The 1,115,577-nt window shown below is 37.4% G+C and overlaps 27 protein-coding genes, 1 non-coding gene and 16 pseudogenes across 39 annotated transcripts; 37 read left to right on the top strand and 7 right to left on the bottom strand.

The window, feature by feature from the left end:
• The first annotated feature begins 5,021 nt into the window (after window positions 1-5,021).
• CRYBG3 (crystallin beta-gamma domain containing 3) lies at window positions 5,022-116,473 on the top strand. 6 transcript variants are annotated; one of them, XR_009047666.1, is made up of 23 exons: window positions 5,022-5,356; window positions 22,079-22,145; window positions 36,628-37,058; window positions 44,829-51,039; window positions 52,412-52,456; window positions 52,700-52,815; window positions 53,788-53,935; window positions 58,609-58,745; window positions 60,008-60,122; window positions 62,010-62,045; window positions 64,170-64,303; window positions 67,122-67,248; window positions 75,566-75,708; window positions 75,814-75,940; window positions 76,860-76,892; window positions 82,390-82,502; window positions 85,847-85,973; window positions 100,897-101,036; window positions 103,778-103,901; window positions 112,561-112,719; window positions 113,771-113,930; window positions 114,712-115,043; window positions 116,358-116,473. XR_009047666.1 is itself a non-coding variant. In XM_057696373.1 (22 exons), exons 1-22 carry the CDS (start codon window positions 5,208-5,210, stop codon window positions 114,798-114,800), a joined length of 8,931 nt encoding a protein of 2,976 aa, XP_057552356.1. In that variant the 5' UTR covers window positions 5,022-5,207; the 3' UTR covers window positions 114,801-116,372. The 6 variants fall into 6 exon arrangements, 2 of the variants coding, with proteins under 2 accessions (XP_057552356.1, XP_057552357.1); XR_009047665.1 differs by having other exon boundaries at window positions 116,132-116,372; XM_057696373.1 differs by having other exon boundaries at window positions 114,712-116,372.
• Window positions 116,423-140,528, bottom strand: RIOX2 (ribosomal oxygenase 2). Of its 5 annotated transcripts, none has more exons than XM_057696376.1 (10): window positions 140,339-140,445; window positions 136,007-136,470; window positions 131,501-131,620; window positions 130,261-130,389; window positions 125,050-125,153; window positions 121,633-121,735; window positions 120,736-120,904; window positions 118,915-119,003; window positions 117,335-117,421; window positions 116,423-116,874 (listed from the first exon to the last, which is right to left on the bottom strand). In XM_057696376.1, the coding sequence occupies exons 2-10, from the start codon at window positions 136,436-136,438 to the stop codon at window positions 116,716-116,718; spliced, it is 1,392 nt and encodes a 463-aa protein (XP_057552359.1). In that variant the 5' UTR covers window positions 136,439-136,470; window positions 140,339-140,445; the 3' UTR covers window positions 116,423-116,715. The 5 variants fall into 5 exon arrangements, 4 of the variants coding, with proteins under 4 accessions (XP_057552359.1, XP_057552358.1, XP_057552361.1 ...); XM_057696375.1 differs by having other exon boundaries at window positions 120,736-120,907; window positions 140,339-140,433; XM_057696378.1 differs by lacking the exon at window positions 131,501-131,620 and having other exon boundaries at window positions 120,736-120,907; window positions 140,339-140,451.
• Window positions 140,529-152,006: 11,478 nt separating this feature from the next.
• On the bottom strand, window positions 152,007-877,968 carry GABRR3 (gamma-aminobutyric acid type A receptor subunit rho3). Its single transcript, XM_057697588.1, has 14 exons — window positions 877,835-877,968; window positions 556,702-556,764; window positions 546,653-546,767; window positions 545,882-545,936; window positions 201,399-201,491; window positions 194,573-194,699; window positions 185,310-185,422; window positions 178,689-178,756; window positions 174,409-174,632; window positions 169,307-169,389; window positions 167,800-167,940; window positions 164,192-164,344; window positions 157,489-157,685; window positions 152,007-152,309 (listed from the first exon to the last, which is right to left on the bottom strand). Exons 6-14 carry the CDS (start codon window positions 194,695-194,697, stop codon window positions 152,007-152,009), a joined length of 1,407 nt encoding a protein of 468 aa, XP_057553571.1. The 5' UTR covers window positions 194,698-194,699; window positions 201,399-201,491; window positions 545,882-545,936; window positions 546,653-546,767; window positions 556,702-556,764; window positions 877,835-877,968.
• On the top strand, window positions 213,210-214,133 carry LOC130830391 (olfactory receptor 5AC1). The gene has a single exon (XM_057697598.1). The coding sequence runs from the start codon at window positions 213,210-213,212 to the stop codon at window positions 214,131-214,133; it is 924 nt and encodes a 307-aa protein (XP_057553581.1).
• On the top strand, window positions 225,687-226,610 carry LOC130830390 (olfactory receptor 5AC1-like). The gene is given in 1 exon segment (XM_057697596.1): window positions 225,687-226,610. A coding segment is annotated over 1 exon segment (924 nt).
• LOC130830389 (olfactory receptor 5AC1-like) lies at window positions 242,548-243,471 on the top strand. The gene has a single exon (XM_057697595.1). The coding sequence runs from the start codon at window positions 242,548-242,550 to the stop codon at window positions 243,469-243,471; it is 924 nt and encodes a 307-aa protein (XP_057553578.1).
• On the top strand, window positions 275,008-275,926 carry LOC130830392 (olfactory receptor 5AC2-like; annotated as a pseudogene).
• Window positions 290,075-290,998, top strand: LOC130830403 (olfactory receptor 5AC1-like). Its single transcript, XM_057697610.1, has one exon. The coding sequence runs from the start codon at window positions 290,078-290,080 to the stop codon at window positions 290,996-290,998; it is 921 nt and encodes a 306-aa protein (XP_057553593.1). The 5' UTR covers window positions 290,075-290,077.
• On the top strand, window positions 292,761-296,313 carry LOC130829857 (POU domain, class 5, transcription factor 1-like; annotated as a pseudogene).
• LOC130830399 (olfactory receptor 5H2-like) lies at window positions 315,202-316,152 on the top strand. The gene has a single exon (XM_057697607.1). It carries the CDS (start codon window positions 315,223-315,225, stop codon window positions 316,150-316,152), a length of 930 nt encoding a protein of 309 aa, XP_057553590.1. The 5' UTR covers window positions 315,202-315,222.
• Window positions 329,860-336,055, top strand: LOC130830393 (olfactory receptor 5H2-like). The gene is made up of 2 exons (XM_057697599.1): window positions 329,860-330,698; window positions 335,956-336,055. Exons 1-2 carry the CDS (start codon window positions 329,860-329,862, stop codon window positions 336,053-336,055), a joined length of 939 nt encoding a protein of 312 aa, XP_057553582.1.
• On the top strand, window positions 354,106-355,046 carry LOC130830381 (olfactory receptor 5H8-like; annotated as a pseudogene).
• On the top strand, window positions 367,696-368,646 carry LOC130830400 (olfactory receptor 5H8-like). The gene has a single exon (XM_057697608.1). The coding sequence runs from the start codon at window positions 367,717-367,719 to the stop codon at window positions 368,644-368,646; it is 930 nt and encodes a 309-aa protein (XP_057553591.1). The 5' UTR covers window positions 367,696-367,716.
• On the top strand, window positions 382,790-383,725 carry LOC130829856 (olfactory receptor 5H2-like). The gene has a single exon (XM_057696422.1). It carries the CDS (start codon window positions 382,790-382,792, stop codon window positions 383,723-383,725), a length of 936 nt encoding a protein of 311 aa, XP_057552405.1.
• Window positions 389,798-392,265, top strand: LOC130829855 (olfactory receptor 5H2-like). Its single transcript, XM_057696421.1, has 3 exons — window positions 389,798-389,942; window positions 390,061-390,065; window positions 391,318-392,265. The coding sequence occupies exons 1-3, from the start codon at window positions 389,798-389,800 to the stop codon at window positions 392,263-392,265; spliced, it is 1,098 nt and encodes a 365-aa protein (XP_057552404.1).
• Window positions 402,687-403,630, top strand: LOC130829854 (olfactory receptor 5H2-like; annotated as a pseudogene).
• On the top strand, window positions 424,369-425,298 carry LOC130830384 (olfactory receptor 5H2-like). The gene has a single exon (XM_057697592.1). It carries the CDS (start codon window positions 424,369-424,371, stop codon window positions 425,296-425,298), a length of 930 nt encoding a protein of 309 aa, XP_057553575.1.
• Window positions 438,962-439,890, top strand: LOC130830385 (olfactory receptor 5H2-like; annotated as a pseudogene).
• Window positions 443,937-450,212, top strand: LOC130829853 (olfactory receptor 5H8-like; annotated as a pseudogene).
• Window positions 466,209-467,146, top strand: LOC130830382 (olfactory receptor 5H2-like; annotated as a pseudogene).
• LOC130830401 (olfactory receptor 5H2-like) lies at window positions 479,707-480,650 on the top strand (annotated as a pseudogene).
• On the top strand, window positions 492,497-493,435 carry LOC130830402 (olfactory receptor 5H2-like; annotated as a pseudogene).
• On the top strand, window positions 506,863-507,843 carry LOC130830379 (olfactory receptor 5H2-like). The gene has a single exon (XM_057697589.1). The coding sequence runs from the start codon at window positions 506,863-506,865 to the stop codon at window positions 507,841-507,843; it is 981 nt and encodes a 326-aa protein (XP_057553572.1).
• LOC130830383 (olfactory receptor 5H2-like) lies at window positions 535,254-536,279 on the top strand. The gene has a single exon (XM_057697591.1). It carries the CDS (start codon window positions 535,350-535,352, stop codon window positions 536,277-536,279), a length of 930 nt encoding a protein of 309 aa, XP_057553574.1. The 5' UTR covers window positions 535,254-535,349.
• Window positions 591,080-592,045, top strand: LOC130829852 (olfactory receptor 5K4-like). The gene has a single exon (XM_057696419.1). The coding sequence runs from the start codon at window positions 591,080-591,082 to the stop codon at window positions 592,043-592,045; it is 966 nt and encodes a 321-aa protein (XP_057552402.1).
• On the top strand, window positions 609,638-610,486 carry LOC130830397 (olfactory receptor 5K1-like). The gene has a single exon (XM_057697603.1). The coding sequence runs from the start codon at window positions 609,638-609,640 to the stop codon at window positions 610,484-610,486; it is 849 nt and encodes a 282-aa protein (XP_057553586.1).
• LOC130829851 (ras-related C3 botulinum toxin substrate 1-like) lies at window positions 639,355-645,371 on the bottom strand (annotated as a pseudogene).
• On the top strand, window positions 645,551-646,480 carry LOC130829850 (olfactory receptor 5K1-like). Its single transcript, XM_057696418.1, has one exon. The coding sequence runs from the start codon at window positions 645,551-645,553 to the stop codon at window positions 646,478-646,480; it is 930 nt and encodes a 309-aa protein (XP_057552401.1).
• On the top strand, window positions 678,539-679,465 carry LOC130830386 (olfactory receptor 5K1-like). The gene has a single exon (XM_057697593.1). It carries the CDS (start codon window positions 678,539-678,541, stop codon window positions 679,463-679,465), a length of 927 nt encoding a protein of 308 aa, XP_057553576.1.
• On the top strand, window positions 699,282-700,136 carry LOC130830396 (olfactory receptor 5K3-like). The gene has a single exon (XM_057697601.1). It carries the CDS (start codon window positions 699,282-699,284, stop codon window positions 700,134-700,136), a length of 855 nt encoding a protein of 284 aa, XP_057553584.1.
• On the top strand, window positions 713,275-714,288 carry LOC130830378 (3-hydroxyisobutyrate dehydrogenase, mitochondrial-like; annotated as a pseudogene).
• LOC130830395 (olfactory receptor 5K3-like) lies at window positions 743,561-744,476 on the top strand (annotated as a pseudogene).
• On the top strand, window positions 755,137-756,113 carry LOC130829849 (olfactory receptor 5K1-like; annotated as a pseudogene).
• On the top strand, window positions 789,590-790,516 carry LOC130830388 (olfactory receptor 5K3-like). Its single transcript, XM_057697594.1, has one exon. It carries the CDS (start codon window positions 789,590-789,592, stop codon window positions 790,514-790,516), a length of 927 nt encoding a protein of 308 aa, XP_057553577.1.
• LOC130830394 (olfactory receptor 5K3-like) lies at window positions 816,031-816,948 on the top strand (the record flags this gene model as incomplete). The annotated part of the gene is made up of 1 exon (XM_057697600.1): window positions 816,031-816,948. A coding segment is annotated over exon 1 (918 nt), but the record flags the coding sequence as incomplete, so codon positions are not given.
• On the top strand, window positions 840,359-841,288 carry LOC130829848 (olfactory receptor 5K3-like). The gene has a single exon (XM_057696417.1). It carries the CDS (start codon window positions 840,359-840,361, stop codon window positions 841,286-841,288), a length of 930 nt encoding a protein of 309 aa, XP_057552400.1.
• A 16,389-nt stretch (window positions 877,969-894,357) lies between the features above and the next one.
• On the top strand, window positions 894,358-895,299 carry LOC130830380 (olfactory receptor 5K1). Its single transcript, XM_057697590.1, has one exon. It carries the CDS (start codon window positions 894,358-894,360, stop codon window positions 895,297-895,299), a length of 942 nt encoding a protein of 313 aa, XP_057553573.1.
• Window positions 895,300-927,373: 32,074 nt separating this feature from the next.
• CLDND1 (claudin domain containing 1) lies at window positions 927,374-936,418 on the bottom strand. Of its 3 annotated transcripts, none has more exons than XM_057697606.1 (6): window positions 936,320-936,418; window positions 935,158-935,208; window positions 934,618-934,927; window positions 932,367-932,477; window positions 930,830-930,967; window positions 927,374-930,677 (listed from the first exon to the last, which is right to left on the bottom strand). In XM_057697606.1, exons 3-6 carry the CDS (start codon window positions 934,907-934,909, stop codon window positions 930,457-930,459), a joined length of 762 nt encoding a protein of 253 aa, XP_057553589.1. In that variant the 5' UTR covers window positions 934,910-934,927; window positions 935,158-935,208; window positions 936,320-936,418; the 3' UTR covers window positions 927,374-930,456. The 3 variants fall into 3 exon arrangements, with proteins under 3 accessions (XP_057553589.1, XP_057553587.1, XP_057553588.1); XM_057697604.1 differs by having other exon boundaries at window positions 935,158-935,201; window positions 936,320-936,384; XM_057697605.1 differs by lacking the exon at window positions 935,158-935,208 and having other exon boundaries at window positions 927,376-930,677; window positions 936,320-936,408.
• An 8,708-nt stretch (window positions 936,419-945,126) lies between these two features.
• GPR15 (G protein-coupled receptor 15) lies at window positions 945,127-947,807 on the top strand. Its single transcript, XM_057697613.1, has one exon. The coding sequence runs from the start codon at window positions 945,179-945,181 to the stop codon at window positions 946,256-946,258; it is 1,080 nt and encodes a 359-aa protein (XP_057553596.1). The 5' UTR covers window positions 945,127-945,178; the 3' UTR covers window positions 946,259-947,807.
• A 40,269-nt stretch (window positions 947,808-988,076) lies between these two features.
• Window positions 988,077-1,001,046, bottom strand: CPOX (coproporphyrinogen oxidase). The gene is made up of 7 exons (XM_057697496.1): window positions 1,000,371-1,001,046; window positions 998,172-998,315; window positions 997,796-997,906; window positions 997,025-997,166; window positions 994,795-995,013; window positions 991,194-991,298; window positions 988,077-989,392 (listed from the first exon to the last, which is right to left on the bottom strand). Exons 1-7 carry the CDS (start codon window positions 1,000,891-1,000,893, stop codon window positions 989,305-989,307), a joined length of 1,332 nt encoding a protein of 443 aa, XP_057553479.1. The 5' UTR covers window positions 1,000,894-1,001,046; the 3' UTR covers window positions 988,077-989,304.
• A 12,374-nt stretch (window positions 1,001,047-1,013,420) lies between these two features.
• Window positions 1,013,421-1,013,553, bottom strand: LOC130830657 (small nucleolar RNA SNORA68). The gene has a single exon (XR_009047830.1). It is a non-coding gene; the product is annotated as a small nucleolar RNA SNORA68 (small nucleolar RNA).
• An 18,993-nt stretch (window positions 1,013,554-1,032,546) lies between these two features.
• Window positions 1,032,547-1,053,162, top strand: LOC130829847 (60S ribosomal protein L19-like; annotated as a pseudogene).
• Window positions 1,053,163-1,053,237: 75 nt separating this feature from the next.
• On the bottom strand, window positions 1,053,238-1,067,212 carry LOC130829846 (60S ribosomal protein L12-like; annotated as a pseudogene).
• A 65-nt stretch (window positions 1,067,213-1,067,277) lies between these two features.
• LOC130829845 (nuclear transcription factor Y subunit alpha-like) lies at window positions 1,067,278-1,068,883 on the top strand (annotated as a pseudogene).
• Window positions 1,068,884-1,115,577: the final 46,694 nt, after the last annotated feature.

Genomic DNA, 1,115,577 nt, shown 5'->3' with positions numbered 1-1,115,577 from the left:
TCATGTGTATGAAGCGGCATGACTAAAAGTTAATATTCTACATATGGCTTTATATTATAGATAGCATTTGACTCAACAAAAGACAGATCAGACTGAATTGGTATGAATAACTATTTTGGAATATATTTTACAATCTGTGTTTGCCAAAGAAATCCTTCTTCTATTTATATACTCTTTAGAATACAATGGCTTGGTATTAGCAAATTTTGCACTGTTTTAGAAGAAAATATTTGGCTGTTAATATAATTTTGTGAAGCATTCATTTCTCTTCATAAGTATCATCATCATATCAAGGGAAGAAAAGAGTAAATGTAATTTAGGTCAAACTAACACATCTTAATTTAAGCATTAAAAGGTGTGTGTTTGAAAGATGTCAATCTCCACATGTTCTGAAAGTAAAAACCAGACAAACAATACTATAGAACTTCATGCATCCCATAGAAGTCTGAATAACCAATTACTTAAAATTTCACCATCTGCTCTCATTGAAGCAGCAAGATTGAGGCATTTTCCCGTGTTACAAACCATGATAATCAGAATGTAACAGAATGAGAAATGCTAACATCATTTTTCCCCCTTTTTTATTTGTTGCTGTGGTTCTTAATGAAAACCTGGGCTATACAATGGAAAGGGGAGGATGTTCCCCCGCCCCATCTCCTAATTGAGTGCTTATACCCAGTAATAGCTTTTTGCTGCCCTGGGCAGCATGACATTGCCTCATTTGGCCACGCACAGCTATTATTCTAGGAGGCAGCTAGTGAAGTGCACCAATCCATCTGCTTGCTTTTCATGGACTGGTGCTTTCCTTGATGTTGACAGCTGTCTCAATATTCCTGGGCCACCTGCCACATAGTAAATACTGTGCTCTAACCCAGTATTTATATACAAAAGTTTATCCCTCTGGTGGACTTTTTAGAACAAAAAGCTTAGCATTTATAAACTACACTTGCATCTTTGTTGAAATGCTTTGGGGTTAGCACTTTGTCTTTTCTCATACTTTTGAGGAGTACAGTGCTTATGCTTTGGGAATGGTAGTTCAGTTACAATGTGATGAACTTAGCTTTTCTCACATATCAAATAAGCTATTGAATTGCAGACTTTTTGTGGAAGTCATGGTGGTCACAGGAGGCAGAGAGGAAGAAAGCATACTGAGTTATCTCCTCTAGTGAGCCTTCCTGGAACCTTCTAGAGTAAGTGTGATCCATCCTATTTATGCCCATGGAAAGATTTTCCCTGTCCTACCTGCTTTGCTCATCTGCTTATCCCATCAAACTTGGTCCTTGAGGGAAAGCACTTGGTCTTATTCTTTACTATATCTCTAAGAATGAGTATGTATCTGACACGTAGTCGGCACTCAAGGACAGATCTGGGTTTTGAGGTATCTGAAGATTTTTACAATTTCTCTTTAAAGAAAAAGATTTAAAATTAAAAATAAAAATTAGATATAAAAGTGAATGAAAAATAAATCTTACAAATTAACAATTTTAAAAGGCTGACATATTACAAATATCACAAAGTCTAGAAAAACAATATTTTTTTCATTAACTGCCTGGTGTGCCTGTATAATATTTTTTTTCTTATACTTTTGTTGGTATTCTCTTTGACAGCATTTCATATGAGAATCATTTTCTAATTTCATTTTCTGTACATATAATGGAAAGATAATTCAGTCTTTCCTCAAGTTTGGTTGAGCATATTTATTATTGATAGAAGGGCTAGTAAACATACAACACTATACACTCACATACACACTCATTGTTTGTGGTACTGCTACAGGTTTGTGCCCTACAAACAAAAATTCTGAAAAATTCCATTTTACATGATTTTCATTAAAAAAAAAGTGCTGCATTTATAATTATAAAAATTATATACACTACATTATTGAACATATTACTGTTATCAGAGAAATTATATCAATTAGAAGTGATTCTCTCTGTTTTAGTTGTGTCTTCTGATGCCTGAAATAGTTTTCCACAACTCACCTTTTGCTATTGTACATTTTGAATCTTGTTGCACCTCTGTTACCCACATATTTTCAGTGTAAGGGGGCTTCGGATATGTTTATGTCATGATAGTGCCTCTGGTCCTGTGTCTTGGGTGTAATGCTTGATGAGTTGCACAATGGACAAATTTGAATTTAAGCAATAGCAACTATTTGGAGACACTGAGAACCACATAAATATATCCCACTAAATTCAAACTAAATGTATCCCTAACACCAAGATCCTTACAACTCTAAAAGTCAACCTTTTTTACAGACTTCCTAATGTAATCTTAGAACTTAGTATTCAGAACTTTGTTATTATGAACTCAGAATATAAGGATGGAGGACATCTAGGAACTGATAAGTATTTGAAAAGTAAATAAATGAAAATTCAGGAATCATCAATTTATGGCTTTAAGTTTATTTTCCATAGACAAAGTTTGCCTTAGTGGAGGCAGGACATCATGTATACTTAAAATTCATTCAATTGCTTTGTTCTACCACAGGCTGGAGATTAGAATATCATTAGATGTTATTTCCTTCATGAAGTAGTTGCTTTGGAGAGGGGAAAAAAAAAAAAAAAAAAAAAAATATATATATATATATATATATATATATATATATATATATATTTATCTATCTCATGGGCCTGTATTGGCCCAACTGTTCATTTTAGGGGCCTCTAATAACATGTATATTATCTTATACCTTTGCAAGGTGTTTATTAATAGAAGGGATTCTAGCTGGATGAACATTAGCATTATTTCTACTGCTTATACTGTCACCACCAATACTATAGAAATTTTCTGTATGAATGAAGGACTTTACCCATCATGATTCTGATGCCTTCTCATTTACTGAAGTTAGTGGTTACTGAAAAAATATGACTATCACAGCATTCTCCTTAACAGCTATTTTTTTAGTGAAATTCTTTTACTTAAAGAAATAGCATTATTAGATAAAACTATAACTCAATAATAAATCTTACTGGCCCCAATAGGATTTTATCCCCAGAAAGACTTCCTACCCTCTGGGTAGGTACTAGGGTGTAGGGTCTGCTTTGGTCACAGTACAGGTGGTGGACACATCTGGTAGTTATTTAACATTCCTTTGGGGAGATTAATTCTCAAGGCCTTCTAGCTGGAGGGAACAGTTTACTTCATGCTCTCTTTGCTTTCATATTTTCTGGGCTTTCTGGTAAGCTGGCCTTTAATGGAGATTCTTCCCTAAAACAATAAGGCTCGAAATGGGAACTTTACTTGTCTTATTCCAGTGTATTATTCTAGCCTTTCCCTTTTTTCTCACACTCATGGAGAAGGAGGAAACATTTGCAAGAGAGAAATCACTGGCAGTCTTGAGGGATAGTCTGGGATGAACTTAGCAGAAGGAAACTGGACTGATTTAACTTTGGTAGGTTAAATTGAGCCAGAACAAATTAGGGTGAGTGGACTTGGGCTTTGCTGCAGTTCGTAGGGGCTGGAGTGCTTCTAGGAGGCAGCTGTGGTTTGGCAGGGAGGAGGCTCAATAGCCATCAGCTGCTGAAATGACCTGGGGCGTATAGCCATTGAATCTACTCATAAACAACCTTCTTCTCCTCCAGGACTCCAAAGCCAGAGCAGGGATGACCCTAGGGTACCTTCCTTCCCCTCCCCCACATCAAAACTGCCTGGACATTTCATTTTTCTCTCATTTACTTGATTTCTACACCTTCTCAGGGGCAGCTTAGCTTTAAAACAAAACACCTGGGGTGAATGGGCCCCTTGATGTTTTCTCTACTAGCCGCTAGGGTACAAAAACCTAAAAACAAACAAATAAATGCTACTGTATTAGTGAAATAAGTTCAGACACAGAAGGACAAATACTACACTAAATGGATTATATTATATTGACTATTATATTATATTATATTTGACTGTTTTAGATTCCTCAAACACATAGAAGCAGAGAGTGGAAAGGCTGTCGCCAGGGGCTGGAGAAAGGGAAGCAGGGTAATATCATGCAAAGGGTACAAAGTTGAAATTACGCAAGATGAGTAAGTCCTAGAGTTCTACTTACAGCATAGTGCCTATAGTTCACAATACTGAATTGTATACTTAAAACTTAGCTAAGAGGGCAGATCTTATATCATAAGTGTTTATAATAATAAATAAGAGGGTGGGAGGAAACTTCTGGAGGTGATGGATGGTTTTCTGACATAGATTGAGATGATGGTTTCATGATGTATATTTATCTTAAAACTCATCAAGTTGCATGCATTAATTATTACAGCTTTTTGTATGTAAAATTTTTAAAAAACTAAGAAAATTCAAACTACTGTATTTAGACATATTTAAAACCAAGTATTCAGGGCCTTTTGGTTTCCAGATTTCAGTGAGGTCTGTGTAATGACTATAGAATATTTGCTGCAGCATTGACAAGTTTGAATTATACTTGTTCTTGATCAGTGTCGTTTTTGCAAGAGGGTTCGCAGGGGAGTAGTGTGTAACACGGAGTGTGAGAAATATCGAAGCACATCTAGGTTAGGGTAAGTTACTCCACACGTAGTAAGCCAGCCGAACAGACCTAGACAGGCACCTATGGCCTCCTCCACTTCTAAGACTCGGCCACCGGGTAACCTCATCTTTTGCAGCCCTGGGGAACTGTTTTAGGAATAGCTGTTCGTTAGCTGAAGGGCAGCCCAGGGCACTCTGGTACCGCAGTTTACCAGGTGTGTTCACAAACTTTAGTTCATGAACTTCTTTCAAAAGCCTGAAAACTGTTCCGTGCACTGGCTGGAGGATAGAAAAACAAATCAGTAATAGAAAGGAAAAACTGAGCGAAAAGACAAACGGGCTGGCAGCCCGAGCTCGGTTGGGCGGGAAGCCTGGAGCCCGGCGTAGCGGGGTTGCGCTTCCCCCCCGGCTCTCAGGCGGGCGCTGGCAGCGGGGACCCGGCGGACAGCGGCGGACGGCGGCGGGCCCGGGCTCGGGGCGGTGCCGCGGCCTCTGGCTCCTCCTGGGGGCGGGCAGGCGGGCTGGGGGCGGGAGGAGGAGCCGCCGCACAGCGCGAGAAGGAGCCGCGCGGGGAGCGCACCGTCCGGGATGGACTGAGCCACGCCGGCCGCCTAGCGCCGAGTCTGTCCTGCCCTCGCCGGGTCCCGCGGCGCAGGGCCGAGCTGCGAGCTGAGGACACCGCCTCCCGCGTTCCCCGAGGACGGCCGCGGACCAGCTACCGCGCCGGGGAGATGTCTGGTGGCCGGAGGAGGGGCGGCGCCCCCTGGCACAGCTTCTCCCGGTTCTTCGCTCCCCGAAGCCCTTCCCGGGACAAGGAAGAGGAAGAGGAGGAGAGGCCGGGGACGAGTCAGCCGCCCGCGCCGGGCCGGGGCGCTGCCAGGTGGGAGCCGCGGGGGGCGTCGGGCTGCCCTGCGCCGACTCGCGGGACGCGGGCTCCTGGTCCCGCTTGCCCGCAGCCGGCCGCCCTTGGCCGGGCTGCGCTCGCCACTCTGTTCTCCTTCCTCCATTGCTCAAGTTTCGTGCTCCCAGCCCAGTTCCCGTGCCGCATCACTTGGTTTGGTAAATCCGGGTGAAGTTGGTGACCCGCGGCCGCGCGGGCGTCCCTGCCTCCCCTCCCCGGACGTGATTCGGTTCCTGTCCCACACTAGTCCGCGCTCCAAGTTCTGCGGGAAGAGCGAGTCCCCCGGCGCCCTGCCGGCGGTAATAGGAAACAGTTGTGAGCCGAGCCGTCCGCCGGGGCAGAGAGGGCGCGATCCGAAAACCACTCCTGTGGGGAAGGTAACGCTTGGGAGCGCCACCCTCTCGGCTGGGATTTTGCCGTCTTATTCATAGTGTCTCAGAATGCATTTTTTTTTTTTTTTTAAAGAATGGTGATTTTGAGTTCCCAAGGCTCCATTAAAACATAAAACCGTCGCTAGGCTTAGTTACCATTGCCTGACATTTAAATGATGCCGCGCTTCTTTCCGATATCCCTTCGGAAACAGCTGCCTCAAGTTCCCAGACAGATTCCAGACACCTGGACTCGAGCTGTCTTGGTGTCAGTACCCCTTCTCTTCAGTCTTTTCTCCTTCCTCCACCTGCTGCTGTAAAATCAAAAATCCAAAAAATTCATGTCTAATAAAAATACCTGTTCCGGAATCTTTTAATCTGTTCCGAGGGAGGAAGAGCGGTTAAGTGATACACATACTCGCTGGTTTTAAGCTTTTGATGGCAAGAAAGGCTCACCGCTCCCTCTTCTCCCAAATTGCACTAGCAGATCACTCCTGTGATTGGAAGGACGCTCTCCAGAAAGCTGTGTTTTACTTCAGATGTTAAAGGCCTCGTGGAGGGCTTCAAAGAAAAATGGATAGGAAACAGAACTGTAACTGTGGCAGCTGATTCCATCAGTTTTCATTCAGGTCTTGTGAATTGATTCGAGTCGTTTATGTGTTCCTCAGTTTCCCTACTCGTGAAACATTTCCATTTTGACCATATGTTAATAAAATGCCACAATTTTCCAAGAAAGCTCCTATTATAAATGGAAAACTTCTCCTGGGAGGTTTCAGCTATTATTGCCCTGTTAAGAGAGAATTTAAAATTCAGAGTTACACAGTAGTTAAAAATAGTTTTGAAGTCTGACAGGGTTCAACCAAAATGTCAGAATGCTGGTGTGGGCAGACAGCCTGCGGTAACAGCTCTAGCATCCTTGGATAATATGGAAGCAGTGTTTAAAAGAAATCCCAACTAGACTCAGCAAAAGTTGGAAACTTGAGTCAGTGTTAGAAGAGAATAGGCAGGCCAATTTCAGGTTCATGTCAGAATTGTCCGGAAACCCTGCCTGCCTCCCTGCCCTGTTTTGGCTTTTTAGACACTTCTCAAATCTAATCTCTTTTCTCTCTGGCACTAACCACTCTAGTAGCTTGTCTCTTGCTGGCTTACCACTTCTCCATTCGCATCTCCAAAGAGGCAGAGACTGGCTTTTTGACAATGAGAATTTTAATTGTGTTTGTATGAACATGAATTTTGTCCTCATCTTTTTAAGAATTTGCCAGATGTTAAGGGGATAGCAGATAATCCTTTGTGTGGGTGTTTTACCTTTTAAATGAGCTTAAATCTTTCTTTTCAAGGATATAAACAAACACAAAGCCTTTTGTTGAAAGTTTAATGAAACAAATGGAAACCCTTAGTAGTACCCAATGTCCTAGTAACACAACACCCTGGTGTTAACAAGATTGGAAACAGAATTGCGATTTGTCACTGTGATCTTATTTCAAAATGAAAGGGTATTTTGGCTGTTTCTTTCAGAGCCAGTAAAAACTATTGGCTTCAGTGGGAGCCTGGTTTACCTTTTGTACTGGTGATTTTAGATGCAGGGGAGTCCTTTTCAGACACTAGGGGCTTTGTGTGGTAGGGATGTAAAGATGACTGAGAAAAGGGTACTTTCTCTCAAGGAACTGGGAGAAGCTGAGAAGACCACTTGAAAACAGTCATCCTACCATCTATGGTGTGTCTGGCACAGTACAATTGACAGAGTACTTTTAATAATATTACACTTGAGGTTGGACAGACCTGTACCATCAGTATTCTCATTTTAGTGTAAAAACACACACTTGCCCAAAGTTGCATAGCTGCTTTTCAGTTAATGAACAAGTATTAAGTCCTGTGCAGTGTTTGCAACTCTGAGGCCCCTTAGCATATACTACATTAAGGATTAATCTCTGCATGCTGACTTTTCTGTGTACGCAAAATGAAATGCATTTTCTTGGGGTTGTACGGTCTCCTTTTCTGCACTCCCAGCGTTGACTTAACGTGAATTTTGTGATATAACCTGTGCATATACAAATACAAATGGGACATAAATTCCTTAAGAACAGAATTCCTTAACAATTTCTTTAGAACAGAATTAAAGATCAAACGCAAACGTAACCACAAGACCAATAAAAGTAAAATTTACAGCATTATCCTGTTTTTGGTAGCTATTTCTTGGCTACTCACAAAATGCATCTGATACCAACTGGGACAAACACAAGGTTTTGGGGGGTTGATATGACTGTAGCACTGTGTACCGTGCCATGATTCAGGTTTCCCAATATTTCCCTATTTGAACCATAGGAAAACTTTTGCTTTTATGGTGTGCTGTAAGTTATTTGGGCATCATTTGCTGTGAACACATCGTTTATATATTGTGTTCGCCGCTGTTCTCATTAACCTGCAACAGTTAAAGAAGGACTATTTGCATCAGCACTGTTGTATGTGGGAATTCAGGTGTTGGCAATTGAAGTGCTTGTCAGGACTTATATCTTGGGTGGTTGACCAGATCCAGGAAGTGCTAATATTAATTTGTTTTAGATTATATAGAAATGAAAACTGCAATTGAATTCAATTCACTGGTGTTATGTTTAACCCTGTTTACGAGCATGCAATGAACAGACTCATTAGAAATGACAGGGGAGATCAGGGAGGGTTTCATAGTGGAAGTGGTTTTACCTGGGTGTTATTTTCACAGGTAGAGAACTTAGCCGGGAAGATAGAGAGAAATGGGGATTGGGTCCTCTAGGCTGAGCAAAGGCCTTCAGAAGTTATGATCTCTTGGGAGCTATGTTCATTAGTGGGGCAGAGTGAAAGAGACGTTAAGAAAATTAGATTAGCGCTGGGCCTAAAGAGTGTTTGGCTCTCAGTTGTAAACTTTAGAGAATTTTTGTGAAATGGTATTAAACGGATACTGCTAAACTGTGATCTGAAGGATACCTGCCTTCTAATTTTCCCCGCTTTGAGAAAATGATCGCTCAGTTTTGTTTCTTTGCTGTATCACACCCGATGGACGTGTTTAAAATGAGCTGCATACAACATTTGTAAACTCGGGAGGGGGATAGTAAAGCGAGAAGAGCTTTCATAAAGGGCTAACTGCACTTCCTTCTGTGCTGGGTGCTTTTACTTGCATCCTCTCATTTAGCCTGAAAGGTTGAAAGGTTGGTATGCTTCTCAACATTCTGACAATTGAGGAAACTGAGGGCGATAGGGGTGGACACTGTTGGAGACTTGGGTGGAACAATTCTTTGTTGAACTGGACTCTCCTGTCCTTTGCAAGACATTTGGCATCTGTGGCCCCACCCACTAATTGCCGGTATCATCCTCCAGTTGGGATAATGCCAAACACCTCCACCCAGGTGGGTGGGAAGGAGAGTGATAGCACTCCCAGTGGAGAACGATTTACCCCAAATCATGACAGGAGTAAGTTTCAGGAGTGAGATTTGAGATTGAGTCTCTGTGACTCAGAAGCTCTGATTCTTTTGCCACACCATCCCTGAACACCACCCTTCTGAACTGTGCTCCTTCAAAATACATCTGAATGTGTAAGTCAGTCGGACCTTTCCTTCCTTTGTTCCAGGATGGATAACAGTGTGGCCCATTTCACACATACTCTTTTTGGCTGTTCCTTTGAGCGTCCCCATATAGTGCTGGTGATAGAAGGTAAGACAGGATCACTAGACACAAGGCAGGGCTGTGTCTCATCTTGGTGTCCCCTTTACTTAGCTCAGGTGAGGGAGTGACTCTGTTGATGGAACGTTAGAGCACTTATTAGTGGGTTTAAGCTAAGGGTAGTACACTCCTACCCTTGAAGTGGGCATTTTGAAACATGGGGTGGGGGGACCATAAAGGTCTCTAGACAGTGTTTGGCTCTTGATTTAAAGTTCAGAGAATATTTGCTTTTCGCCATGGCTGAGTGTGATTGATAAGTCAGTGGAGCCAGCATGCTAATGGGGTGTACTGCAGGAGATAGTCTCATAAAAAATGTCAATAATGCCCCTGACACCAACATGAGAACTATTGACCTTCAAGTTAAATGTTGACCGCAACATTAGTTATGTAAGGAAAAGGAGCTTTGTTCTCTGAATTTTTATGATGGTTGCATTTTCATTGATTTGAAAGCACTGTGGAAAATAATTGGTAACTAGTGGAATAAAAGATACCTATGTAGTGTTGAAGGACCACATCTGTAGTTCATGCCTGCAGCAATAAAGATGACTGGAAAATTTCAGAAGTCCTCAGCCATGTGTATTTTGTGAGAATCTTGAGCTTCCAGGTTAATGAAAAGCACAGAAACTACTTTTGGCAGTGGAGTAGAAGTATAGTTTGTTTTAGTTGAAATAGTACTTTTTTTTTCAAGTGAGATTTCTGACTTTTGGGCTTAACAGGGTGTCTGCCAGATGTCTACCTTGGGGATTCTGTTTCTTGTTGAGGAAATTCCTTGAAAGCTAACTCAATTGTACACTAAATGTGTTCAAGTTGCAAGTTTACTTCAAATTGGCCTGCAGTAAATTTAATCACAACTTCTAACTTTGAAAGTTCTGATTAAAGAAACATTTTTGGGTTCCTTTTTTTAATCTCAGCAGAAAATATGTAAAAGGGATAATGGCAAATTTTGTAAAATAAGAATAAAATAATACTCCCTCAATAAAATATTTTATTTCCTAACCAGAGTTCTGATGAAATACACTGATGTGCAGATATACCAGAAATGCCAATACAGCCATGGTAGCAAGAAAACATAGGTTGATGTAAATTGAAACTCAGGAAAGTAATCCAGGCTATCTACTGAAAAGAGAGGATCAGGGATTTCCCTGGCAGTCCAGTGGTTAGGATTCTGTGCTTCCGCTGCAGGGGGCACAGGTTCGATCCCTGGTGGGGGATCTAAGATCCCGCATGCTGCATGGCCAAATAAATAAACAAAGAGAGGATCAGCATGAAATAAAAGTTAAAGAAGCCATATTTAATTTTAGTCTACTCATTCCATGAATTTGAGTGACTGCTACCTGTTGAGTATGTTGCTAAGGAGTGGGGTACAAAGATGAATGAAAGATGCAAACTGCCCTCAAAGGTTTCCTAAATTAATGGAGGAGATAAACATGTATGTCTGTTTTGCAGATGAGCTCATTATAAGCCAAACATGTTTGGTTCAGAACACACTTACTGTTTCATGAGTGTCAAACGTTGTATGAGGACTTTCATTGGACTTTCAAAGTATCTTCTCACATTTTTAACTTCTCTCTGAGCATGATTTGAAGAGCATCCTTTGCCAAGGCAGACTGGTGGGGAGATGTGGTAGTAACTGTACCAGCAGCTTGAATGGAAGTGCTTTCCCTCAGTCCCTCCTGCTCCTCCTTGACTCAGCAAGTCTTAGATGGAGTCAGAAAAGCACATCCTTGCAAAAATCAATATTCCAAGTGAGTGGACATCCTTATACAGAATGGCTTGACATTGATAGAGAAACAAGTTGAAGTTTTGTGACCAGAAATAACTCATTGTTTATTTGGCAGTTGTGAAGGCCAAGTACTGGTACAACTCCAGCAGGATTATCCCTCAGTGCTTAACCCCGGGGGGTATTTAACTGGAGATATCCCAAAGCAGCGAAGCAACTGTTTGCTTAGTCAAGTGTTTCTTTTTGCCTGACAGATGAGTGATGACAAAACTAAACCACTCTTAACTGGGGCCCTAATAAGATCCAAGCCCTATGCTTGGGGGTTTAAACATGTACATTGACTTAATCCTCAAAGCAGCCTTATGAGAAAGGAATCTTCACTCCATTTTACTGACACATAATTTAAGGCTTGGAGAGGTCCAATAGCTAATCAAAAGTCTCACAGCATCTTGTGGTAGAGTGAGGAGTCAGATTCTCCTTCCTGAATTCAAAGCCTACAGCATTATGTGACTGCTTCCTCTGCTTAACTTGGGAAGACCCAAACAGAAGCAGGCCTTAGAAAATGGTTTTGAATGGAAATAAAAGACAATGGCATGCAGCTGGATGTTTGCCCAGATGGCCTGGATCAGTGCTCTATGCAATAAAGAATTTATAGTCCTGGCAGTTGAAAGAGGAAAATATATATACTTATAGTACATTTTGGCCAGCCCAGTGCAATTTATAAATTTATATTTAAGCACATGAAAAGGGCAATCTCCTTTGAAAAAGGTACAAATTAAGACTATAGCAAGATACCATATTCCACCTGTTTGATAATCAAAGCTTGAGTTTGATGTGGGGAAACAGGAATTCTCATACACTACTACCAGGAGTGTAAATTGATACACCATTTTGGAGGGCAATTTTACAAGTTCTATCAACATTATATATTCACATACTCTGATTTAACAGTTCCCTTCTATAAATTCCATTGGATGACAAGTTTGGTCATTGCAGTTTAGTCATTGCAGTCATTTCATTTCTCAAGAGATGAAAAATAGTGGACTAATTGGTAAAGCATGGTATATCCATGCTGTGGAGTATTACACAGCTGTCAAAAAAGACAATAAAGCTTTTTGTGTAATGATAAGAAAATATCTCTTAAATAAATTAAGTAAAAAGCAAGATACAAGCCATTGTGTATATTATGCTCTGATTTGCATATGAAAATGGAGGAGTATCAAAAAAGTCTGTTACTAGCATTGTGTTAACTTTTTGGGGAGGATAAGAGACTGGGTGAAGGAATGAGGAACAGGAGGGAGACTTTTTTTGTGTGAACAGCACTTTTTTTTTTTGTTTTTTTTTTTTTAAGAACTTTTATTGAGATACAGTTAACAGACAATAAACTGCATATATTTAGAGTGTACAATTTGGTATTCTTTTCTTATTATTAATGTATATATGGCAATCATCTCCCAATTCATCCCCGCTCCAACCCTCCCCACTTTCCCCACTTGGTGTCCATATGTTTGTTCTCTACATCTGTGTCTCTGTTTCTGAGGAGGGAGACTTTTCATTTTAGACATTTTTATATTTAAAAAATTATGTGGATTACCTATTTCAGAAAAAAAAAAAAAAAGACTGGTTATGACCTAGTGACTATCTTTGTATAAAAAGGAAAAAAGTGCGAATTTATGATCCTGAGTTGGCAAAATTCTGCAAAGGAAGAAATCAAGAAAGAACAGTAAATAGTAACAGTAACTCCATTAACTTGTTCAAGTGAGAAAAGTTATGATTCAGGCTATAAATAAATGTAGTATTTATAATGCAGAATAATTGGACATTTTGATAACTTCCTGCAGGTGTGAGAGAGGTTTATGTATTATTAATCTGAAATGTGAAACTGGGTGGAGTTAATAGAGCCTCAAAAATATCAACTCACTTTTGTGAAATCACCTAAATCACCCACTTTGAATAGCAATGTGACTCTGGGTAGTTGATTAGCTCTCTCAGTCTTTGATTATAAAGTGGGGGAGATGGCCCCCATCACTAAGGTCTCTTCCAGCTTTAGCATGCCAGTCAAAACTCTGTAGGGCCATAAGTATGTACAAAATAAAGAAGTATGCCTCATGGATTAGGAAGACTTTTGTTTTACTGGAAAGGTCACATATGAAAATACACTGGGTATTTCCTATATGTGGTCCTAATGTTTTCATCATTTGATTTGAAAACCTCACCAGTGTTTTTAATGAGAATTCATTTGGTACCACTTATGCCAGGCACTGTGCTAGCCTCGGGAATCCAGTGCCGCATGGTCGTTGGTTCAAAACACTCCTGCAGTTTTGTGGGGAAGGCAGACATAGCACAGATCTTTCTTCCCCTCTTAAAATAAGTACCAAGGTGTCTCATGGGGCTGTGGAGCATTTAACAGGTGTGGGCCCATTCTTGAAACTCTCTTCTCAAAGGAAATTGTTTTAATCTCATTTAAGCTGTTTCTTCTGGTCTTTCTGTACATGTGTCTATTTACTGTTCTTTCTTGATTTGTAAACTTTAGACAATCTGTATTGATTTCTGGTGATGGTAGATAAGGACTTAGCTATTTCACACCTCTTCCCAATTCCCTTTACTCATTCAGCCAAAGTACGTGTTGTAATTTGGGAATTAAATCAAAAGTCAACCTTTCCATGTATATAAAATACAGTTTTGTTTAGAGTAGTACAACATGCTTTTGAAGGCGCACATCTTTTATATGATCTTTATGACAAGTAGCACAAATGGCAGTGCCAGAAATGACTTGAAAATGGTATTTGAATGCTCTCACGAATACTAATTTTGTGTGATTTCTACATGATATGTTAGAAATTTCTGCTTTACTCTTTGTATTAAAATTTATATAAAACATGGATAGTACCTTCGTGGCAGATCATAATTTTTTATAACTGCATGCTTCTTATGACAAGGAATGAAATACTTTGAATTTTAAATTTTGATAACTGGGAACAGGTTGGGTGAGACGTAAACCCTCAGCCTCTTATTGTCTTTGTTGTCAAAGCACCAAGGAGAATACCCTGGCTGGAGGGGTGGCATTGTGCTATATTCGTCAAAGCTGAAAATGTATGTGGTAATAATTTCGATTGTTCCATTGTTCTAGGTAAGCAGATAAGGATCTCATTTGGCAATGCTATGTTTATTATGATACAAAGAAATTGCCATTATGAAATATTTGTACTATTAGTATTTAGTTGTCTACTTTAAATTCATTGCTTGCATTTTTTTCACCAACTTGTTTTTATTTGCTTTTTAAAATCAACTACAATACTTGTTTTTTTTCCCTTTTAATAGTAATATAGGCTTTTCTAAAACAGGTATGCAATTATAAGGAGATCAGAAAGAGAAAAGCACAACTCATACATAACCCTATCCACCCAGAGACAAGTACTGTTTTTCTAGATCATTTCCTATGTGCATGTCTACATGTATACGTATTTTTAGAAAAAGTAAAAGTTCTCGTCAGGATTTTGAAATTTGAAATTTTGTTTTTCACTTAACAATGGTGCTTGTCATTTTCTACAGTAGTATATATACTTTTACAAATTATAAAAATAATTTTAAATTTAATCTGTTAAAAAATCTTAGGCAGGTCATCACATTTCAGAATCTAGTTTGACTATCTAAATGTGTCTCTGCTGTATTACAGAGGGTTTGTATTCTGATGGGAAAGTTATATAGATTTATATATAATATGCTTTGAAGTAAAATAAAGTCAGGTGAGGGAAGAGGACATGATGAAAGCAGTGAGTCTGGAGTAAGGTGTAGAGAGGATGGTCATGAGGCCTCCCTATTGGGTATCATGTGACCCAAAACCTGCACGATATTGGGGAGTAAGGACATTAGCAAATCAGAGGAAAGGACTTTCCAGGCAGAGGGAAGAGCCAGTTTCAAGGTTCTGGGGCAGGATCATGTTGGCACAGATGCCAGAATAGGCAGAGACAACAGAATGGAAGGGAGCCAGGGTCCAGATGAGGTAGGTAAGGAGTTGATGAGATTGCTTTAAAAAAAAAAAAAAAAGTATCACTTGGGCATGGATTTCTGTGTGCATGTGTATTTATATATTCTCATGTAGCTTATCAGCTTATTGATATCTGGAAGTATTGACATAAGAGGAAGGATTTGAGTTGGAGGTGAGGTCACCCTTGGTCAGGCTCTGAGGAGCTCTGGGAAGGTCCTGTCTCACCTGTCCTTGGATCTCCAGTGTTCCTCTCTCAGGACAGTTTGTTGAATGGTACACAAACGAGTGTCCCATTTTAGACGGCTAGTATACTGCTTTGAGTTCATGCCACAGCAAAAGTTCAGGGTATTGATTCTTGTGAGGTGGGTCACAAATGTTCAGAAGCTGAAGGGTATGAGGAAGAGGACTTTGAGAGAATAGAGCACTTGCTGATGTCATGTGTAGATGAACAGCTCAGATCACAACAAACAGACTGAGATTCTCACTCTGTAGCCTGTGATTAAACTGTAATTATGCGTCTCATTTTGGGAGCATGTGAGGGGAACAGGAAGTAAATCAGCTTCAGGGTAGATACATAAATTATAGGGCAGGGTTGACATTATGGGGAAAGGACTGTCAGAAGCTCTAGAAGTATGGCTTCTGTGCAAAGCCATGAAGCTTCATAATCATGTCTATTACCTCTCCTCCCTACTCCCAGTTTCTCTCCAAAGAGTTCTGAAATTCAGATGCCAGATGTTTGGGCTAAAATACATGCTGTTTGACTGTGTTAAAAGTGCAGCTTTTAGTTACCTTTTTATTTGAAACCCAGCAATAGCTATAACCACCTGTCTTATATTCCGTTAATGGTCATTTAAAAAAAAATACAGTACTGCTCTACTACTGGCAGTCACTGTTTATGAATGGACAGTCTTTCAGATGGTTGTTTGGAAATTGTCGGTGTGGAACTCTGTCTTTATCCCCACAGAAGCAGGGTTGCAGATGCTGGGTGGGGCTCCAGGCCAGTGCACAAAAGGCAGTTTAATCTGTAATGTCCTTGCAGTATAGCAGCTAACAAAGGGAACTCTAGAGCTTGTCACGTGAAGTGTGTTTCTAAGAAAAGATCCCCAAGGTAGTGTAGATGCCCCAAGGCATGAGCAGACCCTCTGGAGAGGGATCAGAGGGAGGAGTCCAAAGGAATAGAGGATAGGCCTGGTGGTGGCCTCAGACACTTTGAAATAAGGGACAGTAGAAGTTTCTGCCTCCTTGTTGTAACGTCCTGGTATTAATTTTGACTGAGTTGGTTTCTTGGTCACAGTCTTTCTCTTCCTTTACCGCAAAAGTCTCAAGGTTAGTCTGCCTGTTCCTTTTTCTACTCATTGTGCTTACTGGAGGATCATATGGGATTTTAGATCTGGCAGAGTGCTGACCCTTTCAATGGCAGAGTCTGACCCTTTCAATGTACATATGTGAAAAAAATCAGATATAGAAAGGGGTATTTTGACTGAAGTGCCTTTTGTCCCTAAGGTGCCTTCCCTAAAACAAACTTGTGTCCATTTTGAGTTTTTGCAAAGCATCTTGCTGCTTGTAACGGTGGGAAAGGGAGTGGGTAGGGAAGAGACCCCTCCTTGTTCCATTTTTTTTTTTTTTTTCATTTAGTCCTCCAAGGCTTTACTGAAGTATGATTTGGACCAGGCTTCTGGGACCAGCAGGGTTTTATGTTAATGAGGGAAGAGAAAAACAGAGAGAGATTTACCTGAATTCTCTTTCCCTGTCCTAAGCTATATTGCTGGCTCCTATACTGCAGACTGTACCTTTTATGAAGGATGTGAAAATTTAGAGAGGGACGATACCTTAAGGCAGCATCAGGCTGCCTGAGTGGGATGCAAAGGAGGCAGAGAAGGGAAACCTTTAGCAAAGGCCCCTGGGAATGATGGAGAGTTCTTGGGGGCAGTAGATTGGGGGTACTGCTTAGAAGTAAGGCCATGCCCAAATCAGGCACTACCTTCTATGAAGCGACCTTGTGTTTAGGGATGCTCAGAACTATAGCCAGTGATGTTGTCAGTACCAAAGATTGCCTCCTGTCTGGAAATGGCAAGAAATCATAGACTCAGGGATCCGTTGAGAAGTGGGCAAGCCTCCAGAAGACAGTTATGGAAGCTGTATTCAGTTCTTAAATACTTCCAGATTTTTCTGATGCAGCCACAGTAACGGTGTGTGAGAGAAAAGGCAGAGTAAGAGGCAGTACCCAGCAGCTGTGTTCCAGGAGGCGGAGGAGTGAAGAGTTTTATCTTCCTCACTCTGCTTCCACCCACATCCCCTCCTGCGTGACTATCCATTGACCATCTAGGAAGTTGCCTTCTTACCACTTGAGGAACTGGCTCTGGAAGAGGCCCAGCAGCATCCCTTATGCTTCAGTCTGTGGTACACACCGAAAGAAGGGGATTTTTTCTTGTTGGTCCCACTGGACACGTGATGCTCTGTATGCTCGTTAGGGCAACAGCTCTTCCACGGGGCCAGCTCTGCTGGACATCAGTGTTGGAAAATGGGTAATGTTTCACATGAGTGAGTTTTCTAAATAATTGCTACCTACCCTTTAATTATCACCACATAACACATTTAAATAATGTTAAGTGGATATCCCTCCAACCAGATTATTCTCTTCCCTATGCAACTCTCAGTTGCTGGTTTCAGCTCAATAGGGAGAGGCTCTCGGACCAGTGTTTATCAAGAATGTGGTCAGAGGGCGACCTGCATCTGAAAAGCCCAGGAAAGGGGGAGACGATTGTTGAAAATACGGATTCCTGGGCTTCAGTCCAACTGGAATCCTTGACTATCAGGCCCCGAAATCTGCTTTCTGAACACAATTGCCCAGGTAATTATGGTGCCTCTAGATAGGGATTCCCAAGGAAAGAGGGCAAGGATTTTTGTCTGTTCACTGCTCAGTCCCTACAACCAAGAATAGTGCCTGGCACCTAAAAAATGTGTAGCACATATCTGATGAGTGGGTTCTTGGGCTTAGTTTTCTCCTCCTTACTTTCTGTGAGTTGGGGAATCTTGTTAGAATTTAATAAAAAGTAATAGTATGAGATACCTTAAGTGACAGGATAGAGACTCCCTGTGTACATTCTTTGAGCTTTAGAATGTAAATATGCCCCGTTTTTTTTTTTTTAATGGCCCAGGAGGTTTATTTTAGTTTACATCTGGTGTGAAGCAAGTGGATGCTTAATGGCTGTAAGTTAGATTCCTGGTTTTCAACTATGGTCTAAATAAGGTTGCTTAGAAAATGAGGAGCTTCTGTGTCACTTTGACCTTGATATTTATCTGGACCATTTTGAAAGATTAATTTTCAGAGTTCTGTTAGCTAAGTAAGATGAGGCTATTAAAATTCAAGGTAGTCTTATTTGTGCCTACGTGTGATTAAGATTCCTGCCCCCACCCCCTGCCATGAGCAGAATGTGTGCTTTCTAAAAATACTGCTATTGAAATACTCCCAGGCCCCAAAGGGGGTAAAATTGTGAGAGAACAATAGGAAAGGCTTGTCGTCTTTCTTAACATTTGAGATCATCTGAATTCCAAATGTTTCTCTTGTATTTTTGAGAGTCTGAGAGTACCACTCCAAGCCTTTCGGGACTTTTCTGTTAACTTTTCTTTTTTTTTTTTTCCCACTAAGCTGACATCTAAGTATTCAGTGTTTTGACTATCTTTATGGATTCTTTTCTAATTTTTTTGTTTTGTTTGTAAATCAATTGAAAATACCCTTATTCCTATTGAGTAATTTTCTTCTTCCAGCCCTACTGCCCTCTTTATACATTTACAGAAAGATCATGCGGGATGAGAGTGTGTGGTACGTGTTCTCAGGAGATTTATGTACTAATATTTCATTAAGGAAAGAAAGACTCGTGTATTATTACATTGTCCCCAGTGGAACAGTGTTTTCTGATTAAGCACGCACAAATGAAGACTGTTTAGTATCAGTTATTTAAAAAATTCACTTAACAAACAATATTTGAGTGCCTTCACACAGTCAGCATGATGCTAGGCTCTGGGATATAGCCATGATTGTTCCTGAGTTAAGTGAGTTCAAGTTCTAGTGAGACAAACGGACAACCAGCCAGCCATTACCAGCAGAAATGTATGAGGGGTATCACTGGGTGCAGTGGGAGCACAAGAAATACAGGTTAAGCGAGAGCTAAATTGTAAAGGATTGAGAGTTGGACAGGGTGGGAAAGGATGTTACAGGCAGGAGAAGAAAGTGGTTTGCTGGCTTGTGAACCAGGTGCATTCTGAGAATGAGAATTCTATGTGACAGGTGCACCTGCAGCCAGGTCATGAAAAACTTTGTGTATCTATACGAAGGACTCTTCATTTTTTTAGTCATCAGCTGATGGAGATTTACTGAAGGAGTTTTTGAACATGAGAGTGTCATGGTCAGATTAACGATCGCTTTGCCCAAGAAGAATGGATTGAAGCAGAGTGATCCTGAAGAGGTCAGAGACAAATGAAGAAGGGACTCTAATAATCTAGGAAGGAAGTGGGGAAGGCTTATCTGAAGCAGTGAGTTTTGTACTTAACCCCAAATTTTAAAATGTTGTTTGTTTTAAAATTCAACACATTTTAAAATTTTAATTTAGCAGTAAGAGTCACGAAACATAAACATAGGATATAAGTTTCAGAAAGTTTTACGATGTGTCAGCTACTACTTCATTTGGTGATTGCAGCTTTAAATTCTTCAGTTGTTTGCACAAGACAAAATACTTATGTGCTGACTTACAACTGTGTTTTTCTGGTCTTTTGGGTGTGTTTATAGTGTCCAAATAATAATAGCTACTTGAAAATACCGAGTTCTGCCTTGAATCCCATGGACCCCCGAGCTGCATTTTCTGCAGAGTTTTTGTATTGAAAAGACACTTTTACCATTTTCATTTACAATTTCACCAAGGCAGTAAGTTTACAGAAGACCGTGTAAACACTACATTAAGTATACTTTCAGAAATCTTGAAGCAAGAACTAGGATACTAAAATGGCTATTGTATGTTTAGACAGTTTTTAGGTCATTCAAAATAGATTGTGGTTAGAGAACACACTTATAAAATCGCCAAGGTCAGTAGTATCCATGATTATACCCCAGATTTTTATATCATGCTCTTTTTACGTGCATTTTGCCAGTCTCTTTTCCTTGATTTGAGCTTAGACAAGTATTAATTGACATTTAACTTAAAAAACTGAACTGTAAATAACCTTGTGGCAAAAGGTAAATCTAGTAAAATAGGAAAAAAGAGATAAGAACCCACTCACATTTAAGATATTAACCATTTGAGACATTTTCACTTTATAGACATGTACATGTATATAGGTTACAATTCTGTGTCGTACAGTATTTTTTTCTACTTTTGTTTCTGTTTTCCCCTATGGAATTTCCATGTGTTAAACACATAGCTCACATATTTACTCATTTACGTGCTTGCTTTTCCCTCTTGGCATTTAAAAGGCCTAAGAGCATGGCTGTATCTCGTTGGTCCTTATATTCCTGCATAGAATCTGAGACTAAATGAATTTTTAATCCATTATGTTTTCCAGGAGTTCATGATCTTTCTGTTTTTTTCCTTCTATTTATCATCATTTGTTGCCCGGATAGTCTGCTCACATGCACTGGATTGTATGGAGAGAAAATCTAAGTGGCACAAATCGGGTCCTCTCTTTGCATCCTGATGTGACCTACTGGCCCCTCCTCCTTTCCATTCCCTCTGCCGCCAGTCACCATGATTCCATGTTTTTCCCCACTCAGTCATTCTCCCGCTTGAAGGCTTCCCAGTGCTAGTAGGACAAACATCGCATTCTGTAACAACGGGTCAGGCAGGTTCTTCATGGTCTGACATCCACTAACCTCTGGTCTCATTCTCATCTCTAGCAGGATTGCCTCTGCCTGTCACAAGATCCTGTGCTCCAGTCTTATATTAAAAACAAACAGACAGAACATGGTTTCCCCAAAATGCTGTATTCTCTATCACCCCTTGCGTTTGTTCCTCTTCTCTGGGCACTTGACTGAGCAGGCAGAATCTCTGCCTCTTGTTTCCTCTGTGCTTCATGGCACTTCATTCGTTCAGCAGTTATAACTTGTACCAAACTGTATTATTAGTTTGTTTGTGTATCAGTCTCCCCTACTAGCCTGAGTTTTACAAAGACCCCCTGACCTACTCATTCTTAAATGCTCAAGGCCAAGCGCAATCCCCAGCACATGGTAGAGTGTCATGATAATCTTTAGAGTGGAGCTACTCAATTTGCCTAGGATTATGAAAGTATGAAAAGAAAATAATGTGTAAACATAGAGACATAAATATTTAAATCTAAACTGTGTATGTGCCTAATAGGCAAAGTAGATTATTATGACATCTCACAAGGCATCTGTAAAGGTATTCCAGACAGGACAATTAGAAGTGACTATCTGGAAAATCAGATTTTTAAGGGACCATCTGGGACACATTTGGGGTTTGATAAACCTGCATCTAGAATTCACTGGAAGACCCTATATGTTTATAAAAATTTGCTGAGTAGAAATATATTCCGAATAGCACTCAGCATAGGCATTAAAAAAAAGCTTAGGCAGTGGAGAACCTTAATATAAATAAAATCAAAGAGTGCTAACCCTTTCCAAGATGATGACAGTCATACACTGGTGCTCCTGTGCCTAGGTGCACCATTGGTGTGATCCTGGGCGTGGACAGAAGAAAATATACCGCAGAGTGGACTCACAAAAATGTCTGGAGCCTGGATGAGCAGTTCTGAACGTGTATTTCAAGCGTGGGGACCCAAATCAACATCTTCTGAGTGTAACACTTTGTATATGAATCTTTTGAGTATTGCAGAAAGGACCTTTCAGTTTTTGCATTATACAGAAACTGTATGATTTTAGTAATTCTCTTTTAATTTCAAAAGAAACTGTGGTTTTTATTTTTCAGTGTTGAAAATGAGGCCATGGGCACACGTCAGAAAAAGGAACATGTACTTTCATCAGAAGCAGTAAAGGTATAGTTTTAAATTAATATTATTTTATATCAAGCAAATATATTTCTTAGTTTCTGCTCTTTCTTATACTTCTAGATTCTGTCATCTCATTTTACATTTCAAAGAGAGCATAAAGTCTTATTAATTTATGTGGAACTCCAGCCCTCACTCTAGCATTTTGGGGTGGGGCTGGGGGAGAGCACTGAGGAGAGACTTGAGGCCGTGGTGCTCTTACCCCAGCGTAGCCACTGACCAGCTGTGAGGGCTTCAGCGGAGGCATTTAACTTCTTTGTGCCTTGGGTTTCTAATCTGTAAATTGGATCATCTGACCTCCTATTTTTCCCTAGGAAGTTCTTTGATTTATGTTGTGTCTTCTCAAATGCCGCTGACAACTAAGAGTGCTTTTGAGGGCATTGGAAGTTAATGACGTGTTCATACATGTCATTAGTATGTGAGGATATGTTTGTCAGCTCACATATGAACTGGCTTTCCCTGCATCTATAGGACAAGCATGAAAAGAGTATAAGCTACACTTCTACGCAAAGAGTTATTGATAAGTGTGATTAAAAATCCTGGAAAACCACTAGATCTTATAACATTTCTTGTTAGTCATAAGTGGTTTTATAGAAATTGGACGTTTGTGTTGTTTGGGGATGTGAGGCCAGGTATGTGATCAAGTTTTGGTAGCTGTCCTAGATTCATGGAGTTTGTTTTGGTCCCAGTAATTTTTTTAAAAAATGATTTGTGACAGTCAGTCAAGGAGAAAGCTTGTGCTTTCCAGGGATTTCCAGGTACATTAGCTTGGTCAGTGGAAGGACCAGAAAGTCATCTGAATTCTTCATTACTGACATGGGGACTCTTAAACATTATATGAGATCCTAAGGCCTTAAATATGGTAAAGATAAAGCTATTTTTATTCTTTATTCCCACCTTCCCCATCATAGTTAACAATATAAATGTTTTTTTGAAAGGAAAAAAATCAGAATCTGATTTTTTTTTAAACTTTATCAAAAGAAAAAAAATCAGGATCGCCTTACTTCCCTTCCCCTTCTGCTTCCTTTGTGAATTTGGATACTAAATCCTGCTCCCAGGTTTTATAATACTTCCTACCTACTCTTTTGCAGCCAGTCATTAGCTGGCTTGCTGGTTTACCACTGCATGGGCTCTGTAGCTTTCTCTCTCTCGTTCAGTTTTTACATGTCCTGAGTTGCCCCACTTCAAGATTTTTACTTCTGATTCTATGCATGCAACCTTGCCCTTGAGTTGTTTCGTAGCAAGTACATATGTTATTTCTGAGATCTCCAACTTTGAAGTTTCTTTGGCTGCCAGCTCCTGTCTTTCCCTCTCTCAATCCCTCATTGCCTCTGCCCCCACCCTTGACCTTCAGCAACCTTCCTGCTTTTCCTGCTCTCTTCTCCTCTCCTGGTCTCTGCTTGTGTTGTCTACTCAGCCTGGAACTGATATGTAACACTTCAGCTATTAATCCCACTGAAAAAAACCTTTAGTCTTCAAACTTGGCCCTCAGACTTTAATTTCCAACAGTCCTGCGTTCCACGTGCAGAGTTTTGCTCCAGAAAGTTACATCTTTGTGGCTTCAATGTCTATGTGGTGGCAGATATAGTGGTTGGGCCTCTATGATTACGATCTCTTCTATCCATTCTTAATATCTTGGTTTGCGTGCCCAGGATAATTTCAGTTTGGGATTTGGGCCCCCAAGTAAACAGGGCTCATGTCATGAAACTGTTTCTCTTATGGTTTGAGGCCTATAGGATTACTTATACATGGGCTGTTTTGTTAGCCTATAATAGAAAGGGCACCATGGCACTCTCACTGGGGTAGTATAAGCATTTTGGGCTATGTAATTGTTTTTTGGGTTGTTTTGTTTTGTTTTGTTTTTTTACTTTCTGGAAATTATTGGTAGGATTTCTTCAACCTTGCTACACAGACCTAGCTGTTCTGGGACCTGCTGCTGCCAGGCATCAAAAATACTTATATTTTGCAGATTATATTCCATTATAGGTTATTACAAGATATTGGGTATAATTCTCTGCGCTATATAGTAAATCTCTGTTGCTTCAATTGAAAAGGAAAAAAGTACATATTTTGCTAATATCAATAGTCAGCCCCATACCTAGGGTGGAAAAAAAGGTTAGCAACAATATTTATGATCTTGTTATTTTAAATAGTCTCATTTAAAGTTTTTTTCATTTAGCAATTGGCATGAAACACACATTTGTTTTCTTTCTAACGAACAGTTTTCTGAAACATAGCACTCCATGGTAATGTGACATTTCTTGCCTTGTTTCCATCTTCTTAACCTGAATTTTATGATAATGCCTTCCGTGATAAGGAAAAATGTGTACTATTTTTCCTCTCTAGTGTAAAATGTAACAGATTTATGTATAATAAATGTTTTTATGCATTTCTTATTGTGATTATTTGACCTTGAGATACCAGATCAAGATGTTGAAGATTGTTTTGTTATAAATTTAAGCTACAAAAAATTAATTGTATTTGTCAAACACCTAGTGACTGTAGAAGCTTTGTATTGTCTTTGGGCATAATTAGAGTCTTAGTTCTTAAAATATCACTTATATGCTATACAAATTTTGCTGTTTTGCTAGCATTGGCATCTATTTCTCACATGTGCATCAATCCACTGAAATATTTATTTCTTCTGTATTAATCAGTTTTTATATCTAAGTTGCAAAACTTCCAGATATTTAGTGCATATTCTGTGTTTACTATAGCGAATGTAGATTCCTGTCTTCTAGCCTTAGATTCTTGCTGCATTGACTTCTGTTATTTAAAAGAGATGGAAGGCGTGTTACAATGCCCTGCTCCCCTCTGCCTGCTTCAGTGAACTATTCATCCCTGCCTGCCTTCCAAGGCTAAACTCCCTGCATCCCCCTGCTAGTGGTATTGGCCTCTAATTTCCCGCCTCCTCTTGGACCTCTCCTTGCCACGGCATCCGTCACTCCATCTTCACTGGCTTCTTCTATTTCTCTCTAAATATATAAAATTAAAAAAAATTTTTTTTCTTTTCATGGATCTGGTTTCCTTCCAGCCTATCATTTCATTTTACCGCTACCTTTTACCCAAAGATTTCTTATGAAAGTGTGTCATAATCGCTGTTTAATTCTTAATGCTTTCTAATCTGACTCTGGTCTCCCTCCTAGTTCCCATAGACATGGGAAAACTAGTACTGTGCCTGGCACACCTTACAGCTGTTAAATGAGAGTCATTCTGTGAAACCCTGACCTCTTGCTAACCATCAATGGCCTTTTCTTAGTTCTTATTGTATTTAACCAGTTGAGACACTTAATTTTCCAAGTCTTGTCTCTTTTCCAGAAATTTTCTTTGTTATATTTGCTCTTATGACATTGTACATTCTTGTTTCAATTCCTGCCTCTGGCCCTTCCCTTCTGTTTCCTTCACTGATTCTCTTCTGGTTAAATTAATTTTCATGTAGATGTTTCTCAAACTCCTCAACCCTCCTCAATGTCAGTCTTTAAAAGTAGTATCTTCCAATCTTTTTACTTCATCTTTTGGCTCTCAGATCTCTACCCGACATCCCTCTTGAGCTCTAGACTTGATTATCAGAGTTTCAGACATTTCTACATGGATGGCCTTTCATACCAGAAATTCAGTCTGCCCAAAAGTCTCAATATTTTCAGAGATGTTCTCTCTATATAAATTTGTTTGGGAGGTAGAGGTGTTGGGAGCTAGGGAGGATTGTTTAACTGCTTGGGATGGGGGAAGAGTTCCAGGGGTCAAGTACTCCATTTGGAGATTTTCAAGCAAACTCTGCTTTTAATCCCATGTCTTGTATTGCCCTAAGTAGTACCTAATATCATCAAATCCTGAACTTTTCCAGGTGGTCTGTTGACAATCTGTAGGTTGTTTCCTCTTATGGTCAGAGTTCCTCGTTGCAGACACTTGGGTGCAAGCTTCTTCTGGTCAGTTACCATGCCTTCATCTGCTTTTGTCTTGTAAACCTTTTCTGAAATCTCTTATCTGCTAATAGCTACTCCCTTTCTCTCTTTGTATTTATAACTTAAAAAAAAAAAAAGCAACCCTTTACTGTCATTTTAGAGTGTTTTGTACAAGAGAAAAAATCAATGTGTGTGGTTTATCTCTAGTGTTAATCAGAATTTTTATCTCTTAATAGTTGAGGAAAGTGAATCTCAGAGAGATTGTCACTTGACAAACTCACATTGTCATTGAGAAGAGGCAGGAGAGTTCAGATGCAGTTCTATACCATAATGCTTCCCATTTGTGAACTTAATTTGTAAGGTATCCATATAAACTTAATTTACCAAAGAGAAATGCTATTAAAAATTAAAAGAGCTATGGCAGTAAGTCTCTTTGCAAAATGAGTCATGAGCTAAATAAAATGAATTCAGTCTGAACCGTAGGTTATAGATTCTCTAAACCAGGCCTAAATAAATTGATGATATTAGGCTTGTTCTCAATAGCTTGGCTTCTGCTTTATATAAAATTTAACTCTCACCCTGTTTTAGAATTTTTGCTCATGACTGCTCATACAACTTTGGTGAAGGCTCTAGCATCTTTTAGGAGATATATGGTTGATATATGCCTATGATGTTTCTAGGGACAACCAAGAAGTATCAATCTAGTGCATGTTACTGTTAGTTAATAATTCATAACCTTTATTTTTAATGTTATCATAAGTAATTTATTAAAAAGAACCACGCTTTTTTTTTATTGTTGCCACTATTCACTGACGTGTAAAAATGGAAGAATTGTAGCTCAAGAATATCTCACTGAATAAAAATAGTCACAAAGTGTTCTTTACATCAATGGCTATGTTGAGGGTACTGTATTGTTTAGTAAGATGAATATATTAAATTATGCATTTGTTTGTATTTCGATTTGTGTAACTCTTCTTTCCTTATTGGTCTTTTTCAATTCTTTTTTGGCCAGAGGTGAAATGGTAGTCAAATTTAAATATATTAAATATTTGCATGGCTAGGAGAAATTTAATTGCTGAACTAATTTTTAAAATAAATTATGGCCTTAATACATGCCTGCTACCTTTTTTCCTTAGTGATACAAGTAGCAATATGACATCAATTTAATATCAAGATTTAAATATTTTTCTTTTTCAAACACAGGAACTCTCTTTTTAAAAATTTCAACTATATTTGGACTTGGAACCCCATATACAAGCAGATTAAAGCAATGCTCCCCTGTTGATGTTGGAAATGAGTAGCCTGGAGCCTCATAGCCACTGTCCCCTGCCTCTGCCAGCCACGGCGCCTCCTTGGAACAGTTTTGAAATTACACATGCAGCGACGGAAAGAACACAGTCTTTGGAATCAGACAGATCTGGGCTTAAATCCCAGGTCTCCATGTGGTAGCTTTCAAACCTTGGAAAATTGATCCAGCCTCTCTGAACTTTGGTTTGCTGCTCTGTAGTGAGGGGTGTCAGTCTTTACTTTGTAAAAGTGTTTTAGAATTAGCTGAGATATTGTGCTGCACTGCACAACACATGACACAGAGTAGGTGCTCAGGAAAAGAGCTGCCTTCTTGCCATGTAAAATCTGACTACAGCTTAGAATCTAACTCTTTTTTTTAATAAATTTATTCATTTATTTATTTATTTATTTATTGGCTGCATTGGGTCTTCGTTGCTGCGCACGGGCTTTCTCCAGCTGTCGTGCTTGGGCCTATCGTTGCAGTGGCTTCTCTTGTTGTGGAGCACCGGCTCTAGGCTCGCAGGCTTCAGTAGTTGTGGCACATGGGCTCAGTAGTTGTGGCTCGTGAGCTCCAGATCACAGTCTCAGTAGCTGTGGCACAAGGCTCAGTAGTTGTGGCACATGGGCTTAGTTGCTCCGTGGTATGCAGGATCTTCCCGGACCAGAGATTGAACCCGTGATCCCTGTGTTGGCAGGCAGATTCCTAACCACTGAGCCACAGGGAAGTCTCTAGAATCTAACTGCTTAAGAATGGTGCTGACTTTTTCTGGGTGAATAGTATGGCAATCAGCTACTAGAAACATGGATTCTCTCTAACGCTTGAAAAGAAGGCATACATGAATGTATGTATACACACTGAACTTTAGCTAGAAGTCAAAAACTCTTACCTTTGATTGCTCCTGTGAAGACTGGGTGCCATCAGGGTGCCTGAAGTGGAGGTTGCACTGTGTGTCACTGCGCCATTCACACGACCAAAGGGGCTTCCAGGGCTTGAGCCTGTCAGGGTGGCTGGCGCTGGTCTGAGGCCTTGATATCTCAGCGTTCTTGGATGCTGAATGTATTGCATGGTTTCATTTGCAGCAACTCCAACCTCTCGTAGACCTCAATAGTCCTACTTTGTGGTGTGGTGGAGTGCCTTATCAAAATGGAAACTGTGGGTGAAGGGTCATGTACGTACTCTAGATTTTTGTGAGTAAATTTGCCTCCACAGGTACTAGATACTGATTGGAGAGCTCCAAAAAGCTCTCATAGAATTAAAAACATTTTTTATTCTGGCCCAGTGTTTTCATTGGAGGAGTCTTTTTTTTTTTTGGCGGAGGGGCTGCGTCGGATCTTAGTTGTGGTGTGCAGGGTCTTCACTGAGGCATGCAGGATCTTTCATTGCAGTGCATGGCCTTCTTTCTAGTTGTGCCTGCAGGTTTTCTCCTCTCTAGTTGAGACATGCAGATTCCAGAGCGCCTGGGCTCTGTAGTTTGCGGCACACAGGCTCTCTAGTTAAGGCGTGTGAGCTCCGTAGCTGTGGCTGGCAGGCTTAGTTGCCCCGTGGCATGTGGGATCTTAGTTCCCAGGCCAGGGATAGAACTCATGTCCCCTGCACTGGAAGGCAAATTCTTTACTACTGGACCACCAGGGAAGTCCCAGGAGAAGTCTTTATACCATAAAAGGAAGGAATGGCTTTCCCCCATATTATGTCATCTTGTTCTTTTCTCACCTTACACACCTGCCCTGGGTGATTTGATTTTTACCTACATCTTAGCCTAAAACAAAGATCACATCTGTCCCTCCAGCCCAATGTGTTCTCCTGAACTTCAGGGTGATGGAGCCAGTTCTTCGGTGGACCTTTCCTGTGAATGTCACTGAGTATGAGATTTGACTTACTCAAATTCAGTGTATTTTATCCTGATTTCCCTCTGTTTCTATATTCCGTGTCCTGCTAAAAGGTGCCGTCCGTTATCCAGTCTTGACATCAGGGAAAGACTCTGCCAAGTAATGTATTGTGGCCAGATTTCTTAGGAGAAGACTAACTAGAATTCTCTAGTAAGCAGCTGGTTTTGGTTGCCGGATTTTGGTAACTGTTAGTAATCTAGGTAATAGTCTTACTCATGATGAAAGCATAAAGTAGTTTGCCTTCACCTTGTGGTGTTAGGGAAAAATAGGATGTTAGAGTTGTTTATTGGAAGAACACACACACATACACATACACACACACACACGTATATATGTAGGCAATTTCCATTCTGAAAAACTTGAGTTGTAGTAGGAATTTCCCAGGCAGAGAGGGCAAGGGATAAGTGGTCTCAGCAGTGATAACAACATTGTTCAAAGACATACCTGTAGTAAGAGAAAGAGGAAGCAAGGGCAGGGGGAAGAAAATAGGCTCCTGTGAATGTCTGAGAATGTATATGGTGACATTAGGCACTGTAAGCATTGTGAGTGACAAGAGATGGAATCAAAGAGGGCCACAGGGGCCAGATCCACCAAGACCTTACATGCCATGCTGGGGAGTTTGGATTTTATCCTGACAGGGGTGCACAGCCATTGCAGGCCTTTAAGGATGATCAGATTTGAAATCTAAAAGATTGCTGTGGCTTTTGTCTGGAGAGTAGGCTGGGGAACTTTAGGAATGGATGCAAGGAAATAGGTTAAGTCACTGCTAGCAATATTCTAGAGGAGAGGTTATGGTGTCCTGATGTTTCATCTGATTTTTTAACAAGTGGGAATGTTATCGTTTGCAGAAAATGAAAGAATGGAGACACAGCATGGTTAAGTTCAGTTTTGGGTGTATTGAGTTTTTGGATGTTTGCGTTTCCAGTGAAGCATCCAGGTGGGTATGGATGTCTGGCTGATTGTTGGATATACAGTCTGAGTTGAGAATACAAATCTGAGATTCATCTGATTAATCTTTGAGAAACGAGACCTCATAAGAAGATCGTGAAGGTAAAGCAGCCCCAGGCTGAAAGTTGGAGAAACATGATATGTAAGGGTTGGCTAGGAGGATGTGAACTTGAAGGAGATGGAGAGAGTATTCAGAGAGGAAGAATGGAAACCTCAGGGTGATGTCATGGAAGCCAAAGGAAGATTGGTTTTCAGGATCAGATTCAGTCTCACCTCCTGTAGACACATCACATGAGACCGGGGCAGAAAAAAAAAGTACGTTTAATTAGCAGTTAGGGCATTGTCTCTGAGAGATCATGGTCAGAGCACAGCTGGGGAAGAAGCCGGATTACAGGGGCTGAAGGACTCATTGAGAGGAAATGGAAAGAAGATGGTGAAGGTTGGTGACTCCTTTTAAGGAGGTTGGTAGTGACGAGAGAGGAGAAGGCTGTCCCTGGACTTAGACTTTTGAATGATGGGCTTACAGAGGGGGCAGGTGAGGAAGTGAGGTTCCTTAGGAGACATCAAGCATTATGAAGTGGTGCCCTGGTGGATCCTTGGAGGAGGAGTCCTTCCTCCCTTCATCGTGAGGATGCGTGAGTGAAGGAAGTGGGACACATGCAGCTGCTGTGATGCAGGTAGAAGAGAGGTGGAGGCAGGACTGTGAGAGAGCCTCTCCGTGAAGCAGAAGGTAGGGGCCTCTGCTGAGCAAGGGATGGGATGGTGGAGAGGGCATGGCTTAAGCGGTGTGGGAAAGGTTTGAAATAGCTGCTGTGGAAAATGGGGATGGTTGCAGACTGATTTCCAGCAAAGGCTGTAAATCGTGAATTGGTGGCAGCCTACATCTGCACAGGTGTGCATATCCCTGTGGATTTTTAAAGCAAGACACATTCACTTATGTGGAAAAGATAAAACTGGAATTTTTCTGGGTGGGGATAACCGAAGAACAAACAAAAGAGGCTTTGAGGGTGTTAGCTGTATTTGATGTCTGGATAGAAAAGATATGAAAATTTGTGGGAGCTGAAAGGGACAGAGTGAGAGAGGCCAGAAGCTGTGATGAGGCGGAAGGACTGGGGTGGTGGGTGCACCTGGGACAGTGCGGTGAGCGAGCTGGAAAGATGACAGGGTGTGAACACTCGGGAATACCCGAGATTGAAGTTCACAGGCTGGGTGCTTATGGGCAAAGACAAGGGTCAGGGTTAGCCAGATGGTGAAGTCCAGCGGAAGTGGAAGTCATCAGAGTTGAGGGTGCTGAGGAACTGGAGGTAAGGGTGTTGTGGGGATTATCCCTGCTGTGCACAATGAGAGCAAAGCCTGAGGGAGAGAGGATGACCAAGCCAGGTGCTTGAGACACTAAAGGAAGAGTGATCTGGCCCTTCACTGTTTCTAACTCGACAGACTCTTTGTTTGGTGACACTCTTTACCCCTTGGCCTTCTTGACCTTGTTCCTTGTGCCAATCACCATGTTGGGACAGCACCTGCCACCTGTTAGAGGCCACCAAAAGAGGTGACAGACTATTGACAATTAGACCTGCAAATGAGTTCTTACATCACTAGAATGTAGGCTCTGTGAAAGCAGGGCTATTGGTATATTTTTTTTTCCACTGTTGCATCAAAGCACATAAAGTAGTATTTTGCTGTTCATCACTTATAGAAGAATGAATACCTTAAAGTTTGCCTTGACCCTGACTGCTCCTTGGTACTGCCGGTCTCAGCCTACTGCTGCATTCCCCCAAACGCTCTTTCAAGTCTTCTCTATTTTGGGAGCTCAGATCCCAGCTCCACCTCTGCGTCCCTCCTTCAGCTAAGCATCTCTCCTGTCACTTGACTGAGGTCAGAGCCGCTTGTTGGACCCTGCTCAACCTCTTCTCCCCCTTACAGAGTTGCTCAGGCTTTAGCCACTTCCTTATCACTGTAGTTGGAACAGGAAGTGCCCCGACTCCGCTCCAAGGCTCATGCTTCCTCATTATTAGAAGTATTGAACTGAACTGGTCTCTTAGTCTCATTACCTTCTGCTTTTCTTTCTCAAACCCGTCATCCCTCTCTTGTATCACAGTTACTCCCTTCCCACCAGGTATAAAGCTGGGCCACAAAACAGGAACAAAAAGCCATTTCTTCTGTCTTGGAACTTGAAGTGTCACCTTTTTTCCTTTTCTCTAGTTAAAAAAAAAAAAAACTCCCAAAAATGTTGCCTTCTATTGAATATTTATCGAGTGTTCCTGTTTCCTTGCTATGTGTTCAGTGTTTAACACCTTGTGTGTGGGGCTGTACTCACAAATTGCTGAGCTGTTATGACTATTTCTCCTGCATCCCTAGGGCTTTTCTGCGGTCTTCATTCCTTCGTTTATTAGTCCAACAAGTATTTAAGCACCTCTTATTTTCAGGCACATTTCAAGGTGCTAGAGATAACAAGCAATGCATAAAACAGACAAAAAGCCCTGTCCTTGTGGCTTTTACTTTCTAGAGGAAGAAACAGATGTTAAATAATAGTGTGTGTGTGTGTGTGTGCGCGCGCGCGTGTGCGATGTGTGTGTTTGATGCTAGCAGGTACAAAGGAGAAAAATAAGGCAGAGCAGGGGTACAGGCAGTTTCTGAGGGAAGAGTTTACTATTTTAGATAGAGTGACTGGGGAAACTTCCCATGAAGAGATGACAGGTAAGTAAAGGTCTGAAGGTGGTGAGGGGGTGTAAGTCCTATAGCTGTGTGGGGAAAGAACATTTTAGGCAGAGAGAAGAGTGAATGCACAGTTTCCGAGGGATGAGTGGGCCTCGTGTTTCTGGAGAACAGTGAGGAGGATAGTCCTCATCTTTCTTGACCTTACAGTGGCATTTGGCATTTGCTCCCTTTTGCTTCTGGAAATATCCTTTGTCCTTTGCCTTCAGAGACCAGTATTCTGGTGGGATGACTGTTCCGGTTTTGGCCTTCCCCATCTCTTACGCTGATTTTTTTCTTCTTTGTGCCTGCCTTTTAATCTTTTTTCCCCAAGGCTCTTTCATTGCCCCCCCTCTCCCCCTGCACACTCTGTGTATCGCCGCATTGCGTTCTTAACTGTGCTCTGCCTGCTTCACCAGGGGACCACAGATTCAACGTTGGACGTCTGGTGTGTTGCCTCACCTCCCCCAACCCCCACGAAGGCTCTAATCTCAGCTTTCCTTCTGTTTCCCATATCCATGTTTGGCTTAACTACTTAGGTGGTTTCCCAATTTAGAAAACTTAGTCATCTGTGACTTTGTTATCCCTCACCCTCCACTTCTAATTGGTCATCTTACTGACCTCATTCTCGGTCCTCTGTGCCCCAGTCTTCTTCAGCCACACTCCTGCCATAATAAACATACTTCACACTTCCGCGTGCTTGACCCTTGTGTCTTGAATGCTCTTCTCACCCTTCAGGAGCAAGCTCAAATGTGACCTCCTCTCTGCAGTGGATTCTCCCCATCCCCAGCGAAATTAGTTTTGTCCTCCATTGTGTACATCTCTCTCCTTCCCTCCCACAATGATAGAATGATGAATATCCTGCTGGACTGTAAGTTCCTTGAAGCCACAGCTAAGTCTTATTAATCCTTGTACCTAATGCTTTCCTGTGTTTCCCTGTATTGAGCACGTAGCAAAGAGAATAGACAGATGGACGGGTGAATTTGGACTAAGGACACTGCATTACGATATATTGAGTATGAAGGAAAAAAATTAAATTCGCAAGATACATATGCCTTATTAAGTAGCCTTTATATGCAGAATACCAGCGTCTTTGAGGGCAACTGGAATTGATGTTTTGTTAGTGTTTGCTTGAATCTTGAGTGCTTTCATTCTACAACTCACTTGTTGGAACAGTGGCAGACAGCCCTGTCGGCAGGTGACATTGGCCCTAGCTTGTGGCAGGCTGAACTTCATTGTTGTCTAGGCTGAGGGTAAAGAGCAGCTTCTTTATATCAGACTTTAAAATGTAGTTATATAAATATAGGGTTTGTTGTGTTAACTTTGAATACCAGTGCTCTTTCCTGCTAATTTTCGTCTCTAAATTTAAATAGGATTTTGTTGTTGTTGAAGGTATTTTAATTACTGATACAAATTTCTCATAAGATTATTAAGCAAAAATTAAGCAACTAAGACATTAAAGGAAACTGAAAAAATGCTCTGTGGTACATTTAAGACACAGGGATTCTGGAATAGCAAAGAAGTGATAGTTGAGGGGAAGGAGAAACAAGTGATTTTTTAAAAATTTATATATATTACTCTAAAAAGGTTAAATGTGAAGGCTTTCACTAGTTTAGCAAAATGCATTTTTCTCATTTAGAAAGCAGTCCATTATATTTTGAAAGGAGTTGTCAAGTAAAAATAATTGAGACAGTGAGATAAATAGTATTTTTGACAGAAATTGTTTGTCTTGAGATCTTATGGATGTCAAAAAATGTAATCTCCGTGTTCTCTTAGTTTTCCTTTTTTTAAAACCATTGCCCCAATTTTATAAAATGCCTTTGTGGATCTGTAAAGCATTTCAAGAATATTTGCATTATTTTAGTGAGTAGCCTGTAGTTCACTTTCCTTGTGTAGCCTGCCAGGATGAGCAGTCATTCATACTAGTTGCAGGAAAGAAATCACTGTTCTCTTCATGTTACACACACAGTTCATTTTGAAGCAGGAAGAAATATTGTGGATTGTCATCCTAACAAATTAAATGGAGTAGTTAAAAGCAAAAAATGTGTCTTTCATACACATGATCACTTTCAAAATGTCAACTTGCGTATTTTCTACTGCTGTCCTGGGAAGCTATTTATGCTGTTGACGTGAGGAGAGGGCACAGTTAATTTATAGCACAGGCTCCCATAAGGAACAGGAGGCTTGGTGGGTACGGTGGAGACATGTGGGATCGAGTTGCAATTGAAACCAGTAAAAGGTGAGACTTGGAGTGACTCTAGAAGGCTGGCGATATTCTAAATGTAGAGACTCACAAGTTATATTAAGGACCTAACACACAGAAAAATGCTTTGCTGTGTGTTTACTCAAAAATATTCCTGACTCCTAAGGTGGGAACAAACAAAAAATATTGTTTGCTTGAAATTAATTTCCTGGGCTAATAGGTTCTAAACATTTTCTCAACTGTTCATATGCCAAATATTATTAGTGGTTAGTGGAACAGTCCTTTAAACTGTTTTGAATTTGAATTAAAACAGGGAAAGGAAGTGAACAGATGACATTATAGTTATGATGTTCTTGCCTTCTTGAAGATCAACTTCTTACAAAACTTTATCCTGTGAACCTGCCGTGGCCTAAGGTGGTTTCACCTTGGTGTCCTGATATTTTTCTGACTCGCACTTGAGCTTTCCTTCTATAAGGACTAGTGAGCATGACATCTGACAGATATTATCAGGCCGCATTCCTTCTACAAGTAGGTGAGTGAGCCTGTTGGGAGGGTGGGCTGAGCTGGCCCTTGGCCTGAAGCTAAGGCAGCTTTGGGGAGGAGTGTGCTCGGGGACGCCAGCGCGCGCCGTGACGGAGCAGCTCCAGCTCCTCTCAGAGTACACGGGACGGGGAGCTTGCCTCACTACTCGGTTGGTTATGAGCAGGTAAAACGTGCCCCTGCACGTTCTCAACCTCTGCAGGAATTCCCGGTGCTGCCCACCGTTTGCATGAACGCCCATATCAGGGCTTTGTGTTTTACCTTCAAGAGTTTATGGTGGGCTTTTCCTCTAAATTGATACACCATGTTGCTGTCTTTCCTCATCTTCTTGAGGAACAGTTTTCCACCCTGTGGCAGCTTCAGGGGTTAACACAATGCTGAAGTGATGAAGTCTATTTATGTGTTGTCTGATGTACTGAGTGTGTGAAAATACTGTCCATTAGCTCTGTAATAATAAAGGCTAACCTTAAATACAGGCAAGGTCTGCTATGAGCTGTCCCTGTACGTATCTCTCCATACTTACCTTTTGCTCTCCTCATTTCATACTCTCACCTCCAGTCATTTTAAACTCCTTAGAAGCCGACACCTCACTAAATGCAAAGAGAGCAGGGAGAAGAAGGAGCAGGGAGGGGAGAGCAGAGAGGGAGGGAGATGCACAAGCATCACATAGGCACTTTTTAGGTCTCCTTCAGAGGGCACTTCCTCTAGGAAGCATCCCCTGAGTTACCTCCTCTGCTCTCACCACCAGCAAATCTGGACTAGTTACTCCTGGGTCCCCAGGTGGGCTGTACTTCTCCCTTTGTGACATTTACTGTATAGCTTTGTTAAAGTTATGCTGACTGTGCCCTTCAGTAGGTTGTAAACTGCTAGGCAACAGAAGCCATCTGTCTTATTCATGGATGTATCCCTGGCATCTAGCACAGAGTGTGTCATGTAATAGGTGATCAGTCAGTCAGTGTCATTTTTTTTTTTTAAATAATGTTGCTTAATATTCTCTATTTTGTTTTCAAAGATTCCTCAAAGTGAAGACAAAAGGAACCATTCTGAGAGGCTAATCAGTCTTCCAACACAGGATGATTCCAAAAAGCCAAATGACCTTTCTGGTTCCACTTCAGACGCCAAAATAGGAGAAAGCGATAAACAGCCAAAAGAAAGCTTTTTTCAGTTTCTTGGTAGCTTATTCAATATCTCAGGAAAATCATCTCCTGGTGAAGCCAAGCAGTCTTCTTTCAAAGATGGACATGACAAAACCGAGAAAGACTTACGAAATCCCAGTGACCATCGTGAGGAAGGGGTCCAGAAGAAGAGGGCCGTTGTCAGTGGCTCCCTGGGAACCGAGGCACTTCCAGCAGAAGAAGAAGAGTCCAACTCAGCTGAACTCTCAGATGCCTTTTCTTTGGATACAACACAAGAAAGTGAACAGGAAACCAGTGATTTGCCAAAGTAAGTTTAAAATTTACTTAGCTAAAAAATTGAGCTTTTGGACCTAGCTTCTGAGCCTTAGTTCTACTACTATTAATTAAGGGGATTAGAAGAAGTATTCTGTAATGCCCCTGCTACTAGGTGAAAAATTATATGATTATATGTACCATGCATGCATCCAGGGCCTTTTGAGCTATTTTAGAGGGTGGTCATTTTAGGTGCCATAGTACAAGATTTCTTTCTTCTTTTTTTTTTTTTTTTGGTTGCACTGTATCAGGTACTTTATTTTTTTTTAATTTTTTTAAGCTCTTTATTGGAATATAATTGCTTTACACTTTTGTGCCAGTTTTTGCTGTACAGCAAAGTGAATCAGCTGTATTTATACATATATCTCCACGTCATTTAAGGAAGTCTCAGAAATAAAGCTTGATTGAGACTTCCTTAAATGCAAGTGTTTTCTGTTGTCTGGATTCTTCTGTAGTAGGACAGGCAGTGTGTTCAGTATCTGCATTTTGGGAACAAAAATAGTCCTAAGGTTTGTGTTCACATTCTCTCAATATCTTTTCTTTGTGGAATCCAATTAAAGAGGTTAAGAAAAGAAATTAAATTGCCTTTATTCATAAAATTAGCCCTTTGAACCTTTCCCACAGCTCCAAGAAACAAATCTTGCACAAGGTTAGGAGCATTTCACCACCCCTTTTCTCTTTCTTTGATTTACGAATGGGCACTAACTTGTTTTTCTTTTACTCAAATAAGTTAGAAGGAACATTTTCTATCCAGAAAATGTTGAGTCCATTAGACATTTTGTGTAACATAAAAGTATTCATTTGTAACTAATAAGGATCTGTTTTATTGATTTTAATTTAACCTCTACTTGAGAATTATTTTTAGTCTTCGAAGAGGTCATCAATATCATAGTCAGATATGGATGACAACTTAGAACTATGTGACTCTTTATAGTTTCAAAGTATCTTCATGTGTGTGCTTTCTGTCAGTTCCTCATAGTAAGCTTTTGAGGTGGGTGTAGGCACAGACCCATCTTACAGTTCTGAGAACTGAGACCCCAGATGGATTTGGGTTTGCCCATCAAGAGTGATGAGGTTCAGCTTGTCCTACCAGTTGCTAAAATGTACTGATAAAGCTACATTAATTGAAATGATGTCATACTGGTGTAAAATTTGCTAGACACTTAAATGGAACAGAATAGACAGTCTAGAAATAGACCCTCGTATATTTTGTGATTTGAGACCTTGAATGTGATGGCATTATATATTCTTGTAAAAAGGGAGACTTGGGGAAATGGGAAAACAATTTGGAGAAAAAAATAAAAGCTAGATACTCATCTTATTTTTATATTAAAATTAGATGGAATAAAAATGTTTAAGAAACACAAAACTAAAAGCAGCTAAGTGTGAATTATTTTGCTGAGAAACAGTTTTCTAAGCATGATAGCAATGGAAAGTATCAAGAAAGAGAAGATCAGTAGATAGGATTGCTTCCAGTGTTCAGACTCCCTTATGTCAAAAACTGTGAACAATGATATATTAAATTGGCAAATGAGAAAATTATATACAAAAAATATCAGAATGCTTTAACTGATAAGCATTTTAGACAACTCACCAGTAGAATTAAATGAGCAGACAATATAAACAGACCATTCAGGTAAGTGGGGAAGAGGTTTATTCTCACTAGCAATCAAGGAAATGAAAAGTAAAATGAGAACTTTTCTCCTTTTAACTTGATAACAGTAATAAGTGATAACACTCTGTGAGCTGGAGTTGATACAGCTGATGCTCATCATGTAAGTGCTGTGAGTGGAGGGCACCTTCCAGGGCAGTATGCATAAAGAACCTTGAAAAGCTTGTAGGTTGTTTCTAATGATATACAAAGCTGTTTATTGAAACATTGTTTGTAGGAACATGTAATTGGAGACAAATGTCCAGCAGAAGAAAAATGATTAAATTTGGGTACATCATGATAAAGGATTGTCTAAAGCAGTGCTATTCAAAGTGTGGTCCTTGCATCAGCATCACGGGGGAGTTTCTAATGAGGAATTCAAATTATATAATTCAGAACCACTAAATCAGAATCTCTGGGAGTGAGGCCCAGCAACCTTCTAACAACCTCCCCAGGTGACTTTTTGGTTCCAAAGCAATTTAAAATGGTGGGGATTTTGAGCTTACATGGGAATTGGGTAGAGTCAAGTTTGTGCTTTTTCTTTCTTCTCCTTTGGTTTTGATTAGTAGGGCAGATTTATTTCCTTTGGTACTGGACAATAGAAAATGGAAGCGGATACTGTGCCTCATTTGTTGTTAGTAAAGCCCTCCTTGTTGATAGAATAATTAATTAAGGCAACTCACCAGAATCACCTCAGCAAGAAATAGTGGTTCTTAACCTAGAGGAAAGGAAAAGACCATTGGGCTCCCAGTTTGACTGAGATATAGGATTTCTCTGGCCCAGCTTCAGAAATCCTGCGGGTTATCAGATTTAGAATTATAATGTTAGTACTTTCAGTTAAGAATTGTCTATTTGTTTAGCAATTATATAAATGTTGAATACTATTTTGGTTAATAGTTTATTTTGACAGTATTATTAAGGGCTTCTTATAACTGATTTTAGATGTTATTTCAATAATATATCTGGAGAATATATCTCAAAATAATAATTTTGAGAATTTTCATTTTAAGTATTAAAGTTTTGTTTCTGTGATATGAATTTACTAAAAGCAAGGATATATTTAATATTTATTGAGATCATGAGCACATTTCAAGTGTAAAATTTTACTTAAGAGCCTATATTTTTGAAATTACTAGATTTCAGGTTCACATAAAAATTACAATTTTTTAAATATAAGGAAGAGTGAATTAACTAAATATTTTGCATTGTCTTTCTCATGTAAAAATGCCCTGGCTTTTTTTTTCCTCATAGGTCTTTTTGTAATCAGGGTTAATAGCTTTTGTAAAATGGGTTAATAGCTTAATGTAAACAAGTTAATAAAATAACGTGTGCTGTATAATGCTGTCCACTACTATAGCATCAAACATATTTTTGATTTACTATTGTCACTATTAATACAATTTTCAAAATTTAGACAAGTTATTACCTATAATTTGCAGTGTGTTTAAAAAAATCCTCATCAAAAAGTATTGTACGAGGGTGAGTCAAAAATCATCCACACTCTGGTTATATTAAAACTTCTGTTGGCCACAGTGTCTTATCAGCGATTTCCATTCAAGGCTACTGTCTCCCCAGTGACTGCTATGCAGGCATGAACGTATTACATCAGTTTATTTGTAACTGTGGTGCGAGCAAAAATGGATGCCCCGCTTGTGATTTGCGTGAAAGAAGAGCAGCTTGCAGTGATTTGTTTTTTGTGGTCTGAGGGTGTACCTGGTGCAGTTATTTATCTAAGGCTTTTTGCGCAGTATGGAGAAAGTGTTTTGTCGCGAAGAAGTGTGTATGAATGGTTAGAGATGCTTATTGAAGAGCTGAAGCCTAAACTTCGGATTAAATGCAGAGGACTGCTTTCCAAGGGCGTTGTGATCTTGCATGACAATGCACGTCTACACACTTCTGCCCACACTGTCAACACTGCAAAAATTTCGTTTTGAGGTGTTAAAGCCTCCTCCCTGTAGTCCTGATCTTGCTCCATCGGACTTTCACCTGTTTGGCCCCCTGAAAGTGGCCCTAAGAGGACAAAGATTCACTTCTGATGAAGAAGTAAAGACAGCGGTGCATTTGTGGCTCGGAACTCAGCCTAAAACATTTTTTAATGAGGGAATATGAAAGCTTGTTGACAGATGGACAAAGTGTATTGAAAAGCAAGGCGATTGTATTTGTCTTTACTAAAAGTTAATTAAAATAAATTCTACAGCTAGAGTGTGGATAATTTTTGACTCACTCTCATAAATGATTTCATCTTGATTAAAAATAATAAACAGCTTTGTAATTGTTTTTGTGTATAGTTGACTATGCAAATTTCATTTTTAATATCCATAAAGCCTTTAAGTAAACCTGTTTGGTAACATTTTTTAGATTGCTTTCCATATATTAACTCATGCTTCTGGTGTAATTTATATAGAAAACTACTTCATTGTTGTGTTGAAATTCTCTAAAAAGTTCTATAATTCTTACATTTTCAGCAGATTAACTTTTATCATGAGAAACTCTTCTGTCAAAACTTTATTGTGATTTTTTAAAAAATTCCTGGTTTTGCAGCTTTTCTTTACATAGAAAAGTTAAAAGCCTTCCCTATTGTGAGAGAAGATAGTCTTAACTATGTAATTTGAAAGAAAGTAAATCTTAGTGCTAAAAAAGTAGCTTAATCATACTTACTAAAAGCGAATTGGATATACTTTTGCTCTAACGCTATTATTTTCAGGCTGCTTTCATAGAATTTTCTTTGAAGAATAACGTATGTCTTTGGTTGACCTTTGTAGTATCAGATGTATCAAATTTATCCAGGGTAGAGTACAGCCATATGTAGTACCTGGAGGCTTAATAAACCTTCATATGATAGTTATGTTTGGGCTGAAATGCATAAAAACCTTTTCAGACTTTTCAGTATGTATGTCTATTCCCTTAAATATTTGAAATTTCTAGATATTTTACTTTTTTCTTAGTATTGTTTGGATCACATAACTCTACTTATATTGGATAAGTTACAAATCCCATGCACAATTACATAACCTGAAATTAATACATTCTTTATTCAGTTTGTGAAAATAAACCTTTTTAATTTTCCATCTTTGTAAAGTTTTATATTTTTGACATTTCCATTTTCTTTCTATTTTCTTTATTAGGGAAGAACTTAACAATTACAGGACAGTTTTATGTTCTTAATATTTTCAATTATGAAGACTCAACTGCAACCTGTGAAATAATGTTGTAGAAAATAGACTATCTTGGCATGACTAACCTTTTATAAAGTGTGAGTGTAACTCATCAGTACCTGAAGGAACTAATTATAATACATGACGCTAAGCTTGAAACTTTGATGTTCAGTGCTTTAAACATGATAATATAGTTGTTTAGTATAAAGAGTGTATATTTTAGTTACAAGCATATAACATTTTCACCTAGGGTGCTGCAGTACATTACCTCATTGGAAATTTAAACTAGTTCCTATAAATCAATGTAATCTTTCTAGTTGAAAATACCCAGAAAGCTCCTAAGATGGAAATCAGTTATTCCCCACCCCCACCCCCAAAGGACCTTTATCTGTGGTTTATTTTAATAGAAGTTTGTTTAGATCAAAAGTTGCATTATTGGATCGATGTAGAATAAAATGCCTTGACGTCTTGTTAGGATAGAGTTGGTAGTAAGAGAACCTAAACTCTACTTGAAGAATAAATTTCTGATCCTTATCTCTCACGTCCTATTTCTTTGGACATCATGTACATTTTGGTGATCTTTTGGGGAAGAAAAAAAAATCACACCCTTGAAAGTAGGTTTTACTGAAAAATGTAGACGCTTTGAAAGAAAAATCAAACAATGAAACTTATTGTTCATACTTCTGGATCTTCATGTATTGTTCTGAAAGGCTCGTGTATTTTCTGAATAATTTATGCATTTTGATATAGGAGTTTACCAATAACATTAATTTACCTATATGCATTTTTCTCTTCTTATATGTTTTCTTAGGTTCCCTTATCCAGCTTTTTAACTTTGTTTCATAACTGTCTTTGATCTAGCCTGAAACTCCTGCTGCAGCTAAAATCACTTCTCCAAGGCAAAGCTTTTCTCTGTACATCTCCTGTAGCTGTTTTAAAATGGACAGTAAAACAAATGAATGTAACTAATACAAATTTTTTACAGTAGTGGTGTGATAGGATTTTAAAGGCCAGCAATTATATAGATTGAAATAAATTATTTCAGCTGAAATTCAAGAACTATGTAAGGAGCACAGTTGATGCAATTTTGCATATCAGTGGTTTACTTTGTATTTAATCATGTTGATAGATCTAACATTCTTCATGGTGTTGCTTTAAAATTAGGGAGAAAAAACATTTTTAGATATTGGAATACTAATAATTGGATTTCTTAGTATTCATATGGGTTCTATAATGTTTTATTAATTATATGTTTAACCTGAAAAAGTTAGAACATACATCAGGTTTTTCTACCATTTTTGTAGTTGGGACACTAAAATGTAGCTAGAGTGCAGAATTGAAAACACTTTTGTATCATCTATAAGGATTAAGACAGAAACAAATTACTTAGCGTTAAGTATCATTGCTTTACTTAGCCATTCATTTGTTCACACAAAGTTATTAAACATACACCATTTGTCAAATCTTATGTAGGGCACTTAAAAATATGAAGACAATGAAGATATAGTGCCTGCCTTCAAATAGCCACTAGGTTAATGGGGAAATAAATCAGTGCCTAGATCTTTATAATTTAATATTGCAAGTGATGTACTCAGGGTCCTTTGTACACAAAGATCAGAGGCTAACTGCCCATTCTAGCAGTAAAGGGGTCCTGGGGTAGGTTTGCGTTGGAGATAACTTGAGAGCTGAGTCTTAGAGGACACTGGAGTTTCTGTCTGGGGCTGGAATTGATGGGGAGAGAATGGTGTGTGTGAAGGGCTGTAAGGCAGCATAGCATAGCGTCAGAGCTCCCAGATGTAGATTCTCCAAAAGAAGATGGATGCTGAGAACATCAGGAACTTTATGCCAGGGTTGAGAAAAAGTAGGGAACTTGTGGTAGAAATCTTTCTTGATTTCTGCATTCACCCAGCCAGTTTAATACCCACTATGCTAATTGAATCTCTGAAGAACTTAACAGGAGAGGATTTTTAAGGCAATTCTGTCATTTATTGACTTAAGTATATACTGAGTGCTTACTGCAGGCCAGACATCTTGCCAGGTGTTTTTTTTAAACAAGGTTTAATTAAACAGCACAGCATCCAGAGGAAAGAAATGTACCAAAGACTCTAACCTGAGACCAGATTATACATTGTAGAAGGGGATTAAGAAAAAATCAGTGCTAATTGGGAGAAGGAGCACTGTAATCAGAAACAACTTGAAAATAAATCATATAAATTATTTTTTAAAAGAAAAGAAACCGATCCACATGTAGACAAAGATGGACGCACACATACACACACACACTCTTCACACACATCACTCTAGTCTTTTATTCAGTGTTGATGACAGCTCCCATACTGGTCGCTGTGGTAAAGGACAAGGGTTAGACATGAGAAAAGAATGCTCGGCCCCTCTGCCACCCGTGGAATGAGATTTAAGATAATCAGAGAGGGAACCCACTAAATCGTCAAAAAGAAGGAAACTTGCCAGGTGTTTTCTTTACAGCTTCTCTACCTCGGTGCTAAAAGTTACTGTTCCAAATTCACATCTAAGTAAAGGAAGAGAAACTCGCTATGATGCTCTGATATGGTGGGAAATCAGTGATGCAGCCATGAGGTACCAGTATGAGGCACAAAGGCAATGTGGTTCCTTCTAGTCAAACAGTCCTTGGAGATCAGAACTAGAACTCAAGCCTCAGGCTTGTCAGCCCACATTCTCTCCATTAACCACCATGAGAGAGACGGACATAATCAGGTGAGAGGGACAGTTCCAAGCAGCTCAGACATTCATGTGCTGCTAGTCACATCTGTATTATGCTTCATAAAGATAAACTGAAATGACGCATTCTAGGATGTCCTTCCCAAGTTTGGACATATTAAGAATAGGAGTATTTGAAAGATATACTTCACCACGATTTCTGGAATTACTGTTGTGTTACTAATTATATTTCCTGATACTCTCATGCTGTTTCTTTTTGCAGACAAATGGATGGTAAACCAGAGAGGCCCTTAGTAACATATGCAACGTACCGAGGCTCCAGACAAATGAGGAAGTATTTGAAGCAGCAGACTGTGTCGGAAACTGTGAATCCCTTAGACAGAGAGAATGAAAGTTCCGACTCTAGTTCGAGCACACATGTTGGCCCTGGAAGTGAGATGGAGGCTGGGATGGTGTCATTGTCATCAGCTAGCACAGATGTATCTGTGCAAGGACAAGTGCTCAAAGGCCTGTTAGAAGACTCTGATTATAATAAAGTAAATCTCCCCACAGAAAGCCATTCAACAAACAACCAAGAACTGTTGAACACTGCTTCTTCTAGGGATGTTTCAAATAGAAACAATCATGGGGGACCTGAGAGAAATAGGTCATCCCATTCTGTGACTAATTCCAGCTCCACTGCTGGAGAATCTGACTCACAACACCATGTAAGTTGTGCACCAGTTTCTCAGACTGACAGAAATCTGGTATGTTCAGCATTGTTAACAGAAAGTAACAGCAGCAAAATTCCTTGCAGTACAGACTTGCAGAGGACAGCAACACCAGCAACGATGGTAAAAGAAAACAGCTCGGTGATGAGTGATGGAACGCTGGTGCAAAGAGAGGAGCACGTTGAGCCTGAGAGCCCTGCTATTTCCGACTTCTCTTGTAGTAAATCTGCTGGGAGTGACACTACCAAACATGGAAATACAGATTTGCCAAGTCCAAATAAATCAATTAGGTGTGAAGCTCAGCAGTTGCCAGAGAGTAAGTGTTCTGACAAGCAAACTGTAGATAACTCATCAAAGCATGCTGCCAGTCACACCAGCACCACTGCTCTCCAGAGACATGCTATAACAGACACAGAACTTGTAAGTGAAGAAAACAGATTGTCTGCCCAAGACACACAGAAAAATTTGGCTCCTTCAGAGATCAAGCAAGAAACAGAAAGCACCTCAGTTGGTGAACCCACAACTCCAGGTCATGTAAAAGCTCCAGAAGATAGAATCAAGTCATTAGCCAAAGACACTGACCAGTTGTTGGTACCAGAAGCCAAAAAGCTTGTTCGGCCACATGGCAAAATGCCTCCCATTGTTAGAATGAATCGAAAGGACTCTGCCTCTGTAAAACACACCAGTGAATCAGTAGTTGTGGCATGCTTAGAAAATAAAATAGCACCTGAACTGGATTTTGAACTTAATAGAAATCACATTTCAGCATCTCTTCTTGACTCTGAGAGTCCTCAGCAAGCCAAAGCATCACTAGATGCCAGGACATCTCTTAACCTTGACCACAAAAAATTCGATTTCAGTACTTCATCTCCTACCTTTGTTTCTGGAGTTGGCATGCTGAGCAAGTTGGATATTCCCGTTTTAAAGAATGAAGCTTCTTCTGTGCTCATTGAAACTATGGATGTCAACATTGTTGGTATTTCCAGTCAGCCTAGTGAGTGTCAAGAAGAAAATGTGGCAAATCATGTTGAGGCCAGAGACAAGAAGAGTTTCCCTGCTTGCCTTCACCCTAAGCATGCATCTGCAATTCTTGAATCCAAGGGAGTTCTTCCTGATAGTGAAAAATGCCAGTTTCCACTAGATCTTGAAGCCAGTGACACCCACTTAACTGTAGTGGGCTTGAGGTTTGAGTCTGAAAGCCTCTCTGAGGACCACAGTTCCACTTCATCTCAAGGCTGCGATAAAGCAGAGTTAATGCTGTCAAACGCCAAAGCAAGTAAGAGCACTATGGACAAGTCTGATTCTTCTTTCTCCTTGGAAACCAAAACTGATAACACTGCAGAAATGTTATCAAAAGCTGAAGTTGATGGTCAGAACAGTGTTCCTGCTGAGTCACATTCTGGAAAAGGAAAAACTCTAGGTATCTCCAAGATATCTGTTTCTGAAACAGAGCCCAGAGACACTTCTCAGGATAAAATTTCTTTTCCACTTGAAATTACAGATGTGCCAGCAAATCCTATTTTATCAGAATTGACTCCCCTAGAAGTTGAACAGGACAAAAGTTTTCAGTTAGTGGATCATAAAGAGATTAAAGAGAAATATTCAGATGCCGGCCTTAAAGAGAATTACCAAACTGAGATTTCTCCTTCTGCCTCCAAGTGTCAAGGTCTACAGGAAACAGAGGTGGAAGCCTCAGGTCATCCTCCTGCTCTTCTCCAAAGTAATATACTTGGGACTTTACCTCCTGTTCATGATGGAAAACTTACTAGGCAAATGGCACAGAATTGTGAAGCCAACTCTTCTGTGATTCATCAACCTTCAGTTATTTGTGAGACCAAGATGGTTTCTGTTTTTTCAGAAATGGCAGAACTCAGCTTAACTAATACTTCGCCAAAATTCCAAGAAACCGACAGCACAGAAGTAAATGCACCTTTTCTGGGTACTGCTATCAGTTTGGGAAAAAATGCTTTTGCATCTGAGGAGTCAAGTTTTCTTACTAAGCCTTCTGTTCTGAGATCAGAAAAGAGAGCCTCATCTCACAGAAAGAAAGAGGATGCTCATTTCCTAAGTGGTGGTATGGACAGCATGGCTTCTTCCTCAAGTAACTCTGAAAAAGTTAGCATGGTTACAAGTTCACATAATCCCCCAAATAATTTTAGTTCTGGAAAAGTTCCCATAAATGTCCCCCGTGATGGTGCCTCTTTAACTAACCTGCTGTCCCCTAATAGCTCTTATTTGGAATTTGCGACAACTATCCCAACAGGGGCAGAAGTTACCCCACTTCAGGACCATTTTGGGAATCATACTGGGACACTTGATTTCCCGACTGCTGCCCAATTTGACAATGCCATGGAAGCAGAGACTGGAGCCGTTGCTGGGGCCCCAGCGTCAGTTAACAGCTCAAGCCAGCAGTGTTCTGAAGCATCTGCTGAGCACACAGAAGCCAGGAGGAGAGCACATGACCAACGTTTGGACCTTGAAAGTGGTTTATGTAAAAAGGATGATACATTGATTGGTGAGCTCTTTAATTCTGTCAGGGAAGAACTAAAATCCAAACACACAGCTGGTACCTGCCAGGAGCACATAGCCATAGACGGCATAATGAATCCAGGTACCCTGGAAGAAGACATCCCTGAGAAAAACCCATCAGAAATGGCACTCACAGGGATCCAGCTGACAGAGCGTTTGGAAGAGCAGGCCATGGAAAACATGTCTGAAGTTCAAGGGGAAGAAAAGGCCTGTGTTTCACCTATGGTTGGTGAGAAGAGTCTCCTTCTTGATTCTGATAGAATGAATATGTCTTGGTTGTTAGAAGATCAAGCTAGGGAATTAGTCAACGAGATTATTTATTCAGCCCAGGAAACCTTAGCAAATGATGCTGAGGAAACCTGGGATTCTGAACTTCAGGCTAATAGTTCAAAAATTCTGAACAGTGACCGTGTTAAGCCGCATGCTATGGTAAGGGAGTTCTTGGTGTCAGAACAGGCAGTAAATCAAAGCACAAGTGAAATTAGTGAAAAAGTATTAAGCAGATTCTTGGCTGTAGGTAACTTAGTTAGTGCCACAGAGTCAATGAAAGGTAGAGAAATTGCTCTCTACCACCCAAGACCCCCTTTTTCAGGAAATAGAGGTGGACAGTCTGATAGTATAAATTTGCAGGAATCAGATACTGTTTCACTAGCTGAAGACATGCCCCATACAGGGTTAGATGATAAAGCAAAAACACATTCATTTCTCAACGAGGACTCTAAAGAGAGAATGGAAATAGTGTGTGTTGATAATCACAAAACTGAGACAGAGGATACAAGAACTCTTGTATTAAATTTCAAGTGGCCTCCACTTGTGAATGATGACATCCATGTACCTGGGACATCTAAAAGCAGTTTGTCTGATACTCTTATATGTATATCTGAAAAAAGCTTGCCAGGACACAGTAATAAAAGCACACCCCTTGCAATGTCAGAAGTAGGGAAAGTACACAAGAAGGATACTGAAGCAAATATAGGAAAAATTGAGCTTATACCTTCCATGTTAGAAATGGGAAAACCAAATAAGAAGGATGCTGGGTTGAATATTATGAAATATGAGGCAGTCCCCCCTATGTCAGAAGTGGGAAGAGCACATAAAAAGGATGCTGAATTGAGTACCTTAAAAACTGAGCCAACAACTGGAATTCTTAAAATGAGAGAAGCATGCCAAATGGATGCTGAGAGGTATATTGAAAACACTGAGGGATTCCCTGCCATTTTAGAAACGGAAAAAGCTTATAAAATGAGGGATACTGAAGGGGATATTGGCAAAACTGACATGATGCCTGTTATGTCAGAATTGAAAACTGTCTACCAAAAAGATTCTGAAGGAATAACTGGAAAGACTGAAGTGATACCTGCTACATTAGAAATGGAAAATATTTACCAAAAAGATGCTGAAGGGGATATTGCCAAGACTGAGGTGACACCTGTTACATTAGAAATGGAAAATATTTTCCAAAAGCATGCTGAAGGGGATGTTGGTAAGACCGGGATGACATCAGTTATGTCAGAAATGGACAATGTCTACCAAAAAGATGTTGAGGGTACTGATGAAAAGGCTGAAATGATACCTGCTACACTAGAAATGGAAGATATTTACCAAAAAGATGCCAAAGGAAAGATGGGCAAAACTGAGGTGATGCCCATTACATTAGAAGTGGTAAATATCTATCAAAAAGATGGTGAGGGGATCACTGGAAAGACTGAAAGACCTATGTTGGACATGGAAAACACTTACCAAAAGGATGCTGAAGGGGTTATTAGGAAAACCGAAATGGCGCCTGCTTTTGTGTTAGAAGTGAAAGAATCAGGCAAGAAGGCAGTACCTTCCTTAGAAATGGAAAAAGCATATAAGAGAGATGCAAAAGAGACAATTGGGACGATTGTGTCCATGCCCTGTAAGATAGAAATGGAAAGAACATCCCCAGAAGATTCTGATGGGACTATCAGGAAACACAAAGTCTTGTCCACAGTGGTAAACATTGAGAAAATATATGGAACGGGTCTGGAATTGCCCACTATACAAGCGGGGGCCACGCCTCCCGCATTTGAAGCTGAGAAAGCCCTCCAAGAGGATGCTGAAGTGAGTAGTGGAGAAATGGAGAAAGAGCCTACTGAAATGAAGATGGGCTTGATAGCATGTGACACTAGACTTGCCTCATATTTCAGGGGTTATGAATCACCTACCTTAAGTAAGGATTATGAAGGCTACCCAGCCTTAGCAATGCCAGATTTTCAACCCGAGGATACCACAGGAAGGCTAGACAGAAGAACATCTGTTACTGCAGTACATAAGAAAAGAAGAGATCTAGATTATGGAGATGAAAAGGAAGAACCTAACTTAGCCTTCATTTCTCAGGATGAACAAGAAAATTCCTCCTTTACTATATTATATGAAGAGCCCCTTCAAGATGAGGACACGTATGCTACTGCAGAAGTAAGAAGGACACACTCCCTCCTGATTCCTGCCACATCTGCTGACAGCATGCCTGTTTTCGCATGTGAAAGGTCTGAGAGTAGAACTGACCTTGTCCATTTTGAAAAGGAGACTAAATTAGGTGAGACATTCGATGGTGATAGTTCAGAAATGTTCTTATCAGTAGAGGCCAAAAGGTACAAGATTTATCCCTTAGCTTTGTCTCCCATTTATGAGGATGACAGCTCTCAGGAGGACATTCTGTCTAGTGAGGTCTCACCTGGTCATCATGGCTCCACAAAATCAAGAGAGAGTACAAACCAGCCCTCTTCTGTTCTATCGCTTCTCCAGTCAGTATCGGAGCGTTTAAAGATGAACTTTGATGAAGGTGACAGACAGGAGGGAGGGGAAGAGGAGGAAGAGGAGGAAGGGGAAGAGCCGTTGTGTAAAGGAAGTCTGAGAGCTGGAAGGCAGGAAACTGTTACTTTCAAACGGCCAGATACTTCTATCACATTTTACCCTGATGATGATCAGGAAAGTACTGGAATTTCTAAGATTTCTTATGTGACGTCAAATGAGCCTACTACCTCTAATCTGCAGATTGGTCTGTGGCCAGAAAAGGCTTCATTGCTACAAAAATCCGACCTTACTTCCAAACTGCATTCTTCTTTAAAGAGCGCTTTTCATCAGTATTTGCAGACTTCCAAAACCCACTCCTCAGAAAAAGGAGCCAGATTTGGTGGAGTTTTTCAGGAACCAGTGTCAAAATACTTCCCTGCTCAAGACACCCCAGGCCGATTAAGTCCATTCACAGAGGTAAGTTATTTTATTAACTAGTGAAGTAGTGCTTTGAGTCATGAAATGGTCTAAAAGCTTATTAAGAAAATCAGTGTTTTGAGGCTGTGTGAAGATTGTTTTAAAAAATACCAGAGGTTACTTTGTTCTTTGGTGGAATTATAGCATAACTCATACATTTTAGCTGGGCTGTTATGTTTGAGAAGACGAAATTGCTTCATCAGAATTTAAAAGACATAAGAGAGAAAGAAGCAGGTTGTATCCCAGTTCTTTGCTAGTTTTTAGCTTCAAACTAAGTGACAACACTATGAGTTTCTCAAGATACTATGTGTAGAAAAATTGTCCCTTTCTGCTGAGCTTATGTCTCATGAAAAAAATTTCACAATGTTTAAAAATATTTTAAATACTTAAAATATTTTCGGTGTTTGCCTGACAACATTCTCTCGCTGTAGTTGGTCTTATTCTTGTTCATGCATAGCAGGGCAGTGAACAGACTAACTCAGAGAAAGGGAGATGAAAACATTAAAGCTGGAAAATGTCTTAAAATTCAGTTACGCTTTTCAAGTTAGAAATATTTAAATGTTTCCTATAGAATAATCACTGAACATGGGACATTCCTTTCTGACATTTCCAAGATCATGGAACTTTCTCTAGCATTCCCAAGGGCTGTATCTTTACTTTGAATACCCTTCGTAGCAAGTACTAACACTTGAATACCAACCAATAGCTTGCAAGGCAAGTCCTTTTAAAAGAAAGGTTGGGATTTGAAGAAATGTTTCTTTAATGGTTCCCTGTTGCCTACTAAGTCAAGTGCAACCTCTTCACTCAGTATTACAAGGTCCCTGAGTTTTTTTTGTTTAACCTTGTCTCTTTGTGCTCTGGTTACACACCCTGTAAGATGTCTGTACTTTTTCTCAAGATGTTCTTTTCCTGGAATTTTTTTCTTTACTACCCCCCACACCAGCCCGCCACATGTCTTCACTTATTCAAATCCCGTTTTTCAAGGTCTTCTCCATACCACTTCCTCAGACAAGTCTCTTGGAAACTTCCCTCTGCCATCACCTCACCTCCATGCTGGTGACATTTCTCTTGACTTCCATAACTTGGCATTTTGATTGTATTTTACCTGAGGGTTTAACTGAATCCCCGACCTAGAAGAGTCACGGGAATGTGATCATCTGTTTCCCCTTTCTAAGCTATAAGCTTCTCGAGGGCAGAGACAAAGCTTTATTTTCCTTTGTATTTACCTTTATATCCCTTGTAGTACCTAAGAGGTGCACTTTGTAATGATGGTCACTAAGTAAATATGTGATAAGTTGATTTTGTAACTGCTAAGAAAGTGAACTATATATCTGTTTCTTAAGGCTTACTTCTTCCACTTTTATTATTTCAGAATGTTGACAAACAAACTCTGAAGTGTAACCCAAGACCTGGGAAGGTAAGCACAAGTTTCTTAGGTAGACTAAAATAAAATATGAGAAGTAAGGTTACTTTTAGGTTTGGGGAGTTTAAATACTTTTAACTGACTTGGAAAATTGTTGTCTTACTCAAGGATTCAGCACCTAAAGGAATATTTACTTTTATATATTTAGGATATTTTATTTTCTACATTCTAGGACATTTTGGAATTTTAAATGCATTCTTAAAATTAGTTATTGTGCCTCCTTACTCTGTGTTACAGATGGTTATCTATGATCTCCGTGGAAGTAAACATAAACAAGAGATCTACTGTAACATTCCTGATGCTACATCTTCGTCCTTTCCGAATGGGGTACTGATAAAAGTTGTAAGGGGCTGGTAAGAGATCTCTTAACATTTTATAGCATTTCCCCCCTAAATTGTTTTCTTGCTGTTCATGCTTTATGGTTTTTTTCTGTATTAAGGCCACATTCGTTTTCCTCTAGAATAATTTTTTGAAACATTATTAGTGTTTTAGAACTTAATTGTTCTTTATTTCCTGTGGCAGAAAATATAGGTTGTTTCTAGTACTTACAGCCTTCAGTAAGTAGTAAGTCCTAATATATACAATATATATAATCAGTACCCTTTTGTAACTGCATTATTAGCAGGAAAGATATGGCAAGCTGAGTTGAAGGCTTCAGTTGAATGAAGCATAGCTTTGAAAATGAGTTCAAAACTTGTGGGATGCTAAGGAATGTGAAGGCCACATGCTTAAAATCATTTGTATCACTGACCTGCTCAAGAAGTGAAGGATTCTTTGTTGTAAAAATGACAGAAAACCTCATTTGTTATTATGGGCTACATCCCATGGACGTGCGGGGGCCAGAATCTCTTTGTCCTGTGTCTGCGTTACCCACTGGTCAGTAGTCATGTTATAAGCGGTGTGGTGTAGTGTGTCCTCATGTAATGAAATGAGATACATGTGTTCTGTTATCCAACGACAGGAAAATTAGGGTAGAAGTGGAATTTGGAATTGTTAAGCTATTGTTTTTAATGTAAATGTGTATATAGCATTTGTAAAGTGTATGTATATATAAATATAGGCACAGGCATAGAGTGTGGTGCTGTGTTCAGGAAGTATTACTTCCAAGTTCTGTGCACTTGTATTCTTTCTTATACTCTTTGCTTATACTTACATTAGCATATATATCATTGTTTCAAAATAGGATTATATGCTATCAGTGGAAAATAGCCCAGAGTTTAAAATTTAAGTAGAGAAGATGGTCTGTGACTTCTAAGTATCATTTGTTTTATGCCTCATTTCTTAGAAAATTAATTATAACTGATCATGCTTTCATATTTGTTCAGCTGGATTTTATATGAGAAACCACATTTCCAAGGTCAGAAATGTGTCCTAGAAGAAGGGGAAAAGGTGTTAAATCGTGACTGGACCCTTCAGAATAGAAAGCATCCACAAAGAAACTTTGTGTTGGGATCTATCAAACGTGTTTTAAAGGTAACAGAACAGTTGATTTTTTCCCTGTTTTTTATTTTGTTTTGTTTGTCATGTAATAAAGCTCTACTTTGGCCCAACAATGCTTAGAAATGGTTGCTAATATTTGTGCTAATTTTATTAATCTTTATTATCATATTGATAATTTGTGACCAGATATGTATAAACTATTAAGTGAAGGAAAATTTAAAATATTACATGTAATCTGGCATGTAAAATATTACATGTTGCAATATATATATCTATTTTTATAATAGTAGCCAGGAGTATGCCATCCAGACATCTTTAGGATAAGATATTTCCAAATACATCTTTTTCTAGTGTAGATTTCTACTCCTCAGTGCAGCTGTGTGTGTGTGTGTGTGTGTGCGCATGTGTGTGTTTGTGTATGTATGTGTGTGGTGTTTATGAGAGAGAGAGAAAGAGGAGTGTTAGAAGAAATTAAGGAAGGATGGGAAGAGGAAGGGAAAAAGTGTTGCTTTTTTATTTTCTGTTTAGAAAATATTATTTAATACTAAGATGTGGAAGGTCTTGCCATATAATAATAAAACATTCTGTGGGAAGCGCCTCGGTGGTTTAGAGAAGGGGTGAGTTAGTGATAAGGACAGAATTCTCCCGTGTATTCTTAAGAGTTCCTTCAGCAGTAATGTAGTACATGATTTAGTGCGGTTACTCCTGTGACAGTCGTGGACATAATATATTTTTCAAATTATGCAGATTCTATTTTTGTGCTGAAAATGTCTACATTGAAGTCGACCCTGTCAATGATTTGGATCAGTGTTATTAAACCCTTGATAGTTGCAGATAGCATACAGAAAAAGAAGAGAGCACACAGAAAAGCTCATATTATTATAAAGCAGTGTCTGCATGCATTCATACCTTCTGCAGAACTGTTCAACCAACCTGTGTCTAACAAATATTTGTGTCTGCTTTTGGACCCAGTACTGTGATAGGCACTGGGAACAGAAACACAAGTGATATATGGTCTTTTACTTCAGATTGCTCAGAGTCCAGGGCAGAGACAGCTGAATCACATGACTGTATGAGGTGAGAAGTACTGTGCAGGGCCCTCCAGGTGCCCGAAGAAGGGGCACCTCACCTGGAGGAGGTGGCACCTGATTGGCATCTTGAGCGAGTAAACAGGGGTTCGGCAGCACGGGAGATGTGAGAGAGTCCCTAGCAGAGCCACTTGCGTCAGATACTGAGGTGCATGTCGGTGGCTTGCAGGTACTTCAGGGAGATTGATGGCTACAACACGGAGGGCAGTGTTCGTTTTCATTGAAGAATTTAACCGCAGGCAGTTCAGCTCACCAACAGCATGTGCGTGCTCACTTAATTAGCTAACTCACTAGAAATTCCGTGAAATGGATAATTAGTTTGTAGGTGGAATCTTCTAAGATTTAAATAACGTGTGGTTTTGTGCCTGCCTGTGAATGTCAGGCACCGTGCCAGGCCTTGTGGGGAAAAAAAAAAAAAAGATGAATAAAGTATTGTAAGCAGCAGCCGCCACACCCCCGCCCCAAATCAAACCACAGTAAAATCCAACAACAAATTCAGTCTGTTGAGCATGGGTATATAAATGGGTATTTGCACATCCGCCATTTGCTTCAAATATATTATAAGAAAGAATAAGTCATACTTGCATTTTTCCTTCTTCCATTGTTTGTTCGTGGAGTCATTTTTTAAATTGCAGTGTTAGTACCCACTTGTCTTGGACATGGTCGCAGCTTTTAGTGAGGAAGGAAAATAAAACTATTGAGCATTGAATGGAAAAGGCATTAGCATTGTTCTAAATATTTTACAAAGCAAGAATCAGGCATCAAACTGTTTCCTTTCTCCCACCTTGTCAAATTCTGCCTATCGATAGCTTCATTTTCTTGGCGGTCATTCCAGATTCACCTAGGCCTACGCCAGCTTTATCTTGTTTCATCACCTTTTAGTGGCTCTAATCTGAGTAGTCAAAACTTTAGTGTTCTTTAAAGATAGTACTTTCATGATGTCTTTGCTTTGCTGTGACTAGATAGAGCAAGTAAAGGAAGATACCAATAAGTGCTTTCTTTTCTCAAATAGAAAAAAATGAATCTTGCCCATTACTCTGTTTATCATGCATTCAATATTTTTTTAAAGGGTTGACATTTCCTTCCTTCAGAAGTTGCTTAGGTTTTCCCCTCATTAATAAGCCGAGAAGAGAGGGAGATGATGTCAGATCACGGGCTGAAGGTATTTCATGTAAGGTGGAGGCAAGTAGTTTTTCTTACTGTTTTTGTATTTCATTCCTACCCTGTTTCTCTCCTATAGCTTTGTCTCCATTCCTGCTAGTTGCTTTAATAGTCTAAGCTTGTAGATTTCACCAAGATGTATTTATGAAGTACATCGTGACTAGAAAAGTCTGCGAAGAAGCCATATAAACTTCTCTTTACTAAGAGTAAACTGCTTATTGTTGCTAGGTTACTATAAAGCACCATTCAGTTGCTGGTGTTTACTGCCTTTGGCCATCAAGAATTATACAAATCTTACAAAAGACATTATTTCTGTGGATGGCCATCATGGAGAAAATAGAACTTATCAGTGAAATCTTTTTCAGTCAACTAGAGAAAAAAAATGGTCCTCTAATAAAGATAGTTGAGAACATAAGCATTTTTGTTTTTATTTTCAATTTCTTAGCCATCATTATGCTTTTTCCATAATGCTGTTTCCTTCTCTGTTATGGTAGACTCATGCCTTTTAGCTTTTTCCCTTTTAAAATACACCACCCAAACATTGTTTGTATAACACAATGAAGAGGAAACTTATTTGTGTGAGACACTTGGTTATGTATTCCGTTACTGTACCTCAGATCCCTGGGGGAACATTAATATGGCAGCATTTTAAATAATGTTACTAGAACTCTATTTTTAATAGCAAACAAAAGAGACTAGAAGATTGACAGGTGACTCTTCTGGACATTTCTGGCTATTTTTTAAATGAAACTTTAGAAGGAAATATACTTTTTATACTATAAAGGGTATTTTAGGTTATGCCTTTTTACCGTATAGCATTTTAGAACTAACTTTCTGAAAACAAGGTATATCAATTTGCTTGATTTTGCATATTAATAAGAATGATTAATAATAAGAGAACTCAGTTTGGAGAAAGATTAAAATAATCAGAAAATTTCAGTTTTAAAATTGCAAAACAGATTATAATAAAAATATGATTGTTCAGTCTGTCACCTTGAATTGTTACTGCATTTACCTTTTTCATTAAAGCACAATCATTTGAATTTCACAATGTCCTAGATGAGAATTATGCTACTGAAACTTGAGTCGTGTAATTAAACACTCATGATTCCTGAGATATATTGTGTGTTCAGACAGAAGCACATCTGTAGTTTCAGAGAAGAGAAAAATAATTGTGGTTTTGATTCTTTAAGAAATGATAAGGTCTTTTTTGAGTTAGGATTTGACTATCAAAAACAAACCTGTGGTTTGCAAAGGGGAAACGTGGGAGGGAGGGCTGAGTTAGGAGTTTGGGATTAGCAGAAACACACTGCTATATACAAAACAGATAACCAAAAAGGACATACCGTACAGCACAGGGAACTCTACTCAGTATTCTGTAATAACCTATATGGGAAAAGAATCTGAAAAAAGAATGAATGTATATGTCTATATATCTACACATATATATGTATAATTGAATCACTATGCTGTACACCTGAAACTAACACAAGATTGTAAGTCAACTATATTCCAATAAAATTAAAAAAATATTTTCATAAGTAATAATACCGAAAATTCTTTAGTTACAGTAAAGGAAACATTTACAAAGCTTAGAGAGGACAAAAGCAGAGGTAGCATGGATACTGAAGAGTTGTGTAGAGTTAGTGTGGATCACTGGGTGGTTGTCATATTGTAGAAAGGAAAACAGAAATATAAGTGTGAAGTGCTTAGGTCTCGAGGAGTATGATGAGGGAAGTGGTGTTCTCACGAGCCCAGCTGTATAAAGACTAAGCTTACTCGACTGGTGGTCTAGGCCCATATTCAAAGTCTTGGCTTTGATGAAGGACCTTGACAGTGGAAATTTTAAAGGAAAGTTTGACAGGACGTGGTGACAGTGGGTGTGTGATGGAGTATAGGATCAAATTTCATAATGCCTTTCTTCTTCAAACCAACTTGTACTAAAGAAAATAAATACCACAAGTAGGAAAACAGATTTCCTTTACCCTCACATCTAATTCCTATTTCTTTTGTCAATGTAAATTAGATAACACGCTGAGGGAGTAGTGCCTCGCTGTTATTTATTTTTTATGTTCCCCATGAGATCAGCTTTTATTTAACTCCCTTCCTCCCTATGGCTTTGTTATGCTTCTAAGAAGGAAGGCTTACAGACTCTTGGCACTCAGATAGTTTGGTAACTCTGAACCTTGCTTAATGGAGCAAGACTTTTAAAAACAAAACAGAAAGAATTGGGGTAGTACTTTTTCAATCAATAATACTTATAATTTTCATGTAATCAATGTAACTCCTTAAAAAATTTATTTTAGACTGCTAAGGAGAAACAGTATTTCCTTTATACTGTTTTTGGATGGAAATTCAATTGAACAATGAGAATAATTGTAACTGCATGTCCAGGGTGTTGAGAATACTGGATTGTGTGTCTCTAGATATTTCAAAGCCAATTTTTTTTTTTTTCAGGATTGCAGCATTCCAGAGATAGAACTTTGCCCAAAGTCTGATCCAGCATGTTGTCCTATCTGCATACAGCGAGCAGTCCCCAATTTGGAAGAGCTGAATATTCCCAAATCTGTGTCTTTCACTGTGAAGTCAGGAGTGTATGTATCCGTTTCTGTTTATTACAGTGATTGATGGCTACGAAAGTTAACTTTTTGTTTCATATTTCAACTGGTGACATACACATTTCTGACGTTTTAATTAATTTTACTGTGTATACTTCTGGATACCCAAGAAATGATTTTTGCAGGGATTAAAACAAATTCTATCTTTTTTCGGATCCAATTAAGTCTTTGATATATGACTCACAAATATAGATTCTCAGACGTAGTTCTTGATAGATGCATCCGTTGTCTTTTCATCTACCAGACAGTGGGACTGAAAAATAAATACATGTCCCTGGCCTAAAATTCTGGAGCCTGAGCTATTTGTAGAATGTCTCAGTGCTGATAGTTATTGTGGGCCTTTGTAGTACCAGGGACGTGGCAATTTTTTATTACTGCTCTATTCCTGGAAGACAGGTAGAGCTACTCTCATGTCATAAATGAGGGAATTAAGTGGCTTGTCGCAAGCTACCAGCTGGTAAGCGTGGATTTGTCACTAGGCCTTTCTGATTCCCAAGGTACCTTCAGGATGGTGGGTCTGAATTCAGTTCAGTTCAGTCCCAGATTGGCTTGAATCATAGATTTTGTGTTGCCTTCTTCAACATGGATCCCTCTTCTCTCTTTCACCATTTTCATCTGCTCTGACGATGGTTAGTGTCGAATTTGGGGGTCACAGTTCAGCATCTTTCTTCATCTCCCCCAAAAGTAGATCAGAACACTTGGGCAGACGCAGTAATTGACATGATCCTGAGAAATGTCTGTAATTACTGAGTTTAGCTGATTGCTAAATAGGTCTTTTAGGAATCTTATTTCAAATGCTATTCCCGAGTCAGCCCAAGAACTGATATTGATTCTAAAACTGTGGGTCAAAGATGTAAAATGCTTAGTGGAATCCCTACCTCTGTTTGTCCTAGTTTAAAAAAGAATGGAATATAGTGGAATGGTTTTTATTTTTCAGTTACATCCTAATTGAATTAAAGGTTTCACACCTTTTAAATGTTGGAAAATTCTAAGGAAAGTAATGCCAGTGCTTGGAAAACATATGATAAACTTAGGATAGAGTCTGAATGTAAGTACTTAACAACATGTTAACTCGTTATATGCTGCCTGACAATGTCACTTTGAATGTGTTTTACTAGTGTAATTCTGTGACAGAGGTTTCTTTTTCTTTTTGCAGTTTTTTTTTCACTTTTAACTCTTACAGAACCAGATTAAAGTATTCCTATTATACTTTAACCAACCATTCATTTCTTATTTAGTTGGCTTGCCTACCCGGATATTAATTTCAAGGGGCAAGCTACAGTTTTGGAGGAAGACCATGGACTCTTTGAGATTTCTGCAGCGGAAATGAAATCATTGCGTCCACTTCAAATGGTAAGAAGATTTTATTTATTTATTTATTTTTATTGGCTGCACTGGGTCTTTGTTGCTGCACGTGGGCTTTCTCTAGTTGTGGAGAGCTGGGGCCACGTTCATTGCAGTGCGTGGGCTTCTTATTTTGGTGGCTCCTCTTGTTGTGGAGCATGGGCTCTAGGTATGCGGGCTTCAGTAGTTGCAGTGTGTGGGTTCAATAGTTATGGCTTGCAGGCTCTAGAGCGCAGGCTCAGTAGTTGTGGCACAGGGGCTTAGTTGCTCTGCAGCACGTGGGATCTTCCCAGACCAGGGCTCGAACCCATTTCCCCCGCATTGGCAGGTAGATTCCTAACCACTGTGCCACCAGGAAAGCCCCAGTAAGCAGATTTTAAAAGAAGCATTGTCTTAAGAATCCATGAATTCAAAATTAAGATAGCTCTGATGATTGGTCATGCATTTCAGTCTTGAGAAATGTATATGTATACTACTACTACTAAATAGGCAAACTATTCATACATTGTTTTTCTGCTTCTCTCAGTCTGTGTGAAAATATTTTAATGTTTTCTAGAAGACAGGTGTCTGAATTTACTTTATGCCAAATTTATCACAATACATGCAGTTTCCTTATAAGTAATATTCTGTGAAAATTTTGCATACTTTAAAAAGTTCTGAATTTGTTTTTTTTTGATGCTTATTGGAAAGTTGCTTGTTGTAAATTCCACTCTTCCATTGCAGTAATGAATGATAAGTTCAGTATTAATAATAAATGGGCAATTCTGTCAATGGTTGCTTTCTTAAAAGTAATTAGTGCCCGCATTAATGATTTATTTTGTTACATTTTTATTTGAGGGGAAAACTTTAATTAAATGGTGGCTATGTGATAAACCGTATTCGATTGTACTGTGCCTTTAAAAAAATAAAAACCAGGAAAAACAGAAATTTTAAGGAATATCACAGTGTGGAGTAGCATTGGAAACAAGGAAGTTATAAGCTAGAGCTTTTGTGAGGAGCGGGTTACCTTTTATGCTCTACATCCATGTGGTCACAAAGACAGCAAGTGTGATATGTGTTCATAGAACTTGGAAGAGGAAGTGCTTTCTCTAATATAGAATGCCCAGGGACTTCCCTGGTGGTACAGCAGTTAAGAATCCACCTGCCAATGCAGGGGACACGGGTTCGAGCCCTGATCTGGAAAGATCCCACATGCCGCGGAGCAACTAAGCCCGTGCACCACAACTATTGAGCTGGCACTTAGAGCCCATGAGCCACAACTAATGAGCCCATGCTCCACAACTACTGAAGCCCACATTCCTAGAGCCCATGCTCTGCAACACGAGAAGCCACCTCAGTGAGAAGCCTGCGCACTGCAACAAAGAGCAGCCCCTCTCTCCACAACTACAGAAAGCCCGTGCACAACAATGAAGACCCAACACAGCCAATAAATAAAAATAAATAAATTTATTTAAAAAAAAAGAAAAACAAGAAAGCCCAAGCAATTGTAGAGAAGAAATTTAGTATTAAGTGGTTTAGGAATCTACTCTGCCAAATGAAAGCTTTAAATCTACTAATAACTCCGGTGTTCTGAGACACTCTGCCATAGGATTAAATCTTTAATTGGTCACATGTACTTAAGCACTAGAGCTTGGTTTCCTTCCTGGTAGTGGTTATACTCTGGAAAGTATCTTTTTAAGATTTCTTACCCCATATACACTGATGTAGAGTTGTCTGACTTGATTTTGACTACTGTAGAGTTCTGTACTTAAATTTTTAAATTTTAAAATACCACAACTTAAATTTGACTGGTATGTAATTGTCACTAATCATATTTTTATATAACCTACATATGTCAGTTACTTTTGAACATTTTAAATATGTATATGTCTAATTAAAATTTCTTGTCATCTTAAGGGTGGACTGAAAGTGGAAATGCCTATGAACTTAAAGGTGAGTCTTGAACAGACTTCGATAGCAGGCTAAAAAATTTGAGTATTAATCTTTAACCATTTTGGACTATTAAAAAAAGGTTACTGGAATGTATGCTAATAATAGCTGGCTAATGCATATTGGGGTGGTGGGAAGTGACTGCACGCAGTGGTTGCTGAGGGCCAGGGCTTGAATGGGTAGAGGGCTCAGTATGCAAAGGTGGAGGTCTGTACTGACAACCCAGTCAGACCCAATAAGCACCTCCTAACAGGGTGGAAAGATGATAGGTTTGATATTTGTTTTGCGGCGTGGGCGGGGGTTGGGGGGCTTGAGGTGATAGCTAGACATTCAAGTGGAAATACCTGTCAGGTACTGGGGAGTGATGCTGAGATCAAGGACGATCAAAAGGAGATGTAGGTGATGTCGGTTTGAAAGTATGAGTATCCGAAGGGAACAGTAGAGGCACTGAAAACTGGGGTGGTAGTAGTGCTAGGATTAAGTATGCTTTGGGAGAGGAAAAGAAATGCAATTATAGAGTGACTGTAAAGATAGGAAGAAAAACCTGTGTTTAAGTTACAGCACTTCCAGAGGCAGGCAGGGAGGCAGGGATTCATCCATCCTCTTCTCCAAAACAAAGCACAGCTCCTCCAGCTCTCCCATTTCTGGGCTTCCTAATTTGTGGAATTGACTACCATTCTCTCAGTCATGTAAATAAAGTTTTTTAAAACTTAGTATCTGAGTGTATCTAATACACCTTGGCTATATATTGGAATCATACATATGTGAGTTTTTAAAAAAAAAATACTTATTCCTGGATTCCACTGCTTCTGAAGAGAGACTTTTTTGGTCTGGGATGTGGTTAAAGTTTTTCAAAGCTCCCTGGGTGATTCTAACATGCAGCCAAGGTTTTGAACCAGCGACCTAATAGACCAGAGTTAGTTGTGGCACTCCCTGAGTGACTTGTCTCCGTCTCCTTGTCTGCTGAATCAGAACTTCAGGAGTAGCAGGCTGGGAGTCTGACAGGTTGTAGAGCTGTGTGAAGGGAATGGCTATCCTAGATAGTCACAATTTCCAAGTTGTTAGATGGTGGCTTATGACTTACTCATCAAAGAATTATTGCTTTTTACTTAGGGTGAATATGTTCAGCATATGTAGCATGTATTAAACCCATCTCTTCCAATAAGCACTCTGAAAATTTAATACGTAGAAAATAGCAGGAGCAGTACTACATATTTTTTTCAGTCTGTGTAATGTTCTCAGTTTTTTTTTTTTTAAATAAAGAAGCTATAACTTGCTGGTTCAGTGTCCCTAAGCATGAGGTCTTACTTGCCAGCTGTGCACAGATTATGCCCTTAGCCATAAATAGGACCAGGTGATAAGAGTGTGGATGGATTACTGCTGTTATCACTGTTATCGCTTCCCTCTACTAAGGGCAGCTTGTATTTGGGAAGTAAAGGGCATGGAAGTGGTAGAAGAGAAGTGCTTGTACCAGTCCAAGTTTGGAGTAAATGAAATGCTAGAAATCTGTTTTCTGCTACATGCCCTCCTCCTCCATTTGAACCAAATATCCAATAAAAATACCAACATTTTTTCAATCATCTCTAACTTTTAGGAAGTTTTGTATTTAAATTCAGGAATTTGCATATCTAATTCTTCTCAATGACTAGTAGTGACCATACAAGCAATGTTACAAGAAACAGCATGTTTTCTCAAATCAGTAGATAATTTATGTTTATGCCCTGGAACCTCAAGAGAGTTTTTATTTTTTATAGGGGAAATTCAATAAAATATAAGGCAGATCTATATCAAATTTTGAACAGAGAAATAAATGTAGAAAGATAATTCAAGAATCAGTTATAAGACAGTTTATGAGATGGTCTTAGGATTTGGGTAATTAGAACAAGTAATCATCCTTGAGTGTACTGATATGAGGGAAACATGTTATCAAGATGTTTTACCTTTATGATGATAAAGACTCACATATTGCTTGTAAATGTCAGATAATGTGCTATATTTTGAGTATATATTAATGAAGAAAATGGACAATGATCCTTAATTCAGGTTGTGGCCTTAGTGTCATTTAAGTAAATCAGTATGTATTCTAAGATGTGACCATACTGAATAATTTTCTTTCCTATTTTTCAGGTTATTATTTATGAAAAACCTCACTTCCATGGACAGGCCAAAGAGTTTAGTGAACATGTAGATTCTGTCCCTAATTTTTTAAAAAATGATGTAGACTTTCATGGAATTGGATCAATTCGTGTCATCGGTGGAGTGTGAGTGTTATATTTCCACTATGTGATTCAGTTGTCTACTTTTGAAGATCAGCACAAAAACTGTGCTAAGCAGAGCAAAAACAACCTACCTTAATCTAAAAATATACATCCCTCTGAAATGGGGGAAATAAAAAAATATTAGTTACTGACAGCTTTCTGCGAACTCTTATTAGTAGTAGAGATTTTTGAGATGGATTAAATGAAGAAAATAGTTTCTAAAACTTAAACATGTAGTATTTCTAAACACATTATAGAAGATAAGAGTTGCAAGATGAAATTATTTTTGGACACATTATGCACGTGAATGAGAGAGCACCCCAATTTTTACCCTCTGTTCTACCTTAGTTGACTTTCTGTGCTGAGGGTCTTGGCAGTGAGTCCTCTCTCATTGAAGAAGTAGCCTGGGTTGTGTGTTTACAAAGTTAAGGATTCTTGACATTGGTTACCCTCTGGCCCTGCACTGTTTTTAAGAAAGCTCCCTAAGAACTTCTAAGTTCAAACCCAAGTGTAACCATCATGCTGCTATCCCAGTCTCAATCAGCAGTTACTGGGGCAAGAACCCCAGAAAATCTATGACTGGACTGGCATGTGCCTTTGTATTTGTATCCTGGCAGGTAAAACCATAGAGAAGAAGCCTTCCTCATCGCTTATTTGCTATCGTCAACTTAGTGCTATGGTCTCTTTGTATCTTTCATCCAGAATTGCCCCCAACTGCACATGCACGCAGTTATTTTTAGTTCCTTACAGATTCTTTATATTTTGTTCTTCCAGGAGAGGTTTGTTCAGGTGCAGGCACTGCAGCAAAGGGTTCCAGGTCAAAGCCTGTCTCAGTCTCACATATTAGTAATCATCTAATTCCTTATCTTTGAATTTTAAAAATTTATTAGAGGCTTAAAAAACAAATCTGTTTTGGATAAACAAAATTTTATTGTGTTGTATTTAGTTGCATTGTTCTCTGATCTGTGGACACACATGCTTCTTGTTAATCCTGCTATAAAGTGTTTTTTGCCTTTTCTTTCCCTTAGGATCTGAATGGTTTTATCATTAACTAGATTGTGATTTGCATTGTTGTTTTCTAAGTATATTTACAATTATTTTATAAAAAATCTCAAAATTCTTATGCCTGGTAATAAAACAGTATACACACTTTCATTTTTTATATGACACCTATAGGAGAAAAATGTGACGTCCCCATTTAAAGATGAACAGCTGACTTCGTTATTTTTTCACTATTGTTTTTAAACTGCTTTACTATTTCATTATTTTTCACTTTTAACATTTGAACTTTATCTGTAAGTAATAGGAACTCTTCCTCACCTCTGCTCCGTCTTGAGGAATCTAGGGAAAGTGAAGTTGATGTTTCTTAATTTTTCTCAGATAACATCTATTTTTAAATATCCCAGATAGGTATATAAATTGAATCTTAATCAAAACTTAATTTATTGAGAAAAGCTAGGCAGAAGATTTTTGAGCTGTCATTATGTAACAATTTAGTGATGTGTCCTTTAATGTTAGATCTTCTATATCTTATATGATTTTTCCCATTCAGGTGTATTAAAAGCATGTTTTGAATAGCCACATTTATATAAACTTAGAATATGAAAGTTCTGTTGTGAAATTTATTTCCACATAATAGTTTGAGAATAAAATATTAGTTTATTTATATATTACAAATATACTAAGATGTATAAAATGTTTATCGCAACTCCTGTGGACCTTCACCCCTTTCCCTGTCATATGCACACTTATAGAAATTAGAGATGGGTCCATGATTACTGAGTGGCTGCTATTATTTTGTACCCTATAAAAACAATTCTTTGGAATATTTTTTGTGTGTTCCCAAAATAACAGTAGTCAGCCCTACCTGGCTTCATTTTGTCAAGCTCCAGAATTCAGAAGTCTCCAACCCAGGAGCCCAAAATAGTCACCCTTGGAATCTGCCTCATTGGAGGGGGTCCCGCTGTAGTTACACAGTGCCAGCTGAAGGCAGATTTAAGCAGGTCACCATGTGTTTTGAACCGTCTATGCCCACATTGCGTTAGCTACTGGGGATTACTCCAAATAAAGGTAAGTTTCATGAAGGACTAATGACTAACAGTGTTTACCAGTGTTCTGCACTGATAATTTTAGATTAGAAGTCAAGAAACCTGTGTCCCTGGAAAGACTGCAACAGTGCTTCCTGTTTCCATTATCACCACTGATAAAATGTTGGCAGCAACATTTCCTACCCATAAATATTTACAGAAGTCTTTGTATATATTTAGGCCACCAGGGCTAATACCAGCCCAGTCTCATTTCTCAGTTCCTCCTCGCTAAACCCACTGGTAATGTGTTTCAGATCTGAAGCTGGTGACAGGTTCCTTTGATTTAAACCCTAAATAAATGTTTAATAGAATAAGCATCCTGTGATTCCAGCAGGGCTTAATCAGAAAAATTAGACTGATTATCTTTGGATCTCAATATGGACTTGCAATATTTCTCTTTGGCTACTTGTGCTTTCCATTATTTTTTACTTGGCAAACTGTTCTCCCACCACGTTGAGATGTGTTATCCGGTCACGTCACAAACATTTAATGAGTGTTGCTCTGTTGCAATTCTACAACAGTTAACCTTTTGTTGGGAAAAGCCTCCAAACTATAAAAATTATTGATCCATGAAGCGTATACCATTTGTTTGTCTTTGTAAATGATAGCACAATAAATGTGTTGCTTTTTAAAATACTGTGATGTGCAACTAGGTGCTTTATCATGATTTTCTCTCTTGCTTTCTTGACTGCAGTTTCATTAATGACTCAGTTGGCTGTCCTCTGTATTTGTAGGTGGGTTGCCTATGAAAAAGAACACTTTAAAGGCCAGCAATTCTTGCTTGAAGAAGGAGATTTTGAAGACAGTAGTGCCTGTGGGGCGTTGAGTGGTTCCATCTTGTCTTTCCGGTACTTACAAGCTGTGAGTTAGCCTCCTTATTCTTAATTTTCTATTTTTTTTTTTTTTTTTTTTGGCTTTCCATGAAAACTGGACCTCTGGTAGAATATAAGAATATAAAATGTTTCTAATACCTGCGAGCATTAAACTGAATGGCTCATGTGACTTGCCTGCCTTTCTTAACTGCCATGATTATTATAGAATATTTATGTTTACTTTTCATCCATTGAGTCCACAATCATTTTTGACCACCTGCGTTGTTCGATGTATTGTGTCAGGTGCTGGAGATATGGTGGCCAGAGACTCAGTCCCTACCTTCACAGAGCAGGCAGTCTGGTAGGGTAGATAGCACCTATATAAATGTTTGATATTGTTTGACTATGATTGGGGTTAAGCACAGAGTACTCAGGATGCTGAGTAGTGGAAGGTCAAGTACTTCCACTTGGACGTAGAGAGGAAAAGAGGGCAACTGAGTTAAAATTTCAAGTTTGAGAGTTAGCCAAGTAGAGAAATTTAGGGACAGGGTGAAGAGGAAAGACAGATGTTTTAGCTGGAGATTACCATATTAAAAAGGCAAGGATGTGAGCCAGGGGTTCTCAGTGGGGGGTGATTTTACCTAGGGGACACTTGGCAGTGTCTGGAGACATTTTGGATTGTTATGACTTTGGAGTGGGGGGGTGGTATGGTGTGCCCCTGACATCTAGTGGGTCGAGGCCAGGGAGGCTGCTAAACCCCTACAATTCACTGGACAGCTTCCCACAACAAAGAATCATGAGCCTAAAACATTAATAGTGCTGAGGTTGAGAAACCATCACGTAAGTGAAACTGGTGTGTTTTGGAAATGCATTAAAAACAAGATATTAGGCAGAACTTTGGGAAGACAAACCCAGAGGCAGATAAGGAAGGGCCTTATATGCCACGTTGAAGAGTTCACATGATTTTTCTTGACTTGGCCGTAAGCCACTGATGGATTTTTGGCCGAATGAGCACGATTAGATTAGCAGTTTAGGAGGATCTTTTTGGTGAATGTATCAAGAAATGGCATGAGGTAAAGGAGGTAAGCCTGGAGGCAGGAGGTCTAGAATGTTCCAGGACTCCAGGCGGAAGCTGATGAAGGCATGGGGAAGAGGAGATAGACGTTAAGAGTTCTGCAGGATATCAGGGCTTATCAAATGTCACTCATTTTTCTGACCAGCTCTGAAGGCTTTTTTTAGTGTGTTCAGAGGGGCATGTTTTCTCATAATTCAGGAGTTATACCGCTGCAGTGTATTTCCAAAATAATCTTTACCCATATAAACTCTAAACTATCTGGCATGGCCTCCAAAGCCCCCTTTTGAAGGAACTGATAGTGAAGTGAAGGTGATTAGTGGGTCCGCGTGGGCTTTGGATGCATACAGGGGTTGTGTGCTTTGTTCCTTAAGCTTCTGTCTGTTGGGGGCCTCCAGCACCACTGTTGTGAACCCTCACCTGGGCAGGCACGAGGAGCCCGAAGGGGAGAGAAGAAGTACAGGGGATAAGAGAGCATTTTTTTTTTTGTCATGAGTGATCCTTGTTAGCAAGAAAGTGAGTTGGAAACCAGTTCTACCGAAAAGAAATGTAGCACAGTCCGCTGAAGACTGGGCACTGAGCTTGCTTGAGCAACAGAGAGATAGCTTTTGAGGTATTTAGTCCACAATTCTAATGTACAGGGGCCATGGGCTTTCTCTACGTAGCCACTTCTTACTTGAGCCACTCCTTACTAAAAGGCAAGCCAGACAAAACACGATAGAGCCTTCATCTTTTTTTCTTTTAAGTCATTGTGACCACATGCATTGAGGAAGCTAAAGGTCGTGATTCAAAGCATCTTCCACCTAGTATTGAGTAATTAAAAAAAATTTCCCTTCTGATTTAAAAAAAGAGTTGAGTGGAAATTTTGCTCCTAGAAATGTTTAACAGTGAATATGATGGTATCTTCCAAAGATGATTGTGACTAAAACACGCAAAACGAAACCCCAAACCCCAAGATTTCACTAGTTGAAATCTCCCAATAATAGAAAATGTGAAAAGAAAAAAATACTGTATAACTATGTAGCTAAAAAATTAGGAGATATTTGATATAGATAGTCTATGAAAAAATACATCGGAAAAAAATCGGCAGAAATTGGCATGTTAATTACCTCTGCAAACGAAAGTTTTGCGTATTTACAAAAAATGATGACACATAGTTTTTATACAAACAAGTAAGAATTTCCTTCAAAGGAAATCTCTTTTTAAATTAGATTTTTAAAAAATTAGGACTTGTTTACCTTGTAAAGATATCATAATCCTCATATAATAATCCTAACATGTTCAGGTACTTAATGGATTTACATGCATGCTTGCATTTAATCTTCACAAAAATGATGAGACAGAGACTTGTGATTCTCATATTACAGATACAGAAACTGAGGATCTAAGAGGTTAGGTACTGTGCCCGAGTGTAGAGCTGTGATTTGAGGGGCAAGTCTGTCCTACTCTAGAGCCCATGTCATACTACCCATTTTCCTTTGTTACAGAATGATTAGACTAAAAAATTTAAGCATTTCAAGAGTGGAAAACTGGAATGTCATTTAACCAAAGGCTTCTTAGCGTTTCATTTGTAGCTATAAATATATATTTACTCTGTGGACTAATACATAAGTATAATAAATAATTATTTACATAATTTTCAGACTATTTATGATTTAAATTTATGGTCATGAAAATATTTTCAAGTGAAAATTTTATTTATGTATTTATTTATTTGTTTATTTATTGGCTGTGTTGGGTCTTTGTTGCTGTGTGTGCACTTTCTCTAGTTGCAGAGAGAGGCCTACTCTTCTTTGCGGTGTGCGGGCTTCTCATTGCTGTGGCTTCTCTTGTTGTGGAGCACGGGCTCTAGGTGTGAGGGCTTCAGTAGTTGTGGTACGTGGGCTCAATAGTTGTGGCTTGTGGGCTCTAGAGCACAGGCCTAGTAGTCATGGTGCATGGGGTTAGTTGCTCTGTGACATGTGGGATCTTCCCGAAGCAGGGCTGAAACTCGTGTCCCCTGCATTGGCAGGCGGATTCCTAACCACTGTGCCACCAGGGAAGCCCCCAGGTGAAAAAAAAAATTTTTTTATTTAACTGGCTACGTTGGATCTTCATTGCTGCTCATGGGCTTTTGGCAGTTGCGGAGAGCAGGGGCTACTCTTCATTGTGGTGCGGGGGCTTCTTATTGCGGTGGCTTCTCTTGTTATGGAGCACGGGCGCTAGGCACGTGGGCTTCAGTAGTTGTGGCTTGAGGGCTCTAGAGTGCAGGCTCAGTAGTTGTGGCGCACAGGCTAAGTTGCTCCATGGGCATGTGGGATCTTTCTGGGCCAGGGCATCAACCTGTGTCCACTGCACTGGCTGGCAGATTCTTAACCACTGCGCCACCAGGGAAGCCCCTCAGGTGAACTATTTTATACTCACCAGACATAGCATATAATTGGGGAGGAGTTCTCTTTTTAAAAACCACTTGATGGAGGTGTGATTGACATGTAAAAAGCTGTACATATTTTTTATATACAAATGAGGAGTTTGGGGATAAGTATACACCCATGAAACCATCACCACCATCAAGGCCACAGACATATCCATCTCCTCTTAGAGTTTCTTCCTGCCCTCTTCATAATTATTATTATTTTTGTGTGTGTAATAAGACACAACATAAGATCTATCCTCTTTGAAAATTTTAAGTATATGATACAGTATTGTTAGACATAGGATTTAAAGCTCTTGGGGTTGTCACCTATGTCAGCCTATGTGATTAGCAGGCAGAGTTGATGTGAGACATCTTTTCCCCATATAGACTCTCAGAGGTCTTTAACCTGGGAAGAGTGAAGCGCTGCATTTAAAATCTAAGCTGAAATAATATAAAATAAACAGAGGACAGATAGAGAAGTTGCATAATACAATGCAGTCGTCTAATGTCCTGGCTTTAGTATGTGGAACACTCTGGATCTACGAAGGTCAGATCCTGGCCATGTTCCTTAGGGATAATGTGATCTGTGTCACGGAGTGCTTTGGAGAAGACAACCAGAAATATGTTTCTAATTCCAAATGAGTCAGGCAGATATATGGACGTGGAGTTGATTATTTGTAAAGAGAAAAGGACCAGAAGGAATATAGCAGTATTTATACTACAGGGATTAAAGAAGGAATTTTTATTCCTTGCCTTCCTCTATAAGACTTTCTTGGTGTGCTTGTTTTTTCTCAGTTTCATACTAGCCTGACTTTTGAATTTGCTGCTGTTGTGATTTTCAGACTCGGGGCCTCTTTTCAGATCTCTGAAACTAGGTGGTATGCAGCAGACACCGTTATGTCTCCTAAATTAGTGGATCTACCAGATCTCTGCTGGTGTCTCATATCACACTGCCCATCCCAGGGGAGTGTAGCACAGCAGTTCCCGGGCCCAATGAGCTGAGGGATTTTATGGAATTAAAAAAATAATCAAATTACCGATCCTTAAGATCCTTATTTTTGGTCCTGAAGCATCTGCTCATGAGTTTGCTCTGATGGTGGGGGGTGGTACCTAAGACTCTATTAGAGTATCCAGAGTTTCCACTGGATTTAAGCGCTTTAAAAATATAAAATGGAGTACAGATTTGAGGTCATTCCATCATTATCCATCCTTCTGGAGCAACAGAGCTCCACTTAAATCCATGGGACTTTCAAAGCTATTTAGTAAGTTTAAGTTATTTAATTGTGCTTATACTTGGAATGATAGTAACCTAGTAGCCTCACAGGACTTGTGTCCTGTTGCAGTCACCTTGTGAACAAGGCAATTAGAAGTTTTGGTTTTTTGTTTTTGTGTTTTCTTGCATATTTCCTCTCATACTTTGCACATGTGACCCTTGAGAGCCCCAGATGATTGGATTTGGCTTAGAGTTAGAGCTCTATCCAACAGGGACACCATATTGATGGCAACTAGTCAACTGGATCAGATATTGTGTATTTGGTAGGTTTGAGTGAAAAATGCAGAGAGGGTCAAAGCCAGGAGCCGGGCTCAGAAACATACTTAGAAAAAGATGGAAGGCAAACGCTGCAAGGCATGAATAAACAAAAGCAGATTAAAAAACTGAATGATGTCACTTAGGAGACTCCTGTGGCCCTTGGCCACGTCTCGGGGGATGGTAGCCAGAGTAGAAGGACACAAACTCAAGCCATGTGAGCAAACTTATTTGTGAACCCCCATGCTGCCAGCACTTGTACTTGGCACTGGGTCCTGTGACAGTGGGTCCCTCCTTCTCTGCTCAGCTCCAGGCTGCATCGTTGCCCGGTGGCCTGTGCCTCCAGCCTGCTTCTCACCTCACCCTCCTCACTGCTGCCACTCTCCCGTGACCCACACAGTAGGATTTGTGCAAATCCATGCTCAAGTAAAGTCCATCACGCCATAATACAAGTGATTTCTCACTGAAAAGGCAGGATCACAGCACATGTGCACATATTCCTATTTTACCCCAGCGTGACACAATGACACATGGTATATGTCAGTTTATCCCCACTCTATTCCTACAGCCCTAACAGGGAGTAGAGAACAACTGTAGGGGCTGAGGAGGTAAAAGCAGAGAGAGAGCATTCCGGAGTTGCCAGAATAGGGGAGGAGATGTCTGTGTGTGAGAGCTGCTGAAGACATGCCCATTGTGGTGGGGCCTGACCTGGTTGGCGGCTGTTGATACCAGTTCCTGACCAGACCCCGGACGGGCACCTTCCGTTGTCATCGCCACATTGTATCCTCACAGCCGCCTGGAGCTAGTTACGGACTTCCAGGTTGCAAGAAACAGAGGCATGTTCATGTTCCTTGGATGATGGAAGTTTATGTTGTCAGTATATCCAGGTTTGTTGATGTGGCACCCAGGCTGTAAGATTTCACTGGGGAGGCTTGTCCTGGGGACTTTAAGGCAGATTTCTTATAGGATGTTAAAGCCTTGTTGTAATATATGTATATTCTAGATTCATGTCTGGAAAAAGGTAGATCTGTATCTGTAATGAGATAGAGACACATATGTGGATATGCCATGCATATGTATATATATGTGTGTGTATACATGCGTACATATATACACACATATATGTAAAATCAGGGTTTAAGGAAGCTCAAAAGAGATTACAAGTGCAAGTGCTGTGAAAAGTGTTCTATTAATAAAATGGGGGATGGTGGCAGTCATGAAGAATAAATCCACCCCAGCTCCCATTTTTCAAGAACCATGCTAAAGTAATGAAGGTGACAGGTGTTCTCAGGTTCTACATGTTTACTCTCAAGGAGGAATTGAAAACACGAATATGGATTAGAAATTACTTTATAATAAGAATTTCTGGTAAAAAACCATTATCTTTTAAAGTTTCAAATGAAATTTGACCCAGCCGTGTCAGCAGATTTTAAATCCTTCAAAGTTGACAAGTAAGTTGTAAGTGCAAGAGAATTTTTTTAAATGTATTTTCTTTCTCTCCTCATAGATGCTTTGTTTTTATTGGATACTGTTGCACTTGTTCATGTAAAATGAATGTTTATCCCAGAAATCTTAGATTATGTTTATAATAATAATCACAATAATAATGAGAAATTTGATAGCGTTTGAGATATATAGAAGCTGATAACATTTTTCCACAGGTCTAAGACTCAAGTTACAAACAATGAAATAGTAGGCAGAAAGGAAGAGTCTTTGTGTTTTGCTGTTTGTTTTTTGTTTAGTTTTGTCTTTAATCTTTATTTACTTATTTATTTGGCTGCACTGGGTCTTAGTTGTGGTGTGCAGGATCTTCATTGTGGCATGTGGGATCTTTAGTTGCAGCATGTGGGATATTTAGTTGCAGCATATGGGATCTTTACTTGTGGCATGCGGGATCTAGTTCCCGGACCAGGGATCGAACTGGGGCCTCCTGCATCAGAAGCACAGAGTCTTAGCCACTGGACCACCAGGGAAGTCCTTTGTGTTTTTTTTGTTTGCTTGTTTGTTTTTTAATGCAGTCTCTATTTTCCAATTAAAAATATACCTATTATAAAGTTTTGAAAAAAATATAGGGTAAAATTGTTCAACTTATGGACCCAAAGATAACCACTCTTGGTGTTTTTTTTTTTTTTCTTCTAGTCTTTTTTTTAATGAAAAGTTGGGGTTTTTTTTTTTAAGAATTTGTAATCTTACCAAGTTTATAAGTTTTAGTTTTTGTCCTACATTTATATCTGACAGTGATTAAGAGTTTAGAGTAGACAAATAGATTTGGACTCAAATTCAATCTCTACCACTCAGTAGCTGTGTTATATGAGACAAATTATTCAATTTTGTTAGCTGTAAAATGGGAGTGATAGTAATATAATCACGGAAATAAGGCATGTAAAGCTCCCGGCCAGTAATAAGTATGTGATATAATTTTTAGCTGTTAGCCTGTTAAAAACTCTCCTTAATTGTATTTATTCCATCAAGCAGTGGATGCATAAAGGTTTATGTTTATAAATCTTTTGGATGTTTACACTTTTTATAGCTTTTCATGATGATAAATGATTCATCTCTGCATATAAATTTGCTGTTATTTAGTTTTAGGAAACAAGAAAAAATGAACTTCAGACTCAAAGAGTATAAACAATTTAAGTCGTTTAAATAGATATCTCAATTATTTTCTAAAATAGCTGTAAAATTTATATTTCCACGAGAAACATTCCCTGATAAAACTGGGTTTTTAGATCTTTCTTAACTTAAAAAGTGAAATGGTATCTGTTTTAATTTGAATTTCTTTATTTTTACTAGTGAAATTAGACATTTGTTTGCTTTTAACATTAATCTTTTCTGTGAATTATGTGTGTCTTTTGCTGATTGTCCATTGGGTCTTAGAATTTTTGTTATTTTTGTTTTAAATATGCTATCTGACTATATGGAGATGTCCTCTCATTTTAATTTTTAAAAAACAATTTTTTTGTCAAGCAAATTTTATTTTTTCCTGTTACACTTAAGCTCATAAAATCCTCTTCCACAATGCCCTCAGTACATTGTATGCTTATTTTTTGTTTCACATGGCTTTTGCTTTTTTAGGCACAAATGAGACTTTAGTTTCCTTTACAATTAGTGTTATATATGATAGTCTGTAAATCCCAGCAATTCACTAACTGTTGACTAATTTCCACTTTCATTAAAATGTGTTTTCCTGATAAATTCAGACTTTTTTTTCTTTAAAGTATTTAAGAGTAGTGACTATTAAAATTGTTTTCAGTGCCATTTAAAATTATTCTTGGAGTTATTTACGTGAAAATTATCCCACAGCTTTGTGAAAATTGCTAAGATACAGCAATTGCCTGTGTTCTCCTAAATTTTCCTCTCCCTTCTTTTAGAATTTCATAGAATCTTCTATCACACTGTTTGAATCTGATCTAGAAAGTGGGAAGTTTATTGACATTTCAAATCAGGAAATTTCTGACTTGGAAGAAATTGGCTTTGGCAGCGAAACAAGATCCGTTCACGTTAAAAGTGGCGTGTAAGTTGTCTCCTAACCTGAAAACCTAGAGCTTCTTTGGTGTTTAAAATTATCAGTTGCTTGATTCTGTGTCACCTCTGTTCTTTTTCCTTTTTATCCTGCTAGATGGGTTGCCTACCAGCAGAAGTTCTTCTGTGGAGAACAATATATTTTAGAAAAAGGGAAATACAAATGCTTTTTTGACTGGGGAGGATCGAATAACATCATCATGTCAATACGACCTATCCAACTGGTGAGTTAAATATGAATGTAACCAGTGCCAGTGGCATGTGATGGCATACAACTGAACACATGGAACAGGCTTTTAAAGCATGGAACTGTTGGGTTATGCCATATGTACCTATAGAGAAAATGAAACAGCATACAAATTTCTGTAGATGCCATAAAGACCTGGTGGATGGTATCAGCACCTCGTTGATTGGGAACTCTGTAATTTGATCAGTTCATTCATCCAGGAGCATTTATTTAGTGCCTTAGATATGTCAGACAGAACTGATCAGGGAAATAAAAAAAAAAAGATGAATAAGACTGCGCTGATGGGTCTCAGTCTCTTAGAGGGGACAGATGTTTGCACAATTACTCACAGTATGACTAGAGAGGAAAGAAGTGTGTAGGCAGTGCTGAGGGACCAGGGGAAGGGCACATGGAGAGCCTCCTCGGGAGTTGGGAACCATGCCCCTCCTCAAGAGGAGGATGCGTTGAGTCATGTCTTCGAGGATAAAAGCAATTTTGCCAGGAAGGGAAGTGGAGAAAAGGCAGTTCACAGAGAGGGAATCATCTCCTGATGTGCAAAGTTATGAAGTTATGAAAGACTGTGGCCAGTGCGGATAATAACAAACACTGCAGAACAATAAGGGTACCCAGGAGATAGTGATGGGAAAGAGAATGGCGGGAAGTGCAGACTCTTTCTAATGGACATTGGGGCACATTTTTCTTCTAGCTATAATATTACTCAAAATGAATTAGTAATAAACATTAAAATTACTATATACTAATTTAGTAGGTTATTTGAGGGTCCTAACCAGTTCAAGGAATCTAGTAAATTGCTCAGACCATATATTTTTTATTTTTCAAAGGGTATTTTCAGCACTTTCAAAGACAACTAAGAATATGTGATTATAATTTTTTAACTGTCTTAATATATGTTTCAGGAACCACTTGGGATAAATGAGCCTCCACATTTGGTATGTTTAAAAATATTCTTAATTTGTAATTGTTAAACTGTTTATTAAAAATGTATGCCCTTTCTCTCAAGTCTGTCTCTTTTCCTCAGTTAACTTTTATATTTCTGTTTGGTAGGGGAGTTTATATTGTCCTAGGAACCTGTGAGCACAAGTGGGCCCATCTTTGTTACTGGTCATATTGGCCTGGATTTGTCATGGTTCCTTTCTTTGTCTCCTACTGGAGCTTGAGCACTGACCACTTTGGGTTTACTTTGAACCTACTCCTCCTTTCCTGTTGTCCATCCATTCTGCAGTGTCACATTCATATTCAGCACAGTTTGTTATGCTGTCTGTGGAGGAACAGACTTACCATGGAGAAACGGCAAGCTTGTTATGTAAATATATTTCTAATATGTAAATCGCATATCTCTTAAAAGCACTTATAAAATTGCAGCCCTGCTTCTTTATTTATAGTATGTTAATGGTTTGAAGGATTGGGTAATACTCTGGAGCCTAATGTTTGTTTATTGTCCATTGGGGGCTAGAAATTGTGCTTATTTAGTGCTTCTAATAACTCTGTGGGGTCAAGATTTATCCCATTTATTAATGAGAAAACCAAGATTTAGAATTTAAGTAAGTGTCATTTCACACAGCTAAAAGTGGCAAAAGAGGCATTTTTTTAGTATCTAATTCCAAGATTTTACATCAAAGAAAGATATCAAGATATGAGCAGTACAACCATAAAAGAAAGGGGATGAGTTACAGTGCTTCCTCTGTCTCATTTTAAATAACAAATTTAGAAAAATTTCTTCAAAAAACCAAATACAATGATTAATTTTAAATATTTGACATTTACTGGTTTTACATAGCACTGAATCTTTTTCTCTTAGTGTGTATGTTTTTCGTGTTCATGTCAGTGTTTATATATTTCAAATCAGCTTAGTTTAACTGTGTTTCTCTTCATAGTGCTTTCAGGTTTTATTATTTTCCGATTAGCTCAGGCCTATTGGGAACATTTCCTCTCTGAATATAACTCAGTTGCTGTTCTGGACTTCTGGCACTTCCTGCCAGATCTTTATTTTGAATCTTAGAAAACTCCAACTGTGAACTTTCAAAGCATTTTTTTCACATGAATCAACATAACATGAGTAGATAAAGAGGTAAACAAGGATAATTCCAAACTGCACATTCTCTGAGTTTTAACTGCAGATAAAAAGTCACATTCTTTTAAGCTCTATTTCTCCCCCTCCTACATCCCTGTTCTTCCTTATGAACTTCCTTGTTTGGGGCAGATTGCGCAGAGGATTTTCTTTATAGTATATCCAGTCCAACTTGAAGCAAAAGGAAGCAGTAGCAAACACCCAGTGAAATCAGCCCGACTTATTTTTCCGGATACGGCTCAGCCATTGGCTTGTGAAATAAAGGTCTCTGACAAGTGTATGACAGCTGGATATTTGGTAACATGCAGACAAAGCCTCCTTAGTTTATCCAGTATCAAATGTCATATTATTTCCATTGGACAAAATTTTCAGAAAGTTTTGCTTGTTTTCACTTACCCAAATAAAAACAAACGGGTCTTGGTTGATAGTCTGGTTCCATTTAGTAACCGGAAAGTATTTTCTCTTTCAGAAGTAGTTGTGATAGTCAGGTTGACCATGCAGAGGCTGTGTTCATATGGGGTAGCTATTTTCCCTGAGGACTAAGGAGGAAGTTACATCTCAAGTTCAAGTCAGAGAGGGAATTCTTGTGTGCTGGTGATTTGAAGGGAAACCTCAAGCAACCTAGGAAGGAAAAAGCCAGAAAATGTGTGTGTAGAGATTAATATATATCATGAGAGTGATGCTAATAAAAATATTGCTGGTGTGTAAGCATATTATGAGGATATATGTCTTGCTTGGGACACAGAACACCATCTTTTAATGAGAAGATTGTTTTTTCCCTGTGGCTGAAGACTGGTCAAGTCTGATTACCAACTCACAATATTTGATACAATGACAGGGTCATTAGATAGAGTTCTTCCTAGTTAGCACATGGCATTTTATTTTCTTTTAAATTTTTTCCCAAACAAAACAAAAAACAAACAGAATGTGGATTATATTCATAATGTCCTCATCTCTCTCTTTCAGCAAGTCCTGAATATCAGAAGTCTCACTAGATTAAATCTTATAAAAGTGAGTTTTATTTCCAGAGAGGCTATAGTCAGGCATTCATTCTCTGGAAATTCTAACCAGTTCCCCTCTTTGACCCAACCAAGGACCTTTCTTTCCTAGAATCTTTTTCAAGTCCATTTGCAAATATAATTAGAAGTTTGGATTTCTTTAAATATTGACCCTCCGTTCCATTTTATACATGATTCTAGCTGAGAAAAAGCAACTGAATATTTTCTTCTGTTGGATAATTCGGCCAAATTGAATTTTAAAGAGATCACAGGACCTTTAACAGTCATGGTTACTGTTATCATATATGGAGGATGAGAAAACAACAGTTTTAGTCAAATATCAGTAAGATTCAAGAACAATAGAGGAAGATTTTTTTTTTTTGGTGGTACTATGACCAGATCATTTTCATAGAATCCAGAGGCCAGAAATACTCAGGAAGTAGTATTTATCTAAGTAAAGAAAGCCTTCTATGAATAAACAAGGAAGTAAAATTATTACAGAATATGTAATTGATGTGAAAAGTACATAGCATTGCAATATGAGACAATGTGATGTAATGGAAGAGTGGAAACAAAACTATTCTTTGTTTAACAATCCAACAATGTTTAACAATGTTTATTTGAGGGAAGTCTTGTTTAGATAGGATAGAATGTTTCTCAGAGAAATTATTTTAGTATTGGAATAAATAAAGTTACATTCAGAAGTTATTCTGATATTGTGGAATAAATTAAGAAAGCATAGCTTCTGTTGTTCAGTAATTAAGTTCTCGAGGTTTTAGTTTGTCATATTGAAGAACTAATTACATTTATTTGTGTATATCATTCATGAAAAGTATATAGTAAAAAAAGGATTTCTACAAAATTTTCATCATAAAGGGGTGATAATATCTGCTTCAAAGGGTAGTTCTAAAGAAGACAAAAGATAGTATATGTGAAAAGGTACCTTGGAAACCAGTGATACACTGTTGTTGTTGTTTTTCTTCCGTGCAGTTCCATTTGGGGCTGATAAGGGTTGAGCCATGCTCATGGTATAGAGGGATGGGTGTAGTTCAAATACACTGAGTTCTTGTTTATCTGACTATTCGTCTGTGTCCTAAGCCACCTCTCTGCATTGTTTTGTACATTTTTTCTCCATTAACCTGTAAAGGAAACCAAAATAGCGAGTCACCCAGCTAGCTTTTCACAGAACTTATTTCCACCAAGGCACTGCCACTTAATTTCACCAAGTGCAGTGTAGAAAACAGAGATTAATTATTATTATTATTAATTCTAATTATTATTAATTGGAAAGCACAGAGTTGGTTTCTGTGTGGTCCATCCTCAGAACATTATTATGAGAATTATTCTATTCTGAGGCATTTGTAAGGTACTCAAAATGAGGTGTTACTTTTCTGGGGTTGGACAAATCTTGAGTGAGCTATATACCGTATCTCATTTGGAGGGTAAAAATAAACTCAAGTCAGTATTAAGTCCTTTTTTTTTTTTTTTTTTTTTTTTTTAGTTTGGGTAAAGAGTATTTTAAATCATCAAATCAAAACAGTACTTTCTGGCAGAGTGAGTGTGTGTCTGAATTTTAATGCTTCTGGGTATGAAGATTGAAACTAAAAAGTAGAGGTGGCTGTTACATACTCCATCTGAAGTATGATTAACTTACATTGTCATTTGTCCAGGATTTGACATTTCATGACTTCATGGTGAACTATTGAAGTATAAATCTTAAGCTCAGCAATATGAATGTAATTAATTCATCAGACTGGGAATACATATAGTGAATCAGACAGCCGTGATCTCTGTTCTCATGTGCCTTTTTTTTTTGGTTCTTATTGTGAATAAAGATAACATTTGCCTGTAGGAGAAATTACTCCCCAATTTTGGGAGTTAAATGTGATTTACTTTTTTTAGCCTCATGTTTCATAAACCTTTAAGTTGAAGAACAGTCTGAAAAACCAATAACTGAAATATATGGTTTTATCAAGGAATCCATGGCAGTTTGCCTGGACATGTAAGATTGTTCTTGTACAGGGAATCGTTCCAGAGGTCTGTATTGTTTTGGGCTTGCTTTTTTTTCTCTTTTTTTCTTTTTTTTTGCTATCTCCTGCATCCACCAAAGGACCATAGTAGGAACTTATCATGCCTCCTTAAGGCAGGAAGGCCCTTAGCGTTTTAATGCTCCAAACACAGCCTCGTTTCACAGTGGGAAATCGTATTGTGCAAGCCCCGGTGGGTCAAGGGGAGTGGGTTCTCTCAGCTTTCTGGTTTTGGTTTCTCTTTGATATCAGACCAAGCAAGGTCAGAGCAGAATGACATAGCCAAGAACTCAGAGACCATACATCTCTGAGAGGACCCTTGGGACGATGAAGGAGGTGAATATCAGCTGCTCAAAGAAGCCTTGTTCTCGATGACAGCAGTGGTGGGAGAGGGCGGTGCTGCAGGTGGTTATTGTGAGGCATTCTTAGCTACAATGCAGGCCTGTTGGTGCCGGGTGGATCTGTGGGCCACGTTCTTTCAAGGCACCAGCGTATTACGAAATATTTATAGGCCTCATTAATTTTTCCTTACCTATTAGAGATCCAAGGCCACTAGCGTTCCAGATTATTATATCTCTGGTCTAAAGGGAATTACAGTTGAGATTTCGTGAATTTTCCTTGACAAAAAGGACTAAAGCAGAAATGCAGTTGTGTAAAGCTGTAAGCTGTGCATTTAAGGTATTCTTATCGGTAAACTGAAGCCCATAAGCTGAAATACACGGCACAGGCATCATTCTTTCTTCACCATAAATCTTCCACTACTCCCATCGTTATTATCTTCTCCGCCATCTGCGCCTGTGGTCTTACAGACACCCTCATGCTCGTTTCTGGGCATGTGCTTGTGCTTTCTGCTTCTCCCTTTTATTAACTGTGGATCAAGAAGGCCTGGGCAGAGAAAAGGCATAGCCACCACACCTCATTCCAATCCAAACCGCCTTCGTGTTTAGCACTAAATTGCTTCTTATTTTATACACATAGTCTCACCACAGGGGATAATAATTGCTTGGTGCAGTGGATGAGGACCAAATTTAGAAGAGGAGGGATTCTGATTTACTCTTACATGCAGAGTTTTCTGGGCCCCCGTGCCCAGAATCTGATGCAAGAGATGGATGGAAATAACTGAATCATGACTTTTCTAGCAAATACGTAAGGGAAAAAAAGTGAGTTTAAGGAGAATGTCATCCTTAACATGGATTCCTTGTTAATAAATAAAACATGAGTCTAGTATTTTGCTGAATTTTTATAAGTAAACGAAACTAGAGGTTTTCATTTGCTTTTGTGATGATGTCAAACAATTGTTTTCTGTTTAAGTGTTGTGTTGTTGCCCTCGTAGGTCAAAGCATTCAGTAAACCAGGGTTCCAAGGTCAATGTATAGATTTTACAAAAGAGATTTCGGATTTGACTTCATCATTCACTCCATGTTCTTTTAAAGTTCTTCGGGGTTGGTAAGTATGCTTACTGAATGATTTCTGCTGCTGTTTAATAACTAAATTTCTATTAAATTTACAGAGATTTGACCTTTTTTTTTTTTTTTGCATACGTAGTGAAATAAGCATTATTAATCATAAGTCATTGCTAATTAGCCTACATGAACTTTGCCCAGCTTGTATTGTGAGCCGTTGTGAAAGGGAATGCTGATTAGCTGACTTTGGGAGCAGTTTGGTGATTTTTTTCTTCTTCTCATTGTTATCTTAGATTATTTCCTAAATATTTTGAATGTTTATATTATGTGTTTACTGTGTAGAATAATAGAATACTCTAAAAAATTAGCATTTTGTCCAGATAAGACATATTACTCCTAAATTAAACAACTTTTTGTTTAAAGTATTTGTTGTCCCCATTTTACAGATGGGGATCCCTGATTCGAAGTTAGTTTTCCAAGGTCACACACCAAATGTCAGACCCAGGATTGTTTGGCCGTTGGCCTTTTTTGTTTGTTTGTTTGTTTTGTTTTAATTCTATGTTCTTCCAACTGTGGCAATATACTAGACCTTTCTCACATGTATATGAGACTGTGTGTGAGTCTCAATTTATATTCTAACATATATTCTCTCTATGTATCATTTTTTATTGTGGTACAATATATATAAAACATGAAATTTACCTTTTAGCCATTTTAAAGTGTATGTATCTTTACAGTGGCATCTCTGTCTGTCAAGTATCCTACACCTAATAACTCATCAGAGTCTCTTTCTTCCTTCAGAATATCTTGAATTTGTCAATTCTCCTCCTTTTCCCTTGAACCAGTAGAGACAGGGTCCTATTTTTTTAACCATATTACTTTTTTTGTTGGAGTATAATTGCAGTGCTGTGTTAGCTTCTGCTGTGCAGTGAAGTGAATCAGCTGTATGTACACATATACCCCCTCCCTCGGGGACCTCCCTCCCCCCTGCTGTTTTCCACTTGAGGAATTTCAGTCTCCTAAGGAGTCCCACTCCAGCGTCGTCTTATTGCCAGTGTTTGCTGCAAACCAATCATAGCCCAATTATTTGCCCCACATCCAGTTTAATATGTTTACTAATCTTCTTTAAATCCCACAGTCCTTCTCTAATATCAGTCAGATTAAGTTCAAACTCTTCCTTTTCCAGGATTTACCATCAACGAGTCTCATTTTCCATATCCGTGCTCCATTTTATGCTCGAACTATCCCCCATCCTCTCCTCTTCAGGCATTTACTCAGACATGAGTTTTCCTCCTTACCCTCTTTACCAGGCGTCAGCAAAGTTTTTCTGCAGAGGGCCAGGTAGTAGTTATTTTCAGCTTTGTGGGCCAAACAGGCTCTGTCCCAGCTGCTCAGCACTGCCACTGTGGCACCAAAGCAGCCGTAGGCAATACACAAACGAGCAGGCATGGCTCTGTTCCAGTGAAACTCTGTTCATGGATGTTGAGATTTGAGTTGTACATAATATTCACGTCACAAAAATCTTCTTTTAATTTTTTAAAGCCATTTAAAACTGCAAAAAACCAGCCTTAGCTTGTGAGCTGTTGGAAAACTGGCAGTGGGCTGGATTGGCTAGCCCTCTGCTCTGGATCAAAGGTTGTAGGTTTCAGGTAAATCTAGCCAGCAGATGTTACTTGGTCAGCCTACACATTTTGTATCAATATTTAAGTTTAGGATATTTTTCAGAAGAACCTGTTTTCACCTTCTCTTTAAAAATTTGGAAACTGGGGGAACATTCACCTTTGGCGATGATTAGCTGGTGTTGTGTAGAGGCGCATGTGCTCCCTGGTGTACCACAGGCTATACTGCCAATTTTTTTAATCTGGTGCACTACTCGTTTATATTACCTGCCTGGCCTCCTGCAGGTATATAAGTTTGTGAACCCTGCTTAATACTAATCTGCATGTATGTTTTTAAGGTTCAGTCCAACCTCATTCCCTCTTAAGCTTCTTGATTAACCCTAAATCAAGCAGCCTTTTCCTATGACTCTTACTGCTTTGAACCTCTCTGTGTCTGTTATTGTCTTTATACTTTCAAGAAGGATATGAAAGTTGTACAATATGAAGACACATAAAGTAGGACACAGTTAGTTAAATAGATTATCTGCATCTCTTTAGTGAGAAATAGATATACCAAGAGCCTGTACATTTTATTTACACATTTTATATTTATGTGTAATTTACTAAACCATAGTTTTAATAAAAGAATACAGGAACCATAGTGATTGCTTAAGGTCAGGAGATCTGGATTTGAGCCCAGTTTACCACTTCCTAGCTATGTAATCTTAAGCAAATTGTTCCATCTCTCTGAACTTCAGTTTACTCCTCTGTAAATGTGGGGTAATAACAGTACTTACCTCAAAGGATTCTTATAAGGACTAAATAAATAATGTACATAAGGGCTTAGCTGCATGCCCAACACATTGAAAACCTTTCATAAATATTGGCCATAAAATGCTTATTACATAGGAGACACGACAGTAAATTATGTCACGGAGCATTTCTGTGGTTATCTAAAGTTAACCTTGTCTAGCTAGAGTACAGTTCTGGTGATCTTAAAATATAGGGCTGGAACTTAAACACACCAAAGGTAAAGTAGTAATAGTCAGTTAACTTCTCTCTTGGGCTCCTTCTTTCCAAAATAGCATGTCTTCAAAAAGCTTTTGATGAGTGCCGTATTGAAGATAATTTGCTATGGAAGATTCTAAAAGGTCCATTTCTTTTTAAAAATCTCTGCTAGCTATTAGCTATGCAGGTAACAGGTTTTAAATACTGTTGTGTGATTTTAGGAGTCTAGCTTCCAACTGAGCCTAGACTGAAAGCAAGCTCATCATTAAATAAAGATACAAATTTTTGTTTTTCTCAAAAAGAACTTCTAATCTGTTGTAGTACTTAATAATTATGATAATTTGATCCCAGGTTTTTATTCTTGTAAGCATTGAATGAAGTTAATGTCTTAGCTTACAGTAGATGTCTTATTTCAGATTTCAGCTCTGTCATTTAATAGTTGGGGGAATCTTGGGCAAATCATCTAACTTTTCTAATCCTTAGTTGTTTTGCCTATAAAAATAAGGACATGTTTCTACCTCATAAATTAATGAGTACACAGTGAAATAATACATGCAGAGTACCTAGTCTGGCACATGGTAAACAGTCAATAGGTGATAGTGGTAGCTTTTTTTTTTTTTTTTTTTTTTTAAATCAACTCTGGGTATTTGCTGCTGACCAGCACCAGGAGGGAGTTTTACGTCCTACTCCTACCCTGGTGCCCTGGTTCCCACTGTACGATGATGAGTCAAACTGCCGACCAGTGCACTTTGAGTGAATGTTTCACTGTTTGTTTTTTCAGCTGGCTCCTGTATTACCAAGAGGGTATTTCTGATCATCATTGTGTGTTAGAAGAAGGCCTCTATGCTGACCTTACTTCCTGTGGTTGCCCAGCATCTAGAGTCAGATCCCTCAAGCCCATTGACTATGTGAGTACTTTGCTGAGTGAATATTTATGAGACTTTTTCTTGTCCAATTTAATTATCATGACTGATAATGTGAAGTTGGAAGAAATAGTACAAGGGAAATATAAAAATTTAAGTAACTTGCTTGTAGATTGTAAAATTGAGATTCACATATGAAATCCAACTAATGTAAGATTGATTTTTCTGTTTTCTTTCTTTTTCTTTTTTTTTTTTTTGGTGGGGGGCTGCACCTCACTGCTGGTGGGATCTTTGTTCCCGGACCAGGGACTGAACCCAGGCCTTCAGCAGTTAAAGTGCTCAGTCCTAACCACTGGACTGCCAGGGAATTCTCAAGATTGATATTTTTCTTCTTTCTTTTCCTTTCTTTCCCTTTCTTTCTTTTCTTTTCTTTTCTTTTCTTTTCTCTTCCTTCCTTCCTTCCTTCCTTCCTTCCTTCTTTCTTTCTTTCTCTTTCTTTCTTTCCTCCCTTCTTTCTTTCTTTCTTTCTTTTCTTTTTCTTTCTTTTTCTCTTTCTTTCTTTCTCTCTCTTTTTTCTTTCTCTCTCTTTCTTTCTCTCTCTCTCTCTTCCTTCCTTCCTTCCTTCCTTCCTTTCTTTCTTTCTTCAGAATGCAAAACTTAGGAAGTAGAGTAATATAGCCCTGAGCTTAAATTAATATTTTAACCACTTTGAGTGACATTGACAAAGTTACTTAGTTTCCTCATCTATAAAAGAAAGTAGTATTTATAAGGCCACTGGGATATTAAATGTGATGCCTAGCACATGGTGAGTGCTCAATGACTGTTAGCTATTAGTATCATGGTTGTAATTGTTATAGCTGCTTAATAAAAATAATAACCTGATCATTGTATTATTCTGTTAGATAAGTCACACAACAGCTTGTCTAATGCTTAGGTTTACAGTGTTACTTTAAGGCATGGACCACCATTGGTATTGATTTCAAAACTTGTTTTGGGGGAACTAGGGCTTTGCAGCCTAGTGTGTGCAGAATTATCTGGGTCACTGCGGAGGGCTACATTTATAGAGTAAGTAGTTTCTCCTTTCAGTCACATTTACTCAGAATTTTAAGTATGAGAAAAACAGGGATAGCTACTCTGGGACATTCATTCCAGGTTCCTAGCTAGTGATGTCTTTGCAGAGAAAGTAATAAGGATCTGGACTATTTCCAAGATGTCTAGCTATGATGATTCCCTAGGAGCACCTGGTCAAAGCTGAGATTTACACAATGATGACTCAAAGCCCTACATGGTGATAGGAGCGACTCAGACCTTTCAACCAGAGCTGACTCCAGGAGTGATGATCATACTCAGGATCTTTGATCCCAACCTCAGCAATGTGGTCTTATTTCAAGGCATTCCTGGAGAGAGTATTCTTGGTATCAGGCTAAGAACAGAGTCTTGGCTGAAGAACAAGAGTGAAAATAGAGTCTCGATCTCTCTCAGTGGCCCTTAGACACAAATTTCGAAAGACTAAGTGGCTACTGATGCTTCCTGTCTATTGGAGGAAAACTAGTTTTAAGGGAGAAAAAAAAAAAAAAGAGTGTGTTTTGGTCAGTCTCTCCAAGTATTGATAAGGCTGAAAAAGGCGTTGGAAAGTAGTTTGCATTTACCGGGAAAGGAACTTTTTAGCAGTTTTTAGTGGTGAAACCAGCAGACAGATACTTAGATGCTCCAGCTGAATAGTATACTACTTTTCCTTGAGGAGTTACATTTCTTCCACATTCATGAAGTCAAAAATGAATAATTAAGATTAGGAGCAGAAATACAGACAGAGAAAAGAAATATCTTTACATGTCCCTGGTTTGGTCCCATGGAATCCAGGCAGTGTAGGTAAAGGTGCCTCTTGGAAAGATCTTGAAATCTATAGCCTTTTCACTCCAAGAACTGATTAAAGAGTGTATTCAGTTTCTCTAAGCAGAGCACATAGGTTTTCTTAATTCCTTTACCAGGTATGCTTTGAATCTTCGAAAGGTCTTTGTTGAAAACATGTTTAGGCAATAGGTTTGGTGGTGAAATGGAAGGAATATGAGGTGAGGTTGAGCATCCCAGCAAAGACCTGCAAATTGACCAGGAGGCAGCCTCAGCAGGTAATATTTCCTTGGTGAAGTCAACCATGCTTTACCCTGGTGGCCCGGAAACCCTGAGTTGATCAGACCTAGGAAACGGATTGGTAAATCAGAAGGCCAGCCTGGTAATTTGTAGTAGGTGGATTCTAGTGACTGGAAATACTTGAGAATTCTGTCCTGGGTATTTTTCTGCCTCTCTGGAAGAACCCAGGAAATGGAATTAGTCATCAGAAAATTTAAGATTTAGGTAAAATGAGGTAGATGTCTTGAGAGTGGTTTCTAGGCCAACATTCCCCACAAGAGAGACTCTCTGCCTCCGCAGTTGCTTGCGTTCTCCAGATTCTGTGTCTTCTTTCCTTGGAAAATTCTAGGCGCACTATACCTATCCTGTTTCTCTGATTACTTTCACAACCCCTCTCCCCCTACCGTGTTCCTACTTAGGAACTGATATGCCTTTTTCTATCGGATTGGTTAATACTACTACCTGTGCCACAACCAGTGTGATTCTGGACTCATTTTGGGAAATGTTACATCCAGTTGAGTTGATTTTACATATATATTGACTATGAGCTATTTTTTTATTTTTTGCTTTTATTAGTTAAAACTGCAGAATTATGAGGGTGTTGTTTATAGTTGGCATTCCCAGACATGCTGTGACTTAGTGCTACGGTGTCATTATGGTATGATATTGAGGAATCCTAACACTTCATCTTCATACAAGATCAATATGTCTTGCAAATGATAGTTTGCTCCATGCTGATTCCTGTCTGTGCAGATATATGTCACATTCTAGAGGTCCATGGATGCATAATTTGCAGTCATTTTACAGTGAAAGGAGCTGGAACATAGTTTATAGTTCTGCTTTTCACTAATGTGACCTTGTACAAATCACTTAATTTATTTTGACCTCAGTTAACTCATCTGGAAAGAAACTGTTAGAACGGGTATTTTTAAATCTTTGACAGCCTCCAGTTCAAGAGAATAAATATCCTGGGCATATTTCTAACTGGACATGAAAAACAATGTGTCCAGCCTTAGGACTCACATGGTCTGAGGGAATAAGAGGGTATCTTAGCTTTCAATAAGGTTATGCCATATAAGAGTCCCCAAAACAGTTGGTGGAGAACCTAAGTAAAATGTTTCAAGTGTTGGTCTAGTAGTGTGTGGGGTAACCTGCTTTGGCTGCGTTTCTATGGGAGCAGCGGTCTTCTCATTACTTCTTTAGTGTCTCCATGGCTTGGCATGGAAGTTGGCCTCCTTTGAAGTATAATCCAATCCTGGCAGCTATAAGCAGGCAAAGCAAAAGAAACATTGTAACAAGAGGTTATAGAAAAAGTTCAAATGAAATTTATGACCATGATGACATAAATGATCTTAAAAGGTAGAATAAGGATTGGTGAGACAGTAATTCATTCTGTGCAAAAGTAATGAATAAGGGTTACAGCTATAAATAGAAGAAGACTGTAAATCCAGCCACAGATGAAAGGAAGCAATGACTTTATAAAGTGTAGAAGAGTTTGGTTACTATTACATTTTCAGATGAACTCATATGTAGTTAATAGCAGTAATTACTGTATACATTTTGAACATGAAGGCCAAACCTACAGTCAACATCCAAGTGAGATATTTGAAGCATTTCCTTTTAAATTCAGGCAGAAGACAATGGTCTCTACTACCACCACTTCTATTCAATATTATCTTGGAGTCTTAGACACTTCAGTAAGATTAAAACCAGAAAAGATATAAAAGAAGAAACAAAATTGTCGAGAATATCCACAGAGAAGTTATTCGGATTAATATGAATTCTTTAAAAGTTGCTGAATTAAAAAAAAAGTTGCTGGGTACAAGATAGATAGCAATTAAAATATAGGATACTTTGGAATAAATCTAACATAATGCAGGTAAGTCCTTTATGAGGAAAATTATAAAAACTTTCTTGAAGTACATAAAAGATGGAGATTTTATAGATGAAAAAATTCAATATTGTAAATATTTTGGTCTTCTCCAAATTAATAAAATTTCAGGCAAATGCTTACAGAATCTTTTGTCTTTTGCAGGGAGTGGTGGTAAAACATGACAAGCTCATTCTCTAATTAATTTGGAAAGGATAGGAGTTCAGAATCTCCAAGATTATTTTTAAGAACAATAGGCAGGATCACTTGTCCTACCAAATATATTTATTGCATTAAAATTCATCAGTAATAATTGACAGTATTGGTGTAAGGAGAGACCAACAGAAGAGTGGAATAGGAGAGCACAGAAACTGACCTACATAAATAATGAAATTTGGAAGGTGACAGAAATAGCATTTCAGTGGGGCTGTCATGAAAGACAGTTGGCCCTTTACATGGAAAAAGATACAGTTAGAATTTTGTTTTATTCCAAACACAGAAGATAAGTTCCAGATGGATTAGTGGCAGCCTAAATGTGAAAAACAAACGTGAATTTAATGTACAGTGCGGGGAATATAGTCAGTAATTACATAATATCTTCGTATGGTGACAGATGACAATTCGACTTAACAGTGATCATTTTGAAATGTATAGAAATATTGAACTACTGTATTGTGCCCCAGGAACTAGCATAGTGTTGTGGGTCAATTATGCTTCAAAAACAAACAAACAAGCTCATGGGAAAAAAGATGAGATTTGTGGTTACCGGAGGAGGGGGAAGGGGAATTGGATGGAGTTTAGCCAAGACAACTTCTAGTTATAAGGTAAATAAGAACTAAGGATATAATGTATAATCTACTAAATTTGATTAACCCTGCTATATGTTATATATGAAAATTGTTAAGAGAGTAAATCCTAAGAGTTCTCATCACAAGGAAAAACAATTTTTTCCTATTTTATTTTGTATCTGTATGAGATGATGAGTGTTCACTAAACTTATAGCAGTAATCTTTTCACAATGCATGTGGGTCAGATCATTATGCTGTATACCTTAAACCTCTACAGTGCTGTATGTCAATTATATCTCAATAAAACTGGAAGAAAAAAACTTAGAAGAAAATATAGGAAGCTATGCTAATGATATTGGAGTTGGATGGATTTAAACACAAAACATACAAGTCAGTAAGAGAGGTAAAAGGCAAGTGTGTCGTTTTTTCTGTTACTGCCTTAACAAATCACCACAAATTTAGTGGCCTGAAACAACAGAAATGATCTTATAGTTCTGGACGTCAGAAGTCTAAAATAGGTCTTACTGGGGTAAAATTAAGGAGTCGGCAGGACTGTGTTTCTTCTGGGAGACACTGGGGAGAATCTGTTTCCTTCCCTTTTCCGGCTTCTAGAGGCCCCCAGCGTTCCTTGACTCATGGCCCTCTTCCATCTTCAAAGTTTATCACTTCAACTTGTGCTCTCCGTACTCTGTCTCTGAACCTTATACCTTCCTTCCTCTTATAAGGACCCATGTGATTATATTAGATCCAGACAAATATCCCCATCTTTAGATTCTTAACTCTTAATCACATTTGCAAAGTCCCTTTTACAATATCAGGTAACATATTCACAGGTTCCAGGATTAGGATGTAGACATTTTTTTGGATGAAGATTGGGGGATATTAATTATTGAGCCTACCACAGCAAGCCACAGATGGGAGAATATATTTTCAGCCCTTATAAGCTGCAAAGGTTTAATGTATAGAATATAAAAAGAACTCTTCCAAATCAGTGGGGAAAAAAAAAAACCTACTTTAAAAATCAGCAGAGATTATGAGTAGACAGTTCATAGATGTGAGAAAAATGGCTAAGGACATACAAAGGATGTTCAACCTCACTAGTGATCAAGTAAATGCAAGTTAATTACCTTACTTTAGATACAAACATTGGAAGATCTGACGACACCAAAGTTTCGTTCAGTGGCAGAGAAGTGGGATTATTCATACACAGCTAGTGCAAGGAGTATCAGTTGCTATGAGGGAAAAATAAGGATGTTTGTTGCAGCGTTGATGGATGAAACAAATTACAGTACAGCACAGTCATAGAAGGAAATACCATATAGTAAGTGAGGTTCATGTGTTACTAAGGATGTTACAGTAAGATACATTTCTGTGAAATTTAAAAACAATTTATAAGAAAGATTCACAACTTCAGCATAGTGCTTACCTCTAGGGAGAGGGGAAAATTAAAATTCAACTGTACATGTTATATTTTACTTGTTTATGCAATGTGATATAAATGTAGTAAAATTAAAATGTATTACTTCTGGATGCTGGGTACATGATCATCTAGGTATTATTTATTCTTTTTGAAATATAACTTTTTTTTTTTTAAAGAAAGAAGACCCATTAGAAAGGTGGGCCTGTGATGAAACTGATTTTCTAAGCCAAATGCAAGAGGCTTTTATGAGGGGCGTTGGAGTTCACTGGAGAGGAGTTTGGTTCGAGAGCCTGACAGATCATTGCTTGTTAGCTGAGTGACCCTGGGCATGTTTCTGACCACTCTAAGCCTCAACTTTCTCATCTAATAAAATGCAGATTAAATGAGTTAGTGCACGTGAAGCCTTTAGCACGTGAAAACACTCAATAATAGTTCATAGACAAGAATTAATATTTGTTGTGCAACATCAAAGTTTGATAAGACAAAGTATTTATATGATTTTGTTTTAAATAGGCCAAATTTAGAAGATTCTGGATTAGAGTCTCATTAGAGATTTATGAGCCTTCTATTAAATTTTCATCACTGCAGATACCTTTTTGCCAGCGCTGTTTGGTATTTCTCTAGATTGGATGGTATTTGAGGTGCATACTATGGTTACGTTCCTTGAATTCAGTCCAGTCATTCTTAGTTTTTTAGCCATGGTTCATTTAGCAAAGATTAGGGTGAAGTGATATTGTCAGGCTATACAGATATGGCTGTTTTTAGAGGCTGTTTGCTAGATATTTTTAAAATAAAATAACAGGTTATGTTTAGAGTCTAACCAATTAACATAATCCTGAGGTAGTATCAACACCTTTTCCATACAAGCAGTAATTTGAAACTCAAAGAACTCTACGGTGCCAATGTACAAGTGTGTACTTGTTGTTTCTTTCTTTCTTTTTTTCTTTTTTTTCTTTTTTTGTATGTAGATAAAGTGAGCATGTTTATTGCCCAAAGGGAAAGAGCCAGGAAAAAGTGGAACATGGAAATGTCAGAGACAGGTGATAAGGGACAAAAGAATTCCCCTGGACTTGGCAACTGGAAATACCTGGAAGAGTGAAGATCTGGTAAAGGCAGATAAGGATGTAAAGTGCTGAAAAGCAGTAGAGATGATAGCTAACTTTGTTACTCTGGCAGATGAGGCTGTAAAGACCTTTGGAGATCAGAACGTGAAGGGCTTTGTATAGCATGAAAGGAAGTTTTGGACACTTCCTGCTAGAGATCAGAGCTCAAGAGCTTCCTTCCAGCTTAGAAATTGAATTTAAGTATCCCGGGCTCTTGGCAGATTATCTGGCATGCAACAGGAATTCAGAAACGTTTGCTAAATTGAATAATTTTTTCTTCATTCTAAGCAATGAGAAGTTAAGATTTGATCAGTTGCTTTATTTTTAGTATTAATAGTCAACTGTCCAAGTAATTTTCATCTCTGTTCTCACTTCCAGGATGGCCTCTTTTTCTCCAATAAATGGGGTCTTTGAGTGGGACGTTCCCTTTCATTATGTTTTTGTTAGAGGTCTCTCTCACTCTCCCCTGCCCCACCCCCACCCCCCGCCCCCCTTAGTCTAACACAGACTCTAACTTGAGATATTCTGTGTGGTTACACAAACCATGCTTCTAGGACCCCAACATATTTCCATTTCAAAAACCTTTTGATTATGTGCTTTCAAGTTAAAATTATGTACTCCATGGAATGAAAGATTAAAGTCTTGGTCTCATATTGACACTGAACTAACTAATATAATTTAATATTTGCTTCGTCTTTAAAATTAGGAAAAGACCATTTGATAGACTTCATTCTACCTCAAAGACTTGCTATATGGAGAAAAATGAATGAAAAAATATATAAACTACATATATTCTCTTTACCATCTTGAAAACTCATGCAGTTGATAAATAGGGAAACTAATTCATCCCCATTGTTTTTTGATTTTGGGGGTTTTTTTTGTTTGTTTTTTTGGCTGCATTGGGTCTTTGTTGCTGCGTACGAGCCTTCTCTAGTTGTGGCGAGTGGGGGCTACGCTTCCTTGTGGTGCGCGGGCTTCTTGTGGTGGCTTCTCTTGTTGTGGAGCATGGGCTGTAGGCGCATGGGCTTCAGTAGTTGCGGTGCATGGGCTCAGTAGTTGTGGCTTGTGGTCTCTAGAGCACAGGCTCAATAGTTGTGGTGCACCGGCTTAGTTGCTCCGAGGCATGTGGGATCTTCCCGGACCAAGGCTCGAACCCATGTCCCCTGCATTGGTAGGCGGATTCTTAACCACTGCGCCACCAGGGATGTCCCATCCCCATTGTGAAATACTAGTTCAAGCTCATATTCAAGTCTGTGTCATTTTAAAAAATGTCAAAAATTAGTAGTTAGATTTAAACATTTTATCTAATATATATTGAAGGTGTGTTGATATAAATGTAATCCTTCTAGCAGAGTATTTGTACCCAGGGTCTCAGAGCTTCAAATTTAGATGGTGGACATACTTGTTAAGTTGATGGGATAGGTAAGAATGGGGTCATAGATATTACTGAGCTGAGCAAGACAAAGTCAACTGCTTCAGATAATATCACACCTGCCAATCAAAAATAGTCTACATGATAAAATTGCTTAGAACACTTTAGAACTATAGTGGAGGGTTAAGAACACAGCTTCTGAGGCCATTCTATCTAGTTTCAAATGCCAGCTCTTTTATTTACTGTATGTCACCTGTGCCTTCATTCTTCATCTGTAAAATGGGGATGGTAGTGGTACCCATGTCAAAAGAAAGTTGCATGGATTAAAGGAGTGAATACAATTCTACAATTCCTAACATGAATGCATTTTGGGATTTGGAATTTTTCACATTTTAAACAGTAATATAGTTCATAGATAGCATGTAAGACAATACCCCTAGAAAGATTCTGGGCAATATGCCATAATTAAACACATTTCTATTTCTGTAGCAAAAGAAATCATAGCTACACAAGTTGGATATATATTATAAATACTCTTCTACTTATTCAGGTTAAAATTTGGCGCCAGTGCTCGCTTCGGCAGCACATATACTAAAATTTGGCGCCAGATGAATTAGGTTAAAAAAGTTGGGAGATACACACACACACACACACACACACACACACACACACGTGTGTGTATATATATGTATATACACACATATATATACATATATATATCTACATCCATCCATTCACAATCCCTTATATATATGTGTGTGTGTGTGTACATATGATGCCTAACATATATTGTGTCATGTATGTTAGTTACTACTATTATTGTCATTTTAAATATTATTTTAATTGATGGAGTGAGGATTTCTTTTTTTTCATTTACACAGTTTAAGTATGTGTCTTCTTTCTTAACCACATCCTCCTTTTAGAAGCTGTATCCTCTTTGCATAGCTTAGACTTCACCCAGCAGGAATGTCCTGTTCCTGCTGACACCTAAGAAGAGCCTTTGGCCCCACATGGTTGGCTGTCTTCTAAGTTAGCAGGGACTGAGGCCAAGAGAGTTGTAGAGCTCAAATTGTCATTAAATTCTGGTGGTTTCTGTTGTCCTTGGAAAGTTCAGATTACTCTGTCATCTTCAGTTTTAAAGACTGCTAATAGTTTATATATATTCTTCCTACTTTCATATTTGGAAAGTGTATCAGAAAAATAAGATTTTAAACAGTTCTTCAGTGCTCTTTATTTCTGAATGATTGCCTTCCTAATCTTCCTAACCTTTAAGTACATTTATACATGAATACATTTGTAACGTTAAGTACCGTTGACCATTGAACAACGCAGGGGGTTCGGGGTGCTCACCTCCGCCTCCCCATCCCCTGCAAGCAGTGGAAAATCTATGTGCTGCTATTTCTGCCTGAAAACAAAGGAGCTGATAAATGTCTCACCCAAGGGCAGGAAGATGAAACAATTTGGATAGAATCAGGACTCAAACCCAGTTTTTCTGATTCCATGTATTGTGATCTCTAATGAACACACACTTTTCCCCACCCTTAGTTAATTTTAAAGAACTGTAAAATGAAAATACAGATACTATATTTATGGGAAAAAAATCCACATTCAAGTGGATCGGCACAGTTCAAACCCATGTTCAAGGATCAACTGTGTATTTATAAAGACCATTTAAGTGAAAATAATTTAAATAGAGAAAAGTCAAGTTAAATATATATCAAACCTCTAAAGAGGGAATGACTTTAAGCTTAGAAACAATAGATGTTCTCAAATGAAAAGTCTGATAGGTGGGACCACATGATGATATCCGTTGTTGTTAGTGGAAAAGAGGGAGGTTTGTCCATGTCTGTTACGCATATTTCCTCCTTGGTTAATGCTGTTGGTTTGTGTTATTTGCCCATTCACGTATTGGGTCCCTCAGAGGATCCTTACTGATTTATGTAAATTCGTAAAAATATCCTCAGTCATTTTCTGCAATCTTTTTCTCAATCTTCCTGCGTCATCATTTTTGAAACAATTTTTGAGATCCCCTCCATCAAAATTTGCGTTGTTATCTTAAGATAAATTTCTAGGTATAGAATTGCTAGATTGTCTTCAAACTGGAGAGTGAACTTGATGCAATTTCAATGAGAATGACAGCCTTTTAAAAAAAAAATCTTTGTGGACATTCCACAAAAGGAAGGTTAAAAATGTACACAGGACCTTTTTTCTTAGACTGTCACTTAGCATTTAAGTTAAATCCTCACATAAGCTTTTAATTTTACCCTGTGGAATATAAAAGTTACATCATATCAGCATTGAATGCCTTTAATGTAAGTATCTGTCACTCTTGCCACAGCAAACTCTTTATTGGGGAGAGTGTTGCTGATGGTTGATCGTGAGCTCGGTCCAGGCTCCTTGCCTGTCTGTCCTTCCTTAGTAATTAATAACTCAACATGTAGAGGTAAGCTGAAATGCTTTTTTTTTTTTTATTAGCTTAAGGGTGAGGATGTTGGGGAAAGTCCAGCGATAAAGTCAGGGGCTTATCTGTGGATTTTGATTGTCCATTAATTTTCGGTCACCAGTTTTAGTGGGTAATTTAGAGCCTAGTATTGGCTGCATTTCTAACCTACTGCTGTTCTGGACCCTCCTATAAGGACATTTCTTCTATCAATTGTTGAGATGCTTCCAGTTTTTATTTTGCAGATAGCAGAAGAGAAGCCTGGTCTTGTCTGCCGTCACTTAGGAACTCAGTGACTTGAGATGAATTTCCATTCCTGACCCGGTTTATGGTGTTCACTGAAGGGAAATCAGTGCTCCTGGGCAGCCTTTTCATGCTTAGCGTCGTGTCTCCCCGCACACAGTGACATGCTTGCCTTCTTCTCCAGCATCCTCTAGCCCCTCAGTGTGCACTATCTGGTACCATAGCACTAGCCACGTGAAGTTTTTTAAGTTAAAATTAAACACAACAAATTTAGTCCCTTGGTCATGTGAGCCACACTTCAAATGCTCAGTGGCCACATATGGCTCGTAGCTACCATCCTGAACATACAGAGATACAACATTGCTGTCACTGCAGAAGTTCTGTTGGACCGTGCTTCACGCCTTCCCTGATCCACAGGCAACCTTTGCCACGAAACAAAGATAAAATTTTAACACAGTTACCTATTTTAGAAACCTGGACGTTTCTCGGTGTCTTTATCTTTCCTTGTATCTCAGGGGAAGCATAGTTCATCCTTTTCAAAGCGATCCTTTCCCTCATGGACTGATTCCAGTCAGAGGTTCTGAACGGATGGGACAGTGGGTTGGACCTCTGCCTTCTTCCCTAGAACCACCCTCTTGTCTTGCCTCATTGAGATTCTTCCTGTCACGCTGCCACCTTCCACCATGCCTTCAGGCATTCACGTGGACCAGCAGCCATTTCCCTCCTTCTCTTTACCAAACTTCTCTAAAAAATAGCCTGTACACCCTGTCTACAATCTTTCCCTATTCACTCCTCATCCCTTACAGCCTAGATTCCACCCCTTATCTCCTGCACGTGGTGGCTCAGTGAGTCCTCTCATCAGTTACCAGCTGTCGCCTGATGGCCGAACCCAAACGGCCTCACCACAGTCACCCTCTTCCTTGACATCACAAAGGTTTTTGATACTGTGGCCAACTCTCCCTTGTAGTTTTCTTTCTCCGTTACTTCTATGATATGTCCTCCTTTGGCTCCTCTCTCCTAGTTCGTTCTTCAGTCACCTCCACAGGCCTGTCTTTCATCCCCACCCCTCTTCGTGTGTCAGCACAGTTCTGTCCTTCCATTTTCATTTTCTTATCCATAACTGGCTCCAGTTATGACTCAGATTCTGAGAGTTCCCAGATTATCATCCTTACCTTCAGTCTTCTCCCCGAACCCCAGATCAAAAGGTCCAGTGTTCACCGGACATTTCTGTTAGGATGATCCTGCCTCTATCTCAGTGTTAAAACCTCCAGTTCTGAATATAAGTTCTTAGCTGCTGGGAATATTTCCTCTCCACATTTTCTTATATATGACAAATCACAATGACTCTTGAACAACACAGGGGTTAGGGGTGCCGACCCTCCACGCAGTTGAAAACCTGCATGTGATTTCACTGTTGGCCCTCCATTTCCATGGTTCCGCATCCAAGCATTCAGCCACCCTCAGATTGCGTAGCACATATTTATCAGAAAAAAAAAAAAAAATCCCTGTGTAAGTGGACCCGTGCAGTCCCAATCCTTGTTGTTCAGTGGTTGACTGTGTACCACTATGCGCTCAGCCACACTCACATGTTTTTTCTCACTTTCTTATTCCATCTATTTGTCTCTTTGTCTCTTTTATCACTGTGATAGTTTTTCTAGCTATCCCTTATTCACCGATCCTAACCTTCCAACCTCAACCCGCCTGTTTTAGGTCTAGCTCTTTTTCTTTGGCTTGGAGGATGCTTCCCCTGTAATGATACTTCCATTTTTTCTTTTCTTCACTCATGTTGTTGCCAGATAAGTTTTCTAAAGTCCCTTTAAAGAGGAATACGTGCAAACACATTTACATGCAAACATATGCATAATAATTACCAATTTAAATCTTTGAATAAATATTTCCACGGTTCAAAAATCAAAGTACCAAAAGGCATGCAGTGGAAAACTTTGCTCCCACGTGTGCCTTTTATCTTCTCAGATCCTAGTTCCCTGACACATTAGTCATGGAGTTGTTTTATATTGAATTTTTTAGAAAAACTTTTGTGTATAAAGCACATATTACACGCGTGTGTGTGTACCTAAATTTTCCCTTCTCTACACAAATGGTAGCATAAGAAGTATGCTCTTCTGCACTATTCTTAACTTTGTATTTGCCACTAAAGAACATATCTTGGAGATCTTTCATAACGATCTCATTCTTTTGCACAGCTGTATAGACTTCCTCCATGAATGTACCATAATATACTTAACCCATGCCCACTTGATGAACCGTTAAGTCATTCTCCATCCTTTGCTATTCCAAACACTTCTGCCAGGAATAACACTTTTATAGGTCATTTTGCTCTTAGGCAAGTGTATCTGCAGGTCACTTGTGAGAGCCGGTTGCTGGACTGTTTATTTACTGTTCTCTGAACATCCACAGTCCCTGCCCCTAGTGCTCTGCTTCTCATGTACCAACTTACACATAGTTCAGCCTGTTCCTACTCCTCTGCCCAGAAGCCTTCAAGGACTCCTCAATGGGAATAAATCTGTCTCTGCCCTGTCAGCGTCAAGGAGAAGCAGGCAACTCAATACACAGTAGCAAACTGGGAGCATTTCGCACTGTTTCTTGTTGGACTCTGTGTTGTAGCTATGGAGCTCTGCTTGCCATTTCCCTAACATGACCCATGCGTTTCTGTCTCTCTTCTTTGCACAGAGTGCCTTCCCTCTATTCTCCATAGGCCTTTCCAGATCCATGGCCTCTTTTGAGACTGAGCTCATACACTACCATGTCTGTGAAGTTTCCTTGATTCCTGCACCCTTCTGTGAAAAGGAATCTGGGCTTCCACTGGGTACTTTCATAGGGCATATCCTTCTCTACCCTGGATTACATTACAATGTCTATGCATTTCTCCTAGTTTAGCTTCTAGTTAGTAAGATCCCAAACATAAGGATGGTGACTTGTTTTGTTTTCTCATTCCCCAAAAGCCTCCAAACGTGGTGTCTTGTATATACCAATGAATGAAAAAGACCAAAATTGATTCTATTCTTGTCTGACATAAAGGGTTGGGGGAATACTTACTTTTAATGTAGAAATCACTCCTGTCCTTGTGCATTCTGGCTTCTTGTTGTTGTTGTTAAATTTAAAATGCCTTTTCCTCCCTCCTAGGGATATTTTTAAGAGCCTGGAGCCATCAAGTCTCATATTCTCAGTGACTGCTCCTGTGACCTCCTGGGAAATGAGGGTGCCGTTCCGTTCTGTGTTTATTCTACAGCCAGCTAAAAGCGTTGGCAGGACCAAAAATGTGGTCTGTGTTACAGCACAAAGTGTGTCTGCATTACAGCACAACCAGACCTTAATATGTGATTGGAACCAGGTCTCTATTTTTATTAAGAGATTAAGACTGCTTTTCTAAAACTTCAATTTTAATTTATCAAAAAATTAATAAAAATTATTAATGGAATCTAGTCTCACCCCTGCAGCTTTGACTATAATGTCATTCGAGGGTAGAGCAGTAAACTACATGCATTTGAGAAACAGTGGATCCAGGGTACCCTGTGTTCTGACTGGGATGTCACTGAGGTATGGCTACCCTGTATGGTGATGCTTTCTTTTTTCTGTGCTATTAGGTTTTTGAAGAACCCTCCATTAGCCTTTTTGCTCTGGAACATTGTGAGGGGAGAGAGTTACACCTAGAAGAGGCTGTGAATTCTGTTCTGAACAAGGACCTGCACTTCTACACCCAGTCCGTGTGGGTAAAAAGTGGACTGTAAGTATGGGACAAGGGCTTGGCCTGCTTCAGTCACTGTTGTCAGACAGAGCTGCACATTTGCTTTTGATTCCCCCGCCACTGCTGTTATTTGGTCCGATGGTACTCTTGCTCCTTTTCTCTCTCCATGTAATAATCATAGCTTCTCTCACTGTGGACTGTGTCCAGTATGTACTAGCAGGCAGTTGTCTGGGAGAAGAACCCTTTGGAAGAGAAGGGCTGCCATGTGTGCAAAGCATGTGTCCTAGAGTAGGTGGACCAGATGACCCATAACCATTTGAGCCCACTTTCCTTTCAGAATAAACCTAATTAAATCAGCAACCTTGACTGGTTGAGACTATTGCCTGCTTAAGACAATGACTAAGACTAATAGGGTTTTTGGGTTTTTTTTTGTACTTTCATTTGACACCTTATTTATTCTAGAGCTGTTTGCCGCGGGGCACTTATTTTCATGCTCGGTGTCCCGGCTGAGCCAGCCTGCCACCAGTGTTGCTGTTCATTCAGAATGTCAGGGTGGACCCAGGTCGTGTGGGACCTGTGCTTGTACGGTCTGGGGAGATGACTCTAAGAAGAGAAATGAAAAATGATGGGTACATACATTAGGTATGAACTTGCATATTTATTCAGAACAAAAATGGTAAGTGGCCTGCAAGTGAGGGGCCCTGGAGTTGAAGCTCTAATGCTTCCTAGAAAATCTACATCTCAGGCCATTTCTGAGAGAGGCTATCAGCCTGCCCCTCCTCCTGCACCTTTGGTGTTTTGGTACCAAAAGTCATCTGAAAGAACACACGTTGCTCTCAATGATTAATACAAAGATGCCTGTTTTTATGTCTTACGACTTTGAAATTGTGTGATAATCAACTCTCTTTGTTAAACTATCTGGGGATAATGAAAGAAAAAGCTGAGACTGTAAATAGATTTGAAAACTAAGTTAACTATTATAATAAGTGGTTTCTGTGTCACTCACTGTACAGCAGTTTAAATTTTCTTCTGCAAAGCATTTCACATGGTTTGATATTTATTAAACATAAGTTGATTTACTCTCCTTAAGCATAATTATCCCTATATTATATTCCAGTACATTATTTACCACTTAACTAACTCTGAACTGAATTCTACATCCCTGTGATATAGGAATTTCACAGCATTTTTATACATTGCTTTTCTTTACATTTCTAAGTGGAACTGATAGTTATTGACTCACTTCTGGAAATTTACCAGAAGCTTATTTCACTCTTTTGTAGAAAACTGGTGCCATTTTACCTTAACATTCTTATTACTTCTCTTTAGTTTATTATGTACCTCTTTTCACTGTTCTGGGTTCTCTGTAAGAGAACTGGTATGTGGAATAAGGACTAGCGAAGGCTGTCTGAAGGTTTTCCTAGGCTGCAGATGGCTCTCAGAGTACAGCTTAATGCACAGCCAGCTGCCCTCAGTGACAAGTTTTGTTTTGTTCTGTTTAATCCCCGTGTTATCCCATATCTCTGAGCTGTGGTGGGAATGGGGGCCAAGCTTTCATGCTTTTCAAACTGTGAAGTTCATTAGATTAATGTATAATGAGGTATAGTTTATTGAAACCTTGCCTAGGTTTTATAACTGAGACTTCCCTGCCTACCTAAAGAATCTGCAAAGCTGGAGAGGTAGCCCCGCCTCTCCATGGTCATGCTGTCCTGACTCTGCGCCAGTCTGAAGGTTTAGATTGTATTGGCAAGAAGGGGTAGCGGGAAGGTCATCTGTTGTGTTCATCCATCCGTAACTTGGCCACACCTGATCTCAGATTTGGAGAGCAGGGTGCTTTGTCTGAATCAAACAAGGCAGCCACCTCATCTACGTACATATTTTCCGAAAGCACCATTTGCCACTACCTGGAGCCCTGCAGAGAGTTTCAGATCCTCTCGACAGTCCCAGCTTATTCTCTTTAACTGTCTGTCCAGGTTGATGACCACCTCAAGCGGGGCCTGGCAGACCTTTTCAGTAAGGGGCCAGGTGGTCTTTTCAGTTTGTCCTGCCTCCATCACAAGTATTCAGCCTGTCCTTGTGGTGCAGAAGCAGCCGAGGCCAATCCAGAAAGGGATGGGTGTGACCACGTGCCACTGAATGAGTCTCCAGGCTCCAGACACTCACCTCAAGGCCCTGCACACTTTGACACGCTTTAACTTGGCCCAATTTGAAGGCCTCTCGGGTCCTGACAAGTATTTTCAAAGGAGCCAGACCTTGAATTAAGAGTTCAGACTGGATTTCTGTGGATAAATTTAAGTAGTCCTCGCTGGGAGATGTTGTAGAAGGAGGTGTGTCTGCAGAGGTCACTGGAGATGCCCAGAGAGACGGTGAAGGATGTGGGACAGTGAGCCTAAGAGTGGAGAGGAAATGGGTGTTTTTTAACAGGGTAATGAGGGAGGAATTATGGTCTATCTCTTAACATTAAAATGTCAGGAAAAAAAGACTGGTGTTATCAAAGGAACAAATAATTCTAGACCTGGAGGGAACCTTGTTTTGGAAGTAAGGTAACCAGATTTCTGATGACTGTGAATCTTCTGAGCCACAGTCCAGTGGGCTTTCTCCGAGTCCTCCTTGCTTTTTCCATTAAAATATACAATTACACAATGTTTTTTCTTAAATGCAATCTACAAACCTAGAGGTTTTAAAGAATGCACCCTATGCGGTATAGTAAGAGGTACTTTTGATAAGAGATTGCTTTCTGTTTTAAGCATCCCATTTTTTTCTTTCCTGTTCTCGTATAGGTGGGTAGCTTATGAAGGATCCAATTTCTTAGGAAGACAAATCCTACTCGAACCTAATGAGATCCCAAACTGGACAGCATTCAGTGGATGGAAAACAATTGGTTCCCTCCGTCCTATGAAGCAGGTAAGGAGAAAAGAACTATACAATCTAAAATAGCTCAGTTTCTTAGTAGAAATGTCAGAAACCACAGCATCTGAACTATGGATCATTTAATTTAATTTGCCATTTATGTTACAGGAGGATCTGATTAGAATGGGGATCTTACTGATTTTAACTAATTCATGAAATTGTACCTAAGGTCAGCAGCATTGGGTTTTAGCTTTGAGTCCAAAATCTTACTTGACCTCGTTGTCTTTTCATGGGAAAATAAGTATCATAAGCTCTGTGGCAAGCAATGGAAACAAGAATGAACTCTGAGAGTGCACCAGCTTTACTTCCTAAGTACTTGGCTCCCCCCTCCCCCACCTTACGTAATACTCAGGATGGATCCTGGCAATTTAATTAACACAGTATTTATTGCACACCTACTGCTTGTCAGTCTTCTATTCAAAAGCTTCCCACTGCACTTGGGGTACAGTCTAATCTCTTCAACGTGCCCTGTGTGATCGAGCTCCCCCTGGCTTCTCCAGCCTCATCTGTCATCATCTCCCCCTCATGGCTGTCACATGCACCAGCACACAGAGTGCTTTCCCATGCTTAACTCAGGCTCTGCCCTCTATCTGGAAGTTTCTTCCCTCATTCTTTGCCTGGCTGGTTCTTACTCCTCCCTCTTAGTTCATCTGTAACGTCAGGTCCTCCAGGAAGCCTCTTTCACTCTCTTTCTCTAAATCTAAATTACATCCTTAAAGACCTGGTCCTTTTTCTACAAGACTGCCTGCGGTTTGTAATGACAAGTGAACCTGTAGTTGCTGTTGGACTGGGCACTTTCTTACTCTACCACAAGCCCCACGAAGGCAGGGGCTGTGCATATTTTGTTTATTACTCCACCCCTGTGCCTGTCACAATGTCTGGCACATTGTAGGAACACAGGGACTATTTGCTTAATGAAGGAATGAATGTATAAATGGATAAGTGAATGTTTGACATTATGCAGAAACATTATAGAGGATATATAAGGGTAGACAAGACTTTGGCCTTATTGGAGCTACATTTTTGTTGGATAAAACATGTCCAACTCAAAGCAGTAATATAAAATGCAAAATAGGGAGAGGCCAAGATGGTGGACTTGGAAAGACCCTGAGCTCACCTCCTCTCACAAGCACACCAAAATCATAACTATCTGCAGAATAACCATCGATGAAAAAGACTGGAACGTACCAGAAAAGATATTCCACAACTGAAGACATATAGAAGGAACCACAGTGAGTAGGAGGGACAGATTTGCAGTATAATCAAATCACATACCCCTGAGTGGGTGACCCAAAAGCTGGAGAATAATTATATTGCAGAGGTTCTCCCAAAGGAGTGAGAGTTCTGAGCCCTATGTTGGGCTCCCCAGCCTGGGGGGTCCTGCACTGGGAAGATGATCCCCTAGAGCATTTAGTTTTGAAGGCCCGTGGGGCTTAATTTCAGGAGCCTCGCAATACTGGGGAAAATAGAGACTTCACTCTTAAAGGGCACAAACAAAATCTCATACACACTGTCCAGGGCAGAAGCAGTAATTTGATAAGAACCTGGGCCAGACCTGCCTGCTGGTCTTGGAGAGCCTCCCAGAGAGGTGGGTGGTGGCTACAGAGCACCGTGGGGACACAGGCACTGGTGGCAGCCATATTTGGGGACATCCTGCCTCATGAACACTGTTGTTGGTGCCTGCCACCTTGGCTCACTGGCACCAAGACCTGGCCCCATGAAACAGACTGTAGGCACCAGTGCTGGGATGCCTCAAGCCAGACAACTAACTGGGTGGGGACACAGCCGCCCCCATTAGCAGACAAGCTGCCTAAAGACTTCTTGAGCCCACAGCTGCCTCTAGACACCCCTAGATGCAATCCTGCCTACCAGAGGGTCAAGACCCAGCTCCACGCACCAGTGGGCAGGCCACAGCCCTTTCTTCCAGGAAGCCTGCGTTAGCCTATAGACCAGACTGACCCACCAGGGGGCAGACACCACACGCAAGAAAACTACGATCCCACAGCCTGTAGACCCAGCCCATCCACAACAGGCCAGACCCTACGCTGGGACCAGCTGGGCCCTGACCCTGTCCGCTAAGAGGCCAACACAAGCTTTGGGACAACCTGAACTCCACACACAACTGTGTCAGGAACCAACCCACCCCACCAACAATCTGAAATGAGCTGTGGGATCCCTGGGCCCTGCATCCAGACTCCAGGAATGAGCTCTGCCTGCCAGTAGTCCAGCAGTAACCCCAGGGCCTGGCTTCTCCTGCCAGTGGGTGGGCAACAGCCCTGGAGTCTTTGGAACCCTGACTCTGCCCACCAGAGGGCTAGCAGTGGCTCTGGGACCCACTGGGGTTCTGTAGCCAGCTGCCTCATGACCAGGCCCCACTAAACAGCAGGCAGCAGCATCTGCACAAGGGAAAGCCTGGCAACCAACCAGGTTAGGGCCCAACCAAGCCTACCAGACCAGCCACATAGCCACCCTGCCACAACACAAGGACCCACACAGCCAACTTAAGGGGAATCCCTAAAATGTATAGCTTGGGTGATAGGAGGAGAGCGAACTGCTGAGATGCACAGGACATCTCCTAGAGAAGGCCACTTCTCCAAAGTAGAGAAACGTAACTACATACATAAAAATACAAATAGCAGCTTAGACAAAATGAGGTGGCAGACGAACACGTTCCAGATGAAGGAACAAAATAAAAGCGCAGAAGAAGTGAGGTGGAGATAGGCAAATCACCTGAAAAAGAATTTAATGGTCATAAAGATGATCAAAGAACTCAGGAGAAGAATGGATGCACAGAGTGAGAAGTTGGAAGTTTTTAACAAAGCGTTAGAAAAACAGAGAATGATCAAACTGAGATGAAGAATACAGCAACTGAAATGAAAAATACATTAAAGGGAATTAATAGTGGACTAAATGATAGAGGAACAGATCAGTGAGCTGGAAGACAGAGTAGTGGAAACCACTGAAGCTGAACAAAAAAAGAAAAGAGAATGGAAAAAAAATGAGGACAGTATAAGAGAGCTCTGGGACAACATCAAGTACACTAATATTTGCATTGTAGGGGTCCCAGAAGGATAAGAGCAGGAGAAAGCACCTGAGAAAATATTTGAGGCATGGTTGCTGAAAACTTCACAAACCTGGAGAAAGAAACACACTCCAGTCCAGGAAGTTCAGAGAGTCCAATACGGAATTAACCCAAAGAGGAATGTACCAAGATACATTGTAATTAAAATGACAAAAATTAAGGATAAAGAGAGAATATTAAAAGCAATGAGGGGAAAGCAACAAATAACATACTAGGGAACTCCTATAAAGCTATCAGCTGATTTTTCAGCAGAAACTCTGCAGGCCAGAAGGGAGTGGAATGATATATTTAAAGTGATGAAAGGGAAAAACCTATAACCAACAATACTCTACCATTGCATCAAAAAGAATAAAACACCTAGGAATAAACTTACGTGAGGAGGCAAAAGACCTGTACTTGGAAAACTATAAGACACTGATGAAAGAAATTGAAGACAACAAAAATAGCTGGAGAGATTTACCGTGTTGTTGGATTGGATGAATCAGTATTGTTAAAATGATCATACTTCTTAAGACAGTCAACATATTCAATGTAATCCCTATCAAAATACCAATGGCATTTTTCAAAGAACTAGAACAAATAATTTTAACATGTATATAGAAACACATAGATCCGTGAATAGACAAAACAATCTTGAGAAAGAACTGAGCTGGAGGCATCACATTCCCTGACTTCAGACTATACTATTGTGCAACGTTATAGTAATCAAAGCATTATGGGATAGGGACCCCAGAAATAAACCCACCCACCTACAGTCATTCTACAACAAAGGAGGCAAAAATATACAATGGAGAAAAGACAGTTTCTTCCATACGTGGTCCTGGGAAAACTGGACAGCTACCTGTAAGAAAAATAGAACATTCTCTAACACTGTACACAAAAATAAACTCAAAATGCATTAAAGATCTAAATGTAAGACCAGATAGTACAAAACTGCTAGAGGAAAACATAGAACACTCTTTGACATAAATCATAGCAATCTTTTTGGATGTCTCCTAGGCTAATGAAAATAAAAACAAAAATAAATGGGACCTAATTAAACGTAAAATCTTTTGCAAAACAAAGGAAATCATCAACAAAATGAAAAGGCAACCTCCTGAATGGAAGATGTTTGCAAATGATATGACTGATAAGGGATTAATATCCAACATAAATAGTTCATATAACTCAACACAAAAACATACAACCTGATTAAAAAATGGGCAGAAAAACTGAATAGACATCTTTACAAAGAGGGAGTGCAGATGGCCAACAGGCACATGAAAAGATGTTCAACACTGCTAATCATCAGAGAAATGCAAGTTAAAACCACAATGGGATATCACTTCACAACTGTCAGAATGGCTATTATCAAAAAGGACACGAAAAAGAAATGTTGACGAGGATGTGGAGAAAAGGGAACCCTTGTACACTGTTGGTGGGAATGTAAATTGGTGTAGCCACTGTGGAAAACAGTATAGAGGTTTTTCAAAAAACTAAAAATAGAACTACCACATAGACTCAGCAATTCCACTCCTGGGTATATGTCCAAAAAAACCAAAAACACTAATTCAAAAAGATACGCCCCGTGTTCATATAGCAGCATTATTTACAACTGCCAAGATATGGAAGCAACCTAAGTGTCCATCAGTGAATGAATGGATAAAGAAGACATGTTGCATGTGTGTATACACACACAAACACACAAAATACTATTCAGCCATAAAAGAGAACGAAACGTTGCCATTTGCAAAATGGCAAACATGGTTGGACTTGGAGGGCATTGTGCTTAGCGAAATAAAGTCAGAGAAAGACAAATACTGTATGATAGCATTTACAGGTGGAATCTAAAAAATACAACAAAGTAGTGAATATAACAAGAAAGAAGCATAGAGAACAAACTAGTGATTACCAGTGGGGAGACTGGAAAGAGGCAACATAGGGGTAGGGAGTAGGAAGTAGAGACTATTGGATGTAAGGTAGGCCCAAGGATGTATTATACAACATGGGGAGTACAGCCAATGTTTTGTAATAACTGTAAATGGAAAGTAACCTTTAAAAATTGTACTAAAATTTTTTTAAAAAATTAAAAGCTAACAAAAATGCAAAACGATGTGTAGTCATGTAAAAGGCACAGGCACTGCCTGCTGCAGAGGAAGAAAGCATGAATGTGTGTGGGAGTGGTGGAGGTTTCATGGAAGGTAGGAACCCATGCTAGGCTTTAGGGGTACTGTTGCCAACGGATATGCCATTTGTACTTCTCTAAACCCTTTAGAAACACTTTCACACTTGATTCCAACAATAGTCCTTTAGGGTAGGAGTTATTACAGTTGAGCCTTGAACAACATGGGTTTGAAATACGTGGGTTTGAAATACACCAATTTTTCCAGTAAATACTACAGCACTACAATACTACAACGATCTGAGGTTGGCTGAATCCACGGATGCAGAAGCTAGGATACACAGGGTTAGATTTTCAACTATGCAGAGGGTTGGTGCCCCTCACCCCTGCATTGTCCAAGGGTCAGCTGCACTCCTGTTTTCTAGAAGGAAAAAATAACGCTCAGAGAGAGAAAACAAATTGGCAAAAGTCATCCAAGTGTCAGACGCAGGATTTGAACCCAAGCCTATTATGCTGTAAAACTGCGCTCTTCAACAACCACACCCCACTTTCCTCCAAAATAAGACAAACACTTGCAGAGTGGCACCAAACACCTCAGGCACTGAGCTGAGTGTGGCACAGTGGGTATAAATGCTGACGCTCTGATGTTCAGATCTGACATATAAATGGTAAATAGGTGGTAGCCAATAAAATAAGTATTGGTCTTGCTGTCCCCTTCTCTCTCTCTCTCTCTCTCTCTCACACACACACACACAGGCATGCATGCACACACACAGGCATGCACACACACACACAGGCATGCACGCACACACACAGGCATGCACACACGTGCACACCATGCTCATCCCTACCACTCTGGTTCTGTTGGTTCAAATCCTAGTCACTCCGAAGCGGTGTGACTTTGGGTGAGTCACTTCATTTCTCGGCACCTCAGAGTCCTCGCTGATGACACAGTGATCGCGTCACATACCTCTCAGTATCACTGTGAGGATTAAACAAGAGACTGACACAACATCTGGCTCACACTGCTGTGTTAACACATTTGTTCTGAAAGGTTGTTATTCACGCTGTCCTTTGAGAGAACCAGAGATGCCTGACTGAGGGATACTAACCATCAGTGCACTTTCTTGGCAGAGTGTGTGGTACAGGATTTCCTGACCCTCACATCTTGCTTATTCCTCAGTCCTGTCACATGGGATGATGGGTACCCGCCTGAAAAGCTGTGGGGAAAAGGCAGGGCAGCAATGGGATTTCATTTTAGCTTTTACCAGCTATATAATAACGCTTAATCCCATGTTGTTAGAAACTTTAGAAGCCAAATTGGATGCTGAGAATACTTCCCTCACTTTTGAAAGGGGGTTCCTTGCTGGGGAAGGATGTCCTTGCCTATTGTTCAGGGCCCTGAGATAAAGGATAGCTAGAGCAGCAACCTCTGATTTTACATAGAAGTTTTTTTGATGATTAACATTATATGTTATTGTCATTGCATTGTGCTTTGGGAAATTATTCCTGGTTAAACATTTAATTTCAAAATAATATTTTAATAGATTATTTTCCCTTTGCTTATTTAGGCCACAGCTTTGAAACCCAGCAAAGGAATTCTAGGTTTCTAAAACAGTATTATGGGCCATATTTCCTTTTCGGTAAAGCTCTTGGCACTGCTTTAGTTCATATTCTTATTTAGAAATTCAGGAACCATTAAAATGTGACTCTTTGAGGTTGGGAATTAGGAAGTCACTGAGGCACTTATAATAACGCATATCAGTGTTTTAATGTATAATTATACAGGAGTCAGACTACACGTGTGTAATAAGGGTAATTAGTACCTTGCTTGAGTTAATTGATTAAAACTGATGTTTGGTCCTAACCTAATTGGAACTCTGTCTTCTGTGAAGGTCACACCTGTTTTCTTATATGTATAAGGTAAGGAAACAATAGTAAAGAATGTATTGAAGCATCTAGAATTAATAATTGCAGTGGAAGACTTACAGAATTATGATTTATAGACTTTTGAATTATAGGATTTAAGTACCTAATGTTGCATTATGAATGTGGAAGTAGTGGTTTGAAACACTTAAAACATTTTGCCAAGTAGAGGTCTTTTTCACCTGCTTTACATCACCAGATTTTTTTTTTTTTGTTAATGTCTTTCTGTTTGCTTATTTAAGTGTTCAGAATGTTTATTTCCTTAGGAAGGCAAACTTTAACTGGCCTCATGTTGATCCATCTTAAGTTTCAAAATAGAATATTCACCGGTGGGTTTACCATGATACCTTGTTGAATTTACCTAGCACTTAGGTTTCTCAGAGCAAAAGTGCTCTTTTGTTAAATAACAGATCGTGTGTTACTATTATTTAACAATGTTCTAATTGGGATGCCAACACCTGACCCAAGGCAGGGATATTGGGTGTCCTGTATTTTATTACATTAAGACTGGAGACCTAAGTCCTGGGGCTGAAAGAATAGTTTCTGCAGAGCTTCAGTTATGTGCTGTGTCCTCTGGTCATCTTATTTCAGTGCCACTTTTGGAATCAGTCTCTTATTCCCTGAGTCTAAGAGTAACCAGTGCATTTCTGCACAGGCCTTAAAGCATCAGTGTGAAGAGGGAGGATTTTGGTGTGGACAAACCTGGCTCTTCCATGTCTGTGTTACCCTTATTTATAAAAATGTGGGTCATAATTGTACTCTCTGTTCTGATCATTAATTCTGACAGATGATACTGTGGCCCAGAAAGCATTTAGGACTAAGTCTCAATAAATAATAACTGTTATCCATAGAGGCAAGTCCTAGATTTAATACTTTATTTGAAAACTTCCTGTATATATCCCAGGCCCGGGAGCTGAAGTCCTTTGTTACCCAATTTTTGAATACCTACATAGTGATCACCTACGTGCCTGGTCTCTTTCTCTGAAATACTGAGGTCAACAAAGTATAAATATACACAAAGAAATTACCAGTGCTACTAGGGCCCTCAGCTACCTGGGTTTTTCAAGACCTCCCGTAGCAGTCGTTTGGCACTTCATCACAGCTAAGCCGGTTCAAGTCTGATTATTGTACTGTCTGTGCTAAGTTGTCCATCCGTGTAGGCAGTACCTTGCCCTTATTCCTGCTCCCCTGCCTTCCCCAGGGCAACTAGGACATAGCAGTGAATGAACCTCACTAAGTCCCTAATTCTGCGCTGCCCCTTGCCACAATGGAGTGCGAGTGAATGAAACGATTACCTCTCACCCTTCCAAAAGTGTATTTCAGCAAAATCATTACAACAGAGACTGTACAATTTAAGCTGTGTGCTCAGTAGTCTAAGGATCTGTTGATAGAGACTATTAATTTATTCACATTTGCTGAAGCAAAGCAGGTATAAATAAGCTACATTCTGTTACCCCTCACATCCCCCTCAAGCTCTTCTTTGGAAGGACTGTTTTCCAGATTCAAAAGGTTTTTTCTCAACATCTCTGTTCCTCCCATCCCAGCCTGCAGTGTACATCAGAATAAAGAACCGAGCCCAGGATGAGTATCTGACAGTCACTGGAAATATAGCTGACACGAGGGCGACGTCTGTGTGCATTTCTCCCTACAGTGGGAAGAATACTCAGATCTGGCACTACTGTCGGGGACTCTTTAAATCCAAGGTAACAGCCCCACTGCTAGTATACCCCGCTTTTTGGTCTTTGGCCTTTTTCTTTTGGAAACCAGAACCCTGCCAAATCAAATGGCATGATAAAATAATGCAACTTCCTATAAACAGTTTGTTGCATGATTATAAGAACACTGACATACATATTACGGAAGCATTTAGGTGAAATGGACTTAGACACTAGACTTTCTACATCAAAATATTCTCTATTTTAAAGTAAAAAACAAGGGGGGGGGAGTCAGGAAGGGAGGGAATACGGGGATATGTGTATAAAAACAGATGATTGAACCTGGTGTACCCCCAAAAAATAAAAAAAATAAAAAAAAAATAAAGTAAAAAACAAGACTAACACATACTGTGGATATTCCTAAATGATTTTTTTAAACCAACGATAAAAGTCACTCTACCCAAATGGACAGGGTGCTTTTGTGAGACGCTGCTTACACTCTGTGTGATTCCACGCATGCTGACACCTCCTCATCTTCAAAATATACAATGAAGATAGATGAAGGCTGATGTTTTTGGAGGAAGCTCAGAAAATAAAATTTAGGTTTCTTTGTTTTCTGCAACCCTTCCATTATGTTTGATGTTGTAGGGAATAAGACACCAGTTTTATTATATCACCAGCAGATTACTGACCTTTTTCTTATGCTTCAACAAAGATGAAAAGCACTTAAAAGTAATTATTGTCTGGATACTAGTACATCACCCAATATCTTTGTAAGAAAAACAGGCTTGACCTTATACATTTAATCTAACAGGGATTCAACATTTAATTCTAATTGAACAAAACTTTGACCACCTGTTGTCAGATCCAGACATCCTTTTAAACTCGAGTGTCTCTAGTTCAGTAGGCTTATTTCCATACCATCTCCTTCCCTCAGCCATAAAGAAGACTTAAAATGTTAACTGAATTTATAATTATGCTAATTTTCATTTTAGATTAGACAGTCATCTCTCTGATTTGTTCTTTTTAGATTAGACAGTCATGTCTCTGATTTGTTCACAGCAAACAGTACTGCCAATTTACATCTTGACCCTTTTAGGCCAGTGACACATGTCTTGATGTGATTGGCGGTCGAGACACACCTGGAGCTAAAGTCGCCCTGTGGACTGAACATGGGCAGTTCAGGCAGAAGTGGAGACTGAACAAAAACGGAACCATCAGCTCCTACCTCAGTGACCAACTTGTCCTTGATGTTAAAGGTAGGCCTGTGATGAAACCCAGTGTTTTGTGTCTTTGGATATTTATTTTAAATTCCAAACCTCCTCTTTCTGGGTAAAACAAGTCCTTATGTATAAGGGAAATATTAAGTCATTTTTAATTACGCTTGAAAAAGCCAAGATATGCCATTTTAACAAAACAGTTAGCTATACATGGATCAAGAAATAGCCCAAGGACCAAGCCTGCAAAGGTTTTTGTTTATTAGTACAGCTGTAAAATTTTCATTTGCTATATGATCTTTGAGAACATTTCTAAATTTATAGCATCATCAACCATAAAATGTCATCTACTTCCTAAAGAAACATCTCTAACTTTGGTGTGAATTGCGGTGATCCTTAAAATTTATGGTAGGTATCATTTAAACTTGTTTTTGAATTCAACAACGTCAGGGCCACTATTACTCAGTGCTGTTGCTTTAATTGGGCTAGTCATAGCCGCTCTTGGTGTAGAAACAAAAACCCAGGACCTGACACTCAGCTAGAGCGCTCTCAACACTGTGTTCCTAAGAACCCCATTGTTAGGGCATACCGCTTATGCAACCATCTACTATACCTCTTAACTTTCCTATCAGTCATAATGAGGTTGAATCCGAGGTGAAGAATAGCTACGCCTGTTTAACCTCAGTTTCCCATTTCAGACCACTTTATAAATGACATATTAATCTACCCCAGCAGCGAGTGGGAAGAGCAAAAGCTTGTGAAAACTGTGAAACTGTTAAGCACCTGTGTGAACAAATCTTTTCTTTTGGAATTTCTATTTTAGGAGGAAATTATTATGACAAAACTCATGTAATTGTAAATCAGCCCCTGGAGGGAGAAGAAACACAGAAGTGGGACATTGAAATATTATGAGAGAATCTGCAGCATCCCTGAGACAGAGCAAAGGGAAAAGACCCTCACGCCCCATGGAAAGGAAGCTACCTGTTGTCATGCTTCTGGATCACTGAGCAGAATGAACTTCTTCCCCAACCTTGAAGACTATTGCTCTTAACCGCGGAAGAGCTCAAAATGTTCTTGCCAGTTATGCAGTGGTCTTATGACGAACGCGTGATGATTTCTGGGAAAGGTTCTACTCCTGCTCAATCTCCAGCTTTGGTGAGCAAGTTTCTTGACGTCTGTTTTCCCTCCTTTCCACCAAACACGAATCCTATTCCTGATAGCCCTTACAGGACACTGGTGATGCTGTCATCCTGTGTCAGTTATGAATCTCCTAGTAGATGTGTCTGAGTGCAAGGCACAGGGAAGCAGAGTCCTATAGGTCAAGTCATACTTTTAAAAAGATGAATAATTTTTTAAGCAATATCTGAAAACATATTTAATAAACCTTACTATTAAGCTGCTGTATTAGATAAACATTAAAGGTTTTCTATCGAAGCTTTTATAACTGAAGCACAGTAAGTATTCACACTTGTAACTGACCCCAGGGAGGGACCTCAGCTTTGTAAGGAAAAGGCACACTCCTCAAGTACAGGAGTGTTTTCTGTGGCTGTTCTTTGCTCAGTCCTTCAAACTAAAAAAGCACAAAGAGCCTGTGGCTGTCCTTGTACTCTTAGTATTAACAGAGACACCCTTCTGGGTGACAAGACTGTAACCAGGAGTTACCTATCCTGGTTCTGAGACCTACCTGCTTTACCCTCGAGAAGTGTTTATAAAGACTCTGTCACCTACAAATAAGAAGGGTCAAATTTTTCTTTGCCTGAAGTAAAGGGAATTTCAAATGTTCTAATTAAGACCAAGTAGATTTGAACCTTGACTATATCATTTTACTTTATAAAATGTGACAGAAAACTCAGTTTTTCACTCCCATTTTAAATAGCTTTCATTCAAGCAAAATCAGGTAGGATATTGTCTTTGGCTTGGTTTCAAGTAATCATTACCACCATCACTATATGATTCTCAAGCCTTTTCCCTCCTGAGCTGGTTTTAAACTTACATTGAGACAACTGTTCCCATCATCCCCAACTTTTGCCAGAAAGCAGAAAAAGGTCTGCTCTATTTTTGTAAATGCAAAGGTTAAATTCTTCAGTGATATTTTTAAAAACATCAACCTATATGCACTTTAGAATATAAAGTAACAGTGAACTGTTTAAACTCAAAGACCCACAATTTTGAGTATTTTTTATAGAGACTTGGTCTTTCCATGTAAATATTATTGGCTTTTTTGTTTTTTCCTTCAATCTCAGGCTCTTTTGTCATCTTTCAAGCAACATCTGTAAAACTCCCGTATGCCCGTAGATGTGAGTGCCTCTTATTAGTGTGGCAGTATTATTTAATGAAATTTATGTTACAGAGTAACTTTATTTTAAAGGGGGGGGGCCTTGTGTATACACAAAGGTATGTATATTTTCACTGTAAAAATCCAAGTTAAAAAATTCTTTTCTTCATGTTATTTGTTTAAAATTTTTCTAGAGCCAATGAGGCTCTTTAAAGAAGTTATTTCTTCCAAAGAACAAAGACAAAGCCAGGTAACGACATTTAAATTTAAATGATACATTTATTGAGCTGTGCCTTTTCTACCACACTGGATTAAATAAACTTGTCAAGAAGTATGGTTTTTGTCACCTTCTGGGATATTTAGTAATGTGCTTTTCTTTCTTCTTTGTACCTCTGTTAGTACATATGGCCAACTGATCAGCTGTAACAGGTAGGTTTCATGGGATTAGATACACAGGTAAGGAAAGTTACATTCATTGTGTCCTTGGCTCAAAGCAACAGGGACTCCCTATATATATATATAAAAAAGTAGACATTTGATTCTGCAAAGGCACTAGATTACTTGGATTAAACATTCTGTCCAGAGGGATAATACCAGGCTTTGCTTTTCCTCATCTGTAGGAAGTTTCAGGTCTTTGACAGCAATAGCTGAACTGTTCCAAACCTGCTTCAGTGCATCCATATGTGATAAAGGAAAGCGAAGTCCATGAGGCTGAAAAGATAAATGGCGTTTTCCATGATTCTTGATACATCATTATTGATATCCTTCGCAAGTATGAAACATGTTTCAGATAAGCTATTTACAAAAAATATAATCAGATACTTTATAAAAGTTGCCAATTCCCATATGAAAACTCAGACTTCACGTAAGGCATTCTAATTTATAGAGTAAGACATATTAGTCATTTGAAATGATTCACATTTGTCACATTACACCTTTCCTGCAAGGCCACAGATCCCAGCTAGTATCTTTTAAAGCGGGTATATGTGTGTGTGTGTGTATATCACAAATGTCTGACTTAATCATCCCTGTGCAAGGGCTGTCAATTTGTGAAATGTTAAGTCCACACTACAGTCATAAAAAAGCTCATTACCCATAAATCAAAGGTAACAGATTCTTCCCAACCACCACCAAATCACAGGAAAGACATGCATTTTAGGCTGGAACAAACCTCTGTTTCCTCGTTTCCCATCATGTGTGTTTCTCTCTTATTCTTTAAGGAATGATAGATGTACACCATCTTTTCTTGAGTTTCATCCTTAAAAAAAAAAAAACCACAGTAAGTCATCAACACCAACACATTGAGCACCTGTATACTAGGAGGGTTTTCCAATAATATAGGTCAACACCAAGAAAAATCTTGATGCTTCAGTGCTTAAGTGAAACTTATTGAACACTAAAGAATCCTGGCAAAAAGTTATGAGATGCAGATAAATATATAGGTGTGTATATATATATATATATATATATGCACAAAATGTATAATGAATCTATTTCCTTATAGTGCTCACATATAACTATTTGTACACAGCAAATAACCACTCTTATTTTTTTAAAAAGATAATAGTATCGTCAGAAACTTGATGTAATGAAAAAGCAACCATTTATATGTCAACTTACCAATGAAACATTCAAGTTTTTCATTTCATCACACCTGCACTGTCTTTTTGCATCAGAAAAAAATTTGACATTCCTAGGCATACATAAATTGTTATGAACACCACAGAGTCAATATTAATTCCTGAGAAATACCAGCTATGTGATCTGACTCCCAATTGCTCTCTACTTCCCGTCCCTCTCCATCCACCCCACACAGTGCAGTTTAGTCTCTTCCAGACCCTTCAGTCATTCCTTGTCACCTCTTAGATGAGGATCAAATACCTTAGCCTGAAATAGAATGCCTCAAATTGACTGGTTATCAGAACAACTAGCATTTTCTTATTTTTAATGAGGATGTGGGAGTACATACTTTTGAGGTTTTATATATATGTTATAAACCAGTCTTCTCCAGGTCTGGCCCTGATGGCTGAAACAACCTGCTTATGGAGACATTCAGATGCCCCCCGACTCCCATCCCCTCCAGACAGTCACTGGGCACCTCCCAAGAAAGCTGATTAGGAGGAGCAGGGTGAAGCCACAGGGCACGGGAGCGTTCCCAAGGGCTTTAGGGGTGTGTAGGGCTCTCCTAATAAATGCAGAGGCTCCACACCAGATGAAGCCCTGGGACTCATTTCTAAAAATTTTCCAGTTGATGTAATCAGCCAGTTTGGGGAACCACTGGGCTAGGTGGCGAGGTTATGGAATATAGGTTTTCCTCTCCATCATGTACCAAATAGAGACTTTTTTGAGAAGAACCATCAACAAAACCACATGTAAAGACAGATCTGTGCCGTATACAGGATGGGAGAGGGACAGAGACAGGGAGAAACATCAACAGGGTCTGTAGCCGTCTATGCAAAGGCACCCTGGCCTGAATTAGGAGGCAGAGACTAGACATTAATCACTAATTAGGGGAAAGAAGGAGGGTTCTGTGAGGCTGAGGACAAGCCCTCAAGTGCCCAACAGGCCGGAAACTCTGGAACCGGAACAGTGAGATCTGGGCATAATCTGATCTAAAGTGGTGGCATTAAGCTGTGTGGAGGAGGATTCCCCAAGGAGGAGGCCAGGGCCATTGGTCAGTCTGATAAATCTGAGGCCTGCGATGGAGATGCCCTGAGAAGAAAGGAACCCTCCTTCCCTCTGGATACTCACTGATGGGTCCTGATCGGGTTCTAGAGTGAGGACAATGTGCTCTCTAAACTGCAGTTTCACTGTGCTGTCCAACCGTGGAAACTGTCCACCTAGAAAATCCAGAGAGAGAGAGAGAGAGAGAAAGCCAGCCTTCAGAGAGGAAAGCAATAGGCTCAAACCTGCCTGCAGGAACAACTATTCAGGAAATACACTTAGTAACAATTTGCAGGTGAATCCAAACATGGGGCGCCCTCTCGAAGTATTTGCTCTCCCCGACATGTACAGTGATATTAAAAGTATAGCTTACATCCTAATGGAGCTCATTCTTACACTGAAGACAGACGTACAATTAGGTAAATAACAGAAGTCTTAGTTCCTGCAACAGTTGTCACCAGTACCTGGGCAGCACATACTACCACAGTACAGACAGGGCCGCCTGCCTCTACACGGAGTGCTCTCACGTCTCTGGTTGCTATCCCCTGCTTGCTCCACATGTGGACTCTGAAAGGACGTCCCGAGCGCAGAGTGCACCACCCCTCCAACTACAAGCTGCCCGACCACGGCACATTATTCAGCCCATGTAGGTCAAGCGCCGTGTCACAAAAAAGCCAACTGATAAAATCCACAGAAAAAACTACTCTTTCCTAAATTGGATTTAACTTAACGTAGCGAAAAAGCAGCGCTACAAACAAACCAGCCTTACAGGGTCTTCTAGTTGGAGAAAGAGCTGAGGGATCATAACTTTACTGACTACAAGGACTAAGAGAAGGAACACTTTAGATAAAATATCCTAGGCCATAAGCTGATACTCAGAACACTGTTCTGCTAAAGATTAAAATATGTGCTGGAGAAACGTGTGCTATTTTGAGCAGATGCTATCAAAAACAAATGTTAAACTCCACCCCCAGAGACTATAATGAAAATGTACACAGAATGAATGTCAGAAGGGACCTTGCAGATTGTGTATCTCGGTGATTTTCCACTGGTAATAAGGCTTTTACAAACGCTAGTGAAAATGAAACTCTCCCTCTACCCGACTAAGAGAGAAGCAGCCCCAGAGCCGGCCTGGCACTCACAGCTGTGTCCCCCTGTTCTCCTGGTGAACACAGGCCACACCACAGAACCCCGACATTAAACAAGACCACACTGTGACTATGAGAGACCGAGACAACAGGAGACCCAATCTGAGAATCCCTCCTATTTTCCGACAGCATGCAATCCAGAGCAAAGCCCTGCTTCCTTGAACTCTCCTGAAAATCACCTATCTCAAACCCCAATCCTATAAATCCTTTCCAACATCCTTTTACTGAGATGCCCACAGTCCCCAACGGTGTGCTAGCTTCCCTGTTACAAGTCAATAAATCCAGCTTTGTTTGACTACAGGAGCGTGGTGTGGTCTCTGCTCCAGAACAGATATCACCATCCACCCAGAAGTCTATCAATGTCATCTGTAGCTTAAACTTGTCACAAAATGGTCACCTGGGACTTGGGGAAGGTCTGTGATAATCTGGGGTATTCTTGTAGTTCACCTGCTGATGGTAACATTTTACTCAACCCCAAGTTAATTCCAATAAGATTATGTCAATGTTCACGTTCTTAAAACTTCCTAAAGATGATGACTTCCAGAGGGGCCATAAATACATGTATGCCTCACCTCAAATCACAGGGCTCTCATTCCCCCTCAAGCTGCATGTCTTGTCCAACCTCACACGAACGATAGGCCCACATTAATCCTAAAATACTTATACTTTTTCCATTGGCTCAGAGAGGTTTCCACCCAGAAAAGCCTCAAAATATCCCACATTAGCCCCTGACCACCTAGAAGAAGACAGCAAGCTCTACCTGGTGCTGAAAGCTCTGCTCCATCTCCCATATAGTAAGGTGGGAGCCTGTTCACAGCAAAATCCTTCTTCATGTCTGCTGAAAGCAGTTCTTTGGTACCCTCCAGCTGGTCGGCAAGCATCCTCAGAAAGCCACTTAATCTTCTTGTTGCAACAGCTGGGGTTTCCACCTGCTAGAAACACAGACGTGAGTCCTGGCCCAGACTGCAGAGACCTTACTGCCCAGGTCCCAGTCTCTAGAGTAGTCCACTGAGCTCCACCACCCAGCAGAGATGCAGATCCATGCCACTCCCTTAAGGACAGTATCCCTTAATTTCCTCATAACCACTGTTTATCTTAAACTACCTATTGTTTGCAAAAAAAGATCAATTTTCAGGATTTTGCCTGGAAAGAGGGATCCCCTGGGAATATGGTGCAGTCTTGGCTTTGCCTTTTGAAAAGCAAATCACTGTCTAAGGTGACTGCTTCAGACCATGAAAGCACCCTTTGCTCAACTCGGCACCAATGGACTCATCATCTCAAAACTAGCCAACAGGGCTGCGGTTTCAAAAGTAAAACCAGGACGGACAGGAAAGCCAGGGAATACACCAAAGCTAGGCTCTCCAGTGGGTCTCTCACATGTGCTGAGGCTACAGTTCCCAAGCCACATTAGTTATTTATCCAACAATTCATTCAGCCAGCGTTCCCAAAGTGCCTGCTGCTGTGAAATACAGGAAGCGGGCCATCTGTACAACACTGTTGGCCCTTTGGGCCGCATGTAATGTGCAGCACTCCATTTGTTCCACAAACCACCCAGCCCAGGAGGAGATGAGCCTGGCTCATACAGGGAGGAGGATTCTGGGGTCCTGAGGAGGGAGCCGCCGCTACCTCTCCTCTCCCACCTGCCTTTACTCCTTACCAGGAGCAGCTGCCGGGGTATACCGGCCCGGAGCGCCACATCTGCCTTCGCGGTATCAAACACGAGCCCCGAAATGGTGTCCAAAAGGAAATCTCCCCATGAACTGGAACAGGTACCAAGAAAAAAAAAAAAAAGAGTGAACACATAAGAAATGTGCATAAAACACCGATTATTAAAACCCTAAAGCTACAAATTGTCACACCAATTCCCCTACCCTAACATCCTGAGTTCCATTAATTTCACATTACTCAGCATAAAAACTTAAGACCTTCATCAATCATAGGCTTCCCTTCCTCCCCATCCCAGACACTCCGGTGCAGAATTAAAGGTGGGAAGCTAGGTTTTATTCATAAATTATCTTAAATGTAAAGAAACCAGAGAATTAATTATAGACTGTCAAAAAGTATGAAGTTCAAGGGACCAATTTTTTTTTAATGTTTTCAACTATATAAGACAGTACCTTGAGAAGAAAAGCTTTGCAAGAAACTTTAATCTTCAATCATTATAGGACCTAAAAAAATTTTTATGTGCAAAAAAATCCAAAAGCAATACATTTAGGGTAACAGCAAGATCCCCGGACTTGTAATTATCTGAACAGTTAAACGATACATTTTCCTTTGTTCCTTATAAAAAAAGAGGGGCACTGTTCTTCAGTAAAATATCCAACATCAGCAATTTCAAAACCACTGATTTTGCAACTTGTTAAACTCTACCAATGGTTTCACTGGGGTAGCAGATAGAAGCCAGAGACCAAAAATACCATCTCAGGACGAGCACCAGTGTTCAGTTGCCTTTTCCTACTCTGGGGCATTTAGAATTGCTCGCTCCTACATGTGTGCCAGTGTGAGAAGCACACACTGTGGGGATGCTCTCTTTAAACATCTCTGAGCTGTTTAAAATTTCCCTCTGTGTCACCAGCAGATTTCAAATTGCTGGCTACATGCAAAATGGAAATTCACAGTATGACTTTTGCCTCTCACTCAGTAAGCAAAATTAACACTTTTATGCTTCCCTCCTGGAAAAGTGGCAAAAGAGGACAAAAGCCACATGAGAGACACTTTCCCTAAGACATCCACTCCTACCTGGTGGCCTCACCGCTTTGTGACATAATGCTATATCCAACCTCACACCTTTGATTGAACTTCGACCTGGAGAACAAATGCAGGCCTTTCAGCAGCGTGAAATAATATCGCCCTTCAAAGGGTCCCAGGTACAAGTCACGCAGCAGTAGCTCACAAAGGAGTTTAAGTGCAGTTAAGTTGAGCTCTGTGCTCTTCTAGGAGAATGGATTTTGGGCCTTTCCAAAGTTTAGAAATAACACCTCTGGAGGGGTTTACTTTGGTAAAGCAGCCAAATCCATAGGCCACTGTCTCATACAGCTGGCCCTAAATATTCCAACAACGCTACCCTTGAGAGGGGTTAGGAAAAGACCCAAATCCTTACCCTGCCACAGTGCTTTAAGGAGCACCAGGACCAAAGCACAGGGACATCTCTGGGGAGCAATGGTCCTTGCATTACATCTGTCCCATTCTAGCACCTGCCCCACTGACAAAGGCACAGGTAGGCGTCCGGCTTAGACACACAGGTCCCGGTGCCCACCCACAGCCCCTGGTAGGCATTCTCTGTAACTCAGATGGCTCTTCCCCAGCCCTGCTGACTGCAGATGGGGTGGGTGGGACCAGGGAAAGCTACTAGTTCTTCATCCTTGAGATTGGGAAATAGCAAGTCAGGCACTCAGTGGAAGCAGAAGGTAACAGGTTCAACGAGCTGGAGTGAGGTCAGAGAAGTAACTGCGGATGCCCTGTGATGAGCCAATATTGTGAGTAAATAGACACCGAGGAAGGAAGACAAGGGAGCGAAAACCAACGGAGCTAGAAAACTAGTTGGTGGCAGCAAAAGAAATGAAAAAGGGAGAATTAGGGACGGAGAGAGCAGCTAAGCCACATCAATGGTGTGACGCCAGAAGATGGACGTTCACAGGGCCAAGCTACGTGGCTGCCAGCACCCAGAGCTGCTCTGGTCCCGAACGAGCTTCTGGTCCAGCCTCCCCGCGGCCTGCCTTTCCCCAGCTCCTAGGACCCGCCCCCTCAGTCACCCCTTCTCTTCTGGAGCTGCCCTCAGAGACTTTCTGTTTCTCTCTATGAAAGACCTAAGGAGCCACAGTGACCAGGGCATTTCACGCAAAGGAAGCCCCACACAAGCTTTGGCTTCTACTTGTGGGCAAAGAGAGCCTAAGCTCAGGCCAGACTCCAGCGAGTTCCTCCTCTTAAACACAGGGGTTCACCTCTCGCTGAAAAGCCAGATGAAGAGGCAGAGGAATGCTTACTCACTTGTTTTGCAAGAGACAGCTCTGACGTTAGGCGGGGACTTGCTGTCCCTCAGGCCTGGAATGTCCTCTCCTACTCTGACCTCCTGACCCACCTCTACCTACTCATCCTCTAAGTCTCCCTCAGCCTGGGGGTCAAGTCATTTCTGAAGCCTTCCCTGATGCCCCAGCTTAGCTAAGTGCATCTCTCTGTGCTCCCGGAGTCTCCTCTGCAAACCTATGATGGGGGGTATCACACTGCTTGGTAACTACACACCTATCTCCCCTCCTTCCCCCACTTCCAGAATGTAAGTCTCAAAGCCCCTTCGGTCCAACGCCTACTATCCCAGTAACTAACAGAAGGTCTAGTGCTGCGTGATGAATAAATTAATGACCGGCGTTTTTAATGGGACCTGGACCAGGAGGTCGCTGCTATCAGGAAATCGCTCACAGGGCACTGCTGCCAGGTCCTGTCACGACGAGGTGCTCGCTGAACGGGAACATGGTTTTAATTAGAACTGTCTTCGGCACATGTGCTTTTAGGACTCAGTTTCAGACTTCCTTTCTGACTTACTTTCATGAACGATAAAAAATGGAGACCTTAAACGAGACTTAGAGGTTTCAATGGATACAGAGCTTCTGTTCAGGGTGATGAAAATGTTTTGGAAACAGACAGTGGTAATGGCTGCACAACAGTGTGAATGTAATTAATGTCACCGAACTGGACATTTTAAAATGGTTACAATGGCATATTCTGTGTTGTAAATATTTTACAATAAAAAAATTTTTTAAAGGAGACAGAAAGAGGTGGGGGCTGAGGGTGGGGAGAGATTACAAGCCCAGCCAGGCAGCAGGAACACAACACCACACCCACAGCTATGCTTCTCTCTTCCCAAACCACGGGAGCCTTTACGTGGGCAACTCCCAGTGTTCTGTAGTGTCAGGTTCATGATGGTCCCAGAGGAAGCCTAGACGAGTGGGCCAATGGCACACATAGGACGCTGGCACGGGAAGTCAGCAGGGGAGCTGGAAACCCCAGGGCTGGATACGCAGGAGAAAAGCGGCCACAGCTTGGTGCTGTCGGGGACGCGAGGCCAGAGGCGAGCGCTCACCTGCTCTGGTAGGTGCTGATGGTCAGGTGCGTGGAGTGGGCCAGCCCCACGGGAGTGTCCGCCTGATGAATGGTCCCTCTGGGAAAGTACAGCAAGTCTCCCGGCTAAAGGAAGAAAAGGGGGAAGGAGTTAGGAAGGAGGATATCTTCTCGGTCCTCCACACAGGCTGTGAGCTTCAGTTTTGCATTCTAGAAACCTCTGTGGTAGCTGAAGCAGTGGTCTGCATGCTGGACTCTGTGGTGTCCACTAGTCTAGCTCTGCTGTGTCTCTGAGCCTGTCACCATGAACCCCAATCCTGAAGAGGCTTCCAGCGCCTGCAGTCACTTTATTTATAAGCTGAGACCAGATACACCTGAAACCACCCTGGGATCAGGGTGGCAGCCTGTGCCTGGGAAGCCTGCTGCCTCCCTCTGCACCCTTCAAAGGGGGCAGTGAGGAGCAGGAGGCTGAGAGCCACACAGAGGCTGCACTCACTGGCTGGTGACCTAGGCAAATTACTTAACCTCCCGAGGCCCCGGTTCCTCTACGTGTAAAATGCAGGCAATTGCCCCAAATATCACAGAACTATTTTGAGGATTAAAGGGAAAAGGTTTTTAGAGTGGGCTTCCCTGGTGGTCCACTGGTTAGGTCTCCACGCTTCCAGTGCAAGGGACGTGGGTTTGATCCCTGGCCGGGGAACTAAGATCCCACATGTCTCATGGCACAGCCAAAAAAAAACCCAAAACCAAACAGCTCTTGGAGCAGTGCTGGGCATGTGGCTGTGTCATAATTCTTTTACCTGCCAGTCCCTGATCGTCTGTGAGCTCTTCCAAGCGGGGTCCACATCCAGCTTGTATCCCCTCAACCACCCAAGCACCCGGCACACACCAGAGGCTCAACCGACGCCTGGAAGAATGGATGAAAAATGCCATAACCCTTCATCTGAACCTAAACACTAGAGGTAACTAAAGATCAGTCAAACTTTCTCAGGCAGGTGAGCCTCCTCCACCCTGTCCTATTTCTTTCCCAAACCAGCGAACAGAAATATATTTTCCCCAAATCACTGCTGCCCTGGAGCTACCTCCTCCCTAACCCCACCCAGATAAAGAGCACTCTGTGTAGCAGGTGCCTGGGGAGAGGAGAGGGAATCTGGAGAGTCACTTATCTCCTTTCTGTGACCCTGATTCTCACTGGTTAAGAGCACAGGCCCTGAAGGAAGAGCTCAAGAAATATCAGATTAAAAAAAATTCCTTTTATAATGCAAAGATTTGCCTTAAAGCAATAAACGATATGCAATTATATGCATATTCATAAGAACTATCTTGCCCTGAATAACACCAATCTGACAGGGAAACTAGTACTTCAAGTAAATAAATGCATTACTCATAATTATAGCTATCATTTGTGAGATTCTGTGTGCCAGCCCTGTGACCAAGGCCCTCATGTATATATTTCACCCATTCATTCATCCCACAAACACCTGATTAACCCTTCCCCGCCCATGCCAGGCACCATGCTAGGCACTGGGAGAGAGCACTGAACAAAACAAAGACCTGCCCTGATGCAGCACATTCCAGAGGAGAAAACAAACATTTGAGAAGGGAGAAGAGACACCAGACAATGAAGACATTCTAGTGGGGCAAGAGGGATAAAATAAAGCAGCAAATGTCAAGTGGCAGTGAATGCGAAGAAGACAAAATAAGCACAGGAAGGAGGAGGGGAAAGATGCTGATGGAGGTGCGGGGCAGGGTGCGTCTGGGGTAAGAGGTGGCATTGCACCCAAGATGGTCCATTAAACCTCACTCTGCTAGGGTGACAGTTCAGCAGAGACTTTAGGAAATGAGCAAGCCAGCCACGCAACAACCTGGGGAGAAAGGATTCCAGGCGGAGGGAAGAGCAAGTGCCAAGGTCCTGAGGCCGGAACGTGCCTGGCAGGTTGAGGGGCATTGGTTAGGCCTGTGTGGCGTGAAGGTGGGAATGATGGGAGGTGAGGTGAGCACGTAGCAGAGGGACCAGATTACAGGGTCTTCTGGACCATATTAAGGACTTCGGATTTTATTCCGGGTTTAACAGAAAGTCACTAGAGGTCTGGGCAAAAGGTTCATGGGATCATGAAAGGATCATCATGGTTATGTCAGAGAAGTCTGCAAAGGGAACACTAGATAGAAGGCTTTTGTATAAATCTGTATCCAAGGATTTTGCCCTGAACGAGGAGAAGAATGGTGACACATCTGCAGGGAGGAGGTTGGGGACAGGGTGGGACATAGCGTTTTGGTTTGGGGAATATTAGATTTGCCATATCTTTTACGTTTTCAGGGGAGACATTAAGTGGACAGCTGGATTATGAGTCTGTTTAGAGATGTGGGCTAGAGAACTAACACATCATTTAAAATACATCAGTGTGATAAGAAAAACATATCAAATTGTACACTTTAAATATATGCAGTTTATTGTATGTCAATTATATCTCAATAAAAGTCCTTAAAAAAAAGAATTATATGCAATTATATGAAAAATAAAATAAAATAAAATAAAATATCAGTGTGGAGGCTACTTGAAAACTTGTGAGGGGATGCTGACTGATCAAAGAAGTCCAGGAAACAAGCCCTGCACCCCAACTTACAGAAGTGGGAAGACGGAGGACAAAACAGCAAAGGAGAATGAACAGGACAGTCAGCAAGGTGAAGAGAGAACAGAGAGAGGGCTGCATCCCGGAAGCCAGTGGAGAACGTGGGAGTGACCCACTGAGCCAAATGCTAACGACAGGCACACTGAGATGGGGACCAGGAGTTGGCCGCTGTACTTGACAATGTGGAGGTAACCTTGAGAGTAGTTCTAGAGGAACAATGGGGAAGAAATCCTGCTGGAAATGGTGCCTAAGAGTGGGAGAGAAGAGGAATCGAAGACAGGGCATTGTGGCAGGCTCTCCAGAAATGTCTAACATCCTAATCCCTGGCATCTGTGAATATTCAGGTTACATGGACAAGGTGAATTTAGGTTGCTGACAGGGGGATTATTTTGGATTATCCAGGCAGGCCCAATGTAATCACAAGGATCCTTAAAAGTGGAAGAGGGTATTGGAAGAGAGAACCAGAGAGAGGGCAGCATGAGAAAGACCAAGCTCCGCGCCACTGGCTTTGGAGTTGGAGGACAGGGCCATGAGCCAAGGCATGTAAGCAGCCTCCAGAAGCAGGAAAAGGCAAGGGCGTAAATTTCCCCCTAGAGTCTCTGGCACAAACACAGTCCTGCTGACACCTTGATTTCAGCCAAGTGACACCCCTTTGGACCTCTGAACTGCAGAACTACAAGATAATAAACTTGTGTTGTTTCAAGCCACTGAGTTTGTGGTAATTTGATAGGTAGCAATATATTGACATAGAGCCACCACTTCCAAGGACTTTCGCTGTAAAGGAAGCATCAAAGTAATATTTTAAAATTTTTACATCCTACATGACAAACATGATCTCCATTTTAATAAAGAAGCTGAGACAGAGATCAAGGACAAGTAGCTCATAAGTGACAGCAGCTAAATTCAAACCTAGGTTTGTCAGATCCCCAAGCCACAGAGACATGTTTCCATTATAGGGGTGGTCTTCACCCCAAGACCTCAGGTTTGGCAATCAGAGGTACCAGTCAGGCTGCCACCTGGGTAGGAAGGAGGAGGGGTGAGGAGGACTCCCAAGCCCACCCTGAGCAACTCAGCTCCTTGATTTCATATTCTGGGCATTTATGCAAGATTTCACTTGAAGAATTCCACTCAACAGACATACAACTTGAAAATCCCTGCAGGACACAACGCTGTCCTTCTCTTCCCAGGAGACTTGGGCTTCTAGTAATGAGCTGTGATCAGGATGGGTGTAATTAGTGGGCACTGCTCCATCTCCTCCAAGCCCCACACCCTCTGTGACCACCATGAAGCCTGACCTTCTTGGGCAGGGCAAGTAGCCAGATGTCAGTCTGAGTAACTCAGCCCTGGCTTCAGAGACCATGGATGGCTTAGTCTTTGGCTTAAAAATAATCAGCCAAGAACAGGGTTGGCAACCTCTTTCTGTAAAGGGCCAGACAGTAAATATCTGTGGTTTGTAGGCCACACGGTCCCTGTGGCAACTAGTTGACTCTGCCAGTATAAGGTGAATGCAGCCCTAGACAGTACATAAGGAATGCGTGGGGCTGTGTTCCCATCAACCTTATATACAAAACCAGGCAGCAGGCCAGATTTTTGGCCCATGGGCCAGTCTGCTGACTGCTGACCAAGAGCATAAAAAAATGAAGGTATCTTTCTTGTGTTTATTCAAGTCCCCTATAACACAGGCATCCATCCTAAAAGGGGAGATTATTTCTTCCAGTTATGGCAGGCAGGCAAAGATTTTAAAATTAAGAAAAAGCCACAAGGCACTGAGGAAGAATCAGATACTAATTAAAACTTCAAGACACAAGATATACAAAAACAGCAACCATATGCGAGTCAGTTTAGTTAGAATGTTTGATATGGTTTAAATTAACTATTATTACCACTGAAGGAAATTAAAGTTTTGTAAGAAGAGGTATAAAGTTGAATTATGCAGCTATTCTTATCCCAGATTTTCTTCTCAACAACTTCACCTGCCGGGGATTGGCTATCATCCCATCCAGCTAACTTCTCAAAGACACACTTTCTCAGCAGCAAGATGCCAGCGAACCAACACATGCTCGAGCCACCTGGCTTCCTGGGGAAGGTCTCCTCAAGGGCTTTCCTGGTGACTATTCTTCTGGTGACTATACGCAGGGGGAAGGGAGTGCAGAGAGTCTACTGCACAATCAGGAGGAAAAGGGATCAGGCTGGAATTTTAGCAACAGCAAAAAAAACCAAGGGGTCCGTGGCCGTGCTCTACTCATGCAATCAATCTACAACCCAGTGGTGACCACTGTCTTAGATTTGGCAAAGCTGCCCAAGGTACTGCCTTCCACTTTTACTCTAGAGAAGTCAGTGGTTACTGAATTCATAATTCATTCCTGTTGCACTTGGATTATATTTGGAGACAGGTGATTGGGAAATTAACTTAACATTGCCTCAGCTCACTTGGGCAAGTACAAACTACCAAGTCTCCTTTAGAAGCCCACTGTGCTGGCTAGCTGGAATGAGAGCTACCTGCCCCCAGTCTCTGGGATACATTCGCAGGGGACCATTACACAAAAACTAAACCTCAAACCAAACTTGTCTCAGGAGAGGCGCCTACAAAGACAGGCTCATACCTTCAATGTGAACTCGTGTGCTGGCCTCCCGATCCTGTCCTCGGCCTCCACGCTGTACTCTCGCGCCAGGGGCACCGTAGGGTGGTACAGGCGCCAGTGTTTCTCCCCTTCCAGCTGTAGGATGAAAACCTACAGACAGCAAAGGACCCCGGAGTGTCAGAGAACCTCCAGACAGCTCATGAGGTGAAGTGCTTCTAGAATGTCAGCACTCCCAAGGCTTAGACGAATTACAAATTTCAGATAAAAAAAACAAAAATAAAAGATCACAGATGCATTCCGCTTTACACTCAAAGTTGCCACTACTGGTATTCACTTTTAAAAACAGGTAATCGTGAAGTCTGACACTGGAAGGCTAGTCACTCTTTTCACTTTTTTAAAAGCCTTGCTGTGTTCTTTATATCCCAGTATCTATCCCACTATCTCATTCCCTTAAATCTTCCATCAGACAGCTGAAAGCCCATAATCTCTGAAGGAAAAGCCAAGCTTCAGATATTACTGAGTGTCTAAAATCCTGAATATAATCCTTGGCACATAGGAAAATGTCAAGTTTTTTATTTTTCACTCAACGAAAGATAAAGTTCTATTAGAAATATTAAAGAAAAAATTTTTTTGGAAAATGTATTGATATCAAATTGCTCTCAAAGGAAGAAAAAAAGTTTTTTTTTAATAACTGTGTTCACACATTGTATTAGTACCAAAATAAATCTATGAAATACCTAAGCCAAGAGTTAATTTTTTCTGGCAGCCACATGAGAGTGAAATCAGCAACTGTCAAGACGCCAGTGCTTAAGTGAAACCATGACCTTTATTCAAGCTGCCCCAAGATCTTCACACATGGAAAATATAGATACTTTTTGGCAGCTACAGAAAGAGGACAAAATGAGAGCAGATGTAATGATTACGCGTGACCTCACCTTATTAAAGACCATACATTATGAAATTAGAGAAAAAAAAGACAGTCACTTTTCTGTAGAAAATTCAATAAATATCCGTTTCAGAAGAATACGTGGCTTTTTATATTCGTGAATAAACAATCTCTCCCCTTTCCAAAGGAGCAGGAAACCAGTCTGATGAGATTCATTTTGGCCCAACCTCCTGGCGAGGGAGGTCAAGCTCTGCAGAGCCCGCACAGGAAGAGGGGGCCGGACCGGCCTGAGCTGCACTGAACCCTGCCGGCCCACCCACCCGGCCTGGCAGCAGCTCCCTCCTCCAGGAGCCCCGCAGCCTCCTCCCCTCTCACCTCCACCTCGTCATAATGGGGCGGCAGGCCCTGAGCTCCCGCGGGGGTTATGTACACGTTCGAGCCAACCAAGGAGCCGAAGTAGCACTCCAGCTTCTCCTGGATCCTCCAAAGCTCATCCTTGAAAGAAAGGTGGAGAGGGAAGAGGTAAAAAATACATGAGAAATAAGGAATATGTTCTTATTCGCTCAGCACGTCTTTCTCGCACAGCTGTGACGTTCCAGACACCGGGAATGCGGCGGCGACCGAGCCAGCGCCTCTGCCCTCAGGATCCCTCTGTTCTCCTGCAGAACAGGGCAGAGGAGAGGCGAGGCAGGCCACAGGGAGTCGTGAAGGATTTTAAGCAGGACAATGACACGATCCAATGCACACTTACAAAAGCTCATCCTGGCGACGGCGGGGAGAATGGATTGTAGGAGAGCAAGAGAGAGCAGCGGGGAAGCTACGAAGGCAGCATCACAGGCAGCGCAGGACCAGGGTGGTGGGGAGGGGCAGGGAGAAGGAGAAAAGTTGAGACGCGCTCAAGAAGCAGCACCCACAGGACCAGGACCTGCCGATGGCAGGGGTAGGGGAGTGGGCAGAAAAAAAAAGAAACATTCTTGGGCTTTTGACAGAGGCAGTTACTTAGCTCCCAGTTCCACTAAAATGGGAAAGATATGCTAAAGAACAAGCTTTCAGTGGGAAAAAGGAAAAGTCGTACGTGAGAAATGTTAAGTGTGAGCTGCTAAGACCCCCGAGTGCTGGCTGGCTAAGTCCGAAGTTCCGGTAAGTTGGGGGGCTAGGGATTTACATTTGGGAACTGCCTGTACTCAAGGCAGCTTAGAGCAATGGGAGCAGACACGACAACCTAGGAAGGGGATACAGACAGTGAAGTGGGAACGGGGTCAAGGAATGCTCCCTCTCTCCAGCCACTAACTGGCTCTGCAGGGCCTAAGTCAGACTCAGGGGCCTAGAGAGGAGCCACGTATTCCTGCAAGAGAGAAAGAAACCTGATTGTCCCAAGGCAGGTGAGGAGAGGAGAGGCAGCAGTTAGGCCACGTAGGTATCGGCACTGCCTGTGTGCCAGGCACTGTTTCCAAGTGCTTTACCTACTTTTGTTACACAACCCTCCCAGCCACCCTGTCTCATAGGGTGGGTACCATCAATATCTTCAGTTTGCTGATGAGGAAACAGACACGAGAACACACAGCCAATGAATGATGGAGCCGAGATTCAAATCCCTGCAGCCTGGCTCCAGAGCCCACACCTTTAACCATGACTCTCTATTGCCTCTCTAAGGGACTATCTTAAAGAAATATCACAAAGAACACTGCAGAGCCTCAAGTTTCAAGCATATGAATATACAGTGCCTGGCACACAGAAGACATTGCAAAGTATCTACTGAGTAAATCAATGACTGCAGCTTGGGAGTCAATCCTACCACTGGCATGAAAAGGAATAAAAAAATTAACAAAAACCTCTAGTATTAAAAATAGCAAGTGGGAAAGAATTGGGTCAGCATTAAAAAAGCTTTGGGAGATATCTTCATACAGACCACTCAGCTGTTCTACTTATAGATCTCAGGGTTTCTATTTAACACAGGAAGAATAAATTAATGGCATCTCAGTAGCTCCAAAGAGGTAGCAGACCTCCCAAGCAGCCTAATTTATAGCCAGGAAGGGCCAGCAGGACCTGCCTGTGTAGTTACATTTATACAATAACTGGAACCAGTTTCTCTCAGTCTCTGTCTCTGTCTCTCTCTCTGTCTCTGATGGCCTGAGAGGTGTCTCAGGACCGTATGGGTGACTTCACGGCTCCCAACCCAAGCTTCCGGGTCTGTAATTGAGAAGTACGTGTCTCTTTTTCTTCTTAAAGGTTACTGAAAACCCTATCATTTGTACAATTTTTTCATTTCTCCTGGACTTTTAGATTCTCAACCTGCCAAGTGTGGCCTACTACAGAGGGATCTGGACTCAAACCACCTCAGTCCAAGATGTAGTTACAAGCTAGGTGACGTCAACTTCTTCATGGGTAAAAGGAAGACTGCCACCCTAAGACTGTGGAAAACAGCGTAAAACGTATCTCAACTCCTATTTAAATTGCAAAGCAGTGTACAAGTGGTATGGCCCAGGCACAAACAAGGCTCCTGAAATCTGTCTCCTCTGACTCATGGCTCCCAGCTACATGTGGAAATGCCAAGGAGGACCCCAGAACAATGGAGAAGGGAAGGGAGAGGCTCCTCCTCTCTCCACCGGCCTACCTGCAGGATCAGCGGAATACAACAGCTAAGACCGGAAGCCCTCATTCACACCTAAAGAAAGGCAAAAACAAGCATGCCAAAAGACCTCCGACATTTCAGTTACTATCTTTAGATGTATGGTTAGGAAAATGCTTTAATTTTGGAGTCAGAAGTCCTTACTTAGCAGCTATGCAAAAGACACACCTGTGAACTTGCTTTTTTCCGCATAAAATGGAGACCACCGTGGTGGCCCCAATCATTTCAAATGTCTTGGAAGGTTCAAAAGTGAACATGTGTGAGTACTTGGTAAGCTCACCTGGACTCCTGATATACAGATTACCCAAAGCAGATGGGGAACAACCTACTACTGCTCTCTGGTTACCTCCTTACTCATTTCCAGACAAACTAGAATAATAAGCTGTGCACACTGCGTTTCCTGATAAAGAAAGGGCTGACTGTTTACTCTGATAGTCTCTCCATCTGGCCAATGAGGAGCTGCTTCCAGGCTTTCTCTGGCCTGATATCGATATGTCCATTAGTAAACACACCCACAACACTAAATCTGCTCATAATAAATACTTAGAATCCAGCTTCTAGGGTAAGAGGGTGAGCTCCTTCCTTCAGCGTATGGGTTTCTCAAGTCCTGGTGGTGGACAGAGAAAAAAAGAAAACAAAGAGAATGCATCCTAGTCTAGCCTGGGGGCTGAGGTTGAGACTGGGAAAGCTCATCCTTTCTGCTTTAATAAACATGGCTCAAGAGCTGAGTCAACTGGGCAAAGGAAATACTGTTCTCGGCCACTTGAAACTGGGGAAGAGGAACGTGCAGCATTTAAGTAGATGAGCAGAGAAAAGCCCAAGATGATTCTAAAGCGCAGAGGACACCACACACATGCCAAACAATAACTTCCTGCTGCTCTGTGAACAAATCACATGTAATCAACATCTCTGATCTTTTCTATTCATAGTTCTTAGGTGTCTAAAAACCACTCTTTAAAAAAAAAAGTGCTGCTTCTAGCCAAGTAAAGAGTCAAGGACTAGCTCAGAGGGAAGTACCATGGTGTCCAATTTTCTGAATGCAAATCGTGACTTGGTCTGCAAGTGATTTATAAATCCTTTTGGGTGGCAGGACCAAAACGCTGGCATTCCAGGGAGATTTCAACTGCTCATGATTGCCTGAGATGGAACATCTGGAATGAGGACTTGTACTGAACTTCTAAGAGTACTTTAATTTGTCCAGAGTACACACAAGTTCAGGATCCTGTAGACAAGAAAGGGAAAGGCATTCACCAGACGAGGGAGGCCTAATGGATCTACCAAGGCAACTCGAGTTCAGTCAGAAGAAGCATTGCTGGTAACTGATGACAAAGTCCCAGGAGCCATCGCACAGCCAGAAGCCACCCCCTCAGTGTGGAACTTCACGCGTGGCTCTCCTCCTCCTCCCAAGCTGACATTTCGATTCAGCCATGGGTCACAGAAGGGCATTTCCGAATGGGGATAAAACTTCATCTAAAACTTAGAATAGGCCCTCAATTGTTCTGGGCCACCTGTCATATAAAGATCTCAATCCTTTAAGAGCAGATTAGCTCATCCTAGGTTTACATCTTATAAATACAGAAACTGAGCACAGAGGAGGCAAGTTATTTCTCAAATGTCAACCACTGACGTAGAATAAATAAAAGGTTAGCCAGTCTTCCCTACTTGCAAATTCAAGCTACCCTCCGCCTACGGCTGCCCACCAGCAGCAGTTCCAGGACCCTGCCCCTCAGTGCCAGCCTGGCTGCTACGGATAAAGGGTGAAGTCTCTTTCTTAAACGTGCATCTGGAATGTGGTCTGGTCACTGCTCAGAAGCCTCTGCTTAAGTAGACGTAGGCAACTTCAAGAAGAAAATGATCACCTTGAGGTTATCATGCCTTAAGCTACAGTGAAGCGACAAGCCAAGCAGAAATGTCTACTATGTATCAAAACATACACCAGCCCACGGAAATGCTCCTGGAGGTGTAATGTCATTCTAACAAACTTTATAAACTTGCAGTATAACTTAATTTTTGCAGCTCAGTGACACCTAAACAAGTCCACCCTGAGTTGTTAGAGATTCTAACGGTTCAGACAAAAGGGAACATAAAATCACTGAAGTCGGAATGCATTTGAAGACCAAACAGGCGCTCTCTCTTCTCAAACTGGCAGGAGCCTAATCATGATCAAAACAGATTTACCCCTGAGTTGCTCTGTGGCCAAATGTTAGCACTTTAATACACATGAGGATTCTGCACCAAGGGGAACCTGTTACCTTAAATCTCTGAGGTTGGTGAAACTGAATTGTTGCCCTTTTCTGATCAAAATCTTTTCTCAGCTGAAGAAAGTGCACTTTGCCATCTTTGTTTAAAACCTTCTTCTTTCCACTGACACACCGGCAGACATTTATATCTCTCCCATAGTACATACCCCGGCTGCACAGACTCTTCAGATCTGAGAGCCTGAACAGGCACCGGTAATATGTGGCCAGCGAAGGGTCATCCCTCTGGATGAGAAGGGGCTTCTGCTCCCAGAATTCCTTGAAAAAAACCTCCGTCTTGATGGGTGAGATTAAACTTTCAAAGAGGCCACTGGGGCTGTCAAAGTTCAAAGGGGAAGGCCCACCAGCTGCCTCCACCTTCACCTGCTTACAGGGGACAGGCCCCTCTTCCTTCCCATCCCCTGCAGGCTTCGCTTTCTTTGGCATCGTTATCTTCAAGACAAGGCAGTGAGGAAAACCTGCCAAAAGAACAAACACACGTGTTTAGGTTTCCCAGTGCTGGTGTGAGAGGATCACATACACACCACTTGCATGACTATTAGGCCTTCATGTGAACTCTTCCTAAGCCAAGGCAGTTTCCTCCAGGATAAGATACAGCCTGAAGCCAACGCCATGTCTTCCAAGGTATGATTCAGCCTCAAACACCAGGCGGATTACATATTCATAGAAAGGAAAGCATGTTTTTCTTGTACACAAGCACTAAGTCATGGAATTCATTACTTATTAGGGGTATAATGATCCCAAATTAAATGATTCAACTATCTCAGCAGTTCCTAGTCACAGTTTTAGCCTGTGGCCATTGACAGAGCAAAGCTGAAATCTTAAATTTGGCTTTAATCAGCATCAGGTCCCAAATCTAATTAGATGCACTCAGAGTTATGAATACTTGACTCAAGAACCACCAAGAGCTGCCCATGACCAGGTGCTCCTCACCACAGCATCCCCAGCTGCTGTCCTGGAGGCCACCTGGGCCAGTGGTGCCACCTGGTGGCCAGAGCAAGAAGCTGCCTGCTCCCAAGTCTCCCTCAAGCCCCTGGCCTGCCTCACTTCCAAACCTAAGCTTACTTCTAAAAATTACCACTTTATCAGAAATCTCCCATTAAAAAATAAAACAAAAAACTAATTAGGGGCTGAAAGTGAAGGTTAAAGATAGTTATATCCCAAGGCTTTTAAAAGCTGTAACTTTTTAACTAAAATAAGACATAGTAAAATGGCAACATCATTAACTTCTAACACAGCCCTCCACCCTCCAGCTTTCACGTGCACATACATCCCCTGGGTGCCTAGATCTCAGATGGGGCTTGAGATCCTGCATCTCTAACAAGCCCACAGGTAAGGACGCTGCTGCTGGACCACAGACCACTCCTGAGTAGCAACAGAATCGACCCTCTTGAGTATTGCCAAAGGTATCTCAGAACTGCCCCAAACCACAACTGTTGTCACATTTACAATGCAGGTGTCCTTCATCTGGAGTTCAAGAATAATACTTCAATTATATGAATTTCCTGAAATTGCAAAATTCTATTTTAAAGTACATGTCTTTTCTGGGGTCCATAGCTTTTATCAATTCTTAAAGGAGTTCCCATCCCCAAAAAAGGTTAAGAACCACTTTGCTTATAAAAACCAATTTTTCCCAGAGATTTATTTATAAATGTTATGCTTTTCTATTTTGTTGGGCTATCAGCATTGTAAACACACTTTTTTCTGCTCTTTCGTCATTATAACTAAGCTGTATTTCAGCTAGACTGTGGACTGAGTAGAATTAATGGTCTGGCCTGGGAAGTAGGCACCCGAACAACGTGTTACGCATTGCAGCAACTTACAAATTTATAATTGATAAATTCAGAATAAGCCTAAAATATAAATTTAGAATTCCTTTGCCTAGTGTATCCAATTAGTCACTTAGTGGCTGTCTTGGTGACCAGATTGACTGTCCCAGTATCACAGAGCTTGTGCTCCACTAACCCCTACTTTACCTGATAATAGCCCCAAAGTGCAAGAGTAATGATGCTGGCAATTTGGGTATTCTCTTACTGTGCCTAATTTATAAATTAACCTTTATTATAGCTATTTGTGAATAGGGAAAGAGCACAGTATATATAGACTTCAATACCATCCACAGTATTAGGCATCCACTGAGGGTCTTGGAACATTATCAGCTTCGGATAAGGGCGTGCTACTGTGAAAACTCTCTAGTGGCCTTATTTTAGCTTCTAAATTTTGTACCCACAAATAGCTCAGTTCCTTCAAAGGATGAAGTGCTTTTGGTAGGAAACACAGGACCATGGTGGGAAACTAATACAAATTGATACTAAAAGCTTCACTGAAGGGGTAAAGGCTTAAGCTTTTTTTCCTTACATTTAGGGGAAAAAAAAAAACTTTAGTGTCTTAGGATATATTATTCATTAAACACATTTTCTGAAAATGTTTCCTATTCAAGTTAGACAGACCAACTTGCTTTCTCAACTGAAGAATCAAAGCTTCAGTGACACAAAGTAATGCTAGCACTTGGAGCCCAGAAGTGATGTAGGAATACAACGAGATAGGAAAGCAGATTCAATAAAGAGCAGAAAAGAGCTACCTGCTATCCTATGAAAAGTCAGCATGCGGCCAATGTCTGGCCTGGGAACTTAGATTTTTCAGAAGTGTCCCCATGACCATTAACTGAAAAGCAGGACTCACTGAGCCTAAGCTGTTTGATTTTGGTTTTGTTTTATCCAGATCTTTATTGGAGTATAACTACTTTACACTGTTATGCTAGTTTCCGCTGTACAACAAAGTGAATCAGCTGTATTTATACATATATCCCCATGTATAGGGGGAGGGTCCCCTCCCTCTTGAGCCTCCCTTCCACCCTCCCCTATCCCACCCCTCTAGGTCATACCTAATCTGTTTGGACAAATAATTCGGGTTATATACTGACACCTGCATTCCTTCTAGGAGTCTGGAATCTTGATATATGCCAGGCAGAAGGTCCTACATGATGAGCCCCAACAAAAATCCTGGGCACTGAGTGTCTAATGAGTTTCCCTGGTTGGCAGCATTTCACACATGTTGTCACAACTAGCTGCTGCAGCAATGAAGCACTTGGCATCCATCTGCTGTAATAAATCAGTTGTGAGTCCTAGCAAATCACTCACCCTGGGGATGGTGTTGGGGACCCCTGACACACTGCTCACATTTAACTGTTAAAAACTGTTAGGTTGACTCAGAAGGTTTGCAACTTTTTCATTACCCAATAATGAAAAAAGTAATTTCACATTCAGCTACATATTTCTAATCCCTCACAACTGATCAATTTAAAATTTATTTAAGGGATGTCAGCAGGAAGATGCAAACAAAAGGCTTATTTTCTTTGAGCATGATATATGAATTCAGTATAAGCATATTCACCAGGATATGTGGTGAAACAAAGTGTGCAAAATAGTTAAGCCAAAAATAAAATCACTTGAAACACTTTTCCCATCTACAATCAATAACAAAATAAATCCCAACGGTGCGGTGCGTAACAAATGCTTTTGTTAGAATATGAATTTCACTACTTCTACTGCGAAAAGTTACATCATTCATTGTTTCTCTGGGTTCATACTGAAATGATTTGAAGCTCAGTTAATTGGAACCTAGCTTAGGGGTTACCAGGCAAACATACTACTTCTGATTCTCACACTATCTGCATTGTAAGACAACCATTCTTTTTAACAGCTTTTGGGAGGTAGAGAAAGAATAGATGACATACATAAAAAGTTTAAAAAAAAAGTGTGTCTTGTAAGAAATATAGTAATTAAACAAGAGAATGCTTTGTCTGGAAAAGTACAGCCAACACAAGCCTGCCTCTAAACCTTACAGATCACCCAAATAGAAGTTAGAGTAAATATTTTTGTAAAGCTACAGGGGAAAAAAAAGCAAGCTTTTAAATAGCAATTGTTTCCAATCTGAGTTGACTATAGCGCTAAAATGTAAAAAGATTAAGTCAAAAGAAAAGATCCAAGATTCATATTTTACTAACTGTCCACAGAGGAAAAAGAGCAACTAATCTAAACAACTTTGATGGATTAAACTCCACAGGAAAATCAATATTGATACCCATTCTACAGCCAACAAATACAAACAAAGCCTTTATATTTTTAAGTGTCCCAACTTTCTCCTCTATGGTAATATTCACTGACCAGAAGTCTTAACACAGGACAGCAATGTGCGCATTCCCAGAGCCTAGTACAGAGCAGGGCACACAGGAGGTCCTCAATAAACATTTGCTGAATGAATGTTTTCCCCCTTTTTTGTCTTTTGTATACAATTTTAGAGGAAAAAAAACCTCAAAAGTCTTACACAAAACAGAGTTGGGGGAAAACAGATGGTTTGTCCAGTGGGGATTCTTCTTTTGACGGCAGCAGAGCTGAAAGGCACCTTAGCCATCAGAGGTCACTACCAACCAGAAGAAGGAGGTGTGTCTTTATATGCTGCAGAGCTGTGTTCCAGAGTGTAGTCAAATCACCAGAAAAGCTTGTTAGTATGCAAATTTCTCGGCCCCATATCAAGCCTACTGGATTAGCACTTCTGGTAGCCCTGGCCCAGCAATCTGCAGTAACACTGAAAAAAGGTAAATATAGTTCTCCGCAGCAATTTTAGATCCACTAACATAGAGGAGGATCATAGGCAAACTCAGCTCAGTTAAACACACGCATACAAACTGACAGCAATCAAATACCGCCTGTAACAAGGTTGCCTAGGCCGATCTAAAACATTTCTTTGGGGCCCTCGTGATGTTTATCGATTCAGAGGGGGAAAAGTGGTTCTCCTGTTGACTTGAAGCTGTTATTGGCACTCATCTTTTTAGTGCTGTTTTAGAAATAATGGATTCAACCTCATGAATGTATTTCAGTAACCATGAGGTTACAAAGGATGAGGGCAGCGGGGCAAAACTCGCCCAGCGATGGTGGAAGAAGCTGGATAAGTCAGGCTTTTCCACTTAAAGATGAGCCCAGAGAAATCAAAGCCCTGGCGCGGAATTTACAGCTGCTTATTGGAGTAATCAGAGCCTGCGATTCCCAGGCCAATGCTTCCTGAAAACACAGTAAACAACCATTAACCCGACAGACGACCCAATAGTCGAGCAGCCAAGCAGCCGTTCTAGAAATACTCGGTGACGAATGAATGGGAGGGCAGGCTGTCATTTGAAAGTCAGGGTGGGGCGAGAAAGACGCAGCTCTCCCCGCCGGCACTTCAGGTTCCCCTTCGGTGAAGTCCGCCTCCTAGGCCCGCCCGGCCGCCCGGGAACACAGCGCACGTGGTGGCCGCGCTCGGAGATCGCCCGCCACGCGGGGGAGAAGGCGGGCCTCTCCCTCTCTCCCAAACCTGCCAACCTTCCCTGTGTTCTTCCCGTCCCAAGACCACGGGCCAACCACGTGGCTACTCTTGGTGCCGAGGCCATTCGCGACCGGGGGCGGCCCCAGACTCGGCGTGTCCACTGTCCGCGCGCCCGGGATCACAGAGCGCGTCGGCGCGCGCTCCCCGGCCCGCAGCCAGCAGGGCCCGCCGGCCCGGCCCTGCGGCACCTAAGCTCCCGGCCCGAGCCCCCGACCCCGACCTTGCTCCACCCGCACTGGCGCCTGGACGCCCGGTGGAGGGGCACCACCCCACACAGCAGCTGTGCGGCCACGGGGCCGCCACCGCTCCACTCACCCGGCTGGGCCTGCTGCGCGCCGCCCAGAGCCAAGCGGGCGGCGGCGTGGGCCGCGGGCGGGGCGGCGCGGCGCTGCGTGCGCACGTCCCGGCCCCTCCTGCTCCGCGCCCGCCTGGCCCACCCACAGTGGGTGGGAGCAGGGGGTGGGGAGGAGCGGGGGAGGGGGGAGGGGGGAGGGGAGGGGGGGAGGGGGGTTGCTGCTAGCGCCGGATGCCAAGATCGGTCTTCAGAGTTCAAGCCTGTAGGTTTCTTTCTTTGGTGTTAAATGAAATACATAAGTGATTTTCTTTAATTGGGGCGGTATGAGACTCAGGATTTGGGAATCTGTCGTAGTGCAACCCTGTTCCTTTAATGAATGGAGAAACTGAGGCCTGGAGAGGGGAAGTGAGCTACCTGTGTATGGGGAGCTAGTGGTCCAGGTTCTCCATTGCTTTCTTTGGGGCTCTCTGCTGCTCTGTACTAGATTAACTATGATTTGTTTATAATTATTATACCTTCTTGGATTGGTCCCTTGAATCGTTATGTAGTGTCCTTCCTTGTCTTTTTAATAATCTTTATTTTAAAGTCTATTTTGTCTGATATGAGTATTCCTTTCTTTTGATTTCCATTTGCATGGAATATCTTTTTCCTTCCCCTTACTTTCAGTCTGTATGTGTCCCTAGGTCTGAAGTGGGTCTCTTGTAGGCAGCATATATATGGATCTTGTTTTTGTCATTCAATCAGAACAGACTGATCACAAGTAATGAAATTAAAACTGTGATTAAAAATCTTCCAACAAACAAAAGTCCAGGACCAGATGGGTTCACAGGTGAATTCTAGCAAACATTTAGAGAAGAGTTAACTTCTTCCAAAAAGTTAAAGAGGAAGGAACATTCCACTCCCAACCTCTTTCTACAAGGTCATCATCATCCTGATACCAAAACCAGACAAAGATAACATTAAGAGAAAAAAAAAAGAAAGAAAATTACAGGCCAATATCACTGATGAACATAGACACAGAAATCCTCAACAAATTACTAGCAAACCGAATCCAACAACACTTTAAAAGGATCATACACCACGATCAGGTGGGATTTATTCTTCAACATATGCAAATCAATGTAATACACCACATTAACAAATTGAAGAATAAAAACCATATGCTCATCTCAGTACATGCATAAAAAGTGGCAAAATTGAAAACATTTATGATAAAAACTCTCCAGAAAGTGGGTGTAGAAGGAAGCTACCTCAACATAATAAAGGCCACATACAACAAACCCACAGCAAACATCATCCTCAGTGGTGAAAAACTGAAAGCATTTTGTCTAAGATCAGGAACAAGAAAAGGATGCCCACTCTTGCCACTATTATTCAACATAGATTTGGAAGTCCTAGCCATGGATATCAGAGAAGGAAAAGAAATGAAAGGAATCTAAACTGGAAATAAAGAAGTTAAACTGTCACTGTTTGCAGATGACAAGATACTATACACAGAAAATCCTAAAGATGCTACCAGAAAACTACTAGAGCCCATCAATGAATTTAGTAAAGTTGCAGAATATAAAATTAATACACAGAAAGTATAATTTATATCGTGTTGCTCCCAGAGAAAGAATCAATCCTGATTTTAAAGGATAATGGAAATGCTTGCAACTGTGGCCGTGGAAGCAAAGAACAAAAACAATTATTTGCGTAATTTCAGCCTAACACTCTCTCCTTTTAACTCATTATCAGGGCTTTTGGGTGGGGAAGCTGGAACAAGGAGTCAGGGACTCAGTTGCTCAGCTTTGCTCTGGCCTGTGCATTTCTTTGCTCTGTAGACAGCCAAAGGGGACACAAAGGAAGTCCTTATTTCATTTTGTTAAGATGATTGAAACCAGGAGCTGTTTCTGACGGTCAAGTGACACATGAGCAAATGCAAAGTATACCCTTATCTAATACTTGTCCAAACTAATAATAATCACAACAATAACAAATATTTCTAAAGATGAATGCATAAACGGTGATGAAATAACTTGTATAGGAATATACCTAATGGGATTTTTACTTGAAATTTCAGTTAAAGCTCTAAAACAGGAGACAATCATAATACTTTTTTGTTGAGCACCTACCATTTTTCAGGCACTTTTTAAAACTTTGTACTCCAACTTACTAATCCATACAAAAATCTTTTAGAAGGATGCTACAGTTATCCTCATTTTGCATGTGAGGAAAATGAGGCACCAAGAGAGGCAAAGGTCACAGAGTAATAAGAGGTAGAACCAAGATTTTACTCCGGTCAGTCTGGCTTTAGAGCAGGCTTTCTTAACCTGGGCATTACTGACCTTTGGGGCCAATGATTCTTTCTTGTATGGGGCTGACCTATGCATTGTAGCAGCTTCCCTAGCCTCTACCCATTAGATGTCAGTAGTGCTCAAGCTGTGACAGCCTAAAATGTCTCTAGACCTTATATAATTTCTCTGTGGGGAACCACTGCTTTAGTAGTAATCCCCACCCAACTTTTAACCTCCGCTATGCTGCACTTACATACCACAATTCTCAAGAGGCGGTGCTCAACATTGCCCTGTAGGACTCATGAAAAGGGCCTGAACAGATTCCATGACCCACATTCAGAGGATATGAAGAGAAGACTGGTAATTGAAGGGCCATCTGTGCAAGTAGGGAATAAATGGTAATAACAGATCATCAGCCTAGTGGAGATTGCTGTAGCATTTCCCTTCCTCCCCCAAGCCAAGAGACAGGGACTCCAGGGCCCAGCAGAGAGACTGGGGGCATCTGCAGGGGAGTACCTGACCCGCGGCTTGCTGAGCTGTGGGATCTGCTGGTCTGTTCCAGGGCTGCTATCAGAGAGGATCCCAGTGTAGCTACAAAGTTTTTGGATCCCTGAGACATGGCTGTGGGAGTTGGGGGATGGTTTGTGAACAGAGACGAGTGGTAGCTTCTTGCCTGAAGGATCCTGAAGTAGGAGGTGGCACTCTGAGGCAAAAAGACAGCATGGGGCAACTGCTCTAACTCCCTTTGTCTTGTCAAGGGCTCTTAAGTATCCTCTGGGCTGAGTGGGTGCTGTGGAATGTACGTGGGCTCGGCCCATCCAGAAGGTACCCTGCCAAAGACAGGGACAAAGCAGGTGATGAAGGCCAAGCATTAGGAGGCAGTGGGCTCCACCTGGCATGGACAGGAAAGGAGGCGTGGGGCCACAGGAGGTCAGTCAGAGATCTCAAGGTTAATTTCAATGCATCCCAGTGTGTAGACCTCCAAAAGAACCTTCACCTGCATCCCTTGAAAGCGTCAACATTTGAACACCTGTTATAAGGCAGCTACATAATTGGTGGGGCTCTGTGCGAAAGGAAAACACGGAGCCCTTTGTTCCAAAAGTAGGGGAAAAGGGTCATTAAAGATACTAAGATATAAAATGGTTCCTTTCTTTTGCAGCCTCTCTCCACTATGATGATGGTGTTTTTAATTTGCTATTTAATGTCATGCTCTAAGGAGCATAGGAATACTGGAAAGGTAAGTGCAGACATTCAGGAGCACCGGAGGCCCTTCAGTGCCACTTGGACCCACATATGTGCAGGAGCACCCACCCCACAGGCTGTTGAGTTCCCCACCTGCTAAACACCGGTCCAGCACCACTGTGCGCTGGCCAGCACTGGGGAAACCAATCCCTGATGCACTGGTCATGGCCCCCATCCACCGCAAACCAGCAAACCTCAGGAGATCGCAACCTTCCCCCCCAGGGAACACTCCTTACCTGGATGGGGTAGTGAGAGGCTTGCTCCTGTCCAGTCACCCTCCAAACACACCAAGGTGCTGCCAGCCCAGGGCAGTCACAGGGCATGGGATGTGTGCCCTGTCCCAACCCACCCTGCATCTATGTACCTGCCTCTGCCACAGGCAGAGGGCAGCCAGGGGCGTCAGGTGGAGTGGGGAGAGGGAGGCAGGAAAGTGAGGTCCAGAACCCATCTCACAGCGGGGGAGGCAGATCTGCATGTGCCAAGCCCAGGTACACGCTCCTTGTTCCAAAAGACTTCACTTAAAAAACAAATTCAAAGGTTACATTATTAACAATTACAAGATAACAACTGCAGAGCATTAAACTCCAAGGCTGAGGCCCTGCGTGAGGGCGCTGATTACATGCCCAGGAACAGGCCCTACCTGCCACTCAGAGGACATCAACAAACTAAGCTAAAATGCATGTCATTTCAGTAAAAGACCTGCCAACTCTTCCCCTAACCCTCCTCATCCATTCCTTGCCCCTAAACCTGGTGGAATGGAGGAGGGTGGGAGAGAGGTGTTGTTTTAAAGAGCAGATTCTACATTCTTCTTTGGACAGCTTCCTCAGTTCAGGGTGCAGGCCTGAGCTGGGAGGAGGGAAAACAGACTTGAATCAGTCTAGGTCTTATAACTGAAAATCATTATCCCTGTTTTCAAAGTGACTGTTTTGTATGGATGTATGTACTTGTTGATTGATTGACTAATAATTCAAAGTATCCCAAAAGCAATGGGATTCACCTGAGAAGTCAGCAAGGGGCAGAGAAGGAATAGCCAATAAAGCATGTTTGACAATGATTGATGAAAAATACAGCCATTTTCTGCCTGTACCTCCAACAAGTTCCAACTGTTTCACATAAAACTATGGTTCAACAATATGATAAATGGGGAACCAAGCAGAACTCACTGGAAATTCTCCACCAGTAAATTCACCACATAAAGGGAGTAAATGATAAAGTCATGAGAGAGTAATTTGAAATGGGTTATTTGCATCAAGATGGCATATTATATTGATTACTTAGTGGCCAACATGCAATTTAATTGCTTTGATTACAAAGACACATCATCTTTTGTACAAATGAGCACTAATCATCTGATCGCATTAATCCAGACCAGGATATTATCCAAAACAATCAAAGGTAATTAACTCTACATTCAAATCCAAATCTTTCCCCAAGATATATGTGACTTTAAGGAGTTCTTTTGTGGATCAATCACATCCTTAGCTTCCACCTTGGCCTTTCCTTTGCCTTATTTTTCTCTCCTACTTCAAATTTATATTATCTTTATAAGTCATATTAAATTATTTGAGCTCATCTTCACAAAGCCTTTTCTTTCTTTTCTGTCTACCTGAATTGCATATTTATTTAAAAGCTGTTTATCAGATCCTGAGCAAGCCTCCTTTCACCTTGACTCACTATTTAATTTACATATGACCTCATCCAAGATACAACCTAATTAACAAAACATATTTTAAGTTATTTTGGGGTGGTGTGATAGCTCTAAAAACGTATTTGGTGAGTGGGTTTGTGTTTATAACACTTCTTTAAAGTGCAAAATGCTTGAAACACCTGCTTTAATGTCCTCTGAAGAAGAGAAGAAATGAACGTGAGTACAAGCACTTCCTTTCTTCAGATGCCTTGTTCAGCTAGTCTTCTTGGAAATATTAGAACCTATATGTCACTTTTAAAGGACACAGGCATGTATATTAAACCTCAGAAAGTCTTATTACTTCACACTAGGCTTAAAAATTGTTGGTAATGACATTATAACTTCATCTACTTTTGATTGCCTAAGGCAAGAACTGATCAACTAGCATAATTTTGTAGAAAGCCTTTGAAGCACTCTTGTAGAAATAAGTTTCTATAATGAATTGTATCGATCCTAGGTTTAAAAGTAATAGCTCATCCTTCAAATGACCTAATTGATAATAAAACACAGTTCAGTTTTTCCTACAACAAATTAAGTATCGATATATTGAAAAGAAAACTATAGTAATTTTCCCCAGTGACTGTGAAATCTGTTGTCACTTGGTTCCGTCATCGACCAAAAAGCATTATGATTCAGCAGTGGATTAAAATGGAAGAACAACTGACAATGTTGAACTTTTTCTGAAGCCCCTGTGTTCCTGTGAAGTATAGTAAAGGTTGAAAATACCCCTGCCATTTTTTTTTTTTTTTTTTCTGAGAAATGGCCACCTTGCACTCATATATTCTGAGCTAAGACCCACCACTACGCTTCCTCAGTGGATGTGACTCCTGAGTTTATCTACCTCTTTGGATTTCTCAGTCCTCTTCCTGTACTTGGAGATGTTCCTCATTACAAACATCCTTCCTGTTGTAATAGCCTGAAACAATCATCTCCTGAATTATCCTATGCACTCTCTCTTTCATAACTTCTCTACAAGAGGAAAAAAATGTTCAAGTTCTTTGTTAAATCCAGGGAAGTCAAACTGCAGTTGGAAAGTGATATAACATTGAAATTAGGCAGGACTTTACAGGTTGATGGAGTGTTTAAAATAACGTTTACAAGGACAGAGTGGTTGGCTCTATTCACAAATGAGGTAGTTGGAGTGTGACACTCACTGCTTTGCCTAAGGCCCTGCCAGGAAATAACAGTAGCACCAGGTATTGTAGTTGAAATAGCAATTTCCTTACCACCTCTTTCGCGTGCTTCTTTGAGGATGCTTAATCTCATCAGAATTTTGACCTTCAGCATGACAATAGAATTAGATATAATTATTTTCCTCATTAATCTTCATGTTAAAAATTATATGTATATATGTATACACACACACATATGATTTGAACAGGCTTATGAGAGGCACAAAACTAAATGAGAGCCCTTACTCATGAAAACTAACCCACCTGCAAGGATTAAGACAAGGTAACCATAAATTATGCTTTTGTAGTAACTCATATGCAACTATTTGCAATCTGAGTTATCCTCCTACTTACAAAGATGGTTTGTGGGGCCATAACAATCATGGAAGGAAGCAGGATTTCAACGAATAGGACTGCTTTAATATAAGTATTTTATACAATGCTGAAACTTCTTTTATATAAAGGAAATGCCAGTGGATATATATTCATATACATACATATATGGGGGGAAAATGAACAAAAAATAAAAAGCTCCTTCAGTTACAATAATCTACTCCAGAGCTTCTGGACAAAAAGATGAGTCTGACATGGCAGATTCTAGCAGCAAACAGGGATTCTTATAGAAAGAATAAATGCTGAAACTTGGATATGGCTAGAAATTTCATTTGTTTCTAAAATAATTTTACTTATAAGTATTCTTTATGTTGCTTACTGCAACCCATTATAATAGCACACAATGGGAGGGGACGTCCCTGGCAGTCCAGTGGTCAAGACTCTGAGCGCCCAATGCAGGTGGCATAGGTTTGATCCTAGTGGGGAACTAAGATCCCACATGCCGCATGACGCAGCACAAGAAAAAAAAAAAAGCACACAATGGGAAATAAAGCAAATGTCCCACAGGAGGAGATGGGTTAAGGAAAGTACGGTGCACTCATTCAATGGACTGCTCTGCACGTATAAAAATTAGTTTGCAGGAAACAAATGGCATAGTTGTCTGTGAAAAAAACTTAAACAAATTGAAAAAAATGTTGTTGATGATCCAAGGAAGAAAATCTGGCTACAAATGGCACAATAGAATGTATGTTCAATAAGTCATGGAGTGTCCATCTTCAGTTACTGTATCCCCAGCAGGGGCTGGTATGACATAAGTGTTTACATTAATAAATGAAAATATACACAAAATGATTTCATTACAAAAATATATGTTATGCGTAAACTCTGGGAATATTCATTAAAATGTGAACTGTTTAATTCTGAGTGGATTTTTTTTTTTGCCAAATGGTATTTTTAATTTTTATAATGAAATTGTATTTCTTTTGTAATCAGAACAAAAACAAACTTGTTAAAATATATCTTTTCATAGGTTTTTCCGAGTAGTCCTTATAAAATAGTCCTGATAAAATAGCCCATTTCTATATTTAGGCAGTTTATCGAGCTGTCTGGCTTTTTCTTAATCTTGGAAAGCAACTTATTTTCTGAAATCCTCGCAGTTTATCCAAGCTTATCCCTCAGTGAACAATCACACACAATCTGTTCCAGATTGTAATCAGTAAATGAAGTGAAAATCACAATGAGGTAACCACTATCTGCTGTCTGTCACTCACAGATCTCCCAGGTTACTGTGATTTCATTCTTCATGAACTAAGAACCAAATCAGGAACCTTGTTGCTCCCCAGCAGAAATGAAGCTCACAGGAACAGCTTTGTCCCCACTGTCTTCAACAAGCCACCGATTTGAGAAGAAAATGAGCTAAAATTCTAGGAGCTTATTGTGAACACTCCAATAATTCTCTTGAGCAGTAAATACATTTTAGACATTTATTACTGAAGAAAGCAATGACTGTGCTTCTAGACATTAACAAAAGTTACGTTTGATTGGCCAACAACTGTGCATTGATGCCCCTCAAGAGGAATGCCGAGTGTATACGTAGTGTGATAGAGACCCATTTTTCTAGTCTAGATCGCCAAATGTATTCAATGATGCACTTGATTTAAAACTGTGAAATGAATATGCCCAAGGGAAGCATTAGCTGTCCTGGATGTTATAGTTCAAATAGTCTGAAAAACCAGAAACTCGGAAGAAGGGAACTGTGTAGATTTGTTATGTTCATTTGTAGATTTGTCCCCTCCTTTTTTTTTGCATCAATTATATACAAAATGTATCAGAAGAGGAAATGTTAATCCAACTGTAGTATTTTGCTTAAATAATAGCTACAAATTCCCAAAGAACCATCTAGGATATTAATCTGTTCTATATTTTAAAAATATAATCCTAGAAAATATTATCCTCAAGATACATAAATAGTTTTAGAATTTATTTATGGTCTATCTCCAATTAAATAGAGAAAGTTTTAAAATAAATTATATTAGCTCAATTTTGGACAGTTTCCTAGAAAAATATAATCCTTGGAAAGTTTTGAAAGAATTGGAAAAGTTGTATTAAGAAAATAGAATGAAGTATTCCAGAATTAGCCTGTCCAAGAGGGAAGTCATAATAGAGAAAGAATTTGCCTTTAAATCTTTTGCAACCAAGAGGAAAATAAGTTTCTAGAACATTATGTCATTCACAGTAGAGAACCAAAACCAATGTTATTGGAAAACAGCAGGATCTTATTTGTCTCTTCACCTGGCATGAAATAATTCAAATCATTTTAGTTCACTTTATGGTAAAATAAATAGCAAGACACTGAAAGTAATACACCATTTAATTTATTTCCCTTAATTCAATCCCATAAATCAAAATAGGTTGGGAAATACTTCATACTTCCTCTCAAGGGCTTATCTCTAAATGGAATCTTTTCCACAAATACTTAACACAAAACACGCGCACTGTCAATCTACAAAATGAATGCTGATCATTTTGGAGGTTTTTCTACTTACCAAACATTTATTTAATACCACTTGACCTGATTTACTTGGTGCAGCCAAAGTTACCAAAGATTGCTACGGGATACATACATTTCATTCAATGTTTTTCACTCAATACCATGTCTGGAAGCATCTTCAGTTGCTTATAAATTGAGAGTCCACATTCCTTCGTGGATGTCCTTTTCCTTCTTTTGGTATCCCCATTTCAGAACCCAGGTAGCATAGTGTATATGCCTCTATTTTTAACATCCATTACATTTATTATATATTGTAGCTGCCATTTCACTGTTCCTACTATGCTACGTACTCACTGATGGCAGGAATGTCATTTTGTATTCATTTTTTAGTATACAACACCTAATAAAGTACCTGGTACAGGTATGAGGTCAATAAACATTTGGTGGACAAAGGTAGCTAATTAATTAAATACCTCCAAAAAGCTATGAAAGCTATAAACTAAGCACAAGATGCTATTATTGAAGATTCATGTATTTATTTAACATTAGCATGGGAAGACTGAGTGATGTTTAGATTTTTTGTCCCCCTTGGTGTCAACAATATATGCAACTTAATAGTAAAATAAAAGACTTGATCGGAGATGGAAGAAGGAGGCTCTTCCTGGGAATCTCAGCTGTGAGTATCCATGGTGCTGCCTTGATGCTGATATTCTTCCTTAGAAGGGTTCAGCACTGTTAGGTAATCTGGCAGTTGGCTAGCACTAGGGAACAGACTCTTCTTGAATTATTGTCATAGTCCAGATTTATTCCTCAGTTAAATGCAGAAAATTTACATTTAGAAAGCAAGGAGACTCCAGTTGAAGCAGTTACAAAGCCCTTCCCTAGGGAAAGTGTTTTTCCATTCTATGCATGCCTGTGACTCTTACTGATGGAGCCAAATTCTCCTAAGACCTTAAACTTTTCCCTAGATGTAAATCAGTTAACTTTCAAATCTTCCTTAGGCCAGAAGAGGTGACTGGCTGACTTCAGTTTAAGCTGATACCATCCAACTTATAGTTTAGAGTTGGTGATTTCTGTTGTTGTTTTTAGCATAATCTGACTCCAGAACAAATTTTATCAATTGGGGTTTCCTCTTCATACATAAATACTCCAGTAAAACAAATTAAATGTAATGTACACAATGGGAAATAAAATCCTTGAATAGGTGTCAATGACACGGTTGTTCCCCAGAATGATTCTACCAACCTGCCCTCCTAGCGATTTTCTTCTCTTTATCCGAGGTGAATCTGTGCTGAGGCTGCCTGTGCATCTTCCCTGCATGGAGTCCTCTTCTGAGTGTAGAGAAAAGGAAGTCTGGTCCACGTCACTGTTACTTTCATGGTAACAACCATCAAAGGCCATGGCTTGAGCTGCATCAATACTGTACATTTCAGAAATCTGACAAAAAAGGCTTTTGTTATTAAGTCATGAATATGGTTTTAGGAATAGGAATTATAGTAAAAATCTAAACAATCAGATTTTTAAAAGTTTCAATAAATACTAAGACTTTTTCTTATTTTAAAGAATAGAACTCTGGTTTTGCTTTTGGTGTCTGATTAAAAGTCATTTTCATAATAAATGGAAAACATCTTAGACATCCATTTTTAATAGGGAGTGAGAGAGATATTTGAGCATTATACAAATAAATGTATCACAAGTATAATTGTGAATTTTTTCTAATTTAGTCCTCGCCTGATAGACTGTTACACTCAGTGTTTGTTTCCACAAAAGGGACCGTTGTTTCCAGCTTTCCTCTTAGAGAAGTATGAATTGTTTGCCCTAAGTTTGTGAGTTGAAATTGAATACGACTTATCAGAAGAGCAATATAAGCCAACTGGACTTGTTTTTCAATGTATTTTTCCTCTTTAGAGAAAACATAGCAATATGCTAATCAGTGGTTTGTCTTGTTTTGTTTTGTTGTTGTTGTTTTTGTTTGTTTCTTGTCCCGAAACAGAACAATATCATCTGGTGATCCATTTATGCTTGAATTTGGGGTGGAGATAGGGAATGATTTTAGCTGCTCTTTTAAAATGAAAATTGACCAAGCTTTCCCACTTTGCCCAAAAGTACCTATAAATGATACTAACATAGCTCAATTAAACAACTTGAAATTGGCTTATATTTTTGAAGGAGTGAGTTATCAGCGCTTTCTGGTTTTGTTGCCTGACTGAATGTAAACTACCATTTTTCTTTAAGGTTTTGCTCTGAGGGAGATAGTGGTTCTCCCTGGTACAAAGCTGTGTCTAGGAAGCAGCTGTTACTGATTACTTTCTGGGAAAACAAAATGCCTTCTTGATCTTTAGGGACGTTAAAAAATGAACAAATATGGACAAGGCTACTATTGGATGAAAGTATTCAGAATTCAAATTGGATGCTGCCGAGTAAATTCTGCCAAAACATGTATTTGGTTCATACTGACTCAAAAACTTAGTATTTTACTGAATTCAAGAGACATAGTGACTATTTCGTGCAGTCAGTAAACTAACCAGGGACCTACACTCAAATTATGTTGTCCCTTTTTGTTTTACTTGTAGAAACTTTCCATAGTAAAATGAAAATGGGTAAAATAAATGTGAAATGACATCAAGACTGAATTACTGACTAGTAGCCAATATTAACATTAATAACATATTCAATTCTGGACCTGAGGGTAGAATGGCTATGTACAGTCTCCTTGGTGGTTTTTATATTATTATTATTAGGCCGTGCCACGCGGCATGCGGGATCTCAGTTCTCTGACCAGGGATCAAACCCATGCCGCCTGCACTGGGAGCATAGAGTCTTAACCACTGGGCAACCAGGGACGTCCCTCCTGGGTGGTTTTGCTAGCCACTCAGAACACTGCTGAGTCATCCCACTGGACATCCACATTTTTATCTTAATAAAAATGCCATTAGAATGTTAAAAAAGACAATCTTCTTTGAAAAACAAGGGTACCATTTTTTCTCTATTGTGATAATTTAGATCTATAAAATTGATTAAATTTTGCAGTGCACAATGTATCATTAGGCTGCTAACTTCCACAAGTTTGTAAGTTGGTTGTTCCAATAGAAACAGTTTTACAACTGGTCTTTAATTTTTCACTCCAGCTTATAAATAAGTACACAGCTAAGGCATACTATATCTAAAGTATAGATTTGACTGTTTTAGACTAAGTCCTAGAATTAGGAAAACATTGGGATGAAGGAATAAGAAAGAAAATAGCTTCCTTCCTCCTTTCTGGGCAAAGGGTAATGCTAGGGACAAATTTTCCACGGCCCTTGCTATTCTCCCAGCTCTTGGTATCTGGGGGGGGTTGGGATACATGTGCGATGGTGGTGATGATGGTGGAGGTAGGAAATGAACTTTGCTTAACTTCATGATTTCATGGGGAGGAACTCCACAGCCTAAAAATATTCCTGGTCTTTCTTATCATCCCTCAATCACTCCACCCTGGGGGTTTGGAGGAAGGAACTGGCATGTGTTGCTTTAGTCCCTTTGGAGTCACTGCTTTGGTGTCCAGGTTTGTTCTCTGAAATGAGGTAAAGAAGACTGTCCTTACAGGGGAATCCTGAATTGTCTAGCTTTGCCAGTGACCAAGAGAGAAAGTACATTGTGTACAGCGATGAAATATTAGTGGGACCCCCTGCTCACAGATCTAAGGCCCTTTCTCCAAACTGCTTTACCAATAACAAAGGTAACATTATCACATCCATCTGTCTGGCTCCTACATCTTTCTCTCTCTCAGACTGGTTTCTGAACTCAAGTGTAGAGGGGAGAGGTATCATTGATTAGCCCCCAAACCTACAGACAGCTCTTTCTTCCCTGCATTTCACCAGAGCATCCCACCCCTTTAAAGATCTCTCATCTCAAACAGCCTGTTCCCACTATCCCTATCAGAACTGCTACTCCTTCAGAGCATCTGCTCTGGGCACTAATCACAATAAGAACTTCACATTTGTGTAGCGCTTTATAGTTTGTAAAAATGTCAAATTCATTATTATAACATTTGATCTTCACAACAGCCCTGTGAAGTAACAGGGAAGAAATCCCAACATTTTGCAAATGCAGAATGAGTTTTAGGAGACAGCCCAGGATACAGAGCTAGGATGTTAGGTTTGGCATCACTTCTGACTCCAAATCTGTGCTCCTTCATTTGTCCCACAAATATATGGCAAGTAGGGCATTTCTTTGAGATAACTGAAGGAGGATGCTTAGAATGGTGGTTTCCAGAGGGTAGGTGGGGGGAGTGGGGAAACGGGGAGTTGTTTAATGGGTACGGAGTTTCAGTTCTGCAAGGTGAACACTTTCTGGAGATTGGTTGTATGACAATGTGAATATTCTTCATACTATCGAACTGTACACGTAAAAACAATTAAGATGGCAAATTCTATGTGATATGTATCTTACTACAATTAAAAATAAAAAAAAACTTTAAAGTAAACAATGCTTATTAATGCAAAAGAATATCTTCTGTGGTACACAGAAGATTGTGTACAACCCGATCAAGTGAAAAAAAAAAAAATTCAGGTAGTGTGAGCACGTGTGCTTTGTGGTGGGGAGTCAAAGGACCAGACAGTGGTGGCCAAAGTTACAAAGTTACTGCCTCTTTCTTGGGTTAACCACTCCCTACATGAAAACAAAACAAAACAAAATAAAACAAGAACAAAATTCCTTTCCTCATCACACGTTTCTCTCTTTCACTTCACAGCTTATCTAATCATTGCTATTCACAGTTGGCAGTGGATGGGCAGCATCTGGGGCTTGTTAGAAATGCAGACTCAGCTCCCACCCCAGACCTACTGAATGAAAATCTCAACAAATCCCAGGTGACGCGTACATCTGATTACTGCATACTTGTCTAAAAGCTCCTGATTTTCTCACACCTGCATAGCAGTCACTGTGGGCTTGTATGTCCCAGAGACGCATACTTGCATGCTGTCAACAGAAGAAACTAAAGCATCTGCAATGAAGCAAAATCAGTTTCTTTGACTCAAAGGATATGAAATAAAAGACTGAAGTAACGTTACAGGAGATCCAAATTGCGATTGCAGCCTTGTTGGCTGTGGATCTTTTGGCAAATCACTTTACTTCACTAAAACTCTGCTGCTTCAGTTTAAAAATAGAGATAATAGGGCTTCCTAAGTGGCGCAGTGGTTAAGAATCCGCCTGCCAATGTAGGGGACATGGGTTCAATCCCTGCTCCAGGAAGATCCCACATGCCGCGGAGCAACGAAGCCCATGTGCCACAACTATTGAGCCTGCACTTTAGAGCCCGTGAGCCACAACTATTGAGCCCATGTGCTGCAACTACTGAGGCCCACGTGCCTAGAGCCCGTGCTCCACAACAAGAGAACCCTCGGCAATGAGGAGCCCACACACCACAATGAAGAGTAGCCCCCACTCACCGCAACTAAAAGAAAGCCCACGCACAGCAAAAAAGACCCAACACAGCCAATAAAATAAATAAATTTATATAAAAAAATAGAGATAATAACCTCTGCAAGGCCTACATCATGGAGCTGATATGAAGGTTCAGTTCGAGAAAAGGATATAAAACTGCTCTGAAAAGTATGAAATGCTCTCACTAAAAGTGTAAAAAATATTAAATAATGTTTTGGGTTTGTATAAATACTCATATAAGAATTTCTTAAACCAATGTGAATATATCATTAAAATTATGCATATATATACATACACACACACACACACACACATATATATATTGCAAACAAATTAATTTGATCAGTAAGGTTCCTGAAGTAAAATATCATATGTCAGTTCTCATAATAACAGGAAACTGGTGCCCCAATCCTTTATGAAATGAAGCGGGGAGAGATCACTCTATCCAGACTGATAAAGCAAAGTCATAAGAAGCCTGTGATAACATTTAGGGCCCAGAAGGCACCTTATTCCCAGCATACTGGGAAGAGAAGTACCCTCCTTTATGCTCTACCACTCTCTTGAATGACAAGGAAAGAAAAATAAATCCTAGCTCTTGGTGGAGAGCTATCATTTATTGATTGAGAGCACAGCCTTTGGAGTCAGGGAGCTCCAGAAGCAGATCCTGGTTCCTCTCAAGCTGTATGACACCTTAGTCAAGTTACTCCCCATCTGCTCCTTTTTTCACCTCTTTAAAATGAAGGTGATAAAGTACCGACCTCTGGGGGTTACTTTGAGAATTAAATCACACAATATGTTGGGTGGTTAGCACAAAGCCAATAAATAAGAAACACTCATTAAATGTTAGCTACTGTTATCACCACCATCATCACCATCATCATCTACTTGAAAGGATGGGATTGGTACATCAACCCCTTCCTTTCAAGGGTTAGAGTCAGTGGAAGGGAGCACACTGAGAAAAATTCCTCACACAGAAAATCTCCTGGCAAAGGTGAATGAGGATGCTGAGGAAACCAGCCAGCACAGAGCAGAAGGAATAAATTTCAATACTAAATTGTTATCAGCCCTTAAACTAGCATCTTGCCAAGGCACGTGGACTTCATACAAGGGTTGCAATGCTGTCAGAAGAGGGCACAGATGAGGACAGTCTTTTTTATATTCCATAAAGGATCCAATAGTCAAAGCAAGGCAGTACCTTTCCTGTCTTCTTGAATTGTTTCCGCTCTCTCACTGTGGTGAGGTAGTTCACGGCTGCGTGCTCAACGACTGACAGGAAGACAAAGAGGGAGCTGACCCACAGGTACACGTCCACGGCTTTGATGTAGGACACTTGGGGCGTGGCGGCACTCACCCCGGAGAGGATCATGGACATGGTCAGCACTGTGGTGATCCCTGCTGTTTGAGAACAGTGGTGAGCTCGGTGACATAAGCCATCCGGCTCCAGGTGCTGCTGCTGGATGACACCAGGGGAGACATTTCCAGATCGATATCTGGTGATCAAAGGTGTGTGGGGGGGTGGAACCTCAGGATGTTAATCTAGTACACAGCTTGGACCTAAGCAAGAAACTCTCCTTGGATTTCTCTTCCCATATCTTTTTCTCACCCTCACCCACCGTCGTCCATGACGTTTCTCTCCCTCCAGTTAAAGTCTCCACAGAGCCAGACTTGTCTTAAGGGTCCACTGCTTCCCACCTTCAGTTGGGCCTCTTTTAACCATCCCAGGAAAGTAAAAATGTATACAATTTTAAAAAATTCTTCTGAGAAAGAAACTCTAAAACCATTTCCGTTACCCTTCCCCATCGTTTCACAACTTTTCTTAAGAAAGTGTCTTCACGTCAATCTTTAATCTCTGCTTTGTCAGGGAGGGATCGTTAGCAGCATTAAAGATTGCTTTCTCTGTATTTTGCTTTCACAGAGAACACGTACAGGCCATCGTTATTGCTATCACTTTGTCCCTGGGTACTGCAACAACGGCTCGACTGAGATTCAGGACGGAAGTGTGCAGGTGGAGGCTTGGTTCAGTAAGAATATATACCCAGCAGCTGCTAAATGCCCGTCGCGTTTTGCCCCTCTCTGCCCTTTCCCTTGTCTCCCATCACTCCCACCCCTTTCCTTCTCGTCCCTCTTCTCCCTTACCACTGCCTTCCCCTTCCCTTCCCTTTTCTTCTCCTCCCTTCCCTTCCGTAATCCCTGCCTTGGGCATCAGAGGCAATGAGATCAAAGTTCTAGGGGACAATGGTGAAAGAAGTGACTCTGAGAGTTCCTTAATAAAATTCCAGCCTTGGAGAGACTATGTTGTGCCCACACTCATTTCTCCGAGGGATACTGCAAGAATACTGCCTGGAGAGAAAGTACAGGATGGTAAATATTTGAAATGTACACTGGCTGGCTTGGTTTTATTTCTTAACTTCCCACCAGGGAGGTGCAAATGGAATCCTTAATGATTTTTATAAGTTGTGAGGACATTTTAATGTCAACATAGAGTCCCGAACAGCAGGAAGAGCAATGTGATTTACTCCTAAATGTACAGACACAGCATGTGGACAGCTTTCACCCACACATTTCTACCTTTTCAACAAATTCTGTAGTTCTGCAAGGTCCTCATCTGAGGAGAAACCCCTATCAAAGACAATGGCAGTGCTACAGAGCTATTCAATTTCAAATTAAGTTTTTCCTTTGGACGATTAAAACCCATGCAGTTTGGCAATTTGACACTCACCATAGGAGGGCCTGGAATCTCACCTTCACACTGATTTGAACTCCAGAATAAGCATTTACCATTAAATTCAGGACACTGACTCACTGAGTCTCAGGTTTCCCCAACAATGGTAATATCAACAATCTGCATATTGGTGGACGGTGTTTGCATTCCTTGCTGCATAAACATGTGAGACTTTTATTAATGGTATGGGTGTATGAGCAGCTGAAGCTGAGATTATTAAATAAAACTTTCTTACCTTGATTGAATATTTACCCACCACAAACCTAGGTAAATATTAGCCACACATTGCAGAAAAGAATCATGAGTGGAGAGTGGCTAATCAGCCTGAGTTTTGTCAGGAGCAGGATTGAAACCTTCCTGAGTGTAGAACCCATGTTTTTTTCATGCAAACCTGTGGCCTCTCATTGTGAAGCAATAAAGGAAATCTCTGTTTGTTTTTAAGATTATAAACCAATCTCTATATATGGAGCATCTAAGATACAAGATGCTGTAAACTTGAGTGTAGAATTATGTCAGGAAGCATGAAGCTACTTTGTGCTTTTCAAGAGGCTGAAAGTCTTATTCCTGTAAGGATTTCACTGGTAAAACTGTGAAAACTGTGAAAATCCTAAATGAACATTCCTATTTAGTAGCTTACCTCATTTGTTCAAAAATTTAAAAATGCTTTCTCTTACTGGTTTTCTAAGACATGGAAGATAGAACTTGAATTTTTTTCAATGAACTGTAACGGGGCATCATGGACAAAATAAGAGTTTAGAAAAACGCACAAATACATGCTTTTGTCATGTATTTTATTTTATTTTATTTTTTTGGCACACGGGCTTAGTTGCTCCAAGGCATGTGGGATCTTCCTGGAGCAGGGATCGAACCTGTGTCCCCTGCATTGGCAGGTGGATTCTTAACCACTGCGCCACCTAGGAAGCCCCTTGTCATGTATTTTAAATTGATGATTGTTGGGTCAATAAAGGGGAATCGCATTATCTGTATTTGCCAGACAGCAATAAACTAGCAGTCATTTTCTTTAGAAGGGTGCTTAGTCCAACAAATTTATGGTAACTTTATTTTTAAACTAGCAGTCTAGATTTTCCTGTTTAAAAGCAGCAAACAAACAAAAGAGAGAGAGAGACTAGGGATAAGGGATTGTTGAGTACAGGTAGTAAAGGACGAGAAACCTGATACATAAATTTCTAAAGCAATAGAACTTGGAGTGAGGAGTATTACAGCTACATTAACCACACTTACTATGTCTTGAGCCATCCCTTACAAATACATTAATCTTGACAAATCGTATTCCTTCCAAGCTCATTAAAGTTGACATTGCAGTAAAGGAGTTTTGAATTATATGAAGTGACCATTTAGTCAAAGAAAGATCCTCTGTTGGAATTAGAGAATTTTCTTTCCACCTACTGAAACTGCAATGCATATTTAGGAAAGAGTTAAGAGACAGTATTTAGTCTGGCCCCTGGACTCAACTTCCCTGAGCCTAGCAGTTTCACCCACCATATTAATTCTTAAGGACACATATGAGATCCAAAAAGCCCTTCAGTTAGGGGAGAATTATCTATCTTTGTGTTTCATTGGCTATTTTTTACCATATATGATGGAGAGTTTCATTGACCCATGTGAGAGCAGTAGAGCCTGCAGGCATCACTTAGAACTACTGAGTCAGTTCTCCCCTTCAGTAGCTGTGCTGTGGGGAGCTCTTTTGAAGGGAAAGGTGCCCACATTCTTCTTTAAATAACTAAAAGCATTCTCCCTGTAGGCCTAGGCAGAAAGAGATATGAGGGAGACATGAGGGAAAGGAGGATAGGCTGGATACCCCAATATAGCTCTATGGCAGGAAAGTACCAACCATTATCCCACAAAGGTGGTGGCAGAGTCCAACGCATGGAAGGTCTGGTTACTTCTTTAATGGTCAAATGAACAGCTCCTAAGTATTTACTTTTCCAAGTATAAGGCATATCATCTGTTAGACATTTTTCTTTATGAATGACTACCTGCCTGAAAGCTTTAACTGCCTTTCTCTGCCACGTCTATTTCCTGATAAATGACCCCATTATTTCATACATTGCACATGAATGGCATGCCCCACGCAGAGGGGCCAAATAGGAATGATGGAGGCAAGGAGAGAGGGAGGGAGATAGAAGGGAGAGGAGAACCATCCACGAGGGCTAAAACATCCTTGATCAGCTTGTAATAAATAGTCTCACTCTTTCTCCACAGCAAATCGAATGGAAACATAAAACGGTATTCTAACCCATCACACATTCCAGGTTATGATGGCTATTATCTCTTACGAGAAATGCCTAATCACAATCGATACTTTCGTGCTGTTCAGCCTCTATTGTTCTTTATCTGAAACACAGCAAACGTGGAAGGGTCTTAACCAGGAAATGATTCATCCTCAACCAGCAAATGAACCCAAATGTGGAAGCGTCTTAACAAGCAATAAATCATCATTGTTTTCAGTTAGTAACTAAAATACAGTGATTAAAAACATGGTGGGCTAAATACTGGAAGTTTAACTACTATGTGTTGAGCACAAAATATGTGCAGGGCACACCGTTAGTCACTGTCGGGACAGGAAAGAGGGCACTAATGATCCTTGTCCTTAAATAACTCATATTGTAATAGAGGAGACAAGATGAGCTACCAACCCATCCCATAGCTGAACATGAAACAGAGGAAGTAGCTACCTTAGGAGAGATACAAAGTGCTATACGGTCCAAAGATGGGAGAGACCATATCTGCCTGGAACCATCAAGAAAGGCTTATTTTAGGCAGAATGAGAGCCAGAACAAAGGTACAGAGGTGAGATAAACAGAGAGGCATAAGGGCCTGTCTGAGAATACTGAATATTCAAACTGGTTGAAGCTTATTAGGGCTAGTATGTTGGGGCAGGAGTATGGTTGAAAATTTAGCAAATAAAAACACAGAATACGCAGTTATATTTCAACTTCAGATAAACAATGAACAATGTTTTATTATCAGTATGTCCCATGCAATATTTAGGATATACTTATACTAAAACATTATTTGGTGCTACAATAATACTAAAACAAATTTAACTGAATGTCCTGTATTTTATCTGGCAGCCCTCAAGGGACACCTTGGATTCCAAGTGGCGTGTATTTACTCCAATAGCATTTGAGATGAGAGTATTGTGGTCACATTTGCGTTTTAGAGATATCACTTTGGTTGTAGGATTGAACTGGGGCAAGAAGAACAGCAGGTGAAATAAGCAATGACAAGGCCTCTGCGAGCCCAAATTGTGTCCTGTGCAAATTAGTAAGAGGGGCCCCTTCCTCTGGAGGATGTCACCCCAAACCATGTCCCATGGAGCTTAGGCTGGATTTCTGCTCCCTACTCCCCACTGGGTACACAGATAAATTAGGAATTGGGGATTAACAGATACGCACTACTATATATAAACAGCAAGGACCTACTATACAGCACAGGTTACTATATTTTATATCTTGCAATAACCCATAATGGGAAGGAATCTGAAATACTTTGCGATACACCTGAAACTGACACAACATTGTAAATCAACTACACTTCAATAAAAATAATAATAATAATAAAAAAAAAACAGAGGGCAAAGTATCTTTGAAAGAACTTGAGGGCAGTAGGAAGCAAAAGCCTGAGAGGATAGTAGTGTTCTAGGAATACTGCAGTTCTCTCTATTAAAAAGGAGAGGGACACCTCTGATCTGATATTATGTTACATAAATCTGCATAGCAATTTCCTCACCCTGAGGAATTAGATGTAGACGCAAGAAGCACAGAATTTAGGGGCGACTTAAAAGCATTTCAGTGTTTTCCATTCACCCCAATCTGCCCTGGAACCAGCTTTTATTGCTGTCATTTTCAAAGTATAAGAGCTGAGCAGTCAGCTTCAGGGATCCCATTGAAAATCATGTCCATAAACCTTTAGAGACTGAATGCCTTTCTCATTCTGTCTCGAGGGCTGGAAAGGGGCCTTTAGTCTCCTCTTTGGGTCTCCACTGTCCCACTGCTGTTCTGAGATCAGGGTCAGGCTGCTCTGATGTGAAGGAACCGCCACAGTGATTTAATTACTCATTCAGGTGGTATTTTTCCCCTTGAAGACATTCAAGCCTCAAATGCTTGTAAATTGAAGCTTTTAATAGGGGAAAGAGGTGAACAAATTATTAATGACAATTTATGTCTTTCAAATGATCTTTTGAAGTATGCATATAATTTGTGAACATTAACTTAGAAATCACCCTTTCTGGAATGAATTGTGTGATAATTACGATTGTGAACCACTTATAACAATCCTCTCTCCAGATAGAGCATTACAGGTGAAAGAACAAAATCAGCCAAAATGACACAGTTCTGCCCTGAACCAGCTTAAGAAGGCAAGTGGGATTGATTCTTGGGTTCCTATTGAGTAACATGTTATCTAAGTGCTTGGCTTGGCAAGTCCACTTTGTAAGGGCTCAGTAACTGCTAGGTTGCTGAGTAACTTAAGTAACTGCTAGGTGGGTCTGAAATGGCTCCCATAAATCTGTATGTGTGACAGTGGCATATAACATATCTGGATGGAGTAGACAACCATACGAGTTAATGAGGCCGGCAACGTTTTTCCACCTGAAATCTCTTGCCCACTAAAGTGTCACAATACCTAAAATTCCACTGCGGCTGATTCTGATTTTGGCATTTAGGTTATGCCCTAATTTCTAACTAGCGCTCATGTTTCCAATTCAAGCATCCCCCTCTCCAAGAAGCAATTTGTTAAGGTACCAACAGTATAGGGTGAATTCATTTGAATTGAAACGTTCTGTGATGTTAAGGGTGTGTCAGGCAAAGTGAAATGAACTTGGGCAGGGGATAGGGAGGTTTTCCTGAAAGGGAGAAGAGAGACATTTATAAAGGGAGGCTGTTTATGCTTCTGAATGTCACCCTCTCTCCTTTCTATCATCCAGCTTTGGTCAGTTAGTGCAGCCTTCATACCCAACATCTGGGTTCCCGAGGAAAGGGTCCAAATGCAATCTGCCTTCGTGGCTTTCAGGCCAAATGTAACCTGAGTGCACATCTGTAACCATCCCCACTAAACCACCACTCCCTTTCCCCCTCCACTTATCACCCTTTTTATTGACCTTCCTCGGCATTTCTCCCATAGTAGCATTTCACAAAGCTGAGGAAAGACTTACCCAAAGAAACTCTTGCAGGAACAGCTCTTCGGTCAATCCAAAATGAAACCCAGGAAAGCATTACCATCAACATAGCCGGGAAATAGGTTTGCAGCAGGAAGAAGAAAATATGCCTCCTTAGCACAAAGTTGATGCAAAGCCTGTTATACCAACCTATGAGGAAAAGCCAAAGGTTTCATCATAACAGGCTTCTTCGTGGAAACCCCACCCTTAGTGAAACAACCTGCTTCTTCAGACTCCAAGCTGTTACGGAACATGGAACTGAACACCCTCACCCTTGTTTGCCCAGCACTGGCACAGGACCTGGACCTGGCACGCCATCCAATGTTTGTTGAACTAACTGAACCACAGACTGTTTAATTATCTGACTCAAAGATTCTCCTTTAAATTTCATACCCGCTGTTCAGGGATGCATGGTAATTACATTTTGTGGGCTGGCCTTTAAAGACCTTTCTCCAAAACATATTGTGTTTGCAGTGTTTCTACAGGTGAAAAAGTCTTCAATACATGGCTAATGACTGATGCAATAGCCAATACACCATTTATTAGCCAAAACAAATAAAACATTTTATCTGAAGGAGAAGATTCACAGTAGCTCCTAGATCATTGGATTCCAGGTTAGGTCCCAGACAGCCAGGGATTCAGAAAGGAGCTGGGGGAGGGAGTATTTGTAAACCATTTTTATTGTCTCAAAGTTTCATGGGCACCATTAATTTATCTATGATAAATCTGCCAAAAAGTAACCAAATGATGTTTCTTTGCTTCTTGTTGGAATAGTACAAACTCATGTTGGTAATACTGATTAACTGGTGCTGCTCAAAAGTACCAGTCGTGGTCATATGCACACGCATTTTTGTTCAGGTTTCCCTTTTCACATTGGCTGCAAAGAAGTTTAAAGCCATACTTTTAGACCATCTATAGGACTTCTCTGAGTGCCATTCTCTAAAAACCACATATTAGATTCTATATGATAACTTACCCTTGTTTTATGTTTTTCTTTCTCACATTTCTAATTCATATCATCTTGCTTTATTTCACAATAACTGTGATGCCAATCTTATTAAATCATTTCTAAAGTAAGGCAGTGAATAATGAAATGAATAAAAACGAAAATATACCTTTTATAAATAAATGCTAAGATTAATTTTTCTATGATAAATGCAGCTTACTTTGAGACAAAATAGTTCAAATCACAGAGACTATAGGTTAAAAATAAAACAATCATAGATATTGCAAAGTTGGAGAATGCTTCTACTCCCTCAGTAGTAATTTCTTAGGTAACGCAAGAAATTTCTTTGATCAGGTAAATATTTAGGCACTTAGTCTAAGACATACATCTAATCAATCCACACTGAATTGGCAGACTATATACCTCGTATTCTATTCTTAATTAACTGCTGGTTACCCTTCTCTTTCCTACTTGTTCTGAGTTTCTTACCATCAGCTGATATGTTTCAGGAACACCAATTTCACTACCAAGTGTAATAAAAGATATACTACATAGTGCATTGTAAAGTCAAAATATACATTTTTAAGCTACTCGTTTTCTTGTATTACCCATGTTACAGCCCACTTCATTATGGTTTGCAATTGAGAGTTTTGATTATAGTTGTAGAGGAGAATAATAGCATCTCTGATGTTATAGCTTCATATAATTATTGTGAGATTAAAAGAGAAGGAAAGCTGTGAAAGTACTTCATAAAGAAAGACACATTAATGCATATGTTTTAAGTCTTGAAATATATTTAGGTAATGAGGTCCTTTCTTTACTCACAATTTTCTGAATAATTTTTTTTGGCAACCAAGCAGGAGAAGTGTTGCTCTGTCTTGTGGTTCCTCTGGGAAGGGGAGACTCGGGCCAGTTTTGTTGTTGAAGCTACAGCTAGGAAGAGCTGCCTTTACCAACCAGGAAAGGTGGTGCTGCTTTGGACAGATGTGGCGCGCTCGTTTCGGATAGTGTAATAAATAGAGTGCGACTCTATTTTTGATATTTGACTGCTAAGAGCTCTCTCGCCCCACTTCCCCTTCTGCTCCACTCCCGGGCAAGCTGGGAAGAACGCCAGGTGTTCCTTCTTTGACACTGGTGGGAAGATCAGCACATGCTAATACAGCCCCATGCAAGGAGCCCTCACCTGAGTCCCATTTTCTAACCTCAAGAACCCCAAGTCAGGTACCCCTTCCTGTTCTCCCAAGACATTTTCAGACCTGCTTGTGAACCTGCCCTGCTTTCTCTAGAAAATTGCATTATGTAAGTAATAAATTCCTTTATACCCTTTTGGCATGTGTGTGGCATCACAATGACACACTTGATTGATTGATTGATTGATTGATTCAGCTGCTATTTATTGAGCACCTATCACATGCCAGGCACATTTGAGGTGCTGGGGAAGAGATGGTAAACAGGGCAGATGGATCCCTGCACTCTTTCTAGTCAGGCACTCAGACAATAAAGCAGTCAAACAGAGATGTATTGCAGGAAGTGGTTAGTGCTGTGAAGACAAACACGCATGGGGAACGGTGAGGAGGGAGGTCTGTTCTAGATAGGATGGCTAGGAAAGCACTCTTTGAGGAGATGATATTTGAACAAAGCTCTGAGCAAAATGAGGAAGCTGGTCATGAAAAGGTCAGGGGAAAACATTCCAGGCAGAGAGAGAAAAGGCCAAAGCAGAAGCCCTGCAGATGGAACAATTCTTGTGTTTGAAGACAAGCCAGAAGTAGGGAGGGGGGCAGGTGTGGTTGGTGAGGTCAGAGACTTAGGCACAGAGAGATCATGTAGGGCCTTGTAGGCCACGGCGAAAAGATTAAATTCTGTTGTAAGTTTGGTAGAGAAACACTGGAGGGTTTTGAAGAGGAAAGCATTGTGCTCTTCACGTTTTCAGAAGAACACTCTGCCGTACTACGAGTAGACTGCAGGGGCCGACAGGAAGCAAGGCATCTAGTTAGAGGTGGTTATGTGATGAAGACAGAAATGTGTACAGACGGTCCCTGACTTAAGAGGATTTGAGTTACAATTTTTCGACTTTATGATGACATGAAAGCAATACACATTCAGTGGAAAGTGTACTTCCAGGTTTGAATTTTGATCTTTCTCCTGGGCTGGCAGTATGCGCTCCTGCGATGCGCGGCAGGGGCAGCCAACCAGCGCCCGGTCGGCCCCAGCTCAGGAGGGCAAACAACCGACACCTGACAACCATTCTGCACCCAGGCAACCAGTCTGTGTTTCACTTTCAGTGCAGTATTCAATTAAACTACAGAAGATAGTCAACACTTTATTATAAAATAGGATTTGTGTTAGATGAATTTGCCCAACTGTGGGCTAATGTAAGTGTTCGGAGCATGTTTAATTTAAGGTAGGCTAGGCTACTTACGCTGTTTGGGAGGGTAGGTGTATTAAACACATTTCAACTTATGATGGGTTTATTGGGAGGTAACCCCATGGTCAGTTGAGGAAGACCTGTATTGGAAAGGTAGACATGGCTGCCTAGAAAAGAAGGATGATGTTATTGGCCAAATGGGATGCTTGTTTGGACTCAGGTCTTTCCACACGTGCTTTGCAAGTAGTAGACGCTTAATAAATGCTGATAGATTGTCCACACAAAATACTGTACCTGTGCTGCTATAGAAGGCAAGTCCACTGGATGCACTGAACTCCTCAATGAAGAAAGGAGAAAGTGAAATATGTTCGTCAGTATTTAGGGACTTGTTTCCATGTTTCCAGTACAGCATTCGATCCTCCTCATTGTAGGCATCTAAGACAAGAAAATAACATTCTTATAATTAGAATGAGCTCTTGTAAGTTCCATGAGGTCTATGACCATGTTTTATATAGTTCTGTATCCTCAGGGTCTGTTCCAATGTAATGGCTCTGACATGGCTCTATATTTGCCAATAGACTACTAATACCCATACCTTCAAAAAGAAAAAAAAATTAAAAAACCTCCAAAAATTAGATCCTGATTACTGACGTAGTATGGTGGTTTTTCTTGTGCCCACATGATGCATTAAAACTCTCCTATAATAGCTGCTCCCCTCTCTGTGTGCACTGTGGTCATCACAGTGCACACAGGCCTAATGCAAAGTCTTTTTTTCTCCTAATGAATTTATTTATTTATTTTATTTTTGGTTGTGTTGGGTCTTTGTTGCTGCTCAGAGCTTTTCCTAGTTGCAGCGAGCCGGGGCTACTCTTCGTTGCAGTGCATGGGCTTCTCATTGTGATGCCTTCTCTTGTGGAGCGTGGGCTCTAGGCGTGCAGGCTTCAGTAGTTGAGGCACACAGGCTCAGTACCTGTGGTGCACAGACTTAGTTGCTCCGTGGCATGTGGGATCCTACTGGTCAAGGGCTTGAACCTGTGTCCCCTGCACTGGCAGGTAGATTCTTAACCATTGCACCACCAGGGAAGTCCTGTGATGCCAAATCTTTAGGCCCCTTTAGTTTTGTAGCTCTCTTGGATGAAATTTCAAAGTGAGCTGGGCTTGTACAGAATTTTCTTCTAAAATCAGACACCTTTATACAGAGTTTCTAATGGATTTGGGAAGGAGCGTCTCTGTAGGAGACATCCATTGAGAGTCTCAGCATTTTACCCACATTTTGAAAAGTTGCAGTCAGCTTTTAAGATGTCATGTCAAAAATAGCTGGTGGGTCAAAGTAACTGACAGGAAGCTGGCCCAGATGCCCTCTGACGGGGCTTTGATTAGGGGGGTCTAAGTGTAGAGCTAGGTTTTTCTGGGGAAGTGAAGTATACTTAATGGAAGATTGAGATTCATACAGGAACATAAATGGCAGAGCTTTCTAAATTTTCCAGTCTATATTAACAACATTAGCAAGAATACACCTTTTCAGGGAGTTATTCCTTTAAAATCATTGTGGAAACTGCAGAATATGTAGTTATCAAGGCATTTTTTCCCTTGAATCTTCTATCTTCTCATTTCAGAGACAATTTACCATCATCATTCTTACCAGAAAACCAACCAACCAACCAACAAGCTGTTTTAGATAAATATATTGAACTTATATCAAGATGTTTACATGCCAGTTAAGAGTGTGCTTATTTATATGCAAGTATGTGATGATGTGTTCAGACCATGTGTACTCACTCCATTGGGAAGTAACACTTACAGCTTTCCAGCTCAAGGGAACAGTTCTGAGTGTCAAGAGGAAACCTGCTGAAATCCATAAAACACATTGCCGAAACAGTTATCCTATAGAAAGAATGAGAAAAAGAAAACTGCAGATCATTTAACCACATGGTCAAATAAGCAATGCAGCATTGAAGATCTCTGACACTTAGCCTGTTTTGTGTGCAAACCCAGGAAGGTGGATGATTTGCTTAAGACATAGAGTTAATGAGTGAATTCCTGCTCTAATAATTGTTTCTGATCTAACCATTTCCGGGTCAGCTTCCTCTGTATTTTCTGGCTCTGGTGTTTTCAGAAAAACACAATCCAAAGTGAGAAGACTTTTAAATAGATTTAAATATTTTCTGCTTTTTGGAAGATCAAAACTTAAATAGTTTCCAGTAATAAAGAGCTGGAATGGTAGTAATAAAAACCTATGAGTAAAGGTTTCTTTCACAAAGCAAGTTTACCTGTGGAAATGATCTTTCCAGGAGTGAGGGGAAAGCCTGGAGCATTTTCACTTCTAGATCTATGTGCACAATGCATAATTCAGGTGCTATTAAGTTGAAAGGCTTGCATACAGATGAGGACTGTTTTTTTAAATTTTATGACCTCCTAAATTTTCCTGGCTTCAGGCAGAGGCTACTGAACTTTGGTACCCACAATAGCAGACCAGAGGTTCATAAAGGGCCCTTGAGCAAGTCTGCAAAGAGCAAAGGCAACAGCTGTTCCTATCTATGGTGCCCCCAAGTTAATTAGAGGAGTGGAACCATTTTATCCTCTGAGGGTTGAATTCTTTTTTTTTTTTTTAAATAAATTTTGATTTTATTGAGGGTTAAGTGTTTATATTTTTATACATCAAACAATATACTACATTGACAATGACATGTTTTTTTTTAATTCTTATGAAGACAATGTCAAGTATATGTCCATCTCAGCAGCTCAATTTTTTTTTTTTATTATTTTTTGGGGGGTACACCAAGTTCAATCATCTGTTTTTATACACATATCCCCGTATTCCCTCCCTTCCTTGACTCCCCCCCCTCGAGTCCCCCCCACCCTCCCCGCCCCAGTCCTCTAAGGCATCTTCCATCCTCGAGTTGGACTCCCTTTGTTATACAACAACTTCCCACTGACTATCTATTTTACAGTTGGTAGTATATACATGTTTGTGCTACTCTCTCGCTTCGTCTCATTTTCCCCTTCACCCCCCGCCCCCTCCCATACCTCGAGTTCTCCAGTCCATTCTCTGTATCTGCGTCCTTGTTCTTGTCACTGAGTTCATCAGTACCATTTTTAGATTCCGTATATGTGAGTTAGCATACAATATTTGTCTTTCTCTTTCTGACTTACTTCACTCTGTATGACAGATTGTAGTTCTATCCACCTCATTACATATAGCTCCATCTCATCCCTTTTTATAGCTGAGTAATATTCCATTGTGTATATATGCCACATCTTCTGTATCCATTCATTTGTTGATGGGCATTTAGGTTGCTTCCATGTCCTGGCTATTGTAAATAGTGCTGCAATAAACATTATGGTACAAGTTTCTTTTGGGATTATGGGTTTCTTTGGGTATATGCCCAGGAGTGGGATGACTGGATCATATGGTAGTTCTATTTGTAGTTTTTGAAGGAACCTCCAAATTGTTTTCCATAGTGGCTGTACCAACTTACATTCCCACCAACAGTGCAGGAGAGTTCCCTTTTCTCCACACCCTCTCCAACATTTGTTGTTTCCAGATTTTGTGATGATGGCCATTCTGATTGGTGTGAGGTGATACCTCATTGTGGCTTTGACTTGCATTTCTCTGATGATTAGTGATGTTGAGCATCTTTTCATGTGTGTGTTGGCCATCTGTATGTCTTCTTTGGAGAAATGTCTATTTAGGTCTTCTGCCCATTTGTGGATTGGGTTATTTGCTTTTTTGTTATTAAGCTTCATGAGCTGCTTGTATATTTTGGAGGTTAATCCTTTGTCCATTGTTTCATAGGCAATTATTTTTTCCCATTCTGAGGGTTGCCTTTTAGTCTTGTTTATGGTTTCTTTCACTGTGCCAAAGCTTTTAAGTTTCATGAGGTCCCATTTGTTTATTCTTGATTTTATTTCCATGATTCTAGGAGGTGGGTCCAAAAGGATCTTGCTTTGATGGGTGTCATAGAGTGTTCTGCCTATGTTGAGGGTTGAATTCTACTGTTAATAGTCATGCAGCAAAACACCAAGCCGGGGAAGTGTCTGGATGACTTTGTGTCACAAAACATACTCATTTTGGCATCTTCCTGACACTTTAAAGCTGGAAAGGACTTCTGAAGTCTTTGAGTCTACTTCCTTCGGAGTACAGATGAATAAATTAACAACTACGGAGATTAGGTAGGCAGTGTTAAAAAAAAAATTATTGCTTACACTTGTCAGAGAATGGTAAGGCAGACTCTATTTAGGAGGGCTACTATAATTTTTTTTAATAGGGAAGAAAGATTGGGCTCAACTCCAAATATAACAAGTGGGAATTTGCAGAGAAGGAAGGAGTAGCGGGTGGTCAGTGGAAGGAAAATTACTAAGAGGAAACATCAAGGGTGGGGGATTCTGGCTAAATGGACCTAACAGGATTCTTGCTGAAGGCGGGCCAGGGTGGCCAGATGTCAGCTGGGGGTTGGGGGGCGGATGAGGAACCTTATCAGATATGGAGGGTGATCAGATATTGAGAATGGGGGATCAGGGCCTAGGTGAGAAGAGTTCATAGGAAACTGAGTAGGATTTGGTCAAGGAAAGAATCTTTGTCAGTAGATGGTGTCAGAACCAAGCCTTAAACCAGGTGACCTGGCTCTGGACTTAGACTGGCTCTGCTGTCAGCTGAAATAGCTGTGCAGAGAACAATTTTGAGTCCTTCTGTGTGGGTAGATCTCCAAGACCAACCTCAGGTTCAATGTTTCCCTAGAAGGACTCACAGAACTCATCAAAGCTGTTATACTAACAGCTAATGGTTTAATGCAATGAAAGGATACCAGTTAAAATCAGCAATGAAATAAGGGGCATAGGGCAGGTTCCAGAAGAGACCAGGAGCAACTTTCCAGTTGTCCTGTTCTAGTGGAGGTATGTGGACAGTGCTTACTTCTCCCAGAGATGATGTGTGACAACATGCACGGAGTACTGCCACCCAGGGAAGCTATGTGAGCTTTGGGGTCCAAAGTATTAATTGACGGTTGGTCACATAGCTATGGCTGACCTTAGTCTTTAGCTCCTCCAGAGGTCAAGTTGATACCATGTGGCTCAAGGCCTTCGGGTAAACAAAGACATACTTATCAGGCAGGATGTTCTGAGGGCTTGTAGGTTATTTTCCAGGATCCAGGCAAGAGCCCGATCTTTCTTTGGAATGTGCAGGGTAAGGGAAATCCACTGAGTTAATTCTCTAGTGATATCCCCGCATCAGAATCATTAATTTAAATCAGCTGATTCCTTGGCCAGATGCTGCCATCTGGCTTCTGATTCTTACCTAGCAAGGCTTGATTCCAGTGCTTATTAGAGTCCTATGTTACTTCTGATTTAAAAGTCCTGTGGAAAGTAGTACTTTCCTTTAATTTCATGTTTTATTTAAATTTTTTTTTATTTTTTATTTTAAAAATTTTTTATTGAAGTATAGTTGATTTACAATGTTGTGTTAGGTTCGGGTGTACAGCAAAGAGACTCAGTTTTATATATATAAATAATTTTTTCAGATTCTTTTCCATTATAGGTTATTACAAGGTATTGAGTATAGTTCTCTGTGTTATACTGTAGGTCCTTCTCACCTGTCATTTTTAATTTCATGTTTTAAAAAACACTGACAGCTTTTACGAAACGTCTGGTCATGGCACCTTTGCACTAAAGTGAGCAATGTGTTTTTTAATGAACAAAAGGAATCTGTATTGGTTTCCTATTTCCAATTAACAAATTACCATAAACTTAGTGGCTTAGAACAACAGCAATTTATTCTCTCACAGTTCTGGAGGGCAGAGGTCTGAAATTAGTATCACTGGACTAAATAAAGGTGTCAGAAAGGCCCTGCTCCCTCCAGAGGCTCTAGGGGGGAAATTCATTCCTCGCCTCTTATGACTCCTGGTAGTTGCCTGCATTCCTGGGCTGGTGGTTGGGTCACTCCAATTTCTGTCTTCATGGTTACACTGCTTTCTCCTCTTCCATGTGCGTCAAATCCTTCCTCTGCATTTCTCTTACAAGGATACTGATGATTGCATCTAGGTCCCATCCAGACAATCCAGAATAATTCCTCTATCTCAAGACCCTTTATTTAATCACATGTGCAGATATATATATATGTGTGTGTGTGTATATATATATATATATATATTTTTTTTTTGCCACATAAAGTAACCTGCACAGCTTCCAGGGATTAGGACGTGGACATCTTTTGGGAAGCTAATCTTTTTTTCAGTTTACTACTGAATCTTTCCGGGATTTCTAAGACATTAAAAAAAATGAATTGCTTGGATTTACCAAACATTTTTAAGATTACTTATGGTAAGCCACTCAATAAGCACAAGACTCATTAGGCTAAAAAACATACGGTGTATTAAAGATGGAGGAATATTTTAGCATAGTGTCAGAACAAATATTTTAAATTAAAAAATTTTTTCCATTTTCAAAATTTTTTCAATGAAGAAAGTACAGGTAACTTGGATGATGACTATATCTTCCTGTGAAAAATGAAAGAGCTACTTAACAAAATTATTTAGTGAATCCAGATTCCAAGACTGCTTGGTGGGGTGCAGGGTAGGGTAGAGTTGGTGAGGAGGAAAAGAAGTTTTGCATACTTATAAAATTTTGGGCCAGACTCCTAAAGATTTCCATTATTCAGCTCCACATGTCCAACCTTATTTCCTATCATTCTCCAATATATGTCCGGAGTGGGTACAGTTATACTAGGAAACATTCTTTAAAACCTGGAAATTAGAAGCAGGAAAAATCATATTTTCTGCTTGTGTCCCAAGCTCCCGGATTACTAAATACAGCAATATTGGGAGTTGTTTAGCCTGAAGTGAGACCCACCAGCTCTGGTGTGGATGGTGTGGTATAAGGAAGCCAATTGCAGTAGACAGCCCTCCTCACCTGACACTGAAGAGGACGTTTCCATCAGGGTGTACACGCAGCATGATGTTCTCCACAGTTGTACCATGGATGAAGGATCTTTTAGAATGGACAAAAAAGATGTCAGGCACCCAAATCTTTTTGATTAATCTATGATCAAAGGTCATGCTTTTGTTGGTTTTGCTGGGAAAGGCAAGCCTTTCATCTTTCCAGTAATGCTGGAGATAAAAAGTCATCGTAAAGTCCTAGGCAGAGAGAAAAAGAGACAAGTCAAGGCCAGTAGGAACATGGTTCAGGACGACCAGTCAATATTATCCGTCTCGACTGGTTTCTCTGGGTGTTAATGACCTGTACCTGAATGGCTTGTAGTATTATATTTTCAGGTAGATTTAGGATGAAGCTACTGAGCTTCAGTCACAGAGCCTCCCCCTCACCTGGACTCTGGTGAATGTTGTGAGTTTCTGAAAACCATCAAGCATTCAAGTTGGTGAAGGGAAACAGGTTATAACTGGGAAGCATTTGAGCCTAAGTACTCTGGTAAATCACCTAAAGAGATCTCAGAAGAAACGAACCTGAAACTCCATGGCCCAGTATTTTATTTTGATTTTTTTCTCATTATAAGTACATATTCACTTTTCTGGTTGCTTTTGTATCCATAAATGTATATGGTTTTTGTTAATGAAGTCCTCCCCAAGCTGAATAAACTGCAGCCCCACGAAAACCTGGACACAGAATTTACCGGAGCTGTTAGTGGAAAGCATGTTGTCAGAGGTCCTGAGAAAGAGACAATGGTCTTCCTCAGCTTGAGAGACAGCAAGAATGCCAGGAAATGGTGGTGTTGGAATCTAGCATGCAGAAGAGTCACCTGTGAATTTGTTAAAACGGCACATTCCCCAGAAGCTAGTTCTCAGAGATTCTGGTCCAGTATGGCTCAGGGATTTGAACTGTTAATGTGCATTCCAGTTGTAAGGAGGCATGGACGAGGGGAAAAAGCTATATTAACATTATTGTAGCAGAAAAAAATCTGGTTAGTCAATAATTTGAGTCTTATTTGGCTCTCAGATAATACATTAAATATTTTGTTTGAATAGAAATTCTCCTATCTTCATCCAAGTCATGAGGTGCGAGCAATGACAACGTATTTCACCTTCCCCAATTGCTCACTTCTTACTATCATTTATTTTCCAACAACACTCATATTTTGTCTTGAAATAATACATATGCGAGAACGACATTTATTACACAAGCAAAGAACAAATCTCAGTAAACCACAAATGAGTCATCAAGTAATGATGAGCTTGTTTGTCTTTCTCAGGATCAGAGTAGAAGTACATTGTATTATCGCTCACATGTAATTTTGGATTAGGGTGAGGGTGAGTATAGAATGGTTCATTCATTACCCTAACACTACTCCACAGGGAACCCTGTGCATTATTGCATGGACTGCTTTAATAAGCATATATTTAGATTTAGATGCTCAGTCTGATCTGAAGGGCACTGGGCAAATACTGAGCTGATGAAGTCCAAGGGCAGATGTTGGTACATGTCAGTGATACATCAGCATCACCACTAGCTGGCATTATCATGAGAAGCAGTTCAAACAGCCTGTCAGGAGGCGAGCAGGTCAAAACTAAAAGGGATTGCAAGTGAATTCAGGGTTGGACAAGGGAGGGTGGGGGTATGATAAATGAGTAGCAAAAGAAGCCCACACTGGGAGGCACTGATAATTTTTTCAAATTGGGCATGGAGAATGCAGACCCATTTTTGCTGACCCTGGGTACCAAGGCTGACCTTGTTCAGGAGAGAAGGATGTGGTCCAGTTTTGGGGGCTGAGGGGTAGAGACAAGGAGATCTTTAGATACAGACTGGGTCATTCAGGGATGACTTAGAGATTATGCCAGGAGAGCGGAAATGAGAGCCTGCTTCTGGAGCACAACAGGCTCAAAGAAATGTCAGTAGAAGCCACTTTTGGTCAGGGAAGAGCCAACACTTTCTAGTCAAGGCATTTTTGAGTAGTGGGTACTGCTGATGCTATTCCCTCTAGGAGTAGGGTGCTTAAAATGAAAGAAGTTTCATTTAAGACTTGATATTGAACTGAAATAAATATCGAATTAGATAATGACAAGGACTACAAGGACATTAACTGAAGATTGAAACCAGATGTCGGGCCACAGAAGATTTTGTTTATAGACTTTTCTGGAACTTTTATGTGTCCTATAATTTTTCGTTTAGTTAGCATTTGGATGGCAATGACTAGCTGGAGGAATCACTGTAAATAAAAATATTAAGTTTACATATGAAAAGATTATCTGATCTTTCAATTTTATGTAATTTATATTTTCTAGGTCCTGCTTCCTTAAGAGATCCCTACTTTATTCTCTCGCTCACTCATTCTCTTTTTTAATTATCTTTGTGGTATTTGCATATTAAAAATAATATATACAATACAAATTTCAATACTTAATTCTTTGGAAAATACTATATATCAATATAAGCTACAATTAAGATATCAAAAACACTTTTATTCCAAAAAGTATCCCAAAGCAACTTTTGAAAATTTCACAAGAACACACATGTAAAAGATTCCAGAAAAGGGCATGAAATACAAGGATTAATGTACATAACAATATACATGAAATGACTAGCTTAGACAGAAAACAAACTAAATCTTTCCAGATGGAGAATGGAGTTTGAAATGAAAGCAATTCATATCCTCTCTATTCATGGAGAAGGTATTCCCAGGTTTTATTTTTAACACTCTCCCCAACCCCCCCATAAAAACCAAGCTTTCATATGCAAAGTAGAAAATGAAAGACAATAAGCATCTGGCTACGAGTTGCAACCTCAAATGACTCCCAGCACCAGCACCAGGCAGGAAAGCTGGATGAATCTAAGAGGGAAGCCAGGCATGGGTTCTAGGGCAAACTGGAGGACACAAGCCCCATCTGACGGCATTCACAAACTGTCCAATACTTTGGGGGGGCGGGGGGGGCGGGGTAGGAACAAATCCAAAGTTGAAACCACAACCAAAACCAAAACATATTCAAAGCTGCGTCCTACCAATGAGCACCTATTAGGGCCCTTGCTATTAACAGTTGCACGTAGCATAGCACTGATAGGAAACAAAAGATACAACTACAGGAGATGATGGAAAAGACAACACAATTGAAGAGAACAAAATTAGATGAAAAGAGTGATTCAAACATAAGAATATACATCAATTAGGTAAGAACAAGGAAACGGACAGTGAAAATTTGAAACCATAAATCACTTTTTATTCGGCATAGAAAAACATACTAAAATGGGCTACACAAAGTTCTGAGACATTAACAAATTAATGGAATAGTAGTCGGTAAAAAGGAATTACATCTATAATGTACGTGCTTGCGCATGTAAATTAGCTGTGGTATTAGCCATTATTTCTTAAAGTACCTGAAAGAAACTTAAAATTGCTTAAATGAAACACAACTCTGGTAATTATGTAGACATGGTAGTTCTAAAGTGGGAGTAGAGAAAATAAAATAGAAAAATTATGGTAGGGGATATTAAAACATAAAAATAGCTAAAACGGTAAAACTGGGTTGGGGGAGTGTGGAAGAGGAAACAAGAAAGCAAAGCATACAAAATGGCAAAGAAAACGGGAAAAGGCTTAAAAAGAAGATTGAAGGTGATAACCATCCATCAGTTTAAAGTTTTAAGGGACAATAATTTGCAAGCACCACTCCATGAAAATGGCAAATCTTCCACTGCAAAATAATATAAGGGCAGTCTCCTCTGGATTTCTAGAAAATATAAGGGAATGGACAAACTTTTCTTAATTTAAATTTTTAGACCTACAAGTTAAAAAAATCCTTTGTCCTCTGCTATTGTTTGTCTACTGATAAGCAAAGTTAGTATCAACTGAAAAATCTGGACTCATTCTATCAACCCAGGTTCAGCTGTCTATCATTTTGTGGGTAAGGACTCATGGTTGTGATTTCACACTTCAGATATATTATGATCATCCTTTCTTCTTGTACAGTTGTTTCTGGTTCATGTCACATAGCTAAATATATCACGTCCTTCAGTGCTCTAGCACTGTAAAGCCAACAGAAGGAAAAGAGAAGAGGAGGAAAGGAATGAGAATTTTAATCAGAGGCAGAAAGAAATGGATAGAAGAGAGTAAAACAGCTTCAACTTTATTAAGCAAAGTAGGAAAAATAAATAACACACATAATTAAGATGATTTATTAAAACACAGGTGCTTTCTACACTATTGAGATTCTATCCTTTCAGAAAAAGTATATCATGGATAAACTCACCATGTTAACCTCTGAAATGCTGTCAATGCTTTCAACCTGGACATCTATACCCACTGGCACTGGAGACCCTTCAGAAAGAAGAATGGATAACATGTATGAAGAATCAGGATTATTTTGGAAACATTTAAAGCGGAGAGAGATCAATGTTGCAAATGAATTACTTTTCAAGTTTTAACAATAAATCTTCCATTGTCTACTGATATATTATTATACATCCAGGGAGTGGAATAGTCATGGAATTCATGACTTTGGTAAATGCCTTTCCTCTCTTGCCAAAAATCACATGGGCAGTGCACACAGGCTAGAGGAACACACTGCTAGTACAGTGCTACACAGGGACGCTGCACGTTCAGAAATGTCCCTTCCCAGATCATCAGTAACCACAACCTGCATTTTGGGTGAAGCAAACATCCTTAGAAATGTGTTTGCTGAGAGTATTCTGAAAGTCAGAATTGGAGCAACTTCAGACAGACACGTGCAGAGATTTGTACGCAGATGGTTCTCACAAAATCAGGCTCACATGCCCAGAGAACAGACTGAGACCAAGACATTTCCTTGTTACACCTTATGAAGGGTTTCACCTGTTCCTGTGTGAGGCGATGCTGATGTTATAACTTCATTATTTAGTATTGTGTATGAAATTTGATGCATATATATGTTCAAATAATTTGTATATTTATACACACAGTCTTCATATGTTTTCTTTCCACGGTGACCAATTCTCAAACTTTATAGTCCCGAGTTAAAAAAATGCTCTCAACTATTGTTGAAAAAACAAATCTTGCCTAGATGGATCCCAGGTGGCTGTTTCAGTCACGATTCTGGGATTTAGAAGGGACAGGCAAGTAAAGCTTCCTTCGTTGTTATCTGGATGTGCTACATGTGACGTATACATGTGTATATAATTTAATAAAACAGCGGACTATCGTGCTTTAAATGTACATTAAGAACAAGATATGCCTCACCAGTCCCTGTGCACCATCTATGACTGCCCCCATTAATTGGCTGTTACCTTCACTTTTTCGACACAGATTCCCCCTTCTATTCCATAAGTCTAAGCCCTCAGTATCATTCTTTACTTACAAGGGTATCAGCTGGCCAGGCACTGACTGGGCCTGTCACTAGAATATAATTCTGTTGCAGGCTTCAGGAATACCTTACTTACCTCTCAACCACCAATTACTTCCTGCCATGTTGGACCCATTACTTCCTACAACATTAATAATGACAATTCTATTAAAATTTTGTGTAATGACAATTGTGATTAAGCATTAACTTGGGAACAGCTCAGTAATATTCCTTTATCAGGTTCAGCTCTGATGCTTTTATTTTGTTTGATTGTCCTCTTTCTTTAATTGGTAGAGCTATGAAAATAAAAATTCATGGGACAATCTCATCCCTGGCCCTATCTGGCCTTTCAGGATGAGTAAATCTTTCCAGTAACTCCAATACTCGAAGGGACTGAAGGGGTTGGAGAGGTCTTGGAAAGGGAGCACAATGTCCTGGAGAAAACTCTGGCATTAGAGTCCAGACCAGACTTTGAATCCAGCTCCACGACTCACGTGTGATCTAGGGTCAGTAACATCTCTCAGCTTAGTGTCCTCAGCTATAAGATCCAGTAGCAGTACTCGCCTTGGAGACTTAAAGACTAGAAATAATACACAGTTAGTAAACTTAATTGATACTCAATACAATAAATGGCACAGAATAAATGTTACTGCTTTTGCAATTCAGCAACAATGTGAATCTGTTCCTAGGACTGCAAACCACAATTCCCAATCTTAGACTCAAACATTTAGACAATTAGTCCACTCTTCACTAAAAAGTGATCCATTGCTTTTCAGAGAGCGCTTATTTTATGACGAAACCTTAACACAACTTGGATTCAGGATCTCACGACTTGTAAGTAGGACCTAGTTACTGATGAGTTTCTCTGCAAGCTGGGGACAGTCTTATAAAGCCACCATACAAGGACATTCACGTCACCACTGGACAAGCACTGGGCCCTAGGGGTTGTCTGAAGGCTGCACTGACAGCGAGGCAATAACATGGCTTGTCCATTAGGAATGGGTTCCTGGAAACATCTTAGATTTCTTCTTTATTCCCTCCCATTTATTCTTGTGGGGATGAGCTCTTCCAGCTCAAAGGAAAGTGTTTGTCCTCAGCTGCCGTCTGACCTCATTTTTGTCTCTTTTGCATTTGCTGCTTAAGTGCACCTTCTCCTGGGTCTAAGACTCTATACTCTGCTCTGACATTCTGAGGACAGAATGGAGGGTGAGGGCCTGTAAAGGCAAGATGCAGAATCATACCATTTTGGAGCTGGATAAAAGCTCCACAGATCATTCTTTTTGCAAAATAGGAGCTGAGTTCCAGAGAGAAGGTGGCAATAAAGCAAAAAAAAAAAAAAACAACACCAAAAAACAAAAAAATAACCCCCAAAAAACCCCATGAAATTTGTAACCACATAAACCGGAGTTAAAACTAAACTTCTGTAAATCCTTAACTCCTCTAAGCCACAGTTTGCTTATCTGTAAAACAGGGGAAATGTAGGGTATGTGCCTAATGGGGTTGCTGTGAAACAAAATGAAAAAAATGCATGTCAAGTCTTTAGCCTAACCTCACATTCCAATGTCTTAACCAACTTATTCAATATCTATTGGATGTGTAATACATAGAACATGAATAATAACAATTTCATAAATACTCTTATGAATTCTCTGTATAAAGCATTTGGAATATAGTAAAAATTAAATGACTATTAACTATTATGATTAGTTGTTAATTTTCTAGGATAACTAAATAGGCGGTAGCATGGACATTTATACTGCTTTCTCTCTGTGTGTAAACACACACACGTAAATACATACACACATATATAAAGATAGATAATCAATCTGGTTTTTATGCATGCTGGACTAAGGAGAGCTAAATAAAAGTTACTCATCTTATTTGTGTAGTGCATTTAAAAACACTTGATACAATTATCTCATGTTATCACTACCGCCACTTTGTTAGTTAGGTGGGTAGAACCAATTTTAGCTCCATTTGACATATGAGGGAACTCATGCTCAGCAAGGTTGAAGAACTTACCTGAAACCCAGAGCTGGTTAATGCAGGAATATAGCCAGGTCCCTCTGGCTCCCAATCTGGTCCTCCTGTTTGACAAGCAAAGACTACACAAGCGTCTTTTACAACTTTAGCTTTTGTTTTGACTCAGTAGCCAGTATCTGGATGCTGAATTGATTTCACTTTAAATAAACAAAGAAATCATCATCTATAAAAGTAAAACAAAAAAGCCCTTAGTTATGGGAGATGTAAAGGGTAGGGAAAGCATAAATAAAGAAAATGAGCTGCAATTTATAACCCAAGTTAAACAAAAAGCTCCTTTAAATTTATATCCTCCTGTTTCCACATAATGAGTCAATTCATCTTCTAATGCTTTATAAAAGTAAAACACACTGCAGTAGCAGCTGGTTTTAATGTTAAAGCTAATTAGGAAAACATTAAGGCAAGAGAAGTGCTGAAGTTACATGTAGCTCAAGAGAAAAGAAGTATGTGTGTGTGTTTGTGTTATGGACAAGTATAAAGAAAGAGAAGATAAATTTAAGCCTGTCTTTTATATCCTGTAGAATGATTTTCCCACGAAGACAGGCTTGAGAGAACAGAGAATGGGTCACTGGTACAAAAAGCAGCTCTGACCAAGACAAGAGACGGTTAAGGACTATATTTCACAGAGCTACCAGACTGACACTTCTGACGAAATTTATGGATTTTTTTGCCTGAACTGACTGAACACACAAGCCATTTGGATACCACTTAGCCCCAGTTCCTGATTATCAGAAAAATTTCTTAATCGTGGGATGATTTTCCACCTGCCACTAAGTTGTACTTTTCAATTGCATTTTTAATGACCCTACAAAGTAGCCTCAGGGAAAAAAAAATTGTTTTAAACATTCTTAACATGTATCCCTAACAGATCAAGAGAAGTGGAAATTTAAGGTCCATTTTATGTTTTTCTGGGCAATGGGGATGATATAGAGGAGAGAATGAAGGCATAAATGTTTTAAGATAAAAACAGAGGGTCGGCTCTTGGTAATCTATGACAGTGCTTCTCAAAGTGTAAAGTGTATTCAAATCACCTGGGGATCTTTTTAAAATGCAGATTTTGATTCAGAAAGGCTGGGGTGGGGCCTGATCTGCATTTCTAACTAACATGGAGGTGATTCTGCAGCTGGTCCTTGGACCACTTTGAGCTACAAAGTGTAGAGTGCTTGTTTCAAGGTCCAAATTCAAGGACAGTAATTTTTCTCTTAATCTTTCTGGCTTTCAATGGTCTAAAATAGGGCCATAAAACCTTTTCCTCTAGGATAGGAATTCACTTAAATGAGGAACCTAACCTGACAGGAATTAGGGCAGCTTTTTGAATTGGTATTGAAGAGAGTACATCAAACCGCTACTGTGGAGAGGCGCATTTCAAGCCATTCCTGTGCATCTGTAGCCCCCTAGTGGCTCAAGGGACCCACAGCCGGGCAAGTTTAACGTCATAAGATTTTCCCCAACTAAACTGTGAGAGGGGAAAGATTTTAGAAACTCTTTATAGAATCACAGAGGCCAAGGTTCGGAATGCCTGAGTAATAGTTTTAGAGAATATTACCAAACTTTGGGAAAATTTTGTTGAGGAAATAAATGGTCTACTGGGAATAGTAGAGCTCGGGCACCTTTAGGAGGATTGTGGTAAGGATGACACATCTGAGAAGTAGTGATGTAAAAAAAAAAAAAACAAAGCAGGGAAGTCCCTGGTGGTGCAGTGGTTAAGATTCTGCCTGCCAATTTAGGGAACACGGGTTCGATCCCTGGTCCAGGAAGATCCCACAGGCCGCGGAGCAGCTAAGCCCCTGTGCGCCGCAACTACTGAGCCTGTGCGTCTAGAGCCCGTGCTCCACAACAAGAGAAGCCACCGGCACTGAAAAGCCTGCCCATAACAACAGGGAACAGCCCCTGCTTGCCACAACTAGAGAAAGCCCGTGCACAGCAATGAAGACCCAACACAGCCAATAAAGAAATAAATCTATGAAGAAACAAAAACACCCAAAAGAAGATAAAAAATAGACCTGTAAGTTAAAAAAAAAAAAGTACACATCTTTAAACCTGATTGATTTTGAGGCTTCTAAAAGTCTTAAATTAGGTCCAATAAGTATGAGAAATACTCTGGAGAAACAAAAACAATTATACTCACCATGATTTAATCTGATTCAAATGTGATTCTCAGACCAGCAGCATCAGCACTACTAAGACATTTATAAGACATGAAAATTGGTGACCCCGCTCAAATCTACTGAACCAAAACCTCTGTGGGTGGGGCCCTGTCATCTGGGTGTTAAGGAGGCCCCAGGTGACCCTGATGCTTGCTGAAGTTTGCATCATTAACCTAATAAAATCAAAACCAGACCCTTAGAATTGCAACCTAATGGATTCCAGGAAATTAAAGAACAAAACCCAAACAACCCTCAACATAGCTATCTGATGTACTTTTAAATTTTACCTGTTAACACATTAGTTTTCTATGGTACCTACATGCCTGTTGCGCTTCCCTTTGTCATAACCACAATATGATAAGTATCAAGTTCTCCCCAACCCATGCCGAGTACCTGAAGTGTTAGTTATTTATCGAAACACGGTGCCTTGTTCTACTGCTGAGGGATCCTGCCTCCTCGCCCCCACACTCACTTCTCTTACCTCCATGTCTCTAGCGTGAAAAGTTGTCGGTTCACGAACTGTGGGTGTGGGAGACCCTAGGTAATGACAGGAGAGTCAGGATGGATTCAGCAGTAAGGCGGGGAGTTCAGTTTAACGCGTTGATTTTGCCACATCCTGTCTATCTCTGGAAAGCTTGGTACCCTCAATGATGCAACTATGTGCACATTAAACAATCTGACAGGAGGAAAGGCTTTCTTACAAGTGTATCCTTCTAATGTGGTAGGCTTCTGTTCTCCTTATCAGCCATCGCATCTTGGTTCTACCACTTACTGCTTTTTTCATGGCCCTGAGGAAATTTCTTAACTTCTCTAAGTCCCAGTTTCCATACTGGAATATTAGGGATCATAACACCTCATAGGGTCACTGTGAGCGTGGAATGAGACAGTGCATTAAAGGGCTTAGCATAGTGCCTGGCATTCCAACATTTCAATCAATTTTTTTTGCTAGGTGTGATTGAAAAAAAAAAACCTCAACAGAGGTGATTCCTAGGGAGCCACGGCATTTGGCAGACTAGCTCTTCAACAAAAGCCAGGCATTCCAGCTCATAAGCATGTTCAGCAAGATTTTATGAATATTATCAGATAACCCAACTTAAATTTTAATTAAAACAATATGTTGCTGTATGGGCAAGATATACACATTCACTATTTTTGAACACACTTTATGATAATGTATATAGTAAAAAATGAGTCTTTTTGGTTAATTTAAAATGCATAAATTATCAATTGTTCTTACTCAAGAGATCACTGTAAAATTTTTTTTTTTTTAAATTGATGGTCTTGTATTTTCGTCTTAATTGCTTCAAATTTTCAGTTTTGACAGTGCAATGGATTATGACACGAGTTTTGTAAAGATAGAACTCACCTCCAAATCCAGGTCTCATTGCAAAATCATGGTCCTGTATATGGAGAAGTTGCTTACATTTCAGGGGCCACACTTTGGTACTGTCGTCTTTCCTCATTCTAGTTTCTTGTTTGCTATACCTGCAAGGGAGAAAAATGCTTTTGAGATACATGTGCTTCTGGATATTTTTGATTTAGGTTAGCTTCCTATGCTCAACATGTACGCTCTAAAATGTACACCATAGAAGCTCATTTTCTCAGTTCATATTACATATAGCCGAAGATCTGCCAACATTTGCTCTTCCTTATACAAGGGTGGGGCAGGTGAGGAAAAGCAAATCTTGGAGCACCTTAGATGATAAACTGAATTTGGATGTGATCCCGACAGGCAATGTTTCTCAGAATGTTTAGAGTAGGAAAACCTGGTCACTAGCACCTGGGTGGAGGTGATCAAGATTCAGAACCACAGACCCCACCCAAGATCAACTAAATCAGAAACAGAGGAAACAGGGCCTAGGAATCTGCATTCAATATGCTACCTAAGTGATTCTTGGAGTCGCTGACATTAAACTACCTCTTGTACTAAGACAGAAAAAAAAAAAGCCCTGCAAAATTGTAAACTGGTGAAAATAGTGTTTTACAAACACAAAATGTGCAAAAAGTTCCCTCTGGAACCTGAGGGAAGGCGATGGGCGTGGAGAGGACTCTCAGGAAGTGGGTGGCCCCCCCCGTGTGTGGAGTCCTGATCTGGGAGTGAAGCCCGTAACTCCTTGGGTCTTTGAACTAAGACGAGTTGCTGGGTCTCCCGGACTCATTTCCTGTGCTGTGACACACACTCCCCTAAGGATGGTGGCACAATGTCTGTGGAAGCACACACAGCTCCTCGGTGAGTGACATGCAGCAGTCTTCTCGTCCCAGGTCTCCGGCCAAGACCTTGCTCAGCGCCTCTTCCAGAAGAACATTCCTGTCACCATCCCTGTCCTCGCTGTCAGCAGCAGCAATAACAAGATGCCGAGGGGTCTACCAGGTAAATTCTGTGAGGGTGAGTCAAAAATTATCCGCACTCTGGCTGTAGAATTTATTTTAATTACCTTTTAGAAAATATAAATACATCATTTTTTGACACAGTCTCCTTGCTTTTCAATACACTTTGTCCATCTGTCAACAAGCTTTTGTATTCCCTCGTTAAAAAATGTTTTAGGCTGAGCTGCGAGCCATGAATGCACCACTGTCTTCACTTCTTCATCAGACGTGAATCCCGCTCCTTCTTGATGGTGAACACTTGCGCAAACTTCCTTGAACTTCTCTGTCCATTCATACACATTTCTTTGTGACAAGACACTTTCTCCATACTGCGCACAAAGTCTTTGATAAATAACGGCACCAGGTACACCCTCAGACCACAAAAAACAAATCACTGCACACTGCTCTTCTTTCATGCAGATCACACGTGGGGCATCCATTTTTGCTCACACCGCAGTTACAAATGAACTGACATAACCCGTTCACACCTGCACAGCAGTGACCGGGGAGACAGTAGCCTTGAACGGAAAGTGCTGATAAGACAGTGCGGCCAACAGAAGTTTTAATATAACTGGAGTGCGTATAATTTTTGACTCACCCTCATAGTTACTCTGAATTCCTGATTGGCTTTTGCATTGATATGTGTCTTTTTCAGGAAACATACGTAAAATTTTAACATAATACTTGTGGACTTAATTTCTTAACTGAATAAAGTGACTTTGATGGTGGAAATTTCACATTCTGAAGCAGCTGGTTTAAGAAATATGTCCAGGTTTATGGGCACCGGAGACCATCCACTATGGTCTTTAAATAGAGAAGTTTCTGGCTGAAACCCTCAGAGACTTATGTATGTGTTTTTGCCACTGATGGAAATTGGGAAATTGGAGGAATAAATCTGTTTTGAGTAGAAGACAAATGAGTTTGATTTTAAACATAAGTCATTTTATCCTATGAATAATTGAACAGATAGAATTATTTCTTCCAAGGATCTTTTAACTAGAAATCTTCTCTCAAGGAGCTAGAATGAACCATTTATTGAAAAAGTAATAGCTAGTTTTTATTAAATGCCTACTGTGTTCAAGGCCCTTACCAGATGTTTTGTAAATACTGTCTTCTTTGGCATGCATCTGAATCACTGGGTTTGCTGGGCCCCATGCCCAGAGTTTTTGATTCCACAGTTTTAGGGTATGAGAATTTGCATTTATAACAATTTCTCAGGAGAACTACTGGTCTGGAAAATAGTAGACATTTTATAAAAGCTAGCTAGTTGTTATTTTAAGAAAAGTGGAATGTAACCTTGGGTGAAAACTCATGGAAATTTGTGAACATCTTTAGTAATATAACACACCAAAATGGCAATCTCTAATACTCTTTTGAAAAGCATACCTCTCCATGATACTGGAAGGAATAAAGCTTAATTAAGAATCCCCAGGACAATGAACATGCAGACTCCTATGAAAGGCACACCTGGCAGTACTTGAAACCATACATACTTTTTCTTACCTGCGGGCTCTTCTGATGCACAGTGAGATATCCCATCTTTATTTATTTTTGACTTTATACATCATCTATTTCTCAAAAAGGTTTATGTGGCTCAGATACCCTCTAAAAGAATTTTGAAAACCTCACACGTATTTAAATAGATACCTACAATTTTTTCATCATAATTTTTTTTTCTTTTTTAGGTGCACTGGCTTAGTTGCTCTGCGGCAAGTGGGATCTTCTCGAATCACGGCTTGAACCCGTGTCCCCTGCATTGGCAGGCAGATTCTTAACCACTGTGCCACCAGGGAAGTCCCATCATAAAATTTAAAATTACTTAAATAGTGATCATTTAAAATAAAACTTATATTCCTTCTACAATGTATCCAGTGAACCTAAAATGCCCACTTTATGCATTTTAAAATACACGAAAGCTCCTCTTTAAAAACCAGAAGTTTTATCTCATTCCTCATTTTCTTGGAACTTGCATTTTATTTTATTTCCATTTTATTTCCTTCATTGAATTTTATCACCTCATCATACTTCTTTGCAAGAATATATGTATACACATTGAAATACATTTTTTTAGCCTCTGCGACTATTACAAATGGAGCAAAACATAATGCATATAAATGTTGATACTTATTAAAATTATGAGTTAAATTTTATTGGAACAGTATTTCTTAATAAAGCAATGGTACATTTTCCCTATTTTGTTATCTGTATATGGATATTACTCATTGCACTTGTTATTTCTTGTCTTTTTGATAAAGCCTGCTAATAGGTGTGAGGTGATATCTCATTGTGGTTTTGATTTACATTTCCCTGATCCTATTTTTCACTTCTATAGATGAAAATATTGAAAAACTTTGTTCATATATAAGTACATGGAATTTGAATACATTTCGTTTCGGGAATGTAACTTATTTAAATTCCTTATTTTCCAAAATTCACATTGTGATCTATCATCAACAATTATTTCTAATGATTTGTAAACTGACAAATTAATTAGGTTCTTACTTCAATATTGTTAAAAGAAAAAAAAAAGAAAAGAAATCACCCAGTTTGGAAAAGGACGTGTTATTCAAGCTAAAGTCACCCAATACCTCAACAACAATATCTGTGAAGGTTTCTTTGTACCGGGGAGGATTTTATACACTGGTGTAATGACACAGTTAAGATTCAGGAAGAGGGAGAGGTATGCCTTTATTTTGCCAAATGGGACAGAACAATCATTAAAGGGAGGCTATAGAGGGGACTGCAGGCAAGTTTTCAGCAGGATCAGTCTTAGGAAAGAGGTCAGAGGGAGGCAGAGATCCAGAAATAATTACTTTAAAACTATCCGTGCCCATATGCCCCTCTGATAGCTTGCATGAACCTTTAGGGGAACATTATACTCTAGAAGTGTAAGTGCCCTATTTGAAGACCCCTGGCTTAAAAAAAAAAAAGACATATATAGAAAGGTTAATAAAATGAAGACTGAAATAGAAGAGACAAAAGCAAAAGAAGCAAATAAGGGGGTTAATTTATGACAGAGAATCAGATTTAGCTCAGAGCTCTCTGGTCTGATTCCATACTAATTCCATATGTGTATCATTTTAAGCCCCATTTGTGTCTTCTGCCCTCTTCCCTTTCCTAGAAAAATTGATTTTGTTTTTAGTAGTTACTGAAAGAAAGCTTTTGGATGACTTCTGTCTGAGGAGAGGGCCTTCTAGATCCCAGTGGGATAGAGCAAAGAAATCTCAACTCATGGAAGAGTCTTACACCAGCATTCTTAATCTTTCCCCACAAAGTATTATGAACATTATTTGAGAAACAGTAGGTAAAGTCTTGGTAACAGTTATCACTTTTTTCTTTGAATTAGAAACTTTTTCTTTCTGGATGAAACAAAGGAACCATATTTTTATGTTCCCCTCTCTTGTCAGTATCAAAAGCTCTACTATAATTTTGTGACCAAGATAGTGGGGGTCCAGGGGGAAGGAAGGGCTGGATTTTGAGTGGTTTCAGGGGAATAAAGGGGTCTTTGAAGAGGCTGTACTAGGCAGAGAATTAAAAAGTACTAGAACTGGTTGAGGAAAAGCAAATACATCTAACTCATTCTGATACATTGCTGTTTAATAAGTGGAAAGATGAAAACTCATTCTTTACTGTGTCACACTCAGCTGGTTGCTTTACCAAATTGCTTTTCCAAGGGTCTATATACTTGATTAATTTACTAGGATCAGGACTTGAAAACAACCAGGCCTAACTGAATAGACTGTTTACCCAGGGGAGGATATAATTAACAAACATTAAAAAATATTTAATCTAGAGGGTTAACAGTGAGATACCAATTAAAAGTATAAATACCATTTTATGCCTGTTAAATGAGCAGAAAACAAAAAAATTTAGTACCCAATGCTGCTAAGAATATGATGAAATGGAAATGTTTATCTTGGTAAAACTGCTTTAGAAGTGGATTTTAAGAGCTATGAAGATAATTTATAAGCTTTGAGTCAGTAATTTAATTCCAGGAATATTTTAATTTTTATTGGTAAATGAAAAATTATACGCATGAAAATATTTATTGCTGTTATTCATAATAGTGAAAACTTGAAAATAAATGTTCAATAATAAAGTAGGTAATTCTGGTCCTTTAGTTCAAAGAAATAATATGGAGTGATTAAAAATAGCATTATGGTGTCTATGAAACATTGTGGAAAATGCTTAAAAAAATACAAAATAGTTTCTATACTGTAATTTTAAACACACAAAAAATCATGTAGATATATGAGTAAGGATGAGATGTAAACTTGGAAAAGGGAAAGTGTAATTGAGATTCTCTGTATTTTTTTCAGTGTAGAAATCATTATTGGATTTGTGTAATAAATGCTTTATAAATTATCTAGACCAGATTGGACTTGCCATCTACAATCTTTTCCAAATAAAGATCCAGCCAAGGCTTACCACCTTATCACTGCATTCTCCTTGTCATTCTAGAAGTAGACCCTGCTGCTAACAGGGATGTTTTTCTCCTCACTGAAGCTTTGCTGTGAAACACTGCACCCCAAAGTCCATCTTGCAGTTTCAAATAAGGTGGATGCAAAATTTCAAATACCTTTTGTAGACTTCTTATTTTTCTTTAGAAAAATACAAAATGTAGCAAAAATGTTCTACTAGGCTACATTGATGCCAAGCCAAGGAATGCAATAAAGTAGTAGGAAGGAAAATCAGTTGATCCAATTTTTGATCCCAAAGGACACCTTGTTAATTCTGGATCCAATGTTTCTTTCTAGGCCCCTGATGCTTTTGCAGCTTCTTAGAGAGGACATTGTGCATTATATGGAGTGAATCTTGTGCTTCAGCTGAACTGCCCTTGAACCCATGACTCTGGGAATACACACCTGACTTTAGTCAATAGCCCGATTCTTATAAAGCAAAAATCTATGCGGATGAGCATTTCTGTGGAAGAACCAGCCAGAGAGAGTGCCCCGCTGGAGATATGACAGTTTCTGTGACTTACTTGTGTCTCTATCAGATCATGAGCTCAGTGAGGTTTCAGTTTCCTCATCAGTGAAATGAGGAAATCGGACCGGATTAGGAGCTGGTCTGCAGGCATTTTTTGGGTAGCCCATATGGTGTATTAAATTGGAAAATTCCACATGAAAATCTGAAGTTTTCTTTTGAAAAATCAGAAAATCTGGCAACACCGGGCTCAAGTTCTCTCATAAGAAGTCTTGACTTGAGCAGCCTCTGCGCCCAAAGGAACAGACAGCCTATAGTTTGCCACAGCCTCTGCCACTCCCTCTCTTACTTGCGGTCGCAGTGGAACTGGCAACCTCTAGGACCCTCTTGGCTTCTACATTAGGTTCCTGGATGTGCTGGTAAATGTTTAACAAGTGGCTCCCCAGGAGAAAAAAGCTGTATTTGTAGCGTTTTGTCGGTTTCCATGACATAAATACTGCCACCATAGCTGATTTCAAGCTATAGATATGACAAACACGTGTGTAGTGTGGTATAATATAATATAGTATAGTGTTGTATATTATAGTATACTACAGTTTATAGGATAATATTGTATAGCATAGTGTAGTATTTCTACCAGACATAAATAGATGTAAATAATGGAGAACAAGAGACAATAGTAACATGTAGTAAAGTAGTTAGGAAGTGGTGAGTTTTACATATTTATTACCTTCATTTAAAAAATAATTTACTTAATAGTATGTTTATATACTTCAACGTTTAATAATGCTTTTTTTTAACAGCCGTAAAATTTAACAATTGGCTCTTGCAAGCTGATTTGCACAGACACTGGCACGCTGCTGGTTATTCTTAAAGCCAGAGACAGTGTGTTGTTCTTCTTAACCCCCAACCCAATACCTGTCGTACAAAAGGCACTCAATACAACTGTTGGAGGAGTGAATAAATAGTCAATGAGTCTGGATGCCTAATCCTCGTTGCATCCCTAGGGAGCCCAATCTCTCCCCAGGCAAAACAGGAATATTCCTCCCCCCCCCCACCCCCGCCATACTTAATTTATTCACTGACTTCTCTCCCCCATTTTAGATGAAAGATTTTTAAAACATTTGGATAAAAATGGGAATCTTTGGGCAAAAAGTAAGGTTATACTCTGAGTGAAAAAGGTTAGTAGCAAAGGATTTAAGGGCCTGATTGTAGAAACACTGGCCTAAAATAATGTACATAAATGTGAGCTAATATTTAAAAATATACATCCTAATTTTCAAAGAAAGATCAGGCCTTTCTTCCATGTTCATTCTATTAGTTCTCTTGCATTATGACAGAGTGGATTGTTCATTCATTAATTCATTACTTATTTAATTACCAATAATTAGATCTTCTGTGGGGCAAAGAACCTCACAGCATTTATGCACATACTAAGGTCTAAAGTATCCTGGGCTCCTTACTCTAGAAACTATCTCATACAGTAATTGCAGTATTTTTGGCAAAATGCCTTAAAATTTTCATGAGAGAGTGCTGAGTGACAGTTCAGAAATAGGCTGGCTGAATTACTCTGTTCCCTGGGGAAAATGCCTGACTTTCATCCTAAGTGGCTGCTTCTGAACTACGGTCTATGTTTTATGCAATCCCTAGTGTCCTAGAGGAGTCTTCTTTGAAGAACAAAAGAAGGAGATATAAATTTTAATGAATCATATTGTAGCTTATCGCTGAAAGGGGAACCTCATTTAGGATATAGAGAAGTGAAAACAAACATGCTTGGCCCCATGGAGTAGAAAGCCCCGGGGTTCCCTCTTCATTTAAATAGATTCTAAAAATGAGACACCTAACATAAGAGGGAAATTCCCACTCCACCACAAAGAACAGATGTTCTCCTCTTGTCCCTTAAATGGCACCTAAAAAATATACATGGTAGATTTTTCTGCAGCAGCTCTTCCACTAATAGTGGGCTGGTGAGATTGATGGGCTCCTATCACCATCTCCCTTCTTACCTACACATCCACCAAACTGGACAAAATTCCTATTGTTTGAGTTGTAGATGATATTTTAAGCAGTCTCTATTTGTTTCAAAATTAAAGTATAGTACTAAAATATACTATATATTATAAGCAACCTGAAAAAACATACAGTTTGGTTGTATAGTCCCACATGTCCCAAATATTACTTGCCTAATTGCCTTGAAGAAGACTCAGAAAGTGTTTAAACCGGACAAGACTTCATAGCATCTCTGATCTGGGTGTGGGAGAGAAGCCTGCAAGGGAAGTGTGGGTGGTGGTCCTCGATTTTTAAGAGCAGGCAGGAGTCAGGAATCTAGTGACCTCTCCACCCCTCCCCCCCACACCTTTTTTGTTTTTTGGTCATTAGACCTGAGGCTTCAGAAGGATTTATTAAATTTTTATGTTCTCTTTCCTGATCTTATAGTGAGGGCTTCATAAATATTCAAGATGTGAGGGCAATCTGGCGGAAACACACGTCACCTCAATGATTGCTAAGGTTGGCTGGGTGATATTACTTACCTTCATTCCTCAATTTCTCCTACTGGGTCTTTTTTGCTAATCTTGTGCTTGGTGAAAAGCAAAGACTTTCCCTGTGACAGGAGGTCACTTCTTGGTTATTAAAGGTACCTGGGAAGTAGGGTGACTAATCGTTCTAGTTTGTCTGGGACTGAGAGGGTTCCTGGGAATTCAAGTGCTAAAAACCATGGAACCCCAGGCAAATCAAGATGAACTGGTCATTCTAGAAGAGAGCTATGCCCCTTCACTGGCAGGTCCAAGCATACTTCTATTATTGATGAGAAGATAATAATGACAATGTATTGACATCAGGATGATATTTCAAAGATGATTTTCAAAATGGAAAATGAATCTTAAAAAACAACAAATGCTACTCTCTCACTTTGTCTCAGCTTTGCTCTAATGTCTTTCAGTACTGTCTCATCGATATATAGAATTATACACCCTGCAAGTACTTGATATTAGAAATTGGTGCGTAGACTAATTTCTACTCAAAAAATTTTGAAGGAACATTAAACTCATGTCGTTTTCTGTAATAAATTCATTACTCACTGGAGAAATACAATCCTTGAAAGAAGATTCGTACATGAGCCCTTTAACTGTTTTCTCCAAAATTAAGCATGCAAATGCCAGCAGAGACCCCAGATTCTGTTCTTCCTATGCTAACCAGAGGTGACTTATTTTGATGGGTGAATGTTATCTCTAGAGACTATCACTGCCACAAATACGTGCTACCATTAAAGGCATATTTCCCATAGTTCTGAGGCAGCTGGTGAGAGAAACTAGGACCACACTATGGATGTCTTACCGGGTCCGTTTCATTGAAGAGGCGCAGCGCTGGTGGGGCTTCTTGATTTCAGCAGCAGCAAAAGCATTTGGCATCAGTGTCATCCAGATGCAGGTGAAGAAGACCAACTGGGAAGCCGGGATCATCTCTTGCAAAAGAAAGGAATATAGATGGATGCAATCAATGCTGTTACCAATATTGCTTCTTCATGTGTCTTTTAAAAAGTAATTAGAGTGCCAGGTAAAAAGGTATCAAGGGAAAAAGAGAGACACTGCCTTCAATGCTGTGTCTTTTGTTTTAGTAGGTTAAATGGATTGACATCATTTACAGGCAAACATCTGTCTGGATCATCAGCAATTTAAGAAAAAGCAGATTTTTTCATTTTCAGTTTCCATCCTTTAGTCCCTCTTTCCAGGGAAGGTTCTTAGTGGGATGCTTGATCCCCTACTCAATAAACTCTCAGCTGCAGTCCTTGGCAGACAAAGAAGTGAGGTTAGGCATTAAATCCCCTTAATCCAACACAATAGCATTTGAACATATTTAATGACTCAGCAAAATAATATGCTTAATGAGAACAAAGTTGATTATTTTAATTTTAGTTATAGTTTTAAAAATCCTGCCTTTTATCTCATGGTTGTTTTCTAATCTGGAAAGGAATCTTTCCCTCTCTAAATGTGTACAGATTGCCAGAGTACAAACAAAATTGAACTATTATTTTGTCAAATAAATAATCATATTTTGAGATGATGGTTTATTCCATTGATATCAAAAGTAGTTCAATTTAAGGTTTAATATGGTGAGCAGCCAGATTAAAAAAAAAAGAAATTAGTCTTGGGCAGTGGGTAGGAATTATGTTAAATTATGGCCACATAGGCTTCTAAAAGTACTTTGCCCACATTGAGAAGAAATATTCCCTCTCTGTATGCAAAGTACCAATGAATGGGCACGTTAGTGAAATTCAACTGGGAAATCACAGGGAGAGCAATCCAGCGACAGCTGACCTGTTTACTAGGACTTAAGAAGAATGCTTTCTGCCCAGGAATATGCTGTGAAGGAATTCTTAAATTTCCTTGAATTGATTTGTCTCCTTGACACCTCATATCCTGTGTTACTGCTTGATGGTGTTAATTTATTTGGACTTGGGTTACCTCTTCTCTTAGCCCATGCATCTCCTCCTATGTTTCTTTGGCATATCTTTCTTCTTTTTAAAAATATGTGTTTAATATAAAATATTACAAATATTATAATATTACAAACATACAGAATGATGTAATACATCCTTACCTCTCCCTCGATCCCCTGTGTAGTGTCTATCATTGTATACAGTTGTACTATTAGGTATATTATGTACACATTTTTTGCATATTTCAGAAAACCTTATAAAAATGGTGTTAAGTTTTACTTTTTCTGCCACATAGTTTTCCTCTCCACATTATGCTTAGATTTATTGCGTTGATAGACGTAGTCTTAGTTAATTCATTTTTACGTGCCATACAGTATCTCAGTGTGTGGATAACTAACATTCTTTTTATTCTTTTGCTGATGGGCATTATTTCTTGTTTCTCAACGATAAACAAGCTATTATAAGCAATCCCGCAGTGGATTTTTGTCAATATTTTCTTGTGCTTATGTGTAAGAGTTTCTCTAGGGTAAATACCTAGGAGTAAAACTTCCAGGCTGAACAATTTTCGCATCTTCTCATTTGTAGGAGACAACCATAATGAGCATTAACAGGACTGCACCAGTTTACAGCCCCACTAGCAGTGAATGACAGCCCTCGTTTCTTAAAATCCTTTTTTTTTTTTTCACTTACTTTTTTTTTTTATTTATTATTTTTTTGGGGGTACACCAAGCTCAATCATCCGCCTTCATACACATATCCCCGTATTCCCTCCCTTCCTTGACTCCCCCTTTTTTAACATGAATATTATCAGGCTTTTAAATCTTACCCAATCCAATCAATGTTGTAGTTTTAATTTTAATGTCCCTAGTGGTTAGAGAAGTTTGAGCATTTTTTTTTTTTCAAGTATTTCTGGGCCAATAAGCTTTCCTCTTCTGCAAAGAGCCAGTCAACAGAAGAAATGTGAGGAAAGTTGCTGGTCTTAAGCTACTGTCACTTTGGCTGCTGGAGGACATGACTGTGCTCAAAATTTGTTTTCTACCCTCGTGATCTCATGAGATCCAGGGCCCTGACACTTGACCTTAGCACTGTCTGCTACCTGGGCCTGTTCTCTTCATTAAGTACCGTGATCTACACTAACATTTCCCAAAGTAGTTCCTGGCTACACTGGAGATATTTTGTGAACAAACATTCTGTGCCAAGTGAGTTTGGGAAACACTAAAGATTTTTTTTGGGGGGGGCCGTGTACCAATAAAATTTGATTGTTGACATTGATATTTGAATTTCATAGAGTTTTCATGTATCATGAAATCTTCTTCTGTTCCCCCCCCCCCCCCCAATTAAACTCTGTAAAAACCATTTGGTGGGATGAATACAGCCCACGGGGCATAATTTGCCAATCCCAAGTCTGGGGATTCACAGTTCACATCACATGGTTCAGAGAAAATTCTCTTGTCCTTCAGCAATGAGGAGGATGTGAGTTCAGTGGTCTACCCTCAGTGCTTATCTTACTAGATCTGTTGGAAACAGTGAGACACCTGAGCTCTCCCTGCTACTTGAAATATTTTCTTCACCTGCCCTCTGGGATACTGGACTCGCCTGTTTTCCTCTTACATCTTGGTCATTCCTCCTCGGTTCTATTATCTGATCCCCTTCTTCTATCAGATTTTACAGCACTCGAGCAACTCTGTGCTCAGTACTTCAGTACTTTAGTACTTGTCTTTCCTACCAACTCACTCCTTTCGTGATCTCAGCCAGTCTCAAGGTTTTAAGAACTGTACATACCCCAAACACTCCAAAATTATATAATCAGTCCAGGCTTTTCTCTCAGAATTCCATCTCATATTCCTATGGTCTCAATGTTTGTGTCCCCCATATACAAATGTTGAAATCCCAACCCCCAAGGGTGATGGTTTTACTAGGTGGAGTCTTTTGGAGGTGATTAGGATGAAGCCCTCAAAAATGGGATGAATGGTCTCATAAAAGAGGCTCCAGGAAGATTTCTCACCCCTTCCACCACATGAGGACACAACAAGAAGTCTGCAACCTGGAAGACAGCTCTCATCTAATCAAGCTGGCACCCTGATCTTGGACTTGAACTGTGAGAAATAAATTCTGTGGTTTATAAACTGCCCAGCATGTGCTATAGTGTGATAGTGGCCCAAACAGACTAAGACGCACATCCAACTGCCTGCTTAATATTTCTACTTGGATGTCTGATAAGCATCTCAAGCGCAACATGTCCAAAAGTAAGCTTGTTAATATCCCTTCCCCCAGCCCACCTACAGCTTTCTCTATCTTAACTGATTACAACACTGTTCTTGACTCCTCTCTCTGACATTCCTTGTCCAATCCACCTTGAAAATACATCCAGGATACAAGTGTTTCCCACCAGCAGCTCAGCGACTATCCTGGCCTTTTAGTCATCGCCATCTGTTGTCTGAATTATTGCAGTGGTGCCCTGTCTCCCTGCTTCTTTCCTTGCCTTGTTTCCGTTAATTCTCAACACAGCAACCAGTGATCCTTTACAAATACAAGTCAGATCAAGTTACTTCTCTCTTCAAAACTCTGCAATGGCTTTTCCTTTTCTTCATTTTGAAGTCTTTACAAGGGCTAGGAAAGCCCTACATAATCCACAGCTCTCTCCTCCTCCTTGCCTCCTGGCCTCGCCTCTATTCCCCCCACTCCCACTGGCTGTTCCACAAACACTGGCCTCTTTGCTGTTCCTCGAACGCACCAAACACATCCCACAGCAGGGTCTTTGCACTGGTTGTCACCCTTGCCTGACCCACACTTCACCCAAGGATCTAGATGACTAACTCCTTTAACATATTTAAATCTTTGCTCAAATGTCATTTATTCAATGATGTATGTCCCCATCCCCCTTTAAAAATGCAGTATGCTCCCTTTCCTCCAAAAACCTGTTACCAATCTACCATATACCACACTTAGCATGTTTTATACAATTTACTTATTATATTTATTACTCATTGCCTGCCTAACCATGCTAGAATGTAAGCTTTACAAGCAAGCATTCTTTGTCTGTTTTGTTCCCTGGGGTATCATAAACACTTCTAACCATTTTTGGCATATAATCAGTGTTTAATAAATATTTGTTACATTAAAAACATCAGTAAAAAGCCTGTTTAGTTCTGCTGAATTCTGTGTTTCCCGAACTTGGTTGACCTCAGATCTCCATTAAAAAAAAAATCCACCAGACTTATAATATTCCTCAAAAAAAAAGTGCTCCTCCAGAGTACTCAGTTTGGGAGATTCTGATTTATCAATAAATCTGTGCATTATACATCCTCCTTATCAAAATTCTAGGTCCTAGCATCTTGAGACCACTTTTGATTACTACTAAATTTTTAAGTTCGTAATGAAATATTGGTAGTCGGCGAAGGGTAAAGAGGGGATTTCTTGAAGCAATACTTTGACCTAAAGGAATGAAGTACTAAAGTAGAACTTGTCCACCTGCTGGGCGAGCAGTGGAGCTTTTGGGGGCCACATGTTCTTCAGAAATATCTGGCAGGTCACATGCCTCCTCACCACCACCTAATCATATCAGGGTGCCCTGGGTGCCCCATCCACATTGTAGAAATGATGCAAATCCACCCGCCCTTTTTGTTGAATAATCTTTGCTAGAACAACTACCCATATCAACATTAAGGGAGGAATAAAAGCAGTTTTAATTGTCAGTTATGAATTTTGTTTGCATAAAAATAAAAATAAGGCAATGGCCTAGGCTACAAAGAGTTGGCCCATAGAAGGTCTTAGGGTTTCAATTCAATTACAGTAAGACATCTGTCTCTGTTGTTGCTGAATCTGCTCCTTATCCCTTTAATGCTTTCTTTGCAAACCCAGTAAGCTTCTTAAGAAAAAAGTAGAAAATCACATCTGTCAAAATTAGACAGTGGTAACTACCAGGAAACCTGCATTAATCACAGGGTCACTGGAGACTTTCATAAAGGTTTAAGTTCTCTCTCACACAAACGGCCTCCTGTTCACTCTCCTTCCACACTGACGATGTCAGCCAGTTTCTATCCGTTTGGCAGGGAGACAAAGAGAACATCTTGGGATGTGCAGTTATTTTGCTTACAGAGAGAAAACACAAGGAAAGTGGAGGCCTTATTTACACTGGGTCAAGAATATCTGACAACAATAACAAACTCCAAGCCTCCAGAAATTTCCCACCATGTCTGCCTGATGCCAAGGAGGCAAAATATCTTGAGTGGGAAATTGCAGAGTCATAGAATGTTGATACGGAAAGACCTTTGGAGATTATTTAGGCTATCTACATCTGTTTTTTTATACATAAGGAAACTAAGACTAGAGAGATTAAGTACACAATTCGTTTGCTTTTTGTTTTCTTATTTATTTTCCTTCGGTACATTGGAAATATAATAGAACCTGGCCAAGAGTGGCCACTAGGGGGCATTATGCTGTCCCTCCAAAAAACCTTGCTCTCACTCAGAAATGGTTTTTTCTCTTCCGTTTCTCAGAATTCCCAGAGCCCCAATAGAGCATCTTTACTTCAACCCCCCTCTTGCATTCCCCTCCCATTTCTTTCCTGAGATAAAGAATCAACAGTGATGTGAACGAGGACTCCACATCAGTGGAAACTGGGTGACAGGAAAGCAGTCTTCACCATAGTGTAATAATACAATGTAACCACGAGATGGCAGCACAGACGACACAATATTGCTTAAGCATTCTCTTCCTTATGAAATGAAAATCACAAACTAAATGATGAGCACTTATGATACTGCAAAATTAAATGAAAAGATTAATAATATAATGCCAAATGATTCAGGCAAAAAGAAAATTCCTGTTATTGAGGAAAACTCATTTTTTCACCTTGCATGAAGATTGAACACTGAGCCCATTTTTTTTTTTAAGCTCTTTCTTGGAATATAATTGCTTTACACTCTTGTACCAGTTTTTGAGGTACACCAAAGTGAATAAGCTGTATTTATACATATATCCCCATTTCCCCTCCCTCCCGCGACTCCCTCCCACCCTCCCTGTGCTGGCCCTCTAAGACGTCACCCATCATCGAGTTGATCTCGCTTTGTTATATGGCAACTTCCCACTAGCTATCTATTTTACAGTTGGTAGTGTGTATATGTCTATGCTACTCTCTCACTTCATCCCAGAATCTTTTATAGATATAAGAATGGCATTTTGTTTTATCTCTGGGAACCACTATAGCTAGGCTATAGAGGTGAACACTGTAAAAAGAAACTTTCCAGAGAAAGACAAATATAATATGATATCACTTATTTGTGGACTCTAAAAAGATGATACAAATGAACTTATCTGCAAAATAGAAATAGACTCAGAGACATAGAAAACAAACTCAGGCCAAATGGGAAAGGTGGGGGTGAGAGTGGGGGTGGGCAGGAGTTTGCGACTAGCAGGTACAAATTACTATATGTAAAATACATAAAAAACAAGTTCCTACCATACCATATAGTAAAGGGAACTATATTCAATATCTTGTAATAAACTATAATGGAAAAGAATCTGAAAAAAAAAAAGAGCCTATGTATATACGCTGAATCACTTTGCTGTACACCAGAAACTAACATAACATTGTAAATCAACCATATTTCAATAAAAAAGAAACTTTCCATCAAAATAAAGTACCCGTCATGAGTAATGTATTGAAAAGACATGGGATAAGGAACTAGGAGACTTGGGTCTGGGATGGGATGTGGCATTCACTGTATGATTTTTAGAAAGCTTCTTAACCTCTCTGGGCTTCCATTTCCTCTTCTGTATTCATTAGGCGGATGGATTTAGAAGATTTTTGAAATCCTTGAGGAGACAATCAAATATAGCAGTTAAGAATATGATCTTTGGCAACAGATTTCCTAGGTGCAAATCCTAATGCTTCCACTTACTGGATGTGAGAACACTGGCAATGGCTTAATATTTTTCTCTGAGTCAGTTACATCATATGTCAATTAGGGATGACATCACTAGGACCTATCTCTTAGGATTATAGTAAGAATTGATGGAATAATACCATGTGTTTAGTACAATGTCTGGTACATTGAAAATATAATAATTAACATTTTTAATGTTAACTGCCAATCTTATTCATCTCTATTAATGTAGTTTTTGCATTTCCAACATCATGACTTTGATTAAAACTACCACCATTCTCCAGTCTTCCAGTCTTGAAATTTTGAAGTCATCTTTGACCCCTATTTTTTCAAGGCTTAAATTTTTTTGATTCATTAAAAAATTTCTTTTCCCTTCAAAACTTCTTCTCCTTCTGCTTCTCCTAAATGCCCATCAACAGATGAATGGATACAGAAGATGTGGCACATATATACAATGGAATATTACTCAGCCATAAAAAGGAACGAAATTGAATTATTTGTAGTAAAGTGGATGTACCTAGAGTCTGTCATAAAGAGTGAAGTAATCCAGAAAGAGAAAAACAAATACTGTATGCTAATGCATATATATGGAATCTGAAAAAATGGTACTGATGAACCCAGTGGCAGGGTAAGAATAAAGATGCAGATGTAGAGAACGGACTTGAGGACATGGAGCTGGGGAAGGGGAAGCTGGGATGAAGTAAGAGAGTCACATTGACATATATAAACTACCAAATGTAAAATAGATAGCTAATGGGAAGCTGCTGCATAACACAGGGAGATCAACTCGATGATTGGTGATGACCTGGAGGGGTGGACAGGACTTGTGGGAGGGAGGTTCAAGAGGGAGGGGATATGAGGATATATGCATAAATACAGCTGATTCACTTTGTTGTACAGCAAAAACTGGCACAACAGTGTAAAGCAATTATACTAAAATGAAGATCTGGAAAAAACAAACAAAAAAACTTCTCCTTCTCCTTCTTTTTTTAGTTCCCTTGTCTTCCCAATGCCACTAGACTATTTTGCCTCTAACATAGGTGAATACTTCAATCAGCCTCCTTGCCCCAAGCCTTTCTACTTTCTTCTATATGCAGTTGCCAAATTTCTCTTAGTGATACTTCTTTTCTCTGGCTAAAATGTTTTCCCATTGCCTATAGGAGAAAGCCTATTCTGTTACATTGGCCTATGTTACTACACCCTTGCAAATACCGTGTTATCAGTGTAGCTTTATAGTAAGTAAATCTTAAAATTCTCCAACTTCATTTTTCTTATTCAATCTGTTTTAGTTTTCTAGTTCCTTTCCTCTTCTGTATAAGTCTTAGAGTCAGTTTTCTACATCTACAAAATTCTGCTAGGATTTTGATTGGCATTGTATTAAATATGTGGGTCAGTTTGGTGAGAATACACATCTTATGTTGAATCTTCCAATCACACAGCATGGTATGCCTCTACTTAGGGCTTTTATGGCTTCTTTCAGTAGTGTTTTATAGTTTTCAGTATCTAAATCTTGTACATATTTTATTATATTTAATACCTAAGTGTTGCATGTTTTTGGAGTCATTATAAATGGCATTGTCTTTTTAAAAAAATTTTGGTTTCCAATTATACATTGCTAGTTTATAGAAATATAATTATCTTTTTCTTCAGTTAAGAAATTTGGTACAGAACTAGAACAAGAAATTTTACAATTTGTATGGAAATGCAAAAGACCCTGAGTAGCCAAAGCAATCTTGAGAAAGAAAAATGGAGCTGAAGGAATCAGGCTCCCTGACTTCAGACTATACTATAAAGCTACAGTAATCAAGACAGTATGGTACTGGCACAAAAACAGAAATATAGACCAATGGAACAGGATAGAAAGCCCAGAGATAAACCAATGCAAATGTCACCTTATCTTTGACAAAGGAGGGAAGAATATACAATGGAGAAAAGACAGCCCCTTTGATAAGCGGTGCTGGGAAAATTGGACAGCTACATGTAAAAGAATGAAATTAGAACACTTCCTGACACCATACACAAAAATAAACTTAAAATAGATTAAAGACCCCAAATTTAAGGCCAAACACTATAAAACATAGGCAGAACATTCTATGACATAAATCACAGTAAGATCCTTTTTGACCCACCTCCTGGAGTCATGGAAATAAAAACAAAAATGAACAAATGGGACCTAATGAAACTTAAAAGCTTTTGCACAGCGAAAGAAACCATAAACAAGACAAGAAGGCAACCCTCAGAATGGGAGAAAATATTTGCCAATGAAACAAATGACAAAGGATTAATTTGCAAAACATACAAGCAGCCCATGCAGCTCAATATCAAAAAACAAACAACGCAATCCAAAAATAGGCAGAAGACCTAAATAGACATTTCTCTAAAGAAGACATATGGATGGCTAACAAACACATGAAAAGATGCTCAACATCACTAATCATTAGAGAAATGAAAATCAAAGCCACAATGAGGTATCACATCACATTGGTCAGAATGGCCAATGTGAACCATTGGCCACCATCAAAAAATCTAGGAACAATAAATGCTAGAGAGGCTTTGGAGAAAATTGAACCCTCCTGCACTGTTGGCAGGAATGTAAATTGATACAGCCACTATGGAGAAGAGTACAGAAGTTCCTTAAAAAATGAAAAATAGAACTACCATGTGACCCAGCAATCCCACTCCTGGGCATATACCCTTAGAAAACCATAATTCAAAAAGATACATGTATCACAATGTTCACTGCAGCACAGGACATGGAAGCAACCTAAATGTTCATTGACAGATGAATGGATAAAGAAGACATGGCACATATATACAATGGAATATTACTCAGCCATGAGAAGGAATGAAATTCAGTTCTTTGTAGTGAGGTGGATGGACCTAGAGCCTGTCATACAGAGTGAAGTAAGTCAGAAAGAGAAAAATACCATATGCTAATGCATATATATGGAGTCTGAAAAAACAGCACTGATGGACCTAGTGGCAGGGCAAGAATAGGAATGCAGATGTAGAGAATGAACTTGAGGATACAGGTTGGGGGAAGGGGAAGCTGGGACAAAGTGAAAGAGCAGCACTGACATATATACACTACCAAATGTAAAATAGAAGGCTAGTGGGAAGGTGATGCATAACACAGGGAAATCAACTCAATGCTTGTTGATGACCTAGAGGGGTGGGATAGGGAGGGTGGGAGGGAGGCTTAAGAGGGAGAGGATATGGGGATATATGTATAAATAGAGCTGTTCCACTTTGTTGTACAACAGAAACTAACACAGCATTGTAAAGCAATTATACTCCAATAAAGGTCTTAAGGAAAAAAGAAGATGGTGAAAATGGTCACCCTGGGCAAGTATAATGTTCATAAAGCCTATCATAATAAAGTTGCTAAAGAATCAATAAAAAAAGAAATTGTGGTAAAATACACAACATAAAATTGACCATCTCAATTATTTTTCAGTAAACAGGTATGTATTAAGTGCATTCAAATTATTGTGCAACCATCAATATCATTCATCTCCAGAACCCTCTCCTCTTTTGCTTTTAATTAAGACAATTTTTAAAGAGCAGTTAATGGTTCACAGCAAAGTTGAAAGGAAGGTACAGAGAATTTCCATTTACCCTCTTCCCCTACACACGTATAACATGTATAGGCCCCTCCCCCATTATCAACATCCTACACCAAAGTGGTACATTTGTTACAACTGATGAACCTACACTCATACATCATAATCACCCAAAGTCTGTTTATATTATGCTTCACTTTTTATGTTGTACACTCTATGGGTTTGGACAAATGTATAATGACATGTATCCATCATTATGGTATCACACAGAATATTTTCACTGCCCTAAAAATCCTGCTCACCACCAGTTCATCCCTCTGCCGTCAACCCCTGGCAACCTCTGATCTTTTTACTGTGTCCGTAGTTTTGCCTTTTCCAGAATATCATATAGTTGGAATCAGAGAGTATGTAGCCTTTTCAGATTGGCTTCTTTCACTTAATAATATGCATTTAAGTTTCCTCCATATCTTTCTATGGATTGATAGCTCATTTCCTTTTAGCCACAGAATAATATTCCATTGTCTGGATGTACTACAGTTTATTTATCCATTTACCTACAGTAAAGGACATCTCGGTTGCTTGCCAGTTTTTGGCAGTAATGAGTAAATTTGCTGAAAACATCTATGTGCAGGTTTTTATATAGGCATAAGTTTTCAACTCCATTGGGTAAATACCAAGGAGTGTAATTGCTGGATCATATGATAAGAATATGTTTAGTTTTGTAAGAGACCACCAAACTGTCTTCAAAAGTGGCTGTACCAGTTCATAGTCCCACCAGCAATGAATGAGAGCTGCTGTTGCTCCACATCCTTGTCAGCATTTGGTGTTGTCAGTGTTCTAGATTTTGGCCATTCTAGTAGATGTGTAGTGGTGCCTCATTTTAATTTTCATTTCCCTGAAGACATATGATGTGGAGCATACTTTTATATGCTTATTTGCCATCTGTATAACTTCTTTGGTGAGGTGTCTGTTAAGGTCTTTGTCCCATTTAAAGTTGGGTTGTTTGTTTTCTTATTGTTGAGTTTTAAGACTTCTTTGTATATTTTGGAACAACAGTCTTTTATCAGATGTGTCTTTAGCAAATATTTTTTCCCATACTGTAACTTGTATTCCCATTCTCTTGACATTGTCTTTTGCAGAGCAGAACTTTTTAATTCTAATGACATCTAGCTTGTCAGTTTTTTTTTTTTTCTCCATGGATTGTGCCTTTGGTATGGTATCTAAAATGGCATCACCATAGGCAAGTCATCTAGGTTTTCTCCTTTTTTATTTCTTAGGAGATTTATAGTTTTGCATTTTATATTTAGGTGTGTGACCCTTTTTGAGTTAATTTTTGTGAAGGGTGTAAGGTCTGCATTCTGCTCTTTTTGGATGGCATGTCCTATAAACATCTATTAAGTCTATCTGGTCTAATGTGTCACTTAAGGTCACTTTCTTTATTAATTTTCCATGTACATGATATATCCATTGATGTAAGTGGGGTATTAAAGTCTCCTACTATTTTGTGTTACTGTCAATTTCTCCCTTTACCTCTAATATATGCTTTTTATATTTAGGTGCTCTTATATTAAGTGCATGTATTTTTTTTATGTTATATCTTCTACTTGGATCGACCCCTTTATCAGTATATAAAGCAGTTCTTTCTCTTTTATTACAGACTTTGTTTTAAAGTCTATTTTGTCTGATATGGGTATTGCTACTGCAGCTTTTTTTTTGTTTCCATTCACATGGAATGGCTTTTTTCATTCCTTCACTTTCAGTCTACGTATGTCTTTAGCTCTGAAGTGAGTCTTTTGTAGGCAACATATAGATGGGTCTTGATTTTTTTTTTAATCCAATCAACTACCCTATGTTTTTTGATTGGAGAATTTACTCCATCGACATTTAAAGTAATTATTGATAAGTACATACTCATTTTCATTTTGTTACTTGTTTTCTGGGTGTTTTTATGGTTCTCTGTTCTTTTCTTCTGCTTTTAGTCTATTCCCTTGTGGTTTGATGATTTTCTTTAATATTATGCTTGTGTTCCTGTCTATTTTTCGTGTATCTATTGCAGGTTTTTAATTTGTGTTTACCGTGATGTTCATATATACTGACCTATAACTATATCTACTTGTTTTAAACTGATAGTCATTTAAGTTCAAACACACTCAGGGTCTTTCTACTCCACAATCTTGACTCTGCCTCTCAAGCCTCCTTTTTATTATTGTTATTTGTTAGCAGTTCTAAGTGATACCAGTGATAAAATGCTTCTCCATGAAAAAAATATTTTGTTAGTCAGTTTGAAACAACCACTGCCTTTCCTGTTAAGTATTACTAATATATACATATGTTTAAATTAGCATGTGTTATTAAGGAAGTATTAATAAAGAGTACATTCTGTTTAGAAGTTTATTCAGAGAACTTCTATTTAACAGTTGCCCTAGACCCATGGGAATTCAGCTATTTGTACTCATTTTAAGAATAAGCTCAAAAAAGTCTGGAATTACTCAGATTGAACCTTTTTATATAGTTGGAGTAAATACCCTCTATGTAACATTTATAACAGGTCACTAAGGCAGAAGAGAAGCCAATGTTTCAGAGATTTTTTTCACTTGAGATTGTCATTCTCAAACTTCAGTAAGCATGAGCCCACAGGTATTGAATTCAGTAGATCATTGCTGGGCTTGGGGTTCTGCATTATCCAGAAGCATCCTGGGTGATTCTGATGCAGGTGGCCCTTGGAGCACATTTTGAGAGTTGAGTCACCAAAATTGCCCAAGCATTATGACCCCACTTTAGATTTTTAATTCTTATTTCTTTTTAATAGGAAAGCCTACCTCATATTTAAACATTAATTCAAGGCTTTTAAAGTGTTCATCAATTATCTTACTTGATACTTTCAGCTATTTTGGAAAAATAGAAAAGTGGTATTTCTTCCATTTCCAAGTTAGGCAGACTGGAGTAGTAGGAAAAACACAAGAATATACAATGGGGAAAAGACAGTCTCTTCAATAAGCAGTGCTGGGAAAGCTGGACAGCTATATGTAAAAAAATAAAGTTAGAACATTTTCTCACACCCTATATGAAAATAAACTAAAAATGGCATAAATACCTAAATGTTAGACTGGAAATCATAAAACTTCTGGAAGAAAACATAGGAAGAACACCCTTTGACATAAATTATAGCAATATATTTTTGAATCTTGTCTCCTATGGCAAAGGAAATAAAAGCAAAAATTAACAAATGGGATGTAATCAAACTTGAAAGCTTTCACACAGCAAAGGAAACCACAGATAAAATGAAAAGACAGATTAATGAATGGGAGAAAATATTTGCAAATAATATTCTTGATTAGGGGTTAATATCCAAAATATATAAAAACCTCATACAACTCAATATAAACAAACAAACAACCTGACTAAAAAGTGGTTAGAAGACCTAATAGACATTTTTTCAACGAAAGCATACATATGGCCAACAGGCAGATGAAAAGGTGCTAATAATCAGAGAAATTCAAATCAAAACCATAATGAGATATCACCACGCACTGACAGAATGGCTATCATCAAGAAGGACACAGATAACAAATGGTGATGATGTGGAGAAAAGGGAAGCCTTGTACACTGTTTGTAGGAATATAAATTGGTGGAGCCACTGTGGAAAAGAGTGTGGAGGTTCCTTAAAAAACTAAAAATAGAGTTACCATATGATTCAGGGTACATATCTGGAAAAAAGGAAAAAAAGTGAGTCGAAAAGATACATAAACCCCAATGTTCATAGCAGCACTATTTAAGTAGCCAAGATATGGAAGAAAACTTAGAGTCCATCGACAGATGCATGGATAAAGAAGATATGGTATATATACACAATGGAATACTACTCAGTCACAAAAAATGAAATTTTGCCTTTTGGAACAACATAGATAGACCTGGAGGGTATTACGTTTAGTGAAATAAATCAGACAGAGAAATACAAATACTGTATATTTTCACTTACATGTGGAACCTAAACAATGAAACAAATTAATAAATATAGCAAAACAGAAGCAGACACAGATATAGAGAACAAACTAGTGGTCACTGGAGGGTGGGGGGAGAGGGAAGGGCAGAGGGTCAATATAGAGTTACAAACTACTATGCATAATATACATAAGCTACAAGGAGATATTGTACAGCACAGAGACTAGAGGTAATACTTACTATACACATATATTTATACACAGTTGACCCCTGAACAATGTTGAGGTTAGATGTGATGACCCTCCGCTCCCTGAAAACTGGTATAACATTTAGCTGGCCCTCTGAATACATGGTTCCTCCATAACCATGGTTCTGCATCCATGGATTTGACCAACAGTGGGTTATGTAGTAATGTAGAATTTAATGCTGAAAAAAATCTGAGTATAAGTGGACCTGTGCAGTCAAACTGTGTTGTTCAAGGGTCAACTGCATCATAAATTTCTTTTTGGAAGTATAAAGTTTGGGAAGTTAGTAATTTCAAAATTTGTAGTGTAAATCAGTACAATTTCCCAAGAGGCCCATTGAAGATTTGTTGAAAGAAAATCCTTAACATCATGCATGTTTTGGACAAATTAGCTTCAACTCTATAACTTTATAATTATAGATTTTTATAAAATTGATGTAGCTGGAGAAACAACTCACATGTTTTTCAAACTAAGAACATAGGAAAATATAAATGATATATTATTCAATTGAAAATAATTTGTGAAAAGTATGTGGAGCAGTAGCATAATCACATATATAAAATTTTTAATAACACATATAAATGTATGTATAACATATATGTAAATATACCAATAGAGCTACATGCATTGGTTAAAAATGAAAGAAAAGATACCCTAAAAGTTAACTGTATTTTCCAGTGATTAGTGAGATTACAGCAATTACTTTGTGCTTTTCTACATTTTCAATTTTTTCTACAATTAAGCTGCAATTTTTCTAATATTAAACTGAAATTGCTTTTAGAAGAAAGAAAAGCTATGAAAATAATAGTTGCAAAAAAGCATGTTCAAAATAATACGTTGATTAACCTGTAATGCCCAGTAGACTGACTTTATTCTACAGGGACTCTTTTGGTGACACTGAGGAGTTTCAATATTATCTTCACAAACAGATTTGAAGATGGGAGAATATAAATACCTTTCCTTTTAAACTGCATTTCTCAAAGAAGATTATTATGAGATGAATAATTGTTTTTGACATTTTTGTTCTTGTACTTTGAGTCTTTATGAAAATTTGTATTTTATGGCATGTCTGCATCTTCTTATTGGGACTGGGTAAGAATGCAGTGCTTTATTTTATTGTCATTATCCTTTCCATGAAAAGTGATAGAACATATCGTTTTAGTATCAAGAGTTTCTCAGGAGCTGTCAAAATATCTGAAAAAATTTTGAAATGATTTATCTACCAAATGGAACAGAGAGCGTTCCTGAACTGAACAGTCAAGTAAACATGATGTTCAATCCTCTGAACCCTTACGGATAGAAGCTATATACTTGTAGAATGAAGATTTGAATTGGTGCTATTACGTGTAGAGTCTGTGTGCTTAACTGTTATACTCTGCTACTTAACTAAATAGCAAAGAGGAGTCATAGACCCATAGACGGTGGGCAGATGTTCCTTAGAAAATCCAGGGCACTGCAGATGAAATCTTAGAACAAAGTCATAAAGTGGTTTAGGCATAGTCACTTAGTAATTTAGAGGTGGAATTGAGATACAAAGCTTCAGAAATTATGTTACATTTTTGTGAACATTTTATTTGCCAGGATAAAGAGTTATGGAACCAATCTATTTACTCGTTCATGTCTGTAAATGTGGAATTCACTCTAGCCCTTACTGTGCTGTCACAGAATCCAGAAGATTTTCCAGCAGTGAAGAATCATAGGGTTATGGAGCTTTTAAGGGCAGTCTATGCCTTTGCCTTTAGCCTGGTTCTTGTTTAGATTGTACTTCTCTGGAGACAGGCAGAAAGAAGGAATTCATTGCATGGGGCCCAAGCCATACCTCATTATCATATTCTAAGCAGAATGTAAAATGAAGATAACCTGCTACTTTCAGTGATATGACAGCAGTGTGCTTACTCAATGACTACTGCCAATGTTACCAGACTCTCTTTTTGTACTTTTTAAAGTCTAATATTAATCTCAAATTTTCTCTTTTCCTATTCCTTATGAAGTTGCAGAACTGTTTTCCTCAACATAGCATCTCCTTTTAAAGGAAAAAACAAACAAAACAAAAAACACCCCCACCCCCAAAACCTCTATGTGCATTTCTGTAGAAAATACCCCAATTCTTCTATATATTTACTGTTCAAAGATTATTCTTGTCAGACTGCTTTCAGAAACCCCATCTTCCTCAAATTTTCTACACTGTTTCCTTTTTTTGAATTACAGTACAGGCATTTTGAAAAAATGTTTGAGGCTAGCATAGACTTGGCAGTGAAATCTTCAGCTACATTCTGCAGAATTGGTGACTAGGTTATAGAAATAAAAATTTGTGCTGGAATGACTCCCATGTGGCTGGACATGTCCTAAAAGCCAGGGAACTGTGAACCCAAGTCTTATAAATAGTTCCTTGCACGGTTGTATACTTAAATCAGCCGTTTCTAATTGGCTAGATCCTTCTTTAGATAACTGAGGCAGGAATTTGGATGCACAAAACACATTTCATGTTCAGAAATGTATACAATTTGTCACTGATAAAATGCATTATGATAATGTGGACTTAGGTTTATTCCCCTAGGTTTCCACAGGATCTAGGCTTCTCATTTGCTTCCCACAACTATATAATTAACAGGTACATTTGTAATTTGGGGCTCTTTTCTGCCTTGCCTATTTTCATGTTAGCCATTGCCTACCAATGTGTTTCATTTTCCCCTCCTCATTATATTTGGGTGTAAAAAAAGTTTAAATTTTTTACTATTTAAATTGAATCCAGATATTCAAAACACTAAACACTGGCTAGTCTTTCCGCTGTGATGTCTTTTGTAATGTTACATTCTACCCTGACTTTGATAGTCTCACTTGTAATCTCAAAAAGGCAGGGAAGGAAAATCCTTATAATTGTTTTAGAATTATGTGCTTCTGACAGATTAAAGCATTCTTGGTTAACTGCGTGATAATTGTCTACATTGGCACGCAGAGTCCTAGCTCTTAGATTCTTCCCAAATCTGCAGATAAGCCGGCTAATATCTGTTTTTTTCTCTCTTCTTAAAGGAGGAGTTATTTTAGCATCACTGGTAAAATACAGAGTTAGAGTTTCTGTGGGTGACTGAGCTAGGAACGACAGTGTTCTAGCTTAGGAGACACTAAATAAATATTTTATGATTGAATGAATGATGTTCATATATGAGAATTTATTGAGTAAAATTAAAAAGAGCCTATTTGAAATTTGGTGGTTTTTTTGAGGAATGTATAACCAAAAGAGTCTATTAGGAATTTGGGGTAATTTTTGTTGAATATGTAATCAAACAACATAATAATAATGGATAGGAAACAGCAAAAATGAAATTTTAACTTATTGTCCTACTACTCTACCCATTAATGTCTTAGCAGGAAATAATGATACATGTTAGTAGTACAAAGATATAGGCTATTTTTTGGTTCAATAGAAAAGTTACAATTGAGTTCTTGAGAAATGGTGAGAACACTTCTATTTTCACCATTTGAATGGTGAACCCGAACCAGTTTCACTTTTTAGAGATTGTAAAATAAAACGTATAATATATTTTCTATTCTTAATTTTGTACAACATTTCACCATTAGTACATTCAATTTAAGGTATTTATGAGTGACAAGTTATGGGCTAAGTCAAATGGTGTCCACAGCCTCCTCCATGAAACTTTAAGGTAAATACATATTTTGAAACCTTTAAAAAACTCCTTCCTCCTTAAAATTCTTTATAATATACTCTTAAGTGTGTTTTAAAAAAGAGAGACCCTGTACCTTCATATTTGTTCAGTAAGGAGCATCTGAAATACAGTAACGTGACATTGCAATTCAATAATTTTTCAATTCACCTTGATTAATTTTTTTCACTTTTGTCATTTCATGTCTCCATTGCAGTGATCAGCCTGAGTGAATATGATAGAAGCAAACAAGACGCTGGTGACTGAGTTTGTTCTCACAGGACTTACAGATCTTCCAGGGCTGCAGGTCCCCCTGTTCCTGGTGTTCTTGGTCATCTACCTCACCACCATGGTGGGCAATCTGGGACTGACTTTTCTCATCTGGAAGGACCCCCATCTTCACACCCCCATGTACTTATTCCTGGGCAGTTTAGCCTTTGCAGATGCTTGTTCTTCATCCTCTGTGACACCCCGGATGCTTGTCAACACCTTAGACAAGAGTCAAATGATATCCCTCTTTGAATGCATGACCCAATACTATTTTTTTGGGTCCAGTGCCACCACAGAATGTTTCCTCCTGGTAGTGATGGCCTATGACCGCTACGTAGCCATATGCAACCCCTTGCTTTACCCAGTAGTGATGTCCAATAGACTCTGCACTTGGTTGATAAGTGTGTCATATGCAGTTGGTTTTCTGCATCCTATAATTCATGTAGGATTATTATTTAGATTAACTTTCTGCAAGTCCAATATAATCCATCATTTCTATTGTGAAATCTTGCCACTTTTTACAATTTCTTGCACTGACCCATCTGTTAATGCTTTGGTGATTTTTATTTTTGCCTCTTTTATACAAGCTTTTACTTTGATGACCATCATAGTCTCTTACACGTGTGTGCTCTTTGCCATCCTGAAAAAGAAGTCTGAAAAGGGCAGGAGCAAAGCCTTGTCCACGTGCAGTGCCCACCTGCTCTCTGTTTCCTTGTTCTATGGCACTCTCTTCTTCATGTATGTGCGTCCTGGGTCTGGCCCAGATCAATATCAGGATAAAATGTACTCACTGTTCTACACGATTATAATTCCCCTGCTAAACCCCTTTATCTATAGCCTAAGAAACAAGGAAGTTTTAGGTGCACTTAGCAAAATCATAAAGAAATAAATAGTTATCAGGAATACTTTCAATAGTCTTTTCTTTTTACTCTTTGTTTAAATAAAGTATACTAACTGGCCCTGGGTTTTGCACATACTAGGGACTGAGTAAGTAGTTGTTAAATGAATGAATAATAATATTTAGACTAGACATGCTTGTCTTAGCTATTAGTGAACCTGGTCCTCAAAATAATTGATAAACAGGGTAAGACATCACTGACTTTTTGTTGGTTTAAATCCATCCTTATAAATGAAACTGAAATCCCAAATTACTAAGCTTGAAATACATATAAACTCTTCTGTTCCCATATATACACATTTAAAAATGCTTTCAAATTTACATTCTTTTAAAGGAAGACGCAAGTCTATGTCAATCCTCTGTTTAAGAAGTACTCATGCCCTCCGAAATAATTCTTGAGCATGTAATTTTTCAAAACCTTCTCTTTAGTTAATATCTATGAGTCAAATAATTGTACAACAAAGAATATTGTTAGACTGAATATGACAAAATATATCCCTCTTGAGGCATTTAAATGAACATTTCTATGAGTTTTAATAGTAATTTTGCAAATTAACTTGTATTTGTATTACATTCATAAAAAGGTAAAAAATTAACAAATGCTCAAAATAATTAATTTTCCTGTAATATAATTAAAAGTTCTGAGTTTTTAAAAACTTCTCATTCTTAGCTTATTAAGTAATCTTACTGAGCCCCTATTCCTGACACATATACACACATATAACAATTGAATATATATATATATATATATTTTTTTTTTCTGGAATTGGCAACTACCCAAATAGCAGGCATGCCTGATCAAATCATAATTACATACCTTAAATGGATTTTTCCTTACAAAAGCTATTCATGTTTTCCATCTGGCCCTTTTGCCCTTTGCCTCCTGAATTTATAGCATCTGCCTTTGTGAATATCCTAGTGAAAACTAAAGATAACCCCTGTACATGACACATTCTCCTGACCCCCAGCCTATTAACTGATTTGAGGAAATAATTTGTGGGTCAGATAACCCCAAAGCCCCTGGTGGGCAGACTGCCTTCAGCACAGTGTATTTAGGTCTAGTTTCCTCAGACCCTGGATCCTGTCACGAATCTGAGCTCTGCCTCTGCTGTGAGGACTCGTTCTAAGCAGATTGCTCCCTGTGGGTACAGAAGCTCTGCAGGAGTTCCTGTCTCCATCTCTCCACAGTCAAAGCCAGTGGCAAAGCTTTCTTTCTTTTATGTACCATACAGATGGCTTAGGCTTAGCTATTATACAATAGCTATATATCAATATATAGTCATTCTCCATCTCTTTTATATCTTTATTATTTCAGGCAATGTGGTGCCTGAGTCCATGCTTTTAATCACTATACTGTGCACCTTCTATATTACTGTAATGTCTTATGTGAGGGGGGAGGAAAATACCAGATGGGAGAGGAAAAAATAGCCAAGTGTGAATAAGGACAAGTAAGTGTGTGCATAATGGAGTGACAGCGCTGATGGTTGAAGAGGCACACGGAAGGAGACGGCCGGCCAAATCCTCACCTGCTCCATCTCTCGCAGCACTTGCCCTGGGACTAGGAGTGGAAGTAAGCCTCTGGATGTGCTTCCTAACTTCATCTTTCTTTGTGAAAGTTCAGGTCACTGTGCTAGGCTTTCCATAGGATCTTGTGAGCTCTTTGCAGAAACATTTTTCATGGTTTTCTATTTTATGTGAAAGATGGTTTAGAATCCATCTAATAGTTACAGAATCCATGCAGGCATTTCCGGTGCTCCTCAATCCAGTTTACAGAATATTATAAAAAGGAATACTTTTTTGATACATCAGACCCTATTGATAACAAGTAACAGAATTAATGAATAAATGTCATCAAGCAGGTCTTGCATATTTTTTTCTTCCTCACCCAGAGGGTACAGATAGTGGTTCTTACTCTTGGTTATCAACCCAAACCAAGCAAATTAGAATCCGTAGGAGGTGGGGGAGGGGGTCTCAGGCTTTGGTAGTTTTAAAAACCCCTCCAAGTGATTCTAATGTGTAGCCAGTGTTGCTAACCACTGGAGACAACTGTGAAACTTAGGAAGTCTTCCATGAAGATAGATGATTAGCATTGAGAAAAGAAACTTGTTTGTGAGACTGCCACAATGATTCATCTATCAAAAGGCTACTTTATGACAGTTTATCCATTTTTCTATCAAGTCTTTTATTTCCCAATGTTTTTGAAGGGGCAAGAGAATAGTGATATATAAATGATATGTATATTGGATAGTATGCACTTTTATTTGAGTCAGTGGTTCTCAATCCTAGTGGCTTGTAGGAATCACCCAAGGTGCTTTAAAAATAATGACTCTTTGACACAACCTCAGACCAGTGGAATCAGGCTGTCTGGAGATGTGACAGTTTTTGTGTATCTTTAACAACCCAGGTGATGCCAATGTACAGCCCAGTCTAGAAATTCTTGGTTTAAGAGGAAAGTAAAATTTTCAGAAGGTTCTTCATTCTTCTATTGTTTTTGGAAGTCCAACACAACTATCTTTATGACAGTGACAATGGACCTGCAGTTTGTTGTCTGACAACAAATGCATTCCTGAAAACTTTGTAGATGACACCAATTTCTTACAAATTGCTATCAGATAGTAAGTGTGAGGAGACAGGTCATGCATATCCAGACAGTTCACAAAAAGCTAACTGCAATTATTTCCTAAAAAATACTTTTCTTGCCTTCTTAGAGTCTCTTATTTAGGCAGGTATTTTATTTTTGTTGGATAATTCTCCATTTTGGTCCGTATTTTAGGGTATTATAATCAATCCACTGAATATCAGTTGAACTATTACACAATGTCTACTAGGTATTTAATTTATATAGTTGGAGTGTACAGCCTCCACGTAATATTTAATTTGGTCACTTAAGCAGAAGAGGAGCCAGAAATATGGAGATTTTTCACTTCGGTTTGGTGTTCTCAAACGTCAATGAGTGTGAACCCACAGGTGTTGGACTCAGCAGATCATTGCTGGGCCTCAGGTTCTCCACTATTCAGGTGATTCTGAGGCAGGTGGGTGTTGGACCACATTTTGAGAGTCAAAGCACTGATATTGCTCAAATATCCATGGCCACCACGTTAGAGTCTGAATTCTGATTCCTTCTTAACAGAAAAGCCTACCTGATATGGTCTGAATGTGTGTGTCACCTCAGCATTCATACTGTGAAATATCAAGCCTCAGAGATGATGGTATTAAGATGTAGGGCCTTTGGGCGTGGCTTAAGTCATGCAATGGAGTCCTATAATCTAATTCAAGGGATTAGAGCCTTATAAAAAGAGGCTTCAGAGAGATTCCTAGCTTCGTACTCTATGTGAGGACACAGTGACATGATGTAGAGTATGAACCAGGAAAAGGGCCTTCACCAGAATTTGATCATTCTGGTACCTTGATTTGGATTTCCAAGCCTCCAGAAATGTGAGAAATAAATTTCTGTTGTTCATAAGCTATCCAGTATATATGGTATGCTTTTATAGCAGCCCAAAGGGACTAAGACACTACCTCATATTTAATTCTTACCTCAAGACTTTCAAAGTGTGTTCATCTGGAGCAAGAAATCTTACGATTTGTATGGAAACGCAAAAGACCCTGAATAGCCAAAGCAATCTTGAGAAGCAAAAATGGAGTTGGTGGAATCAGGCTTCCTGACTTCAAACTATATTACAAGGCTACAGTGATCAAGACAGTATGGTACTGGCACAAAAATAGAAAGGAAGATCAATGGAATAGAATAGAGAACTCAGAAGTAAGCCCAAACACATATGGGCACCTTATCTTTGACAAAGGAGGCACGAGTATACAATGGACAAAAGACAGCCTCTTCAATAAGTGGTGCTGGGAACATTGGACAGCAACATGTAAAAGAATGAAATTAGAACACTTCCTAACACCATACACAAAAATAAACTCCAAATGGATTAAAGACCTCAATGTAAGGCCAGACACTATAAAACTCCTAGAGGAAAACATAGGCAGAACACTCTATGATATCCATCAAAGCAAGATCCTTTTGGACCCACCTCCTAGAATCATGGAACTAAAATCAAGAATAAACAAATGGGACCTCATGAAACTTAAAAGCTTTGGCACAGCGAAAGAAACCATAAACAAGACTAGAAGGCAACCCTCAGAATGGGAAAAAATGGTTGCCAATGAAAAAATGGACAAAGGATTAACCTCCAAAATATACAAGCAGCTCATGCAGCTTAATACCAAAAAAGCAAATAACCCAATCCACAAATGGGCAGAAGACCTAAATAGACATTTCTCCAAAGAAGACATACAGATGGCCAACAAATACATGAAAAGATGCTCAACATCACTAATCATTAGAGAAATGCAAGTCAAAGCCACACTGAGGTATCACCTCACAACGATCCGAATGGCCATCATCACAAAATCTGCAAACAACAAATGTTGGAGAGGGTGTGGAGAAAAGGGAACTCTCCTGCACTGTTGGTGGGACTGTAAGTTGGTACAGCCACTATGGAAAACAATTTGGAGGTTCCTTAAAAAACTACAAATAGAACTACCCTATGATCCAGTAATCCCACTCCTGGGCATATACCCAAAGAAAACCATAATCCCAAAAGAAACTAGTACCATAATGTTTATTGCAGCACTATTTACAATAGCCAGGACATGGAAGCAACCTAAATGCCCATCAACAAATGAATGGATAAAGAAGATGTGGCATATATATACAATGGAATATTACTCAGCTATAAAAAGGGATGAGATGGAGCTATATGTAATGAGGTGGCTAGACCTACAGTCTGTCATACAGAGTGAAGTAAGTCAGAAAGAGAAAGACAAATATTGTATGCTAACTCACATATACGGAATCTAAAAATGGTACTGATGAACTCAGTGGCAAGAACAAGGACGCAGATACAGAGAATGGACTGGAGAACTCAAGGTATGGGAGGGGGCGGGGGGTGAAGGGGAAACTGAGACGAAGTGAGAGAGTAGCACAGACATATATATACTACCAACTGTAAAATAGATAGTCAGTGGGAAGTTGTTGTATAACAAAGGGAGTCCAACTCGAGGATGGAAGATGCCTTAGAGGACTGGGGTGGGGAGGGTGGGGGAGACTCGAGGCGGGGGGAGTCAAGGAAGGGAGGGAATATGGAGATATGTGTACAAAAACAGATGATTGAACTTGGTGTACCCCCAAAATAATAAAAAAATTTAAAAAAAAAAGAAAGAGAAAGACAAATATTGTATGCTAACTCATATACGGAATCTAAAAATGGTACTGATGAACTCAGTGACAAGACAAGAACAAGGACGCAGATGCAGAGAATGGACTGGAGAACTCAAAGTTTGGGGGGGCGGGGGGTGAAGGGGAAGCTGAGACGAAATGATAGAGTAGCATAGACATATATATACTACCAAGTGTAAAATAGATAGCCAGTGGGAAGTTGCTGTATAACAAAGGGAGTTCAACTCAAGGATGGATGATGCCTTAGAGGACTGTGACCGGGAGCGTGGGGGGGAGTTGAGGGAGGGAGGGAATACGGGAATATGTGTATAAATACAGATGATTGAACTTGGTGTACCTCAAAAAAAAAATAATAAATATATAAAAATTTAATAAAAAAAAAAACAATAGCCTGGGCAGAAGACTCGAATAGGCATTTTTCCAAACAAGACATGCAGATGGCTAACAGGCACATAAAAGATGCTCAACATTGCTAATTATCAGAGAATTGCAAATCAAAACCACAACAAGATATCACCTCACACCCGTCAGAATGTCTATTATTTTTAAAATGTTTACAAATAACAAATGTTTGAGAATGTCAAAAAAAAAAAAAAGAACCCTTGTACATTGCTGGTGGGAATGTAAACTGGTACAGCTTGTATGGAAAACAGTATGGAGTTTCCTTAAAAAACTAAAAATTGAACTTCCCTATGACCCAGAAATTCCACTCCTGGATATATATTCTGAAAAAACAAAGACACTAATTCAAAAAGATGCATGCATCCAATGTTCATAACAGCACTATCTACAATAGCCAAAACATGGAAGCAACAAAAATGCCCATCAATGATGACTAAATTAAGAAGATGTGGTATATATATATACAACAATTATTCAGTCATAAAAAAAGAATGGAATATTACCATTTACAGCAACATGGATACACCTAGACAATATTATGCTTAGTGAAATGTCAGACAGAGAAAGACAAGTCCTGTGTGATATCATGTATATGTGGAATGTAAAAAATAATACAAATGAACATATATACAAAACAGAAGCAGACTCACATAGGAAACCAACTTATGGTTACCAAGTGGGAAAGTGAAGGGGGCAGGGACAAATTAGGGATATGGGATTAACAGATACAAATTACCGTACATAAAACAGATAAACAACCAGGATTTAGCATATACACAGGGAATTACACCCAATATCTTATAATAACCTATAATAGACTATAGTCTGCAAAAATACTGAATCACTATGCTGTATACCCAAAACCTACACAATGTTGTAAATCAACTGAAAAAGTTACCACTTTAAAATTCCTGATGACATAAGTGATTCTGGCAAGGATAATCAAAGGATGCTATAAACCTTAGCTAAAATGTGGTTGGGGGCTGGGAGTATTTGCAAAGTGCTAAAGGATCATATCATTAGTTACTTGCTAAATGTAAGGGAAAACACATAATTTCACAGTGAAGGGATCTGACTGTTACCACCTTAATCGGTGGATCACAATGAGCCTCAGTAATAGTGAGACAGATTTTCTGTGCTCCCTGATATGAGGCAATATGAAGTTCATAACATCATCTATGAAATATTCTTGCCAAAAAATGTTTAATCAAGGCTTTAGATACAATTCGCACTGGGAATAGAAACATACAGGAAATAGAAAAACAAGTCAAACAGAGCCAGTTAGACAAACATAAAACGTGGAACCTTTGACAAGACAATTGAACAACTGGTCCATCTCTCCAACAAATCAAAGGCATTAGGTGGAAAAAAAAGATTAACAACAGCAACAAAAACAAGTGAAGGAAGGGGAAAGAAAGGAGATGGCTTTGGTTTAAAAGTCTTGATAGTTACAATAAATAAATGCAATGCAGTGCTGTAAACGACAGTTTGAGAACAGCTGGAGAAATGTAAATATAGACGGATTACTAGATGGTATTGGGAAATTAGTATTAATTTTTCTGATTTCCAAATAATATTGTGGTTGGAAGGAAAATGTCTCTTTTTGTTAAAGATGCAGACTGAAGTGTTTTGTTGTGAAATGTCATGATGTCTGTAATTTTCATGAAAATATCTGTGTTCCTCTTTAAAACATTATGCCTATAAGTTTTTTCCTCCCAGATGATGTGTCTCATGTACCCTGCAAAGATCACTATTTTCTGGTCTCTGTGCCAACTTGCAGATGGCTTGAGCTAGGTGGAGAAGTTGTCTTATGTACGAAGTTAAACTGCCCTTGTCACAAATTGGATAACGAATATGTCAGTTTTGTTCATCCAAAACACCATGCCCTCACAAAAGAGCTTAGCTGCTTTACTTACGAGTAACTAAAATAATGAACACAAATACTTAATGAGCCCTTGTTATCTGTCAAGTGCAGGGTTAATGTTTGACATTCATCCTCTTATTCGATTCTCGCAGCGACCTTGTAGGTGCATGTTATTAACTTTCTCTCAAAAATGAGGAAATCAAGGCTTAGAGAATTAAAGTTACTGACCAAAGTCTTAGAAGCAAAGCCAAATTTGAACCCAAGGCTGTCGTTCCAAATTCTATGCTCATAATCAACTTTGCTACTCTTCCTCCCCATTACTATCAAATTTTAGTGAATTCCTACCCAGAGTGAACCTTGAGGACATCAAGCATAGTTTCAGTTGTTACAGCCAACTTTATATGATAAATTGCAATATCAGGCATAGAACATCTTTATTTCTTCTTGAAAAATCTTTTGACTTAAATAAAAATACATGTGCTCTTCCAGGTGAATTAGAATTTACTAGTCAAACTTTCTTGCAATGATTTTTCTTGTGAGTGTATAAAATTTATATATTAATTTGAGAAATTTAGCAGCTTTACGAGATCAAGTCTTTCTGTTTAGAAAAAACTATGGATTTCATACGTTAAACAAATTTTCATACCTCTCGGTAGTTTTACATTTTTGTCAAATGCCTATAAGTCAGGCATATATCTTGCCAAGCTTAATACAGATAAATATGTATATGTGGTTATGTGTATATACATAATTACAGGTTTTTATGATAATGATGTAGCAGTAGAGACAACTCAAAAGTTTTTCAAACTAATAACATAAGAAAATATGAATATTATTCAATTGAAATTATTTGTGAAAAATTATAAGCAGTACTACCCTAATATTATTTATATATAGAAATGTTTATATAAATTATGTGTATATAATGTTTATATAAATCCAGAAAGTTAATTGTAATAATCAGTGATTAGTGAGATAAGAACAATTTTTCTTTGTGCCTTCACATTTTCAATTTTTCATACAATGAAACTGCAATTCTTTTGTTTTTAAAAGAATCTATAAAAGTAATAGTTGCAAAATGATATGTTCGAAATGATTTGTTGATTAGTATATAATGCCCAGTAGGTTGACTTTATTCTGCAGGGAATCTTTTGGTGACATTGAGGGAATTTCAATATTATCCTCACAAGCAGATTTAAAGATGGGAAGATATAAATACCTTTTCTTCAAAGTGCATTTTCCAAGAAAACTAATTTGAGATGAATAATTGTTTTAACATTTTCATTCTTGTACATTGAACTCTTCATGAAAATCTATGTTTTATGGCATCTCTGCATCTTCTTATAAGAATTAGGTAAGAATGCAGTGCTTTATTTTATTGTTGTTATTTTTTTCCATGAAAAGTGATAGAACATATTTACTTTTAGTACCAAGAGTCTCTCATGAGCTGTCAAAATGTTTGAAATTTTTTTTCAGATGATTTATCTACCATATAGAACAGAAAGCAATCCTAAACTGAATAGTTAAATAAACATTGTGGTCAATTCTCTGAACCATTATGGATACAAAGCTATATATTTGTAAAATGAAGACTTTGAATTCATGCTATTACATACAGAGTCTGTGTGCTTAACCACTATGTTATGCTACTTACTAAACAGCAAAGAGGAATGATGGTCTCATAGGCTGGGGGCAGATGTTCCTTAGCAAATCCAGTGCATTACAGATGAGAATCTTAAAACGAGGTCATAAAGTGATTTAGGCATATGCATTTAGTAATTTAGAAGTGGAAAATTAGCTTCACAAAATTTGTTACATTTTTGGGAAAATTTTCTTTGCCAGCATAATGAATTACAGAACTGATTTATTACCTGTAAAAGTGGAATTCATTCTGGCCTTTACTGTACTTTCACAGAATCCAGAAGATTTTCCAACAGTGAAGAATCGCAGGGTTATGTAACTTTTATAGGCGGTCTATGCCTTTGCTTTCATCCTGGTTCTTGTTTAGTTTGTACTTCTCTGGAAACAGGCACCTCTACCCAGAGCCACACCTTATATTCTAGGCAGAGTGTAAAACAGGATAATGTGATCCTTTCAGTGAATTGACCGCAGTGTGCTTACACACTGACTACTGCCAATGTTACCAGCTCTCCGTTTGTACTTTTAAAAGTCTAATATTAATCTCAAACAAATTATCTCCTTTCCTATTCCCTATGAAGATGCAGAATTTTTTCTCAACAGAGCTTCTCTTTTCAAAGGGAGAAAATCCTCTAGGTGGCTTTCTGTAGAAAATATCCCACTTCTATATACTTACTGTTCAAAGATTAATCTTGTCAGAACTGAATTTTTCACAAACCCTATAATCCTTAAAATTTCCACATTGTTTCCTCTCTTTGAATTATAAAGTTGGCACTTTGAAAAAAATGTTTCAGGCCAGCAGAGACTTGGCAGTGAGGTCTTCAACAATGTTGTATAGAATTGGTGACTAGATTATGGAAATAAAAACGTGTGTTGGAATGACTCCCACTTGGCTGGACATGTCATGAAAGCAGGGAGCTGTGAATCCAATGCTTGTAAGTATTCCATTGCAGGATTATATACTTAAATCAGCTGCTTCTAAATAGCCAGACCCTGCTTTAGATAACCGAGGCAGGGATTTAGGTGCACAAAACACATTTATGATCAGAATTTGTCATTGATGAAATGCATTGTGATGATGTGGACTTAGGTTTACCACCCTGCGTTTCCACAGGATCTAGCCTTCTCATTTGCTTCCCAGGATTGTAAAACTCACAGACACATTTTTAGTTTGGGGCTCTTTTCTGCCTTCCCTATCTTTTATGTTAGTTATTGCCTATTAATGTAGTTGATCTTTTAACTTATTTGATTTGGATTTTAACAACATTTATAATTTTTATTATTTAAATTGAAACAGCTCCAAAACACTGCCTTTTCTTTCCACTGTGGTGTCTTTTGTAATGTTTTAATCCATTCTGACCTTGAAAGTCCCAGTTCTAACCTCAAAAACAGCAGGAAAAAAATGTTACAATTGTTTTAATATTATGTGCCTCTGATATATTAAAAGCATTCTTGGTTAACTGCGTGATAATCATTTACTTGGCATGTTTAAAATCTCTTAGATCCTTCCCAGATCTGCAGATGAGCTAGCTAGTTTCAGCTTTTTTCTTTCTTCTTAAAAGAGGGGCTATTTTAGCATCTCAGTATAACACCTGAATTAGAGGTTCTATATTTGACTGAGCTAGGAATGACAGCTTAGGAGGCACTAACAATGTTTTATGACTGAATGAATGATTATAATCACATATGAGAGCTTATTGGATAAAATTAACAGGAGTCTATTTGAATTTTGGAGTGGTTTTGATCAATGTATAATCAAAAGAGTCTATTAGGAATTTGGGGTAATTTTGATGTATATAATCAAACAACATAATAATTACAGATAGAAATCAGCAGAAATGGGATTTTAATTTACTGTCATTTATTACTCTATGCATTAATGTCTTAGGAAGAAAAAAATTATATATATCAGTAGTATAAAGGTATTAGCCTATTTTTTGGTTCAATAGAAAATATATGAAACAGTTCCTTTGAAACAGTGAGGAATTTTTGATCCTGAACCAGAGTCTCACTTATTAGAGATTTTAGTATAAAATGCATTATGTATTTTTTACCCTTAATTCTGTACAAATTTTCAGTATTAATACATTCCATTTAAGGTATTTATGAATGATGAGTTATGGACTAAGTCAACTGGTGCCTACAGCATCCTCCATAACCTTTTGAGTAATTATATATATGCCTTTAAAAATGTTTACTTCTGAAAATTATTTATAATATGCTTACAAAACTCTTAAGTGTGTTTTAAAAAAGAGAAACCCGATACCTTCACATTTGTTTAGTAAGGGCATCCAAAATAGAGACATGTGATATTGCCATCCAATATACATTTTCATGAACCTTGATTAACTATTCAATTTCAAATCTTCCATTGCAGTGATCAGCCTGAGCGGATATGATGGAGGCAAACAAGACGCTGGTGACTGAATTTGTTCTCACAGGACTTACAGGTCTTCCAAGGCTGTAGGTGCCCCTGTTCCTGGTGTTCTTGGTCATCTACCTCACCACCATGGTGGGCAACCTTGGACTGATTTTTCTCATCTGGAAGGACCCCCATCTTCACACCCCCATGTACTTATTCCTGGGCAGTTTAGCCTTTGCAGATGCTTGTTCTTCATCCTCTTTGACTCCTAAGATGCTTATGATTTTTTTATCTAAGGATCATATCATATCCCTTGTTGAATGTATCACCCAGTTTTATACTTTTGCTTTTAGTGCCACCACAGAATGTTTCCTCCTGGTAGTGATGGCCTATGACCGCTACATAGCCATATGCAACCCCTTGCTTTACTCAGTAGTGATGTCCAATAGATTCTGCACTTGGTTGATAAGTGTGTCATATGCAGTTGGTTTTCTGCATCCTATAATTCATGTAGGATTATTATTTAGATTAACTTTCTGCAGGTCCAATATAATCCATCATTTCTACTGTGAAATCTTGCCACTTTTTACAATTTCTTGCACTGACCCATCTATTAATGCTTTGGTGATTTTTATTTTTGCCTCTTTTATACAAGCTTTTACTTTGATGATCATCATAGTCTCTTACACATGTGTGCTCTTTGCCATCCTGAAAAAGAAGTCTGAAAAGGGCAGGAGCAAAGCCTTGTCCACGTGCAGTGCCCACCTGCTCTCTGTTTCCTTGTTCTATGGCACTCTCTTCTTCATGTATGTGCGTCCTGGGTCTGGCCCAGATCAATATCAGGATAAAATGTACTCACAGTTCTACACGATTACAATTCCCCTGCTAAACCCCTTTATCTATAGCCTAAGAAACAAGGACGTTTTAGGTGCACTTAGAAAAATAACAAAGAAATAAATATTTTTCAGGAAACCTGTCATTAATTTTTACTTTTTCCTCTTTTTACATAAAGCATAATGACCGGCCCTGGGTTTTGCACATACTAGGGACTAAGTAGTTGTTTAATGAATGAATAATAATATTTAAACTAGATACACTTGTCTTAGTTATAAGTTAATGTGATCATCAAAATAATTAATGAATACAGTAAGAACCATCATCACTGACTTTTTCTTATTGTTTTAAATTCATCTTCAAGGATGAAACTGAAACCGAATTTCCCAAATTACTGTTTTTGTAACACGAACTAGCTCTTGCGTTTCCAGATACACATATTTAAAACTCTTTTGAACTTATATTCTTTTAAAGGGAGACAGTCCGTGTAAATCCTCTGTTGAAAAGGTACTCATGGCCTCTGAAATAATCTTTGAGCAAGTAATTTTTCAAAACCTTATCTTTGGGCTTCCTAGGTGGCGCAGTGGCTGAGAATCCGCCTGCCAATGCGGGGGACACGGTTTTGATCCCTGCTCCAGGAAGATCCCACATGCCTCGGAGCAACTAAGCCCGTGTGCCAAAACAAAACAAAAAATAAAAAACAAAACAAACAAAAAAACCTTATCTTTAGTGGCTACCTATAATGATCCAAACAATGTGTATATCAAATTAATATTGTTAGACTAAATATGACAACATATATTCCTCTTGAGGGATTTGAAATGAGTATTTCTAGGTTTAAAAGTAATTTGACTTCTACGTGATCAGCAAATGGATTGGCCACATTTGAGAAAAACAGATTCCACTTAGAATGAATTGGTTATTAAACAATTGAATATTACTCTGTTTTAATAAATACTTCACATAAGAAAAAAAGTAATTTGAAAATTAATGTATCTGTACTGCATTCATTGAAAGATATTAAATTAGCAAATAGTTAAAACAATGTATTTTCCTGCAATATAATAAAATGTTGAGTCTTTAAAATGTTTTCCTTTCAATTTATTAAGTAACCTTATTGAGTACCTTGTTTCCAACGTACATATACCAACTGAATACACTTCCCCATCCCAGAATTGACAACAACTTGAAATATCAGGTTTCTTGTTCAACTCATAATTATGTAACCTAAACTATTTTTTTCCTTACAAAAGCTTTTTATGTTTTCTGTCTTTCCCTTTTGCTTTTGGGGTTTCTTATTACCTGTGGCCTTGTGGATATCCTAGTGAACAGTAAAGGAAAAGATGGTTCAGTATACATGACACATCCTCCTCATCCCTAACCTATTTTTTTTTTTATTTGAAGAAATAAACTATTGAATCATAGAACCCAAAAGCCCAAGGTAGGGAAACCTGTATTTAGGACATCGACAGGGCTCTTTTTCCTTAGACCCTGATTCCTCTCAATGCATCTGAATTCTGCCTTCTGCCTTCTGTTCCCTGTTTGCTGAGTCTCGTAGGAGTTCCTGTCTCCAACTCTCTGCAGTCAAGGCCAGTGGCAAAAGTTTCTTTCTCTTTTTTTTTAATGTGCCATACCCTGTTTAGTCTTGGCTATACCATGGCTATATGTTAATATATAGACTTTCTCTGTTACCTTATATCTTTATTACTTCTGAAAAACTGTTAGTAACTTGGGGTATAATCTAGAGGCAGATAATTACATTCTACATTCTTCTGCCAGCATATGGTGTTATATAGCAGGACTGCCATCTTCACAGTCCCACTGGAGCAAAACAATCACAGAAAGTTCCAGAGTCAATAGGATTTTTTTTGGTAAATTGAACAATAAAACTTTAATTTTCATTTTTAACATATTTCTTTCATGGTGAAAAAAGCTAGCAATTCCTTTTTAGCAATTTTTAAGGGTAGACTTTCTAAATTTACTTATTTCCTTCTTTGGTGTATCCTGATATACCAAGTTTGGTGAACTCACCTTTCTTGTTTTTTCTGTAGATGACTAGAGGATTTATACTTGCCACCCTGTTAAAAGGACATGTCATAATAGGGGAAAAAGTCTACTTCTTCTGGCCCTTGGAGATTATGAAGGAAAAACACACAAGATGGCAATGGTAGGGGAAGACTCAGACATGCAGGTTTTAATTCCCCTTCTGGAGATGCTGGGGATTTGGAAAGGAAAAAAGCAAATTAGATGGATATGAGTAGTGTGTTTTCTACTACTGTTTAAACAAATGACCACAAACTTAGTGGCTTAAAACAATACAAATTTATTATACTACTTTTCTGTAATGCAGAAATCTGACAGATCTCACTGGGGTAAAATCAAGGTGTCAATAGGGCTGAATCCCTTTCTGTATGCTCTGGGAGAGAATTGTTTCCTTTCCTTTTCCAGCTTCTAGAGCCTGCCCACATTCTTTGGCTCAGGGGCCCCTTTTTCTATCACCAAAGCCAGCACCGTTGCATCTCTCTATGCCTGACTTTTGTAGTCACAGCTTCCTTTGACCCCGACTCTTCTGTTTCCCTCTTCTATTTTAAGCACCCTTGTGATTACATTGGACCCACCAAGATAAACAAGGATAATCTCCCTATTTTAAGGTCAGCTGCAATACTAACTCCCCTTTTGCTATGTAACATAACATTTTTACAGGGTCACATCTTTGGGGGGTGGGATTATTTTGCTCATTACAAGAAGCTTTAGAAAAGAGTTACTTTTGCCTAGATTCCAATTTAGGGACTGGAAAGGAATCATTTCTGGCTCTAATCCTTCCTTTTCTGGGTACATCAGAGTAAACTTGGTTCCTTACAATGTGCAGGCAGGAGGACCTTCAAGTTTATCTGTGTAGGCTGCTCCCCTTCACTGCATTGCATGGTCAAGTCCTAGAGCTTCCTGAAGTGTCTGAGAGTAGCCAGGGGACCCACTCCTGCAAGGGATGAGGTGACTGTAGAGGGTGGGTTGGGATGTATAGGTGGAGGCATAACATAAACCCTGAGAGCTTGCCAAGCCAAAGAGAACTGGGGGAGGCAGAAAGACTTGGGAGGACAGCCAGGGCCTATTCCATTCAAGAGAGACCAGGTCACAGGTTCCGATAGGCATTGACTTTGGCTGCAAAAGCTGACAAAATGGCCAGTCCAGGAGAGTCTGAGGATATTAGTAGGACAGAGAGCAGTCTAAGGGACCTTCATTCCACTCCCAACAGGTCATATGTTACTCCCCAATCCCCATATTCTCATATCATCTCAGAGACAAAGATGAAAACAATTAAAATTAATTTATATTCTGCCATTTAGGATGTAGTAGATCTTGCTACACCTATTCCATGGACTACTAGAATTATAGACCTAGGTCATCTCCAGGCTGAGGGCATGACCTCATGAGAGAAAGTATGGGATGCAGCAGGACAGGGACAAGCAAGTAACTCCCCTTCTTGGACCCTGAGTTTTTGAGAGTCATTATTCCTTGACAGCCCAATTCCAACAGTGATAACTCAGTTCTTAAGAGGTGGCCTTGGGACATATTCGTGGAGACAAGATGTGGGAGGAGATGTTCAGAGTCTCTAGTCAAATCTGAAAGAGTATCTGAAGCTTGTCAAGCAGAAGCCAAGGCCAGTGTGATAAATCCTGGAAAATCAGAGGGTAAAGTCACATTATCTTCCAAGAAGCATCTGTTTCCACTCAAACCAGACAGGTGAGGTAGAGATGGGGCTGCAACTTGATGGTGGGAATGAGCATGTGGGAGAAGAGAACTCAAAGAGAAATTGGAGTTGGAGCAAAATCCTACACTTTCTGACACCCGTCTCCAGTTATTTATACCCACCCTATGTTTAGGCCCACACAAGGAAAGCCCTGCTCACCATGTCGCTGAGTTTTCTGAGATAGGGATAAACTATATACTTGGGTGGGGAAAGATTCCTAAGAAGAGGAAAGACTTTAATCCAATATCCAGTTTTACACAGCCAAACTTTGGTGGTCTGTACCACACTCAGAAAATTAAATTCAAGGCAGAGGTCTTCTTGGAAGTGGATAGGCCCTTAAAAGAGTATGACTACTTTGAGTGTACTGAAGTTTACTTAAAAGATAATGTAATGGGGCTAGGAGGACAAAAAGTATTTATTTTCTTTCCTCTGTTGCCTCTTTGAGTATACAGCTGGTTGCATAGCTTGTGCAAGGTTTCTACCTGCCTGGAGGTATATTTGAGTTTTCTATAGAAGCAATGCAAAGAGAAAGAAGGGATTCACCTGCTTTAAAAAAAAAAACAGGAATTTATCTTGAAAGAATATATATTAAATTCCTTTATCTAGCTCTTTAGTATGTTAAGAACTAAGCTTAGAAGACTTAAATTTCAGATTTCTACTGTACATATAGATAGCTATATCTGCTGGGCTTAGGCTTGCTTCATTATGGGACAAGGAAGATACAAAGTAGAAAAAGTAAAAAATAAAACTATTTTCTCACCTAAGTGATAGGGAGAATTAGAACAAGAAGACAGATAGTAAAGAGAAGCAATCAGATGACTGTGTCCCAATTCTGCCTTGTCAGATTTCATCTTAGTTGGGAAGGTGTGCAGATAGTTTTGATGAAGCCTGAGGAGAGTCTTCCCAAAGTCTTGTTTCAGAATACGGAAAGGAACTACCTCTTGGTCTTCTCTGAACTCTGGGTCATGGCCTTTAACATAGTTAGGCAGAGAACAGCCTTGAAGTTTGACCTCTCTCAGTTCTCATATTTTGTGATGACACCAGGAATCCCTGTGGTACTGCCAAAGGGAGGACCTAGGCTACATGTGACTTTCTACTTGGGTGATTTACTGAATTCCCTGAATTGTCAAGTAATTTACTTTGCTCTTATTTATTGAACCCAGGTGTTTATTTCTTACATAACACCTCAACGTTCTTAAAATGACTTTAAAAAAGTGAAAGAGCCTAGAATCTCTTGGAGGGAGATCAAGGTAGTGGAGTAGGAGGACATGGAGTTCTCCCCCTTTGAAACATCAAAAATATGTCTAAATGTGGAATAATTCTTACAGAAAATCAACTGGAAACTGGCAGAAGTTCTCCTATACAACCAAAGCTGTAAGAAAGATCTCCACGTAACTGTGTAGGATGAAAAATAAAGAAAAGGCATCAGGACAGGACTGTCCCCCGCTTCCCCCAGAGGAATCTGTAAAGGAGAGAAGGTCCACATGGGCCAACCCTCTTCCTGAGGAGCCCTCTTGCCTGCTGGGAAACTCACTGGGACACACAGAGGGGCTGGAAAAGTCTAGACTCTACTTATAAGAAGTGCACTTGTGCTGGCTTACTAGCAGTCAGGGCAGAGAGACCTGGTCTAGCAGATGCTGCCTCACTGCACTTTTAAATCTGAAGCATGAACCAGGTAGGGCCACAAATACGCACAGAGGCTAAACAGTGAATCTTGGGGAGACATGCCCTGGGAGAGGACTTGATCTAGCTGCACAGAGACAGCATGGAGGACCTGGGATGTGGTTCAGGCCAAACCATGGAGCCCATAATCAGCCTTCTCATAGCAGTGCAGGCTTTGAATACAGAGCCCATTGTCAGCACTTGCATGGCAGGAGGCAGTCTGGCTATGGTGGACTTTGTCAGCAAGTGCAACGTGTGGTGCCACAGAAATGCACAGCAGTTGGGTACTGAATCTTGAGGGGACAGGCTTTAAAAGATTTAAAATGACAATAAGTACATACCTATTAACAATTATTTTAAATGTCAATGGACTAAGTGCTCTGATCAAAAGATGCAGAGTGGCAGATTGGGTAAAAAAACAAGAACCTACAATATGCTGCCTAAAATAGACTCACTTCAGGGCAAAAGACACAAACAGATTGAAAGTGTGGAGATGGGAAAAGATATTTTATGCAAATGGAAATGACAAGAAAGCGGGGGTAGCAATACTCCTATAGAATTTAAAACAAAGTCCATAAAGAAAGACAAAGAAAGACATCATATAATGTTAAAGGAATCAATACAAAAAGGGAATATTACACTTGTTAACATATACGCACCCCAAATAGAAGCACCAAAATATATAAAACAAGTACAAACAGACATACAGGGAGAAATTAACAGGAATATATTAATAGTAGGAGATTTTAATACCCCATTGGCATCAATGGACAGATCTTTCAGACAGAAAATCAGTAAGGCAACAAAGCCCTAAATGACACAATAGATCAGTTGGACTTAATTGATATGTACAGGACACTACATCCAAAAAACCCAGAATACACATTCTTTTCAAGTGTGCATGAAGTATTTTCTAAGATAGACCACATATCAGGTCACAGAAGAAGCCTGAACAAATTTAAGGATATAGAAATTATTTCAATCTGCTTTTCTGAACACAATGGCATGAAACTAGAAATAAACCACACAAAGAAAAATGGGAAAAGAGTGAATATATGGAGACTAAACAACATGCTACTGAAAATACTAATGTGAGAAAGTAGCATAGACATATACACACTACCAACTGTAAAATAGGTAGCTAGTGAGAAGTTGCTGTATAACAAAGGTAGATCAACTTGATGATGGGTTATGCCTTAGAGGGCCAGGACAGGGAGAATGGAAGGGAGTTGCAGGAGGGAGTTGTGGGAGGGAGAGGATATGGGGATATATGTATAAATATAGCTGATTCACTTTGGTGTACCTCAAAAGCTGGTACAAGAATGTAAAACAATTATTTTCCAATAAAGAGCTTGAAAAAAAAATACTAATGTGTCAACAATAAAATCAGAGAAGAAATCATAGACTACCTTGAGACAAATGACAGTAAAAACACAATCTTACAAAATCAGCAAAAGCAGTTCTAAGAGGTAAGTTCATAACAATACAGGCCTTCCTCAAGAAACAAGAAAAATCTCAAACAACCTAACCTACCATCTAAATAATCAGAAAAAGAACAAGCAAAACTCGAAGTCAGCAGAAGAAGGGAAATAAAAAAGACAAGACAGGAAATAAAATAGAGATAAAAAATAATAGGAAAGATCAATAAAACCAACTGCTGATTTTTGTAAAAAAGATAGACAAAATTTACATACCTCTAGCCAGGCTCACCAAGAAGAAAAGAAAGAGAACTCAAATAAACAAATAAGAAATAAAAGAGGAGAAACAACAACTAATACAACAGAAATACAAAAATTATAAGAGAGTACTATGAGCAGTTATATGCCATCAAATTGGACAACCTAGTTGAAATGGACACGTTTATAGAAACATACAGCCTGCCAAAATTGAGTCAAGAAGAAACAGATAATTTGAAAAGAGCAATCACTAGAAGTGAAGTATAATATGTAATAATAAAAAATAAACTCCCTGCAAACAAAAGTTCACAACTGAACACGGCTTCATTGGAGAATTCTACCAAACATATTGTACAAGGAATAACTTATAGCTATACTTTGCAAACTCTTAAAAGACTGAAGAGGAGGAAGCACTACCAAATTCATTCTATGAAGCCACCATCACCCTGATACCAAAACCCGACAAAGACACTACCAAAAAAGAAAACTATAGGCCAATATATTTGATGAATATAGATGCAAAAATCCTCAACAAACCAAATCCAATGACACATAAAAAGGATCATGCACAATGATCAAGTTGGATTCATTCCAGGTTAGAAGGATGGTTCAACACATGCAAACCAATGTGATACATCACATTAACAAAAGGACAGACAAAAACCACATGATCATCTCAATAGACAAAGGAAAAGCATTTGACATAATTCAACTTCCATTCCTGATAAAAAAATTTCACCAACGTGGGTACAGAGGGAACATATCTCAATATAATAACAGCTATTACGACAAACACACAGCCAACATAATAGTCAAAGGTGGAAAGCTGAAATCCTTTAAATTCAGCAGTAAGACAAGGACGACCCACTTTTACTGCTTCTATTCAATATAGTATTAGAAGTCCTAGCCACAGCAATCAGACAAGAAAAAGAAATAAAAGGTATCCAAATTAGAAAAGTTAAAATTGTCACTATTTGCATATGACATGATATGCTATAGAGAGAACCCTAAAATTTCCACACAAAAACTATTAGAACTAATAAATTAATTCAGCAAAGTAGCAGGATTCAAGATTAATACACAGAAATTTGTTGCATTTCTTTACACTAACATTAAAATATCAGAAAGAGAAATTTAAAAAGAAATCCCACTTAAAAAAGTATTAAAAAACCCCTTAGGAATAAAGCTGAACAAGATAGTGAAAGACCTATCTGCTGAAAACTATAAAACATTGATAAAGAAGACTGAAGATATTCAAAGAAATGGAAAGATATCCCATGCTCTTGGATTGGAAGAATTAATATTGTTAAAATGGCCATACTGGGACTTCCCTGGTATTCCAGTGGTTAAGACTTCTCCTTCCAATGCAAAGGGTGTGGGTTCGATCCCTGGTTGGGGAGCTAAGATCCCACATGCCTCATGGCCAAGAAACATAAACAACAGAAGCAATACTGTAACTAATTCAATAAAGACTTTAAATATGGTCCACATCAAAAAATCTTTTAAAAAAATGCCCATATTATCCAAAGCCATAAAAAAATGGCCATACTACCCAGATTTAACATGATCCTTATTGAAATACCCATGACATTTTCACAGAACTAGAACAAATAATCCTAAAGTTTATGTGAAACCACAAAAGACCCAGAATTGCCAAAGCAACCCTGAGAAAAAAGAACAAAGCTAGAGACACAACCCTCCAGTCTTCACACTATAGTACAAATCTACAAAACAGCACGGTATTGGCATAAACATAGACATATAGATCAATGGTACACAATAGGGAGCCCAGAAACAAACCCACATGCCTATGGTCAATTAATCTTTGACAAAGGAGGCTAAAATATACAATGGGGAAAAGACAATTTCTTCAAGATACAGTGTTGGAAAAGCTAGACAGATACATGTAAATCATGAAATTAGACAGTCTCTCACACCATATACAAAAGCAAACTCAAAATGGTTTAAAGATCTAAATATAAGACATGAAACCATAAAACTCCTAGAAGAGAACATAGGCAATATTTTCTTAGATTAGTCTCCCAAGGCAAAAGAAACAAAAGCAAAACTAAACAAATGGGACCTAATTAAACTTCAAAGTTTTTGTACAGCAAAGGAAACCATCAACAAATTGAAAGGACAATCTACAGAATGGGAGAAAATATTTGCAAATGATACAACTGACATGAGCTGTTTGTATATAAAATCCAAATATACAAACAGCTCATACAACTCAAGATTGAAAAAACAACCCAACCAAAAATGGGTGGAACTCCTGAATGGACACTTCTCCAAAGAAAACATACAGATGGCCAACAGGCATATGAAAAGATGCACAATATCATTAATTATTAGAGAAATGCAAATCAAAACCACAATGTGATATCACCTCACACTGGTTAGAATGGCTATCATCAAAAAGTCTACAAATAGCAAATGTTGGAGAGGATGGGGAGAAAAGGAATCCCTTGTACACTGTTGGATAGAATGTAAATTGGTGCAGCCACTATGAAAAACAGTATGGTGTTTCCTTAAAAAAAAAACTAAAAATAGAGGTAACATATGATCCAGCAATCCCACTCCTGGGTAAATATCTGCAAAAGATGAAAACTCTAATTCAAAACCTTACATGCATCCCAATGTTCACAGCAGTGCAATTTACAATAGCCAAGACATGGAAACAAGAACTCAAGTGCCCATCAACATATGATTGGCTTAAGAAAATGTGGTTTGTCTGTCTGTCTATCTGTCTATCTCTCTATCTATTAATAACCATAAAAAAGAGTGAAATATTGCCATTTGCAGCAACATGGATCGACCTAGAGAATATTTATGAAGTGAAGTGGGTCAGACAAAGACAAATATTATATATCACTTACATGTGGAATCTAAAACATAATATGAATGAATTTCTGTACAAAACAGAAACAGACTTTAGACGTAGAAAACCAATTTATGGTTACCAAATGGGAAAGTGAGGTGGGGGAAGGGAAAAATTAGAAGTATGGGATTAATAGATACAAACTACTATACATAAAATAGATATAAGCAACAAGGATTTACTGTACAGGAACTAACCATATTCAATATCCTCTAATAACCTGCAATGGAAAATAATCTGAAAAAAATAACTGAATCACTCTGCTGCACACCAGAAACTAACACAATAATGTAAATCAAATATACTTCAATAAAAAAGAAAAACCCTAGTCCTAGATTTCACTATTGCAAAGCAAAATAAAACACTGCATAAAATTTCCTCCATACCCATGAGTGGTATCTTTGGAGATGATTTTCAAGTTACTGCTATGCTAAGGAGCTGGACCATCCTTTGGCTTGAAAGGCATGAACAAACCATAATAGTCCACAGAGAATGAAATTTGCCCCTTTCCTGAGGGAACCTCATGCAAGATTTCCGTATCCTAAATGTTTGTCAGAGGCAATCTTTGCAACTCAAGAAGGCTGTTATGTACATATGTACTTTTCTTCCCCCAGAGATTCTGTGATTTAACATTTTTTAAGTAGTTCAATTCTTGCAGGCATTTAAAGCACCTCAGGTAAAGACAGTGCTAGACCATGGTTTCCTCTAGTATTTAAAGGACTTGTAAATGCCTGTGACCTTCTTTAGAACAGATTTCCTTAGAACAAGCATTTCCATTCAACTAGTCCTTTAGGGGCTTCCCCATGCAAACTGTGGGGTCTGCTAGCTTTACCCAGAGGAAAGGTTTGCATCTCAGAAAGGTATATCAGGCATTTTTGGTGCAACTAGTGTGATTCTCAGAAACTAAAAGGCTACGATGATGATGATCTTCATTACATTCATATTTATTTTACCATCCTAGTCTTTGCAAAAACTGTATACGGCATGGCTGATAATGGTAGAAACCAGAAACTTAGCCATGTTGTAGCACCTATCACTGTTTTGCAAATATGCTGCTCTTACCAGAACCTTTCAGTACACTATCTGGTATGAGATATATGGCTGTTGATGTGTAGAAAATGTATGCTTCCAATAACAATCATGAATGAAGATTAAAAGTATTTAACATTCATCTGGGATGGGTAACAGTATAAGCTGATGGTCTTGCCCCAGGGATATGTTAACTCTTCTGCTTTACATTTGAAGAAACCTTTATTTTCTGGACATTTTGTAGAACAACAGGTTAGTTCATTGTATTGATGATAATATGTTAATTGAACCTGATAAGTACTATGGATAGTAAAGTTCATGTGCTCCATAGGATGACAGAAAAATCCTACAAAAATTGCATTTTTGGGGCGTATGATTATAATATGTGGCAAGATAATGTGTTAAACAATTATTTGCACCTAAACAAAGAACAGCGATTGCTGGGTTTGCTAGAGAGAACAGAGTATCACCTTGAAATTCTAGCTTTTTGTTGAGATAAGGACTAGATGGAAATTGGGTTTGACTCCCTTGGGGAGAGGCTGAGCGTGTCCTATACATGGGAAGAATGGTAAAACAGGTAAATGATAATCAGAAGCAGCACAGTAGAAGAAACTATTAGCTCATAACCAAATCCATTTTCTTTTCTTCCTAGATACACAGCCTCCCTTTACAGTTGATTGCAATATTCTGCTTGAGTTTAGGATTGAAAGTGTTACACATCACTTACATTTCTAGCTCATAAGCACCTCACAGTCGAAATGCCCTGTGAATTTTCCCCTTTGAGCTTGATCCAGATGAGAACACAAACACTGAAGAAAGTTATGTATGAAAAATGCTTGAATGACAAGATGGAGCCTAGGACTCTGAATCATCAGCTGGGGTAGAAAAGTCTAGCAATTAGGAACATGTGAGTTATACTTATCTTGAAGGAGACATTAACATATTTTGTTAATCTACTTAGATATTGAGATTTATCGGTAAGTTCAGTTGGTGTTAATGTAAACAATACACACACACAATGCAAGAAAACTCCTCAACTGCAGACAGTTAATTACTGGGTCTATTTCTCAGTATATGACATGGATATTAGGCTTAAGAATTTTAGTTGTTATTCTATGTGCAATGAAAAATTATTAACAAATTTTAAACGGGGCAAGTGTGTGTTATGGGGTGGTGGTGAAATGGTATATGTTTTATAAAAATCAGTCTGATGGCAGTGTGGAAAATAGATTGGATGACTGTGTTAGGAGATGTGGATAGTATAGTTAGATTATTTAGTAAGCCAGGCAAGAGATGAATGCATCTTGGATTTTAGTACAGACTGCACAGATAAAAAGAAATAGTTGTATTTCAGACATCTGTAGTAGATAAACATTTTCTTTGTGCCCCTATTCCCTGAGGCAGGAAACACTGGAAGAATACCAGGTTTGGGGGTGGAATAGAGGAAGATCATAATTTCAGATTTGGACATGTTAATTCTAAGGTACTTTTGGGATTTCTGAGTGGGCAAGTCAAGTAGGTAGTTGGCTAGTGGCAGCATTAAAAGAAATAAGAGGAAGGAAAACAAGCTTATTCTAAACTCAGTTTAGTGATATTTTATAGATATGCCCCTATAGTGAACCTTGAGGATACAAAGTGTAGTTTTAATTGCTCTAACTAGATGTGTATGGATGATTTGATGATTAGCTTCCAATGCCCAGTAGAACAACTTTGACTTCATCCTACTGGGAATACTTTGGAAGCATTAAGGGAATTTAAAATCTTTTTAAAGAATGGGTTTGCAAATAGGAGAAAGAAATGCTACATCCTTCTAGTTTGGCATTTCTAAGAAAAATCAATATATAAATAATTCTGCTTCATTTCTGTACCTTTTATGTTACTTTGAGAAAACCAGCACATTTTCAGTTTCCCATATTTTACAGGAACTGGGTGAGGATGCAGACAATTTAAGTAATTTTCATTATTATAGCTTTGTAATTTGTCTGTATGATAAGAAAATATCTAAATAAAATAAAATCCTAGACAGGCCTTTTCCTTTTTTAAATCAGCAAACAAAACCTGGGCAAGCAAATAAATGTTTGTCTGAACAAGCATATTTCAGCTAGAACTTTTACTGTGTAGATAACACATTTGTTGAGCTGTTTTTAAATAATAAACTTTGATTAATAGAAGAATGAAAAGGAAAAATAGTGATAAGAAAAAAATCAGAGTTTATTTTATAATATGAAGTTTTGAAAACTGAGACATAAGCTAGGCAACTCAAATTTAAATTATTTGTAATTTTTCAGAATTGGGAAATTCTGGTTTCGGGTTTATTGTATATAACAAAAATTCTTTAATTTTATGGAACCATGAGAATATGTGCTAACGTCACTGAAGGTAACTTCAAAAGACTTCTTGTGTTATCTATCATAACTCTTAAGAAAAAATTCACAAAGTTTACTATTCTTGTCTAAATTATACATTACAGGAACCACAAGTAAAGATAGCAATAATTTGGTTATTTGAGGTTCTAAAGAGAGTTGGGACAATTTACGCAGGGTATTTCTTAATTTTCAATTAATATTTTTGTCTTTTTGTACACATTAGGGCTCTCTATGGGTATATATTTAAAAGTAAAAATTCTAAAACTCTTTAATTCTTCACTTATTTTTAGTGAAGATGGGACAGTATCTCATGATCCTCCCTTCTGTGATCATTGATTCTTAGGGAAAAAACCTTTATTCATATTTTTAAATTACACAATCCCAGTTTTTCTACCACATTATCATAGTAAACATTTTTATATTCCATAAGTATTGAGAGGTCTGATTATAAAATTATGAAAATGTTTTTTTCAAACATGGAAATAACATAGTTTGTATACCTAAGGGTATGTATTTTTCTTTTCAAGGTAATTCAAAAGTATCTCTACTCACCAGAAAACTTTTTGGAGTTCTTTCATGCAAACACCAAATGTTGTGTTCACAACGGTGACAGAACAGTAAGCATGCATGAATTTATTTAATAACTAAATTACTGAAATTACAAGATAACTGAAAAAACCCTTTGCTGCTATATTTGAATCCTTGCCTTAGATGATTATAGATAACTTTGAAAAATGAACAAATTGTATCTATGGTCAAAATGTGGGATCCTACTGATAATATCCAAAAGAAAATGCTAATTTCCCTAAGGCCATTTCTGCATTTAACTAATATTTACGTACAAAAGTTTAAACATGAACACATCCTAATTTTACATTGGAATTTTTAGTGCCACAACACCTCCTTAAAAAGGTGACAATAGGATTTCAGTGTTTTTGTTTCTTTTCTTCACTATTAACACGTTGAGGACCATTGCTTCAAACATTCTTTATGTGTGTATATATAGATACATATATACATATATAAATCAGTCACACAATTTTATATGGTAGGGAATCATGATATATATATACACTGCTTTTCTCCTGGAACTGTTATTTTGACTTTCACTCTCCTCCACTTCTGTCATTCCTATCTCTACTCTCACTCCAGAAAAACCAGTGATATAAACGTAGTGTCTATTCTTCACATCTTTCTCCATGTAAAAGAGATTTAAAAACACACTGCTTGTTTTACAATGATGAAATCATAGTTTTTACAGTTCTTTGGATCTTGCTCTTCTCAGATAACTATACATTGTGGAAATTCCAAAATTAAAATCAGGTAGAATATCTTTTTTTTTTTCATAGCTGAATTATATTCTATATTATGAATGTTCTGTGGTTTATTTAACCATTTCACTCTTGATGCATCTGGTCTTGGCTACCTTGAAGAATAATGCACTGAATATTCTTCGTATATTTATCTTTGTGTAGTGGTGCTTTTATTTCTAGGATATGTATAAAAGAGAATGATAGGTGAAAGGATATATGTATTTAAAAAACTTAAATGGGGTCATATAAAACTGCTTTTCAAAAAGGCTGCTGCAATTCACAATTCCACAAATAACATGTGAAAGTACCACTTTCCTCTTCTCAATCAGCAGTGAGTATTTTCATTCATTTTAATTTCCGTTATTCTGATACATGAGAAAGGAAGTATCTATGTGTTTGTGTGTGTCTGTGCATGTGCACATGTGTGTACTTATGAATAGAAATTTGGGCATCTTTTCATTTTATTTATTGGTTATTTTGATTTCTTCATCCATAAACTTGCTTATTCTTATCCTTTACTCATTCACCTTTTAGGTTGTTTGCCTTTTTCTTGTCTATACTTATTTTATTAAGTTATTTTATATTACAGACATAAATTTGTCTTTCATATACATGCAAAATATATTTCCAAACTTATTATACACCACTTGGCTCTGTTAGATATTATTTTGCTATGCATTCAAACTATTTTACTGGCTTTCTTCTCTTGGACAAAGATTTCTCTATTCCCTATGTTACATCATTGTCTCCTAAATTTCTTAGACAATATCTATGGTGTAGGGTAGGAACCTAACCTTATTTACTTTCAGACAGATAGCCAACAGTGTCAGCATAATCTATTAAATCAATCATCCTTTTCCTACTGAACTGAAATGTCATATTTGTCTCATGCCACATTTCTGTGTGTACTGGAATCTATTTCTGAGCTCTCTATTCTGTTGCACTGACTCTCTGGCTTCTTCTTATGACACTGTCTTAATGTTTTGATTATTATGTCTCTACGTTATTGTTCAACATCAGTTAAGGTATTCTTGACTACTCAATATTTATATTTTTCTTGGGCAGAATGGGAAATTATTTTCTCCTGTATGAATTTTAAGATGAGCTCATGCAATTCTAAAAACTGTAAGTAACTCATGTTAGATTGCAGAGGATTTGCATTAAATTTACTTGTCACTTCAGGTGAATATCATTTTAAAACTTTTTATTATGGGTAATTTTGAATGTATATAAAAATAGATAAGTGAAGGTAAAAATTAAGAGCTACTAATTGCATGGGAAGCACCTCGTGAATATGTCAGTAACATAAAAACTCACTGTTTTTATGGTTCTTTTATGAATCTTTCCTTACTTATTCTTTCATTTTAGTGATTAGCCAGTCAGATATGGCAGAAGAAAATATGACACTGACGACGGATTTTGTTCTCACAGGACTTACAGACCTTCCAGAGCTGCAGGTGCCCCTGTTCCTGGTGTTCTTGGTCATCTACCTCACCACCATGGTGGGCAACCTTGGACTGATTTTTCTCATCTGGAAGGACCCCCATCTTCACACCCCCATGTACTCATTCCTTGGCAGTTTAGCCTTTGCAGATGCTTGCTCTTCATCTTCTGTGACTCCCAAGATGTTTATAAATTTTTTATCAAAAAATCATGTGATACCTCTCTTTGACTGTATGGCCCAATTTTATTTTTTTGGGTCCAGTGCCACCACAGAATGTTTCCTCCTGGTGGTGATGGCCTATGATCGCTATAGAGCCATATGCAACCCCTTGCTTTATCCAGTGGTGATGTCCAACAGACTCTGTATTCAGTTTATAGGTGTTTCATATTTCATTGGTTTTCTGCATTCAGCAATTCATGTGGGCTTGTTATTTAGATTAACTTTCTGCAGGTCCAATGTAATACATTATTTCTACTGTGAAATTTTACGACTGTTCAAAATTTCTTGCACTGATCCTACAGTTAATACACTTCTGGTTTTTATCTTTTCAGCTTTTATACAAGTCTTCACTTTTATGACCATCATGGTCTCTTACACGTGTGTCCTCTTTGCCATCCTGAAAAAGAAGTCTGAAAAGGGCAGGAGCAAAGCCTTGTCCACGTGCAGTGCCCACCTGCTCTCTGTTTTCTTGTTCTATGGCACTCTCTTCTTCATGTATGTGCGTCCTGGGTCGGGCCCCTCCAGAGATCATGACAAAATGTATTCTTTATTTTATACAATAATAATTCCTCTACTAAATCCTTTCATTTACAGCCTGAGGAATAAAGAGGTTATATGTGCCTTGAGAAGAATAATGAAGAAATGAATAGTTGTTAGACAATTTTCAAACTGTTTCTTCTTTACTGTCTGTTGAAAAAAGCCCACAGTTCTAAAGATTAGCCATGACTCTGCCATTTCATCAGAGCCCTAGTGGTCACTGTGGTCCGTGGCTCTGTGTGAGGAAAACCAGCTACCTGTTATGTTTACTTGGATATGGAGTCAGTGAAAATTAGGTAATCTTTCCCATAACTAGCTCATTTAGAAACACTGTGCTCCATTTTTGTCTAAGCATTTAGCTTTTGCAAATTAGCTATTTTCCTGGGACTTTAAAAGTTCCAGATAGCAATTGACAGTTTTACTGAGAAATAGCTGTAATATAGGGTTAGTCACTTAGTTCCTGAATGAGCCCAGCTCACTGCTCTGGACCTGCAAATTAATAAGGCTTCACCATTCTCTGCCATACACAGCAACTCCAGTAGATTGATAAAAATAAAAGTCTGCTTCTTGACAGAATATATTCCTGAGAAGAAATGTACTGTTTAGTGATAAAAGGAAAAAGTAAAAAGTTATAAAAATTTGGTGGACCTTGGGAAGACAAACAGAAGCTGGCATGGATTAAAGAATGGAGCACCAAAATTAACCACAGTTCATATTTATAACTCCACATACTGTTTTTTTTTTTATCAGGGATATTGCGTGTAGCATGATATTCAAAAACTTATAAGTTTAGGAATATTTGAGGGTAAGAAAAAGCAATTTCAGAGATCAGCCTTGATTGCATTACTATTCCAATCAGTTTTAGCAGAAGCTGACTGGGAAGAAGACAAGGAACCTAGATCAGAGGCAAGAACCTGGTTTAGTATGTAAAGATAGGGATGAAAACTTGTGTCAATGAATTCTCTACTACTAATGCACTTCAGTTTGGGATGTGATCACTTAAAAATATATATCATATATATATCTCAATTTATTTTAGAAGTATTAAATAGACATAAATGTTCCGCTCTTCTGTTAGCAAAACAATATGTTCCTTGGACAATCTGGTTTTTCTTAGCACATTCACTTAGGAAAAAGAATTATACAAAATGAGAATGTAGTTTAAATTGTTTAAGAATAAAAATATGCTTGTTGTTCAAGTATTTTAAAAACACTTTAGATCTCAGTAGTTCCAACAAATACTAAAAGTATTATCTAAAAATGTAGGAATATGGTAAATTTATTTTATTACTTTATTTATCATATAATCATTATTGGAAAAAGTCAACATGTTTGTATGGTCTCAAGATTAATTCCAATTGGTCCCCAATAATAAAATGTATTTTAAAAATACCCCACATGATTAAAAACTTTAAAACCTATCTGTAACTTGTAGGTGGTTTTCAGCAATTTCAGTCTGTACAACTCATTTTGTAAACTAAATTGGTTTCACTTTTTTAAAAATTTTATTTATTTATTTTTTTGGGGGGTACACCAAGTTCAATCATCTGTTTTTACACACATATCCCCGTACTCCCTCCCTTCCTTGACTCCGCCCCCCCTCGAGTCCCCCCCACCCTCCCCGCCCCAGTCCTCTAAGGCATCTTCCATCCTCGAGTTGGACTCCCGTTGTTATACAACAACTTCCCACTGACTATCTATTTTACAGTTGGTAGTATATATATGTCTGTGCTACTCTCTCGCTTCGTCTCAGTTTCCCCTTCACCCCCCGCCCCATCCCAAACCTCGAGTTCTCCAGTCCATTCTCTGTATCTGCGTCCTTGTTCTTGCCACTGAGTTCATCAGTACCATTTTTAGATTCCGTATATGTGAGTTAGCATACAATATTTGTCTTTCTCTTTCTGACTTACTTCACTCTGTATGACAGACTGTAGTTCTATCTACCTCATGACATATAGCTCCATCTCATCCCTTTTTATAGCTGAGTAATTTTCCATTGTATATATATGCCACATCTTCTTTATCCATTCATTTGTTGATGGGCACTTAGGTTGCTTCCATGTCCTGGCTATTGTAAATAGTGCTGCAATAAACATTATGGTACAAGTTTCTTTTGGGATTATGGTTTTCTTTGGGTATATGCCCAGGAGTGGGATGACTGGATCATATGGTAGTTCTATTTGTAGTTTTTGAAGGAACCTCCAAATTGTTTTCCATAGTGGCTGTACCAACTTACATTCCCACCAACAGTGCAGGAGAGTTCCCTTTTCTCCACACCCTCTCCAACATTTGTTGTTTCCAGATTTTGTGATGATGGCCATTCTGATTGGTGTGAGGTGATACCTCATTGTGGCTTTGACTTGCATTTCTCTGATGATGAGTGATGTTGAGCATCTTTTCATGTGTTTGTTGGCCATCTGTATGTCTTCTTTGGAGAAGTGTCTATTTAGGTCTTCTGCCCATTTGTGGATTGGGTTATTTGCTTTTTTGGTATTAAGCTTCATGAGCTGCTTGTATATTTTGGAGGTTAATCCTTTGTCCGTTGTTTCATAGGCAACTATTTTTTCCCATTCTGAGGGTTGCCTTCTAGTCTTGTTTATGGTTTCTTTCACTGTGCAAAAGCTTTTAAGTTTCATGAGGTCCCATTCGTTTGTTCTTGATTTTATTTCCATGATTCTAGGAGGTGGGTCCAAAAGGATCTTGCTTTGATGGATGTCATAGAGTGTTCTGCCTATGTTTTCCTCTAGGAGTTTTATAGTGTCTGGCCTTACATTTAGCTCTTTAATCCATTTGGAGTTTATTTCTGTGTATGGTGTTAGGAAGTGTTCTAATTTCATTCTTTTACATGTTGCTGCCCAATTTTCCCAGCACCATTTATTGAAGAGGCTGTCTTTTTTCCATTGTATACTCGTGCCTCCTTTGTCAAAGATAAGGTGCCCATATGTGTTTGGGCTTACTTCTGAGTTCTCTATTCTATTCCATTGATCTTCCTTTCTATTTTTGTGCCAGTACCATACTGTCTTGATCACTATGGCCTTGTAGTATAGTTTGAAGTCAGGAAGCCTGATTCCACCAACTCCATTTTTCCTTCTCAAGATCGCTTTGGCTATTCGGGGTCTTTTGTGTTTCTATACAAATCGTAAGATTTCTTGCTCTAGTTCTGTGAAAAATGCCATTGGTAATTTGATCAGGATTGCACTGAATCTGTAAATTGCTTTGGGTAGTACAGTCATTTTCACGATGTTGATTCTTCCAATCCAGGAACATGGTACGTCTCTCCATCTCTTTGTGTCGTCTTTGATTTCTTTCATCAATGTCTTAAAGTTTTCTGCATACAGATCTTTTGCCTCCTTGGGCAGGTTTATTCCTAGGTATTTTATTCTTTTGGTTGCAATGGTGAATGGGAGAGTTTCCTTCATTTCTCTTTCTGCTCTTCCGTTGTTAGTGTATAGGAATGCAAGAGATTTCTGTGCATTAATTTTGTATCCTGCTACTTTACTAAACTCATCAATGAGTGCTAGCAGTTTTCTGGTAGAGTCTTTAGGGTTTTCTATATATAATATCATGTCATCTGCAAAGAGTGACACTTTTGCTTCTTCTTTTCCAGTTTGGATTCCTTTTATTCCTCTTTCTTCTCTGATTGCTGTGGCTAAAACTTCCAAAACTATGTTGAATAATAGTGGTGAGAGTGGACACCCTTGTCTTGTTCCTGTTCTTAGAGGGAATTCTTTCAGTTTTTCCCCATTTAGAACGATGTTGGCTTTTGGTTTCTCATATATGGCTTTTATTATGTTGAGGTAATTTCCTTCTATGCCCATTTTCTGGAGAGCCTGTATCATAAATGGATGTTGAACTTTCTCAAAAGGTTTTCCTGTATCTATTGAGATGATCATATGGTTTTTATCCTTCCATTTGTTGATATGATGTATCACATTGATTGATTTGCGTATATTGAAGAATCCTTGCATCCCAGGGATAAACCCCACTTGATCATGGTGTATGATCTTTTTAATGTGCTGTTGGAGTCTGTTAGCTAGCATTTTGTTGAGGATTTTTGCATCTATATTCATCAGTGATATTGGTCTGTAATTTTCTTTTTTTGTGACATCTTTGCCTGGTTTTGGTATCAGGGTGATGGTGGCCTCATAGAATGAGTTTCGGAGTGTTCCGCTTTCTGCAATATTGTGGAAGAGTTTGAGAAGGATAGGTGTTAGCTCTTCTCTAAATGTTTGATAGAATTCGCCCATGAATCCATCTGGTCCTGTGCTTTTGTGTTTTGGGAGATTTTTAATCACTGCCTCAATTTCCGTACTTGTGATTGGTCTGTTCATAGTTTCTATTTCTTCCTGGTTCAGTCTTGGAAGATTGTATTTTTCTAAGAATGTATCCATTTCTTCCAGGTTATCCAATTTATTGGCATATAGTTGCTTGTAGTAGTCTCTCATGATGTTTTGTATTTCTGAGGTGTCCGTTCTTACGTCTCCTTTTTCATTTCTAATTCTGTTGATTTGCATCTTCTCCCTTTTTTTCTTGATGAGTCTGACTAATGGTTTATCAATTTTGTTAATCTTCTCAAAGAACCAGCTTTTAGTTTTATTTATTTTTGCTATGGCTTCCTTCCTTTCTTTTTCATTTATTTCTGCTCTGATCTTTATGATTTCTTTCCTTCTGCTCACTTTGGGATTTCTTTCTTCTTCTTTCTCTAGTTGTTTTAGGTGTAAGGTTAGGTTGTTTATTTGATAATTTTCTTGTTTCTTAAGGTAGGACTGTATTGCTATAAACTTCCCTGTTAGGACTGCTTTTGCTGTGTCCCATAGGTTTTGGGTTGTTGTGTTTTCGTTGTCATTTGATTCTAGATATTTTTTGATTTCCTCTTTGATTTCTTTAGTGATTTCTTGGTTGTTTAAGAGTGAATTGTTTAGCCTCCATGTGTTTGTATTTTTTGCAGTTTTTTTTCCTGTAATCGATATCTAGTCTCATGGTGTTGTGGTCTGAGAAGATGCTTGATAGGATTTCAATTTTCTTGAATTTGCTGAGGTTTGATTTGTGACCCAAGATGTGATCTATCCTGGAAAATGTTCCGTGTGCACTTGAGAAGAAAGTGTAGTCTGTCGTTCTTGGATGGAATGTCCTATAAATATCAATTAAGTCGAGATGGTCTAATGTGTCATTTAAAGCTTGTGTGTCCTTATTTATTTTGTGTTTGGATGATCTGTCCATTGATGTAAGTGAGGTGTTCAAGTCTCCCACTATTATTGTGTTACTGTCGATGTCCCCTTTTATGGCTGTTAGCATTTGCCTTATGTATTGAGGTGCTCCTATATTGGGGGCATAGATATTTACCATTGTGATATGTTCTTCTTGAATGGATCCCTTGATCATTATGTAGTGTCCTTCCTTGTCTCTTTTAATAGTCTTTACTTTCAAGTCTAATTTGCCTGATATGAGTATTGCTACTCCAGCTTTCTTTTGACTTCCATTTGCATGGAATATCTTTTCCCATCCTTTTACTTTCAGTCTATATATGTATCCCTTGGTCTGAAGTGAGTTTCTTGTAGGCAGCATATAGAAGGGTCTTGTTTTTGTATCCATTCAGCCAGTCTGTGTCTTTTGGTTGGAGCATTTAATCCATTTACATTAAAGTGATTATTGACATGTGTGTTCCAATTACCATTTTCTTAATTGTTTTGGGTTTGTATTTGTAGGTGTTTTCCTTTTCTTGTGTTTCCTACTTAGAGAAGTTCTTTTAGCACTTGTTGTAAAGCTGGTTTGGTGGTGCTGAATTCTCTTCACTTTTGCTTGTCTGTAAAGTTTTTGATTTCTCTGTCGTATCTGAATGAGATTCTTGCTGGGTAGAGTATTCTTGGCTGTAGGTTTCTCTCTTTCAGGACTTTCAGGATATCCTGCCATTCCCTTCTGGCCTGCAGAGTTTCTGTAGAAAGGTCTGCTGTTATCCTTATGGGTTTTCCTTTATATGTTGTTTGTTGCTTTTCTCTTGCTGCTTTTAATATTTTTTCTTTGTGTTTAATTGTCATTAGTTTGATTAATATGTGCCTTGGTGTATTTCTCCTTGGGTTTATTCTGTATGGGACTCTCTGTGCTTCTTGGACTTGGTGAATTATTTCCTTTCCCATGTTGGGGAAATTTTCCACTATAACCTCTTCAAATATTTTCTCAGACCCTTTCTTGTTTTATTCTTCTTCTGGGATGCCTATAATTCGAATGTTGGTACACTTAATGTTATCACTGAGGTCTCTGAGACTGTCTTCTATTCTTTTTAATCTTTTATCTTTTTCCTGCTCTGTGGCGTTTATTTCTCCCATTCTATCTTCCAACTCACTTATTCGTTCTTCTGCCTCAGTCATTCTGCTGGTTATAGCATCTAGAGTATTTTTAATTTCAGTTATTTTGTTATCCATTGCTGTTTGTTTTTCTGAGTTCTTATGAACTGTTTCTTGTACTTTCTCTATTTTGTTATCGAGATTTTGTATCATTTTTACTATCATTACTCTGAATTCTTTTACAGGCATTTTTCCTATTTCCTCCTCATTTATTTGGTCTTGTGGGTTTTTTTCCTGCTCCTTTGCCTGCATGGTGTTTCTTTGTTTCCTCATAGTTGTCCAAACTTTTGGGGTTGCTTGTCCTGCCGATAGTGGTGTTTAAAGAAGACTGTCCAAGCCTCAGACTAATGTCCAAGTATTGGATTAAACAAATATTAAGTCTAGGAAACACATACTTGTATAAGACAGACCATTACTGAATCCATTAGGACATAAGGCTCTAGAAAGACCTGACAGAACCCCAGTGTGCTATCAGATATTCAAAGAGAAACCCAACAGAAATTGACAACTGAAAGAGAACAAATCAGAGACAAAAGCAAAAGCAAACAAACAAACAAATAACACCTTACACATACAAACACTAATCCAGGGAGATTTTGTAAGCTAGGATCAAATATAGAAAAGAGCCAGAGTACCACCAGAGAGAATGGAGATTCTCAGAATGAAATTAGACAACTGTATGAAGAACTAAGATAAAGACAAAAAGCTAATATTAAATACCAAGGCAGTGCGTCATCTGGAGAATAGATCAAGGAGTCTGAGCAGATTGATAGTGTTGCTTATAAGTATGTTAAGATAAAATAAACTTAAAAAGGCTGGAAGAACGGGAAGAGAAGAGTGTAGTGTGGTTGGAAATATGCAAATAAAAAGAAAGGAATAGAAATGTATAAAAGATAGGGATGAAAGGAAGGTATGAGAGATATATTGTCTGTACTACCAAAAACTTAGCTAGATATAGAAGTATATAAAAAGGGAAAAAAAAAAAAAAAGAATAAAAAAATCATTAAAAAATTATGTTGTAAAACTTGTAGATCCCTTAGGGCTAAGATCGTATTTAATAAAGAAAAAGAAAAAAAAGTGGGGGGAGAGAGAAAAAGAAAAAAAAAAATCCAGAACTGATCCCAGAATGGATCAGTTCAATAGGAATTGATACTAATATTTCTGTTTCCTTAGAGTCTCAGCTGTAAGTGTCCTTCTACTCGCCTTGGGTTTTTTTGCATTATTCTGTGACCAGCAGAGGTTCCTTTATTGTTTGTCTGTAAGCATCGGTGTGTGGGGAGGGAGAGGGTACAATAGTGGCTCCTTCCCCTGGGAGTGAGTGAGCAGTGGCGCACTGTTGTTTCAGTCAGGCTTGGAGGTGCCTGTTGCAGAGGGACGCTGGTGGCTCAGGCGTAAACAGAAAGTCTTAGAGTTGGGCCTCTCTCGGGTTTTTGTTGTTGTTGTTGTTGTTTTTTCTCAGCAGCCTCCCTGGGGTTTTAATCTAGCCCCACCCGAGTGCCTGAGGGTGCTTGTTATCCCTGAGCGCTTTAGGTGGCCCGCAGGGCGTCTCTCCACTGCCTGTTGCAGAGGTGCTGAAAGAGAGAGAGAAGCTATGTGTGTGGCTCCTCCCCCCTGCCCGTGAGCCTGCAGACTCCAGCCGCCATCATGGCCGGGCAGCTCTCAGGGGCAGGCACTCCTCGCCGCGGACCTCTTCCCTCCTGTCCTCTCAGTCCGTCACCTTACTGGCAACAATGTTTCTCACCCTGAACCAGCTCTCTGGTTCCCACGCTCCTTCTCCCGGACCCTCTGTTCAGCTGTGGATCGACGTCTCGGTCCGGGAACACTAAGCTGAGTTGCGGACACTCCGTATGTTTCTCACTCCCTCCCGTCTGCCACAGCTCTGCCGCTTCACCCTCTTTGAGTCCTTGTAGATGCCTCCCTACTGGTTATGTCGGGCTCCTTGCGGTCCTTTCTGGTGTCCGAGGCCGTCTGCTGGTGTTCAGCTGGTTCTCTGTGGGAATTATTGAGTCCTTCGGTGCATTCCCAATGCATCTGTAGAGAGGGATGCATTCCACGTCCCTCTACTTCGCCGCCATCTTTTTCCTCTCTTGGTTTCACATTTTAATTTTCTTTTTGAGTAAAATCTTTTTTCTATAATTTACTATTGGTCTTTTAAAAGTAAATACTAAGAACTTTTTATTATTTATGTACATGTAAATACATTTATTTCTTAATGTACATGGTATAACATGTTTTATTTGAATTATTTTTAAAAACAACTACAGTAGTCTCCCCTTATCTGTGGGGAAATACGTTCCAAGACCTCCCATGGACGCTGAAACTGCTGATAGTACTGAACCCTGTTTTCTGTTCATGTTTTATACCCACAACTTTAATGTCTTTTCCATCTTAACTAAGTACTTACACACTGTGGCTGTAACTTTTGCAGTTTGAGGTGCAACAGCAAAACTAGCAAGAATTTCCTTTTCCTTCTTCACAATTTCACGAAAAGAAGATTTATTCTTATTACCATCGATGTTAGCAACCTCAGCATGTGATTGTTTCTCTTTCCTATTAAGTTGAGAACTTTCATGTTTTCACTTAAAGGAAGCACTTTATGGCTTTTCTTTGGCAAATCCAAATTATCAACATCTCTACCCTTGTGCTTTAGGGCCATCATTAAGCAAAATGAGGGTTACTTGAAAACAACCACTATGGAACTGAAACAGTCAATCTGATAACCCAGACAGCTACTAAGTGACTAAGGGCAGGTAGTATATATAACGTATATTCTAGAAAGGGATGGTCCACATCACAGGCAGGATGGAGCAGGATGGTGTGAAATTTCATCATACTACTCAGAATTGGTGAATGATTTCAAACTTATGAATTGTTTATTTCTGGAGCCATTTAATATTTTCAGACCAATATTTCAGACTTGGGTAATGAAAACTGTGGAAAGCAAAACCGTGGATAAGGGGAAACTACTGCATATGTTATGATATCTTTTAATATCTTTACAATTGCACAAGTAATAAATGGTTTTATCAGGATTATTTTGAACAAAATTCTAGCTATTATACACATTAAGTTGAACTTTAGTATTTTCCTCCAGTTTGTTGGCCCCCTGATGAATTGACATTTACACAATCTTATAACATCAACTTAAGAGATGCATCAACTTGGGATAAACTAGATCCTAGCTGGGGTTGGTATGAACTGATTGGTGATCTGAAATGTTCCTAAGTATGTTGAATGTTAAGTATCTCAACATAGTTTATTGTACAGCCTGTATTTTATGGAATGCAGCTGCATTAAAAAGTGGATGTGAGGCAAACATCCTTCTAAGTGGTGGGAGACAAGCAACTTACTTAAGCTGAGAGACCGCGGACCCTCCCTGCACCTTCCTTGTGCTGAGTGATCTGTACTTAGATCAATTTGCATTCAGTGAATGACTCTGGATGAAAAGTATACAAAAAATAAATGCTGGAGAGAGTGTGAAGAAAAGAGAATCCTCCTACACTGTTAGTGGGAATGCAAATTGGTGCAGCAACTATGGAAAACAGTATGGAGGTTCCCTAAAAAGCTAAAAATAGTGTTATGATATGATCCAGCCATCCCATTCCTGTTCATATATCTGGAAAAGACAAAAGCTGTAATTCCAAAACATACATGCATCCCAATGTTCATAGCAGCATTCTCTTTCTTTCCCTTTCTTTCTTTTTCTCCCTTCCTTCCTTCCTTCCTTCCTTCCTTCCTTCCTTCCTTCCTTTCTTTCTTCCTTCCTTTCTTTCTTTCTTTCTTTCTTTCTTTCTTTCTTTCTTTCTTTCTTTCTTTCTTTCTTTCTTTCTTTCTTTCTTTCTTTCTTTCTTTCTTTCTTTCTTTCTTTCTTCCTTTCTTCTTTCGAGTTCTTTTTTGGAATATAATTGCTTTACACTCTTGTACCAGTTTTTGAGGTACACCAAAGTGAATCGGCTGTATTTATACATATATCCCCTCTCTCCTACAATTCCCTCCCACCCTCCCTATCCCAGCCCCCTAAGGCATCACCCATCATCGAGTTGATCTCCCTTTGTTATACAGCAACTTCCCACTAGCTATCTATTTTACATGTGGTAGTGTATATATGTCTATGCTACTCTCTCACTTCGTCCCAACTTCTCCTTTGCCGCACCCCCAACCCCGTGTCCTCAAGTCCATTCTGTACATCTGCATCTTTATTCTTGCCCTGTCACTGGTTTCATCAGTACCATTTTTTTAGCTTCCATATATATGAGTTGGCATACGGTATTTGTTTTTCTCTTTCTGGCTTACTTGACTCTGTATGACAGTCTCTAGGTCTATCCACCTCATTACAAATAGCTCCATTTCATTCCTCTTTATGGCTGAGTAATATTCCATTGTATATATGTGCCACATCTTCTTTATCCATTCATCTGTTGATGGACATTTAGATTGCTTCCACATCCTGGCTATTGTAAACAGTGCTGCAATGAATATTGTGGTACATGTTTCTTTTTGGATTATGGTTTTCTATGGGTATATGCCCAGGAGTGGGATTACTGGGTCATATGATAGTTCTATTTGTAGTTTTTTAAGGAACCTCCATATTGTTTTCCATAGTGGCTGTACCAACTTGCATTCCCACCAACAGTGCAAGAGGGTTCCCTTTTCTCCACACCCTCTCCAACATTTATTGTTTCTAGATTTTTTGATGATGGCCATTCTGACCAGTGTGAGGTGATACCTCATTGTGGCTTTGACTTGCATTTCTCTGATGATTAGTGATGTGGAGCATCTTTTCATGTGTTTGTTATCCATCTGCATGTCTTCTTTGAAGAAATGTCTATTTAGGTCTTTGCCCATTTGTGGACTGGGTTATTTGCTTTTTTGGTATGAAGCTGCATGAGCTGCTTGTATATTTTGGAGGTTAATCCTTTGTCAGTTGCTTCCTTGGCAAATATTTTCTCCCATTCTGAGGGTTGTCATCTTGTCTTGTTTGGTTTCTTTCACTGTGCAAATGTTTTTAGGTTTCATTAGGTCCCATTTGTTTATTCTTGATTTTATTTCCATGATTCTTGGAGGTGGGTCACAAAGGATCTTGCTTTGACTTATGTCATAGAGTGTTCTGCCTATGTTTTCCTCTAAGAGTATTATAGTGTCTGGCCTTACATTTAGGTCTTTCATCCGTTTTGAGTTTATTTTTGTGTATGGTGTTAGGAAGTGTTCTAATTTCATTCTTTTATGTGTTGCTGTCCAATGTTCCCAGCACCACTTATTGAAGAGGCTGTCTTTTTTCCATTGTGTATTCTTGCCTCCTTTGTCAAAGATAAGGTGCCCATATGTGTTTGGGCTTACTTCTGAGTTCTCTATTCTGTTCCATTGATCTTCCTTTCTATTTTTGTGCCAGTACCATACTGTCTTGATCACTGTAGCCTTGTAATATAGTTTGAAGTCAGGAAGCCTAATTCCACCAACTCTGTCTTTCCTTCTCAAGATTGCTTTGGCTATTCGGGGTCTTTTGCGTTTCCATACAAATCTTAAGATTTCTTGCTCTAGTTCTGTGAAAAATGCCATTGGTAATTTGATCAGGATTGCACTGAATCTGTAAATTGTCTTGGGTAGTATAGTCATTTTCATGATGTTGATTCTTCCAATCCAAGAACATAGTATGTCTCTCCATCTGTTTGTATCTTCTTTGATTTCTTTCATCAGTGTCTTATAGTTTTCTGCATACAGGTCTTTTGTCTCTTTAGGCAGTTTATTCCTAGGTATTTTATTCTTTTTGTTGCAATGGTGAATGGGAGAGTTTCCTTCATTTCTCTTTCTGCTCTTCCGTTGTTAGTGTATAGGAATGCAAGAGATTTCTGTGCATTAATTTTGTATCCTGCTACTTTACTAAACTCATCAATGAGTGCTAGCAGTTTTCTGGTAGAGTCTTTAGGGTTTTCTATATATAATATCATGTCATCTGCAAAGAGTGACACTTTTGCTTCTTCTTTTCCAATTTGGATTCCTTTTATTTCATTTTCTTCTCTGATTGCTGTGGCAAGGACTTCCAAAACTAGGTTGAATAATAATGGTGAGAGTGGACACCCTTGTCTTGTTCCTGTTCTTAGAGGGAATGCTTTCAGTTTTTCACTGTTGAGAGTGATGTTGGCTGCTGGTTTGTCATATATGGCTTTATTATGTTGGGTAATTTCCTTCTATGCCTATTTTCTGGAGAGTTTTTATCATAAATGGATGTTGAATTTTGTCAAAGGTTTTTCTGTGTCTATTGAGATGATCATATGGTTTTTATCCTTCCATTTGTTGATATGATGTATCACATTGATTGACTTGCGTATATTGAGGAATCCTTGCATCCTAGGGATAAACCACACTTGATCATGGTATATGATCTTTTTAATGTGCTGTTGAATTCTGTTTGCTAATTTTGTTGAGGAATCTACATTCATCAGTGATATTGGCCTGTAATATTCTTTTCTGGTGACATCTTTGCCTGGTTTTTGTATCAGGGTGATGGTGGCCTCCTAGAATGAATTTGGGAGTGTTCCTCCTTCTGCTATATTTTGGAAGAGTTTGAGAAGGATAGGTGTTAGCTCTTCTCGAAATGTTTGATAGAATTCACCTGTGAAGCCATCTGGCCCTGGGCTTTTGTTTGTTGGGAGATTTTTAATCACAGTTGCAATTTCCACACTTGTGATTGGTCTGTTTATACTTCCTATTTCTTCCTGGTTCAGTCTTGGAAGATTGTACTTTTCTAGGAATTTATCCATTTCTTTCAGGTTATCCAATTTATTGGCATATAGTTGCTTGTAGTAGTCTCTCATGATCTTTTGTATTTCTTCCTGTCAGTTGTTATTTCTTTTTTATTTCTAATTCTGTTGATTTGCGTCTTCTCCCTTTTTTTCCTGATGAGTCTGGCTAATGGTTTATCAATTTTGTTTATCTTCTCAAAGAATCAGCTTTTAGCTTTATTGATCTTTGCTATTGTTTCTTTCATTTCTTTTTCATTTATTTCTGATCTGATTTTTATGATTTCTTCCCTTCTGCTCACTTTGGTTTTTTTTGTTTGTTTGTTTTTCTTTCTCTAATTGTTTTAAGTGTAAGGTTAGGTTGTTTTTTTTTTTGTTTTTTTTTTTTGATATTTTTCTTGTTTCTTGAGGTAGGATTGTATTGCTATATACTTCCCTCTTAGAACTGCTTTTGCTCATAGCAGCATTCTTTACAATAGCCTAGACATGGAAGCAATCTAAGTGTTCCTCAACAGATGAATGGATAAAGAAGATGTGGGATATCTATCTATCTATCTATCTATCTAAAACTCAGCCATAAAAAAGACTGAAATAATTTTGCAGGTATATGGATGGACCTGGAGATTATCATATTAAGTGAAGCAAGTCAGACAGAGAAAGACACATATTGTATAACATATGTGGAATCTAAAAAATAGTATGAATAAACTTATTTACAACACAGAAAGGGATTCATAGACATCCTTATGGTTACCAAAGGGGAAGTGGATGGGAAGGGATAAGTTGGGAGTATGGGATTAACTGATGTACACTACCATGTATAATATAGATAACTGGTTACAGCTATGGCAAGATGGTGAAGTACAAGTATTTGGAACTCACCTCCTTCCACAAATATATCACAAATACATCTACCAATGGAACAATTCTCACAGAACACCTACTGAACATTAGCAGAAGACCTCAAACACCTGAAAGGACATGAAAGATCTCCATATAAATGGGTAGGATGGAAGGAAAAATAAAAAGTTAGTGTGTCCCCGGGACGAAATTGAAAAAGAGGAAATTTCCCACTTCCTAGGAAGCCCCTCACTAGCAGGGAGATCAGCCAGGACAGAAATGGAGCTTCAGAAGCTCAGAGGAGAGTGCAACAACTGGGTTGTGGCAGGAAGAAAAGAGAGAGACATACACAGACAGTTGTGCTACCACCCTGAGCACCCCAGTCTGAGACGTGTGTCAGCTTGTATGCGGTGGGGGGGGGGGGTGGTTCTGAAGCTTGGGGTTTAGAGGACAGATCTGGGGAGAGGACTGCTGTTGGCTGTGAGAAGCAGCCTGAATGAGCTGGAGTGTGGTACTGCTGCACCCGGGGGTGTTTGTGGAAGAAGCCTGGGCCCACCATAGAAGTGAGGTTCCATTGTTAAGTGGTACATGAAAGGAGTGGAGGGGCTACCATAATAGCCTCTTTCTTCACATGCTGGCTCCTGCCTTTGTGGACTCCTGTGCCCCAGCCACTGCCTCAGAGGCTCTCACCTTGCTGAGCTCCTGCAGCACAGCTGCCATCTTATCAGGCTCCTGCACCCCAGCCCCTACCTTAGTAGGCTCTTGTGCCCCAGCCACCACCTTGCGGGCTCTTGTGCCCCCACTGCTGCCTCCGCAGGCTACCCCAGCCACTGCCTCAGCAGACTCCAGGAGCAGATGTGAGTGCACAGGTGGGGCTGAAACCACAGCTGAGCCCCAGGGGTCATATGACTTAGGAAGCAAGGCTGAAATCTCTCCACATAGGTGTGTGAGCCACAAATTTACACCTTTGCCACCAGCTTTATAAACTCGGTGCCTGCAGGACATCTGAGTGGATAAAGGGTGCTCCCGCAGCTGGGTAGGGTCTGGCCTTAGCAGCTATGGGTTTTGTGGGCACATGCACATGGGGACTGGGCTGGGCCAGGGTCTAATCTGCCTCCACAGCTCCCACAGTGGGTCCAGGTGCCTGACTACATAGTCCTGGGACCTGACTTCAGTGGACCTGTGCTGTGGCTTCCTGAAAACAGCACCTGAGGGACACCAGGGCCAATTGCTTGGCATTCCCAAGGTTGAGATGGGGCCAAGGGCAGTGCCAATAACAGAGTGCTTTGTGAGTCCACAAAACTGGTAACAGGTGATACAACAGAGCACACTTACCAGTGAACAGCTCTGGCAGAGGAATACTCAGTGGCTCCTCTCCCAGTGGGAGCACTCCAAGCCCACCTATCTTGCATTGCAGCTCAGAAACATAGCCCAGAAACAAAACTCCGGGCTTCTACTCCAACAACTAGGGAGCAGACCTAGCCCCTGACAGGGCAGTGACAATCGCAGAACAAAGAGGAGGACTCGCACAATATCCAGCGCAGGCTCTGGTCACCACACCAGTTACACCTCCTATTAAGAGGAAAACGGCCAGCATACAGTGAGGAAAGAGGTGGCAGGAATTCACACTAAAAACAGCCCTTGCAGCAAAAAAATTTAACCCATTCAGGCTACACAGGGATGCTCCCACATAAAAACAGCCCTCCAATCCAAGACCAGAGTAGATAATTGTTTCTCCTAAACTCATAGATCAAGGGAAATACAATGAAGAAGCAGAGGAACCACTCTCAGTTAAAAGATCAAGAGATTTCCCCTGAAAGAACAATCAATGAAACAGACCTCTTCAGTCTAATAGACACCAAGTTCAAAAAGAGATAATGAAAATAGTGAAGGAATTAAGAAGGACTATTGATAGTAATGCAGATTATTATAATAAAAAGGAATTAGAAACTATAAACAGGGACCAAGAAAAATTAGAGAACTCATTCACTGAGATGAAAGCTGAACTAAAGAGAATGAATAGCAGAATGAATAATGCAGAGGAATGAATAAGTGATGTGGAAGACAGAAATAATGGATATTACACAATCAGAACAGCAAACAGAAAGACAAATGAAAACAAATAAAAGCAATAAAAGAGACCTATGGGATAATAGATAGCATGCTAGTCTATAACAGGGATTCCAGAAGGATAAGAAAGAGAAAAGGGGATTGAAAATGTATTTGAAGAAATTATGGCCAAAAACTTCCCAAATCTAAAGAAGGAAACAAATATCCTAGTCCAGGAAGCACAGAGGGTCCCAAACAATATAAACCCAAACAGACTTACACCAAGACATATCATAATAAAAATGGCAAAACTTAAAGATAAAGAGAGGATTCTAAAGGGAGCAAGAGAAAAACAAAGAGTTAACTACAAAGAACCCCCATAAGGCTCTCAGCTGATTTCTCTACAGAAATGTTGCAGGCCAGAGGGAATGGCAAGATATATTTGAAATCCCGAAAGGGAAAAATCTGCAACCTAGGGTACTCTACCCAGCAAGATTATCATTTAGAACACATGGAGAGATAAGGAATTTCCCAGACAAGCAAAAACTAAAAGAATACAGCAATACTAAACCTATCCTAAAGGAAATATTCAAAGGTCTTTTCTAAATAGAAAAGAAGTAAGAAGCTATAGGAAAGAGAAAATCATAATTGGAAAGTAAATCACTTAAGCCAGTACACAGATTAAAAAAAAATAAAAAAGTTTCTGTGAAAGTGATGATAACTACAATGAACAGTACAAGCATGAACATGAAGATGTAAAAAAGGATGTCAAAATCATAAAATATAGGAAAAGAGAGTAAGGAAACATAGATTTTTTCCCCCTAGAATGTGTTTGAGACTATATGACTACTAGTTTAAGCAAGCAGATATAAGATGGGGTTAATATATTTGCAAACAGAGTAACTGCAAATCAAAAACATACAATAGATTCACAAAAACCAAAAAGAAGAGAACATAGGCATAATACAAAACAAAGTCATCATACCACAAAAGGAAAAACAAAAAGAAAGAGACAAAGGAGAAATATAAAATCAATGGGAAAAAGAACAAGGTTTAAAATTGCAATAAATACATATGTATCAATAATCACCTTAAATGTCAATGGACTACATGGTCCAATCAAAAGACACAGAAATGAAAAGAATAAAGTAATTCCATTTACAGCAACGTGGATGGACTTAGAGATTATCATACTAAGAGAAGCAAGTCAGAAAGAGAAAGCCAAATAGCATATATATCACTTACATGTGAAATCTAAAATACAACACAAATGAACATATCTATGAAACAGAAATAGACTTACAGACCTAGAGAATAGACTTGTGGTTGCCAAGGGGGAGGAGGCTGGGTGAAGGAAGGATTGGGAGTTTGGGATTAGCAGATGCAAACTAGTATGTATAGGATGGGTAAACAACAAGGTCCTCCCGTATAGCACCAAGAACTATATTCTATATTCTGTAATAAACCGTAATGGAAAAGAATATGAAAAAGAATATATATGTGTATAACTGAATCACTTTTCTGTACAGCAGAAATTAATACAACATTGTAAATCAACTATACTTCAATAAAATTAAAAAAAATAAAATAGATAACCATCAAGGATTTACTGTATAATACAAGGAACTACATTCAATATTTTGTAATAAAGTGTAATGGAAAAGAATAAAAATGACTCTATATATCACTGAATCACTTTGCGGTACACAGGAAACTAACACAATACTGTAAATCAACTATATCACAATAAAAAAAAAGAAAAAAGAAGTAGGTACAACATATAGAACATTGGGTGGATGGGAAATATTGCCCAACTCTGTAGTAATAACGGAGGAGAATCAAAGATAACTTTCTATAAGAGATGGCACTGATGCAAGATTAGATGTATAAAGGAGAGTTAGCAGGAGTCACAAGGCACTCATTCCAGAATAAGGGAGCATAATACATAATCATAAAGCTCTACGTTACTAGGTAATAAGGGGGTGAGTGTATTATAGATAAGACTGGAGATGTAAACAGCAATTAAACAATGGAAAATCATTTATATCATGCTAATGAATCAGACTTTATTATAGATAAATAGGTAACAATGAAAGATGAACAAGATAAAAGATAATTTTGAATGTTCAATTTTTGTGAGAGCGTGAGAAATAGAGTGAAAACAGGGAAAGATTAGAGACAGAGAGACAAGGTTATAATAACAAACCACTGAAAATTCCTTTCTCTGAGTTTCTAGAAATATTACTCTACTGAATATGTCTGGATGTATGTCGTCATTGAAAAAATCAGATGCCAACCTATTTTTCTTCCCTTTGTCTGGATGCCCAGAGAGTATTTTCTTTATTTTAAATTTTAATAGTTTTAATATACTATGTCTGAAGTTAATTATTTCCCTTAATTTTCCAAAGTATGTAATGGACTTATTAACATATAGATTAATATATTTTTATTTTGGAAAGTTTTCTCAGGTTGTAATTTCAATAATTCTATTAATTGATTTATTTTTCTTCTTCAGGGATTCATTATACATATGTTGGATTTTATTTGTGTATCAGCTATATCAATATTTTTTCTTTGATCATTCTCAAATCTATTTTTGTTTTTTTCACCCGGCTGTTTTCATGACTTTTCTTAATGTTTCTTTTTTAATTTATGCATAAAAAGTGACCAAAATTTAGTGACTTACTTAGAGATAATAATCTAATTATTATCTCACAATTCTGTGGTTTGGCCAGGCTCAAAGGGGCAATTATTTTGCTCCATGTACTGTCAGCTGGTCTGCAGGCATCTGCAGAGACAATTGGATTGGATTTTCCAATATGACTTATTCACAAATCTGGTCCCTTTGTGAAAATGACTGAAACACTGAGCTCAGCTGAGATACTAGAGTCTTTGGACCCACTTCTTCTCTATATGATTTTAGGTCCTCTTGTGATCTCTTTGGATCTAAAAGTGGAAGCAAATTCATAACCCTGAACTGGGACAGCATTACTTTTGCCACATCCTATTGTTTAAAGAGAGTCATTGGTCCAGACCAGATTCAGTGTAGGTGGGGACTACACTAGAGCATGAATACCAGGAGATGTGGTTCTTTAGGGTCTATCTTTGGAAAATGGCTGCCACATTCAAATGTCATTCAATGTTTTAAATAAAATCTATTTCCCTTGGCACCTTAGAGTTAAATCTATTCCTAAGACTATTTGGTCTTCTTTGATTCTTTTCTGAGTATGGTCACTTCTTGTCCCACACCTTAATTTTAGTCCCTATCTGTTCTTAGTCTTAGAATTTTTAATTTTTTTAATATATATGCTATTTAAAAATGTTTAATTTGAGTTAGTGTCCTGTGATACTGTTACAATTATGTCCTCCTCTCTGAATGTTTTTAGGGGGAAAATGTAGAAATGCATTGGTTTTCATTTGTTTTATTCTTACAATAGCTTACTATAGATGTTTGCAATTGCTTTCTGGTCATTTGAAATGTCAAATTTTCCAGGACCATCAATTACAGCTATAAAAAGACAGACAGCAGGAGTATGAATAGTTTACTAGATTTTTTTTTTGTTCACCATGTCCTTCTTCTATTGGCCTATAGTGAAATGAAAGTTTCAAATTTCTAGGACCTTCCTTGGAGGAGAGTTTGAAGTGTTTTCTGATTCTCTTTTGGTTCTTTAAGACCCTAATTTCCTTCTCTTTACTACCTTTCTTTTCTTTTTATACTGCCAAGTTTGCTAGGAGTTCCTTTTTCTTCCATGTCTCTCCTTCCACAGAGGAGATGCTTTCACTGAGACTACTTATTGTACTCCTGCATACTTCCAGTTCCCTTCCTTTCAATACTTCATAGCCTTTGCTCTTACCTACCAAGTTTCAGGCTTGTTTTCAGTATTTCTTTCATTCAGAATTGAATTTTATACTTCTGGGATTGATTTTTATCTGTGTTCTGCTACTCTGAGGCCTCAGTTCTTCTCTTTCCCTCTCTCTCTTTCTGTGGTCTCCATTTTCTCTTTAGTTTGGTCCAGTCTCCAGAGTGAGTGGATATAATTTGCTGCTTACCTTTAAATTAAAGTTCATAGCATTTTCTGTTTCCTACATATACTGAAGGTATGTTTTATGAATGCTTTTGTTCTCCTTGTTCATCTGTAGTTTTTTCAAATTTTTTTCAAATTTTTATTTTAGAAGGTGTGGAGAGATTTGGATTTTTCCAGTTTACATTCCCTTATAGAAACCATATGGATAAAAAGGATTAAATTAACGTTTATGAGCCAACATTAATTACTTCTGTATGACACAGGGTACAAATAAATAAATATCAACCCAATCTATTGCATACGTTTTTCAAAAATTCTCTGGATGAGGTAGTATAGCATGGAAGTGAGTCAGATTCATTTTAAGGTCTCAGGATAGAAACCACTATATTCTTCTGAAAGATAATGATGGTTGGGACATTTTGACCATCACAGATCTCCATAGTTTAATATATATTCCTTATAGCCATTTAAGGACCTCTTTGCATGCTTGATTATCTGAACAGAAATGATATTAAGCCCTGATTTTACTATTTCTCACATCTGTGTCAACTATGATGTTCCATTCACAAAGGCAATGGCCAGGCCATAGTATATTTACTTTATCCTTATAGAACATTTCTCTTATCAATGGGAGCTGGATTAAGATGTTGAAATTCTGTTGCTATTTTGAGAAAATTCTGTACACTTGTCAACTATTTCTGAATCTAGCTTTAAAATCCACAGTGATTATATTTATGCAGTGCTATGTTAAACCCTCAGGTACCATTAACTGAGAAGCAGAGCACCAAATCAATATGGTTATCTTGTTATTGGAGTATATAATGGTAGATAAACAGAACTTGGTATCAGTATGACATTAAAGTTCAAGCTAAGGCCAAAGAAGTCAAACATGATAATCTCTACAATCATAAACATCAAATTTTCAAACAATATAATACTTGGATTCTGCAGCAAGTTTGATCCATGTCATTTGTAAGTTCTACAAATAGTTATTCACACTAAACAACACATAGGGGTATCATTAGCTTGCCAGCATTTTTGTGTTTGTCGCCATTTTGCAACCACAGAGGACTGGTCACCATGAAAGAATAAAAAAACCACCACTCCTATTTAGGATAACCTGAAGAGGGCATTAAACAAAGTCAGGAAGGACAGATGAAATATTTGAAAATTTGTAAATGTAAATACTTCTTTAGGACAAATTAACTACTACCAGATTTCAGGGTTACCTGTTTAGTTGTCAATACTGTATGTAGTCTTATTTTTTTAATGAATTCTCGAAGTATTTAAGACTATAAATTACCATGCTCCCAATAAAGAGAATCAAAATGAAGAAGGTAAAAACTTTTTGTCTCCTAGTCTAGTGGGCTATAAAGGTGGAGTTTTAAGCCTGTTTTTAAATGGCTCAGAGAATTTTGGAGCAAGTCTTTTGGGATAGTTAGCTCTCCTCTTAAGAGGCAGTTTTAGATCAATATCCAAGGTGGGTAATTAAGTGAGAAGAGACTGGCCCAGGGAAAAGTCTCTTGGCACTTGACCAAGGAGATGCTGGCGCAAGGGAACTCTACTTTCAGTGTAAACTCATTTAGGACTTTTAGAAAGCAAGGATGATGCCAACTATGATGACTGAAATTCACCCTGTATCAAACCCTGTGTTACACCAGACCTGAGAGGGATCATCTTTGCTCCTATAGGGGAAAAAAAAAAAACCTAACAAGGTGTCATGAGAATGGTAATTACTTGAGATAATGAGAAATTGCCCAAGGGAAATTAGCAAAAGTTTGGTTTGGTGACAGGAAATTAGAGAACAGTTTCACTAAGTAACTTTTCAACTCTCATACAGGGAGCAATGGGCATTATTAGTAGACATTTCTATCACTCCCTGAAAGATCTCCTCCTAAGTGAGTGCTGGGCTGATAATGAGCGACTTCAAGTCAAGATTCAAATTATATACAGTATTGATTAATTCAACCCTTATTAAATCTGGTTCAAATCAGGGCTTTGTCAGCTGGGGATTCTCATTTTCTTCTTCCTTTCTGAGTTCCATCAATGCTGGGATTCCTGGCTCTTTACAATTCAATTATAATATGAATCGGTGGCAATAGTTGACTGATCCAAAAACATATTTGGAAACAACCAGTTCTCAATCTGCGGTACGTACATACTGTTGAACTCTTATTTATTAAAGGCCTAAATGTAAGACCTGAAACCATAAAACTCCTAGAAGAATATTCAGGCGGAACACTCTTTGACACAAATTGTAGCAATATTTTTTGATCTCTTTCCTAATGCAAAGGAAACAAAACCAAAAATAAACAAATGGGACCTAATTAAACTTAAAAGCTTTTGCACAGCAAAGGAAACCATTGACAAAATGAAAAGACAACCTACTGAATGGGAAAAAATATTTGCAAATGATATAACTGATAAGGGGTAAATATCCAAAATATATAAACAGCTCATACATCTCACTATAAAAAAAAAAAAACAATGAAAAAATAGGCAGAAGACTTGAATAAACATTTTTCTGAAGAAGGTACACAGATGGTCATCAGGCATGTGAAAAGAGCTCAACATTGCTAATCATCAGAGAAACACAAATCAAAAGCACAGTCACCTCACACTGTCAGAATGGCTAGCACCAAAAGTTTACAAAATAATGAAGAAGATGTAGAGAAAAGGAACCCTAGTACACTGTTGGTGGAAATGTAAATTGGCTGCCACTATGAAAAATAGTACGGAGGCTCCTCAAAAAACTGAAAATAGAACTACCATATGATACAGCAACTCCACTCCTGGGTATGTAGCTGAAGAAAATTAAAAAGCTAATTTAAAAAGATAAATGCACACCAATGTTCATAGCAGCACCATTTACAACAGCCAAGACATGGAAGCAACCTAAGTGTCCACCAACAGATGAGTGAAGAAGAGGTGATATGTATATATATGTATACATATATAAAATGGAACACTACTCAGCCATAAAAAATAATAAAATTTTGCCATGTGCCACAACATGGATGGACCTAGAGGGTACTATGCTTAGTGAAATAAGTCAGAGAAAGACAAATACTGTATGTTATCAGTCATGTGTGGAATCTAAAAAAATGAAAGGAATGAATGAATGAATATAGCAAAACAGAAACAGACTCATAGATATAGAGAACAAAGTAGTGGTTACCAGTGGGGAGAGGGAAGGGGGAGGGGCAAGATAGGGATAGGGGATTAAGAGGTGCAAACTATTATGTGTAACATAAATATGCTACAAGGATATATTGTACAACACAGGGAATATAGCCAATATTTTATAACTTTATTTTTTAAATTTAATTTTGATTTTTATTGGAGAATAGTTGATTTACAATGTTGTGTTAGTTTCAAGTGTATAGCTAAGTGGTTCAGTTATACATATACATATATTCATTCCTTTTCAGATTATTTTCTGATACAGGTTATTAGAGAATATTGAGTAGAGTTCCTATGCTATAAGTAGGTCCTTGTTGATTATCTATTTTATCTATAGTAGTGTGTATATGTTAATCCCAATCTCCCAATTTATCCCCCCCCGCCACATTTCCCCTTTGGTAACCATAAGTTTGTTTTCGAAGTCTGTGAGTTAAGTTTAAGTTAATAACTTAAAATGGAGTAAAATCTATAAAAGTATTGAATTGCTATGTTGTATACCTTAAACTAATATAATATCATTGTCAACTATATTTTAATTAAAAAAAAAGAAAATTACACCACATGGCAACTGAACATAACCAGAAATGGTAACTAAGAAGGTTAATATAACAAATTCTATAAATATGTATATTTTCTTCTTTTTTATTTCTAAGCTAATTTAAGAGCCATAAGATTATATTAATTAATCATTGTAACAATGATTCTGTAAGGTATATAGATATAACAGTACAAGTCTTACTTATTTTACTAGTGTTAAGTTAGTATATGTCAAGTAAATTATGATAAGAGAAGATGTGTATTATAAACCCTAGAAAAATCACTAAGAAAATAACTCAAGGTATATTTTAAAACCATCAAAAGTATTAAAATAACAGACTAGAAAATGTTTACTTAGTATCAAAAATGTAACAAAGGAGGAATAAAGAGAAAACATGATGACATGCAGAAAACAAAAATCAAATGGCAGAAGTAAATCCAACTATATCAATAATAACATTAAATGTGAATGGATTAAACAGTACAATAATAAGGCAAAAATTGTCAGACATAATAAAAATAAGGTACAACCACATGCTGTCTATGGAAGATACACTAGATTCAAAGATACAACTGGCTTTCATTCTTCTAAATGGAAAATATTATACCATATAAACAGCAACAATAAGAAAACTGTAGTGGCTATACTAATAATAGACTAAATGGACTTCAAGACAAAAGGTAAATTAGAAAACATTTGAAATGAATGGAAATAAAAACAAAACACATCAAAATTATGAAAGGTAGCTAAAGCTGTACTTAAAAGGAAATTTATAGTTGTAAAAGAGAAAAAAAGATCTGAAATAAACAGCCTAAACTTCCACTGTAAGAAACCAGAGAAAAGAATATCAAGCTAAATCCAAAGCAAGCATAAGGAGAGAAATAATAGAGAGAAGAGCATTAATGAGAAAGAGAGACTAGAAAAGCAATAGAGAAAAGCAGCAAAACCAAAAGTTGGTTCTTCGAAAAAAATTGGCATTCCTTTAGCTAGACTGACCAAGAATAAAAGAGAGAAGACTTCAAGAGCTAAAATTAGGAATCAAGCAGGGGACATCACTATTTGACCACATAGAAATAAAAAGAATTATAGGGGAACACTATGAACAACCCTATACCAATAAATTAGAGGAAACAGATAAAGTTCTAGGAAGCAAACTACCAAACAAACTCCAGAAAAAATAGAATATCTGGATAAACCTATAATAAGAGAATAATAAATCAGTAACTTTACAACTTTCCACAAAGGAAAGCCCTATCTCATATGGCGTCATTGGTGGATTCTATCATATAATTAAAGAAAAATTAATACCAAATTTTCAAAAACTCTTCCAAAAATAGAAGAGGAGGGAAACTTTCCCAACTCATTCTATAGGGCCAGTGCTACAGACTGAATGTTCACATCTCCCAATATTCATACATTGATATCTAACCCCAAGGTGATAATATTTAGAGGTGGGGCCTTTGGGAGGTGATGAGGGTGGAATCTTCATGAATGGGATTAGTACCCTCCTAAAAGTAAAAAACAGCTTGCGTTCTCTCTGCTCTCTACCATGTGAGGATACAGCTAGAAATTGACAGTCAGTAACCCAAAAGAGGGCTCTCATCAGAACTCAGTCATGCTTGCACCCTGAGCTTGGACTTCACAGAAATGTGAGAGATACATTTCTGTTGTTTGCAATCCATCCAGTTTGGTGTTCTGTTATGGCAGTCCAAACTGACTATGACAACCAGTATTATCCTAATAACAAATGCAAAGACATCACAAGAACAGAAAATTGAAAAATATACCCTTGATTTTTAAGTTAGGCAAGTCAAAGAAATAAAGGCCATCTAAATGGGAAAGAACGAAGTAAAATTATATTTGCAGATGATATGATCTTTTATGTAGAAAATTCTAAGGTATCTACTAAAGAACAAATAAAACTTATGAACAAATTCAGCATGCTTGCAGGATAAAAGATCAATATACATATCAATTGCATTTCTATGCACTAGTAATTAGCAATCAAAAATGATATTAATAAAACAACTCTATTTACAACAGCATCAAAAGAAATTAAAATATATGTCCAAACAAAAAAATCTTATAGTGAATGTTTATAGTAGCATTATTTGTAAGAGCCAAAAAGTGGAAACAACCCATGCCCATTCACTGATGAATAAATAAACAAATGTGGTTTGGTCATGCAATGGAATATTACTCAGCAATATAAAGGGAAGACGTGCTGCTTCATGCTACAATGTAAATGAAACTTAAAAACATTATGCTAGTGAAAGAAGTCATTAAAACCACATATTATAGGATACCATTTGTATGAAATATCCACAATAGGCAAATACATAGAGACAGAAAGTAGATTAGTATTGTCCCATGACTGAGGGAGGGAGAAATATGCCTTGACTGTTAATAAGCATCTTTGGGGATGATGGAAATGCTCTAAATTTAGATTGACTTTGATGGTTTCACAACTCTATAGAAATACTAACACTGTTGAATTGTACACTTAAGAAATCATGCCTGTTTCGTTCTTTAGATTATTATTTGATAAACAATATTGGAAGTACATTGTTAAGTATAGCTCAGTATACAAATACAAGTTTACCCATTATGAAGCAAAACAAGACAAATCCAGACTGTGGGACATTCTAGTCTGTTCTCTTCAGCAAGCTAATATTTTAAATATCATTGATCCAGATGAGCACAGCAAACAGAGAAGTCATGTGTTGAAGTGGTAGAGAGACAAAATGGGGGGATCTGATTAGAGCAGAACCAACTAAGAAACATTTAGTTTTTATTTGAGGGATAAATTAAAGTACTAACTCACTAAGATATTGAGGTACATTTCTTTTTTTTTTTTAATTTTTTTTTGGGGGGGTACACCAGGTTCAATCATCTGTTTTTACACACATATCCCCGTATTCCCTCCCTTCCTTGACTCCCCCACCTCGAGTCCCCCCCACCCTCCCCGCCCCAGTCCTCTAAGGCATCTTCCATCCTCGAGTTGGACTCCCTTTGTTATACAACAACTTCCCACTGACTATTTTACAGTTGGTAGTATATATATGTCTGTGCTACTCTCTCGCTTCGTCTCAGTTTCCCCTTCACCCCCCGCCCCCTCCCATACCTCGAGTTCTCCAGTCCATTCTCTGTATCTGCATCCTTGTTCTTGTCACTGAGTTCATCAGTACCATTTTTAGATTCCGTATATGTGAGTTAGCATACAATATTTGTCTTTCTCTTTCTGACTTACTTCACTCTGTATGACAGATTGTAGTTCTATCCACTGAGGTACATTTCTTAAAGCAGCTAGGGTTGCTACAACAAATACATCTACTCAATGCAAATGAAAAAAAAAGTGTATGTAGTTAAATATTGTGTCTGTTTTATGACATGGGATAAAAGATAACTAGGCTTAAAATTTTGGGATGTTGGCCTAGGTGCAGTGGAAAAAAATTGACAAGTTTTAAGTGGAGATGGGAATGGATGGATGTATTAGTTTACTATGGCTGCTATAGGTAATAACACACAAGATGGCTCCAACAACAGAAACTTATCTTTTTACAGTTCTAGAGGCTGGAAGTCCAAGATCAAGATGTCAACAGAGATTGATTTCTGCTGGTGGCTCTCTCCTTGGTTTGCCATGCTGCCATCTCACAATCCTCACGTGGTCTTTCCCCTGTATACGGGCAGAGCTGGTATCTCTTTGTGTCTTCAAATTTTCTCTTCTTATGAAGATACCAGTCAGACTGGACTTGGACTCACCCTAATGGCCTTATTTAACTCAACCACTTCTTGACAAGCCCTGTCTCTAAATGGAGTCATATTCTGAGGTACTAGAGGCTAGGGCTTTTATTTATGATTTTTTGGAGACAGAATTCAGGACAAGACAGTGGTAGGAGTGAGTGTGGGTAGTGACATAACAAAAATGCTACATTTTATAAGACTGATGTTGGGTCAGTGTGGAGAATGAATTGGATGGGTGTATTAGTGGATACAGATGGATTAGTTAAAAGGTTACCTTAGTAACCCATGCAAAATTTGGTTGCCCCTATAGAGAATGTGAGAAGTGGATGGGTATGAGAGACTTTAGGTGATGAAATTTACAACTTGACAATGGCTGATGCATGCAATCAGAGGGAGAGTTCAGGGTCAAGGATTTCTCTGTTATATGGTTTGCATAACTGATTGCTTAGTGGTGTTATTCCTCAAGATATAGAACACTGGAGGGTAACTATATCTGAGGGTGGGATTATGAAAGATCCTAATTTCAAATTTGGACATGGTTACTCTAAAGTAACTTTGAGACTTTCAAAGAAATGTGTAAAGTAGGGTTTTAGATGATGATATTATTAAAAGAAAAAAGAGAAAGGAAAACAAATATTTCCTAAGGCCTGTTCATTAATGTTCTGTATAGATGTTCCACAGTAATCCCTGTGGATTATACAGTTTTTAATCGTGACAGCTACTTGTGGTGGTGAACTGATGGTTAGCTCATAATGCCCAGTAGAATGAATTTGACTTCATCCTACAGGGAATCCTTTGGAAGTGTTGAGGGAATATCTTCCTTTCCTTTGTTTTTTTAAAGAACAAGTTTGGAAATAGAAGTAATAAATATTACCTCCATTCATTTTTGAGTCGCTGATGAAAAACAGTGTGTCAGTAATCACTGTCTCATTTCTGCATATTCTACCTTACTTCCGGAAAACTAACACTTTCCAATTTCCTGTTTTGCGGGAACCGGGTGAGAGTTCAGTGATTTCTACATTTTCCATTACTTAGAGTTCTGCAATTTGTCTTTAGATAACAAAACATCTGTGTAAAATATTTATGTAGGAAATTAGAATTCCAGTGAGGCACTGAGATTTTTCTCAACAGTCACCAAAATCTGTACAGATGGGAGAGGATGAGACATATTTACCACAAAATTTTTCTAAATAATAAACCTTAATAGAAGAATAAATTAAATGGAAAAAATTAAAGAAACCACAATAAAAATAATTCAATAGCTTTAAGTTTTATTTTATAATATAGAGAGTTTAGAATTGAGACACAGCCATGAAGCTTGTATATATTGTATTTGTAATTTTGCAGAATGAAGATAACGTTAGCCTTTAAATTTGGTGGCTGTCTATAATACATAGCTTTTAAATTTCCTGGAATCATGAGGATAAGGGCTTAAGTAAGTAATATAGCCCTTATAACATATAATAGAAAATATATAATAAATATATAATATATAGCTAGCACTGTCTCCTTTAATCTGGAGATGTTTCTTTCATGTTACTCTTAAGGAAACAAAAATCACCAAAGCTTGCTACTTCTTGGCTTAATTATGCTGAATTCATGAAGTGGAATTAAAAATGTCTATTATTTGGTGATTTGGGTTGCAAAGAAAGCAAGGCCACTTTTTTTTTAGGACAAAATCTCTATTTTGGAAAGAAAATGACATTTCCTTAACATTCATATAGTCCATTTTTAGCAAGTAAACTACAGTGAATCTTTTCAGGTGTATATATTATAATAGGGCTCCCTGTGGCTATGTGTTTAGTAATTCAAATGTATTAAATCTTTTTTTTTTTTAGCTTTGTGAGAATGGAGAATAACAACTCATTGTTCTCACCACTGGTTAAACAAACCGAGTTGTTTTAATGCATTTTCATTCAATCTCTCTATGTATTATGTGTCAAGAAGTATGGCTATAAAATTATGAAATTTATTTTTAAATGTTATTTTTTATTTTAACCGTTATTATTGTAGTAAGTGTATTTTTCTTTCCTTTTCAAAGAGCATAGGAAGTTACACATTCATTGCAAAATATTTGGGAAATTCTATCCTGGATTTTCTTTCAGATATAGTTTATAAGTAATATAAGAAAATTAACCTTATTACTTCATAAAAATACCTGATATTATAGTCATAATAGCAGTAAAACCTGTACATCCCTTAGGAATAAATAAGAAAAGTATTGAAACTATATGAAGAAAAATATAAAAATAATTACTATACTTGGACACAATCTTAAACAATTCCAAATGTCTTTTGACTGCTTCAAAAAATAATTCCTGCTTACAATAGTCTATTATTGAGGGATTCCCTGGTGGCACAGTGGTTCAGAATCCACCTGCTAATACAGGGGACACGGGTTTGAGCCCTGGTCTGGGAAGATCCCACATGTTGCGAAGCAACTAAGCCCATGAACCACAACTACTGAGCCCATGTGCTGCAACTACTGAAGTCCACTTGCCTAGAGCCCATGCCCCGCAACAAGAGAAGCTACTGCATTAAGAAGCCTGCCCACCGCAATGAAGAGTAGCCCCTACTTGCCACAACTAAAGTCCTCCAGCAGCAGTGAAGACCCAATGCAGTCAAAAATAAAAAATCATTTAAAAAAAGTCTATTATTGAATATTTAAATGGAAAGTATCACTAAGAATTAAAGGCTGTTAATAGATATTTTCATAGAAAAATTTACAGATTTTTTGTTCTTAATTTTAGTTTCCAGTGTCAAATACTTCTTGTTAAAAGTAACTATAACATTTTTTTTTCTATTTCTATTATATATATACTTTTTACATATCTTTTCCCTTTATATATCTTTCTAGGCATACACATGCATACAAACAGACACACAGGCATAAACAGACATACACACATATATATATAATAAAAATATATACTAAAGTGTGTATGATATATGTTTTTATCATATCTTTTGTGTGTTTGTGTGTGGGGCCAAACTATCTCTTCTCTGCTATCACTATTCCTACCACTACATGTACTTCTGCACCAGAAAACCAGTGTTAGCAACTTGGTATATTAATCACCATTTATTTACATTCATATCATCATATTTATATTTACAAACAAAAATTTTGAAAAGTATAAAAATGGGACCATAAAATTTTAAATTTATATTTTGATTACTTAATAATACATTGAGAAAGTTAATTGATACAGTTCAAATACATTTCTTTTATGTCTGAATAATAATCCACAGTAAGACTGTACCATAATTTATTCAACCAATTCACATTTGTGAGTGTTCTTCCTGTTTCCAGGCTTTGCCCTCATGAACAATGCCTTATTAAATATCCTTGTACTTTATTCTTGTATATGAGTGATATTATTTATAGAATATATACCCAGGAGTAAGACCGGTTGATCAAAGTTTATATAAATTTCTCATTTTGACAGATAATGTCAGATTCAAAGGTTGTTACAATTTATATTTTCACCTGTTACAACAGAAAATGCTTCCTTTTTACTTTCCTGTCATTGGCAAATATTAGTTCTCATTTTGCTTTTTTGCTTATCTGACAGGTGAAAATAATATATCAATTTAAAAAATATTCCTAATTATTAAGGAGGATGAGTATTGTTTAATATATTTATTGGTCACATTGACTTGCTCTTCCATAAACATGTGTATTCATATTTCCTGTCCATTTGTTTCATTGGGTCATTTAACTTGGTCTCATCTAGTTTGTAAGGGGTTGTGCGTTATAGTTATTAACCCTACAGATGCAAAACATAGATTCTTTCCCAACATAATTTTGTCCTTTCTCTTTGCTTATGGATTTGTCTCTGCAATGTCTCTGTTGCGTGATTATGCCTATACTAAATTATTTCTCTTCCACATGCAATGGTTTTGCATTTGCATCTCTTGCTCATGCAATCGTCTTCCACATGGTTTTAGTACTGCCTCACATATTTGCATTTATTTCAGTTTTTTTCCAATGTTAGAGTCAGATACTTAAACACAGAATTTGAAAACAGACTTACTGCAGGATGAAAGTTAACCTTTAAAAACTAATTAAATGGAAAACAACAGTAAGATATAATTTAATTCAGTTAATAAAATGCCATGACTTTGTGTAAACTTTAGTGATTGTCCTTGTCACATAATTTCTCATTACAGTGATCAAGTGTGAGTATGTCAGAAAGAAACAAGACTTTGGTGACTGAGTTTGTTCTTACAGGACTCACAGAGCGACCATGGCTGCAGGTCCTTCTCTTCCTCGTGTTCTTGGTCATCTACCTCACCACCATTGTGGGCAATCTTGGACTGATGGCTCTGATTTGGAAGGATGCCCACCTTCACACACCCATGTACTTGTTCCTTGGTGGTTTAGCCTTTGCAGATGTTTGCACTTCAACCTCAGTAACACCCAGGATGCTGGCCAATTTCTTAGGCAAGCCTGCCATAATATCCCTAGCTGAGTGTATCACCCAATTTTATTTTTTTGCTTCCAGTGCAACTACAGAATGTTTCCTCCTGGTAGCGGTGGCCTATGACCACTATGTAGCCATATGTAATCCCTTGCTTTATCCAGTGGTGATGTCCAACAGACTCTGCACTCATTTGATAAGTATCTCTTATGCAACTGGTTTTCTGCATCCCCTGATTCATGTGAGTTTATTATTAAGATTAATTTCTGCAGGTCTAACATAATACATTATTTCTATTGTGAAATTTTGCAACTGTTCAAAATTTCATGCAATGACCCATCCATTAATGCACTAATTGTAATTATTTTTGTGGTTTTATACAAATATCCACTTTAATGACCATCAATCTCTTATACTTATGTGCTCTTTGATGTTCTGAAAAAAAAAAGTCTGAAAAGGGCAGAAGCAGCCTTCTCCACATGTGTGCCCACCTGCTCTCTGCCTCATTGTACCATGGCACTCTCATTTTCATGTATGTGCACCCTGTATGGGGTCTAGCTGAAGATCAGGACAAAATGTATTCCCTATTTTACATGATTATAATTCCCCTGCTAAACCCATTTATTTACAGCTTGAGAGATAAAGAGATTATAGGTGCCTTGAGAAGAGTTTCAAAGAAGTAAACATTTCCCTAGGGAAATTCTGAATTGTTTCTCTTTTCACTCTTTGCCTAAACAAGTCCTCAAATCTTTAGCCATAGTTCTGACCTTTCATGAAAGCGGTGGAGGTCAGGGTGGTCACTGAGCACTGGGTGAAGGAACCCAGATTCACACAATGTTTACTTGGATGTGAGTCCAGTTGAAGTTATTACTTCAGTTGAAATGACTCACATCATCCACAATTGATTTATTTAAAAATATTGTAATTCCTTTTTATCTGAATGTTTAGACTTTGAATATTTGCTGTCTTCAGAGGACTCCTCTCCAAAATTTCATTAATTTCATTTAATAATTGACAGTAACTGAGGCTGATGTATAAGTGAGCGTTTTAGTTCACGACTATACTAACTCACTAGGCTAGACCTGCATGTTAAGAAGGCTCTGTGATAAAAACTTAGATTCATGGCAGAAGAATGTTTCTGAAATAAAAATGAGGATAATGAAGAAAATTGAAAGGTTTAAAAAATTGTGGCATCTCAACAATAACTAAAGAAAAAAAGAGGTTGGCTTGAATTGAATAATAGAACATCAAAATATAAAACTTCCCATGTATAAACATGCATACACTAACTTTCATATAGGACATCACATGATACAGTGGTATTCAGGAATTTGCAGATTTGGAAATATCTCAAGATATAGCCTTCTCAAATATTATAGATTTCCTGTACTCTATTTACATGAGTATTTTGTTTGCAACAGTAATCCTGGTCAAATATTTGCATAGAGATTGCATTGCTAAACTACAAGAGACAGAAGGCAAGGATGACAAATTGGTTAGGAGTATACAGATGTGGATACAAAATTGAGGTAGTGACCTCTCAAAGATGAGACTAGGTTCTTGGGATCTCAGCTACAAATTTACTTACAATTCAGTGACAGGACTACATTAATAGATACATATATAATTGTATATATTATTATATATATACCAATTTGTTTTAGTATAATAGAATTGGCATGGATCTCTATTTTTGCAAAGACTTGATTACATTCCTTGAACAATCTGTTTAAGCATTGTGTTTAGGAAAAAAGAAATCACAGGAAATGAAAATTAAATTCAGATTGTTGAAGCAGGAGTGAAATGCTTCTCTCATTGAAGTATTTTAAAAATTATTTTTAGTTTTTCTTTGCTATAATTCCAACAAATACACCAAAATACTTATCTAGAATGAAGACACAGTACATATCTTACATTTGTTGATTATTTGACTTATGAACATAAATGAAAAAACTCTGTTTGTATGGGTCTACCATTTATTCCTACAGGACCCCACTGACATTTTAAAAAAATTAGACAGGTAAGGTTTATTCTTTTTAGAAATAGTATTGGGACTTCCTAGGTGGTGCAGTGGGTAAGAATCCACCTGCCAATGCAGGGGACATGGGTTCGATCCCTGCCCCAGGAAGATACCACATGCCACGGAGCAACTAAGCCTGTGCGCCACAACTATTGAGCCTGTGCTCTAGAGCCTGTGAGCCACAACTACTGAAGCCCACGTGCCTAGAGCCCGTGCTCTACAACGAGAGCCCACTGCAATGAGAACCCGCGCACCACAACGAAGAGTAGCCCCTGCTCGCCACAACTAGAGAAAGCCCGTGTGCGGGAACGAAGACCCAACACAGCCAATAAAATAAAAATAAATTAATTAATAAAAAAAAAGAAATAGTATTGACATCCAGGAGATTTTGATTAACTTTACTGTCTTGGTAGCTAACAGTAATTCAGGATATTTGTATTTTATATGTTAGGATTGATTTTTACTATTACATTTTCTTTATTTTTGATGAGGGCCCTATTCATATAACTTGCCCTTTATGTTCTGTTATAATCTATTAAACTATTGCTATTTTGAAAAATATAAATTTATTCCCATGTGTACATGTTTCAACATGTACATCTCTTTTTTTAGTTTGAGTGTATGGCACTACATAATGTTTCTAATTTCTGCAATGATAATTTTATGACTGAATTGTTAAAGCTGCAACTGATTATTAAATTTTTATTACCCATTTAGTGCATGTAATGCTAACAAATACTTTGCATTAATCTAACCACAGGACAATTATTATATGCAGCAAAATTAATAACAGTTGTTTAATATTTAATATCCATAGGTGTTTAGTATTTCCAATATATCTCAAAAATTTTTCTGTGTCTTTCTTTGAGTCAGGATTTAAACAAAGTATAGCCACTGCATTTTGATGATGGTTTCTAAGTCTCTTTTAATCTAAAAAGGTTTTCTTGTCCTCCCTTTCTCATGTCATTTATTTGTTGAAGAAACTGTCTCATTTGTCCTACAGAATTCTTCACATTCTAGACCTGGCTGAAAATATCTTTGTGATGAAAATAATGTATTCCTGGTAATTGGTGAGAGAATTAGATTTAGAAGCTTGATTAAATTCAGAATATTTTTATTTTAGTTCATTAGCTGTGGACTTCCTACTGTGTTCCATTAAGGACAAAATTTTTATTATATTGTTTCACAGATTAACCATTTCCTCAAAGTTTTCAAATTCATTTGTCTAGAATTGGACAATGACTCATATGTTTTTAAAATGAATTGGGTTTAGAAAGTTATTTCCCTCTTTTCATTTTACTTTTTGGGTTTTCTCAGTTTAAAAAATTTAGGTTAGTTAGAAATTTTTCTATTTTGTAGTTATTTTAAAAGAGCAAGCTTATAATTTTTTGACTACATCTAACTTTTTCTACTATTATCAAATTCATTAATTTCTCTTATTTAAAAATGTTTTCCATCTGCTTTCTTTTCTTGTAATATTTTCCTTCTAGCTTTTATATTTATAGTTGAATTCATTTATTTTTAGTTTCCATTTATTATTGATACTGTGTATATTCATATTTTGTGATATTATGGATAGTCTTCTGAATTGAATTTAGTTGTTGAATGTTTCACATGTTTTTGGCCTTCTGCCTCTCACTGTTCATGTGGGATTTCTATCTATGTTAATATTCTGTGGGTCCAACATAAAACATCAGTACTATCTTGAAATCTTGTTGCCATATAAAATTTTCTAACAGATGACTTTATTAATGCACTGATTCTTTTTATTTTCTCAGTCTTTACTCAAACTTCACTCTTATCAATAACATTGTTCCTTACACTCCTGTCATCTTTGCCATACTGGAAAAGAATTATGAAAAAGGCAAAAGCAATGCTTCTCTACCACAATACTTAAATGCTCACTGTCCTCTTGTTCTATTACAATGTTTTTTTTTCAGATGGGTGAGTCCTAAATGAATAAGACAAAGTCTTTGTTGAAATAAATAAGCAATATTTCTCTGTTTCTGCTGTATTTTCCCCTGATGTATGATTATGATAATATCTAGTCTTTCTATATTGATTAACATGCAATTTTGCAGAAAATAAGTTCATGTTTGTACTGGAGAATAGTTTATGAAACTCTAGGTGCCCCTTGTACCTGCTGCCCCCGCTGAGACTAAAGCAGGTCTATCTATCCAGGTTTACAGTTTAAAAACTGTAAATAAATTTCATAAGTTTATCACATTTGGGACAGCTGATTGGATGAGATCCTAAGACCTTATGATCTGCAGGACTCTCCTCTTTTCTCTATTATTTGTTTTTGTGAATGCCATCTTCATATACATCTACCTATGCCCATCCAGCCTATGGGTTAGGCCATATGCACATTTTTTCTTTTCCTTTTGTTTCATGATGAAAATTGACAGTTCAGCATGACATCATTCACATGTTCTTTTCATTTCTTTCTTTTTTTAAAAATAAATTTATTTATTTATTTATGTATTTATTTTATTTATTGGCTGTGTTGGGTCTGCATTGCTGCATGTGGCTTTCTCTAGTTGTGGCAAGCGGGGGTTACTCTTTGTTGTGATGCGTGGGCTTCTTGTTGCGGTGGCTTCTCTTGCTGCTGAGCATGGACTCTAGGCACATGGGCTTCCGTAATTGTGGCACACGGGCTCAACAGTTGTGGCTCACGGGCTCTAGAGTGTAGGCTCAGTAGTTGTGGCACACAGGCTTAGTTGCTCTGCAGCATATGGGATCTTCCCAGCCCAGGGATCGAACCCGTGTTCCCTGCATTGGTAGGCGGATTCTTAGCCACTGTGCCACCAGGGAAGTGAACATGGTTTTATATCACCATGAGTGTCATGTTCAGTTAAAACTATCTGAGAGTAGGTTACTTTATGTCATCACATTCAAGTGGGGATTAGGAGCAGGAAGACTGCCTTGCTGGAGCTGTGTGGTCTTCTCCAAGGGAGAGCTGTGGGCAAGAGAATTACTTTGCTTTTGGAAGAAGAAGAGAAATTCATTTGCTGCAGCCACAAGAAAAGCAGTTTTTTCAGGTGCTAATGGATAGCTACCATCAACTGAAGAAGGTGAATTTGGCAAATTACATGCAGGTTCTCCAAGAGAGAATAATTGCAGAAAATCTTCAAAGGATAGTCTGGAAAATCAGCCAAGATGGCAAAGTAGAAAATCCCTGAGCTCACCTCTTTTCACAAGTGTACCAAAATAACAACCACTGATGAAAAAGATTGGAACCTACCAGAAACAATCTTCTACAACTAAAGACATGAAGAAGGAACCACAATGAGATAGGTAGGAGAGGCAGACCTGCTATATAGTCAAGTCCCACACTTCCACAGGAATAAGAGTTCTGAGCCTCATGTCAGGCCCCCCCAGCCCAGGGCTCCTGCACCAAGAAAATGAGCCCCCAGAGTATCTGGCTTTGAAGGCCAGTGGGGCTTAATTTCAGGAGCCCCATAGGATTGGGGAAAATAGAGACTTTACTCTTAAAAGGCACACACAAAATCTCACAGGCTCTGGGATGCATTGCAAAAACAGTAATGAGTAGGAGCATGGGCTAGACCTACCTGATGGTATTGGAAAGTCTCCCAGAGGCAGTAGCTCACCCTGGAGATATAGACACTGGTGGCAGGCATTCTTGAGAGCTCCTTCTACCATGTTGACAATTGTACTAGCAGGTTTCATTGCAGAATCCTCTTGCTAGCTCATTAGTACCAAGACCTGGCCCCAACCAACAGCCTATAGGTGCTAGTGGTGGGACACCTCAGGCCAAGCAACTTACTGGGTGAGGACACATTCCCACCCATCAGCTGACAGGTTTCCTAAAGACTTCCTGTGTCCATAGCCCCTCTAGACACACCTCTAGACACAGCCCTGCCCACAAGAGAGCCAAAATCCAGCTCTACCCATGGCGGGGAGGCACTAGCCTGGCCCTCCAAGAAGCCTATACTAGCCTTTAGACCAGCCTCACCCACCAGGGGGTAGACACCAGAGGCAAGAAAACCACAATCCTGCAACCTGTTGAACCAGCCTACCTTCAGCAGGCCAGACCATACTCTGGGACCACCTGGGCCCCATCCATGCCCCATAGCAGGCCAACACAAGCTTTGAGACACTCTGGACCCCATACCCAACAATGTCAGGAATTGTCCACCCTGTCCTCCCTGCCCACCATCAGTGATCTGAGACCAGCTCTGGGATCTCCGGGCCCTGCAGCCAGACTCTAGTACTCAACTCTGCCTGCCAGTAGCCTAGCACTAACCCCAGGATCTGGCTTCACCCACCAGTGGGGGCCAATTGTCCGAGTCTTCTGAACCCTGACTGTGCCCACCAGCAAGTCAGTACTAGCCCTGGGGCCCTCTGGGGTTCTGCAATCTGCTGCCTCATGACCAGGCCCTGCTAACCAGCAGCCAGCAGAGAACACACAAGGCAAAGCCTGGCAATCAACCAGATTAGAGGCCAGCCAAGCCTATCAGCCCATTCACATAGTCAGCCTGCCACAACAGAAGGACCCACACAGGCATTTTAGGGGGAACTCCCAGAGCATATAGCTTGGGCAACGAGAAGGGAGAGCATTGTTGGGATGCATAGTATGTCTCCTACAGAAGGCCACTTCTCCAAGGTCAAGAAATGTAACTAATGAATCACACATAAAAATACAAATAGCATTGTCTAAATACTTAGACAAAATGAGGTGGCAGAGGGACACATTCCAGATGAAGGAATGAGATAAAATCCCAGAAGAACTAAGTGAAGTGGAGATAGGCAATCTACCCAAGAAACAGTTCAGGGTAAAGATTGCAAAGATGATTAAAGTACTTGGTAGAAGAATGGATGCACAGAGTGAGAAGTTAGAAGTTTTAGCAAAGAAATAGAAAATACAAAGAATGACCAAACAGAGATGAAGAAGACAATAACTGAAATGAAAAATGCACTAGAAGGAATCCATAGTAGAGTAAATGATACAGAGGAATGGATCAGTGATCTGGAAGATAAAGTAGTGGAAATCACTGATGCTGAACAAAAAAAAGAATGAAAAGAAATGAGCACAGTTTAAGAGACCTCTGGGGCAACACCAAGCACACAATATTCACCTTATAGGGGTCCCAGAAGGTGAAGAGCAAGAGAATGGGGCTCAGAATGTATTTGAAAACATAATAGCTGACAACTTCCCTAATCTGGGAAAAGAAACAATCACCTGAGTCCAGAATGCACAGAATCCCAACAGATTGAACCCAAAGAGAAACACACCAAGACACATTGTCATTAAAATGACAAAAATTAAAGATAAAGAGAATATTAAAAACAGTAACAAATAACATAACATATAAGGTAACATCCATAAGACTATCAGCTGGCTTTTTAGCAGAAACTCTGCAGGCCAGAAGGCAGTGGTATGATATATTTCAAGTGATAAAAGGGAAAAACCTATAACCAAGAATATTCTACCCAGCAAGGCTCTCATTCAGATTTGATGGAGAGATCACAAGTTTTATAGACAAGCAAAAGATAAAAGACTTCAGCACCACTAAACTAGCTTTACAACAAATGTTAAAGAAACTTTTCTAGGTGAAAAAGAAAAGGCCACAACTAGAAACAAGAAAATTACTAAATGAAGACCTCAAAAGTAAAGGTAAACATACAGTAAGGGTAGGAAATCATCCACATACAAAGGTAGTAGGGAGGTTAAAAGACAAAAATAGTAAAATTACCTACATTCACAATAAGCAGTTAAGGGATACACAAAACAATTACATGTAAAATATATCAAAAACAGTAATCATGAGGGGAGGAGTGTACAAATGCAGGGTTTTAAAAATGCATTTGAAATTAAGAGATCAGGAACTTAAAATAATTTTATATACATATTTATATATGTGTATATATATAGACTGCTATTTAAAAACCTCATGGTAACCATAAACCAAAAATCTACAATAGATATACACACAAAAAAGAAAAAGGAGTCCAAATATACCACTAAAGATAGTCATCAAATGACAACAGAAGGGAACAAGAGAAAAAGAAAGGGAAAAAAAAGCTAAAAAACTCAAACCCAAAACAAGGAACAAAATGTCAATAAGAACATACATGTTGATAATTATTTTAAATGTAAATGGACTAAATGCTCCAACCTAAGACAGAGAGTGGCTGAATGGATACAAAAACAAGACCTGTATACATGTTACCTACAAGAGAACTCACTTCAGATCTAGAGATACACACAGACTAAAAGTGAGGGGATAGAAAAAGGTATTCTATGCAAATGGAAGTCAAAAGAAAGCCAGAGTACCAATACTTATGTCAGACAAAATAGACCTTAAAATATAGACTATTATAAGAGATAAAGAAGGACACCACATAATGATCAAGGGATCAACCCATTAAGAAGATATAACAATTGTAAATATATATGCACCTAACATAGGAGCACCTAAATATATAGAGCAAATATTAATGTACATGGAAGAAGAAATAGACAGTAACACAATAATAGCAGGGGACTTTAATATGCCTCTTATATCAATGGACATCTAGACAAAAAATAAAGAAGGAAGCACTGGCCTTAGATGTTACACAGATTTAGATGAACTTAATTGCTTTATATACAACATTCCATTCAAAAGCAGCAGAATATACATTCTTTTCAGGAGCACATGGAATATTCTCCAGGATAGATCATATGCTAGGCCACAAAACAAGCCTTGGTAAATTTAAGAAAATTGAAATCATACCAAGCCTCTTTTCTGACCACAATGAAATGAGACTAGAAATCAATAACAATAATAAAAACTCCAAAAACCAGAAACATGTGGAGGCTAAACAGTGTAATACTAAACAACCAATGGATCAACAAAGAATCAAAGAAGAAATAAAAAAAATACCTAGAGACAAACAAAAATGAAAACTAAACAATCCAAAACCTATGCAACACAGCAAAAGCAATTCTAGAGGGAAGCTGAAAGCAGTAGAAGCTTATGCAGGAAACAAGAAAAATCTCAAATTAACAACATAACCATATACCTAAAGGAAGAAGGAAGAAGAACAAACAAAACCCAAAGTGAAAAGAAGGAAATAAATCATAAAGTTCGGAGCAGAAATGAAAGAAATAGAGAATAAAAAACAATAAAAAAGATCAATGAAACTAAAAGCTGGTTCTCTGAAAAGATAAACAGATTGATAAAGCTTTAGCCAGACTCATCAAGAACAAAAGGGACAGGGCCAAAATCAATAAAATCAGATGCGAAAAAGAAGTTACAATGGATACCACAGAAATATGAAGGATCATAAGAGACTATTATGGTAACTATATGCCAGTAAAATGGACAACCTAGAAGAAATGGAAAAATTCTTAAAAAGGTACAATCTCCCAGGACTGAACCAGGAAGAAAGAGAGAAAATGAACAGACTAATTACCAGTAATGAAATTGTATCAGTATTAAAAATCTCTCAGCAAACAAAAGGATAAGTTCATAATTCTTTGTCCTTTTCAGACTTGAAAACTTTAATGGCCTGCTTACATTACTGAAGACAGCATAGTGCCAATGATTGACCCTTTTGAGCTTCTACCTGTGTTCATGAGCTCTGTCAGGCTCACTCACAAGCATGTGTGTTCCTCCTCTCACAGGGGCAGCATGTCAGGCAGAAATCTAATGGGTCTCCAGAGACAGTCACTTTTCAAGAACTCTTTCCACTCTCATGATAAGATTAGAAAAATAAAGGGATAGACTCAGAATTTTATTTCTCAGATATATCACATACAGAAGTCACAAATGAAATTCTGATTTTTAACTTCCACTCCCAGTTTGATTTTGTTATCAGCAACATCAAAATCATTCACCTGAAGAATCTATGAACTACACTGAACAAAAACTTTATATAAAGGAGTACTGGATATGTTTTAGGATGAGGAAAGGGATATATGGACTTAAGAGTTTTGATTTTTCTTCTAAGAGCTATTGGAAGTTATTTAAGGGTTAAGGTGGAGCTGCACCATGGGTGTGAAAACATGTGGTGATCTCAGTAGTTTGGTTTTTTATAAAGATGATGCTGGCCCAAATGTAGGGAATGGTATGAGATAAAATGTTAGAAAATACACATTGAATATTAAAAGATTATGTCAGTATTCCCAGGTAGGAGATGCAGTTTTCTTAAATTTGGAGAGAAGTGGATGGTTTCAAGAGACATTGAATAGAAACAAGCTGTGGGTTTGACAATGGTTTTGACATGGCTTTGAGGGATGACTCTCAAGTTTGTTTCTTTAAAAAATGTGGTAAGTGGTAATGCTCTTAATTGAGAATGAGAAGGCTGGTTGAGGTCCATGTTTAGTGAAAAGTCTGAAAAGACTCTAAATTTGGATTTGGACATGCTGAGTCTGATGGATCACTGAGATATTTGAAGAAATTATCAGGTCATTGGAATGTGGCAACATCAAGAGAAATAGGTTTGAGGAAATTAATATGTCCTAAAGAGTGCTCAGAAGCAGTTTATCACGTTGCCTGCACTCTAATGACACAAAGTGTGTTCTAATTGTTACAGCTGGGTATGTCTGGGGTGATTTGCTTACTGATTAGCTCATAATGCCCAATGTAGAATGACTTTGCCTTTCATCCTACAGGGAATCCATCAGTAACTTTCATTGAGGGAATTCCAAATTCTTTTTACTTTTTCATGAATAGATTTGAAAGAGTACAAATAAATATGTCCCTGCAATTGAGGCTTCCAAGGAAAATCTTCACACAAGTAAACACTGCTTCATTCTACACCTTCTACTTTCCTTCCTTTAAGGTTTGTAAATGCGACCATACATGTGAGAACAGTGGTGGCCTAATCAGTTTGGCAATTGGTAAAGATGACTCTGGCCCTAATGTAGAGTATGGTAGAGGGAAATATACATTTTTTCTTTATTTTCTTTGAAAAATCATCATCTTTCCTTCAAGAAAACAACCATTTTCTCATTCTCCTGAAGACTTACAGAAACTGAGTGAGGACACCAGGATCTAAATTTAATTATTTGTAGTTTTTCAATTTGCCTCTCTGATAATGAAATATCCAGGTAAGCAATAAAAATCCTGGTAATTAAATGGGATTTTTTTTTCTCTTCAGGACAAACAATTCCATATTTCTGTCAAAAATACTAGATGTTTTACTGTTGAGGAGACAAGCATAATAAGATTTCTTTTTAACAGTAAACTTGGAGTAATAGAAGAATAAATGAATGGGAAAATAATGATAATGACTCAAAAGTTTCAGAGATTATTTCATAATCTATAGAAAATTTTCTTGTCAGGGTACAGACAACTAAATTATGCTGCTCAAACTTCGTTAAGTTACTCATGGATGAGATAAAATCACCAATTATAACTTTTGTGGGCCCCTTAATTCCAAATGGATGAGGATTATCTATCTATCTATCTATCTATCTATCTATCTATCTATCTATCTATCTACCTACCTATCTACCTACTTACCTATCATCTATATCTTATGGTGAAAGATCCAAAATTCTTAATAGCTCTTGACCTAATTGTGAATTTGGAAATATCAATTATAGGTTGAGAGTTGGCAAGAAAGCTAGATAAGCTTACTCAGGACAAAACGTCCACTTTGGAAACTAAATGATCTGTACTCATTGTTCACAAGGCCAGTTTTCAGTGGAGACATATCAGTCAATCTTGCTATTTGTATTGTGTTTCCAGGTTTCCTTGCAGGTATATACTTTAAAAGATATATTCTTAAAGCTAATTTTTTTCTTGTTCTATACTCAGTGAAGATGAAAAATAAAAACTAAGACATTTTAAGGTTAAACTAATATAATTTTGGTAAATAGATAAATTTTTGTATGTATTTTAATCAGCAAAAAGTATGTGTATAAAATTGTGTCATTCATTTTGAGTAATAGCTGAATTTACACACTAAATTATAGGTGGATTTTCCCCTTCTAGGTAATCTAAGAATCTCTGTGTTCATCTCCAAATATCTTAGGATCTCTTCTTTTGGATTTACTTTTACATGTCACAGAAGAAAGTCAAATTACTTAAAGATCACATCAAATATTTCATTTGCATTATTGACAAAAATTATAAAACATTTATCAATATATCCAAAAAGAAATGTACTTAGTTATAAAAACAAACAAAAAACCTTACTGTATTTGTGTACCTAATTTTACTCATTTACAAAATATTTTTTGAGTATTCAAAAAAAAAGAAAGAGAAAGAAATCACTCTCAATGGCTGAAGTCAGATATCACTGAAAATATTCAAAAGTGTATCTACTTGACCCCCAAAATTACTGAACTGAAGATATATTTTTACAAAGAATTTTACTTGCAATGAATTCCTATTTTTTTAATTAAAATTTTTATTGCTACCTACTAAATACAATAATAGCATATTTATTGTTTCTCTTTTTCTCATCTTAATTATTAACATGCTTATGACTATCATTAAAAATATCTTTGTACATATATTAATATATATAGTTGTATAAATAGGATAACATATATTGTGTTTTTTATTGCAAACACTTTTTTGGGGGGAATGTTTATCTCTCTTTTCCTCTCTTTTATTCTCTCACCTACACATAAGACCATACATATCAACAACTTGGAGTCTATCAATTCACACAATATTTATGTTCAGATGGTTATATACAAATATACATGTGTGCATGTGTTCAAAGATATACAAAGAGTGAGAATTTTTACTTTATTGTCTGTTTAATGTGATCACCTCATATACAGTTCTCTGTGTCTTACTTTTCTCACTTCCATATTAACTGTGAAGTTTTCCTTGAGTCAATTGGGGGATCAATAACTCATTTTGAAATGACTGACATGATGTTGATTAGTGTGATTACACCAGGATTTATTCAACCACTGCTTCATCCTGATTGGTTTTCATGTTAGTTCCAGGCTTCTGCCACGATGAACAATGCTGCAGTAGACTTTTCTTCCTATGAAATGATATGCTATTGCTATAGAATGGGTTACAGACATGGATTGCTGGGTTGAAGAGTATGTGTATTTTTTTTTAAATGCCAAATTGTTTTTAAAAGGCTTAATAATTTATATTCTCACCAGTAAATGTGAGGGTGGCCATTTCCAAATTTCATTAAGCAATAAATTTTGCTCATTTGAGGAGTGAAAGTGATGTCTTACTGCTATTTTATTTGCACATCTTGAGTATTGAGGAAAGAGAGTAACTTTTCCTACATTTTTTGAATACATGCTGACATTTTTCTATGACTTGCCCATTCAATTACATTTTCATTTTTCTATTGAATTATTTGACTTTTATCAATTTGTAATATTTTTGTATGTGATAGGTACTGATATTTTAATATTATACATATTTCTTCCCAAATTTATTAATCTTTTACCTTTTTATAGGTTTGATATATACTCCATTTTCATGAAGTATTAGATTAAATATACCTAAATATTTCTTTATAATTTATGGGTTTCTTATGTTAGTCAAAAATTTTTGTAATGTATTTAAATTATATATATTTTATGAATTTTCTTAGAGTATTTAATTGTTCTTGTTTTGTTATTTTTTAACTTTTAAGTCCTTTATCTGGCAGCAGCTTTAAAACAGGCATAAGAGAGGGAGTCATTCTTACTTTTTTCCTGATAGGCGAATATAATCATACTATTTATTGAATCATCATTTTTCTCAATTGAAAAATCACCCATGTAATATATTAAATTCTAATATATACTTGAATCTGCTTTGGAGTCTTTGTTTTGTTTTCCTATTATATTTTCCTGCTTCCATGCCATATCATATTTTATGGAATGGCTTTACATTTTAACACTAGTGCTGCACACTTGATTTTTTTACTGTTCATATTTTTCTTGTCTCTTCAAAATAACTTTATTTCTTATGAATTTTATGCTTGTGCTATTACATTAAAAAGTGATTAGGATTCTAACTGAAACTAATTTCAATTATACTGACATATTTATAATACTAAGCCTCTTATTTAAGAACATATGTTGGTTATTTCTTCAGAAACTGTATAATGCCCTTTGGTAAGTTTTTGTAATTTTCTTCACATAGGTCTTACATATTAAAAGTTATTTCAATGAATTTAAAACTTTTATGACTATTATAACTGAAATATTGCCCTTTCATTTCTCTTTCTTATTGGTTATTGTTTATATAGCAAAAAATCTAGTGATTATTTATGTATTCATCCTGCATCTGGTACTTACTAAAGCTATTATTTATTTAATTATAACAATACAAAAACAGCAAAACATATTAATTTATCTCACAACTTTTATGATATTTTATCTTTATTATTTTATTTAATTTTAGTATCTTTGATCTATTACAATTTCTAAGATAATGCTGCATAATAATTGCAATCTATTCTTAATCTGAAGGGAGATGCTGTATTATTTAGAAGGTGTGCTATTAGTTTTGATAACTATTCTTTAGCATATTTAAATAGCTAGACTCTATTCCTATTTTAAAGATTTTTATATTAGAAGATGATTATTAAATTGCAATCATGCCAAATTACAAAATAAGCTCACTTTTACATAAGTCATGAAATAATTACTATATGTATATATATATATCCCCCCCCCCGCCCCAGTTTATGGGACCAGTTTCCCAAATGCTTATTGTTTTTAAAGAATATTTAATCAAGGATAAAAGGTAAATGTCCTGATTAAAGGGAATACAGAAATAAGGAAGATGTATTTTTTTCAAATACAATGTGATTAGTTTCATGGTCTTTCATGACTGTGTTCTTCACCTACTCTTTTACTGCAGTGATAGCCTGAGTGAGTATAATGGAGACAAACAAGACACTGGTGACAGAGTTTGTTCTCATAGGACTTACAGATCTTCCAAGGCTGCAGGTCCCCTTGTTCCTGGTGTTCTTGGTCATCTACCTCACCACCATGGTGGGCAATCTGGGACTGATTTTTCTCATCTGGAAGGACCCCCATCTTCACACCCCCATGTACTTATTTCTGGGCAGTTTAGCCTTTGCAGATACTTGCTCTTCATCCTCTGTGACTCCCAAAATGCTAATGAATTTCTTATCTATGAATCATATGATATCCCTGGTTGAGTGCATCTCCCAATTTTATATTTTTGCTTCCAGTGCAAACACAGAATGTTTCCTCCTGGTGGTCATGGCCTATGATCGCTATGTGGCCATATGCAACCCCTTGCTTTATCCAGTGGTGATGTCTGATATCTTCTGCACTCAATTATTAGGTGTTTCTTACATTATCGGGTTTCTTCATCCCATGATGCATGTAGGTTTGTTATGTAGATTAACTTTCTGCAAGTCCAATGTAATACATTATTTCTACTGTGAAATTTTACAACTATTTAAGATTTCCTGTACTGACCCTAGAGTTAATATGCTCCTGATTTTTATATTTTCAGTCTTTATACAGTCCTTCACTTTTATGACCATCATGGTCTCTTACACATGTGTCCTCTTTGCCATTCTGAAAAAGAAGTCTGAAAAGGGCAGGAGCAAAGCCTTGTCCACGTGCAGTGCCCACCTGCTCTCTGTTTCCTTGTTCTACAGCACTCTCTTCTTCATGTATGTGCATCCTAGGTCCGGACCAGCTGAAAATCAGGATAAACTATATTCTTTATTTTATACAATCATAATTCCTCTGCTAAATCCTTTTATTTATAGTCTGAGGAACAAAGAGGTTATAGGTGCCTTGAGGAGAATAATGAAAAAATAAATTGTTCTTAAGGCAAAACTCAAACTTGTTCTTTTCAAATTTTGCAAAATACAAGGGGACTGTAGTTACGCAGTTAGCCTTGGCTTTATAATTTTAACAGAAGGCAGTGTCTAGGGCAGTTTCTGAGAGCTGTATGATGAAAGTCAGCTTCAATGGATATTTGTTACAGTGGCAGGAGGTCTTCATACCACTGAAAACTGAATTCTTACTGAAAAATAGAACATCCTTTTTAAAATTAAGGATTTTGAATTTGCAATGTTTCACTCTGTAAATTCCTTCTAAATTAGATATAGCTGTTTGTAATTTTACTATGGCAGACATTTGCATGTTTCTTTGTTCGAGGTTGGTGTGACTGAGTGAAGATAATTGTCTAGAGCTTGCATATCAAAATTCTTGCTGCTTCTCAACTGTTCAGAGACTCAGATGAAGTGACTTCTTGGAGGAGATTGTCCCTGAAGAGGAGAATTTCTTTGTAATGAAGAAAATGTGTAAAACACACAGAATATAAGAGATTGCTGGATTTTACTTGAGAATAATGGAAGGTGGGATAAAATCAAAGGTGAACTATTGAATATGGCTCAAATATATGCGAGTACATAGTGCATTTTATCAGGGAAATTATAGGCAATTGTGGTATTCAAGAATTTACAGATATTAAAAGATTTCAGTATGTATTTCCTCAGATATTAGCAGTCTACTCTACTATATTAATCTTTGTTTAATACAGCAGAAATATAAATTTACATAATTTTCACACTTATAATCTCTTGCATGTTTGCTATTTAAGTAAAAATAATTTATTTCTGTAATTACATGATGCAACATTTCTTAATTTGGATACATGCCAGTAATGGAATAGTTCTCATTTCTGAAGTGATTGTAAAAATCTACAATGTAATATTTATTGTTCTTTCATTGACTGCTCTGTATGGAATGTGTAGAGACTTTCTCTGTTGGCAATCTTCTAAATTTAAAGGAATCCTAAAGTAGTAAATGTAAAATTTGTTTGAATTTATAATATCGTTGGCTACCCATTGCTGTTGCAAAATCCTCAGGTGACAACTGGATACGGTTGATCAGTAAGAAAGAATTAAGAGGAAGAATTACATACACAGAAAATATGATGTATGGACACAACAGGTATATAAGGTAGGAGGATGCAAGGCTGAGAACTGAAGCCAGCAATGCAGCTCCACTGCCCTGTCTTATACTATCTTCAACTTTTTACAGGACATAGAGAGTATGTAAACTTAAAATGATTATATAAATGTAATCGGCCATCTAAACAGGAAGTGGCAAGAGAAATGAACACATTGAAGCCAAATGAATTAAAAAATTCTAGAAATCAAATCAGGACTGGGAGAAAATGGTCCTTCTCATATAAATGGAAGAACTTAATAGGGTCATCTTTAGTGCTGATAGAAATCAAAGTATCTAATCCATCCATGCTTCTGCAAGGCATCCTGTCCTCTCTTCAACCAGGCAGGGGGAAAGGGTTTAGATTTGTGAAAAAGGACACTATTATTTCAAAGCAAAAGTGCTGTGAAGCCTTATAATATTCAAACTCTTCAGAAAAATATCTCATATACCTCATTTATTTTTGAGAGTATTTTTGGAGAGAACTGACCACTGGAGGGAGTCTATTTTGCATTTATGCCTTCTAAGCTGGAGATTCTAGAATTGGCAAGTTCTAAAATATAGCTCATCAAGCCATTTCCTAGAAGCAAAGGAAATCTTGGATTCCTAAACTAAATAATCCGCAATGGATAGCAATGGTAGTATAACAGCCACAAGAAGTCTGTGTTCCTGGCAAACAGTCCCAGATTTCAGGGTAAAGAGAAGATCTACAACCTTCTGGATAGAGAGACTGGGTTACTAACAAAGTAAAGATATGTACAGTAATATCTGACTTCCCATTTTTTGCACCAAAAGTACAGAGACAGTGGAAGAACATTTATAAACTATTGAGAGAATAACAACGGGTTTCATGAATAGTGTTGTAGCAAAGTGTAAGAGGGATTGTGAATGGCCGTGCAAACTGTGTACACTGCTTAACTCGGGGGCACTATTTACAACACAATATAGTATTGCTGGCTGCCCTGTGTATTAGACACCGTAAGCAATGACCCAATGGATGATGATGATATGACTGGGAACAGTATTATAAGTATTTAGTTAGATTTTTAAAGACTATAAAACAAATTAAATAACATTCCATCACTTTTTTAGGGGAATTTTGGCAAATATCAGAGGAGACTTTATTCCAATTAAGATGCCCTATGTTGTGTTATGTAGTGTAAATTGTATGCCATGACTCACTTTGAAACACTGTTTTCCACTTTTCTAAGCCTATAAGAGCAATTTTCATCATCTTTTGTTATTTGTGGACAAACCTCAATTTAAGGTTTTTGAGAATGTGTTGCTTGAGGGATAGCCTGATTCACTATAATACCTGGTGTTGAATGATTCACTCAGTGTCCATTGATTCCTATATATTCCCTGTCACAGACACTGTTGGTGCTTGCCCATGTCTATTCTAACTATACATTTGCATCTGAGGGCTTTCTCTGAAGGCCAGAGACATTTTACCTTCATTTAAGTCAGATTGCAGGAACTGGGAAATTACTATTCATAGACTCTCGCCCAGGCCATTTATCAACCAACGACTCACATGAGTTGGTGAATAAATACCTAAATCCTTTGCCCTTTGGTTGATATAAATTTGATGTTCATGCTCTATACTGGCTCATGGTGTTTCCAAAAAAGATTAAGCTCGATTGCCCACAGTCGTAACTTGTTTGGTAAATTACCCTTTATTAGCTGCATTCTCTTTCCTGTTTCACTTCATCACTTTCTCACTCATCAATACTTCTCAAATAAATTACTGCATTCAAATAATGTCTCACTCTCTGGCAGAACACAAACTAAGATACATACCCCTTTTCCCCTAAGGTAGAATTAAATGTTCTATACAGGAACCAGGCATACCTGTACTATCTTATTTCTTATGAAGCAATTATTATTTCTACAGAAATCTCAATGGTTGGGGGTCCTCTCACTACTTTGGATATGCCCCATCTATCCAGATGTTATTCAAATCTAAGCAGAATCTTAACGTGGTTCTTCTTCCTTTTACCTCATATCTTTAAGAGGTTGCATCCCATCACACACATATACAATATACTCTACCAAATTTAATAGTCGATGTCCATTTTAACTTTGTATCTGAAATATACACTTCAGCTAATAAAAAGTATTTTAACTTTTTATAATTCAGGATATTTCATTTGTCCTTTAAGTACTGTTTACTTCCATTTTTACCATCCTACAATGAAGACCAGACTTCAGTTAGAAATTGTGAGGCAAACAAAAATAAGCAAACAAACAAACAGCAAAAAAAAAAACCCAAGAAAGAGCCCAATATCAAAATGAAAAACAATCAAAAGAACCAGTGTCAGATATGATTCAGAAGTTGGGATTATCAGTCAATTTATCAGAAATTTAAAATGGTCATGATTAATATGTTAAAGTTTTCATGCATGAACAGATTGAGAGAGAATTTAAAGAGAGAAAGATAGAAAGTTTTTTTTTAAAAGTCAAGTGAAAATGCTGGAAATAATTTTTTTAAAAACATGAGAACAAACATAAAGGATGCCTTTGGTGAGCTCATCAGTAAATTATACACAGTAGAGGGAACAACAGTGATGTTGAATACATGTCAATAGGTATTATCAAAAGTGAACACAAAGAAAGAAAAGAGTAAAAAAAAAAACCCCAGAATATTCAAGTACTGTGAAGGACTATCAAGTTATCTCACATATGTGTAACTGGAAACTTAGAGGAAAATAATGAGAGCTGGGCAGAAGAAATATTTGAAAATATAATGGTCAGGAATTTTTAAAAATAATGAAAGTCATCAAACCAAAGATTCGAGAAGCACATAGAACCTGAGGCAGAATAAATAAAACAGCAGAAACCAAATCATAAGAAAATAAAAACACAAAAACACCTGGACACATTATATTGAAGTGGCTAAAAACCAAAAGATAAAAAGAAAAGTCTGAAGGTAGCCAGAGAGGAGGAAAAAGTACAAAGCCAGAAGATAACTGACTAATTGAGTGACATATTTCAAACTGTGGGGGAAAGAGACCTGCCAACTTAGAATTTTACCTAAAAAAATAACTTCCCAAAATTAATGTGGTCCAGGTCCCCCACTTGCGGGACTTTCTTCCTCATTGTGGGAAACCTACTTGCTTTTGAACTTTGCCTTTTTTACTCCCACAGATGTAGGGGTAGGTGTAGGTGATGGGTCAGGAGGGTTGGAGCTGGGCTAGGTTGACCTTCTCATCTGGCTGGGCTTCTAACACCCCTCTTCTGTGCCCTCTCCAATATGGTCCAGGAATTGGGCAGGGTTTGGACAGTAGCTGAAGTTTTTGGGGTCCTGGGTAAGCAGTGCTATGTGAGTTCTGTAGAGGGATGGTGTAGTGGGTCCTTTAGGTTGGAATGGGGCTGGACCCTCAAAGCAGCTGGAAACCTCTCAGCCTGAGGGCTAGTCTGGGGCCAGGGTTGAAAGCAACTCCAAAAGGGCCTCCCTCAAGCCTTGTGCTGTCTTCCTGGTACCATGAAGCAGGACAAGGTGAAGCTAGAGCAAAACCTGGAGGGGTCTTGGGACATCAGAACTTTACAATAAAGCTCCAAAGCAGAAGAGCATCAGCCTGTGGGAAGGTGTTTAGCCAAAGGAGCATCTGCTGTTTTGAGACTCTGCAGCTCAGAGTCAGTAATGTGTGTAAGCTGTGTCCCCTGCTGCAGAAGTAGGTGGAGGAAGCTGACAACAAGGAGAATCTTCAGGGGAAAGGCAAAGAGGAGTTCCTCCTGCAGCAGGCTCAAAGGGAGAGCAGGTGTCCATTAAGAACTAAGTAGCTTGGCACTGACAAGCACATAGTCTGAGTGTGGCTCTGTACCTGGTGCCAGAAGGGCAGTCAATCAAGCAGGAACTATTCCCAAGGAGAGGATTTTGAGGCTGCTGAGTCTCCTTTCATGGGGGCACCAGTGTGCTTTCCTCTGGCACCGGAGCCCATTTCAGTAGCCTAGACTATGGGAGCTCTCACTTTACTACTCTGTACTCCTTGGCCCCTTTGACCTTTGAGGGTGAAGTGTTCGCCTTTGTCCAGGTCACTACTCTGGGTTTTCCCATGCATTCAAACTTAGGGGTGGGGGCTGGAGTAGGGGAAGAGGAAAGGGGGAGAAACTGGGGAAAAAGGACCCTGGGATTTATGCCAGGGCTTTTGGAGTTAGGTTTTTCATTCAATAAATAGGAAACATTCAATAAATTGGGAACATGAAGAATCGGGGCAGGGAGTTTTGAGGAAAATAGTTGGAAGGAAGGTAAAATTCATTGATGTTCTTGATTTTAAACCCGATGTCAGTCATCACTTTGTTCTGAAATAAAGAAGCCTGGGACAAAGTGAAAAAAAAATTGTAAAATAAGAACTTTCAAGGTAAGAACAAACAAAGAAATCATTACCCAAAGTCCTAGAGGCAAAAAATATGAAAGGAAGTGCTTCAGGAAGAAAGAATACGATATCAGAGAGAAACTTGGTGCTACACAAACATCTATGAAAATAGTTAAAAATTAAGATTCATACAAAAACGGTCTTTCTTTCTTATTTTGAATTAATCTAAGAGGTAACTGAATGCCAAAAGAGTAACAATATATTGAACCTTTACAGATAAAAGTAAAGTATATGACAATATATCAGAAAAGGTTGGAGGGAGAAATCGCAATTTGTTGGATTATTACCCTACAAATGTAGTGGTATAATATTATTTGAAGGTAGATGTAATTAATTAAAGTAATATATTGTTTACTCTAAGAGAATCACCAAAAGATAGACAATGCATAAATAATAAGCCAAATGTAGATATAAAGTGAAGTCATAAAAAAGTTTCTATACTCCAAAAGCAGGCAGAAAAAGAGGAAAGAAGAACAAAGAACAATGGAATGTATAGAAAAACATCTATCAAAATGATAGCTTTTAATCCAGTCACATCAATAACTTAATTCATTGAATATAAATGGCATAATATACCAAATAAAAGACTGATTCATAATTGGATTCAAAAGCAAGATCTAACTATATGCTATAACTATACACTGTTGAGAAGAACACACATTAAACACAAAGACACAGATGAATTAGAAGTAAAAAGTATGAAAAACAGACATACTAATCAAAGGAAGCTGGAGTAGCTAGCAAACAAAAAAGGAATATTACCAGAGATAAATAGGGACATTGCAGAATGATAAAGGATTCAATTTATCAAAAAAGACAAAATAATACTAAGTCTGTAAGCACTGAACAATGAAGCTTTAAAATACTTGAAGCAAAAACTGATAGAATGGAAAGGAGAAACAGACAAAAAGAAAGAGACAATTATAGATTAAGACTTCAATACCCCTCTTTCAATAATTGATAGAAAAAATAGAGAGAAAATTAATGAGTTGAGAAGACCTGAAGAACATTATCAACCAATTTGATAGTTATAGAATACTATATCAAACAACAGTAGAATAAATATTATTTTTTATATGCATGTTGAAAAGTCACCAAAATAATCTCTATTCTGTGTAATATTTAAAATAATTGAGTTAGGGGAGGCACCAAGATCATGAAGTAGAAAGACCGTGAGCTCATCTCCTCTCAGGAGCATGCCAAATTTACAACCATTTACAGAACAACCATCAGTGAAAAAGACTGTAACCTACTTGAAAGATCTTCTACAGCTAAAGATATAAAGAAGGAACCACAACAAGATGGGTAGGAGGGACCGAGTCGGGATATAGCCAATTCTCATACCTCTGGACCCACAAATGGGAGAATAATTATAATTGCAGAGGTTTTCCCAAAGGAGTGAGGGGTCTGAGCCCTACATCAGGCTCCCTAGACCAGGGGTCCATCCTGGAAAGATGAATCCCCAAAATGTTTGGCTTTGAAGGTCAGTGGGGCTTATTTTGGGAGTCCCAGAGGGCTGTGGGAAATAGAGACTTCACTTTTAAAGGGTGTGCACAAAATCTCACATGCTCTGGGACCCAGGGCAGAAGCAGTAATTTGAAAGGAGTCTGAGTCAGACATATCTGCTGATCTGGAGAGTCTCCCAGAGAGGCAGGAGGCAACTGCAACTCACCCTGGGAACATAGACACTGGCAGAAGCCATTTTGGGAAACTTGTTCTACCATGTGGACACTGGTGCTGGCATTCACCATTTAGGAATCCTCCTTCTAGCTTATTAGCCTCAGGACCCAGCCTCACCCATGCCCACCAGCCCATTAGCACTAGTACTGGAACATCTCAGGCCAAGCAATTAACTGGGCAGGGACACAGCCCCACCCACCAGCAGACAGGCTGCCTTAAGATCCCCTGAGCCCACAGCCTGAATAGACATGGTTTCCAAAGAAGACATGCAGATGGCTAACAAGCACATGAAAAGATGCTCAGCATCATTAATCATCAGAGAAGAGCAAATCAAAACCACAATAAAATATCACCTCATACTTGCCAGTATGGCTGTCATCAAAAAGAACACATGTAACAAATATTGGCAAGAATATGGAGAAAAGAGAGCCCTCATAAACTGTTGGTGGGAATGTAAACTGGTGCAGCCACTGTGGAACACAGTATGGAGGTTCCTCAAGAAACTTAAAATAGAACTACTGCACAATGCAGGAACTTCACTTTTGGGTCTATATCTGAAGAAAATGAAAACATTAATTCAAAAAGATGTATGTACCCCCAAGGTTTATAGCAACATTATTTACAATTGGCAAGATATGGAAGCAACCTAAGTGTCCATCAACAAAGAAGATATGGTTTATATATACAATGGAATACTACTCAGCCATAAGAAAGAATAAAACTTTGCCATTTGTACCAACATGGATAGACTTGGAGGGCATTATGGTAAGTGTAATAAGTCAGGCAGAGAAAGACAAATACTGTATGATATCACTTATATGTGGAATCTAAAAAATAAAACAGACTAGTGAATTTAACAAAACAGAAACAGGCTCACAGATATAGAGAACAAACTGGTGGTTACTGATGGGGAGAGGGAATGGGGGAGGGACAATATACGGGTAGAGGATTAAGAGGTACAAACTACTATGAATAAAATAAATAAGCTACAATGATATATTGTACAGCACAGGGAAAATAGCCAATATTTTATAATAACTATAAATGGAGTATAAACTTTAAAACTTGTGAATCACACCTAGGTTATACACCTGAAACATATAATACTGTATATCAACTATACCTCAGCTTTAAAAAAAAGGAAAACAAACAAACAAAAATTTAAGGTATTTTGTATTGATACCAAGTTTTTGAATAAATAGCAAAACACACTTTGATAATTTTTCCATTTAAACTTCAATAATGGGCTTTAAATAAAATTTTAAAGATTAAAAAATTAAAATAATTGAATTAATACAAAATATAAACCCATAACATAATTAAATTAGATAGCAATAAAAGAAAGATATCTATAAAATATCCATGCATTTGGCAATTAAAAACCATCTTTCTAAATATCCATGGATCAAGGAAATAGTCATAAGGAAAATAAGAATATATTTTAAATTCAATGAAAATGAAAATACAAATACTTAAATATGTGGAGTATAGCTAAAAGAATTTTTAAAGAGAAATCTATAGCATTAAATACTTACATTAGAAAAGAAGAAAGGATTGAATCAATGTTCTAAGCTTCCACATTAACATACAATAAAAAGAAGAGTAAATTAAACCCAAAGCAAGCAGAAATAAATAATAAATATAAGAGCAGAAATCAATTAAATTGAAACAAAAGTAATAGAGAAAATGAATATAATGAAAAGCTGGTTATTTGAAAAGATGAATAAAATTGATAATCTTCTAGCCAAACTGGCCAAGATGAGAAAAAACTTAAATTACTAAATGACAGAAAATGCAAACATCAGAAGAGAAAGAGGAACATTATTACAGATGCTATAATGCTTAAAGGACAGAAAAAAAAAATCTTGAACAATTTTATGTCTGAAAATTTGTCAATCTAGATGAAGTGAGCAAATTCCCAAGCAAAATATAAGATATCAAAGCTTATTTAAAAATAAATAGAGAAAAATCAAGATGGCAGAGTAGGAGGACATGAGCTCATTCCCTCTTGCAAGAGCACTGGAATTACAACTAACTGCTGAACAATCATCAACAGGAAGACACCGGAACTCAGCAAAAAAAACAACCCACATCCAGAGACAAAGGAGAAGCCACAGTGAGATGGTAGGAGCGGAGCAATCACGTTGAAATCAAATCCCATAAATGCTGGTTGGGTGACTCACACGTTGGAAAACAGTTATACTGCATAAGTCTTGAGGGTTCTGAGCCCCACGTCAGGCTTCCTAACCTGGGGGTCCAGCAACAGGAGGAGGAATCCCCAGAAAATCAGACTTTGAAAGCCAGCGGGATTTGATTGCAGGACCTCCAAAGGACTGGGGGAAATGGAGTCTCTACTCTTGGAGGGCACAGAAAAAAGTGTGCTCACAGGACCCAGGGGGAAGGAGCAGTGACCCCATAGGAGACTGAAGCAGACCTACCTGCTGGTGTTGGAGGGCTGCCTGAAGAGGTGGGGGGCAGCTGTGGCACACTGAGGAGACAGGGACACTGGTGGCAGGGGTTCTGAGAAGTGCTCATTGGTGTGAGCCCTCCCAGAGTTCACCATTAGCCCCACCAAAAAGCCTGTAAGCTCCAGTGCTGGGTAGCCTCAGGCCCAAAGACCACCAGGGTCAGAACACAGCCCCACCCACTGGCAGACAAGCAGACTGAAGTGTCACTGAGCTCCACCCACCAAATCAGATTAAACTTTTACTGAGCTCTGCCCACCCAGCCCAACCCACCAGCAGTCCCTCCCGTCAGGAAGCACTCATAAGCCTCCAAGAAAGCTTCCTCCACAAGAGGGCAGACAGCAGAATCAAGCAGTATCAGCACTATTTCATCTTGTGGAACTGAAAATCACAGCCACAGAAAGACAGAGAAAATGAAAAGGCAAAAGACTTTGTACCAGATGAAGGAACAAGATAAAACACCAGAAAAACAACTAAATGAAGAGGAGATAGGCACTCCTCTGGAAAAGAATTTGGAATAGTGATGGTGAAGATGATCCAGAACTTTGAAAAAAGATTGGATGCAAAGACCAAAAAGTTGCAAGAAAAGTTTACCAAAGACCTAGAAGAATTAAAGAACAAACAAACAGAGATATGCAACACAATAACTGAAATGAAAAATACACTGGAACCAAGAGCAGATTAACTGAGGCAGAAGGGTGAATAAGTGACCTGGAAGACAGAATGGTGATAATCACTGATGCAGAAAAGAATAAAGAAAAAAGAATGAAAAGAACAGAAGACAGCCTAAGAGACCTCTGGGACAATGTTAAACACACCAACATTCACATTATAGGGGTCCCAGAAGGAGAAGAGAGAGAGAAAGGACCTGAGAAAATATTAGAAGAGATTCTAGTTGAAAACTTCCCTAACATGGGAAAGGAAATAGCTGCCCAAGTCCAGGAAGTGCAGAGAGTCCCAGGCAGGATACACCCAAGGAGAAACATGCCAAGACATATAGTAGTGAAACTGACAAAAATTAAGGACAGAGACAAGTTATTAAAAGCAACAAGGGAAAAATGACAAATAACATACAAGGGACCTCCTATCAGGTTAACAGCTGATTTCTCAGCAGAAACTCTGCAAGCCAGAAGGGAGTGGCATGATATATTTCAAGTGATGAAAGGGAATTACCTACAAGCAAGAATACTCTACCCAGCAAGGATCTCATTCAGATTCGATGGAGAAATCAAAAGCTTTACAGAGAAGCAACAGCTAAGAGAATTCAGCATCACCAAACCAGCCCTACAACAAATGCTAAAGGAACTTCTCTAGGCAGGAAACATAAGAGAAGAAAAGGACCTACAGAAACAAAAACAAAACAATTAAGAAAATGGTAATAGGAGCATACATACCGATAATTACCTTGAATGGAAATGGATTAAATGCACCAACCAAAAGACACAGACTGGCTGAATGGATACAAAAACAAGACCCATATATATGCTGTCTACAAGAGACCCACTTCAGACCTAGGGACACATACAGACGGAAAGTGAGGGGATGGAAAAAGATATTCCATGCAAATGGAAATCTTTAAAAGAAAGCTGGAGTAGCAATACTCATATCAGATAAAGTAGACTTTAAAATAAAAATTGTTACAGGAGACAAGAAAGGACACTACATAAAGATTGAGGGATCAATTCAAGAAGAAGATATAACAATTATAAATATATATGCACCCAATATAGGAGTACCTCAATATATAAGGCAAATGCTAACAACTATGAAAGAAGAAATCGACAGTAACACAATCATAGTGGGGGACTTTAACACCCCACTTACACCATTGGACAGATCATCCACACAGAAAATTAATAAGGAAACACAAGCTTTAAATGACACAATAAATCAGCTGGATTTAATAGATATCTATAGGACATTACATCCAAAAACAGCAGATTAAACTTCTCAAGTGCACATGGAACATTCTCCAGGATAGATCACATTTTGGGTCATAAATCAAGCCTTGGTAAATTCAAGAAAATTGAAATCATATCAAGCATCTTTTCTGACCACAACACTATGAGATTATATATCAATTACAGGAAGAAAACTGTAAAAAACACAAACACTTGGAGGCTAAACAATATGCTACTAAATAACCAAGAGATCACTGAAGAAATCAAAGAGGAAATCAAAAAATACCTAGAGACAAATGACAATGGAAACACCACGATCCAAAACCTATGGGATGCAGCAAAGGCAGTTCTAAGAGGGAAGTTTATAGCAATACAATCCTACCTCAAGAAACAAGAAAAATCCCAAACAAACAATCTAACCTTACACCTAAAGAAACTAGAGAAAGAAGAGCAAACAAAACCCAAAGTGAGTAGATGGAGAGAAATCATAAAGATCAGAGCAGAAATAAATGAAATAGACACAAAGAAAACAATAGCAAAAATCAGTAAAACTAAAAGCTGGTTCTTGGAGAAGATAAATAAAATCGATAAACCTCTAGCAAGACTCATCAAGAAAAAGAGGGAGAGGACTCAAATCAATAAAATTAGAAATGAAACAGAAGAAGTTACAATGGACACTGCAGAAATAAAAAGCACCATAAGAGATTACTACAAGCAACTATATGCCAATAAAATGGACAACCTGGATGAAATGGACAGATTCTTAGAAAGGTATAACCTTCTAAGACTGAATCAGGAAGACATAGAAAATATGAACAGACCAATCACGAGCAATGAAATTGAAACTGTGATTAAAAATTTCCCAACAAACAAAAGTCCAGGACCAGATGGATTCACAGTTTAATTTTATCAAACATTGAGAGAAGAGCTAACACCCATCCTTCTCAACCTCTTCTAAAAAAATTGCAGAGGAAGGAACACTCCCAAACTCATTTTATGCAACCAACATCACCCTGATACCAAAACCAGACAAAGATACTACAAAAAAAGAAATCTACAGACCAATATCACTGATGAATTTAGATGTAAAAATCCTCAACAAAATACTAGCCAACAGAATCCAACAACACATTAAAAGGATCATACACCATGATCAAATGGGGTTTATCCTTGGAATGCAAGGATTCTTCAATATACACAAATCAATCAATGTGATACACCATATTAACAAATTGAAGGATCAAAACCACATGATCATCTCAATAGATGCAGAAAAAGCTTTTGACAAAATTCAGCACCGATTTATGATAAAAACTCTCCAGAAGGTGGGCATAGAGTGAAACTACCTCAACATAATAAAGGCCATATATGACAAAGCCACAGCAAACATCATTCTCAATGGTGAAAAGCTGCAAGCATTCCCTTTAAGATCAGAAACAAGACAAGGATGTCCACTCTTGTCACTACTATTCAACATAGTTTTGGAAATCCTTACCATAGCAATCAGAGAAGAAAAACAAATAAAAGGAATCCAAATTGGAAAAGAAGAAGTCAAACTGTCACTGTTTGCACATGACATGATACTATACATAGAAAATCCTAAAGATGCCACCAGAAAACTACTTGAGCTAATCAATGAATTTGGTAAATTTGCAGGATACAAAATTAACATACAGAAATCTCTTGCATTTCTATATGCTAACAATGAATGATCAGAAAGAGAAATTAAGGAAACAATCCCATTCACCATTGCAACAAAAACAATAAAATACCTAGGAATAAGTCTAACCAAGGAGGTAAAAGACCTGTACTCAGAAAACTATGACACTAACGAAAGAAATCAAAGAAAACACAAACAGATGGAGGGACATACCATCTTCTTGGATTGGAAGAATCAACATTGTGATAATGACTATATTACCAAAAGCAATTTATAGATTCAATGCAATCTCCATCAAATTACCAATGGCATTTTTCACAGAACTAGAACAAGAAACTACGATTTGTATGGAAATGCAAAAGACCCCTAAGAGCCAAAGCAATCTTGAGAAGGAAAGATGGAGTTGGTGGAATCAGGCTTCCTGACTTCAGGCTATACTACAAGGCTACAGTGATCAAGACAGTATGGTACTGGCACAAAAACAGAAATATAGATCAATGGAACAGGATAGAAAGCCCAGAGATAAACTACAGTCAACTAATCTATGACAAAGGAGGCAAGGATTATACAGTGGAGAAAAGGCAGCCTCTTCAATACGTGGTGCTGGGAAAACTGGACAGCTACATGGAAAAGAATGAAATTAGAACACTTCCTAACACCATACACAAAAATAAACTCAAAATGGATTAAAGACCTAAATGTAAGCCCAGACACCATAAAACCCCTAGAGGAAAACATAGGAAGAACACTCTTAGATGTAAATAACAGCAAGATCTTTTTTGATCCACTCCCTAGAATAATGGAAATAAAAACAAAAATTAATAAGTGGGACCTAATGAAACTTCAAAGCTTCTGCACAGCAAAGGAAGCTATAAGCAAGACAAAAAGACAACCCTCAGAATGGGAGAAAATATTTGCAAATGAATCAACAGACAAAGGATTAATCTCCAAAATATATGAACAGTTTATCCAGCTCAATATCAATACAACAAACAACCCAATCAAAAAATGGGCAGAAGACATAAATAGGCATTTCTCCGAAGAAGACATACAGATGGCCAAGAGGCACATGAAAAGCTGCTCAACATCACTAATTATTAGAGAAATGCAAATCAAAACTACAATGAGGTATCACCTCACACTGGTCAGAATGGGCATCATCAGAAAATCTACAAATACTAAATACTGGAGAGGGTGTGGAGAAAAGGGAACGCTCTTGCACTGCTGGTGGGAATGCAAATGGATACAGCCACTATGGAGAACAGTATGGAGGTTCCTTGCAAAAGTAAAAACAGAACTACCATATGACCCAGCAATGACACTATTGGGCACATACCCAGAGAACACCATAATTCAAAGACACATGCACTCCAATGTTCATTGCAGCACTATTTACAATAGCCAGGACATGGAAGCAACCTAAATGTCCATCAACAGATGAATGGATAAAGAAGATGTGGTATATATATACAATGGAATATTACTCAGCTATAAAAAGCAATGAAACTGGGACATTTGTAGAGACATGGATGGACCTAGAGACTGTCATACAGAGTGAAGAGAGTCAGAAAGAGAAAAACAAATATCGTATATTAACGCATATATGTGGACTATAGCAAAATGGTACAAATCATCCATTTTGCAAGTCAGAAATAGAGACACAGATGTAGAGAACAAACATATGGACACCAAGTGGGGAAAGCAGGGAGGGTTGGGGGCGGAACGAATTCGGGGATTGGGATACCAAATTGTACACCTTAAATATATGCAGTTTATTGTAAAAAATAAAAAATAAAAAATAAAAAATAATGTGAATACTCATAACACTTTTTTAAAATTTGGATTTTTAGTTAAAGTTCAAACAAAAAAAACGTCCAAGTCCATATATTTTATATAAAACAGATAAGCAGAAATAGCTAACTCATCTTCTATGAGTTTTGGGGAGAAGTACCTAAATATTCTTTTTACGTCCTGGAGAAAGATATAAATGCAAGGAAAAGAATGCAAAGTAAAATGTATTGCTACCTGAGCCTTGGTCAAACTAAGACAGAATATTGTGGCCTAGACTAGAAGTCCAAGGAAGTTTTTGTTAAGCCTAATCTAAATCTTGATTACTAGCACTGGAAGAAATGGAACCAAACGTGTACAAGTTAACCTTTGGTGCACAAAGCTGGCCTGCACTGTCCAGACCAAAGCCTGGTGGCCAGCTTGGAAAAGAAAGAGTGAAGTGGAGCTGGCCATGTTTGGACGGAAAAGTCCAGGGTGAGCTTATTTCTCTAGTCAGGTAGAAGAGATGATGGAGAAAAGGGAACCCTCCTACACTGTTGGAGGGAATATAAATTGGTACAGCCACTATGGAGAACGGTATGGAGGTTCCTTAAAAAACTAAAAATAGAGCTACCGTGTGACCCAGCAATCGCACTCCTGGGCATATATTTGGAGAAAACCGTAATTGGAAAAGATACATGCAATCCAATGTTCATTGTAGCACTGTTTACAATAACCAAGACATGCAAGCAATTTAAATGTCCATCGACAGATGAATGGATAAAGAAGGTGTGGTACATATATACAAATGAATTTTACTCAGCCATTAAAAAGAATGAAATTCTGCCATTTGCTACAACATGCATGGACCTGGAGATTATCATACTAAGTGAAGTAAGTCAGACAGAGAAAGACAAATATCATACAATACCATTTTTATGCGGAATCTAAAAAAATATGATATAAATGAACTTATTTGCAAAGCAGAAACAGACTCACAGACTTTGAGAACAAACATGATTACTGGGGGAAAGGTGGGAGGGAGGGATAGATTGGGAGTTTGGGATTGACATGTATACACCACTGTTTTTTAAAATAGATAACCAACAAGCACCTACTGTATAGTACAGGGAACTCTGCTCAATATTCTGTAATAATCTAAATTGGAAAATAATTTGAAAAAGAATAGATTCATGTACATGTATAACTGAATCACTTTGCCATACACCTGAAACTAACACAACATTGTTAATCAACTATGCTCCAATATAAAATAAAAATTAAAAAAATAAAGTGAGGTGTTACTAGGGATGTAATGTACATAACTATATATAATTAACACTGCTGTATGTTATATATGAAAGTTAACAGAGTAAATCTAAGAGTTCTAATCATAAGGAAAATTTTTTTTCCTATTTAACTTTTATCCATACGAGATGATGGATGTTCACTAAACCTATTGTAGTAATCATTTCATGATGTATTGAGTCAAATCGTTATGCTGTACACCTTAAACTTATACAGTGTTGTATGTCCATTGTATCTCAATAAAACTGGAAGAAAAAGAAAACTGAAATAAATAAATAAAAAAAGAAGAGATGACTGGCCTGTTTCAAGGGAGCATGCCTGAGGACTATTAGTACTTCTGTTAAAAGAAGAGACAAGCTATGGTAAATCAAAGCCGCAGTTTGAATTTTGGATGCCCCTTAAGCCCACCCATGTGGTCCCACCAGAATCTTGTCACTTCACACATCACATTAATATCTTCTTACTTTGGGAGAAGGAGTAAGGGAAGTGCAAACGGGATCAGAGTAGGAACTTGAATTCCTTTCTCTAGAGTTCTCTCTCCAAATATATTAAGCAAGAATAGCAAGTTGCAAAACAGTATATATTTGCATAGTTTCTTTATTTGCAAACATGCGTTTGTATAATATATGACAGAAAAATTTAAAAGATTCATACTAAAATATTAACAGTATATTTCTAGATGATTATAAAATATTTTTATTTTCTTACTGTTTATCAATATTTTCAAATATTTCTGTAATGGACAGTTTTATTTGTGAAATAAAATAATTTTAGAATGAATGGAAGATATTGACAAAGATTCTGTCATTGATCAAACTCTACTCAGTTTCCTTTGAGCTCTTTTTCAACCAGGCCTGATTATCAGACTTCCATATTCATCCCTGAATTGTCCAATTTTAGCAAGAATCCTGCTAAGTCAGTTTGACCAATACCCCTGCCTTTGATATCTGACTATCCTTGATACATAGATTCCTTATCCTCCACCATCCCCTAGGTGATGTCTGATCACCCTAGCCTGCCTTCAGCAACACTGTGAGGTGGGTTTAGCCAGAATCCCCTTACTTCTGTTGTTTCTTCTTGGTAATTTTCTATCTACTGTTCCCCTGCCTGCTCCTTGGCTACAAGTACTTGCTTATGCTATATTCAGAGTTGAGCTTAACATCTCTCCCCCATTGCAAGATCCCATTGAAGTGGTCCCTACACCTGGTAAAATAGCCTACCCTTGAATAGAGTCTTCCTTACTATCTTCAACAAGTGTCAATGAATGATTTTTTTTTCCTTAATAGCATCCAAATTGGATGAGAAGAGAGAATTATATTTTAAACAGATAATATAATCATCTATGTAGAAAAATCAAATGGAATCCACAAAGAGCTACTAAAACTATTAGATGAGTTTAGTAAGTTTCCAGAATACAAGATCAATATTTAAAAATAGACTGCACTTCTGTATAGTAGCAATAAACATTCAGAAACTGAAGTTTAAAATACTGTGTACAGTTATAATAAACATGAAAACAGTATTAAATCTGACAAATAATGTGCAGGACCTATAATTTGAAAAAGAACAAAAGCTTTTCTGAGGGCAGTTAAAGAATACCTAAATAAAAGGAAAAATGGGTTAGAAGATTCAATACTGAAAAAATGTCAATTCTCCCCAAATGCATTTATAGACTTAATAAAGTTCCAATCAAAATACTAGCAGGATTTCTTATAGAAATTGACAAGCTGATGCTAATATTCACATGGGAAGGCAAAGAATATAGAATAGGTAAGACAACTTTGAAAAAGAAGAGCAAAATTACAGATCTAACCCTGATTCTAAGATTTAATACAGAACTTCATTATCAAGACAGTGTAGAATTGTAGATAGCCAAGCAGATGAGTAGAATGGAACAGTCTAGAAATAAACTCATAAATATATGGACAGCTGATTTTGAACAAAGCTGAGAAGGTAATTCAGTGGAGAAAGGATAGTCTTGTCAACAAATAATGCTGGAACATTTGGATACTTTTTTGCAAAAGAACGAACTTTAATCCAGATATGATACAAACGTTAACTCAAAATGGATCATAGACCTAAATGCACAACCAAAAAATATGACATCAAAAGCACAACCTATAAAAGAAAAAATATTGATAAATTAACTATTAAATAAAGAATTAAATCAAATATATTGCTGTTAAAATTGCTAAAATGAAATGACAAATCATAGAATTTCAAGAAATATGTGTAAAACAGATATCTGATAAAATACTCATATGTAGAATATATGAAGAACTCTCAAAGCTCAAAAATTAGAGGACTTCCCTGGTGGCACAGTGGTTAAGAATCTGCCTGCCAATGCAGGGGACACGGGTTCGAGCCCTGGTCTGGGAGGATCCCACATGCCGTGAAGCAACTAAGCCCATGTGCCACAACTACTGAACCTGTGCTCTGAAGCCCAAGAGCCACAACTATTGAGCCCATGTGCTGCAGCTACTGAAGCCCGCATGCCTAGAGCCCGTGCTCTGCAAAAAGAGAAGCCACCACAATGAGAAGCCCACACACTGCAATGAAGAGTAGCCCCCCCGCTCACCACATCTAGAGAAAACCCATGCGCAGCAACAAAGACCCAATGCAGCCAATAAATAAAAATAAATTTAAAAAAAAGCTCAAAGATTAGAAAACAAATAACAATTAAAAATGGGAAAAAAATTTTGAACAGACACTTCACTGAAGACGGCCTACAATGTCAATAAGGGCAGAAAAAGACGTAATCATCATTAGCCATCAGGGAAATGCAAATTAAAACCGCAATGAGATACCATAACCCACCTATTGAAATAAATGAACGTGAAAGGACAATCATTCCAGAAGTGGCAATACAGACTTTTGTACTCACTGATAGGCAACACAATAAATTAGAAGATAATTACACAAAATTGAAGGGGGAAGTAAATTTATGTCGTTTTCATTATATTGAAAGTTCCCTCCACGCATTCTAGTTATCTCTTCACATCCTACTGCTTACTCAACCCTTCTGCAATTTTCACAGTGAATCCTATTTTATTTATGTTATATTCTCCACTTCTTTGGCTTTCATTAGCAAAATTCTGAGGAAGCAGGAAAAGGGTTACTGCATCTATCAAACAATATGCCCCTTTTCACCCTTTGTTGCCACATTTCAATCAGAAGTTACTTTTTTTAAACTTTTTAGATATAAAATCAAAATGCCACAGGTAAGTAAATTAAGGCTTATTTTATGAATGTTCATGGATAATTTTCTCTGTTAATGCACAAAAACCAAATCTGAACATTACTATCAGGTTCACAATCATATTCAATAATTTTCCTTTAAGTTGGGGTAAAGAACCAAGTCCCTGACCTGGCCTCTGAGGTCCCATGTTACCTACATATGCTGGCCTCTCTGACCCCATCTGGCTCCTCCCTGCTTCTCTTTTTGCAAGCTGCATTTACCATGTTGTGCTTCTCCAATTATCTCGGCTCCCTGATAATCTGATATTCTCTCCAATGATGAAAGCCCTGTGGACGGCACCTGTCCATAGGCAACAGTCACCTTGTTAGAGGTGAAGACCGCTGGACTCCACACAGACCTACTGAAACAAAATCTACATTTTAATAAGATTTCCAGGAGATTCACAGGCAATAAAGTTTGAGAAGCACTGATCTAGGTGACTTCCCACTGTGATCTTTTTTTTGTTTTTCCTTTACTCCTCCCCTGACCTTTGCTTACTAAGATTTCTCATCAGATTTCAGCTTAAAGTTGGGAGTTAGGTGTGAGTTTGGAATATGAGCTACAGCTTGCACGAGGAGGACAACTTTACTTGGGGTTCGCTCCTGAAGGGAATCTAGAACTTTGGCCTCATTAAAATCATGTATGTTTAGTTCAGACCTTAGGATACTAAGCAGAGCATCAAAATTTATAGACAAATTGAAGTTTTCATAAACATACCAGAAGTGTCATTTGTGGTGGGAAGTAATGGCATAAAGTGTGGTTTCTATTATTAAAACTGGAACTATCTACAATGATTGATGTTTATAATTTTAGAGCCTATGATGTCCCATGGGACAACCTGAATTTCTCATACATGTCCAAGTCAACAATGCCCAATAAATGCTCAGCTTTGTCCTAAAGGGAATCCTTGGATGGTATCAGGGGAATTTTAGTTCTTCATTCCTCCTTCTTCTGGCAAAAGCGCACAATTGTGTAATTGGGTGACTCTTCTGTTCAAAGAAAGTTAATATAAACTATAATTTCCTTAGCTTGGGAAGTGAAGTCTCCAAAATGAATCAGTGTGCAAAGAACTGCTACCTGTGTTATTGCCGTTTCTGTGCTGTTGTAGATTTTTCTACTCTAAAAAGCCTAATGTATTGAAAGGATATCCACAATTTCTCATAAGATATGGGTAAGAGAGAAATGATTTGTATAATATTCATTATTCTTTATATAAAAATTTAAAACACTGTAATTTATAATAATTTTAGATTGAGTTCATAAGATGTCAAAATAGCCAGGTGGAAATGAAAAAAATAGTAAACTAATTGTGTATTTTATTTTTGTGACTAAAATTTAGATATGTAAAATAGCTGTAAGACAGAATTATTCCCTTTAATTTAATGATGTTTATTATTTTGTAAACCCAAATATAAAGATTTTATAAGGTAAATTTTGGTGAACCAGAAAGTTAAATAAGTTAAAATTGGGTTTATTGTTTCAGGTCATATGATTCTTATATAAGAAATTATTTTGATGATTCTGACAAAAAGACCTACTCTGATTAATTAAATACTGATTACAACTCTTAAGGTAAAGCACTTAAATATTAAGTCCTCTATTCCTTCATCTACTTATGCAAATAATTTTATTGAATATTTTGTATATATAGAATAGAAATATATATATATTAGAAAATATAAAGGAAAAAATACAAATCATATATATTTAGGAAATATATAGACAATGTCCAGTATGCTTTCCAGCATTTATGAATTAATAAGTACCCACACATAAAGTAAATTTGAGAATTTTCAATTAGTGATTGGGAGTGAAGAGAAGGAAAGAAATTTCATACAAAAATCTACTTAACAACTGAAAATATTGATGTTTATTATTTATATCACCTGTATTCAAGATCCAGCTTGGGCTCAGTTTTTGATTCCCCCCCCAAAACTAAAAAGCCCAAATTGGTGGAGAGTAAAGTGCTCTCAAGGTAAATGACCTGGATTTCTAGATAAGGTCAGTTCTAATTACTCTAATAACAAAGAGAAAGTAATTTTAAATATGGAAAGAACTTTCTGGCAGTGCCAATACATTTATGAACAACACAAGACTTGTAAAATAAAATTTAAAATCGAAGTCTCTTTCATACAGAAATTCTATAGGAAAATAAACTTTGAATAAAAAAAATTCAAGACAGAAAATCTTAGGGATCAGATATTGGCTGTCTAATATATACCATGTATCCACTGTGTAACCTCTTTTTTTTTTTAAAGCTCTTTATTAGAATATAATTGCTTTAGACTGTTGTGCCAGTTATTGCTGTACAACAAAGTGAATCAGCTGTATTTATACATATATCCCCATATCTCCTCCCTCCCATGTCTCCCTCCCACCCTCCCGATCCCAGCCTTGTAGTCATCACCCATGTTAGAGTTGATCTCCCTGTGTTACACAGCAGCTTCCCACTAGCTATCCATTTTACATTTGGTAGTATATATATGTCAATGCTACTCACTCACTTCGCACCAGCTTCCCCTTGGCCACCCCCCACCCCATCCCGTGTCCTCAAGTCCGTTCTCTATATCTGCATCTTTATTCTTGCCCTGTCACTGGGTTCATCAGTACCATTTTTTTAGCTTCCATATATATGAATTAGCATATGGTATTTGTTTTGCTCTTTCTGACTTACTTCACTGTGTATGATAGACACTAGGTCCATCCACCTCACTACAAATAACTCAATTTCATTCCTTTTTATGGCTGAGTCATATTCCATTGTATATATGTGCCACATCTTCTTTATCCATTCATCTGTCAATGAACATTTAGGTTGCTTCCATGTCCTGGCTATTGTAAATAGTGCTGCAATGAAAATTGTGGTACATGTTTCTTTTTGGATTATGGTTTTCTCTGGGTATATGCCCAGGAGTGGGATTACTGGATCATATGGTAGCTTCATTTTTAGTTTTTTAAGGAACCTCCATACTGTTTTCCATAGTGGCTGTACCAGCTTACATTCCCACCAACAGTACAGGAGAGTTCCCTTTTCTCCACACCCTCTCCAACATTTATTGTTTCTAGAATTTTTGATGATGGCCATTCTGACCGGTGTGAGGTGATACCTCATTGTGGCTTTGACTTGCATTTCTCTAATGATTAGTGATGTTAAGCATCTTTTCATGTGTTTGTTGGCCATCTGTATGTCTTCTTTGCAGAAATGTCTATTTAGGTCTTCCGCCCATTTTTGGATTGGGTTATTTGCTTTTTTGGTATTAAGCTGTGTGAGCTGCTTATATATTTTGGAGATTAATCCTTTGTCAATTGCTTCCTTGGCAAATATTTTCTCCCATTCTGAGGGTTGTCTTCTTGTCTTGTTTATGGTTTCCTTCGCTGTGCAAAAGGTTTTAAGTTTCCTTAGGTACCATTTGTTTATTTTTTATTTTATTTCCATTATTCTAGGAGGTGGGTCAAAAAGGATTGCTTTGATGTATGTCACAGAGTACTCTGCCTATGTTTTCCTCTAAGAGTTTTATAGTGTCTGGCCTTACATTTAGCTCTTTAATCCATCTTTGAGTTTAAGTAACCTCTTTAATATAACTTCCTCAAGTTTCTTTCCATGCCCTTCTCCTCTTTATGCACACTCTTCAGTGGATAGGTTATCAATAAATATGCCTTCAGCTACCCCCAAAACTCCTAAGACATTATTTCTATTAAGCTATATACTAGATTCATATTACTAAGTACATCTCATCTTGATGTTCAGAGGATGCTCTTTCCACAAACTGGCCACTGCAGCTGAGATCTTGATTTCGATTTTTGGTGACCATGTAGCCAGTCACCAAGTGACTCCTCCCTCCTTCACTGACCATCCATTTTACATCTAATGTCACCAGGTCCTAGGGACTCTGTATTTTTAATTCTTTTGCATCTTTCTCTCTGTCCTCTTCGTGACTATCAAAGTTATATCACCAATGGACTAGGCATTAAACATGCATTTGTGGAGCATTTTTAAAAATACACATTCCTAGACTCAATCTTGACTGACTGAATTAATTTCTACAGTAATGTCTCACAATGTGTATTCTGCACAAAAAGCTCCACAAATAACCATATTCTGACGTGTAATATGGTTAGAAAACCATTGGGTAATAGCAACATCTCCTGAATAGTATTCCTGACTCCAGCTTCCCCTCCATGACACCTATCTTACACACTAACAAAAAATTAAAATACTTTCAGAGGCCTCTCCCTGTCTTGAAAAATTTCAGTACATACATATCATCTGTAGCAAAGAGTTCAAGATCCTTCACATGGCATTCAATTAATTTTATAATCTATATGCTTTAAACATCTATTCTCTTGACTAATAATCCATGTCCCAGACTCAGAATTTCCCTACCACACTCTATCAAGTCCCCACAAATTTAGCAAATGGTAAGAATGTCTCTTTTATATAAATCTATTAATTTCTACATTATTGTATTGTTCAAATAATTTTGACATTGAACTGAAATTATTGTATTGTCTGGCATTTCTTCAAATCCCTCAAATAGTTTATTATAGTGATATTTTATAAAATTAAAAGGGCATTCTGATAGAAGTATGATTTACTTCAACTCAGCTTTCCAAGTTTTCAATTCACAAATCCATAGTGAATGTTCTTTTTACATTTATTGCATTTTATTTCAGGGGACATCCAGTGAAGATATGGAAAAGGAAAATGCAACATTGCTGACAGAGTTTGTTCTCACAGGACTCTCATATCAACAGGAGTGGCAAATCCCCCCGTTCCTGGTATTCCTGGTAATATACCTCATGACCATTGTGGGGAACCTTGGTCTTATTGCTCTCATCTGGAATGACTCTCATCTTCACATCCCCATGTACTTATTCCTTGGGAGTTTGGCTTTTGTGGATACTTCAATATCATCCATAGTGACCCCCAAAATGCTGGTCAACATCCTCGCCAAGAGTAAGATGATCTCTCTCTCTGAATGCATGGTACAATTTTTTTCCTTTACAGTCAGTGCAACCACGGAATGTTTTCTCTTAGCAAGTATGGCATATGATCGCTACATGGCCATATGCAACCCTTTACTTTATCCAGTGATCATGACCAATAGACTATGCATGAGGCTGTTAGTCTCATCATTTGTAGGTGGTGTTCTTCATGCCTTTATTCATATAGGCTTTTTATTCAGATTAACCTTCTGTAATTACAACATAATACATAACTTTTACTGTGACATCATGCCATTGTTTAAAATTTCTTGTACTGACCCTTCTATTAATATTCTGATGGTTTTTATTTTCTCTGGTTCAATTCAGGTGTTCACCATTCTGATAGTTCTTATTTCTTATACACTAGTTCTCTTTACAATATTAAAAAAGAAGTCTGTACAAGGCATAAGGAAAGCCTTCTCCACCTGTGGGGCCCACCTCCTATCTGTCTCTTTATACTATGGGCCTCTTCTCTTCATGTATATTCGTCCTGGATCTGCACAAGGAGATGATCAAGATATGATGGACTCTCTATTTTACACTGTCATAATCCCTCTGTTAAATCCAATTATCTATAGCCTGAGAAATAAGAAAGTCATAGATTCACTGACAAAAATGATAAAGAGAAATGTTTAGATCTCATAGTAATATCTGTTCTCTTTCCATTAAAACAGTCCTAAAACTGTGCCGATTAGATATTGCTATGTGTTGACTAGTGTTCAAAGTTTTTTGCATGTATAACTGTCCTATTATTTTAATGAGTTAAGATGTTAGTTTCTAATAAATTTCTTAAAATATGTGTATATCTTTTTCAAAAATACAAAGGAATTTTAATCAAGTGTTCATATCATGCTAAAGTAACTAAAGGAGAAAATAAATGAAAATATTTTACATGCTTGTATATTCTTCAGTGTGGCTTTATAAGTGAATTTGTTAAGCATTTATTAAGCACTAAAATAGTGTTGTAGCTCTGAAAATTACTTGAGCACAGATTCTTTGATAGTAATATAGCTGTGTAGCCTGGAGACATATATCACATTTAACTCCACGGTGGAGAGGTGGGTTTGTGTTTGAGTGAACAGAGGTAAATCCCAGGAATTCTGCTAGCCAACAAAAGGTCTTTTATTCCACTTTATTTGGAATATGTTGAATCTCACTTCTTATAGGGACTCAACTGTCATGTCCCACAGAGAAAGAAACACAATGGGAAAGCAATAAGGAAAGACATGAGAAGGGAGTTAAGACAGTGAACATCAGGCCAAACCATAAGAGGACACTCTTAACTCAGAGTGTTTTTATGAGAAACTAGAAGGAGTGAGTTGCCTCCCACATTCTATGATGTTTTCTAAGGCCCTTTCTACCTGTGCTTATTTGTTGTTGGGTAATCTAAACAGTTTCACTAATTCAGAAAGCTAAGAGTTCAGACTGAATAACTAAGTTGGGATAGGTGTGGGAAGGAGAGAAGTGACAGAATAGGAAGGAAATGGTCTCAATCTTCCTAAAATTAAAAAAAAAAGTTTGTAAGATAAAGAAATCACTAGCATGCAAAAGTTATTGAAATGTGTTGTTGACAACAAGGGGCTTTAAATGCATATTATCAAACTTCAAATAATGTTAAGATGATATGATGCCATAGTTCCCTGGGTAGCTGAGAAATACATGAAAATGAGCAAGAATTGGGCTGTTTCATGCTCTAAAAGTCCTTGAAAGTTTGCTCTCCTTCATTCCATACTATTTAAGTATAATAAGTGACCCATTTTCAGAACCATCTTTGCCTTTCCTCTCCTGACACTTAGCTTCCATACATAGTCCCTACCGCTCAGGTCCTCACCCTCAAAATTACCGACCTCTGTTATTTATCCCTTCCATTCTGCTGATATCCTTTTCCTTTCCAAACATACCTGCCAGATTAACCTTTATAAACAGGACTGATTAAATAATATCTTTCTTCAATAACTTTCAATAGATTGTCATTGCTGCCAGATTTTATACATATATGGGAAATATATCTAGAGCTGTACACATACATATGTATTACGACTAGTTATTCATTTGTAAGTTAAGATTATATGATAGGGGTTCCCTGGGCTTTTACTCTGAAAGGTGGCATGGAGCATGGAGAACCATTAATCATCTCTAAGGCACTTCCTGGGTCTGCAAGAGGACAGAGCCTTCCAAAAGACAACTGTTTGTCCGAAAAAAGATGGCAGAGGAGTAAGACGTGGGGGTCACCTTCCTCCCCACAAAGGCATCAAGAATATATCTACTTGTGGAAGAGCTCCTAGGGGACATCTTCTGAATGCTAACTTGGAACCTTGGACCTCCAGAAAGGTAAGAAAGTTCCCATGTAACTGGGTAGTGCAAAAGAAAAAAGGTAAGAAAAGAGATAAAGGAATCCCGAGGAGACATGCCCCTCTGGGAGGGAGCTGTGAAGCGGGGAAAGATTCCACATACTGGGAAGTTCCCCTGCTGGCGGGGACGGACAGGGGGAGCTTCGGAGCCCCCAGAGGAGAGAGCAGCAACAGGTGTGCAAAGGACAGAGTGGAAAGATTCCCGCACTGAGGGCTCGGGCAGCACTCCCCAGCCAGAGATGCTGGTCTGCTCACCCGCAGTGGCGGGGGGCGGGGGGGGGGGGCGGTGCTGGGCACCGATGCTTGGGCTTCAGAGAACAGACACAAGGGAGAGAACTGGGGCTGGCTGCCAGAAAACAGCCTGCAGGGAAAGGGCGCCACAGCTAGCTGGGAGGAGGTTTGGGGGAAAGCCTGGGCCTGATGGAGAGGAAGGACACCTTTGTTTCTGGGTGCTTGAGAGGAGCTTGCTGCTCTGCTACTTCATAGGCTGTAGAGCGGCACATGTGCCAGCACTACGAGCGACCCTGGCTGCTAAATCGAAACATAGAGGCTGTCGCCCGCCACCATGGCTGCCAAGGGTCCTGTGAGCAAGGCGGGTCATTGGCCACACCCTCCCAGTGCAGGGAGTCCTGCGTTTGGGACCAGCTTCCCTGGGAGAGTGAATGGTACACCTCAGGCTCACGCTGACCTCTGCTGCTGCAAGCACTCTCGCAGATTTCAGTTAGACTGCCATATCCCTCCCTCCTTCCAACCTGAATTTGCAAATTAGCCCCAATCACCCCCTCTCACTCCCTCTTGCCTGGGTGGGGAACCGACTCCTGAGAGCAGCCCACATGCAAACAAGGGCCCCAATCCAAAACTGATCCCTGAGGACTGCAGGACCAAAGAAGAGAAAGGGAAACAGCTGCAGGAGGAGCAGATTTAATACCCACAGTAGGCTTGATAGACTCTGCATCTGTGGATCACCTGAATAGATGAGTGTTTGCACAACAGAGGCTGTAGACTTAGGGGGCAACTGTGGACTGTGGGGGCAAACACATGCACGACTAACACCAGACTACAGTCTAAGCTCTCCACAGTCCTCCCCACAGCAGGTGCAGAGATCTACCTAGAAGTGTTGGAGGACTTCCTGGTATGTTTGACTCATTCCTGGTTTTACATATTTGTCAGTTTAATTTTTACTGTATACATTTCTAAGTGGGTTTGCAAATGGGTTTGATTACTCCCTTCTTTGTAGTCTCTCTTTCTCATTTCTTAGTTTTCTCTTCTCCTCTTTTCTTCTCTTTTTGCAAGTGCAAGTGTGCACATCTCTTTGTGTGATTTTCACTGTTTAGAGTTGCTTTTACCACCTGTCTTGGGAATTTGTCTGTCCTTTCCCTTTCTTCCTTTTTTTCTTTCTTTCTTTTTTTCTTTTCTCTCTTTCTACCTCCTTTTTCTACGTGCTGTGCAGCTTCAAGGGGCTTGGTGCCCCGGCTGGGGGTCAGACCTGGACCTCTGAGACAGTAGAGCGGAGTCCAGGATGCTGGACAATCAGAGAACTCCCGACCCCATGGAATATTAATCAGCAAGTGCTCTCCCAGAGGTCTCATTCTCAACACTAAGATCCAAATCCAACCAAAGGCCAGCAAGCACCAGTGCTGGATACCTCAAGCCAAACAACTAGCAAGACAGGAACATAACCCCACCCATTAGCAGACAGACAGCCTACAGTCATATTAAGCCCACAGACACACCCAAACACACCAACAGACATTGCTCTGCACACCAGAAGGATAAGATCCAGCTCCACACACAAGAACTCAGGCACCAGACCCCAGACCAAGATGCCTACACAACCCACTGGACAAATCTCCTTACTGGGGACAGACAACAGAGCTAAAAAGAACTACGACCCTGCAGCCTAAGGAACGAAGACCCCAAACACAGTAAGTTAAACAAAATGAGAAAACAGAGAAAGATGTGGCTGATGAAAGAACAAGATAAAACCCTGCAGGACCAGGCAAATGAAGACGAGACAGTCAGTCTACCTGAAAAAGAATTCACAATAATGATGTAAAAATGATCCAAGATTTCAGGAATAGTATTGAGGCACAAATGGAGCAAATGAAAGAAATGTTTAATAGGGGGCTAGAAGAACTAAAGAGCAAACAAACAGTGATGAACAACAAAATAACTGAACTTAAAAATACTCTAGAAGGAACGCAGAGCCGAATAACAGACAAAAGAACGGATAAGTTACCTGGAAGATAGAATGGTGGAAATTACTGACACAGACATAAAAGAAAAAAGAATGAAAAGAATTGAGGACAGTATCAGAGACTTCTGGGACAACATTAAATGTACCAACGTTCAAATTATAGGGGTCCCAGAAGAAGAAGAGAAAAAGAAAGTGTCTGAGAAAATATTTGAAGAGATAATAGTGGAAAACTTCTCCACCATGGGAAAGGAAATAGCAAATCAAGTACAAGAAGCACAGAGGGTCACACACAGAATAAACCCAAGGAGAAACACACCATGGCACATATTAATCAAACTAATGAAAATTAAACACAAAGACAAAATATTGAAAGCAGCAAGAGAAAAGCAACAAATAACATATAAGGGAAAACCCGTAAGTTTAACAGCTGCTCTTTCTGCAGAAACTCTGTAGGCCAGAAGGGAGTGGCAGGATATACTGAAAGTCCTGAAAGAGAAAAACCTACAGCCAAGAATACTCTACCCAGCAAGAATCTCATTCAGATTCGATGGAGAAATCAAAAGGTTTACAGACAAGCAGAAGTTCACAGAATTCAGCACCACCAAACCAGCCTTACAACAATTGCTTAAGGAACTTTTATAAGCAGGATACACAAGAGAAGGAAAAGACCTAAAAAAACAAACCCAAAACAATTAAGAAAATGGTAATAGGAACACACATGTCAATAATCACCTTAAATGTCAATGGAATAAATGCTCCAACCAAAAGACACAGACTGGCTGAATGGATACAAAAACAAGACCCTTAATATATGCTATCTAAAAGAAACCCATTTTACACCTAGGGACACATACAAACTGAAAGTAAGGGGATAGAAAAAGATATTCCATGCATATGGAAGTCAAAAGAAAGCTGGAGTAGCAATACTCATATCAGACAAATTAGACTTGAAAGTAAAGACTATTAAAAGAGACAAGGAAGGACACTACATAATGATCAATGGAACAAGGCAAGAAGAACACATAACAACTGTAAATATCTATGCACCCAACATAGGAGCACCTCAATACATAAGGCGAATGCTAAAAGATATAAAAGGGGGAATCAACAGTAACACAATAATAGTAGGAGACTTTAACACTCCACTTACATCAATGGACAGATCATCCAAACAGAAAATAAATAAGACAACACAAGCTTTAAATGACACATTAGACCATCTCGACATAATTGATATTTATAGGATATTCCATCCAAAAATGACAGAATACACTTTCTTATCAAGTGAACACAGAACATTCTCCAGGATAGATCACATCTTGGATCACAAGTCAAGCCTTGGTAAATTCAAGAAAATTGATATCATGTCAAGCATCTTCTCTGACCACAACGCCATGAGACTAGATATCAATTACAGGAAAAAAACTGTAAAAAATACAAACACATGGAGGCTAAACAATACGCTATTAAACAACCAAGAAGTCACTGAAGAAATCAAAGAGGAAACCAAAAATACCTAGAAACAAATGACAATGAAAACACAACAACCCAAAACCTATGGGACGCAGCAAAAGCAATTCTAAGAGGGAAGTTTATAGCAATACAGTCCAACCTCAAGAAACAAGAAAAATATCAAATAAACAACCTAACCTTACACCTAAAACAATTAGAGAAAGAAGAACAAAGAAACCCCAAAGTGAGCAGAAGGAAAGAAATCATAAAGATCAGAGCAGAAATAAATGAAAAAGAAAGGAAGGAAGCAATAGCAAAGATCAATGAAAGTAAAAGCTGGTTCTTTGAGAAGATTAACAAAATTGATAAACCATTAGCCAGACTCATCAGGAAATAAAGGGAGAAGATGCAAATCAACAGAATTAGAAATGAAAAAGGAGAAGTCACAACGGACACCACAGAAATACAAAACATCATGAGAGACTACTACAAGCAACTATATGCCAATCAATTGGATAACCTGGAAGAAATGGATACATTCTTAGAAAAATACAATCTTCCAAGACTGAACCAGGAAGAAATAGAAACTATGAACAGACCAATTACAAGTACGGAAATTGAGACTGTGATTAAAAATATGCAACAAACAAAAGCCCAGGGCCAGATGGCTTCACAGGTGAATTCTATCAAACATTTAGAGAAGAGCTAACACCTATCCTTCTCAAACTCTTCCAAAATGTAGCAGAAGGAGGAACACTCCCAAACTCATTCTATGAGGCCATCATCACCCTGATACCAAAACCAGGCAAAGATGTCACACAAAAAGAAAATTACAGGCCAATATCACTGAAGAATATAGAGGCAAAAATCCTCCACAAAATACTAGCAAACCGAATCCAACAGCACATTAAAAAGATCATACACCGTGAGCAAGTGGCGTTTATCCCTGGAATGCAAGGATTCTTCAATATATGTAAATCAATCAATGTGGTACATCATATTAACAAACAAGGATAAAAACCATACGATCATCTCAATAGATGTGAAAAAAGCTTTTGACAAAATTCAACATCCATTTATGATAAAAATTCTCCAGAAAGTGGGCATAGAAGGAAATCACCTCAACATAATAAAAGCCATATATGACAAACCAAAAGCCAACATCATTCTAAATGGGGAAAAACTGAAAGCATTCCCTCTAAGAACGGGAACAAGACAAGGGTGCCCACTCTCACCATTATTATTCAACATAGTTTTGGAAGTCCTTGCCACAGCAATCAGAAAAGAAAATGAAATAAAAGGAATTCAAATTGGAAAAGAAGAAATAAAATGGTCGCTCTTTGCAGATGACATGATATTATACATAGAAAACCCAAAAGAAGCTACTAGAAAACTGCTAGCACTAATTGATGAATTTAGTAAAGTAGCAGGATATAATATTAATGCACAGAAATCTCTTGCATTCCTATACACTAACAATGAAAAAGCAGAAAGAGAAATTAAGGAAACTCTCCCATTTGCCATTGCAACAAAAAGAATAAAATACCTAGGAATAAACCTGCCTAAAGAGACAAAAGACCTGCATGTAGAAAAGTATAAGACACTGATGAAAGAAATCAAAGATGATATAAACAGATGGAGGGACATACCATGTTCTTGGATTGGAAGAATCAACATTGTGAAAATGACTATACTACGCAAAGCAATTTAGAGATTCAATGCAATCCCTATCAAATTACCAATGGCATTTTTCACAGAACTAGAACAAGAAATCTTACAATTTGTATGGAAATGCAAAAGACCCCAAATAGCCAAAGCAATCTTGAGAAGGAAAGACAGAGCTGGAGGAATCAGACTCCCTGACTTTAAACGATATTACAAGGCTACAGTGATCAAGACAGTACCATACTGGCACAAAAAGAGAAATATAGATCAAGAGAGAGCCCAGAGGTAAATCCATGCACATATGGGCACCTTATCTTTAACAAAGGAGGGAAGAATACACAATGAAAAAAAGACAGCCTCTTCAATAAGTGGTGCTGGGAACATTGGACAGCAACATTTAAAAGAATGATATTAGAACACTTCCTAACACCATACACAAAAATAAACTCAAAATGGATTAAAGACCTCAATGTAAGGCCAGACACTATAAAACTCCTAGAGGAAAACATAGGCAGAACACTATGACATACATCAGAGTAAGATCCTTTTTGACCCACCTCCTAGAATAATGGAAATAAAATCAAGAATAACAAATGAGACCTCATGAAACTTAAAAGCTTTTGCACAGCGAAAGAAACCATAAACAAGACTAGAAGGCAACCCTCAGAATGGGAGAAAATACTTGCCAATGAAGCAATGGACAAGGGATTAATCTCCAAAATATACAAGCAGCTCATGCAGCTGAATACCAAAAAAGCAAATAACCCAATCCAAAAATGGGCGGAAGACCTAAATAGACATTTCTCCAAAGAAGACATACAGATGGCCAACAAACACATGAAAAGATGCTCAACATCACTAATCATTAGAGAAATGCAAGTCAAAGCCACAATGAGGTATCACCTCACACCAGTCACTATGTCCAACATCAAAAAATCTAGAAACAATAAATGTTGGAGAGGGTGTGGAGAAAAGGGAACTCTCCTGCACTGTTGTTGGGAATGTAAGCTGATACAGCCACTATGGAAAACAGTTTGGAGGTTCCTTAAAAAACTACAAATAGAACTACCATATGATCTAGTAATCCCACTCCTGGGCATATACCCAGAGAAAACCATAATCCAAAAAGAAACATACCATAATATTCATTGCAGCACTATTTACAGTAGCTGGGACGTGGAAGCAACCTAAATACCCATCAACAGATGAATGGATAAAGAAGATGTGGCATATATATACAATGGAATATTACTCAGCCATCAAAAGGAATGAGATGGAGCTATATGTAATGAGGTGGATAGACCTAGAGTCTGTCATACAGAGTGAAGTAAGCCAGAAAGAGAAAAACAAATATTGCATGTTAACTCATATATACAGAATCAAAAAAAAAAATGGTGCTGATGAACCCAGTGACAGGGCAAGAATAAGGATGCAGATTCAGAGAATGGACTGGAGGACACGGGGTTGAGGGGGCGGTGGCGAAGGGGAAGCTGAGACGAAGCGAGAGAGTAGCATAGACATATATACACTACCAACCGTAAAATAGATAGCTAGTGGGAAATTGTTGTATAACAAAGGTAGATCAACTCTATGATAGGTGATGCCTTAGAGGGTGAGGACAGGGAGAGCGGGAGGGAGTGGTGGAAGGGAGGAGATATGGGGATATATGTATAAATACAGCTGATTCACTTTGATGTACCTCAAAAGGTGGTACAAGAGTGTAAAGCAATTCTATTCCAATAAAGAGCTTAAAAAAAATCAAGATATTAGAAATCACTCAAAATGGAGTTTCTGCACCTACTCTATCCCTTACCTAAACTGCACCAAACAGATATTCTAAACATTTCCACTCTCTGGTTTACACTGTCCTCCTTATTTTGTGCAGCTAGAGAGAGACTTTAACAGAACATCTTTTGCAAAGGATGAAGTGCTGTGCAGCTTTTATAACTTTTTCTTGGGAAACATCACTGACAGTGATGATAACCAACTGAAATCCCATTGCCTCAAGTCTAAAAGGTTATGGGAGATATATTTGTTAGAAAAATTAATTGTCTGGATCAACTTTTGGACCACCATTCTCAAAGAAAATTCATGCAGAAGTTATTCCTTGTGCAGTAATAATATAACTATTCTTTGCTTGAGAAGGTACCTTCTAAGCCAGCGTCATTGAGGGTAACAGCTCAAAACTGCATCATGATATTTCCCTCTGTTTTTCAATATAAGGAAATGTGTTCACTGAATATACAGTAAGTGTTTCTATTAGTCAGGATTGTCCAGAGTAACAGAGCCAATACAATGGAGATACAGACACACACACACACACACACACACACACACACACATATACACACCCACATACAGAGACATATAGATCAATCTATCTACATCTACATCTACACCTACATCTACATCTACAATTTCTCATACATGTCTAAATCCATAATTCCCAGTAGAATAGCTTAGGTTGTCATAAAGGAAATCAAGGGCGCTATCAGGGGAATTTTAGCTCATCATGCCGTCCTCTTCTAGCAAAAGTACACAAAGTGTATATAAACAACACTTTGCTGAACTTGGAAAATGAAGCTTCCAAATTACAACAGTGTGTAAAGAATTGTCACCTGTGTCGTCTGTTAGTGCAGTGCTTCTGCATTGTTTTCTGCTTCACAAAGCCGAACACTGAAAGGACCTCAAGAATTTCTTAACAGATATAGGTATGAGCGAATGACTTTGATAATATTTATTTTTTAATAGAAATTTAAAATGATGTTGATTTATAATAATTTTGATTTGGTTTACAAGATGCCTGAATAGCCAGTTGAAAATTGGAAGTATATAGTGACTAAGCTGTTTATTATTTTATTTTATCTATTACTAATATGGATAAGCAAAGTGGCTCCAAGACTATATTTTACTCTTTAATGATATTTAATTATCTGGTTAGTATAATTATAAGGCCCCACAGGATAGGATTTGGTAAGCTAGGATGTTAAACAAATTAAAATTTTTTTTTAAATAACTCTCAAGGATTATTTTTTATGTTTTTTTTGACATACAATAAACTGCATATATTTAAAGTGTACAAGTTTTTTTTTCTTGTTAGTAATGTATATATGGCAATCCAAATCTCCAATTCATCCCCCCCCCAAACAAATTGAAATTTGATTTAAGTATTTAGGTAATAATGTTTTCTGTGTAAGAAATCTTTCTGATAATTGTGTTCAAAATATTTATTCCATTTAATTAACCACACTGTCAGATTAAACTTTTAAGTTAAATCACTTAAATGATAACCTCTCTGTCCTTTCACCCACTTCTTAATAACTTCATTGAGTATATATATGCACATATACATCTGCAAAAATGCTGAAAATGTCCCTCCAGACTCTTTTGACCTTTATGACTTAATAAGTACCCGTACATTGAATTCGAGTTTTTGATTATTTACTGATTTTGGATTGCATGGAAGGAAAGCCCATTCCAAATAAATACACATTTAACAGCTGCAATTATTGGCATTGGTTATTTATATTGCCTTTATTCAGTTTCAGTCTTTGGCTCATTTTTATTGTGGAGATGCAAATGCTGTGAAGGAAAACCTGAAGTATTTCTAGAGAAGGTCAACTCTCATCTCAGTAATAAGAAAGGTAAAGCATCTTTTAAATATGAAAAGAACTTGGAGGCAATGCTAGTATATTTATGAACATACAAATTTCTCAAGTAAATCTAAAACTAAAGACTCTATTTCATACACAAATTCCACAGGAATAAAAACTTGGAATTTTGAAGAAAGAACAGAGAAAGTTTTCCCACTGTTGACAATTTTTAATGAAAAGCAGGGTTAATATTAACATTTATCTGCCAAATTCTGAGACTTTCCCCTTATTTCATCTTCAGCCTTTCTGTGATACTTCCTCTCTCTCTTCATTTCCTTGTCTTTCCCACAATTGTCCATCTATGTTCCTTAGTTTCTTTCTGCTTTTTGTTGCTTCTTGTTTTCTTTTCACCCACCTAGATTTCCCATTCCACTTCTCTAACCACTTTCATCTCAATGCTCTCTTCTGAAAATTTTCATGGCATAGTTCTACAAGAAAAAAAATTCGCATCTGTCTTTGGGTGGTAAACAAATGTCAACTGTTATCCATATCTTAAATACTTTATTTCATTCTCACTGCAATGCCACTTGCTTCCCATTCACTTCTCATTATTCTCTGACCTCAACTCTACGACAAAATGGAAACTGCTCTTTCAAGTCACTAAAAGTCTATTAATTCTCACTCACAGCAGTCTCTGTTCATTCCTTATCCTATCAGAGAATTTATTTTGCTTTAGGCTGTGTACTTTCCTTTGTCCTTCTTGAGTATTTGCCTCTCTTTAAGTTCCCAGTGCTCAGCTTTCCAATTCTCTCTCTCTTCTCTGGTCACTCTGTCTAGTAGCCTTTTCTGGTCTTTTGTTTTCTCCTTTTGTTTGAGTCAGAGTTCTTGGTTGCAAGAGGAAATGAGTTAATTGAATGGAAATTGGCTCCCAATACAGAAATGCTAGAGAATTTTAAGAAATCCACCGGAGAAATGGGAAGGTACACAAAGAAAGAAGTCAGACAGCCGACACCCCAAATCACAATCAGCTCTAGTTCAATAAGACCTGTTGTCTTTGCTGCTGAACTTAAATGCCACAGCTCATACTGACAACGCCATTGTTGTGGGCACAGGATTCATTTTCTGGGTTCATGATACTTTTCCCTTGGTTGAGTTGGCACCCAAAATTCTTTTTGTACACATATGATCTTTTTCTGTCTCTCTGTATATTCCAATTCAGTGTAGGTGAGTTTGAGTGGCTAACCCTAGATCAAGCCACCCCCACCCCCATCCTATGTTCAAGGGAGATGACAAAGTAACTTTCTAGAATTTTGGCTTCTAGAGTGGATGACAGTTTTTGTCTGCCACTGAGACTCATGTGGTAAAAAAGAGGATAAATGTTTCCATCTAATAAATGATATACATCCATTTTTAAATCTCTTTAATATAACTTACTCAAGTTTATTTTCATGCCTTCTTTCCTTTTACCTTACTCACATTTTCTAATGGATAGGTCATACATACTATATTTTAGCCACCTCAATGACTCCAAATTCTTTATTTCTATCAATATTTTCTAGAATCATACTGTGAAGTTTATCTCACCTGGAAATTCAGAGGATGCTCCTTGCAAAAACTAGCTACTGCATCTGAGTTTTCAATATCAATTTTTGATGGCCATCTACCCATCACCTAGTTACTCTCTCTCCTTTACAAATCACTCCTTCACATCTCACCTGTCACCAGGTCCCAGTGAAATTGAGCAGGACCATGTGGGGCCATCACAAGTACAAAAGACTTTCACTATTTCCCATTTCCTTGGAGAAAAAAGGCTTTAGCTCCTAGACCTTCCCTGAGTTCCAAAGGTCAGATTCAAACAGTTAATAATTTGGGAAAGGAGGGAATGCAGAAGCAAAGAGGAACAGTCAACAAATGATACTGCAGAGACAAAGCAGTGTCCTGGTTCTCCCTCAAGGAATATACATAACATATCTTTGAGTTTTTCTGCAGGAACTAAGGCCTCTATCCAGGTGGAGGATGGTAACTTCAGGCTAAGCACAAGATTCCTGGAACATCGCTGTTACCTCACCACCAATCAATCAGAAGAGAGTCATACACCCTGCAGCGCTCACCCCAAATTTTGCCTTTAAAAACGCTTCCTCAAAAAACATGGGTGAGTTAGGGTTTTTGAACATAAGCCACTTGTTCTCCTTGCTTGGACCTGAAGTAAACATTTCTCTGTTCCAAACTCCTCAAAACACATTTTGGTTTCTTTGGCCTCACAGTGCATCAGGGACACAAGCTTGAGTTCAGAAATACAAGTGACTCTTCATTCCGATTCATTTTGATCTATATCTTTGTCTTTCTCATCACTCATAATGTCATATCACACATGGACTAAGAACTTCACATACATTTAAATCACCTGGGGAGAATTTATATAAGGCATCTTATTATACTCCATTCATGATCTACTGAATCAATTTCTTCAGTAATACTTCAGAATCTATATTTTGCACAAAACCTCCCCCAGACAATTGTGATGTGTAGTCTCATTTGGAAATCACTGGACAATAGCCACAGCTTCCTGATTAGTATTTAAGACAGAAGTTTCTTCTCCCTGCAGCCTATTATCTACAGCCAAATATTTAATTTCAAAAATAAGTGATGTTGCCTCTCCTTGTCTAATAAGTGTGCATTTCTTGCCAATTGCATGTAGAATAAAGTTCAAGATCTTCACATGGCATTTAATTCATTTTATAAGTGAGACCCTACTATCTTAATTTTGTTGCTATATCCATGTTCTACACACAGAATATCTTAATCTTATTCTATAGTATCCCCTAAATTTGCTCATCTTCAGAATGCCTCTGTCTTCTAAATCTGCTAATTTCTGTAAAAATTTTTAAATAATGTAATTGTATTGTTCTACTGTAACTTTTTCCACAAATAATTTTCTTTCATCATAATAAAATAAAATAAAGAGTATTCAGGCTAGTCTATGGTTTTATTTCAATTACTCTCAACAGACTCACTTTTTAAAATTTATAATGAATGTTCTCTTTCCATGTACCACATTGCATTTCAGAGGCCATCTATTAAGGATATGGGAACAAAAAATACAACAGAGCTGACAGAGTTTGTTCTCACAGGACTTACACATCAACCAGAGTGGCAAATCCCCCGGTTTCTGCTGTTCTTGATGATATACTTCATGACCATCACGGGAAACACTGGTTTGATTGCTCTTATCTGCAATGACCCTCAACTTCACATTCCCATGTACTTTTTTCTTGGGAGTTTGGCCTTTGTGGATACTTGGTTATCATCCACAGTGACCCCCAAGATGCTAATCAACTTCCTAGGGAATAGTAAGATGATCTCTGTCTCTGAATGCATGGTACAGTTTTTTTCCTTTGCAATCAGTGTAACCACAGAATGTTTTTTACTGGCAACAATGGCATATGATCGCTATGTAGCCATTTGCAACCCGTTACTTTACCCAGTGATTATGACCAATAGACTATGCATGCGACTATTAGTCTTGTCATTTGTAGGTGGCCTCCTTCATGCCTTAATTCATACAGGTTTCTTATTCAGATTAACCTTTTGTAATTCTAACATAATACACCACTTTTATTGTGATGTCATGCCACTGATTAAAATTTCTTGTACTGATCCTTCTATTAATGTTCTGATGGTATTTATTTTCTCTGGTTCAATTCAGGTGTTCACCATTCTGACAGTTCTTGTCTCTTATACACTTGTTCTCTTTACAATATTAAAAAAGAAGTCTGTACAAGGCATAAGGAAGGCCTTCTCCACCTGTGGGGCCCACCTCCTATCTGTCTCTTTATACTATGGGCCTCTTCTCTTCATGTATGTGCGCCCTGGATCCGCACAAGGAGATGATCAAGATATGATGGACTCTCTATTTTACACTGTCATAATTCCTTTCTTTTTTTTTTTTTTTTTTTTTTTTCTTTTTTCTATTAATATAATGAAAATTTCCCCTTCACCCCCCGCCCCCTCCCATACCTCGAGTTCTCCAGTCCATTCCCTGTATCTGCTTCCCTTTTCTTGTCACTGAGTTCATCAGTACCATTTTTAGATTCCGTATATGTGAGTTAGCATGCAATATTTGTCTTTCTCTTTCTGACTTACTTCACTCTGTATGACAGATTGTAGTTCTATCCACCTCATTACATATAGCTCCATCTCATCCCTTTTTATAGCTGAGTAATATTCCATTGTATATATATGCCACATCTTTTGTATCCATTCATTTGTTGATGGGCATTTAGGTTGCTTCCATGTCCTGGCTATTGTAAAGAGTGCTGCAATAAACATTATGGTACAAGTTTCTTTTGGGATTATGGTTTTCTTTGGGTATATGCCCAGGAGTGGGATTACTGGATCATATGGTAGTTCTATTTGTAGTTTTTGAAGGAACCTCCAAATTGTTTTCCATAGTGGCTGTACCAACTTACATTCCCACCAACAGTGCAGGAGAGTTCCCTTTTCTCCACACCCTCTCCAACATTTGTTGTTTCCAGACTTTGTGATGATGGCCATTCTGATTGGTGTGAGGTGATACCTCATTGTGGCTTTGACTTGCATTTCTCTGATGATGAGTGATGTTGAGCATCTTTTCATGTGTTTGTTGGCCATCTGTATGTCTTCTTTGGAGAAATGTCTATTTAGGTCTTCTGCCCATTTGTGGATTGGGTTATTTGCTTTTTTGGTATGAAGCTGCATGAGCTGCTTGTATATTTTGGAGGTTAATCCTTTGTCTGTTGTTTCATAGGCAATTATTTTTTCCCATTCTGAAGGTTGCCTTTTAGTCTTGTTTATGGTTTCCTTTGCTGTGCAAAAGCTTTTAAGTTTCATGAGGTCCCATTCGTTTATTCTTGATTTTATTTCCATGATTCTAGGAGGTGGGTCAAAAAGGATGTTGCTTTGATGTATGTCAAAGAGTGTTCTGCCTATGTTTTCCTCTAGGAGTTTTATAGTGTCTGGCCTTATATGTAGGTCTTTAACCCATTTGGAGTTTATTTTTGTGTATGGTGTTAGGAAGTGTTCTAATTTCATTCTTTTACATGTTGCTGTCCAATTTTCCCAGCACCACTTATTGAAGAGGCTGTCTTTTTTCCATTGTATACTCGTGCCTCCTTTGTCAAAGATAAGGTGCCCATATGTGTTTGGGCTTACTTCTGAGTTCTCTATTCTGTTCCATTGATCTTCCTTTCTATTTTTGTGCCAGTACCATACTGTCTTGATCACTATGGCCTTGTAGTATAGTTTGAAGTCAGGAAGCCTGATTCCACCAACTCCATTTTTCCTTCTCAAGATTGCTTTGGCTATTCGGGGTCTTTTGCGTTTCCATACAAATCGTAAGATTTCTTGCTCTAGTTCTGTGAAAAATGCCATTGGCAATCTGATCGGGATTGCATTAAATCTGTAAATTGCTTTGGGTAGTACAGTCATTTTCACGATGTTGATTCTTCCAAACCAGGAACATGGTATATCCCTCCATCTGTTTATGTCATCTTTGATTTCTTTCATCAATGTCTTAAAGTTTTCTGCATACAGATCTTTTGCCTCCTTAGGCAGGTTTATTCCTAGGTATTTTATTCTTTTGGTTGCAATGGTGAATGGGAGAGTTTCCTTAATTTCTCTTTCTGCTCTTCCGTTGTTAGTGTATAGGAATGCAAGAGATTTCTGTGCATTAATTTTGTATCCTGCTACTTTACTAAACTCATCAATGAGTGCTAGCAGTTTTCTGGTAGAGTCTTTAGGGTTTTCTATATATAGTATCATGTCATCTGCAAAGAGTGATAATTTTACTTCTTCTTTTCCAATTTGGATTCCTTTAATTTCTTTTTCTTCTCTGATTGCTGTGGCTAACACTTCCAAAACTATGTTGAATAACAGTGGTGAGAGTGGACACCCTTGTCTTGTTCCTGTTCTAAGAGGGAATTCTTCCAGTTTTTCTCCATTGAGAACAATGTTGGCTTTTGGTTTGTCATATATGGCTTTTATGATGTTGAGGTAATTTCCTTCTATGCCCATTTTCTGGAGAGCTTTTATCATAAATGGATGTTGAACTTTGTCAAAAGCTTTTTCTGCATCTATTGAAATGATCATATGGTTTTTATCCTTCAATTTGTTGATATGATGTATCACGTTGATTGATTTGCGTATATTGAAGAATCCTTGCATCCCAGGGATAAACCCCACTTGATCGTGGTGTATGATTTTTTTAATGTGCTGTTGCAGTCTGTTAGCTAGTATTTTGTTGAGGATTTTTGCATCTATATTCATCAGTGATATTGGTCTGTAGTTTTCTTTTTTTGTGACATCTTTGCCTGGTTTTGGTATCAGGGTGATGGTAGCCTCGTAGAATGAGTTTGGGAGTGCTCCGCCTTCTGCAATATTTTGGAAGAGTTTGAGAAGGATAGGTGTTAACTCTTCTCGAAATGTTTGATAGAATTCGCCTGTGAATCCATCTGGTCCTGGGCTTTTGTGTGTTGGGAGATTTTTAATCACTGCCTCAATTTCTGTACTTGTGATTGGTCTGTTCATGGTTTCTATTTCTTCCTGGTTCAGTCTTGGAAGATTGTATTTTTCTAAGAATGTATCCATTTCTTCCAGGTTATCCAATTGATTGGCATATAGTTGCTTGTAGTAGTCTCTCATGATGTTTTGTATTTCTGAGGTGTCCGTTGTGACTTCTCCTTTTTCATTTCTAATTCTGTTGATTTGCATCTTCTCCCTTTTTTTCTTGATGAGTCTGGCTAATGGTTTATCAATTTTGTTAATCTTCTCAAAGAACCAGCTTTTAGTTTTATTTATTTTTCTTATGGTTTCTTTCCTTTCTTTTTCATTTATTTCTGCTCTGATCTTTACGATTTCTTTCCTTCTGCTCACTTTGGGGTTTCTTTGTTCTTCTTTCTCTAGTTGTTTGAGGTGTAAGGTTAGGTTGTTTATTCGATCATTTTCTTGTTTCTTAAGGTAGGACTGTATTGCTATAAACTTCCCTCTTAGAACTGCTTTTGCTGCGTCCCATAGGTTTTGGGTTGTTGTTTTTTCGTTGTCATTTGTTTCTAGATACTTTTTGATTTCCTCTTTGATTTCTGTAGTGATTCCTTGGTTGTTTAATAGTGAATTGTTTAGCCTCCATGTGTTTGTATTTTTTGCAGTTTTTTTCCTGTAATTGATATCTAGTCTCATGGCGTTGTGGTCTGAGAAGATGCTTGATATGATTTCAATTTTCTTGAATTTGCTGAGGTTTGATTTGTGACCCAAGATGTGATCTATCCTGGAAAATGTTCCGTGTGCACTTGAGAAGAAAGTGTAGTCTGTCGTTTTTGGATGGAATGTCCTATAAATATCAATTAAGTCGAGATGGTCTAATGTGTCATTTAAAGCTTGTGTGTCTTTATTTATTTTCTGTTTGGATGATCTGTCCATTGATGTAAGTGGGGTGTTCAAGTCTCCCACTATTATTGTGTTCCTGTCGATGTCCCCTTTTATAGCTGTTAGCATTTGCCTTATGTATTGAGGTGCTCCTATATTGGGGGCATAGATATTTACCATTGTGATATGTTCTTCTTGGATGGATCCCTTGATCATTATGTAGTGCCCTTCCTTGTCTCTTTTAATAGTCTTTACTTTCAAGTCTAATTTGTCTGATATGAGTATTGCTACTCCAGCTTTCTTTTGACTTCCATTTGCATGGAGTATCTTTTTCCATCCCTTCACTTTCAGTCTATATGTATCCCTTGGTCTGAAGTGGGTTTCTTGTAGGCAGCATATAGAAGGGTCTTGTTTTTGTATCCATTCAGCCAGTCTGTGTCTTTTGGTTGGAGCATTTAATCCATTGACATTTAAAGTGATTATTGACATGTGTGTTCCAATTACTATTTTCTTAATTGTTTTGGGTTTGTATTTGTAGGTGTTTTCCTTTTCTTGTGTTTCCTACTTAGAGAAGTTCCTTTAGCACTTGTTGTAAGGCTGGTTTGGTGGTGCTGAATTCTCTTAACTTTTGCTTGTCTGGAAAGCTTTTGATTTCTCCCTCAAATCTGAATGAGATTCTTGCTGGGTAAAGTATTCTTGGCTGTAGGTTTCTCTCTTTCAGGACTTTCAGTATATCCTGCCATTCCCTTCTGGCCTGCAGAGTTTCTGTAGAAAGGTCAGCTGTTATCCTGATGGGTTTTCCCTTATATGTTGTTTGTTGCTTTTCTCTTGCTGCTTTTAATATTTTTTCTTTGTGTTGAATTGTCGTTAGTTTGATTAATATGTGTCTTGGTGTATTTCTCCTTGGGTTTATTCTGTATGGGACTCTCTGTGCTTCTTGGACTTGGTTAATTATTTCCTTTCCCATGTTGGGGAAGTTTTCCACTAGAACCTCTTCAAATATTTTCACAGACCCTTTCTTGTTTTCTTCTTCTTCTGGGATGCCTATAATTCGAATGTTGGTACGTTTAAGGTTATCACTGAGGTCTCTGAGGCTGTCTTCTAGTCTTTTTATTTTTTTATCTTTTTCCTGCTCTGTGGCATTTATTTCTTCCATTCTATCTTCCAACTCACTTATTCGTTCTTCTGCCTCAGTCATTCTGCTGGTTAGAGCATCTAGAGTATTTTTAATTTCAGTTATTTTGTTATCCATTGCTGTTTGTTTTTCTGAGTTCTTATGAACTGTTTCTTGTACTTTCTCTAATTTGTTATTGAGATTTTGTATCATTTTTACTATCATTACTCTAAATTCTTTTTCAGGCATTTTTCCTATTTCCTCCTCATTTATTTGGTCTTGTGGGTTTTTTTCCTGCTCCTTTGCCTGCATGGTGTTTCTTTGTTTCCTCATGGTTGTCCAAGCTTTTGGGGTTGCTTGTCCTGGTGATAGAGGTGTTTATAGAAGACTGTCCAAGCCTCAGACTAATGTCCAAGTATTGGAGTAGACGAATATTCAGTAGTTCTGTAGTTCAGAAGTCCAACCAGGGTCTCACTAGGCTAAAAGAAGATCATGGCGTCAGAAGAGCTATATTCCTTCCTGGAGTCTCTAGAGCACAGCATAACCTGTTTCCTTGTCTTCCCAGCTTTGAGGTGATCCCACAGTCCTTAACTCATGGCTCCACTCCTCCATCTTGAATAACAAGTTACCTCTCTCTGTGCCTTTCTTCAGTGGTCTTCCTTTGACTCCCATAATTCCTTTCTTAAATCCAATTATCTACAGCCTGAGAAATAAGCAAGTCATAGAAACAGTCACAAAACTGTTAAAGAGAGATGGTTATATCTCATAGTAATATCCGTTCTCTTTTCAATAAAACATTAACAAAATTGTATAGTTTAGATATTGCTATGTGATGATTAATGTTCAAAATGCTTCACATTTATAATTGTCCTATTATTTTAGTTACTTAAGATATTAGTGCCTAATAAATTCCTTAAGATATTTTTATATTGTATTCACAAACATACAAAAATTTTAAACAACTCTTTATAGAATACTAAAATAAAGCAAAAGAAAAATCCAAAACATTTTATATGCTTGTATGTTCTTCAATGTGGCTTTAAAAATGCATTAAATACTAAAATAGTGCAGTTCCTCTGAAGGGTACTTGTTGATGATATCTTTGATACTTATAAGCCATATTGCTAGAGAATCATATCACATTTAAGTCCAAAGTGGAGGCAGGTTGGTATTTGAGTGACCAGATGCAAACCCCAGGAATTCTGGTAGCCATCAAAGGTCTTACATTCCACCTTATTTGGGGCATGGTAAATTTCACTTCTCATGGGAATCAACTCTCATATCACAGAGAGCAATGGGGAAGCAATGAGAAAAAAAATGACAAAGAAGCTAAGATAATGAAGACAGAGTTACACTGTGAGAGATTGTCTTAGCTTAGTGTAGTTCAAAGAAAGGCAAAGAGGCAAGTTGCCTTTCATTGCCTATGATCCCTCCTGCAGTTCTTTCTAACTGTGTCTATATGATGTTGATCAATCTGAAAAGCTTCACTAACTAGAAACCTAATGGATTAGATTGAAGATTTAAGCTGGATAAGGAAGAAGTAGCAGAATAGGAAAAAATGGTCAATATTCCTAGAATTGAAAAAAGTGAAACTGGTTAGAGAAAGAAATAGTAACATTTTAACATTATTGGAATGTGTGGTTGACAATGAAGAGTTTTAGATGCATATCATCAACATTCAAAAAATGTTAAGACATATCACATTGCCCAGTGAGTGGCTGGGAAAGACTTGAAAATGAACAAGCGTTTGGTTGTTTGTGCCGCAAAATCCTTAAATGTTCATTTTCATCACACTCCATACTCCAGGAGTACTGAGTGATTCACCTTCAAAGCCATCCTTCTCTTCCTCTCACCACTGATTCTAGGTACATTCTTGCTGATACCGCTGTGAGCCTCACCTTCATAACCACCTACCTCTGTGATCTGCAAAACTCTAATTATTTATCCCCTCTATTCTTCTGATTCTCTCTTACTTCCCAAACATATCCGCCAGATTTTTCTTTGTAAAAAGAACTGAGATGAAATCATATTGCTCTTCAAGGACTTTTAATGCATTGTCATTATGATCAGGTTTTATTTATGTATGTATATATAATTGTGTGTATATAGGTAAATATATATATACACACATACATATGTATATATGTAGTATACACACTTTGGCATGTATTTACTCATTCATGTATATGTTCAGATTATATGACATATACATCTATATATCTATATTTATAGATCTATCTCTATCTTCCTCACTCTGCATTTGTTCACTCTGGCATAATTTGAGGTCCTTTCAATTATACCATGGTTGAACTCTGAAGTCCCTTTCTTCATATCCCTCCTGTGGACACTGTGTTATATTGAAAATAAGTTACTGAAAGACTCTGGCTATACCTCACTGCTTAGGTATGTCCTTTTGCCTTTCCAGGTCTCTCCACAGAGAATCCACCTCCCCAGCCCCAACGGCTCCTTCATAATTTCAGTGGTGTTCTTTCTTCAAGGTCTATATTATACATTAGAGTGTCAATGATGCATTTCCAGATTATCCTAAAGAAGATGGGAATGTGCACTACCATCCCATAGAAGTACAAATAATACAACTGAAACAATCTTACTTCTGATGATGTATTCATTTCCTTAACTTGGAGACTTAAACAAATTCCTAGTTTCTATCTCTTTATATACATGTATATATATTTTATTCTCACCACTCTACAATACTTTCTACTGTTTAGAAGATTACTGACAAATTTATCTTACATGTGTTCAAAGAAACAACATAATTAGGATTAGGCAAAACCAAACAAATGCCAATTAAAACTAGGACAGTATTTCTCAAAGGCTGACCTGTGGAATAGCTATGACAAAATCTTATTAATATATGTATTAGGTATATGTCAAAACCTCTCTGGTCCAGGCTTTCATTTTTATTCTTCTTGTTCTTATTGTTGCTATTCTTTTAAAATTGTGTTCTCAAACTTAAGTGGGCATCAAGATCACTGGATACTTGTGAAAATATAAATTGATAACTTCATCTTCAGAGTTTCTGATTCAGCAATATTGATGCTGTTGAGTTGGGAGCACACTTAGAAAACTAACATTCTAAAATAATCACTGAAACAAATTTTTGTAATATGTAGATATTTAGAGACCAGACAAATTGAGTTTTTACACAACCTCTGTCCCCTACTTAAACAGTACTATGCAAATATTCTAAAAGTTTCCACCCTCTGTTTTGTCCTTTCCTCTGTATTTTGGGCAGCTGGATGTACTTTTCAAAGGGGGCATCTGTTTCAAAGACTGAAGAACTTCAGACTTTCTTTTTAAGACTTTCTCTTGGAAACTGAGATTGAAAGTAATGGTAGTCAATCAATTCCATTGTCTCATCTGAGTAAGGCGAATGGATGGGACCTCAGTTTTTTTAAAAAAGTGTCAACCTATATCAACTTTTAGACCATTATTCTCAATGAAATTTCATACAGCAGATGTGCCAAATACTGTAATAATGGGATGTTAACTTCTCCTGAGAAGGTAACTTCTAAATGAGGCTTAATTGAGAGAAATAGCTAACTGTAGCATCATGACATTTCCCTCTGGTTTTCAAAATAAGGTAAAAACTCATTAAAGGTACAGTGAGTTTTTATGTTAGCATAGGGTTGTCCAGAGTAACAGAACCAATTATACATACATACATACATGTACATGAGGAGAGATCTATAAAAATAAATTTATATCTATATAATGTTTTTATTATAAGATATCAGCTCACACAAGTATGAAGCTGAGAATCTGCCCTCTGCAAGCAGGAGACCCAGGGAAATAGACATCATAGTTAAAAGGCCTGAGACAGTAGAGACAATAGTATAGATTCCTACCTGAGTCTGAACTCCTGAGAACCAAAATCACTGTGGGCATGAGAAGGGCATGTCTACCAATCAAGCAGAAAGCAAATTCAGCCACCCACTGCCTGTTTCGTTCATTTCAGCCCCTCAGCACATTGGACAATGCCAACCCACACTGAAGAGAGCCATGTCCTTTACTGGGTCTACCAATTCCATACTAACCACTTCTGGAAACATCTTCACAGACACACCCAGAAATACTTTTTCAAGATATCTGGACATTCCATTTCCTAGACAAAGTTGACACATAAAATGAACCATCATAAATCCAATATTGTCAGCTTGGTACCCCTGTATAATTCCTTATCCGTATTTAATCTCCAAATAATGACAATAGCAAGTACATAATTCTATCTAACATGATACAACTATGTAAGAAAATGCATTAAACTTTTCCCCAGAGGAGGAGGTAAAATCTCTGAATGATGTTTACTCTTCTCCTTGATATCTTTTTTTTCCATTTTATTTATTTATTATTTTTTGGGGGGTACACCAAGTTCAATCATCTGTTTTTATACACATATCCCCGTATTCCCTCCCTACCTCGACTCCCCACCACCCTCCCCATCCCAGTCCTCTAAGGCATCATCCATCCTTGAGTTGAACTCCCCTTGTTATACAACAACTTCCCACTGGCTATCTATTTTACAGTTGGTAGTATATATATGTCTATGCTACTCTCTCACTTCGTCTCAGCTTCCCCTTCACCCCCCGCCCCCCCAAACCTTGAGTCCTCCAGTCCATTCTCTGCATCTGCATCCTTGTTCTTGTCTTGTCACTGAGCTCATCAGCACCATTTTTAGATTCCGTATATATGAGTTAGCATAAAATATTTGTTTTTCTGACTTACTTCACTCTGTATGACAGACTCTAGGTCTATCCACCTCATTACATATAGCTCCATTTCATTCCTTTTTATAGCTGAGTAATATCCCATTGTATATATATACCACATCTTCTTTATCCATTCATTTGTTGATGGGCATTTAGGTTGCTTCCATGTCCTGGCTATTGTAAATAGTGCTGCAATAAACATGATGGTACATGTTTCTTTTGGGATTATGGTTTTCTCTGGGTATATGCCCAGTAGTGGGATTACTGGGTCATATGGTAGTTCATTTTTAGTTTTTGAAAGAACCTCCAAACTGTTTTCCATAGTGGCTGTACCAACTTACATTCCCACCAACAGTGCAGGAGAGTTCCCTTTTCTCCACACCCTCTCCAACATTTGTTGTTTCCAGATTTTGTGATGATGGCCATTCTGATTGGTGTGAGGTGATACCTCATTGTGGCTTTGACTAGCATTTTCTCTGATGATGAGTGATGTTGAACATCTTTTCATGTGTTTGTTGGCCATCTGTATGTCTTCTTTGGAGAAATGTCTATTTAGGTCTTCTGCCCATTTGTGGATTGGGTTATTTGCTTTTTTGGTATTAAGCTGCATGAGCTGCTTGTATATTTTGGAGGTTAATCCTTTGTTCGTTGTTTCATAGGCAACTATTTTTTCCCATTCTGAGGGTTGCCTTCTAGTCTTGTTTATGGTTTCTTTTGCTGTGCAAAAGCTTTGAAGTTTCATTGGGTCCCATTTGTTTATTCTTGATTTTATTTCCATTATTCTAGGAGGTGGGTCAAAAAGGATCTTGCTTTGATGGATGTCATAGAGTGTTCTGCCTATGTTTTCCTCTAGGAGTTTTATAGTGTCTGGCCTTACATGTAGGTCTTTCATCCATTTGGAGTTTATTTTTGTGTATGATAGGAAGTGTTCTAATTTCATTCTTTTAAATGTTGCTGTCCAATGTTCCCAGCACCACTTATTGAAGAGGCTGTCTTTTTTCCATTGTATATCCATGCCTCCTTTGTCAAAGATAAGGTGCCCACATGTGTTTGGGCTTACTTCTGAGTTCTCTATTCTGCTCCATTGATCTTCCTTTCTATTTTTGTGCCAGTACCATACTGTCTTGATCACTATGGCCTTGTAGTACAGTTTGAAGTCAGGAAGCCTGATTCCACCAACTGCATTTTTGCTTCTCAAGATTGCTTTGGCTATTCGGGGTCTTTTGCGTTTCCATACAAATCCTAAGATTTCTTGCTCTAGTTCTGGGAAAAATGCCATTGGTAATTTGATGGGGATTGCATTGAATTTGTAAATTGCTTTGGGTAGTACAGTCATTTTCACTATGTTGATTCTTCCAATCCAGGAACATGGAATGTCCCTCCATAAGTTTGTGTCGTATTTGAGTTCTTTCAGCAATGTCTTAAAGTTTTCTGCATACAGATCTTTTGCCTCCTTAGGCAGGTTTATTCCTAGGTATTTTATTCTTTTGGTTGCAATGGTGAATGGGAGAGTTTCCTTCATTTCTCTTTCTGCTCTTCCGTTGTTCATGTATAGGAATGCAAGAGATTTCTGTGCATTAATTTTGTATCCTGCTACTGTACTAAACTCATCAATTAGTGCTAGCAGTTTTCTGGTAGAGTCTTTAGGGTTTTCTATATATAATATCATGTCATCTGCAAAGAGTGACAATTTTACTTCTTCTTTTCCAGTTTGGATTCCTTTTATTCCTCTTTCTTCTCTGATTGCTGTGGCTAAAACTTCCAAAACTATGTTGAATAATAATGGTGAGAGTGGACACCCTTGTCTTGTTCCTGTTCTTAGAGGGAATTCTTTCAGTTTTTCCCCATTGAGAACGATGTTGGCTTTTGATTTGTCATATATGGCTTTCACTATGTTGAGGTAATTTCCTTCTATGCCCATTTTCTGGAGAGCTTTTATCATAAATGGATGTTGAATTTTGTCAAAAGCTTTTTCTGCATCTATTGAGATGATCATATGGTTTTTATCCTTCACTTTGTTGATATGATGTATCACATTGATTGATTTGCGTATATTGAAGAATCCTTGCATCCCAGGGATAAACCCCACTTGATCATGGTGTATGATTTTTTTAATGGGCTGTTGGATTCTGTTAGCTGGAATTTTGCTGAGGAGTTTTACATCTAAATTCATCAGTGATATTGGTCTGTAATTTTCTTTTTTTATGACATCTTTGCCTGGTTTTGGTATCAGGGTGATGGTGGCCTCGTAGAATGAGTTTGGGAGTGTTCCTCCTTCTGCTACATTTTGGAAGAGTTTGAGAAGGATAGGTGTTAGCTCTTCCCTAAATGTTTGATAGAATTCGCCCGTGAATCCATCTGGTCCTGGGCTTTTGTGTGTTGGGAGATTTTTAATCACTGCCTCAATTCCCGTACTTGCGATTGGTCTGTTCATAGTTTCTATTTCTTCCTGGTTCAGTCTTGGAAGATTGTATGTTTCTAAGAATGTATCCATTTCTTCCAGGTTATCCAATTGATTGGCATATAGTTGCTTGTAGTAGTCTCTCATGATGTTTTGTATTTCTGTGGTGTCCGTTGTGACTTCTCCTTTTTCATTTCTAATTCTGTTGATTTGCATCTTCTCCCTTTATTTCCTGATGAGTCTGGCTAATGGTTTATCAATTTTGTTAATCTTCTCAAAGAACCAGCTTTTAGTTTTATTAATTTTTGCTATGGCTTCCTTCCTTTCTTTTTCATTTATTTCTGTTCTGATCTTTATGATTCCTTTCCTTCTGCTCACTTTGGGGTTTCTTTGTTCTTCTTTCTCTAATTGTTTTAGGTGTAAGGTTAGGTTGTTTATTCGATATTTTTCTTGTTTCTTAAGGTAGGACTGTATTGCTATAAACTTCCCTCTTAGAATTGCTTTTGCTGCATCCCATAGGTTTTGGGTTGTTTTGTTTTCATTGTTGTTTGTTTCTAGATATTTTTTGATTTCCTCTTTGATTTCTTTAATGATTTCTTGGATGTTTAATAGTGAATTGTTTAACCTCCATGTGTTTGTATTTTTTGCAGTTTTTTTTCCTGTAATTGATATCTAGTCTCATGGTGTTGTGGTCTGAGAAGAAGCTTGATATGATTTCAATTTTCTTGAATTTGCGGAGGTTTTATTTGTGACCCAAGTTCCTTGATATCTGATAACTTAAATACTATGATATAAATTAACAATTCTAAATTACTATAATATATAGTCAATGCATCTTATGTTATATAGTAATGATATAATGGTGGAAAGAAAACAAATATATCACCTACATAGACACACACACAAACACACACACACACACAATGTATTCTTACCAAAGAGGGAAATACTCATGGCAATTACTGTCCTCACATCTGTAACTGATCATATGGTATTCATAACTAGCTACCTCTACTACACAATCCATATTCACTTTATCGTCAGGAAGCACTGTTACCAGTGTTACCATGCTTTACCTGCTGGGGTGAGACAAAATTCTTTCCCAAAGCATCTGGCCAGTAGAAGTCCTGCCCAATTGGTTTCTTAAAATTTGCCATTAACCTTAATCATCGGGAATGGCACTCATGAGAAAAGTCCCAAATAAGCTCTATTTTAGATAGACTGATCCTTCTCTCCATTGTGTTGTAGTATTCCAACTTCTCCTTGGTACTCAGTATCAATCACCACAGAATACACAGTAAATCCCTTCTTTCCATATGATTCAGAGGGATAAGGAGACCAAAGAGGCCCAGTGGCAGTCTTAACATTCATCTCAATAGAATCTGTGTGTGCTGTGGAAATATTTCACCCTCTGGCTTGAAGACTTCTAGGTATTCAAAGCATAAGATCAAGGGAACATGAAGTAAAAAGTATGCTAGAGTTTTCCCTAGAGGCAATGGTGAGTAGGACTACTCGCCCATTTCCATCTCTTGATTCCTAGACCCATGGAACCTGGCTATATGAGGAAAAGAACCCTAAATTAAATGCTGATTCAGAAAATATAAAGCCTTCTGAAGAACCCTGCCCAAACTCTGCAAGGTATTGCCATCTAGTTCTTCTGTAAATGAGTCTACAAGGAGGTCATTCCCTCATCTTACCAAACAAGTTGCCTCAGAATGGTGGGGAACATGGTAACGCTACTGAATCATAAGATCATAGGCCCACTACTGCACTTCTTTGGCTATAAAGTGAATTCCTTGATCAGTGCAATGCTGTGTGAAATACTGTAACAGTGGATAAGAAATTCAGTTAAGCCCAAGGATGATTGTTTTAGCAAAAGCATTGACTGCAGGAGAGGCAAATCTTAATTGAGGACAAGAATCTATTCATATAAGAACCAAATACTTCCCTTTTATGACAGAAACTGTCCAATGTATTCAACCTGCCACCAGGGAGGTGGTGGCTGATTATTCTAATGGACAGTGTTATATGCGGGACTAAGGCTTATCTCTTCTCTGGCAAACTGAGCACTCAGCAATGGCTGCAGGAAGTTGGCCATTAAGGAAGCCCATGTTGTGAGGTGATACGTAACATCCTTCCCTGGCTTCATGGCTACTTCACTCACAAGCCCATTGGGAGATTGCAAAAGTGGCTAGAGAAAGAAGCTGACTGGTGACCAGGAACAGATCATTCTGTCCACTTGATTATTTAAATATTTTTTGCTTAGGTCTCTCTTTGATCAAAATTTTTATGGGACATAAATAACTTTACATTTTTTTGCTTATTCAGAGAGATCTACTCAGATATCTCTTCAATATTGTCATCATATACCTTCAAAGTCCCTAACCACCCAACCAGACTATCGGCCATATCCCATGAATTGGATACAATCTCACATCTGGTCATTTCTCCTTTAAAACAAAGCAAGAACCAGATGCACTGCCGGAAGTTCTGCTACTTGGAAGATATCCCTTCCCACTGGTCCTGTAGGAATGTCATAGAGAGGGGTCATAGTGCTATAGCTATCCACTTTTGGATGCTGTCTGCATTTTGTGGAGAACCAGCTGTAAACCAGGCCCTAGTCTTCCTCCATCAACTGGTGATAGAGAATTCTCAAGGAGGCCATAGGTGTAGGCCGGGAGAGAGAAGCCACTGTAGCAGAACTGAGGACTTGGGCATTTAGACCACGTCTTCATGTTACTACTTGTGCCTTCAGGGACTATTCTGCTTGGACTATGCTTTCACCAGTTCCATTTCACAACGGAATTCTGCTGTGCATTCCCAAACTATGGCTTGGTGGATCAAGAACACCAGTTTATAAAGGCAGCTCTTGGCCCATTAGAAATTGGTGGGCCATGGTAAAGCATTCAATCTTAACTAAGAGCCAGTAGCAGGCCAAGAGGTGTTTCTCAAAAGGAGAATATTTATCCACAGAGGTGGTCTGGCTGCTCCAAAATTCTAAGGGCCTGACTGTGATCCACCGATAGTAGCCTACTATTGTCTCTAGTTAGCCTCCCGATGTGCCCCTGCCACTTTGAACACCATTGGGATTGTTAAATCACATGGTCCAAGTGTCAGAACAGCTTGCACAACAGCCTAGACTTATCACAAAGCCTTCTCTTGTTTGAGCCCTAGTCAAAAGTAGCAGTTCATGTGATCATTCGTTAAATGAGCTGGAGTAACACACCCAAATGATGATGATGGTGCGCTAAAATCCACAGGGACACACTAGGTTCTGTGCCTCTTTTAGGTTGCAGATGGGGCCATGTCCAACAACTTACTCTTCACCTTGGAAGAGTTATCTAGACACATCCTGTATCACTGGCCCCCTCGGAATTTCACTGAAACAGGAGCCCCTGAAATTTTGCTGTATTTATTTCCCACCCTGTGTCATGCAAATGTCTTAGCAATAAGTACTGAAATCTTGCTAGTTCTTGCTCACTGGCACCAAACATCATAATGTTGTCTTCATAATGGATTAGTGGGATATCTTGTGGGAAGGAAAGACAATTAAATATTTTCCTGAGAAATATTTGCACATCATATTTCTGATAAATTCTTGGACCCAGGATAAATGAAGAATTCACAAAACATACTAATCAAAAAATGAGCAAAAGACTGAACAGATACTTCACCAAAAGTGATATACAGATATCAAAAAAGGATGCAAAATGATGCTTTACATAATGTGTCTTCAGGGAAAAGAAAGTGAAAACCACAATGAGACATCACAACCCACTTGCATAAATGACTAAAATTGAAAAGACTACCTTTACTGGAATCAGCAATATAGACCTTTGTACTGACAGAAAGTCAACAATAGCTAGGGGATAATTACACAAAATTGAAGCTGGCAGTACATATATCAAGTTTGGATATCTTGAAGCTACTTCTCAACTGCTCACTCCATTCTTCTGATAAATTCTCACAGTGACTTCAGTTTCATCTTTATTTTTTTTTCTCCCCTACTTTGGCTTTCACCAGTGAAATTATAAGGAAGAGGGAGTCAATTAATTAGTCTACTGAAAAAGATGCTATTTGATTTCCTCCTATCTTGCCAATCAAACCTCAAGTATAGGTTAAACATTTTTTGTCCTCTTCAGGTATCAAATCAAAATGTCACAAATAAGCTAATTTTTACTTTCTGAAACAAAGCTCACTGACAATTATCTATCTTAATGCAGAAAAGTAAATGTAATTATGTTAGAACCATTTCAAAATCCCTCAATACTTTCAAAGTGGGGCAAGGAACAAAGTCTCTTGACAGAGGCTCCAATGCCCCTTGTGATCCCACCCATGGTGGCCTCCTTGACCCCATCTGGTTGCTCCTTGATTCTTCTTTTGCAAACTAGCTACATTTACCATTTTATGGTCCTCCAATGATCTAGGCATTCTGACAGTCTAGGCCCTCCAGTGATAAAGGCCTTGAGGATGTCAAGTTCCAGAAGCATCACTTTCCAGAAATGAAGACTCCCTCAGGCCTCATTCAGACCTACTGAAATGGAATCTGCATTTTAACAACATCTCCAGGAGAATCACAGGCATTAAAGTTTGGAAAGCACTCATCTGGGCCACCTTCCATTGATGTTCCTTGCCTTTTCTACCTTTGCACACCACTGATCTTTGTCTAGTAAGATTTCTCATCAGTTTTCAGCTTAAAGTGGGAAGTTTGCTATAGGATGTGTGGAATGTGAGGAGGACAGTGTGCATGAGGAGGACAACTTTTCTTGGGATTGGCTTCTGAAGAGAATCTAGAACTTTGGGCTCATAAAAATCATGTATGATTTGCTCAGATAAGACCATACTCATCAAAGCACTCAGATTAATGTTCTATAGATAAACAGGTGTTTGCGTAAACATGTCAGAAGTGTCATCCATGGTGGAAAGTACAATTTCCATTGTTAAAACTAGAATTGTCTACAATGACATGATGTTTATGATGTCAGTGTCTGTAAGTCCTATGGGGCAATTTGGACTTTCCTTTTTGTCCAAGTTTACAATGCCCAGTAGAACAGCTTAGTTTTTTCCTGAAAGGAATATTTCTACTACTATTAGGGGAATTTTAGTTCTTTACTCCTTCCACTTTAGGCAAAAGCAGAGTTTTTCAACTCACAGCAAATTCATATAAACAGCATTTTCCTGACTTTGGGAAATGAATCCTGCAAAATGGCATCAGTGTGCAAAGTATTGCTACCTGTGTTATTGTCATTTCTGTGCTATTGTATTTTTTCTACTTTAGAAAGCCTAACTCTTTGTAGGATTTTCTCAACTTCTTACAAGTTATAGGTAGGGGGAATTATTTCTATAGTATTTATTATTTTTAGTATATATAGATAAAATACTAGATCATTCATAATAATTTTAGATTGAGTTAAAAAGATTCAAGTAAAGCCAGGTGAGAAAGAAATTGTGAATAATCTATATGTTTATTTCAATGACTATAATCTTGATAAGCAAAATAGTTTTAACACTGAATTTTCATCACTGCCGTTGCAACATGAAATAATTTTTTGAATGTAAATTTTCTCTAACACAGAAATGCTAGTGAGAATGGAGAAATCCACTGTAAAATGGAAAGCAGCAGAAGGAAGCAAGGAAGTCAATCAACAGTCAAAATGATGTCCCAACATTAGCTCCAAGAGGGCTGCTGTCACGCCTGCTGTCTTGGATGTCACTACTCATACTGTAATGTCATTAGTGTACATGAAGGATGGACCAGCTGAATTTTTCCTATTGGTGACTTGCCTACCCTAGCAACTAAAATTCTCTTTTGTGCTGGTAACTTTGTCACCCTTTCTCCAAATTCCAGATCTACTGTGGGTAGTTTTGATATACCAAATCCATATTAAGCCCCCTTACTCTAGGCGCAAAGGGAATGGGAAAATGAGTTTCTAGTTTTTTGGCTTCCAGAGTAGGTGGTAGACTGCCTGCCTCCAAGATTATGTGGTAGAAAAGACAATCAGATGTTGGCTATACAAAAAATGACATATATCCTTTACAACAACTTTAAAATACTTTCTCAAGTTTTGGTCTTCATTATTCTCTTTACTACTTTGTGCACACTCTACAATGGATAGGTCATAAGTAAGTATGCCTTAAGCTACCCCCAATGACTCCCAAGTCATCAGTTCTATTAAGTTCTAGTAGACTGGCACCACAAAGTATATCACTTGGATGTTCAGAGGACACTATCTCCACAAACTAGCCACTGCATCTGAGTTCTCAATCAACTTTTGATGAAAATTTATTCAGCCACCAAGTCACTCCTCTTTCACTGTTCACCCCCTCCAATGTGTCATCAAGGTAGTGACTCTAATACTGAATTCTTTTGTATATATCTCTTCATCCTTCTCACTACTCTCAATGTCATTCACCCTTTGATTGGATACTTCCTATGTGTCTGTATTACTTGGGGAGCCCTCATTAGTCTACAGATCATGAATCTTCATTCTTGACCCACTAAATCAATCTCTAACAGTAAAATACAGATGTATTGATTTTCTGAACCTGGAGATTTAAAAGAATTCATAGTTCCTTTCTTTTTACATACACGCATAAGTATTTTTTTCTCATCCTTTCACAATACCTTGTGCTGTTGAGAAATTGCTGATAACATTATCCTATATTGGGTTTCAATTAATTAACACACTTAGGAAATAGGTAAAAACAAACACCATCAAATCTAGAGCAGTAATTCTCATTCCGAGTTTGAACTAGCTATGGCAGAATCTTTTTTTTTTTTTTTAACCTATGTATTAGGTATGTGTGAATATATACACTTCTATATTCTAAGCTTTCTTTTTAATCATTGTGTTTCTTTTAACATAGTAGTTTCAAACTTTAGTGGCCTCACAATCACCTGGAAGGCTTGCAGAAACACAGAGTGATGAGTTCTATCAAGATACTTTCTGTTTCAAATGCTAGTGCTGCTTATTTGTTACCATACAAGATAACTACACTTTTAAGTAATCAGGGAAGTAAACATTTTAAAATCAAATTATTAGAAATCAGTCAAAATGGAGTTTCTGCACCTACTTTAGTCTTTACTTAAACAACACTCAACAGATATTCTAAACATTTCCACTCTCTGGTTTAAACTTTCCTCCTTATTTTGTGCAGCTAGAGAGACTTTAACAGAACATCTTTTGCAAAGGATGAAGTGCTGTGCAGCTTTTATAACTTTTTCTGGGGAACATCACTGACAGTGATGATAATCAACCAAAATCCCATTGCCTCAAGTCTAAAAAGCTATGGGAGATGTATTTGTTAGAAAAATTAATTGTCAGGATCAACTTTTGGACCACCATTCTCAAAGAAATTTCATGCAGAAGTTTTTCCTTGTGCTGTAATAATATAACTATTTTTTGTTTGAGAAGGTACCTTCTAAGCCAGCCTCACTGAGGGTAACAGCTCACAACTTCATCATGATATTTCTCTCTGTTTTTCAATATAAGGAAAGGTGTTCACTGAATGCATACTGAATGTTTCTACTAGTCAGGATTGTCCAGAGTAACAGAACCAATAGAATGGAGATACACACACAGATATATACATCAACCTATCTCTATCTACATCTACATCTCTTCCTTATACATGTCCAAATCCCTAATGCCCAGTAGAACAGCTTAGGTTGTCATAACGGAAATCAATGGGCGCTATCAGGGGAATTTTAGTTCGTCATTCTTTGCTCTTCTAGCAAAAGCATACAGTTAAAATGTATATAAACAACACTTTCCTGAGCTTGGAACATGAAGCCTCCAAAGTCCATTAGTCTGTAAAGAATTGTCACCTGTGTTATTGTTTGTTAGCCCAGAGCTCTTACATTGTTTTCTACTTCAGAAAGCTGAATATTGAAAGGATCTCAAAAATTTCTTAACAGATATAGGTAAGAGAGAATGACATCTATTTTTATTTTTAATAGAAGTTTAAAATGCTGTTAAATTTATAATAATTTTGATTTGGTTTACAAGATGGCCAAATAGCCAGGTGAAAAACAAATAGTGAATACCCTGTTTATTTTATTATTGTGAGTAAATATGGATAAGCAAAATAGCTCTAAGACTACATTTTAATCTTTAATGATGTTTAATTATCTGGTTAGCATAATTATAAGACCCCACAGGATAAGATTTGGTAAAATTTAAAAGTTGATTTAAGTATTTAGGTCATAATATTCTCTGTGTAAGAAATCTTTCTGATAATTGTGTTCAAAATATTTATTCCATTTAATTAACCACTGTCAGATTAAACTTTAAGTTAAATCACTTAAATAGTAACCTCTCTATCCTTTCACCCACTTCTTAATTACTTCGTTGAGTATACATATGCACATATACATCTGTAAAAATGCTGAAAATGTCCCTCCAAGCTCTTCTGACCTTTATGACTTAATGACTTAATAAGTACCCATACACTGAATTGAGAATTTTTGATTTTTTTACTGATTGGGATTGAGTGGAAGGAAAGCCCATTCCAAATAATTACACATTTAACAGCTGCAATTATTGGCATGGGTTATGTATATTTCCTTTATTCAGTTTCAGTCTTTGGCTCATTTTTATTCTGCTAATAAAACTTATGGAGAAGCAAATGCTGTGAAGGAAAACCTGAAGTATTTCTAGAGGTCAGCTCTAATCTCAGTAATAACAAAGGTAAACCATCTTTTAACTGTGAAAAGAACTTGGAGGCAGTGCTAGCATATTTATGAACAATCCAAATTTCTCAAGTAAATCTAAAACTAAAGACTATTTCATACACAAATTCCATAGGAATAAAACCTTGGAATTTTGAAGAAAAGACAAAGAAATGTTTCCCAGTGTTGACAACTTTTAATGAAAACTGGGCTTAATATTAACATTTATCTGCCAAATTCTGAGACTTTCCCCTTATTTCATCTTCAGACTTTCTGTGATACTTCCTCTCTCTCTTCATTTCCTTGTCTTTCCTACACTTGTCCATCTCTGTTCCTTAGTCTCTTCCTGCTTTTTGTTGCTTCTTGTTTTCTTTTCATCCACCTAGATTTCCCATTCCACTTCTCTACCCACTTTCATCTCAAAGCCCACCTGTCTCTCTTTAGAAAACTTCATGACATTTTTCTACAAGAAAAAAATTAGCATCTGTTGTCCACATTGTAGACACTCTTTCATTTTCCTCACTGCTGTGCCACTTGCTTCACTTTCACTTATTATACTCTGACTCAAGTCTATGACAAAGTGGAGACCACTCTCAGTAGAGCCATTGAAAAATCTCTTATTTCCCACCCTTGATTATCTCTGTTCACTCCTTATCTTATCAGGGTATTTATTCTGCTTTAGGCTCTGTACTTTCCTTTGTCTTTCTTGAGGATTTTCCTCTAAGTTCCCAACACTCAGCTTTCAAATTACCTCCTGATTCTCTGATCATGCTTCACAGTAGCCTTTTCTGGGCTTTCCTTCTCTCCTTTTGTGTGAGCCAGTACTCTTGCTTCCAAGAGGAAATGAGTTAACTGAATGAAAACTGGCTCCAACAAAGAAATGCTAGGAAAGTTGGAGAAACACACTGGAGAAATAGGCAGGAACACATGGAAGGGAGTCTGACAGCCAACACCCAAAATCATGTAGCAGCTCTAGCTCAGTAAGATCTGCTGTCATTGCTGCTGAACTTAAATGCCACAACTCACACTGACAATGCCACTGATGTGGGCACAGGATTCATTTTCTCGGTTCATGATACTGCTCCCTTGGTTGAGTTGGCACCTAAAATTCTCTTTCACACACATTTGCTTGTTTTTCTCTCTGTATATTCCAAATCCAGTGTATGTGCATTTTGAGTTACTAGCAGTAGGTCAAACCCTCTTACCCTAGGTTCAAGGAGGATGGGAAAGTCAGTTTCTAGAATTTGGGTATCTAGAGTGGATGACAGTTTTTGTCTGGCACCAACACACATGAAGTATAAAAGAGGATCAGGTATTACTATCTGATAAGTGATATATATCCATTTTTAATCTCTTTAATATGTTATTAATATAAGTTATTCAAGTTTATTTTCATGCCTTCTTTCCTTTTACCTTACTTTATGTAGGTCATACGTACTATATTTCAGCCACCTCAATGACTCCAAATTCATTATTTCTATTAAGCTTTTATGGAATTATATTGTGAAGTTTATCTCACCTGGTTGCTCAGATGATACTCCCTGTAAAAAGTGGCCACTGCATCTGAGCTTCCAATTTCAATTTTTGATGATCAACTACACAATTACCAAGTGACTCTCTCTCCTTTACTAATCACTTCTTCACATCTCATATGTCAGCAAGTCCTGGTGAAACTGAACAGCACCCTATGTGGCCCCTGAGCTTTTCAGTATTTGCTGTTGCCTTGTATGAAAAAGGCTTTAGCTCCTAAACTTTCCTGAGTTCCAAAAGGCAGATTCAAGCAGTTATTTTACTAATTAGGGAAAGGAAGGAATGCAGACGCAAAGAAGAGCAGTCAACAAACAATAGTTCAGTGATAAAGCAGGGTGTCTCCTCAAGGGATATACATAACAACATATCTTTGAGTTCTTCTGCTGGAACTAAGGTCCCTACCCAAGCAGAGGATGGTAACTTCAGGCTGAGCACAAGATTAATGGAACATTGCTGTTACCTCACCACCAACCAATCAGAAGAAAGTCACACACCCTGCAACCCTCACCCCAAATTTTGCCTTTAAAAATTCTTCCTCAAAAACCATTGATGAGTTCAGGTTTTTGAATTTAAGCCTTCCATTCTCCTTGCTCATCCCAGCAATAAAGTTTTCTCTGCTACAAACTCAGACTTTTTGGTTTGTTCACCTCTCTGTGCATTGGGAACATGAACTTGTGATCCACAACACAAGTGACTCTTCATTCTGATTTATTTTGATCTCTCCATTTGTCTTCCTCATCACTCCTAATGTCATATCACACATGGACTAAGAACTTCATATACATTTTAATCACCTGGGGAATAGTTATAAACTGCAAATTATTACACCCCTTTCATGAACTACAGAATCAATTTCTTCAGTAATACTTCAGAATCAATATTTTGCACAAACACTCCCCCAGACAAATCTGATTGTACAATCTGGTTTGGGAATCCCTGGACAATAGCCACAGTTTCTAGATTAGTATCTATGATATGGGTTTCTTCTCCCTGCACCCTATATTCTACAGCCAAATATTTAATTTCAAAAATAACTGACATTGACAATTCTGTTTTACACATTTTCATTTCTTGCTTATTGCTTGAAGAATATAGCTCAAGATAATTCACAATGGCACTCAACTCATTTTATAAACTGGGCCCTTCTAACATCTGTACTTTGATGCTGCATCCATGTCCTACACAAAGAATGTCTTGACCTCATTCTATAGTACCCCTAATTTTGCTCATCTTCAGAATGTCTTTCCTCTCTTCTAAATCTGCTCATTTTTGTACAAATTTTTAAATGATGTAATTGAATTGTTCTAATATAACAATTTCCACAAATAACTTTTATATATTATAGTAAGACTGACTAAATAAAGAGCATTTAGTCTAGGGTATGGTTTTATTTCAATTACCCTCAATATATTTTACGTTTAAAATTCCTGATAAATGTTTTTTACCATTTACTGAATTTATTTCAGAGTCCATCTATGAAGGATATGGAAACAAAAAATGTAACAGGGCTGACAGAGTTTGTCCTCACAGGACTTATACATCAACCAGAGTGGCAAATCCCCTTGTTCTTGCTGTTCTTGATGATATACCTCATCACCATCACAGGAAACCTTGGTCTGATTGCTCTCATCTGCAATGACTCTCAACTTCACATTCCCATGTACTTTTTTCTTGGGAGTTTAGCCTTTGTGGATGCCTGGATATCATCCACAGTGACCCCCAAGATGCTGGCCAACTTCCTAGGCAAGAGTAAGATGATCTCTCTCTCTCTGAATGCATGGTACAATTCTTTTCCTTTGTAATCAGTGTAACCACAGAATGTTTTTTGCTGGCAACAATGGCATATGATCGCTATGTAGCCATTTGCAAACCATTACTTTATCCAGTGATTGTGACCAACAGACTAAGTGTACAACTGTTAGTATCATCATTTGTCGGCGGTCTTATTCATTCCATAATTCATACAGGTTTTTTATTCAGATTAACCTTTTGTAATTCTAACATAATACATCACTTTTATTGTGACATCATGCCATTGATTAAAATTTCTTGTACTGATCCTTCTATTAATGTTCTGATGGTATTTATTTTCTCTGGTTCAATTCAGGTGTTCACCATTCTGACAGTTCTTGTCTCTTACACACTTATTCTCTTTACAATATTAAAAAAGAAGTCTGCACAAGACATAAGGAAGGCCTTCTCCACCTGTGGAGCCCACCTCCTATCCGTCTCTTTATACTATGGACCTCTTCTCTTCATGTATGTGCACCCTGGATCCACACAAGGAGATGATCAAGATATGATGGACGCTTTATTTTACATGGTCATAATTCCTTTTTTGAATCCAATTATCTATAGCCTGAGAAATAAAAAAGTCATAGATTCATTGACAAAAGTGTTAAGGAGATATACATATATCTCCTAGTAATATCTGTTCTCTTTGCATTAAAACATGAACAAAATTGTGTAGTTTAGATGTTGCTATGTGATGATTAGTGTTCAAAATATTTTCCATTTATAATTGTCCTATTATTTTAGTGAGTTAAGATGTTAGTACCTAGTAAATTTCTTAAATTATTTTATCTCATTCAAAAACATATAAAATTTTTAATTAACTGTTAATGGAATACTAAAATAAAAAAAAATTGAAATCATTTTATATGCTTATATGTTCTTCAATGTGACTTTAAAAATGTAATAAGTACTAAAATAGTGTAGATCCTCTGAAGGGGATTTCTTTACGATGTCTTTGATACATACAAGCCATATAGCTAGAGACCCTTATCACATTGAGCTGCATGGTGGAGGCAGGTTGGTGTTTAAATGAACAGAGGTAAATCCTAGGAATTTTGTCTGCCATCAAAGGTCATACATTCCATTTTATTTAGGCCATTGTAACTCTCACTTCTTGTGGGGATCAACTATCATATCTCACAGAGAAAAGGGAAAACCACGAGAAAGGGTGACATGGGAGCTAAGACAGTGAAAACAGAGCTCACTGTAAGAGATGCTCTTAGCTTAGTGTGCTTTGCAGAGAAAGGAAAGAGGCATGTTCCTTCTCACTGTTGATGCCTTCTACAGTCCTTTCCTACTGTGTCTGTGTGCTGTTGCTCAATGTGAAGAGTTTCACTGAGAAAGCTAACAGATTAGACTGAAGATTTAAGTTGGATAGACATAAAGAAGAAGAAAGAAATGGTAGAATAGTAAAAAATGGTCAATATTCCTAGAATTTTTTAAAAAGTAAAACTAGTTTGAGAAAAATAGTAACATGTAAAGGTTATTGGTTGACAATGAGGAGATTTAAATACATATCACTAAAGTTTAAATAATGTTAAGATGTGATATCATATTGCCCAGTGGGTGGCTGGGAAAGAAATGAAAATGAACAAGAGTTTGGATGTTTGTGCCCCCAAAGTCCTTAAATGTTCATTTTAATCACAGTCCATACTCTAAGAATCATGAGTGATTCATTGTTAGGTCCACACCTTCTCTTCCTTTCACCACTGATTCGAAGTACATTCTTACTGATACCACTGTGACCCTCATCTTTATAACCACCTACCTCTGTGATTTGTAAAAGTCTAGTTACTTATCTGCTTCATTCCATTGATTCTCTCTTACTTCCCAAACATACCTGCCAGATTCTTTTTTTTTTGTATAAAGAACTCTGGTTAAATTATGTCGCTCTTCAAGGATTTTTACTGGATTCTTATCATTACCAGGTTTTATTTTTGGGTGTGTGTTTCTGTGTATATATACACACAAAATATACATACTTTAGCATATATGTATTTATTCATGTGGATGTATATACATCTACATCTAAATCCATATTTATATACCTTTCTATCTCTATCTTCCTCACTCTGCATTTGTTCACTCTGGTATAATTTGAGGTCCTTTCAATAATAACATGGTTGAACTCTGAGGTCCCTTCCTTCACAACTCTCCTGTGGACTCTGTGTTATATCTTATATGTTGGACTGTTGATGGTGCATTTCCAGATTACCCAAAGAGGATGGGAATATGCACTACCATCGCATAGAAATAAAAATAATACACCTGAAACAATCTTGCTTATGATGGTGTATTCATTTTCTTATCTTGGAGACTTAAACAAATTCCTAGTTTCTATCTCTTTATATACATGTATATATATTTTATTCTCACCACTCTACAATACTTTCTACTGTTTAGAAGATTGCTGACAAATTTATCTTACATTGTGTTGAAAGAAACAACATAATTAGGATTAGACAAAAACAAACAAATGCCAATTAATTAAAACTAGATCAGTATTTCTCAAAGGCTGACTTGTGGAATAGGTATGATAAAATCTTATCAATACATGTATGTGTCAAAACCTCTCTGGTCCAGGATTTCTTTTGTTGCTCTTCTTGTTCTTGTTGTTGCTATTCCTTTAAAATTGTGTTCTCAGACTTAAGTGGGCATCAAGATCACTGGATGCTTGGGAAAATACACATTGATAACTCCATTTCAGAGTTTCTGATTCAGCAATATTGATGCTGTTGAGTTGGGACCACACTTAGAAAACTAACATTCTAAAATAATTACTGAAACAAATTTTATAATATCCAGATATTTAGAGACCAGTCAAATGAAGTTTTTACACATCCTCTATCCCCTACTTAAACAGTACTATGCAAATATTCTAAAGATTTCCACCCTCTGTTTTGTCCTTTCCTCTCTATCTTGGGCAGCTGGATGTAGATTTTAAATGGGGCATCTGTTTTGAAGACTGAAAAATTGTAGACCTTTTTAAGACTTTCTCTTGGAAACAAGCATTGAAATTAATGGTAGCCAGTCAATTCCATCATCTCATTTGAGTAAGGTTAAAGGATGGGACCTCAGTTCATTAAAAAAATGTCAACCTCTATCAACTTTTAGACCATTATTCTCAATGAAATTTCATATAACAGATGTTCTAAATACTGTAATAATGGGATGTTTACTTCTTCTGAGAAGGTAACTTCTAAATGAGACTTAATTGAGAGAAATAGGTAACTGTAGCATCATGATATTTCCCTCTAGTTTTCAAAATAAAGTAAAAACTCATTAAAGGCACACTGAGTTTTTATATCAGCATAGGGTTGTCCAGAGTAACAGGACCAATTATACATAGAAATAGTATGTAGAAAGGGAGATCTATAAAATAAAGGGAGATCTACAAAAATAAATCTATAGGCATATAATGATTTTTATAATAAGATATTGGCTCATATAATTATGAGGCTGAGAATCTGCCCTCTGCAAGAAAGAGACCCAGGGAAGTAGATGTCATAGTTCAAAGGCCTGAGACACTAGAGAAAAATTAGATTAGACAATAGGATAGATTCCTGTTTGAGTCTGAAGTCCTGAGAACCAAAATCACCATGGGCATGAGAAGGGCATGTCTACCAGTCAAGCAGAAAGCAAATTCAGCCACCCACTGCCTTTTTTGCCCAGTTTACCCTCCAGCACACTGGATGATGCCCACACACATTGAAGGGAGCCATGTCCTTTACTCACTCTGCTAACTCCATACTAATCATTTCTGGAAACATCTTCACAGAAACACCCAGAAATAGTTTTTCAAGATATCTGGACATCCCGTTTCCCAGGCAAAGCTGACACATAAAATGAACCATCAGAAATCTAACATTGTCAACTTGGTACCCCTATAGAATTCCTTATCCATATTCAATCTCCAATTAATGACAATAGCAAGCTCATAATTCCATCTAACATGATACAACTATGCTGTGTACACAAGAAAATGCATTAAACTTTTCCCCAGAGGAGGAGGTAAAACCATTGAATGATATTTATTCTTCTCCATGGTATCTGCTAACTTAAACACTATGATGTAAATTAACACTGCTTAATTACTATATCATCAGTACATCTTATGTTATATGATAAGGATATAATGGTGGAAGGAAAACAAATACACACACACACACACACACACAAACAAAATGTATTCTTACCAAAGAAGGAAATACTCATGGCAGTTACTATCCTCACATCTGTAACTGATCACGTGGTATTTATAACTGCCTACTTTTACTACACAATACATATTTCCTTTGCCTTCAGGTAGCACTGTTATTAGTCACTGTGCTTTACCTTCTGGGTAAAGCACATTCCCAAAATTCATCCCCAAAACATCTGGCGAGTATTTTAGACAAACTAATCCTTCCCTCCATTGTGTTGTAGTACTCCATTTTCTCCTTGGTAGTCAGGATCAATCACCACAGAATACACAGTAATTGCATTCTTTCTGTATGATTCAGCAGAATGAGGAGCCCAAAGTGGCCCAGTGGCAGTCAATGGAATTGTTGTGTGTGCTGATGGAAATATTTTGCCCTCTGGTTCTAAGACCTTTAGGCATTCAAAGCATAAGATCAAGGGAACATAAAGTAAAAAGTATGCCAGAGTTTTCCCTAGAGGCAATGGTGAGTAGGACTACTGGCCCATTTCCATCTCTTGATTCCTAGACCCATGGAACCTGGCTATAGAAGGAAAAGTACTCTATATTAAATGCTGATTCAGAAAATATAAAGCCTTCTGGAGAACCTTGTCCTAGCTCTGCAAGGTATTGCCATCTGGTTCTGTAAATGAGTCTACAAGGAGGTTATTCCTCTATCTTACCACACAAGTTTCCTCAGAATGATGGGGAACAGGGTAAGACTAGTGAATCATAAGATCATAGGCCCACTACTGCACTTCTTCGGCTATGAAGTGAGTTCTTTGATCAGATACAATGCTGTGTGGGATACTATGACAGTGGATAAGAAATTCAGTTAAGTTCAAGGATGACTGTTTTAGCAGAAGCATTGACAAATAGGGAAGGCAAATCTATATTTAGGACAAAGAATCTATTCTAATAAGAACAAGACACTTCCCCTCCATTATCAAAACTGTCCAATGTAATCAACCTGTCCCCAGGTAGGTGGCTGATTACTCCGATGAATGGTGCTATATGGGGAACTTAGGGTCATCTTTGCTCCTGACAGATTGAGCCCTCAGCAATGGCTGTAGGCAAGTTGACTCAGTTAGTGGAAGTCAGTGTTGTGAGGTGATACATAACATCCTTCCCTGCCTTCATGGCTATTTTATTCATGAACCCATTGGGTGATTGCAAAAGTGGCTAGAGAAAGAAGCTGACTCGTGTTCAAGAACAGATCATTTTGTCCACTTGATTCTTTAAATCTTTTTTTGCTTAGGTCACTTTTCGATCAAAATTTTCATAGGACACAAATACATTTACATTTTTTTTTGCTCATTCAGAGAGATCTACTCAGATACCTCTTCAATTTTCTAACCATGTTCCTTCAAATTCCCTTGACCTCCCAACCAAACTATCAGCCATACCCCATGAATTGGATATAATCTCACATCTGGCCATTTTTCCTTTTAAACAAAGTAACAACCAGGTGCACCACTCAAAGTTCTGCCACTTGGAAGATATCCCTTCCCATTGGTTCCATAGGAATGTCATAGAGAGGGGTCATAGTGCTGCAGCTGTCCACTTTTGGATGATGTCTGCATTTCGTGGAGAACCAGCTGTAAACCAGGCCCCAGTCTCTTCTTCCTCCATCAACTGATCAGAGAGAATTCTCAAGGAGACCATAGGTGTAGGCTGGGAGAGAGGAGCCATTGCAGTAGGACTGGGGACTTAGCATTTAGACCACTTCTTCATGTAACTACTCTTGCCTTCAGGGACTGTTCTGGCTGGACCATGCTTACAACAGTTCCAGTTCACAAAGGAATTCTGCTGTGCATTCTCAAATTATGGCTTGGTGGATTAAAAACACTCAGTTTATAAAGGCAGTTCTGGGCCTATTGGAAATTGGTGTCCCATGGTAAAGCATTCAGTCTTAACCAAGAACTAGTAGCAGGCCAACAGGTGTTTCTCAGAATGAGAATATTTATCTACAGAGGTGGTCTGGCTTTGCTCCAATATTCTAAGGGCCTGCACTGTGATCCACTTATAGAAGTCTACCATTGGCTCTAATCAGCCTCCTTAGGTGCCCCTGTCACTTCAAGCACCATTGGAGCTGTTAAATCACATGGTTGAAGTGTCAGAACAGTTTGCACAATAGCCAAGACTTGTCACAAAGGCCTTCTTTTGTATGAGCACTAGTCAAAACTATCAGTTTACCTGCTTATTTGTTAAATGATCTAGAGTAACACACCAAAATGAGGATTACATTGCCTCTAAAATCCACAGGGGCCCACTAAGTTCTGTGTCTCATTTTGGTTGCAAGTGGGGCCATATCGAAAAACTTATCCTTCACCCTGGAAGGGATATCTAGACACATCCTATATCACTGGCCCCCTAGGAATTTCACTGAAGTAGAAGCCCCTGAATTTTTATTGTATTTATTCCCCACTCTCTGCTGTGCAAATATCTTATCAATAAATAGAGAATTTTTTCTAGTTCTTGCTCACTGGCACCAAACATCATAATGTTGTCTTCATAATGGATTAGTGGGATATCTTGTGGGAAGGAAAGACAATAAAATATTTGCCTGAGAAATATTTGCACATCATATTTCTGATAAATACTAGGAACCCAGGATAAATGAAGAAGTCACAATACTAATTAAAAGTGACTCAATTGACCCAGTGACAGGGCAAGAATAAGGATGCAGATGCAGAGAATGGACTGGAGGATACGGAGTTTGGGGGAGTGGCGAAGGGGAAGCTGGGATGGAGTGAGAGAGTAGCATAGACATATATACACTACCACATGTAAAATAGATAGCTAGTGGGAAGTTGCTGTATAACAAAGGGAGATCAACTCAATGATGGGTGATGCCTTAGAGGGCCAGGACAGGGAGGGTGGGAGGGAGTTGTGGGAGGGAGGGGATATGGGGATATATGCATAAATACAGCTGATTCACTTTGGTGTACCTCAAAAGATGGTACAAGAGGGTAAAGCAATTATATTCCAATAAAGAACTTAAAAAAATGACTCAGTTGAAAAATGGGCAAAAGATTTGAATCAATACTTCACCAAAAGTGATATACGGATATTAAAAAAAGGATGCAAAAAGATGCTTTATATAATGTGTCTTCAGGGAAAAGAAAGTGCAAACCACAGTGAGATGTCACAGCCCACTTGTATAAATGACTAAAATTGAAAATACTACCCATAGCGGAATCAGCAATGCAGACCTTTTTACTCATAAATAAGCAACAAACCTAGGGGATAATTACACAAACATGAAGCTGGCTGTAGATTTGTCAAGTTTGGATATCTTGAAGCTACCTCTGCACAGCACACTGTTTACTCTGCTCTTCTGACAGATTTTCACAGTGACTTCAGTTTCATCTATGTTGTTTTTTCTTCTCTACTTTGGCTTTCAGCAGCAAAATCAATTAACCAGATATCAAAAAAGATGCTACTTGCTTTCCTCCTATCTTTTTTTTGTACCATACGGAGTGATAGTAGAAGTTTGTAATCTTAATTTTAACTGTATGTCTACATTTAAAATAATTTTTGAGAATACTGATATAAAACTTTTAAAATAATGTCAAATGGTAAATTTTACAGGAAAAAAACCAATTGCTTAACTGACATTTGGTCGACAGATTTTCATTATGTGAAAACCAATACTGTGGAGAAGACAATTCTATACATCTACTACCAAGTATAATTTAATCCTGATTATTTAGGTGTAAATACTCATGTAATGGGTTATCGATCCAAGGCAACCTTCAATTCTTCCCAACTCAACAACACATAGTTTCTTTCCCATTTGCTGATTCTCTTGTTACTGGTCACCAATATCATTATCATCATCATACCTAAACTCTTAACTTTTATATTATGAGCTTCTTCTTTTTAATTTTTAATTTTATATTGGGGTATAGCCAATTAACAATGTTGTCAATTTCAGGTGCACAGCAAAGTGACTCAGGCATACATACGCATGTATCTATTCTCGCCCACACTCCCCTCCTATCCAGGCTGCCACATAACATTGAGCAGAATTCCCTGTGCTATACAGTAGGTCCCAATCTCCCTAACAATCCCTTCCCCACCCCCAACCCCCAACCAGAAGTTCGTTCTCTAAGTCTATGAGTCTGTTTCTGTTTTGTAAATGACTTTTGAGAATCATTTCTTTTCAGATTCTGCATGTAAGGGATATCATACAAAATTTCTTTCTCTGTCTGAATTTATTTCACTCAGTATGACAATCTCTATAAGGCAAATGCTAACAGCTTTCCTCCTATCTTGTGAATCAAGCCTCAAGTGTAGGTTAAACATTTTTTGTACTCTTTAGATATCAAATCAAAATGTCACAAATAAGCTAATTTTTACATTCTGAAACAAAGCTCACTGACACATTACTTTCTTGATGCAGAAAGGTAAATGTAATCATGTTACCACCATGTTCAAAATTCCTTAATACCTTCAGATCAGGGCAAAGAGCAAGGTCCCTGGATTAGCCTCCAAGGCCCCTTGTGATCCCACCCATCTGGTTGCTGCCCCCTGATCCCTGACCCCATCTAGTTGCTCCTTGCTTCTTCCTTTGCAAACGAGCTACATTTACCATTTTATGGTCCTCCAGTGATATAGGCACTCCAAGTGAGGAGTCTAGGCCCTCCAGTGACGAAGGCCTTGTGGACGTCAAGTGTCCAGAGGTATCACTTTTTAGAAATAAAGACCCTCGGGCCTCATTTAAACCTATTGAAATGGAATCTGCATTTTAACAAGATCTCCAGGAGATTCCCAGGCATTAAGGTTTGGAAAGCACTCATCTGGGCCACCTCCCATTGATGCTCTTTGTCTTTTTCCCCTTTATTCCACTGCTGACTTTTGCCTAGTAAGATTTCTCATCAGCTTTCGGCTTGAAGTGGCGAGTTTGGCATAGGTCTGGAATGTGGGCTGCAGTTTGCATAGGAGGACAATTTTCTTGGGATTGGCTCCTGGAGAGAATCTAGAACTTTGATCTCATTAAAATCATGTATGATTAGCTCAGAGAAGACTGCACTAATCAAAGCACTCAGAGTAACCTTTCACAGACGAAGAGGTGTTTGCATAAACATTTCAGAAGTGTCATCTGTGGTGGAAAATGGAAGCATAAAATGCAATTTAAATTGTTAAAACTGTAACTGTCTACAATGACTTGATGTTTATGATTTTCAGAGTCTGTAATGCCCTGTGGGACATTCTGTAGTTTTCCTACATGTCCAAGTTTATAATGCCCAGTAGAAGAACTCATGTTTATCCTAAAGGGAATACTTGGGTGCTATTAGGGGAATTTTCATCCTTCACTCCTTCCTCTTTGGGCAAAAGCAGAGTTGTTCAACTCTCTGACTCTCGGTTTCAAGACATATGTATATAAATATTTTTCTGATCTTGGGAACTGAACCCTCCAACATGAATCTGTGTGCAAAGAATTGCTACCTGTATTATTGTCATCCCTGTGGTATTGTATATTTTCTACTTTAGAAACCATTACACTTTGACGGATTTTCTCATTTTCTTGCAAGTTCTGGGTGAGAGAAATTAATTCCGTAATATTTATCATTTTATATATATAAAGTTAAAATACTGTGTAATTTGTAATAATTTCAGATTTGGTTTACGAGATTCTAGAAAAGCCAGGTGAATAAGGAATCAAATACAGAATAATCTGTATATTTTAATTTAATGCCTATAATCTAGATAAGCAAATAGCTGTATGACTGAATTTTTCCATTTCACAATGTTTTATTACCTGTTCTCCCTTTTTTTTTAATCTCTGCATTGGAATATAATTGCTTTACACTGTTGTGCCAGTTTTTATTATCTGTTTTCTTAACTATAATGACTTTATAAGATAAATTTTGGTGAATTAAATATTAAACAAGTTAAACTGTAGTAAAATCAGTTCATAATGAGTTCTAGGTACAAAATTTCTCTGGTTATTCTTATTAAAGCATCTATTCTATTTAACTGATCACATTCTCTGACTAAAACATCTAAGGTAAATCACTTTAATATTAACTCTTCTGTCTTTTCCCCACTTCTGACAATAATTTCATTCAGTATTTTATATACATTTAGTAGGAAATATGCATAAAATGTCCCTCCACTGCTCTTTCCAGCATTTAAGACTTAAGTGCCCACACACACATTTGAATTTGAGAATTTTTGCTTACTTAGTTATTTGGGATTACATATCAGGAAGCCCATTCTAAATAGAAAATGCACTTAACAACTGTGGTTATTGTTCTGTGTTTATGGAACCTGAGTTATGTTCTAGTATTTGGCTCAATTTTATTCTGTTAAATAAAATCTGGTGGAGAAAAAGTGCTCTCAAGTAAAACCAGCAGGATTTCTAGAGAAATTCAGTTCTAACCAAGGTAATAACAAAGATGAAGCAACTCTTAAATAAGGAAAGAGCTTTTCACAGTTATAGTATATTTATGATCACTATGAAGTTTCAAAGGTAAAATTTAAAATGAAAACCTTTTTCATATATAAATTCCCTAGGAAAATAAACTTCAAAGTTTGAATGAAAGACAAAGAAAGGATTCCCAGTGTTGACCTCTTTTAAAGAAAACCAGAATTAAGATAAACATTTAACTCCTATATCTGAGCTTTCCCTTTTTACCATCTTGTCTTCCTCTAACATATCCTTACTCTTCTGTGGTTTGTCTTTCCTACACATATTCACCTATGTTCTGTTAACTTCTGCCTATTTCTCTTCCTCCATCTTGTGCTCTTTCCACCACCCAAATGTCTTTCCACGTCTCCTGCCTCCTTTCTGTTCTTGATGGCTTTCTTTCTTCTCTCTTTTGAAAAATTTTCTTAAAATGACTTACAGGAAAAAAATTTATATCTGTCTACAGGCAGTGGACATTAACAATGGTCCTCCACACCTTGGATTCTCTATTTCATTCTCCTCACTGTTGTGCCACTTGTTTCCCATGCACTTCTCATTATTTTCTGGTCTCAACTCTATCATATAAGGCAAATTTCTGTCAGTAAAGCCACTGAAAAATCCCTTAAGTTCTATGCTCAGTGAGATCTGGTCACTCCTTGTCCTAGCAGAGCATTTATTTTGGCAGTTGGCACTGTACTTTTCTTTGTTTTTCTTGAGTATCTTTGCTCTCTTTATGTTCATAACACTCAGCTCTCCAGGTTCCCCTGCTTCTCTGATCACTCTGCTCAATATCCTTTTCTGGTCTCTACTATTTCTGTCTTTCATTGCTGCCAGCCATGGCTACTGTTTGCAATGTGAAATCCTTTTATTTTTAATAGAAATTTTCTCTAATATAGAAATACTACTGAGATTGGAAGAATTAACTGGAAAAATGGGCAGCCACAAAAAAATCAAGGAAGTCAATCAACAATCCAAATCATGTCCCAACATTAGCTCCATGAGGTCACTGCTACTGTCTTGGAGGCCACTACTGATACTGACAATGTCATTAGTGTGGATGAAGGATAGATCTGCTAAATTTTTTTTATAACTTTCTTTTCTTTATTTTAAATTTATTTATTTATTTATTTATTTACTGCTTTGGGTCTTCATTGCTGCACAGGGGTTTTCTCTAGTTGAGGCAAGTGGGGCTACTCTTCATTGTGGTGTGCAGGCTTCTTATTGTGGTGGCTTCTCTTGTTGCAAAGAACAGGCTCTAGACACCTGCGCTTCAGTAGTTGTGGCACATGGGCTCAGAGTTGTGGCTTGCGGGCTCTAGGCGCATGAGCTTAGTAGCTCTGCGGCATGTGGGATCTTCCCGGACAAGGGCTTGAAACCGTGTCCTCTGCATTGGCAGGTGGATTCTTAACCACTGCGCCATCAGGGAAGCCTGATCTGCTGAATTTTTCCTAGGCAACCTTAGCAACCAAAATTCTCTGTCTAGTACCTTTGTCACCCACCCTCCAAATTTCAAATTTAGTATGGGTGGGTTTGATTTTACAAACCTACATCAAGTTCTCTCACCCTAGGTGTAAGGGGAATGGGAAAATGAATTTCTAGCTTTTTTGGCTTCCAGAATAGGTGATAGACTGCCCGTCTCCAAGATTATGTGGTAGAAAAGAGGACCAAATGTTCGCTATCTAAAATAAGACATACATCCTCTATAACCACTTTAATATACTTTCTCAAGTTTTGTTCCTCACTATGTTCTTTACTTTGTGTACACTCTCCAATGGATAGGTCATATGTAAGCCTGCCTTAAGCTACCTTAATTGATCCCAAGTCATTATTTCTATTAAGCTCTAGTAGACCCACACCACAAAGCATGTATCACCTGGATGTTCAGAGGTCACTTTCTCCACAAACTGGCCCCTGCATCTGAATTCTCAATCAATTTTTGATGAAAATCTATTCAGTCACCAAGTGCCTCATCTATCCTTCACTGACCACCCCTTTCACATTCAATATATCACCAAGGTAGTGACTTTACATCCTGAATTGTTTTGCGTATCTCTTCACCTACCTCATCACTCTCAACACCATTTGGCCTACTGAATAGCCAATTCATAAGTATCTGATTTACTTGGGGAAATTTTAAAGTACAGGTTATTAGACTTCAATCCCGACCCACTAAATCAATCTACAGTAAAACCTCACAGTCTATATTTTGCACAAAAAGTTCCTTAGCCAATTCTAATGTGTAACCTGGTTTGGAAAGTACTGGACCAGAGTAACAGCCCCTTGACTAGTATTCTTGACTACATTGTCTAATCCCTGCAGCCTATTTTCTACACTACCTTATAAATATTAAAAAAAAAAAAAACTTACAGTGCCACTCATATCTCTTGTTTTCAGTGCATACTTACTAGCTAATAAATAATGTTCACGATACTTTGAATGCCATTCAATTCCTTTTAGTACCCAAGCCTTTCAAACTTCTTTTCCCTAGACCGTATATCCATGTCCCAGACACAGAATTCCCTATCACACTCCATCTTATTCTGATGAATTTGGCACATGTTTAGAATGTCTTTCATTTTTCTAACTCTGTTCATCATTTTATTTTTTTATTTAAATAAGCATTTATTTCCATTCCCCCAAATAAATCCACATTAAGTAGGTTATAAACATTTACTCCATTTATTTCAGGAAACACCCAGTGAGGACATGGAAAAGGAAAATGTAACGTTGCTGACAGAATTTATTCTCACAGGACTTACATACCAACTAGAGTGGCAAATCCCCCTGTTCCTGCTGTTCTTGGTGATATATCTCATCACCATTATGGGGAACCTTGGTTTGATTGTTCTCATATGGAATGACCCTCACCTTCATATACCCATGTACTTATTCCTTGGGAATATGGCCTTTGTGGATGCCTGGGTAGCATCCACAGTGACCCCCAAGATGCTGGTCAACTTCTTTGCCAAGAGCAAAATGATCTCTTTCACTGAATGCAAGATACAATTTTTTTCCTTGGCAATCTGTGTAACCATAGAATGTTTTTTGCTGGCAACAATGGCATATGATCGCTATGTGGCCATATGCAAACCACTACTATATTCAGTGATCATGACCAATAGACTATGCATCTGGCTATTAGTTTTGTCATTTTTAGGTGGCCTTTTCCATGCCATAATTCATGATGCCTTTTTATTCAGATTAACCTTCTGTAATTCTATCATAGTACATCACTTTTACTGTGATATTATGCCACTGTTTAAGATTTCCTGTACTGACCCTTCCATTAATATTCTGATGTTATTTATTTTCGCTGGGTCAATACAGGTGCTCACCATTTCCATTGTTCTTGTCTCTTATACACTTGTTCTCTTTACAATTTTAAAAAAGAAGTCTGTACAAGGCATAAGGAAGGCCTTCTCCACTTGTGGGGCCCACCTTCTATCTGTCTCTTTATACTATGGGCCGCTTCTCTTCATGTATGTGCGCCCTAGATCCGCACAAGGAGATGATGAAGATATGATGGACTCTCTGTTTTACACTGTCATAATCCCTCTGTTAAATCCAATAATCTACAGCCTGAGAAATAAGAAAGTCATAGATTCACTGGCAAAAATGTTAAAGAGAAATGCTTAGATCTCATACTAATATCTGTCCTCCTTCGTTAACACAGTTATATAATCGCACAGATTAGATGCTGCTATATGTTGATTAGTGTTCAAAATTTTTTGCACTTATAATTGCCCCAGAGTTTTAATGACTTAAGTTGGGAGAACTAGTAAACATCTTAAAATATGTGCATGTTATTCAAAAACTTAGAAAACAGAATAATTTTTAATCAAGAGTTCCTATCATACTAGAATAATTAAAGAGGAAAACAAATTAAAACATTTTACACATATGTTCTCAATGTGGCTTCATAAATGCATTTAGCACTATAATAATGTAATCACTCTGAAAAAAATAAGAATATGGTGTAGTTGCTAGGAGTAGAGCTGTGTAGCCTGGAGACTCATATTACACTTTACAGTGGAGGCAGTTGTGTTTGAGTGAACAGAGGCCAATCCCAAGACAGTGAGAGGGAACTTGCCCTCTCAGTAATTCAGAAAGCTGAGAGGACACAGCAGATTTAATTGGGATGGGCATAGGGAGGAAAAGAGAAGCTGCAGAATAGGAAGACGATGGTTTCAACCATCCAACAATTTTAAAATAATGAAACTAATAAGAAAAAAAAGGAGTAATATGTACAATTTACTGTACTGTGCTGATGAAAGCAGGAGTTTTCAAATGTGTATTACCGAAGTTCAAATAATGCTAAGCTGATATGATATCAGAGTGTTCAGTGGCTAGCTGGGAAAAGACATGAAAATGAGCAAAAGTTTGCATGTTTTGTGCCCTCACAGTCCTTAAATGTTAGCTTTTGTCCCACCCTATACTCTATAAATAATAAGTGAATCTTCAGGTTTATCCCTGACTGTCCAATCTTCCCACTGTTCTACAATTAGGGTGAGACCCGCACCCTAAAACTACTCACATCTGTCATTTGCAATACTCTTGCTACTTCTGTATCCTACTGATATTCTTATTTCCCAAATAATACTGTGAAATTATTTTTATGAACAGAACTCTGATTAAATAATAACCCCCTTCAATAACTTTTAATGAATTCTATTTTCTACCTGATTATGTGTATATATGGTATACATTTGTACAATATAATATAGGTAAATGCATATGTAATTTGCTCACATGTATTTACAGGTTACATGATATATAAACACATCTACATCTCTCTCTATATACTACCCTGCACTTGCTCACAATGGCATTATTTGAGGCCTCCCCTCTGCCCCACCTTGATTTAACTCTGAAATCTCTTCTTCTACAACCATCCTAATAGACCCGATGTTATATCCAAAATGAATTACTAAAACCTTTCTGGACAACCCTCCTCTCAGGTACATAGCTTTGTTCATACAGGTCTCTCCACTCAGAATGCCCCTCCCAGGTGCATACGCCTTCATTTGCAATCGTAATGTTCCTTTCTTCAAGGTCTATCTTGAACGTTACAGCTTCCAGGATGCATTTCCAGATTACATCAAAGAGAACAGGGATGCTCCCTTATTTGAACTATTGAGTAATTTATTTATTCTTTTAGGCCACAAATGAACTTGCATAATACTTATTTTTGGCCTACAAGCTTTTTTAGATTAGAATTTAGAATACTTAGTATTCTCTCAACCTTTTGTAATTCTTAGCACAGTTGCTTATGTACATGAAGTCCTAAATAAATATTTATTAAATAGATATAAAAATGAAATGAATATGACAGCATCAAATGAAATAAGAATTCATCACCTGAAAACAAGTGATGAGACCAGGGAGATGACTAGGCTTGGGATGGCTGCTAGGTGCCAGATCACCTTCCTAAGTTTCTTTCAGGACAATTGCAAGGATCATACACCTTAAGTGAATTAATCTTGTTCTTCTTATCATGAAGATTCCCTCCTGGGATACATCAAGGGAAGACCTTTGATTAGATGTTTGTATTAAAGATACAAACAATATAAGTATTTACAGAAAATATCATTATTACATATTTCTGGAGGCGCAGGTCACAAAATTAGGTCATCTGCTCTCTTTCTATATCCTGGGGGATATTCCTAAGCCCCAGGAAGAAAGTAAATTAATCACAGTCCAGAAGCTTTTATTATTTTTCACTAGCGAATCTATGTAACTGTATACGTTTTCATGTGTCAATTTTTGTTACTGTATAATATTCCCATTGTTCTGATTTTTCCTGTAAGTTGTCTAAATATTTGTTTGTTCAAACACTGTTATGACTCAAAGACTATGTTGCTAATATAAGCAACTGGTGTGTATTTCTTGGAAATAATAAAGAATTGTTTCCCTAAATGGCCTTTTTTTTTAAGCTCTTTATTGGAATATAATTGCTTTACACTCTTGTACCAGTTTTTGAGGTACACCAAAGTGAATCAGCTGTATTTATACATACATCCCCATATTCCTACCCTCCTGGCCTTTTGTTTTCATGAAAAGGTTGACATCAAAGTATGAGTATATGAGTATGTTGTGCAAGGTGCCAAGTCCTTCTTTAATAGGTTGGGTGGCTATGAAGTAGGCCCTGGGGATCTCTCAGAAACTCAGATTTCCTGTGTAGCCTTCTCTTGAACATGTTTAATCTAGAGATTCTACTGCTTTTATATGTCTTTCAGAAAAATCCCAAGTACTTTATGCCTTCCAGAAATTTACCAAAAATCTCCTATTCATTGATGTGTTCCCATTTATACTTTGGTTATAGATTTGTTTTCATTTTTGTGTATCATATATGTCATTTCAGTGGCATATTGGGAAAGATGTAAAATATAAACCTGTATAAAGCCCACATTTTGAAGATATTTTGCAGGTTTCTTTAAAAAGAAACTATAAAATGATATATATGTATTACTTAATGGTATTTAGATGTAAAATATAACATCACAATGGTCAGTTCATCCACTGTTTGGAACCCTTCTGATATTGGATGAAACCATCCCTTAAAAATACTGATAATATTGATATAATAGAAATACTCTTTATTATCAAGGTATGTATATTTTTTTAAATCTAGAGATTTAAAAGAATTCATAGTTCCTATCTCTTTAGGTACATGTACAAACATTTTTTCTTATCATTTTATAACATCTTCTGCTGCTGACAAGTTGCTAACAACATTATCCTATACTGTGTTCAAAGAATCAACACACTTAAAAGTTAGGTAAAAACAAACACCATCAAACCTAGAACAGTATTTCTTATTATGAATTGTGAACTACTTTTGGGAAAATTTCCATACACACACACACACACATACATCTGTATTAGGTATGTGTTAACACTTCTGTAGTCCAGGTTTTTTTTTTTTTTTAATTGTTGTTTCTCTCTAATATAGTGGTTGCCAAATTACAGTGGCCTCAGAATCACTGGAAGGCTTGTGGAAACACAGATTAATAGGCTCTGTCAGGAGAATTTCTGTTTCAAATGCTATTGCTCCTGGTTTGGGACCATATGAGATAACCACTCTTTTAAATAATCAGAGAAGCAAACATTTTAAAATCAAGATATTAGAGACAAATCAAAATGGAGTTTCTACACCTACTCTAGTCCCTACTTAAATAGCACTATGTAAATATTCTAAAGATTTCCATTCTAGGTTTTATATTTTCCTTCCAATTTTGGGCAGCTTGATGCAGATTTTAATGTGACATCTTTTCCAAAGGATGAAGTATTGTGGAAATTTTAATAAATTTTTCTTGGGAAACATAACTGACAGTGTTGATATCCAACCAAAATCCCATTGCATCATGTCAGTGAGGTTAATGGGAGACACATCTGTTAATTAGAAAAATTAGTTGTCAGGCTGGATCAACTTTTGGACCTTTATTCTCAAAGAAATTTCATGTACAAGTTATTCCTTGTGATACAATATGATGTTACCTTGTTTGAGAAGGTACCTTCTTAGTCAGCCTTATTCGAGGGTAACAGCTAATAACTGCATCATTGATATGAGATATTTCTCTCTGTTTTTAAATATAAAGACGTTCACTAAATGTACAGTGAGTGATTGTATTAGTCAAGATTTTCTAGAGTAAAAGAACCAATAGGATGGATAAATAAATATATATCTACCTACACAATATATAGATCAATGTAGATCATTGTATATCTAAATATATCTATATCTATATCTTTCTACATATATAACTAAAGACATTAGTTATATGATATTGACTTACATGTTTATTGATGCTAAGGAGTCCCATCATCTGCTATCTGCAAAGTAGAGACCCAGGAAAGCTGATGGTAGTTCCAAGGCCTTAGAATACAAGAGCTGAAGGTATAGATTCTATCCCACAAAGGGTTGACATCAACTTTATTCAGTTCACTAATTCAAAAATACTAATCTTTTCCAGAAACACCCTCAAAGGCACAAACAAAAATGTTTAACCAGATATCTGGGCTATCCTAAGTTGTATCAACTTAACACATAAAATGAACCATTACAAGCCCACCCACTGTCAACTTAGTGCCCACACACAATTCCTTAAACTCTGTTTAAACTAAATGAAGACAACAGCATCCCTGAGTAGGAAGACTGTGAGCAAACCTCCTCTCACAGGCACACTAACATTACAATTATTTACAGAACAACTATTGACGAGAAAGACCAGAATCAATCAGAATAGATCTTCTACAGCTAAAGATATAGAGAAGGAACCACAATGAGACAGGTAGGAGGTGGGCCAAGTTGTAGTACAGTCAAGACACACATCCATGGGTGAGTGATCCACAAATGGGAGAATAACTACAATCGCAGAGATTCTCTCCAAGGAGGGAGGGGTGAGCCCCACATCAGGCTCCCCACCCCGAGGGTCCTTCACCAGGAAGATGAACTCCCAGAACGTGTGGCTTTGAAGACCACCAGGACTTACATTTGGATGATCCAGAAAACTGGATATAGAGACTCCACTCTTTTTTTTTTTAAGAACTTTTATTGAGATACAGTTAACAGACAATAAACAGCATACATTTAGAGTGTACAATTTGGTATCCCAATCTCCCAATTCATTCCCCCCCAACCCTCCCCACTTTCCCCACTTGGTGTCCATGTGTTTGTTCTCTACACCTGTGTCTCTATTTCTGCCTCGCATTTCCTCTTTCATAGTTCTTAGCATTTGCCTTATGTATTGAGGTGCTCCTGTATTGGGTGCATATGTATTTATAATTGTTATCTCCTCTTCTTGGATGGATCCCTTGATCTTTATGTAATGTCCTTTCTTGTCTCTTGTAGCATTTTTTATTTTAAAGTCTATTTTATCTGATGTGACTATTGCTACTCCAGCTTTCTTTTGATTTTCATTTGCATGGAATATCTTTTTCCATCCCCTCACTTTCCATCTGTGTGTGTCCCTAGGTCTGAAGTGGGTCTCTTGTAGACAGCATATATATGGGTCTTGCTTTTGTATCCATTCAGCCAGTCTGTGTCTTTTGGTTGGTGCATTTAATCCATTTACATTCAAGGTAATTATTGATATGTATGTTCCTGTTACCATTTTCTTAACTGTTTTGTTGTTGTTTTTGTAGGTCCTTTTCTTTTATGTTTCCCGCTTAGAGAAGTTCCTTTAGCATTTGTTGTTGGGCTGGTTTGGTGGTGCTGAATTCTCTTAGCTGTTGCTTGTCTGGAAAGCTTTTGATTTCTCCATCAAATCTGAATGAGATCCTTGCTGTGTAGAGTATTCTTGGTTGTAGGTTCTTCCCTTTCATCACTTGAAATATATCATGCCACTCCCTTCTGGCTTGCAGAGTTTCTGCTGAGAAATCAGCTGTTAACCTGATGGGAGTTCCCTTGTATGTTATTTTTCGTTTTTCCCTTGTTGCTTTTAATAACTTTTCTCTGTCTTTAATTTTTGTCACTTTGACTACTATATGTCTTGGCGTGTTTCTCCTTGGGTGTATCCTGCCTGGGACTCTCTGCACTTCCTGGACTTGGGTAGCTATTTCCTTTCCCATGTTAGGGAAGTTTTCAACTAGAATCTCTTCCAGTATTTTCTCAAGTCCTTTCTCTCTCTCTTCTCCTTCTGGGACCCCTATAATGCTAATGTTGGCGTGTTTAACATTGTCCCAGAGGTCTCTTAGGCTGTCTTCAGTTCTTTTCATTCTTTTTTCCTTATTCTTTTCTGCATCATTGATTATCACCATTCTGTCTTCCAGGTCACTTATTCGCCCTTCTGCCTCAGTTAATCTGCTATTGGTTCCTTCTAGTGTATTTTTCATTTCAGTTATTGTGTTGCATATCTCTGTTTGTTTTTTAATTCTTCTAGGTCTTTGGTAAACTTTTCTTGCAACTTTTCGATCTTTGCATCCAATTTTTTTTTCAAAGTCCTGGATCATCTTCACCATCATTATTCTGAATTCTTTTTCTGGAAGAGTGCTTATCTCCTCTTCATTTATTTGTTTTTCTGGGGCTTTATCCTGTCCCTTCATCTGGTACAAAGTGCTCTGCTTTTTCATTTTCTCTATCTTTCTGTGGCTGTGGTTTTCAGGTCCACAAAATGAAATACTGCTGATAATGCTTTATACTGCTGTCTGCCCTCTTGTGGAGGAAGCTATCTAGGAGGCTCCTGCTTGCTTCCTGATGGGAGGGACTGCTGGTGGGTAGGGCTGGGTGGGGGGAGCTCAGTAAGACTTTAATCCAATTTTGTGGGCGGAGCTCAGTGAACCTTCAATCTGCTTGTCTGCTAATGGGTGGGGCTGTGTTCACACCCTGGTGGTTGTTTTGTCTGAGGCTACTTAGCACTGGAGCCTATGGGCTCTTTGGTGGGGCTAATGATGGACTCTGGGAGGGTTCACGCCAATGAGCACTTCTCAGAACCCCTGCTGCCAGTGCCCCTGTCTCCTGGGTGAGCCACAGCTGCCCCCCACCTTTGCAGGCAACCCTCCAATACCAGCAGGTAGGTCTGGTTCAGTCTGCTATATGGTCACTGCTCCTTCCCCCTGGGTCCTGGAGAGCACACTGTTTTGTGTGCCCACCAAGAGTGGAGCCTCTGTTTCCCCCAGCCCTGTGGAGGTCCTGCAATCAAATCCCACTGGCTTTCAAAGTCTGATTCTCTGGGGATTCCTCCTCCCATTGCTGGACCCCCAGGTTGGGAAGCCTAATGTGGGGCTCAGAACCCTCACTTTAGTGGGTGGACTTCTGCAGTATAACTGTTCTCCAGTCTGTGAGTCACCTACCCAGCATTTATGGGATTTGATTTTAACACGATTGTGCTCCTCCTACCATCTCATTGAGGCTTCTCCTTTGTCCCTGGATGTGGGGTGTCTTCTTTGTTGAATTCCAGTGTCTTTCTGTCGATGATTGTTCAGCAGTTAGTTGTATTTCCGGTGTTCTTGCAAGAGGGAGTGAGTGCACATCCTCCTACTCTGCCATCTTAATCTTTTCTCTGAGACTCCACTCTTAAATGTCCCCCACAAAATATCACAGAGGCCTGTTCACCAGAGGGCTCAAGACCTGGCACAGCATGCCAGAGTACAGACTAATGAATGGTAGAAAATATTTGCAAATGATATGATAGTTAAGGGGTCAATAGCTGAAATATATAAACAGCTCAAACAACTCAATATCAAAAAATCAAACAACATGATTAAAAAATACGCAGAGGATATGAATACATATTTTTTCAAAGAACACATACAAATGACCAACAGGCTTGTGAAAAGATGCACCACATCACTAATCATCAGAAAAATGCACATCAAAAGCACAATGAAATATCACCTCACACCTGTCAGAAGGACTATTATCAAAAAGAGCACAAATAACAAATGTTGGTGAAAATGTGAAGAAAAGGGAACCCTTTTACACTCTTGGTGGGAATGTAAATTGATGAAGCCACTGTGGAAAATAGTATGGAGGTTCCTCAAAAAACTAAAAATAGAGTACTATATAAACCAGCAAGTCCACTTCTGGGTATATATCTGAGGAAAATAAAAACACTAATTTGAAAAGAAATATGCACCTCAATAGTCATAGCAGCATTATTTACAATAACAAACATACAAAAGCATCCTAAGAGTCTTCAACAGATGAATGGATAAAGATAAGGTATGTATGTGTATACATATACATAGAATCAAACATACAATGGAATACTACTCAGCCATGAAAAGCAATACAAATTTTTTATCTGAATGAAGTGGATGGACCTGAAGGTATTATGGTAAGTGAAATAAGTCAGATAAGGAAAGACAAATACTGTATGTTATTGCTTATGTGGAATCTAAAAAATAAAACAAAGGAATGCATATAACAAAACAGAAACAGAATTAGAGATATAGAGAACAAGCCAGTGCTTACCAGCCGGGAAAGGGAAGAGAGGAGCGGCAAGATGAGGTTAGGGACTTAAGAGGTACAAACTACAGTGTATAAAATAAGTAAGCTACAAGGAGGTATTGTCTAGCACAGGAAATATAATAAATATTTTATAATAACTTTACATGAAGCATAATCTATAAGAATTTTGAATCACTAGGTTGTATACCTAAAACTAATATATTATTGTAAATCAAATATACCTCGACAAAAAGGATGATATTAAGGTAATAATTCCACCTAACATGATACAGCAATGCTCTGTAAGATAAAATGCACAAACCCCTTCCCCAGAGGAGGAGGCAAAATGTTTACACTTCTCCTTAATACCTGGTAACTTAATACTATGAAGTCAAATTAACGATGGTTAATTATATGATATTTAGTAAATACATCTCTTGATAAGGGAAGAGTACTGTAAAGAAACAACGATATTTGCTACACACACACAATATATTCTTACCAAACTAAGTAAGAAATACTCGAGGTACTTCTGTAACTGATCACATGATGTTTATAACTTTCTTCTTCCCCTACCCAGTCCAAATTCCCTTTGACTTCAGCAATCATTACAGTGGTCGTTCTTTACCTGGTGGGGTGACCCAAACCTTTAGTCCCAACAAGTCTGAGCCATTAGAAGTTCAGCCCAATTAGTTTGGTAAAGTTTGCCATTGACCTTAATTACAGGGAATAGGACCAATAATATCAAGACATGTCCTAAGGGGTCTTCTTTTTTCCAGATATGCTTTTCCTCACTCCACTGTGGAGTAGTACTCCTATATCCCTTGGTTCAGGATCAGTCACCTCAGCCAGTAAAGTTATTTCCTTCTTTGCCTGGTGATTCAGAGGAAGGAGGAGCCCAAATTGGCCCAGTGGCAGCCTTAACTTCCAGATTCATGGAAGCATTGCTGTGTGTGCTGTGGAGTCATTCCTCCCTCTGGCTCTAAGTCCTCCAGGCCATCAGAGTAAAATATCTGGGAACATGAAGCTAAAATCATGCTCAGGAGTCACTAGGAGTAATAGTGAGTGGTGCCACTTCCATTTCCACCCCTTGATTCCTGGACCTGTGAATCCCAGCTATCTGAGAAACAGTACTATGTACTGGATGCTGATTAAGAATACATACAGAACCTTGACTCTTCATGGTTCTGTCAGGAAGTATTGTAACAGTTCTAAAAGTTCATCCTATCATTCTCTCAAACTAGCTACTTCACAATTTTAGGAAAGTAAATTTCATAATAATTGGACCATTACCACAGTTCATTGCTTGAATTCCTTGATCAGAAGCAATCTATGTGGAATACCATGACAGTGGATAAAACATTCTGTAAGTCCACAGATAGTTATTTTGGCAGAAGCACTGCCTGCAGGGAAAGAAAATCAGTATGTAGAGTAAGTGCCTATTCTAGGAAAAACAAAACACTGATCCTCTCACAATGGAAAATTGTGCAAAGTAATCAACCTGCCACCAGATAGCTGGATAATCACCCTAATGAATGGTGCAATATCGGGCACTCAGTCAGTCTCTGTGCTGGCAGACTGGGGACACAGAAATGGCCTAACTATGCTGGCCATGGTGAGTAGAAGTTCATGATGCTGGGCTCATGCATAACCTCCATTCCTGCCACCATGGACCATTTTTCAGTGAGCCTATTTTGGGATGAGGGGGTGGTTGGAGAAAGAGATTGACTGATATCCATAGAATGGGTCATTCTATCCAATTGATGATTAAAGTCCTCCAATGCTGAAATCATGCTTTAGTGAGCATTCACATGGGATACACATATCTTCATCTTTTTGTGCATTTAGAGGGATCTAGCCACATATTTCTTCTACAGACTTCCTGGCGTCAATTTTCGAATATTATTACTTCAGAGTCCCCTACCATCCAGCCAAACCACTGGCTAAAGCCCATGATCATTATATCATCATAAATCTGGCCATTTCTCCTTCCAGACAAATGAAGAACCAGGTGGACTGCTCAAAGTTTTGCCCAGCGGGAGGATATTCCATCACCACTGTCCTACAGGGCTGTCACAGAGAGTGGCAGTACTGCTGTAGTTGTCCACTCTCAGATGGTGTCTGCATGTGGTACAGAGTCATTGGTAAATCAGGTCCAGGTAATTTCTTCCTCTGTCTACTGACTATAGAGAACCCCTCCTATGAGGCACAGTGCAGGCTGGGAGAGAGAAGCCAGTGTAGCAGGCATGGGGATCACGGGCATGGACCACTTCTTCAAGAAACTTACTGCTGCCCTCAGGGCTTGCTCAGGACAGAGCATGTACACAACTCTTCCATATGATAAAGGTGTGGTAGTATAGTGCCTATTTTATGGCATGGTAGGTCATGTAACACCAAGTTCATGAAAAGCAGCTCTGGTCCACACTGAAAGCAGTAATGCAAACCTTTGTACTCATATATAGGCAACAAAATGAGTTAAAATTAATTACAGAAAATGGAAGGGGCAGTAAATTTGAGTCAAGTTTGGGTTATGCTGAAGCTACTAATGCATATTATACTGCTTACTCCATCTGTCTGCTGAGTTTTCACACTCACTTCTATTTGGTCTATGGTGGGGTTTTTTTTCATTCCTTTTTCAGCTTTCGCTAGCACAATTCTAAGAACACAGGATAATTGATTAATGAGTCTACCAAAGTCTATGCCCTTTGCTTTCCACCAAGCTACCCATCTAGTCCCAAGTGGAGGTAAACATTTTTCTATTTCTCAGATATAAAACAGAATCTTACCATTTTCATATTATACTATTTTGACATAAATAATGTCATTATATTTCTCAATAAATGTTCAATGGCAACTTGTCTGTTAATAATTAAAGACAACTCTGAACATGAAACCACCATGTTCAAAATCCATCAACAGATTTCCTTTCCTAGCCTCCAGACCCTCTGTGGTCCCACCCATGCTGGCCTTCCTCTTTGCTTCTCTCTTTCCATGCCAGCTCCACTTGCCAGTTTTTTTCCCCTTTCTTTAATGGTCTAGCTCTCTGATGAGCTAGGCCTGGAAATGAAGGAAGACGTTGAGGATGGCAAATGTCCAGAGGTATCGCCTTGTTAGAAAAGAAGTACTCAGGACCCATCCCTGACCTACTGAAACACAATGTGCATTTTAACAAAATCACCAGGAGTTTCACAGGAACTTACAGTCTGAGGAACACTGATCTAGGCTACCTCCCACTGTGGTCTTTCCTTTTGTTTTTCCTTTGCTCCTCCCTCCTGACCCATGCCTAGTAAGATTTCCTATCAAATTTCAGTGGAAAGTGGGAAGTTAGGTGTAGGTGTGGAATGTGAGCTACAGTTTTCATGAGGTGAAACTTGGGGTGGACTCCTGAAGGGATTGGAACTTCGATCAGATGAAAATCGAGTGTGATTAGCCAAACCAGACCATACTGATCAAAGCACTCAGAGTATCAAAATTCATAAACTGGAGTTTGCATAAACACATTGGAAACGTCATCTGTGATGAAAAATAGTGTAACTTCAATTGTAAAAACTGGAACTGTCAACAGTGATTTGATTTTTATAATTTCAGAGTCTGTAATGCCCTGTGGAACTGCCTGGATTCCTCATATATATCCAAGTCCATAATGCCCAGTGGAAAAGCTTAGGTTTGTCCCAAAGAGAATCCTTGGGTGCTATCAGAGGAATTTGAGTTCTTCACTGCTTCCTCTGGCAAAAGCACACAGTTATGTAATTTGTTGATTCTTGTGTTCAAAATACATTCATATAAACGGTTTCTGGAGCTTGGAGATTAAACTTCCAAAACAAATCAGTGTGCAAAGTGATGCTGCCTGTGTTACTGTCATTACAGTGCACTTGTACTATTTTCTACTTCAGAAAGCTGAACACTGAAAGGATCTCCACAATTTCTGAACAGATACTGGTGAGAGAGAATGATTTCTATAATAGTCATTGATTTTTAAAGAATGTTTAAATACTATTAAATTTATAAAAATTTTGATTTGGTGTATAAGATATCAAAATAGCCACTTGAAAATGGAAAACAAATACTAAATAATCTGTATATTTTACTATTGTGAGTAAAATCTGGATGAACAGAGACTACATTGTACTCTTTAATGATATATAATTATCTGGTTAGAATAATTATAACAACTCCATAGGATAAGTTTTGGTGAACTAGAATGTCAAAAAAGTTAAAAGTGAGTTTAGACATTTAGGTCATTAATGTTTCCTATATAAGAAATCTTTCCAATAATTGTGTTCAAAACATTTATTCCATTTAATTAACTACATTCTCTGATTAAATTTTAAGTTAATTCACTCAAATATTAACTCTCTATCCTTGTACCAGGAACACAAAAAAAGAAGTTAAACATTCAGCTGCCAAAATCCTGTCTCATCTCCAGCTCAATAAGAGCTGCTGTAATGGCTGCTGAACTTGAATGCCCGACTCACACTGACAATGCCATTGTTTATAGGCACAGGATGCATGTTGGTGCCATGATACTGCAACTTGGTTGACCTGGAACCACAAATCTCTTTTCTTCATATCTGATCTCTTTCTCTCATCTTCATATCCAGATCTAGTGTGGGTGAGTTTGAGTGCTAACCCTAGATCTAGCCCCCTCACTCGAGGTGCAGGGGGAATGGAAAAGTTAGTTTTTAGAATTTTGACTTCTAGAGTGAAAAGGATAGTTTTTGTCTACCACTAAGAGTCACGTGGCAGAAAAGAGGATCAGAGGTTATCCAACTAATAAATCATGGATATGCATTCTACTTTAACTCCCTCATGTTTATTTTCATTACTTCCTTCTTTTTACCTGTGCACACTGTCCACTGTTTTCTGGATAGGTCATACATACTATGTGTACAGCCACCTCAATGTCTCAAGTCATTATTTCTATTAAGCTCTCACAGAATCATATTGCTAAATTTATGTCACTTTGATGTTCAGAGGATGTGCCTCGAAAAACTGGCCACTGCATCTGAATTTTCCTTAAATTTTCATGATCACCTACCCAGACACTAAGTGACTTTCACCTTTACTAGCCAGCTCTTCACATCTCATATGTCCCATAGACCTAGTGACTCTACATTCTGATTTATTTTGATCTGTCTCTTTGGCTTGCTCAAAACTCCCAATATCACAGTACACATGAACTAAGAACTTCACATACACTTTAATCACCTGGGGAGCATTTATAAAATGCATATTTCTAGATGTCATTTATGAATCAATTTGTATAGTAATACCTCGGAATCTATATTTTTGTCCCCAAACTCCCCAGACTATTCTGATGTGTAATGTGGTTTGGGAATCACTGGATAATAGTCATAGCTACTTGATTAGTATTTCTGACACAAGGTTTTTCACCTGCAGACTATTTTCTACAAACAAATATTTATTTAAAAAATAGGTTGTGATGCCACTCGCTATTTTAAAAGTTTTCACTGTTTGTCTATTGCTTGAAGAAGAAATTCAAGAGCTTTCACATGGCACTCAATTCATTTTATAACCCAGGCCCTCCTAACATCTTTACTTTCAATGCTGCATCCGTGACCTAAACATAGGATTTCTCTACCTTTGTCAGTAATTTCCTCATAAATTTGCTCATGTTCAGAATGTCTTTTTTCTATGCTACCTCTGTACATTCCTGTACACGTTTTGAAATAAAAAAATCACATTTTTCAAATGTAACAATTTCGCCAAATATTTTCATGTATTTTAGTAAGAGTAAATAAAATGAAGGGCATTCAGGCTAGTGTATGGTTTATTTCAATTATCTTCACCAATTTTCTTTCTTAAATGATTGATGACACTCCTTTTTATATTTACTGCATTGCAATTCAGAGGCCATCTATTGAGAATATGGAAACAAAAAATGCAACAGAGACGACAGAGTTTGTTCTCACAGGACTTACACATCAAGCAGCTTGGCAAATCCCCTTGTTCCTGCTGTTCCTGATGATATACTTCACCACCATCGTGGGAAATCTCGGTCTGATTGCTCTCATCTGCAATGACCCTCAACTTCACATTCCCATGTACTTATTTCTTGGGAACTTGGCCTTTGTGGATACTTGGTTATCTTCCACAGTGACTCCCAAGATGTTGGTCAACATCTTCACCAAGAATAAGATGATCTCTCTCTCTGAATGCATGGTACAATTTTTTTCCTTTGTAGTCAGTGCAACCACAGAATGTTTTCTGCTGGCAACAATGTCATATGATCGTTATGTAGCCATATGCAACCCGCTGCTTTATCCAGTGATTATGACTAACAGATTATGCATGAGAATGTTAGTTTTATCATTTGTTGGTGGCCTTTTTCATGCCTTAATTCATACAGGTTTTTTATTCAGATTAACCTTTTGTAATTCTAACATAATACATCACTTTTATTGTGATGTCATGCCATTGATTAAAATTTCTTGTACTGGCCCTTCTATTAATGTTCTGATGTTATTTATTTTCTCTGGTTCAATTCAGGTGTTCACCATTCTCATTGTTCTTGTCTCTTATGCACTAGTTCTCTTTACAATTTTAAAAAAGAAGTCTCTACAAGGCATAAGGAAGGCCTTCTCCACCTGTGGAGCCCACCTCCTATCTGTCTCTTTATACTATGGGCCTCTTCTCTTCATGTATGTGCGCCCTGGATCCACACACACAGATGACCAAGATATGATGGACTCTCTATTTTACACTATCATAATTCCTTTCTTAAATCCAATTATCTACAGCCTGAGAAATAAGAAAGTCATAAATTCACTGGTAAAAATGTTGAAGAGAAATATTTCAATCTAATACTAATATGTGTTCTTTTGCATGAAAAGAACACAAAATTATGCAGATTAGTTGTTTAATGTGTTGATTACTATTCAAAAATTTTTTTTGATTTATAATTGGTCTATTATTTTAATGACTTAAGATTTCAGTGCCTAATAAATGCTTTAAAATATTTGTATATCTTATTGAAAACCACACACAAGGAATTTTAATCAAGTGTTCACATCATACTAAAATAACTAATGCAGAAATTTAAATGAAAATATTTTACATCCTTGCATATTCTTCAATGTGGTTTTATAAGTACACTTATTAAATATATATTAAGCAGTGAAATAGGGCTGTACCTCCAGAAAGAATTTGATTATGAGGTCTTTGAAAGTAATAAAGCCATACAGCCTGGAGACTCATATCACATTTAACTCCACATAGTAGGCATGTTTGTGTCTGAGTGAACAGAGGCAAATCCCAGGAATACAGCTAGCTACCAAAAGGTCTTTTATTCTATTTCAGTTAGGACATGATGAATCTCACTTCTTGTGGAGTCAACTCTCATGTGACACAGAGAAATAAACACAATGGGAAAGCAATGAAGAAAACATGAGAAGGGATTTAACATAGTGACGGTCAGGCCAAAGCATAAGAGGATGCTCTTAACTCAGCATGCTTCTATGAGGAGCAAGGAGTGAGTTGCCTCTCACTGTCTATAATGCTTTCTAAGGCCCTTTCTAGCTGTGTTTGCTTGTTGTTGGGTAATCTGAAAAGCTTCACTATGTCAGAAAGCTAACAGTTTAGACTGAAGAACTAATTTGAGATGGGCACGGGGAAGAGACAAGTGGCAGAATAGGAAGGAAATGGTCTCAATCTACTGAGAATTAAAAAAGAAATCTGTAAGATAATGAAATTCATTCTGTATTGTTTAGCAGTCAACAACATTTAACTACTAAACTATGAAGTCAGTACATCTTATGTTACATGATAAGGGAATAAAGTAGAAAGAAAACAAAGACATTTGGTATATACACACATACAGCACTCAGCAGTGGCCAGAGTCAAATTGATCTTAGGAAGTGGAATTCAATGTTGTTGAGATAATCAATAACTTCTATCCCTGCTACTATAGTCTCTTTGTTTGAAACCTGTTGAGTGGTGACAGAGGTTGCTTGAGAAAGAGTGACTAGTGTACATAGACTTGGTCATCTTAGTCACTTAATTATAAAATCCTTTTCTGCTGATATCACTTTTTTTTTTTGATGAACATTCACATGTGACACAAATATCTCCATTCAGAGCGGTCTATTAATATAACTCTTCTATGGATTTCCTCATCATCAACTTCCAGTCGTATTTCTTCAAAGTCTCTGAACATCCCATCAAACCATTGGCCACAGCCAATGAACTGGTATATAAACCCACATCTGTCCATTTCTCCTCCCAAATGAAGTGAACAACCAGGTGCAATGCTCAAAGTTCTGGCCACTGGAAGGTTTTTCCACCACCAGTGTCCCTTAGGAATGTCACAGAGAGGTGCTGTAGTGCAGGAGCTGTCCACTTTCTGATGCTGCTTGCATACCATGCAGAACCATCTGTAAAACAGGCCACAGTCTTCTGTTCTCTTTGTTGACTAACCATAGAGAACTCCCCCATAGGACCACAGATCCAGGCTAGGAAAGAGAAGCCATTGTAGCAGGAGTGGACATCAATAGAGTTTGGATCACTTCTACATGTAACTTACTTGTGCCTTCAGGGCCTGTTCCTGCTTGATCAAGTGCCTTCTACTTCCATTTGATGATGGAATGCTTCTGTGCACAGCCAACTTTATGGATAGTGAGAGAGATAACATTCAGCTTAGCAAGGGCAGCTCTGGTATCACAGCAAATTTGTTGCCATCGTTAAACGTTCCTTTTCTACCAAGGCTCACTAGCAGGCCAATGGCAGTTTCTTTACAGTAGAGCAGTAATTATTCAGAGGATGATAGTGCTTTGTCCAAAATTCTAAGGGCATGTACTATGATCTACTTCTAGAAGCCTATTAAAGGTGCCAAGCATCTTCCACTGCTGCTTTAAGCACCAGCAGTTCTGCTGGATATGGACCAAGAGCAGAACAGCTTGCACAGTAGCCTTGACATGTTGCAAAGCCTTCTCTCCTCCTGAGCCTCACTTAAAACTAGCTGCCCTTCCAGTCACTTGGTAAATGGCCTGGAGGAACACACCCAAGTGAGGATAATATTGCCTCCAAAATCCACAGAGGAGTTATTACTGCCTATGACCCTTTTTTGGTTTCAGGAAAGGCTAGATGTAACAACTTATCCTTCACCTTAGAAGGGTTTTCTTGACATGTCCCATATCACTGGACACCTAGAAATTTCACAAAGTTGGAGACCCTTGAATTTTTGTCAGATTTCTTTTTATCTCTGTCTGGCTAATGTCTTACCAATAAACGTTATTTCTTACTCACGAGGTCCAATCATTGTCATCATTGTAACAAATTAGTGTGATATGTTATAATATTTACAAATCATATATTTGATAAAAACTTTTATCCAGGGTATATGAAACATTCCCAAAACTCATAATAAAAAGACAAATAACCCAATTAAATATTGGGCAAAATATTTGAACAAACATTCACCAAAATAGATATACAGATGTCAAAGAAGGATGCAAAAAGATGCTCTACATAGTTAGTCACTAGGGAAATGCAGATGAAGCACAATGCAATATTACCTATTAAAATGACTAAAATTGAAATGATTACCCATATTGGAAGCAGCAATACAGGTCTTTGTGTTCACAGATAACCAACCAAATGATTTAGGGGATAATTACCCAAAATTGAAAGGGAAGGGAGAGTATATTGAAGTCAAATGTGGGTTATGTTGAAGCTACCTTAGCACATCACATTCTCCACTCCACACTCCTGTGTACTTTTCACAGGATCTCCCCTCTTCTATGTTACTTTTCTCTTGTAGTTTGGCCTTCACCAGCAACGTTGTAAGGAAGCAGGATGACAGATTAATCAGTCTACCAAAATGATGTTGTTTGCTCTATTCCTATCTAGCCAAATGGAGGTTTTCTATTCAGATGTGACATCAAAATGTCAAAAATAAAATAATTAAATTTCATAATTTCTGAACAAGTGTTCATTGACAACGTTCTCTGTTATTGCACGTAAGGCAAATCTGAATTTACTATCACCATGTTCAAAATCACTCAATAGTTTTCCTCTAAATTGGGGTAAAGAACAAACTCCACGACCTAGCCTCCAGACCTTGTGTTACCCACATATGCTGGCCTCCCTGACCCCATCTGACTCCTGCTGCTTCTCTCTTTGCAAGCCACATTTACCATGTTATGCTTTTCCATGATCTAGGCTCTCTGATGGTGTAGGTTTGGAATGTTCCCTGGGAAGGTCAACGTTCTTGGGGTTGGTTCTTGAAGGGAATCAAGAACATTGGTCTCCTTAAAATTATGTGTGATTAGCTCAGACAAGATCGTACTGATCAAAGTTCTCAGAGTACCAAAATTTATAGATACACTGGAGTTTGCATAAAATGCCACAAGTATCATCTCTGATAGAAAGCAGTGGCATAAAGTCCAATTTGAATTGTTAAAACTGGAACTATTTATAATGACTGCTGTTTATGATTTCAGAGTTTGTAATGCCCTGTGGAACAAGCTGGATTTCTCGTAAATGTCCAAGTCCATAATGCCCAGGAGAATATCTTAGGTTTGTCCTAATGGGAGTCCATGGGCCCTATGAGGGGATTTTTAGTTCTTTAATCATTTCTTTTCTGGCAAAAGCACATAGTTGTACAATTGGTTGAGTCTTGTGTTATAAAAAATTATATAAATAACATTTTCTTGAGCTTGAATAATGAAACCTCTGAAATAAATCAATGTATAAAATATTGCTGCCAGTGTTACTGTCAGTGCAGTACTCTTGTACTATTTTCTTCTTCAGAAAATTGAACACTAAAAGGATCTCAATAATATAGTAGCTATTGGTAAGTGAGGATGATTTCTATAACAAATCATTTTTTAATATAATATTAAAATACATTTAAATTTATAATAATTTTGATTTGGTTAACAAAATGCCAATACGTGGCTGAAAATGGAAAACAAATAGTAAATAATCTGTATATTTTATTATTATGAATAAAATCTGGATAAGCAAAATAGTTCTAAGACTATATTGTACTCCTTAAAGATATATAATTATATGATTAATCATAACGACTCCATAGGATATGTTTTGGTAACTTTTAAACAAATTAAAAGTTAGTTTAGAGAGTTATGCCATAACTGTAAGAAATCTATCTGATAATTTTGCTCAAAATATATATGCCATTAAATTAAGCACATTCTCTGATTAAATTTTGAGTTAAATCACTTAAATAGTATCCTCTCTAACCTCTAACACAATTCTGACAATAACTTCTAGGGAAATTAAAATAATTTCATATGTATTTATGAAAATATGTATATATATACGTACACACACAAAGGTTGTATTTGTGTGTGTGTGTATGTGTATGTGTGTATATATATGCATATAAAACTGTATGCAGAAAGTGTTTCTCAAGTGATCTTTCTCAGCTTTGTGACTTAATAAGTACCCACACATTAAACTGAATATTTGGTTTATTGAACTCTTTGGCATCTCATAGAAGGAAGCCCATTCAAACAAATGTACATTTAACAACTGTAGCTATTGCCATTGTATGTTTATATGGCCTGTATTAATATTCCAGGCTTGGGCTCAACTTTTTTCTTCTATAAAACTGGTAGGGAGGCAAAAGCTGTCAAGTAAACCCAGCAGGATTTCTGGAGGAAGACACTCTATTCACAGTAATAACAAAGAAGCTAGGCAGTGGTGGCATATTTATTCACAATAGATATGTATAAAGTAAATTTTTATTGTCAAATAAGTGAATTAATATATTTCTCATTTGACATGTTCATAACTAGCTACATTATTTGGTGCAAATGATTGTGAAATAAATTAATATTTATTATTACTATTCTTCAGTAATAAAGACAATAAAATTATTAATATTAATTTATTTTAAATTAATTTTACAAATTAAGGTTTTGATTAAAATTAATATTAAGTAATTTTGTGTGACATGAGGGATAACAGAATAAGTAATTTAATTTACCTAAATATATATGTGGCCTTCCTCCCTGAAACTGCTCCATCACAAAGACAGAGCATCAGACACTCCCACCTCTGTTCCAATATAAAGTAAAATGAAAATTAAATTAATGAAAGTCTCTATTCCTTACACAAAGTCCATTAGAAAATAAACTTGGGATTTCTTTTTTAAGCTCTTTATGGGAGTACAATTGCTTTACACTGTTGTGCCAGTTAAGCTTGGGATTTTGAATGAAAGATAAAGGATTCCCTGTGATGACAACTTTTCATGAAATTCAGAGGTAAGACAAATACTTAAGCCCTACCTCTAAGCCCTTCCTCTTAGTTTATCTAAGCCTTTCTCTGATACCTCCTCTCTGCCTCTTCATTGCCTTGTCTTTGCTACACTTATCCATCGATGTCCCTTCTTCTCTCCTCGCTTTGTGTTTCCTTTTCACCCCCAAATTTCTATTCTCCTCCTTTATCCTCTCTCCTCTCAATGCCCTTCTCTCTCTCTTTTGAAAGCTTGCATGACATTGTTCCTCAAGACAAGAAATTCTCATCTCCACATCCTAGATACTCCCTTTCATTCTCCTCACTGCTGTGCCACTTGCTTCCCTTTCACTTCTCATTATTCACTGACCTCAACCATATCACAAAATGGAAGTTGCTCTCATCAAAGCCTCTTTAATTTCCACATGAAAAGAAATCTTCTCACTCTATCCTATCAGAATATTCATTTTGCTTGCAGCACTGTATTTGACTTTGTTCCTCCTGAGTATTTTCCGCTGTTACATTCCCAACACTCAGATTTCCAATTCCCTCCTGCTTCTCTATTCACTTTGCTCAGTAGCCTTTTCTGTTCTTTCCTTTTCTCCTTTTGTGTGAGCCAGAGCTCTTGTCTGCAAGACACAATGAGTTAATTGAATGAAAATTGGCTAGAATATAGACATGTCAGGGAAGTTGAAGAAATCCACTGGTGAACTGGGCAGGACACAAAGACAGAAGTCAGACAGCCAGCACCCAAAATCACATTCCAACTCTAGGTCAAGAAGAGTTGAACTTGATGGCACAACTCAGACTGACAATGCCACTGGTGAGGGTGCAGGATGCATTTTCTGGGTCATAATATTGCTCCCTTGGTTAACTTTGAACCAAAAACCTCTTCGGTCCTCATTTGACCTCTGTTTCCCCTCTGTATATTCCAAATGCAGTCCAGGTGAGCTTGAGTTGCTAACCCTAGATCTAGACCCCTCACTCTAGGTGCAAGAGTAAAGTTTGTTTGTAGAACTTTTGGCATCTAGAATGGATGACAGCTTTTGTCTGCCACCAAGATTCATGTAGAAGAAAGGACAATCAGATACTATCCATCTAATAAGTGATGCATATCCAATATTTAATATTTTAAATATAACTCCCTCAAGTTTATGGTCATGTCTTTTTTCTCTTTACCTTATGCACTTGTCCAAGGGAGCAGTTGCACATACTACACTTTTAGCCACCTCATTGATTCCTAAATCATTATTTTTATTGACCTTTGTGGAATCATAACACTACGTATATAACACCTGGATGTTCAGAGATTGCTCCTTTGAAAACTCAGATGCAGTGGCCAGTTTTGGAATCTCAATATTTGATGACTTTCTGCCCAGCAATCAAGTGACTCTTTTACTAATCACTCCTTCACATCTAAGATGTCCCCAAGTGCTAGTGAGTCTACATTCTGATTTATTTTGAACTGCCTGTTTGAATTTCTCATCAACCCAATGTCAAATCACACATGGAACAAGAATTCCACATACATTTTAATCACCTAGGAAGCATTTATAAAATGCATACTACTAAGATAACATTCATGACCTATAGAATCAATTTTTAACATAATGCCTGAGAATCTATATTTTGTACCACCTCCACCCCCAGATAATTCTGATGTGTAATCTGATTTGGGAATCACTGGGCAATATTCACAGCTTCCTGATTAGTGTTTCTGACACCAGGTTATGTTTCCTGCAGGTATTTTCTACAACCAAATATTTAATTTCAAAAATAACTGATGATGTCACTTGCTGTTTCAAAAGTTTTCAGTGTCTGTGTATCACTTAAAGAATAAAATTCAATAAAGTTTCATATAGCGTTCAATACTTTTTATAAATCAGGTTCTTCTAACGTCTTTCTTTTCATGCTACACCCATTTCTTAAACACATGATTTTCCACTTCATTCAATAATTCCCTACAAATGTGTTCATGTCTTTCTTCGACATCTGTTCATGCCTGTACATATTTTGAACTGAAATAATTACATTTTTTCAACATAATTTCTGCAAATACTTTTCATGTATTTTGGTTGGAGTAAATAAAGTAAAGGGCATTCAGGCTAGTGTACGGTCCTATTTATATTACCCTCACCAAATTTTCCTTTTAAAATTCTTGAGAAATGTTTTTCTCCACTTACTGCATTGTATTTTAGAGGTCGTCTGTTGAGAATACGGAAACAAAAAACGCAACAGAACTGATAGAGTTTGTTCTCACAGGACTTACGCATCAACCAGCTTGGCAAATCCCCTTGTTCCTGCTGTTCCTCACAATGTACCTCATCACCATTGTGGGAAACCTTGGTCTGATTGCTCTCATCTGCAATGACCCTCACCTGCACATTCCCATGTATTTCTTCCTTGGGAACTTGGCCTTTGTGGATACTTGGTTATCCTCCACAGTGACCCCCAAGATGCTGGTCAACTTCTTTGCCAAGAGCAAAATGATCTCTCTCTCTGAATGTAAGATACAATTTTTTTCCCTTACAATCTGTGTAACCACAGAATGCTTTCTGTTGGCAACAATGGCATATGACCGCTATGTGGCCATATGCAAACCATTACTTTATCCAGTGATCATGACCAAAAGACTATGTATCCAGCTATTAGTTTTATCATTCTTAGGTAGCCTTTTTCATGCCATACTTCACAATGCTTTTTTACTCAGATTAACCTTCTGCAATTCCATCATAATACATCACTTTTATTGTGACATTATACCACTGTTTAAGATTTCCTGTACTGATCCTTCCATTAACTTTATGATGGTATTTATTTTCGCTGGGTCAATACAGGCATTCACCATTTCCATTGTTCTTGTCTCTTATGCACTAGTTCTCTGTACAATTTTTAAAAAGAAGTCTGTACAAGGTATTCGGAAGGCCTTCTCCACCTGTGGGGCCCACCTCCTGTCTGTCTCTTTATACTATGGGCCTCTTCTCTTCATGTATGTGCTCCCTGGATCTGTACAAGAAAATGATCAAGATATGATGGACTCTCTATTTTACACTGTCATAATTCCTTTCTTAAATCCAATTATCTACAGCCTGAGAAATAAGAATGTCATAGATTCACTGACAAAAATGTTAAAGAGAAATGTTTAGATCTCATACTAATATGTGTACTCTTTTCATTAAAACAACACAAAATTGTGTAGATTAGATACTTGCTATGTGTTTATTATCGTTCACAGTTTTTTTCATTTATCATTGTCCTATTCTTTTATGGACTTAAGCTGTTAGTACCTAATAAATTCCTTAAAATATTTGTATATCTTGGGACTTCCTAGGTGGCACAGTGGTTAAGAATCCTCCTGCCAATACAGGGGATATGGGTTCGATCACTGCTCCAGGAAAATCCCAAATGCCATGGAGCAACTAAGCCCGTGTGCCACAACTATTCAGCCCATGTGCTGCAACTATTGAAGCCTGTGCGCCTAGAGCCCATGCTCTGCAACAAGTGAAGCCGCTACACTGAGAAGCCCATGTATTGCAAGGAAGAGTGGCTCCTACTTGCCGAAACTGGAGAAAGCCCTTGTGCAGCAACAAAGACCCAACGTAGCCAATAAGTAAATAAATAAATAAATAAATTTATTAAAAAAAATTTGTGTATCAATTATTTGTGTCATACTAAAATAATTAGAGCAGAAAACAAGAACAAAAACATTTTACAAGCTTGGATGTTGTTCAACGTAGCTTTATAAATGCATTTAAGTATGAAAATAGTGCAGTTCCTCTGAATTGGACTTGTTTATGATATCTTTGATATTACTAAAGCCATGCAGCCTGGAGACTCATAGCTCATTTAACTCTACATGGAGGTAAGTTTGTGTTTGAGTGAATAGAGGCAAATCCCGGGAATCCTGGTAGCCATCAAATAGTCTTAATTTCCAACTTATTTGGGGCATGATAAATTTCACTTCTTGTGGGAATCAACTCCATACCACATAGAGAAATAAACAGAAGTAGTAAAGCAATGAGGAAAATAATGACATGGGAGTTAAGGCAATGAAGACACAGCTACACTGTAAGAGATGCTCTTACCTTAGTGTGTTTCTTAGAGAAAGGGAAAGAGGTGAGTTGCCTCTCACTGTTTATGATTTTTCTAATGACTTTTCTAGCAGTGTTGTATGTTGTAGGTCAATCTGAAAAACTTCACTAATTCGGAAAGCGAACAGATGAGATTGAAGATTTGATTTGGATAAGCATAGAGAAGAAGAAAGAAATGGCAGAATAGGAAGAAAATGGTCAATCGTCCCAGAATTAAAAAAAAATGAAGATAGTAAGATAAAGATATCAGTAAGAGGTAAATGTTATTGGAACGTGTGGTTGAAAATGAGGAGCTTTAAAAGAATATTACCGAAATTCAAGTAATGTTAAGATGGTATAATGTCATAGAGCTCATTGGGTGGATGGGAAAGACATGAAAATGAAGAAGAGTTTGGAGGTTTGTACCCCCAAATCCTTAAATGTTCATCTTCATCACACTCTATAAATAGTGAGTGAGTCACCTTAAAGTCCACTCCTTCTCTTGCTCTCACCAGTGATCCTATGTACATTCTTACGGTTAACCCCTGAGACTCTCACCTTCATAACTACCTACATAACTGTGATTTGCAAAACTCTAGTTACTTATTTCCTCCATTTGGTTGATTCCTACTTCCCAAAGCTGCTGCCAGTGTATTCTTTATAAAAAGACCAAATCAAATCACTCTTAAGTAACTTTTAATGGTTTGTCATTGCTACTGTGTCATGTGCATATATTGATATATGTCTATCTCTCTATACATATTTAAGCATGTTTATTTGTCCATGTGTATATTCAGATTATATGATATATATTTTCATCTATATCTATATTTATATATCTCTCTCTCTCTGTCTAGCTCTATCTTCTTCACCCTGCATTTGTTTATTCTGGCATATTTTGAGGTCCTTTCAAATAAACAGTGTTTTAACTCTGAAGTCTCTTCCTTCACATTTCTCCTAATAAACTCTCTCTCACATTCAAAACGAATTATTGAAAGCATTTGGGCACACCTTGCTTCTCAGGCTCAGCCTATTTCTCATACAGTTCTCTCCATAGAGAATCAACCCACCCTCTGCAAATGTCCCCTATCCACACGCAACTGAAATGATGTCCTTTCTTCAAAGTCTGTTTTATACGTTAGAACTTCAATGATGCATATTCAGATTACCCTTAAAGAAGCTCAAAACGTGCACTCATTTGAAACATCGTTAGTTTATTTATTCTTCCTAGATCACATGTGGACTTGTATAATACTTATTTCAGTCTACAAGCTCTTTTAGATTACAATTTAGAAGTCCTAGCACTCTTTCTATTTTTTGTAGTGCCCAACAGAGTGGCTTATGCACATGAGGTTTTGAATAAGTATTTGTGAAATATTTATGAAATTGAAAAAAAATCCAACAGTTGAAATACATAGAATGCAGTAAGAGTACATAACCCTTTCTCAATCTTGTAATGAGCTCAAGGAGATTTCTGGGCCTGGGATGGCTGCCAAATGGAGCTCAGCTTCTCATGGTTCTTTTAAGACAATTAAAAGTATCATACACTTAAAGTAAATAATTCTTGTTGTTCTGATCACTAGGATTCGTTCTTGGGATAGAGCATGACAAAATATTAAGGAGAAGTCATTTAATTTGATGTTTGTTTTAAAGATACAAAATACATAGGTATATAAACAAATATCATTACTGTATATTTATGAAGGAGCGGGTCCTAAGAATAGACCAGGCCATCTGCCCTCTTTTTGTTTCTCGGGGGGATACACCCAAGCTCTGAGAAAGGGAGTGACTGGATAACAGTCCAGTAACTTTTACTCTTTCAACGCAGAGAATTCATGTTATTGCATACGTCCATAGTTTGTTGATTCTTATTGCTATTACATAGTCCTATTGTTCTGATGGTTTCCTGTCAATTATATATATATTTCTTGCTAATTTATTATGACTTAAAATCTACACTGTATTGATAATATAAGCGACTAGTGTGTATTTATTTATTCTGCCATCATAAAGTCTATATACTTAATTGGCTTTTTCTTTGAATGATAACTGACATCAAGCTATAAGTGTATGAGCATGGTCTGTTACTTGTCAAGTCTTACTTTAGGGTGGGTGATATTAGAGCAGACAGTTGGGTGCCTCTCAAACTCTCAGAATTTCTCTTCAGCCTACTCTTTTGCATCTCTGATTCCTCTGCTCTGATTTTTCCTTCAGTACAACCCCAACTACTTAACACTTTACAGAAATTCACCAAAATACATAGTCCATTGATGTTATCCTAGTCTCAATTCTGCCATAAATTTATTAATAATGTATATTATTTTTGTCAGTTTCATCCATGTTGGGGAAGAGGTAAAATACATCAGTGCAAAGCCCATATTTTAGATGAGATAAATTCTGCCTACTGCTTAAAAAAGAAGCTATGAAAATGTGTATGTTTTATTTAATGGATATATAGATGTAAAAGATGCTATCACCTTGCTAGGTTCACCCAGTTGTCTGGAAGACTGGTGATTTGGGATTAAACCATCCCTGAGAAATACAAATAATATACCTGAAACAATCCTTCTTATAATGGTGTATTCATTTTCTTAACTTGGAGATTTAAAAAAATTCATGGTTTCTATTTCTTTGTATACACGAATATGGAGTTTTTCTTATCTCTCTGCAAAAGTTTCTACTGTTCAGAAGATTACTGACAAATTTATCTTAGATTGTATTCAAAGAAACAATATAATTAGGATTAGGCAAAAACAAACAAATGCCAATAAAACTAGAACAGTATCTGTCCAAGTATGACTTGCGGAATAGCCATGGCAAAATTTTTTTCAGTATGTGTATTAGGTATATATTAGGTATACGTCAAAATCTCTCTGGGCTTGGCTTTCTTTTGTTGCTTCTCTTCAAAAATCATGATTCTCAAACAACTGGGCATCAAGATCACTGGATGCTTGTGAACATATACATTGATAGCTCCCTCTTTAGAGTTTCTGATTTAGCAATGTTGATAATGTTGAGTTGGGACCACATGTAGAAAACTCACATTCTAAAATAATCAATGAAACAAATTTTTATAACATCTAGATATTTAGAGACCAGTCAAATGGACTTTTTACACGTCCTCTATCCCCTACTAAATACTACTATGCAAATATTCTAAAGCTTTTCACCTTCTGTTTTGTCCTTTTCTTCCTATTTTGAGCAGCTAGATGTATATTTAATTGGGGGTATCTGTTTCAAAGACTGAAGAACTGTAGACCTTTTTAAGACTTTCTCTTGGAAACTAAGATTGAAAGTAATGGTAGCCAATGAATTCCACTGTTTCGTTTAAGTAAGGTGAATCAATGGGACTTCAGTTCATTAAAAAAAAAAGTCAATCTGTATTATTTTTTAGACCACTATTCTCAATGAAATTTCATATAGCAGATGTTCCAAATACTATAATAATGTGATGTTTACTTCTTCTGAGAACTTACCCTCTAAATGAGACTTATTTGAAGGAAATAACTAAAATTAGCATCATGATATTTTTCTCTGATTTTCAATATAAGGCAAGAAACTCACTAAATGTATAATGATTATATGTATTAGTACAGAGTTGGCCACAACCAATATGATATATTATATAAATACAGATATAAAAAATAAACCTATACTAAATGAAGGTTTTTATTATAAGATATTGGCTCATAAAATTATGGAAGCTGAGAATCTGCCCTTTGAAAGTAGGACACCTAGCACAGTAGCTGTCATAGTTCCAACACCTGAGACTGTACAGCCAAAAGTATAGTTTCCTGTCTGAGTCTGAAGTTGAGAACCAACATCACCCAAGTCATGAGAAGAGCATATCTACCAGCCAAGCAGAAAGCAAATTCAGTCATCCACTTCCCTTTTTGTTCAGTTCAGCCCCTCAGTATATTAGATGATGCCCACTGCCACTGAAGAGAGCCACATGCTTTACTTAGTCTGTAAATTCCATACTAATCACTTCTGGAAACACCCTCATAGACACACCCAGAAATGATGTTTTTCAAGATATCTGGCCATCCCATGGCCCAACAAGTTGACACATAAAGTGAACCACCACAAATCTACCATTGTCAAATTTGTGCCCATACCTAATTCCTCATCCATATTTAATCTCCAAAGAATGACAATAGCAAGCTCATAATTTCACTAAACATGATACAACTATGCTCTGAATGCAAGAAAATGCATTAAACCTTCCCCCAGAGGAAGAGGCAAAATCCTTGAGTGATGTTTACTCTTATTCTCGATATTTGGTAACATATATTATGATATCAAATAAAAAGTGCTTAATTACTGTCATATGTAGTCAATACAACTTAAGTCACATGAGAAGGGAAGGGAATAATACTGGAAAGAAAACAAATATAATAGTTGTATACACCCACACACAGAGTCATATAAAAAATCTATTCTTACTAAAGAAAGAAGAAAATACATAAGGAGGCACTGTCCTCACATCTGTAACTGATCACATGGTATTTATAACTACCTTCTTCCATGACCAGTCCATATTCCTATTGCTTTCAGGAAGTACTGCAGCTAGTCATTGTTCTCTATCAGACAAAGTGACACAAATCTTCATTCCTAAATAGTCTAGCCATTAAAGTCCTGCTCTATTGGTTTGCTAAAGTTTGCCACTGACCTCAGTCATAGGGAACAGCACTACTAAGAGATGTGGAAAGTAATTTGTATTTTAGACCCTTTGATCCTTACCTCCATTGTGCTGTAATATTCCAATTTCCCCTAGGAAGTATGGATCAATCATCCCAGCCAACACAATAACTCCCTTTTTTTTTTCCTGGATGATTCAGAGGAATGAGGAGCCCAAGTGGCCCATAGGCAGTCTTAACTTCCAGCTCAAAGAAATCAATGTTGTGTGTTCTCATGGAAGTATTTCTACATCTGGCTCAAAGACCTCTAGGCCTTCAAAGCATCAGATCAAGGGAACAAAAAGTAAAAATTATACTAGTAGGTCACTGGGGATAAAAGTGAGTGGTGCCACTCACATTTCCACCTCTTGATTCCTGGACCCTTGAAACTTGGCTATGAAGAAAAAGTAAGCTATATTAAACACTGATTCAGAAATTAAAATGCCTCCTGGAGAACGTTGTCCTATCTCTGCAAGGTATTGCCATCTCATTCTTCTGTAAATGGGTCTACAAGAAAGTCTATCTCCCATGTCTTCAAACAAGTTGCCTAGAATTTTGGGGAACAGAAAAAGCCTAGTCAATTCTATGATCATGGGCCCACTGCTGTATTTCTTTGGTTGTGAAGTGAATTCCCTGATCACAGCAATGCTGTATGGAATAGTATGACAGTGGATAAGGCATTCTGTTAAGTCCAAGCATGATTGTTCTGTCAGAGCACTGACTACAGGGAAGGCAAATCTATATGTGGGACAAGTATCTATTCCAGTAAGAACAAAATACTTGCCTTCTACTATCAAAACTGTCCAATGTAATCAACTTGCCACCAGGTACGTGGCAGATTACTCTACTGAATGGTGCTATATGAGGGACTAAGGCTTATCTTTGCTCCTAGTCAACTGAGCACTCAGCAATGGCTGAAGCCAAGTTGGCCATAGTTAATGGAAGTCCGTGTTATGACACCATACATAACATTCTTCCTTGCTTTCATGGCTGCTTTATTCATGAGCCCATTGAGTGATGAGAAAAGTGGCTACAGAAAGAGGCTTGTTTTCAAGTATAGGTCATTCTATCCTCGTTTATTTAAATCTTTTTTTTTTGTTTGGTCATCCTTTGATGAGCATTTTCATGGGATACAAATATCTTCACTTTTTTTGGCCCATTCAGAGAGATTTGTTCAGATATCTCTTCAATTTTCTAGTCATATTCCTTCAGTGTCACTGAGCACCCTACCAAAAGGTTGGTGTCATATTTCATGAATTATTATATAATCTCTTATCTGGCCACTTTAATGACTATACTCTAGATAAGCAAAATAACTAAGAGAATTATTTTATCAATGTTTTATTACCTGTTAACAAACCTATAATGACTTTGTAAAATAAATTTTGGTGAATTGCACATTAAAAAGCTTCAACTGCATTTAAATATCAGTTCACAATAATTTCTAGCTAAGAAATCTCTCTGGTTATTCATTTGTTTGTTTATTTTTTGGAGTTAGAGAATCATTTATTTATTTATTTAAAAGAAATTTATTTATTTATTTATTTACTTACTTATTTATTTATTGGCTGTTTGGCTCTTTGTTGCTATGCACGTGCTTTCTCTAGTTGTGGTGAGTGGGGGCTACTCTTCGTTGTGGTACATGGGCTTCTCATTGAGGTGGCTTCTCTTGTGGAGCATGGGCTCTGGGCCTGCGGGCTTCAGTAGTTGTGGCATGTGGGCTCAATAGTTGTGGCTTGTGGTGTGTAGAGCGCAGGCTCAGTGGTTGTGGAGAACGGCTTAGTTTCTCCATGGCATGTGGGAACTGCCTGGACCAGGGCTGGAACCCATGTACCCTGCTGGTGTTGAAAGTTCACCTGCAGAGGTGGGGGAGGCTGTGGCTCACCGCAGGGACAGGGATGCTGGTGGCAGGGATTCTGGGAAGTGCTCATTGGCATGAACCCTCCCGGAGTCTGCCATTAGCCCCGCCAAAGAGCCCTCTCTGGTTATTTTTAATGAAAGATCCATTCTATTTACTTTTTCACATTCTCTAAACAAAATTTCTAAGGTAAATTATTTAATATTAACTACTTTATTTTTTGCATATGCCTGAAAGTTCACTGAATATTTTACATACACATAGCAAGAAATATACTGAAAAGGTCTCTCCACTGCTCTTTCCAGTACTTCTGACTTATGGAAAAACATACTTATTGAGTATGAGAATTTTCAATTTTTTATTGATTTGGGATTGGATGGAAGAAAGCCTATTCCAAATAAAAATACACTTAATAACTGCAATTAATATTGGTTATTTTTATTGCCTGAATTAGGATCCAGAGTTTGGCTCAATTTCATTTTTCTAAAACAACTACTGGAAAAAAATTGGTCTCAAGTAAAACTAGGAGGGTTTCTGGAGAAAATTCTAATCACTGTAATAATGACAATACAGCAACTTTTAAACATGGAAAGAACTTTTCAGCAGTGATAGTATATTTATGAATGGTACAAAGTTCAACTGTAAAATTTAATATGAAACAGCTTTCATATTCAAATTCCATAGGAAAATGAACTTGGTGTTTTGAATAAAAAAAAAAAGAAAGGATTCCCAGAGTTGACAACTTTTAATGAAAACTGGAATAAAGATAAACATTTAACCCCTAAATCTGAGCCTTTCCCTTTTTACCATCTTCAGTCTCTCTCTGACATATCCTTACTCCTGTTCTGTGGCTTGTCTTTCCTACACGTATCCATCTATGTTCTGTTATTTTCTGCCTATTTCTCTTCCTCCATCTTGTGATGTTTTCACTTACCCAAATTTCTCTCTCCATGTCTCCTGCCTCCTTTCTCCTCTTGATGACTTCCTCTTCTCTCCTCTCATTTGAAAACTTTTATTAAAATGATCTACAGAAAAAATATTATATTTGTCTACAGGCATTAGACATTTACAACGGTCCTCCACACCTTGGATTCTCTATTTCATTCTCCTCACTGTTGTGCCACTTGTTTCCTATGCACTTCTCATTGTTTTCTGGCCTCAACTCTATCACATAATGGAAATTGCTCCCACTAAAGCCATTGAAAAATCTCTTAAGTTCCACACTCAGTGACATCCGTTTACTCCCTGTCCTACCAGAGCATTTATTTTGGCAATTGGCACTATACTTTTCTTTGCTTTTCTTGAGTATCTTTCTTCTCTTTATGTTCATAACACTCAGCTCTCCAGTTTCCCCTGCTTCTTGGATCATTCTGTCTTTTTGGTCTTCCCCTATCTTTCATCACTGCCAGCCAGGGATACTAGTTGCTGCATGAAATGATTTTTTTAAAAGAAATTTTCTCTAACAAAAAAATGCTAGTTATATTAGAAGAATCAGCTGGGAAAATGGGCAGCAAGAGATTAAAGCAAGGAAGTCAGTCATCAGTCAAAATTATGTCCCAATATTAGTTCCATTAGTTCCACCTTAGCAACCAATATCTCTTTGGTCCTTGATCCTTTGTCACCTTCTTTCCAAATTCCAAATCCTGTGTGGTTAAGTTTGATTTTTACCAACCTATGTCAAATTCCATCACTCTAGGTGCAAGGGGAATGGAAAAGTGAGTTTCCATTTCTTTTCACTTCCAGAGTAGGTGGTGGACTGCCTGCCTCCAAGATTATGCGGTAGAAAAGAGGATCAGATGTTGACTACCTTCAAAACGGCATATATCCTTTATAACAACTTTAATATACACTTTTAAGTTTCATTCTTCATCTTTCTTCTCTATACTTGGTGCACACTCTCCAATGGATAGGTCTTACTTAGGTACGCCTTAAGCTACCCTCAATGACTCCCAAGCAATTATTTCTAATATGCTCTAGTAGACTCATACACAATGTATGTATTACCTGGATGTTTAGAGTACACTGTCTCCAAAACTGGCCCCTGCATTTGAGTTCTCAATCAATTTTTGATGAAAATCTATCCATTTACCAAGTGACTCCTCTGTTCTTCGCTGAATATCCCCTTCACATCCAATATGTCACCATGGTAGTTACTCTATGTTCTTATTTCTTTTGCACCAATCTCTTCATCCTCCTTATCACTCTTAATGCCATTTCACCTATGGACTAAGTAATCCATATGTATTTTAATTACTTGGGGGAACAATTTAATAATGCAGATTATTAGACTTCATTCTTGACCCTGTAGATCAATCTCTACAATAACACCTCACAGTCTATTATTTTCCACAAAAGTTCCTTAGACAATTCTGATGTGTAATTTGGTTTGGAAATAACTGGACAATAGTAAAAGCTCAATGACTAGTATTCCTTACTAAAACTACTCTCTGCAGCCTATTTTCCACTCTACCTTACATATACATATATAACATATATTAAATTATGTATAAAGATACATATTAAATCTTACAGTGTTACTTCTATCTCTTATTTCCAGTACACAGTTATTACCTGATGAATACTGTTCAAGATCCTTCTCATCCCATTCATTGTATTAACTAAACCCTTCAAACTTCTTTTCCCTACACACTATATCCATGTCCCAGACACAATTTCCCTATTAAACTGCCATATCTTATTCCCATAAATTTAGCACATATTTAGAATGCCTTTTATTTTTAAAAAATCTCTTCATTGTTTCACATTTTTTAGATTTAAATAATTGTGTTTATTTCCATTCCCACAAATAAATCTCATACAAAGTAGGTAATAAACATAATTAAGAGATAATTCTGATGTAAATGTTTCCAACTCTCTTTCCTCATATTTTCATGTTATACTTTCTTAGTAACTTTTGCTTTCTTTTACTCTATGTATTTCAGGCAACACCCAGTGAGAACATGGAAAAGAAAAATGTAACATTGCTGATAGAATTTTTTCTCACAGGACATACATATCAACCAGAGTGGTAAATCCCCCTGTTCTTGGTGATATTTCTTATCACTGTTGGGAACTTTGGTTTGACTGCTGTGATATGGAATGACCTTCACCTTCACATTCCTATGTACTTATTATTTGGGAATATGGTCTTTGTGGATGCCTGGAAATCATTCACAGTGACACTAATGATGCTGGTTAACTTCTTTGCCAAGAGCAAAATGGTCTCTTTCTCAGAATGCAAGATACATTTTCGTTTTCCTCTGCAATCAGTGTAACCGTGGAATTTTTATTTTTTTAATTTTTCCTGCTGGCAACAATGGCATATGATTGCTATGTAGCCATATGCAAACTATTACTTTATCCAATAACTATAACCATTTGACTTTGAAATCCACTGTTAGTTTGCCAGTCTTAGGTGATCTTTTCCACACGATAATTCATAATGTTTTTTTACAAATTAACTTTCTGCAATTCCATCACAGTACATCACCCTTAGTACATCACCTGTACTAAGGGTGACATTCTACCATTGTTTAAGGTTTCCTCTACTGACCCTTCCATTAATTTCTCTGATGGTATTGATTTTCTCTGAGTCAATGTAGGTGTTCACCATTCTTTTCTTTTCTCCTATACTCTTATTCTCTTTACAATCTTAAAAAAAGAAGTCCGTACAATGCATAAGGAAAGCCATCTCCACCTGTGGAGTCCATCTGTTGTCTCTTTGTACTATGGGCCTCTTTTCTTCATGTACGTGCACCCTGGATCTGCATGAGTAGATGCTCAAGATATGATGGATTCTCTATTTTATACTGTCATAATTCCTTTGTTAAATCTAATTATCTACAATCCAATAAATAAGAAAGTCATAGATTCACTGACAAAAACATTAAAGAGAAATGCTTAGAACTCATACTAATATCTGTCCTTTCTCATTAAAACAGTCATATAATTGTGGAGATCAGATCTGCTATTTGTAGATTAGTGTTTAAGGTTTTTTTCCTCTTATAATTGCCCTAGAGTTTAATGACTCCCCCTAAGATGGGTGTTCTAGTAAACACCTTAAAAATGTGTATGTTACTAAAAAACATGAAAACACAGAAAAATTTAATCATTTTCATGTCATATTAGAATAATTAGAGGAAAACAAATTAAAATATTTTACACATGTATTCTCAATGTGGCTTCATAAATGCATTAAGCAATATAATAGTGTAATTAAAAAATTGAATATGATGTCTTTGATAGTAATAGAGCTGTGCAGCCTAGAGACTTATATTACATTTAACTCTGTAGTGAAGGCAGGACTGTGTTTGAATGAACAGAGGCCAATCCCAGGAATTTGTGTCTATGAGTAAATAGAAGAGAGAATTGAAATGAATCTAACAGCACAAATACGTCAAATGAAGTAAAAGTGCATGGCTTGTTATCAGTCTTGTGATGAGCCCAGGGAGATTACTAGGCCTATGATGGCTACTGAATGTCAGATCAGCTTCCTAAATTTCTTTCAAGACAATCGCAAGTATCATATACCTAAAGTGGATTAATCTTGTTCTACTTAGCAGGAGGATTAGCTCTTGTGATATATTGGGAGAACCCCTTTAGGTAGATGTTTGGATTAATGATACAAACAATATAAGTATTTACACAAAATATCACTATTATTTCCAAAGGTGCAGGTCACAAGATTAGCTCAGGTCATCTGCCCTGTTTTTGTTTCTGAGGGACATCCCCAAGCCTCAGAAATGGAGTGAATAAATCACTGTCTAGGTCTTTTTAATATTTGTCACTAGATTTTCCATGTTATTGCATACTGCCCTAGTTTGTTATTTTCTGTTGCTCTATAATATTCCCACTGTTCTGATTTTTTCCTGTAAGTTGTGTAAATTTCTGTTTGTTCACAAACTGTTATGATCCAAAGCCTGTATTTCTAACATAAGCAACTGGTGTATATTTCTTTGACAATCACAAAGGTTTGCTTCCCTAACTGGCCTTTTGTTTGAATGAAATGGTTAGCATCAAGCTAAGTATACAAGTATGGTGTGTTACCTGCCAAGTCACTTTTTAGGTTGGATGGGTATGAAATAGGCACTGGGGGTCAGAAATCAGACTTCTTATGTAGCCTTCTCTTGAAGGCCATGTGCCTAATCTACAGATTCTACTGCTCTGATGTATGTTTCAGAAAAACCCACACTAATTTATGCCTTCCAAAATTCACCAAAAACTCCCCTTCACTGATGTGTTCCCATTCTCATTTCTGTTAATATTTATTTTTCATTTTTGTATATCATATATGTCATTGCAGTGGAATGTTGTGAAAGATGTAAAATATAACCCCATACAAAGCCTACATTTTAGAAGATACTGTCCAGATATCTTTAACAAAAGAAACTATGAAATGACATGTATTATTTAATGTTACTGAGATGTAAAGGATGATATCACAATTCTACATTCATCCAGTTTTCTGAAACTCTGCTGATATTGGATGAAACCACTCCTTGGAAATACTAATAATACAATAGAAATACTCTTTATTACGAAGCTGTATCAATTTGTAAATCTTGAGATTTAAGAGAATTCATAGTTCCTCTCTCTTTATGTACATGGATAAACATTTTTTTCTCCTCATTTTACATACCTTTTTACAATACCTTGTGTGGTTGGGAAGTTGATGACAACATTATCCTGTACTGTGTTGAAAGAATCAACACCCTCAGAAGTTAAGTAAAAACAAACACTAGCAAACCTAGAACAGTATTTCTCAGTCTGAGTTGTGAACTAGGTAGGGTAGGATCTATTAGTATATATATTAGGTATGTGTGACTCCTCTATAATCTAGGTTTTTAAAAAAATTTTTTTTCCTCTAATATAGGAACTTGAGTGGGGTTCTCAAACTTTAGTTTGCCTCAGAATCATCTGGAGGGCTTGTGGAAAGCAGACTAATAGGGTCTGTCGTGAGGATTTCTGTTTCAAATGCTACTGCTGTAGGTTTTGGACCACACTAGATAACCTCTCTTTAAAATAATCAATGAAGATAGAGACACCAGTCAAAATCGAGTTTCTATACCTTCTCTACTAGTCTTTCTCATCAAGCACTACTTGGACAGCACTATGCAAATATTTTAAAGGTTTTTACTCTTGGTTATACTTCTCTCCATATTTGGGGCAGCTGGATACAGATTTTGATGCGGCATTGTTTCTAAAGGATAAAGAATTGTGGACTTTTTAATAAAATTTTATGGGGAAATATAACTGACAGTGATGATAGCCAATCAAAATTCAATGTCAAAAAAGATAACGGGAAATACATATGTTAATTGGAAAAACTAGTGTCAGGCAAGATCAACTTTTGGACCATCATTTCTTTTTTTTTTTTTTTTAATTAATTAATTAATTTATTATTTTTGGGGCATACACCAAGTTCGATCAACTGTTTTTATATACATATCCCCAAATTCCCTCCCTTCCTTGACTCCCCCCCCTAGAGTCCCCCCACCCTCCCTGCCCCAGTCCTCTAAGGCATCTTCCATCCTCGAGTTGGACTCCCTTTGTTATACAACAACTTCCCACTGGCTTTCTATTTTACAGTTGGTACTATATATATGTCTGTGCTACTCTCTCGCTTCGTCTCAGCTTCCCCTTCACCCCCCGCCCCATCCCAAACCTCGAGTTCTCCAGTCCATTCTCTGCATCTGCTTCCTTGCTCTTGTCACTGAGTTCATCAGTACCATTTTTAGATTCCATATATGTGAGTTAGCATACAATATTTGTCTTTCTCTTTCTGAAATACTTCGCTCTGTATGACAGACTGTAGTTCTATCCACCTCATTACATATAGCTCCATCTCATCCCTTTTTATAGCTGAGTAATATTCCATTGTATATATATGCCACATCTTCTTTATCCATTCATTTGTTGATGGGCATTTCGGTTGCTTCCATGTCCTGGCTATTGTAAATAGTGCTGCAATAAACATTATAGTACAAGTTTCTTTTGGGATTATGGCTTTCTTTGGGTATATGCCCAGTAGTGGGATTACTGGATCATATGGTAGTTCTATTTGTAGTTTTTTAAGGAACCTCCAAATTGTTTTCCATAGTGGCTGTACCAACTTACATACCCACAAACAGTACAAGAGAGTTCCCTTTTCTCCACACACTCTCCAGCATTTGTTGTTTGCAGATTTTGTGATGATGGCCATTCTGATTGGTGTGAGGTGATACCTCATTGTGGCTTTGACTTGCATTTCTCTGATGATGAGTGATGTTGAACATCTTTTCATGTGTTTGTTGGCCATCTGTATGTCTTCTTTGGAGAAATGTCTATTTAAGTCTTCTGCCCATTTGTGGATTGGGTTATTTGCTTTTTTGGTATTCAGCTGCATGAGCTGCTTGTATATTTTGGAGATTAATCCTTTGTCCGTTGTTTCATAGGCAATTATTTTTTCCCATTCTGAGGGTTGCCTTCTAGTCTTGTTTATGGTTTCTTTTGCTGTGCAAAAGCTTTTAAGTTTCATGAGGTCCCATTTGTTTATTCTTGATTTTATTTCCATGATTCTAGGAGGTGGGTCAAAAAGGATCTTGCTTTGATGGATGTCATAGAGTGTTCTTCCTATGTTTTCCTCGAGGAGCTTTATAGTGTCTGGCCTTACATGTAGGTCTTTCATCCATTTGGAGTTTATTTTTGTGTATGGTGTTAGGAAGTGTTCTAATTTCATTCTTTTAAATGTTGCTGTCCAATTTTCCCAGCATCACTTATTGAAGAGGCTGTCTTTTTTCCATTGTATATTTGTGCCTCCTTTGTCAAAGATAAGGTGCCCATATGTGTTTGGGCTTACTTCTGAGTTCTCTATTCTATTCCATTGATCTTCCTTTCTATTTTTGTGCCAGTACCATACTGTCTTGATCACTATGGCCTTGTAGTATAGTTTGAAGTCAGGAAGCCTGATTCCACCAACTCCATTTTTCCTTCTCAAGATTGCTTTGGCTATTCAGGGTCTTTTGTGTTTCCATACAAATTGTAAGATTTCTTGATCTAGTTCTGCGAAAAATGCCATTGGTAATTTGATCGGGATTTCATTGAATCTGTAAATTGCTCTGGGTAGTACAGTCATTTTCATGATGTTGATTCTTCCAATCCAGGAACATGGTATGTCCCTCCATCTGTTTGTGTCGTCTTTGATTTCTTTCATCAATGTCTTAAAGTTTTCTGTATACAGTTCTTTTGCCTCCTTAGGCAGATTTATTCCTAGGTATTTTATTCTTTTTGTTGCAATGGTGAATGGGAGAGTTTCCTTAATTTCTCTTTCTGCTCTTCCGTTGTTCGTGTATAGGAATGCAAGAGATTTCTGCACATTAATTTTGTATCCTGCTACTTTACAAAACTCATCAATTAGTGCTAGCAGTTTTCTGGTAGAGTCTTTAGGGTTTTCTTTATATAATATCATGTCATCTGCAAAGAGGGACAATTTTACTTCTTCTTTTCCAATTTGGATTCCTTTGATTTCTTTTTCTTTTCTGATTGCTGTGGCTAAAACTTCCAAAACTATGTTGAATAATAATGGTGGGAGTGGACACCCTTGTCTTGTTCCTGTTCTTAGAGGGAATTCTTCCAGTTTTTCCCCATTGAGAACGATGTTGGCTTTTGGTTTGTCATATATGGCTTTTATTATGTTGAGGTAATTTCCTTCTATGCCCATTTTCTGGAGAGCTTTTATCATAAATGGATGTTGAAATTTGTCAAAAGCTTTTTCTGCATCTATTGAGATGATCATATGGTTTTTATCCTTCAAGTTGTTGATATGATGTATCACGTTGATTGATTTGCGTATATTGAAGAATCCTTGCATCCCAGGGATAAACCCCACTTGATTATGGTGTATGATTTTTTTAATGTGCTGTTGGAGTCTGTTAGGTAGTATTTTGTTGAGGATTTTTGCATCTATATTCATCAGTGATATTGGTCTGTAGTTTTCTTTTTTTGTGACATCTTTGCCTGGTTTTGGTATTAGGGTGATGGTAGCCTCGCAGAATGAACTTGGGAGTGTTCCGCCTTCTGCAATATTTTGGAAGAGTTTGAGAAGGATAGGTGTTAGCTCTTCTCGAAGTGTTTGATAGAATTCGCCCATGAACCAATCTGGTCCTGGGCTTTTGTGTGTTGGGAGATTTTTAATCATTGCCTCAATTTCCGTACTTGTGATTGGTCTGTTCATGGTTTCTATTTCTTCCTGGTTCAGTCTTGGAAGATTGTATTTTTCTAAGAATGTATCCATTTCTTCCAGGTTATCCAATTGATTGGCATATAGTTGCTTGTAGTAGTCTCTCATGATCTTTTGTATTTCTGAGGTGTCCGTTGTGACTTCTCCTTTTTCATTTCTAATTCTGTTGATTTGCATCTTCTCCCTTTTTTTCTTGATGAGTCTGGCTAATGGTTTATCAATTTTGTTAATCTTCTTAAAGAACCAGCTTTTAATTTTATTTATCTTTGCTATGGTTTCCTTCCTTTCTTTTTCATTTATTTCTGCTCTGAACTTTATGATTTCTTTCCTTCTGCTCACTTTGGGGTTTATTTGTGCTTCTTTCTCTAGTTGTTTTAGGTGTAAGATTAGGTTGTTTATTCGATAATTTTCTTGTTTCTTAAGGCAGGACTGTATTGCTATAAACTTCCCTCTTAGAACTGCTTTTGCTGTGTCCCATCGGTTTTGGGTTGTTGTGTTTTCATTGTCGTTTGTTTCTAGATATTTTTTGATTTCCTCTTTGATTTCTTTAGTGATTTCTTGGTTGTTTAAGAGTGACTTGTTTAGCCTCCATGTGTTTGTATTTTTTGCAGTTTTTTTCCTGTAATTGATATCTAGTCTCACGGCGTTGTGGTCTGAGAAGAAGCTTGATATGATTTCAATTTTCTTGAATTTGCTGAGGTTTGATTTGTGACCCAAGATGTGATCTATCCTGGAAAATGTTCCATGTGCACTTGAGAAGAAAGTGTAGTCTGTCGTTTTTGGATGGAATGTCCTCTAAATATCAATTAAGTCGAGATGGTCTAATGTGTCATTTAAAGCTTGTGTGTCTTTATTTATTTTCTGTTTGGATGATCTGTCTATTGATGTAAGTGGGGTGTTCAAATCTCCCACTATTATTGTGTTACTGTTGATGTCCCATTTTATAACTCTTATCATTTGCCTTATGTATTGAGATGCTCCTGTATTGGGGGCATAGATATTTACCATTGTGATATGTTCTTCTTGAATGGATCCCTTGATCATTATGGAGTGTCCTTCCTTGTCTCTTGTAATAGTCTTTACTTTCAAGTCTAATTTGTCTGATATGAGTATTGCTACTCCAGCTTTCTTTTGACTTCCATTTGCATGGAATATCTTTTCCCATCCCTTTACTTTCAGTCTATATGTATCCCTTGGTCTGAAGTGGGTTTCTTGTAGGCAGCATATAGAAGGGTCTTGTTTTTGTATCCAGTCAGCCAATCTGTGTCTTTTGGTTGGAGCATTTAATCCATTTACATTTAAGGTGATTATTGACATGTGTGTTCCAATTACCATTTTCTTAATTGTTTTGGGTTTGTATTTGTAGGTGTTTTCCTTTTCTTGTGTTTCCTACTTAGAGAAGTTCCTTTAGCACTTGTTGTAAGGCTGGTTTAGTGGTGCTGAATTCTGTTAACTTTTGCTTGTCTGGAAAGCTTTTGATTTCTCCCTCAAATCTGAATGAGATTCTTGCTGGGTAGAGTATTCTTGGCTGTAGGTTTCTCTCTTTCAGGACTTTCAGGATATCCTGCCATTCCTTTCTGGCCTGCAGAGTTTCTGTAGAAAGGTCAGCTGTTATCCTGATGGGTTTTCCCTTATATGTTGTTTGTTGCTTTTCTCTTGCTGCTTTTAATATTTTGTCTTTGTGTTTAATTGTCGTTAGCTTGATTAATATTTGCCTCGGTGTATTTCTCCTTGGATTTATTTTGTATGGGACTCTCTGTGCTTCTTGGACTTGGTGAATTATTTCCTTTCCCATGTTGGGGAAGTTTTCCAATATAACCTCTTCAAATATTTTCTCAGACCCTTTCTTGCTTTCTTCTTCTTCTGGGATGCCTATAATTCGAATGTTGGTACGCTTAATGTTATCACTGAGGTCTCTGAGACTGTCTTCTAGTCTTTTTATTTTTTTTTCTTTTTCCTGCTCTGTGGCGTTTATTTCCCCCATTCTATCTTCCAACTCACTTATCCGTTCTTCTGCCTCCGTCATTCTGCTGGTTATAGCATCTAGAGTATTTTTAATTTCAGTTATTTTGTTATCCATTGCTGTTTGTTTTTCTGAGTTCTTATGAACTGTTTCTTGTACTTTATTTTGTTATCGAGATTTTGTATCATTTTTACTATCATTACTCTAAATTCTTTTTCAGGCATTTTTCCTATTTCCTCCTCATTTATTTGGTCTTGTGGGGTTTTTTCCTGCTCCTTTGCCTGCATGGTGTTTCTTTGTTTCCTCATAGTTGTCCAAACTTTTGGGGTTGCTTGTCCTGGTGATAGAGGTGTTTATAGAAGACTGTCCAAGCCTCAGACTAATGTCCAAGTATTGCATTAAACAAATATTAAGTCTAGGAAACACATACATGTATAAGACACACGATTACTGCATCCATTAGGACATAAGGCTCTAGAAAGACCTGACAGAACCCCAGTGTGCTATCAGATATTCAAAGAGAAACCCAGCAGAAATTGACAACTGAAACAGAACAAATCAGAGACAAAAGCAAAAGCAAACAAACAAACAAATAACACCTTACACATACAAACATTAATCCAGGGAGATTTTGTAAGCTAGAATCAAATATAGAAAAGAGCCAGAGTACCACCAGACAGAATGGAGATTCTCAGAATGTAATTAGACAACTGTACTAAGAACTAAGATAAAGAGAAAAACCTAATATTAAATACCAAGGCGGTGCGTCATCTGTAGAATAGAGCAAGGAGTCTGAGCAGATCGATAGTGTTGCTTTTAAGTATGTTAAGATAAAATAAACTAAAAATGGCTGGAAGAAAGGGGAACAGAAGAGCGTAATGTGGTTGGAAATATGCAAATAAAAAGAAAGGAATAGAAATGTATAAAAGATAGGGATGAAAGGAAAGTATGAGAGATATATTGTTCGTACTACCAAAAACTTAGCTAGATATAGAAGTACATAAAAAGGCAGAAAAAAAAAAAAAGAATAAAAAATATCATTAAAAAATTATGTTATAAAACTTGTAGATCTCTTAGGGCTAAGATCATATTTAATAAAGAAAAAAAAGAGAGAGAAAAAGAAGAGGGAAAGAAAAAGAAAATCCAGAACTGATCCCAGAATGGACCAGTCAATAGGAATTGATACTAGTATTTCTGTTTCCTTAGAGTCTCAGCTTTAAGTGTCCTTCTATTCGCCTTGGGTTTTTTTGCATTATTCTGTTACCAGCAAAGGTTCCTTTATTGTTCAACTGTAAGCGTCGGTGTGTGGGGAGGGAGAGGGTACAATAGTGGCTCCTTCCCCTGGGAGTGAGTGAGCAGTGGTGCACTGTTGTTTCAGTCGGGCTTGGAGGTGCCTGTTGCAGAGGGATGCTGGTGGCTCAGGCGTAAACAGAAAGTCTTAGAGTTGGGCCTCTCTCAGGTTTTTTGTTGCTGTTGTTGTTGTTTTTTCTCAACAGCCTCCCTCCTGCATTCCAAGGGGTTTTAATCTAGCCCCGCCCGAGTGCCTGAGGGTACTTGTTATCCCTGAGCGCCTTAGGTGGCCCACAGGGCGTCTTTCCACTGCCTGCTCCAGGCCCCAAAAGAGAGAGAGAGGCTATGCGCGCGGCTCCTCCCCACCGCCTGTGAGCCTGCAGCCTCCAGCCACCATCATGGCCGGGCAGCTCTCAGGGGCAGGCACTCCTCACCGTGGACCTCTTCCCTCCTGTCCTCTCGGTCCGTCACCTTACTGGCAACAATGTTTCTCACCCTGAACCGGCTCTCCGTTTCCCACGCTCCTGCTCCCGGACCCTCTGTTCAGCTGTGGATCGACGTCCCGGTCTGGGAAAGCTAAGCTGCGCTGTGGACCATCCGTATGCTTCTCACTCCCTCCCGTCTGCCACAGCTCCGCCGCTTCACCCTCTTTGAGCCGTCGTAGATGCCTCCTTACCGGTCATGTCAGGCTCCTTGCGGTCCATTCCGGCATCTGAGGCCATCTGCTGGTGTTCAGCTGGTTCTCTGTGGGAATTATTGCGTCCTTCAGTGTATTCCCAATGCATCTGTGGAGAGGGAGGCATTCCATGTCCCTCTACTTCGCCGCCATCTTTTTCCTCCAAGCTATACTTTTATAAGCACCTCAGCTGATCCTGAGGCTCTGCCCAGTTTTGGACCATCATTTCAAAGGAATTTCATGTACAAGAAATTACTTCAGCTATTAGTATGGAGAAAAATTGTTTGAGAAGCCATCTTCTAAACCTTATTTGAGGGTAATAGATCACAACTGCCTCATATTTCCCTCTACTTTTCAGTATAAAGAAAGAAGTTCACTAAATGTACAGCAAGTATTTGTATTACTTAGGAGTCAGAATTGTCCAGCGTAAAAGAACCAGTAGGATATACTGTGTGTGTGTGTGTGTCTATCTATCTATGTATTTATACAGATCAATCTAGATCAATGTATATATAAATCTGTATCTATCGGCACCTACATCTATATGTAAAGACATTTATTATAAGACATTGGCTTACATGATTATGGAGGCTGAGAAGATACACAATCTGCTATCTGCAAAGTAGAGATGCAGAAAAGCTGATGATACTTCTAAGCCTTGAGAATAGGGAAGCTGATGGTGTAGATATCAACCAAAGTCTGAAAACCTGAGAACCACAAAAACTGAGGGCAAAATAACATTGATGTTCCTATCAATCAGTCTTCCTCTGACTTTTTGTTCCATGAAGGCCCACAATGGATTGGATAATGGCCACGCACAAAGTGTCTGGCCATCACCTTGACTCTGCTCACTACTTCAATATTAATAACTTCCATAAACACCCTCAAAGACACAAACAAAATAATGTCTAACCAGATATCTGGGCATCCCTAGGCCACATCAAACTGACACATAAAATGAACCATCACAATGCCACCTGTTATCAACTTGGCACCCATATACAATTCCTTAAACTCTACTTAAACTTCAAATGAAGACAACAGCACCCTTGGGCCAAGACGGCAAAGTAGGAAGATCGTGAGTTCACTTCTTCTCCTAGGCACAACAACATTATAACTATTTAGAGAACAACTATTGATGAGAAAGAGTAGAATTACCCGAACGGATCTACTACGACTAGAGATATAAATAACAAATCACAAGATGGGTAGCAGGGGCAGAGTCATGGTGTAATTAAGCCCCAGGTGGGCAACACACAAACAGGAGAATAATTACAATTATCAAGGTTCTCTCCAAGGAGCAAGGGGTCTCAGCCCCACATCAGGCTCATCAGCCCAGGGGTCCTGCATCATCAATCAAGGCCCCAGAACAATTGGCTTTGTAGGTCAGTGGAGCTTACTTTCCTGAAACCCGGAGCACTGTGGGAGATAGAGACTTTACTCTTAAAGAGCACATACTAAATCTCACATACTCTGGGCCCAGGGCAGAAGCCATAATTTGAAAGGAGGCTGTGTCAGACACATCTGCTGATCCTGAAACCTCTCCCAGAGAGGCAGGAGGGAAGTGGAGCTCACGCTGGGGATGTAGACACTGGTGGTAGCCATTATTGCAAGCTCATTCTACCACATGGAAAATATCACATGGCTCTGCCTGCCAGAGGAGCCAGGACTTGGCCTGGTATGCCAGTGTGCAGGCACCAGACCCATAAAACCTGGGGCCTTACAGCCAGACAGCCCCAAAGCCAGCAAAACCCACTAGTGAATAGGTACCAGCCCTAGAACCACACATGCCAGCAGGACAAGCATTAATATTATTAAAATGACCATGCTATCCAAGGCAATCTACAGATTCAAGGCAATCCCAATCAAAATACCAATAACATTTTTCATAAAACTAGAACCAATAAAGTTTAAATATGTATGGAAATACAAAACACCTTTACTAGCCAAAACAATGTTGAGAAAGAAGAACAAAGCTTAGAGGTATTATGCTTCCTGCCTTCAGACTATACTATAAACCTACAGTCATCAAAACAGTATGGTTCCAGCACAAAAACAGAAACGCTAGATCAACAGAACAGAATAGAGCATCCAGCAATAAGCTCATGCACTTATGGTCATTCATCTATTACAAAGGAGGCAAGAATATACAATGGAGAAAAAGTCTCTTCAATAAGTGGTGCTGGGAAAACTGGACAGCGACATGTAAAAGAATGAAATCAGAACATTTTCTTATACCATTATAAAAATAAATGCAAAATGTATTAATGGCCTAAATAAAAGACTGAAAATCAGAAAATTTTTAGAATAAATCATAAGTAGAAAACTCTTTGACATAAATCATAGCAATATTTTTTCTGGTCTATCTCTTAATGCAGAAGAAACAAAAGCAAAAATAAACAAATTGTCCTAATTAAACTTAAAAGATTTTGCACAACAACAACAACAAAAAATGATCAACCATATTAAAAAAAATGTCAGAAGACCTGAATAGATACTTTTTTAAAGTGGACAGAAAATGGCCAACAGGCATATGAAAAGATGCTCAACATCTTTAAAGATCAGAGAAATGAAAATCAAAACCACCTCACACATTTCAGAATTACTATTATCAAAAAGGCCACAAATAACAAATGTTTGTGAGGATGTGGAGAAAAGGGAACCCTTTTTGTGGGAACATATATTAGTGCAGCATTGTGGAAAACAGTGTGGATGTACCTCAAAAAAACTAAAAATAGACAGCTATACGACCCAGCAATTCCACTCCTGGGTATATATTTGAAGAAAAGGAAAACACTAATTTGAAAGAAACATGCACATCAACAGTCATAGCAGCATGATTTACAATGGTACAATGGCCGAGATATGGAAGAAATCTAAGTCCATCCACAGATGAATGAATAAAGAAGATACACACACACACACACACACACACACACACACAGAGGAATGAAATTCTGCCATTTACAACACCATGGATGGATCTGAAGGGTATTATGCTTAGAGAAATAAGTCAGAAAAAGACAAATACTTTGTTATCACTTATATGCGGAATCTGAAAAATAAACAAATGAAGGAAATATAATAAAACAAAAACAGACTCACAGATACAGAGAGCAAACTAGAGGTTACTCATCAGAAGAGGCAAAGGTGGAGGGGTGAGGTGGGGCTAGGGTGTTAAGAGGTATAGATGATGATGTATAAAATAAATAAGCTATAAGGATATATTGTACAGTCTAGGAAATATAGCCAATATTTTATAACTTTAAAAGGAGCATAATTTATAAAAATTTTGAATCGTTGTTCACCTGAAACTAATATAATATTATAAGTAAATCAAATATACCTCAATAAAAAGGACAATTGCAAGGTTATAATTCCACCTAACATGATACACATATGCTGTGTACAATAAAATCTCTCATAGAGTAGGAGGCAAAAGGTTTATGCTTCTCAATATCTCATGCTTAAACACTATAATGTCAATTAACGATGCTCAATTATGTGATATTTAGTCAAAATATATTATGGTAAGGGAATAGTTTTATATAAAATACAAAGATACTTGCTACACACACACACATAAACACACACACACACACACACACACACAAAAACACAAATTCTTACCAAACAAAACAAGAAATACTTGGGGCTTTTCTCTGCCAGATCACATGGTATTTATAACTTCCTTCTTCCCCTACCCAGTCTACATTCCCTTTGACTTCAGCAAGTACTGAAGTAGCCATTGTTTTTTATCTGGTAGGGTGACCCAAATCTTCATTCCAAAGAGTCTGGGCTGGTAGAAGTCCTGCCCAATTGGTGTTGAAGTTTTCCATTGACCTTAATCACAGGAACTAATTGTACTAAGACATGCCCTAAGGGATCTTCTTTTTACTGCGTTTCCTCACCCCATTGTGGAATAGTAGTCCTACATCCCTTGGTTCAGAATCAGCCAGCTCAGCCAGCACAGTTATTCCCTACTTTCCTGCTGGTTCAGAGGAATGAGGAGCCCAAAACGACCCAGTGGCAGCCTTAACTTTCAGACCAACGGACACACTGTTTTGTGTGCTAGTGGAACATTCCTACCTCTATCGCTAAGACCTCTTGACCATCAGAGCATAACATCTGGGAGCATGAAGCTAAAATAATGCTAGTGAGTCATTAGGAGTAATAGTGAGTGGTACCACGTCCATTTCCACCCCTTGATTCCTGAACCTGTGAATCCTAGCTATCTGAGAAACAGTACTATGTATTCGATGCTGATTTAAAAAATGTACAGCTCTCTGAAGAACTTTGATCCCGCGTGGTATAGCATACAGGAAGTTCTGTAACTGAGTTCTAAAAATCCATTCCATTGTCCTCTCAAATTAGCTGCTTCAGAATATTAGGGAACAGGATAAAACAAGTGAATTTCATAATCATGGGACCATTACCACATTGCATCAGCTATGAAGTGAATTCCTTGATCACAGGCAATGCGATGTGGAATACCGTGACAGTGGATCAGGAATCTTGTAAGTCCACAGGTGGTTGTTTTGGCAAGAGAATTGCCTACAGGGGAGACAAATCTGTATCTAGAGTAAGTATCTATTCTAGTAAGGGCAAAACACTGACCCTTCCGTGATGAGAAATTGTCAAAGTAATCAACCTGCCACCAGCTTGCTGGCTAATCACTCCCATGAATGGCTCAATACTGGAGACTCAGTGTTGGTCTCTGTGCTGGCAGAATGGGCACTCAGAAATGCCCTTAGCCAAGCTGGCCATGGTAAGTGGAAGTCTACGATGCGGAACTCTTGCATAACCTCCATTCCAACCACCACTGTCTCTTTTTCATGCCATTTGGTTATGACAGGGATGGTTAGAGAAAGATGTTGACTGGCGTCCATAGAATGGGTCATTCTATCCACTTGATTATTAAAGTCCTCCACTGCTGAAGTCATCCTTTAGTGAGTATTCACATGGGATACACATGCCTTCATAGTTTTTGTGCATTTACAGAGATCCATCCACATACTTCCTCCACAGATTTCCTTGTATCAGTTTTCCAATAATATTGCTTCAAAGTCTCTTACTACCCAGCCAAACCACTGACTAAAGCACATGATCATTATATCATAAATCTGGCCATTTTTTCTTCCAGACAAATGAACAACCAGGTGGACTACTGAAAGTTTTGCCCAAAGGGGGGCTATTCCAGCATCACTGTCCTACAGGGATGTCACAGAGAGTGGCAGTATTGCTTAGTTGTCTACTCTCAGATGCTGTCTGCATATGGTACATAATCATTGGTAAATCAGGTCCAGGTAACATCTTCCTCTGTCTACTGAGTATAGAGAACTGTTCCCAATGAGGCCACAGTGCAGGCTGGGATAGAGAAGCCAGAGTAGCAGGCATGGGGATCATGGACACTGGACCACTTGTTCAAGTAACTAACTGGTACCCTCAGGGGTTGCTCAGGACAGAGCATGTACATACCTCTTCCATTTGTTAAAGATGTGTCCTTGTACTGCCAGTTTTGTCTTGGTGCATTATGTAACAGCCTCTAATAAGACCCAGTAGCAAGCCAACAAGTGTTTGTCACATGGAGAGAGGTTATCTGCAGTGGATGGCATGGCTTTGCTCCAGAACCAAGTCTGCCTATTTTTTAACTAGAGAGGCCTGCCAAAGGCTCCCAACAGCATCCTCCCTGTCTGCCACCACCACTCCAAGCACCATGGGTTCTGTGGGATCATGTGGCTCAAGTAGCTGAGCAGTTTCATAGTAGCCTTGTCCTTTTGTAAAACCTTCTCCTGTTCTGAGCCCCACTCAAAACTAGCAGCTTTTCTGGACACTGGGTAAATGTGCTGGAATAACACACCCAAATGAGGATGGTGCTGCTTCTAAAATGCGCAGGGGCCACTAGGTGCTGTGCCTTTTTTTGTAGGAGGTGCCAGATGCAACCTCCTTCACCTTAGAAGGTATATCTCCACATGACCCACACGACTGAACCCCTAGAAATTTCATGCAGTTAAATGGGACCTGAATTTTCATTGGATTTATTTCTCACCTTCTAGCACACACATATCTATGAATAAGTCTCCAGTAGTTGCTATTTCTTGCTCACTAGGTCCAATTAGCATAGTGCACAAGTGTGATATCTTGCGTGAGGGAAAGAAATTTCTCAAGATCCCAGAGAAAATATTTATAAATCATATATCTGATAAAAGCTTTGTAACCAGGATATATGGAAAATTCTCAAAACTTAACAATAAGAAATTATAATAATAAATAAATAAATAGAAAAAAAAGAAAGAAATTATACAATTTAATGAAAAAATGGGCATAAATTTGAACAGGTACTCAACTAAACAAGGTATACGTATGTCAAATATGAACACAAAAATATGCTCAATATAATTGTTATTGGGGAAATGCAAAGGAAGACCACAATAAGATACCACGATCCATCTATTAAGATGACCCAAACTGAAAAGATTACTCATACTGAAAGCAACAATGCAGACCTCTGTACTCATCCATAGGCAACAAAATGAGCTAAAAGGTAATTTCACAAAATTTAAGGGGCAGTAATAGTCAAGTTGGGTTATGTTGAAGCTACTAATGTACATCCTACTCCTTACTCCATCCATCTGCTGCGTTTTCACACTGAATTCTATTTGGTCTATGGTGGGTCTTTTTTTCAGGTCTTTTTCAGCTTTCACTATCACAGTTCTAAGGAAGAGGACAAATGATTAATGAGTCTATCAAAACCTATGTCCTTTGCTTTCCCCCGAGCTGCCAATCTAGAGCAAGAGCAGATTAAACATTTTTCTATTTTTCAGACAGCAAAACAAAATATTACCATTTTCATATTATACTATTTTGACATAAAGAACGTCATTATTTTTCTCCATAAATGTTCACTGGCAACTTGACTGTTAATAATTAAAGGCAAATCTGAACATGTAACCACGATGTTCAAAATCCATCAATAGTTTTCGTTTCAGTCGGGGTACAGGACAAAGTCCCTGACCTAGCCTCCAGACCTTCTGTGATCCCACCCAAGCTGGCCTCCCTTTTCCCTTCTGGCCCCTCTTTGCTTCTCTGTTTGCATCCAGCTCCATCTGCAATTTTTTGGTTTGTTTCTATACTGTTTCTGTAATGATCCAGTTCTCTGAGGTAGGTCTGCAAATGAAGGAAGACTCTGAGGATTGCAAATGGGCAGATACATCACCTTGTGAGACCAACCCTGACCTACTGAAACAGAATCTGTATTCTAAGAAAATCACCAGGAGATTCACAGGAATTAAAGTTTGAGAAGCACTGATCTAGTCTACATCCCTGTGGTCTTGCCTTTTGTTTTTCCCTGCTCCTCTCCCTGATCTATGCCTGGTAAGATTTCTTATCAATTTTCAGTTTGGGGAGTTAGGTGTAGATCTGGATGTGAGCTACAGTTTCTATGAGGAGGACAACTTTCTTGTGGTTGGTTTTGAAGGGAATCTAGAACTTTGACCTCATTAAATTCATGTGTAATTAGCTAAGCCAGGCCATACTGATAAATCATCTAAATTCATAGATAAACTGGAGTGTGCCATAAACATGTCGGAAATGTCACCTGTGGTGGAAAGAAGTGAAATTTCAATTGTTAAAACTAGAACTGCCAAAATACTTAATGTTTATGATTTCAGAGTCTGCAATGCCCTGTGGGACAGCCTGGGTTCCTCATAAACGGCCAAGTACATAATGCCCCGTGGAAAGGCTTCGGTTTGTCATAAAGGGAACCTGTGGGTACTATCAGGGGAATTTTAGTTCTTCACTCATTCCTTTTCTGGCAAAAGCATACAGTTTTACAATTGGTTGACTCGTGTTCAAAACAAATTCATATAAACTGCATTTCACTGAGCATGGAAAATAAAGCTTCCAAAATGAATCAGTGTGCAAAATACTACTGCCTGTGTTATTGCTATTGCAGTGCCCTTGTTCTATTTTCTACGTCAGAAAGCTGAATATCGGTGAGAGAGAATGATTTCTATAACATTCATTCTTTTTTATAGAAAATTAAAATATGAAATGTATAATAACTTTGATTTGGTTTATAAGATATCAAAATATCCAGTTTGAAAATGGAAAACAAATCGCAAATAATCTGTATATTCTATTATTGTGAGTAAAATCTGAATGAGCAAAATAGCTCTGAGACCACATTTTACTCTCTAATGAAATATAATTATCTGCTTAGAATAATTATAATGACTCCGTAGCATAAGTTTTGGTGTCTAGATTGTTAAAGAATTTAAAAGTGAGTTTTCAGATTTAGGTCATAATGATTCTTGTCAAAGAAATATTTCTGATAATTGTGTTCAAAATACTTATTCCATTGAAGTAACCAGGCTATCTAGTTAAATTTTAGTTAAATCACTTAAATAGTAACCTCTATTTTGTGACTCACTTCTGACAATAATTTCACTGAAAAAAATATGTACGGAAAATGCAGAAAATGTTTCTGTGGTGCTCTTTTCAGCTTTATGACTTAATAAGTGTTCACACATTGAATTGAAAATTTTGATTAATTTTGGGACTGCATGGAAGAAAGCCCATTCCAGATAAATGTACATTTAACAACTTCAATTATTGTCATTGGTTATTTATATTGCCTGTATTAAATTCCAGTCTGTGGCTCTATTTTTTTTTTTTTATTTTCAGTGTTTACTGCTTTTATTTTATTTTATTTTATTTTTTTAAATTTTATTTATTTATTTATTATTTTTTGGGGGGTACACCAAGTTCAATCATCTGTTTTTATACACATATCCCAGTATTCCCTCCCTCCCTCGACTCCCCCCCCCCCACCCTCCCTCGATGTGGCTCTCTTTTTTTCTGCTTCAAACTGGTAGAAAAGCAAAAGCTGTCAAGTAAACCCAGGAGGAATTCTAGGGAAAGTCACCTCTAATCACAGAAATAACAATGAAACTTGGCAGCGGTAGAATATTTATTAACAAAACAAATTTATACAGTAAAATTAAAATGAAAGCCTCTATTCCATACGCAAATTCCACACAAAAATAAACTTGGGATTCTGAATAAAAGAAAGATAAAGGATTCCCAGTGCTAACTTTAAATGAAAATCTGATTTAAGACAAATATTTAAGCCCTATTTATGTCTTTCCCCTCATTTCATCAAAGACTTTCTCTGATACTTGCTCTCTCCTTCTTTATTGCTTTGTCTTTCCTACACTTATCCATCTGTGCCCCCTCTTCTCTTCTCGCTTCTTCTTTCCTTCTCAGCCCCCAGTTTCCCATTCTGCTCATTTATCCTCTCTCCTCTCAACACCCTCCTCTCTATCTTTTGAAAACATTCATGACATTGTTCCTCATGACAAGAAATTCGTATCTGTTCTCCACATCCTGGATACTTTCTTTTACTCTCCTCACTGCTGTGCTACTTGCTTCCCTTTCATTTCTGACCTCAATTCTATCATGAATGGAAACTGTTTTTACTAAAGCCACTAAAAATCTCCCACACCCAATGATTTCTGTTCACTCCTTACCCTATCAGAGCATTTATTTTGCTTTAAGCACTGTACTTTCCTTTGTCCTTCTTGAGTATTTTCCTCTCTTTAAGTTCCCAACACGCAGCTTTCCAATTCCCTTCTGCTTCTCTGATCACTTTGCTCAGTAGCCTTTTCTGGTCTTCTCTTTTTGTCTGAGCAAGTGTTCCTAGTTGCAAGACAACTCACATTGACAATGCCACTGTTGTGGACACAGGATGAATTCTGGTGTCCTGGTATTGTGCTCTTGGTTGACTTGCAACTAAAAATCTCTTTTGTCCACATGACCTCTTTCTCCCGTCTTCATGCTACAAATATAGTGTAGGTGAGTTTGAGAGGCTAAACCTAGATCTAGTCCCCTCACTCTAGGTTCAAGGAAAAAGTCAGGTTTTAGAATTTTGGATTTTAAAGTGAATGACAGTTTTTGTCTACCACCAAGAATCATGTGGCAGAAAAGAGGATCGGGTATTATCCATCTAATAAACATTATCTGTCTAATAAAATCCATCTAATAAATAAAAATCCATTTATTTTAATATAACTCCCTCACAGTTATTTTCATTACTTCCTTCTTTTTACCTTATGCACACTGCCCACTGTCTTCCGGATAGGTTATACATACTATGCGTTCAGCCACCTCAATATCTCCTAAGTCGTTATTTCTAATAAGCTCTTGTAGTATCATGCTGCTAAGTTTATGTCACTTTGATGCTCAGAGGATGTTCTTAGCAAAAATTGGCCACTGTTTTTGAGTTTTCAATCACAATTTTTGATCATCTACCCAAATACCAAGTGACTGTTTCCCTTTATTAACCAACTCTTCACATCTAACACGTGACCAAGTCCTAGTGACTCTACATTCTGATTTATTTTGATCCCTTTGCCTTCCTCAAAACTTCCGATGTCATATCACACATGGAATAAAAATTTCACATACATTTTAATCACTTTGGGGAGCATTTATAAAATATATATTACTAGATGTCATTTATGACCTACTGAATCAGTTTCTATAGTAATACCTCACAATCTATATTTTGTACCAAAACTCCTCCTGACTATTCTGATGTGTAATCTGGTTTGGAAATCCCTGGACAAATGTCCCAGCTTCCTGATTAGTATTTCTGACACCAGGTTCCTCCCCTTGCGGCCTACAACCAAATATTTACATAAAAAATAAATGGCTAAGGGCCTTCCCTGACAGTCCAGTGGTAAAGAATCTGTCCTGCAATGCAGGGGACTCGGGTTCGATTCCTGGTCGGGACACTAAAATCCCACGTGCCACAGGGCAACTACGGAGCCCATGTGCATCAACTAGAGAGGAGAAAACTCTTACGCCGCTACTAGAAAGAAGCTCATATGCCACAACTAGAGAAATGTCCACATGCCACAGTGAAAGAGCCTGCACACCACAAGGAAAGATCCCACATGCTGCAACGAAGACCAGATGCAGCCAAAAAAAAAAAGTAAAAATAAATAAGTAAAATAAAATAAAATATTTAAAACAATAAAATAAATGGTGAAGCCACTCCTTAAAATTTCTCAATGTTTGCCTACTGCTTGAAAAATAAAATTCAGCATCTTTCACGTGGCATACAATTCATTTTATAATCCAGGCCTTTCTAACATCTTTACTTTTGATGCTAAATTCATGACCTAAACACAGGATTTCTCTACCACACTGCATAGTTTCCCCATAAATTTGTTCATGTTTATAATGTCTATTTTCTCTTCTGCATCTGTCCATTCCTGTAAATACATTGAAATAAAATAACTGCATTTTTCCAATATAAAAATTTTTCCAAATACCTTTCAAATGTTTTAGGAAGAGTAAATAAAATAGAGGACATTCAGGAAAGTATAGAGTTTAATTTCAATTATCTTCACCAATTTTCTTTCTTAAATGATTGATGACTGTCCTTTTTACATTTACTGCATTGCATTTCAGAGGCCATCTATTGAGAATATGGAAACAAAAAATGCAACAGAGCTGACAGAGTTTGTTCTCACAGGACTTACACATCAAGCAGCTTGGCAAATCCCCTTGTTCCTGCTGTTCCTGATGATATACCTCACCACCATCGTGGGCAATCTCGGTCTGATTGCTCTCATCTGCAATGACCCTCAACTTCACATTCCCATGTACTTATTCCTTGGGAGTTTGGCCTTTGTAGATACTTGGTTATCTTCCACAGTGACCCCCAAGATGTTGGTCAACATCTTCACCAAGAATAAGATAATCTCTCTCTCTGAATGCATGGTACAATTTTTTTCCTTTGTAGTCAGTGCAACCACAGAATGTTTTCTGCTGGCAACAATGGCATATGATCGTTATGTAGCCATATGCAACCCGCTACTTTATCCAGTGATTATGACTAACAGATTATGCATGAGAATGTTAGTTTCATCATTTATAGGTGGCTTTTTTCATGCCTTAATTCACACAGGTTTTTTATTCAGATTAACCTTTTGTAATTCTAACATAATACATCACTTTTATTGTGACGTCATGCCACTGATTAAAATTTCTTGTACTGATCCTTCTATAAATGTTCTGGTGGCATTTATTTTCTCTGGTTCAATTCAGGTGTTCACCATTCTCATTGTTCTTATCTCTTATGCACTAGTTCTCTTTACACTTTTAAGGAAGAAGTCTCTACAAGGCATAAGGAAGGCCTTCTCCACCTGTGGGGCCCACCTCCTCTCTGTCTCTTTATACTATGGGTCTCTTCTCTTCATGTACGCACACCCTGGATCTGCCCAAGCGGATGATCAGGGTATGATGGACTCTCTATTTTACACTGTCATAATCCCTCTGTTAAATCCAATTATCTACAGCCTGAGAAATAAGAAAGTCATAGATTCAATTCTAAAACTGTTAAAGAGAAATATTTAGATCTAATACTAATACATGTTCTCTTACATGAAAACAATATAAAATTATGCAGATTAGATGTTGCTATATGTTGATTAGTGTTCAAAGTGTTTTTGTATTCATAACTGTCCTATGATTTTAATGACCTAAGATTTCAATACCCAATATGTTCTTTAAGATATTTGTATATCTTATTAAAAAATAGACATGGAATTTTAATCAAATGTTTATATCATATAAAATAAATAAAGCAGAAATTAAAATGAAAAAACTTTACACATTTGTGTATTCATCAGTGTGGTTTTTAAAGTACATTTATTAAAGGTGAATTAAGCACTAAAATAGTGCTGTACCTCTGTAAGATACTTGATATGGGATCTTTGATAGTAATACATCCTTACAGCCTGGAGCCTCACATCACTTTTAACTCCATACAGTAGGCAACTTTGTGATTGTGTGAACAGAGGCTGATTCTAGGAATACTGCTAGCCGTGGTTAAAAGTCTTTTATCCCACTTTATTTGGTCCCTGGTGATCCTACTTCTTGTGGATTCAATTCTTCTGTGACACAGAGAAATAAAACACAATGGGAAAGCAATGACAAAAATGTGGGAAGGGAGTTAAGACATTGAAGGTCAGGCCAAACCATAAGAGATACTCTTAACTCAGTGTGCTTCTAGGAGGGACTAGAAGAAGTGAGCTGCCTCTCATTGTCTATAATGCCTCTCAAGGCCTTTCTAGCTGTCTGTTTGTTGTTGGGTAATCTGAAAAGCTTTACTAATTCGGGAAGCTAAGAGTGCAGACTGAATAACTAAGTTGGGATGGGTGTGGGAAGGAGAGAAGTGACAGAATAGGAAGGAAACGGGCTCAATCTTCCAAGAATTAAAAGCGAAAAGAAATTTGTAAGATAAAGAAATCAGTAATATGTAAAAGTTATTGGAATGTGTTATTGACAACAAGGGTCTTTAAGAGTGTATTACCAAAATGCAAATAATGTTAGCGGTATGATGTCATAGTTCCCAGTGGGTAGGTGGCACAGACATGAAAACAAGTGAGCAAGAATTTGGATGTTTTCTGCCTTAAAAGTCCCTGAAAGGTGACTTTCCTCATATTCCATACTATTTAAGAATAATAAGTGACTCATTTCCAGGTCCATCTCTGCCTTTCTGCTCTCAACACTGAAATTCCACACACATTCCTACTGATTTCACTAAGGCCTGCACTCTCTAAATTATCAGCCTCTGTGTTTGGTAAGACTCTAGTAGTTTATCCTTCCATCCTGCAGATATTCCCTTCCTTTTCAAACATAATTGCCAGATTAACCTACATAAACAGCACTCTGATTAAATCATACCATTCTTCAATAACTGTTAAAGGATTGTCATATGCTACTAGATTGTAGGCATACATGGTAAATGTATATAGACCTGTACATATACATATGCATAATTATTTATTCATGTGTATATAGATGATATGATATATAAATAAAAGAACAAATATTTGTATATAGATACACATCTATACACAACAGATTTTATAATGTATAAATATTCCTATTTATTTATTTATACTCCACCCTGCATTTGTTCACTCTGACATGATCTGAGGTCCTTTCAAATAAAACCTTAGTTTAACTTAGTTTAACTTGGGAGGCTCTTCTTCCACATCCTCCTCTGATATACTCAAACTGAGTTACTGAAAGCCTTATAGACAAAACACTCTCTCCTTGTTTCATGCTTTTGCTCACACAGGTCTCTTCACAGAGAATCCTCCCCACTCAAATATTCCATCTTCCTTTAAAATTGAAATAGTGGGCTACCCTGGTGGCCCAGCAGTTAAGAATCTGCCTGCCAGTGCAGGGGGCACGCGTTCGATCCCTGGCCTGGAAAGATCCCACATGCCATGGAACAACTAAGCCTGTGTGCCACAACTACTAAGCCTTCGCTCTAGTGCCTGTGAGCCACAACTACTGAGCCCACATGCCACACTACTGAAGACTGCACGCCTAAAGCCTGTGCTCCACAACAAGAGAAGCCACAACACTGAGAAGCCTGCGCACTGCAACAAAGAGTAGCTCCCGCTCACCACAACTAGAGAAAGCCTGTGCACAGCAAAAAAGTAAAGAAATAAATAAAATAAAATAAAACAGAAAATAAAATAAAATAATAAAATTAAAAAAAATTGAAATGGTATCATTTCCTCAAGTTTCCTTTCAAATGTTACAACTTCCAAGATGCATTTCCAGATTATCTCAAAGAAAATAGGAATGCTGACTCACTTCGAGTTTTTAGCAGTTTATTTATTCTTCTTGGCCACACTTGACCTTACATGGTAATATTTTTTATCTGTAAGCTCTTTTAGACTACAATTTATGTCTTTCTGTCTATGGTGTAGGTAGCATAGTAGCTTATATATCTGAGGTCCTAAATGGGAATTAGTGAAATATTTGTAACATTAGAAGGATTGACAGCACAAATACACAGAATGTGTAAGTGTGTATCTCTCCTTTTGCAGCCTGGTAATGAGCCCAGAAATTACTAGGCCTGCATGGGTGCTGCATGCCAGCTCACTTTTTAAATTTCTTTCATGACAATTGCAAATATCACACACCTAAAGTGAATTATTCTTGTCCTTCTTATAAGGAGGATTGAACCCTGGGACACAGTATGACAAAATATCAGGAAGAAGCCCCCTAATTAAGAAGTTTGGCTTAAAGATACAGGTATTTGAAACAAATATCATTACTCTATATTCCCAGAGGTGCAGGTCACAAGATTAGACCAGGTCATCTGTCTTATTTTTGTTCCTCTGAGGGACGACCCCCGAGTCCTAGGACAAAGGGGTGGACTGATTACATTCCAGTTGCTTTTACTCTTCTCCCTGAAGAATCATTGCTACTGTGTATGTCCATAGCTTGGTGATTATTATTGCTGTATAATATTTCCATTGTTCGGGTGTTTTCCTGTCAATTACTTAGGTTTTTGCTTTTTCATACATTATAATGACCCAAAGTCTCACTGAAAGTACAGGCAAAATCTGTTTATTTCTTCTACCATCATTAAGGACATTTCCTAGTGGATTTTTCTTTTAATGAGTAAGTTTGGTGTCAAGCTATGGGTATATGAGTGGGGTGTATAACCTGTCCAGTCTTAATTTAGGTTGGTGACTATGGAACAGATAGTTGGAGGCCTCCACGAAACTCAGACCTCCTTGTAGCCTTCTTTTGTAGATGTCTGATCTACAGATTCCTCTGATCTCTTTTGACCTTCAGTACAATCCCACTACTTTATGCCTTCCGGAAATTACCAAAATCCCTAGTCAACTGATGTGATCCCACTCACTTCTGTTACAGATGTATTCATTTTGTAGATTATTTCTGTCATTTCAGTGGCATGTTGGGAAAGAGGTCAAACATACACCAGTGAAAAATCCACATTTTGAACAAGATATTCTGCTGATTCCTTTAAAAAGAAATTATGACGCTAACTCTGTATTGTTGAATGGTTATTTAGGTATATAGGATGATATCATTTTGCTAAGTGCACCCACTTGTGTGGAACACTGCTGACGCTGGATTAAATAATTCCTTGGAAATGCAAATAATGTACTTGAAATACTCTTTATTATGAAGGTGTGCTCATTTCCTTAACCTGGAGACTAAAAGGAATGCAAAATGCCTCTCTCTTTATACACATGTATATATGATTTTTCTCATCGCTTTACATCACCTTAGAATACCTTCTACTAAGTGAGACATACTGTTCAGGAGATTGGGATAAAAATATCCTAGAGTGTGTTCAAAGAAACAATACGATTAGGAGTCAACAAAAACAAACACCAATCAAAACTAGAACTATGTAACTAAAGTCTGGTCATTGAGTAACTTTGGCAAAATATTATTTAGTGCATGCATCAGGATTATGTCAAAACCTCTCTGGTATAGGCTTTCTCTTCCATTGTTGTTCTTCTTTTAAAACAATGGTTCTCAAAATTCAGTGGGCAGCAGAATCAAAATTTGGTGGCCTTAAAAGAATATAGATTGATGGGTGTCATCAGTAGAGTTTCTGATTCAATCGTGTTAATGCTGTTGTTTTGGACTACACAGTGCAAACCACTGTTGGGGACTGAATGTTGGTTTCCCCAAAATTCATACGTGGAAGCACTAAGCCCCACGTGTGGCTGTATTTAGAGTGAGGCCTTTGGAAGGTAATTAGGCTTACATTAGGTGATAAGGGTAAAGCTTTCATGAAGGGATTTGTCCCCTCACAATAATCGGAAGAGACAAGACAGCTATCTTTCTCTCCAAGAGTACTCAAATAGGAAAGTCCATGTGAGATGCCAGCCTGCTACTAGACAGGAAGGAGGCTCTCACCATGCACAATATTTGCTGGCCCATTGTTCTTGAACTTTTCATCCTCCAGAAGGTAAAAAATAAATGTCTCTGATATATGGCAAAAAAAATCTATAATATTCTATTTTCCAGCCTGAGCTAGGAGAATCGTTGCTTTAAATTAACTAGTGAAGCAAAACTGGTATAATATTAAGATATTTATAGAGCTGACAGATTGGAGTTTCTATATATCCTGTATTCCCTACTTAAACAGCACTATGAAAACATTCTGAAAGTTTCTATCCTCTGTTTATACTTTCCTCCCAGTTTTGAATAGGAGGACACAGATATGGCGTATGTTTCAAGGATGAAGTATCATAGACTTTTAACAAATTACTTTTTCTTGGAAACCATGATTGACAGTAGTGATAGCCAATCCAAACCTTATGCCTGATTTCAGGAAGGTTAATGGGAGATATCTCTGTCCTTTTTTTAAAAAAACAATTAATTATCAAATGAGATTTTCTTTTATTCCTTAGTTCTCAAAAGAAATTTCATATACGGATGTTCCTCATGCTGTAATGCTGTGATGTTTACTACTTCTGAGAAGGTGGTGAGACTTTTAGAGAAATAGCTAACAGTTGCATCATGATATTTTTCATAATTTGCAGGATAAAACAAGAATTTGACTAAAGATACAGTGAATGTTTATTCTAGTCATGCTTGTTGACAGGAACAGAACCAAGAGGACCTACGTATCTCTCTCTATCAACTACCTATCATCTTCAGTCATTTTTATAAGATGTTGACTTACACAATTACGGAGGCTTAGAGGTTCCATAAAATGCCCTCTTCAAGCTGGAGACTGAGGATAGCAAGTGTCACGATTCCAAGGCCTGAGGCAGGAGGGCCAATGGCTTAGATTCCTGTCCGTGGATGAAGTCCAGAGAACCAGGATCACCAAGAGCAGCTGAAGATCAATGTCAGCCACACAAGCAGAAACTAAATTCAACCTTCCTCTGCCCATTGTTTCATTCAGACCCGCAGCAGACTGGATGATGCCCAGATACATTAGGGAGGGCCATGTGCTTTACTGAGTCCACCAATTCCATATTAACCACTAACCACTCCTGGAAACAGTCTCACAAACACACCACCAAATAATATTTAATCAGATATCTGGACAGCCAATGGCCCAACCAAGTTCACACTATAGTCAACTCGGCACCCATACACATCTCCTAAAATCATATTTTATCTTCACATAAAGACAACAACAAAGTCATATTCCAACTAACATGATACACCTATGTGTATCTAACAGAAAATGTACTATCTCCTTCCCCAGAAGAGCAGGTAAAGTCTTTGAGTGATTCTCCTTGATATCTGCTAACTGAAATAATATGATGTCAAATTAACAATACTCGACTACTATAATATGAAGGCAGTACATCTTATGTAATATCATAAGGCAATAAGAGTGAAAACAAAGACATTTGCTCTACACATACACAAATATATTTATATCACACTAAGAGGGAAATCTCTTGGCAATTACAGTCCTCATATCTGTAGCTGATCACATGATTGTAGCTGATAATTTAACCAACTTATTTCTGTACCCATTCTGTATTCCCTTGCCTTAAGCAAGGACCTCAGGTGGACACTGTTCTTTACCTGGTGGAGTAATCCAAACTTTCATTCCTGAAGAGTCTGGGCCATTAGAACTACTGTCTGCATTGGTTTGTTCTATAGATTTCCTTGTCATCAATTTCCAGTCATATTCCTTCAAAGTCTCTGAACATCCAGCCAAACCGTTGCTCACAGCCAATGAACTAGTATATAATCACACATCTGTGCATTTCTCCTCCCAAATGAAGTGAACAGCCAAGAGCAATGCTCAAAGTTCTGCCCACTGGCAGGTTTTCCCATCATCAATGTCCTTCAGGAATGTCACAGAGAGGAGCTGTGGTGCTGTCAAATTTCTGATGGTGCTTGCATACCATGCAGAAACATCTGTAAATCAGGCCATGGTCTTCTCTTCTCTTTGTCAACTAATCATAGAGAATTCCCCCATAGGACCACAGATCCAGGCTGGGAGAGAGAAGTCATTGTAGCAGGAGTGGACACCAATAGAGTTTGGACCACTTCTTCACGTAACTTACTTGTGCCTTCAGGGCCTGTTCCTGCTTGATCAAGTGTCTTCTACTTCCATTTGATGATGGAATGCTTCTGTGCACAGCCAACTTTATGGATAGTGAGAGAGATAACATTCAGCTTAGCAAGGGCAGCTCTAGTATCATGGCAAATAGGTGGCCATCGGTAAAGATTTTTTTCTACTAAGGCTCGCTAGCTGGCCTATGGCTGTTTCTCTAAAGTAGAGTAGTTATCCACAGGATAGCAGTGCTTTGCTCAAAATCCTAAGGGCGTACACTCTCATCCGCTTCTAGAAGCCTATTAAAGGTGTCAAGCTCTGCCAGTGCCACTTCAAGCATCAGTGGTTCTGCTGGATATGGACCAAGAGCAGAACAGCTTGCACAGTAGCCTTGACATGTTGCAAAGCCTTCTCTCCTCCTGAGCCTCACTTAAAACTAGCTGCCCTTCCAGTCACTTGGTAAATGGGCTGGAGGAACACACCCAAATGAGGATATACTGCCTCCAAAATCCACAGAGGCATTATTACTGGCTATGCCTCTTTTCTGGTTTCAGGAAAGGCTAGATGTAACAACTTATCCTTCACCTTAGCAGGGTTTTCTTGATATGCCCTATATCATTGGACAACTTGACATTTCCCTAAAGTTGAAGGCCCTGAACTTTTGTCAGATTTCCTTTCTACCTCTGTGTGGCTAATGTCTTACCAGTAAATATTACCTCTTGCTCACAGTTCCAGTCAGCATATTGTCATCAACGTAACAGACTAGTGAGATATATTGATATTATAATATTTACACATCATATATCTGATATTATATTTACACACTTTATCCAGGATATATGAAGCACTCCCAAAACTCATAATAAAAAGACAAATAACCCAATTAAATATTGGGCAAAATATTTGAACAAACACTTCACCAAAAGAGATATACAGATGTCAAAGAAGGACGCAAAAATATGCTTTCATATAGTTAGTCACTAGGGAAATGCAGATGAAACACAATGCAATATACCTATTAAAATGACTAAAATTGAAATGATTACCCATATTGGAAGCAGAAATACAGGCCTTTGCGTTCACAGAGAAGCATCAAATGATTTAGGAGATAATCACCGAAAATTTTAGGGGAGGGGAGAGTATATTGAAGTCAAGTGTGGGTTATCCTGAAGCTACCTTAGCACATCAGATTGCCCACCCTGCAATTCTGTGTACTTTTCATAGGATCTCCTCACTTCTATGTTACTTTTCTTTTTTTTTTAAGAACTTTTATTGAGATACAGTTAACATACAATTAGCTGCATATATTTAGAGTGTACAATTTGGTATCCCAATCTCCCAATTCATTCTCCCCCAACCTCCCCACTTTCCCCACTTGGTGTCCGTATGTTTGTTCTCTACATCTGTGTCACTATTTCTGCCTTGCAAACTGGTTGATTTGTATCATTTTTCTATGTTCCACATATATGTGTTAATATACGATATTTGTTTTTCCCTTTCTGACTCACTTCACTCTGTATGACAGTCTCTGGGTCCATCCGTGTCTCTACAAATGTCCCAGTTTCATTGCTTTTTACAGCTGAGTCATAGTCCATTGTATATATGTGCCACATGTTCTTTATCCATTCATCTGTTGATGTACATTTAGGTTGCTTCCATGTGCTGGCTATTGTAAATAGTGCTGCAATGAACATTGGGGTGCATGTGTCTTTTTGAATTATGGTGTTTTCTGGGTATATGCCCAGTAGTGGGATTGCTGGGTCATATGATAACTCTACTTTTAGTTTTGCAAGGAACCTCTTTACTGTTCTCCACAGTGGCTGTATCAATTTACATTCCCACCAACAGTGCAACAGTGTTCCCTTTTCCACACCCTCTCCAGCATTTACTGTTTGTCGATTTTCTGATGATGCCCATTCTAACCTGTGTGAGGTGCTACCTCATTGTAGTTTTGATTTGCATTTCTCTAATAATTAGTGATGTTGAGCAGCTTTTCATGTGCCTCTTGCCCATCCATATGTCTTCTTTGGAGAAACGCCTGTTTAGGTCTTCTGCCCATTGTTTGATTGGGTTGTTTGCTGTTTTGATACTGAGCTGGATGAACTGTTTATATATTTTGGAGATTAATCCTTTGTCTGTTGATTTGTTTGCAAATATTTTCTCCCATTCTGAGGGTTGTCTTTTTGTCTTGTTTATAGCTTCCTTTGCTGTGCAGAAGCTTTGAAGTTTCATTAGGTCCCACTTATTTATTTTTGTTTTTATTTCCATGACTCTAGGGGGTGGATCAAAAAAGATCTTGCTGTGGTTTATGTCGAAGAGTGTTCTTCCCATGTTTTCCTCTAGGAGTTTTATAGTGTCTGGCCTTACATTTAGGTCTTTAATCCATTTTGAGTTTATTTTTATGTGTGGTGTACGGAGTGTTCTAATTTCATTCTTTTACATGTAGCTGTCCGGTTTTCCCAGCATGTGTTACTTTTCTCCTGTAGTTTGGCCTTCACCAGCAACACTGTAAGGAATCAGGATGACCAATTATTTAGTTTACCAAAATGATGCTGTTTGCTCTACTATTATCTAGCCAAGGAAGTCCCAAGTGGAGGTTAAACATTTTTTTCTATTCAGATATGACATCAAAATGCCAAAAATAAAATAATTAAATTTCATATTTCTGAACAAGTGTTCATTGACAACGTTCTCTCTTATTGAAGAAAAGGCAAATCTGAATATATTACCACCATGTTCAAAATCACTCAATAGTTTTCCTCTAAATTGGGGTAAAGAACAAACTCCATGACTTAGCCTCCAGAGCTTGTGTTACCCACATATGCTGGCCTTCCCTGACTCTGTCTGGTTTCTGCTGTTTCTCTCTTTGCAAGCCACATTTACCATGTTATGCTTTTCCATGATCTAGGCTCTCTGAGGTGCAGGTCTGGAATGTTACATGGGAAGGTCAACGTTCTTGGAGTTGGTTCTTGAAGGGAATCAAGAACATTGGTCTCATTAAAATCACATGTGATTAGCTCAGACAAGATCACACTGATCAAAGTCCTCAGAGTACCAAAATTTATAGATACACTGGAGTTTGCATAAACATGCCAGAAGTATCATCTCTGATAGAAAGTAGTGGCATAAAGTCCAATATCAATTGTTAAAACTGGAACTGTCTACAATGACTGCTGCTTATGATTTCAGACTCCGTAATGCCCTAAGGAATAACCTGGATTTCTTGTAAATGTCCAAGTCCATAATGCCCAGAAGGACATCTTAGTTTGTCCTATTGGGAGTCCATGGGCTCTCTCAGGGGAATTTTGGTTCTTCAATCATTCATGTTTCTGGCAAAAGCACATAATTGTACAATTGGTTGAGCCTTGTGTTAAAAAAATTATATAAACAACATTTTCCTGAGCTGAATAATAAAACCTCAGAAATGAATCAATGTCCAAAATATTGCTACCTGAGTTACTGTCAGTGTAGTACTCTTGTATTATTTTTGACTTCAGAAAGTCAAACACTAAACAGATCTCAACAATTTAGTAGCTATTGGTAAGTGAGAATGATTTCTTTAACATTCATTTTTTTAATATAAGGTTAAAATACTGTTAAATTTACATTAATTTTGGTTTGGCTTACAAATACTAAAATAGGTAGTTGAAGATGGAACACAAATAGTGTATAATCTGTATATTTTATTATTATGAGTAAAATCTGGTTAAACAATATAGCTCTAAGATTATATAGTACTCTTTAATGATATATAATTATATGATTAATCATAATGACTCCATAGGATATGTTTTGGTAAACTAGAACATTAAACAAATTAAAAGTTAGTTTAGAGAGTTATGTCGTAATGTTTTCTCTGTAAGAAATCCGATAATTTTGCTCAAAATATATACGTCATTAAATTAAGCATTCTCTGATTAAATTTTGAGTTAAATCACTTAAATAGTATCCTCTCTAACCTCTAACACAATTCTGACAATAACTTCTGGCAATTAAAACTTCTCTGGAAATTAAAATAATTGCATAGACATAACAATTTCATACATATTTATGAAAATATGTATATATATATACACAAAGATTGTATATATGTGTGTCTGTGTATATATATATGTGTATGTGTGCATATATATGTATATGAAACTGTATGCAGAAAGTGTCTCTCAAGTGATCTTTCTCAGCTTTGTGACTTAATAAGTACCCACACATTAAATTGAATATTTGGTTTATTGAACTCTTTGGCATTTCATAGAAGGAAGCCCATTTAAACAAATGTACATTTAACAACTGTAGCTACTGCCATTGTATATTTATATGGCCTGTATTAATATTCCAGGCTTGGGCTCAACTTTTTTCTTTTATAAAACTGGTAGGGAGGCAAAAGCTGTCAAGTAAACCCAGCAGGATTTCTGGAGGAAGACACTCTATTCACAGTAATAACAAAGATACTAGGCTGGTGGTAGCATATTTATTCACAATAGATATGTATAAAGTAAAAATTTTTTGTCAAATAAATGAATTAATATATTTCTCATTTGACATGTTCATAACTAGCTACATTATCTGGTGCAAATGATTGTGAAATAAATTAATATTTATTATAACTATTCAGTAGTACTAAAGAATTAATAAAATTATTAATATTAATTTATTTTAAATTAAGTTTATAAATTAAGGTTTTGATTAAAATTAATATTAAGTAATTTTGTGTAACATGAGGGATAACAGAATAAGTAACTTAATTTACCTAAATGTGTATATGGCCTTCCAACCTGAAACAGCTCTAACACAAAGAGCCTCAGACACAACCACCTCTGTTCCAGTAATAAAGTAAAATGAAAATTAAACGAAAGTCTCTATTCCCTACACAAAATCCATTAGAAAATAAACTTGGGATTTCTTTTTTAAGCTCTTTATAGGAGTACAATTGCTTTACACTGTTGTGCCAGTTAAGCTTGGGATTTTGAATGAAAGATAAAGGATTCCCTGTGATGACAACTTTTCATGAAATTCAGAGGTAAGACAAATACTTAAGCCCTACCTCTAAGCCTTTCCTCTTAGTTTATCTAAGCCTTTCTCTGATACCTCCTCTCTGCCTCTTCATTGCCTTGTCTTTGCTACACTTATCCATTGATGTCCCTTCTTCTCTCCTCGCTTCGTGTTTCCTTTTCACCCCCAAATTTCTATTCTCCTCCTTTATCCTCTCTCCTCTCAATGCCCTTCTCTCTCTCTTTTGAAAGCTTGCATGACATTGTTCCTCAAGACAAGAAATTCTCATCTCCACATCCTAGATACTCCCTTTCATTCTCCTCACTGCTGTGCCACTTGCTTCCCTTTCATTTCTCATTATTCACTGACCTCAACTCTATCACAAAATGGAAGCTGCTCTCATCAAAGCCTCTAATTTCCACATGCAAAGAAATCTTCTCACTCTATCCTATCAGAATATTCATTTTGCTTTCGACACTGTATTTGACTTTGTTCCTCCTGAGTATTTTCCTCTGTTACATTCCCAACACTCAGATTTCCAATTCCCTCCTGCTTCTCTATTCACTTTGCTCAGTAGCCTTTTCTGTTCTTTCCTTTTCTCCTTTTGTGTGAGCCAGAGCTCTTGTCTGCAAGACACAATGAGTTAATTGAATGAAAATTGGCTAGAATATAGACATGTCAGGGAAGTTGAAGAAATCCATTGGTGAACTGGGCAGGACACAAAGAAAGAAGTCAGACAGCCAACACCCAAAATCACGTTCCAACTCTAGGTCAAGAAGAGTTGAACTTGATGCCACAACTCAGACTGACAATGCCACTGGTGAGGGTGCAGGATGCATTTTCTGGGTCATAATATTGCTCCCTTGGTTAACTTTGAACCAAAAACCTCTTCAGTCCTCATTTGACCTCTGTTTCCCCTCTGCATATTCCAAATGCAGTGTAGGTAAGTTTGAGTTGCTAACCCTAGATCTAGACCCCTCAATCTAGGTGCAAGTGTAAAGTTTGTTTGTAGAACTTTTGGCATCTAGAATGGATGACAGCTTTTGTCTGCCCCCAAGATTCATGTAGAAGAAAGGACAATCAGATACTATCCATCTAATAAGTGATGCATATCCAATATTTAATATTTTAAATATAACTTCCTCAAGTTTATGGTCATGCCTTTTTTCTCTTTACCTTATGCACTTTGTCCAAGCGAGAAGTTGCACATACTATATTTTTAGCCACCTCAATGATTCTTAAATCATCATTTCTATTGAGCTCTTGTGGAATCATAACACTATGTATATATCATCTGGATGTTCAGTGTTTGCTCCTTTCAAAAGCTGGCCACTGCGTCTGAGTTTTCAACCTTAATATTTGATGACTTTCTACCCAGTAATCAAGTGGCTATCTTTTAATAATCACTGCTTCACATCTAAGATGTCCCCAAGTGCTAGTGATTCTACATTCTGATTCATTTTGAACTGTCTGTTTGAATTTCTCATCAACCCAATGTCAAATCACACATGGAATAAGAACTCCAAATACATTTTAATCACCTAGGAAGCATTTATAAAATGCATACTACTAAGATAACATTCATGACCTACAGAATCAATGTTTATAATAAAACCTCAGAATCTATATTTTGTACCACTCCCCGCACCCCATCCCAGATAATTCTGATGTGTAATCTGACTTGGGAATCACTGGGCAATAGTCACAGCTTCCTGATTAGTATTTCTGACACCAGGTTATTTTCCCTGCAGTCTATTTTGGACAACCAAATATTTAATTTCAAAAATAACTAATGATGCCCCTGGCTGTTTCAAAAGTTTTCAGTGTTTGTCTATTCCTTAAAGAATAAATTTCAATAAAGTTTCATGTAGCATTCAATTCATTTCTTTTGACACTACATCCATGTCTTAAACATATGATTTCTCCACCTCACTCAATAATTCCCTATAAATGCGTTCATGTTCAGAATGTCTTTCTTCGACATCTGTTCATGCCTGTACATATTTTGAACTGAAATAATTGCATTTTTCCCACATAAAAATTCCCTCAAATACTTTTTATGTATTTCGGTAAGGGTAAAAAAAAAGGGCATTCAGGCTAGTGTACGGTCCTATTTATATTACCCTCACCAAATTTTCCTTTTAAAATTCTTGAGAAATGTTTTTCTCCATTTACTGCATTGTATTTTAGGGGTCATCTGTTGAGAATATGGAAACAAAAAACGCAACAGAGCTGACAGAGTTTGTTCTCACAGGACTTACACATCAACCAGCTTGGCAAATCCCCTTGTTCCTGCTGTTCCTCACAATGTACCTCATCACCATTGTGGGAAACCTTGGTCTGATTGCTCTCATCTGCAATGACCCTCACCTGCACATTCCCATGTATTTCTTCCTTGGGAACTTGGCCTTTGTGGATACTTGGTTATCCTCCACAGTGACCCCCAAGATGCTGGTCAACTTCTTTGCCAAGAGCAAAATGATCTCTCTCTCTGAATGTAAGATACAATTTTTTTCCTTTGCAATCTGTGTAACCACGGAATGTTTTTTGCTGGCAACAATGGCATATGACCGCTATGTGGCCATATGCAAACCATTACTTTATCCAGTGATCATGACTAAGAGACTATGCATCCAGCTGTTAGTTTTGTCATTCCTAGGTGGCCTTTGCCATGCCATACTTCATAATGCTTTTTTACTCAGATTAACCTTCTGCAATTCCATCATAGTACATCACTTTTACTGTGACATTATACCACTGTTTAAGATTTCTGTACTGATCCTTCCATTAACTTTATGATGGTATTTATTTTTGCTGGGTCAATACAGGCATTCACCATTTCCATTGTTCTTGTCTCTTATGTACTAGTTCTCTGTACAATTTTTAAAAAGAAGTCTGTACAAGGCATAAGGAAGGCCTTCTCCACCTGTGGGGCCCACCTCCTGTCTGTCTCTTTATACTATGGGCCTCTTCTCTTCATGTACGTGCTCCCTGGATCTGTACAAGAAAATGATCAAGATATGATGGGCTCTCTATTTTACACTGTCATAATTCCTTTCTTAAATCCAATTATCTACAGCCTGAGAAATAAGAATGTCATAGATTCACTGACAAAAATGTTAAAGAGAAATGTTTAGATCTCATACTAATATGTGTACTCTTTTCATGAAAGCAATACAAAATTGTGCAAATTAGATAACCTCTATGTGTCCATTTTTGTTCATAGTTTTTTCATTTATCACTGTTCTATTCTTTTATGGACTTAAGCTGTTAGTACCTAATAGATTCCTTAAAATATTTGTATATCTTAATTGTTTGTATCATACTAAAATAATTAGGGCATAAAACAAGAATGAAAACATTTTACAAGCTTGTATATTGTTCAATGTGGCTATATAAATGTATTAAGTACTAAAATAGTGCAGTTCCTCTGAATTGGACTTGTTTATGATGTCTTTGATATTTCTAAATCCATGCAGCTTAGAGACTCACATCTCATTTAACTCAACACGGAGGCAGGTTTGTGTCTGAGTGAATCGGGGTAAATGTACAAAATTCTGGTAGCCATCAAATGGTCTTAATTTTCATGTTATGTGGGGCATGGTACATTTCACTTCTTATGGGGATCAACTCCATACCACACAGAGAAATAAACAGAAGTGGTAAAGCAATGAGGAAAATAATGACATGGGAGTTAAGACAATGAAGACATAACTACGCTGTAAGAGATGCTCTTACCTTAGTGTGTTTCTCAGTGAAAGTAAAAGAGGTGAGCTGCCTCTCACTGTTTATGATTTTTCTAATGAACTTTCTAGCAGTGTTTGTATGTTGTAGGTCAATCTGAAAAAACTTCACTAATCCCGAAAGCCAATAGATAAGATTGAAGATTTAATTTGTATAGGCACAGAGAAGAAAGAAATGGCAGAATAGGAAGAAAATGGTCAATTGCCCAAGAATTTTTAAAAAAATGAAGCTAGTAAGATAAAGAAATCAGTAACAGGTAAAGGTTATTGGAATGTGTGACCGACAATGAGGAGCTTCAAATGAATATTACCAAAATTCAAATAATGTTAAGATGGTATGATGTCATAGGGCTCAGTGGGTAGATGGGAAGGACATGAAAATGGACAAGAGTTTGGAGGTTCATACCCCCAAATCCTTAAATGTTCATTTACATCACACTCCATACTCTAAGAATAGTGAGTGATTCATCTTCATGTCTCCCCCTTCTCTTCTTACCAATGATGCTACATACATTCTTACTGCTACCTCTGAGACTCTCACCCTCCTCACTACCTACTTCTGTGATTTGCAAAACTCTAGTTACTTATACCCTCCATTTGGTTGATTCTTACTTTCCAACACAGCTGTCAGAGAGAGGTTCAACATGTGCACTCATTTGAAACATTGTTAGTTTATTTATTCTTCCTAGATCACACCTGGACTTGTATAATACTTATTTCAGTCTACAAGCTCTTTTAGATTTCAACTTAGAAGTCCTAGAACTTTGTTTTCTGAAATGCATAGCACAGTGTCTTATGCACATCAGGTTCTAAATAAGTATTTGTGAAGTATTTATGAAATTGAAAAAACTCCAACAGTAAAAATACATAGAATGCTTTTTCAATCTTGTAATGAGCTCAGGGAGATTTCTGGGCCTGGGATGGCTGCCAGATGGAGCTCAGCTTCTCGTGGTTCTTTTAAGACAATAAAAGTATCATACACTTAGGGCTTCCCAGGTGGTGCAGTAGTTAAGAATCTGCCTGCCAATGCAGGGCACACGGGTTTGATCCCTGGTCTGGGAAGATCCCACATGCCTCAGAGCAACTAAGCCCGTGCACCACAACTACTGACCCTCTGCTCTAGGGCCCTTGAGCCACAACTACTGAGCCCATGTGCTGCAACTACTGAAGCCCACATTCTCTGCAACAAGAGAAGCCACTGCAATGAGAAGACCATGCACCACAAGGAAGAGCAGCCCCTGCGCACCGCAGCTAGAGAAAGCCCAAGCGCAGAAATGAAGACCCAACACAGCCAATTAATTAATTAATTTTTAAAAAAGTATTATACCCTTAAAGTAAATAATTCTTGTTGTTCTGATCACTAGAATTCATTCTGGGGATAGAATATGACAAAATATTAAGGAGAAGCCCTTTAATTTGATGTTTGATTTAAAGATACAAAATACATAAGTATTTAAACAAATATCATATATATTTATGAAGGAGCCGGTCATAAGAATAGACCAGGCCATCTGGCCTCTTTGTTTCTTAGAGGGATACACCCAAGCTCTGAGAAAGGGAATGATTAGGTAACAGTCCAGCTACTTTTCTTCTTTTAACCCAGAGAATTCATGTTATTGCATATGTCCATAGTTTGTTGATTATTGTAGCTGTTTCATAGTCCCATTGTTCTGATGGTTTCCTATCAATTATCTATAGATTTCTTGCCAATTTATTATGCCTAAAATCTATAGTTTATTGATAATATAAGCAGCTAGTGTGTATTTATTCTGCCATCATTTAATTGGCTTTTTCTTTGAATGACAACATTGACATCAAGCTCTGAGTGTATGAGTATAGTTTCTTACTTGTCAAGTCTTAGTTTAGGGTGGGTGACATTAGAGGGACAATCGGGTGCCTTTCAAACACTCAGAATTCCTCTTCAGCCTACTCTTTTGCATGTCTGATTCCTCTGCTCTGATTTTTCCTTCAGTACAACCCCAACCACGTTATGCTTTCTAGAAATTCACCAAAATCCCTAGTTCATTGATATTATCCTTTTCTCCCATCTGCTACAAATTTATTCATTTTCTACATTATTTTTGTCAGTTTCATCCATCAGGCGATGAAAAAGGGAAGAGCTAAAATACATCAGTTAAAGCCCACATTTTAGATGAGATAAATTCTGCCTATTGCTAAAAAAAGAAGCTCTGAAAATACATATGTATTATTTAATGGATATATAGATGTAAAAGATGATACCATCTGCAAGGTTCACCCACTCATCTGGAAGACTGGTGTTGTTGGATTAAACCATCCCTTAAAAATACAAATAATATACCTGAAACAATCCTTCTTAAGATGGTGTATTCATTTTCTTAATTGGAGATTTAAAAAAATTCATACTTTCTATTTCTTTGCATACATGTATATACATTTTTTCCTATCTCTCTGCAAAATTTTCTACTGTTCAGAAGATTCTTGACAAATTTGTCTTAGATTGTGTTCAAAGAAACCACATAGTTAGGATTAGGCAAAAACAAATACCAATAACACTAGAACAGTATTTCTCTAAATATGACCTGTGCAATAGCCATGGTGAAATCTTTTTCAGTATATTTACTAGGTACATGTTAAGTATATGTCAAAATCTCTCTGGTCTTGGCTTTCTTTCATTGTTGTTCTTCAAAATCATGGTTCTCAATCAACTGGGCATCAAGATCACTAGACACTTGTGAAAACATGTTGATAGCTCCTCTTTAGCGTTTTGGATTCAGAAATGTTGATGCTGTTGTGTTGGGATCATAGTTAGAAAACTAACATTCTAAAATAACCAGTGAAACAAATTTTTATAATATCCAGATATTTAGAGACCAGTCAAATGGACTTTTTACACATCCTCTATCCCCTACTAAACACTACCATGCAAATATTCTAAAGGTTTTCACCCTGTGTTTTGTCCTTTTCTTCCTATTTGGCAGCTAGATATATATTTCAGTGGGAGCATCTGTTTCAAAGATGAAGAACTGTAGACCTTTTTAAGACCTTCTCTTGGAAACTAGGATTGAAAGTAATGGTAGTCAATCAATTTCATTGTCTCACTTGAGTAAGGTGAATGTTAGGACCTCAGCTCATCAAAAAAATGTTAATCTGTATTATCTTTTAGACCATTATTCTAAATTAAATTTCATATAGCAGATGTTCCAAATACTGTAATAATGTGATGTTTACTTCTTCTGAGAAGTTACTGTCTGAGACTAATTTGAAGGAAATAACCTTAGCATCATGATATTTTCCTGTGGTTATCAATATAAGGCAAGAAACTCACTAAATGTACAAGGATTATATGTACTAGTACAGGGCTGGCCAGAACCAATATGACATATTATATAAATACAGATATAAAAAATAAACCTATACTAAATGAAGGTTTTTTTTATAAGATATTGGCTCTTAAAGTTATGGAGGCTGAGAATCTGCCCTCTGAACGTAGGACACCTAGCACAGTAGCTATCATAGTTCCAAGGCCTGAGACTGTACAGCCAATGGTATAGTTTCCTGAGTCTGAAGTCTTGAGAACCAAGATCACCCAGGTCATGAGAAGAGCATACCTACCAGCCAAGCAGAAAGCAAATTCAACCATCCACTGCCCTTTTTGTTCAGTTCAGTCCCTTAGCATATTGGATGATGCCCACCCACGATGAAGGAAGCCACATGCTTTAATCAGTCTACAAATCCTATAGTAATCACTCTGGAAACACCCTCACAGACACACCCAGAAATGATGTTTTTCAAGATATCTGGCCATCCCATGGCTCAACAAATTGAGACATAAAACGAACCATCACAAATCTACCATTGTCAAATTTGTGCCCATACCTAATTCCTTATCCAAACATGATACAACTATGCTCTGTATGCAAGAAAATGCATTAAACCTTTCCCCAGAGAAGGAGACAAAATCCTTTAGTGATGTTTACTCTCATTTTTGATATCCGGTAACTTAAATATTATGATGTCAAATTAAAAGTGCTTAAATACTGTGATATGTATCAATACATCTTAAGTTATGTGATAAGGGAAAGAAATAATACTGGAAAGAAAACAAATATAATAGCTGGACACACACACACAGAGTCATATAAAAATATGTATTCTTACTGAAGTAAGAAGAAAATACGTGTGGAAGCACTGTCTTCACATCTGTAACTGATCACATGGTATTTATAGCTACCTTCTTCCACGACCAGTCCATATTCCTATTACCTTCAAGAGTACTGCAGCTAGTCATTGTTCTCTACAAGGTGGGATAACACAAAACTCATTCCCAAAGAGTCTAGCCATTAAAGTCTTGCTCTATTGGTTTGCTAAAGTTTGCCATTGACCTCAGGGAACAGCACTACTAAGTGTTGTGGAAAGTGTTCTGTATTTTAGAAACACTGATCCTGACCTCCATTGTGTTGTAATATTCTAATTTCCCCTTGGTAGTATGGATCAATCATCTCAGCCAACACAATAACTCTTTTTTTTTCTGGATGATTCAGAGGAATGAGGAGCCCAAAGTGGCCCATAGGCAGTCTTAACTTCCAGCTCAAAAGAATCAATGTTGTGTGCACTCCTGGAAGTAATTTTACATTTGGCTCAAAGACCTCTAGGCCTTCAAAGCATAAGATCAAGGGAACAAAAAGTAAAAATCATGCTAGTATGTTACTGGGGTAAAAGTGAGTGGTGCCACTTACATTTCCACCTCTTGATTCCTAGAGCGTTGAAACTTGGCTAAGGGAGAAAAAGTAAGCTATATTAAACACTGATTCGGAAAATAAAAAAGCCTTCTGGAGAACACTGCCCTAGCTCTGCAAGGTATCGCCATCTCATTCTTCTGTAAATGTGTCTACAAGAAGGTCTATCTCCCATAACTTCAAACAGGTTGCGTAGAATTTGAGGGAACAGAAAAAGCCTAGTAAATTGTATGATCACGGGCTCACTGCTGCATTTCTTTGGCTGTGAAGTGAATTCCTTGATCACAGCAATGCTGTGTGGAATACCATGACAGCGGATAAGGCATTCTGTCAAGTCCAGGGATGATGGTTCTGTTAGAGCATTGACTACAGGGAAGGTAAATCTATATGTAGGAAAAGTATCTATTCCAGTAAGAACAAAATACTTGCCTTCTATTATCAAAACTGTCCAATGTAATTAAACTGCCACCAGGTAGGTGGCAGATTACTCTACTGAATGGTGCTATATGAGGGACTAAGGCTTATTTTTGCTCCTAGCCAACTGAACATTCAGCAATGGCTGAAGCTAAGTTGGCCATAGTTAATGGAAGTCCATGTTATGACAGCATACATAACATTCTTCCTTGCCTTCATGGCGACTTTATTTATGAGCCCATCGAGCAATGACCAAAGTGGCTACAGAAAGAAGCTTACTTGTTTCCAAGTATAGGTCATTCTATCCACTTGACTATTTAAATCTTTTTTGTTGTTGTTTAGATCACCCTTTGATGAGCACTTTCATAGGACACAAATATCTTCACTTTTTTTTTTGCCCATTCAGAGAGTTTGTTCAGATAGCTCTTCAATTTTCTGGTCATATTCCTTCAATGTCACTGACCACCCAGCCAAATTGTTGGTCTTATTTCATGAATTATTATATAATTTCTTATCTGGCCACTTTCATGAGTATACTCTAGATAAGCAAAATAGCTGTAAGACAGAATTATTTTCCTTATCAATGTGTTAATACCTGTTAACATACCTCTAATGACCTTGTAAAATAAATTTTGGTGAATTGAACATTAAAAACCCTCGATTGCATTTAAATATCAGTTCACAGTGATTTCTAGCTAAGGAATCTCTCTGGTTATTCTTAATGAAAGATCCATTCTATTTATTTTTTCACATTCCTTAAATAAAATTTCTAAAGTAAGTCATTTAATATTAACTACTCTATTTTGTGTATATATCTCAAAAGTTCACTGAATATTTTGTATACACATAGCAAGAAATATACTGAAAAGGTCTCTCCACTGCTCTTTCCAGTACTTCTGACTTAAGGAACAATATACTTATTGAATATGAGAATTTTCAATTTTTTATTGATTTGGGATTGGATGGAAGAAAGCCTATTCCAAATAAAAATACACTTAATAATTGTAATTAATGTTGGTTATTTTTAATTCCCTGAATTGGGATCCAGGGTTTGGCTCAATTCCATTTTTATAAAACAGCTAATGAATAAAAAATTGTCTCAAGTAAAACCAGGAGGATTTATAGAGATTAACTTCTAATCACTGTAATAATGACAATACAGCAACTTTTAAACATGGAAAGAACTTTTCAGCAGTGATAGTATATTTATGAATGGTACAAAGTTTCAACTGTAAAATTTAATATAAAGCAGCTTTCATATTCAAATTCCATAGGAGAATGAACTTGATGTTTTGAATAAAAGGAAAGAAAGGATTCCCAGTGTTGACAACTTTTAATGAAAACCAGAATAAAGATAAAAATTTAACCCCTAGATCTGAGCCTTTCCCTTTTTACCATCTTCATTTGCTCTCTGCCATATCCTTACTCCTGTTCTGTGGCTTGTCTTTCCTACACGTATCCATCTATGTTCTGTTATTTTCTGCCTATTTCTCTTCTTCCATCTTGTGATCTTTTCATTTACCCAAATTTCTCTTTCCATGTCTCCTGCCTCCTTTCTCCTTTTGATGACTTCCTCTCCTCTCGTTTGAAAGCTTTTACGAAAATGATCTACAGCAAAAATATTTATATCTTTCTACAGGCAGTGGACATTAACAATGGTCCTCCACGCCTTGGATTCTCTGTTTCACTCTCCTCATTGTTGTGCCACTTGTTTCCCGTGCACTTCTCATTATTATCTGGCTTTAACTCTATCATATAATGTAAATTGCTGTCAGTAAAGCCACTATAAAATCTTTTAAGTTCCACGCTCTATGATATCTGTTCACTCCTTATCCCACCAGAGCATTTATTTTGGCAATTGGCACTGTACTTTTTTTTTTTTTCTTGAGTATCTTTCCTCTCTTTATGTTCATAACACTCAGCTCTCCAGTTTCCCCTGCTTCTCAGATCATTCTGTTCTTCTGGTCTTTCCCTGTCTTTCATCACTGCCAGCCAGGGATACTGGTTGCAACATGAAATGATTTTTTGAATAGAAATTTTCTCTAACAGAAAATGTTAGTGATATTAGAAGAATCAGCTGGGAAAATGGGCAGCAAGAGACTATAGCATGGAAGTCAGTCTTCAGCCAAAATTATGTCCCAATATTAGTTCCATGAGGGCTGATGTCACCGCTGCTGTTTTTGAGGCCACTGCTTATTTTGACAATGTCATTGGTGTGGGTGAAGGATGCATTTGCTAATTCATCCTATTGCTGCCTTGGCTACCTTAGCAAACAATATCTGTTTTGTCATAGTCCCTTTGTCACCTTCTTTCCAAATTCCAAATCTGGTTTGATTAAGTTCGATTTTACCAAGTTATGTCAAATTCCGTCACTTTTGGTGCAAGGGGAATGGGAACATGAGTTTCTAGCTCTTTTGGCTTCCAGAGTAGGTGATAGACTGCCTCTCAGCAAGATTATGCGGTAGAAAAGAGGATCAGATGTTGGCTACCTTCAAAATGGCATATATCCTTTATAACAACTTTAATATACATTTTCAAGTTTTGTTCCTCATCCTTCTTCTATATATTTTGCGCACACTATCCAGTGGATAGGTCTTACTTAAGTATGCCTTAAGCTACCCTCAGTGACACCCAAGTAATAATTTCTAACGTGCTCTAGTAGACTCATACACAGTGTATATATTACCTGGATGTTCAGAGTACACTGTCTCCAAAACTGGCCCCTGCATCTGAGTTCTCAATGAATTTTTGATGAAAAACTGCCCAGTCACCGAGTGACTCCTCTGTTCTTCACTGACCACCCCCTTCACATCCTATATGTCACCAAGGTAATGACTCTATATTCTTATTTCTTTGGCATCTATCTCTTCATCCTCCTCATCACTCTCAAAGACATTTCACCTATGGACTAAGTAATTTATACCTTTTTTAAATTACTTGGGGAATAACTTAATAATGAAGATTATTAGACTTCATTCTTGACCCACTAGATCAATATCTACAACAACAGCTCACAATCTATATTTTCCACAAAAAGTTCCTTAGACAATTGTCTTGTGTAACTTGGTTTGGAAACAACTGGATAATAGTAAAAGCTCAATGACTAGTATTCCTGACTACAATTTCCACTCTCTGCAGCCTATTTTCCACTATTTTATATATATATATATACACACACATATATATACATACATAGAAAATCTTACAGCGTTACTCCTATCTCTTATTTCCAGTACATACTTTTACCTGATGAATACTGTTCAAGGTCCTTCTCATGCCATTCATTTATTATCTGAGCCTTTCAAACTTCTTTCCCCTAGACCCTATATGCATGTCCCAGACACAATTTCCCTATCACACTCTCATATCCTATTCCCGTAAAGTTAGCATATAAAGCACATATATAACTATATGTGCTAAATTTTATTTTATTTTTATTTTAAAAAATTTCTTCATTGTTTCACATTTTTTGGACTTAAATAATTATATTTATTTCTGTTCCCCCTAATAAATCTCATATTAAGAATGTAATAAACATAATTAAGAGAGAATTCTGATGTGAATTGTTTTCAACTCTTTTCCCTCAAATTTCATGTTATAATTTCTTAGTGACTTTTGCTTTCTTTGACTCCATGTATTTCAGGCAACACCCAGTGAGGACATTGAAAAGAGAAATACAGTGTTGTTGACAGAATTTATTCTCACAGGACTTTTATATCAACCAGAGTGGCAAACCCCCTTGTTCTTGCTGTTCTTGGTGATATAGTTTATCACTGTTGGCAACTTTGGTCTGACTGATCTCATATGGAATGACCCTCACCTTCATATTCCCATATCCTTATTCCTTGGGAATATGGTCTTTGTAGATGCCTGGAAATCATTCACAGTGGCACTAAAGATGCTGGTTAACTTCTTTGCCAAGAGCAAAATGGTCTTTTTCTCTGAATGCAAGATACATTTTCCTTTGCAATCAGTGCAACCATGGAATGTGTTGTTTTTGTTTTGTTTTGTTTTTTTGCTGGCAACAATGACATATGGTTGCTATGTGGCCATATGCAAAACATTACTTTATCCAATGATTATAACCATTAGACTTTGCAACCGACTGTTAGTTTGCCCATTTTAGGTGATCTTTTCAACACCGTAATTCATAATGTTTTCTATTCAGATAAACTTTCTGCATTTCCATCACAGTACGTCACCCTTAGTACATCTCCTGTACTGTGACATTATACCATTGTTTAAGATTTCCTCCACTAACCTGTCCTTTAATTCTCTGATGGTATTGATTTTCTCTGAGTCATTTTAGGTGTTCACCATTCTCTTCTTGTCTATTCTTTACAATCTTATAAAAGAAGTCTGTACAAGGTATAGGAAAGCCATCTCCACATCTGGAGCCCATTGTACTATGGGCCTCTTCTCTTCATGTATGTGCACCCTGGATCTGCACAAATAGATGCTCAAGATATGATGGACTTTTTATTTTACACTGTCATAATTCCTTTATTAAATCCAATTACCTACAGCCTGAGAAACAAAAAGGTCATAGATTCACTGACAAAAACATTAAAGAGAAATGCTTAGAACTCATACTAATATTTGTCCTCTGATTAAAATGATCATATAATTGTGGAGATCAGATTTGCTAGATTAGTGTTTAAAGTTTTTTTCCTCTTATAATTTCTCTAGAGTTTAAATGACTCCCACTCAGGTGGAAGTTCTAGTAAGCACCTTAAAATATGTGCATATGTTACTCAAAAACATGAAAACAAAGAAAAATTTTAATCAGGTGCTTATGTCATATTAGCATAATTAAAGAGAAAAATAAACTAAAATATTACAATTTATATTCTCAACGTGGTTTTATAAATGCATTAAAATATAATAGTGTAATCACTCTGAAAAATTGAATATAATGCCTTTGATAGTAATAGAGTTGTGTAGTCTAGAGACTTATATTACATTTAACTCTGTAGCGGAGGCAGGACTGTGTTTGAGTGAACCAAGGCCAATCCCAAGAATTTGTGTCTATGTGTAAACAGGAGAACCGAAATGAATCTGACAGCACAAATACTTCAAATGAAGTAAAAGGCATGGCTTGTTATCAATCCTGTGATGAGCCCAGGGAGATTACTAGGCCTATGATGGCTACTGAATGTCAGATCATCTTCTAAATTTCTTTCAAGACAATCGCAAGTATCATATACCTAAAGTGAATTAATCTTGCTCTACTTAGCAGGAGGATTAGCTCTTGTCATATATCAGGAGAAGCCCTTTAGGTAGATGTTTGGATTAATGATACAAACAATATAATTATTTATAGAAAATATCATTATTACTTATTTCCAGAGGTACAGGTCACTAGATCAGATCATCTGCCCTGTTTTTGTTTCCTGAGGGACATCCCCAAGCCTCAGAAATGGAGTGAAGGAATTCACTGTCTAGGTCTTTTTATTATTTGTCACTAGAAAAATCCATGCTATTACATGCTGCCCTGGTTTGATATTTTTTTGTTGCTGTATAATATTCACATTGTTCTGAGTTTTTCCTGTAAGTTGTCTAAATTTCTGTTTGTTCACAAACTGTTATGATCCAAAGCCTATATTTCTAATATAACCAACTGGCATATATTTCTTTGGCAATTACAAAGGTTTGCTTCCCTAACTGGCCTTTTGTTTGAATGAAAAGGTTGACATCAAGCTGAGCATATAAGCATGGTGTACTACCTGCTAAGTCCTGCTTTAGGTTGAGTGAGTATGAAATAGGCACTGGCAGGTCAGAAATCAGACTTTCTGTGTAGCCTTCTCTGAATATTTCTAATCTACAGATTCTACTGCTCTGATGTATGTTTCATAAAAAACCCACTCTAATTTATGCTATCCAAAATTCACCAAAATCTCCTCTTCACTGATCTGTTCCCGTTCTCATTTATATTAAAGATTTTTTTTCATTTTTGTATATCATATATGACATTGCAGTGGAATGTTGCAAAAAATGTAAAATATAATCCCATACAAAGCCTACATTTTAGAAGACACTGTCCAAATATCTTTAATAAAAGAAACTAAAACATGACATATGTATTATTTAATATTACTGAGATGTAAAGGAAATCACAATTCTACATTCATCCAGTTTTCTGAAACCCTGCTGATATTGGATGAAACCACTCCTTAGAAATACTAATAATACAATAGAAATATTCTTTATTATGAAGTTGCATCACTTTTAAAATCTTGATATTTAAGAGAATTCATAGTTCCTCTCTCTTTATGTACATGGATAAATATTTTTTCTCAACATTTTACAATACCTTGTGCTGTTGAGAATTTGCTGACAACATCATCCTATACTGTGTTTAAAGAATCAACACACTTAGGAGTTATGTAAAAACAAACACTAGAAAATCTAGAACACTATTTTTCAGTCTGAGTTGTGAACTAGGTAGGGTAGAATCTTATCCGTATATATATATTAGGTATGTGTGACTCCTCTATTATCTAGGCCTTTTTTTAATTGCTTTTTTTCTCTAATACAGAGAACTTGAGTGGAGTTCTCAAACTTTAGTGTGCCTCAGAATTACCTGGAGGGATTGTGGAAGGCAGATTAATAGGGTCTGTCAGGAGAATTTCTGTTTCAAATGCTAATGCTATAGGTTTTGGACCATACTAGATAACCTCTCTTTTAAAGAATCAGTGAAGATACAGAAACCAGTCAAAACAGAGTTTCTATACCTTCTCTACTAGTCTTTCCCATCAAGCACTACTTGGACAGCACTATGCAAATATTTTAAAGGTTTTTACTCTTGGTTATACTTCCCTCCATATTTTTGGCAGCTGGATACAGATTTTAATGGGGCATCTTTTCGAAAGTATAAAGTATTGTTGACCTTTTAATAAACTTTTATTGGCAAACATAACTGCCAGTGATGACAGCCAATCAAAACCCCATGTCAATAAAGTTAATGGGAATACATATGTTAATTAGAAAAACTATTGTCAGGCCAGATCAACTTTTGAATCATCATTTCAAAGAAATTTCATATACAAGAAATTCCTTGATCTATAATTCTATGATGATAACTTCCTTGAGAAGGCATCTTCCAAGTCAGCCTTATTTGAAGGTAACAGCTCACAAATGCATCATGATATTTTCCTCTATTATTCAATATAAAGAAAGAAGTTGACTAAAAGTACAGTGAGTGTTTGTACTAGTCAGGAGTCAGAATTGTCCAGAGTAGAAGAACCAGTAGGATGTACTGTATGTATGTGTATGTGTGTGTGTGTGTATCTCTATCTACCTATCATCTATCAATCTATTTATGTATATATATAGATCAATCTAGATTAATGCACATATAAATTCATATCTATCTATACCTACATCTATATATAAAGACATTTATTGTAAGACATTGGCTCACATGATTATGGAGGCTGAGAAGATGCACAATCTGTTATCTGCAAAGTAGAGATGCAGAAAAGCTGATGATACTTCTAAGCCTTGAGAATAGGGAAGCTGATGGTATAGATTTCAGCCCAAGTCTGAAAACCTGAGAACCAAGAAAACTGAGGGCAAAATAAGATTCATGTTTCTGATCAATCAGTCCTCCTCTGACTTTTTGTTCCACGAAGGCCCTCCATGGATTGGATAGTGGCCATGCACAAAGTGTCTGGACATCACCTTGGCTCTGCTCACTACTTCTATACTAATAACTCCCAGAAACACCCTCAAAGACACAAACAAAATAATGTCTAACCAGATATCTGGGCATCCCTAGGCCACATCAAACTGACACATAAAATGAACCATCACAATGCCACCTGTTGTCAACTTGGCACCCATACACAATTCCTTAAACTCTACTTAAACTTCAAATGAAGACAACAGCACCCTTGGCCCAAGGTGGCAAAGTAGGAACATCATAAGTTCACTTTCTCTCATAGACACACCAACATCATAACTATTTAGAGAACAACTATTCATGAGAAAGAGTAGAATTACCAGAAAAGATCTACTATGACTAGTGATATAAATAACAAATCACAAGATGGGTAGCAGGGGCAAAGTCATGGTATAATCAAGCCCATACCCCAATGTGGGCAACCCACAAACAGAAAAATAATTACAATTACAGAGGTTCTCCCCAAGGAGCAAGGGGTCTGAGCCCCACATCAGGTTCATCAGCCTAGGGGTCCTGCATCAGGAATCAAGGCCCCAGATCAATTGGTTTTGTAGGTCAGTGGAGCTTACTTTCATGAGACCCAGAGTACTGTGGGAGATAGAGACTTCACTCTTAAAGGGCATGTACTAAATCTCACATGCTCTGAGACCCAGGGCAGAAGCTTGAAGGCAGGCTGTGTCAGACCCACCTGATGATCCTGAAGCCTCTCCCAGAGAAGCAGGAGGGAACTGGAGTTCATGCTGGGGATGTAGACACTGGTGGCAGCCATTATTGCGAGCTCATTCTACCATGTGGAAAATATCATTTGGCTCTGCCTGCCAGAGGGCCCAGGACCTGGCCCTGCATACCAGTGTTCAAGCACTAGACCGAAAACACCTGGGGTATTGCAATCAAATACCCCAAGACCCAGCTACACCTGCTAGTGAGCAGGTACCAGTCATAGAATATACCGGGCCCTGGCCACACACAGCAGCAGGACAAGCATTAATATTATTAAAATGACCATGCTATCCAAGGCAATCTACAGATTCAAGGCAATCCCAATCAAAATACCAGTGACATTTTTCATAGAACTAGAACCAATAAAGTTTAAATCTGTATGGAAATACAAAAGGACTTGAACAGCAATAACAATCTTGAGAAATAAGAACAAAGCTTGGAGGTATTATCCGTCCTGATTCAGACCATATTACAAAGCTACAATCATCAAAACAGTATGGTAACCCCCCAAAAATTATAAATAAATAAATAAAATTAAAAAAAAAAAAACAGTATGGTACAGGCAGATAAACAGACACATAGAACAACAGAACAAAACAGAGAGTCCAGCAATAAGCTCATCCACTTATGGTCATTCATCTACTACAAAGGAGGCAAGAATATACAATAGGGAAAAGACAGTCTCTTCAATAAGCTGTGCTCTGAAAACTGGACAGCTACATGTAAAAGAATGAAATTAGAACATCTTCTAACACCATATATAAAAATAAACTCAAAATGGATTAAAGGCCTAAATAAAAGATTACAAACCATAAAATTCTTAGAATAAATCATAGGTAGAAAACTCTTTGACATAAATCTTGTTAGTCTTATGTTGGTCTGTCTCTTAAGGCAAAAGAAACAAAAGCAAAAATAAACAAATTGTACCTAATTAAACTTAAAATATTTTGCATAACAAAGGAAATCATGAACTATATTTAAAAATGGCAGAGGCCCTGAATAGATAATTTTTAAAGAAGACAAAAAATGGCCAACAGGCATATGAAAAGATGCTCAACATCTTTAATCATCAGAGAAATGAAATCAAAACCACATCACATGTGTCAGAATTACTATCATCAAAAAGACCACAAATAACAAATATTCGTGAGTATGTGAAGAAATGGAAACCCTTTTACACTGTTGGTAGGAAAATAAATTGGTGCAGCTAGTGTGGAAAACAGTGCAGATGTTCCTCAAAAAAGTGAAAACAGACAACTATATGACCCAGCAATTCCACTCCTGGGTATGTAGCCACAGAAAAGGAAAACATAATTTAAAAGACACATTCATGTCAATGTTCATAGCAGCATGATTTACACTTGTACAATTGCCAAGATTTGGAAGAAATCTAAGGAATCACCTCTTAGATTGAATGAATAAAGAAGACACACACACACACATAATGGAATACTATTCAGCCATAAACAAAGAATGAAATTTTGCCATGTGCGACAACATGGATTGATCTGAAGGGTATTATGCTTAGAGAAATAAATCAGACGGAATATGACAAATACTGTATGTTATCACCTATATGTGGAATCTGAAAAATAAACAAGTGAATGAATATCACAAAACAGAAACAGACTCACAGATACAGAGAACAAACTAGTGGTTACCAGTCAGAAGAGGCAAAGGGGGAGGGACAGGTGGGGGTGGGGGATTAAGAGGTACAGATGATGATGTACAAAATAAATAAGCTACAAAGACATATTGTACAGTATAGGAAATATAGCCAATATTTTATAATAACTTTAAAAGGAGCATAATCTATAAAAATTTTGAATTTCTATTGTTCACCTGAAACTAATATTATAAGTAAATCAAATATACCTCAATAAAAAGGATAATTGCAAGGTTATAATTCCAGCTAACATGATACACATCTGCTGTGTACAATAAAATGTCTCATAGAGGAGGAGGCAAAAGGTTTATGCCTTTCAGTATCTGGTACTTAAACACTATAGTGTCAATTAACGATACTTAACTATATGATATTTAGTTCAACTATCTTATGATAAGGGAAGAGTTTTGTATAGAAAACAAAGACATTTGATACACACACACACACACACACAAACATTCACACACACAAATTCTTACCAACCAAAGGAAGAAATACTTGGGGCCTTTCTCTGCCTGATCACATGGTATTTATATAACTTCCTTCTTCCCCTTCCAGTCCACATTCTCTTTGACTTCAGCAAGTCATTGTTCATTATCTGGTGGGGTCACCGAAATCTTCATTCCAAAGAGTCTGGGCCCTTAGAAGTCCTGCCCAAATGGTGTTGAAATTTTCCATTGACTTTAATCACAGGAACTAGTCTTACTAAGACATGCCCTAAGGGATCTTCTTTTTACTGCGTTTCCTCACCCCATTGTGGAATAGTAGTCCTACATCCCTTGGTTCAGAATCAGTCAGCTCAGCCTGCACAGTTATTCCCTTCTTTCCTGTGGATTCAGAGGAATGAGGAGCCCAAAATGACCCAGTGGCAGCCTTAACTTTCAGACCAATGGACACACTGTTTTGTGTGCTAGTGGAACATTCCTACCTCTATCGCTAAGACCTCTTGACCATCAGAGCATAACATCTGGGAGTACGAAGCTAAAATAATGCTAGTGAGTCATTAGGAGTAATAGTGAGTGGTACCACGTCCATTTCCACCCTTTGATGCCTGGACCTGCGAATCCTAGCTATCTGAGAAACAGTACTATGTATTCGATGCTGATTTAAAAAATGTACAGCCCTCTGAAGAACTTTGATCCTGTGTGGTATTAGCATACAGCAAGTTCTGTAACTGAGTTCTAAAAATCCATTCTATCAGCCTCTCAAATTAGCTACTCCAGAATTTTAGGGAACAGGATAAAACAAGTGAATTTCATAATCATGGGACCATTGCCATATTTCATTTGCTATGAAGTGAATTCCTTGATCAGAGGCAATGCAATGTGGAATACCATGACAGTGGACAAGGAATCCTGTATGTCCACAGATGGTTGTTTGGCATGAGAACTGCCTGCAGGGGAGACAAATATGTATCTAGAGTAAGCATGTATTCCAGGAAGGACAAAACACTGACCCTTCCATGATGGTAAATTGTCAAAGTAATCAATCTTCCACCAGGTAGCTGGCTTATCAGCCCCATGAATGGTGCAATATTGGGGACTCAGTGTTGGTCTCTATGCTGGCAGAATGGGCACTCAGAAATAGCGTTAGCCAAGCTGGTCATGGTCAGTGGAAGTCCATAATGCAGGGCTCATGCAAAACCTCCATTCCTGCCATCACTGTCCCTTTTTCATTGAGCCTATTTGGGGATGAGAGGGGTGGTTGAAGAAAGAGGTTGACTGGTATCCATAGAAGGGGTCATTCTATCTTCCTGATTATTAAAGTGCTCCCCTGATGAAGTAATTCTTTAGTGAGTATTCACATGGGATACACATATCTTCATGTTTTTTGTGCATTTAGAGGGATCCATCCATATATTTCCTCCACAGGTTTCCTTGTATCAATTTCCCAATAATATTGCTTCAAAGTCTCTTACCATCTAGCCAAACCACTGGCTAAAGCCCATGATCATTATATCATCATAAATCTGGCCATTTCTCCTTCCAGACAAATGAGCAACTGGGTGGACTGCTCAAAGTTTTGCCCAAGAGGAGAATATTCTATCACTACTGTCCTATAGGGATGTCACAGAGAGTGGCAGTATTGCTTAGTTGTCTACTCTCAAATGCTCTCTGCATATGGTACATAATCATTGGTAAATCAGGTCCAGGTAATATCTTTCTCTGTCTATTGATTACAGAACTGTACCCATGAACCCACAGTGCAGGCTGGGATAGAGAAGCCAGAATAGCAGGCATGGGGATCATGGATAATGGACCCCTTGTTCAAGTAACTTACAGGTACCCTCAGGGGTTGCTCAGGACAGAGCATGTACATACCACTTCTAGTTGATAAGGTGTGCTCTTATACAGCCAATTTTATGCTTGTTTGGTCACGTAACACCAAGTTCATGAAATGCAGCTCTGATCCTATGAAAAATTGGTGGCTATGTTTAAGCATTCAGCCCTTAATAAGGCCCAGTAGTAAGCCAACAGGTATTTGTCACATGGAGAGAGGTTATCTGCAGTGGATGGCATGGCTTTGCTCCAGAACCAAGTCTGCCTATTTTTTAACTAGAGAGGCCTGCCAAAGGCTCCCAACAGCATCCTCCCTGTCTGCCACCACCACTCCAAGCACCATGGGTTCTGTGGGATCATGTGGCTCAAGTAGCTGAGCAGTTTCATAGTAGCCTTGTCCTTTTGTAAAACCTTCTCCTGTTCTGAGCCCCACTCAAAACTAGCAGCTTTTCTGGACACTGGGTAAATGTGCTGGAATAACACACCCAAATGAGGATGGTGCTGCTTCTAAAATGCGCAGGGGCCACTAGGTGCTGTGCCTTTTTTTGTAGGAGGTGCCAGATGCAACCTCCTTCACCTTAGAAGGTATATCTCCACATGACCCACACGACTGAACCCCTAGAAATTTCATGCAGTTAAATGGGACCTGAATTTTCATTGGATTTATTTCTCACCTTCTAGCACACACATATCTATGAATAAGTCTCCAGTAGTTGCTATTTCTTGCTCACTAGGTCCAATCAGCATAGTGCACAAGTGTGATATCTTGTGTGAGGGAAAGAAATTTCTCAAGATCCCAGAGAAAATATTTATAAATCATATATCTGATAAAAGCTTTGTAACCAGGATATATGGAAAATTCTCAAAACTTAACAATAAGAAATTATACAATTTAAAGAAAAAATGGGCAAAAGATTTGAACAGATAATCCACTAAACAAGATATACGTATATCAAATATGAACACAAAAATATGCTCAATATAGTTGTTATTGGGGAAATGCAAAGGAAGACCACAATAAGATACTACGATCCATCTATTAAGATGACCCAAACTGAAAAGATTACTCATACTGAAAGCAACAATGCAGACCTCTGTACTCATCCATAGGCAACAAAATGAGCTAAAAGGTAATTTCACAAAATTGAAGGGGGCAGTAAATGTAAGTCAAGTTTGGGTTATGTTGAAGCTACTAATGCACATCACACTCCTTACTTCATCTGTCTGCTGAGTTTTCACACTTCTATTTGGTCTATGGTGTTTTTTTTTCAGGTCTTTTTTAGCTTTTACTATCACAACTCTAAAGAACAGGACAATTGATTAGTGAGTCTACCAAAGTCTGTGTCCTTTGCTTTCCCCCAAGCTGCCAATCTAGAGCAAGAGGAGATTAAACATTTTTGTATTTTTCAGACATCAAAACAAAATATTACCATTTTCATATTATACTATTTTGACATAAAGAACATCACTATTTTTCTCCATAAATGTTCAATGGCAACTTGACTGTTAATAATTAAAGGCAGATCTGAACATGTGACCACCATGTTCAAAATGCATCAGTAGTTTTCCTTTCAGTTGGGGTAAAGAACAAAGTTCTTAACCTAGCCTCCAGACCCTGTGTGACCCAACCCATGTTGGGCCTCCCTCGTCCCTTCTAGCTCCTTTTTGCTTCTCTCTTTGCACGCTGGCTCCGTTAGCTGTTTTTCTTTTGTTTTGTTTTGTTTTGTTATGTTTTCTATATTGTTTCTGTAATGATCCAGCTCTCTGATGAGCTAGGTCTTCAAATGAAGCCTCTGAGGATTGCAAATGGGCAGATACATCACCTTATGAGAAATGAAGACCCTCATGACCTAACTGGACCTACTGAAATAGACTCTTTACTGTAAGAAAATCACTAGGCTATCACAGGAATTAAAGTTTGAGAAGCGCTGATCTAGGTTACCTCCACGTGGTATTTCCTTTTGTTTTTTCTCTGCTCCTCTCCCTGATCTATGCCTAGTAAGATTTCTTATCAATTTTCACTGTAAAGTGGGGAGTTATGGGTAGGTTGGGATGTGAGCAACAGTTTCTATAAGGAGGACACCTTCCTTGTGGTTGGTTTTGAAGGGAATCTAGAACTTTGACCTCATTAATTCATGTGTAATTAGCTAAGCCAGGCCATACTGATAAATCATCTAAATTCATAGATAAACTGGAGTGTGCCATAAACATGTCAGAAATGTCACCTGTGGTGGAAAGAAGTGAAATTTCAATTGTTAAAACTAGAACTGCCAAAATACTTAATGTTTATGATTTCAGAGTCTGCAGTGCCCTGTGGGACAGCCTGGATTCCTCATAAATGTCCAAGTACATAATGCCCCATGGAAAAGCTTAGATTTGTCCTAAAGGGAATCCTTGGGTGCTATCAGGGGAATTTTAGTTCTTCACTCATTTCTTTTCTGGCAAAAGCACACAGTTTTACAATTGGTTGGCTTGTGTTCAAAACAAATTCATATAAACTGCATTTCACTGAGCGTGGAAAATAAAGCTTCCAAAATGAATCAGTGTACAAATATTGTTGCCTGTGTTACTGTCACTGCAGTGCCCTTATTCTATTTTCAACTTCAGAAAGCCGACGCTGAGGGGATTTCCACAGTTGCTCAACAGATATCGGTGAGAAAGAATAATTTCTATAACATTCATTATTTTTTATAGAGAGCTAAAATATTATGAAATTTATAATAATTTTGATTTGGTTTACAAGATATCAAAATATCCAGTAGAAAATGGAAAACAAATCATGAATAATCTGTATATACTATTATTGTGAGTAAAATCTGAATGAGCACACTAGCTCTAAGACTACATTGTACTCTTTAATGAAATATAACTATCTGCTCAGAATAATTACAATGACTCCGTAGCATAAGTTTTGGTGTCTAGATTGTTAAACATATTAAAAGTGAGTTTGGGGATTTAGGTCATACAGTTTCTTGTAAAAAATTTTTTTATAATTGTGTTCAAAATACTTATTCCATTGAAGTAACCAGACTATCAAGTTAAACTTTAAGTTAAATCACTTAAATAGTAACCTCTATTTTGTAACTCACTTCTGACAATAATTTCACTGAAAAAAATATATAAGGAAAATGCAGAAAATGTTTCTGTGATGATCATTTTAGCTTTATGACTTAAAAAATACTAACACATTGAATTGAAAATTTTGATTATTTATTTTTGGGACTGCATGGAAAAAAGCCCACTCCAAATAAATGCACATTTAACAACTGCAATTATTTTTTAAGCTCTTTATTGGAATATAATTGCTTTACATTCTTGTACCGGTTTTTGAGGTACACCAAAGTGAATCAGCTGTATTTATACATATATCCTCATATCCCCTCCCTCCCTCCCACGACTCCCTCCCGCTCTCCCTGTTCTGGCCCTCTAAGGCATCAGCCATCATTGAGTTGATCCCTCTTGTTACACAGCAACTTTCCACTAGCCATCTATTTTACAGTTAGTACTGTGCATATGTCTATGCTTTCTCACTTCGTCCCAGCTTCACATTTGCCCCTGCCCCCCCAACCCCGTGTCCTACAGTCCATTCTCTGCATCTGCATCCTTATTCTTGCCCTGTCACTGGGTTCAACAGTACCCTTTTTTTTTTTAAGATTCCGTATACATGAGTTAGCATACAGTATTTGTTTTTATCTTTCTGGCTTACTTCACTCTGTATGACAGACTTTAGGTCTAGTCACCTCATTACATATAGCTCCATTTCATTCCTTTTTATGGCTGAGTAATTTTCCATTGTATATATATGCCACATCTTCTTTATCCATTCATCTGTTGATGGGCATTTAGGTTGCTTCCATGTCCTGGCTATTGTAAATAGTGCTGCAATAAACATTATGGTACGTGTTTCCTTTGGATTATGGTTTTCTCTGGGTATATGCCCAGCAGTGGGATTAATGGATCATATGGTAGTTCTATTTTTAGTTTTTTAAGGAATCTCCAAACTGTTTTCCATAGTGGCTGTACCAGCTTACATTCCCACCAACAGTGCAGGAGAGTTCCCTTTTCTCCACAACCTCTCCAACATTTCTTGTTTCTAGATTTTTTGATGATAGCCATTCTGACTGGTGTGAGGTGATATCTCATTGTGGCTTTGACTTGAATTTCTCTAATGATGAGTGATGTTGAGCATCTTTTCATGTGTTTGTTGGCCATCTGTATGTCTTCTTTGGAGAAAGTCTATTTAGCTCTTCCGCCCATTTGTGGATTGGGTTATTTGTTTCTTTGGTATTAAGCTGCATGTGCTGCTAGTATATTTGGGAGATTAATCCTTTGTCCATTGTTTAATTGGCAAGAATTTTCTCCCATTCTGAGGGTTGTCTTCTTGTCTTGTTTATGGTTGCTTTCACTGTGCAAAAGCTTTTAAGTTTCATTAGGTCCCATTTGTTTATTCTTGATTTTATTTCCATGATTCTAGGAGGTGGGTCAAAAAGGATCTTGCTTTGATGGATGTCATAGACAGTTCTGCCTCTGTTTTCCTCTAGGAGTTTTATAGTGTCTGGCCTTACATTGAGGTCTTTAATGCATTTTGAGTTTATTTTTGTGTATGGTGTTAGGAAGTGTTCTAACTTCATTCTTTTACATGTTGCTGTCCAATTTTCCCAGCACCACTTATTGAAGAGGCTGTCTTTTTTCCATTGTATATTCTTGCCTCCTTTGTCAAAGATAAGGTGCCCACATGTGCTTGGGCTTACCTCCGGGTTCTCTATTCTGTTCCACTGATCTTCCTTTCTATTTTTGTTCCAGTACTGTACTGTCTTGATCACTGTGACCTTGTAGTATAGTTTGAAGTCAGGAAGCCTAATTCCACCAACTCCATCTTTCCTTCTCAAGATTGCTTTGGCTATTCGGGGTCTTTTGCATTTCCATACAAATCGTAAGATTTCTTGTTCTAGTTCTCTGAAAAATGCCATTGGTAATTTGATAGGGATTGTGTTGAATCTGTAAATTGCTTTGGGTAGTATAGTCATTTTCACTATGTTGATTCTTCCAATCCAGGAACATGGTATGTCTCTCTGTTTGTATCATCTTTGATTTCTTTCATCAGTGTCTTATAGTTTTCTGCATACAGGTCTTTTGCCTCCTGAGGTAGGTTTATTCCTAGGTGTTTTATTCTTTTTGTTGCAATGGTGAATGGGAGAGTTTCCTTAATTTCTCTTTCTGCTTTTTCATTGTTAGTGTATGCAAGAGATTTCTGCACATTTATTTTGTATCCTGCTACCTTACTAAATTCATTGATTAGTGCTAGCAGTTTTCTGGTAGAGTCTTTAGGGTTTTCTATGTATAATATCCTGTCATCTGCAAAGAGTGACAGTTTTACTTCTTCTTTTCCAATTTGGATTCCTTTTATTTCATTTTCTTCTCTGATTGCTGTGGCTAAAACTTCCAAAACTATTTTGAATAATAATGGTAAGAGTGGGCACACTTGCCTTGTTCCTGTTAGAGTTCTTTCAGTTTTTCCCCATTGAGAACGATGTTGGCTTTTGATTTCTCATATATGGCTTTTATTATGTTGAGGTAATTTCCTTCTATGCCCATTTTCCGGAGAGTTTTATCATAAATGGATGCTTGATTTTGTCAAAAGCTTTTTCCGCATCTATTGAACAACTACAATTATTGTCATTGGTTGTTTACATTGTCTGTATTAAATTCCAGTCTTTGGCTCTATTTTTTCTGCTATCAATCTGGTGTAAAAGCAAAAGCTGTCAAGTAAACTCAGCAGGAATTCTAGGGAAAGTCAGCTTTAATCACAGTAATATCAATGATAGTAGGCAGTGGTAGTATATTTATTAACAATATAAATATATGAAGTAAAATTAAAATGAAAGTCTCTATTCTATAAACAAATTCCAGAGGAAAATAAACTTGGGACTCTGAATCAAAGAAAGATAAAGGATTCCCAGTGCTGACAACTTTATTTTATTTTAATTTCTTTTTTACAATTTGATATTTTTTTCTTATTAGTAATGTATATATGGCAATCCCAATCTCCCAAATCATCCCACCCCAATCCCCCTTGCTTTCCCCCACTTGGTGTCCATATGTTTGTTCTCCACATCTGTGTCTCTATTTCTGCCTTAAAAACCAGTTGATTTGAACCATTTTTCTATATTCCGCATATATGTGTTAATATATGATATTTGACAACTTTAAGTGAAAATCAGATTTAAGAAATATTTAAGCCCTACCTCTAAGCCTTCCCCCATATTTCATCTATGGCTTTCTCTGATACTTCCTCTCTCCCCCGTCATTGCTTTGTCTTTCCTACACTTATCCTTCTATGCCCTCTCTTCGCTTCTTGCTTCTTCTTTCCTTTTCAGCCCCCAGTTTCCCATTCTGCTCATTTATCCTCTCTCCTCTCAATGCCCTCCTCTCTATCTTTTGAAAACATTCATGACATTGTTCCTCAAACAAGGAATTCTCATCTGTTCTCCACATCCTGGATACTTTCTTTTACTCTCCTCACTGCTGTGCTACTTGCTTCCCTTTCATTTCTGACCTCAACTCTATCACGAATGGAAACTGTTTTTACTAAAGCCACTAAAAATCTCCCACACCCAATGATTTCTGTTCACTCCTTATCCTATCAGAGCATTTATTTTGCTTTAGACACTGTACTTTCCTTTGTCCTTCTTGAGCATTTTCCTCTCTTTAATTTCCCAACACTCAGTTTTCCAATTCCCTCCTGCTTCTGATCACTTTGCTCAGTAACATTTTCTGGCCTTTTCTTTTTGTCTGAGCAAGTGTTCCTGGTTGCAAGACAACTCACATTGACAATGCCACTGTTGTGGACACAGGATGAATTCTGGTGTCCTGGTATTGTGCTCTTGGTTGACTTGCAACTAAAAATCTCTTTTGTCCACATTTCTCCAGTCTTCATACTGCAAATCTAGTGTAGGCGAGTTTGAGCAGCTAAACCTAGATCTAGTCCCCTCACTCTAGGTTCAAGGGGAAAGTCAGTTTTTAGAATTTTGGGTTCTAAAGTGAATGACAGTTTTTGTCTACCACCAAGAATCATGTGATACAAAAGAGGTGTTATCCATCCAATAAATGATGTATATCCATTTTAATTTAACTCCCTCATGGTTATTTTCATTACTTCCTTCTTTTTACCTTATGCACACTGCCCACTGTCTTCCGGATAGGCCATACATACTATGCGTTCAGCCACCTCAATGTCTCCTAAGTCATTATTTCTAATAAGCTCTTGCAGAATCATGCTGCTAAGTTTATGTCACTTTGATGCTCAGAGGATGTTGTTAGCAAAAATTCGCTACTGTTTCTGAATTTCCAACCTCAATTTTTGATAATCATCTTGATACCCAGATACCAAGTGACTGTTTCACCTTTACTAACCAGCTCTTCACATCTAACACGTCACCAAGTCCTAGTGACTCTACATTCTGGTTTATTTTGATCCCTTTGCCTTCCTCAAAACTTCCAATGTCATATCACATGTGGAGTAAGAATTTCACATACATTTTAATCACTTTGGGGAGCATTTATAAAATACATATTACTAGATGTCATTTATGACCTACTGAATCAATTGCTGTAGTAATACCTCACACTCTATATTTTGTACCAAAACTCCTCCAGACAATTCTGATGTGTAATCTGGTTTGAAATCCCTGAACAAAAGTCCCAGCTTCCTGATTAGTATTTCTGACACCAGGTTCTTCCCCTTGCGGCCTATTTTCTACAACCAAATATTTACACAAAAAATAAATGGTGAAGCCACGCCTTAAAATTTTTTAATGTTTGCCTATTGCTTGAAGAATAAAATTCAAGATCTTTCACATGGCATTCAATTCATTTTATAATCCAGACCCTTCTAACATCTTTACTTTTGATGTTATAAACATGACCTAAACACAGAATTTCTCTACCACATTCACTAGTTCCTCCATAAATTTGCTCATGTTTATGTCTTTCTTCTCTTCTATACCTGTTAAATTCCTGTACATACTTTAAAATAAAATAATTGCATTTTTCCAATATAACAGTTTTCCAGATACTTTTCATATGTTTTAGTAAGAGTAAATAAAATAATGGGCATTCAGGCTAGTGGATGGTTTATTTCAATTATCTTCACCACTTTTCTTTCTTAAATGATTGATGACTGTCCTTTTTATATTCAATGCACTTTATTTCAGAGGGCATCTATTGAGGATATGGAAACAAAAAATGCAACAGAGCTGACAGAGTTCGTTCTCACAGGACTTACATATCAACCAGAGTGGCAAATCCCCCTTTTCTTGCACTTTTTGGTTATATATATTTTTACCATTGTGGGGAACCTTGGTCTGATTGCTCTCATCTGCAATGACCCTCAACTTCACATTCCCATGTACTTATTCCTTGGGAGTTTGGCCTTTGTGGATACTTGCTTATCATCTACAGTGATTCCCAAAATGCTGGTCAACATCTTCACCAAGAATAAGATGCTCTCTCACTCTGAATGCATGGCACAATTTTTTTTCTTTGGAGTCAGTGCAACCACAGAGTGTTTTCTGCTGGCAACAATGTCATATGATCGTTATGTAGCCATATGCAACCCGCTACTTTATCCAGTGATTATGACTAATAGGTTATGCATGAGAATGTTAGTCTTGTCATTTGTAGGTGGCCTTCTTCATTCCTTAATTCATTCCTTAATTCAGGTTTTTTATTCAGATTAACCTTTTGTAATTCTAACATAATACATCACTTTTATTGTGACATCATGCCATTGATTAAAATTTCTTGTACTGATCCTTCTATTAATATTCTGATGTTATTTATCATCTCTGGTTCAATTCAGGTGTTCACCATTCTCATTGTTCTTATCTCTTATGCACTAGTTCTCTTTACAATTTTAAAAAAGAAGTCTCTACAAGGCATAAGGAAGGCCTTCTCCACCTGTGGGGCCCACCTCCTATCCGTCTCTTTATACTATGGGTCTCTTCTCTTCATGTACGTGCGCCCCAGATCCGCACAAGCAGATGACCAAGATATGATGGACTCTCTCTTTTACACTGTCATAATCCCTTTGTTAAATCCAATTATCTACAGCCTGAGAAATAAGAAAGTCATAGATTCAATTCTAAAAATGTTAAAGAGAAATATTTAGATCTAATACTAATATGTGTTCTCTTACATGAAAACATACATAAAATTACACAAAATTATGCAGATTAGATGTTGCTATGTGTTGATGCGTGTTCGAAGAGTTTTTCCATTCATACCTGTCCTATGATTTTAATGACCTAAGATTTCAATACCCAATAAGTTCTTTAAGATATTTGTATATCTTATTAAAAAATAGACATGGAATTTTAATCAAATGTTTATATCACACTAAAATAACAAGCAGAAATTAAAATGAAAAAACTTTACATACTTGTGTATTCATCAATGTGGTTTTTAAAATACATTTATTGAAGATGTATTAAGCACTAAAATAGTGCTGTACCTCTGAAAAGTACTTGATATGGGGTCTTTGATAGTAATACATCCTTACAGCCTGGAGTCTCACATCACTTTTAACTCCATATAGTAGGCATCTTTGTGACTGCGTGAACAGAGGCTGATCCCAGGAATACTGCTAGCCGTCATTAAAAGTCTTTTATCCCACTTTATTTGGTCCCTGGTGATCCTACTTCTTGTGGATTCAATTCTTCTGTGACACAGAGAAATAAAACACAATGGGAAAGCAATGACAAAAATGTGGGAAGGGAGTTAAGACATTGAAGGTCAGGCCAAACCATAAGAGATACTCTTAACTCAGTGTGCTTCTAGGAGGGACTAGAAGAAGTGAGCTGCCTCTCATTGTCTATAATGCCTCTCAAGGCCTTTCTAGCTGTCTGTTTGTTGTTGGGTAATCTGAAAAGCTTTACTAATTCGGGAAGCTAAGAGTGCAGACTGAATAACTAAGTTGGGATGGGTGTGGGAAGGAGAGAAGTGACAGAATAGGAAGGAAACGGGCTCAATCTTCCAAGAATTAAAAGCAAAAAGAAATTTGTAAGATAAAGAAATCAGTAATATGTAAAAGTTATTGGAATGTGTTATTGACAACAAGGGTCTTTAAGAGTGTATTACCAAAATGCAAATAATGTTAGCGGTATGATGTCATAGTTCCCAGTGGGTAGGTGGCACAGACATGAAAACAAGTGAGCAAGAATTTGGATGTTTTCTGCCTTAAAAGTCCCTGAAAGGTGACTTTCCTCATATTCCATACTATTTAAGAATAATAAGTGACTCATTTCCAGGTCCATCTCTGCCTTTCTGCTCTCAACACTGAAATTCCACACACATTCCTACTGATTTCACTAAGGCCCGCACCCTCTAAATTATCAGCCTCTGTGTTTGGTAAGACTCTAGTAGTTTATCCTTCCATCCAGCTGATATTCCCTTCCTTTTCAAACATAGTTGCCAGATTAACCTACATAAACAGCACTCTGATTAAATCATACCATTCTTCAATAACTGTTAAAGGATTGTCATATGCTACTAGATTGTAGGCACACATGGTAAATATATAGAGAGCTGTACATACACATATGCATAATGATTATTTATTTGTGTATGTAGATGTGATATATATATATAAAAGTACAAGTATTTGTATATAGATACATATCTATATATGAGTTATATAATAGATAAATATACCTATGTATTTATTTATACTCCACTCTGCACTTGTTCAATCTGACATTGTCTGAGGTCCTTTCAAATAAGACCTTAATTTAACTTGCGTTAACTTGGAAGCCTCTTCCTCCACAATTCTCCTATGTTATACCCAAACTGAGTTACTGAAAGCCTTCTGGACAAACCTCTCTCCCAGGTTCATGCTTTTGCTCATGCAGGTCTTTCCACAGAGAATCCTACCCACACAAATGTTCCATCTTCATTTAAAATTGAAATGGCATAATTTCCTCAAGGTTTCTCTCAAATGTTACAACTTCCAAGATGCATTTCCAGATTATCTCAAGAAAACAGGAATGCTGACTCATTGTGAGTTTTTTGCAGTTTATTTTCTTCTTGGCCACACTTGACCTTCCATCATAATATTTTTGGTCTATAAGTGCTTTTAGACTATAATTTATAAGTCTTCCTATCTTCTGTACTGGGTAACACAGTAGCTTACACATATGAGATCCTAACTTGGAATCTGTGAAATATTTGTAATATTAGAAGAATTGACAGCACAAATACTTAGAATGTATAGTGTGTATCTCTCCTTTTCAAGCTGCTAATAAACCCAGAGAAATTACTGAGCCTGGATGGCTGTTGGATGACAGCTCACTTTTTAAATTTCTTTCATGACAATTACAAATATCACACACCTAAAGTGAATTATTCTTGTTCTTATAAGGAGGATTGGATCCTGGGACAGAATATGACAAAATACAGAGAGAAGTGCCCTAATTAAGAAGTTTGGTTTAAAGATACAAGTATCTAAAACAAATATCATTACTCTATATTCCCAGAGGTGCAGGTCTCAAGATTAGACCAGGTCATCTATCTTAATTTTGTTCCTCTGAGGGATGGCCCCCGAGTCCTAGGACAAAGGAGTGGATTGATTACATTCCAGTTGCTTTTACTCTTCTCCTAAAGAATCATTATTACTGTGTACGTACAGAGTTTGTTGATTATTGTTGCTGTATAATATTTCTATTGTTCGGATGTTTTCCTGTCAATTATTTAGGTTTTTGCTTTTTCATACATTATAATGACCCAAAGATTAACTGAAAGTACAGGCAACGTCTGTGTATTTCTTCTACCATCATTAAGGACACTTCCTAGTGGATTTTTCTTTTAACGAGAAGTTTGGTGTCAAGCTATGAGTATGTGAGTGGGGTGTATAACCTGTTCAGTCTTAATTTAGGTTGTCTATGGAACAGACAGTTGGAGGCCTCCACGAATCTCAGACCTCCTTGTAGCCTTGTCTCATAGATGTCTGGTCTACGGATACCTCTGCTCTGATTTGAACCTTCAGTACAATCCCAACTACTTTATGCCTTCCAGAAATTACCAAAATTCCCAGTCAACTGATGTGATCCCACTCACTTCTGTTACAGATTTATTCATTTTGTACACTGTTTTTATCATTTCAGTGACATGTTGGGAAAAAGGTAAAACACACACCAGTGAAAAATCCACATTTTGAACAAGATATTCTGCTGATTCCTTTAAAAAGAAACCATGAAACTAATTCTGTATTGTTGAATGGTTATTTAGGTATATAGGATGATATCATTTTGCTAAGTGCACCCACTTGTGTGGAACACTGCTGATGCTGGATTAAATAATTCCTTGGAAATGCAAATAATATACTTGAAATACTCTTTATTATGAAGGTGTGTTCATTTCCTTAACCTGGAGACTAAAAAGAATGCAAAATGCCTCTCTCTTTATACACATGTATATATGATTTTTCTCATCACCTTACATCACCTTAAAATACCTTCTACTAAGTGAGACTTACTCTGTTCAGGATTTTGTGGATAAAAATATCCTAGAGTGTGTTCAAAGAAACAACACGATTAGGATTCAACAAAAACAAATACCAATCAAAACTAGAACTATGTAACTAAAGTCTGGTCATTGAGTAACTTTGGCAAAATATTATTAGCGCATGCATCAGGACTATGTCAAAACCTCTCTGATAGAGGCTTTCTCTTCCGTTGTTGTTCTTCCTCTTTTTTTTTTTTTTAAGCTCTTTATTGGAATATAATTGCTTTACACTCTTGTACCACCTTTTGAGGTACACCAAAGTGAATCAGCTGTGTTTATTCACATATCCCCATATCCCCTCCCTCCCTCGACTCCCCCCACCCTCCGTGTCCCGGCCCTCCAAGGCATCACCCATCATTGAGTTGGTCTCCCTTTGTTATACAGCAACTTCCCACTAGCTGTCTATTTTACTGTTGGTAGTATATATATGTCTATGCTATTCTCTGACTTCATCCCAGCTTCCCCTTCACCCCCCGCCCCGCCAACCCCATGTCCTCCAGCCCATTCTTTGCATCTGCATTCTTATTCTTGTCCTGTCACTGGGTTCATCAGTACCATTTTTTTTTTTCTTTTTTTAGATTCCGTATATATGAGTTAGCATACAATACTTGTTTTTCTCTTTCTGGCTTACTTCACTCTGGATGACAGACTCTAGGTCTATCCACCTCATTACACATAGCTCCATTTCATTCCTTTTTATAGCTGAGTAATATTCCATTGTGTGTGTGTGTATATATATATATATATATATATATATATATATATATATATATATATATGTTGTTCTTCTTTTAAAACAATGGTTCTCAAAATTCAGTGGGCATCAGAATTAAAACTTGGTGGGCTTAAGAAAGAAAACACAGATTGATGGGTGTCATCAGTAGAGTTTCTGATTCAATCCTGTTAATGCTGTTGTTTTGGACTACACAATGCAAACCACTGTTGGGGACTGAATGTTGGTTTCCCCAAAATTCATATGTGGAAGCAGTAAGCCCCACATTTGGCTGTATTTTAAGTGAGGACTTTGGAAGGTAATTAGGTTTAGATTAGGTGATAAGGGTAAAGCTTTCATGAAGGGATTCGTCCCCTTACAATAAGAGGAAGAGAGAAGACAGCTATCTTTCTCTCCAAGAGTACTCAACTAGGAAAGTCCATGTGAGATGCCAGCCTGCTACTAGACAGGAAGGAGGCTCTCACCATGCACAATATTTGCTGGCCCATTTTTCTTGAACTTATCCTCCAGAATGTAAAAAATAAATGCCTGTGATATAAGGCCAAAAAATCTATGATATTCTATTTTGCAGTCTGAGCTAGGAGAATCGTTGCTTTAAAATAACTAGTGAAGCAAAACTGGTATAATATTAAGATATTTATAGAGTTGACAGAATGGAGTTTCTACATATCCTGTATTCCCTACTTAAACAGCACTATGAAAACATTCTGAAAGTTTCTATCCTCTGTTTATACTTTCCTCCCAGTTTTGAATAGGAGGACACAGATATGGCATATGTTTCAAGGATGAAGTATCACAGACTTTTAACAAATTTCTTTTTCATGGAAACCATGATTGACAGTAGTGATAGCCAATCCAAACCTCATGCCTGATTTCAGGAAGGTTAATGGGAGACATCTCTGTTCTTCTTGAAAAACAATTAATTATCAAGCTAGAAATGCTTTTATTCCTTACTTTTCAAAAGAAATTTCACATACGGATGTTCCTTATGCTGTAATGATGTAATGTTTACTACTTCTGAGAAGGTGGTGAGACTTTTAGAGAAATAGCTAACAGTTGCATCATGATGTTTTCCATAATTTGCAAGATAAAACAAGAAGTTCACTAAAAATACAGTAAGTTTTATTCTAGTCATGCTTATCTACAGAACCAAGAGGACCTACGTATCTCTCTCTATCATCTACCTATCATCTCCAGTCATTTTTATAAGATGTTGACTTACACAATTACAGAGGCCTCGAGGCTCCATGAAATGCCCTCTTCAAGCTGGAGACTGAGGATAGCAAGTGTCACGATTCCAAGGCCTGAGGCAGGAGGGCCAATGGCTTAGATTCCTGTCCATGGATGAAGTCCAGAGAATCAGGATCACCAAGAGCAGCTGAAGATCAATGTCAGCCACACAAGCAGAAACTAAATTCAACCTTCCTCTGCCCATTGTTTCATTCAGACCCGCAGCAGACTGGATGATGCCCAGATACATTAGGGAGGGCCATGTGCTTTACTGAGTCCACCAATTCCATATTAACCACTAACCACTCCTGGAAACAGTCTCACAAACACACCACCAAATAATATTTAATCAGATATCTGGACAGCCAATGGCCCAACCAAGTTCACACTATAGTCAACTCGGCACCCATACACATCTCCTAAAATCATATTTTATCTTCACATAAAGACAACAACAAAGTCATATTCCAACTAACACGATACACCTATGTGTATCTAACAGAAAATGTACTATCTCCTTCCCCAGAAGAGGAGGTAAAGTCTTTGAGTGATTCTCCTTGATATCTGGTAACTGAAATAATATGATGTCAAATTAACAACACTTGACTACTATAATATGAAGGCAGTACATCTTATGTAATATGATAAGGTGATAAGAGTCAAAAGAAAACAAAGACATTTGCTCAAATATATTTATATCACACTAAGAGGGAAATCTCTTGGCAATTACAGTCCTCATATCTGTAGCTGATCACATGATTGTAGCTGATAATTTAACCAACTTATTTCTGTACCCATTCTGTATTCCCTTGTGTTAAGCATGGACCTCAGGTGGACACTGTTCTTTACCTGGTGGAGTAACCCAAACTTTCATTCCAGAAGAGTCTGGGCCATTAGAACTACTGTCTGGATTGGTTTGTTGAAGTTCTTCATTGACCTTAATTGTGGGAATGAAGATACTAAGAGACACCCTAGGGGATCTTAAGTATTCCAGACATACTCTTCTTTACTCCCTTTGTGGAATAGTCCAGTTTCCCCTTGGTAGTTGCCATCAATCACCTCAGTCAGCACTGAGGATTCAAAGGAAGGTAGAGCTAAAGGGACTGAAGGGGGCAGTCTACTTTCAGCTCAGTGGAATCATTCTTGTGTTTCCTAATGGAAGCATTCGTCCCCCTAGAAGTGAAACTGGAAGGCCAGTAGAGGAAAAAATCATAAGAACAGGAAAAAAATATTTTGTAGTGGTCATTAGGGGTAATAGAGACTGATGCCATTCCCATTTCTGCCTCCTGATTTCTGGACTCAGGAATCCTTGCTATGAGAGAAACAGTATCATATGCTGGAGGTTGGTTCAGAAATATTCAGCCTTCTGAAGATCCCTGCCCTAGCCTTGCAAGGTATTGCCATCTAGTTCTGCTATAATTGAAGGTTTACAAGGGCCATTCACTGTTCTGTCAAACTACAGGCTTCAGAATGGTGGGGAGTAGGGTAAGACCAGTGAATTTCACAAGCATGGGCACATTGCCACACATCTTTCACTGTGATGTGAGTTCCTTGATCAGAAGCAGTGCTGTTAGGAATACTATCACAGTTGATAAGGAATACTATAGAGATGAAGGATGATAATTTTGGCAGAAGCATTGACTGCAGGGAATTCCATACATCTAGATATATCTGTATCTAGAGTAAGAGTCTATTCTAATAAGAACAAAACACTTCCGCTTCCATGATAGAAGTTGTCCAATGTAACGAAGCTGCCACCAGATACCTGACTGATCATTCCAATGAATGGTGCCACCTCAGGGACTCAATGATTATCTCTGCTGCTGGCTGATTGGGCACTCAGCAGTGGCCACAGTCAAGTGGCCTTAGGAAGTGGAAGTCAAAGTTGTTGAGCCCATGCATAACTTCTATCCCTGACACCACAGTCATTTTGTTTATGAGCCCATTGAGTGGTGACAGAGATTGCTTGAGAAAGAGTGACTAGTGTCCATACATTGGGTATTTTAATTACTTAATGATAAATCCTATTCTGCTAAGATCACTTTTTTTTTGGGTGAGCATTCACATGGGACACAAATATCTCCATGTTTTTTGCCCATTCAGAGAGATAAAATAACATACTCTTCTACAGATTTCCTTGTCATTAATTTCTAGTCATATTCCTTCAAAGTCCCTGAACATCCCACGAAATGATTGGCCACAGCCAATGTACTGATATATAATCACACATGTGCCCACTTCTTCCAAATAAAGTGAACAACCAGATGCGATGCACGAAGTTCTGCCCACTGGAAGGTTTTCCCACTACCAATGTCCATTAAGAACGTCACAGAGAGATGCTGTAGTGCTGTCCACTTTCTGATTCTGCCTGCATAGCATGCAGAACCATCTGTAAATCAGGCCCTCTTCTCTTCTCTGTCAACTGATCATAGAGAAGTCCCCCATAGGACCATAGATCCAGGCTAGGAGAAAGAAAATATTGCACTAGCAGTGGAGGCCAATAGTATTTGAACTACTTCTTCAGGTAACTTACTTGTGCCTTCAGGGCCTGTTCTTGCTTGATCAAGTGTCTACTACTTCCATTTGATGAAGGAATGTTTCTGTGCACATACAACTTTTAGATAGTGGGTCAGATAACATTCTGGTATCATGGCAAATTGGAGGCTCATGATTAAACATTCCTTTCCTACTAAGGCTCACTAGCAGGCCAAAGGCTGTTTCTCTAAAATAGAGTGGTTATCCACGGAGGATGGAAGTGCTCCACTTAAAATTCCAAGGGTCTGCACGTGTTCTACCTCTAAAGGTCTATTAAAGTCTCCAAGCATCTGTCACTGCTGAATCAGGCTCCACCAGATCTGCTGGATATGGCCTAAGTGACTGAGCAGCTTGCTCAAAAGCCTAGACATGTTCCAAAGCCTTCTCTTGTTCTGCGCCCCAATCAAAACCAACAGCCCTTCCCGTCACTCAGTAAATGGGCTGAAGTAACATATCCAAATAAGGATAATATTGCCTCCGAAATTCACAGAGGCACATACGTGCTGTGCCTCTCTTTTACTTTCAGCAAGGGCCAGAGGTAATATCTTATCCTTCAATTTATAAGAGTAATCTTGACATGCCCTATATTACTGGACACCTAGAAATTTCACTTAAGTAGAAAGCCCCCAAATTTTTGTGAGATTTGTTTTCTACCTCCCTTGCAAATATCTTATGAATGAGTATTACTTCTTGCTCACTATGACCAATCAGCATAATGTCATCAACATAACAGACTAGTGTGGTATATTACAATATTTACAAATTATATATTTGATAAAAGGCTTGTATCCAGGATATATGAAGCACTCCTAAAACTCATAATAAAAAGACAAATAACGCAATTAAAAATTGGGCAAACTATCTGAACACTTCACCAAAAAAGATATACAGATGTCAAGGAATGATGCAAAAAAAGATGCTCTATATTATTAGTCACTAGAGATATGCAAATGAGAGCACAATGAGATATTAGCAATTAAAATGATTATAGATGAAAAGAACTAACCATATTGGAAGCAGTAATACAGGACTCTGTGCTCACAGATAGGCAACCAAATAAGTTAGGAGATAGTTACACAAAATTGAAGAGGGCAGTAAATTTTAGCCAAGTGTTGGTTGTTGAAACTGCCTCTGTTCATCACATTCCCCACTCCACTCTTCTGTGTGCTTTTCACAGGAACCCCTCTCTTCTATGTTACTTTTCTCCTCAGCTTTGGCTTTCACCAGCAACATTGTAAGGAAGCAGGATGACTGATTAATCATCTACCAAAATGATGCTGTTTGCTATCCTCCCATCTAACCAGAAAGTCCAGGGTGGAAGTGAAACATTTGTTTTATTCATATATCACACCAAAATGTCACAAATAAGTAAATTAAGTTCTATTTTTCTGAATGAAAGTTCATTGACAACGTTCTCTGTTATTGCACAAAAGGCAAATCTGAATTTGTTACTATGTTCAAAACCCCTCAATAATTTTCCTCTCAATTGAAGTAAATAACAAACTCCATGACCTAGCCTCCAGACGCTGTGTTACCCGTATATGCTCACTTCTCTGACCCCATCTGGCTCCTGCTGCTTCTCTGTTTGAAAGCCACATTTACCATTTTGTGCTCTTCCAATGATCTAGGCCCTCTGATGGTAGAGAACTGGAATGGGAGTCCAAGTTACATGGAAAGGTCAACTTTCTTGCAGTTGGAGTTTGGAGGGACTCTAAAACATTGGCTTCATTAAAATCATGTGTGATTAGCTCAGACAAGATCATACTAAGCAAAGTCCTCAGAGTACCACAATTTATAGATACACTGGAGTTGGCATAAACCTGTCAGATGTGTCATCTGTGGTGGAAAGTTGTGGCATAAAGTACAATTTCAATTGTTAAAACTGGAACTGTCTACAATGACTGCTGCTTATAATTTCAGAGTCTGTAATGCCCTATGCAACAACATGGATTTCTCATACATGCCCACGTCTTCAATGCCCAGAAGAACAGTTAAGCTTTGTCCTAATGGGATTCCATGGACACTATCAGGGGAATTTTAGTTCTTCACTCCTTCCTTTTCTGGCAAAAGCACACAGTCCTACAATTGGTTGAGTCTTGTGTTCAAAACAAATTTAAATAAACAACATTTTTCTGAGCCTCGATAATGAAGCCTCCAAAATGAATCAGCATATAAAATATTGCTGCCTGTGTTACTGTTATTCCAGTGCTCCTGTATTATTTTCTACTTCAGAAAACCAAACGCTGAAAGGATCTCGACAATTTCCTCACAGATATTGGTAAGAGAGAATGATTCTTATAACATTCATTATTTTTTATGGAAATTTAAAATACTATTAAATTTATAATAATTTTGATTTGGTTGACAGCCACTTGACAACAGAAAACAAATATTGAAAAATCTGTATATTTTATTATTATAAGTAAAATCTGGATGAGCAAATAGCTCTAAGACTAACGTACTCTTTAATGATTATATAATTATCTGATTAGATTAATCATATTGACTCCATAGGATATGTTTTGGTGAACTAGAACATTAATCAAATTAAAAGTGGGTTTAGGGATTTAAGTGATAATATTTTCTGTGCAAGAAATATATATCCATCTATGTCCCTACCTCTTTTCCTGCTTTTTTTCTTTTTAATCACTCAAATTTGCCTTTGCACTTCTTTATCCTCTTTGCGCTCAATGCCTGCCTTCTCTCTCTTTTGACCAGTTTCATGACACTGTTCTGCAAGAAAGGAAATCCTCATCTGTTCTCCACATCTTATATACTCTGCTTCATTTTCCTCACTGCTGTGCCACTTGCTTCCCTTTCATTTCTCATTATTCTCTGCCTCAACTCTACCACAAAATGGAAACTGCTCTCACTAAAACCACTAAAAGACTCAATTCTCACACTCAGTAATCTCTGTTCACTCCTTATCGCACTAGAACATTTATTTTGCTTTAGGCATTGTACTTTCATTTGTCCTTCTTGCATATTTTCCTCTATAAGTTCCTCAGTCTCAGCTTTTCATTTCCCTTCTGTTTCTCTGATCACTCTGCTCAGTAGCCTTTTCTGGTCTTTCCTTTTTTCTCTCTGTGTGAGGCAGAGCTCTTGGTTGCAAGACAAATGAGTTAACTGAATGGAAATTGGCTCTAACAAATAAATGCTAGGGAAGTTGGAGAAACCCACTGGAGAAATGGGCAGGGACACAAAGTAAGAAGTTAAATAGTCAACCACTGAAATCACATCCCAGCTCCAGCTCAGTAAGGGCTGCTGTCATTGCTGCTGAACTTGAATGCTACAACTCACAACGAAATGCCAGGTTATGGGTGCAGGATGCATTTTCTGGGGTTATGATATAGCCCCCTTCATTGACTTTGAACCATCTTTCTCCCCTCTACATATTCCAAATCTGGTATAGATGAATTTTAGTGGCTAACCATAGATCTACTCCCCTCACTATGGAAAGTCAGTTTCCAGAACTTTTGGCTTCTAGAGTGGACAACAACTTTTGTCTGCCACCAAGACACTTGTGGTAGGAAAGACAGTCAGATGTTATCCATCTAATAAATGATGTATATACATTTTCAATCTCTTTAACATAGCTTCTTCACAGTTATTTTCATGCCTTCTTATTTTAACATTATGAACATTGCCACTGGGTTAGTCATACGTACTATATTTCAGCCACCTCAATGACTTCCAAGTCATTATTTCTATTAAGCCCTTATTGAATGATACTGCGAAGTTTATGTCACCTGGATATTCAGAGGATGCTCCTTGCAAAAACTGGCCACTGCATCCGAGTTCTCAATCTTAATTTTTGATTACTCTTCCCAGCTACCATGTGACACTCTCTCCTTTACTAACCACCCTTCATATCTACCATGTCACCAAATCCTAGTGACTTCATATTCTAATTTATTTTGATCTATATCTTTGTCTTCCTCAAAATTCCCAATGTCATACTACACAAGGACTAAGAATTTCAAATGCATTTTCATCACTTGAGGAGCATTTATAAAATGCATATTGCCAGATGATATTCATGAGCTACTGAACCAATTTCTATGATAATACTTCAGAATTTATTTTTGTACCAAAACTCCCCCAGAAAATTCTGATGTGTAATCTGCTTTGGGAATCACTGGACAATAGTCATATATTCCTGATTAGTATTTCTCACAACGCGTCCTTCACCCTGCAGCCTATTTTCTACAACCAAATGTTTAATTTTAAAAATAACTGATGATACCACTCCCTGTTTCAAAGTTTTCAGTGAATGCCTCTTCTTAAAGAGTAAAGTTCAAGATCTTTCACATGGCATTCAATTAAGTTTATAATCCGGGCCCTTCTAACATCTTTTGTGACACTATATCCATCTCTTAAACATAGGGTTTTCTCCACCTCATTCAATAGTTTCTCCATAAATTTGCCCATGGTCAGAGTGCCTTTCTTCAGAAACTTCTACATCTGTTCATGACTGTACAAATCTTGAGATGAAATAATTGTGTTTTTCCACTACAGCAACTTCTACAAATACTTTTTATGTTTTCAGTAAGAGAAAATAAAGGGCATTCAGGCTAGTATATGGATCTATTTATATTAACCTCGCCAAATTTTCTCTTTAAAATTCTTGAGAAATGTTTTTCTCCATTTACTGCATTGCATTTTAGAGGTCATCTACTAAGGATATGGAAACAAAAAATGCAACAGAGCTGACAGAGTTTGTTCTCACAGGACTTACACATCAACCAGCTTGGCAAATCCCCTTGTTCCTGCTGTTCCTCACAACATACCTCATTACCATCGTGGGAAACCTTGGTCTGATTGCTCTCATCTGCAATGACCCTCACCTGCACATTCCCATGTATTTCTTCCTTGGGAACTTGGCCTTTGTGGATACTTGGTTATCCTCCACAGTGATCCCCAAGATGCTGGTCAACTTCTTTGCCAAGAGCAAAATGATCTCTCTCTCTCTGAATGTAAGATACAATTTTTTTCCTTTGCAATCTGTGTAACCATGGAATGTTTTTTGCTGGCAACAATGGCGTATGATCGCTATGTGGCCATATGCAAACCACTACTATATTCAGTGATCATGACTAAGAGACTATGCATCCAGCTGTTAGTTTTGTCATTCCTAGGTGGCCTTTGCCATGCCATACTTCACAGTGGTTTTTTACTCAGATTAACCTTCTGCAATTCCATCATAGTACATCACTTTTACTGTGATATTATACCACTGTTTAAGATTTCCTGTACTGACCCTTCCATTAAATTTCTGGTGCTATTCATTTTCGCTGGGTCAATACAGGCATTCACCATTTCCATTGTTCTTGTCTCTTATACACTTGTTCTCTTCACAGTCTTAAAAAAGAAGTCTGTACAAGGTATAAGGAAGGCCTTCTCTACCTGTGGGGCCCACCTCCTCTCTGTCTCTTTATACTATGGGCCTCTTCTCTTCATGTACGTGCTCCCTGGATCTGTACAAGAAAATGATCAAGATATGATGGACTCTCTATTTTACACTGTCATAATTCCTTTCTTAAATCCAATTATCTGTAGCTTGAGAAACAAGAAAGTCATAGACTCACTGACAAAAATGTTAAAGAGAAATGTTTAGATCTCAGACTAATATGTATACTGTTTTCATTAAAACGACACAAAGTTGTGCAGATTATATGTGTCTATGTGTTGATTAGTGTTCAAAGTTTTTGCATTTACAGTTGTCCTATTCTTTTATTGATTTAGGATGTTAGTACCTTATAAATTCCTTAAATCAACTGCATATCTTCATTGTTTAAATCATACCTAAATAATTAGATCAGAAAACAAGAATAAAACAGGCTTTTATGTTGTTCAATGTGGCTTTATAAATGCATTAACTTCTAAAATAGTGTAGTTCCTCTGAACGGGACTTGATTATTATGTCTTTGATATTTCTACAGCCATACATCTTAGAGACTCATATCAAATTTAACATCACGTGGAGGCAGGTTTGTGTTTGAGTCAACAGAGGCAAATCCCAGGAATTCTGGTTGCCATCAAAAGTTCTCATATTCCATGTTATTTGGGACATGGTAAATTTCACTTCTTGTGGCAATCAGTTCCATACTACACAGAGAAATAAACAGAAATGAGAAAGCAATGAGAAAAAAAAGCGACGTGGGACTTGAGACAATGCAGACAGAACTACACTGTAAGAGGTGCTCTTACCTTAGTGCGTCTCATAGAGAAAAGGAAAGAGGTGAGTCACCTCTCACTGTGTATGATTTTTCTAATGTCATTTCTAGCAGTGTTAGTATGATGTAGGTCAATCTGAAAAACTTCACTAATTCAGAAAGTTAACAGATTAGATTGAAGATTTAAATTGGATAGGCATAGAGAATAAGAAAGAAATGAGAGAATAGGAGGAAAATGCTCAATCTTCCTAGAATTAGCAAAATGAAGCTGGTAAGACAAAGAAATCAGTAATGGGTAAAGGTTATTGGAATGTGTGGTTGACAACAAGGAGCTTTAAATACACAATGACAAAGTTCAAATTATGTTAAGATGATATGATATCATATTCCTCGGTGGGTGGCTGGGACATACATGAAAATAAAGAAGAGTTGGGAGGTTTGTGCCCCAAAGTCCTTAAATGTTCATTTCCATCACATTGTATGCTCTAAGAATAATGAGTGATTCATCTCAGGTCTACTCCTTCTCTTCCTCTCACCAATGATTCTGTATATATTTTTACTGTTACCACCGTGACACTCAACCTCATAACTACCTACCTATCTCTGTGATTTGCAAAACTCTAGTTACTTATCCCCTCCATTTGGTAGATTCTTACTTCCCAACACAACTGCCAGAATACTCTGTAAAAAGAACTCAAGTTAAATCAAATTACCCTTAAATAACTTCTAATGGATTGTCATTGCTATTGTGTTATGTGGACATACGGTACACACATATCCAGCTCTGTATACATACTTAGGCATATATTTATTTGTTCATGTTCACGTTCAGATTATATGATATAATCTATATATCTGTATCTATATCTAGCTCTATCTCTATCTCATCTCTATCTCTGCCTTCCTCACCCTGCTTTTGTCCACTGTCACATAATATGAGGTCCTTTCAAACAAACTGTGTCTTAACTCTGAAATCTCTTCCTTCATATTTCTCTTAGTGAATTCTGTGCTATATTCAAAATGAGTTACTGAAAGCCTTCTGGGCACACCTCACTCCTCAGCTACATCCTTTTGCTCATATGCCTCTCTCCACTGAGAATCTATCCACCACTCCCTTGTCCCCTGCAAATGTCCCATATCCACTTACAACTCAAATAATGTCCTTTCATCAAAGTCTATCTTATATTTTAAAACTTGAATAATGCATTTCCAGATTACACTAAAGAATGGGAATGTGCACTTAAATGAAATATTGTCAGTTTATTCTTCTTAGAGATCACACATGGGCTTATATAATACTTATTTCTGTCTATAAACTCTTTTAGATTATGATTTAGAAGTCCGAGTACTATTATTTTTTGCTATACATAGCAGAGTGGCTTTAACACATTAGGTTCTAAATAAGTGTTTGTGAAATATTTATGAAATTTTTAAAATCTCACAGTACAAATACATAGAATGCAGTAAGACTGCATCATCCTTTTACAATATTTTAATGAGCCCAGGGAGGTTCCTGGGCCTGGGATGGCTGCTGCATGCAGCTCACCCTCTTAAGATTCTTTTATGACAATTACAAGTATCATACACTTAAAGTGAATAATTCTTATGTTCTGATCACTAGGTTTAGATCCTGAAGAGAATATGACAAAATATTTCCAAGTTCTGGGAAAAGAGTTGATTGGATGAGTCTACTTCTTTTTATTCTTTCATCCTAGAGAATTTCTGTTATTCCATATGTCTATAGTTTGTTGATTCTTGTTGTTATGTAACAGTACCATTTTTCTAATGGTTTCCTGTCAATTATACAGATTTTTCTTGCTTATTTATTGTTATGACCTAAAATCTAGATTGATAATATAATCTATTAGTGTGTATTTATTCTGCCATCATAAAGCCTGTATCCCTAATTGGCTTTTTCTTTGAATGATAATGCTGACATCAAGCTCTGAGTGTATGAGCATGATTTGTTACTTGTCAAGTCTTACTTTAGGGTAGGTGACATTAGAGCAGACAGTTGGGTGCCTCTCAGAAACTCAGAATTCCTCTTTACCCTGCTCTTTTGCAAGTCTGATTCCTCTGCTCTGATTTGTCCTTCAGTACAACCCCACCTACTTCATGCTTTTCAGAAATTCACCAAAATCCCTAGATTTATTCATTTTGTACATTATTTTGCCATTTTAGTCCATACTGAGTAAAAGGTAAAATATACACCTGTGCAAAGTCCACCTTTTGGATAAGATAAATTCTGTCTATTCCTTTAAAAAGAAACTATAAAAATATATATGTATTATTCAATGGATATATGGATATAAAGATGATATCATAATGCTAGGTATACTCATTTGTCTGGAAGACTGGTAATATTGGATTAAACCATCCTGTGGAAATACAAATAATATACCTGAAACACTCTTAAGATGGTGTATTCATTTTCTTTACTTCAAGATTTTTTAAAAATTCATAGTTCCTATTTCCTTATGTACATGTATATATATACTTATTTTCTCATCACTCTACAATACTTTCTACTGTTCAAAAGTGTCAGATTGTGTTAAAAAAATTAGGTTTAGGGAAAAAAATGCCAATAAAACTAGAACTGTATTTCTCAAAGTCTGACTTCTGGAATAGTCATGGCAAAATCTTTTTCAGTATGTGTATTAGGTATGTGTTAGGAATATGTCAAAATCTCCCTGATCCAGGATTTCTGTTGTTGTTGTTTTAAAATTGTGGTTCTCAAACTTAAGTGGGCATCAGGATGACTGGAGAGCTTGTGAAAACATATACTGATAGCTCCCTCTTAGAGTTTCTGATTCAGCAGTCTTGATACTGTTGAGTTGGGACAATACTTAGAGAGCCGACATTCTAAAATAAGCAGTCAAACACAATTTTTATAATATCAAGATATATAGCAATCAGTCAAATGGAGTTTTTAATATCCTCTATCCCCTACTTTAATAGTACTATGAAAATATTCTAAAGATTTACACCCTCTATTTTGTCTTTCCTCCTTGTCTGGGCAGCTGGATGCAGATTTCAATGAGAACTCTGTTTCAAAGGATGAAGAATTGTACATCTTTTTATAACGTTCTCTTGGGAATCATGATTGAAAGTAATGATAGCCAATCAATTCCATTGTCTTATTTGAGTAAGTTGAATGGATGGGACCTCAGTTTATGAAAAAACTGTCAACCTGGATCAACTTTTGGAATATCTTTCTCAGCGAAATTTCACATACTAGATGTTCAAAATTCTGTAATAAAGTGATGTTTACTTCTGAGAAGGTACCTTCCAAATGAGACTTACTTAAGGGAAATAGCTAACAGTAGCGTCATGATATTCACTATAATTTTCAACATAAAGCAAGTAAATCACTAAATGTAGAGTATATTTGTATTACTACAGAGTTGTCCAGTGTAGAACAACCAATATGATATATATAGATACAGATCTATAAAATAAATCTATATCTATATAAAGATTTTTATTATAAGATCTTGGCTCACACAGTTATGAGGCTGAGAATCTGCCCTCTGCAAGCAGAAGACCCAGGACAGTAGGTGTCATAGACTACAGAGCTAATAGTATAGATTCCTGCCTGAGTCTGAAATCTTGAGAACCAAGATCACTAAGGGCAGGGGAGGAGTACTATCTACGAGTCAAGCAGGGTAAGTTCAATTATCCACTGCCTTTTCCATTAATTTCAAGCCCTCATCATGTGGATGATGCCCACCCACACTGGGGAGAGCCATCTGCTACCCAGACTCACTGAGAAAAAAAGAGAGATGACCCAAATAAACAAAATGAGAAATGAAAGAGGAGAAATAACAACTTATACCTCAGAAATAGAAAAAATCATAAGAATATTATGAACTATTATATGCCAACAAATTGGACAACCTAGAAGAAATGGACAAGTTTCTAGAAACATACAGCCTGCCAAAATTGAGTCAAGAAGAACAGATAATTTGAACAGACCAATTACTAGAAGTAAAATAGAATCTGTAATACAAAAACTCCTGTAGATAAAAGTCCAGGATTGAACAGCTTCACTGGGGAGTTCTACAAAACATACAAAGAACTTGTACCTATCCTTCTCAAACTATTTCAAAAGACTAAAGATGAGAAAACATTCCCAAATTTATTCTGTGACACCACTATCACTCTGATACCAAAACTAGACACAGACACTACAAAAAAATTATTACAGTGCAATAACTTTGATGAATATAGATGCAAAAATCCTCAACAAAATATTAGCAAACCAAATTCAATGACACCTAAAGGGTCATACACCATTAGCAAGCTGGATTTATTCCAGCGTCAAGGATGGTTCAACATGGGCAAATCAATAAACCCTACATTAAAAAAAGGAAAGGAAAAAAAACACATGATCTTCTCAATAGAAGTGGAAAAAAGCATTTGATAAAATTCAACACCTATTCATGAATAAAACTATCACCAAAGTGGATATAGAGGGACCATATCTTGACATGATAAAAGCCACTTACAACAAACCCACAGCCAACATAATACTCAATGGTGAAAAGTTGAAAGCCTCCCCACTAAATTCAGGAAAAAGACAAAGATGCCCACTCTCACCATTTCTATTCCATATAGTATTGGAAGTCCTAGCCACAGCAATCAGACAAGAAAAAGAAGTAAAAGGTATCCAAATTAGAAAAGAAAAGGTGAAACTGTTACTATTTGCAGATGACATGATATACTATATAGAGAAGTCCCAAGACTCCACACAAAACCTATTAGAACTAATAAATGAATTCAGCAAAGTAGTAGGACACAAGTTTAATATACAGAAATCTGTTGTATTTCTTCACACTAACTATGAAATATCAAAAAGAGAACATAGAAAACAATTCCATTTAAAATTGCATTAAAAATAAAATAACTAGGAATAAACTTAACCAAGGAGGTGAAAGATCTATATACTGAAAACTATAAAACACTGATAGAGTAAACTGAAGATGATTCAAAGAAATGGAAAGATATCTCATGCTCTTGGATTGGAAGAATTAATTATGTTACTGTGGCCATACTACACAAAGCAATCTATGCATTTAATGCAATCCCTATCAAAATACCCAGGACACTTTTCACAGAACTAGAACAAATAATCCTAACATTTATATGGAACCACAAGAGACCCAGGATTTCTAAAGCTATCCTGAGGAAAAATAACAAAGGTGGAGACATAACCCTTCTATACTTCAGACAATACAACAAAGCTACAGTAAGTAATTAAAACATCATGGTATTGGCACAAAAACAGACATATAGAACAATGGAACAGAATAGAGAGCCCAGAAATAAACCCACCACCTATGTCTGATTAACCTACCACAAAGGAGGCAGGAAAAGACAATGGAGAAAACACAGTTTCTTCAGCAAGCGGTACTAGAAAAGCTAGATAGCTACATACAAATCAATGAAATTAGAACACTCCCTCACACTGTACACAAAAAATAAACTCAAAATGGTTTAAAGACCTAAATATAAAACATGATACCATAAAAGTCCTAGAAAAGAATATAGACAAAACATTCTTGGACAAAAATTTTGCATGATTTGCAAATATTTTCTCCCATTCCATAGCTTGTCTTTTTGTTTTCTTCTTGCAATCAACAAGGGATTAATATCCAAAATATAAAAACAGCTCATACAACTCAATATCAAAAAACAAACAACTGAATCAAAAAATGGACAAAAGACCTAAATAGACATTTCTCCAAGAAGACATAGAGATGGCTAACAGGCTCCACGGCATGTGGGATCTTCCTGGACCAGGGATTGAATCCGTATTCCCTGCATTGGCAGGTGGGTTCTTAACCACTGTGCTACCAGTGAAGCCCTTTAGGTCACCCTTTGATGAGCATTTTCATGGGACACAAATATCTCCAGGGTTGTGTATATGTGTGTGTGCACACATTCAGATAGATCTGTTCAGATATCTCTTCAATTTTCTCGTCATATTCTTTCAAGGTCCCTGATCACCCAGCCATACCACTGGCCATAGCCTATGAATTGGTACATAATATCACATCTGGCCATTTCTCCTTCTAAACAAAATGAACAACCAAGTGCACTGCTCAAAGTTCTGCCACTTGGAAGATGTATCTTCCCCTATGACCTTCATGAATGTCACAAAGAGGGGTTGTAGTGTTGCAGCTGTCCACCTTTTGCTGCTGCCGTATTTTGTGGATAACCATCTATAAACCAGATAGCAACCTTTCTTCCTCTTTCAGCTGATCATAGAGAATTCTCAAAGAGGCCATAGCTGTAAGCTGGGAGAGAGAAGCCCTCGTAGTGGAAGTGGGGACCTTGAGTATAACATTTCCTTATGTTACTACTTATGCCTTCAGGGCCTCCTCTAGCTGGATCATGCTTATATCAGTTTCACTTGACAAAGGAATGCTTCTGTGCATGCCCAACTTTATGACTTGATAGATCAAAAAAAAACCCAGTTTATAAAGGCACCTCTGGTTCCTTGGGAAACTGGTGGCCCATGATTTTGCATTCAGTCTAAACTAAAGGCCAGTAGCAGGCTAACGGCTATTTCTCAAAAGGAGACTATTTTATCCACAGAAGCAGCAAGGCTTTGCTCTACAACTGTAAAGGCTTGCACTGTGATCCATCTGTAGGGATCTACTAATGGCTCCAAACAGCCTCCCTACGTGCAACTGCCTTTCAAGCACCATTTGATCAATTAGGTCATATGGCCCAAGTGGCAGAACAGATTGCACAACAGCCTAGACTTCTCCCAAAGCCTTCTCTTGTTTGAGCCCCATTCAAATCTAGCAGTTTATCTGGTTACTTGGTAAATGAGATGGAGTAATACACCAAAATGAAGATGACGTTGCCTCTAAAATCCACAGGGCCCAAGGTGTTGTGCCTCTTTTTGGCTGCAGGTGGGACCATACCCACAACTTATCCTTCACCTTGAAGAGATACCTAGACATATCCTATGTCACTGCCCTCCCCTAGGAATTTCACTGAAATAAAAGCCTTTGAATTTCTGTTGGATTTATTTCCCACTCACTGCCTTACAGATATCTTAACAGTTTAAGTATGGAATGATTACTACTTCTTGCTTACTGGAACCAAATATAATGTCAACAGACTAATGGACAAGTGTGATATCATATGAGGAGCAAAGAGAATTAAGACTCCTGAGAAATATTTCCACATCATATATCAGATACAGACTTGTGTCTAGGACAAGTGAAGAATGCACAAAGCACACTATAGTTTTGAATAACCCAAGTTAAAAAATGGGCAAAAACTTTAAGAGAAACTTCACCAAAGTGATATACAGATATCAAAAAAGGATGCAAAGAGATGCTTTGTATCAGGGAAATACAAGTGAAAATCACAATGAAGTATCACAACCCAGTTGGATAAAGACTAAAATTGAAGAGGCTACCCGTACCAGAAGCAGCAATGCTGGCCTTTGTACTTATCGATAGTCAACAATAGCCAGGGGATAATTACACAAAGTTGAAGTAGGCAATAAATTTGTCAGGTTTGGGTATGTTGAAGCTACCTCTACACATCATACTGCTTACTCCACTCTTCTGATAAGTTATCACAGTGACTTCTATTTTAACGTTTTTTTTTTTTTTCTATATTTTGTCTTTCACTAGGAAATTTACAAGGAAGTGGGAATCAACCAACCAGTCTACCAAAAATGATGCTGTGTGCTTTCCTTATATCTCACCAATCAAGCCTCAAGTGGAGGTTAAACATTTTTTTTACTCCTTAGATATCAAGTCAAAATTTTACAAGTAAGTTAATTACGTTTTATTTTTCTGAATGAAAGGTCATTGACAAATTACTTTGTTACTGCATAAAAGGGAAATGTGAATACATTACCACCATGTTCAAAATTCCTCAATTCCTTTATGTTGGGGTAAAGAACAAAGTTCCTGACTTAGCCTCCAAGACCCCTTGTGTGACCCCACCCATGGTAGCCTCCCTGGCCCCATGTGGTTGCTCTTTGCTTCCTGCTTTGAATGCCAGCTACATCTACCATTTTCTAAATTCATTTTTTAAATAAATCGGCATTTTAATTTTTTATTGAAGTATAGTTGACTTAAAAGACCACATTAGATTCAGTTGTACAACACTGTAATTCCTTATTTTTACAGATTATACTCCATATAAAATTATAATAAAATGTTAGCTATATTACCTGTGTTGTACGTTACATCCTTGTATGTTATATTTCCTTGTAGTAGTTTGTACTTCTTAAATTCCATTTTATGTTATTCCAATAACCTATGCCCTTTGATATTCTAGGCCTGCCAGTGATGAAGGCCCTGTATGTGGCAAGTGTTCACAAGCATCACCTTATTAGAAATGAAACCCAGATGCCTCATCCAGTCCTATCGAAACAGAATCTACATTTAAACAAGATTTCCAGGAGATTCACAGGCATTAAAGTTTTTGAAGTTCTGATCTAGGCACCTCCCATTGAAGTTCTTTGTCTTTGTTTTTCCTTTGCTCTTTCCCTGGCTTTTACTTAGTAAGATTTTTCATCAGATTTCAGGTTAAAGTGGGAAGTTTGGTACAGGTTTGGAATGTAAGCTGCACTTTGCATGAGAAAGACAACTTTCTTGAGATTGGCTCTTGAAGGGAATCTAGAACTTTGTTCTCATTAAAATCATGATTAGCTCAGACACGACCATACTAATTAAAGCACTCAAAGCAACATTTTACAGTTAAAATGGAGCTTGCATAAACATGACAGAAGCATCACACATGGTGGAAAGTACAGACATAAAATGCGATTTCAACTGTTAAAACCAGAACTGTCTACAATGACTTGATGTTTATGATTTCACAGGCTTTAATTCCCTGTGGGACAACTTGGACTTCTACATGCTCAAATCTACAACGCCCAGAGGAACAGCTCAGTTTTGTCCTAAAGGGAATTCTAGGGTGCTATTAGAGGAATCTTAGTTCTTCAATCCTTCCTCTTCAGGCAAAAGCACACAGTTATACAACTGGTTGACTCTTGGTTTTGAAGCAAATTTATATAAACAGCATTTTCCTATGCTCATAAAAATAAAGCCTCCAAAATGAATCAGTGTGTAAACAATTGCATCTGTGTTGTCATTCCTGCACTATTGTATTTTTCTACTTTAGAAAGCTTAACACTTTGAAGAATTGTCTCAATTTCTTACAAGATGGGTAAGATAAAATACTTCTATAATATTTACTATTCTTTATATGTAAAGTTAAAATAATATATATTTAATAATCATTTTGGGTTGGATTTACAAGATACTAATAACATCAGGTGAAAATGGAAAACAAATAGTGAATAATCTACGCATTTTATTTTAATGACTATACTCTAGATAAGCAAAATAGCTGTAAGACTGAATTATTCTTTTTATCAATATTTTATTATCTGTTAACACACCTATAATGATTTATAAGATAAGTTTTGGTGAACTGGACATTAAACAACTCAAACTGCATTTAAATATCACTTCATTATGATTTCTAGCTAAGAAATCTCTCTGGTTATTCTTAACGAAAGATGCATTCTATTTACTTGATGACATTCTCTGAATAATACTTCTAAGTTAAGTTGCATTAATATTAACACCTCTACTTTTAACATCTTCTGACAATAATTTCACTGAGTATATTATGTATGTGTAGTAGGAACTATGCAGAAAATATCGCTCTACTGCTCTTTCCAGCATTTCTGACTTAAGGACACACATACTTATTGAATTTGAGAATTTTCAATTATTTAATGATTGGGGATTGCATGGAAGAAAGCCCATTTCAAATGAAAATAAATGTAAGAACTGCAGTTATTGTTGGTTATTTATAGTGCCTGAATTAGGACCCAGTGTTTGGCTCAATTTTATTCTGTTAAAAAAATTAATATAGAGAAGTTCTCTCAAGTAAAAGCAGGAGAATTTCTAGAAAAAGTCAGCTCTAATCACTACTAATAAAGATAAAGCAACTTTTAAATATGGAAAGAACTTCAGAAGTAATAGTATATTTATGTCAGTACAAATTTTCTAAGGTAGAATTTAAAATGAAAATCTGTTTCATACACAAATTTCATAGGAAAATAAACTTGGAACTTTGAATAAAAGAAAAAAAAAAAGGGTTCTCAGCATTGACGACTTTTAATGAAAACCAGAATTAAGATAAACATTTAACACCTACATCTGAGCCTTTCCCTTTTTACCATCTTCAGTTATCCTTACTCCTCTTCTGTGACTTATCTTTCCTACACTTATCCATCTATACTCTATTATTTTCTGCCTATTTCTATTCCTCCATCTTGTGATCTTTTCACCCACCCAAATTCCTCTTTCCACTTCTCCTGCCTCCTTTCTTGTCTCGATTCCTTCCTCCCCTCTTTTGAAATCGTTTGTTAAAATAACTTAGACAAAAAAATTTATATCTGTCTACAGGCAGTGAACATTAACAACCGTCTTCCACACCTTGGATTCTCTATTTCACTGTTTTCATGGCTGCGTCCTTTTTTTCCCACTCACTTTTCATTATTCTCTGGCCTCAACTCTATCACATAATGGAAACTGCTCTCACTAAAGTCACTAAAAGAAAATTGCTTAACTTCCATGCTCAGTGACATCTGTTCACTCCTTGTGCTACCACAGCATTTATTTTAGCAATTGACACTGTGCTTTGCTTTGTTCTTCTTGGGTATCTTTCCTCTCTTTATGGTCATAACACTCAACTCTACAGTTTCCCCTGCTCTTCTGGTCTTTTCCTTTCATCACTGCCAACCAGGGATACTGGTTGCAACATGAAATTATTTTTTTGAATGGAAATTTTCTCTAACATAGAAATGCTAGTGAGATTAGAAGAATCAGCTGGAAAAAAGGGCAGCAACGGAAGGAAGCAAGGCAGTCAGTCAACAGGCAAAATCATGTCCCAACATTAGCTCTATGGGGGTTGCTGTCACCACTGCTGTCGTGGATGCCACTGCTCATACTGACAATGTCATTGGTGTGGGTTCAAGATGCATTTGCTGTACTCTTCCATTGCTGCCCTGGCCACCTTAGCAACCAAAATTCTTTTTTGTCTTTGTCCCTTTGTCACTCTCTCTCCAAATTCCAAATCCAGTGTGCGTGGGTTTGATTTGCCAAACTACATCAAACCCCCTCACTTTCATTCTGAAATGCATGGTTTATTTCAACCCTCTTTCCCATATATTCATGTAAATTCTTTTGACTTTATTTTTTTCACTTACTTCATTTCATGTCAGGTAATACCCAGTGAGGACATGGAAAAGGAAAATGCAATGCTGCTTACAGAATTTATTCTCACAGGACTTACATATCAACCAGAGTGGCAAATTCCCCTGTTCCTGGTGTTCTTGGTGATATATCTCCTCACCATTGTGGGGAACCTTGGTCTGACTGCTCTCATATGGAATGACCCTCACCTTCACATTCCCATGTACTTATTCCTTGGGAATCTGGCCTTTGTGGATGCCTGGATATCATCCACAGTGACGCCCCAGTTGCTGATGAATTTCTTTTCCAAGAGCAAAATGATCTCTCTCATTGAATGCAAGATACAATTTTTTTCCTTTGCAACCAGTATAACCACGGAATGTTTTTTGCTGGCAACAATGGCATATGATCGCTATGTGGCCATATGCAAACCATTACTTTATCCAGTAATTATGACCAATCGGCTATGCATACGGCTATTAGTTTTATCATTTTTAGGTGGCCTTGTCCATGCCATACTTCATAATGTTTTTTTATTGAGATTAACCTTCTGTAATTCTAACATAATACATCAATTTTACTGTGACATTGTACCATTGTTTAAGATTTCCTGTACTGACCCTTCCATTAATTTTCTGATGGTATATATTTTCTCTGGGTCAATACAGGTATTCAGTATTCTTATTGTTCTTGTCTCTTATACCCTTGTTCTCTATACAATCTTAAAAAAGAAGTCTGCCCAAGGCATAAGGAAGGCCTTCTCTACCTGTGGGGCCCACCTCCTGTCTGTCTCTTTATAGTATGGGCCTCTTCTCTTCATGTACGTGCACCCCGGCTCTGCACAAGCAGATGATCAGGATATGACGTACTCTCTGTTTTACATGATCATAATTCCTTTGTTAAATCCAATTATCTATAGCTTGAGAAATAGGAAAGTTATAGATTCACTGGCAAAAATGTTAAAGAGAAATGCTTAGATCTCATAATCATATCAGTTCTCTTTTTATTGAAAAAGTCATAAAATTGTGCAGATTAGATGTTGCTACTGTTGATTAGTGTCCAAAGTTTTTGCAGTTATAACTACCCTAGAATTTTAATGACTTAAGCTGACGGTACTAATAAGCATCTTAAACTATGTGTATATGTTACGCAAAAACATACATAAGATTCTAATCAAGTGTTCATGTTATATTAAAATAAAGAGGAAAACAAATTACAATCTTCTATTCATAACTTCTCAGTGTGGCTTCATAAATGCATTAAGCACTTTAATAGTGTATTCACTCTGAAAAGAATTGAAATATGATGTCTTTGATAGTAAGAAAGCAGCACAGCCTGAAGAGTCACATTACATTTAACTCCGTAGTGGAGGCAGGTTTGTGTTTGAATGAACAGAGGAAAATTCCAGGAATTCTGCTAGCCATCAGAAGTTCTTTCATTCCACACTATTTGGGATATGGTGATTTCACTGTTTGTAGGGTTTCAACTTCCTTATCACACAGAAAAATTAACAGAAATGAGTAGTCAATGAAAAAAAAATATGAGAAAGGAGTTAAAGCAGAGAAAGTCATGCCAAACTGTAAAAGCATGCTTTTAGCTCAAGGTGTGGTTGTGAGTAACAAGAAGGAAGATGTCTCTCACTGTCTATGATGCCTTGAACAGTCCTGTCCAGTTTTTTGGTATGTTGTATGGTAATCTGAAAATTTATTTTCTCTGGGTTACTAATCGAGAAAGCTAAGCAATGAGATTGCAGATTTAATTGGGATGGGCATAGAAAGGAAAAAAAGAAGAGGCAGAAGAGAAAGGAAATGGTATCAACTTTAATACAATTTTAAAACAATTAAACTGATCAGAAAGAAATAAATCATATGTATAGATTATTAGAATGTGCTGTTGACCAGAGGCTTCAAATGCATATTACCAAAGTTCAAATAATGTTAGAGTGATATAACAGTGTGTCCAGTGAGTAGCTGGGAAAGACATAAAAATGAGCAAAAGTTTGCATGATTTGTGCCCCTACAATCTTTAAACGCTAGCTTTTGTCACACTCCATACTCTAAGAATAATAAGTGATTCGTCTTCAGGTCCATCCCTAACCTTCCAGTCTCACCACTGAGGCCCTCACCCTAAAACTACTCACCTCTGTCACTTTCAATAGTCTTGTTACTTCTCCCACACCCTGTTGAAACTCAGTTACTTCCCAAACATTGCTGTCATATTACTTGCATGAAAAGAACGCTAATATTCCTCTTCATTGACTTTTGATGGATTGTCATCGCTACCAGATTATGTGTATATATGGCAGACACACCTACAAATCTCTATATGCACACGCATGCGTTTATTTTTTCACGTGTGTGTGCAGATTGCATGATTTATAAACACATCTACATATCTATCTACGTCTGTCTGTCTGTCTGCCTATCTGTCTGTCTGTCTGTCTGTCTGTCTTACCCTGCATTTCTTTACGTTGGCAAAATCTTGATTTAACTCCAAATTCTCTTCTTCCACAATTCTCTTAATAGACCCCATGGTATGCCCAAAATGAATTAGTGACTCCCTTCCGGACAAATCCTCTTCTCAAGTACATGGTTTTGTTCACACAGGTCTCTCCACTGGGAATGTTCTTCCCAGGTGCATCTATCTTCTTTTGAAATTATAACAGTCCTTTCTTCAAAGTCTACCTTAAAATGTTATAGCTTCCACAATGTATTTCCAGAACACCTCAGAAAGAATAAGAATGCTTCCTCATTTCAAACATGGAGTAATTTATTTATTCTTCTAGGCCACGGATGACATTGTGTGTCATTTTGGCCTATGAGCTTTTTTTAGATTACAGTTTAGAAGTCTCACTATTCTTTCAGTCATTCTTCTGGGGTGCTTAGCACACTTGCTTACACACGTGAGGTCCTAAATAAATCGTTATGAAATATATATAAACTTGAAATAATTCTGACAGCACAAATACTTCAAATGAAGTTTGAGTGCATCACTTATTTTCAATCTGGTAATGAGCCCACAGAGATTACTGGGCCTGGGATGGCTAGTCTATGCTAGTTCACCTTCATATTTTTCTTTCAAGACTATCGCAAGTATCATACACCTAAAGCGAATTAATCTTGTCCTTCTTAGCAGGAGGATTAGCTCCAGCGATAGAGTATGACAAAACATCAGGGTGAAGCTCTTTAGTTAGATACAGTTAGTCCCCTACATAGGAACGAGTTCTGTTCCGAGAGTGCATTTGTAAGTCCAGTTTGTCTGTAAGTCCAACAAAGTTAGCGTAGGTACCCAACTAACACAACTGGCTATATAGTACTTCACTGTAATAGGTTTATAATACTTTCACACAAATAATACATAAAGACAAACACAAAAAATAAACATTTTTAACTTTACAGTACAGTACCTTGAAAAGTACAGTAGTACAGTACAACAGCTGGCAAACGGGCTGGCATCAAGTGAACCGGCAAGAAGAGTTACTGATTGGAGGAGGGAGAGGAGATGGGAGATGGTAGAGCTCTAGGACCATCAGCAATAGGAGATGGAGGACAAGCTGCAATTTCACTCATGCCTGACGTTGATGGAAATGTTCTGGTCCCTTGCTGGATCCAATTCTATCTACTGTCTTGAAAAAAATGATCCAGTGATACCTGGGTGGTAGCTTTTTTTTTTGTCATAGATGACACAGTAGCACTTCTTTACATTCTGAATGGCTGCTACAACCTTTCTGTACTGTTCTACATTTGGGTCCTGTGCCTCAAAAACTAACAGTGCCTCCTCAAATAAAGAAAATCCCCTTGCCATTTCCTATGTCGTGAATCTCTTTGGTTCTTCAGTTACTTCTTCTTCCTCTTGTCTCTGTTCATCCTTTCTCTGGGCCTCCAATTCCATCAGGTCTTCATTAGCAAGCCTCTCATGTTGCACAGCAAGGAGTTCAATGAAGTTGTCCTCTTGCAGATCTAGCTTGAAATAAAGATACTGTACTAATGTACTCTATAGAGTACTGTACAGTAAAGTATACGACAGCACAACCACTTGTAGAGGATGCACGCACAGGACAATGTACACAAGACACGTGAACAACTTACGTGATTGGACATGCGAACGCATGTTCACATCTTTGAAAGTTCACAACTTGAAGGTTTGTCTGTAGGGGACTTACTGTATTTGGATTAAAGATACAAACCATATAAATATTTGCAACAAATATCTGGAGGTGCAGGTCACAAGATTAGAACAGGTGATCTGCCCTCTTTTTGTTTACTGAGGGATATCCCCAGGACCAAAAAGGGGTGAAAGGATCATAGTCCAGATGTTTATTTATTATTTTTCATTAGAGAATTCATATTATTGTATATGTCCATAGTTTGTTAATTTTTGTTGTTGTATAATATTCCCGTTCTGATTTTCCAATAATTTATTTAAATTACTGTTTAAACATAATCACTATTATGACCCAAAGACTATATTGCTAATATAAGCAAATGGTGTATATCTGTTTTGCAATAATAAAGGTTTGTTTCCCTAATTGGCCTTTTGCTTGAATGAAAAGGTTGACAGCAAGCTATGAGTATATGAGCCTGTGTGTTACCTGTCAAGTCTTTAGGTTCGGTGTGTATGAAGTAGGCACTGGGAGTCTCTCAGAAACTCAGGCTTTCTGTATAGCATCTCTTGAACATGTCTAACCTAGAGATTCTACTGCTCTGATGTGTTTTTCAAAAAATCCCGATTATTTTATGACTTCCAGAAATTCACAAAATTTCCTCCTCACTGATGTCTTCCCATTCTCGCTTCTGTTAAAGATTTTTTTCATTTTTGCATATCATATATGACATTTCAGTCACGTTTTGGGAAACATATAAAATGTAAACCTGTACAAACCCCACATTTTAGAAGATATTCTGCAGATTTCTTTAAAAAGAAACTGTGAAATTACACGTATTATTTAATGGTATTTAGATGCAACAAATGATATCACAATGCTAAGTTCATTCAGTTGTCTGGAACAGTGTTTACACTGGATTAAACTACCCCTTGGAAATGCTAATAATATAACATAAATACTCTTTATTATGAAGGTGTATTGATTTTGTTAACCTAGAGATTTAAAAGAATTCATAGTTCCTCTCTCTTTATGTGCATTTACAAGCATTTTTTCTCATCATTTTATAATATCTTATGCTGTTGAAAAGTAGTTGACATTATCTTATAATGTATTCAAAGAATCAACACAATTAGGTTAAAAAAGACACCATGAAATCTAGTACAGTGTTTCTCATTATGAGTTTACAACTAGATAGGGCAGATTCCTACTAGTCTATATATTTGGTATGTGGAAGCACCTCTGTAATCTAGGCTTTCTTCTTTATTATTGTTTTTTCTTTTAACATAGTGGTTCTCAAACTTTAGTGTCCCACAGGATCACGTGGAGGGCTTGTAGAAACACAGGTTGATGAGCTTGATCATGAGAGTTTGTTTCAAATGCTAATACTGTTGATGGGACCACAGTAGATAACCACTCTTTTATAATCAGTAAACATTTTAAAATCAAGACAGGAGAGACCAGTCAAAATGGATTTTCTACACCTTCTCTACTCCCCACTTAAACAGCACTATCCAAATATTTTAAAGATGTTCAGTCATGGTTTTGTACTTTTGTCCCTGTTTTGGGCAGGTTTCAATGGGGCATCGTTTCCAAAGGATTATATAGATATATAAATGTGTGTGTGTGTATATATATATATATACACACACAAACACACATCTCAATCTCGATAAATGTATATATATATAAATCTATATCTGTCTATATCTATATTTATATCTATATACCTACATACATATCTAAAGCTATGTGTTATAAGATATAGGTTCATATGATTATAAGAATGAGAAATCCCACAATCTGCTATCTGCAGTGCAGAGACCCAGAAAAACTGTTAGTAGATCTAAGGCTTGAGAATACAAGAGCTGAAGGTAGAGATTTCAATCCATGTCTGAAAACCAGAGAAGCAAGAGCACTGAGGGCAAAATAAAATTCACGTTCTTCATAGGTCAGTCAGCAAGAGAGCAAATTCAACCCTCTTCTGCCTTCCTGTTCCATTCAGGCCTACAACGGATTACATGATGCCCCACCAAAAGGGTACAGCCATCAGCTTTACCCAGTCTACTAATTTATACTTATCTCTTCTAGAAACAGCCTCACAGACACAAACAAAAGTAATGTTTAACCAGACATCTGTGCTGAGTCAAGTTGACACATAAAATGAACCGTAACAAGTGCGCCCACTGTCAACTTGGAACCCATACACACTTCCTTAAACTGTACTTAAACTTCAAGTAAAGATAATAGGAAGGCCATAATTCTACCAATCATGATACAATTACGCTGTATACAATCGAAAATGCACTAACACCTCCCCCAGAGGAAGACGGAAAATGTTTACTCTTCTCCTTAATATCTGGTAACTTAAATACTATGATGTCAAATTGAAATCTTTAATCATAAGATATTTAGTCAACACATCTTATGATAAGGGAGTAACAGTGTAAAGAAAAGTAAGACATTTGTTCTATGCAAATGCACACGCACACACACACAATGTACTCTTACCAAAGTAAGAAAGAAACACTCAGGGCATTTTGTAACTGATCACATGGTATTTATAGCTACCTTCTTCTACTACCCAATCCATTTTCCCTTCACTTTCATCAAGTGCTGCAGTTAGTCATTATTCTTTACCTGGTGGGGTGACCCAAATCATCATTCCCAAAGAGTCTAGACCATTAGAAGTCCTGCCCAATTCATTTGTTGAAGTTTGCCATTGACATAGATCATAGACACTAGTACTTCTAAGAGATGCCCTGAGGGATCTTCTTTTTCCAGATATGATTTTCCTTTTTTCCCATTATGGAGCAGTAGTCCATTTTCCCTTGGTAGTCAGGATCAGTCACTTCAGCTGATTCAGTCTTCTCTGCCTCTGATTATTCAGAGGAATGAGTAGCTCAAAGTGGCCCGGTAGCAATCTTAACATCCAGCTCAGTGGAATTATTGCTGTGTGTGCTGCTAGAAGCATTCTTCCCTCTGTCTCTGAGGCCTGGCCTCTCAGCCATCAGAGCATAACATCTGGGAAAATGAAGCTAATTTATGCTAGTGGATCACTAGGTATAATAGTGAGTGGTGTCACTTCCATTTCTACCCCTTGATTTTTGACCCTTGAATCCTAGTTATCTGAGAAACACTACTATGCATTAGATGCTGACTCAAAACACATACAGCCTTCTGAAGAACTTTGATCAAACATGGTATTCTTATCCAGGGAGTGCTGTAACTGAGTTCTAAAAGGCCATTCTATTATTCTCTCAATCTAACAGCTTCATAATGGAGGGGAACAGGGTAAAACAAGCGAATTCCATAGTAATGGGGCCATTACCACATTTCATTTGCTGTGAAGTGAGTTCCTAGATAAGAAGCAATGCAATGTGGAATACCATGACAGTGGATAAGGAATCTTGTAAGTCCACAGATGGTTGTTTCGGCAGAATCACTGCCTGCAGGGAAGAAAAATCAGTATCTAGAGTAAGTATCTATTATAGTAATACCAAAACACTGACCCATCCATGATGGAAAATTGTCCAGTGTAATAAACCTGCCACCAGGTAGCTGGCTGATCACCCCAATGAATGGTGCATGATTGGGGACTCAGTGTTGGTCTCTGTGCTGGACTGGACACTCAGATATGGCCTTAGCTCTGTTGGCCATTGTGAGTGGAAGTCCATTTGCTGATCCCACACATAACCTTTATTCCTGCCACCATGGACCCCTTTATCATGAGCCTATTTGGCAATCACAGGGGTGGCTGAAGAAAGGTTGACTGGTATCCAAGAATGGGTCATCATATCCACTTAGTTATTAAAGTCCTCCAGTGTTGAAGTCATTCTTTAGTGAGCATGTACATGGGACTCAAATATCTTAATGATTTTTCCCATTTAGCGGGATCTGTCCACATACTTCTTCCTCAGATATCCTTGTCATCAATTTTCCAATTTTATTGCTTCAAAGTCTCTTACCATCTAGCCAAACCGTTGGTTAAAGCCCATGAATCATTATATAATCACATATCTGGCCATTTCTCTTTCCAGGAAAATCAACAATCAGGTGGACTGCTCAAAGTTCTGCCCAGCAGGAGGATGTTCCATCACCACTGTCCTCCAGGGATGTCACAGAGTGGCAGTAGAGCTGTAGTTGTCCACTTGGATGGTGTCTGCATATGGTGCAGAACCATTGGTAAACCAGATTCATGGCTTCCCTTCCTCTATTAATTATAGAGAACTCCACCGCCTCCTATTAGGCCATAAGTGCAGGCTGGGATACAGAATCCAGGGTAGCAGGTATGGGGACCATGGGCATTTGGGCCACTTCTCCATGTAGATTACTGGTGACTTCAAGGCTCGCTCAGCTAGAGCATGTACATAACACTTCCATTTAATGACAGTGTGACAGTGTACTCCCAATTTTATGGCTTCATGATCATACAACACCCAGTTCATGAAAGGCAGCTCAGATGCCATGGAAAGTTGATGCCCCGTAGTTAAGCATTTAGTCTCTAATAAGGCTCAGTAGCAGGCTGACAGCTGTTCCTCACATGGAGACTAGTTATCTGCAACAGATCTCAGGGTTTTGTTCCAAACCTAAGGGTCAGTACTTTATCTGACCAACAGAGGCCTGCCAAAGTCTCCACACAGCATCCGTGTCTGCAATGACCACTTCAAGCACCATTGTTTCTGCTGGATCATATTGCCCAAGTGGCACCACAGCTTGCACAAAAGGCGAGACCTTTTCCAAATCTTCCACTTGTTCTGAGCCACACTCAAAACTAGCAGCTTCTCTGGTCCTTTGGTAAAGTGGTTGGCTTAATACACCCAAATGATGATGACGGTGCCTCCAAAATTCATAGTGGCCTAAACTAGGTGCTCTCTTTGTTGGCTGCAGGAGGTGCCAGATGCAACAACTTATTCATCACCTATGAAGATGTACCTTAACATGACCCACCTGAACCCCTAGGAATTTCATTAAGATAAATGGACCCTGAAATTTGTTGGATTTATTTTTCATCTTCTAGCATTCAAATATCTGCCAATAAGTCTAAAGTAGTTGCTATTTCTTGCTAACTAGGTCCAGTCAGCATAATGGACCAGTGTAATATCTTGTGGGAGGGAAAGAAATCAAGATCCTAGAGAAAATGTTTTTAAATCATATATTTGATAAAAACCTTCTATTAAGGATAATGGAAAATTCTCAAAACTCAATAATAAGAAAATGTATAACTCCATTAAAAATGGGCCAAACATTTAAACAGACACTTCACTAAACTAGGTATACTTATGTCAAATAAGAACACAAAAACATGCTCAACATAATTGTCTTTGGGAAAATGCAAATGGAGACCACAATGAGATATCATGACCCACCTATTAAAATAACTAAAATTGAAAAGACTTCTCATATTGTAAGCAGCAATGCAGACATTCATACTCATAGACAGGCAACAAAATGGGCTAAAAGATAATTACATGAAACTGAAGAGGGCAGCATATTTAAGTGAAGTGTGGGTTATGTTGAAGCTATCATTATAGTGCTCACTCATTCTTCTTATACTGCTGAGTTCTCATGGTGACTTCTCTTTTAGCTATGGTTTTTTCACCTCTTTTAAGCTTTCACTAACACAATTCTAAGAAATAGTATAATTGATTAATGACTCTACCAAAAAATATGCCCGTTTTTCCCCCAGCTGCCAATCAAGTTCTAAGTGCAGGTTAAACATTTTTCTACCCTTCAGATATCAAAACACAATATTATTATTTTCATATCATGCTCTTTTGACATAAATAATGTTATTTTTCTCAATGAATGTTCAAAGGCAAGTTCTCTGTTAATGATTAGAGGCAAATCTGAACACGTGACCACCATGTTCAAAATCCCTCAATAGCTTTCCTTTCAGTTGACATAAAGAATGAAGTCCCTGACCTAGCCTCCAGACCCTCTGTGCTATCACCCATGCTGGCCTCCCATGTCCATTCTGGCTCCTCTTTGCCTCCCACTTTGCATGCCAGCTACATTTGCCTTTTTTTCCCCACTTCACTAACGATCTAGCTCTCTGATAAGCTAGGCCTGCTGATGATGGAAAACCTTGAAGATGGTACATGTCTAGAGGCATTACCTTGGTAGAATGAAGACCCTCAGGACCCACCCTTGACATATTGAAATAGAATGTGCATTTTCAGAAAATTACCAGGAAATTCACAGGGATTAAAGTTTCAGAAGCACTGATCTAGGCTACCTCCTGCTCTGCTCTTTTGTTTTGTTTTTCCTCTGCTCCTCCCCCTGACCTATACCTACTAAGATTTTTCTGATCAGTTTTCAGCTTAAAGTGGGAAGTTACTTGTAGGTCTGGAATGTGAGCTACAGTTTCCATGAGGAGGACAACTTTCTTCTAGTAGGCTCCTGAAGGGAATCTAGAATTTTGGCCTCATTAAAATCACATATGATTAGCTCACACAAGACCATACTATTCAAAGTACTCAGAGCATCACAATTTGTGGATAAACTGAAGTTTGCATAAACATGCCAGAAGTGTAATCTGTTGTGGAAGGTAGTGACATAAAATACAATTTTGGTTGTTAAAACTAGAATTGTCTTCAGTGACTTAATGTTTATGATTTTAGAGTCTGTATTGCCCTGTGGGACAACCTGGAGTTCTCCTACATGTTCAAATCTACAAAGCCCAGAGGAACAGCTTGGTTTTGTCCTAAAGGGAATCAATGCGTGATATTAGGGAATTTTAGTCCTTCACTCCTTCCTCTTTTGGTAAAAAAATTTTGTATAATTACTTGACTCTTCTGTTCAAAGCTAATTTATATAAACAAACTTTTCCTGATCTTGGGAAATGAAACCTCTAAAATGAATCAGTGTGCAAGGAATTGTGGCCTGTGTTATTATCATTCCAGTGATGTTGCATTGTTTTCTACTGAAAAAGCCTAATTCTTAGAAAGGATCTCCATTATTTATTACAAAATATGGGTAAGAGAGAAAGGAATTTTATCATTCATTAGTCTTTATGTAAAATAATCAAAATACTGTAAAAAATATAATTTTCGGTTGATTTACAAGATATGAGACACATGAAAAATGTTAACAATTAATGAATTATCTGTGTATCTTATTTTTGTGACTAAATCTCTATAAACAAAATGCCTGTAAGACTAAAACGTACCTCTTAATGATAATTCATTATTTCTTTTTTTATTTTTAATGGTGGAGAAGGCAGATGCTACTTTTTTTTAAAGTGTACAATTTGATATTTTTTTTCTTATTAGTAATGTATATATGGCAATCCCAATCTCCCAGTTCTTTCCTCCCCCATCATTATCTTTCTAACATAACTATAATGACTTTATCGGTTTTAATGAAATAGAATGTTAAACAATTTAACCTGGATTTAAATATTATGTCATATGTTCCCTACATAAGAAATCTTTCTGGTTATTCTGATTAAAAGTTTAATTCTTTTTAATTAATCACAGTCTCTGATTAAGCTTTTAAGGTAAGGCATTTATATATTAACTCCTCTATTCTCTCACCTACTTCTGACAATAATTTTATTATGTGTTTAAAAATATATATATACATATTGATAGTACAAGAAATATGCAGAAAATGTCCCTCTGTGGCTCTTTCCAGCTTTATGATTTAATAAAGACCCACACACATATTGAATTTGAGCATTTTCAATTATCTCGTAATTTAGGATTGCATGGAAGGGAGCCTATTCCAAATAAAAATATATTTAACAACTGGAATTATTGGCATCGATTATTTATATCACCTGAATTAGGCTCCAGTCTTTGGCTCAATTTTATTCTACTAGAAAAACTGGTGGAGAAGAAAGTGCTCTCAAGTAAACCCAGCAGGATTTCTACAGAAAGTCCATCCTAATTACTGTAATAACAAAGATAAAGCAACTTTTAATTATAAAAAGAACTCTCCAGCAACGCTAGGAAACTTATGAACAAAGTTTCTAAGGTAAAATTTAAAATTAAATTCTCTCTGTCACACAAATTCCCTAGGAAGAGAAACTTGGAATTTTGAAGAAAAGTGTAAGAACAGATTCTCAGTGTTGACAAGTTTTAATGAAAACCAGGGTTAAGACAAACATTTACCTACAAACCTTCCCCTCATTTCCTTCTCAGTGTTTATCTGATACTACCTCTGTCTTCATTGGCTTGTCTTTCCTACACTTATCTCTCCACATCTCTGCTATGCTTTTTCTAGTTCTCTCCATTTTCTTTTAATCCACCGAAATTTTTCCTTTCTACTTCTCCTGCCATCTTTCTCTTCTTGATGCCTACCTTTCCTCTCTTTTGAAAATTTGTATTTAAATGCTCTACAGGAAAAAAAATTTGTCTGTCTATAGGCAGTAGACAAATTCCAACTGTTCTCCATTTTTTTCTTATAGTACTCAAAAACATTCCCCTCTCTGTGCACCATGCTTCCCCCTCATTTCACACTATTCTCTGGCATTGACTCTATTACAAAATGGAAACCACACTCACTAAGCACACTAGGAATCTCTTATTTCCCACACTCAGTGATCTCTGTTCACCCCTTGTTCTACCACAGCATTCATTCTGCCAACGGTGGTGCACTTCATAATGTGCTTGGGTCTTTTCTCTCTTTATGTCCACATCACTCAACTTTCCAGGTTCCCTTCTGCTTCTCTGATCATTCTGCTCAGTATCTTTCTGAGGTCTCCCTTATTTCTCTTTGGGTAGAGCCAGTGTATGTGTTTGTAACAGAAAATTAGTAGGCTGAATGGAAAGCTACTATAACATGGAAAGTCCAGGGAGGGATCAGCTGAAAAATGGGCAGGAATAGAAGAAAGCAATATAGTGAGACAACAGCCACAATCAAATCTCTACACTTGCTCAATAGGGACTCCTATCACTGCTGCTGAACTTTGGATGCCACAGCTCCCACTGACAATGCAGCTGGTGCAGATGCAGGAGGCATTTCCTAGGGTCTTGGTATGGCTGCCTTGACTGACTTTGTAACCAAAATTCCTGGCTCCCTGTCCCTTTGTTTCCCATTCCCCATGTTACAGATTCAGTGCTGGTGTATTTGATTATTCAAACCTAGATCAAGTCCCCTCACTCTAGGTGTGAAGGGGATGGGAAAGTGAGTTTCTAGCTTTTTTGATTTCTAGAGTAAGTGGTAGCCTTTCCTGATACCAAGAGTCAAGTAGTAGCAAAGAGGATCATTTTAGCTATCTAAAATGACATGTATCTACTTCAAAACTTCTTTAATAAAATTTCCTCAAAATTTCCTTCATGCCCTCCTTCTTTTTACCTTATGCACAGTTTCCATGGTTAGTTTATTCATAGTTATGCCTTTGGCTACCCAAATACTCCCAAGTCATTGTTTACATTAAGCAGCTCTCACAAATTCATTCTACTAAGCTATCCCACTTGGATATTCAGAGGAGGCTCTTTATATTAAGTGGCCAAAGCATCTGAATTCTCAAATTCAATTTGTGATGGCCGTCCACCCTTCACTAAGTGTCTCCTCTCTCCTTCACTGACCATCCCCTTCACATCTAAGTCCCTGAGTCTTAGTGACTCTGCCTTCTGATTTCTTTTGATCTATTTCTTTTTCCTCCTCATCACTCCCAATAACAATCACTCAAGGACTAGAGCGTCACATGAATTTGAATTAATTGGAGGGCATTTTTGAAATGCAGATTTTTTGGCTTCATTCTTACCCCCTGTACTTATATATACAATAATACTAAATAATCTACATTTTGTACAAATAACTTCCCCAGACAATTCTGATCTGTATTCTGATTTGAGAACCAATGGGTGAGAGTATCAGCTTCCTAATTAGCATTCCTGAATCTAGTTTCCTGTTCCTGCAGAGTATTTTCTACCCCACCAAATATTTACTTAAAAAAAAATTTTATGTTGCCATTCCCTGTCCTAAAATTTTTTAGTGCATGCCTGTTGTTAGAGGAATAAAGTTCAAGATCTTTCACATGGCATTCAAATCATTTCATAATAATTCAAGCCTCTTTTCCCTAGACCCTCATCTATTTGCCAGACACATAATGTCCTTAATACTTTCAATAATCTCCATAAATTAAGCTAATGTTTAGAGTCATACCTATTTTCTAAATCTTTTAATTTTTTCACATTTGTAGACTAAAATAATTGCATTTGCCATTACATCAATTTCCAAAATTAGTTTCCATTGTTATAGTAGTAGTAAATAAATTTAAGGGCACTCAGATGTGTGTATGCTTTTGTTTCAACTACTTTCTTCCAATATTCTTTTTATACAGCTTAGAAAATGTTCTCTTATATTTACCACATCTCATTTCAGAGGCCATCCAGTAACAACATGGATACTAAAAATGCAACAATGCTGTCAACGTTTGTTCTCACAGGACTTCCATGTCAACTGGAGTGGCAAACCACCCTGTTCCTGGTGTTCTTGGTGATATTCCTCATCACCAGTGTGGGAAACCTTGGACTAATTTATCTTATCTGCAATGACCCTCACCTTCACATCCCCATGTACTTATTCCTTGGGAGTTTAGCCTTTGTGGATGCTTGGATATCATCCACAGTGACCCCCAAGATGCTGGTCAATTTCTTCACCAAGAACAAAATGATATCCCTCTATGAATGCATGCTACAATTTTTTTCCTTTGCATTCAGTGCAACCACAGAATGTTTTCTGCTGGCAACAATGGCGTATGATCGCTATGTGGCCATATGCAAACCATTACTGTATCCAGTGATTATGACCAACAGACTATGCATCCAGCTGTTAGTCTCATCATTTGTAGCAGGACTTATTCATCCCATGATTCATGTAGGATCTTTATTCAGGTTAACCTTCTGTAATTCTAACATAATACATCACTTTTACTGTGACATCATGCCATTGTTTAAGATTTCTTGTACCGACCCTTCAATTAATGTTCTGATGGCATTTATTTCCTCTGGGTCAATACAGGTGTTTAGCATTCTGACTATTGTTGTCTCTTATACCCTTGTTCTCTATACAATCTTAAAAAAGAAGTCTCTACAAGGCATAAAGAAGGCCTTCTATACCTGTGGAGCCCACCTTCTATCTGTCTCTTTATACTATGGGCCTCTTCTCTTCATGTATGTGCGCCCTGGATCTGCACAAGAAGATGAACAAGATATGATGGACTCCCTATTTTACACTGTCATAATCCCTTTGTTAAATCCAATTATCTACAGCCTGAGAAATAAGAAAGTCATACATTCACTGACAAAAGTGTTAAAGAGAAATGTTTAGATCTCATACTATTATCAGTTCTCTTTTCATTGAAATAGTCACAAAATTGTGCAGATTATACGTGGCTCAGTTTGGGTTAGTGTTCAAAGTTGTTTGCAGTTATAATGTCCTAGTGTTTTAATGACTTAAGGTGTTAGTACTAGTATACTCCTTAAGGTGTTAGTATGAATATACTCAAGATATTTGTGTATGTTCAAAACAGACATTTTAAACAATTTTCATGTCACATTAGAATAACTGAAGCAGAAAACAAATGAATACATTTTACCCACTTGTATATTCTTCAGTGTAGTTTTATAAAATCATTAAGCACTGAAATAGCACAGTTCCTCTGACAGGAATGCATTGATTATGTTGTCTTTCATAGTAATACAGCTGCACAGCCTGGAGATTCTACGATATGTAAATCCACAGTGGAGGCAGGTCTGTGTTTGAGTGAACAGATGCAAATCCTAAGAATTCTGCTAGGGATCAAAAGGTCTTTCATTCCACTTATCTGGGACCTGGTGAATTGCCCATCACCATGGGGATTCAACACATATCACAGAAAGAAAGAAAATGAAATGGGACTGCAATAAAGAAAAAGTGAGAGGTGAGTTAAGACAGTGAAGGCAGAGCCACATTTTAAGAGGATGCTTTTAGCCCACTCATTGTCTATGAATAACAAGAAGAGGGAAAAGGCTCTCACTGTCTATGCTGTCATTTTTGTTTTTAAGAACTTTTATTGAGATACAGTTGACATACAATAAACTGCATGTATTTGATTTTTTGTTCTTATTAGTAATGTATATGTGGTAATCCCAATCTCCCAGTTCATTTCCCAAACACTCCCCGCTTTCCCCACTTGGTGTCCATACATTTGTTCTCTACATCTGTGTCTCTATTTCTGACTTGCAAACTGGTTGATTTGTACATTTTTCTATATTCTGCATATAAGTGTTAATATATGAGATTTGTTTTTCTCTTTCTGACTCACTTCACTCTGTATGACAGGCTCTAGGTCCATCCACGTCTCTATGAATGTCCCAATTTCGTTCCCTTTTATAGCTCAGTAATATTCCATTGTATATATGTACCACATCTTCTTTATCCATTCATCTGTTGATGGACATTTAGGTTGCTTCCATGTCCTGGCTATTGTAAATAGTGCTGCAGTGAACACTGGAGTGCATGTGTCTTTTTGAATTATGGTGTTCTCTGGGTATATGCCCATCAGTGGGATTGCTGGGTCATATGGTAACTCTAATTTTGGTTTTCAAGGAACCTCCATACTGTTCTCCATAGTGGCTGTATCAATTTAGATTCCCACCAACAGGGCAAGAGTGTTCCCTTTTCTCCACACCCTCTCCAGCATTTACTGTTTGTCGATTTTCTGATGATGCCCATTCTAACTGGTGTGAGGTGATACCTCATTGCAGTTTTGATTTGCATTTCTCTAATGAGTAGTGATGTTGAGCAGCTTTTCATGCGCCTCTTGGCCATCCATATGTCTTCTTTGGAGAAATGCCTATTTAGGTCTTCTGCCCATTTTTTGATTGGGTTGGTCGTTGTTTTGGTATTGAGCTGGATGAACTGTTTATATATTTTGGAGATTAATCCTTTGTGTATTGATTCATTTGCAAATATTTTCTCCCATTCTGAGGGCTGTCTTTTCATCTTGCTTATAGTTTCCTTTGCTGTGCAGAAGCTTTGAAGATTCATTAGGTCCCACTTACTTACTTTTGTTTTTATTTCCATGACTCTAAGGGGTGGATCTAAAAAGATCTTGCTGTGATTTATGTCAAAGAGTGTTCTTCCTAAGTTTTCCTCTAGGAGTTTTACAGTGTCTGGCCTTATATTTAGGTCTTTAATCAATTTTGAGTTTATTTTTGTGTATGGTGTTAGTGAGTGTTCTAATTTCATTCTTTTAAATGTGGCTGTCCAGTTTTCCCATCACCACTTATTGAAGAGGCTGCCTTTTCTCCATTGTATATCCTTGCCTCCTTTGTCATAGATTAGTTGACCACAGTTTATGTCTGGGCTTTCTATCCTGTTCCATTGATCTATATTTCTGTTTTTGTGCCAGTACCATACTGTCTTGATCACTGTAGCCTTGTAGTATTGTTTGAAATCAGGGAGCCTGACTCCTACAGCTCCGTCTTTTTCTCAAGATTGCTTTGGCTATTCGGGGTCTTTTGCATTTCCATACAAATCATAAAATTTCTTGTTCTAGTTCTGTGAAAAATGTCATTGGTAATTTGATAGGGATTGCACTGAATCTTTAAATTGCTTTGGGTAGTATAGTCATTTTCACAATGTTGATTCTTCCAATCCAAGAACATGGTATGCCTCTCCATCTGTTTGTGTCATCTTTGATTTCTTTCATTAGTGTCTTATAGTTTTCTGAGTACAGGTCTTTTACGTCGTAGGTTTATTCCTAGGTATTTTATTCTTTTTGTTGCAGTGGTGAATGGGAGTGTTTCCTTAATTTCTCTTTCTGATCTTTCATTGTTAGTGTATGGAAATGCAAAAGATTTCTGTCTGTTAATTTTGTATCCTGCAATTTTACCAAATTCATTGATTAGCTCAAATAGTTTTCTGGTGACATCTTTAGGATTTTCTATATATAGTATTGTCATCTGAGAACAGGGACAGTTTGACTTCTTCTTTTCCAATTTGGATTCCTTTTATTTCTTTTTCTTCTCTGATTGCTGTGGCAAGGACTTCCAAAACTATGTTGAATAGTAGTGGCGAGAGTGGACATCCTTGTCTTGTTCCTGATATTAGAGAGAATGCTTTCAGTTTTTCACCATTGAGAATGATGTTTGCTGTGGGTTTGTCATATATGGTCTTTATTATGTTGAGGTAGTTTCCCTCTGTGCCCACTTTCTGCAAAGCTTTTATCATAAATCGGTGTTGAATTTTGTCAAAAGTTTTTCCTGCATCTATTCAGATGATCATGTGGTTTTTATCCTTCAAGTTGTTAATATGGTGTATCACATAGATTGATTTGCATATATTCAGGAATCCTTGCATTCCAGGGATAAACCCCACTTGATCATGGTGTCTGATCCCTTTAATGTGTTGTTGGATTCTGTTGGCTAGTATTTTGTTGAGGATTTTTGCATGTATATTCATCAGTGATACTGGTCTCTATTTTTCTTTTTTTGTAGTATCTTTGTCTGGTTTTGGTATCAGGGTGATGGTGGCCTCATAGAATGATTTTGGGAGTGTTCCCTCCTCTGCAATGTTTTGGAAGAATTTGAGAAGGATGGATGTTAGCTGTTCTCTAAATGGTTGATAAAATTTACCTGTGAATCCATTTGGTCCTGGGCTTTTGTTTGTTGGAAGATTTTTAATCACAGTTTCAATTTCATTACTTGTGATTGGTCAGTTCATATTTTCTATGTCTTCCTGATTCAGACTTGGAAGGTTATACCTTTCTAAGAATCTGTCCATGTCATCCAGGTTATCCATTTTATTGGCATATAGTTGCTTGTAGTATCTCTTATGGGGCTTTTTATTTCTGCAATGTCTGTTGTAACTTCTCCTGTTTCATTTCTACTTTTATAGGTTTGAGTCCTCTCCCTCTTTTTCTTGATGAGTCTTGCTACAGGTTTATCAATTTTATTTATCTTCTCAAAGATCCAGCTTTTAGTTTTATTGATTGTTGCTATTGTTTTCTTTGTTTCTATTTCTTTTACTTCTTCTCTGATCTTTAAGATTTCTCTCCTTCTACTAACTTTGGATTTTGTTTTCTCTTCTTTCTCTAGTTTTTTACATGTAGGTTAAATTGTTTATTTGGGATTTTTCTTTTTTTGAGGTAGGATTTTATTGCTATAAACTTCCCTCTTAGAACTGTTTTTGCTGCATCCCATAGGTTTAGGATTGTTGTGTTTTCATTGTCATTTGTCTCTAGGTAGTTTTTGATTTCCTTTTTGATTTTTTCAGTGATCTCTGGTTATTTAGTAGCATGTTGCTTACCCTCCATGTGTTTGTGTTTTTTTACATGTTTTTTCTGTAATTGATTTCTAATCTCATAATGTTGTGGTTGAAAAAGATTCTTGATATGCTTTCAATTTTCTTAACTTTATCAGTCTTGATTTGTGACCCAAAATGTGATCTATCCTGGAGAATGTTCCATGTGCACTTGAGAAGAAAGTTTAATCAGCTGTTTTTGGATGTAATGTCCTATAGATATCTATTAAATCAGGCTGGTTTATACTGTCAATTAAAGCTTATGTTTCCTTATTAATTTTCTGTCTGGATGATATGTCCATTGGTGTAAGTGGGTGTTAAAGTCCCCCACTATTATTGTGTTACTGTCGATTCCCTCTTTCATAGTTGTTAGCATTTGCCTTATGTATTGAGGTGCTCCTATATTGGGGGCATATATATTTATAATTGTTATCTCCTCTTCTTGAATGGATCCCTTGATCTTTAATGTCCTTTCTTGTCTCTTGTAACATTTTTTATTTTAAAGTCTATTTTATCTGATATGAGTATTGCTACTCCAGCTTTCTTTTGCTTTTCATTTGCATGGAATATCTTTTTCCATCCCCTCACTTTCAGTCTGTATGTGTCCCTAGGTCTGAAGTGGGTCTCTTGGAGACAGCATATATATGGGTCTTGCTTTTGTATCCATTCAGCCAGTCTGTGTCTTCTGGTTGGTGCATTTAGTCCATTTACATTCAAGGTAATTATCGATATGTATGTTCCTATTACCATTTTCTTAATTGTTTTGTTGTTGTTTTTGTAGATCCTTTTCTTCTCTTATGTTTCCCCCTTAGAGACGTTCCTTTAGCATTTGTTGTAGGGCTGGTTTGGTGGTGCTGAATTCTCTTAGCTGTTGCTTGTCTGGAAAGCTTTTGATTTCTCCGTGGAATCTGAATGAGATCCTTGCTGGGTAGAATATTCTTGGTTGTAGGTAATTCCCTTTCATCACTTGAAATATATCATGCCACTCCCTTCTGGCTTGCAGAGTTTCTGCTGAGAAATCAGCTGTTAACCTTATGGGAGTTCCCTTGTATGTTATTTGTCTTTTTTCCTTTGTTGCTTTTAATAACTTTTCTCTGTCTTTAATTTTTGTCAGTTTGACTACTATGTGTCTTGGTGTGTTTAACCTTGGTTTTCTCCTGCCTAGGACCCTCTGCACTTCCTGGACTTGGGTGGCTATTTCCTTTCCCATGTTAGGAAAGTTTTCAACTAGAATCTCTTCCAATATTTTCTCGGGTCCTCTCTCTCTCTCTTCTCCTTCTGGGACCCCTATAATGTGAATTTTGGTGCATTTAACATTGTCCCAGAGGTCTCTTAGGCTGTCTTCAGTTCTATTCATTCTTTTTTTTTATTCTTTTCTGCATCCGTGATTTTCACCATTCTGTCTTCCAGGTCAGTTATTTGCCCTTCTGCCTCAGTTAATCTTCTATTGGTTCCTTCTAGTCTGTTTTTCATTTCAGTTATTGTGTTGCACATCTCTGTTTGTTTTTTCTTTAATTCTTCTAGGTCTTTGGTAAACTTTTCTTGCATCTTTTCGATTTTTGCATCCAGTCTTTTTTCAAAGTCCTGGATCATCCTCACCATCATTATTCTGAATTCTTTTTCTGGAATGGTGCCTATCTCCACTTCATTTAGTTGTTTTTCTGACATTTTATCTTGCCCCTTCATCTGGTACAAATTCCTCTGCTTTTTCATTTTCTCTATCATTTTGTGGCTGTGGTTTTCAGTTCCAGAGAACGAAATACTATTGATACTGCTTGATACTGCTGTCTGCCCTCTTGTGAAGGAAGCTATCTAGGAGGCTCGTGGGTGCTTCCTGATGGGAGAGACTGATGGTGGGTTGGGCTGGGTGGAGGGAACTCAGTAAAACTTTAATCCGAGCAGAGCTCAGTAAAACTTTAATCTGCTTGTCTGCCAATGGGTGGGGCTGTGTTCCCAACTTGCTGGTTGTTTGGCCTGAGGCTACCCAGCACTGAAGCTTACAGACTCTTTGGTGGGGCTAATGGTGGACTCTGGGAGGGCTTGCACCAATGAGCACTTCCCAGAACCCCTGCCTCCAGTGTCCTTGTCCCCTCAGTGAGCCACAGCTGCCTGCCACCCTGGCAGGCAATCCTCCAACACTAGCAGGTAGGTGTGGTTCAGTCTCCTATGGGGTCACTGCTCCTTCCCCCTGGGTCCTGGTGAACACACTTTTTTGTGTGCCTTCTAAGAGTGGAGTCTCTGTTTCCCCCAGTCCTGTGGAGGTCCTGCAATCAAATCCATGGCTTTCAAAGTCTTATTCTCTGGGGATTCCTCCTCCTGTTGCTGGACCCCCAGGATGGGAAGCCTGACGTGGGGTTCAGAACCCCCACTTTAGAGGGTAGACTTCTGTGGTATATCTGTTCTCCAGTTTGTGAATCACCCACCCAGCATTTATGGCATTTGATTTTATCCCAATTGTGCCCCTCCTACCATCTTGTTGCAGCTTCTCCTTTGTCTCTGGATGTGGGGTGTCTTTTTTGCTGAGTTCCAGTGTCTTTCTCTGGATGACTGTTCAGCACTGAGGTGTAATTCTGGTGCTCTTGCAAGAGGGAGTGAGCACACGTCTTCCTACTCTGCCATCTTGAACCGTCTATCTATGCTGTCTTGAAAGGCACTTCCCACCTGTGTCTGTATTTTGTAGGATAATCTGAAATCCTTCACTAATTCAGAAAGTTAGATGAGATTGCAGAATGTAATTGGGATGGGCTTAGAGAAGAAAAGGGAAGTGGGAGAATATGATGGAAATGGTCAAACTTGGTAGATTATTTTTAAAAATGAAGCTAGTAAGATAAATCAGTAATACATAAGTTATTTTTTGGACTGCACTGTTTACAGGAGGGTTTCGAATGCATGTTACCAAAGCTCAATTAATGTTAACTTGTTATAATGTCAGAGAGCCTAGTGGATGGCTGGGAAAGACATAAAAATGAGCAAGATTTTGGATATTTTGTGCCCCCAATGTCCTTTAACATTAGCTTTCATCTCACTCCATACTCTAAGTACAATGAGTGCCCTGTCTCTGGGTCCACTCCTGCCCTTCTCAACACTGAAATTCGATACACCTACTTAGTGATACTGCTGAGGACCTTATTCTGCCTCTGTATTTGCAAAACTCTAGTTACTTATTTTCTATATCCTGTTGATACTCAAATGCCCTCAACATAGTTGCCAGCTTATTCTTCACAGACAGAACTATGATTAAATCATATCCATTTGCAATAACTTTTAATGGATTGACATTGCTAATTGATTATGTGCAAATATGGTATTTGTATCTCACCCTAATTTGCTCACCATGGTATTATAATGTCCTTTCAAATAATGTCTTGGTTTAACTCTGAAGTCACTGACCATACAATTCTCCTAAGGGACCCTGTACTATACCGAAAATGAGTTGCAGAAAGCTTTCCGGACACCCTTTAGACTATCAGATACATGTTTTTGCTAACACAGGTATCTCCAAAGAAAATATCTCCCCTCTACTAACAATTCATCCATCTTTATTAACAATTCAAATATTCTCCTTTCTTCAAGGTTTATCTCAAATGTTATAGCTTTCATAATGCATTTCCATATTATATTGAAAAAGATAATGCTTACTCATTTGAAACATTTAGCAGTTTATTTATATTTCTTAGGCCACACTTGGCCTTCTATAATACTTATTTTGAGGCCACAAGCTTTTTTTTTTTTTTTATAAATTAGATGCCCTATTCTCTATCTTTTGCAGCACTTAGCACCATGGCTTATACACATGAGGTCCTGAGTAAGTTATCTGTGAAATATTTGTAAAATTGAATTTAATCTGAAAGCACAAATACATAGAATGCAGTAAGAATATATCACTCATTTTCAATCTTGTAATGAGCCCCAGGAGACTATTGGGCCTTGGACGGCTGTTGCATGCAGCTCACCATCTTAAGGTTCTTTCATGATAATTGCAAGTAGCATACATCTAAAGTTAACTATTCTTGTTCTTTTTAGCACTATGATTGGCTCCTGGGGCAGACTATAACATACATCAGGGAGAAGCTATTCAGTTAGATGTTTCCTTTAAACATTTGTTTGGTATAAAAGATGTTTTGTTTAAAATATACAAGCATTCAAAACCATAATTATTCTACAATCTGAAGGTCCATTTCACAAGATTAGACTAGGTCATCTGCCCTTGTTTTTGTTCCTATGAGGGATACTCCTAAGCTCTTGGAAAGAGAGTAATGGATCATAGTTTAGCTGCTTTATTTTTTCCTGAGAAAATCTATGTTATTGCATATGCCTGTAATTTAAAAAATTTTGTTGCTGTATAATACTCTTAGTGTGCTGATGGTTTCCTGTCAGTTGTCTTTTTACTTGTTCATTCATTACTATGACCAAAAAACTGGACTGATAATACAAACAGCTAGTATCGTCTGCCATCGTAATGGTCTGATTCTCTAACTGATTCTTTTCTTCAATCAGTAGTCTGATGTCAAGCTATGGTTATATGAACAAACTCTGTTACTTGTCAATATTTACATTATGTTGGGTGACTATGGAACAGACAGTTGGGGGACTCTCTGAAGCTCAGGATTCCTGTGCAGCCTTCTCTTTTGTATGTCTGGTCTATAGAGTCCTCTGCTGTGTTATCCTTTAGTGCAATCTCAACTGCTTTATGCCTTCCACAAATTCACCAAAATCCCTAGTTCACTAACGTGATCTAATTCTCACATCTGTTATAGATATTTTTCATCTTTTGAACTTCATTTTTTGTCCCTTTAATAGCATGTTGGGAAAGAAGTAAAATATACACTTGTGCTAAAACCACATTTTGGACAATATTCTGTTGATTCCTTTAACAGGGAACTATAAAATTACATATGTATTATTTAATGATTACTTAAGAGTAAAGCATGATATATTGTTAAGTTCGCTCGGTTGTCTAGAAAACTGGTGATGTTTGATTAAACCATCCCGCGGTTAATACTAATAATATGTATGAAATACTCTGTATTATGAAGGTGTATTGCTTTTCTTAAACTAGAGATTTAAAAGAATTCATAGTTCCTCTCTCTTTATATACATTTATTACACATACTTTTTTCTCATCATTTTATAATACCTTCTACTGTTCAGAAGACTGCTGACAAAATTATCCAACAATACATTCAAAGAAACAAGACTTAGAATTTTGGTAAAATCAAGGAAACACCAATCAAAACTAGTATAGTATTTCTAAAGTCAGGTTTGTTAACATTATGGCAGAATCTTATTGAGTGTACATCAGGTATGTGTCAAAACCTCCAGTTTTAGGACTTTTCTTTAGTTCCTTAAAAAAAAAAAAGAGGTTTTCAAAATTCAGTGGCTTGCAATTACCTAGGAAGCTTGTTAAAATGCAGACTGACAATCTCTATCAATAGAGTTTTTGATTCAGTAATGTTAAAGCGATCGGTTTGGAAGCATATTTAGTGAAGCACTCTTTAGGGTTGAATTTGAGGTCCCCTTAAAATTCATATGCTGAAGTCCTAACTTATAATGTGGTGGTATTTGGAGGGAGATCTTCGGGAGGTAATTAGGGTTAGAATATGCCATCATAAGGGTGGGATATTCATGATAGGATTAGTGCACTTATGAGAAGAGAAAGAAATAGGAGACGGTGCCCTGCTCTCTCTTGCCCTTGCTTCTTGTGCTCTCTTTTACTCTTCTGTGCTTGCTCCCTCTCTCCCCACCACCCCTTTCTCCATGAGCTCTCACCTGGGGAAGGCCTTGTGAGCTCAGTGAGAAGGCAGCTGTCTCTAAGTCAAGAAGCAGGCTCTGGTCAGGTACTGTATCACTGGCACCTTAATCTTGAACTTCCCATTCTCTAGAACTCTAAAAAAACTAAAGGTTTGTGTTTAAGCCATCCAGCTATACATATTTTGTTATAGCAGCTGAACAGACTAGGACAACCACTGTTTTAAAATAATCAGTGGAGCAAAATTGTTATAATAACTAAATATTAAGAGGCCAAAGAGAAGTGTCTACATTCCCTACTTAAACAGTACTATGCAAACATTCTAAAAGCTTTCACCTTCTGTATTCTACGTTTTTCCCTGTTTTGGGCAGGCAGATACAGATGTTACTATGACATCTGTTTTGAAGGATGAAGGATTGTGGACTTTTGAATAAATTTTTCTTGGAAATCATGGTTGAAAGTGATGATAAACAATCAAAGTTGCCTTGCCTAATTTTAATAAGGCTAATGGGAAGGAAATCTGTTCATGAGAACAAAAACTAATTGCCAACTTTCGTACAACTTTTGGATCAACTTTGGTACCATCATTCTCAGAAAACTTGCATGTACAGGATGTTCCACTTGCTGTAATAATGTGATGTTTATCTCCTCTGTGGAGGAACTCTCTATTTGAGGCTTATTTGATAGCAATAACTGACAAGCTTATCATATATTGATATTTCCTCTATTTTTCAAGAAAAAGAAAGAGATTCATTAAGTTTACAGTGAGTGTTAAAGAGACTTCAAAATGTCTAAGATTGTAAGACTGAACTAAAAAGTAAAACCCAACTATACACTGCTTACCCAAACCCACTTTAAATATAAGACCCCAATAAGACCCAAATAAGTTAAAAGTAAAAGGATGGGAAAAATACATCATCCAAACACTAGGAAAAAAAAAAAACAGAACTGGTTTTACTGATAGCAACTAAACTGACATATTGACAGTATGGAACACTCTGCCCAATAGAAGCAGAAGACTATTTTAAAGCACACAAGGAATAGCTATCAAGGTATGATACATTATTGAGTTGGATATGTTACTTATGTGTGCTTTTTGGTCTGTTTGAAATATCTCATTGCTGTCCACTCTATTTGTGGAATAAATTAAATTGGAGACATTTTAAGGCATGTAAGGGCCTTTTAAGTTTGTTATGCCACTTCTTTCTCAAGAAAGAATTGCAAACTCATTATCCTCACCAAAGAAAGAATTACTGACCAAAGTCAAATGATTTGTACCTCCCAAAAGAACTAACTTTTTACTAGAGATCAATGTTCTAAAACACAAGAGTAAAGTTCTTTTTTTTTTCCAAATTAAATAATGCTTTATACAAAAAAGTGTTGACCATCCTCTGAGCCTTCAGAAAGTCATAATCGTTTTGCTGGTGGAGGGTTGCTGGTTGATGGCTGCTAACTGATCAGGGTGATGGTTGGTGACGGTTGGGGTGGTTGTGGCCCCATCTTAAAAGAAGACAACAGGGACTTCCCTGGTGGCTCAGTGGTCAAGAATCCACCAGCCAATGCAGGGAATGTGGGTTCGGTTCCTGGTTTGGGAAGATCTCACATGCCGTGGAGCAACCAAGCCTGTGTGCCACAACTACTGAAACCTGCTCCCCTAGAGCCTGTGCCCCACAACAAGAGAAGCCACCTCAGTAAGAAGCCCTTGCACCACAATGAAGAGTAGCCTCCACTCGCCACAGCTGGAGAAAGACCGCATGCAGCAACAAAGACCCAACACAGCCTAAAAATAAATACATTAATTAAAAGACTACAATGAAGTTTGCCACAATGATTGACTCTTCCTTTCATGAACAATTTAACAGTAAAGTTCTTATACAGTTGTGTTTCTCCTTTCTCCCTTCTCTTCTCTTCCCCTCCTTTCCCTTTCTTTGCTTTCTTTCTTCTTCCCTAAGGTTGAATTGTTGCAAAACTAACAAATTTCATTATAAAGACTCACTGCTAAGTAGCAATACACACACACACATATAGATAGATAGATAGATTAGATTCTTTCAATTTGACAAACTCATATAACAGTTGGAAAGCAATACATGGCAGATGCCATTTTCTCTCCCACGGCAAGTGAATAAGCAGGCTAAAGGTGACATGAGTACGGCAGCAGATACCTGCTATGTTCCAAAGCCTAGTAATCAGCTTCATGGGAGTGGGAAGCTGGGGCTGCAGTACCAGTGATAGCAGTGCTAGCAGCAGTCTTCTGACCTCTTGATATAGCAATAGAGCTGTGACCTTGAAAATAAAGCCTAAAGATCTTTTAAAGCACCAAATTCCTTTATTTTTCCTAACATTTCGGTAGTGGTTTCTGCTTCTTGCATCAAAATATAACAGAGGAGAGAAGAGAAACCTCTTACACTGTTGGTGGGATGTAAATTGGTACAGCCGCTAAGGAAGACAGTATGGAGGTTCCTTATAAAACTAAAAATAGAGTTGCCATGTGATCCAATTATCCCACTCCTGGGTTTATGTATGAAAAAACGGAAAACACTAATTTGAAAAGACACATGCACCCCAATGTTCATAGCAGCACTATTTACCACAGCCAAACATTGAAACAACCCTAATGTCCAACTGGCTTAAGAAGATGTGGTACACATAAACAATGGAATATCACTTATCCATAAAAACAATGAAATATTGCCATTTGCAGCAACATGGATGGACCGAGATATTATCACACTAACTAAAATAAGTCAGACAGACAAATATCATATGATATCACTTATATGTAGAACCTAAAAAAAATGATACAAATGAACTTATTTACAAAACAGAAATAAACTCACAGACATAGAAAAGAAACTTATGGTTACCAAGGGAAAGGTGGTGAGTGATACATTTGGAATTTGGGATTAACAGATACAGATATTAAGTGAAGTAAGTCAGGCAGAGAGAGAGGGGAGAAAGATCGTGGCAAAGTAGAAGGACATGGAATGCATCCCTCTCCACAGATGCATCAGGAACACATCAAAAGATGCAATAATTCCCAGAGGAAACCAGCTGAACACCAGCAGAAGACCTCAGACACCAGATAGGACTGCAAAGATCCTGACATAACTGGGTAGGACAGAGGGAAAAGAAAAAGGAGAAAGAGGAGAGGAAAGGAAAGGGATGGGTCCCACACTCTGGGGCGGGGGGAGCTGAAACAGAGAGGAGATGGCCGAAATCTGGGAAACATCCATTATCTGATGGCGAAACCCCTTCTCCAATGGGGAATTTCATTGGGTCAGAAGGGAGGCATTTGGGACTGTTCAAAGAGGGTGAAGCAGCTGATCTGTGGCAGACGGGAAAGAAGGAGAAGCACACGGAGGGACCACACCACAGCTCAGCGTGTCCAGACTGAGACAAGTGTTCACAGCTGAACAGGGTGTCTGGGAGCTGGACCGTGGGAACTGGAGAACTGGTTCAGTGTGAGAAACACTGTTGGCAGTGGGGAGATGGACTAAGGGGACAGGAGGGAAGAAATCCACAGTGGAGAATGCCTACCACAGAAAGCTGGGCTGCCATGGTAGCAGCTCGCTACTGCTGACTCAAAGCAGGGGAGAGGAGCCAGGCGTGTAGTCTCTCTCTTGGCACCTGTGAGGGACAAAGGAAGGACACCTCTGGGCCTGAGGCAGTGAGGGATAACAAAGGCCCCCAGCCAGGGCTGGCCTAGAGTGCCTGCAGCCGAGAGTCAGAAGTCTGCGGAGTGGTCCAGCTCTGGAAACATTCTGTTTACACCTGAGCCACCAGTGTCCCTCTGCAACCGGCACCAGCACTGCTGCCTGGGCTCACATGACCCAGGCAGGGCACTACTGCAGAATCATACACAGGCGGGAAGAGCTGCAGTTGTGGTCTCTCTTTCCACCTGAGCTGCCAGCATCCCTCTGCAGTGGGCACTGCCACTGCTACCCGGGCTTCCACGACCCAGGCAGAAGCTACTGCTTACTCACTCTCAGGGGAAGGAGCCACTATGGTATCCTCTCTCCCCACACATGGGTGCTTACAGATGAAAAATAAAGGAAGCTCTGCTGGTCGCAGAGTAACACAAAAAGCCCAAGGTGAGTAGAAGGACGCTTACAGCTAAGATCTCAAGGAAACAGAAATATTAATTCTATTGATCTGGTCCATTCTGGGGTCAGTTCTAGCTCTTTTTTTTAAATTCATTACGATCTTAGTGCTAAGGGATCTACATGTTTTATAACATGTTTTTTTACTCTATTTTTCTTCTATTTTTATTTTTAGGCTTTTCATATATTTCTATTTCTAGATAAGTTTTTTGTAGTGCTGACTGTATCTCCCTGACCTTCTTTTCCTCTCTATCTTTTATACATTTCTATTTTTTTCTTTTTCTTTTCATATTTCCAGTCACACTATGCTCTTCTGCTGCCCTGTCTTCTATCCTTTTTTAGTTTCTCTTACCATAATATACTTATAATCAATATTTTTGGCCTGCTCTGTTTCCTTGCTTTATTCTCCAGATGACACACTGATTTGGTTTTTATTATTAGGTTTTGTCTTTATCTTAGTTCTAATTATAATTGTCTGATTTTGTTTTGGAATCATCAGTCTGTCTGGTTGTACTCTTGCTCTTTGTTATATTTGATCCTAGCTTTCAAAATTTCCCTGGATTTCTGTTTGTGTGTGTGTGTGTTTTCTTTCATTTTGGTTTTATTTTTTTTTTTTGGTTTTGAATTTTTGTTGGTCTTCTCTTTGATTGTCTGATTGCATACACATATGTTCTGAAAGTGGCTTCACAAATACATTAAACACTGTAATAGTGTATTCACTCTGAAAAGAATTTGAATATGACATCTTTGATAACAATAGAGCTGTGCAGCCTGGAGACTTATATCACATTTAACTCCACTGTGGAGGCGGGTTTGTATCTGAATGAACAGAGGGAAATTCCAGGAATTCTGCTAGCCATCAAAAGATCTTTCATTCCACTCTATCTAGGATATCGTGAATTTCACTTTTTGTTGGGTTTCAACTCTCATACCACACAGAGAAATTAACAGAAATGGGAAGGCAATTAAAAAATGTGAGAAAGGAGTTAAAGCAGGGTAAATCAGGCCAAACTGTACCAGGGTGGTCATCGCCCAAGTGTGTGTCTATGAGTTAACTAGAAGGGTGAAGATGCTTCTCAGTGTCTATGATGTCTTGAAAGGTGGTGTCCAGTTGAATTTGTATGTTGTTATGGTAATCTGAAAAGCTTAACTAAATTACAAAGTTAAGGGATGAAACTGTAGATTTAACTGGGATGGGCAAAGAAAAGAGAAGTGGCAGAGTAGGAAGAAAATGGTTTCAACCTTCCTACAATTTTAAAATAATGAAACTGATCAGAAGAAAAGAAGTAATATGTATAGATTATTAGAATGTGTTGATGAGACCAAGAGGCTTAAAATGCATATTGCCGAAGTTCAAATAACGTGACAATGATATATCAGCATATCCAGTGAGTAACTGGCAAAGACATGAAAATGAGCAAGAGTTTGCATGTTTTATCCCCCGAAAGTCCTTAAATGTTAGTTTTTGTTACACTCCAAACTCTAAAAATAACAAGTGATTCGTCTTCAGGTCCATCTCTGAGCTTCCAAGCTCACCACTGATTCTATACACATTGCTACTGACATCACTGTGGCCCTCACGCTAGAACTATTGACATCTATAATTTGCAATAGTCTTGTCGCTTACCCTACATCCTGTTGGTACTCTCTTACTTCCCAAATATTGCTCTCAAGTTATTATTTATAAACAGAACTCTGAGTAAATAATATCCCTTTTCAATAATTTTCATGAATTGTCATCACTATGAGCTTATATGTATATATGCTATACATATTTAGAACTCACTTTATGCACATGGATATGTTTATTTCTTCACAACTATGTACAGATTACTATATAATCTGATTACTATTTTATATATATAGATACACATATGTATCTATATATATTTCCTTACATTTGTTCACATTGGCATTTTTTGAGATCTTTCTCAATAAAGTCTTGTTTTAACTCTGAAATCTCCTCTTCCACAATTTTACTATGGACCTTATGTTATACATAAACAAATTACTGAAAGCCTCCAATAAACTTTCCTCACAGGTACATGCTTTTGTTCATACAGGTCTCTCCACTGAGAATGCTCCTTCCAGGCACACCTATCTTCACTTACAATTGTAATGTTCCTTTCTTCAAGGTCTATCTTAAAGGTTATAGCTTCTGTGAGGCATTTCCAGATTACCTCAAAGAGAATAGAAATGTTCCCTCATTTGAAACAATTAGTAGCTTGTTTATTCTTTTAGGCCACAGATGACATTGTATAATACTTATTTTTATACTATAAGCTTTTTGAGTTTACACTTTAGAAGTGTCACTCATTTCTATCTTTTGTGGTGTTTAGTATAGCTGCTTACACATATGAGGTACTAAATAACCATTAATGAAATATATGTAAAATTGAAATGATTCTGACAGCACAAATACTTCAAATGAAGTATGAGTGGGTCACTTGTTTTCAGTCTTGTAATGAGCTCAGCAAGATTAATGGGTCTGGAATGGCTACTCTATGCCAATTCACCTTCATATGTTTTTCTCAAAACAAAAACAAGTATAACACATCCAAAGCAAATTAATCTTCTCCTTCCTAGCAGGAAGATTTATTCCTGGGAAAGAGTATGACAAAATATCTGGGTGAAACTCTTTTGTTAGATATTTGGATCAAAGATACAAACCATATAAATATTTACAGCAAATATCATTATGACATATTTATGGAGGTGCAGGTCACAAGATTAGAATAGATCATTTGCATTCTTTTTGTTTCTTGAGGGATATCCCCAAGCCCCAAGGGAGTGAGAGGATCACAGTCCAGATGCTTTTACTATTTTTTACTAGGGAATCTATGTATTTGCATATGTCCACAATGCATTAATTTTTGTTTCTGTATAATATTCCCATTGTTCTGATTTTTCCTATAATTTAGTTAAATTTTTGCTTGTTCATACATATATAGTTATGACCCAAAGACTATATTGCTAATATAAGCAAATGGTATGTATTTGTTTCATAATCATAAAGGTTTATCTACCTAATTGGCCTTTGGTTTGAATAAAAAGGCTGATATCAAGCTATGAGCATGTGTGTTAACTGTCAAGTCCTTCTTTAGGTTGGGTGGGTATGAAGTAGGCACTGAGGGTCTCTCAGAAACCTAGGCTTCCTATTAGCTTTCTCTTGAACACGTCTAATCTATGGATTTCACTGATCTGATGTGTCTTTCAGAAAAATCCCAACTATTTTACACCTTCCAGAAATTCACCAAATGTCCTCTTCATTGATGTGTTCCCATTCTCACTTCTGCTACAATTTTTTTCAGTTTTACATATCATATATGTCATTTACTGGCATGTGGAGAAAGATGTAGAAAGATGTGCAAAGCCCACATTTTAGAAGATATTCTGCAGAATTCTCCAAAACAAACCCCTGAAATTATGAGAGCTTCAGGGAGAGCGCCTGGGTCTGACCGGTCAGGGAAAGGGCAGAAGACTTGAGAAGGTGATTTAAAGCTTAAAACTCCTTCTTCCTTTAAGAGTGATTCTTGCAACTCCCCTTTGTAATCTTGATTGTAAGCTAAGGGCTGAGTGAAGAAATTTTAAATTCTGATGAATATCATGACCCTTCCAGGGACCGATCAATCCTTAATCCACGGGCTAAAGACATTGTTTTTAGTAATCAGTCCATTGCTGTTGTAAATTCCTATTGTAAGAGGTAACTAGGTGGGGGTGATGATTAACTCCTCTATTTTTAGGGTATATAAGACACATGTAAGACTCCAACGTGGGTCTCTCCACCCCCTTCTGGTGTCTGTGCCAGAAGCTATTGTACTTTCTCTCCCTAATAAACTGTTACTCTGCTACTTAAACCTGAGCAGTGGCTTGTTATTGATCCCAGGAGAAATTCTTTTCTTCTGGAGATCACGAATCCGCACCCCTAAATGGATTTCACAGCAACAATTACATATGTATTATTTAATGGTATTTAGATACAATGAATAATACAATAATGCTAAGTTTATTTAGCTGTCTGGAACACTGCTGATACTGGATTAAACCATCCCTTGGAAATGCTAATAACATAATACAAATACCCTTTATTATCATGGTATATTAATTTTCTTAACCAGAAGATACAAAGGAATTCATAGTTCCTCTCTCTTTGTATACATGGGTAAACTTTTTTTTTCTCATCAATTTACAATATCTTGTGCTGTTGAGAGGTTGCTGACAACATTATACTAGGCTGTGTTCAAAGAATCAACAAACGTAGGAGTTAGGTAAAAATAAACACTCTCAAATCTAGAACAGTATTCCTCAGAGTGAATTGTGAACTAGCTAGGCAGAATCTCCTTAGTACATATATATTAGGTAAGTGTAAACACCTCTGTAGCCTATGCTATCTTTTCATTGTTGTTTTTCTCTTAACAGAGTGGTTCTCAAAATTTAGTTTCCCTCAGAATCACCTGGAAGACTTGTGGAAACACACACTGATGGCTTTATCATGAGTTTTTTATTCAAATGTCAATGCTGTTGGTTGGGAACCATTCTAGATAACCACTTTTCAAATAATTAGTGAAGAAAAAATTTCAAGTCAGGATATTAGAGACCAGTCAAATGGAGTCTCTACACTTATTCTGTTCCCTACTTAAGAAGCACTATGTAAATATTCTAAAGATTTCCACTCTCAACTTTGCACTCTTCTCCTTATTTTGGGAAGCTTGATGAAGATTTTCACAGGGCGTCTCTTCCAAACGGTGAAGTATTATGAACCTTCTTATAATTTTTTCTTGGGAAACATGACTGACAGTGATGGTAGCCAATCAAAATCCCATTGCATCATATTAATAAGGTTAATGGGAGACACATGGTTATTAGAAAAAATAATTATTAGTCTGGATCAACTTATGGACCATCATTTCAAAGAAATTTCATATACAAGTTATTCTGTGGGCTATAAAATAATAATGATACCTTGTTTGAGAAGGTACCTTCTAAGTCAGCCTTATTTGAGTACAACAGCTAACAATCATATCATGATATTTCCCACCACTTTTCAATATGAAGAAGTTTACTAAATGTACAGTAAATGTTTGTGTTAGTCAGGATTATCCAGAGTAACAGAACGCATAGGACACATTTCTGTTTATATTTATCTCTAAATCTATTTACATCTATATCTACATCTACATCTAAAGACGTTTGTTATAAGATATTGGCTCACAAGTTTATGGAGTCTGAAAAGTCGCATTATCTGTTATCTACAAGGTAGAAAACCAAGAAAGCTGATGGTAGTTCCAAGGCTTACAAATACATGAGCCAACAACATCACTAATTATGAGAGAAAAGCAAATCAAAACTGCAGTGAGGTATCACCTCACCCCAGTCAGAATGGGCATCATCAGAAAATCTACAAACAGTAAATGCTGGAGAGGGTGTGGAGAAAAGGGAACACTCTTGCAGTGTTGGTGGGAATCTAAACTGATACAGTCACTATGGAGAACAGTATGAAGGTTCCTTGCAAAACTAAAAATAGAGTTACCATATGACCCAGCAATCCTACTACAGGGCATACACCCAGAGAACATCATAATTCAAAAAGACACATGCACTCCAATGTTCACTGCAGCACTATTTACAATAGCCAGGACATGGAAGCAACCTAAATGTCCATCAACAGATGAATGGATAAAGAAGATGTGGTACATATATACAATGGAATATTACTCAGCTGTAAAAAGCAATGAAACTGGGACATTTCTAGAGACATGGATGGACCTAGAGACTGTCATACAGAGTGAAGTGAGTCAGAAAGAGAAAAACAAATATCGTATATTAACATATATGCAGAATATAGAAAAATGGTACAAATCAACCGGTTTGCAAGTCAGAAATAGAGACACAGATGAAGAGAACAAACATATGGATACCAAGCAGGGAAAGCAGGGAGGGTTGGGGGGAATGCATTGGAAGACTGGGATACCAAATTGTACACTCTAAATATATACAGTTTATTGTATGGTAACTGTATCTCAATAAAAGTTCTTAAAAAAAAATACACGAGCCAAAGTTATAGATTCCAGTCCATGTCTGAAAAACTGAGAACCAAGAGCACTGAGGGCAAAATAAGATTCATGTTCCTGATGAGTCAGGAAGAGAGCAAATTCAATCTTCCTCTGCCTTTTTTGTTACATTCAGACCCACAATAGATTAAATGATGCCTACCCACAAAGGATACGGCCATCAACTGTAATTCATACTAATCTCTTCCAGAAACACCCTCACAGACATAAACAAAAATAATATTTAACCAGATACTTGTGCATCTCTGGGTGGAATCAAGTTGATACATAATATGAACCATCACAAGTCCACCCACTGTCAACTTGAAACCCATACATGCTTCCTTAAACTGCACTTAAACTTCAAATAAAGACAATGGCGAGGTTATAATTCCACCTAACGTGATAAAACTATGCTATGTACAATAAAAAAAGCACTAACCCCATCCCCAGAGGAGGAGACAAAATGTTTACTCTATTCCTTAATATGTGGTAACTTAAACACTGTAATGTCAAATCAATGTTTAAATATATGATATTTAATCAATACATCTTACCATCTGGGACCACTTGTGTAAAGAAAACAAAAGTATTTATTCTACACACACACACACACACAGTATTCTTACCAAACTAAGGAAAAAATTCTCAGGTCATCTCTATTACTGATCAAACAGTATTCATAACTATCTCCCTGTACTACCCCATCCATATTCCCTTTGCCTTCATCAAGCACCATAGTTAGTCATTGTTCTTTACGTGGTGTGGTGATTCCAATCTTCATTCACAAAGAGTCTGAACCATAAGTCCTGCCCACATCGATTGTTGAAGTTTGTCATTGATAAGGAATCACAGGAACTAGTACTACCAGACATGCCCTAAGGGATCTTCCTTTTTTACATATGTACTTTTCCTCACCCCACTGTGAAGTAGTAGTCCAATTTCCCTTGGCTCAAGATCAGTCACCTTAGCCAGTACAGTTATTCCCTTCTCTGTCTGATGACGAATGAGGACCCCAAAGTGGCCCAGTGGCAGACTTAACTACCAGCTCAGGAGAATCCTTGTGTGTGCTGTGGAAGACTTCCTCCCTCAGGCTCTAAGACCCCTAGGCCATCACAATATAATATCAGGGAACACAAAGCAAAAATTATGCCAGTGAGTCACCAGGAGTAATAGTGAGTGGTGTCACTTCCATTTGCACGCCTTGATTCTGGACCTGTGATACTCAGCTGTTGGAGAAACAGTACTATGTACTGGATGCTGATTCACAAAATACACAGCCTTCTGAAGAATCTTGACCCAGCATGGTTTTGTCTTCTAGGAAGTGCTGTACTGAGTCCTAAAAGGTCATGCTATCATTTTCTCAAATTAGCTGCTTCAGAACGGAGGGGAATAGGATAAGTAAGTAAACTCCATAACATTAGTGTCATTACCACATTTCAATTATTTTGAAATGAATTCCTTGATCAAATAAATGCTAAGTTGAATACCATTTAACAGCAGTTAAGGAATTTTGTAAGTCCTCAGATGGTTATTTTGGCAGAAGCACTGCCTGCAGAGAAGGGGAATCTTTATCTAGAGTGTTTATTTTAACAGTAATGAAACATCCTTCTATGATGGAAAATTGTCCAATGCAATCAGTATGCCCCCAGGTAGCTGGCTGATCACCTTGATGAATGTTGCAATATCGGGGACTCAGTGTTGGTCTCTGTGCTGGCAGACAGGGCTCTCAGAGGTGACCTTAATCACGCTGACCATGGTGAGTGGAAGTGCATGTTGCTGATGCCATACACAACTTCCATTCCTCCCACCATGGCTCCTTTTTTCAAAAGTCCATTTTGTGATGACAGGGGTGGTTGGAGGAAGAGGTTGACTGGTATCCATAGAATGGATACCATATCCATAGCATATCATCATATCCACTTAATTATTAAAGTCTTCCACTGCTGAAGTCATCCTTTAGGGAGCATTCACATGGGACACAATTTTCCAGTATTATTGCTTCAAAGTCCTTGAGCTGGGCCAAACCATTAGCTAGAGCTCTTGAATCATTATACAATCATATATCTGGCCATTTCTCTTTCCAGGCACGTGAACAACCAGGTGAACTGCTCAAAGTTCTGTCTCCTGGGAGGATTTTCCATCACTACTCTCCTCCAGGGATGTCAGCGAGAGTGGTAAGAGTCCTGTACTTGTCCACGCTCAGATGGTGTCGATGTATTTCGCAGAACCATTGGTAAACCAGGTCCAGACAATCTCTTCCTCTGTCTACTGATTATAGAGAATGCTCACCACCTGCTTCACCCAACAAGGAGGCCATAATTCAGGGTGGGATAGAGAATCCAGCACAGCAGGCATGGGGGCCATGGACATTTAGGACACGTCTTGATATAGATTACTGGTGACTTCAAGGCTCGCTCAGGCTAGAGTATGTACATACCACTTCCATTTAATGATAGTGTGACAATGTACTCCCAATTTTATGGCTTGGTGATCATACAACACCCAGTTCATGAAAGGCAGCTCAGATGCCATGGAAAGTTGATGCCCCATAGTTAAGCATTCAGTCTCTAATAAGGCCCAGTAGCAGGCCGACAGCTGTTCCTCACATGGAGAGTAGTTATCTGCAACAGATCTCCAGGCTTTGTTCCAGACCTAAGGGTCGGCACTTTATCTGACCTACAGAGGCCTGCCAAAGGCTCCACACAGCATACCTATCTGCCACGACCACTTCAAGCACCATTCTTTCTGTTGGATCATATGGCCCCAGGGGCAAAGCAGCTTGCGCAGAAGGCTAGACCTTTTGCAAAACTTCTGCCTGTTCTGAGCCACACTCAAAATTAGCAGCTTTTCTAGTTCTTTGGTAAATTGTTTGACTTAATACACCCAAATGAGGATGATGTTACCTCCAAAATCCATAGTGGCCTAAACCAGATGTTATGTCTCCTTCTTGGTTGTAGGAAGTGCCAGATACAACAACTTATCCATCACCTGTGAAGGCATATCTCCACATGACCCACAAAACTGAACCCCAAAGAATTTCACTAAGCTGAATGGGCCCTGAAATGTGTTGGGTTTATTTCTCATCTTCTATCATGCAAACGTCTACCAGCAAGTCTAAAGTAGTTGCTATTTCTTGCTCTTTAGTTCCAGTCAGCATAGTGGACCAGTGTGATATCTTGTGGGAGAGAAAGAAATTAAGATCCTAGAGAAAGTTTGTAAACCATATATTTGATAAAAGCCTTGTATCTAGGACATATGGAGAATTCTCCAAACTCAATAATAAGAAAATATATAACTATTAAAAATGGGCAAGAGGTTTAAACAGACACTTCATTAAACTAGATATACATATGTCAAATAAGAACACAAAAACATGCTCAATATAATTGTCTCTGGGGAAATGCAAATGAAGACCACAATGAGATACCATGACCCATGACAACTTTCTTGGGGTTGGTTCCTGAAGGGAATCTAGAACTTTGGCCCAATTAAAATCATGATGATTAGCTCAGGAAAAACAAAAACAAAAACCACTAATCAAGGTATTCAGAGCATCACAAATTATAGCTAAGTTAAAGTGCATAAATATATCAGAAGTGCCATCTGTGGTGAAAAAATGTACAATTTTAATACTTAAAACTAGAATTGCCAGCAATGACTTGATGCTTATTATTTCACAGATTAATGCCCTGTGGGACAACCTGGACTTCTACAAGTTCAAATCTATAATGCCCAGAGGTAGAGCTTAGTTTTGTCCTAAAGGGAATCCTTGGATGCTATAAGGGAATTTTAGTTCTTCACTCCTTCCTGTTCTGGCAAAAGCAAACAGCTGTGCAATTGGTTAACCACTGTGTTCAAATTTATTTAAACAACATTTTTCAGATCTTCGGAAATAAAGCCTCCAAAATGAATGGGTGTGCAAGGACTTGCTACATATGTTACTGTCATTTCAGTGCTCTTTTATTATTTTCTACTTAAAAGCCTAACTCTTTGAAAGGATCACCACAATTGCTTACGAGATATGGGTAAGAGAGAAATGAATTCTATAAGATTCATTATTCTTTATATAAAATAGTCAAAACACTGTAAAATCTATAATTTTTATATTTATTTACAAGATGACCAAAAAAAAAAAAACCACCAGTAGAAACTGTAAAATACTGAATACAATATCAGTATATCTTATTTTTTGACTAAATCTGAATAAGGAAAACACCTGTAAGATTGAATTGTTCCCCTTAATGAGAATTCATTATCTTTCTAACACACCTAAAATGACTTTATACGTTTTGTTAAACTAGAATGTTAAACAATTTAAACTGGATTTAAATATCAGGTCATATGTGTCCTACATAAAAAATCTTTCAGTTATTTTGATTAAAGATCCATTCTTTTTAATTAATCACAATCTTTATTAAACTCTTCAGGTAAGTCACTTATCTTCTCTATTGTTTTGCCAACTTATGACAATAATTTCACTGAAAAAAAATATATATCAATCATATATGCAAGAAATATGTAGAAAATGTCTCTCCTCTGCTCTTTCCAGCCTTATGATTTAATAAATACCCACACATATACTGACTGAGAATTTTTCAATTATTAGTGATTTGTGATTGCATGGAAGGGAGCCTATTCCAAATGGAAATACATTTAATAACTGGAATTATTGGCATTGATTATTTATATCACCTGAATTGGGCCCCAGTCTTTGACTCAATTTTATTCTACTAGAAAAACTGGTGGAGAAGAAAGTGTTCTCAAGTAAACCCAGCAGGATTTCTAGAGAAAGTCAGTTCTAATTACTGTGTTAATACATATAAAGAAACTTTTAATTATGTAAAGAACTTTCCAGCAATGCTAGTATATTTATAAACAGCCAACATTTCTAAGGCAAAATTTAAAATTAAATTCTATCTGTCACACAAATTCCCTAGGAAGAGAAACTTGGAATTTTGAAGAAAAGTGTAAGAACAGATTCCCAGTGTTGATAACTTCTAATGAAAACCAGGGTTAAGACAAACATTTACCTGCAAACTTTCTCCTTATTTCCTTCTCAGTGCTTATCTGATGCTGCCTCTGTCTTCACTGGCTTCTCTTTCCTACACTTCCTTCTCCACATCTCTGCTTTGCTTTTTCTATTTCTCTCCCTCCTTTTTTTTCACCCACACAAATTTCTCCTTTCTACTTCTCCTGCCCACTTTCTTTTCTTGATGCCTACCTCTCCTCTCTTCTGAAAATTTGTATTTAAATGCTCTACAGGAAAAAAAATACTTTCGTCTATTGGCAGTAGACAAATGCCAACTGTTCTCCATTTTTTCTTAGGGTACTCAAAAACATTCCCCTCATGCTGTGCACCATGCTTCCCCCTCATTTCACACTATTCTCTGGCATTGACTCTATTGCAAAATGGAAACCACTCTCATCAAGGACACTAAGAATCTCTTATTTCCCGCAGTAGGTGATCTCTGCTCACCATTGTTCTACCACAGCATTCATTCTGGCAATGGTGCCACACTTCATAAAGTCCTTGTGTCCACAACACTCTCTTTATGTCCACAACACTCAACTCTCCAGCTGCCCTTCTGCTTCTCTGATCATTCTGCTCAGTATCTTTCTGAGCTCTCCCTTATTTCTCTTTGGGTAGAGCCAGTGTACGTGTTTGTAACAGAAAATTAGTTTGCTGAATGGAAAGTCACTATAACATGGAAAGTCCAGGAATACTGGAGGAATCAGCTGAAAAATGGGCAGGAATAGAAGAAAGCAATATAGTGAGACAACAGCCACAATCAAATCCCTACATTTGCTCAATAGGGACTCCTATCACTGCTGCTGAACTTTGGAAGCCACAGCTCCCACTGACAATGCAGCTGGTGCAGATGCAGGAGACATTTCCTAGGGTCTTGGTATGGCTGCCTTGACTGACTTTGTAACCAAAATTCCTGGCTCCTTGTCCCTTTGTTTCCCATTCTCCATGTTACAGATTCAGTGCTGGTGTATTTGACTATTCAAACCTAGATCAAGTCCCCTCACTCCAGGTGTGAAGGGGATGGGAAAGTGAGTTTCTAGCTTTTTTGATTTCTAGAGTAAGTGGTAGCCTTTCCTGATACCAAGACTCAAGCAGTAGAAAAGAGGATCACTTTATAGCTATCTAAAATGACATGCATCTACTTCAAAACTTCTTTAATAACATTTCCTCAAGTTTCCTTCATGCCCTCCTTCTTTTTTCCTTATGCACAGTTCCCAATGGTTAGTTTATTCATAGGCATGCCTTCAGCTACCCAAATACTCCCAAGTCATTGTTTATATTAAGCAGCTCTCACAATTTCATACTACCAAGCTACCCAACTTGGATATTCAGAGGAGGCTCTCTATAAAAAGTGGCCAAAGCATCTGAATTCTCAAATTCAATTTGTGATGGCCATCTACCCTTCACTAAGTGTCTCCTCTCTCCTTCACTGACCACCCCCTTCACATCTAAGTCCCTGAGTCTTAGTGACTCTGCCTTCTGATTTATCTTGACCTCTTTGTCCTCCTCATCAATCCTAATAACACAGTACACATTGACTAAGAACTTCTCATGTATTTGAATGAACTGGAAAGCATTTTTGAAATATGGATCATTAGACTTCATTCTTGTCCCCACTGAATCAATATCTACAGTAATACCTCACAATCTATATTTTGCACAAAAAGTTCCCTAAGCAATTTTTTTAATTTATTTTTTTATTTATTTTATTGGCTATGTTGGGTCTTTTTTGCTGTGCAAGGTCTTTCTTTAGTTGTGGTGAGTGGGGGTTACTCTTCGTTGTGGTGCATGGGCTCCTCATTGCCGTGGCTTCTCTTGTTGCGGAGCATGGGCTCTAGGTGTGTGGGCTTCAGTAGTTGCAGTACATGGACTCAATAGTTGTGACTCACAGGCTCTAAAGCGCAGGCTCAATAGTTGTGGTACATGGGCTTAGTTGCTCCGCGGCATGTGGGATCTTCCTGGAGCAGGGATCGAACCCGTGTCCCCTGCATTGGCAGGTGGATACTTACCCACTGCACCACCTAGGAAGCCCCTACCCAAGCAATTTTCATGTGTATTCTGGTTTGGGAAACACTGGACAGGAGTATCAGCTTCCTAATTACTATTTCTAATTCTGATTTCCCCCCTCTACAGAGTATTTTTTATACTACCAAATATTTAATTTAAAATATATCTTACCATGCCCTTCCTACTCCTAAAATTTTACAGTGCATGCCTATTGCCTGAGGAATAAAGTTCAAGATCCTTCAAATGGCATTCAATTCATTTTATAATAATTCAAACTTCTTTTCCCTAGACCATCATCCATGTCCCAGACACAGAATGTCCCTAACATACACAAGTATCCTCACGAATTTAGCTCATGTTTAGAAGGTCTTTCCTTTTTTCTCTTTTATTTCCTGCACATTTTTTGAATGGAAATACTTGCATTTTCCTTTATGTCAATTCCCCAAATTATTTTTCATTGTTATGATAGCAGTGAATAAAATTAAGGGCATTTTGATAAGTGCATGGTTTTATTTCAACTAGTTATTGCAATATTCTCTTTATATAATCGGAGTGAATGTTCTTTTTAGATTTACTGCATTTCATTTCAGGAGCCATCCAGTAACAATATGGATACTAAAAACGCAACATCACTGACAGAGTTTGTTCTCACAGGACTTACATATCATCCAGAGTGGCATGTTCACCTGTTCCTGATGTTCTTGATGATATACCTCATCACCACTGTGGGAAACCTTGGACTAATTGCTCTTATCTGTAATGACCCCCAACTTCACATTCCCATGTATTTATTCCTTGGGAGTTTAGCCTTTGTGGATGCTTGGATATCATCCACAGTGACCCCCAAGATGCTCGTGAACTTCCTAGCCAAGAGTAAGATGATATCTGTCTCTGAATGCATGACACAATTGTTTTCCTTTGCATTCAGTGCAACCACAGAATGTTTTCTCTTGGCAACAATGGCATATGATCGCTATGTGGCCATATGCAAACCACTATTTTATCCAGTGATTATGTCCAATAGGCTATGCATCGGACTATCAGTTTTATCATTTGTAGGTGGCCTTATTCATTCCATAATTCATATAGGATTTTTATTCAGATTAACCTTCTGTAAGTCTAACATAATACATCACTTTTACTGTGACATCATGCCATTGTTTAAGATTTCTTGTACTGACCCTTCAATCAATGTTCTGATGGTTTTTATTTTCTCAGGGTCAATACAGGTCTTCACCATTTTTATCATTCTTATCTCTTATGCACTTGTTCTGTTTACAATCTTAAAAAAGAAATGTGTACAAGGCATAAGGAAAGCCTTCTCCACATGTGGGGCCCACCTTCTATCTGTCTCTTTATACTATGGGCCTCTCCTCTTTAGGTATGTGCGCGCTGGATCTGCACAAGCAGATGATCAAGATATGATGGACTCTCTATTTTACACTATCATAATCCCTTTGTTAAATCCAATTATCTACAGCTTGAGAAATAAGAAAGTCATACATTCACTGACAAAAGTGTTAAAGAGACATGTTTAGATCTCATACTGTTATCTGCTGCCTTTTTATTAAAAGTCACGTAGTTGTAAAGATTAGATGTCTCTGTTTCGCTTAGTGTTCCAAGCTTCTTGCAGTTACAATTGCCATAGTATTTTAAGGTGTTATGACTTAAGGTGTTAGTACAAATATACTCCTTAAAATATTTGTATATGTTGTTCAAAAAATACAAAGAATTTTAAATAAGTATTTATATCATGCTAGAATAACTGAAGCAGAACACAAATTAAAACATTTTAAAAGCTTGAATGTTCTTCAGTGTAGCTTTATAAAATCATTAAGCGCTGAAGTAGTGTAGTTCCTCTGAACAGGATTCAATTATGTTGTCTTTGATAGGAATACAGCTGTGCAGCCTGGAAACTCGTATCACATTTAACTCCACAGTGGAAGCAGGTTTGTGTTTGAGTGAACAGAGGCAAATCCCTGGAATTCTGCTAGCTATCAAAAGGTCTTCCATTCCACTCTATTTAGGACATGATGCATTTCACTTCTTGTGGGGATTCAATACTCATATCACAGAGAGAAAGAAATATAAATTAGGAAAGCAATGAGGAAAAAATGAGAATGGAGTTAAAACAGTGAAGGTCAAACCAAATTGTAAAATGATGCCCTTAGCCTAGTATGTGTCTTTTGAGTAATGAGGAGAGTTGTCTCTCATCTTATGTGTTTCCTTGAAAGGTACTTTGCAGCTGTGTTTGTATATTGTAGGATAACCTTAAAAGCTTCACTAATTCAGAAAGCTAGGAGATAAGACTTCAGAACAATTGGGATGATGCAGAGAAGAAAAATGATAGAATAGGAAGGAAATGGTCAATCTTGCTAGATTTTTAAAAAATGAAGCTAGGAAGATAAAGAAATTAGTAATATATAGATATAGGTGTATAGACATACATAATTTTTGGAATATATTGTTTACACGTTGGTTTCAGATGCATATTACAAAGTTCAAATAATGTTAATATTATATGGTGTCATAGTGCCTAGCAGATGGCTTGGAGAGATATGAAAATGAACAATATTTTGGATGTTTTGTGACCCCCAAAGTCCTTCAATGTTAGCTTTCATCTCACTACATGCTCTAAGTACAATGAGTAACACATCTTAGGTCTACTGCCTTTCCTTCCTCAACACTGAAATTCCATACACTTTCCTAATGATAGCACTGAGGCCCTTACCCTAAAAAATATCCACCTTTGTGTAGTTTACTTATCTCCTAAATCCTACAGATGCTCATGTGTCCTAACCATACCTGACAGGTTATTCTTCATAAACAGAAAAATGATTAAATCATATTCCATTTCAATAATTTTTTTTAGTTGGTTAAACAATGATTTATTGCTTGAGTACATAGGCATATTTATGGAAACAAGGCAGAGGCTGCAGATGACTTGTATTTAGAGTTGAGCAGGAGAACTCATTTAGTCTCATAACATCAAGCCAACCAGTGAATATGGCTCTTATTCAGAATTAGACAAAGTTTAACATTCTTATTCTTTCTGTTTTTCTCAAGATGCTTTTGAACAGCAGCAGTTTTCTTAATTAAATGGTAGAGATCCTCAGAAAGATCAGAAGCAAGTCCATTGGACTGAAGAATTCTCAATATTTTATTTCCTGTCACAAAGCATACTTGGGCAACACCATGTGAGTATACCTTGGAAATTCTCCATGGTGTTCCATTCACAGCCCAATAATTTTTCAAAGTTTCAGATGTTTCACAGCTGCAGTCTTCTGCTCAAAACTTGACACATTTGTTCAATAAGAAAAAGTTGAGCTGTCACCAAATGTGGATGCTTTCTGCTTTCTCGAGTTCTCCAGTCCATTCTCTGTATCTGCATCCTTGTTCTTGTCACTGAGTTCAACAGTACCATTTTTAGATTCCGTATATGTGAGTTAGCATACAATATTTGTCCTTCTCTTTCTGACTTACTTCACTCTGTATGACAGATTGTAGTTCTATCCACCTCATTACATATAGCTCCATCTCATCCCTTTTTATAGCTGAGTAATATTCCATTGTATATATATGCCACATCTTCTGTATCCATTCATTTGTTGATGGGCATTTAGGTTGCTTCTATGTCCTGGCTATTGTAAAGAGTGCTGCAATAAACATTATGGTACAAGTTTCTTTGGGGATTATGGTTTTCTTTGGGTATATGCCCAGGAGTGGGATGACTGGATCATATGGTAGTTCTATTTGTAGTTTTTTAAGGAACCTCCAAATTGTTTTCCATAGTGGCTGTACCAATTTACAGTCCCACCAACAGTGCAGGAGAGTTCCTTTTTCTCCACACCCTCTCCAACATTTGTGGTTTCCAGACTTTGTGATGATGGCCATTCTGATTGGTGTGAGGTGATACCTCATTGTGGCTTTGACTTGCATTTCTCTGATGATGAGTGATGTTGAGCATCTTTTCATGTGTTTGTTGGCCATCTGTATGTCTTCTTTGGAGAAATGTCTATTTAGGTCTTCTGCCCATTTGTGGATTGGGTTATTTGCTTTTTTGGTATTAAGCTGCATGAGCTGCTTGTATATTTTGGAGGTTAATCCTTTGTCCGTTGTTTCATAGGCAATTATTTTTTCCCACTCTGAGGGTTGCCTTTTAGTCTTGTTTATGGTTTCTTTTGCTGTGCAAAAGCTTTTAAGTTTCATGAGGTCCCATTCGTTTATTCTTGATTTTATTTCCATGATTCTAGGAGGTGGGTCAAAAAGGATGTTGCTTTGATGTATGTCATATAGTGTTCTGCCTATGTTTTCCTCTAGGAGTTTGATAGTGTCTGGCCTTACATGTAGGTCTTTAATCGATTTGGAGTTTACTTTTGTGTATGGTGTTAGGAAGTGTTCTAATTTCATTCTTTTGCATGTTGCTGCCCAGTTCTCCCAGCACCACTTATGGAAGAGGCTGTCTTTTTTCCATTGTATATTCTTGCCTCCTTTGTCAAAGATAAGGTGCCCATATGTGTTTGGGCTTACCTCTGAGTTCTCTATTCTATTCCATTGATATTCCTTTCTGTTTTTGTGCCAGTACCATACTGTCTTCATCACTATGGCCTTGTAGTATAGTTTGAAGTCAGGAAGCCTGATTCCACCAACTCCATTTTTCCTTCTCAAGATTGCTTTGGCTATTCGGGGTCTTTTGCGTTTCCATACAAATCGTAAGATTTCTTGCTCTAGTTCTGTGAAAAATGCCATTGGTAATTTGATCGGGATTGCACTGAATCTGTAAATTGCTTTGGGTAGTACAGACATTTTCACGATGTTGATTCTTCCAATCCAGGAACATGGTATGTCCCTCCATCTGTTTGTGTCTTTGATTTCTTTCATCAATGTCTTAAAGTTTTCTGCATACAGATCTTTTGCCTCCTTAGGCAGGTTTATCCCTAGGTATTTTATTCTTTTTGTTGCAATGGTGAATGGGAGAGTTTCCTTAATTTCTCTTTCTGCTCTTCCGTTGTTAGTGTATAGGAATGCAAGAGATTTCTGGGCATTAATTTTGTATCCTGCTACTTTAATAAACTCATCAATTAGTGCTAGCAGTTTTCTGGTAGAGTCTTTAGGGTTTTCTATATATAATATCATGTCATCTGCAAAGAGGGACAATTTTACTTCTTCTTTTCCAATTTGGATTCCTTTTATTTCTTTTTCTTCTCTGATGGCTGTGGCTAAAACTTCCAAAACTATGTTGAATAATAGTGGTGAGAGTGGACACCCTTGTCTTGTTCCTGTTTTTAGGGGGAATTCTTCCAGTTTTTCCCCATTGAGAACGATGTTGGCTTTTGGTTTTGCATATACGGCTTTTATTATGTTGAGGTAATTTCCTTCTATGCCCATTTTCTGGAGAGCTTTTATCATAAATGGATGTTGAACTTTGTCAAAAGCTTTTTCTGCATCTATTGAAATGATCATATGGTTTTTATCCTTCAATTTGTTGATATGATGTATCACATTGATTGATTTGCGTATATTGAAGAATCCTTGCATCCCAGGGATAAACCCTACTTGATCATGGTGGATGATTTTTTTAATGTGCTGTTGCAGTCTGTTAGCTAGTATTTTGTTGAGGATTTTTGCATCTATATTCATCAGTGATATTGGTCTATAGTTTTCTTTTTTTGTGACATCTTTGCCTGGTTTTGGTATCAGGGTGATGGTAGCCTCGTAGAATGAGTTTGGGAGTGCTCCGCCTTCTGCAATATTTTGGAAGAGTTTGAGAAGGATAGGTGTTAACTCTTCTCGAAATGTTTGATAGAATTCGCCCGTGAACCCATCTGGTCCTGGGCTTTTGTGTGTTGGGAGATTTTTAATCACTGCCTCAATTTCCGTACTTGTGATTGGTCTGTTCATGGTTTCTATTTCTTCCTGGTTCAGTCTTGGAAGATTGTATTTTTCTAAGAATGTATCCATTTCTTCCAGGTTATCCAATTGATTGGCATATAGTTGCTTGTAGTAGTCTCTCATGATCTTTTGTATTTCTGTGGTGTCCGTTGTGACTTCTCCTTTTTCATTTCTAATTCTGTTGATTTGCATCTTCTCCCTTTTTTTCTTGATGAGTCTGGCTAATGGTTTATCAATTTTGTTAATCTTCTCAAAGAACCAGCTTTTAGTTTCATTTATTTTTCTTATGGTTTCTTTCCTTTCTTTTTCATTTATTTCTGCTCTGATCTTCATGATTTCTTTCCTTCTGCTCACTTTAGGGTTTCTTTGTTCTTCTTTCTCTAGTTGTTTTAGGTGTAAGGTTAGGTTGTTTATTCGATCATTTTCTTGTTTCTTAAGGTAGGACTGTATTGCTATAAACTTCCCCCTTAGAACTGCTTTTGCTGCATCCCATAGGTTTTGGGTTGTTGTGTTTTCATTGTCATTTGTTTCTAGATATTTTTTGATTTCCTCTTTGATTTCTTTAGTGATTCCTTGGTTGTTTAAGAGTGAATTGTTTAGCCTCCATATGTTTGTCTTTTTTGCAGTTTTTTTCCTGTAATTGATATCTAGTCTCATGGCGTTGTGGTCTGAGAAGATGCTTGATATGATTTCAATTTTCTTGAATTTGCTGAGGTTTGATTTGTGACCCAAGATGTGATCTATCCTGGAGAATGTTCCGTGTGCACTTGAGAAGAATGTGTATTCTGTCATTTTTGGATGGAATGTCCTATAAATATCAATTAAGTCGAGATGGTCTAATGTGTCATTTAAAGCTTGTGTGTCTTTATTTATTTTCTGTTTGGATGATCTGTCCATTGCTGTAAGTGGGGTGTTCAAGTCTCCCACTATTATTGTGTTCCTGTCGATGTCCCCTTTTATAGCTGTTAGCACTTGCCTTATGTATTGAGGTGCTCCTATATTGGGGGCATAGATATTTACCATTGTGATATGTTCTTCTTGAATGGATCCCTTGATCATTATGTAGTGTCCTTCCTTGTCTCTTTTAATAGTCTTTACTTTCAAGTTTAATTTGTCTGATATGAGTATTGCTACTCCAGCTTTCTTTTGACTTCCATTTGCATGGAATATCTTTTTCCATCCCTTTACTTTCAGTCTATATGTATCCCTTGGTCTGAAGTGGGTTTCTTGTAGGCAGCATATAGAAGGGTCTTGTTTTTGTATCCATTCAGCCAGTCTGTGTCTTTTGGTTGGAGTATTTAATCCATTTACATTTAAGGTGATTATTGACATGTGTGTTCCAATTACCATTTTCTTAATTGTTTTGAGTTTGTATTTGTAGGTGTTTTCCTTTTCTTGTGTTTCCTACTTAGAGAAGTTCCTTTAGCACTTGTTGTAAGGCTGGTTTGGTGGTGCTGAATTCTGTTAACTTTTGCTTGTCTGGAAAGCTTTTGATTTCTCCCTCAAATCTGAATGAGATTCTTGCTGGGTAGAGTATTCTTGGCTGTAGGTTTCTCTCTTTCAGGACTTTCAGGATATCCTGCCATTCCCTTCTGGCCTGCAGCGTTTCTGTGGAAAGGTCAGCTGTTATCCTGATGGGTTTTCCCTTATATGTTGTTTGTTGCTTTTTTCTTGCTGCTTTTCATATTTTTTCTTTGTGTTGAATTGTCGTTAGTTTGATTAATATGTGTCTCGGTGTATTTCTCCTTGGGTTTATTCTGTATGGGACTCTCTGTGCTTCTTGGACTTGGTTAATTATTTCCTTTCCCATGTTGGGGAAGTTTTCCTCTAGAACCTCTTCAAATATTTTCTCAGACCCTTTCTTGTTTTCTTCTTCTTCTGGGATGCCTATAATTCGAATGTTGGTACGCTTAATGTTATCACTGAGGTCTCTGAGAACGTCTTCTAATCTTTTTATTATTTTTTCTTTTTCCTGCTCTGTGGCAGTTATTTCCCCCATTCTATCTTCCAACTCACTTATTCGTTCTTCTGCCTCAGTCATTCTGCTGGTTATAGCATCTAGAGTATTTTTAATTTCAGTTATTTTGTTATCCATTGCTGTTTGTTTTTCTGAGTTCTTATGAACTGTTTCTTGTACTTTCTCTATTTTGTTATCGAGATTTTGTATCATTTTTACTATCATTACTCTAAATTCTTTTTCAGGCATTTTTCCTATTTCCTCCTCATTTATTTGGTCTTGTGGGTTTTTTTCCTGCTCCTTTGCCTGCATGGTGTTTCTTTGTTTCCTCATGGTTGTCCAAACTTTTGGGGTTGCTTGTCCTTGGGTTTTTTTTGCATTATTCAGTGACCAGCAGAGGTTCCTTTATTGTTCGTCTGTAAGAGTCGGTGTGTGGGGAGGGAGAGGGTACAATAGTGGCTCCTTCTCCTGGGAGGGAGTGAGCAGTGGCGCACTGATGTCTCAGTCAGGCTTGGAGGTGCCTGTTGCAGAGGGCGCAGGTGGCTCAGGCGTAAACAGAAAGTCTTAGAGTTGGGCCTCTCTCGGGGGTTTTTTTCTTTTTTTCTTTTTTTTTCTCGGCAGCCTCCCTGCTGCTGGAGTTGCAAGGGGTTTTAATCTAGCCCCACCCGAGTGCCTGAGGGTGCTTGTTATCCTTGAGCACCTTAGGTGGCCCACAGGGCGTCTCTCCACTGCCTGTTGAAGAGGCGCGGAAAGAGAGAGAAAGAGGCTATGCGCGCGGCTCCTCCCCCCCGCCCGTGAGCCTGCAGCCTCCAGCCGCCATCATGGCCGGGCAGCTCTCAGGAACGGGCACTCCTCTCCGCGGACCTCCTCCCTCCTGTCCTCTCGGTCCGTCACCCTACCGGCAACAATGTTTCTCACACTGAACCAGCTCTCCTGTTCCCACACTCCCACTCCTGGACCCTCCGTTCAGCCGCGGATCGATGTCTCGGTCCGGGAACGCTGAGCTGCGCTGCGGACCCTCCGTATGTTTCTCACTCCCTCCCGTCTGCCACAGCTCTGCCGCTTCACCCTCTTTGAGCCCTCGTAGATGCCTCCCTACAGGCTATGTCGGGCTCCCCGCAGTCCTATCTGGTGTCCGAGGCCATCTGCTGGTGTTCAGCTGGTTCTCTGTGAGAATTACTGCGTCCTTCCGTGCATTCCCAATGCATCTGTGGGGAGGGATGCACTCCACGTCTCTCTACTTCGCCGCCATCTTTTTTCTCCCCAGGGAGCATTTCAATAATTTTTAATGGATTAACATTGCTAATAGTTTAGGTGCAAATATGGTGTATGTGTGTATATACATATATTTCTGTGTACATACACATACATCTGTTTCTTTGTTCATGTGTATGTCCAGATTATATGATATGTCTTTATATCTTTATATATCTATATATCTACAACTATGTTTATATCCATACACCCTTATCTTTTGCACTCTCCCTCCCTGCCTCTCTATCTCCATCTCTATCGTCATCACCCGGATTTGTTCACCATGGTATTATAAGGTCCTTTCAGATAAAACCTTGATTTAACTCTGAAGTCACTTATTCTACAATTCTCCTAATGGGCCCTGTGTTCTACCCAAAATGAGTTGCAGAAAGCTTTATGGACACCCTTTAGCCTCTCAGGTACATGCATTTGCTAACACAAGTCTCTCCATGGAGAATCTCCCCACTACCAACAATTGCCCCCATCTTTATTTACAGTTGAAATGGTGGCCTTTCTTCCAGGTCTGTCTCAAATGTTACAGCTTCCATGACCCATTTCCAGATTATCTTCAAAAGGTTAGTAATTCTCACTCATTTGAAACATTTAGCAGTTTATTTATTCTTCTTAGACCACACTTGGACTCATACAATACTTATTTTTGGGCTATAAGCTTTTTAAATTATAAAGTAGATGTCCTAAGGTCTTTTGATCTTTTGCAGACACAGCACAATGGCTTACACATGCAAGATCCTAATAAGTGTGAAATATTAGTAAAATTGAATTGAATCTGAGAGTACAAATACAGAGAATGCAGTAAAAGTGCGTGACTCATTTTCAATCTTGTAATGAGCCCAGGCAGATTACAGGGTATGGGATGACTAATGCATGCCAGCTCATTTTCTTAAGTTTCTTACATGGCAATCTCAAGTATCATACACCTAAAGTAAATTATTCTTATTCCTTTTATCACTAGGATTGGCTCCTGGGATAAACTATGACAAAATATCAGGGAGAAGCTATTCAATTAGATGTTTCATTTAAACATTGTTTGATTTAAAAGATGTTTTATTTGATGTATATAAACATTCAATAAATATAATTATTTTATAATCTGAAGGTCCACTTCACAAGACTAGACTAGGTCATCTAACCTCTTTTTGTTCCCCTGAGAGATACCCCAAAGCCCTTGGAAAGGGTATAATGGATCAAAGACCAGTTGCTTTTATGTTCTTCCCCAGAAAAATCTATGATACATGTCTTGAATTTTAAAGATTTTTGTTGCTGTTTATTATCTCAGTATATTGATGGTTTCCCATCAATTGCCATGATTTTTACTTGTTCATTCATTATTATTATGACTCCAAAACTAACTAGATCAATAACATAAACAGCTATCATCTACTCTCTAATTTTAAAGATTTTTGTTGTTGTTTATTATTCTCAGTATATTGATGGTTTCCCATCAATTGCCTTGATTTTTACTTGTTCATTATTATTATGACTCCAATACTAACTAGATCAATAACATAAACAGCTAGCATCTGCTGTCATCATAATGGTGTGGTTACGTAATTGATTCTTTCCTTGAATCAGAAGGTAGACATCAAACTAAGTTTATCACCTGTTAAGTCTTACTTCAGGCTGGGTGACTATGAAACAGACAGTAGGGGGTCTCTCAGAAGCTCAGAATTCCTGTGTAGCCTCTTCTTGTGTATGTCTGGTCTATAGATTCCTCTGGTATGGTTTATCATTAAGTGTAATTTCAACTACTTAATGCCTTCCAGAAAAATTCACCAAAATCCCTAGTCCACTGATGTGATCCCATTCTCACTTCTGTTGTAGATTTTTTTTCATTTTTTGTACTTCATTGTTGTCACTTCAATGGCATATTGGGAAAGAGGTAAAATATACCTTGTGCAAAGCCACATTTTGGAAAAGATACTCTGCTGATTCCTTTAAAAAGAAACTACAAAATTATATATGTATTATTTAGTGCTTATTTAAAAGTGTAAAGCATAATATTATAATGTTGTTTACCTTGTTTTGTCTGGAACACTGGTGATATTTGATTAAACCATCCATGGAAATACTACTAATATACACAAAATACATTTTATTATAAAGGTATATTGAACTTTTTAACTTTGAGATTTAAAAAAATTCATAATTCCTCTCTTTATATACATGTACATAAATACATTATTTTTTCTCATCATTTTATAATACCTTCTACTGTTCAGAAAATTTCTGACAAAATTATTCAATATTTTGTTCAAAAACACAAAGAATTTGGATTTAGGGAAAACAAAGAAACACCAATTAAAGTAGAACAGTACTTCTAAAGTCTGGTTTGTTGACTGACTATAGCAGAATCAAATCATATTAAGTGTATATTAGGTATGTGTCAAAACCTCTCTGTTCTAGGTTTTTTAAGTTTTTTTTCAAAAAAGAGGTTTTCAAACTTCAGTGGGCTTAGAATCACCCAGAAATCTTGATAAAACACAGACTGACACCAATAGAATTTTTGATCCAGCAATGTTAATGCTGTTAGTTTGGGACCACATTGTTTGAACCACTGTTTTGGACTGAAATTTGGGTCCCCCTCAAATTCATATGTTGAACTCCTAACTTCTAATGTGGTGCTATTTGGAATAGGACCTTTGGGAGACAATTAGGGTTAGAGTAAGTCATCATGAGGGTGAGTTCTTTCTAATGGGATTAGTGCTCTTATAAGAAGAGAGAAAGGAGAACTCAGCGTGTGTGTGTGTGTGTGTGTGTGTGTGTGTGTGTATTTACATGAATACTTACCCCAGAAACACCACAAGAGCACAGTGAGAGGGCAGCTGTCTGTAAGTCAAGAATCAGGCTCTGGCCATGTACTGTATTGCTGGCACCTTGATCTTGAACTTTGCATCTTCCAGAACTATAAAAAATAAATGTCTATTGTTTAAGCCACCCAGTGTATGATATTTTGTTACAGCAGCTGAGCAGACTAGGACAACCACTGTTTTAAAATATTCAGTAAAGCAAAATTGTTATTATATCAAAATATTTAGAGACCCAAAAAGAGTTTCTGCACATCCTCTATTCCCCACTTAGCGCTATGCAAATATTCTAAAAGTTTCCACCCTCTGTATTGTACTTTCTTCCCTGTAGAAGGCAGGCAGATATAGATGTTAGCATGGCATCTGTTTCAAAGCATGAAAAATGTAGACCTTTTTATAGCTTTTTCTTAGAAATCATGGTTGACAGTGACGATAGCCAATCAAATCTCATTGCCTTATTTTAGTACGGTTAATGGGAAGAAGATTTGTCCATTAGAAAAAAAATAATTATTAAGCTGGATCAAATTTTGTATCATCATTCTTAAAAAAAATCACATACATGTTGGACTTGCTACGATAACGTGTTTATCACTTCTGAGCAGGTATCGTCTAGGTTAAACATTTGACAGCCATAACTAAAAATCTTATCATAATATCTCCTATACTTTCCCCCCAAAAAAGAGAGAAATTCCCTAAATGTACAGAGAGTATTAAAAATACTTCAAAATGTTTGAGATTGTAAGATTGGATCAAAAAACAAGACCCAATTACACATTGCTTATAACAAACCCACTTTAACTACAAAGACCCAAATAAATTAAAAGTAAAAGGATGGGGAACATACACCCTGGAAATACTAGAAAAAAACCTGAAATGGCTTTACTGAAATCAATCAAACTGACGTATGGACTTTATTGAACACCCTACGCAACAATAGCAGAAAACATATTAAAGTACAGAAGAAACATCTATCAAGGTAGGACAAGTTATTGAGTTGGATATGTTAATTATACATGATTTTTGTTTGAAATATTTCATTGCACTCTACTCTCTATGTGGAATAAATTAAATTGGAAGGATATTTTAAAGCATGCAAGTACATTTTTAATTTATGTCAATTATTTCTCAAGAAAGAATCTGAAACTCATTATTCTCACTGAAGAAAGAATTACTGACAAAAGCCAAATGATTTATACCTCCCAAAAGAATTTACTTTTTACCAGAGACCAATGCTTTAAAACAAAGGAGTAAAGTTCTCATACTATTGTTTCCTTTCCCTTCCCTTCCTTTCCCTTCCCTTTCCTTCCTTTTTCTCTGTAGTGAGTTGTTAAAAAACTAACAAATTTCTTTATATAGATTCATTGATAACTAGTGTTTTATATATGAATTAGATTCTTTCAATCTGAGAAGTTCATATAACATTTGGAAAGCAAAATGAAGCAGATGCCATTTTCTTTCCCAGTGCAAGTGAATAAGCAGGCTCAAGATAACACAAGTAGGGCAGCAGATACCTTCTATGTTCCAAAGTCTAGTAATCAGCTTTATGGGAGTGGGAAGCTGGGGCTGCAGTACCAGTGGTAGTTGTGGTAGCAGCAGTTTCCTGACCTCTTGATGCAGCAGTCAAGCTGTGATCTTGAAAATACAGCCTAATGATTCTTTAAAGAAACGAATTCCTGCATTTTTCTGACATTTGGATAGTGGTTTCTGTTTCCTGTATCAAAATGTGATGGCATCTCTTAGAATGCATTTCTATAATTTTATAATACTAGAAGACTTTACAAGGGTTCTATATTATAAAACTACTTTAATATCCAAATGAGTTCTTATTAGACTATATATATGTGTGTGTGTACGTGTACATATATATGTATATATCATACATACATATAATTGTAAAAAAAAGTTAATCATAAATGTAAATAAAATTACAAATCTGGCTATCCAAATAACTATCTTGATTCAACAAAATAGAGATGTATTTGAAAAAATACCAAGTACTTAATAGTATAGAAAACTTGCAGTAGAAAATCAAGCTTTCTTTTTTCAAGCACAAATTAGAGTAAGAATGAATTTTAAGATGATGCATGGTAATTAAATTACTTTAATTTATACTACTGGAAGCAGGCCATTTTCAGGAACCCACACTGAATTGATACTAACACCGTCAGGTAAGTATCATAGGTTCCAGAAAGGAATCAGCTAATCAACAAATTACAGCAGCTCAAAATTTATTTTTATCCTATAATTTGTAAGTTTATAAAATGATAGAAAGATAACTAGATTTACGGTCTGAATGCCTAGATACAATAAATTGTTTGATGTGGGGGAAGTCTAAATCTGAATTTATCCCACCTACTAAGTGGGGAAAATAGCAGTATCCTTCAAGAGCTGTTGTGAGGGTTAAGGAAGATAAGGGCAAGTGCTTTTTAAACAGAAAAATACTTGGCACTTTTACATTTTATCCCTACTCATTCTTCAGTGAAAACTTAAAATCCACAAATTTCACAATCCCTATAGAGTGGTCTGTTCTGGTCTCTTGAGTCCATGACTCTTCTCTCTTAATTGATTCTGAGTTTGGTTCAGCTAAAGAGCAGAAGAGAAAAATCTGTTTTACATAAGCATGAACCTCCTTTTGAGACACTAAACTTGGGTAAAAGCTTCCAGTTCATATTTTGTACAAAAGAATATTGCACAATAATATAGCAAAATAATCAAAAGGAAAAATTTTCTGTATGTTTAATTATACCCAAGTAAATTTCATGATAATAAAGGCACATTTAATAGGTATTTGTTTCATTTCAGTCATATACATAAGGAGTATTCCATAAATAACTTTTTCTTCACCTTGAAGACATTGCTGGCTCCCATTATTTCTCCTGAGGTTCTTACTCTGATTTCTGTTGTACTACTTTTGATTATAATACAGAAACACTTAAGATTTATTACAATACTATACATCTTAATAAACTGTTTAGAAAATTTACAAATAAATTATGTAACTGAAAACTGAAATTGCACTGATTCTGGAAGACACAATAAACTTTGAGTTATAATCCATGATACTGTTAACTATAAGAGAACTAAGTAACAAATATTTTTTTAAAAAGCAAAATAACAACAAAAACAACAAATGATCACTGACCTTTCATCAGAAACAACAGAGCTCAAAAGACAGTAGAAAAACATATTTTAAAGTGATAAAAGAAAGTAAAATATGTCAACTGAGCACTCTACATCTGGTGAAAAAAAAAGAATAAAAGCACAGTAAAGATATTTTTAGACAAAAAGACTAAGGCAATCTACCATTAATATCACTGTGAAAAAGGTACTTCTTAAGAATGAAGGGAAAGGAGTTTAGATGGAAACTTGGATCTTCACAGAGAAATGAAGAACTCTGAAAATAATAATTCTGCAGATAAATAGAAAAGAGTATTTTTCCATTAATTTCTTTAAAATACCTATGGATATGTACAGCAAAAATTATGATTTATATTGGGGTTATAAAATATATAGATTTAATATATATGACAACTATGCATCACAGACCAGGCAGTATATAAATAGATTTATAGGACTGTACATTGTTCAGTTTCATGTGAAATGGTACAATATTAACTTTAAACAAACTTTGAAAGGAGCTAAGCATGTATTTTGTAATCCAGAGAGCAGCCACACACACACACACACACACACACACACACACACACACACACACACACACAGAGGCAGGCAGGCAGAGATGTACAGAAAAAAAAACAAATGTTACAAACATAAAACAAATAGTGAAATGTTAGACATAAGTCCAATCTTGTCAATAATTATGTTAAAGATAAGTGGAGACAAAGTACTCGAATAAATGACAGAGATCCTTTTGATGGATTTTCAAAAAACAGGAGAGGATTCTGGAAAGATGGTAGGAGTGCCAGAAATCCTTCTTCCTACCTAAATAAAAATTTCCCTGGCAGAATCTGTATAATAGAAATAATACAGAACGCTCAAGTCTATTGAAGAGTTGTGACTTCCAGGGAAGGTTTGGATAGTAAACTGTGGTTAATTTGGATCAATTTCAGCTCTCAGCACAACTACCCATCCCCTCCTCCATATCCCATGGCAGGCAACTGTGTATGTATGTTCCTGGAGCAGCTGGCACACATGTTGGAGGAGCAAAATGGAACCCACTATCCAAATATTGGGTATTTGTGCAGTGATTACTGATCACTAATTCTGATCACAAAGATGTAGAAAAAGAAAATTCCATTTTTGTTGTACCGCTCATCATTGTTGCAAGGCCCTCCCTCTCTGACTGGAGTGACTACCAGGGAATTTAATGAGCTGGCACCCTTTTCCCTTCTTTAATTTTTTATTTTTCCCCTTTTTGGATCCAAACACCAAGGACTACTACATCCGAGAGCAACCATACGTATGGGAAAAATTGGAAGTTACCATGCATGCCCAGGGAAAGGTGTAGGCTCAGAAAAAAACCCTGAAACAATCTTAAATTTATACCTCAGGCTGATCCTCAGGAAAGAGACAGCCTACAACAATTAAAAAGCAATAACAAAAACAAAACCCCCAAACCCAAAATTGCAAACCCTAGAGAAGATGAGAATTTAATTTCCAGAGTTATAACATTATTAGATTCAAATATCCAGTTTTTAATAAAAAAATTTCAAGGCATACAAAAAAATGAGAAATGTGACCCATTCAAAGCAAAACAACAACAACAACAACAGAAACTGTCCCTGAAAAAGACCCAATGGCAGATCTACTAGATAAAGACTTTAAAACAATTTTCTTAAAGATGCTTAAAGAACTACAGGAAGGTGTGGGAAAAGTCAAAAAAATGATGTATAAGCAAAATGGAAATATTAATATAAACAAATCTAAAAAGAAATCAAAGAAATTCTGGAGCTGAAAAACACAATAATTAAAATGAGAATTCACTCAAGAGACTTAAAGGCAGATTTGAACATCCAGAAGAAAAAATTAGTGAACTTGAAAATACCACAATGGAAATTATCAAGTCTGAGGAACAGAAAGGAAAAAAGATTGTAGAAATGTGAATACAGCCTAAGAAATCTATGAGACACCATCAAGCAGACCAATATACACATATGGGAATTCCAGAAGAAGAGAGGAAAAAAAGGCCAGAGAGAATATGTGAAGAAAAAAATGGCCTAAAACTTCTGAGAATTGATGAAATACATGAATATAAACATCCCAGAAGTTCAACAATCTCCAAGTAGAAGGAGCTCAAAGAGTTCACACTACGATACATGATCAAATTGCCAAAAGCCAGAAACAAAGAATTTGGAAAGCAGCAAGACAACTAAAAACAAAAATAACTGTCAACCAATGATCCTATATCTGAAAAAATTTCTTCAAAAGTGAGGAAGAAATTAAGACATTTCTAGGTAAACAAAAACTGAGGGAATTCATTACCACTAGACCTGTAATTCAAGAAAAGCTAAAGGGAGTCCTGCAGGTTGTAGTAGAAGAACACTAGATGGTAACTCAAAGCTCTATGAAGAAATAAAGATCTCAGTAAAGTTAAAAGCATAGGCAATTATAAAAGCTATTAGTATGACAGTCTCTAGGTCCATCCATATCTCTACAAAAGTCCCAGTTTCATCTAGAGACTGTCATACAGAGTGAAGTGAGTCAGAAAGAGAAAAGCAAATATATATTAACACATATACGTGGAACATAGAAAAGTGGTACAAATCAACCAGTTTGCAAGGCAGAAATGGAGACACAGATGTAGAGAACAAACATACGGACACCAAGTGGGGAAAGCGGGGAGGGTTTGGGGGGAATGAACTGGGAGACTGGGATTGCCATATATACATTACTAATAAGAAAAAAAGATACCAAATTGTACACTCTAAATACTTGCAGTTTTTTGTATGTTAAAAAAAAGCTATTAATATTATAACAGTGATGCATAACCCCAATTTTTGTTTTCTACATTATTTAGAGACTTAAATACTTGAAAAGTTATTTCCTAAAAACTAGCATTATTATAACTTGTTGGTAACTTCGCATTTTGTTTTCTACATAATTTAAGGGACTAATGCACTAAAAAACTATTAGTTTTTGGACATATAATGTATAAAGATGTAACTTTGTGACATCAACAACAAAAAATGGGGGTGGAGCTGTTAAAGAAGCAGAGTTTTTGTATGTTATTAAAGTTAAACTAGTATAAATTCAAATGAGAGAGCCATAATTTTAGGATGTTAAATGTAATCTCCATGGTAACCACCAAGAAAATAACTAAAGAATATGTAGAGAATGAAATGATTAAGGAATTTAAGCATTTCACTACAAAAAAAAAATCAACTAACTACAAAAGACAATAATGCTGGAAATGAGGGAAATGCTATAAGGCATATAAACAACAAATAGCAAAATGATGGAAGTAAGACTTTTCCATCAGTAATTACTTTGTGTGAATGAGTTAAATTCTCCAATCCAAAGACAGAAATTGGCAAAATTTATTTTAAAAAAATGACCTAATCATATGATGCCTGTAAGAGTTTCACTTTTTTTTGTTTGTTTTCTTTTGTGGCGCACAGGCTTAGTTGTTCCATGGCATGTGGGATCTTCCTGGAGCAGGGATTAAAACCATGTCTCCTGCATTGGCAGGTGGATTCTTAACCACTGCACCACTTAGGAAGACCAAGTTTCACTTTAGATCAAAAAAACACAAACAAGTTGGAAGTGAAAAGATGGAGTCCTAGCCAGCTTGAGATATTATACTGAAATATCATATATATCAATACAACAGAAATTTATTTTTCACAGTTCTTGAGACTGGAAATCGGAGAATATGGTGCCAGCATTAGAAAGTTCTTGTGAGAGCCTGCTTCCTGGTTTGCAGATGGCTGCCTTTTCATTGTATCGTCACATGATGGAAAGCAAAGACAGGAAGGAAGCCCTCTCCTATTCTTCTTATAGGGGCATTAATTCCATTCATGAGAGCTCCACTCTCATGACTTATCCCCCAGAGGCCCCACATGCTACTACATATTAGGAGTTAGGATTTTACCATATGAGTTTTAGGGGGACATAAATATTCAGTTAATAACATTGGAGGACCACATGTCCATATGTTTCAGACAATTAGTCCATAACTGGGGGGTCTCTGGCCCCCCAAAACTGATGTCCTTTTCACTTACAAAATACATTCATTCCATCCCACAACTCCAAAAGTCTTGTCATTCCAGCATCAAATCTAAAATGTAAAGTCCAAAGTGTCATCTAAATATCATCTAGGGCTTCCTAGGTGGCTCAGTGGTTAAGAATCCGCCTGCCAATGCAGGGCACACAGGTTCGATCCCCGCTCCAGGAAGATCCCACATGCCATGGAGCAACTAAGCCTGTGTGCCAAAAACAAAAAACAAAAAACAAAAAAAACAAAAAAAAAACAACAAAAAAAAACCAGTATCCTAAATATCATCTAAATCAGATATGAATGAATCAAGGTATGATTCAAGGTATGAATTATACCCAGGTACATACTCAGACTCAAGATATGAGTTATCCTGAGGCAAAATTTCTCTCCAGTTGTGATCCTATAAAACCAAACTAGTAAATTCCCATTAAAAAAGGGAGAAATAGGAAAGAAAGAAGAGGTGACATGTCACAAGAAAGTTCAAAACCTACTGAGGCAAACTTCATGAGTTTTCAAAGCTTGAGAATAATTTTCTTTGATTCTGTGCTCTTCCCTTATAGAATAAAACCAAATCTTGACTCATATTTCACTCCACATATACAAATTAACTAAAATGTATCATAGACCAAAACATAAAAGCTGAGCTAAAAAACTCCTAAAATAAAACAAGAAAAATTGCAGATTTGAGGGTTTTCAATTATTTTTTTTAGAGAGGACATTAAGCATAATAACCATGAGAGAAAATTTTGATAAATGAAACTGATCAAAATGTAAACCATCTGCTCTTGGAAAAAAAAAACATAATTTAGAAATTGAAAAGCCAAGCCACAAATTTGGAGAAAATAATTATAGTGCAACTATCTGACTAAGGACTTGTACCCAGCATATATAAAGGACTTTTCAACTCAATAATTAGAATTCAAATAATCCAATTTTTAAATGGAAAAATATTTGAACAGACATTTCACATAGGAAGATATGGCTAAAAATATGAAAAGATGCTCAACATCATTAGTCATCAGAGAAATACAAATTAAAATCATGAGATACCACTATTCACCTGTTAGAATGGCTAAATGTGAAAATACTGACAACATCACATGTTGCCACGGAGTGAAGAAAATGAAATTCTCATTCATTGCTGGTGGGAATATAAAACAGCACAAATACTCCAAAAAGTTTGGCATTTTCTCAACAAGTGAATCATATAGTCACCATTATGACCCAGCAATTCTAGATATTTACCCCCCCAAATGAAAACGTATGTCTCCACAAAGATGTGTACACTGTTGTTCATGGCAGCTTTATTATGAATAGCCCCACACTGAATACAATGTAAATGTCTATCAATAGAGGATAGAGGATCAGTAGAGGATATTTTGGAAGTGATGGAAATGTTCTGAATCATAATTGTGTTGGTAGTTACATGGATCAAAATTTGTCAAAATCCACTGAACTCGATGTATACTTACAAAGGGTGCATTTTACAGGTAAGGTATACTTAAATAAAAATTATTTTAAAATTTAAAAGATGCCCAACTATACATTGTGTTTAGGAAATGTACTTTGAATATACAGATAGATATAGGTTAAAAGTAAAAAAAAAGGAAAAAATATACTATGCTCAGAGTAACCATAAGAAAGCAGGAATGAATACATTAATATAAAAAGGAAAGACAAAGCATATTACCAGAAATTAAAAAAAAATTTACAGTAATAAAGGGATCAATTTGTCAAAAACACATAACAGTCCTAAATGTGTATAACTCTAATAATAAAGAATAATGGACCAAGTTGATGTAATCAAAAAAGACAAAAAGACAAACCCATCATCTTTTTGAAGATTTTAACACCCCTCTTTCAATAAGTAATAGAACAATTAAGTGACAGATAAAACTATAGTTAAGAAACAAGATCTAAAGAACACTATCAACTTTCTTAATGTAATTGATCATTTGTAGAACAATATAACTAACATCTTCTGGAAATATATATTTTTTCAAGATAATCACATGCTGGAGACACATCTCCATAAATTTAAGGGAAATAAAATTATACAGAGTATGTTCTTTATCCATAAAGGAATTAAATTATAAAACAATAATAAGTTATTTTGACAAACTGAAAATATTTATAAATCAAAAATGTACTTCTAAATAATCCATGCATCAAAAAATTCACAAGGGAAACTAGAAGAAAATTTGAATTAAACAATTATGAAAATAATATCTTAAAATTTGTGTAATGCTATTAAATCAGTGCAAGGAGGAAAGTGTATAGATTTAAATGCTTATGTTAGGAAAGAAGATAGGTCTAAAATCATTTATCTCAGCTTTCACCTTAAAAATTTAAAGAGGGGCAAAATAAACCCAAAATAAATGGAGGAAAAATAGTAAAGATAACAGCAGAAATTTTAAAAATTATAAAATATATGTATTATAAAGAAAATTGACAAAATTAAAAATTGGTTCATTGAAAATACCAAAATTACTAAAGTTTTAGTGAGAAATAAACACAAATCACCAACATAAGAAATGAAAGACTATTACTACTGATTTTATAGTATTAAAAGAATAGGAATAACTTTATGTCAAAAAATTAGACTACTTAGATAATATGGATAAATTCTTTGAAAGATACAACTTCCCAAAACTGTCACAGTAAGAAATAGAAAAGCTAAATAAATCTCTATCACATAAATTGAATTAACATCAAAATTTTCTTACAAAAAAAATCCTAGCCTCAAATGAAACCATTGGAAACCACTGACAAATTTAATCAAACATTTAGGGAATAAATAATACCAATCTACAAAACTTCTCTCAATAAATAGAAGCAGAAAGATATCTTCTTACCTCATTTTATGAGGCCAGCATGACGTTGACATCAGCACAGGAAAAATGCAGATCAATATCCCTCTGCACATGTAAGCAAAAAATGCTTAACAAAATATTAGCAAATCAAGTCCAGAAATACAAAAGATAATATATTCTAAGGTGATTTCATTCCAGAAACGCATGATTGTTTTAAAATCAATAAACTAATGCATTAAAATCAGTATTTTAATTTACCATATTAACAGAACAAAGAAAAATATGATCATTTCAATATGTGCAAAAAAGTCATGTGACAAAATCTAACATTCTTAATTTTTTAAAAAGCAGTCTATAAATCAAAGGGAATTTCCTCAATTTGTTGCATTTCATTTATGTAAACCTGCAGCTAATTTTATACATAATGGTAAAATACTGAACACTTTGCCATTTCACTGGGAAAAAATATAAGATCGTTTACTCTCACCACTTCTATTCAATATTTTACTAGAGGTCCTAGTCCTTGCAATAAGTCAAAATAAAGAAAGAGGGGGGCAGAGTCAAGATGGTGGAGCAGGAGGATGTGAAGTTTGTATCTCCTCACAAGTACAACAAGAATGCACTAGAGCAATTCTTGCAGAGTACCTATTGGGGCATGAGTGGGGACCCTGGACACCTAAGGAGATGGAAGGAATCCCTAAGTGACCAGGTAGGATGTGGGAGGGAAGGAGGGGTTAGAGAAGTAGAGGCTAGATGGGACTGGAGCCCCTGAGGGGGTGCTGGGAGAGAAGGGAAGTTCTCACACTCAGAAGGGCGCACTCATGATGAGAGGATCAGCAGGGATGAAGTGGGGCTTTTGAAGGATTGGGGGTTCAGAGGGGAATGTGGTGGGGGTCTCCCCAGCCCACTCAGGCCCCAGTGAGCCTATGAGGGTCACGGGCCTGAGCCCCTGCCCCTCGCCCTCAAGCCCACTCTGACCTGAGCAGGTCCCAGCAGGCCTGAGCACTGCCCCCCTCAAAATCTTCACTGGCCATGCAGATCCAATGGCTTGTGTGTCACCCTGACAAAGCCTCCTTTGTTTGAGTGGGCCCTGGGCCTGAGCCTTGCCCCTGCCAAAGCCCCCAAGGACTGCACAGGTCCTGGCAGCCTGAGTGCTTCCCCTGACAGGGCCTCCTCTGGGTACACAGGCCCAGGCAGGCCTAGCACCAGCCCCCTCCAAGGTCCCCTCTGGCTGGGCCAGCCCCTGTGGGCCAGCTTCTGGAGCAGACGCTGGTGAGAGGAACACCTGCAGAGATCGGGTTGACACAGCAGGTCCAGAGACCTACCTAGAGGTCCTGGAGGGCCTACTGGGGAAGCAGGGATTGGTTGTAGCTCATCTTGGGGGCAAGGACACCAAGAGTGGAGGCACCAGGCAGTTTTATATTTTTTCATTTAATTTTTTAATTTTTATTTTTCTTCTTTTTTCTTTTTTTATTCTTTTAACTTTTTATTTTATTTTTTTTTTATTTTTTTTCTGCTGCTGTGGTTCTGTTTTGTTTTGTTATTGTTTTATTTTCATTTCTCTAATATATTTTTTATTTTTATAATTTTATTTTATTCTTTATTCTTTGTTATTGCTCTGCTCTTTTTTGTTTGTTGTCTTTTTTTCTTTTCCTTTTCTTTCTTTTTTTTTTTTTCTGCACCACACAGCTTGTGGAATCTTGGTTCCTAGGCCAGGGGTCAGGCCTGAGCTCCTGTGGTGGGAGTGCTGGGTCCAAGACACTAGACTAATAGAGAAGTTTAGGCCCCAGGGAATATTAATCAGTGTGAGCTCTCCTGGAGGTCCTCATCTCTACACCAAGACTCAGCTCCACACAACTGCCTGCTAACTCCAGCACTAGATGCCTCAGGCAAAACAACCAGCAAGACAAGAACACAGCCCTACCCACCAAAAAAAGTGAAAGGACAAAAAAAATGTTACAGACAAAGGAGAAGGTAAAAACCTAAAAGGCAAAATAACTGAAGAGGAAATAAGCAAACTACCTGAAAAAGAATTCAAAGTAATGATAATAAAGATTTTTGATCCAAAATCTCAAAAATAGAGACAAAGATTGAGAAAATACAAGATATGTTTAACAAGGACCTAGAAGAACTAAAGAGCAGAGATGAACAACACAATAACTGAAATGAAAAATACACTAGAAGGAAACCACAGCAGAATAACTGAGGCAGAAGAACAAATAAATGAGCTGGAAGATAGAATGGTGGAAATAACTGCCATGGAGCAGAATAAAGAAAGAAGAATGAAAAGAAATGTAGACAGTCTCAGAGACCTCTGGGACAACATTAAACTCACCAACATTCAAATCATAGGGGTCTCAGAAGAAGAAGAGAAAGAGAAAGGGTCTGAGAAAATATTTGAAGAAATTATAGTTGAATACTTCCCTAACATAGGAAAGGAAGTAACCACCCAAGTCAAGGAAGCACAAAGAGTCCCACACAGGACAAACCCAAGGAGAAACATGACGAGACACATATTACTCAAACTAACAAAACTTAAATTCAAAGAAAAAATATTAAAAGCAGCAAGGGAAAAGCAAAAAATAACATGCAAGGGAATCCCCATAAGGTTAAGAGCTGATTATTCAGCAGAAACTCTCCAGGCCAGAAGGGAGTGGCAGGATATATTTAAAGTGATGAAAGGGAAAAACCTACAACCAAGATTACTCTACCAGCAAGGATCTCATTCAGATTCAATGCAGAAATCGAAAGATTTACAGAAAAGCAAAAGCTAAGAGAATTTAGCACCACCAAACCAGCCCTACAACAAATGCTAACAGAACTTCTCTAGGCGGGAAACAGAAGAGAAGAAGAAGACCTCAAAAACAAACCCAAAGCAATTAATAAAAAGGTAATAGGAACATACATATCGATAATTACCTTTGTTGTAAATGGATTATATACTCCAATCAAAAGACACAGACTGAATGGATACAAAAACAAGACTATATATATGTTGTCTATAAGAGACCCACTTAAGACCTAGGGACACATACAGACTGAAAGTGAGGGGATGGAAAAATATATTCCTTGCAAATGGAAATCAAAAGAAAGCAGGAGTAGCAATACTCATATCAGATAAAAGAGACTTTAAAATAAAGACTGTTATAAGGACAAGGAAGGACACTACATAATGATCAAGGGATCAATCCAAGAAGAAAAAACAATTATAAATACATATGCATCCAACATAGGAGCACCTTAATATATAAGGCAAATGCTAACAGCTATAAAAGGGGAAATCAACAGTAACACAATAATAGTGGGGGATTTTAACACCCCACATCAATGGACAGATCATCTAGACATAAAATTAATAAGGAAATGAAAGGTTTAAATGATACAATAGACCAGATATACTTGATTGATATTTATAGGACATTATATTCAAAAGCAGCAGAATACACTTTCTTCTCAAGTGCACATAGAACATTCTCCAGGATAGGTCATAAATCAAGCCTTGGTAAATTTAAGAAAATTGAAATCATATCAAGCATCTTTTCCAACCACAACACTATGAGATCAGAAATCAATTACAAGAAGAAAAAAAACCTGTAAGAAATACAAACACATGGAGGTTCAATACCACCCTACTAAATAACCAAGAGATCACTGAAGAAATCAATGAGGAAACAAAAAACATACCTAGGAACAAATGACAATGAAAACATGATGACCCAAACCTATAGGATGCAGCAAAAGCAGTTCTAAGAGGGAAGTTTGTAGCAATATAATACTACCTCAAGAAAAAAGAAAAATCTCAAATAAACAACCTAACCTTATACCTGAAGCAACTAGAAAAAGAACAAGAGAAAAACTCCAACATTAGTAGAAGGAAAGAAATCATAAAAATCAGAGCAGAAACAAATGAAATAGATACAAAGAAAACAATAGCAAAAATCAGTGGAACTAACAGCTGGTTCTTTGAGAAGATTAACCAAATTGATAGACCTTTAGCCAGACTCATCAAGAAGAAAAGGGAAAGGATTCAAATCAATAAAATTAGAAATGAAAAAGGAGAAATTACAAGACACTGCAGAAATACAAAGGCTCACGAGAGACTACTACAAGAAACTATATACTGACAGAACGGACAACCTGGAAGACATGGACAAATCTGTAGAAAGGTACAAGCTTCCAAGACTGAACTAAGAAGAAACAGAAAATATGAACAGACCAATCACAAGTACAGAAAGTGAAACTGTGATCAAAAATTTTCCAACAAACAAAAGTCCAGGACCAGATGGCTTCACAGGTGAATTCTATCAAACATTTAGAGAAGCACTAACACCCATCCTTCTCAAACTTATCCAAAAAACTGCAGAGGAAGAAACACTCACAAGCTCATTCTATGAGGTCATCATCATCCTGATACTAAAACCAGATAAAGATACTACAAAAAAAGAAAATTATAGACCAATACCACTGATGAACATAGATGAAAAGATCCTCAACAAAATACTGGCAAACAGAATCCAACAACACATTAAAAGGATCATATATCATGATCAAGTGAGATTTATCCCAGGGATGCAAGGATTCTTCAATATACACAAATCAATCAATGCGATACACCATATTAACAAATTGAAGAATAAAAACTATATCATCATCTCAATAAATGCAGAAAAAGCTTTTGACAAAATTTAAAACACATTTATGATAAAAAAAGACAACTCTCCAGAAAGTGGGCATAGAGGGAACCCTCCTCAATATAATAAAGGCCGTATATGCTCAATCCATAGCAAACATAATTCTCAATGGTGAAAAGCTGAAAGCATTTCCTCTAAGATCAGGAACAAGACAAAGATGTCCACTCTCACCACTACTATTCAACATAGTTTTGGAAGTCCTTTCCACAGCAATCAGAGAAGAAAAAGAAATAAAAGGAATCCAAATTGGAAAAGAAGAAGTAAAACTGTCACTGTTCACAGGTCACATGATACTATACATAGAAAATCCTAAAGATGCCATAAGAAGACTACTAGAGCTCATTAATAAATTTTGTAGAGTTGTAGGATGCACAGAATTTTCTTGCATCCCCATACACCAAAACCAAAAGATCAGAAAGAGAAATTAAGGAAACAATCCCATTCACCATTGCAACAAAAGAGTGAAATACCTAGTAATAAACCTACCTAAGGAGACAAAAGACCTATAATCAGAAAACTACAAGATACTGATGAAAGAAATCAAAGATGACATAAACAGATGGAGAGATGTACAATGTACTTGGATAGGAAGAATCAATATTGTGAAAATGACTATACCAAAGCAATCTACAGATTCAGTGCAATCACTATCAAATTACCAATGGCATTTTTCACAGACTTAGAACAAAAAAAGTTTACAATTTGTATGGAAACACAAAAGAACCCAAAGAGCCAAAGCAATCTTGAGAAAGAAAAATGGAGCTGGAAGAATCAGGCTTCCTGACTTCAGACTATACTACAAAGCTACAGTAATCAAGACAGTATGGTACTGGCACAAAAACAGAAATATAGATCAATGGAACAGAACAGAAAGCCCAGAGATAAACCCATGCACCTATGGTCACCTAATCTATGACAAAGGAGCCAAGAATATACAGTGGAGAAAAGACACTCTCCTCAATAAGTGGTACTGGGAAAACTGGACAGCTACATGTAAAAGAATGAAATTAGAACACTTCCTAACACCATACACAAAAATAAACTCAAAATGGATTAAAGACCTAAAGGTAAGACTGGACACTATAAAACTCTTAGAGGAAAACACAGGCAGAACACTCTTTAACATAAACCACAGCAAGATCCTTTTTAACCCACTGCCTACAGTAATGAAAATAAAAACAAAAATAAGCAAATGGGACCTAATGAAACTTAAAAGCTTTTGCACAGCAAAGGAAACCATAAACAAGATTAAAAGACAACCCTCAGAATGAGAGAAAATATATGCAAATGAAGCAACTGACAAAGGATTAATCTCCAAAATATACAAGCAGCTTATGCAGCTTAATATATAAAAAAAAACCAATCAAAAAACAGGCAGAAAACCTAAAGAGACATTTCTCCAAAAAAGACATACAGATGGCCAAAAGGCACATGAAAAGATGCTCAACGTCGCTAATCATTAGAGAAATGCAAATCGAAACTAAAATGAGGTATCACCTCACACAAGTCAGAATGGTCATCATCAAAAAAATCTACAAACAATAAACGCTGGAGAGGGTGTGGAAAAAAGGGAACCGTCTTGCACTGTTGGTAGGAATGTAGATTAATACAGCCACTATGGAGAACAGTATGGAGGTTCCTTAAAAAACTAAAAGTAGAGCTACCATATGATCCAACAATCCCACTACTGGGCACATACCCTGAGAAAACCATAATTCAAAAAGACACATGCACCCCAATGTTCACTACAGCACTACTTACAATAGGCAGGACATGGAAGCAACCTAAATGTCCATTGACAGATGAATGGATAGAGAAGACATGGTACATATATACAATGGAATATTACTCAGCCATAAGAAGGAATGAAATTGGGTCATTTGTAGAGACGTGACTGGACCTAGAGATTGCTGTACAGAGTGAAGTAAGTCAGAAAGAGAAAAACAAATATTGCATATTAACGCATATATGTGGAATCTAGAAAAATGGTACAGATGAACCTATTTGCAAAGCAGAAATAGAGACACAGACATAGAGAACAAATGTATGGACATAAAAGGGGAAAAGGCGGGTGGTGGTGGAATGAATTGGGAGATTGGGATTGACATATATGCACTACTATGCATAAAATAGATAACTAATGAGAACCTGCTGTATAGCACAGTGAACTCTACTTAATGCTCTGTGGTGACCTAAATGGGAAGGAAATCCAAAAAAGAGGGGGATATATATATATATAATTAGCTGATTCACTTTGCTGTACAGCAGAAACCAACATAACATTGTAAAGCAACTATAGTCCAATAAAAACAGGTAAAGAAATAAAAATCATAAGGAAATTAAAGAGAGAATCAAAATTCTCTCTATTCAGAGGACATGATTGTTTTATATAGAGAATCTTAAGGAATCCATAAAACAATAATGGTAATTAATAGGTTTATTTAGAAAATTTACAGTATAAAAAGTTATTGGAAGAGAACCCAGAAATAGGCCCACACATATAAAGAACCCGATTTTCAACAAAGTCTTAAAAGCATTCCAACAGAGGAAGTAAGGTCTTTTTAACACAATATGCTACATGCGGAAAAAAAAACCCTAAACTAAAAGCTAAAATCATAAAGCTTTTAGAAGGAAATAGAAGACTATCTTCAAGAATTTGTGGGTAGGCAAAAGTATTTATGCAGGATATAGAAAGCAGTATCATTAAAAAATGATAAATCAGACTATAAAAATGAAAATTTCTGTTCATCAAAAGACACAATTTAGAAAATGAATAGGAGGGCCACAAAGTAGGAGAGAATATTTGCAAAAATATATCTGACAAGAAAAACAAATACCATATGCAAACTCATATATATGGAATCTAAAAAAATGGTACTGATAAACCTAGTGACAGGGCAAGAATAAAGATGCAGATGTAGAGAACGAACTTGAGAATACGGGGCAGGGGGTGAAGGGAAAACTGGGACGAAGTGAGAGAGTAGCATTGACATATACACACTACCAAATGTAAAATAGATAGCTAGTGCGAAGCTGCTGTGTAATACAGGGAGATCAACTCCATGATGGGTGATGACTTAGAGGAGTGGATAGGGTGGGAGGGGATATGGGGATATATGTATAAAAACAGATGATTCACTTTGTTGTACAGCAAAAACTGGCACAACAGTGTAAAGCAATTATATTCCAATAAAGAGCTTAATATATATATATATATTAATATATATATATATATATCTGACACCCTGGTGGCGCAGTGGTTAAGAATCCGCCTGCCAATGCAGGGGACACGGATTTGAGCCCTGGACCAGGAAGATCCCACATGCCATGGAGCAACTAAGCCCGTGTGACAAAACTACTAAGCCTGTACTCTAGAGCCCTCATGCCACAACTACTGAGCCCATACTCTAGAGCCCTCATGCCACAACTACTGAGCCCACGTGCCACAACTACTGAAGCCAGCACACCTAGAGTCCATGCTCCACAACAAGAAACGCCACCGCTATGTGAAGCCTGCACACCCCAAAGAAAAAGTAGCCCCCACTCGCCACAACTAGAGAAAGCCCGGAAGCAGCAACAAAGACCCAACACAGCCATAAATAAATAAAAATAATAAAAAATAAATCTTAAAAAAAATAAACATTATCCCCAAGGTCAGAGAATAACTATATATACATATGACAAAGGACAAAAGAACAAAATATATTTAAAAAGCTACTAAAACACAATTAGGAAAAAAACAAGTCTCCCAAAGAAAAACAGGTAAGGACTTTACTTTTTATGCTAAGTGCAAATAGGATCCATCAAAGTGTTTTGGGCAGAGTGACATTACATGATTTATAACTCATAACAAGACTGTATAGTGCATGGTGGAAGCAGGGAAATTTGTTATATGACTTTTGCATTAACAGGTAAGAAATGCAGTTTGCACCATGATAGTAAAAGTGGTTGGATTTTGAATACATTTTGATAATAGTGTGATCACATTTTTTTGCCTGAGTAACTGGAAAATGGAGTCACTATTTTCTAAAAGTGAGGAAGACATAGGAGAAATAAATTTGGGGGTTGATAGTAGTAGAGAAACTCAGGTTTGGCCATAATAAATTTGAGACACCTACTACCAGTTACATAGAGATGACAAGTAGGCAGCTGGATATACAACATAATGAGTTTGCTAGTTTATAAGTCAGGAACCAGCTTTAGTTTGCCTTGCTACAGAAATTTGTTTCCCCAAAAAATGAGTTCCCTACTACTCTCATTTAAATTAGATCAATCTCCCTTTCAAGATGATGTGATAGGGTCCAAAACTCCATAGCAGCTAGTTCTCTCCCTGAGAAAAACAAACAAACAAACAAAGAAACAACCAGTGTTGATCTCAATATATAGACTGAAAGAGTTGAGTAGAACACTGGGACTGAAGGTAGGTAGCTTCCACACCAGGAGACAAGTCAGGAGAATAAAGGATGGGCATAGGAGCTCTGAAAAAGCAACTAAGAAAAAGTTGAAGGAAAGAGAGATAGAGAAAGTAGGGGAAAGAAGAAAAATATTTAGGTCAGGACAAGTGATAGAGGTAGAGCTAGAGATTGGGAAAGGGAAGAAGAAGGAGTTTAAAAGGGAAGAAAAGAGATATGGAAGTCACTCCACAATGCTTTACATCCATTAAAAATGGATGAAATTAAGGCCTTCCAAAAGAAACTTGAGTTTCTTCCCCTCTGTTAATTACCACAGACTTTACTGCTAGTTTCCAAAATTTATACTGATTTTTCATGTATTATAAATATAAATCAATAGCTTCAACAAATCTGAAACAGAAGACCCAGAGACTCATTTTATTATGAAACTAAGTGGAGGGGCTTCTTCATTTACTTAGAGCAGAAATGACCAAAATATTTCCTTTTTGAGACTATCGTTAATCTTTGAAATGTAATTCACCAGTTGAGATCATTGAGAACAGTACCTTGGCTAAATTCACTTATTAACCAGGGACATACATAGACAATTAACACTCTGTTGAAAATACAATAGTGAATCTGAGAGTCTTCTCTAGAGACTCTATTAAAAGTTTGATGCTTAAAGACTAGGAGTAGGGAAACTTCTGTAATTGTAAATATGTATCTGTAATTTATGTGCAATGCTCAGTAGACATTATTAGGGAATCAATAGGGATTTCTTAGGAAGGTTAACATTGCTGTCATCAAATGAAAATAATGTTTACGTAATACTAACAAAACCCAAAAGTCGACCTTGGCATTAAGGGCAGAAGATTTTTCTCTGCTCTGGCCCTAAGCCAAGCTAACTGCACATCCTCCCATGCCTCATCCACTAGGAAGCTGAGGTTGACTCATTAGAGCAAAATGTTAACGGCAATGGTTGTGCTCTGAAATTTCTTATAACGCTTTTATCTGAGTGTTGTGATTTATTAGCTCTTGTTCTTTTCCCTCTAATATCTAACTCCATTTTCCATCCCACACCTTCCTAGGAATTCCCCAGATTTGGTAGTCCTGAGTTGTAGGTACTCCAAAGGAGTGGTCTCTTTTCCTAACCTGACTTCAAAGTTAGCCCTAGATTACATTAATAGAAATCTGGACCAGGAGTTCATTAGTACTTCTAATTCTCCCCCAAATCTCCTTGGACTCATCATGTATAAGAAATGGGAAGTTGGCCTGATCCAGTGCAGCACTATTCTCGATTATTAATGCTGACAAAGCAGAGTGGTTAAGTGCAAAACTTTTAGGTTTAGACCCTCGAGTATTGAAGTCTGGCTCTACCACCTACCAGCCATATAGCCCTGGTTAAGTCACAAACTCTCTGTGCCTCTGTTTCTGCATTTGTAAATTGGGTGGGGGAGGAGTGAAAATAATACTGACTGCAGAGATTTGTTATGAAGATTTACAAGAGTAATTGTAAAATATTTAATACAGAAGTTAGCACATATAAAGAACCTAGAAAATGCTAGCCAGAATATTATTATATTCTTGGCAAAACTGAGGTCTTCTTGGAATGATGTGTACACAACTATTCCAGGTCAGAGATGATAGCAATATGTATACTTGAACATGTGTAATCTGTCATCACATTTAGATATTGAATGTTCTCATCATTTTCCAAATGTGAACAAATGGGTTCTCTAGAGTGTTGGAGCATTATTTTTTACTTGGATAGCATTTTGTTCAATTACTAGACAGACCTATTCTCATTTCCCCTAGCTTTATTGAGATATAATTGACATACAGCATCATGAAAGTTTAAAGTATACTATGTGATAATTAGATATACATATATATTGCAAAGTGATTATCACAGTAAGGCCAGTTAACATATCCATAAGCTCACCAATTACCTTTTTTGTGCGAACTTTTAAGATTTACTTTCTTAGCACTTTCAAGTGTATAATATAGTTTTGTTAAACAGAGACAACATGCTGTATATTAGATCCCCAGAACCTATTCATCTTTTAACTGAAAATTGCTACCTTTTGACCACCTTTACCCATTTCTCCCGCCACCACTCCCACCCCTAGAAACCACCAATCCACTCTCTATTTCTATGAGTTTGGCTTTTTAATTTTTTATTTCTCTTCATTTATTTTGTATTTTCACTTTCTTTTTTTAACTGAGGTAAAATTAACACAATATTACATTAGTTTCAGGAGTATAATATAATGATTTAATATTTGTATGCATTACAAAATGGTCAGCTACAATATGTTTGGTTAACATCTGTCACCATACTTAATTACAAAATTTTTTTCTCATGATGAGAACTTTAAAGATCCAGTCTCCTACCTACTTTCAAATGTATAATATAGTATTATTAACTATAGTCAACATGCTGTACATTATATTCTCATGACATTCATTTTATAACTAAAAACTGTACTTTTTGACTCCCTTTACCCATTTTGCCCACCTTCCAACCCAGGCAATCACCAATCTCTTCTCTGTATCAATGAGCTTGGGGGCTTTTTTGAAGGGAGATTGGGTTTTTCCCTTGTTTTTAGATATTTAATACATAAGTGAAATCATATGGTATTTATCTTTTTCTGTCTGACTTATTTTAGTTAGCAGTGCCCTCAAAGTTGATGCATATTGTTGCAAGTGGCAGGATTTGTTTTGTTTTTAGACTGAATAATATTCCTTCCTTTATGCATTACTCCACCAATAGACAGGTTGTCTTTCTCTATCCATTAATCCACCAATAGACAGATTGCTTCCTATCTTTACTATTTCTTTCTTTATCCATTAATCCACCAATAGACAGGCTGTTTCCTAACTTTACTATGGTAAATAATGCTGCAGTGAACATGGGGGTGCAGCTATCTCTTTGAAATGGTGATTTCATTTCCTTTGGACATACACCCAGAAATGGGATTGCTGGATCATATGGTAGAACTTTTTAAAGTTTTTTTAATGAACCATAGTGGCTATAAAAATTTACATTCCCACCAACAGTGTACAAGAGTGCCCTTTTCTCTACATCATCGCCAGTACTTGTTATCGCCTATCTTTTGGTAATAGCCATTCTTCCAGGTATGAGGTGATAGCTCTTTATGGCTTTAATTTGCATTTCCCTGATGATTAGTGACGTTGAGTACCTTTTCATGTACCTTCTGGCCATTTCTATATCTTCTTTGAAAATATGTTTATTCAGGTCCTTTGCCCATTTTTAAATCAGATTATTTACATTTTTCTACTGAGTTGTATACATTCCTTATATATTTTAGATATTAACCTCATCAGATGGTTTACAAATACTTTATCCCATTCCATAGGCTGCCTTTCATTTTGTTGATTATTTCTTCTGCTGTGCAGAAGATTTTTAGTTTGATGTAGTCCCACTTATTTATTTTTGCTATTGTTTGTGCTTTTGATGTCATACTCAAAAAAATTCACTGCCGGGACCAATGTCAAGAATCGTTGTTCCTATTTATTTATCCTTCTAAGAGTTTTACAGCTTTAGGTCTTATATTTAAATCTTTAATGCACTTTGAGTTAATTTTTGTGAGTGGTCTAAGATAGGGGTTTAATTTTATTCTTCTGCATGTGAATATCCAGTTTCCCCAACACCATTTATTGAAGAGACTAACTTTTCCCCCACTGAGCATTCTTGACTCCCCTGTCAAATATTTGTTGACCATATTTGTGTAGGTTTATTTATGAGCTCTCAACTATGTCCCCTTGATCTGCATGTCTGCTTTTATGCCAGTACCATACTGTTTGATTTCTATAGCTTGTAGTATAGTATAAATTATTAAGCGTGATGTCGCCAGCTTTATTCTTTTTTCTAAATATTGCCTGGGCTACTCAGGGTCTTTTGCATTTTCATATGAATTTTGGATTGCTTTTTATATATCTGTAAAAAAAATGCCATTAAAATTGTGATAGGGATTGCATTGAATATATAGATGGCTTTAGAGAGTATGGACGTTTTAACAATATTAATTCTTCCAATTTATGAACACAGGATATCTTTCCATGTATTTGTGTATTCTTCAATTTATACCATCAATGTCTTAAAGTTCTCAGTGTACAGGTCTTTCACCTTCCTATTTTACTGGTTTTTTTTTTTATTTTTTTGATTTGGACCATTTTTAAATTCTTTATCAAATTTGTTACAATATTGCTTCTGTTTTACATTTTTTTTTTTTTTTTGGCTGTGAGGCTTGTGGGATCTTAGCTCCCCAACCAGGGATCAAATCCTTATCCCTGGCATTGGAAAGCAAAGTCTTAACCACTGGACCACCAAGGAAGTCCCAGAATTTTATTGTTTTTTATGCTATTGTAAATGGAATTCATTTCTTTTTCAGAATTTTATGTTAGTGTATAGAAACAGAACTGACTTTGTATGTTGATTTTGTATCCTACAACTTTACAGAAATCATTGATTAGTTCTAATCTAATTAGTTTTTTGGTGGGATATTTAGGATTTTCTGTGTATAAGATTATGTCATTTGCAAACAGAGACAATTTTATTTATTTCTGTCCTATCTGGATTCCTTTTATGTATTTTTCTTGCCTGATTGCTCTTGTTAGGACCTCAGATACTAGATTGGATAAAATGGTGAGCGTGTGTATACTTGTATTATTCCTAATCTTAGAAGCATAGCTTTCAACCTTTCACCAATGAGTACTATTTTAGCCGTGAGTTCGTCATGTATGTCCTGTGTTACATTTAGGTACATGTCTTCTATACTCAATTTTTTAAAAAAATTTTATAATGAAATAAAGCTGAATTTTGTCAAATGATTTTTCTGCATCCATTGAGGTGATCATGTAGTTTTAACTATTCATTCTATTAATGTAGTGTATTACCTTCATTGATTTGCATATGTTGAACTATCCTTACATCCCAGGAATAAATCTCATTCGATTATGGTATATGATCCTTTCAATGTGCTGTTGAATTTGATTTGCTAGCATTTTGTTGAGGATTTTTACATCTATACTCATCATGGGTATTGGCCTGTTGTTTTTTTTTCCTTTTAATGTTCTTTTGTGGTTTTGGTTTCAGGGTGATACTGGCCTTGTAAAATGAGTTTGGGAGTATTCCTTCCTCTTCAATTTTTCGGAAGAGTTTGAAAAGGATTGGCCTGCATTCTTTTTAAATGTTTCATAGAATTAATCAGTGAAATTAACTGGTTCTTGGCTTTTCTTTCAAGGCAGGTTTTTGATTACTGATTCAATCTCCTCATTAGTAACTGTCCTCTTCAGATTTTCTATTTCATCATGATTCAGTCTAAGTAGGTTGTAAGTTTCTAGAAATTTATCCATTTGTTCTTGGTTATCCAATTTCTCATCTTATAATTGTTTATAGTGGCCTCTGATGATCGTTTGTAGTTTTTTGTGATGTCAGTTGTAATGTCCCCTCTTTCATTGATAATTTTGTTTATAGGTATACCTTGAAGATTACTGCAGTTTTGGATCCAGACTACTGCAATAAAGCAAAGACTGCAATGAAGTAATGATGAGGAAGATTTGAAATCTATAGTTTAAGGCCTACTGTGTGAACCCTGCCCACTAATAATTGCATAGAGATGACTGGATAAATATAAAATGTACTGTTCCTGCCTCTGCTCGCCTTTGTCTGAACTCCGGCATCCTGTAACCCTTAGCAACTCCCGGCATCGTTAGCAACCCCTGCGTTCTGTAACTACCTGTAACTTATAGAAACTGTAACCAATCAGTTAGTGTCAACTGTAACTATATGTCTTAACCTATAAAAGGAGAAGACTCAGCCAAAACGGGGCCCAGAATTTTGGAGCGTTAGCTGGTCTGAGTCAGCCGGCTCAATAAACCTGAGTTCTCCAACCATCTGAGTGTGGTGCTTGGTTTCTCGTGAGATCGATTTCTGCAACAGTAAGTCACATGAAATTTTTTTTTAATTTTGCAGTGTATATCAAAGTTGTATTTACACTGTCCTATAGTCTATTAAGTGTACAAGAGCATTATGTCTAAAAAAGCAATGTACATACCTTAATTTAGAAACGCTTTATTGCCAAAAACTGCTAACCATCATCTGAGCCTTCAGTGAGCCATCATTTTTTGCAATAGTAAATCAAAGAGTACTGATCATAGATCACCATAACAAATATAATAATAATGAAAAAGTTTTAAATATTGTGAGAACTGCCAAAATGTGACACAGAGACACAAAGAGAGCAAATGCTATTGGAAAAATGGTACTGATAGACTTATTTGATGCAGGGTTGCCACAACCTTCAGTTTGTTAAAAAAAAAAAAAAAGCAATATCTGCAAAGCACAGTAAAGTGAAGTGCAATAAAACAAGGTAAGCTTGTATTTGAGTTTTCTCTCATTTCTTGGTTAATCTAGCTAAAGGTTTTTCAATATTGTATGTGTTTAAAAAAAACAGCTCTTAGTTTCATTGATCTTTTCTGTTGTCTCTCTAGTTTCTATTTCAGATGTATCTACTCTAATTTTCATTATTTCCTTCCTTCTGCTAACTTTGGGCTTAATGTGTTCTGTTTTTCTACCTCCTTGAGGTGTAATGGTAGGTTGTTTCTTTGAGATATTTTTTCTTGATGGATGCATTTATAACTATAAACTTTTCTGTTAGAAATTCTTTTGCTGCATTCCATAAGTTGTTCTATGTATGTTTCTATTCTCTTTTAAGATACCTTTTATTTCCTTTTTGATTTTTTTTATTACTGGTTTTTCAGGAATGTTGTTTAATTTTCTTGTATTTGTAAATATTCCAGCATTCCTCCTGTCATTGATTTCCAGTGTCATACCATTGTGGTTGGAAAAGATGTTTGATATACTTTCTATTTTCTTGAATTTATTGAGACATGTTTTGTGGAATAACATACAATCTATCCTAAAACTATCTGTGTGCACTTGAGGACAATGTATATTCTGCTGCTTTTCAATGGAATATTCTGTATATGTCTGATAGATCCATTTGGTCTACAATGTTTCTGATATCCACTTTTTTCTTGTTGATTCTCTGTCTGGATGATCAATCCATTGTTGAAACTGGGATATTAATGTCCCCAACTATTATTATATTGCTGCCTATTTCTCCTTTTAGTTCTGTTATCATTTGCTTCATATATTTAGTTGCTATATTGTTGGGTGCTTAAATATTTAAAGTTGTTATGTGTTCTTGATTAATTAACCCCTTTCCATTATGTGACCTTCTTTGTCTCTTATGACCATTTACAGCTTACATTATATTTTGTCTAACTATAGCTACCCCTGATTTCTTTTGTTTACCATTTGTGTAGAATATCATTTTCTATCTCTTTACTTTCAGCATATTGTGTCCTTAAAGCTAAAGTGAGACTCTTGTAAGCAGCATATCATTGTATCTTATATCTTGGTCATTAAGCCATTCTAGGCCTTTTGTTTGGAAACTAATCCATTTACACTTAATTATTAATTTTGAGGTATTATTATCAACATTTTATTAATTATTTTCTGACTGTTTGTAGGTCCTTTGTTCCATGCCTCCTCTCTCACTGTCTTCTTTTGTGATTTGATGACATTTTTTGGTGGTATGCTTTACTCATTTGTTATAATATTTTATCTACTACTGCTTTTACCTTTGTGGTTTCCTTGAGGCTTACATAAAATATATTATATTTATAACATCCTTTTTTAAGCTGATAAAAACTTTACCATCAAAGAAAACTATACTTTTACTTCTCCCCTCACATTTTAAGTTTTGGATGTTATAATTTATCTTTTTATTTTATGTATGCAATGCAAAATTACTGTAGTTAGTTATTTTTAATATATATTTTTCAACTTTTAAACTAGATTTGTAAGTGATTTATGTACTGCTCTTACAATATTAGAGAATTTGACTTTGACCATATATTTACCTTTACTGATGAATTTTACACATCCATATGTTTTTACAATGTTAATTAGCATCCTTTCATTTCATTTCAGCTTATAGAATATCTTTTAGCATTTCTTGTAAGGCAGGTTTGTTTATTGGTGAACTCCTTCAGTCTTCTGTTTGTTTGGGAATCTCTCTCTCCCTTGTTTCTGAAGGACAGCTTTCCTGAGTATAGTATTCTTTGTTGACAGGTTTTTTCTTTCAAAAATTTGAATAAAGTCATCTCTCAGTATCCACAGGGGATTGATTCCAGAACACCCCAAGGATACCAAAATCCTCAGATGCTTAAGTCCCTCATATAAATGGTGTAGTATATGCATATAGCCTATGTACATTCTCCCTTATACTTTAAATCTCTTGATTACTTACAATACCTATGTAAATGCTATGTAAATAGTTGTAAATACAATGTAAACATTATGTAAATAATTCCCAGCATGTGGCAAACTCAAGTTTTTCTTTTTAGAACTTTGTGGAATTTTTTTCAAGATATTTTTTATCTGAGGTTGTTTGAATATATAAATGCAGAAGTCATGGATATAATGGGCCAGCAGTATATCATCCCACTCTCTCCCAGCCTGCAAAGTTTCCCTGAGAAATCCACTGATTGTCTCATAGGGCTCCCTTGTATGTTGTGAGTCACTTTTTCTGATTGCAAAATCCTCTTTGTTTTTGATTTTTGTCATTTTAATTACAGTGTGTCTAGGGTATCCCTTTTCAGATTCAACTTATTTGAGGTCATTTGAAGCTCATGAATCTGGATATCTATTTCTCTCCCCACATTTGGGAAGTTTCATCTATAATTTCTTTAAATAGGCTTTTGTACCTTTCTTTTTCTCTTCTCCTTCCAGGAGTCCCATAATGTGCATGTTGTTTCTATGATGGTGTCTTGTTCCACAGATTTCTTCACTCTTTTTCACACTTTTTTTAATGTTCCTCCAACTAGATAATTTAAAATAATCTGTCCTCTAGTTTGTTGATTATTTCCCATGCTTAAGTCCATTGTTAATGCTCTCCTTTGAATTCTTTATTTCAGTCACTATACTCCTAAGAGCTAGGATTCTTTTTTTATATATAGTTTCTATTTCATCATTGAACTTATCATTTTGTTCATGCATAGTTTTCCTAATTTTGTTTAGCTATCTGTCTGTGTGTTCTTGTAGTTCACTGAATTACTTTAAGAGGCTTATTTTAAATTTGTCAGTCCATAGATCTCTATTTCTTTATGGTCAGTTATTAGAGCTTTATTAGCTTCCTTTGATGGTGTCATGTTTACCTGATTACTTGTGATCCTTGTTTCATTGTTTGTATCTGTGCATTTGAGTAAGCACTTCCCTCTTCCAGATTTTATACATTTACTTTGGTAGGGAAAGACCACCCCCAGTCAGTTTAGTTTGGGGTACTGAATGGGTCAACTAGTAGTATCCACAGGTAGATGGGGCTTGTTATTGGGGTCTCTAGTTGGGTTGAGCCACTACTTTGAGGTAGTGGTAGTGGGGTGCTGCTAACTGGGTTCTGTAGTTGAGTAGGCCTACTGGCTAGGCTTGTGTTCAAGTGGGCCCTCTGAGTGAGCTCCCTAGTTGGTCAGGGCTGCTGACTGTATTCCATGGTCAGGCAGGGCCAGTAGGTGGGCTCTTCAATGATCTCTAATCAGGCAGGGTCTCCTGCTGTGTTTCCTGACAGGGCAGTGTCACTGGTTGATTTCTGCAAGTGGCCAGGACTGTGAGCCATGCTTCTCAATCACTATTGGTCAATATGAACCCCAGGTGGATGGTGCCACTGCCTGGATCCCACACTGGATCCCATGCTCATGTGGGGCCAAAGGCTGGGCTTCACAGTTGGATGAGTATTCAGGCTGTGGTATGTGATCAGGCAGGCTGCAGGCTGTGCCCTTATGTTGGGCAGATTGTAAGCTGAGCTTTGTGATCAAGTATGCCATCTCTGTCCTCTGTTCTTGGGTGAGGATTCTGGCCAACTTTTCTCTCAGGTGGGGCCTCCAGCTTTATCCCACAGTTGAATGGAGCTGGAAACTGCATTCTGTGGTTAGACAGGATCACTGTCTGGGCTCTCTGGTTCAGGAGGGGCTTCAGGCTATGCTCCATGTTTAGGTTGAGTCATTGGCTGGGCTTACTGCCTGGTTGAGACCACAGCCTGTGTTTAGCAACTGAGCATGGCTTTATACTGCACTCTGCTGTGAGGCAGACTGTAGGCTGGGCTTCAAGGCTGCTCAGACTCACTATTCAGTCTTCTTGGTTATGTGGTGGAAGATGCTATGTTCAACCGTTAGGTAGAGTTGCTGGCTTGGCTCCCTGCCTGGTAGGCTGTAGGATATGCTCCATGACTGCTAGGGGTCTGTGACCATGCTTGCCAGAGAGGTTAGACTGGAGGCTGTGCTGAGCACTTAGGTGGAACCTGGAATTTTCTCCCCTCACCAGGAAACCAGTATGATGTGCTCTATGACTACTAGGAATAGACCATTTTTAAAGAAACCCCTGGTTCAGGCCATCCTGGATGGGTTATAGCAATGCAATTTTCAGGTGAATCTCAAAAATATAATTTAATTTCTATTTTTAATGTGAAAATGTAAATACAACACACACAAAAATGAATAAACAAAAGATATAAGCATGAAATTGTTAGGAAGTAATAATCATAAAGATCAAAACATGAAACACTGGATGTACTCAAGATATTTCCTGTGTATATTTTTTCAATCACAACCTCCTTCCTTGTCCTATCATCTGCCAGTAATGACATCTTCCTTCATTTCTGATTCTTACATCTTTTATTTATTTTTTTTCATGTTTTCATTTTGTCTTATTGTATTGGCTAGAACATTCAGTATAATATTAAATACAAAAAGTGAAAGCAGGCATCCTAGTGCCATTCCTGATTTTAAAAGGAAACATTTAAAGTTTTAATATTAAAGTAATATTTCCTATAAGTTTTTGGTACATAATCTTTTATTAAGGAATTTATTTTTCATCCCAAGTTTTCTAACTGTTTTATCATAAAAGATTATTAAATTTGGCCAAACTGGATTTTTTTGCATCTGTTAAAATGGTCATATTATTTCATTTTATCAATTTTATCACATCAATTAATGTAATAAATTATATTGATCAATTTTCAAATGTTAAAGAAATCTTAACTTCCTGGAAGAAGCTACCTTGTTTATATTACATTTTTCATACACTGCAACATTCAGTTTGCTAATTTTTAAGGATTTGGGTGGATATATGCTTATGAATGAGACTATCCTACAATTTTCTTTTCTCATATCCAAGTTATGGTTGCCCCATGATATGTGTTGTGGAGTCTATCCTCTTTTTTGCCTTTTTCAGTTTCAGTCAGTTGTACTATCCATGGAAAAAGATTGTAGACTTCCAAATGACACCCTGTTCCTTAATTTAGTAATATTTATTAGTAACTGAGTCAGCTTGTTTTGCATTAGCAGAGAGAGAATCATAAAGTTTAACATTTAGAAAATAGTGCTAGCAGTTGTTTTAGATGTTTTTCTGAAAGTCCCAAAGGCAGGACTGAAAAATGCTCATGGACACAATGCACTTCCCCAGAGACCACCATTTCTTTTTTGTCGGTAATTGTTGCTAAATTGATTGATCTTACTGGATGGAATATATCTTTGACATTGCCAATTATATACTAGGCATTTGGGTATAAGTATTATTTGATTTCCTTTAAGGGATGAAACTTGGCTCCACCAAAGTACTGTAACAGACCATATATTTTCTCTTGAAATGACTATATGTAGTTTCTGATGAATTCAAAATCACATTATTCAATGTCAGTGGCTGGGTGGGGGTGGGAGGGGTCAGTATAAACCCTTTGCATGTATAGGAATATTTTCTTTAAAAAGTCACTTGTGGGATCTTCCCTGGTGGTGCAGTGGTTAAGAATCTGCCTGCCAACGCAGGGGACACAGGTTCGAGCCCTGGTCCAGGAAGATCCAACGTGCTGCAGAGCAGCTAAGCCCGTGCACCACAACTACTGAGCCTCCACTCTAGAGCCCACAAGCCACAACTACTGAGCCTGAGTGCCACAGCTACCGAAGCCCATGTGCCTAGAACCCATGCTCCGCAACAAGAGAAGCCACTGCAATGAGAAGCCCGCACACCGCAACGAAGAGTAGCCCCTGCTCGCTGCAACTAGAGGAAGCCTGAGTGGAGCAACGAAGACCCAACACAGCCAATAAAAAATTAAAAATAAAAAAAGGTCATTTGTATATAGGATCATGTGGCCATTATGGACTATTTGGGATATAGCCTTCTCCATGGCTTTCAAAGCATGTTTTTGTTCTAAAATTATTTTAAAAGTGGATTTCTTTTAAGTTCCTTTATGAATCTGGACTAAAAAGAAGCTCACGTATACTTATGTATCTGCATAAATCCACAGAGTCACACAAACCATTTGGCCTCTTTCTTATTTGCAGAGTTGGTAAGTAGAAGGATTTAAAATTTATCACATGATTTCAGCCCTTAACTGATTGATCTGGCTCCTATATTCTAACTGGATTGAAGAGCAAATTTTAGCCTGTCAATTCATACATCAAGTTTTAAGTTTAGTATTACCCTTATGACAAAGCCACACAAAAACATCACAGAAAAAGGAAAACTACAGACCAATATTCCAAATGAACATAATCACATAAATGCTTAACGCAATATTAGTAAATCAAATAAGCAACTTATAAAAATTGTAATACACCATGACCAAGTGGGGTTTATCTCAGAAATGCAAGATTGATTTAACATCTGAAAATCAAATCAATTAACAATATATCATACTGACAGAATAAAGGAAAATTCAGCACACATTTATGACAGAAACCCTTAACAAACTAGGAATCAAAGGGAACTTCCTCAATCTGATAGAGTTTATCTATAAAAAAAATACAGCCAGCATTCTACATAATGATGAAAAACCACATGCTCTCTAAGATCAGAAATCTCTTACTACTTCTACTCATCATTTTTCTCAAGGAAAGAAACATATATAGATTGGTAAGGAAAAGTAAAACTATTTTAATTCACAGATGACAATCATCTAAGTAGAAATTCTATGATATATTGTACATGGAACTAATAAATTTAATGAGGCACAGCACAGGATCAGAAAAGTCAATGACATGCCTACATATTAGTAACAAAAAGTGGAAATGAAGTTTAAAAATATAATTCCATTCACAATAGGATATGAAAGAAGACATAGCAGCATATTTAATAACAGATGTGCAAAGCCTGTACACTAAAACATACAAAATTTCTAGGGGAGATTAGGGAACATATAAATAAATGGATTGAAAGATGATATTATTGGGATGGCAATTCTTCTGAAACTGATCTATAGATTCAATGTATCTCAATCAAAAACCTGACAGGCTTTTTTATAGTGGAAAAACTGATTCTAATATTTATAAAAGCAAAGACCCAGAATAGACAAAATATTTATTTAAAAATAATAAGTATATCGTTTCATTTTAAGATTTACTCTAAAGGCCAAAGTCAACAGTGTGCTATTATAATAAGAAAAAAATCATGTAAATTTTATTCACATCATGCTCCAAAATGAATTCAAAATGGACCATGGACTTAAAACTTAAGAGCTCAAAACATAAAACCTCTAGCAGAGAACATATGTGACCTTAGATTAAGAATAATTTTTAAATGGGACATAAAAAAATTGAAAGATAAAAAAAATTGGTAAATAGGACTTCATCAAATTAAAAGTTCTGTTTGTTGAATGATTCTGTTAAGAATATAAAAAGTCAGTTTTGCAGTCAAGATGGTGGAGTAGTAGAATGTGGAGCTCACCTCCACCCACAAACACATAAAAAATACATCTACATGTAGAATAATTCTCACAGAAAATCAACTGGAAACTGGCAGAAAATCTACTATACAACAAAAGTTTCAAGAAAGATCTCCACATAACCACAGGAGGGGGGTGGGGAAGAGGGAGGCATCAGGACAGAACCAGTGCCCCTTGGAGGTAACTATAAGGTAGAGAAGGTCCACAGGGACAGACCCTCACCCTAAGGAGCTTGCTTAACTGCTGGAAAATTTGCTGGAACAGATAGAGAGGCTGGAGAAGCCTAGACTCTACTCACGAGGAGTGCATGCATGCTGGCTTGCTAACAATCGGAGTAAGGAGACAGCTACCACCTCACCACATGGCCCAGTCCAAAAGGGAGAACATCTGGCCCTGCTCACTCCACACCACAACCTGATGTGATATTAGAGCAGAGATCTGGTCTAGCTGTGTAGAGACAGATGGGGCACCTGGGGTGTGAGCCAGGCCAAATTACAGAGACCACTGTTAGCCCATGCATGTAGATTGAAGCAAGTAGACACTGTCATTGTGCAGATGGGGCAGCAGGGTAGGGCCAGCAGACATTGTCAACACATGCACTGAGTGGTGCCACAAATAGCTCTAAGTAATGAATGTTGGGCAGACAGGCTCTGGGAGGAAACTTGATCTAGTTGCATAGAGATAGCTGGAGGGCCTGGAGAGTGGTCCAAGGGAAGCCACAGAGCCCATTGTCAGTGGAAGGATGGCAGGGGTGGGTCCAGCCATGACATCATCTGCACATTATCCAGGCAGTGCCACAAGAATGGACAGTGGTTGTGTGCTGAGTCTTGGCTGGACAGACCCTGGGCAGGAGTACATGGTGGTTCATTTCCCAGTGGGAGCACTACAGCTCCACCCACTCCATCTAGCAGCTTGGTGCCAGACCTGGGTCAGACAGGTCCTAGGAGAGGTCTGCCACAGCGACAGCCAAGGTCCCAGGTGGCAGCACAGCCAGCTCAATTCCTGCATCTGGCCTCCAGCCCCAGCCTAATCCACCTCAAAGCCTAACACTAGGTCTGGGGTGAACACAACAGAGAAAAGGCACAATCTTGGGCTACTTCTGGGCAGAGCCATGGACAGATGCACAGCAGCCCATAGGTTCTTTGGGATAACATGGGCCTCACTTGCTACAGGAGTCACCTCCTTGGGTCAAGGTACACACTCAAGGGCAACAGAGCCTAATCAAACTCAACGCTCAATGACCAAGGAGCAGAACCTGCCCCCTGTAGGGCAGCAACAACCACAGAGCAAAGAGGAGGCCCCCCTCAACATCTAGTGCAGACTCTGGACACTACAACACAAATCACACCCCCTATCAAGGGGATAATGAGCAGCACACTCTGAGGAAAGATGTGACTGGCATCCATACCAAAAACAGCCCTTGCACCAAAAATACTGGACTCACACAGTCTACACAGGGATGCTCCCACATAAAAACACCCTTTCAGTTACTGACCATGGTAGATAACTGTTTCTCCTAAATTCATAGAGACAGAGAAAGCTAAGTAAAATGAAAAAGCAGAGGAACTACACCCAATTAAAAGAACAAGAGGAATCCCCTGAAAGAATAAATAATGAAACTGATCTCAATGGCCTACTAGAACCCAAGTTCAAAAAGGAGGTAACACAAATGCTAAAAGAATTTAAAAAGATCATGGAAATATAGATCATTGTAACAGGGAACCAGAAACTATCAAGATGAACCAATCAAAATTAGACAACTCAATTGCTGAGATAAAAACGAATCTAGAAGCAATAAATAGCAGACTAAATGACACAGAATAAAGAAAAAGTGTTCTAAAAGATAGAATAATGGAAACCACCCAATCAGAACTGCAGACAGAACAATGAAAAAGAACAAAAGCAACATACAAGATCTATGGTATAATATAAAGTGTGCCAATTTATGTATAATAGGGGCTCCAGAAGGAGAAAATAGAGAAAGGGGGATCAAAAATTTATTTGATGAAATTATAGCTGAAAATTCCCCAAACATAATGAAGGAAACAGGTATCCAGGTACAGGAAGCACAGAGTGTCTCTAATAAGATGAATCCAAACAGACCAACACCAAGAAATATCATAATTAAAGTGACAAAAGTTAAAGATGAAGAGGATTCTAAAGGCAGAAAGAGAAAAAACAAAGATTCAGATACATGGGAACCCCCATAAGGCTATCAGTTGATTTCTCTACAGAAGTTTTGCAGGACAGAGGGAGTGGCATAATATATTCAAAATCCTGAAAGTGAAAAAGCTGCAACCTAGAATAGTTTACCTGGCAAAATTATCACTTAAAATAAAAGGAGAGATAAAGAATTTCTCAGATAAGCAAAACTAAAAGAATTCAGCAATACTAAACCTAATCCAGAAGAAATATTGAAAGTTCTCTTCTAAATTGAAAAGAAGCAAGAATCTATAGGAAAGGGAAAATCACAATAGGGAAAAGAAGTATATGAAAGGATCAGAGGTCACTTAAGTAAGCCAGTACATAGATTTAAAAAAAATCAAAAAATTTTTGTAAAAGTGAATATTACAATTGATAGCAAAAAGATAAGCAAAAGATATCAAATAGGACATCAAAATCCCAAATATGGGGGAGAGCAGTATAACAAATGTAGATGTTTTAGAATGTGTTTGGACATGTATGACTATCAGTTTAAAGCACGTAGATATAGTTATGGGTCAACATAATTGAAATCCAGGATAACCAGAAATCAAAACCATATAATAGATTCACAAAAAGAAAAAAAAGAAAAAGAAAAAGAAACCCAAGCATACTACAAAAGAAAATCAAATCACAAAAAGAAAAATGCAAAGAAAAAAGAAATGAACAAAGAAGACCTACAAAAACAACTGTAAAACAAGAATTTGTCAATAAAATGTCAATAAGTACACACCTATCAATAATTACTGTAACTGTCAATGGACTAAATGCTCTGATCAAAAGACATAAAGTGAAATATTGGGTAAAAAAAATAAGAACATACAATATACAAGAGACTCACTTTAGGATGAACACACAGACTAAAGGGAGGGCATGGAAAAAGATATTTCATGCAATGGAAACTACAAGAAAGTGAGGCAGCAATCCTCATATTAGACAAACAGACTTTGAATCAAAGACCATAAAGAAAGACATTATCTAATAATAAAGAGATCAATACAAGAAGGAGATAAGGGGAAATTTTCAGGTATACTGTAATAGTAGGAGATTTAAAACCCCAAGGACATAAATGGACAAATCATTCAGATAGAAAATCTGTAAGGCAACAGAGATCCTAAATGACACTATAGAGCAGTTAGACTTAGTTGAAATATACAGGACACACTACATCCAAAAAACCAGCATATGTATTATTTTCAAGCATGCATGGAATATTCTGTAGGATAGACAACAAACTGGGTCACAAAACAAGCTTCATAAAATTTGAGAGAAGAGAAATTATTTCAAGCAACTTTTCTGACCACAACAGTGAAACTAGAAATCAACCACAGAGTGAAAAATGGGAAAAGAACAAACACATGGAGACTAAACAATATGCTACTAAAAACTCAATGGGTCAATGACAAAAAAAGAAATAAGAAAACACCTTTGAACAAATGAAAATGAAAACACAACTTTACAAAATCTATGGCATGCAGCAAAAACAGGTCTAAGAGGGAAGTTCATAGTAATACAGGCCATCGTTGAGAAACAATAAAAATCTCAAATAAACAACTTAACCTACCACCTAAAAGAATTAGAAAAAGGAGAACAAAGCTAAGGTCAGCAAAAGGAAGGAAATAATAAAGTTCATAGAGTTCATAAATAAAATAGACATAAAAAACAATAGAAAAGATCAATAAAATCAAGAGCTTGGCTTTTGAAAACATAACCAAAATCAACAAACTTTTAGCCAGGCTCATCAAGAAGAAAAGAGAGGAGCCAAAATAAACAAAGTAAGAAATAAAAGAGGAGAAATAACAACAGATAACACAGAAATACAACAAAAAAGAGAGAGAATACTATGACCAGTTATATGCTAACAAATCAGACAACATAGGAGAAATGTATAAGTCTTTAGACACATACAGCTTGACAAAAGAGAGTCAAGAAGAAACAGATAGTTTCAGTGGACAAATCACTAGAAGTGAAATGAAATCTGTAATTTAAAATAAAAATCCTGCAAATAAAAGTACAGGACTGAGCTTCTTGACCAAGGAACTCTAGCAAGTATACAAAGAACTTATACCTATATTTCTCAAACTGTTCCAAAAGATTGAAGATGAGAAAAAATTCCCAAATTCATTGCATGAAGCCACCATCACCCTGTACCAAAACAAGACAAAGACACTACAAAAAAAAAAAAAAAAAAAGGAAAAAGAAAGAAAATTACAGGCCAATGTATTTGATAAATATAGATGCAAAAATCTTCAACAAAATATTAGCAAACTGAATCCAATAATACATAAAAGAATCATACACCATGATCAAATTGGATTCCTTCCAAGGTCACAAAGATAGTTCAACATATGCAAACCAATCAATGTGATATACCACATTAACAAAAGGAAAGACAAAAATCACATGATCATCTCAAAAGATGCAGAAAAAGCATTTCAACAACAATTCATGATAATAATAAAAAAAACTCTCACCAATGTGTTTATAGAGGGTACATATGTCAACATAGTAAAAGCCATTTACAGCAAACCCACAGCCAACATAATATTCAATGGTGAAACGCTGAAAGCCTTCCTGCTAAATTCTGAAACAAGACAAAGATGCCCACGCTCACCACTTCTATTCAATGTAATATTGGGAGTCCTAGCCGCAGCAATCCTACAAGAAAAAGAAGTAAAAGGTATCCAAGTTGGAAGAGAAGATGTAAAACTGTCACTTTTTCCAGATGACATGATACTCTGCATAGAGAACCCTAAAATTTCCATGAAAAAAATACTACAACTAGTAAATTCAAGAAGAAGGGATACAAGATTAATATAGAGAAATCTGTTGCATTTCTTTACACCAACAATGAATAGCAGAAAGGTAAAGTAAAAAAAATCTAGTTTAAAATTGCATCAAAAAAAGAAAAACTTAGGAATAAGCTTAGAAAGACCTGTACACTGAAAACTATGAGAGATTAATAGAGGAAACTGAAATTGATTCAAAGAAATGGGAAGCTCTCCCATGCTCTTGGATTGGAAGAATTAATATTGTTAAAATGGCCACATTAAAAAGCAATCTACAGATTTAATGTGGTCCATATCAAACTACCCATGAGACTTCTCACAGAAGGAGAACAAACAATCCTAAAATTTCTATAAACCCACAAAGACCCAGAATTGCCAATGCAATCCCACAGAAAAAGAACAAAGCTGGAGGCATGACCCTTTTAGACTTCAGACAGTATACTAAAGCTACAGTAATCAAATCAGCATGGTATTGGCACATAAACAGACATATAGATAAATGGAACAGAATAGAGGGCTCAGCAACAAGCCCACACACCTACAGTTGATTAATCTATGACAAAGGAGGCAGAAATATGCAAAGGAGAAAAGACAGTCTCTTCAGCAAGTGGTGCTGGGAAAGCTGGACAGCTACATGTAAATCAGTGAAATTAGAACACACCACATACAAAAATGAACTCAAAACAGTTTAAAGACCTAAATATAAGACATGACACCATAAAACTACTAGAAGAGAACACAGGCAAAATTTTCTCAGATATAAATTGTAGCAATATTTTCTTAGATTAGTCTCCCAAGACAAAAGAAGTAAAACCAAAAATAAATGGAACCTAATCAAACTTAAAATCTTTTCCCCAGCTAAGGAAGCCATCAACAAAACAAAAAGACAACCTATAGAATAGGTGAAAATCTTTCAAAAGATGTGAATGACAAGGGGTTAATATTTAAAATATACAAACAGCTCATTCAACTCAATAACAAAAATACAAACAACCCAATCAAAAAAAAAAAAAAAAAAAATGGGCAGAAGACCTAAACAGACATTTGTCCACAGAAGATATACAGATAGCCAACAGGCACATGAAAAGATGCTCAACACAACTAATTATTGTAGAAATGCAATTCAGAACAACAATGATATATCACACCTGTCAGAATGGCTATCATCAAAAATTCTACAAAAAAAAAAAAAATGCTGGAAATGTATACTGCTTGTTGGGAATGTAAGCTGGAGCAGCCACTATGGAAAACTGTATGGAGGTTCCTTAAAAAAAACTAGAACTACCTATGATTCAGTAATTCTACTCATTATACATCTGAAAAAATAAAAATTCTACTTCAAAACGATACATGCACCCCAGTGTTCACAGCAGCAATGTTTACAATAGCCAAGACATGTAAATAACCCAAGTATCCATCAACAGACAACTGGCTTAAAAACATGTGGTATATATTTACAATGGAATATTAGCCATAAAAAAGAATGAAATATTGCCATTTGCAGTAACATTGATGGGTCTAGAGAATGTTATACTAAATGAAGTAAGTTGGACAGAGGAAGACAAATATTAAATGATATCACTCACAAATGGAATCTAAAAAATAATACAAATGAATCTATATACAAAACTGAAAAAAACTCACAGGCATAGAAAACAAACTTATGGTTACCAAAGGGAATGGAAAGAGGGGTGGGATAAATTAAGAGCATGAGATTAATAGATACAAAATACTACATATAAAAGATAAGCAAAAAGGGAACTATATTCAATATCTAATAATAACCTATAATGGAAAATAGTCTGAATGTATATATACACACACACACATATGTAACTAAATCACTTTGCTTTACACTAGTAACTAACACAATATTGTAAATCAACTTCAATTTAAAAAAAAGAATATGAAATATCATAAAGATATCACAAAAAAGAAATTATCAGCTAAACACACTGATGAACATGGATGCAAAAATCCTCAACAAAATGTTAGCAAATGGAATCCAATTATATGTTAAATGGATCATATACCACAATCAAGTGGGATTAATCCCAGTGATGCAAGGATGGTTCAATATCTGGAAATCATCATATTAACAACCACATGGCTATCTCAATAGATGCAGAAAAAGCTTTTGAGAAATTCAACATGCATTTATTATAAAAACTCTCAACAAAATGGGTATCAAGGGGACATACCTCAACATAATAAGGGTCATATATGATATGCTCACAGCTACAAAATACTCAATTGTGAAAAGCTGAAAGATTTTCCTCTAAGGTCAGCAAAACAAGACAAGGATGCCCACTTTTGCCACTTTTATTCAACATAGTATTAAAAGTCCTAGTCACAGCAATCAGACAAGAAAAATAAATGAAATGAATCCAAATTTTTAAAAGGAAGAAGTAAAACTATCACTGTTTGCAGATGACATAATACAATACATAGAAAATCCTCAGGATGCCATACACACACACACACACACACACACACACACACACACACACACATACACACAACTATTAGAGCTCATCAATGTATTCAGTAGACTTGCAGGATACCAAAATCAGTTGTATTTATACACACTAACAACAAACTTTCAGAAAGGGAAATTAAAGAAACATTCCCATTTACAATAGCATCAAAAAGAATAAAATACCTAGGAATAAACCTATCTATGGAGGTAAAAGACCTGTACTGGGAAAACTGTAGGACAATGATGAAAGAAATTGAAGATGATACAAACAGTTGGGAAGATATACATAGTCATGGATTGGAGAAATTAATCTTGTTAAAATGACTATACTACCCAAAGCAATCTATAGATTCAGTGCAATCCCTATCAAAATACCACTGGCATTTTTCACAGAATGGAACAAATAATTTTGACATTTGTATGTAAACACATAAGACTCTGAATAGCCAAAAGAATTCTTACAAAGAACAGAGCTGGAGGTATCCTGATCTCTGACTTCATATTATACTACAAAGCTCCAGTAATCCAAACAATATGATACCAGCACAAAAACAGATACAGAGATCAATGGGATAGGACAGTCCAGAAATAAACCGATCCACTTATGGTCAATTAATCTACATCAAAAAAGCCAAGAATATAAAATGGAGAACAGAGATTCTCATCAATAAGTTGTGCTGGGAAAGTTGGGCAGCTATGTGTAAAAGAATGAAATTAGAACATTTTCTCATATCATATGCAAAAATAAACCCAAAATGGGTTAAAGACCTAAATGTTAGATTAGAAACCATAAAACTCCTAGAAGAAAACCTAGGCAGAACACTCTTTGACATAAACTGCAGTAATATTTTTTGTCTCCTAAGGTAAAAGAAACAAAAGTAAAAATAAACAAGTGGGACCTAACTAAATTTAAAAGTTTTTACACAGCAAAGGAAACTATCAACAAAATGAAAAGACAGCCTACTAAATGGGAGAAAATATTTGCAAATGATATGACTGATAAGGTATTAGCATCCAAAATATATAAGTAGGTCATACAACTCAATGTCAGAAAAACGAACAAGCCAATTAGAAAATGGGCAGAAGACCTCAAGAGACATTTTTATAGAAGACATAGATGGCTAACAGGCACATGAAATGTTACTCAGCATGATTAATCATCAAAGAACTTCAAATCAAAACCACAATGAGATATCTCATACCTTTCAGAATGGCTATCATCAAAAAGTCTAAAAATAACAAATGCTGGTAAGGATGTGGGGAAAAGGGAACACTGGTATGCTATTGGTGGGAATGTAAATTGGTACAGCCCATTGTGGAAAACAGTATGGAAGTTTATCAAAAAATGAAAGTTAGAACCACTGGTTTATCCAGCAACTCCACTCCTGCATATATTTCCAAAGATAAGAAAAATACTAATTCAAAAAGTCATATGTACCTCAGTATTTGTAGCAGCATTATTTACAATCAGCAAGACATGGAAGCAGCCTAACTGTTCATAAGCTATCAGCAGATGAATGGATAAAGATGTGGTATGTGTGTGTATGCACACACAACACACACACACACACACAGAACTCATACACAATGGAACATTACTCAGCCATAAAAAAAGAAAGAAATTTTTCCATTTGCAACATTATGGGCATAAGTGAAAATTAAGAACACTATGTCAGAGTTGTTTCAGAAGATAAAGCTATAGGATTTGGTTAGATTCATCAAAAGGAGTGAAGGAGAAGAATGCAGCCCTGCTTGATCACACCACATTTTTGCCTCTTTTCTGCAAATCCAAATCTCTCTTCAAATCTTGATTTAACTCTCACTTTTTCCATTAAGTGATCAATATGAATGTTTTTCTGTCCACTTAGTTTTTATGTAAAGAAGATGAGAGAGAGGGAGATTAAGTGTGTGAAAAATCAACATGATCCTTAAGCTGGCTTTAGTGATGGCCATTTGATTTAACCTCAGAATCTCAAAGGACATCCATCTTTAATTGATGCTCTTTGGTTTACCTGTGTTTTGGGAAACATGTCTCTCAGGTTAAGAGCCTCTGCAAAAATATTCTGATGCAGATGCCAAGGAAATCCCTTTAGAATCAATGGAAAACTTTATCTTTGTTCCGAGGCTGACATAATTATTGTCACTGACCTATTGGTGGAGGGAGTGTTCTAAATTTTCATAATTTATTCCCAAATGTTTTAAAGACAAAGGTTTTTATTACTAATTTCTCTAAAAACAAATAACATCAGGTAGCCAATCAGCTACTATAAAATGTTTGTCAGTGAACTCAAAATATGAGAACTGATTTCTAATTTACTTAGTGTTAAAATGCAGAAATACCCATTTTCCTAAAATATGTCAGCATTTTTAATTGGTTACTCTTTTTATCTAATTAATAATTTTCTTGCTTTCTCTCTAACCTGAAGACACTGTGAAAGGCCATAACAAGATACAGTACCTATTCTGAGTACAAAAGTAACATTGTCTTATGAGTAGATATACAGGTAAGGCTATAAACAACTGTGTAAAATAATTCTGGGAGGTAAAGTAAATTGATTTCTAATTCAGTTGAAAATTTTATATTTCAAATTGGGGGAGAGAAAATAATTTTTCACTCAGTACTATTCTGATCCAGTATCTTTTCTATAAAATATAATTACTGAAAACTAATCCAAAGTCCACATGATAAGTATTGATATTTTTAGTTCACATCAGGTATTGCTAAAATAATAATAAAAAGCTGTCTGTGAATATTTTTACTAAGTTTTCACAAAATACTATAATTCTGAAAGATTTTTCAAAAACTGTTATAGACCTAAAATATAAAGGGCAAACTTATTTTAATCATTTTATTACAACCCTCTAGTGATAAAGCTCCAGAAAACTTCATGATGTTATGTGAACAAAAAGAAAAACAGTATATTAAATTCAGGGTAGACAAGGATAAGAGACAGAAAAAAGTTAACCAAAATATGTTTTGAAAATAATGTAGTTTGAAGAACTTCAGGTTCTTCTCCAACATTGTTTATCATGAAAAATGCTGAAGCCAAAGACTTTCAGCAAAGAAAAATGATTTTAGCATCCTTTAAAACTTATGTTTCTTGTAATAACTAAACATAACTATAGTAAATATGTAATAAATTTGGGTGATCATTGAATTCCAATAAATACATTAGGAGGAAATAATGTTTGTCAACATAAATAATCATATAATAAATGTAGAACTTCCATGGGATTCAACAAAAATGAAGACATTAGTTTCTATAGAAAAGGCATGAGAGAATACAAGATAGGTATTTATTGTGAGGAATATAAGCACTTTGAATGGAGACTTGGTAACAAAATGTTAGATATGCATTTAGGACACAAAACTAGAGACAGAAAGTATTAGGATAAATGAATAATTAAGAGTAATAACTTCTTGGGGGAATGTGTCATACAAATATAGGAGTAGAATCCAGAATGTGATGAAATAAATATTAAAATGATACCAAAATCAACCTATTAAGAAAATTAAAAATTTGTCTGTGTTCTTAAAGGCTGTCTTTCTTTAAAATATCCCTTGGTAAAGGGATACTAAGTGAGATAAACTATTTTTAAAGTCTACTGTGATTCTGTGACATTTTTAAAATTAGAAATTTAGACATGTAAAATGTCTAAAGTAATTTATTTTCAAACACCACATCAATCCCACATGATTGTATTTGAAACATTTTTTTCCTGGAGAAAAAGACACCATAAAAATTTCTTATGTCTTCTAATTTTGGAAATGCCAAATTATATATACTGACCAGGAATTTGTATATCAGCATTGGATAATTCATGCAGAAAAGTCTTTTCTGTCCTGGGAATTTACACAGGCATTTCTAGATTATCCCTCTGCACACAGTCTGTGATACTTTTGTAACCTACTATGCATGTACTAGTATTCAGGACGCAGCATAGGATGATTAAAAATGAGTTTCTTTCTTTTTGTAAGTGGGGAAAAATTAGAGGGGAGAACTAGGCACACTCTAATTTAGAATCTCATTTCTCTACAATTTCTGTCTCAGCTGAGAAGCCAGGAATGGCTAAGGAAAACCAATCCTTGACAACTGAGTTTATTCTCATAGAATTTACAGATCATCCAGTCCTGAAGGTCCTTCTGTTTCTGGTGTTCCTGACCATCTATCTGATCACCATGGTGGGGAATCTTGGCCTGGTGGCATTGATTTGTATGGAACGTCATCTTCACATACCAATGTACATCTTTCTGGGTAACCTCGCTCTGATGGATTCCTGTTGTTCCTGTGCCATCACCCCCAAGATGTTAGAGAATTTCTTTTCTAAGGACAGAATGATTTCCCTCTATGAATGCATGGCTCAATTTTATTTTCTCTGCTTTGCTGAAACTGCAGACTGCTTTCTTCTGGCAGCAATGGCCTATGATCGCTATGTGGCCATCTGCAACCCACTACAGTACCACACCAGGATGTCAAAGAAACTCTGCATTCAGATGATCACTGGGGTCTACATAGCTTGTAACCTGCATTCTATGATTCATGTAGGACTTCTATTAAGGTTAACTTTCTGCATGTCTAGTCAAATTGACCACTTTTTTTGTGATATTCTTCCACTATATAGACTCTCCTGTACTGACCCTTACATCAATGAACTAATGATATATATTTTTTCAATGCCAATTCAAATCTTCACCATTGCCACTGTCTTGGTCTCTTATATTTGCATCCTTTTCACTGTTTTCAAAATGAAATCCAAAGAAGGGAGAGGCAAAGCCTTATCAACTTGTGCATCCCACTTTTTATCTGTCTCAATATTCTACATTTGTCTTCTTATGTATATTCGACCATTTGAAGAAGGGAGTAAAGATATACCAGTGGCAGTTTTTTACACAATAGTAATTCCTTTATTAAACCCTTTTATTTATAGCCTGAGAAATAAGGAGGTGGTAAATGTTCTGAAAAAAATTATGAGGAATTATAATATTCTTAAACAAACAATCCTCCATGGAAAACTGATTTTAATTTATTAAAATGATTTATAGATAAGGGACACAGAAAATGAAAAATATGTTCTTATGTAAAATAGTAATCTATAAGTCATTAGACTATGTTGGTTAAAAGATATATGAATAAAACTCAAAATTGTCTGGCAAATCTTAATCCAAATTCCACAAATACCAGCGTAAATCAGGAGGAAACTCAATGATAACTTTCACTACCAACTGCTATTATTCTCATGGAATGGTGTCAGACTTTGTGTTTTAAACCTTAATAAAAAAATGAAGCATCAAAATTAAATGTTTAAATGTGTAGAAGAATTGGCCTTGATTAGCCTTGTCTAGTTAATGGAAAATATTATATCTGATGCTATGTAGCGTGTTTGATGCACCTGAAATTTTCTGTCAGGAGACTGAAATAATAATTTTTACTCAGAAAACTGACCTGGAAGACACACATAGATTAGTATGAGGTAGAGAGAGACTAGAAGCAAGACAACTAATTGCAATAATCTATATTGAAAGTAATGAAATTTGATCTGGATAAGACTCCAAGAATGGGGGGGAAAATGGAATGAGAAGGAATACACACACACACAGAGTCACACATACATTTGATAGAATAATTAACAACAAGTTATAACAAGTTGGCTACAGTAGATTAGGATCTACTTTAACCTGACGACCTTTAAGGTCATTTATCTTTTTGAAGGTATTACTCATGTTATGTATTAAGGAATACAGAATAGCAACTTACATAGTATATACTCAATATGCATTTACAAAATATTAATGAAGGCACTGTTTTCTATTTTTCTCTATTTTCGAGTAATGCTGAAATATATTGGTATTTTCTTTAATGGCCATTTTTATCTCTATGAATTTTCTGTTCATTTTTCCTTTAAATCTTATTATTCTTCCCTCATTTATTTGTACTTATACAGAAAGATATTAAAATGTTGTGACTACTAGTGGCAAATAATTTTTCTGTGTGTTCATAGTATTTTCATATTTGTGTTATTTATCATTGATTTATAATATGAATATATTCATATTTATTAATTTTTATGTGATCTCTTTCATGCATTTTTGTTTAGAATTTCTTTTCTTAATCTGAGGTCCACTATTAACCAATATTTCTGTTTCTCCTTTTCTTCTAATTCTTTCTCCTCCTCCACCACTTCATCCTCCTTGTTTTCCTCCTTCTTTTTCTTTACTGTTCTTGTTTTTGATAGTTGAAATTTTTGCACTTGATCCTTGATTCTTCCTGGAATTTATTTAGTATATGGCATGAATCGAAGATGTAACTTTACTTGGTTTGTTTATCCAAAAATAATCCATAACTTAATTTAACTCAAATAAATATCAAAGGAGGGCTTCTTTGGGAAAGTGGCAAAATAATTCTACAATTTTTGTATAAAAATAATAATCAACAAGCAAACAGACTTGAAGCATTATATATTAAAATATATAATGAAGTACTAATTGAAATAATTTGGTTTTGAATCAAAAATCAGTATATAGATGAATGGAAAAAATGAGATTATACAAAAGTAAACTCCCATATAGAATAGGAAGAGCAAAACAAATCAGGAAAGAAAGGATTCTTTAATGAATAGTCCTTCATCAATTGATTAACTATTTATCTCTTTCATTTGTGTTAAAATTTATAAGTTCCCCTCTCACTCAGAGATATTCTATAAAACTACTATGTATTTTATTCCACCTTAAATTTTTATACACATAGCACTTTTACTCAATTGGAATTCATTCCAGAATGTTGTGAAGCACAAATTAATATTTGATTTTTTTATGGCTGACCAGTATTTATTAACTAATTCTTCTCTTACTAACTTTTTATGCCTCCTTTTTTGTTCATATACTCACATACACATGTGTACTTGAAGAGGTGTATTTCTAGCTTACCTAGTCTGCAGAACAAAAACATGACAGTTCTAAGGGATGAGATCAATATGGTGAAGTAGGAGGATGTAGACCTCATCTACCCCCATGAACACATCAAAATATATCTACATGTGGAGAAATTCTCACTGAAAACAAGCTGGAGACTGGCAGAAAGACCCTTGTACAACCAAGGCTGTAAGAAAGATCCACATGGAATCAGGTAGGAAGGAAGAGAATTAAACAGATCAGGATCTGCACCCGTGAGAGGTGACACAGAAGAAGAGAGGGATTACACTGGTGGAGATCCTTCTTGGGGAGTGATTCGAGCCACATATTGGGTATCCTGGCCCTGGGTTATGACACCAGGAAGAGGAGTCCCCATAGCTGGTTTGAATAGCAGTAGAACTACTAGGAAGGCTGTAAAAAATCTAGACTCTGCTTGTGAAGAGCATGCACACACCTGCCTTCTCCCAAAACAAGATAGAGAAAGCAGATTTCCCAAGACTGCCCTGAGTCAAGTGCTTGTTCCATCCCTGCTTGCTCCACTGCACAGCTCCACCATGGGACAAGGACTGCTGTGGCTGAGGGGAGAGCTTGGTTGTGAGAGATGGAGCAGGCCTGGACCTCAAATGCATCTGAAAAAGGCAGGGCAGCCATTAATGGTGCTTATGGAGATAATGCATTAGAAGGGGTCTGTGACTCTGACTGAGGCCAGAACTTCCACAGCCCACACCAGACCCATGCAGAGTATCCACTCCAGATCCTTTAGTTCCAGCACTGCTCCCCTCTGGGGTGAGGGTACTGGTGCTGGGAGGGGGAGACACCACACTTAGAGGGAACAGAGCCACCTCATACTTCACTCTCAGGGCTTCTGTTCCAGCAATTGTGGACCCCCCCACCCCCCAACAGGGTGGTATTGGCCACTGAGCAGAGAAGCCCCTGGTTCACACCTGCCTCTGGCTGTAACTCTCCCACCTCCAGCCCTGCCTGCTATCAAATTGATAGCTGCCAGCACATCCAGAGAAGACAAGACTTATGCTCATGTCAGACCCAGCTTTCCAACAAAAGCCACTGGGCACAGGCAGGCTGTATAGCATGCTCCCACAAAAGGGCATCACTTCAAGACCAACATAAGTAAATGTTTCACCTAATTTCACAGAAGCAGAGAAAGTTAAGCAAAATGAGGAGACAGACAAATTTGTTCCAACTAAAATAAAAGAGAAAACCCATGAAGAAACAACTAATGAAACAGAAATAAATGATTTACTAGATAAAGAGTTCAAAGCATTAGTAATAAGAATGCTAACTGAATTGAGGAAAAGAATGTATGAACACAGTGAGAATTTTAGCAAGGAATTAGAAAATGTAAAAAAGAAACAGTCAAAACTGAAGACTACAATAACAAATAAAAAACACCCTAGAAGGAATTAACATCAGACTAGGTAATATAGAAGAATGCATAAATGATCTGGAAAATAGAATAATGCAAATCACTGAATCAGAATAAAAAAAAAGAAATTGAAGATAAAAATAGTTTAAGGTACCTCTGAGACAATATTAAGCATACCAACATCAGGGGGAAGAGGAGGAGGGGAAGGAGGGGGAGGGGGAAGAGAGGAGGAGGAGGAGGAGGAGGAGGAGAGTTGGAGTTCTCATGCTCTGTGACTTCAGACTATACTACAAAGCTACAGTAAGCAAAATAGCATGGTACTGGCCCCAAAGAGACACACAGAACAATGGGACATAATAGAGAGCCCAGAAATAAAACCATACAGTCAATTAATCTATAACAAATGAGGCAAAAATATACAATGGAGAAAAAACACTCTCTTCAATAAATGGTGCTGGGAAACTAGATAGCTACATGTAAAAGAATGAAATTAGAACATTTTCTCAGCACACACACAAAAATAAACTCAAAATGGATTAAAGACCTAAATGTAAGACTGAACAGCATAACATTCCTAGAAGAGAAAGTACGCAGAACAGTCTTTGATGTAAGTCATACACTATTTTTTTGAATCTGTCTACTAAGGCAAAAGAAACAAAAGCAAAAATAAACAAATGGAAGCTAATTAAACTTAATAGCTTTTGCACAGCAAAGAAAAGCATCAACAAAGTGAAAAGACAACCTACGTAATGGGACAAAATATTTGCAAATGCTATCACTGACAAGGGGCTAATATTCAAAATATATAAACAGCCCATACAACTCAATATCAAAAAAAAAGACCCAATTAAAAAAAGGGGGAGAAGACCTGAAAAGACATTTTTGCCAAAGAAGACATACAGATGGCCAACAGGCACATGAAAAAAATGCTCCAGTTTGCTAATTATCAGACATATGCAAATCAAAACCACAATGAAATATCACCTCATACTTGTCAGGATGGCTATCACCAAAAAAACCACAAATAACAAATGTTGATGAGAATGCAGATAAAAGGGAACCCTAGTACACTGTTGGTGGAAATGTAAATTGGTACAGCCATTGTGGAAAGCAGTATGGAAGTTCCCAAAAAAAAACCCTAAAATGAGAATTACTATACAATCCAGCAATTCCAATATTAGGTATATATCTGAAGAAAGTGGAAACAGTAATTTGAAAAGAAATATGCATCCCATTGATCACAGCAGCATTATTTACAATAACCAAGCAATCTAAGTGTCCATCAACAGATAAATGGATAAAGAAGAGGTGGTATATAAACACAATGGAATATTACTCAGCTATAAAAAAAAGAATGAAATTCTGCCACTTGCAACAAAATGGATGGGCCTAGAGAGTATTATACTTAGTGAAATAAGTCAGAGAGAGGAAGACAAATAACATATGTTATCACTTACATGTGAAATCTAAAAAATAAAATGAATAAATATTAAAAAAAAACCCACCAGAAACAGACTCACATATATAGAGAACAAACTAGTGGTTACCAGTGGGGAGAGGGAAGAAGGGAGGGGAAAGATAAGGGTAGGGGATTAAAAGACACAAGTTACTATGTATAAAATAAACATGCAAAAGGATGTACTGTATAGCACAGGAAGTAAGTTCATTATTTTATAACAACTTTAAATGGAGTATAATCTATAAAAATACTGAATCACTATGTTCATCTGAACTGAATGTAATGTAAATCAACTATATTTCAATAAAACAGAAAAAATCACAGTTTGAGTCCTTAACACATATTCTGGTTGGAAAGAGAGATATTTTTATAGTAATTAAACTAAATGTATTATGATTGGGGAAGACTCTTTGCCTCTACCCAAAATCAAAATATTAGGATTCAATAAGGTTCAGCTGTATGATTCTCTACTCTATTCTTTATATTCTTTATCTTTATGTGACTCTATTTTAATGGTTTTTAATATCATCAACATGAACATGACATAGAATATATATTGGGTGGCCAAAAAGTGCCTCCTGTTTTTCAAGTAAAAATAAAAGACACATTTTGCATTTTCACCAAGAACTTTGTTGAACAATGTGTTCACCCTTTTGTTCCACTACCTTCTGCCATTTTTCAGGCAACAGTTTTTGCCTGGTTATCAAAGAAACAGGTGGTCTTGTGTTATCCTGATGGAAGATTGTGTGTTCTCTGTTACCTAATTCTGGATGCTTTTCGTTGAGTGCCACTTTCAGTTGGTCTAACTGGGAGCAGTACTTGTTGGAATTAATTGTTTGGTTTTCTGAAAAGAGCTCATAATAGAGGACTCCCTTCCAATCCCACCATATACACAACATCACCTTCTTTGGATGAAGACTGGCCTTTGGTGTGGTTGGTGGTGTTTCATTTTGTTTGCCCTATGTTTTCTTCCATTCCTCATTGTTATACAGTATTCACTTTCCATCGCCTGTCACAATTTGTTTTAAAAAATGTTTTCATTACGTTTTAGTAGTGAATCGCATGCAGAAATATCGTCAAGAAAAAAAAATTTTTTTTGGATTAACTTATGTGGAGCCCAAACATAAAAGCAATTCACATAACCAAGCTGGTGCAAATGATTTTCAACACTTAATTTGGATATTTTGAGTATGTCATCTATCTCCTGCATGCTATAACGTCGATTGTTCTCAATTATTGTTTCAATTTCATCACTACAGCTTCATCTGGCCTACCCAACTGTGGAGGATTGTCCAGCAAGAATCTCCAGCACAGAACTTCGCAAACCACTTTTGACACATTTGATCAGTCACAGCACCTTCTCCATAATGCTGCACAAATCTTATTGTGCATTTCAGTTGCATTTTTACCTTTCTTGAAATAATAAAACATAAAATGCCAAAAATGTTGCTTTGTTTCTTCCATTTTCAATACTAAAATGTCTACACAAAAATTCACTAATTTTGATGTCATTTTTTAAATGCACGCTGATATGACAGCTGTCACATACAATCTAACAAAATTGATTCGAATGAAGTTAAAGACAACTAAGTGCTACAGAGCCATCTTTGGAAAAAAACGAATGAACCTTTTGGCACACCCGATATTTCCAGCTCTGATATCTCTGTTAATCTCCAGACTCATGTATCCAACTGCCAAGCAGTAGACAGTTACTTGAACTTCTCAAAGACATCTCAAATTTAACATAATCAAAAAACAACTCTTGAATTTTTCCAGAAACTGGGTATCCCCGGTATTCTCCATCTTGATGGTAGCATCCTCCAACCAGTTGAGAAAGATGAAATTAGGAATAATCCTCCATTTCCATCTGCTTTCACATCCAACCTTTCACAAGCTCTGTCAACTTTATATCTGAAATATATCTGAAATGTGCCCAAATCTCTCCATTTACACTGTCTTCACACAATTCCATGTTGTCATCAACTCTTACCTAAATAATATGAATAGCTTCAGACTGGTTTTCCTGCTATTGGTCCTTTCATTTAAATTTTTATTCATAAATCACTTTTAAAATTATTACCGAAAGGTTCATTCAAAGATTATAGTCTTCTGCTCGGTCTATGCACTTCAGATATAACTACTTTCTAACTACTTTTAGCTATTTCTCTGAAAATATACCTTTTAGTTAGAATCATCTATTAATCAACTTCCTGTTATAGTATTATATGTATGTATGTATGTACGTATTTAACATCTACCCATTTTTCTCATCCTTGATGATATATCACAATTTCTGATGATTTGAGCATCAGTCTTCAGTAGGGATGTAAAAATACTTTCCACTGCTTAGACAACTAGTGTACCATGATAATATTTCCTTTCTGTATGACTTCTGGGATTTTAAAAATGTTAATAACGGCTTTATTTCCCATTTGTTCCATTAGATCCACCATGTGCCCATCAAATATACTCCTTAAGAGCCTCAACTCTATTAAATAATCTATTATTTTTTTTAATCTACAGACTTTCTCCTGGTGTCCACCATCCTTCTGCTCCAGACTAGAAAGGTTGCTCTCTAGGCCCAATGCTCAGCTATCCTTCTGAGACTTCCAATTTTTTTTTAATAAATTTATTGATTGATTGATTGGCTGTGTTGGGTCTTTGTTGCTGCACACGGGCTTTCTCTAGTTGTGGCAAGTGGGGGCTACTCTTCATTGTGGTGTGCGGGCTTCTCATTGTGGTGAATTCTCTTGTTGCGGAGCACAGGATCTAGCTGCGCGGGCTTCAGTAGTTGCGGCACATGGGCTCAACAGTTGTGGCTCGTGGGCTCTAGAGCGCAGGCTCAGTAGTTGTGGCACATGGGCTTAATTGCTCCACGGCATGTAGGCTCTTCCTGCAGCAGGTATCAAACTCATGTCCCCTGCATTAGCAGGAGGATTCTTAACTACTGTGCTACCTAGGAAGTCCTCAGACTTCCAATTTTTCACATACCGTGTTAGATACTCTGTTTCCAAACTCTCTGCACTCCTCTCCATTTTGCATAAGAAATATTGATGTTCTCTTTGGCAGTGAAGATTTGGAATCCAGACATGTTGCAAATGATAATTGTTCTTTCCTCGACATGACTAATATTTGGTTTTTGCACAATTCTCGATTTGAAATTATCTTCTTCAGATCATTTAAGGCATTCTTCCTTTATATTCTAGCAAGTTGTGTTGTTTCTGAGAAATTTCATGTCATTCTGACTCACATTCCTTTGCTGTCTCTCCAGAAAATTTTAGAAGTTTTATTTATCAATGGCTTTATAAAATCTCAGAATGAAATTATCTTTGACATGTTTTCTTCTTTCGTTCATTCTTCTACATAATGTGGATTCTTTATTCTTTCCTACTTTCCTGCTTGGCTTTCTTTTCTTTTTTTCTTCCCTTCACTTCTCTTCCCTTTCCTTTTTCTTTCCTCCTCTTCCTTCTTTCCTCCCTTTTCCACCCTCCCCTCCCTCTTCTTTCTCTTCTCCTTTACCTCCCCTTCTTCTCTCCCTTTCTCTCTTTTTTACTTTTTCTTTCTTTCACTTTAAAGACTCAAAACTTTACTTCCTCAGTGAAGACAACCTGAGAGTACATAATAGATACAATTCACATAGAAAAATCAGAATAAATAAATCTAATTATTAGTTGCCAGAATAAATTGTCTTCCTAATATCCTATGAAGATCATTAGCATATTAAAAATGATTATTCTGAACTCATAGATTTTAATGTTTTATCAGCTTAAATCCATTACACTTACTATTCATTTTGATGCAAAAAAAAAAGTCTCATCTTTGGCTAATAGGAACTCAACTCAAAAACTTCAAGATAATTCCTGAGTCTTTCTGATATGACCATAGTAGTCTCTGACAGATTTTTTGCTCTCTTGCACAAGATGTGTAGGCTAAACTTGTGCATTTCCTGCCTCAAAAAGGGAATTAGACATTTTTCTGAAGAGAAACTGTAAGCAATTACATTCACTACTTTCTAATCTATATTTCTTCTTTCATTTAAAAAATAAGAAAACAAACAAAAATGAATGCATATCTACACAATCTTATTTCCCCTTCTTTCTTACTCAAATGGTAGCATACATGTACACAAACACAGAAATACACATAATGTGCATTGATTTTTTTTTCCTTTACTTTACAATATGACCTGGAAATCACTTCATAGCTCTATGTGGTAATATTTCTCTTTGTTTTATAACAGTCATGCAGTACTCTGTTGTGTGTTTATTGAAATGGTCTCTTACGAATGGATCTTTAGATTGTTTTCTATAATTTATCTGATACATCTCACACCTTTACTTGTAGATTTTTTGAATCACTTTGTTTTAGCTGTGTCTATTATAAAAATTATAGAGATGAGTTTTCCTTTTTGAGCAAATCTGAAAATCTTTTTATTGTAATAGTTGAATTAATTCCATTTATATTAATTTCTGTGACTTGCCCAAAGGCTTTCATATCATTTCATCTAATATTTACCAAGTGTATTATGTTATCTTTATTGCTTCTTTGTTTGTATGGCTTGTTTTCCTTGCTTTTTCTTTCTTTTTATATTTTGGATGGAAGGTATTTTTGTTTTAGTTATCTTTACGTTAATATTTTTATTTCATACACAATACCTTTTTATGTATTTATGATGCTACTTTTGGCTTGTTAGCTTTAAATAATATTATTTTACGATGACTAGTATTTATGTGACAGTCAATGAGCTTATTCTACTTTAGCTCTCTTCTCCTCTGCTGACTTTTAAAAATCTTATTAACTTTTTATTTTGTAATAATTTTAGAGTTTCAGAGAAGTTACAAAGATAATACAGAGAGTTCCCTGGTACAATTCACCCAAGTTCAACTAATGTTAACATCTTAAATAATCATGTTACATATTTCAAAACTAAGGTGTTAATTACAGATTACATTTTGGATTTTAACAGTTTTTCCACTAATATTTATTTTTCTGTTCCAGGATTTAATCCAGGACACAATTTTGTGTTTAATTCTCACAGCTCCTTAGTTTCTTCCAATGTGACAATTTCTCAGTATTTCCTTGTCCTTCATGATCTTGACTATTGAAAAGTAGTCATCAAATCTTTTGTAGAATGTCCCTAATTTTGCTTTGTTTGATCTCATGGTTAGATTTGTGTTATATATTTAGTGTAAGAATGTCTTGGAAGTGAAGAGTCCTCATTGTATCATACTGAGGATACATGATATTGGCATGACTTATTACAGGTGATGTTAACCTTGATTGTATTAAGGTAGAGTCTGCTAGGTTTATCGACTGTAAATTTAACTATTTTTTCCTGTTCATACTCCATTTATTAGAAACAAGTCACTAAATCCAGGCTACACTCAAGGGAAGTGGTACTATGCTCTATCTCCTGGAAGGAGAAGGATCAAAGAATCTATGAAAATATGTTAATACCACTTTAGCAATTAATAAATATTTAGTAAAGATACTTTGAGACTATAAAGTATCTTGCTTCTCCTTTAAGTTTTGCATCACTGGATTTTGCCTATGGCAATTATTACTTTGTACTTTCATAGCAATTTTCTATTTCCCTGATTCTTTTCTACATGTATTAATTGGAAAATCTAGCTTAACTAGATATAAAATCTTTGGCTCACACTCTTTTCCTCGAGTTAAAAATATTAAAAATAATGATCCACAGTTATCTTGCTTTACATATGCTGTTGAGGTGCCTATATATTTCCTTTCTTTGTCTTTCTACATGGAGGTACTGATAATTTTCTTTAACTTGAAATCTAATACTTTTACTAGGATATATCTTGAAGTTCACTTTTCTGAGGCAATTATCACAAGAATGTTTCAAAATTGTATGTTAAAGTCTTCTGTTTTTCCACAAATTTTTCTTGAATTATTTTAAATTTTAAAAATTATTTTAAAAATTATTTTAAATAATATTTTTTTCTTTTTCAAGGATTCCAATTTTGTGTTTGTTTATAACCCTTGCTTATTTTCCATACCATAACCTCTAATTCTTTTTACCTCTTTGTGTCACATTCATTCTCTTAGTCATTTCCTTTCCTCTCATCAATTACTCTTTTAAAAATAATAGAACCTTGCTCTTGAGGACCTTGTAATTTAATCTTAATTTCTAAAATGATTATGTCTTTTTCTCCAAATCTATTCTACTTTTATTCAGTTTTCATCTTATGTATTTTGTTTTCTCCATCTCTGATTTGGTTTTGGAATTTTTGATAAAAGGTGTTTTTCCACTATCTTCAAGTGCTTGTTTAAAGATAAACAGACTCTGAGATGGAGATATACATGTAAGAAGATTGTTGGGGAACAACCTTAGGTGCAACACTTATTAACTGAGTGAAGGAAGTAAGATCAGACAGAAAGATCATTTGAATGTAGTCACAAAAAATGACCTTAGCCAATCCTGTGGAGGAGTGGGGGTTTGGGATGCCCCTTCAACATTCCCAAGCCCTAAGTCTAAGACCTGGAATTTATACCTTACATGGAAAAGTCATTGGATACAGGCCACCCCCAAAGAAGTAATATGACCTTCATAAGACAATTATCTTCAGATAAGGATATTTCCTAGAGAGGAACTCAGTTGAGAGCCGTCAGCTACTAGCATTCTTACTGCTAGGTAAATAGGTGAGATCTGGGCTGTGAACAGGAGACCCATCACCGGCTACCTCTTACACTGTTCAGAACTACTTATTTTTATAATAAGTTCTGGGGAAAGGCCCACTAGAATTTGGATTTTTCCCTTTTCCTGGAGAATCTTACAAAACGAAGGTTACTGGGACATCTGCAGTTCCAACAGCTACAGCTTGTCTCAAAGCCACACTACTATCCATCTTCCTCCTCTTGATTCCCTTCACATTTGCCTCATACCTCTGCTGCTCTAAGTGCTAACATGGGAGGATAATCATGAACCACCATGCCCTTTTCAGTCCTCACTGCTGCATTTGTCTGTTTACTGTCAAATTTGAGCAAGGGAGTACCAATCAATCAATGTCTATGGATCACCTAAATGCAAAACATATTTTTTCCTGCTCCACTGCATAATAGCAACCCTGTCTCTTTCTGAAAAACAGGGTCAATTACCCTCTTCAATTCTCACGGACTCCTTTTCTTTCCTGATGGTCTCTTGGAATAAGGAATCCAAAATGACTGGGTAGCTGCTGAGGCTTTATGTATAATAGAACTCTTGGTAAGAGCATTTCCGCTCTGAGAATCAGGACTTCTAAACCCATAGAGCGCAGGTATGTGGGGACATAGAGTACAAACTCCTCAAGTGGATAACTGAGGGAACTCCTGGATTCAGGTATTGAACCTACTGAAGACATAGCCCCATATAATGGTCAGTGATTTCTGGTGGAAGGTACACACTGGAGGTCACAGTACTGACACCTCAATTATACATTCAACAGGCCATTTCATCTGTTTATTAATCTAGTAGCTTCCCATTGATGTGAAATAGGATAGAACCAGTGTACTGGTCACTGCCCAGTATGACACTTCCTTTACAAAGTGGATTTCTGATCCAATGCCATGTTATATACCACTCTATCAGTCTCAGATACTAGTGCTACCTGAGGCCTTGCAGATAGGAAAGATAACTCATACCTGAATTATGTTGATATTAGTTAAGATGAATTTCTGCCACTTTCAGAGTCTAAGAGGTTCATAATAGCAAACACGACACCAAGTGGTTGGCTGATCTTCTTGAGGGATGTTGCCATATTGGAGGCCACAATGGTCTCTGGTAAGTTAGACACTTGGAAGCAACAGTAGCTAGATCAGCCTGGAGATGTTGAAGCCTATGCACGTGCATTCCTCCATCTCAGCCAATACAGCACTTTTTTCACGTGCCCATTGTGCCCACATCTGCCAGCATGGCAGATGAACAAAGCAGGATGACCTCAACTGGCTGAGTAATTCTGTCTGTTTGGTTGTTCAGTAGCTCTTCCATGGTAAATGCTCTCTGGTGGACATTTATATGGAATATGAGGGTCATCAAATTTTGTATCCACTCCAGTAAATCCATTCATATGCCTCTTCCTCAGATTTCCTGGTCCTTGATTTTCTCATCTTTCTCCCCACAGGATACTGACCAATATCCAAGATTTTCACCTCTACACCGAGTCTACATATTTTTAGTTTGGACCACTTCTCTTTCTATACAATGGAAATAGATGATCGTTCCACTGCTCTAAGGGAGAATTTCCCCTTATTTATGCCATTCAAGGTCACCTTGGGTGAAGCTATAGTTCAACAGCTATATACTATGACATCAACATACCAAGATGACCATCCAAGAACCAACCTGGCCTTCTGAGGCCAGATGGGTGAGCTGAGGGAAAGATATCAGGGCAATGGTGATAATGACAAGAAGGTCTGGGTTACCTGCTTGTGAGGCTTGGTATTCTCTGCCCTGCTCAGGCCAGATCCTTGATCTGCCACCTTCAGCTTCTAATAATTCACTAGAAATCTTTTTCCTCCAGGTTACAATTCACTTCCTTCATCATATTTTTTATATAGCATATTTATACTTTTTTATATCACAGTGTAAACTGCCTGCTATGCAAGTGGCTTTCTTCTCTCCACTAAATTATGAGCTTCCTGTTAGAAGCCATTCTAAAATCTAAGAACTTCTTATAGCCCCCGTGCTCACATCTTGTACTTACTCCACCCATTATCTTTTCATACTTCAAGTACCTGATTAAGGTTAAACACAACTGAAATTTTGAAAATCAACAAAGCATGTATTGAGGATCTAGCTCAGTTTGTTCTCAAGAGCAATAAGTATATACAACATTATCAGTGACTTGGTGACTTAAGGATATTAAGTCAAGATTTTTACAATCTAGACATATATAAGTCATACTTGATAAAGTAGCAAAACAGTTAAGTAGGGACTTCCCTGGTGGCACAGTAGATAAGACTCTGCACTCCCAATGCAGGTGGCCTGGGTTTGATCCCTGGTCAGGGAACTAGATCCCACATGCATGCCACAACTAAGGAGCCCATGTGCTGCAGCTAAGGAGCCCGTAAACCACAACTAAGGAGCCCACAAGCCACAACTAAGGAGCTTGCCTGCCACAACTAAGACCTGGCACAACCAAAAAAAAAAAAAATCAAAAAACAAAAAGCCAGTTAAGTATCATGCATTTCAGGAAAAGGAGGAATCAATTTAATTTAAAGAACCTAGGAATGTTCTCATGGAAATGTGATTTGAGTTTGAGGACAAGTAGGATTGGGATGAAAAGAGAGGGAGAAAAATGTGTTTCAGGTTAGGGAAACATGAGCACATTATGAAGCAGGTGCACAGAGGAACGGTGAAGGGATGCACATGGCCAGGTGCCCTGAGGTGAGAGGAAGAAAGAAATGTGAGAGGCAAGATACGATCAGATGGGGAGTATCTAGAATACCAAAATAGGGGAAGTGGACTTTTTTGAAAACTAATGAAAGGCATTTCAAATCCTTGAGAAGAGGGGTATAATTTTTTTCATTAAGACAAATATTTGCTACGTACTACAAAGTGCCACACATTATTCAAGGTGTTGAAAATACAGGAGTGAACAAAACAGACAAATCACTCCCCTCTTAAGCCTATATGCTAATGGTATTGGGGGGTTGGTGACTGATTATAAATAAATATATAGTTTAGTAATGAAATTAAGGGAAAAAACAATAAGAATGATAAAAGCAGCTAGTGTAAACTGAAAAGAAAGGAGAACCATCTCAGTCATTCATATGTGGGATTAATAATGATATCAGTTTCCAATGAGGTTTCTATATGACATTGGGACAAATCAACTCACTGATGACCCTGTGATGAACCTAGCACATCTTTTAGTCTCCTCTCAAAATTCTAAGCATTTTTCATAGGCCATATTAGTTCCTCCACTTAAAGGTCAAACTAACAGGATACTCTTTTCTGCTCATTTCACATTCATGCAGAATAAACAGAATTTTAAAAGAGATCAGTTACATAATAATCAGCAAAGTAATCATCAAATGACCTTGGTAATTTACTCTTAACCTCATTATATTATAGGGCATATTCATATGTTTTGTGGACTGAATCTCCCCACAGAAATATACAAATGTCAGTGCAGGAAATTCCTTAGGATTTGATGGAATATTTTAACTTTGCATTGTAAGGAACATAATTATTGACTCTGATCTATTTGTAGTTTCCTATATTTTCATTTTTTTGAATCCCAAACATTTTAAAGACCAGGGCTTATATTCTGAAATTCTGTGAGTCCTAACACCATAAAGAAAACATGAGGCGCTACAAAACACTTCTCAGTGACTCTAGGTAAGAGAATTATTCTAATTTATTTTTACTTTTAATATTAGCATCCACTAATAGTTATTTAGTGAAGTATTTTTTGTTTTTTTCCAAACCTTAATTTTTTCTCAGAATCGAAGGTTATGGAAATTAGGATGAGATTCAAACTGCAATTCATGCTGACTTTTTCTAATTAAGGTAGAACTTCAAAATATACAGGTAAGGATACAAAGTATCTTTTAAATATTTTAGGCATGTATATTGAACTTTTTTTTCTAACTTAGCTGAATAATAAAGTGGCTTGTACTTAATATTTTGAAAGTAAAAAATAAACTTTACAGCCAAAGTTTATATTTTGGTGTTTTAATTAAAGAAAAAAAATAATTTCAACCATAGAATTTATATGATTAGGCACATCATTAAATGTGCCCTAGAGGATCATTAAATAATGGAAGCAGATGGCCTTTGAAAGAAAATCAAATATTGTTCTCAAAAACTGCAATAAGATTTAAAGGATTTTCTCTTTTTCTAGGTGTTAGAAAAACTAAAGTATAAAGGCAAGATTACTTTTATTCATTAGCTTTTAATCAAATACAACATACTTCAGAAAACCTTATATAATTTCCTTAGAAACAGGTAAATAGTAAATGAATCAGTTGAGATAAAAAAGGATAACTAAATTTTTTGTTTATATATAATATTTACATATACATGTGTGTATGTGTGCATGTGTGTAGTACTGAAATATATTTGTCATATAACATCATATACACTTAAAATATTGATTTGATTGATAATTTTAACTATATTTTTACTCAGTTGAACATATTGATTTGAGACATTTGTATATGGTAATATGCTTACCATTATAACATTAGCTATCACATCACATAACTGTCATTTCTTTTTTGTGGTGGGAATAATTAAGATTAGTCTTTTAGCAATTTTGATGATCATAAAAAATATTTTTGTCTATATTCACTATACTCATACATTAGATCCCCAAGACTTATTTATCTATTAGTTGCAAGTTTGTACCATTAACTACATTTTTCCTATTCCCTCAGCGCCATCCCCTGGTAACCACAACTTTATACTGTTTTTACGAGTTTGGCTTTTCAGAACCACAAGTAAGATATATTATAGTGCATCTCTCTCTATCTGACTTACCACACTTAGCATAATGTCCTCAAGTTCCATCAATGTTGTCACAAATGGCAAGATATCATTCTTTCTCATGGCTGAATAATATCACATTGTATACATACAACATACCTTTATCCATTCATCCTTTGATGGGTGCTTAGGTGTCTCAGTATCTTGACTATTGTGAATAATGCTGCATTATATATTTGGAGTGCAGATATTCTTTTGATAACCTGTTTTCATTTTCTTTGAGTATATAGCCAAAAGTGGGATTGTGGCATCATATTTTAGTTCTATTTTTAATTTTTTGAGGAATGTCAATGCTGTTATCTGTAGTGGATGAACCAGTTTATATTCCCACCAATAGTGTATAAGAGTTCCCTTTTCTGTACATCCTTGCCAGTGCTTGTTATCTCGTCTTCTTGATGATAGGCATTCTGACAGGTGTAAGGTATCTCATTGTGCCTCTGGTTTGTATTTCCCTAATGATTAATGATGTTAAACATCTTTTCACTTCCCTGTTGAAATTTTTGTAAATATGTCTTTTTAGTTTTGATGCATGCACCTATAAAAGAAAGTCAATGTAAATTTACATAGGGCATTCTGGATTGTGTTTGATATATAAAATATGCTTGAAACTAGAAAAATGGAGATCAGTGTGCTCTGGGGAATTTAGTTAAGACTCCATTAAGTAGCATCACATATATATGAGAGAGAGATGAATTTAGATATATGGGCAAAAATAATGGGAATAATGGCACGGTCAGTATTTATGGACATGGGTATAACACTGAGAAAAGGGATAAAGAGATGATAATCAATGAATATGTTATTCCTAAGCTCTCTGAATTTACTTTCTTAAAATTGAAGAGTCCTCTCATTAACCCTTAATGACCTTCATGTAATTCCTAAGATATAAATTTAACATGTCTATTGTATGTTATTTTCAAACATTCACTTCACTTGGAAAGTATATGAAAACTTTTTGCTCAATAAAAAATATAGATAGATATAAATATGTAATGGAAAATAGATTTTAAATGTTTTTAAGTCTTTAATTAAAAATTGAAACCAAACTTATTTGGTACCTGAACAAAATACAGGTAACCTAGATTTGTACATTATATTTGCAAAAATTCATAAAGACAAAGCCTTTTCACTGTAAGCCTTCTCCCTGGAATTATCAAAATAGTCTCACAAATTTTGAATTTAAGCCTTGAGGTCATAGGAGCTGACATGTTAGGGAAACAAATGTCCCCTAGAGGTTGTGTGCTTGTATTGCAGAGACAGTAAGAAAATCTTGAAGTTCCCCTCCTTGTGGTAAAAATAAAATTTTTAAAGGAAAATTATACACATTCTAAATGAAAATTTTATATCTACATAATTCTTATCTCAACAGATAAAGTAGAGATGACTAAGGATAACCTCTCCTTGACAACTGAGTTCATCCTCAAAGGATTTACAGATCACCCAGAGCTGAAGACCCTTCTGTTTCTGGTGTTCCTCACCATCTATCTGATCACCATAGTGGGAAATCTTGGCCTGGTGGCATTGATATTCACAGAGTGTCGTCTTCACACACCAATGTACATCTTTCTGGGTAATCTCGCTCTAATGGATTCCTGTTGTTCCTGTGCCATTTCCCCCAAAATGCTAGAGAACCTCTTTTCTAAAGACAGAATGATTTCCCTCTATGAATGCATGGCACAGTTTTATTTTCTCTGCCTCGCTGAAACTGCAGACTGCTTTCTCCTGGCAGCAATGGCCTATGATCGCTATGTGGCCATCTGCAACCCACTGCAGTACCACACCGTGATGTCAAAGAAACTCTGCATTCACATGATCACAGGAGCATACATAGCTGGAAACCTGCGTTCCATGATTCACATAGGGTTTCTGTTTAAGTTAACTTTCTGTGGGTCTCATCAAATCAATCACTTCTTTTGTGATGTTCTTCCATTATACAGACTCTCCTGTGTGGATCCTTACATCAATGAATTGTTGATATTTATCTTTGCCAGGTCAGTTCAAATCTGCACTATTACCATAGTAATAATCTCTTATCTTTGCATCCTTTTCACAATTTTTAAAATGAAATCCAAAGAGGGAAAAGCTTTATCAACTTGTGCATCCCACTTTCTCTCTGTCTCAATATTCCATTGTTCTCTTCTCTTCATGTACATTCGACCGAATTCAGTTAAAGAAGAAGAAAAAGATATACCCATTGATGTTTTTTATACTATACTTATTCCTTTTTAAAATCCTTGTATTTATAGTCTAAGAAATAAGGAAGTAATAAATGCTATAAAAAATGATAAAGATGTCATAACATTCTGAAACAAATATCACAATGTGCACAATTGATTTTGATTAAATTTTTTTTTAATCAAGGACTACTGAGTGGAAAAGTGAAAAATGGCCAGGATATAACATGTTTTAAAAGCTAAAAATAGTGTTGCCACATAATCCAGCAATCCCACTCCTGGGTATACATCTGTAGAAAACTATAACTGGAAAAGATACATGCACCCTAATGTTCACACCAACACTATTCCCAGTAGCCCAGACATGGAAGCAACCTAAATGTCCATCAGTAGAGGAATGGATAAAGAAGATGTAGCACATATATACAATGGTATATTAGCCATAAAAAAGAATGAAATAATGCCATTTGCATCAACATGGATGGACCTAGAGATTATCATAGTAAATGAAGTAAGTCAGACAGAGAAAGAAAAAAATCACATATGATATTATTTATATGCCGAATCTAAAAAAATAATACAAATGAACTCATTTACAAAACAGAAACAGACTCATAGACTTTAAAAACAAACTTATGGTTACCAAAAGGGGAAAGGTGGGGGGAAGGATAAATTAGGAGTTTGGGATTAGCATATACACTACTATACATAAAATAATTAACAAGGACCTACTGTATAGCACAGAGAACTGTATTCAATACTCTATAATAACCTATATGGGAAAAGAATCTGAAAAGCAATGGATATATTTGTATGTATAACCGGGTCACTTTGCTGTACATCTGAAACTAGCACAACATTGTAAATCAGCTATGCACTAATATAAAATAAAAATTAAATTTTAAAAAAGGAATACTGAGAAACAGGAAAATGGCCACTTTGTTAAATTATTAAAACATGGCGTATGAGTCAAATAAACAATTCAGAATGGAGAGAGTCTGCTAAATGTATTCCAAAATCTAAGCTACCAGATTTCATCTGGGATGAACTAAAAATTACTCTTGAGGTCAAAATTGTGTCAGGATACAATTAGTTACACCAGTAACTCTTTGTTTCAGAGTATAATGAGTTATAATTTTCAAAAAAAATTCCATAAACTCTAGGAATAGAAATCATTATATACAAAGGTAGCCTCCGTTTAATACTGTTGGCAAATTTCTGGAATCCCAATGTATAATCTTATAAACTCCCCTACATTCTTAGTTCTCAAATATCAATCTTTCCTTTTTTTCATTTACTTTTCATTATTTAAATATAATTTATTTACAATATTATATTAATTTTAGGTGTTTAGCATAGTGATTTAGTATCACTATGTTTAGCATAGTGATTCAGTATTTTTACCAGTTTATACTCCATTAAAATTTATTACAAGAGAATGGCTATAATTCCCTGTGCTATATCAAATACTAATCCTTTCTTAAGCAGCAGTGTGTGACAGATGTAAAGCATATATTTCAATTTGATTCTCAGTTTTGAGTTTGTTGAAGAAATTATGTTTGAGTATGAATTCATGCAAAATATGTATTCTCTAATCAAGACCATTTTCCTCTTTACTGTTAGTGAATTTTCTCTCAAGTTCTCTGAAATAGTCTCTGTATATTGGCGATTTATCAATCTGTAGTAGATAATGAAACTATTTATATTGACATCTGTATGGATTCAATATTTTAATGTAGCTTGGTTGCCCATTATATATGAGAGTGTAATTCCTTAATACATTGTCAATAGAGCGTTTTTGTTGTCTCTGATATTACTACTTGTCTTGCTTGTTATTAGGAATACCACTAACCTGATTCCAGTGTAAAGTATTGATATATGCTTAGCATTAACAAAAAGCTACAGGTACTGTTCAAGCATAAATGAGGCAAAAATCAGTAAAAAATATAAATATCAAAGCAGAAAAATTTATTGATCCTTACATGTGCGAATATAAAAGAAAAAAATTACTGAGAACCTATTATCTGTTATCAGCTAAGCACTAGCTAGATCTTTCATCTATGTTATCTACCAATTAGTTACACATGATTCTTATGCTTTTCCTCAGTAAAAATCTCACACTTAGAAATATTGAGGAGCTTGCGCAAGTTCATCCAGGTCATGGGACTGAGCTAGAATTTGAATTATCCTATCTTTTTCCCACATGCCCAGGAGTTCAGAAAACAGAAATGCTAGTAGGATGGATTTAGTTCTTCAGTAGCATCATAAGTAAACTGTGCCTTAAAAATAAGGAAAATTTTGATATTTGGAGAAAAATAGGAATGGGTATGACCAGAGTCAATGTTTATGGAAAGGAGTGTGGTACTGGAAGGTAGGGGCTGAGGCAAGTGAATCACAGGACAGAGTGAGAAAGTGGGCAAACTATTGGTGAGAGCCATCGGTGAATATGGGGAGAAAAAAAAAGGTGTAAGCAGATCAGAGTAAAAGAATCTTAAATGCCACCCTACAGAATGTGAATTTTTCTTAAAGCCATCAGACACTGAAGGCTTCCAAGAGCAGAGTAAAATGATTGTATCTTTCAGAAAAGTGGTCTTGCAATTGATTGGAAAGAGAGCTTAAGCAAGAAAGTTAACTTCAACAATCCACATAGCAGATGAGGAGAAATGAAACAGGAGAATACACTCAAAGGAGAGGAGTGCACAGATATAAGCGACTTTCAACAAAAAAAATAGTATACTGCAACTGTTGGATAATAAAATGAAGGGCTCTCTTCCTCCTATGAGTATTAATCTTATCTTGTAAGTGATTTCATATCACAAATACTAAATAAAGTACCTGACACATTTGGCCACTCAATAAACATTTCCTTCAGTATGTTTTAATATAATTATGTTAACAGCATTTATAGGCTTTTTTTTTAATGAATTAATAACTACATCCATTTTAAATTATTGGTTTTAATTTCTAATACTGTAAATACTGATAGATATAATTCATATAAACAAAGCTCTTTAGGGTCCTAACACATTTTACAAGCAAAAAGGAATCTACAGACCAAAAGTTTTGAGAAGCTCTGAATTAGATGGATGTTTTAAGTTCTGTATCCATCCTCTATTTTAGTGAATATTTTTAGTTTTTAGACTTGCACGCATTGATTTTGTTTCCTTTTCTAAGGGTCCCAAAATTTTTGTTATATGTTTTTGTACTACCCACCCCCAACCCTAAGCAACACTGAATCCCAGAGGTCTGTTAAGGGAAGACTGTATAATTTATTTGGGACCAATGAGACAAAAGAGGTAATTTTATGTAACTTTCTAGGAAATAAATGCCCTTTATTTTAAAAGATATTCACAAAAAAGGTTGTGTTTCTCCCTTTGAATGTCATGGTGAGTGGATATGAAATCTGGCACAGTCTATATCCATTTTGCTATCAAGAGGGTAACCAGCCTGGAGATGAAGTTAATACACAATGGAGGGCATAGCTGAGGGAATCCCAGAGAAAGAGACACAAAGTCATTGGAATAAACCTCCCTCTGGTTGTAAAATCCAACAGACCTTCTTACTTTAAGCTTGTTTGAAAAGGTTGCTTTATTTGCAACTTAATAAATACTAACTGATATATTTGTCTCTTTTATACTCTATTATAAATTATCCTTAGACATTCTTTAGCATGCAAATAACTTTTCAGCAGTATCCATTTAATGATTCAGCACATCTATTAAGTCTTTATTTTCATAACTAAATTTTAATTTCCCATAACCCCACTTAAAAAATATGAGGGATAGAGAGGTTGCCTCATTTGTTGAAAGAAATACTAAGGTGGAGCTCAGGAATTAAACCTAGGCTGTTCCCTGAATCCATATTCTTAACCACTAATTCATACTATAAATAGCATAAAGAAGTAAAAGTGGCATGAGACGATAACTTTCAAGAAGTTAAGTTGTTGCGTTGTGATTTTAGCAAGTCAGACTTCCTCTGAGTCTCCTACATGGAAAAGGTAGGATCTAACAAGCAAGCCCACTGCTGGGACTTCCCTGATCACACAGTGGTTAAGAATCTGCCTGCCAATGCAGTGGACACAGGTTTGATCCCTGCTCCAGGAAGATCCCACAAGCTGTGGAGCAACTAAGCCCCTGTGCCACAACTACTGAGCCTGAGCTCTAGAGCCTATGAGCCACAACTACTGAGCCCACATGCCACAACTAGTAAAGCCCACATGCCTAGAGCCCATGCTCCCCAACAAGAGAAGGAACTACAATGAGAAGCCTGCGCACCACAATGAAGAGTAGCCCCCACGTACCACAACTAGAGAAAGCCTGCACAGCAACAAAGGCTCAACACAGCCAAAAAAACAAACAGACAGACAGCAAAACAAAACAAAGCAAAGCAAAAACAACCAACCAACCAACAAACAAAACAAGCCCACGGCTGCCCGTGAGCACCACCCTTCCCCTACATTCAGTCTGTCCCTAAACCAGCAGTTAAGCGCACTTCTGCTTAAGAGTTTTATTTCGTCTGAGAATCCAACACTCCAATATTTGTAAAATATTGTGGAATAAAAAATGTGCTATTCCAGGAAAAAAAAAAAAGCTAAGCTGTTAAGCGGGCAGAGAAATACAGAAGAGATTTAAGAAAGGTGTGGATCAATGACATTTTCCTCCAATTTTATTCTGAAAAATTTCCAAACTACTGAAAAGTTGAGAGAATTATACACGTAATGTGCTTGTGTTTTTTTAACCAATATTATACAACAGTTAACATTTTAGCACATGTACCTATGTGCAAATGTGTGTGTATATGTGTACATATACTTTTCTTTCATGTATATATATATACACACACAAATATATATAATGACATTATGACACTTTATCCATAAGTATATAAGCATACATGTCAAAATAACAAAAACATTTCTTTCATAGTCATAATGGCATTATTATCATTATCACCATGAAATTTCACATCACCTAACATGAAATTCACATTAAATTTTTTCCCAAGTATCCAACCTAAGTATCTTCCATGTTTTCTTCTATTAGTTTTATAGTTTTGAGTTTTACATGTAGAGCTATGATCTATTTTGGGTTAATTTGTGCAAAATGTGTAGGTTCTGTGTCTAGGTATTTTGCACACACATGTACAATTATTCCAGTGCATGTTTTTGTGTGTGAAAGGCATTTATTGAATGCTTTTGCTACTTTGTCAGGATCATATATATCTGTGTGGATCTATTCTGAGCTCTGTACTCTCTTTCCTTGACCTATATTCTTTCAAAAATACCATGCTGTCTTGATTTCTGTAGCTCTATATTAAGTCTTGAAATCAGGTAGTTTGAGTCCTCCAACTTTATTCTTCTTCTTCACTATTGCATTGGCTATTCAAATATTTTGCCTCTCTGTATAAACTTTAGCATAAGTTTGTCAGATATAAATAATGCTGCTATAAGCATTCATGTAAGTTGGTGTATGGACATATGTTTTCATTCCTCTTAGATTTATAATTAGGAGTGGAATTATTGGATTATATCATAACTGTATGTTCAGCCATTTAAGGAACTGCTAGACTTTTTTTTTTTAATTATATGCAGTGTTTCCAATTTTGTTTTTGTGTTGGTTTATTTATTTATTTATTTATTTATTTATTTATTTTATTGGCTGTGTTGGGTCTTTTTTGCTGTGTGCAGGCTCTCTTTAGTTGCAGTGAGTGGGGGGCTACTCTTCGTTGTGATGCATGGGCTCCTCATTGCCGTGGCTTCTCTTGTTGTGGAGCATGGGTTCTAGGTACGTGGGCTTCAGTAGTTGCAGCACATGGGCTCAGCAGTTGTGGCTCACGGGCTCTAAAGCGCAGGCTCAATAGTTGTGGTGCATGGGCTTAGTTGCTCTGCGGCATATGGGCTCTTCCTGGAGCAGGGATCGAACCTATGTCTCCTAAATTGGTAGGCGGATTCTTAACCACTGCGCCACCTAGGAAGTCCTGCTAGACTGTTTTTCAAACTAGTTGCACCATTTTACATTTCCAACAGCAGTGCCTGAGGGTTCCACTTTTGCCCTATCAGCAGCAGTACTAATTATCTGTCTTTTTTTATTATGGCCATTATAGTTCATACAAGGTAGTTTCTCACTGTAGTTTAGATTGAGTACCTTGATGGCCAATAATGTTGAACATCTTGTCATGTACAATTGGACCATATCTTCTTCAGAGAAATAGCTATTTGGAATTGCCATTTTTTAAAAAATAAATAAATTTTATTTATTTATTTATTGGCTGTGTTGGGTCTTTGTTGCTGCACATGGGCTTTCTCTAGTTGCAGCAAGTGGGGGCTACTCTTTGCTGTGGTACATGGGTTCCTCACTGTGGTGACTTCTCTTGTTGTGGACCATGGGCTCTAGGCACACAGGCTTCAGTAGTTGTGGTACACAGGCTCAACAGTTGTGGCTCGTGGGCTCTAGAGCACAGGCTCAATAGTTGTGGTGCATGGCTTAGTTGCTCCACGGCATGTGGGATCTTCTTGCAGCAGGGGTCGAACCCATGTCCCCTGCATTGGCAGGCGGATTCTTAACCACTGCACCACCTAGGAAGTCCTCTTTGCCATTTTTATAATGGTGTAATTTGTTATCCCATTAAGTTGTAAAAGTTCTTTATAGTTTCTTGATACAAGTTCATTATCAAATTATTGATTTCCATATATTTTCTCTGTTCTATTGGTTTCTTTCACTTTCTTGATGTGTCTTCTGAAGCAAAAAATTTAATTTTGATGAAGTCTAATTTATATATATTTAATATGTTGCCTGTGCCTTTGTGTCATATTTTAAAAGCACTTGTGTAATACAATGTCACAAATACTTGCACCAGGTTTTTCTAAGAGTTTTGTAGCTTTAGCTCTTATATCTAGGTATGTGATCCATTTGAGTTAATTTTTGTGTAGGTTTGGAAATAGGGGTCCAATTCATTCTTTTGCATGTGGATATCCAGGTGCCCCAGCAACATTTATTGAAGAGACTATTCTTCCCCATTTAAATTATTTAGATTCCTTGTCAAAAACTCAACTAACCATACTAGAAGGGTTTATTTCAGGACCCTCTCTATTCTTTATCCTTATCCCACCATCAAACTGTGTTGATTATTGTAGTTTTTAGTAGGTTTCAAATCAGGAAGTGTAGTTCTCCTCTTTTATTCATTTTATTCAAAACTATTTTGGCTATTCTGTGTCTCTGTTAATTTAGGAGCAGTTTGTCATTTTCTGCAAAGAAGCAAGCTAGAATTTTGATAGGCATTACCTTGAATCTGTAGGTCAATGTGGGGTGCATTGTCATTTTAAAAATATGAAGTCTTCTGATCCATGAATATAAGATGTATTTCCATTTATTTATCTTCTTTATATATTAATACATTTCTTTCAACAGTGTATTGATTGTAGTTTTCAGTATAATTTTTGCACTTCTGTTAAATTTGTTTCTAAAGTTTTTCTTCTTTTTGATGCTACTAAAAGTGGGGTTATATTCATAATTTCCTTTCTGGGTTTTTCATTACAAAGACATAAAACACAATTGATTTACGTATATTGATCTTGTATGCTGCAACTTTGCCAAACGTGTTTATTAGTTCTACTAGAGTTTTAGTTGTCTCCTTAGGATTTTCTATATACAAGACTGTGTCATCTGCGAAAAAAAGAGTATATTTTTTACTTCTTCCTTTCAAATCAGGATACTTTTTACTCCATGTATTGCCTAGGTGCCCTGGCTAGAACCTTCAGTACAATGTTGAGTAGAAGTGGCAAGGACAAACATTCTAGTCTTATTACTCAACTTAGGATAAAAGTTTCAGTCTTTCACCACTGAGTATTAACAGTGGGTTTTTTGTAACTGTCCTTTGTCATTTTGAGGACATCTCTCCCTTTCAATGCCTTATGGCTAGAGTTAGACAGAGGGAGGCAATGATAAGAAACTGGAGAGTGTGGGAGAAAGAAACCACAATATTTCTCCCCTCTTTCTCTGCTACAGGCAGTGTCTCCAGAACAAGCTGCGTCTTCTCACTGAGCGCAGCTACACTACAGGAAAACTGCTCAAATGGCTGAAATCATGGGTTCTGTTAACATCATTTATCACTGTAGGAACTTCCCAGCATCAGTAATCTCTGGGTTGTCTTACCATTCCCTACTTGACTTCCTGCTTTTACAACAGTTTGGAACTGTTTACTAAGTTAAATTCCCTGTAACTACTAGGCAAGGTCTCAGCTTTCCTGAGTTGATCCTCTTATAATAAATCGATAAAATGTTAAAAACTTTACATAATAATAGAAATGCAGAGTGTATAGCTAAATAAAAATATTTTAGAAATATTTAACACTTATAAATAGAAAAAAAACCACCTTTAATATATGCAAACATATGAATAGAAAGGACTAACAAATATACAAAAAATAATTTAAAATGACCAGTAAGTTTTAAAATATATTTATTTCCATTTAAATTAAGGAAATTAAAATTTTTATTTTTATTTTATTTTGGGGGGTGAAGGGAAAGAAGAACTATAAGTTTGGAAAATATTTTAAAAGATAATGATAACCAATTTGTTGAGAATATAATGGAGAAGGTACACTTCTCAGATTGAAACACTCCTTCTGGAGGAAGGATTAAAATAGATTAAAATAGATTAAAAACCTTCCTAATTCTCATACACTTTGACACAGACTCTTCTCCCATAATGGACCAGAAATCAAGGATATATTTAAACAGATATTACTTAGTAGCTTGTTTATAATAAAAAAAATGGAATTGAACAAAATATTTATCAAAAAGGAATGGGTTTTAAATGATCAATAAAACTACATGGTAACCACAAAGCAAAAACCTACAGTAGATACACAAAAAATAAAGAGAAGGGAATAAAGCAGGCAACTACAGAAAATTATCAAATGACAAAGGAAGAGGTCAAGAAAAGAAGAAAAATACAAAGAATTTCCAGCGAGAAAATAATAAGGTGATTACAGTAAGCCCTTAACTATCGATACTTAGTTTAAATGTAAGTGGACTAAATTCTTCAGTCAAAAGATATACAGTAGCTAAGTAAATAAAAATACAAGAGCCATCAATATGCTGCCTATAAGAGTCATTTCAGATGTAAGGATATATGCAGACTTAAACTAAAGGGATAGAAAAATATATTCCAGGCAAATGGAAAATAAAGCAGGGGCAGCTATACTTATATTCCCCCCCCCCCAAAAAAAAAAAAAAAAATAGAATTAAGACAAATACTGTAGTAAGAGACAAAGTATTTAAAATAATAAAGTGGTTTATCTGACAAGATAAAACATTTGTAAATATCCTTTCACCTAATATAAGAGCACCTAAATATATAAAGCAAATATTAACTGACCAAAGAGAGAAACAGACACAATACAATAACAGTAGAGGTATTTCACCATATACTTCAGTTTTATCAATGGATAAATCAACCAGACAGAAACCCAATAAGGAAACATTAAGCTTAAATCACACATGATGCCAGGTGAACTTAACAGACACATGCAGACTATTCCATCCAAAAGCAACAGAATATACATTATTCTCAAGTGCGTATGAAGCATTCCCCAAGATGTAGATCATATGTTAGGCCATAAAACAAGTTTTAATAAATTTAAAAAGATTAAAAATATATCAAGCATCTTTTCCTAATACAACAATATGAAATCAATTAACAGAAAAGTGGAAAATTCACAAATATATGGGAAATAAACAACATGCTACTGAACAACCAATGTATCAAAGAAGAAATCAAAGAGAAATAAAAAATACCTTGAGATAAATAAAAACAGAAATACAACATATTACCAAAAACTGGAAATACAGCATAAATACAAAACTTATGAGGTGCAGCAATAGCAGTTATAAGAGTCAAGTGCATAATGATAAATGCCTACATGAAGAAATAAGAAAGATACAAACAACCTAGCTTTGTACATCAAGGATACAGGATAAGAACAAACAAAACTCAGTGTTATTAGAAGTAAGGAATGACTAAGATCCAAGAAGAAACAAATGAAATAAAGACTAGAAAGACAATACAAAACATTACTGAAATGGAGATCCAACTTTTTAAAAAGATAAATAAAACTGACAAACCTTTAACTAGATTGACCAAGAAAGAGACAGTAAATACCCAAATAAATAAAATCAGAAATGAAAGAGGAGACATACAACTGATGCCAAATAAATAAAAAGAATCAAGAAGAGAGAGTTCAAGACAGCAGATAGGAGGACAGAGAGCTCATGAGCCCCCACAAACACATCAAAAATACATATACATATGGAGAAATTCTCACTGAAAACAAACTGGAGACTTGCTGAAAGATTCTTGTTCACCGAGGCTGTAAGGAAGATCCACATGGAATCAGGGAAGAAGAGATGAGAAACTATCAGATCGGACCTGTACCTCTACAAGAAGACACAGAAGATGAGGCAGTTTACAAGGGCTTAGAAATCCTCAGCAGGGGAGCAATATAAACCACAAATTAGGTGTTCCAGCACTGGAGTCTTAAGCTGGGATGAGGAGCCCCTTAGCCAGTTTTAAAATCAGTGAGACCAATGGCAGGGCTCTAAGAAACCTAACTCCATTCATGAAGAGCATGCACATATTGGCTTCCTACTAAAACATGGTAGAGGAAGCAGATTGAAACTGCTCAGGACTCTGGTCAGCTTACAATGACCACTCTGGCACATACCCCAGTCCGAGCTGAGTGCCCACTCAGGCCCCACTTGCTTCATGGCACCACTCTATTGCCAGGGCTGTCATATTTGAAGGAAGTGCGTGATTGTCAGAGACATAGCTGGCTTGATCCAGCATGACATCAGAATGGAGTGAGGGCAGCTATTGCTGGTGCCTTCAGGGCAGTGAATCAATGGCAGTCGGACCTCTAACTGGTGCTGGCACTGCCAGAGCCCATATCCTAACCTACACCAAGTGTCCACTCTAGCCCCTCTTGCCCTAGCACTGTTCTCTTCTGGGGTGAGTGTGTCAATGCTGGTAGGGGGAGGCACACACTTAGAGGAAAGAGAGCCAGCTTGGACCTGAAACTAGGGTGTCTGCTCCAGCAACTTGCAATGACACCATGCACCTGCTTGTGTAGTATTAGCTAATGAGCAGAGGAGGAGTTTCAGCTTACACCTGGATCTGGTTCTAGTCCCACCATCACCAGCTGCACTTCCTACTGATTTGATAGCTGCCAGCCCTGGGGGAAGACATGATTCATGTGCAGTTCCAATCCAGCTCTCCTCAAAACCACTGGGCATACACAGACTGTATAAGGATGCTCCCACACAAGAAAGCCCTTTCAAAACCAGGACAGGTAACTGTTTCACCTAATTTCACAGAGAAAGAGAAATGACAGAGGAATTTGTTTCAACTGAAAGAACAAGAGAAAAATACTGACAAAAGAACTAATGAAACAGAAGTAAAAAATTTACTTGACATAGAGTTCAAAGCATTAGTAATAAGAATGCTAACTAAATTAAGGAAAAGAATAGGTTAACACAGGAAGAATTTTAATAACAAACTAGAAAACACACACAAAAAAGAACCAGTTGCAAATGAAGAATACAATAACTGAAATGAAAAACATACTACAAGGAATTAGCAGCAGATTAGAAGATAGAGGACAATGCAAAACTGATCTGGAAGATAGAACAATGGAAATCACCCAGTCAGAACAGCAAAAAGAAAAACAAGTAAAAATTATGAGAATACTTTAAGGAAACTCTGAGACAATGTCAAGTATACCAACACTTACGATACATGGGTCTCAGAAGAAGGATAGAGAAAGGGATCAAAAATGTATTTGATGAACTTATGGCTGAAAACTTCCTGATCCTGAAGAAGGAAACAGATATCCAGACACAGGAAGAAGAGCAGTTCCCAAACAAGGTGAACTATAACAGATCTGCAACATGGAATATCATAATTAAAGTGGCAAAAGTTCAAGACAGAGAATTCTAAAGTCAGCAAGAGAAAAACAAAGGGGACAGCCATAAGGCTACTAGCTGATTTTTCTGCAGAAACATGACAGGCCAGAGGGAGTGGCATGATATATTCAAAGTACTGTAGGGGAAAATTTGCAATCTAGGAAACTCTACCCAGCAAGATAATAACTTAGAATTGAAGGAGAGATAAAAACATTTCAGACAAGCAAAAATTATACGAGTTCATCAATACTACACTTATCCTAAAAGAAATGTTAAAGGGTCTTCTCTATGTGGGAAAAAAAAAGGCTAAAATAAGAAGAATCTATAGGAAAGGAAAAATCCCACTAGTAAAGGCAAAGATATAGTTAAGACTGAGGTTCAACCACTTATAAGCTAGTATGAAGATTAAAAGAAAAAAATTATAAAATCAAATGTAACTATAATAAATAGTGAAAAGATAAACATGAAGATGTGAAATATGAAATCAAAAATACAAAATGTGGAAAAGGGGTATAAAAATGTAGATCTTTTAAAATGTGTTTGAATTTAAAGGACTACAAGTTTAAAAGAAGTAGATATAGTTATAGGTCAACATATACAAACTCCATGACAAACACAAATCAAAAATATATAATAGATACACACAAAACAGAGAAAAAGTAACACAAGCATACTGCCAAAGAAAATCATCAAACCAAAAGTGATGAAACTAAATGACAAAGAAAAGAACAAAGAACTATAAAAACAACCAGAAAACAACTAACAAAATGGTGAAAAGTACATACATATTAATAATCACTTTAAATGTCTATGAAATAAAGGCTCCAATAAAAAGACATGGGGTAGATGATTGGATATAAAAAAAAAAGACCTATTCATAAGCTACTTATAAGAGATTCACTTGAAGGCTAAAGACACACACAGACTGAAAGTGAGCAGATGGAAAAAGATATTTCATGCAAATGAAAATACCAAAAAAAGCTGGGTTAGAAAAACTCAAATCAGAAATAATAGACTTTAAACAAAGTCTACAGTAAAAGACAAAGGAAGACATTATATACAATAATCAGTGATCAGTGCAATAAGAGGATATAACACTGGTAGTGTACATCCTCTAATATAGGAGCACCTAAACATATAAAGCAAATATTAACAAACATAAAGAGAGAAATTGACAATAATACAATAATAGTAGGTTGCACTTTAACACCTCCCTCACATCAATGCACAGATCAGCCAGCCAGAAAATCAAAAGGGAATGGTAGTCATAAAAGACACATCAGACAAGTTAGAGTTAATAGATATCTACAGGACATTACATCTAAAAAGAGCAGAACACACATTCTTTTCAGGTGAACATAGAATATTCTCCAGAATACATCACAAGCTATGCCACAAAACAAAGCTCAATAAATTTAACAGGATAAAAATTATATCATTTACTTCAACCACAATGGTATGACACTAGAAATCAATTACAGAAAAAAGGGGTACATAAAAACATGAAGACTAAACAACACACTACTGAGAAACCAATGGGTCAATGAAGAGATCAAAGAGAAAATCAGAAAATACCTTGAGACAAATGAAAATGAAAACACAATTTACCACAATATCTAGGACACAAGGAAGCATTTTTAAGAGAGAAATTTATACTGATAAAGACCTACCCAAAGAAACAAAAAATCTCAAATAAAAACCCTATGCTACCATGTAAAGGAATTAGAAAAAGAAGAATATATATAATCTAAAGTCAGCAGAAGAAAGACAATACTACAGATAAGAGAAAAAATAAAACAGGCCCCCACCAAACATGGAATGGATCAATGAAACCAAGAGGTGTATTTTTGAAAAGATAAACAAAATTGATAAGCCTTTAGCAAGTCTCATCAAGAAAAATAAAAGATACAAATAAACAATAAAAAATTTAAAAAGATAACTGATCACAGAGATATAAAAAAGTCATAAAGGAATACTACAAACAGTAATATACCAACAAATTGAACAACTTAGAAGAAATGAGTAAATTTCTAGAAACATAATATTCCAAGACTGAATCAGGAAATAGACTATTTGAATAGACTGATAATTAGTAGTGAGATTTCATTTGTAATTAAAAAAAAGTCCCAGCCAAAAAAAAAAAAATCCAGGACTGTATGACTTCACAGGGGAATTCTACCAAACATATAAAGAAAAGTTAATACCTGTCCTTATCAAACCATTCCAAAGGAGAAGTCAAGATGGCAAAGGAGGAGGCAGATGTGGAGTTCATCTCTCTCCACAAATGCATCAAGAATATGTCTACAAATGGAACAACTCTCACAGAGCACCTGCTGAACACTAGCAGAGGACCTTGGACACCTGAAAGGACAAGAAAGATCCCCAGGTAACCGGGTAGAATGAAAGAAAGAACAAGGGAAAAGGAACAGGAGAGGAAGCGGAATGGGACCTGCGCCCCTGGGTGGGGGGTGGGGGGGGGAGCTGAAGGAGAGGAGAGATTCTGGCATCCAGGGAAGCCTCCTCACTGGTAGCAGATCAGTTGGGACAGAAGGGGAGCTTCAGGGGCTATCAGAGAAGAGTGCAGCAACTGGTCTGTGGCAGGCAGGACAGAATGAGATCTACACAGATGGTCCATGTCACAGCCCTGCGTGCCCCACCTGGAGACAAGTGGTGTCTGCTGGTGCTGATGGGGGCTGAGTGCTGCAAAGTGGGGTTTGGAAAGCAAACCTGGGAGAAGACTGCTGTTGGCTGCAAGGAGACAGCCTGAAGGGACAGGAGTGAAGAAATTCACAACCGGGAATGCTTGTGGAGGAAACCTGGGCTGCCATAGAAGCGAAGTGCCATTGTTGAGTGATGTGCAAGAGTCAGGACCGCCATTGCAGCATCTCTCCCCACATACAGGCCCCTGCCTCCCCAGGCACTAGGAAGGGCTCCTGCTGGGGCCAGCTTTGTTATGCCTGCAGCTGCCAGCTACCCCACATATGCATCCCAACTAGGGATCCCACAACCTCGGTGGCCACCGCCTTCTCCAACATGCCCTGTCCCTGCAATAGCAGGCACTCTTGAGACCCCAGCCACCTCTGCCTTTATGCCCTCTCCTTGCCAGGGTGAACTTGTCTACTCTGGGCTCAGGAGCAGACTCCTCTGGGTGTCCTACATGCACAGGTGGGACTGAAAGCACAGCTGAGCCTCAGGAGCTATGCAACTAAGGAAGAAATGCCGAAATCCCTCCTCACAGTTGCACAAACCATAAATTGACACCCCCACTACCTACTTTGTAAACTCAGCGCCTACAAAATACCTGAACAGACAAGAAGTGCTCCCACAGCCAAGACAGGTCTAGCTTTAGGATCTGTAGACTTTGTGGGCACATACGCACAGGGGTTGGACCAGGCCAGAATCTGAGCTGCCCCCATAGCACCTACAGTGAGTCCAGATCCATGGTTCCTGCAATCCTAGGACCTAACTTCAGTGGATCTACACTGGTAGCCTGGTGAAAACAACATCTCAGAAACACTAGGGCCAACTGCTGGCATACATATGGTTAAGGGGGGCCAAGAGTGTGCCAACAACAGTATAATCTGAGAGTTCGCACAATGAGTAAAAGGTAATGCAACAGAGCACACTCACAGGTGAAAAGCTTCAGAGGAGGAATACTCAGTGGCACTGACAAAAGAAATTGAAGAGGATACAAACATGGAAAAATATACCATATTCTTGGATTGGAAGAATCAATATTGTCAAAATGACTATATTGCCCAAGGCAATCTACAGAGTCAATGCAATCCCTATCAAATTACCAATGGCATTTTTCAGAGAACTAGAACAAAAAATCTTAAAATTTGTACAGAGAGGGAGTCACGGGAGGGAGGGAATACGGGGATATGTGTATAAAAACAGATGATTGAACTTGGTGTACCCCCCCAAAAAATAACAAATAAATAAATAAAATTAATTAAAAAAAATTTGTACAGAGAAACAAATGTCTCCGAATAGCCAAAGCAATATCGAGAAAGAGAAATGGAGCTGGAAGAATCAGTCTCCCTGACTTCAGACTATACTACAAAGCTATAGTAATGAAAATAGTATGGTACTGGCACAAAAACAGACATATAGGTCAATGCAAAAGGATAGAAAACCCAGAAATAAACCCATGCACTTATGGTCAATTAATTTACAACACAATAGGCATGACTATACAATGGAGAAAAGACAGTCCCTTGAATAAATGGTTCTGGGAAAACTGGATAGCTACATGTAAAGGAATAAAATTAGAACATTCTTTAACATCATACACAAAAATAAACTCAAAATGGATTAAATATCTAAATGTAAGGTCAGATACTACAAAACTCTTAGGGGAAAATATAGGCAGAACACTCTGACATAAATCACACCAATATCTTTTTTGATCTGTTTCCTAGGGTAAGGGAAATAAAAACAAAAATAACCAAATGGGACCTAATTAAACTCAAAAGCTTTTGCACAGCAAAGGAAACCATAAACAAAATGAAAAGGCAACCCACAGAAAGGGAGAAAATATTTACAAACAAAGCAACCAACAGGAATTCATCTCCAAAATATACAAACAGCTCATGCAAGTCAATATCAAAACCCAGAAAAACCCAATCAAAAAACAGCAGAAGATCTAAATAGACATTTCTCCAAACAAGGTACACAGAAGGCCAAGTGGCACATGAAAATATCCTCAACATCACTAATTATTAGAGAAATGAAAATCAAAACTACAATGAGGTATCACCTCACACCAGTCACAATGGCAATCATAAAAAGATCTACAAACAATAAATGCTGGAGAGGGTATGTAGAAAAGGGAACACTCCTAACTGTTGGTGGGAATGTAAATTGGTACAGCCACTATGGAAAGCAGTATGGAGGTTCCTTAAAAAACTAAAAATAGAGCTACCATATGATTCAATAATCCCACTCCTGGGCATAAATCCAGAGAAAACCATAGTTTGAAAGGATACATGCACCCCAATGTTCACTACAGTGCTGCCTGCAATAGCCAAGACATGGAAGTAACCTAAATGTCTATTGACAGATGAATGGATAAATAAGATGTGGTACATATATGCAATGGAATATTACTCAGCCACTAAAAAAAATGAAATAATGCCATTTGTAACAACATGGATGGGCCTGGAGATTATCATACTTAGTGAAGTAAGTCAGACAGAGAAAGACAAATATCATATGATATTATTTGTATGTGGAATCTAAAAAGAATGATATGGAGGAACATTTACAAAACAGAAGCCAACTCACAGACTTAGAGAATGAACTTATGATTACCAGTGGGAGAGGGTACAAGGGAGGGACAGATTGGAAGTTTGGGATGACATGTACACACTGCTATATTTAAAATAGATAACCAACAAGGACCTACTGTATATCACAGGGAACTTTGCTCAATAGTCTGTAATAACATAAGTGGGAAAAGGATTTGAAAAAGAATAGATACATGTATATGTATAACTGAATCACTTTGCTATACACCTGAAACTAACACAACATTGTTAATCAACTCTGCCCCAATATAAAATAAATATTTTTTAAAAAGACAAACCCACATATATTATTAGTTAATTTTCAACAAAGGAGTCAAAAACATAAAACAGGGAAAAGAGAGTCTCTTCAATAAATAGTGCTGGTAAAACTGGACAGCTGTATGCAAAAGAATGTAAGTGGATCCCTATCTTACTCCATATACAAAAATTAGCTCGAAATGGGTTAAACAATCAAACAGAAGACCTGAAACAGAAAATTCCTAGAATAAAACAGAGGTAAGTTTCTGATATCAGTCTTGATGATGATTTATCACTAAAACCACCAAAACCAAGGCAACAAAACCAAAAATGAACAAGTGGGAATACATTAAACTACAAAACTTCTGTACAACAAAAGAAACCATCTACAATATGAAAAGGCAACTTACAAAATTGGAGAAAAATCTGCAAATCATATATCTGCTAAGTGGTTAATACCCAAAATATATAAAGAAATCCTACAGTTTAATAGTGAAAAACCAAAGAAGCTGATTAAAAAATGTGCAAAGGGCCTTAATAGACATTTTCCAAAGAAGGCATAACAGATGGCCAAAGAAGGCATAACAGATGGTCAAAGAAGACATACATGAAGATGTGTTCAAAATCATTCATCATCAGAAATGAAAATAAAAACCACAATGAGATACCAACTCACACCTCTTAGAATGGCTATTACTAAAAATCCAAGAAATAACAAGTACTGGTGAGGTACAGCGAAGAGGAAACACTTATACACTGTTGATGGAAACATAAATTTGGGCAGCCACTATGGCAAATGTAAGGAGATACCTCAAAAAAATTAAAAACTGAATATATTATCCACCAATTCCATTTTTAGGTCAATTAGTTAACTATTTATCTCTTCCATTTGTGTTAATATATCTAAGTCCCTCCACCTTCAGAGATATTTTATAACTTGTACTTTTCTTTTTCCATAACTTAGATTTTTTTACATACAATTTTTACTCATTGAGATTTATTTCCTTTTTTTTTTTAATGTACTAGAATTACTGGATTGTGGTATGAATTTTTTGTATATTTTAGATATTAATCCCTTATTAGATATATCACTTGCAAATATCTTCTCCCATTCAATAGGTGCTTTTATTCTTTCATTAATAATTTGTGTCTCTGTGCAAAATACTTCTTAGTTGACTACAGCCCTACTTATTTATTTTTGCTTTTGCTTTCCTTGCCTGAGGAGACACATTCAAAAAAGTATTAGTAAGACTGATGTCCAAGAGTGTACTCCTTATGTTTTCTTCTAGGAGTTTTATGATTTCAGGGCTTATATTTAAATCTTTAATTGCATTTTGAATTTATTTTTATGCATAGTGTGAGATAATAGTCCAGTTTGAGTCTTTTTTCATGTAGCTGTCCAGCTAATGCCACACCATGTATTGAAAATGTTGTCAATTATCGGTTGTATATTCTTACTTCTGTTGTTGTAGATTAATTGCTTATGTAACTGTGCATTCATTTCTGGGCTCTTTATTCTGTCCTATTGATCTAAGTGTCTGTTTTTGTGTCAATACCATAATGTTTTGATGATTGATGCTTTGGAGTACAGTTTAAAATCAGGGCATGTGATACTCCAGCTTTATTGCTCTCAGATAGTTTTGACTATTTGGGGTTTTTTGTGTTTCCATACAACTTCTAGAATTACTTGTTCTGGTTCTGTGAAAAATGGCATTGGTATTTTGACAAGGATTGCATTGATTCTGTAGACTGTCTTCAGTAGTATGGTCATATTAATAACATTAATTGTTCCAATCCATAAACACAGTAATATCTTTCCACCTATTTTGTTGTCTTTAATTTCTTTCATCAGTGTCTTATAGTTATCTGAATACAGGTCTTTTGCCTCCTTAGTTAGATTTATTCCTAGGTATTTTAATGTTTTGATGTGATTATAAATGGGATTGTTTCTTAATTTCTCTTTCTTATATAGTACATTGTCAGTGTATAGAAATGCAACAGATTTCTGTATATTAATTTTGTCTCCTGCAACTTTACCAAAATCATTGATGAGGCTAGTAGTTTTTTGGTTGTGTCTTGAGGATTTTCTATGCATACTATCATGTTATCTGCAGTGATAGTTTTACGTCTTCCTGTCCAATTTGGATTACTTTATTTCTCATGTCCTATTTCTGTGTCTAGGACTTCTACAAATATGTTAAATAAAAGTGGCATGAGTGGGAATCCATTTCTTATACATGATTTTAGAGGAAATTCTTTGTTTTTCACTGCTGAGTATGATGTTAACTGTGGGCTTGTCATCTATGGCCTTTATTGTGTTAAGGTATGTTTCCTCTGTACCCACTCTGTGGAGTTTTTATCATAAATGGATGTTGAATTTTGTCAAAAGATGTTCTGCACCTATGGGGATGATCATATGATTTTTATTCCTCAATTTGCTACTGGATGTATCACATTGATTTGAATATTTTGAACCATCCTTTCATCCTTGGGATAAGTCCCATTTGACCAGGTTGTATGATCCTTTTACTTTATCTATTCTTCCTATTTTTTCTTTTTATGTAAATCCATCTATTTTTATGGCTTTTAATATCATCAATATGAAGACAAACCAGAATGTATATTTCCAGCTCTGACATACCCTCTAATCTCCAGTCTCGTGTATCCAACTGCCAAGCAGCACAGTTATTTGAATGTCTCAAAGACATCTCAAATATAACACAATTGAAAAGCAACTCTAAAATTTTTCAACAAAAATGGTTTTACTGGGCCTTCATCCTCTTTCATGATAGCCTCCTCCAAATAATAGGGAAAGGAAGAAATTAGAGGTAATCCTCAATCTCCTTCTATTATTCAATGCAAACTTTCACAAGAAATGTCAACTGAGATATCTGACATGTTCCAAATTTCTCCAGTTACACTACACACACACACAATTCCATGCTTCTATCATCTCTCAACTAAAGAGCATCAGTAGCTTCGACTGTTCTCCCTTACTGTTTAACTTACATTTCTTTAAAATTTTTGTTCTGAATCCAATTTTTAAAATAGTATTAAAAGTTACTTTCTAAAAATGGGTAGCCTTCTGTCCACCACATCATATGCATTTCAGGTAAACAACTATCTACTTTTTTAAGCTATTTCTATGAGAATTTACTTTTATATTTCTTGGTATCTGTTGTAGACATATTAATCAGCTTCCTGTTATGGACAATGATTACTTATCTATTTAATTGAACAACTCTCCATTTCTCTCATCCCAGATGGTATATCAGTATTTCTGATAATTTGACATTCAGTTTTTATTAGGGACATGCAAATATTTTCCACTGCCATGCTTGTTTTTCCTTTACTGTATGACTGTGGGATTTTTTAAAAAATTAATACAAACTTTATTTCACATTTGCTCAATTACATCCATCATATGTCCATCAAATATATTGCTTAAAAACTCAACTCGATTAAATAAGCTTTCATTCTTTTTTACCCTACAGACTCTCCCGGTGCCTTCCATCCTCCTGCTCCAGACTGGAGCGGTCACTCTCTAGACCCAAGTTCAGCTGTCCTGCTGAGACTTCTCCTTGAGAAATCTTGATTGTCTTATTAGTAGTCAAGATCTGGAGTCTGAATGTGTCGCAAATGACCTTTATTCTTTCCTCACATATGATTAACAGTTTGATTTCTATAGAATTCTAGATTTGAAATAATTTTCTTCTTGAATGTTTAGTCATTCTTCCTTTATGTTCCTACAAGCTGTGTTGCTTTTGAGAAATTACATGTAATTTTGGTTCCCATTCCTTTGTTTACTTTCTTAAATTTTTAGAAGTTTTATTTATCCCTGACTTTATAAAATCTTAGAATAAATATCTTTGGCATGATTTTTCTTTCATTCATTTTTCTACATAATGGTAGATACTTTTTTTCTTTCCTCCTTGACTGTTTAGCTCTATTTTCTTTTCTTTTTAAATTTCTTTTTCCTTTCCTCTTCCATCCTTCTCTCCCCTTTCCTTGACTCCCTTTCCCTCCCTTCTCCTCTACTCTTCTTGCATCTCTCCTTACCCTCCTTCCCTGACTCCCTCTCCTTGACTCCCTTTCCCTCCCTTCTCTACTCTTCTCTCATCTCTTCTTACCCTCCTTCCTTGACTCCCTCCCTCATTCCCTCTCTCTTATTACTTTCTTTCACCCTAAAGACTCAAAACTATGCTTCCTCAACAAAGACAAACCTGAGAGTATGAAACAGATACAATTCACATAGAAAAATCAGAATACACCTAATTACCAGTTTTCAGAATAAGTTGTTTTCACTAATATCCTTAACACATTGAAAATTATCATTATGAATTCATAGACTTTAATGTTTTATAAATCCATCATATTTACTCTTTATTTTAAAGCCAAAATTGTCTGATCTTTGACTAGTAAAAACTCAAATGAAAACCTCAAGATGGTTTCTGAGTCCTTCTGTTATGACTGCATTAGTCCCTGACACATTTCCTATTCTCTGGTACAAGACGTCCAGGCTTATCTTGTGCATCTCCTGCCTCAGAATGGGAATTAGATATCTTTCCAGAGGGCCTTATAAACTGAGTTCACTAAATTCTGATCTATATTGCCTCTGATTCTTTACAAATATAAGAAAATATATCTTATTCAAATTGTAGCATATACCAAAACATTATACACGCGCACACACACACACACACACACAATCTGTTCCTTGATTTCATTTTTTTGGAAGTGAGATTGTCTTTTTATATGGAGGTGTAGATGATTTTTCTTTAACTTGAAGACTAATAATTTACTTTTACTAGAGTTTATTTTTAGAGTTCCTTTTTCTGCATCAAGCGTCACAAGTATGTTTCAAAATGTAGACTAAACTCCATTATTCCCCAAATTTTTCTTGGATTGTCACTGTAAACACTGTTTCTGTTGCATTATTATTTTCCCCTAGGGACTCCAAATTTTTTGTATGATGTATCATTATTGCTAATTTTCCATACTGTCACACTCTAATTCTTTTTACCTCTTTGTTTCAGTTTCATTCTCTTAGTCATTTCCTTTCTACTCTTCAATGGCCTTTATACAGATAATAGAATCTCTTACCCTCAAGAATTTCATACATTAGTCTTTCATAGTTTAATCTTAAGTGATTATGTCTCTTTCTCCAATTTGTTTTCTACCTTTAGTCAGTTTTAATCTTACTTCTTTGTGTCTATCTTTGGTTTTGATTTTTGTATTTTTGTTAAAAGATGTTTTTCCATACATGCAAATGCTGTATCAAATAAATGAATTCAGGTTGAGGTATCATGTTAGATTTTTTTCTCTTTCTTTTGTTGTTTTTCTGGAAAGGATTTTCATCGCTCAGAATATTTATGTTCGTATTTCTATTTTCTTCCTATATTGGGTTTGTCTGTGTGAATCTTATCTTTTTCTATTTATTTTGAAAGGGCCACTTTATTCTGGATCAACAGTGATGCATGATTCATCCATTTAAGCAGGGATGAGAGGATGCCATAGTTTACTATGTAGTTTTTAGTTTGGGAGCACTCTCCTCTGTTGGTACATTGATATGCTATTCCTTTAATGGATGGTTTATCTATGATCAATAGATTTAGTTTTATCTCCTAATCCTTTTTATTCTCTTTCATTTATGTATGAACATGTTTAAGTTGAGTTACCCAAGAAACTGACACTGAGATTGGGATATGCATGTAGGAAGTCTGTTGAGGAGTGCCCTCAGGTTTAATACACACTGAGGGAGAGAAGGAAGTAAGATTGAGCAGAAGAGTAAGTTCAATACAGCACCACAAAGACTTCACCAACTCCCATGGGTAAGTGAGGATGTTCCTTCAGGGTGCCCATGAGTTAAGGCAAGGGGCTGGAATTTATGCCTTCACGGAACAGTCACTGGATTCAGGCTGCATTCAAATAAGGTTATATACTTTGACAGGTCAGTTCTCTTCAGCTAAGGACATTTCCTGGAGAGGGACTTAGTTGAGAGCTCTCTGCTACTAGCACTCTTATGGCTGGAGAAGTAAGGTGGGATCTGAGCTATGAACCACAGATCCATTACAGGTCACGTCTTATACTGCTCGGAGTTACTTATTACTTATAACAAGCTCTGGGGAAGGCCCCCAACAGCATGTGGGGCTTTCTCTTTTCCTGGAGAATCACACAAGATGAATGCTAATGGGACACCTGCAGTTCCCACTGTTGCAGCTAGGCTCAAGGCCACACTAATATTCACTTCCCTAGCTGGGACGAAGTGAGAGAGCAGCATTGACATATATATACTACGAACTGTAAAATAGATAGCCAGTGGGAAGTTGCTGTATAGCAAAGGGAGATCACCTTGATGATGGATGATGCCTTAGAGGGCCAGGACAGGGAGGGTGGGGGGGGAGTCGAGGGAGGGAGGGAATATGGAGATATGTGTATAAATACAGCTGATTGACTTTGGTGTACCTCAAAAACTGGTACCAGAGTGTAAAGCAATTATATTCCAAAAAAAAAAAAAAATTTCACTTCCCTCTGCTTGATTCATTTTAGCCCTATTGGTCCATGTGACTAACATGATGGGATGATCCAAAAGCAGATCTCTAGGAGGTCTTAACCGTTTTGAGACACGGCTATAGCATTTGTCTATTTGCTGTAAAATTTGAGCAACAGAGTACCAACTAATGCCTATAAACCACCTAAATGCCAAACATTTTTCCCTTCCCCTACTGCATCAAAACAACACTACCTTTCTGATAATGGGAAACTATTACCCCAAAAAAGCCTTGTAATCCTTTTCTTTCCTGGTACACTCTTGGAACAAGGAACCCAGTAATTGGGTGTCAGCTGTAGCTTTACATATAATGAGATTCTTCTTGTGCTCCATGTTCAGAGAGCATTTCTGCTCTGAGATCCAGGATATATAAACCTATCATTGCTCAGGGATTTGGGGACATGAGTCCAAATTCCTCAAGAGGGTCACTTGGACATTCCTGAACCCAATTATTCAATTTAATGAGGACATAGTAACATATAATGGTCTTTGATTTCTGGTGGATCCTGCACTCTCATGGTTGTAGTCCTGACACAAAGTTATATCTTCGCAAAGCTATTTAATCAAATTATTAACCCAGTAACTTATGGGTGAATATAATAGGACAGAACCAATGAACAGTCAGAGCTCAATACTTCTCCATCCCTACTGCAAGCTAGACTCTTGGTCCAGTGCAATGTTATCACCACTCTATCAGGCTCAGTTACTTGTGATCCCTGCAGATAGGAAAAATAACCCATACCAGGATTATGTTGATTCCAGTCAAGATAAACTTCTTCCCACATTAGTGTAGAAAAGGTTCATAATAGTACTCTTACCACCAAGTGGCTGACTGATCTCCTTGAGGGATACTGCCATATTGGGGCCTCCACGGCGGTCTCTGTTTTGAGCAAGTTGAACACTTGGCAGGAACAGCTGGTAGATCAGCCGTAAAAAGCTGTAGTCTTAGCTATTAGGCACACAAATGCCTTCATCCTGGCTACATTTTCATGTGTCCATAATCCAGCACTGGGGTGGCAGATGAACGAAGCAGGATGACCTCAACTGATTGAGTCATTCTATTTGATTGTTTAGTAGCTCTTCCACGGTAGATGCTCTCTAGTGGACATTTACATGAAATATGACAATCTCCAAACTTCACATCTACTCCAGTAGATCCATTCATATGTCTCTTCTTCAGATTTGTTTCTGGACCTTCTCTTCTTTCTCGCCTCAGGCCATGGACCAACATCCAAGCTCACCTCTACCTTGAATCTACTGACATATATTCTTAGCTTGGACCACTTTTCTTTCTATACAATGGAATGGATGATCATCCCACTACTCTAAGGGAGAATTTCCTCATACTGACGCCTTTCAAGGTTAACCTGGAGCTACAGTTTAGGAGCAATATATTTTGACTTGCAGCAACACAGAAAGCTGACCATCAAACTTGGCCTTCTGAGGCCACATGTGTCAGCTGAGGGAAAGATGTCGGTACGATTTTGGTAGATGGCAAGGAGGTCTGGGTCACATACTTGTGCCACTTGTTGTATTCTCTGTCCCTGAATAGTTACCCACCTTTGTCTTCTAATGAATTGCTCTTGTACTCAATAAACCTTATAATTTTAGTCTGACAAATTCCAGCTCATGTAACCAGTTCTGGGCTCCTGGTCACTTGATGTTCCAAAGTCAGGAGCTCTTTCTCTACCAGGGTTCATAGCATACCAGGGAGTTATTTTTTTTTTGGATAGTTTATAATTCTCTGCTGCAGAAAATGAAACTATAAGGAATTCTCCTATTAGAGTTTTCTATAAACTTTCCGCTCACTCTATATCTCTTCCTACCTCAGATATCTCTGATATCACTAGTCAGCTGAGTCATTTGGCCCAAATATCAGGGCCTTTTGCCCCAAAGCTTGGAACTGCTGAAGAGTCCTTTCATGTTCTGGGGTCCATTCAAAACTTGCACTTTTCTCCAATTTGGGGAGATGTACCTGGGTAGAAACTTTTCAACTGTGTGAGATAGTAAAACATATTTGGAAATAAATTTAAACAAAGGCTTGAATTGCTGTACCACATCCCTAAGCTAAGATTTTTTTTAATTTTTGTTTTATTTATTTATTTATTTATTGGCTGCATTGGGTCTTTGTTGCTGTGAGTGGGTTTTCTCTAGTTGTGGAGAGCAGGGGCTACTCTTTGTTGTGGTGTGCAGGCTTCTCATTGCAGTGGCTTCTCTTGTTGCAGAGCACAGGCTCTAGGTGCGTGGGCTTCAGTAGTTGCAGCATGTAGGCTCAACAGTTGTGGCTCACGGGCTTTAGAGCGCAGGCTCAGTAGTTGTGGCACATGTGCTTCACTGCTTTTTGGCATGTGGGATCTTCCTGGACCAGGGATTGAAACCTTGTCCCCTGCATTGGCAGGCAGATTCTTAACCACTGCACCAGCAGAGAAGCCCCTAAGCTAAGATTTTAATAATATAACATATGTTTCTTTTTCTGAATGTAAGATTATTATTTATTAATAATAGTGTCAGTGGGAATATTGTTTTATAGCATTAATACCTAAAATTTTCAATACTACTTCTTTCATTTGGTCTTATTCTTTTTAATCTCTATTTTCTTATTTTATAATACACATATTTTAGCATAGCAGTACATTTACATATTTGTAAGTATTCATATACAAAAATATATGTGTTTAGAACACACTCCCAATGATTTTTCTGATACGAATATACACCAAAAATTGATGGGAATGCTTCTTTAGTGAAGCCATCAGAAAATGGAACATAGGTGAAATACATAAGTAGATGAGGTAATCTGAGGGCAATTCTAGAATGAAAGAAGAGCAAGGTCAAGTATAGAACCAATGGGAACACAAGCATAATTAAAGGAAAAGAGAGAAACATGACCTAGCATAAAAAAGACTGAGATGGAACAGTCAGGAAGACAGAAGCAGTGAGTGTTATCATAGATCCAGAGGTGAAGACTTTCCTTTCTGTTTGTTTTTTGTTTTGTTTTGTTTTTCATTTTTTTCATGATTCAAGGATTTATTAAGTCATACATGCAAAACATATTGCTAATCGCATTAGCAAAAGAGCAATGTAAAAACACTCCACAATTCTGCAACCGTCAACTTAAAAAATATTGTTCTACTGGTTGAAAGGTCCAAGCTCGTATTCTTGCCAGTGGGTAAGTTGTACAGAACTTCGTCAGCAGGAACATGGGGTTGACAGAACCCCACAGACCCCACAAGGAACATCGTTAGGGCAAGGACAGGAAGCGTGTGTGCACGAGGTGAGGCGTGGGGGGGGTGTCAGTATTATGAGTCCAGGTGCAGTGTCGGTGATCTGGCAAGGTGATGGTGGTAAGAAGGCTTAGTTTAAGAATATCTAAAGTATTTTAAAAACCGTAAAACTGCAACACATGATTTTTACACCTAGTTACTAGAAAACTAAGGAAAGCACTTATTAGCTTTGAATAAAGTAACATGAAAACAGGAATGCACTTTTACTAATCTACAAAATATTTTTCTAATGCATATTCAGAAAGATTTTATAGCACAAGGAGGCATATTGCTCATTAAGAAGGGGTCCTATAAGAAAGCACTTACTAAATTAGCAACTATGAGGATGGCCAGGTCAAAGATGGATTAAATGCCCAATTTCAGGAGGGATGGGTGAGTTTAAGGAAAAGGAAAAGCCTAAGAAAACACTTATTGATAATACCTACCTTTATTCCTCATCTACTGCATTTGACAGAAATTAACCTTTTAAAACTTTTACCCCTGACACTTTTAATAGGTTAATTCTTATGTATACAGTGTAGTGTAAATTAATCTCCATATTTTGTCAAAATACTGTCTTCATCCTTTGATCACAAGTATTCCACACACTCCACCCCAGTGCTCCCACGGCCAGAGTGGAACGCTTCACGGGAGGGGGCACAGGAGGAAGAGCTCTGCTCACAATCTCACAAAAGCTAATACACTAATTAGTTTAAAAATCTCACTATGGGGACTTCCTAGACAGTGCAGTGGTAAAGAATCTGCCTGCCAATGCAGGGGACATGGGTTCGAGGCCTGCTCTGGGGAGATCCCACATGCCACAGAGCAACTAAGCCAGTGAGCCACAACTATTGAGCCCATGTGCCACAACTATTGAAGCCCACATGCCTAGGGCCCGTGCTCCACAACAAGAGAAGCCACTACAATGAGGAGTCTGCGCACCACAGTGAAGAGTAGCCCCCTCTCGCAGCAACTAGAGAAAGCCCATGTGCAGCAAGGAAGACCCAACGCAGCCAATAAATAAATTAAAAAAAAAAAAACCTCACTATGAAATCAAAAAGATTGATCCAAAGAGCTGAGCTGTCACACTCACTGGTTATGACGTACAGTACAATGTTAGGTAGTGGACGTGGGCTGGGAGATCGGGACGCGTTCAATGGCAATGTTTCAGGAAGGAGGCTGTACTTACTGCTCTTTGTGTCTGAACCTCATTAGCGAGTGTCTGCATCTCCTGCCTCAGAAGCTACAGTCTCTTCCAGACAAAGGTCTTTCAACAGCTTAGTATTTAGTGTTCTTAGCCCAACAATGCAACTTGGTTCACAAGGTATTTTGGCAACTCTTAATCTGAGCAAGAATAGGGGCTTTGAAAAATAAGGCTTTAAAGAAGCTTGTCATTTTAGAGCTAAATTTTAATAGAATGTGAAAGTTTGAACTCTTACACTTTAAACAAACAAAACCTAGAAATTACTGATTGGTTAAAAACGGTTTTATGGAAAAACTAATCTGTAACAAAAGCCTGGCATTGAGTGCGAAGGCTCCACCGTTTGAGCAAAGTATACAAAGAGTCCTGGGGGACGGCACAGGCGGAAGAGGCCCGGACATTCACAAGAACTGGCATTTTCTCTTCCTCTTCTTGATGGGGCCGGGGGGCGGGGCGGGGCGGGGCGGGAGGGTGGGAGGGGAGAACCGCCCAGATGGCTTCATCAAACACTGTCTTGAGGCCTCGCTGTGTGAGCGCCGAGCCCTCCAGGTATTTGACAGCACCGATCTCCTTGGCCATGGCCAAGCCTTGTGGGTAGGTGATGGGCGTCAGCTTCTTCTCCTTCAGCTTCTCAATCATGTCTTTATCATCCCTTAGATCAAGTTTCGTCCCCACCAAGATGATAGGAGTGTTGGGACAGTGGTGTCGCACTTCAGGGTACCACTTTGTACAAACATTTTCAAATGATGCAGGACTCACAAGAAAAAAGCAAATTAAGAATACATCTGTTTGCGGATAGGACAGGGGACGTAATCAGTCATAATCTTCTTGTCCAGCTATATCCCACAAGCACAGATTCACCGGTTTTCCATCCACCATAACATTGGCAGAGTAGTTGTGGAAGACAGTGGGGATATATTCTCCAGGACATGCATTGGTCGTATTACTGATCAGGAGGCAAGTTCTACCCACAGCTCCATCTCCCACCACCACACACTTGATGGCCTGCCTCTGGGCCGCTCACTGGGCCGCGGTTGCGGCAGCTGGGCGCTGAGGCGAGAAGCCGCGAGCTCAGGGCATGGCGGGCGGGCGGGCGCATGGCTTCTGGCGGCAGGGCGCTGGGTGCCGGGGCCGCTGTCCACGCCGCCTCGCCCTCCGCGGACAGGAAGCCAGAGCCCCTGTTTTTCATTTTTTTGAATTTATTTTATTTGGTTTTCTTAAAATGAAGTTGCTTTATTGTGCATATATGATAGTTTCAATTTTGTCCACCTGATTCCCTCAAAACATTCTGTACTCAAAGACCCTCTAAATGCTCAATCTGGTATGATTGCTTTCTTTTAATTGTATCAAACATCACAGTGTGGTTAAGCAGATAATTAGATGCTCTATGGAGTTGGCATTTAGAGATGATCATGACCTTACTGAGAGGGTTCAGTGAATTGGCAGGAGCAGAAAAAATAAATGGGATGGAAACAAAGAAAACAGTTTCCAATCTATTTTTCCATTCCTTTTATATCACCTGTAAGTGTCTCCTACATCCTGTATGAGTAAAATTCTGCCACCCTAGTTTACTATCTCTATTTTAACTAGGTCTTGCTCTTTCAAATTTCCAGGCTTTTATCATATCCTTCCATCAGGCTGCCTCTTTTCCTCATGCGCTTCACAAAGCTACTTAACCGTCAAGGTTCATCTAAATGATATTTCCATTTCCGTTTTCTTCTTTCCTCTGGGTCACAATTCACTTCCTTCACCACATTATTATATAGAATATTTAAACTTTTTTATATCACAGCCTGAATTGCCTGCTGGTTAGCAGTGTAAGTGTATTTCTTCTCACTAGATGATAAGCTTATTGTTAGGAGCTATTTCTAAAACCTAAGAATGTCTTATCCACACCCCCACATCCTGTGTTCACACTGTCCACCGTCTTTTCCAATACCCTGTCTATTGCAAGCAAATGATTAAGGTTAAACAGAACTGAAATTTTAAAAATCAACAAAGCATGTATTGAGATCGAGCTCAATTGGTTGACAAGAGCCCAAAATATGTATGAAATGATCAGTGGCATGCTGATTCAAGAACATGTAGTCAAGACTTTTACAATCAAGACATACACAAGTCACACTTGGATAAAGTGGCAAATGCATTATAAAAACAGGTAAGTATCATATAAATCAGGAAAAGGAAAAAAAAATTTAAATAACCTAGGAAAGTCCTTATGGAGGAGATCTGATTTGAGATCAAGAATAAGTATGCTTGGGAGAAAAAGGAGAAAAAAAATAATGTTTTTTAGGTGAGGGAAACATTTTGAGTAAATTAGAAACAAGTGCACAAAGGAACAGTGAAGGGATAAACATGGCCGTGTCCTGAGGTAAGAAGAAATCAGGGTCATAGCTAAGATATATGCTGTGGGGCATCTGGAATAGCAAAATAAGGAAAATGGATGTATTTGAAAACTAGTCAAAGACCATTTCAAATTCTTGAGCAGGGAAATATAATTTTTTTCATTCATGGGACAAAAATTTGTTGAGGACTACAAAGTACCACATATTATTCAAGGTGTTGGAAATACAGGGATGAAGGTATCAGAGAAACCCCTTCCCTCTCAAGGCTATATGCTAATGGCTTTTTGGGGTTGGGCATGACTAATTATAAATGTACTAATATATATATTATATTGAAGAGTGACTAGTGAAATGAAGGGAAAAAATCTATCAAAACAGGGTAAAAAAAGACAAAGGCAGCTGGGGTAAACTGAAAAGAGAGGAGAACCGCCTCAGTAATTCATATTTGGGATTAAATAATGATATCAGAGTTTCCAATGAGATTTCTGCAAAATATCAGGACAAATTCAACTCACAGAGTGAAAATGAAGACCCTACCATGCTCTTTAGCCTCCTCTCAAAATCTAATCATATTTCATAAACCATATTAATTCCTCCAGTGAATTAATAGAATTCACAGTAAAACAACAGAATTCTAAAATGAGGTCAGTTACATAATAATCAGCAAGGTGATCACCAAATGACCCTAGTAACCTTAGTGAAGGTAATTTACTTTAACCTCATTATCTCACAGGACATCTTTATTTGTTTATGGACTGAATCTCCCCACAGAAATACCCTGATGTCAGTGCAGGAAATCTCTTAGGATTTGATGGAAAATTTTAACTTTTCATTGTAAGGACATAATTAATGACTCTGATCTATTTTTAGTCTCCTAGATTTTCATTCTTTTAATCCCAAATGTTTTAGAGACCAAGGTTTATAATCTGAAATTCTAAGGCTTAATACCAAGGAGCGAATCTGAGGTGCTACAAAACACTTTTCAGTGGAATCTAGGTAAAGGAAGTATTCTAATTTATTTTTACTCTTAATATTAGCATCCACTACTACACATTTATATGAATTAAGCATTTTTTCATCTTGTTAGATTTCAACTACTCAATTATCTTTCTAGATCACCTTAAAACCAAAGGATATGGGAAATTAGGATGAGATTCAAAATGCAATTCATGTTGACCTTTTCTGATGAAGGCAGAACTTCAAAATATACAGGTAAAGACACAAAGCAACTCTGTTAAATAATTTAGGCACTTACATTGCATGTTTTTCTAAATTAGCTGAATAATTAAGTGGCTTATATTTAATATTTTAAGACAAACAAAACTTTTTCAGTCAGAGTTTTTACTTTGATGTTTTGATTTAGGATAAATAAAACCGTTTGACCATAGAATTTATATGATTAGACACAATACACATGTCCTACTGGATCATTAAATAATGGTAGAAATGGCCCTTTAAAGAAAAACCAAATTTGTTCTCAAAAATTATATTAAGACTTAAGGCTTCCTAGGTGGTTCAGTGGTTGAGAATCCACCAGCCAATGCAGGGGACGCAAGTTCTATCCCTGCTCCAGGAAGATCCCACATGCCGTGGAGCAGCTAAACCCGTGCGCCACAACTATTGAGCCTGTGCTTTAGAGCCCATGAGCCACAACTACTGAGCCCATGTGCTGCAACTACTGAAGCCCATGCGCCTAGAGCCCATGCTCTGCAACAAGAGAAGCCACGGCAATGAGGAGCCCGTGCACCACAACAAAGAGTAGCCCACACTCACTGCAACTAAGAAGAAAGCCCGTGCACAGCAAAGAAGACCCAACACAGTCAACAAAATAAGTAAATAAATAAATAAATTTAAAAAAAAAAGATTTAAAGGGTTTTCTCTTTATCTCGATGTTAGAAAACTAAAGTATAAAGGCAAGCTTACTTTTATTCACTAGCTTTGAATGTACTATAATATAGTTCAGAAAATCTTGCATTTTTATAGAAACAGAAAAATAGTAGGTGAGGCATTTCAGATTAATGAAAGATATATAGATTTTTGATTATATAAATGTATACACATATATAATATTGAAATATATTTGACGTATAACTGTGTTAGTTTAAAGCATACAACATGTTGATTTGACACAATGGTAAATGGAAATATGATTGCTACTGAAGCATTAATTAGCACTCTATCACATCACATAACTGTCATTTCCTTTGATGGGAATAATTAAGATCTAGTCTCTTAGTTTTAATGATTATGATAAAATATTCTTGTTTATATTCACTAGAGAGTACATTACATTTCCAGGAATTATTTATTAGTTGCAAGTTTGTACCCTTAAACACCATCTCTCCTATTTCCCTAACCTCTATCCCCTTGTAACCACCATTTTACTCTGCTTTTATGAGTCTGGTTTTTTTAGATCCACATGTAAATTAAATCATATAGTATTGGTTTTTTTCTGTCTGACTTATCGCACTTTGTATGATGTCCTCAGGGTCCATCCATGCTGTCACAAGTGGCAGGATAGTCTTCTTCCTCAGGGCTAAATAATATTTGATTATTTAGAAATGCCACACTTTCTTTATCCATTTATCCTTTGATGGGCACTTAGGTGTTTCCATATCTCGACTATTGTAATTAATGCTGCAGTAAACATTGGTGTGCAAATATCCCTTTGATAGCCTATTTTCATTTCCTTTGAGTATATAGCCAAACATGGAATTGTGTGATTATATGGCAGTTCTATTTCTAATTTTTTGAGAAAACTCCATATTGTTATCCTTAGTGGCAGAATCAATTTACACTATCACCAACAGTGCATAAGATCTCCTGTTTCTCCACACCTCTGCCAATGATTGTTATCTCTTATTTTCTTGATGACAGTCATTCTGATAGATGTGGGGTGACATCTCGTGCTTTTGATTTGCATTTCCCTAACGATTGGTGATCTTGTTCATCTTTTCATATTCCTGTTGAACATTTGAATGTTTTGGAAAAACATTTTGAGTCTTTTCAGTTCCTATGCCCATTTTAAAAAAATCAGATCGTTAGCAATGTTCTTATTGAGTTGTATGAGATTCTTCTATATTTTGGATATTAACCCTTAATTTTTTACTGATAAGCTTTGAATAATTTTCTTTGTAGGTTCCTCTTCAAAATTAAAAGACTCAATTTGCAGAAGAGGTCACTAAGGATCACTGGTAGAATCATCAAAGAGGTCATTATGGGCCAATGATATGACACTGAAAACAAGTTCACTCGTCCCAGGTCACTGGAGTGGAGATATGACTGGAATCAATTGTGCTTTTCCCCATAGCAACATATAGCTGTCATAAGAAGTGTAAGTCACAGTTAAACTCAAAATGCCTATAATTTAATAAGGGAATTCTGTATGCACATATTTTCAAAAAGCAATGTAAATTACCCATAAGGCATTCTAGATTGTGTTGAGTACACAAAACATGCTTAAGAGTAGAGAAAATGGAGATCAGTGTAGCCTGGGGCATTTAGTTAAAACTTTATGAGGTAGCATTATATATAAATTTGCTTTATATGAAGGCAACAAAGATTTAGATATATGGGTAAAAATCAACAAGAATAATGGCATGGACAGAGTCAGTGTTTATGGAAATGTGTATGACACAGGGAAAAGGGATAAAAAAAGTGATAATCAATGAATAATTAATTCCTTAGTTTTCCAAGTTTACTTTCTTTAAAATTGAATAGTATTCTCCTTAATCCTTAGTAATCTTCATGCAATTTCTAAGATATAATTTTAACATATTTATTGTATGCTGGTTTCAAACATTCACTCCACTGGGAGAACATATGAAAACTTTTGCTCAAGAAAAAATATCTATATATGGGAAAATGATTTTAAATTTACCTTTTGAATCTTTAATTTAAAAACTGACACTGAACTTATTTGGGAACACTGAACCAAATAAAGGTATCCTAGATTTCTATGCTAGGAAAAATTCAGAAAGACAAACCTTTTCCACAGTAAGCATCCTCCCTGGAATTATCAAAATGGTCTCATGAATCTTGAGTTTAAAACCTGAGGTCATAGGAGATGACATGTTAGTGGAAAAAATATCTTCTAGAAGTTTGTATGCTTGTAACACAGTGTCAGTATGAGAAGCTTGAAGAAAAAGCCCCTCTCATTATTGTAAAAAGAAAAATATGATGGGAAAATTATACGTATTCTAAATTAGAATCTTATATCTCTATAATCTGTATCTCAACAGACAACCTAGAGATGACTAAGAATAACCTCTCCTTGACAAAAGAATTTATCCTCATAGGATTTACAGATCACCCAGAGCTGAAGACCCTTCTGTTTCTGGTGTTCCTCACCATCTATCTGATCACCATGGTGGGAAATCTTGGCCTAGTGGCATTGATATTCACAGAGCGTCATCTTCACACACCAATGTACATCTTTCTGGGTAATCTCGCTCTGATGGACTCCTGTTGTTCCACTGCCATTACCCCCAAGATGCTAGAGAACCTCTTTTCTAAAGACAGAATGATTTCCCTCTATGAATGCATGGCACAATTTTATTTTCTCTGCCTCGCTGAAACTGCAGACTGCTTTCTCCTGGCAGCAATGGCCTATGATCGCTATGTGGCCATCTGCAACCCACTGCAGTACCACACCATGATGTCAAAGAAACTCTGCATTCACATGATCACAGGGGCCTACATAGCTGGAAACCTGCATTCCATGATTCATATAGGGTTTCTGTTTAGGTTAACTTTCTGTGGGTCTCATCAAATCAATCACTTTTTTTGTGATGTTCTCCCATTATACAGACTCTCGTGTGTGGACCCTTATATCAATGAATTGATGATATTTATCTTTTCTGGGTCAATTCAAAGCTTCACTATTACCATAGTAGTAATCTCTTATCTTTTCATCCTTTTCACAATTTTCAAAATGAAATCCAACGAGGGCAGAAGCAAAGCCTTATCTACTTGCGCATCCCACTTTCTCTCTGTCTCAATATTCTATGGTTCTCTTCTTTTCATGTATGTTCGACCAAATTCAGCTAATGAAGAAGATAAAGATATACCTGTTGCCATTTTTTATACTCTAGTGATTCCCTTATTAAACCCTTTTATTTACAGTCTAAGAAATAAGGAAGTAATAAAAGTCATGAAAAAAATTACAAAGAGGATGTCATAACATTCTGAAACAAACGTCATGCCCTGTAGTCAACTGACTTAAATTTGATTAAAATTTTTTCAGAGTCAAGAAATACTGAGTGGAAAAGTAAAAATGGCCACTATTTAACATATAAAATATTAAATTACTAGAACACAATTGGTATATGGACCAAATAAGTTCAGAAAGGAGGGAGTCTGCTAAAATGTATTACAAAATTTAAGCTACTACGTTTCATCAGGGGTGAACTAAAAATTACCCTTGAGGTCACAAACTGTGTCAAGGTTTAATTACTTACAATAGTAACTATTTCTTTCAGAGTATAATGAGTTATTTTTAACAAATCCAATAAACACTAGGAATATAAGTCATTGCATAAAAAGATAGCCTCCATTTCATACTGTAGGCAAATTTCTGGAATCCCAAGGAATAACCTTACAAACTCCTCCACATTCCAAATTCTCAAATATTAATCCCTTCTTTGGCAACAGCATGTGACAAAACAAACTATATATTTGAGTTTGATTCTTAATTTTGAGTTTGCTTACGAGATTTTATTTGAATATGAATTCACATAGAGCATTTATTCTCTAATCAGGAACATTTTCCTCTTTAGTGTTAGTCAATTTTCTCTCAAGTTATCTAAAATAGAGTATCTAAATATATTGGTGATTTATCAATTTGTAGTTGAAAATGATGCTATTTATTTTGACAACCCTATGGATTTTATATTTCTATGTATTTTTACTGGTTGTCCATCATATATGGAGTGTAATTTATGAACTTATTAACTAAATAAAGGCCATTTTTTCTCTTATTTCTTGCCTTGCTTGTTATTAGGCATATCACTAACCTGGACTGATTCCAACGTCAAGTCATTATTATATGCATAGCATTAACAAAAAGCTAGAGGTGCTGTTCAAGCAAAAATGAGGCAAAAATTAGTGAAATTTACACTCATAAACAAAAACATTTATTGATCCTTACATGTGCAAATATGAAAAAAAAATTACTGAGAATCTACTATCTACTGGCAGTCAGCTAGACCTTTCATATGTTATATACCAAATAGTTAGACATAATTTTTCACGCTTTTCCGCAGTAAAAATCTCCTACTGTGAAATATTTGGGAGCTTGTCCAAGTTCATCCAGGTCATGCTGATTGAGCTACGATTTGAATCAACACTGCCTTTTCCCCACATGTTTGGGAGTTCAGAAAATGTAGATCTTTGTAGCCTAGGGTATCCAGTTCTTTAGTAAAATTGACACAATAATGTCTTCTCCTTCATTTGTGAATCCAATAATTTGTCATCTCTCTTTTTCTTCTTGGAAGTTTAAAGTATTGTCAATTTTATTAATCTTTTCAAAGAACCACCTTTGGGTACAATAATTTCTTTTTTTTTCTGTTTCATTAACTTCTTCTCTAATACTTATTATTTCTTTCTCTTTCTTGCTTTGGTTTTAGTTTGCTTTTACAGTAAGTCCCCTACATACAAACCTTAAAGTTGCAAACTTTCAAAGATGCAAACGTGCATTCATATGTCCAATCATGCAAATTAGTTCATGTTTGGCCTACATTGTCATGTCTGTGCATCCTCCACAAGTTGTTGTGATTTTGTGTACTGTACTGTAAGATTAAAAATGTTTATTTTTTGTGTTTTTTTTTTATGTATTACTTGTGTGAAAAGTATTATATACCTATCAGTACAGTACCATATAGCCGATTGTGTTAGTTGGGTACCTAGGTAACTTTGTTGGACTTACAAACAAATTGGACTTATGACTATATTCTTGGAATGGAACTCATTTGTATGTAGGGGACTTACTGTATATTCATTTAAGGGGACGATTAGGCTATTTACTTCAGGTCTTTTTCTCTCTTTATAACATGATGTTTACAACTCTAATTTCCCTCTCAGCACTGCATTAGCTCCATCTCATAAATTTACATACGCTGTGTCTTTATTTCCATTTGTCTCAAAGTATTTTCTACTTTTCCTGTGCTGTCTGCTACAAAACATCGATTATTTAGGAGTACATAGGGTAATCTCCACATATTGTGAATTTCTCAAATTTTTGAATTGTTTTTACTATAAATGAGTGTTAGAATTTTTGAAATGCTATGATTTGCTATGATCATTTGGTATGATTATAAGAGTCTTCTTTATAGCCTGTTGATGTGAAAGACTACATTTGCTTTTTTGTGGTCAATACAAATAGTATAGTAGGAAGTAGAGTTTCAGTTGTTACCACATTAATATATATACCTCAAGTATTTCTAGTTCTTTTAATTCTCATAACTTTTCCTTATTATACAAAAATATGCTAAGAATCATCTGGAGAATTAATGCTTGCTAAGGTTTTACAGATATTGTAGAGATAATGAAAATAAAGCAACATAATAGTATGTGAAAATATACAAGGAGATATAAGAAGCTAAATAAAAGTACAGAAATAAACCCAAACTACTTAAAAATTTAGAATATAATAAAGAGGTAATTTCAAATTAGTAGAGAAGTGATGGTGTTTGGAAGACTATCCTGTCATTGAGGAATAAGATTGGATCTCTACTTGCATTTTACACCAAAACTTATTTCCTGTGAACTAAAAATGTAAGAATCAACATTGAATATAAATAGTAGAAGTACTGTTGAGAAAGGGAAGGATTTATTACCAAAACACCAAATCTATAAATCATAAACTGGATAACTGAGATATGTGATTCTCCTGATCATTTGCCTTTTTACCCTCAATCTGTTTCCCAACTTCCTCTCCTGTGTTTTGTTTTATAATCAATGACTACTGTAAATACTGTTTCCCATACTCCCTTTCAAATGGTTTCTGGCTAGATTTGGACAATGGGAGGCACTGTTAAGAAACTTAAGAGTGGAGGAAATGAAACCACAATATCTCTCTCCTCTTCCTCTGCTATAGGCCACGTCTCCAGCACAAGGTGCATTTTCTCATTGCACCCAGCTCCTGCAGGAAAATTGCTCACATGGCTGAAATCGTGGGTTTTGTTAACACCACTCATCTCTGTAGGAATTTCCCACCATTAATAATCTCTTAATTCCCTGTTTGACTTTTTGTTTTTACAATCCTTTGGAACTGATCACTAAGTTAAATTTTCTCTTTTTAACTAGTGGGCAAGGTCTCAGTTTTCATGATTTGATACTCTTACAATGGCTACATAAAATGTTAAAAGTTTTATATAATAATAAAACACCAGAGTAAACAGTGAAGTAAAAATACAAAATGAGTATTTAAGACATTTATGAAGGAAAAAATTCGACAACATTAATATATAAGGAACTCATAATTTATATAAAAATGTAAACATCTGACAAGAAGGACTATTGTACACTCAAAAAAGTAGTAACAATATCTAGTAAGTTTAAGAAAATATATATTTAATTCAATTTAAATTAAAGATATTAAAATATTGTAGATTAATTTACTTTGAGGGGTGAAAGGAAAGAAGAACTATCATTTTGGCAAGTATTTTAAAAGATTATGACAACCAATTTGTTGGAAATATAATAGAGCAGGTAAAATTCCCAGATTGATATAATCTTCCTGGAGGATAATTTAACAAGGTAGATCAAAAGCCTTCATTATTTTCATATTCTTTGATCCAGACTGTTCTCCTATAACAGATCATAGATCAAGGATATACTTAAATAAATATTACTTAGCAGCTTGTTTATAGTAAAAGAAAATCTAGTTAAACAAAATATTTGTCAAAAAGGAATGACTTTAAAAATCATACATAAAGCTTCATGGTAACCACTAAATAAAAATCTACAGTAGATACACAAAAGATAAAGAGAAAGGAATCAAATGATGACAGTATAGAAAATTATCAAACCACAAAGGAAGAAAGCAGGAGAAAAAGAAAGGAACAAAAGAATTACAAAAGTCAAAAATCAAAAGATGATATTCAAGAGTCCTTAACTACCAATAATTACTTTAAATGTAAATAAATTAAATTCTTCAATCAAAAGATGTAGAGCAGCTAAAAATTTTTAAATAGAGCCATCTATATGCTGCCTCAAAGAAACTCATTTCAGATGTAAGGACACACGTAGACCGAATGTGAAGGGATGGAAAAAGACTTTCTAGGCAAATGGAAACAAAAAGAAAGTTGGGGTAGCTATACTTAGTTAAGAAAATAGACTTTAGACACACTGTAAAAGCAAAGAAGGTAACTTTAAAGGATAATGGGTCAATCGATGAGCGGATATAACGTCTGTAAATATTCTTGCACCCAACAGAGGAGCACCTACATATATAAAGCAAATACTAACTGAACTAAAGGGAAAATGAGACACAATACAATACAATAGGAGACTTTAATACCCCATTTTCATCAATGGATAGATCATCCACACAGAAAGTCAATAAGGAAACTTTGGTCTCAAATCACACATTAGGTCTCAATCACACATTAGGTTAACAGACATATACAGAATATTCCACCTAAAAGCAACAGAACATACATTTTTTTTCAAATGCTTATAAAACATTCTCCAAGATAGATCATATGTTAGGCCATAAAACAATTATTAATAAATTTTAAAAGACTGCAAAACATATGAAGCAACTTTTCCTAGTCCAATGGTATGAAACAATTACAAGAAAACTGAAAAATTCACAAATAGATGTGGATTAAACAATATGCTACTGAACAACCCATGTGACAAAGAAGAACTCAAAGAGAAATTTAAAAAAAACTCTGAGACAAATAAAAACAGAACTACAACATATTACAAGAAAATGGAAATACAGCATAAATGCAATTTGAGATACAACAAAAGCAATTTGAAGAGTGAAGTGCATAGTGATAAATGCCTACAAGAATAAATATGAATGATCATAAATAAACAACCTAGCTTTGCTAATCAAGGAAATAGAGAAAAAAGAACCAACAAAGTTCAATGTTACTAGAAGCAGAGAAATAACAAAGATGAGATTGGAAATAAGTGAAACAGAGACTAGGAAGACAATAGAAAATATTTGTGAAAATAAAAAATGATTTTTTTGTACAGATAAACAAAGCTGACAAACCTTTAGCTAAACCAACCAAGAAAAAAAGAGAATAGGACTTAAATAAATAAAATCAAAAGTGAAAGAACAGACATTACAACTGATACCACAGAAATACAAAGGATTATAAGAGACTACAGGGAGAAAGTATATACCAACAAATTGGACAACCTAGAGGAAATGGATACATTCATAAAACATACAACTTACCAACACTGAATCATGAAGAAATAGAAAATTTGAACAGAATGATTACTAGTGATAGACTTAATCAGTAATCAAAAACCTCCCATGAAACAAAACCAGGATGAAATGGTTACACTGGTGAATTCTTCCAAATATTTAAAGAAATAATACCAATCTTGAAGGGAGATAAAGAAGGAAGAATATGAGGACATGGAATTCACCCTCCCCATGAACACATAAAAAATACATCTATATGTGGAAAAATTCTCAGTGAAAACTAACTGAAAACTGGCAGAAAGACCCATGTAAAACTAAGTAAGGAAGATATACATGTAATCAGGTAGGAAGGAAAGAAAAGTGATTGTTTGGGATCTGTGCCCCTAGGAGGAAATGCAGAGTTAAAGGGAGATTATATGATCAGAAAACCACCCTTAGGAGTGACTGGGTCAAGCCATAGATTGGGCATCCTGGTCCTGGGGTTCTACATAGAGGAGACAAGCCCCCTTGGCTGGAGGGCTGGTGGGATAAGTAGAAATGCTGTAGAAGCCAGGACTTTGCTCATGAGGAGCACACATGTGCTGGCTAGCCTCTGAGGCAAGGCAAAGAGAGGTCTTCTCTACTGACTGCCAGGTTTCCCATGACTGCCTAGCCACATGGCCCAGGCTGAGCCATGTGAAAACTCCAGCCCTACTCACTCCACTCCACTGTGCAGCACTGGATCTGAGATGGCAAGGACCATAGAAAAAACTTGACTGTGGGATGCAGATGCAACCCGGTCCTGGGCAGAGCCTGGGTGTGGTGGTGACAATCATTGTTGGTGTTTACTCAGAAGCTGCCCAGAGCTCTGATGGCAGTAGCTCTGCCACAGCTCATCCCCTGATATATGCAAAGAGACCACACAGGTCCTCCCTCCCCTGTAGAAATTTTCCACAACAGGGCAGGAGCAGCAGAGCTGGGGAGAGTTATCAGCTCTGAGAAACAAAGGGGACTTGCTCTGAAAGCAGGACAGACAGAGGTCTGCCCTAGCAGCTGCCAGGTCTTCCTTGACAGCCTCCCCATGCACGCCAACCTAAGCCTATTGAATGTTCCAGGCCTGAAAAACTTATGCCACAGTGATGCACCAGATCTGGAGCAGACACAACTCAAGGAAAAGACTCAACCATGGGACGAAGAGGTGACCCAGGCCTGAGGCAAAGCCTGCATAGGAAGGTGGTGGTTGGTTGGTGCTTACTCAAGTGGCACCTCAGAAGTCACCCAGATCTCTGAGAGTGACTGTTCTATCATGGATAACCTTCCAAAATACACCAGAAGTCCACATAGGCCCCCTTCAGACCTGTGAAATGGTTCCAAAACAGAGCACAGGCAGATGTGGAAAAGGCAGGAGGCAGTGATCAGCTGTGAGAGACAAAAGAAACTTGCATCCAAGGCTGTGTCTGAGTGGAGTCACAGATGCCTAAACAGGCAGTGCATCGAACCTCTGTCTATGCACAGGAACCACTTGCTTTAGCACTCTCCTCCCCTAGAGCAAATGATCTGGTTCAGAGAGAAGGAAAAACACACACTTAAAAGAAATACAGCCAGTTCAAGCCCAATCCTCAGGGCTTCCGCTCCAGCAATTTCTAGTTAGAACCATCCCTGAGAGGGTGGTGTTAGCCACTGAGCAGAGAGGAAGTCCGACCTCACAACCAGTGCGGGCTCTAGACCTCCATCTCCAGTGCTATCCCTTTCAAGCTGATAGCTGCCACCATACCCTGAGGAAAGATGTGACTGGCATCCACATCCAACTCAGCAATTTCACCAAGGCACTGGGCACACACACTCTATACAGGGATACTCCCACATAAGAACATCCCTCCAAGACTGCGGTAGGTATCTATCTTAGCTAAATTCACAGAGACAGAGAAAGTTAAGAAAAACGGAAAGGCAGAATTATTCTTAATTGAAAGAGCAAGAGAAAACCCCTGAAAAAAATAAATAATAAAACCTAAATAATTTATCAGATAAAGAATTCAAAACATGTAATAAAAATATAAACTGAATTAGGAAAAAGAACTAATCTAAACACTGAACATTTTAACAAGGAACTAGAAAATATAAAAAAGAACCAATCAGGGGCTTCTCTGGTGGTGCAGTGATTAAGAATCCACCTGCCAATGCAGGGGATATGGGTTCGAGCCCTGGGCCAGGAAGATCCCACATGCTGCGGAGCAACTAAGCCCATGCACCACAGCTACTGAGCCTACACTCTAGAGCCTGGAACACAAAATAATGGAAATCAACCAGTCAGAACAGCAGAAATAAAAACAAATTTTTAAAATGAAAGTAAATTTAAAAGATCTTTCAGATAATATGAAGTGTTCCAACATTTGCATTATAGGTTCCAGAAGGAGAAGGAAAGAAGAAGGGATCGAAAATTTATTTGAAGGAATTATAGTCGAAAAATTTCCAAACCTGAAGAAGGAAACAGGTATCCATGTACAGGAAACACAGAGGGTTTCAAACAAGATGAAACCAAACAGACTCACACTAAGACAGACCATAATTAAAACGGAAAAACTTAAAGAAAGAATCCTAAAGGCAGCAAGAGAAAAACAGACATATGCAAGAGACTCCCCATAAGGCTAAACAGCTGATTTCTCTGCAGAAAATCTTCAGGCCAGAAGTAAGTGACACGGTATATTCAAAGAGAAAACTCTGTAAAAACCTAGGATACTATACCCAGCAAGATTATTATTTAGAATAGAAGAAAGATAAAGGACTTCTCAAATAAGCAAAAACTAAAAGAATTCATCAGTACTAAACATACTCTAAAAGAAATGTTGAAAGCTCTTCTCTAAATGAAAAAGGAGTAAATATCTATAAGAAAGGAAAAATACCACTAGAAAAGGCAAATATTTAGTAAGGAATTAGGACCAACCAATTAAATAAGCAGTGCATAGATTAAAACAAAAAAAAATGTAAAAGAAACTATGACTGCAATAAATAGTAAAGGGATAAGCATGAAGATGTAAAATATGACCTCAAAAACACAAGATGTCAGAAACAAGAGTAAACAATGTAGATCATTTAGAATGTGTATGAACTTAGATGATTATCAGCTTAAAGAAAGTAGATAGAATACAGGTCAACATTTATGAACCACATGGTAGCCACACATCAAAAACCTACAATACATAAGCAAAAAGGAAAAGGAAAAGAACATGCCAACTATAAATTGGCACTTGCCATGGGCACTTGCCATCTACCTCTACTACAATGATTAAGCCACACGTGCTGCTGCAGCTGCTGACCTTCAACATCCCCTGAAGGGAATTCAGGGCGGAGACCAGGAATGAGGCATTCTGTGCTTTGGAAAACTGGGCCGGTCGGAACAGGTCTTCAGATAGTTAGATGTTTTCAGGAGCTGACTTTATGAGTCTAACCCTTGCCTCTCCTCATATCTAGAAAAGCACTAAATGCCTACATGGTGATATCTGCTCCTCCTGACTAGCAGAAACCCCCTACAGAAAAATGTTTGATTGCAGGTACTCCTCCTTTATCAAGAATACATATACACTAATCTTGCCCCCGCCTCCTTGGAACAGTTTCTCAGAGCTATCTGGGATGCTGTTTCCCAGGCTGCAGTCCTCATTTTGCCCCAAATAAACTCAACTTGCAACTTTCAAGTTATGCATTTTTTTAAGTTGACAGTTTTGGCGACCACGAATAAGGGACCCAGGGTGGGCTTCTCTCCTTCACCTGAACTTTATGAGGAACTGGAGCCTTGGTACCAGGCTTGGTACCCCTTGAGCCCATCCACCTCCTCGGGGAGCCCAGACGATTTTGGGTAAGTCTCTCCTGGTTCTCAGTTCTCCTATATTGGTTGATGATCCTGTGTTTTATTTGGTGGTGTAGCAGGTACCTACCTCCTCCCAGTTGAAAAATACTGGGGAGGGAGGGGGGCCCTGGTTGAAAGATACCAGGGAAATAGGCACCCAGTGGAAAAATACTGGGGGGGTGCGGGGGGGGGGGGGGGTTGGTTGAAAGATACCAAAGGAATACCCACAAGGTGAAAGATCTTGTGGAGGCCTGGTTGAAAGATACCAGGGGAATACCCACCCAGGTGAAAGATACTGGGGTGGGGGGGGGGGACTGGCTGAAATATACTAGGGTTTGCTCAGCTGTAGGAGACTGAGTGGGCTTAGCTGAGTGGTTAGGTGAGAGGCTGATCTGATGCTTTTCCTCAATTTGGGTGCCTCAATTGAATTTGTCGGGATAAAATTGAAGATATTACATGCGAGCTTTGCTCTGAAGACAAGGGACAAGAACTCCTCCAGGCCAGTATGGCTTTTTCAGGCGACTGAGAGATTTACAGGAGTGGTGGAGGCAAAGTCCTCATACCGTGCAGTGGTCCCACAGGGAAACCCACTCATTAATTAAAACACTTGCTCACCAGGGGTCACAATAAGAATTGGCCATTCAGTGATCTGAACACCCACATGGTCTTAGACTACCGAAGGGAGGACCGAGGCATGTAAGGGAGCTGAAACGACTCTGGGGTGATGCCTAGAGGAGTTAAGCTGACAAGCAGCACACTGGCCCACCACACAATTTCACAAGTGCTTTTTTATCACAGACAATTTCAACTTTAAAATGAGAAATAGAGCCTCTCACAGAAACATGGGGCGTCAGAAGGCCAGCCTCTTTCTAGCACCTCAGCCACGTTTATGTATGTACAAAAACTTATATTTGCAAGTACCTACTGAATTGGGAAAGTTATATTAAGGGAAATCTCAACCTAAAATGACCAAATTGGGGTTCTTTTGATATTCCAAAAAATATTTTTGTGTGCACAGTTAGGTGGGGAAAAAAAAAAGCCAGCCATAAGATCAAACAGACTGAATGGAATGCTTACTTTGATTTGTATCTAGAAGCTTCTAAAAGAAGAAATCATAGAGTAACTTCTTTGCAGGAAACCCAATAATTAATTACTTGAAACTACATCAGACCAGCTTTTCAAAACCATTTTTTAAAAAAAAGAGGAAAAGGGGGTATCTATGAAAATTATGAACCTTCAATTGCATCAATTAAGTACAAAGCCAGTTGAAGGTTTAATCGATCCCCATTTAATTCCCAACCAGTAGAAAAAGCTAGCTTGAAAAAGAAAATTCTCTGCAGAATTCTGACCCTAAGGGAGTAAGTCCTACTAAGGAGAACCTGATTTTCTCTCCCTCAGCCTTGAGACCAGAGCTCTCAGGAACAAATATCTTATCTAAATCATCTCTAATTCCTGAGACTGAAAAAAGAACTGGAAGAAGCCCTTTAAAATTTTCTTTTCTCCAACTGTTTATAAACTAGTGAGTTTTTATACTGTGATAAAAGTAAGCTAGTGCAAAACTTGAATTTGGCTTTTCTATTAAGAGGACAAGTTTTCTTAAAATGTTGAACTGCCTCTTGATAACAGATTTTTTAAGTTTCCTTACCTTTTAAGTGATCTGTTTTGTATTTGCCTTTGAAATCTTTTATTGTTACTTTGGCCAAGTGAATAACTATTGTTTCACAGTGACCTGTGAGCCTATCTGATTGAGTGTTCTAAACCCTGTTTGGTATTTTTGAAAAAGTTCCTAAAACAAATTCTGATGAAGTTCTTTTGACCTCTAGCTAACTTTGGGATGCTTCAAAGGGCCCCTAAAACATCCCAAAGAGAGATATAAACTAGGTTCATTTGGTACATTGTTACGTGGGAAGTATTGTCAAATGAATAATAAATCTTAGATCTTAGTGCATGGTGATTGTTATTAATATAGATATTCTAGAAATTATACGGAGTTCCTAAAATTCTGATATGTCCTGGTAAAATGTTATCAGTCATAATTCTAGTTATTATCTTAAAGTGTTGTATGTCACAACAGTAACCAAATTTGTCAATTGACATTGCAATCAGATTTTAAACATCCTTCTTAAGCCTTATGTCATTATAGACAGTTATGGTTTTATTCTGATGCCTTTGCAAAAATGCTTCCTCTTCAAGAAGATTTATAAAAAGAACTTTTGGATAAATACAAGTTTCTGACTTTCAGACCATAATGCTGAACTGGGTAAGAAGTTGAACAATCCTAATGAGAAAACTGATGGCTTCATAAGCTATTAACAAAAAGGATTAGTTACATAGGACTGAGCAAACTGGTGAATATGGTCATACATTTTATGGTTTCTATCTGAAAAAGTATTGGTTTAAATCTATGTTTTCCACGTGTAAGGAAAACCTTCCCCTCAAACTAATTATGATTTACAGTAATTTGGTAAATTTTACCTTTGTAAAGCAGAATTGAAACATTTATCTTTTCTCTATCTGTTCCCTCCAGACATTGTAAACTATTAGGCTCCCAACAGCTTTACCAGATAAATTAGGAAAGCTACCTTACTAACAGGTATAGAAAACTCAAGGTATTTTGGGAACCTTGAAAAGGGAGGAATTCACCTACATCTGTTAGGCAAAAACCTGTGATAAGCCCAAGCCCTTGGTGTGGCTTTCCTATCCCTGAGAGGTCTTTTAAAAGTCCAGTCTGAAACTTCTTATAAAAGTTTCAACAAAGCAGAAAGCCTATATGGTCAATTATAGTTACATAAGCTGTCAGGCCAAGTTTCTTTTGAGACCAGACTTATTTTGCAAACAAATTAGTCTTAATTTGGTTATATTTGGTAAAAATGAGGGTAATTTTAGAGAGAAAGAGATTATGTTTCAACGAATATTAAGTGCCAGTTTTGCTGATGGAGGTCTGTATTTACCAAGATTCATTCCCTGGATAGTTCCTTGCTGTAGGCTATATTAATGTAAAGTCTAAATGAGTTTTTAAAAGGACTCTCTAAGTTTGTTTCTGAAGATAATCTCAGTGATCTATCTTTGGATCAAAACCAGATGCCCCACAACCTGCAACCAGGGGGTTGTGCATACTAAAAAGGACATAATTTAAAGGACAATCTCCAACCTAGACAGAAGGACACTTCTCAGAGGAGAAACTACACTCACACTAGGACGAGAAGAAGATGACATCAGAAGTAGACAGCTAGCCCAAGTTCCTGGACCTGACTCGTATGAGCATTTAAAATGTTTTCTTGACTTCTTGGAGTTTTGTATATGAATCAAATGTTTTCCTATCATGGGCACAATCCTATGCTAATTTTAAAAATCAATCCAAATTGCTGGGTTTGAGGCCAATTACCTATGACTAGCACTTTTGGACTACCTTGGTGGATTTCTTCCCTCCAAGTCTCTAACTGGATGGCCCTTAGGAAATTTACTCTAGAGAAAGAGGAAAAAATTATAGTCCTGTTCGGGGGATCCCCTCACCTGGCCAATTAACAATACCTGCTCTGAGCCTGGACATAGATTTAAATTTTCTTTTAACATCACCCAAGCTCAATCAGAATTGACGAGCTAAGTCTTAAACAAAAACTGTCACCTCTTGTCTGTCAAAATGAAACCTCCTACAATTATGGGATGGATTTATGTGGTTAACACCAGGCTAAGATCATTTAAGTTTAAAAGCTCCTCTATGTTGGGGATGAGAAAGTCATACTAAGGATGATCAGCCCAGTAACATCAGGAAATTAGGCTGGGTGCCTTATGAACAATGCCTACATGTTATTACCGTTAGAGACAGTGACTGGTACGGAACTGAGTCAGATGACTCACTGGGTTGCACCTAATGGAACTCATTGGATTGTGGTACTAATTTATGGCCTTGGCTTCCACTTGGATGGTAGGAAGATGTACCCTAGGATTGCCATGGACTCAAGGTCATATATGCAACAAAGTATAGACCATTGGCACGAACTGATGGGTCAAGTGATCTGTATTCTGCTGGTATGACCATTTAGCAGCTATTTCTGCACCTTCTAGCTGGCCATATTGAAGCCTTAACAAAATTCACTCAACAGACCTTAAATGATAGCAACCAGGCTACTTATTAGCCTGTTGAATTCTGAGGTCTCTATGATGAGAAAAGCAGTACTATAAAACTGCATGGCCCTCAACATCCTTACAACATCTCAGGGAGGCACCTCTGCCATAATGCAAACTGAATGCTGTGTTTTCATTCTTGATGAATCCTCTAATGTAACACATTTAATGAAGCATATAAAAAATCAGATTTCTACCTTAAGCGACCCATTCCCAAGTCTTGACCTCTTCAAAAACTGGTTTGGTGTGGGAAGCTCTTGGATCAAATATTTACTTATAACTCTATTAATGTTATTAGCTATTTGTATTTTTGCCTGTTTTACAAGATTATTATTTCATATTACCAAATGTGTGACTGAACTGCCAAAAAAAATAATGATGACTAGACTACTTGAAGCAGTTGATCAAGTATATACTTCTGTATGTGTTCAATGATTATAATAGTGTAACTCTGCTCCTCGTGAGTAGCAGAAACCCCCTACAGAAAAATGTGTTTGATTGCAGGTACTCCTCCTTTACCAAGAATACATATATACTAATCTTCCCCCCTGCCTCTTTGGAATAGTTTCTCAGAGCTATCTGGGATGCTGTTTCCCAGGCTGCAGTCCTCATTTTGCCCCAAATAAATTCAACTCGCAAGTCTCATATTGTGCATTTTTTTAAGTCAACAAACACAAGCATATTCCCAAGTAAAACAATAAAACCACAAGGGAAGAAAAAAAAAGAAGAACAAATGAACAGAGAAAAACTACATAAACAACTGGAAAACAAGTAATAAAGTATATACCTATCAATAATTACTTTAAACATGAATAGACTAAATGCTCAGATCAAAAGACACAGGGTGGTTGACTGGACAAAAAAGACCCTTTAATATGTTGCCTTCAAGAGGCTCACTTCAGGGGTAAAGACACAAACAGACTGAAAATGAGAGGATGGAAAATGATACTTCATGCAAATGGAAACAACAAGAAAGCAGGAGGAGGAATAGTAATATCAAACAAAAGAGATTTAATACAAACACTACAACAAAACACAAAGAATAGCATTTTAAAATGATAAAGGTATCAATACAAGAAACAGATATTACACTCATTAACATAGATGCTCCCATTACAAGAGCACTTAAATATATAAGCAAATAATAATAGACATAAAGGGAGAAACTGACAATAATACAATAATTGTTGGGGACTTTAACACCCCACTTATATCAAAGAACAGATCATTCAGAGAGAAAATCATTAAGGCAACTATGATCTTAAATGATACACTAGACTAGTAAGACTTAATAAATACCTCAAGGGCATTACATCTAAAAATAGCTGAAGAGACATTCTTTAAAATGCACATTGAATGTTCTCCAGGACAGATCACATGCTAGGCCATAATAGAAGTCTCAACAAATTTAAGAGGATAGAAATTATATCAACATTTCTTTCTGGTCACAATGGTATGGAACTAGAAAAAAAGTAACAGAAAAATGGTAAAAGAACAAACATGGGACGACTAAACATCACAGTACTAAAAAACCAATGGGTCAATGAATAAATCAGAAAATACCTTGAGACAAATGAAAATGAATACAAAACATGCCAAAATGTATGGACTGCATTAAAAGCAGTTCTAAGAGGGAAGTTTATAGCAATAAAGACCTACCTCATGAAATTTTAAAAATCTCAGTTAAGCAACCTAACTTACCACCTAAAAGAATTAGAAAATAAGATCAAAGTCCAAAATCACCAGAATGAAAGAAATTAATAAAGACAAGAGAGGAAGTAAAAAAAAAAAAATAGAGATTAAAAAAAATACCAATAGAAAAAATCAATTAAACCAAGAAGAGTTTTTTGAAAATATTTTTAAAAATTAATAAACCCTTAGCCATGCTCACCAAGAAGAAAAAAGAGGGGACCCAACGAAACAAGAAATGAAAGAGGAGAAATGACAACCAATACCAGAGAGAGAAGAAAAATCATAAGAGAAAATGATGAACAGTTTTATGCCAACACACTGAATAACCTAGAAGAAATGGACAAATTTCTAGAAGCATACGACTGGCCAAGACTGAGTAGAGAAGAAACAGACAATTTGAACTAGTAGTGAAATTGAAATTCTAATTTAAAAAATTCCTAGCAAACAAAAGTCCAGGACAAGATGCCTTCACAGAAGAATTGTACCAAAAATAGAAGGATTAATACCCATCTTTCTCAAACTGTTCCAAACTATTTAAGTGGAGTGGATACTCTCAAATTCATTCCATGTGGCCAACATTACTCTGATATTAAACCAAACAAAGACACTACAAAAAAAAGAAAATTATAGCCAAATATCTATAATGAATATAGATGCAAAAATCCTCAACAAAATATTAGCATACCAAATAAACAATTCATAAAATGTTTGAATATCACAATCAATTTGGATTTATCTGAGGGTCATAAGCATGTTTCCACATTTGTGAATCAATCACCACGTTAACAAAAGGAAGGATAAAACCACATGATCATCTCAAAAAACACAAAAAGGCATGTAACAAAATTCAACATCCTTTCATGATAAAAAAAAAAAAAACTCTCATCTAAGTTGGTACAGAGGGAATATGTTCAGCATAATAAAGGCTATTTATGACAAATCCACAGCCAACATCATAGTGAATGGTAAAAAACTCAAAGTCTTTCCTCTAAATTCAGGAGATAGACAAAATGCCCACTCTCACCACTTCTATTGAACATAATATTGGAAGTCTTAGCCACAGCAGTCAGACAAGAAACAGAAATAAAAAGCATCTAAATTGAAAGGGAAAAAGTAAAATTGTCACTAATTATATATGACATGATACTATATACAGAAAACCCTAAATTCTTCACCAAAAAACCTATCAGAGCTAATAAATGAATTCGCAGTGCTGGAGGGTACAAGATTAATATACAGAAACCTGTTGCTTTTTTACACTAATGATGAAGTATCAGAGAGAAAATACAAAAACAATAATGTTTAAAATCCCAGCAAAAAGAATAAAATACCCAGGAATAAACTTAACCCAGGAAGTGAAAGACTTATACTCTGAAATCTAGGAAACATTCATGAAGGAAACTGAAGATGATTCAAAGAAATGGAACAATATCCCATGCCTTGAGTTGAAAGAATCAATATTATTAAAATGGCCATACTACCTAAAGCAACCTAGAGATTTAATGCAATCCCTATCAAAATACCCAGGGCATTTTTCACAGAGCTAGAACAAATAACACTAAAGTTTATGTGGGCCACAAAAGACTTAGAATTGCAAAAGCAATCTTGAGGATAAAGAACAAAGCTGGAGGCATAACTCTCCCAGACTTCAGACTATACTACAAGGCTACAATAATTAAAACAGCATTCATTGTCACAAAAACAGACATGTAGATCAATAGAACATAATAGAGAGCCCAGAAATGAACCCATATATCTATGATCAATTAATCTATGACAAAGGAGGCAAAAATATACAATGGAGAAAGGACAGTTTCTTCAACAAGTGTTGCTGGGAAGATTAGACACCTAGATGTGAAATAATGAAATTAGAACATTTTCTCACACCATATAAAAGTAAATTCAAAATGGATTAAAGACATAAATGTAAGACCTCAAAATATAAAACTCTCAAATGAGAACACAAGAAGAACACTCTTTGACATAAATCATAGCAATATTTTATGGGAGGGGAACTTCCCTAGTGGCACAGTGGTTAAGAATCCACCTGCCGTGAGCCTGCTAGATAGCTTCCTCCACAAGAGGGCAGACAGCAGTATCAAGCAGTATCAGCAGTATTTCATCTTGTGGAACTGAAAACCACAGCCACAGAAAGACAGAGAAAATGAAAAAGCAGAGGACTTTGTACCAGATGAAGGGACAAGATAAAACCCCCGAAAAACAACTAAATGAAGAGGAGATAGGCACCCTTCCAGAAAAAGAATTCAGAATAATGATGGTGAAGATGATCCAGGACTTTGAAAAAAGACTGGATACAAAGATCGAAAAGTTTAGCAAAGACCTAGAAGAATTAAAGAGCAAACAAACAGATATGCAACACAATAACTGAAATGAAAAATACACTGGAAGGAACCAATAGCACATTAACTGAGGCAGAAGGGCAAATAAGTGACCTGGAAGACAGAATGGTGATAATCACTGATGTGGAAAAGAATAAAGAAAAAAGAATGAAAAGAACTGAAGACAGTCTAAGATACCTCTGGGACAATGTTAAATGCACCAACATTTGCACCATAGGGGTCCCAGAAGAAGAGAGAGAGAAAGGACCCAAGAAAATATTGGAAGAGATTATAGTTGAAAACTTCCCTAACATGGGAAAGGAAAGAACTACCCAAGTCCAGGAAGTGCAGAGAGTCCCAGGCAGGATAAACCCAAGGAGAAACACGCTAAGACATATAGTAGTCAAATTGACAAAATTTAAAGACAGAGAAAAGTTATTAAAAGCAACAAGGGAAAAACGACAAATAACATACAAGGGAACACCCATCAGGTTAACAGCTGATTTCTCAGCAGAAACTCTGCAAGCCAGAAGGGAGTGGCATGATGTATTTCAAGTGATGAAAGGGAAGAGCCTACAACCAAGAATACTCTACCCAGCAAGGATCTCATTCAGATTCGATGGAGAAATCAAAAGCTGTCCAGACAAGCAACAGCTAAGAGAATTCAGCACCACCAAACCAGCCCTACAACAAGTGCTAAAGGAAATTCTCTAAGCAGGAAACATAAGTGAAGAAAAGGACCTGCAGAAACAAACACAAAACAATTAAGAAAATGGTAATAGGAACATACATATCAATAATTACCTTGAATGTAAATGGACTAAATGCACCAACCAAAAGACACAGACTGACTGTTTGGATACAAAAACAAGACCCATATATATGCTGTCTACAAGAGACCCACTTCAGACCTAGGGACACATACAGACTGAAAGTGAGGAGATGGAAAGAGATATTCCATACCAATGAAAATCAAAAGAAAGCTGGAGTAGCAATACTCATATCAGATAAAATAGACTTTAAGATAAAAAATATTACAGAAGACAAGAAAGGACATTACATAAAGATCAAGAGATCCATCCAAGAAGAGGAGATAACAATTATAAATATATATGCACCCAATATAGGAGCACCTCAATACATAAGGCAAATGCTAACAACTATGAAAGAGGAAATGCAAGGCAGAAATAGAGACACAGATGTAGAGAACAAACACATGGACACCAAGTGGGGAAAGGAGGAAGGGTTGGTGGGAGATGAATTGGGAGATTGGGATACCAAATTGTACACTCTAAATATATGTTATTTATTGTCTGTTAACTGTATCTCAATAAAAGTTCTCAAAAAAAAAAAAAAAAAGAATCCACCTGCCAATGCAGGGGACACATTTCGATCCCTGACCCAGGAAGACCCCACATGCCATGGAGCAACTAAGCCCACGTGTGACAACTACTGAGCCTGCACTCTAGAGCCCACAAGCCACAACTAATGAGCCTGCGCACCTAGAGCCTGTGCTCTGCAACAGGGGAGCCACTACAATGAGAAGCTCATTCACTGCAATAAAGAGTAGCCTCTGCTTGTTGCAACTGGAGAAAGTCTGCGCACAGCAATGAAGACTCAATGTAGCCAAATTAATTAATTACCTAATTAATTAATTTAAAAATATATATTTTGGATCTCCTTAGGCAAAGAAATAAAAGCAAAAATAAACAAGAGGATATAATTAAACTTAAAAGCTTTTTCATAGCAAAGAAAACAGCTGACAAAATGAAAAAACAATCTATAAAATGGGAAATAAATTCACAAATATATGACTGACATGGGGTTAATATCCAATATATATAACTAGCTCATACAAATCAACATTTTAAAAAAACCCAAACTATTCAGAACTTGAGCAAATTTCTGGAATAGATATTTTTCCAAAGAAGACATACAAGTGGCTAACAGGCAAATGAAAAAAGCTCACCATCAATTGTTAGAAAAAAAAGCAAAAAAAAGCAATGAGATATCACCTCACATTTGTCACAATAGACATCATCAAAAATTCCTGAAATATCAAATGTGAGCAAGGATGTGGAGAAATGGGAGCCCTTGTGCATTGCTGGTGGAATGTAAATTGCTGCAATCACTATATAAAACTGTATGGAGGTTCCTCATAAAACTAAAAATAAATTTTCTCATTAAAAAAATTTAAAAAAAGATAAAACTAAAAATAGAAGTACCATATGGTGCAGTAATTCTGCTCCTGAGTATATATACAAAGAAAACAGAAAAACTAATTCAAACACCTAGAAGTACCCCAATGTTTATAGCGGCTGCACTGTTTACAACTGCCAAAATATGGAAGCAATATATGTGCTCATCAACAGACCAGTTGATAAAGAAGGTTGGTATGTATGTGTGTGTGTATACACACACAGACACACACAGATACACACATAATGGAATATTACTCAGCCATAAAAAAAGTATGAGATTCTGCCATTTGAAGAATGTTGACGGACCTAGAGAATATTATGCTTAGTAAAATAAGTCAGAAAAAAGAAAAACAAATAATATGTGATATCACTTATATGTGCAATCTTAAAAATAAGACAAACAAATGTATGTGCAAAACAGAAACACAATCACAGATGTAGAAAACAAACTAGTGGTTACCAAAGTGGAGAGGATGAGGGGAAAATTAGGAGTGTGGTAACTAGAGATACAAACTACTATGTATAAAATGGATAAACAACAAGGATATACTGTATAATACAGAAAATTATAGCCATTATCTTGTAACAACTTAAGGATTATAACCTATAAAAATACTGAATCACTATGCTGTACACATGAAACTAACATAATACTGTAAACCAACTATACTTTAATAAAGAATAAAATAAACATAATAATATAAAAATACCAATTCCTCTCAAACTCTTTCAAAAAACAGAAGAGGAGAGAACATTTCCAAACTCATTTTACAAGGTCAGCATTTCTCTGATATCAAAACCAGACAAGGACCATAAAAGAAAAGATAATAACAGGCAAATATCCCTGATGAACATAAACTCTCAAAATATAGTAGCAAAAATATAGCAGCAAAAATCCTCAAAACATAGTAGCAAATTGAATTCAATAGTATATTATAATGATCATACACAGTTAACAAGTGGGATTTATCTCAAGGATGCAAATATAGTTCAACATCCACAAATTAATCAATGAGATAAACCACATTTTTAAAAAAAGATAAAATTCAAATAACCATCTCAATGAATGCAGAAAAACATTTAACAAAATTCAACATCCATTTATGATAAAAACTCTTTAAAAAGTGGGTATAGGGGGAATACACCTCATCATAATAAAGTTCATGACAAGCCCACAGCTAACATGATACTGAACAGTAAACAGCTGAAATATATTTCTCTGAATCAGGATCAAGACAAGGATGCCCATGCTTGCCTAGCCAGGGCAATTAGATAAGAAAAAGAAATAAAGTCATCCAAATCTGAAAGGCAGTAGTAAAATGTCATTATTTGCAGATAAAATGATATTATATATAGAAAACCTAAAAGATTCCACCCAAAACCTGTTAGAAGTAATAAAACAATTCAGTAAAGCTGACAATATAAAATCAATATACAAAATTCAGTTGCATTTCTACACACTAAAACAAATACTTAAAAAGAGAAATTATGAAAAATATCTCATTTACATTTGCATCAAATAGAATAAAACACATAGGAGGTGTATTTTAAATAATAAAAGCAAGGAAGTGAAAGAACTGCAAACTGGAAACTATAAGAAATTGATTAAAAAAATTAAAGAAAGACACAAATAAATGGGAAAATGCTCCAGGCTCATGGAATGGAAGAATTAATACTGTAAAAAATTCCATAATATCCAAAGCAATCTATAGATTTAATGCAATCCCTATGAAAATTCCAATGTCATTTTTCACAGAAATAATCAAATAATCCTAAAATGGGAGTGAAACCACAAAAGACACCAAGTACCCTAAGCAATCTTGAGAAAAAACAAAGGTGGACGCACCATGCTTCCTGATTACAAACTATAATACAAAGATATAGTAATCCAAAAATATGGTAATGGCTTAAAAATAAGACACAAAGATCAATAGAACCGACTAGAGAGTACAGAAACAAACCCATGCACAGATGATCAATTAATTTAAAACAAGAAGCAAAAAATACATAATGGTGAAACAATAATATCTTCAAAAACTGGTCTTGGGAATGTTCTAATTTCATTCTTTTATATGCAGCTGTCCAGTATTCCCTGCATCACTTATTGAAGAGACTGTCTTTTCTCCATTGTATACTCTTGCTTCCCTTGTCATGGATTAAGTGATCATAGCTGTGTGAGTTTATTTCTGGGCTTTTTATCCTGTTCCATTGAGCTATATGTCTGTTTTTGTGACAGTACCATAATGTTTTGATGACTGCAGCTTTGTACTATAGTCTGAAGTCAGGGAGCCTGACTCCTGCTCTCTTTTTCTATCTCAAGATTGCTTTGGCTATTTGGATATTTTGTGTTTTCAAACAAATCTTAATTTTTTTTTGTTCTACTTCTGTGAAAAATGCCATTAGTAATTTGATAGGGATTGTACTGAATCTGTAGATTGCCTTGGGTAGTGTATTCATTTTGACAATATTGATTCTTCCAATCCAAGAACACAGTATATCTTTTTGTCTGTTTCTGCTGTCTTCAGTTTCTTTCATCAACATCTTATAGTTTTTGAAGTACGGGTCTTTTGCCTTCTTAGGTAGGTTTATTCCTAGGTATTTTATTTTTGATGCAATGGTAAATGGGATTGTTTCCTTAATTTCTCTTTCTAATCTTTCATTGTTAGTATACAGATACTCAACAGATTTCTGTGTATTAATTTTTTATCCTGCAAATCTACCAAATTCATTGATGAGCTCTAGTAGTTTTCTATGTATAGTATCATGTCACCTGCAAGAATGAAATTGGAACATTCTCTAACACCATGCACATAAATAAACTAAAAATTGATTGAAGACCTAAATGTAAAACTGGATACTAGAAACTCCTACAGGAAAACATAGGCAGAGCACTCTTTGACATAAATCACAGCAATCTTTTTGGATCTGTCTCCTACAGAAGTAGAAATAAAAACAAAAATAAACAAATGGGACCAAAGTAATCGTAAAAGCTTTTGCACAACAAGGAAAACCACAGACAAAACAAAAAGACAACCTACAGAATTGGAGAAAATATTTGCAAACAATGCAACCAACAAGGCATTAAACTCCAAAATACACAAACAGCTCATACATCTCAATACCAAAAAAACAAACAACCCAATCAAAAAATGGGCAGTCCTAAATACACATTTCTCCAAAGAAGACATATAGATGGCAAACAGGCACATGAAAAAATGCTCAACGTCACTAATTATTAGAGAAATGGAAATCAAAAATACGAGGTATCACCTCACTGTGGTCAGGATGGACAACATCAAAAAGCCTATAAATATTAAATGCTGGAGAGGGTGTGGAGAAATAGGAACGCACCTATGCTGTTGGTGGGAATGTAAATTGGTCCAGCCACTGTGGAGAACAGTACGGAAGTTCCTTTAAGAACTCAGAATAGAGCTACTGTATGATCCAGCAAGACCACTGCTAGGCATATCATATATCCAGAGAAAACCATGGTTCAAAAGGATACATGCACCCCAGTGTTCATTGCAGCACTATTTACAATAGCCAAGACATGGAAGTAACCTAAAGATCTATTGAAAGATGAATAGATAAAGAAGATGTGGTATATATATACAATCGAATATTTCTCAGCCATAAAAAAGAATGAAAGAATGCCATTTGCAGCAACATGGATGGACCTGCAGATTATCATACCAAGTGAAGTAAGTCAGACAAAGAAAGACAAATATCATACGATATTTCTTATGGGTGGAATAAAAAAAATGATACAACTGCACGTATTTACAAAACAGAAACAGACTCACAGAAACAGAAAACAAATTTATGGTTGCCAAAGGAGAAAGGTTGGTGGGAGGGATAAATTGGGAGTTTGGGATTGACATATATACACTACTATATTTAAAACAGATAACCAACAAGGACCTACCGTATAGCACAAGGAACTCTGCTCAATATTCTGTAATTACCTAAATGGGAAGAGAATTTGAGAATAGATATACGTATTTGTATAACTGAATCATTTTGCTGTGCACCGGAAACTAATACAACACTATAAATCAACTATACTCCAAAACAAAATAAAAATTTATAAATAAATAAGTAAATAAACATTTATATAAACTTCCAAATTCAGTTATCTTCACCTAAGGACATTTCCAGAGAAGGATTTGAATGACAGCTGTCACCTCATAGCACCCTTAAAGCTGGAGAAATAAGGTAGAATATGGACCATGAATCACAGATCCATTACAAGCCATGTCTTATACTACTCAGAGTTACTTGTTACTTATAAGTTCTGCGGCAGCACCCACCAGGAGGTAGAGTTTTCTCTCTTCCTGAAGAATTTTACAAGATGCAGGTTAATCAACACCTGTAGTTCCTGCTGTTACAGCTAGTCTCAAAGACACATTAATATTCACCTCATACCCCTGCTTGATTCATTTCACTTCCACTAGTCCAGATGACTAACATGATGGAAAAATCAAGCAGATCTCTGGAGATCTGAGCCTGGGGTGCCTGAACCATTTCGGTACAGGGCTGTAGCATTTGTCTATTTACTGTCAAATTTGAGCAAGAGAGTATGCAGATGCCTATGAATCATGTGAATGCCAAACATATTTTTTCCTTCTCCCACTGTATCACAACAGCTCTACCCTGATAAACTGAGTCAATTACCCCAAGAAGCCTTGTGATCCTTTCCTTTCCTGGTGGACTCTTCTAACAAGGAACTCAAAGGGACTGGGCAGCAGCTGAAGATTTACATATAATGGGCCTCTTCATGCATTCCCTGTTGAGAGCAATTCCATTCTGAGAACCAAGACATATATACCCATATAATTCAGGAATATAGGGACATAGAGTCTAAATTCCCCAAGAAGGTCACTTGGAGAGTGCCTGGATCCAGGTATTCAATTTACTGAGGACATGGCAACATTTAATGGTCATTGATATTTGGGGGATACTGCACTCTGGAAGATACAGTTATGACACCTTAAGTATATTTTAATAAGGCTATTTCATACATCAGTTATTAAGCCAGTAATTTCTGGGTGAATGTAATAGAATAGAACAAAACCAAAATGGTTGGGTGGCAGCTATAGCTTTACATATAACGGGATTCTTGCTGCATTCCCTGATAAAAATATCTCTACTCTGAGATCCAGGACATATAAACCATATAACTCAGAGATGTGGGGACATAAGGCCCAAATTCCTCAAGAGAGCCATAGGGGAGTTCCTAGACCCACGTATTCAATTTATTGAGGACATGGCAACATAAAATGATCACTGAGTTTTGGTGGATATTGAACCACAGAGGATGCAGTCCTGACACATCAATTATATTTTTGTAAGGCCATTTCATTCATCAATTATTAAGCCAGTAATGTCCAGATAAATGAAATAGGAAAGCAACAATGACCAGTCAGAGCCCAATACCACACCATCTTTACTGCAAACTAGATTTCTTGGTCCAATTCAATGTTATGCATCACCCATCAGCCTCAGATAGCAGCGCTTCCTGAGGCCTTGCAGATCGGAAAGAGAACCCATACCTTGATTATACTGATTCCAGTAAAATTGATTTCTTCCCACTTTAAAGTGGAAAAGGTTCACAGTAGCAAACTTCCACCAACTGGCTGGCTGATCTCCTTGAAGGATGTTGCCACACTGGGGGCTCCACATTTGTCTCTGTTTTGGGCAAGTTGAACACTTAGCAGAAACAGTTGCTAGATCAGCCTGGAAAAGTTGGAGCCTATGCTATTAGGCACGTGCATGCCTCCATTCCAGCCATATAGCCACTTTTCATGTGTCCATGATCCAGCATTAAGGTGGCAGATGGACAAAGCAGGAAGACCTCAACTCACTGAGTCATTCTTTCTATTTGGTTGTTTAGTAGCTCTTTCATGGTGGAGGCTCTCTGGTGGACATATACATGAAATAGGAGAATCTCCACATTTCGAATCCACTCCAGTAGATCCATTCATATGTCTCTTCTTTAGATTTCTTAGTCCCTGACCTTCTCATCTTTCTTCCTGCAGGACATTGACCAATATCCAAATCACTCACCTCTACTCTGAATCTGTATACTCTTAACTTGGACCATTTCTCTTTCTATACAATGGAAATGGATGATCATTCCACTGCTGTAAGGGAGCATTTCCCCTTATATCAATAATGGCTTTCAAAGTCACCCTGGGTGGAGCTATATTTCAGCAGCAATTGGCTTGTATCAATACACCAAGCTTACAGTCCAAGAACCAACTTGGTCTTCCGAGGCCAGATGTGTGAGCTGAGGGCAAGATATCACTGCAATGGTGAGAGATGACAAGGAGCTCTATGCCATGTACTTGAGTGGCTTATTGTATTCTCTGGCCTTGTTCATGACAGATCCTTAAATGTGCCATCTTCATCTTCTAATGAATTGCTCCTGGGCTCACTTAACCTTATACTTTTTAGTCTGATAAATTCCAGCTCAGGTTGTCAGTTCTGGCCTCTTGGTCACTTGACATTCCAAAGTCAGGAGTGCTTTCTCTACCAAGGTTCATAGCACACTAGGGAGTTATTTTTTGAGTAGTTTATTATTCTCTGCTCCAGAAAACAAGACCTTGCCCCAACACCATAATAAATTCTCCTATTAGAGTTTTCCATTAACTTTCCACTCACTCAACATCCTCTTCCCACTTGAGATATCTCTAATACCATTGGTCTGCTAAGTCATTGGGCCCAAATATCAGGACTCTTTACCCCACGGCTTGGACCTGCTGAAGAGCCCTTTCCTGTCTTGGTCCCAATGGAAACCTGCATTCTTCTCCATTTGGGCAGATGTGTCTGTGTGTAGGATCTTTTCCACTAGTCAGATGTTTTAAAATTTGGGGCAATAAAATCAAACAAGTACTTGAATTGCTAAGATTTTAATAATATACCATATATCATTACATTTCTTTTTCTGAATATGAGATTATGATTTTAATTGAGAATAGTGTTAGTAGGAGTAACTGTTTTTAGAGTATTAATACAAAAAACAAAACTTTTAATACCATTTCTTTAATTAAGTCTTATTCCTTTTATTTTCTATTTTCATATTCTATACTACACATAATATTTTAGCATAGTGGTACACTTACCAGTTCATAGATTAAAGAACATAGATAATATGTTCTACATGTTTAGAACATACTCCCCACGAATTTACTGATATGAATATACACCAAAAATAGCTTGGAATTCTCTCCTAGTGAAGCCACCAAAAGATGGAACAAAGTGGAGATACATAATTTGGTTAGACAATCTGCAGGAAACTCTAGAATTAAAGAGAAAGGTCAAGTATAGAACCAACGGGAACACAAGCATTATTAAAAGCAAAAAGAGAAAAACAATGCAGCATAAAAGACAGAGATGAAAGAGTCAGGAAGACAGAAGCAGTGAGTGTTATCACAGAACCAGAGAAGACTTTCAAAAGTACCAAACACCACAGCTTGGTTAGAAAGATAATTAGATGTTCTTTGGAGTTGGTTGGGACCTTATAGAGAAGGAGGGTTCAGTAAATTGGAGGGGGCAGAAAAAATAAATGAGAAGGAACTAAACAGAACAATTTCCAATCTATTTCCCTGTTCCCTTTATAATACCTGTTAGCATCTCCTATATCATGTATGAGTAAGCCTCAGCCACCCTAGTTTACTACCTATATTTTAATTAGGTCTTGCTCTTTCAAACTTCTGGGATTTTATCCTTTGCTTCCATTAGGCTTCTTATTTTTCTCATGTGCATCATTTATTATAACCCTACTTGTCCTGAAAAGTTCATCTGAAATGGCACTTCCAATGAGGAATCTTTCTTTTATCTTCTGGGTCTCCATTCAGTTCCTTCACCATGTTTTTATATACCATATTTACACTTTTTAATATCATAGCCTGAAGTGCCTTCTAGTTAACAATGCAAGTGTCTTTCTTCCCACTAGATTACAAGTTTCTTGTCAGGAGCCATTTCTAAAACCTAAGTACTTTTTATCCTGTGTTCATTCCACCCACCATTTCTTCCAATACCCTTAATATTGGAAGTACTTGACTAAAGTTAAACAGAACTGAAATTTTAAATATAAGTGCAGTGTATATTGAAGATCTAGCTCAGTTTGTTGTCAGGGGCACGAAATACATAAGACATGATTGGTACCTTATGGATATTTAGCCAATACTTTTATAATCAATACATAAGAAGTCACAAATTACAAAATGGCAAATGCAGTATAATAGCGGGTAGTTACCAGGTATATCAGGAAAAGGAAAATCAATATAATTTAAAGGACCAGGAATGTCCTCATGGAGATCAATTTAAAATCAAGAATAAGTAGATTGGGATGAAAAGAGACGATGAACAAGGCTTTTAGCTGAAGGAAACTTTATGAGTAAATTATTGAAGCAGGCGCACACAAGAACAGTGACAGGATAAATATGACCAAGTTACCTCACATCCTGAGGTAAGAAGAAGAAATCAAGATCATATGTAAGAAACAGGGGTTCCCTGGTAGCACAGTGGTTAAAAATCCGCCTGCCAATGCAGGGGACACAGGATCAATCCCTGGGCTAGGAAGATCCCACATGCTGTGGAGCAACTAAGCCCGTGTGCCACAAGTACTGAGCCTGCGCTCTAAGCCTGTGAGCCACAACTAATAAGCCCACGCTCCACAACTACTGAAGCCCACGTGCCTAGAGCCCATGCTCTGCAACGAGAAGCCGCTGCAATGAGAAGCCTGCGAACCGCAACAAAGAGTAGCCACCCCCGCCACTACAGAAAGCCTGCCCACAACAACAAAGACCCAACGCAGCCAATAAAAATAAATTTATTTAAAAAATCATATGTAAGATACAGACAGTGAACCACCTAGAACACCAAAGTTTTTTTTTAAAAGTGGATTTGTTTGAAATGAATGAAAGACCATTTCAAATTCTTGAGCAGGGAAGTATAATTTTTTTCCTTCATCTGACAAATATTTGTTGATTACTACAAATTGCCACATGTTATCAAGGTGTTATAAATACAGGAATGAACATAACAGAGAACCTTTACCATTTAGTTCTATATACTAACGGTGGGGGAGCTACTGACTGACTACAAATGTACTAACAAATAAAAATAGTGTATTGAAGAGTGATTTGTGGAATGAAGTGGAAAAAAAAACAGGGTAAGAAAGATAAAGGCAGTTGGGTAAAACTGAAAAGTAAAGACAACCATCTAGGTAATTCATTCATGGGACTAAATAATAATATCAGAGTTTCCAATGATATTTTGCAAAACATCAGGACAAATCAACTCGCAGATGACCTGGTGATAAACCTACCACACCTAGTCTCCTCTCAAAATTCTAATCACCTTTGATAAACCATATTAACTCCTCCAATTAAAAAAAAAGGTCAAGCCAACATGAGATTCTTTCCTGCTCATATTGCATTTATGCAGAATAATTACAGAATTTTAAAATGAGGTCAGTTACATAATAACCAGCGGGTGATGATCAAATGACCTTAGTGACCTTAGTGAAGGTAATTTTCTTTAACTTCATTATCTCACAGGTCATCCTGTTGTGTGTTGGCAACTGAATTCCCACACGGAAATATACCAATGTCACCACAGGGAAATCCTTTAGGATTTGATGGAAAATTTTAACTTTTCATCATAAGGAACATAACTATTGACTCTGACCTATTTGTATTCACCAATATTTTCATTCTTTTAATCCCAAATGTCTTAATAGACCAAGGTTTATATTCTGAAATTCTATGAGATCTAACACCATAAAGCAAACACAAGGTGTTACAAAATTTTCGCAGTGAAATCTAGGTAAGTGTAGTATTCTATTTTATTTTTAACATTAGCATCCATTAATATTTATTTATCTAAAGTATTTTGTTTTTATTAGGTTTCTATTACTAAGTTATCTTTCTACCTCTTCCCAAAACTGAAGACTATGGAAAAACTAGAATGAGATTCAAAGTGCAGAGCACTCTGACCTTTCCTTATTATAAATTAGAACTTTAAAAAATGCACAGGTAAGGACCAAAGCAACTTGTTAAATAATTCGCAAACTTGCATTGAATGCTTTTCCTAGCTTAGCTGAATACTTCAGTGGCTAATATTTAACATTTTAAAACAAACAAATAAATAAAATTTTGAGCCAGAGTCTTTATTTTAATATTTGATTATAAAAAAATAAACCCATTTTCAGCATAGAATTCATATAATTAGACACATCAGTCAATATCCCTAGTGGATCACTAAATAATTTTAGAAGATAGCCATTTAAAGGAAATAAAAATCTCTTAAAAACTGTATTAAGATTTAAAGAACTTTCTCTTTTTCTAAATGTTATTAAACTAAAGTGTAAAGGTATGCTTATTTTTATTTATTAGCTTTGAATCTACTGTGATATACTTCAAAAACTCTTACACAAATTCTTAGAAACAGAAAAATAGTATATGAGTCAACTCAGATAAAAGAAGCTGAATTTTTTATTTTATATATATATATATAGCTGAAATATATTTGACATATAACATTGTGTAAGTTTAAGGTTTATAACATCTTGATTTAAAACAATAGAAAATGGTAATATGATTAAAATTGCAGCAATTGTTAGGACTCTATAATATCATATAATTGTCAGTTCTTTTTTGTGGTGGCAATAATTGAGATCTAGTCTCTCAGCAGTTTTGATGATTATAGTAAAATATTGTTTATATTCACTATAGTGTGCTCTAGATCTTCAGGGCTTATTTATCTATTAGTTGCAAGTTTTTACCTACAAAGAATGTCCCTCCTATTTCCTCACCCCAGAGCCCCTGGTAACCACTATTTTCTTTCTATCTTTATGAGTTTGGCTTTTTTTTAGATGCACATGTAAGTTATATCTTACAGTTTTTGTCTTTCTCTGACTTTTCTCACTTAGTATAATATCCCTAAGGTCAATCCATGTTGTTGCAAATGGAAGGATATCCTTCTTTCTCATGGCTAAATGTCCATACACTTTTATCCATTCACCTTTGATAGACACATAAGTGTTTCTATATTTTGCTTACTGTAAATAATGCTGTTATAAATACAGGAGTGCATATATCCTTTTGATAATTTGTTTTCATTTCCTTTCAGTACATATATAGAAGTGAAATTGTGAGATCACATACTAGTTCTATTTTTAATTATTTGAGGAAACTCCATGTTGGCATCCATAGTGGCTGAACCAATTTACATTCCCACCAACAGAGTTCTCTCCACATTCTCTATTCTCCACAGTCTAGGCAACACTTGTTATCACGTCTTCTTCATGACAGGCATTCTGACATGTGTGAGGTAATATCTCATGGTTTTGATTTGCATTTCCCTAATGATTAGTGATGTTGAACATATTTTCATGTGTCTGTTGGCCATTTGGATGTCTTTTGTAAAAATATCTTCTCTGTTCCTCTGCCCATTTTTTAATTTGAATGCTTGTACTTTTATTATTGAGTTGTATGAGTTTTCACACATTTTGGATATTAACCTTCATTTTTTAAATGATGAGTTTTGAATAATTCTCCTTGTAGAATCTTCTTCAAAATTAACAGACTCAGTTTACACAAGAGGTCACTAAGGATCACTGGAAGGACCACGAAAGAAGTCATTAAGGATCACTGGTAGGACCCTGAAAATAAGTTCACCCACCCAAGTCACTGGGTTGGAAGTAGGACTAGAATCAATACTGCTCTTTCCCCATTGCACTGTACAGTTGTTATAAGAAGTATAAGTTACAGTTAACCTCAAAATATCTACTATACAATAAGTAAATTGTATGTGCATATATGAAAAATGCAATGTAGATTAGACATAAGTCATCATAGATTGTGTTGAGTATAAAAGACATGTTGGAGAGTCTAGAAAGTGGAAATTAGTGTGATCAGAGGCATTTAATTAACTTTATTAAGTAGCATTATATATAAACTATGCTTTAGATAAAGGAGAAAAGGAGGTAGATATCTGGGCAACAGGAACAATGGCATGGACCGAGTCAGTGTTTATGGAAATGGGTATGCTACTGGGCAAAGGGATAAAGAGGTAATAATCAATGCATATTTTATATCTTAGCTTTCTGAGTTCACTTTCTTTAAAACTGAACAGTACTCTCATTAATCCTTAGTAATCTTCAAACAATTCTTAAGATATAAATTAAACACATCTATTCTATGCTACTGTAAAATATTTACTCCACTGGGAGAGTATATGAAAACTTTTGCTTAATGAAAAAGTTTTTATATACAGAAAAAGTTAATTTAAATTCATTTTAAGGATCTTTAATATAAAAATTAAAACAAAATTTGTGGGCATAGTGAAGCAAATATACTTAGATTTATACACTATACTTGCATAAATTCACAAAGACAAACCTTCTCCTCTGTCAGCATCCCCCTGTAGTTATCAAAATAGTCATGTGAATTTTGAGTTTCACAGTTGAGGTCATAGAAGCTGAAAGATTTGGGGAACAAATGTCCTGTAGAAGTTTGTGTGCTTGTATAACAAGACAGTCAGAGAAGTTTAAAGAAGAAGCTTGCTCCTTGCTCTAAAAAGAAGATTTTAACAGGAAAGTTATATACATTCTAAATTAGGATCTCATATCTCCATAATTCCTATCAGAACAGGCAAGGTAGAGATGACTGAGGATAACCACTCCTTGACAACAGAATTTATCCTGATAGGATTTACAGATCACCCACAGCTGAAGACCCTTCTGTTCCTGGTGTTCCTTACCATCTATCTGATCACCATGGTGGGGAATCTTGGCCTGGTAGCACTGATAGTTACAGAGCATCGTCTTCACACACCAATGTACATTTTTCTGGGTAACCTTGCTCTGATGGATTCCTGTTGTTCCTGTGCCATTACCCCTAAGATGCTAGAGAACTTCTTTTCTAAAGACAGAATGATTTCCCTCTATGAATGCATGGCACAATTTTATTTTCTCTGCCTAGCTGAAACTGCAGACTGCTTTCTCCTGGCAGCAATGGCCTATGATCGCTATGTGGCCATCTGCAACCCACTGCAGTACCACACCATGATGTCAAAGAAATTCTGCATTCACATGATCACAGGGGCCTACATAGCTGGAAACCTGCATTCCATAATTCACATAGGGTTTCTGTTTAGGTTAACTTTCTGTGGGTCTCATCAAATCAACCACTTTTTTTGTGATGTTCTCCCATTATACAGACTCTCCTGTGTGGACCCTTATATCAATGAACTGATGATATTTATCTTTTCGGGGTCAGTTCAAATATTCTCTATTACCATAGTAATAATCTCTTACCTTTTCATTCTTTTCACAATTTTCAAGATGAAATCCAAAGAAGGAAAAGGCAAAGCCTTATCTACTTGTGCATCCCACTTTCTCTCTGTCTCAATATTCTACGGTTCTCTTCTTTTCATGTACATTCGACCAAATTCAGTTAATGAAGAAGATAAAGATATACCCCTCGCCATTTTTTATACTCTGGTTATTCCTTTATTAAATCCATTCATTTATAGTCTAAGAAATAAGGAAGTAATAAATGTTATGAAAAAAGTTATGACGATGTCATAACATTCTGAGACATATATCATCTTATATGGACAACTGATTTTAATTTGATAAAACTTTATTTTCAAAATCAAAGAATACTGAAAAAGTGGAAAGTAGCCACTTTGTATAAAATATTAAATTACTAAAACAGAATAGTATATGAATCAAATAAACAAGTTTAGAGAGGAGAGATTCTGCTAAAATGTATTCCAAAATCTAAGCTACTAGGTTCCCCATCAGGGGTGAACTAAATAATTACTTTTGAGGTCACAAATTGTGTCAGGATTTACTTGGTTACAATAGTAACTATTTATTTCAGAGTATAATGAGTTACAATTTTCAACAAATCCAATGCTAGGAACAGAAGTAACTATTGATACATATGAAGGTCTCCTCTTTTTTAATACTGTTGGCAATATTCTGAAAACCCAAGGCATTATCTTACAAACTCCCCCACATTCCACGTTCTCAAATATCAATCCCATCTTAAGCAACAGTGCCTGACAGAAGTAAATTTTATGTTCAAATTTGAATCTCAATTTTGAGTTTGTTCAAGAGATTGTGCCCGACTATGAATTCAAGCAGAGCATGCATTCTCTAACCAGGAACATTTTTCCTCTTTAATGTTAGTCAATTTTCTCTCAAGTTCTCTAAAATAGAGTATCTGAATCCATTAGTGATTTATCAATCTGTAGTTGAAAATAATGCTATTTATACTGATATCTGTATGAATTTTACATTTTCATGTAGTTTGGTTGTCCATCACATATGATAATGTAATTCATGAACAGAGTTATTTTTTAAAAGAGGTTTTTTTCTCTCTGATATTATTACTTGCCTTGCTTGTATTGGGAATACCACTAACCTGGATTGATTCCAATGTAAAGTATTGATATGTGCATAGCATTAACAAAAAGCTGATGGTGCTGTTCAAGAATAAATGAGGCAGAAAATAGCAAAAATTTAAATATTTAAACAAAAATATTTAAATATTGATCCTCACATGGGCAAATGTGAAAGAAAGAAAAAATTCACTGAGAACCAACTATCTGCTAGGCACTAAGCTACATATTTCATATATACAACCTATGAAATAGTTACACATGACTTTTCATGTTTTTCCTCAGTAAAAGTCTCATACTTTGAAATATTGTGGAATTTGCCCAAGTTTATCCAGGTTATTGGACTGAGCTAGAATTTGAATCAATGCTGTCTTCTCCTACGTGCTTGGGAATTCAGAAAGTAGAGATCCTTGTAGCATGCTACTTAAGTAGTATCAGAAGTAACTGTGCCTTAAAAAATGGGGAAATTTTCAATATTTGCAGAAAAACAGAGTCAATGTTTATGGAAATAAGTGTGGCACTGGGAATGGGGATGAGGGAGCTGAACAATGGGACAGAATCAGAAAGCCTACAAAACTACTGGTAAGAGTTGGTAAATATGAGAAAAAAGGTGGAAGCAGATCAGGTTACTGAGAATCTTAAATCCACCCTAAGGAATCTGAATCTATCTTAGAGGCATCAGACACTGAAGTCTTCCTGGAGCAGAATAATATGATTGTACATTTTAGAAACCTGATCATACAACTGACTGGAAAAAGACCTGAAGCAAGATTAACTTCAGTAATTCATAGATAAGGAGAACTGAAACTGGAGAATACTCCAAAAGGAGAGAATACTCTACACAGTAAATTATATCTGTTAGAGAACAGAATGAAAGCCTATCTTCTTCCTGTATCACACATGTCATAATTGATTTCATATTACCAATACTTAATAAGAAGCCTGACACATTTGGCCATTCAAAACACATTTTTCTTTCTATATGTTTTTAATATAATTATGTAACTAAAAGTGTAACATGCTTATTATTTTTATTTTTGAATGAATTAATGAATAAATACATTTTAATTTCTTGGTTTCACTTTCTAATATTGTAAATACTGGTAGATATAACTCACATAAACAAAGTTCTTTAGGTTCCTAACATATTTTACAAGCTAAAAGAAATATAGAGACCAAAAATTTTGAGAAGCTCTGAATTAGATGGATGTTGCACATCCTGTATCATCCTCTATTTCAGTGGATTTTTTTAGTTGTTAGACTTGCATGCATTGACTTTTGTTTGCCTTTTCTAAGGGTACCATGATTTTGTTGTGTATTTCTGTAGCACCATCCCCATCCTTAGCAACACTGAATCCCAGAGGTCTATAATGGAAGAATACGTGATTTATTTGGGGCCAATGAGACAAAAGAAGTGATTTTCTGGAAATTTCTGGTAAATATGTATTCTATATTTTAAAAGAGATCCACAAAATAGGCAATGTTTCTCCCTCTGAATGTCACGGCATATAGATATGATATCCGGTACAGTAAATGTCCATTTTGCCATCAAGAAGTAAACCAGCCTAGAGATGAAGTCAAAACAGAAAACGGGTCATAGCTGAAGGAATCACAGAGAAACAGACCCAGAGTCACTAGAATAAACTTTCCCTCTGGTTGTATAATCCAACAGATATTCTTACTGTTTAAGCTTGTTTGGAAAAGATGTTTATTTAAAACAGAAAATAGTAACTGATATATTCATATCTCTTGCCTTATCTCTCATTTTTATATCCTATTTTAAATTAATCCTCAGAGAACAGTATGGAGATTCCTTTAAAAACTAAAAATAGAACTACCATATGACCTAGCAATCCCACTACTGGGCATATACTCTGAGAAAAACATAATTCAAAAAGATACATGTACCACAATGCTCATTGCAGCACGATTTACAGTAGCCAGGACATGGAAGCAACCTAAATGTCGATCAACAGATGCATGAATAAAGAAGATGTGGCACATATATACAATGGAGTATTACTCAGCCATAAAAAGGAATGAAGTTGAGTTATCTGTAGTGAGGTGGATGGACCTAGAGTCTGTCACACAGGGTAAAGTAACTCAGAAAGAGAAAACCAAATACTGTATGCTAACTCATATATATGGAATCCAGAAAAATGGTACTGATGATCCCAGTGACAGGGCAGGAATAAAGATGCAGACACAGAGAACAGACTTGCGGACACGGGAGGATGAGGAGGCTGAGACATAGTGAGAGAGTAGCACTGACATATATATACTACCAAATGTAAAATAGATAGCTAGTGGGAAGTTGCTGCATAGCACAGGGAGTTCAGCTTGGTGCTTTGTGAAAACCTAGAGGGCTAGGATAGGGAGGGTGGGAGGGAGGCTCAAGAGGGAAGGGATATGGAGATATATGTATACATATAGCTTATTCACTTTGCTGTAGAGCAGAAACTAACACACACTGTAAAGCAATTATACTTCAATAAAGATGTATAAAATTTTTTAAATAAATTCTCATACATTCTTTAGCTTACAAATAACTTTTCAGTAGTGTACATTTAACTATTCAGCATATCTATTGTCTTTTACTTTCATTACACTATTTTAATTTCCTTTAACTCCACCTTAAAAACTAAGTCATACTATAAGGAGCACAAAGAAGTCAAAATATTGATAGCATGAGAGAATAACTTTCAAGAAGCTAAGTTAAGGGGTAGAGAAATAGGGAAGAGATTCAAGAAGACGTGGATCAATGACATTTTCCTCTAATTTTATTTTGAAATTTTTCAAATCTACAGAAAAGAGAATTACACAATTACTATGCACAGATTTTTTTAAACACCATTAAACAACTGTTATCATTTTACTACAATTGCCTGTGTCCAAATCATATATATATTTCATATACACATTTCATAGACATATTTCATATATACATATTTTATATATTCATATTTCATATATATATATATTTCATATATATCAAATGATTAATTTCTGTAAAATGTGTAGGGTCTTAGTCTAGGGTTTTTGCATATGGAAATAAATTTGTTCAAGCACATGTTTTGTGAAAAAACCATTTTTTATATATTTATTTATTTATTTATTTTATTGGTTGTATTGGGTCTTCATTGCTGCACGCGGGCTTTTTCTAGTTGCGACGAGCAGGGGCTACTCTCCATTGTGGTGTGCGGGCTTCTCATTGCAGTGGCCTCTTTTGTTGCAGAGCACAGGCTCTAGGCACGTGGGCTTCAGTAGTTGCGGCACATGGATTCAATAGTTGTGGCTCACGGGCTTAGTTGCTCTGCAGCATGTGGTACCTTCCTGGGGCAGGGATCGAACCCATGTCCCCTGCATTGGCAGGCGGGTTCTTACCCACTGCGCCACCTAGAAAGTCTGAAAAAACCATTCTTTATTGAATTACCTTTGCTCCTTTGTCAAAGATCAAATACATTTGTATGGGTCTATTCTAGGTTCTTTATTCTCTTATCTTCACCCCTGTGCCTATTCTTTCAGAATTACCATTTTGTCTTCATTTCTGCAGTCCTCTAGTAAGTCTTGAAATCAAGTAGTTTGAGTCCTCTAACTTTACTCCTCTTCATTATTTGAGTCTTGTGCCTTTTCATATATACTTTAGAATAAGTTTGTCAAATACAAACAGTACTGTTCTGAACACTCATGTAAATTTGTGTTTGCACATATAGTTTCATTTTGCTTGGGTTTATAGCTGGCAGAAGAATTCTTGGATCATATTGTAACTCCATGTTTAGCATTTTTTTAATTTTATTTTTTAATTTAATTTAATTTAATTTTTATTGAAGTATAGTTCATTCATAATGTTATGTTAGTTTGGGGTGTAAAGCACCCAAATATATACATATGTATGTATAAACATAATACATACATACATATGTATGTATTACACATACATTTATATCTATTTTTTTTCAGATTCTTTTCCCTTATAGGTTATTACAAAATATTGAGTAGGATTCCCTGTGCTATACAGTAGGTGCTTGTTGGTTATATATTTTATATATAGTAGTGTGTATATGTTAATCCCAAATTCTAATTATGTTTAGCCTTTCTGTTTTTTTATTTATTATTTTATTTATTGTTTATCTATATCCCTACTCATTTTCCCAATCTTGTATTATTTTGATGTAAACAATTTCATCTATGAATATGTCAGTGTATATCTCTAAAAGATAAGAACCTATTTTTAACATTACCACAATACCACTATCACATCTAAACTATTACCAATAACGCCACCAAATATCCAGCTGGTATTCAAGTTTCCAATTGTCTCATAAATGTCATGAATTCCTTTTTTTCACAGTTTGTTTAAATCTGAATTCAATAGGTTCCTTGATTACAATTAGTTGATTTGTCTTTTAAGTGCTTCCCCTATGTTTCTTTTCCCCTTGTTACTTATTTGTTGAAGAAGTCTGGATTTTATTTTTTATTTTATTTTTTTTAGGATGTTTAATCTTTATTTTTTTTTATTGGAGTATAGTTGCTTTACAATGTTGTGTTAGTTTCTGCTGTACAACAAAGTGAATCAGCCAAACGTATACATATGTTTAGCCTTTTGAAGAACAACTAGACAGCTTTCCAACGTAGCTGTACCGTTTTACATTCCCAACACCCGTGCCTGAGGGTTCCACTTTTGCCACATCTGCAGCAGTACTTGTTATTGTCTGTCTTTTATATTATGGCTGTTATAGTTCATGCAAGGTAGTATCTCGTAGTTTAGGTTGATTTCCCAAGTGACTAATAATGTTGAGCATCTTGTTATGTACTTTGAAGCATATCTTCTTTGGAGAAATGACTATTCAGAATGCTTTGCCTTTTTATAATGGGGTAATTTGTTATTTTATTATTAAGTTGTAAGTGTTCTTTATACTTTCTTGACGTAAGTTCACTGTCAAATTATTGAACCCATCTTATCAAAAAAGAAATCAAATAGATATCAAAAAATACCTCAAAACAAGTGAAAATGGAAATACAACCTGTTATAAAAATTGGAAATACAACCTAATACAAAAATTATGGGATGCAGCACAAGCAGTGCTAAGAGCGAAGCACACAGTGATAAAGGCTACATGAAGAAACATCACAAATAAAAAGACTAACTTTGCATATCAAGGAGACAAAGAAAAAGAATAAAGATCAATGTTACTAGAATTAAGGAAATAAAAATCATAGTGGAAATAAATGAAATAAAGACTAGAAAGACCATAGAAAATATTAGTAAAACTAAGTTTTTAAAAGATAAACAAATCTGACAAACCTTCAGCTAGAATGAGCAAGAAAAAAAGAGACAGGGCTCATATAAATAGAATCATAAATAAAAGAGGGAGACATTACAACTGATACTTTAGAAATACAAAGGATTATAAGAGACTACAAAGAGACTACAAAATTACACACCAACCAATTGGACAATCTAAAAGAAATGGATAAATGTCTAGAAACATACAACCTACAAAGACTGAATCATAAAGAAATAGAAAACCTAAATAGGACAATTGCTAGTAAGGACACTGATTTAGTAACCAAAAACTACCCAAGAAACAAAAATCCAGGACCAGATGGCTATACTGATGAATTCTTTCAAACATTTAAAAAAGAATTAATACCAATCCTTTTCAAACTCTTCCAAAGATACAAGATGAGGGAAAACTTCCAAAATCATTTTACAAGGCCAGCGTTACTCTGATACCAAAACCAGACAAAGACTGCACAAGAAAATGTATAACAGGTCAATATCCCCAATGATCATAGATGCAGAAATCTGCAATAAAATATTAGCAAACTGAATTCAACAATACATTAAAAGGATCATCTACTATGAAGAAATGGAATTTATTCCAAAGATGCAAAGATGGTTAAACATCCACAGATTGATGTGATATACCACATTAACAAAATGAAAGATAAAAATCATATAATAACCTCAATAGATGCATAAAAAATATCTGACAAAATTCAACATTGATTTATAATAAAAACTTTAAACAAAGTGGGTATAGAAGAAATGCACCTCAACATAATAAAGGTCATATAAAATATGACAAGCACACAGCTAAATGATATTGCACAATGAAAATCTGAAAGCTTTTCCTCTGTCATCAGGATCAAGAGAATGATGAACACACTTGTCACTGTTATTGAAGACAGTATTAGAATTCCTAACAACTGGAATTAGAAAAGAAAAAGCAATGAAGACATCCAAATTGAAAGGAAGCAGTGAAAATGTCATTATTTGCAGACAACATGATATTATGTACAGAAAACACTAAAGAACCCACAAAAAAGATGTTGGAAATAATAAGCAAATTCAGTATATTTGCAGGCTACAAAATCAATATGCAAAGATCAGTTGCATTTCTACACACTCTTAACAGACTAGAAGAAAGAAAAATTAAGAAGAAAATCTCATTTACAATTGTATCACACAATACCTAGAATCAAATACCTAGGAATAAATTGAAGCAAGGAGGTGCAAGACCTGTAAACTGGAAACAATAAAAAACTGATGAAAAAAATAAAGACACAAATAAATGGAAAAATGCTCAGGGCTCATGGATCAGAAGAATTAATATTGTTGAAGTGTCCATACGATCCAAAGCAATTTACAGAGTCATGCAATCCTTATCAAAATTCCAATGCCATTTTAAAAAACAAGAGACAAACAATTCTAAAATGTGTACAGCACCAAAAAGGACCCCCAAAATCCAAAGCAATCCTGAGAAGGAACAAAGGTAGATATATCACGCTTCCCAGTTATGAACTATATTCAAATTTACAGTAATCATAAAAGCACAGTAATGACATAAAAGCAGACACAAAGATCAATGAAATAGAAAAGAGAGTCCAGGAAAAAACCCAGGCATGTATGATCAACTAATTTACAGCAAAGGAACCAAAAATTTTAAATGGGGAAGGCATAGTGTCTTTAATAAATGGTGCTGGGAAAACTGGAAAGCAACATGGTAAAGAATGAAAGTGGATCATTAAATTATATCATCCACAAAAATTAACTTAAAATAGGTTAAAGAATCAAACATAAAACCTGAAACCATAAAACTCCTAGGAAAAAACAGGCGATAAGCTCCTGACATCAGACACAATGTTGTTTTTTTGAATTTGACAACAAAAGAAAAATAAACAAGTGGGACTAAATATATAAAACTCCTGCTCAGCAAAGGAAATCATCAACAAAATGAAAAGGCAACCTACCAAATGGGAGAAAATATCAGCAAAGGAAATCATCAACAAAATGAAAAGGCAACCTACCAAATGGGAGAAAATATCAGCAAAGGAAATCATCAACAAAATGAAAAGGCAACTTACCAAATGGGAGAAAATATTTGCAAATCATGTATCTGATAAGTGATGAATATGCAAAATATATAAAGAACTTTTATAAATCAATAGTTAAAAACCAAACAATCTGATTTTTTAAAATGCATACATAAAATAGAAAGGAAGATCAATGAAACAGAATAGAGAATCCAGAGGAAAACCCAAGCACATATGGTCACCTTATCTTTGACAAAGGAGGCAAGAATATACAATGGAAAAAAGCCTCTTCAATAAGTGGTGCTGGGAAAATTGGACAGCAACATGTCAAAGAATGAAATTAGAACACTTCCTAACACCATACACAAAAATAAACTCCAAATGGATGAAAGACCTAAAGGTAAGGCCAGACACCTTAAAACTCCTAGAGGAAAACATAGGCAGAACACTCTATGACATCCATCAAAGCAAGATCCTTTCGGACCCACCTCCTAGAATCATGGAAATAAAATCGAGTAAACAAATGGTACCCAATGAAACTTAAAAGCTTTTGCACAGTGAAAGAAACCATAAACAAGACTGGAAGGCAACCTTCAGAATGGGAGAAAATAGTTGCCAATGAAGCAATGGACAAAGGATTAATCTCCAAAATATACAAGCAGCTCATGCAGCTGAATACCAAAAAAGCAAATAACCCAATCCACAAATGGGCAGAAGTCCTAAATAGACATTTCTCCAAAGAAGACATACAGATGGCCAACAAACACATGAAAAGATGCTCAACATCTCTAATCATTAGAGAAATGCAAATCAAAGCCACAATGAAGTATCACCTCACACCTGTCAGAATGGCCATCATCACAAAATTTGGAAACAACAAATGTTGGAGAAGGTGTGGAGAAAAGGGAACTCTCCTGCACTGTTGGTGGGACTGTAAGTTGGTACAGCCACTATAGAAAACAGTTTGGAGGTTCCTTAAAAAACTAAAAATTGAACTACCATATGGTCCAGTAATCCCACTACTGAGCATATATCCAGAGAAAACCATAATCCAAAAAGAAACATCTACCATAATGTTTATTGCAGCACTATGTACAATAGCCAGAACATGGAAGCAACCTAAATGCCCATCAACAGATGAATGGATAAAGAAGATGTGGCACATATATACAATGGAATATTACTCAGCCATAAAAAGGAATGAAATGGAGCTATATGTAAAGAGGTGGATAGACCTAGAGTCCGTCACACAGAGTGAAGTCAGCCAGAAAGAGAAACACAAATATTGTATGCTAACTCATATATACGGAATCTAAAAAAAAAAAAAATGGTACTGATGATCCCAGTGACAGGGCAAGAATAAGGATGCAGATGCAGAGAATGGACTGGAGTACACGAGGTTGGAGGGGGGCAGGGGGCGAAGGGGAAGCTGGAACGAAGTGAGAGAGTAGCATAGACATATATATACTACCAACTGTAAAATAAATAGCTAGTGGGAAGTTGCTGTATAACAAAAGGAGATCAACTCGATAATGGGTGATACCTTAGAGGGCCAGGAGAGGGAGGGTGGGAGGGAGTCACAGGAGGGAGGGGATAAAAAAAAATGCATACATGACCTTAATAGACATTTTTCCAAGGAAGACACAACAGGTGGCCAATACATGAAATGGTGCTCAACATCACTAATCATCAGGGATATGCAAATGAAAGTAATAAGGAGATATCACCTCAAACCTCTTAGAATGGCTATTATCAAAATGCCAAGAAATAACAAGTACTAATAAGAGGTGAAGAGAAAACACTTATACCATATTGGTGGGAATGTAAACAGGTAGAGTCACTATCAGAAAAGTATGTAGATTACTCAAAAAATAAAAAACTAGAATTACCTTATGATCCAGCAATTCCACTTCTAAGTCAATTGGTTAATTATTTACTTCTTGCATTTGTGTTAAAATTCACAAGACCCCCCCAAATTCAGAAATTCTATAAACATAATTTGTATTTTTTATTTTTCCATGTCTTAATTTCTTTTTACATATCACCTTTAATCAACTGGGATTCTTTTTAGAATGTTGTGAAGTGAGAATTAAAATTTGATTTTTTATGGCTAACCAGTCATTCCAAAAGAATTTATTAACTAACTCTTCTTTATTCACTGATTCCTTACACCTCCATTTGTTCATGCACAATCATACAGTCACACATACACACATACACAGAGAGGCCTATTTCAAGCCTATCTAACCTGAACAACAAAAACGCAATGGTCCCAATCTATACACTTACACTCTAGTAGGGAAGAAAGAAATTTTTTAAAGTCATAATAAATAGTAATATAAAATTTAAAATAGTAAGTATTAAATAGTAATAAGTAATAAGCATTTTGATCGGGGAGGAGCCTTCTGCCTCTACCCAGTCTAAATGTTAGGATTCTATGAGGTTCAGCTCTGAGTCTCTATTCTATTCTTTTTATGAGACTCCATCATCTATTTTTATGCCTTTTAATGGCATCAACATGAAAAGGACCCAGAATGTACACTTCCAGCTCTGGCAACTCCCCTAATATCTAGACTCATATATCTAACTGCCAAGCAGGACACGGTTATTTGACTGCATCTCAAATTTAACACAATCAAAAAGCAACTCTTAAATTTCCCAACAAAAACAGTTTTCCCAGGTCTTCTCAACCTTGATGGTAGCCTCTCCCAGCCAGTTGGGTAAGGAAGAAATTAGAAATAATCCCCCATCTTCTTCTGCTATCCCATCCAAAACGTTAACAAAAACTGTCAACAGTCCCTGAAATATCTCAAATGTGTCTAAATTTCTCCTTTTAAACTAATTCACACAATTCAATGCTGCCATAATGTCTCACCTACACATTATCAATAGTTAAGACTGGTCTCCCTTACGGTTGTCCTTTTATTTCTTTTTGTTATTCAGAAACCAACATTTAAAACAGTACTAAAAGGTACATTCTAAAACAGGTCATATTCTGTACTTCATGACATATGCATTTTGGGTAAACAACTATTTTTTTAGCTATTTCCATGAAAATTTACCTTTATATTTGTTAATATCAACTGTAGACATATTAATCAATTATGTTTAAGGAATATTTATCTATTCAACTAAACACCTCCCCATTTCTCTCACCCTTGATGGTATATGAATATTTTTCATAATATGATACTCAGTTTTTATTAGGGATATGTAAATATTTCCCACAGCTGTGTTTATATTCTCTCTTCTGCATGACTGTGGCATTATTTTTAAGTTAATAAAAACTTTACTTCCCATTTGCTCAATTAGATCCATCATGTGTATTCACTACCCTTCCTACCATACTCCATGTGGATCTTTCTTTACAGCCTTGGTTGTGTATGTCTTTCAGCCAGTTCAGAGTGTTTTCAGTGAGAACTGTCCACATGTAGATATATTTTCGATGTGTTTATTGGGGGAGATGAGCTCAGTGTCTTCCTACTCCACCATCTTGGTCTTCTCCAATCTCTAATTCTTTTTACCTCTTTCTTTTTTCACTTTCATTTCCATTTCTTTCTTTCTTACCTTTCCTCTCTTCAATAATCCATTAGATAACAGAATGTCTTACATCTTGAGAATCTTGTAATTTAGTCTTAATTTCTAAAGTGATTATGTCTTTTTCTCCAATTTCTTTTCTACCTTGAGTCAGCTTCCATATTATATATTATTTCTTTTTGTCCATCTCTAGTTTTGATTTTTGGATTTTTGACAAAAGATTTTTTTCCCCTATCTGCAGTTGCTATTTAAAGATAATGAAGTCAGGCTGAGATATTGTGTTAGATTTTTTTCTCTTCCTATGGTTGTTATTCTGGGGAGAATTTTCATCACGTGAAATATTTCTGTTCATATTTTGTTTTCTTCTAATATTGGTTTCATCTGGATGAAGACTATCTGTTTCTATTTATTTTGAAATGCCTACTTTATTCCAGGTGAGCAACTGTACATGATTCTATTCACACACAGGTGAAGGGATACTATAGTTTACTAAGTTATTAGTTTGGGATCACTCTACTCTGTTGATACAGTAATATGCTATTTCTTTAATAGATGGTTAATCTATGATCAATAGATTTAGTTGTACCTTCTAATCTTTTTATTCTCTTTCTTTCATGTAGAAACATGTTTAAGTTGAAGTACCAAAGAAACTGACTCTGAGAGAAAGATGTGCATGTAAGAAGATTGTTGGGGAAGGACCTCATGTTTAAAACACAATAACAGACTAAGGAAAATAAGAGAAAGAGAAAAACAAATACTGTATGCTACCTCACATATATGGAATCTAAAAAAATGGAACTGATGAACCCAGTGACAGGGCAAGAATAAAGATGCAGATGTAGAGAACGGACTTGAGGACATGGGGTGGGGGTTGAAGGGGAAGCTGGAATGAAGTGAGAAAGTAGCACTAACATATACACACTACCAAATATAAAACACATAGCTAGTTGGAAGCTGCTGCATAACACAGGGAGATCAGCTCGATGATTGGTGATGACTTAGAGGGGTGGGATAGAGAGGGTGGGAGGGAGTCATGGGAGGGTGGGGATATGGGGATATATGTATAAATACAGTTGATTCACCTTGTTGCACAGCAGAAACTGGAACAACGGTGTAAAGCAATTACACTCCATTAAAGAGTTAAAAAATAAAAATAAAGAAATTTTTAAAAAATTAATTAATTAAAAGATTGAGCAGAAGGATAAGTTGAATGTAGTCACAACAAAGACTATTCAGTAGCATGTGAAATGAGGATTTGTAACATCCCTTCAGAGTTCTCATGCATTAAGACAAGGGGCTGGAAATTACACATCCATGACATAGGATGCAGGCTTCACTCAAGGAAGGGTATATACCTTCAAAGGCCAGTTCTCTTCAGCTAAGGACATTTCCCGAAGAGGAGCTTAGTTGAAAGCTGTCAGCTACTAGCACTCTCAGGTGGGGAATTAAGGTGGGATCTGGGCTGTGAACTATATCTTTATTATTTGCCACCTCTTACACTGGTCAGAGTTACTTATTTTTACCATGAGTTCAGGAAAAACCTTACCAGGGTTTGAATCTTTCTCTTTTCTTAGAGAACCTTACAAAATGAAGGTCAACGGGACACTTGCAGTTCCCACTGTTGTGGCTAGTCTCAAGGCCACACTAATATTCATCTTCTCTCTCCTATTGATTCATTTCACCTCTGCTGGTCCAGGTGACTGACATGATGGGAAGAGCCAGAAGCAGATCTCTGAAGGGACTGATCTTGAGGGGACTGAATCTTTTAAGGACTTGGTTGTAGCATCTGTCTATTTACTGTCAAATTTAAGCAAAAAAGTACCAACTGATGCCCATGAATCACCTGAATGCCAAACATACTTTTTCCTTCCCTCGCTGAAACACAACAGCTCTACTTCTTGGTAATCAGTCAATTACCCCCAACAAGCCTTGGGATTCTTCCTTTGCAGGTCGACTTTTGGTACAAGGAACCCAAAGTGGCTGGGCAGCAGCTGTAATTTTACATATAACGGAATTCCTGGTAAATTCCCTGGTAAGAGCGTTTCCCCTTTGAGAACCAGGACATATAAACCCATTATAGCTCAAGTATGTGGAGACATAGAGTCCAGATTTCCCAAGATGGTCACTTAGAGAGTTCCCGGACCCAAGTATTCGATTTACTGAGGACATGGTAACATATAATGGTCACTGATATCTGCTGAATACTGAACTCTGAAAGATATAGTCCTGACACCTCAATAATATCTTCGCAAGGCCATTTCATACATCAGTTATTAAGCCAATAAATTCTAGGTGAATAAAACAGGATAAGACCAATGATCAGTCATTGACAAAGAGCACACCATCCTTGTGTAAACTAGATTTCTCAGTCCAATGAAATGTTACACACCACTCTCTCAGCCTCCGATAGTGGTCCTTCCTGAGTCCTTGCAGATAGGAAAGATAACCCATACTTGGATCATGTTGATTCTAGTCAAGATGAATTTCTGCACCTATCAGAGTAGAAGAGGATCATAGTATCACACGTGCCACCAAGTGGCTGACATATCTTTCTGAGGGATGTTGCCATAATGGGGGCTCCATAGTGGCTTCTGTGCCAGTTGAACACTTGGCATGAGTTGCTACATCAGCCTGGAAAAGTTGGAGCCTACACTATTTGGCGCATGCATGCCTCCATTTAAGCTCTATATCCACTTTTCATGTATCCATAGTGCCAGCACAAGCATGGCAGGTAAACAAAGCAGGATGACCTCAATTGGCTGAGTCATTCTCCTTAGTTGTTTAGTAGCCCTTCCATGGTAGATGCTCTCTGGTAGAGATTTACATGGATTATAATCTCCACACTCCATATCCGTTCAAGTAGATCCATTCACATGCATCTTCCTCAGATTTCCTGCTCCCTGAACTTTTTATCTTTCTCTCCACAGACCACTGACCAGCATACCAACCATTCACCTCTAGTCTGAATCTACATTCTTAGCTTGGACTACTTCTCTTTCTATACAATGGAACTAGATGATTTGTCCTATGCTGTAACAGAGGATTTCCCCCTGTTGATACCTTTCAAGGTGACCCTGGGTGCAGTTATATTTCAGGACCAATATATTATGAAATCAACATACCAAGCCAACTATCTAAGAACTGACTTGGCCTTCTTAGGCCAGACTTGTGAATTGAGGAAAAGATGTCAGTGCAATGGTGGTAGATGGCAAGGAGGATTGGCTTACCTACTTCTGTGTCTTATTCTCCAGCCCTGTTCAATCCAGTCCTTGAATGTACAACCTTTGTCTTCTAATGAACTGCTCCTGGGCCCACTCAAACTTATACTTTCTAGTCTGATAAATTCCAGTTCAGGGAGTCAGTTCTGGCCTCTTGGTCACTTGATATCCCAAAGTAAGAAGCTCTCAGGGTGTTTTTTTTTTAATAGTTCATAACTCTCTGCCGCAGAGAACAAGGTCTTGCTCAAAAACCATAGGCAGTTCTATTAAAGTTTTCCAAAAACCTTCCACTCACTCTACAGCTCTTCCCATCTCAGATATCTCTAAAAATCATTGGTCTGCTGAGCTATTGGGCCCAAATAACAAGGCTGTTTACTCCACAGCTTGGACCTGCTGAAGAGCCCTTTCCTGTTTTGGGACCCAGTCAAAACTGGCATTCTTCTCCATTTGGGCAGATGTGTGTGTGTGCAGGATCTTTCACACTATGTCAGACATTAAGAATGTTTGGAAATCAATTCAAACAAGTGCTGTAATTGCTATATCACAACCCTAAGACATTATAATACACCATATTCACCTTTTTCTGAATATGATTATAAGTTAATTAATAACAGTGTTAGTAGGAGTAACACTGTTTTTATAGCATTAATACATGAAACTTTTAATACCGTTTGCCATTCTTTTTAATTTACATCTTCATATTTTATAATATACATAACATTTAAGCACAGTGGTACATTTGCCTATTAGTAGGTATAAATAAATGTATTAGGAATATACTCCCAATTATTTTCCTGATATGAATGCACAGCAAAAATGTCTTGGAACTCTCCTCTAGTGAAGCCACCATTAGATGGGACATAGTTGAAATATATAATTAGATGAGATAATCTGCGGGAAACTCTAGAATGAAAGAAGAGAAAGGTCAAGTACAGAATCAAGGGGAACATAAGCATCATTAAAGGCAAAAAGAGAACACAATCCAGCCTAAAAGACTGAGATGGAACAGTCAGGAAGACAGAAGCAGTGAGTATTATCACAGAACCAGAGGTGATGACTTTCAATAGTACCAAACACCACAGCTTGGGTAGGAAGATAATTAGATGTCCTTTGGAGTTGGCATTTATCATCAGTTGTGACTTTATTGAGAGAGAGGGAGGGTTCAGTAAATTGGCAGGGAAGGAATCAAATTAATTAATTTCTAATCTATTTTTCCAATCCCTTTACATTATCTGTAAGTGTCCCCAATATCATCTATAAATAAGCTTCAGCCATCCTAGTTTAATATCCTTTTTTGTATTAGGTCTTGTACTTGCAAGCTTCAAGGATTTTATCATATGCTTCCATTAGGCTGCTTCTTTTCCTCATGCACATCACTTATTACGCGTATAATCCTACTTCCCTGAAAGATTCGTCTGAAATGACACTTCCAGTGAGAAATCTTTCTTTTTACCCCTGGGTCACCATTCACTTCCTTTACCATATTTTTATGTAGCACATTTACACTTTTCTATATCACAGCCTGAATAGCCTGCTAGTTAGCAATGCAAGTGTCTTTCTCCCCACTAGATTATGAGCTTCTTATCAAGAGCCATTTCTAAAGCCTAAGAACTTCTAATCCCCATCATGCTCATATCATGTGCTCACTCTACCTATCATCTCTTCCAATATCCTGTATATTTTAAGTGCTTGATTAAGGTTAAAACAGAACTGAAAGTATAAATATCAGTGCAGCCTGTACTGAGGATCTAGCTCAGTGTACTGTCACGAACTCAAAATACATATGACATGATTGGTGATTTAAGGATATTTAGCCAAGACTTTTACAGTCAAGACACATACAAGTCACACTTGATAAAATGGCAAATGCATTATAAAAGCAGTAAGTATCATGTAGATCAGGAAAAGGAAAAATCAATTTAATTTAAATGACCTAGGAAAGTCCTAATGGAGATCTGATTTGCATTTGAGGATGAGTAGGATTGGGATAAGTAGGAGAGAAGAAGGTGGTTTTGGTGAGGGAAACATTATGAGTAAATAAATGAAGTAGGTGCACAAAGGAACAGTGAAGGGATGCACATGGCCAAGTGTCGTGAGGTGAGAGAAAGAAATCAAGGTCGTAGTCAAGGTACAGAGACACTGTGGGGCATCTGGAATACCAAAATAAGGAAAATGGATCTGGTTTGAAAACTAATCAAAGACCATTTCAAATTACTGAGCAAGGGAGTACTTTTTTTTTTTTCATTTCATCTGACAGATATTTGATGAGCACTACAAAGTGCTACTTATTATTCAAGGTGTTGGAAATACGGAAATGAACATAACAGAGATTCTCTTCTCACTTAAGCCCATATGCTAAAGTTTGGGGAGGGGTAAGGTGTGTGGAGTCATCTATTACAGATTTAGTAACAAATAAATATGTAGTATATTGAAGAGTGATTAGTGGAATGAAGGGGGATATCAGGATAAGAAGACAAAGGCAGCTAGGTAAACTTAAAAAGAAAGGAGGATGATCTCAGTAATTCATATATAGGACTAAAGAGTTTCATTTTTACAAGACAAATCAACTCACAGAGTTTGATGACCCTTGCTGAACCTACCACATCTTCCAGTCTCCTCTCAAAATTCGAATTACCTTTCATAAACCACATTAATTCATCCAGTAAAAGGTCAAGCTAACATGAGACCCTTTTCTGCTCATTTTAAATTTATGCAGAATAATAAGGAGAATTTTAAAATGAGGTCAGTTACCTAATAATCAGTAGGTGATCAAATGACTTTAGTGACCTTAGTGAAGGTAATTTGCTTTAACCTCATTATCTTACATGGCAACCTGATGTGTGTTGGCGACCGAATCCCCACACGAAATATACTGATGTCAGTGCGGGGAAATCTCTTAGGATTTGATGGAAAATTTTAACTCTGCCTTGTAAGGTATATAAATATTGACTCTGACCTATTTGTAGCTGTCCACATTTTCATTCTTCTAATCACAAATATTTTAGAGACCAAGATTTATATTATGAAATTCTATGAGGCCTAACACCACAAAGCAAATATGAGGTGTTACAAATCTAAGGGAAGTATTCTAATTCATTTTTACTTTTAATATTAGCATTTATTATTTATCCAAAGTATTAAACATTTTTGTTGTTGTTAGATTTGAACTACTCAGTTATCTTTCTAGCTCCTCTCAAATCTAAAGGCTGTGGAAAAAGTAGGATGAGAATAAACTTCAATTCCCACTGACATTTTCTGATTAAGGTAAACATTAAAATATACAGGTAAGAGCACAAAGTAACTTTATTAAATAATTTAGGAACTATACCAAGTGTTTTTTTCTAGTTTATCTGAAAAATTAAGTGGATTATATTTAATATTTTAAAACAAACAAAATTTTCAGCTGGGGTCTTTAATATTTGATATGGAAAAATAAACACATTTTCAGCATAGATTTGATACGATTAGACAAATAAATTAGGATTCCTAGTGGATCACTAAATAATGGTGGAAGATAGCCATTTAAAGGAAAACAGAAATTGTTCTCAAAAATTGTATTAAAAGTTAAACATTTATCTCTTTTTCTAAGAGTAAGAAAACTAAAGTAAAAGGTAAATTTACCCTTATTTATTAGCTTTTAATATAAACTAATATGCTTCACAAAATCTTACATAATTTTCTTAGAAAGAGAAAAATAGATAAGTCAACTCAGATAAAAAGATAATTTAAATTTTTAAATTTTATTATTCTAAATTGTTTGTAGTTTTACTATTGAATTCTATGAGTTCCATATATATTTGGGACATTAACCCTTAATTTTCTAAAATGATGAGTTTTGAATAATTTTCTGGTAGGACCATTAAACTGGTCATTAAGAGTCACTGGCAGGATACAAGTTCACACATCCCAGATCACTGGGATTGAGGTAGGATTGGAATCAACACTGCTTTTTCCCCATAGCACGGTACAGCTGTTATAAGAAGTATGTCACACTTAATCTCAAAATGCCTATAATATAGTAAAGAAATTATGTGTGCACATAAGAAAAAAAGCACTGTAGATTGTACAAGAGCCACTGTAAATTATGCTGGGTATGGTTGAGAGTATGGAAATTGGAAATATGTGTGATCTGGAGCATTTGGTTAGAGCTTTATGAAGTATTATTATATAAAAACTTTACATATACATACACACACACACATAGAGAGAGAGAGAGGAAGAACGGATTTATATACATGGACAGAAGCCAACAGAAATAATGGCATGGACAGAGTCAGCGTTTATGGAAATATGTATGACATTAAGAGAAGGAGTGAAAAAGGTAATAATCAATGCATACTTTATTGCTTAGCTCTCTGAGTTTACTTTCTTAAACCAGAATAGTCCTCTCATTTATCGTTGGTGAACTTCATACAATTCCTACAATATAAATTTAACCTACATATTACATGCAATTTTCAAATGGTCACTTCTTGAGAGAGAATATGAACACTCTTTGCAAAATAAAAATTATATATACAACATATATATGGAAATTTATTTTAAGTTATTTTAAAGATTCTTAATAAAAACTAACACTGACCTTGTTTGGAAACACTGAAGAAAAAATAAGTAATTTAGATTTGTACACTAAGCCTGCATAAATTCATAAGGCAAAGATTTACCACTGTAAGTATCCTATGTGGAGTTATCAAAATATTCTTGTGAATTCTGAGTTTCAGAATTGAGGCCATGGAAGCCGGCATATTAGGGAAATGAATGCCCCCTAAATGTTTCTGTGCCTGTACCGCAGAGACAACAGGAGAAGTTTGAAGAAACTCTTCTCTTTGTTATAAAAGAAAAATTTAAGGGATAATTATATATATATTTAAAATTAGATATTATATCTCTGTAATTCCTATCTGAACAGGCAAGGTAGAGATGATTGAGGATAACCACTCCTTGACAACAGAATTTATTCTGATAGGATTTACAGATCACCCACAGCTGAAGACCCTTCTGTTTTTGGTGTTCCTCACCATCTATCTGATCACCATGGTAGGAAATCTTGGCCTGGTGGCATTGATAGTTACTGAGTGTCATCTTCACACACCAATGTACATCTTTCTGGGTAACCTCGCTCTGATGGATTCCTGTTGTTCCACTGCCATTACCCCCAAGATGCTAGAGAACTTCTTTTCTAAAGACAGAATGATTTCCCTCTATGAATGCATGGCACAATTTTATTTTCTCTGCCTCGCTGAAACTGCAGACTGCTTTCTCCTGGCAGCAATGGCCTATGATCGCTATGTGGCCATCTGCAACCCACTGCAGTACCACACCATGATGTCAAAGAAACTCTGCATTCACATGATCATAGGGGCCTGCATAGCTGGAAACGTGCATCCCACGATTCATACAGGGTTTCTGTTTAGGTTAACTTTCTGTGGGTCTCATCAAATCAATCACTTCTTTTGTGATGTTCTCCCATTATACAGACTCTCGTGTGTGGACCCTTATATCAATGAATTGATGATACTTATCTTTTCTGGGTCAATTCAAAACTTCACTATTACCATAGTAATAATCTCTTACCTTTTCATCCTTTTTACAATTTTCAAAATGAAATCCAAAGAGGGAAAAGGCAAAGCCTTATCGACTTGTGCATCCCACTTTCTCTCTGTCTCAATATTCTATGGTTCTCTTCTCTTCATGTACATTCGACCAAATTCAGGTAATGAAGAAGATAAAGATATACTCATTGCGATTTTTTATACTACAATGATTCCTTTATAAAATCCTTTTATTTACAGTCTAAGAAATAAGGAAGTAATAAATCTTATGAAAAAAATATGATTTCATAATAATCCTAAATAAAAATTCCCTGTGGATAGTTGATTTTAATTTGATAATACTATATCTTCAAAATTAAGGAATACTGAGAAAGTGGAAAATGACTACTTTGTGTGTAAAATACTAAATTACTACAATATAATGGTATATAAGTCAAGCAAATGAGTTCAGAAAGGAGAGATTCTGATAAAATATATTTCAAAATATAGCGACTAGGGTCCATTGCAGGTAAACTAAATAATTATTCTTGAGGTCACAAATTGTGTCAGGATATAAATATTTAGATACACTAGTAAGTATTTGTTTCAGAGTATAATGAGTCACAATTTTTTTTTAATTTATTTATTATTTTTTTGGGGGCTGTACACCAGGTTCAATCATCTGTTTTTATACACATATCCCCGTATTCCCTCCCTTCCTTGACTCCCCCCTGCCGCGTCCCCCCCACCCTCCCCGCCCCAGCCCTCTAAGGCATCTTCCATCCTCGAGTTGGACTCCCTTTGTTATACAACAACTTCCCACTGACTATTTTACATTTGGTAGTATATATATGTCTGTGCTACTCTCTCGCTTCGTCTCAGTTTCCCCTTCACCCCCCGCCCCCTCCCATACCCGAATTCTCCAGTCCATTCTCTGCATCTGCATCCTTGTTCTTGTCACTGAGTTCATCAGTACCATTTTTAGATTCCATATATGTGAGTTAGCATACAATATTTGTCCTTCTCTTTCTGACTTACTTCACTCTGTATGACAGATTGTAGTTCTATCCACCTCATTACATATAGCTCCATCTCATCCCTTTTTATAGCTGAGTAATATTCCATTGTATATATATGCCACATCTTCTGTATCCATTCATTTGTTGATGGGCATTTCGGTTGCTTCCATGTCCTGGCTATTGTAAAGAGTGCTGCAATAAACATTATGGTACAAGTTTCTTTTGGGATTATGGTTTTCTTTGGGTATATGCCCAGGAGTGGGATTACTGGATCATATGGTAATTCTATTTGTAGTTTTTTAAGGAGCCTCCAAATTGTTTTCCATAGTGGCTGTACCAACTTACATTCCCACCAACAGTGCAGGAGAGTTCCCTTTTCTCCACACCCTCTCCAACATTTGTGGTTTCCAGATTTTGTGATGATGGCCATTCTGACGGGTGTGAGGTGATACCTAATTATGGCTTTGACTTGCATTTCTCTGATGATGAGTGATGTTGAGCATCTTTTCATGTGTTTGTTGGCCATCTGTATGTCTTCTTTGGAGAAATGTCTATTTAGGTCTTCTGCCCATTTGTGGATTGGGTTATTTGCTTTTTTGGTATGAAGCTGCATGAGCTGCTTGTATATTTTGGAGGTTAATCCTTTGTCCATTGTTTCACAGGCAATTATTTTCTCCCATTCTGAGGGTTGCCTTTTAGTCTTGTTTATGGTTTCTTTCGCTGTGCAAAAGCTTTTAAGTTTCATTGGGTCCCATTTGTTTATTCTTGATTTTATTTCCATGATTCTAGGAGGTGGGTCAAAAAGGATCTTGCTTTGATGGATGTCATAGAGTGTTCTGCCTATGTTTTTCTCTAGGAGTTTTATCGTGTCTGGCCTTACATGTAGGTCTTTAATCCATTTGGAGTTTATTTTTGTGTATGGTGTTAGGAAGTGTTCTAATTTCATTCTTTTACATGTTGCTGTCCAATTTTCCCAGCACCACTTATTGAAGAGGCTGTCTTTTTCCCATTGTATACTTTAGCCTCCTTTATCAAAGATAAGGTGCCCATATGTGTTTGGGCTTACTTCTGAGTTCTCTATTCTATTCCATTGATCTTCCTTTCTGTTTTTGTGCCAGTACCATACTGTCTTCATCACTATGGCCTTGTAGTATAGTTTGAAGTCAGGAAGCCTGATTCCACCAACTCCATTTTTCCTTCTCAAGATTGCTTTGGCTATTCGGGGTCTTTTGCGTTTCCATACAAATCGTAAGATTTCTTGCTCTAGTTCTGTGAAAAATGCCATTGGTAATTTGATCGGGATTGCATTGAATCTGTAAATTGCTTTGGGTAGTACAGTCATTTTCACGATGTTGATTCTTCCAATCCAGGAACATGGTATGTCCCTCCATCTGTTTGTGTCATCTTTGATTTCTTTCATCAGTGTCTTAAAGTTTTCTGCTTACAGATCTTTTGCCTCCTTAGGCAGGTTTATTCCTAGGTATTTTATTCTTTTGGTTGCAATGGTGAATGGGAGAGTTTCCTTAATTTCTCTTTCTGCTCTTCCGTTGTTCGTGTATAGGAATGCAAGAGATTTCTGTGCATTAATTTTGTATCCTGCTACTGTACTAAACTCATCAATTAGTGCTAGCAGTTTTCTGGTAGAGTCTTTAGGGTTTTCTATATATAATACCATGTCATCTGCAAAGAGGGACAATTTTACTTCTTCTTTTCCAATTTGGATTCCTTTTATTTCATTTTCTTCTCTGATTGCTGTGGCTAACACTTCCAAAACTATGTTGAATAATAGTGGTGAGAGTGGACACCCTTGTCTTGTTCCTGTTCTTAGAGGGAATTCTTCCAGTTTTTCCCCATTGAGAACAAATTTGGCTTTTGGTTTGTCATGTATGGCTTTTATTATGTTGAGGTAATTTCCTTCTATGCCCATTTTCTGGAGAGCTTTTATCATAAATGGATGTTGAACTTTGTCAAAAGCTTTTTCTGCATCTATTGAGATGATCATATGGTTTTTATCCTTCAAGTTGTTGATATGATGTATCACATTGATTGATTTGCGTATATTGAAGAATCCTTGCATCCCAGGGATAAACCCCACTTGATCATGGTGTATGATTTTTTTAATGTGCTGTTGGAGTCTGTTAGCTAGCATTTTGTTGAGGATTTTTGCATCTATATTCATCAGTGATATTGGTCTGTAGTTTTCTTTTTTGTGACATCTTTGCCTGGTTTTGGTATCAGGATGATGGTGGCCTCGTAGAATGAGTTTGGGAGTGTTCCGCCCTCTGCAATATTTTGGAAGAGTTTGAGAAGGATAGGTGTTAACTCTTCTCGAAATGTTTGATAGAATTCGCCCGTGAACCCATCTGGTCCTGGGCTTTTGTGTGTTGGGAGATTTTTAATCACTGCCTCAATTTCCATACTTGTGATTGGTCTGTTCATGGTTTCTATTTCTTCCTGGTTCAGTCTTGGAAGATTGTATTTTTCTAAGAATGTATCCATTTCTTCCAGGTTATCCAATTTATTAGCATATAGTTGCTTGTAGTAGTCTCTCATGATGTTTTGTATTTCTGTGGTGTCCGTTGTTACTTCTCCTTTTTCATTTCTAATTCTGTTGATTTGCATCTTCTCCCTTTTTTTCTTGATGAGTCTGGCTAATGGTTTATCAATTTTGTTAATCTTCTCAAAGAACCAGCTTTTAGTTTTATTTATTTTTCTTATGGTTTCCTTCCTTTCTTTTTCATTTATTTCTGCTCTGATCTTTATGATTTCTTTCCTTCTGCTCCCTTTGGGGTTTCTTTGTTCTTCTTTCTCTAGTTGTTTTAGGTGTAAGGTTAGGTTGTTTATTCGATAATTTTCTTGTTTCTTAAGGTAGGACTGTATTGCTATAAACTTCCCTCTTAGAACTGCTTTTGCTGCATCCCATAGGTTTTGGGTTGTTGTGTTTTCGTTGTCACTTGTTTCTAGATATTTTTTGATTTCCAATGAGTTACAATTTTTTACAAATCCAACAAATGTTAAAAATAGAAGTAACTAAGTATGAAGGCCTCTCCATTTAATACTGTTGCAATATCCTGGAATTCCAAGCCATAATCTTACAAATTCCCCCATATTCCAAGTTCTCAAATATCAATCCCTTCTTAAGCAACAGCATGCAACACAAGTAAACTGTATGCTTGAATCTGAATCATAATTTTGAGGTTGTTCAAGAAATTATGCTTGATTATGCATTCAACATACATTCCCTAATCAAGAACATTTTCCTCCTTAGTGTTAGTCAATTTTCTCTCAAGTTCTCTGAAATAGAGTATCTGATATATCAATGATTTATAAGTTTGAAGTTGAAACTGATGACTTTTATATGACATCTAATGTATTTTACATTTTCATGTAGTATTACTGGTTGTCCATCATATATGACATTGTAATTTATGAATTTATTAAAGTGCTTTTTCTCTCTGATATTATTGCTTGCCTTGCTTGTTATTAGAAACACCAATAACCTGGACTGATTCCAATGTAAAGTATTGATGTAAACATAGCATTAACAAAAAGCTGGAGGTGTTGTTCAAATATAAATGAGGCAGAAAATAGTGAAAATTCTAATTATCTAAACAAGCTTTTTGTTGATTCTTACATGTGCAAATATGAAAGAAAAAAATAATTTACTAACAAACTACCATCAGCTAGTCACTAAGCTAGACTTTTCATGTATGTTTCCCCTCAGTTAGACACTTTTCATGCTGTTCCTCAGTAAAAATCTCATACTTTGAAATAATGAGGAACCCACACAATCCATCCAATTCACCTGGACTGACCTAGAATTTGAATCAATACTGTCTTTCCCCCATATCCTGGGAGTTCAGAAAATGAAGAGCCTTGTAGCTGGGGTATTGAGTACTTAAGTAGCATGAGAAGTACCCTGTGCCTTTGAAAATGGGAGAAAAAATTAATATTTGGAGAAAAACAGGAATTGGTATGACCAGAGTCAATATTTATAGAAATGAGTGTGGTACTGTGAGTGGGAGATGAAGAAGGTAAACCATGCAACAGAGTCAGAAAGCTGACAAAACAGTTAGTGAGAACTGCTGGTGAATGTGGGAAGCAGGGGAGAAGCAGAATCTTAAATGCCACCCTAAGGAATCTGAATTTATTAGAGCCATCAGACACTGAAGCCTCCCTGGAGCAGAGTAATATGACTGTACATTTCAGAAACCTGATCTTGCAACTGACTGGAAAGAGACCTGAAGTAAGGATACTATCTTTAATAATTCACATATTTTTAAGGAGAATCGAAACTAAAGAATACACTAAAAGGAGAGAAGTAGGGGGAGAATGAGTGCTGATGCAATCTGGGAAAATATACCTGGGGAGGAGGCCCCTTGCCTCACTGACCTGGCTGAGATCTTACAGAATTCTTTTTATAGTATAGACCCATGCATCTCCCCACAACTAGTGCAGCTGTGTGACACTAGTGGGGACCTCAATGCCCAAGGAGATGGGAGGCACCCTGGAGCAACCAGCTGGGGGTCAGGCCTGAGCTCCTGCGGTAGAAGCTCTGAGAACAGAGAACACCAGACCCCAGGGAATATTCCTCAGAGTGAGGTCATTACCTCAGCACCAAGACACACCTCTATACAACAGCCTACAAACTCCAGTGCTTGAAGCTTCAAGCCAAACAACCAGTAAGACAGGAACACAATCCCACCCATTTAAAAAATTTTTAAATGAGATGGCAAAAAAATATGTCACAGATGAAAAAACAAGGTAAAAACTTACAAGACAAACTAAAGGAAGAGGAAATAGGCAATCTACCTGAAAAAGAATTCAGAGTAATGATGGGAAAGATAATTCAGAATCTCAGAAATAAAATGAAGACAGATTGAGAAAACACAAGAAAAGTTTAACAAAGATCTAGAAGAACTAAAGAACAAACAAACAGAGATGAATAGCACAATAACTGAAATGAAAAGTACACTAGAAGGATTCAATAACAGAATAATTGGGGCAGAAGAACAAGTAAGTGAGATGGAGGATAGAATACTGGAAATAGCTGCCAACGAAGAGAACCAAGAAAAAAGACTGAAAAGAACTGAGGACAGTCTCAGAGACCTCTGGGACAACACTAAATGCACCAACAGTCAAATTATAAGGATTCCAGAAGAAGAAGAGAAAAAGAAAGGGTCTGAGAAAATATTTGAAGAGATTACAGTGGAAAACTTCCCTAACATGGGAAAGGAAATAGTCTCCCACGTTCAGGAAGAAAAGAGAGTCCCATATAGGATAAACCCTAGAGGAAATACACCAATGCACATATTAATCAAACTAACAAAAATTAAATTCAAAGAAAAAATATTAAAAACACCAAGGGAAAAGCAAAAAATAAAATACAAAGGAATCCCCATAAGGTTATCAGCTGGTTTCTCAGTAGAAACTCTACAGGCCAGAAGGGAATGGCAGGATACACTAAAAGTGATGAAAAAGAAAAAACCACAACCAAAATTACTCTACCCAGCAAGGATCTCATTCAGATTTGACAGAGAAATCAAAAGCTTTACAGACAAGCTAAAAGAATTCAGCACCACCAAACCAGCTTTAGAACAAATGCTAAAGGAAATTCTCTAGGATGGAAACACAAGAGAAGAAAAAGACCCACAAAAACAAACCCAAAACAAGAAAATGGTAATAGGAACATACATATCAATAATAACCTTGAATTTAAATGGATTAAATGCTCCAACCAAAAGACACAGACTGGCTGAATGGATACAAAAACAAAACCCACATATATGTTGTCTACAGGAGATCCACTTAAGACCTAGGGACACATACAGACTGAAAGTGAAGGTCTGGAAAATTATATTCCATGCAAATGGAAATCAAAAGAAAGCTAGAGTAGCAATACTCATATCACATAAAATAGACTTTAAAATATAGATTGTTACAAGAGATAAGGAAGGACACTACTTAATGATCAACGGATCAATCCAAGAAGAAGATATAACAATTATAAATATTTATGCACCCAACATAGGGGCACCTCAATACATAAGGCAAATGCTAACAGCCATAAAAGTGGAAATCAACAGTAACATAATAATAATAGGGGACTTTAACACCCACTTACACCAATGGACAGATCATCCAAACAGAAAACAAATAAGGAAATACAAGATTTAAATGACACAATAGACCAAATAGATTTAACTGATATTTATAGGACATTCTACCCAAAAGTGGCAGAATACACTTTCTTTTCAAGTACACATCGAATATTCTCCAGGATAGATCACATCTTGGGTCGCAAATGAAGCCTCAGAAAATTTAAGAAAATTCAAATCATATCAAGCATCTTCTCTGACCACACTGCTATGAGATTAGAAATCAATTACAGGAAAAAAACACTGTAAAAAACACAAATACATGGAGGCTAAACAGTGTAGTACTAAATAACAAAGAGATCACTGAATAAATCAAAGAAGAAATTTAAAAATACCTAGAAACACATGACAATGAAAACACGATGACCCAAAACCTATGGGACACAACAAAAGCAGTTCTAAGGAGGAAGTTTATAGCAATTCAATCTCACCTCAGGAAACAAGACACATCTCAAATAAACAACCTAACCTTACACCTAAAACAACTAGAGAAAGAAAAACAAAGAAAACCCAAAGTCAGTAGAAGGAAAGAAATCATAAAGATCAGAGCAGAAATAAATGAAATAGAAACAAAGAAAACAATAGCAAAAATCAATAAAACTAAAAGCTGGTTCTTTGAGAAGATAAACAAAATTGATAAACCTTTAGCCATACTTATAAAGCAAAAAAGGGAGATGATACAAATAAATAAAATTAGAAATGAGAAAGGAGAAATCACAACTGACACAACAGAAATAAAAAGGAGTATAAGAGACTACTACAAAAAGTGGACAGTAAAATGGACAACTTCAAAGAAATGGACAAATTCTTGAGTCATGAAGAATTAGAAAATGTAAACAGACTTATCACAAGTAATTAAATTGAAATTGTAATATAAAATCTTCCAACAAACAAAAGTCCAGAACCAGACGGCTTCACAGCTGAATTCTATCAAACATTTAGAGAAGAGCTAAGACTTATCCTTCTCAAACTCTTCCAAAATACAGCAGAAGGAGGAACACTCCCAAAATCATTCTATGAGACCACAATCACCCTGATACCAAAATCAGACAGATGTCACAAAAAAAGAAAATTACAGACCAATATCACTGATGAATATAGATGCAAAAATCCTCAACAAAATATTAGCAAACAGAATCCAACAACACATTAGAGTCCAACAACACATTATAAGGATAATACATCATGATCAAGTAGGATTTATTCCAGGAATGCAAGGATTCTTCAATATACACAAATATAGAAAAAAAGGGAGAAGATGCAAATCAACAGAATTAGAAATGAAAAAGCAGAGGTAACAACAGACACCACAGAAATATAAAAGATCATGAGAGACTACTACAAGCAACTATATGCCAATAAATTGGATAACCTGGAAGAAATGGATACATTCTTAGAAAAATACAATCTTCCAAGACTGAACCAGGAAGAAATAGAAACCATGAACAGACCAATCACAAGTATGGAAATTGAGGCAGTGATTAAAAATCTCCCAACACACAAAAGCCCAGGACCAGATGGGTTCACGGGCGAATTCTATCAAACATTTCGAGAAGAGTTAACACCTATCCTTCTCAAACTCTTCCAAAATATTGCAGAGGGCGGAACACTCCCAAACTCATTCTACGAGGCCACCATCATCCTGATACCAAAACCAGGCAAAGATGTCACAAAAAAGAAAACTACAGACCAATATCACTGATGAATATAGATGCAAAAATCCTCAACAAAATGCTAGCTAACAGACTCCAACAGCACATTAAAAAAATCATACACCATGATCAAGTGGGGTTTATCCCTGGGATGCAAAGATTCTTCAATATACGCAAATCAATCAATGTGATACATCATATCAACAACTTGAAGGATAAAAACCATATGATCATCTCAATAGATGCAGAAAAAGCTTTTGACAAAGTTCAACATCCATTTATGATAAAAGCTCTCCAGAAAATGGGCATAGAAGGAAATTACCTCAACATAATAAAAGCCATACATGACAAACCAAAAGCCAAATTTGTTCTCAATGGGGAAAAACTGGAAGAATTCCCTCTAAGAACAGGAACAAGACAAGGGTGTCCACTCTCACCACTATTATTCAACATAGTTTTGGAAGTGTTAGCCACAGCAATCAGAGAAGAAAATGAAATAAAAGGAATCCAAATTGGAAAAGAAGAAGTAAAATTGTCCCTCTTTGCAGATGACATGGTATTATATATAGAAAACCCTAAAGACTCTACCAGAAAACTGCTAGCACTAATTGATGAGTTTAGTACAGTAGCAGGATACAAAATTAATGCACAGAAATCTCTTGCATTCCTATACACGAACAACGGAAGAGCAGAAAGAGAAATTAAGGAAACTCTCCCATTCACCATTGCAACCAAAAGAATAAAATACCTAGGAATAAACCTGCCTAAGGAGGCAAAAGATCTGTAAGCAGAAAACTTTAAGACACTGATGAAAGAAATCAAAGATGACACAAACAGATGGAGGGACATACCATGTTCCTGGACTGGAAGAATCAACATCGTGAAAATGACTGTACTACCCAGAGCAATTTACAGATTCAATGCAATCCCAATCAAATTACCAATGGCATTTTTCACAGAACTAGAGCAAGAAATCTTACGATTTGTATGGAAACGCAAAAGACCCCGAATAGCCAAAGCAATCTTGAGAAGGAAAAATGGAGTTGGTGGAATCAGGCTTCCTGACTTCAAACTATACTACAAGGCCATAGTGATGAAGACAGTATGGTACTGGCACAAAAACAGAAAGGAAGACCAATGGAACAGAATAGAGAACACAGAAGTAAGCCCAAACACATTTGAGCACCGTATCTTTGACAAAGGAGGCACGAATATACAATGGAAAAAAGACAGCCTCTTCAATAAGTGGTGCTGGGAAAATTGGACAGCAACATGTAAAAGAATGAAATTAGAACACTTCCTAACACCATACACAAAAATAAACTCCAAATGGATTAAAGACCTACATGTAAGGCCAGACACGATAAAACTCCTAGAGGAAAACATAGGCAGAACACTCTATGACATCCATCAAAGCAACATCCTTTTTGACCCACCTCCTAGAATCATGGAAATAAAATCAAGAATAAACGAATGGGACCTCATGAAACGTAAAAGCTTTTGCACAGCAAAAGAAACCATAAACAAGACTAAAAGGCAACCCTCAGAATGGGAGAAAATAATTGCCTATGAAACAATGGACAAAGGATTAACCTCCAAAATATACAAGCAGCTCATGCAGCTTCATACCAAAAAAGCAAATAACCCAATCCACAAATGGGCAGAAGACCTAAATAGACATTTCTCCAAAGAAGACATACAGATGGCCAACAAACACATGAAAAGATGCTCCACATCACTCATCATCAGAGAAATGCAAGTCAAAGCCACAATGAGGTATCACCTCACACCCGTCAGAATGGCCATCATCACAAAATCTGGAAACCACAAATGTTGGAGAGGGTGTGGAGAAAAGGGAACTCTCCTGCACTGTTGGTGGGAATGTAAGTTGGTACAGCCACTATGGAAAACAGTTTGGAGGTTCTTTAAAAAACTACAAATAGAACTACCATATGATCCAGTAATCCCACTCCTGGGCATATACCCAAAGAAAACCATAATCCCAAAAGAAACTTGTACCATCATGTTTATTGCAGCACTCTTTACAATAGCCAGGACATGGAAGCAACCGAAATGCCCATCAACAAATGAATGGATAAAGAAGATGTGGCATATATACACAATGGAATATTACTCAGCTATAAAAAGGGATGAGATGGAGCTATATGTAATGAGGTGGATAGACCTAGAGTCTGTCATACAGAGTGAAGTAAGTCAGAAAAAGAAAGACAAATATTGTATGCTAACTCACCTATACGGAATCTAAAAATGGTACTGATGAACTCAGTGACAGGAACAAGGATGCAGATGCAGAGAATGGACTGGAGAACTTGAGGATTGGGAGGGGGCGGGGGGTGAAGGGGAAGCTGAGACGAAGTGAGAGAGTAGCATAGACATATATATACTACCAACTGTAAAACAGCCAGTGGGAAGTTGTTGTATAACAAAGGGAGTTCAACTTGAGAATGGAAGATGCCTTAGAGGACTGGGACGGGGATGGTGGGCGGGACTCGAGGGAGGGTGGGGGGGGAGTCGAGGGAGGGAGGAAATATGGAGATATGTGTATAAAAACAGATGATTGAACTTGGTGTACCCCCCAAAAATAGTAAATAAATAAATAAATAAATAAATAAATAAATAATAACAAAAACCAGATGATTGAACTTGGTGTACCCCCAAAAAATAATAAATAAATAAATAAAATTTTAAAAAATATATACACAAATAAATCAATGTGATACATCATATTAACAAATTAAGGAATAAAAACCATATGATCATCTCAATAGCTGCAGAAAAACCTTTTGACAGAATTCAACACCGATTTATGATTATAAAATAAATAAATAAATAAAAAACCTCTCCAGAAAACAGGCATAGAGGGAAGCTACCTCAACATAATAAAGGGCATATAAGACAAATCCACAATAAACATTATTGTCAGTGGTGAAAAACTGAAAGCATTTCCACTAAGATCAGGAACAAAACAAGGATGTCCACTCTCTCCACTCTTATTCAACATAGATTTGGAATTCCTAGCAACAGCAATCTGAGAAGAAATAGAAATAAAAGGAATACAAATTGGAAAAGCAGAAGTAAAACTTTTTAAGTGTCACTGTTTGCGGATGATAGAGAATCCTAAAGATGCCACCAGAAAACTACTAAAGCTAATCAATGAATTTGGTCAATTTGCAGGATATAAAATTAATGCATAGATATCTCTTGCATTCCTATACACTAACAATGAATATCAGAAAGATAGTTAAGGAAACAATCCCACTTACCATCACAACAAAAAGAATAAAATACCTAGGCATAAACCTACCTAAGGAGACAAAAGACTTGTACTCAGAAAACTATAAAACACTGATGAAAGAAATCAAACATGACATAAATAGATGGAGAAATATACCATGTTCCTGGATTGAAAGAATCAATATTGTGAAAATGACTATACTACCTAAAGCCAACTACAGATTCAATGCAATCCCTATCCAATTACCAATGGTACTCTTCACAGAATAGAACAAAAAACTTTACAATTTGTATGGAAACACAAAAGACCCTGAAAAGCCAAAGTTATCTTGAGAAAGAAAAACGGAGCTGGGGGAATCAGGCTCTCTGACTTCAGACTATACTACAAAGCTACAGTAATCAAGACAGTATGGTACCAGTACAAAAACAGAAATATAGATCAGTGATACAGGATACAAAGCCCAGAGATAAACCCTCACACTTATGGTCACCTAATTTATGACAAAGTAGGCAAGAACATACAATGGAGAAAAGACTGCCTCTTCAGTAAGTGGTGCTGGGAAAACTGGATGGCTACAGGTAAAAGAATGAAATTAGAACACTACGTAACACCATACAAAAATAAACTCAAAATGGATTAAAGACCTAAATGTAAGACAGGACACTATAAAACTCTTAGAGGAAAAAAAAGGAAGAACACTCTTTGACATAAACCATAGCAAGATTCATTTTGATCCACCTCCCAGAATAATGGAAATAAAAACTAAAATAAACAAATGGGACCTAATGAAACTTAAAACCTTTTGCACAGCAAAGGAAACCATAAACAAAACAAGAAGACAACCCTCAGAATGGGAGAAAATATTTGCTAATGAAGCAACTGACAAAGGATTAATCTCCAAAATATACAAGTAGCTCATGAAGCTCACTATCAAAAAAGCAAAGAACCCAATGAAAAAATGGGCAGAAGACCTAAATAGACATTTATCCAAAGAAGATATACAGATGGGCAACAAACACATGAAAAGATGCTCAACAACACTAATCACTAGAGAAATGCAAATCAAAACCACAATGAGGTATCACATCACACTGGTAAGAATGGCCATCATCAAAAAATCTAGAAACAATAAATGCTGGAGAGGGGAGGGAACCCTCCTGCACTGTTGGTGAGAATGTAAATTGATACAGCCACTATAGAAAACAGTATGGAGGTCCCTTAAAAAACTAAAAATAGCCTGGCAGTCGGTGGGTGAGCCGTGAGTCGCGGAGGTCACCGTGGGGAGGTGGGTCGTGGGCAGCATGGCAGCCTCCTTACGGTTCTGTGGAGCCGCCTCCGGCCTCCAGTACTGGAGCCGCCGGCAGCAGCCAGCCGTGGCCAGCCTTGCAGCTGTGTGTTCTAGGTCAATGGCTTCTAAGACTCCAGTTGGATTCATTGGAGTAGGCAACATGGGGAATCCGATGGCAAGAAATCTCATGAAACATGGCTATCCACTCATTATTTATGATGTGTTCCCTGATGCATGCAAAGAATTTCTAGATGCAGGTGAACAGGTAGTGTCTTCCCCAGCAGATGTAGCAGAAAAAGCTGACAGAATCATTACAATGTTGCCCACCAGTCTCAATGCCATAGAAGCTTATTCTGGAGCAAATGGAATTCTAAAAAAAGTGAAGAAAGTCTCACTATTAATAGATTCCAGTACTATTGATCCTATGGTTTTGAAAGAATTGGCCAAAGAAGTTGAGAAAATGGGAGCAGTTTTCATGGATGCCCGTTTCTGATGGTGTGGGAGCTGCTCAGGCTGGGAACCTCACGTTTATGGTAGGAGGAGTCAAAGAAGAATTTGCAGCTGCCCAAGAGTTGCTGGGGTGCATGGGATCCAATGTCATGTATTGTGGAGCTGTTGGGACTGGGCAGGCTGCGAAGATCTGCAACAACCTGCTGTTAGCTACTAGTATGATTGGGACTGCTGAAGCTATGAATCTGGGAATCAGGTTAGGGCTTGACCCAAAATTCTTGGCTAAAATCCTAAATATGAGCTCAGGACGATGTTGGTCAAGTGAAGCTTATAATCCTGTACCTGGGGTGATGGATGGAGTTCCCTTGGCTAATAACTATCAGGGTGGATTCGGAACAACACTCATGGCTAAGGATCTGGGATTAGCACAAGACTCTGCTACCAGCACAAAGACCCCAATCCTTCTGGGCAGTCAAGCCCATCAGATCTACAGGATGATGTGCGTGAAGGGCTACTCAAAAAAAAGGCTTCTCATCTGTGTTCCAGTTTCTGCGAGAGTAAGAGACATTCTGAGTTTGCCTTCTGGCTGTGGACACTCTTGGAAACCAAACTCTATCTTGGAGCCCCTTATAGCTCACTCCACAAGTAAATGGGCTTAATCAAAGCTCACCTGTCTGCTTTTGATTGTCTAGTTCACAATAAACCCTGGGATTTTTCACCCACTTTTAACTGCTTATTCTTTGAATCTATTTAGCAAACACATATTATCTGAACTTTTTTTCTGCAAGCCACTGATGGTGTCTGCTAGCTAACTGATTGACCTTTTTCAAAAGTTTGATTCCTGAGCATTTTCAGCTAAAATGTTGCCTACTTCAATCAGGATATTGTTTACTCCACTTTACAAATAAAACCAATTTTGTTTTTAAACAGGATAAAACCTATCCTGGAGGAAAGAAAAGAAATCAGTGTGAGGAAAGGAGTTAGAGAGAGGAGAAGTTTAGTGACTTACTGCCTGTGTCCCTCAGAAAGTTTGTCCTGTTAGCCCAGTGGTGGTATTCTTGCATTCTGAGGTTACTGGTTTATTTTCCAGGAGTTGATAAGGCAAGAGAACGCCTTGCTGCATGTTATGTAATTTGGACTCTGTTACGTTATTTTGGTGTGTTCCTCTTGTAAGAACTCCCAATACTCAGCAAACTTATTTTTTATATTTTTGCTTCCTTGTACATTCTTACTACATATTTTTTGACTTCAAAAGAATGATCTTTAGAACTGTTTCAGAGCCAACAATGATCTGTGCTTTAGATAATTATATTATCCTAAATATAACCATATTATTTTGAATTGAAATAAATTTCTATGCTGATAATAATAAAAAAAAACTAAAAATAGAATTACCATATGACCCACCAATCCCACTACTGGGCACATGCCCTGAGAAAACCATAATTCAAAAAGATACATGTACCACAATCCTCATTGCAGCACTGTTTACAATAGCCAGGTCATGGAAGCAACCTAAATGCCCATCAACAGATGAATGGATAAAGAAGATGTGGCATATATATACAATGGAATATGACTCAGCCATAAAAAGGAATGAAATGGAGCTATATGTAATGAGGTGGATAGACCTAGAGTCTGTCATACAGAGTGAAGTAAGCCAGAAAGAGAAAAACAAATACCGTATGCTAACTCATATATATGGAATCCAGAAAAATGGTACTGATGAACCTAGTGGTAGGGCAGGAATAGAGATGCAGACATAGAGAATGGACTTGTGGACAGGGTGGGAAGCGGAAGCTGGGATGAAGTGAGAGAGTGGCACTGACATATATACACTACCAAATGTAAAAGAGATAGCTAGTGGGAAGCTGCTGCAGAGCACAGGGAGATCAACTCGATGATTGGTGATGACATAGAGGGTGGAATAGGGAGGGTTGGAAGGAGGCTCAAGAGGTAGGGGATATGGGGATATATGTATACATATAGATGATTCACTTTGTGTACAGCAGAAACTAACACAACATTGTAAAGCGATTATACTCCAATAAAGAAGAAAAACATAAATAAAAGGAGAGTGGTGGACAGATATAAGTAACATTTTAAAGAAAAAACAGTAAATTGTACCTGTTAGATAATAAAATGAAAGTCTGTCTTCTTCCTTTATCAAATATGACATAACTGATTTCATACCACCAATACTTAATAAGTTGCCTGACACGTACAGCCATTCAGTAAACATTTCCTTCAAAGTGCTTTTAACATAATGTGCAAGTTAATATGTAATAGGCTTATTATTTTAATTTTTAATTAATTAATAAATAAATTTTAATTTCTTCTTTTTAAATGTAATACTGTAAATACTGATAGATATAACCCACATAAACAAAGCTCTTAGGGTTTAACACATTTCAGGAGTAAATGAAATCTAGGTAGCAAAACTCTGAGAAGCTCTGAATTAGATGGATCTTCTACATCCTGTATCATGCTCTGTTTTAATGGATAGTCTTAGTTATTAGACTTCCATGCATTGATTTCATTTCCTTTTTCTAAGGGTATCTTGATTTGTGTTACGTGTGCCCGTGACATCTACCTCACTGTTAGCAACACTGAATCCCAGGGGTCTGTTAAGGGAAAGTAAGTGACTCATTTGGGGTCAATGAGAAATAAAAGGTGATTTTCTGGAAGTTTTTCAGAAATATGTACCCCTTATTTTAAAATAGATACACAAAATCGGTGGTGTTTCTCTCTCTGATTTTCATGGTGTGTGGATATGAAGGCTTGCACAGTCTACATCCCTTTTGCTATCAAGAGGGAAACCAGCCTGGAGATTAAATCAATACACAAAGGGGGGGAGGAGCTGAAGGTATCATGGAAAAACAGACCCAGAGTCACTGGAATAAACCATTCTTCTAGTTGTATAATACTAAAGATCTTCTTACTATTTGACACTCTTTATTTGCAAATGAGTAAATATTAATTGAAATACATCTCTTGCTTCATCTCACTTTTACACTCTGAAATTATCTTTAGACATTATTTAGCTTACAAATAATGTTTCACCTATATCCATTTAACAATTCAGCGCATTTATTGTCTTTTATTTCATTACTAAATTTTAATTTCCCATAACCCCACTTAAAAAAGTATGAGGTATAGAGAGGTTGCATTATTTGTTCAAAGAAATACTAAGGTGGAGCTCAGGAATTAAACCTAGGCTACCTGTCCCCTGAATCTATATTCCTAACCACTAAGCCACGCTTGTATACAAATAGCATAATGAAGTAAAAGTAGCATGAGAGAATAATTTTCAAGAAGCTAAATTGTGAAGTGGACAGAGAAATAGGGAAGAGATTCAAAAAAGATGTGCATCAATGACATTTTCCTCCAGTTTTATTTTGAAAAATTTCACCCGAGAGAAAAGAGAGAATTATACGACTAAAGTGCATGGATTTTTTTAAAACCAAGATTAAATAACTGTTAACATTTTACCACATTTGCCTATGTACAAATGTGTATATATAGACATTTCCTTTATATATATACACACATACACACTGTGACACTTTAACCATAAGTACTTCTACATACATGTGAAAAGAACAAACAAAAGAACACATTAACATTTTCCCAGTTATCCCACCTAAATATTCTCCATGTTTTCTTCTAAAAGTTTTAAAGTTCTGAGTTTTACATTGAGATTTGTGACCTATTTTGGGTTAATTTTTACAAAATGTGTAGGTTTTGTGTCTAGATTTTTGCATATGGCATACAATTGCTCCAGCACAGTTTTTATGAAAATGCCAACTTTTAATTGAATTGCCTTTGCGCTTTTGTTAAAAATCAAATACATTCATGTGAATCTATCCTGGGCTCTTTATTCTTGTGCCTATTAGAAATACCACCCCGTCCTGATTTCTGTAGTTTTACTGTTAAGTCTTGAAATCAGGTAGTTCGATTCCTCCAGCTTCATTCTTCTTCAGTATTGTGCTGGCTATTTGAGTTTGCCTTTCCATGTTTATATGGAATCAGTTTGTCAAATATTAATAATGCAGCTCTGAACGTTACACATGTTTGTGTATGGATGTGTTTACATTCCTCTTGAGTATATAACTAGGAGTGGAATTCTTGGATAATAAGTATCTTTTGCCTTTTGAGGGACTGCTAAACTATTTTCCAAAGCAGTTGCACCATTTTACATTCCCAACAGCAGTGCAGGAGGGTTCTCACAGCAGTACTTGTTATTTTCTGTCTTTTTTAATATGCCCATTATAGTTCATGCAAAGTGATATCTCATTGTAGTTTTGATTGATTTCCTGAAGAGCTAATAATGTTGAGTATCTTAGATGTATTATTCGCCTGTACCTCTTTAGAGAAATGACTATTCACAATTCTTTGCTCTTTTTATAATGGGGTGATTTTATTATTGAGTTATAACAGTTTTTATATTTTCTTGATAAAAGTGCAGTTTCAAATTACTGTTTTCCATATATTTTCTCCCATTCTATTGCTTGTCTTTCACTTTCTTGAAGCAAAAAATGGTTACATTTTGATGAAGTCTAATTTATATATAATTAATATATTGTCTGTGTCTTTGGCGTCATATTTAAGAAACTCGTGCATAATACAATTTTGCAAATATTTACACCTAGGTTTTTCTAAGAGTTTTATAGATTTAGCTCCTATATTTAAGCATATAATCTATTTGAGTAATATTTGTGTAGACTTGGAAATAGACGTCCATGCTCATTCTTTAGCATGTGGATATTCAGACATCCCAGCACCATTTGTTTAGGAGACTACTCTTCTCAATTTAAACTACTCCGGTTCCTTGTCAAAAACTCAACTGACAATACTTGGAGGGTTTATTTCAAGAACCTATCTATTTTTCATCAATGTATATGTTGAACCTTATGCCACTACCAAACTGTGTTGATTATTGTAGTATTTAAGTAATTTTTGAAATCACAAAGTGTGAGTTCCCCTACTTTACTCTTCTCATTCAAGACTGTTTTGGCTATTCTGAGTCCCTGTGAATTTAGGATCAGCTTGTCAGTTTCTGAAAAGAAACAAGCAGGGATTTTGATAACTATTACCTTGAACTTGTAGATCAATGCACTGCCATCTGAACAATATCGTTTTCTGATCCACAAACACAAGATGTATTTCCATTTATATATATCTTCTTTACAAATTAACACATTTCTTTCAACAATGTACTATAATTTCAGTGTAATTTTTGCACTTCTATTAAATTTGTTCGTAAATATTTTGTTTTTGATGCTACTGAAAATGAAATCGTTTTCAAATTTTCATTTTTGGGTTCACTGCAAACAATCAGTTATGTATATTGATCTAGTATACTACACCTTTGCCAGGCTTATTAGTTCTATTAATTTTTTTATTTGCCTCCTTAATATTTTCTATATACAAGATTATGTCATCTGCAAAAAGAGGAATATTTTTCACTTCCTCCTTTTGAAACTGGATGCTTTTTATTCCATGTTTTGCCCTGTGGCCGTGGCTAGAGTCTTCAGTACAATGTTGAGTGGAAGTGGCAAGGGCAGTCATCCTTCTCTAGTTCCTCAACTTAGAAGGAAAGTTTCAATCTTTCACCATCAAGTACAATGTTAGTTGTGGGATTTCATAACTGCCCTATGTCCTGTTGAAGTTCCCTTCTTTTTCTAGTTTATTTACTGTTTTTATCAAAAAATAGGTGTTTAATTTTGTTGAATACTTTTTGTGTCTTTCGAGATGGTTGCATGGTTTTGTCCTTTATCCTACTGATATGGTGTGTTATATCAATTCATTTTTGAAAGTTAAACCAAACTTGAATTACTGGAATAATCCCAATGGTTATAATGTATATTTTATATGTTTCTGCATTTGATTTACTAGTATTTTTTGAGGATTTTATATGTATATTCATAATGCATATTGATCTATAGTTTTCTTATCTGGTTGGGATATCAGAATAATTTTGCCCCAGTTGAATTAATGGGAAAATGTTTCTTTTTCTTCCTATTTTGAGAGTTTGTAAAGAATTGGTGCAATTCATTTTAAATGTTGGAAAATTCACCAGCAAAGCCCTCTTGCCTCAGACATTTGTGTTTGAGTAGTTTTTTTGGTTTTGTGTCTTTTTTTGTTTTCTTTTGCCTTGTTTTTTAACAAATTCAATCTCTTTACTCATTTGAGTATATCAAGATTTCTATCTCTTCTTGAGTAAGTTTTGGAAGTTTGTGTTTCTCTAGGAATATGTTCACACTTTCTTATAATCCATTTTTTTTTCTGTAAAGTTGACAAAGTAATATCTTCTCTTTAACTTCTGAATTCAGTAATTTAAGTCTTCTCTATTTTATTCTTGGTAGTTTAATAAAAGTCTTTTCAATTTTGTTATCTTTTCAAAGAACCAACATTTGGTTACATTAATGTTCCCTGTTGCTTTTCTATTCTTTGTAACTTTAACTTCTTCACTAATATTTACTATTTCTTTCTCCTTCTTGCTTTGGTTTTAGTTTGATCTTATATCCTTTAGGTGAAAATTTAGGTTATTTATTTCAGGTCTTTTTTTCTCTCATTATAACACAGTCTTACAACTATAAGCTTCCCTCTTACACTGCTTTAGCTCCATCCCATGAATATAAATACGTGGTATTATTTCCATTTATTTCAAAGTATTTTATATTTCCCTTGTGTTTTCTTCTAGGACCCATTGATTATTTAGGAATATGCTGTGTAATCTCCATTTATTTGTGAATTACTCAAATTTCTGAATAATTTTTCCAAAAATGACTGTTGGAATTTTTGAAATTCTATGACTTGCTATAATTATTTGATACGATCATAAGATTCTTCTTCAGCCTATTACATGAAGGAATACATTTGCTTCCCTGTGGTGAATTCAGATAGTATAGTAGGGGAGGAAGGAAGATGGCAGCGCAGTAGAAGGACATGGAGTGCATCCCTCTCCACAGATGCATTAGGAATACACCAAAAGACGCAATAACTCCCCCAGAGAGCCAGCTGAACACCAGCAAACGACCTCAGACACCAGAAAGGACTGCAAAGATTCCGACATAACCAGGAGGGAGGCATTTGCGACTATCAAAGAGGGTGAAGCGGCTGAGCTGTGGCAGACGGGAGGGAGTGAGAAACACACCAAGGGTCTGCACCACAGCTCAGAGTGCCTGGACTGAGACGTCAATTCACAGCTGAACAGGGGATCTGGGAGCAGGAGCGTGGGAACCGGAGAGCTGGTTCAGGGTGAGAAGCATTGTTGGCGGTGGAGAGACGGACAGAGGGTACAGGAGGGAAGAGGTCCACAGCGAGGAGTGCCTACCGCAGAGAGCTGCGAGACCATAGCTGCGGCTGGATACTGCTGATTCACAAGCAGAGTGGAGGAGCTGCGGGCACAGCCTCTCTCTTAGCGCCTAAGATGGACAGAGGAAGGACCCCTGTGGGCCAAGCTAAAGAGCTCAGGGATAACAAAGGCCCCTGCGCAGGGCTGGCTTAGAGTGCCTGCAGCCGAGAGCCAAAAGCCTCGCAGAGCAGCCCAACTCTGAAACATTCTGTTTACACCGGAGCCGCCAGTGTCCCTCTGCAACAGGCACCACCACACCCGTCCAAACAGCCAAGTCCCAGGCAGGGCGCCACTGCTCACTCACTGCCAGGGGAAGGAACCACTATTGTACCCTCTCTCTCCCCACACACCAGTGCTTACAGAAGAACAATAAAGGAAACTCTGCTGGTTGTAGAATAATACAAAAAACACAAGGCGGGTAGAAGGACACTTACAGCTCAAACCCCAAGGAAACAGAAATATTTGTGTTGATACTATTGAACTGGTCCATTCTGGGCTCAGCCCTAGTTTTTTTTTTTTTTTTTTTTTGGTTTTTTGATTTTTTTTTTATTATTATGAGCTTTGTCCTAAGGTATCTACAAGTTTTTATAACATACTTTTTTATTCCATTTTTTTACTCTATTTTTATTTTTAGCCATTTTATATATTTCCATTTCTAGCTAAGTTTTTTGTAGTGCTGTCTCTCCTACCTTCTTTTCATCTCTTTTATACATCTCTATTTCTTTCTTTTTCTTTTCCTATTTCCAGTCACACTATGCTCTTCTGTTGCCCTGTCTTCTATCCTTCTTTAATTTATTTTATCTGAATATACTTATAAGCAATATTATCGGTCTGCTCTGTCACCTTGCTTAATTTTCCAGATGACACACTGCTTTGGAATGTATTATTAGGTTCTTGTCTTTATCTTAGTTCTAAGAATAACTGTCTGATTTCACTCTGAGAATCTTCAGTCTGTCTGGTGGTACTCTAGCTCTTTATTATATTTCATACTAGCTTTCAATATCTCCCTGGATTTGTGTTTGTGTGTGTGGTGTTATTTGTTTGTTTGTTTGTTTGTTTTTGCTTTTGTTTCTGTTTTCTTCTGTTTTGGTTTTGAATTTCTGTTGGTTTTCTCTTTGAATGTCTGATAGCATACTGCAGTTCTTCTGTCAGGTCTTTCTATGCTTTATGTTCTATTGGATTCAGTATTTCTGTGCCTTATACATGTATGTGTTTCCTTGACTTAGTATATGTTTGACTCAACACTCTGCCATTAGTCTGGGGCTTGGAAAGTCCTCTTTAAACCCGTTTATAGCCGGGACAAGCAACCTCTGAAATTTGGACTACCATGAGAAAACAAAGAAACAACATGCAGGCAAAGGAGCAGGAAAAAAACCCACAATAACAAATAAATGAAGAGGAAATAAGAAAAATGCCTGAAAAAGAATTCAGAGTAATGATAGTAAAGATGATACAAAATATCGATAACAAAATACAGAAAATACAAGAAACAGTTAATAAGGACTCAGAAGAACTAAAGAATCAACAAACAGCAATGGACAATAAAATAACTGAAATTAAAAACACTCTAGATGGTATAAACAGCAGAATAACTGAGGCAGAAGAACGAGGAAGTAACTTGCAAGATAGAATGGGGGAAATAACTGCCACAGAGAAGGAAAAAGAAAAAAGAATAAAAATAATGGAAGACAGTCTCAGAGGCCTTGGTGACAACATGAAGAACATCAACATTCGAATCATAGGCATCCCAGAAGAAGAAGAAATAAAGAAAGGGTCTGAGAAAATATTTGAAGAGGTTATAGTGGGAAATTTCCCCAACTTGGGAAAGGAAATAATTAATCAAGTCCAAGACGCACAGAGCGTCCCATACAGAATAAACTCAAGGAGAAATACACCAAGGCACATATTAATCAAACTAATGAAAATTAAACACAAAGAAAAAACAGTAAAAGCAGCAAGAGAAAAGCAACAAATAACATAAAAGAGAAAACCCATAAGGATAACAGCTGATCTTTCTGCAGAAACTCTGCAGGCCAGAAGGGGATGGCAGGATATACTAGAAGCCTGAAAGAGAAAAACCTACAGCCAAGAATATCCTACCTAGCAAGAATCTCATTCAGATTCAATGGAGAAATCAAAAGCTTTACAGACAAGCAAAAGTTCAGAGAATTCAGCACCACCAAACCAGCCTTAGAACAATTGCTTAAGGAACTTTTCTAAGTAGGAAACACAAGAGAAGGAAAACACCTACAAAAACAAACCCAAAACAAGTAAGAAAAAAGCAATATGAACACACATTTCAATAATTACCTTAAATGTAAATGGACTAAATGCTCCAACCAAAAGACACAGACTGGCTGAATGGATACAAAAACAAGACCCTTCTATATGCTGCCTACAAGAAACCTACCTCAGACCAAGGGACACATATAGACTGAAAGTAAAGGGATGGAAAAAGATATTCCATGCAAATGGAAGTCAAAAGAAAGCTGGAGTAGCAATACTCATATCAGACAAATTAGACTTAAAATAAAGACTATTGCAAGAGAAAAGGAAAGTCACTACATAATGATCAAGGGATCCATTCAAGAAGAATATATCACAATGGTAAATATCTATGCACCCAACATAGGAGCACATGTATACATAAGGCAAATGCTAACAGCTATAAAAGGGGACATCGACAGTAACACAATAATAGTAGGAAACTTTAACACCCCACTTACATCAATGGACAGAGCATCCAAACAGAAAATAAATAAAGACACACAAGCTTTAAATGACACATTAGACCATCTCGATTTAACTGATATTTATAGGACATTCCATCCAAAAACTACAGAATACACTTTCTTCTCAAGTGCACAGGGAACATTTTCCAGGATACATCACATCTTGGGTCACAAATCAAACCTCAGCAAATTCAAGAAAATTGAAATCACATCAAGCATCTTCTCTGACCACAATGCCATGAGACTAGATATCAATTACAGGAAAAAAACTGTAAAAAATACAAACACATGGAGGCTAAACAATATGCTATTAAACAACCAAGAAATCATTAAAGAAATCAAAGAGAAAATCAAAAAATATCTGGAAACAAATGACAATGAAAACACAACAATCCAAAACCTATGGGATGCAGCAAAAGCAGTTCTAAGAGGGAAGTTTATAGCAATTCAGTCCTACCTTAAGAAACAAGAAAAATATCAAATAAACAACCTTATACCTAAAACAATTAGAGAAAGAAGAAAAAAGAAACTCCAAAGTGAGCAGAAGGAAAGAAATCATAAAGATCAGATCACAAATAAATGAAAAATAAAGGAAGGAAACAATAGCAAAGATTAATGAAATTAAAAGCTGCTTCTTTGAGGATATAAACAAAATTAATAAACCATAAGCCAGACTCATCAAGAAAAAAAGGGAGAAGATGCAAATCAACAGAATTAGAAATGAAAAAGCAGAAGTAACAACAGACACCTCAGAAATACAAAAGATCATAAGAGACTACTACAAGCAACTATATGCCAATAAATTGGATAACCTAGAAGAAATGGATACATTCTTAGAAAAATATAATCTTCCAAGACTAAACCAGAAAGAAATATAAAATATGAATAGACCAATCACAAGTATGGAAATTGAGACTGTGATTAAAAATCTCCCAACAAACAAAAGCCCAGGGCCACATGGCTTCACAGGCAAATTCTATCAAACATTTAGAGAAGAGCTAACACCTATTCTTCTCAAATTCTTCCAAAATATAGCAGAAGGAGGAACACTCCCAAATTCATTCTATGAGGCCTCCATCACCTTGATACCAAAACCAGGCAAAGATGTCACAAAAAAAGAATACTACAGACCAATACCACTGATGAATATAGATGCAAAAATCCTCAACAAAATGCTAGCTAACAGAATCCAACAGCACATTAAAAAAATCATACACCATGATCAAGTGGGGTTTATCCCTGGGATGCAAGGATTCTTCAATATACACAAATCAATCAACATGATACATCATATCAACAAATTGAAGGATAAAAACCATATGATCATCTCAATAGATGCAGAAAAAGCTTTCGACAAAATTCAACAACCATTTATGATAAAAACTCTCCAGAAAATGGGCATAGAAGGAAATTACCTCAACATAATAAAAGCCATATATGAAAAACTAAAAGCCAGCATCATTCTAAATGGTGAAAAACTGAAAGAATTCCTTCTTCGAACAGGAACAAGACAAGGGTGGGCACTCTCACCATTATTATTCAACAAAGTTTTGGAAGTTTTAGCCACAGCAATCAGAGAAGAAAATGAAATAAAAGGAATCCAAATTGGAAAAGAAGAAGTAAAATTATCACTCTTTGCAGATGACATGATATTATACATAGAAAACCCTAAAGACTCTACCAGAAAACTGCTAGCACTAATTGATGAGTTTAGAAAAGTAGCAGGATACAAAATTAATGCACAGAAATCTCTTGCACTCCTATACACTAACAACAGAAGAGCAGAAAGAGAAATTAAAGAAACTCTCCCATTTACCACTGCAACAAAAAGAATAAAATACCTAGGAATAAACCTGCCTGAGGAGGCAAAGACCTGTATGCAGAAAACTATAAGACATTGATGCAAGAAATCAAAGATGACACAAACAGATGGAAGGACATACCATGTTCTTGGATTGGAAGAATCAACATTGTGAAAATGACTATCCTACCCAAGGCAATTTACAGATTCAACGCAATCCCTATCATATTACCAATGACATTTTTCACAGAATTAGAACAAGAAATCTTATGATTTGTATGGAAACACAAAAGACCCTGAATAGCCAAAGTAATCTTGAGAAGGAAAAATGGAGTTGGTGGAATTAGGCTTCTTGACTTCAAACTATACTACAAGGCCACAGTGATCAAGACAGTATGGTACTGGCACAAAAACAGAAAGGAAGATAAATAGAACAGAATAGAGAACTCAGAGGTAAGCCCAAACACATTTGAGCACCTTATCTTTGACAAAGGAGGCACAAATATACAATGGAAAAAAGACAGCCTCTTCAATAAGTGGTGCTGGGAAAATTGGACAGCAACATGTAAAAGAATGAAATTAGAACACTTCCTAACACCATACACAAAAATAAACTCCAAATGGATTAAAGACCTAAAGGTAAGGCTAGACACCTTAAAACTCCTAGAGGAAAACATAGGCAGAACACTCTATGACATCCATCAAAGCAACATCCTTTTTGACCCACCTCCTAGAATCATGGAAATAAAATCAAGAATAAACAAATGGGATCTCATGAAACTTAAAAGCTTTTGCACAGCAAAAGAAACCATAAACAAGACTAGAAGGCGATCCTCAGAATGGGAGAAAATAGTTGCCAACGAAGAAATGGACAAAGGGTTAATCTCCAAAATATACAAGCAGCTCATGCAGCTTAATACCAAAAAAGCAAATAATCCAATCCACAAATGGGCGGAAGTCCTAAATAGACATTTCTCCAAAGACGACATACAGATGGCCAACAAACACATGAAAAGGTGCTCAGCATCACTAATCATCAGAGAAATGCAAGTCAAAGCCATAATTAGGTATCACCTCACACCCGTCAGAATGACCATCATCAAAAAATCTAGAAACAACAAATGTTGGAGAGGGTGTGGAGAAAAGGGAACTCTCCTGCACTGTTGGTGGGAATGTAAGTTGGTACAGCCACTATGGAAAACAATTTGGAGGTTCCTTAAAAAACTACAAATAGAACTACCATATGATCCAGTAATCCCACTACTGGGCTTATACCGAGAGAAAACCATAATCCAAAAAGAAACATGTAGCATAATGTTCATTGCAGCACTATGTACAATAGCCAGGACATGGAAGCAACTGAAATGCCCATCAACAGATGAATGGATAAAGAAGATGTGGCATATATATACAATGGAATATTACTCAGCTATGAAAAGGGATGAGATGGAGCTATATGTAATGAGGTGGATAGACCTAGCATCTGTCATACAGAGTGAAGTAAGCCAGAAAGAGAAAAACAAATATTGTATGCTAACTCATATATACGGAATCTTAAAAAAAAAAAAAGAAAGAAAGAAAAAAACTTACTGATGAGCCCAGTGACAACACAAGAATAAAGATGCAGATGCAGATGCAGAGAATGAACTCGAGGACACGAGGTTGGGGGGAGCAGGGGGCGAAGGGGAATCTGGGGCGAAGTTAGAGAGTAGCATAGACATATTTATACCACCAATTGTAAAACAGCCAGTGGGAAGTTGCTGTATAACAAAGGGAGATCAACTCGATGATGGATGATGCCTTAGAGGGCCAGGACAGGGAGGGTGGGGGGGAGTCAGGGGAGGGAGAGAATATGGGGATATGTGTATAAAGACAGCTGACTGACTTTGGTGTACCTCAAAAACTGGTACAAGAGTGTCAAGCAATTATATTCCAATAAAAAAAAGGATAGTATAGTAGGAAGTAGAGTTTCAGTTGGGTATCAAATTAATATGTATACTTCAAGTATTTCCAGGTCTTTTAATTCTCTTATTTTCTCCTTATAATATAAAAATTTCCTAAGAACCATCTGGAAGAATAAATGCTTGCTAAGCTTTTAAACATATTGTAGAGTGAGTAGAAAAAAAAAAAAAGCAATGTGGTAGGTTGTCAGGATAAACAAAGAAATGTAAGAAGCTAAATAAAAGTGCAGAAATAAACCCAAACTATTTAAAAATTCAGTAAATGACAAAGGTGTAATTTCAAATCAATAGAGAAATGATGGTGTTTGGAAAACTATCCTGTCATTGAGAAATAGGATTGGATTTCTATTCACATTTTATACCAAAATATAAACTGAAAATGTAAAAATCAACACCGAATACAAATAGTTGAAGCAATTTTGAGAAAGGAAAGATTTACTGTAAAAAACACCGAAGCTAGAAATCATTATCAGGATAATTGATGTGTATAATTCACCTGATCATTGCCTGTTTCTCCTCAATCCAATTCTCAACTTCCAGTCTTAAAAATCAATGACCACTGTAAACTCTACCTCCCAGACACCCTTTCAAATGGCTTCTTGCTAGATTTGGACAATGGGAGGCACTGATATGAAACTTAAGAGTGGAGGAAAAGAAACTACAATATCTCTCCCCTCTTTTTCTGCTATAGGCAGTATCTCCAGCACAACATGCATCTTCTCACTGAGCCCAGCTCGTGCAGGAAAATTGCTCACGTGGCTGCAATCAACAGCTCTGTTAACACCACTCATCCCTGTAATAGCGTCCCACCATTAGTAATCTTTTGGTTCCCTGTTTTAATTTTTCCTTTTACAAGTGTTTGGAACTGTTTACTAAATTAAATTTTCCTCATTTTAACTAGTGGGCAAGGCCTCCGTTTTCTTGAGTTGACCCTCTTACGATGAATACATAAAATGTTAAAAACTTTTACACAACAAAAAAAAGCAAGGTTAACAGCCAAATAAAAATACAAAAAAAAAAAAGCCATAAGTCATTTATGAGAAAAAGAAAGTTTAACGTCTTTAATATATAAGGAGCTCTTATAATTCATATAAAAATGCAAACATCTGAATAAAAGAAGGACCAATGAGCATTCCAAAAACAAAAGAAATAAAGATGTCCAGTAAGTTTAAGAAAATATATTAATTTAAATTTAAATTAAGGATATTAAAAAATTATAGTTTTATTTATTTTACTTTGGGGGTGATAAGAGGAAAAAAGAGCTATAATTCTGGCAAATATTTAAAGGAGTATGATAGCATATTTGTTGGGACCACATTGGAGTAGGTACAACACCCAGATTGATACAGTCTTTCCAGAGAATAATATAACAAAATAGATTAAAAACCTTCATAATTCTCATAAACTTTGATCCAGGCTGTTCTCCTCTAATATACCAGAGATAAAGGATATATTTATATAAATATTAATAAGTAGCTTCTCTACAATAAGAGAAAATGGAATTGAAATATACATCATTAACACAAATAGATTTTAAATGATACATAAAGACTCATGTTAGCTATAAAGCAAAAACCTAGTGTTGATACACAAAAGATAAAAAAGGAGATCAAACTATGCAACTAAGAAAAGTTTCAAATCACAAAGTATGAGAGCAAGAGAAGAAAAACAAAGGAATTACAAAATAGTAAGAACACAATAGAAGGACATTACTAAGGCCTTAAATATCAATAATTACTTTAAATATAGGTGGACTAAATACTGCAGTCAAAAGATATAGAGTAGTTAAATGAATTTTTTTTAAAATAGCCATCTATATGCTGCCTATAAGAGGCTCATTTCAGATATAAGGACACACACAGACTGAAAGTGTAGGTATGGAAAAAATATTCCAGGCAAATGGCTCAGTGACCTGGTACACAGAGTAGCAGAAATTACTAACACTGGACAGAAAAAAGAGAAAAGAATGAAAAGAAATGTAAGAGAAACTAGGACAACATCAAGCACACTAATATTTGCATTACAGGGGTCCCATAAGGAGAAGAGGGAGAAAGGGGGGCTGAGAATATATTCAAAGACATAACAACTTAAAACATCCCTAACCTGGGAAAAGAAACAGATATCCAAGTCCAGGAAGCAAGAGAGTCCCGTACAGGATTAACCCAAGAGGAACATACCAAGACACACTGTACTTAAAATGTCAAAGACTAAAAATAAGGAGAGACTATTAAAAGCAGCAAGTGAAAAGCAACAAGGTACAAATGAGGGAACTCCCAAAAGACTATCAGCTGACTTTGCAGCAGAAACTTGCAGGCCAGAAGAGTCTGGCACCATATACATAAAGTGATGACAGGGAAAAACCTACAACCAATAATAGTCTACCCAGCAAGGCTCTCATTCAGATTTTTTTTTTAGAACTCTTATTGAGATACAGTTAACAGACAATAAACAGCACATATTTAGAGTGTACAATTTGATATCACAATCTCCCAATTCATCCCCCCCCAACCCTCCCCACTTTCCCCACTTGGTGTCCATGTGTTTGTTCTCTACACCTGTGTCTCTATTTCTGCCTTGCATTTCCTCTTTCATAGTTGTTAGCATTTGCCTTACGTATTGAGGTGCTCCTACATTGGGTGCATATATACTTATAATTGTTATCTCCTCTTCTTGGTTGGATCCCTTAAGCTTTATGTAGTGTCTTTTCTTGTATCTTGTAACATTTTTTATTTTAAAGTCTATTTTATCTGATATGACTATTGCTACTCCAGCTTTCTTTTGATTTCCATTGGCATGGAATATCTTTTTCCATCCCCTCACTTGCAGTCTGTATGTGTCCCTAGGTCTGAAGTGGGTCTCTTAGAGACAGCATATATATGGGTTTTGTTTTTATATCCATTCAGCCAGTCTGTGTCTTCTGGTTGGTGCATTTAGTCCATTTACATTCAAGGTAATTATTGATATATATGTTCCTATTACCATTTTCTTAATTGTTTTGTTGTTGTTTCTGCAGGTCCTTTTCTTCACTTATGTTTCCTGCTTAGAGAAGTTCCTTTAGCATTTGTTGTAGGGCTGGTTTGGTGGTGCTGAATTCTCTTAGCTGTTGCTTGTCTGGACAGCTTTTGATTTCTCCATCGAATCTGAATGAGATCCTTGCTGGGTAGAGTATTCTTGGTTGTAGGTTCTTCCCTTTCATCACTTGAAATATATCATGCCACTCCCTTCTCGCTTGCAGAGTTTCTGCTGAGAAATCAGCTGTTACCCTAATGGGAGTTCCCTTGTATGTTGTCATTTTTCCCTTGTTGCTTTTAATAACTTTTCTCTGTCTTTAATTTTTGTCAATTTGACTACTATATGCCTTGGCATGTTTCTCCTTGGATTTATCCCGCCTGGGACTCTCTGCACTTCCTGGACTTGGGTGGCTATTTCCTTTCCCATGTTAGGGAAGTTTTCAACTATAATCTCTTCCAATATTTTCACGTCCTTTCTCTCTCTCTTCTCTTTCTGGGACCCCTATGATGCGAATGTTGGTGTACTTAACATTGTCCCAGAGGTTTCTTAGGCTGCCTTCAGTTCTTTTCATTCCTTTTTCCTTATTCTTTTCCACATCAGTGATTATCACCATTCTGTCTTTCAGGTCACTTATTCGCCCTTCTGCCTCAGTTAATCTGCTATTTGTTCCTTCTGGTGTATTTTTCATTTCAGTTATTGTGTTGCATATCTGTTTGTTTCTTCTTTAATTCTTCTAGGTCTTTGGTAAACTTTTCAATCTTTGCATCCAGTCTTTTTTCAAAGTCCTGGATCATCTTCACCATCATTATTCTGAATTCTTTTTCTGGAAGGGTGCCTATCTCCTCTTCATTTAGTTGTTTTCCTGGGGTTTTATCTTGTCCCTTCATCTGGTACAAAGTGCTCTGCTCTGCTTTTTCATTTTCTCTGTCTTTCTGTGGCTGTGGTTTTCAGTTTCACAAGATGAAATACTGCTGATACTGCTTGATACTGCTGTCTGCCCTCTTGTGGAGGAAGCTATCTAGGAGGCTCCTGGGTGCTTCCTGATGGGAGGGATGATGGTGGGTAGGGCTGGGTGGGTGGAGCTCAGTAAGACTTTAATCCAATTTGGTGGGCAGAGCTCAGTAAAACTTTAATCTGTTTGTCTGCTAATGGGTGGGGCTGTGTTCACACCTTGTTGGTTGTTTGGCCTGAGGCTACCTAGCACTGGAGCTTACAGGCTCTTTGGTGGGGCTAATGGAGGACTCTAGGAGGGCTCACACCAATGAGCACTTCCCAGAACCCTTGCTGCCAGTGCCCCTGTCTCCTTGGTGAGCCACAGCTGCCCCCCACCTCCACAGGCAACCCCCCAACACCAGCAGGTAGGTCTGGTTCAGTCTCCTATGGGGTCACTGCTCCTTCCCCCTGGGTCCTGGTGAGTACATTTTTTTGTGTGCCCTCCAAGAGTGGAGTCTCTGTTTCCCCCAGTCCTGTGGAGGTCCTGCAATCAAATCCCGCTGGCTTTCAGAGTCTGATTCTTTGGGGATTTCTCCTCCTGTTGCTGGACTCTCAGGTTAGGAAGCCTGACATGGGGCTCAGAACCCTCACTTTAGTGGGTGGACTTCTGCAGTATAACTGTTCTCTGGTTTGTGAGTCACCCACCCAGCATTTATGGGATTTGATTTTAACATGATTGCACCCCTCCTACCATCTCATTGCAGCTTCTCCTTTGTCTCTGGATGTGGGGTGTCTTTTTTGGTGCATTCCAGTGTCTTTCTGTCGATGATTGTTCAGCAGTTAGTTGTAATTCTGGTGCTCTTGCAAGAGGGAGTGAGCGCACATCCTCTTACTCCGCCATCTTAATCCTATCTTTCTCTCATTCAGGTTTGATGGCAAGATCAGCTAAGTAGCTTTACAAGAAATGTTAAAGGAACTCTCTAAGTGAATAAGAAAAGACAACTGCAAACATGAAAATTATGGAAGGAAAAAGCTCATCCATAAAGGCAAATATACAATAAAGGTAGTAAATCATCCATGCACAAAGCTAGTAGGAAGGCTGAAAAACATAAGTAATAAAATCATCTATATTCAAGAGAAACAGTTAAAAGATCACAAAACAGATATAAAACAAGCTGTTAAAAACAGTAACTGTGAGGGGAGAAGAGTACAAACACAGAGCTTTTTTAATGCATTTGAAATTAAGATACACACACACAGACTCACACACATATGTAAAGGAACTAAAAAAAGAAAGATGAAATAACCCAAAGCTACTAGATGAAAAGGAATCATTAAACTGAGAGCAGACATACATGTAATAGAGAGTAAAAATAAACAGAATAGATTAAAAAAAAACAAAATATGGTTCTTTGAAAACATAAATAAAATTGATAAACCTATAGCCAGACATATCAAGATAAAAAAGAGAGGATGTAAATCAATAAAATTAGAAATGTAATATGAGAAGTTACAACCAACATGATACAAATACAGGGATTATAACATATTACCACAAACAGCTGTAAAGCCAATAAAACATATAACCTAGCAGAAAATGGAAAAATTCTTAGAAATGTACAGTATCCCAAAACTGAACCTGGAAAAAAGTACAAAATATGACCAGACCTATTATCAGTAAGGAAATTGAATCAGTAGTTAAAAAAAAAAAATTCCCTGCAAACAAATATCCAGGACAAGATAGCTTCACAGGTAAATTCTACCAAGCATTTTGAGAAAAGTAAACACCTATCATTTTCAAAGTTATCCAAAAATTGCAGAGGCAGGAATGCTGCTGAACACATTACATGAGGCCAGCATCATCCCGAAAGCAAAACCAGACAAAGATATCACAAAAAAAGAAAATTACAGGCCAATAGCATGGATGAATATAGATACAAAAATCCTCAACAAAATATGAGCACATGAATCCAACAACACATTAAAAGATCACACACAATGATCAAGTAGGATTTTCCAAGTGATGCAAGAATGGTTCAATAACTGCAAATCAATCAATGTGATACACCATATTAACAAATTAAGAACACAAACCATATGATCATCTCAATAGATGAAGAAAAACTTTTCACAAAGTTCAACATCCACTTATGATAAAAACCCTCCACGAAATGGGTATAGAGGGAACTTATCTCAACATAATAAAGACCATATATGATAAGCCCACAGCTAACATTATATTCAGTGGTGAAAATCTGAATGCATTTCCTCAAAGATCAGGGACAAGATAAGGATGCCCACTCTTGCCACTTTTTTTCAACACAATATTGGAAGTGCCAGCAATAGCAAGCAGACAAGAAAAAGAAATAAAAGGAATCAAAATTGGAAACAAAGAAGTAAAACTGTCAGTGTTTGCAGATGACATGACCCTATACCTAGAAAATCCTAGATGCCACCAAAAAATTACTAGAGCTTGTCAATGAATTCAGTAAAGTTGCAGGATACAAAGTTAACACAGAGAAGTCTGTTGCATTTCTAAACACTAACAACAAACCATCAGAAAGAGAAATAAAGAAAACACTTCCATTTACAATCTCATCAAAAAGACTTAAATGCCTAGGAATAAACCCACCTAAGGAGGCAAAAGACCTATATTCAGAAAACTACAAGACACTACTAAAAGAGACTGAAGATGACATAAACAGATGGAAAGATATACTGTGATTTGGGATTGGAAGAATTAATATTGTTAAAATTAAAATACTATCTAAGACAATCTACAGATTGAATGCAATCCATATCAAAAAACCAATGGCATTTTTCACAGAACTAGGACAAATAATTCCATGATTTGTATGGAAACACAAAAGACTCTAAATAGCCTAAGTAAACAATCTTGACAGAAAAGAACAGAGCTAGAGGTGCAACACTCCCCGAATTCAGACTATACTACAAAGCTAGTCATCAAAACAGTATGGTATAGACACAAAAAACAGACATATAGATCAATGGAACAGAATAGAAAGCTCAGAAATAAACTCATGCACTTATGACCAATTAATCAATGTCAAAGGAGGCATGAATACCCAATGTGGAAAAGATATTCACTCCAATAAGTGGTGCTGAGAAAACTGGATAGCTACATGTAAAAGAATGAAATTAAAACATTTTCTCATACCATATACAAAAATAAATTCAAAATGGATTAGAGACCTAAATGTAAGACCAGAAACCATAAAACTTCTAGAAGAAAACATAGGCAGAGAACATTCTTTGACATAAATCATAGCAAATGATTTTATGACAAAAATCATATTTTTTTGGAACTTTCTCATAAGGTAAAGGAAGTAAAAGAAAAAAATAAAGAAATGCAATGTAATTAAACTTAAGAGTTTTACACAAAAGGAAACCATCAACAAAACAAAAAGACAAACTACTGACAAGGAGAAAATACTCACGAATAATATGACTGATAAAGAGTTAATATCCAAAATATATAAATAGCTCATACAACTCCACATCATGAAAACAAACAACCCAATTAAAAAAAGGGGCAGAAGAATTGAATACACATTTTTCCAAGGAAGATATGCAGATGCCAAAGAGGCACATGAAGAGATGCTCCACATGGGTAATTATCAGAGAAATGCAAATCAACCATAACGAGATATCACCTCACACCAGTCAAAGTGGCTATAATCCAAGAGACCACAAATAACAAATGTTGGTGGGGATGTGGAGACAAGGAAATTCTCACACACTATTGTCTGGAATGTAAATTGGTACAGCGATTGTAAAAAGCTATAGAACTACCTTATGATCCAGCAATTCCACTCCAAGGTATTAATCCAAGGAAAATTAAAACTCTAATTTGAAAAGATACATGCACTTCCATGTTCATAGCAGCATTGTTTAAATAACCAAGATAAGGAAGAAAATTAAGTATCCATCAACAGATGAATGGGTAAAGAAGATGTGATATGTATACACAACAGAATACTACTCAGCTATAAAAAAGGATGAAATTTTTCCATTTGCACCAGTACCTAGAGGACATTATGCTTAGTGAAATAAGTTCAACAGAAAAAGGCAAATGCTGTAAGATATCACTTATATGTGTAATCTAAAAAATAAACCAAACTAGCAAGTGCAGCAAAACAGAAACAGAATCACACATATAGAAAACAAACTAGAGATTATCAGTGTAGAGAGGGAAGGGAGAGGTGCAAGATAGGGTCAGGTGATTAAGAGATACAAGCTACCATGCATAAAATAAATAATCTACATGAATATATTGTACAGCACTGTGAAAATAGGCAATATTTTATAATCACAATAAAAGAGTATAGAGTATTACCTATAAATATTGTGAATGCTATATTGTACAACTAAAACTTACATATTATTCTTCAACTCCACCTCAATAAAGAAAAAAATTAAGTACACAGCAATAAAAAAAATTCTAAGAAGATTTTCCACAGAAATAAGCAATTTTAAAATTTGTATAGAATTGCAAAATACCCCAAGTACCTAAAGAAATCCTGATAAAGAATGAAGGTAGGTAGATGCATCAGGCTTCTTGATTACAAATTGTATCACAAAGCTACAGTAATCAAAAAGTATGGTAATGGCATATAAGCAAACATAAAGATCAACAGTATAGAATACAGAGTCCAGAAACAAACCCATGCAAATATAGTCAATTAATTTACAAGAAATGAGCCAAAAACATAAGATGAGGAAAGAACAGTCTCTTCAATAAATGGTGCTGAAAAAACTGGACAGCCACATGCAAAAGAATGAAAGTGGATCACTCTCTTACACCTTACAGAAAATTTAGCTCAAAATGGATTAAAGAATCGAACATAAGACCTGAAACCATAAACTCCTGGAGAAAACACAGGCAGTAGACTCCTGACAATAGCTTGATGATAATTTTTTGGATTTGACACAAAAGCAAAGGCAACAAAAGCAAAAATAAATAAGTGGGACTACATTAAACTACAAAATTTCTGAACAACAAAGAAAACCATCAACAAAATGAAAAGGCAACCAACCAAATGAGAGAAAATATTTGCAAATCATATATGTGACAAGGGGTTAATATGCAAAATATATAAAGAACTCATACAACTCAATAGTGAAAAACCAATCTGATTAAAAATGGGAAGAGGACTTAACAGATGTTTCACCAAAGGCATATGGCTAAAGAAGACATATGGGAAAAGGTACTCAACATGGCTAATCATTGGGGGAATGCATATCAAAACCACAATAAGATACCATTTCACATTGGGATTGACATATATACATTAATATGTATAAAATAGATGACTAATAAGGAAAAAATCAAATTGTACATTTTAAATATATGCATTTTATTGTATGTCAATTATATCTCAATAAAACTCTTTTTAAAAGGAAAAAAAAAGATATCATTTCACACCTATTGGAATGACTATTATTAAAAACCCAAGACAAGTATTGGTGAGACTCAGAGAGCAGGGAACTGTAACATGCTGGTGGGAACATAAGTTGGTACAGCCACTATGGAAAAATTATGGGGATTCCTCAAAAAATTAAAAATAAAATTAGCATATGATCCAGAAGTTCCACTTCTAGGTCAATTTGTTAATTTTTCACCTCTTCCATTTGTGTTAAAATTCATAAGACAGCCCCCCCCTTCATTCAGAGATATTGTATAAACATAATTTGTATTTTTTTCTTTTCCAATAGCTTAAATTTTTTACATAGTATTTTTACTCAACTGAGATTCTTTTTAGAATGTTGTGAACTGAGAATTATAGCATTATTATATGTTATATCAAAAGCAGATATTAACTAACTCTTCCCTTATTCACAGATTTCTTATGCCTCCTTTTTGTTCATGCACAATCATACACTCACATGCACGTGCATATACAGAGAGGCCTATTTCAAGCTTATCTAACTTGCACAACAAAAACACAACAGCCCCAATCTATACACTTATATTCTAGTAGAGAAGAAAGAAATTTTTTAATGTTGTTAAACTAAATAGTAATAAATATTATAATTGAGGAAAACTCTTTTGCCTTTAACCACTATAAATATTAGGATTCTATGAGGTTCAGCTATGAGAGTCTCTATTCTTCCAATTCTTTCTTTTTAGGTGACTCCATCTATTATTATAACTCTTAATGGCATCAACATGAAGATGATTCAAAACATATGTTTCCAGCTCTGGCAACTCCCCTATTTCCAGATTCATGAATTCAGCTGCCAAGAAAGACATCTCAAACTTACCATGATCAAAAAGCAACTCTCAAATTTTCCAAACAAAAATGGTTTTCCTGGGTCTTCTCAATATTGATGGTATCCTCTTCCAACCAGTTTGGCAAGGAAGAAATTAGAGATAATCCTTCATTTCCTTCTGATATTCCATCCAAAATTTCTCAGGAACTGTTGACTGTCTCTGAAATGTGCCAAAATTTCTCCATTTACACTAATTCACAACCTCCATGCTGCCATCATCTTTCACCGGAACAATATCAACAGCTAAGATTGGTCCCCCTTACTGTTGTCCTTTTATTTATTTTTAATTTTTATTTAGAAAATAATTTTTAAAATAGTACTGAAATATACATTTTAAAATGGGTAGTATTCTTCCCATTATGACATATGAATTTCAAGTAAACAACTTTCTAAATTTTTTTGTCTATTTCCATGAATATTTATCTTGCTATTTCTTAGTATCAGTTATAGACACATGCATCAACTTCCTGTTATGGTTAATAAATATTTATCTATTTATTTAAATACCTCCCAATTTCTGTCAGTTTGGATGATATCACTATTTTTGACAATTTGATACTCAGTTTTCATTAGGGACATGCAAATACATTCCACTGCCATGCTTATGACTGTGTAATTTTCTTAAGTTAATACAAATTTTATTTTCACTTTGCTCAATTAAATCCTTCATTAATCTTCAGTTAAATCCTTTGATGTGTCATCAAATATATTCCTTAAAATTCAACTCTGAAATAATATTCTGTTCTTCTTTATCCTAGAGACTTTTTCCTTGTGCCCTCCATCCTCCTACTCCAGACTGGAGAGTTTGCTCTCCAGGCCCAAGCTCAGATGTGCAGCTGACACTTTCCTTTGTTGATTTCCTATGTTTGATACTCCGTTTCCAAACTCTCTATATTGCTCTTCAAGGTTCATTCTCTCATTCTGCTGAGAAATCTTGATTGTCTCTTTGGAAGTCAAAATTTGCAGTCTAAATGTGATGCAAATGATCTTTGTTATTTCCTCACACATGACTAATAGTTTGTTTTATATAGAATTCTAGATTTGAAATAAATTTCCTTTGGAACATTGAAGGCACTCTCCCTTCATACTACAGCAAGCTGTGTTGCTTTTGGAAAATTATATGTAATTTTGGTCCCAAAACCCTTGTTTTCTTTCTGAATTTTTATTTATCAGTGGCTTTATAAAATTTCAGAATGAATATTATTTTTGGCATGTTTTCTTCTTTCATTTGTTTTTCTGTTGATATATAAGGATGGATTCTTTGTTTCTTTCCTCTTCTACCCCTTCCATTTTCTATCTTTTTCCTTGTTTATTCCTTTCCATCTCTTCCTTTCCATTTTTTTCACCCTTCCCTCCCTTCTCCTCTACTCTTCTCCCAACTCTCCCTCCCCTTTCTCCCTGTTTCCTACCTCATCTCCCCTCTCTCTTCTCTTCCTTTCTTTCACTAAAGATTCAAAGCTTTACTTCCTAAAAAAAGTCAAACTTGAGAGTAAAAAAGAGATACAATTCACATTAGAAAAAGCAGAATAAATAAACCTAATTATCAGTTTTTAGAATATCCTATGAAGTTGTTTTCCTAATATCCTATGAAGATTACTATATTGAAAATTATCATTATGAATTCATAGATTTTAATATGTTTTATCAGCTTGAATCCATTATACTTACTATTCATTTTGATGCCAAATTTGTCTCATCTTTGGCTAGCAGGAACTCAACTCAAAAACTTCAAGATGGTTCCTGAGTCCTTCTGATATGACCACAGTTCTCTCTGATGGATTTCTTGCTCTCTTTTACAAGATGTATAGGCTAATCTTGTGTATTTCCTGCATTACAATGATAATCAGATATTTTTCCAGGGGGGCCCTATAAGGCTGGTTCGCTAGATTCTGGTCTATATTCCTTCTGATTCTTTTTTAATATAAGAAAATATTTCTTACTTGAACAGCAGCATAGAGATGAAACATTATGCACACACACATACACAGACATATACATACTTTGTGCTTTGATTTTCTTTCTCTGGAAGTGAAATTGCCTTTCTACATGGAGATGCAGGTCATTTTTCTTTAAATTGAAGACAAATACTTTCCTTTTATTAGGACATGTCTTAGAGTGCCTTTTTTTTTTTTTTTTTGGATCAAGTATCACAAGTGTGTTTCAAAATGTATATTAAAGTTCTTTTGTTTTTCTCCAAATTTCCTTGGATTATAATTTAAATATAATTTCTGTTGCATTGTTATTTTCCTTTAGGGAATCCAATGTTTTGTGTGATGTATCACCCTTGTGAATTTTACATACCATCATACTCTAATTTATTTTTGACGGAAGTATAGTTGATGTACAATACAATATTAGTTTCAGATGTGCAACATTGAGATTCACTATTTTTATAGATTATACTCCATTTAAAGTTAGTATAAAATATTGATGCTATTCTGTGTTGTACAACATATCATTGTAGCTTATTTATTTTATACATAGTACTTTGTACCTCTCAGTCCTCTAACCCTATCTTACAGCATGCCCATTTCCTCTCCCATTGTTAGCTACTAGTTTGTTCTCTATATCAGTGAGTCTGTTTCTGTTTGTTATATTCATTAATTTGTTTTATTATTTAGATTCCATGTGTAATTTGCTTTAACCTCACTGTCTCACAGGACATCTTTATGGGTGTTGGCTATGAATCTCCCTACAGAAATACAATGATGTCAGTGCAGGGAAATCCCTCGGGATTTGATAGAGAATTTTAAATTAGCATTGTAAGGAACATAATTATTGACTCTAACCTATTTGTAGTTACCCATATTTTCATTCTTTTAGTCCCAAATGTTTTCAGACCAAGCTTTATATTCTAAAATTCTATGAGATCTAACACCATAAACCAAACAAGACTTTTTTCAGTGAAATCTAGGTAAGGGATGTATTCTAATTTATTTTTAAGTTTAGTATTAGTATCCATTAATATTTATTTATCTGAGGTATTAAGAATTTTTGTTGTTGTTAGATTTCAACTACTTGGTTATCTTCCCAGCTCTTCTCAAAACTGAAGGCTATAGAAGAACTAGTATGAAATTGACACTCTAATTCACTCTGACCTTTTCTCATTAAGGTAGAACCTCAAAATATGCAGGTAAGGAAACAAAGTAACTCTGTTCAGCAATTCAGGCACTTATATGGAATTTTTTTTTTAGCTAGGATGAATAACTAAGTAGCTTACATTTAATATTTTAAAACAAATAAATAAAATGTTCAGCAAAGGCCTTTATCTTGATGTTCTGATTAAGGAAAAATAAACCCATTTTGATCATAGAATTAATATGAGACACATCAGTCAATATTCCTAATGGATCACTAAATAATGCTAGAAGATAGCCATTTAAAGGAAAACAAAATGTGTTCCCAAAAACTGTATTACAATTTAAAGGGTTTTTCTCTTTTTCTAACTGTTCGAAAAATAAAGTATAAAGGCAAGCTTACTTTCATTTACTAGCTTTTAATTTATCGTAATATACTTCAGAAAGTCTTACATAATTTTCTGAGAAACAGAAAAATAATAGATGAGTCAACTCAGATAAAAGAAAGATCTAATTTTTTTATAAAACTATAGATTTTTATTAAAATATATTTAACATATAATGTGTAAGTTTAAGGCATACCACCTGTTGACTGGATACAATGGTAAATAGTAATACGAATGCCATTGTAGCATGAGTTAGCACTCTATCACATCATATAATTGTCATTTTTGTGTGTGGTGGGAATAATTAAGATCTGGTACCTTAGCAATTTTGATGACTATTACAAAATATTGTTGTCTATACCCAGTATAGTGTGTATTAGATCAGAGTTATTTATCTATTAGTTTCAACTTTATACACTCAAACATCTCTGCAATTCTCTTACCTCCTCTCCACCCCCCCACCCCCCCCCCACCACTCCGCCCCTGGTAACCATCATTTTACCCTATTTTTATGAGTTTGGCTTTTTTAGATGCACATGGAAGTTGTATCTTACAGTATTTGTCTTTCTCTGACTTTCCACACTTAGCATAACGTCATCAAGATCTATCCATGTGGTCACAAATGGAAGGGTATTCTTCTTTCTCATGGCTGAATATACCACACTTTTATCCTTTGACAGTCACTTAGGTGTTTAGGTTAGGTATCTCGGCTATTGTGAATAATAGCTCCAATAAACACAGGAGTACAGTTATCCTTTTGATAACCTGTTTTCATTTCCTATTAGCATTTACCCAGAAGTGGAATTGTGAGATCATACAGTAGTCCTATTTTTAATTATTTGAGGAACCTCCATGTTGTTATCCATACTGGCTGAACCAATTTCCATTCCCACCAACAGTGTTTTCTCCACATTCTCAGCAACATGTGTAATATCTTGTCTTCTTAATGACAGGCATTCTGACAGATGTGGGGTGATATCTCCTGGTTTTAATTTGCATTTCCCTAATGATTACTAATGTGAATATCTTTTCATGTGTCTGTTGGCCATTTGGAGTTTTTCGGTCTTTTTAGTCCCTCAGCCCATTCTGTGATCATATTGTTTGTATATTTACTATTGCATTGTTTGAATTCCTTATATATTTTGGATATTAACCATTACTTTTTAAAAATGATGTGTTATAAGTAATTTTCTTTGTACACTCTTATTCAAATTTAACAGACTCAATTTGCAAAAGAGATCACTAAGGGTCACTTTTAGGACAACCAAATAAGTCACTAATAATCATTGGTAGAATGCTGAAAACAAGTTCATGCATCACAATCACTGTGGTGAAGGTAGAACTGGAATCAATACTGCTTTTTTCCTGTAGCTATTGTAAGAAATATGTCACACTAAACCTCAAAATGCCTATAGTATAATAAAGAAATTGTGCATGCACATATGAAAAAAAAGCACTGTAGATTGTAAAAGAGCCATTGTAAACTGTAGTGGGTATACAGGACATGGTTGAGAGTATATAATTGGAAATCAGAAGGGTCTAGGTCATTTAGTTAAAGCTTCATTAAGTAAACTAAGCATTACATATAGAAAGAAAGGATTTATAATAAAAAGGCAAAAATCAAGAGGAATAATGGCATGGACAGAGTTAGTGTTCATAGAAATGGGTATGACACTTGGAAAAGGGATGAAAGATGTGATAATCAATACATATTTTATTCTTTAGCTATTTGAATTTACTTTCTTTAAAAATGAATAGTTCTCTCATTAAACCCTAGTGACCTTCACGCAATTCTAAGGTGCAAATTTAACACATCTGCTGTATGTTATTTTCAAACATCACAACACTTGGATAGTATATAAAAACTTTGTGATCAATGAAAAATATATACATATATAGCAAAATTGATTTTAAATTCATTTTAAGGATCTTTAATGTAAAAACTAACACTGACCTTATTTGGGAACACTAGAACAAATGTTAGTACCCTATATTTATACACTATAATTGCATACATTTATAAAGACAAACCTCTCCAATGTAAGCACCCTCCCTGTGATTATCAAAATAGTCTTGTGAATTCTGAGTTACAGATTTGAAGTCAAGAATCTGACATGTTATAGGAACAAATGTCCCCTAGAGTTTGCGTGCCTGTATCACAGGAGACGAGAAAAGACTAAAGAAGCTCTTCTTCTTGATGCAAAAAGAAAAATTTAAACCAAAAATTATACACATTTTAAATAAGAATCTTATATCTCCATAATTCCTATCTCAACAGACAAGGTAGAGATGACTGAGGATAACCACTCCTTGACAACAGAATTTATCCTGATAGGATTTACAGATCACCCAGAGCTGAAGACCCTTCTGTTTCTGGTGTTCCTCACCATCTATCTGATCACCATGGTGGGGAATCTTGGCCTGGTGGCATTGATAGTTACAGAGTGTCATCTTCACACACCAATGTACATCTTTCTGGGTAACCTCGCTCTGATGGATTCCTGTTGTTCTTGGGCCATTACCCCCAAGATGCTAGAGAACTTCTTTTCTAAGGACAGAGTGATTTCCCTCTATGAATGCATGGCACAGTTTTATTTTCTCTGCCTTGCTGAAACTGCAGATTGCTTTCTCCTGGCAGCAATGGCATATGACCGCTATGTGGCCATTTGCAACCCACTGCAGTACCACACCATGATGTCAAAGAAACTCTGCCTTCAGATGATCATAGGGGCCTACATAGCTGGAATCCTTCATCCCATGGTTCATATAGGGTTTCTGTTTAGACTAACTTTCTATAGGTCTCATCACATCAGTCACTTTTTTTGTGATGTTCTTCCATTATACAGACTCTCGTGTGTGGACCCTTATATCAATGAATTAATGTTATTTATCTTTGCAGGGTCAATTTCAATCCTTTCTATTACCATAGTAATAATTTCTTACCTTTTCATCCTTTTTACAATTTTCGAAATAAAATCCAAAGAGGGAAAAGGCAAAGCCTTATCAACTTGTGCATCTCACTTTGTCTCAATATTCTATGGTTCTCTTCATGTACATTAGACCAAATTCAGTTAATGAAAAAGATAAAGACATACCCCTTGCAATTTTTTATACTCTAGTGATTCCTTTATTAAATTCTTTTATTTATAGTCTAAGAAATAAGGAAGTGATAAATGTTATGAAAAAAATTATGAAAATTTTATAATATTCTGAAACAAATATCATCCCTTGTGAGTAACTGATTTTAATTTGATTAAACCTCTTTTTCAAAATCAAGACATACTGAGAAAGTGGAAAATGTTCACTTTGTATATCAAATATTAAATTACTAAAATATGATGGTGTATGAGGCAAACAAGTTCAAAAAGGAGAAATTCTGCTAAAATGTATTTCAAAGTCTAAGCTAATAAGTTCCATAAAGGATGAACTAAATAATTAATAGATTACTAAATAATTACTAGAGCTACCATATGATCCAGCAATCCCACCTAGGCATATATTCGGAAAAGACAAAAGCTCTAATTCAAAAAGATGCATGTAATGACCCAGCAATCCCACTACTGGGCATACACCCTGAGAAAACCATAATCCAAAAAGATACATGTACCACAGCATTCACTGCAGCACTATTTACAATAGCCAGGTCATGGAAGCAACCTAAATGTCCATCAACAGATGAATGAATAAAGAAGATGTGGCACATATGTACCATGGAATATTACTTAGCAATAAAAAGGAATAAAGTTATTTGTTGTGAGATGTATGGACCTAGAGTCTGTCATACAAAGTGAAGTAAGTCAGAAAGAGAAAAAAATACTGTATGCTAATACATATATATGGAATCTAGAAAAATGGCACTGAGGAACCTAGTGACAGGGCAGGAATAAAGAAGCAGACATGGAGAACACACTTGAGGACACAAAAGGGGAAGGGGAGGCTGTGACATAGTGAAAGAGTAGCACTGACATATAGACACTACCAACCGTAAAACAGGTAGCTAGTGGGAAGCTGCTGCATAGGACAGAGAGATCAGCTTGGTGCTTTGCGATGACCTAGAGGGGTGGGATAGGGAGGATGGGAGGGAGGCTCAAGAGAGAGGGGATTTGGGGATATATATATACATGTAGCTGATTCACTTTGTTGTATAACAGAAACTAGAACAACATCGTAAAGCAATTATACTCCAATAAAGATGTATTAAAAAATAAAATAAAATAAATAAGTCACAGAAATGTAATGTACAGCATAGGGAATGTAGTCAATATTTTATAATAACTTTGTATGGTATGTAATCTATAAAAATACTGAATCACTATGTTGTACACCTGAAACTACTATAATATTGTAAGTCAACCATACTTCAATAAAAAAATAACGAATGCCAGCAAAAAAATTAATAATAATAATTTAAAAAGACAAAAACAAAAAGATGCATGTACCACAAAGTTCATAGCAGTACTATTTACAATAGCCAAAACATGGAAACAACCCAAGTGCCCATCAACATATGATTGGTTTAAGAAGGTGTGGCATATATATATATATATATATATATATATATATACACACACACACACATACATATACACGTATATATCGTGGAATATTACTTAGTCATACAAAAAGAGTAAAATATTGCCACTTGCAGCAACATGGATGGATTTAGATAATATTATACTAAGTGAAATAAGTCAGAGAAAGACAAATATTATATGATATCACTTATATGTGGAATCTAAAAAATAATACAAATGAATCTACATACAAAGCAGAAACAGACTCACAGATATAGAAAACAAACCTATGGTTACCAAAGGGGAAGGGAGCGGTTAGGGATAAATTAGGAGTATGGTATTAACAGATACAAACTACTATACATAAAATAGATAAGCAACAAAGATTTATGTATAGCACAGGGAATTATATTCTATATATTATAATAACCCACAATGGAAAATAATCTGAAAAATTATATGTGTGTGTGCGTTGTGCGTATAACTGAATTACTTTGCTGTATGCCTGAAACAAGCACAATATTGTAAATCAACTATACTTCAATTTTTTAAAAAAGTCACTAGTGTTATTAGAGCCAAAGGTGCAGAATTTAGGAAATCATTTTCATGGGAGAAATTCTCACAGCCTAAACACTCAAGAGATAATATTAATAATTACTTAAGGTCACAAATTGTGTCAGTGTGTAATTCATAACTAGTAACTATTTTTTCAGGATATAATGAGTTAACAATTTTCAACAAATTTTTAAATGCTAGGAATAGAAGTCACTACATATGACACATCAAATGTTAATCCTTTTTGAGCAACACTGTATGACAGAAGTAAACTATATATTTCAGTTTGGTTCTCAATTTTGAGTTTGTTCAAGACATTATGTTTGAATGTGAAATCAATGTATTCTCTAATCAAGAATATTTTCCTCTTTGGTGTTGGTCAATTTTCCCTCAAGTTCTCTGAAATAGAGTATCTGAGCATATTACTGACTTATCAATCTGTAGTTTGAAGATGATTCTATTTATATTGACATGTCTACAGATTTTATATTTTCATGTAGTTTGGTTGACCATCATATATGACAGTGTAATTACTGAATATTACTTAAATACAGCTTTTTCTCTCTGATATTATTACACGCCTTGTTTGTTATTAGGAATACCATTAAACTGGATTGATTTCAAGGTAAGTATCAATACATGCATAGCATTAACAAAAAGCTGCAGGCACTGTTCAAATATAAATGAGGCAGAAAATAGTAAAAATTAAATACCTAAAGAATATTTATTGATCCTTACATATGCAAATATGAAAGAAAAATAATTTATTGAGAACTTACTATCTGCTAGGTGCTAAGCTAGACATTTCATATATATTACCTCCCAACTTATTAGATGTGATTTTTCATGCTTTTCCTCAGTAAAAATCTTATACTTTGCAATATTGAGGAGCTTGCCCAAGTTCATCCAGGTCATGGAAATCAGCTAGAATTTTAATCAATACTGCCTTTATCCCCACATGCTTAGGAATTCAGAAAATGGAGATCCTTGTAGCCTGGGGTATTCAGTTCTTAAGTAGCATCAGAAGTAACCTGTGCCTTAAAAAACAGGAAAAAAAAAAGATATTTGGGGAAAACAGGAATGGGTATGACCAGAGCCAATGTTTATGGAAATGAGTGTGGTACTGGAAATGGGGGATGAGGTAGGTGAACCATGAGACAGAGTCAGAAAGCTGACGAAACTATTGATGAGAGCTGTTGGTAAATGTGGGGAAAGGGGGGGAAGTGGGTCAAGTTACTAAGTCTCTTAAATGCCACCCTAAGGAATCCGAATTTATCTTAGAGGCATCAGACACTGAAGTCTCCCTGGAGCTGAGTAATATGATTGTACATTTCAGAAACCTGTTCTTGCAACTGACTGAAAGCCCTGAAGCAAGGAAACTAACTTCAACAAATCATATATTAGATGAGGAGAACTGAAACTGGAGAATACTCTAAAAGGAGAGAAGTACACAGATGTGAGCAATATTTTAAAGAGAAAATAGTAAATTGTACCTGTTGGATAATAAAATGAAGGCCTATCTTCTTCTATGAGTATCAAACATGACATAACTGATTTCAGATCATGAATACTTAATAAGGTACCTGCCACATTAGGCCATTCAATAAACATTTCCTTCAATATGTTTTAATATAATTGTGTAAGTTAATATGCAGCAGGCTTACTATTTTTATTTTTGAATGAATTAAAAATATTTTTTAATTTCTTGGTTTAAATATTTAATGCTGTAAATAATGATTGCCTTAATCCACATTAAATAAAGCTCTTTATGTCCTAAGACATTTTGCAAACAAAAGAAAACCTACATACAAACATTTTGTGGAGCACTGAATTAGATGGATGTTGTACCTCCTGTATCACCCTCTATTTTACTCAACATTTTCAGTTTTCAGACTTGCATGCACTAATCTTGTTTTCCTCTTCTAAGGGTACCATGATTTTTGTTATGTATTTCTGTACCACCCTCTCCAACCCTTAGCAACACTGAATACCAGAGGTTTGTTAAGAGAAGAATATTTGACTTATTTGGGGCCAATGAGACAAAACAAGTGTTCTTCTGGAAGTTTCTGGGGAATATGTATTCTCTATTTTAAAAGAGACCCACAAAATTGGTAGTGTGTCTCCCTCTTAACGCCATGCTATGTAGATATGATATCCAGCACAGCCTACATGAATTTTACCATCAAAAGGGTAACCAGCCTGTAGATGAAGTCAATATACAATGCGGGGCATAGCTGAGTGAATCACAGAGAAACAGGCCCAGAGAAATTAGAATAAACCATTGTCTTGGCTGTATAATCCAATAGATCTTCGTAATGTTTAAGCCTGTTTGGAAAAGATGCTTTATTTGCAAATGAATATTAACTGAAATGTGCATGTCTCTTGCTTTATCTCTCATTTTTATACTCAATTTTAAATTAATCCCCAGACATTTTTTGCTTACAAATAACTTTTCACCTTGTATCCATTCAACAATCTTTGGTTATACTTTAATACACTATTCTAATTTCATATAACTCCACTTAAAAAAATATAAGGGGCAGAGATGTTCTGTAATTTATCCACAGAAACACTAAGTTGCAGCTCAGGAATCAAAAGTAGGCTATCTGGCTCCATAATCCATGTTCTTAACCACTAAATCATACTATACATAGCATAAAGAGGTAAAAGTATAATTTTTGAGAGAGAATTTTCAAGATTCTCTAACACCAAACACAAAAATAAGTGCAAAATTGATTAAAGACCTAAATGTAAGACTGGATACTATAAAACTCCTAGTGGAAAACATAGGCAGATCACTTTTGACATAAATTGCAGTGATATCTTTTTGGGTCCATCTCCTAGAGTAATGGAAATAAAAACAAAAATAAACAAGTGGGGCATAATTAAAAGCTTTTGCACAGCAAAGGCAACTATGAACAAAACAAAAAGACAACCTACAGAATGGGAGAAAATATTTGCAAATGATGCAACTGATAAGAGATTAATCTCCAAAATATACAAATGGCTCACATAATTCAATATAAAAAAAAAACCCAACCAAAAAATGGGCAGAAGATCTATATACACATTTCTCCAAAGAAGACATATAGATCCCCAAAAGGCACACGAAAAGATGCTCAGCATCACAAATTATTAGAGAAATGCAAATTAAAACTAAAATGAGTTATCACCTCACAATGGTCAGAGTGGGCATCATCAAAAAGTCTACAAATAATAAATGCTGGAGAGTGTGTGGAATAAAAGGAACCCTCCTACAGTGTTGGTGGGAAGGTATATTGGTGTAGCCACCATCGATAACAATATGGAGTTTCCTTAAAAAACTAAAAATAGAACTATCATACAAACCTGCAATCCCACTCCTGGGTGTATATCCAGAGAATCATAATTTGAAAGGACATATGCACCCCAGTGTTTACTGCAGCACTATATACAATAGCCAAGACATGGAAGCAACCTAAATGCCCATTAACAGATGAATGGATGAAGAGATATTGTACATATATAAAATGGAATATTATTCAGCAATTAAAAAGAATGAAATGATTCCATTTGCAGCAACATGGATGAACATGGAGATTATCATACTAAGTGAAGTCAGTCAGCTAGAGAAAAACAAATATTGTGTGATATCGCTTATACGTGGAATCTAAAAACAATGATACAAATGAACTTATTTAAAAGTAGAAACAGACTCGCAGACTTAGAAAACAAAATTATGGTTACCAAAGGAAAAAGGTGAGGGAGTCGAGGGATAAATTGGCAGTTTGGGATTAACATATACACACTACTATATTAAAATAGATAACCAACAAGGACCTACTGTATACCACAAGAAACTCCGCTAAATATTCCGTAGTAATCTAAATGGGAAAAGAATTTGAAAAAGAATAAATACATGTATATATATGTGTGTGTGTGTGTGTGTGTATAACTGAATCATTTTGCTGTACATCTGAAGCTAACAACACTGTTAAACAACTATAAAAAAGTAATTAAAATAAAATGGGTTGTAAAATAAAAATTGTCTTGTTACTCTCCTATAGCGAAGCCACCAGAAAATGGAACATGGCTGAAACACTTAAGTAGATGCAATAATCTGTGGGAAACTCCAGAATGGAAGATGACTGTGATCAAGTACAGAATTGAGGGAGATACAAGCACTTTAAAGGCAAAGAGAGAAATACAACCCAGCATTAAAGACTGAGATGGAACAGTAAGGAAGATAGAAGCAGTGAGCATTATCACAGAACCAGACGTGAAGACTTTCAGTAGTACCAATCACCACAGCCTGGTTAGGCAGATAATTAGATGCTCTTTGGAGCTGACATTTAGTGTTGGTTTTGACCTTACTGAGAGAGAGGTTTCGATGAATTGGCAGGGAAGGCACTAAGTAGAACAATTTCCAATCCATTTTCCCATGCCCTCTATATCACCCATAAGTGTCTCCTATATCATGTATGAGTAAACTTCAGCCAGCCTTATTTACTATCCACTTTCTAATTAGGTCTTGCTATTTCAAGCTTCCAGGATTTTGTCATATGCTTCCATTCTGTTGCCTCTTTTCCTCATGTGCTTCACATATTATTATCTTACTTATCATGCAAGGTTCATCTGAAATGATAATTCCAATGAGAAATCTTTCTTTTTCCCTCCAGGTCTCTATTCATTTTCTTCATCATATTTTCATATAGCATATTTACACTTTTTTATATCACACCCTGAACTGCCTGCTAGTTACCAATGTGTCTTTTTCCCCACTAGAATATGAGCTTCTTGTCAGGAACCGTTTCTAAAACCTAAGAACTCTTTATCTTGTGCTCATTCTACACATGGTCTCTTCCAACAACCTGTATATTGTAAATATTTGATTAAGGTTAAAGAGAACTGAAATTTGTAAAACCAGTGCAGCTTGTATTAAGGATCTAGCTCATTTTGTTGTCAGGAGCCCAAAAGACGAATGGATATTTTGCCAATACTTTTACAATCAAGACACATAAAATTCATATTTGGTAAAGTGGTAAATATGTTATAAAAGCAAGTAATTATCAAAGAGACCAGGAAAAGAAAAATCTATTTAATTTAGAGGACTAGAAAAATCCTAAAGAAGGAGACCTGCTTGGAGATCAAGAATGAGTAGGATTGGGGGGATAAAAGAGGGAGAAGATGTTTTAGATGAGGAAACATAAGCAGGTGCACAGAGGAAGAGTGAAGGGATGGACATAGCCAAGTGCCCTGATGTGAGAGGAAGTAAGCAAGGTGAGATGAAAGATACAGACAGATTGTGGAGCATCTGGAATGACAAAATAAGGAAAAACAATTTGTTTAAAAACTAATCAAAGACCTTTTCAAATACCTGAGTAAAGGAGTATTATCTTTTTTTTAGTATTATCTTTTTTTTTCCATTCATCTGATAAATATTTGTTGAGTACTGCAAAGTCCCACAAATTACATGTGTTGGACATACAGGAAAGAACATAACAGACATTTCTTCTGTCTTAAGCCAATAGAGCTTGGGGGAAACAGTGACTGATTGTTGATGTAGTAAAAACATATATAGCATACTGCAGAGTAATTACTAAATAAAGGGAGAATCAGCATAATAAAGACAAAGGAGCCTGTGTAACTTAAAACAAAGGAGAACAACCTCAGTAATTCATATCTGGGACTAAATAATAATGTCAAAGTTTCCAAAAAGGATTTTGCAGGATGTGGGGCCAAATTCAACTCACAGAGTGAAGGAGTTGATACCCTGGCTAAATCTTCTACACATTTAGGTATCTTCTCCAAATTCAATTATCTTTCACAAACCATATCAATCCCATAAACATATTAATTCCTCCAGTAAGAGGTGGAACCAACCTGACACTTCTGATCATTTTACATTTTACACAAAGAATGAAAACAACTGTAAAACTCAGGTCAGCTATGTAAGAATAAGCAAGATGATCTCAAATTACCTTAGTGACTTTAATAAAGCCCTTATAATTTAACCCAATTTTTTCATAGCTCATCATTAATTAACATCAAGTAGTATATGTCTTAGTGACCTAATCCCCATAGAAATACACTGAAGTCATTACAAGGAAATCCCTTCTGCATTTGATGGAAATTTTAAATTTGCATTGGAAGGAAAATAATTATTGACACTGACCTATTAGTAGTTTCCCAGATGTTTATTCTTTTAATCCCAAATGTTTTAGAGACCAAGGTTCATATTCTGAAATTCTAATAGACCTAACACCATAAAGCAAATGAGGTGTTACAAAACACTTCTCAGTGAGATCTAGGTAAGAGGAATATTCTACTTTACTTTTACATTTAATATTAATATCAATAAATATTTATTTTGTAAATTATTCAGCATTTTTGTTGTTAGAGTTCAACTATTTAGTTACCATTCTAGCTATTCTCAAAACAGAATATGGGAAACAAGGATGAGAAAATTTATTGCAATTTATGCTGACCTCTCTGATTATAAGGTAGAACTTCAAAATATACAGGTAAGAAAAGAATATAATTCTGTTATATAATTCAGGCATATATGCAGAAAGTTATTTCTATTTTAGCTGAATAACAAATTGGCATATGTTTAATATTTGAAAACAAAAAATAAACTTCCAGCCAGTGCCTGTACACAGAAATTAAAATAAACCATTTGACCATAGAATTTACGTGATTAGAATCTCAGTCAATATGTCTTGGACATCACTAAATAACAGTAGAAAGTAGCCTTTTAAACGAAAACAAAATTTGTTCTCACAAAACATATTAAGATTTAAAGAATTTTCCCTATTTCTGTTAGAAAATGAAAGTACTGATATAAAAGCATGGCTTATTTTTATTTATTAGCTTTTAATGTACCATGACATACTTCAGAAAATCTTACATGACATTCTTAGGAAACAGAATAAAAGTAGATACATTAATTCAGGTAAAAAAGATACACAAATTTTTTTTAAACAATGGATTTTAAATAATATCCTTCACAAACTGTTCTTCAAAATTACGTCTCAATTTATAGATACCAAATAGTTCATTAAGGATCATTGGTAGATACTGAAAACTAGTTCACCCATGTCCCTGAACTGGAGGTAGGACTGGAATCAATCATGCTTTTTTCCCATAGCACGCTACAGCTGTTATAAGAAGTATCAGTCACTGAAAATCTCAAACTACCTATGATATAAAAGGGAAACTGTGCACACACATGTGAAAAAAAAGCAATGTTAGATTATACACAAGCAATTCTAGATTGTATTGGGTATATAAGATACTCTTGACATTCAGAAAATGGAGATTGGTGTAGCCTGGGGCGTTGAGTAAACTTTATTACATATCATTATATAAAAACTATGCTTTACATAAAGGAGGAAAGGATTTAGATATCTCACACATTCAAAGAGAATAATGGATTTAGCATGACATGGGGAAAAGTAATGAAAGTGGTGATAATCCACGGGTATTTATTTTCTTAGCTTTACAAGTTAATTTTCCTTAAACATGAATAGGCCTCTCCTTCATCCTTTGTGATTTTCATGCAGTTCCTAAGATATAAATTTAACATATCTGTGCACAGTATTCAAACGTTCCCTCTACTGGGAGCGTACATGAAAAATATATGCTCAATTAAAATATATATATATTTTTTTAGTTTTTTCTAAAGATAGAATTACCATATGACCCAGTAATTCCACTACTGGGCATATACCCAGAGAACACCATGATCCAAAAAGAAACATGTAGCATAATGTTCATGGCAGCACTATTTACAATAGCCAGGACATGGAAGCAACCTAAATGCCCATCAACAGATGAATGGATAAAGAAGATGTGGCACATATATACAATGGAATATTACTCAGCCATAAAAAGGAATGAAATTGAACTATATGTCATGAGGTGGATAGACCTAGAGTCTGTCATACAGAGTGAAGTAAGCCAGAAAGAGAAAAACAAATACTGTATGCTAACACATATATATGGAATCTGAAGAAATGGTACTGATGAACCCAGTGACAGGCAAGAGTGGAGATACAGAAGTAGAGAATGGACTTGAGGACACAGGGCTGGGGTGAGGGGTGAAGGGGAAGCTGGGATGAGGTGAGAGAGTAGCATAGACATATTTACACTACCAGCTGTAAAACAGATAGCTAATGGGAAGTTGCTGTATAACAAAAGGAGATCAACTTGATGATGGGAGATGCCTTGGAGGGCCAGGACAGGGAGGGTGGGGGGGGAGTCGCGGGAGGGAGGGGATATGGGGATATATGTGTAGATGCAGCTGATTCACTTTGGTGTATCTCAAAGACTGGTACAAGAGTGTAAAGCAAATATATTCCAATAAAGTTTAAAATATATATATATATGTATATATATATATATATACGTATATCTATGTCTACATGAAAGGTGATATAATATTTATTTTTAGGAACTCTAATATAAAAACTGACACATATTATTTGGGAATACGAAGTCAAATAGTGGTACCCTGCATATCTATAGCATTCTTCATAAATTCATAAAGACGAGCCTTTTCCACTATTAGCATCCTCCCTAGCATTACCAAAATAGTCTAGGGAATCCTCAGTTTCACAGTCAATATCATAAAAGCTGACATTACAGAGAAACGAATGTCCCCTATAGGTATGTGTTCCTATCCCAGAGGAAAAAGGGAAAGTTTGAAGAATAGCTGCACTCCTCGTAAAAAGAAAAATTTGAAGGGAAAATTATACACACTCTAATTTCAAATCTTATATCTCCACAATTCCTACGTCAACAGTGAACGTGGATATGACTGAGGGTAACTACTCCTTCACAACTGGATTTATCCTCACAGGATTTACAGATCACCCACAGCTGAAGACCCTTCTGTTTCTGGTGTTCCTCACCATCTATCTGATCACCATGGTGGGAAATCTTGGCCTGGTGGCATTGATAGTTACAGAGTGTCGTCTTCATACACCAATGTACATGTTCCTGGGTAACCTCGCTCTGATGGATTCCTGTTGTTCCTCTGCCATTACCCCCAAAATGCTAGAGAACCTCTTTTCTAAGGACAGAATGATTTCCCTCTATGAATGCATGGCACAGTTTTATTTTCTCTGCCTCGCTGAAACTGCAGACTGCTTTCTCCTGGCAGCAATGGCCTATGATCGCTATGTGGCCATCTGCAACCCACTGCAAGTACCACACCATGATGTCAAAGAAACTCTGCATTCAGATGACCACAGGGGCCTACATAGCTGGAAACCTGCATCCTATGATCCATATAGGGTTTCTGTTTAGGTTAACTTTCTGTGGGTCTCATCAAATCAATCACTTTTTCTGTGATGTTCTCCCATTATACAGACTCTCCTGTGTGGACCCTTATATCAATGAATTGATGATATTTATCATTGCAGGGTCACTTTCAATTTTCACTATTACCGTAGTAATAATCTCTTATCTTTGCATCCTTTTCGCAATTTTCAAAATGAAATCCAAAGAGGGAAAAGGCAAAGCCTTATCGACTTGTGCATCCCACTTTCTCTCTGTCTCAATATTCTATGGTTCTCTTCATGTATGTTTGACCAAATTCAGTTAATGAAGAGAACAAAGATATTATACCTATTGCTATTTTTTATACTCTAGTGATTCCTTTATTAAATCCTTTTATTTATAGTCTAAGAAATAAGGAAGTAATAAATGTTATGAAAAAAATTATGCAGAAGATTTCACAACATTCTGAAATAAACATCATCCCATATGGACAATCGATTTTAACTTGATTAAAACTTTTTCAAAATCAAGGAATACTGAGAAAGTGGGAAATGGTCACCTCAAAAATAACATTAAATTACTAAAACATGATGGCATATCAGTCAAATAAACAAGTTCAAAAGAAGAGATTATGGTAAAATATATTCCAAAATCTAAACTACTAGGTTTCATCCAGAGTGAACTAAATAATTACCCTTGTGGTCACAGTTGTGTCAGGGTATATTAATTACACTAGTAACTCTGTTATAGTGTATTAATTACACTAGTATATTAATTACAGTTACTACTGTATATTAACTACACTAGTAACTCTATAAGTTACAGTTTTCAGCAAATTCAGCAAATGTTAGAAATTGAGGTTAGTACATACATAGGTCACCCCCATCTAATATTTTTGGCAAATTTCTAGAATCCCAAAGCATAATCTTACAAACTCCCACACATCCTAAGTTCTCAAATATTAGTCCCCTCTTAAGCATGTGACAGAAGTAAATATGTAAAAATTTCATTTTAAATTTTTTAATTTTTTCAAAAGATTATGTTTCAATGTGAAATCAAACAGAATATGTATTCACTAATAAAGAATGTTTTTCTCTTTAGAATTAGTCAGTTTTCTCTCAAGTTCTCCAAAAAACAGTATACGTACATTGGTGAATTATCAATCTGTATTTGAAGATGATGCTATTTATTTTGACATCACTATGGATTTGATATTTTCATGTAGCTTGATTGGTTGACCATCATATATGACAGTACAATTCTTGAATATTATTCTTAAATAGAACTTTTTCTCTCTGACATTATTACTTGTCGTGCTTGTTATTAGGAATACCACCAATATGGACTGATTCCAAGCTAAATTACTGATATATGCATAGTATTAACAAATAGCTGGAGGTGCTGATCAAGAATAAATGAGGCAGAAAATATAGTAAAAATTTAAATATCTAAACAATAATATTTATTGATCCTTACATGTGCAAATATGGAAGGAAAAATAATTTACTAAGAACCCACTCTCTGCTTGGTACTAAGCTAGACCTTTCATATATATATTACCTACCAATTTATTAGATGTGATTTTTCATACTTTTCATCAGTGAAAATCTTATACTTTGCAATATTGAGGAGCTTGCCCAAGTTCATGTGGGGAAAAGGGGGACAGCTAATCAGCTTATTGAGAATCTTAAATGTCATCCTAAGGAATCTGAATCTATCTTAGAGCCATCAAACACTGACATCTTCCTGGAGCAGAGTAATGATTGTATATTTCAGAAATCTGATCTTACAAATGACTAGAAATAAACCTGAAGCAAGGAGACTAACTTCAAAATCCATATATTAAATGAGGAGAACTGAAACTAGAGAAAACTCTAAAAAAGAGAAGAGCATATAGATATGAGCAACATTTTAAAGAAAATACAGTAAATTGTAACTGTTGGATAATAAAAAGGCCTATTTTCTTCTTGTGAATATTAAACATGATACAATTGATATCATATCACCAAGACTTGATAAGGTACATAACACATTTGGCCATTCAATAAACATTTCCTTCAGAATGTTTAAACATAAGTATGTAAATAAATATGTACTAGGCTTATTATTTTTGTTTTTGAATGAATTAATAAGTTTTAATTTCTTGGTTTAAATTTCTAATATTCTAAATATGGACAGACAAAATCCACATAAACAAAGCTGTTTATGGTCATATGACACTTTATGAGCAAGAAGAAATATAGATAACCAAAAATTTTGAGAAGCTCTGAATTAAAGGTATGTGTACATCCCATATTCACTGTCTATTTTAATGGATATTTTTAGAGTTCAGACTTGCATGCATTGATTCAGTTTCCCTTTTCTAAGGGTACCAAAATTTTTGTTACGTATTTCTGCACTACCCACCCCAACCCTTAGCAACACTGAATACCAGAGGTCTGTTAAGGAAAGAATATGAGACTTATTTGGTGCCATTGATACAAGTGAGGTGATTTTCTGGAAGGTTCTAGGAAACATGTATCCTTTATTTGAAAAGACATTCACAAAAAAAAGGTAGTCTTTCTCCATCTGAATGTCATGGTGTATGGACATGATATGTGGCATACTGTACATCAATTTTACCATCAAGAGGGAAACCAGCCTGGAGATGAGGTCAGTACACAATGGAGGGCATCACTGGGAAATCACAGAGAAACAGACCCAGAGTCTCTTTAATAAACTATTTATCTGGTTTTAAAATCCAACAGATCTTCTTACTGTTAACCTTGTTTGGTGGATATGTATTGTCTGTAACTGAATAGATGTTAACTGATACACTCATGTCTGTTGCCTTTCCCCCTTTTTTTATAGTCTCTTTTAACACAATTATCAGACAGTCTTTAGCTTACAGATTACTTTTCAGCAGTACCCATTCAATTATTCTTCACATTCATTGTTTTTTACCTTCATTACGCTACTTTACTTTTGTATAACTCTAAATATTTCCAGAGAAATACTACGGTGGAACTCAGGAATCAAAGCCAGGCTACCTAGCTCCAGAATCCATGTTCTTAACCACTAAGTCATACCATACATAGCATAAGGAAGTAAAAATAGCACAAGAGGAAAACTTCCAAGAAGCTAAGCTGCCTAGTGGGAGGAGAAATAGGGCAGAGATTCAAGAATGATGTGAATCAATGATATTTTCCTCCCAATTTATTTTGAAAAATTTAAAACATACTGAAGTTGAGAGAATGCCCATAGACTTTTTTATAATCAAGATTAAACAACTGTTAACATTTTACTTTAGACTGGTAAGCTACCCCCAAATGCGTATATACATATACATGTAATATGTGTGTGTGTGTGTGTGTGTGTGTGTATGATGGCATTATGCCAGTTTACCTGTAAATATTTCAACATACATCCCAAAAGAACATAGAAATTCTCTATATTATCATATCATTATAATCCTTAAGTAATTTAAGGATACCAAATACGAAGTTCACATTTTCCCTAATTGTCCTCTATAGTGATTTATTTTTTCCTCAAGAATTCAATTAAATGTCACTAGCTTTATTCATTTTTAAAAAAATAATTTTTTATTTTTTATACAATTTTTAAAGATTATACTGCATTTCCAACTATTACAAATATTGACTCTATTCCCCTTGTTATATAATACATCTCTGTAGCTTATCTTACACTGAATAGTTTGTACCTCCTATTCTCCCACCCCTAGGTTGTGCCCTCCCCACCCCACCCCCCCATAATCACCAGTTTGTTGTCTGTATCTATGAATCTGCTTCCTTTTCATTATATTCACTACTTTGTTGTATTTTTTAGATTCTACATGTAAGTGATACTATACAGTATTTGTCTTTCTCAGTCTGACTGGTTTCACTTAGTATAATGCCCTCCAAGTCCATCCATAATGGCACAAATGGCAAAATGTCTTTCTTTTTTTATGGCTGAGTAGTATTCTGTGTGTGTGTGTGTGTGTGTGTATGTGTGTGTGTGTGTGTGTGTATCCATTCATCTGTTGATGGACACTTAGGTTGTTTTTGTGTCTTTCACTGAAAATGATACTATGAACCTTGGGGTGCATGTATCTTTCCAAATTAATGTTTTGTTTTTTCCAGATATATACCCAGAAGTAGCACTGCTGGGTCATATGGTAATTGTGGGGTTATTTTTCCCAGAAACCTCCTTACTGTTTTCTGTAATGGCTGCACCAATTTACATTCATACCAACAGTGTATGAGGGTCGCCTTTTCTCCACATCCTCACCAATATTTGTTATTTGTGTTGTTTTTGATAATAGCCATTCTGATGGGTGTGAGGCGATGACTCTGTGGTTGTGATTTGCATTTCCCTGATGAATAGTGATGTTAAGCATCTTGTCATGTGCCTGTTGGCCATCTGCATTTTCTCTTTGGAAAAATGTCTATTCAGGATTTATTTCTATTTTTTTTAATTGGGTTTTTTTTTTTTTTGATGTTCAGTTGTATGAGATGTTTATACGTGTTGGATGTTAATTCCTTATCAGTCATATAATTTGCAAATATATTTTCCCATTCAGTGGGTTGTCTTTTCATTTTGTCCATGATTTCCTTTGCTGTGAAAAACCTTTTAAGCTTAATTAGGTCCCATTTTTTTAAATTTTGCTTTTATTTCCTTTGCTTTAGGAAATTAATCAAAAAAAAATATTGGTGCAATTTATGGCAAACAGTCTTTTATCTATGTTTCCCTGCACAAGTTTTACAGTATGTAGTCTTACATTTAGGTCTTTAATCTGGTCTTTCATTTAAGTCTTTTGAGTTTATTTTTCTCAATGGTGTTAAAGAAATTCAAATTTCATTCTTTTACATGTAGCTGTCCAGTTTTCCCAACACCACTCCTGAAATAGACTATCTGTTCTCCATTGTATATTCTTGCCTCTTTCATCATAGATTAAATGGCCATAAGTGCATAGGTTTATTTATGGGTTTTAGGCTCTGCTTCATTGATCTATGAGTCTGTTTTCAGCCAGTACTATACTATTTTGATTACTGTAGCTTTGTAGTATAACCTGAAGACAGGTAGCATGAGTCCTCCAATTCAGTTCTTCTGTTTCAAGATTGTTTTGGCTGTTCAGGATCTTTTGTGTTTCCAGGAAAATTAAAAAAAATTTTATTCTAGTTCTGTGGGAAATGCCATTGGTATTTTGATGGGGATTAAATTGAATCCGTAGATCACCTTGGTTAGTATGGTTGTTTTCACTGTATCAATTCTTCCATTATAAGAACAGGGTATACAGTTCAACCTATTTGTGTTGTCTTCAATTTCTTTCATCAATGTCTCATAGTTTTCATAGTACAGGACTTAGGTAGGTTTATTCCTGGATATTTTATCCTTTTTAAAGTAATGGTAAATGGGATTGTTTCTCAATTTCTCTTTCTGATACTTCATTGATAGTGTAGAGAAATACAATACCTTTCTCTATATTAACTTTGTATCCTGCAACCTTACCAAATTCACTGATAAGCTCTAGTAGTTTTCCAGTGGCATCTTTAGGATTTTCTATGTATAGTATAACATCATCTGCCAAAAGTGACAATGTTACAACTTCCTTTCCAACTCAGATTACTTTATTTCTTCTTTTACCCTGAATTATGTGGCTAGGACTACCAAAACTATGTTGAATGGAAGTTGCAAGAGTGGGCACCTTTGTCTTGTTCCAGATATTCAAGGAAATGTTTTCAGGTTTTCACCATTGAGTATGATATTAGCTGTAGGTTTGTCACATATGACCTTGATTATGTTGAAGACTGTGCCTTCTATGCCCACTTTCTGAAGACCTTTTATCATAATTAGAAGATGAATTTTGTCAAAAGCTTTTTCTACATGTATTGAGATGATATGATTTTTATTCTTCAATTTGTTAATGTGTTGCATCACAATAACTGATTTCTGGATACTGAACCACATTTGCATCACTTGAATAAATCCCATTTGATCCTAGTATATGATCCTTTTAATGTATTGTTGGATTCAGATTGCTAATATTTTGTTGCAGATTTTTACATCTATGTTCATTAGTGTTATTGGCCTGTAATTTTCTTTTTTTTTAATATCTCTGTCTGGTTTTGTATCAGGGTGATGCTGGCCTCACAGAGTGAGTTCAAAAGTGTTCCTTCCTCTGCAATTTTTTGGAATTGTTTGAGAAGGATAGGGATTAACTCTTCTCTAAATTTTGGTAGAATCCACTAGTAAATCCATCTGGTCATGGACATTTGTTTGTTGGGAGTTTTTCAAATTAACTGATTCAATTTCATTACAGGTAGTTGATCTGTTCAAGTTTTCTATTTCTTCCTGGTTCCAACTTACAGGACTGTACATTTCTCAGAATTTGTCCATTTCTTCTACATTGTCCCTTTTGTTGGTTGTTAATAGTAATCTCAAGATGCTATGTATTTCTGTGGCATCAGGTGTAATTTCTCCATTCTTATTTATGATATAATTGACTTGGGTCCTCTCTCTTTTTTCCTGATGAGTCTGAGTAAATGTTCATCAATTTTGTTTATCTTCTCAATGAACCAGCTCTTAGTTTCATTGATATTTCCTTCTGCTTTTTTAATCTCCATTTTATGTATGTCTGCTCAGATCTTCATGTTGCCTTCCTTCTCCTGGTTTGCAATTTCTTTGTACTTCTTTTTCTAATTCTTTTAGGTGTAGAGTTAAGTTGTCTATTTGAGATTTCTCTTGTTTCCTTAGGTAAGCTTGTATTGCTGTAAACATCCCTCTTAGAACTGATTGTGCTATATCCCACACATTTTGGATCACTGTGTTTTCATTCTCATTTTTCTAGGTATTTTTTGATTTCCCTCTTTGATGTCTTCAGTGATCCATTGATTGTTTAGAAAAATATTGTTTACCCTCCATGTATTTGGGTTTTGCAGTTTTTTTTTCTTGTAGTTGATTTCTAGTCACTGCATTGTGGTTGGAAAAGATGCTTGGTATGATTTCAACTTTCTTAAACTTCCTGAGGCTCACCTTGTGGCTCAGCATGTGATCAATCCTGGAGAAGGTTCAATGTGCACTTGAAAAAAATGTGCATTCTTCTACTTTTTGATGGAATGCTCCATATTTATCAATAAAACCCAACTTGCTTAAAATGTCACTTAAGGACAGTGTTTCCTTATTGGAAGTCCTAGCCACATAATTCAGAGAAAAAGAAGAAATAAAGTAATCCAAATTGGAAAGGAAGTTGTAACAAAGGCAATCTGTCTTTTGATGTAAATGAAGTGTTGAATTCCCCTACTATCGGGACTTCCCCAGTGATTCAGTGGTTAAGAATCCACCTTCCAATGGAGGGGATGAAGGTCTGATTGGTGAAGTAAGATACCACATGCCTGAGGGCAACTAAGCCCATGTGCCACAACTACTGAGCCTGTGTGCTCTGGACCATGCAGGTCACAACTAGAAAGCCCACGTGCCACAACTATAGAGAAGCCTGGGCATTGCAAAGAAGAGCTTGTGCACCATAACAAAAGATCCTGCATGCTGCAACAAAGATCCCATGTGCCACTGATATAGCCAAATAAATAAAAAATGAATGTCTTAAAAATAATAAAAAAATATGGTCCCTACTAATACTGTGTTACTGTCTCTTTCTCCTTTTATGGCTGTTAATATTTCCCTTACATATTGAGATGCTCCTATGTTGGGTGCATATATATTTTACAACTGTTATATCTTCTTCTTGGATTGAGGTCTTGATCATTATGGAGTGTCCTTATAACAGTCTTTATATGAAAATATATTTTGCCTGATGTAAGTATTAGTATTCCTGCTTTCCTTTGATTTCCATTTGCAAGGAATACCTTCTTCCATCCACTCACTTTCAGTCTGTATGTGTCTCTAGATCTGAAGTGAGTCTCCTATAGGCAGCATATATACAGGTCTTGTTTTGTAACTTCAGTCACTCTATGTCTTTTAACTGGGGCATTTGTTGATTTATATTTAAGATAACTATTGATAAGTATATTCTTATGGCCATTTTGATAATTGTTTAGGGTTTTTTTTGTAAGTCTTTTTTTTCCTTTCTTCTCTTGTCCTCTTATAATTTGATGACTATCTTTAGTGCTATGTTTACATCCTTTTTCTTTTGTGTGTATATTTATTATAGATTTTTAGTTTATGGTTACCATGAGGTTTATATATAATGATGTATATATATGACTGTTTTAGCTTGTGAATCCCTGAACTTCAAACTCATATTTAAAAATTTGCACTTGTACTCCCCCCCACCATGATTACTAACTTTGCTGTCAAATTTTACACCTAACTGCCTTGTGTATCCCTCAACAGCTTGATGTAGATATAGATGATTTTACTACTTTATTTTTTACCTTCCTACTATCATTGTGTGTGGATGACTTCCTACCTTTACCATATGTTTGCCTTTGCTGGTGAGCTTTTTCATTTCATAATTTTCTTGTTTCTAGCTGTGGCCTTTTCTTTTTCTGCTAGATAGGTTCCTTTAGGATTTGTTGTAAAACTCATTTGGTGGTGCTGAACTCTTCTAGCTTTTGCTTGTCCATAAGGCTTTTGATTTCTCCATCAAGCCCGAACAAGAGCCTTGCTAGGTAGAGTATTCTTGGTTGTAGGTTTTGCCCTTTCATCACTTTAGATGTATGGTGTCACGCTCTACTAGACTGCAGAGATTCTGTTGAAAAATAAGCTGATAGTCTTAGAGAAGTTACCTTGTATGTTATTTGTTGCTTTTCCCATGCTGCTTTCAATATTCTATCTTTATCTCCAACTTTTGTCATTTTAATTACAATATGTACTTTGTGTTCCTCTTTGGTTAAACTTGTATGGGACTCTCTGTTCTTCCTCAACTTAGGTGACAGTTTCCTTTCCCAGGTTAGGGAAGTTTTAAGCTATTATACTTTCAAATACATTTTCAGCCCCTCTCTCTCTCTCTCCTTCTGGGACCCCTATCATGTGAATATTAGTGTGCATGATGTTGTAGTGGTGTCTTAAACTGTCCTCATTTCTTCTCATTCTTTTTTCTGTTTTCTGTTTGGTGAAAGTGATTTCCACTACTCTGTCATCCAGCACACAGATCTGTTCCTCTGTGTCATTTAATCTACTATTGATTCCTTCTAGTGTACTTTTTATTTCAGTTATTACACTCTTCATCTCTGTTTGGTTGTTCTCCATATATTCTAACCCTTTGTTAAATACTTCTAACTTCTCACTCTATGCATCCATTCTTCTCCCAAGTTCTTTATCCACTTTATGATCAATACTCTGAACTCTTTCACAAGTAGATTGCCCACCTCCACTTCACTTAGTTCTTCTTCTGGTGCTTAACTGTGTTCCTTCATCATGTACCTGTTCCTCTGCCAACTCATTTTGTCTAAGGTACTACTTGTATTTTTGTTTTTAACTTTATTTGTTTGTTTGTTTATTTATTTATTGACTGTGTTGGGTCTTCACTGCTGCATGCAGGCTTTCTCTAGTTATGGATAGCAGGGGATACAATTTGTTGTGGTATGGGGGCTTCTCATTCTGGTGGCTTCTCTTGTTGCGGAGCACAGGCTCTAGGTGCACAGGCTTCAGTAGTTGTTGTACGTAGGCTCAATAGTTTTTTCTCACAGGCTCTAGAGCACAGGCTCAGTAGTGTGGCACACCAGCTTAGTTGCTCTGCAGCATGGGGATCTTCCCAGACCAAGGATTGAACTTGTGTCCCCTGAATTGGCAGACAGATTCTTAACCACTGGGCCACCAAGGAAGCCCTATTGGTATTTTTAAGTATGATGTAAGTTAGTTATGTACCTCAACCTTGGAGGAGTGACCTTCTGTTGGAGAGGTCCTATGCATCCAAGCAGTGCAATCCCCTTTTATCATCTAAGCTACATGCTAAGGGCTTCCTAGGTGTCGCAGTGGTTAAGAATCTGCCTGCCAATACAGAGGTCACAGGTTCAGTCCCAGCTCCAGGAAGATCCCACATGCCGCGGAGCAACTAAGCCCGTGTGCCAAAAAAAAAAAAAAATAGTAAGCTACATGCTGTAGGCTTTTCCCCAGAGAGGACTGTGTATGTCCTTCTCCTATGGCAGGCTGACTATGTGCACAGTCTGGTAGGTTTGGTTGGCCTCTAACCCAGTTGGTTGCTAGGTCCTGCCTTGTGTGGTTGTTGATGTCTGCTTGTTAGTGGGGCTTGGTCAGTGGTGGCTGACTGCAGAACACCAAGGGACCTCGGGGTTAGTGTTACTTCACCGGTGAGCTCAGTTAGAGTCCAGAACACTACAACCCTACTGCCCACCCACTTCAAGATGAAGCTAGGACCTCCTTAGTGCTCAACTACTGGCAGGAAGAGCTATGTCCTGCACTCTGGCTGCAGGGCCCAGGGATCCCAGAAGCTGGTGTTAGTCACTGGTAGAGGTGGAGCCAGTTAATGATATAGTTGGGTATGGAGTTCAAGGTGTCCTGAAGCTTGTGTTGGCCTTCTAGTAGGTAAGGCCAGATGCCAGCTGGTCCCAGGGTATTGTCTGCATGCTGTGGGTGGGCTAGGTCTACAGCCTGCAGAATTGTGGTATTCTTGTGTATGGGGTCTGCCTCCTGGTGGAGTGGCTGGTCTAGAGGCTATGCTTCCTGGAAGAAAGGACCTGTGCCTGACCACTGGTGGGTGGAGCTGGGTCTTGGCTTCCTAGTGGGTAGGGACTTTTCTAGAGGCATGTCTAGAGGTGGCTGTGGAGTCAGGAAGTCTTTAGGGAGCCTGTCTGTTGATGGGTGGGGTTGTGTCCCCATTCATTTATTTTTTTGCCTGAGATGATCCAGCACTGGTACCTACAGGCTGTTGGCTGGGGCCAACCAAGTTCTGAGGCTAATGAGGTAGATGAAGGATCTAATGATGTCACTCATCTGCACCAGTGTCCATATGGTACAAAGTTCCCAAATATGGCTCCTGCTCATGCCTATGTCCCCAGGGAGAGCATTAACTGATTCCTGTTGCTCCAGGAGATGCTCCAAGACCAGCAGGTAGGTCTGGCCCAGGTTTCTATCAAATTATTACTTCTGCCCTGGGTCCTGATGAATGTGAGATTTTGTAAGAGTTCACCTCGTCTAACAAACACATCAAAAATACAACCACATATGGAACAATTTTCACAGGATAATTCTGAAATCTTGCAGAAGATCTCTTAACAGTAGAAGCTCCAAGAAATATACTCACATAAACAGGTAAGATAAAAGGAAAACAAAAGAATCAAGAAAGACCTGCATCCCCGGGAGAGAGTTGTGAAAAAAGAAATGTTCCCTCATGCTGGAAACCCCCTTTGCCAGAAGTGATGTCTTTGGGACACATATGGATCAGGAGTGGCCTGTATTACGCTCTGGAGGAGTATGTGGGTGCTGGCTTGCAGCCAGGCAGGGCAGACAGGGACCAACATTGAGGGCTGCATGTCACCACACTTCTCAGCCTAAGATGCACACCTAGTGGAGCACGCAGCAGCTGGGTACTGAAACTTGGGCTTCAGTGGACAAGCCTGAACAGACAACTCAGTTTGGCTACATGGAGACAGCCCAAAGGTTCTGGAGTATGGTCCAGAATGCCACTATTGACATGCGCAAGATGGAGCACATGCCCATCAGAGGAGCCCCATGATAAGCACAAAAAGGGTGGGGCACAGGTCCACCACAGGAGCCCGCTGTCAGCATGCTCATGGCAGAGCGCGGCTCCAGTGGCAGTGGGTTTTGAGAGCAGGCACACTCCAGAGGTGGCCCTGACATCTGAGCCATTTATTAGTGCTTCCACAACCAGGGCAGGTCCGGGGTGGTGCAGGCAGCAGTGGACTGTGTTGGCATACACACTGGGTGATGGGCAGCATTACAGAATCACACATCCATGGCCAAAAGGAGGGATGGCCCTGGGAAGGAATACTCAGTGGCTCCTTTCACAGTGGAAGCACTGCTTCAAACAACTTCACACTGCACCTTAGAACCAGATCTGGGGGCTTCTATTGCAAAAACTGGGAAGAGACCCTACCTCCAACAGGGCTGTGACAACCATAGGACAAAGAGGACACCCTGCCCAACAGCCAGTGCATGTACTGGGCATTTGAACACTAGTTACACACCCTATCAAGGTAAAAATTGTCAGCTCATTCTGAGGAAAGACGTGGCAGGCATCCATAACAAAAATAACCCTCCCACCAAATGGTCTACACAGGGATACTCCGACATAAAAACAGCCAGTCAAGACCACAGTAAATGTTTCTCCTGAATACACAGAGTCAGTGGAATTTAAGTAAAATGAAAAAGCAGAGGAAATATTCTCAACTAAAAGAAGAAGAGATATCCCCTAAATGAAACAGACTGCTCCAGTCTACCAGACCCTGATTTCAAAAAGGAGGTGATAGGAACTCCCCTGGTAGTGCACTAGTTAAAAATCAGCCTACCAATGCAGGAGACCATTTCCATCCCTGGTCAGGGAAGATCCACATGCCATGGAGCAATTAAGCCCGTGTGCCACAAATACTGAGCCTGCACTCTAGAGCTCGCGAGTCACAACTCCTGAGCCCATGTGCCACAACTACTAAAGCCTACACGCCTAGAGCCTGCGCTCTGCAAAAAGGGAACCACAACAATGAGAAGCCTGTGCACTACAACAAAGAGTAGCCCCCGCCTGACACAACTAGACAAAGCCCATGTGCAATAACGAAGACTCAACACAGTCAATAAATAAAGTTAAATAAATTAGTTAATTAATTAATAAATTTTTTTTAAACGAGGTGATAAAAATGCTAAACAGAGGATTCACTGGGCTTTCTGCATCAGGACAACATGAGGCTGTGTCCATGCTGACAGGCACTGGGATTTCTGAAGACCCAGGTAATATCAGAGGATAAGTGATATGAAAAACTATAATTCTAGATAAGGTGGCAGAGTAGAAGGATTTGAGCTTATGAAAACACCAAAATCACAACTAACTGAAGAACAGCTATTGACAAAAAAACCGCTGGAACCTACCAGAAAGGATATCCTACATCCAAAGACAAAGAAAAAGCCACAAAGAGATGGTATAAGGGACACAATAGTGATAAAAATCAAATTCCATGCTCGCCAGGTGGGTGAGCCACAAACTGGAAAATAATTATTTTGCAGAAGTTCTCCCACAGGAGTGAAACTTCCTAGCACCATGTAGACTCCCCAGCCTGAGAATCTGGAAACTGGAAGAGAAGCCCCCAGAGAGTCTGGCTTTGAAGGCCAGCAGGGTTTCAGTGCAGGAATTCCACAGGAATGGGGGAAACAGAAACTCACTCTTCAAAGGTGCACAAAAGCACTCATGAGCACTGGGACCATCACAAGTACTGAAATTCAAACTGTGATTTAAAAACTCCAAACAAACAAAAAATCAGGGCCAGGGGGCTTCACAGGCAAATTCTATCAAACATTTAGAGAAGAGTTAACACCTATCCTTCTGAAACTATTCCAAAATATTGAAGAGGAAGGAAAACACCCGAACTCATTCTAGGAGGTCACCATCACCCTGATAGCAAAACCAGACAAAAATACCACAAAAATAGAAGACTGCAGGCCAATATCACTGATGAACATACATGCAAAAATCCTCAACAAAATACTATCAAACTGAATCCACCAACACATTAAAAGGCTCATGCATCAAGATTAAGTGGGATTTATCCCAGAGATGCAAGGATTCTTCATTAATCACAAATCTATCAGTGTGATACACCCTACTAACAAATTGAAGAATTAAAACACTATGATCATCTCAATAGATGCATAAAAATCTTTCGACAAAATTCAAAACCCATTTATGAAAAAAATTCTCCAGAAAGTGGCTATAGTGGGAACATACCTCAACATAATAAAGGCCATATATGACAAACCTATAGCTAACATCATACTCAACAGTGAAAACCTGAAAGCATTTCCTCTAAGATTGGGAACAAGACAAGGATGTCCACTCTTGACAATTTTATTCAACATAGTTTTGGAAGTCCTGGCCACGGCAATCAGAGAACAAAAAGAAATAAAAGGAATCCAAATTGAAAGAGAAGAAGTAAAACATCACTGTTTGCATATGACATGATACTATACATAGAAAATCCTAAAGATGCCACCAGAAAACTATAGAGCTCATCAATGAATTTGGTAATGTTTCCAGATACAAAATTAAAACATAGAAATCTATTGCATTTCTATACACTAACAACAAAAGATTAGAAAGAGCAATTAAAGAAACAATCCCATTTATCATTCACATCAAAAAGATTAAAATACCTAGGAATCAACATACCTAAGGAGGCAAAAGACCTGTTACTCTGGGAACTATAAGACGCTTATGAAACAAATCAAAGATAACACAAACAGATGGAAAGATATACTATGTTTCTGGATTTGAAGAATCAATACTGTCAAAATGACTATACTATCTAAGGCGAGCTACAGATTCAATGCAATCCCTATCAAATTCCCAATGGCTTTTCTCACAAACCTAGAACAAAAAATTTTTTAATTTTTATGAAAACACAAAACACCCAAAATAGCCAAAGCAATCTTGTGAAAGAAAAACAGAGCTGGATGAATCAGGCTCCCTGACTGCACACTATAGTACACAGCTACAATCATCAGAACACTATGGAACTGGCACAAAAACAGAAATATAGGTCGATGGAACTGGATAGAACATCCAGAAATAAACCTACACATCTATGGTCAATCAACCTATGTCAAGAGCATACAAAGCAGAAGAGACGGTCTTTTTATATATTGGTGCTGGGAAACCTGGACAGTTACATAAAAAGAATGAAACTAGAACATTCTTTGATGCCACGCACAAAAATAAACTCAAAATATACTGAAGACCTAAATGTAAGACCAGTACTAGAAAACTTTCAGAGGAAATCATAGGCAGACATGTTGTCATAAATCACAGCAAGATCTGTCTCCTAGAATAATGGGAAGAAAAAGAAACAAATGGGACCTAATTAAACTCAAAAGCTTTTGAACAGCAAAGGAAACCATAAATAAAGTGAAAAGACAACCCACAGAATGGGAGAAAATATTTGCAAACGATGCAACCAACAGAGGATTAATCTCCAAAATATACAAACAGCTCATGCAGCTCAGTATCAAATAAACAAACAACCCAATCAAAAAATAGGCCAAAGACCTAAGTAGACATTCTCCAAAGAAGACATACGGATGGCCAATGGCACATGAAAAGATGCTCAACATCACTAATTATTAGAGAAATGCAAATTGAAACTACAATGAGACATCACCTCACACCAATCAGAAGAGCCATCATCAAAAAAGTCTACAAACAACAAATGCTGGAGAGGGTGTGGAGAAAAGGGAACCCTCCTACACTTTACAATTATATTGGAAAATAAATTGGTACATGACATCCACTATGGAGAACAGTATACAGGGCCCTTTAAAAATTAAAAATAGAACTACCATATAATCCAGCAATCCCACTCCTGGGCATATATCTGGAGATAATCATAATTCGAAAAGATAGATGCACCCCAATATTTACTGCAGCACTATTTACAACAGCTAGGACATGGAAGCAACCTAAATGTCCATCAACAGAAGAATGCATAAAAAGATGTGTTACACATATACAATGGAATATAACTCAGCCATAAGAAAGATTGAAATTGCGCCATTTGCAGAGACGTGGATGGACCTAGAGATTGTCATACTGAGTGAAGTAAGTCAGACACAAAAAGACAAATACCATATGATATTGCTTAAATATGGAATCTGAAAAAAATGGTACGAATGAACTTATTTACAAACCAGAAGTAGAGTCATAGATGTAGAAAACAAACTTATGATTACCAGGGGATAAGAGAGATGAATAAATTCGGAGATTGGGATTGACATATACACACTATTATATATAAAATAGACAACTAATAACAACCTGCTCTATAGCAAAGGGAACTCTACTCAATATTCTATAATGGCCCATGTGGGAAAAGAATCTAAAAAAAAAAGATAGAGTGGATATATTTATATATATAACTGATTTACTTTTGCTGTACACCAGAAATTAACACGATTGTAAATCAACCATACTCTAATAAAAAACTTTTAAAAAACAAGATTTAGCACATATATTCACGAATATTAGCCACTAAAAAGAATCAAATAATGCCATTTGCAGCAATGTGGACGGACCTAGAAATTACCATACTAAATGAAGTAAGTCAGAGAAAGACGATATCATATGATATCACTTATATGCAAAATCTTAAAAAAAATGATACAAATGAGCTTATTTACAAAGCAGAAACAGACTCACAAAATTAGAAAGTAAACTTATGGTTACCAAAGGAGAAAGGCATGGAGAGGAATAAATTGGGAGCTTGAAATTGACATATGCATACTGCTATATTAAAATAGATAACCAATAAGGACCTACCCTAAACCACCTGGAGCTCTGTACAATATTCTATAGTAAACTAAATGAGAAAAAGATCTGAAAATGAATACACATATGTATAAAAGAATCACTGCTGTACACCTAAAACTAACACAACATTGTTAAAGTACACTCCAATGTGAAATAAATTTTGAAAAAAATAAAAAGTTACTTATAAAAACTAATAAAAATAAAACACGATGTAAATTAAAAGCAAAAAAAATTTCTTGTAACTCTCCTAAAAGTGAAGCCACCAGAAGACTGAACATGGCTGCAATACATAAGTAGATGAGATAATCTGGAGAAAGCTGCAGAATGAGAGAAGACAGTGGTCAAGTACAGAACTGAGGGGAACATAAGCATTTTAAAAGCAAAGACAGAAATGTGATCCAGAATTAAAGATGGAGATAGAACAGTCAAGAAGAAAGAAGCAGTGAGTGTTATCATAGAAGCAGATGTGAAGACCTTCAATAGTACCAAAACCATAGCTTGGTTAGCTAGGTAATTAGACGCTCTTTGGAGTTGACAATTAGCATTGGTTTTGACCTTACTGAGAAAGAGGTTTCAGTGAACTGGCAGGGAAGGCACCAAAGAGAACAATTTCCAATCTATTTTCCCATGTCCTATATATTACCTGTGTCTCCTATATCATGTATGAGTAAACTTCAGTAAACTTAATTACTATTCACTTTTTAATTAAGTGTTGCTATTTCAAGTTTCCAGGATTTTATCACGTGTTTCCATTCTGTTGCTTCTTTTCCTCATGTGCTTCACGTATTATAATCCTACTTAACCTGCAAGGTTTACCTGAAATGATACTTCCAATGAGAAATCTTTCTTTTTTTTTTTTCTCCAGGTGACTACCCATTTCCTTCATCATATTTTCATATAGCACATTTACACTTTTTTTTATATGAGTCTGAATAGCCTGATGGTTAGCAATATGATTTTCTGCCCACTAGATTATGAGCTTCTTGTCAGGAACCATTTCTAAAACCTAAGAATGCCTATCCTGTGCTCATTCTAATCACAGTCTTTTCCAACACCCTGTATATTTTAAATACTTGATTAAGGTTAAACAGAACTGAAATTTGAAAAATCAATGCAGATTGTACTAAGACTCTAGCTCATTTTTTGTCAAGAGTCCAAAAGGCATAAGACACAATCAGTGACTTATGGATATTTTGCCAAAACTTTTACAATCAATATACATACAATTCGGGCTTCCCTGGTGGTGCAGTGGCTAAGAATCTGCCTGCCAATCCAGGGGACATGGGTTTGAGCCCTGGTCTGGGAAGATTCCACATGTCACAGAGCTACTAAGCCTGTGCACCACAACTACTGAGCCTGCGCTATACAGCATGAGAGCCACTACTATTGAGCCCATATGCCACAGCTACTAAATCCCACATGCCTAGAGCCCGTGCTCCACAAAAAGAGAATCCACCACAATGAGAAGCCCACATACCACAACAAAGAGTAGCCCCGCTCTCTGCAACTAGAGAAATCCTGCACACAGCAACAAAACCCAACATAGAAAATAAATATATTTATTAAAAAAAAGATATATACAATGCATAATTGATAAAGTGGTAAATGCATTATAAAAGCAGGTAATTATCCTAAAGATAAGGAAAAGGAAAATCTGTTTAACTTAAAGGACTAGAAAGGTCCTCAAGAAGGAGATCTGATTTGAGATCAATAATAAGTAGGACTGATAGAATGGAGAGGAAGAAGAAGGTGTTTTAGATAAGGAACCATAATCAAATTAATGAAGCAGGTGCACAAAGAAACAGTGAAGCGATGGACATGGCCAAGTGCCCTGAAGTGAGAGCAAGAAAGCACAGTGAGAGGCAAGACACAGACAGACTGTTGAGCATCTGGAATGACAAAATAAGAAAAATATTTATTTGAAAACTAATCAAAGACCATTTCAAACACTTGATCAGAGGAGTATAATATTTTCTTCATTCACCCAACAAATATTTGTTGGGCACCACACCAGTCAGAATGCCCACCATTAAAAAAATAGAAACAATAAATGCTGGAGAGGGTGTGGAGAAAAGGGAACCCTGCTGCACTGTTGGTGGGAATGTAAATTGATACAGCCACTATGAAAAACAGTATGCAGATTCCTTAAAAAACTAAAAATAGAACTATTATATGACCCTGAAATCCAACTATTTGGCCTACACCCTGAGGAAACCATAATTTAAAAAGATACATGTACCATAATATTCACTGCAGCACTATTTACAATAGCCAGGACGTGGAAGCAACCTAAATATCCATCAACAGATGAATGGATAAAGAAGATGTGGCACATATATACAATGGAATATTACTCAGCGATAAATAGGTATGAAATTGAGTTATTTCTAGTGAGGTGGATGGACCTAGAGTCTGTCACACAGTGTGAAGTAAGTGAGAAAGAGAAAAACAAATACCATATGTTAACACATATATATGGAATCTAGAAAAATAGTACGGATGAACCTAGCAATAGCTCAGGAATAAAGATGCAGATGTAGAGAATGGACTTGATGACATGGTGGGGAACAGGAGACTGGCACGTAGTGATAAGTAGCATTCACATACATACACTACAAAATGTAAAACAGCTAGTGGGAAGCTGCTGCACACACAGGGAGATAAGCTTGGTGCTTTGTGATGAAATAGAGGGGTGGGATAGGGAGAGTGGGAGGGAGGCTTAAAAGGGAAGGGATAATGGGATATATGTATACATATAGCTGATTCACTTTGTTATACAACAGAAACTAACAGAACATTGTAAAGCAATTATACTCCAATAAAGATGTATAAAAAAATAAAAAATGTAAAAAAAAGACATTAAAAAAATTGTTTTGCACTACAAAGTGCCACATGTTATTCACATGTTGGAAATACATGTATGAACATAACAAAGACATCTCTTCCCTCTTAAGCTAACAGAGGTTGGGAAAGAGTGACTGCAGATGTGTCAACAAATATATAGCATACTGGAGAGTAATTACTAGAATAAATGGGGAATCAGCATAATAAAGACAAAGGGAGGGGTTTCACAGGAAGATGGCAGAGAAGTAACATGGGTTGATCACCTTCCTCCCCACAAATATATCAAGAATACATCTACATGTGGAACAGCTCCTCCAAATCACCTACCAAAAGCTGGTAGGGGACCTCAGACTTTCGAAAAGGCAAGAAAAGCCACATGCAACTGGGTAGAGCAAAAGAAAAAAGGAAAAAAAGAAGAAGAGTGAGACAGAGGAATCGAGATGGTACCTGCCCTTCTGGAAGGGAGCTGTGAAGGGGGAAAAGTATCCACACACTAGGAAGCCCACATACTGGCAAAGACAGGGGGAGCTTCAGAGGAGAGGGCAGCAACAGGTGTGCAGAAGGCAGAGCAGAGAGATTCCTGCATGGAGGATTGGTGCCGACCAGCACTTTCCAGTCTGAGACGTTTCTCTGCTCACCCACTGGGGTGGTGGGGGCTGGGCACCTAGGCTTGGGCTTTGGAAGTTAGATCCCAGGGAGAGGACTGGGCTTGGCTGTGTGAGGACAGCCTAGAGGGGCTAGTGCGCCACAGCTAGCTGGGAGGGAGTCTGGGGAAAAGCCTGGGCCGGATGGAGAGGCAGAAGACCTTTGTTTTGGGGTGCCCAAGAGGAGGCCCAACAAAGGAGCTTCCTGCTCCTCGCTCACAGGTGGCAGGTCAAGACCAGCACGGGCACAAGCGTGAGACAAGGCTGTTATATAGGAACACAGAGCCTGCCACAGCAGCCGCCAAGGGTCCTGCTTGCAAGGCAAATCACTGTCCACAGGCTCCCAGCAGCCAGTGTAGCCTGCCACTGCTAAGGGTCCTGCGACCTGCGGCCAACTTCCCCAGGAGAACGCACAGTGCACCTCAGGTTCATGCTGACCTCTGCCGCTAAAGGGACTCCCCACACATTTCAATTGGACTGCCATATCCCTCCATCCCCAAGCCTGAGTAAGCAAGTGAGCCCTAATCAGCCAATGCTTTCAGCCCCTTTTGCCTGGGTGGGGAATCAACACCGGAGAGTAGCCCACATGCAGAGGTGGGACCAAACCCAAAACTGAACCATGGGGGCTGTCAGACCAAAGAAGAGAAAGAGAAACCTCTCCGTACAGCCATATTGAGGAGCAGAATACATACCCACTAACGGCTTGGTAGACCATGCATCTGTGGGTTACCTGAAGAGATGAGTTTTCTTACAATTAAGGCTGCAGACTATGAGGGCAAGTGTAGACTCTGGGGGCAAGTACATTGGGAGTAAGGCCAGATCAGAGTCTGAGATAACACCAGAGTGCCCACAGCAGGTGCAGAGACCAACCTAGAAGTATCGGAGGACTTCGTGGTTTACTTTCTGCTTTTGACTTGTTTCTGGTTCTATGTTTTTGTTAGTTTAGTGTTTAGTGTATATTTTGTATGTGGGTTGGCTTATTGGTTTGGTTGCAGACTTCCTTGTTTAATCTCTTTTTTTTTTCTCTTTTCTTTTCATGAGTGTGTGTGTGTACATATATTTGTGTGATTTTGTCTGTTTAGTTTTGTTTTTATCATTTGCTCTAGGGTTTTGCCTGTTCTTTTTCTTTCTTTCTTTTCTTCATTTTCTTCCTTTTTTTCCATGCTGTGCACCTTGCAAGGTCTTGGTGCCCAGGCTGGGGGCTGGAACTGGGCCTCTGAGGTGGGAGAGCTGAGTACAGGATGTTGGACCACCAGAGAAGACAGGAAAAGATGCAGCAGATGAAGGAACAAGGATCTAGCTCATTTTTATGTCAAGAGCCAAAAAAGACATAAGACACAATCAGTGACTTATGGATATTTTGCCAATACTTTTAAAATCAGGACACTTACAATTCATAATTGATAAAGTGGTAAACGCATCATAAAAGCAGGTAATTATCCTGGAGATCAAAAAAAGGAAAGGTATTTAAAGGACTAGAAAACTCCTCAAGAAGATCTGATTTGAGATCAAGAATGAGTAGGATTGGTAGGAAAGAGAGGAAGATGAATGTGTTTTAGATGAGAAAACAATCAAATTAATGAAGCAGGTGCACAGAGAACAGTAAAGGGAATGGACATGGCCAAGTGCACTAATGTGAAAGGAATAAAACAAGGTGACAGTAAAGACATAGAAAGACTGTGGAGCATCTGGAATGACAAAATAAGAAAAAACAATTTATTTGAAAACTAATCAAAGACCATTTCAAATACTCCAGAACACCTACTGAACACTGGCAAGGGACCTCAGACTTCCAAAAAGGCAAGAAAAGCCACTTGTAACTGTGTAGAGCAAAAGAAAAAAGGGAAAACAAAGAGAGACAACGGAATCAGGATGGGACCTGCCCTTCTGGAAGGAAGCTGTGAGGGGGGAAGTTTCCACACATTAGGAAGCCCCTTCACTGGCGGGGATGGGTGGGAGCTTTGGAGCCTCGGAGGAGAGGGAAGCAACAGCAGTGCAGAAGGCAGAGTGGAGAGCTTCCCGCATGGAGGATTTGTGCCAACCAGCACTGAGACTTTTATCTGCTTGCCTGCTGGGGTGGGTGGGGGCTGGACACTGAGGCTTAAGCTTCAGAGGTTAGACCCCAGGGAGAGGACTGGGTTTGGCTGTGTGAGGAAAGCCAAGGGAAGTCGTGTGCCACAGCTAGCTGGGATGGGTTTTGGGGAAAAGCCTGAGCCTGACGGAGAGGCAGAAAACCTTGATTTCAAGGTGCTTGAGTGGAAGGCCACCATAGGAGCTTCCTGCTCTGTGCTCACAGGTGGGAGGTCAACAACTACACGAGCACAAGCCTGAGCCATGGCTATTTTATAGGAACACAGAGCCTGCCGCTGCACTCACCAAGGGTCCTGTATGCGAGGCAGGTCACTGTCCATACCCTCCTGGCAGCCAGTGAAGCCCACCACTGCCAATGGTCCCATGATCCAGGGCCAACTTCCCCAGGAGAACTCAGAGCACCTCAAGCTCACGCTGATCTCTGCCACTCAGGGCACTCCCCAAACATTTCAAATGGATTGCTATATCCCTCCCCCCACCCCAGCCTGAGAGAACAAGTGAGCCCTAATCAGCTACTACTATCAGCCACTCTTGCCTGAGTGTGGAATCAGTGCTTGAGAGTTGCTGTGGGACCAAAACCGAACATGAATCCCGTGGGCTGTCAAACCAAAAAAAAGAAAAGGAAACCTCTCCGTACAGCTGCAGAAGGAGCAAATTACATACCCACTATCAGCTTGGTAGACCCTGAATCTGTGGATTACATGAAGAGATGAGTGTTCCTACAAGTGAGACTGTGGACTTTGGGGGTAAGTATGAACTCTGGGGGCAAGTAGATGGAGGAGTAAGACCAGATCAAACTCTGAGCTGACACCACAGTGCCCACAGCAGGTGCAGAACTTAACTTGAAGTACTGGAGGACTTCCTAGTTTGCTTTTCACTTGTGACTTGTTTGTGCTCCTATGTTTTTGTTAGTTTAGTTTTTAGTGTATATTTTTGTATCTGGGCTTCTTTATTGGCTTGGTTGCTCTCTTCCTTTTTTTCTTTTTTCTTTTCTTTTTCTGTGTGTATATATATCTCTTTGTGTGACTGTTTAGTTTCGCTTTTGCCATTTGTTTCGGGGTTTTGTCTTTTTTTCTCTTTCATTCTTTCTTTTTTCTTTTTCTTCTCCTTTTTCTTCATTGCTGTGCACCTCACAGAGTCATGGTGGCCTGCCCACAGGGTCATACCTGGGCCTCTGAGGTGGGAGAGCTGAGTGAAGGATGCTGGACCACCAGAGAACTCCTAGTCCCATGGAATATTAATCACTGAGAGCTCTCCCAGGGGTCTCCATCTCAACACTAAGATCTACCTCCACCCAACAGCCAGCAAGTTCCAGTGCTGGATGCTTCATGCCAAACAACAAGCAAGACAGGAACACAACCCCACCCATTAGCAGATAGGCTGCTTATAGTCATACTAAACTCACAGACAGCCCAAAACACACCACCAGTTGTGATCTGCACATCAGAAGGACAAGATCCAGCTCCACCAACCAGAAAACAGGCACAGTTCCCCCTACCAGGAAGCCTACACAAGCCATTGGACCAACCTCCCCACTGGGGACAGACAACAGAATTAACAGGAACTATGACCCTGCAGCCTGAGGAAAGGAGACAACAAACACAGTTAAACAAAATGAGAAGACAGAGAAAGATGCAGCAGATGGAGGAACAAAGTAAAAAACCACAATATCCAACAAATGAAGAAAAAATAGGCAGTCTACCTGAAAAATAACTCAGAGTAATAATAGTAAACATGATCCAAGATCTCAGAAACAGTGTGGAGGCACAGATGGATAAAAGAAATGCTTAACAAGGAGCTAGAAGAACTGAAAGAAAACAAACAATGATGAATAACCCAATAACTGAAATTAAAAATACTCTCCAAGGAATCAATAGCAGAATAACTTGACACAAAAGAATGGATAAGTGACCTGAAAGATAGAATGGTGGAAAAACTGCTTCAGAGAAGAATTTAAAAAAAAAGAATGAAAAGAATTGGGGACAGTCTCAGACACTTCTGGGACAACATTAAACACACCAACATTCAAATTGTAGGGTCCCCAGAAGGAGAAGAGAAAATGAGAGGGTCTGAGAAAATATTTGAAGAGATGATAGTCAAAAATTTGCCTTACATGGGAAAAGAAATAGTCAATCAAATCCAGGAAATGCAGAGAGCACCATAAGGATAAACCAAAAGACAAACACACTGTGACACATATTAATCAAACTAACAAAAATTAAATACAAAAAAAATATTAGAAGCTGTAAGAGATAACAAAAAATATACAAGGGAACCCCCATAAGGTTAACAGCTGATCTTTCAGCAGAAACTCTGCAGGCTAGAGGGGCATGGCAGGATTTACTTAAAGTGATGAAAGGGAAAAACCTACAACCAAGATTACTCTATCCAGCAAGCATCTCATTCAGATCCTTTACAGACAAGCAAAAGCTAAGGGAATTCAGCACCACCAAACCAGCACTACAACAAATGCTAAAGGAAACACAAGAGAAGGAAAAAAACCTACAAAAACAAATGCAAAACAATTAATTAAATGGCAACAGGAACATACATGTCGATAATTACCTTAAATGTGAATGGATTAAATGCTCTAACCAAAAGACACTGACTGGCTGAATGGATACAAAGCAAGACCCATATGTATGCTGTCTACAAGACACACTTCACATCTAGGGGCACATACAGACTGATAGTGAGGGGATGGAAAAATATATTCCACACAAATGGAAATCAAAATAAAGCTGGGGTAACAATACTTATATCAGACAAAATGGACTTTAAAATAAAGACTATTACAAGAGACAAGGATGGACATTACCTAATGATAAAAGGCTCAATCCAGGAAGAAGATATAACAATTGTAAATATTTATGCACCCAACATAGGAGCACCTCTATACAAAAGGAAAATGCTGACAGCCATAAGAGGGGAAATCTACAGTAACACAATACTAGGGGACTTTAACACCCCACTTACAACAATAATCAATCATCCAAACAGAAAATAAAGAAACACAAGCTCTAAATGACACAATAGACCAGATGGAATTAATTGATACTCACAGGACATTTCATCCAAAAACTACAGAATACACTTTCTTCTAAAGAGCACACAGAACATTCTCTAGAACAGATCACATCCTGGGTCATAAATCAAGCCTCAATAAATTTAAGAGAATTGAAATCATATCAAGCATCTTTTCTGACCACAAAACTATGAGACTAGATATCAATTACAGGAAAAGAATTTTAAAAAACAAACACACAGAGGCTAAACCACATGCTACTAAATAACCAAGAAATCACTGAAGAAATCAGAGAGGAAATCAAACAATACCTAGAAACAAATGATAATCAAACACAACGCCCAAAAACCTACAGGATGCAGCAAAAGCAGTTCTAAGAGGGAAGATCACAGCAATACAATGCTACCTTAAGAAACAAGAAAAATCTCAAAAAACCTAACCTTAAATCTAAAGCAATTAGAGAAAGAAGAACAAAAAAACCCAAAGTTAGCAGAAGGAAAGAAATCATAAAGATAACATCAGAGATAGACAGTTCAAGATGGCAGAGTAGAAGGACGTGGGCTCACTCCCTATTGCAAGAGCACCGGAATTACAACTAACTGCTGAACAGTCATCAACAGAAAGACACTGGAACTCACCAAAAAAGATACCCCACATCCAGACACAAAGGAGAGGCCGCAATGAGGGGGTGCAATTATGATAAAATGAAATCCCATAACGGCTGGATTGACAGCTCACAAACTGGAGAAAACAGTTATACCACAGAACTCCACCAACTAAAGTGAGGGTTCTGAGCCCCACATCAGGTTTCCCAACCTAGGGGTCTGGCAACAGGAGGAGGAATCCACAGAGGATCAGACTTTGAAAGTCAGCAGGATTTGATTGCAGGACCTCCACAGGACTGCGGGAAACAGAGACTCCACTTTTGGAGGACACACAAAAAATACCATGCACAGAAGGATGCAGGGGGAAGGAACAGTGACCCCATAAGAGACTGAACCAGACCTACCTGCTGGTGTTGGAGGGTTGCCTGCAGAGGTGGGGGCACCTGTGGCTCACTGTAGGGACAGATACAATGGTGGCAGGGGTTATGGGAAATTCTCACAGGTGTGAGCCCTTCCAGAGTACACCATTAGCCCCACCAAAGAGCCTGTAAGCTCCAGTGCTGGGTAGCCTCAGGCCACACAACCAACAGGGTGTGAACACAGCACCAACCATTGGCAGACAAATGGATTAAACTTTCACTAAGCTCCACCCACCAAAGTGGATTAAAGATGTAATGAGTTCTGACCATCCAGCCCTAAGCACCATCAGTCTCTCCCATCAGGAAGCACCCACAAGCCTCTTAGAGAGCTTCCTCCACAAGAGGGCAGAGAGCAGTATCAAGCAGTAGCAGCAGCATTTCATTCTGTGGAAATGAAAACCACAGCCACAGAAAGAGAAAATGAAAATGCAGAGGACTTTGTATCAGATGAAGGGACAAGATAAAACACCAGGAAAACAACTAAATGAAGTGAAGATAAGCACTCTTTCAGAAAAAGAATTCAGAATAATGATGGTGAAGATGATCCAGGACTCGGAAAAAAGACTGGATGCAAAGATTGAAAAGATGCAAGAAAAGTTTAACAAAGACCTAGAAGAATTAAAGAGCAAACAAACAGAGATATGCAACACAATAACTAAAATGAAAAATACGCTAGAAGGAACCAATAGCAGATTAACCGAGGCAGAAGGGCAAATAAGTGACCTGGAAGACAGATGGTGGAAATCACTGATGCAGAAAAGAATAAAGAAAAAAGAATGAAAAGAACTGAAGACAGCCTAAGAGACCTCTGGGACAATGTTAAATGCACCAACATTCACATTATACAGGTCCCAGAAGGAGAAGAGAGAGAGAAAGGACCTGAGAAAATATTGGAAGAGATGATAGTTGAAAACTTCCCTAACATGGGAAAGGAAATAGCCACCCAAGTCCAGGAAGTGCAGAGAGTCCCAGGCGGGATAAATCCAAGGAGAAACACGCCAAGACACATAGCAGTCAACCTGACAAAAGTTAAACACAAATAAAAATTATTAAAAGCAACAAGGGAAAAATGATAAATAACATAAAAAGTAACTCCCATAAGGTTAACAGCTGATTTCTCAGCAGAAACCCTGCAAGCCAGAAGGAAGTGGCATGATATATTTAAAGTGATGAAAAGGAAGAACCTACAACCAAGAATACTCTACCCAGTAAGGATCTCATTCAGATTCAATGGAGAAATCAAAAGCTTTACAGACAAGCAGCAGCTAAGAGAATTCAGCACCACCAAACCAGCCCTACAACAAATGCTAAAGGAACTTCTCTAAGCAGGAAACATAAGAGAAGAAAAGAACCTACAAAAACAAAAACAAAACAATTAAGAGAATGGTAATAGGAACATACATATCAATAATTAACTTGAATGTAAATGCATTAAATGCTCCAACAAAAAGACACAGACTGGCTGCATGGATACAAAAACAAGACTCATATATATGCTGTCTACAAGAGACCCACTTCAGACCTAGGGAAACATACAGACAAAGTGAGGGGATGGAAAAAGATATTCCATGCAAATGGAAATCAAAAGAAAGCTGGAGTAGCAATACTCATATGAGATAAAATAGACTTTAAAATAAAAACTGTTACGAGACAAGAAAGGACACTACATAAAGATCAAGGGATCAATCCAAGAAGAAGAGATAACAATTATAAATATATATGCACCCAATATAGGAGCACCTCAATACATAAAGCAAATGCTAACAACTATAAAAAAGGAAATCAACAGTAACACAATCATAGTGGGGGACTTTAACACCCCACTTACACCAGTGGACAGATCATCCACAAAGAAAATTGATAGGGAAACATGAGCTTTAAATGACACAATAAACCAGCTAGATTTAATAGATATCTATAGGACATTACATCCAAAAACAACAGATTACACTTTCTTCTCAAGTGCACATGGAACAGTCTCCAGGATAGATCACATTTTGGGTCACAAATCAAGCGTTGGTAAATTTAAGAAAAGTGAAATCACCTCAAGTATCTTTTCTGACCACAACGCTATGAGATTAGAAATCAATTACAGGAAAAAAACTGTAAAAAACACAAACACATGGAGGCTAAACAATACGCTACTAAATAACCAACAGATCACTGAAGAAATCAAAGAGGAAATCAAAAAATACCTAGAGACAAATGACAATGAAAACACAACGATCCAAAACCTATGGGATGCAGCAAAAGCAGTTCTAAGAGGGAAGTTTATAGCAATACAATCCTACCTCAAGAAACAAGAAACTTCCCAAATAAACAATTTAAACTTACACCTAAAGAAACTAGAGAAAGAAGAGCAAACAAAACCCAAAGTTAGTAGAAGGAGAGAAATCAAAAATATCAGAGCAGAAATAAATGAAATAGAAACAAAGAAAACAATAGCAAAACTCAAAAAAACTAAAACCTGGTTCTTTGAGAAGATAAACACAATTGCTAAACCTCTAGCAAGACTCATCAAGAAAAAGAGGGAGTGGACTCAAATCAATAAAATTAGAAATGAAACAGGAGAAGTTACAATGGACACCACAGAATTAAAAAGCCCCATAAGAGACCACTACAAGCAACTCTATATCAATAAAATGGACAACCTGGATGAAATGGATAGATTCTTAGAAAGCTATAACCTTCCAAGACTGAATCAGGAAGAAATAGAAAATATGAACAGACCAATCACAAGTAATGAAATTGAAACTGTGATTAAAAATCTACCAACAAACAAAAGTCCAGGATCAGATGGCTTCACAGATGAATTTTATCAAACATTGAGAGAAGAGCTAACACCCATCCTTCTCAAGCTCTTCCAAAACACTGCAGAGGAAGGAACACTCCCAAACTCATTCTATGAGGCCACCACCACCATGATACCAAAACCAGACAAAGAAACTACAAAAAAAGAAAATTACAGACCAATCTCACTGATGAATTTAGATGAAAAAATCCTCAACAAAATACTAGCCAAAAGAATCCAACAACACATTAAAAGGATCATCCACCATGATCAAGTGGGTTTGATCCCTGGAATGCAAGGATTCCTGAATATATGCAAATCAATCAATGTGATACACCATATTAACAAATTGAAGGAGAAAAACCACATGATCATCTCAATAGATGCAGAAAAAGCTTTTGACAAAATTCAACACCCATTTATGATAAAAACTTTCCAGAAGGTGGGCATAGAGGGAACCTACCTCAACATAACAAAGGCCATATATGACAAACCCACAGCAAACAGCATTCTCAATGGTGAAAAACTGAAAGCATTGCCTCTAAGATCAGGAACAAGACAAGGATGTCCACTCTCACCACCACTATTCAACATAGTTTTGGAAGTTTTGCCACAGCAATCAGAGAAGAAAAAGAAATAAAAGGAATCCAAATTGGAAAAAAAGAAATAAAATGGTCACTGTTCACAGTTGACATGATACTTTACATAGAAAATCCTAAAGATGCCACCAGAAAACTACTTGAGCTAATCAATGAATTTGGTAAAGTTGCAGGATACAAAATTAACATGCAGAAATCTCTTGCATTTCTATACACTAACAATGAATGATCAGAAAGAGAAATTAAGGAAACAATCCCATTCACCATTGCAACAAAAAGAATACAATACCTAGGAATAAACCTAATTAAGGAGGTAAAAGACCTGTACTCAGAAAACTATAAGACACTGATGAAAGATATTAAAGACGACACAAACAGCTAGAGAGATATACCATGTTCTTGGATTGGAAGAATCAACATTGTGAAAATGACTATATTACCCAAAGCATTCTACAGATTCAATGCAATTCCTAACAAATTATCAATGGCATTTTTTACAGAACTAGAACAAAAAATCCTAAAATTTGTATGGAGACACAAAAGACCCTGAATAGCCAAAGCAATCTTGAGGGGAAAAAATGGAGCTGGAGGAATCAGACTGCCTGAATTCAGACTATACTACAAAGCTACAGTAATCAAGACAATATGGTACTTGCACAAAAAGAGAAATATAGGTTAATGGAACAAGATAGAAAGCCCAGAGATAAACTATGGTCAACTAATCTACAACAAAGGAGCCAAGGATATACAATAGAGAAAAGGCAGCCTGTTCAATAAGTGGTGCTGGGGAAACTGGACAGCTACATCTAAAAGAATGAAATTGGAACACTCCCTAATACCAGACACAAAAATAAACCCAAAATGGGTTAAAGACCTAAATGTAAGGCCAGACACTATAAAACTCTTAGATGAAAACATAGGCAGAACACTGTATTACATAAATGACAGCAAGATTCTTTCTGACCCACTTTCTGGAGTAATGTAAATAAAAACAAAAATAAACAAATGTTTTTGCATAGCAAAGGTAACCATAAACAAGATGAAAAGACAACCCTCAGAATGGGTGAAAATATCTGCAAACAAAGCAAAAGACAAAGGATTAATCTCCAAAATATACAAGCAGCTCATGTAGCTCAATATCAAAATAGCAACCCCATCCAAAAATGGGCAGAAGACATAAATAGACATTTCTCCAAAAAAGACATACAGATGGCCAACAAACACATGGAAAGATGCTCAACATCACTAATCATTACACAAATGCAAATCAAAACCACAATGAGGTATCACCTCACACCAGTCAGAATGGCCATCATCAAAAAATCTAGGAACCACAAATGCTGGCGAGGCTGTGGAGAAAAGGGGAACCTGCAATGTTGGTGGGAATGTAAACTGATACAGCCACTACAGGAAACAGTATGCAGATTCCTTAAAGAACCAAGAATAGAACTACCATTTGACCCAGCGATCTCACTACTAGGCATATACCCTGAAAAAACAATAATTCAAAAAGATACATGTACCACAATGCTCATTGCAGCACCATTTACAGTAGCCAGGACATGGAAACAACCCAAATGTCCATCGATGCATGAATGGATACAGAAGAGGTGGTACATATGTACAATGGAATATTACTCAGCCATGAAAAGGAATGAAATTGAGTTATTTGTAGTGAGGTGGAGGGACCTAGAGACTGTCATACAGAGTGAAGTAAGCCAGAAAGAGAAAACAAATACCGTATGCTAATGCATAGATATGCAATCTAGAAAAATGATACCAATGAACACAGTGGCAGAGCAGGAATAAAGACGCAGATGTATGGAACAGACTACAGGGGGATGGGGATGCTGGGATGTAGCGAAAGACTAGCATTGACATATATAGACTACCACATATAAAAGAGATAGCTAGTGAGAAGCTGCTGCATACACAAGTTGGTCCTTTGTGACAACCTAGAGGGGTGGGATAGGGAGGATAGGAGAGAGGCTCAAGAGGGAGGAGATATGGGGATATATGTGTACATATAGCTGATTCACTTTGTTGTACAACAGAAACGAACACAATACTCTAAAGTAATTACACTCCAATAAAGATGTATCTAAAAAAAAAAAAAGACAAAAGGCAGCCAGTGTATATTTAAAAGAAAGGAGAACAGCCTCAGTAATTCATATCTGGGACTAAATAATAATCTCAAAGTTTCCAAAAAGAGTTTTGTAGGATGTGGGGCCAAATTCAACTCACACAGTGAAGAAGTTGATACCCTGACTGAATCTTCCACACCTTTTAGTATCCTCTCCAAATTCAATCATCTTTCATAAACCATATAAATCCCATAAACATATTAATTCTGCCAGTAGGAGGGGAAACCAACATGACTCTTCTGCTCATTTTACATTTTACACAAAGAAGGAGAAGAATTGTAAAAATGAGGTCAGTTATGTAGGAATCAGCAAGATGATCTCAAATTACCTTAGTGACTTTAATAAAGCCCTTTTACTTTAATTTTTTCACAGGTCTTCTTTAATTAATATCTGGTAGTGTATGTCTTAGTGACCTAACCTCCCCAGAGAAATACACTGAGGTCATTACAAAGAAATCCCTTCAGCATTTGATGGAAATTTTAAATTTGCATTGGAAGGAAAATAATTATTGACATCAACCTATCAGTAGTGCTCAGATATTCATTCTTTTAATCCCAAATGTTTTAGAGATCAAGATTTGTATTTTGAAATTCTATTAGACCTAATACCATAAAGCAAACAACAAAGTGTTAGAAAAAACTTCTCAGTGACATCTAGGGAAGTGGAATATTCTACTTTATTTTACATTTAATATTAACATAAATTCATTTTTCTGAATTATTGAGCACTTTTCGTTGTTGTTAGATTTCAACTATTTAGTTATCATTCCAGCTATTCTCAAAACTGAATAATATGGAAAACTAGGATGAGAAAATTTACTGCAATTTATGAAGACCTCTCTGATTGTAAGGTAGAACTTCAAAATACACAGGTAAGGACCAAATATAATTCTGTTACATAATTCAGGCATGCACATAAAAATTTATTTCTATCTTACCTAAAAAAGGGGCATATGTTTACTATTTTAAAACAAAAAATAAATAAAACTTTTAGCCAGTGCCTGTATTTTGAAATTGAAATAAACAATTTTGATCAAAGAATTTATGATTAGAAACTCAGTCAATATGCCTTGTAGATCACTAAATAATAACTGAAGGGAGCCTTTAAAGGAAAACAAAATTTCTTCACACAAATCATATTCAGATTTAAAGAATTTTCTCTAAGTGTTAGAAAACTAAAGTATAAAAGCATGGCTTACTTTTCTTTATTAGCTTTTAATGTATTGTGTCATCCTTCACAAAATCTTACATAATTTTCTCAGGAAACAGTAACATAGTAGATATATAAATTCAAGTAAAAGATAGATACCCAGATTTTTTAAAACAATGAATTTTGTTAATATCCTTTGTAAATTGTTCTTCAAAATTAAGTCTCAATTTGCAGATACCAAATAGTTCATTAAGGATCATTGGTAGATACTGAAAACAAATTCACCCATCCTAGGTCCCTGAACAGGAGGTAGGACTGGAATCAATAATGCTTTTTTCCCATAGCATGGTATAGATGTTATAAAAAGTGTAAGTCACAGAAAACTTCAAAGTACCAATCATATAAAAGGGGAAATGTGCGTGCACATATGAAAAACAAATAACATAATGTTACATTATACACAAGTAATTCTAGATTGTGTTGGAAATATAAGACACTCCTGATGGTTCAAAAAATGGAGATTGGTATAGTCCTGTGCACTGAGTAAACTTTATTAAGTATCATCACATAAAAACTATACATAAAGGAAGAAAGCATTTAGACATCTGGTATATACAAAGAGAATAATGGACTTGACATGGGGAAAGGGGTAAAACAGGTGATAATGTATGGATATTTATTTTCTTAGCTTTCCAAGTAATTTTCTTTAATGATGAACAGTCCTCTCCTTCATCTTTGTCATTTTCATGCAATTCCTAAGATATAAATTTAACATATCTGTGTACACTATTCAAACATTCCCTCTCTCTGGGAGGGTTATGAAAAAGGTTTGCTCAATTTTAAAAAACATCATATGTTTACATGAAAAGTGAATTGATATATATTTTAAGGAATTTTGATATAAAACTCACAAATATTAGTTGGGAATACTGAATCAAATATGGTGCCCAAACATGTATAGTAGTCTTCATACATTCATAAAGACAAGCCTCTTCCACTATAAGCATCCTCCCTAGCATTACAAAATATTCTTGGAAATCCTGAGTTTCACAGTCAACATCATAAAAGCTGATATTACGCAGAAATGAATGTCCCCTACTGGTATGTGTTCCTATCCCAGAGGAAATAGGGGAAGCTGGAAGAAGAGCTCCACTGCTTGTAAAAAGAAAAAGTTGAAGGGAAAATTATACAAACTCTAATTTCAAATCTTATATCTCCACAATTCCTAGCTCAACAGAGAACGTGGATATGACTGAGGATAACTACTCCTCAAGAACAGAGTTTATCCTCATAGGATTTACAGATCACCCAGAGCTGAAGACCCTTCTGTTTCTGGTGTTCCTCACCATCTATCTGATCACCATGGTGGGAAATCTTGGCCTGGTGGCATTGATAGTTACAGAGCATCGTCTTCACACACCAATGTACATCTTTCTGGGTAATCTCGCTCTGATGGACTCCTGTTGTTCCACTGCCATTACCCCCAAGATGCTAGAGAACCTCTTTTCTAAAGACAGAATGATTTCCCTCTATGAATGCATGGCACAGTTTTATTTTCTCTGCCTCGCTGAAACTGCAGACTGCTTTCTCCTGGCAGCAATGGCCTATGATCGCTATGTGGCCATCTGCAACCCACTGCAGTACCACACCATGATGTCAAAGAAACTCTGCATTCAGATGATCACAGGGGCCTACATAGCTGGAAACGTGCATCCCACAATTCATACAGGGTTTCTGTTTAGGTTAACTTTCTGTGGGTCTCATCAAATCAATCACTTTTTCTGTGATGTTCTCCCATTATACAGACTCTCCTGTGTGGACCCCTATATAAATGAATTGATGATATTAATTGTTGCAGGGTCAGTTTTAATCTTGACTATTACCATAGTAATAATCTCTTACCTTTTCATCCTTTGCACGATTTTTAAGATGAAATCCAAAGAAGGAAAAGGCAAAGCCTTATCGACTTGTGCATCCCACTTTCTCTCTGTCTCAATATTCTATGGTTCTCTTCTTTTCATGTATGTTCGACCAAATTCAGGTAAGGAAGAAGATAAAGATATACCTGTTGCCATTTTTTATACTCTAGTGATTCCCTTATTAAACCCTTTTATTTATAGTCTAAGAAATAAGGAAGTAATAAATGTTATGAAAAAAATCATGAAGATTTCATAACATTATGATGCAAATTACCATCTCATATGGACAACTGTTTTTTATGTCATTAAACTTTTTTCAAAATCAAGGAATACTGAGAAACTGGAAGATAGCCCTGTCATATATAACATTAAATTACTAAAACATGATGATATATCAGTCAATAAACAAGTTGAAAAGAAGAGAGTATGGTAAAATATAGTCCAAAATCTAAGCTATTGGCTTTCATCAGGAACGAACTAATTACTGAAGAGGTCACAACTGTGTCAGGGTGCAATACACTAGTACCTAAGTTTCAGAGTATAATAAGTTACAATTTTCAACAAATTCAACAAATCCTAGGATTTAAAGTCAGTACACACAAAGGTCACCTCCATTTAATATTTTTGGCAAATTGCTGGAACATCACAGCATAATCTCACTAACTCTCCCGTATCCCAAGTCCTGAAATATTAGTTTCCTCTTAAGCAACACCATGTGACACTAGTAAACTATATATTTCATTTGATTCTCAATTTTGAGTTTGTTCAACAGATGTTTGAATAGGAAATCACACAGAATATATATTCACTAATCAAGAACAGTTTCCTCTTATTATGTGTCAATTTTCTCTCAAGTTCTCTGAAATACAGTACCTGTACAGTTGTGATTTACAAATCTATACTTAAAGATGATGCTATTTATATTGACATTACCATGGATTTCATATTTTCATATAGTTTGATTGGCCTATGATCATATATGACAGTCCAATACCTGAATATATTCTTAAATAAAGATTTTTCTCTCTGATAATACGTCTTGCTTGTTTTCAGGAAGAGCACCAACTTGGACTGAGTACAAGGTATTAATATTAATACCTTGTAATTATATTAATATATGAACAGCATTAACAAAAAGCTGCAGGTCCTGATCAAGTAAAAATGAGGCAGAAAATAGTAAGAATTTAAATATCTAAACAATAATATTTATATATCCTTACTTGTGCAGAAATGGTAGGAAAAATAATTTACTAAGAACCTGCTCTCTGCTTGGTGCTAAGTTAGACCTTTCATATATATTACCTACCAATTTACTACATGTGGTTTTTCATGGGTTTCATTAGTGAAAATCTTATACTTTGAAATATTGAGGAGCTTGCCCAAGTTCATCGTGCTCATCAGATTCAGCTAGAATTTGGATCAGTACTACTTTTCCCCACAAGCTTAAAAGTTCAGAAAATGGAGATCCTTTTAGCCTACAGTATTTAGCTCTTAAGTTGCAACAGAAGTAGAATGTGACTTAAAAATGAGGAAAACTGATATTTGGAGGAAAACAGGAATGGTTATGACCAGAGTCCATGTTCATGGAAAGGAATGTGGCACTGGAAGTGGGAGATGCAGAAGCTGAACCATGGAACACAGTCAGAAAGTGGACAAAACTGTTGGTGAGAGCTGTTGGTGAATGTGGGGAAAAGGCGGGAAGCTAATCAGGTTACTGAGAATATTAAATGCCACCCTAAGGAATCTCAATTTACCATAGAGCCATCACACTTTTAGGTCTTCCTGGAGCAGAGTAATATGATTGTACATTTCAGAAACTTGATCCTGCAACTGATTAGAAAGAGACCTATCCAATTTTCCCAGCACCACTTATTGAAGAGGCTGTCTTTTTTCCATTGTATATTCTTGCCTCCTTTGTCAGAGATAAGGTACCCATATGTGTGTGGGTTTACCTCTGGGTTCTCTATTCTGTTCCATTGATCTATATTTCTGTTTTTGTGCCAGTACCATACTGTCTTGATCACTGTAGCCTTGTAGTATAGTTTGGAGTCAGGAAGCCAATTTCCACCAACTCTGTCTTTCCTTCTCAAGATTGCTTTGGCTATTCGGGGTCTTTTGCGTTTCCATACAAATCGTAAGATTTCTTGTTCTAATTCTGTGAAAAATGTCATTGGTAATGTGATAGGGATTGCGTTGAATCTGTAAATTGCCTTGGGTAAGATAGTCATTTTCACAATATTGATTCTTCCAATCCAAGAACATGGTATGTCCCTCCATCTGTTTCTGTCGTCTTTGATTTCTTTCATCAGTGTTTTATAGTTTTCTGCATACAGGTCTTTTGCCTCCTTAGACAGGTTTATTCCTTGGTATTTTATTCTTTTTCTTGCAATGGTAAATGGGAGAGTTTCCCTAATTTCTCTTTCGGCTCTTTCATTGTTAGTGTATAGGAACGCAAGAGATTTCTATGCATTAATTTTGTATCCTGCTACTTTTCTAAATTCATCAATTAGTGCTAGCAGTTTTCTGGTAGAATCTTCAGGGTTTTCTATGTATAATATCATGTCATCTGCAAAGAGTGACAATTTTACTTCTTCTTTTCCAATTTGGATTCCTTTAATTTCTTTTTCTTCTCTGATTGCTGTGGTTAAAACTTCCAAAACTATGTTGAATAACAATGGTGAGAGTGAATAGATGCAGAAAAAGCTTTTGACAAAGTGCAACATCCATTTATGATAAAAGCTCTCCAGAAAATGGGCATAGAAGGAAATTACCTCAACATAATAAAAGCCATATATGAAAAACCAAAAGCCAACATCATTCTAAGTGGGGAAAAACTGGAAGAATTCCCTCTAAGAACAGGAACAAGACAAGGGTGTCCACTCTCACCACTATTATTCAACATAGTTTTGGAAGTGTTAGCCACAGCAATCAGAGAAGAAAAAGAAATAAAAGGAATCCAAATTGGAAAAGAAGAAGTAAAATTGTCCCTCTTTGCAGATGACATGATATTATATATAGAAAACCCTAAAGACTCTACCAGAAAACTGCTAGCATTAATTGATGAGTTTAGTAAAGTAGCAGGATACAAAATTAATGCACAGAAATCTCTTGCATTCCTATACACGAACAACGGAAGAGCAGAAAGAGAGATTAAGGAAACTCTCCCATTCACCATTGCAACAAAAAGAATAAAATACCTAGGAATAAACCTGCCTAAGGAGGCAAAAGATCTGTATGCAGAACACTTTAAGACATTGATGAAAGAAATCAAAGACGACACAAACAGATGGAGGGACATACCATGTTCCTGGATTGGAAGAATCAACATCGTGAAAATGACTATACTACCCAAAGCAATTTACAGATTCAATGCAATCCTGATCAAATTACCAATGGCATTTTTCACAGAACTAGAGCAAGAAATCTTACGATTTGTATGGAAACGCAAAAGACCCCGAATAGCCAAAGCAATCTTGAGAAGGAAAAATGGAGTTGGTGGAATCAGGCTTCCTGACTTCAAACTATACTACAAGGCCATAGTGATCAAGACAGTATGGTACTGGCACAAAAATAGAAAGGAAGATCAATGGAACAGAATAGAGAACTCAGAAGTAAGCCCAAACACATATGGGCACCTTCTCTTTGACAAAGGAGGCACGAGTATACAATGGAAAAAAGACAGCCTCTTCAATAAGTGGTGCTGGGAACATTGGACAGCAACATGTCAAAGAATGAAATTAGAACACTTCCTAACACCATACGCAAAAATAAACTCCAAATGCATTAAAGACCTACATGGAAGGTCAGACACTATAAAACTCCTAGAGGAAAACATAGGCAGAACACTCTATGACATCCATCAAAGCAAGATCCTTTTTGACCCACCTCCTAGAATCATGGAAATAAAATCAAGAATAAACAAATGGGACCTCATGAAACTTAAAAGCTTTTGCACAGCGAAAGAAACCATAAACAAGACTAAAAGGCAACCCTCAGAATGGGAAAAAATAATTGCCTATGAAACAATGGACAAAGAATTAACCTCCAAAATATACAAGCAGCTCATGAAGCCTAATACCAAAAAAACAAATAACCCAATCCACAAATGGGCAGAAGACCTAAATAGACATTTCTCCAAAGAAGACATACAGATGGCCAACAAACACATGAAAAGATGCTCAACATCACTCATCATCAGAGAAATGCAAGTCAAAGCCACAATGAGGTATCACCTCACACCAATCAGAATGGCCATCATCACAAAATCTGGAAACAACAAATGTTGGAGAGGGTGTGGAGAAAAGGGAAATCTCCTGCACTGTTGGTGGGAATGTAAGTTGGTACAGCCACTATGGAAAACAATTTGGAGGCTCCTTAAAAAACTACAAATAGAATTACCATATGATCCAGTCATCCCACTACTGGGCATAAACCCAAAGAAAACCATAATCCCAAAAGAAACTTGTACCATAATGTTTATTGCAGGACTATGTACAATAGCCAGGACATGGAAGCAACCTAAATGCCCATCAACAAGTGAATGGATACAGAAGATGTGGCATATATATACAATGGAATATTACTCAGCTATAAAAAGGGATGAGATGGAGCTATATGTAATGAGGTGGATAGAACTACAATCTGTCATACAGAGTGAAGTAAGTCAGAAAGAGAAGGACAAATATTGTATGCTAACTCACATATACGGAATCTAAAAATGGTACTGATGAACTCAGTGACAAGAACAAGGATGCAGATACAGAGAATGGACTGGAGAACTTGAGGTTTGGGGGGGGCGGGGGGTGAAGGGGAAACTGAGATGAAGCGAGAGAGTAGCACAGACATATATATACTACCAACTGTAAAATAGTCAGTGGGAAGTTGTTGTATAACAAAGGGAGTTCAATTCGAGGATGGAAGATGCCTTAGAGGACTGGGGCGGGGAGGGTGGGGGGGACTCGGGGGGGGGGGAGTCAGGGAGGGGAGGGAATGTGGGGATATGTGTATAAAAACAGATGATTGAACCTGGTGTACCCCCCAAAAAAAAAATAAAAATAAAAAAAAGAATAATGGTGAGAGTGGACACCCTTGTCTTGTTCCTGTTCTTATAGGTGGTGCTGGGAAAATTGGACAGCTACATGTAAAAGAATGAAATTAGAACACTTCCTAACACCATATACAAAAATAAATTCAAAATGGATTAAAGACCTAAATATAAGGCCAGACACTATAGAACTCCTAGAAAAAAACATAGGCAGAACAGTCTATGACATACATCAAAGCAACATCATTTTTGACCCACCTCTGAGAAAAATGGAAATAAAATCAAGAATAAACAAATGGGACCTCATGAAATTTAAAAGCTTTTGTACAGCAAAAGAAACCATAAACAAGACAAGAAGACAACCCTCAGAATGGGAGAAAATAGTTACCAATGAAGCAATGGACAAAGGATTAATCTCCAAAATATACAAGCAGCTCATGCAGCTTAATACCAAAAAAGCAAATAACCCAATCCACAAATGGGCAGAAGACCTAAATAGACATTTCTCCAACGAAGACATGCAGAAGGCTAACAAACACATGAAAAGATGCTTAACATCACTAATCATTACACAAATGCAAGTCAAAGTCACAATAAGGTATCACCTCACTCCGGTCAGGATAACCATCATCAAAAAATCTAGAAACAATAAATGTTGCACAGGGTGTGGAGAAAAGGGAACTCTCCTGCACTGTTGGTGGGACTGTAAGTTGGTACAGCCACTATGGAAAACAGTTTGGAGGTTCCTTAAAAAACTACAAATAGAACTACCATAAGACCCAGTAATCCCACTACTGGGCATATACCCAGAGAAAACCATAATCCCAAAAGAAACATGTACCATAACGTTCATGGCAGCACTATTTACAATAGCAAGGACATGGAAGCAACCTAAATGCTCATCAACAAATGAATGGGTAAAGAAGATGTGGCACATATATACAATGGAATATGACTCAGCCATAAAAAGGAATGAAATTGAACTATATGTAATGAGGTGGATAGACCTAGAGACTGTCATACAGAGTGAAGTAAGACAGAAAGAGAAAAACAAATACCATATGCTAACTCATATATATGGAATCTGAAGAAATGGTACTGATGAACCCAGTGAGAGGGCAAGAGTGGAGATGCAGATGTAGAGAATGGACTTGAGGACATGGGGCTGGGGTAGGGGGTGGGGGAGCGAAGGGGAAGCTAGGATGAAATGAGAGAGTAGCATGGACATAGATATACTACCAAATGTAAAAAAGATAGCTAGTGGGAAGTTGCTGTATAACAAAGGGAGATCAACTCGATGATGGGTGATGCTATAGAGAGCAAGGACAGGGGGTGGGAGGGAGTCACAGGAGGGAGGAGATATGGGGATATGTGTATAAATACAGCTGATTCACTGTGGTGTACCTCAAAGACTGGTACAAGAGTGTAAAGCAATTATATTCCAATAAAGAGTTTAAAAAAAAAGAAAAGAGAGAGACCTAAAGCAAGGAGACTAACTTCAACAATTCATATATTAGATGAGGAGAACTGAAACCAGAGAATGAAAGGAGAAGAGTGCACAGATAGGAGCAACATTTTAAAGAAAAAAATAATACATTATAACTGTGGGATAATACAGTGAAGGCCTGTCTTTTTCCTCTGAATTTCAAACATGACATAACTGATATCATATCACCAAGGCTTAATAAGGTACCTAACACATTTGGCCATTCTGTAAACATTTCCTTCAGTAGGCTTTAATATGAGTATGTAAATAAATATGTGGTAGGCTTACTATTTTTATTTTTGAATGAATTAATAAATTGTAACTTCTTGGTTTAAGTTTCTAATCTTGTAAATATGGAGAGACACAACCCACATAAACAAAGCTCTTTATGGTCATAAGACGGGTTATAGGCAAAAAGGAATCGAAATAACCAAAAATTTTGAGAAGCTCTGAATTAGAGCTAAGTTGTACATCTGCTGGAAAAGTTACTAATATAGTCTTGTTCAGGCCTCAGAGACAGAAGCAGGCCTCTGACCGACCTGTGAGTCTGCCTGGACTGCTTATACACCTAACAATTGCTGATAGCGAGTCAAACTGAGCTTACAATAAGAAAGGGAGTGGGTCTTGGAATTTCTTGAGCCCTGGGGACCTAGCCAGTCCTCCGAGTTCTGGAAAATTCTTGTGACTCACATGATGAAATCAACAACACTGTCAAAGTAAACCCAGACCTGCGTTTTGCATGCAAATGGATGATATCAGTTTGCGGCCTGGAATTATAAGCAGAAGCCCCCAGAACTCCAATCTGAAGTCTCACCCATGGAGTGGATGCACTGCCTCGGACCCTTCCCAACTGGGGCTCCAGAATGCTGTCACTCGGGACTTCCCAGCACTGCTTGGATCTAGATGTAGGTGTTTCCCCAATTTGGTGATGTACACACATTTATTTCATGCTATGTTGCTTGTCCTTATGCTATAACATTGGGACTCCAGAATGCTGTTGCTTGGACCTGGATGTAGGTGCTTCTGCAATTTGGTGATGTCTGTACATTTCTCTCTCTCTCTATGTATATGCTGCTTGCCCTCACACTGTAACTTACTACTAATATAACAAATTTCCTTACTTATTGCTTATTAAAGTATGGAGTGGTTATTTTGCCAACGAATCTCATGAACCTTGAAACCGAAAGTGAGGCTTTCAGCAAAACAACATCCTATATTTCACTGTCTATTTTAATGGATATTTTTAGTTTTCAGATTTCCATACATTGATTTAAATTCCCTTTTCTAAAGGTACCACAATTTTTGTTATGTATGTCTGTACCACTCACCCAAACCCTTAGCAACACTGAATACAGAGGTCTGTTAAGGAAAGAATGTGTGACTTAGTTGGGACCACTGTCACAAAGGAGGTGATTTTCTGGAAGTTTCTGGGAAATATGTATCATTCATTTGAAACAATGTCCACCAAAAAGATAGTGTTTCTCCCTCTTGTCATGGTGTGTGAATATGACATGTGGCACAATCTACATCCATTTTGCCATCAAGGGGGAAACAGCCCCAAGATGAAGTCAATACACAATGTGGGCATAGCTGAGGGAATCACAGGGAAACAGACCCAGAGTCACTGGAATAAACTAGTCACCTGGTTTTATACTCCAACAGATCTTCTTACTGTTTAACCTTGTTTGGTAGACATGCATTATCTGTAATTGAATAAATGTGAATTGATACGTTCATGTCTCTTGCCTTTCCTCCTCTTTTTATAGTCTCTTTTAACATAATTATCAGACAGTCTTTAGCTTACAAATTATTTTGCAGCAGTACCCATTCAACCATTCTTCGCATCCATTGTTTATTACCTTCATTACGCTATTTTAATTTCATACAACTCCGCTTTAAAAATTTATCCAGGGGGGGAAAAGAATTTATCCAGAGAAATACTAAGGTGGAGCTCAAAAATCCAAGCCAGGCTACGTAGCTCCAGAATCCATGTTCTTAACCCCTACCTCATACTATACATAGCATAAAGAAGTAAAAGAAGCACAAGAGGAAAACTTCCAAGAAGCTAAGCTGCTTACTGGGAGGGGAAATAGGGTAGAGATTCAAGAATGATGTGAATCAATCATATTTTCCTCCCAATTTATTTTGAAAAATTTCAAACATACTGAAGTAGAGAGAATGCCCGTAGATTTTTTTAAGATCAAGATTAAATAACTGTTTACACTTGACTGGTAAGCTATCTCCAAATGTATATACATAATACATGCACCTAATGTCTGTGTGTATGATGACATTATGATAGTTTTCCTGTAAATATTTCAGTACACATCCCAAATGAACATTGAAATTTCCTATATTATGTCATTATAAGCACTAAGTAATTTAACAACACCAAATATGAAGTTCACATTTGAACTTTTTGTAATTTTCCCTAATTGTTCTCTACTGATTTATTTTCTCAAGATTTTGATTGTCACTCATTTTATTCAAAAAATATTTTTTTTTATTTTTTGTACAGTTTTAAAGGTTACACTTCAGTTGCAATTGTTACAAATATTGGCTTTATTCCCCATGTTATATAATACATCTATATAGCCTATCTTACACCGAATAGATTGTACCTCCCATTCCCTCACTCCTATCTTGCCTCTGTCCCTTCCTAACTGGTAGGGAGAGAGGCAAGGTTTGTTGTCTATATCTGTGAGTCTGGTTGTTGTTGTTGTTGCTGTTGTTTGTTGTCTATATCTGTGAGTTTGGTTGTTGTTGTTCTTGCTGTTGTTATATTCACCATCTTTTGTACTGTTAGACTCTACAAGTGATATCATACAGTATTTGTCTTTCTCAGCCTGACTGGTTTCACTTAGCATAATGCCCTCAAAGTCCATTCATAATGCAGCAAATGGTAAAATTTTATTCTTTTTGGCCGAGTAGTATTTCATTGTGTATGTGTATATGTGCATACTACTTCTTATCTGTTCATCTGTTGATGGACACTTAGGTTGTTTCTGCGTCTTCACAATTCAAAACAATGCCTCTATGAACCTTGGAGTGCATGTATCTTTTCAAATTAATGCTTTTGTTTTTTCCAGATATATACCGAGAAGTGAAATTGCTGGGTCATATGGTAGTTCTGTTTTTGGTTTTTTCAGAAACCTCCATAGTATTTTCTGTAGTGGCTGCACCAATTTACATTCCTACCAACAGTGTATGAGGGTTTCTTTTCTCCACATCCTCGCCAACATTTGTTATTTGTGCTGTTCTTTACAGTAGCCATTCTGATGGGTTTGAGGCAATGACTTATTGTGGTTTTGATTTGCATTTCCCTATTAGTGATTTTGAGCATCTTTTCACATGCCTGTTGGCTGTCTGCATTTCCTCTTAGGAAAAATGTCTATTAAGGACTTATGTCCATTGTTTTAATCAGGTTGATTTTTTCTTTTTTTGATGTTGAGTTGTATGAGATGTTTATACATTTTGGATATAAATCTCTTATCAGTCATATCATTTACAAATATGTTCTCCCATTCAGTGGCGCTTTTCATTTTGTCCATGATTTCCTTTGCTGCTCAAATCTTTTCAGTTTAATTAGGTCCCATTTGTTTAATCTTGCTTTTGTTACCTTTGCTGTAGGAAATTAATCTAAAAATATTGCTGCAATTTATGGCAAAATGTGTTCTACCTATGTTTTCCTGTAGGAATTTTACGTATGTGGTCTTACATTTAGGTCTTTAATCTGGTCTTACATTTAAGTCTTTGAGTTTATTTTTGCCTATGGTGTTAGAGAAATTCAAATTTCATTCTTTTACATGTAGCTGTTGAAATTTCCCAGCACCACTCCTGCAAGAGAGTGTCTGTTCTCCATTCTATATTCTTGCCTCTTTTGTCATAAATTAAATGGCCGTAAGTGTGTGGGTTTATTTATGGGCTTTATCCTCTGCTTCACTGGTCTGTCTGTTTTTAGCCAGTAGTATACTATTTTGATTACTATAGCTTTTTATTAAATTCTGAAAACAGGGAGCATGATTCCTCCAGTTTAGTTCTTCTTTTTCAAGATTGTTTTGACTGTTCAGGATCTTTTGTGTTTCCATACAAATTTTTAAAATTCTTGTTCTACTTTTGTGAAAAACATCATTGGTATTTTGATGGGGATTAAACTGAATCTGTAGATATCCTTGGTTAGTATAGTTGTTTTAACCAAATCAATTCTTCCGTTATAAGAACACAGTATATAGTTCAATCTATTCGTGTTGTCTTCAGTTTCTTTCATCAGTGTCTCATAGTTTTCCGAGTACAGGATTTTCCTCTTTAGGTAGGTTTATTTCTAGATATCTTATTCTTTTTCATGTGATAGTAAATGGGATTGTTTCTCAATTTCTCTTTCTGATGCTTCATTGTTAGTGTAGAGAAATACAATAGCCTTCTGTATATTAATGTTGTATCCTGCCACTTTATCAAATTCATTAACAAGCACTAGTAGTTTTCCAGTGACATCATTAGGATTTTCTATGTATAGTATAACATCATCTGCCAAAAAGTGACGATTTTACTTATTCCTTTCCAATCTGGATTACTTTACTCTTCTTTTTCTCTGATTTATGTGGTTAGGCTTCCAAAACTATGTTGAACCTAAGTGTCCAGAGTGGGCACCTTTGTCTTGTTCCAGATATTAAAGGAAATGCTTTCAGGTTTTCACCACTGAGTATGATGTTAGCTGTAGGTTTGTCACATATGACCTTGATTATGTTGAAGACTGTTCCTTCAATGCTCACTTTCTGGAGAGTTTTTATAATAACTGGATGATGAATTTTATCAAAAGCTTTTTCTACACATATTGAGATGATATGATTTTTATTCTTCAATTTGTTAATGTGGTGTATCACTTTCATTGATTTGCAGATACTGAACTACCCCTGCATCACTTGAATAAATCCCACTTCGTCCTACTATATGATCCTTTTAATGTATTGTTAGGTTCAGACTGCTAATATTTTTTTTGAGATTTTTACATCTATGTTCATCAGTGTTGTTGGCCTGTAATTTTCTGCCTTTTTTTTTTTTGTAATAGCTCTGTCTGGTTTTGCTATCAGGGTGATGCTGGCCTCATAGAGTGAGTTTACAAGTATTCCTTCCTCTGCAATTTTTTGGAATGGTTTGAAAAGTATAAGTGTTAACGCTTCTCTAAATTTTGGTAGAATCCACCTGTAAAGCCATCTGGTCATGAACATTTGTTTGTTGGGAGTTTTTCAATTACTCGTTCAATTGCATTACTGGTAGCTTGTCTGTTCAAGTTTTCTAGTTCTTCCTGGTTCCAGCTTAGAAGATTGTACCTTTCTCAGAATTTGTCCATTTTGTCTACGTTGTTCCTTTTGTTGGTTGTTAATAGTAGTCTCAAGATCCTATGTACTTCTGTTGCATCAGCTGAAATTTCTCCTTTTGCATTTATGATATAATTGACTTCGGCCCTCTTTCTTTTTTCCTGATGAGTCTGATTAAATGTTCATCAATTTTGTTTATCTTTTCAATAAACCAGCTCTTAGTTTCACTGATATTTCCTTTTGTTTTTTTTAATCTCCATTTTATGTATGTCTGCTCAGATTTTCATGATTTCTTCCTTCTCATGGCTTTACGTTTTCTTTGTTTTTCTTTTTCTAATTATTTTAGGTGTAGAGTTATTTATTTGAGATTTCTCTTGTTTCTTCAGGTAAGCTTGTATCTCTATAAACATCCCTCTTAGAACTGCTTTTTCTATGTCCCATACATTTTGGATCATCATGTTTTCACTCTCATTTGTCTCTAGGTATTTTTTGATTTCCCTCTTTGATGTCTTCAGTGATCCATCAGTTGTTTAGAAGAATATTGTTTAGGCTCCATGTATTTGGGTTTTGCAATTTTTTCCTTGTAGTTGATTTCTAGTCAATGCATTGTGGTTAGAAAAGATGCTTGGTATAATTTCAATTTTCTTAAACTTCCTGAGCCTCATGTTGTGCCCAGCATGTGATCAATCCTGGAAAAGTTTCCATGTGCATTTGAAAAAAAATGTGTATTCTGCTACTTTTGGATGGAATACTCCATACTTATCAATAAAATCCATCTGGACTCACCTGTCACTTAAGGACAGTATTTCTTATTGACTTTCTGTCTGGGCGATCTGTCCATTGATGTAAATGAGGTGTTAAAGTCCCCTACTATTGGGACTTCTCTGGTGCTCCAGTGTGTTAAGAATCCACCTTCCAATGCAGAGGATGCAGGTTCAATCCCTGATCCAGGAACTAAGATATCAAATGCAACTAAGCATGCATGCCACAACTAGAGAGCCACATGCTACAAATACTGACCATGCACACTCTGAAACCCAAGACCCACAACTACAAAGAAGCCCTGGCAAGACAATGAAGAGCTGCGTGCTGCAACAAAGATCTCACATGCCTCAACAAAGATCCCACATGTTGCCTCTAACACCTGACACAGCCAAATAAAAACTAAATTTTTTTTAAATAACAAAAAAAAATAAAGTTTCCTACTAATATTGTGTTACTGTCTCTTTCTCCTTTTATGTCTGTTAGTATTTCCCTTACATATTGAGATGCTGCTATATTGGGTGCATACATATTTACAATTGTTATAACATCTTTTGGGTTGAGGTCTTGATCATTATAGAGTGTCCTTATAACAGTCTTTATATGAAAATATATTTTGTCTGATGTAAGTATTAGTATTCCTGCTATCTTTTGATTTCCATTTGCAAGGAATATCTTCTTCCATCCACTCACTTTCAGGCTGTGTGTGTCTCTAGATGAATTGAGTCTCCTATAGGCAGCATATGTACAGGTCTTCTTTTGTATCCATTCAGTCACTCTCAGTCTTTTAATTGGGGCATTTAGTCAATTTACATTTAAGGTAACTATTGATATGTATATTCTTATGGCCTTTGTAATCATTTTTTAGGGTTTGTTTTTGTAAGTCTTTTTTTCCCTTTTTTTTCCTTTCGTCCTCTTGTAATTTGATGACAATCTTTGATGTTATGTTTACATCCTTTTTTGTGTGTGTGTATATTTATTATAGATTTTTGGTTTATGGTTACCATGAGGTTTATATATAATAAAGTATATATATGATTACTTTAGTGTGTGAATCCCTAAACTTCAAGTTCATTTTTAAAAATTTGCATTTGTACTTTCCTCCCCTCATGATGACTAAATTTGATATCATATTTTATACCTAACTGTCCTGTGTATCCCTTAAAAGCTTGATATAGATATAGATGATTTTACTACCTTATTTTTTACCTCCCTACTATCATTGTGTGTGGATGATTTCCTACCTTTACTATATGTTTGCCTTTGCTGTTGAGCTTTATTCATTTCATAATTTTCTTGTTTCTAGTGTGGCCTTTTCTTTTTCTCCTAGATAGGTTCCTTTAGGATTTGTTGTGAAGCTCATTTGGTGGTGCTGAACTTTTTTAGCTTTTGCTTGTCTGTAATGCTTTCGATTTCTCCATCAAGCCTGAACAGCAGCCTTGCTGAATAGAATATTCTTGGTATAGGCATCCCCCTTTCATCACCTTAAATGTATTGTGTCTCTCCCTTCCAGACTGCAGAGTTTCTGTTTTGAAAAATAAGTTGATAGCCTTACAAGAGTTACCTTGTATGTTATTTACTGATTTTTCCATGCTGCTTTTAATATTCTGTCACTATATCTAATTTTTGTCAGTTTAATGAAAATGTGTCCTGGTGTGTTCCTCTTTGGTTAAACCTGGATGGGACTCTCTGTTCTTCCTCAACTTGGGTGACAGTTTCCTTCCCCAGGTTAGGGAAGTTTTCAGCTATTATATTTTCAAATGTATTTTCAGCCCCTTTTTCTCTCTTTTCTCCTTCTGGGAACCCTATAATGTGAATATTAGTGTGCTTGATTCTGTAGAGGTCTCTTGAACTGTCCTCATTTCTTGCCACTCTATTTTCTGTTCGGCGGCAGTGATTTCCACCACTTTATCTTCCAGGACACTGATCTGTTCCTCTGTATCATTTACTCTTCTATTGATTCTTTCTAGTGTATTTTTCATTTCAGTTATTATACACTTCATCTCTGTTTGATTGTTCTCTATGTCTTCTAACCCTTTGTTAAATACCTCTAACTTCTCACTCTGTGCATCTATTCTTCTCCCAAATTCTTTGATCCCCTTTGCAATCAACACTCTGAACTCTCTCAAGTAGATTGCCCACCTCCACTTCACTTAGTTCTTCTTCTGGTACTTAATTGTGTTTCTTTGTCATGAACTTATTCCTCTTCCAGCTCAATTTGTCTAAGGTACTACTTGTATTTTAAGTATATTATAAGTTAAGTTATGTACCTCAACCTTGGAGAAGTGGCCCTCTGTTGGAGAGGTCCTATATATCCCAGCAGCGCAATGCCTTTTTATCATCCAAGCTACATGCTCTAAGCTTTCCCCCGGAGAGGGCTGTGTAGGTCCTTCTCCTGTGGCGGACTGACTATGTGAGCAGTCTAGGAGGCTTGGTTGGCCACTAACCCAAGTGGTTGCCAGGCCCTGCCTTGTGTGGACACTGATATCTGCTGGTGAGCAGGACTTGGTCAATGGTGACTGACTGCAGAACCCCAGGGAACCTCGGGGTTAGTGCTAGCTCACAGGTGAGCTCAGTAAGAGTCCAGAACACTACAAGGTATTGTCCACCCACTTCCGGGTGAAGCCAGGACCTGCTTAATGCAAAACTCTTGGCAGGAAAAGCAGTGTCCTGCACTCTGGCTGCTGGGCCCAGAGATCCCAGAGCTGATGTCAGATCACTGATAGAGGTGGGACTGGTTCCTAACACAATTAGATATAGAGTCCAAGTTGTCCTGAAGCTTGTACTGGCCTTCGAGTGGGTAAGGCCAGATCCCAGCTGATCCCAGGGTAGGGTCTGCCTGCTCTGGGTGGGCTTAATCTGCAGCCTGTGGGATTTGGTTTTCTTGTGTGTTGGGTCTGTCACCTGGTGGGTGTGGCTGGTCGAGAGGCTAAGCATGCATCCTGGAGGAAAGGACCTGTGCCTGCGCACTGATGGGTGGAGCTGGGTCTTGGCCCTCTAGTTGGTAGGGACTTTTCTAGAGGCATGTCTAGAGGTGGATCTAGAATCAGGAAGTCATTAGGCAGCCTGTCCGTTGATGGGTGGGGCTGTGTCCCCACCCATCTAGTTTTTTGCCTGAGATGACACAGCACTGGAGCCTACAGGCTACTGGCTGGGGCCAGCCAAGTCCTGATGCTAGTGAGATAGATGGAGGATCCAATGACTGCACTCACCTTCACCAGTTTCCATATGGTAGTAAGTTCACAAATATGGCTGCTGCTCATGTCTATGTCTCCAGAGTGAAGTCTAGCTCCCTCCTGCCACTCTAGGAGATGCTCCAAAACCAGTAGTTCTGGCACAGGTTTCTATCAAATTATTGCTTCTGTCCTGGGTCCTGATGAATGTGAGATTTTGTGTGTGCCATTTAGGAGTGAACACCCTATTTCTCCTAATCCTATCTCAAAATAAAGCCCCACAAGCCTTCAAAGACAATTCTCATGGGGCTCATCTTCCCACTGCAGAACACCCCTGATGGGGCTCAGCACTCCCATTCCTGTGGAAAAACCTTTACAATATAATTATTTACCAGTTTGTGGATTGTCCCCCATCAGGGGTATGGAACTTGACAATATTGTGAGTCTGTCCCTCCAACCCAACTTGTTGCAGTTTCTTCCATATATCTTTAGTTCTGAAAGATCTTTTCTCATAGGTGCTCGGTTTTTCCTTAATGGATGCTGTGCAGATACTTGTGATTTTGATGTGCTCACGAGAGGAGGTGACCTCAGGTTTCTTCTCCTCTGCCATCTCGGCTGATCCTCTATTTCTGGGGGTCAGAAGTACAAAATGGGTCTCAATGCACTCGTTTTGTTGGTTCAGAGGAGAATCTGTTTCCTTGCTGCCCACATTTTCTGTCTTGTGACTTTTCCCCAACTCTCAAAGCCAAAAATGGCAACTTGAGTCATTTTCCAACACTGTAACTTTGGTACTCTGTTTCATTTCCATACACTAACAATAAAGTATTCGAAAGGGAAACCAAAAGAACAATCCCATTTAGAATCACATAAAAAAGAATAAAATACCTAGGAATAAACCTACCCAGCAAGGTAAAAGAACCTTCCCCTGAAAACTATAAGATGAAAGAAACTGAAGATAGCACAAACAGAGAGAAAGCTATGCCATGTTCATTGACTGGAACAACAAATATTGTTAAAATGACTATGCTACCCACAGCATTCTCCAGGTTCAATGCAATCCCTTTCAACATACCAATACCATTTTTCACATAACTAGAACAAATAATTCTAGAATTTCATTGGAAGCCCAAAAAACCCTACCTAAAACAATCTTGAGAAGAACAAAGCTAAAGGTATCATACTTCCTGACTTCAGACTATACTACAAAGCTACAGTCATTAATACTGTACAATACTGTCACAAAAACAGACACATAGATTAGTGTAATGGAATAGACAGCCCAGGAATGAACCCACACTTATCCAGGCAATTAATCAACAACAAAGAAGGCAAGAATATATAACGGGGAAAAGACACACTCTTCAATAAATTGTGTTGGAAAAATGTGATAGCTACATGCAGAAGAATCAAATTGGATGACTTTTCTCACACCATGCACAAAAATAAATTCAACATGGATTAAAGAATTAAATGCAAGTCCCCAAACTATAAAACCTTTGAAACCATAAACCCAGGAAACATAGGCCATATGCTCTTTGACATCAATCTTAGTAGTATTTTTATGGATATGTCTCCGCAGGAAAGGGAAACAAAAGCAAAAATAAAAATTGGACTACATCCAACTCACAAGCTTTGCACAGGGAAGGAAATGATCAACACAACAAAATATCCACCTACAGAATGGGAGTATATATTGTCAAATTATATATATGACAAGAGGTTAATATCTCAAAAATACAAAGAACTCATACAACTCAACATGAAAAAAAAAAACACAATTAAAAATGGGCAGAAGACCTGAACAGATATTTTTCCAAAAAAATCATACACATGGCCAAGAGGTACATGACAAGGTGCACAACACTGCTCATCATCAAGGAAGTGCAAATCAAATCCACCATGAGATAACAATAACAAATCCACCTGTCATTATAGTTGTTATAGAAGAGACAACAAAGAACATGCATTGGTGAAGATGTAGAGAAAAGCAAACCCTTATGCACTGTTGGTGAGAAAGTAAATTGGTGCAGCCACTGTGGAAAATTGAATGGAGATTTCTCTAAAAATTAAAAATACGACCACATGATTTAATAATTCCATTTGTGGGTTTTTATCCAAAGAATACAAAAACACGAATTAGAAAATATACATGCACCCCTGTATTCACTGCAGAACTATTACAATAGCCAAGATATAGACGTACCTAAGTGCCCATCAAGAGATGAATGGATAAGGATGTGATAAATGTATACACAATGGAATACTACTCAGCCATTAACAAAAGAATGAAAATTTGCCATTTGTGACACCTTGAATGGTCTCAAGGACATCATGCTAAGTAACATGAGTCAGAGATAGACAAATACTGTATGATTTCACTTCAATGTGCAGTTTAAAAAAACAAAACAAATAAACATAGGAAACAAACCAAATAAAGGTAACGGAACAGAAACATAGTGATAGATAAAGAAAACAAAGAGGTGCTGGCCAGATGGAAGGACATTTAGGGATGGAAAAACATAGATAAGGAAAATTAAGAGATACAACATCCACTTGCAAATAATTGAGTCACAGTTATGAAATCTACAGTGTGGGTAACATAGTCAATGAATATGTAATATTGTTGGATGCTAACACACTGTAACTAGAATTATCATGCTCTTCATTTTGAAATACAAAGAAATATCAAATTACTATGTTGTATACCAAAAACTAAAATAGTGTTGTAAGTTAACTGAACTTCCGAAACAAACAAATTCATAAAGAGATAAGATTTATGGTTACAAGAGCATGCGCGTGGATGGGGGGGGCTGGTGGTAGATGGGATGAAGGCAATGAAAAGGTAGAAACTTCCATTTATAAGAGAAATAAGAACTAGGATGTAGAGGTAGGGGTACCTGTGGAATTTCAAGCCAACAGGAGATGCCTAACTGTCTAGCAGAGATCAAGATGACAATGTAGAATGACTTAGAGCTCACCTCCTCTTACAAACACATTAAAAATACAACCATATATGGAACAATTTTCACAGGATAATTCTGAAATCTTGCAGAAGATCTCTTAACAATGGAAGCTCCAAGAAATATACTTACATAAACAGGTAAGATAAAAGGAAAACAAAAGAATCAAGAAACACCTGCACCCCGGGGAGGGCATTGTGAAAGAGGAAATGTTCCCTTGCTGGAAAATCCCCTTTGCCAGATGTGATGTCCACTGGGACACATACGGAGCAGAAGTGGTCTGGATAACGCGCTAGAGGAGTATGTGAGTGCTGGCTTGCAGCCAGGCAGGGTAGACAGGGACCAGCACTGACGGCTGCATAACACCACACTTCTCAGGTCAAGAAACGCACCTACTGGGGCATACAGCAGCTGGGTGTTGAAACTTGGACTTCAGTGCACAGACACAAGTAGAGTACTCAGTTTGGCTACGTGGAGACAGCCCCAGGGTTCTAGAGTATTGTCCAGGATGCCACTATTGACATGTGCAAAATGGAGCAGAGGCTCACAAGACAGAACAATCAAAACTAAACCCATACACCTATGGTCAATCAATCTACGACAAAGGAGGCAAGACTGTACAATGGAGAAGAGGCAGTCTCTTCACATATTTACGCTGGGAAACCTGGACAGCTACATGTAAAAGAATGAAACTAGAACATTCTTTGATATCACACACAAAAATAAACTCAAAATAGATTAAAGACCTAAATATAAGACCAGATACTATAAAACTCTCAGAGGAAACATAGGCAGACACTCTCTGACATACATCACAGCAAGATCTTCTTCGATCCATATCCTAGAATAATGGAAATAAAAACAAACAAATGGGACCTAATTAAACTCAAAAGCTTTTGCACAGCAAAGGAAACCATAAACAAAGTGAAAAGACAACCCACAGAATGGGAGAAAATATTTGCAAATGATGCGACCAACAGAGGATTAATCTCCAAAATTTATAAACAGCTCATGCAGCTCAGTATCAAATAAACAAACAACCCAATAAAAAAAATGGGCAGAAGACCTAAACAGACATTTCTCCACAGAAGACATACAGATGGCTGAAGGCACATGTAAAGAGGCTCAATGTCGCTAATAATTAGAGAAATGGAGATCAAAACTACAAGATATCACTCCCCACCAGTCAGAATGGTCATCATCAAAATGTTTACAAACAATAAATGCTGGAGAGTGTGTGAAGAAAAGGGAACCCTCCTACATTGTCGCTAGGAATATAAATTGATACAAGCACTATGGAAAACAGTATACAGGGCCCTTTAAAAACTAAAAATAGAACTACCATCTCACCCAGCAATCTCACTCCTGGGCATATATCTAGAGAAGACCATAATTTGAAAAGATACATGCACCCCAATGTTTACTGCAGCACTATTTACAATAGCTAGGACATGGAAGCAACCGAATGTCCATCAACAGAGGGATGAATAAAGAAGCTGTGGTACATATATACAACAGAATATAACTCAGCCATAAGAAAGAATGAAATTGTGCTACTTGCAGAGACTTGGATGGACCGAGAAACTGTCATACTGAGTGAATTAAGTCAGACAGAGAAGACAAATACCATATGATATTGCTTATATGTGGAATCTGAAAAAAAAGGGTACAAATGAACTTATTTACGAAACAGAAGTAGAATCATGGATGTAGAAAACAAATTTATGATTACCAGGGTATAAGAGAGGGGAATAAATTTGGAGATTGTGATTGACATATACACCCCACTATATATAAAATAGATAACTAATAAGAACCTGCTGTATAGCACAGGGAACTATACTCAATACTCTATAATGTATATATATATAACTGATTCATTTTTGCTGTACACCAGAAATTAACACAACATTGCAAATCAACAATACTCCAATAAAATTTCTTTTAAAAGAAGATTTAGTGCATATATACACTGGAATATTACTCAGCCACTAAGAAGAATGAAATAATGCCATTTGCAGCAATGTGGACAGACCTAGAAATAAGCACACTAAATGAAGTAAGTCAGACAGAAAGACAAATATCATATGAAATAACTTGAATTCAGAACCTTAAAAAAATGATACAAATGAACTTATTTACAAAACAGAAATAGACTCACAGAATTAGAAAGCAAACTTATGGTTACCAAAGGAGAAAGGCGTGGAGAGTAATAAATTGGGAGTTTGGCATTGATATATACACATCACTACATTAAAATAGATAACAAGGACCTACTATAAACCACATGGAACTCTTAAATATTCTATAGTAACCTAAGTGAGAAAAGGAATTTGAGAAAGAATAGGTACATATATGAGGGAGAGTCAAAAATTATCTGCACTTCAGCTGTAGAATTTATAGACGTTTTAATATAACCAGAGTGCGGATAATTTTTGACTACCCCTGGTATAACTGAATCATTTTGCTGTATACCTGAAACTACCACAACATTGTTAGTCAACTATACTCCAATATGAAATAAATTTTTAAAAAAATATAATAAAATAGCTACATATAAAAATAATAAAAATAAAACAGGATCTAAATTAAAAGCAAAAAAAAAAATTATTTTGGAACTCCTGAAGCCACCAGAAGGCTGAACATGGCTGAAATACATAAGTAGTAGAGATAATCTGGAGGAAACTGCAGAATGAGAGACGACACTGGTCAAGTACAAAACTGAGGAGAACAGAAGCATTTTAAAGGCGAAGAAAAACATGACCCAGCAGTAAAGACTGAGATGGAACAGTGAGGAAGAAAGAAGCAGTGAGTGTTATCACAGAACCAGACGTGAAGACTTTCAATAGTACCAAAGACCATAGCTTGGTTGGGCAGATAATTAGACGCTTTTTTTGGAGTTGACATTTAGCTTTGATTTTGACCTTATTGAGAGAGAGGGTTCTGTGAATTAGCAGGGAAGGAACCAAATAGAATAATTTCCAATCTATTTTCCCATGCCCTCTATATTACCTGTAAGTGTCTCCTATATCATGTATAAATAAACTTTGGCCAGCCTTATTTACTATCTACTTTCTAATTAGGTCTTGCTGTTTAAAGCTTCCAGGATTTTGTCATGTGCTTCCATTCTGTTGCTTATTTTCCTCATGTGCTTCATGTATTATTATCCTACTTAACTTGTAAGATTCATCTGAAATTATACTTCCAATAAGAAATCTTTCTTTTTTCCTCCAGGTGTCTACTCACTTCCTTGTCATATTTTCAAACAGCGTATTCACACTTTTTTTATATCACAGCCTGAATTGCCTGCTAGACACAAAGTAAGTGTCTTTCTCCCCTAGGTTACGAGCTTCTTGTCAAGAATCGTTTCTAATAGAGACACAGATGTAGAGAACAAACATATGGATACCAAGTGGGGAAAGCGGGGATGGGGGTGGGGGTTAGGGGGGAATGAATTGGGAGATTGGGATTGCCATATGTACATTACTAATAAGAAAACAAATATCAAATTGTACACTTTAAATATATGCAGTTTTCGAGGATGGAAGATGCCTTAGAGGACTGGGGCAGGGAGGGTGGGGGGGAATCGAGGTGGGGGCGTCAAGGAAGGGAGGGAATATGGGGATATGTGTATAAAAACAGTTGATTGAACCTGGTGTACCCCCCAAAAAAATAAAATAAAATAATAAAAAATATATATATATATGCAGTTTATTGTATGTCAACTGTATCCCAATAAAAGTTCTTAAAAAAATTTTACAAATTATAAAAAAAAAAATAAAACCATTTCTAAAACCTAAGAACTCCTTATCCTGTGCTCATTCTACACATGGTCTCTTCCAACACCCTGGATATTGTAAATACTTGATTAAGGTTAAACAGAAAAGAAATTTGAAAAATCAGTGCAGCCTGTATTAAGAATCTAGCTCATTCTGTTGTCAGGAGCCCAAAAGATGTAAGACATGATCAGTGACTTATGGGTCTTTTGCCAATAATTCACAATCAAGGCACATACAATTCATATTTGATAAAGTGCTAAACACATTATAAAAGCAGGCAATTATCCTGGAGATTGGGAAAAGGAAAATCTATTTAAAGGACTAGAAAAGTCCTCAAGGAGGAGATCTGATTTGAGATCAAGAATGAGCAGGACTGGCAGGAAAGAGAGGAAGATGAATGTGTCTTAGATGAGGAAACATAAATAAATTAACGAAGCAGGTGCACAGAGGAAGTGTGAAGGGATGGACAGGGCCAATTGCTCTGAGGTGAGAGGAAGAAAGCAAGGTAAGAAATAAGATACAGACACTGTCGAGCACCTGGAATGACAAAATAAGAAAAAAATATTTATTTGAAAACTAATCAAAGACCATTTCAAATACTTGAGCAAAGGAGTATAATCTTTTTTTCATTCATCGGACAAATATTTGTTGAGCACTACAAAGTGCCACATGTTATTAACATGTTGGAAATACAGGAATGAAGATAACAGAGAAACCTCTTCCCTCAAGCAAATAGAGGTTGGGGGAAAGAATGACTGATTGCAAATGTACTAACAAATACATAGCATACTGGAGATTAATTACTAGAATAAAGGGGGAATAAGCATAATAAAGACAAAGGCAGCTGCTGTAGACTTAAAACAAAGGAGAACAACCTCAGTAATTCATATATGGGACTAAATAATAATGTTAAAGTTTCCAAAAAAGGTTTTCCAGGATGTTGGGCCAAATACAACTAACAGAATGAAGAAGCTGATACCCTGGCTGAATCTTCTACACCTTTTAGTATCCTCTCCAAATTCAATCAGCTTTCATAAACCATATAAATCCCATAAACATATTAATTCTTTCAGTGGGAGGGAAAACCAACCTGACTCTTCTGCTCATTTTACATTTTATACAAAGAAGGAGAAGAATTGTAAAACTGAGGTCAGTTAAGTAAGAATCAGCAAGATGATCTCAAATTACCTTAGTGACTTTAATGAAGCCCTTTACTTTAACCTAAATTTTCACAGGTCAACATTAATTAACATCAAGTATATGTCTTAGTGACCTAATCTCCTCACAGAAATACACTGAAGTCATTACAAGGAAATCCCTTTAGCATTTGATGGAAATTTTAAATGTGCATTGTAAGGAAAATAATTATTGACACTGACCCATTAGTAGTTGCTCGGATATTTATCCTTTTAATTCTAAATGTTTCAGAGACCGAGGTTTATATTCTGAAATTCTATTAGACCTAACACCATAAAGCAAACAACAAGGTGTTATAAAACACTTCTCAGTGAGATCTAGGTAAGAGGAATATTCTACTTTACTTTCACATTTAATATTAACATCAATTAATATGTATTTTCTGAATTATTGAGCATTTTTTGGTTGTTGTTAGATTTCAACTAATTAGTTATCATTCTAGCTATTCTCAAAACTGAAGAATATGGGAAAGTATGATGAGAAAATGTATTGCAATTTATGCTGACGTCTCTGATTATAAGGTAGAACTACAAAATATACAGGTAAGGACAGAATATAATTCTGTTATATAATTCAGGCATGCACATAGAACATTATTCCTAACCTAGCTGAATAATAAAGTGGTATATGTTTAATATTTTAAAACAAAAAAAATAAAACTTTTAGCTAGTGCCTGTATTTTGAAATTGAAATGAATCATTTTGACTAAAGAATTTATATGATTAGACAGTCAGTGTCTTGTAGATCACTAAATAATAATAGAAGGTAGCCTTTAAAGGAAAACAAAATTTCTTCATCAAATCACGTTAAGATTTAAAGAATTTTCTAAGTGTTAGAAAATTAAAGTATAAAAGAATGGCTTACTTTTATTTATTAGCTTATAATGTACTGTGACATACTTCAGAAAATCTTATATAATTTTATTAGGAAACTGTAAAACACTAGATACATTAATTCAGGTAAAAGAAAAATACCCAGATTTTTTTGAACAATGAATTTTGATAATAACCTTTGTAAACTGTTCTTCAAAATTAAATCTCAATTTGTAGGTATCAAATACTTCATTAAGGATCATTGGTAGATACTGAAAACAAGTTCACCTATCACAGGTCAGTGAACTAGAGGTAGGAATGGAATCAATCCAGCATGGTACAGCTCTTATGAGAAGGATGAGTCACAGAAAACCTCAAAGTACCTATAATATAAAAGGGAAACTGTAGATGCACGTATTAAAAAAAAAAAGCAATGTTAGATTATACACAAGCAATTCTAGATTGTGTTGGGAATATAAGACACTCTATGGTTCAAAAAATAGAGATTGGTGTAGTCTGGGGCACTGAGTACTTTATTATGTATCATTATAAAAAGCTATGATTTACATAATGGAGGAAAGTATTTAGATATCTGGACACATTCAAAGAGAATAATTGATTTGGCATGACATGGGGAAAAGGGATGAAAGAGGTGACAATCTATATATATTTATTTTGTTAGCTTTCCAAGGTAATTTTCTTTAAAGACAAACAGTCCTCTCCTTCATCCTTAGTGATTTTCAGGCAATTCCTAAGATATAAATTTAACATATCTGTGTACACTATTCAAACATTCCATCTACTGGGAGGGTACATGAAAACTGTTTGCTCAATGTAAAAAAAACATATCTACATGAAAAGTGATTTGATATATATTTTCAGGAATTCTAATATAAAAACAGACACACATTAGTTGGGAATACTGAAACAAATATGGGTACCCTAGATATGTATGGTATTCTTCATAAATTCATAAAGACAAGCCTTTACCTCTATTAGCATCCTCCCTAGAATTATCAAAATATTCCTGGGAATCCCAAGCTTCAGAGTCAAGCTCATAAATGTGACATTACACTGAAATGAATGTCTCCTACAGGTATGTGTTCCTATTCCAGAGAAAATAGAGGAAGCTTGAAGAAGACCTCCACACCTTCAAAATAGCAAACTTTGAAGGGAAAATTAATGCACTCAAATTTCAAATCTTATATCTCCACAACTCCTATGTCAACAGAGAACATGGATATGATTGAGGATAACTACTCCTTGACAACTGAATTTATCCTCATAGGATTCACAGATCACCCACAACAGAAGACCCTTCTGTTTCTGGTGTTTCTCACCATCTATCTGATCACCATAGTGGGAAATCTTGGCCTGGTGGCACTGATATGTAGAGAGTGTCGTCTTCATACACCAATGTACATCTTTCTGGGTAACCTTGCTCTGATGGATTCCTGTTGTTCCACTGCCATTACCCCAAAGATGCTAGAGAACCTCTTTTCTAAAGACAGAATGATTTCCCTCTATGAATGCATGGCACAATTTTATTTTCTCTGCCTCGCTGAAACTGCAGACTGCTTTCTCCTGGCAGCAATGGCCTATGATCGTTATGTGGCCATCTGCAACCCACTGCAGTACCACACCATGATGTCAAAGAAACTCTGCATTCAGATGATCACAGGGGCCTACATAGCTGGAAACCTGCATCCCACGATTCATACAGGGTTTCTGTTTAGGTTAACTTTCTGTGGGTCTCATCAAATCAATCACTTTTTCTGTGATGTTCTCCCATTATACAGACTCTCCTGTGTGGACCCTTATATCAACGAACTGATGCTATTTATCTTTGCAGGGTCAGTTTTAATCTTCACTATTACCATAGTAGTAATCTCTTATCTTTTCATCCTTTTCATGATTTTCAAAATGAAATCCAAAGAAGGAAAAGGCAAAGCCTTATCAACATGTGCATCCCACTTTCTCTCTGTCTCAATATTCTATGGTTCTCTTCTTTTCATGTACGTTCGACCAAATTCAGCTAATGAAGAAGATAAAGATATACCTGTTGCCATTTTTTATACTCTAGTGATTCCCTTATTAAACCCTTTTATTTATAGTCTAAGAAATAAGGAAGTAATAAATGTTATGAAAAAAATTATGAAGAAAACTTCATAACATTATAAAACAAATCATCATCCCGTATGGACAACTGATTTTAATGTCATTAAACTTTTTTCAAAATCAAGGAATACTGAGAAAGTGGAAAATGGCCCTGTCATATATAACATTAAATTACCAAAATATGATGATATATCAGCCAAATAAACACGTTAAAAAGAAGAGAGTATGGTAAAGTGCATTCCAAAATCTAAGCTATTTGGTTTCAGCAGGGACAAACTAAATAATGACCCTTGAGGTCACAAGTGCGTTAGGGTATAATACACTAGTAGCTATGTTTCAGAGTATAATAAGTTACAATTTTCAACAAATGCTAGGAATTGAAGTCAGTACATATAAAGGTCACCTCCATTTAATATTTTTGCAAATTGCTGGAATACCAAGGTATAATCTTATAAACTTCCCCATATCCCAAGTCTTCAAATATTAGTCTCCTCTTAAGCAACACCATGTGACAGCAGTAAACTCTCTATTTCATTTGATTCTCAATTTTGATGTGTTTAACAGATGTTTAAATATGAAATCACACAATATATATTCACTAATTAAGAACATTTTCCCTTTATTAGTCAATTTTCCCTCAAGTTCTCTGTAACACAGTATCTGTACAGTTGTGATTTATAAATCTGTACTTGAAGATGATGCTATTTATATTGATATCACCATGGATTTGATATTTTCATACAGTTTGATTGGTTGACCATCATACATGACAGTGCAATACCTGAATATATTCTTAAATAAAGGTTTTCCTCTCTGATAGATTTACTTGTCTTGCTTGTTATCAGAAATACCATCAACTTCAACTAATTACAAGGTAAATTATTGATATATGCATAGCGTTAACAAAAGCTGCAGGTCCTAATCAAGCAAAAATGAGGAAGAAAATAGTAAAAATGTAAATATCTAAACAATAATATTTATTGATCTTTCCATGCACAAATATGGAAGAAAAAATTATTTACAAAGAACCTGCTCTCTGCTCGGTGCTAAGTTAGACCCTTCATATACATTACCTATCAATTTATTAGATGTAATTTTCTTGCTTTTCATGAAAAGCAAGATTCGTGAAAATCTTGTAGCTTGAAATATTTCGGTACTTGTCCAAGTTCATCCAGGTCATCGGATTCAGCTGGAATTTGAATCAATACCACCTTTTCCCCACATGCTTAAGAGTTCAGTAAATGGAGATCCTTGTAGCCTACAGTATTTAGGTCTTAAATTGCATCAGAAATAAAATGTGCCTTAAAAATGGGGAAAAATGGTATTTGGAGGAAAACAGGAATGGTCATGACCAGAGTCCATGTTTATGGAAAGGAGTGTGGCACTGGAAGTGGGAGATGCAGAAGCTGAACCATGGAACACAGTCAGAAAGTGGACAAAACTGTTGGTGAGAGCTGTTGGTGAATGTGGGGAAAAGGCGGGAAGCTGATCTGGTTACTGAGAATATTAAATGCCACCCTAAGGAATCTGAATTTATCTTAGAGCCATCAGACTCTGAAGTCCTCCTGGAGCAGAGTAACATGATTGTACATTTCAGAAACCTGATCTTGCAAATGATTAGAAAGAGACCTAAAGCAAGGAGACTAACTTCAGCAATTCACATATTAGATGAGGAGAACTGAAACTGGTGAATAAAAGGAGAAGGGTGCACAGATAGGAGCAACATTTTAAAGAAAAAAATAATACATTATAACTGGGATATAAAGTGAAGGCCTGTCTTTTTCCTCTGAATATCAAACATGACATAACTGATATCATATCACCAAGGCTTAATAAGGTATCTAACACATTTGGCCATTCAATAAACATTTCCTTTACAATGTTTAAATATAATCATGTAAATAAATATTTACTGGGCTTATAATTTTTACTTTTGAATGAATGAATAAATTTTAACTCTTGGTTTAAATTTCTAATATTCTAAATATGGATAGATATAATCCACATAAACAAAGCTCTTTATGATCATGAGACACACTATAAGCAAGAAGGAATCTAGATACCAAAAATTTTGAGAAGCTCTGAATTAGAGGTAAGTTGTACATGCTATATTCAGTGTCTATTTTAATGGATATTTTTAGTTTTCAGACTTGCATGCAGTGATTTAAATTCCCTTTTCTGGAATACGGGGATATGTGTATAAAAACAGATGATTGAACCTGGTGTACCCCCAAAAAAATAATAAAAAAAAAAAGTTAAAAGAAAAATAAATTCCCTTTTCTAAGGGTACCACAACTTTTGTTACGTATTTCTGCACCACCCACCCAAACCCTTATCAACACTGAATTCCAGAGGTCTGTTAAGGAAAGAATATGTCACTTATTTGGGACCACTGTCACAAAGGAGGTGATTTTCTGGAACTTTCTGGGAATTACATATTGCTTATTTGAAACAATGTCCACCAAAAAGATACTGTTTCTCCCTCTTGTCGTGGTGTGTGAATATGACATGTGGCACAGGCTACATCCATTTTGCCATCAAGGGAGAAACAGCCCCAAGATGAAGTCAATACACAATGGAGGACAAAGCTGAGGGAATCACAGGGAAACAGACCCAGAGTCACTGGAATAAACTAGTCATCTGGTTTTATACTCCAACAGATCTTCTTACTATGTAACCTTGTTTGGTAGATGCATTATCTGTAACTGAATAAATGTGAATTGATACGTTCATGTCTCTTGCCTTTCCTCCTCTTTTTATAGTCTCTTTTAACATAATTATCAGACAGTCTTTAGCTTACAAATTACTTTGCAGCAGTACCCATTCAACTGTTCTTCACATCCATTGTTTATTACCTTCATTACGCTATTTTAATTTCATACAACTTCACTTTAAAAATTTATTCACAGAAATACTAAGGTGGGGCTCAGGAATCAAACCCAGGCTACCTAGCTCCAGAATCCATGTTCTTAACCACTACCTCATACCATACATCGCATAAAGAAGTAAAAGAAGCACAAGAGGAAAACGTCCAAGAACCTAAGCTACCTAGTGGGACGGGAAATAGGGCAGAGATTCAAGAATAGTATGAATCAATGATATTTTCCTTCCAATTTATTTTGAAAACTTTCAAACATACTGAAGTTGAGAGAATGCCCATAGATTTTTTAAAATCAAGATTAAGCTATTTACATATGACTGGTAAGTTATCTTCAAATGTGTATACCTAATACATACATTTAAAGTGTGTGTGTGTGAAGACATTATGATAGTTTACCTGTAAATATTTCAATATACATCCCAAAAGAACATAGAAATTTCCTATATTATCATGTCATTATAATTCCTAATTTAACAATACCAAATATGAAGTTCACATTTGAACTTTTTGTAATTTTCCCAAATTGTCCTTTATAGTGATTTAAATTTTCCTCAAGAATTTAATTAGTCTCTCATTGTATTCATATAAAAAAAATTTTATACAATTTTAAAAGGTTACACTCCATTTCCAATTACTACAAATACTGGCTTTATTCCCCATATTATATAATACATCTGTGTAGCCTATCTTACACCGAGTAGTCTGTACCTCCCATTCCCCCACCTCTATGTTGCCTACCCCCCTTCCCCACTGGTAACGACTAGTTTGTTGTCTATATCTGTGAGTTTGCTTCCTTTTTGTTATATTCACTAGTTTGTTTTATTTTTAAGATTCTACATGTAAGTGATATCATACAGTATTTGTGTTTCTCAGTCTGACTTGTTTCACTTAGCATAAAGCCCTCCAACTCAATCCATCATACAGCAAATGGAAAAATTTCATTCTTTTTTATGGCTGAGTAGTATTCCAGTGTGTGAGTTTGTGTGTGTGTGTGTGTGTGTGTGTGTGTACCACTTCTTTACCATTCATCTGTTGATGGACATTTAGATTGTTTCTGTGTCTTCCCAATTGAAAGGGATGCTGCTATGAACCTTAGGGTACATGTATCTTTTTGAATTAATGTTTTTGTTTTTTCCAGATATATACCCAGAAGTGGAATTGCTGGGTCATATGGTAGTTCTGTTTTTGGTTTTTTCAGAAAGCTTCATACTGTTTTCTGTAATTGGCTGCACCAATTTACATCCCTACAGGAATGTAAGGGTTCCCAGGAATGTAAGGGAATGACAGTTCCCTTTTCTCCACATTCTCACCAAAATTTTTTATTTGTCTTGTTTTTGATAATAGCCATTCTTATCTGTGTGAGGTGATGACTCCTTGTGGTTGTGTTTTGTATTTCCCTGATGTTGAGCATCTTTCCATGTGCCTGTTGGCCATCTGCATTTCCTCTTTGGAAAGATGTCTACTTAGGACTTATGTCCATTTTTTTTAATCAAGTTTTTTTGTTTGTTTTCTTGATGTTGAGTTGTATATGTTTATAGATGTTGGCTATTAATCTCATCAATTATATAATTCGCAAATATGTTCTCCCATTCAGTGGGTCGTCTTTTCATTTTGTTCATGATTTCCTTTGCTGCACAAAATCTTTTTAGTTTAATTAGGTCCCATTTGTTTAGTTTTGATTTTCTTAACTTTACTGTAGGAAATTAATCTAAAAAATATTGCTGCAATTTATGGCAAAGAGTGTTCTACCTATGTTTTCCTGTAGGATTTTTACAGTATGTAGTTTTACATTCAAGTCTTTAATCTGGTCTTACATTTAGGTCTTTGAGTTTATTTTTGTCTTTAGTGTTAGAGAAATTCAAATTTCATTCTTTTATGTGTAGCTGTCCAGTTTTCCCAACACCACTCTTGCAAGAGACTGTCTGTTCTCCATTCTATATTCTTGCCTCTTTTGTCATAGATTAAATGGCCATAAGTGTATGGGTTTATTTATGGGCTTTATCCTCTGCTTCGTTGATCTATGTGTCAGTTTTTAACCAGTAGTATACTATTTTGATTACTGTAGCTTTGTAGTATACTCTGAAGACAGGAAACATGATTGCTCCAGTTCAGTTATTCTTTTTCAAGATTGTTTTGCCTGTTCAGGATCTCTTGTGTTTCCATGAAAATTAAAAAATATTTTGTTCTAGTTTTGGGGAAAATGCCATTGGTATTCTGATGGAGATTAAACTGAATCTGTAGATCGCCTTCATTAGTATGGTTGTTTTAACTCTATCAATTATTCCATTACAAGAAAAAGTATATATTTCAATCTATTTGTGTTGTCTTCAATTTCTTTCACTATGTCTCACAGTTTTCTGAGTACTGGACTTTTACCTCCTTAGGTAGGATTATTCCTCAATTTTTTTGATGTGATGATAAATGGGATTGTTTCTCAATTTCTTTTTCTGATACTTGTTAGTGCAGAGAAATAAAACAGCTTTCTGTATATTATTTTTTATCTTGCAACTTTACCAGATTCATTGACAAGCTCTAGTAGTTTTCCAGTGGCATCTTTAGGATTTTCTATATATAATATAACATCATCTGCCAAAAGTGACAATTTTACTTCTTCCTTTCCAATTCAGATTACTTTATTTCTTCTTTTTCTCTGAATTATGTGGCTAGGACTTCTGAAACTCTGCTGAATTGAAGTGGCAAGAGTGGGCACCCTTGTCTTGTTCCAGATATTAAAGGAAATGCTTTCAGGTTTTCACCATTGAGTATGATATCAGCTGTAGGTTTGTCATATATGGCCTTGACTATGTTGAAAACTGTTCCTTCTATGCCCACTTTCTGAGGAGTTTTTTAATCATAAATGGATGAAGAATTTTATCAAAAGATTTTTATACATATATTGAGATATGATTTTTATTCATCAATTCATTAATGTGGTGTATCACATTCATTGATTTGCAGATAATGAACCACCCTTGCAACAAATGAATAAATCCCATTTGATCCTAGTATATGATCCTTTTAATGCATTGTTGGATTCAGATTGCAAATATTTAGTTGGGGATTTTTACATCTATGTTCATCAATGTTGTTGGCCTGTAATTTTTTTTTTCCTTTTCTTTTTTTAATATTTCTGTCTGGTTTTGGTATCAGGGTGATTCTGGCCTCATAGAGTGACTTTACAAGTATTTCTTCCTCTGCAATTTTTTGGAATTTTTTGAGAAGGATAAGTGTTAACTCTTCTCTAAATTTTGGCAGAATTCACCTGTAAAGCCATCTGGTCATGGACATATGTTTGTTGAGAGTTTTTCAATTACTCACTCAATTGCATTACTGGTAGCTTGTCTGTTCAAGTTTTCTAGTTCTCCTGGTTCCAACTTAGAAGACTGTACCTTTCTCAGAATTTGTCCATTCTTCTACAATGTCCCTTTTATTGGTCGTTCATAGTAATCTCAAGATCCTATGTATTTCTGTGCCATCAGTTGTAATTTCTCCTTTTTCATTTATGACGTTATTGACTTGGGCCCTCTCCCTTTTTTTCCTGATGAGTCTGATTAGATGTTCATCAATTTTGTTTATCTTTTCAATAAACCAGCTCTTCGTTTCATTGATATTTCCTTTTGTTTTTTTAATCTCCATTTTATATATGTTTGCTTGGATATTTTTGATTTCTTACTTTTCCTAGGTTTGGGTTTTCTTTGTTCTCCTTTTTCTAACTCTTTTAGGTGTAGAGTTGTCTATTTGAGATTTCTCTTGTTTCCAGAGGCAAGCTTATATCAATATAAAAACCCTCTTATAACAGCTTTTGCTGTGTCCCATACATTTTGGATCATCATGTTTTCATTTTCATTTGTCTCTAGGTATTCTTTGATTTCCCCCTTTGATGTCTTCAGCGACCCACTGGTTGTTTAGTAGCATATTGTTTGGCCTCCACATATTTGTGTTTTGCAGTTTTTTTCTTATAGTTGATTTCTAGTCAAGGCATTATGGTTGGAAATGGTGCTTGGTATGATTTCAATTTTCTTAAATTTATTGATGCTTACCTTGTGGCCCAGCATGTGATCAATCCTGGAGAAGGTTCCATGTGCACTTGAAAAAAAATGTGTATTCTGCTACTTTTGGATAGAATGCTCCATATTTATCAATAAAATGCATCTGACATATGTGTCTCTTAATGGCAGTGATTCCTTATTGACTTTCTGTCTGGATGATCTGTCCATTGTAAATGAGGTGTTAAAGTCCACTAATATTATTGTGTTTCTGCCTGTTTCACCTTTTAATATTTGCCTTACATATTGAGATGCTCCTATATTGGGTGCATATATATTTACAATTGTTATAACTTCTTTTTTGGATTGAGGTCATGATCATTATGGAGTGTCCTTATAACAGTCTTATATGAAAGTATATTTTGTCTGATATAAGTATTAGTACTCCTGCTTTCTTTTGATTTCCATTTGCAAGATATATCTTCAGTTCTATCCACTGACTTTTGGTCTATGTGTGTCTCTAGATTGAAAGTGAGTCTCTTATAGGCAGCATACATCTTGTTTTGTATCCATTCAGTCACTCTATGTCTTTAATTGGGGCATTTAGTCCATTTACATTTAAGGTAATCATTGATATGTATATTCTTATTGGCATTTGATAATTGTTTTAGGTTTATTTTTGTAATTTTTTTCCTTTCTTTTGTTTTCTTGTAACTTGATGGCTATATTTAGTGTTATATCCTTTTTTCTTTTGTGTGTATATTATAGACTTTTGGTTTATGGTTACCATGAGGTTTATATATAATAACGTATATATATGATTGTTTTAGTCTACAGATCCCTAGACTTCAAATCCATTTTTAAAAACCTACATTTGTACACTCCTCCCCTCATGATTACTGATTTTGATATCATATTTTACATTTAACTTCTTGTGTATCCCTTAACTGCTTGTTGTAGATATAGATGATTTTACTACTTTGTTTTTTACCTCCCTACTTTCATTGTGTGTGGATGACTTCCTACCTTTGCAGTATGTTTTCCTTTGCTGGGGAACTTTTTCATTTCATAATTTTCTTGTTTCTAGCTGTGGCCTTTTCTTTTTCTCATTTGGTGCTGCTGAACTCTTTTAGCTTTTGCTTGTCTGTAAAGCTTTTGATTTCTCCATCAAGCCTGAAAGGAGGCTTGCTGGGTAGAGTATTCTTGGTTGTAGGTTTCGCCTTTTCATCACTTTAAGTGTATTATGTCACTCCCTTCTAGCCTGTAGAGCTTCTGTTGAAAAATAGGCTGATAGCCTTACAGGAGTTACCTTGTATGTTATTTGTTGCTTTTTCCATGCTGCTTTTAATATTCTGTCTTTATCTCTAATTGTTGTCATTATAAATACAATGTCTCCTTGTGTGTTCCTCTTTGGTTAAACCTGTATGGGACTCTGTTCTTCCTCAACTGGGTGACAGTTTCCTTTCCCAGGTTAGGGAAGTTTTCAGCTATAATAATTTCAAATATATTTTCAGCCCCTTTCTCCCTCTTTTCTCCTTCTGGGACCCCATTTCTTGTCATTCTTGTTTCTGTTTTCTGTTCAGTAACTGTGACTTCCACTACTCTGTCTTTCAGGACACAGATCTGTTCCTCTGTATCATTTAATGCATTTTTGTTTTCAGTTATTGTATTATTCATCTCTGTTTGGTTGTTCTCCGTATTTTCTAATCCTTTGTTAAATACTTCTAATCTCTCACTCTATGTATCCATTCTTCTCCCAAGTTCTTTGATCCACTTTATGATCAATACTCTGAACTCCTTCTCAAGAAGACTGCCCACTTCCACTTCACTTAGTTCTTCTGTTGCTTAATTGTGTTTCTTTGTCATGAACCTGTTCCTCTGCCAGCTCAATTTGTCTAAGGTACTACTTGTATTTTTAAGTACAAGTTAGTTATGTACCTAAGTCTTGGAGAAGTGGCCTTCTGTTGGAGAGGTACTATGCATCCCAGCAGCACATCCCCTTTTATCATCCAAGCTGCATGCCCTAGGCCTTCCCCCTAAGAGGACTACATGTGTCTCTCCCCTGTGATGAGCTGACTACACAAACAGTCTGGTAGGCTTGGTTGGCTTCTAACCCAGGTGGTTGCCGGCCCCTGCCTTGTGTGATTGTTGCTGTCTACTGGTTAGCAGGGCTTGGTCAATGGTGACTGACTGCAGAACCACAGGCAACCTCGGGGTTAGTGCTAGCTCATGGGTGAGCTCAGTAAGAGTCCAGAACACTACAAGGCTAATGCCCACCCACTTTAGGGTGAAGCCAGGACCTGGGCTTACTGCTGCACTACTGGCAGGGAGAACTGTGTCCTGCAGTCTGGCTGCAAGGCCCAGGAATCCCAGAGCTGGTGTAAGATCACAAATAGAGGTGGGACCAGTTCCTGACACAGTTCAGTATGGAGTTCAACGTGTCTCAAAACTTGTGTTGGCCTACTAGTGGGTAAAGCCAGAGCCCAACTGGTCCCAAGATAGAGTTGGCCTGCTGTGGGTGAGCTAGGTCCGCAGGCTGCAGAATTGTGGTTTTCCTGTGTATGGTGTCTGCCTCCAGGTGGCTGTGGCTGGTCTTATGGCTACTGCATGCTTCCTGGAGGGAAGGACCTGTGCCTGCCCTATGGTGGATGGAGCTGGCTCTGGGCCCTCTGATGTGTAGGGACTTTTCTAGAGGCATGTCTAGAGGTGGCTGTAGAGTCAGGAATCTTTAGGTAGCCTATCTGTTGATGAGTAGTGCTGTGTTCGTACCCGTTTAATTTTTTGGCCAGAGATGCCCCAACACTGGTTGCCTGCAGGCTGTTGTGTGGTGCCAGCCAAGTTCTGGTGTGAATGACTTAGATGGAGGATCCAATGATGTCACTCACCTGCACCAGTGTCCATATGGTACAAAGTTCCCAAATACAGCTGCTGCTCATGTCTATGTCTCCATGGTGAACTGTAGTTGCCTCCTGACACTCCAGGATACTCTCCAAGACCAGCAGGTAGGTCTGGCCCAGGTTTCTATCAAATTATTGCTTTTGCCCTGGGTCCTGCTGAATGAGAGATTTTATGTGTGCCCTTTAAGAGTGAAGACCCTTTGTCCCCTAGTCCTATAGAAATCTCATAATATAGCCCCAATGGCCTTCAAAGCCAAATTCTCAGGGGGCTTATCTTCCCAGTGCAGGACACCCATACTAGCGAGTCTAAAATGGGGCTCGACACTCTCGTTCCTATGTAAAAATCTTTGCAATATAAATATTCACCAGTTTGTCAGTTGCCCCTCACCAGAGGTATGGAACTTGACAATACCATGAGTCTGCCCCTCCTACCCATGTTGTTGTACTTTCTTCCTTACATCTTTAGTTCTGGAAGATCTTTTCTCCAGGTTCCAGTTCTTTATATCAATGGTTGTTCTGCAGATAGTTGTGATTTTGATGTGCTTATGAGAGGAGGTGAGCTCAGGTTCTTTCTCCTCTGCCATCTTGGCTGATCCTCCATTTCTGGAGGTCAAAGTACAAAATGGGTCTCAATGCACTCCTTTTGCTGATTCAGAGGAGAATCTGTTTTTTGCTGCCCACATTTTCTGTCTTGTGACTTTTTCCATTAACCTTTAAGCCAGAAATGGCAACTTGAGTCTTTTTTTCACAGTGTAAATTTAGTACTCTTTCATTTCTGCACACTAACAATAAAGTATTAGAAACAGAAACCAAAAAAGCAATCCTATTTAGAATCACATCAAAAAGGATAAAATACTTAGGAATAAACCTACCTAAGGAGATAAAAGACCTTTCCTCTGAAAACCATGAGACACCAATGAAAGAAACTGAAAACACAAATAGATGGAAAGTCACACCATGTTCATCAAGTGGAAGAACTAATATTGTTAAAATGACTATACCACCCAAGGCAATCTACAGATTCAGCACAATCCCTTTCAACATACCAATAGCATATTTCATAAAACTAAAACAAAAAATTCTAAAATTTGGTTGGAAGCCCAAAAAATCCTGAATACCTAAAACAATCTTGAGAGGAACAAAGCTAGAGGTATCACACTTCTTGACTTCAGACTATAAAACTACAAAGCTACAGTCATCCGTACAGTATAATACTGGCACAAAAACAGACACATAGATTAATGGAACAGAACAGAGAGCCCGGAAATGAACCCACACTTATCCAGGCAATTAACCTACAACAAAGGAGGAGAGAATATATAATGGAGAAAAGACAGACTCTTCGATAAATGGTGTTGGAAAAACTGGACAGCTACATGCAGAAGAATCAAATTGGATGACTTCTCACACTATTCACAAAAATAAATTCAACATGGGTTAAAGAATTAAATATAAGGCCCAAAACTATAAAATTTCTGAAACCATAAACTCAGCAAACATAAGCAATATGCTCTTTGACATTGATTTGAGTAGCATTTTTTTGGATATGTCTCCTCAGAAAAGGGAAACAAAATCAAAAATAAACAAATGGGACTACGTCAAACTCACAAGCTTCTGCACAGCGAAAGAAATTATCAACATACCAAAATGTCACCTACAGAATGGAACAATATATTTCCAAACAATATACATAATAAGGGGTTACTGTCCAAAAATTACAAAGAACTCTTACAAATCAACATAAAAAAATTAAAAATGGGAAGAAGACGTGAACAGACATTTTTCCCAAAAAGTCATACACATGGCAAACAGGTACATGACAAAGTGCTCAACATTCATCATCAAAGAAGTGCAAAGTAAATCCATAAGATATCACTTCACACCTGGCATAATAATTATTATACAAGAGACAACAAAGAACAAGTGTTGTTGAGGATGTGGAGAAAAGGGAATCCTTACACAATGGTGGGAGAGTAAATTGGCGCAGCCACTGTGGAAAACTGAATGGAGATTCCTCAAAAAATTAAAAATTGAACTACCATAAATACCATATTTGTATTTATCCAAAGAATACAAAAACCCTAATTAGAATATATACATGCATCCCTGTATTCACTGCAGCACTATTACAATAGCCAAGATGTAGAAGCAACCTAAGTGCCCATCTAGAGGAGAATGGATAAAGAAGATGTGATAAATATATACACAGTGGAATACCACTCATCCATTAAAAAAAAAGAATTTGCCATCTGTGACAACTTGGATCGGCACTGAGGAAATTATGATAAGTAAAATGAGTCACAGAAGGACAAATACTGTATGATTTCACTGAAATGTGGAGTTTCAAAAAAAGATAAAAAAGTAAACAAAGATAGCAAAACAGAAGTAGAGTTATAGATAAAGAAACAAACAGGTGCTAGCCAGAGGGGAGAGTGTTTGGGGAAGGAAAAAAATAGATAGGAAAATTAAGAGATACAAACTTGCAGTTGCAAATAATTGAGTCACAGTTATGGAATGTACAGTGTGGGTAATATAGTCAATAAATATGTGATACTGTTGGATACTGACATACTGTAACTAGAATTATCAGGGTCTTTATTTTGAAATATACAGAAATATCAAATTACTCTGTTGTATATCAGAAACTGAAATAGTGTTGTAGGTCAACTGAACTTCAAAAATAAAGAAACTCATAGAAAAATAAATAAGATCTGGGGTTACCAGAGTTTATGCATTGTGAGGCAGGGATTGGATTGGACGAAGGTAGTAAAAAAAAAATAGAAACTTCCATTTATAAGAGAAATAAGGACTAGGATGTAGAGGTGGATGTGCCTGTGGAATTTCAAGCCAACAGGAGATGTCTAACTGTCTAGCAGAGATCAGGGTGGCAGAGTAGAAGGACTTAGAGCTTACCTCCCCTTACAAACACATCAAAAATACATATACATGTGGAACAATTTTCACTGGATACCAACTGAAATCTTGCAGAAGATCTCTTAATAATCGAAGCTCTAAGAAAGATACTCATGCAAGCAAGTAGGATGAAAGGAAAACAAAAGAATCAAGACAAGACCTGCACCCCTGGGAGGGAGCTGTGAAAGAGGAAATGTTCCCTCACCCTGGAAACCCTCTTTGCCAGATGTGAGGCCCACTGGGACACATACAGAGTAGGAGTGGCCTGGCTTACGCTCTAGAGGAGTATGTGGGTGCTGGCTTGCTGCAGTGCTTCCTGTAGCCAGGGACAAGCAGTGATGGCTGCCATGTCACCACACTTCTCAGGCCAAGATGCACACATACTGGGGCATGCAGCAGCTGCAAGTTGAAACTTGGGCTTCAGTGGACAGACCCAAATAGAGGGCTTAGTTTGGCTACATAGAGAGAGCCCAAAGTTTCTAGAGTGTGGTCCAGGATGCCAAGACTGACATGCACAAGATGGAGCAGAGGCCCATCAGAGAAACCCCATTATCAGCACACAAAGGGTGGGGCACAGGTCCACTACAGAAACCCATTGTCAGCATACTCATGGCAGAACATGGCTCCAGTGGCAGTGGGTTTTGAGAGTACGCATACTCCAGAGGTGGCCCTGACATCTCAGCCATTTATTAGTGCTCCCACAACAGGGATGGGTCCAGGGATGGTGCAAGCAGCAGTGGACTATGTTGGCATGCACAATGAGTGATGCGCAGCATTACAGAATCACACATCCATTGCCAAAAGGAGGGATGGCCCCGGGAAGGAATACTCAGTGGCTGCTTTCACAGTGGAAGCGCCACAGTCCAAACAACTTCACCACACCTTAGAATCAGATCTGGGGGCTTCTACTCCAAAAACTGGGGAGAAACCCTGCCCCTAATAGGGCTCTGACAGCCACAGAACAAAGAGGATACCCCGCCCAACATCCAGTGCAGGCACTGGACACTAAAACAGTAGTCACACCCTCTATCAAGGGAAAAACTGCCAGCACACTCTGACAAAAGACGTGGCAGGTATCCGAAACAAAAATAACCCTCCCAACCAAAAGTATTACTCTTACACAGTCTACATAGTGATGCTGCCACATAAAAACAGTCAGTGAAGACCACAGTAGATAAATGTTTCTCTTAAATTCACAGTCAGTGGAGTTTAAGTAAAATGAAAAATCAGAGGAAATATTCTCAACTAAAAGAAAAAGAGAAATCCCCTGAATGAAACAGACCACTCCAGTCTACCAGACCTGATTTCAAAAAGGAGGTAATAAAAATGCTAAACAGAAGACTCATCAGGCTTTATGCTTCAGGACAACACGGGGCTGTGTGCACACTGACAGGAGCTGTGTTTCCTGACAACTCAGGTGATACCAGAAGATAAGTAACATGGAAAATTGTAATTCAAGATAAGATGGTGGAGTAGAAGAACATGAGCTTATGAAAACACCAAAATCTCAACTAAGTGATGAACAACCATCAACAAAAAAAAAGCTGGAACCTACCAAAAAGATATCCTACATCCAAAGACAAAGAAGAAGCCACAACAAGATGGAATAAGGGATGCAACAGCAATAAAATCAAATCCCATACCCACTGGGTGGGCAACCCACAAACTGGAAAACAATTATATCCCAGAAGTTCTCCCACAGGAGTGAAAGTTTAGAGCCCCATGTAAGGCTCCCCAACCTGGAGGTCTGGAAAAGGGAGGAGAAGCCCCCAGATAATCTGGCTTTGAAAGCCATCAGGGTTCGATTGCAGGAATTCCACAGGACTGGAGGAAACAGAAACACCACTCTTGAGGGACATACACAAGTTCTCATGGGTACCAGAACCAATCATAAGTACTGAAATTGAAAATGTGATTTAAATACTTTCAACAAACAAATGTCCAGGACCAGAGGGCTTCACAGGTGAATTCTATCAAACATTTAGAGAAGAGGTAACACCTATCCTTCTGAAACTATTCCAAAAAGTTGAAGAGAAGGAACACTCCCAAATTCATTCTAGGAGGCCACCATCACCCTCATAGCAAAACCACACAAAAATACCACAAAAAAAAAGATTGCAGGCCAATATCACTGATGAACATACATGCAAAAATCATCAACAAAATACTAGCAAACCAAATCCAACAACACACTGAAAGGATCATATACCATGATTAAGTGAGATTCATACAAGGGATGCAAGGATTCTTCAATAACCACAAATCAATCAGTGTGATACATCACATTAACAAACTGAAGAACAAAAACCATATGATAATCTCAATAGGTGCAGAAAAATGTTTCAACAAAATTCAACACTCATTTATGAAAGAAATTCTCCAGAAAGTGGGCATAGGGGGAAAATACCTCAACATATTGAATGCCATATATGACAAACCTATAGCTAATATCATACTCAACAGTGAACAGCTGAAAGCATTTCCTCTAAGATAGAAACAAGATGAGGATGCCCACTCTTCTCAATTTTATTCAACATAGTTTTGGAAGCCCTGGCCAATCAGAGAAAAAAAAAAGAAATAAAAGGAATCCAAATTGGAATTGAAGATGTAAAACTGTCACTATTTGCATATGACATGATACTATACATAGAAAATTCTGAAGATGCTACCTGAAAACTATTAGAGCTCATCAATGAATTTGATAATGTCGCAGGATAAAAAATTAATACACAGAAATCTGTTACATTTCTATACACTAACAATGAAAGATTGGAAAGAGAAATTAAAGAAATAATTCCATTTACCACTCACATCAAAAAGAATAAAATACCTAGGAATCAGCATACCTAAGAAGGTAAAAAATTTGTACTCCAAAAACTGTAAGGCGCTAATGGAAGAAATCAGAGATAAAACAAACAGATGAAAAGATATACCATGTTCTTGGATTGGAAAAATCAATATTGTCAAAATGACTACACTATCTAAGGCAATCTATGGATTCAATACATCCCTATCAAATTCCCAATGTCATTTTTCACAGAACTAGAACAAAAAATTTTACAAGTTGTTTGAAAACACAAAAGACCCCGAATGGCTAAAGCAATCTTGAGAAAGAAAAGTAGAGCTGAAGGAATTGGGCTCCCTGACTGCACACTATACTACAAAGCTACAGTCATCAAAACAGTATGGAACTGGCACAAAAACAGAAATACAGATCAATGGAACAAGATAGAATGACCAAAAATAAACCCACACACCTTTGGGCAATCAATCTACAACAAAGGAGGCAAGACTATACTATGGAGAAGAGGCAGTCTCTTCATACATTGGTGCTGGGAAAATTGGATAGCTACATGTAAAAGAATGAAAGTAAAACATTCTTTAATACCACACACAGAAATAAACTCAGAATGGATTAAAGACCTAAATGTAAGACCAGATACTATAAAACTCTCAGAGGAAAACATAGGCAGACAATCTTTGACATACATCACAGAAAGATATGTTTTGATATGTCTCCTAGAATAATGGAATAAAGATACAAATGGGATCTAATTAAACTCAAAAGCTTTGCTATGCAAAGGAAACCAAAAACAAGGTGAAAAGACAATCCACAGAATGGGAGAAACTATTTTCAAATGACATGATGAACAGAGGATTAATCTCCAAAATTTACAAACAGCAGGTGCAGCTCAATATCAAAAAAACAAACAACCCAATCAAAAAATGGGCAGAAGATCTAAATAGACATTTTTCAAAGGAGACATGCAGATGGCCAACAGGTACATGGAAAGACGCTCAACATCACTCATTATCAGAGAAATGCAAATCAAAACTACAATGATATATCACCTCACACCAGTCAGAATGGCCATCATCAAAAAGTCTACAAACAATAAATTCTGGAGAGGGTGTGGAGAAAAGGGTACTCTCCTACACTGGTGGTGAGAATATAAATTGGTACAGCCATTATGGAGAAGAGTATAGAGGTTCCTCAAAACACTAAAAATAGTTAACTACCATATGACCCAGCAATCTCACTCCTGGGCATATACCTGGAGAAAACCATAGTTTGAAAAGATATGTGCACCCCAATGCTCACTGCAGCAATATTTACAATAGCCAGGATATGGATGCAACCTAAATGTCCATTAACAGAGGAATGGATAAAGAAAATGTGGTTACATAAAAGAATGAAATTAGAACACTCCCTAACACCATACACAAATATAAACTCAAAATGGATTAAAGACCTAAAAGTAAGACTGCACACTATAAAACTCTTAGTGGAAAACATAGGCAGAACACACTTTGACATAAATTGCAGCAAGATATTTTTTGACCCATCTTCAAGAGTAATGAAAATAAAAACAAAAGAAACAAACGGGACATAATGAAACTTAAAACCTTTTGCACAGCAAAGGAAACCATAAACAAGACGAAAAGACAACTCTCAGAATGGGAGAAAATATATGCAAATGAAGCAACTGACGAAGCATTAATCTCCAAAATATACAAGCAGCTCATGGAGCTCAAAATCAAAAAAAAATGAATAGTCCAATCAAAAAATGGGCAGAAAACCTAAATAGATATTTCTCCAAAGAAGACATACAGATGGCCAACAAACACATGAAAAGATGCTCAACATCACCAATTATTAGAGAAATGCAAATCAAAACTACAATGAGGTATCACCTCACACTGGTCAGAATGGCCATCATCAAAAAATCTACAAACAATAAATGCTGGAGAGGATGTGGAGAAAAGGGACCCTCATGCACTGTTGGTGGGAATGTAAGTTGGTACAGCCACTATGGAGAACAGTATTGAGGTTCCTCAAAAAAAATAAAATAAAAATAGAACTATCATATGGCCCAGCAATCCCACTACTGGGCATATACCCAGAGAAAACCACAATTCAAAAATACACATACACCCCAACGTTCACAGCAGCACTATTTACAATAGCCAAGATGTGGAAGCAATGTAAATGTCCATCAACAGAGGAATGGATAAAATATATGTGGTACATATATACTATGGAATATTACTCAGCCATAAAAAGGAATGAAATTGGGTCATTTGTAGAGATGTGAATGGACCTAGAGACTGTTATACAGACTGAAGTAAGTCAGAAAGAGAAATACTAATATTGTATATTAACACATATATGTGTTATCTAGAAAAAATGGTATAGATGACCTTATATGCAAAGCAGAAATAGGACACAGACATAGAGAACAAATGTATGGATACCAAGGTGGAAAGGAGAAGCGGAGGAATTGAGAGACTGGGATTGACACATGTGCACTGTTGGTACTATGTGTAAAACAGACAACTAATGAGGAAAAAAAAGAAAGACATATAAACCTCAAAAAAAAAAAGAAAATGTGGTACATATACACAATGGAATATTAGCAATAAAAAACAACAAAATAATGCCATCTGCAGAAACATGGATGGACCTAGAGACTGTCATACTGAGTGAAGTAAGTCAGACCCAGAAAGACAAATACCATATGACATTGCTTAAATGTGCAAACTAAACAAAAGTGAACTTATTTACAAAATAAAAGTAGAGTCATAGATGTAGAAAACAAACTTATGGTTACCAGGGTATAAGAGAGGGGGATAAATTGGGAGATTGGAATTGACATACACACATTACTACATATAAAACAGATAACTAATAAGAACCTGCTGTATTGCACAGGGAACTCTAATCAATACTCTGGAATGGCTTATATGGGAAAAGAATCTAAAAAAAAAAAAAAAAGAGTGGATATACGTACATGCATAACTGATTCACTTTTGCTGTACTCCTGAAACTAACACAACATTGTAAATAAATTTCAATAAAGAAATTTTTTAAAAATGAAGATTTAGTGCATGTATACACTAGAATATTACTCACCCACTAAAAAGAATGAAATAATGGCATTTGCAGCAACATAAATGGACCTAGAAATCAGCATACTAAGTAAAGGAAGTCAGAAAAAGACAAAATTATATGATATTGCTTACGTGCAGAATCTAAAAAAGATGATATAAATGAACTTATTTACAAAACAGAAACAAACTCACAGAATTATTAAAAAAAAAAAAAAAAAAAAACTTACGGTTACCAAAGGAGAAAGGTGTAGGAAGAGATAAATTGAGAGTTTGGAATTGATATATATACACTACTAGATTAAAACAGGTAACCAAGTATCTACTGTAAATCACATGGAACTCTGCTCAATACTCTGTAGTAACCTAAATGAGAAAAGAATTCCAAAAAACAATATACATGTATATGCATAATTGAATCAGTTTGCTGTACACCTGAAACTAACACAACATTGTTAATCAACTATAATCCAATATTAAATAAAATTTTAAAAAATAAAATAGCTACATATAAAAATAATAAAAATAAAACAGGACGTAAATTAAAGCAAAAAAATAATGTCTTGGAACTCTCCTGTAGTGAAGCCACCAGAAAACTGAACATGACTAAAATACATAAGTAGATGAGATAATCTGGAGGAAACTGCAGAATAAGAGAAGACACTGGTCAAATACAAAATTATAAGGAAAAGAAGCATTTTAAAGGCAAAGAGAGTTAGCAAGGCAGAAACAGAGACACAGATGTAGAGAACAAACATATGCACCCCAAGCAGGGAAAGCTGGGGGAAGGGGCGGTTAGGGTGGGATGAATTGGGAGATTGGGATTGCCATATTTACATTAAAAATAAGAAAACAAATATCAACTTGTATACTTTAAATATATGCAGTTTATTATATGTCAAATATATCTCAATAAAAGTTCTTTAAAAAAAGAAAATTTAACTTTATAAATACAATTAAATTAGTGTACATAAGAAATACATACATACATACATACATAAAGGCAAAGAGAAAAACATGACCCAGCATTAAAGACAGAGATGGAACACTTAGGAATACAGAAGCAGTGAGTGTTATCACAAAACCAGACATGGAGACTCTCAATAGTTTCAAACACCATAGCTTGGTTAAGCAGATAATCAGATGTTCTTTCGAGTTGGCATTTAGCATCGGTTTTGACCTTACTGAAAGAGAGGGTTCGATGAATTGCCAGGAAAGGCACCAAATAGAACAATTTCCAATCTATTTTCCCAGGCCCTATATATTACCTGTAAGTGTCTCCTATATCATGTATGAGTAAACTTCAGCCAACCTTATTTACTATCCAGTTTTTAATTAGGTTTTGTTACTTCAAGCTTCCAGGATTTTGTCATGGGCTTCCATTCTGTTGCTTCTTTTCCTCACGTGCTTCACGTATTATAGTCCTACTTATCCTGTAAGGTTCATCTGAAATGATGCTTCCAATGAGAAATCTTTTTTCCTCCAGGTTTCTATTCATTTCATTCATCATATTTTCATATAGCATATTAACACTTTTTTATATCACACCCTGAACTGCCTGCTAGTTACCAATGTGTCTTTCTCCCCACTAGAATATGAGCTTCTTGTCAGGAACCGTTTCTAAAACCTAAGAACTCCTTATCCTGTGCTCATTCTAACCATTGTCTCCTCCAATACCCTGTATATTGTAAATACTTGATTAAGGTTAAACAGAAAAGAAATTTGAGAAATCAAAGCAGGCTGTATTAAGGATCTAGCTCATTTTGTTGTCAGGAGCCAAAAGATGTAAGACATGATCGGTGACTTATGGATATTTAGCCAATGCTTTTACAATCAAGGCACGTACAATTCACATTTGATAAAGTGGTAAGCACATTATAAAAGCAGGCAATTATCCTGGAGATTGGGAAAAGGAAAATCTATTTAATTTAAAGGACTAGAAAAGTCCTCAAGGAGGAGATCTGATTTGAGATCAAGAATGAGCAGGATTGGCAGGAAAGAGAGGAAGATGAATGTTTTAGATGAGGACACATAAGCAACTTAATGAAGCAGGTGCACAGAGGAACAGGGAAGGGATGGACATGGCCAAGTGCCCTGAGGTGAGAGGAAGAAAGCAAGGTGAGAAATAAGATACAGACAGACTGTGGAGCATCTGGAATGACAAAATGAGAAAAAACAAATTTTTTGAAAACTAATCAAAGACCATTTCAAACACTTGAGCAAAGGAGTATAATCTTTTTTTCATTCATCGGACAAATATTTGTTGAGCACTACAAAGTGCCACATGTTATTAACGTGTTGGAAACACAGGAATGAAGATAACACAGAAATCTCTTCCCTCTTAAGCTAATAGAGGTTGGGAGAGAGAGTGACTGATTGTTGACATTACTAACAAATATATACCATACTGGTGCGTAATTACTAGAGTATAGGGGGATACAGCATAATAAAGACAAGGGCAGCTGCTGTAGACTTAAAAAAAAGAACAATAAGCTTAGTAATTCATGTATGGGACTAAACAATAATCTCAAAGTTTCAGAAAAGGGTTTTGCAGGATGTGGCGCCAAATTCAACTCACAGAATGAAGTTGATACTCGGGCTGAATCTTTTACACATTTTGGTAACCTCTCCAAATCAATCATCTTTCACACAACATATTAATCCCATAAACATATTAATTCTTCCACTAGGAGGGGAAACCAATCTGCCTCTTCTGATCATTTTATTTTACACAAAGAATGAAAAAAAAATGTAAAACTGAGGTCAGTTAAGTAAGAATCAGCAAGATGATCTCAAATTACCTTAATGACTTTAATGAAGCCCTTTTACTTTAATTTTTTCCCCAGGTCATCTTTAATTATCATCACGTGGTGTATGTATTAGTGACCTAATCTCCCCATAGAAATATACTGAAGTCATTACAAGGAAATCCCTTTAGCATTTGATGGAAATTTTAAATCTGCATTGTAAGAAAATAATTATTGACACTGATCTATTTGTAGTTGTTCAGATACTTATTCTTTTAATCCCAAATGTTTTAGAGAACTAGGTTTATATTCTGAAATTCTATTAGGCCTAACACAATAAAGCAAACAACAAGGTGTTACAAAATACTTCCCACTGAAATCTAGGTAAGAGGCTTTTCTACTTTACTTTTACATTTAAGATTAACATAAATTAATATTTATTTTTCTGAATTATTCACCATTTTTTGCTTGTTGTTAGATTTCAACTATTTAGTTATAATTCTGGCTGTTCTCAAAACTGGAGAATATGGGAAACTAGGATGAGAAAATGTATTGCAATTTATACTTACCTCTCTGATTATAAGGTAGAACTTCAAAATATGCAGGTAAGGACAGATTATAATTCTGCTTTTATAATCCAGGCATGCACATATAACGTTATTTCCATCTTAGCTAAATAATAAAGTGGCATATGTTTAATATTTTAAAGCAAAAATAAATAAAACTTTTAGGCAGTGCCTATATTTTGAAATTCAAATAAAGCATTTTGACCAAATAATTTATATGATTAGGCCCTCAGTCAATACGTCTTATAGATAGATCACTATATAATAATTGAAGGTAGCCTTTAAAAGAAAACAAAATTTCTTCACACAAATCATATTCAGATTTAAAGAATTTTCTCTAAGTGTTAGAAAACTAAAGTATAAAAGCATGGCTCACTTTTATTTATTAGCTTTTAATGTACTGTGTCATCCTTCACAAAATCTTACATAATTTTCTTAGGAAACGGTAAAATAGTAGATACATAAATTCAGGTAAAAGAAAGAAACCCAGATTTTTTAACAATGAATTTTGTTAATATCCTTTGTAAATTGTTCTTCAAAATTAAGTCTCAACTTGCAGATACCAAATAGTTCATTAAGGATCATTGGTAGATACTGGAAAAAGGTTCACCCAGGTCCCTGAACTGGAGGTAGGACTAAAATCAATCATGCTTTTTTCCCACAGCATAATACAGCTGCTTTAAGAAGTATAAGTCACAGAAAACCTCAAAGTATCTATAATATAAAAGGGAAATTGTTCATGAACATATGAAAAAGAAGCAATGTTAGATTATACACAAGCAATTCTAGATTGTGTTGGGAATATAAGACACTCTTGATGGTTCAAAAAATGGAGATTGGTGTAGTCTGGAGCACTGAGTAAACTTCATTCTGGATCATATAAAAACAGTGCTTCACATAAACGAGTAAAGAATTTAGATATCTGGGCACATTCAAAGAGAATAATGGAGTTAGTATGACACGGGGAAAAGGGATGAAAGAGGTGACAATCTATGGGTATTTATTTTCTTAGTTGTCCAAGGTAATTTTCTTTAAAGATTAACAGTCCTCTCCTTCATCCTCAGTGATTTTAAGGCAATTCCTAAGATATAAATTCAACACAACTGTGTACACATTTTAAACATTCACTCTACTAGGAGAGTACATTAAAAATATTTGCTCAATTAAAAATATATATATATATACATGAAAAGTGAATTGATATATATTTTAAGGAACTCTAATATAAAAACTGATACACATTAGTTGCGAATACTGAATCAAATATGGTGCCCAAATATGTATAGTATTCTTCATACATTCATAAAGACAGCCTTTTCCACTAAAAGCACCCTCCCTAGAATTACCAAAAGATTCTTGGGAATGCCAAGTTTCAGAGTTAAGATCATAAAAACTGACATTACAGAGAAATGAATGTCCCCTACTGGTATGTGTTCCTATCCCAGAGGAAATAGGGGAAGCTGGAAGAAGAGCTCCACTCCTTGTAAAAAGAAAAAGTTGAAGGGAAAATTATACAAACTCTAATTTCAAATCTTATATCTCCACAACTCCTATGTCAACAGGGAACATGGATATGATTGAGAATAACTACTCTTTGACAACTGAATTTATTCTCATAGGATTCACAGATCACCCACAACAGAAGACCCTTCTGTTTCTGGTGTTCCTCACCATCTATCTGATCACCATGGTGGGAAATCTTGGCCTGGTGGCACTGATAGTTACAGAGCATCGTCTTCACACACCAATGTACATCTTTCTGGGTAACCTTGCTCTGATGGATTCCTGTTGTTCCACTACCATTACCCCAAAGATGCTAGAGAACCTCTTTTCTAAAGACAGAATGATTTCCCTCTATGAATGCATGGCACAATTTTATTTTGCCTGCCTAGCTGAAACTGCAGATTGCTTTCTCCTGGCAGCAATGGCCTATGATCGTTACGTGGCCATCTGCAACCCACTGCAGTACCACACCATGATGTCAAAGAAACTCTGCATTCAGATGATCACAGGGGCCTACATAGCTGGAAACCTGCATCCCACGATTCATACAGGGTTTCTGTTTAGGTTAACTTTCTGTGGGTCTCATCAAATCAATCACTTCTTTTGTGATGTTCTCCCATTATACAGACTCTCCTGTGTGGACCCTTATATCAATGAATTGATGATATTTATCTTTGCAGGGTCAGTTTTAATCTTCACTATTACTGTAGTAATGATCTCTTACCTTTTCATTCTTTTCATGATTTTCAAGATGAAATCCAAAGAAGGAAAAGGCAAAGCCTTATCAACTTGTGCATCCCACTTTCTCTCTGTCTCAATATTCTATGGTTCTCTTCTTTTCATGTATGTTCGACCAAATTCAGGTAAGGAAGAAGATAAAGATATACCTGTTGCCATTTTTTATACTCTAGTGATTCCCTTATTAAACCCTTTTATTTATAGTCTAAGAAATAAGGAAGTAATAAAGGCTATGAAAAAAGTTAGGAAGAAAACTTCATAACATTATAAAACAAATTATCATCCCATATGGATAACTGATTTTAATGTCATTAAACTTTTTTCAAAATCAAGGAATACTGAGAAAGTGGAAAATGGCCCTGTCATATATAACATTAAATTACCAAAATATGATGATATATCAGTCAAATAAACAAGTTGAAAAGAAGAGAGTATGGTAAAGAGCATTCCAAAATCTAAGCTACTAGCTTTCATAAGGAACAAACTAAATTATTACCCCTGAGGTCACAAATGAGGCATGCTGTGATACACTAGTAGCTATGTTTCAGAGTATAATAGGTTACAATTTTCAACAAATGCTAGGAATTGAAGTATATATAAAGGTCACCTCCATTTAATATTTTTGGCAAATTGCTGGAATACCAAGGCATAATCTTACAAATTCCCCCATATCCCAGGTTCTCAAATATTAGTCTCCTCTTAAGCAACAACATGTGACAGTAGTAAACTCTCTATTTCATTTGATTCTCAACTTTGAGTGTGTTCAGCAGATGTTTGAATACGAAATCACACAGAATATATATTCATTAATCAAGAACATTTTCCTCTTATTGTTAGTCAATTTTCTCTCAAGTTCTCTGTAATACAGTATCCGTACAGTTGTGATTTACAAATCTGTACTTGAAGATGATGCTATTTACATTGACATCACTATGGATTTGATATCGTCATATACTTTGATTGGTTGACTATCATATATGATAGTGCAATACCTGAATATATTCTTAAATAAAGGTTTTCCTCTCTGATAGTTTTACTTGTCTTCCTTGTTATCAGAAATACCACCAACTTCAACTAATTACGAGGTAAATTATTGATATATGCACAGCATTAACAAAAACTGCAGGTCCTGATCAAAAAAAATGAGGCATAAACTAGTAAAAATGTAAATATCTAAACAATATTTGTTGATACTTACATGTGCAAATATGGAAGGAAAAATACTTTACGAAGAACCTGCTCTCTGCTTGGTCCTAAGCTAGACCTTTCATATATATTACCTACCAATTTATTAGTTGTGATTTTTCATGCTTTTCATTAGTGAAAAGCTTGTAGTTTGAAATACTGAGGTGCTTGTCCAAGTTCATCCAGGTTATCAGATTCAGCTGGAATTTAAATCAATATTAACTTTTCCCCACATGGTGGGAGTTCAGAAAATGGAGATCCTTGTAGCCTACGGTATTTAGGTCTTAAATTGCATCAGAAATAAAATGTGCCTTAAAAATGGGGAAAAATGATATTTGGAGGAAAACAGGAATGGGTGTGACCAGAGTCAATGTTTATGGAAAGGAGTGTGGCACTGGAAGTGGGAGATGCAGAAGCTGAACCATGGAACACAGTCAGAAAGTGGACAAAACTGTTGGTGAGAGCTGTTGGTGAATGTGGGGAAAAGGCAGGAAGCTAATCAGGTTACTGAGAATATTAAATGCCACCCTAAGGAATCTGAATTTATCTTAGAGCCATCAGAATCTGAAATCTTCCTGGAGCAGAATAATATGATTGTACATTTCAGAGACCTGACCTTTCAGCTGATTGGAAAGAGACCTAAAACAAGAAGACTAACTTCAATAATTCATATACTAGATGAGGAGAACACAAACTGGAGAATAATCAGAAAGGAGAGGTGTGTACACATAAGAGGAACACTATAAAGAAAAATTAATACATTGTAACTGTTGGATAATAAAATGAAGGCCTATCTTCTTCCTGTGAATATCAAACATGATATATCTGATGTCATATCACCAAGACTTAATAAGGTACCTAACACATTTGGCCATTCAATAAACATTTCCTTCAGTATGTTTTAATATAATTATGAAAATAAGTATGTCCTAGGCTTATTATTTTTATTTTTGAATGAATGAATAAATTGTAACTCTTGGTTTAAATTTCCAATATTCTAAATATGGATAGATATAGTCCACATAAAAAAGCTCTTTATAGTCATGAGACATGTTATAAGCAAAAAGGAATCCAGACACCAAAAATTCTGAGAAGCTCTGAAAGGTAAGTTGTACCTGCTGTATTCACTGTCTATTTTTAATGGATATTTTTAGTTTTAAGACTCACATACATTGATTTAGTTTCCCTTTCCTCGGGGTACCAAAATTTTTGTTACGTATTTCTACACCACCCACCCAAACCCTTAGCAACACAATACCAGAGGTCTGTTAAGGAAAGAATATGTCACTATTTGGGACCACTGTCACAAAGGAGGTGATTTTCTGGAAGTTTCTGGGAATTACATATTGCTTATTTGAAACGACGTTCACCAAAAAGATACTGTTTCTCCCTCTTGTCGTGGTGTGTGAATATGACATGTGGCACAGGCTACATCCATTTTGCCATCAAGGGAGAAACAGCCCCAAGATGAAGTCAATACACAATGGAGGACAAAGCTGAGGGAATCACAGGGAAACAGACCCAGAGTCACTGGAATAAACTAGTCATCTGGTTTTATACTCCAACAGATCTTCTTACTATGTAACCTTGTTTGGTAGATGCATTATCTGTAACTGAATAAATGTGAATTGATACGTTCATGTCTCTTGCCTTTCCTCCTCTTTTTATAGTCTCTTTTAACATAATTATCAGACAGTCTTTAGCTTACAAATTATTTTGCAGCAGTACCAATTCAACTGTTCTTCATATCCATTGTTTTTTACCTTCATTACGCTATCTTAATTTCGTATAACTCTGCTTTAAAAATTTATCCACAGAAATACTGAGGTGGAACTCAGGAATCAAAGCCAGGCTACCTAGCTCCAGAATCCATGTTCTTAACCACTACGTCATACCATACATAGCATAAAGAAGTAAAAGTAGCACAAGAGGAAAACTTCCAAGAAGCTAAGCTGCCTAGTGGGAGGGGAAATAGAGCAGAGATTCAAGAATGATGTGAATCAATGATATTTTCCTCCCAATTTATTTTGAAAAATTTCAAACATACTGAAGTTGAGAGAATGCCCATACATTTTTTTAAAATCAAGATTAAAAACTGTTTACATTTGACTGGTAAGCTATCTCCCAGTGTGTATACACAGTATATACATTTAGTATGTGTATGTATGATGATATTTTGACAGTTTACCCATAAATATTTCAATATACATCCCAAAACAACATAGAAATTTCCTATATTATCCTAATGTCATTATAATCCCGAAGTAATTTAACAACACCAAATACGAAGTTCACACTTGAACTTTTTGCTGTTTTCCCAAATTGTCCTCTACAGCGATTTATTTTTTCCTCAAGAATTCAATTAAATGTAACTCGTTTTATTCATTTTCTAAAAATTGTTTCTAATTTTTATATAATTTTTAAGGTTACACTCCATTTCCAATCATTACAAATATTGGCTTTATTCCCCGTGTTATATAATACATTTGTGTAGCCTATCCTACACCGAATAGTTTGTTCCTCCCATTCCCTCACCCCACTGATAACCACTAGTTTGTTGTCTGTATCTGTGAGTCTGCCTCCTTTCTGTTATATTCACTAGCTTGTATTTTTCACATGTAAGATTCTACATGTAAGTGATAACATATGGTGTTTGTCTTTCTCAATCTGACTTATTTCACTTAGCATAATGCCCTCCAAGTCCATCCACAATGCAGCAAATGGCAAAATTTCATTCTTATATTCTTGGCTGAGTAGTATTCCATTGTGTATGTATATATATATATATATATATATATATATATATATATATATATATATATATACCACTTCTTTATCCATTCATCTGCTGATGGATGGATACTTAGGTTGTTTCCATGTCTTCGCGACTGAAAGCCATGGTGCTATGAACCTCGAAGTGCATGTATCTTTTCGAATTAATGTTTTTGTTTTTTCCAGATATATACCCAGAAGTCGAATTGCTGGGTCATATGGTAGTTCTGTTTCTGGTTTTTTCAGAAACCTCCATATTGTTTTCTGCAGTGGCTGACCAATTTACATTCCTACCAACAGTGTGTGAACACTCCCTTTTCTCCACATCCACGCCAGCATTTGCTATTTGTATTGTTTTTGATAATAGCCACTCTGATCAGTGTGAGGTGATGACTCACTATGCTTTTGATTTGCATTTCCCTATTAGTGATGTTGAGCATCTTTTCACATGCCTGTTGGCTGTCTGCATTTCCTCTTTGGAAAAATGTCTATTAAGGACTTATGTCCATTTTTTTAAATCAGGCTGACTTTTTTTTCTTTTTGATGTTGAATTGTATGAGATGTTTGTAGATTTTGGATATAATGCTCTTAGCAGTCACATCATTTACAAATATGTTCTCCCATTCAGTGAGTCATCTTTTTGTTTTGTCCATGATTTCCTTTGCTGCTCAAATCTTTTTAGTTTAATTAGGTCCCATTTGTTTAATCTTGCTTTTGTTACGTCTGCTGTAGGAAATTAATCTAAAAAAATATTGCTGCAATTTATGGCAAAGAGTGTTCTACCTATGTTTTCCTGTAGGATTTTTACAGTATGTAGTCTTACATTCAAGTCTAATCTGGTCTTACATTTAGGTCTTTGAGTTTATTTTTGTCTTTAGTGTTAGAGAAATTCAAATTTCATTCTTTTACATGTAGCTGTCCAGTTTTCCCAGCACCACTCCTGCAAGAGACTGTCTGTTCTCCATTCTATATTCTTGCCTCTTTTGTCATAGATTAAATGGGCATAAGTGTGCGGGTTTATTTACGGGCTTTATCCTCTGCCTCACTGATCTATTTGTCTGTTTTTAGCCAGTAGTATACTATTTTGATTACTGTAGCTTTGTAGTGAACTCTGAAGACAGAGAGTATGATTCCTCCAGTTTAGTTCTTCTTTTTCAAGATTGTTTTGGCTTTTTGGGGTCTTTCGTGTTTCCATGAAAATTAAAAAATGTTTTGTTTTAGTTTTGTGAAAAATGCCATTGGTATTCTGATGGAGATTAAATTGAGTCTGTAGATAACCTTGGATAGTATGGTTGTTTTCACCATGTCAATTCTTCCATTACAAGAACACAGTATATAGTTCAATCTATTTGTGTTGTCTACAGTTTCCTTCATCAGTGTTTCATAGTTTTCTGAGTACAGGACTTTTACCTCCTTAGGTTGGTTTATTCCTAGATATTTTATTCTTTTTGATGTGATGATAAATGGGATTGTTTCTCAATTTCTCTGATACTTCATTGTTAGTGTAGAGATATAAAACAGCTTTCTAGATATTAATTTTGTATCCTGCAACTTTACCAAATTATTGACAAGCTCTAGTAGCTTTCCAGTGGCATCATTAGGATTTTCTTTTTTTTTTAAGCTCCTTATTGGATTACAGTTGATTTACACTATTGTGCCAGTTTTTGAGGTACACCAAAGTGAATCAGCTATATTTATACACATATTCCCATATCCCCTCCCTCCCACAACACCTTCCCACCCTCCCTATCCTAGCCCTCCAAGTCATCACCCATCATCGAGTTTATCTCCCTGTGTTATGCAGCAACTTCCCACTAGCTATCTATTTTACATCCGGCAGTGTATATATGTCAATGCTACTCTCTCACCTTGTCCCAGCTTCCCCCTCACCGCCCCCCGACCCTGTGTCCTCAAGTCCTTTCTCTACATCTCCATCTTTATTCTTGCCCTGTCACTGGGTTCATCAGTAGCATTTTTTTATATTCCTTATATATGAGTTAGCACATTTGTTTTCCTCTTTCTGGCTTACTTTGCTCTGTATGACAGTCTCTAGGTCCATCCACCTCACTACAAATAACTCAATTTCATTCCTCTTTATGGCTGAGTAATATTCCATTGTATATGTGTGCCACATCTTTCTTATCCATTCATCCGTTGATGGGCATTTAGGTTGCTTCCATGTCCTATGTATAGTATAACATCATCTGCCAAAAGTGACAGTTTTACTTCTTCCTTTCCAATTCAGATTACTCTGTTTCTTCTTTTTCTCTGAATTATGTGGCTAGGACTTCTGAAACTCTGTTGAATTGAAGTGGCAAAAGTGGGCACCCTTGTCTTGTTTCAGATATTAAAGGAAATGCTTTCAGGTTTTCACCACTGAGTATGATGTTAGCTGTAAGTTTGTCATATATGGCCTTGATTATGTTGAAGACTGTCCCTTCTATGCCCACATTCTGAAGAGTTTTTATCATAATTGGATGATGAATTTTATCATAAGATTTTTCTACATATATTGATATGCTATGATTTTTATTCTTCAATTTGTTAATGTAGTGTATCACACTGATTTGCAGATACTGAACCACCCTTGCATCACTTGAATAAATCCCAGTTGATCCTAGTATATGATCCTTTTAATGTATTATTGGATTCTGCTTGCAAATATTTTGTTGGAGATATTCACATCAGTGTTATTGGCCTGTAATTTTTTCTTTTTCTTTTTTTTTTTTGGAATATATCTGTCAGGTTTTGGTATCAGGGTGATTCTGGCCTCACTAAATGAGTTCAGAAATGTTCCTTCCTCTGCAATTTTTTGGAATTGTTTGAGAAGCACCAGTATCAACTCTTCTCTAAATTTTGGTAGAATTCACCCATAAAGCCATCTGGTTGTGGACATTTGTTTGTTGGGAGTTTTTCATTTACTGATTCAATTTCATTACAGGTAGTTGGTCTGTTCAAGTTTTCTAGTTCTCCTGGTTCCAACTTAGAAGATTGTACATTTCTCAGGATTTGTCCATTTCTTCTACATTGTCCCTTTTATTGGTAGTCTCACAGTAGTCTCAAGATCCTATATATTTCTGTGGCATCAGCTGTCTTTTCTCCTTTTTCATTTATGGTATTATTGACTTGGGCCCTCTCTCTTTTTTCCTGGTGAGTCTGGCTGATGGTTCATCATTTTTGTTTATCTTTTCAATGAACCAGCACTTAGTTGCATTAGTCTTTCCTTTTGTTTTTTTAATCTCCACTTTATGTACCTCTGCTTGGGTTTTTATGATTTCTTCCTTATTCTACGTTTGTGTTTTCTTTGTTCTCCATTTTCTAGTTCCTTTAAGTGTTGAGTTAGGTTATCTTTTTCAGATTTTTCTTGTTTCATGAAGTAAGCTTGTATTTCTATAAACATCCCTCTTGGAACTGCTTTTGCTGTGTCCCATATGTTTTGGATCATCGTATTTTCATTCTTATTTGTCTCTAGGTATTTTTTGATTTCCCATTTGAAGTATTCAGTAATCCATTGATTGTTTAGTAGCATATTGTTTGTCCTCCACATATTTGTGTTTTGCAGTTTTTTTCTTATAGTTGATTTCTAGTCAATGTATTGTGGTTGGAAAAGATGCTTGGCATGACTTCAACTGAGGCTCTCCTCATGGCCCAGCATGTGATCAATCCTGGAGAAGGTTCCACATGCAATTGAAAAAAAATGTGTATTCTGCTACTTTTGGATGGAATGCTCCATATTTATCAATAAAATCCATCTGTCTTAATGTGTCACTTAAGGACAGTGTTTCCTTATTGGCTTTCTGTCTGTATGATCTGTCCATTGATGTAAATGAGGTGTTAAAGTCCCCTACTATTGGGACTTCCCTCGTGGTCCAGTGGATAAGAATCCACCTTCCAATGCAGGGGATGTGCTTTCAATCCCTCGTTGGGGAACTAAGATCCCACATGCCATGGGGCAACTAAGCCCACATGCTGCAACTACTGAGCCCGCACACTCTAGAGCCTGTGTGCCACAACTAGAGAGCCTGTGTGCCACAACTACTGAGCCAGAATGCTCTGGAGCCTGTGTGCCACAACTAGAGAGAGCGTGGGCCTTGCAATGAAGAGCCTGTGCGCTGCAATGAAAAATCTCTCATGCCTCAACAAAGATCCCGTGTGTTGCTACTAACACCTGATGCAGCCAGATAAATAAAAAATAAATAAATTTTTAAAATATAATAAAAAAGTAAAGTCCCATACTATTATTGTGTTACTGTCTCTTTCTCCTTTCATGTCTGTTAATATTTGCCTTACATATTGAAATGCTCCTATATTGGGCGCATATATGTTTACACCTTTTATACCTTTTTCTTGGATTGAGGTCTTGATCATTATGGAGTGTCCTTATAACAGTCATTATATGAAAATATATTTTGCCTGGTGTAAGTATTAGTATTCCTGCTTTCTTTTTGATTTCCATTCACAAGGAATATCTTCTTCCATCCACTCACTTTCGGTCTCTCTGTCTCTAGATCTGAAGTGAGTCTCCTATACAAAGCATATACACAGGTCTTGTTCTGTATCCATTCAGTCACTCTATGTCTTTTAATTGGGGCATTTAGACCATTTATATTTAAGGTAATTATTGATACGTATATTCTTATGGCCATTTTGATCACTGTTTTGGGTTTGTTTTTGGAAGTCTTTTTTTTCCCGTTCCTTCTCTTTTGTTCTCTTATAATTTGATGACTATCCTTAGCGTTATGTTACATTCTTTTTTCTTCTGTGTGTATATATTACAGATTTTTGGTTTATGGTTACCATAAGGTTTATATATAGTAAAGTATATATATGACTGTTTTAGTTTGTGGATCCCTAAACTTCAAATCCATTTTTAAAAAACTGCATTTGTACTCTCCTCCCCTCAGGATTACTAACTTTGATATCATATTTTAAATCTGTCTTGTGTATTCCTTAACTGCTTGTAGATATAGATGATTTTACTACTTTGTTTTTGATCTCCCTAATACCATTGTGTGTAGATAACTTCCTACCTTTACCATATGTTACCTTTGCTGGTGAGCTTTTTCATTTTATAATTTTCCTGTTTCTAACTGTGGCCTTTTCTTTTGCTCCTAGATAGGTTCCTTTAGGATTTGTTGTAAAGCTCTTTTGGTGCTGCTAAACTCTTTTAGCTTTTGCTTGTCCGGAAAGCTTTTGACTTCTCAGTCAAGCCTGAACAGGAGCCTTGCTGGTTAGAATATTCTTGGTTGTAGGTTGCTCCCTTTCATCACTTTAAATGTAGTGTCTCTCCCTTCTAGCCCACAGAGTTTCTGTTGAAAAATAAGTTGATAGCCTTACAGGAGTTACCTTGTATGTTATTTGTTGCTTTTTCCATGCTGCTTTTAATATTCTGTCTTTATCTCTAATTGTTATCATTTTAATTACAATGTGTCCTTGTGTTCCTCTTTGGTTAAATTTGTATGGGACTCTCTGTTCTTCCTCAACTTGGGTGACAGTTTCCTTTCCCAGGTTAGGGAATTTTTCAGCTATTATATTTTCAAATGTATTTTCAGCCCCTTTCTCTCTCTTTTCTCCTTCTGGGACCCCTATAATGTGAATATTAGTATGCTTGATTCTGTAGAGGTCTCTTAAACTGTCCTCATTTCTTCTCATTCCTTTCTGTTTTCTGTTCAGTAACAGTGATTTCCAGTACTGTTTTCCAGCACACAGATCTGTTCCTCTGTATCAGTTAATCTAGTATTGATTCCTTCTAGTGTATTTTTCATTTCAGCTATTATACTCTTCATCTCTGTTTGTTCTCTACATTTTCTAACCCTTTGTTAAATACTTCTAACCTCTCACTCTATGCACCCATTCTTCTCCCAAATTCTTTGATCCACTTATGATTAATACTCTGAACTCTTTCTCACGTAGATTGCCCACCTCCAATTCACTTAGTTCTTCTTCTGGTGCTTAATCTTGTTCCTTTGTCATGAACCATTTCCTCTGCTGCCTCATTTTGTCTAAGGTACTATTTGTATTTTTATATATGTCATAAGTTAGTTAAGTACCTAAACCTTGGAGACGTGGCCTTCTATTGGAGATGTCCTGTGCATCCCAGCAGCACATACCCTTTTATCATCCAGACTACATGCTCTCGCTTTCCTCCTCAGAGGGCTGAGTGCATCCTTCTGTAGCGGTCTGACTATGTGAGCAGTATGGCATGCGTGGTTGGCCCCCTCACCCAGTTGGTTGCCAGGCCCTGCCTTGTGTGGACTCTGATATCTGCTGGTTAGTAGGGCTTGGTCAATGGTGGCTCACTGCAGAACCCCAGGGGAACTTGGGGTTAGTGCTAGCTCACTGGTGAGTTCAGTAAGAGTCCAGAACACTACAGGGTCATTGCCCACCCACTTTGGGGTAAAGCCAGGACCTGGGCTTAGTGCTGAACTAGTGGCAGGCCAGAGCTGTGTCCTGCAGTCTGGCTGCATGGCCCAGGGATGCCAGAGCTGGTGTTAGATCACTGGTAGAGATGGGGCCAGATTCTGACACAGTGGGTATGGAGTCCAAGGTGTCCTGAAGCTTGTGTTGGCCTTATAGTGGGCAAGGCCAGAGCCCAGCTGGTCCCAGGGTATTGTCTGCCTGCTGTGGCTAAACTAGGTCTGCAGCCTACAGGTTTGTGGTTTTCTTGTGTATGGGGTCTGCCTCCTGGTGGGTGCAATTGGTTATAGAGGCTAGTGCACACTTCCTGGATATAAGAACCTGTGCCTGCTCACTGGTGGGTGGAGCTGGGTCTTGGCCCTCTAGTGGGTAGGGACTTTTCTAGAGGCATGTCTAGAGGTGATTGTGGACTCAGGAAGTCTTCAGGCAGCCTGATGTTGATGAGTTTTTTGCCTGAGATGACACAGCACCGGCACCTACAGGCTATTGGGTGGGGCCAGCCAAGTCCTGATGCTAATGACCTAGATGGAGGATCCAATGATGTCACTCACCTGCACCAGTGTCCATATGGTACAAAGTTCCCAAATATGGCTGCTGCTTGTGTTTTCATTCCAGGGTGAAACATAGCTGTCTCCTGCATCACAGGAGACTCTCCAAGACCAGCAGGTAGGTCTGGCCCAGGTTTCTATCAAATTATTGCTTTTGCCTTGGGTCCTGATGAATGAGAGCTTTTGTGCGTGCCCTTTAAGAGTGAATGCTCTATTTCCCTTAATCCTATAGGAATCTCATAATAAAACCCCATTGGCCTTCAAAGACAATTCTCAGGGGGCTCATCTGCCAAGTGTAAGACACCCATGCTCAGGAGTCCAAAATGGGACTCAACAGTCTTGTTCCTGTGGGAAGACCTTTGCAATATAAATATTCACCAGTTTGTGTGTTGCACCCCACCTGGGATATGTCACTTGACAATATCATGAGTCTGCCCCTCCTACCCATCTTGTTGGCAGTTTCTTCCTTATATCTTTAGTTCTGGAACATCTTTTCTCATAGGTGCTGGTTTTTTTCATCAATGGTTGTTCTGCAGATAGCTGTGATTTTGATGTGCTCTGAAAAGGGGGTGAGCTTAGGTTCTTTTTCCTCTGCCATCTTGGCTGGTCCTCTATTTCTGGAGGTCAAAGTACAAAATGGGTCTCAATGCACTCCTTTTGTCTGTTCAGAGGAGAATCCATTTCCTTGCTGCCCACATTTTCTGTCTTGTGACTTCCTCCATTAACCTTAAAGCCAGAAATGGCAACTTGAGTCTATTTCCAACAGTGTAACTTTAATACTCTGTTTCTTTTCTGTATACTAACAGTAAAGTATTAGAAAGAGAAACCAAAAAAAATTAAAATCCCATTTAGAATCACATCAAAAAGAATAAAATACCTAGGAATAAACCTACTAAGGAGGTAAAAGACCTTTCCTCTGACAATTATGAGACACTGATAAAAGAAAATGAAGACATGACAGATGGAAACTTATGCCATGTTCATTGAGTGAAAGAACAAATATTGTTAAAATGACTGTGCTATCCAAAGCATTCTACAGATTCAATGCAATCCCTTTCAAAATACCAATAGCATCTTTCACATAACTAGAACAAATAATTCTAAAATTTGATTGGAAACCCAAAATACCCTGAATAGCTAAAATAATCTTGAGAACAAGCTAGAGGTATCACACTTTATGACTTCAGATTATACTACAAAGATACAGTCATTAATACAGTACAGTACTGGCACAAAAATAGATACACAGATTAATGGAACAGAACAGAGAGCCCAGAAATGAGCCCACACTTATCCAGGCCATTAATCTACAACAAAGGAGGCAAGAATACATAATGGGGAAAAGACTCTTCATTAAATTGTATTAGAAAAATTGGACAGCTACATGCAGAAGAATCAAATTGGCTGACTTTTCTCATACCATGCACAAAAAAAAAAATCAACATGGATTAAACAACTAAATGTAAGATCTGAAATGATAAAACTTCTGAACCAGGAAATATAGGCAGTATGCTCTTTGACGTCAATCTCAGTAGTGTTTTTTGGGGTATGTCTCCTCAGGAAAGGGAAACAAAGGCAAAAGTAAACAAGTGGGACTACATCATACTCACAAGCTTTTGTACAGTGAAGGAAATTGTCAACAAAATATCCACCTACAGAATGGGAGTGTATATTTATAAACAGTATATATGACAAGGGGTTAATATCTCAAAATTACAAAGAACTCATACAACTCAACATAAAAAAAATTAAAAATGGGCAGAAGACCTGAATGTTTTTCCAAAAAAGTCATACACATGTCCAACAGATCCATGACAAGGTGCTCAACATGGCTCATCATCAAAGAAATGCAAATCAAATCCACAATGAGATATCACTTCACATCTGTCATAATAATTGTTATACAAGAGACAACAAAGAGCAAGTGTTGGTGAAAATGTGGAGGAAAGGGAAGGGAACTCATGCAATGTTAGTGAGAAAGTAAATCGGTACAGCCACTGTGGAAAACTGAATGGAGATTTCTCAAAAAATTAAAAACAGAACTATCACGTGATCTAGTAATTCCATTTGTGGGTATTTATTCAAAGAATACAAAAACACTAATTAGAAAATATAAGTATACCCCTGTATTCACTGCAGCACTATTACAGTAGTCAAGATACAGAAGTAACCTAAGTGCTCATCAAGAGATAAATGGATAAAGATGTGATAAATACATATACATTGGAATACTACTCAGCCATTAACAAAAGAATGAAAATTTGCCATTTGTGACACCTTGAATAGGCCTCAAGGAAGTTATGCTAAGTAAAATGACTCACAAAAAAACAAATGTTGTATGATTTCACTTAAAAGTGGAGTTTTAAAAAAATGAATAAACATATAAAACAAAAGAAATAACAAAGGTAACAAAACAGAAACACAGTGATAAAGAAAATAAACAGGTGCTGGCCAGAGGGGAGGGCATTTAGGGAAGGGAAAAAAATAGGTAAGGAAAATTAAGAGATACAAACATCCAGTTGCAAATAATTGAGTCACAGTTATGAAATGTACAGTGTGGGTCATACAGTCAATAAATAACGATACTGTTGGATGCTGACACACTGTAACTGGAATTATCATGGTCTTCATTTTGAAATACAAAGAAATATCATATTACTATGTTGTGTATCAGAAATTGAAACAGTGGTCAACAACTTGAAAAACAAAGTCATAGAAAAAGTGGTAAGATTTGTGGTTACCAGAGCATGTGATTTCATGGGGGGCGGGGCAGGGATGGGATGAAGGCAGTGAAAAAGTAGACATTTCCATTTATAAGAGAAATAAGAACTAGGATGTAGAGGGAGAGGTGCCTATGTAATTTCAAGCCAACAGGAGATGTCTAGCTGTGTAGCAGAGATCAAGATGGCAGAGTAGAAGGACTTAGACCTCAACTCCCCTCACACACATCAGAAACACATCTACATGTGAAACAATTTTCACAGGATACCAACTGAAATCTTGCAGAAGATCTCTTAATAATCAGAGCCCCAAGAAAGATACCCATGAAAGCAGGTAGGATAAAAAGAAAATAAAAGAATCAAGACAAGACCTACACCCCTGGCAGGGAGTTGTAAAAGAAGAAATGTTGCCTCACCCTGGAAACCCCCTTTGCCAGATGTGATGCCCACTGGGACACATATGGAGCTCGAATGGCCTGGATTTTGCTCTAGAGAAGTATGTGGGTACTGGCTTACTGCCAGGCAGGGTAGACAGGGACCAGCACTGATGGCTGCATAACACCACACTTCTCAGCTCAAGATGTGCACTTATTGGGGCATGCAGCAGCTGGGTGTTGAAACTTGGGCTTAAGTGGACAGACCCAAGTAGAGGACTCAGTTTAGCTACATGGAGACAGCCCAAAGGTTCTGGAGTATGGGCCAAGATGCCATTACTGACATGCACAAGAGGGAGTACAGGCCCACCATAAGAGCCACATTATCAACACACAAAGCATGGGGCACGGGTCTATCGAAGGAGCCCACTGTCAGCATGCTCATGGCAGAATGTAGCTCCAGCGGCAGTGGGTTTTGAGAGCACACATACTCCAGAGGTGGCCCTGACATCTCGGCTGTTTATTAGTGCTCCCACAGCAGGGGCACGTCCAGGGATGGTGCAAGCAGCAGTGGACTATGCTAGCATGCAGACTAGGTGATGGGCAGCATTACAGAATCACACATCATGGCCAAAAGGAGGGATGGCCCTGGGAAGGAATACTCAGTGACTCCTTTCACAGTAGAAGCGCTACAGTCCAAACAACTTCACCGCAACTTAGAACCAGATCTGGGGGCTTCTACTGCAAAAACTGTGGAGAGACCCAGCCCATAACAGGGCTATGTAGCCACAGAGCAAAGAGGATGCCCTGCCCAACATCCAGCACAGGCACTGGGCACTAAAGCAGTAGTCAAACCCCCTATCAAGGGAAAAATTGCCAGCAATTCTTTTGAGGAAAGACGTGGCAGGCATCCATAACAAAAATAACACTGCAACCAAAAGTATTACACTTACACAGTCTACATAGGGATGCTCCCACGTAAATATGGCCAATGAAGACCAGAGTAGATAAATGTTTCTCCTAAATTCATAGAGTCAGTGGAATTTAAGTAAAATGAAAAACCAGAGGAAATATTCTCAACTAAAAGAAGATAAATTCCCTGATTGAAACAGACTGCTCTAGTCTACCAGACCCTGATTTCAAAAAGGATGTAATAAAAATGCTAAACAGAGGATTCACTGGGCTTTCTGCATCAGGACAACATGAGGCTGTGTCCATGCTGATGGAAGCTGGGATTCCTGACAACCCACGTAATACCAGAGAATAAGTGATGTGAAAAATTGTAATTCTAGATTAGATGGCAGAGTAGAAGGACGTGAGCTTATGAAAAGACCAATATCAAAACTAACTGCAAAATAATCATCAACAAAAAAACACTGAAACCTACCAGAAAGGATATCCTACATTCAAAGACAAAAAAAGAAGCCACAAAGAGATGGTATAAGGGTCACAATAGCAATAAAATCAATTCCTAGGGGTAAGAAAGATGGTGGTGAAGTAGAAAGATGTGGAATGCATCCCTCTCCACAGATGCACCAGGAATACATCAAAAGACACAATAATACCCACAGAGGACCAACTGAATACCAGCAGATGACCTCAGACACCAGAAAGGACCATAAAAATCCCAACATAACCAGGTAGGACAGAGGGAAAAAAAAAAAAAAAAAGGAGAAGGAGGAAGAGAAGAAAGGAAAGGGACGGGTACCACACCCTGGGGTGGGGGGATCTGAAACAGAGGGGAGATTGCCGAATTTGGGGACGTCCCTTATCTGATGGGAAAACCCCTCCTCCAACAGGGAGTTTCCCTGGGTCAGAAGGGTGGCATTTGGGACTGTTCAAAGAGGGTCAAGTGGCTGAGCTGTGGCAGATGGGAAAGATGGAGAAACACACAGAGGGTCCACACCACCGCACCACGGCTCAGCATGTCCGGACTGAGACGTTGGTTCACAGCTGAACAGGGGGTCTGGCAGCTGGAACGTGGGAACCGGAGAACTGCTTCAGGGTGAGAAACATTGTTGGCAGTGGGGAGACGAACTGAAAGGAAAGGAGGGAAGAAATTTGCAGTGGAGAATGCCTACCGCAGAAAGCTGGGTGGCCATGGGGGCAATACTGCTGACTCACAAGCAGCAGGGAGGAGCCACAGGTGTAGCCTCTCTCTCAATGCCTGCGACTGACAAAGGAAGGACCCCACTGGGCCTGGCTAATGCAGTCATGGATAACAAAGGCCCCCGGCCAGGGCTGGCCTAGAGTACCTGGAGCCAAGAGCCAGAAGTCCACAGAGTGCCACAGCTCTGCAGACATTCTGTTTACACCTGAGCTGCTGGCATCCCTCTGCAACAGGCACTGCCATGGCCGACTGAGCCGCCATGACCCAGGCAGGGTGCCCCAGTGCAGTTGCAGCAGTGTGTGTGTGGGGGGGGGACCGCAGTTGTAGTTGTTCTCTTGGCCTGAGCCACTGGTGTCCCTCTGAAACAGGGACCACCCAAGCTGCTGCAACCCAGGCAGGGCACCACTGCTCACTCACTCCCAGGGGAAGGAGCCACTATTGTACCCTCTCTCTCCCCACACACTTACATATGAACAATAAAGGAAGCTCTGCTAGTCTCAGAGTAACATAAAAAGCCCAAGGTGGGTAGAAGAACACTTACTGCTGAGACCCCAAAGAAACAGAAATATTATTATTAATTCTATTGATCTGGTCCATTCTGGGATCAGCTCTAGCTTTTTTTCTTTTTTTTAATTACAATCTTAGTCCTAAGGGATTTACACATTTCATAACATACATTTTTATTCTATTTTTATTCTATTTTTATTCTTAGCCTTTTTATATATTTCTATTTCTAGCTAAGTTTTTTGTAGTGCTAACTGTATCTCTCCTACTGTCTTTTCATCTCTATCTTTTATACATTTCTATTTTTTCTTTTTCTTTTCATATTTCCAGTCACACTACACTCTTCTGTTGCCCTGTCTTCTATCCTTTTTTTAGTTTATTTTATCTTAATATAATCAATATTATCACTCAGCTTTGTTTCCTTGCTTTATTCTTCAGATGACACACTGCTTTGGTTTTTATTATTAGGTTTGGTCTTTATCTTAGCTCTGATTATAGCTGTCTGATCTTGTGTTGGGAATGTTCATTCTGTCTGATTGTACTCTCACTCTTTATTATATGTGATCCTAGCTTTCAAAATTTCCCTGGATATGTGTTTCTGTGTGTGGTTTTTTTTCCCTTAATTAATTACAATCTTAGTCATAAGGGATCTACACACATTATAACATTTTTTTTATTCTTTTATTCTATTTTTTCTTCTATTTTTATTTTTAGACTTTTTACATATTTCTATTTCTAGCTAAGTTTTTTGTAGTGCTGACTGTATCTCTCCTACCCTCTTTCATCACTTTTATACATTTCTATTTTTTTCTTTTTCTTTTCATATTTCCAGTCACATTATGCTCTTCTGTTGACCTGTCTTCTTCTATCCTTTTTTAGTTTATTTTATCTTAATATAATTATAAGCAATATTATTGGTCTGCTCTGTTCCCTTGCTTTATTCTCCAGATGACACACTGCTTTGGTTTTTATTATGAGGTTTGGTCTTTATCTTAGCTCTAAGTATAACTGTCTGATTTCATTCTGAGAATCTTCAGTCTGTCTGGTGGTACTCTTCCTCTTTATTATATTTGATCCTAGCTTTCAAAATCTCCCTGGATTTGTGTTTGTGTGTGTGTGTGGTGTTTTGGTTTTGGTTTTGGTTTTAAATTTCTGTTGCTTTTCTCTTTGATTGTCTAATGGCATACTGGGGTTCTTCTATCAGGTCTTTCTAGTGCCTTATGTTCTATTGGATTCAGCAGTTGTGTGTCTTATACATGTGTGTGTCTCCTTGATTTAGTATTTGTTTGACTCAACACTCTGCCATTAGTCTGGGACTTGGACAGGCTTCTTTAAACCCCTTTATTGATGGGAGAAGCAACCTCTGAAGTCTGGACTACTCCATCAGAAGTAAAGTAGGAGGCTCTGGGGAGGGAGCACTGAATCCAGGATGCTAGACTACTAGGGAGTCCTCAGACACAGGGAAGATTAACTGCAGAGAACTCTCATGGAGCCCTATATCAGAGTGTAAGACCTGGCTTTGTCCAACTACCTGCAACTGCCAGTGCTGGACACCTCACACCAAACTACAAACAAGACAGGAACACAAAGCCACCCATCAGCACACAGACTACCTAAAGCCATATTAACCTCACAGATACCCTAAAACACACCTCCTGACATGGCCCTGCTCTTCAGAGAGAAAAGACATAGAGCCACACACTGGAAAGCAGACACCAGACCCGCCCCCCCCCCCCACTAGGAAGCCTACTCAAGACACTGGACAAACCCCACCACAGGGGGCAGGGGGCAGAAACAAGAGGAATTACTACTAGGTAGCATAGGGAAAGGAGACAGCAAATCCTATAAATTAGACAAAATGAGAAAACAAAGAAACACCTTGCAGGCAAAGGAGCAGGAAAAAAACCCACAAGACCAAACAAATGAAGAGGAAAAAGGAAAATTGCCTGAAAAAAAATTCAGAGTAATGATAGTAAAGATGATCCAAAATTTCGATAACAAAATACAGAAAATACAAGAAACAGTTAATAAGGACTCAGAAGAACTAAAGAGCAAACAAACAGTAATGGACAGCAAAATAACCAAAATTAAAAACACTCTAGATGGTATAAACAGCAGAATAGCTGAGGCAGAAGAATGAGTAAGTGAGTTGGAAGAGAGAATGGGGGAAATAACTGCCACAGAGAAGGAAAGAGAAAAAAGAATAAAAAGAATGGAAAACAGTCTCAGAGACCTTGGTGACAACATTAAGCACACCAACATTCGAATCATAGGCATCCGAGAAGAAGAAGAAAAAAACAAAGGGTCTGAGAAAATATTTGAAGAGATAATAGTGGAAAACTTCCCCAACATGGGAAAGGAAATAATTAACCAAGTCCAAGAAGCACAGAGAGTCCCATACAGAATAAACCCAAGGAGAAATACTCCAAGACACACATTAATCAAACTAACGACAATTAAACACAAAGAAAAAATATTAAAAGCAGCAAGAGAAAAGCAACAAATAACATATGAGGGAAAACCCATAAGGATAATAGCTGATCTTTCTTCAGAAACTCTGCAGGCCAGAAGGGAGTGTCAGGATATACTGAAAGTCCTGAAAGAGAAAAACCTACAGCCAAAAATACTCTACCCAGCAAGAATCTCATTCAGATTGGAGGGAGAAATCAAAAGCTTTCCAGACAAGCGAAAGTTAAGAGAATTCAGCACCACCAAATCAGCCTTACAACAAGTGCTTAAGGAACTTTTCTAAGTAGGAAACACAAGAGAAGGAAAAGACCTACAAAAAAAAACCCAAAACAATTAAGAAAATGGTAATAGGAACACACATGTCAATAATCACTTTAAATGTAAATGGATTAAATGCTCCAACCAAAAGACACAGACTGGCTGAATGGGTACAAAAACAAGACCCTTCTATATGCTGCCTACAAGAAACCCACTTCAGACCAAGGGATACATATAGACTGAAAGTGAAGGGATGGAAACAGATATTCCATGCAAATGGAAGTCAAAAGAAAGCTGGAGTAGCAATACACATATCAGACAAATTAGACTTTAAAGTAAAGACTATTACAAGAGACAAGGAAGGACACTACATAATGATCAAGGGATCAATCCAAGAAGAAGACACAAAAATTGTAAATATCTATGCACCCAACATAGGAGCACTTCAATACACAAGGCAAATGCTAACAGCCATAAAAGGGGATATCGACAGTAACACAATAATAGTAGGACACTTGAACACCCCACTTACATCAATGGACAGATCATCCAAACAGGAAATACAAGCTTTAAATGACACATTAGACTATATCAACTTAATTGATATTTATAGGACATTCCATCCAAAACCTACAGAATACACTTTCTTCTCAAGTGCACATGGAACATTCTCCAGGATAGATCACATCTTGGGTCACAAATCAAGCCTTGGTAAATTCAAGAAAATTGAAATCACATCAAGCAACTTCTCTGACCACAACACCATGAGACTAGATATAAATTACAGGAAAAAAACTGTAAAAAATACAACCACATGGATGCTAAACAATATGCTATTAAACAACCAAGAAATCATTAAAGAAATCAAAGAGGAAGTCAAAAAATATCTGGAAACAAATGACAATGAAAACACAACAACCCAAAACCTATGGGATGCAGCAAAAGCAGTTCTAAGAGGGAAGTTTACAGCAATACAGTCGGTGTTAGGTAATGACTCATTGTGGTTTTGATTTGTATTTCCCTGACTGTTAGTGATGTTGAGCATCTTTTCACAGTTGGCCTGTTAGCCATCTACATTTCCTTTTTGCAAAAAAAAAAATGTCTATGCAGACCTTCTGCCTATTTTTTAAATTGCATTGTTTGTTTTTTTGATGTTGAGTGGTATGAGATGTTTATATATGTTGGATATTAACACCTTATCAGTCACATCATTTGCAAATATGTTTTCCCATTCAGTGGGTTGTCTTTTTGTTATATCCATGGTTTCCTTTCCTTTGCAAAATCTTTTAAGTTTAATTAGGTCCCATTTGTTTAATTTTGCTTTTATTTCCTTTGCTTTAGGAGGTGAATCCCAAAAAAAAAATTGCTGCAATTTATGGCAAAGAGTGTTCTGCCTATGTTTTCCTGTAGTTTGTGGTCTTATATTTAGGTCTTTGAGTTTGTTTTTATACATGACGTTAGAGAATGTTCAAATTTCATTATTTTACGTGTAACTGGCCAGTTTTCCCAACCTCCCTTCTGGAAGAGACTGTCTTTCTGCATTGTATATTCTTGCCTCTTTTGTCATAGATCAATTGAGCAAAAGTGAGTGGGTTTATTTATGGGCTTTCTACTCTGCTTCATTGATCTATGTGTTTGTTTTTAGCCAGTACCATACTAGTTTGATAACTGTAGTCTTGCAGTATATGCTGAAGACAGGGAGCATAATTCCTCCAGTTCAGTTCTTCTTTTTCAAGATTCTTTTGGCTATTCTGGGTCTTTTGTGTTTCCATACAAATTTTAAATATTTGTTCTAGTTTTGTGAAAAGTGCCATTGGTATTTTGATGGGGACTGCACAGAATCTGTAGATTCCCTTGGTTAGTATGGTCACCTTAATATTAATTCTTCCAATAAAGGAACACAGTGTATCTTTCAATCTGTTTATGTTGTCTTCTGTTTATTTCATCAGTGTCTCATAGTTTTCCAAGTACAAGACCTTTATCTCCTTAGATAGGTTTATTCCTAGGTATTTTATTCTTTTTGATGCGATGGTAAATGGCATTATTTCCTTAATTTTTCTTTCTGATACTTCATTGTTAGCGTGCAGAAATGCAACAGATTTCTGTATATTAATTTTTTATACTGCAACTTTACCAAATTCATTGATGAGCTCTAGTACTTTTATGGTAGCATTTTTAGGATTTGCTGTGTATTGATATAGTATAACATCATCTGCCAATTCTGACTGATGTGGCTACAACTTCCAAAACTATGTTGAATAGAAGTGGTAGGAGTGGGCATCTGTGTCTCTTTCTGGATATTAGAGGAAATGCTTTCAGCTTTTCACCACTGAGTATGATGTTAGCTGTGGCTTTCTCATATATGGCCTTTATTACATTCTGGAGAGTTTTTATCATAAGTGTACACTGAATTCTATCAAAAGGTTTTTCTACATATATTGAGGTGATTGTATAATTTTTATTCACCAATTTGTTAATGCAGTGTATCACACTGATTGATCTGCAGATATTGAACCATTCTTGCATCTCTTGGATAAATCCCATTTGATCATGGTGTATGTTTCTTTTAATGTATTGTTGGATTCAGTTTGTTAAGATTTTGTTGAGGATTTTTTCATCCATGTTCATCAGTGGTAATGGCCTGTAATTTTCTTTTTTTGTGTGATATCTCTGTCTGGTTTTGGTATCAGGGTGATGCTGACCTCATAGAATGAGTTCAGAAGTATTCTTTCTTCTGCAATTTTTGAAACAGTATCGAAGTATGGTTGATAACTCTTCTCTAAATGTATAGTAGAATTCACCTGTGAAGCCATCATGTCCTGGATATTTTTCTTTGGTCAGGAGTTTTTCAATTACTGATCCAATTTCATTACTGATAATTGGTCTGTTTATGTATTCTATCTCTTCCTGGTTCAGTCTGGGGAGATTGTACCTTTCTAAGAATTTGTCCATTACCTCTAAAATGTCCCTTTTATTGGCATATATTTGTTCACAGTAGTCTCTTAAGATGCTGTGTATTTCTGTGGCACCAGTTGTAACTTCTCCTTTTTCATTTCTAATTTTATTGACTTGGGCCCTCTCCATTTTTTTCCTGATGAGTCTGGCTAAAGGTTCATCAATTTTATCTTTTCAATGAAGCAGCTCTTAGTTTCACTGATCTTTCCTATTGTTTTTTAATCTCCATTTTATGTAATTTTTTATGATTTCTTCCTTCTACTGTCTTTGGGTTTTCTTCTTTTTCCAGTTCCTATAGCTATAAGTATAGGTTGTTTGAGACTTCTTATTTCTTGAGTTAAGCTTGTATTGCTACAAACTTCCCTCTTACAACTGCTTTTGCTGCATCCCATAGGTTTGGGATTGCCATATTTTAGCTCTCATTTGTCTCTAGGTAATTTTCAGTTTCCCTCTTTGATTTTTTTAGTGATCCATTGGTTGTTTAATAGCATATTGTTTAGCCTCCAGAATTTTGTGTTTTGTATGTTTTTTTTTCTTGTACTTGATTTCTAATCTCAATAGCATTGTGGTTGGAAAAGATGCTTGGTATGATTTCAATTTTCTTACATTTACTGAGGCTTGTTTTGTGGCCTAGCATGTGATCAATACTGGAGAATACTCCATGTGCACATGAAAAAAAAATGTGTATTCTGCTACATTTGGGTAGAATGCTTTACATATATCAATAAAGTCCATATGGTCTAATGCATCACTTAAAGGCAATGTTTCCTTACTGACTTTCTGTCTGGATAATCTGTTCATCAAAAAATAGGGTGTTAAATTCCCCTACTATTATTGTGTTACTGTCTCCTTCTCCTTTTATATTTGTTAATATTTGCCTCATATATTGAGATGCTTCTATGTTGGGTGCATATATATTTACAATTGTTATATCTTCTTCTTGGATTGATCCCTTGATCATTATGTAGTGTCCTTCCTTGTCTGTTGTAACAGTCTTCATATTAAAGTATATTTTATCTGATATGAGTATTGCTACTTCTGCTTTCTTTTGATTTCCATTTGTATGGACTATCTTTTTCCATCCCCTCACTTTCAGTCTGTGTGTGTCTCTAGATCTGAAGTGAGTCTCCTTTAGGCAGTATACATATGTCTTGTTTTTGTATCCATTCAGTCACTCTGCATCTTTTGGTTGGGGCATTTATTCCATTTACATTTAAGATAAGTATTGATATGTATGTTCTTATTTGCATTTTGACCATTGTTTTAGGGTTTTTTTAATAGGTCTTTTTTTTTTTCCTTTTTCTTTTCTTCTCTTGTGATTTGATGACAATCTTTAGTGTTATGTTTAGATTGCATTTTCCTTTTTGTGTGTATATCTATTACAGATTTGGGGGTTTTGGTTGCCATGAGGAGTGTGTGTGTGTGTGTGTGTGTGTACATGCCTCTATATAGGTGTATATATATGATTATTTTAGTTTGTTGGTATATAAACTTCAAATGCATTTTTAAAAACCTGCATTTGTACTCTCCTACCCTCATGATTACTGTTTGTGATATTATATTTTACATTTCATTGTTCTGTGTATCCCTTAACTGTTTATTGTGGATGTAGATGATTTTTACTACTTTGTTATTCACCTTCTTACTAGCTTTGTGTGTGGATGATTTCCTATCTTTACTGTATGTTTGCATTTACTAGGGCACTTTTTCATTTTTTAATTTTCTTGTTTATAGTCCTGCCCTTTTGTTTTTCTCCTAGAAAACTTCCTTTAGGATTTCTCGTAAAGCTCATTTGTTGGTGCTAAGTTCTTTCAGCTTCTGCTTGTCTGTAAAGCTTTTGATCTCTCCATCAAATCTGAACAGGGGCCTTGCTGGGTAGTGTATTCTTGGTTGTAGGCTTTCCCCTTTCATCACTTTAAATATTGGGTTGTCCAAAAAGTTCATTCAGCTTTTTCCATAAGATGTTACGGAAATATCTGAACAAAATTTTTGGCCACCCCAATATATTATGCCACTCTCTTCTAACATGAAGCATTTCTGTTAAAAGAAAATAAGCTGATAGCTTTATGAGAATTCCCTTTTATGTTATTTGTTGCTTTTCCCTCACTGCTTTTAATACTGTCTCTTTAACTTTTGTCATCTTTATTTACAGTGTGTCCTGGTGTGTTCCTCTTTGGATTCATCCTGTACTGGAATCTTGGTGCTTCCTGAATTTGGGCAACAGTTTCCTTTCCCAGGTCAGGGAATTTTTCAGATATTATATTTTCAAATGTATTTTCAGCCTGTTTCTTTCTCTCTTCTCCTTCTGGGACAACTATAATGTGAATATTAGGGTAACTTGATGTCTTCATTTCCTTTTATTCTCTTTCCTTTTTTTCTGTTCAGTGCCAATGACTTCCACTACTCTCTCTTCCAACACACTGATCTGTTCCTCTGTATCATTTAATTTACTACTGATTCCTTCTAATGTATTCTTTTTTTTAAGCTCTTTATTGGAATATAATTGCTTTGCACTCTTGTACCAGCTTATGAGGTACACCAAAGTGAATCAGCTATATTGATACACATATTACCATATTCCCTCCCTCCCATGACTCCCCCCACCCTCCCCATCCAGGCCCTGTAAGGCATCACCCATCATCGAGTTGATCTCCATTTTTTATACAGCAACTTCCCACTGGCTATCTATTTTACAGTTGGTAGTATATATATGTCTATGCTACTCTCTCACTTGGTCCCAACTTCCCCTTCGCCCCCCGCCCCCCCAACCCCGTGTCCTCCAGTCCATTCTCTGCATCTGCATCCTTATTCTTGTCCTGTCACTGGGTTCATCAGCACCATTTTTTTTTAGATTCCATATATATGAGTTAGCATACAATATTTGTTTTTCTTTTTCTGGCTTACTTCACTCTGTATTAATGTATTTTTAATTTCAGCTATCATACTCTTCAGCTCTGTTTGGTTGTTGTCTATATTTTCTCTTTGTTGACCATTTCTAACTTCTCACTCTATGCATCCATTCTTCTCCCAAGTTCTTTGATCCACTTTATGATCATTACTCTGAACTCTTTCTCAGGTAGATTGCCCATCTCCACTTCACTTGGTTCTTCTTCTGATGCTTAATCTCAGGCTTTTTCATCACTGGTTGTACTACACATAGTTGTGACTTTCATGTGCTCATGAGAGGAGGTGAGCTCAAGATTTTTCTAATCCTCCATATTGGCCGATCCTCTGTTTCTGGAGATCAGAAGTACACGTGTCTCAACGCACTCCTTTTGTTGGTGTGGAGAAGAATCCTTTTCCCTGCTGCCCACACTTTCTGTCATGTGACTCCTTTCTCTAACCTCAAAGCCAGAAATGGCAACTCAAGTCTTTTTTGAACAGTGTTATTTTGGTACTCTGTTTCATTTCCACACACTAAGACCAAAGTATTAGAAAAGAGAAACCAAAAAAACAATCCCATTTACAGTCACGTCAAAAAGAATAAAATACCTAGGAATAAACCCACCTAAGGGTGTAAACGAAATCCAAAGTTGGTAAAATGAAAGAAATCATAAAAATCAAAACAGAAATAAACAAAAACAAAGAAAATACTAGCAAAAATCAATGAAACTAAAAGCTGATTCTTTAAGAAGATTAACAAAATGGATAAACCTTTAGACAAGCTTATTGAGAAAAAAATGGAGAGGACTCAAATAAAATTAGAAATGAAAAAGGAGAAATTGACACCACAGAAATACAAAGGATCATAAGAGACTACTACAAGCAACTATATGCCAATAAAATGGACAACCTGGAAGAAATGGACAAATTCTTAAAAAGATACAACCTTCCAAGACTGAACCAGAAAGAAACAGGAAATATAAACAGATCAATCACAGGCAATGAAATTGAAATTGTGATTAAAAATTTTCCAACAAACAAAAGTCCAGGAGCAGATGGTTTCACAGGCAAATTCTATCAAACATTTAGAGAAGAGCTAACATCAATCCTTCTCAAACTCTTACAAAAAACTGCAGAGGAAGGAGCACTCCTAAGTTCATTCAATGAGGCCACCATCACCCTGATAACAAAACCAGGGTGATATCACACAAAAAACGGTTATCACAAAAAGAAAAAAAAAAAAAAGAAAATTACAGACCAATATCATCGATGAACATAGATGCAAAACTCCTCAACAAAATATTAGCAAACAGAATCCAACATGTTAAAAGGATCATACATCATGATCAAGTATAATTTATCCCAGGGATACAAGTATGCTTTGGTATTCCCAAATCAATCAGTGTGATACACCACATTCACAAACTGAAGAATAAAAACCATATGATTATCTCAATAGATGCAGAACAAGCTTCTGAAAAAATTCAACTATTTATGATAAAAACTCTCCAGAAAGTGGGCATAGAGGGAAACTACATCAACATAATAAAGACCATATATGACAAACCCACAGCCAACATCATTTTCAATGGTGAAAAACTGAAAGCATTTCCTCTAAGATCAGGAACAAGACAAGGGTGCCCATTCTTGCCACTATTTTTCAACATAGTTTTGGAAGCCCTAGCCACTGCAATCAGAGAAGAAAAAGAAAGAAAAGGAATCCAAATTGGAAAAGAAGTAAAACTGTCTCTGTTTGCAGATGACATGATACTACGCATAAAAAAATCCTAAAGATGCCACCAGAAAACTACTTGAGCTAATCAATGAATTTGGAAAAGTTGCAGGATATGAAATTAATGCACAGAAATCTCTTTCATTCCTATACACTAACAATGAAAGATCAGAAAGAGAAATTAAGGAAACAATCCCATTCACCATTGCAACAAAAAGAATAAAATACCTAGAAATAAACCTAACCAAGGAGGTAAAAGACCTGTACTCAGAAAACTATAAGACACTAATGAAAGAAATCAAAGACGACACAAACAGATGGAGTGACATACCATGTTCTTGGATTGGAAGAATCAATATTGTGAAAATGACTATACTACCCAAAGCAATATACAGATTCAATGCAATCCCTATCAAATTACCAATGGCATTTTTCACAGAACTAGAACAAGAAATTTTACAATTTGTATGGAAACGCAAAAGACCCCGAATAGCCAAAGCAATATTGAGAAGGAAAGACGGAGTTGGTGGAATCAGGCTTCCTGACTTCATGCTATACTACAAGGCTACAGTGATCAAGACAGTATGGTACTGGCACAAACACAGAGATATAGATCAATGGAACAGGATTGAAAGCCCAAAAATAAACTATGGTCAACTAATCTATGACAAAGGAAGCAAGGATATACAATGGAGAAAAGGCCGTCTCTTCAATAAGTGGTGATGGGAAAACTGGACAGCTACATGTAAAAGAATGAAATTAGAACACTTCCTAACACCATACACAAAAATAAACTCAAAATGGGTTAAAGACCTAAATGTAAGGCCAGACACTATAAAACTCATAGAGGAAAACATAGGAAGAACACTCTTCGACATAAATCACAGCAAGATCTTTTTTGATCCACCTCCTAGAGTAATGGAAATAAAAACAAGAATAAGTGGGACCTAATGAAACTTCAAAGCTTCTGCACAGCAAAGGAAACTATAAGCTAGATGAAAAGACAACTCTCAGAATGGGAGAAAATATTTGCAAATGAATCAACAGAAAAAGGATTAATCTCTGAAATCTATAAACAGCTCATCCAGCTCAATATTAAGAAAACAAACAACCCAATCAAAAAATGGGCAGAAGGCCTAAATAGGCATTTCTCCAAAGAAGACATACGGATGGCCAAGAGGCACATGAAAAGCTGCTCAACATCACTACTCATTAGAGAACTGCAAATCAAAACTACAATGAGGTATCACCTCACACCGGTTAGAATGGGCATCTTCAGAAAATCTACAAACAGTAAATGCTGGAGAGGGTGTGGAGAAAAGGGAACCCTCTTGCATTGCTGGTGGGAATGTAAATTGATACAGCCACTGTGGAGAACAGTATGGAGGTTCCTTGCAAAACTAAAAATAGAGTTACCATATGACCCAGCAATCCCACTATTGGGCATATACCCAGAGAGCACCATAATTCAAAAAGACACATGCACTCCAATGTTCATTGCAGCACTATTTACAGTAGCCAGGACATGGAAGCAACCTAAATGTCCATCAACAGAGGAATGGATAAAGAAGATGTGGCACATATATACAATGGAACATTACTCAGCTGTAAAAAATAATGAAACTGGGACATTTGTAGAGACATGGATGGACCTAGAGTCTGTCATACAGAGCAAAGTGAGTCAGAAAGAGAAAAATAAATATATAAACATATATATGTGGAATCTAGAAAAATGGTACAAATCAACCGGTTTGCAAGGCAGAAATAGAGACACAGATGTAGAGAACAAACATATGGACGCCAAGTGGGGAAAGCAGGGAGGGTTGGGGGGGGGAATGAACTGGGAGATTGGGATACCAAACAGTACGCTCTAAATATATGCAGTTTATTGTCTGTTAACTGTATCTCAATAAAAGTTCTTTAAAAAAAATAAAGTTGTATAGCTTAATATAGTGTCAGTATCAATCTGCTGACTTGCATTTCGACATTTTCAAAATGTGTAAATTTAAAAGAATTCTTTCTTCTCTCAGAACCCCAGTTTATCCCCTACTTTATCTTCTTTCAAAAATTAAGGGTTTGTTCTTAGCTAACATTTGGAGTGAGCCATTTGTTTGCCACCACTCATGTAGAATCTAATGCTAATGGTGTCACATCACTAATTAACATTTCTAAATGCATCATATAATGTATGGTTTTCTATTTCATACATCAGACAGCCTGTTTGTATATTAAAGGATTATTTATTACATTCTAATGTCACTAAGGAAAATATGCTAGATTTTTAACTAAAACTTGTATTACACTGTCAGATTAAATCCCCTTGCCTCAAAATAAGTTTAAAAGCTTTTTGCAGATGATCTACTGAATCATATTTAAAGTGAAATATACACTGAGTGTGCCAAGGAACCAAGTGGCCATGCCAATCACCAGTAATGTTCATAGGGTGCTGGATGTCTGCTGGAAAGAGCAGTTCTCAAACTTTTTGGTCTCAAGACCTTTTGTTTATATGGGTTATATATATTAATATTACATTTAAAATAAAAAGTTATAAAATATTCATTAAAATAATAAACATGTGTTAACATAAAGAACATTTTCATGAAAAATGTCTATTTTCCAAAACGTAAAAAGATTTAGTGAGAAACATGGCACTGTATTTCATTTTTTGCAAATATCTTTACTGTCTGGTTTAAAGAAGACAGATGGAATCTCCTCTGCTTCTACATTCAGTCTGTTGTAGTATCACACATCATGCAGCCTATAGTAAATGCTACTGAACATTCATGAAAAAGTGAAAAAAAGCAAATAACATCTTAGTATAATTATGAAAATAGTTTTGACCTTGCAGACCCCTTGAAAGAACTAATCCTATAAAGCAGTGATTTGCAGTGATTCTCAAGCCTTAATGTGTAAGGATCACTTGGGGAGCTTTTCAGAATGCCTATTACCTACCATCTACCACATACGTTTTAACAATTCATTATATTTGGGATGCGTTCCAGATCTCTAGATTTTTAATCTTAAGTGATTCTTAGATATGTAGTAGGAGAACCAGTCTTCAAGAAATCCTGCAGTAAGCTTCCACCCCAAAAAAATAAAACCTGCATGCTTCACCACAGACAGTGCAAGACTTGACTAAAATGGCACTAAGACCTTTATATTTATTCTAGTCCCCCACAGTTTGTTCCTAGACTGTCCCCCCACCTTTTAATTCTGAACTAATCATGAGATAAACCTGTGCTTTATCTTCTATAAGCACAGCTGAGACAAGGCTGCAACATTTAGATGAGGTTTTTATTAAAAGCTCAGGGATAACAAAAGGGAAATATACACATGACCTGGTTTATAAGATATAGCTTCTATATATCTACCACCTTCCACATGGTAGAGGTCTACCTGTTTGCCAGGAAGAGAGGGAGAACAAAGGAGAGTCTTTTCCTTTTGTCACTTACCCTCAGAAATGAATAGATATATAATAGAAAATATTTACTGTAGGTAACGTTTACGGCTACGGTAGAGCCCTCTCTCTAGTGAAATGAAAATAATGGCATTCTTAAAAAAATGAGGGGATGGTAAAATCAGATATAAGATGATTGTTAATATATTTTCAAGAATCTGTAAGAAAATGTTTCATATAGGCCTATCATGAAGCATTTTATAATTTTCATTTGCATAAATACAAGTCAATTTGTAATTCTCCATATATTTCTGTAAAGGGGCTTCTTGTTGGAAATATTTTTCTTGTACATATAGAAAAGCTTCCTTCGTGGATTTTCCAGTTTATAGGAATTATTAACCAGAAGACACATGAGAGGATTTCTTGTGTTTACATGTAGAATACACCCCAATGAGAAGTTCTATAGAAAAAGACCTGTCATCAGCAATAACCCTCATTTTTGTAACTGTAAAAATTAATGTAGATGATATTCTTAAAGGTTTTCTAAAGTGAGAACCATCTGATAAAACTTTTTACATTAAAGTTTAAAATTCTGAAGTTGTTAATTAAATGTGTAGAATACCCAAAACATGTTGACTTTAGAAAACAAACAGAATTTAACAAGGGGAGGCAAACTTGAAAATAAGCCAGCATCTTAGATGTGGAATACAATTTGACCTAAGTAGTTATTTCAAAACTGTCATCAATCAGTTTAAAACCATTGTTGGGGCTGATACAAAGAAGTACATATCTAATTTTACAGATTCTGATTTATTGGTTAAATTACTATGCATTATTCAGGTTATAAAGGTGATCTTATTTTATATACTTCTGTCATTCAGAATACTTTTCATTATACTTAGTTGTAGTGAAATTACATGTGCATCTATTTCAGTGCCTGAAAGTATTTTGAGACCGATCTTGCTAATGGTTAAAGAACTATTGCCTTAAAGATGAAATACTGTTCATTAAAAGGATCTGTGAAATAATTTACATTTGTTTGTTATAAAATAGTTACATATGGATGCATTCGTTATTTTTATTTGGCAAAGTCATTCAGTTTGAGAATCAACAAACAGTTATTAGGTGCTTTCTGTTTGCCAGGTACTTTAACCACTGTTACTTTCATTTAATACTCAGAAGTGTTAAAATGTTATATTTTTAATACTAACCCAATGGTTGTGTTTATTTCTTACACCATCCTTTGTGTCCTTAGTTGAACTAGCATGAAGACTCCTAAGTAAGATTTACTCCTTTGTTCTTTTTCAGTACAAACCGTTTAATTTAAACATTGCTTATCACACTGAATCTTCAAATGGAAGTGGCTTATTCAGTACACTAAAAAAATAAAAATAAAAATAAATAAAAAATAAAAACAGGGAAGACCAATGAAACTAAGAGCTGGTTCACTGAAAATATAAACAAAATTGATGAACCTTTAGCCAGATTCATCAAGAAAAAAAAAAGTGGCCCAAATCAATAAAATCAGAAATGAAAAAGAAGCTAAAATCGATATCAAAGAAATACAAATGATCATAAGATAATACTACCAACAATTATATGCCATAAAATGGACAACCTAGAAAAAGTATACAAATTTCTAGAAATGTACAATCTCCCAAGACTGAAGCAGGGAGAAATACAAAATATGAACAGACCAATTACCAGTAATGGAATTGAATCAGTAATCCAAAAAACCCAACAAACAAAAAAAGCTTTACAGGTGAACTCTACCAAATATTTAGAGAACAGTTAATACCTATCCTTCTCAACTTATTCTAAAAAATTACAAGAGAAGGAATACTTCCAAACTCATTCTACAAAGCTAGCATCACCCAGATACCAAAATAAGACAAAGATATCACAAAAAAGGAAAATTACAGCACAATACCACTAAGGAACACAGATACAAAAATCCTCAACAAAAATTTAGCACATCAAATCCAACAATACATTAAAATGACCATACACCATGATCAAGCGGGATTTATTCCACGTATGCAGCTATGGTTCAATACCCACGAATCAATCAATGCAATACACCAATCAACAAATTGATGAAAAATCATATGGTCATTTCAATAGATACCAAAAAATATTCAACATTCATTTATGATAAAAACTTTCAACAAAGTGGATATAGAGGGCACTTACTTCAACATAATAAAGGCCATATATGACAAGCCCACAGATAACATCATACTCAATAATGAAAAGCTAAAAACATTTCCTCTGAGATCAGGAACAAGATAAGAATGCCCATTCTCACCACTTTTATTCATAATGGTAATTTGAAGTTCCAGTCACAGCAATAAAGAAAAAGATATAAAAGAAACCCAAATTGGAAAGAAGAAAGCTGTCACTGTTTGCAGATGACACGATACTATACATAAAAATCCTCAAGGCACCACCAAAAACTACTAGAAATGATCAATAAATTCAGTAAAATTACAGGATACATAATTTATACACAGAAATCTGCTGCATTTTTGTACACTAACAACAAACTTAAGAGAAATTAAGGAAACAATCTCATTTACAATTGCATCAAAAAGAATAAAGTACCTAGGAATAAATCTTACTAGAGGTAAAAGACCTGACCTTAGAAAACTATGAAACACTGATGAAATAAATTGAAGTCAACACAAATAGATGGAAAGATATACCATGTTCATGGATTGAAAGAATTAATATTGTTAAAATGACCATTCTCCTCAAGGCAATCTATAGATTCAATGAAATCCGCACCAAAATACCAATGGCTTTTTTTTCACAGAATTAGAACAAATAATTCTAAAATTTGTATGGAAACACAAAAGATTCCAAGTAGCCAAAACAGTCTTGAGAAAGAATGAGGCTTGACATATCATGCTCCCTAATTTCAAACTATACTATAAAGCTACCACAATCTAGGAAGTATGCTACTGGCACAAAAATAGATGCATATATCAACAGAATAGAATAGAGAGCCCAGAAATGAACCCACAGTTATACTGGCAATTAATCTACAACAAAGGAGGCAAGAATATATAATGGGGAAAAGACATAAATAGTGTTGGGTAAACTGGACAGCTACATGCAAAAGAATAAAACTGGACTACTCTCTCACACCATGCACAAAAATAAATTCAAGATGGATTAAAGACTTACATGGAAGACCTGAAACCATAAAACTTCTAGAAGTAAACATAAGCAGTACACTCTGACACTGGTCTTTGTAATATTTATTTGGCTATGTCTCCTCAGGCAAGGGAAACAAAATCAAAAATAAACAAATTAAAACACATCAAAGTGAAAAGCTTTTGCACAGCAAAGGAAACTAACAACAAAATGCAAAGGCCACCTACAGAATGGAAAAAGATATTTACAGATGATATATCTCATAAGGGGTTAATATCCAAAATATACAAGAACTCATACAACACAACATCAAAAAAACAAACAACCCAATTAAAAAATGGGCAGAGGGCTGGAATAGACATTTTTCCAAAAAATCATACAAATGACCAATAGACGCATGAAAAGATGCTCTACATCACTAATCACCAGGGAAATGCAAATCAAAACCGCAATATCATCTAACATGTCAAATGGAATTTACTGAAAGACAACAAGTAATAAGTGTTGACAAGGATGTGAAGAAAAGGTAACCTCTGTGCACTGTTGATGGGGATGTATTGACAAATTGGTGCAGCCACTATGAAAAACAGTATGGAGATTCCTCAAAAAAGTAAAGATAGAATTACCATATGATCCGGCAATTCCACTCCTGGGTATTTATTTTAAAAAAAAACAACAACAAATACACTAGTTGTAAAAGATATACGCACTCCTATGTTGATTGCAGCATTATTTAAAATAGCCAGTATACGAAGCAACTTAATTGCCCATCAACAGATGAATGCATAAAGAAGATGTGGTATACATGTACAATAGAATAATACTCAGCCATAAAAAAATAATGAAATCTTGCCATTTCTGACAACAGGAAGGACCTTGAAGGTATTATGCTAGGTGAAATAAGTCAGATAAAGACAAAAAACTATATGATTTCACTTACATGTGGAATGTAAAAAGTAAAACAAACAACCATAACAAAACAGACATAGAGTTACAGATACAGAAAACAAAAATAGCTGGTTGCCAGAAGGGAAAGGGATGAGAGGAGGAAAGAAATAGGTGAGGGGAACTAAGCACTACAAACTTTCAGTTGCAAAATAATTGAGTCCAGGTATTCAATGTACATGTGGGGAATATAGCCAATAACTGTGTAATATCTTTGTATGGTGACATACTGTAACAAGACTTATGGTGGTGTTCATTTTGAGATGTATAGAAATACCAAATCACTATGGTGTGTACCAAGAACTAACATAGTGTTGCAGATCAATTATACTTCAAAAACAAATAAACAAGCAAATTCATAGAAAGAGAGATCAGATTTGTGGTTACCAGAAATTAGGGGTGTGGAGTGGGGGAATTGGAGGACGTTAGTCAAAAGATACAAGCTTCCAGTTATAATATAAATAAGTACTAGGGATGTAATGTACAATAGAATCAATAGAATCAACACAGCTGTATGTTATACATGAAAGTTAAGAGAGTAAATCCTAGGAGTTCTCATCACAAGAAAAAATACTTTTTCTAATTCTTTACTTTTGTATTTATATATGATAGATTTCACTAAACTTACTGTGATAATCATTTCATGACATAGGTAAGTCAAATCATCATGCTGTACACCTTAAACTTACACAGTGCTGTATGTCAATTATATCTCAATAAAACTAGGGTAAAAAATCACTACGTACTGGCATAAAAACAGACAGACCAATGGAACAGAATGGAGAGCTCAGAAATAAACCCATGCATATAAGGTCAACTAATCTTTGAAAAGGATAGTCTCTTCATAAATGGTGTTGGGAAAATTTGATATTTACATGGAAAGAATGAAACCAAACACCTATCTTATACCACTCACAAAAATTAACTCAAAATGGATTAAAGACTTAAAATTTTTTGTACCAATATATAACTTACAATTTAAGCATAACACTTTGTAAGAAGTTCTGAATAAGCATTTTTGCCTTGAAGTTTTGATGCCAGACTATGGATCTGGGGCTAACTATAATATGTCCATGGCATGGGTGACTTCAGAAACTTAACAAACCATTCTAGACTTTCCCCCTGGTACTAACTATCACAGTATCAAAGACTTAAATTTAAGTCGGTAAAACTCCTAGAAGAAAGTAGAGGGGGAAAGCCCCTTGACATTGATCTTAGCAATGATTTTTTCAGACTTGACAGGCAAAGCCAAGGCAACAAAAGCAAAAACAAACAATGGGACTACATCAAACTAAAAATCTGCATAGCAGAGGAAACCACCAAAAAAATGAAAAGGCAACCTAAGGAATGGGGGGAAATATTGACAATACATACTTATGATAAGCAGTTAATATTCAAAATATATAAGAAACTCATACAACTCAATAGCAATAATAATAATAATAATTCTATTAAAAATGGGCAGAGAAACTTAATGGACATTTTTTTCCAAGAAGACATATACAAGGTATACAAAAAAATCCTCACCATTACTAATCACCTGGGAAACGCAAATCAAAACCATAAAGAGGTATCACCTCACACCTGTTAGAATAGCCGTCATCAAGCAGACGAGATAGCAAGTGCTGGCAAGGATGTAGAGAAAAGGGAACACTTGTGTACTGTTGGTGGGAATGTAAATTGGTACATCCACTATGAAAAACAGTATGAAGGTTTCCAAAAAATTAAAAATAGTGCTACCATATTCATCTAGCAATCTCATTTCTGGTTATACGTCCCAAGAAACTGAAATTACTATCTTGAAGAGATATCCGCACCCTCAAGTTCACTGCAGCATTATCCGCAATAGCCAAGACACAAAACAACCTAAGCGTTCATCCTGGGACGAACAGATAAAGAAAATGTGATAGGCACACCGACGCACAAAGGAATGTTATTGGGCCATGAAAAAGTAGGAAATCCTGCCATTTGAAACAATATGTATGGACCTTGAGGGCATTCTGCTAAATCTAAAAAAGTCAAACTCACAGAAACAGAGAATACAATGCTGGTTGTCAAGGGCTGAGGACGAGGAAATGGTGCGACGCTGGTCAAAGAGAAAAAACTTTCAGTTATAAGATGACAATATAACTACTGTTGTAGTTAACTGTTTTATATATTCGAAATTTGCTGAAAGAGTAAATATTAAAAGTTCACACCACACATCACACACACACAAAAAAAAATAGGGTAATTATGTGAGGTAATGAAAGTAACCTTACGCCGCAATCATTTCACAATAGATACTTATACCAAATCATCACGTTGCACTGCTTACACTTAAACAATGTTGTATATCAATTATATCTCAAAAAGCTAGCAAAAAAACAATGGTACTTACCATTATGTATGCACCTGAGGCTGTTCTTCAGGGGAAGAGGCTGTTCTTCAGGGGAAAAGGCTGGAGGAACAGGCAGCAACCACCTCCGGAGATGAATTCTAGACATGTCTCTGTTGTCAGAAGAAACTGGCCGTCAGGGCATGCAGTGGACAAGGTTGTGTGGGTTGCTGTGACCTAGGGCCTTGTCAGAGTCGGAAGCTGGCATAGCTGTCGCCGGCCTTCCACCTCCTCACAGGGGAAAGACGCGCTATCGCTCCCGTGCGCAAGCGCAGTTCACGCCCCTCGAGCGGGCCTCGGGCGGTCGGACACCTGCAGGCTTTTGAGCAGAGCGCTGTATGTGGTTCCCCACACCTGGCAGGGCTCCAGGGTGAGGTGCCGGCGCAGTGTGGCTCTGACTTAGGCGTTGGAGGAGGCTTCAGGGAAGGTTGGGATTTGCTTAATAAGTTGAGTGTGCCAGATGGCTTACCGACGAGTCTTAGAGGGCACCCAGGTGTTTCTCATCCCAGGCATTTAATTCTGATGTATATTTTTACTTATTGATATAGATGTTTCCTTTTAATATTTTTAAGTTAAAACGTTCTTTCCAACATGATTCCATTTTCTTAAAGGAATATGAGAAATAATTCCGGAAGAATATACATTAAAGTGATAATGGGTTATTTCAGGTAGCCGCCAAGCATATATATATTTTGAATTTCAATTTCTCTATATACCTTTCTGATTTTTATGTCTGTTTCATTTTTTTCTATGAGGATGTGTAAAGGTAATCATTTTATAATAAAAACTTTTCATTTTGATAAATTTAAATTCATAAAGAACTGGAGGGATATTATCTTCTGTCTGTAAAGTTACCTTCACTTACTGTTTTTATGCCAGTGTCAAACTGACATATCCAAGTCAGGTTAACTTGATTCAACACCAGCCCCTCTGGTTCAAAGCCAGCTTTAGTCAGTGTGATGGAGTCAGAGTGTGGCTCATTCACTAAAAGAGAAGTGCGAGTCTCTTTCTCCCAAACACTGAGGGCTTGAAGGGGCCAATCACAGTCATCCCACTTCAGCCTCACTGGAAGTACTTTGACTCCAGGCCCATTCAGAGCTCCAGCAGGAACCTAGAGCAATGAGTGATGAGGTTGAGCAACAAGCCTAATGAGCCCAGGAACTTGCACATACACTTACCCAAGCAGAAGTGAGACTAGGTGGGAGAACCAAGGGGAGAATAGAACCTGAGAGAGCTGCTCTAAGTAAAGAGGGATGTGGGGAAGGTGGGGAAGTGGACAGCAATAGGGATGGACATAGAGATGAGAAGGAAAGTGAGATAGAAGATACAAAATGAGGGAAAGTGCTGTAGAAAGTATTCCAGAGTTCATGTCACTCAGGAGAAATGGAGTGACACCAAGGTTGATCTCAGTGGTGATTACATTACCTGGGTATATAAATAGGTAGAACTTCATTGGACTGTACACATAAGATTTGTATAGTGTATTACATGTGTGTTATATCTTAATTTTTAAAAATACATCCAGCTCCAGCAGTGAGCTCAGATTCTGAGGGCTGAAAGATCCCTGGTCGTTAAGGGAGGGAAGTCAAGGAGAATCCACTCACACTAATAGGGAACAAAGTAAAAACAAAAACCAGAAGAAAAACACTATAATTTTCCAAAATGAAGTACCAAATGGCAGTTCCTTTTCTTTCTTTCAACTTAGGCTTGATTACTATCTTAATCATTAAGATTATAAGTATATATAACGATATTTATATCAATATAAATAAATGATAGTATCAATCATTGATATTTATATTTAATATAAATAATAATTGCCATTTATATCAGTTATATAGATATATCTAAATATTGATATTTATATCAATATCAATGAGATTCTGATATAGAGCACCTAAACAACACAGTTTAAAGATGCTGCTTTTTTTTCCAGCTCCAGGCTAGAAAAAATTGAAGATTCTCTTGGATAAAGAAATTATATTCACTGAAAATCATTAATACCTCCTTGAAAGTGAAATTTCGTCTTTTGAGGTTTTGTTGGTGGCATTAAATTATATTTCTAAAGGGCTTAAGTTCTCAATAAGAGCAGCCATTGTTATTGTTATTGTTACCGAGTGCTTTTGTAGTTGGAAGTCCTCACAAGAGGAGGACAAGAAATATTTGTTTACTAAATTATTGTGGTTTGATGGTGCCAGGAGGAATTCAAGCCAAGAGCAATTCAATGTACTTCACTAGAGAAGCCATATCATTTTAAAGCTGAAGAGTGTAGAGATCCTTTATGAAATAAGCCTCTGATATAAACTATCTGGGAAAAAAGCACTAGAATGATTTGCCTGAGATTGGATTATTGTTGGGTTGTTGTTTTTTTTTCAGTGAAAGGATTTGTTATCAGCCTGCTAGAGAGATTTTCTAGGGCTCTTCATTTCTTGTAATGAAAGTGTGATTCTGGAAGGATAAACTCAGCCCTCCTTGCTAATGATGGCTCTGGCCCAAAGGGCTACCTCAGTACAAACTCTTTTCTCATTCTGTCACACCTTTATTGAAAATTCCTGTTTCCTAATAATGTCCATTGTGCGTTGCTTGCAAATGAAACAAAACTCATTTGCAGCTATGGAACTTATCCAATTCCCAATCTCTAAGGGCCAAACTTTTAATAAAGTCTCCAGTGAGCACATTCAGGTTCACTAAACATTTCACTAGGTATTATTAATTTATGCAGTTCTCCCCCAGCTAACTAAAGTTAAAATTAACCAAGTCATACATAGGCAGACATAATTTTAGCAGCATACTCTAAAAAATGAAGACAACAAAGCATTAAACAAGATAGCATTAATTCCAATAAAATTACTACTCTAGTATAACAAAGTTTCATAATGTCTGCATAAAGTACAAAAGTATCCACTATTAATGAAAGCTTTTCTTGGTTGTCCTTTATACAGTATTTTCTATTTTGACCAAGCCCTCTTACATATTCGTGAGACAAAATTTCCAAATTTTTCCATGGGACCAGCTCAGTGTTATGGTACACTTCTGACCACCTGTTTGCTTCAAGCAACACCCTGCTTTACACTGCTCAGGACCCATTCAATAAATACTCCATTTGACAGAGAGTACCATCTCAATATACATGGTCAGTTTTAGAAAAAGTAAACTTTATATATTATCAAAACATGGAAAAATATTTTGATCAAAATTGATCTTATTGAGCTGAAGTTTACAGCCCACACGTGCAGAGTCTGAAACACGTGACTGAGAATCATGGGATACGGTCCTGAGAGTAGCAGAAGGAACTGGCATGAGGGACGTTTTAAGGGAAGAATCCAAGGGACTTGATGGCAACTTGATGACAAGTTGGATATGGGCAGTGAAGGTAATAGCATCTCAGATGATTCTGAAGAGTTGAACCTGGGAATGTCAAATGTCTTCCTGTTGCTCTTAGGATACACTTGAGAATCTTGACCCTGGACCACATGGCCCTGTGATATCTGACTCCTGACTCCCATTCTGGCTTCACTTACCATCACTATTCCTTTAATTTACTATGCTACAAGTGCACTGACTTCTCACTTCTTAGAACTCACTTCCCAACTCAAAACTTCCAAATGCTATCGATGGAACAAATGTTATTTGTTTCACTTCTTTCCCAATTATCTGATTATTTCATATACTCTCAAGGCTTCAGTTTATGTGCTGTTTTCTCCGGGAATTTTTTCCTGCCCCCATCCGTAGACTAGGATACTATCCCTGTTATATTCACCCATAGTTTTCTGTACTTTATAGCACTTAATACAGTTGTAATGATTTGCTTAATGTCTCTCTTTACTACTAGATGATAAGCTCCATGAGGGCCGAGACCATATTTAACTTGCTCACTGATTATCCCAAAAGACTAGCACAGTGTGTGGCATATAATAGTCAGATGACACTGCTGATAAAGGCGTGAAAGGATATTTGAGTGAACAAGTGGTATCTACAGCCCGGAATACTGTTTCCCTCTCTTCTTCCCCTGTTCATCTTGTTAACTCTTATATACCTCCAGACCTCAGGTTATATGATGTTTTTTCAGGGATGCTTTTCCTGATTAATCTATGTTACATGCTGTGACAGCCTAGGGGATTTAGGAGGAAAAATTCCTTCCTGGTATGAGATTATTCTCCTTTCAAGTATGGCGAGTTTGAGGGAATGATTAGATATTATGGAAATATCCTACAGATATCAGTTGGGTGATTAGGGCTACAAATGAAAATCTGGGTGCCAACTGCATCCAGCTGTGAGTCATTAATTTCTAAGGGAGAAGAAATGCTCAGAGTTGGAACTTCAAAAAATGCTTATGATGAGATGGAAAGCAACAGTTTTAAGAATGAGAGAATGTTTAATCTTTCAAATGTTTTAGAGAGGTCAAGGAAAACAAAGGTCCAAGAAAGATAATTGAACTTGATGGACAGGTCATGGGAAGTACAGTTATTACAAAATAATGGGAATGAAAAATCTAGGTTGCAGACAATTAAAAAGAGTTAATGAAAACAGTAGGTATAGAAGCTTTTTAAGAAGTTTGGTGATAAAAATTAAGCGAAATGAGAAAGGAACCAAAGAGTTGACAGTGAGGTCAATTAAGGTTTTCCAAAATAGGGCAGAAATATGCAGCTTTAGGAAAAAACACCTTTTATAGTGGCAAAGCCTGAACTCAGTTGAATCTTTTGACCATTAACTTTTTTTCAGAAATACTATCTTCTTGACTTTTACTCTTGTACATTATCCTCTTTTCCTTTCCCTCTTGCTATCTCTACTACCTTTCTTTTTTCCTCCCTTCTCTTCCTACCCCTAGACTTGTGCTGGTCAGTAGGTAGGCCCTAGGCAGGTAGCTATTGAGTACTTGAACTGTGTATAGTCCAGATTATGATGTGCTCTAAGTATAAAGGAACACACCAGATTTTGAAGACTTAGTATGAAAAAGTAATGTAAAAATCTTATTAATAATTTTATATTTATTACATGTTGAAATGATAATATTTTATAGTTAGGTAAGATATTTATTTTTAAAATTAAATTCATATGGTTTTTATTATCTTTAATGTATTGATAATTACTAGAAAATTCTCTATTACATATGAAACATGTTATATTTCTATTGTACAGCATTGCTCTAGGCTTTCTTACCTATCTCCTCTCTGTAGGCTTCAGAAACCACCTCTAGACAATTGACTCATAAATATACATCTTCTCATAAACTTACGTTCAGATGTCTCCTCTGAACCTCACACCCTGCATTCAATTGCCAATTAGACATCTTCTTCTGGAAGTCTCAAAGTCACCTCATACTAAGCATATGTGAAGTCAAATTTATCTCATGTTCTCCTCTTTCCCCGAACCTGATCCTCTTCCAGGGTTTCCAGTCTCAGTGAGTCATCATCATCCTGTTGCATCAGTCAGAATTTTAGCTCCTTCGTCTTTAAACCCAAATTCAATCTATCACTAAATCCTGCTCCCTCTACATTCTAAAGAATTCTCCAGTTTCTCCATTCCACTCATCACCACCTGATCCATGCTATCATAATCTCTTTCCTGGACAATTTCAATAGTTTGTCCATATCCAATTTTGCCAGCTTCCAATCTATTCTTCATGGTTCATCCAGAATTAAGTTATAAAATCTAAAGCTGATCATGTCAACCTTCTTTATAAGAACTTTCCATGGATTCTTATTGCTGTTAGAGTAAAGACCCAAATTCTTAATATTGTTTACAATGCCCTGGCATTATCTATATCCTGCCCACCTCTCCACCCTCCCTTAAGCCATTTCTCCCTCTCTTTGGCTCACTAATTTTCTTTCAGTGCCTTGAAATTGTCATGTTTCCTCCAGAAATAGGACCTTTGTATACATTAACCTCACAACTCAACCACTCCACCTTTCCCTGGAAAATTTCCCTGGTAAAATGAAAGTTTACCAAATTTCACTTTAGTCATCACTTCTTCAGGAAATCTTTCTGTCACCTCCTCCCTGCCTTAAGTAATAATGACAGTGGTGGTGGTGGTAGTGATAGCATTTAGTATTTATTGAACACTTACTATGCACTAGGCTCTTTTCTGATGTTTTACACATAATTCACTGTCTTCTAAACTACCTTTTTAGTCTCAACTTTCAGAGTATAATCTATTATAATATCCACATTCTAATGAGGAAATTGACACACAGAGAGGTTAAGTAATTTTCCCACAATTAGCTATAAAGTGGCATAGCCAAGATTCAAAATTAAGTCCTGTTTTCACAACCCACAGGGTTAACTACTACATTATATTGCTTTTTCAGACTTTGCTGAACCTCTCTATTATGTCTTATATCTCCAATAACCTTGCCTTCATAATAGTAAAGTTGTAATTTTAAACTCATTTGAGTGATTATTTGGTTAATATCTGTCTCCCATAATTTCCTCCCAACTCCATAAGGGGAGGGGAGGCAGATACCACATCTGCTTTTGCTTATTGCTTAACCTTAGTGCCCGAGTATTGTGGCTGACATGAAGTAGACACACAATATATGTGAATAAAATGATACAAAATAGATGTATGTATATATGAAAGAAGAAAGGAAGGAAGATGGGGGAGGAAAAGAGGAAGGGAGAGAAGGAGAAAGAAAAAGAAAGCAAGTTCCATGTCTCCAGTTATGGATTTTTCCATTGAGCACAGCTCATCTATCACTTTCTGTCTCTTAATTTCTACATCTGTCTTAGGAAGTCTTCTGACCATGACAGGAACAAATTCGGGAATCCTGTCTGGTATGGTATGTACTAAATGACTTTAGAACTTCTCCTGAGTAATTACTTAATTATGAATAGCTGAGTCATTCAATATTTATTTCAGGCAGAGGTTGTCAAAACCGGATCAAACACTGAGTAATCCACCTATAACGTAATTATGAGAACCAAGTTCTCTAATACATGCTACACTCCAGCCAGACTGCAGACTGCTTTCCATTCCTCCAACACTTCATGAGCTTTCATGCCTCTAATACTTAGCTTAGCATTCCTTTTCCAACTTTCTCTGCTGAGAAAATGGCTACATATCTTTCAAGGCCAGATGGTCATATGTCCTCTCCTGGGTATTCTATAATAAAATATCTCCAACTGTTTTTTGGTGTGTGCGTGTGTTTGTGTGTGTATGTGTTTCTTATAGAGATGGTGGGCCTAATTATAGGATATTTTAATATGATTTCTCTGTTAAGGATGTGGCTCTATTCTTGTGGTTAAGGTTGGAAGCTTCCCTTAAAGGCTAGGCATTCCTAGTGTCAGTCTCAAGGGGAAGAGCTAAGTCCTCAGACAAAATAACAGAAGAGGAACTCCACTCTCCTGTCTCTCACATTCTTAGAAATAGATCTTGTGGGGTTGAGCCATGCCTAAACTTTGAGGCACCTGGAAAAAGACAGCATCTGCCTTTCAGAGGTAGACTTGGAGATAGGTAAGGAGGCCTTGCTATAGAGAACCATAAGGACAAGATGACTGACTCACTTACATAAACCAGATTATCAAGATCGGCAGCATTCAGATGATTTCAACACCCTGATGGGTCACAATAAATTATGAGACGCATCACAATTAATCTGTTTCTAATAAGAAACTACCCTAGTTTAATATGATTTTATAAACATACATACATATATATATATACACACAAACTAGAATGGATTCCATATTATCTCAGTAATACCTTCCTCATTCCTTTACATTACAGTATACTACCTTGAATGGGAGAAATGCAGAGGAATCATAGCTAGCCAGTGGGCATAGCCCATAGGAGTGTATCACGCAGTCAACATCATCTGCCAACCTGCTTTCCCAGTGGGGAGAAAGGTTTGAGAACTACTCTTCTAGTTGCATATTACTACGTTTTGTTTCCCAGTGGTTATTTCTACGTCTGGTCAGGGCATGTACGAATGATCCCTCTTAATCTTCTCTTTGCTACAGGAAATCACTTGGGCCACAGTGATTGGGAGAGCAATGCCTTTTTGTGGTCACCATGGTTTTGGCAGCAGTGATGACTACTTCCCCAGGGGGGAGTATGAGAATCTGGGAAAAGGTTTATAGGATGTGTTTTGCCCCTCCCACATGGAGATTAGCTCTCTACTGCCAAACCAGAATGTTATTTTATTATGAAAAGACAATTTTCTTCCAGAAAGCTTTTTTTAACACCCCCAGACAAATTAAGTCACTCCCATCTGTTTTCCCATACTTCCAAATGTATGATTGTACTATAGGCTGAATCACCTTGCATTCTAATTATTTGTTTACATAACTGCCTCCCTAGTGCATTGAGAGGTTTCTGTAAACAGGCACTGAGCCTTACTCAGCTTTGATTACTGTTGCTTATTAGCACTGTGCTTGTCATTGTAATAAGCACTGTCAAATTTTTTTTTTTTTTTTTTTTTTTTGCTTCACCACGCAGATCTTAGTTCCCCAATCCGGGTCCTCAGCAGTGAAAGCGTGGAGTCCTAACCACTGGACCACCAGGGAATTCCCACACTGTCAACTCTTGAACAAGGGGTCAAACATTACCAGAAGAGCAAACCAATATTCATCACATTAAATTTGTGGTCCTTTTTGGTGTCGGGTTTTTTTTCATAACAGTCTTAAAGTCATCTTTATTCCACAGCTCTAATCTTAACATGATACGTGAGAGGCACCCAAACACTTGCTTATTAATTTATCATTTATGCCATGTCAACATGCAAATTACAGCATAGAGAATAAAGCAATGAGTCACACACAGAATTGTTTTTCTGAAACCCAGATTTGGTAGAGTCAGTCCCTTGACAAATTTATTCAGAATTCAACCTCCTTGATTTGGCATTCCGACCTCATCTCTTTTAGGATACTTCCTGTAAATTCTACCCCACTGTATTCTATTCCCGCCAGGCATTTTGTATGATAGATAATCTGGTCTAATCTAAACCGGAGACTGCCAGAGGGTTTTTTCCCAGTCATCCTTTTCTATTCTGTCTTCCCACTCTCCCTAAATGATCTCACTCAGTCCAAGGCTTTAAATGTACATGCTGATGACTCCTAATCTCCAGCCTTGTCTTTTATATTTCATTACCTGTTTGACATCTCCACTCAGATAACTGATAAGCATCTCAAACATAACATGGATAAAATAAAACTCATATTTCTAGCTCCATTCTCCCCCCAAGAATATTTCTCCTGAAGTCTCCTTCAACTCAATAAATGTCCTCCTCAGATGCTCAAGGTAAAAACATCCAGGCATTTTACCTGCTTGCTCTTTTGCCCTCTTCTCAAATAGAAATCATTAGCAAATCCTGTTGACTCATCCTCCAAAACACAACCCAAATCTGTCTACATCTCTTCATGCGCACTGCTATCAGCCTAATTCTGAACTAATGCAGCGTCCTTCTAGCTGGTCTTCCAACTTTCATCCTTACCCTTTCTGATCTATTTTCTGAAAAATGTGAATAAGGTAATGCCATTTCTCTGCTTTAAAAAAACTCTGGCTTGGTAGGCATAATGATAGTCCCCGCAAAGATGTCCACATCCTAATACAGTAATCAGAAATTGTGAGTAGGTTATGTTACACAACAAGGGTGAACTAAATACTCCCAGATCATTCGGGGGGGCCCAGGGTAATTTTTTAAATGTTGAAAATAGAAGAAGAGGAGTCAGAATCAGAGTAGTACAATGTGAGAAAGATTAAACTGGCCGTTTCAGGCTTTGAAGATGGAAGGGAGCCATGAGCCAAGGAATGTGGACAGACCCTAGGAGCTGAAAAAGGCAAGGAAGTGGATGCTCCCCTACAGCTTCCAGAAAGGATGTCAACACCTTAATTTTAGCATAGTGAGAATCATTTCTGATTTCTAACCTCCAGAATCATGAAAGAATAAAAATGTGTGTTGTTTCAAGCTACTGATTTTGTTGCAGTTTATTAGAGCAGCAATAGGAAATCAATATACCTTCCCAAGGCTTCTCATTGAGTTGAAAATAAAACACAAACTCCATACTCTGTGTTACTAACCTTGCAAGATCAATTCTTCAATCCCACTATCAACCACTTTCCCATGCTCTTTATGGGTTCCTCAAACATGCAGAACTTATAGCTGCCTTAAGGAATTTTCACTATCACCTCTGTACCTAACATGCTCTTCCCTCAACTGCCATAGCTGGCTTCCTGCTACTCATGTCTCAGCTTGACTGTTCACCTTTCCTATAGACTTTTTCCAATCACCTGATTTAAAGTAACTCCCAGTCATTCTTTATCACACCACTCCATTTTACCCTCAGCACGGCAGTTACTAATTTTTGCTATTTGTCTTATTTATGTATTTATGTATGTTTGCTTCCCCAGTCTTTTCTATTAGACTGCAAGCTCCATGAGAAGAGAATCTCTAACTGTGCTGATACGGAGTTGTTGATTTGCAAACTGGTGCCTGTACACAGAAGACAAGGAGAGACCAAAGAAAGAGGCAAATAACTCTAGATTGGTAGGTGGTAGTTTTAACAAGCAAGAGAACTTATATACGAGGCTTGTCTTGGCAGCTGGTTGCAAGGCAAGTAGATCTCCACACCCACCCACCAGAATCTTAAAAGTTTATGTAGCGGCCTTAACTGTTTTCAGTCACATATACCATCTGGATGGTTTTAACAGCACCTTGCTCTCTCAAAGCCTTGGAACAGCTCCCACAGTGGGAACAGAGGACAAGAAGTACATTCTGAGGACGGGGGAGGGGGCAATTACCCAATTGCCCAGATCCAGGTTTCAAGTCAACCAGTGGTCATATCCTCTGGATGACCTTCTCTAGCAATAGTAGGTACGATAAAGTATTTACTCCATGAATGCACAAAGAAATGATGCAAGAAATGGCAGCTGTTTTGTGGTACTGAAGACAAGGATTTGCAAAATGTTTTAGTAAGCCTAAAAGTTGTTATAAATTTGTAAGAAAATTAAATAACAAGAAATGAGCTACATGATCCTTTTCACTGGCTCCATGAATCTTTCACTAAGCTCACATTGTTGCATGGGTAAGAGGTGACTAGGAGCAACATTCATCACCCTTCCACAGTTCCTTTGATAGAGTCTGGTCCCTGGAAATCTTAACAAGCTCTCATTATAGGATAACGTTTCCCTGTGGTGCTACATTAGCACAGAAGACTTTCCTGCATCGTCATAGTAATGTGGCCCTCACCTGAAATAATCATATTGCTTTAGAATTGAATTCTGAGGGCAGGGATTTATTTCTGCTTTGTTTTTTGCTGTGTCTTCAGGCTACATCTCAGAAATATGCATAATCCTGATATAAGTGAGGTTGTAATCAAACTGGGAGAAATAAGACTTATAACCATGAAATGCCAGAAGACCACACAAGGCAATTGTTGAGACTTGAGATGGTATTATATAGGTAATAAGACCCTGGGAGGTTGAAAGAAGACAGATGAGCTTGACCTGGATAGACCTTGGAATGATTATTAAGGAAGGGGTAGGATTTGGATAGATGGAGGAAAATGGTGAAGGTAATATAGATAAGGCAAAATGCACCAAATGAAGAATAAAAGTGGCTTATTCAGAGAGCCGTGAAGAGAAGGGCTTGGCTTAGGAACGGTAATGGGGTAGTGCAAAATACAAGAAGATTAAGTGAATTCAAATGATGTAGGATCAGGAAAATAAAGACATGTAATTAACCAAATTGTGACTTGTGGTTGATGGGCGATAGGGATTCACTACACTGTAAATAATGAGAAAGTCCTAAATAAGGGAATATTTTGAGGAAAGAAATATTCCTAAAAGCTACTTATGGATTTGCAAGAAAAATTTAAAGGTTATTTGAAAATATATTATTATTAAAAAATTTAAAGGTTACTTCCAGTAACTAAGGTATAAGATTAAAGACATTATGAATGTAATTTCAAAGGAATATTCTAGAAATTGTATATTGACTTTAAAAAGAGGTGGGAAAGGTGCTATTTAAGACCTCTGCTTATACAACCTCTCCTCTGAGTCAGTAAAACCTAGCTCAGTTCCCACTTCTTCTATGAGGCTTTTACTAGCCAATCCAGTGGGATTTTTTTCTTCCCACCTAGAATTTTATATTCAGATTGGCAATAAGAATAAATAGTATAAACACATATAAATTAAAATCAAAACATGGCCCTTAAAATTTGCTTTGAAATGGGCATTTGCCTTATTCTTTAGGTCTCAAAGGATACATTTAATTATTCCAATTTAGTATGTTTGTAATGTTTTGGAGATTAGGTCTCTCAGGCGATACTCTGATGTCAGTGCCGATTAAATCCCTTTAGAATTATTTAAAATAGTTCAACCATTCTCTACCAATGACATAAATATTATCATTGACTTGTTGGTAGAAATATCCTCCTAAACAATCAAGACGATAGAGTTTTATTTCTGGATCTACTTTAAAAAAAAATCATCAGGCAACCAACTAAACTTTATTAAACTCTTACTGGGGAAATACAGGTGAGAAAGCATTTAATTTTTTTTTTTTTTGGTAGAAATATTTACCTCCAGACACATTTATTTAAGTTCTTTAACATTTTTGCCTTACAATTCTTATTTTTAAATTTTTTAAGTTCCTTGAAGTCTTTCCTCTACCCTAAGTTCCATTGTTTAAGAACTGGATGAATGACTAGAATTTATTTGCATCACTTCTGAATTTAAAAGAAGCCTAAATTTACCCAAGAATAAATAAGTAAAAGCATACTTTTATAGTAATTACAGAAAACATTAGTTTTTGGAACTTCTTTTAAAAATGTGGTTTGCCATATAACTTACAGCTTAACAGAGGAAATGGAATATTAGCCTCTACAATCAAATGGTGTTTAAAATTTTTGTGTCAGACATTCCCTACGTATTAAATAAATTATATGAGGAAGGAATATATTTTTAAACCATGCTTTTAATCCCCTGATATAATTTTAAGGAGCTTTTTAGTGTATCTTTTAATTTTTAGAGAATTACAATATCAATGGAAAACATTTCTTTCTGATTAATTACCATCAACTGGGGAAAATATAGGAAAACTATGTTATGTGACTTCAAGTTGGCAAATGTAAGGCATTTAATGAAAAAATTTATTCAAATTATATAGATTTAAAATGCTCATTTTTTTAGACTTCAGGTTACCAAGAGTAAGGCATTTAATGAAAAAATAATAATTCAAATTATGTAGATTTCAAATGTTCATTTCTAATATTGTTTCTAAATGTATCATATTTAGAAACAGTCACAAATAGTCTGAGTTTAAAAGTTAGTAAACAGTTTCAGGAAGCCAAAAGGAAGGAGATCTCTCCAAAATGCTTTTCTTCTGTTCCAGAAATATAGAAGGTATTTATAGTTAATGACTATCTAGCAAATTATCAACGTGGAAATGTCCAGGAGAGTCAATTAATCTTCTAAGAAAGTATACAGCACAGAGTAGGCATTTAATAAATAACAAATCTATGAATTAACTAAAATAAATGAAAGTAGATTGAAATAAAGCATTCTGCAATAAATTAAAACTCTCAGGCTACAAGGAAAAATATAAGGGATAGAGAATTGAAGTTTAAAAATATACTGAAAGTTTAATAAATAACAACATCATAGAATCTCAGAATATTGTGTAAACACTCGATGTTCAAAAAAGTGAAACTTAACACTGAAGAGTTAGTGCTTTATGTAGAGGCAAGTGGCCTCAAGAATGCATTACCACAAGACATGTATATATTCCTGAAAGACCTGAGATACGTGCAACAAATCCTTATTATTTAAACCATGAATGTCACTATCATGGGAATGAAGCAGACATTTCCTCAACACATCCATTGTGATTTAGCCACTACAGAATCGTAAATTGTAGAAAACATTAGTTGGATCCCCAATAATTATCATGGGGTTATCAACTTTTAAAACATAGCAATATAAATACAGATGATTGAACTTGGTGTACCTCAAAAACTGGTACAAGAGTGTAATGCAATTATTCCAATAAAAAAATAAAAAATAAATAAACATAGCAAACCTAAGAGCATTTCATTTTATTTATTTAATTAAAAATGTGCTTTCTGGTTATAAAAGTAATACTTATTGTAGAGAATTTAAAATAGAAGAAAAAATAAAAGAGAAAAAACGACCAGTAATTTCCATTGCCCAGGGAAAACCAGTGTTAAAATTTTTATGTATTTCTGTGCTGCCTGCCCTTTTCATTCATTTATAAGTATTTATCTGAAAAATCAGAATTTTCTATATATAAAACTTTGTATTTTATTTGTCACATAATGTTTTAGTATGTCTATTTTATCACTACATTAAATATTTTAAATAAACACCATTTTTAATTATTGTATAACATACCATCATATAGATGATTCACATTGACTTAATGTGAATGTTTACCATTTGAATTCTTCACTATTATAAATGATGCAACAATGGGCATCATTACACTTAAATCTTTGTCTGAGGTTCTAAACATTTCTTTCTTCTAGATTCATGGTTACTGGTCACAGGTCTGAACATTTAAGAGTTTCCTTAATCTATAACCAAATTATTTTCCAACGATTGTACCAGTTTATACTTTCACCAAGAATGCAATTAGGTTCCCATTTTACTGTATTTTAGACAACACTGTACAGTATCATTTTTTAAACATTGTTATTTTGATAGGCAAAATAAATATGCCCTCATAATTGTTTCAAATTATGTTTCTCTGATGAGTAATGAGGTCAAACATTTTTAATTTATTAAAAATTTTATTTTGCTATTTTTCTGTTTCTGTATTTTATCTATTTTCTAGTGATTATTCCTATTGATTTGTAGATGCTCTTTATGGAATAAAACTATAGGAATGGTATCATATTTTTTTGGTTTTATATAGTTATGGTTTGTTAGTTTTACTTACATATATACATAATTTACATATTACATATATACATATGTAATTACATACATATATGTATTTCTTCATTGAAATCTCAGATCCTTCATATAGCATCACTTTCTTTGCATCTGAAGTTCATTATTAATGAATTGATAGATTCAAAAATATTATTGAATGCTTATCACATCCCCCAAAAATAACTGCTATAATTGCAGCATCCGAAAAATATAGGTAAAAATCTTTGTCCATTCTTTTTTAGTGAAAATCTCCTTGTGGCAAACAGATATTATTGTCTAAAAATGTTTTATTTTTCTCACCCTTATTTTTATTTATTTTTTTTCTTCAAATCTTTATTGGAGTATCATTGCTTTACAATGTTATGCAAGTTTCTGCCGTACAACAAAGTGAATCAGCTATATATATACATATATCCCCATATCCCCACCTCTTGAGCCCCCTCCCTCTTGAGCCTCCCTCCCACCCTCCCTATCCCACCCCTCTAGGTCATCACCAAGCATCGAGTTGATCTCTCCGTGCTATGCAGCAACTTCCCATTAGCCATCCCTTAGAAATAGTATCATATTTATTGCAGTAACTTTCCAGTGTGTGTCTAACATTTGATGTTACTCATGATGTTTTTGACAGATAGTTATGTAATTGAATTTATCAATTTTTAACCCTCAGGAGTTCTTCAATTTCTTTTGATAGCATTTAAATTTCTTTAGATTTTAATATGCACATACACACAGGAGTAACTTTATATTGCATGCCTAAATGACGTCATAACTACCATAAAGACTATGAAAATAGTCTTTAAAAATGTTTTGTAATAGAAAATATACATAATGTAAAATTTACCATTTTAACTGTATTTAAGTATTTACAGTTCAGTAGCATTAAGTTTATATTGTTGTACAACTATACACTGAAACTCTGTACCCATTAAACAATAATTCCCCATTCCTTCCCTCTCCAGACAACCTTTAATTCATGTAGGTGAAATCATACAATATTTGTCCTTTTGTGCGTAGCTTATTTCACTTAGCATAAAGTCATCAAATTTCACCCATGTCTTAACATGTGTCAGAATGTCATTCCTTTTTAAGGCTGAATAATATTCCACTTTTTGTCTATACCACATTTTGCTCATTCATTCATCCAGCAGTAGACAGTTGTGTTGTTTCCACCTGTGACTATCCTAAGTAATGTCTATATGAACATGGATGTACAAAAATAATCTTTCAGGCAACTTTGTTAATCTGTACAGATACAGTCACCAAAATTGTTTGGGAACACTGATACCAATTGCCAACACCTAAATTATAAATCAGCTCTACCTAATCCACATAAAGTTTTTTGCACTGAATATTTCTCTCAAGACCTCAAAGCCACCTTTGTGAATCTAATCTGATTTTTTTTTCTTGAAAATATGCTGGAAAAATGTTAAATAACTAGCTTAAAAGGTAAGCGCTCTCGGAGATTGATATCCCAGAGAAATGGGTATGCACCAAAATCCCCGTGACTTGTGAAAGCATTGTGGAAGATGCTCCTTATTGTTCTGGGACAGAGAGAGCTCAGCAGTTGAATTGGACATATTATAAATTACTACCTCATTTCTCCACAATTTTTTTCTCAACAGCGGAGTCAGGAATGGCTACAGAAAATCATACTGTAAAATATGAGTTTATCCTCACAGGATTTACAGACTACCCAGAGTTGAAGACCATTCTGTTTGTGGTGTTCTTTGCCATCTATCTGATCACCATGGTGGGGAATCTTGGCCTGGTGATGCTGATTTCAAAAGAGCATCGTCTTCACACACCAATGTACATCTTTCTGGGCAACCTCGCTCTTGTGGATTCTTGCTGTGCCTGTGCCATTACTCCTAAGATGTTATGGAACTTCTTTTCTGAAAACAAAACAGTTTCCCTCTATGAATGCATGGCGCAATTTTATTTTCTTTGCACTGTTGAAACTGCAGATTGCTTTCTTCTGGCAGCAATGGCCTATGATCGTTATGTGGCCATATGCAGCCCTCTGCAGTATCACAGCACAATGTCAAAGAAACTCTGCATTCAGATGACCACAGGGGCCTACATAGCTGGAAACCTACATTCTATGATTCATGTAGGACTTCTGTTTAGGTTAGCTTTCTGTGGATCAAATCACATCAACCACTTTTACTGTGATGTTCTTCCTTTATACAGGCTCTCCTGTGTGGACCCTTATGTCAATGAACTGGTACTATTTATCTTTTCAGGCTCAATTCAAGTCTTCACAATCGGTAGTGTCTTAACATCTTATCTCTACATTCTCTTTACTATTTTCAAAATGAAATCCAGAGAGGGAACGGTCAAAGCCTTTTCTACCTGTGCATCCCACTTTTTGTCAGTTTCATTATTTTACGGATCTCTTTTTTTCATGTACATTAGACCAAATTTGCTTGAAGAAGGGGATAAAGATATACCAGCTGCTATTTTGTTTACAGAAGTAGTTCCTTTACTAAATCCTTTTATTTATAGCCTAAGAAATAAGGAAGTAACAACTATCTTGAGAAAAATTCTGAAGAAAAAAAATCTCAAAAAAGTTTGAAATAGATGGTTTCTACTATATCTTAATGATTTAAATGCAGAAAAAAACTTCCAAGTGAAATTACACAGAGAAAATGCACAAATTGTATGTAAAATATTAAAATACATCATAATACAATCAATTGAAGTAGCAATATGTAAGGGAGAAAACATACAGGAAGGAGAAAATTATACTAGATGGTAATTCAAAATAAAAATCAAAACCAAATTTTGAATTAATTCAAGAAACAACACAGTATGCTCCCAAGGTCATGGATTGTGTCAGCATCAGGACTACTCAGCACCCAAAAGAAAAACAAGTTATATCTCAATAAAACTGAAAAAGGTTTTTAAATTGTCAGACTGAGGAAAAGGAAAGGAAGAAAACCAACAAAATTAGCAGTTTCAAATATAAAGGAAAATCCTATTAAGCATTAATAGCCAGCCCACACAATAGCTTGGAGCATAAGGGCTCCAGTTAAGCTAAAAGGGTTTAAGCGTATATGAACCTTCAACCAATGAAATCACTTACAACCATGAGTGACAAAGTTGAGGCAAGTAAATTTTGAGGAATCACTTTTAATAGCATCTTGAGGGACACTGTAGTTAGAATAGAGGTAGTTAGGAAATAAATGTGTGAAATAAAAATGAATATTATATTTCCAAGTTGAATTTCCTATGGAGTTGTATACTTAAAGATGGAATGTCAATTTCCAAGAGTAGTTGTCTTCACAGACATTTATTTATTCCCATATGTACATGCATACAGATGTCATAACATAAAGTTCCAGGCAAGCAGTCAAACCTCCTTTAGGATTTGAAGAGTTCATTGTCAGTGAGCTAGGCTAAACTTCTCTATGCACCTTCCTGAGATGTGAGGAAGGGGTTCAACAATGGGGACCCTCATTACATTATATGTATGTGAAAAAAAAGTATGCTTGTTGAAGTGTGGATAGGGCTCATTTCAAATATTTTTTTTCTTTTTCCTTATTGCAAGACCTGAAGTTCTGGAATGTAGGTAGAACTGCATGGTCTTCATGTGACATAATGATAGAATTACTTTCCAGTTATTTATTCAACACAGATCTATTGAGAGCCTGCTATGTGGAAGCACTGCTCTAGGTGCTGGGATATATCAGTTACCAAAATACCAGGTTTTCTATCTTCTTAAATAATAGAACATTGCCATAATCTTAGTGACTAACTTCTGGACCAAGAAGGACCATTATCAAGCAAAAGAAAAATTCCCCCTTCTACCTCTTCTCTTGATGCTCTGAGGTCATACCTAAAGTCCCAGAAGGCAATTGTCAGGTTGTAGCTATGGTCCAGCCTAGCCAGCCACCCAAGGCTGACTTCACAGGAAAATCAACATGTTGAGTGTATTTAGAGAAAGTGGTAGAAATGCAAGTACAGTATTTTTAATTCCCTAGCTTATGAATACAAAATTATAACCACTTAGTTTATATTTGTAACCTCCATAAAAATCTGATCCAGCTCATCCCATATAAGCAGATATTTCAAGATTGAAAATGGAGACATTTCAAGATTTCCTTTGTTGTTTCAAATTTAAACCCCATCAGTTTAGGATTTGCCCAACCCCACCTCCATTCTTTCTTAGCATCTAAATGTATAGGTACTGGCCTGATAAGGCACTGAAGGCAGGTGTCATGTTACAGATAGACCTTTGTCCATGCTGAGGTCTTCTAAGATGTCTAATCCTCTGACCTCCTGGTTATCTCTTCATGCCACCATCAGTTCTGGTTTCAGCATTCATGTCTAGTCCCAGGCTAGACATGAAAGCATGATTTCAGCTAAATCATCTACTTGTCACATTTACAAGGCTTGAAGTCTGCTGGCTTGCTCTCTCTTTCTCTGCTAATTTTTGAGTAAATTCTCTTAACCTCCCCCTCTAGGATATTTAAGAGGATGGAAAAAATTGTATTTTTGTAACTGATACATCCCAGCACCTAGTTGAAGGAAAAGTTCAGGAAAAGCTAAAGGGCTCCATTCTTACACTTCTGATGACCCACTGTACCAGTATGCCACAGGATTTTTAAAGCATTCATGGGTCCTTCCACAAGGTCCTTTTACCCATAGATCTCCAAACTTCTATGGACATTTGATTGTCTCCCCATCTCATTCCCAGGACAACCTTGGGAATTTAAGTCACAGAGCCCCATCTCAACAAACATCAATTATTCCCCTCTGACTTTTCTTTTTTCCCCCAATCCGCTGAATCCTTATTTCTACAGTAATACCTAGCTCTTAAATCATTATAAATGTTTCCCAAATCTACTTTGATGGAATAAATTTTTACGTTGGTACAGTCCTCAAAAGTGAGGCTTTCTCAATGTACTTTCTCTGTCTGGATTTTCAAAGGTATATTTAAGGAAAAAAGAATGTGAGATTGACATTGTTGTGCTCTGATCTCCCTCTCTTGAAGCCATAAATCTGACCTTCATAAGCTGCTGTCTAAAATGGCAGGAATGATCATTGGGCAAAACAGAATTACAGGCAGGCTTCATCTAAGTATTGCTGATTATAGGGAGAAAAATCCCATAAAATGAATCCTTTTAAAATCTTGACCAATATTTCATAGTAAGTGGAGAAAAAGAGATCTGTTTAGGACTTTACTTTGAAAAATAAAACACTTGTGGAAATAAATACTTTACCTCAAAATTTAGTTATAATCGCAGATATGTATTAATTTTACAAAGAATGAAACAAGTGCCAAGTGTTTCCTTGGCATCATAATATTTTCCAGAAGAATAAAGAATAACTAGATACAAAGTTAACTTTTGAATTCAAGGAATAATAACAATGAATGATTAAAATGGAGCAATTTTGTAAAATATCCAAAGGCTCCACCAATTTTCCAAAGTGTCCCTCTTAATCCTTATCGTACAAATTCTTAGCTATTGAATTTGTTTTTATTATTCTCATTTATTATTCATTTTTCAGTTCTTCTGACTCTACCAGGCCCTGCTTGTCAATGGGACTTCGCGTTTCCTTCAGGCAGTTCCCCAACACCACTTTCATCAACTTTGTGAAGCTTATTGCAACTTTCTTAAGATCATTTCTCATTAAATTTGAATAATGCTCACTATATCAGAAAACCAGTGAGCCCAAGTAAGACATCAGCCCAATGGACAAAGATAGTGGTATTAAGCAGGAAGGAATTTTAAAGGGAAATCAATTCTATAAATATCTAGTTCAGGAATATTTGTGTGTTATTACAATTCTTACTTCCCTAAGAAAGTTTTGTCGCTTCAAGGACTTGCAGACTGATACCTCATTATATACACAAAGATTAATGTTTCTGCTAATTTGTAGATATTTTTAATGCCAGAAATACTTTCTTTTTACATTTTAATTATTGGGCTCTTACTGGACACTAAAAAGCTATTTCCTGTTACCAGGCTGAAATGTCAATTATCTGAGTATCCTGAGTTTGGTGAACTGAAGATTATTCATTCTACAAATCTACCTCTATGCATGCCATTTATCTCCCCTCCCCAGATCATTCTTCTTTAGGATCATATTAGTTCTCATTTCCTACCCATTTCCAGCCCCACAAAAATTGCTCTGAAGTTGGCATTGCTTACTGGCACAGGTCTGTTGTATCAATGAACCAACTCACTACATGGTTTCAGATACTGGTTCATAACTGATGCTGATGAAGTATCAGGGAGGCAGAACATAATATCTATAGCCCATTCATCTCTATAAATCATACTAAATGTTAAAACTTTAGTTTAATATCATAACTCTCAGGTTATATTTTTAATCTGTCAAAATGGGACTATATTTGGACTGTGAGTAGGAGAGGAAAAAAATGTGTTTTATTAGATACTTTTTCCTAGAGAAAATAAAAGACCTCATGGTAACCTTGGATGTGCCTGAGTCCTATATGTCTCTCAGAAATTTAAAATTGGTATCATAAATTATTTCTATTATTTTGAAGTCTTCATTAATTTTTTACTAAAATGAAATTTTGACTAAATAAAGATATGATTTTCCCATTTTTTCAAACATGGTAAACTTGTTAATGGGATTGGGTTCATTCATTACTTGAAAAGATGTTTATTAAGATGTCTGTAGCATCAACACTAGGTATATGAAGTAGGAAAGGAAGTATGCTGTTACACAAAATAACATAAGTATACAGTATAGCACAGCATAGTAACTATATCTATCCAAAATATTTCATGTGTAAATACTTGATACAATCATAACTTAGTTCCATCTTCTATAGCTCACAAGTCACAAGTAGAAAAGGTTACATTTTGCTACAAATATTTACATTGTACTCATTTCAGCAAAAATTTACTGATATTCTACAGATCTTGTAGTTAATGGATAACAATTTTCAAAACTTCAGAAAACTGAATTTTAAAGATAATTTTTAAAATATATGTAGCATAATCAACTATACTCCAATATAAAGTAAAATTTTAAAAAATTTTAAAAAAATTTAAAAACATATGTAACAATTTTCTTTATGACTCTATATGACAGAAAATATGCTTTAAAATATTTCTTAAGGAACTATTTAGTGCTTAACTATTCAGACTCTTAAAAATCAAACATATCTTGGACATTAAAAGGATAACAAAGGAATATTATGGACAAGTCTATGCCTGTAAATTTGATAACCTAGATGCAATGGACCAATTTCTCAAAAGACACAATCTGCCAAAACTCACACAAAAAGAAATATACAATCTGAATAAGCTTATACCTATCAAAGAAATTGAATCAATAGTTAATAAGCTTCCAAAACAAAAAGTACCAGGCCCAGACAGGTTCAACTGATCAATTCTACAAAACATTTAAGGAAGAAATTATACCAATTTCCTACAATTTCTTTCCAAAGGTAGAGGCAAAGGGAATACTTTCTAACTCATTCTATGAAGCCAACATTACTCTAATACCAAAAGCAGACAAAGACAATACAAGAAAACTACAGATAAATATCTCTCATAAACATAGATGCAAAAATTCTCAAAAAAATATTAGCAAAGTGAATCTAACAATGTATAAAAAGCTTATGCACCGTGACCAAGCGGAATTTATCCCAGGTATGCAAGGCTGGCTCAATATTCAAAAAACAATTAATGTAATCTTTTATATCAACTGGCTAAAGAAGAAAAATTACATGATCACCTTAATAGATGCATGAAGAGCATTTGACAAAATTCAACATCCACTCATGATATAAACTCTCAGTAAACTAGGAATGGGGAAAAACTTCCTCAACTGGATAAACAATATCTACATAAAACCTACAATTAACATCAAACTTAATGGTGAGAAACTCAAAGTTTTCCCACTAAGACCAGAAACAAAGCAAGCAAAAGCACCACAGTTTTCATCACTGTACTGGAAGTGCTATCTAATGCCATGAAACAGGAAAAGGAAATAAAAGGGATACATGTTGAGAAGAAAGAAATAAAACTGTCTTTGTTCACAGATGACATGATTGGCTATGTAGAAAATTTGAAAGAATAAAAAAGAAATAAATAAAGAAATAAATAAAATTAAAAACTCCTGGAACTAATAAGCAATTATAGCAAAGTTGCAGGATACGAGGTTAGTACAAAGGTTACACAAAAGTATATTTTAAAGTATTGTTTTTCTATACAATAGTAATGAGCAAGTGGAATTTGAAATTTAAAACACAGTACCATTTACATTTTCACCCCACAAAAATGAAATACTTCAGTATAAATATAACAAAATACATATAAGATCTATATGAGGAAAATTATCAAACTTTTTTAAGAGAAATCAAAGATTAAAATCAATGGAGAGATACTCCACATTCATGGGTACAAAAGCTCAATATTGTAAAGGTGCCCCAACTTGATCTATAGATTCAATGCAATCTCAATCAAAATCCAGGCAAGTTATTTTGTGGATATTGACAAACTGATTCTCAAGTTTCTATAGAGAGGCAAAAGACCCAGAATAGCCAACAAAATATTTAAGGAGAACAAAGTTGGAGAACTGATACCACCTAACTTCAAGACTTACTATAAAGCTACAGTAATCAAGATAGTATGGTACTGGCATAAAAATAGACAAATAGATCAATAGATAGAAGACAGAGACCAAAAATAGACCCACATAAATATGACCATAAGATTTTTGACAGTGGAGCAAAAACAATGCAATGGAGCCAAGGTTGTCATTTCAACAAATGGTGCTGGAACAACAGAATATCCCCGCGGGGGGAAAAGAAAAGTCTAACAGACCTTACAGGCTTTACAAAAAATTAACTCAAAATGCACTGCAGAATAAAAGGAAAAATGCAGTATTATAAAATTCCTAGAAGATAACATAGGAGAAAATCTAGATGACTTTGGGATTAACAATGACTTTTTAGATACAAGACCAAAGCCATGATCCATTAAAGAATTGATAAGCTGGACTTCATTAAAATTAAAACTTTCTGCATGAGAAGACACTACCAAGAGAATGAAAAGACAAGCCACAGATCAGGAGAAAATATTTGTGTAAGATACATCTGATAAAGGACTGTTATCCAAAATATAGAAAGAACTCTTAAAACTCAACAATAAGAAAACAAACAACCAGATTAAAAAAAAAATGGCCAAAGATCTTAACAGACACCTCTGCAAAGAAGATATACAGATGACAAATAAGCCTATTAAGAGGTGTTCATTGCCATCAGCAAAATGCAAATTAAAACAATGAGACACCATTATTGCCTAGTGGAATGGCCAAAATCTGAAATAATAACACCACCAAATGCTGGCAAAGATGTGGAGCAATAGGAACTCTCATTCATTCCTGGTAGAAACGCAAAATGGTACAGCCACTTTGGAAGACAGTTAGGCAGTTTCTTACAAAACTAAACATATTCTTATGTCATCCAGCAATCACACTCCTCGGTATTTACCCAAAGGAGTTGAAAACTTATGTCCATACAAAAACCTGAGTATGTTTATAGCAGCTTTATTCACAATTACCATAACTTGGAAGCAACCAAGCTGTCCTTCAGTAAGTTAATGGATAAATTGTCGTATGTCCAGACAATGAAATATTACTCAGAAATGAGCTATCAAGCCACAAAAAGACATGGAGGAAACTTTTATATATATTATTAAGTGAAAGAAGCCAATCTGAAAGAAGCCTATTTACTGTGCAATTCTAAACATAAAGCATTCTGGAAAAGGCATAAAACTATGGAGATAGTAAAAAGATCAGCGGTTATCAGGGGTTGAGGGAAAAGATGGATGAATTGGAAGAGCATAGAGGATTATTAGGACAGTGAAAATACTCTGTATGATACTATAATGGTGGATACTTGTCACTATAAGTGTATCCAAAGCCATAGAATGTACAACACCAAGAATGAACTCTAAAGTAAACTATAGACTTTGCATGATAATGATGTGTCAACCAACATAAGAAATGTACCACTGATGGGGATGTTGATAATGGAGAAGGCTATGCATGTGTGGGAAGAAGTGGTATATGGAAAATCTCTGTACCTTCTGCTCAATTTTCCTGTGAACCTAAAGCTGTTCTAATAAATAATGTCTATTACACATAAGGAAAAAATCAAACAGACAGTCTGTAGCTCACACAAAATCTTCTCATCTCAGCTCTGCCTAACCAAGTGTTCTGTGGTTTACCAGTTACTAGCAAAGATCAGTCTCCTTTTATCCCTTCTAAGTCTTCATCTGATTTTTGGTTACTGCTGCTCTTTGGCCATCTATACTCATTACGATGCTGAGCTGAAAAAGTTTGAATTATTTTATGATACAAATTCTCCCATGTGGCCTCTTCTCATCTTCTCTGTAAAATAACAAATAAATGACCATTTCAATTTTCACCTAAAACTGACTGTAAAAAACAGTTTCTTTCTTGTTTTTCTATCTGTTTCCCTGTTTCCTGTTTGTCTCTGGGCAAAATCAGAAGGCTTTTCCTTTCATTTTAATTTTTTCCAGAAGTACAAAGCCTGTCCTTTCATTTGGCCAAACTATTTTTGAGGTTTATAATATGTGAAGCCCTAAGGTAGATCCTGGGTGGAAATAAAAATTAAATAAGACCCAGTATTGACTTGAAAGAATAAAATTTGTTTTCAAGAAGCAAAGATATTTCAGGTTAACCCTTGTGAAATATTTTTGTAGGTCAAAAACCTAGAATATTGACAATGTCATGGTTCATTCTAATATAGATTCACAAATAATTCTAATAGTTGCATGACCATCAAGCATCTTTCCTTTTTTTTTTTTTTAATTTTATTTATTTAATTATTTTTACTGGCTGTTTTGGGTCTTCGTTACTGCTGCGCGGGTTTTCTCTAGCTGCAGAGAGCGGGGGGCTACTCTTCGCTGTGGTTTGCAGGCTTCTCTTTGCAATGGCTTCTCTTGTGGAGCACAGGTTCTAGGCACGAGGACTTCAGTAGTTGTGGCACATGGGTTCAGTAGTTGTGGCTCACAGACTCTAGAGAGCAGGCTCAGTAGTTGTGGCACATGGGCTTAGTTGCTCTGCAGCATGTAGGATCTTCCTGGACCAGAGCTGGAACCCGTGTCCCCTGCATTGGCAGGTGGATTCTTAACCACTGCACCACCAGGGAAGCCCAAGCATCTTTCCTTATACTCAGAATCTCATTAAAATATCTGTGAGTCATCCCAGAAGGAGACTGGCCCCCAGTTTTGCCCACATTTCAGCAGGTACTTCATGCAAACTTTAATTTCTGCCTCTCACATTTTTCTTTAGAGGGGCCCAAATTCACTACAGGGGCCATACCAGGAATGAGAAATATATATTCTTCCCCTCATGCCAAACCTATCTCTCTCAGAACTAATTGTCCCAGATTAGATTTCCAGAGAAATAGTTTGTATGATGGAGTTTTTTGTGCTGGATGTTTATTAGAGGGTGCCATTGGGATCAACTCTTGTGGAAGAAAGAGGTAAAAAGGATCTATCTGGCAGGGGGAGAGATCCAGTACAGTACAGATCTCTGATAGCATGGGCCAACCCCGCAAATGCCCTGGAGCTAAAAGGGTTCAGAGTTCTCAAGAGAAAACAAGCATAGGGAAAACAAAATAAACAAACAAAAAACAAAAGCAAAACAAAACACAAAAAAAATTTGAAGAAAGGAACAAATCAGATAATAAAAGAAAATTTCAAAAAAAAAGTATAGTTCATGTCAAATTAAAAAGATATGGCATCCAAAGTACAAGAAAAGAAGCTATTTAAAAGAAATTCAATTTTTTGTATTTACTCAGAATACAAAAGGATCATGAAAAATTTAAATTACAATAGCAGATTTTTTTAAAGTCAATTTCAGTTAAAAGATAAAGCTGGCCCAATATTTTAGAAAGTGGAACAAAAAGATTGAAAAGTAAAGAAAAAAAAGATAAGCAGTTTATATTCAGGACCTCCAACATTCAAATAATAGGAGTAATCATTATCCTATCAAATAATAGGAAAAAATTATCATAGAAATAATTCCTTTTTAGGAAATATTTATGTATTAATAAATACAAGAGGAATTCCCAGGATGATTGTGGAGTGAAATCTCAAGACAAAAGAAAGCAATGATTAAAACTGGAGTAGAGCAACAGCGAGCTCCAGAGAAGAGTTTCGATTTAAACATTTAAGTTTCCTGTTGGCCATTTTGATGTCCTCTTCAGCCCATTTTATGAGTTCTTTATATATTTTATATATTTATATATTAAGCCCTTACTGGATATATGACTTGCAAAAATATTCTCCCATTCTGTAGGTTGTCTTTTCATTTTGTTAATTGTTTCTTTCATGTGGAGAAACTTTTAAAAAGATGCTCAACATCACTGATCATTAGGGAAATGCAAATCAAAACCACAGCGAGATATCACCTCACATCTGTTGGAATGGTTATCATCAAGAACACGACACTCATTGATGAGTTTAGTCAAGTAGCAGGATACAAAATTAATGCACAGAAATCTCTTGCATTCCTATACACTAACAACGGAAGAGCAGAAAGAGAAATTAAGGAAACTCTCCCATTCACCATTGCAACCAAAAGAATAAAATACCTAGGAATAAACCTGCCTAAGGAGGCAAAAGATCTGTATGCAGAAAACTTTAAGACATTGATGAAAGAAATCAAAGATGACATAAACAGATGGAGGGATATACCATGTTCCTGGATTGGAAGAATCAACATCGTGAAAATGACTGTACTACCCAAAGCAATTTACAGATTTAATGCAATCCCGATCAGATTACCAATGGCATTTTTCACAGAACTAGAGCAAGAAATCTTACGATTTGTATGGAAACGCAAAAGACCCCGAATAGCCAAAGCAATCTTGAGAAGGAAAAATGGAGTTGGTGGAATCAGGCTTCCTGACTTCAAACTATACTACAAGGCCATAGTGATCAAGACAGTATGGTACTGGCACAAAAATAGAAAGGAAGATCAATGGAACAGAATAGAGAACTCAGAAGTAAGCCCAAACACATATGGGCACCTTATCTTTGACAAAGGAGGCACGAGTATACAATGGAAAAAAGACAGCCTCTTCAATAAGTGGTGCTGGGAAAATTGGACAGCAACATGTAAAAGAATGAAATTAGAACACTTCCTAACACCATACACAAAAATAAACTCCAAATGGATTAAAGACCTACATATAAGGCCAGACACTATCAAACTCCTAGAGGAAAACATAGGCAGAACACTCTTTGACATACATCAAAGCAACATCCTTTTTGACCCACCTCCTAGAATCATGGAAATAAAATCAAGAATAAACGAATGGGACCTCATGAAACTTAAAAGCTTTTGCACAGCAAAAGAAACCATAAACAAGACTAAAAGGCAACCCTCAGAATGGGAAAAAATAATTGCCTATGAAACAACGGACAAAGGATTAACCTCCAAAATATACAAGCAGCTCATGCAGCTTCATACCAAAAAAGCAAATAACCCAATCCACAAATGGGCAGAAGACCTAAATAGACATTTCTCCAAAGAAGACATACAGATGGCCAACAAACACATGAAAAGATGCTCAACATCACTCATCATCAGAGAAATGCAAGTCAAAGCCACAATGAGGTATCACCTCACACCAATCAGAATGGCCATCATCACAAAGTCTGGAAACAACAAATGTTGGAGAGGGTGTGGAGAAAAGGGAACTCTCCTGCACTGTTGGTGGGACTGTAAGTTGGTACAGCCACTATGGAAAACAATTTGGAGGTTCCTTAAAAAACTACAAATAGAACTACCATATGATCCAGTAATCCCACTCCTGGGCATATACCCAAAGAAAACCATAATCCCAAAAGAAACTTGTACCATAATGTTTATTGCAGCACTCTTTACAATAGCCAGGACATGGAAGCAACCTAAATGCCCATCAACAAATGAATGGATACAGAAGATGTGGCATATATATACAATGGAATATTACTCAGCTATAAAAAGGGATGAGATGGAGCTATATGTAATGAGGTGGATAGAACTACAATCTGTCATACAGAGTGAAGTAAGTCAGAAAGAGAAAGACAAATATTGTATGCTAACTCACATATACGGAATCTAAAAATGGTACTGATGAACTCAGTGACAAGAACAGGGAAGCAGATACAGGGAATGGACTGGAGAACTCGAGGTATGGGAGGGGGCGGGGGGTGAAGGGGAAACTGAGAAGAAGCGGGAGAGTAGTACAGACATATATATACTACCAACTGTAAAATAGTCAGTGGGAAGTTGTTGTATAACAAAGGGAGTCCAACTCGAGGATGGAAGATGCCTTAGAGGACTGGGGCAGGGAGGGTGGGGGGGAATCGAGGGGGGGGCATCAAGGAAGGGAGGGAATATGGGGATATGTGTATAAAAACAGTTGATTGAACCTGGTGTACCCCCAAAAAAAATAAAATAAAATAATAAAAAAAAAAAAAAAAAAAAAAAAAATAGAAAGGAAGATCAATGGAACAGAATAGAGAACTCAGAAGTAAGCCCAAACACATATGGGCACCTTATCTTTGACAAAGGAGGCACGAGTATACAATGGAAAAAAGACAGCCTCTTCAATAAGTGGTGCTGGGAAAATTGGACAGCAACATGTAAAAGAATGAAATTAGAACACTTCCTAACACCATACACAAAAATAAACTCCAAATGGATTAAAGACCTACATGTAAGGCCAGACACTATCAAACTCCTAGAGGAAAACATAGGCAGAACACTCTTTGACATACATCAAAGCAACATCCTTTTTGACCCACCTCCTAGAATCATGGAAATAAAATCAAGAATAAACAAATGGGACCTCATGAAACTTAAAAGCTTTTGCACAGCAAAAGAAACCATAAACAAGACTAAAAGGCAACCCTCAGAATGGGAAAAAATAATTGCCTATGAAACAACGGACAAAGGATTAACCTCCAAAATATACAAGCAGCTCAGGCAGCTTCATACCAAAAAAGCAAATAACCCAATCCACAAATGGGCAGAAGACCTAAATAGACATTTCTCCAAAGAAGACATACAGATGGCCAACAAACACATGAAAAGATGCTCAACATCACTCATCATCAGAGAAATGCAAGTCAAAGCCACAATGAGGTATCACCTCACACCAATCAGAATGGCCATCATCACAAAGTCTGGAAACAACAAATGTTGGAGAGGGTGTGGAGAAAAGGGAACTCTCCTGCACTGTTGGTGGGACTGTAAGTTGGTACAGCCACTATGGAAAACAATTTGGAGGTTCCTTAAAAAACTACAAATAGAACTACCATATGATCCAGTAATCCCACTCCTGGGCATATACCCAAAGAAAACCATAATCCCAAAAGAAACTTGTACCATAATGTTTATTGCAGCACTCTTTACAATAGCCAGGACATGGAAGCAACCTAAATGCCCATCAACAAATGAATGGATACAGAAGATGTGGCATATATATACAATGGAATATTACTCAGCTATAAAAAGGGATGAGATGGAGCTATATGTAATGAGGTGGATAGAACTACAATCTGTCATACAGAGTGAAGTAAGTCAGAAAGAGAAGGACAAATATTGTATGCTAACTCACATATACGGAATCTAAAAATGGTACTGATGAACTCAGTGACAAGAACAGGGAAGCAGATACAGGGAATGGACTGGAGAACTCGAGGTATGGGAGGGGGCGGGGGGTGAAGGGGAAACTGAGAAGAAGCGGGAGAGTAGTACAGACATATATATACTACCAACTGTAAAATAGTCAGTGGGAAGTTGTTGTATAACAAAGGGAGTCCAACTCGAGGATGGAAGATGCCTTAGAGGACTGGGGCAGGGAGGGTGGGGGGGAATCGAGGGGGGGGCGTCAAGGAAGGGAGGGAATATGGGGATATGTGTATAAAAACAGTTGATTGAACCTGGTGTACCCCCAAAAAAAAATAAAATAAAATAATAATAAAAAAAAAAAAAAAAAAAAAAAAAAAAGAACACGAGACAATAGGTGCTAGCACGGATATAGTGAGAAGGGAACACTTTTACATTGTTGGTAGACATGTACATTGGTCCAACCACTGTGGAAAACAGTATGGAAGTTCCTTAAAAAATTAAAAATACTTTACCAACCCAGCAATTCCACTTCTGTGTACATATCCAAAGGGAATGAAAACAGGATTTTGATGAGATATCTGCACTGTAATGCAATGTTTATTACAGCTTTATTCACAATAGCCAAGATATGGAAATGACCCAAATGCCCATCCACAGATGAATGGATTAAAAAAAGATGTGGTACATATACACAATGGGATATTATTCCACTGTCATAAGAAAGGAGGATATCCTGCCATTTGCAACAATATGGATAGACCTTGAACACATTATGCTAAGTGAGACAAGTCAGACAGAGAAAGACAAATACGGTACATTATCGCTTACATGTGGAACCCAAAAAAGTGAATCTTGTAAAAAACAGAGAGTAAAATGGTGGTTACCAGGGGATTGGTGTGGGAATGGGGCGCAGTGATGGTGTTTAAGGCTACACACTTGTAACAAATAGAGATCTAATGCACACAGAGACCTAATGCAGAGTATAATGAACATAGACAATAATATTGTGCTGTCATTATGGAACGTGACCAATATTGTAATGATGGAAATCATATCACAGTGTATAAATATACCAAAGTAACACACTGTATATCTTAAACTTATACAATGTTACATGTGAAATTTATTTAATAAAAAATTAAAATTAATTAATTAATTACACTTCTGGCAAACAATTTTGTGTCAAATGGTAGGGAAAAAAGGCCTTATTAACCTAAGGGGAAATTTTTTGAATAAGAAGAAAGATGATATCATAGCGCATCACATGGCATAGCTGTGAGCAATAAAGGCATATTCATGTAAATAGAAATGACCATTGATTTAACCAAAAGGATGATTTAACTTTATTGCGGGGGTAAGGTGAGTGAGAGTGTATTCTCTGAGGAGGGCTGCAGTATAGTGAGAGAGCTATGTACTTCTCTACAGAAATATTTATAACAAAGAAACTATAAAATAGCAGTATAAGCACATCGCTTAGAAATATAAAAGTGAATCCAGAAAAAAAGTTAGGAGGGTTGAAAATGGTTGAGGGTTGGAGAGGGCAGAAATTGGGGTGATGGCATAGATGCTATTTTTTCATTTTAAGCCATTTAAAAAGTCTGTGAATTACTCTGATAAAAATAAAATATGAATTTTAAAACACTGATAACATTATTTTAAGCTTGAACCTTTTGCTCCTTTCCACTTCCAATTTTTATATTGGAAAATTAAATTAGCATTTTTGAGGAAGGATATGTTAGTTCCAAACATTTGAAATTCCAAGCTTTTTTTGGTCTCTGTGTCCCTCAGAAATTTGCAGCAACATGGGTGAAACTAGAGATTATCATAGTAAGTGAAGTAAGTCAGAAAAAGAAAAATACCATATATCACTTACATGTGGAATCTAAAATATGACACAAATGAACCTATCTACAAGACAGAAACAGACTCACAGACATAGAGATCAGACTTGTGGCTGCCAAAGGGGAAGGAGTGTAAGGGACGGATGGGTTGGCAGGTTAGGATTAGAAGAAGAAAGCTATTATATATAGAATGGATAAACACAAAGTCCTACTGTACAGCACAGGGAACTTTATTCAGTATCCTGTGATAAGCCATAATGGAAAAGAATACAAATAAATAAATATATATATACGTGTATATATATATGTGTGTATATATATATATAACTGAATCACTTTGCTGTATAGCAGAAATTAACACAACACTGTAAATCAACTATACTTTAATAAAATAAATTTTTTAAAAAGTAACAGAAACTCCTTGGGAAAAGTATATTATTACAAGAAGTAGTAAGAGAATACGCACCATAAATGCCAAGGCAAGTCCTGAAGGAAAGATGCATATTAATTGCTGCTTGTAAGCAGTGAGAGAATTGTTGGCCAAAGGTGAAAAATGAACCTTTAGGCATCTAAAAATGGTAAGACTTTGAAAAACGCCAGAGCAGTCCTAGACAAGAAGCAGAGCTGACCTGATGCAGCCACAGGTCCTAAGAAATATTTGTAACCACAAGGTATATTGGGCCCCTGTGGAGACAAAACTTCTTTACCGAGACGGAGGAAAGATGGCGGTGAAGTAGAGGGAAGTGGAATGCATCCCTCTCCACAGATGCATCGGGAATGCACCGAAGGACACAATAATTCCCACAGAGAGTGAGCTGAACACCAGCAGACGGCCTCGGACACCGGAGAGCTGCCCAGCCATGATGGCGGCTGCAGGCTGCAGCCTCACAGGCGGGGGGGAGGAGCTGCATGCATAGCCTCTCTCCCTCTTTCAGCGCCTCTGCAACAGGCAGTGGAGAGACGCCCGTGGGCCACCTAAGGCGCTCAGGGATAACAAGCACCCTCAGGCACTCGGGCGGGCGGGGCTAGATTAAAACCCCTTGGAACACCCGCAGCAGGGAGGCTGCTGAGAAAAAAAACAACAACAACAAAAAAAACCCGAGAGAGGCCCAACTCTAAGACTTTCTGTTTACGCCTGAGCCACCGGTCCCTCTGCAACAGGCACCTCCAAGCCCGACTGAAACAACAGGGCGCCACTGTTCACTCACTCCCAGGGGAAGGAGCCACTATTGTACCCTCTCCCTCCCCACACACCTACGCTTACAGACGAACAATAAAGGAACCTCTGCTGGTCACACAATAATGCAAAAAAACCCAAGGCAAGGAGAAGGACACTTACAGCTGAGACTCTAAGGAAACAGAAATAGTAGTATCAATTCCTATTGAACTTGTCCATTCTGGGATCATTTCTGGATTTTTTTTTTCTCTTTTTCTCTCTCTCTCCTCTTTTTTTCTTTATTAAATACAATCTTAGCCCTAAGGGATCTACAAGTTTTATAACATAATTTTTTAATGATTTTTTTATTCTTTTTTTTTTTTCCTTTTTATATACTTCTATATCTAGCTAAGTTTTTGGTAGTACGGACAATATATCTCTCATACTTTCCTTTCATCCCTATCTTTTATACATTACTATTCCTTTCTTTTTATTTGCATATTTCCAACTACACTACGCTCTTCTGTTCCCCTTTCGTCCAGCCATTTTAAGTTTACTTTATCTTAACATACTTATAAGCAACACTATCAATCTGCTCAGACTCCTTGCTCTATTCTCCAGATAACGCACTGCCTTGGTATTTAATATTAGGCTTTTGTCTATCTTAGTTCTTAGTACAGTTGTCTAATTACATTCTGAGAATCTCCATTCTATCTGGTGGTACTCTGGCTCTTTTTTATATTTGATCCTAGCTTACAAAATCTCCCTGGATTAGTGTTTGTATGTGTAAGGTGTTATTTGTTTGTTTGTTTGCTTTTGCTTTTGTCTCTGATTTGTTCTTGAAGTTTCAGTTGTCAATTTCTGTTGGGTTTCTCTTTGAATATCTGATAGCACACTGGGGTTCTGTCAGGTCTTTCTAGAGCCTTATGTCCTAATGGATTCAGTAATTGTGTGTCTTATACATGTACGTGTTTCCTAGACTTAATATTTGTTTAATCCAATACTTAGACATTAGTCTGAGGCTTGGACAGTTTTCTATAAACACCTCTATCGCCAGGACAAGCAACCCCAAAAGTTTGGACAACCATGAGGAAACAAAGAAACACCATGCAGGCTAAGGAGCAGGAAAAAACCCCAAAAGACCAAATAAATGAGGAGGAAATAGGAAAAATGCCTGAAAAAAGAATTTAGAGTAATGATAGTAAAAATGATACAAAATCTCGATAACAAAATAGAGAAAGTACAAGAAACAGTTCATAAGAACTCAGAAAAACAAACAGCAATGGATAACAAAATAACTGAAATTAAAAATACTCTAGATGCTATAACCAGCAGAATGACTGAGGCAGAAGAACGAATAAGTGAGTTGGAAGATAGAATGGGGGAAATAACTGCCACAGAGCAGGAAAAAGAAAAAAGAATAAAAAGAATAGAAGACAGTCTCAGAGACCTCAGTGATAACATTAAGCATACCAACATTTGAATTATAGGCATCCCAGAAGAAGAAGAAAACAAGAAAGGGTCTGAGAAAATATTTGAAGAGGTTAGAGTGGAAAACTTCCCCAACATGGGAAAGGAAATAATTAACCAAGTTCAAGAAGCACAGAGAGTCCCATACAGAATAAACCCAAGGAGAAATACACCAAGACACATATTAATCAAACTAACGACAATTAAACACAAAGAAAAAATATTAAAAGCAGCAAGAGAAAAGCAACAAACAACATATAAGGGAAAACCCATCAGGATAACAGCTGACCTTTCTACAGAAACTCTGCAGGCCAGAAGGGACTGGCAGGATATACTGAAAGTCCTGAAAGAGAGAAACCTACAGCCAAGAATACTCTACCCAGCAAGAATCTCATTCAGATTTGAGGGAGAAATCAAAAGCTTTCCAGACAAGCAAAAGTTAAGAGAATTCAGCACCACCAAACCAGCCTTACAACAAGTGCTAAAGGAACTTCTCTAAGTAGGACACACAAGAAAAGGAAAACATCTACAAAAACAAACCCAAAACAATTAAGAAAATGGTAATTGGAACACACATGTCAATAATCACTTTAAATGTAAATGGATTAAATGCTCCAACCAAAAGACACAGACTGGCTGAATGGATACAAAAACAAGACCCTTCCATATGCTGCCTACAAGAAACCCACTTCAGACCAAGGGATACATATAGACTGAAAGTAAAGGGATGGAAAAAGATATTCCATGCAAATGGAAGTCAAAAGAAAGCTGGAGTAGCAATACTCATATCAGACAAATTAGACTTGAAAGTAAAGACTATTACAAGAGACAAGGAAGGACACTACATAATGATCAAGGGATCCATTCAAGAAGAACATATCACAATGGTAAATATCTATGCCCCCAATATAGGAGCACCCCAATACATAAGGCAAATGCTAACAGCTATAAAAGGGGACATCGACAGGAACACAATAATAGTGGGAGACTTGAACACCCCACTTACAGCAATGGACAGATCATCCAAACAGAAAATAAATAAAGACACACAAGCTTTAAATGACACATTAGACCATCTCGACTTCATTGATATTTACAGGACATTCCATCCAAAAACGACAGACTACACTTTCTTCTCAAGTGCACACGGAACATTTTCCAGGATAGATCACATCTTGGGTCACAAATCAAACCTCAGCAAATTCAAGAAAATTGAAATCATATCAAGCATCTTCTCAGACCACAATGCCATGAGACTAGATATCAATTACAGGAAAAAAACTGCAAAAAATACAAACACATGGAGGCTAAACAATTCACTCTTAAACAACCAAGAAATCACTAAAGAAATCAAAGAGGAAATCAAAAAATATCTAGAAACAAATGACAACGAAAACACAACAACCCAAAACCTATGGGACGCAGCAAAAGCAGTTCTAAGAGGGAAGTTTATAGCAATACAGTCCTACCTTAAGAAACAAGAAAATGATCGAATAAACAACCTAACCTTACACCTAAAACAACTAGAGAAAGAAGAACAAAGGAACCCCAAAGTGAGCAGAAGGAAAGAAATCATAAAGATCAGAGCAGAAATAAATGAAAAAGAAAGGAAGGAAACCATAAGAAAAATAAATAAAACTAAAAGCTGGTTCTTTGAGAAGATAAACAAAATTGATAAACCATTAGCCAGACTCATCAAGAAAAAAAGGGAGAAGATGCAAATCAACAGAATTAGAAATGAAAAAGGAGAAGTAACAACGGACACCTCAGAAATATAAAACATCATGAGAGACTACTACAAGCAACTATATGCCAATAAATTGGATAACTTGGAAGAAATGGATAAATTCTTAGAAAAATACAATCTTCCAAGACTGATCAAGGAAGAAATAGAAACCATGAACAGACCAATCACAAGTATGGAAATTGAGACTATGATTAAAAATCTCCCAAGACACAAAAGCCCAGGACCAGATGGGTTCACGGGCGAATTCTATCAAACATTTCGAGAAGAGCTAACACCTATCCTTCTCAAACTCTTCCAAAATATAGCAGAAAGCGGAACACTCCCAAACTCATTCTACGAGGCTACCATCACCCTGATACCAAAACCAGGCAAAGATGTCACAAAAAAAGAAAACTACAGACCAATATCACTGATGTATATAGATGCAAAAATCCTCAACAAAATACTAGCTAAGAGACTCCAACAACACATTAAAAAAATCATACACCATGATCAAGTGGGGTTTATCCCTGGGATGCAAGGATTCTTCAATATATGCAAATCAATCAATGTGATACATCATATCAACAAATTGAAGGATAAAAACCATATGATCATCTCAATAGATGCAGAAAAAGCTTTTGACAAAGTTCAACATCCATTTATGATAAAAACTCTCCAGAAAATGGGCATAGAAGGAAATTACCTCAACATAATAAAAGCCATATATGAAAAACCAAAAGCCAACATCGTTCTCAATGGGGAAAAACTGAAAGAATTCCCTCTAAGAACAGGAACAAGACAAGGGTGTCCACTCTCACCATTATTATTCAACATAGTTTTGGAAGTTTTAGCCACATCAATCAGAGAAGAAAAAGAAATAAAAGGAATACAAATTGGAAAAGAAGTAAAATTGTCCCTCTTTGCAGATGACATAATATTATATATAGAAAACCCTAAAGACTCTACCAGAAAACTGCTAGCACTCATTGATGAATTTAGTAAAGTAGCAGGATACAAAATTAATGCACAGAAATCTCTTGCATTCCTATACACGAACAACAAAAAAGCAGAAAGAGAAATTAAGGAAACTCTCCCATTTACCATTGCAACAAAAAGAATAAGATATCTAGGAATAAACCTGCCTGAGGAGGCAAAAGATCTGTAAGCAGAAAACTTTAAGACATTGATGAAAGAAATCAAAGACGACACAAACAGATGGAGGGACATACCATGTTCCTGGATTGGAAGAATCAACATCGTGAAAATGACTGTACTACCCAAAGCAATTTACAGATTCAATGCAATCCCCATCAAATTACCAATGGCATTTTTCACAGAACTAGAGCAAGAAATCTTACGATTTGTATGGAAATGCAAAAGATCCTGAATAGCCAAAGCAATCTTGAGAAGGAAAAATGGAGTTGGTAGAATAAGGGTTCCTGACTTCAAACTATACTACAAGGCCATAGTGATCAAGACAGTATGGTACTGGCACAAAAATAGAAAGGAAGATCAATGGAATAGAATAGAGAACTCAGAAGTAAGCCCAAACACATATGGGCACCTTATCTTTGACAAAGGAGGCATGAACATACAATGGAAAAAAGACAGCCTCTTCAATAAGTGGTGCTGGAAAAATTGGACAACAACATGTAAAAGAATGAAATTCGAACACTTCCTAACACCATACACAAAAATAAACTCCAAATGGATTAAAGACCTACATGTAAGGCCAGACACTATAAAACTCCTAGAGGAAAACATAGGCAGAACACTCTATGACATACATCAAAGCAAGGTCCTTTTGGACCCACCTCCTAGAATCATGGAAAGAAAATCAAGAATAAACAAATGGGACCTCGTGAAACTTAACAGCTTTTGCACAGCGAAAGAAACCATAAACAAGACTAAAAGGCAACCCTCAGAATGGGAAAAAATAATTGCCTATGAAATAACGGACAAAGGACTAACCTCCAAAATATACAAGCAGCTCATGCAGCTTAATACCAAAAAAGCAAATAACCCAATCCACAAATGGGCAGAAGACCTAAATAGACATTTCTCCAAAGAAGACATACAGATGGCCAACAAACACATGAAAAGATGCTCAACATCACTCATCATCAGAGAAATGCAAGTCAAAGCCACAATGAGGTATCACCTCACACCGATCAGAATGACCATCATCACAAAATCTGGAAACATCAAATGTTGGAGAGGGTGTGGAGAAAAGGGAACTCTCCTGCACTGTTGGTGGGAATGTAAGTTGGTACAGCCACTATGGAAAACAATTTGGAGGTTCCTTAAAAAACTACAAATAGAACTACCTTATGATCCAGTAATCCCACTACTGGGCATATACCCAAAGAAAACCATAATCCCAAAAGAAACTTGTACCATAATGTTTATTGCAGCACTATTTACAATTGCCAGGACATGGAAGCAACCTAAATGCCCATCAACAAATGAATGGATAAAGAAGATGTGGCATATATACACAATGGAATATTACTCAGCCATAAAAAGGGATGAGATGGAGCTATATGTAATGAGGTGGATAGACCTTGAGTCTGTCATACAGAGTGAAGTAAGTCAGAAAGAGAAGGACAAATATTGTATGCTAACTCACATATATGGAATCTAAAAATGGTGCTGATGAACTCAGTGACAAGAACAAGGATACAGATACAGAGTATGGACTGGAGAACTCGAGGTTTGGGAGGGGGCGGGGAGTGAAGGGGAAGCTGAGACGAAGCGAGAGAGTAGCACAGACATATATATACTACCAACTGTAAAATAGATAGTCAGTGGGAAGTTTTTGTATAACAAAGGGAGTCCAACTCAAGAATTGAAGATGCCTTAGAGGACTGGGGCGGGGAGGGTGGGGGGGACTCGAGGAGGGGGAGTCAAGGAAGGGAGGGAATACGGGGATATGTGTATAAAGACAGATGATTGAACTTGGCGTACCCCAAAATAAATAAATAAATAAATAAATAAATAAACAAACTTCTTTACCATCTCACTGTGACTTACACTTCAGTTATGTGTTGTTGCATAGTCCCAAAACTTGATGACTTAAAAAAACAACAACAATCACTATGTTATTATCTCCCATGGTTTAGGGGGTTGACTGTGCTCACCTAGGCAAGTTCTTGCTCAGTATTTATCACGTAGTTGCAGTCACATGGTGGCTGGGGCTGGAGTCATCTCAACGTCTCCTTCACTTGCATGACTGGCCATTGGAATGACACTGGCTGTCAGCTGGGATCTAAGCCAACATGTGGTCTCTCCTTGTGATCTGGTGCTAAGAGTTGAATTTTTGGAAATATGATTTTTACAGAAGTGATCAAGTTAGAATGAGGTCATCAGGATGGGCCCTAATCCAATATGACTAGTGTCCTTTATAAAAAGGGGACACAGAGACAGATATGCAGAGGGAAGACAATGCAGAGAAACACAGGGAGAATGCCTTATGAAGATGGAGAACTGGAGTGATACACCTAAGTCAAGGAACATCAAGAAGTGCTAGCAAACCACCAGGAGACGGGAAGAGGCAAGGAATGGTTCTTTTTAAAGGTTGCAGAGGGAGTGTGGCCCTGCCAACACCTTAATTTCAAACTTCTGGCCTCTAGATCTGTGAGATGATAAATTTCTGTTTTAAGCTATCTTTTCTGTGGTACTTTGTTATGGCAGTGCCAGGAAACAAACACACCTAGGTTTTCTTACAGCATGGCGATTGGGTTCCAAGAATGTACCAAGAGAGCAGGGCAGAAGTGCACGACATTTTGAAGGCCCAGCTTTGGAAGTCACATAAAGGCACTTTTACCTTCAATCTTTGAGGAAGTCACTACATTCTACTCCCATTTAAGGAGAGGGGACATAGACCCCTTGATGGGAAGACTGTCAGCACCACACTGTATGAAGAGCTTGTGGGATGAAATGTACTGTGTTGGCCAGCACAATTTATACAATTTACAAAAGAGTTGAAGAAGAGTTGCAAAAGATGGTAGGGCAGGGAGGAGGGTACATCAAGGGCTGGGTTTGAAGGCAGAACGTTAAGGACTGCTTAACTCATTTATTCTTCGTAAAATTTGTTTTCTCCTGGATAATTGTAAGAGAGCTGCTGTGAAACAAAAATCAAAGCAGTGAACTCCAAGGGCATCCAGCTTATCAGATTTGGAGGTCCTCAGATGTCCCCTAACTCTCTTGCTCCCAATAAGCCAAAATGCTATGAGAGAGGTACAGTTATCCCCATGTGACAGGTAAGAAAATGAAGCCCAGTGTGGCTGAGTCACTTGCTCAGGGTCCCACAGTGCTATTTGTGTTCTGAACGCCAGGCCAACTACAAAACATTTTCGCTATAAAAGGTGACCTGGAACAGTGAGAAATTGTTCAAGCCAGTATATTTTATAGTTTATAACAGCAATTTGGTAAATGTTTTTACTGCAATATCATGAGAGGCAGTATTTTGTAATACAAGCTACACATTAGAATGCTCAGAGAGGCCAGGCAGGTGGCATAATAAGAACTAATTGTTGCCAAATCGCCCAGTTTTCCAAGAGAAGTTGAAATTTGCTTATATAAATATCCCAGAAGGGGTAATTTATTAATTCATTGATTAATTCTATAGTCATATATATAGTGGGTTATTTTAAAAAGGCAAAATAACCAATAATAAGTAAGCTAAATACACTAATTCAGTTTTTAAAAAGAAAATCTTATATAGTAGATGACTGTTGAGCTGTAAGTTATTTTTTAAATTGTTTTATTGATAGAAATATGATGAAAAATAGTTAACATAATTCATTTTAAGCAAGTATATATTTTCCTTTTATTAAATATGAACTTACTATTTTACTTAGTTTAAATTACCTTAATCTCTTTTTTTTATAATTTCATGTTTTGTTTTTGCTGGTGAATCAATATCAATTCCAGGGAACAGAAAGACCAAAAACTAGTAAGTTCTGTTTGATGTGTTAACAAGAAAGTAATTTCCCTTTTATAAAGGAAGGAAAGCCAAGTGTTAATGTGGGAAAGAGTGTATAATCAAATTAGCACACTAATTTTGGAGAAATAAGTCATTGCATACTGATATTTACTTACAGATACATTTTCTTTGACACTCCCTTCAGAAGATAAGGATAAAAGAATATATGTGAAATTTAAAAATTGAAATAAACATCCAAAACATTTTTTAAAATACAATTTCATGAAGAGATATGCATCTGCATAAAACTAGCTCTTCATAAAACCAGAGAGGGAAAATGAAGAGGGAACACACCCTGCCCTGCAACACTCTGATGGACAGGTTAGGACATCTAAGCACAGGCACTTAAGCTTCCTGGTATGTCACCTACAAAGAGGGGTGGGCATGGGGTGGGGGAGATACATTCAGCATGTTTGCAATAAATCTGGAACATAGACTAAAAGAGTTGCTTGAGGTTATCACATTTAGGGGCAACAGGACAGGGCAAATTGGTTTATTCATCCCTGGAAGACAGCTATGTAGAGACTAGCGCTATGAGTAGGCAAAGAAATGTAATTTGAGGGGCTCTAAACTATTCTAGTCAAAATATTTCTCCATCTCCATAGCAACGACATATTCCACCATTAGAATGTTGAGACAAACATGGTGAATAGATTTTATCTTTCCTGCCAAATGAGCAAATAAAAGCATGATTGAATGATTAGAGATATTGTTCATGGATTCAAAACTGAAATGTGTTATGCTTGCAAAGTTTAGTGGTAGCCCACATTCCACATGACTGCCATGAAAGTAGGGTGCAGTCTGCATCCCCAGGGCCTATTGCAACGCCTAGCACCATCGGAGGTGCTCAAAAACTATGGAAAGAAAGAAAGGAAGGAAGGAAGGAAGGAAGGAAGGAAGGAAGGAAGGAAGGAAGGAAGGAAGGAAGGAAGAAAGAGAGTACCCCCAAAAAAAAAAAATTAAAAAAAAAAAAAGAAAGAGAGAGAGAGAGAGAGAGAGAGGGAGGGAGGGAGGGAAAGAGGAAGGAAGGGAGGAAGGAAGGAAGGAAAAGGGAGAAAGACAAGAAGTAAAAATTCAGGATTACTGTCTTGAAAGTCCAGGTGTTAAAATGGAAATAACTTACCTGGAAGGTGTGACTCATTATCTCAGTAGCATAAATCAATTTAATTGCTATTTTACCAGCTATTCAGCAGGAAACAGCCCAGAGGAATGAGGCATAATTCTAGGAAGTCATTACTCATACTCCAAAGGCCAGATTATGCCCTAGTGCGGTTCCTGGAAGGCCAGGGGCAGCCTGAGGATGCCAGGCTGCACAGGGAGAATCAGCACTAGAAGTGGCAGGGAGAAGGGCCCTGAAACAAGTTATCTTCTCAGTGCTATGTTGGCTGAACTAGGAGTGTGACACCCCGTAGTATGCATCACCTGAGTGCTCTCTTAGTCTTACATTGTCACAAGAAACAACATAAGGCTGAGATTTATCATGAGAAGAATTCTTGCCAGGGCAAGCTTAGAGCACCAAACAGATGACATCTTTGGCATAATTTCCTCAGCAACCTGAGGGCTGTCTTCCTTTGTTATACTCTCCACTGTGTCCTCTACATCCCCTTCTATAAAGTGTATCATCTCTCTTCCTGTCACCTTCAGGAAAGTGCGCACTGAGTTTACATCCTCTTAGTGTGAGAAATGATATAGGGCAACACACAGTAAAAAGAATTACACAGGTACAATCCCTGCTCCTCAGAAATTTATCTAATGCAGGACATTAAAAAAGGAAAGAAAGTGGTATAGGCTGTTTATAGTCTATAAATTGACTAATATTAAATATAATTAATATTAAGTGGCTAATATAATTGACTAATATTAAACTAAATAGAACTTCACTCTTCACAACGTTTCTCCCTCTCAATTTTTTCTTCTATTTAACTAACTGTATTTAAATGTATAGCTGCAACTTAGAGGGAAATACTAATTTTTGAAATAGATTTATCAGCCTTCTCCTGAGGAAATACACACCAAGAAAATGACTCTTATTTGAGGACTGATGGGAGGAAACAATGAGTTCCAAAATTTAATAATTATGTGTACATCTATATACTCACATCTGAAAAATGAGTATTGTGATTAACCACACTTATAAAATTAATTCATATCTTTCAACATAGGAATTTTATTTGATTCATGCATCATTCAATAAATATTTATTGAGCATTTTATTATATACTAGGTACTGTGCTAAGCACTGTGTACTATGAATTAAGTCAGACAAGATTTCTGCTCTCATGGGTTTTAAGTAATCCAAGGAAAGAAGTTAAAAGCTCTACATTCCAAACTGAGATGTTAGAGCCCTGTGCAGGATTTTCAGGGGGTGATCTAAAAACAGATCTTGTGACTTTTAGCCCATGACTCCCCTCAATGGTCCGTAAGTGCCTTGGGGATTCATCAGTGTTTGGAGAAACAGAAGACAGACATCTGTGGAGAGAGAAGCTGAAGGCTCTGGGCTTCCCCTGGTCCCACCCATTATGGTGAGGAGGGGGCTTGCCTCCCCCTCTCTCTGCTTAGTCACTTGAGAGGGGCTTTACTCAGAGAGCTGGAAACGTGCCCCCTGGAGCTTGAGAAACTTATGGAAGACTAACTGACCCACCTTTGAAAAGTTAAGAGCTCTAAGGGCTTGGCTAGGTGGGACTGATGCACTGAAGCAGTGAGACCCCAGGTTGAGTTGGGAGAGACCTGCATTCCCAGTCGTTCTTGTTTCCTGGGGACTAAATGTCTTCCCCACAGAAGAAGCTGACCTGGGGTCCTAGTAAAAGAGAATTCCTGAACAACCTGAGGTCACTAGGACCCCAACAAAGAGGAACCAGCCTGCTGGGAAGCCAGGCACTGAAGGGGAAGTGGTAAGCAGACACCTGAAGGAGAGACACTGATTTCTCATGCTAAAAGAACTGCAGTCTGAAAGTCTGCAGAGGGAGGGTCTCTGAGAAACTCTAAAAGTGGAAGAGAGAAAGAGCAGCAATGTGCATGGGCCTCCGCAGCCCCAAGGCCAGGGGACAACCGGGGCAGCCACACAACACTGTACGTGTTCCTAATCTACTCTTACCAGGTTTGACCCCAGGGGAGTCACTGTGCGGAAAAAGTGACAGGACAGAGAGAAGAAGCTGATCAAGTCTCTTCCCAGCCAGCGGCAAGACTAAGCCAAGAGAGAAGGGAGTTTTAACTTTGAATGGTGTTTTCGTTTTAATATTTCGCTAACTGGCCTGGAATGTGATTATCAGACTGGACTGAACTTGTTCATGTTGCTGTCAAAAAGAACTCCTTCCTTAATTATTAAGTAACCCCAATAAAACCTACCCTAGATTTTACTCACGTATGGGAAGAACAGATCCACGGAGTTTAAACAGCGCGATGACAAATAGTCACTCTCAAACTTGGGCCTTACCTCCTCTCACATTCAAGAACTTCAGAGCACTGTGAAAACGTAAGAAGGAGAACTAACCCAAGACAGATGGTCAGGAAAAACTTTGCTGAAGACATAAATCTTAAGCTTTGACTAGAAAAATGAATAGGAGTTCTAACCAAGGCAACAAAAAACTAAACATTTTCTAGTACAGCACTTCATATGAAATGAGCAAAAAGTCACAAAAGCCTAAGCGAGTTAAATTGTACACGTGGCATCACAACTGACAGAAAACTGAACCCTCTTCCTCTGCTTGCTCAGGGGGGGAATGTTTTATCTATAAATCTCAAAGTTACCTTGAAGGACTCATTACAGAGCTTTCCCTCCAAACTATCAATATAATACTAAACTTGAGCTCTTGTCTATCAGTTCAAATTCTTTCCTAGATCATCTAATTTTGTGTATACACTTTACAGTAGGGCTTTCCAATAATTTCAAGGGTTATTCACTCAAAAACTTCCCTCTGATTTCCTGAGAAACTACTCTTGGAGAGGCGATGTGGGAGATGTTGGGAGACACAAAGATTAAATAGGCAGTAAGATCAAATAGGGAAGATAATATGTACAGTAATCTGTTAAAGAAGGTAGAAAGTGACAAAGGCTCAGAGGGGGGTTACACAGAGTGCTATGTGTTCAAAAGAATAATACATTTGAGGTGAACTTAATTATTCTATTTGGTAAATAAATGGTCATGATTTTTAAAACAATATCAGCAAAGTGACACAGACAAGATTTGAATATGTGGAGAACAGTAGTCCAGAAACACACTATAACAAGAAGCATGGTGTGCAAACTGGGTACAATTAACAGTGAGTTTGACTAAAGTAAAAGAATGGGAACAGAAAATCTTTCAAAGATGGAACAGGCTAATGCTAAATCTTGGATGTGAGACTAAATCTAGACAATTCCAGATTGCTTCTAGAATCACTGCTTTATAAGCAATGAGGAGTCAGTGAATGTTTTTCAGTAAAAGGTTGATGTAATCAAATCTATGCTTTTGAAATCAGACTAGTAGGATGTGTAAAACGGGTTACAGGAGAGAGAGCTGGCAGCAAGGCTACTGTCATCCAGGAGCCTGAACCAGGTAGGGTTTTAGTGAGATAGACATTACACAGAATCAAAAAGCCTTGGGAACAGGAGGAATCAAAGATGATGTCACCACTGAAAGTCTAGCTGATGGGAAAACATAAAGAAAATGGGAATTGGAGAAACGATGAGAAGATGAGTTCAAATCTGGACATATTTAGTTTTAGGTATCATGAAAATATTCAAATGGAGCTGCCTGGAAGGCACTTAGAAATTTAGAGCTAAAGCATAGGAGAGAAGGCAGGGCTGGGAATCTGAAATCATCTGCTGATTAATTATGATTACCATTTATTAAGATGTGCTGGACACTGTGCTAAGTGCTTTACATGCATTATCCTACTTAAGCCTCACGATAAACATGAAAAATGGACATTATTATCCCACTGAGACCTAAGAAGTGTTATAATTTTCCCAAAGTTTCTCAAGCAGTAAAAGAAGAGCTGGAGTTATATATGCAAATGTCTAAATTCAAAGCATGTGATTTAGATGTGAAAGTCATGAGTTAACTAGAGACTAGCTCTGCTTGCTCACCTAGAAGGCTGTCTAGCCGTCTGTGGGTGGTCCATACTCACCTTCTGTGGTGAAGGCAGAGAGAGGCCACAGCACCCTCCACTCCAAGACTCAAGGCCTTTTCCTCCCTTTCCTTCCTCCTGTCATCCTCTTACTTCGAATGGGAAGAGAGGGGGACCACTGCCGTGGGGGATGGATGGATAGTTTTGATAATAAAATTGGATTCTGCTGCCCCTAAACAAGTCCTGGAAGAAGTTTTAGTCCCAAGTGTTTGAACTCTTTCTAGATATTTTTTAGATAATTTCTTATCTTTCATACCTTTGAATGTTCCTTTAAGTCTAGGCAGGGCAAGAAAAGTGCCACTTTGCAACTTATTGTAAGTGTTTATGAATAACACCCTCTGGCTGGCCCTACGGTGTGTGTCCCTAAAATCCACTGCCACCCTCAGCATTAAAATGAACCATCCAAACCAAATTGTATTGCACATGGTAGCAGTTCATTTCAGGAGCCTGAGAACAAGCCACAGGAATCCAAGTTCCTCTTGTTCTCTCAATGGACCTGGATCCAATTTAAACAAGATAAAGACAGATTTTTGATGCAGCTAATCTTAAATCACCAACCGATGCTTAGCAAAATCACTCAAAGACCAAAAAATCCCACAGTGGTGCAGGCCTATTTGGGAAAAAGGTTAATAACACAATCTTTTAAAAAATTCTTGCATTTTGAGATGCAAGAATGGATACAGAGCCTGTCTGTAATGAAGTGCTACCTGTTTCGAAATAAAGCTTAGCTGGAAACTAGGCTCTCCCTGACAACGTAGCCCCAGCCACAGCCCTAATCCCTGCTGCAGTGCAGCCACAGGACAAGCCACAACAACTCCAACTCCTGCCTGCACAGACTGCAGCCTGACCACACGGGCCAGGCAAAAGCTGCCTCCTCCCCTCGTGCTGCCTTCGTCTCCAAACAATACCGAATATTTACTGAGCTCTTATGTTTCAGGATTTATGTACCTATTTAACCCTCCCAACAACCTATCAAGGCAAACCTATTTCATCTTCATTTTACATGTTCATTCTCAAGCATTTCTGGTTTGTGTAAAGATTGCAATGAACGGATGAGCAGACACGGATCACAGTATGGAGGCCTTTCCTTATGGAGGCCTAATCACCCTCACACTACAGAGCCCTGAAAGTACTGAATTAAAGAAGGTAATTTGGAATTGAAGCCAAAACAAACGAGGCTTCCTATTACCTCGGGCCAAATCTAAACCTTAGGACCAGCCACTGGAGTGTCTTGGGTCTGCAGGCAGACTCTTCGTACACCTCCAGCCAGCAGTGGTGTGATGGATTGGGGCCCATCTCAAAGAGCCAGGTAACAGCAGAAGGGAGTGCCTGAAAGCATGGGAAAGAAATAGCTTCTAGAAGGCAAGGCACCATGCCAGGTCTGTTTACAGAGCCCATTGTCTCTTTCTAACAATCTGCTGAGAAGAGAGAGAATCCTATTTCTTGCTTTTAAATGTAGCTTTCAAACAGTTTTCAAACATAGCTGCTCACTGGAATCACTTGGAAAGGTTTAAAAAAATCATAGTGACCTGGCCACACCCCAGACCCACAGAATCAGAATCTCTAGGGCACAAGTATTTTCTAAAGTTCTCTAGGCAGTTCTCAACCTAGGCTGAGAACCACCCCATGGGATGGCCAGGTCACTAAGGGTAACCCCATCCACTCAATGCAGCCAGTCATAAGCACTTTTGAGTGGCTACTTTATGCTGAGCAATTTACATCATATTCATCACAGGTATGATAGTCATAGCATTTCACAGATGGGAAAAGTTGGGCTTAGAAAAGCTAAGTGACAGACCTTGGATTATGAATTTAGTATTCTGTCTCCTGAGCTGGATACATAACCACTATACACTTCGCTGCTTTTGTGGGTGCCAGGCTCCCAGCAATCTCTCCAATCAGTCTGTTTCCTTTTGTAGGGAGAAGCAGATAAGTGTCGGAGAAACTGGAAGAGTTCATTCCAATATGGCTTCCTCAAAGAGAACATAAACTCCATCCGTGGAAGCTGAGAAAGAATACGAGATTCCAACAACTAACATTTGTAGAGATTTGAAAAACACCTGTGCTACGGGGTAATAAATCAACAGCCAGTGGGGGTTAACTGTCAAGCAACTAAAGTCAAACAGCAATTTTTTAAACAGAATCAGCTTAATAGTTTTGAGCAGCCCTCTTTGGTATCTTGAGACTTAGAATAAGAAAACTGGATGGCATAGTTCTGCTGTGAAGATAAGACTAAAGACTGTAAAGGAAGGTGCCCTGGGAGATTATGCAAACAAGACACTCAAAACTGCTTGTGTGCATCCCAAAGACAGTACAAGCTGAGCAGAGAAAAACAAAAACACAGGCTAGAAGACTGGGAGAGGCTGAAAGGCTGTAGGAGAGGTGAGGTAAAGTTCACATCCTGAGACACTGAGTCCGAATATGAAAGGTGATACATTACCCCATAACGCAAATATTTTAAAAGGGGAAGACAAAGAGAATTCTCTCTCTCACTTCATCTTTTTAAAACTCTGCAAAGGTAGAAAGTAATATAAATTGGATCTTGCTTTATACAAGTTTGCTTAAAGTGTGCAAACGTTAACGCGTCAATGTACCAATATTGCTAACAGAAATTTTAACACTGAAGAGGATTTAAATGACTTCTAGAGAGCAAAGTTATTCTAATTTATTCTTTTTGCAATTTAGAATTTTCACATAATGAATCTGCAGGACACTGGCATATATCATAATTTGATCCAAGGGAAAAATCTCTCTCATTACAATAGTGGGTTGGAACATCTGATGAGCAAAAGAAAACGGATTCCTATACAAAGATGTGCTTCCTTGTTTTATTTCTCTCTTTTCAAGTATGAATCATTACTCTCTTAAGAGGGTTAAAAGGAGGACAAGACACTCCACCCATCTGTGCCAGGACATAGTTTCATGGAGCTTGTGAAATAATTTGCATCTTCAGCACTGTACCTATTACCTGCTCCTTGAGCTGCTGGGAAACTTTTCAAAGTGTTGCAACTGGCAAAATCAGATTAAATCAGGTTGTTTTCATTTCTGGTGAAAGCTTACATGAGGGTTAAATTTTAAAAATGCCCTCACACTACTTTACAGCAATTGAAAATGACTGGATCTATATTACTTAAGTTTTAACAGTGCTAGTCTGCAATTTAGCAATGTCTCTGCAATGGAAAAACAAACTCTGCATTGATTTGTTGTGTGGTCATCTCCTTCTTCTCATTGGGGTCACCAATCAGTTCACCTGTGACTTAACTCTATCCACTCCCCCTCCCCCACCAGACACTAATACTTAGACCAGGTAAAACTTTAACACGTTGAATTCTTGAGACCCTAGTATATCATGACCTGACACTAGGCACACAATGTTAACTGAACAAATAAATTCTGCCTTTTTTTATCGTTATCAACTTTTACTGTGTATATGGCTATCCTTAAGAAATTTTCTAAAATGAGTCTTTGCTAAAAAGGATATAGAAATTTATTTATTCACATCATGAAATGAGATTAGAAACCATAAAATTCCATAAAATTAAGATCTTAAAACATGTTTCTTAAGTCACCATAAAACTCACATTCTGAAAAATCAAAATTATTTTTTTTATACTTTGGGGGTAGCTTTCAAAGATTAGGTGAAAAGAGATTAAAGCACTTTCCTTGCCACTGATTTTATGTATTAGTTTAATCAAAAATGGCCAAATATCAGTAATTTCATACGGTTCTACCTGATTAGAATCATTAGACAGCTGAAAAACTGTAATATTTACACCTTAAGTGAAATAATGCAAGCCTTTGTATTCCAAATAAAAAAGTCTTTGCAGGAGAGAATGACCACAGCTACTCTGAAATGTGCTTAAACAACACACATTCAGCACCAGGGCTTATGGTGCTAGCTTTCCAAGTTTAAGGATGCTACTGGTAAGGCTCAAAAGCTGGATTGTGACTGAGCTTCCTCAGTGCACATTAAAGTCAGGTGTCAGAGTAACAGTTACAGATAACTCTGGGGTAACAAGAGGCAGGGACACTTTAAAATAAATAACTTCCAAATCCACAAATGTCACGTTGGTCAGTAATTTAAAAATCCCATTCCCAAAACTGTGTTGTGTTTTGTTCACTTAGCTTTTGTAACTTCCACAAAAGCTGCTGCATGGCAATGAAACCACAAAAATTAGGAAGAGGTAGAACACTGAAAAACCAGCCATTTCATAGGCAATAATCGGCTGCAGAGTAACACTGGCTTTGTTGTAAATCAGAAGCTGACTTGATTATTTAATATACAACATAAGCAACCACAGCCATTAAATGACTTTATGAAAAACTAGCCACGTTAAGTATGATACACAATGAACACAAAACTACTCTGAAAACGTGTTTTAAAACTCTGAAACCTAAGAAATAGTCTCTTATTTTCTAATGGGAGCAAGGGGTTCCCACATTTTCTGGAAGATAAAACAGAGACCCAGACACTGGACATGAAGATAAACGTACAGAGCAAGAATGCATTTCCCACAGAAAATCACCAAATCCTCATTCACAATCCTGTACTTCCTTAGCCTAAGGTAGAGATTTAATCAACTCAGACACTATACACAATTCTGAGTCTCTTCTCATTTTTTATTTTTTAAAAAAGACAGATTTAGGATTTTGTAAGAAATTACTGTTACATTTTTTTAAAATCTGTCAAGTACTACAGTAATGGAATAAATAAATAAGATTTTTTTAAAGTTCAATGTTTATAGACATATTTATAAAAAAATGACTGAATTAGAAGACATTAAATAATGCTGATACACACCAGGAAGGGGTTAGGCAAGGAAAGGCACATCATTTCACCACAAGAAATAAAGACGATAGTTGGAAATTAATGACCAGCCAAAGCTTTAGGTCTTGTGGTAGTTTTCCTAGCTCCAGAGGGTCATTACGGTGGAAACTTCTTTATGGTACTCAGCTGAAATAAACAGATGGCAGTTGGAGAATTTTACTCTGTGACCCCAATGTAGTGTTAAAAAGAAAGCACTCTTTTAATAAGTCTGGTGTGTGAGGAGGGAAGGAACAAAAATCCAAAATGGTTTGGTGATACTGAAAATCCTATTGACGTATTAAGGAAAGTTAAAGAAAAAAAAGGTAAAATAAGATTAATCCTCTTGTCCGGCTAAACTGGAATTCTTGCAGTTACAAAGTTAAAACTCCACGTAAACACTTCTTTTCTTGTAAACAGACACAGTATAGATAAACAACTGTGACATTTCACCTCAGGTGAAGCTATATGTCAATATTTAGGGAAAAAGATCTTAGATAATTTCCCTATTTTAGACAGCCTAAGTCCTTGAAAATAGCACTAATCCTCTAGCTGACTGGCTACCTACAACAGCAAAGTGAATATAAGTTTTGACAATGATAAGAGGTTTCCCAAACTAGAGTTCCCAGTTAAACAGATATAGTTACTTTACTGAAAAGTCTAACAAACATCAGCAGAACTTGCTTTGGGTCAACCTCCTACTACCAGTTATCTTTCACAAATTTGTGCCAAGAGTCTACCCATTTTTTTCTGTCTGTACTCTGAACCTAGGTTAGTTTGACTGAAAGATGGAATCACTCAGGTTCCATATAAATTTCAGTGGTATTGAGAAACAACCTTTTGCATGAATAAATAAAACGGATTTTCAGGATAAAATGGTATACTCACAAAAAAAAAAGTTAAATTAAAAACAATCGGTGGGGGGAGATAAGGGAAAATATTAATATAAAAAAATCATAAAAATGGCAATTGTAAAGCAAGCAGCTTCCCACTCATGCCACACGATATGCCTTCATTAAGGTGTACTCTTTCCGGTTGGTATGAGCGGCCCAGATGAAGAGAGCAGAAGCCATGAACTGTAAGGGAGCTGAGACACAAGCCAGGCAGAAGGACCATCCAAATTCTCCAGACACATTCTCAGGCAACTCTAGTTTCTGGTGGAGTAGTTCAATTCCAGCAACGTAACAACTCACGGAGCCCAGTGTACACAGACCTTGGAGGAAAATTTAGAAAACAAAACAAAACAAAAAAATATAGCTAGATAAGACCATGGTAAGAGCTTTCCAGGCAACACAACAGGGCAATAATATGTGATCCCTATGGAGACAAGAAGTAGGTAAAACTAAGGGTGATGACAAGACCCACCTGCAAGGAGATGGAGAATGCCTGTGGCAATGGTGGGGTACAAGCTTCGGCAGATACAAGCACAAAGTCCAATCAAAGCCCCAAAGCACATCAAACCTAGACTAACAAAAGGTAAAAGGAACTGACAACGCCAAAGATCTGATTTTAAAAAAGAGAGAGAGAAAAAGAAATGTTACCATGATTTCAATTTTCTCACAATGGCAATTTCTTTCATATTCCAATTAGAACTTTTCTCAAAAAGTGAGAATGGGGAACTTTAATATTGAGGTTTTTTCCCTAAAGCACATTATTCAAAATGATGCTTTCTCCTGATAAACGGACACTAACAGTTAACTGTTTCTGAGGGCTTCCTATGTGTCAGGCACTGTTCTATACATGCTTTGTATACCTCCCAACATCCCTATGAAGTAGGCACCATTACTATTATCTCCAATCTATAAGTGAGGAAACCGAAACAAGATGTATAAATAACTTGGACAAGGTAACACCGTAAGTGGTAGAACCAGATTTGAAGCAAAACATTCTGGCTCTACATACAAACAAATCTAAATCCTTATAGGATCTTAAAGCAGGAATAATAAGTAAATGAATAGTGATTATAAAAGACCTGTTAAACGAATATACATGAAGCACAAAGCAGAGGATCTGGTATATACCAGGCACTTGATAAATAGCAATTTTAATTATCATAAATTCCCTCAACAACATGGGAAAAAAGGCTGATGACTTTACAAAGCATCCCATTACATTTTCAAATTATTTTAATTATTATCAATGCAGTAACATCAACTCTAAACCAAATTTCACCTTTTAGTGCTGGTTTTACTTTCTGGAACTACATAAAAGTCTTTTCTCTAACTTTTCTTCAAACTCTGTTAGTAATAAACTTCTTCCTATGCATCCGCAATGTGAAATTAAATACTTGCCATTTATTCCATGTTCCTTCTCATAACATGGTCACTCTTCCAGGCAAGCTCCAGTAACTCTCTATATAGCCTAGAAACTAGGTCCAAATCTAAGACAGTATTTCCCAGGCAGCCTGACCATCAAGCAATAGAATGCTCCTAATAAGTACTTTCATTTGCTTTTGACATCTACACTTTTGTTACTACCACCTAAGACTGGATCAATACTTTTGGCAAGCCTGACACTTAACTGACTCATATAAAGCTTGCAGTCAACTTTTTTTACATATCCCTATCTGAACTGAGTAAAGTGTTTAACGTAAATATAAAAAGTTATTATTTATCCCTATTAAATTTCCTCTTTAAATGTACCCACTAATAACATCTTTTGGAGGGTCTGGATTCTGTTACCCAATGTATTAGCTGCTCAACTTCATATCTGTGATTTGGTAAGTATGTATCTAACTTCTAAAATATGTTATCAACAGAACAGTTTGTTGGGATAATGTTCAAGACATTATTCCAAGTTGACACAATGTACAATGTCGTCCTGTTCCAAAAGGAGTTCAACAAAAGGCAAATAAAATTATTTTCTTTTTCCCCAATTGTCTTGCTGAGTTCAAAGTACTCACAGGTCCGAAGCAGATCAATCCCACTATTGTGGTTTCCAGGATCAACAAATTTCTCCATGAACTGCTCATTTAGCGTGAAACGCATACATTTTGTGACCATATCAAATGACTCTGGAACAAGAATAACAATGACTGCTTGTTATTTTAATTCTAACCATTTAACAAAAAAATCTTTCAGTAATTATTCTCTAAAATAAAAAAGTGATATGGAAAAATGTTCTCAGGGGAGACAACAACCTCTTTGGCCCTGAGTGACACACAGGATTCACCAATGCCAGTGGACCAATGGTTCTCAGGAGCAGGCTTAAGAAATGGGTACAGGAAGCGGGAAAAAATGTAGGAGCAGTAAAATACATGGGAATAGGTAGTAAAAAGACTAGGAAGAAGGAGGGGACAAAGAATGAAATAAAAACTTCGATCTTCTCCCCCAAATCCACTCCATCAACCATGTTCCCCATCTCGAGTAATGACAATTCCATCTTTCTCGTTCCTCAGACCACAAACTTTGGAGTCATTCTTGCCCATATGCGTTCCATCAGGAAATCCTAGAGGCTCTACCTTCAAAATATATCTAGAATCAGGCACTGCTCAGTACTACCACCCTGGTCTGAGTCACAATCATCTCTCACTTGAACTGGTGCAATAGCCTCCTAAGTCTCCTGGCTTCTGTCTTGACCAGGCACCTGTTTTCAACACATCTTCCTAGGTGACCGGATTATCTTTCCTCTGCACAAAACTGCCCAATGGATCCATCACACTCAAGAGTAAAAACCAAAGTCCTCATTATGCCTAGAGAATCCTGTGTGATTTGACCTACTCCTACTCCCAGGATATGTCTCGGACAGCAAACTCAATTCTCTCCTCAACTCCCTCCCTTCCAGCCCAAGGAATTCCTTGCTGGTTCTTGAATATTTCAGGCATGCTCCCACCACAGGGCCCTTGCAGTTGTTCCTTCCAACCTAAATGATTCTCCCTGCCTCCACATTTACCCATATGGTCAACTCCCTCACCTCTATCAAGTCTTTTCTCAAGTAGTATTTTTTTGTTGCAACCTATCCTGCCTTTACTGTTGAATAGCATAACTTATGCCCACCAACATCCCCTTTCCAATGTATTTCAAAACCCCTTTATTTTGCTATATTTTTCATAGCACACTTCATCTTATACTGCATAATTATTCTGTTTATGCTGTTATACTTATTTATTCTGTTTATTGCCTGTAGGCCCTTATTAGAATGTTAGCCCCTCCGGAAGCAGGGATTTTTATTTGTTTTTTTTTTCCCTAATGTACTCCAAGCTCCTAGGCCCTGGAACACGAAAGTATGCAATAAATATTTGTTGACTGAATAATAAATGATTGCTAAGATTCAAATATCAAGTGCTCCTATGCTCTCATAAATAGAATTGAACATTTTAAATAAAATTTAACCAACTTTCACCTCTTTCCAAACTACTTTCTTTTTTCCATATAAAATCAAAACTATCATCCTTCTGATGTATAACTCAAGCCTGTTGTACTGTGATTTAATACAGTGCTTCCCACCAAGAGGCCAACAGAAGTAGTCATAAATAGAAACAATTTATAAAGCTGTTCCTTACAAATAACTCTAAAGCTTCCATCTTAATTGGAAATTAAAATTTTTTAATGTTAAGAATACTTACAAAATAAACCTGAGAGGTGGTTCCTTAGATCTTTTTTTTTAAAACTTCTGTAACGCAAATTTTTAACCTAAAAACTCTACCAAGATTGTTGTAAAACAGTCTAAAATATGCAGACTTAAACAAAGAATTGGTCAAATTATATCCTCTAAGATTTAGATGGCAAATGATAATATCTACTAAAAAAAAGCTACATGTAAAATGACCATCAATTCACGTGTTGACCTGATTTTGGATACTAGTCCTTTTACCAGTTACCAATTATTTAAAATCTTCCAATGTACTTTTCCAATTATTTTCTCATGATGTGTGAATTTAATACAAATATTTTAATGAGTGGGTTAATAAGTACAAAGATTTAAAATGGTTTTCCCAAGATAAGGACAGTTACTCATCCAACCAATATTAATGAGTACTATGGTAATTCATGGAAGCTGGGGAGGGAAGGTGACGGGGAAAGAAGAGATACATAAGATTTATTTCTTTGGGGAAAAAACCCACAAACCTGCCTATACATAACTGGGCCATCATCACATCACTTTCTCTATTATTGAGTAGGTAAAGGAGACAAAAGTTAAAATAAGAGAAATACCTGTCCTTTCTGGTGGGCTATACCAGTATGTGTTTGGGGGAATAGTGATACACCGTCTCCACAATCCCACTGTGCCATTATATCGGAAAAGTGCATCATTATAAGTCTTTTCATCTGCCTCATCACTAGCAAAGTCGGTCCAGATGCTTTTGTTCAAATCGCTGGAATTTTCTTGAACTGGACTTCGATACTCATACCAGAAGTCTGTGCCAATTGAGGCTGCCATGTAGATGGTAGAAATGAGGCTAAGCACACAAGCAATTACAAATGCTGTAGCAAAACGGTTATCCATTCTGGCATTCAGACTGCTCTGTTTAAAAGTTGAAAAAAGAACAGAAGTTAGACTTCAAGGATGAATACAGATTTTGAAAAGGAATTATGTCAAAATCACCCTTTACCCTATTCCCCCTCCCATGGCTCTTTAAAATAATGTATAATCATTAATGAATTTTTAAAAAAAGAAAAAGAAGCAAGCATGTTTTTAAGTAAGTTCAAAACAAAATTCATTATCATGAAAGTACTTATTGAATGCTCACATACCCAGGATGCTACGGAGACAGAGGTCTTGTTCTCTAGTCTATCACCTGCACACTAAAACAGACAACACTGAAATGGACATACACATTACAGATACAAACAATAGACATGCCCATAGTCAGCAATGTACCTTGCATAAATTTTTAATGACAGACTGCAGAGCATTAAGTGTTCTGGGTCTGAGTGTGAAAAAAGCATAGGAAAAGGAAGCAGAGGAAATCGGCTCCTCCCAGTTTCCTCTGAATAGGGAAACCTTCTAAAACAAGGTTAAAAGTAAGGAGCTATTTAGAAGACAGCTGAAAATGTTTGTTAACCCAGAAAGAAAGGTTGTTCCAGGCGCACGTAATAGCAAAGAGAATAATAACATATAATAATGCTAGATACCAATCTGCCCCTAATCCATTAAAGCTAAGCCAAGCTCCTTTACGCTGCCAAAGTCTTCACTCCCATCTACTCTCCCTATTCCTTATGCTTTTGAACCTCATTATCTGCAAACTACACGATCCCTTCTCAGCCAGAAAGAAAACTGAATTAGGCAAATATTAACACTGCCAAAGGCGTGGAAAGGGCTCAAAGGCAGTAGTAAATGGCTGCAGTAAAATGACTCAAGGCGGATCAAGCTGAGTCAAATACTGCAAGTATATACCATGACCGCGCCAAACACCTTAAAAAGGAGCACGAAAACAGGCTCGCAAACTGGGGTTGCTGAGTTTGTAAAATGGCAAGTGACTCAGGAGAGATCAGAGCAATTACAATAATTAACGATAACTCCAGAAGTTGAGTCTGTATTTTTCTTCTTTTTTAATCCTTTTTCATCCTGGTGCTCTCAAATGACCTTAAAAGGTCCCGAGCACCGGGAGCGGCGGTTCGCCCAGGCCGGACGCCCGGCGCTGTCACCTCGCGGGGCGCACCCTGGGGCCAGGGGTGGTCGAGACCAGCCAGAGCTGGGGCGGAGCAGCCCCGCGCGGTCCCGGGCCAGGGGCCTCAGGTACCCGAGCAGGCCCCTCCCCGGACCACTCGGCCAAGGGAAAAGCCCCGCCACAGCCCCCCGCTCAGAACCCGCACAGCCCCGGCCGCGCCTGGGGCGGGGGCCCCTCTTCAAACGGCTGGAAACATCGAACGGCTACGCGACCCCCGCCCGGCGACGTCGGCCCCGCTCACTCACCGCCCATCCTCCTGTTCCGCCAGCTTCACCCTCAAGCTCAAACCACAGCACCCTGCTCTCCCCGCGCCTCCTCTGACGCACTTCCCTGCAGAGCCCGCCCCCTCCATAACTCCCGCGCCTCCGCCTCCGCCTCCACCCCGGGCTGGCCCTGGCCCGGGAGCCGAGAGGGCTTGTGGGAGTTGTAGGAACGACAGAGGAAAAGCTGCGAGAGGCGGGGGACAGCATTCCCGGCGCCGCGCGCGGTGCATTGTGGGAGATGCAGTTCAGCTTCCTAGGTGCGCAAAAGGCGGGTCTGAGCTGAGGGATTCTTACATTTTACTAAGGTAGGGACGAAGGTCCACCGAGTAAGGCGACCTGTTTCCGGTCACTGCTAGTCATTAATTGTGACCAGTATGACTCAGATGTTTTCAGTCCTGTGCTTTCCTTATCACCACCCTACTTGTGAACAGCAATGCGATTATACTTTTAAAATATGAACCCATTGATTTTTTTTTCCCACACCCTCACTCTCATTGCAGCAGATAGTCTTTCTGGTTTTACTGCTTAAGTTTAGACTAAGAAGGATGTAACCCTACAGACGGTATCCAACCAGAATGTAATGACATTCTTTGGGTTTCATATAATTTTTGTTTGTGACTGCTTTCTCTTTATGGCAAGTGACATTAGTTTTCTCTTTATTGTAGTAATTTATTTTAAAATAAATTACAATTAGTTAAAGAAAAATATTAAGTTAATACTTAGGGTCCCCGATATGTCAAAAAAGTGAATTAAAAGTTTTTATGTAGTATGAAAAAGACTGAATTTTAGAAAACATTGCCTTAAGCAGATAAGGCATGGGCAACCTCAGAGATTGTAGATGACTGTATGGCACAAAGGCAACAAAATGATTCTAAGCCTCCAAGTACTGCATAGAAATCCACGACAGGAAGCAGGGACATCTTTGCAGTGACATGTGTGGACCTATGAATGTGCTTTGAGAACAGCGAATGATGGATTTCTCAACAGAAACCTACAGGGACAAGCAACTCAAGGACCAGAGGGGCTCTCAAACCTTTCCTCGTCCCCCAAATGCCTTCAGATTTGGCCACAGCACAGGAGAAAGGTGGGAGCCCCAATCTGATATTAAATTTCTACCACCCTGACAGACTGAAGGCTTATAATTTTTCTATTTTTAGCTATATTTCTTTTGCCTGAATTGGTGAACTGATATTCACATCCAGTGCATAATTAAAATAATAGCCAAATATAATATTCAAATATGACTGGATTTTCATGTAGAGCATCTGATCAAAGAAGTTTGTCAGAGGCACCAACCAGAGAAAATGGTGGAGGTGCCCAGGCAAACTGTTAATGTGCAATAAGATTCCTCAATGCATTTATTCACCAGGAAATGTTTTCATCCATTGGCTTCATTAGAAATCCCCTACCTTCTCTCTCCAGTGAAGTGGAACTATCTCTCCAGTGAAGTCACATGGTAAATAGAACCAGGTTAAAGAGAAGTTTGAAAAAGAAAGAGGAAGACAGCACCTCCATTCACAAACAAGGGAACTGAGCCCAGGGAATAACAGACTTCAAGCTTGAATATTGGGGTGTGCCGACTAGCTTTGTGACATTAGACAATTTACTTAACCTCTTTAAGTCTCGGTGTACTTTTCTCTAAATTATGATGTTGACAATAGCACCTATCCCATGTGATCATTGTAAGGATTAAATGAGAAAGTACATATAAAATACCCAGCCTAGAGCCTGGGGCGTAGTAAATGATTGTTAAATTATTAGTATTTGCAAATATTTGTTCAACATCTGTAATCTTTGAGTAGGGTCAGTACTGTATAAACACCTTTTCAAAGCTCTCAATTCCCCTAGAAGCTGGAAGTAAGCCATTTATCTTTGTCCCTGCTCATGTCAAGAGGTTTATGAACCTCTGGACTAACTGCCAAATGACTAGGAAAGACTTTCCAGGACCAGATTTCAGACATCCTTGCTTAGCTCTGCTCAGGAGATTCCCAGGCTAGGCTCATAGCATACCTAAGTCCTTATGGCTCAGGAGATGGATGTTTCTGGGGAGACCTGCAGAGGCAGATGATACTTTAATCCATCAACTCTGCAGAACGCCTAGAAAACACATAAGACACATTTCAATCAGCAATTTAGTATGGACCTGGGAGTGTCTGCATGCTTGAGGTTGTGACCACCCTGCCCACTCAGCCCAAAGTACTTGAACCGCCTCGTCACACCCAGTACCACCAAGCACACGATGATATTTCTGATTTATCTCTACATCTTGGGTGTTTCTGTCTTCTATTTGTGCTCGCTGGTCGTGGGGATAGGCAAAACAAATCCTTAAGAAATTAATGGAGTTAAATTTCTGTTTCCATTTCTTACTGCACTGTTTGGGAAACAGTAGCTGGCCTGACGTATTTTCACAAATGTTAAAGATGATTTAATGCGACCGAGTACAGATTATGAAATTTAGATTTAAAAGCAAAGTTGAACTAGACCTCTGGCATAATTTGTTAAGGATGGTTCTAGTTTCAGCAAGAAGGTGTTATAATTACACTATACTTTAAATAAACCAAATACTGAAAATCTAGATATGCAGATATTATAACTTGTTTATATTATGTGCTTACAAAACGACTCTATGTGAGAATTCCCTTCAATACCAAATTCCCTAATATACTTAAGTATTATTTTTAATTGTACTTTTTTTAGAAATTAAAAATTATGTTAAGCAAGATATTCGAGGATGAGTCAAAAATTATCTGCACTCCGCTTATATTAAAACTTCTGTTGGCCACACTGCCTTATCAGCGCTTTCCGTTCAAGGCTATTGTCTCCCCAGTCACTGCTGTGCAGGTGTGAATGTGTTACATCAGTTCATTTGTAACTGCGGTGCGAGCAAAAGTGGATGCCCCACTAGTGATTTGCACGAAAAAAGAGCAGTGTGTAGTGATTCATTCTTTGTGGTCTGAGGGAGTACCTGGTGCCGTTATTTATCGAAGACTTTGTGCGCAGTTTGGAGAATGTTTTGTCATGAAGAAGTGTGTATGAGTGGATAGAGAAGTTCAAGGAAGGTTGCACAAGGGTTAGCCATCAAAAAGGAGCTGGATTCATTTCTGATGAAGAAGTGAAGACAGCAGTGCATTCATGGCTCGCAGCTCAGCCTAAAACATTTTTTGATGGAGAAAATGAAAGCTTGTTCACAGATGGACAAAGTGTATTGAAAAGCAAGGAGATTTTGTCGAAAAATGATGTATTTGTCTTTTCTAAAAGTTAATTACAATAAATTCTACAGCCAGAGTGCAGATAATTTTTGACACCCTTGTATATACATTATATTTTTCTCATATAGTTTTTTTTTAATTGGAGTATAATTGCCTTACAATGTTCTGTTAGTTTCTGTTTGTACAATGAAGTGAATCAGCTATATGTATATATATATCCCTTCCCTCTTAGACCTTCCTCCCTGCATATGCCACCCATCTAGGTCATTACAGAGCTTTGTCCTGATTGTTTTCCTTATGAATTTTGGAGTGCAGAAAGGAGGAAAACAGAAATATATGCAAGTTCTCGGTTCCAATCAACAACTATCCTCAAAAAGATATATCAATCTTTGAATTTCTTTGTACCAATTCACTATAGAACAATGGCAAAATTAATCAAGGACAGGCAAATAGAAAAATACATGCAAAATAGCTCTTTCCTTTTAGTAATTCCTGTCAAATGTTACACAGAGCCACAGAGTATAGTTGTTCAGGTGTCCATGCTTCTGAAGGACAGAGAATGGACCATACGTAGATGAGAAGTTTAAATTTAAATTGTCCTTTATTTTAAAAATCATCAATGTGAATCTTTGGTAGATGACCTCTTTCTGGGCCCCAGTGTCCTCATTAGTAAAATGGTTATACTAGATGATCACCGACGTCACTTAAAGCTCTAAAATTTTATAACTCATAATTCTGCTGGAAGAAGAATAATGTAGCTCTGAAATATGGTTGCCATAGGTCCACAGCATTAAAGTTTCATTGGGATATTCACGTATCCAACAACTGCAGCTGAGGCAATATACAGGACAGAGATAGTGGGAAATGCAGATGGGCAAAGAAAAAGGAGGAAAGCTATATGCATTCTGATTAGAAAAGATTCAGCAACTCAAACCTTTGCTGTTTCAACAAAAAAATAGTAATCATGGAAAAATGGAAGCTGTCGGAGAAGTTTGTGAAAAGTCCTTATTGATTGCAAATGACTCAAAACTCAAGCATGATTCAGTCCAGATCTACAAATATTTATTGACCACCTATTGCCTATTGTATGCCAGACACCGTGCTAGGTACTAGGGACACCAACATAAATAAATGCAATTTTTGCTGTACACAACCTAAATCCAGATTAAATCAACTATTATGAAGAAGACTGAAGTATATGTGCCTAGAATACTAATATCAGTGCTGTTTATATAAATATGAAGTACCAAGGGAAAGAATCCAACAAATGAAGTGAAGGAGAATGCTGATAACGGCAAATAAGTTCCACTTAATTTGGCATGATATATTACATTATATTGCACTAAACTGTCAAAATTTTAAAAAAAATCATTAACAGAGTATAAACAGAGCTCTTAAACTAGACTATTTGAATGGTTATACACGTTATGATACTCAAGTAAGAAATGGACAAGAGAGTTTTTAACAAATGAATATACAATCACTCTGATTGATAAGATTTATGAAAAACAGTTTGCTTCATGATCTTTGCCATTTATTCTGGAGCATATCAGTAGAGCATATATGAACAGAGATTTCTTTCTGCTGTGCTATCGGCTACATAATCTAAAGAATCCTATTTAATATGGGGGTCAGAGTGGTTGATAGAGAAGAAACAGAAGTAATATATCATAGTGCCAGTTGGGGTGGCTGTATTCACACAAAAGCTTCAATCCACCCATGAAGCAGAGGCTGTAAGTCACAGCTATGGCTGAATGATAACAGCAGATCCTCTTTAGCAGATGCCTCCGTAGACAAAAACTTACTCTCTCCCCATTTTCAACATTTGAGCCAGTTCTGAACATATCTCAGGAATTGGGACACAGAATAAGGGAGGGTTCAGAAGTCTAAGTTAATTCCTAAAAATTTCTGAGATCCAGGCCAGAAGACCTCTAAGAAGTTTGAATTTAGAGGTGATTTTTAAACTTTTTAAAAAGTTAGCCAAAATAATAACAAAGCATAACATATAAAGTTGGTTAAGATGTATGAATCAGGACAGTGACTCTAAACTTTAGTGTGTTTAAGAATCACTCTGAGTGCTTATTAAATATAAATCCTTGACTCCACTCCTAACAACTCTAATTTAATAGATCTGGGACCAGGTTCAGAAAGCTATTTTTTAGTAGGCACCCCAGGTGACTCTAGCGTGGGTAACGTGGTCTGGCATCCATAGGTTTAAAACAATGACTTTTAGAGGCAAAAAAGACTTTAGCTGGATAACTACTATAAGCTAGAGGTTGGTGGAAAGATATTGGATGGTCTCTGCCTTCAAGTTGCTGATGATGAGCTCAGGAGGTCAGACATCAAAACAACTTACCATATGAAATGAGGTAGTAAGTACTTTAGAAGGAGTATTGTAAAAGGTCTTAGATAACACAAAGGTGAAAGCAATGATCTCTGCCAGGGATGAGGGAGGAAAGTTGGTGGTTTTTTTTTTTCTGGAAAGCAACTCTTAAGAGGTAACATGTGTGCTGTAATTCAGTTACTGATATTTACAGCTTACTCTTTTTTTTTTTTTTTTTTTTTTGGTCATCACCTTGTTCATACTGCCTTTTCATATGCTTATGCTGTCCAGTGTTGTTTTTGAGTTTTGGTCTATGCGTAGCTGATTATTGTACTGTTAGTTTCCTGATGTTTATTTCAAAGAGCATTCAAAGTTAAAAATGATTGTTGTTCTGAATTTATTTAGAACTATGACCTCCCCTACTCTATCTAGTCAGCTTTTTCAGCTTTTATTGTGGGTTCTGTCTCATAATAGCTTTGTACTTTCTGAGTTATTAAAAGACCGGTAGTACTATGCTGTTTGTTCCCTTTTTTGGCATAAAACACATAATTTATTCTCTAAATCGGGTCCCAAGATACCCTTCATCCATGATGGGTATTCTCATACTACAGTGTTCTGCCACTAATTTTACCATCATCCAAAGTGACTATATATGATAAAGCAAATCATTTTGTCTACAGCTGCTTCAGAGTTTACTGAGGAAATCAGATTGGAGATAGCTTACATCAGCAGGCCAACAACTTTGGAATGCTGAAAGAAAATTTAAGACCTACAGAATACATGGACAGCCAGATGTTTTCCTCTAGAGTAAGAGCATGTAGTCTTTTCCACTTTACAATACTTTTATGTGGAATTCTTGAGCCATATCTAAAAAAACTTTTTTTTAAATATCTCAGGCCCAGAATCAACCTTATCTTTTCAAATACCAGAAGAACTTCTGGCTGCAGAATGCAAAATCCTAATGATACAATTGAATATCAATTACAAATAAAGTAAATTTGAAAATATATACATGTAATTGCTTCTTTAATGCACATACGTGCACACACAAATATATATATTGTTTAAATATCTAAATTTTCCACATTTACCCCATCAACTCTTTTCATGTAAACATTGTCCTACTTCAAACTATTTGACAAAATGAATTACTCCATTAAATATTTAAGGCTTACCCATGGGAAAGATATCTACCCCAGCAATGTCAAAAAGTTAATTAGTTTATCTCCTCTGCAGTCTATACTCAGTGAAGGATACACCCTCCCACACTACCTCCAGGAACGACACAGAGCAGCCTAGGACACAAAAGAAGGCAGACGGAGGCCCATAAACCAACTCCCAAGTGACTTTCTGAGGCTGCCCCAGGTAGGGGACCCCCCCCATCCTTCCCTGACCCAGACTATATGCCTGAGATTGAGGTGGCGATAGGACACATCAGGAAGAAGACAGAAGGAGGGAACACAGCAGGCAGGATCATTCTTTTCAATATATTAATTACGGAAGAAATAAAAATTCAGTAGAAAGGACTTCAAATGTTTAACGATCACATTTTCATCTTGTGCAATACTAGTATCAACCTGAAACTGTAATTTTGACGATGAAAGGAGATGGAGGGAAAGTGAGAAGGACAGAAGAGTGTGATGGAGCCTTGAGCCACTTTGGCCAGTAAAGAATTGAATTAAAGGGGTCAGTTTCAGGGACTTCCCTGGTGGTGCAGTGGTTATGAATCCACCTGCCAACGTAGGGGACACGGGTTCAATCCCTGGTCCGGGAAGATCCCACAAGCTGGGGAGCATGTAAGACCATGGGCCACAACTACTGGGCCCACACCCTCCACAGTTCATGAGCTGCAGCTACTGAATCCCTCAAGCCTAAAGCCAGCGCTCCACAACAAGAGAAGACCGCGCATGGAAATGAAGAGTAGCCCCTGCTCACCTTCTGCGCACAGCACAACAACAAAGACCAAATGAAGCCAAAAAAATTTTTTTTAAAAAGTCAGTTTCAGAATTTGTTGTATTTTACTGTGGTCTTCCTAAATAAAAGGGAAGAGATGAGAGAAAAATATGATAGAATCCTTTTGATATTAGCCTGTTTCTCAAGTGTTTTGAATGAACCGAAAATCTTCCTTTTATAGTGCCACTCCACTGTAATGTCACCTAATATAGGTCTGTCTGTTGCCAAGTCAGTAACTCCAAAAGTGAAGTTCACTGATGTGTGGAGGCACTTATTGAAAAGTCAGAGCTCAAAAGCTAAAAAAATCACTGCAAGGTGTAAAGAAGAGAAGATCAGAGGGGATCTAGAGACTGATGGTTATTTGAGGGTTAGTAAGGAGAAAATCTCCTACTCAAGGATATTAGCCCTAACAAAAGAAAACTTCGTTGGTTGAATCACTGTAACAGATAACAGTGGAAAAATAGCAGTTTGTGACTTTTAAACCTTTGTTTGTAAGCTGCATAAATAACAACGTCTGCAGTTAAACCCCAATGAATTCATCCTTGCTAAATTATACTGGATTACGAGTAATGTTTCCAAAGCGCCTACTGCATGCAAGGTTCTGTGCCAATTGTAGTGAAGAGAATTTTTAAATAATAATAAAAGTACAAGACATGGTCCCAGCATTTTGGGTACTTGTAAAAACTTACTGAACAAGACAGGATCAATTATGCACAAACTGAAAGAGCCAAATAAATGGGAAGAAACTAACATCCTAATTGGAATCATTATGTTTGCCATAGATGTGGACTGGTATGATTTGAGAAAATTTCAATTTACTCTTTATGCAGTGGAAGACTATTTTCTTCACATTTCACCAATGATGTAAATGAAAAGAGTATCTTCAACGTCACCACCTTACAATTCTAAAAGTAAAATAGTATCCTGTATATGAAACAGGAGGCTACATCAAAAGGATTCTCAATGTCACAAAAGCTAAGATGTCTTTAAAGGAGGTAAGGAAAAAAAAGTTAATTCATTTCCTAATTTCTGGATTTAAAGAAACAAATTGAATATTTTGAAGAAAAAAGTCAAAAAGCACCTCAGTTTCCTGGGCAAATGCAAATAAAGAAAGCCATAACCACAACCACCCAGCACCAGTTAGGGTGGTGTTCCTTGTTTGCCCTTTCTGAGGATTGGTAGAAACTGTATTTTTTAATCTCTGTTTTTATGTTTGTCCCAAGATCTTTTAAGGAAGGGGGCGTGGCGGGGGAAGAGGCAGGCACTGTATAAAAGCAGGTGCCTTGAGAATTCTAAACTTCATACAAAAACTTCCTAGGTAAGGAAACTTACCAGATTTGGCACCTGCTGGACCCAATGATGGACCCAGAAACAACCTTGATTTATTCGGAATATTTCTACGTCACAAGCCAAAATCCTGATATCGAAGAGACCCACTCCCACGTTCCTTATACATCAGTCTTCCTTCCGGTCTTTTACACAGCTGTGTTTCTGATTGGAGTGTTGGGGAACCTCATCCTCATGAGTGCACTGCATTTCAAACGGGGCAGCCGGAGACTGATCGACATCTTTATCATCAACCTGGCTGCCTCCGACTTCATCTTCATCATCACATTGCCTCTCTGGGTGGATAAAGAAGCATCTTTGGGAATGTGGAGGACAGGCTCTTTCCTGTGCAAAGGCAGCTCCTACATGATCTCAGTCAACATGCACTGCAATGTCTTCTTGCTCACCTGCATGAGTGTGGACCGCTACCTGGCCATTGTGTGTCCAGCTGTATCCAGGAAATTCAGAAGAAGGGACTGTGCGTATGGAGTCTGTGCCAGTATCTGGTTTATCTCCTGCCTCCTGGGGTTGCCTACACTTCTGTCCAGGGAGCTTACCCTGATTGATGGTAAGCCATACTGTGCAGAGAAGAGGGCCACTACAATGAAACTGGCTTGGGCCCTGGTGGCCTTAATTTTTACATTTTTTGCCCCTTTGGTGAGCATCGTGACTTGCTACTGTTGCATCACAAGGAAGCTGTGTGTCCATTACCAGCAGTCAGGAAAGCATAACAAAAAGCTGAGGAAATCCATAAAGATCATCTTTATTGTCGTGGCAGCCTTTGTCTTCTCCTGGCTGCCGTTTAATACTTTCAAGCTCCTGGCTATTGTCTCTGGGTTGCAGCAAGAACAGTACCTTTCCGCAGCTACTCTTCAGCAGGGCATGGAGGTGAGTGGGCCCTTGGCATTTGCCAACAGCTGCGTCAACCCTTTCATTTACTATATCTTTGACAGCTACATCCGCAGGGCCATCGTGCACTGCTTGTGCCCTTGCCTGAAGAACTATGACTTTGGGAGCAGCACCGAGACATCAGACCTCACTAAGGCTCTCTCCAACTTCATTCAGGCAGAGGATTTTGCCAGAAGGAGGAAGAGGTCTGTGTCACTCTGAAAGGGACAATGACATTTCAAGCTCTGTTGGTGGATTGGAGGGTTCGTTTGTGTCCGAGACAAGGAAAGAAGAAAAGTATTGCTAGTAGTAATGATATTGCTTCATGAATACAAGGAAGTGTTAATTTTTAAAGAGATACCCAGAAGGTCCCTGTGTTCATGGATATAATTAGGCCATATGCTGGTGGTTTTTTTTTTCAGCTGAGTGGCTTTGCTTGACCCTTGCCAATCTAGTTCACCAGGCAGAATACAACTCTTATATGTGTTTGAACTCTAAGATAAAAGCTCCTGCTTAGTCCAGTTCCTTTCTCCGTGGTTGTTAATGAACATTCAAGCCTTTTCCTCTCTTAGTATTCTAGAGCCACATCACCCTTCATACCGGGCTCCAAGACGTACAGCATCTAAAGGATTCTGCCCACTTGTATCTGGTGAGAAATGTGGTGACAATGCAAGTAGTAAAAAATGTAATATACCTGTGCTTAGTAATTAATTATTCCTGAGTAATGAAGTGAGGTTCTGGCCTTAATCTTTAAAACTTTATATGGTTATTCTATACCATCTTCCAACATTGTCTTTCACCCTATCCCATTCACAGTAACTTTGGACTGGGGAAAGCTCATGGGGATAAAATCATTTTGCATTGTGTTTGTGATTTGGGACTTACTTTACCACTGGGTCTTCAAGAGTATTTTAACAAGAAAGCATAGGACAGTGTTTGACTTTTATTTTCCTTGTAAGATATATCAGTTAAAATGTATCTCATTACAATGGTGTAGTAACTACTTTTCAATGGGGATTTTCTGTGCTTATTATTTTCTTTGCCTTTATAAATTAGGATATGGCTTTGTTTTAATTACATGTTTTTAATTATCTAGTTATCTAGTTATCAAATAAAAATGCTGCTACTACTACTATAATTGGAGGTCATCACATGCTTAGCAACACCCTCGTGCAGATTATCATTTTGTATTTTAATTAAAGTCTTAGTGCTACACATTCCCTATAGCATCATTCGCTTGGTGTATGTAATTTCATGATTGGATCCAATAACATAGCAAAACAGGATGCTCTGTATTCAGCTGAAGGGAAAAATCCATAACAAAGATGTTACTGGTATTTTACATACATTTTTTTGAAACCCAGAGACCTTCCGGAATTCCTTCACCTGATAAATATTTACTGAGTCAGTTTGTACCTATATTCCTTTTAAAGAATTTGAAACGGGAAATGTAATTAGCAGCAACCACAAAAGGCTTTGCAGCAGCAAACATACTACTGTAAATATCTTTTGATTCAAGATAAAGTAGGTTTTATTTTTACCCCCACTATTGACTCAAATGCATTAGTTTTACTTTTAAATATTAGGTTTGAAAATCAGAGAAAGCTTAGAATCTTTTCAGAGACTAGGTAATTCAAGTTCATCCTGTGTATCTTTCATATTAAAAGAAATCTCAAACGTGTATCTTCTTACAGTCTATCAGAAGTTTTTGGTTTTATAAATTGGTTAATTTATTACTTTCTCAAACTTTTATTAAATAAAAATATAATTTTGTTATAAAAGTATTCTATTTTATATTAATTTCTATTAACATATCAATTAATACTGATATTCTAATAGCCTTTTAATAAATTATCATAGATATAGGAAAAAAAGACTGTGTAAATCATAAGAAAAGTTTTTTGGAAAACTTCAAAAGTGAATTCAAAATAATTAAATAGATCTCCAAAGGTTAAATAAAAGCAAAATATAGAAAGTAGAAGACATTCACTTTCTAAAAACAAACCAACAAAAGCACTGTAACTACTCACAAAGTCAGTGCCTTTGAGAAATGCTACCTTTAAAAAATTGCCCAATTAGCTAAAGTATTTGCTAAAAAATGAGAAAACCTAGGTTATTTGGTTTAGCTTCACCCTTAATGTTGGGACATTGAACAAGTCATTTTAATCTTTCATACCTAGATGTCGTTGGTAATATCTATGTCTGTGGAATCCTCAAGGATATTGTAAAAATAATTTTCTAAAAAAAGACTAATAAAGGGAGTTCAACTCGAGGATGGAAGATGCCTTAGAGGGCTGGGATGGGGAGGGTGGGGGGGACTCGAGGGGGGGGGAGTCAAGGGAGGGAGGGAATAAGGGGATATGTGTATAAAAACAGATGATTGAACTTGGTGTACCCCCCAAAAAATAAATAAATAAATAAATAATTTTTTTAAAAAGAATTTAAAAAAAGACTAATAAATATAAGCAAAAGGTTTTTTTAAATATTGAATAAAAAGTTATATAAAACCATTCAGTTGCTATCGTTAATTATTGAATGTTACATAAAAATTTCCAAACTAGATTATCAAATGACACAATCATTCTCATTTAACAACTATTAGAATCTATCTTACTTCTGTTTCATCCCTTTTGTTTCTTCATTTTAACATCAAAGACAAATACACTGTTGTACTTTTTAATACTTGAAGTAGCTGTGCTAATTGTGTGCCTTACAAAAATCTTAGCATATTTTACATTCATAAGGTACCAGTGATGAGAGGAAAAATAGGCATAATTTTACAAAGAGCGTAATTCTGATAGAAAAAATTTCAACATGTGATTAGTTGTACGTTACTGTGAGAATTTGCCACAGAAAAGCTCTCCATTAAAGCCTGGGTGAGAAGTTGTCTGACAACCTGTAATTAATTTTAAAATTAAGACACACACAGTCACAGTCACATATTTAGTCCATTTGGGCCGTACGGAAAGAAGAGAACTAACCTGATATTCCTGGGGGTCCCACAGTTCATCCACTCTAACAAGTCAAAATCACCTCTGAGTGAGACTAACACTCTGTAAGAAGAGCAGTCTTAAAGGAAGCTATGTGCGTGACTGAGAGGGGAAGATTACTAGGGGTCACAAGTGAATTTTTAAATAGACAACAGAAATGCACAGTATGATGGGAAGCTGAGTAAAAGAAATCTTCCTCTGATTCATCTTGACTCCTCAAATCATTCTCTATTCCCCTAAGAGATCTCAGAAGTGAGAAATGACTTATCAAATGTGCACGCCACAGAGAACAGTGAGCCTCGGTTTTTCTGCAGGGCTCATTCACAAAAGTCACAAGCCATATTAAAAGAATTACAATTCTTTTTTCTAAAAGAGTCCTTGGGGTGGCCTGCTAGCAAGATGAGGACTCCAGTGCAGTGCCGTCTGGAGAAAAAGCAGGAAGGTAATCCTAACTACCAGAATATTTGTAAATGGGTACTGGGTTTTGCCTTCCACAGAGCTTGTGGGTTGGATTATCCCTTGCAAATGCCTTTTTTTATTTTAAATTCTCTTCTTTCACTCAACATGCTTTGGGTGGGAGTAAATTGGGAGTATGGGATTAACAGATACAAACTACTATACATAAAATAGATAAACCACAAGGATTGCTTGTATAACACAGGGAACTATATTCAATATCTTGTAATAACCTATAATGGAAAACAACCTTTAAAAAACGTATATATACGTAACTGAATCACTTTACTGTATACCTGAAACTAACACAATATTGTAAATCAGCTATACTTCAATAAAAATGTGTGTGCATATTGAAATTATTCAACCTCCACAGTATCCACAGCAAAAAAAAAAAAAAATTCTTTGCTTTTATCAATTCTATGAATAAGCAGTTATGACTAGACTTTACATATCTGTGTACAGGGAAAAATAGTTCCAGCAACTTGACTTTAAATTGCAGATGTAAAAATCCACCTTAGGATGATTTCCTCATGTCTCTTGTCATGTTTGTCATTTTCTTAATAGAGCTACATTCCCTAACTGTATTTGATAAGTGGTGATTTCATCCTAAAATTGAATAACCTACAGCATTAAAACACATAAACAAACAAACAAAGCAACGTACTTTAAATATCCAATGTGCCAAACTGTTAATAAAGTGAAAGTTCTTATAAGTTAAATCAAATATAAACTCACATGAAGTGTCCATGTATTAATCTAAAAGTAAAAGGAGGTATTCTGTTAGCTGGCAGATATAATTAAACTAAAAATTTCTTGGCTTCTGTGTGTGACTACCAAATTTCTAGGATCCAAAGGCACTTTAAAATTACAGTGGAACTTTTTCTGAGTTGGTCACATGTGGTTAAGTTGAATTGTGGTTAATTTAGACAAGTGGCCCACTTAAAGGATTTATGATACAATGTTCACATTATTTTTATAATGCTCTGCAGAGTTGAGTAAAGGATATTATCAATCTGGCATTATTCAGTGATTTTCTCATTTTCCTAATTAAGAAGATTTAATAATTAGCTAGTTTACTATCACTCCCATGTTAACAAGAGTTAGGCTTCATCTATGAGTACTTTAGGTTTGTCATCAATGATGGGAAATTTAGAATTTTTATCTGCTAGCCCCTATCAATTCTGATTAGAAAGATTTCACTTCCTTATTACTATTAGTTCAAAGTAAAATATAAAGAGCTCTTCTTGTTAGAATGCTTTATATTTGCAGAAGATATATTCTTGTGATGTTCTTAAATCAAATAAAATTTTATGGATCAAAATTTTGTATGACTAAAGACTATTAATTTTTGAAAAAATTTCCTGTAGCAGAAAATTTCAGCAAGCAACTCTGCTCTTTTCCTTACAGACAGTATGTAAAAACTGTCTGTCGTAAAACTTTCACAAATTCTTAAATCTACAAATTCCAGCGCAGCATATAATTTACTCCATACAAATTTTGTAAGTTTAACCTCCTCAGAGATACTACATGATATGTAGAAAATAAAACAGAATTGATATGTCAACCCTAGGTGTTTGGCCTGACCTGCTAGTTTAAAGTCAATAATTACTCATCCCATCATCATAGCTCAGTGGTTTAATTTTACGCCTTTTATGCCTAGACCAGTGGAGGTCCTTGAAAATATTCAATATCTCAAACATCAAACTGTGAATACAAATTGTCTATTGTACATAATGCATTATGACAGCCACAATTTTGTTATTATAAATGATGGGTTCCTCAAGGACGCAGATACAGAGAATGGACTGGAGAACTCGAGGTATGGGAGGGGGCGGGGGGTGAAGGGGAAACTGAGAAGAAGCGAGAGAGTAGCACAGACATATATATACTACCAACTGTAAAATAGTCAGTGGGAAGTTGTTGTATAACAAAGGGAGTCCAACTCGAGGATGGAAGATGCCTTAGAGGACTGGGGCGGGGAGGGTGGGGGGGACTCGAGGGGGGGCGTCAAGGAAGGGAGGGAATACGGGGATATGTATATAAAAACAGTTGATTGAACCTGGTGTACCCCCAAAAAAATAAAAAAAATAAATAAATTTAAAAAAAAAAAAAAATGATGGGTTCCTTATTATAACTCACGGATTCTGAAGCAGGCGTATTGCAATCACTCACAAAACTTCTCTCTCTCCCCTTCTCCGCAATTCCGCATCTCCATCTCTCTCTCTCTTTCTCTGTCTCTCTCCCTCTCTCTCTCTCTCTCACACACACACAGACAAATACACAAACACACAATGCACAAATACACAAACACACAATGTACAAACACAGCTGATAAGCATCTATTGACCCTTGTTGCTAATTCAGTCCAAAGTACTTGATAGAATGCAATAAAGGGGCTTCCCTGGTGGCACAATGGTTAAGAATCCGCCTGCCAACGCAGGGGACACGGGTTCAATCCCTGAGCCTGGAAGATCCCACATGCAGCATAGCCTGAGCAACACAACTACTGAGCGAGTGCTCTAGAGCTCTCCAGCCTCAACTACCAAAGCCCCCATGCTTAGAGCCCGTGCTCTGAGCAAAAGAAGCCACCACAATGAGAAGCCTGCGCACCACAACGAAGAGCAGCCCCCACTCACAGCAACTAGAGAAAGTCCGAGCACAGCAATGAAGACCCAATGCAGCCAATAAATTAATTAACTAATTAATTAATTTTTTAAAAAAGAATGCAGTAAAGGAGAAAATAAGGCAAAGAAAGAATATGGTAAATAGAAAATACAAAGTAAAATGGCATATATAAAAATAAACATATCAATGATTACAATAAAAACATAAATGGATGAAAATATCCTATTAAAATTGAACAAGTAGCCCATTCCCAAAATCAACTACTATATATACGGCAATATTAGACTCTGTAGGATTTTAAAGAGGTAGAGGTAGAATTTGTTTACTAATGGAGTTTACAAGCCCTGAGGTATTTTTTGAATCAAAGAATGGAGTACTGCCTTCCAAGACGAGCTTGATATATAAAAGGAAAATTACAAGTCAAATCACTTTCTTTGATCTTTTCCAATGTTTAGGGAAAAGCCCATATTGTCCATACACAAGTCATTTTATGTAGCTACCATTTTGATATGGTTATTTCCTAAATATTGTTGCATTTCCTTAAAGAAATGTGCACCCCCATCATTGGTATCCCCAAACGAAAACACTTTTATTGCCTTTAAAGACTTTTAGGTATAAAAGTGTGTTTTAAACATAAGAACACATCTGAACAGTATCAGATTTAAATTTATTTTCAAACAAACTAAAAGAGATATGCAAAGTAGATTACTCTACTCTAACCTTGCCCAAAGACTGTGATTTAATGAGATGCCCTCTCTCTTACCCTAGGTTTAGCCCAAAAGCAAAACTGACAACTCAGGTGGAGAGATGGCAAATGAGAAATGAAACTTGGCCCGTGTGGTTTCATGTTTAAAGCAAAACAAAAAACAAAAAAAAAAACAAAAAAAACAACCAGATTCAGAGGAGTTGAAGGTAGATGGAAATAGCTACTCTATTTCTAATGAAAAAGATGTTCATGCAATGCAGATCTGACTTGTATGCATTAGTAAAAAATAGTTTAAAATTAGTGAAGAATTGATAAAAAAGTCAATGCAGAACTGCAAAACTTATAGTCTTTAGGATTTCAAATTACAGTAACTTCACTTATATAATTCAAGCATAGAAAAAATACTGCCAGTAAACTTCTGAAAATATTTAGCACAATAAGTAATCCAAGATGGCCAAATTAAAATAATAAAATATAATTTTACCTATTAAATTGGCAAAGATTTAAACATTAGATACTGAAGCTGACCAGGATTAGAGGTGTGGAGGGTGGGCAAGACTTCTTGGACAGTTGCTTGAGTGTAATTTGATTAAGCTTTCTAGAGGGGATTTAGAAACATCTTTGAAAAGAAATGCCACTTCTAGAATTTTACCCTGGAATGTAATTATGGGCATGTACAAAGATATACATACATGCATTTTTATTGCAGCATTGTTTGCAAAACTGACTGGTCCTTATTAAGAGCTTGATAAATAATAGTTGAGAAATAACTCCATTTTAGAAATGAAGAAAATAGAATTCAAAGAAATCAAATTTCACATAATTCTTAATGGACTGAGCCAAAAATGAAACCTGATTTCAATTAAACCCATTTGAAATTGCCTATACAATTCCAAAGCTCGAGCTTTTTCCACATCATCATGTTTTTTTCTCTGATGCCCAGGCTCTTTAACAGACTCTGTTAACGTCACAATCTTCTCTTAGTTTAGTTCGTTCTCTATATATAATAATTTCTCAAATTCAAACTATATTTCTTATTTTTTCAAGTGCAAATATCTCAAATCACCAAATCTTTTGCCTATTCGTGACCAACATTGCTTGAAACAGGAGGAAGCCCATATTATTAAAAATACATTTTTTTATTCAAAAGAAAAACATTTTCTTGTAACATGTTTCCCATGACCTCTTAATTCTGAACTATCAGAAATGGCATCTTTCATCCAATAGTCACTAAAAACCCTTATCTAGAAAAACAAATATGTGCTGCATGTAAGACAGAGACAGTTATCTATTTTACTCCCCCTCACACCCAATCCCACATTAACAGATAGTAGCATTTATGACAGTGGCTCTCACAGGAAAACTTTTTTTTTAAAGAGCATGTACGTACTAAGTAAGAATCATAGTCTCATTTTCTTTATCCCTGAAAATTTTTCTAGTCCCAGATTTCTTAGAATATACCCATGGCAAGAAGAAAAAGTAAATCTAATGCCAAAGCTCACACTATAGACTGTGTGCTGTGGGCAATGCAGCCTAAACCGGTCCAGAAGTTTAAAGTTTCACCATCTTTCTGATTAAGTGCTATTTGTTATGCCAAGAAGCTACACAGGTCTGTGTGCAGAAGACATTCAGTAGCCAGTGCTCCTGTCTTTCATGAAGTTTGTTTACACTTTTCAGAAGGCACATTTGTGTAAATGACTTCCTAATTTTAGTAGGGACTCCCAAATGTAGTTTTGAGAAACATAGGAGTTTCTCAAATTAGGAACATTGTAAACTGCCCCAAACGTAAGGTAAAAATTTGATTTAAATGTACATTAAATAAGAAATGATATTTGCAATGCAGCATTTTGTGGGGTGGGGGAGTTAAGAATGTTATGAAGTAAAATGATAATAAGGTTAATAATTACAGGTCCACAATCAAGGAGAAAAGGAAACATAATTTTTAAGAATAAAAGAGCATTGTACTCGAGTGTTAAATCTGTTACTTATTTTTTAATAGCAAAGAATAATTACCTCAGCTTGCTTTATTTAGGGAGTATATTAAAATGTCAATAATGGTGTTTTTAGGTAGTAGAACCAAGGACAAATTCACTTTTCATTTTAATTTATTTTTCTTTACATTTTTATGAATATTTTACATTTTCTATAATGAATATGTATGTTTTTAAACTTTAAAGTAAAGGATGCTGGAATAAATGTCACATGTGGCATAAAACACATATTAACATTTCAGTACCACTTTGCCTCTTCCTGTAAAGTCAAAATAGGGATTTTTTAAAATGTCGTATTCAGTTTTAAATTTCATATCCATAACGTTGGGATGATTTAACCTAGGACAAAGCCTTATCAAATTAAATCTCAACCAAATCATATTTGCTCTCATATCAAATGTAGCAAGTCATTGTTTGGTTCAAAGATTCCAATTTACTTTTACTAAGTTGACTTGCCCATTAAGTCAAATGTCAGCCTAGTTTGAATAGATGCAGTTTTATATTATTTTTAAATATTTAAATTTTTCAATTAAGTAAAAATTAGAATTGGTTTGAGAGAATGATAGTTGACTATGGGTCTTACCAATTTATTCCAAATGCTCTCTTCTGACACATTTCCAAATAATATGATTTTCTGGAAAACTGCAAATATTTCCAAGCGAAAAATTTTCTGAAATAAAAGTAATGAACTTCTTATTTGAGCCATCATATTAGGATGAATGTTGACTTTTAACATTTTTCTCTTTTACTTGGATTTACCTAGAAGTTTTCTAGCATCGAGGTGTCTGGAGATTGTTTACTAAGCTCTCAAGTAAAAAGAACCACGGGCTTGACATCGATTTTCCATTGTAATGGTACAACTCTATTACCAAGAAAAATGCACAGGAAAGATGACTTGTAATAAATGTCTACAATTCTCATTGCAATGACTTTTTTAAAATGGAGATTAAGAATGAAATCTATGTTTACTGAGTATTCATTCGGTACCAAGGAACTGTTAAGTGGTTCACATATATTATCACACTTAATTTAATCGAGGCCACCTTCCTTTGCTCTCTTTTCCCATAAGGGTCCGACCACCATCTCAGAGGCCATGGATCTCTTCCCACCTTCTCTAGTTCCTTCTCCCAGTAAATCTCTTGCCTGCTCTTGTCTTGAGGTCTGCTTCTCTGCAAACTGGAACTAACACATGAAGAGAAACTTTTTTTTTTCTGAGAGAATATAAATTTTCTGAGGGTTCGAGAATTCTTTTGGGAAATGCTTTCCTTCAGACATGTCAAAATGCAGCATTCTATACAATGGAATAACAAGCATTTTATGCGTTCTCATATTGCTAAAGTCATATATAAAGCAGAAATTATAAAAGTGTGCCTCTGAGAAGTATCTTGATTAGCTGGCTTAAGAAAAGTCCTCAATGGCACCTTAGATAATAGGTAATAGCTCTTAACACTATAATGATGAGTAATATTTTAGCTATTATTAGAGTTTATTTGCACCTTTCTCCCACTTCCCTAGAAAATTTAAAACTATAGAGTGATGTAGTAGGAAACATAAAGTTTTTAGAATCAGAAAAATCTGAGTTGGAAATCATAACAACAAATCACTAGTAACGTCTATGTGACCTTGGACAAGTTATTGACATTCTCTGCCTCAGTTTCTAACCTGTTGAATAACACTGTTTTCCATGGGGTTGTTGAGGTAGGTCACATAAGTAATGTTTGGTTTGTTTTTATATTCTTTATTAATCCTATATGCATAAACACAAATATAGATATTTCAACAAATTTTAAAGTAATTTAATTGTGAGGACTTAAAATTTATCTGGTTGTTGAAATATATATATATATATATATATATTATATAAACTACATATAACATTGTATATTAGGCATAACATATATATACCTAAACATGCAGACCCAAAAAACCAGCATCTTCATTCACAGTTAATAAATTTATTTTAGCTCCTGGGCAGCAAAATTTTATCAGTTATGTTTGAGAACTATTTTTATTCAAAGCATTATAAGACATTTATTATTTAGTTCTAGCTACTGCTATAACAGAAAATACCTTTAAAGGGATAAGACGATCAGTCCTTATCCCTGTGACTCTATGCCTTTCCTTAGAAGATTCTGTAAGTAAAGTTTTTCAGCCTGGTTAATTAACACAGCTGTATGTGTATACCTTTAACTCTACCAGAAATTTTATGTAAAGAAGGAGGGAGGGACTTAAGGATCTACCAAGCCATGGTTTTGCTCTGAAGATAGGAGAAAACACTAGCTACAGACAAGAAATTCTCTCTTTGAAAGTCAAAGCCTTTCTTGGCTTTGACATTTTTGATGACTTAAAGTGCAGAAAAATCTACAAATATAGATCTGCAAATGTTTAAAATGCTCCATCAAAGATCAAAATATCGCAAATATTTTATTTATGTCCATATGTAGAAAAAATAAGAAATAATATTCTTCTCGCTTGCCTATAATTGTGGTGACTACAACACTGCCCTCTGTAAAAATCAACTCTGTTTTGGGGCAGGGGATGGGGTTGGCAGAGGGACAAGTAAGGGAGTGGGAGATAGGAGACAGCATCATCATTGTTGCTGATTTTCCATTATTTTAGGAAAAAGATCCCCCCCTGTGGTTTTTTATACCTAAGATGACTAGCCAGCTGAGAAGCTAAAGCTGTTGGAAAGCCTTCTCAGCGAGAGTTAGAAGAGACAGGTGAAGCCTGGGAGAAAAATTCACATTCTCCAACTGCGCTTCAGCTCTGCCCTGTGAGGACACTGACCCAATGGGAGTGGAGACTGACCTTGTTGCCACTACCCCTTCCTTATCCTCCACCACTGGATCATCCTGCCAGCAGCAGCTGCTGTGATTAGATTACTTCAGCCACTGAACCATCTTCACATGAATGCATGGCTTCCATCTTAACGCTAATTTTTCTTTAGCCATTTCTGGTTTTGTTCCTCACTGCTTTCCATTAAAGTCAAAACAGAACTACTTTTTTTAATTGAATGAAAGATGCTTTAAATTCTGTAGTGCTTTATAATTTTCAGAAGTCATACACATGATTTCATATTATCCCATAATAACCCTTTTTTTTCCTCTTACCCCTATAATGCCCCTCCCTGCTTCGTTCTCCCCACTGGTAACCACTAATTTGTTCTCTGTATCAGGTGTTTTCCTCTTTTTTGTTTTATTCACTGGTTTGTTATAATTTTAAATCCACATATAAGTGATATAGTGTATTTGTCTTTCTCTGTCTGATGTATTTCACTTAGCATAATGTCCTCCAAGTCTATCCATGTTGCTGCAAATGGCAAAATTTCATTCTTTTCTATGGCTCGGTAGTATTCAATTATGGATAGATATATATACCATATCTTCTTTAATCCATTCATCTGTTGATGGACACTTAGATTGCTTCCATACCTTGGCAATTATAAATAATGCTGCTAAGATCATTGGGGTGCATGATCTTTTCAAATTAGTGGGGTTTGTTTTCAGATATGTACCCAGGAGTGTAATTGCTGGATCATATGGTATTTCCATTTTTAGTTTTTTGCGAAACCTCCATACTGTTTTCCAAGGTGGCTGCATCAATTTATGTTCTCACCAACAGTGTACAAGGGTTCTCTTTTCTCCACATCCTTGACAACACTTGTTATTTGTCGTCTTTTTGAGGATAGCCGTTCTGACAGATGTGAGGTGATGTCTCCTTGTGGTTTTGATTTGCACTTCCCTGATGTTTAGCAATATAGAGCATCTTTTCATGTGCCTGTTGGCCATCTGCATTTCCTCTTTGGAAAAATGTCTAATCAGTTCTTCTGCGCATTTTTTAATCAAGCTTTTTTTTTTATGTTGAGTGTATGAACCATTTATATGTTGGATATTAACCCCTCATGGGTCACATCATTTGCACATAGTTTCTCCCATTCAGTAGGTGGTCTTTTTGTTTTGTCAATGATTTCCTTTGCTATGCAAAAGCTTTTAAGTTTAATTAGGTCTCATTTATTTATTTTTGCTTCTGTTTCCTTTCTTTTAGAAGACAGATTCAAAAAATATTGCTGCTATATTTGTCAAAGGGTGTTCTGCCTATATTTTCCTCTAGTAGTTTTAACATGTTAAGAAACATGAGTTTTTAGCATGTTAAATTATTATTTTTTTCCTTTTGCTTTACTGTAAAACCCAGAAAGTGAGAAATAACAAGAAAACCCTCATGCCCTTTAGAAATAATGTGCTTGAAATTTTCAGTGTAAAGATCCACTTAAATGTACTCTCAAATTCAGTTAAATTTAATGTGCCAAATTTCAGATGGAAATGTGGTTCTCTGCATTTTAAAATTTGTAACTGTTTGTAATATTCTGTTTAATACAGACATATCACAATGTGCATAATAGATAGAATTAAAGGCTTATTTATATAATTTTTATAGAATACAAACATTTCTGTCAAAGGAATTATAAAATCATCTACTTCAACTCACTCATTTTTCAAATGAGGAAATTAACTGAAGAATCTTATTCAGAAACAAAAATCCTTTGTGTTTCTTTAAAAATCGTTGAGCTGGTACACAGGGACACAATTATAAATGTTGTTAAAATTGTGATATATTTCAGTTCCAGGTGGTAAGTAGCCACTGTCCTGAGTACTCTGAGTGCTCACCTGTCATGGCCTCTTTCACCTTCCCTAGGAGCTCCCAGAGGCTTCAATATCAACCAACTAGTGGGTTAACACTTTGTAAGCAGGAGGCTTTGGGAGACAGGCTCCTGCACAGACAGAAATAGTGCCCATGAGACGTACATTGTTAAATAATTTTGAGCATCACCCCTGCCTACAGTCAATGACAGAAACTTAAATTCCCAGCTATACTGGACATTTGTTGATTGAGCCAGCATCCATTCACAAGCTTTACTCCTACCCTCTAGGCAGTCAACTATCTGCTCCTTCCCACTCAGCTCATGTGTTTTGGTAAAAGTTTGAACCCACTCTCAACCCCATGGAAAAGCCTTCATAGTCTTCAGGTCCTCAGTACCTTCCACCCCCTGGCCACAGTCATGAGCATGTGACCAGCCAACCAAGCTATTCAGAACACCAGGTCAGCATTTCTCTCTCCCCAACAGGGCTCTGCTGAAACTTGCAAACACCTTATTAACAGCAGGGAGGCCAGTCAGAGCCAAATTAATGTGGTTGACAGTTAAAAGACAGAAAAACAAAACAACACAAAACAAAATTTAAAAACTGAGTTCTTACTGGTATGGCTGAGCTGCTAGATCAGTGAACCCCAAGTCCTCCCTACATCTGGATTTTCCAGTCACCCTAACCTAAGCCTGTTTGTTGTTTTCTCTTATTGTTTAATCCTGTTCAAGTTGGGTTTTCTTTTACTTGAAAATTTAAAAGACCTCAAAGATTCCCCCGCAGTTTTGCCAGAATTCTCCAGTACAGCACTTTAGTTAATTATACCATAAAGTTATAAAACAAAGTAGAATTTCCCAAAATGTGTTCCAAAGAGCACAAATTCCAAGAGAAGCTAATAGTTATTATGGTCCTGGAGAGGAACAGCTCAATAAAATCAAGCAAAATAGACCTGGATCATCTAACAAAGAAGATTTGTGGTATACTCAAAATATAATTTTTATTTTTTGTTCTTATCTAATCCTTTTCAAATTTATTCACTAGGGTAATTACCCACTGCCCCAGCCTGAAGACCTTGGCAGGTCTATTGACTTTTCTACTTATTTAGGGGGAAGAGCTTTAAATCTCAAATCGCAGCATTAATTCAGAAAACATAATAACTTCTGTTTTTTTCCTTCTTCTCACCATGCACCTACTCACCAGCTCTTTGGAGAAAAGTGGCGTGGGGTAAGTTTGCCAGATTTAATAGATAAAAATATGGGACGCCTAGTTAAATTTGAAATTCAGATGAATAGCAAATGTTTTTTAATATAAACATGTCCCAAATATTACACAGAATATACTTACAATAAAAAGCATTCATTGTACATCTGAAATTCAAATTTAACTGAAGGCCTTGTATTTTATCTAGCACTCATAGGTGAAAGCTGGAAGAAAAGGTAAGGGCATTTATAGCCCTTACTTTGCTGAATATCTTCATGTTCTTTGGGCATGCGAGATGGTGAAGGTGACTCATATGGGCCAATACTGAACTTGCATCATAGGGGCTCTCTTTAGCATCAACTCTCAAGACTTGAGTGGTACTCCTCATTTCCTCAGAATGTCTACCCCCCTTTATCCCCTAGTCCATCAGCTGGGAGACTTCACACCGCTATCACCCCGTGCCACTCACCCTTGATCCATGGGAAGCAATGAAATAGCTTTGTCCCCATACATCTTTGGCCCCATACAGATTGGCCAGCATAGTGATAACGCACCAACTTTTGCATCTACATTTCCCAGGAGAGAATCAATTCCAGTCTGCAGTATCCCCAATATATGGGCCATACATTAACCTCTTCAAGTAGTCCCAATAAGCCCTTGCTCACTGGGCTTGTTGTAGCAGGCAGCAACTTTCCCAAGTGGAAGAGGTTAGGGCACCATAGCACAGCTATTAGTCTCTCCAAAGAAAATCTTACAAAATCTCTCCATTCTCTGAAAAAACCCTAAGAGTTATGGACTAGGTTCCCAGATATTACGCCTCTACAGTCTGCATATGACTTAGCAACTCCCTTGGGAATTTTGCATTTATTTTATCTTGTGCTTAGTTGAAACTTCAGTCTTACATTCTGTTATATAGATTTCTTTTCTGGGAAAATTCTCACAATTTTTAATGTAGTGTACATTAGGAGTCTACATAGCGGTAATTCCCAAAGGTATTTAACTACATAAATGTTTTCCTTTTTTCTTTTTTTCAGGAGCTTTTAATAAAATTGGTGTTCTATGACATAGACTTCGGAATGTTCTGCCCAAGAAGATTTTTTTAATGATTAAGAGTAGGAGCTCTGAGTTCAGATTTGAATTGTGGCTTTGCCATTTACCGTGTAACTTTAGGCTCTGGACCTCGGTTTCTTTAATTATAGATAATGGTATTAACCTCACTGAGTTGTTGTGGAAGTGAAATTAATCAAAGCAAGGCAAAGCAGTTGGAACAGTGCCTGACATAGAATATGTGCTCAATAAACACCAGCTGTTATTACTACTAGTAGTAGTATCCATTAGTAGCAGCATGAGCAGTAGTACTGGGGCTGCTTGGGTGATAATTATAAAATGGCAAACAGAGTTTTAATTACATTGAGATATGTGTCATTTTGCAAATTTACGTGTTTCTGATTTTACAGGTCTAAAAAAGCAATGTTTCCATACATTTGAATATGGCTAAGTGAATCAAAATGCCCCCAGCGTCCTTATATAATACTATAATTTTTGTATCCTCTTGCATTTTAGCCATATAAAACCTTTTTTGAAATGTAGATATTGTCACATAATTAGAAGATATATAATTAGGAATTATTTTTATCTCTTAAAGAAAAGAGGATGCTTACTCCAAAAGAAAAAACCATTACTAGCAACTTTAGATAAGCATATAATAATTACAAAACACAAAGTTGTCTACTTTATAACCAAATTTCCAAAAATTTGCAGTCATTTTTGTTTTGTGATTTTTCAACTCTTGCAGCTCTGCCTGAAGCCACAATCTTATGACTTAGAGTACAAGCACACCATTGTCATTAATTTTTGAACAGTGTCTCACTTGCACATGAAACTCAGAAAGGGCAGAAGGAAAATCAACAAGCCCCACCAGCACATACCTCAAGACTGCTAATTTTAAACACACAGTTGGATCCTAACTTGCGGTAAACAGCACGCCAAGCAAAGGTGGGCCCTAAATGAGCTGCTGAAAAGTCCCGGTCAGAAGGTTTGGGTCTGAGTAGCTCAGCCACCTTGAGCAGCAATTCCAGTCAATTTCAACAGACCGTATTGTTATGGGTTGAACTGTGTCCCCCCAAAAAAGATATGCTGAAGTCTTAACCCCTAGTACCTTAGAATGTGACCTTATTTGAACACAGGGTCTTTACAGAGGTAATCAAATTAAAATAGGGTCATTGGGGTGGGTTTTATTCTAGTACAACTGATGTCATTATAAAAGGGGAAATTTTGGATACAGACACAGAGGGAACATGATGTGAAGAGACATGGGGAGAAGATGGTCATCTACAAGCCAAGAAATGCCAGAAACCACTGGAAACTCGGAGAGAGGCCCCAAAACAGATCCTTCCTTAGAGACTTCAGAAGGAGCATGTCCCTGCTGACACCTTGCTTTCAGACTTCTGGCCTCCAGATCTATGAGACAATAAATTTCTGTTGTTCTAAGCCGCCCAGCTTATAGTACTTTGTTATGATAGCCCTAGGAAATCAATACAGTGTATGAAAGTATGTCCCTCCAAACATGCAAATTATAATACTAAAAGCAGCTGTCCTGTACTTTTTTCTGCCAACTTCTAATAGCTCGTCAAATCTCAGGATCTGCCCTTTGAAGTTAGTAGAAATTTATGTACAGAAGAATCCCACAAAATGAAGTTACAACGGAGATAAAATGACAAGAATGCCATTTCAGTATTCCTAATTCTTATTTCAAATGGTAAAGGAAGCATCTTTTTTACTAAAGGGGTCACAAGCATATCCTGCCTCTGAGATTGCCGCATTTAAAAGTAAAATATTGGGACTTCCCTGGTGGCGGCGCAGTGGTTACGAATCCGCCTGCCAAAGCCCGGAAGCCACAACTACTGAGCCTGAGTGCCACAACTACTGAAGCCTGCACACCTAGAGCCCATGCTCCACAGCAAGAGAAGCTGCCACTGCACTGAGAAGACCGCGCACCACAATGAAGAGTAGCCACCGCTCTCCACAACTAGAGAAAGCCCACACACAAGCAACAAAGACCCAACGCACCCAAAAAATAAACAAATATTTTTTAAAAGATTAAAAAATAAAATGAAATTTTTTAAAAAATAAATAAAAGTAAAATATCAGTGTTAGAGACCAGCCATATTGCATTAAGAATAAATTTTAATTATAATGAATAAGCCTTGGATCCAAGGAATGATAGCAAAGCTACAACATTTATTGTCTCCACTCAGAGAATTATTTCTAGTAACTAACAGGTCAAAGCTTAAGCCCGGCTCATTCTTGCACATACGGACCTCTGATTCCCCCTGGTGCCCTCATTTATTGGGCGTGACTAAAGCAAAGCAGGGGAAGGAGTGGACTCCTTTCTTGTGCTACCTGCCTCATGCATAATCCAGACTATTTGCTAAAAATGTCCACTCTATTGAAAAAAAAATGGCAGGAATTTTTGGCAGCTGGATTGTTGTAGGATTCCTGGTAAAGCACAATCCTCAAAGCACACCTCAGAAAATTCCCACAGGAGTTAAAAATATTTTCCTTTTTAGTATTCGTCTCTTCTCCCTATTTGTTCTGCAAAACTTCCCATGGAGGCCTTTGCTCTTCAGGCCTCTAATCTGAAGTGTCACGTGTCAAGTCCAAAGTCTCTGGACAGAAAGATTAGACCAGGGAAAACAGGGCTGTGGGTTTCATGGGCTCCAACACTCACAGTAACCACGAGATGTGGGGCTTTGTACCAGGTTTTTCCGCATGGGCTACAGAAACCTCAGATTCTTATGTGTGAAAAGGAGGAAGTTGTACTGCAAGGCTTCAAGACTCTTACAACTTGAAAATCCTACGACTTTGATTCTTTTGTTTTGCTTTACTTGTTGTTGTTTTTAATTTTTATTGGAGTATAGCTGATTTACAATGTTGTGTTAGTTTCAGGTGTACAGCAAAGTGAATCAGTTATACATATACATATATCCACTCTCTTGTTTTTCCCATATAGGTCATTACAGAGTATTGAGTATAGTTCCCTGTGCTATACAACAAATATCATATAATATTGCTTACATGTGGAATCTAAAAAATAAATGAACATCTTTACAAAACAGAAAGTCATGCTAGAGCTCTCTCTTGAATGCCCACCATTGCTTCAGAAGGCCATTAGGGTCAAACTGCCACAGTCTTACCAAAGAGCTACATCAATCTGAGAATCTTACACTGGTGTCCTGCTTTATCTGGTATGTTTCTTTATTTAAAAACAGCAGTTGGATCTATTCTCTTAATTGTGTTTCTACCCAAAAGAATAAGTCAAATTATTCAACATCTAGCCTGGGTTAGCAAATATATGGCAAAGTGCTTCCACTCTTCACTTCCATATACTCACAACAGATGTGACTAATCGACCATTTCTAGTTCCTGGAAATTGCAAAATATGGCAGTGAGTGTCTCTCTCAACAAATTCTCTGTTGGCCAAAGGAATGAACTTCTGTTTTCTCCCTCTTTTAGTCCCCCCAGGCTAATGGTATGAATATGTACTATAAAAGCCTTGTTAGGGTCTATTGCAATAAACCATTACCACATAATAACAGCTCACTCCCCGTAATTATCCTTCTGCCAGCTTACTTATAAATCATGCTTCTCTTTCTTATCTGCCCCTCTTAATCTTGTAACATCCCTGGTGTTAAGGAGTAGTCACAACTAATTAACATTTATCCTTCAGGTAGGTCATGCTGTAAATACTCTGGTAATCAGTGTGTTTTCTTACGGGAATGTTGTTTATAACCAAAGCCAGAATTCTTCCATCACTGAGTGAAACAGGGTCAACTGAGGCAGGGAGAAGATCAACTAGGGGGATATAGCCTTCCTTCTGTGTCTTATGCTTTAAAACCAATCAAATCATATCCTGGAATACCAAAGTTGGGGGGGGAAATCTTTCTTGATGTTTAAGATAGGTAATTTTTAAGATAATATAAGACAATCAAAACAAAGAACCTGTCATGTACAGTTGGTAACATAAACTAACATTAGCTTCAAGGGAACGTAGATAATTACGTGTTGGTTGACTTCATGGCTCATTCATTTGTTCAGCAAATATTAATCAGTCCCAAGCCAAACATTTACCAGGCACTGCTATCTGCATTGTTCATAGGCTCTGCCTAAATTTAAGAAGTTGTCTGGAGGGCAATCACCAGGTCATTGCACATATTAACTCTGGATCAGTCTGAAACAGGTGGATGGATCATAGATCTGGCCCAGTTTGGCATTCCCTTTAATCTAATAACATTTTTATTGTGGATATTGATTTGCTAAAATACATAAGCATAATGCACCTAATCAAACCCTTTGACCTGAGTGATTATAAAGAATGTATAGATAGACAAAAATAAATGCTCCAACTGAAGTTCCACCTGTTCACCTGATTAAAATTCTATTTTTTTTTAAGATGAATGCTTTGGAAAAAATATGTAGTTGACCTTCTCTATCCTCTCTACTGGGCTAAACCAGTTTCTCTAATATCTAAATTTCCCTTTCCACCAGCTTCATGCACTCTCCTACTGCCCAAAGTTCTTGTCCCCACAGCTTCACTTTACCCAGTCTGATGACAATACACTGAACTCTTGAAAACAAGAAGGAATGCTCATGGGATATGATGATAAGTGATTAAATAATTTCAAAATGCTACTGGTTTGCTTTCTTTCTAGAGTACACATATAGGATAAAATAATAAAAGTTCACAGGAACTAAAATCCTTCTCCCTTTCACCACATAAATTAACACCTCCTTTACATACAAGTGATTATGTACAAAGCTGTTCAAAAAAAGTAGTTTCAATCTGGGTTTCATTTAGAATTTCTTAGTTGCATATTTTGTTTTTCTCATATTACTTAACAATTATTTTAATGTACATATCATTCCTATTACTTAAAACAAAAAACCTGTTAAGATTTTTAAAAATGCAGTTAGAAAAACAACAGAGGACATAACATGGCACCAGTTAGGAAAACAGTCATTGAAACAAAATTTATCTCAAGAAGAAAAGGAAACCAAAGATGCAGCATAAGCAAAAAGATCTTTCTAGTATTATAGTTGTTGACTAGGAAGTGATTCTGTTAATTAGGAGAAGAAACACACCCACCCTCTTCTACTATTCAAAATACCTTCTCTTTACACGTAATTATGCAGAAGCTTACCTTAAAGAGGAAGATCACAGGCTACTATATCACTGTTTTTTTTATTCAAACTAAAAATCATACCTTTGCGTTTTTCAAAAGTTAAATGAAATCCAGAAAGCGAAATACAAGGCAAATACAGAGAGAGAGACAAGGAAGCCAGATGCATGCCTGTATTTCTGGAAGAAGGCTTTCTGCAGGCTTTTTTTTATTTTTTTGAAACCTCTTTAGCTCCAGCTAAAGTTGAGGTTGGCCTGAGCATCGCGTGCCAATTTTGAAGGGTCCTTGGGGCTGACTCATTTGCTTTACCATTTCTTGTGAAAACGAGAGGTGGCAGCTATCACTGGAGAGCAAAGGGTGACTGGGTGACTGATCTCTTTACTGAACTGAGGGAAGCAATCACACGCAAGGTTCAGAACCTCCCCACTCCCAGAGAAACCCAGCAGCTTTGTAGAAAGGAAGTTGTTTCTATCCAAGAAGACAGGTGGTAACTGAAAATACAAACGTGAAGAAAAGAAGAATAAACATCTTTTTCAGAAATATATCAACAGTAACAAATAGAATTATTCTACTTCTCACCTGTACCTGATGCTCTTAACTGTATATTGCAAGTTAAAATAGAATTGATCGTTGTTCTGTGTTTTAAAAATTCTCTCCCTTTCTAAATGCATCACTTCACTTTTAACTGTCCGAAGAACCCTTTATAGTTTACTTCCTCTAAAACAGGTGCAATTTTTATAGAATGGTGGGGGCAAAAGCCACAAACCCACCCAAAATGCTGAGGAGTGAGCAACAGGAACAGTGAGTGGAGGGAGACAGAAAGTAGTAAGTGCCCTAAAAGAAGTCATGGGAAAGTCAAGGATCCTTCTTTCCTGGGCCAGGGGGGCTTGACTTCTAACTGAGCTGAACTTCAGAGACAGATGGTAATGCCTTTTCACCTGGATTTGGGAAGAAAATTGAAACAACAAAAACCTTTGTTGGTTACTTACTGAGATGGGAGTGGGGACAGACAGACACTTCTCTAAATACTTTACAAACATAGCTTCTCAATCCCAATTTTAGAGATGAGAAAGTTCAGACACTGAGTTAATGGAAAAGGAGAGAAAAACAGGCAGACTGATCCCATTGTCAGTCTTGAGTCTAAATGTTTCAAAAGCACATCTGCCTTCTTTGTGACTAATAACCAACATTTTTTTATTATTACATTTAATGAAGCACGCCCTCCTATATTAACTGAATTAGTCTCCGTTAAAGCACTGATAGGACACTCTTATTATTAAGCTTATTACTCAGGTGAGAAAGACGAGTCTTGGGGAGTTTTCAAGATCACTCATCCTGGAAACGATAGAGCCAAGATCAGAAGATAAATCTTGTGCCCTCAGTTCTTCTGCTCTTTCAGTTTCACCTTTTGCCTTTCATCTCTGCCCCCCTCCTCTCCTTATGATTCATGACAAGGCTGTGATGTTCGTAAACTCTCACATCCACCTGCAATCAGAACTGAAGCTTTAGCCCACAAGCTTTACAGCTTCTTTCCCTGTTGAAACACAAAGGTCCTTATGAGAGACAGCACTTTAATCTGTCATCCATCATTTGCACTTTAGTATGACAAAGGTTCTGAGATCAGTTGCTTGTTTTTAATAGACTTATTTTTTAGGGTAGTTTCAGGTTCACAGCAAAATTGAATGGAAGGTACAGAGATTTCCCACGTACCCTCTGCCCCTACCCATGTACAGACCTCCCCCCGCCCACCCCACACCCCCCATCCCTGTTAGGTTATCAACATCCCCCACCAGAGTGGAACGTTCGTTACTATTGGTGAATGTACATTAACACATCATTATCATCCAAAGTCACAGTTTACATTAGAGTTCGCTCTTGGTGTTGTATATTTTATAGGTTTGAATAAACATATGACGACATATACTCACCATTACAGTATCATCCAGTGTAGTTTCACAACCCTAAAAATCCTCTATTCTCTGCCTATTCCCTCCTTCCTTCACACTAACCCCTGGCAACCACTGATCTTTATACTGTAAAATTAGTTTTTGACGGGAGAGTGGGGAATGAAAATTAAAACAGTCAAAAAACACAAAAGATGAGAGCATTTAGTCCTAAGGTATACAGGGTGATGTGGATGGGGAAACTGAAGGCCTAAAGAGAAACTTAGTAAACTATAAGTAAGTTAGACACACCTTTCTCTGCCCCACCCATCTTCACATCTTGCTAAAGACTCAGCTCAGCGGATTTGAAACATTTTCAACAGTTGAAATAAAAGCTTACATTTTTATACATAATATAGTAAGAATTTAATTGATATAAATATATATTAGCATGAACATTTAGCTATTTTAATGAAAGTTATAGTCTTATGTGCATTCCAGCATCTACCTCAGCTGGCAGCATCCAGTCTATTTTTTTAATTTTGATATAGTTTAATGGCATTCAGATTAAAATCCAATACATAATAACAAATATTTGCAAATGGTCCTTTAAAGGAACTCACACTGCAATCTAGGACTACTTCCATTACACTGAATCAAAAATTTGAAGGGAACTAACAACTTGCTTGCATTCTTTAGTATAAACATAAAAGTCTAACACATCTGAAATGTACAGTCCATATTAACACCACTTATGTCAAAATATTGTCAAAATATGACCAAGTTATGTGTTCAACTGCTTTTACCCAATGGTACTGTATTGTATTGTATTGTATTGTATTGTATTGTATTGGTGCATGAGGAAAGAATTTACCAAAAAGCATTCCTGAGTCTTGCCAGGAACATGACCACGTAAGCATTATTATGGTGTAGTTTTAGTTGTGCATATTTATAGGTTTAAATTTTTTAAATGACCAGCACAAAGCTATAAACCTTTCTAAACCAAGGGCACATCTGTAAGAGCAATAAATGAACAGAGCCAGGGAAAACTCTGGAAAAGACTATTTAAAAGGACTAGCCATGCCAGTATGAGAAGATATTATACAACCCTAGTAATTAAACTGTGTGGCGGAACAGATAAACAATGAAAGAGACTACAGGGTACAGAAATAGACCCAAATATGTATAGGAGATACAAATATGATCAAGTTGAGCACTTCAGTATAGAAAAAAATGGAATTTGTCACTTGGGGAAAAAAGCCATATGGGGGGTGGGGGAAGCTGGATTTCCCTCATTTCTTATGTCACATTTCTGGTGTAGGGATGTGCTGGAGCTGGCATATACCAGCTGGCAAGAGGCAGTTGTGCACATCTTTTTCTAACTCTGTGTTCATTGAAGTTACATTGACAGGTTGTACTTGGGTATGATGCAAGTGTTTACACTTGAGAAATTGGTAAATACTACAAATGAGGGCTTTTGGTTTTGTTTTTTAAGATTCAATTTTCTAGTCACCACCTCTGGTAGGGAAAAAAAAATGTGAAATGTGGACCAGGAGATAATATGAGCATTTTTCTCTTAATAATTTTAGAGATGGTAGAGAAAACTCTTTATGAAAATCCAACATTTTTTTTCAAAGATACAGTTTACTATAGAAAGTAAAAAAATTCTACTCTGAAAAAAACTCTATAAGTAAAGTCAAAATTAAAATGTCAAAATGGGTGAAAATATGTACACAGATAAAACAGGACTAATTTTCTCATGCAAAAATCTCTAACAAAGTAATAGGGAAAAAATGAGCAGTTCAATATAAAGATGAGTGAAAGACATCAACTGACAGTTAACAGAAATGTAAATATAACTGTCCACTAAATATATGGGGAAAAAATGCTCAATCTCATGCCTAAGAAACCCAAATTGAAAAGAAAAAAAACTTTGAAACCTATAAAATGGCCAAAATTTAGTGTGAGCTGTGATGATGAGGGCAGATATGGGGAAGCCTATTCATTCACTGTAGGACATTGTTAACTTAAATTTGATATTATTAAGTAAAATTTTACATTCACATCTGTTTCAATTTAGTAATTCTACTTCTAAGAATTTGTTTTATAGACTTTGATAGACTCACAAAAGTGAGCAGACATGGATGATTATTACAGAATTGTTTGGGTAAAAGTTATCTATTGCAGCATAAGAAATTACCTTCAGCTTAAACCCTCAGAATGGGAGAAAATATTTGCAAATGAATCAACAGACAAAGAATTAATCTCCAAAATATATAAACAGTTCATCCAGCTCAATATCAAGAAAACAAACAACCCAATTAAAAAATGGGCAGAAGACCTAAATAGGCATTTCTCCAAAGAAGACATATGGATGGCCAAGAGGCACATGAAAAGCTGCTCAACATCACTCATTATTCGAGAAATGCAAATCAAAACTACAATGAGGTATCACCTCACACCGGTGAGAATGGGCATCATCAGATTATCTACAAACAATAAATGCTGGAGAGGGTGTGGAGAAAAGGGAACGCTCTTGCATTGCTGGTGGGAATGTAAATTGATACAGCCACTGTGGAAAACAGTATGGAGATTCCTTGCAAAACTAAAAATAGAACTACCATATGACCCAACAATCCTGTTCCTGGGCATATACCCAGAGAACACCATAATTCAAAAAGAAACATGCACTCCAATGTTCATTGCAGCACTATTTACAATAGCCAGGACATGGAAGCAACATAAATGTCCATCAACAGAGGAATGGATAAAGAAGATGTGGTACATACATACAATGGAATATTACTCAGCTGTAAAAAGCAATGAAACTGGGACATTTTTAGAGACATGGATGGACCTAGAGACTGTCATACAGAGTGAAGTGAGTCAGAAAGAGAAAAACAAATATTGTATATTAACACATATATGTGGACCATAGAAAAATGGTACAGATCAACCGGTTTGCAAGGCAGAAATAGAGACACAGATGTAGAGAACAAACATATGGACACCAAGTGGGGAAGGCAGGGAGGGTTGGGGGGGAAATGAATTGGGAGATTGGGATACCAAATAGTACACTCTAAATATATGCAGTTTATTGTAAAAAATAAAAATAAAAACTAAAGAAATTACCTTAAGCTTAAAAGCTTAACATCATACCAAACGTTATTATCTCATGTAGTGTCTGTGCGTCAGGAGTTGGAGAGCAGTTTAGCTGGATGGGTATCTCACGAGGTTGTAGTCAAGGTATGCAGTCATCTGAAGGTCTGACTGCTGCTGGAAGATCCAGTTGCAATGTGACTCACTCTTGTGGCTGACAAGTTGCAGGAGGCCTCAGTCCCTCACCCCACTGACCTCTCATTAGGACTGTTGGAGGGTCATCATGACATGACAACTTGCTTCCATCAGAGCGAGTGATCCAAGAAAGAGCAAGCAGAAGCCAAAATGCTTGGTGTGACCCAGTCCTGGAAGTCACACATCACCACTTCCACAGTATCCGTGTTACACAGGTCAGCCCAGTTCAGTGAGGGCAGTGAACACACAAGGCATGAATACCAGGAGCTAAGGCTCGCTTGGAGGCCATCTTCTGAGGCTACTTACCACAGTTTGGACTAACAAGAGGGGAAAAAAGAGGAATCTCAATATTCATTAATAAAGTAAAATTAAAATTTTTTAACTTAATGAAATGGTATAGAACCATTGAAAAGAAGGAAACAACCTATCTGTGCTGCTATGGAAAATGCCCTAAAGGTACAGTGTGTGAAACACATATCTATATGTTTATAATAAGATTCCCTCAATATTCTTATAAAAATAGGCATATATGCACAATTATATGCATAAGAGCATGAAATATAAGGAGATCTATCAACGGGCAGTGGAATTGGGAGTGATAGTCATCAGGAATATTTAGCTTTTTATTGTATGCTCTGAACTTATAACAGAGATGTTTGAAAATATGTTGCTATGCACATATGTCACATGTATAATTTTCAAAACTAGTTAACAACATGCTCCACAGATATTAGAGGACAGACAGCCAAAGGGAGTTATCATTTTAGCCAGGCTCAGGCAGACTTCTTCCAGACTCTAGCCCCTGCTTGGAGGGCCTGAGTAGATAAGCAAGGGAAACATAAGATGGTTTTCTTTTTTTTTTTTAATAAACTTATTTATTTGTTGACTGTGTTGGGTCTTCATTGCTGCGCTCAGGCTTTCTCCAGTTGTGGAGAGCGGGAGCTACTCCCCATTGCAGTTCGTGGGCTTCTTATTGAGGTGGCTTCTCCCGTTTTGGAGCACAGGCTCCAGGTATGCGGGCCTCAGTAGTTGCAGCAAATGGGCTCAATAGTTGTGGCTCACAGGCTTAGTTGCTCCGCAGCATGTGGGATCCTCCCAGACCAGGGATGGAACCCGTGTCCCCTGCATTGGCAGGCGGATTCTTAACCACTGCGCCACCTAGGAAGTCCCAAGATGGTTTTCTGAGTCGAGGACTAAGTGCTGCCAATCTCCCTAGTCTCCAGGTCTCCAGCCTCTGCAAAGCTAGATTAACATGACATGAGAATTATCCCCAAAGTAGAAATCTGCTGTGGTGGATTTCTCCCTATTCTGAGACCAGAGGGTCCTTTGGCACATCTGGTGGCTGAGATGTGCAGGAAGGGCAGGGTTTGCAGTAGGCAGCAGTTACACATCCACAGAAAGCCTCTCAACACGTTGATGTTAGCGAAACTTGGCTCCAGTGGATTTCCATAGCATCCGATACCAGGACATCTGGGGCATATGAACACCTGTCGTGGAAGATCTTCAGGGACTGTAGATGCTGGAAGTTGCTTGCTACTGATGGGTCATCTTGAATGAGTTGGAGACCCATGAAAGCCCATGCTCAGTTTATTATAAGGCCAGGTTTGGGCTTTGAAGCTCGGAAGAAGTCCTCCACTGGGTTGAGGAAGAAGATAGCTGAGAACTATCTACAGCAACATGAGCAAAATAGAGTCACCGAGTTGTTTTTTTTTAATTTATTCATTTATTTTATTTATTTATTGGCTGCGTTGTGTTTTCGTTGCTGCACACGGGCTTTCTCTAGTTGCTGTGAGCAGGGGCTACTCTTCATTGTGATGCGCAGGCTCCTCATTATAGTGGCTTCTCTTGTTGCAGAGTACGGGCTCTAGGTGCGTGGGCTTCAATAGTTGCGGCACACGGGCTCAATAGTTGTGGCTCACGGGTTCTAGAGCACAGGCTCAACAGTTGTTGGCTCACGGGCTTAGTTGCTTTGAGGCATGTGGAATCTTCTTAGAGCAGGGCTCGAACCCGTGTCCCCTGCATTGACAGATGGATTCTTAACCACTGCGCCACCAGGGAAATCCCGAGTCACAGAGTTTTACAGAAGCCTCCTAATAGCTTATAACAAATGCCAATAATAAAATGATAATTATAAAGGTGCATCTAACATTTATTAAGTGCTTACTATTCACTTATTAATTATACCCATTTTATGGGTTAAAAAGCTGAGAATTGGAGAAGATAAGCAAACTTCCCAAGGATATTAATTTCAGTTTGGCAGATAACTCAAAATGCACTTTAAAAAGAAAACAAAACAAAACATGGAATCAAACATTTAAAAAATTCATGAAGCACTTGTGCCTAAGGAAATGGAAGACTACTGTTTTGTTAATCCATCACTGGAACCAATGAGTGGAATTTACAGAAGGGGAGATTTCTGTTCAGTATGAAGTATAAGCTTATTCATAATCAAACTATTCAATCATGGAGTGTACTTTCCTAGAGGTAGTAAGCTCCCCGTCATTGGGAATGTTCAAGCAGAATCACAATTACCACCTATAAGGTACAATATAGAGAAATGTGAGCAACATACCATTGGGTTCCATTTCAAATCTAAGTTCTGATGTTCCTATGAGGATAGAGGCTTCATTTTGTTATGCTTTGGGTTGAACTGAATTGAGGCTTCCAATTGCACAAGGCTAGATTAAGTGGGGTTTTAATATTTGTTTGTTTGTCTGCACCAGGTCTTAGCTGCAGCATGCTGGATCTCGTTCCCTGAACCGGGGATCGAACCTGGGCTCCCTGCATCGGAAGCCCAGAGGCTTAACCACTAGACCACCAGGGAAGTCCCAATTGTGGGGTTTTAAAAATGACAGTAAACACTTTAAAAGTGCTTATTATGTGCATGGCACTGTTTAAAGTGCTTTACATAGATTCACACAGGTGATCCTTTCTACCACCCTAGGGAGGTACATGTTATGTCCACAGGATTTACGTAAGATTCTAACCTCAAAATCTGTGTACCAAGTCCATGCTCTTCAGCGCTCTCCAATGTTTATGCTCCATGTAGTGAGATAGTTGCAATTATAGGACCCTGCAGGTGGAGAAGGATTTAGCTAAGACACTGCAGATAAATGAATAAACAGACACAGGAAATGGTTTGTTACATAATAGGGAGTTTCTATCCATGTTTCTATAGTTATGTCACCAAACCACAGACTGATACTAAGAAAAAAAATCAGTGCCAGAAAAGCCTCAATATCATTAATATTCCTTAATTCTGAACTCAGTACAAGTCAGCTTAATCTAAAAATTTTAATTTAGTATGGGAAAAGAAAGACAGGGAGAAAACAACAAAAATAACATTAGGAGAACATCAGTTCCCTAGCCTTTGTTTCTTTATTTTTCCCATAACAATAGGATTTCTTTTCACAGAGCAGCAGTGACAAGACATTTACCATCCCTAACTGAAAGCAAATCATAGTAAGGTGCTGTCGGAACCAGCGCTGAGAGGCAAGGTCTTGACACCCGTGAGCTTCCGTAACCCAGTGGTTCAGTTGCAGCCTCAGAGCCAGACCACTGGTGGCTAGACTCTTGGCTCTGGGGTGTTGAGCAAATACTTCATCCATCCACCCTTCAGTTTTTCTCACATATGCAATGGAAATAATAGCACCTCTCTCATAGGATCTCTCATCAGATCTCTTTCACATACTGAATATGTTAACTCCTGTACTTTTAGAACACTGCCCGGCACATAGTAAATCCTCAATTAGTGTTAGCTATTAATATCAGCTGGTGTGAGGGGAAATGGAACATTTAAGTGTAAATCTAAATTTGCAAAGAGATAAATAATGTTCCTGAGTGGTATGTGAGAATCAGATGAGAGTTAAAATACTAAATATGCCTGGGTTCAAAGCAGGGTGAGATGGTTACAGGTGGGAGTGGTAGGGGCCACTGGGGCAGACTCTCAAGGCGAGCAGAGGAGCAGGACAAGAAACGAATTCTTTTGCCCACCTTTGATGTGGCATACTTTCAAATGCCGTCACAAGTAAAATGTTCTCAGCTAATCTAAAGTGCTCTATGATATACACTTGACCACAAAGGAAAAAAAAAAAAGAAAACAGAAGAGAATCAGGTGGGAAACAATGATACATAAAAGAATTAAAATACACAGAGAGGTAAGTTGTTATTTCCTTCCAAATAAAACATACATACATATAAAAGTATGTGCTTAATATTTTGATATATGTATAAACACCTGTCACTGAACTGTTTTTCACTTTTCCAGCTAAATTCCTCCATCAGATTACTCAAATTTCTTAGCTTTAAAAATAATTTTTATTTTTGATGTTGACCAGAGAAAGTGAAAAGCAACTGACAGAGGCATCTATCTATATAATGTAAACATACACGCACATTTATATTTTCCACCAGGAGGGGAGTATGTCACCTGCAAATGACTGAACTCTTCTTCCTGACTAATCTCATCTACTCCTTTCCTACTTTTAAAATGACAAAAATTTTTTACTTCATTTTCTTTTTATGAAATATCTGATCACTTGTTTTAATATCTTCAGTACAGCTTTAACTGGTTTACTAAACACGTAATGTCTGGATGCACTTAGTTTACAGAACTCTTATCTCAGTTACCTCTCACAGTAATTTTGAGAGGAACACATTACTCATTCTATTTTACAGATGTGGTAATTTAAGAGTAGAGTCTGTGTAACTTTCCCTAGATCCCACAGCTGCAACTGGTCTGAGATCTGGGCTCAGATGGTATGGGAATATTAGCAAAGGTTTCAGAAATGATTGTTATACATTTAAGGGTCCTTAGTTGGCTGGTTAAAAAAAGAAAAGGGGGGATAGTGCAGACTTGTATTTGAGTCTCTGCCTATAATTTTTTTTATGTTGCCATTTATTTGTCTTATTTCATTTTTATTTTTGCTTTCCCTGTTGAAAGCTAGAGAGTTATTTTTCCTCACAAGCTTCCAAAGCCTACCAGGGTCAGTAACTAATTCCCACAACTCCTGACTATGGTCTGGACTCTATTCTTGAAGGGAGGAAGAGAGGGAGTAAAGCAGAGACACACTGGACAGCTGGGTCCTGGGAAATTTTCCCAGGAACTGTCCTATTGTTTATCCTCATTAGGGATTAAAGTAAATTGTTAAAGCTCTGGCCTGTGTACTGGCTTCACTGGCCCCAGAAAATATGGCCTAGGTCAGCAAAGCTACTTCTTACTGTAAAACCCTTTAGCAGAAGTGGTGGATCATAACAGGCTTGCAAAAATGTAAGGAATTTTTACCAAGGGCTGGGGGTAGGGCTGTTGGAGGAGAGGTTAGCAAGAAGCCCAAGATAACCTAGAAGTCCATTCATAAGCAATTGCTGGCCACCAGAAAGGAGAGGAGGTTCACCCAATACTGGAAGTAGGAACTCATGGCCTCATGGCCCCTATGGAATTGAGTCTCGCCCGCCCGTGTAAGGAGTGAGAAGAAAGGATTAAGAGAAACTTCACGGCGGGGAGGGTTGGAGGGGAATGAATTGGGAGACTGGGATTGCCATATATACATTACTAATAAGAAAAAACATACCAAATTGTACACTCTAAATATATGCAGTTTATTGTAAAAAAAAAAAAAAAAAAGAGAGAGAGAGAGAGAAACTTCATGGAATAGGCAAAATGGAACGGGGAATATACCTCAAAAAAGGCAAGTGGGTGGTAAAGGCAAGGAAGGAGCAGGCTTCAGTGCTGTGATGGTTAATTTTGTGTGTCACCTTGGCTGGCCATGGTGCCCAGCTAGGTAGTCAACCATTATTCTGGATGTTTCCGTGAGGGTGTTTCTCAATGAGACTAACATTTAAAGCAGATTTCCCTCCACAATGTGGGTGGGCCCCTTCTAACCAGCTGAAGGACTGAATAGAAGACTGACCTTCCCGAGCAAGAGGAATTTCTGCCAGCAGATGGCCTTCGTTTGACTTGAACTACAGCACTGGCTCTTCAGACTGATGGCCTTAGAACTTGAACTTCTTAGAATAAGGTTTGCTAACCTCCATAACTGCATGAGCCAATTCATTAAGATAAATCTTTTGAGATAGAGATACAGATAGAGAGAAACGTAGCTCCTATAGGTTCAGTTTCTCTGGAGGACCCTAATACAGGTGGGTTGTAGTCTCAGCCTACAAGGAGGGGACTTGAAGCTGGTGGAACAAAAACCAGGGATTAAGCACCAAGCCAAACTGGGACTATTTGGCAAGTATTTGGATACTGATCTCGCTCTTGGCTTCTTAATTTTCCAACATTAGTTTCTCTTTGCCAACTTTTCTTACTTTTAATTGAATACATCCTATTATATTTTATGTGTTACTATAAATCACCTCAGTTCCTTTTTAGGATAATTAGAAGAATAAATAAATAAATAGATCGTTTTCATTTGAAGCAATTATTTACAGCTAGATTTAGATTTCTACATATAAGGAAGAAACATATGAATTATCCAAACCTAAGAAGAAAATGATGAGGAAAAAGGAAAGTATTTTAGTAATAGAACAGAAAGTATTGAAATTAACCCAGAGGATAAAACATCAAACCACAGAGATGGAAGCAAGAACCAAAAACTCTATATTAAAAAAAAAAAGATGAGTTACAAAAGAGGGAAATGAGTTACTTGTTAGTATGCCTACCTAAATTTTTACGAAAATTATACAATTAAAAATATTTACATATGTGAGAAAATTAAAGGGTTCAAGGATACGACATATAAGTAATGAAAACATGATGCTATGTTGTCTCTGTACATAGGCTTTTCAAAACATGCGTGCTTCTAACACTAAACTTTTTTTCTAAATTAAAAAAATGCAGGTAAAATTTCATGCTATGTCAATAAGAGGATTTGGGGGGCATTTCTGACTCTACGATTACAGCAAGGCACTAAAAAATCATGAGGAACAAACAACAGTGAACTCAGAATGTCACACCACAAAAGGAGAGTAGGAATGAGAGGACTCCACCCACCTGCCCACAAGAGAACCTGGCCAGGGTGAAACCAAGCCAGTAACAACACTGAGAGAAAGCCCACAGACTTCAGGAAGAAGCGTTCTTCATCTAGTAACTCATTTTTTCCTAGACAGAAAATGTCCTTCAATCTGATTTCCTTGTGGTCCTGTGTTGTAGCTCATACCAATCCGATCATGAATTAATGACACTGTAGTGGCAGCACGTACATTGTATGACAGTCCAGAGAGGAGGCCAGATTTTTTTCCCAAGTCCCAGGCTATCTCATTCCTTCCACTGAATTTCTTCTAATCTAGAGGGGGTCGAGGGAGAGCAGTGAGGAGTTGTGGGATTTTCACTGAGTAACTTTCCTTTCATTTCCATCTCATATTCTAGTGATTGCCAAGGAAACCATGTTGAGGTTTTCAGCCACTGATAGCAAGCCCTTCGAGTTGTCATTTAAATATAATTTGAAGAAAACAAAGTAGAGCTATAAAAACAGAAATGTTTACTTTTTTAGCTTTCTTTCTTCACAAACACAGCTCTGCTCAAGTTCCTCTATAACTCATGAGATGTTTTTGTGGTTAAGACAGAGGGCTGCTATGTTTAGAAAATATAACCCCAGAAACAGTGGTCAAGTTGTTAGATTGTCATTGATTTCAGTATAACTTCTAATCTCCCAAGCAGAAACTTTAAAGAGGTCACATATCTGGGACACTGTCCAGCACCCACCCTCTGAAATGCCTTCCCTGTATATCTTGATATGTATGAAATCCGTGACCGTTTATTTTATGAGCAACAGTTTTACTTATTATCATAGATAGAAAAGATACGTTAGTTCCACACTGAAAGTTCTATGGATCTTGAAGATTAGAACCTGTTAAATAATTCTTTCCTCCGAGCACTTCTGATCTTGTAAACCAGTTAGAAGATACTGTGCATTTAATGACTCTTAACATGAGGTTAAAAACAGGAAGAGGTCTTTAAAACAGTGATAGGGTAATGGCAACTCACGATTAAAAAAAACAAAACAATGTAAGAGAATGGAAACTTTGTCTGATACGAAACATCTATATGATGGAAAAGTATGCACAATGAAAACAATGTTTTGAGATCTTAAAAAAAAAACTTGAGATCTTAAAAAACATTCATGGCCTTTACATTTTAATTCTTTTATTAATGTGTTAGCAGTTAAAAAAAATCAAATAGTAGTAAAAGCTTATAATGAAAAATAGCAATTCTCTGTCCCATGGGCATCTACCTCCAGTCCTGATCTCCAAAAGCAACCCGTTTTAAATCTTTTAGCTCTATCTTCTTTATACCTCTGTATTACTAAATGTTTAATCTCTTTTCTGAGAATATTAACTAGAGGTCTGTTATCTCTGCTTCTTTCTCTCTCACTCTCTCATATATTGGAAGGTTTTCCTCAAGTATCTGATGATCTATGCCCTTAAAGCTGCATGAAAATTGGATTGAAAGCTCTGGATGTGGGGGATAGTTGGAGGGGGATGGTAAGGAAAGAGCTGTGTGTGGTGAAAATGCCAAAGCTTCCGCCTAGTGGTAAAGTTGGGCGGCAGTGGTGTTTGTTTTGTTTTGTTCTGTTCTGTCTTGTCTAGAATTATTCTACAAAATTGTTTTCTAGAAAAGAGCTCTTGAATTTCCTGCCCAGCTGAAGGCTGAATTCCCCTCGAGGGAAAAGAGTGGACAATAGTTTAGAGCCCTCAGTCAGTAGGTCACTTTTCAAGAAAACCCCTATTTTCAATACCAGCCTGTCCTCTGTCTTTGAAGATTTTAAATAACAGAGGGAAGTGCTTAAGATTAAAAAGTTAAAGGGGACATTCCGGATCCAAATTTTATACACAATTTAACTAAATTCACATTTACGTGAAGTAGTTAGAAGGAAACACAACAAAATATTGAGTGGTTATGGTTATGGTTATTTCTGAACAGTGGTATAAAATGTGATGATTATTTCCTTTTTGATACTGTTATTTTCCAAAATTTCCACAAAGTATAGGCATTAATTTAAATATTAGGGAAAAATACTTGATTTTTAAAGAAACACATATCAGGATGCAGAAAGGAAAACCCACAGAAGTAGGTACATGTTGGTATCAAAGTAAAAGAGTTTTTGTGCCCTAGCTTAAAGGGTATAATTATTTACTATTTATTAATATTTAGAAAATACGAGGATATTAAGAGACATTCCCTTGATATATTGAAATATTGAAATGGCCTGTCGTGTACCAGAATCCAGCTCAAAAAATAGGACACTGCTAACTTTGAAGCTCTCTGGAAGCTTTGCCTCAGTCCTGCTCCCTACTCACCAGAATTTTATTTGTCTTTGGTTTTTCATTAGAGTTTTATCACCTAAACACAGTCTGTGGCCTAGCTTTGCATCATTTGAATTTTATACAAATGAAATGAAACTGTATGTATTATTCTACAGGTTGCTTTTTTCACCCCATCTTATGTTTATGAGTTTTATGTATAATTCTGGTTTATATTTTTATTCCAATGAACGCCTCTATTATTACATCTTTATTTAATATCTTTGTTCTCCATTTCTTTAGACGGTATCCATTTGTTCCCTCTAAAATCGATGAGAAATTAACACATTTTCATTTCCTCCCGGTGACTCCAGCTGGGGGTAAGAAGACAAACTATATTGTTATTGTTTTCTTCCTTTGATTTATCAAGACATTCTGCTTTCTGATTTCTCCAGCTTCATTTTTAGTCTTTAAAAGTATAAAAATGTATGCTATTTATTTTTACAAGCAAGTTTTGAAAATTTTTGATGTCACTAAGTATACTCCCCCCAAATCCTCTTTTACCTGTGAATTAAATATATGCATGAATGTACTAATTTATTATGGACAAATAGTTACATTACACACAAAAGTAGAACTTTTGAAAGGATAAAAATGTTTTCTTACCTTTCCTCACTGAATTATCCCATGCACCCCCTGGGATACAGACACCCTCTCAATTTAGGTGAGTTGTCCTCCGTCTTTTCAGGATCATGTATCCTTTTGAGAGTCAAATTAACATTACGAACGCTAAGAAAAATGCACACATTTTCTCATGATTTCAGGCAACTCACGATTCAGGAATTCCCTAGGAACTCAAGATGAAGACTCTGCTTTACACATTCAAAAGTATTGGGATTATAGACATTGCCAACTTCAGAATCTCTTTGTACTAAAGAGAGATGAAACATAGTGGCGCTGTTTGACAAGACAGAAACACCATAGTCATATTAACCGTGCTTGATTAAATATGTGATAACTCCTTTAGATAATCTCTCCAACAATAGCATAGTTCAATGAAGGAGAGATCTTCGTTCTCTCTCAACTTCTCTCCTTTCCTGCCTCCCTCTCCTCTTTTGCGGTCCTGTTGTGGGCCTCTCTCTCTCATCACCCTCTCCCCTTCCTCTTCAATTTCTCCTCCCCACCCACCCGCAAAACAAAAACACAACACAACACTCAGGATTAGGTTTTCTTGAGCAAATGGGCTCCACCTACTGGTTCTTTAAGAAATTTCATATTTAAACATACCTTGAGAAACTGGAGACACTATTTGATATGTTAATGTAAATAATTTTATTACCTAAATTTTAGTATCCGAGAAGACCTTGGTAATTTATAGACTAGGATCATTTCTAAAAATCTGAACTTAATTCCTAATTTATCAGACATGTTCCTTGGAGCATGTATTATTTTAATATAGTCTATGTAGAAACATGGTAGTGTTTTACATTCACACTGACTTGCCCCTTTTGATTTTCTTCTTCCCTATTCCATTTGTTCAGTGAGCTGTTCTCAGAACTCTTTCCTGACACCTTTTTCCCTGCTCGTTTCTCTGCCCCTAGTTCAGTCTGACTCTTTGTAATTACACTTCATGCACTTTCTCAGATGGCTCACCTACTTTTTCAATTATGGCCTTCACACGAACAATTGGTAAATGTATGTTTCTAAACTTAACTTCTCTCTCCTGAGCTTTAGACTCACATCTCCAAATACTGGTATAGGTGCCTTGCAGGTATGCCAAACTCATCAAATTCACTCTCCTCATTTTTTTTTAATGGCATCCAGCCTGTTCCAGTTATTCATTGCTGTTTAACAAGCCATCTTAAGTGTAGTGACATAAAATAGCAACCATTCTATTATGCTCACGGATTCTGAGAGTCGGGAACTCTGAGAGAGCACTGCAGGGACAGCTAGGTATTGCTGAGCAGACCATCTTTTGCTATTACAAGAGCGATACCATGTCTCCCTCACATTACTAAAACAGGGAGGGAGGTAAAGACAAAAAGGAGGTGCTTGTTCTTTCATTGAGATATTCACATTATTTTTAAGTACCACTATCTTGCGGAATAGCATATAATAAGATCAAATACACATTAAAGAATTAAAAGTTACTCTCAGCAGAAGTTAGTAAGTTAATTTGTATTGATATTGTGGACAATGTTGCCTGCCATTTCTGTAAACAAAGGATGTCTCAGCCATAAAACTATCAGCCACTGCAGCTGCCCCCAACAGTACACCCTGAGGGGAATTCAGGATGGAGAAAAACAGGATACTGGCCTTAGATAGTTAAGATGCATCTCAAAGGAATAATTTCAATGAGCCCAGACTCTTGCATCTTCTCATATGTAGAAAGGCACTAAAATCATTACCTTGAGATGTCTGGGATTTTCTGTGATTAGCAGAAATCTTTTGATATTCGACTACCTTTTTTTTTTTCAGGAAAAACTCCTCTGTATCCTGGCTGCTCCCTTTCCTCTTTGGGGCTGATCCTCAGAGCTATCCGAGAGGCTGCTATCCTGGGCTATAGTGCTCAATAAGGTCACGGAATAAAATGGAATTAACTTTTAGGTTGTGCATATTTTTTCGGTCGACAATATCGATATTATTTTAAGTGGTCTTTGAGAATATCTACTGAATTATTTTTCATAGTTAAACTACAACTTGAACTACAAGAAGTTGATAAATTGGGTTGAAACTTTGCATATTATACTCATGGTTAGAAGAATGTCAAGCAGCAGGCATGTAGTACTCTAAAAGCCTCAGGCTGCTTCATCAAATCAGAAAATGGAAGTAAGTATGACCAGACCTAAGCACAGGTAAAGCACTATGAAGACTTATACTTAAAAAATGCATTATTCACTTACTGCTAAAGAATAGAGACATTCAGCTAGTACAATTTAATGGTGAACTTTAGTTTGGTACCTCCCTAACCATCTCAAAAGAAACTACATCCACGACAGAGTCGATGTTGCAACTCTAAATGACCACAAAGCCAATTTGCTTGCCTAAGTGACTGAATTTATGTCAACTCATTGAAACCCTGGTGGATTAGATTATGCCAAGTTTTACATTCAAACTTTTTTTTAACTTTTTATTTTATATTGGAGTATAGCCAATTAACAATGTTGTGACTGTTTCAGGTGCACAGCAAAGCGATTCAGCCATACATATACATATATCCATTCTCCCCCAAACTCCCTTCCCATCCAGGCTGCCACATAACATTGAGCAGAGTTCCCTGTTGAGAAATGGAATATTTCCTGTCATGTCAATAAACAAAGATGTCACAGTCATCTACAACTGTAGTCCTCGAACGTGAGCGGAGGTAATTCAGGGCTGAAAAGAATGCCTGCCACGTAGCAGCCATCAGACTGCAAGTGGCTCCCTGTGCTGAGCCCGGAACCTCAGGATGTGTCAGGATACTGGCCCAGACAGCTGAGGTGCATATCAAAGGAATGATTTCAGGGAGCCCAGATTTTGCATCTTCCCAAACATAGAATAGCACTAAATTCCTTAACTTGAGATATCTGGTTTTCTTTAATTAACAGTAATCTCTTGACATTCCGTTCCTGACTACCTGTCCTTTGTTGCCTTCTTTGCAAAAATCCTCTATATCCTGGCTCCTCCCCTGGCCTCCTCGGAGCAGTGTCTCAGAGCTATCTGAAACACTGACTCCCGGGCTGCAGTCCTCCTGTTGCCCCCCAATAAAACTTAACTCGCAGCCTTCACGTTGTGGATATATTTCCAGGTCGACACTGTGCTATACCGTAGGTCCTTGTTGGTTGTCCACTTTAAATAGAGCAGTGTGTACATGTCAACCCCATACTCCCTAACTATCCCTTCTCCCCACCCTTCCCCTCCACCCCCCGCCACTCCCGTAACCATGAGTTCATTCTCTGAGTGTGTGAGTCTGTTTCTGTTTTGAAAACAAGTTCATTTGTACCATTTCTTTTTAGATTCCTCACATAAGGGATATTATATGATATTTCTCTTTCTCTGTCTGACTTACTTCACTCAGTATGACAATCTCTAGGTCCATTCATGTTGCTGTAAATGGCATAATTTCATTTCTTGTAATGGCTAATATTCCATTGTATGTACCACATCTTTATCCATTCTTCTGTCGATGGATATTTAGGTTGCTTCCATGTCAAACATATTCTGAAATGTAAACAGGAATAGGTGACGGATACTTTAAAATACTGATGAGTTTAACTTCTAGAATCAAAAGCAAGTGCACTGATTGGAAGATGGGAATGCAGTTTAATTACCTTGCTCTACTGGGATGTGAGGGTGTGTATCTGGCATAAAACCACCTGTAGAAACAAGTCTGAGAGGCTTTACACTGCATGACCCATGACTCAGTTTCAGGTTACAATGTAAAGATTGAGTCAAGCTGTATGGTAAATGGCAAAGCTTCACAAATTTGAATGTGCTAATTTAGGTTTATTATGAAATTGGAATCTACATATGTGTTTCTTTGGAAAGACCAACTTTCTTTAAATGTTGGATTTCAAATACACAGTTAATACTTGTGACAGGGTATAATACAAACATCCCTGAAAACAATTTCTAAATGGGCTCTTAAAAGATGTATACTGGGAACTTCTGTCTTCACAGACCAGGAACGAGACCTTTATAAATTCAAACAATATTAAGCTTGATACCACAATATACTATTGCGAAACAACATTGGAAGACAAAGGTTAACAGGTCATTCATAAGATAGCAGACTTTATAAGCGAGGAAAGACCCACCTTAAATAACCTGAAGTGTAGCGTACACTGAGTGACTATATGAATACAGGCTGTGATGATAGCAATACTAAGGTAAAATGTGCGGAAGGGGACAAAAAGAGATCCCAGGCAGACACAGCAGCAGCCCGGGCACAGGGCAGATGGAAGAGACTTGGGGAATGTTCAGAAAAATGAGGAGTGGTGACGTGAAGTCTGAGGCTACAGCGCAGGGACGGCATGGAGATGAGGCTGAGCACAGGTCTGCGGTCAAATGCTGGATTGCTTTCAAGGTCAGATTTAGTTCAGACACTTTTCTGTGGGGGAAGGGAGGAAGCTTAGGCTATTTGAGGAGGGCAGTAAGAATGGGATTCGGTGAAGTAATTCTGCAGGGAGAGAATGGAGGTCAGAGTATCCAGAGGCAGGTAGGGTATTATAAACATTCAGGTGTGAGGGAATGTGGGACCAAAGTAGAGTCACGGCAGTGAGCAGAGGCAGGAAATAAGGAACACTTCAAAGGTGGACTCCACAGGATTGGATTAGGGCAATGAAGGAGCAAATGCCAAATCTATTTTGTGGTTTTGGGTGTGAAAGGCTACGGGATCACAAATCCTTGACACTCCTCCCACGGAGAGCTGGGGTCTAACTCCCCACGCTGTGAATTGGGAGCTCTTCTTAGTGACTCACTTGTAACCCACGGAATGTGAAGGCTGTGACGCTACATAACCTATGGGGCTAGATTAGAAGGCACTGCCTCTGCCTGTTGGGTAGAACGTGTGTTCTGAGCCAACGTACAGGCCAGGTCCACAGTCCAAGCTGAGCCTAGCCCTGGAGTCGTCCTAGCCTAGGCACAGACGTGGGAGTAAACAACCTGCTAAAGATTCCAGCCTTGATGAATTGTAACAGCAAATGATTCGTGGGAGCATAAATCATAAAGAAACAGGTTATCTGGCCTTCTAATCTGATGCTCTTTAACATGGAGACGTTTTTATCTCATTACTCAGTTGAATTGGTGGGTAAGCAGAGTACAGTGACAGATACAAAGTAGTGGTTAGAAATCTGCTCCAAAGCATTTACATCCCTCCCCCAAATTTCTACCCCTTATGACCACCAATATGTATGTGTAAGACAGCAGCAGGTAGGTGTCCAATGCATTTAGATGTGTACTCTGGCCCTCTAGTAGACTCAGACATCAATACTAATACGAAACAGAAATTCACTTCGAATAACAGCAGAATGATTTTCCAATAGTTATGCAATTCTGTTATTGTTTTCCCCGGACATAGTCTCATCTGTGAGAAAAATTCATGATTACTGAACAGTATGAAAAACTCATATCTACAGAAAATTTTTGAGATTTCTCTTAGTCCAGTGCCCAGACTCCAATATCCCTAAACACAACTAAATAGGCTGGCAGATCTAAATCATGGGGACTTCTTATTGTAAAAGGCAAACTGAAGCTTATTGAACATTTCTTCCTAAATGCCTAATAATGTGGGGTTTTTTTTTCATTTAATCAACTTTGTTGAAGTATAAATCATATACACAATAAAATTTCATGATTTTAAGTGTTGAGCTCAATGAGCTCTGATAAATGTATACAGTCTGGTAATCACTGCCACAACCAATACATAGAACATCTCCATCACCTCAAAACATTCTTTTGTTCCCTTTCACAATCAATTCCCAAACCCTAGGCCCTAGCAATCATCGATCTGCTTTCTCTTGTTAGAATTTTAACTTTCCTAGCTTTTCTTGTAATGTAGTCATACAGTGAGTGTTCTTCTGTGTCTGGCTTCTTTCACGTGGCATAATGACTTTCTGATACTCACCCATGTTGTTGCATTTATCAAGAGATGTTCCTTTTCATTGCTGAGCAGTATTTTAACATATGGATATATTATAACTTGTTTATCCATTCACCTGCTGATGGGCATTTGTGTTATTTCTAAACTTTGGCTATTGAGAATAAAGCTGCTATGAAAATTCAACTGCAAAACTTGTATTTTTCTTGGGTAAAGTACCTAGGAATGAGGACCTATGGTTTTATTTATCTTCCCTATATTGATTACCCTGGAAAAAATGAAAAATACAAACATTTCTTAGTCATATTTCATAATATTTATCAGCGTACCTGTTGTAAGAGAGTTGAAGAATTCATACATTTTCCAGCTCTAAAGAGCCCCATACAATCATACATTCAACATATTCCATGATAATGCTTAATAACATGTAGGAAGATAACATTCCTTACAAACTTCAATATATTATATGAACAAAGAAGTCTTGAGAACTCTATTGTGATTTTCTCTTAAGAGCAAAGGTAAGAGTTGCAGAACCTCTAATTTAAAAAGAGGACAATTTCAATTAGTCCATGTTCAAGGAAATATATTTATAAAATGTTGACATGCTTCTTACAGTAGCTAAGTCTGCTTTATTAGAGAAGGAAAATGTTTCTCATTTCCTAAATTCAGGATTGTTCTTAGTCTAAACCTCCATATAGAAATGTCTGGAATAGAAAATTTTAAGTATCAGAATCCAAGGGTATAAGCTTTCACATTCAAAAGTGCAGAGAATCTCAACATCAACAAATTATAGTTCTACAAAAATCAAAATTACAACTTAGATATCCCTTGTTTAAATAACAGTGATGTCACTTTAGAGTTAACTACAGGTAATCACTGAACTGTAACACATGCAGAGATTAAGAAAATTTCAAGTGTTCCTAAATATCTATCATTATAAAAGTGAATATTTTACAATTTTATGATCTCTAGAGAAAGATAAAGATTATGCTCAAAGAAACTTCAGTAATGAAAAGTAAAATTTTTACCTTCATTTCCAGTTGCTTTCTAAAATTTACTAGTCTCAATCTCATTGAATTAATGAAAATAAAGTTACCCCACAACAGAAACTAAACCTTTAAAAATATATGAAACAAAAATAACATGAGACATTTCCTGATACACTTTATAATATTTATACCTCCTTAACCAATTCTTGGAAATTCAACATCAGTGTTTACGAACTAGTCATAAAAAATGATTCTAAAAGTATAAATGAGTTTTACATCAACCAATTGACTCTGACAAGCTGCCACCTCACCACCCACCACTGACAGCATCCAGCAGAAGTCTGTGGTGTTGGAAACACAGTTCATCAGGAAAGGAGGCAGACTCCAGGGTGGAGAAGACTGCAGCTCTCAGTGCCACACAGTGGTGGTGGTGCTGGCCAGTGGTGCAGGGGGCACACTGTGTGTCCCCCAGACCCTCAGAAGGCTGCTCTGCCTGCATCAATGCACCCAGTCCCTCGGATGGCGCAGAACTTCCACAATTTCAGCTTCTTTGGAGTTCTCTGAGGGTGAATGCATGTACTCCCATCTATGCAGGTTCAAAACAGAAGCAAAAAATGTAATAACAATAAAAAATAAACAAGCAACACACATACCTCTATCTAAAATAAATGAAAAATAATATTCTAGGAATAATAAAAAGTGTTATACCGCTTTGTCTCCACTAGGCTTTTAAAAAATACTTGCTGCTAAAGAAATAATGTTTCTTAATAATTCCTGAGCATACTCTGGCTGAGATTAATATTCCAGAGCCAAAACATACTTGTACTATAAACCAGGGTTTTGTAAAGTACAGAACCCCAGATGATCTATGCGCAAACTTTTTTTAGCTTAGTACTTATGCATTTATTTTAATGTTACTTTCTATTTATGACAAAAATGTTGCTTTGCCTTTCATTTTCTCTCTGAAAAAAATAAGAGTATAAAATTTAAGTAAATAATGCCTCAGATTATATACAAATATACAAATATAGTCAAAATGGTTAAACTGTACTATGAAATCCAGCAAATGCTTGTTCAGACCAGGGGCTGGCAAACTTTTTCTATACAGGTTCATGTAATAAATACCTTAGGTCCTTGGAGCCACATACCTATTACAGTCTCTTCCTATTCCTTTTTTGTTTTTAATAATCCTTTAAAAATGTAAATTCCATTCTTAGTTTAAGGGCTGTACATAAACACAAGCGGACCCAGATTTGTCCTGAAGCCTTAAGTCTGAAGACCCCTGGTGCAGACTTTAATAAGCTAAAAATGACCTGTTGTGTTCACGTTATTCAGTGGAGCAACGGATTTATAATCTGCCCTTATCTGCAGTTTGGAATGTGCGTTAGGATTAGGGGCCAGCAGAGATCACATACACTACCTGATGTTTTAAGAACTCATCTCTACTTTTTATAACATCTTGCCCCTAGGGTGGCAGGAACACCTAACAGTGATGTATATGAGAACCCAGCCAAGGACATGAGATCCCAAAACAACAGTTAAACAAGGACAGAGCCAATGCCATTCTGAACATAGTGACAACCGTAGAGGGTACTGATCTCACAAGGCTAGATCTGCACAGCAGAATGACACAAGGCAGACCTTCAATGCCAGCCAGTCCATTCTTATCTGGATATTTAAACACATGGAGAAAAGAAGATTCTAGCTCTTCTAAAACAAGCAATGGTAAATTTTTTTCCTGATCTTTTCTATTTCAGTCTGGACACACACCATTCTCACTTTCTCAAAGCCAAAAAAGTCAATTGTAGATCCTTATTAACCTAATAGCACCAATATAAATAGATGTTAAAATTCCCCACAGAGATTCTATTAACCTTTATGGAAGCTCACCACAGCAGCACATAAAGCACAGGGAGAACATTGAGCATCTGAAACGATCCTTCATGCTTTCATATAAGCTTAATATTTCATAACAGAGAATAAGACTTTTCCCCACAAGTACAATCATTTCTAATAAAATTAAGTTTAAAGAGCTGTTACAGTCATATAAATTTGCTTTGCTCATAGATCCTCCTAGAAAATTACCAAGTAGGACAGTCATTCTGGCTCCCTAGATACCATCATCCACCCTATCTTCTCACTCCCTCTATCCTTTCCCTGCTCTCACGCATAAAGCTTTATCATTTCTCCTGCCACCCCTTAAAAAAACCAATTTGATTTTCCTTAATTATTTGCCTGTGATTTTCTTATAAAGGCAGCAGAGTCAAAACCAATGAAGTCTTTAGGAACACTGGCATCTGTGGTGCCAACGTTCATGTTTTGTGGGGGTTAGAGGATTGCGGGGGGTGGGGGTGGAGAAAACTATTATTCTCATGAGTTATTCTTACCGGGCAGTAAGAGGTAAAGACATCAAGATACTTTCAATCCTGGATCCTGGAGTGAAGAGGCCAAACTTCGTCCCCCGATCATACAGCAGGTTAAATTCTACATACCTGGCATAAAGACAGCAAATAAGATTAAGGGCTGGCTGAGTAAACTCAAGATTAGTCCATAACAAATACTTAAAGGAGGGGGAGCATCTTCCCACCACCTCCCACCCCATCAGCTGGAACTGGCAAAGGGAACACCAGTCTGGTCAGTTGAGTTTTCTCCATCTGGACAGGCATAAAAGAAAAGGCCATTCTATCCAACAAACAAAAGGATATAGATTCAGCCCTAATAGAGAGCAGTTACAGAACAATAAGGTTATGTTTTCCAATAAATAAACAGAATGAACACAAAGCTTAGAACCTGAAGGCACAAAAACAATTAAGAAAAGCAAATGGCACCCTTTATCAAGATAGAACAGCTTTTTCTGACCCTCTCCTAGAGTCTGAGATGTTTCACAGTCAAAGACTTCATTTCACTGCTAATAACTCACACGAACTAAGACAGCGTAAAGCTCTCGTAATTGAAAAGCCAAGAACAGATAACAGAAATCTATTAATAATTACTAATATACTCTAGATACTTCCTTATCTTAAAATAGTTAACAGCACTAATAAGCAGTCATATAATTCAGTCTTCCTACAGATTAATGACAAAAGTCATGATAAAAGGTAGTGATTGAGTTGCAGTGCTCAGTTTTCTTAGAAAAATATCCTTAGCATCAACTAAAACCTGGTTCAGGATGTTAGTTTTCCATTAACTGCCACAGAGTCATATCTAAACTCTGTCTAGCTTAAAAATCTGTGATTGCCTTTAACATCATCAGATCCTTTGTAAAAGGGTCCCTTCTTCCCAATTTTAAAAGATAATTTCGACTACCCAAAGAATTGAGAATGATTCATAAATCTGAAAATTTCAATAGTTCCCCCTTCATATCACTTCTCAACTCAAAAACTACTCTCTTGGTCCAGACTTTCCTCAGACATTACCGTTTATGCATTAGTTACTGTATTTAATCACAACTAAAGAAAAATATTCTCTAGATTCCCGTGGTCCTTCAATCTTTAGAAAGCACCCTTCACTGTGGAAACTTGCCAAAGGCTCTGAGAAAACTTAAATAAATTACATTCACGGATCTCTTTCTAGTCCTCACCATTTACTTATCACTGACTGAGTTTTTGTGTACTAATAACTATTTAATATCTTTTATGTAAATCTTCTTAACTTCTTCCTAAAACCATGGAAAAGAACTCCCATATCTCAGCTCCCTTTTTTATCCCCGATGTTACCTTCCTGAAACATGATATTTAAGGGACGGCTGTGATTCTCTATTTGTACTGATGTCTTGTTCAAAGACCCATTAAGGAGCTCCCAAATGAGCCTCTACAGGATCCCTGTGCCGCTTCTCTGTTTTGACTGAACAATGCTCCTTTCTGTATATCAGCCTGACTCTGGCCAAGTTTTGCTTAGATCTGATCTTTCTGATCCTTTCCACACATTTATCCTCTCCAAGGCACCTGTAAGCTATAAACCTTAACCATTCCCTTCAATTTAACTGATACCTACATTGTATCCTGTTTCCCTTTCCCAAAATACAACAAAACAAAAAAAGAAGACTCTAAGACTGGAGGTTCAAAGTCTGTGGAGAGAGCAGTAGCAACTGAGGATAACAGACTAAATGAGATCACCAAATAAGAGGCTGTAAAGTCAAAAGAGAAGCAGCCTGACCACTGCAGGGGAAAGTCATACAGAAGGGGGCGGGAGGAAGTGGGGAAGAGTAATACAGATAATGGGTTATGAATGCCGTGTAAGAAAGTGAAGACAGGGCTCATAACCGCAGCAAAGAGCTGGGGTTATCTTCAGCCCCAAAGATGACTGCCATCTCAAGGCCCAGAGATAAGGGTGGTAGAAGGAGCCTCTCTCTGAAGCACAGTCACCCACCACACCACAGAAAATTAACCTAACACCCCACACTTCTGCCTAATTCAAAAAACACAAACATGAAATGATACACACAAATGAAACTTACAAAATACGTTGTCAATTAATAATTAAAAACAAAATAAAACATCATTCCTATGTTCAAGGTTTAAAGGCTTCACTTCATTAGTATCCATAAAACCTTCCAGCTTTGCATAAGAAATCTTATGCAAAACCAGAACACTGTACATTCCAGTTTTTTTTTTTCTTTTTTTAGTTTCTTGTTTTGTTTGTTTTGTATTGGAGTTTGTTGTTGTTGTTGTTTTCCACAGAGTTTTAAATTATCCTCTTAGGATGGCCTTCCCCACTAAACTGTGAGCTTCTTTTCCCAGCATGGTGCCCATCCATAGGGGCACATGATAAATGCAAGGAAGTAGTAAGGGTGTATTTGGGAAATCATGGGACCAAAAAAGAAAAAAAAAAAGTCCTAAAACAGATGCATTGTTTAAAAAATGTCTAGCAAGAACACTTAACCAATTCTCATTTTCCTAAATTTATAAACAGGGAGCAGGCAAGCACAGGCAGTCCTAAGAAAGAATAAACAACAAGCATTTATCTTTAGACTGAACATTATCTAAGTTGATCTTTTCCATGCATTAGCTTTACCTCCTTAAGTACCCAAAGCATCATAAGCCTGAGACAAAACTAACATAAACGAGCAAATCCATCTTATAGCCATGGACCAAGTAGTACACATGCAATTAAGATGGTAATGAGAAACCGCTGTGAGCCGCAAGAGTGGATCACTTGGAGCTGATTCACAATCACAGCCTGGCGAAGATGACCTCACGCTGGTCACTCAACTGAGCTCGCCAAGCTCAATGCACAAAGCAGGGCTGCTAAAGGGAGCAGCACACTCAGAAACAAGAACTACTTCATACACGTCTAAGAAAGTCTGCAAGTTTTGAAGGTACAATGACCTGGTTCCACATCTGGGATCTTTTATTTACCAGCTGTGTAAACTTGGGCAAGGGACTCACTTTGCTGAGACTGTTTTGTCATCTGTAAAATGATGATAATTATACCAGTCTCACAGGTTTGTGAAGAAAATTAGATGCAAACTGTCTAACCTATTGGCCAGCACATATTAACATCTCCATAATTAGTAAATATTATCGTTAAGTGTAAGTAATTCCAGATTATTTCCATCATAAAGGCTTCCATGAAAACCTAAAGATAAGTGAAAAAATGTGTGATTCCAAATTTACAAAGCGACAAAAACATTAAATGATTCCTTATCTTGGCATAAGACTGGAAGGTATTGCTAGAAGACAAACTATAAGAAATCAGCTGAATTAAATTCAACAAGTACTTACTATATGCCTAATATGAGTCTCTAACATATACACAAATTAAACAAAATTTGCTCTTTTTATAATACTATTTTACACAGTGTTTTTTAATTCGATTGCTCATCATCCAGTTATGAAAAGAAATTGGGGTGAGTATTAACACAGCTCTGGCAAAGCATCTGCCCAGGACAACATATCACCCACTATTACTACGGCTGCTCCAATTCCCCCGTCTCCCACCCCCCAGAGTTATGCAATGAGGCAGTTCGTTCTCCTGTCGCTCACTCACCGTCCTCTCCGGAGCTGCTGCCACAACTTCTCCTGGGGGGTGAAGGAGTCATCACGGTGCTTCTTCACAAGGGGGATATAAGAAGGAATGATAGCCTGGGCACAGCTCTGCACAAAGTGAAACACCTCCTCCTTGGATGGAGAGTCAAGGTCATCAAAAAAGATACCCCCAATGCCCCTCCGCTCCCCACGATGGGCTATAAAAAAGTAATCGTCACACCTGGAAAATACAGAAAGGCCAAATCAGACACGGAAGAGGAAAAGAAAGACAGATATGAAAAGCAATGTGAGCATTTCAGCTCAGGGCACCATCCTTGACTAATGCCAGCACAGTACCCTTACTTTTTGTCCATGTCTGAAAATGAAACTAGAGCTTTAGACAGATTTCCTACAGTTATCAACAACGCAGAAAATGCTTACACTCTTAACTACAAAGCAAGAGGCAAGTTTAATACATGTCTATCTAAAGATGTGGCACTCTAAGACCTTTACTGAAAAGAAATAAAAAGTCTGCTATTAATACCATATTTCTTAAAACAAGTAATGCTGCTGCCCTTGGAAGCACTGCTGCTTTCACAGGAGGCAGGAATTCTCTACAATGACACCAACCAGGTCCATGATGGAGTGCTAACCCCTAAGCTCTCTGAATCAGCTCTTATTCACCAAAGGAAGGTATAGTAAATTACCTCTAAGGTCTCTTTCAGCAATAAAATGTGATGATGCTACAGCAGACATAATTCAGGGGAGGGTTGTTGGAAGGAAGCGTTCAGAGAATAAGAGTCTTCAGAACATTAAAGGTTGCCCTTGTGAGCCAGCACATGAAACTATCAATTTGTTCTCCAGTCTTTCTCCATCCATGCCAACTAGAGCAGGTCTTCTAAGTCATCTCCTAATTGCTAAATTTGCAGTATACATCATGGAAACAGTCCTTTTCATTATCTAATAATGAGAATTCCCAAATAGGAAAACTTATACAAACAAAAGCTAAAAATTATTGAAAAGATTATCTTTAAAACAGCCTTAACAGCTTATAATTAAAAAAAAAAAAAAAGGCAGCAGATGCAAATCCCTAGAACTGATGCACTGGTATAATTCACCTTGACTGTGACTTCCTGGCTTTTCTTCACAGGTACATTTTATTAACAAAGCTAAAGTATACCCTGAGCAAGGCTGTAAAGCCAGCTTTAACTAAATCATATTATTTCCAAATCTCTCTTCCTGAGATTATGAAATTAAGAAATTGACTAAATACTTACACTAAAAACTTTTTAACTAGACTGCATCCTATATATTTTGTTAATACTACCCAGATAAAGTTCTTCAATAACAGCGATAAAAGGAAAACAAAAAAAAAAAAGAGAAAAACAAAAAGAATATCTATCCCACCAATCCTCCTCCTAGAAGGAAGCTGATTTATAAGAGAAAAACAACCCTTCATCTTACATCTGTGTGTCCATGGCTGTCCAGTGTTTAGTGGTAATGTCAAATCAAAGAGATTATTTAAATGTCTTATCTTTTCTGAGGATTTCAAAGCTGAACTCCATATTCTTACATAAATACATCAAGATCCCACAAATATTAGCACTAAAAGCAAAGCAAAAAAAAAAAATCAGACACCCAAAACCCTTTCTGTTCTTCCCTTTTCTAGAATGGCAATTAGCTCTAAGCAGTGTTGAGCACTTTATTCTTATTGCAGACAACTTATGTAGAGACTTCATTTCACATCTACCAAATATCCTGGATCTGCTCACAACTTTTTTCTTTATAATCAGTTTCTTTCACAAAGTTTCCAATCCCACTTTTCTCCTTGTCCAAAATCTCCAGTACATTTGCACCTCTCCTAATAGTTCTGCAACCCCTCCTATCCCCTAACACATTTCTATGGCAACAACAAGATGCTAATCCTCATGTGGGATGAGAATTTAATATCCCAGTTTAGGATTAAAAAGCCTCTGATTCTCTGGCATAAATCACCTTCAAGTTTATATTCTAAATCATCTGGTATCAAAAATGATGCTGCTACCCAATTTTTATCACAGACATTCAAATATTCCTAAGAAAATAATTTATCAAAACCACTTAAAACTGGTATCTCACTTCTGGTGGGGAAAGAAAACAGATCAATCTTCATAAGCTGCAAAAGATATTTAGTGACACAGTAGCGCCTTCAGGATCTACAGAAGGAATGGGAAATACTTAGGGGTCATTACAAGTTCAATAACTTTACCTACCATTTTTTAAATTTTGGGTAGAGATCTGGACCATGCTGGTCACATGCCTCCTTTAGAATCCTGTGAAAATGGACCGCATCCTCTTGGTTCAAGTATGTTGGGGTAAGGTCACATCCACCACCAAACCACCACTGCTTGTTACCTACCAAATCAAGACAGGTGATTCTGATGTGGACTCTGAGATGCAGCACACCACTCAAAAGGAAAAGTTAAATATGTTGCTTGAAATGCCATCAGCTGCAGAGACACCAACAGGAGTGGCATGCACTGCACAGGGCCCCTGCAAGGTAACAGCTGGCCCAGCTAATGGCAAACACAGGCTGGAACTATATTTACATAATGAAGCATGACCAATTGCACCCCATCTTAAACCCACCGATAACACACTGGTGACTGGCAAAGCTACGTATGTGGAAAATAATTTCCAAAAGCAAGTTCTCAGTGGCAACGTAACATTGCACGTGAGGTTGCCCTTTGGCTGTAATAAATTTACATTTGCAAAGAACCCTGTGTGCACTTTAAGTTCAGGTTCATTAAATCATTCCTTGTGTGTTGGAGGAAAGTGGGGATGTCAGAGACCAGCCCATACCACTTTCACTTTCCACATCTAATAAATAATCCATTGCACCTGCCAAGGAATAAGCATTCACATGCTTCCTGAAACACCTAGTTAAGATTGTATTTATTTTTTGACTTTAGATGTTATGCCCCCTCATGTGTTTTAAAAGATATTTTGCACAATAATACTTTCCACACATCCACAGCCCTTACCATCGGCCTCTTCCACTTCAAAGTATCTGTAGTTGAAATGGATAGTAGGTGCATGAGGATTCTTGGGGTGGATAACAGAGCTCACACCCATAGCAGAAAATGGCAATTTACCTGGAAAGTAAAACATGCAGTGAGCTGCACTGGATCACCTGGCTTAATACACATTAACTCCAACATGGTTTCTGAATCAATTTTCAAAGACTGCTTTTAATTTGTCTCTTAAAATATAATTTTTAAAAAGTAATTGTGAACATGGTCATCTGGTATATGCACCCAAATGGGATTCTACAGAAGCAATATGTACTTTATAAATAAACCCTGTGGGGAGAAAAGGTTTGCAGGGACTTTTAAAGGCTGCTGAGATTGTCTGATTTACCATCTTTTGTCTTCAGCATTTTTCCTCTGCTTCTCATTTGTTTTGCTGCTTCCTCGGAAAGATTTCCATGAACAACCGAAATGCTCACCCCGGCCTTTTCAAAAACATGCCCATCTTGAAGTACACAGCTGATGCCACCACCTCCTGTTTATAGAAATGTAAAATGAGGAGAGAATGTAAGGATATATGCAAAGTTAAAAACAACTGTTGCATGAAGGTGATGGGATTAGGAGTTATTTTCCTCCTCTATTTTCCAAATCTTCCATAATAACAGCATATTTATATATATATATATATATATATTTTTTTTTTTGGCTGTGTCGGGTTTTAGTTGTGGTGCACAGGCTCTTTTGCAGCACCCGCAGGCTCCAGAGCATGTGGGCTCTGTAGTTTGTGGCACATGGGCTCTCTAGTTGAGGCACACAAGCTCAGTAGTTGTGGCATCTGGGCTTAGTTGCCCCATAGCATGTGGGACCTTAGTTCCCCAACCAGGGATCGAACCCGCGACCCTGGCATTGGAAGGAGGATTCTTTACCACTGGACCTTTTTATAATTTTTAAGTACAATAAAGTTAGATAACCAGCTTAGCTTTATGACATTTGCTACTGATCATGGGCAAATACTTTCTCTCTCCACACCACCTAACTGAATTAATGTTCTTCTACATCCTTATGTCATCATCTAAATCACTGGAATGGTTTCCCTTCAAATAAGACTGTTGAGAATGGCATCTATTGGTTGTAATACATGAGAGAAAGCTAAGATTAAAAACAGGAATGAGTATATTTGAAGAGTATTTTCGAATTGCCAAATTTAAGAGCTCCATATTGTTTCAATTGTTTTTCCTCTGTGTGCTGTCTGCTTTTTAACTTTGTTTACAAGTAATTAAAAAACAGTAGATATTGAAACGCTTAAGGGATGTGGAAGCTTAAACTGGGTGAGACACCACATTAACATTTAGATATATGAGCTTTACTACTAGTAGCTGGTTTTTTTAAGACACTAGAGGTACCACAAGAGTTAACTGTTTCATGAAGCTCCACATTTGGCTTGTTTTATTTTTAAGAATTTTTAGAGCTGGATGGGACATAAGATGATCCAGTACAACCCTTGTATATTTCAAATGATAACACTGAGGCCCAAAAAGGCAAAATACCTTCTCCAAAAACACAACTAGCAAGTGGCCCAAACCATTTGTCTCAGTGCTTTCTAAGCATCAAACGATATTTGCAGCATTTCATATATATTCATTTATGTTATCCTTACAATACCTTCATATATTATTTATAATTTCATTTCATAGACGAGGAAACAGAGGCACAAAAAGTAACTTCTGAAGGTCACACAGCTAGTCCAGGTTGTGTCCTGATTCAACAGTCTTCACATAAAAAATTACACGATGGAAAACACTTATAACAACCAGATTTAACTTCGTTTAAAATAAATGTGGCAGTATCACAGCCCCAAATCAGCTGATGAAAAGTTGCTGCAGTAGTTCCAGGTAAGAAGAATCAGAAATCCTTTAAGTTTATGACCAAGATGTACGGTTTCACTGTATAGGCAATAACATGGTCATGAATGTATGACTCTATAAGAACTGCGTTTTAATACTTAAGGATTTTGCCAATGAAAGTAAAGATTTTCCTAGCAGGAAATCTGATGGGTGCATTTGGTAGAACTGCTGACAAGCCAGATAAAATATTTTTTCTTGCGCAACCGCAACCGGGGGAAAAGACACAATGACGCAATTACGCTCTCAGCTGGATGAGACTGGCTGACCCTTACTAAAAAGCAGCTGACTTTCTTTCTCTATCTCCAAAGGAGGAGAAAGGTAAACGCACCCAGAGAAGCAGAGGAAACGTGGAGGAAAGCTATGCTCAATTACCACCTTGAACATCCAAGCCTGTTGGCTAAAACTGACCTTAAGACTTGTATGAAAAATTGCCATATTAAAATTGCAAAGATTTTTGAAATGTCCAGTATTAGAGTGACAGCAGATCTGGGTCCACACCTGCAAGCTGAGGGCTGATGACCCTGTCACTGTCAATCGTTTTAAAGGTGTCCCTTTTAACCTAGCAGCCTCTGTGTAGGTACGCCTTCCTTACTCCTATCCCCTATTCTGAGTCATTTTCCGCCTGCAAACTAGAGCCCGACCTCTCTTCCCCATCTCCACCTCCCGCTAGGGGCCGACCTCCTCACCTTCCTTCCTCTCCCACCGGTCCACAGAGAAGCGGGCGCCCCCGTCCACCTGTGCCAGCGCCTGGCACACCTGGGCCTGGGTCTCCAGGATCAGCAGCTCCATCTTGGTCTTCATGTCGCCGGGCCTCCTCCGCAGCTCTCGCAGGTCGGTCACAGGCGAGGCCATGAAGCAGCTGCAGCGGCGAGCCAGTTCGTCGTCGTCCTCCTCCAGCCTCCCCGGCGAGGGGCTGGGTGGCCCCGAGCTCTTGCGCACCATCTCCGCCCGCTGCACGTGCACGAAGGCGGCCGCTGCCAGCCCCGCCAGCCCCGCCAGCCCCGCGGCCAGCCCGGTCCTCAGCCGGGGGCCGCCTCCCGCCGTGGGGCCGTAGCCCAGCCCGCGGCTCTGCTCGGGGCAAGCGGTGCCAGGGGGGCGGCGGAGGCGTCCGGCCGCGCAGCGCGGGGACCAAGCGCGCAGCTCCCCGCAGCCGCCCCGCGCCGCGCGCCAGCACGGGCCCGCGCTCAGTCTGCCCAGGTGCAGGGCCATGCTCCCGCGCCGTCACCCTGGGCCGTGCCCGCCGCCCGCAGACAGGCCCCTGAGCCCCCCGGGGTCCGAGGGGCGAGCGGCGCCGGCAGAAGGAACCTTTGCCGGACAAGAGCTACTACCGGGTCGGCTTCCCGGCGCGGGGCGGGAGGTGGGGATGCCGGGAGCTGTAGTCCTGCCTCCTGTCGCCGCCTGCAGGGGCGCGCCCGGCCGATAAGAGAATCCACCGTCCCCAGAAGGGCGGGTCCCAAGGGAAGAGAGCCGGGGTGCTGGGTAGGAGAGGGCTGTGGAAGCGATGGCAGAGATAAAAAAGGCCTTCTTGTCACGTACACCCTCTGGTCTGCGGTTCAACCAATCACAGGGAGAAAAAGTAGGGCTGGACGCGCCGAGGGCTAACCCGGCAGAAACATGGCCAGAGACCCCCGCCCCGAGTTATATTTTTAAACAGCGTTGCAGATCCTGACTCCTATATGTACAGAAGGCCCCTTCGTCCCCTGGTCTCGTCCCCTAGAACTTCTGGAGCTTGTAAGATTGATGGGGGCGGAGCCTGGGAAACTCCTTACCTCTGGGCTAGTTTTGAAAGAGTCAGAAAAGCTAAAGGACTCCTAAGAAAATCCCTGGAAAAGACTTTCTGGGATCAACTCCATATCACAATTCTATCGTTAAAATATCCCCAGGCCTTGCCTCTACAGTGCCCACTTGATTATTTTAGAAATAGGAAAAGCAAAGTGTTTTACCAAACCAGCGTAAAACTCATGACCTGGTGTGTCTGGTGTTTGGGTGATCAAGAAATAAGAGATTTAAAAATACTTATCATCCTACAGTTGTAGGGTGCTGCCAAATATTTCTCACCTTTAGTATTCCCAACTCCTGTAAGCTAGGCAGGACAAACATTAACACGCCTCCCTCCCCTCCCCTCCTCCCCTTCCCCCCAACACACACAGACACACATGCACAGACACACTTTAGAGAAATGAGGAAAGAGGCTAACATAGATTTGATAGACTTTTTTGTGTTCCTGTAACCATGCCACAGTTCCATGTCATCTGGACATAGAAGTGTAAGGATTGTCATGGGCAAATTTGTCCCTTAAATCTCCAGGATGATTTTAATTTCTAGTACTAGATAATTACTTAAGCCACTGGTGGTGGTTTCTACATTTTTTCCTTGGTGGCTAGATGCAGTGATGGAACTTCCATGGCTGCGGGTCAAACCAGTTGTTCAAGGCAGTGTATTTTATCCATTCACAACAGCATCCAGCAGCTCTCACACAGAACACATTGTTAGCTGGGTGGGCATGCTTGACTCTCTAGCAGATTCAGTGAGTGTTAAAGGCCTAGTTTAATGGACTTCCCTGGTGGCACAGTGGTTAAGAATCTGCCTGCCATTGCAGGGGGACACGCATTCAGGCCCTGGTCCAGGAAGATCCCACATGCCATGGAGCTGCTAAGCCTGTGGGCCACAACTACTGAGCACACCGCAAGGAAGAGTAGCCCCCGCTTTCTACAACTAGAGAAAGCCTGCATGCAACAACGAAGACCAAATATAAAATTTTAAAATATATGGCCTGGATTAAGAAGTGAATCAACTACTTTGGGGGAAGCTCTTTAGCTATAGTGTAACTTGCTGGGAGGCTGAGTTGGCAAAGAAAAGGAAAGATAGGAACTATCACTGTACAATGCAGCCCACTGCAGGGAACATGGGGGCTGAGTGAGTGCCAAGAGGGGAGCAAACTGAGCCAGGGAGCCTGGCAGGTCTTTGGCAGCGGAGACACCAGAGCTGAAGAACCTCAAGGTGGGGTTGGCCTTCAACACAGTAAGGGAAGATCTGGGAGTTCTTTGGGGGAGGTATAAAGAAACATTAGTTGGGTATCAACCCTTCTAGGCCGGTCTAGACCATTGCAAAGAATACCTTAAGGTGTAAAAGAGGAGGTAAAAGGCAAATGATGTCTATGTTCAGAGAAGAAAGATCCACGGGGCAGTTTGGGGCCTCAACCCCATCAGGGATATCCTTACTGCATCCTGGGTCCCAGGCCTGTACACCTGCACGCAATCACTTGGTCACGCCTAATCCCATTCCTGCCTTCCCTCTCTCTACCTGGGCAACTCTCATGTGCCTTTCAGAACTGGGATCTGGCTTCACCTCCCACTGATGCCATCCCTGACACTCCCAGGCTGACTTGGATAGCATCTTCTCCTCCTCTCCTTTCCCATTCTCACCCCTACCTAACACTTGTCCTACAGACAACGAGTCTGTCTACCCCACCAGACTGCGAGCTTCGTGCAAACAGGGTCTTTGCATCCCCAGCACCTACCAGAACGCCTAGCATGTGGTTGGCTCTGAATGTTTGTAGAATGAATGAACAGAGGGCAGACTGAGCAGGAGAAACTATCAGGTGCTCCGAAGGAATCAAGAAGAAAGAGTGTTGTGAGATACAGCATGGTGACTATAGTTAACCATACTATGTTGTGTATTTGAAAGTTGCTAAAATAGTAGATCTTAAAAATTCTTATCACAAGAGAAAAAAATGTGTAGCTATGTGTGGTGATGGATGTTGACTAGCTTATTGCAGTGATTGTTTTGCAATAGATACATATATAAAATCATTATGTTGTACACCTAAAACTAATTTAATATTATATGTCAATTATACCTCAATTTTTTAAAGAAAAAGAACCATCACTTGAGAAAGGGTTTGTTTGCCTTTTCTAGATGCCTGTGATGGGGTTTGACTGAGCCTGGTGGTGATAAATGAAACTCATTCATGAAAAGGAACTTCTCTGGACCATTTTTCTGTAAGAACCCCCTTCATTATTGCTCTAATTCTGAGAATACCCGTAAGGTTAGTAAAAGATAAGCAGGCACAGGCTGTTTTGAACATTTGCCCGATCAGATAGGCTGGACTTGAGCCCAATTGTGTTTCCAGGTTTCCACCCCTCCCCATCCTTAGCCCTTCTATGCACAGGGCCTCTCTCGTTTCCTCCTCTGGTTTCCAGCTCCTTTCCTACCTTCACCTTGTTGTGCTACACTTAAGACAGACCTTAACAGCCTGATTAGTGTGAGTTTAAACCACACTTCCTAGGGGTTCAAATCGTCTCCAAGGAGGATACTTGTATGTAAGCCTTATTTATCAGTGTGGAGTAAAAGGCAACCCCTAGTCAAGCAATTTCAAGCATCAGAAAGCTGACAGGGACAAATCATAAGTTTACAGTAGGTTGTAAGGCATAAAGTGTAAGGTAGAGCTTCTCAACCTTTTTGAATCCAGTTTCCTGCACTGCTTTGTGTTCTGTGTGACCAACCCTACCAACCAAAAGATTCTGACTAGCATTATACAAACTCATGAGGTATAGGTACATTAAGTATCATTTTTCAAACCCCACATGCTTCCCAGAATCCTTATGAACTTCACCCCTCCTCTATGCCCCAAAGCTGTTGACTAAAAACATATTCACAACCTAAAAGTTGAGAGTTATGTTTTATTCTGCAGGAAAGTTTAGGACTTCAAGCCCCAGAGGCAGCATCTCAAGCTACAATGAGAAAAATGCTCCAAAGAGGTGAAGGGGGGAGCCAGGATATTTAAGAGTTGTGCAACAAAGGGCAGGCAGTGTGAATGTCAAGATTATTGTTAATTAAAGAAAACCAGATAGCCCAAGTTAAGGAATTCAGTGATTTTGTATGTATGGGAAGATGCAAGAGTCTGGGCTCAGGGAAATCATTCCTTTGATATGCATCTCAGCTATCTGGGACCAGCATCCTGTGTTTTCACATCCTGGGCTCACCATCAGGAGTGGCTGCTGTCTGATGGCTGCTAGATGGCAGGTTTTTTTTCCTGAGTTCTCTCAGGGCTCACCAGCTCACCTGTCTGGTGGTGGCTGCAGTCGCTGATGACTGTGACATCCTTTGTTTACTGATGTGGCAGGCAACATTCCACTTATCAAAGCCCTGTTGAACATGACTGACTTTAGGCCTGCTGATGGTATATGAGTCTGCCCTTTTCTAGAGAGAATTAGAAGAGACTCTGATATCCCTCTGGCAGCTTTCCTGCTGTTGCGGTAAAATTGTCTAGGGAGTGGATTCGTGATTTCTGAAGGAAAAGAATTTCTCCTCGGGATCAATAACAAGCCATCCGTCACTCAGGTAGAAGTAACAGAGTAACAGTTTATTAAGAAGAGAGTGCAAATAAGGGAATATGTGTATAAATACAGATAATTGAACTTGGTGTACCTCAAAAAGAAAAATAAATAAATAAATAAATAAATAAATAAATAAATAAATAAATAAATAAATAAATAGAAAGAAGAGAGTACAACAGCTTCTGGCACAGACACCAGAAGAGGGTAAACAAAGACCGAAAACAGGTTTATAAATCCCATGATTATATACCTTTTTCTAGGAGTTAATTAGCACCAACATGCAGATAATCATCAAAAGAGCTTTACAATTCAAGAGTGCTTCCCTGCATGTGTTAACCACTACCGGGGATCATAAATTCCAATGGAATGTATACAGCTGGGCCCATAAATTTTTCCTAACTTGATGTTTTTTTTCCTGCTTAATCTTATCACTGCCTTCTAACAACACACACAGTTATAATGTTAACCCAAGTTCACGTGCCTGACGCACAGTGAGGCCAAACAAACTGAGACGTTGGAGTTTGGAGCAGAGAAAGGTTTATTGCAAGGCCAGGCAAGGAGATGAGGTGGTTCCTAAAAAGCCCTGAGCTCCCTGAAGGGTTTCAGCAAAGCACTTTTAAAAGCCAGATGAGGGAGGGAGTTCGCAAGGTATGTGATCATCTTGTGCACAGCTCTCTGATTGGCTGATGGTGAGTTAGCAGGGCAGGGTCACAGGGGTTAACATTATCAGTCCTAAGGTTCCAGGAGGCCTGGGGCTTTGTGATCAACTAGTTAACGTCTTCCGTTGTGGGGGAGGGGTTACCTCTGCAAAACAACTCAGGAAATGTTCATCAAATCTTATTATTTAGCAAAAGGAGAGGAATGGGGGGGGGGCCGGGTGGAGCTGTCACTGGAAGGTACCGAGAGGTCCTGCTTGGTTACAATAACTCCACTACCTTTACTAAATTGTACTATTTTCACCAATTCCCAGATTTTGAGAGCCAAACTTAAGAAATGTGTTATTCAAGTGACTCAGTTCTGTTACTTTCAGCTAGCTACAGAAACTCAGGCTAATTATTAATAAAGAACTGTGTTGCCAAACAGATATGTTTGCCTTGGCGTACTTCGGCCAATTTACCAGAAATTCTAATGGGGGTGGTTGTGGGGTGATAGTAGTGAGATTAGCAAAGAAGTGGAATTTTTGAGACTTTTACTCTACCGTGGCCTAGAATTTGCATTTTAAACTTTTAGGTCTTCAGAAGCGAACATTTACATAAATCATTCAAATGGTTTTTTAAGCTAAAGGTAAGCTAAATATCCAATTCAATTTGGTGTTGCTGACTTGCTTTTTCTTATTTATTTATTTATTTAATTTTGGGCTGCATTGGGTCTTCGTTGCTGTGCAGGTTTTCTCTAGATGTGGACAGCGGGGGCTACTCTTCCTTTCAGGCTTCTCAGTGCAGTGGCTTCTCTTGTTGCAGAGCACAGGCTCTAGGCATGCGGGCTTCAGCAGTTGTGGACTTTGGGCTCAGTAATTGCAATGCAGGAGCTTAGTTGCTTCGCGGCATGTGGGATCTTCCAAGACCAGGGCTAGAACCTGTGTCCCCTACATTGGCAGGCAGATTCTCAACCACTGTGCCACCAGGGAAGTCCTAACTTGCTTTTTCTTTGCTGAAGTAATTTCACAATTAGTTTTTCATAGAGGTATAGCTATTACCAATATTCCAGAAAAATTTTATGAAATAGAGAAATCCATGGTGCCAGCCCCTTACTCTTTTATGTTCTGCCTTTAGCCCCTCTGCAATCCTTCCCTATAGGAATATGTATGTGATATCTGGAGTTGCAGCAACCATTTTGAGATCAAGATTAAGAAATTCCCACAAAAAAAGTTTGCAGAGCAGTAAGATGGAAGAAGCCTGGGTCCTAATGACATCCTTGAGCAGATGCACCAGCCCTGGGCTGCCTACCTTTGAGTTTGTTGTTATATGAGAAAAAATAAATTAAGGTACTAGTTGTCAGGTTTTCTTTTACTTGCAGCTCAAGCCTTTCTAATACTCTAATTATTCCTCCTTTGTTCATATGCCCCCCCTGGAAGCAATCAACAATGGCTAGGAGTAGGAGGTGGGGTCATGTTAAAACACAGGGGAGATCCCCCTGTAATTAGTGTTGGAGAAAATAGTTGGTAAGTGTGGAATGTCTTTTCTAGAAAAAGGGAAATATGGTAAGCAAACAATATCATAAAAGCCCACTTGAGAGAGAATTTTTTAAAATTTATTTATTTATTTTGGCTGCATTGGATCTTCATTAGTACGTGCGAGCTTTCTCTAGTTGCGGCGAGGGGGGCTACTCTTTGCAGTATGTGGGGTTCTCATTGAGGTGGCTTCTCTTGTTGAGGAACACAGGCTCTAGGCGTGCAGGCTTCAGTAGTTGCAGCACACAGGCTCAGTAGTTGTGGTGCACGGGCTTAGTTGCTCTGTGGCATGTGGGATCTTCCCAGACCAGGGATTGAACCTGTGTCCCCTGTATTGGCAGTCTGATTCTTAATTACTGCCCCACCAGGGAAGCCCTAGAGAGAAGTTTTTTAAGATGATTCAAGATATTGAGCCTGTGTATCTAAGATTAACAAAAATATGAAATTCAGAAAGAAGAACTAGCAAGTATAGGGGGGACAGGAGGTAATCACTTTGATCCAGACAGTTATTAAAAGAGTTGTTTCCACCAGTTTAGCTAAACTCTCCAGATGTCCATTTGCCTGGATACAGGAGTTTCCTGGCCACCCACCCCTTCACTATACTATTCTCTCAACACCCATTCTAGGAGGCTTAAGAATATCATGGATCAACTGAAAGGTGGGGGTGGGGGTGGGGGAGTCACTTGGGAAAACAGGGACAAACTGTTGGGATGTATGCAGGTGTCCCTTCTGTTAGGCAATCAAAGAATGGGCATTGGGCTGCTGTTGAGTAATCCTCACCAGACAGAAATAAGAATGACATTTAACACTGCTCCTGGGTACCCACCTCTATGATGATTTCACGATACTTGCAACCATCGATATTTGCAGAAGAGATGCAAAGCTGCTCCCATTCATGTCATGGAGAATTCATCTCATTTGGTGGACTAGAATACTCTCTTGGAAAATACATATTTAAAACCTTTTAACTTAAACCCATATCAACATTTTATTAAGCTTAGGAGTCAAGAATCAGTTTCCTTTGCTCTCTGTATCTATCTAGAGTGATCTTTTCTCCCATATCTAACTGTTTAGCAGGACCAGGACTTGCTTCTAGAAGTGATGGGCTTGAATGAATGCAAAGGGAGGGAGAAGCACATTTGAAATACTCTCTCTTACTGCAGACACAGTGAATATGAGATGCTGATGGGCTGTGTAAATCAAAATGTGGGTCCAGAGAGAGGTAAGGACTGGAAGGCATGCCTGAAGTGATGAAAAGTTCACAGAATACCTTTGAGAACAAAAGGATAAAGGGCTCAAAGTTAGAAGAAAGGGCACCAGACACACTTAGGGACAAAAGAAACAAGAAGTCTTAGGACCTTTGGTGCTATGTCCCAGAGGCGTGGAATGGGGGCCATCAAGGAGGAGAGAGTGGCCAGTGGACAGAAAGCTGCACTTTCCGATCAGAGAACGTAAGTGCTGAGTACTGAATACTAGAAATTATGAAGTCACTGGGTGCCTTTGAGACAAGAGCTTCAGAAAACCAGATGAGGTGGCAGGTAATTTAAAAGAATATGTAGAACAATACTAGCTCAGGTGGGCAGTTATAAGATTGATCTTTTGTCTGAGGTGGAAGACTTGAGCATGGTTCCTTTCTGTTTGTTTGTTTGTTTGTCTTTTGCCGAGAGGAGTGAGGCAACAGAAAGAACTAAAAATGCAAGAACATGTACCTCTAGGAGACCCTGTGGCCAGACCTAAGGTTTAATTCCTTTGCCCCCTTTCCCAAGCTAACCATTCAGACTCCATTCAGAGAGCACAAAGGTCAAGGGGAATGGGAATGAGGATTGGGGAAAGGATTAAATACTTGTGGTTATAATATATGTACCTTCAAAGGACCAGGCTTTCTTGCTCCAAATGTTTGGCCTCACCCTCACCCCCATTCTAACCAGTTCCCAGGCAGCTGTAGTGTCCTATCCTCAACTGTAATCAAAGGGTTATGAAAACTTTGTGGGGTAACTATTCTTGGTCAAACTGAGTCCTGGTCATTCATTCTTCCTATAGAATTTATTTAGCACTTCTATGTGCTATGCTCAAAACAACCCCATAAAAGATGGAACAACTGTTATTACCCTCACACGATGGCTCAGGAAACTGAAGCTTAGATGTAGACATAGACCAAGTGTAGACCTTGTTTCCAATGTTCTCTTAACATTACTTCGCTGTTCTCCATCTGACCCAGAGTCATAGTTCACTAAAACCATGAAACCAATATTTTCTAAATCCCTATACCTTACTAGGAACTTCAGAGTACACAAAGGAGCTAATACCCTCTCCCTACCCTCCTAGGAAGAGATTCCATTTGAACTATCAGATAATCTCTTTAAATGAAATACCACACAGGCAGTCCCCATTCTGCATGGTACTATGGGATCATAAAAATGACCACACAAACAGAAGTCAGACAAATCAAGCTTAATAATCAAGGTGGAAAAAAAAAACTGATTGTTCTGTGATCTTTAAAAATGTTGTGTCAAAACATTAAAGACTCAGTTCTGTAAGTTATAAATGAAAAAATATCAAAACTAATATTTATTTAGTACACTGCAATTTAAAACATTAGAAACATTCAGAAGTAAAGTGTTTTATTTCTTTGTACTTATCAAGAATAGTTTCAGGAATTCCCTGGTGGTCCCGTGGTTAGGACTCCATGCTTTCACTGACAAGAGCATAGGTTCAATCCCTGGTCAGGGAACTGAGATCTTTTGAGCAGCACAGCACCGCCAAAAAAAAAAAAAGTGTCAACAGTGCTTGCCTTTTTTTGCTGTATATCTTACGACATGGAACGAGCAGCTTTTCTATGCCTTGGTGAATTGTCAGGCTCCCTTCTAAGTTTGGATTAGCTTCCAATATTTTATCCTTAGTGCTTTCAGTGTTGTGAAATATCCCAAGAGTTCCTTTAATGTGAAGGTTTTTTGTTTGTTTGTTTGTTTATCAGAATCACTTCCTCTGGGACATCTTTATCTGGTTTGTCATAACCACTTTCTTCATTTATGTTAATAAGTTAACCTTCACTAAGTCACTGTGGTGCTTAATTTTATGTATCAATGTGATTGGGCCATCATGTCCAGGTATTTGATCAAATCTTGAACTGCAACCTCAGCTTTCGCCTAGGTCTCCAGCGTACTGGTTCACTCTGCAGATTTTGGACTTGCGAGCCTCCATAGTCATGTGAGCCAAGTCCTTAAAATAAGTTTCTCACTATGTATGTATACACATATCCTACTGGTTCCGTCTCTCTAGAGAACGCTAACACAGTTCTGCTGGCTAAATAGCCAAGTGTCTCAGTGGCAGTGATGACATTTCCATGGTCAGCTTTTTCTAATTCCATTTATATTCAACTAGAATTTCACTTTTTTTTTCTTTACTACACTTTCACCTCTGTTATCCAATTACCTCTTTCAGTTTTCCATTTTTGTAAAATGTTACATGGGTTTATCACTTCACAAAGAAGCAACATAGCTACACACTTTTCTCTCTGTATGTAGTGTATACATGTTAATCCCAATCTCCTAATTTATCCTTCCCCCACCCCGGTTTCTCCTTTGGTAACCATAAATTTGTTTTCTAAGTCTGTGAGTCTGTTTCTATTGTGTAAATAAGTTCATTTGTATCATTTTTTTAATTGCATATGTACGTGATATATGGTATTTGTCTTTGTCTGATTTAATTCACTTAGTATGATAATCTCTAGGTCCATCTGTGTTGCTGCAAATAGCATTATTTCATTTTTTTGTGGCTGAGTAATATTCCATTGTATAGCTATGCCACATCTTCTTTATCCTTTCCTCTGTCAATGGACATTTGGGTTGCCACCAACAGTCTTTCAAAAAAAGTAATGTGATTGGTCAGTGACTATCATGTGCACCTGTTATTTATGTATTGATCTGTGGACTGAAGAGCTAGCACACAGTTTGTACTTTATATATCCATCTCTGTCTCTATCTACCATGTGTGTGTGGATGTGTGCGTGTACATATATATATGTATGTATATATGCGTGTGTGCAGAGGGGGAGTAACTGAAATTTGACCTGTGTTGTTGGGGAACTGGTGATATTTAACTAAACCGTGGTAACTAGCTGAAATTTGTGCATATTGAAGCCATGCAATTCAAGGACTGCCTGTATTTACTTTTGAACTGATAGTCTAGGTCCATAATTAATAAATCTCTACCATGAAGGACAATAAAGCAAAGGAACCAGGTTCTCAACGGAATCAGCAGAATCCATGTAAAAATTCTACCATTTCATTCTGTCATTCTTGAAATACCTGATAGTTGTTTTCTTGCCTATTTTCTGTGAATAACTGGCTGCTTATAGAATCACATAAAAATGTTTAAATACAGAAAGTGGTTTGTGGCAAAGACAACTATCTGTCCACTGACAATCCATTCTCCTCTTCTTCCTTTAATTTTGGCACTCCAGGTTTTAATGGGGCATATAGCTGCCTCACTAAAGACTACATTCCCACCCTCTCTTGAAGCTTATGGCCAAATTCTGGCCTGTGGGATGTAAGCAAAACTGTTGTATGCCACTTCCGGGTTTGTCCTTAAAAGGAAGGGATGTGTTCTTCCCTGGCCTTTTCTCATGGGCTGGGATACAGATGTAAGAGCAGGAAGTGGAGCAGTTATTTTGAACCCAGAATGGAATCTGTGCTGAGTGTAAATGTCAGAGCTACTATCTCTGGACTGTTAGACCAGAGAGAATAAACTTCAATCTCATTTTAGCCACTACATTTTGGGGTCTTTTCGCTACAGATATTTAACTCTAACCTAAAAAGTACATAGGTGGTTTCCTTTTTGGGAATAAGCAATAGCCTAACATAGTATACAGGGGATTTATATATATCACATGAAATAGTTAATTGATTCTCCTCCCTTCCAACCCTAACTTAAAGAGGGTAAGAAAAAAACCAGAAGGCTCTAAGTGTAATTCCCGTCTGAGAGAATAAATTGAGCAGAACCTACTAGAGACAATTAATGACATAATGAAGCCACCACAGATAGGATGAATAAAATCTGCCGCTCCACAATGTGGATTTGATGTTCCACATTTATCAGTTCCTGTGCACTAAGGCTATGAGCCTCTATTCCTAGTAACCAGATGTGCTGGGATGGAGGCGTCCAATAATTAAATTGAATTTCCAGGAGCTGCTGAGGTTTGATGAGAGACAGTTACTGGCAATATTTACATAATTTTTGGATGAAGCTGGTCTTGTGTGTTCTGCCAAAGAGTTTGTACTTTATTCAAAATAAATTTAATGTAGTTTTAATCAGTTAAGACACTGACATGGAAGTAATTTATCCTAATAGAGTTCTTAAAATTTGTACATTATGAAATGTGACTCTTGTAAGGAAAAGATAAAAGATCTGATTCATCAACACCAACAAATGTGTAATACTCAAGTATATACACTAGAGGGCACTCACCTTCTACTATTTTCTATTTGAGCAAAATTTATCGTAATGGTTTTCAAACAAGTGTATAGATAAAAAATCACCTTGGGATCTTATTTAAAATGTATACTCTTAGGCTGTGAAGGAGCCTGTGAATGTGCATGTTTAGTAAGATGCTATAAGGGAGCATGGTCAAGAGGATGTGAAGCCTGACCACCAGGGTTTGAAACCTGGCTTTGCCACTAGTGAACTTGGACAATTATTTAATGAGAGCCTCTGTGTCTCAGTTTCCTCATCCATCAAATGAAGTTAGAAATAGCACCTACCTCTTAGGGTTGCTATAATGATTAAAAGAGTTAACCTAGAGTATACAACCTAATGCCTGGCAATAAATATTCACTCCATTATTAGAAGTTTTTGTTTTTGTTTGGTTTGGTTTGGTTGGTTGGTTTGGTTTACCCAAAGAGTTTTATCTGGGCAGACGTGGGGACTGGGAGGGCCTGCACCTAAAAGAAGATGTTGGGCCTCTTGGTGGTGAAGCGTGGCTTGTGCTGGTGAGGCAGGACCTGGTGGGGCAGCCAAAAGTTGATCTTGGAGCCATGAAACTGCCTGACTGCTGGTGGGCGACACTGGCTGGCTGCGAGCTCCTCCACCTTCATGATCTGGATCGAGTGGACCCAGGCGACCATGTCTTGGTCTGCCAGCATCGGGAGGGGTCAGGGTGAACATGTACATCTCCCCAAACCTCCCATCACGTGTGGGGAAGGAGGGTACTTGGGTACACTGGCTACCAGGGTTATAGAACTTCCAAATTCACTTTGAGGGGCATGGCCACAGCCTCCCAAAGGCATTGAGATCCACTTCTTGTTAGCACCTCTGTTTAAACTGCTGCTATATGAAACAGCAGTTCTTGGATTTAAGGTTTAGAAGTGTTATTTTTAATAAAGATGTTCATTGATTTTGTTTCAGGGTGACTTGAGAACCACACTTGAGAAACACAGGACCATTTTTAAAAGAAAAAAGAAGATATTTTCAACATTGTACCCAGCTGGGCTAAGACTTCAGGTTTTAACCCCTGCTAGAGTGATAACAGAATGGCAGGAACCAATGGTACGGGATGGAGAATGGAGCAGGATGAAGCTGGTCTTTGTGTGTTATGCCAAAGAGTTTGTACTTTATTCTGAAGTCAGTGGAAATTCATCTAAGGCATTGGGGCAGAAGATGGCATGAAAGGATTTATATTTGAGATAGATTACTCTGCAAGTGGAGTGGGGGATGGAAAGTGAGTGGCAATGCTGGAGGCAGATGGATAGGGGAGCCCAGGTAGATGCAACACTGCTCCTTTTCCATTCAAAGTAACACTCTCCAGAAAGTATTACAATTATTCACATTAGTGATTCCAGTATTAACAATCTGAACCTTATAAATCCTTTCTTCTTAAGTCAAAATAGAGTGGAGGGGACTTCCCTCATGGCACAGTGGTTAAGAATCTGCCTGCCAATGCAGGGGACAGGGGTTCGATCCCTGGTCCAGAAAGATCCCACATGCCTTGGAGCAACTAAGCCTGTGTGCCACAACTTCTGAGCCTGAGCTCTAGAGCCCGCAAGCTGCAATTATTGAGCCCTTGAGCCACAACTATTGAAGCCTGTGCGCCTAGAGCCCATATTCCACAACAAGAGAAGCCACTGCACCGAGAAGCCTGTACACTGCAAGGAAGAGTAGTCCCCGCTCACTGCAACTAGAGAAAGCCTGCATGCAGCAACAAAGACCCAACACAGCCAATAAATAAATAAACTTATATAAAAAGAAAAAATAGAGTGGCATTTGTAATGAAGCACTCTGCCCCTAACCTACCCTACCCTACCTTATGATTTATACACACTATAGAGTACACAGTACCTGCCAGGCATCCTCCCTAGGTTTTGAGGCAGCCAGCCCTGCAATGAAGACTCTTGTTAGCTATGCAGTCACGAAGGAAAAACTGGACTGCTCTCTACAACACCAGAAGATATAACGGGGTCACATTCTGCACCTTGACTGGTGATCCTGTAGAGGTTGGGGTAGATTTCCAGGAACCATGGCAGCTTTGAAGTGTCTGACCTAAAAGATTTAAAATAAACTTCAGTTCTGCTCTATCCCATCCTCAGCCAGAATGGGAGAAGCTGCCAGGGGGGTGGGAGGGAGTGGAGAAGGAGGGGAGGGCTGAAGTCACACTCTCCTTATTGGTTTTACCTAGAATTCACCAAGACTGTACTGTACAACATCAAATTAGCAAAGTCAACAGTGCTAGGGAAAATAGCTACATGAATCTTTTCCCTTGTTCCTGAGGAGGGGCTATGAATGATTTTACGAGAAAAGAATCCATCCCTGGGGCCCCCTCTGACAGGATCAGTTCCTACTTGTGCACCCAGCCAAGCCTTATGTATCACCCACGTACCCAGTCACTAAATTCCTTAGAAACATATCTGTTTCTAAGTCTCTGAAAACATGCAAAATGTGAATAGATAAAACAGCTCTTCCCTCTGTTGTTAAGACTGCAGAATCAGGATATAATCTTAGACTGCTTAGAGCTGGAAAGAATCTAATCCAATGGTTTTCAAATTTGTTTTAGCATCAGATCCCTCCAAATGAAATCCTGTGAAGAAGTTCAATTAATATGTGAACAGAAAGCAGAGCTAATTGTATTGAAGGGGGTTTCTGTCTGCGCAATGCCTCTGTGTTTGTCACAGCTCCAATGCTATCGTATGAATTAATTCTTTGCACACCTGGGACTCAGAGGAGCAAAGTCTGAAACTCATGATTAAACAAGTTTCTTCTGCTTCATAGAGGACAAAAATGAGTCCTAACGGGTTAGTAATTATTTAAGTAGAGTGTAAAATCAATACCAGGATGCTTAGAAATAAAATCAAAGGTTAGGTTCGATTTCTGAAGAAGAGAAAGTGGGAGGTACACAGCGGAATCCAAGAAGAAATTCCATCCTGGAGAGCGAGGCTGCCCCTCCAAGAGCATAGGCAGTGAGGGGACGTGTGTGCACCGGTCTGCACAGGGGAGCAGTAGGGATGGAGCCTGGAACCATCTCCTGGTCCTCCCTCCAGATTTTTCCACTGAGCTCTATCTTCTGGACCACATCTTTAGCCTACAGCGAATACTAAAACTTGTATTAAAAGCATGGCAGGAAGAAGAAAGATGGTGGTGAAGTAGAAGGATGTGGAATGCATCCCTCTCCACAGATGCATCAGGAATACATCGAAAGACGCAATAATTCCCACAGAGGACCATCTGAATACCAGCAGACAACCTCGGACAACAGAAAGGACTGTGAAGATCCCGACATCACTGGTATTTGTTTGACTCAACATGCTGCCATTAGTCTGGGGCTTGGACAGTCTTCTTTAAACCCCTTTATTGCCAGGACAAGCAACCTCTGAATTCTGGACTACTCCATCAGAAGTAAAGTAGGAGGCTCTGGGGAGGGAGCACTGAATCCGGGATGCTAGACTACTAGGGAGTCCTCAGGTACAGGGAAGATTAACTGCAGAGAACTCTCATGGAGCCCTGTATCAGAGTGTAAAACCTGGTTTTGTCCAACCGTCTGCAACTGCCAGTGCTGGACACCTCACACCAAACTACAAACAAGACAGGAACACAAAGCCACCCATCAGCACACAGACTACCTAAAGCCATATTAACCTCACAGATACCCTAAAACACAATACCTGCCACGGCCCTGCTCATCAGGGAGAAAAGACACAGAGTCACACACTGGAAAGCAGACACCAGACCCCCCCCACTAGGAAGCCTACTCAAGACACTGGACAAATCCTACCACAGGGGACAGAGGGCAGAAACAAGAGGAATCACTACTAGGCAGAATAGGGAAAGGAGACAGCAAATCCTATAAATTAGACAAAATGAGAAAACAGAGAAACACCATGCAGGCAAAGGAGCAGGAAAAAAACCCACAAGACCAAATAAATGAAGAGGAAAAAGGAAAATTGCCTGAAAAAAAATTCAGAGTAATGATAGTAAAGATGATCCAAAAATCTTGACAACAAAAGAAAGAAAATACAAGAAACAGTTAATAAGGACTCAGAAGAACTAAAGAGCAAACAAACAATAATGGACAACAAAATAACTGAAATTAAAAACACTCTAGCTGGTATAAACAGCAGAATAACTGAGGCAGAAGAACAAATAAGTGAGTTGGAAGATAGAATGGGGGAAATAACTGCCACAGAGCAGAAAAGAGAAAAAAGAATAAAAAGAATGGAAGACAGTCTCAGAGGCCTTGGTGACAACATGAAGAACCAACATTCAAATCATAGACATCCCAGAAGAAGAAGAAAAAAAGAAAGGGTCTGAGAAAATATTTGAAGAGGTTATACTGGAAAACTTCCCCAACATGGGAAAGGAAATAATTAACCAAGTCCAAGAAGCACAGAGAGTCCCATACAGAATAAACCCAAGGAGAAATACTCCAAGGCACACATTAATCAAACTAACAACAATTAAACACAAAGAAAAAATATTCAAAGCAGCAAGAGAAAAGCAACAAATAACATATGAGGGAAAACCCATAAGGATAACAGCTGACCTCTCTACAGAAACTCTGCAGGCCAGAAGGGAATGGCAGGATATACTGAAAGTCCTGAAGAAGAGAAACCTACAGCCAAGAATACTCTACCCAGCAAGAATCTCATTCAGATTTGACGGAGAAATCAAAAATTTTACAAACAAGCAAAAGGCAAGAGAATTCAGCACCACCAAACCAGCCTTACAACAACTAGTAAAGAAACTTTTCTAAGCAGGAAACACAAGAGAAGGAAAAGACCTACAAAAACAAACCCAAAACAATTAAGAAAATGGTAATTGGAACATACACGTCAATAATCACCTTAAATGTAAACGGATTAAATGTTCCAACCAAAAGACACAGACTGGCTGAATGGATACAAAAACAAAACCCTTACATATGCTGTTTACATGAAACCCACTTCAGACCAAGGGACACATATAGACTGAAAGTAAGGGGATGGAAAAAGATATTCCATGCAAATGAAAGTCAAAAGAAAGCTGGAGTAGCAATACTCATATCAGACAAATTAGACTTTAAAGTAAGACTATTACAAGAGGCAAGAAAGGACACTACATAATGATCAAGGGATCAATCCAAGAAGAAGATATAAAAATTGTAAATATCTATGCACCCAACATAGGAGCACCTCAATACACAAGGTAAATGCTAACAGCCATAAAAGGGGATATCGACAGTAACACAATAATAGTAGGAGACTTTAACACCCCACTTACATCAATGGACAGATCATCCAAACAGAAAATAAATAAGGACACACAAGCTTTAAATGACACATTAGACCATCTCAACTTAATTGATATTTAGAGGACATTCCATCCAAAAACGACAGAATACACTTTCTTCTCAAGTGCACATGGAACATTTTCCAGGATAGATCACATCTTGGGTCACAAATCAAGCCTTGGTAAATTCAAGAAAATTGAAATCATATCAAGCATCTTCTCAGACCACAATGCCATGAGACTAGATATCAATTACAGGAAAAAAACTGCAAAAAATACAACCACATGGAGGCTAAACAATACGCTATTAAACAACCAAGAAATCATTAAAGAAATCAAAGAGGAAATCAAAAAATATCTAGAAACAAATGACAATGAAAACACAACAACCCAAAACCTATGGGACACAGCAAAAGCAGTTCTAAGAGGGAAGTTTACAGCAATACAGTCCTACCTTAAGAAACAAGAAAAATCTCGAATAAACAACCTAACCTTACACCTAAAACAATTAGAAAAAGAAGAACAAAGAAACCCCAAAGTGAGCAGAAGGAAAGAAATCATGAAGATCAGATCAGAAATAAATGAAAAAAAAAGGAAGGAAGCAATAGCAAAGATCAATGAAACTAAAAGCTGGTTCTTTGAGAAGATAAACAAAATTGATAAACCATTAGCCAGACTTATCAGGAAAAAAAGGGAAAAGACGCAAATCAACAGAATTAGAAATGAAAAAGGAGAAGTAACAACGGACACTGCAGAAATACAAAAGATCATGAGAGACTACTACAAGCAACTATATGCCAATAAATTAGACAACCTGGAAGAAATGGATAAATTCTTAGAAAAGTACAATCTTCCAAGACTGAACCAGGAAGAAACAGAAAATATGAACAGACCAATCACAAGTATGGAAATTGAGACTGTGATTAAAAATCTCCCAACAAACAAAAGCCCAGGGCCAGATGGCTTCACAGGCGAATTCTATCAAACATTTCGAGAAGAGCTAACACCTATCCTTCTCAAAGTCTTCCAAAATATAGCAGAAGGTGGAACACTCCCAAACTCATTCTGTGAGGCCACTATCACCCTGATAACAAAACCAGGCAAAGTTGTCACAAAAAAAGGACATTACAGGCCAATATCACTGATGAATACAGAGGCAAAAATCCTCAACAAAATACTAGCTAACAGAATCCAACAGCACATTAAAAAGATCATACACTATGATCAAGTGGGGTTTATCCCTGGAATGCAAGGATTCTTCATTATATGCAAATCAATCAATGTGATACATCATATCAACAAATTGAAGGATAAAAACCATATGATCATCTCAATAGATGCAGAAAAAGCTTTTGACAAAATTCAACATCTATTTATGATAAAAACTCTCCAGAAAATGGGCAGAGAAGGAAATTACCTCAACATAATAAAAGCCATATATGAGAAATCAAAAGCCAACATCGTTCTCAATGGGGAAAAACTGAAAGAATTCCCTCTAAGAACAGGAACAAGACAAGGGTGTCCACTCTCATCATTATTATTCAACATAGTTTTGGAAATTTTAGCCACAGCAATCAGAGAAGTAAATGAAATAAAAGGAATCCAAATTGGAAAAGAAGAAGTAAAGTTGTCCCTCTTTGCAGATGACATGATATTATACAAAGAAAACCCTAAAGATTCTACCAGAAAACTGCTAGCACTAACTGATGAATTTAGTAAAGTAGCAGGATACAAGATTAATGCACAGAAATCTCTTGCATTCCTATACACTAACAACAAAAAAGCAGAAAGAGAAATTAAGGAAACTCTCCCATTTACCATTGCAACAAAAAGAATAAAATACCTGGGAATAAACCTGCCTAAGGAGGCAAGAGACCTGTATGCAGAAAACTATAAGACACTGATGAAAGAAATCAAAGACAATACAAACAGATGGAGAGACATACCGTGTTCTTGGATTGGAAAAATCAACATCGTGAAAGTGACTGTAGTACCCAAAGCAACTTACAGATTCAACGCAATCCCGATCAAATTACCATCAGCAGTTTTCACAGAACTAGAGCAAGAAATCTTACAGTTTGTATGGAAACGCTAAAGACCCCAAATAGCCAAAGCAATCTTGAGAAGGAAAAATGGAGTTGGTGGAATCAGCCTTCCTGACTTCAAACTATATTACAAGGCCACAGTAATCAAGATAGTATGGCACTGGCACAAAAATAGAAAGGAAGATCAATGGAACAGAATAAAGAACCCAGAGGTAAACCCAAGCACATATGGGCACCTTATCTTTGACAAAGGAGGCACGAATATACAATGGACAAAAGACAGCCTCTTCAATAAGTGGTGCTGGGAAAATCAGACAGCAACATGGAAAAGAATGAAATTAGAACACTTCCTCACACCATACACAAAAATAAACTCCAAATGCATTAAAGACCTACATGTAAGGCCAGACACTATAAAACTCCTAGAGGAAAATATAGTCAGAACACTCTATGACAAACATCGAAGCAAGATCCTTTTGGACCCACCTCCTAGAATCATGGAAATAAAATCAAGAATAACAAATGGAACCTAATGAAACAAAAGCTTTTGCACAGCAAAAGAAACCATAAACAAGACTAAAAGGCAACCCTCAGAATGGGAGAAAATACTTGCCAAGGAAGCAACGGACAAAGGATTAATCTCCAAAATATACAAGCAGCTCATGTAGCTTAATACCAAAAAAGCAAATAACCCAATCCACAAATGGGCAGAAGATCTAAATAGACATTTCTCCAAAGAATATATACAGATGGCCAACAAACACATGAAAAGATGCTCAACGTCACTAATCATCAGAGAAATGCAAGTCAAAGCCACAATGAAGTATCACCTCACACCAGTCAGAATGGCCATCATCAAAAAATCTAGAAACAATAAATGTTGGAGAGGGTGTGGAGAAAAGGGAACTCTCCTGCACTGTTGGTGGGAATGTAAGCTGGTACAGCCACTATGGAAAACAGTTTGGAAGTTCCTTAAAAAACTAAAAGTAGAACTACCATATGATTCAGTAATCCCACTACTGGGCATATACCCAGAGAAAACCATAATCCAAAAAGAAACATGTACCATCATGTTTATTGCAGCACTATTTACAATAGCCAGGACATGGAAGCAACCTAAATGCCCATCGACAGATGAATGAATAAAGAAGATGTGGCATATATATACAATGGAATATTACTCAGCCATAAAAAGGGGTGAGATGGAGCTATATGTAATGAGGTGGATAGACCTAGAGTCTGTCATGCAGAGTGAAGTAAGCCAGAAAGAGAAAAACAAATACTGTATGCTAACTCATATATTGGAATCTTAAAAAAAAAATGGTACTGATGAACCCAGTGACAGGGCAAGAATAAGGATGCAGATGCAGAGAATGGACTGGAGGACATGAGGTTGGGGGAGTGGGGGGCAAAGCGGAAGCTGGGACAATGTGAGAGAGTAGCATAGACATATTTACACTACCAACTGTAAAATAGATAGCCAGTGGGAAGTTGTTGTATAACAAAGGGAGATCAACTCGATGATGGGTGATGCCTTAGAGGGCCAGGACAGGGAGGGTCGGGGGGAGTCACGGGAGGGAGGGGATATGGGGATATATGTATAAATACAGCTGATTCACTTTGGTGTACCTCAAAAGCTGGTACAAGAGTGTAAAGCAATTATATTCCAATAAAGAGCTTAAAAAAATAAAAAATAAAAATTAAAAAAAATCAAAGGTTATTGTTCAAATGCATGGTAGAGAATAGAGTTTGGAAAGGATTTTTGTAACGGTTTCTTCAGAGTTGGATCAATAGGTCAAGAAAAACAAGATAAATTGCAATGTGTGAGGGGCAAGAAGAAGGTTTAATTTAGATCTAGAGGAGGATTTTCAATAGAAAGAGATGCAAACTTTGGAACTTTGATACCTCTGGCCCAGAAATTGTTCAATGTAGCAAAGCTGCATATCTGTCTACAGAGAATCAAAGCCAGCTTAATTACAGTCCTGCATTGTGGTGGAGACCTTTAGCACTACCAGCCGTTCATCACCATCATCTTTAGCATTGTCAAATATCCATTACAGGTCTTCACATGTTTAACCCAGAGGCCCTTTTGCTACTGGACCTGGTTCGTGCAGATCAATACTTTAGGTAGACAACAACATGGCAATTTCCTGCAGATTCATAGGAGAAAAAAATATTCAGTTCCACCTTTTCTTGTGTTTGTTTTTGCATTCAAAATCAAACTCAAAACTTGCCTGGTCCAGGAAATGTCTAGTCACCTGATTTGGTTCATTATTGTGCTCAGCAACTTCTATTTTTAATTTCCCTTGCTGAACCTCTGTTCCTCACCTGTAAAGTGGAGATAAGAAAGATTTCTCACTGTGATTTTATGAATACATGAAAATAAAATATATTAGCTGTTTAGCACAGAGCCTGGCACACAGCAGTTATATTAAAATTGTGTCTTTTCTGGTGTGGATCTCTGATATACCAAGATCAAATTAATATAAATTTGAAAGAGGTTAAATTTCTCTTTAGGTATCTTCCCATCTTTTCACTTAGAATTCACTCTAATTTCTGAGCTCTGTTATTTTTTATTCTTTCCCTTTTCCCCTTTCTTTTTATTCTGGAATAACAGTGATCAGCTTCATTAATGTAGAAGTTAATTGATAATAAAAATAAAAATGGAGAATAACTTAGATACCCTATTTAATACTGTAGTTTGGCTTTAGTTACAAAATTTTTAAAATTGCTTTCCCTTAGACAGCAGAGGTGTCTGTTTCCCATGCCTCTTTCATCTCTAGGTGGTTAGAGAACATCTTTTATTTTTAATTAATACATTCTATAGTCATGGACAAGGAAAGTATCTCTGGAAATAAGCATATGGTCAATTCAGACCAGCTGAAATTAACCCACACTATTCAAATGGAAATTCTAGAACTGAAAAGTTCAATATCAGAAATTAAAAACTCAATGGATAGGCTTAACAACATATTGAAGATTTCAGAAGAAAGGGTTATTGAACTTGAAGACAATTCAATAGAAATTATTCAATCCGAATAACACAAAAGAGAAAAATAAAAAAGAACAACAAAAGCAGTTCCATGAAGGAAGCTGATAATACAAGCCTACCTAAGAAATAAGAAAAATCTCAAATAAACAACTTAAACATACACCTAAAAGGACTAAAAAAAGGACAAACAAAACTCAGTTGAGAATGTATTTCCTTTAAATCCAAAGTTTACCACATAATTCACCACTCTAACAGAATAAGGAGAAAAGTCATAAGATCAACTAAACAGGAAATAATAAAGACATTTGATCAACTTCAATATTTATTCATGGTTTAAAAAAACTCTTTGGGGGCTTCCTAGGTGGCGCAGTGGTTAAGAATCCGCCTGCCAATGCAGAGGTCACAGGTTCGATCCCAGCTCCAGGAAGATCCCATATGCTGCGGAGCAACTAAGCCCGTGTGCCAAAAATAAAAAAATAAAATAAAAAATAAAATAAAATAAAAAACTCTTTGGCGGAAACTTATACAACATTGTAAAGCAACTATACTCCAATAAAAATTGAAAAAAGAAAAGAAAAAAACTCTTTGGTATAGTCACACCAGGAAATAGTTCAACACTTCCTTATAAAACTTATAAACATGAAAACACCATATGACCTAGCAATCTGCACTCATGGCCATTTATCCCAAAGAAGTGAAACTTATGTTCAAACAAAAACCTATACATAAATCTTCATAAGAGCTTTATTCATAATAGCCCAAAATGGAAACAACCCAGATGTCCTTCAATGGGTAAATGTTTAAACAAAGTGAGATATATCCATACTATGGAAAACTATTCAGCAGCACAAAGGAATGAACTCTTTATATGTGAAACAACTTGAATGAATCTCCAGGGAATTATGCTGAGAGGAAACAAAAAACAAAAAACAATTCCTAACGATTGCATACTACATGATTTATTTGATTTAAAAATAAAAATTTTAGAAACAAGTAACAAATTAGTGGTTACAAGGAATTAGGGATAGTAGGCAGGGAGAGGAGAGAAGCGAAGGAAATGTGCCTATAAAACATGAGGAATCCTTGTGGTGATGGAAATGTTCTGTATCTTGACTATGGTCAACTTGCACATGAGATAAAATTGTATAGAGCTAAATACACATGAGTCCAAGTAAAACCTGAGGAGTCTGAATGAGATTGTTGGATTGTAATGTCAAGGTCCTGATTGTAACATTACACTATATCTCTGCAAGATGGTACCATTGGAAGAAACTGGGTAAATGGTACAGCCTCTCTCTTTATTATGTCTTACAACTGCATGTTAATCTACAAATTATCTCAAAATAAAAGGTGTAATTTAAAAAACCTCTCCTAACAAACTAGTAATAGATGAGAACTTCCAAATCTGATCAAAAGTAGTTGTTAAAAGCGTATAACAAACATTATACTTCTTGGAGAAATATTGAAAGTTTTTCTTTAATATCAAGAACAAGAAAAATACCTGCTCTCCTCACTTTTATTCTGCATTGTATTAAAGTTTCTAGCTACGGAATAATGAAAAAAAAAATGAAATCAAAGTTATAGGACATGAAAAAAATGAAAATTGTCATTATACACAAATCATACAGTTGCATATGTAAAATTCCAAAAGAATCTACAGTTAAAATTTTAGAATTAATAAGTATATTAGCAAAGATACAGGAAAATTCCATATACAAATATTGTATATATAGTATATAAAAATCAGCCGTATACATTAGCCAAAAAAAACCCAAAATATTTAAAATATGCCATTTAAAGTAAAATTAAACACAAGATATCTAACAAAAGGTATGCAAGCCTCTACATAGAAAACTACAAGCATTATTAAGAAAAATTAAGGAAGACCAAATAAATGAAAGAATGTACCATAGGTGTTTTAAATACCAGTATTATAAAGAGAGCAGGTTCCTAGGTGATCTATGGAGCAAGTGCAATGCTGATAACATCCCAATGAGTTCCTGTTATTGTTGTTGTTGAAACTGACAAGTGGTTATGTAATTTATATTGACATGTAAAGAGGTAAGGAAAGCCAAACTGCTGTTAAAGAACACTATGGGAAAATTTGCTCTACTGAGAATCAGTTAACAGAACTATTAAATTATTTTAAAATCTTAAAAAGTTATAGAAGTTAGGGGACTTCCCTGGTGGTGCAGTGGTTAAGAATTCACTTGCCAATGCAGGGGACACGGGTTTGAGCCCTGGTCCGGGAAGATCCCACATGCCGCAGAGAAACTAAGCCCATGTGCCACAACTACTGAGCCTGTGCTCTAGAGCCCGTGCTCTGCCACAAGAGAAGCCACTGCATGGAGAAGCCCAAGCACCACAGCAAAGAGTAGCCCCTGCTAACGGCAACTAGAGGAAGCCCACGTGCAGCAATAAAGACCCAACACAGCCATAAATAAATAAATTTACTAAAAAAAAAAAAGTTACAGAAGTTAAAAGAGTGCATACTGGCACAAAAATGGACCAAAAGACCACTGGAACAGAAGAGAAAATGCAAAAACAGACAATGACTAGATGGACACATAATTATGACAAAAGTGGAGCTGTAGAAAAGTGGATAAATGATAGTCTTTTCCATAAATAGTGCTAGGTCAGTGTATTAATTTTCTGTAGCTGACATAACAAATAACCACAAACTTTGTGGCTTTAAAGCAACACACATGTATTATCTTACCATTTTTTAGGTCGTCAGCCCAACACAGGCCTCACTAGAATAAAATCAAAGTATTGGCAGGATTGCTTTCTTTTCTGAATGCTCTAGGAGAGAATTCATTTCCTTGCCGTTTCCAGATTCCTGAAGCCACCCATGCTCCCCACTCTACAATGGCTTCTGATCCCCTTCCTCCATCTTCAAAGCCAACAATGTTGCCTCTCTCTGATTATTCTTCCCTAATTAAATCTCCCTGGACCACAGCCTGGAAAGATTCTATTTTAGAGATCCACTTGGTTAGGTTGGCCCCGTCAGATCATCCAGGATAACCTCCTCATCTCAGAGTCACATCTGCAAAGTCCCTTTTGCCAAGGAAGGTAGCATAGTATGAGGTTCCAGGGATTAGGACAAGGACACCTTTGTGGGCCCATCGTTCTGCTTAGTACAGTCAACTAGACACCCAATGTGAAAAATAAACTTTCCTTTACCACTCACCAAACACAAAATCAGTTCCAGATGGGCTATAACTGGCTATAAATGTGAGAGTTTGAAAAGTTAAAATTTTGGAAGAAAATAGAGAAGAACATCTTCATGATATTGCGGTAGTGAAGGACTTCAAGACCAGGACACCAAAAATACTTAAGATTGAGAAATTGATCTAAATTAAGAACTTCTTTTCATCAAAATATCCTATTAAAAGAATGAAATGCTAGGCTACAGAGTGGGAGAAGATATGTGGAACACGTCATCAGTGAAGGGCTGTGTCAAAGTTTGGGTTCCCCCGAAAGCAGAACCTGAAAAAAAGACTTGGGTACAGGAGCTTCTGGGGATCCATTGTGTGTGTTATGCTTCACAATAAAACAAGTTAACACCAGGAACGATAAACGTCTTAAATGTAATAGCTAACATTTATTAAATTCTTTCTATGTACTAAACTCTGTTCTAAGCATTTTATGTATATCAACTCAGTTAATGCTTGTGCTGGCAGGGACTGTTGTCTCTTTTGTTGACTGCTACATTCCCAGTGCCTAGAAAATTGCCTCTTAAATCAATCAAGTGGCAAAGCAGGATTCAAACCCATGCTGCTTTTGGTAAAGCCTGCATTCTTAACATGGCCCAGAACAGCTCAATATTACTCAGTTAAAACCTCCTATTCAGGTCCAGTTGTAAGAATGAAGACAATAAAAATATAGGAAACTTAAAAAATTAATCTGTTTAACTTAAAAATAAGTTTTTACTTTAAAAAATAAAGTTGAAAATGTCCATTAGTCTAGATTTCTCAGAGGAAAGAGGAATGGGAGAAACTGACCTTGGAGAGACAGCAGTGAACAGTGGCTTGAGGTGAGATCTTAGTTCCCTGCCCAGGAATTGAACCTGGGTAGGCTGGATGAAAACCAGGAATCCTAGCCACTAGTCCAGAGGTCCTCAACCTTTCTGGCACCAGGGACCGGTTTCGTGGAAGACAATTTTTCTATGGACAGCAGGGTGGGAGGGGGAATGGTTCAGGCGGTAATGCGAGCAATGGGGAGTGGCAGAGGAAACTTGGCTTGCCAGCCCACCGCTCACCTCCTGCTGTGTTGCCCACTTCCTAACAGGCCTTGGACTGGTAGCAGGCCTCGGCCAGGGGGTTGAGGACCCCTGTGCTAGTCCACCAGGGTCTCGAGGCTAGAAGCAAAATCTCCCTGGCCCATGCCCCCATTGAAAAATGAACTTCTCAAGGAGGCAAACACTACAAAAACAGGTACAAGTTTATTATTAGAGACGGTATCACACATGGGAGAGCACCACAGAGAAACAGTTTGTTTAGTTAAGACAGAAGCAAGGCAGAGATACACCCCTGGGGAGACAGAGGTGTGGGCACCCTCCCAAATGAGAACCAGCCTGATAAACAGGCAGCTAAATCATTGATAGAGGGCAGTCCTTCCAGGTCTTCGTTTCCCTTTGGCCAATTATTCTGGTTTCTTTTTCCACAGCTGACCTGCACTAGGACCCTCCCCAACATGTGTACGCAACTTTTTCCCACGATGGATTCCAGCCCAGAGGCCTACGGGGGGCCTTGGCATCACCTGTTTTGGAGTGGCGCCCCCTCCTTTCTGATCCCCAAGGAGCCTTTCTGCGCATGATATGTGGTTTTTTGATCTTTTAATCAAACAGGGTTTGGCCCCTCTATGTTCCCGCCATAACTGTTATCTTAAAGTGCCCGATGTCCGGCTGTGAATACTATTCTTGTTTTTTTCTTATCTCAAAGTGCAAACAGGAGACTAATTGTAAATGCCTAGCCTGGAGACCATCTATTTCCTGCCTCAAAACCAAGAGGCCTAAAGAATGTTTTAAAATAGTTTTCTTCCCCACAAAGTTTGTTTAAGATCATATTCCCACCATTGCCAGCCAGAATTTTTGCCCTTGCCAGTGAACTTCACAGATCACAGAAACCCACCTTCATAATCTTTCTCCCTGCATGACCCTCTCCCAGCTGAAAGACAAGTTCATGTTGGCTGTTAGTTTGGCAGTCGTGTTTCCAGCCACTGAATCATATTAAGCTGAAATCAAAACCAAACACATGTTCCTCTAAGGAACAGCCAAGGCTTTCATGCTAAATACTACGCAATTTTCCCCCAGTGGTCCAGGAATTAGCACTTTAAGATGTTCACCAAGAATTGTCCAGACTACAGATCACTGCTTAGAAGTTTTTGTTGCTGGTAGTGGTGGTGGTGGTGGTGGTGGTGATGGTGGTGATGATGTTGTGTATGTGTGTGTGTGTGTGTTTTCGAAACCAATGTAGAAAAGTTCGTGCAATAGTCTGCTCTCATTTTAAAAAAAAAATGATTACAATATAATTTCATATAATATTCTCTTCTGAGAGATCACCATTTCCCTTCTGTTGGATGATGGCCAGGTTGTTTTTGGTGGGCAAGGGGAATATTCAAAAGTAGCATTCATATTTTTTCAATGAAACATGCATTTAAATGAACCACAAATCAACATTTGTCAATTGAAGCAATGGAAGTGGCTACTACAGTGTCTACTATTTTTTTTTTATTTCACATTGGAGTATAGTTGATTAACAATGTTGTGTTAGTTTCCAGTGTACAGCAAAGTGATTCAGCTATACATGTACATGTATCTATTCTTTTTCAAATTCTTTTCCCATTTAGGTTATTATAGAATATTGAGCAGAGTTCCTGTGCTATACAATAGGTCCTTGTTGGTTATCTGTTTTAAATATAGCAGTGTGTACATGTCAATCCCAAACTCCCAAGTTTCTGGTGCTTGTGATAATGTCTCCAGAGAAAATATATAGTCTAAAATAATAATGTATTCCTACTCCTTGTGCATTTTATTTTCTATGAAATATATTTATGTGCCTATCCATCAAATCACAATGCATGCTTATTGTTATTTCATTGAGCCTATTAAAGTAAATGATTTATATTTCCCTAGAAGTTCATATACAGTGTTTTTAAAATTCAGTCATAAAAACCATATTTATTTTGAAAGCTATAATTTCAGATACTCTTTCTAGAATTTTATATAATGAAGTTCCAGTCTGTAGGGAACAATTTAGAAAAAAAAATAGGCATATCTGAAGAACCAAAGAACAAATTTCAAATATATTGTACACAGGATTATTTGCTAATTATCAAATTTTATATTTTGTTTACTATATTTTCATTTTTCCAATACAAAAGAGTCCATAACTATAATTAAATGTATTTTATTTATTTATTTTACATTTTTATTGATTGATTTTTTTAAATTTTATTTATTTATTTATTATTTTTGGGGGGTACACCACAATCATCTGTTTTTATACACATATCCCCATATTCCCTCCCTCCCTCGACTCCCCCCACCCTCCCTCGAGTCCCCACCACCCTCCCCGTCCCACTCCTCTAAGGCATCTTCCATCCTCGAGTTGGACTCCCTTTGTTATACAACAACTTCCCACTGGCTATCTATTTTACAGTTGGTAGTATATATATGTCTGTGCTACTCTCTTGCTTCATCTCAGCTTCCCCTTCACACCCCGCTCCCCCCAAACCTCAAGTTCTCCAGTCCATTCTCTGCATCTGCATCATTGTTCTTGTCACTGAGTTCATCAGTACCATTTTTAGATTCCGTATATATGAGTTAGCATACAATATTTGTCTTTCTCTTTCTGACTTACTTCAATCTGTATGACAGACTCTAGGTCTATCCACCTCATTACATATAGCTCCATCTCATCCCTTTTTATGGCTGAGTAATATTCCATTGTATATATATGCCACATCTTCTTTATCCATTCATTTGTTGATGGGCATTTAGGTTGCTTCCACGTCCTGGCTATTGTAAATAGTGCTGCAATAAACATTACAGTACATGTTTCTTTTTGGATTATGGTTTTCTTTGGGTATATGCCCAGTAGTGGGATTACTGGATCATATGGTAGTTCTTTTTTTTTTTTTTTTTTTTTTTACATTATAAAACTGCTTTATTTAGCAATACAGTTGAGCAAAGAGAGAGGAAGCATCACAAGGATACAGACACCCATACATCTTGGAACTAATCCCGGGTGCTTTCATGATCACTGCAAAGCAGGAACCCAACACCTGTGAAATGGGACATCCTGGGCCAGTGGAAAGCTAGGGCGATTGCCCTGCTCTCGAGTAGCACCCAGGCAGTGACCTTCCGATGTGAGCAATGGAGCTCAGGTGCAGCAGGTGTTGGCAGAGAAGACATGAGGGCACTCAGCAACTTCAGTTTTAACTCAAGGAGTAAGAGAAGAAGGAAGCAGGAGAGAGGAAGCAACAGGAGAAAAGGGGAGTGAAGCAGGAGAGGGGGCCTGAGACATTGTGGGACCACGAGCCCATGGCAGGACTTCAGTGCCTGTAGCTCTTCTTGCTGGAGGAGGTGGTGGTGTATTTGATGGTGGAACTGCTGCCTCCGGAGGAGCAGAGGCCACCGCCAATGCCTCTGCCACTGCCAGAACTGAAGCCGCCTCCAATGCTGAGACCGCCGCTGTAGGAGTAGCCACTGCCTCCGCCCACGCCACAGCCACTGCCTCCACCCACGCCGTAGCCACTGCCTCCACCCATGCCGAAGCCACCACCGACACCGCCGGCACCGCCATAGCCAGTGGAGGTGGTGGACTGCACCACGGAGATGTTGACTTGTCCAACGCCTTCCCCATTCAGCCCATATGGTAGTTCTATTTGTAGTTTTTTAAGCAACCTCCAAGCTGTTTTCCATAGTGGCTGTACCAACTTACATTCCCACCAACAGTGCAGGAGAGTTCCCTTTTCTCCACACCCTCTCCAACATTTGATGTTTCCAGATTTTGTGATGATGGCCATTCTGATCAGTGTGAGGTGATACCTCATTGTGGCTTTGACTTGCATTTCTCTGATGATTAGTGATGTTGAGCATCTTTTCATGTGTTTGTTGGCCATCTGTGTGTCTTTGGAGAAATGTCTATTTAGGTCTTCCGCCCATTTGTGGATTGGGTTATTTGCTTTTTTGGTATGAAGCTGCATGAGCTGCTTGTATATTTTGGAGATTAATCCTTTGTCCGTTGTTTCATAGGCAACTATTTTTTCCCATTCTGAGGGTTGCCTTTTAGTCTTGTTTATGGTTTCTTTTGCTGTGCAAAAGCTTTTAAGTTTCATGAGGTCCCATTTGTTTATTCTTGATTTTATTTCCATGATTCTAGGAGGTGGATCAAAAAGGATCTTGCTTTGATGGATGTCATAGAGTGTTCTGCCTATGTTTTCCTCTAGGAGTTTTATAGTGTCTGGCCTTCCATTGAGGTCTTTAATCCATTTGGAGTTTATTTTTGTGTATGGTGTTAGGAAGTGTTCTAATTTCATTCTTTTACATGTTGCTGTCCAATGTTCCCAGCACCACTTATTGAAGAGGCTGTCTTTTTTCCATTGTATACTCGTGCCTCCTTTGTCAAAGATAAGGTGTCCATATGTGTTTGGGCTTACTTCTGAGTTCTCTATTCTATTCCATTGATCTTCCTTTCTATTTTTGTGCCAGTACCATACTGTCTTGATCACTATGGCCTTGTAGTATAGTTTGAAGTCAGGAAGCCTGATTCCACCAACTCAGTTTTTCCTTCTCAAGATTGCTTTGGCTATTCAGGGTCTTTTGCGTTTCCATACAAATCGTAAGATTTCTTGCTCTAGTCTGTGAAAAGTACCATGGGTAATTTGATGGGGATTGCATTGAATCTGTAAATTGCTTTGGGTAGTACAGTCATTTTCACGACGTTGACTCTTCCAATCCAGGAACATGGTATGTCCCTCCATCTGTTTGTGTCATCTTTGATTTCTTTCATCAATGTCTTAAAGTTTTCTGCATACAGATCTTTTGCCTCCTTAGGCAGGTTTATTCCTAGGTATTTTATTCTTTTTGTTGCAATGGTAAATGGGAGAGTTTCCTTAATTTCTCTTTCTGTTCTTCCGTTGTTAGTGTATAGGAATGCAAGAGATTTCTGTGCATTAATTTTGTATCCTGCTACTTTACTAAACTCATCAATGAGTGCTAGCAGTTTTCTGGTAGAGTCTTTAGGGTTTTCTATATATAATATCATGTCATCTGCAAAGAAGGACAATTTTACTTCTTTTCCAATTTGGATTCCTTTTATTTCTTTTTCTTCTCTGATTGCTGTGGCTAAAACTTCCAAAACTATGTTGAATAATAATGGTGAGAGTGGACACCCTTGTCTTGTTCCTGTTCTTAGAGGGAATTCTTTCAGTTTTTCCCCATTGAGAACGATGTTGGCTTTTGGTTTCTCATATATGGCTTTTATTATGTTGAGGTAATTTCCTTCTATGCCCATTTTCTGGAGAGTTTTTATCATAAATGGATGTTGAACTTTGTCAAAAGCTTTTTCTGCATCTATTGAGATGATCATATGGTTTTTATCCTTCAGTTTGTTGATATGATGTATCACGTTGATTGATTTGCATATATTGAAGAATCCTTGCATCCCAGGGATAAATCCCGATTGATTGATGTTTGACTGCATTGGGTCTTCGCTGCTGCCCAAGGGCTTTCTCTAGTTGTGGCAAGTAGGGGCTACTCTTCATTGCGGTGTAAGGGCTTCTCACTGCAGTGGCTTCTTTTATGCAGAGCATGAGCTCTAGGCATGTGGGCATCAGTAGTTGCAGTGCATGGGCTCAGTATTTGTGGCTCTCAGGCTCTAGAGCTCAGACTCAGTAGTTGTGGCGCATGGGCTTAATTGCTCCAAGGCATGTGGGATTGTCCCAGACCAGGGATCGAACCCGTATCTCCTGCATTGGCAGGTGGATTCATAACCACTGTGCCACCAGGGAAGTCCAAATATTTTAAATGTTTGGATCCTTATAGGTATTTTCATATTCTTACATGAATAAATCACAAAAAGAAAGCAATTATTTTAACACAGTGAGATAAATGGCACATTAGAAAAAGCCTGGATTTTCAGATTCAAACAGAGATGAGTTCAAAATTCAGACTTCACTACTAATTAGCTGTGTGACTGTAGGTGGGTGACTCAACGTCTCTTACACCTTACTTTTCACCTTCCTAAGAAGGAATAATAACATCTGCTTTGCAGGGTTGTTGTAAAGGATTTTTATCCATCCATTTCATCAACATTTAAGCACTTCTAAACCCTACTACTTTATAACACATATTGGAATAAATAAACCTCTCCATTCAGTTATGCTACAGTTCAATATCTCAATATCTCTCCATTCAGTTATGCTACAGTTCATCAATATCTGGCACCAGAATTAAATACAAACATGATAAAATGTTAAACAAAAAGCTCCTCAAGTCTTTGTTTACCTTTATTGCTATGTAGCACTGATCAGCTACTTTGGGAAGTGCTAGGTAAGTGTGTGTTGGATGGGTGGGTCCTTCAAACAAGAGTCACTGCCAAGTTACAACAGGACTAGTTATCTCCTGTGATCTGGTCACTAAAATGGCTAATTGAAACTGAATTGCAGCCATGGGCTTCAGAAGAGGCTCACCTCCACTATCCTTCAGTGCAGCAAAAAGAAGGTTTGGTCGGACCCGAATGAGACCAATGAAATCACCAATGTCAATTCCCAGCAACAGATTGGGAAGCTGATCCAAGATGGGCTGATCAATCTGGAAACCTTTAACTGTCCATTCCTTGGCTCAATGCTGTAAAAACACCTTGGCCTGTCTTATGGGCAGGCATGGGGTCATAGCCATGAAAAGTGTACTATCAACGCTCAAATGCCTGAGACGTTAACCTGGATGAGAATTCTGCATTGGCTGCTCAGAAGATACCATGAAGATCAGTAAGATTAGATACCAGAAGATACCTAAGAAGATTGACCACTACATGTATCACAGCCAGTACCTGAAGTTGAAGGGAAACACGTTTAAAAACAAGTGGATTCTCATGGAACACATCCACAAGCTGAAAACAGACAAGCCCAGCAAGATGCTGCTGGCTGACCAGACTGAGGCTTGCAGGTCTAAGATCAAGGAAGTGCTCTGAGAGTAACTCCAAGCCAAGCAGGAGAAGATCACGAGGAATAAGGTCAACAACTAAAGTTCCCCATCTCTTGTCTGTACATAGTGGTCTCTGCAATTGCGTAGATCTATGATTTGATAAAACAGGACTTCATCTGCCTAAGGGGGAAAAAGTAAATTGCATCCGTTTTTCTGTCAGCTCTTTGGACATGTTGAACATGCAACCAATGAAAAATCTAGGTCTTTTTCACATGAACTACTATTCAATAAGATCTCCTTCTCTCTGTTTGTGGGTTATTGATTTACTGAACCAAAATATGGGATTTTCCATTCATCTTTAGTGATACTTCATCATATTAGCTTCGGCCAATTTGATTTAACCTGTTGAGTTCTGTTGGCCCTTGGTATGTCTTGATGCCTGCTAATTATTCCTTCCAGATTTGTGACGTTTGTAACTTTGATTACAGTATAAAACTCTATTCATCCAAATTATTGACTTGAGAGATAAATAAAAAAGATAAGATGGAGTGTAATGCCTTGTAACATGTCAGTGAGCCTTGTGCTAAGTTGTTCCCAATCCAATAAATGGCCCTCTTTGATTTTCAGAGGCCAATTGGTGTAACTGTACATATTTTCATCTAGTGCAAATTTCTGCATCTTTTCTGCCAAGATATAAAAGTCTTTAGTTGTATTTTGGCATTTCTCTCCAACGTTCTTTAAACATTACCAATAGTACTTCCTAAGTCACTTACAGAAGTCATTATTCCAACCAAAGAATATAGTTCACCCAGATCTAGACATGTTCCCTGATTTAAATTATCAAGGTACCCTTATTCCCTGCTAACTTTATTTGGTCTTCTCTCTACTTCCTACTTCCCTATGATTCATATTTCTCTATTAATATTTGAGATTTGGTTTGTTTACTTGCTTCTCTTTTATATACCACTTTAGTTGTTCTGCTTTCTCTCTGTCTGTGTCTAACTGCACTTTTTGTCTCATTAGTATATGTCTCTCTCTCTACCTTGTTCCTTTTGGTCAAAAACTTCTCTATCTCCTAACCCTACCATGTATTTCTCTCCTCAAAAAACTCTTTTCATTGGTGTTAGCTTTCAATATGTATATGGGGACTTCCCTGGTGGTCCAGTCGCTAAGACTCCACTTCCAGTGCAGGGGACTCAGGTTCTAGTCAGGAAACTAGATCCCACATGCTGCAACAAAGATCCTGAGTGCTGCAACAAAGATCCTGCATGCTGCAACTAAGACCTGGCACAGCCAAATAAATAAATAAATAAATTTAAAAATAAATACATATGTACATATATATATATTCATAACCCCCAACTCACATGAAAGTTTATATTGTCTGATATTTCTTTTACATTTTCATTCCCCCCATGTTTTTGTCTTCCATCTTTTTGTGTTTGCCCTTTACATGTTTGGCAATTTACTTATTCACTCTTAGTGAATGGGTATCTATTGATGACTTGCAAGGTCCAGGTCTGCGATAGATGATGGCAATACTGAGTCATGACCCAGCAAGTGCCTTCAAGGAGCTCATGAACCAGTAGAGAATTCACACAGGTAAGCAAGAAGTTACAAAGGTGTGGACAAGAGGGCAGACAGCAGGATCAAGCAGTGTCAGCAGTATTTTGTCTTGTGGAACTGAAAACCACAGCCACAGAAAGACAGAGAAAATGAAAAAGCAGAGGACTTTGTACCAGAAGAAGGGACAGGATAAAGACCCAGAAAAACAACTAAATGAAGAAGAGATAGGCACCCTTACAGAAAAAGAATTCAGAATAATGATAGTGAAGATGATCCAGGACTTTGAAAACAGACTGGATGCAAAGATCAAAAAGTTTACCAAAGACCTAGAAGAATTAAAGAGCAAATAAAGAGAGATATGCAACACAATAACTGAAATGAAAAATACACTAGAAGGAACCAATAGCAGATTAACTGAGGCAGAAGGGCGAATAAGTGACCTGGAAGACAGAATGGTGATAATCACCGATGTGGAAAAGAATAAAGAAAAAAGAATGAAAAGAACTGAAAACAGCCTAAGAGACCTCTGGGACAATGTTAAACGCACCAACATTCGCATTATAGGGGTCCCAGAAGGAGACAAGAGAGAGAAAGGACCTGAGAAAATACTGGAAGAGATTCTAGTTGAAAACTTCCCTAACATGGGAAAGGAAATAGCTACCCAAGTCCAGGAAGCGCAGAGAGTCCCAGGCAGGATAAATCCAAGGAGAAACATGCCAAGACATATAGTAGTCAAAGTGACAAAAATTAAAGACAGAGAAATGTTATTAAAAGCAACAAGGGAAAAACGACAAATAACATACAAGGGAACTCCCAGAAGGGTAACAGCTGATTTCTCAGTAGAAACTCTGCAAGCCAGAAGGGAGTGGCATGATATATTTCAAGTGATGAAAGGGAAGAACCTATAACCAAGAATACTCTACCCAGCAAGGATCTCATTCAGATTCAATGGAGAAATCAAAAGCTTTACAGACAAGCAACAGCTAAGAGAATTCAGCACCACAAAACTGGTCCTACAACAAATGCTAAAGGAACTTCTCTAAGCGGGAAACATAAGAGAAGAGAAGGACCTACAAAAACAACAACAAAACAATTAAGAAAATGGTAATAGGAACGTACATATCCATAATTACCTTGAATGTAAATGGACTAAATGCAGCAACCAGAAGACACAGACTGGCTGAATGGATACAAAAACAAGACCCATATATATGCTGTCTTGAAGAGACCCACTTCAGACCTAGGCACACATACAGACTGAAAGTGAGGGGATGGAAAAAGATATTCTATGCAAATGAAATCAAAAGAAAGCTGGAGTAGCAATACTCATATCAGATAAAATAGACTTTAAAATAAAAAATGTTACAAGAGACAAGAAAGGATATTACATAAAGATCAAGGGATCAATCCAAGAAGAGGAGATAACAATTATAAATATATATGCACCCAATATAGGAGCGCCTCAATACATAAGGCAAATGCTAACAACTATGAAAGAGGAAATGCAAGGCAGAAATAGAGACACAGGTGTAGAGAACAAACACATGGACACCAAGTGGGGAAAACGGGGAGGGTTGGGGGGGAATGAATTGGGAGATTGGGATACCAAATTGTACACTCTAAATATATGCTGTTTATTGTCTAACTGTATCTCAATAAAAGTTCTTAAAAAAAAAAAAAAGACGTTACAAAGGTGTGGAAAGAATGACTACAGCCAAGGAGTACAAGGACGGGGATACCAAACCCAGACCGTGAAAGTCAGAAAACGTGTTTTGGAGGCAGCCGTGCTAACTAAGCCTGAATGTAGAAGAGGCTTCAGGACGTGTGTGCAGGCACATGGATTTCTATAGATGCCACCTCTCTTTTTTTTTCATCAGAATCACTCCTGACATCTTAACTTTTAAGGTTTACTGTTGAACTATATTGATAAATTGCTTCTCACCCTTTCATTCATAAAAGCTTTTAAGGACCCACTCAGTGCCAGGACCACATTAAATGTCCGTCTTCTTTTTAAGACTCATTTTAAAGACAAGAAATTCCCTGCTTTCTCCCTCCCCCATGATTTTTGGGAACTTTGGAAATCTGCTTTTCCAAAATGCAAAATACTCACTTGGCTCTGCCCATTGTTTCTTCCTTGACAACCAATGACTTTAAACTTTTAGGTTCCTTTTTACTTTGAAATTGTTTAGTCAATGTAATTTACCGAGTGCTTTCTATGGACAAGGCACTATGTATTAAGTGCTCTGGGAGATATACAAAGATAACTAATATTTAGGTCTTTTCCTCATGAAGCTTATAAACTAATAAGGGAAACATGCACAAAGAACACAGTAAAGGGAATAATAAATCCTCTGCTAAAGATATTTTATGTTTAAAGATAAGAATTTCTTGGTGAATTAAATTCAGAAGAAAGCCCCTTGTTTCTTCCCGAATCATTAGAGAGTTGATAAGATAAAGTAACACTGTAAAGACAGAAAGTTTGGATTAGGTCAAAAAATTGAGAAGAGTTGTGTAATTTTTTTAAAGTGTTTTAGTTTTCAGCACATTCCAGGGAAAGGGTGCATGGGCCAGTCTGGTTATATCCAATAATTCAAAAGTCAATTCATTAGGTTAACAAAATTTAATAGTGGTACTATGGATCAAATTAGATTTTAAAATATATATTGGAATTACAGTGTTACCTCTGGGCTTTCACATTCCACATTTTATATCTCTGTAATTTTTGAATACATTTTTAGTAATGATTACGTATTACTTTTGTAATTAGAAAAAAATTAGTAAATACATATATGGGGTTTCTATTAGGAAAATACATTATGTTAATTCTGTAGAAAGGTATTTGTTAGAGTCTTTTTTTTGAAATGTAAATATATATGATTACAAAAGTTTGAAAAATATGGAAAATAGAAAAAAAAAGAAAAAAATTATCTATAAAGCTGCCACAAACAACTCAACTGTTGTGGATGATGTGTTTCTTTCCTCTTTTTTTCTAAATATTGGTGAGGTTGTTTTAAGTAAGTAGACAGCAATATTTATTTTTAAAAAAATTTTACTTTGTTTTATTGAAACATGGCTGATTTACAATATTGTGTTCATTTCTGCTTACAGCAAAGTGATTCAGTTATACATATATATAGTTCACATTTTTTAATCCCAAACTTCCAATGCATCCCTCCACCAGCCCCCCTCCTCCTTGGCAACCACAAGTCTGTTCTCTATGTCTGTGAGTCTGTTTCTGTTTCACAGATATGCTCATTTGTGTCATTTAAAAAAATTTTTTTATTTTTTATTGGAGTATATTTCATTAACAATATTGTTAGCTTCAGGTGTACAGCAAAGTGATTCAATTGTGCATATATATGTATCTATTCTTTTTCAAATTCTTTTCCTATTTAGGTTATTACAGAATATTGAACACAGTGCTACACAGTAGGTTTTTGTTAGTTGTCTATTTTAAAAACAGAAGCGTGTCACCCCAATGTTCATTGCAATGCTGTTTACAATAGCCAATAACCTAATAGAAGCAACCTAAATGTCCATCAACAGAGGAATGGGTAAAGAATATGTGGTACATATATACAATGGAATATTACTCAGCCATTAAAAAGAATGAAATAATGCCATTTACAGCAACATGGATGGACCTGGAGATTATCATACTAAGTGAAGTAAGTCAGAGAAAGACAAATATCATATATCACTTATATGTGGAAATCTAAAAAAAAAAAAAAATGATATACATGAACTTATTTACAAAACAGAAACACTGACAGACTTAGAAAACAAACTTATGATTACCAAAGGAGAAAGGGTGGGAGGGGGATAAATTGGGAGTTTGGAATTGAGATAGCAATATTTCTTAATAATATTTAACCCACAAGAAAATAAACATTTTCTTCATATGTATCCAGTTCTGCATTTTGGCCCAAATGGAATGGTAGAATCATGGAATGTTTACATGAAAAGATCTTACAGATTATCCTGACATATCCAAACTCTCATATCATCTCTCAATAAGTAAAATCTTTATTTTCCAGATTTACTACCTCACAGATGGGGTCATATTAACAATAATAATTCAGATTTTATTGGCACTTGTCCCCATCTGCTCACATAGGACCCTAATTTCCTGTAAAGATCCCCCAAATTCTTTAGGGAGTTCAGATAATGTTTCCCACGTACTATGAGTAAAACCAGTTAACCGTCTAGTCAGTTACCATTTTCTTTCCTCCCCCCCTGCTCTAACCATCATGGGCGAGATGTTGCTGAGTTTCCTGGCACTGCTGCCTTCCCCAGGGTGCTGCCATAGAGGTCCTGGAAATGCCAAAGCAATGCAGTGGTGTGTGGAGAAGCATAAGATGCCCCCTTGTCCTCTCCTATTAGAGGGTTCCCCAGCGGTGCCATTTGTGTCCCATGTCTTGGGACTCTTGCTACTCAAAACCCTGGACCAGCATCATTTAGCAGAATTGTCGGAAATGCAGACTCTCAGGCCCTGTGTATCAGAATCCGAGTCTTAACAAGAGCCCCAGGTGATTCATATACAAATTACAGTTTGAGGAACACCTATTCAAGGCACTGCCTGGGGCTAAGGCATGAATTCACTGGGGACAAAGGCAGTGTTGTGTCAGAAAACAAAAGTGACAAATAATAGGCCTTTTTATAACGATTATTACAGGCCATTGTAATGATTTCTTTTCTTTGAAGATCTTGTCTTTGTGACTGGGCCACACTTAGCACGCGTGGCCCCTTCTCTCAGGGTGAGCTCTCCCTCAGGAAACCCCTCACTCCTCACTGCCTCACAGAGATGGACTTTTGGTGACCTGTCACTTCTATTTCAGTTGAACCAGATGTGACAGGCTCAAACTAAGAATCCACCAGCCTATGGGACACCTTACAACACTGCATGTGTAAAACATATTTTTACTTAACAAATATTGATTCAGCACCTATTACTTACAAATGAAGAAAGAGTCAAAAGATTCCCAAATGGAACAGTCTTACTGCAGTTTGGAGAAACCAGTCTTATATCTTGTCCCTACAACCTGTGTGTGCCTGTCCTCCAGGTGGAATGCCCTTCTTCCATTTCCACTTCCCTACTTTCTTACCCACCTTCCAAGGCCAATTTCAAATGCTAATTTATGCTATTAGGGCAATGACATCTGCCCTAATCCCCTCATCTAAACATGCCTTTGACACTTCAGAACTCCCATCATATCCTGCCTTAAGATCAGTTGTGTATGTTGAGGCCTTATGAGATGGGAGACGTCCCTTATAGAAAAAAAATGTATTTTAGCCAGTTTTCTTAAATTCTCCATAAGACCTAGCGTGATATACCATAAGTACTTATTGAAAAAAGGAAACAATGAAAGGTAATGCATCTACTCTGTTAACTCTTCCCTATTCAGGAAGTAAATCAGCCTTCCCAAATCATAGTCAGATAGAACACGAGGGAGAATACTAAACACTGGCTGGAATACTTAAGAGGGTTAACTTCTTTCCCACCTTTTTCTCTAGTTGGACTGGTTCTTTCGTGCAGAAACAATATCCTCATTGGTAGATTAGTAGCTGTTAATCTCAGCTGGATGGAATTTCATCTTGTTTTGTTTTCAGCTGGATAGAAGTGGGCAGGCTATACGCCTGTTAGTATTTAAGAAGTCCCTTAGTTCGGCAGGTAGCAATTTTTGTGCCTGTTTTTTCCTAAAGCTGAGATGGCATCCCAGGCAGAAGCCCTTCTCTCTGAAGAGTGTAGGGTTGCTATTAATCAAATAGCATCTTATGAGCTGCACGTCAGTGATGCTTATTTATCTATGGTTAGTATGGGTCCTTGAGCCACTGTGAGGGAGGTTTCAGCTCTGGTCTGGATCATATGTCTTATATATCCTTCTAATTGTGGTCATGGCCATGTTTGTTGTTTGATACTAGATGAAACAACAATTTAGTGGCTGGGATTTTGCTGCTCTATGGCCCAGTGATTTAGAGCTGTGTTTGCAAACTGTGGGCTATGATTGGGAGAATGACAGTTCTTTTCCAGAGGATTCCCAAAACTTGTACGGGCATCAGACACTGTTCTAAATAATTTTTCACCCATCCGGTATTTTAGAGCTAATGTAGATGTGGCAGGGTTAATGAAATAGATTGGCTTTAAAATGTCACAATTTATGATGGACTTCTGCCAGTTGTTGACATAATTACTGGTTATAGTGCTGGCATATAGGGTTCATAAATCTGACCCTTAAAGAGGCCTAATACCCAAATGCTAGACCAGCATATTAAAATCTGGGTGGCTTCCCTTTGAGGTAGCTTGGGTTCGGAAAGGCAGCTGGGGCCTTCTGGAAGTCAAAGGACAAACCAAGGACCCCAGACGGAACAAAGAAGGCCTCTTTTGGATAGCTACAGAGACAACAAAGTGAGTTTGTATGAGATTACAGTCTTAAAAATCGACATCTCTCACCTCTAGTCTCTCCCCATTCTTATTCCTGTCCCAGGCCTGTTATTACACTGAAGATGCAGAGGTGCCTTCTTTTCATACATTCTTCCAAGACCAAGCTGAGGTGAAGAGGGAGCATGCAAAGCAGTTCATAAAATATCTAAGAAAATATAAGTGTAAAGTCTGTCTTCCAGTGATTAAGGTGACTATGTAACTTTGTTACAATGATCTCCATGGGGCCTTTGCTGGGTCTAGAGAACTAAATTACTAGTTGCTACCTAACTTGTTAGTTTACTCATGTTCCTACATGGGATTACAGCAACTGACAGCCAGGGCAAGCATGTGTCTTTTTTGTAGCCTCTTCATATCATGTTGGGTAAAGATTAGCCACTAATGTTAGATTGGCTTTTCTCAATGAGCCCAAGTGTGGTCTCTGGGACAGCAGCACCTGGGAACTCATTAGAAATGCAAATTCAACCCCCGCCCCAAACTGAATCAGACACTCTAAGGGTGGGACCCAAGGAACTGTGTCTTAACAAGCTCTCCAGGTGATTCTAACTCTCTGTATATTTTGAGAACTTCTGGTCTCTTCCTAGAGCAGTTAGTATCCTATATTAGATCTCTAATCTAATTCAGATGCACACTCAGATATTTAACACAGCTGTCTCTTCAAAGTAGTAAAACAAACTTTTTTTCACTGGAACAGACACTCTAAGGAAACAATCTGAACCTTAGTCAAAGGTATTAGACTTAGAAACACCCCTGCTTATCTGAGGGGTTCTTTTAATTCCAGGTCTATAGAGAAAACTAAATGTCTGATGGTAATTGAACTGAACCACCAACCAAAGCTAATGAAATCCCAAAGCTAATGGAATAGTGCCCATAACTGTGCTAGGACCCATGCTTTGTAGAACATTAAAGTCACCTGGAGAGCTTTTAAAAACCCTGCTCCTCCGTACCAATTAAGTCAGAATGTCTGCAGTTGAAAGCCAGACATCGGTATTTAAGGTGCTGCGCTGATTCCATTATGCCACAGTGTGGAAACTATTGGCCTCTGCAAACCTAGTCATAATTCTACTCAGGAAGCAGGATGTAACCAAGCTGTGCCTCAGGTAGGGTAGTGACTCCCCTGTTTCTCTCCAACAGAGGCCTGATATAGATAACTGGGGAACCGGCAAACAAGCGATAGAGTCTGCTCTGCAGTTGGAAAACACGTTAAACATGCTGCTGCAAGACCTGAAGACCTCGGCTTTTAAGAATAAAGAAACCAATGTAAGTAGTAAATTGGTGCTGAAAGCAGTGTCATCTTTCACTTCTGGATTATGGCTTCCTTCTAGGAAATGAACCCAAGGCAATGGATCATCTAATGTGTTTATTTCCCCTGAAGGAAGTATGTGAACTTATTTTTTGGAGTAGTTGGAAGGTGGGAGGAGTAGGCGTCTTGGTAAGGAGAAATGCAACTCAATACACGATGGGGAGAAGACTTTTCAGGAATAATGCACTCAATATAAATAAACACACCTTGAGAACCACTGTCCTAGACTGCCCCTACAATAGTGAACGTCGATGGTGACCTATTCTATAGACTTCTCTGAAGTATTCTTGGTTAATGGTGAACACTCTACCTCACAGTGGTAACATTTCTCACCAACCCCTTAACTTCTCTGGAAGTTGAAGTGAAGAAAATGACCTAATAGAAAAGTTATCAACCTAATTGCGTATTAGACTTGCTTAGGAGCCCTGAAAATAATAAAATGCCTAAGCCTTATGCCAGAACACTAAAATTTAAATCCGTGGGAATGGTGTCTGGGAGCATACATGAAACTTACGTGTGGTTCAGAAAGGGTGGAAAACCACTGCAGTAGTATCATTACTTAAATTGATCTGTACTTTTGATGAGATGCCTTAACACTCATACTTATAGAAAGGGCATGTTTGTATTCATCGGGAGGTCTTGAATGTCACAGATCAGTGTTCTTTGACCTTTAATATGCGTATGAATCACCTGGTCTCTCCTCAAAATGTAGATTCTGATTTAGTAGGTGTGGAAGGGATTCAAGAGTCTGCATTTCTGACAAGTTCCTAGGATTGCTGATCCATGAGCTATAATTTGGGTAGCAAGATCTTCGATTGCCACCCATTGCAGACAGGGACCTGAATGAGTTCTTCCTTGTTTTGTTTCTGTAGCTCTCACGCTTTATGAAAAAGTTCTTGGATGAACAGACCAGGAACATAAGCTATCTGGAATATCAGCTTAAGTATCAGAAGGACTTAGAAAAGGCGGCCCAGAGTGAAGGACAGCCTGAACAGGCTGCTGAAGCATCAGGTAAAGAGACAACATCTGAAGGCAACACAGCAAGTCTTCCCACCCAGCAGGTCCCAAAGTCAGCTGCTTAAAAATCTTGATCTTCTCCATTTGACGGAAGTATGCGTTCCTTTCCATCTCAGATCCTAATACTCGTTGTGCATGCAAATAAATTTGTTTTGCATTATAATTATGTGGAAAGAGGTTGCTATTGGAGCACAAGAAGCGTTAGGTTCATTAGTGTGAGTTTGGTGAAAGCTTCCTGAGCTACAGTTGGGTTCATTAGACTTAAAAACAAACAAACAAACAAACAAAAAGCCCTCAACACCCAGACACAGAGTCAAGATTTGGTAAATTCAGCCAGTCCAATTGGATATAGAAGAAATTAAGTGGTGAAACCTTAGGTCTCGCTAATGTTCTCCTCCCCTCATCTTGTATACACATTTTAAGTTTACAAAATAGTAGGGCTTTCTAATGAGATACAAAGCTAAAACCTAAATAAGAGCTCTTGGTCTAGAAAAGGTGACTCTCACTTGAAAGATATACAGTGAACAGGCAGCTGCAACCCAGCTGCCCTTGCATAGCTGGAGATAGGCATGGGGAACAGGAGGGTACATAGGCAGTGAAGACACTACAGACAAGTGCTGTACAAGTGCCCTACTCCCTCCATGGTGGGCTAACTAGCAGCGACGAGGGTAATTGCTTTCAGGAGCAAACAAAAGGAATACAAGCTTGGATCAGACCCAAGGGCCTCAAGTGGCTAGTACCACCTGGGAAGAAAGGGGGCGCTATAGGATTGTGTCCTGCCTTTAAAACTGACTAGCTCTAAGGCCTTGAATAGGTTTTTAATTACCTCACTCATTGAAGCAGTTTAGTCATCTGTAAAGTAGGATTGATATTATTTCATAAATAGGAGGGTTAAGTAAATATGTAAAGTATCTAAAAACAGCACCTGCTCAGATTATGTATTCTGTTATTTGTATAAAAAATAGTGCCACTTCTTGGAAAGCCAGGACATAATGAAAGCACTTAGAATAAGAAAACAGATCACTGAAATTGAGACAGAATCTTAAAACTTTTAATCTTAGAAGTATCTTGTTTGAAACAAGAACAAGTGGTCATAAGAAAGAACTAGATATCTAGGAAAAATTAAAGTTAGCAAATGGGCTGAATATTCAAATACACACAGCTAATCAAACAAGTGGTCTAGAAGTAAGCTAAGATTCTCTGACAAAGGAGTAAAGAAATGGTCTTTAAAATGTTAAAACATGGAGTTCCAACAAAAGATCTAATTAGAGCTCCAAGAGGAAAGAAATTGAGAAAGATCCATTATAGTGAAATTTTACGGCATCAAGGATGAAAAAGTTTGCTGTAAGTCATTTAAGAAAAACTGATGTATTAATAACAGCTTTCTCATCAATATAAGAAGCAAAGAAATGAAAAAACATCTTCAAAATGCTGAGGGGGAAAATTGGTACAACTAGGGTAGAATAGACCTATTCAGACATACAAATATTAAGCTCACAGAAGCTTTTAACCCGAAAAACTTCTCTGTGAACAATAGCATTGTTTGCAAGCAAAATATAAGGACATGGGCTTCTACAGGCAGGTCCAAAGTAGTCTGGCTGGTATTAATTAACCTTCTATAGTGCTTTATGCTTTAGCAATTCTAGTGGGCTAGGGTATGCCCCTAGGGAATAGTCAACCGCATAGTGGATTTCTTTTCCTCCCCCTTTCACACCTTTTCTACAAGTCACACATCTTGAAAATCACTGCCTGGCATGTTTGTCACCACTGGAGACATACTAGTTTACAAAGCATTCTTGGATAGATTTTCACTTTTATAATTACTAATTTATATCTAATTTTATACTTAATGAATATGATAGAAATTCACATTGTCGGGAATAAGACAAGATTGTATTATGCTCAGCACCACTTACTGTTTTTCTGAACGTTCTCAAGCAGTGTTTCTCTCACACAGTACTACTGACACTTTGAGGCTAATGACCTTGTTATGGGGTAATGCAGTAATCCATTGCACTGGAGTAATGACCCTTGTCCTGGAGGAATCCTTTACATTGCAAGATGTCTAGCAGCATCCCTGGCCTCTACCTACTAGACAGAACATTATCCAGTTGTGACAAAACTGTTTCCAGACATTGCCAAATATCTCTTGAAGGCAAAAATCACCCTGTTTGAGCACCACTATTATAGACAGTATAATAGAAAAGCTAGAGAAAAAGATCTGTTTGAAAAAAAACTTATTTAATGTGATATGATTATAACTAGAACTGAGAAACTACTATAACTGACAAGAAAGTTCAATATTGTGGCTGGATGCAGGATAAATATCTACAAATCAACTTTTTGTATATAGTATCAACAGAGAAAACATTTTTTTTAAGATATCTTGTTTATCCACATAAAATACCTAGGGATATATCTAGCAGAAGTAGCTTGGAAAATTTACAAAATAAAATTAAAATGTTTCCAGAAAAAAACTTTGAATAATGGAAAGAGAAAATGAAGATTAAACTTGAAAATTGTGACACCTTCCAAATTAAAGGGCTAAAGCAATTTCGTTCATAATCCTAACAGAATTTTGAGGGTTTAGACACTTTAGTACCAAAGAGCAAGCTCTGCTCATGGGGAAAAACATGGGTGCACACATAAGACTTCCTTAATATCATTCATCATTGGGAAACACAAACCAAAATCACAAGTCACTATATGCTCATTAGAATGGCTAAAATTAAAATGACCATCAACACCATATGCTGGCAAGGTGGTGAAATAACTGAATATCTCACACACTGTTGGTGAGAATGTAAAGTGGTACAGTTATTTGGAAAAAGACATGTCATTTTATCTTGTAAACTCAGCGTATACATACCTCATGCCTTTTGGGAGGACACAGCTCAGCCCATAACAAATCATGGTATTGTTAACTAAAATTGGGTAGAGGAAGCTAGAGAGTAAAGAAAGGAAGGAGTTATAAGCTAATTCACTTGATGTGCATAGGAGTCAATAGATACTGTCTGAAGAAAGAAAGTTCTGAGTTTTATGTAAAAGTCTAACTATAAAGGCAGTCACTAGAATAAAAATATCATAAGGACTATAATTTTTAACATAACAGCCTCCATAGTGAAAGTTTATATAAATACGATCATCATATTACATTTTATTTTGTAACCCAACATATTACATTTTATTTTGTAACCCTTTTGTTAGTCCTTGTTTTAGTCCTAGTTTCGTTGTTAAATGTATTCAGTGTTCACTCCCAGGACTTTTACTGATGTTTCCCTGATCATTTTTTTTCCTTGGGTCAATTTTGTTCTTTGGGAGGTACTTCAGTAAGGCCTAACGTGGATAATATTCCCTCAGTCCTTGAATTTGCAGGAATTTTTGCCTGTACCTTTGATACTTGAAGAATATCTTCGATGGACTTGAAATCCTTGGCTCAAACTTTCCTTAAGTGTCTGATAAATACTGTTCTGTTTCTGTTAGCATTGACTGCAGCTGTGCCGACTTGTCTTTCTTTCCCTTATAAATAACACAATGTTTTTGCCCAGATTCTCAAAGTGTGCTACTAGTGTTAGCGGGCTACATGTGGTGTTGGCAGTGTTAGTAAGATATGTCTTGGTATTGATCATTCTGAGACCTTTTTTTTCCATATCTCAGATATGGCTTTTAATATACCAAATTCAAGTCTTATTTCACAACATTTTCTAATGTTTGCTTTACTCCATTCTTTTGTATTTCCTCCAATTGGAAAAAGTCCAATTATTCATACTTTGAATCATTTTTGCCTACTATTTATAACATTTACTACTAAAAAATCTTTTTGCTTATGTCCCTTATATTTCATTTTTTCTGTATGTTTACTCTGTGTCCTGTTGTGCTTTCGATAGGGTCTATTTCTCCTTATGCCATTTGTAATTTAGTCTTTATTTATGAAATGATTCTGTCTGTTTCTTCCATTTCTTTCCTAAATTTTACTAGGTACCATTTCAAATCTTCCTATTGCCTGACCATCAGCTTCCTTTGGTGGCCATGTCTTCCCTGAGTTGATTTTTCTTTTTTTATGATTACATTTCATGGCTCTGTTCTCCAAGTTGTGCAATACATCTTTGTAACTCATCTTACACCCAATAGCTTATACCTCCACTCCCCCACTCCTTCCCCCCTCCCCACCCCATAACCACTAGTTTGTTCTCTGCATCTGTGAGTTTGCTTCTTTTTTGTTACATTCACTAGTTTACTATATTTTTTAGATTCCATGTGTGATATCACACAGTATTTATCTTTCTCTGTCTGATGTTTTTGACTTAGTATAATGCCCTCCAAGTCCATACATGCTGCTGCAAATGGCAAAATTTCATTCTTTTTTTATGGCTGAGTAGTATTTTATCCTACATATATATACGATATATGTACGATATATGTACATATATGTACGATCTTCTTTATCCATTCATCCATTGATGGACACTTAGGTTTCTGCCATACCTTGGCAATTGTAACTAATGCTACTATGAACGTTAGGGTGCATGTATCAATATCTTTTTGAATTAGTGTTTTTGTTTTTTTCAATATTTACCCAGAAGTGGAACTGCTGGATCATATGGTAGTTCTATTTTTAGTTTTTTTTTTTTTTTTTTTTAATTTACATTTGAATCTCTTTTCTTTTTTTAAAAAACCATTAACTTTATTTATTTATTTATTGGCTGGGTTGGGTCTTCGTTGCTGTGAGTGGGGTTTCTCTAGTTGTGGTGAGCAGGTGCTACTCTTTGTTGCAGTGAGTGGGCTTCTCAGTGCAGTGGCACAGGCTCTAGGTGCTCGGGCTTCAGTAGTTGTGGCACTCAGGCTCTGTAGTTGTGGCTCGCAGGCTCTAGAGAGCAGGCTGAGTAGTTGTCGCACATGGGCTTAGTTGCTCCATGGCATATGGGATCATCCCGGACCAGGGCTTGAAGCCATATCCCCTGCATTAACAACTATGCCACCAGGGAAGTCCCTGTCTTTTTGTTTTGTTGTTGATTTCCTTTGCTGTGCAAAAGCTTTTAATTTTAACCAGGTCCCATTTGTTTATTTTTGCTTTTGTTTCCTTTGCTTTAGGAGAGGGATCCAAAAAAAATATTGCTGCGATTTATGTCAAAGAGTGTTCTGCCTATGTTTACCTCAAGGAGTTTTAAACTATCTGATCTTACATTTAGGTCTTTAATCCATTTTGAGTTTATTTTGTATATGGTGTTAGAAAGTGTTCTAATTTCATTCTTTTACATGGAACTGTCCAGTTTTCCCAGCACCACTTATTGAAGAGACTGTCTTTTCTCCTTTGTATATTCTTGCCTCCTTTGTCATAGATTAATTGACCATAAGCTCATGTGTTTATTTCTGGGCTCTCTCTCCTGTTCCATTCTATGTGTCTCTCTTTCTGCCAGTGCCATACTGTTTTGATTACTGTAGATTTATAATAATCTGAAGTCAGAGAGTGTGATTTTTCCAGTTCTGTTCTTTCTCTAGATTGTTTTGACTACGTGGGGTCTTTTATGTTTCCATACAAATTTTAAAATTATTTGTTCTAGTTCTATGAAAAATGCCATTGATATTTTGATATGGATTGCATTGAATCTGTAGATTGCCTTGCATAGAATGGTCATTTTAACAATATTGATGCTTCCCATCCAAGAACACAGTATATCTTTCCATCTGTTAGTATCATCTTCAATTTTTTTTCATCAGTGCCTTATGGTTTTCCACGTACAGGTGTTTTGCCTCCTCAGGTAAGTTTATTCCCAGGCATTTTATTCTTTTTGATGTGATGGTAAATGGGATTGTTTCCTTAATTCCTCTTTCTGATAGCCCATTGTTAGTGTATAGAAATGCAGCAGATTTCTGTATATTAATTTTGTAACCTGAAACTTTACCCAATTCATTGATGAGCTCTAGTAGTTTTCTGGTGGTGTCTTTAGGATTTTCTGTGTCTAGTATCATGTCACCTGCAAACAGTGACAGTTTTACTTCTTCCTTTCCAATCTAGATTCCTTTCACTTTTTCTTCTCTGATTGCTATGGCTAGGACTTCCAAAACTACGTTGAATAAAATTGGTGAGAGCAGACATTCTTGTCTTGTTCCTGATCTTAGAGGAAATCCTCTCAGCTTTTCACCATTGAGTATTGTGTTAGCTGTGGGTTTGTCATATATGGTCTTTATTGTGTTGAGGTGTATGTTCCTTTATGCCCACATTGTGGAGAGTTTTTATCATAAATGAGTGTTTAATTTTGTCAAAAGCTTTTTCTGCATCTATTGACATGACCATATAGATTTTATTCAGTTTGTTAAGGTGTATCATTGTGGATATTGAAAAATTCTTGCATCCCTGGGATAAATCCCATTTGATCATAGTATATGATCCTTTTAATGTATTGTTGCATTCAATTTGCGAGTATTTTGTTGAGGATTTTTGCACCTTTGCATAGTCATCAGTGATATTGACCTGTAATTTTCTTTTTTGTGTGTGATATCTTTGTCCTATTGTGTTACTGTTGATTTTTCTTTTTATATCTGTTAATATTTGCCTTATGTGTCAAGATGCTCTTATGTTGGGTACATATATATTTACAATTGTTATAGCTTCTTCTTGGACTGACCCCTTGATCATTATGCAGTGTCCTTCTTTGCCTCATGTAACAGTCTTTATTTTAAAGTCTATTTTGTCTGATATAAGTATTGCTACTCTGGCTTTCTTTTTATTTTCATTTGCATGGAATATCTGTTTCTATCTGTATGTGTCCCTATATCTGAAGTAAGTCTCTTTTAGGCAGCATATATACAGGTCTTGTTTTTGTATCCATTCAGCCATTCTATGGCTTTTGGTTGAAGCATTCAGTCTGTTTATATTTAAGGTGATTATCACTATGTAGGTTCTTATTGCCATTTTGTTAATTGTTTGGAATTTGTTTTTTGTAGGTCTTTTTTTGCCTTTCTTCTTCTTTTGTTCTCTTCTCCTGTGATTTGATGACTATCTTTAAGGTTATGTTTGGATTCCTTTTTCTTTGTTATGTGTATATCTATTATAAATTTTTGGTTTGCAGTTACCATGAGGTTTTTTGATAGCAGTCTATATATATATAATTGTTTTAATTGTTGATCTCTTCATTTCAAATGCATTTTTAAAACACTGCATTTGTATTCTCCTCCTCTCATGATTACTATTTTTGTTATAATATTTAACATCTAATTGTTTCATGTATCCCTTAACTGCTTATTGTAAATATAGATGATTTTACTACTTTTGTCTTTTATCCTCCCTACTAGTTTTTTTTAATTTATTTTGTTTTGTTTTGGTTTGGTTTTTGTTTTAATTAATTCATTTTTAAGGACTTTTATTGAGATATAATTGACTTACAATAAACTGCATATATTTAAAGCATACAATTTGATTTTTTTTTCTTATTAGTAATGTATATATGGCAATCCCAATCTCCCAATTCATCCCATCCCAATCCCCCCTCCCTCTTTCCCCTCTTGGTATCCATATGTTTGTTCTCTACCTCTGTGTCTCTACTTCTCCCTTGCAAACCGGTTGATCTGTATCATTTTTCTAGATTCCACATATGTGCATTACTATACAATATTTGTTTTTCTCTTTCTGACTTACTTCACTCTGTGCGACAGCCTCTAGGTCCATCCATGTCTCTACAAATGTCCCAGTTTCATTCCTTTTTATAGCTGAGTAATATTCCATTGTATATATGTACCACATCTTCTTTATCCATTCATCTGTTGTTGGACATTTGGGTTGCTTCCATGTCCTGGCTATTGTAAATAGTGCTGCAATGAACATTGGGGTGCATGTGTCTTTTTGCATTATGGTTTTCTCTGGGTTCTGTACTAGTTTTGTGTGTGGATGATTTCCTACCTTTACAGTGTGTTTGCCTTTACTGGTGAGTTCTTCATTTCACAATTTTCTTGTTTCTAGTTGTGGCCTTTTCTTTTTTGCCTAAAGAAGATCCTTTAACATTTGTTGTAAAGCTGGTTTGGTGGTGCTGAATTCTTTTAATTTTTGCTTGTCTGTAAAGCTTTTGATTTCTCCATCAATTTTGAACAAAAGCCTTGCTGGGTAGAGTATTCTTGGTTGTATGTTTTTCCCTTTCATCACTTTAAGTATATTGTGCCACTCTCCTCTGGCCTGCAGGGTTTCTGCTGAAAAATTAGCTGATAGCCTTATGGGATTCCCTTGTATGTTATCATGTATTTATTTTTTTATCGTTTTCCTTCCTGGTTGCAATTGCATCAAAACTTTATCCCCCTTTATCCATGTTGGAATGTTGTATTGCACTTTTCTTCTGCTTCGGGGCAATATTTTTGCAGTGAGTGTTGTTAATCTGTAGGAAAGTTTTATATCTATTTTCAATTCTTTTTTTTTCCCTTTTGTTTTCCTAGAGCAGTTTCCCTTAGGTGTTCTAGTTGCAAAATACTTTGCGAATTATATTTAAATAAGTCAGATTTTTCTCAGTTAGAAGGAGGATCTTTTGAAGTGAGGGAAGGGGTAACTTTCCCAGTTTCTCAGCTCAAGAGTTCCCTCTTCTATTGCTATTATAAATGCCATTTCTGATAATAAGCCTCATCTAAATTTCAGATCTTAACTTGGTTTGCAAAGGCTCCCATCATCAGTTCCAAACTTCTACAGTGTCTTCACCACCTCTGGTGAAGAAGCATTTTTAGCAAGGGATCCTGCTCCTAATTTTTACTTTCTCACTCCCCTCACTTTTTTTAAATTTTATTTATTTATTCATTTAATTATTTTTCTAGGCATTTAGCTAGGCATTCCACCACACCACTGTTGATATCATCTCTGATGTCATGAGGGTGGCAGCCATCAACATTGCAGCCCATGGACTGGAAAATCCCCAAGATCTCTTTAATGGTTCCAGAGAGTTCTCTAGCTAAAGATCAGTGCTGCATCTGTTGGACAGTGTTGACAATCTCATCAAAAGTGATGTTTCCACTGTGCTTAATGTTTTTCTGCTTCCTTCTGTCTCTTGGCAGTTCTTTGAGGCCTTTGATGATCAGGGCAGAGGCAGAAGGTACCACCTCAATCTGGGCCTGTGTGTTCTGAATGGTCAGTTTCACCATAATCCTCAGACCCTTCCAATCACTAGTTGACTTGGTGATATCATCACCAAACTTTTTTGGAGATAGACTCAAGGAGCAGATATTGCTGGCCAGGGGAGATATGGCACCGACTTTCTCATCAGTACACATCAGATATACAGCTTTGATCTCCTTGGGGTTGAACTTAGGCAGCAAGGTGGAGGTGGGTTGTATCAGATGAACCTGGATTTCGGATGGCCAAAGAAAGTTGCACCTTGGCCACCTTGAGCTGAAAGCTCCCTTCTGTTTTAAAAGTGCTATTTTCTTGAATCTGCCACCACTGTGTGACTCTTCACCCAAACATATTCTAAGCCTTCTATCTTCAACCCTCTCAGTGCACCTGCCCTCTTTGATCACAGAAGTTCTCAGTTATGATGGGACCTCATCCTTTTGGGGGTGAATATTTACTGTTGATTTCTCACAACTGCCACTTTTAGGACCCTTCTGCACATCCTGTTCTCAGAAACACCTGTAGCACTGTTGTGGTTTCCTGAACTAAAACTTATGACTTCAGATGTCTAAAACTGTTATCATCCAGAACACTTAAAGGAAGAGAGTAGAGGAGAAAAAATCCAGTAATAATAGATGTCGCAAAGCACACACACTAAAATTTTTACTTCCTAAATGTGAGGAATACCTCTAGAGTGCAAAAATCATATTATTTGTCTGCAAAAGAGGGTTCAGGAATAGGGCTGTGCTGACAGAAGGTCCTTCAGGAAACATTAGGTACATAAATGCAAAAAGGCAAGCCTTCATAAAGAATTATAAACACAAGCTAGATTAGAGGAAGACAGTTGATTCTGTGACTACAGAAGAGAGATACTGCTTTAGAAAAAAATATCAAAATTACTTAGCCTAGATTGCTATCCTGGTCCCTTTTCACCTATAGAAAATTCTTATAAATGGATGATCCAGAAATCTCTAACTCAAACAACAATGATAAATACAAAAGAAGAAGGGGTTAAGAGGGAGAACTGGCATGACATATATGATATTAGAGAAAAAGGAGGGGAAAGAAACCGCAGTTTACTAACATATGAGGACTACTTTAACATGGACTAGTTGAAAACTGTGAACAAACATTTCAATTTTAACCATTCTAGTGGGTGTATAGTGCTTCCTACTGCAGTTTTCATTTGTATTTCCCTGATGACTGTGAAAAACAAATGTTTAAAACTGTTAGAAAATAATATTGGAGAATAACTTGACCTTCTGCTTTGGTCCTCTGTAGGAGGTGAACTGAGCTTGATTAAGAAGAATATTACAGAGGCAATCTATTAGAAGGGGAACATACAGATACTGAAGACTCTCCAGGATCCTGCCTGTTAGCATTAGAGGTATGACTACTGGGTCACTGCCTAGAGGTTTGCTGATGCTCACAGTTATTATTATTACCAGTATTGTTATGTTTACTTTAATCCTGGAAGACACAAGAGAAATTATACCTTTGTAAATAATTTAGCCTCCTTAATTCCTAGCAATGTGATGTTACCAGTAGAAAAAAATTTTCTTAAAAACACTGCAGAGAAACCTTCTTAAACATTAGAAAACAAAACTGCTGGATTTTGTACCTCTTCAGTCATACTATATCAGCTCAATTAAACAAGTCCCTATGGAGCACCCTCTATTTATCACAGACTTAACTTGGATGCTGCGAATACAAAATCGAATGATTTTTGCCATCAAGGTGTGTACTATCTAGTAAACAATGTGCATATATGTAAATAATTAGAATTCAGGTAAATGTACAGGTAAATGCACCAATAAAAGCCTGTGTGAGGCAGAGAACAACACAGAGAAAGAGTGACTATTTGTTCCAGGGTAGGGGGCATACAGCATTTAGAAAAAAAGCATCTGATCTGGACCTGGATCTGGACTCAGAGTTCAATAGGATGGGGGAGAGGAATAGAGCACTTCAGGCTTAGCCAATGGTATAGGGTCAGATTATGAAGTGTTTTATAGCATGATAATATCACTGGGTTTTTTTTTTTTCAGAGGATGGGAAAGAAAAAAGGAGTTTAGATGTAGCTATGACTTGCTCAGATTTGCAGTTTAGAACAATGACCATAGTAGCACAGCAGCTGATGGTGTTGTTTTTATTCTGACATTGCTGTCTGTGTATATCATGTGACAAAACAAATAACTAATTATGTTGGTATTTTTGAGAACCGAGATTTCCTGTATGAGATAAAAATATAGGATCAACGAGGTTAAGTAAAAATCCTATAGATATTTAATTGTGAATATCAAAATGAGCTCATGATATATTCATCTTTTTTTTTTTAAATCTTAACTGTCCATTGAAGACTGAGGAACAAGTGCAATGGGTACCCCTATATCCTCATTTTGGTTTCTGTATTTCTATTTCATTTATTTCTGCTCTGATCTTTATGATTTCTTTCCTTCTATTAAGTTTGGGTTTTGTTTGTTCTTTCTCTAGTTCCTTTAGGTGTAAGGTTAGATTGTTTATTTGAGATTTTTCTTGTTTCTTGAGGTAGGATTGTATTGCTATAAACTTCCCTCTTAGAACTGCTTTTGCTGCATCCCATAAGTTTTGGGTCATCATATTTTAATTGTCATTTGTCTCTAGGTATTTTTTGATTTCCTCTTTGATTTCTTCAGTGATCTCTTGGATATTTAGTAGTGTATTGTTTAGCCTCCATGTGTTTGTGTTTTTTATGTTTTTTTTCCCCATAAGTTATTTCTAATCTCATAGTGTTGTGGTCAGAAAAGATGCTTGATATGATTTCAATTTTCTTAAATCTAACAAGCTTGATTTGTGACCCAAGATATGATCTATCCTGGAGAATGTTCCATGTGCACTTGAGAAGAAAGTGTAATCTGCTCTTTTCAGATGGAATGTCCTAAAAATATCAATTAAATCTATCTGGTCTATTGTGTCATTTAAAGCTTGTGTTTCCTTATTAATTTTCTGTCTTGATGATCTATCCATTAGTGTAAGTGAGGTGTTAAAGTCCCCCACTATTATTGTGTTACTGTTGATTTCCTCTTTTGTAGCTATTAGCATCTGCCTTATGTATTGAGGTGCTCCTGTATTGAGTGCATATATATTTATAATTGTTATATCTTCTTCTTGGATTGATCCCTTGATCATTATGTAGATTCCTTCCTTGTCTCTTACAACATTCTTTATTTTAAAGTCTATTTTATCTGATATGAGTATTGCTACTCCAGCTTTCTTTTGATTTCCATTTGCATGGAATATCTTTTTCCATCCCCTCACTTTCCATCTGTATGTGTGCCTAGGTCTGAAGTGGGTCTCTTGTAGACAGCATATATATGGGTCCTGTTTTTGTATCCATTCAGCCAGTCTGTGTCTTTTGGTTGGAGCATTTAATCCATTTACATTCAAGGTAATTATCAATGTGTATCTTCCTATTACCATTTTTTAAATTGTTTTGGGTTTGTTTTCTTCTCTTGTGTTTCCCACTTAGAGAAGTTCCTTAGCATTTGTTGTAGAGCTGGTTTGGTGATGCTGAATATTTTTAGCTTTTGTTTGTCTGTAAAGCTTTTGATTTCTCCTTTGAATCTGAATAAGATCCTTGCTGGGTAGAGTATTCTTGACTATAGGTTCTTCCCTTTCATCACTATAAATACATCATGCCACTGCCTTCTGGCCTGCAGAGTTTCTGCTGAGAAATTAGGTGTTAACCTTATGGGAGTTCCCTTGTATGTTATTTATCACTTCTCCCTTGCTGATTTTAACAGTTTTTCTTTGTCTTTAATTTTTGTCAATTTGATTACTGTGTGTCTTGGCATGTTTCTCCTTAGGTTTATCCTGCCTAGGACTTTCTGTGCTTCCTGGACTTGGGTGGTATTTCCTTTCCCATGTTAGGGAAGTTTTCAACTATCATCTCTTCCAATACTTTCTCAGGTCCTTTCTCTCTCTCTTCTCCTCCTGGGACCCCTGTAAAGCAAATGTTGGGGTGTTTAATGTTGTCCCAGAGGTCTTTTAGGCTGTCTTCATTCTTTTTTCATTCTTTTTTCTTTATTCTGTTCCATGGCAGTGATTTCCACCTGTGATTTCTGTCTTCCAGGTCACTTATCTGTTCTTCTACCTCAGTTATTCTGCTATTGATTCCTTCTAGTGTATTTTTCATTTTAGTTATTGTATTGTTCACTTCTGTTTGCTTGTTCTTTAATTATTCTAGGTCTTTGTTAAACATTTCTTGCATCTTCTTGATCTTTTCCTCCATTCTTTTTCCAAGGTCCTGGATCATCTTCACTATCATTATCCTGATTCTTTTTCTGGAAGGTTGCCTATCTCCACTTCCATTCAGTAGTTTTTCTGGGGTTTTATCTTGTTCCTTCATATGGTACATCGTCCTCTGCCTTTTCATTTTGTCTGTCTTTCTGTGATTGTGGTTTTTGTCCCACAGGCTGCAGAATTGTAGTTCTTCTTGCTTCTGCTATCTGCCCTCTGTTGGATGAGGCTATCTAAGAGGTTTGTGAAAGCTTCCTGATGAGAGGGACTGGTGGTGGGTAGAGCTGATGGTCAGAGCTCAGTAAAACTTTAATCTGCTTGTCTGCTGATGGGTGGGGCTGAGTTCCCACCCTGTTCGTTGTTTGGCCTGAGGCTACCCAGCACTGGAGCTTACGGACTCTTTGGTGGGGCTGATGGTGGACTCTGAGAGGGCTCACACCAATGAGTATGTCCCAGAACTTCTGCTGCCAGTGTCCTTGTCCCTGCAGTGAGCCACAGCTGCCCCCTGCCTCTGTAGGAGACCCTCCAACACCAGCAGGTAGGTCTGGTTCAGTCTCCTATGGGGTCATTGCTCCTTCCCCCTGGGTCCTGGTGCACACACTACTTTGTGTGTGCCCTTCAAGAGTGGAGTATCTGTTTCCCCCAGTACTGTCAAAGTCCTGCAATCAAATCCTGTTGGCCTTTGAAGTCTGATTCTCTGGGGAGTCCTCTTCCTCTTGCTGGACCCCCAGGTTGGGAAGCCTGACGTGGGGCTCAGAACCTTCACTCCAGTGGGTGGACCTCTGTGGTATAATTGTTCTCCAGTTTGTGAGTCGCCCACCCAGCAGTTATGGGATTTGATTTTATCATGATTATACCTCTCCTACTGTCTCACTGAAGCTTCTCCTTTGTCTTTGGATGTGGGGTATCTCTTTTGGTGAGTTCCACTGTCTTCCTGTCAATGATTGTTCAGCAGTTAGCTGTGATTCTGGTGCTCTTGCAAGAGGGAGTGAGCACACATCCTCCTACTCCACCATCTTGAACCAATCTCCTTTGGTCTCTAAATACCATTTGTCACTAAAAGGAACAAGGGCACCTTTGAGAAATGGCTGCTTGTAGTTCTGAGTCAGGAAATACATTAGATAATCCTGAAACATGCTATCATATTAGAAAGCAAAGTTATCAAAAAGAATTCAGAACAGAACAAATGTGTCACCAATGAGGAGTGGGGGGGGTCAATTCTGGGGTGGGGGTGTCGGAGGTACAAACTCTTGGGTGTAAGATAGGTTATAAGGATTATTGTACAACACGGGGAATATAGCCAATATTTGTAATAACTGTAAATGGAGTGTAACCCTTAAAAATTGTGTTAAAATTTTTTTTAATTAAAAAAAAAAAAAAAGAGGGACTTCTTTGGCAGTCCAATGGTTAAGAATCCACATTTCCACTGCAAGGGGCATGGGTTCAATTCCTGGTCAGGGAACTAAGATCCAACATGCCGGCTCAGTGTGGCCAAAAATTAATTAATTAATTAATTAAAGTTTAAAAAGAAAACACTCAGAACAAACTTGAAGAGGCTTCCTTTGGGTAAGCTTTGCCACTTTGAGAAAAATAGCTACAGTGGACTGAAACATACTATATGTTTGAATTTATGAGCAAAATATTAATAACAAATTATTAATAATTATTATTATTTAATAATTATAATAAATAATACTAAAAAACAGTGGTCACTTTTGGAGGATAGTAGAGAGCTAACTCATAACTCTGAAAACTGGTAAAGGAAAGAATCAAGAATTTATTTTAACCTGTCTTCCCTACATGAACTACCTTGGAATAACCAAACAGTTATTAGGGAAAGATTTTCCTTCTGGAAGATAATACAGTATGAAGTTTACCATTTTTGACAATCCTTAAAAATAATTAGGCAATGATCATCAATGGCTATTAACAGAAAGAAAACCAATTAGGCATTTTGTGCCTTCTATCAAACTCATACACTACTACTTATGCAGTCATTTTGGAAAAAAAAAGGTGAAACTACATCTTATCAAGCATCAAGATTTCATTGTCCCCTACAGGAAATATAGGAGAGAAGAATCTATTGAAGAACATAACAGGAATGCAATCAAGAAAATCTAGAATGTGGGAAATTATAGCACAAATGTCCCAAGTTCTCCAAGAAATAAATTACACGTGGGGGAAAAAAAAGGAGAGAAAAGGAGTGTGGCCTTTGATCCTGATTAAAACAAATTTTTAAAATTTTTAAATAATAAACATTATGAGATAACCAGTGAAATGTGAACACTGATAGAATATTTGATGATATTAAGGAATTATTATCAATTGTTTTAGGTGTGATCATTATATTATGGTTATGTACAAAATAAGAATCTTTGTCTTTTAGAAATACAGATTAAAATATTTATGAATGGAAATATAAAATTTAAAAACAGGGGAAGACAATGAATCAAGGGTAAAGATGAATCAAGATTGGTTATTTTTGAAACTGGGTAATAGGATCCTTGGGGATTTATTACACTATTCTGTATACTTTTCGATAATAATTTTTTTAAATTGCTTTTGAAGGGCAATTTTATTTCCCTAATATCTGATTCAGAACAGGAGGAGGCCAATTTACCATAATCTCCAGGTGCTGATATTGGCACCCTGCAATTCTTGCCCAGGAGTACATCTTTCCTTCACAGAGCTCTCTGTAATAGTCATCACATTAATGTTCACCATGCTGTGCTTTATAGAGAGTTCAGAGTTTGCAGAACTAGTCATTGGTCCTCTTCGAGTTGCTACATTTATCACTGGGCCCAAGTATGTCTGGGTTCTTGCTCCCTTGAGTAAAGCACAGTGCAGGTTGCTACCACTACATTACTGGGACTGTTTAAGAGTGTTCTTTTCTGCCTAGTTTTTCTTTAGGACAGAAGGGTTTCCAAAAATGGCCTAAAAACCAGCCAAAACACAGATATCCTTGATGTCTCTGGCTTTCACATCAAATGGAAAGGCTCTCACATAAAAGCAGTCTCAAGTTGGCTCCCTGTGTAGCCCATGCAGCTGCCATGATTATTGGGTTTTCTCTCACTAGCTTCATCTTATACCTGTATATGAGTACATTACAAATTTTTTTTTGGGGGGGGGGGGTACACCAAGTTCAATCATCTGTTTTTATACACATATCCCCATATTCCCTCCCTTCCTTGACTCCCCCTGCCTCGAGTCCCCCCCACCCTCCCCGCCCCAGTCCTCTAAGGCATCTTCCATCCTCGAGTTGGACTCCCTTTGTTATACAACAACTTCCCACTGACTATCTATTTTACAGTTGGTAGTATATATATGTCTATGCTACTCTCTCGCTTCGTCTCAGTTTCCCCTTCACCCCCTGCCCCCTCCCATACCTCGAGTTCTCCAGTCCATTCTCTGTATCTGTGTCCTTGTTCTTGTCACTGAGTACCATTTTTAGATTCCGTATATGTGAGTTAGCATACAATATTTGTCCTTCTCTTTCTGACTTACTTCACTCTGTATGACAGACTCAAGGTCTATCCACCTCATTACATATAGCTCCATCTCATCCCTTTTTATGGCTGAGTAGTATTCCTTTGTGTATATATGCCACATCTTCTTTATCCATTCATTTGTTGATGGGCATTTCGGTTGCTTCCATGTCCTGGCTATTGTAAATAGTGCTGCAATAAACATTATGGTACAAGTTTCTTTTGGGATTATGGTTTTCTTTGGGTATATGCCCAGTAGTGGGATTACTGGATCATATGGTAGTTCTATTTGTAGATTTTTAAGGAACCTCCAAATTGTTTTCCATAGTGGCTGTACCAACTTACAGTCCCACCAACAGCGCAGGAGAGTTCCCTTTTCTCCACACCCTCTCCAACATTTGTTGTTTCCAGATTTTGTGATGATGGCCATTCTGACCGGTGTGAGGTGATACCTCATTGTGGCTTTGACTTGCATTTCTCTGATGATGAGTGATGTGGAGCATCTTTTCATGTGTTTGTTGGCCATCTGTATGTCTTCTTTGGAGAAATGTCTATTTAGGTCTTCTGCCCACTTGTGGATTGGGTTATTTGCTTTTTTGGTATTAAGCTGCATGAGCTGCTTGTATATTTTGGAGGTTAATCCTTTGTCCATTGTTTCATAGGCAATTATTTTTTCCCATTCTGAGGGTTGCCTTCTAGTCTTGTTTATGGTTTCTTTCAGTGTGCAAAAGCTTTTAAGTTTCATGAGGTCCCATTTGTTTATTCTTGATTTTATTTCCATGATTCTAGGAGGTGGGTCCAAAAGGATCTTGCTTTGATGGATGTCATAGAGTGTTCTGCCTATGTTTTCCTCTAGGAGTTTTATAGTGTCTGGCCTTACATGTAGGTCTTTAATCCATTGGGAGTTTATTTTTGTGTATGGTGTGAGGAAGTGTTCTAATTTCATTCTTTTACATGTTGCTGTCCAATTTCCCAGCACCACTTATTGAAGAGGCTGTCTTTTTTCCATTGTATACTCGTGCCTCCTTTGTCAAACATAAGGTGCCCATATGTGTTTGGGCTTACTTATGAGTTCTCTATTCTGTTCCATTGATCTTCCTTTCTATTTTTGTGCCAGTACCATACTGTCTTGATCACTATGGCCTTGTAGTATAGTTTGAAGTCAGGAAGCCTGATTCCACCAACTCCATTTTTCCTTCTCAAGATTGCTTTGGCTATTCGGGGTCTTTTGCATTTCCATACAAATCGTAAGATTTCTTGCTGTAGTTCTGTGAAAAATGCCATTGGTAATTTGATCAGGATTGCATTGAATCTGTAAATTGCTTTGGGTAGTACAGTCATTTTCACGATGTTGATTCTTCCAATCCAGGAACATGGTATGTCCCTCCATCTGTTTGTGTCATCTTTGATTTCTTTCATCAGTGTCTTAAAGTTTTCTTCATACAGATCTTTTGCCTCCTTAGGCAGGTTTATTCCTAGGTATTTTATTCTTTTTGTTGCAATGGTGAATGGGAGAGTTTCCTTAATTTCTCTTTCTGCTTTTTTGTTGTTAGTGTATAGGAATGCAAGAGATTTCTGTGCATTAATTTTGTATCCTGCTACTTTACTAAACTCATCAATTAGTGCTAGCAGTTTTCTGGTAGAGTCTTTGGGGTTTTCTATATATAATATATATAATATATATAATAATATATATATATAATATCATGTCATCTGCAAAGAGGGACAATTTTACTTCTTCTTTTCCAATTTGTATTCCTTTTATTTCTTTTTCTTCTCTGATTGCTGTGGCTAAAACTTCCAAGACTATGTTGAATAATAGTGGTGAGAGTGGACACCCTTGTCTTGTTCCTGTTCTTAGAGGGAATTCTTCCAGTTTTCCCCCATTGAGAACGATGTTGGCTTTTGGTTTTTCATATATGGCTTTTATTATGTTGAGGTAATTTCCTTCTATGCCCATTTTCTGGAGAGCTTTTATCATAAATGGATGTTGAACTTTGTCAAAAGCTTTTTCTGTATCTATTGAGATGATCATAGGGTTTTTATCCTTCAAGTTGTTGATATGATGTATCACATTGATTGATTTGCATATAATGAAGAATCCTTGCATCCCAGGGATAAACCCCACTTGATCATGGTGTATGATTCTTTTAATGTGCTGTTGGAGTCTGTTAGCTAGTATTTTGTTGAGGATTTTTGCATCTATATTCATCAGTGATATTGGTCTGTAATTTTCTTTTTTTGTGACATCTTTGCCTGGTTTTGGTATCAGGGTGATGGTAGCCTCGTAGAATGAGTTTGGGAGTATTCCGCTTTCTGCAATATTTTGGAAGAGTTTGAGAAGGATAGGTGTTAGCTCTTCTCGAAATGTTTGATAGAATTCACCCGTGAACCCATCTGGTCCTGGGCTTTTGTGTGTTGGGAGATTTTTAATCACTGCCTCAATTTCCATACTTGTGATTGGTCTGTTCATGGTTTCTATTTCTTCCTTGTTCAGTCTTGGAAGATTGTATTTTTCTAAGAATTTATCCATTTCTTCCAGGTTATCCAATGTATTGGCATATAGTTGCTTGTAGTAGTCTCTCATGATCTTTTATATTTCTTAGGTGTCCGTTGTGACTTCTCCTTTTCCATTTCTAATTCTGTTGATTGGCATCTTCTCCCTTTTTTGCTTGATGAGTCTGGCTAATGGTTTATCAATTTTGTTAATCTTCTCAAAGAACCAGCTTTTAGTTTCATTTATTTTTGCTATGGTTTCCTTCCTTTCTTTTTCATTTATTTCTGCTCTGATCTTTATGATTTCTTTCCTTCTGCTCCCTTTGGGGTTTCTTTGTTCTTCTTTCTCTAGTTGTTTTAGGTGTAAGGTTAGGTTGTTTATTCGATAATTTTCTTGTTTCTTAAGGTAGGACTGTATTACTATAAACTTCCCTCTTAGAACTGCTTTTGCTGCGTCCCATAGGTTTTGAGTTGTTGTGTTTTCGTTGTCATTTGTTTCTAGATATTTTTTGATTTCCTCTTTGATTTCTTTAGTGATTCCTTGGTTGTTTAAGAGTGAATTGTTTAGCCTCCATGTGTTTGTATTTTTTGCAGTTACATTACAAATTTTATTGAAGATTTGGGAGTAATAAATTAGAATTATTTGAAGTACAAAAAAGGTAACAAGTTTAAATAGAGTAATAGCTCTTTCACGGCTCCAGAGCCTCTCAGCCATTCTGCCATCTCTAGCAGTTTCTCTTCAGGGCCAACCAGGGTATTGCAGGTCCATGCCTCTCTGTTATAGGCTTTCTCCAACATCTCAGTATTTGGATCTCCATCACTGACCTGTGAGGAAAATAAATTATTGCTTCTCTAATATGAAAGCACTAAACTCTTCTTTGACTGAACCTGACCCAGAGGGCCAAACTCTGTTCACACATTTTCCTGAACAAATGTGCAACTGTCTCTCTAACAGGAATTCTACCTTCCTCCTAAGCTAACAAGCTCAAACTATTGCTTACCTTCCACAATAACAAACTTTGAAAACAAACAGTTTTTCTCTTTTCCTTATACAATATTTCTCTTTAACCTACAGTAGGCACTACAACTTGCCTTATACATTGATAGAAAAAATAAGACGACTAACTATGCACATAGAAAAAGAACAGCTAGGTGGGAGCAAATATACCCATGATAAATATACCCAGAAACTATGTAGCTTTTTACTATTTACTTTGTGTTTTGGGGTGCTTGTTGACTTAAAATAATGTCTGGAATGGGAAAAATAATCTTCCTGTGCTGTGACTGAATTTTGTTTTTTGTTGTGGTAAGCTGATCTACTGTGAAGCTGAAATCATAAACATATATGGAAAAGTAACTTAAACGTGCTACTTACTAATAAGCATAAAATGATGGTAGAAGCATGACACATTTTAAAAGCCACTTTCTGGAGATGAAATAATGACTGTAACAGCCAACATTTCCCAAGGGCATGTGATGGTACCTCTAAATGCTTCACATTAATGTGCTTAACTTACCTTAATCATCCTAAATGTTCTTTAGAGTTCATCCAAGGAACAACTCTGTGATGGAAGTACTGTTGTTAGTCCCAACTACATGAGGAAACTGAGAGGCTAAGTAACTCACCAAAGGCAATCTGGTGAGTTACTCTTAATGCCAGAGCCCCCATCCCATGGTAATGGACCTGTTATGAGGATCTTCAGTGATTTGAACTAGAAACAAAGGCAGGCAATCTCTTGGTTCCTTGTTCTCTATAGGGCTGTATCTTCTTTTGTCCTGTGTCTGTGTATCTGCTTCTTCCTTTTTCTTTTTGCAGTTTCTCTACCTTGTCAGCTCATGGTCAACTGAGTCCTCTCCACTTGATATGTCCTTCATTTAAGCAACCAGCAAAAACTGACCACTAGCTTTGAATTCCAATTCCGAAGTATTTTATACTATGGGAAGGCCTTCAATTAGCCTTAGGAGTCAGGGGTCCCTTGCCCCTGGGGACAGAGGCAGTGGCTATGGGAGGAAAACAAGATGACACTATAAATATGGCTGCCAGTGTTCACAGAAGACAGTTTTTAGAGAAGTGTATGGGTTGTAGAAAACCCCAACTGCATCTATTATTAGACTGGTACCAACTGCATCTATTATTAGACTGGTACATGTATTCACTGCACTGGTATCCTCTGTATACACAAGTCTGTTTGGATTACTGTCACAAGAATGTTTGTAGACTGACACACTCTTTCAGCCTACCCTTTCAGAATAAAGCTTGTTTGTATTCTCCCGTGGCCTGACAAATATAGAATTTGTATAGATTTAAGACAGAAATCTGTATTAGCTTTCTGGAGCCACCACAACAAACTAGGTGGCTTATAGCAACGGAAATTCATTCTCCCACAGTCTTGTAGGCCAAGGTCCAAAATCACAAGGTATCAGCAGGGTTCCTTCCTCCTGGAGACTAAAAGGGAGAAATTGTTTCATGCCTCTCTCCTAACTTCTGGTAGTTGCTGGCAATTCTTGGCATTCCTTGGCTTGTGCAAGCATCACTGCAATCTCTGTCCCCATCTTCACATTGCTTTCTCCCTGTGTTTCTCCTCCTCTGTCTCCTATAAGGATATTTGCATTGGATTTAGGGCCCACCCTAACCCAGCATGATTTCATTTGGATCCTGATCCTAATTATATCTGCAAAGACCCTTATTGCAAATAAGATCACATTTTGAGGTTCTGGGTAGACATGAATTCGGGGGGACACTATCCAACCCACCATAGCAGGCATAAAGCCTCTTTGCAACTAAGACACTAGCGCCCCTACTTACCGCCTCTAAATTGATTTGTTCTACTTTTACCAAATACTTACTTGTGGCAGGCACTGTTCCAACCATTTCACAAATAATAACTCATTTAATGCTTGTTATGAATTGGTGTCATTTTTTTTCTGGGTTATCGCTCCCATGTGCAAAAGACTGACACGCCCTTCTCTCTGCAGCTGGTCCAGTGCTGTGTCCGTTCGTGGGGACTTTGATGAACACTGATCTGAGACCTAGCTGCAGCTGCCTGACACTGACAGTCCATGTGATCTCTCACTTAAGATAAAATGTCACCTCCTGGAGACAGACCGATTTTCTCCTAATCTGATTGCCACAATTTACTCTGGAATCTTAAACTGCTCAGTGCCTAATGCAAAAGGCACATTAATTTCCCCCTCCCTTTTTTTCTTATTTAGCTAATTCTTAATTAAATGCATAGAATAAAAGTAACAGCTAGATAACAAACATAGGCGGATACTTGCACCACTATTCTACACAGGCGAGGCAGCGGCAGTGGCAGCCGCAGTGGTGGCTGGAGCCTCTGATTGGGTTTTGGGGTCGGGTACTGGAGCCAATTAGCGTGGGCAGTGAACCGGCGGAGTGAGGCACGGAGTGCATCTTGGAGTCTTCTAAGGTCTCCAGAGTGAAACTCACTGTGGACAGCCCTCTAACTTGGAGGGGCCATGGAATAGTATACAGCAAACAGCAATAGTTCAACAGAGCAGATTGTTATACAGGCTGGACAGATTCAGCAGCAGGTCCAGGGGCAGCCACTAATGGTACAGGTCAGTGGAGGCCAGTTAATCACATCAACTGGCCAACCCATTATAGTCCAGACTGTTCCTGGTGGACAACCATCATGCAAGTAACCTGTATCTGGGACACAGGATTTGCAGCAGATACAGTTGGTCCCACCGGGACAGATCCAGGTCCAGGGTGGGCAGGCTGTGGAGGTGCAGGGCCAGCAGGGCCAGACCCAGCAGATCATCATCCAGCAGCCCCAGACAGCCGTCACTGCTGGCCAGACGCAGACGCAGCAGCAGATTGCTGTCCAGGGGCAGCAAGTGGCACAAACTGCCGAAGGGCAGACCATCGTCTATCAGCCAGTTAATGCAGATGGCACCACTCTACAGCAAGGCATGATCATCCCTGCAGCCAGTCTGGCAGGAGCACAGATTGTTCAGACCGGTGCCAACACCGACACAACCAGCAGTGGGCAAAGGATTGTCACTGTGACACTACCAGTGGCAGACAATGTGGTCAGTTCAGGAGGGATGACCATAAAGGTACCTGGTGCTGGCTCTGTGCCTGCTATCCAAAGAACCCCTCTCCCTGGGGCAGAGATGCTTGAAGAAGAGCCTCTCTATGTGAATGCCAGACAGTACCACTGTATCCTTACGAGGAGGCAAGCCTGGGCTAAATGAGAGGCAGAAGGGAAAATTCCAAAGGAAAGAAGGAAATACCTGCATGAGTCCTGGCACCATCATGCCATGGCCTGGAAGCATGGTGAAGGTGGACGATTTTCCTCTCCAAAGGAAAAAGATAGTCCCCATATGCAGGATCCAAATCAAGCAGATGAAGAGGGTCCGACACAGATCATCCTGAAGAGGAAAGTTAGAAACTTACACTCAGCTAAAAACAACTCCATGCTTGTTTTGCTTTTGTGAAATATGCTTGCTGCAAGGAGAAAAACAGGATGACCTAATAATTCAATGTAACTTTAAGATGTTTTGCTAAAAACTGAAATGTTCTGCACCTGCTCTTGTAAGTTTCTGTTTGGAAACTTCCATGCTCTGTAAACATGTGCACTAAAAAAGTAAAGCTCACCCTGAGTTTGCAGCCCAGAACTTTGGAGGTTAGCTCATCTGGGGCCACCAGCTTAATAAACCTGAGTTCTCCAACCCTCCGAGTGTGGTGCTTGGTTTCTCGATGGACCGATTTCTGCAACAATCCGAGTGTCCTAACCCCAGGCCATGTGTTGGAGCTGATCAAGGTCATGTTCCTCGCACTGTTTCCCATTGTTCCAAGGAAATCGATCAGCTCTTCCAATGGGACACTGACGATCACATTCTGACCTTTTCTACAGAAACCACTTAGTTTCTAATAAGTGGCTCAGTATTATAATTGCAAGGATATCTGGCAAATTGAAGTCGCAAGCCTTTGTCTCACTCTTTCAGTCAGGACTTAATTCAGACTGTTGGTGACACTGACATTTCATGGATTGGGATGATGCAGGGGACCCATGCCAGCCCAGCAGTACCACACCTAGCACTTAACATTGACCGGTGATGCCAGCCAGCCATCTCAGCAGAGGAGAACGACCTTCTCAACCTAAACTGCAATCAGGGAAGCTGCAGCCCACTCCTTCCCGTGGATTCCAAACAGCACCCATCCCTCCAATGGGGGATCTCAGGCTGACTAGTGGACACTTTGTATTCAGAGATGGTTTCCAGGCCGGGAAGCTCCATCTCATGATATGGAAACAATAAATTCTCTGAGATACAGTCATCTAATCTGTGGTAATAATAAGAATCTCTTCTACCCAGATGATAGGTTGGTATTTTTGGATTCCAGCCAAGAGAAAACTAACTCTGGGGATAGAATTATAAAAGACTCAAGCACTAAAAATACACATTGCTGAATCTCTTAGCTTTGACAAGTTGCGGTCTGCTTGTCTGTCTGTTGACCCGTCATATGGACGATAGTTCTTGCTGTGGCTACTTTTAAGACAATTTAGAGGGTACTGGACCTTGACACTGCCTTTCCTAAGTAGAGAACAAAATTAAACAATTTCTGTGCTGAAGTGCTGAAGACACTTGTCGTAACTCCTTAACAGAGCAAAACGAGAGATTTTCAATCATAGGCTTTGTGACAGCATTTGGGGAATAGAAAAGTTCATGTATGTTTCAGTCTAGAAAGACAGAGAGTAATATATATACCCTCATATTGTCATATAGCATGATTCGCCAGTGGATGGATGCCTGGAATGGATCATTAGGATGAAGAGAATAATTTACATTTATACTATCACCTTTTAACAAGCACGGAAAGGGAAAAGTCTGAGATTTGGTCCTTGACAATTTCTGTAAAGCACTGTTCAATCAAGCTACCCTAGCCATATTCCAGGTTACCTGCTAGAGCTTGAGGTAGATGTTGGCTTCACTCCTGCGCTCTGTACTAGCCCTAGAGAGCGAACATTCTCATTCTTCCCAGGGGCAGCTGATTCTTTGGTGCAAGTTTCCAAGTTTGTTTCCCCTTTTCTCCATAGGCCTTGTGCAGAAAGGTTTTCACATTGTATCCACATTCTGGGGATAAACTGCAGACTGGAAATAGAGATTCCTGCCTGGTCAGGAACAGGGCCACAGCTCCCAGAATGGGTTGTGCTTCAGTAATCTTTCTTTTCCAGATGTGGAACCCTGGGAGAACTAAGATGATATTTCAGGAGAGTTGCTGTTTTCTTGGAAACAAGGAAAACGTAATTCTTTTGATGAACATTTGGGATTGAGTTAAATACTAAGAGTAGAGACTGGCTCTTTCTTTGATTTCACTCTAGCCATATTAAGAGAGAAAAGAAATTAAACCCTCTGAAGAAAACATCACAAAGGGAAATCATTGCAATGGTACAAAACAGAGGTACAGAGCTATGCAAAGAAAGCAAGAAGTGCAGTATCTCCCTAGTCCCTTGAATCGAGTCATCTGTCCTGGCTTCCAGATGTCAGGAGGGGCTGACCCATAGGATCACTAGAAACTTCTGGCTCTTTATGTGAGTTTCAGGTGTTAACTTTATTTGGTAAGCCCCAAATTCTTCTGATGAAAGATTACTGAAACCAATGAAGAGTTTATATCCTTTGGTTTGTTTAGAAGTCTTCAAGATGCAGAGTTCACAAAGAAATTCCTCAGACCTAATTTCTAGTACTTAAGCCAACAACAGTTCAAAAATGCTATTTATTTATGTCTATAAGTTTGTACATAGTAATACCAACCTCATATTGTTGCAGGTTTCTTTTTTTTCTTCATGAGTTTGGTTTTATTTGAAATGAAATGCTTCAGTTGTCATTGTGTCATTGCATTTCAGGTAGCTCATGGCCCTTTTATTGTGGTCATTTTAGCACATAATAACCCACAAAGTGCGGGTGAGGTTTGGATTTTTTTGTTACTAGAAGTTCTTTTATTCATTTGTCCTTGTGATTGTAGTGATGACTTCATAGATGCAGAAAGAGTGAATGGATGAATGAATAATTGGTTTAATGCATAGTTATTTCACTTCTTGAGTGCTTTTTTTTTCTTTTTGCAAGATAATTGTAAATGTATATATTTTAATTGCACTGGTACACTGAACATGTCAGTGTCTATACCACTGGACCAACAGAGCATTTTTCTGGCTAATGGGTGCCTGATAATAATGTCTTGATTTTCCTTTGGGACTCAACTATATAGAAGGTTTTTTCCCCTCAGCAGTAGGGGGAGCACAGGTGATTGATCATTGATGTCATTTCAATTGTTATTTTTTAAAATAAGTAAATTTATAAAAATGCTAAAAAAAATGTTCTACGCAATTTGTAACCTCATTTAGGAAATGGATGTGCATACTTTGAAAGTCTTCAGTATTGTCCCAATTGCTTGGAGATGCTACAAATAGCTTTATAATAACAAGGAAAGAGGGAATTGTACTACACAAAGGGAAAAAAGGATGGAAGAAAAGCAAGGAGAGCAATTTATTATTTTTATTATTTTTTCCATTTTAGAAAAATTATAAAAATGTTTTTCATTTGGTTTAACTGAGAGTTACTTCATCTTTAAAATATTTACTTGCAGGGAATTCCATGGTGGTCCAGTGGTTAGGACTCAGCGCTTTCACTGCCAAGGGACCAGTTTCCATCCCTGGTTGGGGAACTAAGATCCTGAAAGCTCTGCAATGCAGCCAAAAAAAAAAAAAAAGTTACTTGCAGAATCTTCTTAAAATGCAGGAGAGAAGTAAGGAATACTAGTTGAGTTTTTCCAAAATTATAGAATACACATGATATTAGCCACTCAGATACTTAAATCAAGGAAGAGACTAGAAAGGCCAGTGAGATGTATGTGAACTCCAGGTTGTTAGTAGCATTAAAATTGATGTACTGGAGCTATATGTAATGAGGTGGATAAAACTACAGTCTGTCATACAGAGTGAAGTAAGTCAGAAAGAGAAAGACAAATATTGTATGCTAACTCACATATACGGAATCTAAAAATGGTACTGATGAACTCAGAGACAAGAACAAGGATGCAGATACAGAGAAATGGACTGGAGAACTCGAGGTTTGGGAGGGGGCAGGGGGTGAAGGGGAAGCTGAGATGAAGCGAGAGAGTAGCACAGACATATATATACTACCAACTGTAAAATAGATAGCCAGTGGGAAGTTGTTGTATAACAAAGGGAGTCCAACTCGAGGATGGAAGATGCCTTAGAGGACTGGGGCGGGGAGGGTGGGGGGCACTCGAGGCGGGGGGGAGTCAAGGGAGGGAGGGAGTACGGGGATATGTGTATAAAAACAGATGAACTTGGTGTACCCCCAAAAAATAAATAAATAAATAAAATTTAAAAAAAATTGATGTACTATTTCTAGCAACATATAGCAAGAACCCTAAAAGAGTCATGGCTTTTGGCCTAGTAATCCCACTATTGGGAATATATATTATGGAATAAAAGCTATATGTACATACGTTTGTAAAACAGTAGCATTTGCAACAGCAAAATGCTAGACACAATCCAATTATGCAGCAGCTACACGATGGCTAATTGAACAGTTACAAGTGATATAAGGGAGTCTGTGCAACCATTAAGGACACAAATATACAACTGGAGAAAAGTGAATGCAAAACTGTTTTAAGTGTAAACAAAGTAACTGTGACTAGATGAAATCAATGTATGTATGCATATACATATATAAAACTGAAGAAGCTATGCAAAGATACAGATAACTCTCCAATATGAAAGTACACTTTTATATTTAACAGTTTAGAGAGAGATAATATATATATCATGAGACTCATCTGTTTAAAGTTTACAATTCGAGGGTTTTAAATATATTTATAGAGTGCTTATTTTTTATAATTATTAAAACTTTTCCTTTCTTTTTTAAAAGATGAGATCAGTAGATCTAATTGCCTGGGACAAAGAAAGAGGAGTCACATTTTAATTTGTTTTAGGTCTATTGAAAAATTGTTGCTACTATACCCATGCAATGAATATCGCTTCCAGCTAATATCCAAATAGATGTCCAGGCAATCTGACAAGACTTTCTTAAAAATTCAAATCCATTGCTGATAGTAAATTACCTCTTTATTTTTCAGCTCACATAAGGTTTGTGTTCTCTGGTGCTAGCAAGTTTAAATCCACCGTGTCTAATGTCAATTCCAGAGCCCCCAGTCTCTAGTACATTCTGCTCTGGTAAGAAGAAGGGAGTACCATCATATATGAGGCTTTATGCTCAGGGATAAATGTGGTGAACACATTAGGCTTTGGAGTTAGACTTGAATTTGAATCCCAGCTTTGCTATTTATCACCTATTCTTAGGCTCACTTGCCCCAGTCACCTCATCTGTGGAAGGGGGCTAATGGCGACTTACTTTCAAGGTGGTAACTGACATGATGGATACAAAGCAACTTAGCACAGCAGCTGGGATGTTGGTGAGGCTCACTCACTATTATAATTACTACCATTATTAATCCTATTATATTATAGACCCAAACACGCACAAACAAGCCTTGTTTCTCAGACCACAGCAACCTTGAGTAAACCAATTATAAGGACATGATTTACTCCTAAGGAAAATTTTCAGCACCCCTCCCATTTTCCTGCGATGCTCCTTGCACCACACTCAGGCTGTGTGCCATTCCAGAAAGGAGGGGAGCCCTGCTATCTCGTCTTGCTGCACACGTGTGCATGCATATCCATGGAGCTACTCTGTAGCTACACCACCCCCACTGCTGATCTTCCTCTAGCACTGCTAACCTGCCCCGCAGAGTGCCACTCCTCATCCAAATATGTGCTTCTGCTTTTCTCCCAGCCGTAGCTTTTGGGAAATTCCAAAGAATGGTCTTATTCCTTGGGAGAATAACCAAGTCACACTGGCCTATGGCTGTAAGATAAACTGAAAGGTCACCTACATTGGCAGGAGCCTCACTAACCTATTTGCAAGAATATTCTGTACCTACACACATACAAACCACCTTAAACTCTCTCCCAAATATTTATGAGGTGTTCCCAAAATGCTGCCCAAAGTACTTTAGGTATAAATTCCTCAGGTTCTTCCAACAGCTTTCCTGTAACTGTGTGTGTGTGTGTGTGTGTGTGTGTGTGTCTTTGTGTGTGTGTGTGTTCTTTCTTACTTGTGGGCACAGAAAGATTTCTTCCTATTCTAAAGAGGGTTGGCAAGGTTTTGGATTTTGAGAGCCTGAGCTTCACTTTTGCCAGGAAAGAAGTTAAAGGCTTTGTTTTCAAAAACCTAGAACAGAGTCTACAGGGTGAGTTGTCTGAAAAATGTCAGGGTTCTAAAGTGGAAAGAGAGAGGAGTGGCCTAGACCTGAGGACAGGGGTGGTGGAAAAGAATCTGACAGTGGTGGGGCTGCCCCCTTCTCACACAGGGGATGCTTGCGTGGCTACATGGCATTGAGGTTCCTGACAGTGAAATTTGGTGTGGGATATAGGCAATAAACAGTTTTGACAGTGACAATGAGAGTCAAGGTCAGGGTTCCATCTCAAATTTCCAATAAGCTCTAGGATTCCTTACAGAACTCTGAGATAGGGAAGGGGTTCCACCCACCCACTCCATGAATCAAATTAGATTTTCCTCCAAATAAAAACTGGATTGTCTTCCAAGCTTGATGGAGGTGTGTGGGGAGAACAGACTGATTTGATTTAGGGGGGAAAAAAGTTACTTTTTTTTTCATTTTGGATAAATGGAGTAAATCATTTGGTTACTCTCCCCTTTCAGCTACATTTAACTGGAAGGGCTTTGGCAGGTATTCCCAGGCTCATAGTGCAGAGTTCTAGTAACTACTCTGTTACCTGGAGACATTGCATTCTCAAGAGATTATCTGCAAAGCAAAAATAGATTTATATATAATGATAGGTTATTATTCTTTGGAATTTAATTTACATGATTAGTTTCAACCATCTAGATTATTTAAATAAGATATTTTCTGACAAGGCAATTTGTGAATTCTGAAGGAAACTATAAGAGACAAGATAAATGCAGTGCAAAAAACAAAAGCTCTGGAGACAGAAAAACACGCTGTGAGAACTCGCATACTTCCTCCCAGGCTTGGTATTTTCATCTGTAAAATAAAGATATTAAGTATATTTTTCAGCAGGTTCTGGTGAAGAAGAAAATGAATACATACTTAACAGCACAGATCCCTCAGTAAGTGGTCATTTTATCTTCCATCATAAACACACTTGGCTTCTTTTGATCTCCTTTATTTTTAAATAAAGTTTGTTAATATATAACACATAGAACAGTACCCCAGAATCATAGAACTTGATGAATCATCACAGCAGGGACACACCCGTGTAGTTTCCGTGAGATCAAGAAATAGAACATAACCCATGTCAAGGAAGCCCCTCCTTCTCGCCCTCCCAACTGCTACCCACTTTCTCTCCTCCCTGAACGTAACCACTATCCTGACTTCTAACACCGTCATTTGGTTGGGAAGGGGTGGGGTTTTCTTTAGATTTTTATTGTGATAAGGGCACAACATGAGATATATCCTCTTAAATTTTAAGTGTACATTGTTGTTGGCTATAGGTACAATGTTGTACAGCAAATCTCTAGAGCTTATTCATCTCACTTAAATGACGCTTTATGCCTGTTGACTAATACCATCATTTAGTTTGGCCTGATTTTTAAGCTTAACATATTGAATCTTACAGTGTGTATCAGTTTGTATCTGGCTTCTTTCACTTATTGTGTTGATGAAATTCATTCATATTTTGCATTAAACAGGAACGTGCTCATGTTCATTGCTGGAGTTCCTCATTGTTGGCATACACCACATTATGTTCATCCTTTCTTATGTGGGCCAGCATTTGTGTCATTTCCAGATCGGGGCCGTTATGAGTAGTGCTGCGACAATTTGTACTCATGTGTATGTGTCTCTGTTAGGAGTATGCATAAGGGCCAAATCGCTGCATCATATGGTATGTATACAAACAGCTTTCATATACACTGCCAAACAATTTTCTAAAGTGGCTATGCCAATTTTCTCTCTCACAAGTAGAGTTCCTGTTCTATATCTTTGCACTTGGTATTGACAGTTTTTTCTTTTTCAATGTAGCCTTTCTTTGGGGGATAAGTTATCTCACTGTGGTTTGATTGATTGATTGATTGGCTGCATCGGGTCTTCCTTGCTGCACGTGTGGACTTTTCTCTAGTTGTGACAAGAGGGGGTTACTCTTCATTGTGGTGCACGGGCTTCTTATTGCGGTGGCTTCTCTTGTTGCGAAACAGGCTCTAGGCACGTGGGCTTCAGTAGTTGCAGCATGTGAGCTCAGTAGTTGTGGTGCATGGGCTTAGTTGCTCTGCAGCATTGTGGTTTGATGTAGATGTCCCTTATAACTAATGAGGTTGAACACCTTTTTCATAAATTTGCCGATTATTTGGTTATCCTCTTTTGTGAAGGGCTTGTTTAAAAAGCTTTTCTGAGCATTTTAAATTGGGTTGTCTGTCTTATTGTTTATTTTTTTTTTAGTAAATTTTTTTTAGTGGAAAAAACTTAGTTCTTTTCTGAAAATATAGAATAAAAAAAGAATAATTAAAATCTCAGACCCCAGTATATAAACTGTGCAAGCAACTTGCACATTCAATTTGCAATAAAGTGTAACAAACCCAAAAATATATGCAGACTCATCAGTAATACAACTGCAAAGTAAAAGTATTCCTCTTCAGACATTAAAATAATTTTTTCATGTGAATATACAACATGAGAGAAGATACTGTGAAATATATGTCTCATGAACTGCTGTTGCAAGGTACTAATTCTTTTCCAACTGTGTGGCTTGCCTATTTACTATATTAATGATGTTTTCTGATAAATAGGAGTTTTAAAGTCTAATGTAACCCAATTTGTCAATCTTGTCCTTTATGTTTAGTACTTTCATCATGCTGAAGAAATCATTTAGCTATTTGTTATCATATATTAACGCATATATGCAGAATATAGAAAAATGATACAGATCAACTGGTTTGCAAGGCAGAAATAGAGACACAGATGTAAAGAACAAACATATGGACACCAAGGGAGGGAAGCGGGGGGGGGGGGGTGTTGGGGTAGGATGAATTGGGAGATTGGGATTGCCATATATACATTACTAATAAGAAAAAAATATCAAATTGTACACTTTAAATATATTCAGTTTATTGTATGTCAATTATATTTCAATAAAAGTTCTTAAAAAAAAGAAACTTAGGGACTTCCTAGTTGGTACAGTGGTTAAGAATCGGCCTGCCAATGCAGGGGACACGGGGGTTTGATCCCTGATCCAGGAAGATCCCACATGCCTCGGAGCAACTAAGCACATGAGCCACAACTATTGAGCCTGTGTGCCGTAACTACTGAAGCCCATGCACCTAGAGCCCATGCTCCACAACAAGAGAAGCCACTACAATGAGGAGCCTGCACACCATAATGAAGTGTAGCCCCCACTCACCACAACTAGAGAAAGCCTGTGTGCAGCAACGAAGACCCAACACAGCCATATTTATAGAAAAAAGAAAAAAGAAGAAAAAGAAACTTAGCTATTTGGGTTTTTTAATATTTAATATAGACATTTTCATATTTACACTTAAGTCTATAAATTTCCTTTCAAGCATGGCTTTTGTCCTATTAACATGTTTGGATATCTGTATATTCACTATTATTCAGTTTAAATATTTGCAAATTTTTATTGTGATTTTTGTAACACATGCATCATTTAGAATTATACTGCTTAATTTCCAAACATTTGGAAATTTTCTACTTATCTTTATTCATATGTCTTTTAAGTCCACTTTTCTAAACCGACTCTATTGAGTTATAATTCAAGTACAACAAAATGTACTTATTTTAAGTTTATAGTTCAATAAATTTGGACTAATATATGCATCTGTGTAACCCGAAACAAATTTGAAACATTGTACATTGCCATCACCTCCTGTAAAGTTCCTTCATGCCCTCTTGCAGTCCATTTTCCTACATTTCTGGGCCAGGCAACCAGTATTGTACTTTCTGTCACTATAGATTAAGATTTTCCCATTTTAGAACTTCATATAAATGGAATCATACGGAACATATTCTTTTGCTTGGCTTATTTGGTAAACATCATGTTTTTGAGATTCATCTATTTTTGTTGACCACATCAGCAGTTTTGCTGAGTACATTTTGCTCCCACTTACTGCTGACAAAACATTCTATTGTATGGATACCACCACTTATTCATCCATTCACTTGTTGATGGCATTTGCATTTCTCTGGTTTTGGGCTATTTTGAGTAAAACGGATATAAACATTTGTGAATACATGTGCATATGTGTCTTCCTATGCACATATGTTTTCATTTCTCTTGGTCAGTGTGAAATTGCTAAGTGAAAGGGTTCTGAATGAGAAACTACCAAACTGTTTTCCAAATTAATTATACCATTTTATAGTCCTACTGCATGAGTTCTAGTTGTTTCACATCCTCACCAACCCTCCTCCCTCCCTTCCACTCTCTCCCTCCCTCTCTCTTGCAGTCTTTTAAATTAGACTTATTATATTTTTCACCTCTATTAGCTTGCTAATTATACATTTTTACTACTCCTTTTAACTGTGACTCTAGTGATTGCTACATACATCCTTAACTTGTTAAAGTCTTATAAAAAATAGTACTTAAATTATTTTCCAAATAATGCAAGGTTCATGAAACAGTTTAATATCAATTATCCTTTTTCCACTTTTTATGCTGTTGTTGTTATGGATTTCACTCCTGTATGTAATTTACACCCTTCCAGTGTTGTTATTGCTTAATACATTTTGTATTCATTTATATTTACCCATGTATTTATCCTTTCTGTTGTTCTTTATGTCTTCCTATTCATTGTGCTTTCTATCTGGAACCATTTACCTTCTGACTAAAGAACTCCCATTAGTATTTCTTTAGGGTAAGTCTACTAGTGGATAATTTTCTCATTTTTTCCCACCTGAAAACATCTTTATTTCACTTTCACTTTAGAAAGGTATTTTTCAGTGGGTGTGAAAATTCTAGTACAGTTATTTTCTTCTAGCTCTGAAATATTAGATGTCATTTGGATGTTTGTGGCCTACTTTCTTTTGTTGAGAATTCAAGCATCAGTCTTATTTCTGCTATTTTAAAAATCATACATCTTTTTCCTCTAGCTTGTATTAATATTTTCTCTGTCTTTGGTTTTGAAAAATGTTACTATGATACACCTATATGCTGTTTTCTCTGTAGTTAAATGATGTTTATGGCTTCCTGAATCTTTGGTTTGATGTTTATAAACATCATTTTGATCTTCAAATTTTATCTCTGTTTCATCTGTCTCTTCTGGATTTATTTTGTTTTGTTTTTGGTACAATTTAAATTATATATATGTTAAATATTTTCACTATTTTCCATATATCTCTTATGGTTCCTTTTTTTTTTTTTCATGTACTTTCCATTCTGTTTTTCTCTCTGTGCTTTGTACTGGATATTTTCTCTCAATCTATGTTCCAATTTACTAATGCTCTCCTAAATTGCTTTTAATCTACTGCTATTAATTTTTTAATTTTAGTTATTTTTTTCAGTTCTATAATTTCCATTTGAAGAATTTTTATATTTTTGAGTTTTATGCTGAGGTTTTCCATTTTGTCATCTGATTTCTGGAACATATTACTATGTTATTTTAAAGATCACATATAATAATTTCAATATTTAGATCTCCAGTGAGTATATTTCTATAATCTGTTTTATTTGTCAGTCATGTAGTCTCACCTCCTGGTATACCTAGTAATTTTTGATTAGCAGCTAGACAATATACGTGATAAATTGTAGAGATATTTTAAGACTCTAGATAACATCTTCCAGAGAGCCTTCATTTTTGCTTGGCAGTTAGATAAAAGGAAGATTAATTTTATTTAAATCAAGGATTTAGTTGATTTAATGTCTCGTCCTTATAGAGTTGTAAGCTAGAACTGGAGTGTTTGCCTGAGCCTCTCCTTGGTCAGCCTGAAGTCCAGTTTTTGACCACCCGCATTGTAAGACTGTTGGAAATTCTGCTCAGCTTCTCAGCTTCCTGGCTTCTGCTCACAGACAAATGCCTAAAGGGAGAACTTAGGGCCAAATTGGGCTCACTTCTCTATATTTTCATTCTGTTTTAGCCTAAGTTCCCTAGAAAATAGATTCTGAGGTAAAGGTTAAGTGCTAATTTTTAACTAGGAGGTATAACTCTGAGATAGTAAAAGTAAAGGGAAAATAAAGCAGGTAGAAAAGGAGGAAAAGGAAATATGCGCTAGTTTATTGCTGCAGATGACCACAGCTTCATAAAGAGAAGCTTGCTTTATAGAAACACTTTATCTTGGAATAGTCTGACAGAGGGAGGAAAACAGAGGGACTTATTCAATGGCTCCCTCTATGGATTGACTTAAATTTTCATTGATCAGAATTTACCCCACAAGACATTAACTTCTATGCATTTCTGGTGTTTCAATTGGCCTCTTCAGACCCACCAAGGAAACCGAATCCCATACCCTCCAACATGTTGCTTCCTCTAACTCCAGAACTAGTGAGAGAAATCAGATCTTTGATGCACACGGCGGGGCCTGGTGCCCTAGCTGCCGCAGCTCATGCCACAGCAGGAGCAATGCCGTCTGTGCTGGAGACGGGCACTCACCTTGGGGGAGGCTGAGGCAGCCTGCAAACCTTGTTGATGACCTCGTGTCCATGGTAAGTTTGAGGACCTGGGGAACAGATAGGGCCTAGAAGATTTAAGGAGGCTCCTCAATGCACCTCTTCTCCCAGGAATCTTGGTAGCTTCATAACTTCCAAATGTCTTTAAATAGTGGTTTTATGTACTGACCAGCTTTTCTGATTCTCAGGGGAAGGTTTAGTCTACAAACAACTACTCCACATTACAGGATAGGAAAAGAAACAACAACAACAAAAAGGTACTGCTATCTTTTAAAGATCTTATTATAGTAATATATAATCTTAACCATAGGCACAACTGATACCCAAATATAGCTAAAAAACTAGTTGACGTTAGCCTCAGAGTAAAACTAGTCAGACACCAAGAAGCCAGGTTCTCACCCTCACCTCCATATTGACTCCTCAGATAAACTCAGTTGATGTTTTAAAAGTCAGCTTGCCTTTGATTTCCTCAGATTAGTCACAGTTTGTATTACTCATCCAGCGGAAATTCCCATCCTCACTAAAGCATGAATCATGGGTGGGGCCATAAGAAAATGCCACACAGTATACCATTTACATCACCTCCAAAGCAGATGGTTCCCACGTGGTGTGTAACATATTTACTATGTATTTAATTCTGACTTCTATAAAAACTCAACTCATGCTAATCATTCTCTCCCCTTCCTTTTCCCAGCTATAAGTCTATCTCTGGTCTAACCAACTCCTTGTGACCTACTCTGAGAATTTCAGAATCTCCTCACCTGTTGCTGTTCCAAAACATTACTGATCTATATGAACCCTGCAATTTTTAGCCTCTTCCAAATTAGGCCAAAGATTTTAGTTCTTAATGAAACCTCCTTATAGAAATTTACCATTGTATCTTTTCTATATTTTTATGTAATATAAAAAACAGGAAATATCAGTGTAAGGAGCTCTATTAGGAGCACTAAATAAAGGTCTTTTTTACTTGCTACCTTCTCAGAGCACCTTAGATGCCTCTCTTTAGAAAAATATCACCCTTTGGGAAATGGTAATAGATGCATACTTAATGATACACTTCATGGAAATCCAGAAATGTTGTATTAGCTTTCTGCAAAGTAACAGTAAAGTTTACTATAAAGGCTTTAGGATAATAACCTTTCTCTACTTCCTCCCAATCTGTCATTTGTCACCACCATGGGTCATCCTTGCCACAACAATTTAAATATGTGTGGCCAATGGGAAATGATGACTTTTCCAAAGGGAAGAGGACCTTTCTTCAGTAAAGGAAACATACACAGCTGTGGTTTCCTGCTAAAGCCTAATGTATAGACCCCATCTCAACATCAAGAAATACTTTATCATGGGACTTCCCTGGTGGCGCAGTGGTTAAGAATCCTCCTGCCAATGCAGGGGACACAGGTTCTAAGCCCTGGTCCAGGAAGATCCCATATGCTGCAGAGCAACTAAGCCCATGTGCCACAACTACTGAGCCTGTGCTCTAGAGCCTGTGCTGCACAACAAGAGAAGCCACTGCAATGAAAAGCCCTTGCACCACAATGAAGAGTAGCCCTTGCTCACCACAGCTAGAGAAAGCCCGTGCGCAGCAACGAAGACCCAACACAGCAAATAAATAAATACATAAATAAATTTATTTTTAAAAAAAGAAATACTTTTTCACAGAATTGTGTATGCACTTTAAAAACTGTGTGTGCCGTATGATCTCAGTTATATGATATGTGTGTCTATAAAACATGTATGTGTGTATGAGGATATACACTAAAGTGCTAACCAATTATGGATCATGGTATAATGGGTACAAGCTAATTTCTATGCACTTATTTGTGTTGTCATCATTTTATTTATTGGACATATAATATTTTTTCCTCAAGAAACTTTTTTTTTTATAAATTTATTTATTTATTTTATTGGTTGTGTTGGATCTTTTGCTGTGCGCGGGCTTTCTTTAGTTGTGGTGAGTGGGAGCTACTCTTTGTTGTGGGCACAGGCTCCTCATTGCCGTGGCTTCTCTTGTTGTGGGGCACGGGCTCTAGGCATGTGGGCTTCAGTAGTTGCAGCACATGGGCTCAATAGTTGTGGCTCATGGGCTCTAAAGCGCAGGCTCACGGGCTTAGTTGCTCCACAGCATTTGGGATCTTCCTGGAGCAGGGATTGAATCCGTGTCCCCTGCATTGGTAGGTGGATTCTTAACCACTGCATCACCTAGGAAGGCCCCTCAAAAAACTTTTTAAAAAACTGTTTTGTCAGATGTTGTGCTCTTCCAGGTAAAATACATGTGCTATGCTCTTCTAGGTACGGAAGTCAGTAAATAAACATGAAATGCATAGAACGGGACTTTGCACATAGTCTGTTTTCAATAAATGTTAACTATCATGTGTATTGCACAGGAAATTAAATTTAACTTTTTCATGAATTGTAATTTTAAGATATCTATACTTAAAGGCATGGGTCTTAAAAGAGTATATAGGTCTATGAAGGAACTAAGTAATCTACTAAAAGTGCCTCTTTTTTAATTTTTTTAACTTAATTATATTTTATTTTATTTTACTTCGCCACACCACAAGGCTTGCGGGATCTTACTTCCCCAGCCAAGGATGGATCCTGGAGCCCCTTCAGTAGAAGCCCAGAGTCCTAACCACTGGACTGCCAGGGAATTCCCACTTGCCTTTTTTATTTTAAATGAGGTATCACTGAAACAGGAAAAAAAGACGTATAATGACTATTAGGCAGAGGATTATAGGAGATTCGAAGTCAATAACTCTTTAGCTGTGAGTGCTGCCCCTCACTGGCTAAGGTAATAACCTGGGTAGAAGAGAATGAGAAAATATTTGGAGAGAAAAGTGGTGAGCAAAAGAAGAGTAGAAGAGGGAAAAGAGGACAGGAATGGAAAGGAGAGAAAAAAGTTAGAAAGAATTATAAAGATTAATTGGAAGAAAGAAAAGGGAACAATAAAATGAATAACAATTGGAAGAGTGGCATCTACAAAGATCAATTAATGTTACACATGTCAGGCCTTCTGCTAAGTGTTTTACGAGAAGTGTCTCATTTAATTTTTAGAATTGAAAAGTAAAAATGGAGAGCCTCCCTGGTGGTGCAGTGGTTAAGAATCCGCCTGCCAATGCAGCGGACACGAGTTCGAGCCCTGGTCTGGGAAGATCCCACGTGCCGTGGAGCAACAAAGTCCATGCACCACAACTGTTGAGCCTGTGCTCTAGAGCTCGTGAGCCACAACTACTGAGCCCACACGCCACAACTACTGAAGCCCACATGCCTAGAACCCATGCTATGCAACAAGAGAAGCGCTGCAATAAGAAGCCCGCACACCAAAATAAAGTGTAGCCCCCCTCGCCACAACTAGAGAAAGCCTGCACACCGCAATGAAAACCCAATGCAACCAATAAATTAATTAATTAAAAAAAGATTAATAAGTAAATTTTATAAATTAATTAAAAAAATAGACTTCGGATAAATACAAATCTGGTTTTCACTCTGGCTTCTATGTGTCCTAGCAGAGTGACTTGGGACAAGCGTGCTAACTCCTTGAAACATCACTCAATTTCTTCATTATTGAAATGAAAGTGATGATATCTACCTCAGAGGGACGTTAAGAATGATGAGAGAGGATGTCTATCAAGTGTAAGACAGTGAGTGATTGGCTAGAAATACTGGTTTGCTTTCCTTTCTCTTCAGCCAGTCATCCCCAAGAGAATATAGATTTTTTAAGTTTTTGAAATAGTCAACAAATGCATTGCAGTATTAAAACAAATGCATTTTGAGTATAAAACCCTCAAAGCGTTTATAGTCTAGTTGGGGATATTAGTGCTAGTTCACATGGAACAACAAAAGAATATTATAAGCTCAAAGTTTAAGTAAGTAATTGTGTGATTCTGGTTATTGAATTACAATTGTTAAGAAAAAATGGAATAAAAATGGACTGAGGTTTTCTGTCAGGTAGCCCTTCTCTCTTCTAGAATTTTCTAGATATTCTGAGGAGTAAGAAATAGGTCTGGGTTGAGGTTAATTATATAAAATATTAATTTATATTTTTCTATATTAAAAAAGACTGACTTGATGACAGTTTTAGGGGTGCTCCAGACAAAGTCCTACTAATCCTCTGAGAACTAGCCCAAGCTCTCTTTCAAAAACAAACAAAAATCCTCCTAAGAGTTCATATTAGAATTAACCTCTCCATCGAACTCTCTTATAAATCGCTAACACTTTTCTCCCACATTATACCTATCACGATTATAAAAGTATTTTATATGGGCAAATTTTCGCATGCTTATTCACATTCAGTAAAAGAACCATTAAAAAAAATGTATGAAATAGGTAAGAATTCCCAAGTTCCTTCCTGCTGCCATACACCAAAGAAGCAGATACTCTATCAAATACCAAGAATAATTTAAAAATGCAAATTCCCCCTTTGAAACTCCTCATGGGGAAAATCTTCAAACCTGTTAGACTTTTCATCTTTGTGTCTTATCTTTAGATGCAATTGATGAAAAACATTTGCATTTTTTAAAGTATTTTCAAATGACTCATGAATCATGTTCCTTCTTGGCCATCTAATACAAATCCGAGGTGTTATTTACCGTCTCTATAGAAAGTATTTTTCCGTATGTCTCTGGCCAATTCTTTTGCCACATACTAAGGAATTATGATGCTTTTCCTCTCAAGAATCAGACAAAGTAATGTGTGGCAGAAAGACAAAAAGTATCTGGATAAGAACCAATAAGCTCAGTCAAAATTAAAAAGGAAAATAAAAGAACTTACATGTCCTCTCTCTACTATGTGCCAGACACTGCTCAAAACATTTTATAATTAACTCATTTAATCCTTACAACAGAGCAGTGGAGTAGATATAAATGTCTTCGTTGTGTAGATGAAAAAAGTGGGGTGAAAGATGAAGTCATTTACCCAAGGTAAAAGAGCTAGTAAAGAAAAATTAAAAATAAATTAAAATTCCTTTATTTTAAAGAATTGTCTTCCACAATTACTGAGGCTGGCAAGTCTAAAATCTACAGGTTGGGCCCAGCAGGCTGAAGACCCAGAAAAGTACCCATGTTGCAGCTGAAGTCCAAAGGCCATCAGCTGGTAGAATTCCCTCCAGCTCTGGGGAGGTCTTTTCAGGCCTTTAGCTGATTGCATGAGGCTTGCTTGCACTACAAAAGGCAATCTGCCTTTCTCAAAGTCAGCCACTTTAAATGTTAATCTCATTGAAAAACACCCTCACAGAAACATTCAGAATAATATTTGACTACATCTACATATCTGGGCACCATGGCCTATCCAAGTTGACACAAAATTGGCCATCATTATATAAATACATACATAGTTTTTCATAAAAGATGGAAGACATTCTAGTAGTACCTTGGGGGTCATGAGCAGGAACATTTGAAATCACTGCTTAAGGACTAAAAATACACAAAACATTGGGCCAAATTCTGTATTGACCACTGGACGTAACTGAAAATTTGGTTTCATAAGTAAATCTTGACTATTAGCTTCACTTGTAACTGGCCTTTCTTCTAAAACTTGAAGGCAAAGCAAACAGAAATGAGGTTAATTAAGATTTTTAAGTAAAATGACACATTTCTGCATATAAATACTCTACATATCTGAAAGAATTAGAAGTAGTTTCTACATTCTACCTAAGCCTGACCTGGAAGTAGGGCAGACTGGACAGAGCATTCAGGCTTCTTTGTTTTCCAAAAGGTTGATGGCCAGAACCATACCCCCTACACACACACACACACACACACACACACACACACGGACACACACACACACACACACACATTATGCACAAGTGATTTAAAATTAAATTTAAACAAATTAAAATTAAAGTGGTACAATTTCTCCCAGAATGTTACAGGTAGCCCTGGTGGTGAGAAAGTATCTAAAGCAGGGGTTATACCAGACAATCCATTGGGATGCAGGTAGAAAATACCAGAACATGTTAATTCTCGTATAAGAATGAGTATATTATGTGTATGTAGTTTTAGTTTAAAATAAATATTTTTTAAAATATTCATATCTTGTGATTGTCCACCAATCACTTGTCACATACAGTATGAAAGAGGACCTAAGGGATGAGTAGAAGGTATAGAAGGCCAAGGGGTTGACAATGGCACCCTTCCTCATTGGTTTTCTAGGTATTGTAGACCATGTGTGCCTGGTTAAATGGATTTATATATTCCAGTTCTGATTTCAAGCTAACCCTCACAAAATGAACAGGTGATTAAAAAACATCCTGGCAACTAATTGAAGAGATGAATAACGCATGCACAAATGAACAGTGAGAAAGTTGCAGAGCTGACAGTTATTCTCAGCACAAACACATTATCAAAAATATTATTGAAATATCAATTTATATGCGTTAGCATTATGATGTCTGGTTAACATAAAAATAAAGACTACTATTTTTGTTTTATTTTTATTTATTTTTAAGAAATGCTTATTTATTTATTTATTTTTGGCTGCGTTGGGTCTTAGCTGTAGCATGCAGGATATCTTGTTGTGGCGCATGGGCTTCTCTCTAGTTGTGTTGCATCGGCTCCAGAGTGCGCGGGCTCAGTAGTTGCAGTACGCGGGCTTAGTTGCCCCGTGGCATGTGGGATCTTATTTTCCCGACCAAGGACGGAACCCATGTCCCCTGCATTGGAAGGTGGATTCTTGACCCCTGGACCACCAGGGAAGTCCCAAGATTACTATTTTTAAACTATTTCATTTTTATTTCATTGTATCAGTAGGTTGAAAAAGTGGCCACAAATTGTATCTGTCCTGTATGTGTGTCCCTTTGCAATGGTCACTTTGCAGTTACTCCCATGAAGATGTAAAATCTATTCTTCTATCCCTCGAATCTGCACTTGACCGTGTGGACAATGGGACAGTAGAAATAATTTCACAAGCAGAGACTTGAAAAGTGCTTGTACATTGAGGATTGCTCCCTTGCTGCTCTTGGAACCCTGGAGCCGCTGAATGTAAACAAGCCTAAGTTAGCCTGTTAGATGATGATGTGTGGCCCAGTACCCATATGAGAGCCAGCTAACTGCCAGACATGGGAGTGAGGCCACTGACTGTCAGCTGACCAGGAAAGTATAAGCAGACCACCTGAGACCAGCAGCAGAACTGAACCAGCCGTCCAAAATGCTAACCCACAGTATCAGGAGCTGGTAAGTAAACGATTGCTATTTGAGGCAAGTTAGTGTTGGAATGGTGGGCTACACAGTAAAAACTAACTGATAGAGAAATTAGTACCTAGAAATGGGTTGCTATAGTAGCAAACACTTAAAACATGTGGCCTTGGGTCTCTGAATTGGGCAGAAACTGATAGAACATTAAGAACCCAGCAGCAAAAACTCGAAAAGAGGTTGAGCAATCTATTAGTGGTAGCTGGAAAAACAGTGAGGAAATTGCTATAGCAGGCCAGAAAAAAATGGCAACGTGTATCATGTAGTTAAAAACAATTGGCACAATGGTTGCCTGCAGGAACTTGGAAGATTTTTTAAAATATATACTTGCTAATGAATTTATGGACCTTGCAAAATGATTTCCTGGCAAAATGTCGAAAGTGTGGATTGGTTTCATTTAACTGCTTAGGAAGAAGGAAAAGAGCTGAAGAAAGAATTTAGAGGGAATATACAGGAAATAACAAGTTTCTCATCCTTAATCTCTTTAGCCAATAAAATCCTCCAAGTGAAAGAAGCCTGAGGTCAAAGATCATATCAAGGTGTGGCTTAAAGTGTTATTAAGATATATGAAAAAATTAGGTGGCATCAGTAGACCCTCTTAACTGTAAAAAGGTAGGGAGAGTCTAAGAATATTGAGTGTTATCCCACGACAGACTATCACACCCACATAATTCCTGCTCTAAACAATTGTGGGTGTGGCTTTCCTTGGACCAAGTAGACTCCAGTCAGATTCAGAGGAAAACCACAAAGTTTTAAGAGTTTTACTGATGAAAGCACCACATACTTGGGTTGGTATGTGGTGCTTATTTTGTAATTTGAGGAATTAGATTGCTCGAATTACAAAGTATGAGTTCTTCCTTATGGAAAAGGAGCAAAGTCTCAGAAGACAGCCAAGAGCTTAGAAGGTAGAGCTAAGAGCCTTGGAGAACAATAAAGCAGAAAGATGAAACTAGACCTAATCAATAAACATTCCCTGCCCCCCGGAATGGGGAAACCTAGCGACAGATGTCCTACTGAATTTCAGAATTTTTATAGACCAGTGGCTGCTACATGTTTCAGATCCTTTTCCTTTCTGATGGCGGTGTCTCCTGTAATGATCCTGTCCCTGCCCAGTTATTGGGTGTGTTGAGGGCAGATAATCAGTCTTTTTTAGTTCCTAGGTTGCCAGAACAAGAGGAGCCCATTTGAAGAGCCTCGTCTGGTCTGATTTAGATCACAAGATTCCACACTAGCCTGATGCCATAATTAGATGAGATTTTGAGGGTCTTACATGTGGAAGGAATGATAATTATTTTGTCCAAAGGACAGACTGCTAGATTTCACCATTAGTGTGCAACAGAATTGATATTGTACCAATTCCAGGCCTAGAGCACATTTTCTCTCTCTGATCATGTCAACCATGTGAACGTACGGGGGTTCCTGCTGCATGATGACAGGTATGTGGCCCAGTCACCTTTGTCACTCCAGCCAACAGCCAACAAACACAGAAGCAGTTTCTTTAGCTGCTCAGAGACACTGGAGTAAGCTAAATGAGCTAGTTGAGAAGAGCACCCAATTGATCCCTGCCCGAACTGCTGACCTAAGAATTGTGAAATAAACAGATGGTTGTTATTTTAAGGACATCAATTGGTTGTCATGCAGCAGTAGGTAAGTGACACAGACATCCAAATGTCACAGAGCCATTTACTGATATCCTCTCCTTTCTCCTCTGGTCTTTAATTCTCTCTTTGCCTTGATCAAGAGTCCATAAATCAGTGGGTCTCTTTTGGGCATTGTAGTCTGTTCCAGTAGTCTATTTATCGGTGTCTGCATCAGTTCAGCACTATATTATTCGATGTAGCTTAATATCTGATGAGGCAAGTCTCCCCTGACACATCTTTTTCTTCTTCAGGAGAGCCTTGGCTATTCTTAACCTTCTGTTCAATTCTGTAAATTTTGGATGAGAGTTTATCGAGTACAATAGGAAAAAAACACCCTGTTGGGATTTTTTAATTGAAATTTTATTAAACCCAGGGATAAACTTGGAAGAATTGGCATTTTATTTTAATTGAAGCAGACTTGATTTACAATGTTGTGTTAATTTCTGCTGTACAGCAAAGTGACTTAGTTATACATATATATACATTCTTTTTTATATTCTTTTCCATTATGGCTTATCCCAAGACACTGAATATATTTCCCTGTGCTATACAGTAGGACCTTGTTGTCCATCCATTTCATAAGTAAGTAGTTTGCATCTACTAACCCCAAACTCGCAGTCCATCCCTCCCCCCACCAACCCCCCTTGGCAACCACAAGTCTGTTCTCTATGTCTGTGAGTCAGTTTCTGCTTTGTAGATACATTCGTTTGTGTCATATTTTAGATTCCACATATGGGTGATAGCATATGGTATTTGTCTTTCTCTTTCTGACTTACTTCAGTTAGTATGATAATCTCTAGTTGCATCCATGTTGCTGCAAATGGCATTATTTTGTTCTTTTTTTATGGCTGAGTAGTATTCCATTGTATTGCATCTTCTTTATCTATTCATCTATTGATGGGCATTAAGGTTGTTTCCATGTCTTGGCTATTGTGAATAGTGCTGCTATGAACATAGGGGTGCATGTATGTTTTTGAATTATAGTTTTGTTTGGATATATGCCCAGAAGTGGGATTGCTGCATCACATGGTAATTCTACTTTTAGTTTTCTGAAGAACATTCATACTGTTTTCCATAGCAGCTGCACCAAGTTACATTCCCACCAACAGTGTAGGAGGGTTCCCTTTTCTCCACACCTTCTCTAGCATTTGTTATTTGTAGACTTTAATGATGGCCATTCTGACTTGTGTGAGGTGGTATCTCATTGTAGTTTTGATTTGCATTTTTCTAATAATTAGCAATGATGAGCATCTTTTTGTGTGCCTATTGGCCATCTGTATGTCTTCTTTGGAGAAAGGTCTATTTTGGTCTTCTGCCCATGTTTTGATTGGGTTGTTTGGTTCTTTATTGTTGAGTTGTATGAGTTGTTTGTATATTTTGGAAGTTAAGCCCTTGTCAGTTGCATCATTTGAAAATATTTTCTCCTTTTCTGTAGGTTGTCTTTTTGTTTTGTTTATTGTTTCCTTTGCTATGCAAAAGCTTTTAAGTTTCATTAGGTCCCATTTGTTTATTTTTGTTTTTATTTCTGTTGCCATGGAAGACTGACCTAAGAAAACATTGGTATGATTTATGTCAGAATGTTTTGCCTTTGTTCTCTTCTAGGAGTTTTATGGTGTCTTGTCTTATATTTCAGTTTATTTTTTGTGCATGGTGTGAGGGTGTGTTCTACCTTCATTAATTTACATGAAGATGTCCAACTTTCCCAGCACGATTTGCTGGAGACAATCTTTTTCCCATTGTATATTCTTGCCTCCTTTGTCAAAGATTAATTGACTGTAGGTGAATGGGTTAATTTCGGGGCTCTATTCTGTTCCATTGATCCATATGTCTGTTTTTTGTGCCAATACCAAACTGTTTTAACTACTATAGCTTTGTAGTATTGTCTGAAGTCTGGGAGGGTTATGCCTCCCGCTTTGTTCTTTTTCCTCAGGATTGCTTTGGCTATTTTGGGTCTTTTATGGTTCCATATACATTTTAGGATTATTTTTCTACTTCTGTGAAAAATGTCATGGGTAATTTGATACGGATTGTGTTAAATCTGTGTATTTCTTTGGGTACTGTGGCCATTTTAACAATATTAAGGGAATTTGCATACTTTTGATATTGATTTCTCCTATCTGCAACATCTTTCCATGATTTAAGTGTTCTTTGGTCTCTTCTAATAAATTTTTACATAATTTCCCACATAAATATTTTATACATTTTTTTAGATTTATTCATAAGTACTTTGTATTTTTATTATTAATATAAATTAGATTTTTAAATTTTTTTCCCAACTATCAAAGTGAAAGTGACTCATTAATTGTAATAATTTGTGGGCATTTGAATATTTTCTATTTAGGAAATAATCTAAAGAAAATAGCTCTGTCTCTACCTCTTATGAATGACAATGCATGAGAATACAAATACAAGAAGAAAGGGAGAGAAGAAAGAGAAATAAAGCCAAAACTACCCCCCTGCTTTTGTTACAAGTTTGTAAGTCTGAAGCAGACTGAGCGGAGGCAAAGAGTAACTACTTGGATAAGAGTTTGTAGTTTTGATATTACACTTGCAGGGATGGAAGGCAAATTATTATAAGACCAGATCAAACTTTCATTTTCTAAGAGCAGCTGTAGGATCCCTAGCAGAATAGGACATTTGCTATCTTAAATGTCCCAGTCAATGAAACAATTTAAACTTCCAAAGAAGACAATCAGATAGCCAATAGGCACATGAAAAGATGCTCAACATCAGCTAATTACTAGAGAAATGCAAATCAAAACTACAATGAGGTATCAGTTCACACCTGTCAGAATGCTGTCATCAAAAAGTCTACAAATAATAAATGCTGGAGAAGGTGTGGAGAAAAGGAACCCTCAATGTAAACTGGTGCAGTCACTATGGAAAGCAGTATTGAGATTCCTTAAAAAACTAAAAAATAAGGGACTTCCCTGGTGCTGTAGTGGTTGAGACTGTGCGCTCCCAACGCAGGGGTCCCAGGTTTGATACCTGGCCGGGGAACTAGATCCCACATGCATGCTGCAACTAAGAGTTCACATGCCACAACTAAGGAGCCCACATACCGCAACTAACACCTGGTGAAACCAAATAAATAAATATTAAAAAAACAAAACAAAACAAAGACCCTAAAAAATAGAGTTGCCATATGATCCAGCAATACCACTCCGGGGCATGTATCCAGAAAAGATAAAAACTAATTTGAAAAGATATATGCATCCTGATGTTCATAGCAGCACTATTTACAATAGCCAAACATGGAAACAACCCAAGAGCCCATCAACAGACGACTGATTTATGAAGATGTGGTATATATATATGGTATGTATATATATGTGGTATATATACATATATATATATGTGGTATATATATATATTCCATTATATATATAATGGAATATTACTCAGCCATGAAAAGGACTGAAATATTGCCATTTGCTGCAACATGGATAGACCTAGAGATTATCATACTAAGTGAAATAAATCAGACAAAGATATGATATGATATTACTTACATGTAGAATCTAAAAAATAATACAAATGAATCTATATGCAAAACAAAAACAGACTCACACACATAGAAAACAAACTTATGGTTACCAAAGGGGAAAGGGAGGAGGGAGGGATAAATGAGGAGTATGTGATTAAAGGTACAAACTACTGTACATCAGATATATAAGCAACAAGGACCTACTATACAGCAAAAGGAACTATATTCAATATCTTATAATAACCTTATAATGGAAAATAATCTGAAAAAAACTATATGTATATAACTGAATCACTTTGCTGTACACCTGAAAATAACACAATATTATAAATCAACTATACTTTAACTAAACAAAACAATTTAAGCTTTATGAAAAAAAGTATAAGATGTATTTCATGTTTCTCTGAGACGGCAAGGAAACTAAGGTATCCATAAAAGCCAGCATCAAAGTAAAAGTGGGAAACCTAAGAGGCAAGCAAGGACAAAAACCAGCATTTGTCTGAGGGCATCTTTAGAAACCCTGGTGTTTTCGAGTTTCAGTTTTCATGTCTGGCCAATTCTGGTGACAGACAGTAAAGCTCAGGGACCTCAAAGATTGAGAGTCTAGTTAGATCACCCCATATATTGCTGAGGCCCTGTGGGGCAAACAATGGCCCTCCAAAGATGTCCATGCTGTCATCTCCTAACCCTGTGCGTATGTTGTTACATGGCAAAGGGGAACTAAGGTGGCAAAGGTTGCAGAGGGATCTAAAGTTGCTAATCAGCTGACTTGAAGAGAGATTATCCTGGATTAACCAATGGATTTAGTGTAATCATAAGTGCCTTTTAAATGTGGAAGAGGGAGACAGAAGGTTGGAGTCAGAAAGAGATTTGCAGGTGCTATGCTGCTGACTTCAAAGACAGAGGAAAGGGCCATGAATCAAGGAACATACGTGGCCCCTAGAAGCTGGAAAAAGCTAGGAAACAGATTCTTTCACACAGACCTCCACAAGCAGTGCAGCCCTGCTGACATTTTACCTCAGTGATGACCTCAGTGATATTCATTTCAGATTTCTGACCCCCAGAACTGTAAGATAATAAATTTGTGTGTTTTTCACCAGTCAGAAAGGCCATTATCAAAAAATCCAGAAACAAGAAATGCTGGAGAGGATGTGGAGAAAAGGGAACTCTCCTGCACTGTTGGTGGGAATGTAAGCTGGTACAGTCACTATGGAAAACAGTTTGGAGGTTCTTTAAAAACCTAAAAATAGAACTACCATATGATCCAGTAATCCCACTACTGGGCATATACCCAGAGAAAACCATAATCCATAAATAAACATGTACCGTAATGTCTATTGCAGCACTATTTACAATAGCCAGGACGTGGAAGCAACCTAAATGCCCATCAACAAATGAATGGATAAAGAAGATGTGGCACATATATACAATAGAATATTACTCAGCCACAGAAAAGAATGAAATTGAGCTATATGTAATGAGGTGGATAGACCTAGAGTCTGTCATACAGAGTGAAGTAAGCCAGAAAGAGAAAAACAAATACTGTATGCTAACTCATATATATGGAATCTAAAAAAAAAAAAAGGGTACTGATGACCCCAGTGACAGGGCAAGAATAAGGATGCAGATGCAGAGAACGGACTAGAGGACACGAGGTTGGGGGTGCGGGGGCGAAGGGGAAGCTGGGACGAAGTGAGAGAATAGCATAGACATATTTACACTACCAACTGTAAAATAGATAGCTAGTGGGAAGTTGCTATATAACAAAGGGAGATCAACTCGATGATGGGTGATGCCTTAGAAGGCCGGGACAGGGAGGGTGGTGGGGAGTCGCGGGAGGGAGGGGATATGGGGATATGTGTATAAATACAGCTGATTGACTTTGGTGTACCTCAAAAGCTGGTACAAGTGTGTAAAGCAATTATATTCCAATAAAGAGCTTAAAATTAAATAAATAAATAAATAAATAAATAAATAGCAAAAAAAAAATTTGTGTGTTTTTAAACCATGAAGTTGGCGATTATTTGTTACAACAGCAATAGCAAATGATTACATTCAATAAAAATTAAAACAAAACAAAGTAATACAGACCCCAAAGAGATAATATATTTCCAGAACATTTTCAATATAGGATTGTTGGGGAACATTCTGGCTATGGAGATGATAGAATGATTTCTATAATAAATGTTAAAATGAAACACAAACATACTCAACCCACTCAGGAGTTTAACAAACACAAACTCTTAACTTACTGAATTGGATTTAATCAAATGAAAAGCGTTATTTGCCTCTGGGAAAGGCAAGGCGAGATTCATTAACAACTACATTTACTGGAAAAGAAAGCGCTGAGTCACCATAACCCTGGAACATGAAAATGACTTCAGTCATTCTGTAGAATTCAAAACCATAAATAGAAATAGATGCCCTTGTTTGCAGCTGGTTCCCTCCTTGGCTTTCAGATGTTTTGATCTTTTGCCCTAAGCAGAAGTGATTTTTGTAAGTGAAGTACAGTGGTCCCTTGGTGTCTGAGGGAGATTGGTTCCAGGAGACTGGCAGATACCAAATCTGCACATGTTCAAGTCCTTTAATAAAATGGTCTAGAACAGTCAGCCCTGCATATTGGCAGATGCAGAGGACCCTTTGCAAATGACTCATTTCATGGTATTCAAAATATGAATCACGTGTAGGAGGTGCAATAGACCCTAAAGTTCACAGAGTGAGAGCCTAGTACTGCTTCTGTCTCTTTTTCTGAAGTGCTACTACCGCTTCCATACATGAGAAGTCTTTTCATCTCCTTTAAACTCCATGGGCATTTGCTGTTACAGCAAAAACCTCAGAGTTTAATACTTTCCTTTCAGAGCTTATGTCTTGTGCTTTAGAACACTTTTGCTAAAGAAAAAATTTTATGGTGGGTGGTGTAGTAACTTCAAAAACATTTGAAGTAAAGACAAATTAGTTGGCTAAGTGGTAAGCACATATTATAAAAGGATTCAATGCTTCAGAGAAAGGAGCTGAAGATAAGGGTGTAACCAAGAGAACATAACATTGGCTTTATTCAGAGCTAAGAAACAGAAAATCGTATTCCCGCTTAATGCCCATATCCTTGACCTCTGCCCCTTGCAAAGTACTCAGGAACTGATACTGAGCACTGGCAGTTTTTATATCCTGTACAGCTACTCTGCAGAACACTACCTGGGTATATTTTCTTTTTTCCATCCTCACATCCCATCGGGACTCAACTATTATGACTTTTCTATTCACCTGCTTCCAATTCTAGCTCTACAAGGAAGGAACTCACAAACTAATGATGTGGGATAGGGCATGTGCATGATTCTGGGACTTTCCTTCGCACACAGACGCGAATGATGACTCAGCCTACTCAGTGTCTCCCCTCCAATACCCATCCACCCACCCAGGGAGTGTCTTCTCTGTCCTTGCCAAATCAGATCCTGGAATTTATATTGAAAGGTGGCAATGAAGGTAGAACCTGAGCAGTGGAAGGACAAAGGAAAGAGATTAAGTTAATCTTCAAAATAAAGAGATAAGAGAATTTTGGAAATTTAGAGCAAATGAAAGGTGCTAGAGCAGTGCAGGTTCCAGATAACTGGGAAAAGGGGGAAACAGGTAAAAGAGTTATTGCTGGAAAGGGTTAAAAAATCAACTTTAATACATTTCTAAAAGTATGAAAATTAGAATATAATTCCATTTTTGTGATGAATGGATATTTGATCTTTGCTTCTATGAATAAGACTATACACAGCCTGGACCAAAGGTTAAAAGGTTACATACTAAGTTTAGGGTGACCAACTTATCTTGGTTTGCCCAGGATTTCCCCAATTTTAGCACTGAAATTTTCACATCCTGGGACTTTTTTGCTCTTTGTCAACCTGGAATGGCTGGTTACCCCAAGTCATTAGTGACTAATAATGGCTTCAGATGTGATGTTTCTTGAGAGACTAATAAATTCTCGCTTTTCCTGAGAAGGGTTGCTGAGGATGAAGAGGAAACTATGATGGGTGTTTGCAGAGACAAGGAAGAGGAAAAAGGGAGAAGGGGAAAAGGAAGAAGAATGAAAAGTGTGTGTGTGTGTGTGTGTGTGTGTGTGTGTTTATAAGAAGGAATCTTGACTTAAAGCAGTTGTTCCCAACCAGGAATGATTCTATACTGCAGGGGTTATCTGGCAAAAATGTTTGGAGATAGTCTTGCTTTTCACAATTGACATCTACTGGCACCTGGTGAAGGGAGGGCAAGGATGCTGCTAAACATCCTACAATGCACAGGACGGCCCGCACCACAAAGAGTGATCCAGCCCAAGCGTCACTAGTGATGAAGTTGAGAAATCCTGACCCAAAGGAACGCATCATTAATAGTAGACTAATACACATCAGAAGAGTGTATAGGAGGGGTGTTGGGGATGCAATCACAGCATATATTGAGTGACTCTGAAAAACTGAGTTTCAAGTGCCTAAAACGGTAGTGCTGCTTTTCCTGACAATAAATGTTACATGTGTCCATGATAAAACTACTGAAAACAGATCAGAATGAGCCATTTCCTTCACGTACACCCTTTAAAACTACCCCATTACCAAGAATTTCAACATTTTCTGCACATTATTTACAGTCCTCATTATTCTGAGAAACTAATCATCTGCCTTCATCTCCCTTCACAGACCCTCCCTTTGCTCTCATGGGCCACACAAGGCTGTTCACCATCCTCTCCAGTGACCTTGTCATGACACACGCCACCCAGTTTTTGTTCCTCTTCTCTTACTCCACTCCCAGCCTGTCTTGACTACTGGTGAGTATTACGAACCTCAGTGCACCATGACTTCAGAAACCTGCCCACAACCACCTCCCCGCAACCGTCCACCCTTCTCTCTCCTGCATTTATAGAGAAGGGTCCCCTATCCATGCCTCTTTCATAGCCTGAATTACTATTAAATTTGCTTGTGTGTCTGGAGCATGAGCTCTGTATGGCAGAGATCTGTTATTCATCTTAACTTCCCCTGCACTAAGATAGGGTCTGACGTGAAGTAGGCAGGTCTATAGAACTATTCGGTGAACACTGTTTGCTGGGCCAATCCACTTCATAATGTTATATTCCTTCCAAACCGAAGCTTCTTAATCTAATAGAAAGAGTGAAGCCTGGGATCCATTCTCTGGTCTGCTAGATATAGGACCTTAGGTAAATTATTTAACCTTTCAGCATCTGTTTTCTGCGAGAGTTTTGGAAAAGTAATAGATAGTATATTGAAAATATATATAAAGTACCTATCGTTGTGACATATTGTAGATGTTCAGTGAAGTGTGGCTCTTATTATCATTTATTTTGTTCCTGTGGCCTCTGTTGGTCACATACCTACTAAATGTCGTGCACGTTACACACCTAGCTGGAGAGAGGGCAGCTATCACCTGGTCTCAACAGTGTGTTCTTTAGAAATTTTCCTGGCCCTAACTTCCCACTAGGATCATTCTCTAATCAATGCCACTATTTAGTGTTGCCATAATCCTTTGTGCCCTTATTTCAGTGACAGTCATAACGTATGGAGGTTATATTTTTCTTTCTTTGTCCAGAGATTTCTTGTTCTGATATGCCTGCTATTTTACACTGATATTATTCTGCACATGTATAAAAGAACAAAACTTTAAAATATAGGGAATGTTGTCTTTTCAGAACCAGCCCTTAATCACTGACAAAATGCTGAAACAAATTTTCTTATCATTAAGAATATACAGTGGTACACACTCTGTATATCCCCCAGTCATAAAAAGTGAATAGGTTTCTTTGCTTTGAACTGAGAGACACTTTGGTTAAAACTTTTGTTAGTGAAACTTCCTTGCTTTCACAATACAAGAACTTCTCTGGGCCTCCAGTAGTTTAGATGGTCAGATAACTGATCACAGGCTAAATGCTGAGGGCAAGAAAATGACCATTTATTGCAGTCGCCAGACAGAGGAGATTGCCTGTCATGAAATAGATAAGAAAACTCTATAAACAAAGGTATCTTCTCCAGGACCCAGCTAGTACCAACCCCAGCAGGAATTTGGACCTAGGCCTGGCTGACCCCAAAGCCTGGGATCCTCTTTCTCTTGCCCTTCACTGTCTCTGGAAGGCAAGATGCAGTGTGTGAGTGGTCCTTCCAACGTGTTGTCCAGGTGCCATCCCTCAGGTCACAAAGTACAGAATCTATAATCCATTCCCCTTCTCACTACAATATTGGTTACCCAATTTGTCACTCTCTCAGAACTACAGAAGGAAGGGACAGCTTAAAAGAAATCATCCCCCAAAGAAATTTCCACCATCTCAAATATATTTGGGGCTAACTGGAGACTAGGAAGGCAGGCAGTTTCTTGTACATCTACAGGTAACAGTGACCCTGCTAAGCCATTTCTTGAAAATAATTTTTTGGGGCTTATCTGAAAGTAAGTGGTTTTGTTTGGTCGCACGTTGGTTTGTGGGTGGTTGGTTGAGGATGAGATGAACAATTTTTTTTTAAATTTACTTATTTATTTTGGTTGCGCCAGGTCTTAGTTGCAGCACGTGGGATCTTTGTTGTGGTATAAGGGCTTCTTAGTTTCAGCATGCATGTGGGATCTAGCTCCCCGACCAGAGATTGAACCCAGGCCCCCGACATTGGGAGCACAGAGTCTTACCCACTGGACCACTAGGGAAGTCCTGGCATGAACAATTTTATAGTTAAAGCGCTGGGGGTGAAGCCTACCTCCCTCCCCGCCTCCTAAGGCTTGTCAGACCAGTTGGAAGGAATGAAGTTGTCAGTTGCAGGCAGTAATTTTCAGGCTGTATGGACTGTAGAAGGGATTTGAGTCAATCCACTGTTTCCCAAACCCGACCTCCCTCTGCCAAACTTCTATCTGGCTAATGCTGTAATTTCCCCGGGGGAGGGGTTTCCTTTTTTTAACAAGATGACATTGTTTTGATATAGCCTAGGACTAGGCTTGGATTTTAGGGAGGAAACGCCTTTAAACAATTTGCATTTGAAATGAGGAAGTAAAAAAAAAAAAAACCAAACCGAAAAAACCAGAGGCAAAGCCAGCTGTTTCCTACAAACCTTTGATAACTTGCAGCTGCTCAGGATTTGCCCCGGTGGAGACTGGCTTCCGCCTGGCCTTGTCTGCTGCTTTTCCAGCCTCCCTCACCTGTCCTGACAGCTGTAACCTCCCCACTGTCATTCCCGCCACAGGTAAGATTGTGAAATACGTGTGTGAGCTCTGGGACAACTCGCTCAGTTCTCTACTCAGTTAAGAGCAAAGCTATACTTTTCTTACAATGACTGTGATAGGCGATGCTTTACAAAGACTGCCTTGTTTAATCCTCACAGTTCCCCAATGAGGAAGACTGTGTAATTATCCTCATTTCACAGAAAAGGAAGGCAAGACTTCAGCCGTGTGTCCAAATCATTTTTCTGATTGCAAGGCCTGTTCTCTGAACCAGAGGGTTTCAAAATGTCTTTCTATCAGCAGCGTGCTTGTTAGGAACAGAGATTTCCAGGCAGCTGGCTCAGAGATCCTGACTGAGTAAACGTGGAGTGAAGCCCAGCAATCTGTTTTTAACAGACATCTCTGATGGAGGCAGGATTTAAATCTTCCCAGTGATGTTCTCTGGCTTTATACACCCTGCTTGGCAGAGCCCCATCACACTTCTCAGTTCTGGTTGATCACTCCCTCTGGGCTCTCAGAGCACTCTGCTCTCAGGGCTAGCACAGCAGGAACCACAGTGTGTTAAAATTAGCTGCTTTTATTTCTGTCTTCCTGACTAGCAGGGAGCACTTGATGTCTAGGATACTGTTTCTTTTTAACTTTCTCTTCCGGAGTTGCTCCTTCCACGCATCTTTACATAGCTGGGTTCTCCTTATTATTGGGGCTTCAACTTAAAACCTCCCTCCTCAGAGAACCTTTTATAATGACCTTAAGAATTCAGAAGCCCACAACTCATTCAGTGTTTTATCACCCTGTTCTCATGTAGCATAGAGCACAGAGCTTTGCATAGTAGGTGCTCAATTAGAACTAGATTATCCAAAGGCAGGTTAAGTACATTCTTAGGGCACCAGGAAAACATAGGTACCCTGTTTTTCTTTTTAATAGAAGTAGACATATAATTATATTTTTAAATTATAGATGTCATGTGAAAAAAATTGAGGATCATCTTGATCTCTTTTCCACTTACATTATGGCTTAAAATTATTTTTATATAGAATTAGTTATTGAAAATGAGCTTCATAACATGTGGAGGCTTTGAGTCTCTAAAGCTTTTTTTTTTTAAGTTCTTTATTGGAATATAATTGCTTTACACTGTTGTGCCAATTTTTGAGGTACACCAAAGTGAATCAGCTGTATTTATACATATATCCCCATATCCCCTCCCTCCTGCTACTCCCTCCCACCCTCCCCCTCCTGGCCCTCTAAGGCACTGCCCATCATCGAGTTTATCTCCCTATGTTATGCAGGAACTTCCCACCAGCTATTTTACATTTGGTAGTGTATATGTGTCAGTGCTACTCTCTCCCTTCGTCCCAGCTTCCCCTTTGCCCCACCCCCCCACGCTGTGTCCTCAAGTCCATTCTCTACATCTGCATCTTTATTCTTGCCCTGTCACTGGGGTCATCAGTACCTTTTTTTTTTTTTTTAGATTCCATATATATGAGCTAGCATACGGTATTTGTTTTTCTCTTTCTGGCTTACTTCACTCTGTATGACAGACTCTAGGTCTATCCACCTCATTACAAATAACTCAATTTCATTCCTTTTTATGGCTGAGTAATATTCCATTGTATATATATGCCACATCTTCTTTATCCGCTCATCTGTTGATGGCCATTTAGGTTGCTTCCATGTCCTGGTTATTGTAAATAGTGCTGCAATAAACATTATGGTACAAGTTTCTTTTTGGATTATGGTTTTCTCTGGGTATATGCCCAGTAGTGGGATTACTGGATCATATGGTAGTTCTATTTTTAGTTTTTTAAGGAACCTCCAAACTGTTTTCCATAGTGGCTGTACCAGCTTACATTCCCACCAATAGTGCAGGAGAGTTCCCTTTTCTCCACACCCTCTCCAACATTTATTGTTTCTAGATTTTTTGATGATGGCCATTCTAACCGGTGTGAGGTGATACCTCATTGTGGCTTTGACTTGCATTTCTCTGATGATTAGTGATGTGGAGCATCTTTTCATGTGTTTGTTAGCAATCTGCATGTCTTCTTTGGAGAAATGTCTATTTAGGTCTTCTGCCCATTTGTGGATTCGGTTATTTGTTTCTTTGGTATTAAGCTACATGAGCTGCTTGTATATTTTGGAGATTAATCCTTTGTCTGTTGCTTCATTGACAAATATTTTCTCCCATTCTGAAGGTTGTCTTCTTGTCTTGTTTATGGTTTCTTTTGCTGTGCAAAAGCTTTTGTTTCATGAGGTCCCATTTGTTTATTTTTTATTTTATTTCCATTATTCTAGGAGGTGGGTCAAAAAGGATTTTACTTTGGTTTATGTCATAGAGTGTTCTGCCTATGTTTTCCTCTAGGAGTTTTATAGTGTCTGGCCTTACATTTAGGTCTTTAATGCATTTTGAGTTTATTTTTGTGTATGGTGTTAGGAAGTGTTCTAATTTCATTCTTTTACATGTAGTCTAAAGGTTTTAATCTGGTTTTGATATATGTTTAACACCTTTGTTTTCCAAAACATTTTGAAAATAAATTGGGCAGGTATTATTATCCAGTCCCATGCTGAAGAGGTGAAAAAAAAAAAAGAAAAAGAAGCACACGAAAGAGGACATAGCATCACATCTCACAGATAAAAGGCTTAGTCCTACAAGACTACCCCTCCCTCCCCACTTCAGACACCAGTCACCAAGTCCAGGTTGTCACCTATGCTTCTGATCTACTGCCTATAGATTGGAGGTTCCAATGACCCCCTCCTTGGTTTTGGTTTATTTGCTAGAGCAGCTCACAGAACATTTTACTTACTAGATTGCTGGTTTATTATAAAAGGATGTAACTCGGGAACAGCCAGATGGAAGAGATACATAGGGCAAGGAATGGGGAAAGGGCACAGAGCTTCCATGTGCTCTCTAAAAGCACTACACTCCCCAAATCTTCATGTGTTCACCAACCTGGAAGCTCTCTGAACTCCATCCTGTTGGTTTTTTATAGTAGGTATAATTGATTAAATCATTGGCCAATGGTGACTCAGTTCAATCTCAGCCCCTCTCCCCTCCTGGGAGGTCTGGGGGTGAATCTGAAAGTTGGAACCCTCTAATCACAGAGTTGGTTCCCCCGGCAACTAGCTGCCATCCTTAGGTTAGCTCTAAAAGTTGCCTCATTAACATAACAAAAGCCTTTTGTCACTGTCATCACTTAGGAGATTTGTGCCAGAAATGGGGACTAAGACCAAATATATATTTCTTATTATAAATCACAATATTACACCAGTCAGCGAGGACCCAAATGCAAGAGCATCAAGAATACAGAAAATACACAGATGTAAAGAACAAACATATGGACACCAAGCGGGGAGAAGGGACGGGGGTTGGGGTGGGATGAATTGGGAGATTGGGATTATCATATATACATTACTAATAAGAAAAAAATATATCAAACTGTACACTTTAAATATATGCAGTTTATTGTGTGTCAATTATATCTCAATAAAAGTCCTTAAACAATATAGAAAATAAGAAAATATAGCTTATATAATTTAGTCCTGTGAACTCCAAAAAGATGATTGAAGCATAGCTGAAGACTTCTGGAAATCCTCACCTTCTAACTGCATGAGAGAAGTGGGAACACCTCGTCTTGTTCCATTGTCTTAGACTTTTCCAGATGCTGGCTTGATGTCTCATAGCTGGAAGAGGGACAGAGAAAGTACTCACTTTCCTCATTTATTACCTGAAGAGACAAGGAAAACTTTTCCAAAGGACCTCCTCTCCTATTGCATTGGCAATAATTATGTGGCATGCCGGCTCCTAGTCTCCTCAACCACAAAGGCAGTGGTTAGCATGGTTGGCTCAAATCAATCCTGATTTACACCCCGGGACTGGGAAAAGCCCAGTCTCTCTTAAAGTTTACAGCCAAGTGAGTCCTTAAGACACTTGGGTTTCTATTAACAAGGATGCAGGGAAAATGGATTTAAGACAGACTGTTCCATCAAGAAGGCAGTGTATTTAACAGTCAGTGGAGCACAGAGAAGGGTTTATATCATTCCTCCCCTCCCACCCCCATTAAAGGAATGCTTATTATTCATTAAGCTCTTTCAAATATTGAAATGAATGTTGTTTTTGTCTTTTCCACTTGGGCTTGGATATTCTTCTGGATAGAAGTAAAATAAGCCTAATTTCTTTCTGTTGCATCAACTGCCCAAGCAGCAGGATTTATATGTAGCTCTCGTGTGACTCTTAACCCTTTTCCTAAAGCTCCTAAGCTAAATTCCCCCAGTCTGCTCGGCCATTCCTCGTGGTTTCCAAATCCTTCACTATGTCTTCTCACTGCCCATCCCTGATTTCTTCTCAATGAACTACAAGAAACTCAACTTTCAAGACTTAGCTCTGGGAAGCGTTTCCAAATTCCCCATGGCCATTAACGCATTCGACACTCTGCTGTAGTCCTCTCACGCCTCCTCAATGCCAACATTTACTGAACTCTACGTGCCACTCATTATGCCAAAGGTCTTGTCAAGAGCCTCACTTAGGACTTCCCCGACAATCCAGCGGTTAGGGCTCTGCACTTCCACTGCGGAGAGCACGGGTTCGACTTTAACTTGGGCAGGTGGTATATTTAATGCCCTAAACCATGCTTATTAAAGTGTGGTCGCTGGACAGGCAGCATCAGCAACTTCTGGGAGCCTGTTAGAAATAAAAATTCTCAGGCTACACTCTAGTCCTACAGAATTAGAGACCCTGAGGTGGGGCCAATAATCTGGAGCAATAATTAGGGCTTGGAGCTATGTTAGGTGATCCGGGTCAGAGTGTTAGACCTCTAAAGACCTTTTTGGGAAAGTAATTCATATCTCAGTGGCTAAGAATCCTTGGGTAAGTTCTCTTCTGGCAAATTCTAAGTCCATACATGCCTTATTTTAATCAAAGACAACACTAGAAAAGGAACATCTTTAGGAAAAAATAGTATTATTTTATAACATAATATATTATAAAATATAAAAAATATTATTTTCCGCATAAAGCAAATTACAAATGTCACCTTTCCAAATGCTCCCAGGAAGTTGTTTCCACCACGCTGTTTATGTCCAACAGTTACAATACCCTGATGAAGAGTGTTTGTCTACATGTCTGATCACCCGCAATCATCATCAAGGTGGAAAATCTGTCCATTCACCACAGTTTTCTCTGAATTTAGCATACACATGACACACAGAATCTCAGTAAGTGTTTGTAATCTGAATGCCTATTTCTCTCACATCACTTCTCAAGGCAGGAACTCCAATATCTAGGATTCTTTATGTCTGATGCCTCGAATGCCATTGTGCTGGGCATATAGTAAGTTCTCAACAAACATATCAATGATTAAATCAATGAAATCATGATGTACGTATCAAATTCCATTCTAACTATTAACATGATTAATTCACATTGTGGTGTACTATAAAGTTTTACTAGGAATAAGCAGGCATGGGTTGGTGCCAAAGAAATTTCTGTTACACTAAGATTTCGATTGCAAAAATATTTGACATTGCACAAGCTACTTCTGTTGAGATGAAGAAAAGCCAGCTAGTGAAAAGATAGATAATGATTTCAGAAATTAACCTGAATTTTGACCAGAATCCATTTTTCCTGAACCAAAACACATTATTGAAAAAAGACTAATTGTATTAAGTACTAACATAAAATATTTAAAAATGCTGATAACTGCATGGTTCCAAGAGCAATAGGAAGCAATTTTATATTAAATCTTCCACTGCCAAGTTCACCATGTGATTTTTTTCTAAGTATATTTTTTGTGAAGTAAGTGACATTCATGTCCAAACTTTTATATTCATGGTTGATTTTTATGAAAAGATCCCAGTGCTTGGTTTTCTAATGGATCTACAGAGATTCAAATCTATAGCTATTTTGTTTCTGTTTTAACTGGTTTGGGGAGATAGAAGAGGAGATTATAATAAAATACTGAAGAAGAGTCTTTCCCCCACAAAGACAAGCTGGTTTTAAATTTGTTTAATTACTAAGCAAATTTAAACACCTTTTTTTTTTTTCCACTAGAGCCTAGGACATTTTATTAGAAACCAAGTTTATCATAGGCAAATAAAAAGTTATTACCCCCATTAATACAACATAAGGGATTTTACATTCAGCCTAGACACAGGGAGTAACAGAGCCTCCTGCCTACAAATCTATGACTTTCAAATATTTTCCACCATGTGATTACTCTATAGAGTACACAGCCCTTATTTATCAGAGGGATCCAAATATTCCTTTTCGGCTTACAAAGTCCAATACATTCACTCTCTCTTCCCTTTACATGTCTAACAGTAAAAACTTTTTTTTTCATGAAAAAAAGCCATTATTCAGTTGAAGAGAAAAAAATCAGGCAAAACAGAGATGGCAATTAAGGAATGGACAGAATATTATTGGCACATGCCCAACTAGTGACAAACAAATGCAGTACACCATGACTTAAAAATAAAAGTCACATTACACAGATAACTAAAACAACTACATCAGTCTAGGCTAAGGAGTTTCAAATGAGAAGGAAGGGCTGAGGGTTACTGTTTTATTGGTACAACTTAAAAGCAGAAGAGAGCAAGCACTTAAATACAATTTATGGTAACAGAAAAAACATACTGCAGAGAGCTGTTCAAAGACCACACCAAGTTGTCTGCATCATTAATTTCCAGTGTTTCACAATTACTAAAGTACATAGCTACATATCCCCGTAAGATGAAAATACCTTTCCCCCTGAATTACACTGGGGTCAGGGAAGTAACACAAAGCTACTGACCCAACAGTTCAAGTATAAGCACCTTTCTTTATTGTTGTTTTTATCTGATGCTTTAAATGCTAGTATGTGTTGCTTGTTGCTTGGAGGTGAGGTTAGAAATCAATCTTATTTGCCTAGGAATCCTGTATTCTTGAAAATCAGATTAGCATCTCTCAACAACACAGTCTGGGAATGGCTACTCAATTCCAAAAGCAAGTATTTAATTCACTGTGAAATAACATTTATAACAAGAAAAACTAAAAAGGCCCCCAGAACACTGCATCAGACTCTGTTTTTACCTGTTAGGTCACTCCTGGATGGATCTTTATTTTATCTTTATAAATTTATTTATGTATTTATTTATTGGCTGTGTTGGGTCTTCGTTGCTGCACACAGGCTTTCTCTAGTTGCAAAGAGCGGGGACTACTCTTCACTGTGGTGCATGGGCTCCTCATTGCAGGGGCTTCTCTTGTTGCGGAGCATGGGCTCTAGGCACACAGGCTTCAGTAGTTGTGGCACATGAGCTCAATAGCTGTGGCTCACAGGCTTAGTTGCTCGGCGCCATGTGGTATCTTCCTGGGGCTGGGATCAAACCCGTGTCCCCTGCATTGGCAGGCAGATTCTTAACGACGGCACCACCTAGGAAGTCGGATATTTATTTTTAAGGACAGTAAGAAAAGCATCATTTCTTCTAGGGAAAAAAATAGAAACGGAAATTTTGATGTTTAGCTTGAAAATTAAAAAATATTAAAGACATAAATGGATCATTATTTTATCAAAATCCAGAAATGGGAATTAAATTATATCTGTTCACTTCAGTTTTTTTTTCTGTGTATGTCAGAGTCATTTGAGGGATTTCCAAACAAAAGCATTAGGTCCCTCTCCCTCTGCCAAATCAATGTATGTGCCAGGGATCTGGACCCACCCAGACCTAGGTTTGAATCTGGTTTTGTTCCTGCTTTTGTCCTCTTCCTACTGTCACAACTATATTTGACTCCCAGGTTTGTTGTTATTAAATGTGATCATGAATGCCAAGTCCCTCCTTAGGGCTCAACAAATGTTTCTTTCTGCTTCACCCACCTCTCTCCCCTGCCTAGGGCTTTTATTCATCTGGGGCTGCCATACTCTGCCTTGTGTTATTAGATGACTATTAATAAGAATTTGTCTTAAATCCCTTTATGTTTCCCCATGAATCCCTGCTGTAAATATTTACCCCTCCTCCATCTCTAGAAGGTAACCAAGGGCTTCCCTGGTGGCTCAGTGGTTAAGAATCCACCTGCCAATGCAGGGGACGTGGGTTCGAGTCCTGGTCCAGGAGGATCCCACATGCCACCAAGCAACGAAGCCCGTGCACCACAACTACTGAGCCTGTGCTCTAGAGCCTGTGAGCCACAACTAATGAGCCAATGTGCTGCAACTACTGAAGCCCGTGTGCCTAGAGCCCGTGCTCGGCAACAAGAGAAGCCACCACAATGAGAAGCCTGAGCACCACAATGAAGAGTAGCCCCTGCTCTCTGCAACTAGAGAAAGCCCGCGTGCAGTAACGAAGACCCAACACAGCCAATAAATAACAACAAAATAAATAAATAAATTTATTAAAAAAAAAAAAGAAGGTAACCAAGCTTTGGTGTTCTGTTGCTCGGTGACTTTTGTTACAGGGTAAAAAGATTAAAGTTACCAGATCCCTAGGAGACAACTCAAATATGTTTTCAAAAGCATACACTAATGGAGGCAGAGAAGGTGGAGTCCACTGTTGTTTTCCATTTGGGTGGGGTTGGGAGTCGGGGATGCAGGGTGTTCTAGAAAGAAAGGGAAAAGAAGCCTAAGGCTGGGAAGTGAAAGAGCAAGTTGTGGGTCTCCAGGGTATTACACAGAGTAGTACACAGGGTACTACACAGGGTATTACACAGAGAGCTGCTGTAGGTGATGGGACACCTGATGGGGTGACTCTGGGAATCTAGGCTGGGGAGGGTAAAATAAACACCACGTGAGAGGGAAAGACAGGTGAAGTGGAGATGAGAGGCTCAACAAGATGACGTTTGAAAGCTCTCTCAGGACACTGTTAATTATTAGAATATAAGCTCCAGGAGAGCAAGGATTTTCATCCGTTTCCTCTGGCAAACTGTATTCCTAGCACCTAGAGCAGTGCCTGACATATAGCAAGCACTTAATCAATGTGCATTTGATGACTGAATGTAGAGTGTTAATAACATGAAGGATACAAGTTCAGGTAAGATCGGGGAAAAGAAGGAGAGGTCAAGGATGACCCTAAGGCTTCAAAAGAAGGTGGGAGGAAAGCACTATCGGCAATAACCGTGAGCCAAGAGAAAAGGCTGGTTGGGGTGGAAGACTAAACATTCAGCTTTGCATTTGTAGACTCCGCTTTTTGCAAGGTACTTTGCATACAGTGGGTGCTGATAAATACATGTTGAACAGAAGGCTAAGCAAGCAGCTGGGAGTATACGGCTGAGAGGAAAGTAGTCAGTGGGACTTCTCTGGTGGCGCAGTGGTTAAGAATCTGCCTGCCAATGCAGGGGACATGGGTTTGAGCCCTGGTCTGGGAAGATTCCACATGCTGAGGAGCAACGAAACCCATGTGCCACAACTACTGAGCCCACATGCCGCAACTACTGAGCCCACATGCCGCAACTACTGATGCCTGCATGCCTAGAGCCTGTGCTCCACAACAAAAGAAGCCACTGCAATGAGAAGCCTACGCACCACAGTGAAGAGTAGCCCCCACTCTCCGCAACTAGAGAGAGCCCACGCACAGCAACAAAGACCCAATGCAGCCAATATAAATAAATAGTTAACTAAAAAACAAACAAACAAACAGTAAGTCAGAGCTAGGAAGAGAAGACTCCAAGTCCCTCTGTGGAAGTGGTGAGTGGGTCCCTGAGAGATGTCAGTTACAGAGAAAGTGTGTGTGGGGTGGGGGGAGGGTGAGAACTGCAAGGATTTGCACGTTTTCTGAAGCAATGTACAAATGAGCTTATGAATCATCTTTGAATTAAGTACAATGTATGGACAACTTCCAAATATTTAGTATTGGATTTTTCTTGTTTTCTAGCCTGTGGATTAGAATTTTATCTGAGAGAGTCTCAGTGGCAGGACTCTTGGTGCTAAAGAGCCCAGGAAGATTCAACAGTATTCAGCTTTTAAATCCACAGACAGTAAAAGTTTTACAAAATTTGGTGGATCCAAAGTCTAAGATCTATTTGGCTTGGTTAAGAGGCATTAATTTGTCATGTGGTAGGTACAGAGGCGTACAGTTAAATCCTGCCTACTCCCATCCCTCTGCCCAAGAAAAACCAAAATTATACATGCTTCTTTGTAGTCCCTTAGGCAGGGATTCAGAAACCCTCAATTTTGTGATGTGCTGCTTGGATGGTCAGTATATCACCATGTGTTAAGAGACTTGTAATTAACAGTTATGAGCAGGATTTAAAAAAATCTGCTGTCAATATGGCCATCTGAATACACACACACACACACATTAAAAATCTTACAAGCAGCTGCAGCAAAAACAAATACTGTAGTAAAACAGATTACAAGTTTAAATCACTGGGGAACAATTGTCAGTTTTAATCCTTCATTTTACTTCTACTTCAGATGTTCATAAGTGGTTCCTGTATCTATAGGTTTTCATTACTGATACTGGTCCTCTTTTACTCATAATGTCCTGTAGTGTAATAAACTATTCCCAGCGAGGATTAGAAATAAAAAATTGAAGTACTGGGTTTGCATGCTCCGAGGAAGCTGCTGAGCATGTTTTCTTTGTGATGACCCTGATGCCATTATAGCTACTGCTTCTACTACTATAATTAGCTTAAAAATGGGATTTGTCCCCCAAAGTGAGTTCAGGTGTGAAAGGGAGCCGACTGAGCTGGGAAGAATGATGGCTAGGGCTCTGATGAAAGGTTTCAGTAATTTACCTTCTATTTATCCCTGGAGAAAACATTCCGGGTTTTGGGGAACTGGAAATGACTACAATTCCATTTCAGTTGACATCTTGGTACCCATGCACAAAAGGCTAATTAAGCCTTCACAAGATTCTCGTTCAATTAACCATGGTGGTGTTTTCCCAAAATGTCACGCTGTGGCATAAAAGTCATTAATTTCCAACTCCTGAATAGAAAGGCACTATGTCACCTATGTGAAGAGTGTAATTTGGGTTCAAGTTTTAGGTTTGGGCGCTTGGACAAACTATGTATTTTCTCTAAGCCTTCAATTCCTTATCTGGAAAATGGGAATCATGACATATAGCTCACAGGGTTGCTATGTGTGGTAAAAAAGCAAACCCAAAGAACAAGGAAGGGTGCTTTTATAGGGAAGGATGAGAGGAATTGGGAAGGGCTGTTATAACCAAGGAGTCCATCGGAGGAAGCTGGGAGTCCAGAGTATGGAGGCTTCTCATTGGTTGGGCTGCTACGGTCTATGATTGGCTGGGCTGTTGTTGGGCGAAGAGAAGCTTTCTTCTTCCTGGTGGATGGTAAAGTAGGCAAGACCCTCCTATTTGGAGTAATTGGAGATGCATGGCGGATTGTGAAAACTCCTCCTACAAGCCTCTCCTGACTCCAATTTTAGCTGAAGTGTCTTTAATCAACCCTAGTATAACCAGTGGTTACACCTTGCTCTTCCTTTTCCCCCCTACCCTCTTGGTTCCCCTATGTTTATCTTAAGGAGTGGTGGCAGAAAGCTGGGAGAGGTCCCTACTTATGCAGAGACCAAGGTTCTCTGTGGACGCTGCAGAACCAGCTTTGTATCCTACCAGTGTCTCTCTGCTTGACTCGTCAGTTAACAAATATTCTTCGGTGATGTAGAATTCCTTGCAAGTTTGAAATTAGATGAGTTGCTTTTAATTCAAAGGTTGAGAATAATAGAAACCAAAAAACACCGTAACTATCAGGGTTCTGATGAAAATGGTGTACAATCATCCCGTTACAACAGAGCCTTTATCATTTATAACAGAGCTTTTACTTCTCAGAAAAACCACTGACACCTCCACCACTCCCCAGCAATCGAAGTCCAGTTTGATATGTTTCTAAGCAACTGCAGGTAAAAATTCTTAAAACATAAAATGTTTTGAAATTTCTACCCTTTTTTTGTGTTTTTTGTTTGTTTGTTTTGGTTGCAAATAAATAGGTGCTTATTGTGAAAGTCAGAGATGAATTTAGAAAGGGAAGTCCTTCTATGAATGCATCCTCCAGAGGAAGCTAATGTTCACGGCTGGTGTGTATTCCATCAGATACTTTCTGTTTGTGTACTAACATAAGCTGTATTATAACTATCACTATTTCCATTATATATCTTTAACAATAACAGAATCCTACTAGGCAACCTGTTTTGCAACTTGCTGTTTAAATTTAATAATATCTTGGACATTATTCCAAGTCATTAGATATAGGACTAAGTCATGGTTTTAGTGACTATACAGAAATCTACAGTATATGTGAACCCTGTTACTCCAATCCCTTACCAATGGCTGTTCGAGTCATGGTCTCTCTCAGTTATAAGCAATATCTAAATGGCAATTCTTAAACACAACTTTGTATAACTGTGCAAGGATATCTACAACAGACGTTTCTATCAGTGGAATTTCTGCAACAAAGTATATAAATGTTTAAAATTATAATTGATTTTGTTAAAATATCCCCCAGAAAAACCTGGAGGTTTTTGCATTCCCACCAAAAGCACAGGAAAGTACTTATATCTCCACACTAAGCTTTAATAATCATGATTTTTGCCAATAAGGGCAAATGATACATAACTTTAAATTTGATTAGTGAAGTCAAGACATTTCAAATTTATGAGAATGTAAGCTCCACAGGGTCAGAAATTATTGTCTGTTTCCTTCACTGCTATATACCTGCTTAGAACACTGCCTGGCACATAGTAGGCATACATATTTGTTTAATTAAGTAATGTTTATTTTTCTCTTCAGAGAGCAGTTTGTCCATGTAGTTTGCCTATTTTTCTATTAAATTCTTGGGGTTTTTTTGCCCCCCTAAGAGCTCTTGGTGTAATAAGTAACCATTTACTACGTGCTGCAAGTATTTTTTCCTAGCTTGGTGTGTTTTGCCTTTAGAAACTCTACATTTTTATGAAGTCGAATGTATTAACCTTTTTCTTCAAGTTTCTTTCATGCCTAGTTTTTTTTCCACTGCAAAATAAAAACAAGATTCACATAGGTTTTCTTCTTGTTCTTTCAATATGGGCTTAAGGGTTTTGTTTTGTTTTCGTCCAATATTTCTATTTGATCTCTATTGATTGGAAAAGTGCATTGTTTAGAATAAAAAGCACACAGGTAGGGAATCACCAAGTTAGAGAGCTCAAATTTGTACCTAAACACTGATGCGTTTTTATTTTGGATTTTTTAAACTCTTTTCCCAAACATGTAAAAATAACTTTGTTAGTGTCTTTTTAAAAATTACAAATGTTACTCACATACATTATAAATACTTCAAGTTAGAAACATTTAGATAAGCAGCAAAAATCCTCTTCCCTTTCTTTCTCTGCCCCTATAATTCTGAAAGAAATCTCTGTCAACATTTTGGTGTGTAGCCTTCAGCACATTTTCTTATACACTTACAAATATATACACACATATCAGTGGTCCTTTATTGTTCCACTTGATATAAATGAGTCATACCATATGCGTTTTATGAATGCATAAAGCCAATATACTGTAGCTGTCATCATATTAGTGTATGTATATACATATTTATAATAGCTTTGCACTCATTACTAGGATATACTGCCATCATCTAATTAGTCATTTTGTATTTGTGGGCTTTATTTTCCTGTTTTTAAACATTACAGGCAATGCTGCTGTGACCATCCCCATATATATTTTTGTGTTCCTGTGTAATTATTTCTGCAGGATGGAATCCTAAAAAATGGAATTGCTGATTTGAAAGGTACATGCTTTTACAGCAGACTGGAGTTTGGGAAATGCAGAGAAGCCTTTGTGCTGCTCACAGCCTACTGTAATGACTGCCCCTTGCACTCTGCTTCAGGAGTGCTATGGAAAATAGTTTTTTCTCTTCTTTCTTTTTTTTTTTTAAGTATGAATCTTTGAAAATGAAAATATAAAGTAGTTAATTGTTTGAGTGTAGCTTTACGTATATTTTGCCTAGCAATTCCACTTTTAGGGATCCATCCTATAACAACACTCCCACGAAGTGAAGTAGCATAAGTTCAGCTCTGTAAGCCAGTTATGATGAGGGGAAGGTGTTAGTTAAAAATGTTAAGTATAATTAATGGGCTGAGTGCACCCAGTAAAGTGACATGTATATTTTGCCTGAATTATCAGGCACTGGACTGGAAATTAGGAAAGCATCTCCACAGACAGAGGGGGAGGGTAAGATATCTCCCTCCTTTCCTGGGAAGTGGCACATCAGCTGGCACAGTGGTCCAGGCTTCTGACATTTCTCAGGATTGAATAAGAGCTCTGAGCAAGCTGCTCCAGGATACAGCAGTTTTGTACACTGCCCCACCCCCCAACTCCTGGAGGTGTCCTACCATCTGGTGGTCTGTTCAGGGAGCTGCCTAGCAACCAGAAGGGCCACCCTCTTCATTGATGGGGTAACTAGGAGTCAGCTAAGAGATTTCAGCTCCTTTCCCTCCTGGTCCTCATTCCTAGATCACTTGGCTTTAGGACAAAACTGTCTTCCAGGGAGTAAAGTCAAGGAGCTTTAGCAACCACAAAACTGCCTTCTAAAAAGGAGGTAGTACTTTACACTTCCTTGAATAGCTTCCTTGCCACCTTTGCTGGAAACTCACTAATTTGCTCTTTAGTCTTTTTAGTTTTTGTCAATCTGATTTCTCATTTCTGTCTAGTTTTTCTTACACAGTGTTACTGTAAAAAAGACACTAAAATTTTTGAACATGTTTGTAGACTATTTGTACTTCTTCAGTGAATTGCTTGCTTATGGCCTCTGTCCTAGTTTTAAATAGGTTGTCTTTTTTATTGATCCATAGGAATTCTTTATATATTCTGGATATTAACCCTTTTTAATAATCCTGCAATTGTTTTCCATCAGTTGTCTTAATTATGGCTCCCACAATATAGATATTGACATGCTCATGTGCTTAGAACATGCTAAACCCCAGTTCCACCCTCTCCCTTCCTTCCCCCTCCAGCTTGTGGAAGGAGAGTAAATGCAGTTCCTGACAACTACTGGGCCACTAAGACCTCTGAGACCTTGACAGGACTAGGAGAATAAGGAGACACTATCATTTATGAAGTGGCAAATAAGCTTTCTGGTAGGTGAATTCCTTTTTCATGCACTCACAATACTAGGGAAAACAACACAATGGTTATATACATATGCACACATATAGCTGAGACCTTGCTCTTGAATGGAGATGTTGGAGAGGTTAGGGCTCTGCTAGAGAGTACTAAACTGCCATTTGCGAAAGCAATAGTTTTTCTACCCTGTACGCAGAGTCATAGCTCTAAGTTAGGATTTAGACTCCTTACACACTGGCTTATTATTTTTGAGATGCACATGTCCTTGATTTTTTATTTTTTTGGCCACACCACACGGTGTTTGGGATCTTAGTTCTCCGACCAGGGATCAAACCCATGGCCTCTGCAGTGGAAACATGGAGTTTTAACCACTGGACTGCCAGGGAAGTCCCTGCACATGTTCTTTAAATAATTGCTTGCAGGAGATAAAACCACAAGACAGCTAGAAGACAGGGCTGGCAGGATCTTTACCTAGAGTTGGAGGAAGGATTATATGTAAAAAGGATTAGCTTTGGTCAAGTTCAGTCTTGAGCCAGATATTGCTTAAGACTGAATCTTCCGAGCCT

Source organism: Hippopotamus amphibius, chromosome 10, assembly GCF_030028045.1.
Source record: "Hippopotamus amphibius kiboko isolate mHipAmp2 chromosome 10, mHipAmp2.hap2, whole genome shotgun sequence".
Lineage (NCBI taxonomy): Eukaryota > Metazoa > Chordata > Mammalia > Artiodactyla > Hippopotamidae > Hippopotamus > Hippopotamus amphibius.
Note: the sequence above shows the minus strand (reverse complement) of the source record. Positions and strands in the feature narration are given on the sequence as shown.

Excerpts from the sequence above, each read along its gene's own strand:
- CRYBG3 (XM_057696373.1), top strand. The coding sequence starts at position 5,208 with ATGTCTGGTGGCCGGAGGAGGGGCGGCGCCCCCTGGCACAGCTTCTCC. Across the intron at positions 62,046-64,169 it reads AAATGCCTATGAACTTAAAG|GTTATTATTTATGAAAAACC; the intron begins GTGAGTCTTGAA and ends CCTATTTTTCAG. Across the intron at positions 76,893-82,389 it reads TAAATGAGCCTCCACATTTG|GTCAAAGCATTCAGTAAACC; the intron begins GTATGTTTAAAA and ends TTGCCCTCGTAG.
- RIOX2 (XM_057696375.1), bottom strand. The coding sequence starts at position 136,438 with ATGCCAAAGAAAGCGAAGCCTGCAGGGGATGGGAAGGAAGAGGGGCCT. Across the intron at positions 121,736-125,049 it reads ATCAGCACCTACCAGAGCAG|TTCATGGGGAGATTTCCTTT; the intron begins GTGAGCGCTCGC and ends TACCTGTTCCAG. Across the intron at positions 116,875-117,334 it reads TGGGAAACGAGGAAACAGAG|CCTCATGGACTTCGCTTTCC; the intron begins GTTTGTTCCAGC and ends TTATCTTTTCAG.
- GABRR3 (XM_057697588.1), bottom strand. The coding sequence starts at position 194,697 with ATGATCCCGGCTTCCCAGTTGGTCTTCTTCACCTGCATCTGGATGACA. Across the intron at positions 185,423-194,572 it reads TCTTCAATGAAACGGACCCG|CAAACAAGAAACTAGAATGA; the intron begins GTAAGACATCCA and ends TTGCAGGTATAG. Across the intron at positions 169,390-174,408 it reads AACGTCCTCTTCAGTGTCAG|GATAACTGTTTCGGCAATGT; the intron begins GTGAGGAGGGCT and ends TTCTTTCTATAG.
- LOC130830391 (XM_057697598.1), top strand. The coding sequence starts at position 213,210 with ATGATAGAAGCAAACAAGACGCTGGTGACTGAGTTTGTTCTCACAGGA.
- LOC130830389 (XM_057697595.1), top strand. The coding sequence starts at position 242,548 with ATGGCAGAAGAAAATATGACACTGACGACGGATTTTGTTCTCACAGGA.
- LOC130830403 (XM_057697610.1), top strand. The coding sequence starts at position 290,078 with ATGGAGACAAACAAGACACTGGTGACAGAGTTTGTTCTCATAGGACTT.
- LOC130830399 (XM_057697607.1), top strand. The coding sequence starts at position 315,223 with ATGGAAAAGGAAAATGCAACATTGCTGACAGAGTTTGTTCTCACAGGA.
- LOC130830393 (XM_057697599.1), top strand. The coding sequence starts at position 329,860 with ATGGGAACAAAAAATACAACAGAGCTGACAGAGTTTGTTCTCACAGGA. Across the intron at positions 330,699-335,955 it reads GACTCTCTATTTTACACTGT|CATAATTCCTTTCTTAAATC; the intron begins CATAATTCCTTT and ends TCCTTTGACTCC.
- LOC130830400 (XM_057697608.1), top strand. The coding sequence starts at position 367,717 with ATGGAAAAGGAAAATGTAACGTTGCTGACAGAATTTATTCTCACAGGA.
- LOC130829856 (XM_057696422.1), top strand. The coding sequence starts at position 382,790 with ATGGAAACAAAAAATGCAACAGAGACGACAGAGTTTGTTCTCACAGGA.
- LOC130829855 (XM_057696421.1), top strand. The coding sequence starts at position 389,798 with ATGTCAGGGAAGTTGAAGAAATCCACTGGTGAACTGGGCAGGACACAA.
- LOC130830384 (XM_057697592.1), top strand. The coding sequence starts at position 424,369 with ATGGAAACAAAAAATGCAACAGAGCTGACAGAGTTTGTTCTCACAGGA.
- LOC130830379 (XM_057697589.1), top strand. The coding sequence starts at position 506,863 with ATGTTCTCTTATATTTACCACATCTCATTTCAGAGGCCATCCAGTAAC.
- LOC130830383 (XM_057697591.1), top strand. The coding sequence starts at position 535,350 with ATGGATACTAAAAACGCAACATCACTGACAGAGTTTGTTCTCACAGGA.
- LOC130829852 (XM_057696419.1), top strand. The coding sequence starts at position 591,080 with ATGGCTAAGGAAAACCAATCCTTGACAACTGAGTTTATTCTCATAGAA.
- LOC130830397 (XM_057697603.1), top strand. The coding sequence starts at position 609,638 with ATGACTAAGGATAACCTCTCCTTGACAACTGAGTTCATCCTCAAAGGA.
- LOC130829850 (XM_057696418.1), top strand. The coding sequence starts at position 645,551 with ATGACTAAGAATAACCTCTCCTTGACAAAAGAATTTATCCTCATAGGA.
- LOC130830386 (XM_057697593.1), top strand. The coding sequence starts at position 678,539 with ATGACTGAGGATAACCACTCCTTGACAACAGAATTTATCCTGATAGGA.
- LOC130830396 (XM_057697601.1), top strand. The coding sequence starts at position 699,282 with ATGATTGAGGATAACCACTCCTTGACAACAGAATTTATTCTGATAGGA.
- LOC130830388 (XM_057697594.1), top strand. The coding sequence starts at position 789,590 with ATGACTGAGGATAACTACTCCTCAAGAACAGAGTTTATCCTCATAGGA.
- LOC130829848 (XM_057696417.1), top strand. The coding sequence starts at position 840,359 with ATGATTGAGAATAACTACTCTTTGACAACTGAATTTATTCTCATAGGA.
- LOC130830380 (XM_057697590.1), top strand. The coding sequence starts at position 894,358 with ATGGCTACAGAAAATCATACTGTAAAATATGAGTTTATCCTCACAGGA.
- CLDND1 (XM_057697604.1), bottom strand. Across the intron at positions 932,478-934,617 it reads TAGCCCACCAGAAAGGACAG|AGTCATTTGATATGGTCACA; the intron begins GTATTTCTCTTA and ends TTCTTGTTCCAG. Across the intron at positions 930,678-930,829 it reads CATTCTCCATCTCCTTGCAG|GTCTGTGTACACTGGGCTCC; the intron begins GTGGGTCTTGTC and ends TTTTCCTCCAAG.
- GPR15 (XM_057697613.1), top strand. The coding sequence starts at position 945,179 with ATGATGGACCCAGAAACAACCTTGATTTATTCGGAATATTTCTACGTC.
- CPOX (XM_057697496.1), bottom strand. The coding sequence starts at position 1,000,893 with ATGGCCCTGCACCTGGGCAGACTGAGCGCGGGCCCGTGCTGGCGCGCG. Across the intron at positions 997,167-997,795 it reads TGAAGTGGAAGAGGCCGATG|GTAACAAGCAGTGGTGGTTT; the intron begins GTAAGGGCTGTG and ends TTGATTTGGTAG. Across the intron at positions 989,393-991,193 it reads TCTTTACCTCTTACTGCCCG|ATGGGAGTACATGCATTCAC; the intron begins GTAAGAATAACT and ends GAACCTGCATAG.